Genomic DNA, 1,011,021 nt, shown 5'->3' on the forward strand with positions numbered 1-1,011,021 from the left:
TTTTAATATAAAACTTCCACTTTATTAGCAACATTAGACTTCATTAGCATTTAGCTCCACTAAGGTAATGCTATTTCTGCTATTGCTGGGAGTTTTACTGTTAGGGCCAAGAGATTTACATAATGGTTTACACTCTGAATCGCATTTCTAGCTTCAGCACGGTTATCCTTAAGTTTATAAGAAATTTAAGAAACATATTATTTATTTCCTATTTTGCAGTTTTACAGTAAATGCTTAAGCTAAAAACCTAACTTGGAGCCTGTTAGCCACCTGTGGCTGGTCTCTGAGCTGTTAAGCCCTGCTTTGCTGTATACACATATATATATATATATATATATATATATATAGGACTATAATAAGGCTAAATGGGGAAACATCCACCAAGAATGTCTTTGTTTTTTATCTTTCACCTGAGGTGCTGTTAGGTCATCAACATGGCAGCAAATAAAAAAGTCTGATTGAAATATGGAGCAACAAATGTTTACCCAAGTATTAAGGCAAACTAACGCATACAAAAAATGAACAATGGCTTTGTGATTAATTGCATTATAGGGGAAAGGAGGTCAGGGGGTGGGGGCACACCAAATTAAAAAGTTTTTTCCCCACACTGCATTTTTGTACACTTTGAAAGAACTGAAAGAAACCTTTCTGATTAAACTAAACATTGTTTTTTTCTTTTCATCAAACATTAATTAAAAATCAACTAATCTTACCAGTCTAACTTATCTGACTTAACCTACCAGTAGGCTTCTGTGTATTGTTTACATAGCAAATTTAGAGCTTATGTAACATTAATCGCCCTGTGGATGGCATGCTTGAGTGGTTTGTTTTTTTGTCCCCTAAACCACTCAATCAGATGCCATGAACAGACACATGAATAGTTACAAAGGCTAAGTAATCTAAATATTTAGGCTATGAATGGATGGACATCCTCTAAATTCATGCTGTATGAACAGACTAAAGTTGTGCCGTAAAACCTTTTTGAACTGTTTTAACCAATATAACAGAAACTCATTAGTGTATGTCATAGAACTGGCTACAGCTGGGCAGGTTAGCTAATGTTCTCAAACAGTTCATGAATCACACCACTAATAGAGAGCCTTTTATACATACATATACAAAACATCAAGCAAACACTTGCTCTGTTTCAAAGGACAGGCTGCCCATAAAGGGGGCCCAATCAAAACATAGCAAATATAACAGAGTAGAAGTCATGTTGGTCAGTCTTATGAGATTAAGTAGTACCAAAATGTTTATCACAACTGAAAAACTGCTGGTACAAATTATGGCAACGAGTTAGGTAGCAAGGTTTTTAAGTATTCACAGCAACTGAAGCAACCAGAACTAACTAGAAGTTTTCTCTGCACTCCTCCAGCCAATGATCTGGTATCACAGAATCTGCACCATGTAAAGAAAATGCTATACTCCATCTAAAATAATGAAATCATTAAGAAAAAATTATAATTGAAATACACACAAATACTAATCCTGGAAGTTATGAAGAGTGATGTACTGAACACTTACTGCACATCATTCTAAATCACATTCCAAATCAACACAAACCCTGTATCCAAAGAAATGTGACCCCCTAGAGGTCAGAAAGTTAACTGTCAGGACAATTTTATCTCATCAAGAATTGTTTCAATACCACTAAACTCACAACTGACAGAAAAAGACATGTAAAAGGGATTAAACTGCAATCATGATAGATAAAAACACTTTATTTAGCTTTTACATAAAGTGTAGAGTCTCTCCTTGCATGATGACTTTTGACTGTTTTATGCCCTGGGAACTGAGAGGTTCAGATGCAGGCACAGGGTTAAAGTAAATACTGGACTGTACACACAGGGCAATACTATGTCAGGCAGCCAGGCGATACGGCAAGGCCACTCCAGGCAGAGCCCCACTTAGCCACACATCCTCTTAGTCCAAGCGCTCCTCTGTATCTCTTCTTTTAGACTCTACAGGGCAACCGTGCAGGAAAACACTGAGTTGGAGTCCATGTGGTTTTACAAATCCTGACACATTTGAAAAGTTAGTTGATAGTTATTTGTTCACAGTTCTCAGAGAGCTGTAATAAATTAATCACACAAGTCCTGGTGACCTCGCTGAGTCACCTTCACAGTGAGTGACAGTCAGCCTCCACACAGGGAGGAGAAAGAGTGTGCACTGCTCGCTAGGGTCAGAGGTCATCTCACTCGCAGTCGTGACATCATCCACTCTAGTCCCTGACAGAGCCTATGGAGAGGACAGTCATGATTATTTCCAGTGCTTCATTATCATATACAACATTAAAGACACAAATATGTTTTAAAGAATTGAATCTCTGGACATGAAAGACTTCAAAGCTGATGGGTTTGTTTTCCATTGAACCAGTGAATCACTGTACCACACTGGACCAGTTTTCCCCTCACACAGAGAAAGTAAGCTTTGTGCTACATAGACGCTTTAATGTGTGGGATGTTTTCCAAAACAAAATAATGCAATAAAATAGTTACACAAACTTTTTTGCCAACTTGTATTGGGTTCCTTAGTATCAAGTTGCACTTATAGCAGAGGTGTCATCATCAAATTGACTATAACTTAATGTCTTAAATCACTAGATTTCAGAATGTTTCTGACCATCTCACATTTGTTTAAAGGGTTTTTCACGTGACAAATCGAAAAAGATTGTTCCTTAATTGGTTTATGAGATCCAGAGAGTTTACATAAGTAGGTGATGCTTAACTGTCACCTTAAAATGAGTTCTACAAAAATGTAAAACATGAATCTTCTGTTTTGGTAGTTAAACACACTTCAAAGCAAAGAAGAATACATGAAATATCATACACCAATAGTTCAAAAGTAATAACTTACCAAAGGGTGCGTTTCTTTTTCCATAAAACTTTTTTAAGGCAACAATGAAGGCCAAGCTCACTTATAAAATCTCAGAAACAAATGAAGATGCAACCCTATCTACTGGGTACAATGGGTCTCATTCACCAACCGTTCTTAAGAAGAAATTTCTTAAAATCCACTTACATAGTTTCTATGAAGATTCTGACATTGACCAATGTTTTCTTATTTGTTCTTGCAAGCAGAATCTACACACACTCAAGAGCACAAAGGTGCGAATGATTCTTCGGTATAAGAACACGTCATGAATCTGACGTAGACTCTTTCTTAGAACCTTTTTCAAGAACAAATTTAGGTAAAAACTTAGGAAGATATTGGTAAATGAGGCCTACTGAAATTAATTCCTGAAAGCAGGAGGGGGTGGCAAAGAACGTTTTGATTTGCATCTTACCTTCATATCAATACTCCAGTTTTTATTCATTTATAACCGGTTCCCATTCATTCTGGTATGAAGGGCATAGCTGATTAATGCCTGATAATGCTGATTTAACTAGACGATACGCCTTTCAGTTCATTCAAGTATTCCAAATGCTGTCCTTTAGGATATTTCTTTTCCACACTCTTACCCTTCCCCTGTGAGAGCACAACAGGCCTGGATGTGCCACTGATGGTCCTTAACAGAAGTTAGCTGTAGGCTCTGTGAAATTTCCGCCACCGTCATACAACCCTTCACATCTTGCTTGTTAGCAAACACCAACAAACCAGCCTTTTTAAGGTCCTAGAAAACAGAACAAAATTGATTTTTTTTTCCCAGAAACTTTGAAAACAAAATAAAAAAAGAAAAAATAAATAAATAAAAAGATACTTTAAAAAAAGGATTTAAGATTTTTTTTAACATTACTGCACTGTCAGGTAAGTCAAAATAAAAAGAAAACAGTGTAAAAAGTAACAAAACAAAAATCAAATGAACAGAACAGACACCTCTAACATATCGTTTCATATACTTTCCATAAAGGTAGCACTCACTTCATGAGCTAGCATTCTGTAGAGCTCTTCTCTGGTCACAGAGATCCTCTCCCTGTCTGTGCTGTCCACCACAACAATCACAAACTGTAAACACAAGACAGCAAAATTAGAGAAAGATTAAGCACCTTTATGTACTGCCCAGCAAACAATCATGAACAAAAAAAAAAAACAACAAAACAATTAGCTAGCGTAGCATTAAAAGAGGCTCAATAACCCTACCTCTGTGTTAGTGTAGTAGGTATTCCAGGAGGAACGTAAAGATTCCTGGCCTCCAATGTCCCACATGAGGAAATGGGTGTTGTTCACCACAATCTCCTCCACATTGCTTCCTATTGTGGGTGAAGTGTGCACCACCTCATTCATAGAGCTGAGGACCACAGAGAAAAATTTAATAATGCAAATAAAAAATAAAAATTTGTAATAATTACACTTAATATTCTTAAAAATTGAGGACTGTAGGAACTTCATATAAAAGCTTCAGGACATATGAATATCAGTTATTTTAACACTGCCCAGTCCTGTTGTTTGGCACTCGTTGTATGTGCTAATATCTAGGCTTCCAGTTGAAGCAAATCTTAGTTATCTTATGTAAGGTACATTTATCTTAGTTGCATTTAATACTTACAATTGATAGAGTATTGTTGTCTTCCCCGCATTGTCCAGCCCAACAATGATGACTTTATGCTCTGAACAGACAAAAAATTATTTTTAATTATGAGTCACAGTAATGCTCATGTTGGCAAAGTTTGACTCAAAAATAACAGACCCCATCACCGATTTCCTGGACAGGGATTTAAGCCTAGTCTTGGCCTGCAGTTTCCTTTCAGTGGAGAGACTCCATTCTGAATACTGTACAACCTCTTCTAGACCCAGTTAGCTGAGACAGTGACACATTTCTGTTACACATTATTTAACTACCTATCCTTACGAAATACTTACGTTAACATTCTTAATAAGTAGAGCTACAAGAGATACAATACAAGGGAAAGAGAGTAGTGATGGGGTACAGCAAAAAGTATTTACCAAATTTCCTTACCAATGAAGAATAAGACAATAAAAACAAATATTTAAAGTCTTAAAACAGAGTGTATTTTTTTTAACTAAGTATCTATTTACAGTAAAGAAACTCTCCAAAGGAGGATCAGATTAATCAAGTTGATCCTGTCTAAGTACACCAGCCCAAAAATATGTTTGCTCACTGGCTACCATTTCACGTTATGATTAAGAAAAGTAATGTTATACGTTCATATATGTCAAACAGCTGTGAATATGGAACAAACAAAACCACATTTCTTGGTTAAACAGTTAAAATCTCAATTTGCTCCCTCAAGAAAACCTAAGCCATCTGTGTAACACTTTTAGGCCTACCTCCAAGCACAGGCAGAAAAAAAAATGTGATAGTATTACATGTACATTTGAGCTTTTCTTGTTCCACGCTTTTCTTTAACACAGCATGAGTGAACAACCTTAACAGGCCTTAAGGCTCATTTCCTTTACATTATAAGAAAGAAGTCACTGCCCCAACTATAGAATCACTTGACTGGTCATTTGTAGAAAATATTCACTGAAAGCCATAACATTAAAACCACTTCTTTGTATCTACACTCAATGTCCATTTTATCAGCTCCACTTACCATATAGGTGCACTTTCTAATTCTACAATTACAGACTGTAGTCCATCTGTTTCTCTGCATACTTTGTTAGCCCCCTTTCTCCTTGTTCTTCAATGGTCAGGACCCCCATAGGACCACCACAGAGCAGGTATTATTTGGGTTGTGGATCATTCTCAGAACTGCAGTGACACTGGTGTGGTGGTGGTGTGTTAATGTGTGTTGCGCTGGTACGAGCGGATCAGATGCAGCAGTGCTGCTGGAGTTTTTAAACAGCTCAATGTCACTGCTGGAGTGAGAATAGTCCACCAACAACGTCCTGTGACCACTGATGAACGACTCGAGGATGACTAACATAAACTGTACAGCAACAGATGAGCTACTGTCTTTGTCTACAAGGTGGACCAACAAGGTAGGTGTGTCTAATAGAGTGGACAGTGAGTGGACACAGTGTTTAAAAACTCCACGCCTACACTCGTGAGAAAATGGATGCAAGGTAAAGAAAACGTAACTCGATTAAGGACAGGACAGTTTCATGCACATAAAGAGTTTTAGGATTAAACATGTGAAGGCTAATATCCTGCTATATCAGCACCACACAGCATGAGAAGTTTATCCAGGCTAAAAAACTTCTGTGATATTGTCCAAAAGCACTGTTTGATAAGTAAATATGTTAAAGCAGACCTAAAACTTAATTGTGTACAGCTGATTGTTTTATTAGATCGTTATATATTATTTTCTATTTTATTTACCTGTGTTCTAATGTCAGCTACTATTGTCACTATGCAGTAATTTAACTGGCTCCATCATTAAAAACATCAGGTTTTGAGCACTTTAGTTGATGATAAAGTAGTCTGGTCAGGCCGGGTTCAAACGCAAAACATAACGATGTGGTTCAGGTTGAGTCAGACTTGGACAAGAAGTTCTCCGGCTGTATTCAGGTTCGGACCAAAATTTCAGGCCTGATTAAAGCTTTAGCGTACACATGATCAGGGATGCAGATCTGTTCACCTTGGTATTCTTTTTTTATCCTCAATATCAGTCATAACCTTTAACTGACTGAATATGGTCTTGAAAAAAGCTTTAAAAAGCAAACTACAGTCTTTGCTTGAACTTGTATTACACAGCTTTCTCTTGAACACAAATATCTGTTAACCTAACGAGTAAGGTGAGTATAACAAAGAAATGTGCCACGGTGTCACATTCCAATTAACTTTAGTCGCAAATACCTTAACTGGAACGACAATAGGTGTGGTCTGGACAATGTTTAGCCCATATGCTTTCAACAAGGTATTTATCTCCATTTGCTGTCATTTTTAAAACATACACAATAACTGATGTATTTTTCTAGGCAAGCTGACTTTCTAGGGAAACTGGAGACATTGGCACAGCCGGTCTAGCAGTATCACACTTAAGCCAGCACTAAGCCACATCATTTATAATAAATGAGAGGCCGTGTACTGTAGGCTATCACATAGAAGTCTGTCACAGTCAGTGCTGGCCAGCTCTTGTATCATTTAGTAAGTGGTCATTCAGGAGCCTATGAAAGCTTGAGGAAACCGTAGTTGCCTAAAAACAATGGCAAAATCGGACAACTCACTACCTTGTATGAAACTTAGTCGTGCTTAACTTTTCTGATGTCGACGGAAGCCCACAATTTGACTCTACATTACTTTAGTTTACATTACATCAATAAGATTTCAGTAAAAAGCAAAGCCAAAAAAAGAAAAAATCCAATACCAATTCTGACAATTTAGACCCTGATCAATCACGTTTTTTGGAAAAAATATCGCACATCGAACAAGCGGAAAATTACTAGCCTGATGCCAATGTTTGAATCAGTAAATTGTCTATACAGTCCTTGGCCAGCTGACAAGACGTTATCAGAGGTACCAAAGGAACTGATGGGTTAAACACCTGTATACGGACTGACAGCTAGGCAATGATAAGGACATTTTCCGCCAGAAGAAATGATCGTTAATCTAGGCGTCGGGGAGATTTTCACGCCACACCACACAGCCAGTTCGCTGGCTACCTTACACCGCTAACATGCTGAAACTGCGAGGGGCCCGAACCCCTCTGGAGCTGGAGCTCATAAGCGAGTGCTAGCTGACCTCAGATCTGTCATAACGCCTATCGGAACAGATTAGCGAGTGTAGCTACCACAGTTCCACGTAACCAGTCACTATCAAACCAACATCAAGTCACTGGATAACGTTAATCTAGACAGGCAACCACTTCGAATGAACCGGATAGCTATTTATCCTCTGAATAAGTATATCATTTGTAATGAATTATTTCAGAACCGTATCTGAACTTCAGTCCACCTAAGGTTAGCTGGCTAGCTTAGCTGATTGCCGTCAGCTACAATGTAGTGAAATGTCTGACTCACCTTGGTGGTTAAAAAGCCTCCATAACTTTGTGAAAATAATTCCCATTTCTGTTGAATGATTTTCTTCGTGGGCTGTGCCGACCCAAATAAGTCCGAAATTTAGCGTTATCTAGCTAACTAGCTAGCTGGAGATTAGCTTCGTAGCAAGCTAGCTAACGTTAGCCACTGTGCGAGAAAAACGAAAGAAGAACTAATCTAACGTGAGCAGTCGGTGACAAGCAGCTGTTTAGCTAGACACCGGGGAATGTTTTCAAGATGAGACAGGAGTAAACAGTATCCATATCTCTTGACGACACCTCCGTATTTGAAATACTGCATAATTTGATTAGTGTCATAGCCGAGCTCGATGGGTTAAGCGTTGGAAGGCTGTTCAGTTCGCCTCGCTTGTTTTGAGTTAGCTGCTGCTGCTGCTGTCGCTGTCGTCTTCTGCCGCAACATCCGAATTAGCGCAGAGCTGTGAAGGAAGCGTCGCACTGAGGCACAACAGGACTCCCCGTCGCCCTGCCCACTGACTCAAACTTATTGCAGCATTTTATTTTTACTTGCACGCAGGCTTAAGAGATTTAGCTGATGAGACACAGTCTTTAGCTGGATGCCTCATTCTCTTTCTAACAAAAATGGTACAAGAATGTTTGGTATTCGGACGAATATAAAAAATAACTAGGCTTCAGTTTCCGTAACATTTAGAGAACTACAAACGCCAACAGTGGACAGTGATGCACGAGTAGACTTATGGGAAGTGTTGTTTTTTTAAGTAAATTCATTAATTCATTCATTAAGTAATTGACAACAAAAAAAGTGTTTGTTGTTATTCATTCCACATACATACCGAAGAGCAGTCTCTGGCCGATGCCACTTTAATTCTGAGTTACAAGGTTATGCCGTTTTTACAGTTTTATTTAACACTTATTCATGACTGTAACATCTAAATACTGCCTACTAGTGTCCCTGATTTCATTATTTTAAGGATTTTAAAATGGCCTATATTGTTGTAATCGGAAAAAAACGTGTCACGTGTTAGTTGAGTGCGAATCTAATAGGATTTTACTGCTGTAATTAATAAAGTTAATTTCATGTTATTTTCATCATTGTAATAAGTGTATTAAAACGATGGCGCAGTAAAATGTAGTAAGTTAGATTAAAAGATGTAAAAGTACTTTGAAATTTAACTCAGTGTGTATTTCGACGCAAGAAAAAACGTTTGACAAGTTCATTGTTTTTTAAATAGTCTGCTGAATGGTGGAAAGGTGTCACGTGGTACAGAAGAGCCCGCATAGATGTTCGTCATCACGCCGCGACCCTGAGGGAGGGCTGGTGGAGAGCACGTTGATGCACCGGAGCTCCGGCAGTTCAGGAGGAAAGAAAAGGGAGAAAAGGGCAGCTCCTTCTCCTCGGAACCCCTTCTGCTTCTGCTCTGCACGCCTTCCAACGAATTACATCAGGGAGTCGCCGGTGAAGCCGCATCAGCTTCTACGAGCTCACGATGTCAGTCACGGAGATGTTCAGCTACATCCAGGGCTTTTTAAGTGCCGACCAAGATGTTCGAGAGGTAACATTAAACGTTAGCTACACAGCTGTTTATTGATTGGTCTCAGCTACCCCCGAGAAATACGTTTAGAAATGTTTCTTTCCTTAAAAAAAACAAAAAAACAAAAAAAAAAAAACATGCCACGTATGTTTTCCGTGGAACCTAAAATGTCTTGAAACGGTGTCACGTACGACAGTGCGGTTTCGAGGTGGTTAGCTTCCGAGCATCAGGTTACCTACCTACAGTAGAGCTCAGCCGGGTTCTTAGCATGTATATCTTTTAACGCTTCGTTTCCTCCCACGCCTTTCACTTTTAGGACATAAGGAAGGTTGTCCAAGTGCTGGAGCAGACCGCGAGGGAGATACTGACTGTTCTTCAAAGCGTCCATCAGCCAACTGGTTTCAAAGACAGTAAGAGTGCACGGTTTGCTAATGTTTTGCATGGTTCACTGTAGCATTTTAAGTGCATTCAACAACCTGTAATTTCCCACCAGTTCCCAGCAAGTGCCTCAAGGCCAGAGAACTGTTTTCCACAGTTCAAACCCAAATCGGTGAGCTGAAAACAAAGTTTCCAGTGGAACAGTACTACAGGTTAGTGCAGAAATAGGGTGATATAGAAGTTGTACTTATTTTTATGAGGTAGATTGTAGCTTAACATCCCATTTCATTGTCTTTTGTCCAGATTTCACGAACACTGGAGGTTTGTTCTTCAGCGCCTCACCTTTCTCGCAGCTTTTGTGGTCTATTTGGAGAGTGAGTCCTTGGTGACGCGAGAGGAAGTGGCTAAAATACTTGGAAGTATGTGAATTTTTTTTTAACTTATTTGAGCTTCTTATGTGGCGTTTCTTTGAGTGTACTGACATAAAATGTTAACTACTTTTTGTGCAGCTGAAGTTGACAGAGAAAAGGGCTTTCATTTGGACATTGAAGATTATCTAGCAGGAATTCTTATTATGGCCAGTGAACTGGTAAGACTTTAGTGTTTTGTATAACTAGCTACAAACGTAAATAAGCAAATATGCTTTTCTCTTCATTGCTTCACTGTTAAGTCTTTCAAATGTTGCTTTGGAGCTTTGGTTGGTCATAATGTTAAAGTACCCCTAAAGTCAATATGTTTAAAACACAAACATCATTGTTGAAGAATAAATAGTAATTTGTTGTTGTTGTTATTATTATTATTATTATTATTATTATTATTATTATTTACATTTTTTTTTATGTTTATGTCCAAGAAACTACCAAAAAATAGCATAGGACCATCCTTAAACCTCAACACTCATTTAGAATGTGAACATCTATGATTTTGCAAATTGTAAACATCCCTTTGCTGCCCTGTTTCTATCAAAGTAAATAAACTGAGAAGCAAAAAAAAATAAGCCTCTGCTGTAACATTACTAATCAGAGAGATTCTGTCGATCACTGGCACCAGTCACTTGTTTTCACTCACTCAGATCTGAGTCTTTGTCTTCTAAACTTGCCTCAGTGCAGTGTCAGTGAGCCAGAATTGCTGATAGTTTAGCCTTCTCACTAAGCTAACATTAGCCTCTGGAGCTACAAGGATATATAAAAGTAGCTTAAGCTAACGGCTCCGCACACAAAAACATTATTTATCCCCTCAGATTTAGTTTATATTCTCCAAATCTGCATCAGTGAGTCTAAAGTGAGCTGGAATGAACCTGCGTGGTTATGTGTAAAGCTTAGGTGTTCTCACTAGGCTAACGATAGCTTTTGACGAATATGGAGCAAAAGTAGTCCTTATGCTCATTAAGTGAGTTGGGTTGGGTATCAAAACCCTTCCAAAATTCCAAGAACCGGGTATCCATTAAAAAAAAATAAATTCGATTCTGCTTATCGGTTCCTACGAACACATTTTCATTCATACATACTTCAAATACATGTCAGCGATTAGGGCAAAAAATACATTTCTAAGGATGCAGCTATCTACCAGACCTGTGTACGTCATGTAACACTTCATTGCGTAATGCTAGGCTCTGCTATAGGATTAGCGGAATATGGATCGCGAGAAGTGCTCAGAAATGAGGCTCCGCTTTGTGAAAGAAAACAAAAAGACAAAAAACAGCACCACCCAGCTCCACAGACAGTGCTAGCACCTCGCTTACTCGCTTACAGTGTTGCTGTGTTGTAGCTAAATGGGTTTTTACAGGGAGATGACCAAGGTGCTAAACTCAAAGTACCCTCTCCCCTACAGAGATATTTTGACTAACCAGCTGATCCCTGCTTGGTACAAGGTATAAAAAAGTCATATAAGAAGCAATTGATGAGCAGAATTGGAATCAAAATTCAAATCAATAAAATTTAAATAAAACCCAACCCTAGGTGAAACCGTTGCATGCTTAACTACTGCAGTGGCATGCTACCTGCTTCTATAACAATGCCAGGTGCTTGCAAGAGGTGGCATGAGGCCAGTGCCAATCCCCAAGGGCTGATGAGAGCCATCTGAAGCAGTCCTGTGATCGAATTCATGGCGCGGTCTCCCGGGCTTGGCCATGTATCTGGGTGATGTGGCTGCCAGACCACCCTCATATTTGACCCTGGTGGTGTTGCCATGGGATGTGAGGGGTGAGGCAGCGGGGGTTTGAGCAGCAAGTTCTTCTCTGCTCAGGTGCTCGTGCTGCCTTTGATGAGAGCCAGCTACCACTGGTTTTGCATCAGCAGTGCAGGCTCATGATGGTACTCTTAGCTATTGTTGGCACTTTGGGTCTGCTGCCGGCTTCTTGCCACCTCTTGCAGCTCTCTTCAGTGCTGGCACATTCTCTCATTAGAATATTTTAGTATATAGTACTGTGGTAGATTTAAGCTCATTTGTAACATACAGAACTAAGCTGCCGCGTAGCACCCCATGAAATGCTTTTTTCAGATGCACTGGCAAAGTGTGTTTTCAGTGTGAAAATTTGAACCTTGCTCTGTGGTACAATACCAATGTCAGTCTACATAATGACAAGTCATCCAAGAGAAGTTACCCATTTAAAAAATAATTTTTTTGAGTGCAAATGTTTTTTAATACTGCTTTCTCAGGGAAACAAAACTGGCTAACTCACCATCTTGTTTTTCTCCACAGTCAAGATTGGCAGTCAATAGTGTGACAGCTGGAGACTATGGGCGTCCCCTCCGTATCTCCAATTTTATCAATGAACTTGATTCTGGGTTTCGCTTGCTCAATCTGAAAAACGACCCTCTGCGTAAACGCTATGATGGCCTCAAGTACGATGTCAAGAAGATCGAGGAGGTGGTGTATGACCTGTCTATCCGTGGCCTTGCCAAGGAGCCAGAGGCTGGGGGAGATAAGTAGAGGCAGTAGGGGAACGGAAGAGGCCGCGGGGCACAACCCTGGCCGGAATTCTCCATGACTGAGAGAATGGAGACTTAACCTGCCAGTGGGCAGGTGGGTGGAGGAAGAGAAGAGGGGATGGAGGTATTGAAGCCCCAGAAGCCTTTGACAGTGGTGTGTATTTTGAAGCCACCTGTCTGACCGGGTGGAAAGCTGTTTAGAACTGTTAAAAAAGGGGAGATGTTCAGTTTCTCACCACTATTGAGCGAAGTTTACTTTTGTACAGTTCACCTGTATGTTTGGTTGGATGTGCCATTTTGCTGTTCTTATTGTTTTGTGTTGGTTATCACACTTGTGAATCATTGTACAGTCAAACATCTGATATGGAGGGAGTTATTATTACTATGGTTATTGATTTATGAATACATAAGGAATAATTTGACATGAAAGAAAAAAATCTTCCCAGATTTGTTGTTCTTTAACATTACCTGATATTCAGCCAGGATTATGTTGGAATTAAGCCTACAGGGGTTTTTCACTTATGTACTGAAGGTGCACATAAGGGGAACTTTTCCAAAAGTGACTAGTGGGGGAAAATATGCTTAAATTATCTGAAACTTTTACATCAAAGGGGGAAAAAAGCTTAAGAGCTGACGTTTTTCTTCAGTTTCCCCTTAGACGTAATTTGTCTGCACCTGTTTCCACTGAATAGTTAGCACATTTATGTCCATGTTCTCTCTGAGTATTACCAAATACCTCCTGGGCCTATTAGCATTGACGTTGTTGTGTTCTTTTCATTCAGAATGTTTCTTCTCCAGGTTTAATTTTGCAGTTTTATATTGCAGTTTGGCTGAAATATTAGATACCTTGGAGAATATTCCTTCATAACGGATATTTTATTGCCTTATTTTCATTATCCTTTTAGTGAGCACTCTGATCCCATCACCTGCATAAATTATACATTTCTCAATTGTTATGGATGCTGGCATTGCATCTTTGCATGTTGCATATGGTCTGCAGAGCCTTTACAGTGTGTCTTTTGGAAAAATGCCCAGCTTGAAAGCAAAGCAAACTACAAAATGTCAGCTTTATTTTCCTTATGTGAGGCACAAGTCTACTGTTGTCTTCTTGCAAACTACATTTTATTGGCCTTAGTGTGTAGCTATGTATGTGAGCATGTAACTGGTCTGATTTGTAAATATATGTTTGGGTACTGCTTAAAAAGAACCCATAAAATACCTTTCTTGATGTCTGACCCAGACTGTCAGCGACAGTATGGACTTAGTAATAGTATGCACTTTTCTTTTTGGCCTGTAATGGTTTCTAGTATACCAGCAGATGCTGACTTTGTGTTCATTTTAACAGTTTGCCTCTTCCTGTTTGTCATAAACTGTAATGTTTGCATTTCAAAACATTTTTTTTGTTATTCTTGCATTAATAAAGTACAAACTAAATCGTTTTCAAAAAGCAAGCCACCAATGAAGAGACCAATACATACATTTTTTTTCTTATATTTTAATATAATTCACAATATTTTACACAAGAAAATTATTAAATTAGGTTTTTGAATTCAGCAAAAATAAACAAAAACAGCTTGACTGGTCTCAGTTAAAAGAATGACTCAGGGGTTGGTTATGTGGCAGGTTAATACCCTCTTCTACTGTTGACTAATATGGAAGCTGTAATATTTATAACAGTATCAGTGCCATTGTTGAGGAGATATTCTAATGCAAAACTGTCAGTTTTACATCCATAAGCTTACATTGACAGTTCTTGTCTCTCAGTACTGACACTAAACCAAATAATTGATTTGGCTGATAAATATTGCTTAAGTCAACTGTGATCTTTAATTCTTCTAAAGCTCAATCTGGAAATAACAGTAAAGCTTTGAATAAAATGAATGTCTTCACACCCCACACTTAAGAGCTTTACATTAAAGTGCATCAAACAGAAATGAAGGGCTTTTTTGTTAGCTTGGGGAAAAGTGGGAAAAGCTCACTTAGATAACCGTGTTCATGTTTTAACTGGAGAGGGAGGATATTTGCTCCGACATGTCAGCAGACTATCGATTGAAAGGCACACGGTTTTACTCCCCTCTGTGTCAATGATGAAAATGTCTTAAAAAGATTTCTCTATGACACAGTCTTGACTTTTATGCTACTGCCACTATGTCCACATATTATTTAACCTCCACCTACAGAGTAGCAGTGGAACACGGTGAAAATGGATACAAGAGAAATCATTCTGGACAATGAAAGTCCATACTGAGTTCATTTTACTGTGGTGCTTCATTGAAGATGCTGGGGATTGACGATTTTAAAAACCAGCATTAGTGTAGCTACAATATATAACTATAATTATTGCTGCTTTGCTACTCAGCACAGTGAAAGTAATCTCAACTTCTAGGCGACAGTATTCCATCATTCATTTCAACCAGTCTAATTCCAGTCTAGGTGAAACTGTAGGGTCCAGATGTCACAAGAAACTCAGGATAGCTGGAACTGAAGCTACAGGAAAAAAAGTGTGAACTGCCGCTCAGTCTTCTCTGGCAGTGGAAATGGATGCTACAGTAATTTTGCACGCTAATGAGAAGAGAGGAAGAGGGCAGTGACTTACCTTCATGAAAAAAAAAAACCTCAAGTTCTGGCTCTGCCTTCACGAAACACACTTGTTTCACTTTTGTGCATCATTGTTAAAAAGGACATTTTTAACAGTTTCCATTCTTCAACAGTTTTTCAACATTTTCACCCATGCTTTTACCAAAAACCACGTCATTGCTGAAAACATGTACTTCATTAAGAAATATTATACAATCAGTGGCCAGTGATGTTCCCAACCACGTCCTCATTTTGGTCTGCCAAACAGCTGAAACTTCACACGAAAGTTTGTTTTTCTTCTTTGTCTTTTTGGGAAAGTCAGTGTTTTATTATAGAAAGTGCACTCTTGTCCAAATCATTATACAGTTCTTTTTTTTTTAAATCACAGTAAAACCCCACAATTAAAGTCCTTTAGGAAAAAGGAATATAAGATCTATTTTCCCTTTATTTAATACTGTCAATTGAATGAATATTTTCCATTATTTACAGCAGAATTAGGCTGAATAGGGAAAATATTTGCTGCGGGGCCCAGTCTCAGGAGCGGCTCTGGGTCGTGTTGATCATAATATTGGGGAGTGCATTGCGTCTTTTCCTCCAGAATCCCAGATCACAGGCATACCTCTTGATCTGACGAAACCATTGCTGTGTGCGCGATTTGTCAGAGGCACGGAAAACAAAGGCCTCGCGGCGAATGTCCAGCACCTCGAAAGTGTCGTCACAGTCAGGGTCGGAGGATACCACACAGTTGGCCAGACGGATGGGCTCCCTCAACACAGTGAACTTACCGCTACTTTTATCTTTAATCAACACCAGCACACCATCCCGCACCGTCTCAATGGTCTCTTGCTGCTCTCCTCTTATACCATCTGCAGGAGGTGCTCCCTCCGTGCTGCGCTGTGTGCACACCATGAGCAAACTCTGAACGTTCTGAAACTTGAGGGACTTGCTCCCTTTCTTCACCCACTGGCCATCTGCAGGCTGTGAAAGCTGCAACGGACCCTCCATGATGAAGCGTGTGCTCTCCCGAGCCCAGCCCACCGTCTTCATGGACATCTCTCTCATCTCGATGTTGATGACCTCACGGTTCTTGCGGCTGTCACGGCGGAAGGAGCGCAGGGACCACGTTGCTGTGCCCTCCTGCTTGGTCTTCATGTTGATGTGCTCCAAATGGGACTCCACACGACTCTTGGCTTCCCTCAGCCGGGCGTGGTCGGGGTGACACTCGTTAGTGGCCTTGCTGATGCGACTCAGTAGCAGCGGATACTTGGTTACACGCTGAAGTGGAGCCATGAGGAACGATCGCAGATTCATGCGCCGCAGAGCGGTGTTATCATTCTGCGATACATCAAGGAATATCCTGAAAGACAGCAAGAGAGTCACTACAGTTAAGTAAGGAAACCTGAAAATACCTTATTCCTAACAATTCTTAATGCTCTAAGATTATCTTAAAAGATATCACAAACTCAGTTCCAAAAAAGTTAAGACAGTAGGTAAAATGCAAATAAAAAGAGACGTCAGTGATTTGTAAATCCACTTTGAATAAAATTAGTACAAAGTCATCTTATCAACTCCAGTTTTTCTTGTAAATATACACTCACTTTGAAATTGATGCCTGCAACACATTCCAAAAAAAGTTGAGACAGGAGCAACTTAAGACTAATAATATAGTGAAATGTTCAAATAACGTCTTAAATAGGTCAAGCAGTCATGCTTAGGTATAAAAGTGGCCTCCAGGAAAGGCCTCATCTTAGTGAGTAATGATGTGTTGAGGCTCTCCATGGGTCAAAACACACGTCAGCAAATAATGCAACAGTTTAAGAACAACATTCCTCAGTGAGCAATTGCAAGGATTTTATGTCTGTCACCCTCCTCAGTGCATGACAGCATCAAAAGATTCAGGGAATTGAGAGAAATGTGTTTGTAAAAGCCAAGGCTGAAAACTACAACTGAATACCCATGACCTTCGATCCTTCAGACCAGGGGTGTCAAACTCAACCACTAAAAGGGCCATATGAAAAAATCTCAGCAAATCTGTTGGCCAGCTGTGGGCCAGCTGTGTTTTTATTTCGTTTCTACTTAACATTTTGCCAAGACCTGAATGGGTCGTTGTTAATTCAAAATATGCCAAAACTGCAACAGCTAAATAGGCATTAAATACTTATTAAAAAATATATAAATAAAAAATAAATTGCTTTAGGCAGTTTTTTTAAAACTGCCTATTTGCTTGAACTAGACACCAGCCATCTTTTTTTCTTTTTGTGTAACCCCTGGCCCATAAATTGTTGTTGGGGGAAGGGTGTCAGAACGTACACTATGTTGAAGTGCATGCTGGGGACTGTAATGCATCTTAGGCTGAAATTAAAATAATTTTGGCTTTGTGTTTGACACATGGGCCTTAGACGGCACTGCATTAAAAAAATCAACATGCTTCTGTGATGGGTTTCTACAAACCATCTCCAAAAAATTGTAAATGAAGTTAATCAAGTAGGAAGCAGCGCCTAACTATGCTACAAACAACAGTGTAATAAACCTTCATAACGAGCACTCTTAACAAATTTAGGAAAGCTTAAATAAGCTACTTGCTGGGAGTTTTGTCTGGGACTCAGAGCAGCAGGACAGCAGTCACTTTATGTGAAGGAGAGGAACACGAGTAGCTGACATATATATATATATATATATATATATATATATATATATATACACACATATACTGCTATCTCTGATTGGTCCTTTGTCAGATCTGATGCCGTCAAATTTGGTCCAATCTAACTGAAATCGAACAGAAGAGAATGGAAGAAAAAGTAATTTCAAAAATGTCTCAACAGAAAAGGCCAACAGCATTGTTTATCTGACAGTTCACAGTAAAAATCTCACAAAAACTATGTATAACAGTTAGAAGGAAATCATGGAAAAGAGCAGATGGGGCTTTAATTTGCATTTGTCAATGCAGCGACTGATGGTGTTTATTTAAAAGGGTTATCCAAAATATTCCTTTGCCCATGTGGTTATATTCATTACAGAAGCATGTCGTTTTTTAATACAGTGCTTTCTGAGGGACAGACATTCAGTATTAGTTTTTGGCCCTGCCCTTTACGCACACAGACTTCTCTTCTCTTTTGATGATATTCTGCGCAATAGAGGGTGAAATACCTAAAACCCTTGCAAGTGTTCACTGAGGAACATTATTCTTAAACTACTGATGCATTTTTTTGCCAAACTGGCAAGTTTTGACTCATCTTCGCTCATAAAGGCCTCTGCCTTTCGCGCCTTTTATACCCAACCATGACCGCATCACTTGTTTAAGATGTTTTTTTTTAACATTTCACAACATTTATAGTCTAGAATGGGCAAACATTTACAAAAATAATGAAGTTCAAAAGGTAAAACATGAAATATGTCTTTATACTGGTTTTTACTTTAAATACAGGTCAAGCAAATCACTGCTTTCTGTTCTCGTTTGTATTTTACCTACTGCCCCAACCTTTTTGGAATTGTGTTTATATAATTTTTTTTTTTTTTTACTAATTTTTTTCCTAGGCTCACTAATTGGCAGCCATATAGAAAGATGTAATAGCTGTGACTTCATAACCATGATAAAGTTGAAATTAGCTCATTCTGCAACATTTTATATATGGACTATTCAGCCCGGGGAGTGAAGGCTACGGTTTGAAACTTTAACAATGTTTACATAGTATTACAAACTCTTTTATGTCAACAAAGCAAGGAAAATTCAGTTTTTCACGATAGAGAAAACCTTTAAGGCTACAGTGGCTTCACGAATCTCTTAAGAGGTTCGAAAGATGAGATAAGATGCCACCTGTTCTGTAAGATGTTTTGCTTTGTACCTTAGCAGCTCTTTTTCCTTCTCCAGAGTATTAAGCATGTTTACAGATGCAGACTGCTGTAAGCAGTAGGTCTGGAAGGCTGGCAGCATGTTGACAAACTCCAAGAAGATTTCTCCAATGCATACAGTTAGCAGATCCTCATCTCCCTGCATGGTGAAAACAAACACTCAGTCTGTTCTTATTTTTATCATTTTACCACAAATGTTAAAGTGCATATATTCTAATTTTCTTGCATTTTACATTTTTTCCCTGCTGTCTGCAATAAGGTTTGTATGGCTTTATGAACCAAAAACAGTCATAATCAACTTCTTCTTATCTTTTAGAATTAAACAGGATGTTTTTGTTACTGTGCCTTTAAGACTGACATATGTAAATGACCTCTGTTCTGATCATCACAAAAACAATGAATTCAAAAGCTTAGTTTAAAAATGCAAAGAAAAAAAACAACTGTCCATTATATTAAAATCAAAAAGGAAAAAAAAAACGCTTGACGTAAGAATTGTAAAAACTGTTTTGGCATGCCGAACGGATCATATATTAGGCCTAAGTAAATGTTTTTCCACAGTTTTTTCACATTTGTAGGTCATGGGGCAAGATATGTTTGATGTTTTTCCACAGGAGCCATGTGGTTAATGTAATGAGTAATAGAAGCTTATTCCCCACCAATTAGCATCAGATCAACTTGTTATGAGGTTTCTGACCTTGTGATATATTAAGTAAAAAAAGTACATATTAAGTAAAAAGTTACATCACATAGCTACAAATAGTGATTACTAGCCCTAAATTTTGCCTGTACTTTTTCCATTTTTAATTAGTGTGTCACAAACCACATAAGCAAGTCTGTCTGAGATTACTTAACGTGGATTGAGGCAAGCATGTGATGAATCACCCATGCAATTTTGCTGATTGAATACATTTGGCATTAGGGGAAAACTTGGTAAATTAGACTTTTTGCTACACTTTTTCTTTCATCCGTCTAATGTAGAAAAGTAGTTGTAATGAGGCAGCAGATTGCATCCTCCTTCTTACCTGATCAAAAGCCTGGTCAATGCTGTCCTGCAAGTGCTCTGTAAACCTGTCGTTCACATCAATTAGCTCCTGCACATTGCTAAAGACCACAGCCAGCTGTTCAGCCGTGAGCAGCCCTGCACTTTGCATGGGGCAGTAGAACTCTTCTTTGATGATGCGCAGGTCCTCCCCATAGCTGGACTCTGTGTTGAGAAACTCCAGAATGGCCTCTTTGCGCTCAGTCCGTAGCTTTGAACAGCGCTCGCACATTCCCTCTCCTTGAGTGCCCTCTCTGTCGCCGCAGTCCGGGCATGGCCGGTGGGCCTCCCAGGCCTTCAGAGACGCTGAGGGTCTCTTCCAACCTCGGGCCAGCCCAGGACCAATGCCACTGTCCACTCGCTCCACCTCTGCTCCAGCACTACGGCGGGCCCGCCGTGGCTCCTCCTCATCCTCGCGCTCGTCACTCAGCCCTACCACGCCGCTGTCCGCGCTCAGACTGCTGACCGTGCTCCAGCGGTGTTGGCCTGCGCGGTTCACACCCAGACCTCCACTCCGGCCTTCTCCTCTGGGCTCAGAGCGCCCCCTAACTATGCATGCACCTGACACAGACAACACAAAGAGGTAAAGAAACAGGAGGCATAAATATGATGCTCTGTTGGGCACAGTGTAGCAGGTAGGGGTGTGATTTACCATGTTTAACACCAGGAGGCAGTGGTCTAGGGTAATGGCTGATGCGGTACATCAGGTGTATTTCACAACATTTTTATTGTTTTATTACAGCAGAATTTCTCAGTTAGCCAGAAAACTTAAAAGAAGGGTTTGGCAAAAAAGCAAATTTGAATAAATTTCCCCTGACCACAAACACAGGCGATATGCTATTACATGTTTGTTGCTTTGCTGTAGTTTGCTTCTTTCATTTTGCACTGAAGATGTGGGACTAATGTAGCTAACAAGTAGTGAAAGTCTATCTCACCCTTTTTAGTACTGTTACTTTTATTACTAACATCTCTTGGCTGACTGACCACATTAAGGGGAAAACTGTGCAAATATAAACACAGTGATTTCAAAGAAAAAGTCAGAGACCACTGGTGGAAATGCTTCTATTTTTCATTACAATTTGTCATGTATCTGGCATGGACTCCACAACTTTCTGGCATACTGGACAGATTTTACACTGAGCTTAAATTATTCAATTTATTGACAAACCATACTTTGTGGAAAAAAACCTTGTGATTCTAATTTCCTCTGCTCTTATTATGTTCGTGTTAGTTATGCTTTCATCAGTTGTTGGTCTTGTTTTGGCAGGTAGACTTTGAAATAAAAAAAGTGAAAGCAAAATAAATGTCAGCATGTCTTAATATTAATATAAATATTCTATCATGACATTTGTGTAGTGTTACACCCCTATTATTATGTCTCACTACACTGAAAGAGAAAAAGAAATGCTGAGCTCAGACCAAGCAAAACCTGAATAATCACCTTTCTGTTACTGATATTAGCATTCAAAAGTTTGGAATCACTGTTTTCAAAAACATAAAAAACTATTTTGTTGCCAATGCATGTATAAAATTGCTATTATAATGCTAGAACTCTACAACTTTACAGGTACAGGACACTGTAAAAAATTAAGAAATTTTAGATGTATGCAGAACAATGAGAAGAGCTATAATGATGGAGAAAACTGTATAACACCAATAATTAATTTATAACAAAATTAATATCCAGTATTTCAAATGTGATAATTAAATTTCAGGGAAGACAATTACAGTATATCAGAACTTATTGGTATTCTCAACATAGATGAATTATTGAACAAGCAATTAAAAATTCCTTTTGGTGTTATATTTATAACTTTTAAATCTTATTATTGTATAAAATTACAAAAAAATATTGTCATAAAAAGTGACTCTAACCTTTTAAAAACTAGTGTACTGTATTTGATTTCACATGATTAAAGTTGTGCAAAAAGAGCTAATAACAGCTTAGTATGTTGTCTAGTCTGAGTGTGCCTGGGCTCCATAAATGACGTAACACCATTTACACTCATTTCAAGGCCTGGCTTTCAACTCTAAAACCTACAATATACAGTTTTAACAGTACTGACAGTGCTGGAAACATAAATGGGATTTTTAAGAGCGAGTGCAAAAAAAGAAAGGTACGCTGAGTATAGATGCAGTGGTTTGGAAAGTTAAAAGCTACCCTTAAGGCACTGACTGCAGTAGCAGCAGCATCACACTGATGAAGACAAAGTTAAAGCTAAGGGCAAGTCTTTGGAGTAACAGTGTGGCTAGAGCGATAGCCCTGGGTTGAGAGAAATGCTCACTGGTGTCGAATGTTGAGAAATGCTTTTTGCACACACGTGACTGCCTAAACTGGGCCATGTGAAGAGTACAGTCGTCAGTTCCATCAACAGTCTTGTAAGCTGTTATTCTTTAGAATGTGTTCATGCAGGTGCTCACTAATTTCATCCATTTACCTACTTCCTTCTGTACTCAATGATTATTTTGAAGCACAAGAAAAGGAATTTAAAAAAATTCTCCTGCTGTTGGCATTAAACCTGCATTTGAACAAATCCTGTAATTGAACAAATCTTTTGAAGAGGGAGAGTAAAGAGTTAAAGGGTTAGTTGCTAGTTTAACCCCTTAAAAACCCAGGCTTTTTACAACCCCAATTCCAAAAAAGTTGGGACGCTGTGTAAAATGTAAATAAATGTAAATAAAAACAGAATGTGATGATTTGCAAATCTCATAGACCCATATTTTATTTACAATAGAACATAGAACACATCAGATGTTGAAAGTGAGACATTTTACCATTTCATGAAAAATATTAACTCATTTAGAACTTGATGCCAACAACACATCTCAAAAAAGTTGGGACAGGGTCATGTCTACCATTGTGTCGCATCCCCTCTTCTTTTAACAACAGTCTGTAAACGTCTGGGAAGTGAGGAGACCAGCTGCTGGAGTTTTGGGAGAGGAATGTTGTCCCATTCTTGTCTGATGTAGGATTCTAGCTGCTCAACAGTCCTGGTTGTACTTCACCGGATTTTTTGTTTCATGATGCGCCAAATGTTTCCTATTGGTGAAAGGTCTAGACTACAGACAGGTCTGTTCAGCACCCGGACTCTTCTTCTGCAAAGCCGTGCTGTTGTGGTGGATGCTAGTGTAGTTTAGCATTGTCTTGCTGAAATGTGCAAGGCCTTCTTTGAAAAAGACACTGTCTGGATGGCAGCATATATTGCCAAAACCTGTATATTTTGTTCAGCATTAATGGTGCCTTCACAGATGTGCAAGTTACCCATACCATGTGCACTAATGCTCCACCATACCATCATGGATGCTAGCTTTTGAACTGTGTGCTAATAACAAGCTGGGAGGTGTGGAGGAGGCAGTGTCCATGATTTCCAAAAAGAATTTAAAATTTTGATTCATCGGACACTTTTCCACTTCACCTTAGTCCATCTTAAATGAGCTTGGGCCCAGAGATGTTGGCAGCATTTCTGGATACTGTTTATATACGATTTCTTCTTTGCATGATACAGCTTTAACTTACATTTGTGGATTGCACGGTGAACTGTGTTTACAGACAATGATTTCTGGAAGTGTTCCTGAGCCCATGCAGTGATTTCCAGTACAGAATCATGCCTGTTTTGAATGCAGTGCCATCTGAGGGCCCGATGATCACGAGCATCCGATATTGACCGTCAGCCTTGTCCCCTGCATACAGGGATTTCTCCAGATTCTCTGAATCTTTTGATGATATTATGTACTGTACATGGTGGGAAAAAGTCTTTGCAATTTTACATTGAGGAACATTTTTCTGAAATTGTTTCATCATTTTTAGATGCAGTTTTTCACAGGTTGGTGAACCTCTGCCTACCTTTGCTTCTGAGAGACTCTGCCTCTCTAAAATGCTCCTTTTATACCCAGTCATGTGAGTTAGTTGCAAATTACTCCTTCAGCTGTTTTTTATTAGTACTACTTACTTTTCCAGCCTTTTGTTGCCCCTGTCCCAACGTTTTTGAGATGCATTGTCACCATCAAGTTCTAAACGAGTTAATGTTTTTCATGAAATGGTAAAATGTCTCACTTTCAACATCTGATATGTGTTCTATGTTCTATTGTGAATAAAATATGGGTCCATGAGATTTGCAAATCATCACATTCTGTTTTTATTTACATTTATTTACATTTTACACAGCGTCCCAACTTTTTTGGAACTGGGGTTGTACATGCTAAGGGTTATTATTCAGAAAAGATTTCAGTGCAAAACAGCTGAGCTATTCTTGGGTTGTAGAAGCATTTAATAAAACTTTGGGCCCTCTGCTGAGCCCTTGCCGTTTAAGGGGTTAAGGAAGTCACTGTGGATAAAACTGTCTGCCAAATGTTTCATTTTCCTGGCCGAATGGCAAAACAGTAAGAATTGAAGTAAGTAAAACTGATCTGTTTCAGGTCTTACCACTTTCTCTGTCCCTCCGCTGACTGTGGAGGCGTGCGGCCGCAGCGATCTTCATCTCCAGCTGCTTGCGCTTGGCAGCATCAGCGGGCATGGGGTCGCTGTAGTGGGGCCGCAGACGACACTCGCGCTGGGCCCTCACCGATTCGGCCGGTTCATAGGCAGCGTCTGAGCTGGAGCGCCTGCATCCTGACCCAGAGATCTGAGGACAGGACAAAGGGCCATCAAGATGAGCTTTCAGGACATAGAGATAGCCAGGGGAAAGATCAGTCAATGAGTTAGTAGTGGTAAGATAAAGGAGAGAGGCTTGGAGATTTACAGGCACACTAAAAAGACGAAGAGCAGTCACAGGTGGAATCACAGGGTGTTTCAAGTATTGATCAGAGAAAATCCCTCTGAACCACAAGTGGTGTCCCATTACCAAAGCTTTTAATATGCTAACACAGAAGCTCTAAGTATACCATCTATTCTGTTTTAAATGCAGTGCCTACAGACAGAAGTTGGCTTTGGAAACCTTGCATGAGACAGTCCCAGAAAGCTGAAGAGATAGTTTCCACTTCCTCTAACTCTTTAGATATAGCAATAAACTAACAGAGCACCATAAAATATAAAAAACAAAGGTTAATCTCTATTTGTTGCCTGATCAATATGCCAATAGTGATGCTCATTTGACTAACAAGAAGGTTAAAAGGTCCCCTGATTGGTACGTCCTATGGCCTGTGGGTAGACATGGTCTTCACATTATAGATAACCTCTCACTTCTTCGAAACGTTGCATAATTCACTGACGCTGACCTCTGCAAGACGTGGATCAGCACTTTAGCAGCATCTGACACCGTACACCCACAATACATTTAATAGAGCAGCTACCGAGTAAGCTAGTCTGACGGGGATATGTTTTCAACAGCTATCAGTGCATCAGTAACCAGACACCTCGGGTTCAGGTATCGCACAGAATAATTAACCATGCAGCTGCTATTCTAATTAATTACAGACAGAACTGAAAAGACATAACAACCTTCCACATCAAGCCCGGTGCAGGTAACCCACAGCTGAGCTATGCATAACAACAGGTGAACACTCACAGATACCAACCGCCGAATCTCAATTCCTCCAGCCTAATACAAAATACATGACCTCAAACTACCAAAGGATGCAATCAATACTGCCTTCAACCTTCGATCTAGCAGTCGCCGGAGACTAAATGCATGCGGCGTAAAGAAGAACTGGCTGGCATTCCAAACAGAAAGAGAAGGAGATGGATCTGCGCATCCACACACGCTCGCAGCCTTGCATACAAATGGAAGGAAACATAGTTACCACGATAAAACCTGCCTCTAATCCTGCGCGGGAGTCATTCTGAGCCACGGCTCTGCGCACACCGCTGCATGCCTGCAGTTGTGTGTGCCTCGCAGCTGCCTGCAGAGCTTTATCTGGTGCATGCGTGACAGAGCTCTCTGCTGTGCCCGGCTACAGGCAGGGAGAGAGCGGGTCATGCTGAAAATGTAGAGAAATAAGAGGGGTATGTGTGCGTGTGAGTGAAGGGGGGGTTGCCTTACGCATTCTGCAGGCTCTTCTCCCTCTCGTCCTGTGGCTTCAGTGCAAGCCTCTTCTCCGCAGGCCGGCGTTGTCATGGCAACGCGGGCAGATTGACGGCCGGGCTGGGGACTGATGATGTCAGCGCCGTCGTGTGGGTCACGTGACAGCCTGATGGGGGCTTCGGCGCTGATGTCTGCACTGCAGCTGAAGGAGGACAAGGAGGGGAGAGAGTGTGAGGGAGAGAGACATAGACAGAGTGTGGGGGGGGGGCAATGAAAGATGAGAGAGGGAGAGAGAGGGGTCTATTAAAGTGGAATTCTAATTCTTCCCTCTGCCTCTCTGAGGCATGTGGTTGAACATCCCCCATGCTCTCTAGGGACGGCTAGGTTGGCAGCCCACTCTAGAGGGGCTTGGGGGTGGGGGTGGTGGGGGTGTTCAATTAGATGCTTCAGTTCACATTAACACCTGAACTTACAAGCTGTGTGGATATGTGACTGAAGCAGCTAAATGGATCTCTTAGATTTCTTTGTGTGTGTGTGTTTATCTGTGTAAGCATTTGTGTCAGTTTCTGCACACACATGCGCAGACTATGACATGAACCGGTCTCTGGGTTTAACCCTTTGAAGTCACAAAAGTGGTGATAAAAGCATGGTGTCATTTGATATGGATTATTTATCACTCATAGCTCATCGAAACAAGTAGAGAAATTCTATTAGAAGTACAGATTCGAAACTTTCAATAAATAGCACATTTTAGTAGCGTGTAGTATGCCCAAAAATGCTAATAGAATATCTATAAGTAAAACTGTGGTATTTATCAAGGTAACAGGTGCAGTATTTATCAATATATATAAATGTCTTGATAAATACCACACCTGTCAGAAATTTGTTTGTTTGTTGCATGGACAAGGCCTTGAGACTGCGGCTTCGTCTAATGAAGCTGACCAAGTCAGGGAGCTTCCCAGTGTGGTATGAAAGGAAACAGAAGGGCAGCAGTCAGACCGGGTGGACCATGTTAGGCTAATCCCAAAAAGGAAAAACATTCCTTTGTATCCGCTGCCTATAAAAAAAAAGTAAACTGCTTCAGATCCAATCAACTAGACAACGATAAGTGATCGCAGGACTGTTGTGTTTTCAAATTTTCATGACTCAGCCTTTCAGCTAAATGGGCTGATGATGCAGGGTTTGCAATGTTTGTACGTTGCATTATCTGTATTTATTTGTGGCACGGTGGTACAACAGTAATGAGAAAACTAATACCTGAGGAAGAATTTCCCACTACTACCCCTTTTGTATTCCTAAGTATAAGATAAGATATTTTATTTAAGCAATAGAATGTAAGAGGGAGTGTGTTATCGCAAAGTAATATCACAGTGATTTGGATGCTGTAGATAATCACAGCCATAATGTTACTGGCGATACCACACAGTGTTGAGCATTTTATTGCTCAATTTTATGTGGAAAAAAAAGTCAAGTGAAAAAGCCCTGAATATTCTATCAAACCTGCTTTAATTTCAGCTATTCTATTAGTAACCTTTTGCATTACAGAAACTGTTGTAATATTAGATTCAGCTCAGCTGTTTCTATCTTGTTTGTTTTCTGTTTGTTTCTGGTTAATTCCAGTTTGTTTATATGTCCTGCCATCACAGCTGCTGACTGAAAAGCTTGGTTAAGGGAAATGAAAGGTTCAGAAATTGATGTAGGCCTGCTGTCATACTTTTCTTTAGAATCTGATTAAATGTTATCTTACAGACATTAACTAATGTATTCATTTTCTTGTTTTTGTATGTGCTAAGCAGAAACTTAAAGGTGGAACCAGCAAGTCTGAAGAAAGACTGTTGATATTGGAACTTAACAGCTGCTTCATAAGCCCCACCCCCAAAATTTATGGACGCGCACTGTCAAGGCAAATTACACTGGACTTCAACTCTCAATGAAGCTGAAGTCAGCTTCCTATTTCTCAGATTCTTGTTTGAATTTTCCCGTTCCACCTTAAATGGTGCAGCAGTTGCATTCTGGCAGCTGAGGCTCATGCCTGATTTAAGAACTTCTTTCTCAATCTTTGTTCTTCAGATCTTCTCCTCTTTGGCTGTTTCTCAGCCATCACTCCTTCTCAACAATGCATGGAGCTCAGCACATAGCATGTGCCAGATATACAGGCTCCCCTCCCACTCCCCTTTCCCCTGTCCTGTGCACGAGCATGAACGCCCCCTGCTGCTGATTGGCTGGAATAGTACTGTGTTGTTCATTCCGAACCACTTTGTTTGCTTCCTATTTAGGGAGCCAGGGTCATGTACAAACACCGGATTTATTTCTAGCACGCACGTACAATGACAGCTAGCTGACTGTGATGGCATATTTGCTGAATTTGACAAAAAGTGTACTTGATTAAAATCGTTTACTGCACCTTTAATAATGATTATCTACAGGTAAAGTGACTTGTTAATTAGCAATGAATGCTCAGCCAAATGATACTGTAATGTGGGATAGAGTGCTTCTCATTCATACTGTGTGGTTGAAATTAACCAGTGTATATGTATATTGAAACTGACTAAAAGTTATTGTTGTGCATACAGTCTTATTTAGCAGAAAAAAAATCCTGCACTTTCTTTTTGTTTTCTTTTTGCCATGTTTTTGTCCATTTTTGACATTTAAACAAACAAAAAAAGTCAAAAGTTTATACTCAAACCAGTCAAATGCCTGTACATATAATTTCTTAAAAACTTTGTAATTAATCACTTGATTATGTAACTACATTTAAATGGCACAGCAAAACAATAAGATCTAATAACAAGTAACTTCTAAGAGTTAAAGCAACTGATATTAATCCCTGGTGAGCCAAATTAACAGCAGCAGATGTAATGTTAATGCACGTTACATTATTAACTTTCATTTTATATTTATATTCCATGTTCACCCTTCATCCCTCTCTTACTCCTGACATGCATGTTATCTTCTCATGTTAGTCTCTGTAGTAAAAGATATGTCTCTTGATTCATTTGTTATGAGTTTCTCTTTAATTGCATCTCCCTCACCTCTCGCTCTTCTAGTCTGATGCCTCAGGATCTTTCTTGTCAATGCAGAACATGTCACAAAAAAGCATTTGCATAGATATGATCCTGGAATACTGCTGACAGCAGAACCCTGAGCGCCACTGAACCACTATGCATGCACTGAATAGAAGTTAAAAGATGAAAAAAAAAATGTGAATAGCGCTAGAATCTGTTTTATGTCAGCACTGACAACACAGAAATATCCTATGTGTATTTGTCACTACTGTAAAAATACACTCTTAGCAAAAAAAGGTTCTATATAGTACTGCAAAAAAGGGTTCTTTGTCTTGTAACAATAGCAGAAGTCTTTTTGGTGCTATATAGAACCATTTTTAAAAGAGCTCTTTAAAGAAATATATACAACTGGTTTTCCATTATAGAGACTTAACATTTGACTATGCAAAAAACCTTTGTAATCAAATGGTTCTTTGAGTGTTTCAGGGTTCTGTATATAGAAGCACCGCTTCTACTAAAGAACCTTTAAAGAACCATTTTTTATGAGTGAAGAGAGCAGCTTGCAGTGGACACAGGGAAATGGTTCTGGGATAGTATATAAGATAATATATGAGCTCTTCTTTCTCCTATCAGAGACACAGTAAATGAAAATGTCCCTGTGATTGCCTTGTAAAGAGAACTGATCTGGTTTGCTCTGTACATATTCCTTCCTTACTTGATTCTTTATGCAATTCCTTAGTCTATCAATTACTTGTAGCACCCTGAAGCCATTTCCCTAAGGTACATTAGAAAACATGGCATTTCTGTATTACACTCAGAACAAAACGAAATGAAGCAAAATATACATGAAATACAATGCGGAGAACATCTGCTGTGTGAAAAATACATGCTTTAACATTAATCCAATTTGTTATAATTTCAGATATTTCATGCGCTGGTGCAAATTCATTAAATACATTACTAATGTTACAGTGAAAATGGCTTCATGGCAGTTCCTGGCAGAGACCGAAAGTGCATCAGCCCTAGCACTGTGAATGTCCTCATTCCTCACATTCCCTCTTTGACTTCACTACTCGCTTTAATCCCTGCCTCTGGTAATAAAAACAGAGAGGACCATGTAGCTTACATTTACTACTCTGGTATCTAGTCTGTTATCTCTAATGTACATGGTGAATCAGAGGCTAGAAGACTCCTGGTCAGCCAAACAGCCATATCCTAATGGACTCTTCATTCTCTGTTTCTACCTTTGTCCTGGACTGAACTCTAAGGCTGCTAATCACCAGACAATATGCCTGTGACAGCTGCCGGTGGGTGCCATAATGCTTCAGGGGCAAATCCAGACGCTCCTGCCATCTGCAGAGACGTGTTACCCTGGCACTAGAGAAGGTGATAGAGAAGCAGTGTTCACACTCCCTTATGGTCTGTCTGGACCACACCAAAGTGCCAAAATAAATCAATAGGAACAAGGCCGCTAATGCCGCAATAATGTCTTAGAGCTCGCTATAGCATCCAATTTCATGGCTGATAAGCAATACTGGTCCTCAAAAAAAACATTTTTTATGGCCACTGATTTTGCTAAGAACACGTTTTGCTGATTTAAAATGCATACTGTGCTCATATCAAAGAAAATGATAAAACGAGAAGTATAAAAAGAGTCTGATTCAGTAAAATTGTCTCTTTGTTACATTGATTTTGACTTAAATTGCCAAACTGGTTTCACATTTTAATTTTAAAAAAGCCTTACACCTGTTACCGTTTCAGTTGGAAAATGGTTAGCTAATTTTTAGGGTAACACAAATAGCAGAATGCTTAACCTTTAGCCAGTTTCCACTGTAGTCTATGTAGTTACTGAATATTAAGCCTTAGGTTGTAACAGGAATTTAAGAGGTTATTGAAAGGGTTGCACAATCAGAATCATATTGAAATCAGCAGATCTTTGATAAAAAAAAAATATATCAGAATCAGAAAGATTTTTAGACTTGACTGATATTTTAAACTATGTATTTTATTAAAGTTATTGCATTTCTAATCCTAAAAAATAAATGTTTTATTTTTCACAGTTTCTATAGTTTATAAATGTGTATTGTATCAGTATCAGCATCAGCAGATATGCAGACAAAAATAGTGGATATTGGCATTAGCCCATATCAGCACCACATTTGTGTTCATAAGTAGAAGAGGAGATATTGTATTAATAGTTTTATATTGATGAAAAGTTATTGTGGTTTATGCAGTTCTGTTTTGTAGAAAAAAAATGCTTGTGTTTTTATTTCATTTCTTGATATTGAAAAGTATGTGCAGGCACAATCCTGTCAATACAGAATATAAACTGTATGCAGATTTCTTTATTCCATAGCTTATGATATTAACTACACATAACTAAGTCATTAAACTATCCATGACTAATTATGTAATTATATAATTAATATATAATTACACTTGAATAGTACAGCAAAACAAATGTAATAACTTCAAGGGGTTAAACTAGTAAGTTCTGAAGCATGGGCATAGTAAAACAGATGCTAATTTGCATGTAGCATACTGACATACACTTGGTTTTATCCTCTCACCTCTTCTTTATGAGGTCCAGGGCTGATCCGAGGAGGTCCTCCTTCATCTTGTAGATCTTGGCTCCATAGCTAGAGAGCTCTGTCCCATCCAAGAGGATAGCAGGACAGCAGCTGGATGCCCCCTCGGCATTCTCCCTGCGGGGAGGGAAAGGGAGAAGAGCTACATCTGTAGCCCCAGTGCCCCCAACTTCATGGACTTGTGCTTCTCCTGTGGCAGCAGCAGTCTGGGAGTGCAGAGGAGAGCGAGGCACAGGTCCTGTACAGATGGGTCCATCTGTGGTCTCTGCAGAGGAACTGCCCTCTGTCAGCTCCTGGCCACTGGAACCACATAGCTGGGCTGCATCTTCACTGTTAATACAGCTTTTCCCAATTTCTGCCTCAGTTTTAGCCTCTGTCTGTAATTTGTCTTTAACCTCCTGTGCTTTTTCCATACTGTTTCCCTCCCTGCACTGGCCTTCAGACCCACCTCCCCCACCAGGTGGCGCTGTGAAAAGGCCCAGACCCTGACCGCTCTCTCTTTGCCTCATTCTCTTGAACTCCTCGAACGTTGGGATATGTAGGCGGCCCATTGGAGGCCTTTTCCTCTCAGGAGTGGACTGGGCAATGCTGTTGACTGGTTCAGAGGTGTAAGACTTGCTAAGGTTAGCTTCCTGACCTGAGCTGAGGGCCAGGTTAGGCGTGCTCCTCTGCCTGCGCAGCTGCAGTCGCCGCAGAACTTCTTGCTTGATCTCTTCGGGGCTGGTGATGCGGCGAGCGCATAGCTCTCTCTGGCTGTTTGCCAGCCCTGGGGAGGAGGGCCGACCATGGCGCAAAGCCATTTCCGGATCATAAAAAGAATGGGAGATATTGTTGGGCAAAGGCTGAGGCCGAAGGGGCTTGTGGGGCTCATTGACACGAGCGCTCTGGAGGCGGAGCTTATCTCTCAGGCCTTTCCGGCCATTTCCGTTTACACCCCAGTCCTCCACAGCAGGGAATAGCCACTGAGGGAACAGAGGCAAGTCCTTTCTTGCCAGGTTACGGCGTGGGTAGAAAGCCATGCTCTCAGGGGTGTGCATTACACTGTAGACATGTGATCCCTGAGGAGGCCCATCGTACCACTGACTGCTGGAGGTACAGTGGAGAATGAACTCACTTTCTACACTCCTATAAGTGTAAACGCCAGGGTCAGGTGCTGAACTCCAGTGCAGGTTCTCCAGGCTGCGGTACATTCGGTTGCTGCCGGAATTCATGCAGCCCTGAGAGAAGAGCCCCACTCGAGATTCGGGCTGTTTGAGTGGTTGCACACTGCTGGTGGAGCAGTACCTGAGCCCCAGGTTTCCAAGAAGACTGTTGTTGTTGTTGCATCCTGGAGAACAGCGACCTGCCGGAGCGGCCACGTTGGAGAAGGAAGGTGTGCTGTGGTGGGGGAACCCAGACAACGGGGGGCCAAGGACAGATAGAGGGTCTGGCAGCTCACTGAGGCAGGGCTCCAGGTCCATGCTGCAGCCAGCAGGGGAGCCTGCTGGGGAGTACTCACATGGCAGAGCCTTCACGTCCGGCATGACCACAGCATGAGCCCGCATCCATCAGAGAGAGGCACGGGGATCACAGCCCTGCGGAAATCAGAACACACAGTCGGGGCATTGGCATGACGACAACACACTGCACTCTCATACTGATATTCACAGCCCATCTAAACATCAATTATTCACCGCTGCCAAATGTTCAAGATGCATTGCTATGAAGACTATGAAGTTATAAAGGATACAATATAAAGTGGACTTTTTTTCCTTAAGTCCACTTATAATGCTTGTGTGGGTTTATGTACCAAAAGCAGTCATAATTCATTTTTAAATTACCACTTACATGACAGCCTCTTTATCTCTTAGAAGTAAACAGGCTGTTTTTGTTACTGTGGCTTTAATGAGGAATTTCAAAATATCTACATGATTCAATCATTGAGATGTAAACAAAATTGTTCAGAGTGGTTTGATGTGAAATGTGGTATTCTAGAGAAGCTGTCCAAGTCAGAATTGTTTACAGCAGTGATGATAGGAACCAGACGTCTGAAGAGTTTAATTCTTCTACAAGCTACCTTACTGAAAGTTATTACATTAAATGGTATATATTGCCTGATACCTGAAACTTTTTTAACAATAGTTTTAAGATTGAAATTTTTTGGCTAAAAACTTTTACAAATGAAGTCATGGTGGAGAGGTACACGCAGGGCGCTGTGAGGCAAAACAGCATCCAAATTAAACTTATTTTTCAGATTTACCACTATTTCACCACCAATTACCAGCAAACTATTCTGAGTGACTTTGTTTCCATCTAAGTGATTGAATTATGCAGGTAGGTAAAAATAGGTGGCATTCTCCCTTATGATTGATACATGTAAATGACCTCTGTTCTGACTGGCTGCCCTGTGTTTTGCTTCATTCATAAAGCAGTCCAGGCTGAAACGCTCCTTATAACTTCTGCTTATATATTCTACACGGCATAAATTTCCACTGTTATGCCGATGACACTCAGTTATACTTAGCAAGCAAACCAGATGATAAAATTAAACTTAGCAAGATTGAAGACTGTATAAAAGACGTAAAAGACTGGATGTCGAGTAACTTTCTCCTTCCTAACTCCGATGAAACAGAGGTTTTTGGTCCAAAAGCGGCTAGAAACAGTCTAATTTAACACTTAAACTTAACAATTTCCCAGTTGCATCAAGCTCATCTGTAAAAAGCCTTGGTGTTATTATAGACCCTGATCTGTCCTTCGACGCACACATAACTAATATTACTAGAACAGCCTTCCTGCATCTCCGCAATATTGCTAAATTGAGAAATGCATTATCTCTACAGGATGCAGAAAAGTTAGTTCATGCATTTATTACTTCAAGGCTAGATTACTGTAATGCCCTGCTGTCTGGATGTCCCAGCAAAAGCCTTAACAAGCTTCAGCTAGTCCAGAACGCTGCAGCCAGAGTTCTTACTAGAACCCGAAAGTTTGACCATATCAGCCCAGTTTTATCAACCTTACACTGGTCACCAGTTAAATTTCGCATTGATTATAAAATTCTCTTACTGACTTACAAAGCTCTAAACGGACTCGCCCCTCAGTACCTGAGTGAACTTCTCTCTCACTATGAACCATCACGCCTACTTAGATCACAAGGTACTGGCTTACTATTAGTACCTAGAAATAATAAAGTTACGTCAGGGGGGAGAGCTTTCTCATACAAAGCCCCCCAGCTTTGGAATAATCTTCCTGTTAATGTTCAGGACTCAGACACAGCCTCAGTCTTTAAGTCTAGGCTAAAAACTTACTTGTATAGTCAAGCCCTTGGTAATTAGTTTTCCCTGTCAGTTCTATACCTGCCAGAGTCTCTGCTGCTCTGCTAACACTTTAATCTGTAATCAGTTGCCCATTACAGAACTAACACCCATTACAGAACTGACTCTCAGTTCTGTCAGTCACCCATTACAGAACTGACTCTCTGTGTGTTTTTTCCTTTCTTTCTTTCCTTTGCTGAGTTGAACAGCTGCTCATCCTGTTCATTCTGATGCTGCTACCTCTCTGCCTTGATCGAGTGCCACTGCTCGCCAGCCCTCTGGACCGGCTTGACCACGATTGAGCTTCTTGCTGTGCAACGCCGTGCAAACCTCACCCTCACAATCCCGACCCCACTGATGCTGCTGTTGCATAAACTAAACTAATCAAATTAATCATCTGAACTAATCAATCATTTAAACTAATCAAATTAATCAATCACCCATTACAGAACTGACTCTCTGTGTGTTTTTCCTTTCTTTCTTTCCTTTGCCGAGTTGAACAGCTGCCCATCCTGTGCGTCTGATGCTGCTGCCTCTTCTGCCTTGATTGGGTGCCACTGCTCAACAGCCCTCTGGACCGGATTGACCACCATCAAGCTCCATGCTGTACTATTCCGTGCAAACCTCACCCTCACAACCTGACCCCACTGATGCTGCCGCCGCCGCTGCTGCATGAACTAAACTAATCAAATGAATCATTGCTCCACCTGTTTTCCCTGTTTTTGTACTAACAATGTTTACTATCTGGTGTTGACCAGAGGAGGTTGCGTTCCCCTTCTGAGTGTTGGTTCCTCTCAAGGTTTCTTCCTGTTTCCTAGGGAGTTTTTCCTTGCCACTGTCGCCACTGGCTTGCTCATGGGGGCCTGGTCCCGGATTTCTTTCTGTAATGCTGATTTCCTTGTAAAGCTGCTTTGTGACAACACCTGTTGTAAAACGCGCTATATAAATAAACTTTACTTACCTACTTACTTACTACATGAATGGGCAGGAATGCTGTAGGCTGAAGAGGCAGATATATATAAATGGCTTCACAAAAACAATGGATTCGATGTTTTGAATTAAGCTGTTTTTGCAGCTTAGTTTCCATACATGGACTGTATCGACTGGGAAGTAAGCAATGTTAACAGTGTTTACATACTGAACAAAACTACATAAAACTTCTTTAAAATCCTTGTGTGTGAAATGTTGCAAATACTCCCTACATTCAGTCATTACAAAATAACTGAAACCCTGAGCAAGTGAAGAATCTATGATATGACCAATATGACTCTATCAGGGACTCACAAGGTCAAATAACCTGCAGTGGGCACAGTAGCCCTGTAGCGTGATTCAAAACTAGAAAAATCACAATAATATTCTTAAAATGGCTCTGCTGTACGGGTTCAAATAGCAGATTATTTCCTCTGCTCTGGTCACTAGAAAATTAAGGGGACATCAGACTCTGATGTGAAGAGACAGTAATGAAAAAAGCCACTTTACACTCGCTGTTGGCAGTCATTTCACTAATGGGACGAGAGTAATGGATTAACCAGAAGAGCACTGCTTACTTCTTCTTTCAGTAATTAGTACAGATCGCCTGGCTCCAGGCCAGGCTAATATCCATCCATAATCTTAGGCAGATATCAGGGTCAAACGTAGGAGTTATGAAACAGCACGGCTGAATCATAGTGGTACATATGGTAATGTGATAAGATGAGATTTGCATTAACGATAATTCATCTCTCTTATAACGCCTGTCAGAGAATAACAACAGTCGTGTGATTGTAGATAAAAAGCACTGAAAACATCAATGACACTTTGAATGATAATAAAGGGGAAAGCCTGACATGTTCAGGTGTTCAATTAAAATTCGTAGCCAGTTTAATTAAACAGGATCCACTGAAGCCCCTTTGGCTAAACCAGGCTAATTTAAATGCTACGTTTGAAAGATAAAGAGTACAAAAAGGGAATCTTCTTTGTTTATCTCTGAATCTTAATGTGCTGCATTTATATTGGTGGAAGTGCGGCTGCCACTCACTCAGTACAGTTACATGCCTCAATAGCAGTGCCAGTGTTTTCTTTAGCTGGGTGCAAAAACTGCTGACGTGTGAATGAACACACTTGATTAGCATAAGGAGCTTGGTTAATGAGCATGTGGAGCACAGCTCAGTTCACACAGGGCTCACCTCTCTGTCTCTGTTTGTGACAGACAGGCAGATGCTCTTTTTCACTTCTGAACTGAATTACTGTACACACTAACACGCTGAGAAAACTACTCACTGAGTTATTACAGGCTTTTACAAGGGCTCCATACTGTCACTGTCAAATCTCTCTGACTTACACTGAAAGAAAGAGAGATTCCAGAAACAGTACACAATATATCAAACAACAGCAAAGAATTAATGCGGCACCAGTATACAACATTACTGTGTTTGTTTAATCCCCTTAAATGGCCAGCCAGGACCCACTGGCAAGTCCAAAGGTTTGTTACACACTATAGCTTAGGAATAGACCACACAGTCCAGGTAGCAGTCCCAGCAGTGTCTCACAACCTGTTTTGGTGATCGTTGTCAGCTAAAATTCTTGATTTTGCAGCAGCTTTTCTCAATATTCGCTTTGATATTTGCAATATGTTCATTTTGGGGGGTTATAATAAAACTCTATTGTAATGGTTGTAAGCCTGATACATTTCTTCAAGGCAGCTTAGTTCATTCCTGATGAAAACAAATGAGAAAAAAATATATTTAAATTCTCAGAGTTTTTAATATTTTACATTAACGTGATATAATGAAACTACCTGTATACAAAAAAACAACATACGTATACAGTCAAATATTCTTAAAATCTGCATGGTACAACTTTGTGTGCTAACAGCTCCCCTTCTGGAGAAACTTCAGGCTACTAAACATGCATGAGTGAGCTCCAAAGCCATGCCTGTTTTGTGTCGTATTGTATTTTCATAACAACACATAATAGTTAAAACTCATCTGAACCATCTGGACTCTTGTACAAAAATGTTCCTGCTGCACTCTGGGAAGCCCTTAGAAGACAGGGGAAGATTTGCTGTACCGTAGCCTAATAGCTTTTTGAGGTCCTGTAAAAAGGATGTTTTTAAGGTAAAGGGAAATGGCATGGTTAAAAATCGTAAGGTAAAAAATCGTTTTTAAGGTAAAGGGAAATAGCATGTACATATTATATTCACATTATTTAGCAAAACAGTTCCCAACAAAGCAATTCTCACCTTTGAAACATCACCATCAGGTTATTTGTCAATCATCGCCAATATCCAATTATATCAACCTATCGCCCAAGACTGCTCCTGAACTAGTCTCTGAACAAAGCATCTAATGTTCTTTGCTACAATAAGCACAGTGATTATGGATATGTCCATAAAAGTGCAGAAAGTCTAGTTAAAGTATCATTTTATGTTGTATGCCACACAAAATAATATTTCACATTACTTTCTTGTAAATATTCAGGAATTGGTTGGCCAATCTTTAAAAAACGTATTTGCAAATGTTATCATTGCTGTATTATCCATGGCTTCCTAGCATGTAGCATAAAAGATGCACACTTAATTGTAAAAGCACTTATAGTACTTGCACATTTAAATAATGTGGTCATTTGACAAAAATTGCAAACCCTTGATATTGAATAATAAGCCTCAGGATGTAATAAAGCTAGATTTGAAGGTATTTAAACTGAACAACTCTCACTGCAAGCTGAATGTGATATGCTTTTGTTGTGTAGCTCATGCAGTTGTACTACAGGGCTGGTGAATGTGTGTACTGGATGTGCACGCCACTCTGTTGATTGGATGTGGAAGAGAATCCCCTGAGGATCGCTGTAGGTTAGCCATATAAACTTACCCCATTTTAACAAAGTCTCTGTGTGCACCTTTACTCTGCTTGCTTCAGGCTAAAATTCACTGGCTCCCCCAAAATGCTTCTTTGTCTGCTGATCTGTCCTTCAAGGTAGACTCAGCATCCACAAATCCAGACAGCTGAAGCCCTGAGCATAAACATCTGCAAAAGAGGAGACAGGTCCCTCAGTAGATGCCTCTAAAAATAATACGATCAATTGGCAAAACTCTCTCTTGCATGCTGTTGGTTTCTTACACTTAAGACAATACTGATAAATAATAATAATATTAATGAATAATAAAAATTAACACTGAATTGAACAGACCTCACTAGAATTTATTTGCACATAAACAAAGTCTGTTAGACAAACACAGTGAGCATTGGAGGTCTGGGCAGATAGCAGACCTCCAATGTTATAATATTGATCATTCAAATCAAAACGATTGTAAATAAATAGCCTCTATATTGCAATTTGGAAGCACTCACAAACATCAATAAAACAAAACAGCACACCACAGTTGCCAACAGCAACCCAAACAGCTAAAGTCTAGGGTAATAAATGTGTCATACACCAACAATCCAGAGCTGCTGCCATCAACCTCCAGTATGCATGGCATGGCCTATCTCTCATTTTATTCCCAGTGTACTTGATATCTGCCACATTATGTCTGCAAAGCAGATTCTAAAAAATGTGATGGTGGCTTCTGAATGCATGTCATTTTTCTCATTCTCTAGAGAGGCAGCTCCTGACCTTAGTCAGAAAGCTGGCTTTAGTCAACAAAGATATTCAGTTTCTTCTTCTACAATTTTTCCCTTTCTCTCATCCCAGGCAGGACAGGCAGGGATATGACAGAGTCATTGTCTGGTGTTTGATAAGTGTCTGACTGCAATAAACGGTTCTGTTGCCCAGTGAGACAAATCTGAGTGACAGAACACCTGAGGATCTTCACTGCTACCCTGAGTATGGGGGATAGTATTTTAGGCCACACTGTGATCAACTACTGACAGTTCCAGCTCTTCAAAAACACCTTGGTGTACATTATGCAAGACCACACTACTAGAGATAGCATCAATCCAATATTGGTATCAGGCAATTCCAGAAGAAAATGCTAGATTGGATATAAACAGCAAAAAAGATCAAATCTGATCCACATAAGGAAGAAATCTAGGCTGAAACTACAGAACTGCTCATTATGCAATAACAGAAAAATGAAGAAAACTGGTCACTATGTGATCAATAGTAACCACATGTAGTATGTATTCTATTAGGTATTCTATTATTATATCATTTTACATGTTCTGTAGTGTAGTTGTTATAATTAAAAATAGCTCATTTTTAAATAAACAATAAAAAATAAAAATAAGATCCTTAACTGCATCAGTTTATTTTTCAAGTTTCAGCATTGTATCAGCATTGGAAGAGAAACAGTGGTATCATGCTATCTTTACACACTACTCAATATCTCGTCTTTATGCCAACAGATATGCATATACCATACAAACCAAAGCCCAGTAACAGTCTTATGTCACTGAGCCACGTCATTTTAGGCTGCTGACGTCATTTGCATGGCTCTGTAAATGCTGAACAGAGATTAAATCTCCCTATAATCTTTTCCCTGCACCCATTCTCTAAAGTAGTGTCTTAAGCAATTCATACTGCCAGGAGAATGTGTAGATGTGTCCCTAAGCTTTAATATCTGTCTAATATTCAACAAACTAGCTAATCTCATCTTGCTGCCAGGGCTTGTGTATTTAAACTTCAGCCAACATTAGGAGTATGACAATGTGTGGGCGTGACACTATGATATCGCAGTGCAAAACTGTGACAATGCACCACGTGGAGAATGTGCAGTCTATTCATTACACCATCTAAAGCAATTGCATTTTTTGAGCTCCCAAGTTTGCAAACAACCACCAACAACCCCATCCAGCTTGTTCATTAGAAATCTGGATTGTCATAGAAGTGCTATGTCATAATTTTCCTTCATTCAAATTTTGTTCAAAATATCATGAATATTGAATCGAGAACCCAGTATCAAAAATCGAATCGAATCACGAGCCGAGTGTCGTTACACCCCTACAACCTAGGGCTGTGCAATATATAAAATGATTGTGATAAATCACGTTACAATAGAACACAATATACTCTTCTGAATATATCATGCTTCTCGCCTGTAGAACACTGATCAACTGTATGTTTCATTATAAAGAGAGCAAAATTAGTCCTGTTTAACTGGATTTATTGCAACACAGTATGTCAAATATTGAATAAAAATCATTGTATTCACAGTTTTTCACAGTAATTTTTAATGTAGCACTAGTTGTTCTTTTGACTCTGTTCCAACTGATCAGATGTCTAAAAAAATGAGCATCATGATATATTGTGTATAGTGAAAATTTCTTGAAATATTGAAATACTATATTTATGCCATATTACCTACCTCTACTACAGTCGTAGCAGAAAAGGGTTCTATACAGTACCAAAAAACGTTCTTCAACTTGTAATAACAGTGCAACCCTTTTTGGTGCTATAAAAGAACAAATGTTTAAAAGGGTTCTTTAAAGAACCACATTGTCGACATCAGAACAAAACCTTGTATGTCCATTTTTGTTGGTTTTTTCGTGTTAAAATGCATGTGTTAAATTTTCTTGATGAAGAGTGAGAGTAAGAATTACTTAGAGGAACATATTGTTCCATTGACTTCTATTCAAAGCTAAGAACATTTTTCCTTCTCCTGTAAAGTTACCGTTTTGAAGATAAAAGTATTTAACAGGTTCTCGATCATGGCGAAAAACCATTTAGCCATGCAAAGAACCATTTAAGCACTCAAATGGTTCTTTGAGTTGTCATGGATCTATATATCACGACTGCCTTTACTAAAGAATGCTTGAAGAACCTCTTTTTGTGAGTGTGTGAGTGAGAGAGAGAGAGAGAGAGAGGGAGGGAGAGAGGGAGGGAGAGAGAGAGAGAGCCTAAAAGTGACAGGCAGTCAGACAGAAACAGATGCAATAAAAACACTCATTCTGAAAACCTTTTACAAAGCCAGTAATGATGTGATAATGATATGGCACCTCATTATAACACCTCTGCTAGTACTTTTAAAGACCCCCATATGAAGATTATACATGAAAAACATCTATCCTCCAACGCACACACACCAAACTGTAATAGGATGTACCTCTCTGTTCTGCACACTACATGCAGTTTCTATTCCTTCCCTAAAAATATATAATTATTTTTAAGACAAATTCACACTATTTTGTCATCAGGTCAGGAAGTACCTTCAAAAAGAAAGAAAAGACCTTTCCCCTGGCTCACGAAAAGCCATGATCTTTTATTTTGATTTCCAAACCTGCCTCACATTGTGCCTCTAAAATGAATTGAGGGATCTGTAACAGCTTCCCCTAGGGGTCATTTAAGCCAAAGCAGTGTGCACGTACCACACCAGTGATTTTGTTGAGGATGTTTCACTGAAAGTGGACCAAACCCAAGGGTGGTCAGAAGCTTTCTCGTCTCAGTAATTCAGTGCATGGATGGAGCTTCACAGCAGGGCTGTACTGCTGAGGTGAGGTGAGATGTGACTCACATCAAAGTCCATGATAGGCAATGCTCTCTCAAAGGCACAGTATAACACACAGTGATGAGTATGGGGTTGACAGGGAATGGAAAATCACTCTCAGCTCTAAATCTCCAGTCACTTTTCCATTGAAACACCCAGCAGGTGGCCAAACTACATGACTACCATCACTTCCTACCACTTCAGGCAGTTGCTTTCTGGGAAAGCCAGAAATGTTCGCCTCCATGAAAAGCAGCAGTTTCTTAGAACTATCCCTGTGGGGCTAGGAGAAAATATACAAAAACATAAAGGAAATAATAGTGGAAGACACTGAGTCATGCCTGGACTTAGCTCTACAATTGTGATATGAGTCCTCTCAGTCCAAATGATGAGTTGAGCCATAGTTCTTATGAGGACAACTTATGTGTTTTGCTACCTCTGAGTGGCCATGCCGGTATTAGTACCTACTGGCCACATCGCCTAATCCTCATGATTCCATCTCTTCCCTGAAACACCAAATATACTGGAAAGGTCTGGAAAATCCAGCCAATTACTGATCATTTGGGTTCTTATCTCAAGTATCTTGAGGTAAGTAGACTAAAGGCCATCTTTAACAGTCACATTATGCTTATTAGTTTTGCCATAAAATGGACCAGCACTGCTAGAAATGCTAAACGGTCCATCAGCAGCTTTGAGGTCACGGACAACAGCTCTGAAAGAAGAAAAAAAAAAAACAGCTAGGAAAAAACTCAAAGTACTAAATCTGTCAAGAAGAGTACAAATCAATAGCAAGTACAGTGAAACCCGTTATCTGGATTTCAGGGGTTAAGATAAGTGTTTCCAAGACAGAGCTATTGAGATGGGGGAGTTAGAGAGTCAGAGAGAGCGAGCTGCATAAGTAGATGCAGAGCTCTTAATGACCTGGAGAACCATTCAATTCCCTGTCAGTGCAGCACGGGAGCATTCTGACAACAGCAGGCGAGACCGAGGCAACTGCAGTGCATCAAAGCATGAGGAGACAGCCTCGACACATTCACGAGAGGAGTGAAGCCTCAAGTTCTTTTCAGGGGCAAATCTGGGTTAACCAGCATTCCACCATGGCAGACAAACGGTGCACTGCTCATGTGCAGAGTGGTGTACGGCAATTAGTGCTGGGTGGTATCAACCAAAGTCAGTATCACAATATTTCTGAAATATGTCATAGTTTCAGATGATTTTTTTAGTTTGCATTAATGAAGTTTATGAACCAGTGCTTCCTGGATGCTGGTAATGTCAAAATATCATCCCTCTCACTATAAAACACCAACTCTTATTCTTCTTTTACACAACAGGGACCCTTAGACTGTATTTTGAACATCAACCAGATAGACCCAATATTGGAAACAGTGGCATTTGTCTCATCCAAAAATTATACCAGAAGGGAAAAAAATAATAATATTTTGAAAGCGAGACCGAGGGTAGCGCATTTTGCCAGCAAATCAGTCAACCTCCCCATTTCATGCCATGTAATGTGGCTCTGGGCCTTCTTTGAGGTGCCCGTGTTGAGGTGCCTGTTCAAAAAATGAAAAAAAAAAAAAAAGTACTATGTTGAATATTCTCCAATTACCAGCTTCACTGGCCTCAGCTTTTGCCTCGTCATACCATCTGGTTGGTAGTGAGGTTAGCTTTCACCAGCTTTGAACTTGAGGTCAATAAACGCGCACAATGAATAGCAACGAGGGCTGATTATAGCTATGAAAACGGCTTGTTATGGTAACATACTAGGAGGGCTTGAATTAGCTAACGTTAACATTAGTCTTGCCTAAGTCTTGTAAAGCTAGAAATTTCTCAGTGTTAACCTTAACATAGACTGTTTTGTCATCTCATTTAAGCATAATGCCTTTATTTACTTTTTTTGTAGTTGTTGTTACATATCGGCCTGATTTTAGCCACAGAAAACAATGAGTGGCTGAAGTGGCAGATTCATAGTAGTAAATGACCCCCCCGCCCCAAATCCAATGTTAAAGTCACTCCTACGCCGTTGGTGTTTGGGATTACTTGTGAGAAGCAGAAAATGCAACCAACTTCTAAGACTGAACTTTGGAGATGTAAAAAAATCTCTGCAGATTTCTTTAAAAAACCGCAAGCAAGGTGAAAAGAATGGAAGCTATAACAAAGGCAAAGAAAGAAAACAATTAATAAAATTAATACATACTTTCTTTTGTTGTGCTGTTCAGGCTTCTGTGTAATTTTCTGTTAAATATTATATTTTCTGCTTTTTTACCTGACACTGAAAAATGAATGTTACTATTGTACATTGCAGTTAATTGTCAGGTCCTGGATACTTTCCAGGTATTCAGATAAGCACACAAAATGCAGAAACAAAAAGTATATATTGTGTTTAGCAATTTTAATAGATATTGTGTTTAGCAATTTTAATAGATCACGATATATTATGATCTATTGTTATTGCTTAAACCTAAAAGCAATATCATGCTGTGTCAATTTCATGGTATACCAGTACAGAAGATATATCACTTGCCTTTCCAAAACATGGATGTCCAGCTCCAGTGCTGGAGGGCCTTAGCCTAGTTTGGGGATTTCCTTGCTCAAAATCAGCAGTGAGGTACCAGGTTCAGTTGGTGTGCTAGAGCAGGGAAATCACCTAACTGTGCTGGACTAAAGTCCCACAGGAAAAGAACTGGACCATCCTATCCTAAAAGCCATTGAGGTTACACTAAATAACTCAGCATGGATCTTACAGCATCCAGAGTGGTTGTGATGTTTCCCTGTTTAATGCTTCAGATGGTGTATGTAATCAGGTTGTGCTATGTATAGAATGAATAGATCAGAGGTGTCTCTTCTTGTAACTTGAGTCTGTAATGTTTCATGTTTCTTCGGTGTTAATGCTTCCCATAAATAATAAAGTAGGTAGACGAGGTGAGAAAACCTTTGTTGCCTCAGAGTTTTCCATAAACAGTCTGCTTTCTTATGCACTCAAGGTGGCCACAGGGTATTGTGTACAGCCCTGTTAAAAGGCTCCTTATATAAAACAAGGAAATGTGCTTTGCCTTGATAAGATACTTCTGCAGGGAATGGAGCTCATTGGGTGAGAGAGAAAAAAAAGTTGTAATATGGCACTGAACCAACGTCTGCCTGTCCGCTTGTTGGTGGCGGTGATTAATTAATGACTCTGCTGCCACAATGCGATATCATTACCACATCATTTCTTCCAGAAAAGCTGTGCGTGATATAAATAGGCACTGCAATTCCACTGAGTCCAGGCCTATCAGTGAAGTGGACCCGAGCCTCGCTGACATCCTTGCTACTGACTCTAATAGGGATTATAGATCTGTCTCCTCTAGACAAGAAACACTGGATGAGCAAGCGAAATAGCATGCAATTTTAGCAGACAAACAAATCTCCCATAGTAATGTGATTGCTTTTGACATTGCTTATATAATACATAAGATGCCATGGAAACAGATAAAACTGTTTTCTATGAAATGAATCTGCATCAGAGCCCTTCGTGATGTAACATGCTGGCAAGCCGATTTCTGCATTGTATTGCGGTAGGGAATGAAGTGGCATGATAATTGCCTTTTAGACTAATGAATCACTGAGCTCCAGCTACCCAGAAGGCTTTTTCTCTTGAGTTAGATTATTCAAACGAACACGATACCCAGATTCTGAAAGATAAGTAGGGTCAGTTCAAACAGGACACAACCACAGTGTCAGTGTACTAACCAGTGTAGTTATGTTTAAAACAGAGAGACTACTGGCTGGCACGTCTAAGTGTGTATTTGTGTGACAAAGCTGAAGAGGATGGTAATATTGAAAGGAGCTGCACCAAGGACAAAGAAAGACAATAGGGGAAAGAAGGAGAGGAAAGAATGATGGTTGAAACAGAGGTGGGACTGATTAAGAGATGACCTGGAGAGGACAGAGAGGAGCAAAAACATGAACGCAGGAGATGGAGAGGTGGAAAGAGGAGGAGAAACTAGGTAATCTCTGGAGGGAAGCACTGTTGATAAACAAAGGGGTGATTATAAGGCAGGATTGCACTAAGCAGCAGATGGCTAGATGACTCACTCATCAGAGTGAGACTGAGAGACAGACATGCGAGACATAGAGAGGGAGAGAGATAGACTATCAGAGAATCACAGCTATCACTCTTTCTTCCCATTACAGTCAGATGTGTACTTACTGTGATAAGCTTCATTGCAAGGCTCTGAGCAAACCACACAGCCTCTTGAAAATTCAGTTTCAAATCTTAAATTAATTATGATAATAAACTCTTTTCAAACCACATTAAGTCCACACCTGAGGACCACCATTTGCATGCAGAACCCCGCCTGTCTTCACCTGTCAATAACAATTCCAACAGAGAAGATAGCACCACTGCCCTTTTCATTGATGAATGGGCCACTATAAAATGGATAACTTCAGTCAAATCCACTGCAAAATACTCAATACACACACAGCTATGACTGCCTCACAACAGCTGAGTTCTGTATTAACGCGCCAACTCACTAAACATCATTGTGCTGGGACTGGACTGTTATGCTTCTTGCACTGACCACCAAGCGTATTGACAGATGAAGTAGGAACCCAGTTTTGTTCAAACTGTGGGACTGAAAACTGATTTTCTGAACAACTAAGCTAAAAGATAGCTCTCTAAACAGGTTAAACAGTAGCTAGCAAGCTAAACTTCTTCTCCATTGATATTCAGTGTTAGACTTTAAATTGAAAAAAAAAAATACTGAATGATTTACTGTTAAACAGCAACATAAAAAGTAAAGAACATGTTCATTGAATATCCTACACACTTCTAATGTCCGAGTTTTTGGTTAGATTTGGTGAGAAGTAGTATTTAACACTAAAACAGATGTGTGGTACCTTCAGAGAACTTGCAGAGAGGAGAATTACCACTGTATAATGTTTTCCGGTTTTCTCAAACACTAGAGGGCGCTCCCGAGCAAGTCCAAAATGAATGGGTTAAGACGGAGCACTTGAGCAAAATACTAGTTTATAACTGCTTAAACATATACAGAACAGTGTAAAACATTTTAACACCGCCATTATATTTTTGAACGCTTTTGAATTCGAGTTATACAATTTTAAAACGCCACCTCATGTACATTCACAACATCAGCGAGTGTGAACAGCCAATGAGCTGATCCGCTCACCAGCCAATCAGCACTTGGTAAAAGTAATGCTAGCGTCCTGCTGCCCAAAATCTGTTTGCTGTAAAAAGTTTTCTTTGCTTTTTTAGTGATATACAAACTTCTATCATGGTTTCTGATATAAAAAGGGGAAATAGGAAAAGGCCAGGGTCCTCATAAACCAGCTCTGGTACCGTTAGCTTGATGCTAACGCAGCACAGATTGCATAAAGCTGCTAGCAGTAAACAGTACTACCGCCGCAGTGGTGATGTCGCGAGCAAAAACCACTCATAAGGTTTCTGCATTAAACACTGCTACACTATATTATGATTTACACACACTACATTATAATATTTTTTTATTATGCCGAATCCATGATAAAATCAAAATAACGAATGGCATCTCACGACATCTCACGGCTTACTGCTTATTACAAATATTTAGTTCAATAACATACATTAAAGAACGTTTTCTAATCCTGTAAGGTTACTGGTCTAGAAATGGAAGGTTTGGTTTACTCATTACTCTTAAGCAGGGGTCATCAGTTCTGGTCCTGGAGGGCCACAGTCCAGCACAGTTTACAGATTTCCCTGATCAATCACCCTACTAAAGCTGATAATTAACAGATAAGCTGAATCAGGTGTGTTAGAGCTAGGAGATGACCAAACTGTGCTGGACACGGGCCCTCCAAGACTGGAATTGATGATCCCTGTTTTAAGGATTCAGGCAAACACTATACTGGAAATGTGCTGTATGATCAGGTGTTCATTCGAATTCTTCAGCAGGCAGCTCTCAGCATCCCTCCATCTCTTGTTTGGTTTAGAAGAATTTAGGATGTCCTGAGGTCCTGCCTGTGGCAGCCACATTTCAACTGTGCTGAGGCTCCATGTCAACTCCAATAATTGTCTGGACACAAGATCCTCACACAACCCCGTTCTCAGGGTTCCAGCCGTTGAATGTGCGCACACACACAGGTTCTTTGTTGTTTTAGAGACTGGAGATGGGATCAAAGCAGGGGAGCACCACGTGAAGGTGCCCTAGTCTTCCCGGGGTCCAGTTGGCCGGTAATGGGCTTTCATTTGGGGGTGAGGAGGTGAGAGCAGGGAAGGAGAGAGGGGAGGGAAAGGGGGGATTAGAAATGAGTAGACAGAGGGAGGGACTGCAATTGATCAGCTGTCATCTCTGTGGACTGCAGGCTACTGTGCCTTTTGCTGGAAAAATCAAGGCCCAATTGGGCGAGAAGACTATGGTTACCTCCTGCCACACTCATCTCCATTTCAAAGTGCAGTTTTAGCATTCAATAAAGACAGGAAGGAAATACCAACATCTTAGACAAAGTCAGCGTGATGCTCTTAAAATGCCACTTAAATAAAATATTTACAGCTGAAATACTAATAACCATTATTAGCAGGTTAGCAGTTTCTGAAATAACATCTGTATTAAATTTAAACACAAAAAATCAACAATGTTCATGATCATTGCATTCATAAGCAACTTTTTTAGAAACTGAATACTGAAACCATCCACCTCGCAATGGTAGCATGAAGGCCAAATACCCTGCATCCTTCACATTTCAAATCTCTTAATAGCTGATAACAAAGCCATGTAGAGATGGCACTGATCTGACACCCAGTATCTGTATTTAGCTGGTACCAGCAAGAAATGCTGGGTCAGGTATTCATGGAAAAAAGAACAAACCTGATTCAGTTCTGTAACAAAGCCAGCATGAAATTTCACAGAATTGCTTGTAAAGTGAGGTCATATGATAATAGTAAGCATATGTAGCTTAACACTACCATAAGAACAGTGAGTAGCTGGGTCAGTATTTTATTAGAATTACAATTACCTTATTTTAAACAGTTTAATCCTGCATATATTTACACTATAAGTAATATCTGTAGGGTCTTTTTTGGTGAAAAAGTTTAACTAAACAAAAAACTTTTTTATTTTACTTTTTTATGTTGTTGGCTATGTATTGTCCTGTATGGTACTAGAATTTCTTAAATGGAGTGCTTAAATTAAAATAGCCCACATTAAAGCTGAAAAATATTAAATTGATATTGCTATTGGAAAATAATAAGTGGGATTGTGCTATCTCTAATATATTTCTATGTACTATAGACTAACTGTGCATCTTCATAAGTTTTGTCCCAAACTACAGGAATCATCTCAAGCTTTACACATCAAACATTTTGAGGCATTATATCCACTTTTTTTAAATAATATCCCTATTAAAAGAGGAGCGCAATTCAAGACAGGATGTGTCCTGCACTCGAGTGAGGCAGGTACGGTGGTAATTCTGCTTGAAAGGCAGTATATAGAGTACTCGTAATCAAGCTGTGAATGAAAAGTCTCGCAAGCAGCATGACAAATGATTTATGAGAATTCATTACGACTAGCTGCCTCTATAAATGTAAGAAACTCCTCAGCAACGAACACCACAATAAATTCCCGACGCCAATCACAAGCCCACCCAGGCTTTAGTCTTGGCGCAAGTGCTATTCTGATTCTACAGTATGCAAATCTGCTTATGTCACCTCAATTTATTTTCCAATTTCCTGTAAGATACTGAGATACTCTCTCTCGCCTGCCCTCTCTCTTTCTCTCTGCTGTCTCAGAGGATGAAATATTGAGAGCATTCTGCTTTTCAGCAGACCGGGTCCTTCTTTTCTTTTTTCTTTTTGCCCACGTGGGCTAGACACTGCCCCCCCAACCACACTGAAGTGGGAGCAGCCCTCACCACATCTGATATCTACATCTGGAGCCCTACACCAGTTTCATTAACGCCTGGCGAGGCGGCGTCCAGCGTAATGTGGGGATGGGTCGAAGTGCACTGGGTCAGGCTGGAAACTAGAGCACTGGTCTAGATGTGGTGAACAGTGCGACCTCTCTGCCACTGACGCTACCCCCCCATTGCCACGACAACACGGCAGTGGGTCAGTGAGGCATGACTGCACAACTCCACACAACACAAGGATCGTGTGACAATGCTGAATGAGTGCGCTCACATTCAGCTCTTCTCTCTGTGTTGCCATATCTTTAAGCTTTTCTCTACTTTCAGCTTTTTAAAGAAAAGCATGCAAACATTATACCTTACATACACTTCAATTAATGTAAAAAGAAAAAATAAATAATAATGAAAAGCACATAAGCTGTTAAATCAAGCAGCATCCCTGTTCCTTATTTCAATCAATAAGTAAAAAAAAAAATCTACAAAAAGACCTGAATAAGCACCCATGCTTCAGAAGTTCTAACAATTCACCAAGTACCATCCAGTCCATACTATCTCAGTCCATTTCCCTATCCAGCATGCAGCAAAGGCAAATAGGACAGTAAAATGCAAAACCAAGGCGAGAAGAAAGCCCCATGCACGCACCGTGGAGGAGAGAGAGCGCGGCGAGGTGTGTTCCGCTCTGTTGTAAGATCAGCATGTGAGTCTCCTCTCAGCTCCCTCTGCTATTGTTACAGCAGAGGGCTCTTCACTGAGCATGCTCCAAACACAGCTCCACTCGCTGTTGGCATGGGAACCAGAGAAACACAAGGCTGTCCAAAAGGACCTCCTAGACACATCCGCCCTCTCTTTCCCCCCACCTGCTCTCCCACGAGGGCATTCTTTTGTTTTTGTGTCTGTAATCTTTTCTCCTAGACCAACCTTAGCAACTGTGAACACAATGACCCAGGACTGCACACCTACACCTCTAATGAAAGTGCTGTGATGAGAAAAAGGGAGGGGTGCCATGCCATCATTTTCTGCTCATTTCACCTGATTCAGTCACACAGACTGACAATGAGGTAATGACCGCTTTGTTCTATACATTAGCCACAGAGCTCATTTCTCCAGTACATCTGCGCCACAGCCTGAACTTAATGAATAAATAATGTTAACCTGAAACGTATCATATCCCATTGACTACATATTGCATAATGGAGCAGACAAGAACGTCACTCCAGTGCAGCCTCCAATCTGGAATTCACCTGCGCCCTAAACAACTTTACCAAGTCACTCAAAATTATTGATGCACCACAACCAGACAGCATTTTCACTACAGGAACGCACAGCAGCACGCTGCATCATTCTTTTGGACTCCCATGGGACGACGTTCAAAGAGTATTGGCTGAGCAGTGTAATTACAGTATGCTGTGTGAGGCTGGCATGGTCGAGCCATATGGGGGCTGCTAATCCCCTCTCTGCTACCACACATGCGCCCCACTTGCACCAGCAAACAGACATTAAACAGCTTGAGCCGAGTGTGAAACAGACATCAACGGAGCCTGTCAATCTGTCATAACCTAAACTGCAGAACGTCTGGACCTGACAGAGCTGGCAGAGGGCTTTCCTCTTTGTTTCTCTTGGAAGTCAATGATCCACCACTGTAACAAATAGGAAGGGCATTCATCTGCTCCATTATCATCATTCAGTTCCCACCTCCCCAGAGAGACTCAAATTTACTATAAGCTGTTCTTCCAAAGATGCTGACTGGCTTCACATCTGTAAAGACCCTGTTAAAAGTGTAGAGCAGCCTGGATGTCTTAGATTTCACTGAAGTGTGTGTAACAAGAGAGAGAATCAATAGTAAAAAGGGGCAACTTCATTCAAAATCTGAGTTTGATAGGAATGTTAAATTTTTCTTGTATGTTATGTTAGGCCCACTTATAACGTTTATGTGGGTTCATGTAACAAAAACAGTCATAATTATTTTTAAATTACCATTTTCCAACCTATTTATCCTTTAGAATTAAACAGGCTGTTTGTGTTACTGTGCCTTTAAGACTTAAATATGTAAATTATTTCTGTTCTGATTGGCTGTCCCATACTCTGTCTCATTCAAAAAGCAGTCTGGGCTGAAAAGCTCCTTATAACCTCAGCTTTGAAATTATTGGCTAATTTGAATGATAATTATGCATTTTTTAAATGGCTCTAGTGGTCTCTCCCACAGGAAGAAGATTGACACACCCATTTATATCCTTTTTTGGTCATGTACATTTTTACACTTAAAAATTTTTGCATTTTAAAAATTAAGTTATCTTTTTCCAATAGTAAGTATTTTGGAAAATTACTGTTAGAATACCCAATTACTAATATTACTCAACTGTGATATTCAGACAATACTGTACAGCTTTGTGTATCTAAACACGCACTACAGTGTTTTTCTGCTCTCATACTTCTGACCAGACCTTTCAGTTTAATACACTTCATTATCAATTCACAAGCCAATAAATGCATCACCCGCCAGGGTAAATGCACAAAGGGGTCCTATCATCTTTCTACTGGGTCAGATTCATGAGGGTGGCTTGTGAGAAAGCACTGTTAAGAACAGGTGCAAAATTAAAATATGATTTGGTTTGAAAACCTCTGTTGAATTCTAATGAAATTGAGCAAGGCCTATAGTTTCACTCTACCTCATGAAAGGTTACAACAAGCATGCATTGTTATTCGTCGCGACACATTAATCACTCTTAAAATCATCTGTATTTAACAGATATTCGGCAGATGCTACGGATCTATCACTAGGTCTTTATACTGCAGCCTATCATACTGGGGCAGTGAGGCTAGGTGATAAAAGATGAGGAATTGATGGCCCCGAGGCTGAGTCGGCCCATTAGGGAGCAGCACACATGTGGCCACGACTCTGAGGAAGCTGCACAGCTATAGAGCTGCTGCCATCACTCCGCCTAGAGCTTCGGCCATTCGTAATTTATGAGGGCTCTACCACAACCTCAATAATTTATACACAGCCCCACACAGCATTGCCTGTGTTATAAAGTGAAAAAAAAAAAACTCTTTCAGTAAAGGATTGTCCCTCTGTTCTTTTTTTGGTGCATGGGCTATATTTAGATTTGCATATGAATCAGCGTATGACTGCAGAAACACTGAAGAACGCAGCTGACTATGGTAAAGTAAATGAAATGTAACTAATTAAACTAAAGTAACATTATAATACTAAATATACTGAATTTTAATATAAATAATACCGCAAAAAGGAATAGGCTATTGCAAGAAAAGTGTTTTCTACACCCTCCACCAACAGGAAAGAAATGAATATAAAACGAGCAGGTCCTATTGTGTTGGACTGTCCATCTCTGCCGCATTCTACCGCATTCACAATGCTAGACAATGGCTATTAGTGCTATTCCCTGAGAGGCAACAATGCATTGTTTGTCAGTGCCTACACTGAACAGTTGGCCTTGTATGAGGATAGAGCGGATGGATGGGGGTCTACCTAGATGCAGGATGTTGTGAATATGGCTAACGTTTGCGTGTGTTGGAAGAGGGGCCTGAACAACATTCTTGACAATCATGCCAATCATAAATGTCACTCTGGGACACAATGTTGTCCTTTAATGAGAGGCACAGGGACAATCGATTGTGCTATGGGCACAATGCACAAAGAACACACTGACACAAATAAAGCAAATATGAAATATATTACATGCTGTGATAATAGTTCATAAAATAAACTAGGACACTGACATACACATTACATACCCTAAACAATGTTAGAGGGTTTTGAACCGTGCAGAATATGCAGACACAGCACACACTTGTAGTTTGTGGTTACTGTATATTTGCATACAGGTTACCTAGCATAATCCCCGTACACAAACATACAGTAGATGAGTCATACTGCGGTGAGGAAGGTGCTAATTCTTTACATCCTGTACTGTGTAGAATCCGTGAAGCAGCATGGGAACTGTCCCAAATTCCTTAGCTGAGCAGCTTTTACTGAGTCACAGTTACTGCGACTGCAAACGTGTGCACTAGGGATTTATTCATTTGTGTCAAGAAAACTAGAGGCAGAAAAGGCCGAAGAAAAAAGTGCTTAAGTAAGTCTAGCTTGACTTGTACAAGCTGTATTTGTACTTCAGGGAGAAAAAGAAGCAAGTTTATATAACTTGCTTTCTTCCTTGGTTTTGAGTTTTTAATGTGAGCTTATGTTAAGACAGTTTTTGCTGTTACATTACAAGTTAGGGTATTTATTTTTGCTTTAGATACTTATCGGAAAATCAAATTTAGATACTTGCCCCAAATGTAGTCGATCAGCCAAGATGTGTGGCCTCCAGATTTTGCTTCTTTAGTTTAGCCCTTGAGCTACAAGGCTAATGTTGCAAACACTAGAAGTCAATGTCACCCAGAACTTTTCTTTAAATAAGCTTCCCAAAACTTCGCTCAACCAGCTCAACCCGCATCCAACTCTTCATTAGGGCCATGCAGACTCGTCTCTGTGGTTTAGAACACAGGATGACTTACTGTTAGTGATAAAAATAAATAAAACTTCTCTTTGTATCTGCACGTAACATTCAGCCATTTCAGACAACAGAGATGTACCAAAATCTGATTCCTAAATGGTTCTATATAGCACCAAAAAGGATTCTGCTACAGAAGAACCCTTTTTGGTGCTATATAGAAACATATACAGTACATTCTTCGTCCATCTAAAGAAACAAAGAAAAAGAACCATTTAAGCATGAAATTGTTGTTTACAGAACTCACGGTTCTGAGAAGGTTTTACTAAAAAACCCTTAAAGAACCATCCTTTTTAATACTTTAACTTAAGTACAATTTTAAAAAAGATGGCTTTTTAGCAAAGGAAATGGTTCTATATAGAACCATGAACGCTCAAAGCTCTTTCTGAATGGTTAAAGGGTTCTTGATCATGAAAGTGTTCTTCTATATAGAACCTTTTTAAAAGGGTTATAAACAGCACCAAAAGGGTTCTTCTAATGTTACAAGCTTGACACCATAACTATATAGCACTCTTTTGGGCAAAAGCACCATCTACAGCACATTCTAGATCAATCTTAAGAACACTTTGATGATGCAAAGAACCCTTTAACCATTCAAAAGGTCCTTTGAGTGTTCATATTTCTATACAGAACCATTTTCTTTGTTAAAGAACCCTTGAAGAACCATCTTTTTTAAGAGTGTAGGATTCTGAATGCACACTATTTAGTTTCTCTAAGCCATTTTTTCTGACCTTATTCAGGTGAAAAACACTTTAGATAAAGTCCAGAATCATTTCTTAGGCATCACACTTAAATTCACTGTTAAGGGTGTGTGAGAATGTAACTGAATCTGTACTCTGAAATTCCCATTCACTCCCATCCTACTTGCTGAGACTGCTGTCTCAAGAAGAAACTGGACTAATGACAAGAAAGTGAAAAATTTGCATTTAGAAGGTGTGAAGCTGCTATGAATTTTCACAGGACATTCATCTGAACACTTGCCCACACCACAAAAACACAGCAGGATAACACTAACTCATACTGAGTAAACATTCCCTCTTCACACCAGCATTTACCAAAGGAACCCAATGACCCAGTTATGGTAGATCAACAGCAGCATGGAAAGTTTGATTAGTTCATCGATGAGAAAGCAGGACTTATGTCAGTATTTATACAACGGTGGTACAACCCACATTCCCACAGTTATATGGTGACTCTCACTGGCTTAGTCTGTTTGCACATTGCCTGTGGGAGGAAGAGTCTCTAATTAAACATTCTTTACATTTAATCAGATAAAGGTATTGAAGGAGGTGCTATCAACCTGGAGTACACTACATTCAAGACTCCTGATAATCGTTTGGAATTAAATTTGCTCCCATCATCACACACAATACCATATCTTTTTTCCCCATACAAAACGGTCTCTCTCTTCTCATCTAACATGCCTACTACTGTAATATAGCAATACCAATTTCACAACCATCTCCTTACACTATAAAAGACACATCACAGGAGAGTGCAGGGCACAACCTAGCGGGATAACACAACTATTCAATGTATATATATATATATATATATATACTGATCAGGCATAACATTATGACCACCTCCTTGTTTCTGTGCTCATTGTCCATTTTATCAGCTCCACTTACTATATAGGTGCACTTTGTAGTTCTACAATTACACACTGTAGTCCATCTGTTTCTCTGCATACTTTGTTAGCCCCCTTTTACCCTGTTCTTCAGTGGTCAGGACCCCCATGGACCCTCAAAGAGCAGGTACTATTTGGGTGGTGGATCATTCTCAGCACTGCAGTAACACTGATATGGTGGTGATATGTTAGTGTGTGTTGCGCTGGTACAAGTGGATCAGACACAGCAGTGCTGTTGGAGTTTGTAAACACCTCAGTGTCACTGCTGGACTGAGAATAGTCCACCAACCAAAAATATCCAGACAACAGCGTCCTGGGTGCACCGTCCTGTGACTACTGATGAAGGACTAGAGGATGACCAACACAAACTGTGCAGCAGCAGATGAGCTATCGTCTCTGGCTTTACATCTACAAGGTGGACTGACAAGGTAGGAGAGTCTAATAGAGTGGGCAGTGAGTGGACACAGTGTTTAAAAACTCCAGCAGCACTGCTGTGTCTGATCCACTTGTACCAGCACAACACGCACTAACACACCATCACCACGTCAGTGTTACTGAAGAGCTGAGAATGATCCACCACCCAAATAGTACCTGCTCTGTGAGGGTCCATGGGGGTCCTGACCACTGAAGAACTGCCAATGACATAATATCAATGGCTTATATTGGGCTCCACTAATTCACCAGAAGTACAATAAAAGCATCATTTCCCCCCACACTCCACAGACGAGTAGCAGAGGAAATTGTCTACATTTGGTTGGTCCTTGTCCTTATCATTGATGTCTGTGGGCAGTAAAATAAAATGTGACATTCATCAGCATTCAGACAAAGTCATCTTTATGGTAAATAGGAGGAAGGGTGAGCTGCTTCTGAGGATTTAGTATTTACACAACAAAAGAGGGGCTTAACAAGTCCTTTCAGAGCATATCACGCACCAGGAATATTATGATGCAGCATATTAAGTGCGCCATGGGCTATGCAGATGAATGAAGGCAACAGGATGAGATGAGTCTATTATCGCTGTGCAATGTAGCCACTTCATATTTAGACAAGCTCTTGGTGTTACTTTATTTATTTTAAAAGGCTTTCTGAAGTAAATGTCTTTGCTGAAATATAAAAAAGCTTGTTAAGGTGTTGTCGTTACCTTCCTGAAACATCCTAAAAACTCTAAAGGAACAGTCCTAAATCATCATAAACAAACGTGACAACAGAATACCTTTGATCACCAAAATAACGTACAACCTAATCTACTGACAACACATTGACTGACAACACAACAAAATGACATGTAATCAATGAAGAAATTATTGATCAATATGTTGAGAAAACCATGTATCTTCCACATCTACATGGCCATTTTTGGAGAATTTGTATAAACAAAAATTTCAAGGGATTCATTTTTATGAACGATGTGAAAATAATAAAATGTAGAACAAAGACTTGTAGTCTGAATGAATCTGGTCACTCATTTAGTCAGGCTCCCTGGTTGCTGTACTTGGTAAAAAACCCAGCAGCAACCGCAAAATGCTCTGTGTGACTATTTCCTTTTCCACGGAAGCTGCACCAAGCCTCGGGAGAGCCGAGAGAGGGACCTGCATCCCGACTGCTCGTTTAATCAGCATCCAACAGTTTCCTGAATACCACAATATAATCACATACGCTGGAGCTCACAAACATGATTAGGGCAGTGGAGCTGAGTACAGAGGCTGGCTCTTCTATTACGGAGTAACCAACGGACAAACCTTTCTGCCTAAACATAGAGGAACACCCCACCTGCCGATTCAACTCCATTAAGGATTATCCACCACTTACAAAAGGCACTAAGTGTGGTCCTCAGTAAAGCTCTGACCTGAATTCACAATGACCCTCAGTGGAGAGCTATTTTACACACTGGAGGAGCAGATGTAACCTGACAGAGATCTGGCAGCACAGATATTCACAGAGCCCAGAGATAAACACAGGGAGCATCAGACATCTCATGTTTACGTAATATATTAATTGCCTGTAAGGGAGTGTGCATATAATAGAACAGAATAAATAATTTGAGCATGCTAGAGGGTCTCAGTAGTGCTGGGTGTGTATCTATACAGTCTATACTGGTACACCAGTATTGCTGTCACACAACAATACTTGTTTTAGTTTTAGTGGTGTTGATAGATAACAAAACCATAGTTAGGTGCTATGTTGGGTGCTTCAGATGTTTTGAAAAAAATTTTAAACGCATAAAGATCTAACTATATAATAATGTTCGTTTCTGGAAATTTGATTTCTGCATGCTTAATATTTACAATACTGCCTAAATGTCCCTTAGGTGTAATTGTAATAGAAGAAAACAGAACAAAAACAGTGCAATCAAAACAAGCTATGGCTATTTTCACTATAGAGCTTAATGGTTTGACAGAGAATGCTTACAAATCATGCTTAGCCACGGTCAGGGCTGCAGAACCATGTCATCCTGTTTTATTTCCGAACCAAAAGCAATCAAACCGTTACCTACATGGTCGTCAAATGAAAGCAGTGCACAGCTGTCAATCCATCATTCAATATATGTCAAATCACCAATCTAAAATTGCTAAATGTTAAACAGTGCTGATAAACAAGAGAGAGGAGCTAGTTAGCATTAGCTTAGCTAGATTGCTAACAGTTCTGCTCAAACAGAGCAGAGCTGATTCTGGCTAACTAAGGCTTCACTGACAAGTTTAGATGACACTGACGCAAATCCGAGGGAGAAAAGCAGAGAGACTGGAGGGAAATAAAGCCAAAATCAAAAGTTTTCTGTGGTGTTTTGCTTAGCCTGCTAGTTAACTTAACATTAGCATAGCTAGCAGGCTACACATCCAAACAGTACCATACACCACAGTACAGGTTCGATTCTGACTATCTGGTGCTCTAACGATGCGTGTAGATGACAAAAACTCATGTCTGAGAGAGCAAAGTCGAGTGACTGGAGTTGGAGTGGCAGAAAACTGAAAACTAATCTGTTCTGTGGTGTCTGGAGCTGTAGCCTAAGCTAACACTACCTTAGCAAGCAGGCTAAAAGTTTCACACACCACAATACAGGATTGGTTCCAGCCCAAATGGCATGTTTTGAGGACAAAGACAGGAATCGAATGTGGTTCTGGTTCGTGTAGTTATGAGCCTGTCAGCTGTCGCTGTGCCAGTTTTCTTTGGTACTTCTTGGTCTTGATTTAACAGCATAACAGAAGGAAAAGAGAAACTGTAACCAGCCATGGCATGGCTGTTGGAGCCATTTTGCTCTACAGTGGAAAAGAGGCCAATGACTATCAATAGAAAGCATGGGGTCATTAACTTTACTCATACAAAGTTAAATATCAAATACTATACATTTTGAAAAAAATTTGGATATTTGGTTATTTTATCAGCATCGCCTAGCATTAGGCCTCACATGTAACATGTAGATCAGAGAATTATGTTTCAACAAATAGGTTGAATCCATTTTGCTCTTCCAGGCCTGAATTCAGTGTGGAGAGCTATCCTCGCTGAAATAAAGGACACAAGCTAATTATACCAGGGAGCCGCTGGGAGTTCATGGTCACTGGTCTCTATGAAATGAGTGAGTTGTGTAGTCTGGAACAGCTCTGCCTGGAGGGCGACCCCATGTGCTCCAACAGGCACCCACCTCACTGCTCTTACCTTATACCCTCTCTCAATCATGGCTAAGTATCTACACAAAACAGACCTAGGAGGGAGGGAGAGAGAGAGAGAGAGAGGTAGTCTGACAATTGGGCTCAAAGACAGCATATCTTCTCTTTCTTTGAGTCTACAAATGGCAAAATAACTTGTGTCTTTCTGTTTCTGATGTTTGTAGTACCATATTTGACAGCTACAGTACTTTAGGCACACCGTTACTGCTATCGTTTCTGACACACTAAAGCATTGTTTCAGATAGGCTCTGTAACTCTCTTTGTTTGAAAATATGCTAATGCATTCAAGTACAAGACTCTGATGTATTTAATTTGCATAGCATATAATCTTGGTGTTATTAGCAAGATACCTTGGGCCATGAGAAAGAAGCTAGTAGACATACTGGTAAATGTTCACTAGGCAAACACTGGCAGCACAGGCTCTTCACAGGTTCTTGTAGATCATCAGTGTTTACTACAGTGTCACTGTGAAAGTGGTGAGGTACTGAAAACTCACATCCATGTGATGCAAATGTGCAAAGTGGCAATTATGGGCTGTTTTTCATTCATGAGTGCACAATAACTCAGAGATGTGTGATATAACATGACATGTACCAGGCCTGCATGCAGAAGATATTGATCCATAACAACAACAAGCACAAGCTGACTATAGCACTCAGAGGTTTATCCCAGTGGGCTCTGTTTGGCTGACAGAATGTGGATAAAAAGTGCTGGAAACATCATTTTATTATGTGACCTTACACCTTTCAGCTCCAGAGCTACATTCATTTTCTGCTTTTCTTCATTAAGTAGGAAAAGAAAACACACTTGTTCCACAGAAACAATAAACCTTGCATGCAGTCATATGGAGGCTGAGTGAAATCGTACTGTTGTTCACTTGAACAAATGTTTTTTTACGCTGACAATCTTCATGCAAACACAGAACTTATTTTAGGAGGCAATTCTATTTATGAAATGTCACAAATCTAATGCAGACTGAACATCTGAACTTCAGACAGAACTGTTGAACTCTCACATATCAAAGAAAATGGTGTTGATATGAGGGGTCAAGTTGAATAGATTTTAATTACATTGCTGGCAATGAGTAATAATCTCTCCTGGCTCTGAACCCAGGCCCTGCCACTTGTGTGGTGGCCTTTAGTTGATTGTGTTTTTGTGACGGTTACAATTTTAAGTCATTTATCACCTGGCGTCTGCAACGGCAGCTATTTTTAGCAGAAACAATGGGGACTATTCAGTAGACAGGTGGTCATTCTTACTGAAAAAGGACAGACAGCAGCTGAGACGTCACTGACAATATAGGCAAATAAAAGAGGAGTTAAAGAAAGTCAAGATACAGTGCAGTGCAATACGTCATATTTGTATTTTCCATTTTGGGTATACTGACCAAAAGTTGTGCTTCTGTTCATTTGCATGTTTTAGCCTAAGAACAATTCCTTTAACATTTACATCAGTTCAACCATTCTAAATTCAATATCAATAACAATATCATAGACAGCTGATAAAATTCCTAATAGATTGATGGAGACTGCATGAGACGATTCAGCATCAGATGATATTAATATGAGTGTCATTCTTTTGTGCCAAAGCAGCATTTCAGTTGCCATACTGGCAGACATTTTCTTTTACTATATTATGTAAATAGAAAGGAATGTAAACTTCATCATTACTGGACCTTACTTCCGAATGAGGCAACAGCATAAGTATTTTTAATCCACGGTAGAGCTAAGGGTGGGCAATATGACAATATTTTATCGTTATCGTGATTAATGATGTCACAATATGCATTTCTGATCATATTGTGACATCATTTATGACAATATTTTATTATTATCATGATAAATGATGTCACAATATGCATTTCTGATCATATTGTGACATCATTTATGACAATATTTTATCATTATCATGATAAATTATGTCACAATATACATTTCTGATCATATTGAGGATATCATCAGTACATAAAGAACACTGACCAACTGCACAAACCACTGAGCATAATTAGTACTGTTTAACTGGATTTAGTGCAGTGAAAAAACTTGAAATAAAAATCATTGTGTAATCATCATGTTTGTATCTTTTGTATTCCTTTAAATGTGTCACTGCTGGAACTTTTTTGTCTGTTCTAACTTATCAAATTTGTCTTTCCCACTTATTAAAAACCTTGTGTTATATATATATATACATACATATTGTAATAGGTATCATGTATCATGAAAACTTTTTCAGGCGTCGTGACATATTTTTGCCATTTTGCCCAACCCTAGCAGAGCTACAGCCTGCAGCAGATAACAAACTGGCAGTGTCTTCCCTCTACAAACATCGAAGAGGACCCATCCCACCTGTCCCCTTAAATCTACACATTTAAGTTGAGCTGTAGCTACAGTGTTCCCTATGACATTGGACAGGTCCCAGGTAACAGACCTTAGACCTTAGTAGACCTTTACATTTGAACTGGTAAACAACTTAAACTCATTCAACCTTTGATCAGCTGATGCCGGACTGAATGGGTGGCTCAGGTTACGCTATTCATGCCTCAGCTGCACATTTTCACCAACTGAGGGAGCAGCAGTAAGTCAAAAACTGCTCATTTTAAGCTCTTTATTTGACCTTGTGCTTTTACCAAGCTATATTGATATAATGAGAAGGTCAAATAATTTTTGCATTGTAACTGAGCATTAAACATCACTCAATAATGGCTATAATAAAAATATCTTCTGTAGGTTCTGTATAACATGGTGGAAAAGCAAATATTACTCAACAGTCCATTCAAATGAGCACTTATCTGAGTATAATTTCAAGCATTCCTTTTTACATAAGTAAGCATGGTGCACACCTGATACAGCTTCTGCACCAGACATGTATGACGTACACCCAGTTCAATGTCAGTGTGCAAAAACACTGGGACGTCAATCAGATTTAAATTTTGACACACGGTTTAGAAATATTTTATTCATCTCTCAATCAGTGAGATAAAGATGGAACTGTAGCTTTAGCAGTACAGTTCAGATACTTCAGGCCATCTGAAAAATACTACTCTAACCCTTAGCCTATCCTCTAAAGCCTTTAGCAGAAAAATTAGTCTTAATTGCTTGAAATGAACTGATCCTTGGCCTTGACTTGTCCAGCAAGTATCAGAGGAAAAAGACATAACTTGCAATCACTTAATGACTCCTCTAATGACCCCTGCTTAAATAATGGAGACTCAATGAACTGAAGCCCTGGTCTAACCCAATCATTTAATGGAAAACAGCTACAGTTAAATTAAACAGAGTCCATTACAATATTCATAAGTGTACATCAGCTGAGCATTGCTTGAAGGCCCTGAATGTGTCACTGGTCTTCTATGCAGACTTCTAAATGACCATGTCTCATTAAGTTTAGTGCTTATTGACGTAGTGCGCTGTCTGTTTAAAACCCACAGAGACATCACCTGACCTAGGCTCAGTAGACATCCTAGCATAAATGTTTCAATATCTGTGTCTAAGAATCCAGAGAGCTGTGACTGGAACTTTTCTGTTTATAAGGCACCATGAAAACAGTGTACATTTCCATCTTACTGGCCAGGTGGTAGACCTTTCAGAGCTACACTGAAAAACATAGTAAATGGCTTAATTGTGTCAAGTCGGAAAAACATATTATAAGTTTGCTTGTTTTGGCTTTCCTTTACAACCCTTTTTTTTCTTTACAAATATTACATTTCAATTTGTTTTGTCTACAGTAAAATACAAGTGGACCATCAAAAAGTGAAGGATGCATTATTCAGACAGGCTGCCTTGACAGTGACAACAGAACATCTCGCAACCTGTGTACACTTGAGTGCGGGCAAACTTCTCACAGCCCTACTTGCTGGTTTTGGTGATCAATAAAACACAATGATTGAGTTTCCCATTTTATCAACACCATATTTCACTAAAACCACCCAAACTAATATTTGGGGTTTGCAGACAAAAACATGTTTCTTTAAGAACCAAGAAATTCTGTGATTAAAGCTTGCTGTGATTAAATTAGACACTAGAAGACCAGAACGAGCTAAACGCTGCTCCTCCAGCACTAGCCAGCTCATCTCTGCCACACACTGCCATATTAATGATCAGATCCGCATCGGACCTGGGATCTGAATTTAGCAGAAAACAGACTGAGAATTTGACCTACCACATAAAACAATAACAACAATAAAAGAGTAAACTTGTTTCTAATTCATAATCACCTGGCTGCTCCTTCACTCGTTCTCTGTTTGGTGCCCCTAAAATTCACGTGGTAGAAAAGTGAACTATTCACTTCTTTGCAACCTGCCTGTGAATTCCCTTTCCTGCTCATTGTGCATTCAAAAAAGTAGAACTTAAGATGATTCATTATTAGTAGATTTGCAATGCAGTTTAGCTTCATATACCTGTAGAATGACTCAGTTGACTATGTATGATAAAATTTAAATTTAGTAAATTTAGGCAATATATACATGGCCTAGTGTATCAGTGACAACTGTTTCTTCACAAAAACTTACAGACTTTTAGCTACCAGTAAACTTCCACTTTGTCAAAGTAAATTTGTGCCCTGCTCTGTCTCACCAAACACCCAGAAGTTCTCAAGATCCTATCACTGCCACTCTCATGAGGTAATGCAGATGCTTTTAGAGGCCAGCCAGTATCAGCCATTCTTCACCAAAGACTTTCTAAAAAAGGCCAACATCAGGTGATAAAAGGACACGTTAAGAACGTTTATTGAGGCACACTGGCACTGAATAGGGAAACATGCATAAAAACAGTGAAGCATCACCTATGCTGTTCTATATAGTGTAGAAATATAGTGTATTTTTTCTTCATTATCCAGAAGAAAAAAAATGTCCAAAAGTATCCAGTTCCTTCCTATACTTTAAGGTGCACCTATTGCTGACATAAGCATTTAACTGCACACACATCTTGTTTAATCTCCATAGAAAAGCCATGCTCAATATGTGTTGTCTAGAGGAGTATAAAGCTCTCCAGCACTGTGCTGTGGAGCTGCAATCTCTGGACTGATGGAGCTCCATCCAATGACTTGTGGAGTTTGTGATCTAGAGCTAGTCATCCAACAACATTTTGTTTCATTTTCATTTCCTTTCATTTTTTCATTTCATTTCATTTCATCAGTACCTGACCTCACTAATGCTTGTGTCTTAATGCAATCAAATCCTCACAGCAATGTTCCACCATCTAGTGTAAAGCGTTCCCATAAGAATAGAGGCTGTTACTGCAGAAAATGAGGGCAAACTCCCTTTTAATACCCTTGATTTCAGAAGAAACGTTGGAAGAGCAAGTGTCTACAAACTTTTGGACAGTCAGAGAATCATGATAAATAAAGAGCTGTCTGCAGTGATGTGTAAATTGAGTAGTGTTTCTCTGGGGACAGACTCTTTTACATGGACAGAGAGCATCTTGTGAACAGAGAATTAAAGGGCTGTTTATCTATCACAGCCTATGCGCCCTCTCACTTTCGCGAAGGTAAAACGTGACCTTTTAAAGACCCCTTTCATTTCTCCAGCTAACGAGCAATGTACGGAAACAGATGAAGGTCATTGCTGGCAGATGATAGTCACAGTCATATGCAGCTATAATGGACTAAAACAGTAGGCTAAAAGGAGATATACTGGTCACTTACATTGCTCGCTGCTTCTCCCGCGTTCAGAGAAGTCCATTGAGCCGCGTCCACTTCACCCGGAATGACCGGCGGAGCTAACGCCGCCTCGCACCGAGCTCGTGTTTGGCTCCTAATTAACACGTCGTCCAGTTCGCAGCGCTAAATGATTTTTTACCACTCCAGCCTAAACTAGCTGCATGTGCTGTGAGCTCTGTTGTCGTGTAGCGCCGGTAGCTCCCGGTAGCCCCGCTCCTGGTGAAGGAGAACTCTCCCTCCAGCCCTGCAGGAGCAGACTTCGTCTTCACGTTCCCGTGGAAACGGACATGGGTCTCGCTGATTGGTCAGTGGGGTCGGAGACGTCCCGTGGCCCCGCCCATTTTCCCCAACTTTGCTCATTTTGAGCTGCCGCATCTGTACTGGAGGTGGACGCTAATATCCCGCTAATATCCCGATTATACAGATCCCTTAAGGGGCTATGTTAAAAATTTATGACATTGCGTTCCCTCGCAATACTTTGCACTCCCTTGTAATGATTTTGAGTTTCCTTGCAAATACAAAAGGAATGCAAAAAGTTTGTGAGGGAATGCAAAAATATTGCAAGGAATGCAATGTCATTGGAAATCTGTTATTTTTCATGTTATATTTTTCTGTTATATTTCTCAGTGGTATTTTGGGGCTCTGTAGTATATCTGAAAGCCTTCAGTATAAATAAACTGCCACATAATAACTCCATATGTTCTGCCGTTATGGAGCATGCACTCCGTCTCCATGGTGGTCTGTGAGCCAGGGTGGGGGCTGTCATTTCCATCACACACAACTGCAATCAGTTTTTCACTTTTTTAAGCATTAAAGACATGCTCTGTTTTATAAAAAGTTTCAAATCTTCAGTTTATATTAACATTTACAGTTACATTCACAGCATTTAGTAGATGCTTTGATCTACAGTGATTCATAAAGAAAAAGTTTTGTTGTCTATTTGGAACACACAAATAGGCTTAAGAAAATATTCAGTATTGATATTTTCATGCAAGGATTGATTTTCAAAAAGAAACGTCAAGACATCGATACTTCATACTTCCACACCCTACTAATGTATGACTACCCAGACAATACAGGAGTACTATATGAATGGATCACTATGGATGAATGAATGGACAATGGGATAGTGTATCATTTCATCCAGTCTCAAACCTGGGGCTTAATACGAAGAAGAACTAGGAGGCTATATCATAACCATGTTGTATGCGTGTGTGTGTTCTCTGAGATGTTTTTTACTGCTGAATGACTGATCCTAACAATCACACCTACGCTAAGGAATTGCTCTTGGTTTCAACTGAAAAGGATTCCCTGAACAAATTCTATGCTGGTGAATGGAGTAGATCTTACTTTAATAACGAAAAATTCTCCTTCTGCATTAGTACTTTTGGTAACAATTTACTTAAACCCTGTTCCAGATCTTATAGGCCCTTGGAGAAGGCCTAATGATTTCTGGAAACTAAAAACATATGTCTGTAATTTTTAGTTCATTTTTATTCAATAGAATAATGTCTATATTTAAACTGCTAGAATTACAATACTACTTTTGTTTTGTTGTTAAGTTTTGGCCAGAAACAAAAGGATTAATTCTTGAAATCCCTGTGGAAATTGGCTAATCAGGAATTGTTTTTCTCTGTAGGTCCCAGGAAGAAAAGGCCTAGGTTTGATAAACATCAGCACAGTCAGAAGGTAACAGAGGAATCAACCAATCACATTTTGATTTCTGATTGGTGGGACCAATTTTGTGGGAAAAAACATCACTTGAGGTCTTCTGGAAGTCCTACATCTGTCACCAACTGTATATGAGTGGCCTCAATGGGTTGTTAGAAATAGAAAACAGCAGCAGCAGCTTACCAGAGCTCACTACTGAAAGAGTCACTGTGAAACTGCTACAATGTAAAATGTATACTAATATGTATTTCACAAGCTTCAAACAAAACATGGAATTTAGACATTTTATATGTCTGTGTTTAATGTAGAACTTCTAATAACCATTCATGAAACTGGTGTTAGCATAACAGTAACAAACTAGTAGAATCCCATATGGACGCTAGCAGAAGTTAGCATTATCATGATTCAAAACTGCCTGCTACATAACGTATACCATAAATATGTCATGACAAATTTTGTTGTAATATAATGTACTATCTAAGTGTATTGTTACCATTACCAGTGCAACCAAAATAAGTGACGCTGTCAAAAACTGACACGAGATTCTCAGAGTGTCAAATTCTAACAAAACTGTGAATGTTAAAAGTTGACACTGGAAAAAGTTAAACCAGTACCTATGTTATATTTCATCATTTAGTTTAGCAACTTGGCATGTAAGTCAGCATGTAGGTGCATTTAACAGAAAACAATTTACTTCATGTTGAAGACAATGATCTAACGTTAACTGGCTGGGTTGTGATGTAACCCACAGTGGCTAAAAGATTTGGATTCATTTTTTGAATGGCTAAGACAGTTTGCTTAATAAAAAACCTTATTTACAAATGTACTCGTCTGTTTGTTTCCTTTGCACTGCTGAATTTGTTGTACAGTCCTGTTGTTTAGATGACTGCCAAAATGATTCCCAACAGTTGCTATTCAGAATGTAAACGTAAGAAGTTAATCTGCTGTCTTTTTTGTTCCATGTCAGCTGGCTAAATTCTTTCCACACAGCATCTTTATCTCCATACTGCTACATAGGTGAGCAGCAACTTTTTATCCAAGTTTTGTTCATATGAACAAACTTCTGCGCATGTGAGTTTAAGCATAATACATCAACTTTTGACAGCCTCAGCTGTTTTCATGATGTGGGTAATTGCCACAGAGTCGTAATGTTTAATGTCATTACAGCTTATGTCTCATAATTATGCCTGTATTGCCACAGTGTATCTGTGGTAATGATCTACAGATAAATAACAGGTGTAGTTAGTTGTGTTTTCCATTTTTTGACATGGTAAAATTAGTCATGCTCACATTTATAAAAGAGCCAATAATGCTTCACATGTGGATTGTGCACATCCCTTCATTTAGAATCTAAATCATATTATTTTACATAAAAATATTCTTCTGCTGTGGATTTTGTCCCCAGACATTAGATATGACAAATATGAGTATATGTAATTACCATAGCTGAGTAGAAAAGCATCCACATGCAGAATACTTAACTGTGTTACTTGGGACTGCTGCTCCCACCTTGTGGTATGTGTTGAAATTACTCCTAAAATGTGGTTTCCAGTTGTTTTGTGCACTGCCTCTCAGAGTCAGAAGGAAAAACTTTATTGCCATGCCAAGTACACAATGAATTTCTCTTTGAGCATGTGTCAACAAAAATTCTAATAACATAAAATAAAAAGTATATAATATACAAATGTAAATCTGCAAATAACAGTAAAAGACAATAAGTGCTTCTATGTAATCACTCGATAACATTGATAGGTACTGTTAAAAAATATGCCCAGTTATGTGTGTAATAAGTGTTAAGGCTTCTTGTTTTTGAGAATTATTGGCTGGAGAAAGAAGCTGGCAAGTGCTGGTTAGTCAACGTCCTCAGGGCTTTCGCTCTTGTTTTCCCCTCACTTTCTTCCTCACCCTAGACAAGTACATATCTGTGAAGGCATGAGAGCTGGCAGTCAGAGATTTTCTTGGCATCACAGAGTAATGCAGTTTGTGCTTAGAGGGCAGTGATACTGAGCCAAATGGAAAAAGACAATGTGATGACCGATTCTGTTATGGCTCTGTATTATACCAGCAGTATTTGTGGTGATACAAATTTCTTAAGATGTCTCAGACAGAGCATGCAATAACAAAATGTCTTGGTATATGGTATATTGTCTCATTGAAGGTCCTGTTGAAGAAATGGGATCCTAAATGTAAACATCCAGCTTGAGATGTGTTTACTGGTAGTTAGGAAGTCATGGATCCAAAGGCACACAGTGCACTCTGAAAATGAAGGTTCCTAAATGGTTGTTGGCTTGGGCATATGGTTCTAGGGAAAATGTTTAATTGGTATAGAACCTTTAAAAAATGGGTGACATTGCTCTAAAGAGCCCCTTTTAGCTCTTTAGAGCATATGTATATACACCGATCAGGCATAACATTATGACCACCTCCTTGTTTCTATGCTCATTGTCCATTTTATCAGCTCCACTTACTATATAGGTGCACTTTGTAGTTCTACAATTACAGACTGTAGTCCATCTGTTTCTCTGCATACTTTGTTAGCCCCCTTTTACCTTGTTCTTCAGTGGTCAGGACCCCCATGGACCATCACAGAGCAGGTACTATTTGGGTTGTGGATCATTCTCAGCACTGCAGTAACACTGATGTGGTGATGTGTTAGTTAGTTAGTTAGTGTGTTGTGCTGGTACGAGTAAATCAGACATAGCAGTGCATAATGTTATGCCTGATCAGTGTATATTGCTATGAATTGCATACTACACCAGTATACTGTATGTTGCATGCCACTTTTCAGCTCTTTAGCAGTGCACCAACATTTCCCATGGATATATTTTGAAACAGAGTTGTTCAATGTATGGTCAAAAGATGTGTCTGTGGGCAATTACAAGACACCTGATATACTTACAGAGTGGAGGATGTTGTTTTCTAATCATTTCCAAAGTCAAATATTAATAAAAAAATATGATTTTTGGATTTGTCTGTGTGGCACACCTACGTTTCTGTTCACTTAAAACAGGTGTTAAAGTAAAGTATATTGTGCAGTGCTGTGCGGACTATTCAGCTATAAGTAACTGTTGTCTATGCAGTAAGTTTATTACACAGATGAAATAAATAAGAAAATGTAAGCAAAGCACAAGAAGACAAGGAGACGCATCTTGTTAGAAACAAATCTGGGCGTAAAAGTGCAAGATATCAAATGTCAACAAAAACTCTTGGATCTCTGCAAAGATAATTGCTGCTGAACTGGCCTCTTCTGTAATTTAAGTTTCAGGGAAGACCATTGTGAGGTCTCTTCATCATGGTGGATTTCAAAGCCATCACCTAAGGAAAACTCCATTGCTCATGGAGCGACACATCAAAGCAAGACTTGATTTTGCCCTTGATCATTTGAAATATGGGGATGAGCTCTGGAAATCTGTCCTTTGGTCTGATGAGACTAAACTGGAGCTGTTCGGGTGCATGAATGTTGCTTTTGTTTGGTGAAGGAAGGGAGATTCCTTCAACCCTAAAAACACAGTTTCCGCAGTTAAACATGGTGGTAGAATTGTAATGCTGTGGGGCTGTTTTACTACTTCAGGCACATGGAACCTTTTTCAGGTGCATGGGGCCATGAAGAAAGAAGATTCTGAAGTACACATTCAAGTTTGTCCAAAACTTTTCCAAGGACACCAAAAGGTCTTGGAGTGGCTCTCTCAAAGCCTAGAACTCAATCCTATTCTAGGATATATGGCAGGAGCTCAAGGTTAAGATCCATGCTCAAAAATCATGTAATTTGAATGAGCTGGAGGATGAGCCAATTTGCCTTGGAGGAATGGGCTCTTTTCCCTCAAGAGACATGTGCCACCCCAGTTAGAAACTACAGTAAAAGGTTGCTGTCAGTTGTGAATCAGAAAGGTTAGACTATTGACTGTTAATTGTCAGAGGGCTAATGATTTTGGCCTTGTCATTTTTGTTTTTTCTTGCTTATATATTAATGTTGTGGTGAAGAAGAGACAGGAGAGACCATAATTCCTGTTCTGAAATGCTCTTTTATTGTGAGCATAGCAGAAAAGCTACTTGAAAAGCAACTGAAAATCTCCTAGCCTCTCCTAACATTAAACAACAAAACAAACAGTCCTTTTTTACTGGGACCATGCAGCTCCCGTGAGCCTCCTCTAGAGGCCATCTGTATAGTCAAGTTTCTATGCTTCTGTGAAGCTGCCCACCCCATGGCAGCCACAGTTACATCCATGGTTTCTTCCTGTAATGGACTTGCATTTTGAGTTACAGTATATTACAAGGATAGCTCTAGCTGAATGCTGAAATAGTGGTCAGAATAGTACAACAAACTGCATATTACTGAGGACTTCTTTTTGGCACAATCAGATTGGGAGCAGTATGTAGCAGCATTGGGAGCAGTTTTGAACAGAACCATGTAGTGCAAAATATTTAACAGTCATTTGTGTGTCATGTGATCATGTGAAGCACACAGTCTGCGTAGCATTCAGAGTCAGACCTTTATAGAAAAATCATGAGATGAAAGTTCAGTGAGTGCAGAGATGGTGAAGGTTATAGACCTGTGAGTGAGCACATGAGGGTCAGAAGCTGTCTGGAGCTGTGCAGGGTCTGTGATGCTGCAGGCGTTCCTTGTGTTTTTCGTCTTGTGGGGGTGGGATATATCTCAGTGATAAAAGAGATGATTTTATTACCACCTACAGGTGAAACTAACAAAGTCTTGAAGAATATGAATATAAAACAAATAATTTATTTAGGCCCGTCACAATGATTATATAATCTCCTAATCACACTTAGTTGATCGCAATTATATTAATTGGCCGTAATCATTTTCCACAGCTTTTAGCTTTCACAATTGTACATTTACCCTGCAACAAACAGAATGTGAAAATGTGGGTGCATTTTCATCCTTCGGGTTGAGGCATATGCATGTTAATAAAAGAAAGCTGAAAACATTTTTTTTTGAGATATACACTGTGGACAAAAATATTGGGGCACTCCTCCTAATTATTAAGTTTCAGCCACACCCATTTCTAACAGGTGGATAAAATGTTTAATCACTCATTAAAGGGTTCCAAATTGCCTCTGGAAGCAACATTTGGCAGAACTGCGCATTAAGAGCGTAATAAAATGGGTTACCATGGCTGGGCAACTACACACAGGCCTAAGATCAAAATGCGCAATGCCAAGCATCAGGGGGAGTGGTGTAAAGCACACCGGCACTGGACTCTGGAGCAGTGGAAATGTATTCTGTGGAATGACTAATCACGCTTCTCTATTTGGCAGTCTGATGAATGAGTCTAGATTTGGCGAGTGCCAGGAAAACATTACCTGCCTGACTGCATACTATAAACTTTAGTGGAAGAGGGATAATGCTATGTAACTGTTTTTCTGGGGTTTGCCTAGGCCCCTTAGTTCCAGTGAAGGGAACTGGACAATTGTATGCTTCCAACTTTGTGGGAACAGTTTGGGAAAGGTCCTTTTCTGTTCCAGTATGACACTGCCCCAGTGCACAGAGCAAGGTCCATAAAGGCATGGCTGAGTGAGTTTGGTGTGAAAGAACTTGACTGGCTTGCACAGAGCCCTGACCTCAACCCCAATGAACACCACTGGGATGGACTAGAACGGAGATTGTGAGCCAGGCCCTATCGTCCAACATCAGTGTCTGACCTCACAAATACTTCTCTGGATGAATGGGCAAAAATTCCCACAGACACACTGCAAAATCTTGTAGAAATCCTTCCCAGAAGAGAGGAAGCTGTTTTAGTTGCCAAGGGGGGACCAACTCCATATTAATGCCTAGGAATTTAGAATGGGATGTCATGAAATCTCCTGTAGTTGTAATGTGTAGGTGTCCCAATACTTTTGTCCATATAGTGTATTATCGGTCTTACAATGAAAGTTCTTAATTCTGACTGGTGCTATAACACCTTTAGAGGGCAGTGGTGAATAATGTTTGGTCAATAAATCTCAAGCTGTGTCTCTCATTAGATGAGAGCTTCTGTCAACAGCTAGGAAGCAAGACAGCTAATCAGGCAGTTTGGCTGCTTTATCCCTGTGCTTTAATAGTTTCATACAATAAGCAAAAAAGACAAATTGTCAATAGCAACGCAATTTATTGTCAGCTAAAATTTTACGATTGTGACAGATCTACATCTATTATAAGTTAACCATACAAAACTCACTCACCACAGCAGGGCTGATGCTTCAATGGCAATGTTTAGTTTAACAATGCTTCTTTTGAAAATGCTCTTTTCTGACAATGCAGTCTTCCACACATTGATTGAGATCTTACACTCACACATCTTCTCTTTTGTCTTTGGTTTGAAAAATGAGTAACAGTTTACTATTTCCACCAATCTTTTGTGAAACTGGGCACATTTTCAGGTTTACAAATATGTTATAGCACATTGTAAAGTTGTTTGGAGGTACTCCAGGCACAGGCTACCAACAGGGTGAACTGATTAGCTACAGCGCCACCTTGAGGCAGTACTGTATCTCTACTTAGTTAAGTATATCAAAGAAGCTAGCAAATTGTGGGTGAGGCAGCTAAACTATGATCATTCCCTGAATTTGTATTGGAGTGTTTATTTTTCCCTAACAAACAGCATAACTTCTAATAATTTTGAGACGTTCAAGGGGTCCAAGAAGTTAACTAGTGGGTCCTGGACCCCCTGTATTCCTCACCTTGGATTGGGCCTTTGTTGCATTGTATTCCTGTAGGCTGTCATCAGCTCCTTTGTATAAGTGACACTAAGAGTAAGATATTTGCACCATGTAAGGATTTTTACCAGTTCCTTAAAGGCTGTTTCCTCTTTGTCAGTGGTCAGACCCACAGTTGAGGTGTTGTTAGCAAACTAAAAAGTGATTTGTGCTTATGTTTGCTTGGTGACAGTCACAATGGGAGGAGAGATGTAGTCTCCAAACCTATAATTCTGTAGTCTAAACAATCAGACACTGGTGAACGGAGAGGTGTTAGTGTTTAGGCTAAGGGCCCCAAGCTTAATATCTAACTTTAGAGGAGATATCTATGAACAGCAGTCTTCTATCACTGTTCTTTTTCTCTTGGCTGGTCAGTGGTATTTGGATACTTATGGATACTTCTCTGAGGTATCCAGAGTTTTATCTGTCTGCACAAATACATTATCATAATAGCATTTAGTAAGCTGAGGTCACATGAACAGCCCTTTTAATCTCCATCCATGTCAGTCATTTTCATCTCTGAACTGCAGATGGTGCTATCTCCATTATTAAGGTGTAATCTGTATTTCTGCAGTGACCATTCAAGCTTGTATTATAGGCTCCTTGTTAATTACCTACTTTCTTAAAAATATTGAGAACTCAACATTATTGCATTTTCTTTGTCTTGACTATGATACCACACTGATTATCCTTACTAAATATCATTAACTTTATATTTAGTTGAGGCTTCTGTTGAATTTTCTGTTGTTTTCTGCCTTTTTTCCTAACACTGAAAAATGAATATCTTGTTCTCGATGGCTGTTTTCAGTGGAAATTAAATAAATGAAAGGGTGGTCTTGTGCACAGTATTTACATCTGTCTTAAATACAATGTCATCTGTTGCATTTCACATTACATAGACAGTCATGATATGATATTAGTTGTTAATATTGTGAACCAACATGCTCAGATTAAGCTTCATAATTCAGGATGTCAGTCTCTAATGTTGATTTAAGATTCCAATCTGTTGTTCTTGCAGCACCACCTTGAGGCCCATAAATAGGCCTAATGTCCAAAGGAGCAATAAATCCTTTCCATGAACAAGAAATCTCTCATCACTGAAGCTTAAATGGGAGATCATGCAGTAAAACATCATGAAACATCTTTACCAATCATTATTTAGAAAGCCAAGGACCACTTTATTGTGAGCTTTTTCAGGTTAAACATGTCTAAAAACATTTGAATATTTATGTGTATTTATAGATGATTTATCCTTCACATATACACTAGTCAGGCATAACATTATGACCACCTCCTTGTTTCTACGCTCATTGTCTATTTTATCAGCTCCACTTACTATATAGGTGCACTTTGTAGTTTACAGACTGTAGTCCATCTGTTTCTCTGCATACTTTGTTAGCCCCCTTTTTACCCTGTTCTTCGGTGGTCAGGACCCCCATGGACCCTCACAGAGCAGGTACTATTTGGGTGGAGGATCATTCTCAGCACTGCAGTAACACTGATATGGTGGTGATGTGTTAGTGTGTGTTGCGCTGGTACGAGTGGATCAGACACAGCAGTGCTGTTGGAGTTTTTAAACACCTCAGTGTCACTGCTGGAGTGAGAATAATCCACCAACCAAAAATATCCAGCCAACAGCGTCCTGTGGGCAGCATCCTGTGACCACTGATGAAGGACTAGAGCATGGCCAACACAAACTGTGCAGCAGCAGATGAGCTATCGTCTCTGACTTTACATCTACAAGGTGGACTGACAAGGTAGGAGTGTCTAATAGAGTGGACAGTGTGTGGACACAGTGTTTAAAAACTCCAGCAGCACTGCTGTGTCTGATCCACTCCTACCAGCACAACACACACTAACACACCACCACCACATCAGTGTTACTGTAGTGGTGAGAATGATCCACCACCCAAATAGAACCTGCTCTGTGAGGGTCCATGGGGGTCCTGACCACTGAAGAACAAGGTAAAAGGGGGCTAACAAAGTATGCAGAGAAACAGATGGACTACAGTCTGTAATTGTAGAACCTGTAAGTGCACCTATAAAGTAAGTGGAGCTGATAAAATGGACAATGAACGCAGAAACAAGGAGGTGGTCCTAATGTTATGCCTGATCTATGTATGTCTATATTAGTCTCTGGACTCTGTAGAATTGGAAACATTACTAGGAGTACTATATGTCTGGTAAGCTACAGCATGTTACTGATGTGTCAGAACTTTTACTGAAAAAAAGGCTAGTGAAATCTATGCACACAGTTAGCCCCTCAAACTGTAGCTTATTATCTAGTTATTAATCTTAAGACCTATTATCCAGTAACTGCTATGAATTATTCAGTAACCACTAGGAGGCTAATATGTAATGTATGAAGTTATGAGAGTGAGGAAGGGAAATCTGACTTTCTGTTGTGCAGTTTTCTGTAGTGCAGCATTATATCCTTCAGCCTCATCAGTTTAACAGAATTCTGACAGATATTGTTTTCATGTTTTCATTAATCAGTGTTCTCTCACTACAATACATAAAATGCATTATATAAATACATCATACAGCCATTGGGAATTCCTGTAATGTCAGCCAATCCTGACTGCTAGCCTGGGTTATTATTATGACACTTACTTCAGTTGTTAAACAAAATAGCGATTCTATCTCTATTCAACACAAAATGGATGCCAGAGACAAATTTTTACCCTTTCAGCCAGAGAGAAGAAGCCAAACTGAGGCAAGGCATCTAGATGGCCAAGTAACTACCTTGCTAGCTTTTAGCCTTTTGTCCTCCTCATCTGACTGTATATTGTAATGATAATCTGAAGACAGTTACTACGGTTATACGACTGCAATATGATATTCAGCTGCTAAGCAAGTAGCTATCTGCCTTCCTTATGTATTCACCAGCTAACAAAAGAAAGACAAACATTTCATATAGTAATACATTTTCACCTCCCTCCCCCCACCTTCAAGATACATCATCAGAAGGGAGATTTTCTAGTCTTTACAGTGGAAAGTCTTACTCTAGACCACTGCAGTCCCACTGCAGGAAGCTAGTCGGTACTGACAACAGATATAGCGAGGGTTAAAAAAAAAAATTTTGGCTGGTGTCCCTTTAACTCTTGTGTTTAGAATGCATGTGAGTGAGCTTTTATCACAGCTGTCACTGTGGAGTTCCATCTGGAGCAGAAAAGAGACAGAAAACTGAGCCTCTTTAAAAGGGACCCATGTTTCCATTCCCTTCTCTTTAGCTGGGCAAGGTGTGGTTCTACATGAACAGCTAGGTTGACATTAATTACTATAATACTATTTTTGAATTGGTATTCTGTATTTTTGTACATTTGTATGTGTATGTGCAGTACCGTGAAGGCAAAGGCTAGCCTACACCTCTTTAATTCCCAGTGATAACTGCCATTAAGTACAAATTATTCATTTTCCAGCATCAGGTAAAAACAATAAACATATATTTAACAGAAAATTAAACTCATCAAATAAATATAATATCAAATTTATCCAGTGTTCCCACAGTTTGCCTTTATCCCAGCTTCCATTCTTTTCAGGAGACCTGCTTTCTGTTTTTTAAAGAAATTTGCAGGGGTATCTTCCCACACTTGCAAAGTTTAGTCACAGAGGTTGGAGGCATTTTCTGCTTCTTACGATCGAAGTAATCCATGATGTTGAGGTCTGGACTCTGGGATGGTCAGGCCATTGTTCTGAGAGATACTTGTTCTGTATCTTACACCTAAACTACTCAGAAATATCTCTTGAAAAATGAACTTGTACCTAATGACCATTTTGTCTAAAAATTAATGAAATTAATTCTCTCTGATTAATAAGTCTCTGACATTTGTACAGTATTGTATATGGAAATGCATTGATGTATGTGTTCTGTGTTTTCTATTGTAAGCGCTGAGAACAGGCGGAACTCTTAGAGACTCGGCTGGCAGCAGTGTATCCTAGCAACACTTCTAGAAAGTACAGTAGTGTTGCCTCTCATGGGCTCTGCTGATAATCAGCTCTTGTGTGCTCCATGTGGCCTCTGGTAAAAGATTTATGAGGCATAAATATGCATTTTAAATGCCCTTTTCTCTTAACATAACTGCATTTAATGTATGACCGCTTTGTTTCCTTTTCATGTTTTTTCCCCCCTGTAAAACACATTGAACAGCCTCGAACAGTAGTAGTTTGACATGCCAGTCTGGGTCAGGCAGACGTTATTCAGATGAAAATCAGCTGTCTCCACCTTAATGTTAATGAGACACTGACGAATGACACTGACCTTGCTGACTCTATTAGTAGTGAAAACCACTTCAGAGGAGAGACATGGAAAGTAAAATGTCCTTTTGAAGCCCTGTTGCTAAAATGACAGTTTCAATGAGTCCAAAACTAAAGTGGATGAGAGGAGTAAGTAAGTCTCAGGAGATACACTTTTTCATTCTAAGTGAAGGTGTCTTCTCAGTGTAAATGTAAACTCTGAATCTGGCTTTGACACAAAGTGAGGAAGACAGCGTGGAGGATTAGATGAGCCTGCTGAAAGGTTATCAGAAGGGGGAGAGAGAGAGAGAGAGAGAGAGAGAGAGAGAGCTAGGGGATGAGTGACATGTATTGTTGCAGAAGGAAATTTAGGGCAGATAAAGATGAACCTAATCATCAGCTTGACAGGAAGTGTTGTTACTTTGACAGCTTCATGACTTCCTGTGTCCAGGAACATTACCACAGGGAACTGTCTCTCCTTCACCGAGAATAAACGGTGAGCGGATTTACTAGTTTGTGTGATCCAGTAGAAATATAGTGTATGTCCAAAAGTTTGTAGACCCCTGTTTATTCAGTGTTTCATCTGAAATCAAGAATATTAATAGAGAGTCCTCCTTTACAGCAGTAACAGCCTCTACTCTTCTGGAAAACCTTTGCACTAGACGTTGGAACATTGCTGTGAGGACTGGATTGCATTCGACCACAAGAGCATTATTGGGCTCAGCTACTGATGTTGGATGATTAGTCCTGGCTGACTATTGAGTTCCATTACCCCATAGAATGCAGTTCCACTGCTTCATAGTCCAGTGCTAATCTATCTATCTAGTTCTCTTTCTACACTTGTCAATGGATGAGAACACAAAGTACCTGCAGTTTTTGTATTGCCTAACATTTATTCAGCAGCGAGCAGCAACACAGAGTCCTCTGAGCTCGCTCTGTCTTTCACCTCTGTCCACTCCTGCTCTGTGTGTCAGTGCTTCTTTGTTCTTCTCTTCTTTTGTTCTCTCTCTCTGCCTCTCTCTGTCTGCTCCAGTCCCCACCAGCACCTTGCTTCTGCCTCCCTTCCACCTACATACCAAATCACCTGCTACCTTTTATCACAAAGGTGCTGGAGAGAGTATATTTTCGCCTTGAAGCCGAGTTAGATAGTCAGTAAATTTGCGGACTTGGTCCCACTTGAATGTCCTGCACATTTCACCAAAGACATTAGAGTAGCAATGTCTACCTTCATTTTTCCTCAGCCCACACTGGGTTAAGATTGAACGTGACTGTTCAAAAGTTTGGGATCGATGTTTTCAGTTTCTTGTTTTGCAGTCTCTCTGATATGTTAATCCTGCGCAGCTTCACACATTTCACATTATTAGTAGGAATCTGTAAGTATTTCAATAGGTGTGTTTAGCAATTCCTTATTAAGCTTGTCAAACTGAAAGCTGTTGATTTTTTTTTTCATTTTTATCAGTTTTCAAACAAAGTACACTTTAGGTTATAATATGCATATAACCTGAAGTTTACCAGCTCAGCCTACTACTAATTTGAAGGCAACCCTTTGGTAATGGTAAACTTCTGAACAACTTCTGATTAGACTGGCACAAGTTCACAACAACTCTGAATCCTCTGAAGTAGGTGATGCTGGTAATTTTATTGCCAGTTGTCCATTACTCTTTAAGTAGTGCATTAAGTAGCGTTCTTTGATTCCAGTAGTGTTTTAGTAGTTTCCAGTAGTGTTTTCAACCAGTTACTTCAATTATTCTGAGCTCTAACGTTTTTAACTTTTGCAGGTTTACAGGGCAGAATGATGAACAGAGCTGTAGATGATTTAGAGTAAATATGAAGGGAAAAGTTGTATACCAAGACTATGAAATATGTATATCAAAAATGAAATGATAATAAAATTAATATTCAGTGCACCTATTAATAAAACAGGAGGGTGGGGGTTGAATCCTGAAACAGGTAAGTTGACAAAAATGATTGTAAAATAGATAATAACAGTATATATGTATTTTTTTCCTTTTGTTGTTCCCAAAATGTTTGAAATATTGAATAAAATCTCTAAAAATACTATTTTGTGTGTAGTTTATGATACTTAAGTCTAATAAGTTATAATTGTATATAGAACAACAAAATTTATTGTCATAGCGTATGTCATGTTTTACCTGACAGGGGCTCGCATTGTGGCTGGAGTTGAGCAGATATCCAAACTCACTGAGTCAATGAGAAAGAGCAGAGATGAAGCCATACTGTAGTGGATGTCTGTCGAAGCACTCATCTCTCTCTTTCTCTCTCTCTCACTCACTCTCTCTCCCTCCTGAACACAGTATTTTTTCTCTTCTAACTCATGGCTGTTTGACTGAAGCTTTGGGCCCCTCTTGCTAAAGGATGGAGCTGGATGGTATGTCTCAACAATTCTATATTTTTATCTCCTGGATAGGATCTTTTTTTCACTTTTTTTCTCCCTGAGGTAAGAGAGATGTTGTCTCCCATCTGATATGGCAGGCTGGCCTCTCCTAACTTTCCACCGAGTCTCTGTGTGTGTAACCGTGTGTTTTTTGTGTGTGTTTTACAGCTCAAACTGCCAGTAGCATTGAATTAATGCATGAGCATTTTGCAATACAGCTCTAAAGATTAAGAAAAGAGCATGTCCTACAAGGTCAGCTCAACAAGACCCATACAGAATGTGGACATTCATGCTTTTGTGGCTTTACATGGACAACCTCCAATTACTTTTTCCACAACCTTCACAAGTTTGCATAATTATAGTGTCAGGAGAAAGATAACAACACAGCAGAAGTTGCTCTTTTATTAAGACATTACTGTAGACGTTTGCAGTACTGGCAAAGTGAGGATGTCAAACGAGCTTGTTTTGTTTCTCATGGTAGAAATAAAATGCTTCAGAAAAGCAATCAGACATTGTAGCTGGGGACTTGCCTGACTTTGCTATAAGCCTTGTCTTCGATAATCAGGCTTTGCCCTCCAGCCAAAACAGGGGGGAATCTGACACTGATAAGAGTCAATTGAGAGGATTATTTTTATGAATCTGTCTATGTTTAAAATTCTTGACCTTCTTTCTTAACCCATTTGGATTTCTAAGGTTTCACAAAGCATTTGTCAAATCCCCTCGTCGATCCATTTTAGCAGATCAGATATGCTTTTACTCTTTAGCCACAGTGGAAAAGTTACCTTTATAGAGGTTGTGTTTTGGTTGTGTGTTATCTTTGCTGAAGTACTGGATCATGTTCACAATTTGATTTTGCTTCTTAGCTCACAAGCTAAAAAGATCAGCAGACGTTGGGCCTGGTCTATTTAGTTCTGGTTTTCTCTTTCTTAGAAGTTTACTGCACCCTAGAGTGGGGCCAGCATCATCCTGTCATTGTTTAAAACCATTTGCCTTGGCAGTAAATGTGTCTTTTTCCAGTAAAACAGTCTATAATGTTATAATAAATACAAGTAAATACAAAAACAATAAAAAACAAGATTGTCTTGTTCTCAAAAAAGCAGTAGATATGAGCTGGTTAGAAAAACTCCTCAATTTCTCTTTGATGCCCCAGTGTTAGCACACCTGTTTTAATTTAATGAAGTATTGATTAGCCAAACCAGGTATTGGATGATCACTACAATTAACATTTGGTTTCCTTGAGGAGAGATCTGGAAATGTTGCATATGCATAATACATATGTGACATTATAATTACATCATGAGTAATTACACATTTATATAATATATATAATATATATACACGTAAATATAATACATACGGGATTCATCATCATTACATATTGGCAGTTGCATATGCACAATACATATGTGACATTATAATTACATGTAAGTAGTAACACATATATAATATATTTGAGGCTTATTATTATTAGTATCATTGCATATGGGCAATTATGCATATATTATGCATATGAGACATCTGTGTGAACCACATTCTGACACTGAGTGCATTTACATGCACTTAATAATCCGATAACTGCAGAAAATCAGATTTTGTCAGCAATCCGATCAAAGCGTTTACATGCACTTGAGTAATAAGATAATGGCAAAACACCAGGTCTACATGAGTCAGGCAGTAATTGGATTTCTGCTTTGCAACCGGCCAGTAAACTCACAGAAGAAGACTTTATGTAAATGTAAGGTAAAACAAGATGAAGAATATCTAAATCCTTTGTTTCGTCAAGCATGTAGTTGGTTTCAGTGTTGCTCCAAGTGGTTTGCTGCCATTTCGCGGCAATGCTGCTTCCTTATTTCTGGTACCGCCATCTGTTTTCGCACATGTGCAGACTGAGAAATCCGAAAGAAATCCGAGTTTACATGCGAAATCTGATTACTGAGCTAAAATCCAGCTCTCTTTATCTGATTTTTAGACCTCACTCCAATCAAAGAAATCAGAGTATGCTATTTACATGACCATTTGAATAATCAGATAACTGCAGAAATCCGATTAGGATCGGATTATTGAGTGCCTGTAAACACACCTATTGTATAAAATGTCTGTGTGTATCTGTGTCTGTGTGAAAGAGAGAGAGAGAGAGAGAGAGAGAGAGAATAAGAACCAGAACAAATAGTTCAACTCTGATGTCAGACTTTGTGGGTGGGAATTCACGGGTATAATAATTAACTAAATGTTCTGATCCCCATCTGACTCTACGAGACTAATTAAAAGTCACCTTTTCTTATCTCTGTGCTGGGAGCTAAAAGGGTTCTGGCCGCAGCAGGGGAAAGGGAGATGAAGGCAGACCTCAAGAGGCAGCTGAGGGCTCCCAGAGCAAATTGCTATCACAGATGTCCAACTAGACGTCATCCTCTGGTCCAAAAGTACAGAGCAGGTGGTCCTCGTTGAACTGATGGTGCCAAGGGAGTAAAGGATGGAGGAAGAACATGGGCGGAAGCCCCTCATCCTCGAGTGGCAGCAGACGGGATGGAGAGAGGGTAATCTGCCAGTTGAGGTCAGCTGCAGGAGCTTTCTGGAGCAATCACTGTTAAGAGCTTCAGGATGATTGGAGCTGAAGGACTAGCTCAGTGGTATCTAGTCTCAGCAAGGTGGTAATGGCTGCCTGATGAATATGGCCCATAAGGAATATGGTGGGAATATCAAGAAGATGGTAAAGAGGCAGAACAGAGGTCAGCATTCACACCTGAATGGTTTAGGGGGTAGTTCCGGCATGCTGATTTTGCTGTCCAACACTTCTAAGGTTAGCCCGCTAAGCTGCAGGTGCACTTCAGTCCCTCATTCTCATAACTACAGCACACATTAGTTTCATAGCAGTTCATGAATAATTTATAGTTTATAGTCTTTTAGTTAATTCAAATGTTTATATGACCAATTTAATGAAAAATATACACTTTTGTTTATTTTATCTTTATTTTAGTTTAGTTTTGCCTTGTTTTATTAATTCATTCCAGCTATCAACTGTATAAATAAATGATTATGCACAGTTACAGAATAATTGCCTATAAGTTATTAACCCCTTACATGGCAAACTTTTATTACACACTTATAACCTAAGAATAGCTCAACTAGTTTGCACCAAAGTCCCTGTAGTTACTCAATAATAAGCCTTAGTATGTGATAAAACTGAGCTATTAAGGGTTAATTTTAATAAGTGAATAATAAGCTGGTGATTTTAGTGGTGAAACTTCAGTGAAGGAAGTGTTTAAGAATGCTCAAAAGCCACAAAAAGTCTGCTTCATGAGAGGAGAGCACCTCAAGCAAGGTAAAGGAGCTGTGCAAACAGACTCACATAAAAGCTTAACAGGTGAGCTTTTTCCTGTGTATTGTAGGTGAAGGCATCTCTGTTTGTCATCTGAAATTGTCAGGTCTTCCTGAAATCACAAATCAAAACACAGTAGTGTGCACAAAAAGGCTGAGAAAAATCCAATATCTCTGATAATATCTGATTATAATGTTACAAATATTGATTTATCTCAGTCTAATATCGCAACCCCACGGCCCAGCCCCCCGGCCATCCATCACTGGCATATCTCATACATATTAATATAAATTTCAAATGGCATACTCTAACAGAATGATTAAAAAATATTTTAGAAAGAACAGACATTGTTGTTGAACACATTAAACATTTTATTAAACATAAAGAAGTGGAAGTTCATATAAAGTCTATTATACTCAAACTACTACTTAGATGGAACACATTATATAGAGCCTCGACATATTGAGAGGAGAATTCTGGATACATAACGATGTTCAGGGACAATTCTTCAAGCTCACCTTAACATGGATAGTCTTATGTGATTTCGATGGTTTTAATTGTTTAGAACTTATTGACACTCTATGTACAAAAACAATACAAATAAAGTTAAAGTACACTCTGATTGAGTACTTGTATTGAGTGGTAATCATCTCTGACTAAGCAGAATTTCCCTAAAAGACTGCTTACTCACTGAGGGCCAGCAAAGTGTATGCTTCTGCTTAAAGGCTGAATCTATGTGCAGCTGAAGGGAATGGCACAGATACATGGTGATTTCATAGATTTGATAGACAGATTAGAGACAGTGGTTTAATTTCCTGCTCTCATACTGACTTCTTCTCATTATCTATGATACTGCCAAAGCCAAGTACATTAGATATTAATATAAAATTCATAAAATAAGTTAGCACTGAGTACACAATACTGAGAACATGTGGAACTTAATTATACAGGACATATTGCCATGACACAGGGGTGTTGCTAAGCCAGTTTTAGTTGTGCTTTAGCCCCCTAGATGAATATACATTATTAGTTTAAAACATCAACATATTTTGCATTTATTCTTCAATATTCATCTGTGCCATCGTGTTTCCAAATTCACAAGATACTGGGGCAGCAGGGTGCAAACTGGGGGACAAACTGCTGCTGCTCTAATACACTGCTGCCTCTGTGGCACTACCAGAGATTTACTAACATAACAACAGGAGATGGCAGTCCTCTGCTGTTTAGCATTGAAAAAAGTGTAATGTAGGTTCAGCCAATCATATTAGACCTTGTAAGCTGTAAACCAGCCATACCAGACCTGGTGGAGGGTCTCTAATGCTACTATTAAAGTCAGTCAGCAACCGCTGAAGATTTCACAAGATGCAGACTAAAATAAGGATTAGGCCTTATTCAAAAACTATAATTGTAATGATCTTTGCAAGGACTGAGGACACCAGGGCCAGGTGTGGAGACCGAGAGCTTTATTTATTCACAAGCAACACAAAAATCATGCGGCTTTTCAGCCCACATACAAAATTAAAGAACACACTCGCTTGGACTTTTCCATCTTTGCTTTGCCTTGTTTCTGCTTTTCTAGCTCAGCTCTGCTATCGCATCTTCACTTGCCTCCTTCTCTCTGGGCTCTGCCACCTACTGAGAAAAGAGATGCCTATAAGTAGGCTGGCAGAAATGAGGCACAGGTGCACATTATCAGATACTGCTGGTTTGACATGACTGGCTCTCCATCCTGAATGTGACGCCTGGCCACGCCCCCCCTCCACAATAATATACAGTCTGAACCAGCAAGTAGTTTCAGAGTGACAATATCTACTTACAATATGGATTTGTGCAAATTGTGGTTAATATAGCTAGCTATCGAGTTTTTAGCAAGTTGCTTGTTAGCTAGCTAACTTTAAGTTAGCATGAGGTAAAGAAAAGGGGATATACCATAAAGCAAGAACATTAGATAGCTAAAGAGACAACTATTTTAAGAAAGTTTCTTTGTTTTTATATTTCTATTAAATACTTTGAAATAATCACACCAGTATTACATTACGTTAATCCTTTTTTTTTTGTTTTTGTAAATCTGAGTTTAATAAAGATAATGTTACTAAATGCAGGCAAGGAGAGGGAGAGTAAGAAGCTGAATAAAGACTTATTGAAGCAGAATGAAGGTCTGATAAAGGTTAGTGACAAGAAGAAAGTGAGTGAGTGTTTAAGCTTTCAGTTTTCAGAATTTGTCAAAATGTTATTTCCTTTTAATATTTTATATATTTTATTTGTTGGACTAAAAAAAATTGAGAAAAACAAAAATTTAGTGCTGTCAAATGTCATTATGTCTACGTCACCTGGACTGTTAAACCTGTAAGCACAATTACAGAACAAAATGAAACTCTTATTTGGTTGCACAAACTGAGACTGTACCAAATTGTATGATTTGTGTAGGTGAACAGATATCGTTTTTTAGTTGTGAAAGATCTGTGCTAAATATACGAACAGATCTCTGTGTGCCACCTCGACCAAACAGCTATTTTTTTGATAAATTGTCTGCCTTTTGCTACTCTAAAAAGGGCCAGTAAAAACATCCTCTTGGGTAATTCATAAATCTCTAGTAACGCCTTTGCCATGACCTATCAGAACCTTGTAATTTCTTCCTTTTTTTCTTAAGGCCTTTTAGAATCAAACTGTTTGAAATCACCAGCTGGTCTGTTCATTATGTGAAAGTCATTTCAAACAGACCAATAGAAATGGTGCACAAATAGTTTTTAAACACCTCGGTGTCATTGCTGGACTGAGAATAGCCCATCAAGCAAAAATATCCTGCCAACAGCATCTTGTGGGCAGTGTCTTGTGGCAACTAACGAAGGACTAGGGGATGACCACCACAAACTGTGCGGCAACAGATGAGCTACTGTCTCTGACTTTTCATGTACAATGTGGACCAACAAGGTAGGAGTCTCTAACAGAGTGGACAGAGAGTGGACACAGTGTGCTATTCAGTTTCACAACAGTGCTAAGAAAGATCCACCACCCAGATAATACCTGCTCTGTGGTGGTCATGTGGGGGTCCTGATCATTAAAAAACAGGGTGAAAGGAGGCTAAAATTATGCACAGAAACAGATGGACCACAGTCTGTTATTGTTGAACCACAGTGTGCACCTATATGGAAAAGATGAAATGGTCAGCAAATGTAGACACATGATAGGTGTTCCAAATAAATAAATAAATAAATAAATAAATAAATAAAAATATATTAGTTAACAGTTATTCTGTTATTCTGGCATGTCCCTTCACTTTAATTGAAGAGCATCTGAAAACACACACAGCGATTTCTCTGCTAAATACCGCTAAAGGTTGTTGCACATCTGAATTTCTCGAGTCCTTTGCCTTATGCATACATCTCATACACTCATGCTTATAATGTATCTCTGACCATTAGACACTGCTAGAATTTTGTAAATGTTATCATTCATGCTATCCGTACCAGTCACTGACAGGACCAGGCCCTGAGACCACGGCATCGTCTGATAAAACTGACCAAGAGAGGTGGCACTGCAGGCAGTGAGAGATGAAACAGAAGCATGGTAAGCTGGCTGGTGTCCGTGGCCATTCATTTTATATCATGCTTTTTATTTCACTCTTTTATGTTCTCTGTCTCGAAAACAAATTGGACTCAGACTGCATGTGACTACACAGTGGGAGGTGATTAACTGAGTGCTGCATTTTTATTTTTCTTGACATGTGACTGAAACACCCCTGACTCTACCATTCTGCTAAATAGGGTAAAATGTCTGTTTGTTGGCCTAACGCTGCTTTTTTGTGGCTTACTGGTATGTGGATTTTGACAAAACTCCTACCTAAGGAAGAATTTCCACTGGTATTCTGGGTAAACTCACATACTGCCCACTACTAACTAACACCCTATCCCCCCATTCCATACAAAAATAGTGTAAAGAGAATTTCTAGAACACATTGCTAAAAACAGTGAGAGGTATGAAGTACAAGAACACAGTATGAGAAAAGACCAGGGGACTGAAAGGATTATTCCTAAAGCAAAATAATACATCAAACAGTTTAATAAAAGAATAGAGAAAGAGAGAGAGAGAGAGAGAGAGAGAGAGAGAGAGAGAGAGAGAGAGAGAGAGAGAGAGAGAGAGATGTTAGTTACCGTGCAGTCATCTCAGGGCCTCCTCCATCTGTCACTAAGGCCAGAGCCGGAGTTGCCCGGCTGCACTGTGGTCGTTATAACCGGTAAGAAGATGAATGAGAGCAGCTCTCTGTTCTGCTTCAGTATGGCAGTCCTCACTCCACCCAGCGAAGACACCCTTCACACACCACCAGCTCTCAGTCAGAGCACACAGCCCAGACGGGTCTCTAAATAACACCAGAGCTATTTCTGAATAGAGACATCAAATGTAATCAAGGGATTCTATTTCTGTCTGTTACTAGGATGTGAATGTGATTGGAATGTATTCAGGATTTCAGATTCTAATGACAGCAACTCAGTTTCAACATCTACCTTTCTTACAAAAGATTGCTCTGTGCTTACTGAATGTGGTTATCTAATATCTTCTGTTTCTGGCAGTGTCGAATGCATATTAGCATCTCCAGACATTACTCGATACAGGTTTAGCTGTGTGCCATTGTTATGCGATGGGCGATAATCACAGATAGATGAAAAATGAGTGTGGGTTTGGATCAGAGTGTTATATGGAACAGATGGGCAAAATTGCTGAGCAGAGTTAGAGGGAGTTTATGGCTGAAAATGATACAGCCAATATTTCCACCCTGCTCTTCCAACTGCCTGAGCATAGGCATCATTATCTAGTTCTCAGTGTACAGTTTGAGTAAGTACTCACTAAAGAATTGGCACAGATTTAGACATAAACTTTCACAATATTTCAAAAGCACTAAAATACAGTAGTTAAGTAAATGGGCCATTCAATTATATGTAACTCAAGTGTAAAATATAGTAAATATAGTAAATATAATTTGTGCAACACTAAAATCTGAGACTAAAGTATAGTCCACTGCTACTTTGGCTTCAAAGTAACATTTTAGTAGAAAACATGCAGTGTAACTCCACTGATCTGATCTTTTGCAACACACAAATGTCAGTGTTTAAGCCAAATTAATCAGAAATACAGAAATAGAAAAGCAGATTTAACTAAACATGAACTTTTCAGTTAGTCTTTTCTTTGAAGCATCCATACAATTGACATTTCATTTTATGTTTTTGTGACAAGATTTATTATTAAAATATAATTTTATATATTAACATTGGACAGGCATTCATTTTGATGCATTTTTACACTTTAAACTAAAAAACAAGCATCACATGCTTCACACATTTGTGGGTCACTCTGCTGGTCATCCATAAGTGCTCATATCATAGAACACCAAAATTTACTCACTTTTTGGGAAAAAAGTTTTAAAATGTACATATACTTCTCAGTCAATATGGTTCATATATATAAAATAATATGCAATAACAGTCCATTTTTTAAATCAATTTTTTTTCACGATATGACAAACAACACATTTATCTGCTTATCCAGCCTATAGCAGTTTAGTGCCATCCATTTATGTTGTAGTTATAAGGAATATTTCCCCTTGGACTGTTTTTAGAATGAGGTGCAATACAGAACAGCCAGTCAGAACAGAAATCATTTGTATGTATGCGTATGTCTTAAAGACACAGTAACAATAACAGACTAATAAGTCATTCTTAGGCATAACAAACGGTCATGTACAAAATGAATGATGTTAACAGTAGTTACCAAATAAGTAACAGTTACTGAGTAATTTATCTTAAAACGAATAACATAATTAGCTTAATTAATGTTTCAGCAGGGGAGCTTTCTTAGGGGATCTGAGATGTAATTTGACACATTGATGTTTATGAGACACACTGAGTTATTACCTTGTTTATTAATCAAGCCACTCCTGTGAGTCACTCTTTGGCACAAAGGTAACCTTTCCATAAACACACACACACACACACACACACAGTTTCTTTGGTCAACAACTTTCCATTCACACGCCTCAAAATTACTTTTAACAAATAAACGTGCCACACACACATACACACACACAAACAGTGTATGCTTACAACACACACACCTGCACTTCTTACATCTCCCTTCCTCACACACAGCCATAATTGCACCTGCACACTCTAATTTAACTATCTCCAGCAGAGAGGGCGGCAGGTGCAAGACAGGGCATTGACAAGAACCCAGAGATCAATTAGCTCATTTACTCAAGCTGATATGAGTGATTACCTGTGGGAGGCAGCCTGCAGGAGCTTTAATTCGTTTCCACGCAGCACTGCCTGAGTAAGATTATCATTTTGGGTCATGCCTCTAATGAAACTCACCATTAAAGCACCTCACTTCCCTGTGACCTGAAGTGAATCATTCACTCAGGAATAAGGAGAACTGGATGTAATATAAACTAAACATCCCATTCTGGAAGTGTTAATTCACATGAATTTCCAAAAAATGCACAAGAGGGCACTGATGAGATAAATGTAATATTCAGCACATCAGTTGATGCCCTCTGTATTTTTAATAAGAGATGTCTTTAAGGTTTCTGACTTTAGTTCCTACGCAACTATGAACACCCAGAACTGAAAGACTTCTGAATAAAATTAACTTTAAAACAAGGCTTTATTTTAAAGATTTCTGCTCAATGACGTCTGAATTTGCTACTTTTGTCTGATACCATTTTTGACGAAATTACCTGTTACCCTTTATATTGTGTGTAATTTTCATGATGAATGGATTAAAAGAAATGACCTAAAAGGACTTGGAAAAAAGTCTGGTTCCATGACTTACATTAAATGTAAAGTATGTTTTTTCCTTCTCCTGTAACGTTACCATTTTGGAGATAAGAGGTTTTCTTCCGATAGCAGCAATATATAAAGTTAAGCAAACACTTCAGCCAAGCGCATCAATATATCTAATGTGGGATGACGTTAAAAGGAACCATGGGTTCATTTCCATAATTGTAAGTGCTTACTCCTAGCTTTCATTTGTCATTTCCTTCTTTGAAATATTTGATTTACTGCTTACTGATGATAAACAAAGTACATAAATCCTGGGCGTGAAAGTAAAAATAATCTTGGGAAAACATTACCTGAGTAAAAGGTGGAAGTCCTGTATTTGTTTAGCTACCCCTCACCCTTCATTGCTCATTAGCAGCTTAATACAGTCACAAAATTTCACAAACAGAGAGCCAACATTGCCCTACCTAATCTGATTAATAGTTACAGTGAAAATATTTCATTATATTATATTACATCAATGAAAAATATCAGAGTTGACTAGAGGACCTGCATAAAGAGGCTACAGCATAAAGTGCTGTGAGTTATCTTAGTTTGATCTTTTTGACTTAATACAGTATGACTTTAGCTAACTAGACTGCAAAAGCCTGTTAAAGGTGTGCTGCTCTGTGATTGGTTTGTTTCAGTGTAAATTGCATGATATTGCTTTTGATGTTCTAGACACTTCCATTTTCTCTCCCTGCAGAGTATTGAAACATGATACAAAAAGAAGGTAGGATATTTTACTTTGAAGTGGAAATACTTCAATAAGGGATAGATACTAGAAAAAAGATGCTTAAAACAATAACAAATTCATGCACCTCTTCAATGTTTGACACTGGTGTTAAATTTAATCATTATATACCAGGGTAGTCAACCTAACCATTATCTCAATGGCCAGTCCAACCATTCATAACATACTGCTCTGCTCTTAAACTTCACATTTCTGCACTGTTTGCCTGCCCAGCTGCTCTTACGGTTAATATTTGCTCTGCCCTGCTTTTGATTTTTACGGTCTGAGTTTTAGAAATATCCCTCTAAATATAGAAACAGGACAGATTGAAATGTGGGCTGGTTCGTGACCATCACAGTTGCAGCACTCTTTCAGACCACCATATTCCACACACATGCAACTTTCATTGCTAAGGTTGAAAAGGGAGCTGTGTGTCACTGGAGGTCCAGCAACAGACTAAAAGTAAGAACTGCAGTCTCATTCCAATTCCCTTCAGACGTCCTCCTGGTGGCCTGAATGAAAGGTCAGTTCCTTTAACCTCATTACAGAGAGCAATCTGCATGTTTCAGGCTCAGTGGGCTCTATAACTTGCTCTTAGCAAGTGTGCACGTTAATGGCGCTGCGAAAATTTGCTAAAAAATGGAACAGAACACACTGTGCTGTGCTTCTCAGTTTCAAAAATTTTCGGGAAAGAAAAAGTTCCGGAACGGCAGAACGACTTTGTCCAACAGGTAAGCAGATGCTCCTCATCTAGAAAACATTTGTAGGCACAAGACAGATAAAGTTTAGTCTTTAATATTCCATGAAAATAGCAGCATGGCAAGGTCTAGCTGCATAGATAGTAAAGCATAGTTCAGATAGTGAGGCAGAGTTAGATGCAGAAGTAGTCCTTGTATTATTAGGGGTTCATCCTCCTTTTGCTGCAGTAACAACCTCTACTCTTCTGAGAAAACTTTACACTAGATGTTAGAACATTGCTGCGACGATTTGATTGCAGTCAGCCACAGAAACATTAGTGAGGTGAATGACTGATGCTGGATCCCAAAGGTATTTAATGGTGTTCTGTCACTCCAGAGAACACAGGTCCACTGCTCCACAGCCCAGAGTTGGATCAGCTTTGTGCCCTTCTAGTTGATGCTTGACATTGGCCATTGGCCATAGCTGCTCTAGAGTGTCCCACATAATTGGCAATGCTTTTCTATGGAGATTATATATATAAGTATCTCCAGACCTTCAGCGTCTGTGCTCTGTTGCCTTGCATCTATTTCTACTTTTTTCTTTGCTTAAATCAGAGGCTTTAGAGGCCACATTCTTTTTTACCCTGACACACGTGATTGGGTTAATCAGCCTGCTGCTGCCCTTGATTACCTGCCTCAGGTGTGTTGGGAGCTTGAATAGAGCAAAACTGTTGATCAGCTAGAGGTCCTCAAGGACCGACTTGAAAGCCTTTGGCTTAAAAGACTATTTATTCATGCACTGTGCACAGACTCCCTTTTCCAAAAAGCAATTTGTAAACTGCTTCCAAAATGTAGAATTATGGAATGAGTACAGCCTTCCGATTTGCAATTGTGTGCCGTATGAAATCTTTTTGAAACATTAATCATGCTTTCTTGTTTTCGGTTAGGCAGATGTGGGGCAGCTTTTAAAAGTTTTGATTTTTTTTAAATCAGTTTTAGTCTATAGGTAACTGGAGAGAAAAGGGGATAGGTTGAGATGACTTGAAATTTTAGGAGTGAAGCTCATTTTAAGTGACATTTGCTTGGATGTGTGATTCAGCCACAGTAACCAGCTGGTGCATTTCCAGCTTTCAGTGTGGGGTGATTTTAGGTGTGTGTTGTGAGACAGAGCTAAAGCTTACTGTACCTGCGCACCCCGACACACACTGGCCATGTGTTTGCTCTCAGTCTCTGTGCTGAGGCAACAGACGGGCAATGAGTTTTCCTCTCAGTAGCCTTTACAGTGTGGAAAACACATAGCAGCTCCATCCTGAACAAAACTGTTTGTCTAATTAGCTCCCTGTTGATAGCACCTCAACAACACAACCTGCACTGAAGCTAAAGTAGAACTAGTGTATTAAAGCTTCAATTAACAATTCATACAGAGAGAGAGAGAGAGAGAGAGAGAGAGAGAGAGAGATGAAAATGGGAAAATGAGAAAATGGGAGTAAAAGAAAAAAGAAGAAAAAAGAAAGTTAAGCAGAGAGAGAGAAACAGAACGAGAAGACAAAAAAGGGAGAGAGTGAATCAAAAATTAAGAGAGAAAGAGAGGGTAGAGAGAGAAAGAAAGAGAAGGAGAGAGAGAGAGAGAGAGAGAGAGAGAGAGAGAGAGAGAGATGGAGAACGAGAGACAAGAACATGAGAGAAAAAGAGAATAAAGAAAGTGAAGCAGAGAAAGAGAAAGAAGGAAAGAATGAGTGAGAGAGAAAGAAGGAGAGATGGAAACAGAAGAGAGAGAGAGAGAGAGAGAGAGAGAGAGAGAGAGAGAGAGAAAGAGAGAGAGAAAGAGAGAGAGAGAGAGTTGATATGAGTGCATCACCTTATGAACTGAAGACTCTTCACTGTCTTGATTATGAGAGGGTCATGCTGTTTAAATGCTCTTTCATCTGCTATTCATTGGCCAGCTACAAGAGTGTGAGTGTGTGTGTGTGTGTGTGTGTGTGTGTGTGGAGTGGTGTGTGTGTGTGTGTGTGTGTGTGGAGTGGTGTGTGGAGTGATGGTGCATGTCTCATAAGCTTCAAGAGGCAACAGAACACTTGTGTCAGTGAGGTCACAGCTGAAGAGCAGAATGAAGAAGAACATACACTGGAATAAAGACAGTGAATAATCCTGTATCACACACACACAAATGAACAGAGGTTTATCATGTACTGAACATTTAGAGAAGAAAACACTGGAGAGAGAGATGAGGAGAAACAACAAGAAAATGGAATAGAGTGAGAGGTCATGCATCCACAAGTGCATACTGTATGAGAGCAGTTAATCAACTAATCTGGTGTGCTATAATATTGAGAGAGAGAGAGAGAGAGAGAGAGAGAGAGAGAGAGTCATAGCATGCTATAACAATAAAAAGCAAAGTTACTATTAACTCTGTAACACAATTGCTATTCTACATGAAAGCTACCCTTCAGAGATAAATGCTAGCTACACTGTTAGTTACATGGCAAATGTATACTGAAGCTGCTTCATGACTGATGTTGGCTCTGAGGTTAATTAAAAATGAATTACTATTGTGGTGTGGAGTGTCCACCTTATGAGGCCTTGCGTGTACTGCATAGCTTTCTAATAAGATATCTGAGTATTTATTATGTGTTTTATGTTTTCTCAAAGGTGTTGTGTGCATGTGAATGTTTATAGGCTCTGAGTATTTAACGTTGAGTGGTGTGTATGTGATTCAGAGCTACTCTCGTGTAGGTTCATGCTCTATGTGGTAAACTTCAACACTGTAACCATGAAGAGTCACGCAGGGCTTAGAGTCTTAAATTGAAAGAGCCATTGACTGTATATGGAAACAGCATTTGTCCCCTCTATGTAGAAGAGTGATTCCTCCCTCCTGTTCTCTTGCCTCCATATCTGTTGCAATAAACACTGCATTATGGCCACAAACTATGACTTGCTGATGTCTCTCCTCTCCGTCCTCATATATTTTGAATTTGACAGGGTGAAAAGTTTACTGATGTTACAAAATCTGCACATTGCATGCAATTACACAGTTCCACCAGAGAGGTCTCCAAATCCCCAAATCTTACATAGTGTAGTTTTAAACTAATACACTGACGCCCTGGACTGCTTCAGCAATATTGCCCTTGATACAGTCATGCCAATAAAGCTACCTTGAACTGAACCAGGGGGTGGAGGGGGAGGAAGAAAACAAGCTTGTGTTTTTTTAATCAAATCCAAACTGGGGCCTAAAACTCTCCAATCTTGTTGGAGAGTGACAGCTTGTGGTTGCTAGGTAACTACTGTGGAAAAAGGCCTGATCATGAAGTATTTAGAGCAGATCATTAAGAGTGAATTTCCACTCAGAAAGACGCCGAAGAGTCATAATGAACAACAACACAAAAGTTAAGAGGAATTCAGTTTAACTCTATTTCATTACCCTCAGTCATTCAGTGCTGCCATTCAGTACAGGCCTGGCTTTACCTAATGCTATAAAAATCAGTAACAATGAGATTGTAACAATGCAATCATTGCCATTTATGAATATTGTTCATTTTGTGTGTGACTGATTATTTCATACTATGTGGAATCACTCTGAATTTGTAAAAAGTGAAGAAGAAAGATGTATGTTATTAGAATGTAGACTGTGTGTGAAAAACAATGCTTTGTCCTTTACTGTCTCAGTTGCTGTGCTTCTGAAACAGTACTGGTACAGATCTCTCTTTCTCTCCCTCTCTGTTTCTCTTTCAGTCCATCCTGCTCTTTTTCTTCCTTTCATCCTCCCCCTCTATTTCACTACCCTACACTCGCTCTTTCTCCCTTCACCACTCACACCCCACTTCTCTCTCTCTCTCTGTCTCTCTCTCTCTCGTCTGCCCTCTAAACACAGCCAACAGATGGGGGAGCAAATGTGATGTCATGTTTTTGGGCTGGAACGCAGAAATATTTCTCAAGGCTGTGCTTATGATGAACTCATCCTCATTGCGCATGCTGGAGGGAATAAGACGAGAACATAATCTGATTATGCCGTGCTTGTATCGGTTGAATAATGGCACGAAAATATTGCGTAACGTGGATTTATAGACAATGGCTGAAGATAAACAAATGTTGTTAATTACGCACTGATTAGTTCAGCCTATGTGTGATAAAAACACATTCTAAGATAAATGAATTTCAAATGAATACACACTAATCAGTACATCAGTGACAGCCTATGTGCTGATTAGTGTATATTCAGTTTAATACAATAAAATCTTCTTTGGTATGGAAAATGTCATCATTATTTTTCTTATGGAGTAATATTACACTGATGTACACACACAGAAAGTAAACACAATTATCAGTATAATATAAATGGAACAGTGGTGTGAGGAGTTCTGTAGAATGTGAAGTGCTCAATACTGTGTGTCAGGGTTTGAGTGTGCTTTTGTGTGCATGACTGAAGACAGAGAAAAGAGAAATATAAATGATAGAGAGAGAGGAGGAGCAGGTTTGTTTTTGGTTTTCTTTTTCGATGTATGCATGGATATGTTCGTCTGCCTTTGACCTCGTTTCTAATTATGTCTTACTCTCTCCATGTCTGCTGTGGAAGGATTATGTTCTTCCTGTGTTATCTTCTTGCAACCAGATGTTTCTTCAGAGGCGAGGTGATGCTTTTAAAGGCACACTGGGCACATTTTGAGGTAAGATTTATGTTCTGCAGGAGAGCAACAAGGTGATATTTTTTCTTTTAAATGACATCATATGACATTGTACAATGCAGTTTATGTGGTGTACACATTTGTCTGGTGAGAAATTCCAGGAGTCCAGCCCATTGTAGCACACACTCAACATGTCATTTGTCTTCCTCATCATATAGTGCTGAGATATGAGGCAACAGAAAGTACCAATTCGTTGCTTTTTCTCTGCCTCTTTCATGCTCTATCTCTCTGTCTTCTGTCACTCAAAAGAAAGAAAGAAAGAAAGAAAGACAGACAATAACCTACATATACAGTAAGTAAATTAAAAATGCTAATTTTGTTGTGATGAGATAAGATAGAAAGAGCTTTAGGCATCAACAACCCCCAACTATTTCATAGCACACAAAGCCCACCTTCTCTACAAGAGTCACCCTATTCTGCGCAAATATGACCAATACACTATGGGCTGGTTTCCTGGACAGTGTTTACATCAAAGCATGTCAAGGTTTATTTATATAGCACTTTTTTAACACAACAGGCATTGGTGCAAAGCAGCATTACAGAAAAATCCAAGTCCAAGCCCCCATGAGCAAGCCAATAGCAACAGTGGCAAGGAAAACTTCCTAAGAGCAAGAGGAAGAAACCTTGAGAGGAACCATGACTCAAAAGGGGAACCCATCCTCCTCTGGTCAAAATTACACCTACTCATGGGATATATTTTGTTTTTAATAGAAAGTATAAATGCATGTTTAGACTCAGCTTCTCACACTAATGAATGTAATATTCTGTAAGTGAAGAAATGACCTGGTCACAGATGTATAGGTGATCTAGGATCAGGAATATTACTGTATGTGTGTGTGTGTGTGTGTGTGTGGGTGGGTGTGTGTACGGTATGGGCCGCAGGTGCACCCCCATCTGCACTCCCCTCAGCGGAAGTGGCAGCTGTTGTGGATGAGATATTCCCCCATGTGTCTGGCTCTGAGACCAAACCTCCACTAATACCATCAACGTCACTGCATTGATGATTAGGTGCTTCCTCAGTCTGAGAGGAGAGAGGGAGGGACGAATGTGCTGATGGATGGATGGATGCAGAAGACAGGAACGAAGGAAAGGAAGTGATATAACTAAGAAGAGAGAAAAGAGGAGTAAAAATGAATTCCAAAGTTTGGTTTGATTCTAATTTAATTTGCAAAAGGTAAAACTCTAATTTCAGTAAACACAAATTTGTTGACATTTCAGTAATGTGTCAACAAAATGGTTTTGGTTTGTTGATAAGTGGCTGTTGTTTTGGTCTGTGCCACTTTCTGTGATAGTCATCTGACTGTGATTTGAATGGGGATTCATTTTATGAATGTTAAGTTTGAGAGTGAATTAATTATCCTGAATGAGACCAGCTTTGATCTCTGTACTACAGAACATCAGGACATTTATTTGCACCACCAGTGGCCAATAAGAACACATACTCTAACAATAATATAAAGACTCTAAGATCTTCAACACATTGTAATAATAATAATAATAATAATAATAATAATAATAATACTTTGTTTCTATGAATTCATGAAATGTTTTTTATTGTTATATATTACCAATTAAAACATCACTCATTTAACTTCTACTGAAACTGTCCAATAAGTACAAGTTATTAATTTCTCAAGATAATTCGAGAAGATTAGACATAAAATAATCCACTTATACAATGAAGAGGAAAGGAAAATGAAAGAAAACCAGGGGTTTACTAAAGTGGAATTATTAAAAAAATATTAAACTTTCTAGAGAAAATAGGACTCCTAACAAATATACAAGATCTGGTAGACCACCAAACTATCATCATCAGATAAACAGTACTTAAAGCTTTCATCTCTGAGAGAGAGGAGAAAATCAAGCTCCACTTTTGCTTCAGTTCTGAAACAATCCCAGGTTTTTCTGTCCATCCTTCCACTGTGACAACTCAACACTATGAGTGTGAAAGAATGTGTAGCTGTCAAGAAGCTGTTACTGAGAAAAGGAAACAGACAAACAAACTAAGTAAATTTGCAAAGCAAAGAAGCTGCTGGTGTTCTCAGAACAATGGACTGACTGCCCCTGAGCCCAGGTAGAATAATAATAATAATAATAATAATAATAATAATAATAATAACAATAATAATAATAATAATAATAATAAGAAGAAGAAGAATAATAAAAGCAAAAATGTTCAGAGTAAAATATTTATAATAATTGTAGTCAAAGCAAAATGTTAAAATATGCTGGATCACATTTGTGGTATAACACTGAACAAATACTAAAGCAGTATTGAGGTATGTATTATATCAGTGTTATCAAATAAAATGAGCTCCACGCAGAGCCCACATGCTGAAGCACTGCTGAGGCTAATAATAGCCGAGCAAGAAACCTGACATCTGTATTCTCTTCATCAGTGCAGGGCCAGCCACGTTCAGTCCATACACTCCTTGAGGACCACATGCATTTTGACTCAACATCATGTCCCTACTGAACAGGCTTGACTTCTGGCTCAGGTTATCCAGCTAATGGAGAAATCCTGCCTTGTAAAATACACCCCTCAACAGTTCTGAACACACAGGATAATATTAGACTCAGTTAGAGGAAGAAATACCACTGACTGTTCCTTTCAAAAGTTTCCAGCGACACTACTCTTAGGAGACATCATTTAGGGCACTCAGATTTCTGACCGCAAAATCAAGGGCTTTCAGAAATAAACTGAGCGTGTAAAGGTGGTTATTTGGGGCATGACCACTGTGGCGGCATGGGATCACAATTTACGCGAGGTCTGCTCAGCCAGCAGTCAACAGGAGAGCAAGTGGGCAAACACTGCAGCATCATAGAGTCAACACTCTAATTATAGATCTGTGTCTGGCCTATCATCTGTGATATGAAAAACAAAGCTATCATAAGTACAAACTGCTGCCCGAGAGGACGTTTCACAGACAGACAGACAGACAGAAACACAAACCTGCTTTAGAGTCAGTCTATTTAAACGTTATGAGGGGACCCTGATCGATGGCAACACAGGACTTGTTTGAATGGCGTCTCAGGTGACTTAACCGCATTATATGGTAAGTGAATTTATTGGGCTAATCAAGGGGTAATGACAGCCATTTCCTATCAGAGAGAAACAGACATTTAGTATGGCAAACGGCCGGACTCGCTCTTCAAGCTATGCTGCATTAACCAGAGAATGGAACAAATAAACCACATAAACAATGAAAGAACAAAAAAAGGTGCACACTCAAATCAGAACAGCAGCAGGACTGTATTTTCATATCATCAGGTGAGTGTATCTCCAGTGTGTATGTTGCCACATCAACTGAGTTTTATTTAAGGGCAATTCCATCTGTTTTTCAAAATTTCTGCATAATTAAATTGATAAGATGTAAACAAAGTCATTGATTTGAGTGATTTTAAATCCATGCATGAGGGAGAGGTACATTCAAGGCACTGTGAGGCACTGACATTAGCAAAGAAAAGCTATTCTTCCATATTCATCATGAGATGTTTTTGCATAGTGGACATCGTGACTCCTGGTTTCTATCACCATCACTGTAAAAAAAACAAGTTAGTAAGTTTCTATATATTTTCACATTAAACCACTCTGAATTACTTTGTTTACATCTCAACAATTAAATTCTGCAGAAAAATGTAAATATTTTCTCATCATTGAGTTGTATTTTAACAATCACGCCAGTATTTACCAATACAAACCAATCATTTGTAACCTTTTATGGCCATCATGTAATTATATGAAGATTCTGATACTGACAGCATGTAGAGAATACCAGTTGCTACACACAAAGATAATAAACCATTTTATTTGTGGTATTATCATTACAGTTCAGAGTTGTCATCAGACTGTTACCCAGAGCAAAAGATACCACCCATCATACTCCATCTATCTCCGTATATTTTTCCGCAGATATGGTTTGTTTATCACCCAGCCATGAGAAAATATATATAAGTCCATACACTGATGCCCGATCTCCTACACAAAACCTTAATCTCACTCACAAAGCATGCAGGATGGGTTCTTGTGCCTTACATTGTGTATGCAGTACTTGACCTAAATAAACTGGGAAGTGTTTGTTTCTATACAGTACTGTGCAAAAGTCAAGACCACCTTTATTTAACTTACAGTTAAAATAGCCATTAAGTTTTTCATGTGTCACAAGATATTTCGGAAAAGATTAGATATAAGATAATCCACTTGAATAAGGAAGGGGAAATTCCCAAGAAAAGAAATAAAAAAACAGGCATTTCCAAAACTGGAGTTACTAGATAATAAGAAGAGGTATAAATTATTAAAAGATAAAACAGAAACAAATTGTGCCTCCTGACAACCGTGCATGACCTGGTAGACCACCCAAACTCCACCAATCAGATAAACAGTGCTTAATGCTTTCATCTTTGAGAGAGGGGAGAACATCAAGCTCCACTCTACCCCTAGCTGACCACTCCAGAGTTGAGACTTCGACATCACTTATGGTCTTTGGGATTACTTGTATAGTAAAGGAGCGGAAAATACAGACAACTTCTAAGACTGAACTTTGGAGGTGTGAAAAAATATCTCTGCAGATTTCTTTGAAAAACATTTTTTTTATTTTATTTTAGTTGTGTGTATTTGATCTGTTAAATGTTTCTGGGTTTTTCTGACACTGAAAAATGCCATTTTCACTAAAAAATTAAACAAATAAAGGGCAGTTTCTAACTTTTGCACAGTGCTGTATATGAGAACTGACGCAGGATTTGATAACGTGACCTTGGGAATTGGGCACTTACAAGGTCACACAGTATCCAGGGTACTTTCTAAGATGGACACATTAATGTATCACCAGTCAGCTATAGATTAATCTGAATTAATCTGATCTGGTTAACAGAAAAAAAGTAATAAAAACCTTGTGCTTTATCTCACTGTGAATGGCTGCAAACCACAAAAGAGAGAGAGAGAGAGAGAGAGAGAGAGAGAGAGAGAGAGAGGGAGAGAGAGAGTGTTAGCTACAAAGCAAGACCTTGATCTCAGACCTCATAGAAAAAGATATATATTCTCTCTTTCTCTGTTGGGTCTAAGATCAAGGTCTTGCTTTCTAGCTTTGTACACATGTATAGCGAAGGGGCGTACAGAGCATACAGAGCAAGACGTTGATCTTTTCAGTAAATAAGGAGTGCGGCACGGTAGAGTGGTGGGCTATATAAAATCTACAGCAGCTTTACTTGTGCTGATCTCGGTACATGGCCATATGGCAGCCATGATCTGAGGGGATGCAGTGTGAAAGCTTTCATACTTTAGGCCAGGCTCTATCTCCCCTATCATCTCCTCACCGTGGGACAGTAAATGGCAGTAGGTGCGGAGATCTCCATGGTGATAAAGACACAGGCTCAGGGGAGAAAGAGCTGCTCAGTCAGGGTGCATTAACAGGATTTAGACGCCACTTCAAGACTTCAGAGGATCAAGCAATCAAGCACTCTGATGCACTGATCTACCTGCCAGTTCAATCACAGAAAAGAGAAAAAGAAAAAGAAAAAGAGGAAGACAGAGAGTGAGAGAGAGAGAGAGAGAGAGAGAGAGAGAGAGAGAGAGAGAACTTTGCCATAATGTGAGCTGATACTTATTTCAGTGGTTATTAAGCATAGAACTGTTCTGCCATTTTTTATTCTAAACACCCTGAAGTGCTATTTTATGACTAGGTGATATAATTATACAACAGTCTGAGTACCACAGGGCTACAATACCTGCAAACTACCATTCACAGCAAATCTGGAAAATTTAAAGTTCTTGTAAAACAGTCTAGCATAAGGCATTGAAGTAATGGAACTGAAACATGACATATTTTAATTGGTATGGCGATTAGGAATGAGTTTTTAAGAATATGGTGAACGACACTGCTGAGGTCCGGAGAGCTGGGTGTTCACACAGCATTTTGTTATTGATATATTGAACTAGAGGGAAAATGCACTGATGCCAATTTAGCGTTTCTGTTTTTAGTGTTTTCTGAGGTTTACAGTACTGTGCAAAAGACAGAGACTGGCCTTCATTTATTTAATTTCCAGTCCATAGAGTACAAATTATCCATTATCAGGAGGTATTTCTGAGGAGATTAGATGTTCCTTATGCCACTTGCATCAAAAGCAAAGGAAAACAAGTAAAAAACAGGAGTTTCCAAAACTGTAGTTCAAAAAATGATTAAAAGATACAGAGAAAATGGGACTCCTAACAACCAATCAAGAAAAGAATAGAAGTTATGATGAAGGCAAAAGGTGAACACCCTAAATACTGAAAACATTGATATTATATTTAGTTGGTGAGCTGTTGTTGTTTAGTTGTGTGATTTTCTGCTAATACTTTTTTTGCTTTTTTATGATGCTGAAAAAGGAATAATGGCTTGTACTTAATGGCTGTTTTGACTGGAAATTAAAGAAACAAAGGGCTGTCTCTGATATTTGCAAAGTTCGGTATGTGAATAAATATTAGTTGAAAGGTGGATCAATCACTTGTAGAACTTGTTCTTTCAGAGCCCAGACTAGTTCAGGGGTTTTTAATGAGTGTAGATAAATTTCTATGCCCATAATGACTAAATTTTTTAGTTCATGACTGATAGTTTCAAAATCCATGAAGCTGCACTTAGCTTAGATTCTCTGCTTACAAAGCATTTCAGTGAATGTTCCTTGAGCCCCTCTTGTAGAAGAAAGTAACATACTCTATCTTGTGAAATTCAAAAAATAACTATGGACAAACTGAGAAAAGAGAAAGAAGGTAATATATTTAAGGCTAACATTTGTCTGTATTACCTCTCTCTAGCAAAACATGCATTTCAACATAATCTTAGGAAACATTTTTTTACACTAAACAACAAAAACTGAATGAGATTAAAAAATATCAGGCATGTATGAGGAGCCGTCCACTGCATAACCTTATGGCTTCATGTTCAGTCTGTGGTGATTTTCTTGGCAAATTTCATTCACTGTTCGAACGTATTTTACACAAATCGTCATGCCTGACAGACAGAGAAAATTTGCATTACCATGCACCTAGTGTTTCATACATGCCAGATTGTGCTTATAATCACAACAACCTGAAAGAATATGCTCGCTGCATGTGAATCCACATACATGAACAAATGTGCTGCGTTACGTCGTCCTACTGTATAGGTATAGTAGGCATATGTGTCTACACTACATTTTCTCCGAGTATAAGATTTTTGTTCTTTTGTTAGTAACCTAAAGCAAAAGAGCAGTACATGTGTCTGGGGCGTGGCTTCTTCTACGTGAAGCGGTCTGAGTTCATCTTTCGTAGTTTGGGGGGTAGGTGTCCGTCCATGCGGCCCCCTCCGCCGCCCCCTGCTAACCGCTGCAGTTTGGGCGGTAAGTCCGCCACTGATTGGCTAATGGGCTCGGTGATGATCTTGGTGGCCTTGCAGACCTGTTTTTCCTCAGAGACCCCAGGCACTGAGCTGATGCGCTGCAGCTTCATGGGCAGGTCTCCCAGGCTGTAGGTCATCTCCGAAGTAGTGGAGCTCATCCTGAGTAGCTTCCGGGGCAGCCCGTCCCGACCCGTCATCTTCTGCAGCTTGGCCGGGAGCTTGGTGGTGGTCTCTGTGTCCTCCAGCAGCTCCAGGCAGTCCAGAGAGCTGGTCTTCTCGCCGCTGTTGCACAGCGACGGAGCCATGAGCGGGGAGGACATGAGCAAGGCCTCCTCCTGCTCCTTCACGCTGTAGGGAGGTGTGGGAACCTCAAACGTGGCGTGGAACTGAGAGTAGTCCACCTTGAAAAAACCCTCCTCCAGGGAGATGACCGGGAAGAAACGATGGCCCCACAGCACCTCGTCTTCTGTGTACGACGTCCGTGCTTGGCAAGTCATGCCTGTCGGAGAAAAGATAGAGAGAGGGATCATGAAATATACAGATGACAGGGATTAATCAAGCAGAAATAATAATAAAAAGCCAAGTCTCCTCTATGCCTTGTAGAGTATTACTACTTAAAATCCTAGAGGTAGACAACATCACGCAATAAATATCCTACACATCAAAGCACATCAAAGAGAAATTGGAAACTTTCATGACAAAAGCGTTCACAGTGATACAGCAACGCCATTGTTGAACTACTGAATGAAAGATGTACACATGGGAACACACTCATTCAAATAATCAATTACAGCTACACATTCTTAAAACTGTAGTGGACAGTGTGTATGTTCATACTGTCTCAAAGGTACAAAATACCTTTACGAGGTGACATGAAATTCCACACAATACACAAGCATCTTTGAACGTGCATTACTGTGATTACTGAAGCATTAGTCAAACCTGTCAAAGGAGCTTTCACATTCCACATTTAATTATTCACTTGGCAACCTGCCGCAGGAGTTAGCAAAGAAACACAAGACAGAGAAGAGATGCTACTATAGTACAATTATGTATCGTTGAAATGTAAATGCAGTCAGAGTGGTTTCATTTGAAATGCTCTGTTTTTGAAACACTAACAGAGTCAGATTTGTTCACGATGGTGGTGATTAGAACCAGAGTTTAATGCCTCTAAAAGTTGCCTCAAAGGAAGTTATTACAAAAAATGATAAGGACTATGTTGGCCTAAAATGTACTTTTTACAACACATTCATGGAGAGATGCTGTGAGGCAAAATAGAGATTTTCCAAATTTACCACTCATTACCAACATCACATATAAGAACTGAGATGACGTATATTTTGGTAAGCAAACAAAAGGGCTATATTTGTATTGTGATCCCTGGTTCCTATCATCACCACTGAAAAGAAATCTGAGTTGGCAAGTCTCTAGAACGCACCTCAAACCATGCTGAATAACTGTATACATCGTAATGATTCAATAATGCAGACAATTTGAACAAAAGGTTATCTAAAATATTCCCTTTTAAGTCTATAGTGTGTAAGCTACATTCAGATTCAACTAAGCCAGTACTACTTGTGAAGTTAGACAAATAAGGGATAATAATGTAGGCTACAGAAAATCAAGATAAAGAATCATTTTCTAATCACAACTTGGCATCCTGCGTTAAAATTGAACAGAATTGCGAGGTGCCTAGAGATTCCCAAATTCAATGGACAGACACAATTGTGTTAAGTGATTAGGCACAAAGGGAGAACAAACCGGCAATAAACACACCAATATGAGAAAAAAAACTTTAGGAATTCAGTGAAATTCACAGTTTTTATTCCCCCACATTTTCTCCTAATTTAGTCATCAGCTAGTTCCCAGCATGACAAAGGGTCTCATTCCCTTTAATGTCAGTATAGCCTAACACAAGATCTTTTCAAACCCCACACCAGCCATGCACCAATGTTGAGTCTCCCAACACTTAGCTGAATGGAGGGAGCTAACTGTCTTTCCTCCCAATGACAATGCAGTTTAATGCATCCCCCTGGACCCTCGAGCAAGCAAATGGAACAGCTGGGACTTGAACCTGAATCGCAGCTGCAGCATCATTAAGCAGCTTTTCTTTTTTCTTTTTCTCAACCTTTAAAAAAGGTACAGTGTTATGTGATGTTATAGCACAACATCTAAACCATTCAGGCTGCAGAATGTCTGTTTTTTGCACTTTTAACTTCCTTAACACCTTGAATTGGTTAACTAATGCAGCACTTCATATGCTCTGTAGCGTGAACGCTGGTTTATATAGTTGAAATTGGTACAATCTGCCCTGCTGACATTCACAGTCACTGAAGTGATGAATTCCCTCCTTTTCCTTTTTGAGGTGAAACAGTGCAGTCTGCTCTCTGTATCTCAGCAAACATTCTCTCACCAAAGAACAAATTCAATTACTGAACCGCTCACTCATAATTGCTCGGGTCACATCAGCCGATGAATGCAAATGCAGCCACTGACAGCACTCTTAATCTTTCACTCCTACATCCATTCAAGCTTCATCCTGACCTTGCCAAGTCAGAAATGGCAGAAGATTAAGATAATCAAATTACTTGAGGGGAAATCCCTAACAGACCTGATAAAAGGCCATTGCTATGAAGGGACTGGTTTTATGAGATTAGGTCAATAAAAACATCACATCTTCATTCATACTTGATATTCAATGCTGGTGTCACTACTTTATGTACAGCTGTATGCAACAGTTTGAACACCCCCAGTCAAATTATGCTCTGTTGATTTTCAAACTGAAAATAAGTTAACACATCCTCACTGTATAAAACAATTTCTATGTATCTGCTGAATTTAGATTAAAGGAAAAAATAATGCATAGAACATAAAACTTGCCATTACTTTTGTACCAGCCACATTTAATGTTTAATTTTTCCCCAATAGGTTAAAATTCAGCAAATAAACAGTAAATGTGCATTTAAATGTCTAGAAGTGTGTTTTTCTGTAAGTGTGCTCACTTAGAAAATAAAAAAACATGTAATTTGACAGGGGTGCCCAAACTTTTGCATACAACTGTACAGTCTGCGATGAAAAAAAATCAAAACTCTGCTATTCAGTGAGACTGTTTATCTTCTCCACTCACACCAGGTCTTTTTGAATGGCTGAAAGAGAGCAGGAGGGATTCTTGGACCCGAAAAATCAAACTCAGTCAAATGAATGAAATGAAACCTGAGCTTTGCAAGATAAATGATAAAATTACACAGGCATTCTTAGACATTAACTAAATTCAGTCTCGACTTGCTTGCCTCCAACCTCAACACAGAAATACAGAAGGCTAGAAAAATGGAAAAGCTATAAATGGAGAAAGTAATATGAAGGGATCAAATAAACCGCTTCCTCACATGAGGAGCAGCAAAGGCCTTGTGCTATCAGTGCAGTACAGACTTCTTTATTCCTATGGACTTTTGTGGGTTCGGTGTTATAGCGTTACCACTTTCACGAAGTACAAAATTACTTTCAGAGAGGGCAGCCCTACACTCATCAAAAATCCATTTTGCTTTCGTGGCTGTTCTCTCTCCTCCTCTGTAGTGTGAAATATTTCTAAGCGAGCGTCCAGACAGATTCCGCTCGCAGGCCGTTCATTTATTCATTTACACGAATTGAACAAAGAGACATTTTATGATGCTAACAGATTTCGGCGCTAGTAAAAACACAGGCATCTTTTCACAGCACTACAAATGTCACAGACTTACTCACGGCCATCAGCTTCATTACCTTTTATTGAGCGTGAAAGCTCTCACAAGCCGAAAGCCATTCATAGGGCTGGAGGCGTACTCTATTTAAAGCATCTACGGTAAATGCTTGTATTACATATAAACCTTCATTGTCTTCTTCAGAATGCTCTAGCTTTGGGATTTTGTGCTTATAATAGGCTGTTCCTCAAGACAGCAAAGATCTCTTTCGAAGAATAATGACTTCCACAGTGCAACTGTGAGGTTGTGGCCGTACTCTCAAGGTCATGAGACGGCGAGCTGGGCTAACAGCGTTTTAACACAAAGCCACATATGTGTAAGGATGAGCACACAGCTCAGTTAGGGTGTTCACATCGGTTCTGCCTCATTGCTCTGGAGTCCAGAGCAAGCAGCTCAGGGCGCACAGAAATATTCTGGGATGACTAAGACGCCGTGTTGATTGGGACTGGAACCAACTGTGGCTAAGCGCTAAAAACTCAGACGGCCATTAGCTTTGTGCTGTCTGTTTGCCTGCTACCTGCCAAGGAGAAGGCAGGGGTTATTTACTAGCGCACTGCAAAGGAATATGACACATCAGAGGCAATTTGTCTTTTGCTACGTCTAAAGGAACACCTGTCATCGAGAAAAAGACATTGCTCAGCTTGACTCGAGGGACGGAGATAAAAAGAAAAAAAAAACAGGACTGTGAAAAAAGGAGAACATACATGGAAAACAACAAATCCATAGGGCTATAATAGCACACCACTACCATGCTGAACGTGAAGGTTTTAACTAAAACAATAATGAGAGCTGTTTGACATTTATTATTTATGATGTAACATGAACTTGACAAAAACTAAACCTACACTGCAGCAACAAATTAGTACAAATCAAAACAAATTATCTCTCTCTCTCGCTCTCTGCCTCTCTCTCTCTCGCTTTCTCTCTCAAACACTTTTTCATAGTTCATAATTACAACATAAATCAAATATATCGATGCTCAGTCACTTCATGCAACTGATCTATCTGACGTGTATAATGGCTCTGTTAGACTATAGGTGGTAAAAGAGGAAAAAATAACATCAATTTATTTCACTCAGGGGGAAAAGGACTTATGTAATCATGGCTACAACAGTGTGTTTCTATGGAAACCTAATCCTACCAGCATGCACATGTAAAGCTGCTATGATCAGCGATGTTTGGGTCTCGCATTTGAAGGTGGTTTTCAGCAAACGTACACAGAGACACACACACGCGTGCACTTAGCACCGTTATTTCTTCGAGAGAATACGGCCATTATGACTATTTACTTTACGAGACTGGCATTACATCCTCCAATAAACTTACCCAGCATAATGTGTTTGTGTTTGGACAGTGTTCTTTAGTGCAAACCCAATAAATCTCTGAAAGGGTAGAGCTTAATGACTCCGCAAGCCCATCACCCCCCGTACCCTCCCCCCCTTCTCCTTCCTTCTCCTGTGCTGTAGTCTCAGATCACTGTCCCAAACTCCTGAGGCTAAAGTGGCAGAGAGTGAGCGGTAGATGACAACAGAGAGAAAATTAATCAAGCAAGATTCTCCCCTGAGCTCTGGGTTTACCCTGCACACACATTATTACAATTACAAAGCACCTGACTTCATTTCCACACCGCTAAAGAAAAAGGAGACGACACAACTCCCTCAGCAACATCCATGCACACAGGAATTACTGCTGACGGCGAGCTGGACTAACAGCATTTAAACACAAACTTTTTTATTTATAATAATAACTGGTTCCTCAAGAGAGCAAAAGTCTTTTTCAGAGGAGAACAAACACCACAGTGCAACTGTAATTCCACTGTCTGGTGTTACTCAAAGAGGGATGGTAAGGTTTTAATGATCAACTGTTTTTACATTCACATTGCAACGTGAAATGTGAGTGCAAAATTATAAATTTCAAATTGCAAAATCTGCAATTTTAATGATGGTGTGCATTGTTCAAGTTTTAATTCAGGAAATCTAACCTAATAACACAGAGCTTGTGAACTGGCAGTCTGGCACACTACACTCACCATTCAAGCTTCAAGCCTGATAAATGTATATACTGGTCTTAAGAAAAAAAAAGCCCAGAGCTTAATTTACAGTAAATAATAATCACATTGAAATCGCAACTGCAATATTGTTCAAATCACAATTCAATATTTTCCTCAAATTGTTCAGCCCTAGAAGATGGGTGTAGTTTTTGAACCTTGATTCCTCTCAGAGTTTCTTCCTTATGTTCGTAGCGAATACTGTCACTCTCAGCTTCCTTACATTAGGAGTCTGGACTAGGGCTTGACCTATATGAAAGGTTTTTTAATCAGCTAAAAATTTGGATAATATTGGCTGATATAATTTAATATGCTCAAAAAACCTAATGTATGACATAGTAGTTCTTGTCGTATAATGCTTTACTGACTGAAACGGCTGTCAGTTACTGAGTGAGACTTGTCAAATATGACAAACTATCAAACTCAGAAAAACAGAAGAAGCCCACAAAGCCTTCAACAACATAAATATTGTAGTGCAGAAGGTGAACTTCCAAGAATTCTAAGTCATTGGTCATTTTTACAGTCTTTCTCAGGGTCCACAGTTATTTCTCATAATAATCAGCTAATCTACACTGATCTATGAAATTGCTGTGCCTGAGGCAATAAGCAGGTCCAGATTTAGGCAATGATCTCAGGACATGGACATTAAATGTGCTGTAAGAAAGAACAAAACTAAAACAAAAAAACAGAAAAACAGAGAATGGGTCATAGGAAAGGACAGTAAATTAACCATATATGATCAGACATGATGATTTACATATGCCCAAGCTACACCCCGAAAAGATGTTCAGTGGGATTTAAATCTGAAGTGTTCTTAGTGTTCTTCATAACAGCATGACCAGTTTTTCACATTTGCTAACATGCTTTTTAAACACTCATATTAAAATCACAGACATGTCCCTCTCTGCACTGACATCAGAAAAGATTTTCCTCGAAAAGACCCCAGACGTCAGTTGTACGTCTACACAGACAGAGGTAGATTGGGTTTCTGTGAGGTTGAAGGGCTGAGATGGAAACCATGACACAGATTCTCAGAAATGCCCTGCCAACTTCACAGCACACACAGCACCGATATGGGCTTTTTCTCCAAAGGCAAGAACTGAGTCCTAGCATGTTACTTATCTAAACTCACCCAACTCATTTAGCCATAATGCAACTTTACAAACATGCATAAAGCTTGTAAATTACATATTTGCTTTCCTTTGGCTGCTCTGAATGTAAGAATTACAAAATTCAGACACTGTATTAAAGGCACAATATTTAATCTTTCTGTGGGCAGCTGAAAAGCAAATGTCTTTCACTCTGTCTGTAGTACTGTAGTGATGTAGGACCAATAAGAACATAGATTTTCAATAAATTACAGCAGAGGAATTTGAAGATGAGTGAGTAAATACAGGGATTCTTTGCAGCAAAATCTACAGTGTTGACTTAACACCTACAGTGTTCTTTTAAGTCCAGCCTGACACAAATAAACACAGCAAGAGTGAATTCAGCGCTGGGGATTTTGTTGTGTGTGTATTTGCAACACTCGACAGAGCTGTGAGGCTGTGTGGAGTTAAGAGGGAAAGAGAGAAGAAAAGAGATGGCAGGAGCAATGACATGCTATGGGGGAAGGGCTGTGAGAGAGAGAGAGAGAGAGAGAGAGAGAGAGAGAGAGAGAGAGGGTGGGGGGGGGGCATGATTAGTGGAGTAGTAGAAAGATGACAATAAGGTTATCAGTGCCATGCAGTCACAGCACAATACATGCACATACAGAAATACTTTCATGCCAGAACAGGTCAGACAACACAACATATACTTGTGGCAATATACTATTTATGATTTCTACTTCAGTACAAAATGTTTGAGAATGTTTTTCATTCATCCATAAATTGTAGAGATGCTTAATACATCAGCAGCCAATATATTACTTGCTGATAAACTGGAAAATTTATGTAGGGGCCTGGCATTGAAATTACTGCAGATTATTACTAATGATAATTTAGCGCTCCAAATTTTAGCTCATGTATGTATTGATGCATGTCTAGTCACTAGTGCTTGGTATTTCCATTCTTTTAAACTCATACAAACAGCATAGTGGATAACCTCACCACCATACTTAACCATTACCAAACCTCTCCTCATGGAAGCCCAGTATTAATTGTACGTGTTGGCTGGAGGCATCCAGAAATCTGGAGCCATCCTTTCTACTGTATTTATGTTTAATTGCATCTATTCAAAGGACATTATTACAGGCAAAAACACACTTATTGGCACATTTTAAACAATGTCCTTAGGTTTCAAAGACAGTTTTTTATATATCCCAAAACAGAAAGCTAATAGTAAGTCAAGACAACTGGACTTGTGGTACTGTGGTACTTGCAGACATTTCACCACTCATCTGAGGGGCTGCGTGAGTTCATATTCTGAGTTCACAGTGTGTGACCGACACCTATTTTGATGACTCAGAGTCATTTCCATATATTCATATTCATAGTCTTATCAAGCACTTTAATATACTGCGTGTCAGGAATTCAACTTCACTTTAAATACATGCAAGATATTTTACACAGAGATAGATGACAGAGGCTTGTAATTCATGATGCATATGAAAGGTGGAAAATGAGAATTTAAATACATTAACCAGCTATAAAGGATTGTAAATGGAATTCAGGACTAATAATACAAAAATAGGAGCCTGAGATCATAAAATCATAAAATGGTAAATCTCCTCAGAGCTGGTTTACAGTGACATAAACAAACAGCCGGGTTTTTACAAGCTGAAAACAGCACTAACACCACTAGAATACATGTTTCCTTTTGTTGTTCCTTCAACTAAACAACCTCTGAAACAGGTTGTATGTAATGTGCACAAAAAAGAAAGAAAGAAAGAAAGTCAGGATCTATTTTTTTCTGACACAGCCTTTTCCAAAGCTTTGACAGGCGTAGCATTACACTGGGACAAAAATAGCAGCTCACCTCCAGAAGGACTGCCTCACGAAAGTGGCCACTTCGGCGAACAAAACGTCAATGTGCCTATGTGTTTATCTACGATCGATTAATGTGGTCTTCAGAGACCCACAGACACGATCAATCAATAGTGCCAGTAACCCAAACATTAAAAGCAGATTGCAGCCTTTATCAGGGCAGATAAGGCATTTAAACTACCAACCCACCAGCCTACCCCTGCTACCCCTCCCCTCAGAGTGTGCACATCAAGCAGAGATTGACAGCTTTCTAACAACCCTGCTGAAAAAAACAGCACGGACCAGCATGGTCTATGCTGGTCTGGTGCTGGTTTAGCTGGTCACCCCAGCACGGTCACGCTGGTTGACAAGCATACCAGTGTCAAAACACAACATTTGCTGGTTTTGCTGGTGAGCAGAAATGCTGGTCTAGTTTTTCTAGCTGGGAAGCAACAGTATTCTATTTTTTATTCAGTAGTATCAACAGTAGGCCTACCACAATCATTACACTTTAGCTAACAATTAATTGCCATATAAATAACTGCAATTAACCGCTTGCCCTTTTTGTTCATTGTATGCAACTATTAAAGAACATGCCTCAAGTCGCCACATGTGCAGCTGCTCCAGAGCACCTCGTTCTATCAACTATGTATTCCTGCAGGCTGGTCCAACTCAAAATAGGAGAGATTGACCTTCAAACAAAATGTTTTGATATTGGTCTAATACAAATGTATGCAGGTAGTCTTTATTCTAGCAGGTCCTGTATGCTTTACAGAATTTTGTGCCTTGAAAAAGCTGACGTTTTTGACAAACTAAATGATTCAAATGATGAGAATGCCTTTGTTGACTGGGGATAAATGATTAACCTAATTAAATAATATGAACATACTTATGTATTGAGCACATATGAACGATGAACACATGAGAATAGCAGGAAACATTAGCATCACTGACATTACCTGGCCTAAAAGTCACAGAGGTAAGACCTATAAATAATTCACTTAACTGCACTTCGTATTTAAAAAAGCAAATCTGTGTACATCACCTTTAGGTTCGTCCGATTAGAATAAAAGCGCTAGTAGAATAAGGGTAAATTCCAATATTCACACAAATGCATATCAGCTTGACTTAAGATAAAGAAATTACATTAGATAATGATGTGGATCAAACCCAGATTTAGCCTATTTAACTACACATATTTTTGATTATTTAAAAAAATCGAATGGACATCGCAATCTGTCAGTTTACTGAATGCACATATGATCAACAGTAAACACAATTTCTAATTTAATCATCAGAATAATTTTGTTTGACAACCAGCCAGCAGAAACACTGAACCAAGCAAAACCAAACTGGACTTCTTCATCACCAATAGTGACGCATTCCCTCCCATTTGGAGCTGTGGTCAACTCATTCAGAGTTCTGCCCCTCAAATTTAGCATGCATTAATACCTTACTCCATTCTATAGGTAATGCTCGCAAATCATTAATGCTGTCATTAAGTAGTACCCCAATAAGATACGTATTGCTAATTTCATACATTCATATGGCACATATATTAATACCTAATTGTACAAATTCATTGAGATGGTATACAAGACAGTTACATAAGCAGATGAGGAATGCTCACATTGTTTGCTTCAATCAGGATGCTCATTATAAGTTCGCTTTATGTAGTTATAAGGCACAAATAGGTGATCCTCGAGAGAGACATGACTAAAAAATATATAAATATATACAGCTGTCAGGGGAGTTACCTTATACCACTGTTTCATGATGATATAACGCCTCTGAGACCATCTCAGCTGGTCATTCAAAAGTTATGGGTTCTAAAAGCTGTATCATCACTTCAATTACCTATGTGAACCACAGACTGTTTATAGGCTTTGAGAACATCAGCTACACTGCTGTGCCAATTATTTCCAGTTTCTCTCCCTCCCTACATGGCTCTAGACTGCCTCTCTTCTGTGTTACGACGGTTACCAGGGATGATATAGCGTCCCCAGCAAACAGGGTTCACGTGGGGTCTTGCGCCTCACCTCCACCTACGCTGATTTATCACCATTCAACACATCCCTGACAAATCCCTAAAGACACAATTAGCTGGCCCTTTCCGCAGGACCCTGCACACAGCTCACACGCTGCCTGAAACATGCCACCATGCCCAGCCCTGTTCATCCTTTTGTCAGTTAGGAGGAGCTCTTTCTTCAGAGGCATAATTACAGAGCAATGACGTTTGGTTTGTGTGTAGAATCACAGTGGGGGCTGGGAGAGTGAACACTGACTCGATCTCAGGGGGCGTCTGAATGCATACAGCTGTACAGAGTACGCTGAATAATCCATGCATAAAACGCCTTCTAAAGATTCATTTAACTCTTCCACTTGGCATGAGGAATGTTGTGATACTAGTAGCAAATGCTGAAATAGATCCACCACCCATTGGGTCGACATTTCTACACCACCACCAACAATAACATCCACGAGAGTGTGCTAAAAATGGGGCCTGGTTCATCTCCTCAATATCTAGAATAAGAGCTGCAATTTTTTTCTGGTAGAAGGAGAAGGTTATATTAAGGCTTGTGCTTTCAGCCTTATGAAAGCCTTTATCAGGCTGATCGGGGAGCAGCGGAGCAGAGCCACGTTTAAACTTGACATTTATATGGATCTTTATCGGACTGATCTCAGAGCAGCTCTAAATTTGAACTTTGCCTTTGTGGGGATCTTTATCAGTCACTGTAATAGGATTCTGCACTGAACTGCATCCTTGCAGAACACACAGCAGAGCAGAAACGCAGCAGAAGATTCGTGGGGGAATTCTCCTTCATGAATATATGAATTCTGTAGTCATGGGCAATTCCAGTAATGAAACTGTTAAAGATGAAGCCCACATCTAAACACCGAATGCAATTTCATGCATTCAGGGGCACTTGCTGTGATATTTCAGAGGATGGAAAGAGTTCAAATCCGAATATGCAGATAATTTATTGTAGAAACAGTCAGCGGTGCACAGAGCTTCAGCGGCTGCAATATGACTTACCAATAAATGGAACACATTAATTATTGATCTGATATTAGAATTACACCTGATGATTGAAAAGAAACTTTAGTGTCCCATTTTTAGCTAGCACATGCACTAATGCACGTGTCACAAGTGCTGACCATCTCCATTCTTTTCAAATCACTCAAATGGATAGCATAGTTGACAACACCACCAGCCTTTATTCAATTTCTCTTCCAGACAAGAACGACAAATCATTCACCTCTGAATGTGGCTCTGAATAACACTGCCTGCTATATGACAACTAATTTAACAACTTTTCTGCAGTATGGCCTTTTTTCAGCAGGAACAAGCAAACACGGCATTAAGCTGCTTGACTATTTTAATTCTTATCATAGGTTACTATTTACTACCACAAGAATGCATAGTAGTAATTGACCTGGAGAAAAATAATGAGAAAATCATCATGGTCTTCCACCACGCACACTAATCTATGCTTAGGGCTATAAAAAGTAGGTTTATTGTTAATTGGCCAATATCCATCATGGTATGATGTATGATGTTAGTTGTTATAGCACTTAGGCAGTTAAATGTGCCTAGGTACTATAGTTACAGTAAAAAGTAAACTTGATTTGTGTCTGAAACTGGGCAAACTCCAGTCCTGGAGGGACAGAGTCCAGCATAGTTTGCTGATTTTTCTTCACAAACACAGCTGATTCAACTCAGCAGTTAACTGCTAGGTTTAGTTGCTGTGTTAAGAGCAGGAAAATCACCAAACTGTGCTGGACAATGGCCCTCCAGGATCGCAGTTTGCCTCCCCTGGACTAAACATTATAAATGTTTTATTCTCTCTAGTCATGGTAATGGGTGACCAATTTTCTAGTCATTTAGGGGACACTTTCACACCCACCCTGTTTGGTGCAGACCAATCAAACCTTTGGTTTGGTCCATTTTGACAGGTGTGAACACTCCACTCTTACTCAGGTCTGCACCAAACAGCTGAACCGTGGTCAGCTAAAAACTGCAGGTCTCCCTCCACTTCCAAGCAAACCCTGGTTCAGTTTTCTGTTGGTGCCAACACATTTTTATGATTCTTTGCATCAACAAGGTGAGCTGCTGCTAATACATACAGGCAATAGCAAAGCATTTGATTTTGTCCAGTGGACCACAGAATGTATTTTTGATCTGTTTGGTTGAATTCAAAATGATCATAATAAACCAGTCATCATAAAGTAAGGTTTACTGAAGTAGGTTTACTTTAACTGCACTTATTGTGATACATGTAGACATTGAGAGTCTTTATTTTCATACATAATGGGTATGATGATTTTATCAAGAATATTAGTGAGGAATTAATATAAAATGTACACACTGATAGGCTAGTGAAACAGTTTGTTAAATAGAGGTACATGTGAAAGTAATAGAGTGCATTTATCCCTGCCAAATTTTTGACCAATGAAAGAAGACAAAGAAAATACACGTGTACTACCTGCAGCACTTCAGCCACCGCAGTGTGAAACCAACCGAACCAAATAAAGAAGACACAATGTCACAAAAACCCAAACTCTTCTGTGGACTTTAACAAACTAACTAGGTGCAAAATAGCCTTAGCTACAACTAGTGGACTGTTGTCATCCTCATTATAGTGAAGTCTCTGAGACATAGTGCTTTCTAGCAAGCCCCCCATCCACCAAGTAGGCCACCCTGAAATGAAATTCTGTCTACGCCACTGATCTGTATCAGCATCAGCCACAATAAGGGGTTAATTATCGGCTATTGTATTGGCCTAGGAATATTCTATAATGGTGCATCCATAGAAGCAATACATCAGCATTATTTCAGGCATGCACACCCATTCAGCCCTGCAAAGCCTATACAAACTCATTACACATAAACAGCTACTGTAAGCGATACAAAAGACATGAGAGAGTAAAGATAATCTGTTGCATATGTCAACAGAGAGTTGCTGTGGTGCAGGGATCTTCCCTCAGAGTTGCTGCTCTGACCCGAAGTGCATCAGACTTAATTGGTGCTCCTGCTGTCACCTGTTCAGCGGAAGCCTGCCACAGCAGGGAGCTCATTTTAACCCTGTACATTACAGTACACTGTGGCTGCATAATGAAGGGAAAGCAGTCTAATCACTCACAATGACTGTCAAAATCTCTCTCTTGCCCCCCTCACCCACTTCCTCTCAGTCACTGTCTAAAAGCTCAACTCTTCCAACCCCAAACTATTCGTTATGACCCTTCTGCTGCTCTGGCTGGTTTATAAAAGCTACTTGCCACCTTTTTGCTGCATTCCAACAACCCTTGAGTGACGGCAACTGGACACAGAAACTCCACTCTGCACTTATTTTTCTCTACTCTTCAATATTCCCACCTCTATTTTCATCAAACACTGACCGCAGCCAGCAGTTGACAATTAATATGATCTGCTCCATCAAGAGTTCATTAGTAATGTAAAAACTGAAAAAAAAACCTTACTGTAACATGACTCACTACTGTTCTTCTGTCTGAGAAACCAGATCCAGATCAATCTCGGGAGAACTGGTGCTCAACATTCCAAAAAACTGGGACAGTGTGTGAAATGCTAATAAAAACAGTAGTGATTAGTAAATTCTGTTTGACCTAAACACGACTAGAAAAAGGTACAACAGCATGGCATTCAATGTTTTACTTTACAAATAAGTTTTTTTGTAAATATTACATCACCTTTCCTTTAACAGTTTGTGGACTATATTCAAATTGATCCAGCTTTGAAAGCAGAATTTTAAGCCATTCTTTCATTATACAGGTCTTCAGCTTCACAACCATACAGTGTCTTCGTTGTTGCATTTTGAGCTTCACAATGCAGCACACGTTTTCAATGAAATAAAGGTCTGGACTGCAGGCAGGCCATTCTAGCACTCGTACTCTCTGATTACAGACCTGTGCTGCTGTAACGTGCAGATTGTGGCTTGCCTTTGTCATGCTGAAATAAGCATGTATGTCCCTGAAAAAGACATTGTCTAGAGGGCAGCATATGTTGCTTCAAAATCTGTATATATCTTTCAGCTTTAACGTTGCCTTCATAGATCTGCAAGTTACCCATGCCATGGGCACTAACAGACCCCCACACCATAACAGAAACTGGACCCTGGCTTTCGAACTTTACACTGGTAACAATCTGGATGGTTCTTTTCTTCTTTGGCCTGGAGAACACAATGTCTATTATTTACATAAAAATTTAAAAGTTGACTGAAAGTAGACTTGCAATGCAAGCTAAAGGGTGCATTTGTTTATTTTAGATGAGCTTAAGCTCATTGAAGTTCTGGATGTTGACATATGACTTCCACTGTGCATAGCACAGTCTTAACTTGCAAACGCAATCCATAATCCACTGTTGTTTTTTGACAACGATTTGTCAAAGTATTCCTTGGGCCCATGTCATGATATCCATCACGGAAGCATGAGGGATTTTAATGCAGTGCCGTCTAAGTGGATCGAAGGTCACAGGGGCTGAGGCTGAGGCTTATGACATCTGTCCAGTACATGATCATTTTCCTGAAAGGAATGATTCAGCGATTCTTCCACTCTGCGTAATGACCATCAGTAACCTCAATAAACTGAAAGACTGAGAATGAAAGCAAAGTTCAAGCTGAAAATTTGTTGTTATGCTTTTCATCCTAAACGCTTGTCCCTGAAGCTGCTCCAGCAGCTGTTGTTTTGTGTATATACAGCATGTGCCTACCTGAAACCCTAATTAGACTCATTCCCAATGTGAGTGCTGCTCAGACACATGCCCCAGCCTACTTATGCACAGCAATTTGAAATTCATATTCCTCTTTCAATCTCTCTCTCTCTCTCTCTCTTTCTCTCTCTCTCTCTCTCTCTTTCTCTCTCGCTTTCTGAGTGTGCAGGTTAATATTCACTGGCTTTGTGTGCTCGCTCAATATTCTGTCTGACAGTGAACACCGGCAAAATTCCAACATGAATATTGAAAATGAATATGAATTAATATATGGTAAATTGTGTACACACAGCAAAAATACTCAAACCAACACAAAAGTCTGACGGTGTATTACTATGTTTAACCTCAGCATGATGTGTACTATTAAAGATAACTGTATACACAATTACTACAATGGCAATAAATCATTTTTAGAATGAAGGATGAGCCTAGATTATTAAAAATAGGCTAATATGTAAATCTCTCTCCAAGCACACCCAATTAATACGAGTTTAAGCTCAAACAAGGAAGGCTGGGCGAACACACTGATGTATGGCCATAAGCACACACATGTGCACAGCACACACAAACACACAGCCCTTACAGCACGGGTTCCATCACATCGGCGTGCCATAGATAGTCTCCTACCACCCACACACCCCTCAGCAGGCAAACACACAGACACAGCACACACAAAAGAACGAGAGGATTGCTATTTTTCCTCAACATGGCAAGTGAATTGTGAGAAAGAGGGGAGAGGAGACAAATAAAAGAACAAGGGGATAAAGTGAGAGAGGAGAGAGAGCAAGACGGCTCTAAGCTCGGTATTAAGTAAGCATGAAGGCAGTGTGAAAATCCTGCCTTCAGCCTTTTGTGGCATTTTACACACCAATACACACCACTAGCTGGCTGCACACCCCATCCGGCCATTCTGTAAGTGCTTGTTAGGCTGTATATTTGCAGGCAAATGATCAGTCTCGCCCATTCTGGAGTGCCTGTCCTCTGGGCAAAGCTGGTTTTGATTCAGTATTAGTGGCCGGCTGTGTAAGCAAGCTTTGATTACATGGAAGGAAGACAGAGTTATTTAAAATAATGATTTAATGTCTAGTGGTGGTTGTTGGTTTAGCCACAGACAAAGGAATGTCAGAGTGTGCTGCTTTCTAACAGGCAAAGGCTCCTCAATATGTTGTTCATCATTATGTATTCTAAAAAACATTGCAAAAACATATAGAGTCTGTCAGTATACTATGATATCTATACACCATGATATAGGGGTTGGCAAGCTAGCAAAAATAAAACACAATACCTTTCTGATAATTTCACCAAATATATTATGATATATAATTTTCTGCAGTAGAAAGTAGAAAAAAAGAACATAAAAAACACATTTTTTCTTAATATTCAACTTTTCACATTCAGCACTTTACTAAATCCAATTAACCACTACTAATTATGCATTCTTTACAATAAATCATGCAACTGGGCCATGTTCTTTAAATACTGATGATCACATTAATGAAAAATACCATCAAATTGCCCACCCCTACCATGCTATTATTGTTAGCCTGATTTTTAGCAATATATTTAATAAATAATCTATGTTAGGCCAATAAAACAGTGGGGCTCTTTCTGCCTAGACTTGTTTTTAAGTTTTCAATTCTATTTTGTATAATTTACACATAATATCCAGGACTTTACCTGCAATATATGTCATTTACTGGATGGTTTAGACTGTTTTACAAGAACACCTTAAAATCCATAACAATACAAACAAACAGCACAGTTTTAAGGCAGCACAATAAATTATATTTTTATCTCTACTGCAATATGAGTTGCCACGATAAACATATCATCACACATCAGTGCAATGACAGAATGCGTCAAATTACCTCATATATGCAGTATCTGCATTATCATATGGAGCTTTTTAAGGTATTTTTGCTGTTTTTACACTTAAGCACCTCATCAAACTTGCTCACATTTTGCAGGTTATAAATTCTCCACAAGAAGGTGCCATTAGCAGTCAAACAGCATTTAAATGCTTCATAAAAGAAGTGCTTCAAGTGTCACTGATTATCCTTATAATGCACAAAAATGATGTAAGTAGGTACCAGTATTTTGTTACTTACAAAATACAAATACAAAAACACACAATAGTAAAGTGTTTTTTTTTCCATTTGCTTATACAAGACGATACACAGCAACAGAAAAGACTTGATGCACCATCATTATTTATTGTCTCTTGCCTCTTTTATCATTTTGTGATATCCATCAGCTTACTGAACATAGCATTTTATGTCCATATTGTGCAGCCCTAGTAAGTTTCCATTCTAGAAATGTGCTTTTTGTCTGGCTAACATTTACAGTACCGCATTAGATTTCCTTTGGTGCCATTTCATAAGAAGAAAGTGGAACAAATCAGTCCAATCAAAATGTCAGGTTTGTAAGATTTTTTTCAAAGTTCCAGCATCCCAAAAGCACATGTTTATGCTAACTTTATAATGCTTATTAAATATCATCTGATACTGTGATACTTTGACATCTCTGAAAAAGATGATCCTGATCTGAATGCCACCTCTAAAAAATGTCTGCTGTTATTCAGATATTTTCACATATTTTATTTTCATGTATTTTAAGGTTAAGCAGATCCTGGCAGAGGTAAATCTAACAACAACAAATCCCATGAACTAATAAACTAATCTGCTGCACCCAGAAAAGAGCTCAGTGAACGATGATCACATCAGAGCACACTTGCTATCCCAGAAATAGCTTTTCCACCAAGTCTACAAAAACTCCAAGTCTGTGAATTAGCTGAGCTTATGCAGTGTGACTTTGGGAAAAACGCCAGTGTGTCTTATGTTAATGTCTCAGCCCTCCGCTTAAAGAGCCCTGCATTTATCATCACAAACTTTCAAATCATCATGACAGTCACATAAGCACCCTGCTTTTCTGCTGATGCTGTCAGAGCTTTTCAAACATACTGTATTTGCTGACTAAACGCAGGTCCCCAAAAATAAATGCTTCCTCTCAGAGCTGTGAAAGCAACGCATATACACAGTGAATGTGGCAGAACTGAGGTGTTATAAATCCCTCTAGACATGAGGAGCTGCTGACTAAATTTGTCAAGCATGAGTTTACAAAATATTTAAAACCTAAGGTAGCAGCCTGGCTGTCTGTTCATTATGCATGTAGCTCACTTCTGATCACTGAAGGAGAGACACAAAGTGAGAAAATTTCATGATGCATGAACATCATGCACCGATCCCCACTTTTTCTCTCCTGATACCAATTCGATCTCGGGGTATCAGCTGTTACAGAGTACTGATCCGATACCAGGGCTACTTTTATTCTTCACCTTCAACTAAAGTGCTATTTGTCTGGGATTAGATTTCCATAGAGAGATGGGGTAATGTAATTTTATCATAGGATGTCTGTAATGTTTATTATCAATTCACACAGGATAATAAATCTCATTATGAATTACAGAGATGGGAGGGGCTATCTGATTCACCACTGCCTTCACTCCAAAAGAGGGTGGTAAACATTTCAACATATATCATCAAATATTGAATTAAAATCAAATTTAAACACCTTTCCGATGCCGATATGTGTTTTAAGCAAATATCTGCCAAAACAGTTTTGAATATGGGTTGGTCACATCTGTTTAATGCAGTATTGGTGCTGATGCAATGCACTGGATTGGTGCATCACTATTTGCAGTTACATTAATGTAACATCAACAAACTGAGAAATTATTACCTTAGTGCAGTGATTCAATAATGTTGCTTTGCATGTTTTCACAGCTGACAGCGTTTGATCCACTGAACGATTACAGTTTACTGATTCACTTTCAACTCCTTCACCACTGCCAAGGCTTATAAATATATTCCTCTTTACATAGCACATAAGCTGACAGACAGCACAATTATACTACTTAAGTACATAAAGAAATATTAACTAATACAGATGACTTTTTTATCTAAGCATATCATGTACTCATACATAATGCATGGGAGGGGGTAGGCAAGACCACTACACCATGCTGTTGTAGGCTTGGTGCGACATGGCTAAAGCACCTTGGCCTGAAGCAGCACAGCGTGCTTGCTATCAGGTACAGCTGGCGTTTCAAACGTGACCCTGAGGTCTGCAGGCTTCAAAACCTCAAAACCACATGTGGCAAGGCAGACTGTCAATTACTGCCTTTGAGGCAAAAATACACAAGACTCCACAGGAAAACCTCTTGGATATCCTGCACGTTAACAAACGAAAAGATAAGTCATTTGTTGTCAGCAGAGCACAGAATCCATTTGCAATACACTGAAATTGAAGTATTGTTGCTGCTTTATGTTTAAGAATTAATGTATGGATAAAACAGCAGTTACTCAGATCAAATTTATTATTCTTTACATATATGACAAAAAATAAGAAAATGACTCTGTAATCCTATTGATTCCTTACTTATGTGACACAAAACGTTTCTCTTTTATCCTTTACTGCCACTGCAGAGGCACTGAAATTAAAAGAGCACACTGAAGAGTCAGCAGCTCTCGTGCGCTGTCGCTGTAATTTTAAAAAACTAGCTGTTCACAGTTTCTCTTGCTGTACTGCAGTGTGTGTCCACAGGCACAGCAAGACAAAGTGCCTTGCACACACTTTTCAGGGTTTCTAAATAATCAGAAGTTCAGTGGCTGTGCAAACCCTTGAGAGCACACAGGGGGAGGTGGGGGCTGGGGGTGGTAAGAGCAGGTTGCCATGGAAACAGTTACAGTGACCAGAAAACCAGAGCGTCTTGGGATCTGGGAGTTTCACTGTACATCCATTTTTAATGTAACATTGTTTTTATGCCACAACTTTTTCATTCCTGATTCAAATCTGGAGAGCTTAAGCTTGATCTCCTACTGCGGTATTCCAGGTTCATCAGGTTCATTTGGGATAAGCACTCTGCACCAATTACCGGTTACAAAGACAGGTTTAGTTCTCTTCAGTGACAAGCTAAACCATTTTCAGCAATGATACATCTAACAGTCTCATAAATATCCAGTGGCATTCCGTGCCTCTTTATCTCAGCTCCACAAGAATGAAGTGCCAGAATGCAAAGTAAAGCAGATAACTTAGTCAGTCAGTGCCAACAGTTTTAAATGCTACGCTTCAGGATTTTGTTGGCTTTATCTCACAGTCGCTTAATCCACAAGCCAGAGACTACGGGAGCTTCAGAAGCAGTTTAAACCATTAGAGGTGCCATCAAACTCTCTACATAGTATTACCACACAGGCTTTGCTCTCTGGTCCAATTAAAACCCATCTGGACATCTATGCTGACTATACCTTGACATCAAAACAGACCACCAACTGACCTGAGGGAACTTAAATGAAGGAACTATGGGTATACACATTTTACTCTTAGTTCGGTCAGCTGTAAAGACTATGCTTAATTTACTAATTTCCCTTACTATTGCTAAAGCTACCTGACTCCTAGCCAGTCCTGTTTTCAGATCAGATTTATCAAAATGTGACAAATAAAATGTCTTTTCCCCTCAACTGCCAAGATTTTTCATTTGTATTGTCAGCAACAATAGCAGGCTCCAGAAACAAAGGCTCACTGAATCTTACATGTACGCTGTATGGCCAAAAGTATGTAGACACCCCTCCTGAGTTTAGGTGCTTCTGCCATACCCATTGATAAAATCAAGCACTGCCATGCAATCTCCATTGACAAACATTGGCAGTAGATTGAGTCATGCTGAAGAGCTCAGTGACTTTAAAGATACCGCCTTTGCCTCAAGTCAGTTTGTGAAATGTCTGCCCTCCTAGATCTGCCCCAGTCAACTGTAAGTGCTATTCTAATTAAATGAAAGCAACAACAGCTCAGCCATGAAGTGATAGACCACGCAAACTCACAGAGCAGGGCTGTCGAGCGCTAAAGATCACCTATCCTCCACTGCATCACTGACTACAGAGTTCCAAACTTCCTCTGGAAGCAACATATGTACAAGAAGTGTGTGTCAGGAACTTCCTGAAGTGTGTGTCTATGGCCAAGCAGTTGCACACAAGCCTAAGATCACTTTGCGCAATGCCAAGTGTAGGCTAGAGTGGTGTAAATCACTGGACTCTGGAACAGTGATAACATGTTCTCTGAAGGATGAATCACGCCTCACTTTCTGGCAGTCTGATGGATGAATCTGGGCTTGGAGGATGCCAGGAGAACGCTACCTACTGCCTCCATAATGCCAACAGTAAAGTTTGGTGGAGGAGGGATAATGGTTGAGCCTGTTTTTCAGGCACACTTTCAATGTTAGGCACTTTCAGTGTTAAGGCACACTTTCGGCCTTGTACTGAAGCATATTTAAAACAGCAGGAAACATAGCAATGGGCATGCTCTCAGCCAAACCAGCGTTTCTCCAGCTATAGGCAAAAAATTTATATTACAGGCAAAAAACTCCTCTCCTGTTTTATTACTACTGACTTGCATGTTCTTAATTATGCTAGAAAAGAGAATGAAAGCTCTAATACAAACTCTATTAAGTCTGACACACCAAATTTCATCAACATCTCAAAAGTCTTGACACTACTGGGAGAAAAGTCCTCTTTTAAAAAAACAGAAACACTTGGTTACTTTTGTAAAGAGAGCAGTTAGTCTATGTAGTTGTACAAAAATTCAAGTGGAACTGATTTCAGACCCAACACCATCTTTAGACCTAAACCAGATAACATAACACAATAACCCAAAATAATCTGACAATACTGGACACAGAAATATGTGAATACTGATATTTGAAGGCAGTTTTATCCAAGGGTGGCAAGACGCTGGCCTGTTGCCAGCCTTAAACGATAAAGCCATGACTTTACACTCTTTCAGGCGTCAGGCCGGTGGTCTTTATCACTGCCCCTGAATAACATGTTTACACCAGCACTTTATCACACTGATCAATGAAGCACAATCAATCAGATTCAGTTAAGGGTCAACACGACCTGCTCAGTCCACCTACACTTATTCACACCCATCCGTCATGACTTTACCACCGTTAACCTGAAAAAAGAATTGAGCGCAGGAGTGAATCGCTTACCTGTCGTTTCCACTATTCCCTCCAGAATCACCACTATTTCAAACTGTTCTGTGTGCATGGAGCGCTGGGAGAGCTCGTAGAAGGGGCTCTTGCTGTCAATCACGTGGCAGATAGTGAGTGGAGACACGAGGAAGAGCTGATCAGCCCCTGTACTGAATCCAACGTCCAGCTCCAGCTGATCCAGAGGCAGGAACTCACCCTCGGGCGTCTGCCGAGACTAGGAGCACATAAGAGAGAGAGAGAGAGAGAGAGAGAGAGAGAGAGAGATGGAAAGATGAGGAGACAAGAAGAGATGGAAAGACAGAGTGAGAGAGGGAGTAAGACAGGAAAGGAGAGAGTATGAAGTAAAGAGAGAGAGAAAGGAGAAGAGAAAGGGAGGAAGAGTGAGACAGGAGAGAAAAAGGGACAGAGGATGAAAAAGAGATGTGAAGATGGAGAGAAAAGAGAGAGAAAGAGGGAGCAGGATAAAAAAGAGGCAGAGACAAGAAAAGAGTGAAAGAGGTATGTAGAGAGATAAAAAGGATTAAGGTTATGAGAGGGAGGGAGAAAGAGAGAGCAAGATATAAAGATAGAAGTGAGAGATATGAGGAGGTAAGGAGAAATGGAGAGGGATTAAGAGTGGGAGAAAAAAGTGAAAGAGAACAAGAAGCAGAGAGAAAGGAAGAGGGAAAGAAAGAGGGAGAGAGATGTAGAGAAATACAGAGGGGGAGGTGGAGACAAAAAGAATGAAAGTGAAGGTGGGACAACAAGTAAAAGAGAGAGAGAAAAGAGGGAGAGACATGAGAAGTGTGATAGAATGAGAGAGGAAAATGAAAAGAGGGAAGCAGAGAGATAAAAAGGGAATAAGAGACAGAGAACTACTATTTTATGGCAATTGATACAGAAACTACTTAAATCTTTAAATGTTCATTATTTTTGCTTCAGTGAAGAAATACTGTAACTAAATATGATCATGTCAGTATTGAACTGAAGAGAGAGAGAGAGAGAGAGAGAAAGAGTAAGAAAGGAAAGAGAGGCAGAAAGAGAGAAAAAAGACAGATTGATATTGAGAGACAGACAGAGAGAAAAGAGACAGAGATTGATACTGAGAGAGAAATAGAAAGAGAAAGAGAAAGAGAGAGAGAGAGAGAGAGAGAGAGGGAGAGAGAAAGTGAAACCTGGCAGTTGACTAAAGGTCAGAGGATAACAAAGGTACAGGCACACCTCTGTGCTAAAGTGTCCTTCTCTAACGTTTTTAATCAGGGACTGATAAAAGCAATGAGGCTGCAAACCTAGAAAAAATGCTGCAGGCCATGACAAATATCTGACTGATGTGTAATAACAGACTGTTACAGCACCGTTTTCACTTTTACCTACTGTTGTTAGTAAGTTATAAGTAACTTATAACTGGATATTTCACTCTGACGAAGTAAGTGGATTTTCTTTGAGAATAATTTATAGCCTAAGAATTGCTGCACTAAGAGACACTCAGTCTACACAGATTCTATCAGATCTAAAGCTGTTAGAGAGGCAGCAGTTTCAGGACAGCTTCTGACACGTAGGCTGAGTAAAAGCAGCTCTAACTGTTAGTTAAGTTGATCAGTGTATTAGCTATGCTGCTTCTTTTACCACAGAATTCAGCACCCAGCCGGATAAACCAACTTAAGTCATCTTCTTATGATCTCTTAAAGTTTACATTCCCCTCACCTTGGTAAGTTAATGAAATGTGAAGCTTAAGACAAAGAAAACATTTTTTTTCCTCAGTTTTCTCAGATCATGACTTGTGTTTCCTGTCAACGTTTCATTGTTGCTATACGGATGGTCAGCTAACAGCCAACACTCACAGTAAAGCTACATTAATGACAAAAAAATAGTGCTGGAAGGTTTTAAAAAAACAATAACTTCGGGATTAATTTTAACATTCTGCTCCTGTGTTTTAAGGTCTAAATGGGTTTACACTGTAATACATTTCAGAATGCCTGACACACTACTTTCCTAACTGTGTTTAAGATCATCAGTGCTTACTGAGGTTTTCAAAACTGAAGAGCAAAAAGACTGGAGAAGCAGCTTTCTGATACTCAAAGATCTTTAATACTTTACACCCTTAAACAGGGGCTTCTTCAAGGTTCTTTAGTATAGAATCATGACAGCTCAAAGAACCATGTGAATGCTTGCATGCTTGAATGTTACATTCTTCTTCTGTTTGATGGAAAACATTGTGTCTGTGGTCTTTAAAGAACGTTTTAAAAACGGTTTTAGATATCAAACAGGAACCCGTTTTTAGACCTAAATGGAAACCTTTTGCGGAAACTGTACCTATTAATATCCATCAAGCACCTACCCACCTTTTTTTTATTTAATTTTGCAATTTATTAGCTACTGTGTTTTATATATTAGCTTTTTATATTTTTCCTTTTTATGTCATTATTTGTAATTCTAATTCAGTTAGTCTTATTGTTTTAGCTGCCATTCTTATTTCCTTTTCCTTTGTTTAACTTTTCAGTGCATTTCTTTTAATTGTATGTTTTACGCTATATTCCTATTAGCATGGGGGCATAGGAGGATAAGCGGCTTACATGATGAATGAATGAATGAATGAATGAATGTTTCATACACACCGACATATTTCATTGTGCACCTTGAGGTGCGTTTATGTGTTTAAGACCCTATATGAGTAAAGGTATTATTATTATTATTATTATTATTATTATTATTATGCTATCATTATATCACAGATTGCCCTGCAATGGACTGGCGACCTGTCCAGGGTGTATCCTGCCTTCCGCCCAATGACAGCTGGGATAGGCTCCAGCACCCCACCGCGACCCAGAAGGATAAGCGGTTTAGATGATGTATGTATGTATGTATATCACAGATATAATGCTCTTTCTCTATCAAAAGCTTTCCCACTGTGAAAATCAATACATGTCAATATCAGTATACCAGTATAGACAATACATTGCTCAGCGGGGGGTTTGCCAGTCAATTTTAGGGGGGCTTTAAAGGCTCAGTCTCACTATTCGTGAATTCTCCATAACTAAATTGTTAAAAAGTAAACAAAGCCTTTGAGAGTGGTTTAATCTGAAATGTACGTTTTAGAGAAACTTGCCAAGTCAAAGTTGTTCACAGTGGTGGTGATAGGAACCAGACGTCTGAAGTTTAATGCCTCGAAAATCTCCCTCACAGAGTTACTTTTTTACATGAAATGTTTAGGAATACGCTGCTTGATGCATGAGACATTGTTTTGCCATAGTTTTAAGAGAAGCTTTGGCCTAAACTTATTTTTAAACACACATTTATGGTGGAGAGGTGCATGCAGCGTGCTATAAGGCAAAATTCTCTGCAGATAAGATGTATTTATTTATTATTTTACCAATTATCATAGTTACATATAATTACTTTTGGATAGTAAATAAAATGGCTATATTTGTGTTGTAGACATTGTGACCCTTTTCCTATCACCACCGCTATGAAGACTTCTGAGTCTATAAATTTCTCTACAAATGAACACTTTCAAATCATTACATCTCAAGAACTGAATTATGCAGAAATTCCCCTTTAAGAAAAACACACATTTTGTGCCTTTAGTGTTAATGTGTTAATTCTGCCACGTAGAGATCGTCTTCACTGTCTTTTCTGCTTAAAAATGCGTGTAGAGATGGTCTGGTAGCAGAATTAGGGGGTTTGCTAAGGCACAAGTGCAGCTGCACTGAAGTTGTGAGACGAGCTGAAGGAAATCATTAAAGAATATTCATAAATCTCTAGGTTTAAAAGGGAGTTTAGGCTTGTTTTTACACTCAACTCAGTCTACTCTAAGTCTCTGATTTTCCTTAAGGGGAATTCCATTGATTTTTCAAACTTTCTGCATAATTACATAGTTAAGACGACAAGAAAGTCATTCAGAGCGGTTTGATGTGAAATGATCTGTTCTAGAGAAACTTACTGAGTAAGAACTGTTCACAGTGGTGGTGATAGGAACCAGACGTCTGAAGCGTTCAATGCCTCTAAAAGCTCCCTCACATGAAGTTACTACATTATATGATTACGAATGCACTGCCTGATGTCTGACACATTGTTTTAATAAAGTTTTGAGGTAAGGATTTGGCCTAAAACAAATGTTTAAAGGCCATTCATGATGAAAGGGTACATGTAGGGCGTTATGAGGCAAAAGTAATTTTTTCAGGATTACCACTATCTTACCGTAATCATGTTACATCATTACATATAAAAAGCCTAGAAGACACATGTAGGCTCACGGGCCATTTTGGATAGCTAGTTAAATGGCAATTTTAGCACTGTAGACAATCCCTGGCTCCCATCACCACCACTGGAAGGAAAAAGTTGTCAAGTTTCTCTACAATTAGTCTCTGACTCTGAATTTTCATCAATCAAGAATTCCCCTTTGAGGGTCAACTGGTGGTGTTCCAGCAGGGCAGGAGCACTTACTTTGAGCAACTTGCAGCGGATCTGCGCAGACACCATGTGACTGTTCCTCAGGTTGCCCACCCTGAACATGAGGGTCAGTTTGCCGTCCCGCATGGAGATGGCCGCATGCTCGCTGAACATGAGCGTCTCCGCGCGCTTCTTGGGCTGCGACATCTTGATGAACATGCAGCCGATGAGGAAGGCGTCCACGATGGAGCCCAGGATGGACTGGAAGAGGAAGAGGATGATGCCCTCGGGGCACTTGTCCGTGATGTAGCGGTAGCCGTAGCCGATGGTGGCCTCGGTCTCGATGAAGAAGAGGAAGGCCGAGGGAAAGTTGTACACGTTGGCCACGCAGGGGGTGTACTTGTCGTCGTGCGCGCGGTTCAAGTCGCCCCTCACGTAGGCGATCACCCACCACATGGAGGCCATGAAGAGCCAGGCCACCGTGTAGGTGAGGATGAAGATGAACAGGTTCCAGCGCCATTTCAGGTCCACCAGCGTGGTGAAGAGGTCGGACAGGTAGCGGCTCGTCTCTCCGCCCAGGTTGCCGTGCTGCACGTTGCAGCGGCCGTTCTTGTCCACGAAGCGCTGCCGCTTCCTCTTCTTCTCTGGCGCGGGCTGCTGGAAGCCGGAGCCGCCGGACGACGACGTGGTCACTATCTGGTAGTCGTCCCCGAATTTCTTCCGAAGTGCGGACATAATAGGCTGCGGGCAGTCAGAGAGGCAGCGGGGACAGAAACAAGTAGAAGACATAAGAAAAGCAGAAGGCAGAGCTGTGTGCGTTAAACAGAGGTGCCGGACGGGTAGAGAGAGCCTGAAGTGTTCTGCGCCTCAGAGCCAGTTCTGTGTGTTTGGAGTGTGAGAGAGAGAAAGAAGGAGGGAAGGAAGAAGAGTCTTACCTGTGTTTGACCATACGGATCCGCTCCCTCCTCTCACAGTGCGGCTCAAAGGGGAGGAAATGTATACTAGCTGATTAAAAATGGGTTGCGATGCATGTCTGCTCGTTAGGAACGGCAGCTGCGCTTCTGACTGAAAACACGGAGAAACTCTCCTCGCGACTGCTGCCGCTCGCTCATCTGCCTCTCTCTCTCTCTGCCAAGCTCTCTCTCTCTCTCTTCTCTGCCTTTCCCTCTCCCTTTCTCTACTGCTCTCTCTCTCTAGCTGTCTCTTTCCCCCCCTCTTGTTCTCTGTCTCTCCCTTTTTCTTCTTATTCTCTGCCTCTCTTACTTTTTGTTTCTGTCACTCTTTTTCTCTATTTTCCTGCTCTTTCACTCTAGCACTCTCTCCCCTCTTGTTCTCCGTCTCTTTTTTTCTCACTCACTCTTGTTCTCTGCATCCCTCTCTCCCTCTTTTTTACTCTGCCTCTCTATCTCTTTCTGCCTAGTTTACTATCTCTTTCTCTCCCATCTTGTTCTCTGCCTCTCTCTTCACTCTTGTTCTCTGCCTTTCTTTTTCCTCTGCCTTTCTCTCTCTGTCTAGCTCTCTCTCTCGTTCTCCCCCATCTTGTTCTCTGCCTCTTTTACTTTTTCCTGTTTCTCTGTCACTCTTTTAACTCTGTCCGTCTCTTTTTCTCTACTCTTTCACTCTAGCTCTAGCTCTTTCTGTCCCCTCTCTCTCTTCCTCACTCTCTCTCCACTCTTGCTCACTGCCTCTCTCTCTCGCTGCCTAGCTCTCCATCTCTTTCTCCTCCTCTCGTTTTCTGCCTCTCTCTTTCTCTCCCTCTCTTTTTCTGTGCTTCTCTATCTGTCACTTTCTCTTTTGTCCTGGTCCCCCTCTCTCTTTTTCTCTGCCTGTCCCTCTCTTTGTCTCTCTCTCCTCGCAGTGATGGAGAGCTGCTTTCAGCACCTACTGCAGCCAAGACGCCAGCTCAAAGTTGCCAATGGATTTCTCCCCCCCCCCTCTTTCTCTCTCTCTCTCTCTCTCTCGCACACTAAAACCACGTCAGCTGTGAGGAGGCACGTGGAGGGGGAGAGTGTGAGGAGGGAGAGCTCTGCTCTCAGTGATCAGTGTGGAGAGTGTGAGGGGAGTGAGCAGGTCCTGTGTTAGTGGTCTCTCTGTCAGTGCTGATAAGTTTCTGCCGCACTCATTCTCATCTCGTCCTGGAGTCGCTGTGTTGAGTTTTCCTGGATGGGCCGGTCTTAGTGCTGGCTGGTTTACGCTTCACATGCAGTGCGCCTACTGGCCTTTCTCACAATATAGTGTGGGGCTCTGTTACAGGTGTGTGACTGGCTGGGGGCGGAGACTCCGCTCAGTGATGCAAAAGAGAATCTGTTTTGTCACTTAATGGGGCATTCAGAATGATGGTTTTAAACCTTTTAAACCTGTCAAAAAGAATGCGTTTGATTAATGCATCTGATTATCAAGCAGGTGAACACAAGTCAGCGATTTGAGAGAACACGAAAGACTAAGATGACTGATAAACATTTTGAAACAGTGTATAATGAAGAGGAGACTCTGTTTCATTGTCAGGTTGTGATGATCTTTGTGTGGAGTCCTGAACAGCTCTTGGTGTAGGGAAAACTAGCTTCTCCTCTATGTTGGATGGCAGAGATGGCACCCTCAGCAGTGATTGGTCGGCTGTGGATGATGTATTGCTCTCTTTCAGGAGTGCTCAGAGTTGACATTTTTTTGAAGCGCATTGCTCAGGCTAGTGGAGTGTTTTTAAGTCATGGTGCATGCTGCTCTGTAGACAAAAATGGAAAGAAGCACACATGAGAGAGTTTGAAAAGGTGTTGTGTGAATGCCCTTTAACATGGCCAAGAACTGCCTGCTTTAACTCAAAAGGCCATTTGACTAACATGCAAAATAGCCAATCAAACCATTGAGATAACTGTCAAAACAGTGCTATAAAAAACAATCTACATGAAAAAAGTGGTATCATCAGCAAACACATGAGAATATCTCATATACCAGCTACTGACAGCTGACGTTTTCCATCAGACTCATAAAAACTGGTGCATGGATGTGCTTACACATGGATTATTAATGAGAACATAACTGACAAAATTCTTATAGTTCTGGACATCTTTCTTTGCAGTATATCTCAGGTGGTCCATATATCTCTGTAGGCGAAGCATCTGAAGTCAAGACTACCTATAGGTTAATGGCTTACACCAGACACGACATGTCAGTGACATCTACCCAACAAAAAAATAAACATATGGACATGTATTTTTATAGATTTGAAATACACTGCAATGCATGCTGAAATACATTGCAAACACTAAAATGTGTTTCAGAATGTATTGCCATATTAACCAAATATATTTTAAAATGTATGGTGCAATATTACACATAGAAATGTAACATAGAAAAATAAATGTATGTATTTATCAGATACATTTGAAAGTGTATGAAAATAGCCAGAATACTGTTTAATGCACTTTACTGCTTTACCTTTTCAAAGGAGTTTGTATTCCAGTATCTTAATTTTAAGTAATAGCAAATTAATCTTTAGCATGACAAAATCAAGTGTTGTAGATATTGATACACTGTGAAAATGCAGTTCGCTGATTTGATATCTTGTTTATTTGAAATACATTTTGAGTAATGTCTTACCACATATATACAATAGTTAATGCAAAGTAGAGTCCAAAACACACAAGTGAGTACCATTCATTTAATTACCGTATGTTTAGTCATGTCTGTAACCTTTGTTAAAACTACATACAATTGAATAAAATTATTAACAAATACAAATAAATGTATTTTACAAATATATTGAATAAAAACACTTTTGTCCATTTTCATAGCAAAAATAGACTTGATAAATACATTATGATAAATATTATTGTTATTGACATGTCCAAGCAGGACTGTTTAAAATGCCTATGCTTTGTGGCTCATGCCTTCTTCAAGGCTTAATACAAATGACGTAAAGGAAGGTGTATACACACGCCCAGTTAACACAGGTGCCTATGATCTGTCAGATGAAAGGTGCACCAACTAGACCCCATCCCACGCAATTTCATTGGCTAAAGATTCAAACCAGTTGATTTTGCATGGGCAAAGATATCTCTCAAATATATACAGTATAAAATATTGTAAATATATATTATTTTAAAAATACATAAATTACAAATATAATGTAATTGTTCTTGTGAACGTTTGCAGGAAAACGAGAGGCGTTTTGAAGATCCTGTTTGGCTCAGGTAAGGTAGATTGGTAGTAAACTGCACATGTAAATTAAAAGTGGCTTGTACATTCAACCTCTGGAGTGCCCCCCTTGAAGGTTTGCATCGTTGTAACTAACCTATGAACTTGTCTGTATCCAACCTTAAATCTTAATTGTGCTTTTACATCATTGCTTTAAAAAAATCGATACATAATTACATTTATTAGTGTACATATAAAATAACAAGCATTTTTAACCTTTTGGTTAGGCTCCACCCTTGACTGCCCACACATGTTGAACCTGTTACACTCTGAGGAAACACCAGTTTATTTTTTTTCCTTCATCATTCACGGTCTATTTATAGCCTGGGTGGACGTCAAATGCAATTTTCTCATCAAAGGAGAAGAATGGCCAGCCACCTATATTGCCGTACCTGCCTAATTTGATTTGTGTTGACAGCCTGATTTAGCAAGGCCTTGGGAGGATAGATGCACTTTGAAGAATCTCAACTCTTTCTGTAAACGGATAAGCCCTCTGGCTCTTATCTAAACAAACAGATAGTCAATAAAACATATTGATGGACTCTATAAGGGGATTATTTCTGGGTTTGTCCTTCCAATGCATATACACAAGTGCAAATACGTCATATCCATAGCAGCACACTTACAACATAGCTGCGTCTTCAATGGGTAATGCATAGCGTATGTGAGAATGTGTGCCATATTGAACTGTGATTGATCACATTATCTTTAAAAAACTCCTCCTTGACTAATAGATTACTGATTTAGGCATGTTGAAGAGAAGTAGTAAAGAAGTGGAATCTGCAGACAGTGCTGAGTCCTGCTCCTCTCGACTGGAACAGCTAATAAGAGAGCTGTCTTTGTTTATAAGTACTCAGAGAGACAAAGACTGATCTCTCGACTTTCTACTCTTTTTTTACTCTCTCCTATGGCCACGCTGTCTCTCAGGCAGTTCTCTTTTCAGAAGATCACTTTGCTTCCCAGTTGTAGCAGAAATGCTCTGATAAATTATACAGTAACAAGAAAGAAAATGCCTTTAAGGATTTCACAGTGAATTGATTTTAGCATCATTACTATGCACAGTAGATTTAGGTGCACACAAACAAACATAAAGTCAGAGACTACTCTTTATTTTTAAAATCCCATTCAAAATGACCATTATGTACGAGTTAATCCTTAAGTGTTATAAAAAGGCAGAAGACATATATTCAACTGTAAATTACACAGAAACTTTAATAACTAAATGTAATATAAAACTATCCAGTATTCAGTGTGTCCACCTTTTGCCTTTATTACAGTTTCCATTCTTTTTGGGGGACTTGCTTTCAGTTTTAAAGAAATCCACAGGGATGTTTTTCCACTCCTCAAATGTTCAGGCTTAGAAGTTGATGGCATTTTCCGCTTCTTATGATCCAAATAATCCCAAACACATTCAGTGATGTTGAGGTCTGGACTCTGGGGTGGCCAGTCCATTGTTCTGAGAACAGCAGCAGCTTTGTTTGACTCATAGTGTTGAGTTGTCTTCTTTCACAGTGGTAGGATGGACAGAAACGCCTGTGGATTTTTCTCCTCTCTCAAAGATAAAAGCTACTGTTTATAAAACAGTACTGTTTATCTGATGATGAAAGGTTTTGGTGGTCTGCAGGGTCTTGCACAGTTGTTAGCAGTCCCATTTTCTCTGCATCTTCTAATCATTTTCTGTACTCCAGTTTTAGACATGCCTGCTTTTCATTTTCCTTTGAATTTCCCCTTCATTATGCAAGTGCCTTATGTCTAATCGCCTCAGAAATTTTGTCCTGAAAAATGAATAACTTGTACTTAATGGCTATTTTGACTGGAAATTAAATACATGAAGCATGACTTTTGCACAGTATTGAATGTACACAGGGCTGGCAATATCTGTGAAATACTCCACCAGTGAACCAATGCTGTGGAATTTGCCATGCAAGTGGTGACTTATGGTATTAATGGTTTCATTGCATATTTAACACACTCAATGAAAGACTGTAATGCATTGCAAATGCTATTTATTGATTTGTGAATCCATTGGGTACATGAATGCAAATGATTTATTTGCCAGCTTGCAGGGCTTATAAAGCCAGCAGCAGTAAGAATTTATGATTATTATGGCACAAATTATGATCAGTGGTTTTTGCTGCTAATAATGGGTCATTATATACAGTGTGCTCTTTCATTAATTCTTAAATAAGCAAATCTCTGTATGTTAGTACAATTAATTAAGCTACGCAGAGTTTACATTGCAAAACAAAACATATTGTAAAGGAGCTCTCAATATTCAACATATGCTGGAAAAAACAACCAGCAAACAAATCACAATTTGCTAAAAATATGGCTTGACACAGATATTTTCCACCCAATTTGGCAAATGTTTTCTCAGCCTGGCCTTGGGCAGATCAATATGAGTCCAGCAGGCAGCAGGCAGCTTTACAGCACTCTCCATTTCAGCTGCTGCTGTGAGCACTCCCCACCCAAGGTCCTATTCAGTCATTACGGCACTGCCTGCTCACCACAGACCTGCTCTCCAGCATGCACTGAAAGCAGTGCAGAGGCATAACGCAGGAGGACATGACTATAGAGAGCACCACTTCAAAATTGGTTTACTATAAATTGTGTTTGGGTGATTTGTGTTATAAAAACAAATCAGGGAATATGTTGTTGGTGTTCAGGCATGTCACTGAAAAATGTCACATATTTAGATTTTTATAGGCTACTCTGACTTGAGCAGCAAAAATGTTTATAAACAACGTATCGCTGTTGTTGGAACAAAACCTTGTATCTCCAAAATGGTAACTTTACAGGAGAAGGAAAAAACCTACTTTACTTTTGATGTAAGCCAGTGGAATCAGACTTTTTTCTAAGTCATTTTGAGTTATATCTTTTGATCCATTCACCATGAAATTTACATACAACGTAAAGAACAGCAGGCCTTTTCAAATCAAGTTAAAAACTGAAAAACGTCAAAAATGGAGATAGAAGGTTTTGTTCCAACAACAGTGATATGTTCAAAATTATCCAGGCACCTAATTCTAAATAGTGAATTCAGCTAGTGAATTAAGGTGCACACATTGCTGACACAACTCAAACTCCATAGAAAAGCATTGCTAATAGAACGAAATGCACTGGAGAAGCCGCACATGAGCCTAAGGTCAACATGCTCAGCGCCAAGCATCACATCCACTCTTAAAAATAAGGGTGCCAAAAAGGGCGCTTCTTCAAAGAACTTTTCAATGGAAGGTTTTTTAGAGAACCATTTTTTTATACATGAGATGTGTGAATGTGTGAAGAACCTTCACACAATGTATAAGTTAAACTTTTAAAAGGTTCTTCACACTCATCTCATTTTCAAACGTTTAGTTGGAGGCATCACTCAAAGAATTCTTTGTGACACCTTTATTTCTAGGAGAAGGATATAAAGCCCCCCAACACTGGGCTGTGGTGCAGTGGAACTGTGTTCTCTGGAGTGATGAAGCACCATCTAATACATTTGGGATGAGTCTGAGTGCTGTTGATAATCCATAACTAATCATTTAACATCAGTACCTGAACTCAATAATGCTCTTGTGGCTGAATGCAATCAAATCCTCACAGCAATGTTCCAAGATCTAGTTTAAAGTAGAGCCTGTTAGTGTAGCAAAGGGGAACAAGCTCCCTATTAAGACCCTTGATTTCAGAAGAAACATTGGATGAGCTGGTGTCTGCCAACTTTCAGACATACAGTACACTGTGTACTCTATACTCCTTTATTCACAGCAACGGTTTTGCCTGTTTATCTCAATCCTTTTATTTTGTAATTTCCATTCATATTACATATATATATATATATATATATATATATATATATATATATATATATATATATATATATATATAATTAACAGATGATGCACATTCAGTCAGCCAGTTGTGGTGGCAGCCTTGTTATTCTAGCATCGACACTGGGTCATACTGTAAGCGAGGCCCTTTAGAGAAGCATCCAATTAAGAACTCTTCGAATTCAGCAATCTTTGTCAGTTCTGTTGGAAGGCATAAAATTCCCATCAGTTGCCCAGGTCTTGAGGAACCCTTATTGCCAGATAAAGAACAGCAACAGATTGGGCAATGGGACCAGTCAGAAGTTATTTAATGAGTATAGGGTGAGACAGGGTCAGTTTTACTGGTGCTCTTGTGCTCATTAGGGAAGAGAAGAGGCTCTGATGTTTGCTTCAGAGCCTCTGCTAATGACCAGCCCTAAACAACACACTCTTGCCTGCTGCAGTCTCAGCTGAATGCTTTCAGATGAATACCGGTTCATTGTCCGAGTCACTGAAATACATCACATCTCACAGTTTTAATGTGGACACCTACGGATCTGTTTTTCCCCATGCTGATAAAACATATGGCATACAATTGAACTTCTTTGCATTTGAAATACAAATAATAGGCAGAGGTGACGCTGCCGCCACACCATTGCATTTTAATTGTATTTTTTTGTCTTGATATGACACAGGCTAAATTCTCACTCTGGCCTTTTGTACTCACAAAGTACATAATTATGGCACCTTAATTGTGGTTAATCTGGGGGGACTTTAAGACCTATAAAAGCTTTGGACCTCGCAGAACAGTTGTGTCAACCCCTGAGAGAGGGAACTGTGCTCTTAGCTCCCAGCATTGCTCCTAGGTAGCACATGAGGACAGACAGAAGCGAAGCCAGTCTCTATGTGAGCAGTGGCATATGGTGCAGAGCACCTCGCTATTTATGGCCAGCCTCCGGCAAGAGCCGTGACAAGGGACTCTTCCACCATAGCCTCAACAGAACGATGATTTTAATTGTGAGGGTCTCTGCTCCTGCTTGGAAAAAAGCAATGAATTCAAAACTGCCTCATTTTAACATTTGCAGGGAGATTAGAGGTTTAAACACAGATATTTACTCAAACAGTGAGTGCACTTTGCAGATCAATATTGCAAGTGAAACATTTAGAGAACCTGCCAGAGTCTGTAGGTAAAGATAATGTACCACTGCAAGGATTCAAATAAAAGCAACTGATTACTCCAAACGGAGCTACAAAAGATATGTAGTTACTATTCAGATTATTTCTGCATCATCTATTCATTTGCAAATCCGGTGAGCATAATTTTACAGCGATGACCCCAAATACCTCTGCTCTCATCCTGATGCAGCATCGCCGTCCAGGCGCTGATGAAAGAGATTTTGATGTTGGTGTGTAACCTATTTCACAAAAATGGCCCGTGGCATCTGATAGGGAGGCTTGAATTGATTTATTAATCTAATCAGAGAGACATAAAGGAAATGCAATCATGGAGCTCCAATACTCCAACAGGAATGTCACAGAGGGTCACTTAGCCAATCACTCGAGAGCATCGTCTCTTATTTCCCATCGTGCACTATAATCACTCTCATCAGAGTTATTGCATGGTCTCAAGCGCCTTCATAGTAGGCTTTAAAAAAGGTCTATTGCGGCCCTTTTTGCTGTCTCTCCAAAGCTTATTAGCTTGTTCGAGGCTGGCTCTTAGACAGATGCTGTGATTCATTGTTTTGTTACCAGAGTATTGATTACCAATAATGGCTTACAGAGAACACTGACAATCTCTCATCTTCAGAGGAGAAATGCAACAGAAACCTTGTTTTATTCACTTTTCAGGCATGCTCAAATGTTCTTGCTGCAGAGCGAGCGTTTTTTCCCCTGTGAGTAAGGCAGAGGAGAAAGCCCATCTGTTCAGTAACATAACAGAGTGAGAGCAGGATAATGATCAGCCTTTGACAAGTGAATCCATCAAATATCACCCCTTAGCCAGCTGGACAGGCAGAATATGTCTGTATCCAGAGTTGTTTCAGGTCTGTTGGTTGCTTTTAGTTTTGTTTGCAGCTTTGGCAAAAAAATCTCATTTTGCTGGTCATGATATTCTCCCCACCTTTCTAGTGTATGACTGGCATTTGTGAATACAGGGTTAATCAGCCTTGGTCTGAATGGCAGTATAGTGCAAGGCTTTCACTACAGCATACACGCTTGAAAAAGACAGTTCTTCAAGGGTTCCTTAGGAGAGAAAATGGTTCTATATAGAACCATGACCACTTTAAGAACCCTTTGCATGATTAAAGGGTTCTTTGCATCATCAAAGCGTTCTTCAGATTGTTGGAGAATGTGCTGTAGATGGTTCAGACTCATAGAGAATGTGCTGTAGATGGTTCTATATAGAACTTTTTTAAAAAGGGGTCCATATCGCACCAAAAAAGGTTCTTCTACTGTTACAAGCTTGACATTGTCACAACAGAAGAACCCATTTTGGTACTCTGTAAACCATCCTTTTAAAAATGTTTATATAGAACCATCTACAGCACATCCTCCTTCAGTCTGAAGAATGCTTTCACCATGAAAAGTACCTTTTAATCATGCACAGGGTTCATTTTCATTACCAAAGCACCCTCGAAGAACCTTCTCTTTTAAGAGTGTAGGCTTGCCCTGCACTGGTCTACTTGTTGTATTTAATGCAAGGTTAGTTAGGCAGACCTCTGTAATCCTTATAGATGGGAACTAAGCTAAACAGATGAAGAAAAAAAGTAGACACTGCACTACAGTCAAGATAGCATAATGCAAGTTTGTGTACTTATTGATTTACAGTACACATGATTCATGCTTACTATAAATATATCTGCATTTATACATATCCAGGACTTTCTATAGATCAAGGGTTGGCAACCCAAATGCTAATTATCCTTTCAACAAAAATCAAACCTCCTAGGGAGCCACATTTTATGCCCATTTTACCATCTTGGCTGTAAATATGTCTCAGCATGTGCTAATGTAGCTACTAGTACAGGCTAAAAAATGAAATATAAATGAAAACACAGACTTACTTTGCTCTGCTTTAAGCTTTAGCTCAGCTATAGCCACTTGTTTCTTGTAAAATGTCTCTCAATATTTTTATGAAGCCGAAGTCGCTTTTCATTCACCAGCCTCTTGTTCAAATTTTCACGTTTCAACTTATATGGTGCCTGAGGTGCCAGAATGTAACTGGTGCACCATTTAAGGTGGAACAGGGGAATTTCGAAAGAAAACTGACTTTGCGACTTTTTTTAGTGTTTGACCATTTCTCGTTGCAGATTAAACGTATCAGGAAACCAGATGGAGTGCTTATGAACGCAAATCAGTAAATTCATCTCTGAATTATGGATGTTCGTCTTAAATTTCTCTCTTTGCCATTTCGTCAGCTACTGGCTAATCTTCAGGGTTAAATGTTGGTGAATAAGCAGTTAAACATTAACTTGAGTGTTTAAAAGCATTTAGTGTTGAAACTGTGTCAGAACAATCAGCAGGGCTTTATTTTACTGCAAAGGATGATTATTTTATTTTTACCTAAAAATCTAGCTCTGTGGAGCCACAACAGTAAAAGAGCCTGGAGCTCTGGAGCCACATGTTGCCGACCCCTGCTCTAGATAAACTGAAAGTACTTAATAAGGCCTTTGGTGTACATTTAATTTAGCATACAATTATGCATTTGATAGACACTCCTTAAAGAAGAAGGCAAAAGCAGCGTTAGGAGTTTTTCCAAAGGACTCTTGTTGTAGCATGGTTTGATTACCCTGATAAGAAATCAAACCTCAGGCTGCTGCATCCAGGATAGATGTGTTATCCACTACACTACACCAACGTCTACAACTGACCCTGTATTGTATTCTCTTGTCTGCTTTTTTCCATGATTTGCTCCTGTTTACTTTGTGAAATGGCATTTCTTGGCCTGCAAAAATGCATCTTTTAGCAGTTTTCTGCCTTTATAGTAAGACGTTTCCTTTCTGAATCCATACTGCATATAGGATGTAAGGGAAGGAGCCACTTTGTATTTGGTGTGGTGTTATACAGTCATCTATAGACACGGCATGCTGTATATCACTGTTTTAAAAGAACAGTGATGTATTATGTAAGTAATCAGACAGTAAATTGCCCCACCAGATTTAGTGTGTGATAACACAGCAAGGTCACTTCTGGCCTACTGTAGTGTATTCGGCCAGCCAGCCTCAGAACTACGATTCCCAGCATCCTCCGCCTCATCACCTCAGGTTCAGTGCGAGGTATTGCTTTCCTAGTGAAACTACTGAGCGTTCTTTCCGGTTTTGATCTCCCGTGTTTTGACCTTGTGTTTTGACTCTGTTTCTCGTGTTCACTGATTTTCGGATTTGCCCTTTTGGTACTGTCGCCTGGTTGGTTGGATATTCGGTTTTTGACTTTTGCCTGTGTTTTGGACTCTGATCTGCCTTGCCCTATTTTGTAATGATCGCCTTCTGTGTTTTGTTGCTGACTTTGGAACTGACCCATGCCTGTGTACTGCCGACGATATCTCTGTCTGAATCCCCAAGTAAAGCTTCTTCACTGTTTTACATCCGCGAGCGTCTGTTTACTGGTCGCACGTTACATGTACAGCATTCTGATTCACAGTTGTCATCTTGACACTGTATACAGTTAGAAGAGATGCATGAATCACTCCTTTCATTGAGTCACTTTTTTAAGGCAATAATTTCCTCTCCCAAAAACAATATAACACAGATACACTAGTATTTAAAGTCACTAGCGTGATCTTATTTCTGTCTGAAGATGTGTGTTTGTGCTGTCTTAATTTTGCATGTGCAGAATGCAAGCCACTTCTCGGAGTGTGTCAGTCAGGTGGCAGGAGGGAGAGTCACGCTGGTAATGGCCACTAATTAAAGCTGCTTTTCATTTCAGGGACAATCGAACCTCCAGCCCCCTCTACAATTACGAACAGGACTTCCTCCGAGAGTGGAGGAGAGAGGGAGAGGGTGAGAAAGAAAGAAGGGGGAAGGGCGGAGAGAGAGGGAGAGAGAACATGCAAGGCCTTAATTATCCATACCTCTCTTTCTATTATTGCATTCCTTCCAACTCAATGGAGGCATGAACACAGAGGCGAACAAGACTATAGGGATGGAAGCCTTCGGCCTGACAGTGATACAGTACAGTGCAGATACAGCTAAAGCACAATCCAACACTGCCCACAAACATACAGTCAAAACGTGTTGCTAGCTTCAAGGACCTGTAAGTGCTGCAGGATGTAATGATTCACAAAATTCATTTTTTCAATTCAATACAATACAGTTCTGTGTCAATTTGATACATTTTTTTTTTTTATCTAAAATAAGGAGTGTGACATATGTTAATATGCTGTTAGGGATGTGTACTCAGTTAACTGTTCGTGGTGCCTGTATTCAAATACTGAATTCACTTTTTTTGGTATTCATTGACCCCATTTACACCTGGTCCCTTCATGCATCTTGAGTATCAGAATTATATCTGGATAAGGCCAGGCCGCATAAAAATGCAAGTGTAAATGCACCCAAGACGTATTTAAAGCAGATACAAATCTGATGCCTCTGACCACTTCAGGAGGTGGTATGAGAAACACTTGAGCCATGTTATAGCAGTGTAAACACATCCGTCTCTCCAGGACACATTTGACAACCATTATAACTGAAACTCCTCCTCATGCAGTACGTCACAGAGCACGTGATCCATGTCTGCGGATCATGGAGGACGCACATGGTTCGGGACCGGACAAAACATAATGCTTAATATCAATATGGACAGACACTACTGTGCAAAACAAGTCTTGTTTTTGTGAGTAAGTATGTTATGTTAACTGAATGTGGGCACATTGTTAAGGACGTGGCTGAGAAGGCAGAAATAGCAGCGCTGTATCACTACCTAAGCATAACTACTCTAGCTGAAGTAAGCTAACTCATTAGCTTATCTGAATAGACAACCAACATTACTCATCTAACATGAAAATCTACTGATTTCACTCAGCTGTTTTGAAATAATACAACGTTTTCAAGTGTATTCCTCTGCATGCTACTGTATTTTTGTGCAACACCAGTGCGATCACCTAAAAAGGTAAGCCTACAGCCCTACATCATTTTCGGTGGTTAACAGCTTAACCGATTATCCGTTCATGAACTCTTGTGGATACTCCAATATCAAAATTTGTCAGAATGTACATTACTAATTAATGTTTTCACATTAACACTGTAAAAGTGCAATATTTGAACCAAAAGCTGTACTTTATAGTGTCTCAATCTAACACTGTAGCCACAAGCTATAAAGCATAGCAACATACACAGTGATAACACTGTAATTACATATTATGTTAACAATAATGTCAGAATCATTGGCAAAAATACAAATTAAAGTTATTGTTTTATGAAGCTGTTTAGTTGTAGAAACAACACACACACACAAGCTGGAAAGTGAGAACGTAAAAGAAGAGAGTGCAGCTCTCTAAGTTTGCTGTTCGTTGTCTCTCACATTCTCCATCTCTGGAGGGCTAAAATTATTCAGTGGTTATTATAGAGCTGATATTTAAAGAAACACTGATCAAGTCTAAACATGAAGAGCATCGTATTAATTGCTGCCACCATGTGGAGCAATATCGGCAGGCCTGGATTCCTTCCTCCTTTTGTTTTACTCCCAGCTCTGACTGGAAGATCAACTGCAGCCAACAGTTTACAGTCTTTGTACTTTAGAGCGCTCATATGTATGCCCACTTTGAACTTCTAGGTAGTGGTCTTTAAAATTTCAGACAAAAATTACTCTTTTTTTTAAAATTCCTCTACTCTTCTTGCTCTACACTCTTAAAAAAGATGCTTCTTCACAGACTCTATAGTAAAGACAATGGCTCTATAAAGAACCATGAACTCTCAAAGAATCATTTGCATGCTTAAATGGTTCTTTGCATGGAGAAATCATTCTTCAGATTGATGGAAAATGTGTTGTGTATGATTCTATATAGAACTATTTTGCAAATGGTTGTAAGTAGCCTCAAAAAGGGCTCTGGTGTTGTTTCAATTTCAAGCTTGTAACAGTAGAGGAACCCTTTTTGATACTACATAGAACCATTTTCAAAAAGGTTCTATATAGAATCATATGCAGCACATTCTATGACAATCTGAAGAATCATTTCACCATGCGAAGAACCATTTAAGCATGCAAATGATTCCTTGAGTGTTCATGGTCCATGTAGAGCCGCTGTCCTTATTAAAGAACCCTTGAAGAACCATCTTTTTTTAAAAAGTGTACAGTAACACAAACCCTCTGAGCAAAAAGAGGTCCAAAAGTCTAACAATGAGTTTTTGCATTGCCCTTATTGGGAGAGCTACAGCTTTCAGATGTGTAAGGCTGCACAGGGCAGAGCCTATAATGTAACACAGATCTTTGATGTGGCTGAACATGTTTAAGTAGAACATGCTTTTGGTCACCTTCTCATATTCCCATAGCAATGTTATCAATACATTTTCACAGCAACTGAACAGGTATTTCTCATGATGTTTTTGTACCATGACAGAAAGTTTTTTTTTTATCATGAATGTTTTCTGATTGTTGAGCTGTCTATCACATCCTTCGCATCTAAATTATTTTAAGCACTGGTTGCACAATTTTAAAGCATGCAAGCATATAACTAACTCACAGTGAAAGCTGGCCAGGCTGAAGTACAGTCTCCACACGGTGGAGTTAGTTTTAATACAGTGTTAAAACTAAGCCGTCCAAAGTAAACGTCCATTTCTCCCCATATGAATTTGCAGGAGTTCATTTATTCACAGATTGATAAAAATGTGGTGTAGATTTTTTCTAATTTTTTAATTACATTTTTGTATTGAATTAGTTGTTTGCACTAACTAAACACAGCTGGGTTTCCTGAAAGCATATTAGCACTTAGATGAATCTTAAATGGTAGAGCGAGCATCACACTGAACACTCTCTCTAGCAGTTAAGACGATATTAAGACTAAGATTGCAAACTGGGCCCAGACCTTTCTAATGACCATTACAACCATCCCCTCAGTCTGTTACAATTAACTACCACTATTAACCTCACTTATGTGTTATGTTCTATCATTTGTAGGCCAGAAATATAGGTTGCTGGTATTAAATTATATCATTCGTGCACAAATATTTAAAAAATATATTCAGCCAAAACTAAAAAGTGTTATGTTGTACCACACTCTCCCCTACGTCATTTCCACATTAACATAGTATTTTACAGTATCAACACAATCATTGCCAGAACAAAACTGTATATATGTAATGTATTTTTTATTAACGTGGCTACATTTTCAGTGTGGATTTGCTGGTCTGGTTGTAGAGCGAAGTCTGATGGATCCTCTCACAGAGTTTAGCTGGTCTCCATGGTGAGGAGGGAGCATGTCAAGCTGCTCCAGGAGCGAGTGTGTGTGTGTGCAGCATCAGATAGGCATTACTCTAAAACATCAAACCCCCAGTGACCAGTACAAAGTTTTAGCAAGGTGTGTGTTTTTAGAGGAAGGGGGAGGGGCAGATTGGGTATAAGAATGACACATTGTACAAATGTGCTGAATATAAGTAGAAGGGATGCTGTAGTGTGGAGGCTGAAGCAGGGTGTGTGTGTGTGTGGGTGAGAGCAGTTACCAGAGACCCTCGTGTTCCCCTGTACTGAGGAGTACAGCAGTCAGAGGTGTTAGACAGAGCAGCCACACTAGACAGGTTACCATGGTCACCAACATTGTTAATTATTACAGTAACCTCATTGACACTCACGAACTGCACTTAATGCTAATCGGGACTGGCAGGGCATAACCTCATGGATAAATTACTGAAGCAGTAATTATTAGCTATGTTTACATGCAGCCTAATATTTCGATAATAATCTGACTAATAGTTCAATCGGAATAGAATACATCTATGTATACACCTCGGTTGGAATAGACCAGTTTGATTTAGACCATTCCAAATATATTTTCTGTCTGACTGAGCGAGGTGGGTAATGTTGTAAATAACCTGTTAAACTGAAGAATAATGACAATGTAAACGCCTGTATCTGATTAGATTCCCAGTCTGAAAGTTTAAGTACGTTCTGCGCATGTGCATTTGCATCATAACGGACGTTTATAATGATAATCCTGGTGAGAGCCAGAAACTGGTTTGCAGAGGACAGTTTAGCAGGACAGATGGCTGTAAATTATAAGAGCAAATGAACAACAGTGAGTTTACAAGAACTATAGATCAAATTAAAAACAACAGATGGAAATCACTGTATTACAAAGCTAAATGCCAGAATGGTAAAAGCAGCTCTGATATGTCCACTTTTCTGTTTTAAATTATGGACAATTTTTTTAGTAAGTACATGTGAAGTACATTTTTCTGATTCTGCCACAATTTTAAAGCAATTAAAAACAAAAGTGTGGCAACTGAAAACTTTACTGAAGATAACACACTGCTGCTCGTCTCACTCTGGCTGGACTGCTGACTTTATGCTCGTTGTCATGGTAACGTCTACACTAAGTGGTACTCTACATATGCACATAATTTTGGATCTGATTACTTGTAATGTGCGTGTAAACAGAGATTTCCTTCAGACTGCTGAGTGGAGTGAGCATATAAACACCTCAGTTTTAATCTATAATTGGACTGCATTCAGTCCGATTGGTGAGAATGTTTGCATGAAAACAGCCACTGTCCATAAAATCTCCTCCAATTAAAAATGCATTTAGAAATAAAAAAAGTATAAAAAAATCACATACACAGTGCTTAAAGGGCCGATATTCCACATTTTTTGTTTTTTGCTTATTTTTTCCTTGAGATCCACTTGTGATGACTATGTAGGTTTGTGTACCAAAAGCAGCAACATTCATTTCTACATGACCAATTTTCAACCTTTTTCCTTAAGAATTAAACAGTTTTTTTGTTACACAGCCTTTAACACTAGTTATGTAAATAATCTCTGTTCTGATTGGCTGCTATGTACAGTGCCTCATTCAAAATCAGTGCAGGCTGAAACAGACCTTATAACTTGAATGGGCAGATAAATGTATATATTTTGTTTTTGTGACATCAAAAAATGTTTCTGCTGCTCAAGTTCTATATAAAGACCACATTGGGTAGAAATTGATACAGGTACAAACTTGAACAACGTTTACATAATACATCAAACTCATTTAAAAATGAAAGCAATATGTGGTTCTCCATGATATGACTCTTTAATAACACACATTCGATCACCACTGAACAGCAGTACTGAGTATTTTTTGCTTATAGCCAGAGAGTTACTGCTGTAGTTGAGAGGGCAGCTTTTACAGTTTTCCTCTTAACCTAAATCATTATTACTGAAATATTGTGTGAAAAACTGGACACGAACAGAGTATTTGCTCACAGCTCTGCATGCACAGCTCTCATTGTTTCTCAATGTTGAAGCAGATTTTTGTAAATACTGAGTACAGTTGTCTACAATTGGTCCAGAGGTGCAATCGAATAAGCCATTAAGATCAAAATGGACTATACTGCTTTTCTGCTGAATTGTATTACTCTTACCTGCCTGTATCAATATACTTATTGTGTAAATCACTGCAAGCAAAATAGACCACCCAACAGTCATAAACTGTCAAACATACATTACATAACCTGCAGTGATCTGATAATGCTGCAACATATTGATAACAGATGAGTATCCAACACCAAGTTCTTTTTCTCACATTTTAGAGCAACCAATTACACATGCTGTTAAATTTAGCTCACAGATAATGATGTTTTTCCTGAGAATGACCAGTGGCTGGACAGGAATGACTCACCACATTATGTAGACATTTGGGGCAATCTTAGGTTTTGCTGTACACACCTAATTAGGGAATGATCTTTGTGGAGTTCCTCCCACCCAATTGTCCATTCCTTAATCCAGATGTAAACACTGTTTCAGCATGAAGATGGAAGGTAAATGAACACTGGACTCATGACCACATGTCTTTATTGGGCGCTGTAGATACTGCTTGTGTCAATTACAGAATGTGTAGGGGTGACTGTGAAATACTAAAAAATAGTTTCCCACTTTTTATAGCATGGCGGAATATCAGGTGTGTCAGGCCAGAGAGACAGGAGTGACTGGAGAGGCAGATAGAAGGTAAAGAAAATTTACAGTTTATGTTCTTTTTTCTTTTTACTGTATTTGACCTTGCTGAATGGTACTGTGACAAAAAAGAAAATGAGCTAAAGAAACACATTCAATATAGTCTGACATACTGACACTGAAACTTCTTGCTCAGTTGTTTGAGTACATTTTCTGAAATATTAGGATTATCAAATCTTTAAGTACAACCACCACATCACTTTGTGCTGTGTAGCACAATAAAATGTTTCAGCTGAGAATATTAAGCTTTCTTTACCTCGTTTTGACAGTCGGCCACGATACAATAAAGTAAAATTTCTTTGTAGCCAACTGATTACTGTAGCATCACTGTTAAATCAAATGCTACAAACATTAATTTCAAAATATTTATTCACTATTTTGTCTCTGCAGTAAGAACATTTACAGTAAAATTAGAAACTAATGTGTAAAAAAGGAACATTAAAAATTCCTTTCACCTCCTCACTGCCCATCCAGTTGCTCCTGTTTGTCTGTCTACAGCATTTCATCCACCTCATGCCCGACACTTTGCCTTGCTATACAAATGAGTCAATTTTTTTTTTTTTTTGACATAGGCCTCCCCTACACGTTTCTGCTGTGATGTCCTCACTCAGCGATGACATGAGATCATTAGGTGGATAATGATACACCTTCAACTATCATGCTCCTTAAATTGACTGAAGAATGAGGAGTGGGAGGAGCTCCATCAGAAAGCGTGGGTGGGTGATAAACCATTCTCTGATTAGGTCTGTATGCTGAAGTACAACACTGGGCCTCATTCACCAATATCTTCGTTTTTTCTTAAATTTGTTCTTGAGAAAAGTGCTATAAAAAGTCTACGTCAGATTAATGACATGTTCTTAAACCGCAGAGTTGTTTACACCATTGTGCTCTTGAGTGTGTGTAGAATCTGTTCTTAAATAAGAACAAATACCAAATAAGAAAACACGGGTTAATGTCAGAATCTTCGTAAAAACTGCGTAGGTGGGGGAACAAGGCCCATTGTCCTTTAGTACTACAGAAATTGGTAAGTCATTCCTGCCCAGCCAGTGGTCATTCTCAGAAAAAAATCCCTTATGCTAGATTTGACAGCATATGTGATTGATTGCTCTAAAATATGAGAAAATGAACTTGTTAGTGAACGTTGAGATTCTCCTGGTATTCATTTGTTAGACATTACAACAATAATAGATCACTGCAGTTTATGAATGTTTGGTCTATTTCACATGTAAGCATTCACACAGTGAGCATATTGATAAATTGCATAGAAAAGTAATTAAAACATCAACAGGAGAACAGTGTAATCCATGCTGATCACCAATGTTTACTCACTGCATCTCTGGCTAAGTTGAAGACAACAGTACTCCAAGAATCCAACATCAGAATTCTGTGTGAAAGCAAAAAGCAGCGAGCTTTGAGCAGACATTTTACTGATATGAGTTTTTTTACATTACATTTCAAGGTTTGTATTTGAGCAATTAAGGAAAAACTGCAGTATTAACTCAATCTTTGAGCTCTATAATAATTTATTTTAGAGTGTGACTTATTGAAGGCAGCCAAACTTTCAGCTAGGCTGAAGTAAAACCACTTCACACATTGCAAAAACAAATGAAAGCAGGATTGAGTTTCCCTTTGGCGGCTGGGGGTGGTCAATCACCTGGCTTTCTGTTGAAAATATGGAATTAAGTAATTACTGAGACTGACTCATTCAAGCCTAGACTGAGTCCTTTATTCAGACCTAGGGGGCTTTTAAGAAGCATTAATCTCATTATCATTATGCATGCCCCTTAGGCAGCTGTTACAGCAAGGAATTAGAAACCATCACCACCACCAACCTGACCTGCAGACTCTCAAGTTGATCTGCTGGAATAGCCTGACAGATCACCCTCTGCAGAATCCATCCATTTGCTGCACTGAAGAATGACAAGCTATTAGCATCTGACCATAAAGGATGTGGAGCTGTAACGGCTATGGCTTTAAAATCAGGGCGTTTGATAACTATAAAAGGACTAGGTAGTTTCCCTACATTGAAAGTGCTAGTAATAAAAGAAATAAATGGGCATGCCTGTTAACAATAAACACTAGCAAAATGCAAAGCACAGTAATGTCTGCATTTTAAGGAAAACAAGGAAATTACATTTTCCCGTTATCATTATGAAATAAGGAAACTGAGTAGCAACATTCAACAACAGTGGTTTATTATGGTTCACAGTTTCTGTTTGATATTCATCTATTAAATATGCATGGTAAAGTCAGATTCTGCCAATATTTATTACTTACAAAAAAAAACAAAAAAAAAAAACAAAAACAAAAACATTTTCACTCAAGAGCAATACAAAGTTACACATTTTAGAGTTGTCCAAGTTTAAAGGCAATCTACATTGTATTTGTACCATGCACTTGATAAAAAGCCCACTGAGATGTTTAGCTTCTTAATAAAACAGTACATGAGTGGGAGTAACATGGTTACGCTGTTTCCTTTGGGTTGAAGTGCAATTATGAATTTCATCCGGTGATGTCTAAGCACAAGCAATTATGAAATTTGTCTGAAATGAAGTATATTTAACACGTTGAACCAAATTCCTTTAATACTTAGTATGTCAAATAGATTTCAGTTATTCAATACAGATCTTAAATATTGAAACAGAAGTGTCAATAAAGTAGTAAAGAGGTCTTGGACTGAGAACAGTCGGTACATTTCTGCTTAGAGACACTATATCTAGCATGTCTAGAAACAATAAAATACACCAATGCACTTTGATAAGGAATTCTACTTCATAGAGTTCAATAGGGCTTTCAAGTGTTGTCTTAAAAAAATAATTGATTTCATATATACAACAATGCTTAAAAAGACTGATTTCATATTATTTACAACCAGACAGCTGCTCCATAACATGAAAGCAGAGAACAGTGAGCAAAATTACAACAAAATACTCAAATTAATAGGCAGTATATTGAGACTGATATGGCAATGTTTCAAAGCTGCATGAATAATTTCAGTATCACATGCTACATTAAGGAAATGTAGCATATATACCTAGATTTGACAGAATACACAGATAACAGCAAAAACTAAGTGATAGAATGGGAAATTCTTGGTAAACAGAAAGCATTATTTTAAAATACATAAGCTACATCTTCCAGTCTCTTCACAATCTAAAATCTATTAGATATATCAATTTTGTTTTATAACCAAGAGATGAATTTCACTCAATATTACTTTGTGAATCTAACATGTTTAAAATTTTGTCTTTTTCATCTTTTTTGCAGTAAATTAAAAACAGTGGGCCAGATTAGGCAAAAGGCTCAATGTCAACATCCTTTTTGGACTTTCAAACAGACTCTTTAGAATACTGTATCTCAAAGAAGGAAACCTTAAGTATGGGATTAGGCATTCTCATCAAAAACTAGGAACAAATAACAGCAAGTGTTATTCTGTTATCCTTACTCTTATATGATATGCATCACAATTCCAACATGTTGCTGTGATTCTATTATAGTTCTCAGTGCTTCCATTTAAGTTTCCTTAAGGCATAACAGTATATTGCAGTCCCTCAGCAAGATATCAGTGTTGAAATGGGTAGCTGTAAAACTGCACTGTTTCATTATTTTGTATGCACAGCGTACTTCCCTCTGCAAAAAAACTGAGCCAGAAATTCTTCTCTTATGCCAGGAGTTTATGATAAAACAACAGCAGGGATGATAAAAACTATTTTGCTGTACAGAATCTACTTTTATCACTTCAACATTATGGCCAACACCTGGGATGTCAGGTGTTTGGAGGTGCAAATGCTGCTTTAGATAGTTAATAATCGAAGATATGCACTAGGAAAGTCAGACTGCATTTAGATTCCTGACTAGAACAACTTTGAGCTGTATTTATGAACAATATCATACAGAACACAATGATAGCAAGCGAATTGACAACAGTGGCGCATACATTTGCCAATCACTGGCAAAACGCTTGTCTTGTGGAAGTTCAAGAATTGTGGGTGGTGTAGTACAGAGTTGACAGCAAAGTATAACAGTCGCCAGAGTTCTCAGGCCCAGCAAGCATCTGAGCCACAGAATAATGATCAGTCTTCGGAATAGCTCCAGATGGAGGCCACTCTGAGTGTAGCCAGAGTGGCCAGAGCAGATGCTACTGGATTATGGCTTCTGGCTTTAGCTCTTTCACGCCCCAGGCTATGCTAGTGACGAGTGGAAAGTAGGATACCATTGGCCAACGACTAGTAGTGGCCTGTTCCCAAGGCAAGAGTTCCAGCAACACTTGAGCTGAGAGCTGTGGGAAAATGCATGATGACAGACTCAGAGAAGATGACCGGAGACGCAGGCTCAGTTCCAAACACTCTGCATCTAAATCTGTATTGGACTCTGAGTTCTGGGACACATGCTCTTTATGGGTCAGGTCAAAGCAGATTCAGTTCTGGAGCAACCCACACTGCAGATCCAAGGTGCAGGTTAAAGACCATGCCAAACTCCAGTAATGACTGAGGAAAAGTCCTGTGCTCTTAGCTTGGGTCAGAACATGTCCAGTTCACATACTTAAGGTCATGTTTCTCAGGAGCCACTGTTGTGATCGGCTGCCGTTGCAGTCTCTCAGAGTGGGAACCATCTTGTCCTCCTCCGAGGGCATGTCCAAACACTGGTTACTGTTCACGTGCAGCAAGGTCAGGCGCTGGAGAGGACAACAATAACAACAATGACGACAACAACAAAAAGGTCCAGGAGCACAGCTTGGCATGTCAATGAGGTTAAAGAGAGCATGTGTGCTTATCACAAGCCTCTGAAAGTGATTTTATTTGAAAAACTGGCTGACTGTCAGAACAGTGGGATCCACACACAGTCAGGTGGGACGTTCTGCAACTTGATGATCTTCCTGCTGTTATTTATGCTTGAGAACTCTAAAAATGTAGCTGTCCAGTCCAAGATTTTTTTTCTAATGTGAATTCAGTGCCTAGTATAAACGTATGGACTGTGCAGTTTCTCCAGTCAAAAAATTTACAATTTCTGAATAATGTATGGTGTCAGAATTCTGTAAAATGTTTCTTGTCAGAAACAGGTGTTCAATCAAAACAGTGCATTTCGAGAGTGAGAGAGGGGGAAAGAGAGACAGAGAGCAAGAGACTGAGTCTTAAGGGTTCCTGAGTAAGCACTCATGAACACTTTATGAGAGTCAATGCACTTCAGCTCTCCTGTGTCTGCCTCACTCAGCCTTCAGCACATATCAAACACTTCTTGGGAACAGGCTGCTGTGAAAAATTCAATAGCGGGAGTGGAGCCTGAGTCCTCCTGGAAAAGAATTGCTGTAATGCATTTGGTTTGCATTTGGTTGTTTGAGATTCAATTTTATCAATATTCAATGATCAAGACCCAACTGCAACAAAATCTAAGGTATTTAATTTTTGGGGGCAGGGGTTGGTGGGACTGGGGGGGTTGGGCACTGTAGTATTGATTGTGCAGTCGATAAAAGACTGAAACGGCAGTAAAAAATTACATCATCCCACTTCCCCATGCAAAACTAATCCTATGTGAATAAGGCTCAAGGCAGTTTTTCCTCACAAGCATTTAGTTGACCAATTTAACATTTATATACAGATATGTATAGATATTTTATATAGATACTGTGCACAAGTCTGAGACCACCCATCATTTATTTAATTTCCAGTCAAAACAGCCACTATGTTTTTTTATTCCCAGGGATTCTGAGGAGATTAGATATAAGAGTGCACTTGCATAAGGAAGGGGAAAGCTATATGAAAAAATAGGAGCTAATTATTGAAAGAAGTAGAATGGGACTCTTAACAACCTGGCAGCCCACCAAAACTGCCACAACCAGATTAAGAATACTTTCATCACCAAGCAATCAAGCTCCACTCTTTCTTCATGTCTGAACATCAGATCTGTCCATCCTTCCACTGTGAGAGGATGACTAACACTGCAGGTCTGAAAGGATGTCTAACTGTCAGGAAAATGTTACTGAGAAAAAGGAAACAGACCAAAAAAAAAAAGTTTGTACTAGAACACTGAATCTGGATATCTGAGATATGGAGAAAGGTTTTATGATGAGTCTAAATTTGTAATTGGGATTTTTTGGATAGTGAGAAGCACAAAAAGCAGCCAACTTCTAAGACTGAACTTCGGAGCTATGGAAAATATTCATATAGAAAATAAGTGAAAGCAAGTCTTCAGAAAAGAATGGAAGCTGTAATAAGGATGGACACAATGAACAGTGAAAAAATGAGGTTGATAATGTTGAGGCTTTTCTGTGTATTTTTGGTTGAATATGTTTTCTGCTTTTTTGATGTTGGGAAATGAATAACTTGTACTTAGTTGCCAAATTGACTAAAAATTAAATAACTGAAGGATGGTCTCTGACTTTCTCACAGTACTGTATATTTCGACATTTTTCCTGCAAGGTCTTTGAGTCTGATTTTACGCTTAAAGAAGATATTCTCCACAGACTATTTGCCACTCAGCTTTAGACTATCCATCAACTATGGTGGACTCAAACCGTAGAAAAATAGCCGCACTGAGAGAGGGCACCCTTCCAAAATCATGGCCTCCAAACGCCTAGTCTGAACAAGTGCCATCAGTCAGTGTCTGTGCACGGGCAGGAGACGAGGACGCCTTAGACTCAGGGTTTGGCTCCATTTGCACTATTCAAGCAGCAGCACGCGAAACTAATGAGTGTGACTGGCCTCTGGTTTCAGGTTCAGCGCTAATCACAAACAGCTCAGTGGGCTTCATAATTAAACACTGTCCTATCAAACAGCTGCTAGCTAATGGATGAACAAAAGGAGCATGTGAAAATGCATATTACCGCTTTGTTTAAGTGGAGTGTAACGATAGGGCCCAGAAGCAATCGCATAACAGAAACCTCACGTAAGTACCCTGACAGTGAGAGTAAAATTAACAGAAAGTAATTGGGCAATAGTGTTGATTGAATGGTGTTGCTTCAGGGCTGAATGAAAGCCTTTCCTTGTATTGTCTGAAGAATGAATTGTGATGTTAATGAAGCAGTGATTTGGAGTTTTTATGTGGATGAGCAAGTTCAGGCGTACTATGGGATGATGTTATGGGGAATTCGAAAATTTCACTGACACAGACTGCAAAGTAAGTGATGCAAAGACCAAAAAACAAACAACAACAACAAATCTCAGCCTCTAGCCATGTCCATCCTGTGTCACTCTTTAAAAGTTTAGAATCACTAATGATAACGTTTTTTATTCAGTAATAATTCATGCAGCATATAATTGTATTTACAATGTAAGGTATTTATGATTTGGCAAAACAGTAAATATCTATTTATAGCAATTTACTGATATAGCCTAACTATGAATATGTATTTGATCAGCAAGATTTTGGTCACTGCTTTTCCAATATGAGGCATTCTAGATATTATTACTATTATTATTATTATTATTATTATTGAAAATTTCCTCTTTTTCCCCTACAAATTGTTTAAAACCTACAGTTATATGCAAAAGCCTGAACATCCCTGGTGTCTTTGTTGATTTTTTAAGTGAAAATAAGTTAATATATCCTCTACATGTAGCATGCAGTTAAATGTTTAACTTATGGGAAAAAAATCATTAAATATAAAATGTGCGATAACATTTTTATGTTTTTACCACTATATTAAATTCAACAAATAAATAGTATTAAAATGTGCAGAAGTATGTTCTCTGTAGATGATATTTACTAATTTTCACTTATAAAATAAACAAAAAATGTGAACGGGCACCCAAACCTTTGCGCATGACTGTATATTAGCATCATACAGAAATCATTTTATACATTAAACAGTGATACCAAGCTTTTTAAAACACAATAAACAAAAAAACATGATTATATATATTTGGCATAAAGGCTAAGCTCTAACAATGATGTATGTCAGACCACAGTATTTCAACAAATAATAAACTGAGGCATCTGTTCAACCCAACAGAACACAGACAAAACACAACTATTTAGATTAGCATCAGTGTCAAAAAAGGCAGAGAGAAATCAATTCTCATTAAACAAAAACGCTACATATGAGGGGCCAATAAAGTGGCTATTAAGTCTCCCATTCACAGCGAGAGGATCTGAAGGTCAGTGTATTGTGTGCAGCCCGTGTTTCCTCACACTGCTTGGAGATGGGATAATTAAATGAGAATGGTCTGGAATGGCGGGTCTTGGGTGAGGAACACACAATGGTTTTGTCACTGAGTGGTGGAAGCAGCACAGCACATGCCCTGCTCCTCTGATGACTGTGTGCTTTGGGCCACGTTACTGCTACACACCACACCATCAACAATAATCATACTCGCACTTACAACACTCAAGGAAATTCCTGCATACACATATCTCAAGCTCCATTTTGCAGCAAGAACATATCTGCCATATGACACTCTTAAAGGGTGACAATCCTACTACGTATCACTGAATGTAATACTCTCAGGTAAGGGTGGACAATATTAGGATACGTTATCGTTATTGTTATAAATTGTGTCATGATATGCTTTTCTGAGTACATCATCAGCATCGGCAGTACTTCTAGAACAGTAAACATCTGTATATACCATAAAAAAACCTTTTTACTTAGATTGTGTGCAGTTACTATCCAATTTAGACTAATTATAGAGTCTGTTGCTGAGCTTAAATTACCAATAATGGCCATGAAATCAATAGGCATAACTGATGTTTTGATTTTGTTCCAAAAAGAAAAGCAAACATTATTCAAAACGCCAATCCAGGTTTTACTTCATTTACACATATAGCAGTGAGTTGTCCAGTGAGTTGTCTCTGTTCCAGTGCCCTGTTTTATTAACTGCATGCACGAAGATGACAAACAAGAAGAAAAATTTTTTCATTGAGCATTAACGGATAGGTAGTTGTAGTTTTCTTTTAGCTAGCACTACTCAAAGCTACAGTCCCTGGATAACAGCCCATTCTGCTAAACAAAGTCAACTCTACAGAGTAGGTGCAGTATGTGGGATACAGTTTGAGGCTTTGCTTCAGCTTCAGCTCGGAGCTCTGAGCATTAACAGGAGCAAAGAAACCATGAGCAATCATTAGCTCTGATGTGAAAGACGGCACTAAGACAGTAAATTTGTAACTTGTCATTTGTTTTGATGTACTTCATTCTTTTTTGTGTGTCTGTAAATCTTGAACTCAGCGTGTATCAGGTTTGAGCTTTGTTGGCCCCACAAATGCGAACTTTTATACTTAGATACACTGAATATGTTCAGGTAAAACACATGAGGGCTATATGACGACATTTATGGCTTTCATGATTATGATTATGTCACAATATGCTTTTCTGAGCATAGTGTGGATATGGTCAGTAATTAAAGAACACTGACCAATTGTATGGGTCATCATAATTAGGACTGTTAAACTGGATTTAGTGCAGCACAGTATGTGAAATGTTTAATAAAAAATCATTGTACTAGTAGTTTTTGGTTATTTTTGAATCTGGTGCATTTTTGTCTGTTCCAGTGTTCCACCAATACCAATATTGATCAATAATTTTACCCCGATTTATTAATTTTTCAAAATTGCTTATCATTCCAATAATCAAATTTGACCAATTGCTTGTGCTTTCCTCATGTGATTTCTTAATTTTTTTATTACACTCTTTTATAAAGGCACTATTGTTTTGCTGGTTCATTTTGTCTGTTCACTCGCAAATGTCAAAAACAAAATATTGTGATACGTATCATGTATTGTGAAAATGTACTGTGAAAATGTAACTATCGTGATGTAACAGGACAAGTCACAAGTAGCTTCTTCAGGTGGAAAAATAGACTTAGAGCCTGAGCCCAGAACATGTTCTAAGCAAAGAAGGACTAACATTTTGAGTCTGAGTGATAAGAATGAACACGAGACCAAACTCTGAGCAACAGAATAATAAAGTGTGCAGATGACTAATGGTCTGAAATGCAACACAGCATTTCCAGCAAAAAACATGAACCGGTAAAAATAAAAAAAGGCAAAGAGGCCATTAAAATTCAGGGTTTTGACAATAAATAAAAAAAAATCCCTGTGTTTGTGCAGAGCACAGATGTTGCGTGGCGGTGTGAGAGAGTGTTCAGACGCAGCCTCGCTCTCAGAGAGGCCACGGCCATGAAAGAGGCCTTTCACAATGAGAGATCACTTCAAAAGAGCTCGTAAACAAAGACAAACCCATTTCAGTGCTGTGCGCATAGATAATCAGCTTGGAATAAAGCCGCCTCCTCTGCTCACGCTCAATGAGAGCTGGCATGTGTGGGGCGGACCACCAAATTTTCATATCAAAATGAAATATTTATGTAAGAAAAATAAATGTTAAATGAGATTTAATATGGATGGAAAGGTTCTTGAGATCGTGGTATGTATGGAGCAGCCCTTGCAATGCCTGTTACTACCTGAGGTGAGTCTTTTGCTTCCAACCTTTTGTATACCACTACAACAGGCATCAGTAATGGTTTGTAAACATCCTGCAACCTGTCCTGAACGCAGAGTCTGAGAAAGTCTTTGGGTACAACTTCAGAGCTCCACAAACAACAAAGTTCCAATGCTTTAGACACGAAGCCACAGCACACAGAAACAATCACTAAAACTACCAAACACGTCTACACTTTGGCCTAAATTAGCCTACACCATATCAAGAGGATCTACTTGCATACACCTAAGTGAGTAAACGGCCCCAGCCCTTGAACAGCCCCTTAGCCATTCTCCTTCTTATGGTATGGTATCTAAGTAAAGGAGCATACACCTCTCCTCATGAAAAACTGCATTTCAACTGGGAGCCTGACTGAGTCCAGAGTATTACATGCAATTACACTAAACACTACAGGACCTTGATTAGCCAAATTACAGTTATTTTCTGTATTTATTATTTCTTCATCTAATCAGCTATCCACTGAGGTTCATTTACAAAGTAGAGCTCAACAAGCAAAAAGGGAAATTATTGCAATTACTGCAAAAACATTACAATTACTAAAAAAGGCACAGAATAAAAACTATGCTTTTTTCTAGATTTAGTTGCCTTTGTAGTACATGACTGACAAAACTATACTGCATGAAAATGAATAACATGAAGTATCAAGAACAAGTATATAATATAAACACATTACCAATCAGTTTTTGGTTAGAATCTGAACAGATTTCTCTATGAGGAGGCTTCTGGTCTCTGGCCAAAGGCAGACAACTGGGCTGGGGCAGAATTTGCACCGGGCCACTAACCTCTCCAGCACTGACCTGCTGTAGCCTGAGCTCAGGAGCTACAGGAAATAATCAGTGGGGCTGTAGTAGAGCTTCCTAAAGACCTCCAGTCTGGTGTAGTTCTTGAGGACCCATGTTTGAAGTGGACTATCATCACAGTACTCCACTGTAGGCCCATACGTTCCATCCTCCAGCCGGCTGATGGTGAGGCATGACTGTGTGATAATGTGCAGGAACGTGCCCTTCTGATGGCCACCGTGAGATACCAACACAAAGCAGGATGGATGAAGATGGTCACAATGGAACATAAACACACCATCTACTCTACTCATCAACAACACATGAACTACAACTCTACAGGAACACTTAATGACAATGCAGACAGAACAACCACTCGGACTGACGAAGTTTGAGTGGTGATGGGCTCCTCATAATGAAAGGAGTCGTGGGTCAGTTTATTTATTTAAACAAAGGAAAGAGAAAGAAATCTCCTTGGCAAGAGTATTCTGGCCAAAACGATTAGTGGCTACTAACAATTAGTTTCCACACATAAGTCAGAGACCACTCTTTCATTTATTTTACTTCCAGTCGATAATAATACATACATGACTGCTGATAACGCTTCATCACTTTACTTTGCTCTTACACCATGGTTCTGCACCATGTTTATTGCCAGACAAAGCACTTACTCACACATTATGTATGTTATGCTTAAACTTCTTGAAAAAAAGTTTGGCACTGCAGAGTTTCCATGGCTAGCCAATTAGCTTACTGAGGCTAACCTGCTGAGGGCGAGCGCGTTCTGTTTGAATAATCCACTCCTCACTGTCGCCTCCTCCCCTTCTGCTGCGAGTGGCCACTTGTGTAACATAGGTGTGATGCACATCCGTGTGGTAAATCGAAGTGGGTGGATTATCTTATATCTAATCTCAGAAACACCTCCTTTAAACATTTTTGATGCACACAAGAAAGAAATGTGTAAGGCAGCTGAGGTGAGTTCGGGTAGCTGAAGTGTCGGTTTGAAGGGGAACATAATTTCAGCGAGAGCTTTGTTGGGAGGACACAGCTGTTTCTCTTTGGTTTCAAGACTGGAAGGATGGAAGAGTTAAAGTGGTAGCAGGATGCAGAAAAGCAAGGAGAAGACAAATTACATATTGTTCTATTTGATATTACACTTTATGTTGGAAGCTTTTGTAAATGTTCTGTAAAACATATGATTCCTGTTTTCTTTCCCTCACACCGAAAAATGAATAACTTGTATATGGCCATGTTGACTGGAAATTAAATAAACAAAAGGGTTGTCACTGTTTGCATATTCAAAACAAGCAATACCTATCAATAAAAATAAAATAAATAATAAAAATAATCACCATTAAGACCAAAATAAATGTAAAAAGTGTTTTAAATCATCAATAAAACAGACAGGCTCTTGAAGAATGGACCTGGAAAAAAACGATTCTACCTCCTGACGTTTTAGTCAGACAGGTATGAACGGCCTGAAAAGATGATGCCATTAAAGTGAGAGTGTGAGATGGATGCAATACATACGAAGAGTGATGGGGATGATACACGGATGTTACAGCGAAGAAACCCGACGCTAGCACAGCTTAAGCATTACTGCTGTAAAGTCTACCATTTGTCCTAAAATTAGAAGTGATATTGGCAGCAGTGCCAGCGTCTGAATGTTCATGTGAAAGATGTGAATATTGGGAGCTATTTTTAAACCTACTATCTACTCCTTTGGTTGTCAAGTGGCATAGGCAAAGAACTGGTTTACTGACTGTGAGATGTTTCACAAGAAACCAATAAAATTTTAATGGGATGAAATCCTGGAGTCAGCGACAGTGTTATAAGCTTTTAAAAATAGTTTAAAGATTGATAGCATCGACAGCCTGTGACACTTCTAAAAACCCAAACCATTTAATATTTTATGTTGCATAAATTACTAATCAAAAAGGCCTGAAATTTGGCTCTCTTGGACAATATATAAATAAACTAGTCTGCAGGGGCTTCAGTAGCCTGGCACAAGAGGCCTAAATCATTTGAAGGTGAAAACACAGTTTACACACAAGGATATGTCCCAATGGCATGGATTAATTCTCAACAGTCAGCGAGGTCTGTATCTAAAATAAGTCTTCTTTTCTCAACTTACTCTCTCAAGTCTCTAATGGTGTTGTCCCCTTTCATATCCCATGGCCAACTTATCCAAAAATATACTTCCCAAGTAGGCCACACAATGAATGGGGTTATCTCACAGTTATTGGAACCTTATTGATATGGGAGGTACTCTGCCACCACCACTTTGATCTATTTTCCTGGGTGTTTCCATGTAGCCTAGGTCTATGAAGACTGAAAAAGAGGACAACTAAGACATCAGGGCATCTTAACAGAACATGTGTATAAGTTGTGGTACAGTAACAGAAAATCAATGTAAAACAAGATGCCAGAAGATTCTAGTAGCTCCACACTAAACAGATGCAGTGTGGCTCAGGGGACACATTTCAAGCTATAAGCTATGTGTACGCTATATCACGCATTTAACGACTGCTCATAAAGGCTAACACACAAGAAAATCTAAAGAACATAGTGAAGTCTACTCTGCTCATAACCACAACATCACTATTACAAAAAATTATATAAACTCACCAGCCACTTTATTAAAAACCCTGATCTTATAGATACACATTGCTGGTTTACAGTTTGAGACTGTAGCCATTCAGTTATTAAGCACAATTTGTATTAGACAACCTCTTGCCCCTTATTAGCGGTCAGTTTCTGACCATAGACGTGCTCTTGGCTGGATCATTTTGGCTGGCAAGTTTCAACCTAGCAGTGACACTGGTGTGTGAAAACTCCAGCAACATTGTGGTGCCTCTTATTATTGTATTATTGGCACATAGACTATGATGAAAAAACCATGCCAGTTTTACTGCTGTGTACAGAATAGTTCCAGCAGCACTTCTGTGTCAGAAACTGATCAGTGATAAACGGGGTAGAGGATGGACCTATATAGGACCTGTGAGGTAAGTGGACCTGATAAACTGGCCAGTGAGTGTAGGTACAAAGTTGGTGTTTTAAATAAAGTGGTTGGTGAGTGTATACTGTGATAACACCAGAAAACTACTACAACATTGAGAAAAACACAGCTAGGCTAATCTTACCTTAAAATCATATTCCCACTTGCCAACATACTAAGCAAGAGGAAGAAGGATGTTTGTTTGTAAGCAGCTCTTTACTATAATGCAGTTTCAACAGAATACAGTCCAATGCAGAGTAAAAAAAATGGTTCACAGCACCATCTGGTGGTTAAAAACTCACAAAAACAGGACAACTTCAAACTAGATATTATGTCATATGTATGTTCACCATATGCATGTATCACAATGAAGGTAAAAATCCTTAGACAGAGTGAGTGATATACATACCTCAGCATCATATTCAAACATCTGGTTGCCCTTCATGTGGTGGCACTTGAGCATGACCACAGGTCCATTCAAACGAGATACATCCAGACACAGGTCATCAGTCCGGATCTCTTTATCTGCTGTATATGAAAACACCTGTGTGGAAGACATATCATGTCAGCTTCTCTGCCTTGGAACAAATATGACACCTCAGTGAAAGTTTGCTAAGAATCGTGTTCAGGCTACAGCATTCTCACCTGGTTCCCACCCATGCCATGACAGTTGAAGAAACCAACTTTCTCATTCTCTTTCCTCCCCATGTTGTCTACACACTGGTTGGTCTCCACATTTCTGATCTGTGAAGGAAGCAAAGTAAGGAGGCGTTTACTGACCATGCTAATAACCTATCAGCAAGGTAAGTGTGTCTTGGTTGGTAATAAAACTAGAGAACGTGTGGCTCAAATAAAATAGATGTTGAATCGGTACTTTGCCCAAATACATCTTTGTATGAACGTAATTCAATAACACCACACATTTCTATTCAATCAGAGTAGAGTCAGTATACACAGACTTTGTTACTTCAACATGAAGTTCAATTGCTGATGGAACAAAAATTAATAATTCCAGTGCAATTTACTTGGGTTTCACTGGCATTGAAACCTCTTTGGAGTAAAATAAATAGATGTCATTTATTGAAATGTATTTTCATTCATTTTTTCATCCACTTTATGTAAACGAGTTAATAAGAGACAACACAACTCATTTATTTAATGTTGATATATTTTCAGTTTGTAAGTCCACTGATTCCATTGGTTTTCTGAGTGTAGAAATAGACACTATGTCCAAAAGTATCCAACCACTCTTTCTAATTAGTGTATTTAAAACTCATTACTGACACTAGCGTTTATTTGAGCAAACACAGCTTGTATAATCTACATGGTAAAGCACTGCCAACAGAATCGGATGCAATGGACCTGAGCCTAAGGTCACCATGCCCAAAGCCAAGCACTGACTGGAGTGTAAAGCCCCCCCCGGCACTGGGCTGTGGAGCAGTGGAACTGCATTGTCTGGGGTGATGGAGCTTCATTTAGTACCTTTGGGACAGGTTTGAGTGGCGTTTGAGATCCAGAACTAATCTTTCAGCATCATTACCTGACCTCACTAATGCTCTTGTGGCTTAATGGAATAAATGTTCCAACATCTGGGGTAAAGTATTCCCAGATGAGTAGAGGCTGTTGCTGCAGCAAAGGGGGACACGTTGAATACACAGGTGTCTACAAACTTTTGGACATGTAGTATATATTTGACCTGCGGCCAAATTCTTGCAGAGAAAATACTCTTTGGGCCAAGCACTTACTGTGTCATCACATCAGCAATAATTACCTGCTGGACGTTGCTTACATAGCCTGTTTACCACTCTCTCTGCTTAAGCATGCTGTCTTATGAAAAAAAATCCTTTTAATTAGATATTCCAGAACATCTCCTACATGTGGTCATACATTTCTTGATAGTACAACACTTATGTTACATTTCCATTTATGGCAATAGGCACCCTTATCTAGAGATACTTACAAAAGTGCTTTGTTGTCTTCTTGTAACAATGTTTACTGCTTTACCCCTGTTTTCATAGACTCTTTTTTGGAAGATGGATTGGAGCCAAATCAAAATTGCTTACAGGCTGTATCTGACCACTAATTCACTAATTTATGATTAGTAGGCACTTTTGTCTTTGTTCTGTACCCCATCCTCCCTCATCAGTTACACCATTCTTAAAAGACTCACTTACTTTTCAGCAAATTTGGAAGAGTAGTGCTTAAAAACAGCAACACTGTTGGCTACATCACAGCCACATACAGAACATATATACTGAACTTGAGCTTAAGTGTCACTTTAGCTTACACGACAAGAGAAAACGAGAGAGAATGCTTTCTGCAGAAGCAATGAACATTCATGGCTGTATTCTCACTGCACGTGATGAAGTCACTCACTCTCCAGGTGGCTTAAGTCTGGAGCAATCACTTCTTCTCCATGTAATTAATAATACAAGACCTTGATTAGCCCGCTCGTGTGTTTGCAACATAATTAGAGCAACACTGAAACAACTCATTCCAGCTCATTAATTAGGACCCTGGCTGGGTTGCACAAATTGAACATCATAGATTGTTAGGAGCTCTTCTCAATTCTTTTCCTCAATGACTGCTATATGAAATCAGCCATATGAAATAAGCCACTCTATAATTTAGTTAATATGCTAAAAAATCTGGGCAGAATCTATATTTAATGCCTGTCTTATTACCTAGAGTCATCTTTTGGGCTTAAATTAAATAACATAAAACCTAATGGAGTCTGTAGTGAAAGGGGTGTAAATTGTGGTGCAGTGGAAAGTCATCAGAAAGCACAGACAGCAGGACAGAGGAGTGCCAAAAGAGCAGCAGTGCAGGAGAATCAGACTAGCTTTACTGCAGAGGTATAAAACATGAAGCCTCAACATAACGTATCTCCCTCTTTCACTCCCCATCTTTTTCTCTCTCTCTATCTCTTTCACACACACACACACACACACACACACACACACACACACACACACACACACACTTTTCTCCAAACAGTCAGGCACCTTTCACACTGACTCTGAAGACAATTATTAATCAAGGCATCAGCTCCTGTTGGCAGCTACCTGCTAGTCCATTATTCACAGTGCTCCCCTCTAAATTGTGTTAGCTTAGCAGAGCTGAACTGACTTAAAAGTCAAGCTGAAATCAAAATGACCTTTTTTACTTAGTTAGTTCGTGTCCCTCGTCCTATTTAGTACACTTCACCATTCCATACTCTTTAACCCCTTAAATGGCCAGGGCTTGGCAGCGGATCTAAAGTTTTATTGCACAGTTCTATGACCTACAAACAGCTCAGCCAGTTTGCATTGACGTCCTTGTAGTTACTAAATAATAAGCCTTAGTATATAGTAAGCCTGAGATTTTAAAGGGTTAAACTACAAAATTCTTGTGTCACCATAGAAGTGCAGTGATTTTTTCTCAACTCTTACATCTTCTGATTTTTGATTGTCACTGTGCACCAGTAAGAGAGAAACACATTAACCCAAAAAATCTGAAATCAAGATTCATCTCCCCCTCCCACTTGCACAGCTAGCTCAGAGACTCTTCCTAATACTGTTTTACTCTGAAAAATTTACCCTTTTACTGCCTTTGTTTAAACTGAGGTGTACTAAAATACGAAGGCATTACAATTTAACATTTGAATACATTATGTGGTAGCTGACGTTATTCAAGATAAGGTTATGGATATTAAATATGCATTGTCAAGGACATAGTTATTCAGTACAATTGTGTGGAGATGACATTTTTAAATTTTTGCAAAAAACTGCCAGATTCATCGGAAAAAGTTTTAACAGAGATCATTTCCGACTAAACTATTCACAGAAATGAGCTCCTCTCCAAATGAGCACATGAATGAGCAAAGCCAGTGCAGTGAAAACTGAAAAAAAAAGAGCACTTCAGCCTAGAATGCAATTAAATTTAACAAGGAACACATGAATAGGCCTGAATAACAGTGTCGCATCAATTACTGTTTTTAACAACGGATCTGCTACGCCTCACTGAACGAGAATCCGTTTCATAAAAAAAGAACAGATTGAGCATACCTCTCCGAGTGAGTAGTATCTGCGTGGTATCTGAGAGTCAGGGTAGATGTTCTCCAGATACCAGGAGAAAGGTTTACACTGCAGAGCTTCTCTCAGAGCCTTACGGGCAGACACGTCTCCATAGTCCACTCGCACCACACCTGCACAAACACACAGTGCATCCTTTACTGAGGGCAGCACAGCGAAAAAGACAATCAACACAGAATAAAGCATACAATGACCTGTGTCTATGTAGGTACGTATGTCCTTTTCTGTGTGTGTTGATAAGAATGTCCTGTCATTGTCAACTCATCTCAAGATATGTGAAAACACAGCAATTTACATTTAAAAATGCATGTTGGAGATATTCTGTGCATGTACAATACAAAACATGGAGAATAAATATGTTCATTGATTCGACTTTTGATTTTCTTTTAGTTTATCACTTTATTTACATTTTCAAAAGAAAATGTAGGTCTGGTCAAATTAAAAGTATTTTTTTTCATATCGCTGCTGTCAGAACAAAAACTTTGTATCTCCAAAAAGGAAACTTTACAGGACAAGAAAAACGGGCCATTTCTGTAGGTCTGTTCATCAAAACATTTTGACACAACATAACAGGCAACAGCCTTTTTCAAATTATGCGAAAGAATGGAATACAAAAAACAAAAAGGGAGATATGAGGTTTTGTCCTGACAGCAACACTATGTAAATTTACAGTAAGATACTTTTACAGCTGTTATGTAAAAATACAGCTGAATACAGCTACATCACAGTCATCTTGTGGTGCAGGAGGATAATCCAGGAAGCGAGCTAACTCAATAAATCAGGCTTTTTTTTAACCTTTTTTAACTCCTTGAGAGTTCCAAAACGCACTTCGTCATATTCTTCATAACTTTCATATTTCATAAGCTACATTCAAAAGGTGGGTGTCATATGAGAGCTGTAATTGTCTTCTTTCCAGTCAAATAGACGGGTAATGTAATTTTAAACCCTTATAATAAAAGAAGCTGAACTCACTTTTTTGTCTACTGAAAGTCGACCCATTTTTCCACAAATCTGGGCTATAAACTATAAACAGATGGTGTCTCTTCAGTGAATTGCTCTGTAAATGTTTTTTATAAAATAATACAAAGAGCATCTAAGATTTTTGGCTTTCAGTATGCTTTTGGACAAAACTGCTCTGTACCAGGCTAAAGCTAAGGCTTAACATAGCTAGATCAATTGTACTGGACAAGCTATGTGATGTTGTAGGCTTGCCATATTAAAACAATACTCTCAAACAAAGTTCCCCCACAATACTATCCAACATACTGCTGCACAAAAAGCATATTGTATTTAATATTTTATAATGAATATACTGTGAAGATCTAACATTAGGAATATATTAACTTTTTTTTAATTGCATACAATTAAAAAGCTAAATATAAATAAGTATGGGTTTAATTTAGAATGTGTAACTATATTAAAAACATATCAGAAGCAGTTTAATTATTATTAGCTCTTGGTATGAAAAAGTAAATGAATGGAGAAGAAATAAAAAGTCTTTACCAGACAAAAGTGATTTAAATCAGGCAATTATGCAAGTAAAGATATTACTGACCCCCAAATATTAGTTGCTACTGTCTATGTAAAATGTGTTTGTATGTTCTGGCCTACTGTGAGGAGTTAGCAATGTTCTTCTGCATACACTCTATTCACTTCATCACTTTAAGTCCAGATTTAACTGCCTGCAGCATCTCTTAATCACCCCACAGAGAGCATGTGACATAGCCTGTGGATTTTACACAGTGTGGATGATAATACTGTAGGCTGAACAGTGGAAAAATCCTAATTAAAAAAAAAAAGTTAGTGGAGATGTGAGAGACATAACACTCCCTTATTTATGTATTAATGTATAGAGTTTTTAGTTTTTTTTTTTTTTTGCATTTTTATTAACAAATGTAACATTTTTATTAGTGATCTTGTTCAGGCTGTGGTAGGAATAAAGCCTGAAATTATATATTAAAATAATCATCTTAAAATTACTTTACATCGTCTTTCTATTTTTTAATTTCCAACTTTCTAATTTTCAGTTATACTCTAATTTCTCGGACCACATATGTTTTGGTCATGTGAACATCTGCTTCCTCTTGCTGGTCCTGGATGCTCCTGCGTTATTAGAGGATAATTAGTACTGCTGAACATTACAGGCTCTCTGAAGAACATCATCACAATCACACAGTTTTATGATAATCACAGCATTTACAAACTGAGTATGTAGTATGGAGGATCGGGGGAGTCAGGACATTTCCCACCACTGGAAGAGACAGGAAGAAATTTCACTTGGGAGAAATCTCTGAAGATGTCTGCATGATGTTTCTGAAATGATGGGGCACCTCTGTTTCTGATCCAGTGCTGCTCTTTTTCTGGAGTCAGACCCATTACAGGAGCGCCCAACCCCCCATCAGAGGCAGTAACTGGAGCCTTCCTTTTGGTTAGATGTAATATGTAATGTCATATTCATTTGGTTTTTGCATGTATTGATTCATATTCTGTACAAAAAAGATTATCTAGATTTACACCGTACCATTCTGGAGTTCTCTTTATGCTTCACCTTCAACTGCTGCTATGTGTATGGAGCAATGGATAACAGTTAGTTTAACATTAAATGTGGCTACTTTGAATTATTTAGTCTAATTACAAATGTTTCCTTTAGTTCTGTGAACTGAGAATATCGTACCTTATTATTAGGACAAAAAGTGGAGTTGCTGAGATAAATGGTTTTAAACAATGCTTAGGTGCCCAAAACAGTACTAGGGGTAGTACTATAAACAGTACTGTGGGACATTCCACATATAATAATGAAAATAAAAATAATAATAATAATAATAATAATATGATATGACTCCACATCCTGACCCTGTATAAACATACTGATTGGAGAAAGAGTGGGCATGTGACTGCAGTTAAAAGAGCAGTGATGCCTACAGGTTTGGATATGTGGGCCAAACAACAGTTGAAACTTTGGAGGAAATATTAGTTTGGGGATTTAGGGAGAACAATGTTCCCTCACCCTTCAATAATTAATCTTGTTACTGAAAGCTAATACAGCCTGGCAGCGGTTGGACCACAAAGTTTCACAATGTAGAGCATGTGCCCTCTGGATGAACTGCATACTGTTGGCCATGATTCTGAGGAGAATATAAAGTCCAGGCCCTATTTTTAGCAGAGTAAGACTGCTGACCTAGAGTCATACTTTGCCTTTACATCTACATAATTGCAATTATATGGACTGGGCCAACTAATGTTACATTATTCATGTTATTTTGAAAGGCTTGATACATCTGGGTATCATTAAATCAACTCTTTCCTCTTGAAAAGATCACCACAATGCATCACTCAGTCTTGAACACTAGAGGGAGCTTCCATATTAGACTTCCTTTACTGTCCCAATCATTTCTATTCAGTTTAAAGTGTGCCTTACTTTTGGTAGAACTCCTTAAAAGAGGCTGCATCTTTAAACACTCAATACAAGACTGTAATTTTATACATTAACTGAGTATCTCTCAAATGGCAAATATTAACACAATTATACCCAAAATAGGCAAGAAATATTTCATGACATTCTACCATCAAATAGAAAGGATTTATGCCTACGCAGAAAAGGCAGTTAATTTATGTTCACAACAAAAACCTGTCAACATGAGATGATTTAAAATGAATATGAGAGAACTGTGAGGGGAACGAACAGCAGCTCCAACACAGCAGAGTCATTAAAGCGCAATGTGACAAATGCCATGGATGCATGAAACCTCATCTGACTGCAATATGCTGTTGTCTTTATGTCTCCGCAGTATTCTCACTTTCTTGATAGATGACTAAATAGATCTATTAGTACATGTGGTTACTTTATTTTGAACAAGTAAAATCACTGATGTTCAGTGAGTTCCAAACATTTCACTCTGCTATCTTTTCAGTCACTGTTAGCTTCTCAAAGCAGCAAACGCGTGGATGGTCAGATGTTAATGGAAGGCACTGCAAGAAGACGCAGAGTGGACAAGGGCCGTAAAATTCATTTTAATCGTGATTAAACTTTTTTTGGCTGCTTCAGTTAATTAAACTTGGGGTGAATTCAGCAAAACTGGGATACTTTTTGGCAGGGCTCCGAACTAGTTTAAGGAATGAAAACCAAAAGGGAACAGTACATTGCTAGAAACAAAAATGCCACTAAAAACATAATCATCATTAACTGTTTTGGAACAGAAATGTTCATTTGAAAGTTTTGTTACCAGTTAAAAATGTTATTATATTTTTGTTATATGTAGCCCACTAGCACAATGTTTCCCAACCCGGTCCTCAGGGCCCTGCAGATGGTCCACATTTGTCCTTCATCCCTATGTGCTGTAATTTAAGCTGGAACAAAGATGCGGACCATTTCAGGTAACTGGGTTGGGAAACACCAATGTCTTGGATGTGGAATTTACTAAGTGGAATTTACTAACTGTACTGACAACCTCCTTCTCACAATATGGTGCCTGATGCCTGCGTGTATCAGAGAAGCAGAGAGGTATGCTGCCTAGAGTTTTAACGCCTTTCAGGGTCTCCCAAGGCAGAAAAGTTGAGGTGCCAGACTAAACCTGTCATCTATATTGGGCAGCAGTATTATGGGACCATGTGATCAGCGGATGATCACAGAGGTGACAACTGCAAAGACTGCAACCAAAGACAAAAACCACACGGACAGAGGATACTCTGAAGAAACGCTCTTCGTATGGTCACTTAGTAATAAATAATACTGACAACCTGTTACATTGCTGCAGTAGTTCACTAAATCACAAACAGTAAAATTTCATAGCCTGTACGTGTGAACATTTCTTTACCAATACAAACACCACTGCTGGGTCTAACAGGTTTCCAGACCTGTGATTTTATTATATTAGTATGGAATTAGATTTAAGACAAAATGTTTTGTATTCGTAAATAGTGATTTGAAGGTATAAAGCAGCTTTTGAATGTTAGTTTATGAAAGTACACACATAAAAAGTGAATTATGTGAGTAAATTTGGGATCTTTTCAGAACTTTTCCCATAATCCTTGTGATATGTTCAAGCTTGCATCTCGTTTCCTATACATTTACAGTATATTCCGACACATTTTGGCTTAAATCAAACTCCATATTATTAGGCCTATGTAAAATGAACACAGTTAGCCAGAGCAAACCAATTTTTTATTTTTTTATATATTTTTTTTCCATTCCTGAGCCATGCTTTTTAGGAAAATGAAGCTCATAAAAGACGTATATCTATCTCATGTAGATGTATATTTGTCTAGTAAATGTAGTTTTTATGTAGATATTCTAGTCCCTGTAAGACACTTCATCTGGTTTTTCAAGTATAATGGGACAGTTTTCTGCTAAAGTTAAACACTGCTTTATGCCAACAATAAAGTTATTTAATATAGCTTACTGACTGTAAACAAAAAATCATATGTAGAGCAACAGCTTAAACAGATCTGGCTAAATACATAAAATTTATTAACTGAACTGACTTCATTTAAAAAAAAAAATACTTGCCTTTCAAGGCAGACTTCAAGACATTTATGCTTGCAAGGCTCAACAACTGAGGCTTCCTCCCTGACTTAATCTGCTCTCTATATTTTAACATATTCCTTTCATTCTGTCCTGTTTCCTTTCATTCTGTCCCTTCTCCAGTTATCAATCTCCACTATGTTTTTTATGCTGTGTTTCTCTGTCCTCTCTGTTGCCTGACTCTTCTGGTTACGTGCCATTCTGCTAAAAATTATAAAATGCTAGAAGTTTGTAGAATTACATCTATATAAAACATGATTCAATACAACAGCTCATTAACATAAAACTTTTAGATCTAAAAAGAATGACGTATCCTCTACTGTTCCAGCGTCTGCAGACTTCTCTACACCAGACCACAAAGAGCTATCAATAATAATACACTACCAGTAATAGCCTAACGTTGGTACCTATATATACACACGATTGAGCCTGCTATGAAATATTCTGGCTTAAATACATTAGCAACTTTTATGTGTCATAATGGTTATGACATGGTATCTTTTTGAAGTGTGCAAATAAATGATCATAATATACCACAAAGGCTGAAAACGGTGTCCTACAGTATTAAAAACTATAAAAAATATAACAGTGTATAATTAATTAATTAAAATTAAGGTATTATTGCCAGATTAAGATAATTAATGTTTTTGTTTCCCAAATAAAACTATTTCATTTAATTTTGTACTCTTAATATATTTAGATAAACAGTACTTCACTGGCTAAAATGATTCTCAGTTCTGAAATGTGTATCAGGGAGGGTATCTATCCTAACTAAGTTTTCTGATGATAGGTGGGGTGGATGGAGGGGGAGGTGAAGCTTGATATTATTGGTTTTAACTATGATGGTGTTTTTTTGTTCATATTCACAAGTTCAGCCTGTATTGCTGTGATAGTGGCAGCTCTTAGCAGGCTGGTATGTGAGTAGAAAACCTTAAATGTAAATGTTCTTTTCATGTCAGTGAGCCATTGCATTGCATAAAGGTAGGTGTGCTCTATCATCAGGAGACCATGAGCTCAAATCCCAGTGATGCTCCAGCCGTAAAAAGTCATTAATTATTGGTGATATTTGTGCCGATATAAATTTGATGGTCTTCAGTATCAGCCGATAATATCGGCCAGTCGATTTACTGGTCAGGCTCTTGTAAGGACCAGTGTTATTTTGTTGTAATACATTTGCATGAATGTAGGCTTTAAATGTACAAGACCTATTTGTGCTTATTTAAAATGATAAAGTGCATTAAACCTATTTTGTTTCTTAACTGTCTGCATAATTGTAATAAATAGTCATGATTACCATTTAAGCCATTATTGTTTAGTCCTAGACTGGACAGACCAGGATGTTTCATATCTGAAGCATGATTTATTAGATTTATCACACACTGAACCAATTTTCGTTTCTGTAAATGACCACCCACCTGCACCTCTCTAACACTCTCTCCTTCCCTCTGCAACAGATGTAGCTTCAGAAAACCTAGACCACACAGGGTTATCCTGCTGCTCTCTATACCCCCATTACAAGCTCATTTATCATGAGCACTCTTCCACTGGGACAGCTTTCCAGGAATCCCTCCACCTCTGGTCCCCCATCTTCTTTCTCCAGTCTACTACTCTTCTCAGACCACCCACAGCACCACAGATCATAAGTGACTCCAAACACCTCCTCTCTCTATCAGCAGCAGGAGCAGCACCAATCAGGAATTAATCATAATACTCGTCCTGTACAGAGATGCTGAAGAGTTCTAACATCACTGCAGCACCTAGCTAGAGGAGAACTACGTTACCCACGTCTCCCATGGGACCAGAAAATGAGCCGCTCATGAATTCGAGAGCAGCACAGCAGAACTGAGTGATTCACTGCATGTTGAATGACACTTAGTACAAAGCCAGGCATGAATAAAAGATGGCAGATTCAGCAGCAGAGTGAGGCACGGGTCCCGCTGATCCCTGCTGAACACGGATAAATCTGGACTGTGTGCAGAAGTGTGTGAAGGGCCCACATCAGCAGAAATGAGCGAGATTGATGGGTGCGATATTTAAGTGAAAATGTTTGGGCTGATGTGCTACCAAAACATGCTGAGTAACAGAGAAACTCCCGTGAGTGACACTGTGGGAGTTCCAAGCTGACTGAGCACTCAGAATTAACATCAGAGGCAAACATAAACTCAACTGACAGTGGTGCCCAGGATCAATGGAGAAATACTAACTGTAGTGTCTTTATGACATATTGGTACTTTTATGCTGGAAGGCATTTCTTCAATATAACCAAGCAGATAAAAAGAGACATAAGTACTGTTTAGGCACAGAACAGAATGAGGATGTGACCAGCGGTCAAGTTATGAAAATCATGGTGGGGGGGGTGCTCTTGACATGTAAGTTAGTCCTTTAATCAGCATTAATTCCCCCCAACAAAACTCTCCATAGCAATTATCAATGACAACATTCAGAATTTCAGGCGTGATGTTAATACACATCAACAAAGCGCTAGCAACACTGCTTCAACTCTCATTCTGGAGATGCAGTTTGTATATTAGTTTATATATGCAGTTTGTATATTAACTTTATATTTAATTAAATATTACGATTATCTCTAAAGATTAGAAGCTCCAATTTTCAGTTTTATTCATTTCAAACCTCTCTCACTGGTTATCACTGCTTAGTATATCTGATTTTCTTGCACAGATGTTTCTGTACTTTTAACGTTCTCTACAGCAGGCAGGGGTTGCCAGATCCAGCAAACATCTCCAGGTCAAAGTTTGCTTAAAAGCTGCCCAGCAGATGCATTGCACTCGTGACTCATTTTTTAAACTAGCCCTACTTGGTGTGAAAACAAGAAATGCTGGCAACCCTTATGACGGGTGCATGTGTTGTAACAAATGCTTCACAAAGCATGCAATTCTACATAAACACTTCTTCTGTAGATGCGCTCTGCCCTGGTCAGAACTTGTTTTACATGAAGAACTCCCATAGCGTGTAAATCTCAGATATGGATAGATATAGTCTACAGATAACAGGGATGTCAAATTAATCAGAAGGGGATGGAAGGGGGGTGGACATTTTACAAAGGTGAAGGTGTGGTCATTTTTTGGGGGGGATGGTATTCCCTTACATCCAGCCTTAACTCAAGCCCTGGGTGTAATGATTGCAGTGAACACAGAATACAGTATTGGAAAATATGAAAAATGTGAAAAATTAACATTTGAAATAGTGTACTGCAAATTTAAAATGATGTCTTATCTGATGTAAACACTGTCACTGTTAATGATTAAAACTAGGCATCTGAATGTATCCAATTAGAGTAAAGTGAGAGGAGAAGGAGGGGGGGGCTTATGTTAGAAATGGGGAGGGGGAGCGGCTTGAAATGACTGGGCTTTTTTCCTGATGTCACTTAATTTTTAAGGCCGCTGATTTCTAGGGCTAATTTTATTAACAAAAATCAAACAAAATCTTGACTTCTAAAAATGAATCAAAACTGAAAAAATGTGTATCGTGTAAATGTGTAATGTAGAATGTGAGAATAAAAGGATCATTGGTTAGTCAAAGAATCACTATAAGGATGTACTTTAAAGATGTTAAACTAATCAACCTTTTCCACCCTTTGATTGACATACAAGGGGCATCTTAACCACAAGAAAAAAAAAGATCTAAAAATGATAATCAACAATATTTATCTTGAACATTAGAAAAAGGCTGCAGTACTCAAGCTATCAGTACACTATCACGCTGTCTGTTTGGAGTGTGTTTTCTGAGTGGGGTCACATGCAGCGAGCTCAGCACTGGTCCAGGAGGTTAAGCACTAACATAATTACTGTCTTCCACAAGAGCACTGCCACAGATGCAAATCATCCAGCCATGCTATTTATAGGCAACACAAGGCATTTCTCTAATATACCCAAGCAGACGGCAAGAGACACGTAATTACTCAGAGAGCACAGCTTATGAACAAGACCAACGGGTCTTAGTCATGTGTGGGTTCACCCTGAGTAAACAAGCCGATGTTCAAATAATATTCTGGTAACTGAGATGCATAAAATTAGCAAAGTAAAGCATTTTTAACTATAAACTATGTAAAAAGAGACCTTTGAAAACTTTGGAATTTTCTACCTAAATTGTGTCACCACAAAGCTTAACAATGACTCTTAAATCAGTATCAAAACTATAACCAACTCTATGAACAGTTAACCTCGCCAATCATATTCCAAAACGCATTACACACAAATGAAAGTTTTACCTGGTGATATGATGTAAAAGAAGTCTTTGAATTCATCCATCCAGACCTCGGCCAATCGTCTATTGTTCTTGTTGATCACCTGACCAGTTCCACCAGGAAAGCTGTAAGGAGTTGCCTTCCGGAACACGTGGCCCACGTGGGAGCATGTGACAATCTCCAGAGACCCACCGCACTGCCAGATCTACAGACAACATGCTCTCAATGCATTACAGATTGGCATCACAGCTCCTGGTAATTACAAGCCTCACTATCAAAATAGCTCAAAATCACATTCAGTCAAACTATTGTGAATTAGAGCTGACAACTGATGCAGTAAAACGCAGGGCTTCATCAGTGCCACAGCACTTTAATCGGGTTTGGCTGCTCCAGTCAATTTCATGATCATGAACTGCCAATCATGGTCACTATTAGCAGTAATTACATTGTAGGCTGCCATCATATATCAAATTGTGAACTTACCCTGAAAGACATCTCTAAGTTCTCTCCTCCCCATATGTCCATTCCAGGATCGTAGGTGCCAATCTCCTCAAAATAGCTTCGGTCAATAGAAAACAGGCCGCCGGCCATGGTGGGAGTTCTGAGATAAGTACATACATGGTTAAAGTCATACAAATGCACATCACCTTTAATAATAATAATAATAATAATAATAATAATCATCATCATCATCACCATCATTGCCATCATCATCATTGTAAACATAATTTATACAGCACCTTTCATATTCAACAAAAGCACAAAGGGCTTAGTAAAAAAAGTAAAACCACAAGCACATATAAGAGTAATTTGAGAAAGAAAAGAAAAAGAAAAGTCAAATACTGGACATCGGCGATGAAAACTGGGAACTATGTTCACTATGGAAATCACATTATATTCGTGTTTTCATTTTCATAGTTATTACTGGATTACTGAAAGTAATAAATACATACACAGCTTATTGTCCACTCATATTGCTGATTGTGCTATTTTACATAAAGCAATGATCAGTAAATTATGTTTTACTTATTTTAAAGTGAAAACAAAAACAGAAAAACATGATGTTCGATGTTTTGCCTCATTAAAACAAATTTATTTGTTTTTTTTTGTAAATATATCCTCATTCCAAATTCAATGCCTGCAACATGTTCCACAGAAGCTGTGACTGGATCATGTTTACCACTGTGTCACATTACCTTTCCTTTTAACAATTAATTATTTGGGCACTGAAGACACGAATCTACTTTTGATTTGTTTTATTATACAACAGTCTTCAGCTGTGCAACTGTACAGGGCCTTCATTGGTGTATTTTGCGCTTCATAACGTGCCACGTTTTCAAAGGCAGACAGGTCTAGACCGCAGGCAGGCTAGTCTAGCACCCACATGCTCTGATGCTGTTGACTGTGCCTTGCCGTTGTCATGCTTAAATAAAAATGGACATCCCTGAAAAATACGGCGTCTAAAAGGCAGCATATAGTTATAAAATGTTTTTCAGTGTTAATGGTGTATTCACAGATGTGCAAGTCACCCATTCCATTAGTATACACCCCACACCATGCCAGACCTTTTGAACATTCTTTTTAAACTGTCTCACTTCAAACCTCAGTTTATCCATGCTCCTAAAAGACTAGGAGCCAGACTCATAAAACTCAGAGGTAACAGTGCTACACCACACAAAATTTGCAGCACAGTAAATAAGACCTATGAGTGACAGTGATTAGTTCACTGGTGTCTTAGTCAAGAGCCAGAGCCAATCAAAAATCAACATGTAAATAAGGTAAGGTGAAGCTCCATAACAGATATGATGAAAGAAATGAAATCAAAGAAACAAAAAAAATCTAAATTCTCAGAAACAGAGCTACACATTTTAAAGGAAGAAGTGCTGGCAAATAAAAGTACATTTTTTGGTACAGATGCTTTCTTCATCAAATTTTGTTAATACTAGAAAGAAAGACATAAACATAAACATTAATACATAAAAATTATAATATTGGAAATATAACTTTTAATTGTAGGAATTATATCTTGGTAAATTTTCATTTTTCATTTCTAAGAATTCCAATTTGTAATAATTGCAGTAACAATTTTTATTAACATTAAAGTTTCACATATGGTCATTTTTTCCATACAATTAAACAGCTAAATTAACACACTAAAATTCTAATTACTATGGCAAGCTGTTTTAGCTTTTATTTCTTATTTTTTCTTGATTGCAGGAATTCAATTCATACATGTGAAAATTAAATTTTTCAGCTGGTAAATATTTAAATCTTGATCTCAGGAATTCAATTTACACTTGCGAAAATTAAAATTCCACCAGTAAATATTAAACTTCAAAAAGTAAAAATTCAGTTTTGACCAGAAAGAAACTAATTTTCGCTAGTAAAAACGTCAGTTTCATTTATTTTAATTTGAATTTCTTTGTAAAATCCACTGTAAATTGAAAAAAGCTAAAAGTGCTTGCAATAAAAACAATTGGAACATGTAATTAGAATCTCAACATGTAAAATTACTCTTCACTTATTTTGTTTCCAAGCTAAACCTACTTTTCATATACAGGACAGAGATTCACTGAACATTTGATGCAGGTAATGGAGGCTGTTTTATGATCTGAAATCCTGCCTAAACAAGCATTCCACTACAACAGCAGTTAGAAGGTTTACTGGGGAAAATTACCACCATAGTGGTTCCACTGTTATTTTTGCAGGTGTTTGCAGGTGTTTTTTGTGAGGTGTTATGGCTACCGCCATATTTAATAAGATAACACTGTGGCAACGCCTGACATTGTGCAAGTGGTTAAACTCACTGGTAATCCTTGTTTATGAATTAGCAAATGTGTTACCGCCATGTTATGTGCTTTTAATGCTGCGGTAAATCTGGCGGTGAGTTGTAAGAATCTGGCCATTAATCTGTTTATCATCTCCTGTTTAAGATGGATTGTAAACATGTCACAGTGTTCTTAGTCTTAAATTGCCTGTCTCAGTTTTTATGACACATGCTGCAGGCATCAATTTCTGAATGAACATATATTTACAAAAAAAGGTTGATAAGGTGAAACATTAAATATCTTGTCTTTGTGCTGTTTTCATTTAAATATAGGTCAAAGTGGATTTACAAATCACTCCTTTCTGCTTGTATTTGCATTTCACCTACTGTACCAACTGACCACAGAATAATGTGATTATTCGCAATGGATGATTTTAATCCTTTAATATCTGTAGCAAAAGTTGAATATATTAAAAACTATGTAAACAGCTTAAACATTTTAATATTTAAACAAACGCACCGCTTATTAATTTCCTGAAAAGGACAGTGATGAGCAGTCATGCATTGCAAAAGATATAAATGAGTGCATTTGATAATCTAACCACCACCGTGTTCTGCATCTGAATACGGATCTACCCGCTGCCCCTCTGACTGATAGAAAATGCTAATTCTGCTGTAGACAGCTCACTGATCATGCCTGACTTTTCCAGCTCGTCCCATTTAAAACCCATCAGTGTGGTATAACTAATTTCTCAGAGGAAAACCTCTCCCTCTGTCCCTCAAGTTAAGCGCTGCGTTTCCCTCCACTTCAAGCATGGTGGCGTTTCATCTGAGATGGAGATGGTTTGCAGTGATTACAGACGGCTGCCAAGAGAGAGCAGGCCCCTTAGGTACCATACTGAATAAGAGCTAAAGACCAAATTCTAAAGGCTAAATTATAACATGTTTTTCTCACCTTCGCTAAATGACAACACTAAACATAGAAGGTGTAGTTCCAAAAATGCATCTACTTTCAGGATCACTGTAGTGCATTTTAAATGAATGTGGACTTTTATTACACTGCTATTACTGTAATTAACTATGTAGCTCTGAAAGGTATGCTGAGCTGGAAAATTGCTTATTTTTTCTCTTTCATCTTCCTTGCTGTCTTGATTTATTCTTTTGCATCTAACCTGCATTGAATGCATCTCAGACTTTGGATTCAGTCTGATGTATAACGATAAATGAGTGATTAGTCACTGAACACAATAACTCAAGCCATTTGGAACAATTATGTGCAAATACTCAGGAACACATAGAGTTTTCCAAGTATGGTGAGATAAAAAAATCTATCTTTAATCTACATATTCTCTTAACTGTAGATAAGTAGAGAAATTACAGCACAAATTTCTTTAGAGGCTGAAATGAGACATTTGACCTGAGCACTACAGCTAAAGTCAGGTGTCCTGAAAGACACTATATTTGTCTGAAAGACAGTATCCTGCAAAGCAAACTGAGAAGTCCAGCAGCACTAGACAGTTCCAGTACAAAAGTTGGACTTGTCATCAGTGACACACTCAGCCTTCCTGAAGACAATGACTCACTACTTCCTCCAGCTGTCCTCCACCGTCATTAAAGACTCACTCTGAAATGTGTAAATTACCTGAAAGCTGAGCGCGCTGTGAGTGTTAGAGTTGCTAAATTGGGCTGAATATATGGGCGGAACAGTAAAACCTCACAGTCAGAGTTCCTCTGGTGGTGGCTGTACTGAGAACTGCAGTGCATTCACTGCATGATAAATAAGCAATCTCTAGTCACATACACACAAACATATAAACATAAATGAAGTACAGACTTATTCATAACAGTATGTATTTTTTTCTGTAAATGACTCTATATCTTATGAAATAAAATATGTTTATTAAAACAAACGATTGAACATTTATATAAAAAAAAGCAGTGATCAGCAAATTCTACTTGATCCACATTAAAATAAAAACAGTACAAAAGCACAATATTTGATGTTTTTCCTTATAAACGTAACCACTATTACCCTCATGACAGACCATGGCTTTTGAACTTTACGTCTTTAAAAATCTGGATGTCCCCAAAGAACACAACGTCCATTATTTTCTAAAACAATCTGAAGCTGACTCATCAGACCACAGTACATGTTTGTACTATACATCAGCCCTTATCAGATGAGCTCAAGCCCAGAGAAGTTGGTGGCGTTGCATGTCGGTTTTTAATGCAGTGCCATTGGTGGGGTTGAACGTCAAGGGCATTCAGTTGCGGTTTTAAGCCTTGCCCTTTATGCACAGAGATGTCTCTGGACTCTCTGAATCTGTTGATGATATTATGCACCAAAGAGGGTGAAATATTTGAAATTCTTGTAATTGCTCACTGAGGAACGTTGTCGGTGGCATTTTCTGCTGATGCATTTAAAATACTGCCATTTTTGGAACCTGTTGATAAGAATAAATATTAAGTTCTTAAGGTAAACTTTAAGTTAAACATATATGCTGTCATGGCTATACCAGCTCTGATGTCCTCATGAGGTCGACACCTCTGGATCAAATATATCACAAATGTGTGTAAAATCAAAACATATGTTTGTTGTAGTATGAAGAGAGCATGAATCCTATCTATTCCCTTGTATAATGGCTCTTCAAGGGTTCTGTGTTAAAAGTAATGGTCATATACAGAACTGTGACACCTCAAAGAATCGTCTGAATTTATAAATGGTTCTCTGAATGGTTAATGGTTCTTCTCTATAATGAAAAACCTGTTGTATATGGGTGTTTAAAGAACCTTTTTTCAAAAAATGGTTCTATACAGCCCCCCAAAAAGGGTTCTGCTTTTGTTGCATGCCATACAACAATTGTGGTACTATATACAACGTTTTTGCCTAAGCGTGTAGGATGATTATTACATGAAGTCATTGGTCCTCACCTGACAGGTAAGGTGCGGTCTCCTTTGCGTCTGTCCATCTCTCTCTGAGGAACTGGATACCACCTAAAGTTCAGCTTCCAGTTGAACCCTCCGTAAGTCATGTCCGAGCCTGCCATGTACTCAAAAGTCTCATCACTGATGACATCAATGATGGGGCAGACCACAGCTTTCCTGCAACAGCATTGATTGTTCCCTTATAAACAGGATTTGGGTCATTTCGGGCAAAGAAATGAGTCTACTGGGACGGTATTAAAAAAAGGGTTGAAGCGTATTATACAAATGATTTAGGTGACCTCACTCTACCTGCTATCAAGCTGTGTAAAGCCTCTCATAAAGAACATCCCAAATTTCAGGTGATTCAAAACTGCTTTGCTAGCAGAACTGAGCACACTTATTCATACCAGACCCAGAGTAAATCATTTATCTATATATAGCTCCAGGATTACTCCCATTTTTCCCCCCCAAAAAAAAAAAAAAAGAGAGAGAGAAATTAAGTTCTCTGAGCACTGAGCCCATGTCAGAGCTTTAGCCTAAAATTGATTTATTATGAAGCTTTTACAAGGTTGAATACATTCACATTAGTGCCTACAGTGCTTTCACAACTCTGCTGTTTCACAACAAATATATCTAGAAATGCTAATTTGATAAACACCCCTGGCTATGAGTTGCACCACTAAAGAACTAGTTACAATCAATGCAAATCCAGTTGCAGCCACAATATCACGCTAGCAATGCCTGAATAACTGACTCAGTCTTATACTTGCTGATTCAACTAAGTCAGCAGTAAAACTCTTTATGCAATGCAGAAGTACCCAGTAGACAATGAAGCATTCGCCATCTGCTTTTTCAGAAGTTCCTACATATAAAAAGAGTGTCTATAGAGTTTTCTATAAAAATGTGAGGGCAGACTTGAGTGAACCACAAAGGCAGCACGTAAAAGCTGGGGGTGTGTAACCGGATATTCACACTAAATGCAATTCTAAAGCACCTTAAGCTGCTCAGATGTAAATGTATTAGAGATGGAGGTTGGACAGCTGCAAAGCACTTAAAAGCGAGAGACTGCATCACACTTTCTAATGGGGAAGCAGATTAGACCAGAGAAAACCATAAGTCAGGGGGCTTTGATAAGGTGAAGCATTCAGAGAAGATAATCTTCTAGTACACTGTCTAAATATCTGGAAAAGTGGTTATCCTTTTAGGACTTTTAAAATGTTGTATTATCTGTGATGATGTGCTAAAGTGATTCAGCACACAGAGCTGTCATGTTCTATTGTGAACCCTTACCAGGACTGACGCCAAAAATCATACGCCTTGAGTTCTTCCACACACACAAATAAACAAAAATCACACATTCACCTCTGTCAACAGCAATGGCTTTGGCCGTCTGAACATCTATTAATAATACATTCATCTGTGTGTGTGATTAAACAGACCAGAAACACAAAAGCTCTGTTCTCTTTATATTCATTGTGTTACATGGCAGTGGAAAGGCCCAGCAGCTCCTTCTGAATACATTTCCCTGTCAACCACCAGAAGCAATGCAACCTCTAAAACAAGCTTTACTCTACTCCCTAACCTTTCTGAGCCCCACTTTTGCTGAAGCATGTAAACTCACCTGTCTTCTTTGATCCGGGCAAGTAGCGGTTCCAGCCATCCCACCGTGCACTCACAGTGAGCGTCCAGGAAGGTGATGACTTGGCCTCTGGAGGCAGCAGCTCCTCTCAGCCTGGCCCGGATCAGGCCAGAGCGCTGCTCCATCCGCAAGATCCGCACCGGAACCTCCAGGGTCTTCACATAATCCTCCAGCTTCTTCTTTAGGAAATCTGCCAAAGAAAATAAAATGTGTGGTAAACCAAGCTTTCACATTCACTCTTTGCTTTGACCTCAAAACCACAGTTAATGTGAGAGTGCTGGCATGACCTCTCAGAGTTTATGCTTCATAAAACTCGCCTTGAAGAAACACACAATTAAGCTGGCTAGCATTCAGACAGCTCTACCTCTCTCGCTGGCATCATCCACCAGTAGAATCTCCACCAGCAGGTGTCTAGGCGAGCGGTTGATGACACTGTGGACAGTGCGCAGTAGAGTGCTCCACGCCTCGTTGTGAAAAACGATCACAATGCTGGTGTTGGGAAGGTCATCGGGGTACACCTTCGTCTTACAGCTAGAATTAAAGAAATAAAGTAACATTTCATGCTATCAGACCAAAACCTTGAATCTTGGTAACTTTACATAGGAAGAAAAAAAACATTCCTAGCTTTCAATGCAAGTTAATATGAATGTTTATTCTAAGTAAATTTGGACCATGTCTATTGGTCTATTCATCATAAAGGTTTCACACAATGTAAGGGCCAGCTGATATTTCAAAATATGTCAAAAAATTAACTGCAACCACTATAGTGCCATAGTTATTGAATGCTGACACGATTCTTCAACTAGGTGTATGTAGTTCAGGTGTACTACTGAAAATAGTCCTGCATCCCAGATGAATAAGCCAGCCCCTACAGTGTGGGCTTTTCTTCTGGGCAATGTGTAACCGACCTGCTTCTGCTGACATGATCCCCTTTAGCGCTGTAATTAGCTGAATCATGTGTAATCATAAGGGCAGAGAGCAAAAGCTTGCATAGAATGCATACATTGCCCTTCTACATAGGGCACCTATTAAAAGCGTCTTACAAAGGACATGCTCACTAACTCGAAGCTAATATGTGCAACCTTCTTCCCCAAAAACTAACCCAAACCGCTGACAGCAAGGACAGAGTCTCCTCAGCTCAATGGGACGTCTCAGTCTGCAGCACACACACAGGGACTGGTGTGGGGAGGGTGTTATGTCCCTTTCAGATCTTAAATAAGGCATGAGGCTGCATTAGAGATGGAGGCGGCTCGATAATGGAGGGAGAGAGATGGAGGATGGATGAGTGCAGAGCAAAAGAGAGGGGACATGAGCAGAGAGGACAGCGGGGATCCTCTTCTCCCTCTCTGATACACCAAGAGCATGACAGAATGAGGGAAAGAGGGCACAGGACGGCGTTAAACTGCATGCGGCAGCCCACTGCCTGTGCCTGTGGTTTGTTAAAAGCTAGCCTGTAACAGCCTCATGTATTCCAAATGAATCTCTGTTCAGTGTATTATTGATTTAGGTGGTAATATCGTGGTCATGCCACTTTATTACTGCAGCAATACTCTGGCCCCGTCTCCCACAGAAGAGCAGAACTTATTTTGATTCCAACTTTTTTCTCTTTATTCACTTTTGTAAGTATTTTTTAATGTATGTTGATTAGCTTCTGTTTTTTGCTTGTTGCTGTGATTTCTAAAGCATTATCAGCTGACTGTTTTCCACCAGACGGTGAGAATGAAATATTACACTTAGAAAAATTGAAATAAACTGGAGAGAAGTACCCTCATCGTTGGTAAACTGAGGAAAAAGTGCATTTGGAGAGAAACAGATGTTAACAAATGCCTGCAAGAGTGAGCATCAGCATGAATAAGAGTGATGCCTCTCTTAGAGAGGCAAGCAGCAGAGTAAATCAGCAGCCCAAGATGAATGCAGTAATGTTTCGCCCTAACAGCTCTGCGGGATTTCATTATGCTCCACAAATGGGCCTTGGGATTCAGCAAACAAAGACCTTTCTCATCTAGCTGTCACTGGCAGGAGAGAAAACACTCACAGTATGCAAGCTTTAAGATGAGGACAGCAATTTTTCTTTATATATAAAAATATCTCAGTGTTCTTCTTTTGAAAAAGGTTAAATTAGCTGCCCATCAGATGAAAAGCAAAACTATACTTTATACTGAACGAGAAACGGAATGGAGAGAGGGTGGATATTTAAAAAAGGCAAACATTTTAAATAAGCAGACTGTTTTTTAAATATTGAAAACATGTTCTTTATTCTAAAAATACAACAGCTTCATCTTTATAAAATAACCAATTCTTTTTGATGTCAGCCAGTAGCTGGAACTTGTTTTGTACCAGAAAAAACACTGAAAAAATTAGAAAGGGAATGGGACTGAACCCTGCTGCCTTATAGCTGCTAGCAGGATTTTTAGGGTAAATCAGTGCTTGTCAGCCAAACATGTACACTACCATTCAAATGTTTGGAATCACTAAGAAGAAGTGTGGAACTGAAGTTTTCAATGTTACTAAACCAATGTGGTTGCTGATTAATGTTGTTCTAATATGCTAGTCCTGTGCAGCTTCACATGTTTCACAAGTGGTAGAAATTTTAGTCCAGAATGATGACCAGAGCTGTGAATGATTCTAAAATTACTGAGAAAGCTGTAACAAGAATAAAATTATGATAAAATTATTGTATTATTTGTCATTCAAAAACCTCTTTTTGTTTCCAAAAAAGCTTAACATATTGAATAAAACATCCAAAAATAACTTTTTTTGTCTGATTTATCATGTTTAAATTTGTACATATAAAACTGCACATATAATTATTACTATCATAAGTGATTTCCCTCCCAAATCCTCACCCGTCCAGTCTGACATCAGGCAGACTCCGGTTGAGTGCAATCATGTCGCTGGCCATCAGGTTGAACTGGTTGATTTTAAAGAGCTCTTTCATTTTTTCTTGGTCCTCTTTAGGGATGATCACAGCTTTCCCCATCTCCCCTGGACCCTCATGAGTACGAGACATCACCGCTAGAGGACAAGAAATGCAAAAGTTTAGCTAAGCATTCACAGAATTTACAGAGGAACAAAACGCAGACTAAATCCATGCAGCCAAAAAATTAACTTCTCTTCATTTAGTAGGTAAAAACAGCTGCTCATCACAATCATCCAATTAAATACCACAGGATATTGTGCAACATGATCACTGAACTTTAAGAAATGGAGTGTTGGCAGCAGGCAGAAAAGGATGTTTTGGCCAAAGAATGTGAGCAGTGACCTGATTTTCTGAAAAAGTGATCCATTTTACACAATGTGTTGTCCTTGGACTATAACCTAACACATGGCTATACAACAACTTTTTTTTTCAGAAACACTACACTGGAATCATCACCAAATACTTAGAGAACACTGTCAGGCTGTGCTTATGGGCAAAAGTATGGTCAACATCTATTATCACAGTAGCTGTCTAAAGCACGTTATGCCTGGCCCACATTACAGGATTTTCTATCCTAAATTTTCTCTGACTAATCAATGTTAAAAATGTGAGAGATTCCACTTATATTTCCCTTTGGTCATTGAATCGCTACAGTTCCAGATTTGTCCAAAATAAAACACCACATACTTTCAGCTCATGAACCACCATCCTGACTAACTTAGGATCTTGAAGAATTTCTTGTGAACAAATATGACATTAGATCAAAACAAACATAGCATATGACAGCAAGTCACAGACTGCTGGTGCTAGCCGCGCACTTTAAAAAAAAAAAGTAAAACATTTACAATGTTTAATAAGGTAAAGTGAATGTACCCCACTGCTAGCTTGGAGCTAGCATAACATCACAGATCCCATAGAGGATCACATCCTCACAGCAATGTTCCTACATCTAGTGTAAAGCTTCCCAGTAAAGTATATGATATTACTGCAGGAAGAAATAATGAAGAAGCAGATGTTTACAAAGTTTTGGACAGGTTTAGTTTCCTACACAAGGATTAAGTCCTTGACTACATTTTCCTTACAAAAAATCTCTATTCAGAATGCTGTGTAGTCCAACACTACCGACTCATTGTATATTTTGATAAATGCTTATTGGTTGTACATAAATGAGACCAAGAGTGCATTTCATACAAAAGGGTTCACTACTGAGCTGTGAGTAGACTGGATTAAGATTGGATTACACATGCACCCCAGGACAAGATAACTGTTGGGAAGATAAATGTTTAAGACCACCCTGAAATTAGGACACCTTTTGTGTTCACTGGGAAGAGCGAATTAGCCTCAAAATCAGCCTGACTATCCTGTAGTGTGGGCCAAGCATCAAACAAAAACCAGATCAGATGTGAACAGAGATGCCAGCTGTGGGTATTGAACATACACACACAAAAGAAGATACAGGGCTGATAAATTTAACAATGCTTATTGTTAAATTCCATATTCCTGATTAATGTATAGCAATTTGTATTAGATAATCTGCATCCATTCATGTGAGGACACTGAGACATAACTCCATGATTAGACGCTACTAATCTCGTGTTTTCAGTTCCCCATAGAAAAGCCTGCCTAATTACTGAAAGTCAAGACAAGAGCAGCAAAGAATCATCAGACCATTACAGTTTTAACATCTGATGTGCAAAAGCTGCAACTTAATCCTGAAAGTGTAAAGCTGTTTTGATCAGTGTCAAATCCCTATGATTCATTCGATTTCCATTAATGGAACTGTGTCATTAGAAGCACCCCAAGGTTAGAGAGAGCACCATCGTGTAGGCTTATCTCTCCATCTCTTTAACGACCTCCTGCAGTAAGGCTGTAGGTCTGCATGGGTTAGTAAGCCCATCTGCAGCAGGTCTGCTAAGAGGATTCAACAGGAAGCCTGCATAGATGAGCAGCGTGTTCTGAGGTCTTGACTGATTTGATGGCTTTCTCTGTTAAGACGCTGAGATGAACCTGCTAGTGAAGAGGGCAAGGTTGGGTAGGGTTACTCCACAAACCGCAGAGCAAACACAAGCTCGGGTGGCCTTACGCAGGCTCTGATCTTCATTGCACATGGCAGAGATATCAAGGGAAAATATTGTATGCATGTGTGATCAATACATAAGACACACTATATCTGCAATATAAGAATCAGCTATTTAGAATCATCTGGGGTATTGCCATGTCTCGGTATCACATAAAAATATGAAATTTGAAAGAAAAAAAGAAGAAACATCAAACGAGAAACCAACATCTGAAGAGAAAACACAGGCTGGCTAAAAAACTATCAATAACTTCTGCATGGTGCGCTTCACAAGCCTGTGCCCTTTATTTCTCATTTCAGGCTAACCAAGTGTCAAATCATTTCTATGCGGGACGCGGAGGGATCTGATATCCCCACACACAGAGACACACACATACACACACTGCTGTCTTGTCTTGTGTAGCAGCCACATCCAAAAATAGCACACATTTGAGAACAAAGAGTGGGCCCAGTTTACATCATGTTATTGGAATGATTCTGTCTGTTTCTAGCGTGCTAATAAATGTCAAGTTTATACAAGATTCTGTGTCTGTGAGATTCTTTTTTCATGAATGTGCCATGCCTTAGGAGATGATATTACTGGTGTACAGCTTATTCAGTTTAGTTTATTCAGAAAACGCACTGTTTGTGGCTTTAAGATGCATTAAAGTGATTATATTCGTCTTGTAAACTTTGCTTTATTTTAGCTTCTTTTTTATGTGTAGTCTCTGTCCATATCAGTCTAGATGTGTTGTCTGGCTTCAGAGTATTCTGTAGCAGCGCGAGATAAAACAGATAAAGCTGTGCTGCAACGTTCTACACACCGAACACCTTCCCTTGCAAAACATGAACAAGGACATAAATGATATGACAGAAATACAAAAGGTCTCCTATTGTTATTATTAGCCTAAAAATAACAGCCCAAAGTAAAGGAAAGCTATGATAACATTAGCCTATAAGCTGACTTGACAGGAAACTTTAGCTGTTTTATTTTAACTAGACACAATTTATAGACAGGTAAAGCATAGTTTATTAAATCCACAGCAAAAGATACAAAACCATACCAAAAAACACCAAATCAGAACAAAGTTAGCTTACAAGTTTCTGAGCAGAAACTCAAGCATGTTTAATTTCACTGTTTTAAGCAAACTTCTGTGTAGTGTTACTACATAACCTGCTGTGCTGAAACGGGTTGCTGGAAAAAGGAACTGCAGAAAGGAGCAGCCTCTCACTCAGTCTTCACAGCTCTTTTTCCTGAAAACGCTCTCTCATGGTGTGCTGGTGGTGCTGCAACAGCTGCAAGGCAAACTTTTATTCTTTTTTTCTCTTTGTCTGTTCAGATCTGAAGCAAGATTGGAGTTTGATTTTCCCTCAAAGATGTCCCTTCTCTCAAAGATGCAAGCTTTTGTTTATCTGATGGGGACTGTTTTGGTGCTCTAGCAGGTCTTGCGCAGTTGTTAGAAGACCCATTTTCTCTACATCTGCTAAACACTGATTTTTTTTAACTTCAGTTCTAGAAATCCATGTTTCTTCACTTATTTTCCTTTCATTGTCCCCTTCTTTACTTAAGCAGATTATCTTATAGCATATATCTTATATGTCCTTAGAAATGTCTTTTGAAAAACAAATAACTTTTACTTAATGGCTGTTTTGACTGGAAATTAATTAAATGAAAGTTTGTCTTTAGCTTTTGTACAGTACTGTACACTGAGGGTGTTCTTTTCTCTCAGCTGAAAGCTTGAGTTGAATTTAGGGTGGTGCATCTGCAAAAATGACTCATAGATAAGCCCTGGCTCTGGTAGAAAACAAGTCAATGAGGTCTCAGACATTTGATATGATATTCATGTATCACTCAGACACACACTGCATCTCAACAGTCTCCATGAAATTCAAAACTTCACTGAGCAGCACTACGAACAGGACCAGGAAAACATAGTACCATTGCATTCTAGATTTCTGTTTATTTAATTCACTTATAAGCCTGCAATTCTCTTTTAATCACTACAAAATGTATTTATTAGGATGGTTTAGACTAGAAAAGATCAATAAGTGTAAAACCTAAAATAAAGTAACTGCATCAGAGCCTCTACTAATAAGTATTAAATTCCAGTGTTATGTCTACTAAAGTAACTCTTGACTTAAACAGGAATGGTGTCTTGATGTATTTCATGGGAAAGGAGAAAAAAACTGTGGAAACTTTTTATTATACTTTAAAAGAGCACATTAGGCAGAGTTTATCTTCAGCTTTGCTGCTGAATAGCTACCCTGCTGCAGAGTTTAGTTCCATCCCCCACTATAGCACACCTTGCTCCAGGAGACGAGGAGTAGGTGGATCAGGTGTCTTAGATTGGATTTGGGGAAAATGAAAATCTCTGCAGGAGGAAACTTCCAGATTGAGAGCTACACTGTAAGTCCAAAAGTTTGTAGACATATGTTCATACAATGTTTCTTCTCAAATCAAGAAACTTTAAAGGGCATTTGTCCCACTTTGTTACAATAATAGCCTCTACTCTTCTGGGAAGCTTTACACTAGATGAAGGAACATTGCTGCGAGGATTTGACTGCATTCAGCCACAACAGCATTAGTCAGATTAGGTACTGATTTTGGATGATCAGTTCTGGATCATAAATGCCACACTAACCTATCCAGAAAGTATTGGATGCAGCTCCTTCTCTCCAGAGAACACAGTTCCACTGCTCTACAGTCCAGTGCTGGGCCAACACTTGGCACTGGGCATGCTTTTTTATGGAGATTAAAAAAGCTGTTAATATGGCAATCAATGTGTGCACCTTAAATGCTTTTTGTGTGGAGCTCAATTTCTTACACATAGAATTTTTTTTAATGTTTTGATCTCCTGTGTCAAAACACATGTTCATTTCCAACTGGAGGAATGAGCTGAACTTGAGTTCTGTGCTGGGTGCATTTGGAGACTGTACAGTGTTGTAAATTCCTTGTTTGATTTCACTGAGTGCATCCTGGTTGTTTGGAAACTGATTTTAAACTTGTGGTAAGCATAACCTTTTAGCGACATGCAGCTTATCAAAGGCTGTGACATTTATGAAGCAGCACTACATGCAAAATAATAATAAACAAAAACAATTTTAATGTGTGCTTTTAACAATTATTTGGAAAAGAAAAGCGTCAAATCATTATAAGACACTTTGATGATACTTTGATCATTAAGACACTTTGATGAGTGTTGCAAAATATTCCTGAAATGTTAGAGAACAGCAGTTTCAAATATTATTTTATAGAAACTATTTTAGGCTTTATTTTCTTCACATAATTCAGAATAATGTGACATGGTAGGCATTCACAAATTTGTTTTTTTTTTATCAAAAATAAATTAATGCATTTCAAAAACTAATGCATTCCTTTTCCTTCTGAGGCACAAACAATAACAGCCATGTTAGCATCAAAAATAAGATAAGCTTTTCGCAGGCATTAAATAGCACAGTCAGATTTGGTAAGTCTGAGTATCTCCTCCCAGTATTTTGCACATTGAGAGGGAAGCTCCCATGAATGCACATGCAATAAGGCAATGAGCCAGGCAAGAGAGCAGCGACAGTCACTTTTTATAGGGTTTGCAACAGTGCAAAGTGTTAGTAAACCTGCCCTGTAGTGTTTTTGGCTCAATTTGTGTATGGTCTTTGTCACAGACATGATATGAGAATATTTTATTGTTATTGTGCTAAATTTTACTGTGACAAGCAACATGCTTATTGTGGATATAGTCTGAGTAAGTGCATGTGTCAAATGTTATAAAGAGAGCATAATTAGTGTTGTTTAAGGGGATTTAGTGAAGCACAGTATGTGAAACATTGAATGAATATAACTGCATCCAGAGTGTATCCAAGATGTTTTTAAATGTGCCACTACGAGAGCACTGTATTCGTGTGTCAGAGTATTGTGACATGTATCATGTACTGTGAAAATGTCTTTTTGTATCATGATATTTTTGTCATATCACCCACCCCTACATGGATACACAAGAATTCAGTTTGACATAAAGGAAGCACAAATTTAAAGGACATTATTAAAAAAAATAAAAGTACATCTCTTATTTTATATTAGACTGACTGATTCAGATCAGAGTGCTGGAGATACAGGGCCAATTAACTATAAATGGGTCTTATGTGTAGTCTTGATGGGCAGTAGATGGGCACTCCTAAATTCAGAGATGGAAAGAGGGATAAAAATAACTCAACAAAAATATATTTGTTATTTCTAACTGATGAAATACAAAACTGTTCTTGGAAGTGGCCCCTACTGCACCCGTGCAAACACTGTCTACACTGACCTTGAAAATCTAACACTAGTTTTCATGTTCACCATCTGATCAGGCTAAAAACTTTGGAAAATCTGAGATGATGGAATAGGTTGGCCATCACGCATAAGAAGTTCAGTTAAAATATAAAGCAAGAGCTTTGCTTCTCCATCTGCATCAGTCCGTGACTGTAACCGAAATCATGACCTAAATAGCACAGAATCTTCCACCTGGCACAATTTTGTAACAAAGGAAAACTGTGAATGGGTAACAGACTGTCACAGCTCTAAGCCCTGCTTTTCTTGGCACAATGGCTGCTTAGACCTCATTTGCCTACTTAATTCCCTAATTGCTTTCCAGATAATTTCAAATCCTGCTGCAGACTAACACAAGCATTTCTGACAACTTTATTCTGGACACCTAACCATCATCAATTTACTAGCACAGAGAACATAACAGATATTTAATATTCCTTCACGTAGATTAGCAAAAAGGCTCTTTCCACTCGGCAGCTGCGACTGTCCCTCTTTCGAGACCGAAAAGCCGCTTATCATGCGGGTCGTAAACCTATTTACTAGGAAGAGCATCTAAGTAAAGTGAAGGAACCAGTTATGTTGGGGATTATACAGCAAGGAACTGGCAGCAGACAGGCAGTCGTTCATCATACAAACTGCATTAGCAAAGACATCAAGCCACACTGCCAGGGAAGCGTTCTAAGACATTTTACAGTCAGGAGAGGAAGACAACTTGTTTAAAACTTGAAAGCGTACAGAGGGAGAGGTAGACAACACTATTTATAAATGTCTTTTTAACACTGACTAATAGAGTGTCTTGGTAGCCTACAGTGTCTGCTCCATGTAAGAAGGCCTGGGCAATGTGTGATTGAGTAGAACTTGTGAACAGTGAGAGAGAACCCTTGAATTTGATGCATCATGTTAAGCGCATGAGTACTTTCCTACTTTTTGCTGATTCATAATTCACAGCCAAGTGACTATGAGGCTGAGGGTTGATGAACCCTGGGATGAGCTGGAGTGGAGTTTGTGATCCAGAACTGACCATTTAACATCAGTACCTGACCTCACTTATGCTCTTGTGACTGAATGCAATCAAATCCTCACAGCAATGTTCCAGTATCTTGTGTAAAGCTTCCCTGAAGAGGGGTTGTTACTGCGGCAAAGAGGGGACAAACTTTCTATTTATTCCCTTGATTTCAAAAGAAACACTGGATGAACAGGTGTCCAGACAGGCAGTGTAGTTAGATGAGGTGCTAAGCACCTCAACGACAAGATCAGGCAGCGATTTCACTTATAATGAGATCCACTGCAGTGCTGGATTCATTCTGGTTATGGGATATTGTGTTGCATGTCACTTGTATCTGTCACTCACATTTTACCTTTTAACAAGAAAGTGCAGTGATTTTTTTCTGAGGCATCAGGAAAAACAGAGGAAAATGGAGGCAGAAAGAGCAGCTATTGTCTGTTGTCTACACCCACATCACAAAATGCTGCCATCAACACAGGTCTAATTGATCCACTCACCCCTCTGAAGACTCTGCTGAGCAAAACCAGGGCCTTTTTCTGCTATGTCATTATTGTCTTGCAGATTTTTGAGGGCTTTTTGCACTTCTATCACCACTCCCATTGCTTTACTTGATTGGTAAACATCCCAGATTTCATTTGCTGTCCACAAAACAAAAACTAACCCTACAGAGAGAACCAACAGGACAGTGAGGTTTGACTGACCTCTGAGAGCAGGCAGGAGGGAGCCGTCCTTCCTGTCATCGCATTTGTTACACTCGCTGAAGTAGAGCAGCAGGAAGACGTCCACCAGCACCCAGACCAGCGAGGTGGTCAGCACCACCTTACAGTAGACGAAACGCCGCATGAGCCCTGAGAGGCGTCAGGAGCCCAGAGTGAGAGCAGAGGGAGGGAGAGAGGACAGGCCAGACAGCGCAGGGGCGATACAGCAGCACACAGAGGAGGCCCTCATCCCACTGAAGAAGGAAAGCACAACGATCTGAGTATTAGCTTTGACACGGTCGAATGGTGATGTGTTACACTGAAAGGAGCAAATCACACACATTCAATATAAGATTCTAGTGCAAATGAGGCTTCGCAGGCTCCAACACTGGTCATTTATTCCTCAGCAGAAATGTATGGTAATACAAAACAAATTAATTAAGGCACAGACTAAAGATGGCACCATTCCAAACCCAGTACTGTTAAAATGTTGGATAATGTGGAAGAAAAAAGCACAAATAATTTCCGATTCATTGATAAATCTAACCTAAACTACAACAGAATTGTTAGCAGTGCAACTAGAGATGGCACAATACCTCTTTTTCTTTTTAATACCAACACCTTTGAGTAACGGCTGTCGGCTTTATATGATCTTTTTCTAATTCAATCAATTCATATTAGATAAGTAGGGTATCACACAGAAACTAATCAAACACTCTACTAACCCAAAGAAAGAAATATGCAGGTAACAAACTTACATTACACAATGTGAGAGGATGCTTTCAGGACAGATTTCAGGACAGATTTGTTAAAGGCTTGGATCGGATTCAGCGCTTTTTGCTGACATTGGCCCCTAAAGTCGTGTCATCATTCTGTAGCCGGCGTCATGCCATATTGGGAACTCCATGCCTTACCTAAATTCTTTATGTTCTAAACCCGACATATTGTGTTCTGTGTATATTTTTCCTACAAATGTCACTGGATCTTCTGAATAATGAAATATTTTGTCAAAATTCAAATTCAAGCTAAAAATGCTGCATGAACTGACATCATGGCAAACTCACCAAAATACCCCCAAACCAGCAAGCTTTGTCAAAGGTGCTAGTTAAGTTGCAGTGGTAGTAGCTGGTGTTGGTATATAACAGTGTTAAAATGAAAAAATTAGACTTACTTTCATGCATCTTGGTTTTTTACAAGTCATGTTGTTCAGTGTATGAGCAGTACAAGCTTGGCACATTTAGATGGCCATCCTAAGCCAAGCGCTTTAATTAAAAAAGTGCATTAGCAGCATAGAGGTTTAGCAGTACCAAAGCTCAGCAGCTTGTAAAGAAAAACAATATGATAATTATCAGTATGGGCCAGTCCTCAAGTTTCAGTATCAGTATTGGAAAAAAAGAAGTGGTCTTGTGTTATTTTTACCCGAGACATTTCTGATTTTATATTCACCAAGCTGAAGCTATACGTGGTTGATGCTATAAAACCTCACACCACAAATCAACTACTTTAAACTCATCTTAGCAATGCTAAACGTTTGGAGTTTAATAGAAGCATCATACAAAGCGATCACCACCAAATGTTTCAGTTCTGGAAAAGGTAAAAGTGAGGTCAGTCTGCAGGATGAAAGCCATAGCACTGGTCATTGTAAAGCCCCACCCTCAAAATCCTTCGGGAGGGAAATCTAATAATCTCATTTCCTTCTTTCTCTCTGACTCTCTCCATGTACTCCCCCCATTTCTCTCTCCTCCTGCGCTCCTGCTCTAATTAAAAGAGATGGGCATAGTTGTTTGAGGAATTACATTTTAATTGCAGCAGACCTCCTGTGGCAATTTGAAAACTTTTCATGTCTCATACTATAAAAATAAGCACAGCACTGAACCTACCACACCTCATACAGACAATTACCTCTCTTGCACACACACACACACACACACACACACACACACACACACACACACACACATTCTGACTGAGGCTTCAAATGTGATCCTGTTTGTTTCTCTGGCCATCTGCTTGGCTGCCCAGTGCTGTGTACGGGTGTAGTGCCACCAGCCATGCCATAGGCTTGGGCTGTACTCCTGAGTCCCTGCCGGAAAGCCAGGGTTATTAGAGCAGCCATCTGCACGGATGGGCTTTCACTGTCTGCTGAGCACAGTGGCACAACAGCACTGACCTGCATTACAATCACAAATCACACTAAAGATTTCATCTTACTGAGCTTTTTAAAGCACTCTAATGTGTACGACCGTCCTTGGCATTTTCTGTGATATGTCAATGAACACAAATGCTTGCTCATAGCATCATAATGATGAGTGCCTCACATTTTCTACAGGCTTTTGATAATAATCATCAACCTCCAAAGTACTGGAGCACGTCAGAGCAGCAAAGATTTTCCTGGATTGTAAGCTCTTAATTGACGGTGAACAAGCTGTAAGAGAATAGCACACTGTGTTCAAGGTCTCAGCAAGTCTGTTATTGATTTTTAGCTTAGTTATTACTCTAATTGTAAAAATTCAGCCGTACTTTTTTTAGGAATGCACTGCTATGGGAATTGTGGGCTGATGCAGATATATATTGTTATATATATTGTATATATTGTTCTAAACATAAATGGAATAGCTCACTGTAGTGCCATCCATATGTCAATCTTGGGGCTCCAGATGTATGTATGTAGCTACTTCATTTATTTTTAGAATATTACACAGCAAAGTTCACTAAATAAAATATAGACATTTTACTGTAGTAGCCCGTTGTCATCTAAATGTTCTTAGCACAATAAATCTTTTAGCAAATATTGTTTTGAAATATTGGTCACTAATATTTTACACTAGTGATTATCTCTAGTTATTTTCTTTTTATATTGTTTTTGTTGTTTGTTTTTTTTTGTTATAACTGACTCCATGGCATTAGGCTTCTCATTCAAATACAGCTTTTCAACCAAAGTTATTTCCAGCAACCGTAATGCTGTTAATTTATTTATCACTGAATTATGAAGCGCCAGCAGTATAATCTACAAGCAAAACACACCATTGATGGTGGCAATATCAGCAATTCAACAAACTACGCTTGAAATTACTCATGGGAGACAAACTAACAAAATAAAAAACAATTTGGAATGCCACAGTTCACTTCTAACCAAAATGTTATGCAGCAGTATAATGCAGAACCGCTTTTTTAAGTGAAAAAACCCTATTTAAGGTCAAACTGTCACGATTAACTACACAAAAGAATGTGATTAATGACAATTAATTAATTTAATCGTTTGACAGCCCCAATCTAAACATCTGTCCAATGTCAAATTTTTGTTAAGTAATTTTTCTATCTATTTATGTTATTTTATTTATGTTATACAGCAAATGATTGTCATTGGTGCCTTTGCGTTGTGGTTTTTAACTACTCTGCAGTTACACTGTAAAGCTCCAGGGTGGCTGTCCTTGATCTTCACATCACATAACTTATTATCATCTAGAGCAAGTGTGTCAAGGTCCCGCTCCAAAGTTAGGGCTACAGCTCGACACAGTTTAACGTTTTTAACACTTTTTATTCTCATCATTAGCTAATTGTCATATTGCTCATGAGTTCAGCCTGGTGTTTTAGAACAGGAAAAGCTGTAAACCATGCAGCCGTGAAGGATTAGTGTTTAATACCTGCAACAGCACTGGACTGAAGAGAGCTGTGTCTACACAAATTTGTTTCAACCCTGCAAAATTTCACTAATGAGCTCTCCACCTCAACAAAGACAGGCACCTAATTAATAATATCAGGAATTGTAAACACAGGTTTGGAACCAATATATGTACACACTGGGCTTTGGTGGAGCTAGACGAGTACCCAAGAGTGGCAATTAACATGCTTCTTGAATTTCCGACATTGTGTTCACAACAGTCCCCCTTTTGTTTTGTTCCTGACCGACCTAGCACAGGCACGACTACACCAGCAGATGGAAAACCAATTACGTATACAAACCTGTACACAGAGGAACAAAACAATCCCATTTTGTTTTATTTTCTATTCTAATCAGTTGGAAATATTTTCTTTTTACTTTTAGGTGTAATAAACGACTACAGTGTAACAACCTCGAACCTCAGTTTCATTAAGGTGCAAAGTAGCCTACAGGCCTTATCCCTCTAATCTTAAATGGGAATCATTTCATTTACATACTGCTGGTGTACTGTTACCTTGTTTCTGAGACCCCGAAGCCATTATCATTAGTTTCCTGTAACTCAAAACCTGAAAACTGCATCGACTGCATCTTAATTAAGAGGGCACTTCAGTGAACACTGGGGCCCGGCGCATATGTGATTCACTGCTGGAGAGTCAACAAGATCTTTTTAATTTGCAAGCAATGCAACGCCACAATGAGCCGGTCTTTTAGTAATATACTGTGACACACAATTTCGTTTAGCAATTAAGAATTTCAAAATCTGTCTTCTCAGATTAGCAAGATAGTGTGACTACAAGAATATATAAACACTCAAAATGTTTAAACCCTGGTCTCAATCTAAGACTTAATCTTAATCTGATTCATCACACCTGATTCTACATCGTGAAAGCTATCATAATTGGCTCAGGACCAAACTGTGTAATGCTGCGGTAATTCAGGATAGGGGTTTGGCTGCCCACAACATTATCTACATAGGCCACTTAAGTCTTTCTATCAGTTAGTCGAATTAAGGACATTGTAGTTGAATTCAGGAAATGGATTCAAAAGAGTGGAAGTTGATGTGAAGAGTTTTCAAGGTTGGAATCAATGTAAAATCTTGGTGGCTTCAAATTCAAAATAATATTTCTCAGTTTCAACATTTGATATGTTGTCTTTGTACTATTTTCAATTTAATATAGAGTTTAAATGATTTGCACATCATTGCATTCTGTTTTAGTGACATTTTGCGCAGCATTCCAACTTTTTTGTAAATGGGATTAGACTTATTTAAGTTGACTGAAACCAGCTAAACAGCTTGTTACCACGTGAAGTAATTCTTGAACTGACGAACCATAATTTACAGTGTAGGAGGCTGAATGATATACTTGGATTAATGGTGAGAAGACGAGATAACAGCTTACCCTGATCTCTTCCCATCAGTCTTAGTCCAAGTACTCAAGTCCAGGGCTATCAGGGAACAATAAGAAGCACTGCTCAGTTGGAAGGAGAAGTTAACCCCTTAAATGACCATGACCTACCAGCAGCTCCAAACGTTTATTACACACTTGCATTACCTAAGAATAGCTCAGTCGGTTTGCATTGTAGTCCATGTAGTCACTCAGTTATGATGTAATAACAATATAATGTAATAAGGCTGGGTTTTAAGAGGTCAACCGATATCTGGTGGGTTATAGGTTCAATTTCAAAAGAAAAGCATCACAGTTTAACGGTCCTGGATGTGTGGACATTAGACTTGATCCCAAAATCTGAACATGTGTATTAGTCTCTTGAGCTACTTTGCCTTAAAGTTTGTTTACATCCTTCTTGCATTTACTGACATTCCTCCTTTCTCCCTCAGCTCAGGCAGACATGAATATTTTGCTTGAACCTCATAACAGTCCCGTCTGCTCTTTGTCCCACATGATTAGTTCACTGAGTTCTCCCAAAAGACCGGTTCTAAGTGTTCATCATAGAGGACACAGTAAACTATTAATGCATATGAACATGTCTGACCTTATAAGCCTAACTAAGGCTGCCTGACTGACCATGATTAACTAATATTATACAATTTGCATTTGTATAATATATGTTAAGTCTATGAGCACAAGCAGAGATTTCAGCATTCTCCACACATGCACAGTCTGGGTAAACCACACTTGGCAGCATGCTTGCTGGGCAGAGAATGGAGCATCTTTGGTAAGTAAGGTTTGTCCCAGTCCGTGCACTGTAAAGCACAGATGAACTATCAATCATATGTCTCATATGTGGTCCAAAATATAGATTTGAAGTGTTTTTAATGCATGACATCATCAGAAAAAGACCTATAAAAACCCGCATTCATTCTTTTAACACCCCTGGCACCCTTAACTGACTGACTCTGCTGGTAGCCTACCATTATATATACATCAAAAACATTTCATGAAGCTGCCCACCTGCCTGCTTTACTCAGATTTTAGTAGCAAGCAATTCGTCAAATGAACATGACACACTTACTGAACAAAGTCTGGGGCTGAATGACACCTTGAGGTCCTGGTAGTGCAGCTAGTCAGCCAGCAACGTGTTGCATCTGGTTGCCTTCCCTTAATTACAAATCGCTCTCAATAGGTTGTGGAGGTCCTGATAACACGGCGTTAATCCCAGAGGAGGAAAGCATCGCTCAGGTCACGTAGCTACCAATGTTTATCTACCGCTGATGGCTGTCTACGCAAAAAGGCTTAACGTGTGCTGGAGATGTGTCTGAATCAGAAATGGCTCGCTAATGCAGAGGACCAGCTTCACCTCACTGGCTAGCCTTCTCACTACTGGACGATGCTCGGTGCTGCTGCTGGCTCCATGCCCTTGCATGCTTTACATGCATTCCTCCTCACGGCGGAGGGTCTTCGTGTGGTGAGAGGTCGCAGAGCAGCCGCAGGGATGTCCGGCGCCCACAGAACTGATATGCACAGCTAAAAGGCAGGATATGTCCACGCGCTGGGTCTGTGAGGGAGCGGAGAGGCAGCTAACCCTAATGGATGGAGACGGAGGAGAAACGCTTACAAACTGGCTCGCGCACCAGCCGCGCTCTCTGATTGGAGAAAACGCGCGTCCGTCATGACGTCAACGCGCAAGTGCACGGAAGACGCAGGCAGTTTCTATTAGGCCAGATTATCCACACTTTCATGGACAGGACTGGGTTAGATTTAGGGCAGGACGATATGGGAAAACGTAATATCACGATACTTTAAGAAGTTTATAACGATAAGTCACGATGTTATTTTTTTCTGACAAATGATAACTTAGAACTGATGAAGAAATGCCACGTTTTATAAATACTGTGACTCCAATGATTTGTATTCAACATTTCACACGTGCTGCACTGTATTCTCCAGACCTGCATGCTGTGAGATGGACATATCTATGAACAAACACCAAAATGGAGTTTAGTTGTATTTACTAGTTAACCATCTTTTATATATAAAACCTTTCATGAGTACCTAAACACAGCATTTGCTTAACGGTATCACCAAACTGTTGAAATTGTCAAATAAGGAGAGGATGACAGGCTCAACAAACAACAAAGCCAGGTTAGTTGTGCAAAATGTATTGGACGTGTCAGCAAACCATAAATTTGGACTATAGTCAAATATTTTTTGCTAAGGATTTACATAAAACTATATTAATATACAAATGAAAGACAAACAAATTGATCCAACTCTGAAATGGTGTTTTACTAAGTAAACAATTTACAAACCTTGTGAAGTCTATGTTGATCACACCAGTTGCCTAATGTAACAATCTTGTGTGCAGCTAAGATACCAAAGCGGTTTTGCCCTCTGCGTGCGCACCAAGCAGTGTTTGTAAACAGGAAACCCATCTATAGTGAAGGAAGTCTGACCAAAAATAGAAGGCACACTATAATAGTTGGTTAGTTAGTTATAATAGTTGTCTGTTATCTTGTAAAATTTTAAGTATCAAAAATAATGCCCTCCAAAATTACTGGCACCCTAAAAAAGCTACCTTCACTCAAATAAGGTCCTGCATGGAAAATAAATGCTTTTCAGTGAGGAAAAATTTTTCAAACAAAAATAAAACCTTTTTTACAAAGCACATATGTAATAATTTTGAAGAAAATCTATGAACTGTATCAGCACAGATTTTATTTACTATAATTATTGTGTTGATAGAAACATAAACATATTGTAAAATGTTATAAAATTCAAATTTGATGATAAAACTACATGACTTAACAGTTTTCCACACTATCTATATTTTAAAGTACACTTTAGTCTTCAGTCAAGTGGCCATCCCTCCTGACTAAAGACTAACTTCCTGTTTCACTGTAGTAAACAAGTAAAACTCCTTTACAATAGGAGTATTTGAGATTGCCCACTTCTACTCTAAACTAGGGCCCAGTCGATATGAACATTTTGTCACTGACACAGATACTGATTTTAAGGTTCTAATAATTCAAATAACCACAATTATCAGTGGATATAACTTAATGTGGTCTGAAATGAAACAACATCAATAGTTTAAGTTAATAGTGCTTTTCTGGCTGATGTGATTCTGATGTGATTTGAATTGTCAAATAATTGTATGTTTTTGTTATTTTAATTATGGTGGTGTTTTGGGTTCATTTACCAGTTCAATCTGTATTGCTGTAATAATAATCCATACAAAGATCCTTAGCTACTGCCTGAGAAGAACATGAGACTAATTTCTTAGTTCTTAAAATTAAGTGATCTTCCTCACATTAAAGACATTTATTACAATATAAACTTGCAACTTTGAAGTTGTATCAGTTTTTATTGTCAGTTTTTGCAGATAATAATAAATACACATATTGGTAATAAGTATGTGTATCAGGTCAATACATACATATAAGTGCATATATCAGGTATATCAGTCAGACCCTTCTCTAAACGCTATGTCAAAATAGTGATCCTAAACAGTTACTGTATCCATAACGATAGTCTTCATCAAATAGTAGATCAAAGTGCCTGAATACCATACTACATTCAATCAGGATCTGCAAACTGTCTACTGTTTAATCCCATGAATCCACTGGTACAGAGGAGTGTGCCTTCTGAGAAGGCATTCTTCATATTCTTAATATTCATAATAACAGAACACGTGATCGTTAGAGTTTGTTTATGTTGTATATGAATTAAAACATGTTAAATTATCCTACATATATTTTTGCTTGATGCACATCAAAATACAAGATGATGTTGATTCCGGATATCATACCAGTGTAAGCCAAAACACCAGAAGGCATTTGGTGTGCGTAATAAAATAATATGTGAAACTCATAACTGTTGAGATGAAGTGAATTTTAGAGCTCGCAGAAAGCTTAGAGACTGCTGGCTCTAGTCTGTCAGGAACATTACATACTCATATCAACGCTGTACTAAGTTTGCCAAGGAATGTTATGCTCTGCCACTAAGAATGTGTAACATACTCAGTTCCACGGATAAAAACAGTCATCCATCAACATGGGGAAGATCAGATAATACACAAATGACACGAGACATGAGGCTGTTTCCCTCCATAAATCCAGCTATGGCCATTAACCCCTTAAATGGCCAGGGCCCAAAGTTTTATTACACACTTCTATGACCTAAGAATAGCTCATCCAGTTTGCACTGAAGTCTCTGCGTAATAGTTACTGAATAATAAGCCTTAGTATGTAACAACTGTGGGATTTTAAGGAGGTAAAAAGGAGCTTCACAACCAAAACCACCAATCTTTGGTATTAGGGCAATAATTAAGATGTTTCACACAACCGGAGCTGTGATGAGCAACTTTTTCCAAGGACCACAGATGGACAACAGGAGGAGTTGGTTACATCTTGGGTTACCAAGACACTACAGTTAGACACTACAATTAGACACAACTACATGGCAAAAAAAAAAGAAACTAAAAGGCTTACCAAATAAAAACGTTTGTCAATCGACCTCAGAATGTACATACTTGGAGTTTAATGAATATCATGGGAGCTTGATTGGAAACAGATTATATGGAATATAATTAAATTAGAAACAAAGAGATTTTAGTCAACAAACACCAGAATTTGGCATCAAAAAAGTAAAAAAAAAAGGATATCTAGAAAAAAACGATATCCGCTCTGTGAAGTATAGTCCCAGATCTGTGATTTTGAGGGTTGTTATTCATCCAAAGGTCTTGAGAATCTCGTTAGGATATGTGGCAGCATAAGACTACCAGAAGATTTCCGAACTAAGCCTCAGGTCATAGAGCTAACATAGCCACTGCAAAAACTTGATTCTGTGGTCAGTGAATTTTTGTTTATTTATATTATATTTACTGGGCGGCACGGTGGCGCAGTGGGTAGCGCTGTCGCCTCACAGCAAGAAGGGCCTGGGTTCAATTCCCGGCCAGGCGACTAGGGTCATTTCTGTGTGGAGTTTGCCTGTTCTCCCCGTGTCTGCGTCGGTTTCCTCCCACAGTCCAAAAACATGCAGTCAGGCTGATTGGACATGCTGAATTGCCCCTAGGTGTGTGTGTGTGTGACTGTGTATGTCTGCCGTGCGATGGACTGGTGACCTGTCCAGGGTATATCCTGCCTTCCGCCCAATGACAGCTGGGATAGGCTCCTGCACCCCACCGCGACCCAGAAGGATAAGCGGTTTAGATGATGTATGTATATATTTACAACTATGTATAAGCACTGTTCACTTTTCACTAGTCTCCCTGCTAGAACCATTAACAAACTTCAGTTCATAGATGACAAGTTTGCTTTTGTAGCTATATTTTTCAAAAACATACTGTAATTTCTCAGCAAAATGAGATCAAATCATATCAAATTATAGGCTACATGGTGCTGCAGCATGAAGGGATCTTTTAGAGTAATAACGTATGTCATACCATATTCCTTGATAATGAACAAACTGCTGCAAAGTGAAGAATTCAATATTTAAGGTTTTTAAAGCGGTTTAGATCTGTAATGTAGTAAGAAAGCAGGTGTGGAACAGGTTTTTGAGACTGAACTCCTGGTTTAGGTGTCTGTGTGAAGTCTGTAGTACAGTAATGCAGCCAAACAGGGCCATCTGGTGGCCGACTGAATTGCAGTCACGAACAAAAGCGCCACCTGCTGGCCATTAGTGGTTTCTTCTCGTTCAATTTGTGGCAATTAGAGCTCGAGTGAGTTCCAGGTCCTCACACAGACATCACCCAGACGTCTAACAGGCTGTACCGACCTTTTTCAGACGTCTTAGAGACGTATGCGGGTGCTGAGATTCCACCATTAAAAGAGCTTTATAGAAAGACGTACATCTTCTGAGAGACAGAGAGAAACAGAGAGAGAGAGAGAGAGAGAGAGAGAGAGGGAAATGTCAGCTGAGCTAAAGGCAAGACCTGTGGGTGTATGTGAGTGAATCTGATTTCAGGTTGGTACAGTAAGACATCTTTTCTGCAGTGGGAGGTTATTATAGTGTGGAAGAAGAGCAGAGAATATAAAATGTGTTCATGAGGGAACAGATGCTGTGTGAGCTGTAATAAAACTGCAGTTCTCTGAGTCCAATTGTGCAGCGAAAGGACAGTCAGTGTTTAGTTACTGATATGCACTAAACGTGAAAGTTTTGATTTATCACTGTGGTCTTCTGTAAATCCTAACACAATGGGGAACGGGACCCACCTGTGGACAGAAACGTGATCTCTCTCTAGGTGGCGCCATTTGGCGAGACTTTCCGCGGTGCTGGCTCACTCACATCACACCATCTTTGCCATCACACCGTGAACGCTTTTACCCACGAGGCGTTTTCATTTTTTCCCCACCCGTATTCAGACAAGCCCCGCCTCCTCTGCGCTCGGATTGGCTGCTAGTTCACTCGCAGGCAGTCCGCAGTTTGTGAGTATAAACCAATAACTGATCCGAGCGCAGGAGGCGGGCTGCTATCAGCCAATCCCAGCGCAGGGGGCGGGGTTTACTGGAATGCTAAGTGAGGAAACACCCAACTCGTATTAATATCCCAGTGCAGCCGCCTTTATTACTGACACCTATCTTGGTCCATCATGCTCTCAGAAGATCTTCTCTGAAGCTCTGTCCGGCTGACTCTCCATCACTTTACTCCACTTCTTCTGCACTTTTTCACCTGATTCGGAACTCGAGGATTGCGCTCAGGCAGCCGGCACACTTTGAGACCCTCTGGGTGTGTTTCTCTCTCTCTCATCATGAACTCCTCCGCGCTCAACCAGACGGACGGCGGTGGCGCGTTTCCCAACCGGAGCGCGGATGTGTTCGCCTGCTGTAATTTCTCCTCGGTGGTGACGGACGAGGGCTTCTCGGCCACAGCGCCGGACGAGCGGACTCTCTTCGTCATGCGCGTGGTCCAGATCGCCGTCATGTGCGTGCTCTCGCTCACCGTGGTCTTCGGCATCTTCTTCCTCGGCTGCAACCTGCTCATCAAGTCGGAGGGCATGATCAACTTTCTGGTGACGGACCGGAGGCCGTCCAAAGAGGTGGAGGCGGTCATAGTGGGCGCCTATTAGCACCACCTGCCCTTCACCAGGGGGCAGTTACGCACGGGCACGGGGGCAGGGCAGCGGCTCGTTCTGCCCCGCGACTCGCCCCTACGGTCCCGTCCTAGTGAAGACGGAGGAAGTGCGGGACTCGCCGTCTGTCTCTCTGTCTGTCTGTCTGTCTGTCTGTGCACGCAGAGCGGCTGTCAGATCTGTGTCTCCGTGAGCGCGCACGGACTTCAGCGCCAGTGTCCACCAGGCAGCGGGAAACAACACAAACTCCTTAAGATGACCACCTGAAGGGTTAGATTTCCCTTATGAAAAGTTAAATGAATGTGTAGGTACTATCTTAGAGTTTTCCTGCATCAACAGTTTCACATAAACGTCCAGTTGTTGCTAACTGTGGAGGTGGTCAGCTCGCCGTGACCGCTGACTGTGCTGATACCTTCAGTTAAAGAAATAAAACCAAATCACGCACAATTTAGTGTGATATTTAGTTTTAATGGTTTGGTAAACGTTCTTCACCATCTGTCTGTCTCACATCAGGAAAACCCAAGCAGAGATGGTTTATGACGTGCGGCGAGCTGAAAGAAATCATTAAAGATCACCATTAAAATGAGTTTGAGGGATTTATTTACGCAGCTCACTCACTTTTAAATCACTTAAGGGTTTTTAGGGGGTTTTGTGCAGCTGCGGAAGTCAGTGATGTGCAGTGTTTCTTGTGCAGGTTCAGGCGGAGCTGAGTTAAGGGTCCGCTGCAGTGCTGCGCTTCTGGACTCTTCATTATTTGGTGAAGGCGCACTGCAAAGACGGACGCGCTGTTTGTTTCGTATCTATAATGTATCATGTTTGATGTAATAAATTAAATATTGGACATCATTTTGGAAATGTTTTCCTTCTGATTTGTGTGCGTCATAACGGTGGAAAGGTGGGAATTGTCTTATTTCGCCGAACCACCTGAAGTTTTAATGATTAAAATTAATTTGAAATGAATTCTGTTATTTGATGGGGCTGCTGTCAGCTGATATTGTAGTATATTACAGTGTAATGTGCTATAAATTAGTTTTCATGTTTCTATTTTCTTAATCTACAAAATCGAATTGTATCTGTGTGTATTACCAGAAACTACAATTAAATGTATAAATGAGACAGTTTTATTGAATTATGGCATGATTAGTTGTACATGCATATTAATGTATAATTTAATATTTCATATTTGTATTTTAACCACCATATTTCAAATGAATGAATTTGAATGAAATGACTCAATATGCTCATTACATCCACTCAGACTGCTCATATCAATTCTCTGTAAGCAGTCTGTTATTCACAGGTATTTTCCATGTCCCACTTTATATTGATGGCCCCCAATAAATTATTTACATATGTTCAAATGATAAACAAACTATCTGCTAAACTGGGTTAAGTTTAGAATTAGAGTGAGAGTTAAATCTGGGAGTAGGTAAAATGAAAGTCAGTTTAATTTATATTTAGTGAAAGACAAGAAAAGCATCTACAGTGTTAAAAATAAAGGTTCTGTGCAGGTACACTTTTTTTCATCAAGGTACAAACAATATAAATGTTCCCTCAAAGGTACAGCAGTGGTTTTAAGGTCCAATTGTGAACCTTAAATATGTTCCAGGTGAAAAGTACATATTTGTACCTTTTCATAACGTTTTAAAACAGAACAATAAAATAAAAAGCCTGGAGGCGAGACAGGGTGTGGAGTCAATACAACTTAGAATATATGATTTCAATGGATTCTAGTACAATTATGCTCCCTGACTAAAGGTACTGAGATGTACACTTGAGTGTACAACCCCAGTGACAGTTCCATACCTTTATTTCTGAGAGTGAACTGATGGGTACCCAAATAAATTATTCTCATTTTCCATTTACAGAACCAGAAGTGACCACACTAAAGTGTTTTATATCCATTTCTACATTACTGTGTGCTATGTTGCTACCTTTGAGGTCCATCTGGGGACATTTGGGGCTGGCTTCCCACACAGTGATTAAGTCCAGCCCTGGAATGCATTTAAATGTAGATTCTCCATTAAAAGTTAAATGTCATATAGAATGCTTCTCCACAGGAGAGCACCTGATCCTGCTGTAGAACCATTACTTAACACTGTACCACAGCAGTCTCCAGGCTTTAACGGACCTTAACATATTGCGGTTTATCTGATGGCATGCCAAGAGAGGGCTTTGCCTGATCACACGCAGTGGTGCCTGTGGGAATCTGTCTACCTGAGCTCCAGCACTCGCACTGCAAGGCTGTCTGTGAATCATCATATTTCACATCCACATAAAGAAAGAAACATTATCAGTGTTTCACACTCTCTGACAGCACAGTCTTACACTTTACATTTATGAAACGTCCCCAAAATGCACCTGAGGACTTTGCTCGTCCACACAGTCAATTCACTAATAAAACTGGACATTCTAAAGAGTTGCCGCACATGAGTAAACATTTTGTTATCCACATCTGCGTGATTGAATTACTATGAATAATTCAGTCCGAGATCCAGGTGTAAATTACCTCAATAGCTACTTTCAGTTTGTCAATACTTTCAGAAAGTGTAACATTTTGCAGGCTAATTAACAAATACTTCCTTGCTTTGGGTCCTCATAATGCATTTTTGGGTCACATCATGCATTTTAAAACACTGCAGTATTAATCAATCGACAATAATTCCAAAGCTGAACGCAAATGCTTGTAAATCTCTTCTGAATGTGTTTACGAGACTGGGTAGAATGGCAGTGATTAAAGAGGCATGCCAGTTGTGAGGCAGACCTATTTATAAGAGTGTGAGAGAGAGCTGAGAGCTTGTTAACTTCACAGTGAATAATTATGGTCCAGGCACATTTATAGCGATCTAGCTGCAGCACAATGACATCATATCTGTTTTTAGTAGAAAAGGAGTAACTCTGTAAGAACGGTACACACGGTAGGAGTAGTTAGCACACTTTTGATTGAGTAGACGTAATAACACAAATAATGCATTATTTACGTTTCTTTGGACATTTTTAGGACATGTTGACAGCTGAATTTGCCTTAACAAGCAAAGAAATGCCAAAGCCAGTACTGTGCAAAAGTCAGAGACTAGCCTTCGTTTATTGAATTTCCTGTCAAAATGGCCATAAAGTACAAGTTGTTCATTTTTCAGCATTATGGGGAAAAAGCAAACATATATTAGAAAATTATACAGAATATTGTACATACAGTATTTAGTATGTTCCCGTCTTTTCAGGAGACTTGCTGCAGGGGGGAAATCTGCAGGGATATTTTCCACACCTCCAAAGTTCAGTCTTAGAAGTTGGTTGCGTTTTCTGAGCTGAATAATCCTAAACACATTCAGTGATGTTGAGGTCTGGACTCTGGAGTGGTCAGTCCATTGTTCTGAGAACACTTTTTTTCATTTTGTCTCCTTTTCTCAGTAAGGACTTCTTGACAGCTACACATCCTTTCAGGCTCATAGTGTTGAGTTGTCTTCTCACAGTGGAAGGATGGACAGAAGAAGCTGTGGATGTTTTTCAGATCTGAAGTAAAAGTGTCGATTGATTTTCTCCTCTCTCTCAAAGATGAAAACTAAGTACTGTTTATCTGATAGTGACAGGTTTGCTTAAGAGTCCCATTTTCCCTACATCCTTTAACATTTTTTCAGACTCCAGTTTTGGAAATTCTTGTTTTTGTCACTTATTTTCCTTTGGCTGTCAGATCAAAACCTTATATATAGTTTGAAAACAAAACATTGCTGTCCAAAGAAAAACAAGTATCTCCAAAATAGTAACTTTATAAGAGAAGGCAAAAACACTCTTTCAATGTAAGTTAATGAAAAGGTTTTATTCAAAGTGATTTTAGAGCATTTCTATTGGTCCATTCATCATGAAAGTTTCAATGTAAAGGTATGTTGAAATGATGTAGAAAAATAAAAATCGATAAAGATGGAGATACATGGTCTTCCTTGGACAATGACGAAAAGCTGCCCACAAGTGATCTACAATTAGTTGGGATAAATGCACATTAACTTACTTTAATGCACAGTGAAAATTAAGAATGTTTTTTCACTTTTCTAAAAAGTTACTATTTTGCTTTTGTTTCTGAAGTAATGATATAGAGATTTATTTATACAGCAATATCTCAGTTAAGATGCATGATGCTCCCCACTATAGCTGGCCTCTGAAATTTGTATTCTCAGTACATAAACTCAGATTGAGGATTTGTTTGTACATTAATGTAAGTGCTATTTCCAGTACAGTTCAAATTGAGAAACACATTAAGTACCTGTGGTGGGCTATTCAAAGCCACACTGTTGACAGAGTGCTTAGAAAAAGCTCACACTACTCAAACTGTGTGTGTGGACACTATTTAACACAGTGAAATGCACTCAGTACCTCAAATGGGCTGTTCATATCCATGCTTAATGCAGTCTCTATTCTCATTTAAAGAGCTAATGTGTGCTCTACAGATCCAGATTAGTCTGAACCTCACCTTGAGAGAGAGAAAAAGGGAGAGAGGCAGAGAGGGAGAGAGGGAGAGGCAGAGAGAGAAAGAGGCCTGTCAGTTGTAATCAGCTACTGGCCATAAAGGTCCATGTACTCTATAGTCGGTAGATGCATTACTGTCTGAATTTGTTTACAACGAACCTCAGCGGCCTGTGTGTGTGCTTCTGCATAGTTAATGGAAAGAAGTGGAAAAGTTAAAAAGTGTGTGTCAGAAAAAAGTTACTTTTAAGAGCATGATGTATGCATAATGTGCATAAAGGGAAATGGGCCTCTGAATTACAGGAAAAGTTTTCTCAAATTCAGTAGCTCAAAACAACAACAATAATAAACTGAAAGAGGGTGGTGGGGTGGTAGTTGTGAACTGTAGGTATATTATTTTTTTAGATATCTCTCATTTCAAACTGTAAATAAATTGCTATGACATCAGTAATCAGACTTTTTTAATACCATGGTATTAGAGTCTATTTTGGGTCAACAGTTCCAGCCAACTATGAATATAAGTGGCTTGTGATAGTGTTTCATTGACTTTATGGTGTTATTGTGGACTTTGGTACAGGTGAATCTCGAAAAAAGGTAAATTCAAATATCAATACTGGACATATGAGGTGAAATGACTTTAATCCAAAGAGGTGTAAAAAGGCTGTGACGGTTTTAAAACTAATGATTTTTGACTTTTTTTTTGACCAGGGGGATGACATCCTTCTGCACCCCCTCCCTCAAATCGAGCCCTGCTTATAGCTATAACAGAGCACACAGGCCTAATAGGAATCTCCTTTCCATCACTGCAGATCCATTTCAAAGTGATGGCCACCACATGAGAGCTGCTAAAAAAGGTGGCTGGCGGTTCCCTGGTGTTAGTGTGTAGTCGGGGGTCTGTGCTGCACAGGACGAGCCGCATGTATCCAGGACAGCATCAGCTCTTCCCATGGGTGTCGATTATGACTGAAAAGACCCCTCAGGCTCAGGCCCATCTCACGCATGATTGGCCGAACAGCTTGGCAGCTCAGCAGTGGTGGTCAATGAGCAGGATCGTGAGTGACAGCTCCAGATCGCATCATGAAAGAGCCGATCACCGCAACACTTCTTGGTTTCATATTCTTCAGGGCCTGTGAGTGAAAAAATGGAATTTTCACTCAGGAATATTGGCTGCTGGTCATTTTATGTCAAATACCAAGGTAGTAATTCCTCACCAGTGTCAGCTCCATTTTAAGCCTGAGCTGGAGCACTGGTAATACACAACATTCCTCTGCTTTTTGTGACTTCATTGGGAAAACACATCCATTAACACAGTTTTGGAAAGTTTTACAAAATCTTTATGAGATTGAAACAACAAATAGTCTTTATATTATGTAACCTCTTACATCAGCTGTCCAAGGAGGAAATTGCAGAGACGGGAAATGAAAACACTGAGCAAGTTTGATGATAGCCAATCAATAGAAACAGTGCTTTTTGATTCAGCTGAAACAAATGTCGAGCGGTCCCCTAATTACACAGCGATTCCACAAAGTTCCCTCTTCATTTGTTTCCACTTTCATTACTGTCAATACATCAGTTAAAGTTCATTCATCTTACAGAGTGCTTTCAGAGCAACTGCTATGCCAATGTTGTCCTGATTAATCGTGCAGAAATGGAAACGGTGCTGCAGTATTGATCATGAAATCTATTTCAGTCAGGCTGGCAGAATATGGAGAGAGTTTGGCTGAATGGCTGAACAGTGTTGCACATTTCTTCTGGATCATTCTAATTCCATTTCTGAAGATAAAATACAATTCTGCACTTCTTCCTACACTCTTTCCTTTGCAGCAGTGGTCACCAAAGCTGGTCCTGGAGATCTACCTTCCTACAGAGACAAGTTCTAACTACTATCTGCCACATCTGCTCCACTTCATTGACTTCTTCAAGTTCTTGTTTGGCTGAATTAGATCACATTAGTGTTAGATGATGGTGGAGCAGCATGTTAAATGCAGGTTGAACCCAAACTCTGTGAGCACTGCTCTGTCGCATTCTCTGGGCTCACTGTATGTTGGATAGTCCACTATAGTTCCCAATAGATTATCTACAGATGTTCAAATTGTTGACAAACTATCATTTAAACCGTTAAACAGCAGTGGGGCTAGGGTTAGGATTCGGACCAGGGTCAGGCCTAGGACCAGGTTGAGGGCTGGGTTTAGGTTTTGGGTTGAGGTTAAGGTTAGGCTTAGAAGCCAGGTTTAGAGTTAAAAAAGTTATGGTCAATTTAGTTGATATTTAGTTGAATGTAACTTGAAAGTAAATTAAGTATCTACAAAGCATCTAAAGAGGACTATCCAAATAAAGTGTTAGGATTTTCTAAGAACGCAGTATAAATGAGGAGCTACTTCTACTCATGTTCCTGTAGAAAGGTTTTTCCTGATTTTGTTAAATGTGATGATGACTTTGATTTGTCTCAGTCACTGCAAACACAACCTGATAAAAGCCTATTAAAAACAATAATAATGTAAAAAGGCACAACTGCATATAATATTGTGTCTGACGTTCTAAAAAAGGAAGGTCTATTTCATACAGATACTGACTGAAAACATATTGCTTATGTCCTGCAGACATTAATGGTGATCTGTTTACAGTGTGGCTTTCTGTTATTTCATATCGACAAATGAAACCCACATCTCATATAAAACTCATATCTCGAATGTCTTATCTTAAATTGATTTCTGTACACAGAACAAGACCACTGCAGCAGCCTGTGAAGGAGCATGTTCAAGACTGAGCAAATACTAGACTCAGATGAGTTTGGATGAGAATTCTGATGATGTGGCTCTGGAGTCATTGCAGAGATGACTTTTTTTTGTTTAATTTTATTTTTTTTTTTACAATTGCAGCTCAATCAATTAATGTTTTTAGTGTGGAAATGTCAGAAACCACTCTTCATTTATTTAATCTACAGTCACAAAAGCTATTAAATACAAGTTCATTTTTCAACGTGAGGAAAAATAGCATATATTTTTCTTTTTGAGAGAGTTGCTTTCGGTTTTTCAAAGAAATCTGCAGGGATATTTTTCCACTCTGCCAAAGTTCAGCTTCTCACAATCCAAGTAATCCCAAACACATTCAGTGATGTTGAGGTCTAGACTCTGGGGTGGCCAGTCTATTGTTCTGAGAACACCAGCAGATTCTTTGTTTGTCTATGTAATTGTCTATTGTAATTGTAGCTTCTTGACAGCTACACATCATTTCAGGTCCTTTTTTGTCTTCTCGCAGTAAAAGGATGGACAGAAACACCTGTGGATTTTTTTCAGATCTGAAGCAAGCGTGGAGTTTGATTTTCCTCTCTCTCTTAAAGATGAAAGCCTTAAGTACTGTTTATCTAATGAAAGTGTACTTAATTGCCAGTTTGACTGGAAGTAAAAAAGTGTAATCTCTGATTTTTACACTGCCTCCAGATGTTGTTACCAATATATAGCTTTATTGAAAATGTTGATAAATTATGGATAAAAACAACAGAATCTCTTATGGCGGCATTCGTTTTCTCAGTAGTCACTGTTTGAATAATGGATGATATATCTGAGAAGAGGCTGCATCATATACTAAGGTGTTTAATAGAAGTATGCATTATTTAGTCATTGCTTGTCTCAGTGTACACGGCCTTTGTCTGTAGTCCTGTTTATGCACTGGCTCATCTATATTTCACTGTGTCTGTGTAGAACAGCACCTTTGCTGGCCAGCAGGCCCTGTTCAGACATAATAGCCTTGCTGAATGTGTCGCACCTGGGCCTATAGGGACTGACACAGCTGATGGCTTTGGAGATTAAAGGTGTTCTCAAGAGAATCTGCACAATGAAACACACACAGGAAGATGTGCTCAGTAAGTGACTCTATGCATCGTCATGGCAACCCAGACAGCGACGATACTGGCAAAAATGAACAGCCAATAACTGTGTGCCTGTGGCCCAATTGGTATTGGATATTGCGTTTATTTTTAGGTTTCTCCGGTTTAAAGAATTAATACTGTTATTCTAAACTAGGCTTTAAAAGGCTGATGAAAAGTATTTATTTACTGCAAATGGCAACAAATATCCTAAATATCAATAAGGCAACTTTCTAGAAACACTTCAGGGGTTCAGTTACTACAAATGGAAACAAATAACCTGAATGTCAATACATTTCTGTAAATACAAATGAGGTTTTAAGGATTTCCAGTATTTCCATAGCCACTAAAAACGGTGGTCATAAAAACACTTCCCGGGTGCTGCTAACACTCGGGAGGCAAGAGTTTAACCGGTCCCGAGAGATCTATTTGACCCATTTCAGAGTTGTGTCCCAACACAGGGCCAAAAATACGGCGGCAATAGCACTCAAAGCTTAGGTCAACAAGGTTCACGCTGCTAGCTGCTGACACTTTATCACCTTGTGGCGTTTATAGGCCAATCTTTCCTACTGAGTCGAGCTGGGGCTAAAAGAAACAGATTGCTCTCATTTTATTATCTCATACTTGGGGAAAAGCTGAATTGTATCTTATGTCTCCAGAGTGAGCCTGTAGTGTGTTGTCATAACAGATAAAGACATTTTCCCAGCCCAATTCTCTTGTGTTTCACAGCAGGCGGGATTAAAGCAATATTTTCACCCAGTCGGTGAAGACGTTTCTCGGCCATTAGTTTGAGACAACTCTTCAAGGTTCAGAAGCTCTTTTCTTCTCTAAAACTCGGTTTCAGCTCAAACTCTGAGCTGGCTCCTCCACCCAACAGCATCAGACATGCATTTTTTATAAATTCCATTTTAAAGGTTCTATCTCTCTAGTCTGTTTGCCCGAGGCAGCCTCGCTTTCTCGCTCTCTTTTTCTCGGACAGGGTTCTCTCAGGTCACCTGCCCCTCTACATGCTACATAAATCCATTTACTACTTCTGACTTTAGACATTGTGTAATGTTGCTTTCGAAACATTCAGCATATCTTCCCAAACCTGTGTTTACTCATGCGTGAAAGCTTCTCTGACCATGTTGCAGCAGCACAGCCGCTAGAGCTTCAATGTATTTTTCAGTGGTACAGCAACAGTAATAAAAGGGCAAACAGGGTCAGTGCCTGTTCCCATATTGTTCCGCCATCATCCCTCTGTCTCCGATTTAGGCCAGCAGCCTTTTACCTGCTGAGCCACTTCCCCATCAAGTCTTAAAAAAGTAGGCCTATCGTTTGATGACATGTCAAGCAGAACCATCAAAGTGCTACTGGTGCTGAGATAGGAATGACTTCCACTTGGCCCATAAATCTTAAAGAACAGAAACACTGAAGTTGACTTAGACTCTATCAGGCATATTTAGATAGAAAATACAAGTTAAAATAACTCATTTTAAATGAACTTCTGTATTAAACCTGAAATATTTAGTATTTTTTTTCCCACTTCATAATTTCCAATCTTGTGCTTTTTCTTTACTTAACAAATGTGTTTTATCTTTAAAAAGTTAGTTACTGGGCGGCCAAAACATTTTGATTTAGTTGAACCTCTGATAGTAAGTTAATGGAACAACAATCCGTGTCTTATGCTTGTTAACTTCAATCAACTCAAGTTCAATTAACTAAGAATTTGAAAGCAGCATGGTAATGTTTTGTTAAACAGGCTGCTATGCTTCAATGTAGTGAGTATATATGTATAAATATAAATATGTAAACTTCAGACCCATGCATATGACAATGGAGGCATTAGATAGAACATACTGGAAAATAATATAAAAAATGTACATAACATTAGGAATAACTATTTAAGAACAGTGTATATAAAGACTACTCATAAAGGCCTTTTACAAAAAAAAAAATATAAAGGCATATAAGGTACATAACTACCTGTGTACTGACCAAGTACATTTGCTACTACTATACATCACTGAATGAGAAAACTGACCCAGAGAGAATCTACGGTGACACTTTATCTTGAGTGGTCCTTTTTAGATGAAACAAACACTCAACAGACTCTCTGTAACATGTCAAAAACATATGAGGGTTAGGATTAGGTTTTGGGTTTAGGTTAAGGTTAGGGTTAGGATTAGGGCCAGGGTTAGGGTTAGGTTTGGGGTAAGGTTGGGTTTTGCATAATGGAAGTAACATATTAACAACACATCTACTTAATGTAAGTAATGTATCAACAGAACATCCATGAGATATTTACTTCAATGTATTCAGATCCTTCCTTGCTGCTACTTCACTGATGTGTTGTTGATGTGTTTCTGATACTCTGTTAAGAGTTTATTAATCATCTATAAAGGACCAAATTTACTATATCTACTCTCATAGGATGTGTGAATAAATCCTCAGTCGGTCGCTAGAAAATTTTTTAGACGAGACAAAAAGCATTCCAAAAACAGGAACTTGGTTACTACTGTAGTATTTGGTGCTTGTACAGGTGTAGTTATAATGAACATATTGGTTCACAGAATAGCCTGGATGCTAAAGCTTTTGCCTATTGACTTTCCAGTTTGAAGCTGTCATGCTGTAAGCCTTGCTGTGTTGGAGGTAATGCAATGCAAAGTGACACCTTACAGTACACTGCAATGTAATCAGTGTAATGTAGTGTAACACATTATAGTTTAAATTATTGTAATTACATTACATTTGCTGATTTAATAAGAATTCCATCTTTTGCTTTCCCCATATGTTTCTTAGAGAATGATTATTATGCACTAAGCATTTAAATTGTACATTTTCCTCATATATTTCCTTTGTGGAAAGTGGTCTTGTAAAAGTGAATCAAGACTGGTTTTGTTACATAAACCAAAACAAACATCATAAGTGGGGAAAATAGGTAAAACAAAATAAAAGATATATGTAGGATGTGGGTGCTTTGAAGGGAAAACAGGACAAATATTTAAGTTTACTCACAGTTTACAATAAGGCCTTCATATGGCTGGAACTAAACAATTCCCTCAGTTTTTATGATTCACAATAAAAAACATTTCTAGATGACGACAACACAAGCCTCTCTAATCTAAAGGGGATGTATTAAATATAGTGCTTGTGTAAGAGCTCTAATATGGTTTGCCAGGCTGAGTGTGGAGTCCCTGAGGCACTGCTGTCGCTACCTTTGGGAATCTTTTGCTTAATGGTGCACTTCCTTCCACTGTCACAGCACACTGAACTTTCTCAGCATGTACGCACACTGGGCCTTCTGCAGGTCATGACTTATTGAGTCTGAGAGAGAGAGAGAGAGAGAGACAGAGAGACAGAATGAGATACACTATGTGATTATGTGGGCTTTGTAGAGACAATCTTCATGACAATGAAGTGAACTGTAAGGTGATGTTATTGGGATGAGGCTCAGAGCGACATTTTGGTACTGAAAAACATCAGCATGTCCCCTGGTTTATCCACATTTCATTTGTCAAACAGTCACTGTGTCCTTCTCATTGAAACGACTGCAGATAACATTTTACTCTGGCAAAATCTGTCACTGAGGAAAAATGAAAGAGAGCATGAAGCAGTTGGTCCCAAATGGCGATTTCCCTTCACCACACAGCTGTCACACACACTCTACGTCTCTGCTCTGCCATATGGGCCGCATGTGAAAAAACCTCTAAAGCGAGGTCACCACCCGAACGCCACCAGCCAAATTAAAGTGAACTCCATACGTGTCACCAGTGGGATGTGTTCTCTGTACATTATCGAGATCAACGGCAGCAGACAAGAATGAAGTGTTAATGACTGTGACAAAGCTGTCTGAATGTTTCAACCACTCTTTTCAATGTGAAATATTTATTAGAAAGCTAAAAGACCATATTGTCCATAGTGCTCTGTGTATAGTTTGTTTGTTTTAATATATCAGTAGCAATTACATAACTTGTAGCCATTAAGTGAAAGTTATTCATTCATGTCCATGTCCACTGTGAGACGACAGCTCAACACTATGGGTCTGAAAGGATGTGTGGCTGTCGAGGAGCCAAAATAAGACCAGGCCTCAACATCACTAAATGTGTTTGAAATTATTTGAGAAGCAGAAAGTGCAACCAGAAGACTGAACTTTGAAGGTGTGGAAAAATACTCCTGCAGATTTCTTATAAAAACTGAAAGCACTTCTCCTGAAATGAGTGAAAGCTATAAAAAGGATAAAAGGTGGAGACATTAAGTACTGAAAAAATGATTCATGTAGTATCCTTCTGTGTAATTTTCTGTTAAACACGTTTTCTGCTTGTTCTCTTCATGTTGAAAAAGAATAATAAACTGGTCATTTTAACTGAAGGTTAAATAAATGAAGCGTGGTCTACAAATAAATGAACATTAAAAATAGTGATTTTATGTATGTTTATGTGTTTGTTTAACCATTTCCAATCCTCTTCTCGGGGAAGCTCAGTATTATTTGTTGTTATCATCTGATACCTGGTTTGGCTAATCAATACATCAATAAGCAGTGTGGTGTGCTGGTGGTGGATTTGAACAAATCTATATGATGGCTGTGGGCGTTGAGGAGAAACTCAAAACTTTTCTAAGATATTTTCTTACTAGCAAAAAACACTTATTTGAACGACATATATGCTTTGATGCCTAAAGTTTTTAAACAATACTATATATATAACAACAACAAAAAAAAAACAAAGGCTGAAAAAGTTATTTTAATGGTGCAAAAACAATCTGCATTGTGAATCTTGAGAAATGTCTGCCAGACAGCTGTCAAAATCTCTTTTACTATATTCTTTTATTGAATTCTTCATCACTTACTGTGAGTTACTGGCAAGACAAGTTTTTTGTGTGATATCTTACTTTCCCAACAAACTCAGTTCTGATTCTAAACAAAAGGAAAATATATGGACTTCACTTCTATACGCTTTTCTCTGTTGTAGATGATATTAGTCTATTCAGTGAAGCAAATTCATCATTAATAGTCAGTAAATTTACACAAGACACACTTTGTCTTTCGTCATTATTTCTCAGACTGTGTTTTGGATTTTATATAAGCAACGACATAAAAGAGACAACAAACAAATAAATAAATAAATAACCACAGCAACAGCTCTGGAACTACAAAACAAGAATGTTGCACCTCCAATCATCCATATCATCCATTTTATCCACGCCAGTCATGAATATCCTCATCACTGAGTCTGTTCATGCTGGCTGAACAGACAGGGGGGAGAGAGTGTGTGTGTGTGTGTGTGTCTGCTGCTGCACCTGGCAGAGGGCTGGAGGCTTTGATCTTTATCTGCTCATTTGGACCTTTGTAATGGTTGCTGTGTCTCTGTCTGCACTGAAAGAGCCCTGAGACTGCATTGATGAGCCTTTCGAAAGTAGAGGCATATGTGAGCTATGTAAGGGAAAGGAAGCTGAAGTGAGAGAGATAGAGGGACTGAGGTTGTGACAGTGTGGAGGTGGTTAAAGGTGTTGGCAGGTAAGATAGCACAGTGTCACAGAGGACAGGAAAGGTGGAGAGCTACAGATAGGGAGGGGTGCGGAGATTTGTCATTGTCATCTCTCTCCCTCTATCTCTCTCTCTCTCTCTCTCTCTCTCTCTCCCTCTCACACACACGCACACATACATGCATACACATATGCAGTCAAACATATTCTCAACAGTCTCAGTAAGATCCAGCTTATCTGACTCAGCTGGCACTGAGCTAACGAAGCCTTTCACCACTGCTGCTTCTGCTAATACAACACAGGACGGTACACTGACACGCAGGCTGCAATGAATATATTAAAATACATTTGCGCGGACAAACAGAAGGATGTTTTCCTGCTGCCATTTAATTTTATTCAGGCTTAGTATTCAAGCTTAGCTTTCAGTTATTTATTATTTATTAATCCGGAGGTTGATAAGGCTTGTTTTCCACATGGAAAATAGTGATGCATTGATTTTGCTTGATTTATTTCCACATGACTCGAACATGTTAACATAGTTTTGGGCTTCATATTACAATCTCAGAAAAAAAGGTACAAAAATCTTCCATTCAAAGTACAATGCTGTCACTGGGGTGGTATCCTCAAACGTACATCCTCAGTATCTTTTTCCCTTTCTTTTTAATTTTTAGTTTTCTATATCATCTGAACAGAGCAGCTGTCCTTTACACTGTGTGAAACTTTGGGCAATGCTGCCAAATTGCTTAGAATAAAATCTCTTTATGTTAACTTGCATTAACAGTTTTCCCTTTTAATGCAAAGTTATTATATTGGAGATGTTTTAGATTTTATTTGGACAGCAATAACATGTATCTTTACCCAGGGAAAGCAACTTTAGTGTACCTTTAAAACTCATTTACAGTACACAGCTGGACCTTAAGGGCTGTCTGTGAGTCTTTAAGGGTGCATTCATATTCATGTAAATTGCATGGAAATTATGTGTGCATAAATTCAATGTGTCACTTATTCAGTGCAGTCAGTACTATAAATTATTCAGTAACAAACTAATATGTCATGAATTTATGAGTTATGAGAGTTAAGTTGGCTTTACACAGTAAAACTTTCATGGAACTAGTTACATGTTTGTGAAATGTCTGCAACATCATTTCTGTGAAACTTGACAGTTGAACAAAGCAAAGAGGAGAAAATAAATCTAGCTACACTATAAAAAGTGGCTCATCAGATCTACTTAAAAAAATTACTTAATGTGGTAACAAGCAATTTAACTAGTTTTACTCAACTTAAAAAACTACATTGATTGGAAGAATCGTTCATTCAAAGTATTTATTTAGGCTGAATAAATCTAGTTAATTTACTTGTTACCACATGAAGTAATTTTTTTAAGTAGATCTGACGAGCCACTTTCTACAGCATACGTAAATCACAGCAGGTTAAAGAATAACAAATGGTGGTACAAACAGCCATTTAAACAGCTGTTAGCATTAGCTGGCTAGTTATCACAGATGGTCACAGAAACATTAGCTTTGAGAAACTCACAATTGTTATAATGGCTCAGGAAACTGACAAAATGAAAAACTACCAAACTTTTGCATACGACTGTAACTTTGAATCTTATGGATGTAGTATACTGGATTCTGGAAAGATCTAAACTTTTCAAAGAAAGTTAATCTTTCAAAATAAATGAATAAACTAAATCTCAATGACATTACTATATTTTTTTTCTCAGTCAGAGCAAAGACTTAAAGGTTTGTTAGGGCATTTGTTTTTACATTTACTGTAGCTAGTCTACTCACTGTTTGCCCAGAACATCAGAATCAAAACAGCACAATTTATGTGAATAACATTTTTTTCCTTCACATTTCACATTCAGTTTAGATCTGTCTGAAAACAAACAAAAAGAACAATAGATTTGTACTCTTGGGGCCCTTTAAACAGGATCAAGGTCTATTTCACTGTCTCCTTTTCAATCATCCAATAGATCATCTTCTATTTTTTCTTATTTTCCACATTGAACCAGTGAAATCGATGCATTGAAAGTATGCCATTTGCAGGATCACATGATGTGTCATTGGCATCTTGATTGTCTGTTTCAAGTTGATGCACTTGCAACTGTTGTGGCTGAATTTCAAATGTGTTGCAAGATGCTTTACATCATGCAACTCAGGTGCAATTTAGCTTCATGCAAGTTTCAAGCAACTTGAGTTCCATAAAAACTTGACTTTGTAGAGCCATCCTAAGGAATGGAATTCTAGACTCACTTACTGGTTTTTGGAGATTGAAGCATTAAATGCCAGAGTACAATGAAATTTAACCATAAAATGAAAATATACTAACAAAATTGGTTGGTATAGCATAGTGGGTAACATCACTGCCCTCCATGTGACAGACTGTGGTTAAATTCCTACCTAGGCAAGCACCCAAGCAAGAGTCCTTGGGCAAGACTTCTAACACTTTATTGACCTACCTCTGTAATGTGATTGCATTGTAAGTTACTCTGGATATGTGTCTGCCAAATGCATACATGTAAATAATACAGAAGCAATGACATTTGGTTTTGCACATTGCAAAGAATATAGTGTGGACAGTAGAATATTACAGTGAAAAAAGGGTTGATTTTCATCATAGGTTCTGGTGGTGACACCTGTATGCTGTCATTGCTGTCACAGGCTGCTCTGAGAAGTCTCCCTGTAGCATCTGTTCATAGCCATCATCCAGTGAGTGTCTGCACAGGGGTCATTCCACATGCCTCATTTTAATAGCTTGAGATCTGTCACTGGAAACAAAGGGGGCCAGGGTTTCTGCCAAGGATTCTAAATTGCTCCCCTGGGGATGCAGGGTATTTTTGGTGAGGCGTTATTGACTGCGTGAAGGAATGGACCAGGCCTAAAAGCGAGTGGTGTCACCTGTTTCTCAGGGCTTAATTGGCTGTTGATTGAAAGGGTAGCTCATATCTCACATATCACACAGTAGCCTGAGGACATTCCACTTACTTACAGTTAGCACATGTTCAAACCTCTGACATTTCCATACTGCCCCAGATTTTGCTGGCTGATGATCTGGTTTCTTGCAAAACAGCTCCTCATTAATGACCTCATAAGCAGACTGTTTGAATACGTTTGTTGTAAGCCTTAACAAGACATTGCCTCTAACTACTGACTAACAGCCCCACTGAGTTCAATTCATCTTTATTTTTATAGTACTTTTTTCACATTAGACATTGTCACAAAGTAGCCATATACAAATTCCACATCAAGCCCCTAATGAGGAAGCAATGAGCAGAAGGGTCATCTCAAAGCATCAGGAAGAAACACAGAGAGGAATCAAGACTCAAAACATCATTCAAAAAGCAAGATCAAGAATCACCATTGTCCAAAAAAAAAACAAATTCACCTTTTGGCCTCCAAACAGCACAGCCACACACCAGCAGACACAGTGCCAAGAGTAATGCCAAATTATACCCAATACCAAACATAACACAAGAATACTTCAAATCAATTCATATTCTTTCATAATTTAGAAATAAATTACAAATGATACAGTACAGTTTTACAATACATTATCATATTATCCTTGTAATGACACATCAAATAACTTTTAAATCACTTATTGCTATTCATACAAACATATTGTTATGACAAGTTTTCTTAAGTAGTAGGTTCTAGTAAAAATTTACTATCCCAGATTTCCTAAAAATAAACAGTAGAAAAATTAAAGTGTGAGTAAAGTCTAAATGATGGAGGTTGCTGTTGTGAGTAGTGCTACTGTCACAACAAAACATTGTATCTCCAAAATGGTAAGTGTACAGGAGAAGGAAATCTAACTTTAAATGTAAGTTAATGCAAAAAAATGGGTAACACTGTATGTAAAGGCTACCTACATAAGAACTTCATAACACATGTATAAGCATTAAATAATGTATTTAGAAAGCAATGCTTTACTGTTTATAAACAGCTTATGCCAGTAACCGCAAGATACCACAAGCTTAAGTAAATTATATTGTATTGACGTATGGGTTTTGTTCATTAACATGCGGAACTACAAAGAGCTTCCTTCTAAATTTCATTACTTGGGAATGATGCTTCATTATAGTGTTATAAATGGAACAAATGTCCATCTCTTTAGTTTAAGGTCCGTTATGTCATTGTTATGTCAGTTACTTCATAGAACATCTTGTATTGCGTTCATCTTGTGGTGCTTATTCAGTACTTATGCATGTGTTATGTAGTCACTGTGTAGGCAGCCTGCAAATAAAGTGCTACCAAATATTTTACTTGATTTTTCTGCTACTTTTACTAACCCCTTCATCAATCATTTTTCACACAATGTAAATGGCAGTTGGAATATTAAAAATACGTAAATAATAAAAAAAAAAACTGCACATATAAGGTGTCCACTGGCTACTAAAAACAAAGTCCAGTCTTGCAGTAGATATACACTAGCACACAACAGTGTGCTCACAACAGTTCCTCTGATTTTAATGTTCCAAAATGACATTAAAATGTATTTACTGTATTTTAGAGGCTACTAAGCTGGCAGTAAATCAATCTTATTCACGGTGAGTGGAATTTGGAATATTCATTCTAAGTCTGAAATGAAACTATAACTGAAAGAATGAAAGCTATTCTAAAACATTTTGCTCACATGCTATTGACCGTGATGGAGATCAGTATGTATGAATCCATGTGATTTTCCACTGCATTGACTCCAGGCTATATACACTCTGTCACATGTCAGTCTGGTCAAACATATTGGACACACTAGAGAACATCTTGATATGAGAGATAATGATGCCTTTGATTCCATGGTAGAACACACACACGTGCGTGCACGCACACACACACACACACACACACACACACACACACACACACACCATCAACTGGCCAACAATTATAGTCTTAAGTCCTGATCAAGTTGCTTTTTTGTTATTTTCTATGTGAAAAAAGTTAACACACCCTCTACGGAGAACACATTTGAATAAGCATTCAAAGTCTGCACAATTTTACTTATTTAAAATAAAGGGTATAAATCAAACCTAAAATACAAAATGAGCTATAACATTTGTCACATTTTGTGTGTTTTAATTTATAATGCATACAACTATCACCTTGAATCTTATGGTTGTAGTATACTGGATTCTGGAAAGATCTAAAATCGTCAAAGAAAGTTAATCTCTCAAAATAAATAAATACACTAATTCACACTGACATTACAATATTGTTTCTTTGTAAGAGCAAAAACGTATGCTTTTGTTAGGGCATTTGTTTTTACATTCACTGTAGTTAGTCTAGTCACCGTTTGCCCAGAACATCACAGAATTCATTAAGATTTTTTTCTTCAAAGCCAAGGACTTTGACAAGTGAAGATTACATGTAAAATGGCAAGAAAAGAAACTCTTGCAGCGCTTTGCAGCCATTTCAATAGAACAAAGTTACAGCTGTTCCAGAACTTGTAGAAAGCATACAAACAAAAAGAGAACAAAAGATTTGTACTCTTGGGCCCCTTTAAACAGCATCAAGGTCTATTTCACTGTGCTGTTGTGTAGTTCACATCCTTCTTTACTCTTTGCTGAGAATCAGTTAGCGCCTCTGCATTTACCGTAAACAGTCGTTTTCATCTGTTGCGCGTGAGTCTCGGGGGGATGTGACAGGTCAAGAAGAGTGCTGAGTCACACAGCGTGTGGGCACACGTGTGCGGCTTGCATCTGGCTGCTAAACGACACATCAAGTGACAGCCAGCCAGCTCCCAAGAGTCCTTCCTGGGGTACAGAAGAGAGGAATACATTGCTGCATCACGCAAGCCGTCACCAAGCTCACCCCTACACACGTCTTAACCATGTCCCACAGAGCTGTAAACACAGACCCTGTGAATATATCAGACTCCGTATGCTTCAAAGCTCAGTTTCATCTTGAAATGGAAGTTTATATTAATTACTTAATTGGTTGTAGTGATGTAACCTTTGCCCTTCACATGATAAATGCATCATTAGCAGTGCTCTCAGGTCTGCACTCTTACCCTTATTACTTTTGAATTCTTAAAAGATCTCTGCCTTAATGATGAAGCAAAGGTCTCAACTCAGACTCTGTTAACGATGAAACTTGAGAGTGGAGCAAATCAGCCCTGCAGTGCCATCTTGCATACAATCATTACAGCATCCTCATATATTACGATGGACCTCTGAGAAAAACAGCATTCATTTTCCTGATGAGGACATTTATGAAGTCCTATAAAGACCAGCATTCAGTCTTGTGCAGCTGTGCTCCCTCTTTATAGTTGAGAGCAGCATATGTATGAAGAACTAAGACAGTCATACATGCAGTTATCCCTGGGCCCACATGCAAAGCTTTTGGCCAGGGCCTTCATATGAGTCACATACATTTACAAGAAGAGTCCAGCAAGACCTCACATAATAGTACAAAATTCAGTCAAGTGGATGTTTAGAAAATTTTGAATATACCTATGGTGGAAACAGTGTAGGCTTAGACAGTCCCAGACGGCCCATCAGGACAACCTGGTTTACCACCCATCTGTTGGCCTGAACTGTGAGGCCTTGACTAAACTAATACACAACTCAGCCCCAATCATACAGATATCAACAACCTCCCTGCCTCTCTGCATATCATAAGACCGGTCCTAAAGGCTTTTTTAAAGCTGCACTGTTACATTAGGGGGCTTGGAGACCTCTCTGGTATAAATATGTAATTGCATGCAATGTGTGGGAGAACATCTTGTAAGGTCAGTTGTGCTTTGGACCTGCACAAGCAGATGAATCTGACAATTGCGAGAATGTTAAAAGAGTATCTAAAGAGAACTCAGTCAAAAATTTGGTGAAGGATGTGACTTTGGAGGATGTAAGTGAATAATCTAATATTGTCATTATATCTTCATCAATATTCCTACAAATTCCGATTTTAATAGTACAGATATGCCATGGAAAAGCATTAACCAGGGTTATATTTTAAAATCCGTAAAAATTAGTGCAATTTAATAGTCAGCCATTGCCTGCTCAAAACTGTGTCGGCGAGAACATAATCTATCTATCTATCTATCTATCTATATATCTATATATATATATATATATATATATATATATATATATATATATTATGGCAAGCCGAACAGGATATATTTCATATACAATCAACTTTGATACAGAATCAACATTAATATATATTGAATGAAAGTCACTGCTGAAGGGTTGAGGATGGCCAACAAAGACTGTGCATCAATAAATTGGTATTAACAAACTCCAGGTGGAGCTTAAAGGAAGGGAATTCTGATAAAGTGACCAGTATGTATACACAGTGATCCCTTGGACAGAGTGATCCGAGAGTGGCCGATATATGATGTAAAGCTACATGTAATGGGTTTCAAAACACAGCCTGAGCCGCATAACTGACGCGTGTTCCACACTGGTAGCCTATCCACCAGAACCACATGACTCTTCGATACAGTTCTTGACTTTATTACTCCATTTCAGTTGCAAAACTTAAAATACAGCTTAACAGACTTGTGTCTTAGTTCCATATATTCCCAAATCTAAATTTAGTCCACTGCACGACGACACGGTCAGAAAACCGTACGGCTCCCTTGTTTTCTTAAAGGAATAACGCAAAAAAAAACATCTGCGCATCACACGTGACCTCAGTGAAAACTTTGCATAGTATAAAGGCCAATGCATTAAGATAAAGCAATTGGATTAACATAACATTTAACCACATACATTTCAAAATTATGCACATAAGTAAAACAAAACACTATGCTTGTCCCTAAAGCTTTTAGGAAGCATTTTAGCACCTACATTACCGGCCCCTAATTGTTCTCATAGGCCTGACTATAGAACAATTACCATATTTATGTCTCTCTTCCAATATACTAATGTCAAAAGATGTTTACTCTAAGCCTTTAATGTCCCAAAAAAGGTGAAAAATAAACCTAAATGTCCCAATGTCTTTCCTTTTCGTTTTACGAAGAATATCTTCAAAACTGAGCAATTAGAAAAGAGAAAGTAAGAAAGAAAGGAGAGAGCCTGAGGTTACTAGCACATGGCTCATCGTTGGAGCTAAGTCTTTACCACTAACTCATTCCATTTCCTGTAGAAGACATTTCTTCGTAATGGGTCTGTCTAAGATGAACAAACAACGAACAAAACCCTTCCTGTCCGTCATAGTTTCAATGATTCTTCCCATGACCCAAGAATTTCTGGGTGCATTGTTGTCCACAAGAAGAACAACATCTCCTTGTACGAAGTTTCTTGATGCCGTAGGCCATTTTTGTCTTTCCTGAAACTGAAGCAGGTACTCTTTAGTCCACCTCTTCCAGAATAAATCTGCTATATATTGTACCTGTCTCCACCTACGACAAGTGTAGGAGTCGTCCTTGTCAAATATCCCTGCAGGTAATGTTGGTTTTACCTTCAAGAGTAGCAGATGATTTGGTGTCAGTGCTTCCAAATCATTTGGATCACAAGATGCCATCGTAATAGGTCGACTATTAAGAATGGATTCCACTTTGCATAGCACCGTATGAAGATTTTCTTCATCAAGAACTTGTTCTCGCAAGGTAGAATTTATCACCTTTCTCACAGATCTAATTAATCGCTCCCAAACTCCTCCATGGTGTGAGCCTGTAGGAGGATTGAATGTCCACTTGATCTCATGTTGATGACAATAATTTTCAATCTTTGAAGTGTTCCATTCTGCAATACCTGTTCGTAACTCACATTCAGCCCCGATAAAATTTGTACCGTTGTCCGAATGGAGCTCTTTGACTTGTCCTCTTCGTGCTACGAAACGCCGGATAGCATTTATGCATGAGTCTGTGTCCAGTGATGAAGCAAGCTCAATGTGTACTGCATGCGTGGCTAAACAAGTAAAGAGAACTCCATACCACTTGAGGAGGCTTCTCCCACATTTCACCTCAAGTGGTCCAAAATAATCAACACCCACTTTAGAGAAGGGTGGATCATCTGGTGTGACTCTATCCACAGGAAGATCTGCCATTTGTTTTCCCGCAGCTCTGTGCAAACGAGCGACATGTAACACATCTAGAAATAACCTTTCTGAAGGCTGCATTTGCACCAGGAATCCAAAAATTTCTGTCATAGTGTCGAAAGCATTTGATTCCTCCCTCCGTGTCCAATGTCCTCATGAATCTTGAAAAGATGAAAAGATCGATTTCTCTATTTACCAACTGAATCTGTTGATTTTCATCTAGGCTGGCTTTACTGTAGACTGCATGTAGCTCCTTCCGTTTTCGTCTAACCTCTAACAGTAAAGCTTTTAGCTTCAAGAGCCATGCCACAGATGTTTTCAGTTTAATCCATGAAGAATGATGACTAATCAGTTGCTCAACAGGACGCTTCTCTTCTTTTGCCTCCATCATATTCATTCTACATTTCTTGATTTCCAGATCATGAAGTGTGACATCCAAATGACCATCAGGATTTTTTGGCCAGCATTCCTCAATGTGATAAAGAAAATCTGGACCAGAAATCCAAGACTGATCTTTCATGAAGTCTTCTGCCTTTAGCCCTCTACTGGCATAGTCAGCAGGATTCTTATCAGTGCTGATATGTCTCCACTGCTCCACTCTGGACTCTTCCAGAATAGCAGAAACTCTGTTGACCACAAAGGTACAAAAGCGTGAGATTTCATTCTGAAGATACCTTAGCACAACTGTGCTATCTGTCCAGAAGACTGAATCAGCAAGATCCAACTGCAGTTCTCGTCTCAATACGCCATCCATTTTGCTGGCTACCACAGCTGCAGTCAACTCCATACGTGGAATAGTTGGTGCTCTAAGAGGCGCCACCCTGGCCTTACCCATCATGAATGCACAGTGAGATTGGTTGTTCTTGTTTCGCAAAAGAAGGTAACTAACTGTACCATACGCATCGTCGCTTGCATCGGCAAAGTGATGCAACTGAGCGTACGCATGTTCTCCAAAGCCTTCAGGTTTAATGCTCCTTTTAATAGTGAAGTCTTTCAGCTTTGCTAGTCCATCCAGCCACTTACACCATAAGCCTTTAATGTGTTCTGGCAGTTCATCATCCCACCCTAACTTCATTCTGCAAAGCTCTTGCAGAATCGTCTTTGCAGACAGGATTATGGGAGCCCAAATTCCCAATGGGTCATATATGGAACTAACAACTGAGAGCAACCCTCTTCTAGTCATAGGATGGTCTCTGATGGTGATATTAAACTTAAACGTGTCTGACTCCACACACCAAGTGAGTCCAAGTGCTCTCTCCAGAGGAAGTTTATCTTGATCCAGGTCTAAGCTCTTCACTTCAGTAGCCAACTCATGTTTGGGAATTGTGTCTAGCACTTTGCAACTGTTAAGACACCCATTTGGTAAGGTGAAAACCTCCCTTGGCACAAATATTTTGTCAGAACTTGACACAAAGCTATGGCTTCGCTTTCAGTGGCCACTGACTTGAGACAATCGTCTACATAGAAATTTTGCAGCACTGTTTCTACAACCTCAGCTTTGAACTGTCCACTGTGCTCTTCAGCACATTTTCTCAGTGCGAAGCTAGCACAGCTAGGTGAGGACGTAGCACCAAACAAGTGTACAGTCATTTTGTAGTCTTCCAAATCTTTGCTACAATCACCACCTGTCCACCAAAGAAATCTCAGAAGATTGGAGTCATCACCTGGCACTTTGACTTGGTGAAACATGGCTTCTATATCTGCCATGACTGCGATGGGTTCCTGTCTGAATCTAATAACAACTTCAATTAGACTGCTTGTCAAATCTGGTCCTTGTAGCAATTGCTTGTTCAGTTACATGCCTCGAAAGGATGCCCCACAGTCAAATACAACTCGTAATTTCTGCTTTACAGGATGGTACACACCATGGTGAGTTATGTACCATACCTTTCCTTCTTTGTGCATGAGCTCTTCGTCTGATACCTTTGTTGCATAACCCTTGCAGATCAGATCATCCATACAGGCGGTGTACTCTCACTTGAAACTTGTGCTTCTTTGAAATTTCCTCTGTAGATTATGTGCACGTTGTTCAGCGACCTTACGATTGTTGGGCATGTGCAGCATCCTGTTCCTCAGGGGTAAGCGTATGCTGTAATGACTGTTAGCAAGCTTAGCTGATTCTGTGACCATGTCCACAAATTGGTGATCCTCTCTGGACATCTCAACAGCATCATGTTTTGCTCTTTCAGGGAAATCCATCTCAAACTGCTGAAGCCACAAGTCCTCCAGATGTGCCACTGATATACGGTTCACTACCGCCTTCACCTGTTTTCCTGTTTTTGTGCTTCCACCACCTTCACGTAGTGGTCCATTTACAGTCCATCCTAACTTTGTGTTCACTGCATAGGGTCCATTATTGACACTGCTTACAATTTGCCATGGCTCCATGACTTTGGGCACGTTAGCTCCAATGAGCAATTCAACATCTGCTTGGATCTTGGGCAGAAAGACATCTTTAAGGTAAGAACATCTTTCTAATTCTTGCTGCTGCGGTATGTTCTCTTTTCCCACAGGTATTACCTTTTGTGTGTAAACATCTGGAAGATCAATAAAATCATCCTCCATCAAGCTGCTAATTTCCAGACCAGACATAACACAGGTGGGGACAGTCTTTTCTTCATTCATAGTTCTGAGCAGTATATTTGTTTTCCGTCCAATGAGCTGCAACTCTTTCATTAGTGCTTCTGTACAGAAAGTAGATGAACTCCCTGGGTCCAGAAATGCATATGTCTGAACTGCTTTAGTTCCTTTCTTTGCTTTAATTCTGACAGGAACAATCGAGAGAATACACTCCTCTTCACCGGCCCCAGTGGGACCACAGCATCTGGATTTAGTACAGACGAATGCACTGGTCACTGACTGTCTTTCACTATTGTTGTCCTGGTCTTCTTGCTCATTTGTCACCTCTCTTTTTTTTGCTATGCAGCAAAGTGGGATGGGTTAGAGAACACACCAAGCACTCTGACCTACTTGTACAATTCTTACTCATATGACCATGCTTCAGGCAGCTGAAACACAGTCCTTTGGCCCTTAAAACTCTAACTTCTCCTTATGTGACTTGGTTTTTAGGTTGCTACATGACCCCAAGTTATGGTCACCTTTACAGAAAGCACACATCTTTGATAATCCTTCAACAGATTCGGCTTCTCTACTTTGTATGGTGCATCACTTCTGCTGTCTAGCTGCCTAGTGCTCGTGGTAAATGTCCTTTTAATTCCACTTTTCTTCTGTGTTTTGTGATCTATTTGCTTTCTCACTGGATTGTTAGCTGTCGTGCTGTCCTTTATGTCTCCGAAAACTGGATGCAGTGCAATTTTTGCTTGTTTATTGATGAAATCAACTAGCTCTTTAAACTTGACTCTTGTGTTGTACTGCTCCTGCATACTACATACCACTGCTCTCCACTTTTCACGCAGCTTGTAAGGAAGCTTGGCTATGACAGCCTTCATATTGGCTGCATTATCTAATTCCTCCAAGTAACTCACTTCTGTCATTGTGTTACAGCATCCAGTCAAGAAAAGTGAGAAGGCGTTCAAAGCTTCTGCATCCTCAGGCTTTATGGGAGACCAACTCAGGACTTTGTTCATATATGCAGTGGCAATCTTATAGTCATTTCCAAAATGCTCTTTGAGAAGTTGTTTGGCTCTGTAATAACACATTTCTGGTTTCACGTGAAGACAGCTTTTAACCAACTCTTTCGGCTGGCCACTTAAAAATTAGAGACAGTCTTTAGGGCTATCAGTGCGTGCTTCAACTCCATGTTCAAAAGCTCTTACAAAGACATTATAGTCAAGGGGATCACCACTGAAGACAGGAATGTCCAACGATGGCAATGTAGACATTCTTTGTTGCTTTAACATCAGCTCAGTGATATTGTTCTGGCGTGCCATCACTGCTATCCACAACACACTCATCTACAGCTTGCATGTTTGGCTGTTTTACATCAACTGGCTGTGGTTGAAGTGGTCTGAATGCTATATTTTCATCCTCCATTTTAATGACTTGACCTGAGATGGCCTGTCCTGGTAGACAACTGGATTCCAGACCCAACATGGAACTAAGTGGTGTCAAACGCTCCTTTTCAAAGTTTACCAATACCTTGAGCTTAGCTTCTGAGGCAGCAATAGCCGTCTGCAGCTCTAGCTGCCCCTTTTTTGCCCTTAACTCAGCTTCCTGGCGTTCAATAGTTTGCTTCTGCTGAAGTGCAGCCGCCTGGGCTAGCAATGCTGCTCTTTCCACCTCAGCTCTAAGACGAATTGATGAAGTAGCAGACGACCTGGAGCTTCCAGTTTCTGACTTAGATTTTATACTCTTTTGGCTTAAAGCAAGAGACGCCATGGAAACGCTATCTGAGGGCTTTATTTCTCCATCATACTGCCTCGCTTGGCTTGAGCGTTCCCTAACCTGATTAAGCCACATGTCAACTTTGCTCATAAAGCCTTGAATCCAATGTATTTTAGGTGCATACCATGAACGTTGATCTTCACTGTACAACTGGTCTGACATAACATGCCTTAATTCGTCGTTTATTTGGCACAATTCTCTAAGCAAACTTCGGTACTCCTCGTAGTTGTGTTTGAGCGAACACACGTTAGCGTCGTCATCCATTAACTGCTCAAGTTCTTTTGCCCGGCTGGTTAGCTGACCTAACTTAGCCTTTCTGCTTTGTTTCAGTCTATACAGTTTGTCCTCAACGGCAATTTTTGGTTGCCGTTTTGGAGACATTAAGCTTTCCTCAACATCCATGAAGTTATTCACAGCACTATTGCAACTGCACCGTTTTCGACAATTAACGTTGGCGATAGGTAGCTTACCAGCAACGTTAGCTCCAGCATTCAGTCATCTGAGTTATTTCCACGTCTGCCCCTGCCAGTTCGGTCGATGTTGCATTACGTTGGCGTGCTTTATTGAAATATTCCTTTTCCTGATAAGGAGCGAAAGGTTTTCTGACTAATGTAATGGGTTTCCAATCGAAAATACAGCCTGAGCCGCATAATTGACGCGTGTTCCACACTGGTAGCCTATCCACCAGAACCACACGACTCTGCGATACAGTTCTTGACTTTATTACTCCATTTCAGTTGCAAAACTTAAAATATAGCTTAACAGACTTGTGTCTTAGTTCCCTATGTCCCCAAATCTAAATTTAGTCCACTGCACGACGACACGGTCAGAAAACCGTGCGGCTCCCTCGTTTTCTTAAAGGAATAACGCAAATAACAGCTGCGCATCACACGTGACCTCGGTGAAAACTTTGCATAGTATAAAGGCCAATGCATTAAGATAAAGCAATTGGATTAACATAACATTTAACCATATACATTTCGAAATTATGCACATAAGTAAAACAAAACACTATGCTCGTCCCTAAAGCTTTTAGGAAGCATTTTAGCTCCTACACTACAGATGGGTGGATCTTCAATATGTACATAATTTGACATGGTGCAGAAGAAGAGTCAGATGAGGCCATAATTTCTCTTTGAAAAATGCTCTTTCATTGAGAGCAAGAGAAAACAATGGCACTTGAAAAGCAACTGAAAATTGAAGTAGGTCACTCCTAGCCCTACTCTTTCTTCTGATGGATACCAAACACAAGCTCACTCTAACTAACATTGAGCTGGGCACAACATAACATATATATATTATATATATATATATATATATATATATATATATATATATATATATTTACATGTATACATTGTGCAGATCTTTCTACGCAGATTTGGATTGTAGGTGAAAATCATGATGGAGTTTTCACTTCCCTACATGCATCTTATTCATAATCACTCTCAGCGTGCTCTGAGACAGTGCTAATAGCAGCAAAGCTGCAGTCTGCCTCACCTCCTCTGACTCTGTGAATGTAATGAGTTTGAGTTCGGTCTGAAGCGATGGTCTTCATGTGCTGATGATGTCATAGATCAGCACTGTTGCTTTTAGGGCAGGCAATTACTGCTGACATTTAGGGAAGGCCTCAAAGGGTCCCAAGTTGCAGAAATGGCAAATTATTTCTCTTTTTCTTAGTGCTGTAAGTGTCCCTCGCTCACCAATGCGTGCTCTTTTCCTGTTTACCTCAGCCAGTCTAATTTTGAAAGAAAACATGAATATGATGCACTTTAAATTCTGACTAAAAGACCGAAAGAACAACTAATGGCCGTTTGGTCATAAAAAAAAAGGCTGAATAAAAAAATAATAATTTCTTTATTTAGTCAATGTTGACTGCTCCCTCAGAGAAAGAAATGCTAAGTACTCCCCGGAACCTGACTAACAGAGAACTTCAAAAATCATTTATCATCCGGTGAGTGCATCTGCTTGTTATTGACTGTGGTCACAAAAACATCAACATGTCTTTCCAATGTTCAACAAATATCCCATTATTACAGCTTTTATTGTTTTTATTGGTGAATGTGTCGTCTACTAACAACGTAGTTGAATATAACTGAATTTGTTCATTCCTTCTTAATTGTTCACTGATTCTTTCAGAATTTCAAGAGTGTGAAATAGTCTGTAAACCATAACAGCATCAGAGAACTGCTACAACAAACCTGCTGAACAGTCCTGCAAGCTACTGTTAGAAATCATAACTACACGTTCACTGATTCACTGACTACATAACAAAAACTTGTTAAAAACCACTTCCTTATATTACCGTAGTCTATAAGTTAATTTAGGGCTCCTCAAAAATGCATCTTTGCCCTAGATGTGAATTATTTAAGTTTGCCTGCAGGATAAACCCTTACTCTGGCAGAGCCTAATTCACCAATATCTTACTAAGTTTTTTCTCAAATTTGTTCTTGAGACAGATCTAAGAAAATTTAATAGTTTTCACCTTTGGGCTCTTAAATGTGTGTAGATCTGTTCTTACTAAGATGAAATCTCAAACAAGAAAACATTGGTGAATGTCAGAATTTTCATGAAAACTGCCTAAGTGATTGTTTCTTCTAAAGAACAGTTGGTGAATGAGGCCCACAGTTATGTTTAATATTTTTAGTAACAAATCTTTTCTTAAGGTAAACTCCATTAGATATTCATGCATCTTTAAATGCGTCTCAGATGCCACGTAAATGTGTCAGATTTGGCATACGTTCTGGTCGAGCCCCAAATTAACAGGTTACTGGTCTACTAAATGTAATATTCTTTCTGACTAAAGTCATGTGCTGAAGTAGTTATATTCGGGGTCCCTGATCAAAATGAAAACCTAACTGACAGGCAGCATAATATAATTCTTTCATTTCATTGCTAGAAAACGTAGACAAATTTTCTTGAATACAGGATAATAATAATAATAATAATAATAAATAATATTAATAGAATAAATAAATAAAAAAGAAAAAGTTAATAATAATAACAATAATAGTAAAGAAAAGAGATTAGAAAGAACATAACCTACAATAACAATACAGATATTAATGGTAAGCACTGAAATATTAGTATCTGCTCTAGATTAGGATAGTGTAATACATCAGGACACAAACTCAACAAGACACACATGATCAGATATTAAGTAGCACAGCTAAAATAGGACATTTATTCTGAAGGGAGTAATGGATGTTTGAAAAATAGGTAAGTCATGGCTTTCAAGTATGAAAAAAGTTTTTTGGATCCTCTAATAGTGTATTTGCTCTTTTCCAGATGTATGAACAACGTGAGCTTTCCAGATGTATGAACAACATGAGCTTTTTAACCTTTGCACTCCTCTGGGAGGAGTGGGTGATTTCCAGTTTAAGGCATCCACTCAGGGTTTGTAAGTAGGAGGGGGTGGGTGGGGTGAAATAGAGAGGAAAGAAGAAAAAAGAAAGAAAGAAAAGAAAGCACATTGTTCATTGTTCATGTATTTATTGCTGATGTACTAATAAAAATAATTATACATAAAAAGATATGTATGCATCTGGTATTCAAACATAAAGAAATAAATTGGTACTTATGCCCCAAGCCATGTATTTCTTAACTGGTCTGTCACAAAACATCTTTCATGCTAATTGGTCGCATATAAGCACATCAAGCCACAAGAATAGAAGGTTGTTAGTTGTTGTTCTCTGATTTGAATTTGTTTGCTGCTATATCACTCCTGTGAGAACCCGTGTTGTTACGATAGATGTCACACAGGCTAAATCACCTAATCCTGTCGACTGTACAGGCATCCTCTACATTTGCACTGTATGAACATAATAGAACCAGTCTTAAACTTTTGAGTCATTCCACACCAGCTCACCTAAGGCCTGTCTGGTCATGCCATAGAATTCCATGAAAACATATTTTTTTTTAAATCTTGAAAGTTTGCTCTGTTAGGTTCTAAATCCCATCTTAAATATTTAGTTTATGTAAGGTCAGAGGCATATGGGTCAGTTGCAGGAGCGAAATGGCTTTATTTGGGGCAGTCCAGCACTCAGAGTCCATAGAACGTGTAGGGATTGTCAGAGGCACATGAATAGTAAAAAAAAAACAGAAGATAAAGTGAGCATCAAAACAGGAAACAACTCAAAGGAAACAGGCTAACAAAGGGGTTTAGAAAAGGGAGTAGAAGAGTACAGGATCACTTGCAGGTGTGAGTGGGTGGAGCCGGGGAGAGTCCAAGTGTAGTGTCCCCAGAGGGGTGAGACAACATGACCATCTATATGCTTAGAGAATAACTTAAGTGAGAATAACTGGGAATTATATTTCACTTTAAATTAGCTGGTTTCATGTTACAAAATTCAGAAACAGATTATTTTATAGGAGGATGTAGCTTTTACAGTTTTACTATTTCTGTATATTGTGCTTCTATGTCAAAAAGAATAAAATAAATAGAATGAGAAAATATAGGGTCATAGAGGCCCATAAAATGGGTTTTTTAGTTGTGAAGTGATTTTGAGCTCATGGTGTAGCTTCAAATATTGTGCGCAAAAATGAATACTTCATAAGTTTGATAGAAAGTTAGGAATATTACGTAAAATTTAAATTTAGCAAAAATTTACTTTCAAAAGTGACTGAAAAATTTAATGTCAAAAATAAACAATCTGGCATGAAAATACATCCGGAAGTAAATAAAAAAACAGTTAATGTAGAGTGAAATATTATTCTTAGTGTTGTATTAATGCTCAGGTAATATTTCAGCTCAGTTCAGTCATACTGTAAACAGCTCAAGTCAATACTTAAGATGTGACTTAAACCTTATAACTGGACTCTCTCTCTCCCCCTCGCTTTCTCATGGCAGCTCTGGATTCTCTTGGTGCCAGGCCTCCAGGTTGTGGGTATCAGTAGAAAGCTCTGTGGTCATGTGCTGTACTGTATGTACATTTTCCAGCTTCCAAGGTCACCGTGAGCTTGTCCTCAGCCTGGTCTAGACGCCCACAGCAGGCCTCCAGCCACATCCAGGATCTCTCCTGTGTCCACCCTCCAAGTCACGCTTCTAACACACACCCTAGTTCACACAACATCACTCTCACCTCTTCACACTCAGCTCACACTCAAATGAAACGATAAACGTGTTGCCTGTGGAAGTGCATTGCTGCTGTTGCCGAAGTGGAACTTCTTTGTGCTCCAGTGTGGCTGGGAGCGCCAGTATGAGGCTAATTCTCTCCTAAAGCCTGGCTGTGATGCATAATTGCGCTCTGACTGAAGTTGCTTTGGCCCAGATGGATTTCATAATGAGACGAACAGCACTTTGGGGCTGAACCGAGTTCATTCGTCGTTCTCACTTTCTTCATGTGTGTAAACCCTAAAGCGCTCCCAAATTAGTCCTCAGCAGGGTTCCGGGAGGGCTAGAGGAAATACGAGGCAGGGGGGACTGGGAAGATACAGCAGAGAAGCTGAGGGACATGTTTGTCTCTGCTAGAAAAAAATACCTTTAACGGCATGTAATGAGATCACAGGGGAGTCAATAAAGGAAAAGAATAGGAGTGAAAGTTGAGAGGAGGAGAACAAAGTGAGTGTGGGAGAAAAAAACAAAAATAAATGGATGTTGAGAAGAGGAGAATGAGTAGAGTAGACGGACCTGCATTAGCCTCTGACTCTGGGACAGCTGCAGCAGAAAGTGGCATTAATCAGGAGTAATTACACACACACAACAGCAGAGAACAACAAGTTAGAAGGGCCTTGAATTGTGGTGTGGTCCTTTCTATAGAGTTCATTCAGAGTCTACACAAACAATAAAGCTCAGGTAATATTGTATTAGAAGTTGTTGTTTCATTACTGTGTAATTTTGTGATTTGTCCTTCAATCTGGTGCAATATTCAAACGTATGCTGCTGCTGTTGTTGCATGAAACAGAGTTAGCTGAAGGGTAATCTAATAGTATAGTTCTAATTAAAATGTAAACATTTTCATCAACTATTAAGAAAATCTTCAATAATAGCAAATAATACAACAGGATTTTAAATGGAAACTGAGAAATTGAGTGAGATACACTATCTTAGCAAATCTATCTTATATGTACCAAAAGGCTTTATGACTTGTAACAATAGCCAAATACACTTAGTGCTACATAGATTTTTTTTTTGGCACCTGCAACTACATTTTTTATAATTATACAGTGAGAGGCATCACAAGTCCGCATTTAAGGCAGTTTTAGCCCCTACTAAATGTTTTTTTTTAAGTCACTATATGTACGTGTACATGATCTGCTTAAATCATCAGTGGTTTTGCCTCATTTTTTAAATTTTTCATTGCATCTCCAAACTCAAAATATACAGAGGACAGTGGTGGACAGTAAATAAGTAAATGTAATTTGTTACTGTACTTAAGTAGTTTTTTCATGTATCTGTACTTCACTGAAGAATGTCCATTTTTTTTACTCCACTATATTTCAAAGTCAAACGAAAGAAGCGAGAAGAAAGCACACTAATCAGGGTACAGCACGCACTTTGTTTTGAGCTTGTTTTGACCTGTTGGACATACCTACCCAGTGCAAGCAGACTGTTCAACATCAGTGCACCATATCAGTGCATTGGTGAAAATTCTGGGAGTGCCTATGACAACATAAATGATGGAACTAACCTAACTTTGTGTAAATAGACCACAATACAGAAATATGTACACATATGCAGTTGTGACTGGCATCTGTCTTTTTTCTGAATTTATACAAACATTGTTTCATTTTATAGTAAATTTGTTTTTGCTAGTTTATGTTTATGAACAGAGACCTACAGATGCAATATAGTAAAGGAAAACTCATTTGTGAACCTGCGTTTAAAGCAAGTTTTTATTAAACTTAAACTTGTAACTAAGTTGCAAATAAATCTTAAACTGAAACTTTGCTTGTTTGTGAAAAGTTATTTCACAGCCACTTAGGTGTACCTAATGGAAATTGTTTGCCTTCAGTGTTTTGTGCTTATGATAATTTCAATAGACATCAGTGTCAGACTAATTAATGACATTCTATTAAAAGATTTTACCAAGAGTGACACTAGAGTATTTTCACCTTAAACGAGTTAATGAAGCAAGAGTCTTATTACAAAAATGGTAATAGGACATTAGAGTCATAATTAATCTTTTAGTACTCTTACTTTCGATACTTAAGTACATTTGAAGGCAAATATTTTTTGTACTTTTACTCAAGTGGAGGTCTAAAGGCAGGACTTCTACTTTTACTGGAGTAATATTTTACCTTGGGTATCTCTACTTTAACTCAAGTACATGATTTGTGTACTTCGTCCACCACTGACAAAGGAGCCAACTATTTTAGGAAACTGTACAGATGGTGAGAGTGTGAACAAGTGAAAGAGCTAGAAATAACTGAAGAACTGAATGATCTCTCATTAAGTCTTGTAAATCTGAATTAAATACAAATAACTTTACCATATAAAAACAAAATACAACTGATTATATTTTTTAGATATATAATAAATACAATTCAATTTTTCATCATAGAGAAGAACTATTTGGCCATGCAAAGAACCAGTTATGAATTCAAATGTTTTTTTGAGTCATCTATGTAGGACCACTGCTTTTATTAAAGAACACTTGAAGAAACATGTAAGTTGTATAAGACTGGTGCCTAATACGAGCTATGTAGTGACTAATGTGTGCCAACTTGACCAAATAGACATATTTTTTTACACCTACTACTATGCTTAATGTTAATCAGATATTTTGTGATCTTTTTTTTTTACATTTCTCTAGTGGGACCATGACCCCCGAACCCCTAGAGAAGGTTTAGTCCCCCATCCATAATTCTGTAATGACACCCCAACATACAACTATACTCAACAGATTCTCCAGTATGGATAAGAGAATGGAGAAGACAAGAAGGGGAATGTACCATGATCCAAATGTTACATTTAAAAGGAACTATTTGCTGAACTTCAAAGAACCTTTGCAACATCTGGTTCATGGTTCTATATATAACCACTGCCCTTACAAAAGAACTCCTGAAGACATCATTTTAAAGAGTGCACCTCTGACTCTACATCAAATCATGGACAGTCTTCAACCCCAGTATTACTCTGCAACAAAAGTACTTGTATCAGTTTGACATAAAAGTGTTTTTTCTTTTTTCTTTTTTTTTCCAAGAGAGAGTGTTAAAAGCGAGTGAATGCAGTGTGCGGGCGCTCTGTGTGCTGGTGTGATGGATGTGAGAGAAGGGCAGGGCACAGCAGGGCTGCTGAAGCTGTCGCTCTGTGTTACAATGACTGCGCCTCCACCAGAAAGTGACAGCTGCTCCTAAAAGGACAGAGATATGGCAGGAGGGCCATGCACTCTCCTCTCATCCGTGCACAGCCCTACATGAGAGTGAGCCACACTGGACTCAAATCAGGAGGCCTGATATGAAATATTAATTTGAACTCTGGCACGTCCCCCCTGTGTAAACCACATGGAGCGAGCAGCTGTCGCCCAAAACTGGAGAGGAGAGAGAGAGAGAGAGAGAGAGAGGGAGAGAGATGAAACAGTACCTAATACAGACAATATGAGATGCTTACATCAAACAGAAGTTGTCAAAGGGCAGTTAACTTACCTACCAATGCGTGTAAGAATTAGATTTATCACATGCTATTTCCACAGACTGATACAATCTTTAATCTCTAGTTAAACTGACCATTCGGATGTGTGATTGTGATGAGTGAAATCTTAGATAAACATGGAATGAAACACATTGTAAATGACTGAGTGGGTGAGAGAGAGAGAATGTTAGGTTGCCAGCCTGTCTGTATGTAAATCAGCATGTTAGGCTGTTAAACGCAGCAGCCTCATTGGCGTGAGTGGGCGAGAGATGCAATAAGCTGTTCTAATAAGAAGCAGCTGCCACTCAGGCTGCAGGAAGACATTTGAACGAGAATGCCACGGCCAAATTTAATGAAAACATTTGGCACAGAGGACTTTAGTCCATTCTGGTGGACTTGTTTGTGTGCATTATATTTTACTCTGGTTATCAAAAAAAGGAAAATGTAAATATTATTAAACAAGGACAAAATGAAGTTTCTAACATTAGGCTTCTAACATTGTGAAATTACAATGTAAAAATCATTTCTACAACTTTATGAACTGGAAATGAAGACTTTCATGTGGCAATTCTGGATATAAAGAGGATGGAAAAGAATAACAGCTGTCCTATAATGCACTTTGTCAAAAATGCAGTTTTATTTCTCTAATAAGGTGGTAATAATCATTATATGACACAGATATTTCTTGTATGTGTAAAGCCCACTCCCAACAATGTATATCACAAAAAAAATTATGTAAAAGAGAAAATGGTGTTATGGAATAAATCCCCTCATATGCAAATTGCATTACTTTTGAGGAATTACTTACAGCAAGTTACCAGCAACTACTTGCCACTTACTACTCAATATTAACAAAAATGTCAAGGTGACTGTAATATGTTATTTAAGGCTGTGCTTTGTAAGATTTTTTTTTATTAAAACTGAAAGAAGTAGCATCACTGAGTCAGGAGAGAAAAAAACACATTAAAATATAGTGTGCCTGTGCTGCTGTGAAGCCTCAAATAATAATTTAAAAGTCAGAAGCATTGGATTGGGTTTTGTGGGAGTTTTTCAGACCATGTCATATAAATTTTTGGTATTAACATCACACAGACAGGCTCAAAATGAAGCCTGTTTAGATCTCAAATGCAAAATATCCATTATTTTGATGATAATAGTTGATCATTCACTTACATCCACAGAAGACATGTTTTTCATGAAATTTTGAGTTTACTTTTAATACTTTTTCCATGCATTCGAAATAATCAGATTCTTTCACTTTGGGGTTGCAAAGCGCAACCAATGCTATAAAATGTTCTTCTGCATGTTGGGTGCAATTACACATTTACACTAGAGAGGTCTCCAAAACTTACATAGTGTAGAGAACCAAAGAATCAAACTCAAACTTCTCTACTTATAAATGATATCATAGCTGTATTTGCTTTCAATTAGTCAAGATACAGACACAGCAGTTGGTTAATATCTGACACTGGCCATAAAGTTCACTGTTTTGAAGCTAAACACATCATGAACATTAAAGTAACTCTTATATCACTAACATCAGCTAGTTATTTTGGTATACTGAATAAAACAGTTTTTTTATACTAGGCGATACTGGAGTATCTTGACATAACTTTTAGTAGATTAGCAACTTAAAATGAATTTTAACTTGCAAAGTTGCTGAGTGAAAGTGAGACAATCAATTTCCCAATGTTTTTCAAATAAAAAGAATTAATTAGAATTCACAAAGCACATACCTGTATGAGACAAAACATTATGACCACCTGCCTAATATGCTGTTGGTACTCCACATACTCCACAAGACCTCTGAAGGTGCCGTGTAGTACCTGGCACCAAGACATTAGCAGCAGATCCTTTAAGTCCTGTAAGTTGTGAGTTGGGACCGCCGCAGATCAGACTTGTTGTTATAGTACATCCCACAGATGCTCAGTCAGACTGAGATCTTGAGAATTCAAAGGTCAGATCAACACCATGAACCCTTCATCATGTTCCTCAAAGCATTCCTGAACAGTGTATGCAGTGTGGCAGGGAGCATTATTCTGCTGAAAGAGGCCACTGCTATCTGGGAATACCATTGCCATGAGAAGGTGTACCTGGTCTGCAGCTAAGTTTAGGTAGGTAGCAAGTGTCAAATTGATGTCCACATGAATGCTTAGTCTCAGGTTTTCCCAGTAGAAAATTGTCCAGAGCATCATGCTCTCTCCACCTACTTATCTACTTCCCTCAGTGCATTCTGGTGCCATCGCTTCCCTAGGTGAACAGTGCACACATATCCAGCTATCTATGTGATGTACACCGATCAGGCATAACATTATGACCTCCTTATTTCTACACTCATTGTCCATTTTATCAGCTCCACTTACTATATAGGTGCACTTTGTATTTCTACAGTTACAGACTGTAGTCCATCTGTTTCTCTGCATACTTTGTTAACCCCCTTTTACCCTGTTCTTCAGTGGTCAGGACCCCCATGGACCCTCACAGAGCAGGTACTATTTGGGTGGTGGATCATTCTCAACACTGTAGTAACGCTGATGCGGTGGTGGTGTGTTAGTGTGCGTTGTGCTGGTACGAGTGGATCAGACACAGCAGTGCTTCTGTAAAAGGGGGCTAACAAAGTATGCAGAGAAACAGATGGACTACAGTCTGTAACTGTAGAAATACAAAGTGCACCTATATAGTAAGTGGAGCTGATAAAATGGACAATGAGCATAGAAACAAGGAGGTGGTCATAATGTTATGCCTGATCAGTGTAAAAGAAAATGGGACTCATTGGACCAGGCAACTTTTGTCCATTGTCCAGTTCAGACGCTTGTGCACCCATTATAGGTGCTTTCGAGAGGGGTTAGTATGGTCTACGTAGCCCCATACACAGCAGGGTGCTACGCACTGTGTTGTGACACATTCCTCCTGTAACCATCATTAAAAATTATTGTGTCTTGTGCACTGTAGCCCTTCAGACCAGACGGGATAGCCTTTGTTGCCCTCGTGCATCAATGAGCCTTGGGCACCCAACACCCTGTCACCAGTTCATGGTTTGTCCCTCCTTCGACCACTGCTTACTACTACTGACAGAGAGCACCCCACAAGCCTTGTCATTTCTGAGATGCTGAAATGATCTGGCCATAATAATTTGGCCCTTGTCAAAGTCAATGAAGTGTTCACCTGCCTGTTTCTCATCGAGTATGAGTACTATATAACAAAATGCTTAAAAATATATGTAAAAAAATATCTAGCCTGATCTATTTTAACATAGCAGGCAAGTTGTGTTTAGTTGAAGCCACACTTCAAGTTGTGAAGTGTGGATTTTCAGATGACATCTTTACTTGAGAAATCTTACAAATGTCAAATGAAAGAAAGCAATGATAAAGCAGCACTGTGCACAGTAGACTGTCAATAAAATAAATGAAAGTAGATATTCAGTGTAAGGAAGATTATCTTTCGGAGTGCAGGGTGAGAGATGTGACAGTGATTTAGCAGCTGAGAGGAAGACTCGATTCACTTCAAGTTCTATAACATGAAAAACATGAATTTTCGCACACTACAAAACCCTTACACCACTTTCGTGACAATATCAGTTTAAGGAATAGAAATGTTACTCGTGCTAAATCACCTTCAAACACATTGTGCCTACATAATCACCCACTGTGTATTTTAAATGTCTTCATATGAAAGCAAAAACACTTCTTCAGTGAAATCTGTGTGACATAAAATGATAGTTTTCCTAGAGAGGGCATATTAACAGTGCTTTTTCTGGCCTTGAGCTGATATGCTGTTATAAGGTGAATACCCCCTTCTAGAGAAACCACTCATTATAGCAGTTTTATCTGCTGTTTATGATGTTGCCTCTGCTCCAATCCACTGCTCTGCAGTTGGCCCCTGATGTGATTGCAGAGTGATACCGTCTCATTATATGTCACTGCTCACTTTCCAAGAATAAAAGGAAATCAGAAGAGGAACACTTATGGAGTACTTGTGCTTATATAATTAGAAACTAATATTGAAAACGAATTGTGATTCATCATGCCTTGTAATATTGTAATATTGCATATTGCTACAGAGAATCTCAATTATGTGTTACAGTCACAATCAAAACCTCATTAAAATTTAACACACTACTTATTTCTCATTTCACTGTAGCTAAACAACATCGGACCCTTCATAGACCGTTTTCTTTCTGGACTGCAATGCTTCTCCACCATGGCATACACTATATGGCAAAAAGCATGTGGATACCTGACCATCACAACCTATATGAGCTTGTTGAACATTTGATTCCAAAACCATAAGCATTAAAACAGAGTTGCCCCCACCCTTTGCAGCTGTAACAGCCTCTACTCTTCTGAGATGGCTTTCCACAAGATTTTGAAGTGTGTCTATGGGAATTTGTGCCCATTCAGTCAAAAAGCATTTGTAAGGTCAGGCACTGATGATGGGCTAAAAGGCCTGGCTCACAATCAATGTTCCAATTCATCCCAAAGGTGTTCAGTGAGTTTGAAGTCAGGGCTCTGTGCAGGCAGCTGGAGTTCCTCCACACCGAACTCGTCAATCCATGTCTTTATGGACTCTTTTTGCACAAGGACATAGTCATACTAGAACAGGAAGTGGCCCTCTCTAAACTTTTGCCTCAAATTTGGAAGCAAATAAAGGTCTAAAAGTTTTTGGATACTGTAGCAGGTAACACTTTACAGCAAGAGTAAATCAATTAACGCTACTTAAGTAGTAGATATTGCTAAACAAGTTAGTAATGCCATAACTAATAATTAACTAATGATAGGAACTGTTACTATTTGTAAACTACTTACAATCTAACATAACACAAAATAATGTTAGTCCTTATTTCTACATTATTATTCCTTTACATTGTTCCTCTACTTTATTTATGACTTTACTAAAGCCTATAACTCTCTTAAGTACTGTTAATTAATGTACTCTTATTGTAAAGTGTTACCCTGTACTGTAAACATTACCCTTCACTGTAACTAAGTGGCTGAGCCCAAACCCTGAAAACCAGCCCCAGACCATTATCTCTCCTCCACCAAACATTACTGGTGGCACTAAGCATTCTGGTAGGCAGCGTTCTCCTTGCACTCGCCAAACCCAGATTTGTCCATCAGACTGCCAGATGGTGAAGCGTCACTCCAGAGAACATGTTTTCATTGTTCCAGAGTCCAGTTGCAGTGTGCTTTACACCACTCCAGCTGACACTTGGCATTGTGCATAGTGATCTTAGGCTTGTGTACAGCTGCTCGGCCACAAGAACCCAGTTTTTGTGCTGACGTTGCTTCCAAAGGCAGTTTTGTAGTAAGTGATGCAACAGTGGACAGGTCATTCTGTGAGTTTGCATAGTCTACCACTCTGAGCTGTTGCTGCTCCTAGATATTTCCATTTCACAAAAATAACAGTTAACTGGGGCGTATCTAGCAGTGCAGAAATTTTATTTGTGACTTGTGGCAAAGATGGCATCCTATGATAGTACCATGTTTAAAGTCACTGAGCTCTTCACTACAACCCATTCTATTCCCAGTGTATCTACTGAGATTGCTTGGCCATGTGCTTCATTTCATAGCAATGAGTGTATCTGAACTATTGGAGCTCATACATTTGTGTCCACATACTTTTGGCCATATCACATATACACCATGAAACACCTTCATACATTTTTAAAAATAATTTCTTTTTCATTTTGTGAAAGCTCTAAATGTTCATTGAGTACCACATTTGTGTTCATAAGTAGAAGAGGAGGTATTTTTATAATGATGTGTGTTCGATTGTTGCGCCCAGAGTCTTGTTTTGCAGATAGAAAAAGTGTCCATATATTTTTGCTGTTTTTTAATTTAACATCAAAATAATCAGAAAAAGTCAGAAATGCAGAATTAACTTGTAAATGTGTTACATTCAAAGAATATGGCAAAACAACAGTAACAACTAAATTCCTCGATTAAAAAAGCATGTGTATATTTTGTATCCACTGTCATTTGTTAGTGACCATATTTATATTAAACCCATGAATCACAGGCTCATTTTTCAGTTGTTAACCCCTTTACATCCCAGGTTCATTATATACAAAGGGTTATTTTTTAGTAACTACAGGGGCTTGAGTGCAAACTGGCTGAGCTATTCTTAGATTATAGAAGTATATAAGAACACTTTGGCCTGTAAAGGGGTTAATTTTCAGATGTAAGATGTATTGTTCGGTAACTACTATAAATTATTAGATAAGTATGAAAGTGAAGAAGTGACAAGCGTATTCACAGGCCTTTAGAGATTAAAGGGTTAAGCTATCAAACATCTTCAAAACTCACCATGAAGCACCACTGACATGAGAAAACAAATATGTTTGGTATTTTCTACACTTTAAACATTTGCTGTTCTACTGTACAGAGACATAAATCCACTCTGACAGACTGTCAGCAGCAATTAGAATACACGTCCATGAAGCAGCGAGTACAGACTGGTTGAGGAGACGGAGAAAGTCTTCCTCTTTGAGCTCATCACGAAGACAAGAGAAAAATGGAATCCGCTGCCGAACAATTCACACGAGCTCCTATCTGTTTATTTCCTTTCTTTCTCTCATTTTCAGCCTGGAGAGATAGTCTGTCACCTGTTGAGTGAGTTCTTTTATCTAAATGGGCCTGGAGAGGAAGTGAGACAGCGGCGCTCCATTCCAGGCTCTTTTAAGATAATACCCTCATTAATGTGCGTGGGCCCAGCCAAATGACGTTGACAGTGACAAACACAGCCTCATATCACTGAGAATCAGCAACTAAATGCCATTTGGAAATACAGAGTCGCTCATATCACATTGTTTCATCAGTCAGGTCACTCCAGTGTTTATTCTGTGGTTTTATAGGCTCTATCTTATTGTTAAAACCTCATACAACAGATCCACAGCAGCAACAGTGAACCAGCAGCAGATAGGATGCATCTTGAGGTCTTCTCATGTTAAACTAAAACTTAATGAATGATTTTCTGTTTTCTCCTAACCTAACTTTGTGTTTTAAGGTCAAAATAAAGGTTTAATAATTCGCAATGAGCTCCAAAATTCACCACATTATCATAATACAAGTAAAGGCCTAAATACATACAGAATACAGGAAATGCAGTCACAAAATACACAGGCCAAATGCTACTACTGGTCAAGTGTTTTAATGATGTGTCAACAAACATTTTCATAATTTAAAAGAAATAATAACACTTCAAAACAACAATCATAAAAAGTTCTTTTCTGAAACTCACAGTGTTTTCACTCGCCTCCAGGTTTGGGATTTCAGAAGTCGTTCTTTTAGTAGTGTGACAGTGGTTCCTGTCTCTAATCAAACAGGCATTGCTGGTGTGATAGAGGGAGTGGAAAAAGCGCACCAGGGGAACTGTGTGCGTTAATGAAAGACCGAACTGTTCTCCCAGTGTGCTGAGGATACGCCTGCTGTCTGCTACACAACAGAGAAGCACAACGCTCCCCAACCGCAGGTGTGAAGCAAGAGCACAGCACATTCAACCTCACACACACACACACACACATACACACATACACCTTTGTTTTTGTACAGTGTCAGTACATTTTATGTATGTAATTACCTGCAGTACTTTGCAAAAGTCAGAGACCACCCTTCATTTATTTAACTTCAAATCAAAATTGCCAGTGAATACAGGTTATTCTTTTCAAAGTTCAAGGAAGAAAACATTTTTTTGGAACAGAAAATTACAACTAAACATGATTCATTTTAATACTTAGCATGTTCACTTTTCCCTTTTTTACAATTTCAGAAGACTTGCTTTCGGATTTTCGGGAGATATTTTCCATGTATCCAAAGTTCAGGCTTAGAAGTTGGTTGCATTTTGCAGTTTCTTTGTTCGATTTGCAGATTTTCCCCTTTTCGTTTCTTTTCTTAGTAACAGCTTCTTGACAGCTACTCATCTTTTCAGACTCATAGTGTTCAGTTGCCTTCTCACTGTGGAAGGATGGACAGAAACACCTGTGGATTTTTTTCAGATCTGAAGCAAAAGTGGAGGTTGATTTTCTCCTCTCTCTCTAAGATGAAAGCTTTAAGTACTGATTATCTGATGGGGCAGTTTTGGTGGTCTGCCAGGTCTTACAAGGTTGTTAGGAGTCTCATTTTCTAGTTTCAAGTTCAAAACTTCAGTTTTGGAGATTCCTGGTTTTTACTTATTTTCCATTGAAAATATTTCTTCATAATTATGCAAGTGGATTATCTTATAGCTAATCTTCTCAGAAATGTTTCATGAAAAGGCCCTTGTACTTAATGGTTATTTTAATCAGAACTTCAATAAATGAAGTGTGGGCTCTGACTTTCAATGATACTGTATATGTAATAATAATGTACCTTATGTAAAGGCCTTAACTTTTAATGTAATCTAATGTGAAGAGATTTCCAAAGTATTTGGAGCTTTTTTCTGTCAGTCTGTTCATCATGATATGTCTACACAATGTAAAGGACAGCTGCTGTTTCCAAGTGACATAGAAAAACAAAAAAATAAAAAAGAAGGTATCCAGTGGGCTCCAAAGGTCTGAGACCACTGGTGAAAATGCTTCCATTGTTCATTCCCTTAAAATTTAATACAAAGTTTTTCATTATCAGCATAACAAAATGAGTGAAAAATAGAATCTTTGAATGTTTACATGAAGTGTTAGAATTTGGTATGTGCCCCTTTTTCCATCCCAGCCGCGGGACAATGCACCAGCTTTTTATCCTCACGCAACAGTGTGCACTCAATCTGGCATGCATACGTTTGTGCAAAAGCCTCTGATCAGTAGATCAAATCCACCTGAGAGTCGTTTGAACATGTGCTTCAATAGAAAGACTAAAAAAATCTGACCTCTTTGTACAAAGGCTTCAGCATGGTCAATGTCACAAATTTGCTACAGGTTAAATAGTGACATAGAAATAGTGCAGAATTCTGATTATTTCTTCTTCTCTAAAACCATCTGTTGTTTATTTTTAAATGAAAAGAAAACCAGATTTTCAATGGGGTCTCAGACTTTTGGACAAAACAGTATTTTATTTATTTATTTATTTATTTATTTATTCATTTATTTGGACAGTGACTGTATTAGACATGTTGTTAACTATGTGTATTAAAATATGTTCCAAATGTGTTTTATATATGTAAGCATACATCTATTACATCCCATATGTACTATATATATATATTTAACCACAGATATGTACTTATATACCTCTATATGTGTGTGTGTGTTTGTGTGTGTGTGTGTGTGTGTGTGTGTAATTGAACAGATGTAATAAACTTAACCCAAACCTAATTCCAACCTTTACTTCAGTAACCAGAAAGGGTTTTAGGCTTTCAGTTTTCAAAAATAGTAAATGTAGCTTTTGTAAGATGCACTTTACGAAGTTAGCACCATTTTAGCTGGCTCTGACATTTTTGCTAATTTTTGCTTTGAAAATTTGTGAACACAAACAGACACACACACACACACACACACACACACACACACACACACACACACACAAAGCCCAGCAGATCCAGACTTAACTGACAGCCAGGCGAGCTCTGGCAGCGGCCCAACTGTTCTGGGGAGATAAGCGTGAGAATGGAGTGTTTGGGATTCAGCTAATTTAATAAGGCGGAGCGATAGAGAAGCTTGTGCGCTCTATCTAATTAACAATCTGGGATCTGAAGACACCACAGCTGCCAAAAAAAAGTTTCTAAACAAATGAGATGTGGCATATTTTCAAATTTTTACTTTTCTAAATAGTTGCGAGTTTTGTCTGCGGTATCCAAAGGCTGAGGAATACTGTGTCTTCTGCAGTACTTGCCCAAGATAAAGCACAGCATGTTATCTCTCCCCTACAGGCTCTCTTACTATACTGTTAGAGTGGCCACAGACACTGACTTTCAATCTGCTTTCAGTCTTTCAGTCTGCTCTGCCTCAGCACCGCTTCAGCAAGGGTACAGCAGCTGACGCATGATGTTCTAAACAATGTGTCAAATATGTAGACGACCATATCAACATTAAAGTCTATTAGTCTTATCATTGTGACTGACATAATTCATTTGAAAAGCTCTGAAGCTCTGCAGCAGTTTACACAAATGAAACACACACATTTAATCATGCAAACAATCTGAAGTGCTGTGACATTATTGCATGATTCAATAAGGAGGTTCCTCTCATCATCTTGAGGAATTGCTGAGCGAGAGAGAGAGAGAGGGAGAGAGAGAGAGAGAGAGAGAGAGAGAGAGAGAGAGAGAGAGAGAGAGAGAGATGCTTGAGCAGTGTTAAGAGAGAGATAGCTTAAGCAGGGTTCAGGAGAGCAAAGCTGAGTGCTGTATGGATCAGACTGTAATGAATTATCAGAGAGGAGTGGATTCAATGATGAGGAGAGGAAACAGTAATCGCTACCCTTCACTCAATGAAGTGTACATCCATCAAAAAGGTCATGAAAAAAAAGGGCTAACCTACAGTGTCAAGACCAAGATAAACTTCCCAGATAAGTGGCGTTACATAAGACTTCATTTTAGGGTTTTATTAACCCCTTAAATGCCCAGGGACCACCAGTTTTATTACACACTTCTATACCCTAAGAATAGCTCAGCCAGTTTGCATTGAACTCCCTGTAGTTACTGAATAATAAGTCTCAGTATGTAATAAGCCTGTTTTAAGGGGATAGCTTCCATCAGCAGCACACCTGATTTAGTTTAATGAAGGACTAATTAGCTGAACTAGGTACCGGATGGTAACTGAAATACTGAACTTACTCAAGGAGAAGACGGGCATGCATGAAATCACTATATTATTTATTTGCTTATCTGTATTTATAATGCTTCCTGGCCAGATGAGTAGCTTTACATGTGATTTTCTCAGATTACACAGAATTTAACAACTAAAGAAAGAAATCTGCAGGGATATGCTTCTGAACCTTTGAAGTTCAGTCTTGAAGTTGGTAGATTTTTTTTGCTTCTCACATTCCAAGTCCGTTCCAATCCCAAACACATTCAATGATGATGAGGTCTGAACTCTGGGGTGGCCAGTGCATTGCTATGAGAACACCATCAGCTTCTTGGTTTGATTTGTATTTTTTTGTTTCTCAGGAATGACAGATCCATAGTGTTGAGCTGTCTTCTCACAGTGGAAGGATGGACAGAAAGACCTGTGGATTTTTTTAGATCTGAAGCAAGAGTGGAGATTGATTTTCTCCTATCTCTCAAAGATAAATGTGCTGTTCATCTGATGGTGACAGTTTTGGTGGTCTAACAGGTCTTCCAGGGATGCTCATTTTCCCTTGACTCTCCTCTTCCTAATGCAAGTGGATTGTTTCATATCTTTTCTTCTCAAAATATGTAATGGAAATTAATAACTTGATCTTAATGGACATTTTCTATGCAGTGGTCTCAAAAATGTTTTAAACTAATTGTGTTAGGAAACAAAATGGCAAACTAAGGCCACTCCAAGACAGCAATTTTCATCCAAAATGCCTTCATAATCTCTTTGTTATATCATGGAGTTATTAGTGCTGCGTCTGTATTGTTTGTGTTCAGCTATGCTGCGAATGTTTGGTGATGACTGATGAAAAAGATCTGTGGTAAATAGACTGTCTTGGTTTTGCCTGACGTTTGGAGGGTAAAGTTGGAGTCAGTGTTAAGGAGCTTTAAAGAACCCTTAGTGCAGTGTGGTTCGAAGCTAGAAGGCTTTCTCCACCCAAAGAGTCAGTTTCATATTGTGTTAAAAGTGCTGTTCTCTTTACTAACCTAAAGAACTTCATTACAGTTTACCCATGGTTAAATGGTTAAAGTGTCCAAACATTTTTTGGGGCCATTGTAATGGACACATTTATAACCACATGTTCTGACATTGTATAAAAACAAGTGTGCATGTGTGTGTGTTTGTGATCACTATCTTACTCTGGCTTGCAGGAGCATTCCCATCAGACAGTTTTAGTGTGTGGTTCATGTGAGGCGAGCAGTACAGGCTGATTAAAGCAGGGAGCAGGTGTGCTCTCATAAGTGAATATTACACTGCTGCGTCAGTCCCAGTGCAGTCTAAAGCAGCACCACAGAGGACAGCACTTACAGCCTCAACCTCCTCAACTCTCACACTACAGAAAACTGAGGAGAACCTACAGTCACCAGATTCCATTAAAACTTTATAGAAACTGACTTAAATATTCAGGGAGAAGACCTGTGCTCAAGGCTGGGAATGTAGGTATTAAAATTAATTGAGAGTGAAAGTTTCAGGGAATGAAAATGTTTATGAAAAGTACTTTAGAGTAATTAATCAAGACGGGCTCTTCATTTCAGAGGAGCACGCAGCTGACATCTATACCTTCTGGATACACTTCTTTCCCTCTCTCTCATTATAACACCATTTGTCTTGAATAAAATTTATGCAGAAAAAATGACTGATTTAAAGAAGTGTAGTCAATATCTTAGCTTAATGTGTGTGTATGTGGAAGAGGGTTTATCTATGTGTGTTTTTTCTTCGTTAGAAAAAAGGGCCCTGATGTCGATGCGAAGGGTTTTATGGCTCCTCAGAGCATCTTTCCACTGGGAGAGGCTAAGTGTTTAACAGCTGATGTTCATTCAATGGATTTTTAAGGCAAAACAATAATACAACTGTTCAATTCAATTCAGTTCAGTTCAGTTCAAGATTTTCTGTAAAGCTGTTTTGTGACAATGCCCTTTGTAAAAAGCCCTATATAAATATATGTTGAATTGAACTGAACATCATAAGAGCAAAACTAATAAAGAATAAAGATTCAACAATGAATATACAACAGTGAACATTTAGTTTGAAGCCTAACATATTAGCTATCACCCTGAGGAAGCATCCTGCCAACATCACAATATTTAATCATGCCTTTAATGTATTCATCCATTCATTCATTCATTCATTGACTCACTCAGCAAATCGTTGATTTGAGTATTGATTCTATTGAAGGCTTCCATAAATTTCTGGATCTGATGAAACACTGGTTATCTTTAATCTAGAATGATGGGCAGATTGCAGTGTTACCTCACTGTAGCTGTTGCACACACATAGCCTGCTGCTCATAAGTTTGGAACACTGTCCAAACATTTCCAATTAATGTTTTCAATTTTAGGAAACCAATCTAGCAGCAGACAAGTATTATATGATTCTAATATGCTCATCCAACCAGTAGAAAGCTGTAAATAAAAATTAAGGAATTTTATCCAGAATGATGAACAGACCTGTAGACGAGATCAGTTTTGGACCAGTTTTAGAAGGACTTTAGGCCCCCCCCAAATGTTAATTACCCCACCTTTTAGTGACTGCTTTCCAGCTGAGTCCCACATAAAAACTACCAACGAGTAACTTATTTAAGCTTTTCTGTATTGTTTGTAGTGACACTGCTTCCTACTTGCATTAGCCACCTGTTGCAGGATCCTGCTGTAAACTATTAAGTTCATTTAAGAGAGCACAACAGTTAGTGGTCCACATTCACTGTAGGAATAAAACAATACGTTAGCTAAGTATTAGTTAGCTACTGCCATAACGTCAAGGCTTCCCCACAGTTGTACTTTACAGGCGTGGCGCTCAACAAGACACACAAGACCATGCCGACTTACAACGAGTCAGTGTGACCTCAGTTTCAGAAGCATGTCTCAGCAGTTAGCTCAGTAGTTAGCTACAGGTTATGGATATAACGTTGGTGCTGAGTGCTCATATATTAGGCACAACATGTCCGTGATCCACCTGTCATAAGTTGAAAGCCTTAGTTCTCTGACATTAGCTGCAAAATGTGATCTCTAAAATGACCTTTAGACAGCTTGTTCTCCATTTTGTGCTTTTTACTCAGCACTCAGAGCGGCTGAGAGGAGTGAAGTGGTCTATTTTTCTGGGGTATTTTAAACCTGCAGGGCCGAACCACACTGATTGGCGGCGTCGTTCACCATTGCTACTGGCACTAGGTTGCTTATGTTGCCTAGGAGACGCCTCTGTCAATCATGTTGCGTTCTGACATGCCCACATGGTTATGAGCTGCAGCAGCTCAGAAGTTTTGGAGCATTTATCTACTATTAAATTGTATTAAGTTTTATTAATTTCTTGAATATAAGACAGTAAACACTTTTCCACAGTATATCTGTTCTATTAGAAAAAAACAGAAACATTTGAAATCATGTTGAAAGGAGCTTTAAATAATTGATCATTTGAAAGCTTTACTCTTTCTGCAGCACTCGAGCCTTGCCTGCCAGATGCAGTGATTCCTAATTGGGTTTTAAGTGATAAGGTCAGTGAAGAGCATGTTTAATCTCTCCTCTGGGATTGAGGGTAGAATCACAGCTACAAACAGTTTCCTGCTCTTCCTCCACTGAGCTACCTTTTTGTACTGACGTTTTCTGAATTTCTAACAGATTTAGATTTCCTCATTTCCTCATTTCCTTCTTAACCTTCAAAGAAAATAATTCACAGACTGGCGTCTTCATTAATCAATTATAAATGCTACATGCCAAACTTTCAGATAGAGGCCATTAGTTTTTTTTTTTCCACCCCAGCCCCCAGTCAGTGTTTTAGGGTGTCCCATTTTCTGAGAGAGAGAGAGAGAGAGAGAGAGAGAGAGAGAGAGAGAGAGAGAGAGAGAGAGAGGGAGTATAGCGTATGGAGATCAGAGAAGACTAACTGTCTAACTGACAGTCTAGTAGACTGTCTGCTGACACTGAGTTTCAGCAGAGTTTTCTTGCACAAAAACATGCAGAAAACTTCGTACAAAAACATGGATCTTCTTTTTTTGAAATTATTTTTCTACATCATTTGAGCACAGCAGCTTCTCTTTACATTTTGTGAAAATTTCATGATGAATAAATTAAAAGAAATACTTCAGAATTACTAGGAGCAAAAAAAAAATCTCTTTAAACCGACTTACAGTGAAGGTTCAGAGAGTTTTTTTTCCTCCTGCCTAAAATTAATATCCAGAATTCAATATATTCCAGAAGCAGAGATCATTATTATTTAGTATTTAAGAACATCTTATTTACATAATTTTAGACATTTGCCTTTTTCTATCCATAACAAAAACAATACAGTTTCAGCACATGTAGAGGTCTACACCAGATATGAATTTTAAGATCATAATTTAAATTGGGTTCACAATGGAAGCTTTCAGGAAATATCTGGATCAAAACATATGGCATGGGAGTCTGGCACCAGACCAGAGAAAGAGAGAGAGAGAGAGAGAGAGAGAGAGAGAGAGAGAGAGAGGTTTGAAACACAGAGAGAATGAAAGAGAAAAATGAAACACAGAGAGAGAGTTGACTGATTGATATTCATGAAATCAGGCACCTTCAGGAAGAGAGACGCAGGGAGGCTATCACTCCTCTCCAGCAATCAGGCGCTTTGTGCTGAAAATCAGAGCCCCCAGAACGACATATTTAGACACATTCAGGCACTTCTACACACGTTTTGTGATGAAGGCAGTATTGTGACCGTTGTTGTCTTTGATGCTGTCAGAAAATAATTTAATCAAATTACTGTCGCATCTTCCAACATTCTGAGGTCACACTGGCTTATTAGACACTATGATGTATAGGTGCAGTTACAGAATCAGATGTACAGCTGTCAGATCAGTTTCAGCACATCATTCAATGCAGTTCTGCCACTAGTACTTCTGTAAATGGGTTCACTCCTCATTGTTAATGGTGTTACATCACAGAACTTATCTCAGTATTCATAACAGTATTAGTGAAACAGTGAAATTAGTTGTCTGAAGAGCGGTGCACTGGCTGAGTTTTGTAAATCGTATCCTATTAGCGAAGTAACAGGCTCATCTCTGAATAAACACGTTTCCGGCTAAATCTATTGAGAGTAGGTGACAGTGGCAGGGTTGAAAATAAACACTAGTTAGAGAGAGGCAGGAATAGGAAGCACAGATTGAGGATCAATAGAGCTGTATTTGGATGTGGTCAATACTTCGCCACAGGACAAATACCCTTTTAGAGAAACACATCCACATCATACGCAACAACCTCCAGAATATCATTACGCACAGATGATCTCTATCTTGATTTTCAAAAAAAATAAAATATAAATACTCTGTATGTGCATGTTATGATTGTCAAAACAAAACTTTTTATCCCAATTTTTTGTGCATAATTTGAAAACACCAGCTGTCCTTCACAATTTTACAGAAAATTATCCAGAAAGTGTCAGCAATTAAATATGATGTCAAAACTGTCAGTATTTGAAATGTCAATTCTTTGCCTTTATTAGCTTTCATTCTTTTTGGGAGAATTGCTTTCAGTTTTGAAAGAAATCTGCATTATTTTTATGAGATATTTTTCCACACCTCCAAAGTTCAGTCTTGGAAGTTGGTTACATTTTCTGCTTATCACGATCCAATTAATCCCAAACACATTCAGTGATGTTGAGATATGGCCAGTCTTTTGTTCTGATAACAATGAGTCTTCTCACAGTGAAAGGATGAACAGAAACAGCTGTGGGTTTTTTCAGATCTGAAGCAAGAGTGGAGCTTCATTTTCTCCTCTCTCTCAAAGATGAAAGCTTTAAGTACTGTTTATCTGATGGTAACAGTTTTGGTGGTCTGCCAGGTCTTGCACAGTTGTTAGGAGGTCCATTTACTCTACATCTTTCAATGCTGTTTTTGAACTTCAGGTTTTGACAGTTGTTTTTACTCATTTTCCTTTGACTTTGCCTTTTTAATGTAAGTGGATTATCTTATGTCTAATCTCCTCAGACATATCTCCTGAAAATGAATAATTTTAACTGGAAATTAAACACATGAATGGTGGTCTCTCGTTTTCGCACAGTACTGTACATTACAAGTGAATAATATTTCACTTCTCTTGAAAAGTTACCAATTTGGAGATCTTGTTCTGACAGCAACAAAATGCATCTAGAGAAGATAGAAATCCATTAGATCTCTTGAGTAGATGAGACTATAATTGTTTTGAAGGACCTCATGTACATTCAATGGGCTCCATTTTCTCACTTCATTTCAATGATGAAGCACCGCTGAGCGGAAACAGATACCTGAATCCACCCATTATTCGGGTCATTTGCCCGCTCTTTATGTCTGAGTAAACTGCTCGATAGATAATCCACTTCACTGGTTTTCTCTCCCAGACTGTAGCAGTGACAAATGCTTCTGTTTACAGGAGAGGAGAGGCAGAGGAGAGAGGAGTTACAGCAGGAGAGAAACAGCATCTATTTATAAGGTAGCTTATAGGTGTGTGAGGCAGTGAGAGAGAGAGAGAAAGGGGAAGAAAGAAAGAGAAAGAAGAGAGAGAGAGAGAGAGAGAGAGAGAGAGAGAGAGAGAGAGAGAGAGAGAGAGAGGGGCGGAAAAGAGAGGAGCCGGAGACAAAGATGGAGACAAAGAAAGAGTTAGAGCGAGACAAGAGTGAGACAAACAGAGAGAGAGAAAGATGGAAGAGAGAAAGAGAGAGAGAGGAACATGCTGGTCATGTGGAACTATCAAACATTCGTTCTAATTATGGAAATTTTCTCAAAAAACTGCATTTTATGAATATTTCTCTTAAATTTCTTATTACTGAACAGGAGACGGGCGGCACGGTGGCGCAGTGGGTAGCGCTGTCGCCTCACATCAAGAAGGGCCTGGGTTCGATTCCCGGCCGGGTGACCAGGGTCATTTCTGTGTGGAGTTTGCCTGTTCTCCCCGTGTCTGTGTGGGTTTCCTCCGGGTACTCCGGTTTCCTCCCACAGTCCAAAAACATGCAGTCAGGCCAATTGGACGTGCTAAAATTGCCCCTAGGTGTGAGTGTGTGAATGTGTATGTCTGTCTGTCTGCCCTGCGATGGACTGGCGACCTGTCCAGGGTGTATCCTGCCTTCCGCCCAATGACAGCTGGGATAGGCTCCAGCACCCCACCGTGACCCAGAAGGATAAGCGGTTTAGATGATGGATGGATGGATGAACAGGAGACATGCCATTACACACGTGACACAATACATTTTAAACTGCGCTGCGGTGATTTGCTCTGCTCTATCTCATCACAGTATGAAATTCTTAAATTGCTCTTCACAGAACCTCATTACAAGATATTAACCTTTTTTATTTTGCACACCGTCATCCTGATCTTATTGCAAGTGAGTCACACAGAGCTCATAAAATAAAAGTTCCTGAAATTCTTTACCCAACTATGAATCCTGTAGAACAATTTGCCTACTTTATGAAAAGCTATGAATTTTCTGAGGGGTGCTTTGTGTCGTGCAGCAAATTTGATTCTTTAGCATTTATAGAGGTTCTAGATGATGGCCAAATATTGAGCTATTCAGAATAGCAGTTACTTAAAGCGTTCGATGGGGTGAAAGTTTGAACCATACAACTTTTTTATCATGTGCTGACCAGATGCCATATATAAATATGACTACTCTGTGGTTGTTTGCTGGTAACATATTCACTTTGTACTATATTCATGTAGTGCAGTATGAACACAGTTGTAGCACAGTAAAGCTACTTTGACAGCTGCAATGCAAGATTTAAGGCACTAATTATAGTTTTTTTACTATTGCTTACACACTAAAATTAGAAATAAGACACAGTTAGTGAAACCTGACACTTCAGTAGCAAAACCTCAGCCCAGATCTGCACATTCTCAACCTCACACTTTTAGGAAAATACAACACACAATGTTTTGCAAACCACTAAACACACTTCTCTATATTAGACAAAGAAGACTAACATGATGTCACTTCTTTGCCATTTCAAGGCACCACCTTCAAAACCACGTGTGAACCAATTGATCAAACATGGCCGTCAGGTGGGCAGACACTTCGGTGCTTAATTATAAACTCACCAGTCAGGCTTAAGCACCACAAAAAGGCAACAGTTGAGTTTCTTTTAATTCATGCTTTCTTTTCTCTTCACAAATGTTTTGTGTTTATGTACTATATTCTATTTAAAACATGTTCTGTTCTGAATTTCAGTTCAAAATGCAACCTTGGAAATGCATAGATGTATTGACTGCTGTTACAATGTGAAGAGGAATAAAAATTTTCATCAATGTGCAGGGTTGGGATGGAATAAAATATAGAGGGGTTGGAAATTTGTTTAGAATACTGAAATAAAGTATCCGTATTCAGTCCATGTTACATTCTGGAAAAGGCAGTATTCAAAATACAGTTATGTTTTGCATTTGTAGGTGGATTTTAGAATACTTACCTGCTAAATTACCATTGATATTTGTTTTGAAACATGCAGCAAACATGCTCATTAAATAAACCCTTAAAAGGTCCTCAATTAGCAGTTTCTATACCAAAATTGAAGTTATTCTGGCTAAAATGGCCTGATAGACTGATCAATCAATGTGATGATCTGTTATTAATCTCAGTGTTACTGAGCTCAGCTAAAGCCTGAGTAGACTGATAACTCAATATGATGATTAGTTATTAATCTCAGTGTTACTGAGCTCTGCTAAAACCTGAGTAGATTGATAAATCATTGTGATTCATCACTAATTTCAGTGTTACTGAGCTGTGCTAAAGCCTGAACAGACAGATAAATTGTGATTTGTCTTTAATTTCAGTGTTACTGAGGTCTACTAAAACCTGAGTAGATTGATAAATCAATGTGATTAGTAAATAATATCAGTATTACTGAACAGTACTAAAGCCTGAGTAGATGGATGCATCACTGTAATTAATCATTAATCTCAGTGATACTGAGCTCTGCTAAAGCCCAAGCAGACTGATAAATCAATGTGATTAGCCATTAATCTCAGTGTTACTAAGCTCTACTAAAGCCTGGGTAGACAGATAAATCAACAAGATAATCAGTTATTAATCTCAGTATTAATTAGCTCCTTTGAGGAATGATCAAACTAATAATCTCCTCAGTAGTGGACATGTTTGCAAGTGATAAGCTTAGCACTGGTGTTGTATTGGACTCCTGATCAGGGGATTGTGGGAGCAGTAGACTGAAGCAGGTGGTGAGAAAGAAAAAAAAATGAAAAATTTCTAATCTTCATGTAAATGACCAGTGAATTTTCCACTAAGATTGCAGAAAGAAAACTGCTAACAAGGGACAGCAAGGAACAGTGTGAATTAAGTAAAAAAAGAATGAAAAATAAAAAATTAAAAAATAAAAAAGAAATAAAAAATGACCATGTTTTCCCCATGTGCTTGGTCAATATGTATTCTAAATGTATTCTGAATATGTTATTTTTATATGTATTGTAACAATACATTGTTGAATACATGTAGGACAGTGTATTCAGTGTTCAGTATTCAGCTATCACTACTTTGCCCAACCCTGTCAGTGTGCAGTACTGGTCTTGTGTGTCATGTTTGGTTATTCATGTATTTTACCAGACTATATCATTTGAAAAGCAGAAATGTTAACGGTGTTTTAGATTGAGCTCAGCTGTGTGTAACTGGTTCAAACAGAATCAGATCATGTGAACTCTGTGTGTGCTTACAGTGACAAAATTGGGTTTTTATTTGAATGAAGTGTTTCATATTGCGAAAGATCTGAGGTGTTCTACTACTTGTGTGTGTGGCTGTGTGAATTGTGTGTAGTGTTTGGACAAAATGAGCCCTGTTTACAAAACCTTGCTTAAGTAATCGTAAAAACTGTAAGAACTTCTCTGTCTAGGTGGCTGTAATATCCAGCAGGCCATGAGACACTAACTGAATAACACATATTTCAAAAGTATGAGGAGAAAATTCATAAATGCTTCAATGTTTTATTTTACTAAGCAAAGAACATTGCTACGTACAAGAGTGATGATCGTAGATGTGTTAACTGGTTAAGAGCCATTTCAGAACACCACACTGTAACATCGTGAATAAGGCAGTGTCAGGAAAATGGTGTGAGGAAAAATGGTATGAGCCAACCTGTAATTTCTTTCTACTGTGCTCGTTTTTCAGGTGCTTCAGGACAGGTTTATGGCTCATAGACATGAAAAGCGCAAGCAACATAAACTCTGCTCCATAAGCAACAGTATACTAATATTAATGTATAATGGAGATTAATTTCTATCCATTATCCATTTGATCTAAGGGGTGTGACTTTGCAAATGTGCTGTTTGCAAAGTATGTAATCTATATGTCTGCAGAACATCAAGATACTTCAGTTAAACTTAAGATACTAAAGTTAACTTAAGTAAAGAGGTTTAACATACATTGTACTTCTTATTAACCACCAGTCTTAGATTATTTAAAGTTAAAGAATCATGTGATTTAAGTCTAAAGGTTCTATGGCAGTTCTTATGTGTAAATAATTTCAGCATGTATGTGCTCTTCAGTTAATTTTCCCACTAATTATTATCACAATAGCCAATAAAGCGAGACTGATTTTGGAATGGCACTTTTATTTTCCTGTGTTTTGTGAACATAGCTGCAGGTTCATTGTGTGCTCCGTATTTGTGCCCATGTACTGGCTTCAATTCTCATCCTTTGTTGCAAATGTTCAAAGCAGCTGGCAACAATGGCACAGCAATAGACCTCATAAGACCACCATAAGCCTGTGTACGATTTAGACAATTTTTGGAAGGCTTTGATCCCAGCATTAGGCCCAGCTCTAAACCTCAGGGATGATGGCCAATTATGTGAAAATTGCTCCCTCTTCCCCAGAAAATCCTTGTGACATGTCATCCTGCTGTGTCTCCTTTTCAAATGTGAAAGAGCACCTTATTTTCTGCCATTAAAGTTTGTAATGGCTTATCATTTAAAAGTGAAGAAATAGCTACTTCTCATAATGATCTGCTGTTGTTCCACATCAAATAAAATTAGACACCATAAAACAAATATATTAAAGATTGATGTTCAGTTTTATTTTTGGAATATAGCAAGAATTTTCTCTACATTAAAGTCTGTGTCCTTAGCATTCGCAGCCCAGTACAACCAACTGTGAGGTCAGAAATTCCACACTGTACAGGCTTATTGTGTAGTCAAACAAAAGTGGATGGCATCGGCAGTGTGCAATATTTTGGGCACAAAAATGAATCTCACTCCTCTCGGGGTGAAAGAAATACATTTTACGGGTAAACAGGAACATGTGGCCAATTAAAACAGCATGACGAATGACCATGGCAACTCAGAGACAGACAGATTTTTCCAGTTACCTGTGGAGAGTTTATAAATAGATCCTGTGTCAGACGCAATATTGTTTTCACCCGTTCACAGCCAGCCGTGCTCTGTTTCATGGGAGGCTGCACTGATTGATTTCCCTTGTGTTACAAATGTCAAGTATGAACTGTAAAATATTTATCTTTTCATGATTTAGTCCAACAATTAAGACCACCTTCATTTATTATCTAACCTCCAGTCTTATTATAGCATCGAAAAAAAAATTCTGAGTCATTAACCTAATATGGTTTCACATAATTTGCATGAAATTTACATAATCTGACTTCCAATCAGGACAATATTATCCACTATTTTAAATAATAAAAAAGTATTGGAGAACAAATTGGATTATCAAAGGAATAGCATACAGCTGGTAACACACACACAAAAGAAAATGATTTGTTCTTATTACACTTTTTCAAAAATGTTTTATTTCAAGGTCACTTTAGCCTAAACGAATAATATTGAAACAAAATATTCATATCCCTAATATCCCTGCAAATACAGAAATACATGTCTGATAAAAAAATGTATTTACTCTTCATTTTATTCAGTTTTAAGAAACTAATCCATACCTCAGCAACAAAATGGCAAAAGACAGAGACAAAGATAAAATCTACAAAACAACCTATTTGAAAGGGTTTTCATGAAAAAATACACAAATGAAAGTACTTAGAGTTATAAACACGCTATCGACTTCTTGACTAGGAGCAGTTCCTGTGGTCTGATTCAATTGAATTTCTGTACCACAGAATCCACAGATATGTTTGATGTAAGAAGAGATGTGTATATTCCGTAAAAAGCATCAAACATAGTGTAAATTACAGTGGGAGTGCTTCTGTGTTTTGGAGCATCTGTTTTGTTACAAGTGGTCATGGTGGTCCCTAAGATCAAAAGCATCATGAATTCTCAAAAGTACCAGCATGTTTTGGCCAAAAACCTAGTAGTGTCTGTCAATAACAGAAGGTGGATCTTTCAACATGGCAATCCAATGAATGAACGAATGAACAAATGAACGATTGAACATTTATTTGAAAATTGCTTAATTGAAAATTTAACTGAACTTGAACTCTGTTGAAAACCTGTGGTCTCAGCTGAGAAGGCCTGGCATAAGTACATACCTACAAGGAAAGGTCCCAGAAATTACATAAGATTTCTCCTACTGTGCTTATCACAGATGGTGACTACGAGGCCAACCCAGTTCCTTACTACTACAATAAATACATGGAATATGCTCAACATACAAGTTATTAAAGAAAATTTACGCATTTGCAAACACTAGAAAATTTGAATGCCTTAACAACCCACAACCTGACTAACTAGCTCAGTAACTCCCAACCCTGGTCATGGAGTACCCCCTGCCTTCACATCTTAATGTTTTTCCTACTTCCAACACACATGGTCTAACTAATCAGCTAATTAACAAACCCTTTGTTGGTTAAAGTGAGCATGGTAGATGAGCAAAACACTAAAATATTGTGGCATCAGATAAGTAAGACACAGGAGAGGCCATGAATCTGCTGCGAGTAGTGCTCTTTTATTCAGTCATCAGCAGAAAGACACTTACAACGCACTGAACTGACTGGGAGGTCACCACTGGTTGGAAGCATGTGGCTGGTGGTGACCACCCCCCAACACAAAACACCCACACCCCCTCCGAAACAGAATAACACAAATAGCACACATACACAACTTAAACTAGGAGACAACAATATTAACTGTCCCATATTAAATGTCCCATATATTGGAAGCGAGCGCCTCCTATGAGCCTCTTCGCATGGCCCTTTGCATTGTCACGCCTCCCGAGCCTTTCACGAGTGTGTGAGCCTGTAGCGGGACACTGCAATATGCAAGATGGGGTACTCAGGGACCAGCGTTGGGAACCGGTGGTCTTATTAAAAGCAATTAGACTGGCAAATTGATTGACTCGTTGAATGTTGCACTCTGATTGGTTAGTTCAGTCCTGCAAGTGGCTAGGTGAATTATTCAAAGTCAAAGTACAAGCTGTTTCATAGATATAGTTCAGTCCTTTGGCTAGATAAAGTAATGGTTTTGGTTGACTCAGTTTTATATATTTTATGTTATATGGGATAAAAGTCATTATTGATGCTTGCAGGCTAACTGGCTAACTGGTTTGCTAAAAAAAGCTGTAACTAGCTGATGAGATAAAACATCAGTGTTATCACGAGATACTTCTGCATGAATCACCTTCATACTGTAAATAATGTTGGATAACTGAAGCATGCTTACAAGCTAACTAACTCTTGTTGGCTGAAATAAGCTCTTGTTGATGATACTGTTTATTTAGCAAATGCTCTGATCACTGAGTCACTCACAATGGAATGTGAATGTACATTTAAGAGTGCTTAAGAGTGCTTGCACAAGCATTCTTTCTAGTACAGCAATGGTGTTCCTTCCAGGATGGAGGATTCAACCTTTCACCCATATGCTAGGCCATTATGTTATCCACTATGCCATCCAACCATTTGAACCTATAGACAACTAAATAGGCCAAACAAAGGTGAATGCTTGTTTGTTTTCAAAATGTTTACCTCACTGACGAGAGACGTGGAGAGTGTTTGGTAAAGGGGATAGCGTGGTATTTTGGTCCAGCTTCACTCCTGAGCTAATAGAAGAGAGATCTGGACTTGTTGGATTTGGATGCAAATTCACTACCAAGACTTTTCATTCCTCAATGAAGCTCTCAGTGCCAGCGGAAGAGTTGTGTAGTGCAGTGGTGTAGTCAGGCACATATGAAACTTTAGGCTAAAAACCAGCTTTTCTGCTGGGCTGTTTCCATATACTGACTTGGAATGAGTTTAGGCACTTTATTTATTCCAAGACTGTTTCCACGTATATAATGGGTGTGTGGTTTTACCTAAACAGTCTTATTAATTTATTAAACGAACCCAGCCTCCATACCTTAGAATTAAGCAGGCTTTCTCTTCCTATGCCTTTAGGACTGATACAGTTGAGGGCAAAAGTCTGCGTCCCCTTTGGTTTCTGAATGATAAATTAAAAATATTCTTCTGTTTTAAACTGTACCTAGAAAACAGCAGTCCATGTTTAATTACAGATGTTTCCCTATTGAAAACTGCTTACCACATTGCCTAAACATCAAAGCAGTGAAGTCCAGGTCAGCAACTATCTTTCATGGCAAGCTTAAAAGATTGCATCTTACCTCTTATACATTCCCGAGTTAATTTTAATGTGTCTTATTGAGGTGACTAAAACCCAATTTCAAGAAAATAAGCCAAAATTTCACTACACAGGCTCATATGTAAGTCCTTTGTGTGAGCAATAAAGAGAGAATTCAAGTTAAAATGGGATCAGAAAAGCAGATTTCAGAAGACCGAAAATAGATAATAATGACCTTTCAGAGTTTATGAAGGGTATAAAATATATCAAAGCATTTAAGGATACCATTCCCAAAAGTAAAGACTGCAAATGAGAAAGGGAAGAAATATAGACACATGGATCCTACCAAGGTTTGGAAGACCAAGAAAGATAAAAAAAAATGCCAGAAAGATTGTAAGAGATTGTTGCAGGAATTCAAAACAAACAACAGAAGACCTAAAAAGTTCCTAGAAGCAAGTGCCATAAAAGTCCACATCTCCTCAATCAAGTGTACACCATACAGATCTGGAATATTTGTGAGACAAATTTGCAGGAAGCCATTGCTAACTTAGACACAAGGCAGCATATCGCTACTGTTGGAACAAAACCTTGTATCTCCATTTTTGTTGTTTTGTGGCATATTTGAAAATGCCTGTTGCCCTTTACATTGTGTTTAAATTTCATGATGAATGAACCAAAAGAAACAACCCAAAATAGCTTGGAAAAAAGTCTGATTACATTGACTTACATTAAAAGTAAAGTATGTTTTTTCCTTCTCCTGTAAAGTTACCGTTTTGGAGATACGAGGCTTTGTTCCGACAACACCGATATGCATAAGAACACTCAAGATGTGCCAGAACATGTCAAAAAAAAAAAAAACAATTACTAAATTATTGGATCATAATTATTGGAACATAACAAGCAAGAGCATGTGTAACAAGAAAAGAACACTGCTTATGAAGAGAAGAACACCAGGGACTGCACTTCCTACAGTCAAATATGGTGGATGCTCACGGATGTTTTGTAGTGTGCTTTCATCAGGCACAGGAGCTCTATAGAAAGTGCAAGTGGAATGCAACGTTAATAAACACATTCAGAGAGATGCATGCACACCTCAGAACTGACTGAATTTAGATTATTTTGTTATCGTGTGAACATACTTTTTGACCTTTTTGGACTGTTGTGATTATAAAGAAACATTTTTTAACTACATATTTGGTGATTAAAGTAATTACCTTGTCTTCTTATTGTATGATTTCAAAGAAGGGGGTGTAAACATTTGCTCTCAACTGTACATGGAAATGATCTTTGTTCTGATTGGCCGTCCTGTATTGTGCCTTATTAAAAAGCAGTCCAGGCTGAAAAATTCTTCATATACGTTTAATGTGAACAGGCGGAGCTAAGTTAAATAGCTGTAGGTGAATGTAGGTAAATGTGTTGGTTTTCATGACAACACAAAAGCAATAAATTTAATCAGGCTGTTTATGCAACTTAGTTTTCATATATAGGCTGTATGGACTTATGAGTATACATACGTTTATAAATGGTAACAATGTTTACAATTTTTTAATTATTTCAGACAAGCGGGGAAAGTTTGGTGTTCTAATAAAAAACGGGCCCTTTAACTACCTCTGTTAGATTAGCAGGCTGCGCTCTAGTTGCGCAATGCGGTGGAACTAAACGCACCACTGCATTTCCCTGAACTTTCGATTTGAAGGAAACATCCAATCCGATGAGAGCTTATTGCGTGGTGCTGGAGAAGTTGGGCTGCTAATGTGGAGTCAACATGGTGAGTTAAATGAAGCCGCTATATGTAAAGATTTCCCTGTAGTTGTACTCTGGAGCTGTAAAACAGTACAGGATTGTGTTAAGGAGGCTGTTCGCGGTCGGCTTGTTCAGAGTGGTGGTGTGAGTGCTCGGCGCGGTGGGTTTAACAGTGCGCTGCTGTGAGAGTGAGTGAGTGAGTCTGAGTTAGCGCGCTGCGCTGCGCTCCGTCCGCTCGCTCTGCTGCCTCATTCAAACATCGGTGCTCATTTACCCGCATTTATATCACTCACTGTGATCATTTCGGCTTGGCACATCGCTCCAGAGCGGGGAAGTAACGCTATGTGTTTATGTCCGTTCGTGTACTTACACAAAATCTACACAGACACTCTCAGCACACAAAAGGATGAAGAGTAACAGTGTTGTTGCTAACCGTATGTATGACAGTTAGTTAGCTAAGTTATTCATTTTTATCATCATTATAAATCGTAATGTTGTTTTTTCCTTCATGGAGTAATTGCCGTGGCAATATGGCACTAAAGTCGATTACACTGAAAACATTGACTGAGTAACGTTAACATTTACCGTCAGTTAGCAGCTTAGCTAACGCTAGCTCCTAACTATACACACACATACAGTAGGCACAGTGGGGTCTCTTTCCGACATAACAAAGCACTCAGGGGGTCTGAGTTGAATAAGTGACAAAGTTAGCTAACGTTACAACTTTATTCAAATATGAATATTATTTTAGTGGAATAATAATCGGTAATGAAGAGTGGTTTCGGCTAACGCTAATTAGCTAACGCTAGCATAGCCAAGTTGTTAACTACAGAAACTACAGCTTGGGTTCGTCAGCCTTTTGACCACTTGCTGGGCTCTGTTCTACTATCATTAGACAGAAATATCAATAACGTTAACGTTACATTTGTGCTACCAAAGCTCATAACACCACACGATTTATTTTTTAATGCGAATAAAGTGGTGTTCTCCACTGTAAAGAAATACAACACTTAACCTATAGTCTTGAGGGTGAAATTTACCTCAAGCTTGAAGATAGCTAGCTACTAAACATGTACCTTTCCTTTTCACCAAGCTTGGCTATGTATTGTTTTAAAGTCTCTGTTATACTTAACAGCAGTATTATACTCACCTTAAGTATAGAGCATCTCTTAATCAGAGCTGCAGTGGTAATTGTATGGGCTCTCTTGTTCATGACAGTCCTCTGCTGATGGTAATAATGGCCCAAGCCAAGCACCACCTTTTCCTGGTGTCCCACCCTCAGGGATGCCCCCGCCTTTTGTAAGTTGGTGTTGGAATGTGTTTTTTGTTTTGCATTGCTATCACAATTTGAGGCTTTTCTAAAGTTTATAAACACATGTATTTTTACATGTGGGTCTCTTTCCCTCCAAGATGGGACCGCCAGGAATGCCGCCTCATTTCCCTCCGATGGGAATGCCACCCATGGCCCAAAGGCCGCCTAACATGGCTCCTATGCCCCCAGGGATGATGCCACCCATGATGCCCCCGATGGGAGGTCCTCCTATCGCCCAGGTAAGAAATAATACTGTAGTAATGGTCAGCACTCTAGACTCATGGCTGGAGGTTAGGGGCCCAGCCTTGTGACCGGATGGTCGCTGGTTCGATACCCTGAGTTGACAGTACATGGCTGAAGTGCCCTTGAGCAAGGCACCGAACCCCCAACTGCTCCCCGGGCGCTGTGGATAGGGCTGCCCACCGCACCGGGCAAGTGTGTGTGCTCACTAGTGTGTATGTGGTGTTTAACTGCACAGATGGGTCAAATGCAAAGGAGAAGTTTCCCCGTTATGGGACTAATAAGGGTCACTTAATCTTAAAAAAGCATAAAGTTTTACTAAAAGAATCATATCATTCGCATTTAGCAATTTATTATTGTTGGTTGTTTGTTTGCTTATTTATTTATTTATTTTTAAATAAAAAATGGCTCTCATTGCAGTTCTAAGACCTTCTCAATTACCCCCAAAATAATTGGTTATATTTTTTCAATGCAAACTGCATTGCACTTGTCTTCCTGTGACTAAACTAGTCATTGGCACTCTCTGGCATGGTGTTTGCACCTCAGACAACAGGGGTGGTATTACAGAAACATCTTAAGACTAAAATTTTACTTGTTTAGTCACCATGACAACTTTATTTAGGATTGAATTTAGGATAGTAGCTATTACAGTATTACTTCAGTTCATTATGTTACCCTAATTCCAGATACATTACAGAAGCATCCTAACTTGCCAAAACTTCTTAAGTAGTGTATCTTCAGGATAACTGAAGTGGTGTCCTAAATTGTTTTAACCTTCCATTTTTAAAACAGAATATGAATGGGCATCATTCACCAACCGTTCTTAGGAAGTTACTTCTTAAACTATGTAAGAGAGTTTTTTTAAGAAGATTCTGACATCCACCAATGTTTTCTTATTTGGAATTTGTTCTTAGGTAAGAACAGAATCTACACACGCTCAAGCGCAAAGGTGCGAACAGTTCTGCAGTTTAAAAACACGTCACAAATCTGACAAATGGGATTTTTCTCAAGAACAAATTTAAGAAAAAATTTCTGAAAAGAAAGTTTAAAAAAAGATATTGGTGAATGAGGCCTATTTTTAGTCAACTGACAGGCAGTATAATTAACAAGCATTAACTAGCATAGTTAATGCTATTTAATATGTTATATTTTTATTAATATTAGATGTGGTTTCATTTAGGATTGATTTTATTTTTAACTTTGCAGTTAAAAAATCACACACAGACGTCTTCTATCCAGTTCCCCCTCCTCACCTTGATTTGTTAATAATGATGAATAAAATATTAAAGTGATGGCAGTGAAAAATGAGTTCAACATGTGGGTGTTTATTATGAAAAATTGCACAGCTCACAATATTTTAGCTTTTCCAATCGAGGTTGCTAATAACTTCCAGTTAATTGCACTTTGTTTGTTTTTCACATTCATACCTGTCTAGCTAAGCGTAACTTATATTTTTGTTTGTGTTGTAAACACGTACGTTGTACATTTCCCGTTGTGAACAAAAATGTAGGTGAATAAGTATTTACATTTCAGCTTAGCGCACATCATCGGTTACTTGGTAACAGAGATAACAATTGGTTATCAATCTTGATTGATTAGGATTTCCTAATTTGAGATAGGATAACACCCTGTAAGGTAAGATTAAAAAAAATTGCAGAAAATCTTATCTTGAGCTTGTCAGATCTTAACTCATGACTAACGATAGGATGTTTTTGTGAGAACACTTACCATGGAAAGCTAGGAGAGGACCTGGTGTTCTGCACATGAAAGTAACATTGCCTACATTAACATCTGGATCAGTACAGATGAGATTTAATAGTGACTGCTCTATTTTTACTTTAACGTCTGCCACTGCAATTTTGGTAGACGACTGAAGGCTTCTTGCCCACCTGCGTATGTGGGGAAATTTGATCAATCAGAAGGTGTTATGGTGGAAGTGTTGGTTGTAAGTGTTGAGCCCAGGAGGTGCTGGGGATCTGCAGATTAGGAGTTCTGCTGCTTCTTCACAGGGCACAGGCTGTGGCTTCACACTTCAAAAAGGGGGCTAACAAACACACACACACACACACACACACACACACACACACACACACACACACACAGAGTTACGCTTGTACTCTCTCTGGTCTCACACTGTGTATTAATACCCTGTGCTACACTGGAGAGAAATTAGCAGCCCAGATGAATTTTTCATGAATCTCTTTTATTAGATGCCAGGCATGATGCCACCTATGATGCCCGGGATGATGATGCCACCGCGTATGCCAGCTGCAACGATGCAACCAACAGGACCGGTAAAGTAGCTGCCATCACACATTTCCCACCAGCCAGTAGCACGGTTAAAATAGATCTTGACAACTGTCAGCATTGTTAGAATTACCATAACAAACTAAATTTACTCCTGTAGATCTGGCAGTCTATTTTTACATAACGCTGTACCAGATTAAGGAAAGAGTAACATGATCCACATCTGTAGTCTTCCTTTTGATTTAATTAAATTTATACCTTATTCATTGTTTTTGAATTGTGGTGCATTTTTGTTTAAGAAGTTTATCAATTTTGGATGTAGGAGTGTTTGTGAAATGATTAGTTATGCTGTTGTGTAGTGAAGATTTCCAGGTAGAAAATTAAATTTTCGAAGGGATACACTATTGCAATTAAACAAAAAAGCAATGACTTAACAAGGCTGTTTATGGTTAAATGGATACTAATTGTTAAACTTGAAAAATTAAACAGCTGATTAGTTTATTTAGAGTCAAAAATATAATTTGTGATTGTGATTCATTGCATATTTACAGTTTTTTTTATTTGGGAACACATGGAATCTGTTGAAAAACTCAAAGAACACTTCACTTATCATTTAGAGCACTTGCAGAACAAATCTTCACAATGTTCTTGTTTCTCATGGCTCTTTAGGGCATGTAATTCAGTTGTTTATAAGTACTGGGTTCATCCGTTTAAAGCTCATGAAAGGCTTAGATGTTAGCTGCTAAATTGAGTCAGATGCATTTGATTAGTTAAAACACAAATGTTCAGTGTATGGATATACCAGCATAAGGGTGGGTGATATGACAAATGTATATCATTATATGTGAAGGCACAATATGTGACACAATATTTATCAATATTTAGATTAGAGGGTTGCGAACAAGCTGGAATGAACAAAATGAACTAACAAAACAGTTTGCCACATTTAAAAAAAGGCTGAGAACAGACCTTTTCAAAAATAAAATATTTAAAAAGGCATAGGAGGGAAAACGGTTAATTTTTTTAGATGATGGCATAATGGGCTGATATCCAATCAGCTACGTTTTACTATGCAGTTTATTCAGTTACTATATAATGCTTATTGTTGTCTTTTAACAGACTCTCAACACTCTTAAGAATAAAGGTGCTAGAAAAGATTCTTTGTGTGATGCCATAGAAGAACCACTTGGTTCAATAAAGAACCTTTCAATGGAACCTTTCAGTTTTGTAAATGTGATGTATGAGTGTGAAGAACATGTAGGGCATGATTATTTTTTAAGTGGTTTTTCTGTGGCATAGCTGAAAGAGAAGTGCTGCCGATACCCACAATATACTCAGAAATATGTATCGTAATGTAATTATCACATAATGTTAATATCCAGGACTAGGATTGAGAAACACTGTACTAAACAGTCTTATATTTTGGTTGCATCTATTCAGTTGTGATTCATTGCAGAGGCCAAAGTACTAATTTGATAATTATGATAATGATGGTCCCCAAATAATGATGGTCCCCAAATTGAGAACCTTTAAGCTGTATACATTTGGTATTTATGTACTGAATGCTTCTAGAAACTGGAGTAAAGCATTATTCTGAACCAATTGAGATTACCGCCCTTCTTTTTGGAGCTTCAGAAGCAGTTGTGCAACTACAGGCAGAAGGCAGATTCTAAACTTTGTCACAGAGAGCTGCCCACTTTTCTGACTGTCATATACTGTACTGCTGTACTGCTGTTCTGCTTTTCTTCTTGCTCTAGGTAGAGAAGGGTACTATAGATGTTGTTGTGGCTCACAGTCGTCTCTCAGGCTGAAAGTGTCACCACCATGCTGACATGTATACGTATTTCATGTTTCAAATGCTTTCTTTAGAACCTTTTTGTAAATAAATTCTCTTTTTCCTTCTCATTTTTTCTCTGTCATAGCCTGGTGTCAGCCCTGTGGATAATGGTAAGACATTCTAATTAATATTGGAAGTAAAATATAAATGTTACTAATTAACTGACACAATTAATTAATGTTGTTATTATTTCTTAATTTGTGCTGTTTTTTGTTAACCTGTATTTTAACAGCTGCTGCACCAGGAACTACTGTGAGTACACCCGGAACAATATTTGAGTGTAAACTGATTGATATTTAGGTTGCAGTTTCTTTGCTATGAATCGAATAACTGGTTTGGAGTGTGACTTTTTTCCCCCCCTTTAAAAATGTTCGATACTGTTCTTGCAGAGCACAGCAGCAAATGATTCTTCCCCAGATGATCAGCCAAAAAAGGTCAGAATACAAGGTTGCTGCATGTTCAGCATTATTATAACCAGATTAAAATAGGATTTAAAGAAGAAAAAGGAGGGAAAACATATGTGAAGCCAGGCATTTAATTTCAAGTGTTTGCTTTAGCTAGTTGGTGGAGCCACTTATGACACTTGAAACTGATTGCATATCAACCCTTGCAGAAATCAGTGTGGACAGAGCATAAATCTCTGGATGGGAAAACCTATTACTACAACACTGAGACCAAGCAATCTACCTGGGAAAAACCGGATGAACTCAAATCACCTGCAGAGGTAAAGAGAAGTAAAACTAAAACCTTTCTCTCTCTCTGTTTCTTTCTGCCTTTCTCCTTTATTAGTATCTACTCTGTCAGATCTTATTATATTTGGCCTTATGGTGAGTTGTTGTAAAATACAGTTTTTTGCTATTTCTCGAACAGATTTGCCTTTTTGCATTCTTTTTAACATATCCCTGACTGTGGTGTGAATTAAAGGTCATATTGTTACCTTGAGGTGTCTTTCCAAAAATCTACTATCTGCAGAGCTGTTAATAGACTAGATTAATTCATTGCTAAGGACTGCCTCCTTCAAATGCTTTTAAAATTAATTACTTCGATTCAATTCAGTGTGAGTTGAATTAAGTCGTACTGTTACCTTGAGGTGTGCTATGCAAAGCTCCTAAAAGAGGTTTAAGAAAAAGCCTGATGTTAAGATCTCAAATGCAAAATGAACATTATACTGATGAAAATTAATGATGGTAGTAGATAATTCACTTTCTTCCTCGAAAGACACATCCTTCACCAAGGTTGGACTGCATTCTCTTTCAATACTCTCTAAACACGCTCGCAGTCATCAGATTCAGTCATTTAATGAAGGGGTCTGAAGCACAACCAGCATTACAAAAAGCTCCAAATCCCTAAAACTTGCATAGCTTTAAGTGTTGCAAAAGTTATGGCACATTTTATATTTTATGTTGTGTTTTTCCCAGTATGTTAAACTCAGCAAATAGATAGAAATAGTTCAGTAAAATTTGCAATAACATATGCAACGTTTTATGTTATTTTTCCATTATCTAAAATGCAGCAAGTAAACAGTAGATGCACATTAAAATGTGCAGAGGTATATGCTCTGTAGAGGAAGTGTACTTATTGTCACTTCAAAATCTACAAAACGTAATTTGACCAGGGTGCCCGAATGTTTGCATACAACTGGATCCTCAAAAATGCATACAGTCTTTTCCCTTCATACAGACAAGCCATTTGCACCAAGTACCCTTGTACTAACACCGAATTATTTTACTCCATTGCAGCAAATGCTGTCTAAATGCCCGTGGAAAGAGTACAAGTCTGACACTGGGAAGCCATATTACTACAATTCTCAGACTAAAGAGTCCCGCTGGACAAAGCCTAAAGAGCTAGAGGATTTGGAAGGTAGGTCTGGCTTTACAAACCCTTTCTCAGCATTTTGATGAATACAAGGATGAAAGTGATGTTGCGGAACATGACGTACTGGGCAGAGTAAAGCTGGGTAGCATGGAGCATTATCCTGACTTCCATTCACTCAGAGCTGTGTCTGATAGACATAAGAATCAGAAATCTGGCCAATGGAGATGTTCAGTTTAGGTAAATAATATTATTTATGGTTAATGACTGAAGCCAGGCATGCACACACTATCTTTACAGATCTCTAAAATGGAAAGCATCACACACATTAGGCAATTTTTATCTTGTCTTGTTTGTCAAGAGGGTGGACACACTAGATGATAAGGCAAAGAGTGAGGATCGCACGCATAATGAGTTTCAGCTTCGAAAAAAAATAACCTAAAAATATCATGTGACCCAAACAAAGCTGAAACTGGACCACGCTTGTTTGTGCTTTTGCACACAAACAGACCGTGGATGAATATGTTGGGAAATGTGCATATCTTTCTATTCTGTGGTGAGAACTGGAGAAGCATTTTGCTATGAATGGCCAAGCTGACTTGAAACTGTACACTGAGTATCTTGAAATCCTGACCTGGAAATTTGTTTCTGATTGTCAAAACATGTTGGCAGATTCCAATAAGGGATAGAAATTGTGTAGTTTGCACTCGGCTTAACATAACATGGTGTATGGTGTGAATTAAATCATAATTTCATTTATTTAAAGGCACATACTATGAATTCTTTTTAGCTTTGTATTATGTGTTAAAATGAAGTGAGTTGATTTTGTTGCTACAGGTTTTAGGCCAAACGTGTAAAGTTTGTTTTTTAAATACAAGTCTGCTTCACAGTTTTCATGCTTTGAAATTTCTGTTTTTCTCCTTTTCATTCATCAGCAATGATAAAAGCAGAGGAAAATGGGTAAGGAGTCCTCCATCTTAAAAATCTTTTGAAGCTACTTCTTGACATGCAGTCTTCCCTCTGTGCGGGCCTGATGGACTTTAATGAGTAGCTGTGCTGGTGTTGTATTTCTATCAGGAACGCGGACGTTGTAGCTCCTGGCACCGCCCCAACTCTCGCATCTCAGACAGACTCGGCGGTCGCTATGGCTGCTGTCGCCGAGGCCGATGCTGCCATGGCAACAGCTGCTGCTGCTGCCGCTGCTGCTGCTGCTGCTGCCGCTGCTGCTGCTGCTGCTGAAGAACAGCTGTCTCAGATGCCCGTGCAGGGGGCTGAGGTCAGCAGTGATGCTGTCATGACTTCAACTGATGACGCGCCCAGCACTGAGACACCAGCCAGGTAACGCACATGCATCCACACACAGACGCACTGCATACATGTAGACACATAGATCATGTACATGTAGGCTAGATAACGCACTGACATAGATGCGTGCACACACATGTACTAATAGCACGTAAGCTAGGCCAGTACACCATAGGACTGCAACTACTGATTATTTGTACTAGTGAATTAATCAACTATGATTTGACTAATTGACTAATGTATTAAACTCTGTCTGTGTGACAAACAATTTGTTCTTTTATAGCACAATGAGACAATACAAGTCATGCTTCCCCAGTGCTCCTGTAGTGTATTGCAATTTGTCTAAATGATTGCCTGTAAGTGAAGTGTCAACATTTTTCATGATTAACATTTGTCGACTTTTGGTGGCTAATTGTTACTGCCCTAACACACAAAGCAGGGGTAGACAGGTAAAAATTGAATTCTGGCTGTCAAGCCAGTGAATCTTGTAACCAAAATCTTTTGATTTGATTCAGCAGCTAGTTCTGTGTATGACCAGACAGGCTCTGTATTTGCACAAGAGGTTGAGATGTTGACCTAGTCTTTTTTTTTTTTCTTCAATTAATGGTGGATTTTTGTGAATGTATGAAAATTCAACCTGTCTGATGGTTGGTTAAAAGGCAGCCTCTGAAATTTTTAGGCACCAAAATGTAAAATGTTGTGGATGGGGCATCGGGCAATAGGCAATGTTGACACAAAGCAGTGTCAACAGCAGTGGGCGGCGGGGAATAGATGCGAGACCGAGTCAGCTAACTTTGTGAATCTGAGTCTAAGACCCACATGTAATCCAGGATTGCAGTGTGGTAAAATGATATCAGTGTTGCCCTGGCTTCTCCAGCATGGCCCTGGAGTGAACCTTCCTCTCAGCTCAAATTGACTGCGTATCAAGGCCACTGTGGTTGAATGGGATTTCTTGCACTCTGCCAAGGTTCACCAAAGTGTGCCTTCAGCACATCAAAGTACAGCATGCTTGGTGTTTTTGAATTAGATTTGTAATGGAAATGTGTCACGTATGTACCCCTGTCCTGTTCCCACAGTAACGACACATCTAAAGAAGAGAGGCCGGAACTGGTGAAGAAAGTATACAAGTGGAACACCAAAGAGGAGGCGAAGCAGGCCTTCAAAGAACTGCTCAAGGAGAAGGTTGGGTCTCCCTTGTTCTCACCATACCTGTCTCTCTGCCTGCAGATTCTTCATTGTTGTATTTTTTTCTTTTCAATTATCAGAACATTTTTCTTTCATTTATGTCTCCCTGGACATTTGTTTTGAACAAAAGCTAAGCGTCTCTCTCTCCCTGTGTTTCTCTCACATGTCTCTCTCATACATGGACTTGTTCCTGTGCTCTTTCTCCCCCTCCCATGGTGGTACAGATATTGTATTGGTTGGAGAGATGGCCACCTGGGTGTGGTTCTATATTTAGCATGTTTTAATTTGGCGCACAAAGCTGTCCTCAGAGGCTCCTGCCTGCTTTTCTTGAGTGCTCTTTAATTGCTGCGCCTGTATGATTAGGTGGCTGGAGTCTTGAGGAAGAACCATACAATAGCATGCTCCAGTGAGCAGCATTTTCAAGATGTGACAGACAGAAATGGATAATGGAATTTCTCCCCAATCCCCACTTTCTCTCTTTGACAATCTCACTCTCTAGGCCTCATTTCTGTCCCATGCTCTCTTTTTCTCTTTCCTGTCTCTGTTCTGTCTGAGGCATGGGGAGGGAATCTAAAAAGGCCACTTACGTAAGCTGCTGGCATTTCTGTGAATTATGGCTGTGTCCTGCAGCTGCTCTGTGCACCTACTGCACAATTAAGACAATTCAGCTCACTCTACCCACCGCACAATTAAGAGAATGCATCACCTGGACCTTCTTACTGTCAGTGAAGCTTTTTGGCAAAGGCTTTTCTTTCCATTATTTTACACACACATCTGCACAAACAGATGCATTAACTCTAACGTTGTGCTTTCTTCTGTAGATGTAATTTTAAGCTCTTTCATAATTCATGACTTTAGCAACACAGAAATGTGTTTTTAAAATGTTTATTTTTACACCACATTATGCATCTAAATTTCCCAGTGCCCTTAGGAAAGTCTAATTTCATTTGCCAAAGCATAAAGGGAAATTTGTTTGGTTCGTATCGAGGCTGATATGTTGCTCTGCATCACAGCTGTGCTGGGTTCAGTAAGCACTGCTCCATGTTCCTGTTTGCTTGCAGGGTGTCTCCTCGAATGCATCTTGGGAGCAAGCTATGAAGATGATCATTAACGACCCTCGCTATAGGTACTGCTCTCCACAGCTCCCAGGCCAAAAAGCTTTCAGTTAATTGAGAATCTGAAATTAATTACATACATTTACCTGCCTAAAACTCCTGTTAATGTTTCTTGCTTTGGTATTACTGCCTTGTAGTTTAGCTCTGTCCCCTTCTTGTTTGTGTAATACTTGTCTCTTTGTGTGGTGCCAGTGCCCTGCCCAAGCTGAGTGAGAAGAAACAGGCCTTTAATGCTTACAAGGTTCAGACAGAGAAAGAAGAGAAAGAGGAGGCCAGGATCAAATACAAAGAGTCCAAAGAGACGTTCCAGCGTTTCCTGGAGAACCATGAGAAAATGACCTCCACTACCAGATACAAGTAAGAACTTTGTGTGGATGTGTATCTATAGGGAGCTATGATAATTAGCTATGCCCATTAGTCATAGGACCCAGTGACTTCACAGAAGTTACACAAATTTGCCCGCTCATACCTGATCCAACTCATGAAAGGCTTGATAATCAGTTGATGAACTGGATCAGGTGTGTTGAAACAGGGCACACTGAAAAATGCAAGGCAGGTGGACTGGAGTTGAGAATCATTGCATTTCCCATTTGCCTTAAAGTCCTAGGGAACATGGTGTAATACATAAAAAATGTTTGCCTGATACTAAAATGTGCTGTTATATTAAACATCCAGCAGAGTTTGAATGAAAAAAATATGATATAGATATAAATATGATAAAACACTGTTTTAAAAAAAACACGTAAATTTGCAGATCAGACTTGAGAAATAAATGGTAACAGCAGTAGATACGCAAGTGGTGTTGTAGACAATGCTATAGTCATGGCTCACTAAAAACATTATCCAGCTTGTATATGGTGATACTTTCATAGAAGGTAAGGTTCTTATTACTGCTGGATTTGTATCCTGGGAATGATCAGACAACAGACAGACACATGAGCTAGCTTGCTATTGCTTGCTAGGTTAGCTACTGGCAGTTAGCTTGTGCTTACTGGGTGTCTGGAGCTGAAGAGAGTGAGACCTTGTGGAATGCATAGTTTCGTTAAAGTTTTGCAGGCGGAACAAGTAGGGGCGTGTGATTATGGCGACAACATATCACTACACTTTTCATGATACATGATGCATATCGCAGTATTTTAATGTAGATGCAATGCAGTAGTAGAGCCACATTTAAATCAAAACCCAATAGTTTTAGAGGTTAAAATAGTTTGTAGAATTGTTTTTAACACTTCACAAGCAATATTACACTAAATTCAATTAAACAGGTCAAGTTATGCTCCTATTTTAATGAAACATGCCTTTGATCAGTGTTATGTAAGTATGGATGATAACCATGATGTGCTCACAAAAACATATTGCTCATCACAATAACAAAATTTATCAAAATAACCTCTGCGGACAAGCCGCATCAGCCTTGGTGGTTGGATAAGATTAGGACCACCCAAATTATATGAAAATGAAAGAAATCTTGGCGAGTCAATTGTTGGACATTGGAACATTATTCATTGGGTATCCTTTGATTGCCACAATGTCAACGTAATTAGAAAGAAATCACAAATTTAGGTCCCCTGTGGCTGCAAACATCAATAACACGTCAAATGGCTGTTTTACAAGTCATGGGATGTGTCGAATGTTCAAAAGCCCAAGTGGCAGACCCCTTATTTCTTGTTTCCAAGGAAACACTAACGGTACATTCCGTTCTTTGTTCAAGTCTGTCAGTTCAAGTAATAGTGTGTGCAGTTTCCGTTTTGCGGGGACTTTTGGGGTATATAGTTTTGGGGGATGTCTGGGGGATATTGTTTTAACTTTGCTTTTTTAATATAATTAGCCATCTGTGAGGTTATGATTTTTGTATGTGTTCTGCTTATTGGACTGTGTGAGTTGCACACTGTAGTATTCATTTCTCCCCACATACACTGTACAGTATAGTATTCCATAAATTAGAGCTCAGTTCGTGGTTCATTGCTTCCTCCTTTGGGTGAAGTAGAGTACTGCAGCAACAAATGTGTTTCTCAGGCAATAATCCCATATGCGTGTGTTAGGAAAGCAGAGCAGATGTTTGGGGATCTGGAGGTGTGGAGCTGTGTTCCAGAGCGAGACAGACTGGAGATCTATGAAGATGTGCTCTTCTACTTGGCCAAGAAGGAGAAGGTGTGCTTTATTTACTGTAGTTTTCCTGAATATATATATATATATATAGAATGACATGACAAACTAGGTAATCTGTGCCTTTTGTTCTGTGTTGTCATGAACATTTAATTTATTTCAATGTTTGGTTATTACTGTTATGATTAAGAACAGACCTCTTGGTTAATGAATGTACAGTATATGGACATTTGTGGTGTTTTAGTGTAGTTGACACTGGCAGATAGACAGTGAGCTGTAGCCTCTCACTATATACTGTGTGGTATCAGCTCTGCTCTGCACCAACTTTCTCTCTTCACTGTAGGAACAAGCCAAGCAGCTGAGGAAGCGAAACTGGGAGGCACTAAAGAATATTTTGGATAACATGGCCAATGTCACGTACCGCACCACCTGGTCTGAGGCTCAGCAGTACCTTCTGGACAATCCTACCTTTGCTGAGGATGAAGAGCTTCAGAGTATGAATACAAACTCTTAAGTTTTCTGAAGCCATGCACTGTACCTCTGATGGTTTGGAATACAAATGAGCATGAGTAATCTACTGCAGAGTTTGTCAATAAACTGCATCCTTTGCTGAAAAAAAAGTTACAGTTTGAAATTTGGAAATTGGTTCTGTGATGCCTTGGACCAAAGAGACAAAAAAAAGAAATCAGTATGTATCTCTCCTCAATCTCGTGAGTTACAATTGAATCCAAGGTATGACATTCTCAATAGCTAACTCTTGCCAGACAATCTTGTAGGTTTTGTTGCTCAGCATGGCCAAGAAAGGGCTACTTTGACAGAGAGGGCCGATTTGATGTGCAAACCGACCAATCATAAGTAACATAGGGGCAGATGATCCTAAAAACACTACTACAGTAATAATGCAGATCCATGTGAATCCAAGTAGTAAACAATGTCACTGCCCACCAGCAGCTACCTAGGCTGATTCAAACAATTTCTTTTTCAACTCAGTGATTATATCATGCTCTGAAAGGGTCATTGTTATCATGATGTGCAGGCATCTGTCAGAGTGTTAATTTTTTTAAATTGTTGAGTATTCTAAAGTACAAGGTCTTCTGAAGAGGCGTCAGCAATATAAAGCCCTTTCTCCCCTTTGTGGCAGACATGGATAAGGAGGATGCTCTAATCTGTTTTGAGGAGCACATTCGAACCCTGGAGAAAGAAGAGGAAGAGGAAAAACAGAAGGGTCTGCTGAGAGAGAGACGAAGACAGCGTAAAAACAGAGAGGCCTTCCAGGTGGCACACTCATCAATCACAAGTCATTGCAATTAGTCTGGCCAAAGTAATAATGATGTTTTTATGCAGAAACAACTTTGTATTACAATAACAGAGAAATTAAGTCTGGATCACTGATGCACTGCTAGAAAGCACCTGGCTGCTGTAGTTATTCCAGTGAACCTTAAAGTCTGCTGTGTTATAATTGACCACCTCAGTTATTCACAGTTCATTTGAGTTGGTGTGATGTGATTTGTGAAATTTGGGCACAAGTAAAAGGATGTTTTTCTCTGTCCTGTGTGCATCTGTGCACCTGTTGTATGTGTGCATGGTGTAGAAATTTCTGGATGAGCTGCACGATCATGGACAGCTGCACTCTATGTCAGCATGGATGGAGATGTATCCAACCATTAGTGCAGACATACGCTTCGCCAGTATGCTAGGACAACCAGGTCAGAAATGGACACAGACACACGCCACTTGCTGTTCCTGCTTTACTGCTATATTAGGGCAACTAGATCAGAAAACACACCACTGTTTCTCATTCAAACATGTACTAAGTTCCAAATAATACAAGGAATACCTGTAATAATTATTGATGCAGGATCCTGAATAATTTACATTTACTTGCAAGGCAGCACTTCGTTTTTCAATTTTCACAAGTAGAAGAAACAGAGGAAGCTTAGAATGTCCTCATGCTTGTACTTGCCACACGTTCATGTGTGCGAAATCTGATACTTTGCCCAAACAAAACATTTAATAAAAAAATTGGTGTTTAAGATCCGACATGCCCTTTCTGCATATACCTCACGAGTCTCACTCATTACTTCATTAACTAATTACTAAAACTGTTAACCCTTTAAGACTACAAAAAGTGTCTATTTCTGCTGTTATGTCTATTTTTTGTTAATAACACAATTTCTGAATGCTATGGCATTCATTTGGTATGTAATGTATTATCAGATTTGTATTCAGTTTGTCACACACTACCATTCAGAACAAGAAAATGCATAAATAGGAATATGTCGTGCATAAGTTGTACTTTGTTAATCTGATTAAACAAATCAGTAATAAGCTCTTACTAAGCCAGATTCTGTTCTGAATGAGCTCACCTGCTCGCTCAGAAAAAAAATAAAAGGCATCCAACAAGAATGGAAGCCTCTTTTGGCAGATTTAAATGAGTGGGTTCCATGAATGTACAAAACTGACACAGATCTGACATGATTTTATTTATATAGTTATTCAACATATCACATACTGTGCTCCACTAAATCTAATTAAACTAATTTTGCTTTATTTGTAACGGAACAACAGGACATTATATATCATGATAAATTGTGTCACAATACAATGCAATGTGCTTTCCTGAGCATATTGTGGACATCGCCAGTACTTGTAGAACACTGACTAGTTGTTTCATTATAGAGGGAGCAGAATTATCAGTTTTAGTGCAAACATAAATAAAATCGTTGCATTTACAATTTTTGATAGTATTTTTAAAATGTAGCACTCTTGATTCTTTTTTTCTGTTTCAATTGATCAAATGAAAAAAATATTGTGATGTAGGTATCGTGACAATTACTTGAAATATCATGATATATTTTTGTTATATCGCCCACCTCTGCTTGGTAATCAAACATGCAGTTGGTAAGATTTAAATACTTACAATATCCATGATAAACTCAGAAATGCATATTGTGTCTCACAATACCGGTAAAATATCATGTTATTGCCCACCCCTACTGTCGAAGATCTCATTGTTTGTCCATTCCTCAGGCTCTACACCTCTGGACTTGTTCAAATTCTATGTGGAAGATCTGAAAGCGCGATACCATGATGAGAAGAGAATCATCAAAGACATCTTAAAGGTGAAGTTGCCATTGCAACAGCAATTATACAGTATACATTATTTATTAAACACTTTATTAAATATAAAATGTTTTATCCCAGTTCAAGCACTTCTCTCTGAGACCTTGTATGACTATTCTAGGGTGAAAAAAAAAAGGAGTTTCAAACTGTACAGCTGGCACTAAGACTAATCTGGGTGTAATAGTCTGGTGCCAGATATCAAATAAGTTATAAAACATTGCTTGGATTTAGTTGATAAATTCTCTATGCAGGATAAGGGCTTCCTGGTGGAGATCAGCACGAGCTTTGAGGATTTTGGCTCAGTGATCAGTTCAGATAAGAGAGCCACCACACTGGATGCAGGCAACATCAAACTAGCCTTCAACAGTGTAAGTATGTCTTTTTTACTTAACTTCAAATTGATGGTTTACTACTATACAGTTTATGTAAAATGTAGACAGATCTGTTTTGAGCAGTTTGAGATGGTATATGTTATATCCTTAAACTTGTAGCACAGGTTATAGCTAGTTATTTGTAGTAAATTTGTACAGTAACTTAACTGGTTGTCTGAATTTTTTTTGCCTTGCTTTCCCTGGTGTGCATGTAGTTACTGGAAAAGGCAGAGGCACGAGAGAGGGAGAGAGAAAAGGAGGAGGCCAGGAAGATGAAGAGGAAAGAGGCAGCCTTCAAGAGCATGCTCAAACAGGCCACACCCCCTCTGGAGCCTGATGCTTCATGGGAAGGGGTATGTGCTGTTAAATTTAGGACAATCTTTAACCTTATAATGTACAGGCCAGCTAGTTGTTGCTATATAGCAAAATATTTTGCACTGATTGCTTTGAATGCCTTTTGATTAAGGTGAGGGAGAGATTCCTGAAGGAACCTGCCTTCGAGGACATTACCTTGGAGTCTGAGAGAAAAAGGATATTCAAAGATTTTATGCATGTTTTGGAGGTAAAGTGATGCTAAGGGGATTTATCCTGTCAGCCTTTCTGAGGGGAGTTATGACTATGGCTTATAGAATGAGTGCTTTGTTTACACTTGGTTTAATTGAGCGTTGGTCTGCAGCTTTATACAGTATTGCATGAGGATGTATTTAAGAATTCTCTCTCTGCAGCATGAGTGCCAGCATCATCACTCTAAAACCAAGAAACACTCCAAGAAATCCAAGAAGCACCACAGAAAAAGATCCCGTTCTCGCTCAGTAAGTGCACCTTGAGATTTCCCCCAACAAAGGCAAAAACACACTGTCAACACTTACCAACCTAGCACTGTCTCCTTTTTGTAGGGATCTGAATCTGAGGACGATGAGTATCACTCAAAAACGAAGAAGAAGCGTTCAACTTCAAAATCTCCGTCTGAGCATTCTTCCTCAGGAGAATCCGGTCAGTGTCTCCTCTTATAGATAGCCTCCTCAGAGATAGTCAGTATATTCTCACCACTATTCAATACCATCACTGCTTAACAGACTACCCTGAAAGTCAAAACCATCCTCCAGTTGGCTAATAGATTCTAATGGATTGTGATTGTGTATGTTGTATATTGATTTTCACAGAGAGAAGTTACAAAAAATCCAAGAAACACAAGAAAAAGGGAAAGAAGAGACGACACAAGTCGGTAAGTTCAAAGAGTTGTACAGTTAAAACCAAACACGTCTCCTTCTGTCTCTGCACTAAGCAGTACTCATCTGCATGTGCCGACCAGTCAATAAAGGCTCCTGCAATTGCTCAGAGTTGTCATAACAACCCAAATATTTAATAATAAATGAAATGGTGTGCACTTCTTTCAGTCTTTTTAGTTTGTTCTGCACCAGGTTATGTCAGAGCAGGGTCCCTCATTAACTTCAAAAGTGGTTTATTCCAGATGCAACTCCTGCTTCTGTCCCTCAGTGTTGCCCTGCAGTATCTGAGCATACCACTTGTATGGATTTGTACTCACTCACCTTTTCACCTTGCAGGCTTCACCCGAATCCGATGGAGAGAAGGACCGAAAGGTACGAGATAAGGACAAGGATAAAGAGAATGATAAGTCTAGAGGGAAAACTCGTGGTGAATCTAAACAGAAATCTCCCAAGAGGAAACCAGCTAAAGAAGAGGTTTGTCTTAATCCCAACAAGTTAATCATTCCATAAAAGATCAGATGATCTGTTGAAGTAAACTTATAGTACTGCAGATAAATGTACTGTAACTGACCAATAGCTGTTTCTTCCCTTTAGGGAGGATGGGACACCTCAGGCAGTGAACTGAGTGAAGGAGAGCTAGAGAAGAGGAGAAGAACTCTTCTGGAACAGTTAGATGCTCCATAGATGTTGTCTCTTATTTCGTTCTTATTGTGTTTCTCAGTTGCTCTGACTCTCGCTGATACTGTCAAACATGCATTCCTTTTAATGCCTGTACTGCATCACATGCACCCTGATGGTCTGCATAGAGGGGTACTTCTCTCTAGCTTAGGGCGTTTGAGAGTATGTACTGAGTGAAAATGGAGGAAAACTGCTGTCACCTTTCTTTGTAGTTTCTGAGGAACACGCGTCCATATAGGGCTCAACACAGAGTAAATAATGGACTTTGTTCCGGTTCTGGTTTCCATGTATTTGATCCTATTCTTCTTAGTCTTTTGTTAACCCCCAATGTCTCAAACGTTTTTAGGTAGTTGTACATTTATTTTGTAATTGCCAGTAGTTTGTCTTTAAAAGATTGTTTACAGGTTAATTAAAGGAAAAAGAAACCTGGGACTGCATTTCAAAAACAGATCCATTTGTACATCAATTTTGCAGGGGGGGGGGTAGTTATTGCTGTGAATGAACTGTTCTCAGAAGGTATTTTAAACATGCAGTACTTTTGACTCACACAATAAAAATGTAAAACATGCCCAATGTAAATTTTTTATACATAGCATTTTTGACAGTTTAAGTTTGGAGTGACAGTCGAACACCTTTTTCAACAACATATTGAACTTGATCAAAGAAAAGTTTTTACAGATCGGAATTAAATGGGAAATGTTTGGATTCCATAACTGAGAGGAAACCTAAACTCTCCTCCCTTTTCAAAGTTTCTCATTTAACAGTGTCACAATTAATGATCGATGTGAAGCAAAGTTATAGTAATGTAATAGTTTATTTAATCATTGGCATCAACAAACAGTGGAGCTAACAAAACTTATTAAAATCAAAGTTCTGCTGTAAGCATACAATGCCTAAAGGTACAGTTCTGATTAGAAAGAAAAAATGACAAACATGCCAGTTTGATCCAGTTCTGTAAGTGGAATGGAATGGATAAAAGACAGAATAGAGACATGCCAGTATTATCTAGCAATGCATTACATGTACTTAGGTGTCAGATTGTGTCAGTTATTCTAATGCCTTAATACTGCCAGGCAAGCGTAAAATCGGAGCCCTCTGCTACATGAGATACGCCAGATTCATGTTTTACTTTAATTAAATATACAAAATGGAAAAACTATAAGTTAAAATAACATTCAAATGGTGTAACAGAGGATGCTGAAATCTTCATTTTAAGCAGTTTTAAACAATATGTACAATATTAACCTTGTGCTAATGAAGGTTAAGAAGTATTTGTAGCAAAATCTGTACAATTCTTTTCCCAAATTCTCTTTTTTCTGTTGATATTTTACCTGGCATTCTTACACAGAGCTAGATGCGAAAGAGAACTGACACGCAGTTGAGTGGACTACATGAGCCAAATGCAGAGAGATGTACTTTAGTGGTTAAATACTGTATTTCAAACATGTAGTTACTGAAGGTGCAAGTGCCTCTTTATTAGTCAATAGTACTGTTTAGGGAATCAAGTCCAGTTTTCATGATAAATGCATCAAGTATTGCTGAAGTGCCTTTCTTGCTGGTTGTATTCTTTGGTATACACTGTAGTTGTACTCAAACTGCCATCATTCGACATTCTCAATACTGGAATGCCGTCTGCTGAGGCTGTATATTCCTACAGTATTCAGTTCAGCCATTCACCGAGAGCTGACTTTTGAGTGGCACTCGGGCACAGTTAGTAACTGGGTTACAGCTTTGAGAAGGTCCACGTCCTGCCTTGAGACTAAATGCAAGCTTTTAATGCTTTCACTCGAGTGTGAGGTGAGATGATTTTTGTCCGCTAACACTGATGACTGGAGATATTAATGCTTAGGTTATATACAATTCACGTTACCCTAGTACCATCTACTTTACACAACCCTTCCGTACTTCTCTATTCATCCATCCATCATTTTGAAAGTCTTCTTAAAAGCTGTGGTCATGTGTGGTTAAAATATGCTACATAGTTTTTCTGGCAGCATTCTCTTGGATTTGCAAAAGCTCAACATGCCTGTAATCTTTAAGAATACACTTAGCCCTTGTTAAAAGATTACAAAAGGGGTTTCGAACCACACTGTGCAGTCAAAGCAATGGCGATTAGCACTGGAATGTCTGAAGTTACTATGGATTTTCATAGTATATAAATGAGTATGCACTGTAAACATCTAGGAAACACTTCCCATATATCATTACTCTTTTCAGAGTACAGCACAGTTTAGAAGACGTATATCCATTTGTCCAGTTTTTGAATGGGAAAGCCAGGTCAAGTCATACTGCTTGAAGTAAAACCACATATGAAAACATAAAAACACAAACAGCTGATCATACAATGATAAATTCAGGCACTTGGCTTGTCAAAAGTAGCTTGACCTTTCACAGCAACTTCCTCTGTCTTTCAAATCCTTCATCAGTCCTTTTCACAGAGAGGCTAAAAGCCCCTCGTTCCACTCCCCCCATCCCATCCAATCACATCCACTCTGCCCTCGTTACATGACCACCTCTGCATTGTTGATTGGCCGCAAGTTCTGATCATCGAAGCGTCTCCGGACACTCCTCCTCACTGCGTCAGCGCGCCTGTAAGGCTGGTTTCTTAGATCTGGCGGAGGCATAAGATAAAAGACGTGTCAAACGCTGTCAAAGCCTTCCCGTCGAAGCTGATTGTGCTGGGAGCCAATCGGACAAGGCAGCTTGAGCTTCATAGACAATTACTTGGAAGCGTTTTGATTTTTTTTTTTTTGGTTATTTTCATTCTTTTTTTCTCAAGAGCAATGTAAAATTTGGCGTGTCTCCTTTGTAAATGTCACTCAAAACACTTTCTTCACTTAGAAAAATCTAAAAGCACTGCTGACCACACCCTTTAAATAGGCTGACCTCTTTAAGCTTATGCTCATCTGTTAGATCAACTACTCAAGGTTACATTAATGTAGAATCTACATTAGTCCAGGTTATACTTCACACATGCACTATAATGAAAACACCAGCAGGGCTATTCAACTAAGGGTGGTGTTTCTGAGGTACGTGTTCCATTGCCAGGACTGTACCATCTATCAGAATTAAAGGACCAACGAAGGAAAATCTAATTCAGCACAGATGATTCAGATGATGCTGGAACAAGTACCTGCAGACTCTGTCAGCCCAGTAGTCAAACTTAAATAGCCCTGATGTTTTTTAGTAATGATGGACAAGGAGAGAAAGGGAGAGAGGGTACCAGTACGATAACAGGTATTAAAATAGAACATATACATATCTGTTAGGTAAAATAGAGGGATAAATAGAAAGAGATGCTTGCCAGGTTTGAGTACCATCCATCACCACTGGGGTGCTACTGGACGAGTTCCTTACCCTCGAGTGCACATTGGGAAATTTAGTAATATTATTCTTCTTTAAGGCTGAGAGGAGAGGAGACAAAAACGAAGGTTAAAATAAAGTAGAGGTGACCGGACAGAGAGGTCAATCCAAAAGGCTGACACCGCAAAGCACACCGAGCCAAGATGCCCAGGGGTCAGAGGTCATAGGGCAAAGTTGCAAGGTCAGGCAGAATCATTGTTAGGTATGAGGAGAAGTAAGAAGTACTAAAGGCTAAACAGAGAGCACAAGCATTCACTGAGCAAACCAAAGCAGAACTGCTTTAACTGTCCCAAACACTCAAGCTGCTTTGCACATTGACCTCCAGCAACACACTGTAAAGCAAACACCCATCTATGCATGAAGATGTCTAAAAAAACAAAACAAAACATGTAAACAGTAAGTGTTGGTGAGCATGTAGAATACAAGGATGCACATCTTGCAGTCTTTAAAGATTAGTGATGGCTAATAAAGTGAGCAAGCATGCAGCCAGATGTGTAGTGTATTTATAATGGGAGCAGAGAATGTGTTGGCGTAGCAACAACTGAGTATAAGACTTTTTTCATGCTTCATGCAGCAGGTCACAAGGCAAGACACTACAGGCAGAATTTTTTGACTAAACTGCATGTGTAACATACAGTTCTAAAACTGTAATCATAAAAATGCGAGACGTATGTTTATCTCAGCATTTATCCACCCGCGTCTAACTGCACTTTCCAAAAGTTAGCAACTTCAATAAAGGCTCAGCTATGCCACACTTGGCAAAACCATGTTGTGCCATGTATTAGTGAAAAGCTTATTTCCTGTAAAATCTAAGTAGAATACCCAAATACGTTTTTGTAATAATGACAACATTGACACAAATGCTGCCTGCTGGTCTGAGATCTCAATAGGTAATGCAGTTAGGACCCATTCATAAAATCATTTTTTTCAAAATCAGCTTTTTCTACACTCAGAACCAAAATTTCTTACAAAACTTCCAATTCAAAACATATTTGTAAAAATATCAGCTAGCAAACATTTGACTGTAACATCTATTGTTTTTCAAAATGTACCCTATTCACCTGTAGTGTTTTGCCTTAACATGACCCAACAAAGCCAGCTCGGACAGAGCAAGTGTTGTGATCCAAACTCAGCCAAGAGCAGAAATGGCACCGGAAATAAACAGCAAAGCGAGTGAATGAATGGAATGATGGAGGAAGCCAACATCATGCAAACAATGCAAAAACAACAGCAATGATATCATACACATATATCACCATGGGCAGATGAACATTCAAGCAAGTCACAATGGCACATTCAAAGCCAATAATGCCTTAAGAAATGCATTTAAACTCGGTCCAAGATCATATTTTAAAAATAAATTATAATTAAATTCTATTATGTGACATATGAGATTTACAGTTCACTTTCCCTCTCATAATTTATTTAGTTCATTTTCAATGGCACTCTTTTTTTTTTTAAAAAATCAATTCCTCAGCTGTGTTCGTACAGCAGGGGGCGTTCTCAGCACAGAGATTTAACACTTAAAGCCTGGATTTAACTTTATCCTCGCAGTGAAATAACCGCAAATGAAGAAATGTGATTCTAAAGGTCAGAGACAACTATGCTGACACTGAAACTGCAATAGGAAACCTTCAGAGATTTCTAAAGCCTCTTCATAACACGACTCTTACTTTCCTGACTCTAGCTTTAGTTCTGTGGCATCATTGGCTCACTGTGACATTACATTTGCTCCGATTGGTGGTGCTGGTTATGTTACGCTGATGGATATGGATTCTCGAAGACACTCCATGCAGAGGAAATGGTGATTGACGACATCATTCTCTTAAACTCTAAACCATCCGTCTTCATGCAGGGATTTTTAGAGGGGGGGGCGGCAGTGGTGATATGGACACACCCACATGACATCACACACACGTATGCTTGGACCATATCCAAAGGAGTGGGTGAGTGTGTGAGTGATGCCCAAGAGAAGGAAAAGAAGCCTTATTCCCACCCCAAAAAAATAAAGGACGTGAGGTGTGAAGGGGTGCACACGGTGAATAAAACAAGAGAAAAAGGAAAGAGAGCGCACGCTCTTTCCAGCAACCTTTATTAGAGAGTCTAAACTTTAATAATGGAGCTCCTCATTGAAGAAGCGCGAGCCCCGTTTGGCCGTGCGCGCGGTAAAGGGCACAGTCTTCAGCACTGCATCCAGACAAAACACCCACACACAGACACACATAGACAAAACACAAACACAGTTAACCAGCCAGCACAGCAGCTAGCACGTTAGCACAGCTACTGCATCTACACAGCACAGCACAGTCAATACAGTCTAATGGGTTATTAGAAGGAGTGGGAAAAAGAACGCATCACGATTCTGACTTGGATTTTGCAAACTCACAAAGTCTGAATTTCATTTTTGTTGTTTTTAGCTTGTACTTATTAGATGGTGAAACAAAGATATATGCTTGCAAAGGCCTATGTTAAAGGGACACTCCGGCCAAAATAAAAAATTCAGCCACTGCTTCACCTGTAGCAAACATGCCTATTTGCCCCCTAGAGTGGTGCCACAATAGTCTCTAGAGTGAGATTTTCTGGTTTAGAGACTAGGAAAACTTCCTGCTCATGATGTAGCTTGAAGGCAGGAAGGATGTCAGAGAAACTACAACTGCTTTGGGGTAGATCCCTGAGGGCAGGCTGTTCTAAATGTTTCTCTTCCCCCACTAGCTGGCTAATGCAGAACAGAAGTGCTAGAAAGCCGAACATCATGTCTATATTTATTGTTCTTTGCTTCAGTAACTACACTAGCAGTTAAGATCTCTTTATTGCAGTGGGAGAGATTCCCAGTGGTTATATTTGCATAATGCAAGCTGGGTATTGTAGTGAGACAACACTGATGGACGAATACACAAAAAGAATGCCTAATTGTGGATTCTGTCAAAATGTTGGGGCTGGGGGATGTAATGCTGTCGTTACAGGATATTACATAAGATAAATGATATAGTGAATGCTAGTTTTAGAGAGGGATGTCCACCGCAGGAATAAAACATAATAAAATCAACATGCATAAAGAATCGCTTTATAAACTAAATCGAATCATGAGGTGCCTAGAGATTCCCACCCCTAGTTAACCCTAGGTTATGTCCTACTGTCGGCTATGGCTGGTCCTAAGGCAAAAGCTAATCCCGCTGTAAGAGAGCAACATAAAAGCTTATTGCAGCCAACATTCCACTTCTATTCATCATATGCTCAAGCTTGTCAGGTCAAGCACGTTTTTGTCATATTACGGATCTGCTGTGTGCTATTGCAACACGGCAACCAAGCATGGCTGGTTGGCGTTGTAACACAATGCTAAGGCTGTGTAACACAAGGCCTCCCTGAGGGGCTCAGTTCAGAAACTGCACTTTCTTAATGCCTACAGGCAGAGGGATGTTTCTCAATAAAGCAGGACAATTACATGTCATTTAAGTAAGTGATCTATTTGATAATAGATATATTGACACATTATATAGATTAGAGTTATCAGTAAGTTATTTTAACAAGGCTCTTAATCTAAAAGCTTTAGCTTAGTCATTGATGGCTAGACATTGGTTAGTGCTTTAAGTTAAACAAGGTCACTATTTCAAAGCAAGACTTCTGCATGCATGCTGGCCTAGAGCTCTTCAGCCAATCCCAGCACAGGCCTTTCCTGTCGGACGACATGAGGAGTGTGTGTTTGCATGTCAGTGTACTGAGGCACAGATGTTTCTTGGATGTTGCTAACAGTGTGAATATGTGTGCTTGAGTGTATGTGTGTGTATAAAGAAGACTGTGTGTGTTACCCGTGATAATGTCCTCGATAGCTCCGTCCTTTCCCTCGTACACATGTCGACTGTCCTTCACCTGCTTCTTCCTCAATTCAGCTATCAACTCCTGCTGCTGCCGTTTATTCTTATGAGAAGGAGACTGAAGATATATGCACACACAAAAAGAGTGCAGGGTCAGAGAGCAATAGTATATCTTAAGCAGAACCCTGCTCTCTGACGTCTGCATGTGTAAAGTAGAAATTATATGTTTCCGCGCAGAACCTGTAGAGATTACAAGTGCTTCTGTTTCAGATTTCAAAAAATCACGTAAGCAAGGTGGTAATTAAATGCAGGGTTGGGTTTGTATACCATCTAGCTACTTTTCTATTACTAGGCCAGAAGCTTGAAGGCACTCATATAGCACATTTATACAAAAGGTGTAACAGTAAACATTTTTTATTTAACTGTCTTGATTCAAGATTTGTTTCAATTTTCAATATTTTATGTGTTACAAACATCTGGATTCTACAGACCTCTAATTATACACTACATAGATTGGTCTGTGTTGGAAAAATATAAATTTTATTTACAAGTAATTCAGAAATCATATTTGACTGAGTGAAATGTGGTATCAGGGAGGGTCTCTAAGCTAGCTCAGCATTTTAAATGCAGTGACAGGTAGGGGTGTTGGGAGTGTGAAGTGAAACATGATATTTGTTAGTATCATTTTTCTCTGCCGCCGATGCATGTTGACAATCAAAAATCAGATGTTTCATGTCAATTTTAATTGCAGAATTGCAGATTTATTTTTAAATATAAAACACTACAAGGTACCTTATTCATGTGAAGAAACAGTGATCTTACAAAAGTTATGAGTTATGAGAGTTATGAACTGTCCAAAAATAGATAGGATTCACCCAGATGCCAGCAAATGACAAATAAGAGATCATCTGAAGAAACTGAAGAGTTTTAAATCAATCCATTATTTCTAACTTTTCCCCCCGATTTTTTCATACAGTATCAATTTCACTACACTCTTAATTTTTACACACATAAGCAGTATATGTTTTACCTTTTGATCTTCCCGCTCCATCATGGCCTCCTGCTCTAGCAGTTTTTCCATCATCATCTGCTCCTGCCTCTTCCTCTGCTCATTTTCCTCCTCTGCTTGCTGAGGGAAAGAACAAAAGAAAGAAAGATAGAAAGAAAGAAGAAAACAAAGAAAAAAAACAAAGAAGGAATGTTAGATGATTTGCAGTGCATGAGAATGATCATTGAGTTCTATTAGTGGTTAGATATACAGTTGCAAAAGTTTAAACACCCCCTGGTCAAATTCCGATTTTCTAAGTGCAAGCAAGTTAAGACATTCTCTACATTTTTCTACAAACTTCTGTGCAAAATTTCTGCGGTTTTGCTGACTTTGACATCTTGGAAAATAACAAAACATAAAATATGAATTGTGCCATAAATTTTGCGTAATTGTGCATTAAAATGTGCTGAAGTGGGTTAACTTACTTTCACTTAGAAAAACGAAACATGTAATATGACCAAACTTTTGCATACGACCGTATTTATAGACAGATATTTAAGTGCATGTGATATATATAGTAGATACATAATTGCAGTGATGTAAGAGATTAGCTGCTTTACCCTGTATGCCTTCACAAAGCGCACAAACACGGGGAAGAACACTGATGGGGGCGTGGTTTTGGAACTCTCCCCAAAAAACTTCACTGCCTCATCAAAGGCATCCTAAAGGAGAACAGCAGTAATATCACTGAAGAGAAAAGCTCAGTTCTGAGTGTTTGGGTGTTTGCACAAGCCACCATTCTTTGGATCATCTTAGACATAGAACCAATAAATGGGAACCCCTGGGGCTTTCACAGACGAATGGTAAGTACCTGTGCAATCTTGGCATCATCCTGTAATTTTTTGAGCTTGCTCTCGTTGTGCTGTATGAAGTCTTTCAGGAGTGTATTGTGGCCATGCATACTGTACTCTCTCTTAGTCAGATCCATCCCTCTCTGGAGCTCCTTCACATCCAGCAACACATTCTCCAGAGAAACTACAACACAGAGAGAACTCATAGTCTCATATACATGGTGTGCTCAGAAAGAGGAAAGAGAAAACTATCATTTTGCAGGATTAGACATGTCCATGCTTTGCATAAGCTCTGCCTTAAAATGATAAACAAACAAATAATGATTAAAAAAACCTCATAATTAAGTGCTTTAAACTTTGAACATCTAAATGGTCTTTTATGTACTGTCAGATCTATTTACTGTACCTGCGGCAGCCTTCTCCACATAATGAAGCTCATTATAGAAGAGTGACACCTGCTGGTACTTTTCCTTTACTACATTTGCAATGTAGTGTAGCAGGGTTATCTTCCGGTCTGTGGATTTAGTGTCTAATAACTGAAAAAGACAAAATGAGGTCAGTGCAATTCTGATATAAGGATTTCATGAGTGCAACTTAAGTAACTCAGTCTTACCAAGTCTAAACTCTGAAGTTTGAAGCCATACACTGCTCCTCTTTTACTGCTGTTCATGTAATTCCCAAGAGCCAAAATAATCTGAGTGAAAAATAGAAAAAAAGTTCAATTCAGTGAAGCATTTATAATGTTTTAAAACAGTGCATGGTCAGACATATAAAAAAAACACCATGGCACACTAACCTCCAGGATTTTCTTGAGTTTCTGTGAAGACTTGATGGACACAGATGCTGCAATGATGGCATGCATTTGCTGTTGTGTCAAAGGGGGAAAAAAAAATCATATCAAACAGAGAATCTTAAAATCATCATTAAAAATAAGTATCATAAAAGAATTACAAGCTACAGCAATAAAATATAAAGAAGCAATAGAAACCTTTTCGTACCATAGAAAACGAGTTGCAAAATTAAAATGCAGAAACAATAAGGAAAAAGTGAAATAAAAAAAAAAAAACAAAACAGAAAAAAGCATAGGGTAAAAATGCAAAAGCAAATCTTTTAAAAAGCAAAGCACTGTCTCTGTACTATGTACCGGTGTGAGCATTTGCACACTCTCGCAGAAGTTGCCCACGAAGGCCATGATGGTCATCTTCTGCATGAGGCGCTCGATCTTGCTGAACTGCATCATGAAGCGGTCCTCGTCTGTGAGGTTCTCTAGTGGCTTCCTCTCTTTCTCATACTGGCGCAACAACTTCACTTCAGGCTCCGTCGGGATAAAGCGCATCAGGCACTCCACAAAATCCACTGGCAATGTCCGCAAGTCAAATCTGAGAGAGGCAAAGCAAGAGACACACAGAGAAAAAAAGCAAATGATATACAGGCCAATTTTTATTGTCACAGTTATTGTGAAATGATGCATTTCTGATTGATTCATACTGATCTGGTACAACTAAGTATTGCCCAACAGAATGTGTTAACAGTACACACATTCATAAAACACTGGGAAAAAAAAGCACAGATAAAAACCACTGGGTACTACTAAATCTAGTACGTTTATACAGATGAAGAATAACTGTAACTCTAGATTATACTCATGAAAAGGAGTCATCTTCAGATTCAGATTCAGCTTACATCTGAATGGCTTTGCAGATCTCCTCTGGAGTCTTGCCTATTTTCCGGAGCGTGATGGCCAGGTTTTTGGCCCTGTTAGCATCCAGTAGGGAGATTTTATTAGGACCTTTCTGGATGATCTTCTGCTTGCTGGATGTGACGTCGATAGCAGGGCCCTGAGCTCTCGTCTTAAACATCTCTTCAAACTCATCTACATTCAGATCCTAAGGAAGTAAGAAAGAAATGGGGCATTCCAGTTTCTTGAGGATGACAGTAGTAAAGATGGACAGATTAGCATAAACATTTCTAAACACTTATTCCAATAGGTGCCATTGCTCATAAAGGTTCTATTTGCCAGCTATGACATAGCTTGCCACATCAAGCTGGTTGAACAAAAGTGAGCATTTTCTGCCCTGGAGAAAAGTGAGTTTCATTTTACTATTTATAGGATTTGAGCTCTGTCACATCATCAGCATTGTGTCACTGTGATATACGCTGAGCTACAAAGTCAGTTTTTATAACATGCTATGTCATTTCACCCAAAAAAGTGTCATGACACAAACCTACGTCACAAAAAAAATTGTCACCTGACATTATATCAAAAGCTGATAAAAGCAGCCTTTATGACAGATAACGGCTTTTGGAATAAGTCTTTATAAATGTGTACCGCTGCTGTTTGAAAACTCCAGTTATCCTTTGCATTGTGTTAAAATTTCACCTACAGAAGTGGTCAAAAATTGCTCAGAAAAAAAATCTTGTTACATGGACTTCCATTGTAAGTTAGGATTTTTTTCCTTCTTCTGTAAAGTTACTGTTTTGGAGAAATGTGGTTTTGTTTCCGACAGTAACGAATGTTATGTAGATTTACGTCAGCTGTCATGACGAGCTTATGTAGATGTCATGTTATCTTATGAACAGTGCCCTACAGTAAAGTGTTACCCTAAATAACAAAATAAGATACTATGCCGCTATACTATGCCGCTGTATGAACTGCAGCTCCAAGCTTAGCTTTATCTACAGTAAGCAATGACTGTGGTGTTATTTTTTTTTGGATAAGGTTCAGGACTCTTACCTCCAGTATCCTCTCATCATCAATCTCGTTGAAGACGGTGCCATTGATCTGGTTTGGCTTCAGTGCCACCCAGTTAAACACAGGCATGCGGAACTTGGTTTTAATTGGCTTCTTAATTTTCACGGCTACGGGACAAAAAGCATGTATTTCAGATATTAGAACAGACGTTGCAGAAATTAAGTCATTATCTCAAGCACAGGACTGAGTACATAAGTGCTGATGTAGGGCTGGTGGGAAACACCTTATCGAGCAGGGTAACTGTGGGTAAACATGGAAGAAGGGTAAAGGCTTCAACATTGAGAGTGAAGCTCCTTGTTAACAATGAGAAAGCAGAAAGCAGGAAAAACATAGTCTAGCTTTTTGTCTAGGGCTGCGTTCAATCATAGTGAAGTGACAGGGAGCGAATGAGAGTGACTCATTTTCCCATCTGTAATGCTGAGTGATGATTCTAGTAGGATTTGACTGAACAGCCTTAGCATGAGAGAGTGAGAGAGAGAATGAGAGAGAGACCTTCTGGTCATAAGAGTCAGTGTGTTCTGCCACACGAGCCAGTGTATGCAGGCTTTTGCTCCCTTGGCTGAGCACATCTGATTCAGCTAATAACTATTCTAAAAGGATACAATAGGATATTCTATGCAATGCTCGAACATATTAATATATTAATGGCTAAGGTTAAATATGAAGTGACTCTACATTATGTAGCTGTGTTGTGTGTTGTGAACTGTAGTACAGTCTGTATGGTGTGAGGTATCTACCACATGCAGTCATTTTAGTTTGGGGCTCTTCAGGAGGAGGGTAGCCACTACGGATGGGAATCACTAGAGGTCCTACTATATGATATATTATCGCAAGCCACAATGTGATTTTTAAAGATTTGTGATATGACATATGGCAATATATTACACGGCAAAAAATTATAACTTGGCAAGTTATATCAACTTAAATCTAGTCAATATATCTACTACTTGTTATTATGACACTGTTTAGGTCATTTTATCTAGAGAAATTCTCATTCAATTGGGAGACAGAACATTATTTCTATCTTACAATAATCTTACATTATTTCTATCTTGCCTCCTAAAAGCAACATTATCTGGCAACAGAATGAGAGAATTTCTACACAGAATAAAATACTTTAGCAAGTTTAAAAAATCTAAAAATAAGTTGAATAACCTTAAAACAGACCTACAACAATCTCATAATGAGGAATGTTAGATATATTGATCAGATTATTTGCCAAGATCAATTTTTCTGCTGTGTACTTTTCACTGCAAGTTATTCCTCAAAAAAAAAAAGTTCTCTATTTTATGTAACAGAGCTTCTTCGTTTTACATGATTTTTTTATCGAAGCAAGGACTCTTTGTTATAGTAATCCCTAAACGGTTAATCAACTTCTGGCCTCCCATATGCTGGACAATATTAGTATTATCACTAAGTCAATGGTTCTCAATCATGGTCTTGGTTAACCACTGCCCAGTGGTTTCTCAGGCTCCTATCAATGTCACTAGCTTTGGTCTTACCAAAATTGAAAAGTATTATTGATAAACAGAGGACCTAGCCTAAATATTACTACTACTACTACTACTACTACTAATACTTTTTGACCCCAAAATATCGTGATAACATGCTGCATTGTTTTTTTCTCCCTCCCCTAGTAGCCAACCCCGCTGGAGCAGGCTGGTGACTCCAGGCTGCTTCCTACAAGTGCTCTGCAGGTTATCAGTTGTGATACTGTGGCCATGCTGTGTGTCAGGGCTGAGAAAGAGGTTCCTGAGTGCATAGCAGGCTGCATTCTTGCTTTTGCGCAAGTCTTCCCATATCTGATAACAATTCACCTGTAGTGGCATGCCACTGTGTTTCAGCATGCATCACACACATATAACACATAGAACAGAGACAGTGGTGCAAGGGTGACTGGGAAATAATATTTTTAGCCCTAACTGGTTACAACAAAATGAGATGGTCCTAGTCTGATGCCCATTTCAATGCTCCACAAGCATCCTCAATCAATATCAGATTCGATTAGACTCTACGATGGTCAATCAAAACATAAAAGTCTAAAATGTCACAGCAACATAAACTGTGAGGAAGCTACAGAACTGGAGTTGGTTCCAGTGTGGCTGGGTCTGCTTCTGGAGCACAGGCTTTCAGAGTGGTGTCATGGACTTTGACTGTAATGTACAAGTGTAGGAATAAAGGCCTCATGCCTCATGGAACATGTGGTTTCATATTTTGGCATGTATGTCCTGTCATTTGCTTAACTATGCAAAGTGAGGTCTAGAGAATGTTCCTGTGTGGATTTGAACAGCCTGGCTAAACTGAAGGAAAAAATCTTGCAACACAGCATCCAATTTCATGCTTGGCTTGAGAACGAACAATCAACGTGAACTGCTTTGGGCCAGAGATTCAGGCTTTACAGGGAAAACTGAACAGAGTTCTGTTGCATGTTTGCCCTTTGGAGCTAAAAATACCATCTCCACAAATTCCACATACAAAGACAAAACAGTGAGAACAAACACACAACACAGCAAACCTACAGAACAGTTTGATGGGTCCCTCTATGTTGGCACAAAAGATAGAAGAGAAACAATCAAAGACAGAGAAAGATCATTAAGAACAGCAAGAAAGTAGCCTTCATTTTCAGAGGCATGATCAGGCTTTTTCCATTACGTAAAAAGAGGTTAGTCTTTCATCTCTGACCTGTAAACATCGTCTTGTTTAGGTGAGAATCAAAGAGTACATAACTTGATTTGACTCTAGGAATGAATGCTTTGTGAGAAAACTTAGTAAACTCTACTCAGAGATAGAATAAAAACAAGTCAAGCAACAAGGCAAATCTGTCCTAACATTTTACATTATCAGTACAAGTGCTCAGATAAACATGGCCATTGTGAAACACAGGAAAGTGGAACAGCAACGGCAGTAACACTTATTACCTTCTGCTTCCAAGTAAGTCCCAACTCGACCACTGAAAAACACCACTTTACAGTATTTCAGCCAGTTTAAGTTTATATTACATTAACATTATGGGCACTATGGTGTGAACAAGCAGCTCACCTTAGCAGATATAGACAGGGATAACACTCATGGTGTGAATTAACACAGTCAGATCTGAACAGCCACTGACCAGTTCTGGGTCAGATCTAAGCTTAGTCTTGAGCTAATCACAGAGTGGTGGGTCTGTCTTGGAAAAAAACTTTCAATATTAGGCTAGAAGTACTAAAAAGCTTATTCACATGCTGACAGCCAGAGAATTCTCACTGAATCATGACTCTTATTCTATCCTTGTTTAGTCTAGGTAGGAAATACAGGTTTTCCAGTATTCTCATTAAAGCAGGAAAGATGGCAGTAGCAGTTTGACTGTGGCTCCATCAGACTGAGAGTGAGTCAGTCAGGCCTGACCAGACTGGCTGGGAAGCTAAACAGTGTTAAGGCTCAGTGAGTAAACAGCCTTAGCCTTACTGATCATTATCACCGTGTCACTGAGAGGAGACACACACCCACTCTACACTGCAGTCAGACCACAGTGCCCTTACAGTGACACAGTGTACACAATGGAAATAACCGAATAGGACTCAGATATCCGACAAAGGTATTTTAAATTGGTTACTAGAGCAAGAAAATGCGAACGTTTAAACATTTAATCATCGCATGCAGCCAGCATAAGACGTCATCCACAGTCAATCATTTGGTTGACTGAATGGTTTATTCTGCTTCAGGCCGATGATAAATGATACACTGTACAAATCTTGTAATTTTTTTTTTGTAAACAGAGTTTTCCTCTATATAACTTTCACTTAGATATTGCTGGTTTGCTAAACATCAGACCCGAAGTCCCTGAAACTTGACACCGTGGTCTGAGGATGTCCTTAAACGTACTGTAATATCAGCAGGTTTTTGTACAGGCTTGATATCTACCTGCAGCAACAAGTCCATTTAAGCAGCAAAGCTTAATGGCTGCATTTCTACAACAATCTCATTTGGGCCCAATAAATGCAGCATATCACATCACTCAATATGTTTAAAAGTTCAGTTATGTTCACACGTGGGAATACTAGTGTCTTGCTATGGTTTTGCATGAATAAAATCAATAAATTGACAATGACTTTAAACCGGCATTGGGACTGTTACCACAGTAACTTGGTTAACCATCACCAGGCACAAGCTTGGTGAGATGCAATATCAGCTACTTGTGTCTGGAAAATGTATTTGAAAATGATTATTAACCATTTTAATTCCAAACAACATTATTATTTAACTACCTAATTAAGTAAACAGATACTATGGATCAGTTTGGATATCTGTATACTTGAACAACCATGTGATAACTAGGCTTGGCTCCAACTTTTCCAAAAAGAGAGCCAAACACAGAAGGGATCCATTTGACACTCTCATGCGCTGAAAAACAAAAACTATTTTTTTTTTCTCAGTAATTCCTTTTTGTTAGTTTCAAAGCTTTCATTTAGTTTTCAGGTTTTTAAAAATGGGCTTTTTCATTTTTATTACAGTTAACAAGCATATTTTTAATGTTAGGTTTCATTTTAGTATTAGTTTTAGTTAACTGTAACAACCCTGGTGATAACAGGGGACAAGAGCACCATACAATGGAAAGAATTATCATAATCACATATTTACTGAGCACTTCGACACTATCTATTCCATTTCAACTGCAGCACAAGTGTAACCTGTTTACTCTGAAGTGAAGTGCTCCTGTATGAAGAGTCTTACCTGCGAGTCCTGAGTTGAAGATGACTGTAGGAGACCCACAGCCTGGCAGTGGAGGTGCCATGGGGGGAGGAGGTGGGGGCAGGGGCACAGACACTTCTGTAGCAGGACCAGGGAGAGGAGGAGGAGGGGGAGGAGGAGGAGGAGGAGGAGGCTCGGGGACAGCTGATGGACCGTTTGGTACTGGAAGAGTGAACAACAGTGAGAGGAGAGAGTGTCACAGGAATCACAGGAAAGACAAAAAGACAAGAAATAGAGAAAATTAACATGTAACCACTTTGTGAAAGTAGAATGATCCAGAACAGAGAGCACTGTCAAAAGGAGCGAGAGAGAGGGGAAAAAAAGAGAAAAGCAAGTAAAGGAGAAGGGAAAAAAGAAATGGTAAAAGCAACAAAAGAAGAATAAAAAGAAAGACATTTGCTATGATAGCCTGCCAAAGGGTATTTCTCCCACAGAGACTCAATCAGTAAACAGCAAATATAAAGTCATTTGCATTGTCTGCTCCATTTGCTCTGCCTCTACTGCTCACTTGGGAAATGACACAAAAGAGAAGTGCTGGAGGTAAAGGCAGTGATGCTGTTATCGTCCTCATATAAAAGCCTATAAAACACTGCAAAGACCCAAACACAACCTGAGTTTTTCAAAGAGAATACAAAGAACTTCAAACGCAGGTTACTTCTAAACAGTAAAGCTACAGTCTAAATATGAATGGGCTAATTTAGGATTGGTGCACTTGTTTACTAAATAATAACCTGACAAACTACAAAAGTGTGGCCAAATAACTCACTAGATGCAGGCATGGGTGGAGGTGGAGGTGGAGGTGGGGGTGGTGGCATGGTCATGCCAGGTCTTTCCCCAATACTAGGCCCTTCAAGACCAATCGTGGCACCGATATGCATTCCTCCAGTGCCGTCCATCCCTGCCAGCACACCGTTAGTGGACGGAGCAGAGGCCAGGATAGCAATATCCCCATCTCCTTTCTTCTGGATCTTGATAGTTCCTTGCTTCTCCAGTTCATGAATCTTCTTCTCGAGATTGCACTGCCTCTGAATGGCCTCATCCTTCTCCTTCACTATCCTTCTCAGTGTGTGTACCTGCGTGTTGGCATCCTTGTATACTTCCTGTAGATTACAAAAGGACATATTTTCAATTTAGCCAATTTAGCATTTACACAGAATGTCCTTTTTCGATATATTGTACTACTGTGGCATAATCTGGGCATAAGAAATACTTTCTGACGTACAGTAAAATGTTCAAGCTTTTTCTTCTGAAGCACTTGGAGCACGGTCAAAATGTCGCTTAAAACAAGCCTGTCGAAGTCTTACCCGTATAGAATCAAGATCCTTGTTCTTCTGCATTAGCTGTTTCTCCAGTTCTACAATCTTTGCCATGGCCTCGTTTTCAGTGTCCTGCAACTTCTCTGTCATCTGCATGGAGAGTTTAGAGGCATGCTCACAAATACAAAATATTGGACTGACAATGACTGAACTTGCAGTACATACGAGAAAAGCATGTAATATTAAACTGGAGTAGAATGTCACAATTTTTAGCTTATAACTGAGTTTTTCCTGTGCAAATACAGAAGTTTAATTTAAAGATAAACAGTGTCTGCAAAATTCATTGTATTAACGTGGTAATTTGTGCATTGAAAGCAATGACACACAGCATGTGGTGCATATTATTAAGAAATCAAGGAATAACTAACCTCATCAGTTCACACCCAGAGCAGTTAGAGCAGTCTTTATGACAGTCTGTACCAGATGTACACAGTCTCTATTTTCTGGTCTGAGATTTTATAATCACCAGTAGTTAAACTGTTAAATCTGATGTAGCAGATTAGCCAACTAGTGTCATACTTGACTCTTCCATAAGTTGGATCAGGCGTATTGAGGCAAAGACAACATAATACTTTGCAGAGTAGGGTGCCCAGGACTGCAGTTAGGAATTACTCAACAACTGGACTCAAGGTTCTGAGTTGAATACTGAAAAACTGGACTCAAGATCCAGAGTTGAATCCTGGAAAACTAGACTCAAGGTGCAAAGTTGGATCCTGGAAAACTTGACTCAAGGTTTGAAGCTGAATACTGGAAAACTGGATATGAAGTCCAGAGCTAAATCCTGGAAAATTGGAATCAAGGTCTAGAGTTAAATTCTGGAAGAGTTGAGAGTTGGATCATGGAAAACTACTCCAGGTAAGGACATGAATCCTGGAAACTGAACTTAATGTTCACAGTTGCATCCTGGAAAACTGGACTCAGGTTGAATCATGGAAAATTGATTTCAAGGTCCAGAGCTGAATACCTCTGCCCTATGGCACTGCATCAACCTCAATAAAACTGCACTCCACTTTGACTCAGCTGATTATGTTTAGATATCTGTACAGTGAAATCCAAACACTCTAACCATTATCTACAGTTTCCATAGGAAACCACAAGACTGGAAAATCCTGCTGACCTTCATCGTAGCAAACAAAAGTACACATTCCTAGATGAGCAGGTGAGGAAATGATGTTTAATCAAGGTTCTGAGCTTGAGTATTATTAGGGTTTGGCTGTAGGGAAGCATGACTGTTCTCTAAACACTCTACTCACATGAGACAGGTTCTCCTCCAGCTCTTCCACTCGCTCCAGCGCTGCGTTCTTTGTCTCAGCATCTTCCAACAGAGCTCCCACATCAAACACGTTATCCAGGTATGCCTGGATCTGAACTTGCAACTTATCACTCTCAGTGTGCTTCAGCTTCTACTCAGGTGCAGAGAGAGAAAGAGAAATAGATGGGATGATTGTGTCTACAAAAATAGTACAAGAGGAGGAAGCACTAGCCTCTATTGCACACTTTGAAATGTGTATTAATTTTAAACACAAATAACACAAAATAACACAAATAACAAGATTTATTCTTTTCTATAAAGTTGGAAGAGCTGCATAAATGTCAGCTTTACAGCACTTTAGGAATGTATACTCACATCCAGGTACTCGTCCAGACACAGTTTAGTGAAGTCATACTGTAGGTGCACTCTGAAGTTCATATCTTCTACTGAGTGGACCACAATGTTGATGAACTGCATACACGCCACCTGAAAGGTAACGGATCCTCTTTAGCTTTGAGGATTTGAATGCTGGATTTTCCTTGCTTACTGGGAATCTACATATGGTTTAAAATGAGTACAGAGAATGAATTTCTGGATTGTAGTGGTAAAGCATGACCATGTTTTTTAGGAAACACTGAAGAAGTCAATTTGAATTTCAATGGTTTGAAACATAGACAAGACAAGTTGACAAGACAAGTTAGTTGTAAATGGTTACCAAACCCTGAGCTGGGTTTGATTCAATGCCAACCACCGACTAGCATGTTATAAAAGCATGTAAGGCACACTCAAGCAGCGACCGTTGGAATCCCTGTTGGATGGACCAGTAAGGTCAATGTAATACCGGTTTGTTTTCACAGGCCGAGCCTTAAAGATGTTCAGCATCTACATGGCAGCAAGGTGACAATTTTAACACACAAGAACTAAACACACACAGGCCCACTCCACCTAAACCTCTCATTGTGATGGATGAGCTAAAGTGTTGAGTATGGTCTAAGAGGTTTTACATAGTGCCACATTCAGTAACAATGGTAACTTCAGGCAGTATATACTTGTGAAGTTAAGGTTAAGAAACTAGTACAAACAGGGATTTCTGTGCTATTGCTGCATTTTCTACAAATGAGCTGACTTACAGAGGGCACACAAATCAAAAAACAGAAAATGTGCTGTCACTTCTGTACTGTCAGTCAAAATACAAAATTCAGGTCAATCCGAAAGGTACTAATGCAATGCTGATAGAGGATTAAATTGCTGAGGCCGCTTAATAGTGCAACCATTACTAGCTGAGGAGGAGCTGGATAAGTACCATGAAGTCAATGTTATTGTCCTCGTTCTTGAAGTACTCCATCAGCCTCTCAAACCTCTGATTTTCTGAACAAACCTGCAAAGTGAGGCAAGAAAGTATTTCACTAAAACATTTTGTATGACTGAGTTTTACTGTGCACAAAAAGGTTATGTATTATCTGGTGATCTTGAAAGACTGTGAAGAATAAAGAACTAAAGAAAAACAGAAAGAAGAAAACAGAATTAAAGTGCATGAAAAGAGAAAACAGAATGAAAAAGATATCTTTAGTATCCTTGATGCTGGTAGCAAAATTACAGATCATCTCAAATGAAGAGAAAATAAATATAAATGGATTATATTGTGCTATGTTTTATTATTTCAGTAAACATTACCTTAAAATCACCCAGAACCCAACTTGCCAGACCTACAAATGCAACTACCAATAAAAAGCCAAAATACACACACAAGCTCAGACAAATCTGCACTCGCAGCTCCAAATCCGAACTGTTCTCTAACAGATGTGATTTGCTTGCCAAATCACCAACAGACAAGTTCCGCAAGTTAGTGTTCTTTATTAGTGCAGTGGTCTGACACTGATTTGACTCTGCTGTCCTGTGCCACTTCAACAACTGCTGTTTTAAAGCATTAATACAGATAAGAGTTTCTTATCTGGTTTCAAAATGTACCATTTTACTACCTAGCCCATGCAAATTAAGCTGCAAAAACAGTTTGCTTTTAATTCAGTGTTTTTTGTGATGTCATGAAAATCAAATGCATTTACTTATATCTGTTTATACAGACCACAGCAGTTTAGCTTCGTTCCTTCACCTTGAAGTTATAAGGAGTGTTTCAGCCTTGACTGCTTCTGAATTAGTCGGCTAATCTGATCAGAGCTCATTTACATATATCAGTCTTAAAGGCAGAGCAACAAAAACAGCCTGTTAACACTAAGGGAGAAAGGGAGTTTGGAAAATGAACAGCCAAGAAAAATTGATGATATGGCCCATTTAAATGTCTGTTGCCTAACTTCATTATAACATACTATTACAGGGGATGACTGAGGAATTCTAGATGAAGACTTGTGTGAGAATACTGCAGATCCATACCTCTTTAAAGTTATCAAAAGCAGAGAGGATGATTTCATGCCCCCCTCTCACCAAACACACAGCAGCCAGCAGCTCCAGCACCAGAGCTTTAGTCCTGTAGCAAACACACACACACGCACACACAGCACATCAGTGCTTTGTTTCATTATTTCAGCAGTTCTGCAGTAAGGAATTAGGTGAAAGACAAAGTGTGCCCCAGAGTTTAAATGACTAACAGGCTCTGTGATTGGTGTAATGACTATTTCGAGATCAAACTGAACTGACACGCTACAAAGTGTTACGAAACTCTATGAAAAGTCAGGTCACACACAGTGAGCATGACTGAGTTTTAACAGTATTACCTCAAAAATGACACTTATGTTTCATATTAATAGAAGCACAGTGCAGTCTGAGTGCACTGAAAGAAAGTAAGTTACAACTCTTACAGAACAGACAGGAGCTACAGTAAAGCAGTGACACACACACACACACACACACACACACACACACACACACACACACACACACACACACACAGATTAAGAGGTCCTCCTGCTGCAGCTGCCAGTATTTATGACCCTGCCAAAGAACTCACAACCTGCCTGAATGAGAAAGAGAGAGAGACAGAGAGTGATGCATGCTGGGAAAACTCCATTCTGGAGAGTCATTACAAAGCAGGTGCTCGTGCTCTCTCTCTCTCTCTCTCTCTCTACCCTATCTCTCTCCCTCCAATTCATTCTCCTTTTTTACTTACTTTCTCCATCCCCTTTTCCCTCCCCTCTCTCCATCTTTTTTCCTCTCCCTCTCTCTCTCTCTCTCTCTCTCTCTCTGTGTACCCGTTTCATTCACTCTCCCTTTCTTTCCACCTTCCCCTCCTCTCTTTTTACCTTTTTGCCTCCTTTTCTCTGTCTTTAGCTCAGGCTTCCAATCTCTGTCTCCCTCTTTCCATCCCACCTCTCTCTACCTTTTTCCTCTCTCTCCATCTCTTTGTCATTTGCTTTTCTTTTCTTCTCTCTCCCTTCTCTCTGTCTCTCCCTGACATGTGTCTCAGTCTCTCTCTCCCCAAACTCTCTTAGTCTCTCTGCTAGTTTCCGTCTCTCAGTCTCTCTCTTTATCTGTCTCTCTCTCACATCTCTTTCAGTCTCTCTTCTACACACACACACACACCATCACAAAGTCTTACCTGGGATTCTTGTTGTTCAGACTTAGTGCAATTTCATTCACAGCATGTGGGTGGGACATGACCATGTTGAAGCCATACTAAAAGGAAAGAAAGAAAGGTTGGAAGGGAGTGGGTGAGACAAGATGGAGGGGACGCATTCAATGAGAACAGAAAGACGCTTAGAATTTAATAATATCCAAAAATGAGAATTGTATCACAACATATGACACAGAAAACAAACAGCATCAGACAGAACACACTGTGTGCATTTCTGTGTGTGTCAGTGTTATTCACCTGGTAGTTCATGATGGCTCGTAGGCACATAATGCAGACGTGAACGTCGTCTTTCTTACACACTAATCTCGAATTCTTCAACGTTCTTCTGCTCGGCAATGTGTTACATCTGGGAAGAGTGAGGAGAGAAAAGAAAAAAAAGCTTTCATAAAACACGCTGCAAGCATAAATAGCTTTCCCACTGACAAGCAGGTGCAATTTGTAAAAACACCTTTCAAGCTCCCAAACGTTAGAATAACAATACAGAACTGGGTTCAGAGCAAACCAAAGCAATATTGAACTCTAACACTAGCAGAGTGAATTACATTGTGCTGACAGCAAAGAAAGTGATGGAATCTTAAGCTAGACTAGATTTCTGACACTTCCAACCCACTGCACATAACTTTAGTTACATTCAGGACAATTAAACACAGTAGCCTACAATACAGTGCTGCCTCTGCCATGGACAGAGGAGGTACAGGGTGCATTGTCTTAGCGCTAACGGCTCTACACACATATCACTCGCACAGTGCACAATAGCAGGATCATTGACATGCATGGCGGTGGTCTGCGGGCCTTTGTAAGGACAGATTAAGCTGAAGGCTTAATGTGTGAAAGAGGGGAGACTAGAAACACACACAAAAGCAGAAAAAAAACCACATAATCAACAACACACTAAAACACAGACAAGACTTTTACAGCTACATCACTTCAGCCTGGAAAGTACATCTCACAAACATGCACAAATAGGTGTTTCAGCCAGTCATATAATTGATAATATCAAATACGGTGATGATTTTTTTTAAAGTACCGATAATATGCAAATGATCATTCTCTCATTCTCTTTCACTTCCTTCACAAGATTTTCTTTGTTTCACCTTTATGTAACCATTCCCTTTGAACAGTCATTCTAACCTACGGTTAGTTCAAAAATGTACACAATAGAACAGAGTGCACTTAATTATAGGCTATAGAAACAAAACATCACCAACTAATTAAGTACACATACCTATTTCAAACAGCATTTGGAAAAAAATATAAATGTAGATTTTCAGTATGGCAAAGAATGCAAATGAAACAAAGAAACTTTGGTGCATTAGATCTACTCTCCAGTAGAAAGTAAAATGGACAAGCCTGTCTAGAAGAAGAGTGCCATCGCACCATTTTGACAATATTTTGGTTTCCAAATAAACAAACACAGAGAACCGCTGGATGCTCATAGTGCTTGATGTCATTTGTGCAAGATGCAGTTATCAAAAATTATTAAAGCTACACTACGCACGTTTTTGGGGATTTGGAGACCTCTTTGGTCGAAATTTGTAATTGCATGCAACATGCAGAATTTTGTTTTGGGTTGTGCTTCAGACTCTTTCCTGAGCAGATGAATCTGATGATAGTGATCAAAAGAGCATTAAAAAAATCTCATCAGTATAATGCCAATTTTGCATTTGAGACCTAAACATAGAGCTGGACCTTCTTTTTGAGTCTGACGTTAACACAAAGGCATATGATGTGGTCTGAAATACTTAATCTTACATAGTGCAGCTTTGTGTAATATCAGAAGCCCAGTTGGTAATTAGATGGCAATTCTATTACCATCAGGGAAAAGCTATAGGGTAAGGCTCTGTAACAATAATATGCAGTGCTTTGTAACTGAATTCGGATCATTGCAATATCATTTTTTGCGATAATTCTGCAGATGATAATCTGTTTAAATTTACATTATCATCTGAGCGTACGGTCATATATGTTGCATGTTGTGCAAGCTTCACTAAAAAAGAGCACTCAAGGTTAAATAAAAACACACTGAGTTCACACTGAGTCATGGCAGCATTGGTGCCTGAGGGTATGGAAATGCCTCAGACACTCAGACCTGCTTCCTATACGCCATTCTCAAAGCCAATATGACACACAGGCACACGCATAGCAGAGTAGAAACTGTGAACGTGAGAGAAATCCTGAAATTATGACCTAAACTGAACCTCAGACACACACAAACACGCAAGACTATGCTCATATTTTAATTTTCAAGTTACAACAACTATCTTCAGTGTGAATGTGTACAGGCATGGAGTCTGTAACATCGTTCCCTACGCCTCTCTGTATTAATGACAGAACTGGAGCAGAGCCTGGAAGTCTGAGCCTAGAGGAACTACACTTTTTCTTTCTCCTCTTTACTACAAATATTCACAACGTTCCAAGCATGTAGAAGTGCTGTCAGCCTCATGAGGACTGTGAGCATGGAGCTGTGTGTTTAAGTGAGAGTGTCTATACACACCGCCTTTTTAATCATATACACTCACCAAGCACGTTATTAGGAACACCATACTAATACTGGGAAGGGCCTCTCTTTGCTCTCAAAACAGCCTCAGTTCTTCATGGCACGCGTTCTACAAGATGATGGAAACATCCCTTTGAGATTCAAGCTCATGTTGACTTGTGCCTGCCTCCGGCTCAGCTGGAACTACAGCCAACCTTGCTGCTATAGACTGCAATTCCCAGAACCCCTCGCTCCCTTACGTGACTCAGGATTCTACCATTTGCACCTATTCCGGTTCTGCCTCTCCTGACTTCTGATCACTTGCACCTGTTCCTTGTAATTTTGTTTGTTAGCTCAGCATATAAGCGGGCTTTAGCACAGCATCTTTGCAAAGTATCATCACCGTTTGTTATGCATGCCAAGCCTTTTCTCCTGTTTGTTATTGCCTTTTCGTGGTTGATCTGCGCTTCGTTTTTGACTTTAATTCTTTGCCTTGCCTTTTTGCCTTGTTATGACTCGCTGGTTTTTGGACTTTGTCTTCTGGATTTTGACACTGATTTTGGATCACCCCTTTGTAAATAAAACCTACCAAACTACCCTCAACTACCCTGTCTGGCTTCATCTGCAAACCTTACAACATGATTGCATCATGCAATTCCTGTAGATTTTTCAGGTGCACTTTCATGCTGTGAATCTTCTGCTCTACCACATCCCAAAGTTGTTTTTTTGGATTCAGATCCACTGAAGAACAGTGAACTCACCGCCACATTCATGGAACCAGTTTGAAATGGCTTTTGCTTTGTGACATGTTGGAAGTAGCCATTGGAAGATGGGTAAAATGTGGCCATGAAAGGACGCACGTGGTCAGCAATAATACTCAAAAGAGGCTGTGGCATTCAAGTGATGACTGAATGGTATTAACAGACCCAAAGTGTGCCAACATTCCTCACACCATTACACCACCTCCACCAGCCTGACACAAGGCAGGTTGGGTCAATGGATTCATGCTGCTGGCGTTAAACTCTGACTCTACCATCTGTGGGCCTCAGCAGAAACTGAGATTCAGACAAGACTAATCAGACAAGGCTATGTTTCTCCAGTCTTCAACTGTCCAGTTTTGGTGAGCCCGTGCCCAATGCAGCCTCAGCTTTCTGTTCTTGGCTGACAGAAGTGGAACCCGATGTGGACTTCTGCTGTTGTAGCCCATCTGTCTCTAGGTTTGACATGTTGCACATTCCAAGATGCTTTTCCGCTCACCACAACTGCACCGAGTGGTTATCTGAGTTATTTTCTGTCAGCTTGAACCAGTCCGGCAATTCTCTGTTGAGCTTTCTCATTAACAAGACTCTCTCATCCGCAGAACTGATGATTTAAATCGAGCCACTTGCACATATACTCCCTGACTGGATACATGTGGTCATGCAACTTCAATGAGTATAGTCAGATCGGAATTTATGCTTTTTTACCATGGTGAATGCATGTAGTGCTTTCACCATTCTGTGTTTGCAGCATGGCAGCTGCTGTGGCTAATTTGTTTAGCCAGTAAACACTGCAGAAGCACTAATGCATCAGGCCTTTTTTCACCTCTGTCCCTAATCACAAACAGTCGAGATCTGATTAGAGCTGATCTTTGAAATTTCTGCATGTTAGTTCATTTGTTGTTATTGATGATGCACGTGGATCATTAACACGACATTACTGATTAGGAGGTACACATGCGGGTAATTTCAGGGCACAGATGTGTTCAAACTAAAAAGAGAAAAAGAGATGTGTCAATTACTTGAATGTGAACAAGGAAGAAAGATCAGATTTGAGAAACAAAAATCTGAATTCAGCAATAGACCTTGTTTTGCTTGGTTTTGGTAAACCAAATGGAATCATACACAAAAATACAGTAAAATAAATGTTAACCAGCCAAAGTCCAGATTTCTGTGAAGAAACATGCTATTTATATAGTTTTCAGCTATGCTTTCGAAACAATCTCAAGCACCCTGCACATGACTTGTTTTTTTTTGTAATCTATCAAGCTGCTATAACTAAAAATCAACACTGCTATATTAAACCGATATACACCAATACATACTGCCTAATAATAACATCCGTAGATTACTATGTGCAAGCTTTTATCTGAGTGAGTGACTGTGTACACCTACAATTTAATGACACACTTCCGCAGAGAACAGTGAGCGTGTGTGTAATTGTGAGCAATTCATTAATCATTTAAACCTGTGACAAGTACACTCTTGTGATTACAGTAAGACTTATTCACTGTGTGAGTACAAGCCTGCAATGTGGACTTGCTTTAACAGGATACTCAGCAACACTCAATACCAAGGTGTGCCGAGTTAGGCAAGCTTTTCTATGATCAAACTGATCTAGAACAACACTGAAGCTGAATTATCTTATACAGAGAGCTGTAGATGCTATAAAGCAAAAATTGCACAGACTACATTCTATCACTAAAAGCTGCACACATACCCTTGTCCTTTTGAGCACTTTGGGCATTTCAGAAGCCTCCCCTTTGTCCTATGGTTGCATGATTATGAACAACAGACATATAATTCTTACCTTGATAAAAAATGACAACAGATCATCGAGTAAGGTTTAAGTTAGAGATGCTAACAAAAAATCAATAAATAGTTTATCAATAACAAATAATAAACAGTCAACTGATGATCGTCCATAACTATTATAACAATTAAAAGTTAATGTTAGTGCCATAATGATGCAGCCCTTTCTCTTCTGACCAGCTTATATGGTTGTTAGTAAGGTTAAATTTTCACTTAAAACCAGCAATTTTATGATTTGGGTGGCTAAAAAGATGAAAAAAGTTTTGTGACTGCACCAAAGTGGCTCTTGTTTGTCTAAATGTAACCAATTTAGCCTTCTAAACAAACGTTCACATCATAGTACAACCTCAATTCCAAAAAAGTTGGGACAGTATGTGAACTTCTAATAAAAACAGAAAGCAGTGATTAGTAAATTCTGTTTGACCTGTATAAAATTGAAAACCTTATGAACATCATCACTTTTTGTAAACATACTCTCATTCTAAATTTACCTTATGAACATAATTGCTTTTTGTAAATATACTCTCATTCTAAATTTGATGCCTGCAGTATGTTCCAAAAGAGTTGGGACAAAAGCATACTTACCACTGTGTTACATCATCTTTCCTTTTAACAACAGTTATCATTTGATGACTGAAGACACAAGCTTATGTTATGTAAGTCTTCAGCTGTGCAATCATACATGGCCTTTGTAGTTGTATTTTGAGCTTAATAAAACAATTTTTTAATGTAAGACAGCATCCGCACTCTTATATGACATAGCCATGCTGTTGTAACACAGGCAGAAAGTGGCTTGGCATTGTCATATTGAAATAAGCATGGATGTCCCTGAAAAAAGAGAGTGTCTAAAGGGAAGCATATATGTTGCTCAAAAATGTGGTTAGCATTAATGGTGCTTTCACAGATGTTCAGGTTACCCACTAATTACCCCCATGCCATGACAAACTCTGGCTTCTGAACTTTATGCTGGTAACAATCTGGATGGTCCTTTTCTTCTTTGGCCCAGAGAACATGACATCCATTATTTCCATAAACAATCTGAAAAGGTTGACTCGTCAGACCACAGTACACGTTTCCACGTGCATCAGTGCATTTCAAATGAGTTTGAGCCCAGAGAAGTCAGCAGTGTTTCTGAATGTTGATGACTTAAGGCTTCTGCTGCACATAGTACAGCCTTAACTTACAATTACGTATGCGGCGACGGACGTGTTTGTCAAAGTGTTCCCAAGCCCATGTGATGAACTCCCTCACAGAATCATGCTGCTTATTAACCCCGTGCCATCTGAGGGTCTGAAGGTCATGGACATTTATTTGTTGTCCTTTTGTCAGCCTTACCCTTTACACACGTGTTTTCTCTGGATTCCATGATTTTATCACCATTTCATTATGCATTTCATTTAATGCATTTATACTGACATTGTTTAAATACAAGTCAAAGTAGATTTATACATCACTGCTTTATGATTTTATTTGCATTTATTTGCATATTTACATACTGTCTTAACTTTTTGGAATTGGGTTTGTAGATATTTTAGTCGAATGCATTTTGAAAGTGAGTAAACACACATACGAGTCCAAATTATAGAGGCTATGCCCACTCGTAGACCTAGCAAGCAAAAAGCTTTATTATAAAGGAGAGCAGCAGAGTGGAAGACAAGCACTCAGCATAGACACTGCTACGCCTACAAATATTCATAGCAACTGTTGCTGGGTTAGACAAACTTAGACAAACAACCCTGGCAAAAATGCCACTTAGCCTAATGAGAAACTTTAGCCCATAACATTTAGAGTGCCTTATTAATTCCAAATGACACCTATTGATATTAGGGATTCATGATGATATCTGAATCATACTGTTATCAGCAGATATTTGCTTGAAAATCAGCATATTGGACAGATATTTAAATTTGACCAATATTTGACAAGGTATTTGTCAAATGTAACACTGGGCTACTGTGATAAAATATCTGCATTTTATTCATGCCCTCTAAATAAATCTCTTTTTCTCTGTAATGCTAATTCAGGTAGTTTTAGTCTTAATTACTACTTTTTTTTATAAAAATGCTTATGTATCTGAAACGGCAGATATGTACATGAAAAATATCGGCTACTGGCATCAGCTCCCAATTTCCAATACTGGTGCATTTCTACTTGACATGTATAAAAGGTCACACTATCCTATGTAGTTCTGTTCTATGTACAACTAGTCCAGTTCTGTAGCCTAGTATGTTAAACTGGTAACTTATAGTTAGCCCCACTTCTTTCTACCTCTAAATCTTTGTTTACTGTCAAATTTCCTTGTGTTTGTGTAATGTTTGTTTAAAACCTTCAATAAAAAGTAAGAATCCAAAAAAAGATATGTAGTGAATCTACATAGCTTCTAAAACACTGTGACAGTCCACTGTAAATAACTGAGCTGTAAATACTGAGTTGCATACTGGCATTTCTCATTAGGATGAAAAGGATTTTTGCAAACATGCTGTGAAGCCCATCCAGGTGAGCAACAGCAGCTATGAAAGAGCACATGTGTGGACAGAGTATGGATAGGTCAATTACATGAGCTCTACATACGGAATATCACACATAGCACAAGCACTACACAGAACAACAAAGAAACTCTGTCTTAACTATAGGAAATTCCATTAGCACAGCATATCTGCAGCACATCACACTATCTGAGGAAGAGAGGAGAAGAGAAGAGAAGAGAAGAGAAGAGAAGAGAAGAGAAGAGAAGACAAGAGAAGACAAGACAAGACAAGACAAGACAAGACAAGACAAGACAAACTAGAGGAATGGTGTTGAAAAGCTGTAGATAGAGCTCTGAGAAAGAGAACCTGCCTCATACTGAAGATGGGAGCACACAGCAGGAGACTATAGAGAGAGTAGAGGTGACAGAACATCATCATCAACACTGTTCCCACCTCAACAACAGCACAGAGAAGACCACAACTAACTAATGCCTCCTGTATAGAAGAGCTAGAGGAAAAGAACTCCATCTTTTAATTAAAAAGTGAAGATTATAATTAACATTGACATTATGAAACCTGAATACTGCGGTTCCAACAGCTCAACTTTTCTCCCACACATAACATCAGAAATGAAAACAATACAGCTCATATGTGAACACTCTGCTGCTCTAAGTGTCCAAGCAACTGTTCAGTTCAGTTAGCATGAAAACTGCATATTTATGTAAGGTGTAAATATCATGGAAAATCATATAAATAAAAGAGTTAAATAGTTTGATTTAGTACGCAAACCTTGTTCACGTTCAAAATGTACTGTTCACTCCACAGTCCACACAATCCATATATGGAAACTAAGCTGCAAAATCAGCTGGTTGTGAATTCACTGTTATGTCACAAAAACCAGCATGTTTACATATATCCGCCTATTTGGTCTACAGCAGTCCAGTCCTGCCCACTCTCACTAAAATCATGCGTTTCTGTGTTTCAGTCTTTTTGAATCAGGCACAACGCAGGACAGCCAATTACTCTATATATAAATGGTAATGAAAATTAATTATGACTACTTTTGCTGCATAAAACAGAAACGTACAACACAAAAATAGAAATGCAATAACAGAGAGAGAGATAGAGAGAGAGACACTATTACAGTTAAATAAGATTAGGGAGCCATCAGAAGGTCATTTGGTCACATGTGTCATTTTACTCATCACTGTACAGAACAGACAGACCCAAAACAGTACTATGAGTCACTAAAACTCAGCAGAGGAGCAAGACTATGAGAACTCTCTAGACATCACATGAAGGCTCCACTCACTATCTATAGTCTGACACAGAGTACCATTGCAGATAAAGGCAGTTGCTTGTTCCACAGACAGAAACAGAGGCTTGTAAGGAAATCAGGTTGTTATTAAGCATTAAATATTACTCACACTAATTATTCATTAAACACAGAGGGTTTTACCTTAAAGTAGAGTGTCTTCCAGCTCTGCTGATGTTTCCCATAACAGGAGAAGGTAGATTGCTGCCCCCATGAAGATCTTCAATAGAGCGACTCCAAGATTTAGACTTGTCCACTGCATTTTCTGTGCCATTCTCAACACTGTCACCATCAAATCTACACACATACATACACACACAAGTCTGAATGTGTGTATCTGTCCATGTCAGATTCAGCAACATGGGGACACTGAATGTACTGTTTAAAGAAATGGTTCATCAAAACACAATTTTCCATTTTAGGACAACGGTGTTGTGCTGAATCCCACATCCTCAGCAGAATACAGATCCAGCAGGCATATCGATGCTAGATTAGATTAGAGTCAGTTTTTGTTGTTCTTTTCTTTAATATTTATCCTCAGTTCGAAATTTCAAGATTTAAACTGCAAACATACTCTGATGCATCCACATGCCTGACTGCTGCATTTGACTACACAGTGAAATTGTGTTCATTTTTAAAGCTCACGGTGAGTCATACTGGGTCCTAAACCACATTGACGAGTCTATGTAACATTAATGATGCGTTAGACGCAGTTTGAGCAGGTTAAGAGAAGTTTTGTGACTTCTTCATGGAAAACATTTGGGTTACTACTGACTTCGTGTTTGTTAGTAACAATAGGCTTGTAGCGCTAATTAAATTTAGCTATCACATATAATCAGTTTTACAATAGTTATCATTCACAAAGCCATAACAGAATAAGGTGAGTCCAAGAAGCCCCTAGAACTATATTGTAGTTTATTTTAATGTCTGAGGGGACTGGTTTACACATGACTCCTGATCAATGAACAAAACAGAAAGCTGCAAAAACAATGTGCACAGTGTAATGGGGCCCATGCATTCCTCCGCAGACAAGTCCTTCCACAGTGGACACACACCAGTTGAGCATATTTAGGCAGCAAATCACTTTCTCATCAGGCTGTAAACTGCTAGAGGCTCTAAATGGGGACCTTGTGACTAGGGCTGGCTTGTGTGAATAGGCTGTACACAGCACACAATATATACACTAGCGCCCGATTCACTCACAGCAATGAGTCAACGTCCCAGCATATGAGGCAACGTGTGTGGATACATCAGCGGTCAGAGAGAAAGGAGCCATTGTGCGCATTGTGTGTAGTGTACAAGCATGGATGACTTACGTGACAGCATACTGTGCAAATGAGAGATACTCCACCAGCACGTCCAAGCCTTTATTCTCCTCATTTAGAAACTCGCGCACCCATCTACACAGAGACAGAGAGAAAGAAGCAACACAATGGTTTCAGCGATATTTCTAAAGTTTCACTGTGCTGCTTTGTGGTGTGTCCCAGTGCTCAGTTGCTGAATATTGAGATCGTAAAATATGGAATACGGTCTCAAAAGTCCTAAAAAAGAAAAAAAAAGAAAGAAAAAAACAGGAGCTTTTCAGGAGCTCAGGGACACAGCAAAGATTTGGAGATTTTGTTTTTCCTTCTACATTCACAATCTTTTTTTTCTCCCCATCATTCTCTGGGAGGAATAATGATGAACAGGCAGAGGCACTTCAAAGCAAGCTATGGTAACAGCATCTCACACTACTGCAGCAGCGGCATGCACAGGGCGCGCACACACACACACACAAACACACACACACACACACACACACACACACACACACACACACACACACACACACACACACACACACTGAGGGAGCTTTCAGCTGGAAGCAGGGCACAGAAATGATCAAAAGCCATTTTCACCTGTTCTCCCCACAGCAGAAGTGGGCCACTGTCTGAGCACTCACTGCTTTGATTTGAACTTTAAATGAAAAGAACTTCCTTTCTCACGTCTTCCTTTATTTCCCCCCGTAATTCACTCTCTACTAACACAGCTTGCATGTGGCTTCTGCATATCCATAGTAAGTCAGGGTAACTTGGCAGACACTTTCTTCAAAGAGTAATTATGTTAAGAATAAATGCTTTAATTAAGCCATGCTAACCATAAAAGGAAGCACACAGCTAATTACAATATGAGAGTCATCCATAATGGATAAAAGCAAGTTTTGGGAGACAGAAAACGTTGTGATATGAGATCATACTTTTTTACATGATTTGAAAATATCAGGTCTTCACAGTGTGTGTGACAATTTCATGACAAACTGACCAACAGAAATGATCCAATATCACTTAAAAACAAAAATCTTTTCACATTAATTCCCATGTAAAGTTAAGAACTCTTTTTTTTTCTTTTCCTGTAAAGTAACCATTTTGGAGATTTTGCTATGACAGTGACAATATACTTGCATTATTAAAAGATGAATTATTATTAATATTTTCCATTGAAGGTTACATTTCTTTAAGGTGCACTGACTTATTACACCCTTGATTCCATGCCTTTTATTTTATTTTACAATTTTAAATGGTTAAGAAACTGAATAAATACACATCCTGTAGTTTTACCTTTGATTCAATTAAGGTACACAATGGGTCCCTAAGGACCACACTGTTTTAACCCTAGCGTAGTGTTTAGCAAACCTGGTCCTGGAGGCCCATTGCCTGATCATTTTAGTACTTTTTCTGCTTTAACATGTCCACTTCAACTCAGTAAGGGATTGTAATGAGCTGAGTAGTTGGATCAGGTGTACTGGGAGCAGGGAAAACACTAAAATGTGCAAGGCAGTCAGCCTCCAGGACCAGGGTTGAGAAACACTGTCTTAGGGGACTAAAATGTATCTGGACAGTGCCTCTCAGGTAAATGAGCTTCCAACATAGCTCTTGCTGTGCTTGATTCTTCTGTTTCCTCTTGTGACTAGGAAATGCTAATACACCATCATCTCATCTAGATAAGACAGATTACTCATGTAATCTGGTTTAGTAGCATAAGGCTGCTACAACAACTGGTACTGATAATCCTCATAAACTCTGGGTTCTGTAAGTGAGCACAGTGTTTTAATACCGTATGCTGAAAATTATGCTACATTTTTTAAATTTAAATAAGAGACTCTATATGCTGTACAAGCTACATGCAAAAGACAGAGAACGGAAAAAGTGAGAAAGTGACCGCTATATATATTTATGTGTACGAATAGCTGGAACAGCAGGACTTCCTGCCTTCCTGCCTGCAGCTGTTACATCACCATAATCCCTCAGTTTTTCCACTTCCTACCAATCCCAGCTACCAGCATGCATCTGAGTTTGTTATGACCCTTCTTATCAATTCATCTCAGCTCCTCATGCTTTTTTTATGTCTCATCCTCAATGTCACCATGCATTTCATGAAGTCTAGAGAACTTATAAACTATCATAGACTAGGGGTGTAACAATATACGATTTTCATTTTTTTGTGATTTTCGATTCTGAGGTTCAAGATTTTTTGATGCTCAATATTTTATGTGTTTGAAAAGTTTTGATTCCACAGCACTCAAGTTACAAACAACACAGATTTCTTTGGCCTCGTGTTGTGATGTTCTTTGAGATGGCTCTTTAAGGTGCACATTGGGAGCCAACTTAAGACTTAAATTAAGATAAATGGGTGGGGCTTAGGATGCTAAAAATCACAGGACCCTCCTCCTAGATCTCCTTGGAACATTTCAGTGCTGCGTGCTTTTTATCTCCAAACCTGCTGCTTGTTGTGTTTGTCTCTGGTTTTGTTCTTGGCGGTTTTCATGTAATTCTTAGATGTGTGTCCAAGTGTGCCTTGTTAGTACTACTGACCTATTCAATTTTCTGAATAACAAACATAATCAGGGTTGGGTAGTAATGAAACACATGAAACAGTGTTACGTAATCAAGATACGAAAAGGTAACTGTATTCAGTTACAGTTACAATAAAAGTACGGCAGTAATCAGATTACAGGTACACTGTTAAAACAGGGTGATTACCAGCAGGATTACATTCAAATGTAAACACATTGTCTTTCACCAAAATGTCTTATACACGTTACATGAGTCATGTAGATTAAGAGTTTTCATTTGGGGGGAAGTGGGAGGAGGGTCCTGCTGCCAGGGGAGAATTCTGAAAAATCCCCCAGTTCATGGTCTTTTATTCAGCCAGTATACAGACATTTTAAAGTAAAAAAAAGCAAGTATTTTATTTTTATTGGCACAACTGAGATGTGCAGCATTTTCCTGAAGATATCTGAGTCAGTCATTTGCCCTGATTTTCACTGCCAGATTCTACAGCAGCAGACTGATCTGGCAGCAAGACAGACTTTAACTAACAGTCTGAAATATGAAAAGAGAGCAAATTCTTGTGAGCGGCAAAGTTAAGGTTTTACTTTCAGGTGTATGATTTCTTTCTTCAGTAGTTTTTGAAAGGTGTAAAATCGGTAAAATGTTAATGTGTAAATTATCTTTATTTGTGACGAAGACGATCAGCTCCCTCTTAGTTTTTGTGTGCAATTAATGTCTTTTAAACTTGCAGAACACGTTGATTTCTGTGGACTGAAACCGCTGAGAGCTGATTAGGGAGTATCTACAGATGACAATCATCAAACTCCAAGCACAGACATGAAACCCGGTGAGCAGTACAGGCGTTTTAGCAGAAACAACACAAATGACGGCCAGTCAGAGTTTGCAGAATGCCCTCTATTTATGATTACTGTTGATAAGGAATCTCAAAATAAGATTCATACCAGATTGATCTTTTGACTTTAGCAGGATGAACAATAGATTTTTAACAAATAAGACAAATAAGGAAAAGTCCCAGGAGAGCAGTTAGGTTTTTAACCACACTGCATTTGATCCAAAGTACAAGATCATTCTACAGTGATTACTTGTTTTAGCTTTTGTTTTAGTCTAGGAGCTTTTAGTCTCAGTGTACTTTTCTTTCCTAGGGATTAAAGCTTTACATATCTAAACTCAAACAAATTATACTGTTATACAAACTTGTTATCCTAATAATAATTCCATATATTGCTCCACTTAGATTTGGCCATTTTGCTGAAAGTGAGATCTGTGACTGTTTCTGTGAGGCACAATATTTAAGTCACCTATAATCTATCATTCTGTTTCATAAAACAGTTAAGCTTTTGTGTTCGGCATGTGTTAAATTCTTTAAAAAGCCTTTTTGAAATTATTTTTCTCTTTTCTTCATTAAATTATATGTCTTTAATTAAAGACAAGTAATCCAAAAGTAACAAAAGGGAATTAGAGTAGGTTACTCTAATACATTAATCCTTATATATCATATAACCCGGATTAGATCACAATTACATTTTTCACAGGTAATTAATAGTCTGTAACAGAATACATTTCTAAAGTAGTCTAACCCTCCCAAACCTGAACACACACTGCAACATTTAGTTTTATTAGTAGCTAAGGTTTTACTGAAAATTATTCAATGAAAAAAAAAAACCTTGACAATGCAACTGACGGAAGAGCTGTCGGGGAGCCAAAAGAGCCGGCTTTTATGTGTGAGCTGAGCCCATTGATCTGACTCATCGAGGAGAGCCAGAACGCCCATCAATAGTTTGTCTGCACCACTCCTAACAAAATAGGCCCAAGAAACCACAACCCCTAGAATTTATAAAGTGACTTCAGAAAGAAAGCCCAGTTGTTTGAGCATGAGTGTGTAGCATAATCCTCTTCCGCTCTCTTCCCCTCACCACTCTACACAGGTTTTACCTCTGATAGGATGCACTCAGAAGGCTAGTTTTTATCATTGAGATTTTGATCACTGAGGTTTTGACCACTAACACGAAGACAACAAAGAAGCCAATCAAAAGACTACAACAGTATCCAAATTGTTATACCCTTGCTACAGACTGAACAGTTCTTTCACTTAACGACCACCAAATGCAGTGAAAAGCACAGCGGATACTCCTTGTGTGCGTGTACATAAATCGGCACCTTATACCGATAAAATCACCCAGTGATAAGACAGCCAGTAAAACAAATACTCCACAGACAGCCTCCTCTTTCCTCTTCTTTGAGTGAGGCAGAACAAAAGCTAGTACTGCCCTTATACACTGTTAGAACATCATCATCCTATTTTGTCCTATGCTTCCTATCCTGATGAGCAACCCAGCACACAGTCTGACTACTACTTTGTCATCCTACCACTACTGGTTTTCCCCAGACTCGCCTACTTGTTAGTACCAACATCTTCAGACTAGCACTCCTGCTGACAGGCCGACTATCAGCTTCGGATGCTATGAATAGTGTCCTCAGATACCCTTTTCATAGACTAATTACAAGTGTGGGCTGCCAGCGCACTTATCCCAGTTCATGGGTTGGCTACAGACTTGAGCAGCTATCACAGGCTTATAAGAATAGCACCCTTGCCAGAGCAGCTTCCCTATAATCCCAACCAAAGCCGTTACGACTACTACCATGAATGTGAGGTGAGTACTGAAGAAAATTATTTTACTAGGTTGCTACTTCATGACTAGCCTTTAATTCACCTGGGCATTGCCAGAGCTAGACACTACCACTTGGATCTAGCGGTAGCTGCTACATCTACTGAGCCTTGCGGAGCAATGGCTGGACCCCTCAAGCTTCCACACACTAACTCAGAAGCTAACTACTAACTTCTGGTTACATATCACATACATTCCACATATGATCAAGTTTTAGGGGCTCCCATTCAAGAAGAATCTTGTGCTACCCCATATATCGTCTACAGCTTTGTCTACTTCTGCATTTTGTTATATGCGACAAATACACCTACAAAGTTAAACCCAAGCTTTTAACCAAGTTTAAAATACGGGTCAAACAGACATAAAAACTATGCCTAGAAAAAAAGAAATTCTTTAGTTATAAATAAGGATAATGTCTGTCTTAATCCACTGAACAATGGAATGCGCACACACAAACGCAAAAAATACTTACCCAATGTGATTGGTCCTTAATGAAATTTCCAGCTCTCGTAGGACCTGGGTGGACTCTTGCACCCTCCGGCGGAATTTCTGCACACAGAATAAAAGAGAAGAATGTGAGAATGGAGCAATGGAAATGAGGGAGCACAAGAACGCAAGCTTTACCACAGTTCCCCTGTGGTTTGGGGCTCCTAAATGAGGAGTGTGCCACTAGTGACGTACGGCCAGCCTCACAGAAGAATGATCTCATTCCATCTCAGATGAGGGAAAATAAACAGTGCAAGAATATGGAGGGATGTATATTGAAGTGTGTGTGTGCTGGTTAAACCACTGTGTCTTTAAAGAAAGTTCATCATTGACTGCTTCCATCATAAATTGCAGCACTTAAACAGAAATAAAGAACAGAGGGAAAAACAAATTTGACCCAGGTTTAACTTATGGCCTTTGGTAAGGTGATACAGTGTAATGACAAACATTGTAATAATATGAGCAAAATGTAGGACTGACTCATTGGTTACACGAGCTCAAATGATTTATCCATTACAAAAAACGGCTTAAAATGGTTCAATTAAATATCAGTTGAACGGATGGTCTTATTGGTCACTGTTTATGTTCAGAGGTGGCTCCTCTGGCTTGCGTAATCGCATCATCTTGTTTAAGTGGGAGCCCTTTTCTCTGTGAGTGAGCCTCTCCGCTCTGAAGCTAAACTGTGGGCCCATTCTTATCCTGTGTGCTGTTTCCAAGGTTACAGTCCCTATGTGTAAGCCCTGTGACCCAATCTTGTGTCAGGTGAAATGCATGTGAACAAACTCCGCCAACACAACACACCAGATTGGGAGGAGGGGTGGGTGGGCTAGACCTGCCAACACAAATCTGAACCAAAGCCATAAACAACTGCTTTTGGAGGGTGTACTAATGATAATGGAGTACAAACTGGAAAGTGAGTGACAGGCCAGGCATGAATAATCCTTCATTGATGTCAATGGAAGCCAAATGTTGATGTTAAAGAGTGAAATCATTGCATCAGTAGGTGAGAAAGCCTGTATCAGAGCCACATGAGAGTAGTTAGGTGCAATGATGGTCCTGATAAATGAAAACAGAGAACAGACTTATTGAGAAAGCAAAGAAAAGATGTACTGACAGATATGAGTTTGAGATATAAGACAAACAGTTCTAAGGAAGAGCAGAGAGGCTGGGAATGAAAACATGCTGGAAGTGTGTGCTCCATGACAGCAGTTAGCTCCCTATGTGGGTGGGTTTGGCACATGAAGAGATAAGAAGCAGAGTGCTTTCAGATGGGAGGAACCCAGAGCAAGCGTGTGTTTTGGAGGGAAACCTGCTGATGACAAGAACTGCATCATTAGCACTTCACCCATATAGGAATAATTAAGTTTGTTTTGGGAACTACGTTTAACCAAAATAAGCATCTTATTTTTCAGCTTGGCATATTCAAAGCATCAGTGACCCAGCAATAAGCACTAATAAAGAATCTGACCTTTTCTTGATCAAAATAACAAAGAGCTTGTTTATATATTCTGTAACTACTGTTGTAGCTCTTCAGTTGTTCGGTTTATGTCTTTGTTATCGAGAAGACATAACCATTCATTTACTATGACTGATGTTAAGCTGCTCTGATATGGCTGGCTTCAAACAGCATACAGACATGAAACAGCACAGATAAACTTATCTGTACAGAAGCCTAGAGGGGACGGTGATAAATTTTGAAGGAACGTTTTGCATTTTGTAAACACGTTTTCCTTTTATCTGTGGCCATGATTTCTTGATTTGATTCCATGGTTACCAATTCGTTCTCTCACTTTCTTTAAATCGTGTGCACATTTTCTTTAATTCATGGGTACATTTTCTTATTCATTCCCATGATTAACAATTTGTTCTCACGTTTTCCGTTTAATCGTGCGCATGTTTTCTTTTTAATTGTGTGCACATGTAGTAGATACAGGCTGTTTTATTTGTCCTGTGCACAAGTTGACTAACAATTCCCTGAAACTGTCTGATGAGTACTGATGAGCTTAGATTGATGCCATAATGGACAGAGATGCGTTCATTAGGTTTGATTTTGATGCATTATGAGGACAGTTTCTCTTACACAGTGGGGCATCAGAATCACCAAGCAGCCTGCAGATTCATCAGTGCAGCTGCAGTTTCGTGTTGATATGAAAGAAGACAAACTACAACCACAACCTTCAATAAACTGCACTTTCTAATTATTGTATTTAACAGAGATGAAACCACGATGCAGCTGCTTATCATGATGCTCACGCGTCCAGCCGCATCATTGTTGCAACATACTCAAATTAAACACACACTGAAACATTCATGTAGTTTGTATTATTAACTTTAGCCATTTTTGTAGTTTTATTTCCATAGTTTTCATTACATACAGTCATTTAATACTCAAATATAATTAAATGAACATAATATTCATTTAAACTTTGACCTCATACTGTCAAATCACCTTTGAAATACAAATTTATATTTTATTTTCTCCTTCTGGAATTGTTTTAACATTTATTTTATATCAACAAATTAATAAAATAAATCTATGAAACTTTCTCATTATTAGACCTCAATGTCAAACCAACTTAGAAATATACAGATATTTATTCCCTATATACTACAAGGCTTATTTTGATAAACAGTGAAGTAATTTATTTGATAACTAAAATAATCCAATAAATCTATTAAACCATTTGACCTCATGCCACATGAACGTTTCTGCGTGTGTTTGAAAATGTTAAAACGTTGACGCTGAACATTTCTTTCTGTGATTGTGCGGCAGCCTCCAACACTGCAGCCTGACGTGCGAACAAACACAGATATAAGTGGCTGCATCATGGCTTCATCTTTGTTAAATAAGCACATTAAAACCTGTCTACCTGTGCACAATAAACAAATAAAACACTCGTATCTGCTGCACTTATTTTGTTTACATGTGAATAAAAAAAACTCGCTCACAATTAAAAAGAAATCATGAGCATGATTAAGAGAAAATGAGAGAACAAACTGCTAATTATGGGAACAAATTATGAAATTATGGCCACGAATAAAAGAAAACGTGAATACAAACTGCAAACGTTCCCTCAAAATAGAATGTATTTTTACCCCCGTCAGCTCCAGGGCTCTGTACATCTGACTCGTTTAACAAGAGTTTTTTCCAGAAAAGAAAAAAAGACTGTCATTTAATTGCCAAAATGTTTAACTTTTCCTTTAAGCTTATGCATGTGTGGAACACAGACTCTTCACTCTTCTTTAAGCATTCCCAGCTGTGAGAGAGCGAGAGTGAGAGAGCAGGAGCGAGAGAGAGAGAGAGAGGTTCTCTGGAGGGGTCATTCTGGAAACTGGAAACAAATCAATGGCTCAGACATTCTTCAGGATCTTCTGGAATGAGCTTCTTCCTGCTGGTAGCTGATTGGCTGAGCGGGCTGTGTGGAATGTATCCTATGTAAAGCTAGGAGAAGGCCCTGTGCAGCTCTCCAAGCTCAGCTTTACACAAAGTACTGATTGTTCAGCTGCAAAGAAAAGGGGGTGAGCAAGAATGTAAAACCATAACTCTCTCCCCCTCCGTTCCTCTTTCTTTTTATCATCTCCTTCTCACCTCTATTTTATTGTTTATGTCACCCCAACAGCTGATTGTGCATCTATTTTCTTCTCTAACTCACTTTCTCTACAACTCTGTCCTTCAATCTCTTTCTTTCCCTGTTCTACTGGAACATTCGTTAGCACTAACATACACGTAGTACATGAAGCAACACTTCAGATTGTTTCTGGAACTACTTTAAACTTTCAGTAGGCATCTGCTGGAAATTCTGTGCTATGTAAAAGTTCAGTGATCCTGTAATAAGCACTAGCTGTAAGGAAGTATGAAGACCTCTTTTGCTAAAAACAGTTTGCTTTTATACTCTGCTTTTTACTTAGATACACAGACAGTTTTGTTTCTTTCTTCTTAAGAAAGGCTTCCATTTAAAGGAAAAGTGAATTTACTTTTTTTTTTAATAAAGGTGTTTGAAGCAATATGTAAACACTGTTAAAGTTTCAAAACATACCATTTACTACCCAGTCCACACATAACTAAGCTACAAAAACAACCCGTTTTGAATGTATTGTTTCTCTGATGCCACAAGAACCTAGAACAGTTTAACCCTGCCCATTCATACCGAAGTTCTAAGGAGTGTGTTCCCTCTGAATGTTTTTCTGAAAGAGGCACAATACTCTCAGAAGAGAGATCATTGACCTTATAACAGTCCTAAAGGTACAGCAACAAAAGCAGCCTGTTCAATTCTAAAGGATAAAAAGAAGTTGTATGGATAAGAAATGGTAATTGAAAATGGACTATGACCATTTTTAGTACATATAACCACAAAAAATATTATAAGTGGGCCTCAAGGAAAAAAAATATATATATATACACTGGCCCTTTAAGAGGGGTTGCCTTCCAGGTCTAATTGAAGTTACACAGCTCTGATGTGGTCTTCAAACTGCACAATCTGTTGTCCTATTCTTTATTCCTTTATCCATTCACCACTTTCAGCTCCCTCTTTTCCTTCTCCCTCTTCATTTCATTCTCATTCCATTTCTTTCTCTTTCTGTCTTCTGGCCTTGGGAAGGGCCATGAGATCTCCAGTTGGAGTGCGTAATACCCAGGAGGGGGGCTCATGTACAAGATTGTTGGGTGTTTTCTCAGAGCCTCACATTTACTACAGCCAAATTTTAATGACTCTTTCACAGTGGGAGAGAAAACAAACCTCAAAATCATTCGCAAAATGAAAGAGTTCTTGCAAAGAGCCGTATACCACACCATGACAGACTGCTTTAATAAGAGCAGGGTAGAGTGTAGCTTAGTGGACTGTGTTAGATAAACAGCCTCCAGCATATGGTGCTAAATCCTGTAGCCATGACAGCATTAAGTGTTAACAGCCCTAAAGTTAACCCTTCCCCAGGTTTCTGACCAGCTTTGGTTTTACATGGGAAACAAAGCCTTTATTTGCCTCTTAACTCCTAAGCTTTACTTTGGCACCTTCTGTAAATACTTCAGCTCCTGGTTCTTTTGCGTTTTCTCAAGTATCTCCAAAGATTTGTGAGGACCCCCACCCTACTTCCCTTCCCTCCTTATGCCTAGACGCCTCCACTTGTTCTACATTCTGTTAAGTCTTCTCTTATCATGTATCTGTGCTCCCATCCTTCTCTTTCAGAGACCATCTACCTCTTTTAGAGAACATCAACCATCTTAGCAAGATTTTGTACTAGTTTTGTTATTCTACTTGGGGGAAAAAAAATGCACGTTTTCAATGAGAGGAAACTACTTTCGCTGTAACCAAAATGAACAGCTTCATGAAGTGAATAATAACATGATCACCAAAGATCTGGGCTGGCTAAGACGCCATTCTTCATTCCATATAGAGATATCACATTTGGTCTTGTTCCTGTGCTCCTGGTGTGGTGTGGCTGGTGATCAAATTGTCTGGAGCCATTCTGTGCGTCTGCTGTGCTGTCTGTATATCTCTGCTAACTTGTTTATCCCAGCCAGGCCCATCCCTTAGACATAATCCTGGCATATCACCAACGAGCTTGACGAGATTCTCCAAAACAGCAGAGCCCTGGAGCCCTGGAGCTGCTCTGGGGTCAGGGTCTTTCACCGGAGCGGGACAGCAGTGAAGAGAAGGAAGTGAAATTCTACAGCAAATCACAACTTACCTTCCTTGTGACAGCAGGATCCAGATAACTCTTCAACTTCTGGATGTATGTGTGAGGAGGGTTTTTCACTTGGAATCTTTCCTGGGAAAGAAAGAAAATACTCTATGTACAAATTGCATATCATACTGCTCTGATTTTGCATTTTGACCATTTTCAGACAATTGGCTGGCACATACAAAGGCATTGATACGATTCACATCACTGACCAACATTTTTATTCTTTTTCAATATTGTTATACATACTGCAGCTTTATATATGCAGAATTTATATACACAGAATATATTTCAGCGACCTGCTACCGACTGCCGCTGGCCTCTAGACACTCATGAGGCTCATGGGAGGTGCGTGCCCTCCGAAAAACGTCACAAATGTTGAGTTGTTGTTCGTCAGTTAAAGGTACGTGATATGTGTTGCATTGTTCTGTGTTGGGGAGTGGGTTTAGTTATTGTGGGTTGGTGGTCACTGCGAGGGCGAAGTGCATGGCTAGTAGCGCCCTCCCTTGTGAGTTCAGTGCTTCGTATATGCCTTTCTGCCCTACTGTTTAATAAAGAGCACTTATCATGGTAGAATATTGGCTTCCCCTGTGTCGTCCTCTATGTCATGCCACAATATATACACACAGAACTGTACAAAGGTTTTTGCACCTAAACAAATATTTTACACCATTTATCTGGACAGTAAGTGTGTTGTAGCCAGTAAAAACACCACACAGCAACATTAGCATAAATTCAAACAATCAGACAGGATAGAGTTTAATTCAGCTAAAACAAATCAAATTCACAGCTGCAGCTTCCTCCATTCACTGAAACAGGCCGTGTGAGACACAGCTGGATCTGTGATGCGATCTTTGCAGTTACAGTGAGGCTGTATTAAAGGCAGCTGCTGTTGACACACTAACCCTGTGCTTAAGAGCAAAGCCTGATAAAAGCATTATGATGCAGAGCGGACGGAGTGAAAGGCTGGGGGAGTTCATGGTGAGTGAGAGGGCCTGAAGCATGCAAAGTGGATGACCATGTGGACAGTCATTCACCATGGAACGACTTAACTGGTTGCTGTCTTAAGAGCACTTGAACAACGGCACTCAACTAATCTGGTAATCTCTTGGGACGTTAGATTCAGTCCTTTTTCTTTACAGCAGTGTTTCTACAGCAGTGCTGTGGCCTTGCTGGTCTAAAGAGAAGGAATACTGAGGCACATCTCACAGAGACACAGCCTTTGCTGACCAATTCTTGACATCATAGATATCATCACTGATTCCTGACCCTTTCTTCCTCTACAGATAGGATCAGTGACATCTGACTGAAAACCACTTGCTTTGTTGTGTTAGATTATCGATTAGACTAACAGGCTATGCTAATAGCCTAAATGGCTATGTAAATCAGCTTAACTGGCTGTGGTGCAGAGACTTTCAAAACATGCTTCATGTGATTCCGAGTCGAGTCTTGAGCATTTGGAGTTAAAGTTCGAATCAAATCTCGAATATTTAGAAGAGGAATCGAGTTAAGTTGTGCTATTAGCTGCTTCCACTGCATTGTACACAAGTAAAAACCTGTTAAAACTTGACATGGCTTCAAATAACAAGTCTTCCATCAATGTAAAACTTTCAGTCTGAAGGACAAAACTACAATGCTACATGCAGTAAATGCAGTGTTTAAAAGGAAGAGGCAAAACAACTTTAAACAGTCAGTTACACTGTACTTTGTATAGTGACTATGCTAGCTAGCTAGCATAATAGCTAATCTAGCTGATGTTTTAGGAGGTTTTAAAGGAATGTGATCTGTAACACACTAAAACTTCAGCTAAATTAGCTGTTATGCTAGCTCAAATACTTGCTTTACAAACTACATGCAATCCTAATTTAACCACTTTTGCTCATCTTTTTTCCTCAGGCTGAAATTTCACGAATCTTTCACGAAGTCTCAGGTCAAGTTACTAGTCATTTAAGAGTGAGTTTGAGTCAAGACGCAAGTCAGTCAACTGCGACTCAAGTCCCCATCTCTGCAGTCCGTGGTCAGTGGACATTAAGCTCAATATGGCAAAGTTTGTGATGAGCAACGTCACTGATTTGTGTTGAAGGCAATATGTCTTTCTTTGCACAGCAACACACAGGGCCAGGCATGCAAGGAGAACAGATTTATGCTCTCTAATAGTGCCATCTCACCCTTCAGCGCACACGCACAGCTACCCTGACCAAATGGCCAAGCAGATTTTAGGTCAGACACACACACCGTTTTAAATTCTCCTAAGGGAGATTAGTGGGGGTTTGGATCACTCTGCACTCCTGCACTCATAGAGAATACTCAAACAGCCTGCCAACGTGGAAACGGATAATGCCAGAGTCTCTGGAACAGCAATCATGCCATAGAATACTGAGAGTATTACAACTAATCAAAAGCAAAAAAGAAAGCTAATTTACATTTTATGCAAGAAAATAATCTGGCCTTGAGCCAACAGTCCATAGTAGTCTTATCATTCCGTCTCTGGTGTTTTCGTGATGGTTTAATTGAATTTGGATGCTGCTGAAGGTTGGTTGTTCTTGATATCAAATTTCAGTGACAGAATGTCATACTGTAAATTTCACAGACGCTCAAACGTTCCACTACACTGTAAGCATGGAACTACTTTCCAGCTGCCTCATGGAAACAGAGCTACACGTTCCCAAGTTTTTAACAACAATTCTAAAACCAAAATACACTTACATTCGACTCTGTTCTGGGAATTTGAAATCTAATCTATGGATAAGGCATTCCCTTTGTATGTTTGGCCTTGCTAAAGGACACTCCACAGATAGCACTGGCAGAAGGTTCAGTGCACAATAACAGGAAAAAGGACAGTCCTTTGTAAGATCCTGAGCCAAGGCCCCCGACTTGCTCCATTACTATGACATTGAATTCAGGTCATATGGAATGCCATATTATTAGCATTAGTTTTTCATGGCCTATACACTGATAGTATGATAAATGTAGTCATTTGAAGGCATGTTTTAGTAGAGTCTGTCTGCAGACTTATATACTAAAGACTAAAGCTAGTTTTTTGCAGTTTAACCTACACCACTGCCAGCTGAGCAGCTAAAAATAACTGACTTGTTACTGTGGTTACCATAATAATGATATAGCTTTTTTCTGAATCTTAAGTGTCTCAAACTTGTCATGATGAGCTCCAGAATCACCACAGCCGCTAGAGGCATACCAGTAATTGAGGTGATTTAATTTACACTATCAGTCTCAATGCCTTTATCTTACATTGTTCAATCAGTTCAATTGTTTCTAAATTCTTAAAATTTCATAAATGTTGTCATGCAGACACATATAATTGATTAATTCAGACATATCCTTTTAGCACGGTTTTTCTTCTTCAGAGATTACCTGGAAATCAACATACATACCCAGTTCATTTCAGATGAGGTTCACAAAATAACAAATGACAAATGCTTATCCATACAAATATCAGTAAGTGGATTAAGAGAACTGAACAGTTTCTTATCTAATAAGAACTTAGAGATATGCCTTCAACATCTGGGAAAGCAGAATGTGAGGTTATGTCTAGAGGCATCCAGTCAAGGTCAAACCGTGGATTACTGGAACAGTAACAGGCAGCTATAGGACCGACTGTATCCCCACACACAACAAGAATAACTGCATGCACAGTTTCAGCAGAAGGGCTGCACAGTATATTCATGGTTAAATCTCATTGTGATATTGGCATTTGCAACACTGTCCCTGCAATATGCAAATGAGCCACAAATTAATCACAATATTTTTACTTTGTGCTGTCAGTACCTTAACCAATTACATATTCAGATACATTATATGTCCAAAGATATCGAGATATCCCTTCTAATTAGGGAATTCAGCTACCTTAAGGTGCACTCTTATGTGGTACTCAATCAATTACACAGAAAAAGCTTGTAAATTGTCCATAGAAAAGCACTGCCAAATAATACCAAGCTAAGGAATGCAACCAAGTTTGATATTTATAGATAATGTCACTCTCTGTCAGTCACATACAGCTTTTTTCTTAAGTTGTTTCAGCTCGTTTCCATCTAACAACGAAGCAGCAGGTATCAGATTTTCAGTGGTGTACAGGAATAGACTTGTAGAGGTAGTGTTCCTATATGAATAGTGAAACAAACCCTGATCTCCCACCTGTGATAGTAAGGGCTTTAAATCACAAGAAACCTTGAACAGATCAAAAAAAAGAACAATTTATATTTTTGTCTGTTTGAACATATTGCTGAACTAAACTTCAGAACTAAAATTCACTATCTTTTAATATCTTTTAAAAGTGGCACTATCTGGGCCCAAAGCAAATTTCCTGTGTGGACAATAAAGTTCATCTAATATAATCTGACCTAATCTAATGTGACTGAAATGGACAGATATTAGTACTTCATCCATATTGTGTAGCCTTACTCTGCAATAAACGCTTCTACTACCCACATTCTGTGCTTCCTTCCAGGTGGACTGGAAGAACAGTCAAGTAAAATGATGAAGGTTAGCTGCTCACCTGGTCACAGATAAGCTCCCACTTCTTCTCGTTGTCATACTGCCGCAGTAACCGGGCTTTGTCTGGAGGCAAGTTCATAGAATTCTGTGGGGACACAAACACAATGAGGAAAAACAAAGACAGTGCTGTCAAGCAAAAAGACAAACTAAAGAGTCCAGACAGAGAAATGAGTGCAGTGTTCAGCATGCTACCACCAAGAGCAATTATTAGCATTTATTATTAGGGTTTAGCTTAATTCATCACCGAAATCCCATCACTTCATAAAAGTCATATAGTGACACAGGGTAAGAGACGCAAGGAGTTGCTAATGAGGTAGAGGGTAAGAGAGTGACTAAAGCAGACGTGGGGGTGAAGTAACAGAGCTGCTGTGATTCGTTTTGAGGACAGAGAGTATTGACACCTGTCCTTTTTGTGAAAACACATGCACAGAGCACACAATCAACACATTTTAATTCCATAGTGTTCCGTCCAGAGCTCTGTCTGTGGACTGAAAAGCATAATATGTATGAATAAGCCTGGTTCAACACTAAGCGTGCAATGATTTTGAATATAGTATTGATAAATGAGGAAAAAGAGGTCCAAATCAGTGTAGCAAAATTTAAAAGTATCGCTGATATGTTGCTTGGTCAATGACCAAGTCTAAGAGCGTCACGATTACAATAAATATCAGAAATTCAAAAATCATATCAAACTTAATAGAAGAGTGATACACATGCTTGAAGCACATGCTGACTAAACAGATTTCAATTCTGCTGGTGTAGTTGGCCCAATTACACTGTTAAATGTTTTGATCAGTACAGTGTGATAAAGGCCTCATTCGCTAGTGTAGTCATCAAGTCATTGCACACAAAAGGACATCAGTCTGACCACATCTTTTCTGTAATTTAATAAGACAAACATTTTTCATTTGTTTTAATGTAAAAGGTTTTGCATATGGTCTGCTGGCAACCAAAGCCTAACTGTTTGATTTTTTTCTTTGTGATTCGCATGAAGATAACATATCGGTCCCATATGTAGCCGTTTTGCACTGGAGTGTTTGGACCGTTGCAGTGCATCCACACGTGTTAGTTGAAACTCCAAACTTGAAGAAAACAAGCGCTCCTTCCCTTTCCGCTCTTACACAACCCCTGTCCCTTTTTCCTCCTGCCCTACTTTTACACATCTGCACCCTGGAACTCCCCAAAAACACTGCAGTCAACATCAACACTTGGCTTCAAACTCCCCTCCTCTGCCTTTCCTCCTCTCTCGCTCTCTCTTTCTCATTTTGGCTCTAACTACTGCTCCCATGCTCCCTTCTCTTTCTTTGTACTCCACCCTTCAGTGCATTAGGTTAGACTGAAATAATTTAGTATAAATCAAACCATCCTACTCTAACACACAGCTGGTTCTAACTGATATGCATGCAAACACCATAAAATAAGGACCCTAAATTTAGCTGCTTTAGATCATAGGCGTTATTATCTCTTTTTTCCCTCCCAGACAAAAACAGTTTAAAACTGTATCCTATATCTTTCTGCGGAAAAATGTACTTGGTATTTTGTGCTATCATCTCTCAGTGTGTTTTCAGCTGTTAGACTGTTTTTGTTTTCTCTCTATAGTCTTTCAAAGCGGTGTTTAATGTGCTGGACATGGGAGTTGTAGAGTAGCGTTCAGGATGTTGTCTTTTCCAGCCTCATCACAGAGGCACAGTTGGAGAAAAGAGGTACAAAGCTTTCAAACAGGAGTGGCCATCCTTATCAGATCCCAGCTACATCAACAGACTATGCCTATTGCACACAAGGGTATTTTTGTCCTAGTTTTGAATTGGTCTGTCATTAAAAAGAAATTGAACCACACAGAAACAAAAGCTAAGCGCTAACATCTTTGCTTCATGTTTAACTGTGGAAAGCCTTCAGCATCAGTTTTTTTCATACTATTTTCAATTAAATATATGGTGTCAATGATTTTATAAAATAAAGTTAGTATTCTGAGTAAAAATGGAATTCCACAGATTATTCAAATGTCTCTATAATTCACTGGGTGAGATGTAAACAAAGTAATTTAGAGAGGTTTGATGTGAAATGATTCACTGTATAGAAACTCACTCTGATTTCTTCACAGTGGTGGTGATAGGAACCAGGGATCACACCATTTACAGCACAAATAAAGCCATTATATTTCCAATCCAAAATGACCAGTAAACCTACATGTGAATTTTCATATGAATTGTTAATAATTCAATCTCAGTCAATCTGAGGTCAAAAAAACTGCCCCTTAGTTTTATTTCCTACCTCGGTATAAGGTATGTTTTTCATCCCACTATCAAAATTTTCTGAGAAACACAGAAACACAACCAGAATTTCTACAGTCTGGTGGTCCATGGCAACCACAGGGTCTAGACAGCCTCTGTGTAGCACACAGTGAGATTCTAATGTAGATGATGCTTTGATTAGAGGTATATGAACCCAATACACACCAGACAGAAATACATGCAAACAAACACAAACTCATGTATGAATCACATACATGAAATATTGAAATCATACACACACACACACACACACACACACACACACACACACACACACACACACACACACACACACACACAAAACACACCAGAGGTTGCGAGATAGTAGACTGTATTCTGAGGCAGTAAGTCATGTCTGCCCTATTATTAGTCCAGAGAGAAAAACATTCAGACAGATAGCTGACGCGTGACCATCCAAGTCAAATAGGATGTGAAGCAACCACAACCTGTCCAAACACATCTGCATATACACAGGACAGTAACCAAAACCCATCAAAAAACATCTGCTTAAAGGACATGCTCAAATTGAGAAGCATTAATGAAACTGAATATTCGGACCATGTAGGCTCCTTGTTATGTTTGGAGGGCAGCATAGATATTGAGTACCCTAATACAGTATGCAGACGTACAGGAGGCTAACTGTCCACTGCTTTTAGTAGCAGCTTTGGGGAAATACAGAAGGTCAGGGGTAAATTTGATTTCAGCTCAGTAGTTAACTGGTGTACTGAATTCGAATTATATCATAAATCAGAAGAGAAGGAGTTCAACTTCTGAACTCAGGATACAGACAGAGGGAAATAAGTGTGTGGGGGGAGACAGAAAAAGAAAGAGAAGGAAAAATGAGAAGGAAAAAATGAGTGCCAGTGCAGTAAAAATAAACGCAAACCATTCCTTAGTCACTGTAACTGTCTTAATCATCAAACCTCTGTGCTTTGCATACACTTACTTTATGTATCATGACTTACTACTGAGCCCATTTGAAATATACAGAAATGCCAAAAAGGAAAAACTGACACAAATATTAAAATATATGTACAGGAAATCTGCTTGTAAAGCCACTAGAAGCCTAACGGAACTCCGCTTTACCTGTTCTTTAATTGGCTCCCAGCGGTCAGCACCAAGCAAGCCTAAACTCTCTCCACCTACAAATTATATCATCCTTGCTAAACATAGAACTAAATACAGCCCAGAGAAAACTACCCAGGAGCCCAACAAGGGTAAATAAATAAAAAGGTTCTGGAGAAGACTGTAGGCACTTTGGTGTTCAAGATGGAGTTAAGCAAGTTTCCACAAGCCCTTTTTATACAAATGGGTAATAAATTTAATGCTGATTAGACTTCTATGAGTGCTTCATAGCCTCTCTAAAGATTGTGCAATGCAATATGTCCCAAAAGCATCTGGAAACACTGTGAAAGAGTTGAACGTTATGTTTTTAATAGTAAGAGATGAACATGCTCCTAGAGGGAATGCTTTGGCACAGTTTAGAGGTTGCGAATGAGATAAAGATATGCATAATAGTATTTTTTAAGACAAGTCCCATAAATGCAAATGATAGGACACAAACATTATTTCAAAATAATGAAAAACAAATATGAACGCTAGTGATGTGCATGTGTCTGTATTCAGGGATATACTACTGTCCGCCTGCTAATAAGAGATTGGTGTTCATGTTTGGTTCAAATTTTGAGTTCAGAAAAAAATGACCAAGTTTATCCTTGATCAGCAGCTCTGAAACAAGCCACATCACAAATAATGGACAATCAGATCCATTTGGGTCGTAACACTAATCTACCAGAACTCTACAAATCAATACAGTGTGTCTATCCGCTCATTTTGCTATAATGACTGTCAAAGTCTATAGTGCATAAGAGCGCTAATATGGAGCACAGGGCATTAAGATTCCTTATGGACTTTAAAGGAATTTCAGTAACCCACTGTTCATATACGCTAGAAAAAACAAACGTCTATATTGCTTCAGTAATACTCTGAGTTCCCAATGTCCATAAAAAGAAGGCATGTATTTGAATGCCTGTATGGTGCCTGCAGGATAAACCAAAGCACACTTGATGTGAAGAACTGGAAACTTTGCTCTCAACTGAACATAAAATAGTCTCAGGTTTTATTTTGGTCTCAAAATAAGTATCATTTTGACTTCTGACCAACTTACAGTTAGACCAAGTTATTCTTAACTAATTCAGCTTAAAAGTAACCAAGAGCACAGCCACATCACAAGGACTGAAAAAGCCCTGCTGTTATGGCAGTATAATTATACAGTGTGCAGGTATAACTAGCACTCTTTTCGACTATAGTTGTGTTCCAAAAGCTGGGCTGTGGTCCAGGTGGGCTCTTTTCTAGACTTCTGTGTCATCCAAGACTATTCCAATCAGAAGGATTCTTCGAATATAGGCGAGAATTGCAACCTAGATTCAGACAAATTTCAAAGACGCTACGAGTGTCCTTCACGCTCTTCTACTGCCCATAATCCTCTGCACACTTGTCTGATCCAGGGAAAGTTCAAGAGATATGCTGGCAGACAAAACCAACTACTACATATTCTTTGAAGAGACCAGAAAAAATCGTAGGGACACAGACTGTATGCCACTTCTTTCGTAGCTTATCTGTTTACAGGTTGTAAACTTAATGGAGGTGTGAAATGTACTTGCTCTGAGTTAGTTTAAGAGCTTTAAGCTTGCAGAACAGCATTTCAGTAAAAAACAAATTGTTTTGCCTGCCACATATTACATCATCACATCAAGGTTCTGAGCAATTTTGTGGTGCAATTTTGTGCACCAGCTCCTTTCTGATGACATGACAAAGTGGCCTTGGTAGACCTTGGCATTCCATTTCAAAACAAACCGTATGTTTAATACATGCTGTAATACAAACAAAACAAGCAGCTTCCACTGGACAGTCCTAGTGAGGAATCACCTTTCTCAGATGCAGCCTAGCTTTTAAAACGCAGCTTATTTGACCCTTCTCCCTCTGAGGTTAAAGACTTTGAATCAAAACTGCTAATGAATCTGAACTAGGCCTACAATGATTAGTCAACATCACTGACATTATCAGCGATAAGTAAAATTATTGTATTTTATTTACCATTTTTATAATCAACACATCGTTCAGTTAAGAAAGGCATGAAATTAACATTTGAGCTTGAAACGAGCCTTCTGCTGAGTCTCTATGCTGATGTTCAAAAGCAGAGCATGATCACAGATGAAGATGTGACTACCCCACTAGTGTTGAGCTAATGCGGAGTGAATTAACTTAAAATAGCATTTTACAGATTTTATATGCTGGCTAACGCTAGTTTATTGGCATCAGTTATTTTTGTAAACTGCCATTCCTTAACAGTTTGACATTTTACAGAGACACTGAAGATAACAATAGCGTTTTACTGAAACAGACCAACAGACCTACAAATATTTTTATGCTGGCTTTTAGACTTTACTTAGGGTTATAGATAAATAGCTGAGAAATTAGATGAATAATAATGAGCTCTAATCAGCAAACACAACTCTTCTCTCCTATCCCTTTTAAGAGGCCTATTTATCATTAAGTCAAGCTGTGTTTAAACAGCCTATTTGGAGAGAAAGGAGAATCAAGAAAATTAGTTAATTTTAATCAGGCCTATTCTATGATGAGCAATTTCATTTTCGTTCTAATCTATTATTATGCTACATTTCACATTTAAAATGACGAAGGTACAAACAATAGAGCCTACTTGATATGGGGTGTCATTGTCTTTCCTGCCCTTAGCTCTTTGTTCTCTTCACTGAATGAAGAGAGACTATATCACCTGTGCTCAGTCTGATGGCATGTCACTGATCTCATCAAGTAGCATGTCTTCAACTGTCAGCACTGCACAGACATTTGTGGGCATCTCCCTCCTGCTCTCTTTCTCTCTCTCTCGTTCTTTTTCCTCTCTCAGACAGGAAGTACAGCTTTGAGCACGCTCACATACAGCCTTAAAAATAAAGGCACCTAAATAGCTCTTGGCTTTTGCACATGGTTCTATGCAAAAGCTTCACCTTTTGCCCAGTACTGGCAGCAAAGTGCTCTATCAGTAGCTATGGGTAACAGTGAGATATTTGCTGGACGGCTTTGCAAAGCAACATATTTTGTCAGTAGGTAAGGTGTGAATGATACAAAGCATTACACATATGGCCCTAATTGTGTGCATGATTTGGTGCTTTCTTTTTGACAAAGCAGGGACCAACATATAAGAATAGGTCTGTATGACGTGGATAAAGTCCTAGCATTGAGATTGTACTGCTACATATTGCAATTATATATGACCTAATTATTACATGAAATGGTAACAAACAAATTGGCTGATGCCTGAGACCTTAATAAATGAGCCTAAAATGTATTTTTTTAATACACTCGTGTCAAGAGGTACATGCAAGACATTATAAGGTAAAGTAGTACGACCCAAAATACCTTATTTTTATGCATGTACTAGTATTTTACAATTATCAACATTACAAGTATCCTGTAATATTTTTTTCTGTAATTCATTTAATATCTAACCACTCAATGAAATTGTTTACATCTCAACTGTTTCTGCAGACATTTTGAAGTTCCCCTTTAAAACAGTGTGGAATCAATAATGTGACACGGTTAAACAGTGATCTGCATTATCCTTTAGTATAAAACATTAAGATTCATTAAACGTATCTGTACCTTTTGCAGTTGCAAAGGCCAGTTCTGTGATTAACGAATGATATATCATGCTGCCCCATCTAAGACTAAATGAGACACTCCGGCAATGCAGTAGACAGTGGAGGAGGATGTGTCTCATTTTTAGGATGGAGCTGCTAGCTCCGTTTTCTTCTCTTCTTCACCCTCTCCTGCCTTTCCCCTCCCTCTATCTCTTAACGGAGACATTTGGTCTTGCTTTCTCACATTACTGTATTTCCTCAGTGTTTCCTGAGTCTGGTGGAGGGGGAGAAGAGCTGCCAGACACTGTCTGTCTGTTCCAGAGCTGCAGAAAAGCCTACATATTCCAGCCCAGACAGAGCAGGAGGAGAAAACTACCAGGAAAAGAGGAGGGATGACAAGAGATCAGTTAATTAAATACAGTACCTTCTAGAGCACAGCGTCCAAATGAGGGAGGAAAGAAAAAAACCCAGACTGTAGGCTGCTACTGTTCTTCTCCTGGCTGAAATGAAAAGCACGCCTGGCAGCTCCTTACCTAAGCTTAACTATTTCCATGCCGCTATCAAGAACATTTGCCAAGCATTAAAAAAATTCCCAGAGAGGTTTGTTATCTCTTATCAGCTATTAATACTACGTCATGATACTTAGACATTTTTACAATACACTGTAAATACAGCATAAACTCTGGGCACAATGATTTTTATTCAGCATTTCACATCCTGTGTCACACTAAATCCAATTAAACAAGACTAATTATGCTCTTTATATAATACAACATGCAGTTGGTCAGCGTTCATTACGTACTAACAATATCCACAACATGCACAAAAAAAAAAAATTTGTTTATCACAGTAACAAGTTTTATCATAACAACAATGAAGTGATCACTTTGCCCACCTCTGATTGTAATGGTAAGTAGCCAAAGGGGTTTGCATTCTACGTCTAATCTTGGTGCTGTCCACTAAGCCATGTTTAACAGAACCTTTAGGAAGCTCATGCTCAAACTCAGTTAGCAGTGGTCAGATGAGGTCAAAGTGAGAGCTAGCCAGCCTGAGCCCAAACACAAAATTCTCTCATCAGTTACCCACATTCTGCAGGTGCCGTTGGTGGTCAGCGTTATCCCCTAATTAGTGTAGTGTGTTTCCGTAATCTGGTAAATTCCGTGGGTGCACAGGTGTCCCTCGTCTGCTTTAGGATAAGCTGTGTAATCCCAGAGAGCCCCCACCCTCACACACCCATCCCCCACTACAGGAGCACCACAATGATGTGGTGCTCCTACAGTGATGACACAGTACATGATATTCTAAGTCTAACTACTTTACTCACTGCAGTTCTTGATTTCAATGTAATTGAATACTTTATGGTTAAAAGTGTAAAGGTTCAGTGATACAAAGGTCAGACAAAGTGTGCAAGTCTATTAATAAAGCAGTAAGCACACACAGTAATTTCCAGTTAATGCTGAGCCTGTTTGCCCCATAATTCCAGGGCTAAAATAATCTTGTATACCCACCTTAATCTTGAAAAGGGGGAAAAATAAAAACACTGACCGAAACCTGATAAAGCTCCAAGGCTGTAATTCCGATGTGTAATCCTTTTAGTCACTGTAGCGTTAATCTGATTTGTTCTATTTTTCCACTTCATCCCAGCCCGAGTGTAGTGAAGTGTGCACTGCACTCATCTCTCTCACTGGGACACTGCCTGGACAGGACAGCAGTGAGATCACCATTAGCCAAATATCTATTCCATGTGTTGCTCTAATGACACAGGGATCTGCTAGTCTCGTTCACCTAATGCTACTTTTATGTGTGACGATAAATCACACTTTGCTGAAAACTATGAAACTGAAGTTATAATGAGTTTGTCCTGCTGTTTTAATGGCCTTTGCCTCTTTCACCTACAATACCCGCTCAAACATTAATGACTTGTCATTAGCATCACAGTGCCTTTTACGCTTTTTTTTACACTTTTTACACAGTTTTTTTTACACTTTTAGTTCTTTGTAGGGCTGCTGAAGCTGCGATAGTTATCATTATCACATCTCTCATAGAAGAGAGGTCATAGAACTGTGTTATCTAAGATTTGCTTATTTTTTGATATATAGGAATTCACATGGAAATGCATTGGACACCTAAGCCAAGCTGTTTGAAAAGGTAGGCTGAGAGAGCAAACTTGAGTTGGAAAAGGCAAAGTTTTCCTTAAGCTCATCTCCTGTTTGTTCATCACTTCGATTTCCTAGTCGAGGACAATAATGATGGACAAAGAGTGGTAGACCGAACGGTGACAATGTGCTGACACTGCATTAGTATCAAATACCCATGCTAATAACTCAACTATGCTGACTGTGAAGACTCGCCCAAATGTCTCAGTTATCTAAGTGAGGAGAAAACACGAGTCACAGCAATTACTTCTCCACACAGCTGCCAATTCTGAACAGGCAAAACAAGTAACTCCACAGAGATGCTTATAGCTTCTACCTAGTCAGTGGTACAGTCCTGGATTCTTGCTGGGAGTGATTGAGCCACGTTAGAACACCCCCTCTTATTCATTTCAGCCAGAAGGAAAGAGCTACACATGTTAAGTTTGTAAATAAACATGTAAAGCTCAGCTTCTTTCATTTTCAGATGTAGCCTAATAGTTCACACAGTTTTTGTTTACTTTTATTATTATGAGCTGTAATAACACACTTGTTTGCCAAATGTACATGTGCAACAACTAATATACATCTTGCACTTTTGTTTATATTATGTTTTAATTTATTTTATTCTTCAAAGAAAATGACTTATGCCAGTTATCCCTTCTGTCTTTCCTGGTGGGAAAAACATTCAGAATTACCAAAAAATAAATAAAGAAATAAAGTTAAATTATCATTCTTTTCTAATTCAGTATCGAAAATGTATCGTTTTATGACTCAAAAAATACATACTGCATTATGAAACACATCGTTGCATTCCTAGTATGAAGCATTATCTTACAATAACAATGTCATGAACTTTTAGTTTTCTATGATCATATGACCGTGTGTGATGCAATTATCTGTGTTTCTAGAAAACACAACCCTCTAAAAACTTTGTCATGCAGTAGTTTTATGCTGGCTGGACACAAGAGTTATCCCTGAGGATAACACAAACAGTTACAGATATCCCCCAGACAAACTAATCCAATCTGAATAGGGATTTTGGGCTAGACTTCTAACATTGCATTACCTAAGCACTGTAGATCTCTGTAGTCTGCTGAATAAATAAATGTAAGAAAATGCTGCTTAGACTAATTCTTATTTATGTTTTGCTTCATTATAAATACTGAGATGAGCTGAACAAACTTTAAATCAGATACATCAGAAAAAAATTCTCTTTTGGATGCATTTGCAATCAAAAGTAATAAATCGCAATATACTGCAATGTGTCATGTCATATTGCAATACTTACTGTATTACAGATTTCTAAAAATCACTATAGAATAATACTATGGGGCCTCTATTGATTCCCACCTCTAGTACTTGGTATAGGTAATTCAGTTTTATCAGCTCTAGAACAATAACATCAGTTCTTGAAGGCTGAAACTAATCCTGTTGGTCTTCCGTTTCCCACTGCAAGAAAAAAGAAAGTCAACGACAGTGGCTATTTAAGTGCCATAATTATTAGGGAGAGACCTGTTGTTACGACTTAATAGCTGTTTTAAGAGAGCTTCAACAGCTACTCTGAGCAGGCCTGAGCACAGATTACACACCCCAGTAGCCATCATCATGAAAATATCTGTCTACAGCTGATACATGAAAATCTGTCCACAGACTGACAAAACGGCATGCAGCCCTGAGAGCATGCTGAAGGCATGTAAGCAACATGGCAGTCAGTTCTGAACGGTCACTGAAGTAATCATTCCATTAAAACTACGTCAGTCCATACTAGCAAATGGTAGCTGGTAGATTTAAACCAGCCCCTCGTTACCCACAGAACAAGCTCATTCAAGAAATCTCCTTTATTACAAACATGCACATCTCTGTCCATGGGTGGCAGTGCCTTAGACCCCAATCACTAAACACAGGCTATCCAGTTAAAACACATAACCACAAACATTTGGGACTGATCTGAGGAAAGTAAGAACACAGTGATAATTGCAGTTGGGCTGTTTAAGAGCATTTGTTTGGTCAAGCCTACAGGCAGTGACAGTTTGCAGTTTCTGTTCATTCACCTGTGTAATATTTTTGACTGGAACTAGAGCTGGGCGATATGGCCAAAAATGTTATCACGATAAACAAAATTCATATCGTTCGATATCGATACCTACCGTGATAGATGTCAAATCATTATTTCTTTCAAGTTTGAAGGCTGATTTTTGGTCCCGGGGGGGTTAATTGCTGTTTTAAACTATGCTTTATGGTCAGAACACAACAAACACTCACCAAACCGTGGAACATTTCACAAATCTGTCATGGGAGAGTGGGAGAGAGTGTCTGCTGAGCTGTTTTTAAAAGCATGGCTCAGCTACCCCGTCACAAATGACATCACAGTATTCAGACACCAGCTAGCGACGACTGGATTTCTCTATACTATCGTAGTAGTTTAAGTGGTGAACCGCAAAATATCAACACCAGACAGAGTCCTCCTTTTAGGTACGTTTAAACTGAAAGCGGTGCTTTTGTGTCTTGTTTGATCTACAGTATCATCAATTTTCCGTGCTGTGTGAGTGACGGAGCGCTGCTTGAAGTTAGCCAGCTGATAAAAAAACTGCTAGCCTGGAGAGATAACGCTTTCCCGCTCTCCAATGCCTCACAGCTTCCTTAGTTTACTATCGTTTAAATCAGGGCTGTACTTTACATGAACCTACTTCTTTCTTTCACTTTCGTTGCTTGGAAATGCACTAATACTAAATATGACTGTCCGAGCGCTGTAACAGCGCTGTGGTTGTGAGGATTGTGATTTAACGCTGCTGAAGCTGTTAGGATGTTAGTAAAGAGGTGAGTTCGCTGTAGGTCAGTACAGTTACACCACTGATCTCGTCACTCGGTCACAGGAGATCAGATCGCTGGTCGCTCCGCTCAAACAGGGGATGTATAACTCCGCGTTTCAGCCGTTGCTAAAGACTCATCTTACCTGTGGCCCCCTCCCTCTCTAATCATGTAGAAAAACTCGGAAGTGCGCCCGCTCCTGGCGACAGCAGAGTAGTGTCGCTTTCCTTGCAGTAGAAAACGCCACGAAGGCTTTCGCTGAACGTGGAAGTGTGAGAATGGTGTATTATATCGAACATTTATCGAACATGTCGTACCGCTCTATCGAGGAAAAGTTACATCGCAATAATTATCATTATCGTTTTATCGCCCAGCCCTAACTGGAACAGATATTAAACAGCCTGGCAATTTACCACACTAGCGTAATGCTCTGAAGCACCACACTATCTGTCCAAAAGTATCCAGACACCCCTTCCAAGTAGTGAATCATACATTATGGTGTACTCAATGCTGACACAGGCATTCAAGTATGCACAAATAGCTTGTAATCTCCATGGAAAAGCACAGCCAGTAGAATGGGACGCTGTGACGCCACCGCACATGAGCCTGAGGTCACCATGCCCAATGCCAAGTGTAAGGGTATAAAGCCCCCAGCATTGGGCTGTGGAGCAGCTCTGGAGAGACGGAGCACCAACAAATATCTCTGGGAGAAGTTGGAGTGGAGTTTGTGATCCAGAACTAATCATTCAACATCAGTATCCGACCTCACTAATGCTCTTGTGGCATATCAAATCATCAAATCTAATGTAAATCCTTCCCAGCAGAGTTACTACAGCAAGGGGGGGGGGGGTTCCAGAAGACATGTTGAGCAGATGTGTAAACTTTAGGACATATAGTGCTATAAAATAGTGCCTTATAAAGCTATAAAAGAATGCCTCAAACTTGTCCTTTCCAGCTATTAACCAACTTAAAACATGTTACATATCTCTTAGGTGCTCACTGAAACAGAAATCAGTCTCAGGTGTGGTCAACGCCACACCGTACAGGGATATCAGGCAGGCACCGCCAGGCTATTATACAGGACAGACCATGACGCTGGCACTTCAGTAACATGTTTTCAGTGCTGTCCAACCTTGTACTTTTCAGTCATACTGGACTCAGGTGGAAACTCTGGCAGCACTGCTAAGTCACTGCCACATGCTCTTTTTTGGCAAAGAAAGTGGATTACTCATAAAAGCTCACAACCTATTAATTGTCAGCTGTACGCATTATGATCTCCCAGTAATTAGGTGAAAGAGCGGGGAGAGAGAGAGAGAGAGAGAGAGAGAGAGAGAGAGAGAGAGAGAGAGAGAGAGAGAGAGAGAGAGAGAAAGAGAAAGAGCATAAAAATTAAGCTAAGCACTGCTGTTAAGACCACCAAAAACAGTGGCACTTGCCAGCACTCTCTCATCAGTCAAAATCCTTCATAGGCTGCAACAATGTCAAGGCTTTAGTGGCTGCGGTTTTTAAAAATTAGCTTGACGTATGAGTGGGCTAAATGTTTGTTTGCTGTGTCCAGCCACAGAGGCTGAAAGTTCTTCCAGAGTTTTATGAAATATTCATATTAATCTGAGAAATATTTCACAGTGAATTATAAAACTTTAAGCTGCATGTTTAAATCAAGAAAAAAAAAATCAAGAAACACGACATTCTTTAAACCAATGGCTCTCAATCCTGGTCCTGAAGGTCCCCTGCTCTGTACATTTTAGCATTATCCTCACTCCAATGGACTTCATTTAGCTCAACTTATCAGCTAATTTATCAGCATTTCCTAAGATAAAGTGATATGTAAGAGAAGTAAAAACACTAAAATCTACAGAGCAGTGGGGTCTCCAGAACCAGGACTGAGAACCACTGCTAAACCATAGTAATTCATCATGTTGTGTCTCATTTCACCTTGTCGACACACCCTATTACAGAGTGCAAGATCAAACACTGTACAATATATGAAGGAAAATGCTTGCCTTTGGTTGTCCAAGTAACACAGCTGCAGAGCGATTACTGAACAAATGACGCGGCTACAAGTTACTCATATAAATAAGGTAAACTCAGAGGGGGTGGGGGAAACTCAGGAAACTGTAACCTCAAGTTTATAGCACTAAGGCAATTTATCGCCGTAACACTGCCACAAGTTACATCACAGCTTCCAGAAATGTTTAAAAATTATACACAATTCACAATATACACGTTTAATATAATATTAAAATTTGATGTTAAGCTTGTAACAATAGGAGAACCCTTTTAGGTGCTACATAGAGCCAAAAAGGTTTTCAAAAAGGTTCTGATCTGAATCTGAAGAACCATTTCACCTTGAAAAGAATGATTTAAGCATGTAAATGGTTTTTTGCGTGTTCAAGGTCCTAAAAAATATATAACACCATCTGTCTGATCTTGATTATTTGTTATAATTGTGGTTTATTTTCTACTTTTATCTGCTGATACCAGTATGATTCCAATATCTTCCTGCATCTCTAAAATCAATATATCTAAAACCCTGCATTCAGTTTCTATAAATATCAAGCCTTTTAAATCCTTTTTTTGAGGCAGGCTCTGTTTAGCTGAATTTAATCTGCTTCTGAATTACAGTAAACAAACTTTCACTACAGTATATTTAATTGCAAAGTGTCTATGAAGTAGACTCTCTAAGCATTAACCTGTACGGACAGATTGCTGCATTGTTCACTCTCTCTGTGAGCTGTCACTTAGGCCCACATCAAACCCCGGCTCAACATGCAACACATTCAAATACAGATGAACCTCCCATTCGAACAGCAGATGTTGCTCCTGGCAAAAGCTTAGCCTACAAACCCCTCCTTTCACCCGGACGCCTTCAAAAGGCACACAAGGCAAAAGGCACTCTCCCGGGACACGGAGCCACAGTGCATCAGTCTGGGCTGGGGAAAATAGTTTGCTTGGGTCTCATCCAAAAGCCAAAGTGTTTCAGCATCACTGAAGCCTAAGCACAAACATTACAGACACAAAGGCAGTCTCTATACAATACAGGAGTCCATTAGGAGGAATAGAGCTTGGGCACTGTCTCTCTTCAGAGGGCGAGAGGGCCACAGGCCAGGCTTACTTTAGCAAGAGCACAGTAGAGTACATACTACAGGGATTAACACAGATAAAAGATCAAGTTAGACTGAGAAGATCCAGGACATCAGATAAAGAATGAAGTAGACGATTAATAGTATTATTCGTGAAAAATTACAGTGTGAAATAGGCCCCAAACGATGTGAAAATGTCAATACTATTACAGATTTTAAGGGGCTAAAATATTCCAAACCAATTTCGTAATACCACTTTGTACCTGAAGAGATAGTGAGACACTGTAACGTCTAGTAAACATAATGATGGCTGAAGCTCTTGGCAAGCAACCTTTATCACCCACCCACTCCAGGCAAGAAACCACATTGGCAGCAAAGAAAAGAAGTGACACAAATAGAAGCAAAACCAAAGTTAACATTGACGTTGCTTTGCACCGCTGGGGGCAGCTCTTGGCAAGTAAAGGGATGAAGTTTGATGATGATCTCGCAACATTTCTTCTAGACTGGAAGGCAAACTGCTGTTAATGCAAACATTGACTATTTAGCAATAGCGATTTAGCAAGAAACTAAGTGGGAAGAGGGACATTTCCTTGTTTCTTACGATAGAGACTTTCTGGTGAAATGTTGCCCCCCATTTGTCTGGAGTATAAATTTGACAGTTTGTGTCATTTTACATACTGCTCCTTTACGGTGATCTGGCCATGAATCAAATATGTATCCAATCTAGGACCACATGACACATGACAATGTTGCACCATACTGAATCAGTATCGGCACAAATACTGGCACTTAAACACCATATCGGTAACTGTGACGGGAATTTGATATTTATGACCAATACCACAACGCAATTTCTGATATCAGGATTTATAAGTTAGTTAGGTAAAACAGAGTTAGTATCAGTACTCATTATCGGCTGATATTTAAGGATCAGGTAACGGTATCAGTAGGAAAAATTAGTTATTAGTGCTTTCCTAGTTGAAGTGGCACAAAACTGATTTTTTGCCTAAATGTGACACAGACCTGATATTTTCAGAGCTGTATCGACAAACAAATTTGATTTTTTTTTAAAATCAGATCTGAGCCACTTGCTCAATTCTGATGTTTTGCTCAGTTCTGATCTTTCTAATTCAATGGTTCACATTCGTGTAGCTAAGGGATCCAAATCTGTCATTAATGTGAACAAACCTGTGTGATAATTTGCTAATAATAATGATAATGGCCAAGAATCGTATACGCATCCAATATAGAGTCATATATGAAAGTGGTTCAAATCGGACTCGACAGATCACATTTGCATGTCCACACAGGAAAAAAAAACAGATCTTTGTCAGATTAAAGCAAAAAACAGATTTGTGCCACTTCAACCTGGTAATGTGAATCCGACCTTTTTCACCTTTATATTGCTTTGATAATAAACAGCTGAAAGGCGCTCAGGGCAAACTATCTTTGCAACAAAGGCTTGTTGTGCTAGTTAGTTGTTTGTTGTCATTCATGATGCACACAGTGCGTTTGTGTGACATTATTGAGTTGTATGTGCGCACACAGGTCATTTCAGGGCACAAGGTTGTTCATATTAATGACAGACAGGGGTCACTTACCTATGCGAATGTTAACCATCAAATTAGTAACATCAGATCTGAGCAAAATATCAGAATTGAGCAATGAAGCTTGTAAAGTGAACACAGTCTTAGTCACTGAGGAAGCAATAAATCTACTACAGGCAGAGGGATAAAGAATGAATCCTATCAGGTGCTGTGACAAACACAGCCTCAACTAGTACACACTTGCACTGTGTGATGCCTGCATTTTTCCTCCTGAGGGGTAGCAGAGTGACTGAGTAATTTGAGCCTGATAGATCACTTAAGCAAATCTTAAGTGCTTCAATTAAAAATAGTAAATTTTAAAAGTTACTTAGAACAAATACTAGATCGCCAATTCTGAAGGTTTCAATATCAGTATCACTAAAGAGAAAGTGGTATCTTGCCATCTCCAATTACCTTGATTAAAAATGTATATAAGTGTTCTCATCAGCAGGTTTCTAGTTGCCATTACTATAGTAGGAATTGGAAACTCTCACAAACTATTGGGCTAATTAATGACATGTTGCACATGTCTTGTTAACTTAATCTAATATAAAATCTATGAATGGGCAGAAAAATAATTACATATTGAACTCAAAATGTATGGTACACCAAGGGTGAAAGATTAATCCCTTTTATATTGAAATCGCAATTCCAGTGTAATTTCAGACTACAAAAGTTGCGATTTCAATTTAAAAATATGGTTCTTCAAGGGTTCTTTAGTAAAGAAAATTGTTCTATATATAACCATATACTCTTTGCTTGATTAAAGGGTTCTTTGCATCATTAAATGGTTCTTCAGATTGATGGAGAATGTGGTATAGGTGGTCCTATATAGAGCCTTTTTGAAAAGAGCTCCATGTATAACCAAGAAATGTCCTTGTATTGTTACAATGTCAGGCCTCTAAAAAGAGAAGAACCGTTTTTGGTGCTGTATAGAATCCTTTTCAAAAATATATAGAACCATATAGAACCCATTCTCCACCAATCTGAAGAACGCTTTTGAGTTGCAAAGAACCCTTAGTCGTGCAAAGGGTTCTTTGAGTGTTCATGGTTGCATATAGAACAATTTTCTTTACTAAAGAACCCTTGAAGAACCATCATTTTTAAGAGTGTATGTTACAACATCCTCTTTTAAGTGGTGAAATGAAACCTAATAACACAGAACTTGTGAACTAACTGTAGATGAGTTAGACCAATCAGAAGCAACCGAACACTTATGTGCTGTGACATCACAACCACAACTAACTGGCAATCTGGCGTACTACATTCAGTACTCAAGCCTGAAGTCAGAAAAGGTGGATATTCAGGCTTTCTTGGCCAAACTAATAGGCCTGTGGAACACCTCTTGACTTGAACACATTGTTAGATGTAACAGAACTTAATATTAATGTAACATCACAAGGTACAACAAAGCCTATGCAAATATGTAAATGTTCAGTGCAATGGAAACAACTGCCTTACTCTAATTGTGTGGAATAAAACCTACACACAAGCTTACTGTACTATTTCTTGTTTTTGTCTGAGAATTCTTATCACTGTTTTGAGAGTAAACACGAAGGACTCTGCTTTGCCTTTACAAAGAGTAACAGCTGGATCTGTTAGCAGCTTGACTCGTCAAAGCAAACACCCCTACACACTTCTAGATACTCAAAGTGTCTAGTCACATCCTTGCTAAGGTTTCTAACAGCTGTCATCTTGGCCAGGACAATGAACCTAGAGTACTCCCATAATGCACTGCACAACAATGGTGCCGAGTGCCCAGAAATGACTCTTTGGCTATTGTGTGGCAGCCTTGGTCATTCTGAGCAGCGAGTGTTAGCTATAAATGAAGCCATATCAGACCATTACATCACCATCCACCTGTTCCATACAAGAGAACAACAGAACTGGAAAGAAACAATCTCTTGCTGATAAGAGTCAAGACCAGTGAGTGCATGACATAGTATGAGAAAGAGGGGCACAAATGCTGAACAGTGTTGGTTAATCAGTGCTAAGGGACTGACCATGTTATAGTCAGATGACTCATCTTATCAACGGCCTCTTGTTTCTTGAATGCCACTGCAGAAAGTGAACAAGGCACTTGGCTTTTATGAGGGATTTCTCAGTTCGTTTGTTGGCTTATCACATACAGTTAGTCAAATAAAATCAGCCTATAAAAGGCCATCAATCACAGTATCAAAAGAGAGTGCATGTGGGTTCAAAGTTAAAAATTGACTAGCTGTATGTAGCAGAACAACAAAGGCCCTTAAACGGTTCTTGGCTTTTAAGCACAGGTTTAGGAAAACCCTTTGAATGGTATAAAACCTTTATATTACATGGAGGTTCCGTACATTCTAAAAAAGGTTCTTCACACTCATATATCTCCTTTACAAAATGGTTATTTAAAGAATCATCTACTTCAATGTTCTTTAGGGTACCAAAAGTGGTCCATTCACAGCACTGTTCCAAACAACCCTTTTTGGCATCTTTATTTTTCAAGAGAGCACATCATGCACCACTTCAACTTTCATAGGAAGAGATGGAAAAAAACAAAGCACTAGCAGGAAAACGAAGAAGAAACTAAGCTATATAACTTTTCCTTTCAGATTACTATACTGTAAAAACAGTACTATAGGATGATGAGGTAACAAAAGGCAATACAGTGCATATAAAGCACTGTAGAAAATCAACAGGAGTCCAAGAACCTCTCTAAACATCCTAATTTCACAGTACAATGGTAGGCCCATGAGAATTCAAGTCAAAGTGCAACTACAAACTGCTGTTCCAAGTCAAAGCCAAGAGTCTGTTTCCCACACAGCATGCTGACATCCAGCCAGACTAGCCAGCCTACCCACCCCTTGGAGCGCTGCTTTGGTTTTTCACAACTAGCACTTTCATACACCACAGGCTCTGACTTCACAAAGCCCTTAAAGCCCAGAGCAATGGCTGGGCCTCCCTCCTCTCCAGCTACAGTATCTGCTTCTCACTGCTACAGCTAATTAGCTAAGGGAGCATCCTAGCACTTGAGCAGCATGTCACCAGTTGCCTTTCAATCAGGGACCCTGAACGGCCCAGCACCCCAAGCGGTACATGGATGGATAGATAGAGACTAGCGCTGAGCGCAGAGGCTCGAGCTGCAGAAGGGAGCTGTGGATGCCGCAGGGTCTGGGTGCAGTGCCAGGCTCCGCACTGGGACAGAATAAAGAATGGCTCTGTTCCTCTGGCTGGATGTATGGAATCTGCAGCCACTATCCTATCATGCCTCTGCAACAAAGAGAATAAGCATTGTTCATTTGGCTTAATGAAGAGTCAGTAGAAACACGCCAAGAATGCTCTCTGTGACTAAGCTGCTGATGTCATCCTGAGTAAAGAGAGGAGGCCTATTATTACTGCATAAACAGAACTTAATCATAATCCAATCATAATTATGTATTTAGAATTAAACTATTTAAATGTAAATATACATTACCAGTAGAACTGTAACAATACATAAATGTTATAAAACAATCAGAAAATGTTCAGATAATATGCTACAACAATTACAATTACAGTTTCATGGCCATAGGCTACCACTCGCATTCATATTTGCTAAGCACCAACACAGCCATCATTTCAAAGTATCTGCAATAGGACATGATATAAAAATGCAATACTTTTACTTTAATAGTAGGGCAGGCAATATGACAATAATAAATGTTTTTGTGAATGAATATGTCACCATATGCACCATATGTATATGAACAGAGCCTTAAACGTGAGGGTGTTGCCAAGAACGCACTGTTAAGAATGTGGCAGAGAAGACGGCCATCACGGCTGTATCACTGACTACGCTACCTACTCTAGCTAATGTTAACTAGGTCCGGAAACAAAGAAAATATATTTCTCTGACAAATAACATGTCGGCAAATTGTCCACTGAGGAGAAAATAAGACAACAAATCCTCATCAGCATCCAGCGTAACACTGGTTAACTCTGATAGCACATTATCTTAACTTGAAGAGGTAGCCTCTATTACTCATGCACAAAACAAAAAAAACAAAACAAAACAAAAAAAATAAAAATCACCAATGCCCCTTATTGGCTATTTTTACATAATAACACACGTTTCTATGCTTGCTGCTATATTTTGTGCAACACCAGTGCTGTCACCTAAAAAAGTAATCCTACAACCATACTTTATTTTTGTCTGAAGTCTGTTCTCTCTTTGTTTAATTTTTCTGCTGTTGTTTGATGCAAATTTGGCATTAATTCAGGTACATAAATGCAAAATACAATTTTTGAGACATGTAGAGGATGTCTGGTTATTTTCTAGTAAGAATAATCCCTTGTGAAGCCTTCTGAATGCACCATTATCCCCACCATTATCATCTGTTTTCTTTTTTTTGTTAAATTCAGTATTCGGTTGTCTATTTTTAGCATGAAGAACCCACAGAAAAATCTGCAAACTCTGTAGAAAAACAAGCAGCGTTTTAAAGGAAAAGCTGCTACAGTGATTAATTCAGCGCATGTGGCTAACAAAAGCATGATATGTGATGTTTTAAATCAAAGGCCAGGGATGGCTCTGTGTGACCAAACACTGGGAGTCTCTCACAGGAGGAAACACCATTTAAAAGACAACCAACTCTTTTTCGTCAGATGTGATTTAGCACAAAGAAAAACAAACCAATGAGCACAAATAATGGACTGCTTTTCATCATAAACGACCAAAGAGGAGTTCCGGATTGTCTCTGCACACAGCTAATCATTACAGAGGATCGGAATATACAGTGTATTATCTGTTTTTTTTCCTGTATGGCTGCACTTTTGCTCTGTGCACTGTATAATAATTATAATAATCACCCTATGATGTCCTTATTGTGCATAGATCAAACATTTAGTACAGTATTTCTGAGGTCACTAGTCTGATTCAGACTCATGTTTATATAGTACTGAAACAAACAATCCAAAAACTAGTCAAATCAAAACAAAAAGGAATAAAAAGATCAGGGTCTGCTTGCTGCCTTTAAGTAAAGCCTCTTAGATGTAATCTGGACTGCCTATTGAGAAGGGACAGCTATAACAAAACCTAAGCCAGTAACTCCCATATGGCAGTCAAAGCAGGCCCAGTAACAGCCCTGTAAATGCTACTGCTCCTTTTGCCAGGGTATTCAGTAGAGCCAAGTTTAGGGCCATCCTTGTATTTAGGACTGTTCCCTTAAGAAAGCCATGTTCCCACAGCATACAAGAAGTTTCCATGTGAGACCCATGACTGTTGGAGGAAAAGCAGTTTCAGAGATATGTGTCAGGTTCGCATTAATGCATCGACTCATGTGACAAGCATGTGAAACACTGCTTTGCATGTTTAGCCAAGCTTTTGTCATTGTCTGACACTGAAACAAACTATAAAATGTGGAAAGTGCAGCCTGTCAATATAGAATGCAGGTATTGCAATTAAAGCAAATCATACATAACTATGTAATTAATTGTGTATTTTGTAATTACATTTGAAAAATCATGCCACTGAATTCAAAAGTAGAGCAAAATGACATGACTGTTACGGGCTGACGTCATAGCAAACGTGGCAGGTGTTCAAACCCAATCACCAGTCTAATCACCTCTGCATAGTGTCTCTAAGTCTGGGCTAAATTCAGCATACAAGTTAAGGGAGGGCAGTACGACAAAGATATAACATCACAATACTTCACATTGTCACAATACAAAATTTGTACAACGATATGCACTTTTTATGATAAGTTATGATGTTATGTTTGAGAAGTTGGAGCAGACAATAAACTGCCACACATAAAAATACTTTCAAAAACTACAAGATTTTTACTCAACATTTCACACACTGCACTGCATAAACCTACCTAAACAACACAACTGGTCAGAGCATATTGACATTACGCTCAGAAATGCATACTGTTAAATAATTTCTCAAAATAGCTATTAAAATGGTCATATTGCCCTCGAGCAAGTGATGAATTTAAATATGTAAAACCAGAGGTCTTAAGTGTGTCTCTTGACTCTTTGCCTGCTTGACCTGAGTAACTTCATAACGCAGAGACAAAGCCCCGGCAAAATCTCAATTTAACTGGCTACATTAGATATAGTCTGCTTCAACCGAGGGCTTGTTTTGTTCCTTTTTACCCTTTGGGGCCTGAAAAACACTGGAACATTCATATAATAGAAACCTTTCCTTTTTAAAGTGATAAACACTCTCATTCAAAGCTGCACTACAGCCTAGAGTTATCATTCTTCTCCCTGGAGAAACAGTTAACAGCAATGCTCCTGTAACTATGGCAACCACGCTGATGCTTGAAGACATGCTCTCGTCCGAAAGATCAGGCTAAATGCTAGGAATGGCTAGCTCTAGTTTTTACAAAAAAATGTGATATCACTTTTCAAAAGAAAACAAGCAAGGCATGATTTAATTAAACAATAAAAATGAACAGACAAAAAGCAAACTAATCAAAACAGAAGAAATGTAGTATTAACATTAATATATATTTTTACTAGGCTATGCTGTAGCTGAAAAGTCCCTCACTTAGTGAAAAAACAAAGGACTGCATTTCCATTTCATGGTCAGAGTCACATGTAAAATAGCTTGCTTCGTCTTGGCGAAGACTGAACTTCACGGATAAGTCTGGTTTGAGAATCAGTTGTAGTTGGAGAGGTCCTTGTATTCCTGTGAGTGTCAGGTCAAATCTACTTTAACCAGCATTACACTATGAAAGGACCTCTTTCTGTGTCAGGACAGTAAAACCATCCAAGGGTGAACCTCAACCTTTCCAGACAATATGCACTAAAATACTGTTCCTCTCGATATCTGCAGCATTTCAGTTGCTGTTCTGAACCAAAATGCATCATCCCACTTCAAAAAACTATGAGGGTTGTTTGACTCTCCAACTGAAATTATATCAACATTAAGTTAACCGCATTTATGCATAAAAGCTGAATATTCATCACAGAATTAAAAGGCCTTTATAATAACATGACTGTGGATAAAAGCCAAAAAAGGCTTTTCATTTCTAAGAAGCGTGCCTTGGATATTCATTTTTGTGCATTATTTTTAACCCCTTTCCAAAAGAGAGTCAGCATAAGTGTTTATATCTCTATTGGTAACTCCCTACCTTTAATTCTTCTGAAACAAACCAAACCATTTCAACCAATTTATGCACAGTCAGTCATTCTGTGGCTTGCAAATTTAATTTACAAAACAGATTAGGACGCAATTACAAACAGATATTCCACAACACAAAATCTAGAATGCTCATGTACTTAAAAGCACATTACTTCAATCAATAATCCCCTGACAGCAGCTCTCTGATTTCAGAGCTGAGGGGTCAGAGCATCAGTAAGGCAATTATTCCCTCAGGCTGCCAGAAGCTGGCATGCATCGTGGCTTTAATAGCAGTAAATAACTCTAAGAGCTATTCTCAAACACTCCTAATGTGTCCATCACTGCTTGCCAAGAGTGAAGACATCATCACTGTCACAGCTAGCCAGCCTCTGATATGGCACTGCAGACTACTCAGCAAAATGTGCTACAGTCTCGTGAGCAAAGACTCTAACAGAGCAAAAGCGAGTTAGACTGTTACCGTAGATTTGTAATTTTGTTAAGAATTCTATATCAGACAAGCTAAGCACATTATGGCAGGCACAATTAATGCTGTTTTAGACATGCTAAATAGCTCAACTGTTGACTGTAGTGTCAGCTACTTTAAACAATGAAGCATTTAAAACAGCATCAGCCTTCAGTCATCATAAATCAGCACTGAGTGTGGCACAGATCACGACAGGCAGGTGATTGTGGAGAAGACGGGATTAGGAATAGAAAAGGCTCCAATCTGCTATAGCGAGGTCGTGACGTCAGTTCGACTGACAGAGAGGGATTCATCCACACGCGACACGCAGCAATTACAACAACAGGAACAATGTGACAAGCATTACTGACCACCAGGAGAACAGACCAAAAAAATGGATACATACAGTGGTACATACATACAGTGCTGGGTGATCCTGACAAAATTCATTATCACAATATTTTCCTAATATATCACTGTATCAGACAATATTTATATTTGCATTTAAGGGCCCATATCATGGAGAGCTAACATTGCTTCACTGTTTTGAAATAATGGAATTTGTTTGTATGTAAACACTGATATAGTTTTCAGAATGCACCATTCACTGACCAGTCTACACAGTTCAGATATGGAAGCTAAGCAGCAAAAAGAGCCCATTATGAATTCACAGTTTTGTGATGTCCTGAAAACATATTTACATATATCCACCTATTCAGCCTACAGCAGTTTACCCTGTCCATTCGCGCTGAAGTTATAAGAAGTGTTTCAGCCCAGACTGCTTTTTGAATAAGGCACAATACACTGTGGCCAATCAGACCAGAGGTCATTTACATATATTGGTCTTCAAGGCACAGTAACAAAAACAGCCTGTTGAATTGTAAAGGATAAAGAAAGGCTGGAAAATGGTCATGTAACAATGAATTCTGACTGCTTTTGGTATATAATTCGAAAACATAAAAAAAATAATAACACAGAATATGGGCCCTTTAATTAACCCGTGTGTATTGAGTACTGCTACTCTATTTTAAAAGAATGTCCTACAAACCTGACTTGTTTTGACTTGACTGTTTTGTTTCATTTTCTTCTCTTAAAATTGCACCACAGTAATCTTACACTGCGTTGAAAATTAACCGGACAAACACCACATTTTCAGAAATTAAACAATTTTATTTACTTTTCTTTTATGCATTTTGAACTGAGTTTTTAAAACCATCTGATTCACTCAGCAAAAGATATGCACTGCAGTTAGTGGTCGGGTCCTGGTTATCACATGTAAAGTGCATAAAACAGAAAGTGCCACTTGACAACATACACTGTTACTTTATGGTCACTATATCACAGATATAATGTTCGTTACCTATGAAATATATTGCTGAAATTTGCTAAAAGTGAAAAGCAATATCACAGTATACCAGTACAGACTATTCAAAGCCCAGCACATAACTGAAAGTGAAGTAAGCTCAAGCCGGGAAATTAACTACAGCCTTAGGCACTGTGTGAGAAACAGTGACACATTAAACCGAACCAACTCCATTTCCTCCAGGCATGCTTTAACTTTTCCACTCCACCTTTTGGGCCCCAGGCTGCTTTGCCATCAGGGACCTTAAGTGTTTTATCGTCTAAGTGGCGTGTGTGTGCATGTCTGAGTGTTAACTGGAGTTGCCCAGGTCACACTGAGGAGAGTTAGTCTAGAGCTAGTGGAGCATTAGGTCTGACGGTCATGTCTGACCCACATTTATACGTCCTCATAAAACCGGGGCTAGCAGACAGCCGGGGCTGTGCCACCAACACACACACACACACAGACGAAACAGAAGAACAGTAATCAAACACATTCCTTACGCACACCGGTGCAGAGTATGTGGATGCCAATATAACTACAGATCTTGGGAATGTGGCAGTTCTTAATAAAACTGGAATGTTATGGCGCTTCAACATTAGATGCCTAAAACAAAAGAGGCATCAGATATAGACGCTATTTACAATATTATTTTTCAGCAGATGTATTTTACAGATAGAATAGGATGTTATAAAAAAAACAATAAGACTGTCTTAGCAGGTGCTTCTTTAGATAAATACATGTGGTGACAGTGTGTGGAAAGCAAACATGTTCTGCTTTGGATACAGCAGGGCCAACCCCCCTCAGCTTAAGGCATTCCAACAAAGTCAACCTCTCATGGTGCTCAGACTAGAACTACTGAGTAAAGGCAAGAATACGTACTCACATGTACCAGACTAATTAGACCAAACAGACAAAATGTCTTTCAATAGTTTTTTTAGATTTACTTTCCCCCTGTTTTGCTCTCAAATCAGTATAACAAAACTATATGTTGTTTGGGAACTTTAAAGATGCAGCATGACAGGCTTAAGGATAACATAGTTCATAGTTCAATCACTGAATTGTAAACAAAGTCATTCAGAATGGTTTGATGTGAAATGATGCACTGTAGAGAAACTTACCACCACAGATTTCTTTAAAGGGGAATTCCACTGATTTTTCTAAATTTCTCTATAACTGTTAAGTTGTAAACAGTTATTTAGAGTGGTTTGATGATAAATGCTCTGCTGTAGAGAAGCTTACCAAGTCAGAATTGTTTACAGTGGTGGTGATAGTAACCACACACACACACACACACACACACACACGCCCACGCACACGAGCACACACGCACATACATACACATCATCTAAACCACTTATCCCTCTGGGTGTGATAGTAACCAGACGTCTGAAAAGTTTAATGCCTCTAAAAGCTACATCACAAAAAGCTTTCTTAACATGCAAAGTTTATGAATATCCTACCTGGTGCCCTAGACATTGCTTTATGATAGTTTTGAGAAAAACTTTTGGGCTTCAATGTACTTTTCAAAATCTATCAATGGTGGAGAGAAACATTTAGGGTGTTACAAGGCAATAAAACTTTGATTTTTATATTTAGACTATTTTACCTTTATCAACATCAAATATAAAAACTCAGAAGGCGTGTGCAGGTTTGCTGGTGGTTTGGAAGGTGAATAAAATGGCTTTATTAGTGTTGTAGTCATCATGATCTGTAAAGAAATCTGAGTCGCTAAGTTTCTCTTCGATGAGCCATTTCACATCAAACCACTCTGAACGAGTTTGCTTACATCCCAATGATTGAATCGCGCATATATTTTGAAAAATGGGTGGAATTCCCCTTTATGATCAACGATCTCGATAGGAATAGCTTTTTCTATTGAAATCACCCAGTGAATCTAAACGTGAGTGTCTGAGTTTTTCCTTTTTCTTGACTCTTCGTATGTGATGTTGATGCTGGTAAAATAGTGGAAAATAAATTTTTAAAAAGTTTTCTCTGGGCACCATTTTGCCTCGCCCTGCATGTACCCCTCTGCCCTGAACTTCATTTAAAAATACATTTTAAACTAAAACCTGGTTTCAAAACAGTGTCTCGGGCATCATTTTCTTAACCACAGTGTCCATAACAGCTTCAGACGTCTGGTTCCTATCACCACCACTGTGAATGATTCTGACTCTGTGACACAGTTTCTCTACAACGGAGCATTTCACATCAAACCACCCTCAACGACTTTGTCTGCATCCACTGAATTATGTAAGTTACACGCTTTGAAAAAGGTGGCATTTTTCTTTGAAGAAAGCGAGAAATGAAAGGGGGTGGACAGCGTTTCAATTTTAAGTCCATGTCAGCAAACTTTTTCTGATTACCCTCCCGTAATTTATCAAAGTCGTGTCAGGCAAGAAAGGCAGTTAGCTAACCTACCTAGTTAATGAAAAACTTAGAAATGGACGACTGACTTAGCTATAACGAACAATACAAGCATTCCCCAGTAAGTTAACTAACACTAGTGTGATTTGTAAACTTTTCTTCGACAGCTGGGCAGCTGGGCTAACGTTAGCGGGTTAGCTTACTAGCTCATTAACTCCACACAATAGCGGGCAGCGAGGGAGTGACTGGAGAGGCTGTGAGTGTCCACTGGCCAAACCCACAGTGAGAGAGAGAGATGTGCCACAGAGAAAGGCGATGATGAACCCGGTTAGGACTACAGTGAGCCAACACAGCCGGAGTAAACTAGCTAAAAAGCTAAAAAAAAAAAAAGTTAGTGAACTTTACTCACCAAAACAATGGCGAATTTTTCCTCTAGTTCCCCCGGGTCCGGCATGGGCAGTTTTAAAGGCATGCCGTGTCCCCTCATGTCACTCTGCTGGTCTATACTCCCCGCGTTGCCCATGTTTTAGTCCGCTGCTGTGCCACTTGTACACTCTTGTGTCTGACTTTGAAATGTTGAGCCGTTTGCCTTATGAACGCTGCGTTTTCTGCCTTTTCTGGCTCCGCGGCTGCTGCGTGTCTGACAGACTTTAGCCCTGCTGCTGCTGCCGTGCCCTTTCACGAAAAATCCACTTAGAAGAAAACAATAAGATTCGCTCGACCCGACCGAGCGACTCTTCCTCAAGCATTATTATACCGCCAGGACTGATCCGGGAACAATTTAAAGCCAGCAACAGTGGAGCATCTGCACGTGAAAGAAAAAACGTGCCTTATCCGTATCTTGCACAATTTCCACACCACTCCCAGTGAGCTGTGTAAGTGACGATGTGCATGATTCAGACTTAGTGGTTCCCCGTCTGCACAGCTAGAGGGCTAATCCTGCCAGTGCTGACCACGTCTTGATTGTCCCTCCTCTCCTCTCCTCTCTGCTCTACTCTGTGCTCCGTTTACAATCGCATCCTTACACAATACTCCCTTTCACACTGGCCTCCCACTTTTTGGGCGTGCCAGAAGTCCTACTTGTGGAGACCGTGTTCACTTCTGTTGCATGCTGGTATTTGAAGTTTCCCGTTTCCTAACAGCCTAACAACTTTTTCAAAGATCAACAATCCCAGCTTAAACACAAAGGACCGAGAAGTTTCATTATTATGTAACCAAAACATGTTTTATTTCTCAACTGACATCCACAGGTGGCCTCTTGTCCAAAACTCCAGTGACATCAGTTGGGAGTGTTCTTACTTGTCCAGATGGACAATTTCATAGAACTTGCAGGGCGTTATCCATATCAGAGTTCAGCTGGCAAAAAACAAAACTCACAGCCGAGTCTGAACACATGCACATAAATGTCTCAAGATTACTGACAGCCAAACTCTTTGTACTTTGGGGACAGAAATGTTTTATGTCATGTTTTCTGTAGAAATGTGTGCCTCACATGCTGGCGTACATCACGTAGTCATGTGTACAGACCTACCCTTAGAAGCAGTAAGTAGGAGAGGCCTACCAGCATGACTACAGAGCCACACAGATATACAAAACTTTAAATTCTAATTATCCGTCCACTCTGAGCTTAAAGAGATTCCATTCTTTTGTCAGCTCCCACTCTTGCAGTTTGGATGAGAATTGTGCATGTGGTGTTGAAGGCAAAGGGGCATTGAATTCACCTGCAGTGAAAAGATTAAGTTAGTGATGTGTTTGAGTGCATTAGTGTGACCGTGAGTCAGGGTTCCTATGTGCCAGAGGGGTCAATAGTTCATTTGATAGAGAGAAAGGAGAAAGAGGCAGATTTTAATACCAGGGCCCAGATCATGGAACACCAAATTTCCTTCACATTTTTTAAATAAAGGGTTTTGAAGTAATATATAAACTTTGTTAAAGTTTTTCAAAGGTACCCATCACTACCCAGTCCATACAGTCCATATATGGAAACTAAACTACAAAACAATCCATTTTGTGTCTGTGATGTCACAAGATCCAACTCATTTACATATTTTCGCCTATTCAGACTACAGCATCTTAGCCCCTCCCATTCAGAAGTTATAGGGAGTGTTTTAGCCCAGACTGCTTTTTGAATGAAGCACAATACAGGATAGCCAATCAGAACAGAGCTCATTTACACATGTCAGTTTTAAAGGTGCAGTAGTTAAAGCAGCTTGTTTAAATCCAAAGGAAAAAGAGAGAATGGACAATGGTCATAACAATGAATGACTATTTCTGGTATATAAAACCACACAAATGTTATAAGGGTACCTTAAGGGAAAAATACAATACATGAAAATGTTAACAATAAGTGTCCTTTAAGTCCACATAAAATGAACAGGTTTGCTTCCCAAGGACATGGCCACACTAAGCCTGATCAGAAATCAAGTATTTTCTTCCCATACTGTGATGTATTTCCAAGTGAAACACTATTAGGGAGGGTCCCTGAGTTTGCAGAGCGTTTTTGCTCAATGATAGGTGGGGGTGGAAGAAGGGGAAGATGAGACATGATATCATATAATCAAAACCTAGAATATGTTTTTGAGGTTGGCAAAAATCGATCAAAGACTACTGAAAGAATGTTGTCTTTTAAATGGTATAGTGTGATGAATCATGCTAATCATAATATAACCAGGGACATAAACAAACAAGGTAAAAGGGTCAATTTTGATTTCAGGTTGACTTAAACATTCTGTATTTTACTCCACGTAGAGTGGAAGGAAGTGTGACAGTCAATAGGAACACAGCCCACAGCTGGTGAAACTTTAGTAGCCTAAAGAGACCCTCTGCATTTTAAGTGCACTACAAGGAAATGTAAAATGCCAGACAGTTGCCAAAAATAAAGTTAGAACAATAAAATCTCTATGTCAGGGGATCTCTGAGGGACTCCAGCTCACAGATGTTGCTAAATTCGTCTGCATCGCAGCCAAAGGAAGCAGTGTTCTTAGGCTTGGATTGCACACTCACGAGAGAGCAGAGAAAGAGAACACACAGAGGAGACATTGTAGTCTGAGCCAGAGATGCCCCACACTTAAACCATACTCATTCTTTAACTCAGTCAGGAGAGAGCTTCATTCAAGCCAGCAGATGCTTGTCGTTTTTGAGGATGAAGTGTTTAACAACATTCATTTCCATTTTGGTTCCCTAGTTAAGCATTTATAAAGGGCCTCATAGTGAATTCCATGATCATGTTGTGGATCAACTGTGTTTGTTATTTGAATTCTGCTGTTATATTACTTTAAAACAGTGCAGAAAAAAGTCCTGTTGGATGAATTTGGTCATGGGAGGGTCCTGTTCTCCACTCTAGTGGGTGGGAACTTTGCACAGGACACCATGAAGCAATAGCAACATCTAGTGGACGTAACTTCGTGGCCCATTCTGGTAACACACTACACATCCCGAGATTGCTTCCAATGTTTTGAAAGATACCTGTTTTCAAAACAATACAAACCAGAAACCGTTATTTGTGATAAAAATTTATTCTATAACAGTGAGTTACTACAGTTGTAGTGTTCTCAATACAATGTAATCTACACTTTGTCAAACTAGTACATGTAAAAATTAAGCAAATATAATCTACATACACATGTAACGTAAAACATACAATTGAACTTCCTGTAACAGTAAGTGCTTCTTCTGAAAAGTTATTCTTGAAAGATGGTGATGAGTGAGTGGCAACGTCTCCAAACAAATGCATCAAAGCATTAAAGCTAACATGTCTGTGCTTAAATAGTACTACATACAATAGTTCTAATAGAGAAGCCCCCCCCACACACACACAGTAATGCTGGTCTCTGAGCACACAAACACACTTATGAGTTTGGGATTGTTTGTTTAAAGAGCAAAATAAAACTTAACAAATTTAAATACTGCATATATTCCATCACATGAAACCTGGAATGTGAGTAACATTAAAGTAATTTTATAAATACCTCAACACCTGATATTGTGTCTGGTGTTCACTGCCAAAATGGTATAAGTAGAAGAGTAGAAAAGAGTAAAAGTGCAATAAAAGCAAACGTAGAAAAGAGTGATCCAAACCTATCTTCATTTTACCTCCATCAGGCCAAGTGAGTGAGAGCAAAACCAACAAGCTAAGAAGAGAAACGAAAAGCATAATAAAGAAATATAATTCATTCATTTTGTACTACTTATTCCTCCTCTTCCTCTTCCCCTCCTCCCATCACCTCTACAATCAGTTCAGCCGTGCAGATGGCCTCCCCGAGGCTGTTGACCGCTTTGCAAGTGTACTTTGCGTCATCATCTCCGCTGACCTCAGAGATAACCAGGCTGCAATTCCCATCCTCATCGTAATCGATCTGGAAATGACGCGTCTCTTTAATGGGCTGATCGTCCTTATACCACACCACCTCAGGGTCCGGATAACCTGAGGGTAAACAAATACAATGTGATCACAGGATAATCTGAGGGTGAACAAGCACATGTAAACACATGATGACTCAAGGGTAAATAAATATGAAAATACATGTTCACACAAGTTTACAGATAATCAAATAAACATAAATTACTTATGAGAGAGTGATACATAGAGGTACACTGTAAATCCTGATGGTTTTTGTTACATTTTTTAAATGTCACACTGTTCCCCTATTTGAGACCAAATTGGGAACAGCTTGACTGTAACACCTGTTTGAAAGCTAATCACCACAGGATTATTTTTTCAACATAGTTTTGTTCTCAGATTTGTGCTTGAATAAGGGAACAGCTCTGACATGCTCATAAAAGTGTATGATATTGGCTATTGAAACATACAATACTGTGCAAAAATCTTAGCAGCAATAAAAATGTTTAAACTATTTATCTCAGTCGTAAGCGTGTTTTTGCCTGTAAAAACTATGTTTGTGAGTTCTGACCATGCCCTTAACATGTGCTGGTAGTATGAGGGAAAATTGATTGAGAAGCTGGGAGAACATTAAGAACTTGGGCTGGAGTTCTGGGCAGCCTCTGCCTCTAGCTAGAAGGCCAAACCTCCCTTGAAGCTGTAGTAGGACTGATGCAGGACTGAGGAACAGGGAGGAGATGGGGTGGTGGTGGGGATTGCGAACACTTTTTCACAGGAACGGAAGGTGAGGATGTGAATTTATAGGGCGTTAGATTGGAAGAAGGAGGAGTTTCAGCTGTGTTCCTCCCCCAATCTTCAGTTAAACATAACTACATTATAACATTAGAATAAATACAAATAACTATAAAACAAATAGTAACAAAAATGTCTTATTTTCAAGAAGTTATTCACAAAAAGAAGGCAGTCAGAAAACCACAAGCTTTGTTTCTGATTCTTTGTGCACTCTAGCCACTGCATGGAGCAGCACACCTGATTTAAAGATGCACTATGTAACATTTGGGGACTTGGTGAAGGATGTGTCTTCCGAGGATGTAAGTGGTTTATCTACTATTTTCATCATATCTTCATCAGCATAAAGTTGATTTTGCATTGGAGACCTATACATTGAGTCAGACCTTCTTTTTGAGGTTGTGCATGTGGCGCTAATACGTATACGTATAACATGGGCCAAAAAACACCCACAAAATCCAACCCAACACCTCAGACTTTTTAAAATCATTATTTTTGACTTTATAGGGTGACTCGCAGCAGCACACACATTTGTTTTATTGTGTTTTTTTTCTTCTGACTTAGTAATGCTTGTTCTTTCAAATTTGACAAAAGAATTTACGTAGTGCAGCTTTAATTTAATGAAGGATTAATTGGCTGAATTATGTTTCGGATGGTAACTGTCAAAACTGGACTGACTCAAGGAGAGGTTTGGAAATGGTTAAGCTAACACACTGACACATAAAATCACAATGAATTGATTATTTGTTTTTATTCTAATATTAGTTTTGTTAATAAATTATTATTAATATGGCCTAAGACATTTGCACAGTGCTGTGAGTAATGGCTAAGATCAAGATAAGCAGTCGTGCTGGTGAAGTGCTGCAGTCTATGATCCAGTACCCTCAATCTTGCAGTCGAAGCGTGCAGCACTGCCCTCCACCACCTCCACGTCTTTTATCACTGAAGTGAATGTGGGCTTCATCGGGCTCCTCTCCTCACTCTCCTCTGGGAACTGGTTCTCCTCTGCATCAACACAAGCCATGCAACATGATCAGAATTATCATAAATAATATTATAATGAAAAACAAAGACCAGAAGGGCCATGTTATGAATTTAATTAAGCACAGTGCATTAAAAAAATTGTGGTCAGACCAGTAATGTCAGTGTTAGATGACACTGAAGAGTATATTAGTCAGCTGTATCATTTGTGCAACTTCTAATTATGGAACATTAGGAAATTACGTGGTCAAATTGACATTCCAGAAGAAAATATTTATTACAACATTTTTCCACATTAATGACATCACTTCTCTAGGCTTTGATGAACTAATTAACATTTTGGACATCCATTAATGACGAGGCAGTGGCTCTTGCTGTGCCCGTCTCTATGTGGGCATTAACCAGACGGGGTCAGGAGTTCACCGGCTGGCATTAATAAAACACAGCGATGGTTGAAAGACTGTGCACTGTGAAGAAAAGCTGTTGCCATGGTACCTTCTGTAGGGGAGCCCTTCTTGGCGTGGACACCGGCCATCATAGCCATGGAGGAGAGCCGGCCTATTGCGCGCACCGCATGACCCGTTTTCTGTAAAAATGATTAATGTACATGTTAAGGACATATTAGCAGATTTTACTGACACTGGGAGTCAGTCTACATCAGTATCTGTAGATTAACACCAACAACAAGCTCCGACATTTGCAGAAAAGGATTTATTGCTGGAGATGAATAAAGCTCAGGGGTGTTTTGTCCATTATGCGCACTTGAGTGCTCCCTACCAGTTGCCAGGAGTGAATAAAGAAGACATAATCATATTGAAATATATTTTCTACTAGTTGTTTGTTTGATATATGTCTGTGAAACAGGCCAGTCTATAAATTAAATTTTAATGTTAAGTGGATGTAATTCATGTTTAAACAGAACAAGAATCACATTATTAACACATTATTATTCATGCAAGTTTATTACTGCTGTATGTATTCTGAATATTCTGGATGATACTGTCTTTTAGCTTTGTGGCCAAAGGTCTGTATATATTGACTTATGTACATATTGATTATCTTATTTTTGGAGATTTCATATCTTCAGGGGTACTTACTGAATACTGTGCTGATTGTGTTTTTGAACTGGCTGGTTGTGATAGGGTTGGTATTGGGCTTTTTATCTCTAGGTTAATAATGCAGATTAGATGCACTGTCCATCTGTTTTGTCATGTATTTTTGGCTTATAACACACTATTAAGTTTATCAGGCTGAAGGTTCTCAAACAAGTGAGAACTTTTAGCACTCAAAGAACTTTTGTGCATTGTTCGAATGGAGGAACTTGCATAAACAATGGTTATGGAAACAATTATGGTTATGATATGAGGAACATTAATTTCATCAGCTATGTTGTGGATGACCACAAGCAGAAAAGCAGCAGGGGTGGAAGAGTGGACACAATGTGAATAGGGCAAGGCTGCAAGAGGAGGTCCAGGCGTCCAGTATGAGACCAGGCCACTGCATTAGAGTGATGAATAATAACACTGCCCTCCCTGCTGACAAAACCATGCCACATCACTGATAAAGCTTGCACCCCATTTATCATTCCCTTCAGCTGAGACAGAGGCATGGGTGGGCCTCCTGTGTGGTGCTGTCTCTGCTCACCTGCCACTTCCTCCTCAGGATGTACTTCTTCATCCTCTCCTTGGAGAGCTTCTTGGCCTCCATGTTCTTGGTGTCCTGTTTAAGCCAGGGGTGCTGAAAGCACTGCTCACAGGTCAGACGAGCACTGTAGCAAATACAGGTACAGAGTTTCACACACTGAGAACTCACCGTTCTCTTTTTAATAACTGATCAAATTTTTACCACTACATCTTGAAATGGCTGATTCATTCTTAACTAAGTTACCCTTTAAAGTCTTTCAATTTTTAAGCTTAAATGCAGGACCTCCTTTACCCCGAAGGAAATTCTACAATATTGACACAATGTTCGCTTGGAATTTTGGAATTGCTTGTGATATTAATCATTTTAATAGCTGTCAGAATTAATTTACACCATGTAGATTGAAATTATTGTAAATGAGACACTAAAAGGTAGACTATATGGCCAAAAGTTTGTGGACACCTGCTCATCCAATGTTTCTCCCAAAATCAATAGTATTAAATAGAAATTTGTCCCCCTCTGCTGCAATAACTGTCCTTACTACTCAAGAAAGGCTCTACACCAAATGTTGGAACATTGCTGTTAGGATTTGATTGCATCCAGGAGTGGGAGCACTAGAGAGATCAGGTACTGATGTTAGATGACTAGTTCTGGATCACAAATTCCACTCCAACTCCAAAGGTACTGGTTGATGCTCCATCACTGTAGAGAACATAGTTCCACTGCTCCTCAGCTCAATGCTGGGAGGCTTCATACACCTCTAGCCTACATCAGCCTACTCCTGTGTCAGCAGTGAGTGCACCTTAATGCAGCTGAATTCACTAATAAGAAAGGGAGTCCACAAACTTTTGGACATATAGTGTATTTTGATGCTTTATTCAACAGTTCATGTCTTTAGGGAACCTCAAGAAGTTGTAAACTGATTAAAACAACAAACAAAAAAAAACACACGATATACTTATCTACTTATAGTTATTTTGTACCAAGTAATCTGCTTCAAGATTGATCACCAATCAATTCTGGATGTTACAGATTTCTTACTTGTTACAGAATCTCTACTTGTTACTAGAATCACATTACAAACATTTTCTCATGTGTGTGCTGCAAAATGAGTGTTTTACTGAAGATGGTAATTCTGACATTTATATGTATGTAAAGACAATCAAAAAGTACTACACTGCCACTTTGAGAAGTGTAAGGGCAACTGAATTAATTCATTTAGCTCTAAATGGGCTCTTAAGCATTCACTTTGACAGTTAATCAACACCTGATGGCAATCATCAACTGTTAGAGTGAAAACACTTGTTTTAACTGATCAAAGCTATTTGCTGTGACTCAGTGTAAAAACACTCCCATCCCCTGATTATTCAAAACTGTTTAAATGTGTGAATTTCTCCACTGCTATTAAGTGGAAGTGTTTGGGTACAACAGCCATGCTGGATGAAGACTCTAAAGCATATGAGAGAACTGTACTAAAACCGTTAATCATTATTATTCTGGTTTTATGTAGCATTTGGCCATAATTAAAGAAATACCATTTAATGTCTATATTTCATTTCTCTACCACTTTTCCTTACCTAGAGTAACACATAGTAGTGATACAGAACTCACGTCTTGTCTTTCTTCAGCAGATTGCTGATGAAGTCTTTAGCCTCATCTGAAATTTCATCAAATGCCTCATCCTCAAAGTCCCAGGTTGCCGAGGTAACGTTAGCCAGCGTCTCGTTATCATTGTCCCCCATGAACGGAGACAAACCGCTCACACTGCAGGGAGACAAAATAAGAGACAAGACAGTAGACAAATATCAAAGAGACAGACAGAATGGCAGTGGAAGCGCATAGAGCGAGGGGCTGTGTGAAACAGCGAGGCAATTTGAGAGCAAACAGCAGCACTAAGTTTGATCTGTGTAACAGCCGTTCAGCATCTAGCTGTGGTCACTGTGTAATTCCATCATTCTGCAGTGTCTCTGTGCTGAGAGCAGTAGCTGCAAGTGAATACTTTAACTCTGAGCAAGCCGATCACTATCAGACTGTGCTGAGTGAAAATCCCCCCGGAACAGACGTGGCAGGATCCTGCACAGATGTTTCCTCACTCTGCTAACTATTTCTTCATCATCTTCATTTAATCAATTATGTTACAAGCCTTTAAACATACCCAACAACTGCAAGGACTGTCAAAAGATTGGAGCCTTGTTTTCTTTTGAAATGTGAATTTTCTCTTTTCTCGCTGTTACTTTTCAATTAAATAAGGGAGAAATAGATGCAAAGATTTGGTTAAAGGGTTAAAAGGGAATTAAACCCATAATTCAATACTAAATAAACCTGGTTAGTCTTTAATATGCTAAGTTATTAAATCCTCATTTGGATTAAAATCAGTTTGAAAGGATCTTCTAACTTTTATCAGGCAATGTATTTGATGTCCTCTGTTGCCTTCTGGAGTTTTGAAGGCTAATTTAAGAAACCAACACAAAAGTGTTAACATTTTGATTCCACTAGGTCCAAGCATAATTCCAAGCATAACCGTCAGACAGTGGCTTTGCCTTTCCTCCCTTTAATGCTAAGCCACTTGAGCTGGACTGTCTGGAACCTGGAATCTCCAGACTAGCATTAGTGATAGATCAGAGAGAGGCCACTGTGCTACCACACAGCCACACATTTCTGCAAACACAAGAAAGCTCACAGGAGCTCCAACTCAGTATTAGAAACATTAAAGGGAGCACCAGAGTCCTCACATATTTCCCTCTCCACACTCACAGCCTCTCCTTAGATCAACCACCTACTGCTGTGAATGTAAACTCAGTCTGACTCCCACCTGCTTACACATACATCTCTGAAGCACACATCACAAATCTCTAACACATGGAAAACCAGACAAAATTTCAGCTGGATTTCCTGATAATATCCAAGACACAAAGCTGTGACAGACTAAGAGAGTAGCAACTTAGTCTGTCTCTTGAATCATACAGTAGGCCCAAAAAGTATTTAGACACTTGTACCATACATAAAAATGTATTCAGTTCATTGTGTTAGCAAATGGTATTTATCTTAAACATACCATTCCAAGACTGTGCTTTTCTTTTTGGCAAAGCACTCTTTTAAAAGGCAGCTGGTCCATTTTAGATTCATCGTTTAAGTAATTTCTTTTTTAGATGTCTGCAGGTTTGCATCCAAAATGCCTTCTGCACTTCCAAGGTCATGATCCCATCAGTGAACATAAGCTCATCAATACCTTTGTGAGATGAACAGCCCCAGACTTGGAAGTTTCCACCTCTGCTTTACAGTACTCTTAGAGCACTCTGGTTATAATTTTTCTTCCATTAGCTGTGCTCAAAGCATTTTTTTCTAAAAGAAATGCCATTTTGTTAAACATTTTATGAAGTATCCTTAAGAATTTCATTCACATTCACCAATGGTTAAAGTGTCCAAATAATTTTGGGGGCCACTGTAGTCATTATATAAGCATGTAAACAAGCAAGAAAGAAAGTTAGTTACTTACAGTATATAGCAGATGACGCCTATGCTCCACATGTCTGTAGGGTAACTGATTGCTTCATAGTTGATCACCTCTGGAGCAACAAACTCTGGAGTGCCAAACAGGACCTTCAGTGAACCTGCATTTTCTGTCATTTAAGAGAGAACTACATTTCAGCATGGCTTACAGAAAGCTATGACAATGATTAGTTATCAGTGCACATAATGTATAGCATTCTTGATGCTTTGCACTCCTTAGCACTAAATATCAAGTAGACATAAAGTAATGTAATGGCTGAAAACAGGTTTCTATGGGTGTTTTAAAGTTAAATTCAACAAACTAAACCTAATGGTCACTTTATTAGAAACACTTCCTCATAGGCCTATCTTGTTGGTGTATAGCTGGAGACTTTAATCCATCTGTTGATGCACAGTTTGTGTTGGACTTTCCCTGGCCCTTCATTGATGGTCAGTTTCTAAACAATAAATTACTCTTAGCTAGATCTTTTTTTTTTTTACATTTTTTTTTCAACCCATCAGTGTGATATGCTACTGCACCCGATTAACTCAAACCAGTGCCAAACACCAACATGCCACTACCATATCAGTGTCAATGCTGTGTTCATAGTGGTCTAGCACCCAAATAGTATTTGTTTAGCAGTGGTCCTGTGGTCAGATGTTGAACGGGATAGAGGGCAACTGACAAATTATGCAAGAGAACAGTTGGGCTACAGTCTGTAATTGTACAGCTACACAGTGGGCCTAATAACTGTGCAAAAGTCAGGGATCATTTATTTCCAGTCAAAAGAGCCATTAAGTTCAGGCTATTCATTATTCAGGAGATATTTCTGAGGAAATTAGATATAAGATAATACACTTGCATAAGGAAAGTCACAGAAAAATAAGTGAGTTTCCAAAAGTGGAGTTCAAAATGAATAAAAGATACAGAGAAAATGGGACTCATAACAACCATGAAAGACCTTGTAGACCACCAAAACTGTCACCATCAGATAAACAGTACTTAAAGCTTTCATCTTTGAAAGATAAGAGTAAATAAAGCTCCACTTTTGGGTCAGATCTGAAAAAGTCTACAGGTGTTTCTGTCCATCCTTCCACTGTGAGAAGACAACTCAGCACTATGAGTCTGAAAAGATGTGTAGCTGTCAAGAAGTCCTTACTGAGAAAAGAAAATAGACAGAAAGGAAAAAAAAATCAAATAGCACAAATAAGCTGCTGGTGTTCTTAGAACAATAGACTGATCACCCGAGAGTCCAGATCTCAACAACACTGAACGTGTTTGGGATTACTGGATTGTAAGAAGCAGAAAATGCAACCAACTTCTAAGACTGAACTTCGGAGGTGTGGAGAAATTTCCCTGCAGATTTCTGTTTTCTGCTTTTTTCTTCGTGCTGATAAAGGCATACCAGTACTTTATGGTCATTTTGACTGTAAACTAAATAAATAAAATAAATAAAATACAGTCTCAGAATTTTGCACAATACTATATAAAGAAGGTGGTCAGTGAGTGTAAGTACAAGGTAGGCATTTCTAATACTGTGTAAGATAAGCAATATTCTTTACTTTTATTGGATTTTGTGTAGAATGTGTACATAATCGTTTGGCTTGTAAAACATGCTGAATTATTAATATATTCATACAGTTTTTTATAACTGCAGGAGATACCTAATCTTCGAGCAAGTCCAAAGTCGATGAGTTTGATTTTGCTCCCTGTTTTGTTGACACACATGATGTTCTCTGGTTTGAGGTCCAGGTGAACGATGCCTTTCTTATGAATGAAACTGACCCCATCCACAATCTGCAGCATGTATTTAATAACCTCTCTCTCTGTCAGCTCAAAATCTTCATCGATGATCCTCTCAAACAGCTCCCCACCGGAGATCCTGCAAAACATGCAGTCCAGACTGATTCATAGCACAGGAGGTATTAGACTGTCGCTTAATTATCAAAAGCTAAAGGAGCTCAGACACAGCCTAAAAGTTTAGACTTTGGTGTCAGTGTACTCTGTAATAATGACACATCTTTCAGGAACTGAGAGGAAACATGCATAAAATAACATTTCAGTTTTTTAAACTGGTGTTGACCTTGAGTTATGAAAAAAGCTGGTGTTCAGTTCTTCTTTAGAACATCTGTAAGGGCTTAAGGCCTTAAGGCAAGCAGGAGGTCAAAGTATAAACACTGACAGCATCGTTAAATGTGGACATAGAGGAAGAGGAGTCAAGTTTCGGAGTCAGGAGGGTTAAGTGGTGAGTTCATCTACATTCTGACTGCACTTAAATAGGATGAAGAGGAAACACTCAGATTCTTAGTCTGAGCTGCTTCTTTTTTATTTACATAGATCAACATTGCTGTTCTTAAGGAGCTTAAGTGAACATTCTCCATTACACAGTACAATACCTTAATTATTAAGGTGCCCAAAAGGAAGATTCTCATTGTTACAGACCAATAAGTCATCCTGGTCAACAAATCAAAGTGATATAAAGTTTAACCTTGTGAATTTTCCTTCAAGCTCTCTGTGCAGATTAGTCTGTAATGATATTTAAAAGGCCCATATCCTACATTTGTCTTGCATTATATTTTTTCCTGAGGTCCACACATATTTGTGTGAGTTTATGTACCAAAAACAGTCATAATTAATTTTACATGACCATTTAAAAGCCTCTCTTTATTCCTATAGAATTAAACAGGCTGTCTTTGCCACTGTGCCTTTAAGATTGATATATGTAAATGAGCTCTGTTCTGGTTGGATGCACTGTATTTTGCCTCAGTCAAATCCGGGCTGAAACACTCTTATAAAGCAGTGTGAATGGGCGCAGCTAAACAGGTTTAGGCTGAATAGGTGGATATGTGTTACTTTTCATGGCATCACAAAAATAATGAATTCAAACATTTTAAAACTTTAACAGTGTTTACATATTAAATCAAACAGTTATTTTGAAAAGTGAAGGCAATTTATTTTTCCCTGATATGAGCCATTTAACGAGTGCATTAATTTTAGTTTATGATAATAATGTAATCTGTTAATCTGATGATTAAAGGATAATTTTAGGATTTTCCAAGTATGATTGAAAAGAAGAATACTCACATTTCCAGCACCATGACAATGTCTGATTTTCCCTCAAAGGCATCAACACATTGCACGAGCTTTGGATGATGCAGGTCGTTCATGATTCCAATCTCTTGCCTGACGTTTTCTTTCTCTTTTGCAGAATACGCTTTTATAAATTTCCCAGCCCAGACCTTCTTGGTTGATTTCTCGATCAGTTTGAACACTGTTCCAAATTTACCCCTGAGACAAAGATTGAAACCCTAAATATTTACATGGATTATGCTCTCTTTCTGACATAAAATAATGGAACAAGACACTAGCATTGTAATTGTATCTGTGAAGCTTTGAATCCTTGTTCAAATGAATGAATCCAAAGCAAACAGTGCTTTGGAAACTCACGATCCCAGCCGCTCTTCCACATCATAGAGGTCTTTAACCTTCACATCTGTTCTGATGGTCACGTCTCTGTATTCAGGCACCTTCTCTGATTCTGCCATTATAAAAGTAGGGATTTACATGAGGAAGGGTCTTGAACACATTCATCAGTTACATATTCTACAGTGACAAAATCATTAAGAGAAATTCTCATTTTAAATATCCCTTCAAAATAACCAATTTCATTAGAACAGATCCAAAATCAAAAGCGTTATTGATAAGGTAAAACAACATACCATCATCTGAATGCTCAATCTCATCTTCTTTATTTTCTTTTGAACAAAAATGAAACAGAATGTTATGAAAATGTTACAAGTCATTACAGGGCAAGCTTGAGTATCGAAATGCATTGTTGAATTGTGTTATGCTCTTAGAATATTATGTTGTTATATATAATGTTATGATATTTTTGTTAATTACAATGTATTCTAATAATATTAAATTAATTAAACACAATCAATTTAAACCATTGAGGTTTACACCCCGAAGAGCAAGCCAAAGGTTTTTCACTCAAATTAAACTGAAAAAATTGGAATGCCCACTAGATGGAGCTCACCATCTTCTTCTTCTTCCAACCCCACTTCCACAGGTACAGACTCAGCACTGGGCTCCCCAACACCGTAGATATTCACAGCTCTCACACGGAACTTGTACTGCTGGTCAGGTAGCAGGTTCTGAACGTTGTAGGAGGTGCTGTTGCAGGACACCAGCTCCTTCCATTGCTTATCCACTGAGTTCCAAATCTCCAGGTTATAAGACTGGACAGCACTTCCACCATCATACGTGGGCCCGTACCAGGAGAGAGTCAGGCTAGATTTGCGGACGTCTGTGGCAGCTGGGATGCGTGCAGGAGGGTCAGGTTTGTCTGGAATGTAAAGTTGAGAAGTCACAGTCAAAATGGAATGTCTTATGAGTATCATAACCTAAGATATATCTTCTGAGTACATATATTGCTATATGATCTTGAGCAGCATGCTGTATGGCAGTACTGTCCTTGGCTATACCACTATGGTATATAGATGGCTGTAGGAGACGAAGCTTGCTTGGACAGTGCTGCATAAGATGCCATGGCCGGCATGTCAGAATCTCCTACAGAGTACTTACAGACTCTGTGTGGGAAAATCCACTTTGTGCAAAAGTGTCCAGACACCCTTTGTAATTAGTGAATTCAGCCACTTGAAGGTAGCTGACCAGTTTTTGACACAGTCATTCAATAGCTCACACACAGCATTTATAAACTCTATAGAAAAGCACTGGATGGAATGGAACACTCTGGAGCAGCTGCACATGAGCCTAAGGTCCCCGTGCCAAATGCAAAAAGTCAGCTAGAGGGGCATAAAGCCCCCCCCCAGTACTGGGTTATAGAGCAGTAGAACTGTGTTCCTTGGAGTGATGGAGCTCCATTGAGTACCTTTGGGATGAGCTGGAGAGCTGTTTGTGGTCCAGAATCAGTACCTGAGCTCATTAATGCTCTCATGTCTGAATGCAATCAAAGCCTTACAGCAATGTTTCAGCAGCTAGTGTGTTCTTCTTAGAGACTGTTACTGCAGCCAAGGGGGAATAAACTCTCTATTAATATCCCATATTGTGGAAAAAATGGATGAGCAGGTGTCTACAAACCTTTGGACTTAGAGTGTATAACTGTCTGAAAAACCCTGTTGATGGTCAGTTTCTAATATCCCTGCTGAGGCTTCAGCTACAGCAGACAAGACATCAGTGCCAAGTTGCAACCCACTACTGAGAGACTGAGTGGCACTATGATTGGCATGCTATGTTCTACTATGCAAATATTGACAGTACAGAGAAATGTTATTGTGTCTGCTTGTGTGAAACAGATGCTGAGGATGTGGATTAGAAACTGGACAGGGTCCCAAACTTGAAAAACAACACTGGCCAGAGGACTCCATTGCATTTTTGAGGTATCTCCCTGACAATTCACAAATGACTTTACATTTTGCTCTTTGATGTCTCTGAGACAGCGATTAAGGCACAGAAAAAACGGCCTGTTCTGTTCTGAATTTGGTCAACAGTTCAGCAGTTCAAGCTGCAGTTTACGCCAAGTAGTCTTTGCCAGTTGGCTATTTTAGTTTTTTTTTCAGTGTAATGGATGTTTGTGTATAACAGCTGTGTGAGTAAGAATGTGACTGTTGAACTGGTAGACAGGAACTCCAGCGAAAAATGAACTGCTTGTTACATTGAACAAAATGATGATGTGGCACACACAGTTCACTCTGAATGGAGAAGCTTTTTTAGAAGCTGCCTCTTAAATCCAAACTTTATTTGGATTTTGGGTCCTGGGCCAAATTTCTCAATGCAGTGAGGTGCTTATCTTTTGGCAAAAACACATCTTTTTGAAGCAGTTGTATAATATTCTTTCGTAGAGAACTTATGATCACATTAGTCAGTATTTAATGAACTGTGAAGAACAGAATGGGCTACACTTGCTAATCCATGATAAAGCAGTACAGTACAGGCCTTTCACAGAGTTTTGTTATTCTGGGCATGGAGACAAGGGTGATTTCAGCTGTGTGACAGGCTCTGTTAATGCATAATGACTAGAGTGTCTGTAACACCTTGAGCTAGTGTGGCCCAAAGTGGCAACGGTGCAGGGAGATGGAGTCTTACCCACGATAGTGAGGTTGAGGGCAGCTTGCCTCATGCCATAGTTGTTCCTGATCTCGATGGTGTAGCAGCCACAGTGCTCCTGCTGGCCACTTTCTATGGTAAGTTGACTGCTGGAATCTGTGCTCTCAATGGTGAGGTCACTTTTCCCCTCTTGAATCTGTGAAGAAATAAATGAGCACTCATTTCAAGGTTAAGTGTACAGAAAAAGGTGCTGCTACTATTAGGCCCTAAAGCACTGCATACATAAGCTTTAGATTTGGATTCTCAAATGGTATAAAATAACAGATTATTTCATACTTTAACACTATGAGTATGTCCCAAAGTTTGTAGACACCTGCGCATCCAATACTATTTAGTTTCCAGTAAAAACTGCCATTATGTATATGTTCTTCAATTTTTATCGTGAGAAAGAAAAACAGAAAACATGAAGAGTTTATTTGCAAAAACAGATCTTCATTTTAATGAATTTTCATAAATCATTTTTTCTGTTGTGCAGCTGGGTTGTTTTAAGTAAAAATAACTTAACAAAATACAGGTAACTTACAAAATCAAACTTTATTAAAAACTTTTTTTTATTTATTTAAATAATGTTTTTTTGTCAAAAGCAGATAACTCCAATGGTCAATTCATGTTTCAGAGTTAAACAAAGCCATTTAATGGATACAAGGTTCTTCTAAATGCAATATTTAACATTCGTTAACATAAAACAGGCAGGTAAAGAGCTGAGAATTGCAACAAAAATAGCCCTTTAATGGTCAATATTACATATATTATATATATCTCAGAAAATCCTAAGGCTGGATCTCAATTGGCTCAGTGCTACCTATATGCTCCACTATGTGAGTAATGAAATTTTGGCTTTTACACCCAAATATTGCACTTAATGTCCCATATGAATTGTGCACACATGGCTGAATCCAAAGTGGTTCTTCACTGTGCACTGTGTAGATGCAGTAGACATTACTTTAAGACCTACGTAGTGCACTTTGTAGGGAGAAGGGAGCCATTTAAGATTCTGCCTAAAAAGTTTGCGGCAGTGTTGCGTTACCCGACCTGAATACTGCATGCTGATACGCTAACCGGATTTATCGAGTTCTGCTCAAAAACAGCACTGGCGTTTGACCTGTAAAACGTGAACTTGCAACACCTTGACAGTGGATAATTCCAACGTTTGTGACAAAACGTATTTAGGGTTCAAAATGCGTTATGTCACTCATTTTTTAAAGGATGGCATTTATCATTTTTTTTACAAATGAACAAATGATCATATATTTAACAGAAAATGACTCAGGAGCCTCAAAAACCTTTTATTTTCCACATCGCCACAGTTCAGGCCACGGTTCAAGTTGGTTGCATTTTCTGCTTCTCACAATCCGAAGTAATGCAAATTACAAATTTAGACTCACAAGTCCATAAAACCTTATTCCATATCACACCTATCCAGTTTTGGTGTTCTATTGCAAATTTCCTTTTTTGTCTATTTCTTTCAGACCCACAGTACTTTCTTTTCTTCTTAGAGTGGAAAGATGGACAGAAACACCTGGAGCTTGGAGCTTGATTTTCTCATCTCCGTCTCTCAAAAACAAAAGCTTTGAGTACTGTTTATCTGTACTGTGACGGTTTTGGTGGTCTATCATGGCCTTGCATGGTTGTTAGGAGCCCCATTTTCACAATGTCCTTCAGTAAATGTTTGAACTCCAGTTTTGGAAGCTCCTGTTCTTTCAATTATTTTCTTTTGACTTTCCCCTTCCTCATGCAAGTGGATTACCGTATATCTAATCTAATATCTAATTTCCTCAGAAATATGTCCTGAAAAAAGGAATAATTTGTACTTAATTTCTGTTTTGACTGGAAATTAGATAAACGAATGGTGGTCTCTGACTTTTTCATAGTACTGTACTCCACTAGAAGGGTCTGCTGAAACTGCTGAGTGAACATTTCAGTTAGATATTAAGCGGATACAATTTGTTTAGATATTAAGGGGATACTAGTTATTTCAGCTGGCAAGGTGGGTTGATGATCGATAGCAGACAGATGGGTGAAGTGCTTACTGGTTTGCGGAACTTGAGCCAGTTGCAGCTGAGGGGTGGAGTTCCAGTGAACTTGCAGAGGAGATTAACCCGCTCACCTGCCAGGATCTTCATATCATCAGGAAACTGCAGGATCTGAGGTGGAACACCTGAAACACACATAAGCACGTGTGCATCCACCGCCCACACAAACACTCATGCGCACACACAAAGAGCCTGCAACAGCTGGTACCAGTCTGATTGAATGCATATCCTAATGTAAGTGCATGCTCTCAGGGGCCAAGTGTGTTATGAGGTAAACAAAGCTTGGATAACTCCAGAACTCCAAAGACAGATAATGTGCTGTGGGCCAAAGAAGGAGACAAAGCCTTATTAAGGCATGACTAACCTTACTGAACTCACATCACAGGCATGCTTGGCCACATTTCATTTCAAAAGGACCAAATAGATTTGAAGAGAAAAAGATAAAGACAGCCTGATCTCTCCATAAAATTAGTGTTTGAGTGATTGCTTTTCTGAACAGGATGCTGTTACCTTGTTTAGGAGGCGTTTTTGGTGGCGGCTTCTTTATTCTGGCCTCATCTGGAAAAAGAACCGAGACAGATGATGAGGTCTAGTGCATGAGGCAACTCTGTGGTACACTGAGCCTCAACCATCACACAACTACCACAAGTAACTGTAAGGAAATGGCTTTAGCATGTGTTTCTTCATTTCAAGCTGATTATCATGTGTCTGATGTATGGATGAAACACTGTTTGGTGGAAACATCATGTGTTATAATGTGCAGAAATAAAGTTAAGTCTTGAGGGTTTACTCTTCACTGTAGTTTCACAAAACACTAAAAAAGTATATAACATGTACGCACACTTATTAAAGAGCCCATATGGTGGAAAGAGAGTTTGATGTTGTACGTAAACACTGTCTACATCAAAACATATTCTTTACTTCCCATCCATACATTTCATACATTGAAACTAATCTGCAAAAAAAAGCCAGTTTTGTATTCACTCTTTTTGTGATGTCACAGAAATAATACATTTACAGTTATATGCAAACTTTTTGGTGCCCTGGGTCAAATGACATTTTGTTGATTTTTGTTAACACATCATCTACAGAGAACACACTTTTACACATTATGGTTTATTTGCTGAATATAACATATTGGAGAAAAATACAACATAAAGCACTGCCCTGTGCAAAAGTTATGGCACATTTAATATTGTATGCTGTATTTTTTTCAATGTGTTAAACTTAGCAAATGAATAGAAATTGAGCATGAAAATTTGCAGACAAAAGCCACATTTAAGTTTGTTCCTTGTAGAAGATGTGTTAAATTATTTTTGCTTAGAAAATCAACAAAACATGTAATTTGACATTTTACAACAGTACATATATCCACCTATTCAGCCTCCAGCAGTTTATCCCCTCCCATTCATGCTGACGTTATAAGGAGTGTTTCAGCTTGCACTGCTTTTTAATACAACACAGCCATTTGGAGCAGTTTTAAGAGCTCATTTACATATATTGGTCTTAAAGCTACAGTAGAAAAAAAGAATTTTGACTGTTTTTTGGAACATAAACCCACACGAACACTGCAAGTGGTCTTTAAAGACAAAAAACCTCAAGAAAATGTAGGATATGTGCTCTTTTAATCACAATACAAGTGGAGCATTAGCTTCACTCAGGCAGAAAGCTCTCTGCATGGATGTATACTGAGAAATGGGCATACACTCAATAGTCTGATAAGCAAACTCTGGGAGAAAGCCTTGTTCTCCTCTGGATGTCCTGAGAGAGATCAGCTGCTTCTGTCCTTTTGTGTTTGCCTTTTTTGGTCATACTAAAAATAGTTCCCAAAGAATCCAGGAAATAGTTCTTGGCACTATTTATTTTACATCTGATTGCTGTCATGAAACAATGTGCTAGAGAGGTGAACTAATGCAATCACCAAGCAACAGCAGCACCCAAATCAGTCTAAAGCAATTAGAACTTTAAGCTGAACGTTTTTTGTGAGAGTCAGACATTCCTCTGCTTTTTTCTGCTGGATGGGCTACCCTCCCGTCTTTGTGGAAACGAAAACATCCCTTTTCCAACACAAAACTATTTCTGCTTCACGATTCCCATCTCTCTGACACTGAAATGGGCTTCTGATAACAATCAGCAATTTGTACAAAGCAAGACATTTCCACATTTCCTTGTAAGCAAAGTTAATATCACAAGGCAACAACAAACAGCTCCAATTAACAGCATGAAAGGAAATAAAGTGTCCAGTAGAATATTACTATGCTCGAGAGCATTTCTGAGGCAGAAAGGACTTATGCAAGCATTTGTGCTCTTCAGATGTAGAATAATAATGTTTTAGCAGTCATTATGATTCCACTGATCCCCACCATCAGTCTAATGTAAAATGTAGATACAGAGAGTTTCAGAGATTGTTTCAGCCTGCTGATATCAACAGATTTACAGATTCATTCAGTACTAAGTCATTCACTACTACAGTACATTATTAGCTTTTGAGCAATAGAATTAATGAATGTACTTTCAATAGGATGAACGATCAGCAGAGCTCGATTTGAGGGGGATAAAAAGTAAAAGCACGTGATTGTACACAACCACCTCTTTTGTAGGAGTCTGCATTTACATGTAGAACTCTTGCAGTGGGTAAATATCATATACTGATTTAATGAAAACATCAATAAAAGACTTCTTAAGTAAGATCACATTAATCCAAAAGGGATGGAAAGAGGGGAATGGTTGTTTTACAAGGGTGATGATGATTTGGGGAAGGGGGGCTGAGTAAAATAAGTAAAATCACATGCTTTCACTTTTAATTGGTCTTGCTGTGGAGAGTTTGGTAAAGCGTTCCCATCAAACTGAGCTAGTTTGAAAACTCTGTCACAGAATTATGGCAAAATCTTTCAAAGAAAAGCAGGTGAAATAATCAGGGTTAATCAGTGAGGGGTGTTTTAAGTTAATACAATTCAAAATTAGAGCTTCAAATCTCCAGGAATTATCTTACTGTGGTCATAGCATAATTATGCATGACTCATCGTGCTAAACAGCCAGTCGCCTCTTACTTTTACTGCAATACTTTGTTCTGTTTTTTTTTAAATAAGCAATTGAATCGTTTAAGATTTTAAAATGTCAGCTTGGCCTATTAAAGAGCAAGTGATGTTATTTATACTACAACTTTGGCCAATAGTATTGGAACTGTGCTAGTGTGTTTCAAGTATTCATTTAGCACACACTGAGCTTCAGGATAAAATAAGGCAAATAAAAAGTGATCTTTGGCCAGTTGGCTGGAATCAAAATCAGCCATAAAAAAACAAACAGTGCATCCATTGTTTTCAATCATTTCTACTGGCATGAAACCGGACAGCAACTCAACACCAAAGATCACGGAAATGGTCCTGTCAGTCTGCATATGAATAAAGACAGCTGACCAAAGCATTCTTCTAGTGAATGAACTGAGGAAGGCTTTTACAGCAAAGCAAACATGCTGTTGAATAGCCAAACAGTAAATAAGACAATATGTCGACAAGAGAATGAGAATGACATTAAAAGATTATCTAAGTTATCATTATGCCTGCAGCCCAAAGCTTTTGGTGCCTGAACTAGGGTCTAACCGATATACTCATATACTGATATACTGATAATATTACCTGATATTGATGTCCTACAGACTTATCAGTACCAGCAAAAATCCCACAGAATAACCACTGATATACACCAAGCCACTGGCCACTTCATTATGTACACTTCCTTGTATCTACCTTCTTTGTCCATTTTATCAGCTCCACTCACCATATAGATGCACTTTGTAGTTCTACAATTACAGACTGTAGTCCATCTGTTTTTCTGTTGTTAGGCCCATTTTACCTTGTTCTTCAACAGTGAGGACCAACAGGACCACCACAGAGCAGGTAACATTTGGGTTGTGGATCATTCTCAGCACTGCAGTGACACTCATGTGGTGGTGACGTGTTTGTGTGTGTTGAACTGGTATGAGTGGATCAGACACAGCAGTGCTGCTGGAGTTTTTAAGCACCGTGCCCAGTCATTGTCAGAGACAATGGCTCATCTGCTGCTGTACAGTTTGTGTTGGTCATCCTCTAGTCCTTCACCTGTGGTCACAGGATGCTTTTGGCTGGATATTTTTAGTTGGTGGACTATTCTCAGTCCAGCAGTGACACTGAGGTGTTTAAAAACTCCAGCAGCACTGCTGTGTCTGATTCAGCACCAGCACAACAAACACAAACACACTGCAACTATGTCAGTGTCACTGCAGTGCTGAGAATGATGTGGTGGCCCTGTGGGCGTCCTGATCATTGAAAAACAAAGTGAAAGGGGGCTAACAAAGTTTGCAGAGAAACAAATGAACTACAGTCTGTAACTAACCTACAAAGTGTACCTATATGGTAAGTGGACCTAATAAAATGGACAATGAGTGTAGATACAAGATGTACATGGTGTACTGAATGAAGTGGCTGGTTGGTGTATAGTGAAGTGTTTTGTATTGTAATGAAAAACTTTGAGGCAAATCCTTTATCTCTGAGTATGTATGCCAGTCTCTGAAAACAAAACACCACAAAATAAAAAAAAAAAAAGATAAAAAAGTTATGTTGTAATCAAATACCAATCATATATGTCAATAAAGCACTGTTCTAATAAAACTACTTGAGTCTGTATAATTTCAATCATATTAAAAGATATAGTACATACTGGATATTATAACTGGTCACTTAATTTTCATAGTAGTCAGGCCCTTGTCTAAACTTCTGCTCTGAAAGTGTCTGTAATGGGCTCAACATTCCACATCAGCAGCTTTACCTAAGCCATTAAGGGGATCTTCTCCCTGTGTAGCAGACATTTAAAGGCTTACCAACAAGGACAATAAAAAGTGCCTGGACTTAGTCAAGCATAAAACAGTTGCTCTAGGATTCAACTGAAGCATAGCGAAGCTGTCAGAACCAGTTCAGAGACACTACCTTTACCATTCCACCTCAAAACCCTGTAGTTCTGTTCTCACATGCACAAAAACACAAGCATGCACATGAGCATGAACACATGCAGGCACACATTCTGCAGATGCTCTGATATTAGAAGACCAAAGTGGTAATTCTGCTTCTGAATTTGGTGCAACGTCAAAGGATTCAGAGCTGTGAATGTCAGAGTCGGCAAACAGCTTTCTGATGAACCATGTTTTTAATATTAAATGTATTATTTGCACTAGCATTCTTTGTAAACAATGAAAAAAGAAAAAACTTTATATGACATTTTTAAAGAAATGGTTCCAATGAGCTGGATCAATGTTTTCAATCACATATAAAACAAATATGACTGCAGGTAAATGTATAAAACAATACTAATATGCCAGTCCTAAACAACTTCACAGGTTTCAGATAATTAGTAGGACAGTAAGGGGACATAAATTTAAATGTTAGATATGTCCATAATGATATACAGAGGTTTAGAAGAAAACAGTGCAATATTGAAAATTCAGTTATAATTAAATTAATATCCAGACTTTAACATATTTAAAAGTATATTATTATGAATGTAAATACATAATTACAGGAGAGTATTAATGATTTAATGACTTTTTATTTATAGATATTTTGGAATATTGAGTAAAGCATCTAAAAATACCTTTTGCTGAATGGTTTGTAGTATTTATATTCACATTCAAAAAATTATTATGGATATAAAATAACAAAAATCAAAATACATAAAAGTCAAAGTGTTTGCACGTTTAAACAGTAGCGTATATGAAAACATCCACTTTTAATTCACTGAAACTCTGCTTCATTCCTGACGGTTCCACTACATTGGCCTACGTTGACAACAGAAACATCACACTGAATTGTTTGACATGGGACATGCAACAGAACCACAAAGTGCCAAATACCAGCTGCGTCCACATCCTATGTATGAGGTTGAATGAGTCTTGGTTTGGGTGCCTCATTCACCCTCCCAGCAGTTTGATCTGTATATGGTCATATGCAAAAGTTTGCATGCCTTGCTCCAATTACACGTTTTGTTGATTTTCTAAGTGAAAATAAGTTAACACACCCTCTACAGAGAACACATTTCTGCACATTTTAATGCACAATCACTGTTTATTTGCTGAATTTAATGGCCTAAAAATGGACTAAGCAAAAGCTCTCTTTTTTTATTATTTTCCAACATAACATCAGGAAATAAATAAAAATTGTGCAATAAAAGTTGCAGAAAATGCCATATTTAAGTTTGTTTCCTGCAGAGGATGTAAAAATGTATTTTCACTTAGAAAATCAACACTTAATATGTGTATGCAAAAGAGGCACCTCTTTACAATACGACTACCCTTATAAAGGAATTATGAATGGTTTATAAAACTTTTATTTATGTGTTATAACTACTTATTAATGACTTTTAGTGTTTGTGTCCTAATAAATAACCACTAACAAACTAATTTTAAACATTCACAACTCATAGAATAATGATTTAGTAGTTCAAAACAAATCTGTCTTGAAAACACTGAAATCATACTTAAAGCAACAGCTGCACCTCTTATCTCTCACTCTATTTCTTCTATTCGCTCTCTCCCCCTCTCTCTTACACACACACAAACACACACACACACACAGTCTTAAGTCTGCTTTCATATCTTGCAGTGTTTAGTCTTTATGGGGCCTGTTGTATTCTTTGAGTCATCACATTACACCAGAGGCGGCAAATAATCTCTAGACCACACTGTTGGAGTGTATACATTCCAGCCAACCAAACCAGTATAACAGCACTTTCATTAGCCAACCTGAAAAGCATAAGCTTCTTTATAGCACATTTCATTAGGGAACCAATAATTCACCATGTGAGTCAGGTCAAGATTATTAGTTTATACAGCACCTTTTACAAAAGACATTCAGTACCTTTGCAAAAATCTGGATCTAGACCCCTAGTGAGCAAGCTGAGGGCCAAAGAATGGCCAAAAGATTTATATTTCTATTGCTTGTCAAATATGACTGTAAGTTACTGTATTTATCTAATCTCTAATTCTGTGTTCAGGTAATTTAATCTTAAAATAAGCTATATTTATACACTTCCAGTCTTTAAATACACATAAAGGTCCTTACAATTATCTCAGAAAATGCTGACACTACCATTGATAGTGCAAACCCATGAACTTTGAAACACATAAGAAGCTCACTGTTTCAGCACTGAATCTAGCTGGGTATTTGAGAGAGTGTTTTGGTGGGTCAGAAGGGAGATAAGCAAGCTTATTATGGTTACCAGTTAATTGGGATTTTGGTAATTTTGGGTGGGCCAAAGATAAAAGATAGGTGGGCCCAGCAATTGTGCCACCATATCCTACTGATGGTTCTGGATGTTAGAAATATGAAAACACAGCAAGTAAAAGGTTTAAAATGAACATTTTAAAAGGTTTAAATGACACAGGCCAACATGGAGTGCCTTTCTGAAGGGGTGAGGGAGTGAAAGGCTCAAAAACAGAGATAAGTTCAGCAGTGGTGATATCTCCAACTGAATTTGTTACAGAAAGTCTGGTTCTATTAGTGATATCTCCAGCTAGTTGTCTTGCAGAAACCTCACACTATAGTGAGCTCCTCACATATTCATACTAATGTGTTGTCTTGATAGGCTTCTAACAGTAGTTTTTGGTGTTCATGGATCTAGATCTCATTTCCACTGTCGTCTGCTTCTAACAAAAGTCACTTGTTTTTATAGATCTATACTTCATTTGTTACTCTGGCCTCTGACAGTAGTCATTGGTTATCACTGGTCAATCTAAATACTACCGTCCTATGACAGGCTTGTTTCTTTCCAGTATTCAGTATTATATATTAATTTGTCGGATCTTATTCTTAATTCACAGCTTATGTTGTATTAATGTTTCGCTAAGTTGAGCAAAGGAGGGTAGATTCCTATTTTGAGTCTAGGTTCCTGTAATTGTCTGTAAAGCTGCTTTGTGATATCACCTGTTGTAAAACACACTATGTAAATAGATCTTAACTTGAATTTACAACCCTGTTACCAAAGTTAGGACGCTGTAATGTAAATAAAACATTATAAATAATAAAATAAAAAAATAATACAAATAAAAACCCCTGTGATGGACTGGCAACCTGTCCAGGGTATTTCCTGCCTTGCGCCCAGTGGCTGCTGGGATACGTTCCAGCAACCCCTGCGACCCAGAAGGATAAGCGGTTTCAGAAAATATGTGTGTGTGTGTGCGTGTGTGTACAAATAAAAACAGAATGCAATGACATGCAAATCACTTAAACCCTATATTTAATTGATAAAAGTACAAAGACAACATATCAAATGTTACATATCAAATACACAACATTATCCATTTGGATTTGTTACAGTAAGCTCAGTGTAGTTCTCCTGGTGATATCTCCAGCTGGGTGTGCTGCAGTAAGCTCAGTGTGGTTCTGCTGGTGATATCTCCAGCTGGGTGTGCTGCAGTAAGCTCAGTGTGGTTCTGCTCTGTTCTGAACCTCATTCAGCACTGCTGTGCAAAGGTTAATGGCTTCCAGCAGTCTCCATAACACACTGCCTGTTTTTCTTGCACTATTTGATTTACTTACAAAGATTCCCCATGACTGCATCTGACTCCATAAAAATAACTGCACTTCATGCTGAAACATATACAAAAGTGTTATAGTTATCCCTTCAATGGGCTGTACTTTTTCTGCATTTTCTTTACATTGACACGTACCGCTCACTGTCTGATGTGACTAAATTGTTGTATTGTGTCTACTAATAGAAATAGATCAGACAAAAGCACTAGCTGAACCTAAGAGTGCTTCAAACAACAAACTGAGTGCCAGCTTTAATCACTATACTGTACAAAAGAATAGGCTAAGTCAGTTACACTGAAAGTTACTCTTACTTCGTTATAAAGATGAACTCAACAACAATTTTGTGTATACATTTATTGGAAATTCACATGCTCATTAATACATATAAATAAATGCATGTGGAATATCTGTAAATAATTCTTCAGAGTAATGTCAGCTCAGTTTTCAAATTTCATGCCAAATATCATTCTGAGATACAAGCCTTAATGACTGTCCTGATGATGGCATGTTTCCTTTCAACAACTGGTATGTTTGTTTTCAACTAAATTATGACAGTCTATATCTGACCTTGATAATTATTACATTCCGCAGTAGACTCAGGCTATTAAGACATCACTCAGAATAATCCTGGAAAATCCAGGTTGCCAGTAGTTGCTCTAGGATTCCACTCTCAAACTGGAACAGACTACACAAGACCAAAATAGTGCTATCCTCAATACTGTTGTTGGGGACATCATGACACCTACTACTGTTCGGTAAGCTGTGCTACATTGTTCTCTAATTTGAACTACATGCTTCTTAGAATCAAGTCTAACATAATGAAAACATGGCAGAAAAAGTATGCTTTCCTTGCATCAGACATTATCCCACAGTCACTACACAAACACTGTGGGTCCTCCTGAACAGTGCACTGATCAAGAGCAAACTGAGGACAATGCTGCAGATGCACCCTGCCAAAGAAGACAAGAAAAAAATAAATAAAAAAGAATGTGTGGGGGGTTGTGAAAGTGAGAGACTGGCAGAGAAAGAGAGAGTGAGAGAGAAAGGGGGATGTGGGGGAATGGGGATGACTGAGCCCATACATGGAAGTTTAGGAGAAGTGCAGCCATGCAATAAGTCTCAGCTTCATTTCTGTTCTTCCAACTCCTTCCAAACCTCCTTCTCTATCTTTTCCATTTTCCTTCTACCTCTCCATCTCATTTACATTGGTCTGTCTGAGTTTGGACACAGTTAGCTTTATTAAACACCTCATCTGGCAAAGAGGCATCATGAACTCTATAGACATCTACAGGCACATAGAATGCACACATTGTACTATAGCCCAATCAATAGATTGGTATTTACTATTCATATGTAAGGAATTATTAGTTTCATATTAATATGTTAATCTTTGAAGAGACTGCTAAGCTTAAAGTCTGTTTACTAAAATCTGTATACTTTTGTTGCCTCAAATAAGATGATATTTATTGCTATTGTGATAAATTACATCAGGTTATGTTACAATACGAGTGGGTAGCATGACAAAACTATTACATCATGATACTTCCAAGACATTTTCCTGATACACGATACGCATCATGATATTGTTTTTCTGAGATGTATTATGTTGGAACAGAGAAAAATAGAACCTGTACTGCCACATAAAATAATAATAATAATAATAATAATAATAATAATAATAATAATAATAATAATAATAATAACAACAACAACAACAACAACAACAACAATATAATAATCCTATGGCTACAATGACATTTATTCAATGTTTTACAACCTGCACTGCACTAAATCCAATTAAACAGGCCTATTTATGCTTACTTTGTAATGATACATGTAGTTAGTCAGTGTTCTTAAAGTACTGATGATGTCTACCATGTGCTCAGAACAGAGAACGTATTGTTACAGAATTTATCACAATAACAATAAAATATCATCATATTGCCCACCCCTACATCACAATCTGCTTATGAGAATATGTGGAAATCATCAGTATTCAAAGAACACTGGCCAACTGTATGTTTCATTACAAACAGAGCATAATTAGGCCTGTTTAACTGGATTTGGTGCAATGTATGAGACACTGAATGTTAGTTGTTAGATGCTAGTGTTAAAGGTTAGGTTTGGGTGCATTTTACATGTTTTTGATATTCTGGGTCTGTTTTCAAGTTTACCAGTTACAAGGGTGGGCGATACAGCAAAAATATATCATGATATTTTCATATACATGATAAGGATGTGTCTTCTTACTAATTTTGATATTCGAGTATAAGTACTCCATTAGTGTTCATGAATGTTATTCAAAAACAATTGTGGGAAATCGATAGGTTTTCATGTTGGATGACTAACAAGGAAGCTGCCTCTTCAGAGCTAACACTAACTGGTACGTGTTGGACTCATTGTCTTCTACACAAGGTATTTTCTCCTCAGTTGATGCTGTTTTTAACATGTTAGTTTGCCAGAGTAATTTATTTTCACTGTTTCTTGACTTAGCTAACATCAGCTACACTAGCTAGCCTATTAGACGACAAAGCAGCGCCAGAGCACCAGTTACGCTATGTTTGCCTTCTTAGTCATTGTTTAGGCCCCCATGTTTCGCAGAAGCAAAGTATAACGTACTTACTCACAAAACTGTCACATTTTACAATTTGTTATTTTTCAGTTATATATTGTGATATAATATGATGTAATATATCACAACAACAAATAATGCCATATTGCCCACTGATATCATCCAGGTGGATCCTGAATTTCTACATTTTGTAACTGTGTATGCCTGTGTATGTCTCAATAGACATGCGCATGAAAAATAACAGATATAAGCATCAGTGCAGAATTCCTGGGATTCGGTGCATCCCTAAATATAACTAGATCATTTGTGCAATAAGGTCACGTAACTGAACAAAAATCAAAACAGTGCAAACTTGTATTATGTGTTGTGTGTATTAACAAATTGATTGTGATGTGACACGCCAAACTTTCTGATAGTGTAACCTCATGTTTCTGTACATCAGCACACATAATTGCTCACAGCTATAGTTTCACAACTATGGATTTGTTCTCCTGCCATATACAACCTGCACACAGACACACACACACACACAGACACACACACACACACACACACACACACACCTTTCAGTTAGGTTCAATGATTAGCCCCTGAGACTCTGTAAGGAATGGTCACACTGCATGTGAGTGTGTGTGTATGTGTGTGTGTGTGTCTGTGTGTGTATTCAGCAGTGGGAAAGACTCAGGTCTCCCATGCTTCTCCTTTTTGGGAAATAAAGAAGAAAGTGCATATTTTGGAAACTCACTCTCTGTGGTTGGGGTAGAGGGCTTCTTGCTTTTCTTGTCAGTCGGTGTTGAGCTTGAGGCACTGGGATCTGCAGAAATGAAAAAGAGCATGTGATAAACTAACCAACATTGCAGTCACTTTCACCAGTCCAAATGCCAAATGCAAGTATTACATTAGTTCTTACTTCAATTCTTCTAAGTACCTGAAACTTTTAGAGGGCATATATATAAGAGAGACAGAGAGCTAACAAGTGAGAGTGCATGTGTGTGTGTGTGTGTGTGTGTGTGTGTGTGTGTGTGAGTGAGAGAGAGAGAGAGAGAGAGAGAGAGAGAGAGAGAGAGAGTTATTAAGTTATTAAGATTTGGCAGGGCCTTAAATCAATAATCAACCAAATGTCTGCACACGACTAGTACAATTGGAAGACCACTGATGCTGGCATTTGAATCCATTTGCTAACAAACTGCTATTGCAAGCAGCACTTATCATGTGAATTTGAGCTGCTCTTCCTGTGTCAGCATGGTTAAGTAAGAGCATGCAGGTCTACAGGGACGTGCGGTGGGGAGCCCGTGCCGGCGCAGCTCTGTAATTGCAGGAAGCTGCTGGGCTGTGGCTGAGCCTCAGGGGACAGAGAAGTAGCGAGTCATGCCTCCAAAACTAAACCAGCCCAGACTAACTCACCAGCCCTGAGCTCAAACAGCACTGACCAAATAATACATTCATGGACCGCATGGTTTAGTTTACCCTGTGCCAAAATATCACACATTGTATCTGTGATCCTCTTTATAATGTTGTAAACAGTCATTCAAAGTAGTTTGATGTGAAATGGTGGATTGTTGAAATGTTAGGTGAATGTGATGTCTTGCATTGATGGCAAAACCTGCAAGAGGGTTGACTTCCAGGGTGAGGGTTGGTGACCACTGTTTTAGAGGTATTAAGTGCTTCAGATATCAAAACTGCTGTGAACAAATATCACTACATTTCTCATCAAACTACTCTGAATAACTTTGTTTACATCTTAATGACTGCATTATTTAGAAATGTTTGAAAAATCAGTGGAATTTCCCTTTAATAGGCATCATGCAAACTACATGCCTAATTAACCATACAGTTACCTCAAACTACATCAAGGTGTTAAGTTTAACAGAACTGAACAAATAGAATTACTAATATGGTTTCTGACACCATATTAAATATTGTTAAATGGACGAATGTACAGAGGAAATGTTTTCTTTTACGCCAAACCAGTAAAGATATTTGGTGCCTACATCTTGCTTCTTCAGTTTTGCACTGAAACAACAGGGCTAATGTAGCTAACAAACAATGGAAGCTCACACCATATCAAAATTGCTAAGTAATCTGAAATAGACTTGCTAAGTGGTTTCTGACACTGCATGAAATCCAGCTGTGTATACAAACACTTTTTGTCTGGAGGAATCAGGCTGCAATATAGCTACTACTGCTATTTTTTGTCATACAGCATATTGTACTTTTGTCTATTTTTATTGTTTATAGCAAACCAAATACATCTTGTCTAACTGCCTGCATTTGGAGTAAGGGGAAAATTGTGTATGTTATGTAACATTGTTGCTGAACTATTGTTTTAGCTGGAAAACTCCTTTTTTCTTTATTCAGCAAGCTTCTGCATCTCATGAGTGATGAATGAATTTACTTACCATCAACCAGCACCATACAGGAACACTCTGCTCTTCCTGCCAAGCTTTCAGCTCTGCATACATACTGACCCTCATCTTCAGGCAAGGCCTTATCGATGGTCAGAGAGCACAAACCACCTGATCATACATACGCACAAAGAGACACACACAGGGAAACATATCGTTCAGTGAAGAAACAAGATGAAGACAGATACATCACAAAGAAGTTCACTATGTTTCATCATTCACAGTCAATAATGTTCAAAAGTGTCTTCACTTATTTCTCTTTAGAACTTTACAGTCAAAACGGCCATTAAGTTATGGACTTAGTGAGAGACAGACTTGAGAGAAAACAGGACTTCTAACAACGTTTCAAGACCTGGTAGACATCATCAGATAAACACTGCTTTAGCTTTCATCTTTGAGAGAGAGGAGAAAATCGAGCTCCACTCTTGCTTCAGATCTGAAATAATCCACAGGTGTTTCTGTCCATCCTTCCACTGTGAGAAGACAACTTAACACTATGGAAGATGTGTAGCTGTCAAGAAGTGGTTTCTGAGAAAAGAAAATTTGCAAATCAAACAAAGAAACTACTAATGTTTTCGGTACAATGGACTGACCAGCCCAGAGTCCAGATATCAACAACACTGAATGTGTTTGCAATTACTTGGATTCTCTCAAAAAGAATATGAGATTAGAAAATTATAATTAGTTGTTGAGACATCTATCTATCTATCTATCTATCTATCTATCTATCTATCTATCTATCTATCTATCCATCCATCCATCCATCCATCCATCCATCCATCCATCCATCCATCCATCCATCCATCCATCCATCCATCTATCTAACACCTACTAACACAACTGGTTGTTAGAGCAGGCTAATATGAACGGTGTGAGCATGATCAGTCACAATGCACAGTGGAAGGTTCAGCTCTGACATGGTGTATCCTAACTTTAACCTACAGACTTTGAAGTAATACAGAAAGTAGAAGATGATAACACTTCAGTATGGCTCAGAGAGTCCTATGTGAGTAACAGCAGAGTTGCTTTTATGACAGACATGACAGGTGGCAGAGCTACATTAGCTACACAGTGAGACATTTCCATGCTGTCACTCCAGACTGTCAAAGATCCCTCTTCATTAGCACTGATTATTCTCTCTAGGACACAAGGAAACTGCCTGAACCTAACACGTTATCAACTGTACTCTATAATGATCTGCAGGTTTGTGGTGAGATTCTGGTTTTTATTAATGCCACATGGCTCAAAGTAGAGTTAAATGGAGCAAGATGGAGCAAAAAGATGTAGAACTCATGCACAGGGAGTGAATAAAACATTCAAGAATTCAATTTTAAGGAATCTTATTGAACTCAATCAGACTGAATTGTACTGGGCTCATGCAACAGACATCAATCAGCTGGAGAAGCACTACAATGCAGCCAAAATACGCCGCCTCAAGACGGCAGGACGGCAGTGCTCCAAAGATGCAGCATTGTATTAAAATCTGGCAAACCCCTTTAAGAGTAGACCTAGGGAATGCTTCTGTTATTCTTATGCTTACTATTTATACTTCCCCACAACAACACGACTGTAAATATGACCACATATTTTACAGGGAAACCATTATGTCCAGACAACAGGCGGAAGGTTAGAGGAGATACGATAGTAATAAATCAGGTGTTAAGTGATTTAGGCTTATATTCATACACTGACAAGGAGCAGAGCACTTTCTGGAAGTCAGTAGAACTGTGTTCATACTTCATGGTGCCTAAATTGAACCCAACTCTCGTTAATCACACAGGATAAGTGTCTCTGGAAATGGATCCTTGCTCTTAAGGGCATGGATCAAGTCAGAATACAGATTTTATACTAACCTTCATTAGTAATGATGATGAATTTGGAGGGCTTGATCACTTTCCCATCTAGAGTCCATGTAACAGTAGCAGGAGATTCAGATGATAGCTGGCACTGCAAATGCAAACGTTCCCCGTCCAGTACAGTCACGTCGCTCAGTTTTTGTGTGAAAACCAGCTCTTTCCCTCCTACTGCATTCTTTGGCTCTATCATCCCTCCATCCACACAGTTCACATCATTCTCCTTCCCTTTGGAGCTCTTTGGGGATGGACTCTCTCCACTGTTATCCAGACTCCCTTGCTTCTTCTTGTTTCCCAGCACAGATCTGAAGTCAGCTGGGTCATTTTTGCTGGGCTCTGGTTTGTCAAAAGAACCAGCCTTGATGGCTCCAGTTCCCTTCTTGCCCAGAACTGCTCTGAAGTCCACCTGCTGCGGAGAGTTGACCTTTCTTTCCTCCTCAGTCTGCGTCTTGGGCTTGATCTGCCGTTGGAGGTTGCCCCTGAAGTCCATCTGCTCGGCCGTGATCTCCTTCAGGTCCTCCTCCGAGACGCTCTTGGTGGTGACCTTGCGGCCCAGGACAGTTCGGAAGTCGATCTGTTCGGCCTCCTTCTGACGGATCTGGTCTTCCCGGTGTTCCCTGGTCTCCACGCGCCTCTTCAGAAGACCACGGGCAGCGATGGGCTCCTCTAGATCCCAACCCTGATCCTGATGCTTCCAAAGTGGGTCCTGCTCTGATTGGAACACTGCAGGGCTGGATGCCTCTCTCTGCTCTCCCCTGCCTCTGTCTGTCCTCTCCACCCCTCCAGCTCTCCTAGAACCCTCTCTACAGCAGAGGAAGAGCAGGGAAGGAACGCAGAGACATTTAGAGGGTTCAGCCCACACTAGAGAGCAGCTTAATTGAGGAAAGAGTTTGTGCGGCACAACACAAAGTTACATCACAGATGACTTCAGAGGCCTTATAAGGGAATGAGCCCAGAGAGGGGCTCCCTTGCTAGCACTCTCCCCTTTGGACAATAGCACAGCTGGAGGAAGCAGCACAAATAGATTTTTTTTGGCTATGTAGGGAGATTATAGTGGTTATAAGTTGATTCACAGTAGGGCTTAAGGGCAGAAAAAGGTCTATAAATATATCTGTGAGGCAACAGATGAGGGGGTAAAAAAATGAATACATACATTTTATGAGATTCTTCTTCAGAATCCTCACTCACTATCAAGGAGGCCATTGAGCTGCAGTCTCCTACTTTGTTCCTGTAAAGAACAGAAATGCTTTGGGTAGTTTTAAATTGGGTTAAACTGTGCTGAGTTAAAAGAAGTAACCACTAATAGGCTGAATATGCTTTTCTAAAGGAAGTGAAAGGACTCACACTACCACTTCTGTTCACATCGTGTCAACTCTAGAACTGAAAACCTAAAACAAAGAGTTGCTTCTACTCTCAGTAAAATCTGCTGTGTATTAAGTGTTTATATCGTATTATCACTGTTGGATTTTTGAACAGATTCGAGGAGAAACATTTCTGTCTGTAAGCCATAATAGGTTCTTATAAGCTCATACTTGAGATGAATCTCATAGTCTCCAGCATGGTGAGGCTTCACTCTCCTAATGAGGAGCGAAACCACGTCTTCTTTCTGCAGGATCTCAAAATCCCGCCCAGGTGAGACTTCTTGTCCGTCCTTTATCCAGAAGAACTCTGGAAAGGGGTCTCCTGCTATGGCGCAGGACAGCAGGGCATGCTGACCCATGCATACTGTGGATGATTTGGGCTTAGTGATAAACCATGGCTGCACACCATCCTGAGGTTCTGGAATACATATGCATGTGAAAATGAACTGAGTGGGCCTTTCTCAACACCAGTGTTGATTAACATCAGTTCAGTTCAGAGCAATAAAATAAAATGATGATGGTGGATAAAGGCTGATGTGCATGTAATGATGTCATAGATCAATACCTTGAACAGTGAGTGATGCCTCAGTACGGGCCTCGCCTTCCTCATTCCATGCCTCACAGGTGTATGTGCCAGTGTCCTCAGGAAATACCTCCTGTATGAAGAGGCTGTATTCGTTGCCTTTCCTCTCAAAGTGGAAGTCCTCAGACTCTTGAATCTCCTTCCCATTGTGCAGCCATAGCACTTCTGGAGCAGGATGTCCTAAAATTAAGTACATACATCAATATTTTAGTTTAGTTTAAATAATTGACTTAGTTTAGACAATTCTGTTCCACTCATGAATACTGTATTTTACAAAAGTTAGCAACTTTAACAAACTCAGCACAACCACGTAAAACGTATTTACAGTATAATCCTATATTATATTATATCACATTATATTACATTATATTATATTATACTATATTATGTTCCCACTTTCTGAAGGATATTACATAAACATTTAATAATATATTGTTAATAGCTGGATTTATGCTTAATTTTCCACTAAAGGTGATGTGAAAAATGTTTTATAATAGCAGCGCATAGTGTTGTCTTGCTTTAACCAAAAAACAATTAGATTTCAATGATCTGTTTGGTAAAATCCTTTCTCTAGAGTGTGTCTTCACAAAGAATGAACTATTTTGATTCTAATTACATCCATAGATATTTGGTTTAGACATATCGAAATGTATTTATTTATTTATTTATTTTTTTTTTGCAAAATGTCCAATACAAAAATATGTTTATTACTGAGAAGAATAAGCATATCAGTAGTAAGGTGGTAAAGATTTGTGATGATAGCTATTGTTTTAAAAAAATCACATTCAACTGTTCACCACACACTTCACACTTATCCATCACACTCAGAAATATCTTTCGATGTTATTTTGTCTCCTAAATTCAAGGCATTACAATAAATTGAACCCCAGTTTGTCATAAGCACAATCACTGTAAATTTGCTGTAGCAATATGTCTACTAAATGAAAGATTGTTCATAAGAATGGAATTTGTTTATGTTACTGACACAATGAAACATTTGTTTAGGCCTTGAATGCGCACAAAAATTGGTAAGATAGTTATCAGGAGTGCCGGGACTCCTCTCGAGGTTCAGGAAGGGCTCTGGATTATATATTATACAATAATTGGAGCTGAACCTTCCCCTCAGGTCACAAACACAGGAGGAAACTCAACTGCACATTCCAAACAACAGATCTCATGGGACTCTAGAGGAAATGCTCCTCAATTGCAAAACAACAACAAAAAAATTAAACACAGAGAAAACATTTGAAAATTGCAAACAGACTGAGGAGAGTTAGTGACAATCCAGAATCCTCTACTGAATAAAAAATGACCTGAAAACACTTCATTAAATTCAAAATATCCATCGAAAAATATACTTGCTGCAGGTGTAGAGATGTGCAGAAGAAAATTCCAAAACACCAAAAACCCAAATTGTTCCAGTGGCCTTGTGGAAGAGCCAGGCATTTGGCTGACTTGTAAATACAATGATCAGCATGCTTTGCATTGCAAATTCTACCATTCAGTTATATGATGGGTAGGGGACCAGATGAAGGAAGATGCTTTTACCTGTCACCTCCACAGTCATAGTGACCTGACTGCCATCCATGACCTTCAGATCGTGCAGTTCTTTCAGGAATACTGGGGCAGAGGTTTTCTTCATCTCTGAGACTGGCATAGGTACTGGCTTCTTAACACTTGCCTTGGCTATAACAAGCACAAACATACACATAAAGGCAGAATGTTAGCTGCTGAGATAGGAATGTGCCTCCATACAGAGTGATCCTTCTTAGTCCCTTAGAATCCGTAAAACCTTTTATTTTCTAACTCACATGAATGAGGGACTGAGAAACTATAAAGTTAATCAGACATCAACCTTCAACATTCTTTTATTTACCATTCTGCCACACTATCCATTCCATCAGCACTACTGCAAATCAGCTCCTGGAAGTCCATAAACAGTGTGTGATGTACTTCAAGATATTTCTAGTATCTGGTGCATCAGATACACAGAGTGGGAAAGCTGTGCTTCAGTCTTGGGTTCTCCACTCCTATAGCTATCTCTCAAAGTCAAAGTCCAACTATGTGTTGAGGAAGGAACAAAATACAGTTCCTCTGGAATGCAGTTCTTCATTTAACATGCAACAGCAGCATAGACAAACTCTGGCACTGCAATTGATTGCACTGACCAGCTCAGCTGCTTTTAACATTCCACTATCAAAGGATGCCACCATCCCATTAAGTCAGTTTATCAAATTTCTGCCCTACTAGAGCTGCCCTAGTAAACTGTAAGTGCTGTTATTGTAATGTGAGAATGTGTTCTACCGCTAAGTGGAGATTCTGATCAGTTCTACCGCTGAAATGGAGATTCTGATTGGTTCGGCTGCTGAAATTGAGATTGTGATTGATTCTACTGCTAAATGGAGACTTTGATTGGTTCGGCCGCTGAAATTAATATTTTGATTGATTCTACCGCTAAATGGAGATTTTGATTGATTCCACCGCTGAAATTGAGATTCTGATTGGTTCTACCACTGAAATGGGGAGCCTGGTTTTTTTGGCTGCTGAAATTGAGATTCTGATTGCTTCTACCACTGAAACGGGGATTCTGAGTGGTTTGGCTGCTGAAATAGAGATTCTGGTTGTTTCTACCGCTGAAATGGGGATACTGATTGGTGACGTTGCTAAGTGGAGATGATGTTCTGAAACACTGTGTGCTCCTAATCTTGTGGCAACAGTTTGGAGAAGACCCTTTTATGTTTCAGCATGACAATGACCTCATGCACAAAGCAGAGTTTGTTGTGGAAGAATTTGACCTGTCTGCTCAGAGTCAGGCCATACTGCCCAACATACATACTCAGTCTAGATGGGACAGCCCAGGACTTTCTGCAGCTGCAAAACTAATGGACATATCAGAACAGAGGAGCCTATGAAAAAATGCAGTGTGAGAACACAAGCTGTACAGCGATTGCATATTAAGCTGCTTGATAACAGAGGCTCCATACAGTGTTAGAGTGGCATTCTGTGATCTCTCCCTTTACTTGTGTGTCTAGAGACAATATAAGAAAGATCACAGTCTATTATATTGCAGAATTTGGATTAGAGTACTACTAGTGTTTTTTAAGACAGCTTTCTTTTTAATACCATTCACAACCAAATAGGACAGGAATAAAAGAAATGCAACACATATTGTATCTATACTGTTTTAACATGTATGATTTGTTATACTTTCTGTATCACACTTGAGTGTTTCAAATGACTGGAGTAAAATTTACACATCAACTCCCTAACTGCCTTTTGTGTCAATTGTTCAGACAGATAAAAAGCCTATTCATGGACTCCAGTGGTTTTCAACACCACTATTATTATTACCACGTCCAAAAACAGTCAACAGTGTTCAAAATAATCAAATTACTCATGCAGCCTTACCATGCTCAGTTCAGAATGCTTTTGGCACAATATGTCAATGTCAAAGCTCAGAATCAGCTTTTCACTCTCATGAACTGGAGAAGCAATATAAACACTGAGAAATGAAGAGTGCACACTATTCCTGCTGACCTGAAGTGGAATGCATGGCCCAAGCTAAGGTTACAATCTGTTTATTCTGGCCAGATGAGTCTATAATGAAGTCAATATGCAAACACATAATCTTATTAATTTAATCTGATACCCCTTTATTGCGAGAGATTGATGTTCTTGCCAGAATCAAAGAGTAATTTTAATTTTATTAACTGTCTTAAACCAAGTTCAGATGATGGGCAAACACAGAAGGACGATGCAGAGGAGTAACAATAAATATTAGTATTTTTACATAATGGATTTGTAAATATGTGTGTGTGTAATCTATGTGTGTGAGTACTCTTTCTTACATTTAACTGTGAGCCACATAAGAATCTTATCAACTAAACAAGTGCACTTACAATTCTACTACAGTTTTATGTATATCTCATCATTGTTGGAACAAAAACTCATATTGTTCTTTTTGTAATCTATTTATTTATTTATTGTACACAATTTGAAATGCAGCAGCTGTGTTTTTCTTTGTGTCAAAGCTTCATGATGAATGCCTCACCAGAAATGGTCAAAAATTGCATGGAATAAAATCTTGTTACATTAACTTCTAGTTATACTAGTATTTTTGGTTTTCCCTGTAAAATTATCATTTTGGAGATACAAGATGTCATTCATAGCTGCAAACTGCTTTTACAGTGGTAAATGTCCCATTATACTGTCAGATCGGCAAAGATTTGGACGTCAGCAGAGTTTTTGTTATTTTAACTTTCTACTATAGCATATATTGAAATTAAATAATTAATATATGCTCAAAGACTTGCAGCTTTAGATTGAGGGTATTCACATCCAAATCAGGTGAACAGCGTATGAATTACAACCATTTTCATACATAGTACCCTCAATTTTGAAGTGTTTTACCTTCAGTTTTGCCTTTATTAAGTGAAATACATGCTCGACTGGACTAAGGACGGATGATTGACTTTGCAGTTGCAGAACATTCCACTTCTTTGCCTTAAAAAAGTCTTGGGTGGCTCTTGCAGTTTGCTTCAGGTCATTGTCCACTGTGTGCACTGTATAGTGCTGTTCAATGAGTTTTGAAGCATTTGACTGAAACTGAGCAGATAATGTTCTCTTATATACTTTATAATTCATCCTGCTGCTTTTACCAGCAGCCACATCACCAATAAAACCAAGGGAACCAGTTCCATTGCAGCCATACATGACCATGTCATAACACTACCTCCATCATTCTTGACAGATGAGATGGTGTGCTCTGGATCATGAGCATTTTCTTCCATTCCCCATACAGTCGTCTTCCCATTATTCTGGTACAAGTTGATCTTTGTCTCATCTGTACATAAGTTATAATTCCAGAACCATACAAGCTTTTTTAGATGTTCTCTGGCAAACTGGTGTTTCTGTTTTTGAGGCTTACCAGTGGTTTATATCTTGTGGTAAACCCTCTTTATTTACTCTGGTGAAGTCTTCTCTAGATTGTTGACTTTGGCAAAGATACTTCTACCTTCTGGAGGATGTTTTTGATCTGGCCAGCTGTTGTGAAAGGGTTTTTCTTCACCAGGGAAAGAATTCTTCTGTCGTCCACCACAGTGGTTTTCCATGGTCTTCCAGGCCTTTTGGAGTTTTTGAACTTACCAGTGCATTCTTTCGCTTTAAGAATGTACCAAATAGTTGATTTGGCCACATTTGGTTTTTTTGTTTTTTAGCCTAATGATGGCTTGCTTCACAGGCAGTGACGGCGCTTTGGACTTCATATTGAAAGTTAACAGAAACAGATTCAAAATGCAAATACTTCACCTGAAATCAACACTAGACCTTTTATCTGCTTATCTGTAAGTGAAATAATGAGGAAATAACACAAACCTAGTCATGGAACAGCTGAGCAGCCAACTGTTCAATCATTTTCAAGCCTCAAAAAATGGGGTCTATGGTTAGAAATGGCTGTAATTCCTACACTACTGATTGCATTTGGATGTAAATAACCTTAAATTAAAGGTCCACACTTTGAGCCCATATTCATTGTTATTCAACTCCAATATGCTGTGCTGAGCTAGACTAAATAACAATAACTTTTTCAATGTCCAAATATTTATGAACCTGACTATATCTTATTGTTGCTAAAACCACCTGTTGGAGGGTGTTTCTTAAAAAAAATATAAAAAAGCCCAAAGTCATCTTTAGGGTTGAAAAATACATATTTAGTTGTATTGTGTCCAAACCTTTGACTGGTAGTGTACTTGTATGAAATTGGCTTTATGCAGTTTCTATAGAAAAAAGCCTATAAAACTATCTATCTATCTATCTATCTATCTATCTATAGACGCTCATGACCATCAGCTAAGGGTCTGGCTATTATTAATCCAAATACAAGTATATCAATGTAATTTTGTTCCCCATTCACAAGAACCAACTCATTCTTTCTCTTATTGTTTCATTCCTCTCGCCTATTAGCTACTCTCCCCATCTGTCCTTCAGAGGGACAGGCTATATTGGCCTATCAGTTCCAGCCACGGCTGTGTGGGAAAATGCTGGTATTTCACATTTTTAACCCACGTGAATGCTGAAACCTTTGCCTTAGACCAGCTCGCAGACAGCAGCACTACAAACAGAAACACATAAAGCAGATGTTCTTTTAATCCTACAGTGCTTGAAATAACCCATCTCATAAAAACACAGCCCTGAGATCACTTATCAGAGGGACGCTAAGCCGCATATAGAGTCTGAACTCTGCTAAAGTGATAACATTTGTTTTACTAAATAGATAGTCTTGTCCAGCAGTCTCAGTCAAGAGTGTTATAAAACTGCTGGCCAAGCCTCCCCTAATGCCTCTGGTGGAGTGAAAAAAATGACAGTGTGTTTGTGATATTTGATATGAAAATATTTTGGAAGTTCAAGTAATTCCATTCTTTCCATGCCTGCTTTTGATATGGAACAAAAATCAGGATAAATTTAGCAATGGGAACTTTTTTTTGCATTTGAGTCTTTTAATATCCTCAAATGAGCTGCCAAGATAACAGCTCTCTGCATGGAACAGTGCTAAGCCTGTATTTGGGGCATTCCACAAACTTCCGAAGGATAATGCTTCACTCTCTGTTGTCACTAGAATTTCTCCCTTAGGAACAGTCTGTTTGTTTCATATCTGGATGGCGTGCTGGATTGAAATGTGTTAGCTGACCTTTAGCGTGAGATAAACACTAGTGGAGGAAATGCTGTGTACTGTACCTTTAACCAGCACTCTGGCTGTGCACACCACTCGACCATGCTCATTCTCAGCCACACACGAGTACAAGCCTTCATCAGCACACACAGCATCCTGGACCATCAGCTGGGCCTCACCATCCTCAAACACAGCATGCCCATATGGGATGGCCTTATCTGATGGAGAGAGACAGAAATAAACCATTGCATATCGTGCAGATGTGCAGGTGTTTCACAGCAACTTCCCTTTTGTTCTCCACTTCTCTCAAATTTAAAAGTTTCGGTAGACATAAACTATTATCTTTAAAGGGAATTGATACTTGTCATTTACTGAACAAAGTAACAGCAGAGGTAGTAGTAATACTCTCACAAACACCATATTCAACAGAACTAATCATGATCTAATTTAAAGTTCCCCTATTCTACTTTTTCCTGAGGCCCACTTATGACATTTGTGTTGTTTTATGTACCAAAATGGTCCTAATTCACTTTTACATGGGCTTTTCAACCACTCTTTATCCCTTAGAATTAAACAGTAAGAGTGATATGAGTAAAGGAGTTCTGATTGGCTGCCTTATACGATGCTTTATTCAAAAAGCAATCCAGGCTTGAATATTCCATATAACTTCAGCAGGCATGAACAGGAACAAACTGCTGCAGGCTTAATAAACAGATAAGCAGTACTAACTTGCTTGCTTTTGCGACATCATAAAAAGAGTGAACTCAAAATAAGTTGTTTCCACATATGAACCATATGGACTGGGAAATAACAGTACATTTAGAAACATTAGCCCTGTTTACATATTATATCAAGCTCTTTCCCCACAGTAAAAAAAAAAGAAAAAGCTGCGTCCATGATGTGGCCCCTTTAAAATAAACTATTTGCCAGCAACATAAAAATGAACACTACCAGGTTCCAAAAGGGAACATTCCCTTTTTTCAAATCCAGAGGACTTTTCCTTCTTTCTCTTTTCTTTTGGCTTATGGGAGGTAGCCTAATTTGTGATCAGCCCACTGCAGTAGACTCTCAGTCTCAGATGTCTGCTTCTGAGTGCAAACACTTTCCAAGTGCAGCCAAGCGTAATATTTCAGAGTGAGTGATGCATGTTTTTTCCTTTATATGGTTCTTGGGCCTCATATTGGCTCAGTGGGTTTAACTGTAGCTTTCTAACTATAGAGGAAACCCAGGAACTCATCAGGGATCATGACAGCTCTCATTTTAGCGAACACACCGAAAGGTCCTTGTCTTCTGTTCTCCAAGACTGCTGCATAAAATCAGTGGACAGTGCATACTAAAGACTCACAATGGCATTTTATTAGGCATGGAAGTACTGTTGTGGAAACAATGCATGATCCATTGCACAAATGGACTTGCTATCAATGAAAGACGTAAGATGCAAGGGCTTTGGGGATTTATTTAACATATATTTAACATGTCAACATGTTACTATACATACTGCATACGCTTTACGATATGAGCACTGTCCAAACATCCGGCCTAATATATGACCATGGAGCTGATTAATTATACTTTAGCCCCTGGCCAAACTAAACACCACTGTTTTCTTTGCAGCCTAGCAGCACTGTAATGATAAATACAGCAAAAGCACAGAATGGGGATGTTGGGTTTTTTTGGGGGGAATAGTTTCAGTTGTGCATACATAAGCTGTTTTATTGACTGCTATGACTGCAGTGGGGTTTTTAAATAAGTAATAAATTGAATTTAATTCCATTTGGTATAAAACATTGACAACTCTTTTTGGTTTCCCTTCTCAGAAACCTGATGTTGCAGCTTATGCAGACCATTTCACATGGAGGGCAGTTTAAGAATCAAGTCCTGTTTTATAGCACATGCACGCATGCACTTAAATACTTAAGACAATCCACTGCTAATATAAACATCTGATGAACAAATTGCCATTAAATATGTACACATGACAAAATAAATTATTTAATTTGTATTTAGACAAATCCTTCACAAAAACACTTTTTTGTACATTAATAAGGGTAATTTTGTTTATTTTCAAAATACAAGAATAAAATCTGCATTTGCTCAAAGTGCACATAAGCATGAATGTGAAGTATTGTTTAACCTCACGTTTCAGGTTTTATTTATTTATTTACTTATTTATTTTATTTATTTATGTATGTATGCTCCGGTTTCCTGTACTCACAAAATTGCCCCTAGGTGTGAGTGTGTTTGTGTGAACGTATATATCTGTGTGTCTGCCCTGTGACGGACTGGTGGCCTGTCTAGGGTGTTTCCTGCCTTCTGCCCAATGACTGCTGGGATAGGCTCTAGCTCCCCCGGCAAACCAGAAGGATGAGCGGCTTGGAAATGGGGTGTATGCATGTATGTATTTATTAATTATGTTTTGGTGTTAGAGTTTGGGGGCCTCCAAAGATGCAGAAGACCATGATCCATCCCTGCTCACTATGGGCAGGCCCCAGTACAGAGTTGCACAATCTATGTTGAAGTAGTAACTCACTCGCACACACACGTGCATACATACAGATGTCTCTCTCTGTGGTCAGGGTCAGGCATGAGTCTTGAGCAGCAGTAATGAAAACGCTGGCTTGAGCACATTCAGAAGTTTCAGATATTCCTAGAAGTTCTCCTTCTCCCTGTAAAGGCATATATTTCTGACCAATACTGAAGAGATCCAACACATGTATGATGTGCCTGGGAATGGATTTGGGACCTGTGCTGGAGGGGGCATCGTTGCCATCTGTTGGCTGAAAAAGTGTATAACATTGGCAATGTTTGAGGCCACCATAATGACTGGAGTGTACTCTAAAACTAGTGTCCAGCAGTTCTGACCTGCATTTTTTCTATGGAATTTACATATATAACAGAGGTGCGCAGACCACTTACTCTACTCCACTTACTATAGTTTCTTACCATTAAACAACCACGATATGATGGGCTGGGGCTGAGCCTCCACTGAACACTGCAGAGTAAAACTCTGTCCCTCTGTCACTGTGCAGCCCTGCAGAGCACTGCTGAACACAGGAGCCTTCCCCTCCACACGTACACCTACACACAAACACATACAAACAAACAAAAGAGGTGGTCAGAGGTGGTCAAAACACCATAGCATCTGATTGCAGGCTTTTGCACTGACCAGTAGGTGGCACAACCACACTGACATTTCTCAGCATCAAAATGTTAGATAAATCCATAAGAGTATGAGATATGAAAGTAATGCACATGAGCTAAGTGAGGCATGCAGTTAGATTGTGATAAAAGAAACTAGGCCTCTATTTGGTCATACAATTCTCAAATAGACCATATAGTGCACGCCTGTGACATTAGCTCAGCCTTAGCCAACTCCCAGATCTGGCATAAAAATCTCATCTCTAATTCTTTTTCAAACAATTTCATCCCAATTATCACTGAGCCAGAGCCATATCCTCTTTCAGTTTACAGAGAGACAACCTAAAACAGTATCCAACAGTACCACAAACCAAGAACTGGGTCATTCTACAGAAATGTCCATTTTTGTGTCCCTAGCATTTACAGATATATTACACTTAAAAACATGTTAGGCTTACAACTTTTTATATTTTCAAATAGAACAATAAGTTATTTTAACAATTACACTTTCTTCAGCCATCAATTTAGTAATATTGGTTTTTAAATCAATTACTAGAATTCCAAGCACCACAGAAGTGCTTGTCCCCACAGTCATGTGTAAAGGGTGAGTGCCATATTTTGAAGAAAAAAAACAAATTTTTCTGCAATTTTAACTACAATAATCTATACATGACTATGGAATATATCAATTAAATGACAAAGAAAACAAATGCCAAATAAATATTATAAAATATATAATGAAAGTTGTTGTCCCCAGGAGTTGTGTCACTGGTGTTACCGCATGACAAAAAATCTCTTATTTTAAAATAAAAGTCACACTGATGACATGACTTGACTTCCTTTAACCTATTTTCTGAAGATCTATGAAAAAAAATCACATGGTACATCCACTGTCACTTTTCAGTTATCAGAAATTTTCTCATTTAGCTCATGATTTCATATAAAGCTTTTAGTTGATATCACCGATGTGACCTACTTTATTCCTAGGTAGCTGTGAAAAAACAGAACACAAATGGATTAAATTACATATTTTAGTGGATATTCCATGACTGACAACATGTGGTTTGATGCTCTTTTGCAGCCATTTTGTAAAATGCATTTTTCATTAAAAATGTCTCTGGTGTTACTGTCACTGGTGTTACCTTTCTTATGTGTAACACCAATGAGGCTTGGTAACACCAGTGACACCTATGGATAGATAGAAAAGTGGAGGTTTCTGTAGGATGACCCAACTCTCAGTTTAGGAACTTGACATATAAATAAGCATATATTTAGTTTTGACTTTATTCTCATTTTAATGCTCCTTTTCAAAGTGAATTCTACACTGTATTCCAAAAGTTTCTTTTGAAATTGAGCGCATTAATGGAGAGTTTGTTCCCTCTTTTTTGCAGAAAAAGTCTTTACTCTGTCCTTCGCTCCTCAGTACTGAACATTAGATGATAGAACATTGCTGTCATGATTTGACTGCATTGAGCCACAAGAGCATTAGTGAGGTCAGATATTGATGTTGGATGTTTAGTCCTGAATCACTAATGACACTCATTCAAAAGGTATTCAATAATGCTCCACCACTCCAGAGATGGAGTTAAACTGCTCCAAGTGCCAGTGCTGGGGGCTTTATACCCCTCTAGCCGATGTTGGCATTGAGAATGGTGACCTTATGCTTTTGTGTGGCTGCTCCAGAGCATCCCATTCTATTGGCAGTGCTTTTCTATGAATATACAAGCTGTGTGTGGAACTGAATGCCCATGTCAGTTTTCAAGAATTCACAAATTAGAAGAGGTGTCTGGATACTTCTGTTTACACAGTGTAGGTAAGAGCACAACTAACCTGAGGGCAAATTTAACACAGATATTTCATATAGATAAACAGCTTCAAGCAGAACAGAGGTGCATAACTCTGGTCCTGGAGGTCCAGTGTCCAGCACTGTTTGGAGGTTTCTCTACTCAAACACACCCACTATATCTGCCAATTAACAGACAAGTGTAATCAGGTGTGTTTGAGTCGGTAAATCACCAAACTGTGCTGGACGCTGGCCCAGCAGGACCAGAGCTATGCACCCCTGAAGTAGAACATGCTTTTAGTCTTTCTGTATTCCCAGAGCAACTGTGATTTCTGGTAGCAATCAGACAGATGTTTCTTAGGATTTCTTAGCATAAAAGTGTATCATCATAAGAATATTTGATTATTGAGTTGTGTATAAAACACAGAATTCACACATGCATTATTTTAACCAACCGACAGCAAAAGCTAACAAGGCTAAAGTACAGTCTCTACACAACAGGGTTACATGTAACACAGTGTTACAACTATGCCTCCCAAAATAACAATAAGAGAATCTATATCCCTCCAATATGAATGCAAAACAGTGACTGTTTTTGAAAGTTTTTATTCATAGATTTATGTAGTAATATTTCAACAATATTTATTGTCGGTTTTCTCTTTTTAGAGAATGCCATGTGAAATAGCTTCCCCCTGGCTCACTTTCTTCTCCGACTGCTGTTTCTTGCCTCGTCCCTCCCCTGTCTGCGCATCACTCACTTGAGTCTCAGTGCTCATCGTAATGCACAGATCTGATTGGCTGAGTAGAGTCACGTGTAAAAATTTACAACGCATGCGATTGGTCTGTGAGTTTCCCGGTCCGCTAAAGCCGTACCGTAAAGGCTAGAAAATCTACGCCAATTAAAATAGGACGACCTCGTCAAAAGTAAATAATTCTCCATAGTTTATCGGTTATGGGTTCAGGTCCGCATAGGACAGCGTCTGGGTCCGGACTCGGGCCGCGGTCCGCTATTAGAGACCTCTGATCTAAAGTGTACTATAGATGTCATGTAAGAAAAAAAATATATTGCAGTTTTATCATCCTGATATTTACTGTTCTGCTTTTGTGGTCAAGGGTAAACTTGCCAGTGTTTGCCACTTTTCACAAATAATCTTTATTTTGATGCATATGTTTTATGTTTTTAGGTTGGAATCGATTTACCAGTGTTATAGCATCTGCAAAGATGTACAGACTGATTGTATAAAAAAATAATCATGCTGAAATACTTAAACTCATCAAGCAAAAACAAGAATATGTTAAGTTGTGAGCCTGCTCTCTCTAATTACATGAAACATATTCCACATATGAAAGCACACATAGGCCTAAACATATGTAACACCTGAATTCTGCATGCACTACTATTCCAGCAGGTCTGATATAGCAGATCTTACAGATGTTATTAGAAAACAGATGTTACTTATTCTCCCAGAGAATGTGGTAGATGAGTTTGTCCTGAATGGGCTGAAATATCTTCACACCCTGAGAGCTAAAGCATAGCAGTGTTACTATGGAACATTCCAGAACCAAGTGGGGAGAAATTCACAGCTAATAATTCAGCCCCTTTACTTCACTGCTGACTGCCAGCTGAACTTTGAATTGCTGACCTGCAAAAAGATGGGCCAAAAATGGATTTAAAAAAGTACTAATTCATAAAAAAAACCATTTAATTAACAATTAATAATATTAGACTGACTAACTGGCAGGATACCAGTCCATACATACAGAGCTGACTGAGGATCAGTCATTAGAGTGCTTTAACATGATGTACTATGCTTTACACCTATGCATTTACTATTATACTATTACATTGTTCATTACAGTTAATAAGGACCTTTAATTTGATTCGTACAATATACGTTACAGGACTGTGCACTATTTGGTGATGATGTGTTATGTAGTCATTGTTGGCCATCTCTTATGTGATGGTAACTCACTGGAAAATAACTTCCCCACAGGGCACAATAAAGTTTCTACTACTGCTGCTACTACACTGCAGGCTGGAATGCAGCACCAATCAGATGTAGTGCACTTACTCTTCACTGTAAGCGTCCAGCTGGAGGTAACTTTTCCTTTGCTGTTGGTAGCGGTGCAGCCGTACTGGCCTGCATCTGCTTTCTGTACATTCTCCACACAGAGCAGATGCAGACTTCCCTCCTGCTGTGATCTGATCCCTGCTCTCTGTCTGAGCACAGCGCCATCTTTAACCCAGCTCACAGCAGGCACCGGCCAGCCAGACACTGAGGACACACGCACACTTTACATACGTTTTCACTTCTTAAGATAGGATTTGTTTCAGATCTGAAACATATGATATTATACCCAACTCTGCAACACTATAGTTATTATTCAAAAATGTGTGAAAGCATCAGAAATTGAGGCATTAAAGGAAATACTTTTGGCAAATAATGTATACAATTTGCTGCCAATTTCAGTCAATTGACCACGATACGCTTTGCTTCTTTAGTGCTTCTTCTGTTTTGAAGTTAATCTCAAATAGACCTGCTTATGTGGATTCTGTGGAAGGCCATTTTGACCCAGCAGAGAAAAAAAATGTCTATGTACTTTTTCCTGCTTCTGACAGCAGTATGTCAAAATACTGACTTCATGTATTGAAAATGACTTTTTTTTCTTCAAATTCTGACTTAGTATCTCAAAATAATGATTTACTTTCTCGAAATATTGACTTAGTATCTTGAAATAATGACTAATTTTCTTACATTTTTTAATTATCTCACAACAACAACTCATTTTACTAAAACATTGACTGACTAGGTCAAATTGCTTGTTTTCTCAAAATGTTGTACTTACTTACTATGTCAAAAGAATGACTGAATATGTCATGATCCAAAATAATTACTTTAAATAACTCATTATTTCTACACAGTCTCTCAAAATTTCAAGAAATAAATCATTATATAGAGCTAGTAAAGTAATACATTTAAAAAAGAAGTATTTATTTTGATACACATCAATATTTCAAGAAAGACATTTTTTGAAATACTAAGTCAATATTTTGACAGCAGGAAAAAAAAAACAACAACATTAAAACACACAACATAGGTTTTTTTTTTTCCTCTGCCTGGGCTTCCATAGGTTTCTAACAGTATATGACATGGATGAAATAGATGGAAAAAGTCCATTGCGTCTATATAAATGGTAGTAGCAGCCATCCTGATGCCTGAATTTTGCCCATACTTTTTATAGATAACTGTTTGTGATACAATGTCACACAAGTCTATTTGAGATTACTTAACAACTCAATGCAATTTGAAGCAGCTGTGTGATTCAGACATGCTGATTGGACTGCTATACACTTCTATTCCTTGTTAGCCACAGTGCAAAACTAAAGAAGCAGACTGTGGTTTGGAAGGGAAAATTGGGTACATTAGATTTTTTGTGCCAAACTGCTCCTTTATTATCCAATATTAGGTCGACATACCTTGGCATTTGAATATGACTTCAGCTCCCTCTGTGACTTCCTGGCTTTGAGGCTGGGAGTCAAAGCTGGGTGGGGCTGCCAGGGCCTCGAGCCGACTCTCTCTGGCCAGCCTGCGGGCCTCCCTGCTAGACTCCATCACTGCAGGCACTGGGCTTCTCACTGGAGATCTATTTGCTTCTGCTTCCACATCTTGCTCTGTTCCTCTGCTGCTGGAATCAAAACTGCTCTTCTTGGTCTGTTGACTCCTAAAGGTCATGGAGCTGACTGACCTCTGTTGACCTATTGCTGACACCTCATCTTTGGCTTCATCAGTGGGCTGCGGTGCTGACGTCACAGTGCTTTCACGTACCTCTGGCCTGATTGCCAGGCTTTCTTTGGCTGTTGTGGTGGTGGTCACTGTAGTGTGTGTGTCCATGGTTACAGTCCATGCCGAAGTGCTGGCAGGTCTTTGGTCATTGATAAGGCCGTTGCTGGAGTGTTTGATGGCAGGTGAAGCAGCCCCCTTTGGGAGATCCTGAGGTGAAGATTTGGTTCTGGTTGAGAAAGATAAGATGTTGGAAGGAGATTTGCAAAAACAGTCCAGTCTAAGGAATTTTGAAATACTGTGCTTAGCAACTTTAAAAGGATCAAAATCAAATATCACTTTTTCAATGTACTTACATGCCTTCTTCTGTGTCTGAACCTAAAAAAAAACCAGAAATATAGTCACATTTACCAAAAAGAGGTTAATACAGTAAATCACAGTACATTCAGTAAGTACAGTAATATTATAGCAAAAGGAAAATCAAAAATATTACCAAAGTTGCAGCCTGGCTCAGTTGTCTTTACAACATTTGATATCTCAATGCCATATTGATGCCATATTGATGTGTTTTGTAGTGAAAGTCATAGGTTCAGAAATGTTTTCTACCTTGAACTGTGACCTCTGCCGTAGCAGAGGCTTTACCCGCGCTGTTGGCCAGTAGGCAGGTGTATATGCCAGCATCCTCTGCACATGCACAGCGGATCTCCAGGAAGTGCAGCCCGGACCTTTCAAACATGTTGTAGTGATCTGAACTCTGGAGCTCCTCATCACCCTTAAAAAGTCAAAACAGAGAGTAAACAACTCTTCATATATGTTTATCTCTCTAATATACAGTAAAGCTGATAATGTGCACTTTAATGTGAAAAAAGTGAAGAAAATAAATAAATAAATGTCCCCCTTTCCCTCCAAATGTACTAAACTAGTCAAGATGTGTTTGGTGTCCAAAGTCTTGCAGTGGAGTTGCAACGGTAACATAGCTGACAATGGAAGTGTTTACCCCAACAGATTAGGATTGTATAAACTTTATTTCTTGTTTTTCGAACCATGTCCGGTTGTTAATTAAGGTTTCTGACAGTGTATCACATACTAGTGCCTGTAAACATGCTAAAGAGGGTACATTGTACAATCCCATGGAAAAACATTTTTGTTTTCCTAAAGAACCTCTCAGTGAATGTTTCCTTGAAAAACTGTTTTTGTAAATCAGATGTGTGAATGTGAAGAACCTTTTTTTTTTTTTAAGATCTTTCACATAATGTAAAGGTTCTAGAAACAATCTCTTTTTAAACATGGTTCTTTAGTGGAGCAAATAAATGGCTGCGACTACTGTTTTAGCTCTGTTATGTACTTTTATCCATTTTATATATATATTAATTTGTGTCAGAACAGCGTCAGAAATTATAGTCAATTTGATTTTATTAAACAAGCCTGATGCAGTTTGGTGGGCATAAGATTCTGCTGCATTTTAGCTATATTAGCCTTGTAATTCCAATGTCAAACGAAAGAAGCAAACTTTTTTCACCAAAAGTGTTTTGCTGGCTAAATAACATAACATTGTATGAACGTGAATTTATATTTTTCAGGCATATCTTTTATTGCATTGTCCTACCTTAAACCACTGGACCTGAGGCTGGGGACGTCCTGTGATCTTCACAGAGAACTTGCCCGTCTGCCCTATTTTCAGGTAGAGGCGTGAAGGTTTGGTCACAAACTTTGGGGGGCTTTCACCCCAGATACTCGGTCTGTTCTCCACTGCAGGGAGCCCTAAGCGACCCCTTAGAATACAGGATACAAACCAAGAGTGAACACAGTGCAACCCTAGTATTATCAAAAAATATTTTTTCCGTATGAGAAAACTCTTTATATAGCCATCAGAATGACAGCAGTGGCTTCTAAGGTGTCTTCAGATTTGACAGCTGATCAACATCTTTACGTCAGGTCAGTGCCATTGACATTTATCAAAATTCCTTTTTAGGAACTACCTGAATAACTTACATGAATAACTGATATGTTGACACACTGAAGGAACTGTTTCTTTTAACTTGCTTTTGGCCTGCTCTCCTAAGCTACGAATGTTCTCATGAAGAATGTAATGGGATAAATTTTCCATGCAAGGAAAACAGATTATTGCAAAATGCTGAAACTCAATATAACGCAACAAAACTTTGGATCTTTTGATCTCAAAGCTCAAAGGTTTTAAGATTGCCAGTGAAACATGCTCACAGTAAACTCAGAAAACAGAACGCTTACCCTGTTTTACTGGAAGAGGACAGGTTGTATTTCTTCACTGCATTGTCTGTGTGATGGACGAAAAACATGAATGCACAACAAACAAGGGCACATTAGTACAACATAAAACAAAACACACACAAACACATCTCAGCTGTGTGGAAGTCTCTCTCGCTCTCCTCAAACATGACCTCACACACTGTTTATGCCACCAGTGGCAGAATGCATGCGTTACCCCATATGTTTCTGCTTCAGTTTCAGGAAGCTTGAGGTGTTTTGGTGAATGTTTATGATGGTATAAATCAGTGCAGATGTAGACCTGCACCCAGTGCTTACGCTAAGTTGGGATGTAAACTGGAGTGCCAAGCAGCTATTTCATGCCTAATGTAAAGTCAGTATGAGCAGCATCGCGGCAGCGGAAATACTCAGACACAGCTGCTGGAGTATTTGCACAGGAATGTGAGCACATACAGGAGGACAGGGCCAGTGCAGCCTCACCACAGGAAAAGAAACGCTTTGAGTCCTCAATGAGAACAGGCAGAAATGTTGGTTTTGCAAATATGCTTCTGGCTTTCAACAATGTCCTGCCGTAATCATGAGCTTTAAGAGCTGAGGGTGCACGTTAAGTTGCTATGCTGAATGACAAAGAGTAGTGAAGTTGGAATTAAATGCATTAACTGAATTCCACTTGGTGGTTATGTTAAAATCCAAACATCTGCATTTACATTTTCAAATATCAATGTCTGTTAAGGCAATTTTGTCACAATTTGCTGAGATGCCCTGCTGCTTATTCAATATTGTGTATAGTTCATGTATCAAGGTAACAGATTTGTGAAGGATAAAATGTGTTCTGTCATCAGGCCCTGCTTTAGTCAGGCTAAATGAATAAAGCTCGGGACGTCTGCCAACACAGTCTCTCCCTCTTTTAGTGTGGGAGTTCGTTAGCCAAGCTGTGCTTGGACCATTGGACGACACTCAGGGATTTCTCTGTGGTATGAAAGTTATTCAGCCAAAACAAAGATCACACACATCAGCTCACAAAGCATCACCTAGCTCCAACCTTTTCTTTCAAGGTGGTGAATGTACAATTTTAGTTTTAACGGTGTTAAAAGATCACAGTGAATCAGGAGTGGAATTTCTAAAACATGGCAAACAAAAAAGAAAATGCAGGGCAGCACTGCTAGTCTCTAGAAAGCTGGAACAACCTTTAAAAAAGCTTTTTTCTGTGCTATATCTAAATCTAGACAGCATCAGGAGCTGGACATGACCCAGATTTATTTAATTTCTTATAAAACTCAGTTAAGACAAAGTACCTTCAACAATTATCTCCACAGTAACCTGTCGACTGCCTGCATCATTGACAGCCTCACAGGTGTATCGCCCTGCATCTTCTTCCTGGACTCCTTCAACCATCAGGCTAAATGTTCCACGTGCGCTCTGTTCCATGGAGAACCGGCCTCCGGCGATCACAGCTTTTCCATTTCTAAACCAACACACTTGAGGTTCTGGACTTCCACGCACCTTCAAAAGTACAGACAAAGAGAAGTCAGAACACGCAGCCAGGGCAGTTTCTTGCTATAATTGCTAAACACAGTCGCTTAGGCCCTCGAGCCACCAGAGGCCCCACAAATATGTAGTTTTTGTTTGTGCATTATCTTGTTTTTTTGTATTTTTTATTTATTGAAGTCCATGTCAGGTGTAGGAAATCTAGGGTCTGAAAAAATAAAAAATGCAAGAAATGCACATGTTCATAGAAGTGGAAGTAATGGGTCCAAAACACTGTATGGAATAAACAGTGACTACAATTTAGTGTTTTTGTCCATTTTCTTGCTCCTGCTTTTGTTGTCATTCAGATGAAAAAGTTAGCGGCTGCCTAGATAATATCTAGGAAAGAGGTGTTCGGCTAACTCAGACTGCTAGCTAGCTAATTTCCACTCATCTATGAAAACAGCAGCTTAATGAGTGGTGTCTTTTACTACATGGAATGCCTCTTCATTTGGTTGAGTAGTGAAATGTGACAATATTTGAACCACTGATTTTTCAAACATGCTTTTTGGACATTTTTTGTTGTCATTTATTTAGCATTCAGCGTTGATACTAGGAAACACAGCACAAATGGACACGCAGCTCCAGGCAACACACACTATACGAGTGTCTATGAATTATAGGAGTGTTCATACATAAACTAGATCTGATTTTAAAAAGTGGCTATCACAATGTCATTTACTGTAACAACAAAAGATGGGTTTCCTGTCTTAGTCTTGTAACTGCTTAACCACAGGAAGCTGCTGGGTGTGTGAAACAGCCTGAATCTGTACACCATAATTAAAACAGGGTGGCAAGACAGCACTACTGAAAACATAATCAGCCCTCAGACCACAGTGGCCCTGAGCACTGAACACAGGCTCAGTTCCACTCTGATAGTGATGATAAGAGCAGCCTTCATCATTAACCACCGAGTTACTGATTATCAACAGCAGCACGCTCACCGAGGGAGACTTTTCCCCCTCCATTTCCCACTCACTTTCCTGATTCCTGTGTGCATGCTGAAGGCGGTGAGAGATCTGGTCTCTAAATCTGTTCCCATCAGCACAGTCTTTGATTTTCCCTTCATTTCACTATCCTGTGCCGTTTAATTTCCTGGTGATCCCTCAATATGCCAGTTAATGCTTAGAATTCCAATAGAAATCTTCTGCCGTTCCGTTAATTCATGGCTCTGCCCATCATTTCTTCCCATTTCTGCTATCAAATGGATTAGTAAGACATAATAACAAAAGCTGCCAGCACTGTTGCATCCTACGATTCACTACTGTGTACAAATCTGTGCATTTAATTTGAGTTTTTTGGAGATGGAAGCAGTTTGCATTAGCCCTGAAACACATCCCTGATCTCATTCTTGCATGTATCCCAGAACCCTGAACATCTATTATCAAGAGGCAGAGATGCATTTTCTTTCTTTGCCTCTCCTCTTTTCTGTGTCTTTTCTGTCTTTTCTCAACTGTGCTTCTCCACAAAGGTTCTTCATCCAGCACTGCTGTGTGTCAGAGCAACATTGTATTTCGGAAAAGAACCATGATAAAGGCATGGGAGCAGAAATAGTGCTTTACTCCTCTTAAAAGCCCACAGTATGCAGCCTTACTTCAAATAAGTGACTGAAACAAAAGACAGAAAGAGCTACTAACCACTGCAGCTGCTACAGATTTCAGATCGAAAATACAAATTAATATGGCTCGACAGTTTGTAGACAACAGATTGACTCCAGATGGCCTCAAAATTCCTCAAAAAGTTTAAAATGAAAGGAAAAAAAAGAACAACCACTGTGAAACAAAGTAAAACTTTCTTTTCTCTTACTCACACAACAGCATTCAGAGTGCCCTCTTTCGGAGCGAATCAACCATTACCTCACAGAGATAGGCACCAGTCCTCCTTGGATTTGCCCAAAAATAGCAATATTAGCTCTGAAGTCTTTATTAAAGCAAAGCAGCAGTGGTATTTCCTCAGCGTGCTGGCTGCAGGTCTCTCTCTTCTCTCTCTCTCTCCTCCGGACTCAGCTCAGACCCAAGTCTTGAGTCAGAGACTGTGGTCAAGCGCTCTACCTCAAGAATCCAGCAGCACTCAGATCCGATGCTGAGTGAAAGAAAAACATAGGGTTGTTTACATAAAGACTTTCCTTTTTTCCCTTTTTCTCTCACACAACCAGACAGAAGTAAGGCAACGGCCTCAGCAAGGGAGACAGCAGACATGAAACTATTGTTATTGCTGACCAAAGAGAGAGAATGCACTTGCAAAGGAGGCCAAAGAGAAGCAACTCACCCAGGCCATACAAAGAACGTCTGGTACAAAACGCTCACCGCTGAGATTTATGTGAAGCTAGCATTTAAAGCCAATAAAATCTGTAAAAAACGAAACCCTAATTTAATAAAAATGCATAACAGCAAAAGAATTTCAACCTCTTTTCATTTGAACAAACTAATATTTTATTTCCTGATGCTTTTATGAACGGCTCCAATTAAAATCGCCTGTTTTCTTGTCCTTTAATTAGGCCTCTGCACTACTGCTCAAAATTCATGCCAGGGAATGTTCGGACAACCCACTTCAGAAAAGTTTCAAATGTCTCTCATGTAACACAGAATGAGCACGAGCGTAGACGCATGATTTTGTAGAGCTGAAAGGGCATTTTTCAAAGAGGAAAGTTAAAATCAGTTTGCACATTTTAGGCAAAGCTGTGAACAGTGCTTCACGTTACATCTTCTATTAAATCCAGGGGTCGACATTGTCTACTGCCCAGTGCCCCTTCCCAAAACATTTCATATTTCAGCCACAAAAAAAATGCACTCTTTAGCCTAGTTGGCCACTTTTTTGGAGATTTCTTTCCTTTTTAACAAATCATCAGACCAGTTGGATTTTCACACAGTCAAAATGATCTACCATTAATAACAAAACAACTACTTGTACTGCTTAGTAGGTAGCCATTGTCACATTGTGATGATGTCATATGCTTGCACTGAACTCAGTCCTATGGAAAACAAGACAATCAAAATGTTTATACTATATAATAGATATTTAGCTCTCCTGCTCCTCCCTCAGTGGAGAAGGGAGATAGTAAACATTTGATGCTGCAAAAAAATACTAGTAGAAAAAAGAATAAAAATCAAGTGTTTTTGTTGGTTTATACAACATGATTTAATAAGACACAGAAAACATTACGCATATGGACAAATGCTCTTTTATTTTTAACGGCACTAAACAGCGAGTCCTTACAAAGGCTAGTAAAGCCCAGCACGGCACAACCCCACACAAAGCTGGGAAGGAGGAAGACACGACGCATGTAGAGAAAGAACCTCACATACAAAGCCCACCCTCCATGGACACAATTTAACAACACAAATGCAACACATTAACACACAACAACAACAGCTACAACAAATGTCTTTCTTCTACTGGGAGCATTGCACCTCCCAAGAGCCACTTTGCACAGTCACACCCCACAAGCTCTCCAAAGGCAGCACAGCTTATGGCAGACGCCACAGTAGTATTGGACCTGTACACCATATGGAGGCTTGTATGTCTTAACAGCCATGGCTCCATTTAAATGTAAATAACGTGTATATATAATAAAAATGTTTCTTTGTTTCTACAGCGTCTTAATTTTGGCCCCAGGTTTCGCTGCCTGCCCTGTGATGGACTGGTGACCTGTCCAGAGTGTTTCCTGCCTTCCGCCCGATGAACGCTGGCATAGGCTACAGCACCCTCTGCGACCCAGAAGGATAAGCGGCTTAGAAGATGGATGTATGAATGGAGTCACTGGCTTGATGGCCCATGTGATCAGTGCACATTTCATCCGACTACCCCTGATCACCATTCCTTGACATTTTTTTCAATCTTTCTTTAATTGTTTTATGGACATCGGTAGTGAACTGAAGCATGCATGGTGCCCAGTAAGTAATTCTGTTGGATAACTACTGAATATGGGGCTCTCCTAACATAACGTTCATCCTATCAAAAAGAAACAAGCCATAATATTACACTAGCTACTTTGTGGCCATATATCCTATCATGAATTTCGCCTCTCTCAGATACCTTTTATAGATTTCACACTGCCAATGTGAGAACAGCTCAACAGGTGAAAAAAATCAGCTTACATCTACAGCTACCCTTCCTGAATATCTGGAATATCTGACAGCTGCTTAAATCAGTGAACTGAACCTGATGTTCTCCTTTGCGTCGTCACTTTTTTCCTGGCATCGCTTTTGCTGTCAACACCTGGCGAAGACAGAGCTCTGCCTGGTAATCCCAAGACAGAGGTCTTCTGCAAGGAGAAGTTATAGTCACACCAAACGCAAACACTAAACAGTGTGGCAGATTTTTTCATTTTGGTCAGCTTCATTCATATTCTAGATTAAGGAGCAAAAAGAATGGAGACAGAGGAGAAGAGAGGAGAGGAAAAACTAGACAGCAGCGATCTCTCACATATGCTTCCAATAAGCTCCCGTCCTGTCAGGTTTTTCAAACAGCATACCTCACCCACACTTTCATTTATACTCCCCATACCAGAAGTATATTATATAACCCAGCACAGCCTGCCTTTAGCTGACCTGGAGCAAATAAATAGGGGAGAGGAGAGGAAAAAGAGGAGGACAAATGAAGAGAAAAGCTCACATGCCTCCATGCTGAGTAGATTCCTTGTTCTCACAGAAGCATTCTCTCATATTGAAAACATGACCCTCGAGTATGGAAGTGAAGGGAATGGCCATGTAGCATTAAAGCCTGGAACACCTGAGATGCATTTTAACTGCCTTTCTAATATTGTTTGCCCCTGATGCCGTAATCTGAGAATTGGGCTGCGAACATAAACGCTGTATGGTGAAGAGCTCGGACAATCGGGCATTGTTGTCAAACGGGCACCAGGCACCCTGAATGAAATAAAAAACATGTGGAGATTGTCTAAGTTCAATGCCAGAGCACTCTCTCCAAGGCAAAAGCCTGACAAACAAACGCTACTGTAACGTTTTCCAGTTGTGAGAGATGCACACTGTGCTGTAGCTTACTGCGCTCTCTGGGAAGGATGGGAGTTTTATAGCTAAGCTGCTGCTTTCTCATAGTTGGACTCCCTGCTCCTTGGGATGCGTCTCATTTGGTGTCTTGTAGAGTTTAAAGTTTGATTTTTAAAACAAGTAACAATTCCAACTTAGTTGTTAACAGATTCTTTCACTTCCTTTTTCTCTCTTTCATCTTTCTTCGTCTTCCCTCCCAGGCGCTTGCTTCCTCTCTTTCTACCCCAACATGTGTTTGTGTGTGCCTGTGTGTATGATGATTGATGTTGCCAGAAAGTGCTAGATCGCAGTGTAGCATGTTCTCCAACACCCTTAGCTCCTGTGGGAACAGTGCAACTCCTCCACACTTCCAGTGCCCTGCCCTCGTTTTCACTATCCTTCATAAATCAGACAAAGAAGAGCTCTGTGTGCGTTTGTGTCTGATGTTTCAGTTTACAGATGTTGGGGAAGCTCTTAAGCAGGGCTGTATAATATGACAATCCTGTCACATATGTTAGAAGAAATTAATCCTTTGCAAACACAGAAAATATCACATTTGCACATCCATTCAAAAGAGGACCAAGTCTTTGGGTCGGTTTACATCTAATTCGGTTATCAGATCATGTTCAAAATTCAGCTGAGCTCATGAAAAGCCAGGTGTAAACACCCCCAAGGCACAATGCAAGCAGATTACAGTCGGCTCACTTAAACCATATTCGGAGGTGGCCAGAGACTGATCTTGACCACATTTATCACAAGTGTAAACAGAAAGCGTTTTTGGTGTCCATATACAATTATGTGAGTGGAAATGAGTCTGCCCGTCGCTGACTATCAGGTAAGAGAATAAACAATGAAACAAAAGATGGAGAATATGGAAGCCTCAAACCATGAATCTTCATGCACACCAGACTGATGAAGGTGCCCAGGCCAAGCTTATCCACTTATGTAATAATGTAGAAAAGAGTAAACAAAAGTAAAACAGAAAAAATTTATGTGTTGATATGGTTTTTATATGGTACAATCAGTGCAAAAGCATGAACGGATATCATCTGGTTACACTGGGGATGTATTTTAGAGAGTGTAAAGAAAATCTGGCTTATTCAGACACAATCACAAAATACATGTTAATGCAATACTGTATAAACAGTTTCTTAGTGCTCATTCATGTTAAATATAGTCCATTATGTTAACTGTTATCAATACATGGTGTGTTAGCAGGGTCTAGCATCACCTGCAAGGGTGGAAAGCTAGTCACAGTTAACCAGTGAGTAATTAGGCTGTGCTTTTCAACTTTGTGTTGTTTGCTGACAGCCTACTTGTGTGCTGTTTTTTGGTAGGTGGTTGGAGGCAGATAGAAGACACAAAGCTAAGAACTGACTGATAGGCCAATACCTAAAAGTTTTGTTTCTTTCTTACCCTTTCCTCCATTAAAAGCATCAGCTCTGCCTATGTTACTCTGGCTCCTATGTCCACCCCCACCTTTAAACCAAGGGTTATCACACATGGCATGTGCAAAATCAAACAACATTCCCTCACTGCCCAAGCCATCTCCACAAGCGTAGTTGTATGAACTGTGACACAGGTTAAGCTCTAGTGTTTATGGCAGTGGTAATCCATCAGGTAATGTGACCGCTATAGAACAAATCCAAATGTTTGCCATCAAATGACTTTGCAATGTGCAAAATGCCTAAACGTTGGCTAGTTTGGGGCCTGCTTTGATTTGGAATTTTCTGGTTTGCTGAAGCACTACTCTGCTGTTCCTACTGCCTAGAAAATAATTGTTTTACATACCATTTTGAAATCTCCAAAAGTAACCATATGCAAAATCCCACTTGTGTGGGTTCACCAGTGGGTTTAATTTCTTTTAGTGATACTCAAAAGGTCTAGCCCATGTGTGCAATCTGAATTATTATAAAGAAAATGAATGGTTTATTTTACAAAATAAACATTAAAATCAATATCCTTTACCAGTTTTTTCATTTTTTTACGTTTGAAATAAAATTGTTTCACTAATTGGAATTCTCCCTCTTAAATTCTTCTTTCCACAACTGTCCTGCAGCAGCACAATCACAAACAGAAACTATTCATTCTGAACATTCCTCGTCATGAACCTTTCTTCTGCATTAACAGTGCAGATAATTCCATTTCAATCCAAAAACATCTCCCCTCAAAAACATCACAAATATCTGCCCTTTCTCTGATCATCAAAGCAAACATGCTCGATGACTCTGAAACATCTGAGAAAGAAAAATAAAAACAGGAGTACAGCAGGAAACAGAGAGTCACAAGACGAAGGTATTTTAATCCCTATCAGAGCTCATTCTCAGACCTGTCTTTCAGAGGGACTAGCAGAAGCAACGGCTATGCTAACCCTGTTTACTAGGCCTATATTAGCCTACACTATGCGCACACAAACAACATTACAAACCGCTTACTGATAAACCTACTCTCAGCACATTTTCATTAGTTATTGTCCACGTCAGTAGTGACCACACAGAAATCTGCTATCGTTTGGATGAGGCTTTAGACTGCAGTAGGAAACAAATGCTACAGCTACTCAGCACTGATGTAAGATTGAGCAATGCTGTGATTTTCCACAGCAAGTGTCAAGCTGACTGATCACATAGGAACTCAAGCAAGGGAATGGTACCGTTGGGCATTGAAGTCCTCTATAGTCTATACTACTGCACAACTCCACAACAGCAGGAGCAGGAGAACTTTTTTTTAATGAAGCCTCTGGATTTTTCAATGTTGTTTTTGGTCGAATTTATAGCCTGAGATTGTCAGTAGGGAACAGACGCAGACACGGTTTGCATTCTAAACCTGAAAATGATACTGGATTTATCCGAACTGCTAATGGGCCAAAACAGAAGACTATCCCAGCAACAGTATGTCTGCCTAATGTCCTCTCCAACTTTCCACTCTCCAGACAACAGTTATGAATTGAATTGCTCTGCTGCAGCTGTACTTCTGTTTACAGTAGGGCTTTTTCTGTATGATGGAAGACTTACATATAAAACAGAAGGGAAAGACACTGCAGTATAGGGCGTCAATATGAAGCACCATTTTCACGCACAGAGAACACTAAGCAATTATATATAACCCCCAGAGAACTTCAAGTGGCTGTAAAATAACATTTGGGCCCTTTTTTATAACTTGACGCCTCTGTGGCCAGTGTTACAGACTCAATGTTACAAAAGTAAGAGTTGAGCATCAACACTGAGCATGAAAACTGCTCATAATACACTGTTAGAAATGAAGGTACTATGCAGGTATTTTTTGTTCATCAAGGTACAATTTTCTCCCCAATTTAGTCGTAGCCAATTCCACCCCGCTACTTAGGACTCCCCCAATCACACGATGCTATCAACGCTAGGAGGGTGAAAGCTAACACAGGCTTCCTCCGAGACCTGTGAAGCCAGCCACCGCTTTCTTTTCGAGCTGCCGCTCACGCAACGTCACTGGACAGCCGAACGCGCTCGGAGGAAAGCGCCAGATCTGTTACGTCAGCTAACAGACGCCTGCGCTGACTAGCATCGCGCTGAGTGATGGGGGGAGAGGGAGGGGCCATCCCACCCACCCAGAGAGAGGCCAATTGTGCTCTCTCGGACTCCCGGCTACGGACGGCTGTAGCACCACCAGGGATCGAACTCGCGATCTCCTGATGATAGGGCCAACGCTTAGACGGTTGCGCCACTCGGGAGCGAGTAAATGTACCCTGAAAGGTACAACAGTATGGTTCAGTTGTGTACATTAAATACATTTTTCCCCTGTGGAAATGTACCTTTTATAATCTTATGTTTTAAAATAGAACAATAAATTAAAAAACCTAGGGACAAAGAGTGTGTGGAGTCAATACATCTTTTAAAATTGTATACATAATATAATTCCAATGGATTACAGTACAATTATATTCCCTGACTAAAGGTATGGAGGGTACCACCCTAGTGACAAGAGGGGTACAGCCCCAGTGACAGTTTTGTACCTTTTTTCTGAGAGTGTACAGCCAACATGGATGATCAGTTTATAATATCATCTGTGAGCAGCATTTTTGAAGACGCCTGATTATCAGTGAAGTCTGAGAAATTATGGCTAAAAGACATGTTACAGTAAGTTTTCACTCTTTCAGAGGTCAAGACAAAGTCAGCTGGCTACCATGCACATGGGTACTGATCTGGTGTAAGCAAAGACAGCACAGAGGGTTTGACTGTGCAACAGTCAGAGACCACCCTTCATTTATTTAATTTCCAGTCAAAACTGCCAATACTACATTTTTCAGGAGATATTTCTGAGGACACAGAAGATAATCCGCTTGCATGAGAAAGGGAAAAGCTTAAGGAAAAGTTTTAGAAGTTTCCAAAAATGATTATAAGATATTGAGAAAATTGGACTCCTAACAACCATGCAAAATCTGTCATCAATAAATAAACAGTACTTAAAGTACTCACCTCTCTGTGAGAAGACAACTCAACACTATGGCTCTAATAAATGTGTATAGCTTTCAAGAAGCTGTTACTGAGAAAATGAAAAAGACAAAAAAGAAAAAACAAAAAAAAAACTAAATACTGAAAAATTATAGATTGAGTTGCTGAGACTAATGTAATTTTCTGTATATTTTGTTTTCTGCTTTATTCTTGGTACTGAAAAATGAAGAAATGAATAACTGGTACTTGATGACTATTTTGACTAGAAATTTAAAAAATTAAGAATGGTCTCTGACTTTTGCAACATTATATGCATACCTAGACACCGCTTCTAATTAGTAAATTTAGTACTTAAATGTGCGCCCATTGCTGACACAGACATTCAATTGCACATACATAACTTATAATGTATTTTCTCCAAAGAAAAGCATTTCCAACTGAATAGGACAATGGAGCAACTGCACATCAGCCTAAGGTCACCATGCCCAATGCCAAGTGTCAGCTAGAATGGCATAAAGCTCCCTAGCATTGGGCTGTGGAACAATGGAACTGTGTTCTCTGGAGTGATAAAGCACCATCTGAGACCTTTGAGACAAGCTGTGATCCAGAAAGATTCATCCAACATCAGTACCTGACCTCAATAATGCTTTTGTGAATGAACGCAATCAAATCCTCAAAGTAATGTTCCACCATCTAGGATAAAGCCTCCCAGAAGAGTAGATGCTATTACTGCTGCAAAGGGGACAAACTCCTTATTAATACCCTTTATGTTAGAAGAAACACTTGAATGAGCAGGTCTCTACCAACTTTTTGGACATATGGTTACCCATACATGCAAGCATCATACAGTGTCGAAGACTTTTAACTAATATTCTCTTCGAGCTTTTCACCAAGCAGTATTTCAGCCAAATGTACTGGCTATTATTCATATTTCTGGCTGGTACTTTGCAGCTACTTAGCCTGGTGCTTATCATCTCCTTAAGTAAGTGCAATAAAGGCTGAAAAGCAGAGTACATCCTTCTTCCAGGACCTCTCTGTACATCTGCTCATCTTAGCTCTGCTTGGCTCTCTCCCTTTTTTCCCCTGTACTCTAAAGACTTAAAGTGCCTGCTGTCCACTTCTGTGCCATCTCAGTGTTGACAGAGGACCTGGACAACGAGCAGCCACTGCACTTTCAGGGTAAAGTACTTAGACATGGTGCTGTAAAGCATGTGGAACACTGCAGTAGTGCGGCAGGGTTGCAGCACTGCATGTGCAACAAGAGATATTCCAGTTTATGGGGCGTCCAGATGACGATGAGTCTTCAAAGCAATGTACTAACATCTAGTGTAAATGTGTGGGGGGCATATAATTAATACCCTTGGTTTTGTAAAAAAACAGTGGAGTAAATGTTTATATTCAGCACAAACAATATGTCAGTATTTATTTTATTTAAAAATGTTTGAATAAAATAAATCTGAAAAATAAAAAGGTGTGGCTTGGAGCCTATTAGAATTTATAGTAGGTTGCATCACATGCTTCTCAGGACATTTTAGAGATGTTTTACAGTGCATTCCCACTAGATTGCCTGTTGCTCGGTGTGCTGAAAGTTTCATGGCTTTGGAGCACCATGTTCTGCCAACATCTCCCACAGTGTGTGCTCACTAAGTCTGTCTAAGGCTGGGTGCTCCCTGACAATATGTCTGAGAAGTGAAGACAAGGCTAACCACCACCCCCCCACACACCACCCTACACCACCCCACACCACACTTCAATCCCACAGACTTAACTCCCACATTGTGTGTGTCTCTTTCTGGCTCCAGACTGCACACACTGGCTGATTCTGTAGGGTTTTTTATTATTATTATTATTATTATTATTATTATTTGAATTTCCTCTGTGTTTGCTCATGGAGTGTGAGGAGCAGACTGCAAAGAATCAGCGCAAACCCAGTTAGTGATTCACAATTAGACTAAGTAGAATTAAGAAGGATACAGCATGGCTGATATTGGCGACTTGAAGACTCCTCTGCAGCATGGCCATGGTAAAAACCTTGATTCTGTGGTCAATAAACAGTTTTTGTGCTGATTTTGAGGTGTGCTTGGATCACTGACCTGCTGGAAGATCTAACCACAGCCCAGGTTAAGCTTCCTGGCTGAAGCATTCAGGTTTTGATTTAATATCTGCTTTAATATCTACTTGATGAAGTCCATGATACCATATATCTGAACAAACTGTCCAGGGCCTTTGGATGAAAAACAGCCCCAAAACATCACAGATCCAGCACCATACTTCACAGTGGAGATGTGGTACTTTCCTGTATGGCTATCTTTGTGTCTACACCAAACCCACCTCTGGTGTCTGTTGCCAAAAAGCTCTGTTTTGGTCTCATCTGACCAGAAGACACAGTCCTACTGAAAGTTCCAGTAATGTCTGAAAAACTGTAGGGTCTTTGACAGTAAAGGCTTTCTTCTGGCAACCCTCCAAAACAATTTGTAACCACATGTAGGTGGTGTCCAAATGTAGTCTGGAAGACATAACTGATGCGTGCAATTCCCCACCTCTGATCCTTGGAAATTTTTTTGGTCACTTGAACCATCCTCCTCACTGTTCGTGTGGTCAGTATAGACATACAACCTCTTCCTGGCAGATTCTTAACATCTCTAGTTGCTTAAAATGTCTAAATGATTGATCTGATAGTGGAAACAAGCATTTGCAACTGTTTAGATATTTTCTGGCGGCCATTTCCTGATTTGTGCAGCTCAACAACCTTTTGTGGCACATCAGTGCTGTATTCTCTGGTCTTCATAGTGATGGGTGACTGAGTGAATTTGGCTAGTAGAGCCATATATATATTTAGGAAATCATGGCTGACCATGTAAGTGTTGGTAATTGCTCAGGTGAACTTTAAAACATATGACTGGAAATATACTTCAGGTAGATCTCACTCAAAACGAAAAATATTCATCTTAATGAGTCCGTGGCGGCACATAACAAAAACACAACTGGATAAGCGAGAAATCCGACCGGCTTCCTCTGCATTAAAAGCCAGGTTAGGTCAGGAGTCACAACACAAATGATAAGAAGAGACATTTTGTCCTTTCAACAAAAATCAAACCACCTTGGGAGCCACAACATTTAATGTCCAGTATGTCTCAGTATGTGTTAATGTCCTAGTATAGACTAAACAATATAAACGAAAACGCGGACTTACTCTACTCTGCTTTAAGCTTTAGCTATAGCCGCTTTTCTTCCGTCTCCGCCAGAAAACTTTTCCTCAAAAGTTGAATAGTTTCTTATAAAATGTCTTTCAGCTTTTGGCTGTTTTACTAGGCTGAAGTCGCTTCTCATTCTCCAGCTTCTTGCTGAACTTTCCCGTTTCACCTTAAATTCTGACTGAAGCGCCGAAGGTAAATGCGGCACCATTTAAGGTGGAACGGGAAAATTAGAAAGAGAAGCGACTTCATCTTCGCACCGAAGTTATAAAATCTCTAAAGAAAACGGGCAGGACGGCTGTAACGTGCAGCGTGGTCATCCACTACCACTGGATCTTATTTCACCATAACAGCGCATTTTATCGCAGATGAGTGGCAGCAGCGTCTCCAAAAAAGAACGGTGAATGAGAGCCTTCTAGTTCACTTGCCACATCACTTCCATTTGTTTTACTAATAAAAGATATTGGACATAAATGCATTATGGATCATTACAAATACTTAGCTTTAAAAGTACCAAGTCCTCAGACAGTAGGAAAATGGAAATCATGTATAGAAAAAAAGATGCATTGAGATGCATCGATAATCGTTTTATAATCGCATCGCAGCCCTCTGAATCGTAATCGAATCAAATCGTGAGGTGCCTAGAGATTCCCACCCCTAACATATTTATATTGAATTTAAGGTGATATATATATGCTCATATTTACCAATCCATAAAGCCTATCTGATGGACAACACCCTACACCCAGGGTGCCCAATCCTGGGCCTGGAGATCAACCCCTCTGCAGAGTTTAGCTCCAGCCCTAATCTAACACACCTGATCCTGGTAATGAAGGCCTTTAGCGGAATGTGAATATTAAAACCAGGTGTGTTGGGTCTGAACTCCCCAGTGTGGTAGATTTCCAGGACCAGGACTAAGCACCCCTGCCTTCCCTAATAAAAAAGGATACTTAAAATTAACTTTATTATGTACACTTAAGTAAAGTTCAGGTACATTTCCCAAGCATATTTTATGTAGTAAATATCATACTATCAATGTACCAGTGGTAAATGTGTAAGTGCACTATTTCAATACTTCTTGGGACTAAGTTGGCCCAGTTTTTAGTTTAAAAAAAGCACACTTTTAAGTATACTTTACACATGAGAGTAGTATGCATCAGGCATGAGTACACAACTAGTTTACATCTAAGTTTTATTTTGTACTGCAACTATACTGTAAACTACATTATAAGTGAAGAGTTTTTGAAGTTGACAGTTATGTGATGAAAATCGAGTCGATGTCAACTAATCACCGATGAAGTCATGAATAAAACCACAGTTGCAGCGAATGTTTTGCAACAAGCAACTTCTGTGACAAAATCTGTGACAAAGCCAAACTCCAAAGGTCTGTAGAGCATTGGTAGCCTTCAGGAAACTAGAGATATGGACCCCAAAATCACCAGGCTCCTCACCTGTTGTCTTCTATCTTCTTCTGTCTTCTGTCGCCTCGTCCATGTTGTTATTGTCATAATCACGTGATCAGTGATATGAAGCTTAAAGCATCATCGCTGAGCACTAAAGGAGATTAGACTGTGTTTGTGCAACCCCTACTGTGAACTATACTAAAATTGAACCTATAGGTGTACTGTTAGTTTACTTGTTATATATTCTATCCCACTTTTTAGTTTATGAAAGTCGTTTTGTGAAGTATTATTACAATTACAGGCCACAAGTATATATAAGTATATGTATATCCAAGTATATACTTGTATATGTATTTGTATATGTACTCATAGCTGTGCAATGCTTAATGTCCATGTTTACTATTCAAAAGCACAGACAAAATGCTAGTGAGAACAGAGTTCAATGGGTTGTTTGTACCTTGCCCTCAAGACGAGCAGTGCCCCCAAGACACACACGGGCATTGCGAGGAGGCAGGGTAAAGGCTGGGGCTTCATTACTCTGAGAGCCTCTCCCCATGGTCAGGCTGCTCTTCGAGATGCGAGAACTGGTCACCAGCTGCACATCTCCCATAATTCTGTCAAACAAAAGAAAAAGAAGAGTGAGACAGCTCATTAAATGGCTCAGAATCCTTTTAAAAGATTGGCATGCAGATGCATTTTAATAAACGCAGCATCTTTCATACTCTTTGCTCTAGTCTGCCCCTGCATCAGCGCTCATAGCTAAAATGTTTTGTGAAGCACTTTTCTTTCCTTTTGTTACTAAAAAGGAAGCTACTCCCATGTTTATGGTTTAATCTCTCTCTCTCTCCCTCTCTGCCCTGCCAGAGCTTCAGCTATTCCGCTTGATTTTGTGATTAAACCAGAAACTACAAACAAATAAGAACAAAGAGATAGAGCTCTAAAACATGTCTGGGTAACTGTTGCCTGCTGCACTGCTTCTAGGGTGAGCTGCAAATGAGGACATTGGGTCTGCAAGTTTTTAAAAAGAGATAAGGTAAATCATGTCATATTCACCTTATCGAAGACTTCTAAAAGCTGAGAATAAGCCAAAGCCTGTTTTTAAATTTGGAATCAACTAACATTCCATACAAGTGACATGACAAGTTAAGAGTCCCAACAAGTCTGGCCCCAATTTTTTAAACTGAGCTTCAGGTTTTGCTAAAAGATTTCAATTTAAAATAGCAAAAAAGTCTCATGATCTACAGATATCAGTGTAGTGAAATGATGAGTGCATGAACAGATCTCTAGAATGTCTTTTAGGTTATTCATATGACCCAGTAAAGCCTTGTCATGCATATGTATTCACAGTTCAACACCATATTTGTGCACTCTCATTCTGGAATTGAAATGGCTCATGTGCACCTCATTGCTTACTGAATATGCACAATGTTAAGAGCCTTGATCCTGAGAGCCAGTAACAGGAGTTGCAACTTTAAACCCCTGCTGGAGTTTCTGCTAGCAAACTACTTAAATGTACACTGATGTAATGTGATCTAAAATAAACAGTACCTTTAAAAGTAAACAATTGTCGTAAAATGACCAACTTAATATGGCCCCATCTAAATTCCCGTCAGTTACCTCTAGAGAGGAAACTTGACAGCTGTCATTATGCCTATAACCTAAAACTGATTGGGTTACCTACTTCAGCAAGACATAAGAACAAGCAACAAACTGGCTTCTTGTTCCACTACTTTTATTAACAACTGCTGGCAAACCTTTTTACTACATCACAGATATTACATACAGTCATGTAATGTAAATTAGGACACCCTATTAAATATTTAGTTCTTTATTAAGAAATATGGACATATCAATATTTGATCTTCTTTCAAACAATACCTATAGACAAAGGTGATGTAATTGCATCACCTTTGCAAAAACAATGAAAATTTGGCTTTGTTATCATTCATTTAACAAAAAAATGAAATAAGATGGCAATTCATACTGAGGAAAAAAAATTGAACACCCTATGCCCTGATGGCTGGTATTTCCCTCTTTGGCTGAAATAATATCAAATAGTCGTTTGCTATTAACAGTCTCTGACATTGACTGGGAGAAAGTTTCTGCCAGTCCTCCATGCAGAATTCTTTCAGCTATGTGATGGTTGAGGTGTTTCTTGCATGCACAGCCCATTTCAAATCACCCCACAGCATCTCAATAGGATTACGATCTGGCTATGACTTGGCCATTCTAGAACTCTCCATTTCTTTCTTTTGAGCCATTCCTTGGTGTTTTTTCTGGAATGTTTTGGGTCATTGTCATGTTGCATGGTCCACCTCCGCATCAGCTCCAGTTTTTGGATAGATAGTTTAACATTTTCCTCAAGCACCCTCCAATACAATGAAGAATTCATCATGGATTCTATGATAGAGAGCTTGCAATGTCCTGCTGTAGCAAAGCAGCCCCAAACCATGACATGTCTACCTCCATGCTTCACAGTTGGTATGAGGTTCTTGCCAAACATATCTTCTGTTACTGTGCCTAAATAATTTAGCTTTGGATTCCTCTGTCCAAAGCACATTATTCCAGAAGTCCTGGCCTTTGTCTAGGTGTCCTCTGGCAAACTTTAGTCTTGCCCTGATGTTTTTTGACAGCAAAGGCTTCCTCCTTGCACACCTCCTATGAAAATCAAATGTGTGCAGTCTCTTTCTGATGGTACATTTTACAATTGTTGGAGACTTTTTTTACACGTCTTGTGGTCTGCTCTTGGGCTGAACTTGCTGGGACAGCCTGACCTGGCCATGTTGGCAGTTGTTTTAAATGTTCTCCACTTGTAAATTATTTTCTGAACAGTGGAATGGCACATTTCTAATTGTTCTGAGATCTTTTTCAGTCCCTTCCCAGGCTTATATGCATCTACAACCTTCTTTCTGAAGGCCTCAGAGAGCTCTCTGGATCTCACCATGGTGACACCACTCACTTCAACAATCAAGAGCAAACCAAATGTCTGAGGTTTAAAAAAGACAGGCTCCTCCAAAATCCCCTCTAATGATGTTCTAGTCATTTGCAGCTAATGTGGTGCCCCTGATTCTAATTTTAGCCATTTTAAGTAGTAATAAATGTGGGCTGTCCTAATTTTTGGCTCACAAGAAAGTTGCAGTTCTATTAATTACACTTATTATTATTTAAAAAATATTTTTTCAAAGACATTTCCTCAGTTTTGTTAAGTTATATTACCTCCATCTCTCAATATTGTTAAAATGAAGATCAAATGCCCGAATACTTATAAATATGTTAAAAAAAGGCAAAGGTTTTCAGGGGGGTCCTAATTTTAATTGTATGCTGACCCATTGTCATCAAGTCAATGTATGTGAACAAAATACATTGGTAAAGTTTTAAATGTAATATTTTAATACCATGCTTAAAGCTGTATTGTCTTTGATCCATGAATCAGAACTGCACAGTCCAACAGTGATTTATGAGTATATACTTAGGTCTTTGGGTCAATAAGTAAAAGTATAGCCTCTAAGAAAAAGCAGACTTATTTAGATCTGAGCCTCAGTGGTTTTACACACACACACATAGACACACACACACACACACACACACACACACACACACACACACACACACATTTCTTCTCCTTGAGGTCAGCAGGTCCAGCATGTGTGGAGTGCTCGTTCATGCATCTCGCTTTGGCTGAGCCTCTACAGTGGGAGGTCAAGAGGTCAGGAAGGGTGTTGTGCATGAAGCTGAAAAACCCTCATTATTTCTTGGTAACACTGATTAAAAGTGTAGAACCTCAACATAAAGCAGAACAGAATACAGCATGCATGCAAGGAAAATGATGTCTGCCAAACATCCAATGGATAGTGTAAATACAGCTGGGTGTTTGATGTGGCCCACTCTTCCTTTTCTTCTTCCTCCTCCGTCTCTCTCTTTCTCCGCCACTCTTTTTCTCTCTTCTATCTTTGTCTCATTTTCTGTTGCATGGTTTCAGAGTCTTTCTAGATGCTATTCCAGAGAACGTTTCTATGGCCTATTAGTTTCTTAATGAGGTAAGGCTTTCTTGGACGGACTGAATACAACCAAATGTCCTTTATCGCCAAGCTTCCTCAACACCCTCGCTACTGTCAGCCAGCAGAGAGTGAAATTTCAAGCCATCTCCACAGTAAATGGTTTCTATTGTTGCGTGAGCTACCAGCATTAAATGCTGCAGATGAATTCAAAGCTTGGTTCATCTCTCAAACCTGAACAAGTCTGATTTTTGTATCGATCAAAAGAACAAAAATTGCATACAGCTGTGATGGCTGACCGCTTTAGTTACAATAACGCTATGCGTCTATGGATGAATCTATTTAGCTTCTGGTTACTGTTACGGCCTGGTTGTTGTTATGAATTGCATTTCCTTCTGGATCACCATTGCGTGAAAGGTATTGCTAGAGAAGGGAGACTATACATTTTGTTGGGAGCACACTATTTTGGTTCCATCCCTTTCCTTAAGGACAAAAAACACAATCCCACTCGGACACAAAAATATCAGAACATGAAGGGAAGAGAATACTGGACTATCTAACCAATGGTTAGCACACTGAAGTCCTTGAGAGCTGCAACACTGCATTGCACAGAAGGCATGTTCTCTGCTCTACCACACCTTATTTGGCTCAAATAATGCACAAAAAAAAAATGTTTTTTGGGTTGTTCTAGCTACTGCGCTGGTGCAGATCTCAGCAACGAGTGGGGGGTTTACTGCTAGCAGCTTTAGCGGCAAGTTGATTGGTTCTTTTTCTTGAAGGGTGGGATTTTTCAATCACTGACCAGTCTCCTCCTTTATAACGCTTCTGACAGTACACATTTGAATATGCTATGTGCTCTAATCAACACAATTTGTGTTCACGTCATTGTTGGCTGAGCTTCTAAGCTTTGTCTCAGCTGCAGTCAGGTGGTGATCAACTTCGCACACACGCCATATTGTTAGTTCTTTATTTTCCTTCTGACTCAGTAATGGTACTTCTTTCAATTTTAACAAAAAAGAAATCTTACATAGTGCTCCTTTGAACAAAGAAAAAAATATTAGTATTTTACATTTTTTGGAGCTCCTCAAATTTTATTTGATACATCACATACCTTTCCCTGTGATCTTTTTCCATAACTGGCACTTAAAGTTCGCATGTCTGCAAGTCCAGAGAAGACCAACGATTGGGCAGTGAAAATGTATGGTTTACATTGAGTAGCCAGTTTATTAGGCACAACTACCTTCAAGATATACTGGTGATTTTATCAGGTACATGCATATTGGTGCACTTTGTAGGTTTTCAGTTACTGTGGCCCATCTGTTTCTGCACAAAATGTTGGCCCCCTCTACCCCATCCACAAATGGAAAGAGACCACCATGGAATCGCTGGTAACCAGATGTTATTTGAGTAGGCCTTTCTCAGCACAACAGTGACGCCAATATGGCTTGTTAGTGTTTGTTGTGCTGGAGTGATCAAATTAAGTGTGCCTAATAAACTGGCTTTTTTGTATTACAAAAGGTTTTAGGTTGCTGAGAGACCCTTAATCTGTTTTGTTTTGATGCTGCTCAGTGTGTGAACACCATTATACCACTCTATTTACTCTGCTAGCAAGGCTCCTCAGCGACCTTAGAACCTACAACCTACGTGTTGGCCAGCCTGACCATAAACTACATAAACTACTGATTTATTTCCACTCTACACTCCCAACCACACACACCTCCATGGAATTTTAGCCCACTGTTCCCCATGGGGATGTCATGTGTATTTAGGGCTATAGCAATACCAAAACTCTGATGTCATTTTCCTAGCATGGCATGATGTTTTGCATACTGTTTAAAATCACCCAACAGGAACATGAGATTACATGTGTTTTTATTAACCCAGTTACAGCCAGAAGGGCACTGTTACATTATTCTCAGAGATCTGAACCCTTTCTTCCAGTACATACTTCAAGTGCCTTTTGTAAATAATTGGACAGTGAAATAATTATAGTTATTCTGACTGTTCTTCATTACATTGGTTGTGAAACGAAGTGCAGAATGTGAGGTGTAATTCCAGGGTATTTATGTCTATAGTCTATGAAACAAATGGGAATAACAGCCCTTTTTAGACATGATTCTCAAGATTTTAGGAAACCAAAAGTAAACTGAGCAAATTACTGTAGTCTTACATAAAACTGTCACATTTAGTTCCTTGTTACAATTTCTTTGCAACCAATAACAGCCTGAGTTCTGTGGCCCATGGACATCATCAGACTTGGGGTATCTTCCCTGGTGATGCTCTGCCAGGTCTGTAATGATGCCATGTTCAGTTCCTACTTGTTTCAGAGCAAGGTTCAGTCTTGTCTTCAGTAAGTTAAATACAGACTCATTAGGATTCAGATCAGGTGATTGATCTGAATAAGAAAAAACAGTCCACTTTTTGGCCTGGAGTTGCTTTATATTTGTTTGGGCAGTATGTTAGGGTCATTGTCCTGTTGAAAGGTGAAGTATCATCCACTGAGTTTTGGGAAAGTTGTCATCTGAAGCATTAAGATGCTTCTGTACAGAATTTATCTTGGTGCTTCTGTCAGTATTAGCATCATCAATAACGATAAGTGATTCAATTCTACTGGCTGTTGTGGAAGAAGTTTCCAGATTAGGTGTTCTGCTTTGGATCATGATAGTATTCTATTCTTCTCTACAGATCCACTTTCTATCACTTTAGCACTTGTTCATCTCTTCATAAGCATTGGCCTCAGCACTCTACAAGTTTCATGCACTTTTCAGCAAAGTATAGCGTTACTTCTCTGGCTTTTCAGTGAGTATTTGACATAGTGTTTTAAGCTTTGAGGCCAGGCTGGCATATTTCTCTTCTTTATGGTTTGCTTTGACATATCTACATCCTGGATAGTCTTGATCTATTTAATAGTTGAAAAGATGTTTCTTTTCATTGATTATTAAGTATTCTTAAGTCATCTACATGCATGTGTACAGCATGTTCTTGTGTTCTAACAATATAGCACTGTGTTGCATCACATTTTCTTTTAGCAACACTCTGTAAATGTTTAGGAACTGAGGAGACCAATTGCTGTAGTTTTGAAAGTGAAATATTTTCCCATTCTTGACTGATATAGAATTTCAACTGCTCAACAGTTCAGGGTCTCCTTTGTCATATTTTACATTTTATAATGCACCAAATATTTTCAATGGGTGACATTTCTGGACTGCAGGGAGGTCAATTAAGCACCCAGACTCTTTTACTAGGGTGCCATGCCGTTGTAATATGTGCAGAATGTGGTTTGGTGTGGTCTTGCTGAAATAAGCAAAGCCTTCCCTGAAAAAGACATCATGTGGATGGCAGCATATGTTGCTCCAAAATCTGTATATATCATTCAGCAATAATGGTGCATTCATAGATGTGCAAATCACCCATGCCATGTACATTAATACACCCCCATATCATCACGGATGCTGGTTTTGAACGATAAATTGATAACAAGCCGGATCATCCCTTTCCTCTTTAACCCAGAGAACGTGGCGTCCATGATGTCCAAAAAGAATTTTAAATTTTGATTTGACCATGGGACTTCCATTTTGCTTCAGTCCATCTTAAATGAGGCTCAGGCCCAGAGAAGGTGGTGGTGTTTCTGGATCTTGTTTATATATAGTTTCTTCTTTGCATGGTAGAGTTTTAATTTGCATTTGTGGATGCAGTGACAAACTATGTTGATAGAAATGACAGAATCATGTCTGTTTTTAATGCAGTGCTGCCTAAGGGCCTGAGATTACAGCCAGCCAATATTGGTTTTTGACTTGTCCTTTGCATGCAGAGATTGCTCCAGATTTTCTGAATCATTTATTGATATTATGCCATAGTTGATGAAATCCCCCAGTTCTTTGCTATTTTACACTGAGAAACATTATTCTTGAATTGTTGCACTATTTGCCCACACAGCCTTTCACAGTGGTGAACCCCTCCCCATCTTTACTTCTAAAAGACTCAGCCTCATTGTGATGCTCTTTTTATACCCAATCATGCTACTAATCTGTTGCCAATTAACCCCTTTTAAGCATTACACCACTTTACCCATCTTTTATTGTTCCTGTCCCAACTTTTTTAAAGCATGTTGCTGGCATCAAATTCAAAATGGTTTTGCACATTATTGCATTCTGTTTTTATTTACATTTTGCACTGCGTCCCAAACTTATTTTAGAAATGGGGTTGTACTCTAATTTTTTAGACTTGTGATGGCCTTTTTTACTGCCATTGGCATGTCTTTGATCATTATGTTGTTGTCATTTTGTTTTTACTTGTTGTCTTGATGTAAACTGGTGTTTATGAACAAAATACATGACCAGATTCAGCATAGAAAATACATATAAAATATATATAAAAAGCTCTCTGAAGAGGTGAATCAGGCAGCATGCTTATCTGCACAATGAAACAGAACTCCAGACACTCCAGACACTTTTGCTTCAGTACTCTTTTAAAAATGGGAAAATGCATCGCAGAAGAGCAGGAATGAGTGAACTAGACCGGAAAGCACAGAATTCCCCATGTTCAGGTACTGCAATTACCCAAATTGAAGTCAGTGCTTTACTGAAAATGTCAAAATGGACGAAATTGAAAACACTAGCACGTTATCATTCACTGTGTGGATCAGACCTGAACCATGCATGGTCATCATCATACCCCAATTTCATTAAATCAAGCCTTATTTGACACTCTAAAGAATGAACTCACAGCATAGGCTGATAGAAACCAGTGGTCGTCTGAACATTCCTCCATGTTTAAATAAGGTCTCTCTATGGGAGTTTGCTTTGAGAAATATGTGAGCTTTTTCCTAAGTCAAATGATAGCACTGATTCACAGTCGGGCCTTTGGGCAGAACACAGACATAACCCGGCACACCTGCTTCAGATTAAACAGTAAAATACTACTTTAATATTTATGAGACCCTCTGAGCTTCTAAATGCAAACAGGTAATTATGTAAAGATGAGCAGACGTGTAGCTGAAGGGAGGTAGTCTGCTTAATCAACAAGGGAAAAGCATTTCTGCATTTTTGTTAACAATCCTATAAAAAGAACAACTGCATGCTCAGGGCTGCTTCATGCTGATAAATGCTTGCCGCACATCTTCAATAATGTGCTAAATGTGCCACCCTTGTGAGGCCTGAGATTGCATGTTTTATTACAAAAATGATGCAAAGATGGTTATAATAGGTGTAATGTTATTTATTAAGCCTGTCAGAAAGGAAGAGAGGACTGAGAACACCTACAGGTCTCTGCAAAAGTTTGGGCGCCCTCGGTCAAATTACTTTTTGTTGATTTTCTAAGTGAATATATGTACATATTATCTACAGAGAACACGCTTTTGCACACTTTGAGGCACAACTACTGATAATGTCCTATATTTAACATGCTGAAGTAAAAAAACATAAAACATAGCCTGTGCAAAAGTTTTTATTTTATAATTTATGTTTTCCCATATGTTAAACTCAATAAATAAATAGAAAATTTAAAATGTTAACTTATTTTACTTAGAAAATGGACAAAACATAATTTTTCCAGGGATGTTCAATTTATGTACATGACTGTATATATTTTGTGAGCTATTCATTTTTAATGAACAATTTTTAGTAGTATATATAAACAGTACTGCTTTATGTAAACTATGGAATATATTAATATGTTCCACGTGAGAGAAACTGGGGAGTTGAATGCACAAACATGGAATGGATTAATGTTCATGATATGATAATAGGAATGGCTTACAATCTATATACAATCTAAATATATAAATCAGTCTATTTTACCATGCATGGGACAGATGTACATGTTGTACATCGACCCCAAAGTCCACTTTTTAGCAAGAAATACTAGTCTATTACCAGTAGGATGCTAGCAAAACTGCTGTTTATATGCATCCTTTCTGAAGTTCAGTGACAGTGCTAAGAGTGTGTGTGTGTGCACACACGCATAGATTTAAGCTGACACAGCACATTTCTGTCTCTGTTTGTGGGTTTAGCTGATGCTGTTTAGCATCATGAACAAACACTGATCAGTGTTTTATACCCAGTAATAATGACACCATACATTTCTCACACTCCACTGGCTCCACTAGTGAAATTATGAATTAAACTGTACAACTGTGAAGTGACTGTAGAACATTCAGATTTAAATAAAAAGTAGCAACTTCATTCCATTTCTAAATTGAAACAGGATGGCTCCTATAAGCCCATAGTTTCAGTTTTGGGGTCTTCTTTTTGCATTCATCGTGTATTCTTATATTCTTATATTTTGACTAAACATTATGATATTTATCTGTGGTTTCTATGTCCTTATCATCTTGCTTCTAGATCAGGATGCTGAGCCTTTACTCTTGCTTCTCCTAAAGCCTGTTTTAGCCACAGGTATTACTTAATCCCACTTATTTACATGACCACAAGTTTATTCACCCCACATTCAGAGAGCGCTCTTAGATAAGACACTTCAAACAAGAAGACCACTGTGCCAAGCAAAAGGTTAAAAACCCCACAGTGATGTCATATTTCTGTCTCGCTCTCTTTTCTTACTCGCACACACTCTCAAATACAAATACACACTCTCCGTCTGAGTTCAGTCAGCCCTGTATGCCAAGTGCGTTAGTCCTTCAGACACATTTGCTTATGAACATCATAACAGGCGCAGTCCAGCTGTCCAACATGACGTTTTTTATAAATTCTCAAAAAGAGACTAAATAGCTCTAAAACATCCATAAGAACTATTTTGTATGTTTCCATGTTTCATGCTGTACTGTACACATTTGTGAGTTACTGATGGCTCTCAGTGGCCAGAAAGACCCCTTATAATTATTAAATTCAGCTAATTTTAGGAGCGCTCATTGTTGACACTGGCATCCAGTTGCCCACACACACATTGTATAATCTCTATAGAAAAGCACTGCTAATAGAATGGGATACTCTGGAGCAGCAGCACATGAACCTATGGTCACTATGCCCAGTGCAAATCCATCAACTGGAGGGATATAAAGCTGGGGACGTTTATATCCCTCCAGTTGATGGATTTGCACTGGGCATAGCGAGATTATACAGCACTGGGCTGTGGAGCAGTGGAACTGTGTTTTCTGATGGTGTTGAGTGATGTAGCTCATTCCAATATATCTGGGATTAGCTGGAGTGGAGTCTGTAATATAGAATTAATCATCCAACATCAGTACCTGACCTCACTAATGCTCATGTTGCTGAATGCAATCAAATCCCCACAGCAATGTTCCAACATCTAGTATAAAGCCTTCTCATAACAGTGGAGGCTTTTTTCTGCAGCAAAGGGGGGACAAACTCCCTATTGAATTAAGGAGAGACAGAGAGAGAGAGAGAGAGAGAGAGAGAGAGAGAGAGAGAGAGAGAGAGTAAAAGAACAGAAGAACACTCGTTAGCTGATCAGCAGGGTGGAAAAACTCAACTACAACAGTTTGAGTGTGTGATAGAGGGTGGTCTTCTCACTCCTGGGTCAGATGTTTCTGGGCCTCAAGCAGTTGTGTAAATTGTGAGACTAAATTGAGGGAATCCGGCCCAAAAATACACACCTATTTTGTCATAACACGCACACACACACACACACTGTCTGCTGAAGAAGTGTCTTGCAAATGTAATTTTCTCCAGCTGCACAAACACAGCATGTAGATACTGCGCACATGATCAGAGGAAACAATGACAGTGTAGGAGGAAAACAGCAAGACTACACACACAGGATACTGACCGGCCTCTGATAAGGGACCAATGCTGCCACTATCCTCTGTTAACACCAGCACAACATAAGTGCTGTTTGGGAACCTTTTCCATTAGCTTTCATTCACCACATGAATAGAGCACCTGGTTAAACTGATATATCTGAAAGCTGATGACTTGCTCTGAATGAAGTGAACTGCTAGTAATATTGACCCAGATTACAACTACAGGCCAAGTTTCCTAGACACTGTCCTATATGAGCGAAGTATCCAAATAGGCTCATATGCTGTCTTTAGTAAGCACATCCTCTGTAGCCTATTTCTGCAGGCACCCCAATGACTGTGCCACTGGTGGAATGGAAATTGACTTACATATTTGTGATGAATATAATCAAATAATATATTTTTCCCTGTTAGACTAACTAGGACACTGTTGACTCTGTGTGTGTGAAGCATTGTGCCTCTTTGTTGAACTGCTAGTGAGCAATGAGGAGTGAATAACTGAGTTGCATAACTGCAACTTTCTTCAGATCAAAAGACAGCAGTTAAATACATTATAAATACTTTTATAAACTTGCTTGTCCTGCTACAATCCAGTTTGGTGATGTTTTTTTGTATATCATATATATTTCCATCTGAATATATTCTATCACTGTTACTGAAGAAAAAAATAATGCATAGTTCAACTAAGGGGCAAAACAGGCAGTAATTGCATTTTATGGCAACTGTGGGAAAGAGTTAAAAACCTGCATTTCAGTTTTACTCTTTCTTCTTCTGGATATGAAAAGCATTAAAAATGTATATTATAAGGAAAAATGTATATTATGAGGAAAAAATATCCAAAAAACAAATCTAGTTAATTTTAAAGGGGTACTGTGGAAGTTAATAATTATCTAGTATGTCATGGTCCTAAATATCTACATGATGCTTCATAAGAGTTAATCTACTACTACTAATCTACTGATTAACTTAACAAAACGCTAAGGCCCCTATGAACCTTCATAAGCACTTATTGTAAGTGGCTGCATTTATGTGGCTGGGGTAGTCAGCTCCAGTCTTTTCCTGTATTGGGAATAGGAGCTGGCCACTGCATTTGGATTAAAATGGGATCAAAGGGACCCAGCCCAGTCTAAACCGTTGTCGGAAACGTTCCGTTTATGTTGAGCTAGAGCAGTTATGCATGACTGGCTGCTTGAGCAGAAATGGGGGGACCACCGTTATTACTCCAGAGGAAGAAGCTACATTTCAGAGTGAAGAGACAGAGAGAAATTCCTGAGGTTTGCATGCAGACTCATCCAAATAGACCAGTCCCAACACCCCCATAGAGTGCAACACGCTGTGTTGTTCATGTGCTCACTTTAATATGTCCTGAGGGATTGACGTATGATGGATGATACAGGACCGGACAGTACTCATGCACTGCGTGTCCACATTGTTCCACTGTTTAGCTGATGTCTTGCAATAGGAACGAACAAAGAAGTGAGCTCTTTTTTTACAACTCCTGGAGAGCGCACAGGTGGGATCACATCAAGCACTTATGGAAAAAATGTGATGGCACACACAGATAACAATCAGAGCCAAACAGTCCGGCAGGAGAAGGAGTTCTGTTGGTCGCATTTGTAGCAAAACAAATATCAGATGTACTATAAAATGCACTTGCACTGAATAAAGGTGCAAGTTTATCACACAGATAAAGAAACAGCTGAAACAGAGAAACAAGCTATGCTGTAGCATCTGTGCACTCAAAGTACATCAAAACTTTTTAACCGGGGGAAAACTTGAGCTGTAAACAAGCTAGCAAATACTTGAGAAGTAAACAAACTTGCCAAACATAATTAATTATGAATGGATTCAGTACCAGTCAAAGTTTGTCAGGAGAAAAACACTTTAAAGACCACTCTCAGGTTAATTTGGATGAAAGCAAATCTGCAACTGAAGTTTGTATGTACTCACCTCTATAGTACGTTGCCTAGCACTGAGAAACAGCGTGTCTTTCTGTTCTCTGCCCAAGTGCCCAGTTCCTAAGCCCGGGCCACGGCTGCCCTGTGTATCTGTGTTATCTGGAGTGAGCGCGTTTCCCCTGGCCGTGTGTGACTGGCGCGGCTCCTAACAGCACACACTGCGAGTTCTCTCATTGGTGGAGCTGTGGAAGGGGGAGGGCTGTCTGAACCTGGTGCTGCAGGCCAGAACTGAATGGCTGGCCCACTGCTTTGTTTTCCCTTTCACAGCTTGAGGAAGACGCTGGCTGGTGCTTATTTGATTTTTTTAACATTTTGACCCTCAGGCTATGCTTGTGTGTGTGTCATGTGAGGATTTACCATATTTATTGTAAAAGTGCTTCATGCACTACAGACTGCAGAAAATATTTTTCCTCCAAACATTTGTCTGCACAGTGCAGAAATTACTTGCATGTGGAAGTAAAGCAACAAACCTGTCTCCTATATAATGTGTATGTATAACAGCAAAACAGAAACTGTTTCAGTGGTCAGTCTGGATCTCATTTGGAAATGACAGGCCTACTATACCCCACTATACGGCATGCTGTTTTACTTGAAAAGAAGCCAGTGTAACTTAGGCTGAGCACTAATAGATTTACCTAGGATTAATCCAGTTACTGCGTCACTCATTAAAGAACTATTGCTCATGAGGGGTCCCATCCAAAGGTAGAACCATCAGGCCCTGTTGTGTACTCTCTGAGTCTCCATGTGTCATTTGTCTGGATAGCTGAAAAGAAGCTCACATAAATGAGACCCAGAGATCTACTAAAGTCTTTCTGAGTGGTGTTATGTGAAATGTGCCATTGTAAAGAAACTTGCAGGGTCAGCAGTGGTGATAGGAACCAGACTTCCAAAGCATTTAATGCCTCTAAAATCTGCCTCAAATAATTTTTTACATGAGATGGCTATAAATACACTGCCTGATGCCTGAGACATTGTTTTAGTTTAGTTTAGATAGGTTTGATATGGGGCTTTGGCCTCAACATCGTTTTTAAAATTCATTCATGATGGAGAGGTACATGCAGGGCACTGTAGGCAAAACAGAACCCAAAGAAAATTTAATTATTCTGGTTTATATATAATGTTTATCATTTCAACATTATATATAAAACTCAGACAGCACAAGTAGGTTCACTGGTCGTTTGGATAGTAAATAAAATGGCTATATTTGTGTACCTTCACATCGCCTGGCTCCCTTCACCACTACTGTACAGATTATAAAATCAGAGTAAGTTTCTTTATAATACACAGTTTCTCATTAAACCACTCTAAATGACTGTGTTTTCATCTCAGTTATGCTGAAAGTTTGAAAAATCTATGTAATTCAATTCCTTTAATAGTACAAAAATCATCTACTACCAATCACACTGTTTTTCTGGCTCAATAATATCAGACTTCGAAAGAAATATTACTGTGAGAAATATATGTTTTTGGAACTGCTGTGTAGTGAGAGAGGGAACAGCATGTGGAATGGTCATTCTGTGTGTGTGTGTGTGTGTGTGTGTGTGTGTGTGTGTGTGTGTGTGTGTGTGTGTATGGGATTCAAGTTAAGGCTCTGAATGATGAAAACACCTGCAAAAGTCTCTTGGCTGTCAGCGTGACCTTAGCAAGTTGTGTCTGTAATATTACAGATAGTACATCCTCTCGACACTGACTGGTAGCAGAGTTGAAAACAACTCAGGAAAAGAAGAAGACAGAAAGGATGAATCTGAAGGAAAAAGGCTCCTCTGAACAGCAGTAAACAAGAAATATAGCAACAAGCGCATCTCATCCAGAATGTGTTTCAGATTAAAATAATAGCCTCAACTTGGGTAGAACTAATATACCAATGACAATATTGCGCTGTAAAAGTGAATAGACTTCAGAATTACAGATGGGAACTAACATCACATCAATCAACAATACAGAATGTGTTTAGCAAGTTGATTCAGGTGGTTGTGCTGGATCAAAACATAAAACGGTGCAGGCCTGGGCGTCCCTGGGGCAACAGTTTACAAACACAGCTTCAGGAAATGGGAACCTCATGCAGGCCTCTTGGGACACTACTGCACCAAAACCTACAAGGAAAATATCTCTGAAAATCTCTGCAAATTTGCCAAAAGAATCCACAGTTCGAACTGGAAATGGACGAAAAGGGAACATTCTGCCTTGATGGTCATAAAAAGGAAACTGCACATTTTGCTGAGGCCCGCCTTGCCCTAAAGTAAAGAACCAGCTATGCCATCTAGTGGCTCACATAGGCAATAGTGTCTTTGGTAAGGCACCGCAACACTGACACTGTGGTGCCAAAAAATAATAGAAATGATAGAAATGAACGAAAAAAAAAAATGTTATTATGCTCAAGAGTAAATTACATAAGTGAAAAAATCTGATACTGGTTCCTGTTCAGAACACTCCGCCATCCACAGGGCCTATTTATCAGACTATTCCTGTAAGAGGGAGGAACGGAGAGCTTCTTCCTGCATGAGGAACAGCAGAACGCTGCGGCTATGGGAGTCAGATAAAAGCAAGACCACAGGAAAATTAGCAGTAAACAACCTCTGGGAGTGCTACTTCAAACCAAACAGCAGATGCAACAATCTGTGACAAAGTCAGAAGTGGTGGTTCACAGAGAGAAATCTGATTAGTGAAATACTGCTTAGATTCACATTGCTTTCATATAATTATTCTCAATATCATGTACAAGCAATAAAAAAGCCTACAAATCTCAATAAGCACTGTATCTCATTGACAATTATTATAGCGGACAGTAATGTCTTCATTTGTTGTTTTTATTTTTTTATAGGACATTTGAAAATGCCAGATGGCTTTTACATTGTGTGAACATTTTGTGATCCATGGACTAATTAAAATTATTCATAATCACTTGAAATACTCTTCACAACAAAGATACCAAAAAATGGCTCTTTGTGTGATTCCATAGAACAAAAAATGTTGCCTAAAAACTTTTCAGTGTATGATTATTTAGAGAACATGAGAACGGTGAAATGAGAACCCTTTTTAGAGCTTGAAGAACCTTTAATCTGGCCAAGTACCTTTACATTATTTTAAGGTTCTTTCTTCTTTAAACAAAGTTCTTTAGTGAACCGAAAGTGGTCCTTTTTTAAGAACCCTTCATGAAATCTTTATTTTTTAAGATTTTTATGCAAAAGTTTGAAGTTTGAACACCTTTGCTCAGATTACATTTTATTGATTTTCTAAGTCAAAATAAGTTAAAACATCCTCTACACAGAACATGCTTAAGTATGCTCAGAACATGCTCAAAAATTCAGATTTTTCTGTTAATTTCCTGAGTTTAACATATTAGAGAGAAGTTAATATAATTATTGTCTCTCCTGCTATGAGATACAAGATTTTATTCTGACAGTGACATATACTGACACTCAGAAGCAAGCTGATTGAGGTCTTAGTGAATACTGAGATATTTATGATGGCACTATTAGTGGATGATTTTTTCCTCTGTGCAGGAACGATCCTCTTCCAGCAAGCCACGTCTTCATAATGGGCAAGTTTTTTCTACAGCTGTACCAGCATGCTGCTAGACATTGGAGAATGTCATGACCCACGAGCTGTCAGGCTGAATGCAGAGACTGAGGCACTGATAACAATTTAGGAGGCAGGTAACCTGATACATACTGGTTAAGATTTAGCATACAAAACTGTAAATGAAATAGCATTCCACTGATGTTTACGGGTTAGATATTTAGTCCTTTTGCGTTTTATGAGAGCTGGGGGGAGTCTCTGAGGTAGGATTATTGCCATTTTTCATTTTCATAGTGAAATGCTTGAGTGGATTAAGACAAAAGCAGGCATCTTCATTTAGGAGAGAGAAGCAGCAGCAAGGCCACATTTCCTTTATCAAACCACAAAGTTTGTCATGTTTCAATAATGCTATACAATGTCTAATTGCCGTGCCTGTCATAGCAATATATATATATATATATATATATATATTTGCAAATATAAATTATAAAAATAACTGCAATCAAAAGGAAATTGAAAAATCATAGCATAAATTCCAGATGTTTTGAGTCTGACTGGCTCAATGTGGAACTAAACGATTCTGTCCAGAATCATTGGTGGTACAATAAAATCCCAAAATTGACCCCAACTGACACAAAAATCTGGCCTCCTGTTTATTTCCACCACATATTCATCAGAATATAGCCAGATCAGGCATTCTTCTCCAATTGGCAGCTATTAGCACAAATATTTGATTTAGCAAGGCAAAACTGGTTATACTGCGATACATAAGACAGCAGGGATGATGAGTTCAGTCATTTTGGGCATGTAATTTTCATTCCTGTGCCTAGTGAAAGCATTTTGTCTTGTACTTGCTTGACCCTTTCTCTCTAAAGAGGAGGCACAATGCTAGCTCAGGGCTGATGAACTGGATCCAAGTGATACTATCACCTGGAAATTGAAGCCAGTGTCTAGGGTACATCCTCCTCTTAGAGACAAGGGGAGGGCAGGATCTCCAGACAAGAGCTCCCGGAGGAGCTACTCACAAGATCCCACTCAAAACACTGACCATTCTGTCTAACATGTGTTCACCCCTGGAGATATTTTGGTATGGTCCATCCTTCAAATCCAGCCATAAAGATGTCATTAGCTCTGCTCTGCACGTCTCATCTCTCCCACAGAGAGGGGGAACAGACTAAGCCAAAGCTCATTCCAAGCACACCGTATCCTTTTTTACACAGTGAACTTTATTCTGAGAACCCACTGATCTTCACCCAAGCTAACCTTTAAAGTAGCACTAAGCAAGTTTGGAGCCCTCTCTGGTAAAAATATGAAACTGCAAGCAATAACCTGAATGAACTATACTGGGTTGGCACTAACACAAGTTAAACCATAGTGTCACTATCATAAATTATCATTGTTATAATGGCTTGTAACTACTCTTTAGACTTACTAGCCCAATGAGTTATTTGGTCAGACAGTGGGTCGTAGGTGGAAGTGTGGTCATACTGATTTATGTGAAATTATTTTGTTGCACACACATTCTACAAAGACAACACTGATGTCACTTAAGGAATTTGAACAAGTCAAGACGTCAGTGAGTAACTTGCCAGAAACTAAATATAAAAATGAGATCGTCATTCAAGAGATTAATTTAGGTTAGGTCTGTGTCATTTGCTGAAAACAAAACAAAGCAAACAAAAAAGAACATTATGGAATTATTATAGAACACCATTTTGCCCCAACATAGCAACCAGCAAAAAATCTGAGTGAAACTGAGCCAGAATGCCCAGATAAAAGGCAACACTGATTAACACAGGAGGGTTGACTGCAATTTGAATTCACTGTGTGCTATGGGAATATAAATTAGCAGTTCATCAGATTGTGTATGAAGTAATTAGTATCTTTATTGAAAAAATAAAGCACAGTAAAGAAAATCAAAAGTGGATAAATTGCTGCAATTGCTAATGATATTAACCCCTTAAATGGCCAAGTTTTATTATACACTTCTGTAACCTAAGAGTAGTTCAGCCAATTTGCATTGAAGTCCCTGTATTACTGAGCAATAAGTGTTGGTATATAATAAGGCTGGGATTTTAAAGGGTTAGTGGTAGAAATGTACTACATTATATAGGTATGAGTGAATTTTTACAGTTTTAATGCTGTGGACATATGGTTTCCTGTCTTTAGAGTTTGACACTCATGAGAAAAACTATACCATGTTGGTATAACTGTTTTAGAGTGTTTGAACACCTTCATAGCTCTTGTATGTCCTTTGTTATTCATTGCAAGATAAAATATTTTCATTGGCATATTCCAGTACTATTGGTCTAAAAAACAGCAAAACTGGTTATAAAGGCTAGCTCTACTGATTATTGTTACTTGTACTGACATGGAAAAAGATAATTTTCTCAATTACTGTGTTTGTGAGACCTCTTAGGAGTGTCATTTGCTTGCTTTGCTGACTTTAGTTTATCTTTTTGTTTACTGTCATTCATGTCAGCATGGCTATTTAAGTTACCCTTAAGGATACCACCGCAGTGACATCGTTTGAACCCTGAAAGGTACAGTTTTTTGAGAGGGTAAGCTTTACAGAGTGCATGTTGTCGAAGCATGTTTTTTCTCCTACTTACACAGTGCATCTTAAATACTGCAGATTTAAACTTAACTCTTTTATTTAACTCTTCACATTTCTACCAATCAAGACTGGAAAGGTTGTGGTACTAATATGGATAACTCTTAAAGACAGCTTTGTGCTCAAACTCGATCATCTATGGAAAGCTGGTTCTGATGCTAGTACAACTAGGGGGTGGATAGACCATCTGGATCCAATACAATTTCATTATGGCATTGAACAGAGCCGGCCTGACCAAATCTGAGCAGCCTGTGCAAGAGAAGAATGGCAATAAATCCTTCCTCACCACAACTCAGTGGTAATTTAATTTGCTAGAAGAAAATTACTTATATGTGAAATACGCTGCTATTTCCAAATTTTAGAGATGCTCGGTCCACTGCTGTTGAAGTGAGAGCCCAGGCAATATTGGGTGGCAAAACTTTTTTGGGGCCAGAGCCTTGCTCTACCTGTGAAAGTCAGCCCATCGAGTTGATGGACCGACATATATCTGCCCACACTCCCACACACACACACCCACACACACCCTCTGACTCCTGCTTTATCAATTCATACCTTAGTTTTCATGCTGCAAGCGCAGGCCTGGCATAGTTCTTTGTTTTTGGCTGTTAAATAGCTAAACCATATGTTGTGTGTTCAAGGAGGCCTGTGAGTAAGAGAGAGGAAGCTGGCTTCGAGCCTGGTCAGAGTACCATGGTCGGCTAGCGACAGACCTTCTGGCCCAAAGTTAGCTACAAATATGCACGCATACCCTCTCACTCACAAACACACAGAGAAGAACACTTTGTGCGTAGGTGCCCATGGTAACAGCAGTGGCTGGAACCAAATGACAAACAGAGGCACTTTGCTGAGTAATCACATTTGGTTCTAATGTTTCTACTGGTTGCAAACAGTTCAAAACTACAATGTGTTTTCCATTAAAAAATCCCAATTGATAGAAATGCTAACAAAGTGAAAAAAGAAAAGGGGAAACAGTTCATGTTTTTCACACATCTCAGACGCATGCAACATTTTTGTAAAGCCAGCTGGGCGTTTGAGGCCATCATGGACCACATTCAGAGGCTGAGCAACATCAAATGATCACATGCCAATAGCACTTAGTGGTATTGAAAGGAATCAATTTTTTCATAATATATTAAGAAATCACTGTGTTACATAGTATTTAGGTTTGTATCAATTATGCTAATGAACTCACGCTTCCTGAGTAATGCAGGTGTCTTACAATCCTCACATAGCGTCTTTGATTGGATAGTTTACACCAAAAAATTACACCGAAGAGAATCTTACACAGTATTGTAACCATCAATCAGACACAAATCGTATTTCCAGAAATAGTTTTAATCTATTTTGAATTGTTCTTAAAAAATATCTGTCGCACATATCAAATGGCATACACTGCGGTTAACTATGTTTTTTTTTTTTTAATTATTTATCAATACCTAAAACTAAAAATCAAGAATGGTCTGTTGCAAGTTATTCCTGTTTCATTCTGAATCTTCATTGGGAGGGGATGCTTGCTGACACCTGCTGGCACAGCGGGGCCATCTGTATGAGGAAACTGGCACCACAGGTAGAGCTGAAACAAAACAGTCAATCTTTAGTCCTGAGTTTGACTGCAATATGACACCACAGTTTAAATAATTGTGTTAAATTGTATTGTCTCATAACTGTTCAATGAGACTGAGAATAAATAGTACTCAGGTCAAACACTGCCCTTATATCTAATGCTTATGTAGATATATAGGCATATGGCAGGTGATATATAGTCATCAATAGAGATTAAACTCCCCTAACTTATTATACAGCATAAAATGTATCATATCTGGTCTAATATGTCACAGTGCACACAAACTGGTTTGGATTTACCCACACTGACTCTAGCTCCCCCTGGGACTCACCTGTGGCTTGTTTCAAGGACTGATTAATTGTTTATATGAAAAAGTATTTGATATCCTGTGAGCTAGTTTGAAGAACAAAGTTTTCTTTCAGATTTGTCCTCAAAGCCCCAGTCATTTGGATGTGTTAAATTCAGCAGCAAACCTGATTTAATTTAATGAAGCATTAATTACCCAAAGCAGGCAATGGATGATAACTACAAATGTTACAGAGCTGGTTGAGCAGAGGTTTGGAAGTGATTAAATAAGCACAATGATATACACAAAATTACTACTTATTATATTGATGTTACTTGTACATGTATTTATTCAAATAATAATGTTCGAGCAAATAAATACTATATATATATATATATATATATATATATATATATATATATATATATATATACACATATTGGCTACCTTGGTAATTATGAACTAAATAAGCTGGAAAAAGTATTCTTAATCACTATAAGGAAACATCTAACCTTAAGGTATAATGATTGATGGAAAACCTAAATCTTGACATGAAATAAATATCTTTCTTAAATCTATGTGGACCATAATTATTGGCACCATTACAAATTGCTAAGAGTTAAGTCTAACTGAAATATGTTTCCATTCATATTTTAAGTTTGCCTGAGAGACGCTTAACACTTAAATGGTCAGCCATGACTTCCTGTTTCACTGGGGAACATATATGAAGTGAAACACAGGCCAAATTCACCTAATCATCCATCATTTTGAGAAAAACCAGAGAATACAGCAATGATTTGTAACAAAAGGTTGTTGAGCTGCACAAATCAGGTGATGCCTAAAAAAATAGTTAAACAGTTGAAAATTTCATTTCATTTCATTTCCACTATCAAGGCAATAATTAAGAATAATTAAGAATCTGCCGGGAAGAGGTCATATGTCTATACTGAACACACACACAGTGAGGAGGATGGGTTGAGTGGACAAAGAATCTCCAAGGCTCACAGATGGGGAATTGCAGACAATAGTTAGGTCTTGGGATCAGTACATCTCCCAAACTCCGATCAGACACCATCTATATAACCACAAGTTGTTTGGAAAGAGTTGCCAGAAGAAAGGCCCTGCTGTCAAGGACCAAACCCAAGCACCTACAGTTTGCCAAATGTTTGTGTTCTATGGTCAGATGAGATAGAAAACCTGTGGGATGAGCTGAAGAAGAGATTTCACAGTGTGGACCTTGGAATCTGAAGGTTCTGGACAGATTCTGGATGGATGAATGGTCTCAGGTGCTCTGCCATGTGTTCACCAGCCTCATGAATCATTATAGGAGAAGACTCAGTGCTGTTATCTTTGCAAAGGGAGGTGGCATAAAGTATTACATGAAGGGGTGCCAAAAATTGTGGCACACATAGATTTGAGAAAAAATATTTATTTCCTGATAAGATTTAGTTTGTTTTTCTAAATCATTGTACTTTATGGTGGACACACTAACCCACACAATTAACCCAATGCGGTAACACACATTTCGAATCAACAACAAACAACATAAACAACAACACAGCAACAGCAATTAACTTTTCTAATGGGGGGGGGGTGGCACACATTTTTAGAGAGAGAGAGAGAGAGAGAGAGAGAGAGAGAGAGCTGTGTTTTGGATCCTTCATATTCCTACTGGGTTTGTCTAAGCCATTATGAAGTCTTATCTATGATGCTGTGAATTTCATCCACTACCTCTCATTTGTTACAGAATGAAGTGCAGAGACAGGCTGATACTTTGCATTCATTCACTACTGCATTCATGCCTCTTAAGGAAAACAAAAAAGGTAGACACTTGGAAAAGGGCAGAACAGACAATCAAATATATTTCACTGGTTAAATTTTTTTTAGTGAGGTTTTATCTATAGACGGATGTTTTGTTAAACTATTTGTTAACTATTTTTGCAATGGCTATGAAATATGTATGACTAATGGAAAGGGGTGCGGGAAAAACTCGATTCTTAGATGCATCGCGATGCGGACGTGAACGATTCTGAATCGATTCATAAATGTCAAAAATCGATTTTCGATGTTCACGGAACGCAAAAGGCGGAACTGGAAGTGGGTAAGTGCAGCGCCTGGACAGTCTGTGGCGGCACATAACAAAAACACAACTAGATGAGCGAGAAATCCGACCGGCACCCTCTGCATTAAAAGCCAGGTTAGTTCAGGAGTCACAACCCGAATGTTAAGAAGAGCCATTTTGCCTTTCAACAAAGTCAAACCACCTTGGGAGCCACAACATTTAGGCTCCCAAGTATGGCTCAGTATGTGCTAAAAATAAAAACGAAAACGCAGATTTACTCCGCTCTGCTTTAAGCTTTAGCTATAGCCGCTCTCCTCCCAACTCCGACAGAAAACTTTTCTTCAAAACTAGAAGAGTTTCTTGTAAAATGTCTCAGCATCCGGCTGTCGCTTCTCGTTCTAATTTTCCCGTTCCACCTTAAATTCTGTCTTAGGCGCCGAATGTAACTGCTGCACCATTTAAGGTGGAACGGGAAAATTCGAAAGAGAAGCGACTTCATTTTCGCAACTTTTTAGAGAAAGACAGTCTCTCGGCAGATTTAACCAACCGCGCTGCTTATAAATGCGAATAAATCCTCCGAATGTTTGTCTTAATCTCTGTTTTTTCGTTCGCTACTGGCGAGGCCAGACTTCGGTGCTATGTGACCTACTGTCTGTTCTCAGTCGTTGAGAACCAGGGCTTTCGTGCTATGCTACGCAGTCTCGAAAATTACACAACACACACACACACACACACACACACACACACACACACACTCTCTCTCTCTCTCTCTCTCTACGAGACCGAAGCCGAGCTTATAAAATCACTAAAGAAAACGGGAAGGATGGCTGTAACGTGCTACGTGGACACCCATTACCACTGGATCTTATTTCAGGGTAACGGCGCATTTTATCGCAGATGAGTGGCAGCAGCGTCTCTGAATGAGAGCCTTCTAGTTCACTTGCCACATCACTTGATTTATTAGTAAAATATATTTTAGATATTTAAAGCAAAGTATTTGTAATGATCCATAATGCATTTCAATTATGGATCATTACAAATACTTTGCTTTAAAACTACCAAGTCCTCAACAGTAGGAAGATGGAAATCCTGTATAGAGAAAAAGATGCATCGAGATGCATCGATAATTGTTTTATAATCGCAGCCCTCTGAATCGTAATCAAATCGAATTGTGAGGTGCCTAAAGATTCCCACCCCTACTAATGGATCATCATTATAGGATGGGTACTTGTGCTTTGTTCTGCAGGAGAATCAGGACCTGCTTCTGTGAGGCTGTTATGGCTCCTGCCGGTCCTTCAGGTAAATATAGAAAAAGCAGAACATCTCAAACAACACACAGCCATCAGGGGGTCTGTAGCTGGGGTCAAAGTTCAGGATACAGCAGGCCTGGCATAATGTATTCCTCAGAATCCGCAGTGGGGAAAGAAGATGGATAACATAGCTGCTTTCTGCATTTCCTTTGCATGGCTTTATAGGAATCGCTTTGAACAATGATATAAATTCTACTTGTATGCACAGATGATTTCTGTTTTTGTCTTGGTTTTGGAGGATACTGAAATCTTACTGACCTCTACATTAGAAAGGTCACATACATGCTAATAATAAAGTTATATGTCGTGCAGAATTTGTAAGATTACATGTTATTTCAGATAATCATGCTGAATGTAGCCCCTGGTTTACCACACTCCACGGGTGGAAATTTCAGACAGTACACTTGTTCCCAAAATTTATAATAGGAAAAGGCCTTTTTAAAAGTGCTATACAACAAAAACAGCATAGTAGCGAACGAAAAAACAGAGCGAACGAAAAAAACAGAGATTAAGACAAACATTTGGAGGACTTATTCGCATTTATAAGCAGTGCGGTTGGTTAAATCTGCTGAGAGACTGTCTTTCTCTAAAAAGTTGTGAAAATGAACTCGCTTCTCTTTCGAATTTTCCCGTTCCACCTTAAATGGTGTAACTGTTACATTCGGCGCCTAAGGCATTCGGCGCCTTCTTGACATTCGGGTTGTGACTCCTGAACTAACCTGGCTTTTAATGCAGAGGGTGCCGGTCGGATTTCTCGCTCATCTAGTTGTGTTTTTATTATGTGCCGCCACAGACTGTCCAGGCGCTGCACTTACCCACTTCCAGTTCTGCCGTTTGCGTTCCGTCAACATTACGTTATAAATTAAATATTTAGAAAATCGATTTTTGACATTTATGAATCGATTCAGAATCATTCACGTCTGCATCGCGATGCATCTAAGAATCAAGTTTTTCCTGCACCCCTAATATATATATATATATATATATATATATATATATATATATATATATATATATATATAGAGAGAGAGAGAGAGAGAGAGAGAGAGAGAGAGAGAGAGATTGCCACAATACATTTGCAAGTAAGTTCTTCACAATGCCTGGAGTGACCTTCTTTGGTAAAGGAGGACTTTTCACCAAAGAGATGAAATTATCAAATTATAATGTCATGTTTAAAGTTGCACTACCACTCCAGCTCACGGGCTCAATCATACAGTGCAGCTACACTACATGTATATAAATGCCAGAATGCAGTTTTTCTGCAGGGGTTTTTAGTATTAATAAATGTAATTTTTGTATGTCCTCATTTAGGTAATATAGTATACACTTTATTTAAACAATTGTATTCTTTTTTGAGGAAGAACTGACATACATTAAATGGACAAAAGTATTGGGACACCTACACATTACACCTACAGGGTTTTTATGACATCCCATTCTAAATTCCTAGGCATTAATATGGAGTTGGTCCCCCCTTTGCAGCTATAACAGCTTCTTCTCATCTGGGAAGCTTTCTACAAGATTTTGGAGTGTAGCTGTGGGAATTTTTGCCCATTCACCCAGAAGAGCATTTGTGAGGTCAGACACTGATATTGGACAAGAGGGCCTGGCTCACAGTCTCTGTTTTAGTTCATGACAAAGGTGTTTGATGGGGTTGAGGTCAGGGCTCTGTGTGGGCCTGTCAAGTTCTTCCACACCAAACTCACCTAGCCATGCCTTAATGGACCTTGCTTTGTGAACTGGGGCAGAGTCATGATGGAACAGAAAAGGGCTTTCCGCAAACTGTTCCCACAAAGTTAGTTGTCCAAAAGCTGAAGCATTAAGATTTCCCTTCACTAGAACTAAGGGGCCTAGGCCAACCCCTGAAAAACAACCGTATAGCATTATCCCTCCTCCTCCACCAAACTTTACAGCTGGCACAATGCAGTCAGGAAGGTAACGTTCTACTGGCATTCACCAAAACCCAGACTTGTCCATCAGACTGCCAGATAGAGAAGCTTGAATCATCACTCCACAGAATATGTTTCCACTGCTCCAGAGTCCAGTGGCGGTGTGCTTTACTGCACTCCATCTGACACTTGGCATTGCGCTTGGTGATGTAAGGCTTGCATGCAGCTGCTTGGCCATGGAAACCCATGCCATGAAGCTCCCAGCACACAGTTTTTGTGCTGATATTAATGTCAGAGGAGGTTTGGAACTGTGCAGTTATAGAGCCACCAGAGCGTTGGCGACTTTTATGCACTATGCGCCTCAGAACTCGGCGACTCCCCTCTGTAACATTACACTTCGTGGCTGAGTTGCTGTGGTTCCTAAATGCTTCCACTTTTCAATAATATCACTCACAGCCGATCATGGAATATTTAAGAGGGAGGAAATTTCATGAACTGACTTGTTGCAACAGTGGCATTCTATTATAGTACCACACTCAAATTCAGTGAGCTCTTTAAAACAACCCATTCTTTCACAAATGCTTGTAAAGGCAGACTGCATGGCTAGGTGCTTGATTTTACATACCTGTGGAAATGGGGCTGAATGAAACACCTGAACTCAGCGATTAAAAAGTGTGTCCCAACACTTTTGTCCACGTGTTTATGTGTCCATCTTTTCAGTGAACAAAAAGAAATCTCACTTATATAATTCCACATAATGTTGCTGCATCAGATCCAGTGAAAGACGGAAGGACACCAAAGACCACTGCAGCAGGTCATCCAGCTTGGTGCAAACTGCATCCAGTGTGTGCTGCTGTGTGGTCATAACTTTTAAATTAAAAATGTCCATTTCTGATTCAAATGTATCAGACCAAGTAACCTGAGAATCACTTGAGGATTGTTCAAGGCAGTCTTCTGTAAAACACAGAGACTTTTAGCTTGCATTTAAACAGTAAGGCCTCTTGTTGTCATCAGAATTATTTGTGCTTTTGCGTCTATTGTGACGTCACAATGCCAAACTTTTAGAACATCGCATTCTGCAGATCACATGAACCATCATCATCATCATCATCATAGTCATCATCATCATTATCATCGTCGTCGTCGTCATCATCATCTTCTCTTGTAACTCAGGAAACTATCAGGTTTCATCGTGGACTTTCTGAAGTAGCAGTGAGTAATCTACAGCTTTTCTGGGTGTAATTAAGGTCCGTTCGCTAGGGGGCGGTACAGTCCGTAATAACACGAGCACCTTCGCCAGTGTTCAGCCTGATCACTTTGTGGTGCAGCTCTGAAGCTGGTAAAGCCTATGTGTATATTTTTGATACACTTTCAGACTCAGACCCGCTTTACATTGATACTGTTCACTACACATCACGTATCCTTTTAAATGTGCTCAGAAGTCTGACTCTCACGTTACTTACGCTACTGCTTCAACCACAGCTACCAGCCTGAGAGCGCTCTCCCGTTCTGTAAACGGTCTTGAATTGAGTGAAAGTGCAGCTGAGCCGAGTGCAGCAGTGGAGGAGCAGAAAGCGCTCTTCCATTGTTAGAAAATGACAGTGAAAGCCACAGTCACGCCGCTTGACTGGTTTAAGCGTATGTAAGGGTACGACCGTTAGATTAAACCCTCCTTTGTGGGAACAGAAAGAGAAGACAGGGCGGAATCGAGCCAAACACAATCGGGCTGTTTTGGTGACATCACCAGCTTTCGCTGCATCCATACGACACCCTGCTGTTTCCCACCACTGTGGGCTGCTTTCCCTGCTGCCTGTTCACAGCCTCGTCTGTCTGCTCCTACACTCTCCTGTCCGGCCCGGATCTGCACTGTATCAGTGAGGGGCGCTTTACTGCTCTCCCGGAGGCAGGAGGGGGAACAATAGAGGCCAGCAGCTGCAGGACGAGGACACACCGACATCCACAAGGCAGGGATGGGGAGGCTTTAACGCTCTAGCAGCACGGCGCGCCTCTCTGGATTTACGTTCAGCGTTCCGTACAAGCCGGGAAGGCGCCGAGCAGGGCAAGATGAACAGCGGCGAGGCGGCTGAGGAGGGACCCAACGACCCGGACACAGAGGCGTTCTTCAAAACAGGTAGGATGGATGGGAGGAGATCACCGGTCATGTGCGGCTTCATCGGTCTGAACTTAAATGGGAAAGAATGAAAGCAACTTAAAAACTCAAATTCATGCAGCTGAGGGTGTGCGATGGATCCCATAGATCCAGGGCTTTGTGCGCTGAGCGACTGAATAAAAGAAGGAGATTTGAGCGATGTGATTGGTTTTTGGAAAGGAGAGCCATGCGTGAAGCTTTGTGAGTGAAAATGCTGGAATAAGCCAATGTAGTACACTATGAGGCTGCTGGCTGTGTTTGGGGATGGTAGGCGATGCCCGGGCTTTGTTTGACACCTCCACTCCTTCCTGTCAACTGCTCCACTCTCACACTCGCCTCTGGATCCCAAACGCGCTCAGAATGCCCACTTTGCCATCTCAAAACCTCCCAAACACGCGATGAAACCGCAGTCTATTGTTGTTTTTTGTTGATGTACAGGGAGCATCTACTCCGTTCTTCATCCAGAAGAGCTTGTTGTTGCATGGAAGCTGATGCCAAAGTAGCTGTGCTTCAAGGAGATGAAGATGAATGTGATTAGTTATATATTGTGTGCCAGCAAGGGTGCTGGACATTGTTTTCTGGCAGGATTGTGATCTATGTGCTCTTTTGGTGTCTTTCTGCTGAATGTGGCAGCTTGCTATTGACTTGAGTAGACTGTTCTGAGAGAAAACCATTTCTACCAGTTCTACAGCTATAGCAATGGATAGATCATTGAAGCAAGAGACAACTGTTTTTTTGTTTCTTGTGCAGTACATCTTCAAAATTAAATGAACAGAAAATGAAACCTTGTGGTAGAGAGTGTGTACAGGGTTTCCAAAATCTATTCGTAAGCCTCTGTGTGCTACAGTACACAACATTACAATTTAAACATCAACAATTCCTGTTGCCTCTTACTACCAACATGGATGCGCACAAACACATCTCCATCCACAGCACGAGGACACACCCCAGCAGTCACAACACTCTTCTGCATCAGTACACTGCCTACCACCTCTTTCCTCAATACCGTGGTACACGTCACAGCACGTGTGACTGTTCCTCTGAGTGCATTTGAGATCATTCAAAACCTAATCTCTAGCTTAGGTGCCTTGAAGCCATGAAAGTGTGTTGCTCTTCTATGTGTGCCTGGATGAATCAGAGATTTCTGTTTTTTCAGCCGAAGGTCATTTCTGAAAGGGAGATTTCCCTTTTCATGTGGCACCTTAATGCAGACCAGCTTCTATAGCTTCTTTGACTGCAACCATCTGAAAGCTGAATCAGTAATGATGGTGGTGGGGGAAAGACTCCGGCTCGTGGAAGTGTTGAGTGACGCATTGTGTTGTGGCCGTTTTTAGGGTGCGTACCGCAGCTACTCTGAGTAAACCTTGCCTCTTCTCATTTTGAAGTTCGGGAGGTCTAAACCACAGCCACACTGAACAGTCTAGACTTTGCTTAGCACACAGTTGTAGAATTGGAATCTAGAATTTAGAGGCCCATGTTGGAAATCTGGAAGTGCCGTTGAGTTCTTGATTTGTTCAATCTGGATGTGGAGCCTCAGCTATAAAGACCAAGCACTGCTTTTGAGGAGAAGGCTAAGATGACTTGCAGATGGCATGGAGGTCTGAGAGAGCTATCAGAGAGGAGAGAGTGTCTTTACTGTGGTTCAGCTCAATGGATAGAAGGACTTCTGCCTCTACCAGCGCAGGGGGATTTCATCAGCGGATTGTACTGATACGTCATGGCAGCCTTGGCCCCAGGGGAGGCCAAAAGATGGAGAGGGATGGAGAGAGGAATAGAGTTCGGCAGAGAGAGATGGATAGAAAGTAGGGCCGCAGGATATGGGCAAAATACTAGTATTGCACGTATTACAATCGCGATATGCCTTGTGATATATTAAAGATGCATTGGTGGACTAATAAATTGACGCATCATTTTAACCAAAGTTATTTACTTAATCTTTAACTGGGATGCATGATGATTTTGGAATCCCCATTATTATCAGTAGATGATTGCTTTAAAAAATGACCAGAATCAGACGTTTAAGTTCAAACTGATATTTGACAACCTATTTATTGTACTTCAGAAGAGCAGAACTCTCTACAAATCAGTTTTATGTTTTTCTGTAATGCTGATCCAAGTGGGTCTGATCCCAGTTTGTGCATGTTATAAATGTTTATGTACCAGCATTGGTAGATATACATTGATAAAATATCTGATATCAGCGTTGACCCTCAGTTTCCATATTGATGCATCCCTGGTCGTGATGTTCACAGCCTGAAGCACACAACATAGAAACCGTGATTTTTGTATTGTGTATCTGCATATTCTGAACATCAGTATTGCAAAGTCCAATATCTCAATACCCATTAAACAAACAATATATTTTTCAGCCCTTACAGAGAAAGAGAGAGACAGAGAGAAAAATGGATGCTCAGAGCTGTGCTGAGACAGGCAAAGTAAGACAGACAAAAAGTAGGAGACCAAAACAGTGAGAATGAAAGGGCTCATAAAGGCCTTCACATTCGCAGCTCCTCCAACAGCAGTGGGTGTTTGCCCTCAGAGAGAAAGGCATTACGTGGCTGAGTGAGCAGTAATCCATTCACAAACAGCAGTCTGAATGAGCTGAAGTGGTTTTATGTCCTCGGCCTTACGGCAGCCTTCCTGCGTCTGCGCCGCTTAGAGCCCGATTAACCTCCAGCCAAACTTACACTCACCCATGTGTGAGCAGGCTTCAACTTAGCAGCGCCTTTTAGCATAGAGTTACTGCGCCCAATCTTTTGCTGGCCAGCCGTCTGAAATAAATAAAAGGGAGGGATGAGAAAACTCTTCCCCTGCTTCTGTGTTTTCCTTCATCTGTTCAGGAATGATTTAGTGAGAGGCATCTTATTCCTAACTATTAGGAAAAGAGTCATTTGGGCCACAGCTGTTGGTTTTTAACAAGGCAAGCTACAGCCGAGTAAGAAGCGGATGTCTCCTCAGGTAATAACGGGAGCGGATTGGCACAGTACAACCCTCCAATCAATACCTGTATAGCTTTAGCCTTTTTTGTCAACAACAATCGCCTCCCTGCCAGGCTGATAGAGTACAGCTGCAGCGCCTGGCTCCAGTTCCTGCTCTTCCTCTCCAAAAGCTTCTCCACTCTGAGCAAGGAGGATTTTCTTCATCGATTACCTAATCACTCAGTGAGCTGGGATCAGGGCCAGGCTCTCAGGAGCCATGGCTGATGTCATATAGAATCCAGACCTGGAGGTGCAGGTAATGACATGACAGGGCTATTCTTAATGACCTGGTGTAAACGGTAGGATTATTCAGGGATTTACAGTACTTGCATATAGATAATTACATTTATATTGGCTAAACCATGTAGGAACCCCAAACCTTTTTTGTGCATAGTCTTCCCAATTTTGTGTGTGTCAGTCAGGCTTCTGCATGAGCCGATATAACTGCCAGGTGCATCTTTTCTCTGCTTTAGGCCATCTTCGGTAAAGCAACCACATAATGAAGTTACAATAATTAGTGCCCTCATTTCCTGAAACTCTTGTTTAGTATTTACCCCAGCAAAGTAGTTAGATGTGGAGTTTCTCGAACTGAACAATGGATGAGTGGGTTGACAGGGACATAAGTGGTCAGACAGGGTGTGTCACAGTTTTTGTGTTTATTCTTGTTGTATAGTAGGTGGATACATATTAACAAAGCCAGCTGAGTGAATTAAAGTGTGATCTGCTAATCACAGGACATGGAGAAAATCAAACTAGGTCACATTTCATTTCACAAAGTACTGTGTCCCCCTGTGTGTTTGTAAGTTCATGAAATGGCCCACCTAGCTTAGAGTCATTGCTAGCTAGAAGAAACTTAGCATATACATTGTTGTAGAGCTTGAGAATTAATTTATGATAGGGTGTGAAGGTCTGCTGTCTATATTATATCTGAACTGAGTGAAGAATTCAGCATTGAACCCTGTGCCTTATTTTCCATGAAGGGCCCATATTACGTAAAACCTAATTAGTATGCAAAATAATTAGATTTTAGATTTTACATAGTTAAAGTTTCAAAACATACCATTGACTCTCTAGTCCCTACAGTCCGTATACAGAAACTATGCTGCAAAAACATGTTCACGTTTCATGATGTCACGAAAACCAGCATATTTACATTTATCCAACCTATGTCAGTTTAGCCCTGCCCATTTATGTTGACATTATAATGAGTGTTTCAGCATGGGCTGCGTTTTGAATAAGGCAAAATAAAGGGCAGCCAGTAAGAACAGCGATCTTGTTCATATATCAGTCTTAGGCACAGTAACAAAAACGGCCTGTTTCATTCTAAGGAGATATATATATATATATATATATATATATATATATATATATATATATATATATATATATATGTGTGTGTGGTTTAAGACTGAATTATGTAAATGACCACTGTTCTGATGGACTACTCTGTACTGTCCAGGCTGAAACACTCATATGTAAATGTGTTGGCTTTGTGATGTCACAAAAATAGTGAATTAAAATTGGAGTTTGGTTTCTGTAAATAAGGAATGGACTGGAGAATGAACGGTATGTTTTGAAACTTAATATACAAAATCTTTTATTTCAAAAAGTGAAGAAAATTTGGTTTTCCATGATTTGGATCCTTTGATTATATTTGAACTAGAATAGCCTGACACAATTACAAACGGATCTTTCTCCTCATACACAATTTAGCACTGGAGTCACATTCAAACCAGACTGATTGGATTCATTCACTACGCTGAGCACTGAGTGGCAGGTAAATTCTGTTGTGACAGACCTTGGCTTTCCTCCAGCAGTGTGTGTGTTTGTGTGTGAAGGGGGGGTTGGGGGGGGGGTCTCCTTCTCCTTCTCCTCCTCCTCTTCCACTCACCACATCATGGCGTCTTTCCGTGCCCCACACACAGGCTCCAACATGGGGAGAACAATAGGGCGAAACGGGCCACTGTCAGCTGGGACAAAGAACACACCCAAGCCTCACTGTGTGTGTGTGTGCTTGTGTGTGTGTGTGTGTGTGTGTGTGTGTGTGTGTGTGTGTGTGTGTGTGTGAGTCTCTGTACACACTCTCTCCCTCTCTTCCTTTGTGTCTGTCATCCTGTGTCCTTCTACTCTCTCTCTTCCCCCCTGCTACTTCCCTGCTTCTTTCGCTCCCTCTTACTCAGCCTCATGCACACACCGCACACACAGTGTTGTGAAGAGGCAGATGGCTAATTGGCCAGCGTAAGCCACATGGGTAATAAAGAGAGTGAGAGGAGATTTGACTGGATTATTGAGTCATGATCAGATGTTGAGAGAAAGAGAGAGGTTTCCCCTGTTTCTTAAGCAGCCTGTAGTCTCCATCATCACCATGAGGAACCATATGCCTCTGCAGAGCCAGTGCAGTGAGACAGTTAGCGCTGATGGCAAATGGAGTCAAAGCTTATTAGCTGATGCTCTGAAGGAGACTTTCTGATGGATGATGCCCTGTGGTGATGCCCCAGAGGCCTCTGAGTGTTCGTCTGCGCCTCTGCTGATAAAGAGGCTGCTTCACTTTGCATTTTCACTAACACATAGCTAACTCTTTGTGTTCATGATGCAGAAAAAATGCTTGGCAATGTGGGGTTATTTAGTTATTTATTTGACCCCTTCCTACTTCACCATTAACATAGTTTCTAATGTGATCTGTGAGTGGTCTAGTGGTCAGAGAGTATATAATTCATGAGTAAAGCTTTATTTGAAGGCTACTTAGATAGGGACTTCGTGACACATGTTTACGCATTGAACACGGAATAACTCATATTTATGAACAGCATATGTTATTATGCACAAGACAACATGTACTCTAGAATGGCTTTGGCTTTGTTTTGAAATAAAGGCCCTTATGCTAAAATGACAGATGTTTGTTTCATTTATAAAGTGTTATAACACATATGAAGCATCAATCACACAAAACATGATATATGCATTCTTACCTAGGCCTCTACCTTCGAAGTTCCATTACTTGGAAATGATGCTTCACAACAGAATATCTCTCACTTTAGTCAAGGGTCAGGCCAACACAATGTTATTTACTTAACAGAACAGATTGTGAATACTGACATAAGCTAAATATGTATACTCAAGTATTGCCATTTAATTATGTTATTCTATGCTTAAGCATGTGTTATGACATCCCTATGTAGGTAGCCATCAAATAAAGTGTTACCAAAGCATGTATGAAGTAAACAGAATACAGTGCATCATAACTAATCATTTTAGACTTAAAACTGCAGTTTCCCAAGCACTTTTGATAGTGTTGGTAGTATAACTTGCTCTTTACTTGGACAGAATGATTATCTTTCTTCAATTTATTTAGCTATCTTCTCAATGACAGAGCGAAACTTAATAATAGTTTTCTCTTACAGTATTTGTGTTCCAATTTCTACATTGGTTGATTTGCTGAAGGATTGATCATGAAATCAGAAATGCAGAGATCCAATATGTCTTTTCTGTAAGGCAGATTTAAGCTGTTTTTCTCAGCACAATGCACTGATTTTGAAAATGTTCAATGATTCAACTGTGTCAGCTGGTTGCACATGAATAAAATATTATGCCAACACAATTGCTGTCTTTCAGTTTAGTTCTTTTGGCAAGAATTGTGTTGATGTAACACATTTTATTCATGTGCAACCATTTGACACATTTTAATCATGCAAATTCAAAGAACCAAGTTTGACTCTAACTGTGTTAAACAGTGCAGATTGCCTGTTCTGGAAGCCCATTTGTGCAGCTTTGAAGGATTTGAGCTTGATTTCTAAGTGCAGCGAAGCTGATAAGTTTTGATGTCTTTTAGCTGTTAAAGATGGAAAATGATTCTAGACATGCTGAGCTGAAAAGCATTCTAACAGTTGGATTCTGGTGTGAATTTTGTTGTAGTAACTAATTTGATTACAAATATGAAATGCATGACAGGGCAAAGCTGTTAACACTTCTACTTTTCCGTAAGCATCTTTACACCTATTAATTAAAATCTCAATAGTGTTCAGGGCGCAGTCCTTCTGTTATGTGACTTTCTATTACACATGTATCTTATTTAACACCTTTTCATATTTTATATAGACCAGTATTTGTCCAGTGTTTATCATTACTATCCTTCTATTCATCCATATTGTACATAATCATGTGTCAAAATGTTGTTATACTAAACATAAGCTATGAGGTCATCTATCGATTTCCATTGATTTGTATTGTGTTTTGCAAACCACAAGACAGAAGGTCAAAAGAAAGCTAATAAAAACAATGCTTTGTCCTTAGGTAACTTAGGTAATTTGTCAGCTTACTTTTAGGGTTATTTTTCACTCAATTATATTCATTTTTAAAGCACATTTGGTGCTTTCTTTTTTATCCGCTCAGTGTTCTGTGGAATTCCCATCTCAAAGGAATATGCTATCCTGAGAGTAGGCTCTTGCCTAGGCTATATCAGGATATGAATCTTATCATGAGCTGAGTGCATTGTCTCATAATTGAATTCTCCTAATGCTGAGTTAGATATGGACTGGCAGCAGTCTTGGGAGTCCGCTGTATGATTGCTGTGTTTTAGAGGGGGGTGGGAAAATGGCCTTGCGCTAAAAGCTATTGATTTTCTATACTTGTATTCTCATACCCATGTGTGCATGTGTGTGTGTGGTGTATTTGGGTGTCTGTTTGTAGCAACTGCCAGAAGAAAGAGAGTGGTGTGATGTAATATCAGTGCCAGCAGACAGGTCTGGAATAAGCAGTAAGCTCATTTTTGAAGGGTCATTCACAGCTATGGCCTCAGACACTCAAACACAGGACAATAGGACTACAGCAGACAGCCAAAGTATGTACTCCAGCCAAGTATGAACAGTCTGGCATTGAACCAGCGCTGCATTATGTACACCACAAAAATGAGCCCATAAATAATGGGACAGTGACATTTTTTGTTATTTTTGCTCTACAGTCCAGCACATTGGATCACTGTATTTGGAATGATTCACCTGTTAACTCATTCACTGTTCACTGCATAGTTTTGCTATGTAGTGAACTAGCTAGAGAATGACCATGGATATTGAATGTAGTTAAACAGGTTCAGGGATAAATGTCATGTGAATTTTGACAGTAATCTGAAAGTTATTTTTCAAAATTAACCCCAAAAACTCTTTTTGTACTATAAAAGTAACTTATTCCCATGATACATTTTTGAATTATAAAAGTAACTTATTCCCATGATACATTTTTGAATTATGAGTTGTTTGTATAGGTCACAGAAATCACCACAGTATTCATTTATTCACCTTCTTGGTGGCTGTAATGTAGCACGATTTTGAAGCAACTCCATTGAGGGTGACCAGGCCACTCAGTATGGTGGTGTTAAAACTAAGCCTCCTAAAATAGGCAATGAGGGAAATCCATATCTTTCCTTATCAATTCAAAACAGTTCATTTTGTAAATATTTTTAAGCACAGATTCAATTTTATTGTGCTATATTTGCTCCTTTACTTTGTGGTCAAAATAAATTTGGCAGGTTTATCACTCTCTTTTCACTAATCATTTTATTTTGAATATGTATTTAGGTTCGAAAGGTTGTCAAACATCAGATTTGTGTTTTGCATCAATTTACCAGACTTTGTAGCGACTGTTGCAACTAGCCTTACAATCTTTTACAATCAACCCCACCTATGTGATTAGTTGTAATGTCTGCACTCACTCTGCTTTCAGCTAAATGGTTCATAAACAGTCAGCACTGGCAACAAGGTTTACATTTTCATGTGCAGCAGAGATATATAGATTACTTTTAAGCACTTTTTAAATGCTTACTACTTTTGAAATGACTAAGCAGAAAACAAAATGTGTTTTTGTGTGCCCTGCTCTCCCCTGCACTGCAAAAATGGCTGACACAATATATAATGCACTAGTCTTTTACTAGGGAGCGGGTCCGAATGCAGGTAATGACTATGAGCTTCAAGAGTAAAACATCAGCATTAATTTATGGCCATTTATCTATATTGAGTAAACCAAATCACAAGAAAAAATGTGTCAATTACTGGTGGGCCTTGTTGTACAGCTAATCGTTTTATATGTTTCCAAGCTCTCATTAATGTAGAAATATGTGCACTAATTTCCTCTTCATTAATTATCAGGATGAAGGCTTTTAGTGTGTCAAACATGAAATGTGCTGAAAGTACTTGAGAACAATTTTGTGAAAACACTGTGGGTCATGTAATTTCAGCTCCCTCCCCTCATATTCTTCCCACAGATTTGGTAGCTCAGCCTGCTGCTACTGCTGCTAATGAAAACTGGAGACACACCTACAACAACCTTCTTTTTTTGGCAGGCCTCTCGGAGGGAGTAAAATCCTTGATGAAAAACGGAAATGAAAACAAGTATTGAAATAGTTCTGCTGGAACACGTACAATCCTCTTTTTGCTTGTCCAGAAGGGGCATATCAGGCTAACCTTGCCCAGTCAGGGAGTGCTCTCCCTGGGCCAGAAGCGGCTCAGGCAGCCCCAAGGACACATGGGTGGAACCAGAGAGGAGTCATGCATATTTAATCTCCTGCTCACTGAGTCAGGTTCACTGTCCTGCTGTACTGCCTCAGTGGAGGGCGTTAGAGGAAGATAAAGCAGGAGGAAAGACAGGAAACACCATTGAATACAATGGCATATACATAGATAATTTATCTGCCTTGTATGTCGTGAAGATAATAGATCTCAGTATGGCTGATTTAAATTTGCATAGTCTCCTTCTAGCTTGAGCATTGTTTTACAGTTCAACTAGCAAGAACACCACAATCCACAAACGATTCTTTGGCATAAAGTTCAGCCTTAGTATTGATCAGCCTCCCATCATGGGTGATTCAGGCCTTTGTGTAATTGTGGCGTCTGAAAGTGAAGTCCTGCAGAGCAAGCTCTGCTGCGTTCAGCACTATAACCACTAGTCTGATGAACACACACACACACATACTCACACAGCCCTTGCATCAACATTCAGAGAGAGAAAAAAGCAAGGGGTAAGTAAAAAAGGGACAAGCCAGACTGCACTGTTAAAAGAAAGCTGCTTGGCTAATGCTTTTAGAGCATAATATTTCACCAGTGGAGAGACAGAGGATGCAGAGAGAGACAGACAGACAGACAGACAGTGGACATAGTGGGCAGTGGAGGTTGGCTGTGTGTATGTACCTCTATGTAATCACTCAGAGTGCCCTCTGCATCCGCCTAATGTCTTTGTCTAAAACTAGCTTTCTGAAACTGGCTTTCTTATTCAGAAGCTTCTAGTGGTGGGAAAATAAATTCTTACATGGATCATGATTCTATGTTGAAACATTCTAAACTGATTCACAGTTCAAAATCATAATAATTTTTTTACAAAGGCATTTCCCCAACTGTAAAATAAACTCCTCTGTTCCCAGAGACAGTATAAAGCAGGATACTTTGGCACAGTCCAGCTTGGAAATAGAAAAAAATGCAGGATGTCATTAATACACATGTTTGCAGTCTGAAATTGGTCACAATTTTTATGTATATGAAAAAAAATCCCCAAATGATAGTAACCACTGCTTGTTAATGTCATATACAGAGAAAAAAATGTAATGTAGGGAGCAGAAATAAAAAATCAAGATGCACTGAGAGTCTTATTATAATCACATCTTGACACCATGTATCGAAACTGAATCAAATGGTTAGGTGCCTCGAGATTTCCACCCCTAGTGCCTACTATCGGCTTTGATGACTATAAAGCTAATATGAAAGCTGAGTTGTGAGAGTGAGGAATTGAAGTCTGGACCCATGAATAGGCCTATGGACTTTTTACACGTGTCCAGTATTCGGTTAGTTTAGAATGTTTTGAATGCTGATGTTTACAGTTTTAAGAAGTTGGGTAGTTAGTTTGTTAAGAAGTTGCTTTATTTCTTCACTTAACCAGTCAACATTTAGTCAAAATGTGTTTCTTTCCAGGTGAAATACTGTAATAGAAATTTTTGCTTCATTATGTGTATGGTTTCAACAGCTCAACCAGTTAAAGAAAGTCCTCCTCCAGCATCTGGCAAAGATTAAAATAAGTACCCTGACTGTGCCATCACAAAATCCAATATCTACTCTGAACACTGAAAATTATTTCATTTGCACTTGTGTTTTAGTAAAGTTGGTCAACAAGACAAGCTTTGAGATAAGCCCACCAGTCTTATCCATAACCAAACACCTTGATAATGAGGATTGATTGACAGGATGGGGACTAAGCTGAAATAACTGAAAAGCTTTATTGATTATGGAGTGGTATGGCAGTTTCAGAAACTGACAGGTGAAACCATTATTCTACAACCTTTGTTTCAGTGTGAACACACAGCGTGGTTTTACTGATAGCATTCTTTATAACTGCTATATATGATGCTGTCTGAAACAGACAAGTGTAAACTAGGTTTAAGGGGTTAAGCTTCCTGCTGTTAAAATCTAATTCAATAAACAGCAATCAAAGCTCTTTAATCACTCTCCACCTGAGCTGTGCGTTTCTCTACGTGCATCTCTGTTTTTACAGAGAGCTTTTCCCATGGAGCTGTATTGCATCCTGACAGATTTATATCAGCCCTTGTACTTGCCGTAGCAGGCCGGTCATAGTGGTGGGTACGTGGTCTCACCCTGTCTGGAGTGATCACACAGACCACTCATTTGAAATGATCTTTCTCTCTCTCTTGCTCTTTCTCTGCCTCAGTCTCTCTGCATATTAATCCATCTATCAGTGTAAAAGGGGAGGAGCGTATGCTATGTACGCTCCTATGTTTAAATGGAGCTTTGCATAAAAATTCTACGATTTGTGATTTTTTTGGGCTTATTTATTTAGAAGGCTGAGGCGGAAGGTGAGGAGAACTTTTAAAAAGTGAGGAAAATTCAGTTTTCCATGATGTGGGCCCTTCAACATTCATCCTGAGTGATCTGATCATAAGTGGACAGTGAGACGTCTACAGTATAGCTGTTTATGCCTGGCATTTCATGTGTCTCAGATGTGTCGTGATTAGATTTTGTGACTGGAGGAAGGGAACCGCCCACATTTACCATGTCAGTCTACTGTGATTCTTTGTTTATTCTTTGTGGGAGACAAAAAATAAGCCTTCTTTTGTGCTTGCTGTGATGATGTAGGTGATTAAGATGGTCTTTTGACGCTGGCAAGGATGCATTAAGATGCTTTTGTGTTCACACTACAGATGTTACATGGTCATGGGTGTTGATGACTACCTCCGGTGGTTTGAGTGATCAGATCACGGTGCATCTCGCTACTTAGCACTGTCCACTTATAATTGAATCACCCAAGGCACATGATAATGCTAGGTGTAAGTGGGGCCTTAGTATCATACCGACCGGTGACTGCAAAATCCAAGACCAGAAACTGGATTCTAGGTCTGGATTTGAAGACCTCTGCTGTAGTGTATGTAATAAATATAATTAGGTCTAAGTCAGGGGTGTCTGATCTTACCCAAAAATGGCCAGTGTGGCTGTGGGTTTTCACTCCAGCAAAGCAGAAGTATGCGGTCAGTTTTTTGAAAACTTAGACTCATTGATTAAACAAGAAGAATCAGATGTACTCCTGCTCATTGGGAATGAAAACCCCACTGTTCTATTTAATCAAGACAATTTAAACACCTAAAATATTGAAAACTGGATTTAAATCTTGGCCTTCCAGTGTAAGTCGTATTGTACCTGAATGTATATCGTTACACCCCTACTGCATTTGCATTAGCTTGGTTGGGCTCTCGGCTTATGACTCCTGTGGGCTGGCCGGCTGTGCTTTTGTGTGATGTATGCCTGAGGCCTTGCAGATTCTGGGCCACTGATCTGTTCTCTCATTTGCTAGAAGAGTGAAGACAGGATTTTAACAGCATGAAACTTGATTGCTTTTTTTATTGAATCAAACGGAGGAAAGAGGAGATGGAGAATGACCTCATCAATAGCTGAGCTGAATTGTAGTGCACATGAGTGTACGTGTATATACACTCCTTCTACATGCTCCCTAAGGGAAAATGTGCATGCACGTGTGTATGCGTACATCTGTCTCCATGTGGTGGGTTTTGTGAATGTGCGTATATATGTACATGCGTTCATGTGGGTGGTGTGGATGGTTTCTGTTGTGTTTTATGAACATGTTCTGTGGACTGATATTCCTCTGGCACTCCTCAACACCACATAAAGCATATAAACAGTCTGTGTTTTAGCAAGCCTAGGGAATAGAAAGAAAACATGCAGTCAGAAACAATGTGAGCCTGGAATAGGTCAGATTTAACTGTGCCTGTAGAATTCTGACTGCTGTTCCTGTGTTGGAGTTTACGTCTCACTTAGGATTAACTCAGCTGCATTTCTGTAGCACATAAGCGCATCAGTGGACCACAGATGAACATACTGTATGACTTGAATTACTGTTTGAATAGAATTGGAATTGAGCTTTGTTGCTCACCATTATTGTGACCTAGCTGTGATATGCCCATTGCTTCATGGAGAAAATTGTAAGAACCAATTTAGGGGGCGTCAAGAGAGGAGAACATAAATAATCTAACAGCATAGATGAGAATAATAAGAGCAGGATAACACAATGTATGTAAACAGCTGTTAGCATTATCTGGCTAGTTAAGCCAGCCATTTACAGAAATGTTAGCTTTGAGAAACTCTCATTTGTTTGTTGTACTCAAACTGACAAAATGAAACATAAACTTAAATGAAGTCCATCAGGAGAATCTCCTTCTCAAACTTCCAATAATAAACCATCATCTGTTTTATTGTCTTGTCCATTAATCTGTTGAAATCAATCATTAAAAATTATGTTGATTGACATGATCACATGACACATTATCTGTTTTGATGGACAATTTCATTAAACGTCTTTCACAATGTTGAGGCAGATGCAGCTGCTGTGAATGAGTTTTAAATGAGCACATCAGTGCAGTTTAGTTTTATGTAAGTTTCAAACCATTAAAATTGCCTGAAAGTTTCACAGAGTAAAGTCTGATCAAAAAATCACTAAATAGTAGACATGTTCTGAGATGCTATTATACTTTTAAAAGTAAAGGTGCCAAAAAAGGGTTTTTTACAATTGTATAAGCACTTTTGGTTTCATAAAGAACCTTTCTGTTCAAGTTTGAGTGGGTTCAGAGTTTCTTTTGAAAGGTTGTGTAGGGAACCAGAGATGGCTATAGTATTGCTCTAGAGAACATTTTCTGGCAGAGTGTAGTCTTGTAGTTAGAGAGACCTGATGATGTCAGAATCACATCTGTGTCAGCAGATAATTGTTTATAAAAAAAATTAAGCTCTTGGCCTGATTATTAGATTTGACCAATATTTCAAACCAGTATTTGATGTGCTCTGGACAGGCCCAACATTTAAGCGATGCTGAGCTGCTATGCTCAAATGTTTCCGTTTTATTAATTTTACTCATTTTACTCAAATAAGTGTATCTAGAACATTTCATAAATGTGTATGTGTCAGCAACATCTTTAACAGACATGAAAAATACTACATATACTACGGCGTTGGTCCAGATTCCTATACTAGTATATCTCTACTTTGTAAAGCTGACTCTGCAGATAGGTATTGAGGAACAATATAAACACACATATAGTTATATATACTGCCCTGTCAGGGAATTCTAAAAGTCTGAGGTACGTATGAGGTGGGATATTTAACTATTATTACCCACTTCATATTGCCCGACTGTAGTTGCACACATCCAGAGATTACAAAGGGCTACCACTCCAGAGGCATCGCCAAGATTTGTACACTGGACCTGTAAGAACCATATATTACTGCTTACTAGAAACATCTGGAAAAACCATCCAGTCGCAGTGAGTGAGTGAGACCCACTCATTGAATTCATAAAAAAAAGGGCTTTCGGCTGGCTGAGTAGGAAAATATGTCTTACAGATAAAGGCACGAAGCTGGTCTCCAAATAATGAGTGTGTCTGAAACGGGCTGAGCTGGAGCAGGTCTGATGGATGTAAGCTTGGAGGCCCTGTTTCCAGCACATAGCTGACATTTATGCTTCATTTGTCTGACTGTGAGTAGCCAAAAGCCCTTACAGAGCCATCAGGTGTGTTGGTGGAAATGACAATGGCCTGCTGATCTGAGACCAAATTTTCATCAAGTTTTAAACTACTAGGGATTATCCTTATTGAAGCAAATGCTGGAACCTTGCATCATCCAAGATGAGTGTAGTTGTATAAATACAGCTGAACAGATGTGTATGTGTGTATGTGGGGTGTTACTCCAGTGTTCAGAGTCATGGTGTGAGAAATTTGCAGCCATGCCGTTCGCCCCGTGTGGAACACAGCTGTTGGATTAATGAACGCACCGGGAGCGCTGGCACTGCAAGCATGCAACTTCACTGCCAGTACAAACTAACTATTCCATGAAGGAAAAAAAGAAGAAATCTATAAAGTGAAAAGAGAGAGAGAGCTATAGATATAATGTAACGGAGAGAAAGAAGAGTAGAGAGATAGAAAGGGTATAGCAAGAACTAGGGCAACAGAGCAAGTGCAAGAGGATGAAAGTGTGGGATCCAGCTTCAAGTAGCCTAATCAATGCAGTTAGAAGGATCAAAGGGAGCTCCAGTATTGGACTCAGTGCTCCACTGCTGTAGTAAATCAAAGGCCTCTTAAACTTTAAGGCATTCGGCTGTATGTATCAAAGACGGAAAGTGAACAGAGTCGGCTGGAAATGGCAAAAGAGAAATTTACGCTGTGAAGCCTACGCATGTTTATGAACTTGGCAGCCAAGCATACATCAGTGCGATGTAGTAAGTGTTGCTATCAGTTGAGGGAAGCATCGTTGTAAATAGGAGGACTGGGATGCTACTCTATGAACTGAGCTGACTCTTCTGCACTGAGTAAGCCTTCACGCTCTCCTGTGAAAGCCTGGCTAGATTTGTACGTCACAGAGATGTTAAATTAATGCATAACATTTCTCTTGTTATCTCAAGGGAGACTGGTTTAGTTTTAATTGTAGCTCCGAGGGCAGAATGTTTAACATTTTTTAACTACTGAATTCCACCGTCTGAAACACATGATAATGTTCACCCATTACAACTCGTGCATGGAAACATGCATGAGACCTTTTTCCATTCTGTACCTAGAGGCAGTTTTTGAGCTGAGGTTAACATTCAGGAGTATTAACATTTGCAAGTATGTGACTGGAGTATTAGAGCTGAGGTTTCTCTCTCTGGATTTGTCTGCTGTAATTCGAAGAGGGAGTGCTGGGGTCTTGTGGGTACTGCATGCTAAGGAGGTTTGGCGTGAATGTGTGTCTGTGTACTGTATGCTCCAAATGGTTGGAAAAGGTCTAAATACCACTGACATAAAACATTCTCCCCATGCCCGTACGGAGATGATGGAGAAAGCAATCCTATTTGCCTCACCACAAATGGATCCTGGCCAGCGGTGCGTTTGAGCCGAGGCCTATGGCATCCCACTGCAGCCGCCATTATATTGGCGAGCAATTGTATTTTTCCTTTTTCCTTAATTGATAGGAAATAAAAGGATTTTGTAACTTTATTTAGTGTAATGAGTTCAGCAGTGGCTGCAGCGATTGAGTATTTTGCCCCTGTTTTTTAGGGTGTGTTTAAAAACAGCTGTCACTAGCAATTAAAGCTCATTTTCTTATGGCCAGTTCCCATGCCGACTGGGCTGCTCTGTCATTGTGGGTCCAGACTCAGGGCATGCAAAGCAAAGACTTCATGCCATCCAACCACAACTGACTAAACAGATTCTGCAGACAGCATCTCTGCAGATTGTATTAAAAAGAAAAAAAAGTGTGCTAATGTACTTAAAGGGCTAGAGTTCAGTTTAACAAGATCTCCGTTATTGCAGTGCTAGCGAGAAATACAGGGTCACACAGAGCTTGAGCGCTTTGAGGTGGTGGCCATGACTTTGTGTTGAGTCTGTTCAGCACATTGGCTATTCAAATGGTTCGAAAATAAGTCTATATTGACGACACTGAGTGTCAACATTTATTGATTAGGCTAAATAGCACGTCAGTGAACAACTTATTCAGTGGATAAACATCTTCTTTCTACTGTGGGCAGAGTGTAATTGAAATCGACAGAGATATTGAATGCAAACAACATTTAGAAATTGAAATTGATTTACTGTTTGAGGAGATGAAGATGACAATCATTTTCTGGACAAACTAGGCCTTTAGCAAACACATCACTATGTCCTTGTGACCAATCTGTAATAGGTACATGATGTAAACATGCTAGGTACATAAAGTGAACAACATCTATCCAGTATTCATATTTAATTCTGAATTAGCCGTTTTTCTGTCAACATTTGCTTTATATTCACTTCTCCTCTAATGGATGTATTGGCTTCCAGCGGAGCACACTAAAATGAAATGCCATTTAATATCAGTCTATGGCTTGGATTATACTCTCTATAGCAGGGGTTCTCAACCTTACACCTCAAGGCCCACGTATTTATCACTAGAAAGCATGAAGGCCCACTGTTGCAAGGCTTGTATTAATATTGTTTACCATTTGAAAATGTATACACAACTTTATATGTCTTTTCTGTTGTTAAGTTAGTCATTTTTTCACTGATTGTTTTGACAAAGTGCCATCACGACTCGTTGTGGACCTCTGCCCCCTACCCCCCGCCCCACTTAGTATTGGCCCAAGGACCACCAAAGGTAGTTTATAGCATGGACTATCAGCTGGTAATGGGTTATCCCACTAGGCAATGAGTCTCTGTTCTGATTGAATGTCTAAGATCAGGTAAGACTGCATAGAGTGCTTACAAGAAGGATGAGAGAAGATTTAATAAACAGCAAAGTGGCTTCTCAAACTGCACAAGAGCAGATCACTTCTTTAACACTGCTGGTCTTTAACTGCTACAGCTGGATGAAAAATGTAAGTCGTCTCGTTTCGAATAATGATGTAAAACAAACAGCAAATTCTGCTATCTCTTTTCGTACTTATCAAATAGCATGAAGACTCCAGTGTAGTTAGACAGACAAAGAAAGAAAGAGAGTGTTTGTATTGTAGTTCACAAGTATGCTATTTCAGTAGGGTTTTATGCTCTGTTCGCTTGGTAGAAGTCAATTAGCTTGGTTCAGTTTTAATGGGTTTTTCCTTAAGGGCCTTCACTCGGTTGGATTAATCACTCTCTCTCTCTGCTGGATGCTGCATGTGTTTCTAAAAGGGGCAGAAATAATGTGCTAAACGTCAGCGCCAGATGTGTGTCTGTATTTTTAGAAAGTTGGCCTGGAATAGCAGATACTGCACAGTCATAGCCATCTAGAGACGACCTGAGTTTTCACTCGTTGGCCGTTTTGAACTCCTTGAACAGAGTGCTGAGGGCTGAATTTAATTCTGAGAGCTTGAGTCTACTTACTGAATATTCTGTCCTATACAATAAGATGGCATTGAATTAGTGTTATATAATGTGTTTTCTGACCTTCGTCAGTAATGTATTTGTTCCTATAGATATTCTATAGATATTTCATTTAGGGATAGAAAAAATATTTTGATAGTCGATTATTCACGTGAATTAATCCACTAATTACCATCACAGAAAAAATGTGGCGCTTTGTTTTAAGTACAGTAAGTAATCAGCATTTACTAAATATAAGTGATATAAGAATATGTCGATTAACATTATATCTCTTCAGACTGCAGCATCATTTAATGGTTTAACATATTAACGTGCTGGTTCACTAGACAAGCAATGTGCGAATAGCTTTCCACAAAGAGCAGATGGCGTTTTCACGTGAAAAGTGTATTAACAAAATGAGCTGTATTTTAAGCTAATTAAGCAGTTGTACATAGTTAGCTGTCTAATGTATGCAATGTTGTGACATGGCAAGGTTCCCAACATTTAATAGTTTTTGAAACAGCCTTCTAAATCCTTCTAATTAACAGGAACACATCTTCAAGAAGTAGTTTGGTTCTTCACAACACTGCCATGGAGGGAAAGTTACCGTTTACTGTCCGTTCTGCTGCTTCAGAATTTAAAGCAGTATGTTTTCTTTTCCAGTGGTCGAAGGTAACGTCGTGCTTCTTTGGAAAGTTAAACCCTTACATGGCCAGGCCCCGCCACTGGGCCCTAAGTTTTATTACACACTTCTATAAGAATAGCTTGACCAGTTTACATTGGAATACTTGTAGTTACTGAATAATATGCCTTAGTATGTAATAAGCCTGGGATTTTGAGGGGTTAAGTCAAGCCTTCATATGTTGTATGTGATTGCTATATCCTTCATTTAAAAAAAAAAAAATACACCCTTACTTTAATTTTAATGCATATTTGCTTAGTACGACACTATAAATGAATTGCTGCCCTCTTCAGGTTAAGCTGTTAACTCACTTTAGGTTAGACCTCAACGTAAGTAAAAATGTGCATCGGAAGTATATTAAATGTCAACTAATGTCGAATAATTATTTCAGCTCTCCTTTCATTTGAAAGAACCAAACTCGCTGATGAATCACATTCATTTGCTTCATTTTTTGCAAAGCTGACAGAGCCCCACGTCTCTCTGCAAGGGGGGTTGCCTACTCTAAGCATGACTCATTTTATGGCACTCAATTAGCTGGAATGAGTGGTCCGCTGAAAGGCAAGTCAGGAACAAAAGAAGCAGCAAGCAAAAGCTTTTGTTCCCTGTCATCTGCTAAAGACCTCCCTTCTAGCCCCAAAAATCACTCATGTTTGTTGTCATGGCCTGGACCTTCTGCTGGATGCCTTGCAGGCAGTTGGTTCTTTGTGCTTGCCCTTGTGTTGTGTGTTTTATCGCACTGCCCAGCAGGCCCCAGCTGAGTCAGCCTTCAGCAGGCCCCATTCTGTGACATCATCGCCTAGTGCTGAGGCAATCGCCCCGACTGGGGCATTAACGGAAGGAGAGGAGGGGGGAGATGGTGGGTTTGGGGGTTAATGGAATTACTTCTCTCGGCCTGCGAAAGGAGCCAGATATATCGACGGCTCATCTTCACATACGACATGCATTTAACAATGAGGCTGTGTGTCCTTGGGGGAAAAGACCTGTTTTATTGGATGTACATTTTAAAGATAATTCTTTTGTGTCTGCCTGAGAACCACATATGCTGTGCAGCACTACCCCTGTATGTAGTTTGGCTCAGTGTCATGTGGTTTCTTACGAACAGCTCACGGCTGCTGTGATTTATTCAGTGTGTTCACGTCAGCTGGGTGTCATTTGGTTTAATTGCAGGAAAAAGTTCATTATTATGGGCATGGAAACAATGGATTACGTTTCTCACTTTAAAGCAATCATCCAGCAATGTTTGCTATGTGAACTCTGGGTGAATGCTACCAAAAATAGCCCCTGTTACTGCTCACAGAGGAACAGCAATCAGTCTTTCACTGAAGGCCCCACAACTCCTCCTGTTTTATTGTGCTGCATTCTGATGACGCCACCCTATATATAGACATAATTACTAAGTTATGATCTATGTCTACAGCTTTATTGTTTTCTGATTTTTTTTTGACAAAGCGTCAGTGGTCAAGGCCGATTAGCAGGAGTCTGAACTTGTGAGTGGCACAATAGCAAAATAGTCTGGTCCAAAATGGTTAAAATGACCAGGGGCATAAATTATACTGGTGCATTCTGCATCATGTTGAGAGCCCCTTATATTTGTTGCATTATGCATGGGTTCTTTGATGGTGTGAGCCAGTCGATATGCTACAGAGCATGTGAGTTATTGGGAGTCAGGCAGACTCTTGCCAGGCTTCAGTTAGTGTGTGCACTCATTTATACTGACGGCCTGAGGACTGCTAATGCCATTTATTCCTTTCAAGTGGCTCTGATGATGGAATTAGCCTATTTGGCAGAGGGATGCTAAACCTGTGTGCTCCAGAGGCTGTGGAAGCCAGAATGACTGCAGTGACCTCCTGATGCCACTGGGAGAGGGGGCGGGTATTGGAAAAGAAAGAGACAGAAAGAAATAAAGAAAAAGAAAGAGAGGGTATGGAAGAAAGAAAGAAATAAAGGAAGGAAGAAAGAAAGAAAGAAAGAAAGAAAGAAGCTTGGGAAAGGAAAGAAAACATGAAACAGAGAGACAGAGAGCATAGGTAAAGAAAGGAAGAAAGAAAGAAAGAAAAGCTCGGGAAAGGGAAGAAGGACAGATAGAAATGACATAAGAAAGAAAGAAAGGAAGAAAGAAAGAAATAAAGAAAGAAAGAAGCTCGGGAAAGGAAAGAAGGACAGATAGAAATGAGATAAGATAAAAAGAAAGAAAGAAAGAAAGAAAGAAAAGGGTATAGGGAAAGAAAGAGAAATAATAAAGAAAGAAAGACAGGGTATTAAAAGGAAAGAAAGACAGACAAGTGAGAGTATTGGAAAAAAGAAAAAAGAAAGCATGAAAGAAAGAGACAGAGCATGAGGAAAGAAACAGAAATCATGAGGAAAGAAAGAAAGAAACAGAAAGTATGGGAAAAGAAAGAAAGAAGTAGAGAAAAAAATCCATAATGAAGGAAGGAAAAAGAGAGAGAAAGAGAGAGAGGAAATGGTAAAGGATAAAGAACGAAATAAAGAAAGAACGGTAGAGAGATAAATGAGCAATATGTGGAAAGAAGGAAGAAAAGAAAGCAGCAACAAAGAGATAGAGAGGATATGGGAAATTAGGGGAGAGAGAGAGAGAGAGAGAGAGGGGGAGAGAGAGGGTGGAGGATGAGAGATATTTGCTTGCTCTCTGGTTTCTGTAGTTCTGATGAAGTGACTGAATCTCCGATGGGGCTGTACTGTGAGAAGATAAGCAGTGGCCTCAGCCTCAGGCTAAACGAGGTTCAGTTCCTCCTCTCCTGCATCTGCATTACAGCTCCTGCTTATTCCACAAGAAAATCAGGAAGTGCATCGGCAAGATTTTTAATGAGCTGCAGGAGGTGAGCTTAGGGCTTTAAAGAGGAGCGCTCTACTCAGAATGAGGAAGGAGAAGTAGGTCTGTCTCATTACTTCTTGCAGTAAATGTAATCAAGAGGTTAAGCAGCTGGTTAATGTAGTGATCTAATGATGTAGTGGTCCTATTAAATAGACCTTTTACGACAACGATCACGTACTTTCCTGGAATCTTATTCATATGGATGTACATTATTTCAGAAGGGAGGCAGCAGTAAAAGAGGCAGTGGGAGGTTAATGTAATATGGAAATCTGTAACTCCTGGTTTGGGTTGTAGGTCAGTCAGTGCATTATGGTTTTCCTTTTCGTGATGCAAAAAAGCAGTTTATATTCTGCCTTTGTTTACAATACAGTGACATCTTACTTTCATGCTTGTGTCTTTTAGGAATTTTATGGCATTTGTAATAGAAAAAGGGAAGCTATTCAAATTAATGTCTGATATCACAGTTTTTACAACATCCCATATTATCTCCCCCAGTACTGAAAAAAGTACATTAATATGCATATGTATTATTATAGTTGGGAGTGAGTATCACGAAGTAGATTCTGGTTCTGCTTCCAGGTTTTCACTCATTTTTTCTCTCTTTCTCCCTCCAGCTGTGACAATTACTGTTTCTAGTGCCTGCACAAAGAATTTGTAGACCATAGGAGGCTTTTGAAGTGAGCACTGCTCTCCTCACCTCAGACACATCTTTAATTCTGAGCTTTCACACATCAGAACGCTACTCTCTGTCAAGGTCATTCCATGGTGGTCTGGTATTTACGCTCCTCTTTCTCAGTCAGCTAAGGATGAACAGATATCAGTACTGTGTGTGCTGATCCACAGTGATGTGAAGTGCTTCTCCTCTGAGAATGTGCTCCACTGTGAGAGCTGCCTCTAACATGCTGTATGATGAGACCAATCCAACCGAGTGGGATGAGTGAATAGGAACACAATTCAAACCCCCTTCAAGAATAGGTTTTTTTTGTCTATTACTGTAAAGTGGAAATATCTCATATATATGATTGGTTGAGAAGTGTTCTACCTGTGCTGTTCATCAGCATCATTCCGATAAGCACAGGATGCTAAGCAAACACTTGCTTTTCGCTGCAGCTAACTGTTACACATTTTCTACTTTAGCTCTTAAAATAACAAAAAATGGAAACATTGTTTTAGCTCTTTTAGATGTTGGACATAAAGCCCATTTCCTTAGATTCTGAAAAAGAACAGCAGGCCCACATCAAACTCCAACGCTGTCATTTGGCAGTTGTGGTGGCAAAAAAAAAAGAAAAGAAAAAAAGGAAACAAACTGGGATTATATTAAGTCCATCTGTAACAAATCAGGATATGTGTATCATTAAATTTTCATGGTACACAATATACATCACAATATTTTGACACACAGACAACATGTCACGTTTAAGAACTGCTATCAAAAACTACACAATACAATGATTATTATTCAACATTTCACATACTGTGCTGAATCCAATTAAACAGCACTAAATATGCTCTCCTTATAATAAGTGCTAATGATAAAATATTGTTATATTCCCCCCCTCTACATTCAGATTAATCTGTGAAGTACTGACAAAGCTGAGCTGAACTTGTTATCATTATACTGTTGATTCTGTGATACAGTTTTGTGGCTCCAGTAGCTACACAAACGGGCACAATGTTTTTTGGTGGAAGGAATTGTTAATATTAAAATACAGTTGATACAGTATTCAGGGTCTCTTTGCTTTACTTTCTCTATTTTGCAGAACTGTTGTATAAAAGCAATAGAGCATTTGAGGGTGTGTGTTATCACACATAACATCACGGCTGTAAAGATCTGCAGTGCTCACCTTTGGCTCGTGCGTGCAACCGAATCATAGCCGTGATGCTATTCGTGATAAAACACTCCCTCTCATGTTCTATTGCTTAAATGAATTACAGTTACATTCCTCTACTGACAGGTTTGAGCCCACACCTCTGATTTTTGCCTTTGGTTTAAATGTCAGGTTTGGACAAGACATGGCAAAAAGATTTTTTTCTTTCCACAAAACAAGACAGTATGCACAACAGTAACTTTTCCCCAAATTAAAATCGTAATAAAATATCTCCTGTTCGACTTTCAAAGAGAAATAATCCATATCAGATTATACCATGCCTTGCTTTTGCCAGAGGCAACTGTGACTTCTAATGGTTAAATAATTTAAATAGGTCGAATAGAATAATGCATACACAATTTCTTACTATTCTGTTCAGTTTGTGTGCAAGCTAATGTTAAATGTATGATTTTTATGAGTGTTTTCCTGTGCATGTGTGGTTCTCACAGATCTGACATTGAAATCACTCAAATAAATGAATGGGACAACACTGACACCACACTGATGTTTATAAGCACAGAGGAAAACTGATAGTCTTCTCTCTGTGTCTTTACTGTGACAGTGTTGAGTAGCCAGTGTCCAATAAACATCACACTTAATGCTGAGTTGCCTGTCCTCTTCACTGTATCTTAGCTGCACTCTGTTTTTGACGTCCTCCTTCCATTCCGTCAAAAAGACAGGAGCTGACAGTGAAAGGAAGAAGGGGAGCTGTGTCCTTGTTATATGCTGCTAGCTTTTTCCCCATTCTCCTTTATGCATCAGGCCTCTCTCAACTGCTAGCTCTGCACATGTAAACTAAAAGGACTTGGCACGAGCTGTTGAGTCTCTCTCTCTCTCTCGCTCTCTCTCTCTCTCTCTCTCTCTCTCTCTCTCTCTCTCTCTCTCTCTCACACACACACACACACACACACACACACACACACAGAGCTGAGAGCATGATGTGAGGGTTGCATATGGGGACTTTGTTTCTGTCTGGCTGCTTTTAGCCCAGTCCCCACAGCAGCTGTCCCTGCAGCTGGGCTCTACACTGATAACCTCTTCACTGCCTGGCCTCTGGACTCCAGGGCCTTTTAACAGGTCATGTCTGCCACAGGAAGTGTGGCTGTTAAGCCTTTTCACTCAAGTGGAGGGGTGCAGCTAACAGCTGATTACAGCCGACATTGAATGAAAGCACCTTCGGTCATGAGCCTATCTAACCCTTACAAGTAGGCTTGTGCGATATGACAATTTTTATCATTATCATGATAAATTATGTCACAATGTACTTTTCTAAGGGAATATAATCAGTGACCAACTGCATGTTTTATTACAAAGAGAGTATAATTAGTCGTGTTTAATTAGATTTAGTGCAGTGACATGCAATATGGGGAACACTGAATAAAAATCATTGTATTCATAGTTTATGATTGCAGTTTTTTTAAATGTGGCACTACTTTTGGTCTGTTCTAGTTTATCCAACCTCAAAAAGCAAAATATCATGATGCACAATATACACAAAATGTCTTGAAGTGTACTATAATGAAGTATATTATAGTTTTGCTGTGTTGTCCACCTCTGCTTAGAAGTTGCATTTATTGCATTTCTAGTAATGACAAAAGCGTAGTTTAATATTATATCTGACTTGAAGCTCATTAAAATAATTTCTGATAAAAAATTCAGAAATAAATGACACTATATGTAATTCATATTAACAATACATATTATCAATATGTATAGGTAATTATGTAGTACACAATTTAATATATATCTATGCATATTATGTAATCATTTATGTAATTTATGAAATCTTCGCTGTCTGAACCTTGTATCTCCAAAATGGTAACTTTGCCAGCTTTGAGAAGGAAAAAACATTCAAGTCAATATAAACATATTTTTTTCCAAGTTAATTTGGACCTTTTCTCCTGGTCCATTCATTGTGACGTTTTCATGCTATGTAAAGGATTCCTGTAAAAATACACAAAAATGATAAAAATGGAGAGACAAATTACTTTTATATATTATAGCAAAATGATAATTTTGACTTGAGGCATCTAATGGTTAACATGACTTTGGATAACAAAACTTCGTATTGTGAAAGACTAACATGGCTTTCTGCATCAGTTCCCTCACTGAATGTTAGGTTTATCGTATTAGCCACAAACAATAACTTGTAATGAGCATTCGAGGTTTCCAAATCTGCACCGCTTCATTACTTGTTTATAACCACAGGAAATTACAGCACACTGTCTGAGCACCGGCGTATCAGCAAGTGCAGGGAGCTGTGTGACAAGTGTGTTTTGTCAGGCTGATAACTGCAGGCGTCTGTGGGGCGGGTGCGTGGGTGTGCATGAGTGACTGGCCGGCAGATTTCTGAGTGGGTACTTTACACACTCCCCCATTGCTCAGTAATACAGACAGACTGGAGCGGCTGGTGCACGCACATGCACCACACACATGCCAGCAGGCCTGCTCAGTCAAATATCAAAAAAGACTTGCCACTTTGATTCAATTTGGTCCTGTAATCCTGAGCTCAGAGAGATGTATATGTGTGTATGTGTGTGTGTGGCAGAGAGGTTGAAAAAGCAGCCGTCTACACCTGAACAAACATGCGCTACAGAGCGTTTAAAATTGTTACTTACAAACAGATGGTTTGGGTGTTTCATATTATGAGGTACCTTTTGGAACATTTTGAGCACATACCACCAGGTTGCGTTCTCAGATTTAAAGTGAAATGCAGCGTAACGCTGGATTAAAAGCCTCTAGCACCAAACAGATGGCTGTAATATTGGTTTAGGTATTTTGAGGTACTTGTTGAATCTTTTGAGTTTAGATACTGTAATTCCTTCTGGCAGTGCTTTGGAAAGGAATGTTCCACACCAACAGCAAGATATCTTCAGTTACGCATTATACACTGCAACAACAACAAAATTACCCTGAATTATTCCATGTCAAAACATGGAGTTTGATTCATTTGTGAAGTAGCTGTTGAGGACTGTGAAGAGACATTAGGCAAGCTTTTATATAGTGATATAAACCACAGTAGCATTCAGAAAGCTCCTATTCCACAAGCTGGTACATTTTACTATGCCCAGCATGGACATATCACTCATCTCAGCTGCTCTATAGGCAGAATTTAATGAGTTAAAGAGGACATCTCAAAGTCTCTGGATGTGTCACTGACAGTATGTTAGGTAAGTGAGGGTTAATTGTAGCAAGAAATAAGCGGCTGTTTGAAGACTGATGCTCGTCCTTAATCATCTATCGAAGAAAAATGTCCCTCTGGTGGATATAAAGTGGCTCAGCGGGTTGGTGGGACAGCTGTTGCTAAGACGTGACTCCGGAATTGTAGGTCCCACCGGCTGTTTCCTCTTGCCGTATATAAAGCCAGACGTGACAACTGAGAGCAATAGGAGAGATTGGTGCCTGATATCACTTGACTGCAGTGGGTCAGAAATAGCAGTGGGGAAATAACGTAGGGGCCCAAGCATACAGCAGGGATGAAGCATAAGACCGAGACAGGTGCTCCAGAATGGGGAGGAGTTCAGGCTTACGTGTATACATTCACATGCAGTACTTAATTTTCCAGCTTACAGCCTTGAGAGACAGATATAAGGAGAAGAAGGAGCAACATTAACAGAAACCCTGTAGCCGTTTTACTGATTTTTGAAGCACTTTAGAGGAAATTTTGAAGCAATTCATAAGCAACCTTAAACTCTATATTACTTAACATGTGACAGGTGATACATGCACAAAAGAATGTTCTTTAGCCCTTAAAAGTTCCCTTTAGTTCATTAAAATTTGCCCCCAAAGTCGATTACACACCAAGCATGTTTTATTCAGGCAGTCTAGTTGGACATCAGTAAACGAATTCAAACATGTGTCTAACTGAAATCTTGCACAACACACACAGTTTTTCAGAAGGCATGAATGTGAAATTTATTCACAGTCTGTTTAATTTGTTGTGAACTTTGGCTGGCGACACAAATTACTCGACCAGACACGGTTACCTCTGGCATTGGACTGGCGGCAACCAAGATGGCAGATTGCCTGTGTCCAGCGACTCAAACTTTTTAGCAAATGTCAAAAGAATTAGTCTGTCCTTTGTTTTGTTATTTAGTTATCTGTTACCAGTGTGAGCTCCAAAAGCAGCTCACACTGGTCTACGGCCTCAGAGCTATAGATCCATCCATCCATCATCTAAACCACTTATCCTTCTGGGTCGCGGTGGGGTGCTGCAGCCTATCCCAGCTGTCACTGGGCGAAAGGCAGGATACACCCTGGACAGGTCGCCAGTCCATCGCAGGGCAGACAGACAGACATATACAATCACGCACACATTCACACCTAGGGGCAATTCAGAGCTATAGATAAAAATGCTAATAAAGTTTCAGCTCCTGAATGAGGTACCTTTCATGCTGCTTTTTATACTTCTCATAAGTGGAAAGCAACCTACCCAGTGCCCATTTTGTGAAGAGCAAAGGATATTTTTTTGCACTTGCCCATTCATTTATTGTGTCCGAATATTTCTCATTCCCATGATGTTTAGACCAGAAACATACTTCACACAAGTACTTCACTCAGACGCTTTGAGCTACGCAGACACGGTTTCTCACGTCGTTGGATTTGAAATGTGTTACAACTTCTGAGCCTTACAGAAAGAGGGACTATAATGACAGCCAATCCTGGCCAGTCATAGCAGATGAAAAGTTGGACAAGTCTCTGGCAAAAGTGGTTTGCTTGCATAAACATATGTGTAACACATCATCATCTAGAACAGGTAAAACAGCTCACTCTCATCTTCTGTGCACGTTTAGTATTTGTGCCTGTCCTTTGTCTTCTGTCGTCCCCCTGAGTAATGAGTATTTCAACCACCACAGTAATGTAGAATGCACAGTGAGTTTGTACAGTTGGGATGTGCAGTTGCAGTGCATTGGCGGGATATTGTCATTTGCAATCGCATACTTGCGATGAGTATGTTTGTTGCGTAAGAGCCTTGGAACACTTGAATGTCCATGTTTGGCATAGTAAAATGTATTAGAATGTGGAATTTCTGTGTGCAACTGTTTTCTATCAGCATATAAAAGAAGCAGTATTTCTTTTATTGTTGGATGCACTGTAATAGTGTCTGTGTGACCATGTGCACACATTTAGAACAGAATTCCTTGTCAGATTAACAGTAACAGGCAACTGAAGTGTGTTCCTATGTATGCTTTTTTCTTTTTTTTGCTCAAAATAGTAGTTTGTGACATTTTTAGAGTGACTAGCAAAAGTCAAATCACAGATTCCCCTTATCCAAGATCTGATTGTACCCTTTTCCAGTGTCATGTAAATTGCTAGGCAGGGTCACAGTTGGATCTGCTCTTCAGTGACACTCAGCACACAGTCTGATCTGTAGACGCATGCTAGCTCACTCCAGATGAAAGTGCTGTTCGTTTAAGTGATTGCACTCAGAGCTGAGTCATTCGGGCCCTCAGGTTAGCTCTGACGAAACCTCTCGTCTTTTTCTCATCTCCACATGTAGGGCAGGGGAGTGAGCTGAAGAAACCGGGGCAGACTGAGACTGAAGGACAACAAATCTCAGTCTGCAATACTGTTGTTTTAGATCCACCCTCACTGACTGTGTGAGCATCTTCTGTAGTTGTCTCTCTTCTCTCCTTTCTCTGCACTGCGCACCACTGGGATTTTCACTAATGGAACACACACTGTGGGCTGTGTGCTTTAATTTTAAGCTATGTGCTTTGCTTTTGCAGATCTGATTCCACTGTGATCAGATTACAGGTGAATCTCTCTTGGTATCAGAAACAACTTCTTATTTTCCACAGTTTCATCTCTTTGTTTTGTGCTTGATCTCTGCCGAGGATGTCTAAGATGGCTTGAATATAAAGTTTTTTCGTCATACCTAGCAGAGCTCTCTTAAATATAAAAGCAGTGCTTTATCAAATATACTATACCTATACCTCAGCGAACCGCTTATAACTGAGTTTAGACAAGACTGTTCTCAGATGTTCTCAGTAAAGAAATACATGAAACATTTTTTGCTAGGGACCACCATTTGGGGCCTTTTTTCCCCACATTTGGTAATTTCTATAGGGAGTGTTGCTGTGTGTTATGCCTTGTCCTAGATGGAGCTGATGTGGTGTGAGCATGAGCAGCGGCTGAACTGTCTGGCAGGGCAGCAGGGCTGCTTGGATGTATTTAAATTTGCTATGCAAAAAAACATCAAAAACCTTTATGTTGGAAGGCAGGGGCCTCTACTTTTAGCATTTATCCAGAAATGGTTTCTCTGAGGAGCGAGACCACCCATCTACCCTGCTTTCACACAGAGAATTCCCACCTCAGAGACTGAAACTTTGGATTTCATTCCATAGCTTTGCAACCAGTCAGAATCTATTTGCACTCATTGTATATTCGCATATTATTATGCAACAAGGTGCAATGCTTGTGTTCTGCATTTGTCAGTTAAAGATAGATGTAAGTATGATAAATCAGCCTATGGGTTAAATTCTTCATCTGGGGGAAACTTTTCAGGTTTTGTAGAATTCCTTACATTCCAAATCCGAAGCAGTTCTAAGTGTTAAAATTGATGAAATAAGTCAGGCGTCAGTGTTCGCATATCTTCTCCACCCAAACTCCACCAAAGTCAATCCTTATACTGCTGAATTTAGATAAATCCATCTTTCTGTTTGTAAGGATATGACTGGAGTATCTTTCATAATTGCTTTTATAGCAACAACAAACTTAAAGCTACTCGTTCATAATAATATATAATAATATATAATAATACAAATCATAACACATCCTTCAGAGTGGGGACCTTCTAGGCCTTCTCTGAATTATTTGTGTGGAATAAAAAACAGCATGTCTGTAAATTTTAGTTCATTTTTATTTATTAGAATCATCATGCTTCATATTTAAACTCTGCTAGTACTGTAGCAAGTTTTTGGTTGGAAACAACAGTGTTTAATTTTATTAAATGGCTAATTGAAAATTTCCAAAACGGATTTTTTTCTCTGTCTTATCTAGCTAGATACAGCCAAGCTAGATTTCCCCTTGGTCAGGCCTTCAGGAGCTGAAATGAAGTTATATCACATCAAATTAACAACTAACATAATTCAAATTAAAAGGAAGTCCTAGGCTGTGATTGTGAATACAAATCCTGTATAGTAGTTAAGTTAGACATATGTTAATGTTTTATATACAGGCTACAAATAAAGCATATGGAGTGTTATTCACAAGCTTTGACTACCTGTGTTTAATCTAGAAGGGCCAAAAAGAATTGTGGTTAGCTTAGCACTAACATTCTAATAGAATCCTAACACTAGCAGAAATTAGCTTTATCACACATTTGTTTTTCTCGTTTTTGACCGACTTCTGACATTCATGGCCCAAACTGAAGGTCTAGCTCTAACAGTCACCGTTCACCACAGATTCCTACTTCATTTTCATATGAAAACCAGTTTCAGTTTCCTGGATGTCAGTGTATGAAATTCTAGGCAGACCTGAGGCCCACCTCACCTGCCTGTATTACATTGCAGAGGTCAAAGGGCACAGGTTAAAGGGAAGACCCAGCAAGAGGGAAACTCAATTCCTCTTCAGTTCTCTCTCTCTCTCTCTCTCTCTCTCTCTCTCTCTTTCTCTCTCTTTGGAGACAAAGGCTGGCAGTAATATGATGTACACCAAATCACTCCAAACCAAAACCTGCCAAATAGAAGTCAGAGAGGTGTGAAAGAGTCCCACTATAGTTAAAAATGTCTTATTAACAACAGAGGTCCCACCCTAGAGAACAGCAATGAATACAGGCAACGTTTCCTGTTGGGTATTTCTAGAATTTCAGCTGATGTCAGACATCTAATGCAGTCTCTCTCACTCTCTTGCTCTCTCTTTCTATCAAGGAACACAACTGTCAACTTGCTGACTCACTTCCTGACATTTGGCTGGATGAAGCGTGCTCCCAGTCTGCTTTGCGCATATTTCTCTAACCGTTCTGACGTTTTCAGGGAATGTTTCCCAATCAAAGTGACAAATCTGCATGGCTGAGGTTACATGTTTGGGCAGTTTTGGCATTTCTAAAACTGCCCAAGTTGGGCTGGCTGCGAGGCTGACCACACTTTTGGGTAATTGAGGGCTGTCGGTCCAGCACATGGCATACTGGGACTTTGAGAGAGAGCAAGAGAGTGGTAAATCAGTGGTAGTCAGCTCTTCTCTCAGTGGTGTTTCATATCCTCTAATTTATCATTCCCTGAAATATGTTAATAATGACACTGTTATAGTGCATGGAACATATATTAAAGTCAATAAATTGCACTGTGGTAGCAGCATGTCTTTTTGTACTGAAGCATTTGAACTCAGCATATATGTACAGTATGTCCAAAAGTTTGTGGACACCTGCTCATCCAATGTTTCTTCAAAAATCAAGGGTATTAAAAGGGATTTCTCCATTTGCTGCAGTAACAGTCTCCACTCTATAAAATCATTTATTTCCAGTAAATAAAACTTTTAATAAATAAATGCATAAACGTTTTCTTTATTTTATTTTTCTTCCAGTGTCCCCCACAGGGACCCCAGCGCACCTGGTGTTCATGGCTCAACAAACTGACAGAATGACAAACTACCAACTTTCAGTCAGTTGGAGGGGTCTCATTTTTTAACAGTCCTGTAAACCATCTTCTGTTTTATTTTCTTGTCTAGTCAAATCAGTCGTTTGTCATTTGACATGATCATGTGATGCATTATTGCCATTTTGATATAGCACACAGCTCTTTTGCAGTGAGGATTTGATTGCATTCAGCCCCAAGAGCATTAGTGAGGTCAGCGACTTATGTTGAATTATTTGTTCTGGATCACAGGCATCACTCCAGCTCATTGCTGAGGTATTGGTTAGTGCTCTATCAGACAGTCCAGAGACTGCAGATTCACTGCTCCACAGTCCAGTGCTGGGGAGTTTTATGCCCCTCTAGTCCATGCTTGACATTGGGCATGGTGACCTTAGGCTCATTTGCAGCTGCTAAAAAGTGTGAAGTGTGCAAAAACCACATTTACATGTAATCATGTTTTTTTCACATGTGAACACATCTCATTTTTTTCAGATGTGAAAATGTTCACATCTAATAACACTATAAAATGTGAAGTGTGCAAAAAACATGCATTTGCGTAATTGAACGCCTTTAAAGTAGCTGAATTCACTAATTAGAAGAGGTGTCTGAATACTTTTGGATAAGCCAGACTGTGTTGGTTAGTGTTTCACAGTGGAAGCAAAAGGTTATCTTATTAAGCCTGAAATACATGTGAGCAGTAATATAAACTCATTCATTAATTCATTCATTCTTTCATTCATGCCATCTATAGCTTCCTCCAGAGATGACCAAATGTTTTTGAGTCAGTTTGACAAATCAGTAGGAATAGCCGTATTTTGTTAGACTGAGCCTGACATTCACTGATTTTGATGGTAGTTTTATGCATTTTGGTTTATTATCCCATACAATGACACACTTATCCACAGTCAGTATATCCCTCGTTATCCCCACGTTTACGTGTGGTTAACAGTAGTGTTATAAAAGAGTCTGTGTGAGGTGACATCAGCCAGCCCCAGATCTGTGTTATTGTGCAAATCATGAGCCATCAGTGAGTAGGTGTAATGGAGGAACAGAGGACTGCAGCAATGTTTAGTCTTTTCGGATTTGTTAATGTTATGAGTGGAAAAGGGTCCTGAAAAGAGGATTAGAACAATGTTTTGATGGAAAACATAGAAACCCTGTTTAGGAATCTAGACCCAGCCCCAGTGTGTGTGCGTGTTCATGTGTATGTTTATACTGCATTTCTATGTGTATAGATCTCTACAGGACAAGTGAGAGAGAAAAAGGGACAGAGAGAGAGACAGAGAGAGAGAGAGAGAGCCTTATGGGCTATTGCTGCTGAAAGGTGAGTTTACTTAGACAGCTGCACAGTGATGTAGCTCATTCTCTGTCTCTCTCTCTCACAGACAGAGCATTAGCTCAGAGGGAGGCCATGCTGAAAGCTTTAGATCCCCAGGCAGCAGGGTTAAAGAAATAAAGGCCTCTCTTCCATCCATCTGTAGCATGAGAACCGAACCCTCCCCTGTGTGATGTAACACTGACTCCCTGATTAGTGCTGCACAGTTCCTACACAGTTTTCCTTGCATTTTTTAAGTAAAGGAGTTTGAAATTATATGTAAACATTGTTTCAAAATGTACCTGGTCTGTATGATCCATATGAAGAAATTATGCTGCAAAAACAGCCCATTTTGGTTACATTATTTCTGAGATGTCACAAGAATCGACTCATATACAAGTTCTACAGAGTGTTTCAGCTCAGAATGCTTTTTGAACGAGGCACAGTAACAAAACCAGGCTGTTTAATTCTAGAGGAGAATGAAAGATTGGAAAATAGGTGTGGAAAGAAGAATTAGGACCACTTCTGGTATATAAAACATGAAACATGAAAATGGACCTCAAGGGAAAAAATAAAACGAAAAATATAGGATATGGGCCCTTTAAAAATGCCCCAAAGGGTGCATTCAGATTCCTTTGTGAATGTAAACTCTCATTAAGGACTGAGATGTATTTTGCAGCTCTTTCACATTAAGTTCTACAATGAAGTCATGACCGATGTACAATGCTTTAAAGGCAGCGCCAGTGAACCTCTCCCACTCCTGACCGGGTCTTCAGGATTGGGAGTGGGCGTGAGCACGTGTGTGAGTGTCCTGTGTTACTTTGTTCTGTGGTGTATGTGTTATGTGTTTTCCCTGTCTGTCTCTGAGGTCAATGGGGAAAAATGGATTTTGACCCTTCAGTTTGACCTAAAGTCCCATCTGTGGTTTGGGTCACCTCTGGTCAGCTGGAAAAGCCTGAGGACACGTCCGGCCTGGGCCGATGTGGCTTCCTACTGTTTGAGTTTTGAACCATAATAAATCATGTTGAGGATCACATGAGGCCTCATGCATATGAAGCAGAGAGCGCAGCTCTTCACGCACAGACAGAGGAGGTGCTCCCCTCCTTCATAAACGCTTTGAATAATGTTTGGATGCGTTATATGACATATTCAATATTTCTAATGAAAGAAAAAGCCATGACTTTATTATCCACTAGACTGATGAGCTGTGACAAAAACAATTTCCTCTAGCTGATGTAGAATATGATCAATCTCTCCACTGATGTCATTCCTCACAAAATGTCTATTAACGAAATCTTCCAATTAGATTCCTCCTGTGCGTCTGACAGGAGGAGGAGAGGCCACAGGAGCCTGACGCAGGGTTACACCTTCACAGCGCTGTCTGAAATCCACAGCTGCCTCTCTTCACTCCTCATCCTCTCTCTGCATTACTTGTGCTGTTATGCTTATTCTTTTTCTTTCTTTCTTTCTTTCTTTCTTTCTTTCTTTCTTTCTTTCTTTCTTCCTTTCTTCCTTTCTTTCTTTCCATCATTCCCCACATCTATTCTGTCTACCTGTTGCTCTTTCTCTCTATTTCCCTATATTCTTTTTCTTTCTTTCTTTCTTTTTTCTTTCTTTCTTTTTCTTTCTTTCTTTCTTTCTTTCTTTCTTTCTTTCTTTCTTTCTCTTTTTTCCACCATTCTCTCTGTCTGTCTATCTCTATTTGTCTGCCTATCTATTTTTCCATATCTTTTCTTGCTTTTATTCTTTCTTTTTTCCTCACATCCATTCTGTCTGTCTACCTGTCTCTCTCTTGCTTTTTCTTTCTGTGTTTCCTTATTTTTTTTTACCCCTTTCTTTCATTCTTTGGGTCTTTCTCCACATCCCCTTTCTCTTTTCTTTCATTCTTTCTTTCTTTGGGTCTTTCTCCACATCTCCTCTTTTTTCTTTGTGTCCCTCTCTCCCCACATCCACTCTCTCTCTCTCTCTCTCTCTCTCTCTCTCTCTCTCTTTCTGTCTCTCTCTGTATGTGTTATGAGTACAGGCTGGACTGGAGCTGTAGACGCATTAGGCTAATTTAGCCGCCAAAGAGAGAAATAATCCAATCCATCACTCTGGTGCAGTGTGTGTACCGTTGCTCTTCCAGCACTCTTTGTCCAGCATGTCCTCTGAGACTGGATGGAGGGTGGAGAGAAGGACAGAAGGAGAGAGAGAGGGAGATCCAGCATCATTGCTCTTTGTTTCCTCATTGATCTTGCTCTCCAGTGTGTGGTTAAATGGTGTGTGGCATGTGTGTGTGTCCTCCCTCATGTCTTCTCTCCCTCTCTGTCTCTCTCTCCCTCTCGCCCACTCCCTCCCACTCCTCCCTTTGTTTATCCAGCATCTATCACTGTCACCTGACTCCAGCATGCTCGAAGCAACCACTAAGGATGGTAGAAACAGTCGAGGCAATCTTGAATGTATCGAATCTGTTTGAACCTATTTGTACACAAGGCTGCGTCATCATCACTGGGTCTCTGCTGCTTCTGTGAACAATTCTATTCATTACATTTGCCTTATTCCTGTGTATAACTACTGAAGAATCTTTGACAGCAACTCCTTTGATACATGTATTACTTTAAAAAAAATAATTAATTTACTACGTTTACTCTGCTATAAAGCAGCACACATCTACTTTCTACTTTTCGTCCCAGTTTCACACAAAAATGTAAGCATGTTATATATAAACAGTACTGCAAGCATCAGCCTAGGATATGAGGTCATGTATGAAGCTCACTTTTAGCAGATCCTCACCACAGGAAGAAAACAGGAGTAGCACACTGCCTCACTGAAGGCAGAACCGATATAATGTAAGCTAATCTTATGTTTAATAAACGAAGAAAAACTTCCACAGATAAAGCAGGCATAATTAATGGAATGTGTATTAAGGAAAGAAAAAATCATATTCAAGGGTTTAATAGTTTCTTGAGGACAAGCTATTATATATAAAACCTGCTAAAGTTGCTGTTGTGGACACTTTCCAGTCAAGCTGCCTCTCTCGCTTGTTTCAATCACGGCAATACAGGCTGAACTGGTAAAATTTAAAAAAAGTCTTCTTTACCACAAACATGTAAAATACATCAAAACATTTTCTTTAGAATGTAAATAACATGATATAGCACCTAAACAGCATTTTTCTATGAAAAGAATTAAGGAAAAATAAGAAAATAAAAGCTGCTAAGAAGGCTGAGAAGCCCTGCTCCCAGTGCTATAATATTTACAGTAAAATTTGATGCTGTTTATTGGAGTTTAAGAAATTTGGCAACTAAAGAACTGAATCATATTTGATAATTCACAGCTGACAACTGACTTATGAATCATAACAGTCAGTGAAACACAGTTATCAAAATGTTTAATCCCTTAAAATCAGAACTGGTAGTGGTAACAAAATGTTCAGGCCCATGTTTCACTCCTCTCTCCCTCACTCTGTCTCAGTAGTCTTTTTCCCTGCTTCTTACTCCATCTGTCTTTCTTTGTCTCACCCACATGCTGCTCTCTCTCTCTCCCACTCTGTGTCTTTCTCCTTCCCTCACTGTCATGGACGCTCTCTCTCCAGTCAAGCTGCCTCTTTTGTGTTGTTTGCCTCTCACTTTCTCACCCTCACTCGTTTTTTTCTCTCTCACTCCATCTGTCCCTTGTACACTTCTCTCTCTCTCTCTCTCTCTCTCTCTCTCTCTCTCTCTCTCTCTCTCTCTGTGAAAGTGGCCGTTTCAGCTTCGGCGTGTCTCTTAGCAACAGTGCCCATCTTCTCCGCACTCTGCTTCTATCAGGTGAATAGCACTCAGTATGAACTGACTCTTTAATACGCATATGTGTTTGGTAATCATTTTGTGTATGTGGGTATGAGGTTTGCTAAATGACTCATCTGAATGTCTTTTCCGTTAAATGATTTTTTTTTAAAATAAGGTTCAGCATCTTTTATGCTTGTACCATTTTAGCTTATTACTGCTCATGTTTAGCTGATATTTTCACTTAATTTAAGTAATTTGTTACTTTGTCAGCTCTTCACTGGAAGTATAAATATAAACTAAACCTCCAGATGGTTTTACAACCTTTTGTTTTAGGAATTTTCACTTGAACTTTATGTTTTGAAACTAAGACTGTAGTGTGTAGTTGCTTTTTTAACACTGTAATACAAGCCAAGCCTTAGTTCTGAAACAACAATAACAGCTACTGTCATAAATGTTGTTTTTGTGAATTTCTTTTATTAAACGGATTTATTTAGTAGTAGGCCATCTATCTGTTGGCTCTTATTTTAGTGTATTCCCTGCTCCCAACACATCTGATCACAGGACAGTTGGCCTCCAGGACCAGGAAATACTTGGCTATATTAACATGCAGAGATTTTCACCAACCTGATTGAATTCATTCCAATTATAGATTAAGACTGAAGTGTTTATATGCATGCTCTACTCAACAGTCTGATTTAAAAAACTCTGTTTACATGCACACTACAAGTAATCAGATGCAAAATGGTGAGCATGCGTAGAGTACCACTTAGTGTAGATGTTACTATGACAACGAGCATCACATGAGACCAGTCAGAGCGAGATGAGCAGCAGCGTGTTACCTGAGTTTTCAGTTGGCCTTTTTAATTTGCACTATAGTTTGTGTAAACTCGCTGTCATTCATTTGCTCGTATACTCGTCTAAACAGCTCATTATTACAAGCTTTATGGCTGTCCATCCAAGTCTTTTAATGTTTAAAGTGTAAAATTTGTTTCCTCTGCAAAGCAATTTCTGGCTCTGCTCTATGGAACATTACGAACTTCCATCATGACACAAATGCAGATCATTCTGATTGGGAATTAAATCAAATACAGGAGTTGACATGGCTTCTTCTATTTAACATATTATTTTCAGGATTACCCAACTCATTTAATCGGATGGCAACTGTATTCGGAATGGCCTAAATAATCTATTATAATCTATTCCAATTGAGGTGCATACATGGGCATGTTTTATTCCGTTTGAGCTGTTAGTTGGATTATGAACAGATTATCAGGCTGCATGCAAACGCTACCTTGTTAGAATGTGTAAATGATTTTAAGCCTATAACTTCCTTCATATTGATTTATTTCCTTATTTATTTCAGCCTCATGCAACACTAAATTCAGTGGGTTAACAAAGAAGGACTTTAATAGCCAGACAGACTAAGTTAGCTAACTTAACCCACATGTGATTTGTTTTTCAGATTTCATTGAATGCAGTCTTCCACACTTCTGCACTCGTCTTCTCTTGTGTCTTTGGTTTAGGAAATGGGTCAATTTTGCCCATTAGCCTACGTGTACCTAGTTACAGTTGCTAAGCGATGACTGGTTAATGGCTGGTGTTTAGGGGTGGGTTTTAGCGAGATTTGGGGGCAGAGTTAGAAGTGGCCTACACAATGACTGATCCATTTCTTAGTCACTCACAGAGGGCTTGGTAAAATGATGTACTCAGTGATTAAGTTCCTCTAACAGAATAAGTTGGTTCTTTTTGCTGCCCTTGCTAATGCCGCTCTAGGCGACTGCATAGTTGGCCAATAGGGAAGCGGCAGCCCAGTGGAACATGCTCAGGGAAAAATGTGGTATGACTGTGTTTGTGTATTTTGTAAAAGCATGTGCGTGATCAGCTCATTTTGATAACATAGAAGGCCTGCAGTAAATGATGTGTGAAAAAATCTATTACAGTGCAAAGTGTGTGTGAAATGTTTGATTGGCTCCTCTTAACAGTATAATAAGTCATGTGTGGATGAAGTGAGAGAAAGCTGAGGCAGTGTGTGCAGCAGTGTGATGCGCTCTCATCTGTCAGTGGCACACAAACATACTTCTGTCTTCATCAAAACAAGTTGCTCTCTCTCTCTGCGACTCTCCTTTTTCACTTTCTCTCTCTTTCTATACCTCTCTCCCTTGTTCTCTTTTTCTCCTCTGTTTCTGTCCTCTTTTTTCACATTCTCTCATCCTCCATCTCTCGTTTACACTGTCTTCTCTCTCTCTCTCTCTCTCTCTCTCTCTCTCTCTCTCTCTCTCTCTCTCTCTCACTCAATGACTTTCCCTTCTCTTGCTATTTTTACATTTTATTCTGTATTTTATTTTGGTTTGTGTTTCTCTGTGTCTTTGTACAGGGACATTGTGTACTTTGAAAGGACCTTATAAATAAAATTATATTGTTATATAATGTTATTTTTCTCTGGTTCTCTCTCTCTCTCTCTCTCTCTTTGTCTCTGGCTTTCTCTCTCTATCCCTCACTTAGCTATGTTTCCATCCAAAGGTTTTTTAAGGAAAAAAAGTTTGGTGATTTAGACAATGGAAACAGAAATTGTCAGTAATATTTTATGAATTTGGACAAAACTCTTCTGTTTAACTGTATTGGACAAATTGTTAGCTGATAACTGAAACCTGCCTGAGGAAGAGATAAGAGTGTTTAAAAGAAATGCTGGCACTTTTAAGGTCTTGCAGAGAGAGAGATGTCCAGAAAATGCTACAGCCTTTCTGAATGAAATGTGTTCAAACAGTCAAAGGTGCACACGTTGCAACATGCATGAAATAAGAAACCGACATCATTACATAAAGCATTTTCATCGCGAAAAGTCAGTTTGATGGAAACAAGCTGCTTGTAAAAATCTCTTTTATTCTATCTCTCTCTCTTTGTCTTTTTCTCTATGGTTTTGTTCAGGTTTTTGCTGTACTCTCATTTTATCTGGCTGAGCATTTGTGAATGGAGGTGTGACAAATGAGCAAGCACTGAACAGGCCTCCCCTGAGCTCTTTTATCTAACCCCCCATCCATTCCCACTCCCTTTTAGCACCCAGCGGTGTGTTTTAGGCCCTGTCCTTAGGTGTCCTTTCAGAACTGAAATGATGCCGATATACCTGCTTAGACCTCCCTTGACTGGACGCCAGACACATGGGAAGGAGCAGGATAGCACAAAGTCACTCTTGTCTTGTAAGCATTCCTTCTGGAACAAACCTCAGTTGTTCTACCTTGACCTCAACCGAGAGAGATTCCTTATTCTGTTGGAGGGAGAGCTGCTGTAATTCAATACCGACAGTAATGACAGATGCAGTGAAGAGTTTAAGCTTTCCCCAAACATTCTCAGCTACACTCTCCACTGCATCTTTCATTAAAATCTCTCTGTATACTCTTCAGTGGTCACTAAGCCTGACTGAATTACACAGGCCGATTTTAATGAAAGGTGCACTGAAAGGGCTTTAAGCAAACATGTTTCTCTTAGCCTGCGGTGAGACAGGCCAGCAGTACTTACTACATCCCAAGATCTAAACACAACCAAGGACATTATCAGAGGAGACAGTTCACTGGTTGAAATATAAGTGGGATAGCTAGTAACACTCAACATGGCAGGCCTACCCCTCAATTAAAAGAACCTTGTTGTTAAAGTTGTAAGCAGGAAAAAGCCTCCCATGTGGAGGTATGTGCATGCCTACTAGCTGGAACTACCTGCAAAATAAATTTTGTGTACTATTTAAGACCACTCGTAGACCACAAATTTTATCAGATTATTCCGATACATTTTTTAAATGTTTGCTTGGCTTTCACTTTTAGATTTATAGGCCTCCCCTTCAAGCAGAGAACATTTACATTTACATTAATGGCATTTAGAAAATACTCTTATCCAGCATAACTAAGAAAAGTGCTTTGTTGTCAGCTTGGACAATGTATCATTAGTACAAATAGGCTTAAGTCCAAATATTAATAAGCTAATAAGCTCCCAGAGACGGGAGTCAGTGCTGATACATAGGTACAAAGGGACACAATACACAAAGACTACAAGGCATTTAATAAGAGCAATTTCAAGACATTTTAAGTACATTTTAATTACTAGAGTGATCCACCACATGGGTGCCAGGACAGAGAAGAGTCTTTAAGCTTGAGTCTTCCATGATTTTAGGGGAATGTTGAATCAACCAAGCCATACTTAAGGCTTGAAGTACAGAATAAGTGTTCACCGTTGCTCTTAGGTAGGGAGCTGCTTGTCCATTTTTGGCTTTGTAGACAAGTGTCAGGGTTTTAAATCTACAGGAGCAGTATAGTATGAGTAAGTAGGAAAGACCCAACAATCTACATTCATTTGCACTAAAATGGAGAAGAACACAATGCTACACATGATACATGTTCTGTAATAGAATAGCTGATAATACCTCATCTAAAGGGAACCTCTTTTGTCTCTCACAAGATACGATAATTTAATAGGCCTCACCAGTCAGACTGACAGATCATAATGAAAGTCTGGGCCTTAAAGAAAACCTCTCGGGTGAAGTGGGTCAGTAGAGAGCCGTTCTGACTGAGCTAAAGCAAACAGTCTTCCGTGCTTCATTAGAGTGGTCAGTGGAAGTATTGACCCCATGCTGTGTCCCCCCTCGGTTCTGTTTACACACCTCCATGAACTGGCAGGCCCAAGAGGTTGTGGAAGGTCGAGGAAATATTATTTCAATGCATGATGGGTGTTCATTTCTCACTTTAGCCCTTTGTCTGGGCAGAGACCAGCCTTTAATATCTAATATCCGCTCAAATTGGCCATTAAGTGCAAATGCACATAATATCAAATACACAATATAATATAATATTGAATATTGTCAGTACTTTCTGTGTTCACTCTTTGCCTTTATTACAACTTTCATTCTTTTTGGGCAACGTTCTTTCAGTTTTTCGTAGAAATCTGCGGGGATATTTTTCCACACCTCCAAAGTTCAGTCTTAGAAGTTGGGACATTTTCTGCTTTTCACAATCCAAGTAATCCCAAACACATTCAGTGATGTTGAGGTCTGGACTTTATGGTGGCCAGTCCATTGTTCTGAGAACAGCAGCAGCTTCTTTGTTTGATTTGTACATTTTCTTCCTTTTTCTATGCCCTTTTCTCAGTAACAGCATCTTGACAGCTACACATCCTTTCAGACCCATAGTGTTGAGTTCTCACAGTGAACAGATTGCCAGAAACATCTGTGGATTTTTGTCAGATATGAGATAAGAGTGGAGCTTGATTTTCTCCTCTCTCTCAAAAATGAAAGCTTTAAATACTGTTTATGTGATGGTGACAGTTTTGGTGGTCAAGCATATCTTGCGTGGATCATCCTTATGTTCTCTGTAGCTTTTAAAAATGTTTGCATTCCTTGTTATGGAAACTTCTCATTTTCACTTATTTTACTTTGACTTTATTCAAAAGTATTGTCTTATATCTAATCCCTTTAGAAATATCTCCTGAAAAATGGATAACTTGAACTTAATGGCTGATTGACTGGGAATTAAATAAACGAAAGGTGGCTTTTGCGCTAAAATTTGCCAAATAAATTGCCACATTTAAGTGTGTTCTTTGTTGAGGATGTGTTGTCTTTTTTTGCTATAAAATCAACCTTTGGGATGAAATAGTTTGAGTATGTACTTCTAACAGTATTGTCATTAATACAATACAATTGTCCTCAACATGTGATCATTTTTAAGCTAAATCTAACATTATAGTAACTATAATACGTAAGTATTGCACAATAAGTCTAATAAGCTTATACCTGATGTAAGTAGCTGTTTTTGGCTAACAAAACTTTTTGTTTCTTGCATAATTGAAAAGTTAGAGTGTGAAAATTCAAGTTTCAAAAGAAGGCAGACTTTTTATGGGCAGTGTATGTGTAAATGTAGACATATGTCACCTTACGCTAGAAGTTATGTTGCGGCTTCGCTGTTCAAATAGTGTGATTTATTCGGTCAATTCCATTTATGTTAGAGAAAACTGCATCTGAACTACAGGTAACCAGGTAGGAGTTTGTATGAGACTAAAACTGTTTTTAGCTCCCTTTGCTTGACATGATTAACGGAGTGGTGAAGTGTCAAATAACACAGGCCAGAGGCCACAGCTGTGATCCCTACACACATGCACATTCATTCACTTACACAGCAACAGCAGCATGAGCCAATTATTTTTGGGGTCACTCTTCACTGTACACAGGTCAAGTGCACATTCCGCATATCATTATTTAAAAACAAGAGCGCTACAGAGGAATGTAATGACTCAAACACATACGGGACTGCGCAGAAATCAGAGACCAGCCTTTCATTTTTAAACTTAAAGTTTTTTAACTTATTTTCCTTTGACTTTCGTCTGCCTTATGCAGAGAGATCATCCTATATCTAATCTCCTCAGAAATATGTCCTGAAAAATGAATAACATATACTGAATGGCCATTTTGATTGGATATTAAGTATATGCAGAGTGGTCACACAGCACTGTGCACCCACAGATTGTCTGCTGAAGCTTCAGCACGGGCTGAGAAATAGAACTGGTTAGGCATAATGTGTTTTCCCCAGGGTCTCTGTTTCTTATAGTTAAATAAATCTATGACTGTTCTAGAGGTCACATTGCCAGATGTGTGACGCTCACATGACCCTTCACATGAGGTCAGTCCGCTATCCCTTACCACCAATAACACAGAGATGGAGCTGACTGGTGTTGAGCGTTTACACGCAAACATGTGCTAAAGGATTTCATCATGTTTCTTTGTCACCCCAATGTGCATATATAACCTAAGCTGTTGTGTGTGATTTGAAGATTTACTGAGCCATTCAATTTTCACCTGGGTCATTCAGACTGAGAGGCTGTTACGCAAATTCGCAGTTCCTAGGCAATAACTGACAGTAAATGGTGGAGTCACAGAGAGAATACAAATCAGTAGAGTGGGTGGAGTTTGTATACATGAGCTGGCGCACTCTACATTCATATAAGCCTTACGGTGATGCATTTGTAGTGTAGCAGACTGTGGTCCATAAATTCACCATGCTGTAAACATCCATGGCTGGTGTGTCAATGGAGCATCAAAACAGAATCATTTTGTACAAAATGGATTAGATTTTTTTTTTCCAAATGTAGTAGTGTATATACAGTATACAGTATACAGTATACACTGTGTACACCAAGAATCTAAACACGTGCCACACATCCCGTCCAAAAGTGGTGGGGCAAAATGTATTAATTATTTAAAAAAACATAAAAAATTATCATCATCAACAACAACAACAACACAATAACAACAACAACAACCACCACCACCACCACAACAACAACAGTAATAATAATAATAATAAATAATCATAATCAAAGTATGCTAGTGGAACTGCAGCTAACTGACAGACAAAGAACAAGATTTTTTAACTGACAAAAGACAACTGGGTACTGACTAACTAACTTTCAGCACTACATATACCATATATTATGGCAATAATAACATGACCCAATAAACCTATACACAGTGTCAGTATATGTTTTGAGCCTGCAGGTTCACTGGGTTCTGCCAAAACCTTCACATTACAAACAGCTTAATTCAGTTGCTTTATTAGCATGAAAAATTACGTTGCATTTGTATTATATATAGTGTGGGTTACAGAGAGTTTTGAAAAAAAAAAACTATTAAATTGAATGTATGTGTAACACCCTTGAACCCTCAGTCACTGCGTTGCCAGACTAACATGCTACAGAGCATGCCACTGAAGGGGATAATGGCTGTCCTAACTAAAGACTTAAAAGGATGACCCAAATTAAGAGCTTCGCAAAACTGAATCCAAAAACTCCCTTCTTTAATCTCACCCTCGCCTCTCAATTTGTGAAAAGCGAAACTCAAGACAGATACCAAAGTTACTGGCTGAGTCATGCGCGTGGCGGTGTGAACTCAAGACTGAGCACCGAGCAGTTTGTGAGACTCCTTTAAGTAGGGTTACCCGCAGCTGCTAAAACTCAGCACTAATTATTTAGCCCTGGCTCTCTGGCCCCTCCTGGTGGCCGGAGGTGGCCTAGCAGGATGTCTGGACGTTACAGTATGTGTTTTAAGTTTTTAGGTCTCTTCTCATTCCAAAAGCCCCGTCTTTTATAACTGGAAACACCTCCCTCCTTATTTATCATGTCTCTAGTTCCACTCAGATAGCAAACTTAACACTAAATCTTAGTTTAGCAAGGTGGCGTAAGAAAAAAATTAAACTAACAAATTCAAATTCAGTTTAATTTAAATTTCATAGTGTACAAGTGCATTAGTTTGTATATTGCAGTAAAAACATTTTCACTGGATTAGTGTGCTGCAGCAGTCCTCTCACTGAACAAAGACTTGTGAAGGTTTCTTCACTTTCTTTTATTTTTCATTAGCTGAAATGGTGATTTTGCTGGGTTATGCTGCTGAGTTTGACCTTCTGTCTCTTCGTGCCTATAGGTCAGTGGTCCATGCAGGTCCAGTGTCGAGATTTTGTCCATTGTAAGCATCCTGAACTCAATCAAAAAGTGGTGGGTCATTGCCCCAGTACTTTGAAAAGTGGCGGGTCAAATGCTCGCTCACATTTAATGTTAACTATGTTTTTGTTAACTGTATTATTTTAAAAGGTGCAAGTGACATGTTATATAAAATCCCTGCATGTCATTAATAATACGGATGAAGCCCATGTGGATATTAGTATTAGGAAATCTATTGCTAATTCCAGCATTGTTGCCCTGGAGGCAGGAATCATTTTGACAAAAATGTAATGAATGAAGTTCTTTACTAATTTATGAACTATTTATGACTACTTGATTGTGGTGCCAAGACAATTTCCAAATTAAAAGTATTAATCGCAGCCTGACTGCAGAACTAAAATCTCTGTCTTGATTAGAATAACATTATATCTGGAGGCCTGGTGCCCAGTGACAAGACTAGTCTGGTAAATGAATTGTCTAAGAATAGGTGTGTAAATATCTCTCAAGTGTGTTTATAAGGTGAATGGAAATTGAATCGGCCCCAAATATTTGTATCTATTATAAGTAATCCAAAAAATAGACTTAACTATTGTCTTGTGGTCTCTTGTAGCTCAGGGTAAATCAAACCTATTCACAAATCATATCCTCATAATAGTGGGATCTGAAAGGCAGAATGAGAACAAGGTAAATGGACTGTCAGACAGCCAACTGGCTGGAGCTTAATCCAGAACATCATGCTCCTCACACAATAGCTGGCCTGACTTAGCACATGCATGTTTCCTCTTCTCACAGCTAGCGAACCATTAGTGCAGGACCCAAGAAGAGCCATTGTTCCTGATAGTAAACACTTCAGTCTGACCCATTTGTATTGTCCAACAATGATAGACACAACATAGAGACACGTTTATGGAACAATTCCCTCATTGTTAACCTCTCTCACCTTCTTTTTCTTTATAGCTGTGAGACTCACTTGAGCTCTCTGTGCTAATTTTGTTTATTACTTTAACAGTGCTGTTGGAATGGTGTGTTTTAGAGTGTGCCTCGTGCTGGGAAGAGACTAGAGACCTTGGGAGAGGGATTTAGACAGGATAGACAATTAATCACCAAATATTTCCTGTTACTCCTCTCAGAAAGAGGCACTTTCTTTTGTTTTCTTTGTCATGTTCCTAATAAGCTCTATGGTGATTTGTTCTCTTGGCACTAGTTTTGGTTGGAAATGCTGTGGAAATGTAGATGACATGCAGAACATAGGCTGACACAAAGTGCTGTTTTTGTAGTTAGATGGTTCCTGAAGGTGGTCCTCTTTCAGTAGATTCTTGAACATACACACACGTGTACATATTAACACAGCATAAGAATGAGCATGGTGGACTGCTGAAGCATCATATGAGGACTCTGCTTTCATATGGAACTGTATGTGTGGACTCATTTAATGAATTAATATGAATTAATTAACTCATTAATACTGAAGATCAAGGGTCTCTTTCTTTCTCTCTCAGGTGGCAGGGCTTGTCTGGTCAAGAGTGTCCGGTTAGCCCTAGTGGCTAAAAGGTATAAATCCTGCCTGGTGCCAAAAAGCAGATTTCTCCATAGACTTCCATTCAGAAAGGCCTTCTTTTGCTAACAAAATAAAAGTTCAGGGCATCTTTTTTGTGTTATTATACTAATTCTGTTTCCAGTGATCCAAAAGCTATTTATTTTTTTACTTGTCACTTGATTTTTGTGTCATTGCTCATGCATGATGACAAATGTACTGTGCTTTATGACTAAACCATCACATTTTAGTGCTCTCTGACTTTAGCTGATGGTTTACTTGTGCACAGCTTGTCTGTGAAATCACACTCAGCATGTGTGTGCGCAGGCAGCATGGATCCTTCTCCCTCTGGCTCACTTCGTGATGGAGGGATGGAGGGATAAGGAGAAAGGAAGTATTGATTTCAGTGGAATGGTAAAGCAGTCCCGCTGTCTGCCCGACTCATTTTCCCCGTCTGAACTATGGCTGCAGTAAAATGCTGTGCTGGCCTGTTCTCTCACCCAGCACAAGCGCACACACAGAGAGCGGACAAGACTGGCTTTGGGTTGGACTGGACTTTTGATTATGTGAACCTGAGGAACATTGTGTGAATCTGTTGTGCAGTACAGAAAAGAGAGACAGAGAGGGTCCGAGATGTAGTGTGTGTGTGTGTGTGTGTGTGTGTGTGTGTGTGGGTGTGGGCTTGTGTGTGTGGGTGGGTGTGTGTGTGTGTGATTGTTATCATAGTAATGGCCATTGCAAAAGTGAAATTGTAGAAGGCTGTGATAAGCAAATGAACCTCGAACAATTCAAATATTTATTTATAATTTTTTATTTATTTTTTGTGATGAATCAAGGCATTCATGTTATCCAACTATGACGCAAATCTTTAAGCATGTCAAACAAATGTGCTTTCATTATACTACAAGACATTTTCACAATTGTGATATGTCTTAATTAGGGGTGTAACTCCATGTTCTTTCATTCATTTGTTCATTTTTTTTGTTGTTGTTGTTGAGGTGGCTGGTAGCATAGTGATGGAAGAGGTGAGCCAGCAAGTGGAAAGTTGTGGGTATAAGTCCTAAGACTGACTGGTTATACCTGATTGTGCCCTTGGGCAAGGCACTCAACCCCCCAACTACCTTAGATGGCAGTGCTGGCTGCACTGTGCAGCTCCAAAACTGGACATAGTTAGGCAGCAAATGACAGATTTCCCTTGTAGGTTCAATAAAGCATATATTATTTACCCAATTGTCTCCCCAGTTTAGGCCAATGCCACCTGCTAGTTAGGACTCCCCGTCACTCAATGCTACCAAGCTGGGTGGGTAAAGGCTACCAAGTGTCCTCTGAGACATGTGAAGCTCTACCACATCTTATAGAACTTCATCACAGCATCAATACATTACATTCTATTATGTTAGCTGATAGATGCCAGTGTTCGGTAGCATCACCCAGAGAGAACAAAGCCGATTATACTGTCTTGAACTCCCAGCCTTGGATAACTGAGGTATTGCTGAACTTAAACATCACCAAGCTAAACACTGAACCACGTCATATGCTAAAACCTACCCAAAGGTTAATTAACTAAGAACATATGTTAAATTTAAAATAGATTGACACAATTTAATCTCAAAATGACTCTGTAACATGCAGGTATATATGTGTGTATATTGAACTCTGTCCTCTGCATTCAGAGGAAAGCAATGTCAAGTGTTTGTTTCCAGCTTTCATTCTACATATTGGCCTCCAGGTGTGTTTGGTACGCCCTGCAGCATGAGCTGAGCTGTTCTCTGACACTTCCTTGCTTTCCGAGATTAAATTTAGGATGAAAGTACACAAACAGCAGAGTTTCAGAGATTTTTTTTGTCCTTCTCCCAAACCCCTCTGCCTCCAAGAATCTGAGCAGCTCCACTGCATTCTGTCTTGGAGAAGGAGAGAAGAAAAATAAACAAGACAGCCACAAAAAGCTCAGAGGAACTGCTAACCAGCGCTGTCTCGCTGCTTCAACGGCTGAGAGGAATGCCAATGAGCGAGAGAGGGAGAGAAGCAGTTCAAGGGGCCAAAGTAATTCATTAGTTTGAAGCCTGAAGGCTTGCCAAGTGAAGGCAAGGTTGCACACATGCATGCATACACACAGACGCGTCATCTTAACCTCCCTTCTGTTTGAGACAGGTACGATCAGTCAGCAGCGCTTTAAATTGGAACACGCTTGCCCCCGATAGCAATACTGCATGTTTTAGTAATGCAAGCTTTGTACAGATCCTTTGATCTACATGTCATATTCAAGCACTTTTGGGATGCAGTTAAAGTTTTGCTAATCAGTGCAGACCGTAGTGAAAATCCTCAGCACTCAAACCTACACATGATCTGACAGAACCTCAGCTACACTACTGACATGCTTTAACTTAAAACATTTAGGCTAAGTCACATGTCAGATAAGGTAGAGTACACGAGAGAGGTCAGTGAGATTAGGAAAAGGCTGGGGATTCCATCAGAGAGCAATGGAAAGGGCCAGTGGCCAGGACCATGCTATGCAGGCCAATGGAACGCAGCCTTTGTCTCCACTGTGAAGTGGTGTTGTAATTTAAGAGTCTACTAACAGGCTGAATGCTAATGTGAGTGAGCTTTAGTGCCTCCCTCACTTCTGTATTGCTAGGGGTGCCTGTGTGTGTGTGAGAGAGTGCACCCTTGTTCCTACAGATCTGCATGTGGGTTTATGCATGTGCATGCATGTGGCTGGGTTAGCATACCCTTAAAATACCATGAAGGACATGCTGCAGTCTCTTGTAGATAAAAGAAGTGCACTCACACTGCCTGAAGTGTTCACTCTCTAAGAATAGACAGTGACCTAATGTCTCTGTGTGAATCACTAGAGTCTGAGTTTTATCACCCAGCCACTTGAGTGCTGTCCATGTGGGTGGGGGTGTTAATGTGCGTGTGCATGCTTTAGGTTTGTCATGAGTAGGGATGCAGCAATCCAATATATTGGAAAGGTATCCGGCAGAAGTGGCCAATTAACATTTGATACAGGTTTCTTGTTTGTAGTAGCAGGGACACTTTAACTTGCTCATGGGGCCTTGGGCTACAGGTGGTTGTGGGCCCTAAGGGCCTAGTTAAAATCTATAAAATCAGCAAAACTCAACACAACTGAATTCTCTGCTGACTGATGTGAACAAATTTCACCAGATTTAGTAAGCAGGGAAAGAGGTAGTCACATGGCTAACAATCAGCAGATTTGGTGTCTAATGTAACTGCATACTGAGCAGCACACAGCGTCTAAAAACTCAAAACTGTTTTTAATGAAGGTGCACACTGCTGCCACTACTCTGTGGCTTCCAGCACTGTCATTCATCATCTCTCTATTATGGCCCAGAACCAGACCACTAAAAACCACAAACAGTCAAGGTTTCACATTTACACTGAGAAGGCAGTCAACCTAAAGTGCTAATTGTCTTTTTCACCTCAGCTAACGTTACTAGCCTAGTCACATTTCACCTCATACCTTAAAGAGGAATTCCACTGATTTTTCAATATTTCTGTATAATTCAGTCATTGAGGTGTAAGCAAAGTCATTTGGAGTGGTTTGATGTGAAATAATTAATTGTAGAGAAACTTGCCAACGTAGATTTCTTTACAGTGGTGGTGATTGGAACCAGGGGTCACAATGTCTACAATGCAAATATTGCCATTTTATTTACTATCCAAAACCACCACTGAACCTACATGTCTTCTGAGTTTTTATATGTAATGATGTAAAATGTTGATGACAAATTTGTAACAATAAAAAAAAACTCTTTTTGGTGCTATATAGAACCCTTTTCAAAAAGGTTCCATATAGAACTGTCTATGAGACATTTTTCACACTTTATCAACCTGAAGAAACCTCACAATGCAAAGAACCGTTTAATCAAGCAAAGGGTTCTTTGAATGTTCATGCTTCTATGTAGAACCATTGTCCTTACTAAAGGCCCCTGGAAGAACCATCTTCTTTAGGTGTGAGTCATAGTTTCTACATTTTAAAAATGTTTATATATCAGCACGGGTGTTGCCATGTACATGAAAAATATTGGATATCACATCGGCCCACAATTCCCATATGGTGCATCCCTAATTCACCGCCAATATAAAATTATAACTTAGTTATAACAGTTTTTCATATAAATTTTGCACAAACTATGCATAATATGGCACATTAGCTTCTACTGTATATTTGTGTTCATGTTTATATTCAAATAGAAGGGTTCTTCAGCTCTGGTCCTGGAGGGCTGGTGTCCAGCAAGTGTTTTGCTCTAACACACCTGATTCAGCTCATCTGTTCATTGCCAGGTTTAGTTAGTGTGTTTGAGCAGGGAGATCAACAATATGTGCTGGCCACCAGCCCTCTAGGACCAGTACTGAAGAACTGAAGAACCTCATTGGGTGGAAGGCAGGAAACACCCTGGAGAGGTCGCCGCCAGTCCATCACAGGACTTCACAAAGACAGACATTTCAAATGTTCATTTTTTAATACTGTGCTGAAATTGTTATAGCCTTACACATACATATGTGGCCTCTATAAGATGCATCACTAATCTTCCTGCAGTCTTTGTTGTGGTTCTTATTCTTGGGTTACAAGTGAAGGTGAAGCTGCTAATTCCATTTTTGCTAGCTGATGCTATTATAAGTAAGAAGTGAAAGGTCATTTCCTCTTGGTTTGTTTGACCTGTTAAGTGCTAAGTGACTTTTTTAATGTCCCCAAAAGATGCCAGGCTGGCAAAAGAACATTAGCCACTCACACTGTTGACAGCAACACAAATTCTTCGTGAGAGAATGTAAGAAGCAGCAGCCTCCGTTGCCTTTTGACGGTGACTTTTCCCATGCAGGATTTTCATGGGTATTAAGTTGTACTGAGAAGGACAACGAGGCTTTAGAACTGTGGTGGGTTCTGTGCCCTGAATTCATCTCTCTCTCTCTCTCTCTCTCACTTTAGCTGGACCTCGGAGAGGGCTGTAGCGCTGTCTGTTTTGTCTTTTTTTCTTTTCGAAAAAGGAATTGGCAATGAACAAGAAATGTTCTCATTTTCAATGCTGTGTAAGGAAATGTAACAGAAATCCTTTCAAGGAGGGAACTCTTGTGCAGACCTTTGAATTTTAATGTCACTTAGCTCATGCTATTGAGTCCTTTTTCAAAGATTTGAAAGACACTGATTTCTCTGTGTCCTCTCGTTGCTGCTGTAAGTCTTAGGATATGGATTGTTAGGACATAAGCTGTTCCACAAATGTGATCTTCATGTTGTAAATTATCAGCACATTCATTTTGTATGCAGGCGAGTGTTAGTGTGAATGAGGCGTGAATTTATCTCTCCTGTCAGTGGAGTTTTTCCCTCTGACATTTCTTTTGCTGCCATTACTATAAATGAGATGTTTACGACACTCTAGTGTAGTGTGAATGATTTTAACTGACTGAGCTTTACACTCACGTATCCAGGCTATGTCTAAAAATGGCGTGCTACTGATCATTGTACCTGATGAATATACATGGCCCTGTGGGAGATCGAGGTGTTCTGTAGAATAAGCATAGACGAGCAAATGGTTAGTCCATCTGTTTGGTGAGATTTATGCAGAGCAATATGTTTCTTTGCAGTCATTACTGATGTACCACAATAGAGAAGTTTTGCATATGTTTCAATGAAGGATTTTCTTCCAAAATGTTCTATATCCATTTGTAACAATTTAGGAGTTGCAAATGGAGTTTGGAGTTTTTGAAAAGAATAACAGCTGATGTATAATGGAAAGCACGGTTTAGTTCTCTAAGAAAGGTGCTATTAATCATTATATAGCACTGATGTTTCTTGTATGTGTAAAGCCCACTCCCAACAACATGTCATAGTGGTCTATAATGCGTTGTGGAAAGACACCCTTTAAATATCATAGAGTGTGCATCAGAGAGAGATAGTCTAAGGTAATCTCGATACCACACGCCTTGAGTTCCTCAAGGATGTCTGCTGACAAAAAATGACTTTGGAATCGAACAGATTAGAATAATATTTGGGTCAGATATCTTCCTGTCTTCAAGTCCCACCTTTACGGCGCATACCTCAAACAAGCCCCCCATTAAGAATGGCTTTTATATTATATATATATTTATAGTATTTTATTAATAATTAATAACTTTTTGTTGTTGAATTATAATATCTGAAAATACATTTTGGTATATAGTTTATGGATGTAGAATGTAGAGAGAGCTTTGTTTGTGTAGAAGCCCATCATCCAAAATACAATAAACGACTTCTGTCTTGCGCCAATGTGTATTAAATCAGTTATCTGCAGATAACAGTATTACTCCATTCCTAATACAGTGACAAGGTTAATATGACAAGTGGTTCCAAACTTTTGAATAATAGTGTGTACTTTGTTTGCTTTGAGTAGATAAAAACGATTGAGTTTGAAGTTGTCCTCAGAGTTATGCAAGATTCATTCAACAGACTTGATGAATGTGATTCGATTCCTTTGCTTACAGTAACTGATTTCCAGATGAGATGTACGTGCATGTTTACATTTTAAATACCACCTCATTTTATTGATTTATATATATATATATATATATATATATATATATATATATATGACACCATTTAGTACAGTAAATTTGGTAAGTGTAGTAAAGAAAGAGGTAAATGAGCCGCATTAGTAATGTTAAACGCATGTGACTTTTGGATGTCCTCTTTAGTGTGCATCTGTGAACCACTCAGCCTCACTCTGATGTGGCTTCTCGAGCTGAATGAATGCACTGTCGAGTGCCAGTTGTGTGAGACCCCATCACTCAAGTGCATGAGTCATAGGTTGTGACATAATCCCTCTACATTTAAATAACCTCCTTTAAAGTTTAACATCTTATTTTTTGTCTCACCCAGTTTCAATTTTGGGTCACTTTCATGTGCTTCAGTAGCAGGTCATGAGTTTCATAATGACTTCCAAACACAATGCAAATTCAGGCTGCAGATGAGCTTAAGTGAATATTTTACAGTCTAAATTTCCTTATATCTTCTTCAAAGAGAAAGACACAGTATATCTGTGTATTAGTGCTATAACTAACTAGTGCCATAGAATACTCTCTCACTCTAAAAAATCACTCATATCACCCCAGTTCTATGTCAGTTACACTGGTTACCTGTCCCACTTCACATCCAGTTTAAACTCCTCCTGGTAATGTACGAATCTCTACACAAAAAGGTATGAAACTGTCACTGTGGCAGTACCTCTCTTGTCCCTGGGGTGGTACCCTCAAGGGTACATCTCATTACCTTTAGTCAGGGAACATAATTGTGCCATAATCCATTGAAATTATATATTCTAAGTTGTACTGACTCCACACACCCCGTCTCGTCTCTAGGCTTTTTATTTTATTGTTCTGTTTTAACACATTTGGTTATGAAAAAGGTACAAATATGTACTTTTTACCTGGAAAAACTTATTTAGGTACACAACTGGACCTTAAAACCACTGTGAGGGTACATTTACGTTGTCTGTACCTTGATGAACAGAAAATGTACCTGCACAAAACCTTTATTTCTAACAGTGTACATGGCCTAGCACCAGCCTATTTAGCCTGCCCAAACACTTAGGTCTTTTGATACAGGTTGTTTGTCTATCCCAAAATTCAGACTGGTCACCGCTGGGGGCAGATGTTTCAGTGTCATGGCCCCTAAACTATGGACCGCATTACCACAGACACTTCATGATTGTCCCTCACTTTCCTTCTTCAAAGCTCTGCTTAAAACCTATTTTTTTCTCAGTGCTTTCATTTTCAAACATATTATTATTATTATTATTATTATTATTATAGCTGGAAATTGTTACTGTAAGGGATGTCTCAGCCCATTGAGCTTAAACCTATGAAATGTAATGTTATAATTGTTCTGAGGCTATTATACCCATTGCTCTGCTTAGCCATTGGAGCATCTGGTAATGATTTTAGCCTAGAGGGCTGAGAGAGTGTGAAAATGTTGTCATCTTTGTATTTAGTTTAATAAAACACAGACTGTCATGCACTCCTGTGACATTTACACCATTTGTAGAACATAACAAAAAAAGTCTAGGACCAGTGTTTGATACCCCAGGCCCAACACCACTGCATTACATGCTGTAAAAGACATCAGCCTCTGGAGAAGATATCCTCTGCTCCGGGCAGAAGCGTGCATATTTCGATGAGCGCCGGTCACAGCTGGTTTCTCTTTGCACTCCATCCTTTTAAACAAAGCAAACGAATCAGTATGAGAAATGTGCACTCATCATACCTCAGATTCATAACTTTATTGTTGACATGGCTTAAAAGGCATTACTCTAATCTGCTTAGGTTGTGTTTTTGCTTCTAATTTACCCTGACAGTGTAATGAGAATGTCCTGCAATGTGGCTGTGATTTATGCACTGGGCTTTTTCTCTCATTGTTGCCAGCTTGATGGATCAGATTTGGTGCGTTGATGTAAACCAGCTCCAGACTGCACTGGTCAGGGTTGCTCATGGGCTCGCATCAACAGGCCTGTAATTAAGAAACAACTGAGGCAATGTGTGGAACACTAGAGGCAAAAAAGTGGCCCCTTTGATTCACTGAAAAATGCTGACAAACAAGAAAGCAAACTAACAAGATGTCATCTTTGAGAATTTAGTGATCTGGTCATGACAGACCTCGTGTGGATGTGGGGTAAACAGGAAGGCTGCATGCTTGCACAGACAGACAGATTTTCATGGTCAGCCCATCAGCTTTCTTGATTCCATGGAATCTCCAATAGCGTAACGGTACTTATGTGTTTATACTGGAGAGAACTTTCAGGAAAGTTTTTATTGGTGTGAAATTTCACAGAACTGCTTGTTGCACATAATAGTATACAATGCACAGTACTTTCAGTACTTTTCAATATCAGTGTAAGTGAAGTGTCGATCCATCACTGGATACATAGTTGGGTCCAAAAATCTGGAAAAGTTTTAGAATTTTCTGTTTGGAAACAAAGTAATGAAAAAGTAAAATGAAAAAGAAATGTTCAATATTCTGTGCTATTTCTAGGTAACCATTCAAATTTAAGCCAATCTGTGACATGGACCATGTTAAGGCCTATGTCCAAAAGGTCAGATTTTTTTGTCTTATCTCTTCCTTTGAAGCTTGTGTTCTGATGACTCTCAGGTGGATCTTCTCATTAGAGGCTTTTGTACAAACTTGTGGAGTCTGTGCCATCTCTAGTGCATGCTGTCATTACAGCAAAAGGGGGATACATCAAATACCAAATGAATTCTGAAATTCTTGTAAATATTTCAAAGATTGTACTTTTTCAAATTTCGAATTGGTTGATAATTGGATGATAATATAATTTGTTATTACAAATTTGGTATTAAATTAGAAAAAAATGCAAAACAGAAGCATTTTCACTAGTCTCAGACTTTTGGCCCCCACTGTATGTGTTCTCATCCTTTTGGAAATTCTTTAAAGGCTTTATCCTGATGACATGTTACAGTAGCAGGTCACTTCCCTGCAGCGTGTACTGTCAGTGAACTGTGGCTGCTCTGAAAGCATCTCCTGGCCCATTTCGTCTGTGTGTCCTCCACTCTCCTGGGAGTTCCCTCTCACCTTTGGGTCACTCCACAAGGACGCAAATCTCACTTAAATCCACTCTCGTCTTGTGGGTGCCGCAGAAATCTGTTTCACAGATGTGTCTGTTGTCGTTCTGTAAAAGTAGACATGTTCCAGAAGTCGGACCTTTCTCAGAGACTCAACAGTCTGCTGCCCAGCAGGAGGTAAAGTCCTTGCTGGATAATTTTAAAATCACACCTTCCTCACAGTTACCTCATCGCACATTAGCATGTTTCTGAACATGCATGTGTAGCACCTCACTACATGTATGTACAACAGCTTGGAATTCCCACTGCAAGTTGTTAGCATCCGGTGGAGGTTTTCCTTCCTTTTTCTAACTAGAGCAGCACCTGTCGTCTTGTGCTCGTTTGCCTCCCATGTTTGTCCCAAGAGTATGGTGCTCAGATGGAGGAGAGATCACACACTGTTCATGAACACAGAGAGGCTGTAAAAAAGCACTTAGTCACCAGCTAACTGCTGTAATTATGATAACAGCTTTACAGGTTCAAAGACGGGTCTGTCTATGCAGACTACTGTAGACAAAGCCGTCTGTCAGTGCGTCCGTGATCTCTTCTCCCTCTGCTTCAGTCTTATGTTTTTATAACTTGTCCAGAGTGCCGTTTTACAGCTCTGTGTCAACACAGACGGATCGTTGGTTAAAGTGAGCCTTTAGGTTAAGATGAGGATTATCACTTTTCATTCAATATTTTGACATTTTCTTCATGTATTGTATCAAATTCTCTTGTCTTCAGCCTGAGGCTGTTTGATCAGTGATTTTTATCATTATATTTACAGTAAGGGTGTAACAAGGTTGAAAAAAAAAAAAACTAAGTTGGAAAAAATAGTAAAGTTTAAAACTGTATCCTGATTCGCTCTTTGATTATTTGTTTGTCATCTTACGTGGAATGTATAAAACATGAAAAGTCTGAAACAGTAACTAGTTAATAGTTAAAATCAGGGGTTCAGGCTCAGATTTCAAACATCTAGATAACAGGGAATCCACCTATAGGTGTTTCGCTCTGTTCTAAACCATGGTGACATGGTGATTTTGTGATAAAATTAATATATTGAGGCCACAAGTTAAGTTTCTTCTGGCCACAAATTAATATATTAAGACCACAAGTTAAGTTTCTCAGTGTCTCTATATATTAACTTGTGGCATTAATATGTTCATTTGTGGCCACGCCTTATAAAAAATAATCACAATGTCACCTTAGGGGCTCCGTACTAAAGTGTGTGCATGAAACAAAGTGTGTGTTGAATATACCTCAAGTTCAGCAGGGACTGTGCACCTGGTCTCCATGGTAACAACAGTTGGTAAATAAACACTACAATCTGTAAAGAAAGTTGCTTTCAAATTTGCTCAAATCATGCTGCCGTTCATTTGAATATCTAGTCTGGTCAATGTAATTGATATTTTTTATGGTTCATGTGTTTACTGTTGAATATTTCAGTCAGCAAACTCACAAATTATATATGCTACCACTAGGTACCATCATTAGAAAACATGGCATCAGCTTCCACTGCTATGCCGATGATACACAATTATGTATTTCAGCTAAACCAGAGGACAAAACTGAACTTAATAAGATAGAGGACTGTGTAAAAGACATTAAAGACTGGATGTCAAGCAACTTCCTTTTACTAAATTCGGACAAAACCGAAGTCCTTCTTCTTGGTCCAAAAGCTGCTAGGGATAATCTGCCTACGTTTACTCTTAATCTCGATAGTTTCTCAATTGCACCAGGCACATCTGTAAAAAGTCTTGGTGTCACGATTGATCCCAGTCTGGCCTTCGATGAGCATATTACCAATATTACCAGAATAGCTTTCCTCCACCTGCGTAACATCGCTAAATTAAGAAATGCACTGTCGCTACAGGATGCAGAAACGTTAGTTCACGCCTTCATCACGTCCAGGTTAGATTACTGTAACGCTCTGTTTTCTGGTTGTTCCAGCCAAAACCTTAACAAGCTTCAGTTAGTCCAGAATGCTGCAGCCAGAGTTCTCAGCAAAACCAGGAAATTCGACCACATTAGCCCAATTTTGTGTACCTTACATTGGTTGCCAGTTAAATTCCACATTGAGTACAAAATTCTTCTACTGACATATAAAGCTTTGAATGGCCTTGATCCTCAGTACCTCAGTGAACTTATTTCCTATTATCAACCGACACGCCCACTTAGATCACAAGGTGTGGGCTCATTATTAGTACCCAGAATAAATAAAGTTACATCAGGGGGAAGAGCCTTTTCATACAAAGCCCCCCAGCTTTGGAATAACCTACCAGTCTGTGTTCGGGACTCAGACACAGCCTCCATCTTTAAGTCTAGGTTAAAAACTTACCTGTTTAGTCGAGCTTTTGGTTAATTTGTTTTTCTAACTATGTCCCTCTCATTTTCCCCTCCCCCCTACCCCCCCCTTCCCCCTCCCCCTCTCTTTCCCTAAGCTGAGTGGCTGCCTGTCCTAAGAGGGTCTGACCTGAGATGCGGCCGGCGCACTGCACAGTGGTGTTAAACTGTATCCACTTATACTGTTTTGTGTCTGTCCTCTTATCCGGTGTCGACCAGAGGAGGATGGGTTCCCCTTTTGAGTCGGGTTCCTCTCAAGGTTTCTTCCTCCTTTTGAGGGAGTTTTTCCTTGCCACTGTCGCCAAGGCTTGCTCACTGGGGGCTTGGACCCGGATTCTTTGTAAAGCTGCTTTGTGACAACATCTGTTGTAAAAGGCGCTATATAAATAAATTTGACTTGACGAATTAGCATTTCAGCCTGTGGGATTCAAGTGGAAGGTAATGATACTGAGCTAACTAACTAGCTAATGTCAGCTATTCATTATGAGCTAGCTAAGCTAAGTATTTTTCAAATCTTATCTTTTCAAATCCAACCTGAGCCACTTTCATATGCGGCCCTAGATCGGATACGTATGTGGCCATGCGACTTTAATGTGAACGTTCAGACCGGAATTCATGTGCTTTTTCTCCACTGCGCGTGCGCCATCATTCAGCGTTACCATGGCAGCAGCGCCGAACAGAGGTTAACGCCTGTAAAAGGTGGAAAGAAAACACATCTCACCTTTTTCACCTTCGTCTCTCTCTAATAATGAACAGCTGAGAAATGTTCAGAGTAAATTATCCTTACAGCGAGGGCTCGTTCTGACCGTTAGTCTGTTTGTTGATGATGCACGTGACGCACGCGATTCATTCACGTGACGTTGCTGAGTAGGATGTGCGCATGCGGGTCATTTCAGGACGCCGGTTCTTCACATTAATGACTGATTTGAACCACTTACCTAGCTAAACGAGTGTGAACCATCGTGTCAGAGAGATCGATTTGAGCAAAAAATCGGATTTGAGAAATGAGGCTTGTAATGTGAACGTAGCTTAAACCTCATCTAGGTTAAAGTAACTGGACACTTGACAGTCTAGATCACTTTATGAAAGCCGTAGTTTAGCATTTTGGTTGCATTAGTGGTTGTTTTGACAAACATTTGATGTTTTGCTGGCTCTTCATTAGGGCTCTCTGCCTTGTTGAAAAGCTTGTTTGGGTTTCTGCTGTTATTTTTTAGAAGATTTTTTTTTTTGATGGTGCTGTTTCGTTTTTTAGAAAGTGTCTATACCGCCAGGCTGACTTTTCTTCTTCTACTTACATAGTAATTTTCCTGCTCTCCATGGAAATCTTTTTTAAATACATAAATGTATAGGTTTAAGATTTGAGGTTTATTTTGCAATTAAACTGTTCTGAATTGGTGAATTCCTACTGTTTAATCAAATCACTGACGACTACAAAGTCTGTAATGGAAATGTCTAGGCTGGATAGAGACTTCAGTTTATTTGTAATCAGTCAAAAATATTGGTTTTGGGAACATGCACAATTTGAGTATTTTTCTTTTTTCAGCTTTAACAAAAACGAGACCCCTGATGCAGGGATGTAACGTTAAGAAACACTGAAACTTTGTTAAAAATCATTCAAATTTTCAATATTTCATACTTGAAATATCCTAGTATAATGCAGCTGATTAACGTCTGTGAATGGAAGGGCTATTTTAAGGTATATTTCAGTGTGAAAATGTGCCAGAAACAGGCATTTTAGGATGTTTTTCCCAAAAAACAAAAATAAATACAATATTATTCATCTAGAAATGCTGGCCAACTCTAGTTTCTGTTGGTTTTGCACGTATTTTACTTGTGCGTTTGTAACATGTTGATGTTGATATTTCAATTTCGGGGGTTTGAAGTTGAAAACATAAGATTTTATGAGCCAGTTCAGGCTTTTATTTGCACTTTTTTTATAATATAGCTTTTATGTATATGCTAATCTTTTGTTTTGAAAAAAACATTTAGGTTATATTTTTCTGAGCAAAACCACTCTATGTAGAACATAAACCTTTACAAAATGTAGAAAACAAGACTACATCTACCTTAATTAGCATTCCTGAGAAACATAACATTTCTTTCTATTAGGTGACAAATGCAGTTAATTTGATGAAATGACTAAAATGGTCATACAGAGTTGCCCACATCTTTCATCATTCATCTGTTTATTCTGTGTATATAAGCACACGTTAAGTTGACATAGGCAGCACCTGTTAGCCATAGCACTTAGTCATTCACTCCCATACGGCTCATGCTTGCTGCCAGTCCTCTCCAGTACGGTTTTGTTAAAAATCAGTAGAGCTCTTTTAGCCTCCTTACTGGCCTCAGATCAGTAAAACCCCCAGTGATCTGGCATTTGGCCCAAACAGATGGCGAGCAGTCAGTGTTACATAAAAGCAGTCAGTGTTTGAGCCAGCATCCAGCACTAAAGCCAAAAACTGATCTCAGAGCAGCAATGTCATGATGAGGGTTTGATGATCTGTAATGTAACTGAGACACTGGGATCTCTCTTAAAAAGGCCAACTGGTGACTTTAGGCTCATTTTAACACACACTGAAGTGCTTGACTTAATAGCTCTCGTGTATTGTGTGCTTGTTAAAATTTCTTGGATTCACTTCACTGAAGTAACAGAATCATGATTTAGTAAATGCAGCACCTAGAGGCACATGTCTGTCTCAGCTTGCTTTTAAAACGTTCCATTGTTAAGCACTCTAAAGGAAATGGCAGTTCGATTTTTTAAAACTTTCCTGTAAGTTATTTCTTGCAGTATAAAAATGGCTTTTTTGCCTTTTTATGGTTTTTAACATGCCCTAGTAGGATTCTCCTCACCGCATGGAACTGCGTATCACATGCGTCAAACCAGTGGCCACCTGCAGGAGAAATATATAATTGTTTTTTCAGTTGGGTCACACTTGCCTGTGGCAGCAAACACAATGTATCCAGTCAAAGTGATTTACTTGGTGATTTGCACTGTAAGTTTCTTTAAAGTGCAATAAAAAAACCAATTAATATGTTTAATTAACACATTTTGCTAGCTTCACCCTTTGAACTATCTGTAGTTCCACACTGAAGCCCAGCTGCTCATGCACTGTATGTTGCTAGTACTGACTGTGTGACTGTTGTCCTCTTGTTCAAATACAGTTTCCATAGAAGACTATTGGGAAAAAAAACAAACTTCCAGGTACTGCAATGCTGTGAATTTGTTTATCACAGAAGTATGTTGAGTCTGAAGGATCAATTACAAGCAAAACATATTGCTGATGGCAGCAATATCAGTAATTTGGCAGACTACACTGGACAACTTTGGAAAACTCAACAAGCAGCAAATTAATAAAAGCAACAGCAAAGTGGAAAGCACCAGTTGATGTTCTTCGAAACAAGGTGTAACGCAGCGGTATGACAGCGAGAGTCTACAGTCGTAGAGAGGTCGGAAGCACTGACTGTATACGTGATATTTATGGTACGCTCCTTGGCTGGAACATGCAGCCACAGTTTTTCTCCTTTGACATCAGTGATTAAGGTTAGAAACTGCGTTCACTTCATTTTCATGTTCATCTGGTGTTCATGTGACTGTCATGTTAAGCCTTCACATGATGAAAATAATGTTATTATATTACTGAAAGTAAAAAAATACATTCTGATAAAATGTATGTTATCCACCCATATAGCAATAACAAAATGAACTGCTTTTTTAATGGAAAGAAATCTCTCTCTTATTGTCATTTAAATAAATGATACATACAATTAATGGAGAGCCTTAATGAATCCATAAGTAAACACAACTGAACCGATGTTAATATAGACTCAGTGTTGACTTAATCTTTTGGCTTTTGAAGGGGTCGTCTAACTTGAGGTGATGAAGTAATGGAACAGCTCTTAAGATGGGTCTGGCTAGTTCCTCAAGAGGAAATGCCACAGGCAAGTCGACAAGGGCATGTTACAAGCAGGAATGAAATAGGGCCATGGAGAATTTCCATCAGAAATGGGGGAGGGGCGATTGAAAATGATTGACGGGTTCTGAATGCACCATTGCACTCTTACTGGATGATGGACAAGTCCAGCAGAGCAGGAGAGGAGGATGGGGAAATGGATTTCAGAGAATGTGGGAATGACATTGATGTAACACAGAAGCAAACTGTAACCTCCTTTGCCTTTTCTTTAGAAGGGGTTGCTCAGCTACTGTCTCTCTGCTGGGCTTCATCTTTGACATGCATTCTTCTCATTGGCTTTTTTTCCTTCTCCCTCCATCCATCACACCTCTCCATGCATGAAATCCCCACGCACACATGACATGCTGTATATGTGTGTAGATTGTTTTCTTGGGTTTCCTTGGTTAAGGTTCATTGGTTGAGGTTCAGCACAAGAGAAGCCATGGATACAGCATTTCATGCATAAGAATAGCCTAGTGTTCGTCATGCTTCCGTGTCAGCTATTTTTAGAGGGCTGCTCTCAACCTTTCAGTGTTTGAGAGCGAGCTTACATCAGTGTTTCCCAACCCTGGTCCTGCACTGCATGTATCACTGTTTTCTTTGCCCTCAACACACTAGACTCAGCTCATCAGTTGATGATCAAGGCCTTCATAAGTTGAAAATTGTGTTGAAATTGTGTCAGATCAAGGAGAACAATAAATTGTGTTTTCAAAGGGGACTCCAAGACAAGGATTGGGGAAATGTTGGCTCAAAGAGTAGACAGACACAAGCTGTCAATAGTATTTGGGTAGTAAGCAAACTGCATTCCTGACCCTAACCTATGCTATCCTAACCCATGCTGTACTTCATCTGACCATATTAACTGATATTTATAGCAGAGGTTTGTAACTACTGCTGTTTTAGAGGAGTACTGAATGAGTCAGATTAATGAACTGTGTGGAATGGCTGTGACAAAGGAACTATACTCTCCATACTGATAACCAGGATTTTGCTGATTTGACTTGGTTGGCCTTAGGCACTAAGGGATGTATGCTAGTACCGCTATCCTTCTACTGGAGCCTTCTACCACTGCATTATGTGCCATTATTATGCAGTTACTCGTTAGAAGCTGCTATTTTAATGTAATCACACAGTTACATGATTCATTACATGGTTATGTAATGAATAACATTTTCATTCACTTTCATACACCTTCAGTGACACAATTATACCTACATTCTGTATTGACGTGTTTGAGCGCAGAACAAAATGTTTTTGTAAACAAAACACATACACCAACTTTTCTTCTCATTTAAATCATACATACTTTAATAATTAACAAACATATAGTGAAGGTTTTGAATCCTCACTCAACAAAGCATCTCTACTTGTTTCAATGAAGATAAAAAGAGTGAAAAACCATAACTACCATCCATCTCTTTGGACTATTCCATTAGAAAAAATCACACTCATATATGTATATATATATAGAGAGAGGGAGAGAGAGAGAGAGAGAGAGAGAGAGAGAGCGACAGAGAGAAAAAGGAAAAGAGCAGGACTTCACACTAACTTTTTCAAAACTGCCACAGAACCTTCCCGAAACATTGTCAGCCGGCCTGAAATAGAAAAGACAATGACTGTACCAAATATTAAATTGCTTTTGCTTGCATTGCTGTGCAGTTTATTTCTTAATTGTAAATCCTGAACTTCCATACTGTGGAATCCCAAACTACAAATATCACTATAAGGCTATCCCATTAATAAAAAATAAAAAAATTGATTGAATACAAAAATGAATCATAGAGTCATAGAATGAGTTTTAAGTTTTAAATAAGAAAGCTGTACTGTGACTTTAAAGTTGCAACATAAAAAGAGAAATATGTTTTATTAATCATTAACCTATGCAACTTCGTCATCCCTGAGAGTGAGATAGAGAGAGAGAGAGAGGGAGAGAGAGAGACAAAGAGAGAGGGAGACAGATGAGAAACTGACTGACAGAGAGAGATGGACAACAAACAGATGCAGAGAAATATCTAGAGAGACAGAGAGAGAGAGAGAGAGAGAGAGATTCAAGTCCCCTCCAGTGATCCGTGATGTCTTTGCTTTGACTATAGGCTGAAAGTGACAGTGTGTATCGACCTGCCCGGCCCACAGGTTCACTTACACTTGTAGGTGTAACAAACACACATACACACTCACACACACCTCAGCCATAGTTCAATACTCAATCATAACCCCTCTCACTCTTTGTGTCAGTCAATTCCTCAGATGGCATACAGCATCCACAGTGCATACAGCAGATGGTGTGTGTGTGAGATGTGTATACATATATATAGTTGCCCAATGCACACACACACACACACACACACACACATATATATATATATATATATATATACATACATACATACATACATCATCTAAACCGCTTATCCTTCTGGGTTGCGGTGGGGTGCTGGAGCCTATCCCAGCTGTCATTGGGCGGAAGGCAGGATACACCCTGGACAGGTCGCCAGTCCATCGCAGGGCTATATATATATATATATATATATATATATATATGTGTGTATATAAGATTCAACTCTTACACTTTCCCTCTCTAGTACTCTGTCATTATTTCATTAACTATTTCTAATTCTCTCTCTCTCTCTCTCTCTCTATCTATCTGCCTACCTGTCACTCTCATGCTCTGTTTGCTTTTTCTTAGGCCTGATTGCTTTTTCTTTGTTTTTGCTTTGTAATACTCACAACTCCATCAGTGAGCTGACCACCAGCTTCTGTCCTGCTTGCTCTCTTCTGTCATTCCCTCGGCTGTTCTAGCTCTATACTTACAGTTTTGCTTTGGTTTGCTTTTTACTACAGCATCGCTAGAAGTATCCATACAAACAAATCTGACAAACCCAAAGGGTGGACCACTTCTTTCTAATCTTTCTTTTCTGTATTTCTAGCTGTTCTTTCTGTTGACACTGGTATTGTGATTGTGTTGTTGTTTTGTGCTGTGGTAAAATGAGTGGACTTTAGTGTGTTTGATTGCTTGCAGGTTTTGAAGTTTGAAGTCTTCTTTGCCTGAGGTCCAATCTGACTCATTCAGCTTGTCAGACAGAGTTTGTGTGTGTACATTGCTCTGTCTCTCTCACACGCACATATACACACACACTCATCGGTTAAAAGGCCAAAGTTGGTTGAGTTCTCCCCTTGACTCTGTTCATGTCTCAGCGGGGTATTCCTCTCTTTGACATGGTCTGACACATCAGTGAGAGAGAGAGAGAGAGAGAGAGAGAGATAGAGAAGAAAGAGAGAGAAGAGTCAATGAGCTTTCATATTTTTCCCTCATGTTACTGTAGGGTGTTTTGAGAAGTAAATAAATACACCACTGAAAGTTAAAGAGATTTCAAATGATATTTAGTCTATATAGTACATTTGAAAATAAACACATAAAAATCACTGCATCTTTTACATTTTAATGACTTGTGATAATGTTGAGTTAGAAGGAAGTTAAAACTCATAACAATAAACGATAATGCAAATACAGTTAAACAAAATAGCTAATAAAGGTTTTTCCTAAAATAGTAGCTCATCTGCTGTTTTATTTAGGTAAAAAGTAGTTTGATTTATTTAATTTCCAGTCTAAATGGACATTAAGTACAAGTTATGAATATTTCAAGAGATATTTCTGAGGAGATAATATATAACATAATGCACTTGCATAAAGAAAGTGAAAGTCAAAGAAAAGTAAGTGAAAACACAAGAGGTTCCAAAACTGGAGTTATTTTTTTGTTTTTTTAAAGATACAGTGAAAATAGGACTTCTAAAGACAGTACAAGACCCAGTAGACCACCAAAACCATCAGATAAACAGTACTTAAAGCTTTAATCTTTGGGACAGAGTTTCTGTCCATCCTTTCACTGTGAGAGGACAACTCAACCCCATGGGTCTGAAAGTGTAGCTGTTAAGAAGCTGTTACTGAGGAAAGTAAATAGACAAAAAAGAAGAAAATTTATAGATCAAACAAAAAAACTTCTGGTGTTTCTCAGAACAATGGACTGGCCACCCCAGAGTCCAGACCTCAACATCACTGAGTGTGTTTGGGATTACTAGGATCATGAGAAGCAGAAAATACAACTTCTAAAACTGAACTTTGGAGGTGTGGAAGCATCCCCACAGCCAAATGGTATTGGCTTTCTTTGAAAAACTGAAAGCAAGTGTCACAAAAAGAGTGGAAGCTGTAATAATGGCAAAGCATGGACATATTAAATGATGAAAGATTTGATATTATATTTAGTTGTCAGGGCTTCTATGTAATTTTCTGGTAAACATGTGTTCTGCTTTTGTCATGACTCTGAAAAATAAATAACTTGTGATCTCTGATTTTGGGCAGTACATTTTTAAATACATTATATATTTCTTTACAATACTGATAAAAATAGCAAAAATACACTCAGAAGTAAAACTGTTAAAATAATCAAGTTCCCTGTTTTTTATTTGAAATTAAGAAATGTTGTTTAGTATAACATTACATTTTATGCTTGAAACCTGTCAAAATTTTGAGCAAAACCAACATACAGAAAAGCCACCGCAGTGGTAGAATCACCCATATATAACTGCAAAAGCTGATATGGATGAATACTGGAAAGAAAAAGCTCATTTGCATATCTCTAATTACAGGTCTGCTGGATTCTGCTCTGTAACTTAATGCAACCTGTAGGGTGTAAGTGGTGTCAGGTCTAAAGGTGAGTGCCAAATTGAGGCTGGATGCTGTAGGGCAATTAACCCTGCTGTCCCTCTATCAGTTCTGAGCAGAGCTACACTGTTTTCTTCTTCAGCTACTGGCAGAGGTAGCAGTGGAGACCTACTAGCTAATAAAACTGCATTAATAAATAATTCTAGATTTGGACTTCCCATTTGGAGCGGCCATTTGTGTGCAGTTTTGAGCAGGTTTGAGTCGCAGACCCTGTGGGTGGCTGTCTTAATCCATGTCTGGATCCCTGAGTGGAGCTGATGGAAGGGGGTCCAGCTAATGAGCACAGCCCCATTGTTCTTGGCAGTTGCTCCATGGATAATACGCGTAGACTACCACTGTGTGTTCTAGTGCCAGTGGGGGTATCAGCTTTCTGCAGGTAGCCTGGCATCCATCTCCTTAACCAGTCGGAAAACCTATTCAGGGCATATTCCGATTAGCATTTCAGCTGCAAAACCTTGGCTGTTAGCATGCTTGTGGGATCACCAGGGAATTCCTGACATACTGCTCCAGCACTGAAATTCATATTTAGGGTGTCAGCACACTGCACAGCAGCCAGACTGCCGCTGTGACAGGTGGGGAAAAAAGAATGTATGATGGTCATGAAATTGTACCTGGAATTTTCTTCACTTTACTGCAGGTCTCTGACATGAATAAATTGTAAAAGCAGCACATTATAAAATTCAATTAATATATGGAAGTGGCTGAGAAGAGACTCATAAGTGTCTCATCATATAATCTGTATTGCTAAGGAGAATCTCAGATGGTTTGTACAGAGGCTCTGGGACCCCAGCTGCTGAGAAATCTGCCTTTTTGGGATGTGTAGTTCCTGGATTTCTTCCTCTAGTGGGAGAAACCGGATTCTCAGATCGGCTCATGAGAGGGTTTCTAGAGCTGTCGGGCCAGTCCATCTCATTCTGCTGACTATATTCATTTTGATATATGTTGAAAATAACATCTGCATGGTGTCATTTGGAATTACAGCTGCATGCATTTTGGAAAGCTGATGTAAAACAACAAAAATGTGAAAATCAGCTCACATTGTAAACTCTTTTAAATGATCGTTTCCATATAATGCACCCGTAGCATTTGACAAATTAGATTGCGGATGGTTTTCATCTGGTGAGGAAGTATGGCTGCTGTAGAAAAGAAGTGAGCAAGTGCTGGTAATGATACATCTGGAGATGTCCCGATGAAGACAGACTGAAAGCATCCGCAAATGATTAATGAAAAGGACATGACTTTCTTCTTCCTCTCTCTTTTTCTCCTCCTCATTCTCCATCATAAATTAGCTATCAGAGTCTCTGATTTCCTTTGGCTTTGAAGTTCAGATACGTGTGTGCTTCATTTATAAACCCTTTTGCACGTCAACTACAGGCTCATCTGTGAACATGCACTCTCTCGAGTGGCCAGGCCCCACAGCCCCCCAAATCAAACGCAAATCAAAACAGCATTATCAAAGGCATCACCCAGGCCTTTTCCTGACTGACTGGGCATTAACTTGAAATTAGCCGTGGCCTGTGTGCCGGAGAGAGCTGCGTATGTTTGGCACAGACAGAGCTGCAGGACTTGTGTGTGATTGTCAGTTTGGTACGCAGGCTAAATGGAGTGTATCGGCGAGTGCTGTTCGTCTGCTGCTATGTAGAGATCCTCCAGAGCTCTCCAGAGAGGCTGCAGTGCTGCAGTGAAGAGATTTGTCTCTAGAGAGGTCGTTTTAGCACCTATACCTAAACAGACACGCACATGCACACACACGCTAATGGTATTAAGAGACACTCAGAGTTAATTGTTCTAAGCATCGGTCCATTTTGACGCACTTGTGGCTATGGCCTCATTCTCTTTCATTAACAGTTTCCTCCAGGTTGTCCCTCTCATCTACAGCCACAGCAAACCAGGGGAGAAAAGAAAATGCTAGTTTTCCTGCATTTTTAGGACAAAAATACTATGTAGGAAAACCAGAGAACAACAGGGCTAACCTACAGTACCAGGACAAGAAAAAACATTTACAAAAGCCGCATTTTTCATTTTGTAAAAGTGAAAAGGCAGCAAACACAGTGTTTTTTTAACTGAGGAGAGAGTCAAGATTAGGCCTAAAAATAAATATAAAATAATAATAAAATAGAAAAATCTAAATTAAGTATATAGATATATAAAAAAAAAATACTTTGCAAATGTCAGAGACCACCTTTACCCTTCATCCAGTTTCCAGTCAAAATGATCATTAAGTACAAGTTATACATTGTCATGCATATTTCTAATACAATATTTCTAAGGATATTTTACCTAAGATAATCACCTTACTCTGAATGTATATCAATACCGTACTTAATGTACTTATATGTACTTAATGACTGTTTTGACTGGAAATTAAATAAATGGAGGGAGGTCACTGACATTTGCTCAGTGTTGTACTTATGGAACATATGCTTGATCCAACATCCTGACATTGTATAAAATCCAACTTGTGTGTGTCTGTGTATGCGTATGCGTGTGTGTGATGAGCAGAGGGACCCATGTCGTAATTTTCGTCATTGATCAGAGATTGGTCATTTTCCATCTGCTGCTGTATCTAGTTCACAGGTCCACACACACACACATATGCACCCACACATATACACACAGACAGATGGAATCCACAAGCTCATGGTCACTTCTCACAGTGACATTGATTTCCAGACAGAACAAGCAGATATAGCAATGGGAACAGGGACCATATTTCAAATGCAAATGAGTCATTTTCTTCTAGTACATTAAATGACCTCAGAGACCACAAGGTGTGAAAGTGATGTGTTAATCAACAACACACTTTTTGTGTTGGCACTATTTTAACTAAGGCGCATAACTGGAATTGGGCAAGACTGAAATCGAAACCACTGTTAATGAGCAAAACTGGACATCTCTGTCCATTCTATTGAAGTTGGAGGGGAGGAAGAGGGGCCTGAAAGTGAAGCCGAATCTTGACATCAGAATCAAAAATAAAATTGAAAAATGTGCATTCTTGCATCCCTGATTAAAATGGAAATTTTGAATGAAGAGAATAGGAACGCAGCATATCTCTGATAGAAACTGTGTAATTAGAAGGACACATCTTCATGTCAAATGCCTAATTTAAATAAGACGGTGGTTGCATTAAAAGCAGGGGTGAACCATAACTACTAGAGCTATGCCTTCAGCTCAAGCCATAAATGTCAAAACTTGGTCAAAACATGAGGATGATTAAGCACAGACATTTGAAGCTTCTAAAAGATATTCTTTGACAGATATATTAGCATATATTTTACCTTGTAGCAGTTTCACAGTGACTCTTTCAGTAGACTCTTTCAGTTTTCCATTTCAAACACTGATTAGGCTGCCTCTCGTATTCACAGTCAGTGATGTATCTAAGACTTCCACAAGGCCTAGAGTGACGTTTCTTCACAACGAATTGGTCTGCCTATTGAAAATAAAAATGTGATTGGCTGATTCCACCGTCACTTTGTGATTATGCTTTAAACTTGTTGTTTCCATCCAAAACTTAACTATAAAAAGAGTAGTAATGAAACACATGCAGAATATATACAAGCATGATTAGATTGAAAAGAAAATTAAATAAATATTACAGACATGCATTTTTAGTTCCCAGAAATCATTAGGCCCTCTCTGAAGGCCCTGAGGGTTCCCCTCTGATTAAAAGTAACACAAAATATTTCAGCCTTAACTGGACGCACAGCTTGTGTTGAAAAATTACACACTGCATGTTGTTTTAAGCACATCTGTTTTAAGAGTTTGCTGCTTTCTTCCTTCATGTCTGCATGGATATGGCTAGGGGTTGGTGAGTCTAGAGCCACATGCTATCACATGCACAGTGGACTTAATTTCAATGTCATCCACCCCCCACATATGCCCTACCCCGGCCTTGATACTATTATGCAAATATACGGCCTTCCACTGATTGGTCAGGCTTAATTATTCATCAATGACAGACTGATAGAGTGTGCTCAGTAGAGAGAGAGAAAGGGAGAGAGAGAGTAAATATTATTGTGGTGACTCGTACAGTTCGGCTTCTGTTTGTGGAGACATGAGAGGGGCATGCTGCTTCGCTCCATCAGCACCAGGAGAAAGACAGGTATTCATGGAGAGGAGATTATTTGCGTTTCTGTTGTCTTTGTCTGCCCTCTCCTTTACGCCTGTGTGTATCTGTGCGTGTCTCCCACCTCTCGTCATTGTGATATGAGGTACTTTGTGCTTTTGGTGCTCTCCCAGGGTTGGCAGCTACAGTATCCTGCTCTTGTTGTAGCTTCAGTGAGATAGCAGAGAGAGAGGACACTTCTGCATTGTCAGTGTAGATAATGTACTTGTGCTATCTCTTACTGCCAGACGGAGGAATCTCAGAAGAGCTCCAGCTACATTCTACAGGCCCCGTGGTTGGTTTTGTTTTGCAGGTTGCTGTCATTTGTCTTTTGTTTGCCAAGGAAACCTCTGGAGGGTTCTAATTAATGGGCGTGTTTTCTATCACAAAAGCCATTTATTTCTCTGGTGAATCCAGAAGCAGGTCACCAACTGCAATTAATTAGGAGAGGCTACATCTAAGACTATTTATTATGTACTCTGAACTCTGGAACAGATAATAAAATTATATTGTTGCTTTCTAAAAAAACAAGCATTTTTAAGAAGGTAACTTTAGAGGAGGGCAAAATGTTAACTATTAATGTAAGTTAATGTAGAGACATTTTATTTTACAAAATTTTTGATTATTTCTAGAAAAATCAAAACAAATGGAGATAATGACTATACATTCTTTAGTATTTGCTTTGTAGTTCCATTATTTTAACATGGTCTTAAATCCACAATCTTATTACATTTGACTCTTTCCATACTAAAACTGTCAAGATTCCCAACTTTAGAATTTCACAAGTTCTGAAAGGAAAACTGTGCAAAAGCTTGACGGTTAATGTAACCCTTATTACTACTTGTGACTTCCTTCATTCAGAATGAGAGAGACTTATGAGAATGGCCCACTCTTTGAGCATTTGAGCATTGAGCATTAGCAGGAGATTAGGATATGAGTTGCATTCTGAAGCTGCTTTTGTTCCATGTGAGGATTAGAGTTCTGTTTATCAGTCTTAATTCATCTCTAACTGAAGGGAAATAATAAATACTAACAAGCTCACAGGTGCAGAGACACTTCCTCATTGAACAGGCTACAGCAGGCCTAAACACCTTTTCGTGGCCAATTCTGATGCACACATTTCCCAACACAGCATTTTATTTTCAATCAGTTTCACTTTCCGTTTCACTTTAGTTCATAATTTGCAGTGGAAGATTGCCTGGATGACTCATGTCGTTCATTTAGAGAGCAAAAGAAAGAACCATAAAATGCCAGCACACTAGCAGTACGCTCACTTCCACTTTGTTATATCTGGGATGAGTTCTACGTGTGTTTTTGTATGTTTTTTGCCAATGTGATCCTTCTATACAGAATACAAACACATAGGGATGAGCTAACATGATAGAAAAGGACTTTCAGAAGGGAAGTGGAAATTGCACAGGGAATACAGTTTCACTGTAACAGAATCAAGCTTAAATGTTTACTGCCCAGCTTTTATTACATTTTTGTGAGGTTCTAACGTAGAAAGAGTTCAGCAAAAGTGGGACATCAGGTAAAGTGGGACGAATTAGCTTCATGCTGCGTTGCTCATTGAGTGACAGCAGCCAATCAAATGGAATTATCATGAATGATTACCACAAGTGTGCTTGTCATTCAGCAGTTGTTTTTGTTTGCCGGTCGTCATCATTTCGGACATGGCCATCATTTCAACTCTTGGTGCATCTACCAAAAAGTGTCCTGTTTTTACTTAGCTTGATGCATTACACTATTCCAGTCTGTTGTTTTTGGTGCCTTTTTACACTGCCTTTTTACACTTCCCCTCACCCTGTTTTGTATTACTGGATTAATATTGGTGTTCAATAGATTATTGACATTAAACGTGTGCATGTGTATAGAGAAAGAGTGCAGTAGACTGCACTCAACCACATGCTGACATGCTGGAACTAGTAGAAGAGATTGACCAGTTTTGTGATAATTGTAGGAAGTGGTCACTCAGGTAAAGAATGAGTGCTGATTGCAGACTCCCTCTCTCTGTCCCTCTGTCTGTGTCTGTGTGTTATGTAGCACCAGCCACTCTTCAGTCAGAGCCTGAGGGAGATCCCTGCATTATTTCTATTGGGTGTAATCATGGCTGTAATTTGTTCTGACCTTTCATTTGCATACATTTCCCTCTCAAGCTCAAGAACTTTCAGACCAGCTGCTTCCACTGCCTCTACCTGGCTCTGTGCCATGTAGAAAAAGCTTCCCTCTCCTCCCTTCATCACCTCCCCACATTACTCCCAAAGCCCTTCAAACAGTCAAAATATATACAATATTTTGTCACTGTCCAAAAAAAAAAGAAAACAAAAAATGAGCCTCCAAAATAGTAACTATAGAGGAGAAGGTGAAAGCCTAGCTCAGTTTCTCTGTCAGTTTCATCTGTGATGTAAAAAAAAAACATATTAAAAAAGAGAAATTTGCTTTTTAAATGATAGATTTCTTTGTCTATTATCCATTTAGAATGTATATATGGTTTAATGTTCTATAACAATAATTTTCCAACTTCTCTTCAATGCTTAGAATTAAACAGACTGTTATTTTTTCACCCTGCCTTTAAGATTGCTATATGTAAATAAGCTCTATCCTGATTGGCTGACCTCTATTGTGCTTCCTTTAAGAAGAAGTCCAGGCTGAAACACTGCTGTAGACTGAATAGGTGGCTATATTTAAACATTAGTTTGTGTGATATCACAAAACTAAGTGAATTCAGTACACGCTGTTTTTTCAGATTAGTTTGCATATATTGACTGTATGGGCTGGAAAGTGAATATTATGTGTACATACTATATCACACTGTATTTTAAAATGGTGAGGAACATTCAGTTTTCCATGATTTGGGCCCTTTAAAGTTGGAAACTTTTTTTTTCCATTCCCTAAAAAGTTACAACTTCAGAAATAAAATGTCTCGTCATGACAGTGACAATATTAAGCAAAAAGCTGTTCAGGTCCTGCTGTTTCTCTCTGCAAAAGCTGCAAAAATGAAGGAGCAACTAACAAAAGCACTACCTTGCCTATAATAATATACTCCTGCATTTTATCCTCTTGATGTGATGTCAGCACTCATCAGCACTCAAAAGACTTCCAATATGTGCTTTTGACAAGTAGTTAGTTTGGAAAAGGAAACTGTCAAGTCATTATTTAGGCAAAGCTATTCTTCATACCAAAGAAGACACTTTGATGAACATGGTGATACATAATAGACCAAAAGAGTTGGCAAATAGCTGATTTATGTTAACAAGACCTTTACAGATATTTGTTCTTACATAAGTTGAAATGTAACAGTGAAAAACATTACTAGAAAAGTCTCAAACATGTTCTCAGTGTGTTCTCAAATATTTGACAGCTAATGTATCTCACCAGTTCTTTCATTAATAGAGAATTTGGTCATTGTAGAATATCATACTTTCAGTTGTGCATCTAAGTGCTGTGTATATAGACTGTCAGTATATAGAATGCAAAGCTCTGTGACCTGTGGCAGAGCTTGGGGAGTGGTAACTGAGTGGAAACCCTGTGGCCGTTTGCACTAGCTGTGCATAAGTTTAAATACAGGTTAGTTGTAATGTAAGTGTTTATTAAGTTGAGGTTTATGCATTGCTAAATCAATATGAGTGGCACCACACAAACTAGTTTTAACCTTGAGCTTAGTAGTTACTAAACATTTACGCCTTCTCCTAACCAGGTGTTAGTTTTAGGGAAAACCATCAGAAACCACATAGAAAGCACAAAAAAGACCAAAAACATGACTTTTTGGTTAACTAAGCTAAAAATTCTAAATAGCATATGCTGTGATTTTAGTTACAGCTCTAATCATCATCCTGGTTATAACTCCGAGCATGAAGCTAAACACCCAGAACTCCAGCTCAGTGAGACTCAGCAGCTGCTGAAACTCTAAACTGAGGCTGTTGTGTCTGTTAGCCAGAAACCGTTGTTTAAAAAGCTGCATATTTGGTTGCCTTAGAGAAATATTAAAGCATAAACAGACAGTGGCTATAGATAATTGGTTGTATTCAGTTTAATTTGTACACATGGTCCTGAACATGTTATCATCACGTCAGAGCGACATACACGTTGGTTAGTTGTCACTATTTAAACCACACTGAAGTTATGAAGGCTAGAAGGCAGCAAGGCACGTTATCCGCAAAATGTGTTAAGACATGACTTATGGATTTGTGGTGCAACCAAATTTATTAAAAGGATAGTTTGAAACTAACTAATGTTAACTAAAGATTTTAAAGACAAACTTAAGCACAATTTTATGCAAAACTGGGGTGATGCCGGCCAGTTGCAGAACCGGTTCCTGTAAGACTAATGATTTCTGTGGTCAGCAGGTGAAGATGGGTGATTAGACACTCATGATGAAATCACACTAACAGATGTAATGCCTAAAGGTTGTGCTTTGATTTCTGCTTTTGATCAGACAGTCACAGTCAGAACACATTTATTTGGCCCCCAGTGCATTCAGAGAAGGAATATGGCCAAAACTGGAAGAAGTCTGGAGTTACTGTTGTTAGTGTTTTACTATTAGTTATGCAATGATTAACATTTATATTGAAATGACATTCTGTTTAAATCCACATTTGAAGCTTTCTTCTGGTTATTTCAACGCCAGTAATTGACAAAGTATCACAGAAGTGGAAAGGATGTCTTTTTTCTGCAAAACAGTAATTTAATCCAATTCAAATCATAATAAAATTAATATCTTTTCTTCATACAAACACAAAGGTGATATCAGTTGAAGCTTTAGATTCTGCATGTTTAACAGAATTACTCAGCTTGCTTTAAAACTGTAAGCTTAATAGAAAATCACAACATGGTTATATCACCACTGACAACTACACATTCTAAGGGTTCAATTGATCTCAGTGTTCAGTCTGTTTTTCCTCTGTGCTGCTGTTAACAGGGACACTGAGATATTTCTTCCCAATAGATCAAAGACTTTTAGTATAATGAGGAACAAGAAAGGCTTAATGTGAAATATTGATTTACTCAGTGAAGTGTGTGACATCCAATAGCAAATGATCTGCGGATTCCAAAAGAGTATTTGACACACATGAAACTTATCTTTACCCTGAAAAGTCACCCTGAAGATGAAGTATTGGAAGACTCATCTGCTTCCAGCATACTGGATTGGACTGAATTTTAGCTGATGCAGCGGACGTGCAACGTTTGATAGATTTATGTGCACATAATTGCACATTTAGTGCATAAGCGAGCGTCAGGATACACATGTTGTCACTAACTCAACATGCATGATGTGTAAGGTGTGGACATGTCAAGATGTTTCTGATATCCGGTTCCCTTTGTGCTGTTTGAGGGAAGCTGTGTGTATCCAAGTGGTTTGATTTATTGGGGCTGGATGGAGATACAGTGAAGCTGCTGGCTGATATTTCAGCATTTTAGTTGCTAAGCAGTTCGTTTTTAGTTTTTAAAGTTCTTTTTGTTTATTTTATATTCAGGACCTTCCTTTCTGAAAAATCTGGTTTCTGTCAGGTTAACATCTAGAATGGTATGTAAGTGTTCTTTGTAAGGATGCACCATGATTTTGGCTGCCAAATATTTGTAGAACCTCATTAGTCAATGAGGTTAACATTGATGCTTAAATGTCGATTTAACATTGATTCACTGACTGTTTGCCATCTGGGTTGTTACTTCCTCTATGTTTTTTAGATTCTGCTGAGGTTAATGGCTACTTCTTCACTTTAAATGACGAGCACTGAGACGAATTGTGTGCTAATAGCACCCCATGCTGGAGAAACTCCAGACTGCTAGGTGGGAGTTCCAAAGCCATGCTTGCATGCTTTACATATTAAAGAATCATTGTAGTGGAGTTGCTCTGGAATATGTGCCTCCTTAACAAGAACCTTTAGGAAACCATGAAACATTACATTTTCAGAACTTTACAACTTTTTGTCTTAAATATTATTTAGCAAGCAGTTTAAAATTAGATTATTCCTCTGGTTCTCTCATTTCTCTTTCCTATTATGGTGATTATCACATAGCATTGTGGACATTGTTACTTTAATTCAAAAGCATAAATTAAAAAGCAAATTATTTGTTAAAGAACATTTCCTTCATTGTTCAGCAGAGTGTTTCCTGAATTTCAGTTTCGATCTTGGTCAAGAATTTTCATTTTGGCGCATCACTAGTTTTTAAGTCAAGAAAATGGAACAAAATTGTCAAATCGAAATAAGCTATGTTGGGTTTGTAAGACACTTTCTTAGCACACAGTATCAGCATTCAGCAAGCATGGTCTAAATATTAATGCAAATGTAAATATTATCAAATATCGTAATACTGTGATACTGTTTTGGAAAATATTTTGATTCTGACCAGTAAATATATAGAGCTTCTTCCCAGTGATTCTTTTTTTGGATAATAGCCCCCACCACTCTTGTTTGTCTGTCAGATGCTGTCCAAACATGGTCTGTCTTCTTCTCGTGCATCACAGCAAGCACACTGTGTGTAAACATTAGTGTGTTATAGCTATGGCCTGCACTTAAATATACTATTTTCTGCAAATTTTCCATGCAACTTCAAAAATAATCAAGATCGCATGTGACACATTCAGTTATTCCACCAGGCAAGAGGCTAATATTTTTCATATATTGTTCTGGCTCTGTAAAATTATTTATAATGTATTATTTAGCCTACATTTGCATCTTTGTATAATTGTATTTTCTTGTTTGTGATGTGTTGATTAAAATTATTCATGATCACGTGTTATCAGAATAAGAATTATCGTTATTGAATTTTATCAGTAGTGAATGGGGTTCCTATTTGCTCTTGATTGTGAATTACCCTTGCCCCCCCCCACCACCCCAGCTCTCCTTTGTCTGTAAGATGCAAACTGTCTAAGCATAGTCTGGCTTCACCTTGTGCATCACAGCAAGCAGAACTGTGGGTCTGCGTGTGAACGTCAGTGTGTTAGAGCTTTGGCCTGATCTAAAATATCACTTTCTGCCCTTTTGGTATATGGATGCCATAGCAAATGTATTAGATTTATTTGAAATTGGCTCTGTGTGCGGAAAGCAAGGCAGAGCTGAATGGCATGGTTTATCTCAGTGGGAGGGGCTTGACCTGGTTTCCTTTGTAGATGCGTTGCCAAGGGTAACCGTCCCCTTGACGACAGGGGGTTGGGGTTCTGAAGAAAAGGAGGCAGGGTAGTTTTGTGGTCTTGCTGCTGGAACTCTGTGTGTGTATGTGTGTGTGTGTGTGTATGTGTGTGTGTGTGTGTGTGTGTGTGTGTGTGTGTGTGTGCTGCTGGGAGATAAGACGATGTCTGTTTTTCCAGATTACATCGCTCTGGGACGTTTGCTCTCATTTGTTGGTTTCTCGTTAGCTGGAACCAACTAATTAAGATATCATTTGCATAATGTGACTTCGTTAATGGATTCATTTCTCATTTGCAAATTCAACAAGTATTTTTTTTCACAAGCCACTGTGTGTCAGTGCTAATGGGAGATTAGTGTTACAGCACACTAACCAACCGCTGCCAGAGATGACTGCTGCGTTCACTATTAGTGTTAGTGTGTGGCACACACGTGTGAACTTAATTGCTCGTTAAACTCAACACTGTTTCCACAACGCATACAAAAAGCACGCAAGACACATGTCAGTTGAAGCGGCTATTCAAAGTAATTACTTAAAACCTACCAACCTAATTGCTTAAACACTGCCACTGGTTCTTTAACACGTCTAGCCCATTACATAGAACACGCTCTCTAAATAAGACTGGAATGAGCTTAACGACACAGAATAAATTATGAGAATCAAACCCTTTTCTGTTAAATACAGATAATCTACCATTATCAAATTCATGCCTCTGTTTCCTTTCATTTCCTTCTAGTCTTATTCACTCGACTTCCTCGCACTTCCATAGACTGTGGATATAAAGAGCTTCACTTCCTCAGCTTTCTGAAATGACTAATGAAGTTAATTGCTTTTGCGTTTCAGTCTATAAAAGACATGAATGATAATAGATGAATGTACACCCTGAATTTCAGACATAACGGTCAGAATTATTAAGCAGACAAACAGCCTGTTTTTTAGCAAAAGTCAAGAAAGCGGAAAGTCATTAAGTTGTTTTCATTATCCGAGCATTTTTGCATCCACAGTTGATGTATTAGTGCTCTTTATCTCAGCCCTGGGGAAAAGGCCTGAACTTCCCTTTAGTTTAGACTAATGCACCACTTGGCTTCTTTATTTGCTAACAACACAGCTGTTTTAGGGCCTTGTCATCTTTATCATGTGACAGAATCAGTTAATTATGATTTGTTTCAGATGAATGTGATGTAAAACTGGGACTATACCCTTTTTACTTCTTCTCAGCCATACACTTGTCTGTTGAAGGAGTATTCTTGCTATCAAGTATTCTTGTTAGAGGTGTACAAATTTATAGATTTATTCTGATTCATCAATCTGAATGTGGTGATTCAGCTGTGTTCGTCTTGGAATACTTTACATGGTCAAACTTTCATGCAGCTAGTCAGAGCTGCATGCAACACATTCAGTTATTCCACTGGTTAGAAAGATTAGTAGCTGGTATTTTGCATATATCACATTGTTCTGACTCTATACATGATCTGTGATGTGTTATTTAGCCTATATTTGCATATTTCTATGTTTTATGTCAAGAGAAGAACAAAAATAGTTAGTAACACTAACTGGATTCCAGAAAATATGCAACATTATTCTAAGAGATCGTTCTGTGTTGAAGTGGAGTTTTAAATTAGTTTAAAGTGAGTTGCAGGAGACTTTACATCATGCAACACAAGTGAAATTTAGTTTGTGTGAAATTCTCACCATATAAAGCCAACATTGAATTTATATTCATTAAAGCATGCATTCAGGTTCTTGGCCAAAACTGCGTTGTAGATTATTCTGACAGCTAAATTTTATCTTCAGGTTTTTTTAAGCTAATCAAATAATAGTGAAATTTTAAGGTCTGTGAACCGCTGAATGATCCATGATTCCATTTGAGATTTATACTCCTAATTTGAACTCATCTGTCACTGCTGTATGAAGTTGTTTGATCGTGTTTTAGTGTACCTGTCACAGTTCAGAGCTTTAAGTTATACAGAGGCTTCACTTCTTTACTTAAGCTATCACTGATAGTGAGAGAGTAATGTATCTCCACTAGGTTCAGGCAGACCCACTAACTCCTCTCCATATTCTATCTTCCAGACAGCAGACTGTAGCTTAATGTATGGTGGAGTTGGTTAGGATAAAGAAAGCTTTTAACCAGGATCATAGACAGGTTTGGAGAGATGGGAAAGTGTAGGAGTGTTAAATAAACACACACTTCCAGGGCTTGGGCTGAGATTGTCTTGAGCACTCTGTAACCCCCGCTCTCATTTCTCTTCATATCTCTCAGCCTGTTTATCTTTGGCTCATGCCATGCCTCCTGTCTTTCTGTTATTTTTACCCCACTCCTTTCTCTTCATTGTACCTTTTGTCCGCTTCTATTTCTGTTATATTTATATGGCTTCAGCTCTGTTGCACAGTATGTCATTAAAGGGTCAATCCGGCCTAACACTTTCTGGTGTTATGCAGCATTATATGCTTAAGCCTCACTGGTTTGACAGAATTCACTATATCATGTTTTTGTTCTTCGGAGTTCTCTCACTGCAAGAACTAGCATGCAATACTCAAATAACTCATACAACCGTTTTGGTGCTCAACTAGTTCTCAATACTAGCCTGGCCATTTACCAACAGTTAGCCTAAGCAACTTAGCATTAGTGTAACTCTTTCTTTGGTCATCCCAAAAAAATCAAAATAGCTCACTCCCAAAATAAACCCCCAAACTGTTCCTGTCACCTTCAAGATACATCATCAGAAGTTTTTTTTCTACTCTTTAAGTAGAAAAAGTTTAAACTAGAAAATGAAAAGAGTTGAAAATGTAGGATGCGTGTCCTTTTTATAGTCTCTTAGTCCTATATGCAGTTGTTACTGTAATGTTAAATGTTTTGTTAATGTTAAATGTCTTAACTACATAGTAATCATTCACATTGTGACAACTGCAGTCTAGTGCAGAATGAAAAGCATATTGTAGAGGTTCATACAAAGTGTGTCTGGCAATTTGATGTAATATCTTCATGGTTTTTAAGCATGCAGCATTTCAGGCATGTTCATTATATGTGAGCTTTTTTTGTGAAAATGTGTGTGTATAGTCATTTGCAAATTACATGTTTTTTTGATTTTCTAAATTTAAAAAAGTTAATACAACCTCTACAGAAAACAAACTTAATCATGGCATTTGTATTCAAATTTTGGTGGACAGTTTCTATTTATTTGCTGAGTTTAATACACTGCAAAACTATAAAACATAAAATATATAATGTGCCATAACTTTTGCACAGGCCACATCTTATGTTTTTTTGTGAACAGTAATAATGCCTGTACAAAAGTCAGTTCTCTGTAGAGCATGTGTTCATTTATTTCCATTTGGGAAATCAACCAAATGTGTAATTTGACCAGAGGTGCTCAAACTTTTGCATCTAACAGTAGTTGTTACATATTAGGACATTGCAGAGCACAGATGCTTTTCCTGAAAAGTGTGTCAGCCATTGTGGAAAACACAGAAGAGACATCACAGCTGCTGTTATCCTAGTTATCCCTTTCTAATCATCTACAGATTAATATTACTCCACACTCCCCCTGTGAATGTACTGCGTAATCACTTCCTGTAAGTGCTGAAGTAAGTCTTTTATACATGATATCTCTCTCTCCCTCCTCGTTGAAACGTACTGCATCTCATTTCTTTAATGCAGTCGTTCGTTAACGGGCTGCTGGCCGTATCTCCTCTTTAATATGGAGCCGTGAGCCAGCTACACGTCCTCGCCTCTCTGAAAGAGAAGAGTTCAGAGTCTTCAGGGAAATGCAGAGTGAGGAGTGTTTTGGATGGCTTAATTCTGCGGAGTGCAGATGACACGTCTTTTAATCTCATTTCAGTTATCTTTCTTCTCTTTTCTTCTGATTTCTCTTTTCCTATCTCTCTCTCTCTCTCTCTCTCTCTCTCTCTCTCTCTCTCTCTCTGAGGTTTCTGTGCTTTATGGCCATGAGGTTAAAGGTTTAAAGACACAAAGAACCTAATCTCCAAACCAGCATGACTCAAGAGAGTAAGTGAGAGAGACAGAGAGAGAGAGGGAGAGAGAGAGGGAGAGAGAGAGCGAATGGGAGACTGCCGGACGGTTTGAGTGATAGCAAGATAAGCAGATAGATGGAGAAAGCAAAGAAATGTAGACAGAGAGGAAGGAAGAGGCATTGTAGTAAAGAGGAGAGTGAGATGAGAGGAGGAGGGAAGAAGAAGGTTGAGAGGTAAAACGAGAGAGGAAGATTTACTGCACTCTGTAGAGCTGTATTAGGGGCAGACTCCTCCACAGCTGGAGTGGATGCTGCTCTGCTGGGAGGAAACAGCTTTTGTCATCTTAAAACGGGACAAAACGGGAAGCATTCCATCCTCCTGCTGCCTGCGCCCCATCGCTTTTATACTAGCACACAAAAAGTTGTGTGCGTTTGTTAAATTTTGTGGCAGTCTGTGTGATATGAGTCACTACTATGTGTGTGTGTGTGTGTGTGTGTGTGTGTGTAAGATATGGTTGCTAAAGGAATTCCAGTATGGAAGTTGTCTCTGTAGACCAGGGATGAGATGGTATAAACATTTCTTGTCACGATATCAGTGACCAAAATTAGCACATATATCACAATATTCTTAAAATATGCTTTACAAATCACTAATACGTGATGAAATCACTTAGTCATTTCACCACAGCTATTAATTTGCTAGACCTTTATTGAACCTCTTGTACTTTTTATAGCATCAAAAAATCAACTACAGCTTTAATGAATATTAAATTATTACCAGCTCTTATATTATTTGATGTTCAGATGTAAACATATGTGATTAAAAATCAAAAGCAAAAAAACAAACAAAAGACGTAAATAATACACAGTTATCAGAATTCTTAAAAATTTAAACAATGTAATTACTATTATTATAATTGGTTTTATACAGAATTTCATCAAAATTAGTCTTAGAACACAATATAAAAAGCAACAGGGCTTTTCAAATTATGTCAAAAACTGAAAAAATGACAAAAATAGAGATACAAGGTTTTGTTCTGACAGCAGCGACATGAACAAAATGAGCATTTGTACAGTGCAAGTTGTACAGTTATGCAGTGGGGGAGGTTTGCTAGGTTCTGTTGAAGTTTAAAGTGCGAGGTGTCCACTGCAGGTAATGAGTGCCTCAGCTCTAGGGGAAAGCTGTTAGCATGTCCAGTTGTGCTGGATTTAATAGCCCTGAATTTTTTACCATCTTAAAACCGAAAATATTCCATCTGAGTAGGTCATTTGGCATTTTGGGAGAGCCAACACTTTTTTCCCTAAAATGGATGTTATGGACTGATGAATTGTATTGTTGTAATGGGTGCATATAGACTTTGACTAATTGTCTTCTATATGGAATCAAAAAAAACATGTAAAATGTGTGATGGCCTGCGTGTGCAGTGGACATTTAGGATGTATGTGTTTAGTTTTACAGACTGTGTTGAGAACAGTGAGTATGTGAGAGTAGTTTGGTAAGTCAGCAGACTGCAGCACAGCTGAGCTCCAGACCCACCAGTCATTTGATCCACTTACTCACACTCTTCTGCCCTGCCAGCATGCACAACACACATGACTGTGCACAAAGTTTGCGTGTCCTTATGTAGACCAGCATTCGTCATCATGCCTGCCTTTACTGCTGCTGTCTGTTCTCATGACAGTAGACCTCAATCATGATGGTCCCCCTCCTTAACTCTCTCATTTCTCCCTCTCTTCATCTAGCTCTCTCCGTACTTTCTTTCACCTGTTTTGAAGTTGTTCTCCTTTTACTTCCCGACTGCGTTTTCTTTGACATCATGAACGTTTACAAGGCTGACATTTACGTTTTTGCTGCCTCTGTGGTGGAATGCATTAATCTGGTAATGAGATTAAAGATGAAAGCAGATTGAGTAATCTCTCTTTGTCTCTCTTTCGCTCTGGTCTGCAGGGTCTTTCAGGAGTGAGGGGATTAAGGCCTGTGATGTTCTGCCTGTGCTGAGAGAAAAAGTGGCCTTCGTGTCAGGTGAGTGTATTCTGTAACTGCATTTTTTTGGAGCTACACTCTAAGCAAAAAGGGTTCTGTACAGCATCAGAAAAAGGTTCAGTGACGTTTAACATCAGCGAAATGCTTTTTGGTGATATATAGAACTATTTACTGAAACATAGAGGTTTTCCACCATGAATAAGAAACATTTAAAGCTACACTGTGTAAGATTTGGGGTAAGTAATGCTTTTACTTGATTCAAATATGCACATCATTTATATAGGAATAAAATACAGTACATCAACACCATTTGCCAGAAGTAAGTACATGTTTAGAAAGTAAAGACAAAACTGTGTTAATGTGATGTTTTATTGATATGGACAAGTAGTACATATTTAAATCAAACAAATTCAATGCATCACTTTATTCAGTCTAGAGAAAAATGCAGAACTGGCCCTGGATCAATATGAGGAATAATACATCTCTGTCTGTGGTTCAAATGAGTTTACAATGATTGCCTGTCTGGGTAGAAATAGACCAGAGACATTCATATTTCGAAGTGTGCATGCGATTTAGAAGAGAGGAGTGTAGCAAACATAAATAATTAACCATATTATAATGAAAATGCAATTGATTTGATGAATTAATTGATGAACTGCTGATTTCAGACCCAGCCTAAGTTTGCTACAGGTGTTGGGTTGAAGGTGGTAAACTGAGGGCCACCAGTACTGGAGTGGCAAAAAGACATATGGGAGACCTGCATGTATACCACCAGAGCACATCCAGAGTCATGCAGAAGCTGTAGCTCTATTGTTCAGGTCTCAATTTTCTGAGCTCATGATTCAGAAACTGCTATAAGTTACTCACTAATAACCATTAAATTGATATGAAAGTTATGTATGTAGTCATGAGAGTGAAGAATTGAAGCCCCACATAGAGGCCCCTACAGTTTAAGGGTTTAATACTCAGTAGGCAGGAAATACGTTTGGGAGAGCTAAAGAAAAAGATGCAGAATATCATAGGAAGCATTTATTGTAAATGTATTGAATGTGCAGAAGTACAGTACAGTAAGTCAGAGACCACCATTCATATGTTTGTTTTCCAGTCAAAATGGCCATTATATACATTATTCAAGTACATTAATAATTTATCATCATCAAGAGCATAAAGCATACAACAGAAAATTATACAGAAACCTCATCAACTAAATATAATATCACATTTTTCAGTATTCAGTTTGTCCACCTTTCGTCTTTATTGCATCCTCTATTGTTTTCAGGAGACTTGCTTCAGTTTTTCAGAGAACTCACATCTCCAAAGTTCAGTATCAGACGTTTTGCATTTTCTGCTTCTTATAGCCCAAGTAATCCCAAACACATTCAGTGATGTTGAGGTCTGGACTCTGGGGTGGTCATTCCATTGTTCTGAGAACAGCAGCAGCTTCTTTGCTTGATTTGCAAATTTTCCACTTTTAAGTCTGTTTCCTTTTCTTAGTAAGAGCTTCTTGACAGCTACGCATCCTTTCAGACTCATGGCATTGAGTTGTCCTCTCACAGCTGAAAGTTGGACAGTATCTGAAGCTAAAGTGCAGCTTTATTTTTGCCTGTCCGTCAAAGATTAAAGCTTTAAGTGCTGTTTATCTGATGCTGACAGTTTTGGTGGTCTTGTACCAGGTCTTGTACAGATGTTAGGGGTCCCATGTTCTCTATATCTTTTAATAGGTTTTTGTTCTCCTGTTTTGTTCACTTACCTTACTTTGACTTTTTCCTTCTGTATGCAGATGAATGATCTTACATCTAATCTCCTCTGAAATATTTCCTGAAAATGAATAACTTGTACTTAATCCTTTGACTTGAAAGGATGGTCTCTGACTTGTGCCCAGTACTGTATATTACATAAGTCCAGGTTTTGGAGTCGGGCTGGACTTCACTGTTTGAGAATATGTATCTACTGAACAGTAATTCTGTCTTAATTTAACAAATAATACCAGTCCCAATTCTAAACTCAATGTGTGGTCAATATTGGACAATTTATTGTGTCAGTTTGTTACATTTCACTTTTGTGTTAACAGTGGCCAAAATGTGCCTCTTGCAATGAAACATTTTATTTTCCCAGCACTGAAAGTAAGTCACAGGACTAATTAGCCCACTTAGTTCATCATGGCTGAAATATGCTTAAAAAGCTGCTTTACAGGAAAAGTGTTCGTGCTGGAAGTTGCATAGAGCACATGTACGCTGTTAATATAATCGTCATGCCACCACTTAAAAAGATTAATAAGATGACTAACAGTTTGATGACAAGATGACTAACACAACTAACAGATTAATACGATGACTAACGCATTCAAACAGAATGCAGTTTTGGGAAAGAAGCAGAATAATGACCTAATCAAGTCCCAATCTAGCCAATTAGAGATGTTTGTGCGTGATGTAGAAGCAGGTGCGCGTGTCCCACTGCTATTTGTGGCTTCCAGTTGTCAGCAGCCCTAGATTCCTTTCCACTTCACGTTTTTAGCTGTTTTGGAGCAGATTACCTGCTGGAAATAAACAGCAATTTAGAAAAACGATTGCAGACATACAGTTAAACCCACAGTGAAATATCGAAATGTCCAGATAAGAACATCTTCTGTATGTTTAAGCAATAAATTTGTTGTATTTAATCTTTTGGAAATGTGGTAGTACAGCAGTGGGTGTATGCATGTCATCGGTGTTGTAAGAAACCTAATGGTAACTTTACAGAAGTAAAGAAGAAAAATGTTCTTAACTTTAATGTAGAAGATTTTATTCCAAGTACTTTTAAACCAGTTCTATTGGTCCATTCATTATCAAATGTAGTGGGAAGCTGGAGAACTTTGTTGTGTGGAGTTTACTTGAGCGGACAAAACCAAAGTGTAGTTGTTCACAAAATACTGTTTAAAATCTATATAAATGTATTTTTCCCTCAAAAAACATTTGTATGGACAGGGGATAAACAATAGTGGAGAGGAAATAGTGCTTTTGGTTTACGTCTTAGTTAACATCAGCTAAAAGTGAAGATATTTTAGCACTTTTGGATTTGTTTATTAATAAAATTATAATACATATTCTACTATGCATTCTGTATATCAGGGGCGTTGAACTCTGATCTTGGAGGGCTGGCGTCCTGCACAGTTTGGAGCTTTTCCTGCTTTAACACACCTGATTCAACTCATCTGTTAATGGCTAGGTTTAGTGCCAAATTGTGTTGGACGCCGGCCCTCCAGGACTGGAACTGAACACCCCTGCTGTAAATAACTGGATGTACAGAATGTCAGCTTCAATTAAGCTGTGTGTCAATGCGTCATTAGTTCATGCACAAAAGACATAACAAAAGTCTAGAGTTGATTCTAGTGGTGTGCTATTTGAACCTGCACTCTATTGCTCTTTTTTCATTAAATGATATGACCATAAATGGTTTTAAAGGGTTGGCCAAGATGGCCAGTCCCCCTCCTGCGATCTGATTGGCCACCTGATATTTTCCTTTACGAAAAGCACCTTTTAGGAGGAGAGCTGTTTCTTGTGATCAGTGGTCACCAGAACACCTGTACAACCTCTCTCCGCCCACTTCCACCTTTTTTGGAGATACCCTTGAAATAAAGTTAGCACACAACAGATAGGAGAACCAAAAAAACTCACTTTATTTCTCCTCAACTTTTTAACTATGCGATGACATCAAGTAAATAACTGAAAATAAAGTTTTACTGAAGTTCACATTTCTCTCACACACACACACACACACACACACACATGTTCTAAGCTGCTTATCCTTCTGGGTCATGGGGGGGAGCTGGAGCGTATCCAAGTAGTCATTGGGTAGAAAGCAGGATACACCCGGGACAGTTTGCCAATTCATCACAGGGCAGACAGACAGACATATACATCCACACACACTCTCACACCTAGGGGCAATTTAGCATCTCCAATTGGCCTCACTGCATGTCTTTGGGCTGTGGGAGGAAACCGGAGTACCTGGAGGAAACCCAGGAAAGACACGGGAAGAACATGCAAACTCCACACAGAAAGGACCCTGGTCACCTGGCCAGGGAATCGAACCCAGGCCCTTCTTGTAGTGAGGCGACAGTGCTACCGTGCCGCCTCTCAAGTTCAAATGACAAATAACCCAAAATTATTGTTGGCAAAAATTAACAAATAAATACAAAATATTAATAGTAGCTCAGCTACACCTCTAGTGATCTATTAGTGAAATGTTGAGCTGTTATGATCAAAGCATTTCAGATCTGCATGTCATGGAGAGTCAGAGTTCTCTGCAGTCCTGCATTTTCAGTGCTTCTCCTTATGTTCCTGTTCTGCCTCGTTGTGTTAATGAGGAGAGTAAATCAGGCCAGAATGAGCTTTTATAGGAGCAAGAGAAAGAGGATGGGGCCTGTAGGCAGGACAGATTCTCATAAAAGAGCTAAACACTATGCAGAACATGCTCACATGTACTCTAATACACACAGGGAGAATGTTAACATTAAGCAGTCCTTGTTGAGACCTTGAGCAAAGAGAGAGGAGTATGAATGTGTTTGCAGTGTGCTGCAACTTCTCTAATGTCACTTCCAAGGACTTTTTCTATCCCAAGTATATTGAAGTGTTCTCAGCTGTGATGTCCCCCTGCATCTACCTGAAAAGAGGAGGGTGGTCTTCGACTTTGCCCAGAAAGATACAGCTTGGCAGTGTGAAATGATAGATCAGCTGACTTATCTTGGAGGTTTTGTGTATGTATGTTTGTGTGTGTGTGTGTGTGTGTGTGTGTGTGTGTGAATCAGACAGCAGCAGTTGAGGAACTCCCTAAAAATGTCAGCACACATCTGTCAGCACTATCTCTCCCACAAGGCGATCCTCCTCTCCCCTCCCCTCCCCCTTACTCTCTCACTGTTTCTGTTCCTTTCTGTTCCTATTCATTATGTTCCTCTTTCCGCTCTCTCTCACTTACTAAACTGAGTTTATTAGCTCCACAATCATTGGCCATTTTATTCAGAACATCTACGATGTAGGTGCACTTCAAAGGTTTACGGTTGCTGACTGTAGTCCATTTGTTCCTGCACAGTTTATTAGCCCCCCTCTACCCCATCTAGCAATGAAAAGAGACCACCATATGACCACTGCAGAACAGATATTATTCAAGTGGTTATCCATTCTCAACACAGCAGTGTAACGAGTAGTAATGGCGTGGTAGTGTAAGCAGTCCTTATATTTTGGGTCTGAAAGGATGTGTAGCTGAAAGAAGCCATCACTGAGACACATATCAGTATCATGATAGTATATTAGTGTGATGGAGGCTCAGGAGTTCTCTCATATGATATTTGGCTTGTGTTATAAATGTCAAGGAAAGGTATTGGAGGCAAAACTCCATGATTTGTTTAACCTTTAATGCAGATGAATCTGTGTTTAGGGAAGGTCTGTTTTGTGTTTCTCTCTTCAGGTGGTCGTGATAAGAGAGGAGGGCCGATTCTGACATTTCCAGCAAGGAGTAACCATGACAGAATAAAGCAGGAAGATCTGAGAAGACTTGTCACGTACCTATCCACTGTGCCCAGGTCAGCAGCAACACTCCACACCGTTAACATCACCACATCCAATTACTTTCCGTATTTAACAGTTACATATACACCATACAACACTGATCCATAGAGCCTGGAGAGACACTGTTTTACATTGAATCAGCCTCTGTGCAGCTAGTAACTCACTGAGTGATAAAGCAGCCATGAAATGAAACACCATAAGGAGAAAATTAGTTTTGTTTCATGTTTCCCTGCTTTTCTTTGATCTGGGCATTTTTATAAGACTTAAATAAATTCAGATATTATAATATTAGCATAATTGTTGCAGATATTCCTGTGGCATGACCATAATTACACACTCAGTTTCTTATACTAACTCATTTTGTCTCAGAAAAATGGTTTTGTATTTACTAAATTACCAGATCAAATCATATCATAGCATTAGTGTTTTTTCTGTAAGTTCTCATATTGTTCTTTTGTATTAGAATGTGTAGAATAGAACAGTGTAGAGGGGGAGACTCTGTGATAGATGTATGAGCATAGGCGCAGCACGACATGTGCCTCGATGCGACTGTAGCATGCACCCAAAGAGTGCCTGAATTTAGATTTACTAAGACTGCAGCTTATCACACAAACTGCACGTAGCCCTGCCTGCTAACTGCTCACTTGTATGGTGCAGGGTTTAAAAGAAGAAGTAAAATAATGAACCTGTCGACAAGCTTGAGATGAAAAAAGAAAATGATCAGTGACAAAGAAAACAGAGTTTGTGAAACATGGATAACATGGATTGTGCTCACATATTGTGACCATATCATGGCATATTTTGTGCTATGTCTTCTCACATTACTATGTCTGGTCCTGAGAGCATGAACGATTCTCACAAGTTGTGTGTGGCCTCAAATGCAGATGATAAGGAAGTGAAGTTTTTCATGTACATGGGCCATAATCTGTGCATGTAGGCTCATGCAGCAGTTTATGCATAATGCATTGGCAGAATGTGTATGATTTGTGCCTGAAACTGATTTAGAAAGCTTAGTACGTCAGGCCCTCTGTGTGTCCGAATATTTCTGTGTTGGTCTGTTTGGCCTGCTGTTGCTGTGCCGCCAGTGCGGCTGAGGAGCTTGTCCTTGATTCTGTAGTTACGGAAACTGGTGCTTTTTTCCACAATGTCCTTGCCTCTGCCTATTTTTACCTGCTTTCTTATGGTAGCTCATGGGTATTTCCCCCATACAGCCTAGTAAAAGCTTTGTGTAAGTAAGAGGGGTCCAGAATAACTGTATGTGTATGTGTGTGTGTGTGTGTGTGTAATCATGTGTGTGCTTGTGTTATACCATATGTTAGCTCTGCCAACTGTTAATAGGAGTAGGAGAATGGCCTTGTTTCTGGTAACTGATCTGGGAAAGCACATGCTTTTTCAGTGGATTCCCCTTACGGGACGCCCCACTGCCTACAGTGACCCTGTTCTCCCTTCAGCACTATTACTGCACTCCCCACAGACCCGCTTCACCAGTGATTTACAACCAGCACTGCTAGACAGCTGGTGTCCTTCCACACAACTGCCTACACGCCTGCTTTAGCCCATCTACATATCAGATCACATGTCTCGCTGATGTAGTATGGACTGTTGCCGTGTGGCACGCAATGGTTAAAGATTACGATCAAGGTCAGCATGTAGTGTATTTACATTAGGCATGACTGAGAGGAATGCTGGCCTATTTTGTGAGGGAAAACAGTGTAGGAATGTTACAGCAGCAAAAACATTCCTGTTTTAGTTGGCTTTAAATGCACTGCGTGTCAGCGTGATTTTGTCTCTATGTGTGTCTACTTAGGTTTTTTACTCTGCTAGAGATTTGGGTTCAACTTCTCACCTCTGAGCTGTTGGCTCTGGTTGTACGTCATGGTGGCAATGTTATTAATTGTGATTATGCAGGTGTTTGTGTGCATGTGTGTTTGTGTGTGGGCATGTGTGTGTGTTTTTTTGTATATTTTTAGGACAAAATTGTCCTGACTTTGTAGAAAAACCTGAGAAAAACAAGGCTAATCTGCAGTGTCAGGATCAACAAAACAACAAAGAAAACACTTTGTAAAGTGCTAGTTTACAAAAGGTCAAGGTTAAATTAAAGGTTTAATTTTTTGTGACCACGTACAGTTAGATTTTATTACTGGGGGGAGGGGACTGGCTAAGCCTTTACTTGAACCCTTCTACATATTAATTGCCATAAACATTTCATGACAAATGTCATATGCTGGTCATGAATTATCATGACATATTATGTTCAGCGATATGACAGTGTCCTGTTACTATTATCGGTAATTGTCATAATTTATGTCATATTGTTAGATGTCATCAAACACTGACATCTATCATGACATTGACCAGTAATGGTAACATTACATTGTTATCAAAACCCCAGCAGCACTACTGTGTCTGATCCACTCGTATCAGCGCAACACACACTAACACACCACCACTGTGTCAGTGTCACTGCAGTGCACTGAATGATAGAATGATCCACCACCCAAGTAATACCTGATCTTTGGTGGTTCTGTGGGGGTCCTGACTACTGGAGAACAGGGTAACAAGGGGTTCACAAAATATATAAAGAAAGATATGGACTACAGTCTGTAATTGTATGTACTCCTATATGATACATGGTGCTGAAAAAATGGACAGTGAGTGTAGATACAAGGTAGTTATACTTGATGAAGTGGCTGGTGTGTGTGTGTGTGTGTGTGTGTGTGTCAGTGCTGGTGTGACTAGTATGTGTTGTGTTGTGATCACTGAGTCATTGATTAGCGCTGGTACTGGGCCTGTGTACTCAACTTCAAAGATTGCGAGCTGAACCCTGAACACAGATGAACTTATTAAGAGCTTAAATAGGAGAGAGAGAGTATAAGAGAACGAGAGAAAGACAGAGAGGAAGTTAGAGAGAGAGAGAGAGAGAGAGAGAGAGAGAGAGAGAGACTAAGAGAGAGAGAGAACAAGAGAGCAAAAACAGAGGGAGATTAAGTGAGAGTACGAAGAGATAAGTAAGAGAAATGTAAGAGATAAAGAGAGCAAACAGGAGAGAACATGTAAGAGAGAGAGAGCAAGAGAAGGAGAAGGACTGAGATAGGGACAGGGAGTAAGAGAGAGAGATGACCCTGTGACCTTTCACCATAGTCAGTCTGATGGGGGGGCTGTAGGTTTGTTAGTGTGTGGGTGTGAGCACAGCCTTGAGTTTGAGGTCTTCTGTCAGCTCTTCCACATATGACCCAAAGCCAAACACACAGGCATGACTATGTTGCAACCCATTGTAAGGGGATCTAGTCGTGTGTGGTCCTTTTACCCACTTTCTTAAGACCCTGAGATAGTGAGCTTCTTATGCAGTGTTTGTTATCTAGAAGCAGACATGCGTTTTTTGTCTCAGGTAGTGTATCTGCATCTGTGATCTGCATCTGGTTTACTTTGTTATGATAAATTGTACATTATTTCACACAATTAGATGTGTAGCATTCTTTCAACATTTATAAAAACTTCAATTACAACGACCAGTTTTTCTGCAAAGCAATAAAGTTCATTAACCATTAGCTATAGTTGCCAAGCAACAAACGGTCAAAATTATTCACTGAACAGCACAGTGTTTTTTAACACCTTGACATATTAATATTTAATATATTTGTTAAAATAAATGCTAATATTTAAATATACACTCTTTTGTCACTTTTAAGGTATACCTTCCTTGTATCTACACTCACTGAAAATTGTACTAATTTTTAAAATTTTATCTTGTAGATGCACTTTGTAGTTCTACAATTACAGACTGTGGTCTGTTTCTCTGCATAATTTGCTACCCCACCTTTACCCCATTCATCAGTGGTGTTCATTGGTGGTGGTGTGTTAGAGTGTGTTGTGCTAGTACAAGTGGATCAGACACAGCAGTGCTGCTGGAGTTTTAATAACAATGAAATGTTCCCATTACTGGTCATTGTCATGACAGCTTATGTCACATGCAAAATTTTGCTCTAAACTCTAGTTAGCTGTCATGTTAGTGTGTGTTGCGCTGGTATAAGTGGATCAGAGCAGTGCTGCTGGAGTTTGTAAACACCTCAGTGTCACTGCTGGACTGAGAATAGTCCACCAACCAAAAATATCCAGCCAACAGCGTCCTGTAGGCAGCATCCTGTGATCACTGATGAAGGACTAGAGGATGACTCACACAAACTGTGCAGCAACAGATGAGCTACTGTCTCTGACTTTACATCTACAAGGTGGACCAACAAGGTAAGTGTGTCTAATAGAGTGGACAGTGAGTGTTTGAAACCTCCAGCAAAACTGCTGTATCTGATCCACTCATACCAGCACAACACACACTGATACGTCATGAACACGTCAGTGTCACCGCAGTGCTGAGAATGATCCACCACACACATAATACTGCTCTGTGGTGGTCCTGTGGGGTCTTGACTAGTGATGAATGGGATGAAGTTGGGATAACAAATTATGTAAAGAATCAGATGGACAACAGTTTGTAATTTAGAATTATAAAGTGCCTTTATATGATAAGTGGAGCTGATTAAATGGGTTATAAATGTAGATACAGGGTAGGCGTACCTTATAAAGTGCTCAGAGAGTGTATTTAATATACATAGAATTGGCATGGACGTGTTAGTTAAGAGAATCCACTCAGACGCATACGCACATGCACATATACAATGACCCAGTCGATTTCTAGTAGACAGAACGGGTTGCATCATCAGTGTCAGATCACTGTGTAACAGTGCCTGGTGGTGGTTTGGGGTGTGTAGGGAAAAATCAATGGTATTGAGTCTGTCTCACTGCAGGCTATGATTCAGAGCTCTCTGTTCCCCACAAGGGCATGATCTGAACTTTTGGATGCCTAACTGTTGTGCAAACCTTTATTAATGTTTTGAATGCAAGTTTTCATCATGCTCATTGTATTTCTTTTTGGATTTACTGTTGCCTATTGGTTCCCTCTAACAGAATAATACTGCATTATTCGCTCAAAGTAATATTGCTGTGAAGGTTTGAAACATATATTTTCTCTTGCATTCTTTACAGCGTTGGGGTAGGGGTGACTATATTACTGCACAGATTACTGATTACTTTTTTAAAAAATGTAACCTGCAACCTCAGACTAAATTTAAATTACTGTGATAAACTTCTTTTTAAAGTCACATAATTAAATAAAGGGAAGTTAAACAAATTTCAACAAGATGTTTTTAAACAAGAACAGCAAAACTCCACTGTTTTATGAAACTAAATGATATGGGTGACAGACAATTGTTGCCAAAACTACAAACACCGAATGCGACATATTTGTGTTTCACTCCTCGTAAAAAAGGCATTGGGTAGTCTACTTTACAATCTGGAAAAGTGAAAGGACAGAGTGTTTCATCCCCTCATTCAGGAACTGAAACTGAAGATTTTCACTTATAGCCTAGTTTGAGCTGCTTTTGGAAGTGCACAGCAAATATGATGAGAAGCAGTCTTGGGCATTTATTGCTAAAGACACAACCAATCAGTCATGGATCAGTTGTTGCTATGCCAACCACAGATACAACAGAGATGTTGCATGTGAAAACAAAGGGCAAATAAAATAATGTTGCATTTTTGCTGCCTGAAAAATCATGTTCGGTGTGCAAGAGTGGTTTTAAAGTAATCCTCACAGTAATCACCCTATTTTTATAACATACATATAATCTTACTACTGTCTTTTTTGTGTAATTGTAGTGGAATACTGTTACAGTTTTTGGATCCTGATTACGTAACGCTGTTACATTCTGTTACTACACAAGTCTGCACTCCAAGGTGAGGTAGTGTGTAGGCTTGTTTTCTCTTGGTCATAGTTGCAAGCTATAGCTATTGCTATATGAGCTATAACTAAACCCAATGAAAACACGAAAACAGACACACACACACACACGCACACACACACACACACACGCACACACACACACACACACCTTTTTATGGAATTCTAAACACCTGAGAACAGGTAATTGCACAGGCTGCTTCCTCACATTTAGCTCTGTGCTGTCAGGCTTTGCTACTGTTGTTTGTGGACCAGTGACCCATAAACAACAGGGAATGCCAGGAAATGAAAGCAGCTCATTTTGTGCCTTTATTTTGTGATCACACAGGCTTTGTGCGGTCTCATTATAGTTTTGGATGTCTTGCATTGTGCAGCAGCGCAAAGACCTCTGCTTTGTATTAATTGGAGGTGTAGTGAAGCACACGCTTCAGGAGGCCAGGAGAGGAGCAAAGCAATTATTTGATATTTTTATCTTCCAATGGCTGCGCGCTGCTGCTGAAGGAAAAGCTAAAAATAGAAGCATTGCTGGATTAGAGCCTCTGGACCTGTCAAAAATTAGACCAGTTGTGTGCTGATAGATCTGAACTGGTGTCGTAGTAAAACGAGTATGTTATATTCAAAGATTAAGCTTGTCAGAGAAGATTCTGAGTTATATCAGCTCTATGGAAACCACAAAAAGAGCATCTTCAATTAGATACTTAGTTTATTGTTACCGTTTTACTGACTTTGGAATGCATGCAGGACTTATGAATTTGACTTTCACATGATTGTAGTGTGTAATAGACGTTTCTCTCTCTAGATGTTAGGGCAATCATTGAATCTAATTTGACTGAGGAAGATTAAGCAGTGGTCTCTTCGGATCAAGGCTCTCTTGGTATACTACAGGATGTCGATGTTGTTTTCTGACATCTCTTTCTCACTCTGTCTCTCTGTTTTGCTGTCTCTCCAGTGAGGATGTGTGTAAGCGGGGTTTCACAGTGATCATTGATATGCGTGGCTCTAAGTGGGACCTAATCAAGCCATTATTGAAGACCCTGCAGGAAGCGTTCCCGGCTGAGATTTGTGTCGCCCTCATCATCAAACCTGACAACTTCTGGCAAAAACAGAAGACCAACTTTGGCAGCGCCAAGTTCACTTTTGAGGTACTGAAAAAAGCCTGTGGCAACTGTCATATAATTGTAATGGGCGCCTGCCAGTGTTGCTGAATGCTCACTTTGTTTGGAGGATGTAATTAATTAATAGGCATGGTTAGCCAGAGGCATTTTTAATAGAAGTAAATGCCAGGCATTCATTTTTCCAGATTTAACAGCGTATGTAAATAATTTACTGAAAGTCTCAAAAGACTTTTCCCCAGTTGTTGATTTCTGTTGATTATGTTGTTTCTGATCATGTAAGAGTTAGAGAAGGAAATTTTATCTAGGAACATTACAGAACTGTCAGTGTAAATTATATGGCATCGCTCCTACTTCATTCTTTCATGTTGTTACTTGATTGAATCCCAGATATATTACTCTAAGGAGAAACAGAATCTCCCTCTCCTCTCTGGAGTAATCCGAGTTCTCTTTCTTCCTCTTTACTGCCGACAGACTAGTATGGTGTCAGTGGAGGGTCTGACCAAGCTGGTAGACCCATCACAGTTAACAGACGACTTTGAGGGCTCTCTAGAGTACAACCACGAGGAGTGGATGGAGCTGCGTGTGGCACTGGAGGAGTTTCTAGGCAATGCTGTACACCTCCTCTCACGGTTGGAGGACCTGCAGGAGCTTCTAGCTAAGAAAGAGTTCCCAGTGGATGTGGAGGGCTCGCGGCGGCTCATAGAGGAGCACACACAGCTGAAGAAGAAGGTGATGAAGGCTCCGGTGGAGGAGCTGGACAGAGAGGGCCAGAGGCTGCTGCAGTGTATCCGCTCCAGCGATGGCTTCTCTGGGAGGAACTGTATCTCGGGCAGTGCAGACTTCCAGAGCGTGGTGCCTAAGATCGCCAGCCTGCTGGACAAGCTGCACAGCACCAGGCAACATCTGCATCAGATGTGGCACGTCAGGAAGCTGAAGCTGGACCAATGCTTCCAGCTCCGCCTCTTCGAGCAGGATGCAGAGAAGGTGAGGGGGTTTTTGTGCCATTTATGATCCTCTGAGCCTTCAAGTTTAAGACAAACCTATGACACAACATGGATTGGTCAATGAGCTGTATTTCTTATATCAGTTATAATAAGCCGTCAGTTATGAGATTGGTATTGTGCGTTAGTTTTGTGCCTTATGGACACAGCACTCAATCCCCTCAGTTACCACAGTTAACCCTTCAAACTGCAGACTGTTTCCAGTGAACAGGAGTCATGGTGTAAATCGAAATAATTAATAATTGCCTACTCGTTGCTCATTGAAACAAATGGAGAAATTCTGTTGGAGATGCAGATTCTAAACTTTCAGTCAATACCACGTTTGTGTTCTTAAGTGGAAGAAGAAATTTAATAACTCACTGTTAAATTAAAGATGTACTTACATAATTAGTATATCGGCATTAGTATACCTTGTATCTCAATTTTTGTTATTTTTCAGTTTTTGACATAATTTGAAAAATACCTGTTGCCTTGTACGTTGTATGTAAATTTAATGATGAATGGACCTAAAGAAACAGCCCAAAATTACTTGGACAAAAAGCCTGGTTCCATTTACTTACGTTAAAAGTAAAGTACATCTTTTCCATCTCCTGTAAAGTTACCATTTTGGAGATACGAGGTTTTATTCCCGACAGCAGCGATTTATTGCTTTAGTATATATCAGCTTATTGCTGAGCTTATGGACTTGGACAAAACATGAATTCTGATTGGTTATCCTACATTCATCAGCTGCACTGATTGGGCTGCAAGTAGAACCTTACAACTTAGGATGCCATTTTCCAAAAGGAACCTTTTATGTTTTTAAAATTCAGACTCCATGAATCACTGCAGCAATAATAAACAGCACTAAATGATAAACTATCTGCATGTAACTCAAAACTTTAGACAAAAATGCCAAATAAAAATGTTTTATTTCTAAGCTGGCAAATATCTTCCAAGAAACTCACCTCATGGTGCTTACATGTACCTACAGACTTTGCAGTCTTAATTCCCTCGCATTCCAGTTATATGGGTACGATGGGCTTTCAAGTTGAGATGTGGCTCAGTCATTCTGTTGTGTGCTATTGTAAAAACATGTTGGGTAAACAGAAAACATGGTTGTGCTATAATAAAAGCCATGAGACCTTACAGTACAATGTCAGTAAGATCGATAGGTCCTTGAACAGAATATCCTAGGTTAACACAGTACACAGCACACTCTCAGGGGTTTCCTCTGGTTTGAATACACAGCTCTTCTCGTATGGATGCACTCCAGCGTTAAAACACATCCCCTGGGTGCACATGTTTACTCAAGGCACACGTCTTACTGTCCTTGCACTGGATACAAAGCACAGCTTGCACGCTGGGCTGGGATACTGAAATTTAATTCAGTGTCTGTGTGGAGGCGTTCTGCTCTAAAAAAAGCAATTTGTGAAACCAGTGTTCCAGATGATAACAGAAGTAGCATAGAATAGGCCTCCATTCAGTAATTCAGTCTATGTACTTTGTATTTGGCTTGCCCAGAATGTAAATGAACTGAAACTGTTAGAGACTGTCTTGCTGTTGGAACAGAAGATCAGCACTGGCTATATCTGAAACCTGCCATTGTTATGAAGTAGATGAGAGAGAACACTAGGCTACAAAAGAAGCCCTTGAGCTTGCTCAGATGTTTTGATTCCCATTGTCTCGATTTAGTTCATTTAGCTCTTGCTTTATTTGCATATCGCAGACTAATTAAACTAAGTTTACAGGAGGGGATAAATTTGGATGAACTGCAGTGGCCTCACTGTTCAAGGCTAGATTTCTGTAGAGTAGCTTGATATATTCAGTTTCTTGCAGATTTAACATTGAAGTATAGCACAGGCAGGCAGTGTGTTCCTTCATCGCTGGTGTGCTTATGGCCTCACAGTGAATCAGCCGTCTACACAGTCATGGACATGTGATTCAATCTTGCTGACAAATAATGCTGATCCAAACAGCTTGTCTAGCCTAGAAGCTCATACCACAGAATAGCTAGTGGCTAGCCTTGGAAAGGTTTTCTTTTAGTCTGTCTGGTTTTCTTATTTAATTTTCTTACTTTTCTTCTACACTTTGTCCTTCTCCTTGCTGTATCTGTCAGTAATTGTACTGTCTCTGTTTCTCTCTCTCTCTCTTTCTCTCTGTCTCTGTCTCTCTCTCTCTCTCTCTCTCTCACTCTCTCAGCCCAGTACTTTAGCAGTGCACCTGCTCTTAGAATTCTGAGCACTGTTCATTCCACGCTATTTTTTAGAGCATTTAGAGTTTAAAAAGAGGATTCTTTTGCATTCAGCGCTGCTGAAATGAAGGTCTTTCAGTGTAATCCCAGCGAAGGCTGCTCATATCTCCACAGCCCCAGATCAAAGACCATAATAAAGGCGAGCAGAGTGGGTCCAGACTTCCATGTGTGTTTCTCTTTAAGAGTGTGGGCTCTCGGGTGACCTCACTTTGGCTCTTTCTCTCTGATTACTGTATGTTTGATCTCCACCACGTTGGGTTGGAGATAATTCTCTTGACATAAGGTGGATGCCCTAAGGCTTGGTCAGAAGAGCTGTTTTGAAGCCTTTGCTCTATAGCAAAAGATTTTCAATAAAGATGTGATAGTGGGGAAATAGTCTGGCAGGCAGGCCCTGATGCCTGAGGGGAAGAGAGTTTTGTTCTGATGATTACATTTCTTTAGAGGACACTGTGTGATTTTTAATCATAAAGTCAATCAAGAGTCAGATGGCTTTTAAGATACGCACCTTTTGTTTAACCTGAGCAAAACAAAGCTGGAAGTCATTTGCCTGTCATTGTGCCAGACTTTGCTGTGTGGCAGGGCCAAGTGCAAACAGTCATTGGACTAATTAATGCTCTGGCCCATCCTTTCAGTCTCAGCTTAGACTTATTAGCTTGAACTGCCGATGTAATTTACCTAATAGAAAGGCAGACAAGGTAACAAATACATTGTTTATCATGCCTTGTCCTATGTGTGACAATTAGCATTAGCTCTCACCTTTAATTTGACATGCATTTTTGCCAGTCACTCTACTGAAGGACAGAGCAGTATTTGTGCTGTGAAAAGACTGGAGAAAGCAGGTTTTTTTTTTTCTCACTTTGTTTCTGACCTTTGCTTGGCATTAGTTCATTTAAAGGGTCCATATTCTCCTCTCTTTTTTATGAAACAGTTTGATAAAGTATGTAAACGTTTCAAAATATAGTATGAACTGTAGTACATACAATTAATATATATGGAAACTAACTGTTTGGAATTGTTTGTATATATATATATATCTGTCTATTTAGCCTAGAGCTGTTTAGCCCCACCATTCATGCTGAAGTTTAAGTAGCTAGTAACAGAGACATCAGCATACTGCTAGTGATTTTTAATGCTTGTTATGAAGAAAAAAACTACATGTACATATACAATGTGCAATGTGCAATACATGAAATGCCATTAAACTAAGATAATACAATGGTTATTGTAAGTTTTTAACAGATAAAATACTCACATTTGTGTGTTTCTTCAGTTGCTTGAACAGCCATCTTGCTGGTTTTTCTTTTTTTCTCATAACACTGTTTGAAGTGCTGCTCTGAAAAACCTTAGTTTGGAAGGCCATGTAGCCCCAACACTTCGCCCTGTCTCTCTATCTCAATAAAAGTGGGGCCACCCTACCCCTAGGCATGAACGTGCAAAACAGAGGGGTAGGGCTAAGTGGTAGAGGCAAGAGGTGAAATGGGACTGGTCCCAAGTAATGCGTTAGATATCATTAGCCTTAGCTAGCAAGTAAAGGTGATCTAAGCTGTTGATTATTATTATTATTATTATTATTATTATTATTACTATTATCATCATCTTCAAGGAAATTTTGATTAAATTTGTATTTTTGTAATTTGTAAATAGAAACTCAAATTGCCTGACAAGGTAAATCCTTTCAAAGGCACTCTAGCTGATATCTATGTAGGGAGGTTCCAGCCATGTTAGTACTTAATGAACTGCAACCTTGGAAATCTACTGTTCCCATGACAATGAACCAAGCAGCCCTTTCAGTATAAGCAAATGGCCCTAATCTCACTGATATACACTGATCTGAACCTTATAAGCCTTTCTCCTGGGAGGTTTCTTGAACTTTGTCAATGACAAGATCCTATTATCCTTTCTCTCTTTTTTTACATGACATGGCTTTTCATTAATTATGTACTACACTGTCATCATATACTAATAAAATGAGGAGGTTTCATTAGTTTTGAGTTATTTTGACCTCCTGTTCTCTAACCCTGCATTTCCCTCTTTGTATGCATGTCTGTAAAGCTTGAAAATGGGAGACGAGCTGTTTGTGCGTCAGAAACGAGTGTCTTGACTGTACTGATCAGCTTATGCTCATTTCTCTCTTCTCTGTAGATGTTCGATTGGATCAGCCACAACAAGGAGCTGTTTCTGCAGAGCCACACTGAGATTGGAGTGAGCTATCAGCATGCTGTTGACCTGCAGACCCAGCACAACCACTTTGCCATGAACTCCATGGTATGCAGTTCATAGACAGAAGTGAATCTATATCACAGGGCACGAATCAGCATGATGGCTAAAAGAAAAATTGATTAGGAAACCTAATAAATCTGAGTAAAGAATCAAAAGTGAAAGTCAAAGGTCTTTGTTCTGTTTATTAATTGTATGTATCATCCTATTTATCTTTAGAGCTGTACACTTAAAATCAAAAGTATATGTAAGTCATTTGGCTAGCAGTAAATACAGTAAATATCAATATAAGACACGGGCAGAAAGGCAAAACTAGGGAGAGATGGATAGAGGAATGCTTGAATAGATGTAAAACCAGATGGCAGCACTGGTCTGGTAAATGTGCGTGTGTGCGTGTGTGTGTGTGTGTGTGTGTAATCTTTTTAATCCCTTACTGTCTCACTGGTTTTAAGAGTGTATGTTATTGTGTAGAATAGACTTACCTTATTAGTATCAAACAGTGCATTGTTTATATGCCTCCACATATGTGTGATCTTTGAGCTACAATATTATTGATCACATGCCTCAACCAAAGCCTTGACCGAAGATTTTTTTCATGCACCTTCAGTAATCTAATTTTAGTTCTTATTTTAGTTAACCATGCACTCTTAAAATGAAGGTACCGAAAAGGGATTGATGCTATTAAAGAATCACCTCTGGTTCCCTAAACATTTTGGTCACACTTTATATTGATGGTCCCCTATAGAAGATCTACAGATGCTTAGATCATTAACAAACTTTCTTGTGATGGTTGATCATCAACACCACTGGAGAAAGGCTAAGGTTTAGGAGTGGGTTTAGGTTGGGTTGATGTTAAAGTAAGTGTTATGTTTATGGTTAGGGATAGATTTATTAGAATCTGTTATACTCAGTTTCAAATTCAGTTGCATTTAATAGACATATAATAAATATTAGTTAAAGACAGACTGAGTAGCTGCAAAGCATCTACATTTTTTGTTACCTTTTTTTTAAAGAGCCATCCATTGAAATGTTCTCTCAGGAACTAAAATAGTTAACAATTAGTTAACAAATACAGAGAAAATACATCTGCACTCTTTAATGCACACTGTTTATTTGCTGGATTTAACATATTGGGGGAAAATAAAACATAAAATGTGGTCTGTTATAAAGTTATGGCACAATTTATATTTAATTTCTTTTTTTTGTTGTTCAACGAATAAATAGAAATTGTACACTGATTATTTCTTATGACTGTATGATGTCGTCCTGTTTTTTTTCTCAGAATGCATATGTGAACATAAATCGGATCATGTCCGTGGCATCGCGGTTGTCGGAGGCAGGTCACTACGCGTCCCAGCAGATAAAACAGATCAGTGCCCAGCTGGATCAGGAGTGGAAAAGTTTTGCCGCTGCTCTGGATGAACGCAGCACCATCCTTGCCATGTCTGCTGTCTTCCATCAGAAATCAGAACAAGTAATGCACACTTGACTGTAGATGTTTTTGGAAAACTTTAACAATACATTCCATGCTACATTGTACCAAATGTTGGTGCTAATCTCCTACCTCAGCTGTTGACTGTGAAATATTACATTTAACACTAAGAAAGTGTACGAGGAAACTCTTGTTGTTGCTAGAAATGTAGGGCGCTGCCAGTAAGCACTTAGCAGATAATCAAGTCTAACCTATGACTTTTGAGGGTCAGGCGGAGTGCCCCTTCCTCTCTTTACTGAGTGTCTGTGCGTGTGTGTGTGTGTGTGTGTGTGTGTGTGTGTGTGTGTGTGTGTGTGTATGATTGTGTGTGTGCTGGTCTGTATCCAGTTCCTCTCAGGTGTGGAGGCCTGGTGTAAGATGTGTAGTGAAGGAGGGCTTCCCTCAGAGATGCAGGATTTGGAGTTGGCCATTCACCACCACCAGACTCTATATGAACAGGTCACACAGGCCTACACAGAGGTAAGCAGCTGATGTATTCATTTGATTCTCTGTTTAGTATTCGATAGCCACCAAAAATGTAGCCTAAAATAAATTTCATCAGCAAAGACCTTTAAATAAAACAGCTATTGTTAATACATGGAGATGTGAAATGTTAAATAAATTTATATAAATGTGTTTGAAATTATTGTTTGTTTAGTGAAATGCCTCATAAATTCATAAATTCATGTGGCATTACCTCACTTTAGTGTGCAACAAACTGCACCACATTTTATGTGGCCGTTGAAGCTAACAGAGCGATAGACAGAAATCACGTGTAGGAGCTAGTGTTGTTTTCAAGACCACTACAGGTGAGTTTAGACCAAGACCTAGACACGTCGGGTCCAAGTCAAGACCAAGACTTCATAACAGTCGAATCCGAGGCAAGAGACCAGGAGTGGCAACAACGAGACAAAACTGAGACTAGATTAATATTTTTTCAGAACATAAAAATAAAAAGAAGAAAGGGGAAAAAATTATATTATTTGTGAGTGTACTTCAAATTATCAGACAAGAAAAATGATAATTGCAAAATTAGTGATAAGAGGCTGGTTTATAATGGGGGCACAACAAGTTTGATGTATCTTCTCAAATATGTATCACACTGCCTCCGACTCAACAACTGCTGGGAAGTGGAAATGTCAGCTCTTTCTTTCTTTTTCTTTTTTAATTAAACAGTTTTACAGCAGGTTTAACACTATTAGCACAGTGCAGGAGTTGCTCTGCAGCTGCTATACCAACAAGATCATCACATTTATAAAAATTATGGTTTTAAGTGTAGACTTTAAGACTTGAATCTACCAGCTTGAGTGTTATTATTATGCATTAATGAGCAATCCAGTCCTCATCCTTCTTTATTCAAATTTTGTTATGGAAAATACAATTGTGAGCCCAGTATCAGAAATCAAATCAAGTCATGAGTTGTGTATAATGATGCACTTCTGATGATAATCATGTATTTCAGATTTGTTTAACATTAACCATCTCACAGCATACAGCATACAGCATATCTATTAAACATTTCATGTGTCAATCTGTAGTCTTCTATTCATGGCCTATACATCCTACCAGTAAGGGTGGATGTTTGTAAGTTTATATTATGTGTAACTGATATTGTATCATGAGTTATATTTGCCTGCCCATGTTTCATGTCTTAATTGAAAACCAACCATGACGCAAAGGGTCATGGGTCATATAGGTTCTTGAGTATGTGTATGGCCCTGTCTATCCAGTAGAAAAGAACTACATGGCCTACATAACACTGTCCTCATGATCCACTGTCACTCTCAGCCCAGACAAATCTAAAAATCACAGTGCACACTTTTTTGTTTCCATTTTCTTCATACCCTCAATCTTTTTTTAATTTAATTTTCATTTTAATTTGGAAAACCAAGCCATTTTTTTTTTACACCAAAGTGTTTTTGGTACTGGACTACAGAGGATGTGGTTTGTTGTAGTTAGTGTTCAAACAGCTGAAATATGCTGTGTAATGTTTTCTTATGTAGATCACTTTGGAACATGCAGCTCGTAGATACAGCTTTGCTCTGAAACTGCTACAGATTGTGTTTATGTACCCATGTTTTCCAACCACCGCAGAATCAATGGTGACCTTTTCTGGTTGTACTCAATCTAAATTATCTTTGTGGCACCCTTTGTGGTTCAGAGTCTATGATCTCCTAGACACGATGTTTTTCCAGTAAAAGGACATTTCCAGCTCTGGTGATGAGAGGTTATCGTTTGCAGTAAGCTGTGTATCCTAAAGGACACTTTATCCTTTGTGCCTTATTTAGTGACATCTTTAAAAAGAGCCCTGCAAGAGTCTCCCAAAACAGATTTAACAATTTTTGCCCTTTTCCTGCTGAAGGAGAAAACAAACCTTCTAAACATTCCACCCATTTGCCATAGAAATGTGATTATGGTTGAACAAACTTGATTTATAGAGCAGAGTGGAAAACACATTCAGAGGAGGGTTTGGTAGATATATTTTGATTTTTACATGCCTTAAAGCTCCTATACGTATATGTGGCATCACTACCCGTAAGAGCAAGGAAACACAATTGGAATAAAAGCTGAGTAAAATGAAGAGGACATTATTGTTGGACTCTCTCAGTGTCATTGTCTTTGTGGCTACAAAGCAGAACATGAGAAAGAGTTACAGATACATCAATATGGAATTTGGGGGCCAATAATGATTACAGTTTACAGCTTGTTCTGGCCAATACCACAATCTTTTTTTTAGCATTTTAAAACATGTTCACACAATAATCCATGTATGAAGTGCAAGACTGGCTCAAAGTCTAAAGATGGGTGATTGATTAATTTTACCCAACATGACAATTATTTTGCATCAAACATTAAACATTCTATGTATATATTCTATATGGCAAATGCATTTGTCCAGGGTCACTTAACAAGCACCACAGCAATGTATTCCATTCATTTTCAGTCATAAGCGCCAGTTCTATAAAATGTGATAGAGCCTGACTGGACTAGCATGTCGAATTTGGAGAATGTGGTGCATCAGAAAAGTTCAGTGGAGCTGAAATTTATGCAAATTAATCCTTCCAATGTGATTTGTTTACTCAATCAGAAATCAGGCGCTGTTTGCGTAATTGACCGTTTTGCCTCCCTTAGTTATTGTGGGCATGTCCTTCAAACTTTCACTACTGGCTATCTGGTGGCATCCATAATGCTTGTACTAACAAACTAAAAAGTTCAGTTAGAGAAAGAAAAAATTAGAAGCACACAGAAGAGTACATTTAAAATCATGTATCATTCAGAAATAAACTCGCTTTACAAGATGTTTAAGACCTGACAAAATATGCATTTAGGCCAATTTAAAGCAAGTAAAAATGTAAACCATGTTTACATAAATCAAAGCAGTGAAATCATTTGTAATCATTGCTTAAAGACAAAGATAAGAAAAAACCTCTTAAATGGCCAGTGCCCAAAATTTTATTACACACTTCTATAACCCAAGAATAATTCAACCAGATTGCATTGAAGTTCCTGTAGTTACTGAATAATAAGCCTTAGTATGTAATAAGCCTGGGATTTTGAGGGGTTAAAGCGGTATGTTTTCATGTCTAATAAGGAGGAGGTTTCAGATACACTGTGCATTGTTGCTGGTATAGCAGTGGCATCCCTGTCTGGACAAGGAATTCATCCCCATTGTCCTATGTGTGCAGCAGTAGTGTTATCCACTATGCTATCAATTAAAATAGTTGAATATTATGGGAATTCAAAGCACAAGAGACTATACACAGTTAATACATGTCTAGTGCTATAATTATTTAATGTCCAATAATTATTAAACATTTAATGTTGGACCAATAGTATTTACATTTTCATATTTATTAATGAATAGTATATTGGCTGCTGATATAACATGCACCCTTAGTCATAAGTCAGCTTGCCTTTGAGTTTGACTTCTAAACAGTACTCACAGAAGAAAAAGCTGCAATGACAGAAGAGGAGAGCAATGTTGGGACAGAGCCAATGATTTAGTTTAAAAGTGTTGGAAAAATCTCATGCACGGTGACCTGCAAACCTGTTTGAAATTCAGATGTTCTCTGTCCGCACTTTATTTTATGTGTCTCTTTATCTATCACTCATTTGCTCCCTCCCTCTCTGCAGGTGAGCCAGGATGGTAAAGCATTGCTGGACGTTCTGCAGCGGCCGCTGAGCCCCGGTAACTCAGAGTCGCTGACTGCAACAGCAAATTACTCCAAAGCGGTGCACTGCATACTGGATGTGGTCCATGAGGTCCTCCATCACCACCGGCGCCTCGAGAGCATTTGGCAGCATCGCAAAGTGCGTCTGCACCAACGACTTCAGCTGTGTGTGTTTCAGCAGGACGTGCAACAGGTAATAGAGCACGTACACACACATTTACAACACATACATACAAAATTAAACACATAGAGTGGCCACAAAGAGTATTAGAACAATTCAGTCACTGGTAAATTTTTGGATACTTAATGATTGGATGAAAATGATGTTTCAGAGAAAAACACTTTTATCTCAACATCAGACTAATGGTGGTCTTTGTGTGGAGAGAGACGGGAGAAGGATTTCAACCAGACTCCACTAAGACTTGTGTAAAGTCCACAGGTGGAAACAGCAAAGGGTCTGTTTTTCTTTCAGTGGAGTTGGTGAACTTGTGTTCGTTGATGGGATCATGAACTTAAAAGTGTACAAAGACATTCTGGATGCAAATCTGCAGAAGATGAAAGAAATTGATAACCATCTGAAACACACCAGCCACAAAGAATACTTAAAAAAATAAATAAATTATAGTCTCCTCATCTGTTATAGTCTGTTTCCTAACACATACTAAAAAAACTTTGGGGCCACTGTATATCCTTGCTGTCCAAAGGCTCCAAAATGGCAGTTGTACAAGAGAAGGTAAAATCTTTCTTACATTTAATGTAAAAAGATTGTATTCCAAGCAATTATGGTGCATTTCTATTGGTCCATGCATCATGAAATATTCACACAATGTAAAGGGCAGCTGCTGTGTTAATAATGTAGAATAATGTTAATAATGTTAATAATGTAGAAAAATAGAAATTGGAAAAAATGGAGATACTACTTTTTTTTTGGACAGCGACAAATTGTGTAGTGCAGTATCCACCGCTTGTGGATCCAAAATTTTTTGGGGCACCTGTATGTGTATAGTGACTGTTTATGAATCCAGATACTTTTTGGGGCCACTGCGTATGCTTAGTGACTGATTGTGGACCCCTTGTGGGCAACTTAGGCAGAGCAAAATAACGGCAGTGGAATGAAATGTTAACCAGACACTGGTATCATAAAAGTCTTCTGACAATATGAATTCAATACACATACAATATTATTGAGCAAATACTGCCTTTTTTGTTCTAAATTAATTATCACAACATCGTTCTCTCCACCTATATTGATTAAAGGAATGGTTCATGGAAAAATTCAATTTACACAGTTTTCCACCTACGTCAAAAACAGCTCTTTAGTTCTGCAGTGGAGGTACGAAACCTCGAATTTAATAGAAATCTGTGTCACCCAGAAAGGTTTTGGATGGTACATACTTCCATTACTTTTTAGCCACATTAGCCTCAAAGCTCCAATGCAATACTACACTAAGTAAACTTTGGACACCAAATATGTCTTGCCTGATTGTCTTTGTTTACGATAAGGGGGAAATTGTTTAAATTCAATTTTTAGTGAGCCATTTCTTTAAGGACTTACTCACAAAGCTGAATAAAAGTCATTTTTAATGGACCTTTCCTCAAACATAAAACATTAAGTGAATATATTCACCTAATTACACAAGCTTGCTTACATGTAAAAGTGCTGTAATATATCCATATAGAATAGATCCATACAGAGTACTGAGTGGGGAGATTTGTCAGCATTTAACCATAAATTTAGAGTTATGCATTTTTTTTCACGCACTGCATTTTTTCCTTCTAATATTTTAAGGGCTGGATATGAGCCCAGAAGTACAGTTAATATCCCCTGCTTGAGCCCCTGAGTCTCTGTGAGTCAGTGGTGGCTGTGAGCCAGATTTCACCCCAAAGATGCGCTGGCTTTATCAGTCCAGTGAACTTGCGGGACTGTATTCAGCCTGCTGTCGGAGCACTGCTGTCTAAACCTACACTGAAAAAAATTGGTGCTTTGACTTTGCACGATTCAGATGTGTCACACTTGAATAGCATATAAAATATGTTACATCAACACAATTACTTTCTTTAAAGTTATATTCTTTTGGCAAGAATTGTGTTGATGCAGCACATTTCATTCATGTGCAACCTTTTGACACATTTGGCACAAAGTTTTTCTGTGACTGAGCCAAATCAACATCTAATCATAACCTAAAAAGCCAAAGAGTCTAAAAGCCCAAGCCAGGCCAGCCTGAGCCTATAGGAGACCTGAACTGACTCAGGCTTAGCTTCACTTAAAGTCTGATGAATTATTCCTTTGCTTTATTCAGTCATTCTCTTATCAGAGTCTTTCCTATTCAGAGCTTTTCACAAATGCTCCCTGAAAACTCCTCTCCTATCCTGGGAAGTATTAGCTCTACCACATTAAGCCATAGAGAGCAGTCCTGGGCCCAGTGAAGATAAACTGTCTGCTCTTTAATAGCAGTCTTCGTTCTCACACTTTATCACTCCTTTACACATCATAACACCAGTTAATGAAGCTCTCCCGGCCTGCCCTGATAAGTGCTCTCCTATTAACATCATATCTAAAAATTAATTACCTGAAACAGTTACCATGATTGACTTCATATGTTAACTTAATTCAGGAATGCTAATATCTTGTTTACACAAATCTCGCCCCACCCTTTGCTGCTTGTAAAATTGCAGAACGTTCAAGTTTAAATGAACGTATATATAAATTTCTTTTTATATATATTTTAATGCTTGTCCACTTTGCCAGTTTACTTACTTGAGGTTTACTTCTCTCTTAAATGTTTGCAAAAGTTCAGTAATCTAGAGCACAATCTGCCTCAGAAGCAGCTTTCTAAGTGTGTGGTTAAAGGTAGATAAACATGCAATGGTAGGTTTTCAGCCTGAGCAAACAGAACAACCCACAGAAACAGTCTGAAGAGAAAAGTAGAGTGGATTCATGTGTTCGACAGCAGGAAAGTGAGGTGCAGGTCCACTTCACACACTGAGTCTGTCTGCCAACAACATACAGGCCTCCGTTTGTACAAACATCAGGCAGAGCATCATTTGGATTAAAGCTCTTATTATGTGTGTCAGAGCACAGCGCTGTGACCAGGAGGAGGAAAAATGCCAGACAACTGAGGGAAGAAACACTTTGCTACACAAACTATGTCTATATCAAATGTAGATGGTACACTAACACTGTGCTGGGTCAGACACACAAGTGGTTCTGTCAGGCTGCCCTTTTTTGGCAGCGTATAGAGCTTATTTCATTTCCTGGGTGGTGCTCCTCAGCAGCCAAATCAGTATAATTTAGTTAGCTGTTTTGTGATAAATAGCATGTTAACCTCATACACTTGGCTTATTATTCAGTATTTAATCTTAAGACTTATTGGGCCTGATTCAACAACTGTTCTTAAGCAGAAATTCCTTCTTAAAACCCACTTATGCAGTTTTCATGAAGATTCTGACATTCACTAATGTTTTCTTATTTGGCTTTGTTCTTAGGTAAGAACAGAATCTACACAAACTCAAGAGTACAAAGGTGCAAACAATTCTGAGGTTTAAAAACAGTCATTAGGACCTTTTTCAAGAACACATTTAAGAAAAATCTTAGGAAGATATTGGTGAATAAGGCCCAATGTTCAGTAACTACTATGAAACTAATGTGTACAAACCTGTGCAAAAGCCAGAGGTCATGCTCTTGTAATACTTGCAGAATGTGGTTTGGCATTGTCAAGGCCTTCCCCGAAAAAGACATCATCTGGATGGCAGCATATGTTGCCAAAACATTTATGTATCATTCAGAATTAATGGTGCCTTCACAGATGTGCATGTCACCCATGCCATGAGCACTAATGCACCCCTATAACATCATGAATACTGGCTTTTGAACTGTGCACTGATAACAAGCTGAGTGGTCTTTAGCCCAGAGGACACAGTGTTAATGATTTCAAAACCGAATTTCAAATGTTGATTTGTCTGACCACAGGACACTTCTCCACATCCCCTCAGTCCATTTTAAATGAGCTCGGGCCAGAGAAGGCAGTGATTTTCAGAAGTGTTCCTAAGTCCATATAGTGATTTCCACTACAGAATCATGTCTGTTTTAGTGCAATGCCACCTGAGGGCCCAAAGATCACGGCCAGCAAATACTGGTTTTTGGCCTTGTCCCTTGCATACAGAGATTTCTCCAGATTCTCTGAATCTTTTAATGTAACTATGTGATGAAAAGCAAAAGTTATATGCTATTTTATGTTGAGAAATGTTGTTCTTGAATTGTTGCACTATTTGCCCACGCAGTCTTTCACAGAGTGGTGGGCTCCTCCCCATCTTTATTTCTGAAAGACTCAGCCTCTCTGGGATGCTCTTTCATACCCAATCATGTTACTGACCTGTTGCCAATTAACCACCAGGTGTTTTTTTTAGCATTACACAACTTTACCAGTCTTTTGTTGCCCCCGTCCCGACTTTTTTGGATTGTATTGTTGGCATCACATTCAAAATAGGCATACATTATTCAGAAACATTAAAATCTCTCAGTTTCAACATTTGATATGTTGTCTTTCTACTATTTCAATGACATATAGGGTTTAAATACTTTGCACATCATTGCATTTTGTTTTTATTTACATTTTGCACAGAGTCACAACTTTTTTGGAAATGGGGTTGTAATTGTAATACTACATTTTTCAGTTTTTATTGTGTTCACCCTTTGCATTTAGTAGCTTTAAATCTTATTTTTCACACACTAAAAAAATGAACCAACAAGGTTGTTTGACATAAATTCCATCAACCTTAAATAAATGAATTATGTTGTCTTTAAGTACCTGTTTTATGTAAAATAGACAAAATTAAGCAAAGTACATTTCAGTAATTGAAATCTATCCAAAGAGAATTCCATTGCAGTGTAATCCAAATAAATTACACTGAAATGATTCAGCTTTGTTCCATCAACAGTTGAACTTGAATGTCAAAGTAAAGTCTGTGTATTGACTCTATCCCATTTGATTAAATGAAAATGTGTGGCATAATAGAAATTATTTATTAGTTCAGTTTTGGATGTTAGTTGCATTTTCTGCTTCTTTCAATCCAGATAATACCAAACACATTCAGGGACGTTGAGGTCTGGACACTGGGGTTGCCCTGACAACTAACAGCTGCACATCCTTTCAAACCCCTAGCGTTGAGTTCTCTTCTCACAGTGGAAAGATGGACAGAAACACCTGTGGATTTGTTCAGATCTGAAGCAAAAGTGGAGCTTGATATTCTCATATCTCAAAGATGAAAGCTTTAAAAACTGTTTATCTGATGGTGACTGTTTTGGTGATCTACCAGGTCTTGCTTGCTGATTTCCCTGCTCAAACAAACCAATTAAATATGTCAGTTAACTGCTGAAGTACGTCTTTGAGCTGGACACGGCCCTCTAGGACCGGAATTGATGACCCTTGCTTAAAGGAGTTAATCCTCTTCATTACTTCTCTTCTACATGTCGTATATCAACACTTATGTCAATAAGGCACTTTTTCTCCACGTCTCCTCTGTTTTCAAAGCCTTGGCCCTCTATGAAGTGTAGTAAGTTAGCCGGTGTAGTGAGATAAGGCCAGAGCTCCACTTTGTCTCTGTCTCTGTCTCTCTCTGAGCTCTCTGACTACTACAGTCATGGGGTTATCAGTAAAACACACAAGTTCTTGTCACTAGGCTACCGTGATGATATTGGCAACCTAGACAAATGAGGATTCCAAGTGGTGGCCGGTGGGCAGAGTGGAATTGTGACTTAAGGCCGGAGTCATAGAAGATCAGCAGCACAGTATTGCCCAGTATATGTTAGCAGGTAGTGGAAAGCGTTGATCCCATTTTCTCTCATTTTTGACATTATTGTTTAGCATGCCTCTATTAAATTTAGATGCAGAAATGCCTTCACAGGTGAAGCGGTTGAAAATGCATGATTTTTTTCTACAATAAAAGGACTTCTTATCATAAGGAGCATTTGCAAAAACAAACCTTACAAGCATCCTCGGCAGCGTAACCATAATCTGTGCAAGATTTTAGATAAATTACACTAATAAATGTAAATTCAGCACTTGTGTGTGTGGTTAAGATATATATACATACAATATATATATATATATATATATATATATATATATATATATATATATATACATACAAATGAGTGTGCCATATGTCTCTAAAACCACCATAGAGTCAAAATCCAACTAAAACTCAACAGCAGGGAAAATAAACCAAAAATAAAATGCTGTAGCATTTTTTAAAAATCTCTGCTTGGGGGCTCGGATTCTATCGTAGGCTGAGAACAATTAGCAGGTTCTGTGTACTCACTCTCTTAGCTTCAGTGTTCCTAATGGTCTGCAGATCTGCTGCACTTATTTTATTCTCAGGCCACAGAGGTTATGGAATACTTTCCTTCTTTATTTTTTTTATTTTGTGTGTCACACACAGGGACAGTTTTGTCAGCATGTTTACAACATTCTTTTTCCTTGTTTTGTTTGTCTTCATTAGTTCTTGTTCGCTCCGGAAAAAGCGTAATTAGGGCATATCCAGCCATAATCAGGCGGCTGTTACTCATGAATGTTTCTAGGAATTAGGACTTTTACTCACTGAACCACACTGCCAACAATGTCGATGTTTGTCGGGAAGTGTCGGATGGAAATCCACAAAAAAAGATTTCCAAGCCAAATGAACTGCAACCAGGACTCAAACGAGATGAACATTATAACAAGTGACAACCATCACAAACAGTTTTCCGCCAACTGCATGTTTAAATTTGTTTCTTGGTTTTTTGTTTGCTAATGTTTGTTGAGCTTGAGTGGAGGTTTAGAGCATTAGTCATGAAGACTCTCGGAGTGGAAAGGTAGTTTTTGATTCCCCTTTTCTGAAATGCATGTGGACGGGGGCAAGCTGATCCAAGATGAGAGCTCCTGCCCTAGGATTCTGTTTAAACACAGAGCCTGAACTGGTGCAGGGAAGTGAATGAAGCTGTATCATTAAACAGCGGGCACCCAGTGGAGTTATATTTAGTGTTGTGGTTCCTGTTCGTGCGAGTGTGTGACCTCTTTTTAGAACACGCTGTGGATGCTGTAATCAGCCACGCACAGAAGTCATCACAGCCCCTGCTGACGTGGGTTATAAACTTGTGTCACTCAAGCATGCAAACAAAAGAACAGGGACTCTCTCATGTCCAGCACTCGGTAGACTGACAGAAACTGTCAGTAAAGGACAGATGCATAAATGAGATGTGTATGTTCTGATGAGTTACAGCAAATAATGTAGGTATACACCCCCCCACACTCATACACACATACATTTACATAGTACTGTACAAAATTCAAAGTGCTGTGAACTGATGAAGTAAGAATGGAACTCTTTGGCCACAATCACTAAAGGTATGTTTGGGGAAAAAAATGAGCAGCATTTGAGACAAGAAACCGAAGCTAAAAAAGATAGAGATCCAAGACAAGAAATTCTGCAGCTTTTGAAATGGCCCTCACAGTCCTTTGTCCTCAACATAGTTATAAATCTTAAACATGCTGTGCATGGAAGATGACCCAAGAACGTTGCGGAACTAGAAGCTTTCTGCAGGGAAGAGTGGGTGAAAATTCCTTGAACAAGAATACATTGAATCCTATCTGCCTACAAAAAGCAGTTGTATCTGCCAAAGAGGGTGTTACTAAGTACAGACTTAGCAGGATCTCAGAACTTTTGCACAAGACACAGTTACTATTTTCCCTTTTTAAGTGAATTAATCATAAAGTTATGGGCTCTAACATTTGCAGAATTTTTTTTTTTTAATTATTTGCTGCAGAGGTTGTTTTCTTCGTATCACTTCAAAAATACACAAAATGTGTCATTTGCCCAAACTTTTGCATACAACTGTGCCCACAGAGTGAGTCAGTGATTCAGCTGGTTCCACATGAATAAAATATGCTGCGTCAACACAATTGCTTTCTTTCGGTTCTATTCTTTTAGCAATAATTGTGTTGATATAATTGTGTTGATGTGACACATTTGACTCATGTAATGTCAAAGCACTGTTTTTTCAATGTATGTATACACTGCATATAAACTTGTATATAAAACTGTTAGAATAGTAAACAAACTCCAGGGAATGCAGATTCCTTCAGCTAAACTGCAGTTGTTTATCTGAGCCTATACACTCCACAGCCCACCCAGATGAGCTCATCCCTATGGAGTCTCATCTTTTCATCATGCAATACTGTGTTCATATTTCACACACACACACACACACACACACACACACACACACACACACACACACACACACTCTTAAACTAAACTCCACCGTGGAGTGGGTGAGGAGTCTCGGGTCTGTGAACTCTCTTCACCCTTGCTATTTCTTCTATTTATAAACATTGTTCCTCTGCAGCGTTTTACTCTATGAGAGGTGAGTGACAGGGCACATTAATAGAGTTGCAGTTATGATGGTGTAGTCATGCTGTGGTTTATGTTAGCCCACACTGTGTACAGTGTTAGTAAAATCAAAGCACTGGTCCTGTAACACTGCCCTCTAATGCAGCCCCTGATGAAGTGGCTTCTGTGTGTAGTTTGACAGAGAGACAATAGTGATGGATCATTCCCCCTGTGCCAGAGAGAGGGGGCAATTACCGTCTCTGAGCAGTAGATTGTGTGGGTACTTACTTGGTGTAGTCTTTTTCCCCAAACTGGCTGGCCTTCTGAGCATGAATTTGATACAATATATGAGAAAGCATAGTGCATATTATTTTATAATTAAAAGGTTTTTCTGCATTTGTCATCTAACACAATAGAGCATTTGAAAGATCTGTTTTTGTATTTTGTCTGCAAAGGTGATAGACTGGATAGAGAACCATGGTGAGGCTTTCCTGAGCAAACACACAGGAGTGGGCAAATCTCTGCACAGAGCAAGGGCCCTGCAGAAACGCCATGATGACTTTGAAGAGGTAGCCCAGGTAAGAACACAACATGCCTTCATTTAATTGATTAAAAAGAATGATTCTGTGAAAAATCAAAAAAAGAAAAATAAGCCAAAGCTTTTTGTAAACGCATCCCTAAAACTTCTCTCAACCTGCTCAAACCGCTTCCAGGACTTCATTAAGGTTATGCAGACTTCACTTTGATTTGGGACAAATCGACTTACAGTGAACTATAAAAATGAATGAAACTTCACTGTCTAAGGCAGACACTTAAGACAATAAGTGTTGCGCTGAATTCCGGGTCTTCTATGTGCACACGGTTGGCACATGGTTGCTATAGATCACATTAGCAATTTCTGTGGTTTTATGTATAAATAGAATAAATCTGGAATTTTCAAACTGAAGATTTATAAAGAGAAACAGCAGAAATCATGAATGTAATCTAGCATCCATATCAATGCATGCTGGACATGCACGTGTTGGCACAACAGCTGAATGTAGTCGTACTGTGCCTTAAACCTCACGGACGAGGCTTTAATGAAGACCTGGATATGGTTTGAGTGGGTTGAGAGAAAAGATTTGAGTGACTGTTGAACTTCTAATGTTTGTTAGCAGATTTTTTGCCTAACCTTTCCCTGAAACCAAACCAGCACTCTATACATACATCTTGTAGCAGTTGAAAAAAAAGAAGAAAAAGAAAAAACATTGTGTGGTGAGAGTGGTGAGAAAGTTCAGCAGTTACTTAAAAGTAAGTTTACATGAGCAGCATGTTCTTTGCATCTGCTACAGTCCCCAACTGGTGCCCTAACAATTAATCCACAAGAGTCAAACCCACTGCCTGTTTTACAGTAATGACTAATGACGTCTTACAGCATAGAGTACTGAGTCTGCTCCAGTCAGTCTTGTTGAGTGAGGTATAGTGAAATATGTAACACTGTGTAACAGTTATATAATGGTGTAGAAATCAATCATATCATGTATATTAATGTTAATAAGAATCAGTAAACAACTGGGCACCAATCTTTATTCACATTGTGTAGCTTAGAGCCATGATTTTCAGTTACAGTGCTGCACTGTAAGAACAAACTTATTTTCCTGGGAACTTCATTTTGATTATTTTAGTTTCCTTAGGATTTGAAGCTTTAGCTGTGTGAAATTAACACTGTATGACAAGCCAATAAACTATTCCTAAGTGGGGTCCTTATGAAAACAACAGTATTTTATATGAACATTTCTTCCAAAACTGCTCAAATCTTAAACACATTACACTAGATGAGCAGAGACATTTCTATAAGAGTGTTAGAAAAAAGATTTTTTACATATATATTGTGTACACAGAAAATTTTAGAGGTCTATTTTCCACATAAAGCCTTACTAAGCAAGATTTAGCCAAATTTAATCATGTTTCTTTCCAAAGAGCTGTGTTTCTATTGTTTCCCATCACATAATTACTTGTGTTCCTATCAGATGCAGTCCACAGCTGGCTGACTTTAACTGCTCTTTAACTGGTTCAGCTATTACTTAGTGTGACTATGAATGCAGCTCACACAACGCCCAAGTTTTATCACCTATAATAGGTACTTGCAAGAGGTTACAGTGTGACAGAATTGAGGGTGAAAGTGTGAAAAGCTTTCTTTTTTTTCCAACTCAAATACTTGGGTAAAAATGACTCATTTTATATTGGATTTTATAGCTTTTGGCAGACACGTCCTGGTCTACAGCCTGTCGCGGTTGGCCTCGGTAAGACAGAGGCCAATCACATAAGTCTAGCAACTGAGACAAGTTGGAAAGGATCCACATTTATCTACAGTATAATCCAAGTCGTCTTCCTCCCTCTAGCTGAACAATGCTGCAGTAAAAGCAAATCAACCATTTATACTGATGTAGTCCCATTGAAAATTACTCTGCTGATATGATAGGGATGGTTATAGTATATTAAATACATTCATCTTATTACACATTGTACTAAAATGACATTTGACCTTTTTGTTTTATATGCATAGTGTGTTTTATGTTATGCCATTTCACAGCAGACTTTCTCTAAAAGGGCTATACAGCTGCTTATTTCCTTCAGAGCTGAAACCAGCTGCTTCTACCAGCATTCATGTCCTTCATGGCCTAAATCAGGTGACGTTGCTAAATGTCCGTGTACACTGCGCTGCTCTGAGGAAAAGGACTGCCTTTCACTGCAAGGGGAAATCTAGTGGGATGCTTTGCCTACAGAACTGTCCTGCGCTGTCATGTTCCTGAACCGTAGTACACGTGAGCATAACTTTAGGGTCGATATGATTAATGTCAACACCATCGCTTAGGGCAGTGTTATAAAGCTTTAAAGCTGTGTAATCCTGGCATAATTCTGCAGCTTTTTTCATGATGTATTTGCATGATTTGGGTCATATGCTGTTTGCTGTTTCTCAGGAGGAAGAGCCTTTAAGGCTTTGTTGGAGAAATGTGAGCTACAAACTTTTTATGTTTAACAGAATAATAGCATAGTGATTAGAGTCATAAAAAAAAGAAAATGCAAATCTGAATAACAAATTATAAGTGCTGATTTAAATAGTGATTGCTAATTTTTGCACTTCTTAATGTGAATAAAACATTGTGTCATTAGAATTAATTGGCCAAAGATTCATTTTTTACATATTTCCCCCCCCAAAACAAAAACACACGTTTAATGAACTAATCCAGCTTTGTTCAATAAATCTACAGGTAAAGCCTTAAGGAATTAGATTTAATTGGGTTGTAAATAAATTCCATAAATCAGACTTTACCCCACTGTCAGTGTGCACTGACGATTAAACATTTCACAAAAGAAGATTAGAATCACAATACACTAAGCCATATCTCTCGTACAAATATAATCTACTAATGCCTCTGTGGATGAAAAATCCTATAAACAGGCAGAGAGGCACAAAAGCTCCAGCTTACTGTCTGGTCATTGGCCTGAGACACATGCAGGCTGACTTAAGTGAAGGGGATTTATTTTGGCTCAGCTATTGTTAATAACCACAGAGACGAAGGCAGTCTTTGTTTCTTTGGTTATCAGGCTCACAGCAGTGTGGGCAGACCTTCAGACACCAGCAAGAGCTTATGAGTGAATTCAATCAATTCAGCCAAAAGCTGGGTGGAAAAAAGCAGCGAAATACCTCAGTGCAGTGCAGAGATCAGAACTGCATTACTGTCGTAAAGAAAGGAAACCGAAATGGAAAAGAGAGCACCACTCAGAATGGATTCTGTCTAACTATACTTTATACATCAGTGTTTCTTTCATACGATATATCAGTGTTCATTATAAATTATCCTACAACTCTGTCTTACTGAAAGTCCAACATTATGTGTTTTACGGACATTTTGGTGGTTCCTGACTTTTGAATCACCCTGCTTATGCACTACTATGCAAACTACCCTAATTTCCAGTTAAAAATATTCTTAAGTACAAGTTTTTTGTTTTTTTTAGGAGATATTTCTGAGGAGATAAGACACAATTTGCATAATGAAGGGAACATTTGAAAAAAGCAAGCAAAAAGCTAAACAAAACTGGAGTTCCAATACATTATTAAAAGATATAAAGAAAATGGTAGAAGTGATTGTCTGTCCTTCCACTGAGAGAAGACAACTCAGTACTATGGGTCTGAAAGGATGTGTAGCTGTCAAAAAGCCCTTCCTGAGAAATGGAAACATACAAAAACGCAGCAATTGAACCTCTGAGATGTGGAATAATAATGGATGTGGAAAAATAAAAGCTGTAACAAAGGCAAAGAATGGAAGTACTAAATACTCAAAAAAGGTATATTTAGTTATGTTAAGGCTTCTGTGTGATTTTCTGTCAAATATGTGTTTTTTACTTTTTGTCTCTGTTGGTGAAAAATTAAAACTTGTAGTTAGCGGCCGTGTACTCTTCTATTAGCTTTGACCTGCTATGAAGCTTTTACAGCAGTAATAAAGATAGAATAATTCCTTATATTTGGCACCCACAAACTTCAGATTGAACTCAAATGTAATATGTAGAACTAGTCACAGGTAAGAAATCCGGAAAGCATCATCCACCTCAATAAAATGCGCCGTAATAAAGCAAATTATTCTATCGGATGTACTAAAGCAGCGCAACTGTCGTCCCAAAAGCCCACTGGCCTGCACAACCAGTTTGCTCTTTAACAACCCCTTACTGAGTTGAAGTGGGGATGTTAAAAAAAGGAAAGGGTTGAAATGTGCAGGACAGTGGGCCTCCAGAACCAGAGTTGGGAGACACTTTACTAAAAAAATAAAAGCTTTTTCACAGAACATTATGAAAACTTGACTTTTTAAAAGGTTAACAGACAATTTGTAGTTTAAGCAGATATAAGGTCTTTGCTTATTTTTAGAAATAAAAAAGGATTGAAACCTCTTGGATTAAGCATATAAAATGGCTTGAGTGCATACTGAAAGATTAAGCTGTGGCACTGTAGTAGATGGCCTGAGTGTACCCTTTGTGTCCTGTCCCAGCAGGTGAAAGTAACTTTAATTATCTTACATTAATTACCAGACCAGACATATGACCACATTAGCATACTGTGTTCAGGTGAGGGGCTGTGTGGATGAGGCTATTATGATGGGAATCTCCTGCTGAAAATCACCTACTCCGCCAGCTTATGGGTCAGTAGGTCTGTGCATTTGGCCAGCGCTGTACCACACGTGCACATGAGGCGATAATCCCTAGTAGCTACGGCTTCTCTGACAAGTGTTGTGCAGATCCGAGAGGGAGATAGAGAGGCGACATGCGAAGTGTGTGCCAAGTGGGGATTACCATGGGGAGATTTGCCCTACAGATGGCTCTCCCTCCTAGCTTTAACGTGTGAGGGAATTGTTTTTTAGGATAATCACAGGAGGTGATCATCATGTGATTTGGGGTGGGAGTGTAAGTGAATCAGACAAGCAGTGTGTCTCTAGCAGTGTGTCTTCGTTTACATCGAATCTAGCAGGCGCACAGCTGTTAAGGGGTCAGCTATATTTACATCTGAGGTACCTTTTAATGACCTGACATTTCTCTCTGTGTTGGTTTTCCCTGGATCAGAACACCTATACTAACGCAGACAAGCTGCTGGAGGCGGCCGAGCAGCTGGCCCAGACGGGCGAGTGTGACCCAGAGGAGATCTATAAGGCAGCGCGGCACCTGGAGGTCAGGATCCAGGACTTTGTGAGGAGAGTAGAGCAGCGGAAACTACTGCTGGACATGTCCGTGTCTTTCCACACTCACACTAAAGAGGTAAGGTTTCTTTAAAGGAATGTGCCATGTTTTAATACTAATCTCTATCTGCTGTATCTCTCATATACAGTCATGGACAATGTCCGTGGTAACAGAAAAACCTATTGACTCAAAATACTTAATAGACGCCTATTGGAAGGTGCTATGCGTAGAGATGCATTGAAATGATTGTCTATGGTAATGAACAGTGTACCGCAGTACTTCAGTGTGTATTCAAGATCACCTTTCAATAACTGCATTCTAATTTTAACTGAAAATACAAAACTGGGTGCAGCTATTTTGTGCCTATTTGTAGGCATTGCAACGGACTGAACAGGTATGCGAAAAGCAGAGAACGCTGGGTAATGTGGTCTAGAGGTTTGTAGACTTTCTGAGTACCACAGAGATAGACATACCAGTCATTCACTAGGGATCAGGTTAGATTACTGAGGTATGCAGAGACTCTTTGCAGTGTTTAACACTCACTCAGCAGTACCAGATGTGAGAATGCACGATGAGAGACGGTGTGTTTGTGTGTATTTGTGTGTACAGTGCCTGTGAAAATTTGGAGACACCTAGTTTTTCAATACACCAGTTTTTAATGCACATGAGCATGTTTTCTTTGTTGATTTGCAAATCAAACAATCAAACAGGGAAAAAATATTTTGAGAAAAAAAAAAAAACATGCAAATATTTGTAACAATGTTGCTTTGGGAATAATGCCGTAATGTCTAATTATAATGCAGTAATGCCCAATGCGCTCATCAGCAATCAAATCTTGTTTATACCACCTTTTGGGAATAAAGATCATTGTCATTGTAGACTTTCAACAATAGGTTGGAAAACAAAGTTGTCAAATTATTATTCAGGTAAAACCTGACTCTTCATATCAAAGAAGATACTTCAAGTGTTACAAAATATATGCAAGTATTAGTGACTAGTAGCGGTGTAACAACGCACATATTTTCAGTATGATTTATGATACTGAGTTCATGATTTCATTTGATTTTCAATATGTGTACAAAATGACTTGATTCTGCAGGTCTCTAATTATGTACTACACAGATTGGTATGGCTCAGAAAAATGCAATATTTATACAGGTGTAAATTAAGGTGTTAAGGTGTTATGCAGTGTTGTATTGAAGTCATTACACATTACACCACAAAAATCATATTTCAAAAGAAGGCCAGGTGTTCTGAATCATTTGACTGGCTGTGTACATTTGCATCTATATATGTTCACTGATAGAAGCAAGCCAACGAGTGCTAAGACGCATCATTTAAACTTACTGCTACTGTAATCTGGACTGATGAGCAAGTCATACATTCATTAACTCTGATCTTTCTATTTTTTCCACACTGATTCCAAAGCAGCCCTTACCATTACTCACACAGCCACAGCAAAGTAAATATTTCATAAAGCAGATTAGATATCATCCATCTCAGGCAGAGTGGGCACCATCCGTCTCACAGAGTCCTCTTGGAGTGAGTCGCCTTGCTGGACTGCGTCTGTGCTTTGGCTTCCTTAATGGAGATGTAGTTTGTTGTGTAGTTGTGCTGATGGATGAGATTCAGGGAGAGACTCTGGGAATGTGGTTTTATAAAGATTCTGCTGCTTGTCTGTGAGAGTTTAGAGCCACTAGTCTGGTCTCCCTGGAGGATATGTCATGCTAAAGTGGGGATTATATGTGTGGGGTGAACCACAGCTCTTACTGGGAGAATAACTGTTGAAATGAGTCCAAAGCTGAAACTAATTCCACTTATTACTGTTTATGGATGGGATGTGCTGTATTTGTTAGAGCTAGGTATTGCTACAGGCTCATTGAACCTATATTATCACAGCACTTGAGCCATGACATGATTTTGTTGTGATTTTGTGGGATGTTTTGAGCATTGTGATGTCTTGTGATCTTTGATTGCAAACAATGCCTGAAAAAGAAAACTTTCTCTGTTTTATGTAAGAAAGATTTAACATTGTTGATCTCACTTCAGTCTTATTTACTGAAACAAAGCAGAATTGTGAAGTAGTCCGTCTGTGTTTGCATATTTATGAGATTCTCTTATCCAGAGTGATTTATGGTGGTAGGGGAATGTAATGTTGGGAGTCTTGCCCAAAGAGACTTATTGACATAACAGTGGAGTTTCTGCCTGGACGAGGAATCAAACAGAAGACTTTGTGGCAGATTTACTAAAAAGAGCTACTAATTACTATCTGTCTGCTGACACTTTGCACCCATGAGGGTGGCCAATTTAGCAGGTTATCTACTAAGGACTTCCATGCAAAGGAGCACAGGAGCTCCTATAACTGCACTCCTATAAACTCCTATAACTGCATGTGCAATGAGGTAAGATCACAAAAGAGCAGTAAATGTGTTCATATGTAAAGAAATATGAGATCACATGTGAAAACGTGTTCACAACTGAAAAACTGTGTGATTACTTGTAAACATGTGTTGCACATTTCACATGAGGAATATATGTGACTTTTCTGTAAGGGAATATGCATATAATTTAGTATGTCATTTGGAGCTCTATATGGTACAGCAGAGTTGTGGAGTTGTTTTGCCATTTTACCTTTTGTAACAATGCAATATGTCCACATATGTGCTTCTCATTGCCAGTAATTAACTAGTAATTTTGTTAACTTTTATAATTAGAAAAAGGAATATGTATTATTTTCAATATTTACTTAATCTCATTTCTTTTATGATTTCCTTGTAAACTAAAGGAATGTAAACTAAAACAAGAAAGTGTAATATCATTGTTTGTATTTCCAAAAAAAAGAAAACATAAAATTTTAGTTGTTTTAATTTTTTTCAAATTGGGTCCCAGTATTTGTCATATTCATGGGAATAACCCATATTGTATAAATGTTTTTTCTGCCACTATTATTCAGTTGTATTGCTGTATTGCTCATAAATACCCTGCTAATTGTACACTATATTTACTTATTTATATACACACACACACACACACACACACACACACACACACATGTATATATATGTATGTATGTATATATATGGAATTTCTGAAAAGCTACTTACATGATTTGGTTTGGCTGGTTTTGCAAATAGTTTCTAGCCTTGCTGTCACATGGAGTGTGTGTGCCCTTGTATTTAGCTGTTTGTGGCACTCTAATGTGCCCAGAATGTCAGGAAAGCATGAAAAAGTGATGTGTAGAATATTTGCCTGGTCCTAAGAGTTTTTGTTTGCAGAAGTTAAAGAGCAAAAACTTTTCCTTTCTGATAGTAAGGTTCAGGTCGAGGTTGGCTTTGCATGTTGGACAAGTGTTTTTAGCTAGCAGTAATACCAAAGTCAATAGAAATATCACAAGAAGATAGGAATACAAACTTGCCTGTGTGTGCTTTTGTGATTGGTACTGGTCTTCAGCCTCCAGGGACAGGGCTATAAAAGCAGGGGTCGCTCAAAGGTAGACATCCAATCTGTGACCACATTCGCAGGGTCAGATGGAAACAGAAGGTCTGGCTGAGAGAAGGCTGTGAGGAAACAGAGAAACAGAGTCAGAAGCTCCACTCTTACTGACCGCTTCTCTGACAAGCTTTGGCAGGTTAGCATGAAGCAGTTCTGAAAACTTGGCCTGCTGAAGCAGAGCAGACCAATGCCAAGAAAAGGCCTGCGAGCAGCTCTGAGGTCTATAGCGGGTCTCTGAGGAGAGGGGTGAGTGCCAGCATCAGTGCAAGAGCTGCAGCCACTCTACCTGAATGCACTCCACTCACACTGGCTTACTGGAAGAGATCTCTGTCAGGAAAAGCTGTTATGGGCCCTGCTGGTCCAATAAGTCCTGATATGTACAGACTTAAGCCAAATCAAATACGTAACCGATGTCCCGGAACATCAACTTGGATCAATTTTGGAATGCTGCATGCTTGACTTGTTTTGACTTTTTAAATTTAATTGTCTTTTGGTGAAGTATGTCATTCCAAAACGTACATATGTACAGAGCATTATTATATATATCTACGTCTGTCTTTGAAATTCACTTGATCTGTTTTCCATCTTTGCAGCCTCCTACTTCTTCTGCTCCATGATATAGCTTTAGCTTTGTTGATTGATGTTAAATACACTTCATAAAGGAAGCACATAAAGTAGCAATTAACTTAAGAGAGAACCACTTTTGCTGCGTGTGCAGGAAGAAACTTGTTAGCATTTTGGAACGAAGTCAAGAGTGGAGAGACACGCCCCTGCAATGCGCAGTAGTCAATATGTGTGTGTGTGTGTGTGTGTGTGTGTGTGTGTGTGTGTGTGCGTATGTGTTTGTGTGTGTGTAGCAGGATAAAACACATAAAACACAAGATTGATCAGTTGAACCTCTGTGTACCACATGTGCTGTGAAGCTGCTGTTAAAAATGATGCATCTTTAAGAGATATACTATGGAAACCTAATCCTGCCAGGCACAGGAGGAAAAACATACACCTACAATTTTTCTTCTTCTCTGTTTCTGGCAGCAGTGCGTCAGAATTTTGACTCCATATCTCAAAGTAATGACTTATTATCTCAAAACATTGACTTAATTTCTTAAAATAATGACTTATGTTCTCAAATATTGACTTAATATCTCAGAATAACTGCCTATTCTCTCTAAAGATTTACTCATATAGACTTAGTAACTTCTAATAATGACCTCCTATGTTGAAAGAATGACTTGCTGTGTCAAAATAGTGACTTGGTATCTCATAATAATGACCCACTTCTTATCCCAGAATAATTACTTACTTTCCTTACATTTTATTATAGTATCTCAACATCTCAAGAAAAAAAGGCATTATTTTCACCTTTTCAGTAAATATTTTGAGAAAATGGTATTAATTTGAAAGAAAAAGTGTTATAGTTTGACATAGTTTGAAATTAAAATATTTTGAGATTAACAAATCAGTTTCCCAGTTTTGTGACTCGATAGAAATCAAATCAAATTGTGAGTGTCTTGTTGCACTCTTAGTTTACTCCAAAAGTATCTAGACACCCCTTCAAATTAGTGAATTCAGCTACTTTAAGATGCATCCATTGCTGACACAGGTTTTCAATTACACACACATCTTGTTTAATCTCCTTAGAAAATCACTGCCAATACAATATGATGCTCTGGAGCAGCTGCACATGAACCTAAGGTCACGTCAGCTAGAGAGATATAAAGCCCCCCCAGAGTCGAGCTGTGACGCAGTGGAACTGCATTCTCTATATTGATGGAGCACCATCTAATACCTTTGGGATGATTTAGAGAGCATTCGTGATCCAGAGCTAATTGTCTAAATGCAATCAATTCCTCACAGCAATGTTCCAACGTCTAGTGTAAAGCCTACAAAGAGGAGTAAAGGCTGTTACTGCAGCAAAGGGGACCGCAACAAACAAATGAATACCCTTGATTTCATACGAAACATTGGATGAGTAGTCGTTTACAAACTTTTGGACATATAATGCATGTGTGTGGGCATTGATGCATCGTAATACATTGATCTGGGAGCAGTTCAGCTGCATTGTTTTTGGAATGATACAATGAATTATAATCGATTGTAATACTGCTCACTTAAATAAAACACAAGACAAATTCTCTGGACATTTAAATGTAATAATCCCCCCCAAAAGTGCATTTAACAATTTCTTAAAGAATCATAATCGAATCAAATCAAATTATATCCTAATCAGAGATTTACACACCTGCCGTTTGTATGTATTTGTAAGTATGTATGTGAGAGCCTGTGTTCTCCTTCTGCACGTTTCTTCCCTGTGAGCTTCCCCTGTTGATTTCCTGGTCACAAAATCCCACATACGTTTATATATGCAGTTACACTGGATACATATATGCACACAGACAGAGTAAAAGCAGGGTAAAAACCTTTCAAACATGTCCATTGTCTCCTATTGCACTGCTGTGGTAATGAGCACATCATACTATTCATGCAAAATCTAACTGTACACCTGTTTCAATGCCAGATCCAATTAAGAAGATTACATAATCTAATAAGAGCAATTAAATACTGGCATCACACCTCAGATTCCAGGCAGAGGCAAGTGAGATTTTTTTTTTTTTTTTGCATAATCCCAGAAGACAATCCACACAGGGGTCTAACACTTTGACTGTGTGATTCATGTGTGTACAGATTGTTATTACTTCCATTCTGCTCTCAGGATATTAGATAAACGACAGTATTTCTGATATTTATTTCCACTAAGCTGCAATTTATCCTTGTTGAAATGAGCAAGATTGCATCTTGGGCATTTGCTCATAACTGAGGTTTGCAGTGTTGCTCTGGCAAATACGTCAGTCGGACTGAGAAATCTCCAAACGGCATTTCTTATTCCGAGGCTGCATAGATTGGCCACAAATAGGGTTACTATGGAAACGGCAGACATGCAGCCCCTAAGCATTATGAATGTGTTAACCCTTTACAGGAGGAGAGCTCACTGCTTCAGTGGAGAAGCACTCTAAGCAGTAGTGCAGTGTGCGTTGCTAAGTTACGATTTTTTGATTTTTTTTTTTTATTATGCTTTGTGCCCATTCTGCATCGTTCCATAATCTAACTCTGAGTGATATACTACAAAGTAAAATGTTTTCCCAGTCTTGTGTTCTATCCTATGTTGTTATTTATAGTATCCATAAATACTATTTATTATTGTTTTTAATTACTTCTTCTTTAATCACACTGCAAGTCTGAGCACCCCAGTCAAATTACGTGTTTTATTGATTTTCTACGTAAAAAATAAGTACACAGCTGAATTACATATTCTTTATTAAATTTGACCTATTGGGGGGAAAAAACAACAAAGTGTGGCCTGTGCAAAAGTTAGGGTGCATTTTGTATTTTATTAATTATTTATTAATGTTTTTTTTTTCTTTAACATGTTAAACTCTCCAAGTAAATAGAAATTACGCACTAAAATTTGCAGAAAAGTGCCATATTTAAGCTTGTTTCCTGTAGAGAACTCATTTTCACTTAGAAAATCAACAGTCAATAATTTGAGCTGGGGCATCCAAACTTTTGCTTGCAACTGTACACTGTATATTAAACATCATCTCTCTCCAGGCTTGCTTTCTGTCATGGTGCTGCCAGAAGCTTGTCAATGCTACAGGAGCCTATGCTACTGATGTTGTGACTGTTGGATGCTTACACACTAGTCAGATGCTGGAATCACTTGTTATATTAAAAATTGCGTTATGTTATTCAGTTTTAACTTGCACAGTGTGGAATGGAACACTATTGCTTGACACTATAAGGTATATTGAGATGCTATATTCAGTATTTCATACTGAACTGTTATTACATGATAAATGATGTACTGGAATTAGTTATTTATTGTAATTTCTTGATAAGTCATCTGCCTGATATCACCGCATTTCAAACATGCATTCAGCATTCTAGATGTTAATTTTAGTATAACTTCATTTTCAGTGTTTTACAGGTCTATCAGTCATTATGGAATGAACTATTGCTTTAACCATCATTGTGGACACATCTCTCATTTCTCACAGCTTTTCTAATTACTTGGAAATTGTGGAGCTGTAGAGAAGTGACATTATATTAGACTTATTTCATTCATTTATCTGGAACTCTTTTCAATGCTATAGAGATTAATAGAGATTAATGTATAGAGATTTGCTGTCAAATCAACATTTTCTTCAGGTTTTAAGTTTTTTACACAATGTGAAAACATCATCTGCCATTGTGAGCATTCCATGATTAACAGAACCAACAGAATAGAAGTGGTTCAGAATGATCTGGAATAAAATCTTATCACATCACTGTGCATTAAGGAGTATATACATGCCCAGTGTACATTTGTCACCCTCTTATAAGGTTACCATTTTGGAGATTTTGTTAAAGCAGCAAAGAGATACATGTTGCCAGCATTGTTGGTGCACACGCGGTGGGATTTGTGTTCTTCCATGCCGGTTCAACATGTAGATTATGGATCACGCAACAGTGATCATACTTCCAGCTTCATGCCAAAAACAAGTCTGCAGTGTTGATAATGATCAAAATAGCATAAATATTTTGGGCTCAGCCTCCCTAATCAACTTCAGCTTGTTCTTTTCCTAGTCTGTGTATTTGTCTGACAGAGATGCGTGGCCTTTTGAAAGCAGAAGAAGGTAATTTGTTGTCTCAGTGCACTGCGTGGTGGAGCCTAGGGCTGTGTATAGTGTTTCCAGCTTATTTACTCTCATTTTGATGTGTCAGTCAACTGCCAAGAAAACAGAGTCACTTAATCACTGGCAACTGCATGTTTTCTTTCTCTAGGCCAAAAGTGGGAGCTGTCATTGTGCAGAGCCATGAGATGTTTCATATGTTTTTGTAGCCATCTTTTTTCCCTCTGTTTGGAGGGAAAGAGTGAAGCTACATATCTTCATAGGCCTTTAAAATAGGTTCCATGTTTTCTCGCATAATTGCTGTGGCACTATTGAGAAAGAACATCTTAGAAATGGCAGCAGTCAGTATCCTACAGAGCTCCGGTACTTCACCTTCCCATCACACATTTACAAGCTTTTTTATTTCTGTGTCTGAATGAGACTGGAAGGATTTAGGTGGGAAAATTGATGTCCAGCAGCGCAGTAACCACCTAATAAACAAAATTTAACTCAACATGAGTTTTGGAAGTGGGATGGCATCAATTCAAATAACCCATGAAGCATCCCTTTCTCTCTCTCCTCTGCATACATATGCTCTATGCTCTTTTTTCCTCCCTCCCTCTGTTTCTCTCTCAAGTACGTGCTTGCTAATGTGCTGACAGAAGGATAATCTTTCTTTGCTTCTATGTTTGTGAGTCTTGTGATAGTGACTACAATAAAAGCTCATGTGTAATTCTCTTTAAGCCTTGCTGAAGTGGAATGTGCTAATTTCCTCTCTCCTCTCCAGGTGTTCCCGGGTGATTGTGTATTCAGTCCTCCCTGCTCTCTGAAATATTTAAACTCTGCTTAATCTTTCACTGTAAAATATTGAAGAGGGAAGCAGCTTGAGCAATGGGCAAAATGTGGGCAAATGGGCAGAAATTTTTTGGCTTGGTCTCTAATAATGGAAACACACAGAAACAACATGATTGTGAAATTGATTGTGTTCTGAAATAAAGCCAGTGTTTGGTCTTGGTTTGCTTGTGTCTGCAAAGTGGCATGTGTGTGTGTGTGTGTGTGTGTGTGTGTGTGTGTGTGTGTGTGTGTGTTTTGAGAACTTCAAGTGGACCAAACATTTTCTTGATGGTAGAACATGCCAATTTTGTATAAGCGAAGACATTTTTGGCCCTCACAGTTGAACGTGCTGTGTTTACCATAAATGTAGCTTTTCTTGGAAAAACTAAAACAGCCAAAAGATTGTTTTTTGGTTACTGAAGTGAAGGTTATGTTTAGGTGTAGTTGTAGCATAACTGAGCTACAGCAATACAAACAATGGAAGTTGTCATAAATAAATTTTATGTCCAAAAGTTTGTACAAACCTGCTCATCCAACATTTCTTCTGGAATCAATAATAACACTGCAGTGCTGTTCCAGCAGTAACAGCCTCTTCTCTTCAGGGAAGACTTTACGCTAGTTTTTGGAACATTGCTGTGGGGATTTGATTGCATTCAGGCACAAGAGCATTAGTGAGGTTAGATACTGCATGGCGCTCGTTCACTCCAGAGATCACAGTTTCACTGCTCCAAAGTCCAAAGCTGGGGGCCTTTACACTCCTGTTGCTGATGTGTGGCGTTGCACATGGTGACGTTAGGTTTGGCTGTGTCCAGAGAGTGCCATTCTGTTAGCTTTTCTATGGAGATTATACAACCTGTGTGTGCCCGTTGGAACGCCTGTGTTAGCATTGTGTGCACCTGAAAGTAGCTGAATTCACTAATTAGAGAGGGTGTCTAAGTACTTTTGTACATGTAGTGTACATAGTAAAGATGTGTGTGTTTGTGTACTCTGATATATTCTATTTTTGGGGACCATATGTCTCCATAATGTGAAAATAAAATATGAACATTATGATACTAAAGTAACCGAATGATTTCCTTTCGGTTCTAAGGTAAAGGTATGATATGATATTAAAATTTAGTCAAAATTAAAAACACAGTGTGGTGCAAAAGTCAGAGACCTCCTTTATTTTTTTAATTTCCAGTCAAAACAGCCATAAAGTACAAATTATAGTTCTTTAATGATATGTTTTAGCACCATAATACTATGTATCTATGTATAGTATAGTTTTCTAAAGATATTTCTGAGTAAATTAGATATAAGATAATCCACTTGCGTAATAAAGGGAAAATTAATTTCAAGGGAAAATAGTTCAAACAACTTTTAAAAGATACAAAGAAATTGTGCCTCCTTACAAAACGGCCACCATCAGATAAACACTTAAGGCTTTCATCTTTGAGAGATTATCACTGAATGTGTTTGGGATTACTTGGATCGTGAAAGCGGAAAATGCAACCAGCTTCTAAGACTGAATTTTGGAGGTGTGAAAAATATTTTTGTTTGAAAAACTGAAAGCAAGTCTCTGGAAAAGAATGGATGCTGCAATAAAGGGGTGGACACACTAAATACTGAAATGTTTATATTATATTTAGTTTTTGAAGCTTCTACATATTTTTTTTTATTAAATATATTACATGCTTTTTTCTGAACTTGTACTTAGAATCTGTTTTGACTTAAAATTAAGTAAATGAGGGGTGGTCTCTGACTTTTGCACAATACTATACATCAGTGGAAAACCTCCACAAAGATATTACTACAAATGTGCACGTACATAATGCTTGTGCTCATTAGTTACTCTGTGTATGTCTGTGTTTGAAGCTGTGGACATGGATGGAGGACCTGCAGAAGGAGTTGTTGGAGGAGGTGTGCTCAGACTCTGTGGATTCTGTACAGGAGCTTATCAAACAGTTCCAACAGCAGCAGACGGCCACACTGGAGGCCACACTCAATGTTATTAAAGAGGGAGAGGACCTCATTCAGCAGCTCAGGTTAGCATTAACACTCCCGAGCTCTCACAGTCATGCACTCAAAACACACACACACACACACACACACACACACACACACACACACACACACACACACACACACACAAACACACACACTTACACACTAATATCATATCTCCCCTTTTTGCCACAGAGATTCAGCAATGAGCAGTAATAAGATGCCCCATAACAGCTCTATCGCTCACATTGAGAGTGTACTGCAGCAGCTGGATGAAGCTCAGGGTCAGATGGAAGAACTCTTCCACGAGAGGAAGATCAAATTGGATATCTTCTTGCAGTTGCGCATATTTGAGCAGTACACCATTGAGGTGAGGAGTGTCATTTTAAAACTGTATTTGTATTAGAAGACTACAGAAGACTACAAGAAGCTGGGCTTCAGGGTGGAGCTATGAGTGGTCAGAATGGTCGAAATAGGAAAATGCTTTAACAACATTAAAAAAATTGTGGCATTAATCATTTTACACACATTATTAACACATTACTGTTGACACCACTAAATATTTTATATAGTCAAATATTTAATAGATTCCAGTAGTTTTAGTTTGCCAGTGCTTTACTGACTGGTGTGATCGTCAGTTATCAGTTGAAAGATGTGATTGTTGGTTCTCAACTGTCACATTTCTTAAACTTAAACAGCAGAAACTCACATTGTCTTGAATAAAATAGAGAACACATACAAATAACCTTACAACTTAACCTTAAGGACATCAGACAAATTCTCACAAAGTTGAACTCTACAACAAGAGTTCCTTTAGTGCCTAATGCAGGTTTGGTTGTTGTTCCATATTCCATATAAAAGTCTTTTCCTATAGAACATTTAAAAACATCATTAGTGCTTCACTCTGCAAGATTTCCACTGAAGGCACTAAATCTGTGGAACCATAATATCAGTCAAACGATATATCAGTTCGACTCCATTTAGAAGTAGGGATTAAATGGGGTGTGTCTTTATGTTTCTATTTGGGGGAAACGCATCTTTGATGTGTAAAATCAGATAGTGTATGAGGCCTAGCCTGCTGACTTCTGGGAATTCTCTTCTGAGAAGTGTGCTGTGATGTGAATATTCTGTTTAAGGAGTATTTCTTACAGAACAATTCTGTGATCTGTGTTTCAAAATCTGAGAGTACCATATAAGACATCAAAGATGAAAAAGAGAAAGAAAGAATCTATCACCACCCTGTGGTTCAAAGACCAATCGAATATAATTTCTTCAGATTTTTGAAAGCACAGATGACACAACTTCAACAAGCTACAACTAGTTGCTTTATCTGTACTCTGTAGTGGATCAGAGCAGTTCGGCGTGGGATCGTATGGTGGGGGATCTGATTGAGTTTGTCCCATCCAATTCAAGCAGCATGAAAATGCTCAAATGATGTTACATCATGTAATATTGAGTATTAAGTCATGATCTGTCCTGTAACATGCAGGTCACTGCAGAGCTGGATGCCTGGAATGAGGACTTGATGCGACAAGTGAACGAGTTTAACGCGGAGGAGCCCAGTCTGGTGGAGCAGAGGCTACAGCGGCACGCTGAGAGAAAACTGGCCATGAACAACATGACCTATGAGGTCATCCAGCAGGGCCAGGACCTGCACCAGTACATAATGGAGGTCCAGGCTTCAGGTGAGAGGGACAGGGACCCGACAAGAAAGAGAGTGAGGTCAGAGGCAGATATGGGGAGGGTGATGGAAGGTTGGGTGGGTTGACAGAAAAATGAATTGTTAGATGTCACTCTAGCAACAAAAAACATGGGGCGCAAGTCTTCCTGGTGACTTGTAACCTGTGCTCATGTTCATGATCTAGATGAAGTATGTTCTGCTCAAGTGAATATTTTGCATATCAGTGGAGTTGTTGTTGTACTGCAACAGCAGCAAAATTAAATGTACATCTTATTCATATTACTATGAAGAGTGTGTTTGGCATGGTTTTTACTTCATATACATGTTTTTTGTGACTGCGAACAAACATGCACTCATAAGATTCTGCAGGTGTGGGTTTCCTTCCTTTCAATAGGCCTCTGAGGCTGTGTGTCATTTTGTAGTCGACAGTATTTGCTGGTTTTGCCAATTTGAAAATCAATGCTGTTTTAAAAAAATACTGCTATTAGTGCACATCTGTACATTTTCATTCAGATATTTTTTGAGTCCAAGTGCTCATGGAAATTGTAGTCAGTTCTTGATAGTCAGTTATTTGTAAGCCGTCGTCTGCTTAGCGTTGTCATGCGACACAGGTTAAGCTTTTCCAGATGTTTGTAAACAAAGGGCCTCACAATGTACAAAATGTCCAAATGTTGTTTAGCTTGATGCTGTAATGTTATACATGAAGCCAGCAATGATTTAAGATTTTGCTGTTTGCCTGCTGAAAAAATAAGTCTTCCCAAATGCATCTCTGGATTTAAAAGCTGAGGTACCCCCTTATGCCTTTGTCTTCTTGAGCCTTTATACTATCTTTATGCAGTTTTTAGAATAAGCTGATTAAATAAAAAATCACATTTTAAATAACATTAAGCCTTGCGTTTAGATAATACAGTACTACATTTCCCATTTTGAATTTATGACTCCAACTATACATGCATTACTGCTGGTGTGTGTTTCCTTGCGCAAAAGAGTGCTAATAATTCCCTTGTGGGAATCTGAATTATTCAGAACAAAAAGAATATGATCTGTACATTTCACAAAATGAGGAAAAAAATACAAACTTTCTACTTCTGTTTTTCACAGTAAAAATGACAGTTTGTTCCAATTATTGAGATGTGTACTTGTCAGTTTGTGCTACAACACATGCAACTTTGTAAATATCAGTGCTATATGCTCAGAATCTTTACGTAAAGCCCTGGGAAAAATGTACAGAGACAAAAGATATCAGCTTTTTGGTTTAGCACAGGCTGCGATATCAGTGATTTTCGAAAACACTGTTTATTTTCTCCATACACAAAACTCAGACCTCGTCTGGATGCTAATAGTTAACTACAAATTGATGTCTAATCATCAAAATATTAACTACTAGAGTGCTCATAACTCCCCCTTGTGGAGAATCTTCAGCCTGCTGAACATGAGTGAATGAATGTGAGTAATAAATGCGTTATAAGCCAAGTCTGTGAGGTTCTTCACATCTAAGAAAGTTACAATTTATGAGCAGTCAATCAGAAGTATGTGAAAGGCAGAGCTGGAAAAAAGAGAGGCAGAAGACACACAAAATGATGAAAGGGAGATAGGCAGTGTGTGGGTGAGTAATCCAGTGGGGAAGCTGATGTTCTAAGGGACTAGTCTCAGGCCTATCTCAACAGCTGTGCTCAGCTCCAGCTGGAGAAAGGTGAAGAATTAGGTTAAAGAAGCAAAACCTTCCCCATCTCCCTTCTCCATATTCCCTTCTTCTCTCTATCTTGATCCCAGCCTTCCTAACTCTCTATTGCACCCCCCACCCCACCCCTAGCATCCCCCCCACTGAATCCTCTTACCCTCTCTCTGCCTCAGCCTCTGTCTCTAAGAGATATTTTTAACATGGGAAACAGGCCTTTTCTCTCTAAATTGCTGACCCATCGCTCACCCCCCTCACTCCCACATATGGGCCTTGGCTCATGAGCCTTTCTCTGCCCTGGCTTTGGACAGCCACTCTGCCAAATCACACTGTGACAATCTCACACTCTCTCCTATAGGCGGGGCGTGTCCTAGCCTGTTCCACAGAGCACCTTGGGTCACTTCAGTTAAGTTCTGTGATTGGAATTCTGTATTTAATTTCAGTGCAGTATAGTCCAATTTCAGTGTCCCATTAATTCAATTATGATTTTGCACGTTTCAAAAGTGTTGATTTCTTGGTCTGGAATACTGGAACATCCATGGCCACAAAAGGCACGTGCTGTATTATCAAAAGATGTGCTCCTAGAAAATATGCTTTAATGTGTAAGAATGTAAATAACAAATTACCCACCATGAGGTTTTACTGTACTGACCTGAAGAGCAGCATTATTAAAGCACCATGCACTCCATAGAGAAAATAGATGTATACTGCCACCCAGTGGTTATGATTTCTTTGTGCATCTTTGCAAACAAGCACAGTGCTTCCACCACTGTTTGCTTATTTATCCTCATGTGAACTGATCCATATCCTACAGTCACTCTCTTCATCACATTACATTGCTGTACTTAACACCGGCGTGTTTGATATTTGTCTGCGTGTAGGTATTGAGTTAACTGGGGAGAAGGAAGTGGATTTGGCCACTCAAGTTCAGGAGCTGCTGGAGTTCCTTCATGAGAAGCAACATGAGCTGGATGTGAGCGCAGAGCAGACACAGAAACGACTAGAACAATGCCTCCAACTACGGCATCTACAGGCTGAGGTTAAACAGGTAACACATGCAAACACACCCATGCACATATGTGAGCAGAAAATTGTCACTGTCCAAAAATAAAAACAAGTATCTCCAAAATAGTAACAGAAGTAAATAGTAAAAGAAGGCAAAACATTCTTAACTTTCAATGCAAGTCAGTGTAAATACATTTTATTTCAAGTACTTTTTGAACATTTCTGTGCCTAAGCTCATAATGAAATTTCCACACAGCACTGGGTTCAAAAAAGATGGAGGTATATTTTTTTGGACAGCGACAATGTACAACTAGGGCTGCATTACAGAAACTCGTCGTAAGTTGCAATTTGACAAGCTCTTTGAGCAGATCCTATCTTAATTGAAGAATTATATCTTATAACGCCTTATCTCAAGTTCAGAAATGCTAATCTGCTCAACTGAGGTCAAAAATCAATTGTCATGTATGTTACCAAGCAACCGACAATGTGTGTACAGCTTAAATGTAAACACTTCATCAAAATAATGTAAACGAAACTGTAAGTTAGTTAGCCAAACAAAAAGGACAAAACAAAACTAAAGTGCGATGAATTGGAAGTTCATAAAAATTAACAATATTGTGACTGCTCCCCAGTAGCTTCCCAGTTTCAGCTTCCATTAACCAAGACTTATTTCCCCTGATTTACAGCCATGCATTTAACTTGGTCTCCTCATTTTTTACTTCCATCACTGCAATATTTTATTTTGCAGTTTTATCAACATTAACACATGTTGATAATGAGAGGGAATTGGATCAAAGGGGCTTTTGAACTGCAGAGCTAGGAAATAAAAAATCTCACAAGTTTAGCTGCTGTTTTACAGTATGAATAACTGTAACAGCATCTGCTAGTTCATGCTAGTGAGCTTGTTATACTCTCTGTCACAGCTGCCCAACAGATAATGGTAGGAACAGAAGCTTAAAACATTAGGAAGCTGAGACACCATTGGGCCTGTCCTGAAGTCAGGATTGTACTTAGGAAATTTGGGCAGATTGAATGCTTCTGTAATACTGTTTTTAGATTTAAATTAACTTTAGATCAGATAATTAACTTATTCTGTACAAGCTACTGTCCTAAATTCAGTCCTTATGGAAGTTGTCATGGTTACTAAACCGATATGATACGATTTTAGAGTTAGGATGTTTCTATAGCACCTGTTGTGTCTGTTGTTCAGACATAAAAGTAAATCCACACTCATGCATTCACACAACCCAGACTAGGCAGATACGTATCATCTGCTGTCATCGCAGAACATGTATACTGTATCTAAAGTGATACCGTAATGGTAGAAGTGTTCTTAATTATAATAATTAATGATAATAAAGATATTACAAATAATTTTGGATCATTTCTGTCACAAACATGATCTGTCTGTTTATTAAAAAATGTTCAGTATGATCCATGTGGTGTATGTTATCTAAATCCAAGTGGAGAGACTAGCAGTGCTGCAGAAAGCTCAGTGTTTTGAAGTAAATATGGTGTGAGCTTTGCAGTGAGCTATAAAGAGGTACAGTACAAGCTAGTTCTACTCCACTGTGTCCTCATTCTCAGTGCCTCTTCACTGAGTGAAAACACTGTTTGTTTTTAAAAATGTGGCCACATGAATAAAACATGCCATTCCTCCACTCCACTGGTGCTAACACTTTATCTCCCAGAGCAGCTCCGACTCTGCCGTACACTTTAGTAATCCAGGCCCACAGCGCTTAGCAATCTTTGTTTATCCTATATCTTAGAAAAACAGCATCTCAGCAAGGAAATCATAGAGTTGCAAAAGCATTGCAGAAGATCTGTAAATTATTGATGCTGTTCCTCTGCAGTGGTTTGAGATGTATAAACACTGCATAAACATTCTACTGACATACTCAACTCTGCTATTTCTCTCTCATGCACTGTAGGGCTAAGATACAGCTGCCTCCAGAACCCAGTAAAGCTTTCTAATGCACATTGACTCTACAGGCAAACAGTGGAGCTAGTGTGTGCCTCTTAAAATGAATCAGAAGAATGCAGCTGCAGCTCCTAATAGCTCCATATACAGGCTCTGCAACAGGGGACATTTTTCCACTTTTTAATAAAGTTTTAATAAAACATTGGTACCAGGTGCTTCATTTAAATGTAGTCACTGCAACAGTGAGAGAGCACTTTTAGCACCATCTACATAGCATGACATCAGCTGCATTAAAAAGTATACAGTATAGGTTTAGTAGTCTGTCTGCCATATTCAAGTGCAGGTTTTACACTTTATTGTACTTTACATACAGAATGAGTTGATGTATCAATATCATAGAGACCATTTAGATCATGTTCAACGTCTCCATGCAAAAGTAAAATACACCAAAATAAATCCATCTTCTGCTCTTGGAGTGCTATAGTACGTTTATACTGTCCCATATAGAGCCATTTCAGCTCTATCAGTTTCAGTGGTCCAGACTGAAGATCAATACAGAGTAATGCAGGCGCATGTTGATGGCCACTGCTGCTCTGGTGTCCATCTCTCCCCCTCCAGCTCTAATCTCATTCAGTACCTAATTAAGGGCCAAAGCGTGTCCCCAGACACAGGCATCAAGTGCTTCCACTTACATGAGTGCTAATGGAGAAAAATGGCTTGATAGCAAGATCACCAGAGAGAGAGAGAGAAGGAAGAAGGGAGAGACAAGAGACAGTTTTAGGAATTCTTCTTGGGTAGAGCCACCGTGGATTCGAGGGAAGCTTGATTTCACATGATTTTGTTCTAAAACCAACAAATAGTCCAGATTAGTGTAGCATGAAAAGGCTTAAATTCCCATGAAACAAAACAGTGTTACATATCGTTCAAGTTGTATAACAAACACTCAGGTCAGTAAGGGCATAGAGGAGCTGTATGCAGGGTGTATCTTTAGGTTCTGGCTCATGTGTGTACATGTGTGGTTTTGTGTTTAGGTGCTGGGATGGATCCGTAACGGTGAGTCCATGCTGAATGCCAGCATGGTGAATGCCAGCTCCCTGTCTGAGGCTGAGCAACTACAGAGAGAGCACGAACAGTTCCAGCTGGCTATAGAGGTACACACATGTGCACACACACTTAACACTATCCCCACCTACCGAACTCACCCAAATATACATACAGTAATCCTTGATAACGATATTTGAAGACTGCTGACATGAGGAGTCCGTAACACTTGCTACTGATACTTCAAAGTTTATAAAAATCTTATCCCAGTAATTGCAAGATGACTTGTGTTGCAAGATGACTTGCAAGATGATATATGTTACATGAAATAATTGATGTTGCATTAACATATGCATTAAACTAAAGTGACAGACATTTGTTCCATTTAAAACACTCTTTACTAAAAAAATATCGTTCTCCAGTAATAGAACTTATGATGCAGAGGCCTAGATAAGAAGTTATCAGTTCTGTATATTTCTTGAAGTAAAAGTACTTGTAAAAGTAAAAGTAATTGTGGCCATATGGCTAACAGCTTACTTTTTTTTTTGCATGTCCTCTGTAATAGAAATGGTTAATTAGAATAATATAACGTAACTGTAAAAACTCAATGTATTTGACTTTTATTACTTCAGTACATTTAAAAGTAAGTTATTTTCTGTTTTTGTATTCAATTTATTGGCAAACGTTTACCGCAGTAATATTTTTTCAAGGGTATCTTGTATTCAATTAGAAATGCAGATGCGGAAGTTTTACTACAATAATATTTTCCCAGGGCTATTAGTATTTTTTACTTATGTACAGGAAATTTGTGCAGGAATTTGTATGTATTCCTATATACATATGCTATGTGAAAATATGTATAAAAATGGTTACTTAAATTTGAGGGCATCAGAATCTTCCACAGAACTTATATGTGGTGTTCTGACCAAGGCAACTGCTTTGTAAGTTCCATTTTTTAGAAATTAAGCTTTAGATCAATGTTATAAATGTAACAGATTTCAAGTACTCTTATGTCAGTCGAGTGTCATTTACTTCACAAAAATTCTTATGTCATCTTGTGACTATTGGTGTAAGCAGTTTTTTAAGTATTCAACATTGCAATGTTATTCACTGTTTATGCATGTGTTATGAAGTCCCTATTTAGACAGCCTTCCAATAAAATCCCCCCTCCATACCCACAATCTCCAGCCCACTGTATGCCATAGCCTGAGACTATGTGTACACACACACACACGCACACACACACGCACACGCACACGCACACACACACACACACACACACACAGTCACTCTAAAAACACATGTATCTCAGAACAGCTCTGGAACCCATTTGAGCGGATGAACACAAAGCCCCTTTAAGAACCTATTAGCAACATTTTTATTGAATCAATGCACAGGAAGTAGCTGTAGCTGCTTTAATGCAATCAGTATTGTACCTCCCGCTCCCCAGGCCAGAAGCGATATGCATGTATTTACTCAGAAAAGCAGAAACACATCAGACTTCTGCCTCCTATGAGGAAGAGTTTAGAGTGAAGGCCTTTAGGGTAGGGCCCTTTATGGAAGAGATTACGCTGCGCTACGCCAAACGGATACAGGAGGAGCTGGTAATCCACATGGTGCTATAAAAGAGACAAGCATGACAACATTACTGATAGATTTACAATTTGTCTGCTTTTTGGAGTTGGCAATTCAGTTTTTTTTTTTTGGCATTAGTAAGCCAGGAGCTCTGTCTGCTCAAGTGCAAGTTTTAAGATGAACCTTCACAATTAAATACTATTCTGTATATTACACATGGATTTTGTTCATTCCTCTTGAAAAGTGTATTTTATCCACATAGCAAAGCACTGGATGCTTACATCATATAAATGTTATGCAGAGATTTATGTGTCCATATTTATTGTTGTTATTATTAGTGTAGAAATCTCTCATAATTGGGTGCTGGATGTGTGTCTGCACTCTTCCCCCTCCAGGCTGTGATGTTCATTTATCACTGTGGCTTTTGGCTCCAGCTTCACTGTGCTGTTGTTTTTTCCTGCTCTGGACTGAATTTTGCCTGTTCAGCTCTGCTTGTAAACATTCATACGGCCACTATTAAAGCTAGATTTATTCCCCGCTTCACGACAAGCACACCAGCAGACAAGGAGCGGGTAGTCTGCTGACCCTAGAAGGCCTAAATCTGTCATGCAGAGGGTTTGCACACACGATAGGAAGGAAAAGGGAGGCAGCAGGAGTTTGGATGATGTTGAGTAATAGCAGTACTGCTGAGAGCAATCCAGAGATTATTGCTTTTGGATTTCTTTCAATGAACTGGTGTTTGCTGTTCAACAAATTTGTTTTTTCTTGCTCCTGCTTGAAGAGCATTTCCTGCATAATGCAGTCATTGAGATGGAAACTCATTCAGAGTGTTTTGATGTGACATGATGTGTTGTAGAGAATTTACAGACAGATTTTTTTTACAGTTGTGGTAATAGGAACCAGAGGTTGTAATGCATACAGCACAAATATTGCCATTTTATTTTCTACCAAAAATGACCAGTGAACCTACACAAGTTTTATATTGAATATTGATCAAGATAAAGTTGTAGTAAATGATTTTCTTTTGGTGATATATAGCCTTAGAACACGCATATACCTCTCTGCCATGAATGTATTTTAAACACTTATAAGGCCATATGTTTAACTCCAAACTACTTTAAAACATTGTCTCAGGCATCCGGCAATTCATGTGTAACAGTTTCATCTAATGGCCATCTATGTAGCTTATGATCCATCTCGTTCCTATTGCCTCTACAATTTTGACTCTGTATTTTTCTGTAAAATGAGACATTTCACATATATCCACTCTTGTTTGCATCTTAACAATTTATTACATAGAAGTTTTGAAAATCAGTGGAATTCCCCTTCAGGATGTTTATATTACATTTATGTTATGTTATATAACTGTTTTGTAGTTTATTACAACTCATAACTGCTAATACTGTGTGCCCAAATTTGCCAGATAACTTTGTTGCCATATCAAAACTTTTATTTTTTTTTCTATTATAATTGTTTACACTATTTGGAAATTGCATTCACCTTTTACATTGAGTGACTATTGCATGACAAATGGACCAATAATTGGTCTAAAGTTAAAACAAAATCTCATTATGTTAACAAGAAGTTAGGATTATGTTTTTTTCATTGTCTGTAATAGAGCCATTTATAAGTATATGACCACAATAGAAACAGTGCATTAATTTTTTTTTTTCTATCTCTTCCCCTCTGTCTCCAGTCTCTGTTTCACGCTAACTCTCTGCAGAAGACCCATCAGAGTGCCCTGCAGGTCCAGCAGAAGGCAGAAGCTATGTTGCAGGCAGGTCATTATGACCCTGAAGCAATCCGCACCTGCGCTGAGAAGGTGGCCATGCACTGGCAGCAGCTCATGTTGAAGATGGAGGACCGCCTCAAACTGGTCAATGCATCTGTGGCCTTCTACAAAACTTCTGAACAGGTGAGACACAGCCAGCACTGCACCACCTGCTGGTAGCTGAGACCAGAGCTGAAGAGCTATGTCATAGTGGTATATGAACCCAAACCAGAGCAAACCACTAGAGGTGTAAAAATACATAGCTGCATCATGCAACATAAATCTGAAGATGATGGTTCAGCTGTGAATTATCATCAGTGTTAGGCTATGTTAAAACCTAAAAATCAAACAAACTAAAACAACTAATAAATACACAAACAACCTGAATTTATTGTTTATATTCCACTATTACGTAAGTAGGTTTTACAGTCACGTTTGTTCATTTAGTGTATTTTTATGAAAACAATTTTGAATTATACCAAAACAATCTGATCTAATTGTGGCCAATTTTGAGATTTTGCGATGCGCTGAATACTTCTGAAAGAAATTAACTGCACTGATCTAAGGTCAAAGATTTATGTCCCTTCAAAACAGCCAACAGAGGAACATTTGAGGAAAAGAAAAAGATGGTTGGCTATGTGAAATGAGATGGGTGGAAAGGTAATCTATTTGTGCATGAATGTCTGTGGGTGAGTTAATGTTATTGAGAGTATTACATTTTCAGGCATGCATAGTTATATTTGAGCATGTGTTTGTGTGTGTGTTTTGTAGGTGTGCAGTGTGTTGGAGAGTTTGGAGCAGGAGTATCGTAGAGATGAGGACTGGTGTGGAGGTCATGATAAGCTGGGTCCTGCAGCTGAAACTGACCACGTGTTTCCCCTCATCAGCAAACACCTGGAGCAGAAAGAGGCCTTCCTGAAGGTAAGACACCAGCGGGGGTGGAAAAAGTACAGAGAAAAGTAAGTACTCTGCCAAAAACTGCTCGATTAAAAGTGGAAGTGTGAAACAAAAAATTGAGTGAAAGTGGAAATAAATCAAACACTCTTAAACAGTAGGATATAAATGTTGCGTGCATACATAGAATGATGTCATAATAATTACATTGGCCTGTAGCAGAGAAGGCCACAAGTGTTGTGCGGTGACTACTGGGCAGAACCAGTTCTTGCACAAAGATTAATTATAGTTGTGGACACTTTCCTATTATGCTGATATGAATTTGTTTATGTTTTAATTAAAAACATAAATAAATAGAATGTATGGAAACTTAACTGTTTGGTAAAAGACAAACTTTTCTCTTGGAAACGTAATTGAGGAAAAGTACTAAGTTTCAATCTAAAGCACAAATCTTTCAAAAGTGTACTTAAGTGTAGTAATGAAGTACAGTCACTTAGGTATTTTGACCTCTGGACACCAGCCTGCTGGAGCGAGAGCAAATTTAAGAATAATCACTTTCCACATATCCACATATCCTTTGTAGTCGTTTGCAAAAGTCATATGCAGAAAAGATCCCTGGTCAATTGACATGTTTTGTTAATTTTTCAAGTGAAAATATTTTAACACGTCCTCTACAGCAAGGATGTCCACAAAATCCACAAAAGGCCGGTGTGGGTGCAGGTTTTCATTCCAAACAAGTAGAGCTCACCTGATTCCACTCGTTTATTCAGTCATTCGCTGTCTTCACCAGGGTATATTTTGTTTTTTTTTTCTATCTGAATTTACATGACCAAATCATAAGGCAAATTATTCAGTAACTGCATGAAATAAATGTAAATTTTTATTTTATTTATTTATTAATTTTTTTGTAAAAGCTCCCCTCAAATTAACAGAACATGTGTTTTGTGATCATACACATATTGCTATATGCTTACAGTTTATTGCTGAAAGCCAAATATCTTAGATGCTCTTTGTATTATTTTATAAAAATAATTTTTACAGAGCAGATCACTGAAGAGATGCCATCTGTTTATGGTTTATAGCCCAGATTTGTGGAAAAATGGGTCAACTTTCAGTAGACAAAAAAAAAATTGTGAGTTCAGCTTTTATTGTAAGGGTTTAAAATTACAATACCTATCTATTTGGCTGAAAAGAAGACAGCTCTCACATGACACCCACCTTTTGAATGTAGCTTATGAAATATGAAAGTTATGAAGAATATGACGAAGTACGTTTTGAAACCACTGGTGGTCTCAAGGAGTTGAAAAGGTTAAACAACTGATCATGCGTGCTCTGCTTTGTTGCAATGAAAACCTGCAGCCACATTGGCCCTAAGATTGGACACCCTTGCTCTACAGGGAACTTATACATGAAAATAAAATATGTTATAACGTGCCATAATGGTGCATAGAACACATTCTCTATTTAATTTTTTCCCCAATATGTTAAAATCAGCAAATAAAAGTAATTGTGTATTAAAATTTTCAGAAGCTGTGTTCCCTGTAGACGATGTGTTAACTTTTTATTTAGAAAAGCAACACAACTTCATTTGATCAGGGGTACCCAAACTTTTGCATATGACTGTAAGTTTAATGTGTGACATCACAGTATAAAAAACAGTCTGTTATCAGTTTTACTGACTAATTCTCTGCCAACCCACCAGTATGCTTAAGAACAAGTTGAATAGGCAGTGAAAGAGAATGATTTATATAGCTCCATATCCTCTGTCTGGGAGCTGATTGGAATAACTTTATACAGAAATGAAGTGGAAGTATGTTTTCTTTTTCAGCTGTGATCTCTGTGATCTGTGTTTCAGGCCTGCACTTTAGCCAGACGTAACGCTGAAGTTTTCCTCAAGTACATCCACCGCAACAATGTCAGCACCCCCACCTCCTCTGGAAACACCCGCAGCCCTGAGCAACAGGTCAAAGGTCAGTCTACACAGTCTACTCCACTTTGCGAAAGATCAGATACAACGATGTTTGTACTGCAGCCACACTGGAAAGGGATGCATTGAATTTACTTAAGTCTAGTGAGTACATGTATGTCCACATGCGAACTTAGAACAGTATGATCTTGTCTTTCACTTTACTTACACTTGGTGATAATTATGTTGATATATTTTATTCATGTGCATGATTTGCACATTTGAATCAAGTAAATTCAATGCATCACTTATTTTCAGTATGTGTGCTTGGCAAATTAAGTGACTCGTTTCCTAATATAGCTAAAGACATGCACCGATATTCAAAAAAAAAATGTATACCTCAGTTTTTAGCACATGCGATATGCAGAGTAGCTCTGGTTTCACAAGCTCCCACTATGCTGTCACGTTGTGATCCCATGCTTTCCTTGATGTTTGTACAGCTGTACAGGCGCTTTCACGCCTACTTTTCCTGGTGCAAACCTTTTCTTTAATTAGACTTGTTTTGACAAATGTGAACACTCCACCCGTACTTGGGTCTGCACCAAGAAATTAACCATAGTCCGGCAAAAATCAGGGGGCTTGGTCCTCTTCCAAGAGAACCCTGGTTCAGTTAGCTGCTGGTGGAAATGCATTTTTATGATGGTCTGCACCAAACGAGGAAATTTAACGTCAGAGCATGCTAGATCTAGTTTCATTTGGTTACATGTATTGCGGTACATGGTCAGGCATCAGCCACCTCTTTGGTTCAAATTAAAATTGAAAAACCGATCATAAAGATGCAGATATCAAATAGTAATCATAATAATTGCTTTGAAAGTGATACACATAGATATTAAGAGTCTCTATTTTCTATGTTTCTGTTTTCATGGTGACAAATGCAAAAGTATCAGTGTACCTACATCCCTGGAAAATTCCTGACCAATCTAAGAACACCTACAAGCATAATTTGCTGCACTTTAGCTTATAGTGTGAAACCAGCTGAACCAAATGAAGCATATATCCCAAAAATGGCACAAAAACCCAAACTCTGGTGCAGACTTTGGCAAACTACCTAGGTGTGAAAACAGCTTTAGTGTGTTATCGGTCTGAGCACCTGCATAGCTGACAGTAAAAAACACAGTGCTCTTCTTTCTTAACATATTAGCAAGATCACAGAGAGTATACCACCAGCTCCTCCTCCCTAAATAAATAAATAAATAAATCTATCTATGGGAAACCAAAGACATAATACCCATTAGGACCATGCAAAAACAACCAGAGTCCAGAAATGAATGACAACTGCTGTGATGTTATACAACATGCCATTGGGAAAGTTTGTTTATTCATTTATTTATTTTACAAAAAGACATTCAGAACACTACATGCAGACACATGTATTACCTTATACATCTAGTGTTTTATTGTTATTATATTGTGATAATATTGTAAACCATGTTATTAAATTTTGTGTTGTTTTCTCCTGTAGCTATCCTCAATGAACTGTTGCAGAGGGAGAACAGAGTTCTGCACTTTTGGACAATGAAGAAGCGCAGACTGGATCAGTGCCAGCAGTATGTTGTGTTTGAACGCAGTGCCAAACAGGTAAGATTCAACTGCACTGAACACCCCGCTCAGCTGCATTGAACATACCCCACTCAACTGCACTGAAAATACCACACTCAACTGCACTGAACATACCCCACTCAGCTGCACTGAACATACCCCACTCAGCTGCACTGAACATATACCACTCAACAACACTGAACATATCCCACTCAACAACACTGAACATACCCCACTCAACTGCACTGAACATACCCAACACCTGCACTGAACATACCCCACTCAACAACACTGAACATATCCCACTCAACTGCACTGAACATACCCCACTCAGCTGCACTGAACATATCCCACACCTGCACTGAACATATCCCACTCAACAACACTGAACATATCCCACTCAACTGCACTGAACATATCCCACTCAACTGTACTGAACATATTCCACACCTGCACTAAACATATCCCGCTCAACTGCACTGAACATATCCCGCTCAACTGCACTGAACATATCCCGTTCACCTGTGCTGAACATACCCCACTTAACTGCACTGAACATATCCCGCTCAACTGCACTGAACATATCCCGCTCAACTGCACTGAACATATCCCGTTCACCTGTGCTGAACATACCCCACTTAACTGCACTGAACATACCCCACTCAACTGCACTGAACATACCCCACTCACCTGCACTGAACATACTCCACACCTGCACTGAACATACCCCACTCAACTGCACTGAACATACTCCACAGCTGCACTGAACAAACCCCACTCACGTGCACTGAACATACTCCACACCTGCACTGAACATACCCCACTCACCTGTACTGAACATACTCCACACCTGCACTGAACATACCCCACTCACCTGTACTGAACAATGACCAACACATCTGCCCTGAACAGTAACCAACCCACCTGAACTGAATGTATTTCACACAGCACTGAACATAAACAACACATGCACTTAATGTGCTCCGCTCATCTCCACTGAATGTACTTAACACATCTCTGAACATCTATTGTGAACACATCTGTAACACATCTGTAATGAATATGAATACACGCCAGATATCTGTGTTGAAGCTCCTCGCTCATACAACTTTTCTCCCCCTCTCTGTCAGGCATTAGAGTGGATTCAGGAGGCAGGGGAGTATTTCCTGTCCACTCACAACTCTGCTGGAGACTCAGCTGAGAAAACCCAACAGCTCCTGAAAGAGTATGAGGAATTCTGCATCTCTGCCAGGGTAGGGAGCACTCACACCCATAGCCATGCTGAGCCCGAACCTCTCTCCTCTCTCTCTCTTTCTCTGTCTGTGGGAATGTCCAGTAGCACAGAGCTAGAAGCACTTAATGTTCTTACCTACTACTGTCTCGCTCAGCAAATGAAGCTTTTACATCTGTCCTGCTGTTTGTCAATGATGACATAAAGACTGCAGTCTGCAGCTGATTAAAACGAACCATCACAATCTTACAAACACAAACAACTACATAAACACTGAAACAAACAAAAATACACATTCTCTGCCACACTTGCCTTAAAATAAATTTGAAATAAAGGCTTCTACTTTTTCAAATACATCCTCCCGTTTGAAAACCTAGACACACAGACATATACAACCACCCCCGCACACACAAACAGGCTTACAATTCATATAGTCTTTGTCAAACTAAGAACACCCTCACACTGAATTACTTAGGCCAACTACCACATGTCCTGTCTCCCAGCAAACCAAGGAAAAGGTGAAGCTGCTGATTCAGCTGGCTGATAATTTTGTGGAGAAAGGCCATGTTCACGTGACTGAGCTGAAGAAATGGGTGAGCACTGTGGACAAGCGCTACCGAGACTTCTCTCTGCGCATGGGCCAGTACCGCTGCAGCCTAAACAACGCCCTGGGCATCAGTTCTGAGGTAAGTCAGCACCAGCTCATAACACTGCACATCTAGAACCTAAGCGCAGTCTATAGAACACGCTCGGTATTTCAGCTCAGGTAGTGACCAGCCTACATTGTAAACCAGACAATAACTACCTAAACAACCATTGTAACTTTAATGAAAAATAATACATTTTATTTATGTAGAATTGTATGTTTTGCAGGGAGATACAGAGGAAACAAAGTACAGAGGAAATATAAAGGGTGAAATATGAATACAATAAAATGCAGTTTGAGAGGAAAGGGAAAAATGATAAATGAACGACAGTAAAATTTAACTAAAAAAGTAAAATGAACTATTGGAAGGAGCTAATTCTGTTTAGAAGTCAAACAGATGTCTAGGTTTTAAGATACCTTCAAAGTGGCAAGAGTGTAAGATCCTGTTTACACCTTGCACTAACATGCATTTTTTGGTGATCAGATCACATTTGGATTTCAACTGACTGCACGAAAAGCCAGATGTAAACATACCCAGGATGCTTTGTGAGTGGATTACAATCAGATCACTTAAACCACATTTGGAGGTCGTCAGAGACGGATCTTGACTACATATAACACAAGTGTAAACAGACCAAGACCAAGAGCCTTCTCTCATAATGAAAAGATTTAAGTCCAGCTTGTCAACTTGTATCGCACTGGGAAAAATGTCAAATTGGATGTCATCTGGTCACACTTAGTATTTTAGTAAAAAGTGTAAATGGAATCCTGCTAAGGTTTATCCAGTATATATGACTTCTGCCTTTCACTGGATTTTCAACATCTTTTCCATAGGCAATAGCTAAAATGAGAACATAATGAAAGTCCGCAGAACAATACAGCAGAACCCAATGGTTTCAACAATTAAAGTCATTTAAAGCTTTATTACATCAACCCATGCAGACTCAGACAACCCTGACTGCTCTGAAGAAGAGCCTCTTAACCTGCTTATTCTAGAACATCTCCGTTAAGACTGTCTGTATACCCCTGAAACCAGGAAGCACAGGTCAAAAAACCCTAAGTCAAACAAATCACAATACAGTGGGAGGTATTAACCTTGTACTCAGACAAGGAAATGCCAATGGTCATTTTAAGCCAGCTCATTAGCCCTTCTCTAATCACAGCACTTTTTGGAGTGCTACCTGAAGTGTTTGTGTTTTTTTGTAGTGTCACTGGTTGCTAGACGCTTAGTTTTACTGAATTGAAAAAGCATAGGAGATTCTATTCTTTATCATAGTTCCTTATAAATTATATGTTGATTTTCTCTTTTTTGTGATATTATAGTAATTTATTTCTCTTCTCTTGTCTTTGATCATACAGAACAGTAATATAATTTCTGATACCCGCTTAAGTGGATTGCAATTGCTTTTGGCTTGTCTATCTCATCTATTCAATTCTCTCAGTTATATAAATTTCAAAATGTCACCATTAAACAAAACATTGAGAAAAACGAGAAAGGTCAGTGATCACGTCATCGTCTTATCAAGCTTGTTTGTAGAAGTTCTGAAAAAGTTTGTGAATGTGTATATTTCTGTCACTTAGGATAATAAGGACTTGGAGTTGGATATTATTCCAGCCAGCCTGACTGACCCAGAGGTGAAACTTCGTGACCCCAACCACGAGGTCAACGAGGAGAAGAGGAAGTCAGCCAGGAAGAAAGAGTGAGTGAACACAGCTTTCACTGCACACTGGATCAAATTAATCTACTCACTGTTGTTTTTAAAGGTAAAAAATAAGAGCATAACCTACTGTGAATAGTACGAACTATTTTTAGTTTTTGTGGTACTATACTATGTACTTTAAATTGCACTATATGGTTGCTAAAGCTAAGTCTTCATAGCATGGTGCTCTGCTAACACCCTGTATGTTTGTATTTTGTATAGATTTATTATGGCAGAGTTGCTGCAGACTGAAAAAGCCTATGTCAGAGATCTTCATGAGTGTTTAGAGGTAAGCAGAAGTGTGTTTTCTATGACAGCACTTCTAAATTATGCAAGTGGACAAAAGTACTACAGATAAACAATAATTTTGCATAATGTACATTGTACCAATGTGCTGGAGGCACAGCTTTTCTTTCTCCTATACACAAGAAGCCACAGCAGATACACAGAACCCTAAAGAAAAAAGTCACCATATGTAATTTGTCCTGATTTCAGTTGTGTTGTATAATGTTGTGGTGATTACTGCAGACAGTTATTTCCTGTGTCTGCTGTCTTTGTATGTGTGTAGACATACCTGTGGGAGATGACCAGTGGTGTGGAGGAGATCCCGCCAGGGATCGCTAATAAAGAACATGTCATCTTTGGAAACATCCAGGAGATTTATGACTTCCACAATAAGTAAGGAGCTGTCTAAAAACACTGTTTAAGAATGTTAAATCTATTTTTTTGTAAGCAAACACACACTGCTTTGGTAAAACAGACTTTTATTCTCATTTTGTTAAAGGATGAAATATGTGGGGGTTTCATTTCCTTTTAAATGAAGCTTGAAATATGGAAATATATGCAAATGTTATGTTGATTATTATCCTCATGTGATATGCGAGTGAATTTGGACTGTGATTAAGCATTGTTTGTATCTTGTTGCCTTATTTAGCATCTTCTTAAAAGAGCTGATAAATTATGAGCAGTTACCAGAGGATGTGGGCCATTGTTTTGTCACATGGGTAAGTGGCATGCAATTAATACCTTGATTTAGTATCAAGCCTTTTAGAATAACTGTGCTAATATTGCATTAGTTTTTGTATATTATATTCTTATTAAGAAGATGGCTACAGCGGAGCTGATTACATATCAGATACTTTACAATTTATATATGTACCCTGATCTGATAATGTTGATGTAAATATAATGTAAATGATGTTTTACCTTCTACCTTATAAAAGTTAAGATCTTAAGAAGATTTAATATACATTTCATGTTATGTTTTCCAGGCGGATAAATTCCAAATCTATGTGACGTACTGTAAAAACAAGCCGGACTCTAGCCAGCTAATCCTGGAGCATGCTGGGAGCTTTTTTGACGTAAGAGCAATGCTGTTCCCTTCTTCTCATGTGTTTAGCTTTTTATTTCACTACTTTATCTCCTTACGTACAAGCTTCTTTAATTATATTTCCATTCAGGAATCACTATAGCAGACCTGTTTTTAGTACTGAAACAGCAGTCAGAAAAAAATACCAGACTCTGCACTGGTAATGGGGCGTCTGACGGTGTTTCACAATTCTTAATTGAGGGTTGAAGCAACTGTTTGCCACAAACAGTCTGCCCTAACCAATAGGTGGCACCAGCTAGCCATTCAAGCTGAATTATACGATGCTGCAATATTTACCCACTTTCTACTTGCTCAGCAGTAAACAGTAATAAAAGGAAGACCAGGAGCGAGTGTGCTGTGCATGAGCTTTCGGTTCTTGTGTGAGTTTTGAATGCTAAATGCTGAATATGCTCCCATGCAGGAAATTCAGCAGAGGCACGGCCTGGCAAACTCCATCTCCTCCTACCTTATCAAACCCGTCCAGAGGATCACCAAGTACCAGCTCCTCCTCAAGGTGCTTGGTTTGTGTGTGTGTTGTTGATGGAGGGAAGACGAGATCATCAGCAGACATCAGAGAGAATCTTAAGAGTGCTGATTAGCCCATTACCTCCAGGGAAAAGCTTCAGCATCAAAGCCTTTTACTGCACACTTTCTTTCTCTTCCCCCCACCCCTTCCTCACTCTCTCTCCTTCTCTATTGCTCTCTCTCCCTCTCTCTCTGTTTACTGTCTGTGGAAATAACAGAGCTTTAATGAACTCCCTGGAGACTCTTTCTCTCTTTCCTACTGAAGGCACTTCACTCATACCAATTTGTCCTGTGCAGAAATCTCTGATTCTCATTTCCCCCTGGCCAAAAGCCACATCAGACATCTCCAACTCTCTCCTCTTTTGCTCATTTTTGTATACACTGCATATGTGTTCACTGTATTAAAAGCACCTAAACATCATCTTTGTAGTATTGCTAAATTTAGTATTGCTAAAGTTTTGCAAAAAGTTGTGTATGTAGCAGTTCTGTATTCGATCTAACAAAAAATGAACAGTTTGCTGCTGCTGAAATGCAGTTTTATGGTGGTTTGAGAACTTCTTCTTTCCCCTCTGGGCCCTCAGGAGCTACTGAGCTGTTGTGAAGAGGGCAAAGGTGAGATAAAGGATGGGCTGGAGGTGATGCTGGGTGTGCCGAAGAGAGCTAACGATGCCATGCATCTCAGCATGCTAGAGGGTACGTCACACAGTACTGACGGCTTTATACAGACAAAGCTCACAGGACAGTTATAATCATGATAGAAGCCAAATCCACTAATGTATCGTAGTTTCATCATAGAGAAGCACATTTCAGTTGTCGACATGTCCACAGGTTTGTAAACGCCTGCTCCTACTGATGTAACAGCCTCTACTCTTCTGGAAAGGCTTTATTAGATATTAGAACATTTGATTGTATTCAGCCACAAGAGCACTAGTAAGGATCAGGTACTGATGAGGGATGATTAGTTCTGGATCACAAACACCACTCCAGCTCATCTTAAAGATATTGGAGAATACAGTTCTACTGCTCTACAGCCCAATGTTGGGGAGCTTTGTACCCCTCTAGTTGTTGCTTGGCATTGGACGTGGTGACCTTAGACTCATGCAGCTGCTTTTCTGTGGAGGTTATATAAGCTATGTGTGCAACTAAAGGTCTGTTTTAGCAATAGATGCAATTGGTGTTTGGATACTTTTGGGAATATAGTGTAGCAGATAGTTCAGTTTCTTCAACATGTTTAATCTGCTTTGGTGTTTTCCTAAAATTGCACTATACCTCTCCATAGAACTGTTGACTATGTCTGTTTTGATATCTTGTGTGACTTTTGACCCCTGACTCTTGGCTTTGGTGTAGGTTTTGATGAGAATCTGGATGTGCAGGGAGAGCTGATCCTGCAGGATACATTCCAGGTGTGGGACCCCAAATCTCTGATCCGGAAGGGTCGGGACCGCCACCTTTTCCTCTTCGAAATCTCCCTTGTTTTCAGCAAGGAGATCAAGGACTCGGCTGGACGCACCAAATATGTCTACAAGAACAAACTACTGGTACACTGCCATGTGTATTCTTCTAAGGAAGATATGAATTAAAATCTAAATTATAAATCAGTTGGCTCATCAATTTAGCAGTAAACATGTGACATTTATGAAAACACAAACATGTAACACAAACACCCATCCATGAGAGTGTAGAGACAAGAAAGGCAGGTGTGTGTGTGTGTGTGTGTGCAGAGATGCAGAGCAGATGGAGTGGATTTAGTCTTTCTCTTCTATGTTAAATGTGAATGAATGTGCACCTGCTCAGTGCCACCTGCGTCTGTAGCATGAGAGGTCCTTAGGCACAGCATTTGCAGCGCACTTTAATGAGGGAACGTTTAATAGCAGATGTTTGTGTTGCAGCCAAGACATTACAGATACTGCATGTCCATTGAATTGATTTAAAAAATGTATTTATTTTAGTTTGTATATGTTCTTCCTCTGAGATGTAGATTATGAAGAGTGGATGGTTAATATGATGGTCTTTTCTCTGTCTAAAGAACTCTGTTGATTTAGTGATAAGCTGTTCTGAATCACTTGTGTCTCCGCTTTTGTTTTCAGACGTCTGAGTTGGGGGTGACAGAGCACATAGAGGGGGACCCCTGTAAATTTGCACTGTGGGCAGGACGCACGCCCTCATCCGACAACAAAACCGTCCTCAAGGTGCATTTATCTCTGTATCTGTGCTTTAACATGAGTGTAGGTGTAGTCAGACTTTAAACCTCCCAGTTCAATGATACAATAAAACAGAACACAATTTGAGAACATTGTAGGTTTTCTGGTTTGCCAACTTTGTGCACATCTGTATCTGCATTATTAGTGACTATGACACTAGGATAACAGGCAAAAGCTTTTTTTTTTTTCCACTTTAACTGAATTAATTCCACAGGCATCTAGCATTGAGGTGAAGCAGGAGTGGATAAAGAACATTCGGGAGGTGATTCAGGAAAGGATCATTCACCTGAAGGGGGCACTGAAGGAGCCCATCCCCATCCCCAAAACCCCAGCTAAGCCACGTAATAACAGCAAGAGGTTAGATTCCACACAGATGCACATTCACTTTTTAAAGTAAGTTCTATTTATAATTCCATATTAAAACATCTAAAGTCCACTTAAAGCATGAATGCACCACACAGTTACCTTCAATAGAGACAGCGGGTATTTGTCCTCTGTTTAGATACAATTTCAAGTATATTATGTTGCTGTATTATGATCTTACATCTGGTTTCAGATAGTTTGGTTGATATACCAGTACCAAAAGTTCAGTTTACAAAATAGCACACTGTATAAAGAAAGCTGTCCATACATAACAACTATGCATAATGCATTGAAGGCTTTCTCTAATCTGCCCCTAAATGGATTTGCCCTGGAAATATAGGCAGTTTTTGCTTTTAGGGACAGTGTGTAAGATTGTCTTGGTGTCAGGTAATGTATGTGATGTTCAGCTTTGTTGCCAAGGAGCACCTTACTGATACTCTGTGATATGTCACCAGAGCACACAGATAAGTCCCCTGAGCACACCAATAACACTCTCTTTCGCATGGAAGTTTGGTTGATTATTTTTGGTTGCTTACATTATATGTTTTATATTTTAATTTATAGTCAATGCAATCAACCAGTATAAATCTTTAACATCTTAAATATTCCATACATCATTGTTGATTGATATTTATATTTATTTATTTATTTATTTTAAACCCTTCATTTTTCTCTGTATGTGCCTATGTGCCTTGAGGCTACTACTGCTCATTATTTGTGTGTAAAGCCACAGCCATGCAAGGTTCTTTTGAAGCAGCTGGTGTATATGGTTGTATGTAAACTATGCTTGTTTTGTAAGTATTTATTTTGTGTGTGTGTGTGTGTGTGTGTGTGTGTGTGTGCAGGGACACTGGAGAGGATGCTGACAGTCAGGGAGATGGTAGCAGTCAGCCAGACACCATCTCCATCGCCTCACGAACCTCACAGAACACTGTAGACAGTGACAAGGTAGAAACTGTATTTCTCTCTATTTGTCTCCTGGAGCCTACAGTCATTCAGCTTGCACTGCAGCCATGGCTTAACACAATGTTGTAGTGGTAAAAAATCGAATTTACACTTTTCTGCCAAGACACATTTGGTGGAGTTTGCTTCTGTAGGTTTGCACTACAAAAAAAATGCCAAAGATATGGACTAAATTCAGGTTCCAAGTTGTTTGCCGCTACTGTTTTAGCTGTGTGCTCAAGTGAAATAATATTTCATGCAGTGTCAGAAATCACATAAGCAAGACTGTTTGAGATTACTTAACTACTCAGTGCAGTTTGAGGCAAACACCAGTGCAAAACTAAAGAAGCAAACACTGGACACCAAGCATGTCTTGACTGATCACCTACACTTAGAGTAAAGGGAAGAATATGTAAATAAGATTTTTTTGCCTTCAACAGCCAAACTGTTGAAGATTTGGTTCCACAAAACATGCTGCTGACCCCGCCCCCTAAGGGAAATGTGACTTTTGATTGACAGGCTGAAACAGGGTTTCCCACCCTTTTCTTATGTGCTGAGCAGGGACAGTGTCATGGCTGTGTAGGGAAGGCAGTCATGGTGGCACTTTGTGTTTAGGGTGTCAGGTAATCATGTGAAGTTATGAAAAGCCTGTTCCGGTTGTGTGCTGGTCTGTGTCATCATAGGAACTATGGGGGGCCTTATGAAATCAAAGTAAGCTACATTTTACACTGCTTCCTGATGAACAGACATTGTTCGTCTGTGTTTGATATTTGTGGTATTTACATGAGGATGTTCTGTGTGTGTTTTTGTTTATGGCTTGTCTCTGTGAGATGAGTGTGTCCTTGTGACTTGTTCTTGCCCAGAGCAAAGTGGCTTCCTGCTGCAGCTGGAATTCTCAATGCTGAGTGTGGCTCATCTGTGTTTTCATGTTGCTGTTTTGCTCTGTGGTCTACTGTGTTGGCGAAATGTCATGTCAGTAAAGCAAATCTGCTTCTGCAGGAGAAAAATATATAAAATGTATAAATACATATATAAATGCACAAACAGAATAGCTTCTTGTAAAGGTGTAGCGATAAACAAAATTTTAAATTATATTTGATATGCTTTGGTGGTGTCTCAATACAATACATTTTCATACAGCAAAAATAAGGAGTGCTTTAAAATGTGCTATTGCTCATAACATACTTGTTTCCCAAAAATGGTAACTTTATAGAATTAGGAAAAAACTTTTTTACTTTATGATGGAAGTCAAAATAATAAGATTGTTTCTAATAACTTTGGAGCATTTCTATTGGTCCATTCATCATGAAATTTCACATTGGATTTGGTAGCTGCTGTGATGGTCTGGGACCTGTCCAGGTTGTTTCCTGCCTTCCGCCCACACTGGGATAGGCTCCAGCACCCTCTGTGACCCAGAAGAATAAGCGGCTTAGATAGTGTGTGTGTGTGTGTGTGTGTGTGTGTGTGTGTGTGTGTGTGTATGTGTGTGTATATATATATGTATGTGTATATGTATGTGTATGTCTATGTGTATGTGTGTGTGTGTCTGTGTGTGTATGTATGTGTGTGTGTGTACTGGGTAGCTGGCATTTTCAAATGCTGTAAATAAGTAAAAAATGGAGATACAGTGTGTTCCCACAATGATGATACGTTAATGCGTGCACCATGTGCACAACTTACATGCATGCGCACTAGGAGCATAATGATGCATATATTTTCAGGTTCAACATAATTTTTAATTCTGAGATAAAATATGTTTTAAAACAAATTGTATGTCAAAAATATTCTACAGAGCTCTGATTATATATTGATACAAATATGTTCAACTCAGATAAATAAAAGTTCTCCAAAATAACTTTTTCAATACTTGTTGTTCCCACTCTTAAACAAAACAAGCCCCCAAAATGACAACGGCTAGAATTTATCATTGATTTGTAAAAAGCCAGTCATTGGAGCATGCATAACTTAAGCCCCTCCCACTCATTGCCTCTTTACTCTGATAGGTGGCACCCAGATGCCTCATTCACAGTGGTTTGCATGAAAGATGACAGCATGAGACACCAAGGGACATTTCAGTGATTTTTAAATTTCTATGCACTGCCTCAAATTAGATTTTTCGATATTTCGAAAAAGAGAATTTCCCCATTGTGGGACTAATAAAGGATTATCTTATCTTATCTTATCTTATTTTTTTGCAGACCTGACAACAGAGGCTATCATGCAGGGCATTCTGCTAGAGTTGTAACGAGACATGGCACATAGAAGCTCTGATTATCAGCAAATACCAAGACTTATATATTTTTTTATTTAAAAACTACTAAGTTTTAAAATGAGCTATTTTTAAGGCATTGACTGCTTATATCTGCCCAATACCAATAAATGATATTGGATTGATGCCATCTCTAAGTAAAACACACTCATCATTGTGTGTATGTGAGAAGGTTAGTGAGAGGGAAAGTAGGAGTAATTTATTCCCTCACACACCATGTGTGTGGGTGTATTTTTTTTTTTTGCTGTGCCCTCCAGACGAGCTTGTGGGTAGCTGTTGTTTTCTGTCCTGAAGAGGGTTGTAATGATTCTGCTGAAAAGGTCCTTCATTCGCCTGAAAACCTGAATGCACTTTACGATCTACAACTGGTTGCTAATGCAGTTGTATGTTTTTTCTATAGTGTCATGTGCCAGCTTTACATTTTCTCTATTACATTAGTGGTGATGCTGATTCACTCTGTGAGCCAGTTAGTGATGAATGAATGTTCATGTATGTTGCTATAGAGAGACAGAGGTAACAAAGAGCCTTTTGTTGAGACCTAATTTTAGTTAATGCAGTGCATCCTTTGGATAAACACACAGACAAGACAGCACAGAGTTTTTATGACATATATTCCACAAGATAAACTCAAAACAAGGCACAATGAAAACAGAACAAAACTGCAGAGTTGTTAAAGTCACTGTAAGACTGTGTGACTATTTCTGACAGCTTGTTGTTATTTTACGAGCTTGGCCGCGTCAATTGTTCCGTGGTGGGTGCTTGTGCTCTTCTGAGCTTGTAAATAATTATTTTGTGAGACCAGTGCAGACTTTTTCAGACCACTCAGATGCCCACCCTACTCCAAGACAATGCCTCAACTCACTGTCTCTCCATATATTGCTCTGTTTTTGTCTTTTTGTTTGTCTCTGGCTCTTACCCTCTATTTTCCTCTGTCTGTGTCTTGATTGTGGGGGTACACATGCTCTAACTTTAGGAACAGGCCTTTTCTCTGCTTTCTGTAAGTCTTAATGCCTTTTTTTAAGCAGTATAATGCTGATGATTGCTATGGAAATAGCCCTGGTGGAAAGCCTGGAGATAGAGATGACATATCACAAAACAAAACCCTGTGGTCATTTACTTTGATTTCAACTTAAAGTGTTGAGTCCAGTTATACACATTTGTGACTAATAAAGCAGCTTTTTATTTACATTTCTTTTGGGGCAAATGAAATCTACTAATACAATATAAAATAATTGTAAGTGGGTACATTTTTTTCTACTTTTTGTCTTTTGATGTGCTTTTTTAAGAGGCAGACTTGTCTACTTTCTCATTGGTTTTATTACTAGTTTTATCTGAGGACATATGGCCATAGAAGAGCAGAGTCCACACCTGTTGTGCTGTTTTTGTTACTTCCTTATCTCCCTATATCTCCCTTATATCTGGCTGCATAGGTCATTTCCAACATTGAATGAGATCTCTAGAATCTCCATAGTGTATTTTACACTGCTTGAACAATCTCCTTAGAAAAGCATTGCCAATAGAATAGGATGCTTAGAAACAGCCCTACATTGTCCATTGCTGGCTAGAGGAGTATACATCTCTCCAGGATTTGGTTGTGGACAAGTAGACAGTTCCACAGAGCAGCTGGACATAGGGTAATATATGTTACATATTTCTGGGCCCTACACATTATAGGGTATCAGATTCTGGGTTATTCACTGTTAAACTATGTATTGCTAGACTCAGATTACACTGTTTTATCTATGTAAAATGTTAACCATACTTGCACTTATGATCCCCATAACTAGTGCAGTCCTTAGAACCATTGCATTTCTGTTTTCTTTTTCTTGTATATTTTAACCACACTGGAAGTTGTCTCATCCATGTTCTTGCACAGTGAATCTGCCTATCATTTCAGTTTGATGCTGATGTGGACAAACAGTAGCCAAATTGACCAAAATTCTGTGAATCACATAAGTAAAATGTTGGTCCAGCTGTCTTCGGTTCTATAAGGACGTCTGGATTTGGATCTACTGCAGTTCACTGTGAAATTGAGGGAAAATGGGGGTACTCCTTTAAGCCAGAGGACAGTGTAACTATAAGTGATAGGACGTTATGAGATCATTATTGTGATAAATTAAGTCACAATATCCTTTTTTATCCTTGGTTTAGAAGAGGGTCCCAAGTGGCATAACTATCTAAGGTTTTGGACTATTAATGGGACATCACAAGATTAAATCCTGACAGTATTTTTTTTTAAGTATGTGAAATACATTTTAACTACTTTGTTTTATTTCAAAATGCATCCCAAAAACTGTGGGACAAAAAAACATTTTGGCCATTTTTATACATTTGTAAATATATTTGATAAGTACACTTTACATATATTTATTTCCTGTGTCCAAGTGAGCAAAATTGGTCCTTCTTGGGAAAAAAAAATATTGTACTTGTAGTTTTTCATGTGATTTTTTGAAAAAGTGTCAGTTCTGACACAATGTTTCTGTTACATATTGTGACTTGTTAATATGTCCCCAAGTATTATGACATTACTGTTTCTGCCTTATTGCTCATCTCTGAAAAGTGAATCCTGACACTTGCACCGTGCTGGTCAAGGCTCTGTGTCTATTTGTGTTTGAAAGATGTTATTCCTTCCAATGAATGAAAGGGTTAATTCCAGTTCACATCCAGATGGTGTTCTTTTTTTGGAGATCAGGGCTGTGACTTCCTAAGCTGCATATTGTTGCTGTCGGACTATATGTTTATATTATGTTAAAATTTCATGTTGAGTGGAAGAATAGAGATGATCCAAATTACATGAAAAAACATCTCGTTCCATTAACTTTCATTTAAAGTTAAGAACGTTTTTTGCTTCTCCTATGAAGTTACCATTTTGCAGATACAAAGATCTGTGTCGACACAGACAGTATGCTTTACTCCTTTTCGGCATAAGAGATCTGTTCATTGCGCTGCTGCAGGGCAGGCTCTCTGCCTGTTACTGTACACTTCAGAAATCAGAGCTACTGTGGCCTTCAGTGCCAGTCAGATAATGAGGCTATTCTCTCCTCATCACCGCTGTATCCGCATGTCACAAGACCATCCGCGTGCTACTGTCATCGGAACACAGCTGGGTTAGACGCACACGCCCCTACACACTCACATGAGCAGATGGCGGACGCTCTCGGGGAGGTGTTTAACTGAGCTGAGCACACATGCACCCTAGAGAGCTGCACTCATATTCTACAGGTGATTCAGTCTTCCACATTCTCAGCAGTGACAGGTCTCAAACACTGTACTGCCTGCGAGCCAGTCTGTCCCAGCCAATCACATACCAACCTCAAGCCAGAGAAAGAGAGAGTGAGAGTGAGAGTGAGGAAGAAAGGAAGAGCAAGACACAGGGAGAGAAGGAGTAACACGGCGACAGACAGAGAGAAGGAGGGAGAGAACAGAAGGACAGACAAGCCACCATGCCAAAGTGGATGAGCTTTAAACTTTTCAAAGAGAGCAGTCGTGTGAGTAACTTTTGCCTTTCTCATTGTTTTGTGCAAAGTTAAAATCTAGGAGAGTGTTTTCAGTGTTATAGGTATGCTGTGGTTAGTGACAGTCTGTCAGAGAGTGCGTGAGAATGGGCAAAGGTGTGGAGGCAGATTGTTTGGTAAGAATTAAGCTAGTAACCGATGAGGCCATAAAGCTGGTGGATTGGGGATATTTGTTTAAAGACTTTTTTTCTTGGTGATATACAGAACCAAAAATTAATTATACGTTTCCTGTAAAGTTGATATAGTGATCTGTACCATTTTAGTGTTAGGTCATATGTTTTTCAGTGTAATGGAAAAAGATTACTTCAGCATTGGGTGAACATCTGTGCATCAGATGTTCATTTTGTGCATTAAATATATGCTCACAGTGAGACACTGGAATAGACGCTGTGTGCGTGTTTTTCAGTTCAGTGAGAGCTGAGATGAGGGGGGCAGGAAACAGACTATTAGCGCACACAGTGAATGAGATAACTGAAGGGTTTACTCTTGACATCACGGTAGCAGGCTATCATACCTATTCCAAATCTCTCACTCCCTTCGTCTGTGCAGCTTTCCTCTACAGAGTGGTTTCCTCTTAGCCAGTGCTTCCTCAGAGGTGTTAAATTAAAAACATGTATGCTGATTTTCTCTTCAGCAGAGTTTCTTGGTATTCTCCAGAGAGAGGCGGTGATAGGGAGTGTTTGTACTGGCATGGCTTGCAAAACAGAAATTAGGTCATGCTGAGGGTTGTGTACTCTAGCTTACGTTTTCTTTGAAGTGCTATATCAGCAGTTGAACATCCATTAGCACTTTTTTGCACGCTTCAGTTAAGTTCTGCAATTTCTATTGATTTTCTGAAGTAGTGATATTTGTTGTTGTATAAGGGTCCATAGTGTCAGAACATTGGCAGGTTTAAAGATCAGAGTATTTCACAAAGCAGGATTTCTCAGTTTAGCCACAGGACTTAAGCCCAAAGTCATGTCTGTCCAATATGAGAAAAGCTAAAGGGCTGGACGAGCCTCAACTCTGGGCTCAATTTTTCTGGCTAACTGACATCTGGCATACTTTGTGGAATACCCCCCAGAGCTGACATATGACTTAGCATGACTTGTCTCTAAATATTGTCATTGGCTGTAGCCCACTTTGTGCTAGCATGCTCTGGTAGCTGTGGCTGCCCACACTCTGAGCTGAACCATAGAAACGCACAGGGCTCAAATGTGATAGAGAGGGAGAGAGCGAAACCTCTCCAAAGCCTCTGATCTCCATGACAAAGAGCCCCTGTGCCATGAGCTGCTCCAACCCAGTGTCATCTGACGCGTGTGTCCTTTTCCGAGGTGGGATTTTGTGTGTCTGACACCAAAAATCACCTAGCAACATGTCCTTCCTCCCACTCAACGATGAGACCTGATACTCCAGCAGATGGAGGGAGAGAGAAAAGACAGACAGACACAGAGAAAGACAAAAACCCAATCACAGATTTTTGAACACTGACCCTAACTCTGGTAATGGATTACCTCTCTGACCTTTCTGAAACTGCTTCACTTGTGAAGTGGAGAAAGTCTGACATTAGTGGGTAGATGTACTCTGCGGCTGTGGTCATAGTGTGGGATGGTCAGTGCTTATGGTTGGACTGTAAAAGTCACAATTGACAGGATAGGATCATAATGGAAAGCCAGTTTGTGGATGACCAGTTTGTGGATGGCTAGTGTGTGACATACAATTTCACAATAACATGAACCACACTTGGCTATTTCATGTGCTATTTTGTAGGGTAACATTTTACTTGACCTGGACAACTACACGAAAAGCTATCTCTTCCATGAAAGCAGTCAGCAACTGTTGAATTAATGGCCAACTCTGTGCTGGTGTGAGATCAGCACTAGCAAACCCAACTGTGTCCTTTAGAAAAAAAAAGCACATTTTTAGCTTCAAGCTCAGCTCTACCAGCAATCACTGTTCCCACTTTTGGTTGTTCAGCCTGTCATTACACAGGCAGAAACACAGACATGCTCATACACAAACGCATGTCTGACTGGAGCAGTCTGAAAACAGACATGTCACATTTGTAGCATTTTGGTGAACTTAAGCTTCGTTTCAGGTGTTGTGTTTGTTGTGTAGTGAGCTTTAGGGCTCTAGTTCACTTCCACCTACACTAATAAATACAGACCATCCTGTTCGCAGAAGATACACTAGTCCAAAAGTTTGTAGACGCCTGTTCATCCAGTCTTTCTTCTAAAATCAAGGGTATTCATAGAGAGTTTTCCCTCCACTGCTGCAGTAACAGCCCCTGCTCCTCTGGGAAGGCTTTACACTAAATGTTAGAACATTACTGTGAGGATTTGATTGCATTTAGACAGAAGAGCATTAGTCAGGCACTGATGATGGGTGATTAGTTGTGGATCATAAATGCCATTCCAACTCATCCCAAAGGTACTGAATGGAGCTCCATCACTCCAGATAATGCATACTGTTCCACACCCCAATGCTGAAGAGTTTTATTCTCTGTAGCTGACACTTGGCATTGGGCATAGTGACCTTATACTTGTGCAGCTGCTGTAGAGTGTACCATTCTGTGAGTGATGCTTTTTTTATGAGGATTATACAAGCTATGTGCAATTGAACGCTTGTGTCCACTATCAGTGCACCTTAAAGTAGCTGCATTCACCAATTAGAGGGTGTGTCTGCAGGCACATGCACATATGAAGCACAGAAGTGACTTTAGCTCTTGCCCCTTGGTCCTTAGATTGTACAAGTGCCCTCTTGGTTGGTAGAAGTAACATTTATTTTTAATAAGGCCATTCTTGAAGATCTCTTCCAGCGATGCCCTGGGAAAAGAGCTCATGGTTTGATTCAAGTTCCACAGGCTTTGTCGTTCTTGGGCCTCCCTCTGGAGATTTCAGTAACAACAACCTTTCATGGATGTATGCTGGAAGTATTGCCTTTGAAGCACTGATAATCTATGTAATGTATGTTTTTTGTGAACAACAACCGAAAGGGATTAAAATGAGCTAATAACATACAAAAAAATTATTTATTTTGGGCTCCACTGAGCTTTTACATAAAGTTCAACTCTGACGTTTATAACATTCAGATAGCCTAATGGGGAATGTTCACTGGAGGTTGGGGTTTGAATTCCTGTTCAAACAGTAAAGGCAATATTTTTGGTTGCCTTGTGAAAAACTCTGACCACTACGTTTGGTTTCCTCTGAAACATAATTACACTCTCTTGGTAAGTGTTTGCAGTATGCTGTAAATTAAAATAAGTTTAAGTCACCTCAATATTGCCATTTTCCTTGACCCCCTGCCCCCACAAAAATGTCTGTGCATGGGCCTGGGATTCTAGGTACTTTTGGGGAAAAACAAACTGAAATGTCTAATCACAATGTGTTTAGGAAAGACTTAGCCCTGCAGTTAAACATTAAAGTGCTTTTGATTGTTTTCTTAGCAACAGCAGAGAGCAAGGCCCTGTCTTATTTACGCCAGTCACGATGCTACAGCAGTAACTGGAGATGGACCCAGGCACTGGCAGTTGGGAGTGAGCTTGGTTTCTTTCTGTTTAGCCACGTGGAGTAGAGGAGCAATAGAGCAGGTGCTGCTTTGGAGTCTGGGCCTTTGCGATGTGTGACCGAGGCTGTTATTTGTCACTTATATAATTCCCTGGAAATTGAATCAGGTCTGGCCTAGTGCTTCACATCCGAATGTAATTGTAGGTGACTGAACAACACTTCCTGTCCCAGTTCCTTCTCCATATGAAGCAGTTGCTGTGTGTTCTCTTACCAAGCTTACATGATGTCACATCCTGTAGTATTTATTATTGTTACACAATTGGCTCAGTCACAGTTCAGTGGACTCTCTGTGTACCTGTTTATGATGGTGATGTTATTCTTCATAAAAAGTAATAAAACTGCCAGTATGACACACCCTGAATGATGGAACATGCAAATCGCTTATTTCTTCAATTGTATTTGATCTGCAAATTATGCAGATTCAAAACAGGAGTTAGTTTTGAATTGTAGTTCTTTTTAAAGTAGTGTAAAGATTATAAGACGTCTGCTTTTTTTCTGTCATTAAGTCCTGTTTATTATTCCCTGTGGTGAAGTTCTTCTTGTCCCAACCTAGGTAGATGTTCTCTTGTGTTCTTTGAGTTTTTCATATGCTATTATGATGGGCTTTACTGTGTACTGAACTACCTCTGACACAAGGACACATTCTATTTTAGGATTAGGCCAAAAACTTTGTGACTGATGCAGCTTTTAAGCAGCTAAAAATTTGGATAACCAGTTATATCGGCTAAAATAACGTTTTTTTTTTCTCCAATAGTTTTAAATACACTGTGCTTTACTAACTGATAGTTATCAGCTATGAAATGGCAGCATATTAGTGTCAGCTGTCAGTGATTCAGTTCTCATTTCACAGTTTAATCTTAAACAGCAAAACCTCTGAAAATCTCAAATAACACAAATAATGTAGCGAGAAAGAGGGGCAGAGCTTGGTTTTGGTTTCTGTTGATGACAACTTGTTATCCTCATACAATAAACACAGAGAGAACATGTGAGCTTGACTGTTGAGTTTTCTGTTTTTCAGCAAATATCTATATAGTGGCCTCTCTCTCCACTCTGTAATAAACATACATAACGTTACAGGCCTTGTGTACTATGTGTACTGTGTATGTAATTGAGAACAGGTGTGGTGGAGGAGGACAGGAGTGGATTGTCTGGCCGATCTCTGATGGATTCCACAGCTGGGAAAAACACATGCTGGCTAGCTAAACTCCGCATAGAGTTTGCAATGACTTTCTCTGCAGTCAGGTGGCTTAAACGGCTCTGTTTATACGTTCACTTCAGGAGCTGTTAGCACACAGAGTAGAGATGGGAGAGTGTGGAAAATTTCCTCTCATCATCAGTCACCAAAATCATCATGGTAAAATCATTTCACTATAGGTATTAAATTAATAGACTTAGAATATCTTCTGTTTCTTTTATCTATTTACACCAAAAAAAAAGGTTGACTACAGGTTAAATAAATGTGACGTTATCGCTGGTATTGCTTCCGGTTAGTGTAACTATGTGTTGTTCTGGCATGTGTTTATGGGGAGACTCGCAGTAGTATCACTGGACTTTGGACACCATTGTATATTGATAAAACACTGCTGTGGATGTCTCTGCTTTAAGATCAGCTTCTTTTCTTACCAATCATGCATATCAAAAGAACTAATCAGAAAGTGCTGTTTTTTCTTATATTAAAATAATTGATATAAAAAATAATGTGTAATATTCATTGTTTGTTGTGCTATAAAAGGTCTTTGTCAGTGTCTGCTTCTGACATCCTTTAATAGTTGTATGTAAAACTCATATTCACTTTTTATGAAACAACATCAATTAGATTTTCTCAATGGCTTCTTGTCTTTATCCCTAGGTCAGCTGAGACCAGCCCAGAGTTTGTACCGTTGCAAATTATTATATTTTGTTCAATAATGTTTCTCTAACTTATACCAAAGGAAATCTTTGTACTAAACCAACGGAACATCTGTTATCTTTTTGCTGTGAAGATCAGCTGTGCTGAAAGCTCTACGGAGGACTGCAGGTCAAATTGAGTTCTGTGGTTTTGTGGTGAAGAGTTAACAGCAGGTGAATAGATTCTCAGATCATGAGAGATTTCTTTTGGAGAGTCATAGGGAGATTAAATGCCCCCAGTTCTTAACCTGCGATGAACTACATACTGCCTAATGAACAGCCTGGAAAGCAAGAGGGAACAGGCAGGGATAGCAGCGGGTGGTCTCAGCTTAGCACAGGAGAGTGCTCCATTTTTTATCTTTATGGCCTGTTTGTGTGTGTGTGTGTGTGTGTGTGTGTGTGTGTGTGTGTGTGTGTGTGTGTGTGTGTGTGTGCGTGCGTGCGTGTGTGTGTGTGTGTGTGTGTGTGTGTGTTTGTGTAGAGAGAGAGAGAGAGAGAGAGCATGCACACACGAGAGAGAGATAATGTAATCTATACCTTAAGTATATAATGCATTGTAATTTCTACAACTTAAAGGTGTAAGGGAAAAAATGCTTCAGTCTCAAGGAGGCGATTCATCTGAATCAATTTTGGAATCTTAGATTTGTTTATAATAGTTTATAATAATATCCAGTTATCCAGTTATGGTTGGGGCCATAAAAAATAAAATTCTCTGGCTATTTTCAGACATAAAAAGCCCCTTGTTTTATTGCTTATAGTCACCACTGTATAACAAGTTCCATAAGTCTCATTTGTTTGTTCAGTGTATTTTTAAGCATAATCTACATTACACTAGAATAATCATATCAAACTAAATGATGGTGAAACGTGAAGTTCCTTGATGCACTGAATCATTACGTAAAGATTCATAATCAAATTTTCACCCCTCTTTAATGAATACATTTTCAACACCATTTACTCTCTGTAAAAAGCCTGTGAATTAAAGGTTAGTACATGTCATATCAGCAAGAATGGCATATGAATAACATCCATTATTGATGAGAAGTTACATTGCATGCCAAGAAAAATGAAATTTATAGCAGCTAATTGCAGCTATTTGAAGTTCAGAGGTGTCTTACTGATTTGGCCGGGAATGACTGTGAGGTTTCATTCAGGTTCTCTTCCGTCAGTGCTTGTGCCAAAGTCCAAGTGTAACTGAGAGAATGGGCTGTACTCAATACTTTGAAGTGTAGGAAGTTGCTTAAAATCTGTGTTTGTGTGTGTGTGTGTGTGTGAGACTGAGACTGAAACTGAGACTGAAAGAGTAAGCAAGAGAATCAGAGAGACAGAAAGGCTGTGATTGAAAAAAAGACTGAGAGAGAGAGAGACAGAGAGAAAGAGACTGAGATTGAGAGAGAGACAGAGGCAGAGGCAGAGTGGTACTCCCAGATCATAAGGACTGATTTCTCTAACATTTTTTGTTTCCCTGTGTGTGATTCATTCATTATGTGATGGGAATGTCTCTCTTTTTTCATTCTCTTTATAAAGTGAAAGTGAAAGCAGCAGTTTGTCGAGCACACTCACTCCCGCATGAGGAAATAAGAGCTGACCTATGAGTTTCAGAATTCAGAAGCACTTCAGCCTTTCTTCCCACTCACTAGATTAAAACGACAGAATTGAATGAATTTCAAATTTCATGATTCCTCAAAGGGGACGGCAGTCACTTGTTAGTGTCACTTAGTACTTGAATGTAGCATTTGTTAATGAACCATATTATTTAACTGAAAGACAAAAATATCAAATCGGATTTGGCATCAAATAAGCACCATCAGAAATAGTTCTCTTGCTCAGTGGCCCCTTAGTAATCTGGGCTGTGCTGATGAATGGCTGTGTCAGGCCTGTGTGTATATTTGTATGACTTTGACTGCAGTGCAATGCGAGACTGTTGATTGTACGAGCATTTCTTTTCGTTTTCTGTATAATAATAAAGGTCGCTGCCTTGTAGAGATAACAGACCTCATTGTTCTGTTCTTTTTCCATCTCTTTCTTCATTCATCTTCATGATCACATCTGCCTTTCTATCCTCTCTTTCTCTGCAGCTCTCAGGTGGGTGTGAGTTGACGGTGGTGCTGCAGGACTTCGTGGCCGGTTGCTCGTCTGAGCTCAGTGTGCAGACCGGTCAGACAGTGGAGCTGCTGGAGAGGCCAAGCGAGCGTCCAGGATGGTGTTTGGTCCGCACCACAGACAAGAGCCCGCCGCAGGAGGGCCTGGTGCCCAGCGGAACTCTCTGTATCTCCCACTCCCGCAGCAGCGTAGAGATGGACTGCTTCTTCCCTGCAGGCAAAGGTAAGAACCACAGCCAACGGAACATTCCTCCTCATTTAGTCGCAAGTGTTACATTTTTGAGAAATAATCTTCGAGTGAGAGCACATGCATAATCAAATACTCAGTCAATGGTTCCAGGTGCCAGTGTTGAAATACTGAAATCAGAAATCAGGAGTTTTCAGTATTCAGGTTACAATGCATCATAGAAAGTCAGGGAGAAAATAAGGTATAAATAAGAAAAGCCAATGTCTGGCATTTTTTGACTCATTGTGTGACATTCAGAACAGCTTTTCATGAGCGAAAAAACAAAACAAAACCTAGTATCTCCAAAATATTATTCGGAAATTATTAAGGAAAGCATTTTTAACTTTTATGTAAGTTCATGTAATAAAATTTTAATGCAAGTTATTGTAGCAAATGTTTATACATTTTATCAATATTTTAGACCATTTCTGTTGGTCCATTTATCATGAAGTGTTTTTCAGAATGTAAAGGGCAGCTGGCATTTTCAAATGATGATTAATTGCACGATATCATGAAAGGACAAATCTCTTTTTGATGGATTATGTAAACATTGCGAACATTTTGAAACATCCTGTTTGCTCCCCAGTCCATTAAATTTGTTGTTTTTATGAGGTCACAAAAACATATTTACATACATCCACCTAATTACCTACAACAGCTTATCTCTGCTCATTCCCGCTGAAGTTATAAGGATTGTTTCGGCCCAGGCTACTTTTTGAATGAAGCACAGTGCAGAGCAGCCAGTTAGAACAGAGGTCATTTACGTGTTTCAGCCGTAAAGGCACTGTAACAGAAGCAGCCTGTTTAATTCTTAGGGATAAGGTGGGGTTGGAAATAGGCATGTAAAAATGAATTTAATCTGTTTTTATTGAGCAAAACCACACAAACATTACAAGTAAACCTTGGAACAAATGCAAGAAAAATGTAGGATGGGGACTATTTGATATTAGCTCTTTGATTAAAAAGTCCTTTTTTTCTGACCAGCAGTTTACTGAATATCTGTTCATTAACTCTTATAGATACTCAAAAATCATTTGATCAACTTAGTCAGAATATACATCCCTTCATTGATTATTTCCCCTCTTTTGTAAAAAGTGAGCTTTAATGTCTTGCTTCAGTTCCCCTAGGGGGCGACAACCAACTTTAAGTTAGAGATTCCACTTGTTATGGCTGAATGAGCATAGCCTCTGAAGAGCACTTGACCTTTAGCTCTACATTAGCACGTCCCTCTCAGGAGCACTCAGCATGGCTCAAAAATGAGCTCACAGGCTTCATCTGAGTGAGAGTCATCTGTGTCTGAACGTCATAATGCTTAAGAACTCCCATCTTTCCTTCATTTTGTCTTTCTGTCCATGCAGTATAACTGAATGGGGCTGACAGTAGTGCTAACATTCATCATTCTCCTTCATCATTAATGCAGGCATTACTAGCTTGTGCTGAGGCATTACTATGAGCTATAATGTGATCTAATCCAGTAGTGTTGTTGCAGTCTGGTATACAATATGCACGTGGAGGAGGACCCACTCTTAGAATGTCTTAAAAAGCTGATATAGTTTGTTTTGAGTGGACTCTTCTGTGCTTGTCTTAAAGGGCCCATATCATGAAAAACAATAAAACAGATGTATTATGTAAACATGGTTAAAGTTTTAAACACAAAGTTCACTCCCCAGTCCATATGACTCATGTATGGAAATCACCCTGTGAGAGCAGCCTGTTTTGAATTCATTGGTTTTTTTGTGATGTCACAAAAACCAGTGCACGTAAATCTGCCTTTTAAGCCTACAGCAGTTTAGCCCCACCCATTCACCATTGCATCCCAGACTGCTTTTTGAATGAGACAATACAGTGAGGTCAGTCACAACAGAGGTCATTGAAATATGTCAGTCTTTAAGGCATAGTAACATAAACACCCTGTTTTATTTTAAGAGGTGAAGAGAGGTTGGAAAATGGTCCTGTAAAAATGAATTACAACTGTTTTTGGTACACAAAACCACACAAACATTACAAGCTGACCTCAGAGGAAAAAAGTAAAAAACGAAAAACATGTAGGATGTGGATCCTTTGAAACACCATCTTTTATTCTTCTCTTACACCAAAGCCATACACAGTGTTGTAAGCGTATTGTAAAGAAACCACATTTGCAGAAAAGAAACACTATTTATTTCATTTTCTTGTATTTTGAATATACTTTTTTCTTGAAGCAATCTGAAACACTTAGCAAGTGACGTACATTGCAGTGCTGCTTTAGATACCTTCAATAAAGTGCACAAACTTGAACGTCAACTGCATGACAACAGAGGCATCCCTGTTTTGTAGACATTATATTATGATGTGTCAGCATCATTTGAATGTCCCTGAAACTGAAAAGCAATATCATTGTGAGACAGTTTCACTATGTCAGTATGTAATATATATCTCTCTGCACTTTGCAGAAGTATATTTTTGTGTGTTATTTCTTAGTGACCATAGGACAATAGGTGGTGAGCTCCCTCGTATTGTGTATGTGTCTCTAAGGAGGGGTCTCAGTGGAATTTATTTCTATTGTGCAGGGGAGCTTCCTGTCTCTGTGGGGCAGTGTTTCCTCCATTTAGTGGGAATCAGCCTAAAACATCCGCTGAAAGTGTGTCCAATTCTGTCACTGCAGAGACTAATTTACACCACACTCAGAAATTTGAGAATAAGAAGCTTTTTCAGACACTTGTGAATCCTTATGACAGCCAGATCAGCAAAGCCTTTTGCTTTTTATTCCAGCGTTATCATTTTTAAAGGGCCCATATCATGTGAAACTGAATTTACCTCACTTTTTTAATAAAATGTACCATCCACTCCACAGTCCATACACTGCATATATGGACACTCAGCTGCAGAAACAGCCTGGTTTGAATTAATTGTATCTAAGATGTCACAAAAACCAACAAAGCTAGCCTGCAGCAATTTAGCCTGGCCCATTCATGCTGAAGTTATAAGGAATGCTTCATCCTGACTGCTTTTTTTGAGTAAGGGAAAATAAAGAGCAGCCAGCAGTCAGAACAGAGCTGATTTACATACATCAGTCTTAACAGCAACACAACAACGGCCTGTTGAATTAGATTGGATTAAATTGGATTAGATTTAATTAGAGAGATTGGAAAATGGTCATGTAAAATTATGTATTATGACTGTTTTTGGTGCATAAAACCACACAAATAGTATAAGTAGAGCTCAGGGGGAAAATAAAACAAAAGAAAAATGTAAAATGTTGGCCCTTTAATGCCCTTTTTTACAGACGTGCATCATATCAAATCACATGTGATCAGGAGCGTGAGTATTTCAGAATGAGGAGTTTAAGAGGGTGTTCCTGTGGCTCCTGTGAATTCACTTTGCACTACTTCCTCTTTCATAGCTCTCAGTTTCTAAGAACAGCATCTCTCATGCTCTCAATGGCTCTTTGTTTTCTTAAGGAATGCTGCTGCAAACTTGCTACAGTTTGTCATCTTAAGTCATTTAAACAGGAGAAATGAAACTACTTCAAAATGTGTTTAGTCAGTATTTGTTGGAGTTATAATTGGCACATAGATGTTGGGTGAAATGCCACTTAGAGAAAAATAATGGAGGTTCCCTCATCCATTTCCCTTTTCTCGTTTTGTGGTCTCTTAAACTGATCCCATGCTGGCCTCAGTGCTGCCCTCATAAACCTGAACTCAGGGTGGTCACTGAGTAGTAGATCAGGAATCTCTCATAGTAAAGATTGTGCTGTTAGCTCATGGCGTGTGGTCTTTGCGCTGTAATTATGGTAATGTAATTATGATGTTATCTGCAAATGTATTTTACCTTAGCTTAGCTTACCTTACCTTTAAAGGGAACAAATATAAGTCCTTATGCTTCTTTTATATGCAATTCTTTTGCTGCAGTATGACATCAGGCACGTAGGACAGCCTGTGCTGTGCAGTTTTATGCCATGTTTATTTTAGGAATAATCTCATTTCCCTAAGCAACTCGCTTTCCACGTTCAGGCATCTTTCCCCCGAGCACAGCAAGTGTTATCTTTCCCTAGCCAAATGCAAACCACGGCTTACCACATCACACCAGTCACTGCTATCCAATATGGAAATTACAACAATACGCCCAAATAACCTGCATCGCAGTGGAAACGCTGTGTGTATTGTGCAGTTCACCATCAGACCTGGGACACAATAGTAAATTCCAGCAGAATGTATGCATCACTGTGCCAGTGTTACAAACTTTCCATCTTTGATATGCTTTTCCACTCTGGCTCATCTATGTGTCAGTGTGTAGTGGCAGTTTGGCCTGACTTACACTCTCAAATACACTATATGTCAAAAGTTTCTAGATACTAGATGCTTGGGCAGCATTGAATTCAAGAGTAGTAATAAGGAATTTGTCCCCCTTTGCTGCTGTAACAGCCTCTACTCCTCTGGAATGGCTTTACACTAGATGTTGTAACATTGCTGTGAAGATTTGATTGCATTCAGACACAAGAGCGTTAGTGAGGTCAGCTACTGCTGTTGAATGATTAGTTCTGATTCTAATTAGATGGTGTGTCTGGATACTTTTGGACATGATGCCCAATCACCACTCACGACTCTTGAGTTGCAGAAAGCTTGGTTTGTTGTCTCCTAAGTTGAGTAAAATGGAAGTTCAACTACAATAAACTTTGTAAACTGCTTTGTTCAGCTGCTGTAGTTTAGGCCTACTTGCTGAGAGATGGCCTAATTGTAACAGTAGCTTCCTGCGTTGCTCCTTCTCTATAGCCGATGGCAGTTTACCTTCTGTTTGTGGGTGTGCTCTTATCTAGGCCAGTGCAGTGCACTTGGTGGGGACTGCTGTATTTTTGTGTGAAAAATCTGGCCTACATGGCAGATTTGAGCCACTCTCTGCTGGACACTGGCAAACTGAAGATACCACAGGGTCAGCCTTGCCTGTTCTAACATCTCACGTGCAAATGTCTTATAGTAGGAGTAAGAAGTTAGAAGTAGGAGTAAAAGCTTTTCTGCTTTTCTTATAGAATTGCCTGTTGTATTCTTTGCATATGTGTATGATGGTGCAGATATTATCCTGCCTTGTCATTGCTAATCATCACCTGTCATAGGTATTTTTGACACATGAAACTTCACAGGAATTTCTTTTCTGTGTTTTGAAATGATAGGCTTTACATTCTTTTAGGGTTATGCAAATGTTACTGGTTACTGGAAGGGACAGGAATGTATGTTCACCCTAAAGAATCTTTCGATGGATCATTCTTCAAAAAAACGCTCAGGTGAAAGTAGATGTGGGTGAAACAACAAAAAAACAGCATTGTGAAACTTAAGACATTTTCACAATGCATAATATATATCATGATATTTCATTTTTCTGATAGATATGATAGACTAAAGCATATTGTGATGTAATTTATCACAATAGCGATAAAATATTACCATGTTGCCCACCTCTAATTGAAAGGTTCTTTAGGGAACCAAAAGTGGTTCTTCTTTAGTGCGAGTGCCCACTCTTATCTGTAAAAGACTGATGTGGCTGCTGCTGTTTATTCTTGCCAAGTAAGAGCGCTCCTGAGTCGTAATGTTTTGTAAAGCCTTCAAACAGTTGATCAGGTGAGGTCAGATCTGCTTGGCTGGATTGAAAACCTGCAACTTCATTGGCCATTTGAGGATCATTTCAGGCACCGCTGTTCAATGGCATTACACCAAAGAACCCTTTTAGCACCTTTATTTTTAAGAGTGTAGTAACCCAGCTTCATATTATCTGTTAAGGAATGTGTGTCTCCTCCCATAATATGCTCTGTCTTTAAGAGCTTTTGCTGTTAGGGCAGGTCAAGCAGAGAGACACGCCACTAGCTGCTCTGTTGACCCGTAAGAGTTTAGAGTAGACTCCTTAGATCGCCAAGTCTGGAGCCGTCAGTAGAGCCTTTGTCACAGGCAAGAATGTAATTTGAATCTCTGTCTTTATAATCCAGTGTGTGTGACGAGGAGGCTGTGTCTGCCCCGTGTGAATGTGTGTGGGTTTGTGTGTTTGTTGCCCCTCCTCCCTCTGCTCTCTGTTGTGGAAGGGTGCAGCGTGAACTTGAAGCAGTAACTCAGTGATTATACTGCCGTCAACGCGGAGCGGGAGTCTCTCTTTCTTTCAATCTCTTCTTCTTTTCTGTCTCTGTCTCTGTCTCTGTCTCTGTTTCTCTCCAATCTTTCCCTCTCTCTGGGCTTTCTGCTGAGCCATGAGCCCCTGAAGAAGCATGAAGAGTGGGAGACGCATATGCTCATGCTGTAGTTGGATTATATCAAAGTGCTGTTGCTGCTGTAATGTATCAGGTGCGTTTTGTTGATCTCTTTTGTCTGGCTGGTTTTGGGGGAAGAGCTTTTGGTCTGAGAAATGGCTGTGTATGTGAACTGTGCTGGGTTGCCTTTCCAGGTGAATGGGTCTGACATTCCCAACCTTAGTTGAATTTAATGTAACAAGTATTTTTGGACCATTTCTACTAGTCAATTTGTCATGAAATGTTTATACAGTGTAAACAGCAGCTGACACTTTCACGAGTTGCAAGTTATGAGGTTTTGACTAGACAGACTCTTATGGTAGTTTTAACAGTGACCGTTGGTTTGGAATAGCTAATGTCCCTGCAAAGTACAGCTAGTTCTCTTTTTGTTTATCTAATTTTTTTTTCTGTGCTTTAGAAACTCAATATCAATTGTAATCCTACAATTATGAAAGAAGTACCATTTAGAACTGAGATTTCACTAAGGAAAGGGTCATGCCTTTTATCTAGTATTTACAGCTCAGTTCTGAGAATTATGAGTTGATTTGTGTTTGTGTATGTGTCTGTGTCTATGTGAGTTGATGATAGAAGTAAAGTACCCCTGCTTGGCTCTAAAGTGGGCTAAAGTGCTCTCTCATTACCGATTAACTCAGGAAGTCTCCCTCAGCAGTGAGATAGCGGAGATGAACAGCAGCAGCCTCTGTCATAACATCATGGTGTTAGCCTCAGGTATAGTGGTGGAGCACATGGAGCAAAGTTAAAAGCCATTTTGAAAGATCATTTCAAGAAATGTTCTGCATTTGATCAGATCCAGAGTTGGAACCAGGAGTTACATGATTGTAACTTGCTCCTGACTGTATTTTCTCTACCACACACATACACAAAATGGAGACGAAAAACAAGCAAAAAAGGACACATTTAATTTCTGATCATTGCTAATAGCAATAGCAATTTTTTTACTTCCATTTAGTTCAGTTTAATTAAGTTTGTTTGACAATGAAAGCAAGAATAACATCTCAGCTTGTTTGTTAAGGATAATACAATATAGTCCAAGACATATTTCCATTGCGGTCATTGATATATAAAAGCAAAGATACTGCAATTTGCATTGCCAACCAACTAATAGCCAAGCAAGTGGCTAGTTAACCTCTGTGTTCAAATTGGCTAACTTTTTTCTAAAATCTTCATTGCCTGCTGTTATTTATTTGCTTTAAAGATATAACCAAGCTGGCCACCTAGTGATCAAAATGCCTGCATTGATCAAAAGTGCAAACATTCATCCAATATTCATATTTCTGCCCAAATCTAATAGGCTATTGTTGTCTATTCCAAAGGTATTCAGGTATTGTACCCTCTCTGCGAGACTTATGTACTGACCAATTACAATCAGCAAACGAGTCTGTACCACTTGATGAAGGGGCACTGATTTATCACCAAAAATGACTACAAATATAAATTGTTTTGTGACGTTAACAGTTTATGTGTGCGTTCTTGAGGGTATAAGTGTGGGTTGATTTCACAGTAATCAGTCCAAAACTGTTACGGTTCTTTGGGAATTCGCACAATCCTTCTGCTTACCGACTCCGGCATTGCTTTTAACACATATATATTGTGCAAGAACTTTTCAGAAGACTTGATTTCTTTGCTTTAGTCTATGTACTCTATGTTTACCAATGCAATAGTTGTGGTACATATGTCACTGAATTCTTCTAGTTGGTAGTGTAATTTTACTGTTATTTTAGTGATGAAATGCGTTTTACATTGTGTTAGCTGCATAATTTCTTCAAATGGCTTGATCTCGTGTTTCCCAGTTGCCTGTCCAGGGTTGGTGCTGAGTATCGCTGCAGTCTTTGAAGACCATATTAGCCCAAATCCCTCTTCATCTGTCGCATTATAGCAATTCTCTTTGAAGACGACTCGGAGGGCGAGGGTAAAAACAGAAGAATTATGTGAGAACATGGGGGCTTTTCTTTCTTTCTTATCCTTTCTTCATCCTTTCTATTTAAACACTGAGCCAACATGATAGCAATGGCTCTCTAAGCAGCTTATACTTCACCCCTGTGCATGCTCAGCAAAACTCCCGCTGGCCCAGTTTCACAGAAACATGCTTGTCTTATGTGTTTGGAATGCGGCGTTACTGGAGTTTGTGTAGTGCGCTGCATTCCGAGGCTGTAAGTATGAGGAAGCGAAATGAGTGATGAAGGTGACAAAAGCTTTTCACTAGCTCACTCCCACAGGAAGGAGTGCCGTGTTTAGAAATATGTAGAGCACTTAGCGGCCGTTACAGGAATGCCATTGAGCGGACTCAACAGGCCGAGTGGCAGATAATACACATGTACATCTGGCACCGCAGAAAAAGGGCTCACTCTTTCTTCATATTGGAATGTCCACTGAGAGCTGTGTCTGCGACAACAGCCAGACTTAATTAATGCCGACTCTTTTTCCTGAATGGATTTATCCTGGGGAAGCCTTTCGGGTGTTGCTCGAACAGAAAAGTCTTTTTTTATTAATGGTGTTTTAATAAAAGGCACCCACAGTTAAGTAGGCCATATGAATATAGGATCAGTTTAATACCAGTCAGTCTGGTTGGCTTCTCTCTCTCTCTCTCTCTCTCTCTCTCTCTCCCCATCTCACTCACGGCACTCTCTGTCCAATGATATATACAGGTTAGGTCCAGTTTCTATATCACTTTCACTTTTTTTTACAGTTTATTTAAGTCATCGCAGCTCCAAATAAACATCTAATCTGTGAAATCAGCCACAAAGCATTTTGGCTCCCCTTATCAGTGTCCAAGTGATTTGGCCCAGAATGACTCTAGCTGTCACAATCTTAAAGCCATAGCATTTAATATCATGCATTTTACCTTTGCAGACTCCGTCCATTTCATGATAGTGTAAAATTTATCTTTGAAATACCACATTCGCAAGTGGTACAGTGCAACTTGCATGAAAGGTCAAGGAATGATTATTCTTATTTTTCTTCATGAGCAACTCAACTTGTATGTCACTCTGTTTTCCAGTTCATTTTTGACTTTTTAGAAGATCTCCTTTGCTGTTTGGATAGAAGGCCAGTATCTTAAGGTCATCTCACTTCCTCCTCAGTCCGCAAGCTGTGGTCAGTCAGCTTCTCCAGGCTTTTGGGGGGGTTGCTATGCAACCAAACTATCCTTGGTATTTTTACCGCTTAGCTATCCAGCTGCTGATAGCCACTTTGTAAGCTTGTTCTGGGAACAGTGATGTCACAGTGTGGTGGAACCTTAGCATGACATCAAAGAAAATGGCACAATAACTGGATACAGTTATTAAGCATGGAAACAAATGTCATCATAAATATGTAGGGCTGACCTGAATAATTTGAATACTCAAGTATTCGTTCATTAGATTGGCATTCATTTTTTTTATTTAAGATTCGGAAGATTTGCTTTCTGAAGCCATAAATTAAAGCATAAAATACAACAAATTTAATTAAAGGCCTTTAGATAGAACAGTTATTGTTGATTTCTGGGACATCTAATAATAATAGTAAAATAATAGCTGGTTTAGCATCATAAATTCATGGCTGGCGTCACCTCGCCTCAGAGTGCAAAAAACTGCACTGCTTTCCACATGTCCACTGAAGCTAAAACGCCTGACAAATTACATGCAGGGGCACTTTAAATTATTTGAAAAATTCTCAGCTTAGAATTTGCGATAAGAGCCTGTTATGCCATGGAGCCACACCAACTTTGATGAATCATTTGAAATATTTTAGCATTGTCATCTTTATCCAAGCACTGCCTTACTTATTGTCTGATTTCAGTTCATTGCACTTGAACCAGTATATACAATTAATACATTGTTGCTACTGACTGGAAATGCAGTAACATACTTAAAATATGGTAAATTATTGTATGTTATTGTAAATATTATTGTTTTAAGGATGATTTTGCACACATGTACTCAGATACTCAGACACAAAAATACTAACAACTATTCAAAACCTGTAAAAAGTTGTTTGGTTTAACCCTAACCCTAACCCTAACCCTAGTTTCTTGAATCTTGCAGCCATGTAGGGTTATTTGTAGTTTCTGGCATATGTAAAAATTGGCTCTTGAATACAAGTCTTTGACTTAGATTGAAGATAGCTTTCTTTGTTTTCACACAGAGGACTCCCAAGTGGCATGACTGCCTAAGAGAGTTGAATCTTACTGCTAGAACTTGAATCCAGAATTTGAAACCTGATGGTATCGCAGCCATCTATGGCGGAGAATCAGAGAAAGCAAAACTGGACCTGCTCTACTGGTTCTAGTCGCGGTTTCCACTAATCATGAGGGTGTGTGGATAGAAAAAGAGAAAAAAAAAGACTGACATGGAAGATGAGGTGTTTTCCTTTCAGCAAATGCTGTCTATCAAAGTTGCCAAAATTGTCAGTCTAAAAGATTATTTTTTTCAATATTCATTAAATCAATCTTGTTTATTTAAAATCCTTTATATTGTTATTTTTTGTGAAAGAGTTTATATTTTTTATCTTTTTTAGTATTATATATATTGTCTATATAGTAACAAGGAACAATCTGTAAAAACACTTCTTTTTCTTGAGCGCCTTGCTGTCCCTTTGCTGCTGTAACACTGTGAAGTTCCCCATTGTGGGACTAATAAAGGATTATCTTATCTTATTTAAAGATTCCTCTGAAGCAGTAGTGACTGGTACAGGAAAATATAACAGGATAGATTTTGAAAATCATAATATTGTTTTTTGAATGAACTGTGTGTCTGGGAATCTGTGTGTTTGTCTGTCTGTCTGTCTGTCTGTCAGTCTGTGTACAAAGCATAGCACTTAAACGCTACTTATCAGAGCCAGTCTCCCATCCACATACTCTCACAAGACCTTCTACTGTCGTCGGTGTGCGTCACTCGTGTTTGACCACAACAGCCTGAAGTGCATACTAAAACACACTAAAAAACTGAAGTATGGTCATGCAGACCTCAGATAGCACAGTTTGTGAGGAGAATGAGAGAGCCTCTCTGTCCTATCATACACACAGAGGGTGGCGTTGTGAAGAGTCTGTGTTCTTCTCCCTTCATGTTTTGACAGACCATTTCATTGATCCTGCACACACACGATAGTGGAGTTGGGGGGGGGGGGCTAATACGTATGTTTTGTTGTTACGGCTTGCTGATTTGGAAAGAAAATTGATGTGCGTTCATGTATGCATGTGTATGTCTGAACTTGTTTTCTCTTTCTTCAGGTGTCATAAGTGGTGATTAGTGTGGTTAGACTTGTGTTTGGATGGTTTTGCCGTGAGCGTCCTCATGATGCCTCACAAGGTCATTTCCTTTAATAAATAAGCCATTACAGCTCATGGACGAACAGCAGTGCAAGCTGCCTGATCCAAAATGCTTACGTCACTAATGAACACAACACTATACAACCATAATGAGCACAAGAACTACACATGCTGATGTCTTCTATTTAGAGGAATCTTAGTTTTTGAAGTAAATTGTGGAGTGAAGCTTGAAGGAAGAGTTTCCAGGATTTGTGCTGGTATTTAGTGATTAGCTGTTCATTTTTCAGAGACACCTGGACAGTACTGTCGATCTCTAAGTCCTATACAGCTTTGTTATGGCTTCTGTTCCTCTTATGAAGTCTCTTGGAGACGACCACTATTCCAGTAGAACCAGCCCTGCCTCCCGAACATGTTGTCGAACGGGGTGGGGGTGGGAGGGTTATGGCCTATTGTTGACAGCAGTGCATCGTCATCCCACTTAATCCAAAACAAAAGTACTTTAATAAGAACGCACAGTGTCACTGATCCAAAGCCCTGTTCTTATGAAGCATTGAATACTATTTGACTGCTAATTGGTATCCCTTGTGGAGTATTTTTAGATGCTAAGAGCAGATGAGTCAGTCAAGCAGTCAGTTAGTAAAACATGAGGTGCTTTGCATGTAACAAGACTGTGTACATATCAATGAGAATGCATGCTTCATATAAGTCTAACCAGCCTTTCATTAAGACCACATAGCTGAGCACATAGCTGAGATGTAAGTCACAAAGCAAAGTTGAGGAAACACAACACCAGCAAACTTAAAAGCTTGAACAGTCAAGCATCCTACGCACACATACTCACATGGAAGGCATGAAAAATATTTATGGACCATTTATGTCTTTATATGAATAGATGGATGGAAGGAGACATTTGGTTTGACATTTAAAGCTATTTTAAAAAGAGTGTTTTAAGTAATCCATGGTCATGATTTCACAAGTTTCTCAGGCAAACCTTTTGACCCTACCTGGATTCCATGTATGTGTGTGTGTGTGTGTATATATATATATATATATATATATATATATATATATATATATATATATATATATATATATATATACACACACACACATGCATATCCACTTACTATGTAGGTGCACTTTGAGGTTCTACAATTACAAACTGTAGTCCATCTGTTTCTCTGCATACTTTGTTAGCCCCCTTTTACCCTGTTCTTCAGTGGTCAGGAATGTGTGTTGTGCTGGTACGAGTGGATCAGACACAGCAGTGCTGCTGGAGTTTTTAAACACTGTGTCCACTCACTGTCCACTCTATTAGACACTCCTACTTTGTCAGTCCACCTTGTGGATGTAAAGTCAGAGAGGATAGCTCATCTGCTGCTGCACAGTTTCTGTTGGTCATCCTCTAGTCCTTCATCAGTGGTCACAGGACGCTGTTGGCTGGATATTTTTGGTTGGTGGACTATTCTCAGTCCAGCAGTGACACTGAGGTGTTTAAAAACTCCAGTGAGCATAGAAACAAGGAGGTGGTCATAATGTAATGCCTGATCGGTGTATATATATTGCTGTTGTCATAAGAAAACCATGTATCTCCAAAATGACACCTTTACAGTAAAAGGAAAAAACTGCTTTACTTTTAATGTAAGTCAGTGGAACCAGGCTTTTTCCAAGTAATTTTGGTCCATTCATCATGAAATTTACATACAATGTAAAGGGCAACAGGCAATTTAAATCATGCCGAAAGCTGAAAAACGAAAAATATGGAAATAGAAGGTTTTGTTCCGACAACAGCAATATATATATTCAGAGAAACACTTCTCAGTACCAGTTTGTCTATGTCAGCCCCCACCTCCTTGATGCTGAGCCTAAGTAGAACTATGCTTGTTTTCCAAAGGTATTTACTCTGTCATTTGGCAGTGCTTTTGAGTCATTTAGGCTGAGAATATTAAGTTGTATGCTGCACAGATTTAAACTCTAAGTATTCAGTGATGCTGTTATGTAAGTTAAAAATACCTTAGAGGGAAAATTTTGAGTTTCTTTACAGGTAAGCATTCGTATTTGTGGTGTAATGTGAAAATGTAGCTTAAATGTAGTCTTGATTTGTAGGTGTGTGTGTGTGTGTGTGTGTGTGTGTGTGTGTGAGAGAGAGAGAGAGAGAGAGAGAGAGAGAGAGAGAGAGAGTTTTCATTTTAAGGTGAGTTTTAGATTAGTTCAGTCATATTAACACAAGTAATCTTAATATTTCTAACAGTTTACTTTTTAAAATGGTGTTTAGCTTGTTCAGCATAATCAAATTAGTATGTTTTTGATCAGATAATTTGTGATTATATAATGTACTGATCAAAACCTGGTTAAATGAGATTGTTAAGTCACTGGTAGTGAATCGGTGAATGTAGCATTCAACATCAGGCCAACAATAGGTACTTTTTATTTTTAATTTTATTTTTAATTTGTTTAATTGTTGAGATGGATAGTTGATTCCATACGTAATAACATACTAACATCAGGCTGCTAGTTGTTCAGCCCTGAGTAGTCATGGCTACTCAGGGCACACCTAAACTAGTCTAATGATTCACTGTCTAATGTCAATGGAAGGATGACTCAGTTATTCTACTAGCATAGTGATTTTCTGTAATATGTGTAACTTATCTACACCCTTGTTATCTAAAATGATGCATTTATGTACATGATTCAGAAACACAGAAAGACGCCGGTTTTGAGCAGTCTATTTGAGTACAACTCAACCCACAGAACAAAACTGGCATAAAAACACAGAAAACACAAAAACATAACACCCACATTGCTTGTTTTGTTGGTTTAATTTTATCTGTAATACACTAGTCAGTTATAGAGCATTTCTGTTGCAGATTGAAGGATTAGTGTAGTCCATATGCATATTGACTTAGCCACAGTGCTGTGTGATTGGCTCATTTGAGTCTATAGAAAAAATTGTTGTGTGGGTGTGCACTGATATTGTGACACTCTTATCATAACATTGGACTTAATAGGATGATGTAAACAAGTTCACACCTCAAAAGACCACTAAGCATGATTAATTTGTTAGGAGAGAAAATCCCTGTATTGCTTCTAAGACTCAACAACTTGATATGACAGACATGATGATTCTAATCCATTAGGTGTTAATCAGTCTCTTTGTGGTTATCATGGGTTACTCCCTTCAGGGGACAGCAAGCAGTGAATAAACTTTCATAATTTAATCATACATTTAGAGACATATTTCTCTACACATGGCTTACTCTTGTGTTGTGTTATTATATCATAAACCTAATCTGGTTATGGTTATATTGCTTCTCTTCATATTTTTATTCTTTTGTATTTTAGAGAGCTATACAGTCAGTGGTCCGGAGGGAAAGACGGACTCGGTGGCAGCACTACAGCCCCAGGCCTCACTCACTTCCATCCACAGCAGTTCTCCAGGGCCCAAGCGCTCTGGGAACACATTGAAGAAGTGGCTCACCAGCCCGGTCCGCCGCCTCAGTCATGGCAGCAATGTCAAAAAGCTGCCCAGCAAGCAGAAGCAGAAGAGAGATGGCCGCAAGAGCATCGACCTGGGTCCACCCGAGATGCAGGATGACAGCCTGGAGGAGGTAATGGAGCTGACACTGCTGGAGGGCTTCTGGAAGTTTTTAGCAATATGCTTAATCTTCATCTTCACTCATATCAGGGTGCCTGATATCTATACATTTGTATTTTTCAGATCGGCTTGCTGGTTTGCACATTAGTGCCACTATGGCACCAATATACTGGGCCATCAGTATTAGCGTATATTTGTATAAGACAGAGAAGGGTTAATGTTAAATTAATGGGCTCTGTTTTGGAAGACCTTGGCAAGTCACAGATGGCAGGACTAACAAGATGATCTTTATACAGAATGCTTATTTAGAAATGGCACTGATTTTAGGTTCTCTGTAGCTGTGCATTTGGATATTGTTGTCGAAACAAAAACTTGTGTCTCTGTTTTTGTTGTTTATTTATTTTTACATAATTTGACAATGCCAGCTGACATGCACTGTCTTAAAATTTCATAATGTACAGATCAATACAAATGGTCCAGAAATACTTAAAATAAGATCTTGATACTAAATACTACATTGTTTTACATTAAAATTAGAGGTTAATTCAGATTAATAAAGTGAAATCAGAGTGGATAATTCAAATTATTTACTCTGAATTTTGTTTTATATATATATATACACCACTATGTCGCATTGGTACTTGTTAAGGGTATTTGTCCAGCTGTCTGTGTATAAATGTCAGTGGTTGCAATATTTAAGTTAAATATATTTCGCATGACCAAATGTGTGATTTGATATTTGTTAGTTTCTAAGAAGTGCACATGATATTGGTGGACATCCATTTTAACGTCAGAGGGTTTTAGAATCACTCTTTCATTCATGATCGCAGTTCTTTTTATGCAATCAGCGTTTCATGCAGAAAACTGGCCCCCTTGTTCTCTGTGCTGTGTAAGTACGTTATTATGAGACAGGCATGGCTGGAGCAGCAGCAGTAAGCCAGATGATGTGGGGCAGATAGGACATAGGACTGCATTAGGCAGGGCCCTTCAGGCCTGTGTGATGTGCTCTGTGATAGCACAAAGAGTCTCTGTAGTGGAAGGATAGGAGCTGTGGACCCCAACACAATGACCCACATTAACCCTGACCTGCTTCCCCTACTGAGGCGCTAGCAGCGGAATCAATGAAGGAGAAGATATTGTGGAATTTCTGTGGATTTTAGAAAGTGGTGGTTCAAACAGAAATCGAAACAGTAGTTTTTTCCCCTCTTACTCAGAGTCTATTAGTTAAGATATATTTACTTCTTTGACTTCTTTGCACTGAAGCTACAAGGTAAATGTAGCTAACAAGTAATATAAGCTTACATCCCACTCATAAGTACATACCTAAATCATCACACCTGCCTCAAACTGCATGAAGTAATCATAAATAGACTTATTTGTGTGGTTTCTGACATGATATGACTGTTATCTATAAAAATGAACGGTAACACAAAAAGTTTACCTTGTTACTTGATGCAGTTTGATTAATTTGTGATGATTTAGAAGTGCAGTTTGTGTGATGCTAACTTGTGGATATAAATTCTTCTTACTTGTAAGCTGCATTGGCCTTGTAGCTCCAGTGTACAACAAAATAAGCAAACTTTGGATATCAAACATATATTTGGTGATTTAAGGAGAATTCCACAATTTTTAAAAAATGTACTGCATAATTCAATCATTGAGATGTAAACAAAGTCATTCAGAGTGATTTGATGAGAAATGGCGCATTGTATGGAAACTTACTGACTTGGATTTCTTTAGAATAGTAGTGATAGGAACCAGAGATTGCAATGTTTACAACACAAACATATTCATTTTATTTGCCAACCACAAGGACGAGTGAATTTAAATGTGTCTTCTGAGTTTTATATGTAATGTTAATAATAAAACATTTAAGTTAAAATAAGTGAAAAAAAAAGTTTTCTTTGGGTACTGTTTATGCTAGGAATGTTATTCTAGAAAATGTTTCATACCATAACCTTGTCTTAAAACTATTATAAAATAATGTCTCAGGCATCAGACAGTATATTCATACCGTTTCATGTGTAAACTTTGAGGTGAGCTAACTTTCAGATGTCTGATTCCTATTACCACCATCGCAGATTATTCTGACCCAGTAATTTTCACTAGAACAGTGCATTTCACGTTACCATTTACTTTCTTTTTTAAAAATGCTGCGAGTCCCATTTAACTATGGGGTAAGAGGAAGCTGTGTGAATTTAATTTTAGGTGAACCATTGCTTTAACTGGTGGAGAGCCAAAGTATCAGTTTCGCATCTCCATTTGTCAAGTGTAGTTCAGTTCCTCAGCAATGACTGTATGTTCTTAATGCAGTTGTTTAGGTAGTCAAATGAGCTGTTTTATTTTCTTTCATGTTTCAGTAACTGCTCTTATAACATATTGTCTATGTTCCTTGTCTTGCAGAGGGCAAGAAAAGACGGAACTCTCTCTAAGTCATCAGGAATGCAAAGCGGAGGAGAGGAGGAGCCGGAGGACGAGTCTCACACTCCTCTCCCTCCACCCATGGAGATCATCAAAGATCCCTCCACTCAGGAGGAGAAGGTATGCATAAACACTGCATAGCTTCAGTGTACGCTCAGAGTGGAGCAGAAAACTGTGTCGACGCTGGGTTTTGTAAGACAGGGAAGGGTTAATGTTAAATGAATGGGCTCTGTCTTTGGAAGACGTTGGAAGGTCACAGATGGCAGGGCTAATATGCTGATCTTTACATACAATGCCTTAGTCATTCCTTAATGTCACTCGGTACAGGTTTTGTATCTGCTACAGTGTGTGGGTGTATGTGTGTGTGTGTGTGTGTGTGTATATATATATATATATATAATATACATACATACACATACACACACACTGATCCATCTCTTCTTCATTGGGAGTCACTCATTCAGTGTCAGTCTAGCGCCTCATATGTAGTTTGACGTCACATACGCACAAACCCAGTGTTTCCCGCCCTGATGTTGAAATCCCTGTGAGGAGCCTCCCTGGCTTCCAGTCTCTTAACCACAAAATTACCACAACAAAGCTCATGTGGTTTCTGGCTAATACATTACTCTGTGAAGTTGTGTAACACATGCACTCCCTTGCTTATGCGGTCTGACTTGTTTAGGTGTCATTTTTCCCTGAAAAATGAGTTTTCCTTGCCCTGCCTGTTTTTTCTGTAAATGTACAGCTGCTGGTGGTATTGTGCGTTGTTGACCGTGACCCCATTGTTGTGTTGGTTGATAAAGACCAGCACAACATACTTCTACAGCAAGATCTCTCCCACACAACACTTGTGTTGTTGACTGAACACACAAGCTTCTGCCCTCTTTCCAAAGTTTGCTTCTTTCTGCTACTCTTAGAGGCTAAGCACTTGTTTATTAACAGCCAGTATCTCTCTCTCTCTCTCTTCTTGCCCTTTATCTCTTCCTCCCTCTCCTTGCTAACACATCTTTTGCTCTTTCCCTGGTGCCTTGCAGTCGTCTGCCTTGCTTGCTTCGCGGCAGGGTTCCACTGAGGTCCCCAGTGCCGCAGAGCTTGTCAGTGCTATAGAGAAACTGGTCAAAACAAAGATGGTAAGTGCATAATGTGGACTGACCACAGACCAGTTTCACACAGCAAGCACCAAATGCCCAGACTTTGTGTTCACTAACCCTGTTCTGTCTTTGTCTTTCCTTTTGCCATTTGTTTCTTTTTTGCTTTCTTGCAGTCACTAACAACAGTAACATGCTTTAACGCTGTGTTTTTGACTTCTCTATTCACTTCTGTGTTTAAATAATTGTTTCTCTTTAAGAAATAATAGTTTCTAGCCACTCATTATACACTGAGTTGCCAGTTTATTAGGCAACTGGCCATTTTAGGTGCGCTTTGTAGGTCATCAGTTACTGACAGTGGCACATCTGTTGCTGCACAAGTTAACAGCTCCTGTCTACTGCATCCATCAATGGAAGGATACCATGGGTTCTGTGGTGGTCTCTTTCTATTGCTTAATGGAATAGAGGATAACCAATAAATGACTGTAACTGTATACCTACGAAGTGCACATATATGGTAGATGTTTCTGTTAAAAATGGTCAGTGAGTGCAGAAACAAGGTACATTCATGAAACATGAACATTCATTTGCAGCATTATTCTAAGAATAGACACAAGTCGGCATAAATTTGGAACTCTTTTGCTCGTGGAGGACTAACATGAGGATCTAAGACTCATATAAGATCTCACATAAGATTGATATAATTACTTTTTTCCAGTTTTAGAACACATTTATTCTTCTCTCTCCTCAGTGAAGAGTGGTTAATGGTGTGTCTTGTATGAGTTGTAAGTCTGTGGCTTTGCCTGTACTGTTGTTTTAGACGCTGGAGGGAGGGACATATCCTGGCTTTAGCTCTGTGAGTCCTGTGGAGCAGAGCCCAGCCCAGCCCAGAAACCCTGAGCTGGAGCAGAAAGCCAAAGCACTGCGCGGACGCATGTAAGACACATTTACACTCTCATTCAACCAAACACACAGTAAATACTCAAGTACCTTTCAATGCTTTTCTGTAATGTTTAATCTCTTTATTATGCGTGTATTTATTTTAACCAGGCCGTTTTTTATAATTTTAGGCCACTTACTATTTACCCATCTACTCTGACACATTCCTTTTCTTGATAAATATAGTTTAACTTATATGATTCATTTTGGGGGCCATTACTGAGATCAGTCAGAATGATCGTGTATCACACCACTGAAATTAATAATACATCTTAGATACTCTCACTAGATTTGTTTTAATGATGAAAGTTTAATGTCTTTTAAAGGTAAATTAAATCTTAAAACTTCAGTATAATATGTTGTCGTGTTATGCAGTATTCTATAGCCAAGCATTATATTTCTCAGCCTAGTTGGTTTGACAAAATTCATGATTTAATGTTTTCATGTTTTCATTTGTCAGTGTTACTACAGTACCCAACATGCATACAAAAATACATCATACAACCATTGGAAATCCCTGTGCTGTCAACCAGTCCTGCTAACCTCACCACTGATCTATAAGCTATAACTCTCACGGTTTTGGCATTGGACTCACTTTTCTCAAGCTCTCTTGCATGCTGTACAAAAAAATTTCAGGCGACCTATGCGTGACCTATGCGTGACTTTTATTGTGACTTTTTTTTCCGAAGAAAAGATGACATCCAAATAGATCGCATTTTAATGTCGCTAGCATGGATAGATGTGAGTGGTATGGCCTGAAAGCGAAGTGGCAGTATTTTTCCTTGACTTTGGGAACCTGTAGTATCAAGGTTCAAGATGTTCCCTGCTCCTTTCCATGAGCGTTACACATGCTAAGTTCATCAGCTCAACTGTTCATGTGCTCGCACTGCGCAGATGCATGTAAGAGTTCAAAATGTGCAGCTCCCAAAAAAACACCCCACCAAAGTTTCTCAAAAGTTCCTTCCACCCACCTTTATGATACATCATTAAAAAGGGATTTTTTTTTTGTCTTTAAACCGGAAAATGTGAGACTACTGCTGTATGATGCGATTAAGCAATAGGGACGTAGTGATAGTCAAATTAATCATTTTTAAAATATTCTTTAAATATGCCAGTCTGTCTGCGCTTTCATCACAGTTAAATTTCAGTTAGCAGATTGCATGTGCTTTACTTTATGTGTACTAATGTGACTCGCTCCATGTCTCAGGTTTGTCCTGAATGAGCTCATACAGACAGAGAAGGACTACGTCAAGGATTTAGGCATCGTAGTAGAGGTGAGAAAATATGACAGTCAAAAATAACTTCCTCTCTATGGTTTTTTTTTATCATGGGACACAATCAAAACATTGCCCTGTTAGTGCGTGAATTGAAGATAAGATTCTGTTCAGTAGAAGTCATTTGAAGGTTTATTTTGACTGTCTGTCTGATTTGTAACTGGGGTAAGCGGAATTTCATTAATTACACAAACAATACTTTTAAAAAAAAGTTTACCTTTACTAAAGCATTACTAAAGGATGATAACAACATGCTACATGTTGAAAGATTTGAAGGCAGCTGCTTTTGTCAAGGAGAGTACTAACTCTGCAGAGAAGAGCTTTTGACTCTTTTGATTCTTTATAGGGTTTTATGAAGAAGATAGAAGAGAAAGGAGTCCCTGAAGATATGAAAGGAAAAGACAAGATTGTCTTCGGAAATATTCACCAAATCTATGACTGGCACAGAGAGTGAGTCAAGCTCAGTTTGTGCTCAGTTAATCTCTATTAAAGCTGTCAGTAACCTTTTTTGAGAAGAAATTGTTCTCTTTATTTCTACAGTTTCTTTGTGGGGGAACTGGAAAAATGTCTTGAAGATCATGAAAAACTACCAGAGCTGTTTATCAAACATGTACGTGAGACTTCCAGAGTGGGTTGTAATTTTAGTGTGCTTTGCTGAATGTGTTGGCTAGTGAAATGACTCTGGCCTTGTGTCTGCACACAGGAGCGAAGGCTGTACATGTATGTTGTTTACTGCCAGAACAAACCCAAGTCAGAATACATTGTGGCTGAATATGATTCCTATTTTGAGGTAAACCATCTTTCATTCTTGTTTGTTTTTGCTGTGATAATTTATCTAAAGAAACAGAGAATAGACCACATGTATGTAGAAGTGCTGTCTTTAATAATAGTCCAAACTTAACCTTTTTAACTATTTTTGTCTTAAGGTGGTTCAGCAAGAAGTAAATTCAAGACTCAGTATCAGTGATTTTCTCATCAAGCCCATTCAGAGAATTACAAAATATCAGCTATTGTTAAAGGTAAAACGTTTCGTTCATGTAAATATTGTTAGGATATTGGCTATTGAAGTGTAATTCTGTTCTTGAAAACATAACTTATTTCCATTCTTTTTGTCTTTAAGGACTTCTTGAAATACAGTAGTAAGGCAGGTCTGGATTGTCAGGATATTGAGGTGAGATGTTAGTACTAGTTCACTAATTTACTCATTTAACATTAAAGGGCAGTGTATTTTAAGCTAGGCCTTTTCTTTGGTTCTCATCCCCCTTACTTTTTTATCCTCTTTTGTAGAGAGCGGTGGATCTGATGTCTCAGGTGCCTAAACTCTGCAATGACATGATGAACCTTGGCAGACTACAGGGCTATGAGGTACTTCATCACATAAATTTTCCAGGCCAGGAACTTAGTAAGCATATAAAATTGAGAAGAATGTGCCAACACGGGTTCAGTGCTACAGTATGTTGTTATTAGACCTGTAGCATGCTTGTTATCAGTTTCATTCTGACTGTGTGATACATTGCAGCATTTCCAGTTTATTCAGAGCTCCAAAGGCATGCTGATGCCTCATCTGTATTATGTTTTTAACTGTATGACACCAGGATGTAGTCTTTTTCAGGCACAGGCCATGTTCTTATATAGGCAGGTCATGCACTGCCTCATTTCAGTCATGGAAAAAGCAGTGATGATAAGTGTATTCTTTTCATACCTGCTGTAATTGTGTGTGGATTATATCTCATATTGACCTTTAAGCCTCTGACAGACGGTGTTGTCAGTTATGTAACTGAGTAAGAAGGGCAAAAGATAAAAACAGAGAGGTGGCACGAGTGAGAGGCAGGTTGACCTGTTTATATAGCAGTGTTGACACACTGTCGGTGTGTAATACGCATGTGTTAACAGACAGAGGCCCACTCGGTCTCACACACACACGTACATACATACACACACATTTGCTCACAGTTGAATAGAATATACCTTCAGTCTGTGGAACAAGTGTTTACATAGCAGTTTCATAACGTCACTCTCAGGGCAAAACCTTGTGTCTCGTTCTTTGTTATTTTCATGAAGAACAGATCAATAAGAAATGGCCCAAAATGACTGTTCCAACTTTTTTTCCTTCTCCTGTAAAGTTACTATGTTGGAGATGCGAGGGTTTTTCACAACAGTGACGATATAAGCCCGTGCCAAAATAAAAACAAATATGTAAAATATTGTGCTTTGTAAAGAGATACACATTAACACACTCCCGATGTGTGTGTGTTTGTTTCAGGGAAAGCTGACAAGTCAGGGGAAACTGCTGCAGCAGGAGACGTTCTTCGTGACCGAGCAGGACTCGGGCGTTCTCTCTCGTAGTAAAGAGCGCAGAGTCTTCCTCTTTGAGCAGATCGTCATCTTCAGTGAACTTCTACGCAAGGGCTCCTCAACGCCTGGCTATCAATTCAAAAAGAGCATCAAGGTGATCCTCCTCTCTCACCACTGAGCTAGACAAAGAACATTGCTTTCATTGAAAAATCTATATATATTTACACAATTGGCCCAAAATATAGTTGTTCGGCCCCAAGTTTGTTTCTTTAGTTTTGCACTGGAGCAATAAGGCTAACGTAGCTAACAAGTAATGGAACATTATGTCTGAATGCCTATTCATTAGAGTAATTTATTCACTTAGTGTTGTGTTATTGTAATTCTGATCAGTATGTTCTGTGTGTGTACTAGGTGAGCTACCTGGGCCTGGAGGAGCACGTGGATAATGACCCATGTAAATTTGTGCTGTCATGCCGTGGGTCGTCTGAGCGCTTCACTTTGCAGGCAGCGAACACGGACATTAAACAGGTGTGGGTGCAGCACATCACAGAGCTGCTGGATGCCCAGAGCAACTTCCTGTCAGGTAAGCTCAGTCAATCTGACAGCATGGCATTACCAGCCCATTGGCTTGGAAGGTAACAGAAGACAGTATGCATCACTGGCATTTTATGGGAAAGAATCAGATTTCAATTATTATGTATAGTATCATCTTTTTGTGTGCATTATTTCTTTTTATCGTTCATCTTCCAGGTATATAATAAGCCTTTGTTACTGTGCTGTTGATTGATTGCAGTGTATTTTCATGTGTCTCTGAAGCTCTTCAGTCTCCCATCGAGTATCAGAAGGAGAAGAGTAGTTCCCTGACACGAAACCCGTCCACTGGAGGGCGTGGCGGTCAGTCCAATAGCAGACCCAGCTCTACAGCATCGGTCAGCCCAGAGAAAATCTCTCTGTCAGGACGGGTCTCTACCCCTCTAAAGCTACCTACCTCCAATGGCAGCCCCTGCTTTGAGCCCCACAAACACTCCGACAGATACGAGAGCTCCAAGGTGAGTGTAGACGATAACGATACAATATCACAATACACTGAAAAATATTATTAATGAAAACAACAACAATTCTTGGATTTATGAGAAGTATTTAAGGTGTTCAAATTTGTTTGCTGTTTGGTTTTTTGGCCCTATAACAGCATACATGATGTAGTGCAAGCCTGATCATGGGACAGCGTCAACTCAGTATTTGCTTTTCTATTGTTATACACTTCTGTTCACTGTTTTCAATAATATAAAACCAATTTTGTTACAGATAAATGCATACGATGATTCTAATCTGATGCTCATACACTACGATTTATAAGTTTGTAGGTTTTATATATTTGTAGGATGAAAAAAAATTAGATCTGTCCAGAATGATGAATAGAGCTGTAGATGATTATGAAATGGATGACAAACCTGTATTACATTGATAATAAAGTTATGTTAAAATTAACGTCCCGAATGCCTTGTATTTTAAATGTCATGATCAACTTTCGAGACAGACTTTTTCAGATTATTATAAATACATAATTACAATACACTATTAATCAACTTGAATATTCCCCAAAATTTAAACAGTATCTTAAAATAAATCCATGGTGTCTAGCTTGTAGTGTTTCAATCTACACTAAAAAAACAATAGTTATGTATATTACAAGTGACTATATTACAAACCTCTAAAGTACCTCCAGTACCTTGTCCTTATGAAATGTAATGTAGGTATGTTCTGTATATTTTAACTGATTAATCTGAAAATTTAGTTGGAATTTGGTCTGTTTCACTTGTTATTGTCACCAGTTGTGTTAATATGCATGAGCATGCTCACAGTAGCCAAACAGAATTGAGAGCAGCATTGCTGTACAAGTAGGATATTATTAGCCTGTTATCTGGCCTACTTTGCTTGAGCTCCATAGGGGTGTTAGGGAGTGTTTGATGTTCTTAAAAAACTCAAATCTGACATTCTGCATCCTCTCTACCCAACACAAATGCTGCTTTTTAGTCTGATTTTATTGAACACTGTTTTATATTACTCTGATATGCCACATGTAGCAGCTATTAACCTTAAGACATATTGTTTAACAACTGATCTGAATTACTTAACCACTACTACTTACTACTAAAATGTTATGTGGTTATACAAATGAGGAATTAGTGTGTAGCCCAATTCCATTCAACTCAACTTTATTGTCATTATACATATACAGGGGTACAGTAACACATTCGGGCTACTTCATAGTGCATAAACATTAACATATGGACATGAGTGCACATGTACTAGTGGAATAACACAATACGTATATACAATACAATATATATAAGTGCCGAATTGTTTGTGTTCAATGTGAGCGTATAAGAAGTCAGTCAGCTGTAACATGGAGAGAGTTTGGAATTGGATTAAAGTGCAGTGTGCATATAGTTTGAGTAGTGTTTGTCTTCATGATCTAGTGGGTGCTGTGGGTGTGACGAGTTTAACAGCTCGATAGTACAAACTTTTTTGAACCTGGTGGTTCTGGCTTGACTGTTCGGATATCTCTTCCCTGATGGCAGCGGGTGGAATAGGAAGTGGTTGGGGTGTGTGAGTCTGAGGTCATACTGTTGGCCTCTCTCAGGCATCTTTTATTGTAAATGACCTATATGGATGGGAGGACAGCTGCAGTGATGGACTGGCCTAACACAGGTTCCCTAGAGTTTAAGACTTTAATGAAACTGATGATACATGAAGATTTGAAAAATGTATTTGAATGTGCCATTCAGTTTGATGGACTGAGTGTCTCAACTGTGTACTTTTTTGTGTGTGTGTGCATGTTTCTTGCTACACTCTGTGTGTGGGTGTGGGTGTGTGGCTTCGCTCTCTCTCTCCCTCCCATCAACCCCCCCCCACCCCCTTTACAGCAGCATGACGGGGTCGGCTGTAACGGTATGTCATCCTCCATGATGGTGACTCAGGACTACAGTGCACTGAAGGAGAATGAAATTTGCGTCACACAGGGTGAAATGGTGCAGGTGCTTGCAACCAATCAGCAGAACATGTACTTGGTGTACCGCCCCGCCAACAGCCAGTCACCTGCTGCTGAAGGCTGGGTGCCTGGCAACATCCTCGGCCCTCTCACTAAAACCGTCATAGACACTGCTGCTGACTCGAACATCAAGTAAGTGTCAACCAACACTAACTGGAGCTTTGATTGGATTGTTAAGCCAAGGCTTCACCCCTTTTGAATGCCCCCACCCCCCTTTTTGTTGGAACTAACCAGGATGTGTTGGACCGTTTCCGTGGGGAGATGTTTAATTTTCTTCTTGCTGAAAAAGTGAATAATTGAGAGGACTATAGAGAAAGAACAAACTTGTTTTGGTTTAGACAGAAGAAGAAATCTTACATCAGTGTGGAAACTGACACGTCTGGACTGTTATTTCTGTTTCTAACACCATGTTTTTGTTGTTTTTGTTTTTCGTTAAAGCGTTTTTGAAAGACAAAAAAAGAAAACATAGGCCATCTGATGGACTTGGAATAGTTTCTCCTGATGGAGAAAGTTTCTGTTATTGTCTATGGCAATTTTGTATAGATTATGTTGTTTTAATCTTATTTTTGAAATGTTAAGTTCAGTTTTATTTGTTTTTTTTTTTCTTTAATCAAATATGTTGGCTATTTACTGTAAATACTTTTTTTGTTGTTTACTCTTATCAGTACATTCCTGTAAAAAGTCTTTTGCACTATTTAAGAGAACCCCTTATTAATGAAGTCAGTTTTGTGCAATACAATGATAGTCGCAATGTTCAGCATTGTAGTTAACTAATAGTTTTAAATGTATTATTTTAAATATGTAAAATAAAATTTTGACATGAGCATGATGAAACAAAGTGAAGTCCATTTATCTTTCTTTTCATTTTGATTTCATAGTCATGATTCCCAGCCACAGTACTGACGCTTCACTTATTAAATAAAGCTCCATTATGATCTCTCTTAAATATTAAGTCCCTTAGTTTAATGTACACAGTACACTGGCAGTATCACTAGTAAAATAAGGTTTATGCACTTTTTTCTGTTAATTAATTTTGTTTACTTATTTTCTTAACCCTGTAGTGTGTAGTTCCCTTAATTTGTGTTTGTACTAACCCCACTGGTCCTTGACAGTAAATGTTTGTGCATGATGCAGCATCAGACCTCATTTTGCCTTTTCCCACTTTTTCAGCCTAACTGAATAAGACATATGTGAGCTCATAAGGACTGTGCTGCCTCTTCACAAACTGTGTATCCACCATGGTGTAAGAGCATGACAGCTGATTATTATTAATTCCAAAAAAGTTGGGACAGAATGTGAAATCCTAATAAAAACAGAAAGCGGTGATTTAGTAAACTCTGTTTGACCCCCATTAAACTGAAAACAGTACAAAAATTAAATATTTGATGTCTTATAACAATTTTTCTGTGTGAATATACTCTCATTCCAAATTACATACCTTTAACATGTTCCCAAAAAGTTTGGACAGAAGCATGTTTACTACTGTATTACATTGTGTAATACAGTGACACCAATTCATCCAGTTGTTAAAGCAATTTCTTTGTTCCACAATGCAGGTCTTTCAGCTATGCAGTTGTACGGGATGCTCTTTGTTGTATTTTGCGCTTCGTGATGTGCCACACATTCTTACTGGGTCTGGATTTCAGACAGGCCATTCTACAACCCGCACTCACTGATTACGCAGCCATGCTGTTATAACATGCAGAATGTGGTTTGGTGGTGTCGCGTTGAAATAAGCACTGACGTCCCTGAAAAAGTTTGAATCTGTCAGTGTTAATGGTGCCTTCACTGATGTGCAAGTAGCCCCTCTCTACCATGACATACAATTGCTTTTGAACGTTACACTGGTAACAAAGTGAATGGTACTTTTCTTCTTTGGTCCAGAAAGCATGACATCCATTATTTCCATAAAGGTTATTGAGGAGCCTTGTTGAGGAACTATTAGATTATTCACTGATATGTTTTTGGTTAAAGTGGCGAGCCTCAACTCATGCAGGACTCGGCCTTTCCTGGTTGCGCATTTGGTACCCAAGCATGATTGTATCACCTGTTTTAGATGTTTTTCAAACATTTCTCGATGTTCCTAGTTTTTTGGAATCTGTTGCAAGTATATTTGCACAAAACAATGAAGCTGATAAGGTGAAACTTTAAATATCTTGACTTTGAACTATTTTTGTCTAAATAAAGTCAAAGTGGATTTTTTTATTTGTATTTCACATACTGTCCCAACTTTTTTGGAATTCAGGTTTGTACATATAATAGTTCAATACAGTGGTTTGAGTTATTGTAAAACTAACTATTTTATGTGCCTTGATTTGATATATAAGGCAAGAAATATATTAGCCTTTTATTAGCTACAGCGAATTTGTGCTACCATGTAATAAGATTGAAAAAATACATCAACCATGTCACTGTGATTAATATATTTGTCCCAGTGGGTTTCCTTTTTTCCCCTCAATGAGTTCCAGTAGGTTGATTGTATTACTCTTCCCCTGACCTCTCGCTGTAAGTAAGGTTTGACTGGATCATGTTTTAATATAACAGGAAGTCTCTCTCGTGGAACACACTCCGCGCCCGCAAGCGTGCCGAGAAGGAGAGTGGGGGGAAAAGTGACCCAAAGCTTGAGAATGGACCACGTAAGCCAAAGGACATTCTCAGCAGCAAGGTCACTGTAAAAGTGAGTAGTAGGGCGTGTTTGTGCTGCTGGACATGGAGTGTGTGTTTGCACCCTCACCTGTGTGTAAACTCCAGGATCTGGAATGCTGAAGGATTGTTCACTTAAAGCATGCTGTTCACTATCACATAAAATGATCTAATATTTTTCACTGTCAAACAAATTAAAATACATCTTAAGATGCTATTACTTTAGTCATTACGTAATGACTGGAGCTTTGGCCGGGAGATGATGCCGTCAGACGTACCTGATGTATTGTACCTGAATACATTTAGGACATATACATGTTATACATGTATTCAGCCATCACTACTTTTTAAAAATATTTTGCCCCACCCTGCGTATAGTGGTTTAAGCAAAAACATAGTCTCAACATAAATTATTCTTTGCCTCAATGTCTAAATCACTGTCTTATATAGAAAATCCTTTTAGCATTTCAACATAATCCTTTACATAAAAATGTCAAATATGTTGAAAAATGCATATACACAAGTGTGTCCAAACATTTTTTACTGGAGTGTGTTTTGTCTTAAAACATATGGTTTATGTGGAGCGAGTTATTTCTTTTCAGATTTTATAATACCTTAACAAAATCACTTAATGTTTGGTGCGTCCTAATGCTTATATTGTAGTGGATGTAAATAAATGAATAATGCAGTTTTTATGTTGACAATAATTCATACAAAAACTCTCTCATGCAACTCTCTGATTTGCTTAGGTTCCAGAGAGCAGTGGAGGCAGAACGCGTCCTCGCTGTACTCAGTGTGAATTGTGTAGGGAACTGGTGGAGCAGTGCTGTTTGTTTCGTCTTTAAGGCTGTGTCATGAGCTGTCTAATGTTACTCTCTCTCTCCTCCTGAACCACAGGAGTCTCACAGCTCAGAGGAATCAGAATGTGAGGATGAGCTAGACCCCAAAACTAGCATGGAGGTAGAGCTTCAACATATCCCTTAATGCATGCTGTCCTCACAGAGTGTGTAGTTTTAGCCCGTGCTGGTCTTCTGTTTCTGTATTAGAAGAGCGAAGAGCAAAACGCCAGTAAATACATGATGATAAACATAAGGATATCCAAGAATGGTGTGAGAAACACTGAAACTTCAGTCATTTAATAGCTGTAAAAAGCTTTGTCAGCTCTCTTCTTCTTCTTCTTCCTCCTCTTCTTCCTCTTCTTCCTCTTCCTCTTTTTCTTTTTCTTCTTCTTCTTCTTCTTCTTCTTATTATTATTATTATTATTATTATTATTATTATTATTATTATTATTATTAGTAGTAGTAGTAGTAGTAGTAGTAGTAATAGTAGTAGTAGGAGTAGTAGGAGTAATCATAAAATAACTTATGTCTCATTACTGCCACCCACTGATACAGTTAAAATTTCTCTTTTTTCATTCATTTTTACTCTCACGCTTTTTAACAGTCCTTCATGTTAGTTCTCTCTCACTTTGTGGAGCTCTTCAGAAGTTAATTATTACTACATTTTAACATTTATTTTTCTATTTCACAGTTAATGAATCCCAATTTTATTCAAGAAGGTAAGATTGTACATGTGTGACTGTAAATCTTTGTATTTTGTACACACACAGTCATATAACACGCACACAGTAATATGCAAACTTGGATACCCCAGTAAAATCACATCTACAGCAAACAAACCTCAATATGACATTTCCTCTGCAGATTTTGGAGCACAATTTCTATTCATTAGCTGAATAGAATATATGGGGAAAAATAAAACATGCAATATAAAATGTGTCATAACTTTTGCACGTGCCACATTGTATGTTTTAATATAAACTTATAATCCAGCAAATGATTAGTACCTGTGTATTAAAATGTGCAAAAGTATGTTCTCTGTAGAGGATCTATTCACTTAGAAAAACAACAAAACATAATCATAAAAAAAAACCGATATATATGGATCATTGTTCCATATTTGTTTAAACTGATGTCCTATTAAAAAAATATTTAAAAGAAACAATTAAGGATTGAAACCTTAGGTGTTTAGTTAAATACATACAAAATCATCATTTATTGGGTATTTTCTATTGGGAGGTAGCCCTCCTAAACCCTAACTACTAAATTTTAACTTGTGAAAAGAATACTTTCATTATTTCAATGTTTTTTATTTATTGTTTTTTTTTAAAGATTTTTTTGGTTTCTTTTAAAATGAACTCAAAATATTTAGATTTAACATGAGTTTAATTTTTAATTTAAAAACTTTATTTATTTAAAAAACAAAACAGATTTTTAGTCCATAGTCAGTCTTATTTTAGCCACACCCATGCATTTTATAACAGAAAGTGAGACTGCATCCCTGACGGTGAACAGTTAGATCCCATTGTTTTGAAGTAAATTTGTCCCAAAGTCTAAGAATTAGTGTGTAACATGAAAAACTGTCACTACTGAAACACATAATTTTTTTGTTTGTTTTAATGAAAAATTTTATGTGTGTACAACTGTCTAAAGTCTACTGTGCTGTTACTGTAGTGTTTGTTTAGTAGTGACAAAATGCAATGTTTATGTTTTAATAAAATAAACATAACAAAGGAGTAGGTGATGTGGAGGGTCACTCAAAGCAAAAGGATTTCAGTATTAAACCCAAGTCAGTTAAAAGTCTGAACCAAAAAAACAAAAGCTTTGAACCAGTTCAGTAGAATGATCCATATATGTAAGAGAGAGAGAGAGTGTGTGTGTGTGTGTGTGTGTGTGTGTGTGTGTATATGTATAACAATTATGTATGTATATATCTTTAAGCAAAGGTATCTTAAATCTAGTCTCATTATGGGAAAAGAATATTATATATTATGTTATGATATAATAATAGACATTTGTTTTACTTGATTTGTTTTTTTTTAGTTGAAAAAATGTGTATTCAAATAATTTGAATAATCTTATAATACTGTTACAATAATCTTACAATATTGTATATAGACTTGATTTAAGATCATTTCACTTGCCAAGTTTTTTTTTCTTTTCAGTGTAATTTTGAGTTCAGCATATCATTGCTCGCATATCAAAACCTCATAACTTTTTTTTGATCATCATCTGATAACACCAGCTACCCTTTACTAATAGAAGAGTAAAATCGCTTTATATTCATTTGAATTAAAAGGTAACAATTTTTTTCTTTCTTTCTTTTGTAAAGTTAACATTTTGGAGGTTTTGTTACAACAGCGATGATGCATAATAGTAAAGTTTTCAAAATCTGTTTTGATAAGAAGCATCAGTATCTGATAGTAAATAAGATAATGAGACTGAATGCATTGTGTGATGTAGTACTATACTTCTTCTTTCTTTTTGTGGTATGAAGTGGCTCCAGAGTTCCTGATCCCTCTGGCTGATGTGACGTGTGCACTGGGGGAAACAGTGGTCCTGTGCTGTAAAGTCTGTGGCCGCCCAAAACCCACCATCACTCTGAAAGGTCCTGACCAGAGCTTACTGGTCAACAACAATCGCTTCACTATCAACATCAGGTAAAGCCCTGCATGTGAAAACCTGATAATGAATAGCTTCTTCCAAAAGATGTAACATCTTATATGACACAGCCTATATAATTAATGTGTTAATGTTGTTAATGGGGATTTTATTTGAACTAATTGTGAAGAGCAAACCACTTTCAATGCACATTATAGTGAAGATGTTCTGAAAATACAGTTTTCCTCATTAATGACTGGATCATGTCAAAGAAATCAACCAGTTGCAGGGTCTCTCACTCTTTTTGTTCCAATAAAGTAGAAAATCAGTGGTGAGTTTGTCTGTTTAAGCAGTGCAGGTTAGCTCTCACTTTTTATATTTTTAATTTGAACCTTATTGGTTTTGTCTTCATGCTTGTAGATGACAAAAGGTCCTGACTAACGTTTTTTACTGTGATGGTTCTGCATCTGTCGTGTTCTGTGTGTTTCCAGGGAAACAGGTGATATTCTGTTGAAGATCTGTAACCTGATGCCCCAGGACACTGGCATCTACACCTGCGTTGCCATTAACGACCACGGAACAGCTTCATCCTCCGCGTCGATTAAAGTGCAAGGTAATGTGGAAAAAAGGAGATGGAGCAATCTCTGCACGTTCAGCTCATCTTCTGTCCATGTGCCTGTTGTGCTTTTATTCCACTTAAGCATCGGTTTAAGTGCAGCAGGGTAATGTGGAAAAAGCACATATTGGTCTGTTCTCTACATGAAAGAGCACTGTCATGGAAAAAAATGAGCAGCCTCATATTTTATCAGCAGAGTTCTGTATTGGTTAATACATTTACAATGGCATGCAAAAGTTTGGGCATCCCTGGTCAAAATTTCTGTTACTGTAAATAACTAAGCAATTAAAAGGTGACCTGATTTCCAAATGGCATTAAGTTAAAGATGACACATTTCTTTAATGTTTTAAGAAAGACTCTATTTTCATATTTTACAGTTTCAAAGTATCAAAAAGGAAAAGGGTCCAAAGCAATAGTTTGGGCACCCTGCATGCACCCAACTAAGAGTTCTTTTTTGGGGGATTTTTGCACATTCTGGGCTACTTGTTCTGTGAGATTCTTGGGCTGTCTTGAATGCACTGCTCTTTTGAAGTCTATCCACAGATTTTTGATGAGGTTGTGAGACTGTGAGGGTAATGGCAAAACCTTCAGCATGCACCTCTTGAGGGAGCCCATTGTGGATTGTAAGGTGTATTTAGGATCATTATCCTGTTGTAGAAGATCATCTTTTTATCTTCAACTTTTTTTACAGATGGTGTGATGCTTGCTCCCAGAATTTACTGTTATTTAATTTAATCCATTCTTCCTCCTCCAAGTGAAATGTTCCCTGTGCCATTGGCTGCAACGCAAGCCCAAACCACGATTGATCCACCCCCATGCTTAACAGTTGGAAATGTGTTCTTTTAATGAAATTTTGCACCATTTTCTCTAAACATACCATTGCTCATTGCGGCCAAAAAGTTCTATTTTAACTTCATCAGTCCAAAGGACTTGTTTCCAAAATGCATCAGGCTTGTTTAGATGTTCCTTTGCAAACATCTTATGCTGAATTTTGTGATGAGAAGGCAGGAAAGGTTTTCTTCTGATTACCCTGCCATGAAGGTCATATTTGTGCAGGTGTCACTATACAGTAGAACAGTGCACCACCACTCCTTTTGGGATTCAAACAGGGGTTTTAATTTGCCTTTCTAGCAGTCCTAAGAGCAGTTCTCCTGGAAAATCTTTCTTGGTTTTCCAGACCTCAACTTGACCTCCACCTTTCCTGTTATCTGCCATTATCTATTTACATTGCAAACTCAGGAAATGGCTAACTGAAAATGCTTTGCCATCTTCTTATAGCCTTCTCCTGCTTTGTGGGCATCAGTTATTTTCAGAATGCTGGGCAGCTGCTTAGAGGAGCCCATGGATGCTGATTGTTGGGACAAGCTTTGAGGAGTCAGAATATTTATCAAGCTTTGAAATTTGCATTGCCTGGCCTTTACTGATTATAAGTGTGAAAAAGCCATAGACCTAACAAGCTAATTAAGGTCTGATTCCTTGATAAGAGTTATCTGAAACATCAAATCTCTTGGGGGTACCCAAACTTTTGCATGGTGTACCTTTTCCTTTTTTCTCTAAAATTGTACAAAACAAAAAAAATACACTACAATACAATAGTCTAATTAAAGCATAAAAATCCAAATAATGCTCAAACTGCTACTTTTCCACTTGCAAAACGAGAGTGCCTTGTGAATTTTTAGCTTGAAACACAAAAAAAGCTGATCTATTGATGTAAATAATATCACTGACTTGTTTTCATTTTTACTTATTATTATTAGTTCTGTGAAATATAGCAGTTGCCTCTTAGTTTGCGCTGCTTTGTGACTGTACTATTAATCTAGTTTTCAGTATTTGTCTCACTTAAGAGACATTGCCTGATTGCTGTTGGTTTGTTGCCTCTTTGTCAGGTGTTCCAGCAGCTCCAGCACGGCCGGTAGCGCAAGAGGCCAGTGGTACAGCAGTGGTGGTGCACTGGCTCCCCCCAGCCAGTTCCGGCAACTGTGCTATAACCAGCTACACAGTGGAGTACAGACAAGAGGGTAACCTGCGCTTCTTCACATGCTCTGCTTTATCAGTATATGTTTTTACACTTTGCTGTGCATGTGGGTAAAGAGTATAGCACTTTTCTACTCTTCTGTTACAAATGCAAAAAAAATACATTAATGCTATTGTAGATTAGAGAATGTTATGCTAAAGATGGTGTACAGCTTCTGGGTGGTGCACTAGTAAGTCTACTGTTTTACGTTTTCCTCGGCAAAAAATAAAAAAAGAATTGAGTTATTTAAGCAGGAGATTCTTTCTCTCTTTTTCAGGGACGCTTAGATTGATTGGTTAGAAGAACTCAAAAATGGCTTGTCTACAAATATTGAGGTTCTGGCTAAAGCCTGAATAGACTGATAAATCAATGTGATGATCGGTTATTATTCTCTGCATTACTGAGCTCTGCTAAAGCCTGAGTAGACTGATAAACCAATGTGATGATCAGTTATTAATCTCAGAGCTGCTAAACTCCTCTGAGAGATGATTGAACGGAACAGTAGTGGACATGATAGGCTAAGCACTGGTGTTGTACTGGACTCGCGAATGCATTTTGTAGCAAGTTGCATATGTGTCTTTAACTGAAAATTGAGACCCACTTTATAGGTCAATTTGCAAGATTTTGATTTCCAGGAAAAAACTGCCAACTAGTAATGGCAAGGTACAGGTTGCCTTAAATATAAATTATAACAGCAGAATTTTCCTGTGTGTCTTATCAGTTTGTAGTCTAAATATATTCTAAACATATCCTTAATGTTACTTTGTATGCCTTGTAATGGAATATATTACTCCATTAAGTACATTTAAGTACATAAGTACATTTAGGTCAGTGTGTAAAGTATTCATAATTTTAAAGTATTCTGCCCAACCCTGCTCACTCTTACTACATGACTAATGACTTGTGTTAGCAGTTTTATCAAGTCCTAGAGGTAGCAACTTTAAGCGCACAATTTAATCTTCTGTTCTGATGCAATATAACTTCATTAAGTCTAAAATAGAAAATCAATTTAAAATGATTAAATTGGTTAAAAAGCCAAGGTTCAAAAAAAAAGAAATACGGTAAATTATCATGTAAATGCATTTGCCAAATAATTAATGTAAATGGATGTAGAATAAAGTAATTTAACTGCTCAAGTGTTTCTCTTTTTGCCTAGCAGCAGGCTATAAAAGAAACTGAAGAAATAAAAGCATGTCTTACAAAGAAAAATATATAATGGTGATATTAGATGGTAAACTGATATAAAATGCCTGCAAAAATTAATGGGCATTTCTCAAGCCATTATGTTCACCAGTGTCCTTGCATTTATGATAATGCAGCTATGACAAAACAGCTGTAAGAAGCTGCTCAGCATTAAAGATTTGTCTGTAAATTTGGTCCATATATCAAAGAAATCCAAATTGTATTTATTTATTTATTATTTATTTATTTATGGCAAGTTTTCAGTTACTCGCTTCAGTTTAACAGCTGCATGGAAACCTGGCTAATAACATAATACATTCATTCAGAACATCTTTAATTACACATACATGTGTGTTTGTGTGCAGACTCGCTGGTGTGGCAGCAGTCGGTGGTGTCCACAGCAGATGTATGTGTGAAGATTGAGGATTTGATCCCAGGTGGGCACTACCAGTTCAGAGTGAGAGCCAGCAACCCCTGGGGCATCAGTGCCCCCAGTGAGCCCTCCAACATGGTCACACTACCTAGCTGTGGTTAGTACTGCACACATACTTTTGTTAAACATTAATTCATTAAACAAATATGTAAGATAAATATGACACATCATCACATAGATTTTATATATATAAGAACTGACTTTATTCACAGTGTAACCTTTCTTTTTTGTACACAATGTCTTTTGTTTCCACAAATATATTAATGTTGCCGTTTGAAGTTTCAACATATGATGGAACCGGAATCCAGTGGAAAGACAACTTTGAGTCAGCGTTTACAGAAATCTGTGAAATCGGAAGGTGATGTCTTGTTCTGTTCCCTCTTATAGTCTATGCAGCTTAGTAATTTTACTAGACTTTGCACCTTCATACATTCTCTCTCTCTCTCTCTCTCTATATATATATATGTATATATATATATATATATATATATATATATATATCTTGCTGGATTCAGGGGTCGTTTCTCTGTGGTGAGGAAATATCTGCATAGGGCCAGTAAGAGGGAGGTGGCAGTGAAATTTGTCAATAAGAAGATGCAGAAGAAAGAGCAGGTGGCTCATGAGGCAGATATCCTGAAACATGTCCAGCACCCTCAGCTAGTGGTATTGACCGACACCTACGAGTCACCCACAGCCTACATACTCGTCCTAGAGCTGTAAGTCTGAAAACCAAATGCTGAAAACTAAAAGAAATAGCTGGTTGAATAGCTACAAATCAGAGTTTGGAAAACAGCCTACCTCACTGCAGAGTCTGGTAGGTATACTAGACATTTAATCACCCTTGCTTTTCTATACATGTGATTGGTTTCTAGTATAATTCAAATGAAAAGTTATATTCAAGACTAAAGCATTCATTTTAGGTTTTAGGTGGGCAATGGTGTGGATATTGCTTTTCCTGTTTTATGGACAAAATTGTTTGGTTTGTATACAGGCTGGATGGTGGACGTCTGTTGGATTACCTGGTGGCTCATGATGAGCTGATGGAGGAAAAGGTGGCGTTCTTCATTAAGGATACTCTGGAGGCCTTACAGCATCTGCACACCTGTAAAGTGGCACACTTAGACCTGAAGGTGAACTTTTAAAACCAAATCAATGGCAGTAAAATGACATAATTACAATTGTCCACAATTATCCTTCCACTAAATTCATGTTGTTTCTGTTATACCAAAACCTCATAACCCTCAATACTTTTTCATCCTGTACAGCCTGAGAACCTGATGGTGGATCCCCGCATGCCTGTCCCTTGTGTGAAGCTGATAGACTTTGGTGATGCAGTACAGATATCAGGGCATCGATATGTGCACCTCCTGCTGGGGAACCCTGAGTTTGCAGCTCCAGAGCTCATCCAGGGCACCCCCGTCTCCTTATCTACGGACGTCTGGAGTGTTGGAGTGCTGGCTTATGTCCTGTTGAGTGGAGTCTCCCCATTTCTGGATGAAAGTCTGGAGGAGACCTGCGTCAACATCTGCAAACTTGACTTCTGCTTTCCAGATGAGTATTTCTGTGGGGTGAGTCAGGCAGCGAGAGATTTCATCATCTCAGCGCTGAACCAGGACCCCAGAAAGAGGCCGAGCTCGTCCACGTGTCTGCAGCACCCATGGGTGAGCGCTCACAGTGGTGACTACTCCAAAACGCCATTGGACACGGCCAGGCTGGCGGCTTTTATCGACAGGCGCAAGCAGTTACACGATGTCAGACCTGTCACTAATATAAAAGGTCTGGTTAGTAGCACTATGGGACACACCATATAAGAGAGAAATACACAGTGGAGAAGAAACGGGTTACGTTTTAGGATACACTCTTAAAAATGAAGGATCGTAAATGGTTCTTGGTTTGGATGTACGGTTCTAGGAAAAACCTTTAATTGGTATACAATATTAATGTTATGGGAAGGTCTTTTAAAAAAAAGGATCAAAAGATCATTTTCAAATCATTTTTGAAAAGACCATCCATTGATGGATGAATCATCTGTGGTCTTGCTTCAAATAATTCCTTTTGCACCTTCATTTTTAAGAGTGTACAATACCAAAATGTCTTTTACTGTATACAGAAATGTGTAGATGTGTTCAGATATGGTCCTTTATGTCCAAGATATAGCAGGGATTAACCACTCTGGCCCACTGAGACTATAAATCTGTGCAAATCATTTCAGAATAAGGTATCTATGCCTGCCTAGAAAGCAAATGTGTGCTCTCCACAGCTAAATGATGACATCTTGTGGCTGGCACACAACTAAATTTGTGCGTAGTGAATCCTTGGCCTCGTCTGAAATAAAGCTGTACACTGAAGTATTAAAGAACGGCCCTCAACTGAGGTGTATCACTGTGGGTATATGTTCTAAATGTCAGCCATTTAACACAATCTCAGAGCATAAATTCAGGCAAAGAAAGTTAGTTAATGTACAGGACGAATGTACAGTAATATAGAATGTGGTTGAACACTGCTGTACTGACTGAAGAAATATTTAGCTTTTTTTCTAGAAGATGCATTGTCTGTAGATATAGGACAGCAGATATTTTTACAGTTTAATATGAGATTAATGGGATTATATAGGATATGAAACCGAATTTTCAGCATGGTCCACATGTAGTTATTGCCTATGCCTAGGGTTTACACAACATCACACAATCAGTTTTGCTATAGATGAAGGCTTTAGTTCATCATTAAATCAGTCATCTGTGATAAAGGAATCTGATGCCTTTTCTGATGCCATTGGTGAGAAAGTAATGTAAGAGTGTTTTTGACTATTTTGCCATTGATTTGTCCATCACTGTTTCCTGCATTTGAATATGTTAGCAAGTTTGATTATTTGATAACTGATTTGTCTGTTGTTATGGGTTCTATGCTGGAGGGAAAAAGCCTAAGCTTTAAATATATTTATTGCCTTTTTACCCTATTTATATAATTTAAGTGACGGCCCATATTTTTAAATAGCCGCTTGTTATATTTTTATGTTGTTTACTTTTCACATTTTCACTATTGACTTTTTAAGTGGCAAGAAATATATCTGATGTGTTTATTTGTGTAGTCTTATTGTGTCAATCAGCAGGAACATTTGAAAGAGAAAGACCATTTAATCTGAAATAAACATTGGTTTAGACTTTTGACACAATGCACTTCTTGCACACCCAAAGTAACCTTTATCTGCTACTGTCAACTCTTAACAATGACCAAGACCATTACAGAAAAAACAAATCTTACATCCCATCCCAGAGTATCTTAAAGTCTCAAACTATAAACAGAATCGCATCTACTTCAGTGTGTTATCACAGTTCAATACATGTAACTGTATATAATTATTTGTCTTTGCTCATGCTGTATGTTTTCAGAGTTTTTGTTCAATCCTTGAACTCTTAGGTTTGAGAGCAGATCCTGTCCATTATCAGATGTATGTTTTAATACTTAGCCTATGTGTGTGACTGCTGTTCATGGGCAGGTCGATTCTTTGGAAACCTCAAAAGTACAATGACTGTGCCATTTAAAAGAAAGGTTCTGGAGGAAATCTAGAAGAATCAGGAAAACACCTCAATAGCCAACTAACCAGTTTTATTACATGGTACCAACTTCAGTTTGGACCACACTCGCACAGAAATCCAGTATACTTACCTTTGGCAGAAAGCATCACAGAAATGATGGATGCTACATGTCAGCACGATCCGTGACTAGCAATGGGATGACTATTCTAAACCATTAAGGCTCTCTTCAGTATTCATCTAACAAACTACATGCTACATGGTATGATGCTTCAGTGCTACACCTAACATGTGCTAGTATCATGATGTTTGCTTTATTTATTTGTAGGGCAATGCAGTGGCCTCTGAGAATTACTTTAGGAACATTCTGCAAACAAATAAAACTCGCTTTTGTCATTTTAGTCCTGTTAGTACTGTTGTACATAGCTATGTGTACAATTTGCATACCAAAATGAAAATGTCCTTTCTTTAATCATATGGGCTGTTTGTTTGTTACTGGATGTTTAATAAACTGTGCTTGTTTTTAGAAAAGAAAAGCTTCCGATGGTTTTCTTTTAATAAGACTTGCATAAAGTATAGCCTTGAAAGTGATTTGTTGTTTAACCCAGGCTTTGTTTATATGACATTTTACTATTTATCCTAGCCACAAGTGGGCTTGTTTACAGGTGGTAACCACAGGACAGCACCTTGGCAACCACCAGAGACTCAATAGCAACCATTTAGCAATAACCAAGCAACCACCTCAGATACCTCAGCAATACTTTAGCAACCACTTAATACCACAGAAACCATTTGGTCACACTTTAGCAAGTATCTAGGAATTGCTTAAGATGTGCAATCACTCTGCATTATCTGTAGGAAATGCACTCTTCTGGTTCTATTTATATTCTTCTTATTTTTCTGCCTAAGTTTTACCGCAAAAACATCTTGCAGTTTTCAAGATACAGACACCAAACCATTTCCAAAATGTTAGGTCTGATTGAGAATGTTGGGCCTGGCAACCACCTGGAATACTATAGAAACCACCACACAACACCTTAGCAACCACCTGGGGTACCACTGCAATCACTGAGCAACACCTTAGCAACCACCTAGCAATATTTTAGCAAACACCTAAGATACTAGAGCAACCATCTAGCAGCAACCTAGCATTACCGGGGAATTACTTAGGCTGCATAAACACTTTAGCATTTCTGGTTATTTTTATTTATTATTTTTATGCCAAAGTATGCAAAGCAGTAAGATATGCAGATTTTGTTGTATTTTCATTAAAGATAAGGATAAAAACATTCAGAGGACACATGAACTGCAATTCTAAAATTCTCTGGTTTTCTTTGGCTATGAGAAAGTGGTGTGCAGACTGTTTGATACCTATTCTTTTTCACAATGAGGCTAGATTACATCTTCCAAAAGACTTGGAAGCTCAGCATTTGTGAAGCCCATGGTGTCTTTATCAGAGATGTTCAAGTCTGCTATTGGTGAGTCCTGCAGAGCTCAGTTATTTCTAATCTAATCAAGTTAGGAAAAAGTACAGAGGAGCTAGTATAGGTACTGCGTCAAACTCCTCCTCAGTTTAAAGTTTATGAGGCCAAAAATATACATGAGCAAAAAAATGTAAAACATACACGTAGATAAAAGTAAAAAATAATAATATAAAATGTTCAATCACAAGTCAGTGCATGCTCTTTTCATGACTTACATAAAAGTAACTTTACTGTTGGACACAAGTTAATCACGTACTATGTAAACCAGACTAGTGAGTCTGCCTTACATTAACCTTTTTTAGCAAACTCTGTGTGTGGTGCATTGACTAATAGGTGGTACTAGTCCTAACATAAATTAGCATAGCTATGAGCAGTTTCATTTTACAATGATATTAAAGAAAACAATACAATTAAATGGTGAAGATTGATTGGCAAGAGAAATAAAAAAAAGGTTAAATTCTTGTCTTTTCAGATTTATGATAAATACACTGACTGTCTAAATGATAATGTAAGAAATAAACAGTATGTTTTTTTTTCCTCTTGGAAATGTAATTGAGTATTCAGTTTCAACACTACTTGAGTAAAGTATAAATGGTCCTTGTTGTTTATTAACTTAGTCACTAAAAAAATATGAGAGAAATGTGAAGAGAGGTAAAAAAAAAAATTCTTTAAATTAATTGATCTCGTTGGAAGTCCACGTCTTTAATAAGCAACAAAGACATTTTCTTTTTTCCATTTCTTTCCAAAGGGTGCCAGTAATTCTGCAGAACCCTGTATTTGCAATATACAATCAAATCAGTTTTCCTGTTCTTCGTAAAGGAGGAGAATTCACAGTGAGTGCAAGGTTGGTTCAAATGCCTACAGACATTTCACCCTTCATGGTGAGCCGACTCGTCATTGTTCTGCTCTAGTCATAGATCTCAGAAACAGTGGATCCAAAAAAAAAAACCAAAAAAAAAAAACAAAGAAAGTGGGTTAAGAAAGCATAGGGTGACCATGGGAAAACAGGTAATAAAAACATTAATAATAATAATAATAACAACAATAATCATAATAATAATAATAATAATAATAATTATTATTATTATTACATGAGCGTATGACATTTTTATTTAAATAACACAAAGGTGTGTTCCTAAGCAGTGTTAAACATATGTGAGGCAAAAACGCTTAAATAACTTAAATCATTTCTCAGAACTTGATGTCATAGATTACGTTTTACTACACGTGTTGTTAAATAACATTAACATACATTCGTTCAGAAATAGTCGTCTGATCTGCGTGCTCCGGTCAGATAAGCAACATCTACCGCTGCCAGCTTACCTAGCAGCGCTGCTGGCCAAGGCGCTCCATAACATCGTGGCGTGTCGCGAGAAAAGGCGAGAACATAGCAACAAGACAACAAAAATAAATTCTGGACAACAATTCAGAGTGAACGATGGCGGCGTCGCTGCTGCGCCGGGACAAGAAAGCCACAGCCGCTCATCTAAAGGCGGACCTCAATCGGACTGACAACAGCTCTGGACTCCGGCAACTTCAGGAATTGCTGGATAATGTTCTTAATCCAGAGAAGCCAGCGGCGGACACTGAGGCCCTTGACTGGTGTAAATATCTGCTGGCAGGAGGGGACGGGTTCGAGGAGTTCTGCAAGACCGTCCGCTCCTACGATAACGCTACTCTCTGTGGCTTAGTCTGGACTGCTAATTTTGTAGCCTACCGATGTCGGACCTGTGGCATTTCCCCTTGTATGTCACTGTGTGCGGAGTGTTTTAACAACGGGGATCACACGGGCCATGATTTTAACATGTTTAGGAGTCAGGCCGGTGGGGCCTGCGATTGTGGAGACAGTAATGTCATGCGAGAAAGTGGGTAAGTAGATTGCTTGGTACAAGCTAAGCTCGCTAACTAGCTAGCTTAGCTTGTAGCTACTATTTTTCTGTCATTAACCAAGGGTAAATTACTAGCCAATATGTCGTCTTTGTTGTGTGACAGTTGGGCAGCTGTACTTGGCTAAATGTGTGTCACAAGCGCTGAAACGAAACATTTACTTAACTCGAAGCTTCATCTGTGTTACAGTAACACTGGGACGCTAAGCTAGCTAGCGAACCTAGCTGAGCTTTGCAGCGCTGCCTGCTCGCTAACGTAGCCAAGCTAGCCTTTTAGCACGGGGATTCAGCTAGCTGCTGTCTTACTGAGTGTCAAAGTCTGGGTTATTTTTAACCCAACGAGAGGGTCAGTGACAGGTCTTACCTATTTCTTTTCGCACAAGAAACTGTTCTTCACACTTAGCTGTACATTTCATTCGCGGACAAAACCAATAACGTTAGTTCATGTTTATTTTATTGTTGCTCAGCTGTAGCTGGTTTGTTGCTGGTTTGTTGCCGAATGTATTTAGAACGTCTCTCATTTGTGGACTTGACATGCTTCTCTGTGAGGCACCAGGAAACGGGTTTGTCTAAAGGTAAGATCATTTATGAGGAGGAAAAATCCTGCTGACAGTAATTATACTGCGGTTTATGAATGAAGATGTGTTGTTCCTAAATGTCATTCTTATTTATCGCTTATATATACAGAATTATTAATTTAAAGTTCAGGTTTCTCTCAGGTGTTGTGCGCTTTCACTTTCATTATTTTCGTTATCCTGACTCTGTATACCTGCTCTTCTCAGGGAGAAGTGATATGAGCACCACGCCTCAGGTGGTAGATAATTGCATCAAGTATAATGAGTCCAGTTCAGTTCATGAAGTTTTTGTTTGTTGGTTCTTAATTGTAAGACATCCAAGATATGCAAGATGAAGACTACATACATTGAAACAGAATTGTTTAGTCATAAGCTTGAAATATTCATATTAGTTTGTATTGCATATCCGTTCAAGATTGATGCTTATTTTTGTGCGCGCATTATATCTTGGTCTGTTAGAGATGTCAGATCTGCTTTATCATGAATCCAAATTGCAAACAGTTAAGTATATTGCACACTTCCAGGAGACCACAGACTGTAACCGCTGCACGACTTTCAAACATTGTCTGTGTTGCCACTTGCAAGTAGCCAGTCAGCTGATAAAGGAGACATATAACACATTTTCACAAAGTGGGGCAGAAGAGCTTTGAGAGATATTGACCTTAGCTAATGTAGATTAATGTCATATAAAGTCTTACTACATCTTTAATATGGTGGAACACATTTTAATATGGCATGCTTAACAGCAGTGCAGCTTAATTGCTCTGTAATCTGTGTTTGTTAGCAACATAACTGTGCTCTCTCAGCACACAACAGAAGTGGCTGATTTGTGCTTATTTGCATGCTGCAGTGTTTTGCATTCATTGAGGTCTATACTGTGACAGTGATTGACAGTTGTTGGTAATATTGAACATCCTTTCAGCCAAAGTTGAGTTTATTAGACCTAAGAGACCACCAGTTTTTTCTGTACTGATTTGTTCTACAGATCTATAAGGTGTAACAGTGTAACTTGACAATTTTTAATACTGCATCAGTTTTCAGTGTAGTGGTAGAACATATGTATCTTTTCACATAGGACAGCTAGATGGATTTATGTCAGAACTATAATTTTCATCTTGTATTAGCTGTATGTCAGATACTCTATTAGTTTAGGGCAGGGCTTTTCAGTTATGAGCACTTGTAGTAGATCCATGTTTTTTCCTTCTAGATCAGCTTTCAAAACATTTTGGCAGTGTAAACTGTATTTGATTGTATGGCTTTTGTGAGATGAGATGTGTAATGGAGTAAAAATATAGATTGGTTAGGAAACGTTAGGGCATCATGTTTCTGCGTTATGTTTCTTGATCTTCTCATTTAACGTTTTAAGGATTATCCTAGGCCTAATTCTGTTATTTGGATCACATTTTTTGGAGTGTTAAGCAACTTTTTTGCTCACTGAATTTCTTGGCTCCTAAGTCATAATTGTACCCACATGCTGTGTGAAGTGTGGTTTGTATCCTGCACAGTAAAATAACATGTTGTCAATATTATACCACATTCATGGAATGTGTTCTGAAACTTTTATCTGACAGGTTTTGCAGACGGCATCGGTTAAAAACAGGGGAGAATGTTCCATTGGTTCCTCACGATCTACTGCTCATGTCTGAGATGGTTCTTCCTCGTTTCATCATCAGCATAATACAGTACCTGAGAGATGGCTACACAGAGCCAGGTGAGACATTGTACAAACCAAGCCTGCCAAGTCTGCCAGGCCTGCTTTTGAACCTGGTCATTTTCCACGCGGTTAATTGCGAGATGTCATGGTAACTGATTTGATTTAACATTTGTTATGTGAACATACAGTTAATGACCACAAGAGGGCAAATTGAGTCCTTCTTTGTGCTGTGTGTTATACACCTGTAATACAGTGCTGGCAGACCATTACCAGGGAAGAAAAAAGACTGCCTGAAAATATGTAGCCTTCACTTAGCATCGGTACAGTAGATAACAGCTCATTAAAACTCACTCTCAAGTTGGTACTTGATTAGCTTTATCAGCACTGGGCCAGGTAGTGTTGCACATCTGTAAAATTATTCTCCCAAACAGACTCAAAATATTTTAAATAAATAAAACATGTTCTGCTACATATGTTACATGCTTGGCCTCTGTTAATTATCCCACGTATAGAAATGTCTAACTTCTTTGTAACCCAACCATTTGTTTATGCTGTGTTTCCAGAGTCAGCCACAGATAGGGATCTACAGAAGGTCCTACAGCAGCTGGAGCCTCAGATATCTTTCTTAGAAGAACTCACTAAGATGGGTGGAGCTATGCGCACTGTTCTTACAAAGATTTTAACCAATCAGCAGACCTTTAAAGAACTGAGCGTGGGTAGGTATGTCCAAGTGGACACAAAATGCACTTTCGTAGATCTTCCAGTGAGCAGCTGAGGTGCACTTTCACATAGATCTTCACTATCCGAATATTTCGTAATGAATAATGGAAGCGCATTTTCAATTACAGTGGTGTATAACCATACCCTGTGTTAAGGATGAGAGGACCAATCAGTTAGAGTTCAGCATCAGAGGATTTTTGGCCTAAATATGCGATTGCCGTTAGGCCGATGTTTCTGTAATTTATACGATACTGTGAGCCGATCAATGTTGCAAAATATGTGAGCCAGGCTGGCAGTTTTTCACAATATCTGACTCTAACCAAGCCAATAGTATTTGCAAAGTTTGCACAAACTAATGTTATATATGGGGCAAAGTAAAGACCACTCACCAGATGCGACGCATGAGTTTGTCATCCAAAGAAGGACAGTGTGTATCAGAAGCAAAAACTGATAACACAGCACCGACAATAAGCCACCAAACTGTGCAGATCACAAGTAGATTGCTCATCCAGCATGTATACTGTAATATTGAGGAAAGCACAGAGGACCATGAAAGTGACAATCTGATCTCATTTCTAGTGCTTAACTACAATTCTGAGGCACCAATCCAGTGGAGTGCTCAGGCTCTGAATTACTGGCAGAGCAATAAGGGCCACTTTTCTCTTGCCAAAGCTGCTCGAGCCTGCCTCTCTGTGCCTTGTACAAGTGTGGGCAGTGAAAGATTGTTTAGGGCTGCTTCAAATATTTTGAATAAGAAAAGGAACAGGCTGTTGTGCCAGAAAGCATTTACTTGTGAAAGTAAATCTTAGTAAGTCTTGAGTCAGTTGCACAGCCCTGTGCCTTTGTCATATTGTTTTACGTTAAAATGGGTCCAGCTGTTAAATTGCTGCTTTAATTGGTATAACAATCATTTTACTTGGAGTAATTTGGGAATAAAAATGTGATATTACAGCTATGTTGTGTGACTTTAAACAATGTTTGACATCAGAAGTATCGCAGCATCCTATCCCATGTCCCTGGTTGGAATTGGCATCAGCCAGTATAGCTAACAAAATGCTGTTTGGTCCATCCCAGCCTTGCATACACCCAAAAAGTTTAAATTTCTGTAAGATTTGAAAAGAGAATTTGCAGGTAATTTATTATTTTACTGTTGCTGTTGACCTAAGAAATTGGTTTCTTTTCCCTTTCAGATAGTCATTGCTGCATGGTTTCTCTATTTTTGTGAGAAATTAGAAATTATTCTTGCTTTTGAAATGTATCATTGTCTATAACAATTTCACATTTCCTCTCACTCACAGGCCAGGAGGAGAATGTGTATGCAAAGAGAAGTTATGAGAAGTACCTGTTAGCACTGAAGAATTCAGGCTTAGTGTCTGTGGAGGAGAAGGGGTCAGCAGGTGCAGGGCCTGGGGCAGCAGACTCACTTGCTGGAGCTGGAGCGCTGAGCTTGCTGGGTAACACTTTTTCTTCAGTGCCTTTATTGAAGGACTTAATTTCATGGCTGGCTTATCTGAGGCTTGCATTTTAAAGGTATAGGTGTGTCTGTAGTCTCATAGGGACAGACTACATGTTTTATAACAAGAATGCACGTCTGGAGACAAATGCGGGGCAATTTGGCGTAAACATGAGTGGGATTGTAGATGTGTTAGTATAGGAACACCACTGAACAAGGGACTGGAGAAGTGGCAAAAGTTGAATGTTTTTAGTGCTATTCATTGTAAATGCGATGCGTAAAGAATTGGCTACTACATTTGCCGCCACTGTCACATTAACTATTAAGATATTGCTTCACTTGTTATTGATCATACTTGTGATGTGAAAAGCGCACCAACAGGAGGAATTTGGGGGCAAGATTTCCCACTAAAACCTGCCCCCAGTTTCTTCCTGTCTGTGCACTTAGAACATCTCAAGCCATCCACTACTAAAATTGTAACCAGTGTTCTCCAGAAGTGTATTCTCGTTACAAGATCACATCTGATCTTGTGAGATTAGTGTGTCAGAGGCTGCTGTTGTTTAACAAAGGTGTAGAATTTGTAGAATTCAAAAAAGTGAATGTACATAGTGTGGAGTTCTTGTGATCCAAAAGACAGCTGATCATGAGTCGTCCTCTCCTTCTGATTTATTCAAAAATCAAGTCTTATCCTTAACTTATTGGTATCCTGTTCTTTTTTTTTTTTCTTTTATTTATGTTTTAGGAGCTGCTGCAGCAGCTAGCCCAGATGAGGAAAACAAAGAGGTAAGAAAAGAGACCAAATGTTCTTCGCATCAGCAGCTGCCAGTTTCCTCATTCATAAAAGTAATGAAATGTGTCTTGTTTGGAATGTGCTTTGTCTGCTCTTTATGAAACGAAGCCTTTTAAGAGTTCTTGTATTTATTTAAAGGCATAATGTTAACCATAAGGAAATGCAAGACACCTCTTATTCTTTCTTAAACAGGAGGATCAGGATGGAGGGCAGTGTTTGGGCCAGAGAAAGAGGGTAAAGCTGAGCAGTAGTACCAAAGGTAAATAACTTGAACTCTGTGTTTCTTTCTTTTTTTATTATTTACTAACACAAATGGAGAGGAGAACACTGATGCTCTTGTTTTTCCCCTTCTTTTAGATCCATCCATAATGGATACTCTGAAACATAAATGTTTTTTAGAAGAGTTATTGTTTTGGACTATTAAATATGAGTTTCCACAGAAGATGGTCACTTTTTTACTCAACATGCTACCAGATCAAGACTATAAGGTATGAATTTCGTACTAATGCGCTCAGCAAACTAAGCTTCTTTTGCAAATTGTTATTGATCTCTTCAGTTTCGTTGTTTAATATTACAAGTGCATGTCAAGGGTACAGTTCATTGTGAAGCATACAAATTACGTAAAATTAACAGAGTAAATTGTTTATATATTGTGTTGCCAGTTTGATTTGATTTGATTTATTTACTCATTTATTTTTTTTGCCCTTCTGCCCTTCAGATCACCTTCACTAAAACATTTGTTCAGCACTATGCGTTCATCATGAAGACTCTGATGAAGAGCCATGAGTCAGACACAATGTCCAACCGAATTGTGCACATCAGTGTGCAGCTGTTCAGTAATGAAGAGTTGGCGCGTCATGTTACTGAGGAGTGCCAGCTGCTGGACATCATGGTCACTGTGCTGCTGTACATGATGGAAAGCTGCCTTATTAAGAGTGAGCTGCAAGGTAAATATGCTGCGGTGCAGCCAGTCTTAATCCACCAGTATAAGAACCAGTTGAATTCTGTTAAATAACTAAGTAAATAATTAATTAGTTAATTAAAAACTGTAACAGCAGCAACTAGGGGGTCAGTCAGTGAGTACTGTGGTCAGTCAGTGAGTACTATTTTTGTGTTATGCATAATTTTGTGTTTGTCATTTTAGATGAAGAGAATAATCGTCATGTGGTGGTGAACTGTGGGGAAGCTCTGCTGAAGAACAACACCTACTGGCCTTTAGTTAGCGACTTTATTAATATTCTCTCTCACCAAAGCGTAGCCAAGCGCTTCCTGGAGGATCACTCCCTGCTCATGCTCTGGATGAGCTTTGTCTCCTTCTTTCAAGGTCAGTTTCACTGCAGCATCAGCACTATAGAAGTTTCATCTTCACAGGTAATTCAAAAGTGGTATGTATGGTGTGTTGCAAGAAGAGTACATGGTTTTTGGCGTCTTATTATTTTAGTATTCTTGGCTGAGGTTGAGTTTTTGTGAGATGTCTTACCAGCGTAAAGCCAAAAATATTACATATGCGAGGTCCCCCACCCCCCTCAGATCAGGGTTATCCTCTTAATTGTCACATCTGTAATATTTGTATTGCTTTAGATTGCCACTGAATCTGTAGTATTAAAACTGCAGAGCATTAGAAAATATTGTAATCTTTTTTCCTTCTTTTATCTTTTTCATTTGTTTTTCAGGGATGAACTTGAACAAGAGGGAGTTGAATGAGCATGTAGAGTTTGAGTCTCAGACCTACTACGCAGCTTTCGCTGCTGAACTGGAGGCCTGTGCTCAGCCTATGTGGGGGCTGCTTACACACTGCAAAGTGAAAGTAAGATCCTGATCAGCCACCATGTGTGTAGTCTAATTAAAAAAAAAAAGCAAAATGTTAGCCTTACTTCATTTTGGTTCTGCCCTCTGGAAAAAAGGCAGCAAATGCTAAATGACTTGCCATTACAATGCACAGGTGTCGCATGTACTGCAGTTATAGCGTTCGTTGTTAAAAGCAAGTGATGACCAAAGCAAATGAGTTGTTGAGTGTTTTAGGTGTTGGTGTGACGGATGAATGCTTGGATTTAATATTGACAGGAAACACAGGAGTACACTAAGACAGTGGTGCGGTATTGCCTGGAGACTTTACAGATCTGGTTTGACGCCATTGGTTTTGTTGATGAGGTACAGTCATTTAGTGCTGTTTTAAATTCGCATTGCAATACGTATTAATCCCATTGACTTTTTATCTGTTTATTTGTGCACAGTTTAGCAGTGTTGATCCTCTTGTTTACTCTCTTTCCAACAGCCTGCTCCCAATCAAGTAACATTTCATTTGCCCTTGCACCGCTACTATGCCATGTTCCTCAGCAAGGTAACTAATCTTAATGTGTAACATTTGCATATAACCAATGATAAGAATGACAGTAATCACAGGACAGCCATTTAAATTATGTGAGGTGAAGACCATTTTTAAAGTGATCAGGTACTGAAGAGTGACTAGTCAGTTTAAAGGTCAGGTGTTTTATTTGGCTGTAATTTCTATTCACTCACACCTGGATAGAGATATTTTTGTGCTCTTATAAAATCTTATCTGATCTATATTCTTGAATTGGTCCAGGCGGTGAAGTGTCAGGGGCTAGACTTGGATAGTCTGCTTCCTGACCAGGAAATGCTGATGAAGATCATGGTGCATCCTCTCCAAATACAGGTAACTAGCTCCTCATCTGTAGAACTCCAAATGAGTTTACCTCAGGAGGAGATACTCAGTAGGGCCTGTGCACTCTCACACACTCACACTTTTGTATAGCATATGCTGTTCTAAGGATATTTAGCATGTCTGACTTTGAATCTTAGTGTTATGCTGATATTATCGGTCCCTAGCTTCTCACTCTATCAGCAGATCAGGCTTATGCAAAAGAGGTGATGCTGTAAGCAACAACAGGAAAAAGGCCACATTTGTCTATCTTAAGTACACCTGCTCAGGTCATGAATAGCACACGAGTTAATTCAGGTGATAGAGCTGGAAAAACTTGAAACTTGTTGGCTGTATTACCATTATACAGTCATTTTGAGCATATTTGCATGATAAGGTCTGGTTTCCTGAACATGAATTAAGCCTTGTCTTGGATTGAGTTGTTGTATTCTTTTTAGTTTAGGCTTAGGGCCCTAACATGCCAAACACAAAATGAATTTGATTGTCATATTCCTAACAAGGATATTTTGTCAATATTAAATACTAACCCTCAAAGATACTCTAACACAATAAAGCAAAGGACACATCACTCATTTCATGGACTTTTTTAACTTTTTGTCATATAAACATGTGCCACCCTCATGTTTTAATTCACTATTATTTCCACAATTGTTAGATTTTGTTATGCTAGCTATGTTAACTTAAGATGTTTGGTCGCTTCTGATTGGTCTGTCTCATCAGGCACTTCACAAGCTCTATGTTATTAAGTTAAAACCTAAGGCAATGTTGTTGCTGCTCCTGCAATTAGAAAATTGTGCTCTTTCAAATTGCGATTTCAACATGAAAATGAGTCCTAATCGCCCTTTGTTGATGCTAGTTCTGCGTGGTCAGCTTAGTATGTCTGGGTCTTGGAAACTGACCTATTAAGTATTGAAGTAAGCCCAGGGTATTCAACAGTGTCAATAAATGCATTGCAGTGTTTGTAAATGCACAGCACAGATCACTATGACACTATGATGGAGAGTGTTGAAGTATGGTAAACTGCAGTTGTCTTGTACAGTAACGTACAGAACTGCATTGTATAATGTAATGTTATGTCCATTAACTAATTTTGTGTGTGTGTGCGCGCATCTCTTATAGGCTTGTCTGTCTGAGATCCACAGTAATATGTGGGTGAGGAATGGACTACAGATAAAAGGGCAGGCTATGACGTACGTCCAGTCTCACTTCTGCAACTCTATGATTGACCCAGACATTTTCCTGCTACAGGTATTGCTCTATTTTATACTTGCTAATATTCATACTGTTCTTTATATGTTCTGCATCTAGATATGCTGCACAAATCCACATCCTGCTCCTACCTTTGAGCTGTGCTTAAGGCATTTATTAAATGTTCTCCTCCATTAATTTGAATATAGTTCTTGTTTGCTCTTAAGGCTTTGTTCACAGGCATGTATCAGTTCAGTGGAAATGGTCAGATGGAGTCCTTTGAATGTTTTTCAGGTGTGCGCATCACGACTAGATCCAGACTACTTTATTTCTTCAGTGTTTGAGAGGTATGTCTGATACTTTATTGCTCTGTAGTTACCACAAATTCTCATAACCTGTTAATAGGTCCACTTGGATTTATTAGTCATACACTTTGTGTTTATTACAGTGTAACTTCTTGCTGTTAAAATTGAAATGAAATTATTAATTCCATTGAAATATATCATATTCTTTCTTCTGTCAATGGGTCAGATTTAAAGTAGTGGACTTGTTGACGATGGCGTCGCAGCACCAGAACACAGTACTGGATGCGGAGCAGGAGAGGCCAATGCTAGAGGGGGCTCTCACTTTCCTCGTCATATTGTGCAGCCTCCGCATACACATGGGTTGGTACTACTAAAAGGGCCCATATCCTACATTTTTCTAATGTTTTATTTTTTAATGTTAATATATCTTTTATATTACCATTTTCTAACTTCTCTCTGTTCCTTAGAATAAAATGGACTGTTTTGGTTACTGTGTACTTAAGACAGTGTGTTGTTTACCTGTTTCTCTTTTTTTCTCTTTCAGGCATGACTGATGATGAGATTTTACGGGCAGAGATGGTGTCCCAGCTGTGTATGAATGACCGCACACACAGCTCACTTCTTGATCTTGTATCCTTTACTGATCCTGTTCTCTAAACCGATAATAGCAGTCATACATTTTCTTTTTGTTAATTTGCCTCTGTGAATGAGTTTGTTTTTTGTTGTTTCCACACTGTACTTGTATTTGCTCTGTACAAGTCTGTGTTTCTACCAACATTATAATTGTTTGTCATACATTATTTGTCCAGTTCTTCAAATTAGATTCTATCACTTGCAGTTGAAAAATAGGTAAAATATGAATATTTTATTAATAATATTTTTAAGCTGTTCCTTAACACATATTCCAGATTCCAGAGAACCCTAATCCTAAGAGTGGCATTGTTCCTGGCAGCTGTAGCTTTGAGGAGATGCTTTCAGCTGTGGCTGACTTTAAAGCTCCTGTGTTTGAGCCTGGGGGTTCCATGCAGCAGGGCATGTACACACCTAAAGGTGAGCTATGTCTGCTGTTGCCCTATAAGAGTATGCATGAGTATCCATAGAGTGTCATACTTAGTTTAAATTTACCATGCAATAAAATTAAAAAATGTTCTTTTCTTTTTTTTTCCATAAATGTGAGTTTAGCAACTGGTCAGTTGCCATTTCTTACTGTAATTATTATAAATTCTTTGTGTGCTGAAAGAAAACTCTCTACCAATAAACAACCTTCTCAGTATTAGCATATCAGTACACGGTTCAAATGATGCAGTAGGTTAGCCATTTAGAGAGAGCATGATTCCAGTTTTTTTCCCAATACGGATTTGAAACCTTGAGTATTAGCTGATACAATGCAGTATCCTTTTTTTCAAAAGCTACTGTGCTTTAAAACAAGCTATTTTTAATTAAAGCACTTTACTTAGATGCTCATCTAAACTACGCAAACATTGTACTACCCCAGGAATAAATACACAGCTAACAACATGATATGACATGATGTGAGCGTGGTACTTCAGCCTCACAGGATTAAATCGAGTTTGTTCTTTTTGATATTGGCCCGAATCAATTAACCATCACTAGTGATATACCGTCTGTACATTACATGTCATTACAAGTAAATGGACAGAAACCTATCTTAAGAATAGTAAGGAGGACATCAATATAAACAACATTGTTATGAATTGTGCCGAGTCATGATTTTAAGCCTATACTTTACTCTTCTCCACCACATGATGGCAGTATTGTGTCATAGCTGAAACCAGTGTGGCTGTCCAGTTATGGCAGTTATACATAGGTGCCACTTCTGCTCTTACTGTTCATGTGTATTTGAATCATTACCTTCAACTTTCCTTGTTATAAAATGTGGATGAATAGTAGCAGAATAGGTTTAGATTATAAGGTTATTTGTGTTAGCAACAGGCTATTTAAAGCTCAGAATGTGAGGGGTGTGTGTGTGTGTGTGTGTGTGTGTGTGTGTGTGTGTGTGTGTGTGTGTGTGTGCGCGTTTCTTTCTTTCTTTCTTTCTTTCTGTTGATGCATGTGTTTATATGGGACACCATATAGCCATTCTTACCACTCAAGTCTATACAGGTTGTGTATGTTTTTCATATGAGGGCAAACTACCATGATGAACGCTTTGTAACCAGCAACCTCTGTAATTAATACTAAAATATTCTAGTTCTTGTGTTGCATGGGATTCATATGTGATGTATTTCTGCAGCGGAGGTGTGGGAGAAGGAGTTCGACCCAATCATGGTGATCTTGCGCACAGTATACCGTCGAGACGTCCAGTCAGCAATGGATAGATACTCAGCATTGTGAGTCACCTCTTCTGGTCTTTGAAAATAATTCTAAATAGTTTACTCATTTACTGATCTCATAACATTTATTAGTTGTTAACTGATGTTTGCTTATCACCTTTGTAAGGTCCCTGTTTTTACGGTCAGTTCAGTAAAATCATGTGAAGCAACTTGGGTTTACAACAAGAGTTTTTACTAACCTAGCCCCTAGACATTTTAAAAAGGAAATGACTTTCAGTGGCATAAAAAATAAATTGTTTCTTTAATGCACCCAGTTGTCTTACTATGTGTTCGCCCTGAGTCTGAAGGTCCCTGCGTTTCATGTAAGGTCTTAGTATGGGGGATGTATTTCTGGCTTTAAAAGTCCAGGGTCACTCCACTCCCCTGCCCTTGAAAAGGTGTGCACATAAGGGTTGCCGACTGATACAGGCCCCTCCAATTAGAGCCGTTGCAGGAACAATCAATATATCAAGTCTAAAGTCTAATAGACTGGGGAAAGCCTGGCTGTACTGAACTCAGTTTGGAGCCTCCTGAAGACAAATGTGAAGGTCTAGGTCGAGCAGATAGGGCAAGGTTAATTTCCTGTAGATCTCAGCATGATGGGAACTTTCTAAATGCATTACAACATCCTGCAGCCAGCATGTATTTTTCCTCCCACGGCAGTTTAGCTGTAAAGAAATACTTGCTCGCAGTGGTGTGAATTGAGGAAGATGGGCCCCCCAACACATACAAGGATACACACAAAAAATCTTTTGTTTATTTAATTGTTTTGTTTCAGTTTCCAGGGCTAAATTATTTTCTCTAGCACAGTGCATATTAGAAGCATTTGCATGCTCTCTGCATTCATTGTTTCACAGATGTTTTTCTGACAACAGAAAGGATGGCATAGATGGAACAAAACATAAGAAGCAGAACAGGAGCTTTTTAGTGGAACATGCTGTATTATGTCTTTTGTTGGTTTGTAATGATAGACTGAGGCTCCCTCTGTGTGCTGTGGAATGATAGATTGCCTGTCAAGAGAACATAATATTTCATACCCTGCACCCTTTTTCTGCTGAAATAAAATCAGTGGATGCTTTAAACCTTTTTACAGCTCTGTTAAGATATTGTAAATTTTGTTATTATATAGAGTTACTTTCCTAGCCATATGAAAAATTAAGGCCCATGTATACACTGCATATGAAGATTTTAGAGATGCCTCTCTAAAAGGGGTATTGCAGTTAATTTTAAAATTTTAACAGGTTTGTTGTGAAAAAGCTTACTGCAAAACGCATCAGGCAACATAATCATTTTGTGTAATGACTTTCTGCGAGGTGTCTTTTAGAGACATTAAACATTTTCAATATCTAGTTTTTTTTCACCACATTTTGAAACCCTTTAAGAAACCTGACTGCTGTTGTACGTACATACATACAGTATATTAATTATCATCATTGTATTTTATTACTTTTTTTAAACTATTATTATTTTTTAGCCCAGTGATGGTTTTCCTTCTCTTTGAATTCTCTTTGATTGTCTTTGTGCAGTGACCATATGCTGTTTCTTGTTTGTATCTAGTTTGAAGCAGTCAGGTATCCACACTGGCAACCCCTGGCCTCCTTATAAGGAGAGGACTCCATTGCACCCATGCTACAGAGGCCTGGTGCGCCTGCTGCACTGCAAAACCCTGCACATTGTCATCTTTACCCTGCTGTACAAGGTACTCACCTTTTAAGCTTCCTGCTTTCCTTCAGGCTGCATATATTCAGCACAGTTTATTTGTATCTTAATTTCTTATGTTAATAGTTGTGAATGTTACCGTAAGTTTTGTTTCAAAGGGTTTTTCTCCCCCTCTTGTTTTTGTCTGGTTGTTTAGATCTGGATGGACCATCAGAACATGTCAGAGCATGTGCTGTGTATGGTGCTTTATTTGGTTGAACTGGGCTTGGACAACCACATGCAGGAGGACAAGGAGGATGAGGTGAGAGAATCCTCTACTGTAGTTTGAGTTTTGTAAAAGCACTGTTCTCTGTGGCCTTCTCCCCTGAGCTCAGAGAACAGGTTGTCTTTTGGAGAGCCATTACAGCCACAGGTTAGCTGTTAGCCATTAGCCTAGCATGGAGACTAGCTGGCTTCCCATCCATGTGCACCACCTGTGGCACTCCTCACTCAGCCAGCTGCTTCAGGCGATGATGTGGTCTCGGCCTACAAGCCAAGATGCTCCGCAGCTTCTCAGCTAAAACTCGTAGTGTGAATGGCTTGTAATATTTATTTGATAAATTCCAGCAGCGTCTGGGAGTCATAGCTTAAAGAGTGAGTGTAAGTGATGCACATATGAGACAGTTGACTCTCTCAGGTGTAAAACTGCATTCAGCACTATTTTTGCTGGGCTCAGAGAAGCCGCTGTGGGCTTTACATACACTTACCTTTATCTCGTTGCGATTAGAAAGAGATATTTGACATCTCTGTGTGTATTGTTAATTTCTGTTTTTTACTATTTTGCCCAATAAAAATATTTTCAATTTACTTCAGTTGGTAAATATGGTTCTTATTAAAAGTGAAGAGATCCAGAATAATCTGCCATTGTTAGTCTTACTTAAGCATCCAAAATTGGTTTTATTTGGAAAAAAAATATATACATAGATACACTATACTGTGGTTATATATCTAAAAGAGTAAGTAATCCTAATAATACCGTGATATAAAGTTTGCCTATACTGCCCACTACTGCTTCTGGGTATCATCAGTGAAAGAATTTGATAGGACCAGCCACAAATCAATGTTTCTGACTGTTTAGCTTTTGTTATGTATATGTTCTCCTTTCAACACCTTCAGAGCAAGTGTTTCTATTCCTTTTCTGTAGGAGCCCTGTATTGAGGAGCATTGCCATGACAGCTGGTTCCCCGGCACCAGCCTGCTTTCGAACCTACACCATGTGATTCACTTTGTGCGGGTACGAGTGCCTGAGACAGCACCAGAGGTGGAGAAAAAGAGGGAGCGTGAGAGGGAGAGAGAGACTCCTCCAAGCACCAGCGCCGAGTCATCCAGCTTTGGACAGGTGAGTTAGGCAACATCAGTGCTGTTACACAAAGTAGCTGTAATGCTTAAAGGAACACTTCAGCTTTTATTTATCAGCTATATATGATCAGTTACCTCTGACAGTTATCGTGTTTCCCTAAGCTAAGTAATATTGAATAGATACCACTTTTGGATTGAATGAATGAAGAAATATATATATATATATATATATATATATATATATATATATGTGTGTGTGTGTGTGTGTGTGTGTGTGTGTGTGTGTGTGTGTGTGTATATATATGTGTGTGTGTGTATATATATATATATATATATATATATATATATATATATATATATATATATATATATATATATATATATATAGGCAGATAGAGATTGAAAGGTTGAAAAACACTGGAGTATTCCTTCAGTTTCAGCTGAATTTACTTAAGGTTTCTGCTGTGGTACAATGTTATGTTGTCCTGCAGAACCATTAGCTTGAAAGGACTGTATTTACTGTATAAGTAGTAATATCTCTATTTTTTTTTATATAAGTATTTTTGTGGTATTGCCCACTTTCACTCCACAGAGCTCCAGGAGACTGACAGGGAATTGGAGAGAGGTAGTTGGCCTTGGAAATGATTGGTCTGGGATTTGAGAATGATTTGGCCTGTTGGAAGTGTTGTAGAGTGACTGAACCTGAACCACCTTTGTTTGGGAATGAAATTAGTGCAGTCTTAAATTGATCCCCCTGGATGCAGAAACTGAGCATTCTGTGATGTGTTGTCGAGATGTTCCTTTCACATTTTACACAGAACAAGTGCTATGGTGTCTTTTCTTCCTTTTTTTTATGAACATTTACGGTGATCTATGTATTTTAAAGAAACTAAATAGTGTAATAAACATGCATGTAGTTTATTACATTGTTTCCAAAGATATGCAAGAGCTGGAGCACTTGTGATGTAAAATGTGACTTCTATACTAGTTTTTGGAGTGTCTGCGTGTGTTGTGTATTTATGTAAATCTCAAAGGTTGACAGTGCCTGCGTGATTCCTTTGTGTTTTGAGGCACTCATGGCGATGCCTTTGCAGTGTGACAGACTAATTAAGTATTTAATGTTGGACGAATAGGTTTTTTTAAACTGCATGTTAGATTGATGGATGTGTTTCTGAGGCAGTTATGACTTGTTTATTTAAACAGCTGTTTCAGCGGTCAGTATTCTTTCTCTTTATAACAAATCAATCAGATTCTGCAGTAACGTCATGTTTTCTGATTTATTTATTTATTTATTTATTTATTTATTTAAGCATTTTTAATGAAATTTTACTATGCTATATAATGATTGAGGGGGAAAAAACTGCATGTGATACAAGCTCACATGAACAGAGAGGCATGTCTAATCCTTTTTTATTCTATGACAAGAGGTGACTGAGTTAGTAGTCTTAAGTGCTGTTCTTAATTGAACTGTGATAAAGATCACAGATGCTATACATCACTGTTACAGTAACTACTATAAAGTTCCCAGGTTTCTATCTATTTATGGCAGTTATATTTGTCCTCTTTAGCTCTAGTACTGTTTTGTTAAATATTGTACTGCTTTTTTTTTTCCTTTCCCCTCACTGTAAATTTGTCTGAAATCACGCAGTCACTTGCTCATTTAGTTGTTTCTCTTTCTTGCTCTCCCTCAGAACTTGCGTGAGGCTCAGCTGTTCAGCCTTGTGGCAGAACGCAGGAGAAAGTTCCAGGAGATTATTAACCGCAGTAGTCATGAAGCCAGCCAGGCTGTACGGCCCAAGTCCTCTTCCCGCTGGCATCCTCCTGGCTCTCCTCCGCAACTGGTCACAGAGATCCTGGAGATCAGGGAGAGCATGCTGTCCCTACTGGTCAAACTGCATCAGAAACTTTCTGCCAAGCAGAACTCCCTTTCACCAAGCTGGTTGGAGGAGGCTGACCCAGCACACCATGCGCATGGAGATGGTATCACTGCCATTGAAAGAATCCTGGCTAAAGCAGCGTCTCGGAGCAGACACAGCAAGAGGTGCCTGCAGGAGATCTGTGGAAGAGTGTGCCCTCCTGTGACTGCCAAAAAGAACAGTCCAGGAGACAAGAAGAGCATGGATAAAGAGGAAAGGTATGTCTGTTTGTGTGTGTCAACTAGACTTGTGCAGTCATGCCCCTGTCCCTCAGTAGAGCAAGTAGCAATGCCAGAGAATCTTGCTTAAGCTGGAGAAACTAAACTTGCATGTATTTCTGTCCAGAAACGTGTAGGCTGTTTTTGTGTCAAGAGTTTCTGTCCAGCATCGATACATAATTTTCAAAATGTTTCATCTGCACTGAAACTCCAAGACGATAGGATATTGGCTATGTTGAGCATGTTTGTGCTACCTAAGCATTGAAGTTTATGCAATTTCTGCTAAGCAGTTTGTTGTGGTGCACGCCAACAAAGATTGCTAAGCTAAGCAACAACACCAAGGGGTATTTTACAAAGCAGGATTTCTCAGTTAGCCATATATGTTAAGCCCAAAGATGAGGACTGTCCAATAGGACAGGCTTGACTTTGGGCTTCAGTTAACTGGCTAAACTGAGAAAACCTGCCCCAGGTTTTTATGGACAATGCCTAAAGCTTGCTTTACGTTTGCCTATATATCACTAAGGCCTATTGTTATTAGTCTTTAGTCTAGCAACTTCTTGGTCTGTTAGTCTACGAACTTTAATGTAATCCCATCTTCAGAAGTACTTAGATTGATGTTTTGCGAGGAAAGCCCAACCATATTCTCAACCATATTGTTGATAGATTGATTTTGATTTGAATTATACCTTCATCAGCTACATTTGGTTGGACTCTTCCACTTGTCCTCTCTTTTTAAACATGATGGAACAGGCCTTTCATTTCAACTTGCAGGTGGTGTCTGCCCCATAACAAGTCAAGGAAAAACACGCATACACATAATGTGGTTGGCAGTCACCATAGCAACAATACTTAGACATGGTGTTTATGGCTGCTGGATATTGTTCAGTGTCGTGTCCCAGTGGTCTGTGTTTGTCCCTGACGGTGTCAGTGCAGGTAACTGAAGCGTATCGTTCCTGTCTGCATTAGTTTATGTCCTCTTATTAAGCCTCTCTATTTTACTGCCTACCTGTATTACACTGGAGAGGGACATAGCCAAAACCAGAAATTACAGGAGTTGGATATGAACAGAGCTGCCAGGTGTTCACATGAGAAGGAGGCTATAAGCATCCATCATCAGTGAGTTTGATTGTATAGTAAATTTGTTTGTATGCCTCATAAAGCATTATTTGATGATTCTCAGAAGGGCAAACCAGAAGAAGTTAACCTGAAGACAGTCTTCCAAAACAGATGTAATTGCTATCTACCATTGTCATCTCAGAAATATGTTGTAATTGGAGTTTTTTGGGTATGTGTTGGGTTGACTGATGTTTGTCTTGACTGCTCTCATCTTCTCTCTTCTCTCCACTGTCTCAGGCGGCAAAGGGCCAGAGAGAGACAGCAGAAACTGCTGGCTGAATTTGCCTCCAGGCAGAAAAGCTTCATGGAGACAGCCATGGATGTTGGTAAGCATAGTAATTATTCTAGTATTGCTATTGGAATTACACAGAACATTTGGGAGTCCATCAAAGTTAAAATGTTGACTTGTAGTGAAGGCAGTTGCTGCAAATTTTTACAGAGTGGTTTGATTACCCTTTTAGTGTCATATTGATGACAGGTAGAATATATTAGCCTGGTTTTGAATATGTAATTGAGTTAATTTGACTTAGAACCAGCTTTTAATTGTCCTACCTGCTGACGTGAAGTACCGTCTAATTTGGAGTATAACTGAAGTTAGTGATGGTATTCTAAGCAGACTGGTTTGCAGACTGAAGTAAAACTGTGCTCTAAGGAAAGGTCTTGTACTGATGAATTTGTCTGTTGAAACTGGATAAAGTGTTTTACTCTCTTCTGTACTGGGTACAGCTCCTGTCTTTATGGCTTGTGGGCATGTAACTCATTTCTCACACTCTCAGTGTTTCAAGGACACAAACTTGTAGGAAGTCCTTGAAGGATTCAGCTGGGGAGGAGGAGGGGAATTCTGTAGAAAGGTGACACGCAGTGGCCTCCCCAGGCCTTGTGTGTGTGTGTGTGTGTGTGTGTGTGTGTATGCCTCAGGAGAGACAGTGCATCGGTTGAAGGCACAGCAGATCAGAGAGGTAAAAGCACTGTGGATACAGAGGGACTATGCCTATACGCAGTTGTTAAGGGATGAATAATGTTGTTCTTCATTACTTGGAAGCGTTCAAGATAACTCAGTGTTACTGTATAGAGAACACCCAGCGTATAAGGGCAACAGAGGTCAGGTCATGCCACGCATGGCTAACTGCCATTTACATTATAATATGCAAATTTGCATTAGTATTTCTTAATTTTGCATTCAAATTAACTCATGGATAGGGGGGGGTTGTAAGTGTAATTGGCCATTTACCCACAGGGTGGGATGGATTGCTGGGTTCATCAGTCTCTCCTCATGATGTACTAGCCCAGTGGTTCTCAATGCCAGCCCTGGGAACGATAAGTACTGCACATTTTCGTTCTCTGAAGCTAACCCACATTTCCAATTATGAGGCCAATTTACCCTTTCCAGGGATTGCAAAAGGTGCCCTGATTCCAGGCTGGAATCTTAACTCCTCTGATCTACTCACAATCCAATCGTGATTGGATTGTGAGTAGATCCAATTCGCTCTGATATAACGTTCAATATTTACTCAGCAACCTGTAGTGTGGGGGAACACCCACAGTTTCCAGTGAAACACAGTCTTGATGATGAAGGACAACCCGTCAAGCTGCATGGAAGTCATCTGTGTGTGTGTGTGTGTGTGTGTGTGTGTGTGTGTGTGTGTGTGTGTGTGTGTGTGTGTGCATTGACAGGGAAAAAATCTCAAGCATAAAAATGGGAAATTATTGTATCGTTATCAACATTGTAAAATCAAATTAAATATTTTCCTTTGCCCTTTCTCTGATCTAAACTCACATTATTTTTGCATGCTTTTTTTAAAAAAATATATATATATTTGTCCTGGTCAAAATTTGTAGTGTGAGGGCTTTGATGGCTAAAGGACTAAAATTGATTAAGATTTTATAAATCCCCCAGTGTTGACCGGACCTAAGACAACTGACTAAACTCATGAGCTTAAAAATTGCCTGTTGAGTTCAAATTAAGTGTGAAACCTACTGCACTAGCTGGTCTGGTCGGGTTACTAGGGCATGTACAGTAGATGTAGTTGACTTCCAACCCCCTTTAAACCATACAGACCTGCAGTAAAGTGTCTATAAAGAGAATACTGTGACCATATATATGTATGTTTATTTTTCAGTTTATGAATGGGTAATTTTGTATTCTCATCGTGCAGTTTAGCCTCATTCTTTTTTCATCAGTAAGGGAAATGGCAGATGTTCAGCTGACATGGAGATTTGGTTTGAAATATTGCCTTCAGCTTCCGATCACTGATGTCCCTTCTGACATTGACCTGCAGTGTGTGCGGGTGTGTTTTGCAGCTTATCAGAATAAAAAATGATCCCTTGTGTTGTTCTTGAGCTGCATTTTTCTCCTCCAGATTGAAATCAAAGGTCATCAAGAATGTCAATATTTGTACTGGAATTTTAACAAGGCAGATTAGTCAAACACGTGTCTGTGCAAATAAGTAATTTTTAGGTGCTTTCTGTGCAACAATGACACTCTTTTTTTTATCATGGGATACTACATCCAAGAGAAAATTTTTAATGCAAATGCTTCAGATGCCTTTTGTGTTCAGACATTTGAAACCTTGTTTGTCAATGTATATACTATGTATTTATTAAGTTATTTATTTATTTAGGTCAGATGTTTTGCTACAAAAAAGCTTTCTGATGTTTAACGGATTTCTTTTTCCGAAACTGACTTAAATGACTGAACACTAAATATAAAGAGTGGGAGAAAGAAACTGTATAGTGCAGTATCTTGATATGTTGATCTTTAAGGGTTAGATGCATGTATCAAAGTACTAATGTATTATTTAATTATTAATATTTGAATGTGTTTTATAACATGGTTTGTTGTAATCTACAGTTCTAAAAGATTGAAGGGAGATGAACAAAGGTTAAATTTTCTAGAATAAAACAGAGCAAGTTTTAGAGTGTAGTTCTAGAGTGCTTGGTCTTTCTTTCTGAATTAGAATGGTGTTGGATGTCCTCTGTGATCACAGTGCACATTTGACATTTGTCCCAATCTACGCAACATGCACACCATTAAGCTTGTGTGAGCGTGTGTGTCTGTGTGCTATGGGAGATTGCCCCAAGCCAACATGGTCACATTGACTTCCAGACAAACTATTTTTTCACTCTCTCTCTCCCTTAAGCAATAAATCAGTCCAAACACACTGACATTTGCTGGGCTGTATTTACTCAGAATTGAACACACACTAACATTTAGAACTAATTTTGCAAATGTAATTAATCTTCTGAGGTGTGTCAGTCATTGGAATTGTGGAAAGTGCTGGTTGTTAAGTATTCATAGACTGTTTGAATAGTATTCACAGAAATGAAACCAAGGTTTTAACCCCTGTGTAGTTCAATGGGGTTCGCAGTATGCTCAAAGGAAGCATCACAATGTATGCTGGAATTTGTGATGTGTGTTGATTTCTGAGAAGCTCTTTTTAACTGCTTGTTTTGCAAGAGGTGAGTTACCATATGAGGCTAATAAGATGATGAGATACTGTACAGCTCTTAGAGCTAAGGACAGTACCTGCCTCCCAAAAGCTTGGCTGTGGTCCAGGAGGGCTGTATTCCTAGACTGCTGCGTCAATGAAGGCTGTTCTAAGAAGAGAAAAGCAGCCTACGTTCTGATAAATTTCGAGGAGTATCCATCATGCTATGCTGTCCAGTATAGTCCAGTAGTACCAAGGACCAAGCTTTTTCAGCACAGCCTAGCTTTTGGAAAGTACCTTATGAATGTGTTGGTTTTGCTTCTGAATTTTGGTCTTGCAAGAAAATCTGCCACCAGTGGTTCTCAGTCCTGAAGTGCCTCTGTGCTGCGTATTTTGGAGTTTTTTTTCCTCTAACAGTGTTCTTATCTCTGGTGTTCAACCCTGCACATTGTTGCACAAACTCTTTCCTCTAAGAGTTTTTCAGAATGCCTGAGTTCACGACCCCTTTATAATTGTTTGCAACTTGTTATGTGTTGCACTGTTCATTTGGAGAAGAGGCAAGAATGCGTTAATTATATCTGATGCTCCTATCTATAACTGACCTTCTCAAATCATAGTACATTAGGTAACCTCACGTTCTGTCCGAATAACAGCCTTTCACACTACATTACCCCTAATGTACGCATGGTTGCCCAAACCTCCACAATCTGTTAATTTAACCAAGAGAGGGCAGAAAAGCAATTTAGATGCATGTTTTATAGCTAATTAAGTTTTGCCAGTATCCCTCTCTCATAACTCCTGTTCAATTATTTGATTTTAGCCCCTGTCCTCTCTCACGCTTGTATTTCTTGCTGTTTGTTCGCTCTTGGCGAGTCACAATTGATCTAAATGAACAGAAGCTTGTATTTCTGATAGCTGGAGTGCTCCCAAATCCTTTATGGACACTGGTGGCAGCTTGGTATTTTACACACCATTTCAGCAGTGCCACAGAGCCACCCATGCTCATTTTTTATCACTGTGGTATTTTAGAATCTAATAAAAGAAAAATCAGTGTTACTTTCCCCATTGTTTTATTACCTTAACTTTAACCTTAGTGGGGGTGTTGTTCTTTTTAAGAGCCACAAAAGCACTGATGTAGCTGGTGTTTTCATGGCTGATTTCAGTTTACTCCATATGAAAACCATTGTGTTTGTTAGTTATTTTTAGTAGTTTTTCATTTGCACAGTAAGCGTATGGATTCTCATCATCCTCTTTAACTTTGTAATCTGAAATGAAGTGGTGATCCAGGCATCTGTTTGTGCATTGTTTTCTCGGTGTGCTTGCAGAGTCTCCTGAGGCTGAGGCAGCAATGGACGTGGGCTCTGCTGAGCCTCTGGACTCTGAAGTTCTGTATGATTGTGTCATATGTGGCCAGAGCGGCCCCTCTACTGAAGACAGACCTACAGGACTGGTGGTGCTACTACAGGCGTCTTCAGGTGAACAAACGTGCACACAACATCCTTGTTGTTAGTTGTTGACCTAACTTTAAAAGGATAAAATGGTTAACTCTGATCATATAAATAATTTGTTATTCTTAATAGCCTCATATTCTGACGTCAGATGTAGGCCTTCTGGTTCATCTCTTTGCATTTTATGGCTGAGCCTATATCTGAACCTTGTGGTATTACAGGTTTCCATCAACAGGTGGAGCATTTTATAGCCAGCCTATAATCTCTTACTGCTGCAGCACATCTCTTTGCTGCACAGGACAGTGGTGTTATATTGTCTATTAAATGGCCCTATTTATTCGCAGCACCTGAGCCCGGCCGCATTGCGCTGCTTCTTTTAATGACGGCGCTTAGCTGCCGTTTTAATTGCTTCATTCATCATACGTGTTGATCCTTGAACAGACGTCTGCTTCTGTAGAGTAATTTCTGCCATGCTGCTATGGACATAAGAGTCTCTTTCAGTGTCATGAAAACAAATAGCTTGTTTTATTAGTAATTATCCCGCTGGGGTGACGTATTATAGCCTAAAGTATCAGAGCCTCAAGGTCAGAAGAGTGTGTCCTGATCTCTACTTTGTCCAATCTGATGAACCATCAAAGCAGAAAAACATGCCCCCATCAGCCTGTTCTGATAATAAATATTGTGGTGACATCATCAACCACATTATTTCCTCCCCCACCTGTTAATTTATCAGTTATGAGTTTACATTGTGATCTAGAAGGAAAAACATCTGTGAAAACATTCCTGCTGTTCACGCAGCTTGATGGGTGTTATGGTTTTGACATTGATATGGTACTTCATTATAGTATGCAAATGATATGCAGCGTCCCATAAATAGAAATGATGGAAGTTAATTAGTATACATGAGGTGTGTGTGTGTGTGTGTGTGTGTGTGTGTGTGTGTGTGTGTGTGTGTGTGTGTGTTTCAGTGTTGGGGCACCGTTGCCGTAGTGACGAGGCAAAGCGGCTCCCTACAAGCGACGAGGAGCAGATTTTCCCTGAGGACACGTGCGGAGCGACTAACGACGTTAGACTAGCGCTCATGCAGCGGTACTTCAAAGATGTATGTGTCTGACTCAGAAGTGCCTTTCACAATCATAGAAGGGCTGAAAGATTTAGGGAGAATATTTAATTGCAATTTTTCTGACCAGTATTGCAGTTGCATTTTAAATGTGGCTATTTTATGTACATTTATATAAAGAAAGTCCAAGCCCTTTGTTTTGCAGCAAGAACATCACATTTGGTACAGTACATGTAGTGTGCTAGACTGCCAGTTCTGCAGTATTAGTTTAAATTTACCTAAAACTTGTTAAAGGGGAATTCCACCAATTCTTCAAAATTATGGCATATTTCTATTACTGATATATAAACAAAGTAATACAGAGTGGTTTAATGTGAAGTGGTTCATTGTGCTGATAAGAACCAGGGGTTGCAATGTCCACAACACTAAAATGACCATTTTGTTTAGTATCCAAAAGTAGTATTGTGAGTATTTATGTAATGTTGATTATGGTAAAATAGTGCTAAATCAGAAATATAAATTTTCTTTAGGGAATATTGAACTGAATTTTAGGCCCAAGCCTTATCACAACACTATTGCGAAACAATGTCTCAGGCATCAAATAGTGCATTTAGAATCATTTCGTGTAATAACTTCCTTCACACAATTGGGTCGTATCACCACCTTTGTGAAAAATTTTGACTCTGTAAGGTTCTATAGAATGGTGTCTCTCACATCTAACCATTCTGGATGACTTTGTTTACATCTTAACGATTTAATTATGCAAAAAAAAAAAATCAAATTAAAACGGGAGCTCTTGCGACTGGAAAATTGTCTTATTTTACCTTCCGATTTTGATATAAAAATGATTCCTTGTTGTACCGTATTGCATAGCTGAAGTGTGTTAAACAGTGAAATTATTTTTAGGTACATATTTAAACACAAGCCCCGTTTCCCGACTCCAAAACTATCTTCAGTATAAATCTAATAGCATTCACAGATATTTTCGCACATGTATGAGCTGGACAGAATGCAACATGGGTACAATTAAGCTACTGCTATGTTCTGTTCTGTTTCTGTGCTTTTTTTTTCTCCCTCTCTATTTCTGTCTCTCTAGCTCTCTCTTTCTTTCTGTGTGATTCTGTCTCTCGCATGCTGTCTTTTGCAATAAGAGCAGTGTTTCACATGCTGGTCTCCTGTCGTCTGTGCCCTGCTCTACATTTTAAACTCATCTGGCCTGCTGAGCTGAATCCTCTGAGCATGGTTCAGCTCGGCAGCCTCCAGCTCCTGCAGAGAAACAGAATAAATGTCTCTCCCCTCTCGTTTTTATTCATCATTCTGATGCATCTCTGGTCAGAATTCTCCAGTTGTTTCAGTTTTTATTTGATATTTCCCACTGTGATCAAAGCATTTTTTTTCAGTTTATCCCTTCTTGCCTATGTTCATGTTCAGTGCAAGTTGTGTTCTGTACATTCTGCCTTTGAACTTAATTTTAATAATGATTTTCTAAGCTTTCGTTGAAACTTATGTAAGTGATTTGTCTTGTTTTTGTTTCTTGGAAACTCATTACAAAACAATAACTGTCCTTTCAATGCAAACCTGAAAATGTATAGACATGTAACAATTAACAAAAAATTCATAATTTGTTCAATATGATGTGCTAGTGTCTCAATTTCATACATTTTTCCATCTTTCAATACAGTAAAAATAAGAAGTGCCTGAAAACCTGCCTTGTATTAATGTTATGGTTTCCATTTTCAGTTTATTAGGGCATTCAGCATTATAAAACAATATCCCTGCACTCAATTGTGAGATAGAGGAAGCGGCATTGCTTGTTTAATTTTTATTATATACTTCATTTGATCCCTCTGTGGTAAGAAGTTTCTGCTTTTTTTTTTTCTTTTTTTTTTCTCCTCACTTTTCCCAGAGTTCCTGTCTGCAGTCTGTCTCCATTGGCTGGGATGGTGGTGTGTATGTGCAAACATGTGGTCACACACTGCATATAGACTGTCACAAGTCCTACATGGAATCTTTACGGGTAAGTGAATTTATAGCAATATCTGCTTTGGACGTAATATCAGTACCAGACTGTTTCCCTGGGCTCTGCAGGGAGTCGTCAGTAGTAGAAATTATGTGTAATACAGTACAAGAACATGACTTCTCATCACTTAATTGACTAAATGGATTTAAATTGCCCAGCTGGATTGTCGTGGAGTGCTTTTTTTGGCCTATGATCTGTGCTGATGTACTCAGGACTACACAACAGTGGAGTCTGGCCTGCCTGCCATTGACTACACTCAGTATTCACCATTGCATACTGTCCCTGTCAGTAACACTTTAGACTTCAATTCATCATTTTCTAAAACTGCCCTGAGGGTATTTGGCATTGGAATAGGCTGTTGCAGTCTTAGGAGCAGTGATTAGGTGATGATTGTTTTTTTTTTCATCAAGAGTTTTTACCCAAACATAGATTGTGTAGTGCTTGTTTAACATTTGAATACCAAACATCAGATTAGAGCTTCTTCAAAAGCTAGGCTTATCTGTTAGTGCCTACTGCCTAGTAAACACAAAAAATGCATGTTAGTATGCAGTGCTGTGTGTATTGTTTTTGCTCTGTTCTGCAACGCATTGAATTTGAAATGAAAGAGTGACTGAGGTTAAAATGCAGAATGTCAGCTTTCATTTGACTTTCTTTTTACCTATACTGGGTAAATCATACAGAAGTCATCATGATAAAAAATAATCTGGATTCTGGGATTCTGGATTCTGTTGCTGTTGTCTCTCAATATGAGAACCAAAGAAGTCTAAGTGGCAATAAAGCAGGCCATTATGAATCTGACAAAATCAGAATAAATCAACCAGGCCTAGAACCACATACAAACCCCAAAACCCCACATACAGATTCCAAAAAAGTTGTGATGAGAAGTATGAGAAATGCTGATAGAAACAGAAAAAGCAATGATTAATAAATTCTTTTTGAAACATTTTAAATTGAAAACAGTATAAAAAACACTATTTTATGTTGTACCTGATAAACTTTGTTGTTTTTTGTAAATATACCTCATTACAAATGTGATGCCTGCAACACGTCCCAAAAATGTTGGGAGAGGACCATGTTTGCCACTGTGTTATGTCACCTTTCCTTTTAACAGCACTTTTTTGGGGTCTTCAACTGTGCAACCATATGGGTCTTTCTGTGTTGTGTTTTACACACGTTTTCAGTGGGAGTCAAGACTGGATTGCAGGCAGGCATGTCTAGCACCTTCACTCTGATTACGCTGCTATGCAACACCTGTAGAATGGGGTTTGGCATGGTCATGTTAAAATAAGCATAGTCTCTCAGACTACAGTGTAGGTTTCCACTGTACATCAGCCCATTTCAGAAGAGCTCAAGCCCACAGAAGTCTGCAGTGTTTCCGGACTTTGTTGACATGTGGCAATGGTTGCTTTGTCTTAACTTGCATTTGTGGATGCAGAAACAAATGTTGCTTGTTGATAGTGATGTGTCGAAGTATTCTGGAGCCCATGTGGTGATATCAATCACAGAAACATGCCAGTTTTTAATGTTGTGCTATCTGAGGTTTCGTAGATGGCAGGCATTTATTGTGATTTCACTGAATCTTTTGATGATATGCACAATAGAGGGTGAAATACCTAAAATCCTTGCAATCCTTGGCTGAAGAACATTATTTTTAAACTGTTGAAATTTTTGCCGATGCATTTTTGGCAGCGTAGCGACCCTTGACCCTCTCTTCTCAGAAAGAACTCGAGGAGCATCCATGCCTTATTGCATAAGCTCTTTAAGAGGTGTGTGTGTGTGTGTGTGTGTGTGTGTGTGTGTGTGTGTGTGTGTGTGTGTGTGTGTGTGTGTGTGTGTGTGTGTGTGTTTTTTTGTTTTGTTTTTTCTTCATCATTAAGACATGTTCCTAGTCATAAATTGCCCATGTCCCAACTTTGGATCATGTTGCAGACATCAGTTTCACAATTAGTGTATATTTACAAAAGAACAAAGAAGTTAATAAGGTAAAACTGTTTCAAATACGGGTCAAAGTATACTTACTAATTACTGTTTTATGTTTTTATCTGCATTTCTTATACTGTCCCAACTGTCTTAACTGTCCTACTGTAATTAGGTCACTATCAGTTGTTTGATATAGTAAAGAGCATTAGAGACTTTATATAAAAGGGATTTTGATTCCTGTATGTTTCATGCAGCATAGATGGAAATACTAAAGCTGACATTCTACACTTGAATCACAGCCGTTATTTCTTTGCAAAACAACACGGTGGATTACAAATTCACAACAAAAAATTGTCCAATTACTTTTTGCAACCTTTTACTCTGTTAGAGAGACAGAGTGAATATATATATATATATATATAAAGATGCTAGCCTTTTTCAAAGATCTGACACGTCATTAGTAGTTCATCCATCAAAGTGACACATCTCAAATTGATATTTCATAGGTGCTCTCTCCATCACTCACTCGGGTGACGCTTATGATAATGGGGACAATACGACATCGCTCTCTACTTTAATAATGTTTAATGTGAGCAGACAGAGTGAAGACTGACACCAGGAAAGAGAATGTGATTGATAAAGGCACTCCGTATGGGTCTCCAGAGTGACCAGTGTTTAGCTGCGTGAGAGTAAAATCAGCTGTAATAGATGAGTTTCCTTAAGGGACAGATAACCTTTGCAAGCCTTTTACAAGTTTATATATATATATATATATATATATATATATATATATATATATATATATATATATATATATATATATATATATATATATATATATTAGTGTAGTTGGCTTGTGTCTTTGAACATAGCCTGAAATGTTTCCTCAGAATGCCTGCCTTAGACTCTTCTACAAGTGTTTAGTGTTCTCAACTCATCTTGTCTTTCTCTGGGTCAGAATGACCAGGTGCTGCAGGGTTTCTCGGTGGATAAGGGTGAGTTCACCTGCCCTCTGTGTCGCCAGTTTGCTAACAGCGTTCTGCCTTGCAAGCCTGGGCGTGGCACAGAGGCAGGTGCCTGGCACACCCCTAGCAACAAGAGTCCGGCCACACTTGTCAAGGAAGTCGGGGACCTGCAAGAGGAGCTGGGCATTTTCCCAGTAAGCACCTATGTAAGGCAGATACCTCTACCACTAAGCGTTCATTAGTCTGTGTCTACCTCCCCCATTCCTTCATCGCCGAGTGTGAGTTTTTCATTGCTCTGCTGGTAGAGATGGAATAAAATGAATTTGTGGGTGTATGGATACTGTCCCTTATGTAACCTCTTCATCTCCTTTTCTGTGATGTCTAACATTTAAAATGTGTCAACATGTCTGAAGGAAGATTCAGTTGATTTCACAACTACTTAATAATATTGTAGTAACCTACTCACTCATTTAAATCCCTCTTTGCTATTGGTTTGGTTATTTGGATATTTGTTTGTTGAATATTGATTTGGTTATGTCTGCCTCCCAGACGGAATCTAACCTCACTAAAGAGATGGAGTCTGTGATTAAAGACATAAAGAATGCCACACAGAAGAAGTACATGGACTACGGCAAGAACCCGGGCTCACCTGATAACGATTTCCTCTTTATGTACTCGGTAGCCAGGTGAGTGCATCTACCAGCATGGATTTGGAGTACAAGCAGCGGAGTTGCTGTACGTTAAACAGTATTTTTTTGGTTGAATGCTCTGACCTGTCCACAGAATTGGTTTTATTGGTTTTTGCAATTGCTGCTACCAGAGTGCAGTTATCTCAAAAGCACCCCCACCCCCAGAATCCTGCCACTCAAGGCTTTCTGCCCTTTTTTTAGTAAATTGATTTGTCTGGCATCCTTTTATGCATCCTTTTAGCTTGGCTCCTTGCTCATATCTGAGTAGCCCTAGTCTATTGTGTGCTTGTTTGGGTAAAATTCACTTACAATCACAATTACAATCAGCTTTCTCTTTTGCGATGTTTTATTTTTTACTTTTTTCTCATCATTGTCCCTTTTTACACACTAGCTTTCAGTGACTTTCATTCTATTGCTTTACATATTTATTTATTCATCAGCACCTTCATGCTAAAATCTGACCTGTCGCAAGCAGAATTGTTACAGAAGTCCCTCCCCTTTCTCCCTCAATAATATGGAGGCTATTAACTGGTTTGCTCAAGCCTCTCCCCTACTCTCTCCTTCCCTTACTCACTCGCTCTGCTTCAGTCTCCAGTTTGCGTCGTCTTTTTCTCGTTGGCTGCACAGCACGGTGGAAGATTCCTCCGTCAAATGCTTGCTCCCTTATCAGTGGCAGCCAGATGGAGCTGCCCGCCTGCATTATCTATGGGAAATTGCTTCTTCTTTCTTTTTTCTCTACCCCCCCCAACTGTTTCTCTCCACCTCTTCTCATCTGGGAAAGCTGGGGATTTGTCCCTGAGATTTGTCCCCTGAGATTTGCTAGTCTTTTAGGACTGACCTGCTAATGTTGATGAGTGTGGCCTCTTACACTGACTAATTACATCAGTGGGCATAAAGCACAATATGTTGTTTAGGATAGGATGTAGGCTGGAGGGGCGGATATCAGATGTGATATCATGAATTATTAAACTATGTATAATTCTGTTTGGAATATTAAATACATGTAGATAGCTGAGCATTTATGTGCTTTTTGTATTGACTTATATGTATTTAATATAAACTAATGCAGAGTAGACTGTGATTAAGTTCTTGTTGCCTAAATGCTGACAAATGCAATCTCTCTCTCTCCCTCTCTCTCTCTCTCTCTCTCTTATTTTCTCTTTTTCGTTTGCTCTTTGTCAGGACGAATTTGGAATTGGAGTTGGTTCATCGTGGTGGGAATCTGTGCAGCGGGGGAGCCAGTGCTGCAGCGAAACGCTCTTGCCTCAGTAAGTCTAAAACCCATAACCAGTTGCACCCCTCTCAAGACAATACATAGGAGCAATTAGGGTCAAATTTAATTCTGATTGTTCTATGATTTAGGTTCCAGCCTTTGATTTTTTTTTTGCCACCAATGACACCAATGAATAATGTCATATAATACAACTGTAGCTCTTGCTTTTTGATTGCTGCTCTTTCAGATTGCAATTTCAATGTAAAAGCTATTAATCATTCAGCCCTAATAAAACACAGCACGTTAAATATGGCGGTCTTTTACACATTTAACACTCATACTTGTTGGAAGACAGTAAGTTCCTGTTACATAGCTCGATTAGATGTTGCTTTAGGTAGAAATGAAATTTCTTTGCTGGGGAAGATGTTTTCTCTTCTGTTAGCTTTTGGGTCAATCGAGTGTATGTAATGATTGGAAGCATTGGTCCGTGTAGCTGCAACACTTTTAAGAAGTGTATTGATGAGCTGTGTAATGAACTAAGGAGAGGTGGGGGAGAGTGGGGCACAAAGTAACTCTTTGTAACTGGGTAAAATTGTAGCATGGATGTTTTATGTAATTAAACAGGTTCAACTAGAACATGCTTTCAGTCTTCTTGTGCTCCCATAGCAGTGTCATTTGCGAATTTTGGCGGTAGGTACGTAGATATTTCTCGATTTGTACCCTGATGTTTTTGTAAATGTAACTGTTTTTTGATTACTGAGTTGTGTATAAGTCACAGAATTCACACTTGTATTATTTTAATCATCTTGGCTGCTATAATACAGCACCAGTTTGTGTTGTAAACAACTTGCAGTGAGAGCTAAAATACAGTCTCCACACAGTAGAATGGAAGTATCCTGAAATCACAGAGAGATGAGAGACGTCCACATCCCTCTTTATAAATTCAACACAGTTACGTTTTGGGAAATTATGCACAGATTTATCAGAAACGTTGTAGATGTCATGTAAATGAAATATATTGAAGTTTTATTGTTCTGGTATTTCAGTGTCTCTCGCTCGCTCTCTCTCTCGCTCTCGCTCGCTCTCTCTTGCTCTCTCTTGCTCTCGCTCTCTCTCTCGCTCTCTCTCGCTCTCTCTTTGTAATAATTGGTGAGTGTATGTGTGTGAGTGTGAGGTCTGGTCTCTGGGCTCTCATGAAAAGTTCCGTCACTCTTGAATAGAGCTGAAGAGATTTCACACTCCACCACCACGGCCATTTTCTGAGCTGCATTAAGTACGTAGGCACAGCACTGGCCAAATTTACTCAGTCGCAGTACATTAGAGATCCGTGCACTAAGGGAAGGAGAAGGGAGAGGAAAAGAGGGAGGGGCCACTAGAAGAGAACAGTTAGACAGAGGGAAAGAGAAAGGAAATTGACTGAGTGGGAGTAACTTTAGAGAGAGAGAGTGATGGTAGTGATGGACAGAACCTGTGATATTTGAATTTTCAGGTATCAAAACAAGGCGCTTAACGTATTGAGTCTCATCCCGTTTTAATACTTCACTGTTCACTCTAATGGTCTAACATGAGTAACGTGAACCCTTAATATAAACATAGCATTAATATTAACGTCACACTCTCTCTGTCTCTCACTCCACTCTCCTTTTTTCTCTTTTTTTTTTTTGTCCTTTTCACTACACACACTTTTTTATTTCTTTGTTTCTTTCTGTTTCTTTCTCTTACACATTCACACCTTTTTCAGTCTCACTTCACCCTCAGTTTTCTCTTTCTCTTTTTCTCTCCATCACTTCACATGCTCATTCTCTCTTTCTCTCTTGCACACAGTTTTTTCACACAATGCCCTCTCTTTTTCTCTCCCGCTCTCATATTCTGGTTGTCTCTCTTTACTAGCATGCACACGTCTCTCTTTTCTTTCTTTTTCTCCTCTCTCTCTCTCTCTCTCTCTCTCTCTCTCTCTCTCTCTCTCTCTCTCTCTCTCTCTGTCTCTGTCTCTGTGACACATACAGATATCTGTATTTGATGAATGGCGTGAGCAGGAGGTGTTAAAGTGAAGAGAGGCTGGTAGTAAACTCTGTAAGCACAGGTGGGAGGATGAGGCAGATCAATATCAGAGAAAGAGAGAGTGGAATGGAGAGATCTCTATTTCAGCTGTCCATGCACCCCACAAACCAGCAGCCACTGGATGATGGAGTGATTTTAACGAATGAGGGTCAGAAAGATGAACGAGTATGTATCAGGCAGTGACATAGAGGCTGTGATCAGGAGACGCCTGATGCATATTTCAGTGCTTTAAGAGCTGAGAGCTGCACATCACTGGGCTATAACACAGAGCGTAATCTTCCCTTTAGGATGTGAACTCTTGGGCTTTTGGCTATAAAAGTCGTTGTGCTCCCAATCATAGAATCCATTGTTTGTTTAAACCATTTTTTTCACTTTTCATCTCACTAAATTAGAGATTTCAAATAAATCATTGAAGCAGGGGTAAGGTAGTTCACTCAGTCTGTATCTCTACTGCTTTGTTGCCTGTAGATGGCAGCGTTGCTCCACACGTGTCGTTTTTGTCCAAAGAGAACAGGTTGCTAGTTGCCTGCTGGTTATTTTGTTGCTGGTAATGCACTATTTGGAGTCATGACCTCTGAAACATGGAAACATAAGTAGATCATATATTACAAAACCAAGAGGGAGTCCCAGTCCTCTAGTGCATTTTCATGAGTCCAATAGAGAACTAAATTTAGAAATATGAAATGTGGTTGGTATAGCGTAGTGGGTAACATCTCTGCCTTCCACGCTGTAGGCTGGGGTTCAATCCCCGCCTGGGCAAACACCCTACGCTTTACCAATAAGAGTCCTTGGGCAAGACTTCTAACACTACGTTCACCTACCTGTGTAAAAATGATCAAATTGTAAGTCTCTCTGGATAAGAGTGTCTGCCAAATGCCGTAAATGTAAATATGATGGAAAATGGTGTTATTGGCTGAATGTCAGGTTTCTTTTGTTTGAGATTTTTGTAATGACTAATGGATGTGCTACTCAGTTGCAGAAGCTGTAGCCATCACTGCAAGGTGAAGTGATCTAATGACTTCATTTGTTTTTGTTTTTGTGTTTTGTTTTTTTTTTGGTTTGTTGTATTGTTTTGTGTATTGTTCATCTACCTTGAAAGCCCAGGCTGGGGGTGAAGGTGTGTTCTATGCTTTTCTCTGGAAACATTTTTCTAGTATTTGCTCTTTCTAGTATTTGTTTAAACCATTTGTTCAGCAGACAAGGTGCTGACATAGATTGAGCTTCAGTGTGCTTAAGGCTCTCATAAGACATGCCAGACAAACCATTTCTGTTTCCATGAATCTTGTGTGACCAGTGTGGAAGGTGCCCATCTTTTTCCATGTGAAAGATGTCCTACGGTAAGCTTGCTGCCTGAGGCATCTGGAAATCAGAGTGTGGCCTTGGCACTGTTAGTGAAGGGCTGTCACAGACCACTGTCCATGCTTAATTTTTTGGTAGCCCAAAGGCCATTCTCCATCCCAGATGTCATGAAATCCACAGTGATATGTAGATCTAATGTTTTTGTGGAATTGTGTGGGGTGATTGATCTGACTGGTTATGAATTCTGGCTCACTCACTGTCCTCACTGTCCTCATTGCCAGTGCTTCCCTACTGTTCTTCTAGCTTTACATTTTCAGTATTGTCAGATCAGATGCTTTAGAGCAGGACCAGTTGAGATATTGAGTATAGAATACTTGGCTGCAAAGTTTAGGCATATTGTTTGTTCTCTAGTTAAGTGGCTTAAATCTGCTATGCAGAAAGTCTTATCTAATGACCCATTTGTATTGCTTTTGTTGTGTTATTGTTTTGCTATCTTGTGTCAATCAGAGGAGGATGGGTTCCACTTTTGAGTCTTGGCTGCTCTCAGGGTTTCTTCTTCTTGCTCTTAGTTTTTCTTGCCTCAGTCACCCTTGGCTTGCTCATTTGGGGCTTGGACCTGGATTTATGTGACGCTCGGGTTCAAGGAGACTGCTCTTAGAATAGCTTTTGCTAGCTACATAGAGTTAAAAACTGCTTCAACCTGAATACTCTCTTACTCAGTTTCCAAACCCTGGCACATCTGCAGATAGTGACAATTTATTTGTGGAATAAAATTATGTTCGTAAGGCTGGTCCTGAATTTGTGATTAAAAAGTGGCTAGCTGGATGTCTGTGTGTTGGAGAGCTTTGTGTCTTTGTGAGCAGTTGTTTGTCTGCTGAGTGAGTTCATGCTATTAATATGTGTACTTTTGTTATGTGTTTCAGATCAGTTGTTCCATGTGTTGGCCATGCACATGCGTCTGTACAGCATCGATTCTGCTTATAACCCCTGGACCCGTCTCACACAGCTCACCCAGAACAGAGAGTCAGAGTGAGTATACACACACACACACACACACATGCACACACTAATTCAGACTGCTTCTTTCACCTCACTCTAAATGGTGCCATCTCCTCTGGGCTCTAGCAATCTCTCTTCCAGAAACGGAGCGACAGAAATGAAAGGCCCATATGGGGTTGCCATAGATACCAATAATTGCTGCATCTGGCAAATTACGGGGTGCTGTGCTGCTCAGAAAGAGAAGACCTTTGCCTCTAGTCTCTGAATAAAAGGGCCCTGTTTGCATGTGTGCTTTGGTTTCTTGATATCCTGCTTTTCTGTGTCCACTATCGCGTACACTGCATTTCATGCCACAGCACAGCCATACTTTCTGAATGTAGTCTGCGTGCTGCTTTTCATGCAGCAGGAGTTAATAAGTTGATCTGGAAGTGGCTCAGGCCATGCTCCCACTTATAAGACACTTAATGATCTCGGATAGGATAAATGCTTCCATATTCACCTCTCTCTCTGATGCTCAGCATGTCAGTTGGCCTCCCTCTCTCCTCTTGTCTCTTTTCCTCCCTGTTCGTCTCTCCCCCACTCTTCCTCTCTCTGATTAGCGCAGTAGGACAGCTTTTGCACCTGTGAGAGGTCTCTTAGCGAGGCAGTATTCAGAGGGGAGTCATTTAGTGTTAAAAATACCTTGTTAGGGTTTTTAAAGGAGAGCACTGTCATTTGATCCCCCAGGCCACTGTACTATTTAAATAGCTACTGTAAAAAGGGGTAATCTTCCTTGCACTGCTTACTGCATGTGTTATCCTTTTCTGGAAAAATATTGCTGTTAAATGGAATAATGTAATAATTTGGAAATGTTTGTTTTTGATATGCTTGGGTTATCTTGCAGTTTGAATACTGTCTGAAGTGTTATACTTAGTTTATGAATTAAAACTCTATGTTGAAAATGTAGATAGCCTAGAGAGAGAAAGTGGTTGGGACTTAGAATACAACTATACAGAGAGATGTGCAGAACTGAAACTGAAGGTCTGTAGTGGAAGTGGTTTGTGTGTTTTTTTTATCTGTCTTGCTTTACACAGTTAAAAATGATAGTTCTTCAAGAGTTCTTCAGTAAAAAAGATGGTTCTATATAGAACCATGAACACTCAAAGAACCATTTGCATGATTAAAGAGTTCTTTGTATCATGAAAGCGTTCTTCAGATTGATGGAGAATGTGTTGAATGTGATTTTATGTAGAGTTCTTCTGTTGTTACTATGTCAAGGCTGTAATAATAGAACCTTTTCTAGTGTCATATAGAACAACACACACACACACACACACACACACATATATATATATATATATATATATATATATATATATATATATATATATATATATATATATATATATATATATATATTCTATGTTTGCCTCCTTATGTATGGTTTAGCAATTGATTTTTGGGGATGCACCGATACCATTGTTTCCTTTCCGATACCAATATGTGTACGGATCAGCCGGTACCGATACTAACTCTATCTAACCAAACTAGCTTGTAAATGTTAATATTTGTGCAGTTTCACTTTTTAAATGTTTTATTTTGGTAAAAGCTGTGTCTCATAACATATTATATAAACCGTTTAAGGTGCTTAAGAAAATTATTATTATTATTTTATTTTTTTTTTTTACCCCTGCTGCATGAAGCAGCTGTACGAAGGAGATGCACAGCAGCCAGGTCTAGTGGACACAATAGCCCAGATAGCAGGCTGCTATGCTAAATGCTAAACCACACCTAAAGGCTATCGTTACCCCAAGAGACCGGTGGTTCCTTCCATGTGTCTCTCTAACGTTCATGCCATTAATAGCAACCTGGACCAACATTAACTCACTGGTACATGACTGTAACTGGCTACACAGAGGGAGATGAGGGATTACTAAAGGAGGCTCAGCCATTCAGATAAGGGGCTCCAGTTGGGGTTTTTTTGTAGACACTGTTTGTACACTGTTAACTGGCTTATTTATGGCATACCAGAGAAACCAATACCTTAGGAAGAATTACAGCTAGTTTATCAGTCACTACTATAGCATTCCCATGAAAAACTGGCATTACAAATTTTGGCATGAGCATTTGCATTGCTGCTTGTCAGCACACAGCGTCAGCATGTTAAGTTTCATCTACTGCCATGTGTGAACTTTTAGGTGCATGCGCACTTCATGGTATCGGTCACTGGTATCTGTGTCCCCTTCGCCGGTACTGATACAGCTTTTAAGTGCCAGTATCGGTGAAGATACTAATATGGTATTGGTATCATTGCGACCCTAGTTGATTTCTGTTTGGTCAATTTTGCAGTCAGGATTTTTGTTATTATTATTATTATTATTATTATTATTATTTTTTTTTTTTATAATTATGTTTATTACATTTTTCTCAACATAACAAGCATACACCATACACACATAACAAAAAATAAATAAATTAATTAATTAAAAAAACACAACAAAAAAAAAACACAACCCCAGCTTACATACACAAATATTTATGCTGACCAACATATCAAAATGCCACAGTAAACTATACAAGTGCTCTCACCAGAATGCTTGAGAGATCTGACCCAATATACAGCAGAAAAGGTTCCCAAATATTGCAGAAGACATTTGTTTTTGAATGTAACAGGTGTGTCAAGTAATCTAGAGATACATGTTCCAAAACAACTCTGTGCCAGCTTGCTATGGAGGGTATTTTATCTGTTATCCATTGTAACAAAATACATTTCCTTGCACAGAATGTTAAAACATTACAGAGTTTTTTCTTAAACTTGTCAGAAATATAATTATTTGGCAACCCAAGCAATAAACACAATGGGTCCATCCTTACATCGGTTCTGAAAATCTTGCACAGTTCCTGTGAGATCTCCCCCCAAAAGTCCACAGACAATGGGTGAGGCAACCTAGCTCCACTTTACATTTAGGACACATAGGAGAAAAACCCTCTTTAAATTTACTACAGTGACTTGGAGATATATGCGCTCTGTGTAAGATTTTAAACTGGATAGCTTTTGCTTTATTACATATACTGATAGTTTGCATTCTTCCAAACCTTGTTCCACACATCCTCCTCTATCTCTATATCAAGTTCAGTTTCCCAAACCTTCCTCCAATAATGAGTGTTAGCATTGAGATATTCTCTTAATATATTATAAAAGAAGCTAGTAGATCTATTCTGTTTGGGCAGAAAAAGCTGTCTCTCTATCTGAGAGGGTTGCATATCTAGGTGAAGCGTTGTGTCCTTTCTTACAAAGTCCCTTATCTGAAAAAAGCGAAAGATGTCATGTTTGTGAATGGCATATTTATCAGATATCTGACTGAACGACATCAGTGTGGACCCTTCAAATAAATCCCTCAGGCGAGAAAGACCCCTCGATGTCCAAAAACGTAAATGAGAATCTGTAACACCCGGGAGAAAGTCAGGATTATCACATATAGGAGTATAAATAGAAGTCAGCTTGGATCTACCTTCCAGATGCATGATAACTCTCCATGCTTTAACAGTGTTAATTACAATGGGATTCTCACAGGAGCTTCTTACTGACTTAAAGTTTCTAAAAAATAGCAAGTTTCGTAAGGGATATTTTGTTTGTGAATTTTCGATATCAAACCACAAGGAAGAGTTGTCTTCATGTATCCAATCAGATATAAAACGTAAGTGAGCACATAGCTGATATTTTTTAATATCCAGGAAGTGAAAACCCCCTCTCATGTCCGGAAGACGTAAAACTGCCATGTTCAGTCGTGGCCTCTTCTTAGTCCATATAAAGGAACTGAACCACTTATCTAGAGTTTTAAGAGACTTGCTTGGGAAAAGGACTGGAATAATCCGTATAGGGTAAAGCAGTCTTGGGAGGACATTCATTTTTATCAATGCTATACGGCCTATCCAAGAGATAGGGAGAGCATGCCATCTCTCCAAATCTAGTTTGATACGATCCAGCAATGGAGTGAAGTTTGTTTTGAACATCTGATTAAATTTAGGGGTTATGAATATTCCCAAGTATGTAAAGCCTGTCTCTGACCACTGAAAAGGAAAAGGTGATGGATTTTGTGGTATTTGTTTTAAGCTACCCATGGGCATAGCTATGGACTTAGTTGAATTTATTTTATAACCTGGAAAGAGACCAAATTTGGAAATAATACTAATGAGGCTAGGGATTGATGTGTGTGGTTTAGAGAGAAAAATCAAAATATCATCAGCATATAATGTGATTTTGTGTTCTTTTTTAGATGTATTCAAACCATGTATGTTAAGATCTGTTCTTATTGCCTCAGCTAATGGCTCTATTGCTAAATTGTACAAGGAAGGCGACAGTAGGCACGAGACGAGGCTGCCCATTTTGTTTGTTTAATAAATGTTATAAATCTGTTTGTTTTATGCATTTGCTTAAATGCTTGGAATACTATTCATAATGATTTCACCAAACGCTTATGTGTATGTTCTGTGTAGGTACGGGCATGAGGAGCGTCCCGAGGTGCCCATGCTGTTTCGAGATGTCCCCTCCTTACTCATCATCTTTGTGCTCACTATGCCTCAGCCCCTACGCAAAGGTACTAGCTCCTTTACCTGACTCTGACCGTCTGACCGGTGTATTGCTTAGCCTACAGAGGTTCAGTGCAATCGATGGAAATCCCACTTATAAAGCAATGGTTGTTTATGTAATACATAATAACCCTCATGCATGCACGTTATACTATTTTGAACAACATATCGGGCACTAAGGGAGGCTAATAACTTGCTAAAACAATTTATCATTATTGCAAAAATGCAAGTCATTGTGGACCTCGCAGCCTAAAATGAACTGTCACTCACTCATTCATAGCGTGTGAATTGTGTTCTGAATAACAGCACTGCTCCACACATGGCAGTATTGTGTGGTAGTTTCTGAAAAGATATTTGTGAAATGTGGTTGTATTATACCACATAAAACCTTTTGGAACAAGTGTGTTTTTTTTTTTGTTTTTTGTTTTTTTTTCTTAAATAATAATGTTATTCATGACCTGTTTATATTTTTATGTTGTGAGTTTCTGCTGTTTCAGAGGAAGTAATTGACACCTGACAGCTGACAATCACATCACTCAAAAAGCACTGGAGGAGTGATGTGGTCTATTTACCATTTGACAATATATAGAATATCCGCTGACATTGTTGATTATTAGAATTTTCTGGTTTGGCCCTACTTGTAACACCTGCTTAGAATACAAAAACAGAGGTTCAGACAGACCATGTTTGAACTGAAATATGTTTTGAAATAGGTCTTGGGTTCAGCTCTCTCAGGAACGTGAACAGTTTTCTCAGGAACACTGGTTAATGCTGTGTGGCCTGTGTGTGATGAGCTTGTATCAGCTTTAACCCTGGCCCAAAGGGCTGCAGTACAGCACACAGCCCTGCTCCCTTATCTGCTACCCTCCGTCCCTTTATCTGTCTGTGTGTCTATGTGTGCGTGTGTGTGTGCATGTGTACAGACCTCAAAAAAAGGTCTCTCTCTCTCTCTCTCTCTCTCTCTCTCTCTCTCTCTCTCTCTCTCTCTCTCTCTCTCTCTCTCTCTCTCTCTCTCTGTGTGTGTGTGTGTGTGTGTGTGTGTGTGTGTGTGTGTGTGTGTGTGTGTTTGTGTGTTCTAAAAGCTTAAGGGTATGGCCCAAATTGCAGCAATCAGGAGGGGGATGGGTGCTGATATAGAGGGGATGTCATATAAACCTTATAAAATTATATAGGCCTTGTGGAACTCATGTGGGGAGTAGCACAGAAAAAGGGAGCATCACATGGCATTTTCCTTCCTTTCTCACTGTTCTGTTTTCTTTCTTTTTCGTCTTTAGCTGACATTTTGGAGTTAGTTTGGGATCTGCCTGTTTATGTAGTTAGATCTGTAACATATATATTTGTAGTACAACATAACTTATGTTGGGATCATAGCATGAGAATACACTATCAGAGCCGAGATGTCCAGTCTTGTCCACAAATGGCTGATGTGGTTGCAGGTTTTCATTCCAGCCAAGTGGGAGCACGCCTGATTAGTTGTTTGAAGACTGGCACCAAGTAAAGAAACAAGCGGAATTAGGTGTACACCAGCTTGGGTGAAATGAAAACCTGCAGCCACACTGGCCATTTACAGTTGAGAAAGGGCACCCTTGCCCTATAACATGCAAAGTAAAAGTCACAATAAACATCTGAAAGCAATTAATGTGACATTGAATTGACCAAAGGGCTACCAGTGGAGCTGAGCGGTAAAATGCATGTCTTTGTTTTCTTGCATGGAGACATGCTTTTAATTTTTTTTTTTTCCTGTGTATGAACAGGGTCAGGTTTTCAGAGGAGCTTTTGAAGAAAACCTGTCATATTTTCCTCCTAAGTGCTTTCTTGCTCATCTAACTGTGAAGTTGCGTTCAATCTAAAAGCACTCTGGCACACCTGCCTTTTCCTCATTTTACACAGCCTTCCAACAAGCTTCAATTACCACTCAAATGAAAATGACCAACGCAGAAAACAGCAGAGACGTTTATGAGAGGAAGTAAGTGCGCTGGCCTCTGCTGCAGCAAAAGGCAATTGAGCAGCTTTTTAAAAGCTCCTGTGTGAAGCTGGATACTCCTCCCTCTGCTGTCTGTCCTTCAGACTGTGCTCAGGGGAACAGTACACAATGCGTTCAAAGTCACTCTAGATTCGTGTCAATCCAGCATTGATCAACACCAGCATAAACATCATTACAGCTCTCATTGGGTGATGGAGAATTGATTTTAACACATCACAATGAGAGATAGGTGTGAATGAAGTCTTTTAGTAATGCTATAGGGTTGAACTAATAGGTCAAGACATGACCATGTGTACACACACACACACACACACACACACACACACACACACACACATATATATTGGTGTGTGAGCTGTCAGTGTGAGCCTCTGGAGAATGGCACATTAATGGAGTTTGATTGAGCTCCCACCTGACTCCTTGAGACATCTAGAAGCTCCTTTATCCATTGCTACGTTAATGCTTATTTTTACTAGCGTCCTAATAACTTTTTAGTGTTACATTAGAAGAGTTGATGCTACACAGCTTCAGCCTTCACATGGACATTTTAAGCTACATTACAGACATTCAGGCAACATATTTCATTTGTATGTTCCAGTTTTGCCGTTAATATGTCTGTTACTGGATTAGCCTCTTCACAGTCTCCCAAGCTGCTTGTTAAATAAAACCACTTTCTTGTAAAACGCATGTTTACTATGTTGATGCACCTTTTACTTCATATACACATAGCTTTCCTGCTCTAAGCCAAGTGGGCCATGAGTTTTCACCATAATGAGGGGGAAGAGTTCAGGACCACCTCTCTCTTTACTGTACCATGGCTGTGAGTGCTGTGAATGTTTACCTATCTCTGGTATCTACTTGCTTAGAGGAGGGACTGTGTCACACAAAAAATCTGCTCAGATTACAACTTGTCTTATCACAATGCAGTGGTGCTATTTTATAGTGTCCATGACAACATTACACTCTACACTGAGGTGTGATATATATATATATATATATATATTATTATTATTATTATTATTATTATTATTATTATTATATATATATATATTTTTTTTTTATTTTTTTTTTTAATTTTTTTATTTTTTATTTTATTATTATTTTTTTTTTATTTCATTTATTTATTTTCACCTAAAAGCTGTCGGCTAGTTTGAAACATTAAGGTTATTAGTACAGCGAGATCAACTGTTACATGGGTGGAAAAAATAACACACTTATTGAAATTTCAGAGTCTCTAAAAACTAAGCTATGTTTATTGTTCCAAGATGTCCGGTATCACAGAATGAAATATATGTAGTGTAATCTGTAACATATATATGGTAACCATATTTTTTCCTTTAGATTTTGGCCATTCAGTGCGCATCTCTTCATTTTGACAAGTAATGTTTGTGTGTTGTGTTTTTTTGTTACAGAACATTTTACATGTATAGTCAAGGTGCTCTACACTCTACAGTACACTCAGGCCCTGGCAGCCCTATCAGTCAAATTCAGCCCTGAGGAGAGATTAGCATGGAGCAACACTGTGGCGGCCAAGAAGGTACAGCCAATCATTTGTTGGTACACAGGGGGGTTGTATCAAGTAGGTTAATCATTTCAGACATGCTAGCAATTTTTGTTGTAATTTTATTGGCTAAACATTCTTGTTAAATTCCTTATCTGCTAGTCTAAATCTAAATTTAAAGGGAGAATATTTTCTGTTACTGCATGCAAGTTGGTTCATACAGAAAGAGGAAACATGAGACCAAATAAGGTAGATTACACTAACTTCAAGCTCAGGAGTTCCTGTTAAGGGCACAAAAGCTTATTATTATTATTATTATATTAATTATATTTTAATATGTAACATTACTCCAGTATTTGAAAACAACTTTGCACATATAGTGTATGGGTACCAGAGTGAGTGAATGAGAGCCTCACAACATTTGTTTTTAAACGGTTTAAGCTCTAAATGCAGCATGTTGATCATCATTATGGAAGCGCATCATTATCGGTGAGGATTGGTATGTTAGCTCTCCACTCTATTAAATCGCAATTGAAGAAAGGGGAGGCATGGAATATAAATGGACAAACACAAATGTGTGGAGTTTCTCATTGTCCTTCAGACTGGCTTAATTCCCCATTATTCAGATACGTGTTTCCTCTGCCTTCCATTTTGTCATTAAGGGAGAAGCTGCCTTTTCTCTCCCCAGAGTCATTCTTATGTCTCTCTCACGCTGCACTGAAAATGAAGCTTGTTACTGAATTCCCCATTGTGGATGCATTTTCAGTTAACTTGTATTTGAGGCCATAGCATTGTGTGGCCACAGTGAACACAGTAAACACTCGTGCACACACACACGCACACAGAAAAATGCATAAGAAAGGCATGAAAATGCATGAGAAAGGCATAAACCTCATGGCTAATAAATCAGACAGCAAGCAAGCAGTAGGAGTGATAAGCGTGTTCTGTTTTAAATTCTCATGTATTCAGCATGATAAACGCACAGTGTTTCAGCTCTTGTAAAATATTACTCTAAGCCAGGGGGCTTTATCTGCCCCTTTTCAATAATGTCACTGCACTTATCAACACACACAAGCTCTGAAGAGAGTGCTTTACTTCTTTGTACCCGTTTCAATGCATTACTAATTATCAACACTTCAAAAATCGTGCAGTACCACAGGTGTTCTTTATATTGATTTCTGTTTGTCCATCCATGAAGGTGTTAGGCTGTACAGTTTTAGGTATCCCCACCCCCCCCTCAATACATTCAATATTTCATTCAGTTTACTTAATGGTGCATTTGCATTCATTAATATGTCCATTGATTTACTGACTGTGTGTGTGTCACATTAACCTTTATTGTCCTTTTATACACAGAACATGCCAAACTCTGAAAAAACATGGGAGACACTCCTGAGCCATGTTATCAGTGAGCTCACTAAGGCTAGGGGTGTGTATGAGAGCAGGCCTGAGGAGTCTATGGTAAGAGTGCACTGATACCTAACAGTCTCAGTCCCACAACATGTAGTCCTGCACACTTATAAAGAAAGATGCATACAATATGCATACAATACTCATACACTCATGCTCATACACTCATACGCTTAACTCATACGATACTGTATTTATTTCATTAGAAGTTATGTTGCTCAGTGTTTCAATGCAGTTGCTCTTTGCAGCCTAGCTGAAGAGTGCTAATGGACATCTGTACAGAGTAGATTACAAATCCCTGAGTTGATTTAAATAAAATTAACATGTTCACATGTTTAGGTATTACATTACAAATACAATACAGTCTTTAGTCTTTATGGCTGTTACAAGTTTAGGTGTGATTACACATCCCTGTGGCTGTTTTTCAGCATAAACTGTATGTCCAGAAGTATCCAGACACCTTTAAGCTCAGCTTCAGCTTCTTTAAGGTGCATCGCTGAAGCAGGTGTTCAGTTGCGAGCACACACACGCAGATTGTATAATCTCCATAGAAGAGCAATACCAGTAGAATTGGATGCTTTGGAGTAGCCACATGAGCCTAAGATCACCATGCCCAATACCAAACATTGGTTGCAAGGGTTTAATTCTCCCCTTAACTGTGTTCTTTGGAGTGATGGAGCTCCATCCAATACCTTTGGGATGAGTTGGAGTAGCGTTTGTAAACAAGAGCTAATCACCTAACATCAGCACCAGACCTCACTAATGCTTTTGTAGCTGAATACAATCAGATCCTCCCTGCAATGTTTCCATATCTAGTGTGAAGTTTGCAAGATAGCAGAGACTGTTAGTACATCAAAGGGGGGCAAACTCCTTGTTAATACTCTTGATTTCAGAAGAAACATTGGATGAGCAGGTGTCTACAAACTTTTGGATATGTATATTTTCAGTATGAATGCCAAGCCATAATAATTTATAATAAATAAAATTAGTTATAAATTATTATGGCTTGGCTTACTCAAATTAAATGGTATTATCAAATCTTTATTTAATTTTATTAATTATAATATTATTTATTTCCTTTAAGACATATCGGGCAAAAACAGCTTTCAAGAGGGTCTTGGAAACAGGGAAATGAACAGCCATGCCCTTGTTTTTGCAAGGGCGAGTGTGTCAGTTGGGTTTTGAGGCTATTTTAGCTCAGCGCCTCATTCTGTCATTCACCCCCTCTCTCTGATGAATAACACCATGGCTGCTGTAGCTGGGCTTTTGAGATGCAGCTCTCCTCCAACTACCGTATCTATCCGTGCTTTATCAACAGGTCATGAATGATTATTGATGAGGTGTGACTTTGTTTTGTCTCCCTGTCTTCCCCTCTCTGTGTCTAGTTGAGCTCGAGTGTTTGGTCTCCACAGTCTATAGAGTTTACACTGCAGCAATTCTGTCTGCCCTTCCTGCGCCTCTCCTGCTTGCTTCAGCACCATCTCTATGGGGACAACCTGCCTGGCTGCCTGGTAATACTTCACATGTACTCTCACACAATCATGATCAAAATATCATATTTATGTCGCAGTTTACACTAACCTAGCTGTGATATTTCCATCTGTGGTGTACATTCACCGGCCCAAAAGAGAATTTGATTTGGAAAAATTTGGCCCATGGTCAAGTATATTTAATGACCCCTGTTGTAGGAGTTTAATGATGCATACATTTCTAAAAATAATATGTAGTGTGGTTTTTATACAACAATACAATACATTTTTGATACAAAGCTAAAAAAGAATGGCCAGCAAAACCAGAACAAGACCACAGTGCTTGGTTAATGTGGAATTAACACAAAGAAGTAATTTTCTTAGAAGACAAATAAATACAAAAGTGCAAATTGTTTCGAGTGTAACACATCTATGTATCTTTTTATGTATATCATCGATTTTGTTTTAATAAAACAGTGGAAGACATTCCAGTTTATGTCAGTTCGATTTTACAATTATTTTTAGACAGATGCACATGTGGTATCAAACCTCATAAAAAAAAGAGTATTGATGTACATATCATATCATGATGATCTTAACTGCTGAGTTGCCATTCCAAAATCCCGCAAAACAGCATATACACTTATTAGATTTGCACATATTAGTGACTCTCCAGCTCACAGTCTGTATGTCTGTGTTTGCAGGTAGAGGAGGAGTTCTCATTGCTGGTTGGCTGTGTGGGTTTGCTGCCCGGTTCGGCCGAGTCCAGCAGCTCCATGAACAGTGCAACGTGCCTGGAGTGGAACATCAACCCATTTGAGCTGCTCTCCCAGTGGTGCTCTGAGCTCATCAGCCTAGCTGGTGCTCCCTCACAGCAGGCCATGGTGGGCAGTATAGCTTTGCGAACCACACCCAACACAGCTATTCAGCATGCACACAGTTAGTTAAAGAAAAGAGTTTTATTTTATTTTTTGTTTTTGCAGACTCTGTTGGTGCAGGACCCTCAGTGGGCTGCTCCTCGCCTGCTGCAGCTCCCTGACAACTACAACACCATTTTCCAGTACTACCATCGGAAATCCTGCTCCGTCTGCAATAAAACACCCAAGGACCCTGCACTGTGCCTGGTGTGTGGGGCCTTTGTCTGCCTCAAGGGCCTCTGCTGCAAACAACAGGGGATCTGCGAGTGTGTACTGGTGAGTAAGGCTGCTCCCTGGGCTCACACACCATTCGTTGGGCTGCATCAGGTTTAATTTCTTTTATGGATAAACATTGGATGGTCTGTTGCTTGTTCAGATTGCCTTACTAACTGTGACCACCAAACTATGGAACCTTGTGTGTTACTTTGTGTTATTTTGAATTCCTCTTTAACAGAACCAAGTGATCCAAGCACTTATCGGTCTTGGAAGAAGTTAAAATTAAGCAAACAATTAATACAGCTGAAGCTAGAGAATGACCCTGGCATGTTGGCAGGGGAAAGTTGAATTAAAGAAATCTGAAGGTTAATACAAACAGCCCGTCTGTTAATGATGATGATGATGATAATGATGATGATGATGATGATGATGATAGTGGTGATGTTAGTAGTGGGCGATATACCAGTTCATCTGGTATGCTGATTAAAAATTAAGGTACCACGTTTGTCATAACTTTATTTCTGGCATAATGATATAAGTGCAGAAAACCCAACATACAAGCAGTGCAAAACGTGCTAAGGTTAACCCACTTGGCTGAATTGGTGAGTCAGGGATGTTTCAGCAGTTCTTGTCTCTTGCCGTGTAGACAGTTGCTGTCTGAAGTGGCACATGTTTATCAAGGCAGCGGACATTGGAGGGAAATAGCGAAGGAACAGCTGGTTTCTAGCATAGACACCACCCCTTTTGCCACACTCTTCTGTTTCCTTTTTTCCTCTTGCACCACCTGCCTTATTCGGCTGCATCAGACTATGCTGTAGTCTCTGGGCCTGGTCCCATGTGCTTCTCATAGCATGAATGACTTGTAACGTTTACCAAATTCTTGTCTTACTGGGCCAGACTTGATCTCTCAATGAGAAAAAATGTCTCAGGTCCACTTGTTGAACTTTTGGTGCTGAATTGCGACGGATTTCGTGTAAGGGTACATCCCTATTAAAACCCGCCCCTTGATTCCTGTTGTCCATGTTTTTTTTCACGTCCAGGGTAATCACCATCACAAGCAAAGCAATCTTGCTACTGCTGATTTAAATCAATGGGCTAACAAAAGGCTTGTTTTCCATCTGACCGGGTTGACAAGCCAACATCGCCCCCTACTCTGAGCTCCGCCTTCAGTTAGATTGGTTTAAATTTTACACTCAGTTTGTCCCCACCCTAAGAAGTCCATGTATAACCCAGAAGTTTTCATGGTTGTCCCCAGACGGTGCAGGTTATGAGGTTACATTTGGCCCCACAAGAGTAACCAAATTGAAACACCCTCTGATGTCATAGGTGTAAGCACAAGTGAATGGGATGTGCCTATGAGACAAAAATAGTTTTTGCATAGTCCAGAGAAGCCCCTATGTGCTTATGTAAATGCACAATAGGTTTACCTATCTACAGTTCTGTTTTTACTAGTTTGTGTAATAATAATAAGAAATAAATATGATTCTTATTAAAAATGAAATATGGTTCTTACTAAAAGTGGAGACATCCCAGAATATTAAATCACTGTTAACCTACAAAAACAGGTTTTCTTAAGCATTTGAATATTAGTTATTTAAAAAGGTGTATATAAATGCATATACCATACCATATGCCATGAAGTGTACCAAAAGTATCCAAAATTTTAATTATACAGTGATATAAATTTTTGGCCATACCACCCACCACTTGATGATGGTGATGAGGGTCTTCCTTTTCTGCTTCCATAGCATTCTCAGCATTGTGGAGCTGCCACTGGAATCTTCCTCTTGATAAACGCCTCCGTCATCATCATCATTCGGGGACATCGTTTCTGTCTGTGGGGGTCTGTTTATCTGGATGCTCATGGAGAGGAAGACAGAGATTTACGGTACCCATACTCACATTCACTGCTCTTCACCCACATACTCCCATGCTGCCCACGTAGCTTAATGAACCACCAATAAATGGGTTTGAAGTTGATCTTCATTTGATTAATGAGGTTGTTCACATTAAAATGTTAAGTTGAATTGTTGTTTTTGTGACAGTGTTTTTAAGTTGTTGTTTGTGTTTGTCTGCAGTCGGGGCAAACCTCTGTTCTTGTGTGAGGAGAGGTACCGAGTGCTGGAGCAGCAATGGGTGTCCCACACCTTCGACCACATTAACAAACGCTGGGGTCCCCACTACAACGGACTTTAACATGACACCCCCAAAACAAACCTGGAGCAGCCAGAACACACTGGGCATGAGTGCCACCCTCTGTATCTCCTTTTGATAAATGCTATCATGTAATATAAAAGAAACAAGCCGTGAGTGGATTGCTGCTACAGCCTTGGTTATGTGAAGTTTATTGTACAATCATGCCTAATGACTAACAGTATGTGTGCGTGTATGCGTGTGTGTGTGTGTGTGTGTGTGTGTGTGTGTATGCATGTGTGCGTGTATGTGTTTGTATGCATGAGTGAGTGTGTGTGTGTGTGTGTGTGTGTGTGTGTGGTTTTAAAGTGGTTTCTGTGTGGATTTGGAAATGGAGAAGATGGGGAATTTAGTTTTTGTTTGGGACAAGCTCACAGTGAAAGCACAGTTTAGCAACTTGAGTGCATTTGAGTGAGTGCTATTTGAAGCATGAGTTACTTAATTGCACCTCTCAAAAAGTCCACAAATGTTTGTTGTTTCTGAAGAATACGTTCTCAGTACAGGAAATCTTGACCAAAATCTGGCCTGCAGGATTTCTTTTTTTACAAAATAGATATCTGAGTCATTATCAAAAACGAGAAGAAACATTTATTATCAGTGCTAACTGGATGGAGGTACCATACTGGTTAAAGAAGAGCATATCAACCGTGATTATCAACCATGATCATAACCCCGTGACTAGTGCAGTGAGTAACAATGTTTGTCATACTAAGTGATTTGATGCATATCTCATTTCATTCTACACTCAGAGATATTTACGTGCTGGTAAGGAATAGAAGTGTCATTTAAGCAGAATTCTACCACAAGGAGATCAAAGCTGAATAGTAGAACAAAAATGACTGTCCATCTTTTGGATGCTTTCCGGTAATCGGGCCATGGACTGGCTTTGAAGTGAATGAAATGACGTGTGTTTTAGAAGTTAAACAAAATATGGATTTATCAGCCGATTGTAGTCAAGGTAAAATGAGACTTATCTCTGGTTTAAGGTCTAGTTGCAACCATCCTCAGGAATTTCTTTCTGCTGTAGTTGAAGAGAAACTTTTTAATATTTAAATAAATGCTGCTATTCATTGTTAAGAGTTAATTATAACATTGTAAAGATGATTTGTATGATTTAAAACTTTTTTTTTTCTCAAAGAACAGAAGGCTGTGTTCATAGCAGTTGGCAGGGTTGTTGAGGATTTCCTTTAAATATAAAGTTGCAAGAGATGCAGATATTTCCCATAAACTCTGCCAATCACAAAGCTTTTCTGAACTCACCCGTTTAATTTGCTACAGGTTGAAAACAGCATTAAGTTTCCCTTTCTAAATTCAGCAATATAAAAACGTCTCAAAAGTAAGCAAAGAAATTCTGCCAGCAAAATGTCATGCAGCCATGCTAAGATGAGAAATGTCACATTTTGGGAGTCATCGCAAATTGATGTTACATAGCTTTCGTTCCCTAATCAAATAAGCTTTCGGCATAAGAGAAGACTGCTCCAACGTCAGCAGACATGGTCAACTTCCAGAAACCTCAGCTTCAGGTTATGGTGACCTCCATAGCACCCATAATACAATCAAAATTGGTATTTCAGCGTAATGCAGCTGGAGATTTGTGGCATTTACAAGTTCATATTTTTAAGACTTTATATAAAGGCGTTTCAGATTGTCTTTAAGGATAGTAGAACGTCATTGTAGTGCTATACCTTTCTTTAAGCAGGGGCCACAGGAATGAAATTTCACTGGTTTCAAGTAAAGTAATATATGTTCACAGGTTTAAAGTGGTCTTTAGAAGAAGAAGGGAAAAAAATCACCTCTGTCTTTCCCTCACTAGTCAAAAATGTATGACTTGGTCCACAGTGATGTCCCCTCTGTACTGATTGACCTGCTCAATTTTGGACTAAAATCAAACGTTCCCTTTGGGTCAAGATAAAGGACCATTTCTCGCTATGCTTTTGTGATGGTTCTGTCCAAATAGTTAAAATATCGTATTTTGCTGAAGTTTGTCTCTGTCAAGTCAGACATGTACTTGGATGCAGTACTTTGTAGGATTCTTTGTCAGTGGCCACTTGTACAGGGATTTAAATTGGGTCTCACGTGGTTCTCCATATAATTGCTTTCAGAAGGATTTCAGAATGTAGTTGAAATGTTTGCATAGATGTTTTACCATTTATTTTACTGCTATTCGGCTGCCCCTTCCAAAGCAAGACTGTTCAATTCACATGGACTTGTCTTTAAAACCTTCTAAAGCACTTGGTTGTAACTTCTAATTTGTTTGTTTACTATGTTAACCTGTTTGTGTTCCCTTCTCTCCTCTCTCTCATTTGTCAGTTTACTCTGAGAAGGTGAAAGAGAACCAAACCTTGCGATTCTGTTAAAGATGATTCTGAATGCTGTCGGTTCCAGACTTTGACTAAAGTTGGGACTTTTCAGTGCTTCATTTCACTCCTGTCCCTTCTAGCCCTTTTGTCCACAGTCCTCTTTTTAAGCCCACCTCTTGAGACAGAGCCACCGTTGCACACCAAAAAGCATGTTTTGGTTTTGTATTGATCAGTTCAAAAGGTGTTGATTACACAGGACTGCATGACTTATGGGGTGTGTAAGCCTGTAGCTGTACGGTTTCAGTCATTCTAAACACAAAAATTATGCCTATTGTTTCCCATCTCATGTAGTTTTGTCACAACAGTGGACATATTTTGAATGTTTCCATTCACTTTTTATACTAAAAAAATATTATCCATGTTATTATCCTAGAATGTAGCCTTGTGCAATCTTATTTTTTACCCATGCAGTAGTAAATGGTCTGATGCAGTTTGAACTGTTGGGGTAGTAAGAGAAAGAGAAGATATGCACACAAAGCACCTGTTCAAAGCCAAAAGAAGTATTAGAAAACTCTGCAGTGATATCTGGACTCATCAATTGTGAGAAGACTTAATGTGATGGAAATAAATAGACAACATTTCTGAAACCTGTATAGCAGAACTGGCAATAATCACATTAGTTTACAAGCCCCAGTTTCCTTTTATTGGCTCGTGTCATCAATGCTGCAGCCACTCAATGCTGAGGGAGATGCTTCAGGCACTTAACTTCTCTGCTCCTTTCTGTCTTTCATTTTTGTCCTGAATTCTTGCATGCTGCTGTTTTTCTCCTTTTCAGTTTTTCTCTCTTTTGTTTTCTTTCTCAGCCCATCCATTGTATAGACAGTTTTGTGGAGAGTAATGGGTTAATTGGAATTGAACGCTGCAACTTGTCCTTGGTGTGGTGTGAGATGAGTGACTGACAGAGAGGCAGAAATACAGTACATTACTGTAGGTGCTGATTCAAACTTTCTGATCTCAAGTCAGAAAGGGTGACAGACATTTAATGCAAAATGTAACATATGTGAATAAAATATAAAGATGCTCTGACATGGTTCTGGTCATTTCTTGCTGTTATGTGTTCCCAACTTCACACTGGTTATTAGTAATACATTTTAAATGGAAGGCATAAGACTGGGACAGCCATTACTTAAAAGTGTTTAGAATATATACAGCACCGTGCAAAGGTCAGAGACCACCTTTCTTTAGTTTCCAGTCAAAATTGCCATGAAATAGAAGTTATTCATTTTTCAGGAGGTGTTTCTGACTAGATCAGATATCGGGGGATCCACTTGCATAAGGAAGGGGAAAGTCGCCATAAGATAAGAGTATTTAAAGCTTACATCTTTGAGAGAAGAGAAAATCAAGCTCCCCTCTTGTTTCAGATCTGAAAAAATGCACACGTTTTTCCATCCTCTAAACTAAACTGCTGATGTTCTCAGAACAATGCTGACCACCCCAGAGTCCAGACCTCAACATCACTGAATGTGTTTGGGATTACTCAGATCACAAGAAGCAGAACATGCAACCAACTTCTAAGACTGAACTTTAGAGGGGTGAAACAATTTTCCTGCAGATTTGTTGGAAAACTGAAAACAAGTCTCCTGAATAGAATGGAAGCTGCTATGAAACCAGAGCAGGTGCACTCAATACTGAATATCATTACATTTAAGTTGAGGATGTGTAATTTTCTATTAAATCAAATTTTCTATTAAAAATTACCCCCCACCCCATAATGCAGAATTTTGTTGTGTTATTGATATTTTTTGTTAAGTATTTATTTATTTATTTGACTAAATGATTAATGGTCTGTAAGGGCCAAGCTGGCTTTGGAACCTGTCAGTAAAGCTAATTGGGATCTGTTTGTTTGGTTATTGTTATTTTACTGTGGCTTTTTTTCCCCCTTTTTTTTCTCCTTGTTTTTCAAAATTAACTTGGAGTTAACGTGATTATTGCTATGCAAGTGCCGTTGTCCTGTGTGACTGGGACTGTCGTGTAATACCACAGTCCTTTGAGATGATAACTGTGTTTTGTGTTTGCTATTGTTTCCCATCCCTTTAGCCTGTTACATCTGCAGGCTGCATTTTTCACTGGATCCAGTATGCAGTATAAAGCTAGAGTAAGAAGGCAGTTCAGCTTTCTGTCTGGCCTCCACTGCTGCAGTTTGCAGAGACCTAGAAAGCAACCCTTAGTAAAAAGGAGCACACAAAGGCTGGTGCTGGGCCTTCAGTTCACATGACACATCTCATTAGTTCATCTAACTGGGAGATCTGAACAGCCTGCCAGTTTTCTGATTATTCTGTTGCCATCTGCATACTCTGGGAAAGGACGCTGAATTTCTGCGCTGGTAATGTGCATGCCCGCTCAACAAACTACAGTAGGTACAATTATTAAAAATTAATCTTTTAAAATGATCTCAGACTACATTCTGAAAAGAAACATCAGTCTGATAGTTTTTTTCCTTCCCTTGTTTCATTGTGCTTTAGCTTATTATTGATGTTATTGTGGGTTTAAAGGAGGTGTTTTATGGCGTTGCTGTCAAAAAGAATCTTCGAAATGGTAAATAAAATATTTTTTACTTTTAATGTAAGTTAATGTCAAGATATTATTTGGGACATTTGATTAGTCCGTTCTTCATTACATTTTCACCCAATGCTGCTTTGTTTAAATGATGTAGAAAAATGGAGATTTTTTGGACAGTGACGATTTGTTAGATAATTGTGTTTTTGTGCTGTAAAACAGTGGTACTGTGCTGTTATTATTGTTGTTGTTGTTGTTGTAAGACAAGTGCTTTATATGTTAGATAAGTGTCATCATTGTTTTTGTGCTATAAAGCAGTGTTTGTTATTGAACTTGATTATTGTTGTTGCTATTGCTGTTGTTGGTTATGTTTAAGAGAGGTGTTTTGTTTGTTAGATAATAGTGTCATCATTGTCTTTGTGCTGTAAAGCTGTGTTCGGTATTGCACTGTGCTCTGAGTTTAAGTCGAGTGGGAGTTGCACTTCCTCTTAGACGGGAACCTGCAGCCACTTATCAAATTCCAGTTAATTATTAAGGCTGAGCCTAGGAAGCCTTCAAAATCACTTGGGCTATGGTAGGACTCGACTATGGCAGGTAAGTCTGTTCTGCTGAAAAGTACCTTTTCTGATAAACATCACTCCTAACCAAATTGCAGATGTATAATGGTGGAAGAAGTGAAAAGTGTATGTGTGTGTTTGTGTGGATGGATGCTTCACTGTCCTCTAAGGTATTGCAGCTTATCAGACGTAACAGCCTCAGAGAATTGTGCGCTTATAGCTGCTGTAAGGAAGGGGATTTGCCTCTCAAATGAGCCCTAAAGCCAGTCGTATGTATCTGCAGTAGAGCTCAGATGTTTGGTGTATGTGTTTAAAATGTCCTCTGCCTCTCTTTGCAGGAAATGGAAGTGGAAGAGTTGATGCAGTGAAGAATGGGTAAGGAGTCAATTACACCATGTCACAGAAAACAGTGTTTATACACGCTTAGAAGAAAAGGAATATTGTGAAGATTCCTTTTCTATGCTGAGAAAAATCTCATGGACGTTTGAGATCTTTCATCTTCTTATTATTATTCCAACAATATGTATTCATTTATTTTTGCATACCCAGTTATTAACGTATGTTAATACATCCTTATGAATAGTGCACTGTGTTCTTTGGACTTTCAGTTGTGATTTTCACTAAATCATGTTTAGATGACTGGCTTTAACATCAAGTTATTTTCTGTCTGCCATGTTTTCACTAGCTAAATATTTTAGGACACCAGTGTTGTCCAAACTGATAAGAGGGGGATGAGCAATATTGCGAAAATACTGTATATCACACTGGTTAAGGATATTTTTATGATACACAATACATATCATGATATTTGTTTTTTTCTGAGGTTTGAATAGAAAAAATAATGATTGTTTTACACACTGTACTGCACTAAATCCAGTCAAGAGGATTAATCATGCCATTTATGTAAGCAGGTCAGTGTTTTAAGTGTTTTGAGTACTTATGATCTACACAATATGCTGGGAAAAGTGTTCTCTGACATAATTTATCACAATAGTGAATAATGAGCTTCCTTGATAGAAACATTTCTGCTCTCTCATGGGCAGAATTAGACAGCAGCTAGTGCCACTGTGCTGAGTGGAATGTCTGTATTTGGGTTATGAGAGTATAAGTGTGATTGGGTGGGGCTTCAGGAGTGACGTGTCAGACAGCAGGGGAGGCTGCCTCTGAGGTCTGTGTGGGTTTTTTTTACTATATTTATGGTACACAGTGACCTGTGTGTATGTGTGTAGGATATTTTTCTACCCTGTACTCAGGGTTATGGCTAACTCTGAGGGACACTTGTGTGCATTCATATGTTCGTAATGTTTGTGTGTCTGTCTGTCTGTCTGTGTGTGTGTTTTGTTTTTCCTCCTCGCTCAGGGGGCTGGCTACCTCTGAGGGCAAAGAGTTTTACCATCTTCATGGCAGGATCTGGTGAGAGAGGAGAGCAGAGGCTGATATTCTTCACTGTGAAACTAATGTGTTGCACAGCTAAAGAATAAACAGTAGCTCTGTACTGCAGAGTGACATTATAAGCTTTCCTATACAATATGATAAATCTCTCGCAGTGATTAATCATAATACTTGATGACAAAATGATTCAATGCATCACAAAATATCAGATTACACAATGATTAGATTTAATTTGATTATTTTGGTATACAGTAAAAAATGCTGCAATGTTTTAAAGTAGGTTAAACTGGCTGCCTTAAAATTAAGATTTTATTGAATGTATATAGTCATTTAACTGAAAGTAACACAGATTTTTCTTCTTTTGTCTCTTGTTATAAAAGCTGAACTTCTGGGGTTGAACTCAAAGATTTAGGGCAGCCAGGTTACTTACGTATTTAAGTTAAAACAACAAAGATTTTTTTACTGTGCATGAAGCTGAATTATTATTTAAAGGGCCCATGTTATGCAAAATTGAAATTGCTTTTCTGGTTCAGAGTTGGATGTAGTGTGTAAACATTGTTTCAAAATTGTTCCATTCATTTCTCAGTCCATACTGTCCATATAAAGAAAGCAAGCTGCAAAAATAGCCCATTTTGAATCCATTGGTTTTGTAATGTCACAAAATCAACACATTTGCATATATCCACCTATACAGCTGATTAGCCCCACCCATTTAAGTTATCATGAGTGTTTGAGCCTGGACTGTTTGGCACTATATATGACTACCAATCAGAACAGAGCTCATTTGTGTACAGTAACAAAGACAGCCTGTTTAATTATAGTGGATAGAGAGGTTGAAAAATAATTGTATAAAAATGTAAAAATTGTAGGATATGGGTCCTTTAAATAATATGGAATTGAATACCCAAATATGATTGGAGACAGTAATGCAATATAAACAGTAAAAACAACATGCCACACTTTCTATTTTTATATTTGAAAATAACCAGAGAAACTTATTTTGCCCCCCCACCCCCACCACAACCAAACAAAACCCAGCATATTTTAATTGAATAGTATTGTTTCTAACATTAGAAAACTGTTTTGAATCTCCACTGTCTTTATTGGATGTCAGTCTAAATGTAGCCTGTGCTATAATTATTTAAACATTTATATAATACGTGTTAATTAAGTGTAGGATGAGTTGTTCTTGAAGACACTTTAAGCAATATGGTTGAAGATGAGCTGATTTGTAGCTGTGTGCGTGAGAAGGTCTGCACCTGGTGGTAGAGACAGACAGAGAGGGCATGGATCTGATTACATCACAGCAGGGGGGGAACACAGCAGAGTCCCGAATTCCCCTCACATCCCCCTAACAGGATTACTCAGGAGAGAACTGGGTGTTTTTGCCGTGGTGTAGCCAGGCCACACTGACAGGAAGTGTGCTGAGTGGTCAGTATTGAGAGATATGGCTGATTATTGTTAAATCACACTCTTGAGACTTCTTCCGCCTATCCCTGTTAGCCACATAATGAGTGCTGGGCCCCTGAGACGCCCTCTAAAGCCCCCATAGGTTCATACTATTAAGTACTTTGTTGTCAGAAGCTTGTATCTTTTTTTAATGCTTTATGAATCTATGTTGAAGAATGTTTTTCTTTGTAGAAGAAGAGATTGTAGTTACATAATGGTCATTTGTAACACCTGCAATGATTTGTTTGTTTGAGTATTTTGAACCAAGATTTGAATAGCATAACAGACTCTGACTGGTCAGTTGTGGTTGAGCCAGACCGAGCTTTATTTTCCTCTTTATCGCTCTCTGCTTCACACACAGTCACCCCTCAATGAGGTGGGGAGAGAATGTAGTGAACAGTAGAAGCGGAGTATGACAGAGTGAATGACAGCTGTTTTGCGAAGTGTATTGGGCAGCACTGTTGTTTTTACTCTGGTCCTATTCCACCTGTTCTTCATTCTCCATAGATACTCACCATGGCACTGAGATCATAGCAACATGGCCACTGTTTACTGTGGTAGCAGAACAGTGCTGGATTCATTGTGTGTGTGTGTGTGTGTGTGTGTGTCTGGGCTTACAAGCACGTATGTGGTACAGTTAGAACGACACGTGTGCACATATCCTGAGATGACTAAGGGTGTATGTATCATGATATATGATATGTATCATTCTGAGATTGTTTTGTTATTAGTTTGTTAAGAGAGAAATTGATTCGTGATTCCTGAGTTGCTTTTTGCTGATGACATCTGCAAATGAGGGCTTTTGACTGACAGTTCTAGGCAGCTTATCCCACTGTTAGTCAGTGTGATGCTTTATTCCATCTGCTGTTTTATACTTGTTCTCTGTAGTTTTCTCTTCCACACAGAGAGAAACACTTACAATTAGAATTGAAATGAACACGAAGCTCTTTTATGATGGCATGTGACCAGCATTTCTTGTAAACAACACAGTGGGTGTGTGAGTGTTTGTTTTTGGACAATTTCAGAATAAAAAAGTCATAATTTTGTGTAGTATTATTATGAGTAGTAGTAATAGTAGTATTGTAAATATTATTAGTAGTAATATTAGTATTATTATCATTATTATGTTACATTTTTTTAAAACGTCAAATGCAGAACCATTTATTTTTTAAGTTACAGAGGTTAAGGTTAGGGTTATGTTAAGGATTGCAATGAGAAAAGTCTTATTATACACGTTGATCAAATTACATTTTGTTCATTTTCTAAGTGAAAATAAGTAAACATCATCCGCAAAGAACATGCTTTTTTTAGTGCACAATTTCTAGTTAATTGCCAAGTTGGAAAAATATTAAATGTACAATAACTTTTATATTTTCTCCAAAATGTTAAATTCAACAATTAAACAGTAATTGTGTATTGACATGGACAAAATTGTTCTCTGTGAAGTACACAAAGGGCTGTGTTATCATTTGATAGTGAAGTTATGGTTGTGTCAGTTTTTTTCCCCTCTCGCCTCTGAGGTCCAGTTGTAACGTGTGTGTCTGTGTGTGTGTGTGTGTCTGTGTGTGTGTGTGTGTGTGCATATAACACATAATGGACATTTATGACTACTCATCCTGACACTGTATAAAAACAAACCCGTGTCTGTTTAAGTAACCCGAGTGTTCTATATCGAGCCGCTTTATGACTGGCTACATCTTGCTTTTGAATATTTAAAACTAGATCACATTGCAGATTACAACCTAATAAACTATTCATGAAAGCTGATTAGCATGATTTAGACCAGGATACATTTGCACCTTAGATGCACACAGTCGTTTCAGCAACGTGCTAGGAAGGTACCTGACACACGAGGTATGTTGTCTTCCTTTCCCTTTCTTTTAATTGCACAATTACAGTGAATAAAAAAAATACGCAAATTAAGAGATCAGTTATTCATCAAAATGTAATATTTATTAAAAGGTGTTAGAGCCTTTGCTTTGTGGTGGGTGATGTACTCTATGATGAGACTTTTTGATGCGCTTGTGCTGGGCCTCCTTTTTTTTTTTTGAACTTTCATATTTTACATATTTAGTTTGGTTTTCCCTGTATTGATTGTTTATTGTTTATGAGTACATTAAGTAGGCCTCCTGTTTAGACAGTAATATGTATTGCATAACAGTGCACGAATTACTGTCTTTAATTTGATACAATATACTACAGGTATTACATCTGACTATATCTGACTATATTCTTTGATTATGTCAAATTATCATTAGTATTATCATTTTTTTTGTTCTGCTTCAGTTTTACAGCGCAAACACACAGTATGACACAAAATAATGATGGGAAACTGTAGGAAAAATTTTACTTTGAAAATTCTTCTGGTAGCTTAGTGTTTCAGCAAATTAATGTGTGAATGAATGAATAACACAAACTGTTAGCTCAACTAAAAGTGGGTTATTGTTGTTCTGGTTTATAAGGCCATGAGTGGGGTTGTCTGGGGAGTGGGTGAAAGTTAATATGGGTGTATCAGATTATGTCGGCCACTGTGGTCATACAAATGCTGCCAGCAACACGACCCTCCGGTAGGGATGCCTCAGTGACCGAGCTCAATGTTCTGAACATGTATTTATTTACAGTACTATGAAAACGTTGTAGCCACCTGAGAAAATTATATTTGAAAAAGCAATCTAATTAGGATTAAGATTAGCAATCTAATATTATTTGCTCAAAAACATTAATATTAGAATGAACTCAAATAATATCAAAACAGTATGTATTGATTGTATGTATGTTAATGTATAAACATTACCATTTCCAAACCTCTCCTCGTGGGAGCCTGTTATTATTTGTAGTTGTCTTCCAATATCTAGTTATTTTATTAAATTATATCAGGTGTGGTGGTAATAGTGCTGGGGGGATGTCAACATCTCAACTTCTTTTAACTGTATTTATGTTTTTGTGGTTATTCTAATGTTATATTGTGTTTTTACTAGTAAAAAACACACTTACTAATGAGATAAATTAGATTATAAAGTATTTGTGTGCCTAAGACTAAGAGGCAAGTACTCAGAATTGTGGTCATTTTAGGGCAGCAGGACCATTTTAGCCCACCTACCCCTTTAGTGTAGTTAAAGGGTTCTGGTCTAAGGATAAACCCTGTGTTTCTGTTACTCCCATAGTGCAACACACCTGATTAAAATAATTAACAAGCACCTCTTTGGCTTGGTCAGGTGTGTAGAGGGAATCCACAAAAACATGCAAAGCAAAGGGACTGGGATTGGGGACCGCTGCCATAGTGGACTGGCAAATGTTTGTTTCCAGCTAAAAATGAACCCATCTGAGTCATCAGTCACAGGTCAGAGCGCACTTAATATGTCCCTCCCAGCAAATAAATGAGAGCTATGAAATATCCATCCACAGCTGCAAAACAGCAGCCATCACTCAGTCTACCCTCCACTGCGATTTATAACTCTGCCAGGCCCAAAGGCCTCACTGACCAAGCATCATTTACCTTTTCCACTTCAACCTGAGACCCGAATAAATGCAGCTCTAAAGGTGGGTCATGTATGAGTGCACACATACATCAAATGTATCTGAGAATGCAGCTTCAAATGTTTCTGCCACATCATCTTAGAGCTCCTCCGCAAAGCTGAGAGAAGAGAGAGAAATGTTAAATGTGCATCATTGTCACCAGAGTCTCATGCGGCTCTTCTTGAGTGTGTTGTGTGATCTAGGATCAGTCACATTAGTCCAGTGGTCCACACGATATTCTTAGCCTGTAAAGGACACAACCTCAACCTTGTCCTCATCTGGCTGAGAAGGAGCTTTTATAGCGTCTTATCCCATAATATGTTTGTTTTAAGTAACATGGCGTTTTGACTGTGTAGATTAACGCTAGTGGTCAACCCTGCGTTTTCAAGTGGGCTAAGTTAGTTTAGTTAATCGTTGAGAGTAGCATATTTATGAACGTACATTACTGTTCATGGGTGTAGCCAGAACTTTTACAAATAGGGTGTCAAGGTTAACTATAGTATTTTTCCCATTTAAAAAAAAATGTTTGGAAATATATACTTAAAATATAGTTCAAATGCATTGCAATATATGCTGAAATACATTCCTTACACTAAAATGTATGTCAGAAAATATTGCCATCTTAACCAAATATATTTTAAAATGCACGATATATATATAGAAATGTACCATAGAAAAATAAATCTATGTAAAAATATTTATCAAATATATTTGAAAATGTATGAAAATAGCCAAAATACTGTCCAATGCACTTCACTACTTGAAGTACCTTTTGAAATGAATTTGTACTCCAGTATCTTAATGTTAAGTATTAGCAAATGAACCTTTAACATGGCAAAATCAAGTGCTGTAGGTATTGGTACACTGTGAAAATGCAGTTTTTGTTTAGTTGAAATACATTTTGTGTGTGCAATGTCTTACCACATATGTACAATGATATATAATGCAAAACATGGAAGTTAGTACTATTCATTCAGTTATTGTATATTTAGTTACATCTGTAACCTTTGTTAAAACTACATAAAGTTGAAATAAAAAAGTATATAGTAACAGATAAAAATAAAAATGGTGTTTTAAAAATATATTTAACCAAAAAATTTTGGCCATTTTTATACATTGCAAAAATATATTTCATAAATACATTTGGAATATAGGTGTGCCATATGGTGTACTGGAATGCCAAACTACTTGAAGAAAAAAAAAAAAAAATGAAACAGCAGTTAATAAAGTTCTTCTGCGCATATATTATGCCTGCCTTATTAAAATAACTTTTTTAAATTACTGGCTAATCACATTTTTTTTTTAAATAGCTGAGACTGATTTTGTTCCTGTTTTTGTAATTCAGTAAAAATACTGTTAGTTAAACTCCTTGTTTCATTTCTAATGTGTCATTGGTTAAATCCATGTGATCCAGAGCAGGACATACAATAAAACAAAAATACTGTTCTATATACATGTATACATTTATTTACGTGCATTTAACTGTGTTTGCCTTATGCAGATGTCCAGTGTTAGCTGCTTCTTTAAGCAAAATAAACCAGGCTAATGTTACAGTTTTGACCAGCATTCGGTCATCTGTTTTTTTCAGTAAAGTAGCCTGCCAGAGTAATGACAAGCTGATTATTGAATGCAGCATCGTCTGCTTCCTGAGGCCATGATTCTACACTGCAAGTGCCCGTTATTAAACACCATGACAGTAAGATCATGGAGGAAGTTAACACTAGCCACAGGCTTTAGACTGATGGTAAACCATCCCCCAACACAAAGCACACTAACTAAAGCTGCACCCCAAAAAAACACAAATACAGCATGCTTGATTTTATACACCTGTGACAATAGGACTAAATGAAACACCCGAATTCAATGATTGAGAGGTGTGTCCCAATACTTTTGTCCTTATAGTGTATGTGCATGCTCAGTAGGACCTCTTGATGGGTAGGATAAGTTATTGGAACAATGGCTAGGGTGGTTGTATCTATTTGTGGTTTGTCAGCCTTTAAGGGTGACCAGAAGAATATTAAAAGAGATTAAAACCACTTTCAGTCTGTTCATGTTGAGCAGTGTAACCTGAGTGCAGGTCAGCTAGTGGGGCTACCACACTTGTAAAACATGCTGATTTGCATGACTGTTTAAAGAGGCTGCCAGTCTAATGATGTCAATTCAGTGCTCATATGTAATATTCATATTTTGACTCGTTAATGACCTTGTAATTCAGAGGATTCAGTGATATTGGAGAGAAAAGCACACAGTTGGCAGTGGCCACTCCTTGGCTAGACCCCTGCTACTGTTTATAAGCCTACATTGCTAATGATTTTAATCTGATACCGAGAAACAGCTTTGCAAAATAAAGCTTTCGCAAAATAAAGCTGTTCAAATTGGCTGTTCTAGTAGCACGTTGCTTATTTAGCACTGTTAGCTGTCAGTTAGGGCTTTGCAGCTACCTAACATTTCCTAGGCCAACTTAGCATCTGGCTGTGTTAAAGCTTCAGCTGAAAGTACACAAAGGGCTGTGTTATCATTTCATAGTGAAGTTATGGTTGCATCAGTTTTTTTCCCCTCTCGCCTCTGAGGTCCAGTTGTAACGTGTGTGTGTGTGTGTGTGTGTGTGTGTGTGTGTGTGTGTGTGTGTGTATTATTATTGGTTTATTATAAACCACAAAGAGTCATGATTATTTTTCCAAACCAGCAGTTTTTGTTATTGTCTTTAAGACTGCTATATGTAAATGTCCTCTGTTCTGATTGGCTACTCTGTATTAGGCCTTATTCAGAAACATTCTTAACTTCTGTGTGAATGTGGTGCTTTCACTGCTGCAAACTGATAGAAATAATTTTGTTTTCATGACATTATAAAAGCAACATCAAACAGGCTCTTTTTGCATTATGTATCAGTGTTTCCACATTTACATCAAACTCTTTTCTTCCATAAAAAGAGGAAATTATTTTTCAGTCATATGGGCCTTTTAAAATATTAACTGAAAATGTATCAGAAAAATGTAACTGAATAAAACTTTTGACCAGATCCTGGGGGCATAATGAGGCTAGCCTGTGTCACATGCTTCAAATATGTTGTTGTTGACCATTAAGTTACTAGGATCTTAAGGGCTCTGGGGAAATTAAATAAATAAATTAACTCATTCATTCACTTATTAACATACAGGGTGCAATCATGACATGGGGGACCCAGTCACTATGCCCCTGCTGTGATTTGAAAGATTTTCTTTTTTTTACCATTTCAAGTCATGCGACACTAATTCCTGCACCCAAGCTGACCCTCTTCTGGTGGAGGCCCTGTCCCACTTGGCATTTAGTGCGCTCTGTTAATCATTACCTTGGCGACAGGACAGGCCCCAGTCCCTATAGGCCCTGCCACAGGCTGTCTCTGTGCTCAATGCAGTGATGTGGCTCTGAAGTGCCGGTTACGAGGCAGCATCGTGAGGGAAAAGTTTTGTACATCCTGCAGGCTATGATAAATGGTGCGCTCAGATCCCGCAACATCGCAGAGTTAATCTCCCCTAAATCCAATAGTGTTGAGCAGATTGCAGACTTCTTAGCGCTCAGAGACAGGAAAGTGCTCTGTGTGTCCACTCAGTGTCTTCACTAGGTCTCTGCTCCTTACTGGCTCTTCACTCCTGCGAGATAAACTTTATTTTGCTTTTTTGCCTGCTATGATCACCTGAGATTTTTTTTTCTTTTTGAGTGTTTTGTCATTGAAAGTGATGAGTCAAAGCAAGATCTTGTTCTCCATGTGAGTACCTGTATGTTGTTTGTGTACTGCTTGCGTTTTGCTGTGGATTTAAGCCTGTTAAGTGTCTCTGTTGGCAATCAGAGGGAGGCAGACAGAGCCGCAGAGCTTCATCAGCAGTCATCATCAGCCATATGCTCCTGCCTGCGGCTAAGTTGACATCAGCCTCTGGCTCAGTGTTTCATGTCCTCTCACAGTCTTTATACAGAAGGAGAAAGAGAGGGGAAGAGAGTAGGTTAGTGCATGCGCATTATCGCTAGTCATATGATATTACATAATAGTGAGGTTGTGTGAGTGGATTCATAGACTAAAGAACTGATGTAAATTTGTGGCAGAAACCCTGCAGTAATCTGCTGTATCCCTTAAATACTGCAGACGGATGTAAAGAGTGGTTCATTCGGGGAGAAACCAGAAGTTAAAATGTTGGATTCTACAGTAATTAGCTGTTATTTGCAATGCAGCCTGTCTCTGAGTATTGTAGTGATGAGGATGGAGCTTCTCAGCATTCTTCGTAGTTTTGTTATTTTGGTTTGTTAATTTGGCTTGTATTTGTTTTTTTTTTCTATGGTTAATTTCACATTTTTTTAAACATTATTTCAACCGTAAAGACACATTTGAATGTATTTTACATGTTTTAGTATTCCAACCATGATGCCTTTCTGTTGTTCAGTTAACTACACTCTTTAAAAAGATGATTCTTCAAGGTTTCTTTAGTAAAGGCAGTGGTTCTATTTAGAACCATGAGTTCTACATAGAACCATTTCATGCTTAAATGATGCTTTGTATGGTGAAATGATTTTTCAGGTGGAGAATATGTTGTATTTGGTTATATGTAGCTCCAAAAAGAGTTCTGTTGTTACAACTATTGACATTGTAACAATATTATAGAATAACCCTTTTTGGTGTTATATAGAACCATTTTCAAAAAGACTCTATATGAAACCATTTACAACACATTCTCCATCAATCTCCAACATTACTGCCAGTAAATTACTGTAATTTCACACTGATTTATTTTACAGTGTAATGTGCAGCCATAGCATTAGACTGTTTTTTTGTGTATTTAATTTACAGATGCATATTATTACTGATAGGGGACAAGCTTGTAACTCCATTTTCTTATTGTTTTTTTTCCCCACATTATTTGAACATCTTTAATATTATGTGAAGAGATGAAATATATACTGAAATAAGTTACTGTTTCGGAGACACATGGTTCATTTCATAGAGCCTGTCTGAAAGCTTGCAGCATGTTATGTTCTGGCTGGATTTGATGTTCCAAAAGAAAATGACTCGGCTGTGAACAGCATGGTGTGAAAAGTGAGTGGTACTCAGACTGGACTTGTGGTGTGATTTTTGTATGTGTGCTGTATTCAGGAGGTCACTGTATGGACTGTATCCCTACAAGTCAAGCATGATTGGGCTGGAGTCACTGGCTGACCCCTCCGATGACTGGGACATTGTGGAGACCATCGGAAAGGGAACCTATGGCAAGGTGTACAGAGTCATCAACAAGAAGGATGGAAGTCAAGCAGCTGTGAAAATCCTGGATCCCATTAATGTGAGTCTTTGTTAGACTGGATAGATTTTGGGAACAGCCACAATTGCTTCGTCCATTTCTTTCTGTAAAGACATGGAAACTGTGATATCCATGTGCTTTGATTGTTATTGCCCTAAGTCTTACTCACTTTTGCAGATCAGGGAAGCCAAAGAACTGCTTTATTAACACTCACTTAGTGAGTAATTGTGAGTTATTATGCTTCGCAAATGATAATCATGCTGCTTTGAGCAGAAAAATGAACTCAGACTTCAAGCACTCCAGATTTAAGGCCTTTGCAATCACTGCCGAAGTCTCCAATAGAAGAGCCAAGGCAGAAAACAAAGTCTCAGATGCTTTGTTTCCTTTTTGCTCTGCTCTGTCTGGCTTATCTCAGAATTCCAGTCACACAAACAGAGTAAGTAGATGCTCTATTTCCATTCTGCCATTTTTTGCTTGCTGAGTTCTTCGTCTCCATGCCATTTATTCACTACCTTCATGCTGCTGACTTAGTCTTGCGCTTGTCAATCTTTCTTTCTCTCGTTCTCGTTCCCTGCTGAGGTGCTGTAAAGAGTTTAGAGGGTGTCTGTGATGTGTGTCAGCACTACAATAGCTCTGTCCAAACCCCAATAACTGCAGTGCAAGGGGGCTGAAGCCACATCTGCTAAACACTGCTCTCATTGATTGCACCTCTGATTCAGTCACTCACACTCATTTAGTCCTCCTTTCATACATACTGCCTAGTCAATTAGCCACACATTCATGTTCATAACCCAATGTATAGAGAGGTATAGTTTAGTTGGATGTAATTCATAATATTTATGATGTCAGTTTCATTTTGAAATAGAAAAACTAAAGAATTATTAGTTTAATAGTTTGATAGTAATTTAGTTATAAGTGAATTTACATTTGTCAGGTTGTTCACAATCCAAACCAAATATTAGGGATGCACCGATAAAGAAAGTTTCAGGGCCAATGCAATAACCAACACCTTATTATAGCCAAAACTGATATCAGTTTCTTCTAATATTTCTGTTTTTTGCATTTAAAATCAATCTGAAATCAAAGTGGACCTTTTTACGTTTTTTTTTTGTTTTTTGTTTTTTGTTAGTTCATGTCTCTGCCCATATGCAGCAGGTTAATTTCAAACCATTTAGAAGACAAAAAAAAATTGGTTTTCCTGTAATCTTCAGAATCAATATGTAATGATTTTACCTGCTTTTAAAACATCTTCTCATGTTTGATTATATTGACCTTCAACAGCTGGTGGGGAACAAAAATAATAACCAATAAGGTCATGTTTCACCCCCTTTTCCACTTTCCACCCACCCTTATTTTGTCAAAAATACAAAATGGTATGAAATAAATCCACATATGAAGAGTAGTGTGTATAAGTTTAAAATGAGTCATTGATAAATTTGAAATAGCCATAACACAGATACATCAGATACATTTTTCCAGAGAATTTTTATTGTGAATTTTTTACCTTATTTTTCATTAATATTTTGCATTATTTAGCAAGCACTCTTACATAAACCAATTCATAACAATGAATGGAAACCTGAGAATCCTTTCCCAAGGACTCTTACTGTAGCACCACTGGTGGTTTGCTTTATATATACCACTGGTCACCAGCCCTCTGGAGATCCACTTTTCTGCAGAGTGTTCTTCCAACGTGAATCTAACATGCTGCATCACTGTTACCTAACACTACTGCATCTGATCCAGCCAAGCAAGAACTTCAGAAGAAGTTAATTAGCTGGAGCAGGTGTTGCAGAATGTGGTTGGAACTGGACTCTGCAGGAAAGTAGAGGTGCGTAAGGTGGTTCCAAACCATAGAGAGTGAAAATGTTCCATTGGAAAAGAACTTAAAATTCCACAGGTAGTAGTAGACAAGGAAGTTGCAACAAAGTTTATCAGTCATCACATGTCTCTTGAAGATGCGTGTTGCTTCATGTTTGATTATGATGCTGCAGGATGTTCTGAATGAAGGTGTTTTATCAGCTGCTGTTTCCTTATCCCTCATCCCATGCTCAGTATGTTGGAAATATAGTGGTACTGCCAAGTGACCCTGTGGAATGGAACACAGCTTATCTCCTGGTCCAGGGTTGGTGACCACTGATTTATTCAGGCATTGTTATGGAATCGCACCCTGTTCTCTTGTGTGTGGGAGAGTGATGTTATCCACTATGCTTTTTGTTTGTGAAAGTTTAAAAGAAGGGTAGTGGTCACCAGTAGTGAGTACACATGTGTCAATACATGCTTAAGCTAAAAAATAGTGCTCTAGATTTTTGCTGTAGTTCCAATATTGATATTGAAATATAATAATATTTAAATTTTCCCATTTGTTAGCAAATAATTAGATACATTGTGCAGCTTGGCCAAATATAATTTTAATCGTACTTGCATATAAACCCCAATGTAAGAGCATGAAGGTTCATTGTGCATTTTTGCCTCTCTCTGCAGGATGTCGATGAAGAGATTGAAGCAGAATACAACATCCTGCGCACTCTTTCCAACCATCCTAACGTGGTGAAGTTTTTTGGTATGTTCTACAAGGCTGATGAGCTCTCTGGAGGACAGCTGTGGCTGGTGCTGGAAGTGAGTCATCATTTTTTTCTTTTTTTTTGCCCAAATGTTTAGAACAAACTACAAAAAAGACGTTAGTGTCCCTCTGTCCAAAAATTAAGCATTTACACCTACAGTTGTATCCAAAAGATCTGGTCAAATTACATTTCGTTGTAAATACAGTTACTGTGTATTTGCTGTTTGTTCACTGTACTGTACTCTAACATTTTGGGACAAAAATAAAACATGAAATGTAGCCTGTGCAAACACGTTTTATACTCTGTTCTCTCTAGAGGATTTAACAACTTATTTTCACTTAGAAAATAAACAAAACATGTATTTGACCTGGGCGCCTAAACTTTTGCACATTTTATCTTTTCCACATAGCAGTTGGTGCACTGTATAGTGCTATGATTACAGATTGTAGGCCATCTGTTTCTCTGCATAATTTGTTAGCCTCCTTTTACCCTGTTCATCAAAGGTCAGAACCCCACAGGACCACCTTAGAGCAGGTATTATTTGGGCGGTGAACTGTTCTCAGCACTGCAGTGACGCTGACATGGTGGTGGCGTGTTAGAGTGTGTTGCGAGTGGATCTGACACAGTGCTGCTGGAGTTTTTAAACACTATGTCCACCTTCTGTCCACTGAATTAGAAAAACCTAACTTGTTGGTCCACCTTGTAGATGTAAAGTCAGAGACAGTAGCTCATCTGTTGCTGCACAGTTTGTGTTAATCATCCTCTTGTCCTTCATCAGTGGTCAGATTCTGGCTACAGGATGCTGTTGACACTGACCTGTTTGAAATCTTCAGCAGCATTGAGCCACTCTGTGATGATGATGATGACGATGATGATGATGATGATTATTATTATTATTATTATTGTTGCTGTTGTTGTTGTTGTTGTTTTTATTACTGTCAATAATAATAATAATAATAATAATAATAATAATAAGGAGGAGGAGGGGCTACAAATTATGCACCTATATGGTACGTGGACCTGATTAAATGGACATTAAGTATTTCTTGATAGTCTGTGATTGCAGAGGAGATATAACAGATGTAAAACTTTTCATGAAAGAGTCTGAGGTGTGTGTGTGTTATAAATCATGAAGCGGAGCTGAATGAGGAAGTCTCTCTCTGTCTGCCTCTCTCAGCTGTGTAATGGGGGTTCAGTAACAGACCTGATAAAGGGTTTGCTGATGAGGGGGAAACGTCTGGAGGAGCCTGTCATCTCTTACGTCCTCTGTGGTGCACTGTTGGTAAGACATAAACACACACACACACACGCACTACTAAGCTAATCCGCTAACACCAGCACAGTGGAGGGGGGCTAGCTCAGCAGTCTGCCAGGAGCACAGTGCTTATTTTGGATCACAATGGAAAGGCTAGAAGGGCAGATGCTGCTGTAGAGCAAGAAGAAAGCATTATGAGGCAGCTGTAGAGCAAGAAGAAACTGTTCTCTGGCCCAGCAGCTCACAAAACCTTTCAGGTTTAATAAGGCCTGTGTAAGCTCAAAGACCTTTACAGTGCACAAATAATCTTCACAGCTTCTAATGATGACCCTTAAAACCATCAAACCTCCTTGAGGCTACCACAACTTAATGCAATATTCTGTGTTCTTAAACTTCAACTTCTCACTCTTGTAACTTTCTTCTTGTAAAATTTCTGACTTGTTTTATTCCTTTGGATTTTTATACATGACAGAGATGTAAAGAATGTTTTTTCCATAATTTTTTAGAATCCACACTTTTGACAGAATTTCCAAATAATTTAAGGGCCCCTATCATGTAAACATTGTTAAAGTTTCAAAATGTACACTCTCCAGTCCAATCATTGGAAACCAAGCTGCAAAAACAGTCTATTCTGAATTTATTGTTTTTGTGATGTCATGAAAACAAACAAACTTACATCTACATTTTCCTCCAGGCAATCAAAACATAGATGATTTGCATATATCAATCTTAAAGGCAGAGTAACAAAAACAACTTATTTAACTGTAGGGGATCAAGAGAATTTGGAAAATAGTGAAGTAAAATTGAATGGTGCCTTTTTTTGCTACATAAAACCGCACAGATGTTGTAAGTGTACATCAGGGAACAAAATAATATACAAGATAAATGCAGAATATGAGCAATTTAATATCAAATTAAATCAAATTAAATGGTTAAAGGGAATAAGGATTATTATTTATTTATCATGCATGGTCAGAAACCGTACTACTTTTCCAAACATTTCCACTCTTCCTTTCCAGGGCCTGCAGCATCTGCACAACAACAGAATCATCCATCGTGACGTCAAGGGGAACAACATCCTGCTCACCACAGATGGAGGAGTCAAGCTGGTGGACTTTGGTAATGGCTGTGTCTGTTTCACTGTGTGCTGACAGCTATGGAGCCTCCGGCATAGTGTTACTATTCACCCAGACAGGCTGACAGAACATCTATAGGAGTCCCTGCAGTCCTGCAGAGCGTTCTGCTGTACAGATGCTGTATTAACCAGCACAGTGATTATGGACAGCCAATGTAAAATTCTCTGCTGCTTAGCAACAAATTAAGTGTTACATAATTAAACAAAGACTTTGAAATCTCTTGAGTTTTGTACTGCCTACTGCATGTGCAGTGCCAACCCTGACACAAGGTTAAACTGTTAAACTGTTATGGCTAATTTGAATAGCAGTGTTCTGCGTTTAGCATATAGACCGTGTGTGTGTAGAGAGGGGTGGATGTGGGGTAAATGACTCTGACTTGCCTGAGGCATGTTTGTCTCTTTGTGTGAGGAGGGAAGTGGAACCCTGCAGGGAGACAAAGCTGCTCCATTTCATTACAAACAGTGGCGATGATGATGATGATGATGATGATGATGATGATTGCTGGTTCAATGGGCCGTGACCTGGTGCCATGGCAAATTATGTTCCACCTTTTAAAAGATACAAATATCTGTGTAGCTGTTTATGATATTAATTCTTTCATAAAAGTTATTAGTAACTGTGACAACAGCCGATGTAATTTAGTTCATTATTTGCCTTTACTGCATGTTGTTAGTTTATGTAAATGTTAAATAGAGGTGGGGGAAAAAGAGGTGATGATTTAAATTTATGGCACGTCGTTCCTGTCGAATCTCATTTTCAATATGAGCCTTGTTGTGGACTGTGTCTGTTCCAGGTGTGTCGGCTCAGCTGACAAGCGCACGCTTGCGCAGAAACACTTCGGTGGGAACGCCTTTTTGGATGGCTCCTGAGGTTTGTATCTCTCTCTCTCACTCTCTCTCTCCCTCCCTCTCTTTCCCTCTCTGCCTCTTGCATTCTGTCTCTCTCCCTTTCTCCCTCTCTCTCTCTCTCTTTCTTTCTCTCTCCCTCTCTCTCTCTCTCCCTCTCTTTCACTTTCTCCCTCTCTCTCACTCTCTCTCTCTCTCCCTCCCTCTCTCTCTGCTGTGCTGTATCTCTTCTGTTTGCATATACACACATTTTCCACACTGAAATTACAATATAGCAATAGCAATATCCATAATAAAATCTATTTCCTGATGAACTTTTTATGCTCCCTGCCATTGTCAGCATTAGATAAGTCTATGGCTTAATGCAGCAAGGTCTGAATTAGGGCTGGGCAACATAAGAATATGTATCATTATTGTAATAAATTACATAACAGTATGTCACATTAAGCTTTTCTGAGTATATCATAAATATCGCCAGTACTTAAAAACACTTTCCAACTGCATGTTGTATTACAACGTCCACATAATTAGTCCTATTTAATTGCATTTAGTGCAGTACAGTATGTAAAATGTTAAATACAAATAATTGGATTTGTAGCTTTTGACAGTATTTTTGAATGTTGAACTTATTTGTCTGTTCCAACAGATTTTAGAAGAAATAATCATTGTGACTGTGTATCTTATAAACTACTTGAAGTATGATGATATTACGTTTTGTCCATGTCACTCAACTCTAGTCTGAATCATTTTTGGATTTTGAATGAAATACATTGATGCAGTGCTGGACTGGGTTGTGGGGAGTGTCAAGAAAATTGCAGGTGGGCAGGTAGGGTTTTGGGCCAGTTAATATGGGCCTACAACATGGCATTCATGAAAATGCCTCACTGCAGCTGACCCACATTTAATTTACACACATAAACACAAGAACACAACTATTAATGACAAAACTAATTTTACTAATTTACTAACTACTAATTTTTTTGTATTTATGTAGAGAGGTCAACTTGCAGCCCCATCCTTGAATGGTACAGCCCTATATGTTAGTTAATGGATTTTATAGAGTGGGATAGCCTGTTTAAATTCAGTGCCAGGCAAATATGAATCTGGGCCTGGTTGACAGCCTACAGTGTGCATTAGTTTTTGTCTTGTTAAACGATGAATCCCACCTCATACGTGAATCATGTGAGGATAGACATCAGCAGCAAAATGTACAAAGCCAAAAGCACATGAAGACAATGCAGTGAAATGCTCTGATTTATATATATATATATATATATATATATATATATATATATATATATATTCTGAGCTGAGTGCAAAATATGTGATATGTGACATTTACTTGTTTGCAGCATTTTAACTGTATTGGTTATGTTTTATGTAACGTATCAACTTTGTTCAGCTTTCATTTGGTCACTAGCTGGCCAGTTTGGTTATCTCACTATAGCAAATTGGCAATATAGATCAAATGTTCAGATGATCAGATTTTAGAGCAAAGTAGTTAGCAAACCTAAATTGAACACAGTGGTTACACAGCCAACACCTTTCTCTAGGCTAACTATTTGTAAAAAGTCAACAATTCCCTTTTTTTCTTTCTTTTTTGGAAAAATAGCATATATGTATGCATGTTTGTTTTTTTTTTCAGTTATAGTATAAATATCCTTGGTGTGTATGTAACCTAACATGCTGTTCTTTGTATATGTTTGAGACCTAGGTCTGCTTTGGGCATCCATAGCCATTTTTGTTCTAAAAGGCTTATATATTATGCTTATATTGCTGTTCCTGTGTATTACAGTCATAGAACAGAGTCAGTGATGCCGATTACACAGGGCCAAAATGTGTGTGTGTATCTGTGCATGCATGTGTGTGCACACTCTTAAGTGTGTCTCCTGTGTTTGAGTGTGTTGGAGGTCATGTGAAGGTTAATAGCTGAGAGCCAGTTTTCCCCGTCTTGTGTTATTCTGAATTGAAGCGAGATGATTGGGCTAGAGGGGGTTCACCCTCCAGGCCAATTAGAATTCAGTCTGAAGGAGCTGCTCTACTGTTTGATGATTGGTCACGCTGGAGAGTGGCATAAACCCTGCATGAGGAAAAAAACAGCACAGTTAATATGCCAACAGTAATGATTTTACATATATCTTGTATTTCTTATGTCAAGTAAAATCATCTCAGTGTGGTAAAGCCTGGATTAGACTTCACAATGAACCAAGTACACAATAAATATTGTATTATATTAATATGCATTGTGTATACTAAGGCTGAGTACTTAGGACAGCTATAGTTCACCATAGTGCTATACTGAGATATAAACTCTGAGGATATGAATGGAGGTCTGTTTATGGAACTGTTCTATGTGTCTCTGTGCTTGTCTGCAGGTGATAGCGTGTGAGCAGCAGTTTGACTACTCATATGACGCCCGCTGTGATGTGTGGTCTCTGGGTATCACTGCTATAGAGCTGGCTGATGGAGATCCACCGCTCGCTGAGATGCATCCTGTAAAAGCTCTGTTCAAAATACCACGGTGAGACACCAGAGGGCACCACATGCACACTCTAAAGACAGAGAGAAAAGTGTAGAGGGGGACACTGAGGAGAATACAGGAATAGAAAAAGAGCGAGAGAGTGTGGTAGATTGAAAGCTGTGTAGATTTTAGCAGAGAGAGAGAGAGAAAAGAAAGGAAGATAGACAGGCCTCTTCTCCTCAAGCTTGCCCTCTCTGCTTTGAGAAGAATAATGCACCCTGAGGAGAGCAGAGGATTCCACTGTGCTGAGAGGGAAACACTGCTGTCTATCACAAAAATGCTCCATTGATATCATAAAAGCTGTTCTTGTTCATAATAACGAGGAACAATGTGTTTTGAAGAAAGCTATTCAAATGTCTCGTTCGGCTCCAAAGGAGATTTCACTGTGTTGGATTTTTCTTAGCTGTCTTCTTTGCCACACTGAAGGTTTTCCTTGTCAAAATTCCACTTTTGCATCCCGTGATTAAATCTCAATGAAGTACATTCAGCTTGACATTTTTACGCTTTTTTCCCAACATAATCAGGTAATCTGTCCCGACATGGTATTCTGATTAACGATTATTTGAGTGCTTTGATGGTGGAAGCGTTTGACCTTCTGTCATCAGTACAATCACACCATTATCTCCCACAATGCAGTGTGGCTGTGCCCTCTGATTGCAATTTGCATGTGTGATTAGCCTTCTCCTTTCTCATTGAGATGAGGCTGACACTCTGGCTCCCAGCACAATGTTATCTGCCCCTCACCAAGCCCACAGGAGAGGTAGGCTGTTAGCGGCTAGTGTGTTGCTAACGTTACACAGGCCTTAGGTCTGAAGAACAGTAAAAAACATGTGCGCTGCCCAGCATTAAGGACACTATAGCAGTTCTAAAAAGAATTCTTCATTAAATCGCTGATGTTGCAGCAGATGTCCTGGTGGCCTTGGTTTGCCTGAATAGCACAGATTTCAGTGTACCCAGCACTGATGAGCTAATCACTGTGTTATGTCTGTGTGTGTTCTGATTTAGTCCGCATACACTATGAAATCTGCAACATGAGTGCAGAATATACATATGTGGATTCACACTTCAGTTCCGTCCTTTCATAACTTACATTTTAGTCTCATAGTAGTTACTGAATATTTCATAGTAGTTATCTAAGAACTCATTACTCATAATTACTAAGTAAATCGTAGACGTTACCGAGCAATTCATTGTATTTGCTGAACTCATGACTGATTCATGGTAGTGACTGAATAATTTGTAAGTTGTTGAAAAATTCATAGTAGTTACTGACTAATTCATAGTGATTACTGAATAATTCATAGTGGTTACAGAGTAATACATAGTTATGAATATTTCGTAGTACATAATGAATAATTTATAGTAGAGACCAAGTAATTCATAGTAGTTACTGAATTAGAAGTCATAATATTAATAAATGAATAATAATCCTAGAGTTTAATGGGCTAAAGTCTGTTTGTATCTAAACTGTAGATGTATGCTTTCAGTATCGAAGTATTCAGTAATCAAATAATTTCCTTCAGAGGAAGAAGATATGATTATACGATACCATTCGCTGCTGGTCATCAGTGTAAGATTTGTATTGCATTGATTTTATAGCCATGAATAGTCTTCAGACCATCATAACATTGTTTAAGGTGATATGCTACTTGCTACTCTCCCTCTCCCTTCTTTCCTCTTTCTCTTTTCTTCATTCTTACTGAAATGAAAATAGATATATGGGCTGGGACACATAAATCAGTAGAATAGGGACCTTTAGCAGGGCGGAGTGTGAATAAATCAGTGTGTGTGTGTGCGCGCTGAAGCGTGAAATGATTCTGTTAACATGTCATCTGTCGGCGGCCGCACACACTCCCTCGTCAGGCTGCCCTCCGACGCTGAGATTATGAGGGGGCGTGTGGAGACTTCAGTGTGTCAGTGGGAGATGTTCAGCTCATAATGAAGGACATCTGTGACTGTGTACAGCCGTTCAAAACAAGGTTACAGTTTGGCTGAATATAATCTCTAAAAAAAAAAACTCATGCATGTAGATAACTAATGCCTTTGTTATCGATACCCTATTAATATCCCATGTTATACTGTACAACTAGCATCAAAATCATTTATATTAATATGAGATGGGCCTCTCTGGATCACTGCACCCCTGAACTGGATGACTTTGTTTTTTTGGCTGTCAGGCTAACCGTTTTGTCAAAGATCACACTGCATTGGCACAGGTTATAGAGCATGCCCCAGTGACATTGTTAGACATTTGGAGAGATGGGTAGAGTTCCCTAAGCCCATATTCAAGTAAAGCTGTTGTTGAATGAAATAATGACTTAAGTTGTTGTAGAAATAATCTAGAAAAAACTTGTGTAGGTGTGACCAGGTCAAAGAACTACTTATACTGCGTACTCTTCAGAACTGTGGTGATTCTTCTTGGTACATCCAGCATCTGTCAGCACAGGAACTGAAGCTTGTTAGGTGCTATACTTTTGGAACCTTTGTGGCCTGAAACAAAATGCTAAAACTCCAAAATAAGATGTCAACAAAAGCAAAGCAGTCCAAGTGCTGCATTCAACAGACTACAAACCCAGAGAAGCATAATGGGAGAAGTACAAATCCATGAGAATTTTACTAAAGTACATGTAACCATGTAAATGTAACTAACTACCCACCTTTGGACATTCCCTTATGAAAATCATCTACAGTAATACTACAGGATTTCTATAATAATCTTATAATGAATTCAGATAATTGCTGTAATTTATTATACTATTTACTCTATAATAGATTATAGTATGTACTTAGTATATCATTATATAGTATAGTACAGGGGTCGGCAACACTCGGCTCCAGAGCCATATGCGGCTCTTTTACTGCCCAGAATTAGATTTTTAGGTAAAATTAAAATAATCCTCCTTTGCAGTACAATAAAGCTCTGCAGATCGTTCTAACACACCGTTATAACACAGTTTTAACAACAAATGTTCCTAAACGCTGGAGTTAATGTATAACTGTTTATTCACCCTTTCACCCTAAAGATCGGCGCTCAGAGTGCTGGTCACACGGCGACACAGACAACAGTCTCACCTAGCTAGTAGCTAACGAAACGGCAAAGAGAAAGCTTTAAGACAAACATCAATAATTTGGAGAATAATGGACTTATTTGCATTTATAAGCACTCCAGCTGGTTTCCTGAGACGTTTAACATGCAACAAGAAACTGTCAAACACTAAAAAGTCGCGAGACTGAAGTCAGCTTCTCATTCACCAGCTTCTTGTTCGAATGTTAACGTTCCACCTTAACTGGTGCAGCGGTCAGCTACATAGTTAGCTACATTCTGGCGCCTGAGGCACAATTTAAGGTGGAACGGGAAAACTCGAACAAGAAGCTGGTGAATGAGAAGCTGACTTCAGCTTCATAAAAAGTCGAACGTTGAGAGACATTTTACAAGGAACTTGAGGAAAAGCTTCCTGCAGAAGCAAAGTAAGTCAGCGTTTTGGTTTATATTTTTAGCCTATACTAGGACATTAGCACATACTGAGACATATTTACAGCCGAGATGGTGAAACGTTACTTCAATAAAATGGAACGTGGCTCCCATGTGGTTTATTTTTTGTTGGAACTTGACAAAATGGCTCTTTCTAACATTTGGGTTGCCGAACCCTGGTAGAATATATATATTACTATAAAATAGTGCTGTGGGAATACTAACCTATCTAAGTATTATGCAGTATTGTAGAACTCACTTTTTGATTCCTGTAGTTATAGTATACTGTAGTCCTGTTACTATAGATTTTTAAAAATTTTATAAAGGGTTGCCCCCCGAAGTGTGAGAGATTGCTCATTAACAGACATGGCAGGAAAGCACTTGTGCATACAGTGTACATCCACAGCTTGTAAGAGCGGTGCATATTTGCCATCAAAGCTTCAAAGCCAGAGTTGTTTATGATGTAAAGGATTCTGGAACTAATCCACATGTTTATCAGTTGCTCACCCAGTAGAGCTCGCAGCTCATGTTCTAGCATGGAGGGTTTTCTTGCCCTATTTGCATTCATATTTTCATTTCTTCCTCACTAAGCATAGCCTCTTCATATCTGGCAGAAATATGCAGCTTTGAAAGATGTGCCTCATCCCTTCCCCTCTGTGTTGTCGGTAGACATAAACGTAACGCTTCCCCTTTGATATATCACGCAATGCAAGAGTCGAAGTTATCGGAGATGAGAGTAATGGGGCGAATAAAAGACCAAAGCTGTAAAAACCGTTAACTGCAGAATTAATTACTGCCAACTGAGACAATACTGTGATATTTCTGATGGGGATTTAAATGTTAATTACACTCTCCATGCTGTAACCTACCCAACCATAAAAATGTAATATTGACCCCTAGTCTTAGTCAGATATCTGAAGTATACTAGACCAATATTTCCAGTCCTAGTACTCTTGTATTGCGTATTGTAGTGTTTGTACCTGCTGCAACACACCTGGCAAAACTTAACACCTAATTTCCAAGCCCTTCATGAGGATAAAACAATTGTATTTATGCTGAACAGATGATTAATTTACATTGTGAGTCCAGGGCCATAAGAGAGAAACAGTGTACCAGATAATAAATAACCAAAAAACCAAACAGATATTCAGACAGACTGGTCTAACAGGAGATGTGTAATTACTTGAAAGATAATTCAGTAGTACCAATAATACAGTAAAATTCTAGAAAAGAGAATAAGGATTAATCATTGCTAGCTTACTAGTTAGTCATTAGGTGGACTGATACAAGCACTAATAGCTGCACAGAATGGAACACAGTCCTCTTGCTTGTGCTGTCCCACTGAGCAACAGCCTCAAATCTATTTTTAGCGTGCGAGCTGCTCACGGTTTGAACCGTGACTTTGACTGCTTTTCTCAGAAATAATCGCTGAGGAGCCGCTACGGTTGCTTGGTGGTTCAGAAAAATTGCAGGGCCTTTTGTATGTGGCAGATTACTATTGACAAAATGTCTGCTGGCCCATCTATCATACACAGCCCAGGACGGCGTTAGATTTTCAGTGTGAGTCATGTTTGTATGTCTATCTGGCTTTTTTGTCCCCAGCTAGTTGCTGTCATTGTTTTCCATAATGTTTCTAAGGTTGATGAGTTTAAATACTTAATGTGTTATTTCATTTCCTTGTTGAAGATGGATGTCTTTTATGCCTGACAGTTTTACTGTAAGTCTAAAAGCGCTTTTTGTGGCTGTTTAACGAATTGTCATGAAATTGTCTATATATAAATGTTTTATGCATGCATCAACCTTGAGTTTGCAGACTGATAGAGAGAGAGGCTGTGTTTGTGTGGGGATGGGTGTGTGTGGGCAGGCCTCTTTATGATGGATGAGGTGAATTTCCAGTGGGCGATGAGCAGGGGAAGTCTCTATCTGTGTGTGTCTTTTGCCTGTCTGAGGCCAGCAGGGCACTTATAATGCAACCATCATCATGTACAATAAGTCACTGCTTATGCCAGCAGTAAAAGCACACTGACTCATAATACCCAAAACACTATTAAGTAAAAAGGGGCTTTTAAAGGCAGCTTTGCTCTGTGTTTGTGTCTTTCAGTCATACTGAGAGTGCATGCATGTTATTGCTTTAATGCTTATCTGTGTGTGTTAGTGAAATAGCTCAAATATAAAAACTGGGAGTGTGGCCATATATGTAGCTCTTTGTGAGAACCAAATGTCCCCAGATGATAGGAAACAAATAATTTGATGTTGTGGACACTTTTTGTCTGGTTCTTGTAATGCCAGCCCCCTCCAAAATACAGTTTATTTTTTAAGAAAATGAATAGAGAAAAGATTTTCTTTTGGTTATGGATGTTAAATTAAGATTTAGGATTATTGTAGGCAGAACAGTATTTAACTACAATAATGCTGTAGGAGTATCCCAGTAGGAATACCTCACAAAATAGGAAAACGCATTTGTGTGTATGTACATTTTCATACAAAAATATCTTAACCTTGAAAATCTGAGAAATACAGTGGTGATATTAGGGCTACTACAATCTTAAAATTTTAGTTGACGATTAATTGCTGCGGTTAAACATTTGCAGTTATTAAATTACAAGCCTAAAGTGGTCTAACTGGCTGATTATCCATCGTACTTGCTACTTATATTTACTTACTAGCTAACAGTATTTGTCCTGTCAAATCAATATTGTGCAAACACTGTTGTGTACACACACTTACACAAATGTCTTCTTTTACACAGTTATATGTAGAGATAATCAAAGCTGATCTTCACGAGAGTAATAATATAAGCAAAAACAATCATTCTGCCAACATATGTGCTAAAAAAGTTAGCACTGATAATGTTCAATTGGTTGCTATCTAGATAACAAATAAACATTATCAGTGCTGCCCTTGAAGCATGTTAAAGCACCAAGTAAGTTTTTTGTTTTCATATGTTCCATGATATGTCACTGAATGTGTTTACTGCTTTGTTTCATTTACATGTATTTGCCTCAACCCAATGCACTCAATTCATTTTGTTTGTTGCAGCATAATATGACTGAAATCTAATGGCTGTGGAAAATCATTGCGATCAGCGGATCATGTGATTACATAATAATTGTGACAGGCTTAGTTAATATACGAATTCAGGTCCAATAAAATGGTCCTGACTTTGTGAAGTGCTTTTTAAAAGCTTTAGATTATAAATTGAAGGGTTCAAATCTTTTGGGTGCTGAGGTTAGCGTTAGGTGTAGGGTTTAGTCTTAGAAAATTCTTAGTTTCCATGGTGTTTCACCATTAAGAAAATCTCATTTAGTCTAAAGGGGATTTTTAATGATGAAACACCACTGACATTAGAGTTGGTCCAAGATTAGGCTTAATCCATGTCTATAAAACTGACCCATAGGAATAAAAGCAAATAGGCCTGCACACACACACACACACACACACACACACACACACACACACACACACACACACATATCTATACTTCAGTACTGAACATTTTTGAACTACACTCAGCCCTAATGGCAATACCCCAATGATAATACAGTAGTAAAATAATGGTTGTTATACAATAATGGGTGTGTCTGTGTGGGTGTGTCTGTGTGTGCTTAGCTCTTTGTGGGACCAAATGTGAACAAACATGAACTTTTTGATGTTGTTGGGGCATTTTTGAATACAAAAACTAAACTTTTATTTGTGAAAAGTGAAAAGACCAAACATCTTCAACTCTTAATGTTAGTTTATGTAACCCACTTTTATTCAGAGCAGTTTTGGAGCATTTCTATTGGTCTGTCCTTCATGAAGCCTGTAATGTAAATGGTGATTTTCAACTTATATTAAAATATAAAAAAATGATTTTCTTTCTGTCAGCGACATTGTGGCTTCCCTCCGGTTCCTGAGATTGTGGTGGGCTGAGTTTGTTGTAGGTGTATCATTATTTAGCTTCAGTAATACAGAAGGCAGTTGCATAACCTACAACAGTAGGAAAACAAATTTGTGTGTGTGTGCGCATGCACGCGCATGTGCCTGTGTGTTTGTTTGTGTGTGTGTGTGTGTGTGTGTGTGTGTGTGCGTGCGTGTGTGTGTGTGTGTGTGTGTGTGTGTGTGTGTGTATATGTCTCCGGCTTGTCATCCTAGGCGTAACTAAGCGATGTTCTGAGCCCATTGCTGACAGCGTGTGCGTTTGGCACTGTGCTCTCTGACATGCGTTTAGCTGCTCCGCACCTCCATTAGAATAAACCTCTGCTGTTTACATGCTGTCTCTGTGCCCTTCACAAACACATGGCGAGGGGGAGAGATGGCGGCAGACTCTACCCAGCACAATGAGCTCCTCAGCGCCATCAGCCATGCTGCCTTCACTTTGTTATGTAGAAGCAGCTCGCCTCAACATCAAGGCGAGAGCGTAGCTGCGGGCTCGCATTATAGTTAGCACTGAAGGAGTCAGTTATTTTCCTTTGATCTGCTCTTCAGAGAGGACTGTCTGTCTGAATTTCTATCAAAGAACGGAGTGACTTAGAGCAGCCGAGAATGACAGATTACCGGCGAGAAAAAAAAAGAAAACAGTGCTTAACAGGGGTTTGGTTTATGTGCCTGGCTGCTTTGTTCCCGCTGATAGTTTATGATGAAAGAGAGAGAGGGGATGTGTTTTTAAGTAGTGTGTCTGTCCTTAAACCTGTACTGCACCTTGGACTTTGTCTCGTGGTTGAGACTTCAATCAGCACTAAAGTACGGCGATTAAGAGTTACTGAATAAAAGGAATATCTGGGGGGAAAGGGAGGGTGAAAAATAAAGGATTTGATATCCGTCTGGCAATTAAGCAATTAAATGATGAAATTGAATCTGGTAATATGTCATGGAGGGCCAATCTGTCCCAGATGAAAGTTTTTTGGGTGCTTGAACTTCCTCCAGCGTTTTAGCCCTGGCTCTTGTCTGCTTTGCTTTGCTTTGCTTTTGAGAGGTGTCTCCAATACGTAGTCATAATCAGTCTGGCTTGAAACGCCAGTCTTTAGATTTCCAGTTCTGGAGGAATTTGAATGAAACAGCGGCATCCAGCAGGGCCAGTACCTTGTTTGCCACTGCTGGTGGGTGGGTGTTTGTCTCCTAATGAATGGACCTAAGCCAAGGCTGTTGACAGGAGAATTACTTGCTCTCATAACTCGGCCTCACCGTGGCAGATGCCGCCTGACAGACGCTTTTAGCCTCGGCTCGTTTGTCATCTTCCAGCAGACCGGCTCAGCCCTGGCCTGCACCCAAATTCAGCCTCTACTACTTCAACACTCACTGATCTACTTCTAGAATCTTTCTACTCAGCTTGCTGGGTGTGAATCCTGATGAAAATAGAAACTTGGAATATGTTATCAGAGGAAGCTCCCTTTTAAACGTCCATATCCTGAGGCATGTTATTCACTAACTAAATAGAGAATGCAAAATGCCTCAGATGTTATTAATTTAACTTAATTTGGACCTGCCAAAAGCTCTGTGAGTAGTAAGGAGTTAATAATGTAATTAATGTAGTGTCAGAGGAAGAGCTTGTCTTATCAGCATATGGGTGAGAAAGGCTGTGTTAAGGGCAAGCAATAGAAATTACATTACAGTAAAAAATCAAAGCTGAAATTGTTGCTACTTGCATAAAAAGCATTTTTTACTCAGTGGAATATTTTGATAGACGTGTGTTAGCTAGCTACTTTCTGCCAAACTTTATTCTACATTTCTTGCCCTCAACCAGTCATGGTTGGTCATAATGTTGGACAGAAAAGCTAAAAAATATATAGTGTAATTCCTGAAGAAAATGCAGAGTTATTATGCCACTTGAGTAGTTGCTAGGGGGTTGCTAAGGTGTTGCCGAATGGTTACTATGGTTTTTAAGCGGTTGCAAAGGTGTGGATAAGTGGGTATCCCAGGTGGTTGCTAGGGTCTTGCTAGGTGGTTGCTGTGCTATTGCAGGTAGTTGCTAGGGTGTTGCTAGGTGGTTGCTGTGGTAAAATGTTGTTTGAGCCAATCCTTTTTATTATCTGCAACATGCTTTAAATTCAAATCATTACTGAAAGACTTAGCACAACAGCAATATACCAAGTAAAAAATATCTTACCCGAATGTTTGCTGCTATAGCATCATCGTTAACTTGGCGCTAACATAATACTGCAAATCCCATAAGAGCGCTATAAGAAATTAGCATTGTTGCAGTGGTGGAAATTGGATAAAAAGATGAATGAAATTTTTTATGAAGCAAATTAATATGTCTCCGCACTGCCATGTAGTGACATACTCATCATTTGATTGTATCTGACTTTCATTATGAACAAAATTAAAAAGGTCCGATTCATGTGTGTATGTGCAGTGTTTTACAACCTTTTGTGCATGTCTGATCCAATCAGATTTTAGAACTGAACCCATCTGCCCCTACTAGTACTGACTGCAGAATGCAGGATGGTGAAGCTAGGTAGCATGAGCTTAAAAGAACTTGCTCAAATGGGTAGCGAATCTAGAGAATCACAGGCAGGCTTGGGCTATATGTGAATCAGCCCCATCTTAGGAAGTTCATATTTTTTTATGATCTTTTGCTAGTAGTGTTGTTCTTTGGTCCACATGAGACCAAAAATAATCAGCTTTAAATCTTTTGTTATCAGGAAATAAACCAAAGTGGAGACAAAATTAAAGTCATTTTAATGGCTATTTTTCTTTAAGACTTAAGCCTTAAGAGTGGAAAAGCTGAGCCCTCTTAGCCCATTTATACCAGCCACTCCTGCCCTAACTTGTTATTGCAAAAAAGATTAGGTAAAACACAAGAAATAAACACTGAGTTTGAGAAAATGACTTAATACTAATGACATTATCGGTCCATGCAGCAAGATAATTTTACTTACTTAAGTTGGTTCGAGTCCAGAATTGAATAGGCTCTGATAAGTTATCAAAAGTTTGAAATAAGTAGAAAATGTTATTTTGTAGATCAAATTGCTTGAGATGAGATTTATTACAGCACAGTAATAAATGAAATACACTGAATATTAGCAAATAATTCTTATTTTTTTTGCATTCTTAATTTTAGCACACTGAAAAATTGAAGGCCAAGGAAGAAGAAAATACATTTGCTGTTGAAGTCAAATAGTTAATACTAGTGGAGTATGATCTTGAAATAGGTAGGCAAACCCATATTTAATTTAAAACTAGTCCTTAATCTCAGAGCATACATCTTAAAACCGAAATCACAACCAGGACTGCAGTGAAATCTCCACCAAAATGTATTGACAACTGAACAGAGAGACAGAGAGTGAGAGAGATGACACCGGCCCACTGAAGAACAAAAAAGGTTATGCTGTTTGAACATCAGAGAGAAAAGATTTATGAATGAAACAAAACTATACCCAATAACAGGGTGAGGAGAGCAGAGAAAACTGAAGGAAAACTGGATGTCCAAGTCCTAAGTCAGGCACAGGTGCACGACAACAAGTGACTGAAAGACAGTGAAAACAGAAAGATAATAATTTTCTAAAATGCTGGGATCACCTAAGTTTGGGCAGTGAAAATCTAAGTGTCCTTTCATTTTCTGGTAAGTGAAGCATGTTAGGCCATTGCCATTGAATAACATATAAACATATTTCCAGATTTAAGGTATTAAGTCTTGGCAAGCACAGAACAATTAGCAGTGTAGGTAAGCGTGTCTGAGTTAACTTACCCTGCTGCTGCTCCACTGCTCTCTCATTCTCTTGCTAGTTACCAACACCTTAATGAGTCATATGAAAATGCTGTGTAAGCGATTTCATTTTTTTGGTCTCCAATTTTTGATCACTATTCAACCACAAACCTGCAATTCTCATTCTGTCTGTACATGTAAAGCATGCAGCCTGATAATCCGTTAATAATCCGACTAATAGCTCAATCGGAATAGAACACGTCCATGTAAACACCTCAATCGGAATAGTCTAGCCCGATTGAGGCCATTCGGAATACAATTTCTATCCGATTGAACGAGGTGGGTAAACCTCTAAATAATCCGTTAAATAGAAGAATAATAGCCATGTAAACGCCTGAATCCGATTACATCCCAATCGGAATGTGTAAGCATGTTCTACGCATGTGCGTCGCGTCATGGCGAACGTTTATACCGTTCAACATGGCGGAGCAGAAACTGGTCTGCAGAGGAGACGAAGTTTATGCTCTGATCTTTAAAAGGCGGCGGTGGGACGGACGTCCAGTTTATGAGTCTCAGAACACGACGTCTTCCTCTCGCCGCTTCCTTTATAAGTACATGTGAAGCACGTTTTCCTGAATCTGACCTCATTTGAAAGCAATTAAAACACCAGCGCGTCAACTGGAAACTCATCTCACGCGGACTGGACCTCACGTGATGATCGCTGTCATGGTAACGTTTACTCTAAGCGCTACTCCACGCATGCGCGTCATTTTGCATCGGATTACTTGTAGTGCTCATGTAAACGAAGATTTTCCATCCAATTGTTGAACAGAGTGTGCATATAAACACCTCAGTCTGAATCTGTAATCCGATTGTATTAAATTGGATTGGCAAAAATCTTTGCATGTAAACATAGCCATTGTATGTTTAAAAGTATCCAGGCATCCCTTCTAGTTCAGCTACTTTAAGGTGAACCCATTGCTGACACAGGCATTCAGTTGGGCACTCGCAGCTTATACAATCTACAGAAAGGCATTACTGTTGGAATAGGACACATGAAGCTAAGGTCATCATACTAAACGCCACTGCATCAACTAGAGGGGTATAAAGTACCCCTCCGAAACATTAGGTTGTGGAGTCGTGAAACGGTGCACCATCCAGTACCTTTGGGATACATTGGAGTGGTGTTTGTGATCCAGAGCTAATCGTCCACCGTCAGTGCCTGACCTCATTAATGCTCCTGTGAAGGCTGAATGCAATCAAATCCTCACAGCAATGTTCCAACATCTAGTATAAAATGTTCTCAAAAGAGGCTGTTACTGCAACAAAGGGGAACAAGCTCCCTGTTAATTCCTATGATTTCAGAAGAAACATTGGATGAGCAGGTGTCTACAAATTTTTGGACACATAGTGTATCTTGTAGTTTTAAGTCTTGAACAGTATCTCTGCTAGATGCTATATGTTCCCTAGACTGTAGCCTCATTGTGTTCATGTTGAATCTGTTCTGACCTTATTCTTTTTTTTGCTTTGAACACAGAAACCCATCTCCTACACTCCGTCATCCGGATCAGTGGTGCAGAAGTTTCAGCCACTTCATTGCTCAGTAAGTACTGTTTTTTTCCCATGGCTGGTATGCACCTTTCTAATGTTTTTGTGGTGTTAGAGGTGACTAGACTAAGTTTCTCATGTGTTTTGAATGTTTAGGTTTGTTGTGTCCATTGTACATTTGTACATTTGCTTGTAAAAGCTCATCCACAGTTACAAAAGGCCAATTTTTAGACAATTCTTAAAACTCAACAGTGTATCCACTGTGATATAAGTCATGGAAATGTATCCCATCTATATATTTATTGCATAAATGTTCATAAATTGTTGAGTAGCATTCATGTGCATAAAAGTTATCATTCAAATGGAGCGCGTTACTTATTAATATGTAGATTTACTGTGCACATGCACAGTATTTTATACTTCCTTACAGGGAAAAAACATTCGCTCTAGTTTTTACTGAATGTACATTTTGTTCTTAGAGTGTCCTTTAATGTGTAGCACGTTTCTCGTTGACGTCTCCTTCTATTATTAATATCACTGTATGCTGATGAAGCAAAGTTATAATGTAAGCCTTTTCCATGGTTGAAATGTTTTACTGTTCTTCATTCTGAATCATGGCAATAGGAAATATGACTATTTCTGTATGTGCAAAATATGCACTGCCAGCTTACATCCACAGTGACCTCACCAAATTTATGGTCTAATTCCGGCCAGTGTTTGCTGTTGAGGAAAATGGTAAATAAAAAGGAGAAATTCAATAACTGTGAGCTTGTGTGTGGAGAATAATGCTTGCTGTAGCTCTCTATTTGTGTGTGTGTGTGTGTGTGTGTGTGTGTGTGTGTGTGATAGAGAGAGAGAGACAAAGAAATTGAAAGGCTGCAATTATTATATTATTGCTGGAACTGAAAATCTTCAGAAAAGGCTTGTGTGCACAGCAGGAGTCCGAAATTGGCTCATTTATTTGTGTTAGTTGTGAATTTGTCAGTGAGGCAGGTCTATCAGACAGCCCTGATGAATTAAAAGCCGAGACTGGGTCATATTAATAATTTGTAGTATTGCAATTTGGGCTTTTCATTGCTCCTTACCAGGTTTATGATCCCTAACAAACATAAGAAAACCGACGTGCCTTCTCTTTATATTTTCCTGTAAGATATCTCAATACTCCAAAATGTCTCATTTTCGTTCTCCTTTTCAAAGGGGCCATATCACTGAAAATGCATTTTCCTTATTTAAAATAAGAGTTTGATGTAGGATGTAAACAGTGTTACAGCTTCAAAGTGTTCCATTCACTCTCCAGTCAAATAAAAACAAAACAGCCTGGTTTGAATTCCTTGGTTTTGTGATGTCACAAAAACCAACATGTTTAAATATATCTACCTTTTCAGCCTACAGTGCTTTAGTCTTGCCTGTTCACTTTGATGTTATGAGAAGTGTTTCAGTCCAGATTGCTTTTAGAATAAGATATCATTTCCATATCAGTCTTAAAGATAGAATACAACTCACAGTATGTTTAATTCTGTGGGGAAAAAGAGAGGTTGGAAAAATGATTTGTGTCTGACTTTGTATATAAACCCACACAAATGTCATACCTCAAACAATAAAAAACAAATAAAACACAATAAAAATGTTGATATTGACACCAACCAAACATACAATTCAGAAGTGTAAATTGTATGCGCAACACAAAATCCCTGTAGGTTGTTAATTGGGTGAATTAAGAACTCTCAGCACATCCCACCATGCACCAGCAGAAAAAGGCTAAATGTTCAGCAGTGGCCAGAAAAGCATTCCAGCATATCCTTTAGCGTGCAAACTGCTCGACAGCTGCCTGCTGTGGTCTGTTACATGAAATGCAATTTTACACTGCAAAGAGGCTTTTTATAAATGGCACCCTCAATATCTAAAGACATAAATGACATAAAAATGGGGATTAGAGGACTATCAGGTCAGAAATAATTCTTTTGAATAAATCCAGACAATGTGTGAGTGAAACAGTGGTGCTTTAGTCAGAGGAGGGCAGACAATGTTATCAGGTGGTGCAGGCTGTTTATTGGACACCTCCCTCTCCTAATTGAATGAAAGCGTACTGCTGTTCTCTCGCTAATAAATGCATCAGCAGTGTCCGTAATTGTGCAGCACAATTGCTTTCTCTTTCGTATCAGCATGGCCCTGCTGTTAGGAGCCCAGCCATGCACAGCGCTAATGGCGAAAGCTTTGGCGTAATGTTCTGATTCTAATGGCTTCTAGAACGGCTGTCTGCAGAATGGCAGAGGTGATAGGCAGACAGGGTGAATTTCAGTGTAGATTAGGATAGTGTCATTAAGATACCTGTTGTTTGTCTTAGCCCAATGCTGCTTGCTCTGTTGTCATATGCTTACCTATTCATTGAGCTTGAAATGTGTCTCAGATATTGTACTGTCATTGGACTTTTTCTGTGTAATAGAATGAACTTGCTAAAGATGTTGGCTCTGCAAAGGAGCTATTGTCCTTAATATGTCCTATTCATGTTATATGTACTTGTTACACTAAATGATTTGCCACTCTCCTGCTATTTATGTCCTCTTAAAGGGGAATGGCACACAGTTTCTAAATTTCTGCAGAACTGTTTCAGAACATTTCTGTTAACAAAATAATAAAAAAATAATAGTGGTTTGATGTGAAATGATGATTTGTTAGTTGTTTTTTATTCTTTAGTTCTTTTTTTATATTTCTATTTCTGCTATTTTATTTAATACCATAAATGACCACTGAACCCACATGTGCCTTTTGCATTTTATATGTAATACTGGTAATGGTAAAACAATGATAATATGATAAATGATAAAAAAATGTAAAGTATGTAAAGTTTTTCTGTGAGGTAGCTTTTAGAAGTGTTAAATGTCTCACATGTCTGCTTCATAGCACTTCTGTTGTGAACAATTATGACTTGTTAAGTTTCTCTAGAATGGAGAATTTCACATCAAACCACTTTTGTTTTGATTGAGTTTGTTTACAATTTACAATTTGAATTATGCAGACATTTTGAAAATGGTATGGTACTTTACATAGACACAGATGGTAGTGAATACTGCAAAACTGCAGAGAATGATGCTAAACATAGACATGAATGGTAGTGAATACTACATACCAAGTAATGCTGTACATAGACGTGAATGATAATGAATACTACATATCAGTGGGGTACTGCACATAATCATGAACTGTAGTGAATACTGCATATCGATGGATACAGTACATAGGCATTAATGTTAGTGAATACTGCCTGTCAAGGGGCACTGTACATAGACATGAATGGTAGTAAACATTGCATACCCAGTGATACTGTACATTGGCATAGATGGTAGTAAACCATGTATACCAAGTAATACTGTACATAGACATGAGAAGAACATGTTATTAACTGTATATGTATAACGTAATTTGTGCAAGTAATAATGCTAAAAATGACAGCTTTCTGAGAGATAATGAGATCGGGGTTATCTGGTGCAGTGCATGCAGACATGAAGTTGTCCTTTCAGACACTAGGATGGTCAGTAAGCCAACAGAACCCAGTGCTGCCTGTATCATAACAAAAACAAAGCTGTGGAGGGAGGATAAGACTGTTTGTATTGGTTTCTATGGTGGAGAGAGTGTCTGTTTTTCTGTGAACCACTAACCTGCTACAGTTTAGATTTGAGACGGGCCATAGGAGGATGTTCAGGTGACTTACCACAACCCTAAACACGTTTTTACCTAATGAAAGCTTTTTCAAATATGCAAAGGACCTATTTTGACATTGTTTATTGTTTAGTTTCAAGAGTTAACACACTCTTCTATAGTATTTTTTTATAATGTCTGTCTTTGCTCTTACTCTCATTGTGCAGGTGTTTGATAAAAGATTTCGAGGCACGTCCATCGGTGACCCATCTGTTGGAGCACCCGTTCATTAAGCAGGCTCATGGCAAAGACACTGCACTCAGGAAACAGCTCGCCGCTCTCATACGGGACCAGCAGGATGTCGGCTGCAGGACCAGGACCAAGTATGTGCCTTTTTTTCCTCGGCAGTCAGTCAGGAGCCAAAAAATGCCCTGAAGCATAACTTAGGAGCTTTTATACTTTCAGGACAAGCTAATGGCCTATCAAAGTGCTGTGGTTTCTGAATATTATTGGAACGTTTTAGTTATTTATGTCCTAGATATCATAAACAAACTGATTTGGAATCTTAGAGCAGTGTATACTGGATTCCTATCAACATCCTGCCTGAAAGTTATGTAGTGAGTTATGTAAATTGTGCTGTAGCTTGTGCCTTTATTATGCATTTGACATTGCTATACAGTGAGATTTCTACATGTCTGTGCTGTTAAGCATGTAGCTTGACCTGTGTTGTATTTCTCATAACCAGCAGGGGGCAGAATGCTCTTTTTTGAGCTGCACTGGATGCCCATACTAAACCAATCCAGTGCGTTTATGCCTGTATTCAGTGATTATGTGGATATGATGTGATAGGGGAGCATCACAGTGACTCTAATGTGATGTGAGTGATTTTGAACACCGACTCACGTTAATGAGCCTAACTGTTATGACTAACTGGATCTTGGATCAGGCTTAGTCAGGAGAGTGGGAGACGTGAAATATCCACTTATTCTGACAGAACATCTCCTCTCTAAGTGTGGAATGTATTTACTCACAATTTTTTTCTCTCAAGAGAACTCTCAAGTGCATTTGATCTACTCATCAGAGGCTTTTGTACACACTTATGGAGTCTATACCAGATTGAGTGCATACTGTCATTAAAGCAAAAGAGGGGACATACCAAATACTAAAAACTTCATGTTCAAATTTCAAAGATTCTACTTTTCACTCAAATTGCTATGCTGATAATGCAATTTGTAATGCAAAACTTTGCATTCAGTTATAAAAGAACGCAAAGTAGAAGCATTTTCAGTAGTGGTCTCAGACTTTTGAACCCCATTGTTTCACTGTATCAGATAATAAGTAACATTGTTTTAATAAAGTTAATGAGGCCATGCCTTACAAACCTGACATCTTGCTTTGATTGGACTGTTTGTTCTGTTTTGTTCACTTAAAATGATATCACAGGTAATCTTACACAGTATTGCAAACGTTAAACACATAATAACAAAATTTCCAGAAATGGACACTATTTATTTAGGTTTTATTTATTATTAACAGTTCTGTAAAAACTATCTGAAGCACCCAGAAATTACACACATTACAAATACATTTTTGTTATTTACTATTACCTAAAACTAAAAATCAGTATTGTTTTGCAACACATACTGGTATAGACGATAGATGTTCTGTGAAGTACTGGGTGCCTTAGACACACAGTATCTGTGATTTGTGTTTGAGGCTAGTTCTGTAGCCGAGGATGATGTGTTTATTTCAGGATGCTGATGGTTTAGTTTGGGTTGAGTGAACAAAGCTGAGACTAATACTGCGATTTGAGCGGTGACCCCACATGACACAGTAGCTGAACTGCTTATGTGAGCGTGCTATCCTCACTAAATCACTGATGAATTTAATGTATTTTGCTTGGAGGAAAATTGTTCAAACGTTGCTGTCTTACGGCTCAGGTAGCTTGATGATGATTCTAATAGTTTAGACAAAAAGGGGATGTGAGACACTGCTGGCTCAAGTAAAAATTAGGATAGTTTCTCATGGCATAAAAATGGAGAAGTTCTTGTCTTTAGTTCAGTTACAGATAAACATGAATGTTATTATCTTGGCAAATCTGAGGACAATATGTAACTTCATTGAGATCTGTACTAAAACTTAAGAGGACTCTTCCTATCTCTTCCTATCTTCCTATCCTGTCTTTCCATCTGATCTCATTGTTGACTAGAAGAAAGTATAGAGATATTGAGGAGATTTTATTTTTCTTTTCTATGGGTGGCCATTTAGGGCAATGCAAACATTCTTCTTTAATTATATGACAGCTCTGGTTTGAAGTAGTTTGAAGTCATCATATATTTGCCGAAAAGCGTTTTTAGAATCAATGCCACAGATGAACCACAGATGAAGCCTCTTTAGTGTACCAAAAATGGTTCCCTTTTTGTGCCTTTATTTTAAAGAATGTAGAGACAGTAAACATGCTTTCAGTCCTGAGGTTGCCAGTATTGTGGACGCTTGTTCTTTTATTCCTCCAGAGAGCGAGAGAGAGGGGGAGAGAGGGAGAAAGGGAGAGAGAGAGAGAGAGAGAGAGAGAGAGAGAGAGAGCGAGAGAGAGAGAGAGAGAGAGAGCGAGAGAGAGAATGACTGCCAGAGAAAGGACTTAATAAGATTATAAGCTTGCAAATGAAAAGTCTCTGCTCTCCCAGTTTAGTTACTGATGGTAAAGATCAGATTAGGAAATGAGGGAATGAAAGAGGACTGAGGAAACCACACACACAGACTCAGATGCTGCACTGTGGTTGAAGGCCGCTGGTGTATTGCGTAGTAGACGAAGGTGTAGACTCAGAGTGCATTCTCTGCTGAAGAGAGGGCGTCACTGGAGAAGGATGCGGTGAGTGGGTCTGGAGCAGTAAGATAGGGCAAGTGCACTGTGAGCTTTATACTGGACAATAGATATACTGTACATGAGGCTGTACATTAGATGGTTAGCAAAGAAAAGTAGTTTAAAAGTTACTGGCTGTACAGTATTTGCTCTTTTGATTCCATTTAAAGTGACACTGAAAATCACTATCAGATTTTATACAATTGTACCCCTTCCACAAATGCAGTTGATCAGAAAAGTTCTTTTCTTCTGTCTGATGTTTGCAGTGGAGCTGCAAGGCTAATGTAGACTAAATGCTAAAAATAGGCTTTCTTAGGTGGTTTCTGACACGTATGATATACTGCTGTCATACTAAATGTCTTGACATTTGTTCATTGCTCTGTTCTGCCGATTTTTGATGTGCCTTTTATGTTTGGTTTTTTAATAAAGAGCATTTCCATATAGCAGAAATATGACATCAACTCTTCTTCTGAACAATCCTAGTTAGTGTCACAACATACATTAGCCATTAGTCTATTTGAAATGTATTTAAAACTTGGGAAGTGTGGGATGATTTAGGCTTTCAGCCTTGTAATTTGCATGATGCTTATTTGTGTACTGCTTCTTTTGCTAGTTATTTTAGCCTTGTGGAGTCACAGTGCACAAAATATGCATAAATTACTTTAAAATATGTGTATTCACGTCTGTGAGAATTTGATTGCATTCAGTCACAAGAGCATTGGTGAGGCCAGGTACTGATGTTGGATGATTATTTGTGGGTCATAAACACCACTTAAACTCATCCCAAAGGTATTCATTGGTCACTCCAGAGCTCACAGGTCCAATTTAATTGGCTTAATACCCCTCTTGCTGACACTTGGCACTGGGCATGGTGACCTCATGTGCAGCTACTCCAAAATGCCCTATTTTATTGCTTTTCTATGGAGATTATACAAGCTGTATGTGCACAGTTCAATACTTGTGTCAGTAATGGGTGCACCTTGAAGTAGTTGTTAATCAAATGAGCCTTTCTATAAAGACAGAAACAAATACTTTTGATGTGATATTGGACAGTGCTTGGCTGAAAATGTTGCTTAGGCTACAGTCTAACTTATGTATACTTCCTTTTGTCTGTGTACCTCTCACTTTCTCTCTCTCTCTCTCTCTCTCTGTGTCTCTCTCTCTCTCACTCTCTCTCTCTCTCACTCTCTCTTACCAGTCTAACACATCTTCACAGTGTGCTAGCTCGGGCCTGAGGGCTTTGTGCTGTGTGTGAATGGACCAGCTGGTTCCCCGCTAACCCTTGCTCCACAGGTCATAACACACAATACAGGTTCAAAGTCCTATCAAGTGCCACAGCTATCTGCTAAAATAGACAACAAGCCCCAAAAGACAACTCCACTGTCTAATCTACCACTCAATTTTGTGTATGAAATCTTTGCACGAGTGCCTGGATTTCTCGTCCACTGAAAACACTCTGTAACTGAAACTCTGTTATTGTCTTTCACAGGCATGAAAGGATCAACACAAGGAAAACAATGCTTATTGAGAGCTCCCCTGATGATGACCTGGTGAACCTGGAGGTGTTAGATGAGGTTAGTTATTTTATACTGAATCATATATTAATTCACTGCTTAGTCTTGTTGAAGGTGTGTTCTACTTATGCTAGCTGCCTTTTAGCTCCTCAGGAACTACCTTCTTACACAATTGACACCAGTCAAACCTGTTGAGCACAAAATTTATACTGTTGTAAAGTACTGTAATGTATGTTATGTGTAATTTGTTATGTCTTGGTATTTTTTAACACAGGAAACTATAATCACACATCTTCAGAAGCGATATGAGGAGCTGCAGATATACACCTATGTTGGAGACATCCTTATCGCTTTGAACCCATTTCAGGGTCTAAGCATTTACTCACCTCAGGTCAGTGCAGTCTGACACAGGTTAGTAAACACACAGCAGCTAGCTTACAGCTAGTTTCCACAACGTCTTCCCGCATTTAGGAAATTTACTTCAATACTGTAATCTGTAACGCCAGAAATGCATACAAACAATGGGACTAATCAACCAATCAGAGTCATTTTTGTTTTGTTTTTTGCACTCACATGTACAGAGCCCTACACAAATATTGGCATCCCAGTAAATATGAGTAAAACAGGCTGTAAAAACATTACATTTAAGGCACTTGGCTGACGCTCTTATCAAGTTTGATTGTTTGATCGTTTTATAGAGGCAGGCAAAGGTAGTTAGGAGTCCAGGTACTCTTTTTGGTGTAGTGTGGGGTTCTTGCCCTGGTGGGGGATCGAGCACCAGTCTGCAGCGTGGAGCGCAGAGGTGTTACCCTGTACATTATACCTATTATTATTACCTATCTTTTTGATCTTTCATTCAAAATATTAACAAAAAACTTACAATGATTGAAAGAAAAAAATAATCTTGTCATGATATATTTTTTTCTCAAATCTGTGTGTGCCACAATTGTTGGCACCCCTCCATTTAATACTTTGTGTAGCCTCCCTTTTGCAAAAATAACAGCTATGAGTCTTCTCCTGTGGTTATTGATGCTGGAGAACATGTGGCAATGAGTTTGAGACCATTCCTTTATACAGAATCTCTCCAGATCGTTCAGATTCCCAGGTCCATGCTTGTAGACTCTCTTCCTATGGGGTGTAGGTCAGGGGACTGTGATGGCCTTGATTCTGCAGTCAGTAAACCATTTTTCCATGATACCATACATTTGGACAAGTTGTCCAGGGCTTTTGGAAGGAAAACAGGCCCACCTCATCACAGATCCACTACCATACTTCACAGTGGGGATGTATACTTTTCTGCATGGCTATCTTTGCGTCTACATCAAACTCACCTCTGGTGTCTGTTGCTAAAAAGATGTAATGTCTCATCTGACCAGAGAACACTGTCCCACTGAAAGTTCCAGTAACATATGGGAAACTGTAGGTGCTTGAGTTTGCTGGTCCAATAGAAACTTTCTTCTGACAACCTTCACAAACAACTTATGGCTGTATAGGTGGCATCTGATCGTAGTTTGGGAGACAAACTGATTCCAAGACCTAATTACTGTCTGCAGTTCCCCATCTGTGATCTTTGATAGACTCCAGCACTACCCCCGTGACCCAGGAGGATAAGCGGTTTAGAAAATGTATGTGTGTGTCCCATGTTCACTTATGTTCTGCATGTTAAAGTTTATTTCTCTTCTGCCTGTTTTCTACAGTTCTCTAAGCTGTATCACGGGGTGAAGCGTTCAGACAATCCTCCTCATATCTTTGCCACTGCCGATGCAGCCTACCAGGGCATGGTGACCTTCTGCAAGGACCAGGTACCTACCTGAAGGGTTTCTAGTCACACCTGTTTCAACATCAACATCTGCTGTATATGTCAACATTCCAGTTTCTCAGTGCTATGAGTAACAAAAGTAATCTTAAATGAATAGAGAAATCTGAATCAACATTAATTGAATGTGTTATAAAAATGAGTGTGTCAGCTTGTCTTTCTGTGGTTTTAGTGCATAATCATCAGTGGGGAGAGTGGGGCTGGTAAAACAGAGAGCGCTCATCTCATCGTCCAGCATCTCACATTTCTGGGAAAGGTATGACAGCACTTGTAATTCAAGTGACAGTACTCTCTTTTTTTAAAGGGAATTACTGATTCTAGGTCCCATTGTTTTTACTGTATCTGTTTTTTACTGGTAAAACTGATCTTGCAGTAGTTTTATTCTTTAGGGAACAATTCAGTACATAATTCATGAAAAATTACATTTCACCACAATTTGATCTGATTATTGTGGTACAGGATTATTCTTAAAAATACACTGAATACACAGAAGTGATTGTATACAGCACTGCAATATACAGTGATCCAAAGTAGACTTGTAACTCTTTCTGAATACAATTTATGTCTTGTTTAGTATTTTTTTTCAAGCTAAAGTTATAATTTATTTATCCATATCCATAAAGTTATAACAACCAGCAATATTGACCAGGTTTACTAACTGAAACTCAAAATGACCCTAAAAATTGAGAACTTAAGACAAGCAAAGCTACTCGTTAATGCTATAAATGTTAGTGTCTCTTTCCTTCTCTTTTCTTCATGTAGGTTAGTATTTAGTATTTTATTTAGGTTAGTATTTTGTTGCACATCCCTTTTTTGGATAGCAGCTTGAAGTCTCCTAGAATTGGATGATGCACAACCAGGCTTGTTGAATTTTCTCTTTTGAATGGCCAGAGCATTGCAGGTTTTGAACGCTTCCTGTCTATTTTCACCACTTCAGTACATTTTTCACCCTTAATTTTGAGATTTTCAATACATCTGCAATCTTTTGTTTCCAAGAAATGATATATTTAATAGATTAATTCAACTCACTGTTCAATATAAGTGTAACATAAGCAGTGTGCACTCACAGTCATCAGATTCATCCACTCCTGGAAAGGGTCCAAAGCACAACCGACGTTACAAAATTTTCTTCCCCACATTGCGTGCAATCTTTAAAATGGGGGTTAGATGTACATTTTCTATTTTTTAAGTTTAAGTCTATTTTTTTATTTTATAAGTACGTTTGAATACAGCAAAGCATAATTTTCGTAATATGTTAAAAAATTATGTATTTCTAAAGAAAGAAATCATGATAGAGATGTCTCCAGACTGCTTTTGAGCACTGTAGACAATAAAAACAATAGCGTGCAGTAGAATAGTCACATTCAGATCACAATGCATCAGTGCCTGTTTACTGTCCTTGAATATATTTACTATATTTAATATATTTACACAAGAATCGTTACTGTCCTTGTTATACATTTTCCAATATGTTAACCACATCTATGCACTCTACTTAAAGCCTTATTGAGGATGACATGATTAATAAGATCTTATGTAGAATATTTAATAGAATTTAAAATGTTAACACTCATAGTACTGCTGCACTGTCGTTGCAGGCAAATAACCGAACACTTCGAGAGAAGATCCTGCAAGTGAACCCACTGGTGGAGGCTTTTGGTAATGCATGCACGGCTATAAATGATAACTCCAGTCGTTTCGGAAAATACTTGGAGATGAAGTTTACACCCACAGGTGCCGTCATGGGTGCTAAGATCTCTGAGTACCTCCTGGAGAAATCAAGAGTCATCAAACAGGCCACGTGAGAAATGATTAATCATTACTAACTGGTCTGCCAGGGGATGACTGCATGCTAAAGTGCAGGTTTTAGCAGTACAAAGTGGTATGTAAGGTAAGTTTAACCATTTCTTGATCCCTTGTCTACTTTCTTCTTTTTTGGCAGAGGGGAGAAAAACTTCCACATATTTTATTACATATATGCTGGTCTGTATCACCAAGAAAGCCTCAAGAAATACAGATTGCCAGAGAAAACAGCTCCCAGGTCTGAAACTCTGATTAGACTTCGATTTTGTAGCAGTCCTAGTGCTCACAAGTGCATAGCAGATATTGATCGTATAATTTTTGTCCAGGTACATTGACAGTGCAAATGGCAAAGTGATGCAGGACATTGTGTCCAGCAAATTATACAAAGAGCAGTTTGATGCCATTCAGGACTGCTTCCGCATAATAGGTTTCTCAGAAGAGGTATAGTATGGTGGCTCCTATTTGTGATCATATAATTTATATAATTTAGTCATTTATTTTCAATCCAATTTTACTTTTACAGGAGGTGAATTCTGTATACAGAATCCTGGCAGCTATTTTAAATACAGGCAATATTGAGTTTACTTCCATCACTTCTCAGCATCAAACTGATAAAAGTGAAGTGCCTAACTCGGAGGCCTTAGAGAATGGTAAGTTCAGAATTGCTTCCATCATACTGTATATAGTAAATACTGTATAGCATACACATTCACACATGCGTTGACCTGCTTTCTAACTCTGTGCCCATGCAGCGGCTGCTCTGCTGTCTATAGGACCAGAGGAGCTGCAGGAGGCTCTGACCTCTCACTGTGTGGTGACACGTGGCGAGACCATCATCCGTACCAACACAGTGGACAAGGCTACTGATGTGAGAGACGCCATGTCTAAGGCACTCTATGGCCGTCTTTTCAGCTGGATAGTGAACCGCATCAATGCCCTACTACAGTCTGACACCAGCATCTGGTAAGTGGATGCCATAATGGACCTATGGTCATTATTAGTGTAGTCCTGGTTTGAGCTGTCATTACTATAGTTAGAAGCAAACCACTTCAAACCTGGATTTGAAAAGCATATAATCTAGCCTTAGATCTATAGAGTGTCCACTGAGTGTTCATAGATTTGAGTTCAGATCTGATTATTTGACTCAATAAAATAAACTGTTACAACATAAAAGCAACACAAAGAGCCCAGTTAGTGTTGCGTATGCGGCCCAACAATTCTCTGCTTTCTGTGCGCAAATGACAAAGTTGACAGAAGCTCACCGAATAACAGAACAACAAAACCACAAACATTATAAATTCTCAAGGTGTCCTCCCTGAAAGAGCTGACTGAGCGCTTCATAAGTGAAAGCAGTTGCAGCCCATCACATCAATTCACAATGGGACAGTAATCAACAAAAAGATGACAGTTACTGTAGCACTGTCGTGTTTATCTACTAATAATTCAGACCAAACAAAAGTTTTAGATTTTAAAAGGTCAGTTAAGGGAGTTATTATTTCAGCTACATTTTTACAGGCTCTGTTTTAGCTGACCATCCCTAAAAACACAGTGCAGTTCCATTCATTTTGTAGGGAGGACTCTGATCAGTGCTTCAATCTTAGCTTGGACTACTTTCACTTGTTCTGTCCTACTACTTTACCCAAATAGGTCATAGTGGCTTAATCTCACCTTCAGCCAAGTTGCCAGTAAGGTTATTCTAGGTCAAGCAATTAGACAAAACAGATTTTACGTGTGATTTCACAAGATTTTGGAATGTAGAAACAGCATTTTCATGCCAAAGGCCATCACTGCATACATCCACAGGCCCTCAGGAGTAAAAAATGCAGTCTCCTTAGCGCTGTCTGTAGGAGGAACTTGCCAAGAACCCTTCAGTACTGACATACTTGGCAGATCCAACCAATCAATATAGTCCTTCATCCTGTGAAACAGAATAGAAATCATTTTGGCTAAAGCACTGTCTTTTCTGTAATCAGTACAAACTCTGAAGGTACTGTGCCACCTGGTTTAGGAACTAGTAAACATGAAATCCAAGCAGGCTTACTGGGATTTGCAATGCCAGTAACAGTATCAATTAGCTCAGTTCCTTTCTCAAAAAAGTGAGAGAGGGTCATAATAATGCAGTTAACACTTTGTTATTCCATTAACCATCCCGTCACTTTTCCCCACTTGACTCAGTTTAGCACAAATTAATGTAGGAACCTTAGACTCACTGTCTTGATCTTGTTTTTCTAGTAGAACGTTTAGCCCGTTTTCACAGCACAGTTGTGAATTGGTTAGGTTGCATATAGTTGCAGCTTGCTTTGATTAGGAGTGGAAATTAAGATCAAAAGTCTAGATCACTGACCTTCCAGACAACAAAACAACCTAATGAAAAAAAAGCAAAACGTTTTCAGGGAATAATCAGAATAATCAGGAAGAGTAAGGAACACCAAACTGTGAATGTCTGGTGAGAATGTGGTAGAATATTTATAGCATGCTGGTCACACCAGGTTCTAATTTTTCTCTAAAAGGCTTTTAAGTTGTACTGAGCTATTCTAAATTTATATCTGAATTAACACACGTAATTGAGTGAAGTTAGTTGAAGAATATTCAAGCACCTTTTCCTTCAACGACTTTAATTAAAGGTCCAGCAGCTGTGTTAACAAAGAGTGACTTCTGAACAACCTCCTTCACTGCAAAAAGTATTACATGTACACGTTCACAGTTAAAACAAACTGAGTTACCTTAGTTTCAGACCACATTTGATATCTACTTTCCATGCTGGATTTGGAATTCTGGCCTTACCTACTGCTGATGCTTTTACCCATATCCTTAGATGACCTCTCTGCGAGTTGGGATTTTTTTTCTACAAAAAAGATTCTTGTGGATTAACACAAACTCATCAGCCAACAATGCAGCCACACAGACACCTGAAGCACCTTCTGCTATGTTAGACAGGTTCCTAGATCCTCAGGGAGGCAGTTTGAGAAGTCTTAGAGAATGATGAAATCATTCCTGTTTCCTAGCTTATATACATTTAGTCTATACTAGCTTATATGCATTTATGATGGTAATCCTCAAAAACTAGCTCATAAGATATTATAACTATACATTATACAGCCCCTAATTCGAATGAGGTCTAAGACTTTGACATTTGCAAAAGCAATGTCCAATGTTTCTAGGTCAGTGGACAGAAGAAGCTGTACATTTAAAAAAAAGTTTGAAGTATTTTTCTACTTATTTAAGGAGGAATCATAAAAATATGATGATGGCAATCTCTATAGTAGAGGTAAATGGGCTGTTACTTTAAATCATTTCAACCTGATGTTTTTATTGTGCAGAATGGTTTTCACTATATCATAGTGTTAACACACTATGATATAGCTTTTCGGTTAAAGAAATATTTTAGCAGTATTGCTAGATCATAGAATAATGCCCATAATCTAACGGTTAACTGTAACATATGTAATTTGCTGTGTGCTTTCAGATTTAAAAGAACAATTTAAAATACATAAAAAATTAAATAAATTAAATAAAGTAAATTTCTTTTCTGGAAACTTAGGTTTCTGTATGGTTAGCATTTATGATATTGTGTGAGTCTTCGATGTGAAAGAGAAGAATAAGAGACAATATTTTAAGAGAAGAAAACAGAATAAAAACTTTAAGTGCATGTAAAAATTTCACTGCGAAGCACCCTTTGCTCCATCAACACCGATATAATCTTAGATCTGAGATCAGTATTATGACTGCCATGAACAGCACTGGTTGAGGAGTGTTTAACATCTTGCAATAATAGCACGTAAACTGCTCTACATTAGGAGATCCAACAAACTGACAAAAACCTTCAATGTATGTGCTTCTAAAAGGAAATGTATACATATACAGGAAATTATGTGTATGCATTTTATGTGTTACATAACCCCATAATATCATCAATCCAGGCTAGATGTCATTATATCACAGTCTTCTCTCTGAATCATATGCAAAAATGCATAAATTGACTATTCAGAAATGTACAGCTGTGTTGAATTACTGCTGTTTTGCTATTTGTCTCATGTTGCTTTCTGGCTCGTCAGATCTTTCCCAGTGTTGAGTTTGTATGCACAGTCTCTCCGTCTTAAAGGTGACCTCCAACTTGGCCAGCACAGACCACAGAATATTAATTGCCAAGACAAGAAAAGTGCAGTGAAAAAAAGAGGTTTCTATAAATTTTTGATATGGAGTTGCATTGAGAAAATAATATTCAGATGATTAAAAAGACTTCAGAGAGAGAGAGTAAAAGGCAGTTCATTGATCCAAGAGAATCCCTTCAGATATCAGCGTTTGGACTTGTCAGAGATTCTGATGTCTTCTAGTCCACTGCACAAAATCCAAATACACCCGTTTCCACTCCAATCATCCTGGTTTTCAACATTATTGCCACTAATAACCTGTTAAACCTGAAGGAAGGTGACCTTTGAAAACTGTCTGAATAGTTCAGAGTCAGAGTGTCTATGTGGTTTAGTTCAGTCTGAGTACTAAGTTACTCATCAGCGCAAATTATGTTCTTTATACTGTGCTTTGTTTATTTTGTGTTGTTTTTTGAGGAGGGGCTGTAAAATGAAATAGTATTTATAGAGTGGTGATGACTGTAACAAAATGTGACATTAGCTTAATGGTGGGATGTTGTGTTCATGCTCTGTTTTTGAAGTGCATCAGAGAGTGGGATGAACGTGGGCATTCTGGACATCTTTGGTTTTGAGAACTTTAAGAAGAACTCGTTTGAGCAGCTGTGCATAAACATCGCCAACGAACAGATCCAGTTCTATTTTAACCAACATATCTTCGCCCTCGAACAGGTGAGACACTTTGTGCACAGAATACAGGCTTATTTCTCGTAGTCGTACATACATTAGATCAGCCCAGCAGGCTCGGCTTAAGGAAATGTATGCTTAAGGTAGCTTACTTGTTAGATATTTGGGTTGTCAAACGACAATAATAATTAATCATGATGAATCTTCTGTGTAGGTAATCACAACTGCATTCATCTTGTTTGCTTGTTTGCTTAATAGCTTACTTTGCTGGATGTTAATGTAACACTCTATTTTAGTATCATACAAACAATTTGTAACATTTCACACTCTGTTCCCTGTGACTTTAAGTTTTTAACTGTTTTTTATATTTGTTAAACAGAAGTTTAACCCCCACTTTTCCACAGATCCAAAGATGTGTAGTGTCTTGATATTTGCTGCTTTGGAGGTTGCATGTTTTCTCCTGACAAGAACTATATTGACCAAAAGGAATATGCCACATCAGAAATTCCATTATTCCACAATAAAACTGAGCATAACACAACATTTTTTGCCATGACGCTCCACAGTGCTTTGTTAAAGTCAGTGTTTGTTTGACTGTAATCTGTTTAGTGTTGTGTGGAGAGCTGTACCAGTAATGAAACTGTGTAATTGGAGAGTGATTTAGATTGCTCTGCCACACTCTTATTAACACTAATCAACACACAGCCGTCCTGCTCTACTCCTCAGCCCTGATTTCACTACAACAGACTGATGCTCTCTATCTCTGTCTATTTCTTTCTCTCACCTTCTTCCTCTTTCTCTTTCTCCTTGTCTCTCCCTCTCTCTCCCTCCCTCTCTCTCTTTTTCCCTCTCTCTCCCTCCCTCTCTCTCTTTTTCTCTCTCTCTCCCTTTCTCTTTCTCTCTATTTCTCCCTCTTCCTCTTTCTCTCTCTCTCTATTTCTTGATTTCTCTCTCTCTCTCTCTCTCTCTCTCTCTCACACTCTCTCTCAAACTCTCTCACTCTCTCTCACTTTCCTTCACTAGCCAGAAGCTATAAGACCTTTATCATAATTGAAATACAGACAGATAAAAGTAAATAAAAATCTTGTGTAAACGTAAGTCTTGTGAAGAGTAAATATAAATGAGAATACTCTATACAGTGCAGTTCTCTTATCAAACGGAGTTCCACCTGTCCTAAATCTAATAATTAAATGGCATTTAGTAAAAAAAATGCTGCAAGTAAGTAATTTAGAAATGAATAAAAACACTGCATTGAAAGCCTCTCCCCAAATAGTCCAGTAATTCAGTTAGTGTTTGCTAATGCCATATTTATTGAGTGCCATTTGTTTTTGCTTATCATGTTGTCCATTAGGGAGGTCTGTCTGTGTGTGTCTGTGTGTGTCTGTGTGTGTCTGTGTGTGTGTGTTGCTCTCTGTCTGTATGCGTGTGCGTGCGGGCGGGAGGGTTTGTGTAAGCATTTGGCCTGGCAGGCCGGGTGCATAATTTCCCTCATTACTAACAGCAGCATTAGTGAGCTTCATTATAGAGCTGAATGGGAATGAGATTTAACACACACTGCTCCTCCTTAATGATAAACACACAGCACTGCTATTCCACCGCGCTGATTAAAACATGAGGGTGGGTTAAAGCCGCCAGTCACGATTCGTCTCCAGAAGATTACGTTGAAAGAAATATATTTGTTTGCATAATCTTCTTGCGATGGTATGACATTAGTCCCTCTGTGAGTCAACCCCTCTATTTAGTGAATCACATTTTTGTTTGATTTCAAATAACTTTTTTTCCAGCTATTCTGCTGTATAAGAGTGCACTGTAGCAATATGTTTGCTTTGCTTGAGTAAAGCTATACCCTGTCATGAAATTTATTTGAATGTTGTGCCTTCTTTATATTGTGAAATTGTCAGCCCTCCACATAATGTGAAATAGAGTGAATGAAGCCATTGAAGTGAATGATTTTCCTTCACACATGGTTCTAGTATTAAGGTACAAATACCTGACAGCTAACATTGTGTGTGTGTGTGTGTGTGTGTGTGCGTTTCTCAGATAGAATATCAGAGTGAGGGTGTAGACGCCAGTCTGGTGGAATATGAAGACAACAGGCCGATCTTGGACATGTTCCTACAGAAGCCCATGGGGCTGCTCTCCTTGCTGGACGAGGAGAGCCGCTTCCCTCAGGCTACTGACCAGACACTCGTTGGTAACACGCTGCAGCAAACATAGCTTTTAAATTGGTGTCTCTACTTGTAACCCTTGCTGTAGTGATATGTGTATACTGTTAAGTAACTTTCATTCTAACTGATACTTTAATAGTCAGCAATGGGGCATTTAAATCAGCTGTTTACTTATTCTCTACTTCATCCACTTATTTCATACGTTCTCTTCTTTTCTAGACAAGTTTGAGGACAATTTGCGGTACAAGTACTTCTGGAGACCAAAGCGTGTGGAGTTATCCTTTGGAATTCAGCATTATGCTGGAAAGGTAACACAGTGTGGACGGATCACATATCTGCTGTGCGTTTAAAGGACGTATATCCTACACTTTTCTTGTATTTCATTTTTTCCCTGTAATGTTTGTGTGGTATTATGTACCAAAACTGGTCATAATTTCACATCATAAATTTCCAACTTCTTCTTATCATTTACAATTAAACAGGCCTTTTTCTGATAAGAGATGAATGAGCTCTGTTCTGACTGTCTGTCCTCTATTGTGCCCCAATCAAAAAGATATTTGAGCTGAAACACTGCCTTGAACTGGAATATGGGCTGAGCTAAACTGCTGTTTAGTTGAGTAGGTGGATATATGAATAGTAAATTATGTTTTTTGTTACTTTGACATTGTTTATATATTATTTCAGACTTTCAGTTCAATTCGCCTGCCTCCGCTCTGCCCCGCCCCCCCAAAGATATAGGCCCTTTAATCTTATGTCACACTTGCCAACCCCCACAGTTTTCCAGTTTTCATATCTTCATCCAGGATTCTCTCAGGGTCAAATTTCACTCATATTTCTCCTGTTTCCAGACCTGTTTTTGTTATCACAACTTGCTGCAAGAAACCCCAAAACTAATGCTGACAGTGATGTAATTTAAAGTGATATCACAGAAGTTACATGTCGCTACTTGTTTTAGTATTAAATAAAATGTGTTGCTAATACTTTACAGATTTCTACTTTACTTTCAGGTCTCTTAACTAGCATTGTATACTCCATGAACTAAAATTTCACCTCAGTTTTCAGTGGCTTATTTCTGTTTCAGAAAACTCAGCATGTTCTTAATTTCTACAGGCACAGATCTGTGTTGTTTTTACAGTAGCTGCTATACAACATGGTAACACCATATTATAGATCTGTTAATGCTTAACAAGCAACAGTGTTTGTAAGACAAGATGAAAGTCTGCTTTACAAAAAGTAATACAAAATAATTAATCATTTTTTGTAAGTGGGGTATAATTGACAGAAAGCAATGCAATTTTGTATTGTTCCTGATTACCATTAACACATGTATAAGCGGTAGTAATTAAGCATTTAATTGACAAAAAAGAATTGATTTTACAAAAGATCTATTAATACCGAATTACCACTTATTAGCATAAATTACAATGTGATCACATGATAACGTGTTTCTAAATCATCAGTGTTTCTAATTATATGAAGTTGCTGCTTGTAAATATTGGAGTCCACTATTAGGTCTAAGCGATTTGGGGAAAATATCTAATTGTGATTTTGTGATTATTTTCTGTAGGTTTCTATAAATTGTCCATTTTTTCTGGCTTGAGGCTTGGATGGTAATGGTAGTGTGCCAGGCTGCCAGTTTCCAGTCTATGTGGTATTGGGTTAACCCCAATTAAAATACGAGGCTTAGTATTCAGTAACTATTGGGACTTCAACGCAAACTGGCTGTGCTATTCTTAGGTTACAGAAGTGTGTAACAAAACTTTGGGCCCGCCGGGGTGAATTGTCTCTAAAACGTGTTAAAACAACATGCATAATGTAGAATAGAATTAAAATTGCAACTCTTGCTATTTAAAAATTGCACACACTTATACTGTATTAATGATAAAGTTTATGATTTCTTAATGTTCTACCCCACATCTTGGGCTTAGACCATTTTTGAGGTCTCAAGGGACTCAAGTATGCTTGTGATTTTCTCATTCAAACTTCTATCCATTGTGGTCTCCAGATTCATTGTTTTTTCTCAAATCATTACCAGTACTAATTCATGATGGGGTTTCTCTCAAAGGTGTTGTATGATGTGAATGGTTTTCTGGAGAAGAACAGAGACACTCTCCCAGCAGACATTGTGGTGGTTTTGAGAACATCAGAAAACAAACTCCTGCAGCAGCTCTTCTCTAGTCCCCTCACCAAAACAGGTATGACCCATAGCTACAGATCAGTGTCATGACAACTGTTACGTGTAAATGTGCATGGTGTCAGAAGTCGCACTTTACCCGTTTTCTCACAACTCATTACTGTCTTCAGGTTCAGTAAAGCCAAAAGTCATCACTTGGTCAAACATGTATCCAAAAGGTCATCGTCTAACTTTAATGTCCTATATGAGGTGAGGTTTTTAACTCAGCAGCACAGGACTCAAAGACATGAAAAAAACATTGCGAGGTAGAGGAAAAAAAACGCACACCTGTGTTTTTTCTTTCTTTGTTTCTAGCAGCAGTTTGTAAATTTTTAACTTTCTGTGTTGAAATAATGACTTATTTTCTCAAAATTTGGACTTAATATCTTGAACGAATGATGTTTTTACTCAAAATTTTGACTTAATAACTTGAAATGACTTATTTTTTCAACCTTTTGACTAAGTTTCTGAAAATGGTGACTTACTTTCTCAAAAGTTTGACTCATCCCAAAATAATTACTTACTTTTTTATTTAATAACTTACAGTGTGTTGAAATTCAAATGTTTAAGAAAATAACTGACATATTGGCACAGTAAGTAACTATTTCAGTATAGTATTTTGACAATGTAAGACATTATTTGTAGAATAAAAAGTCAATATTTTGAGAAATTAAATCATTATTTTGAGACGAAGTAAAAAAATGTATATACTGTCGTCAGAACAAACACGCATTTTTTTCTCCTCTACTTGGAGGGAAGGGCTTCCATACAGAGAGGATAGTGTTAAGAAAAACTGTGCTTTCAATCTGCATGATTTAAAGTCAGTTGGTTCCATGTGAATAAAAATATGTTGCAAATTTACTGTCATTCTGTTTACTTCCTTTGGCAAGAATTGTGTTGCAGCACATTGTGTTGATTTAACACATTTGAATCATGCAAATTCAAAGCATCTTTTTTTCAGTGTGGTAGTATAACCACCACAGTCACTGACCCTCACACCTCTCTATCACCTCTCGGGGGATCAGCAGCATCATTGATCATTTGGGGGTCAGCAGAGCTTTGAAGAGGTCACACATTTGGGTAATCGTAAACATCGCTTAGTTGCATGAATGTTTGTGTGTGAATATTTACGATCAGGACAGATCATTGAAAAGTGTCATTATTCACACGTTGAGATGTTGCTGTCCCTGTTGCTGCAACAATGTTAAGGGTCACTCTTAGGGCAGCACTTTTATAGAGTGGTCACACAACTAACATTATAATGATGATGTGTGGAAGTGTGAATGCTTTGGTATGGGCTGTTAAGTACATAGCACCTTGCCTGTTTAAGCCCCCCCACTCTCTCTCTCTTTCTCTCCCTCTCTTTTTGCCTCTCTCTTTCTCTCCCTCTCTGTCTCTTTATGTGTCTTCCTCTTCCTTTTGTGTTTCAGTACAAATCTTTCTCCTCCTTTATCTCTTGTGTGGCTGATCTCTGGGTGGAGGAATAGAAGGATGGTAGAATATAAGGATGGAAGAATAGGAGGATCTGTTTTTATTTTCGCTAAGCTGTCCCTCTCGCTTTCCTGCTGTTTTGCCGCTATCTCTCACGATTGGGAAGCGGCGTTTGGGACATTCCTGCGATAAGGTTCTCAAATACGCAGAGGATGAGACGTCGCTATTTAGAGCTCTTACAAAGCACATGCAACTCCTCTTCCTTGCTCATTGTGCTGCCAGCAAGGTGCTTAAGAAAGCAGGCAGTAGGAAGGCAGGCAGGCCTTGGCCACTAGACTTAGTGAGGAGAATGGGGGCAGAGTGGTTAATTATGAGATATGTGTTTCACACACCTCTATAGATAAGCCATTATTTGGCTTCCCACTCCTTTCAGATACCCATGAGTGTGTTTTCTTAAAGGAGAATTGAAAGCACTAAGAAGGAAAGACGAAGAGCGATTTAAAAAGACTGAACAAGGTTGGCCTCTACTAACAAGGAAGTTGTTTTCCTCTCTTTTAGTGGAGAGAGGAAAAACCTATCTGGGTGTAGTCTGGATGTGTATGTGGAAAACTGTGTATGTGGCTGTATGGGTGGGAGTACTCTCCACATCGCTTCACTCATGCATCCTTATGCACACTACTGTGCAGAAGTCAGAGACCACCTTTCATTCATTTAATTAAACACATAATAAGCACAAGTTATTCAATACACAGAAGCCTCAACATCTACATATATATGTTACATATGTGTGTGTGTGTGTATATATATATATATATATATATATATATATATATATATATATATATATATAAAACTATATATAGACAAAAGTATCGGGACAAATCTCCTAATTATTGAGTTTAGGTGTTTTAGCCACGCCCACTGATAACACCTGGATAAAATTAAGCACATAGCCTTGCAGTCTTGATAGACAAACACTGGCAGTGGAACTGGGTCATACTGAAGAGCTCAGTGACTTTAAATGTGGCACTGTTACAGGATGACACCCGTAGTTTGTGAAATTTCTGTGCTGCTAGATCTGCCCCTGTCAACTGTAAGTGTTATTATTGTGAAATGGAAACACCTAGGAGCAGCAACAACTTAGCCATGAAGCGGTAGACCACGCAAACTCACAAAGTGGGGCTGCCAAGGGCTGAAGCGCACAGTGCCTGTCCTCTGTTGAACTCACTAAAGAGTTCGGCCAACATCAGTGTCTAAGCTCACATATGCTCTTCTGGATGTGTGTGTGTACAATATTTATATTTTTATTACAGCTTCCATTCTTTCTTTCCTAGAGACCTTTAGTTTTTCAAAGAAATCTGCAGGGATGTTTTTCCACACCTTCAAAATTCAATCTTAGAAGTTGGTTCTCACAATCCAAGGAATCCCAAAGACATTCAGTAATGTTGAGGTCTGGACTCTGGGGTGGTCAGTCCATTGTTCTGAGAACAGCTCCTCTGTTTGATTTGCACATTTTCTTTTTTGTCTATTTCGTTTTCTCAGTAACAGCTTCTTTACAGCTACACATCCTTTCAGACAGTGGAAGTATGGACAGAAAACACGTGTGGATTTTTTCAGATCTGAGGCAAAAGTGGAGCTTGATTTTCTCCTTTCTCTCAAAGATGAAAGGTTTAAGTAATATTTATCTCATGGTAGCAGTTTTGGTGTTCTTCCAGGTCTTGCACAGTCATTAGGAACTTCATTTTCTTTACAGTTTCTGGATTAGGAATATCTTGTACTTAATGGCCATTTTGGCTGGAAATTAAAGAAATGAATGTTGGTCTCTGACTTTTGCACAGTACTGTACTGTATGTTTGTGCAGTGTATAGATGTATTTTAAGCTTGAAATGCCATTTGTTACGTTGTTCAGAAAAGCCCACCCTTTTTGTGATTATTACATTTTCAACAGCCTCTCATTGTGTAATAAGTGAGGTGCTGCTGTAATTGTTATTGGCACAGTGCTTTCAGAGTCCTCTCTTTAGCTACAGCCGCTGAGCTCCTCCACTGCTTTAATGTGTGGGTGGTTGGACAGGGCTTTTATGCTGTCCACTCTTCTACTTATTTCTGCTCATCACAGCTGTCTGACTCTTCATGCTAAGATAAACCAGTGAAAACAGCATCTTCCTTTCAAGTTACAAATACTGGCCAGATGAAAATTTTGATCTTCAGGCTGAAATGTGAGGGGAATTTAATTTGCATATATTTTTTACTCCATTTGGTAGATTTCCCTGTTATCTGTGAAATTACAGCTATCTGCAGCATCTGATAAAAATCTATTTGTCCCTGGTGGTGTTTTGATGTGCATCGCTCAAAGGCGCTTGTGGGGTGCATCATACCACTAGGGGGCAGCCTTGATGACTCTACTGCATCAGCAAGGGCTGTTCACAGTATGTCAGGATTGATTTTCTGTGATGTTTTGATTTTAATGGTGCTTGCTGTCATACATGAATGTGGAGGTAAGAGAAATTGTAAGCTCAGAACTACTTTTTGCTGGGAAATGGCTATACTGCATTATTATAAAACCTAACTATCCAGACTTTAGATATTTACAAGGATTAGTTATGATCTATTTAAACCCATTAACCAAGATAGTAATAAGCTAAATATATAAATAATAATTTTAGGGTACTTTCTATTAGGAGGTGGCTGTCCCAAACCCAAAAATTTCAACTTGTGAAAAATAATACTTCTTGAATTTTTTTCAATGTCTTTTTGAAAAGATCTTTTTGATTTCTTGATGTTGAGAGATTCAGATTTATCATGAGTTTATTAAGAAAATGCTGTCCCAAGTTTAATGTCACTACTGAAATTCAACAGCTATGTGTAAAACCACAAACCACCATTAGAATTGCTTTTTATTAGTATATTATGAATAGTGTAATAACATGTGGTTATGGTCAGCCATAGACTTTTAGTTTATAGGAGGGGCCTTATTTTAGCCACACCCCTGCACTGTAGAGCAGGAACTGAGACTGCATCACGGCCCCTCATGGCCACATGGTGAGCAGTTAGATCCCATTGTTTTAAGTAAATGTCATTGTGTAACATTAAGAATGTCACTCCTGAAACATAGCAATTAAGTACTTTTTGTGTTTGAATCGAAAAATACGATTTTATTTGTGTACAACTGTTTAAAGCTGTGTGTGCTAGTCTACTGGCTGGTGTTTTTGGATTATGTTCAGTTGATGCTAAAATTGTCATTTGGTCAAGTTTCAGAAATGTTATGTTCAGTCATTTATTTTAATAAACATAATTAAAGCAAAGTGTCACCCAAAGTTTTAGTCTAAAGTCCAAGTGAGTTTTAAGTCTGAAGTGTGTTTTGTAGTGATCCATATAGAAATAAAATGATGTATTTGATTCAACACAGCATTTAACAAATGCATCATGTATTTACTACTACTACTACTACTACTACTACTACTACAACTTCTACTAATAATAATAATATTAATAATAAGTGAATGTAGTATAAATGTGGCTAGTAAACTTGCTGAAACTGAAGAGATCTTTGAGGTCTATTTATAAAACTTAGTAGATGCTGCAACCCAGGAAGCTATTCCAAACTTGATTGGAGAAATTGAAGACCAGTAAAATACTGAGAGAGGAGCATCTTTGGGATATATAGAGGTGATCCATCCTTTGGGTTTGGGGGTCTGCGGCCTGGCCATGTGATGCAGCTTTGTCAGAGGAAATGGGTTATATTTGCATGGACAAATTCCCCTAAAAGCCTGAGTACATCCGTGGATGATGTGGATCAGAGTGTTTGGATTGGCCCTGTTCTAAAAGACTTTGTGGGGCCTGCTCTCCAGGCCTGCGGACATGCAGGATGTATATGTTCCTTAGAAAGGCCTCTGTGTGGCTTTGCGTTAGACAAGTATGTATAAGAATGGAAGTATATGCTGTTCATTTTGAAAGAAATTGTGATCAGTAGTTAATTGTAGAGAGCATACTGTTGTGAGTAGTGTGGTAGAGTTGTGTGAGACACTGTGGAAGAAGACCTTTAGCAGTTCTTTCACATGATCATATTTCATATTTGGATTATGTTAGCATATTGACACAAACATATATGGTATATGTACACAGTTAATTGCCTACAGCTGTACAGCTAAAGTGTGTGTGTGTGTGTGTGTGTGTGTGTGTGTGTGTGTGTGTTTGACACCAGGTTACGAGAGTAAGTTGTATGGAACTTGGAGTGAGATAGCTTTTGGTGCTTCTGTCCATAACTTTGCAATCATATTATTCTCTACATTCAGTATTATTTGAAGGCTACCTACATAGGGTCTTCAGAACACATACATAAGCACTCAATAACATATTTAAAAAGGAATATTGGAGTATTCACATATGATGGCTTATGACATATAAAGATGTTTTATGAAGTAAGTGACATTATGTTGACATAAGGGACCTTAAATTTGAAGTGATGGACATTTTTTCCATTCATAAAACTGTTATGAAGGGTCATTCTCATGTTATTGAACTTTTAAGGCAGCTGCCTAGTTAAGATTACCATATATCAGTTCCGAGAAAGATCTTGATGCCCTGAAAATGATCATTTACATGCTTATGTCTGTAAATTTCACTTTCTCCCTTTAGTTTGAGGTCATTTTCATAGAACTGATAAAGAATATGGTGATCTAAAAGTCTTTGCCCTCTGCATTATTTAGAGCAGTCTAAATGTAATGACAACACATCCACCTCTTTAGTTTGAGGGCCTTGATCAGTTCAGTGTCATTTACATCAAATGTCATCTTCCTAACATTGGTGTAAGCTGTTCATGAAGGTTCATGTCATTCCTTTCAAATGTTATTCGATGCTTATGCATGTATAATAAAGTACTTATGTCAGTGGACTTCAAATAAAGTATTACCCTGCATTTCTAGTACATCCTCTTTTAGTGGTGGCTTACTTCCACAGCCATATTCACAAACCATCTCAGATCTTAAGTCTGAATCCACTTAGTGTGTTTGTAGTTTGGAATCTTAAAAATCTAAGCCTAGGCCAGTGCTCTGACCCTCAGATAAATGACAAATTATTAATTCAGCCCCTAATGATTAGAGATGTCCACCTGAGCTTAGACCACTCAGATGAGACTTTCACCACATGGTGCTAAGTAAACATTTAACCTCAATCTCGTGTTCATACCAGGTCGGCAGATTCTTTTGCCGCTTTTCTGCTGCGATACGGAGAAGCAGTCACACTGTCGTTGGCTGCCAGAACATCTCCTGATAAAGCGAGGCTGTGTCAGGCACCCAAAGCCCATTACAGCGTGCGCTCCTCTGATGGATCCTCCCTGACAGAAAAACACCATGTTCAAACTGCCTCTGGACTAGTCTGAGCGCGGGGCACTGACGCTCGGCGACGGGGGTGGGGGGGGAAGGGGAGGCGGTGGAACAATCTCATTTGCCTGGTTGCTGAGTTGAGTTTCAAGAATAGATCATATTTATTTAAAAAACGAGGAGGGGGGGACTCAAGAGTGATAGAGACCATGAGTGAAAGTACGAGAGAAAGCGTGCTACAGTGAGAGAGAGGGAGACGAGTGATATCTAGCAGCTCTCCTCAGCAGAAGTCGGCTTGTAAAGGCTGCTGTCTGACAACTTTGATTGTCCCCCATGTCGACAGCTCGATCCTGGGCTTCTGAAGTACAAGGCTCGCACAGCCTCTGATGAAAGAGAGTGGAGAGGTGTCATATTGAACCAGGGATTGCTTTTTAATCCAGGGCACATTGACTATTCTTGTCAATAGAAACCCAATACAAGTGCCAGCTTGAGTTTTTTTTTCTATAGGAATCTTGCTGGGCTTAATTTTCAAAGTGAATGCACAGATGCCAGGGAAGGACTTTTTTCTTTCTTTCTCTCTCTCTCTCTCTCACTCATTCTGTGTGTATGTTGGCAGCTTTTGCCAGAAGCAGCACACGTGAAGCAGAGATGATGGGTGTCATCTTCTTTCACAGGCCTGTGCCTTAGAAGACAGACTGACCCAATAAGGAAAGCACACATGCACACACAAATGTCCTGGCTTCCTAACCTCTCTGTAGAAATATGCTGGCCACAAAACTGTCTTTTCACTTCATGTGTATTCAAAGAATATCACATTAAGATTATATAATTGATCCGGTAAAGTGAAAAAAGCATGTCTTAGTTTGGATCCCAATATCCGTAAAGAAATCCACACTGTACACACTGACACAGGAAAATATAAATGACTTCAACAAGCAGTACCGTGAGAAGATCAGAGATCTTTTAATTTTCATTTATTTGAGGCATCTATTAACCAGAGAGACTGAGATTTGAGTTAACAGAGAGAGTGCAGAAGGCATTACAGAGGGAAGTGTTGATTTACCGTTGATGACAAGTGAGTTCAACATAGTAGTGAATGATAGAGAGAACACTCATGTAAACTGAGTAAGAATAACTGATTAGTGTAGGGGCTCTCAGTGCTTTATTGACTGAGCCCTGGTCAGCATTAACATTACCTGAGACTCATTAGTGTCTCTCTGGGGTGTGAAACCCACAGCGCTGACCCACACGTGTTTCTCCACCTACCTTCATAGCAGCTAGATTATCTGGTCCAATGCTTTTCGAAGCATACATTTGGGGAGCTATAAGAATTGCTTCTCTCTAACTTCTTAGTCAATACAGCATCGAGTGAAGAATACTTCTACTTTAAGGTTGACATGATTAATCGACTGAACTCACTTACTTTAAATTATATAAACTATATAAAAATGTCCTGATTTAAACTTTACTTTTGCCATGAATCAGAAATGATTAGTTGGCAATTTGCATAATGACTAGTGCATATTTTAAATGCTCATACTTTCTGTACCAATAAGAAACAAAGTGTGATAGATACTCATTTATGTGTTTGTATGTATTTATTTATTTATTTATTTATTTGTTTGTTTAGGCCTGTGCTTTTTAAAGTGCTTTATAAATTATAAGTATTTTTCAGTGGGGTCCATTTTTAGTTTCTTGGCCTTTTTTAAACTCTGATTATTTGATCAATTGTTAAAATAATTGGTAGATTATTCATTTCATATTGTTACTATTATATAGTAATTAATAGTAACAGCCCTACTTTACAAGGCTTTAATCAAGTGATTTGTGCTCTATTAGACAGATATAGCATAACAGTATTGATGGACATCAATATCGTCCGTTATCCGCAGAAAATGCTAGATTAAATATCGAAGATAAAAAAAACCAGTCCAGTTTGTGTCAAATCTAGCCTGAAACAGCACACATCACATTGTAAGCTGTACATTTCATCCTGTGGGCAGTAGAGTGTTTGAGTAATTTATATATAATAGCCTACTTTAAGATGCTAATCCTCAATTAAAATAGCTCCTTTTAAAGCTTAGTAGCTTTTAAAGAGAGAATATTAGATCAGTGTCTGTATCAGCTGATATTCAAGGTTTATTATCATTATCTGTATTGGTAAATAATCTTGTTTTAATCTTCTTTCAATATATGAAGGATATTCATCCCATAATGTTTTAATATAGTCTATGTAGAATGTTTCTTCGTATACACAGGCCTAAATAAATAAATACGTGCGTCTGTGTCACATGTTGGGTTGGTTCTGCTGCTGTTATGAGTTTTGCATCAATGTTTTGGAGCTAGAGTAGAGAGATGTGACACACATACCATTGGTTTTTGCCACTAAACCTATTGGCCAATGCAGCAGGATTCCTGAGCTATAGTTAGATCTGATACAAATCAATTAATCCGGACAAATTAGGCTCAATCACTCCTGCTGTGGATAATGCAAAAACTTGTTCAGCAACATCAGTGAAGATCATTCACCTCACATTGTCTGTCTGATCTTAAAGTTCCCATACTTTTCAGTTATTAGATTCTTTTAAATCGTTTCAGGTGGCTATTTTAAAATGTGTAAATTACTTGTTTCAGTTTTAATAACAAATATATTCTGGTCATTTCTCAGGGCCTCTCTCCTCTTTTGCCATGCACACTTTATTCTCATGGGCACTGAATATGCAGTACATCTTCTTTAGCTGTTTTGCTGATTGGGTGTATAACCATTTCTCTGGTTTGGTCTTTTGGCATTAGTTAAACGAGAAGCTTGCAAGCACATCTCCTTCACTGCAAGTAAAACGTTCCACACACCACGAGATTCTGAGGATTACAAAAGCAGATTTAATTCTGGAACACGTTCAGACGTTGCGAAACCCGATGCCAGCATCAATCTTGATTTGAGAATGAATGGAATTTTATGTTGCTAGCATCATGTTTCATGTGTTCCCTTCTCTTACACAACTGATTCAGCTCATAATAGTAGGTCACATTATGATTCAATTTTGTTAGAGTGGAGAAAATAGAAATTAATGCACTACACTGGGCCTCCAGGGCTGGAGAATCCTCTGCAAAGCAGAGACTAGTTATACACCTAGGCTTTAAAATATCAACAGTCTTCAGAGAAATTATGATTGGATAGTTTTTCCAAGCATGCAAACCTATGAAGTTTCTCAACAGGCTTTATTTAGCTAATAAGCCTTTTTCTTTCTGTTAAGCCATTTACTTTACTTACATGCATGGCAGCATGATCATGTATTGTCATTATTGTTCCTTGTATCAAGAGTGGTGGACCTGGACTTTGTATCAGATTCTGTTTTCAATACAGTTCTCCAGAAACTCCCTAAGAAAGGAGCAATATAGGGAACATTGTATAGTCATAAATGAAGGACAGATATTTGGTTCTACTACTGTGTTTAGGTCCTTGCTATCAAGTATGTTTCTGGTGGTCATACACATCAAGACATGCAAATAGCAGTTTGTATATAATTGAGAAAGAGAGACAGAGACAGAAAAAGGGAGAAGCAAATGGTACAGTAAGAAATCACTAAGAAGAAGCAGAGAGAGCTACATATCATTAAAGACAGAAGAGCTAAACGTTTGTCTGTGTTGATCATTTGCCATCTTGTTGTTTTTGGTGCTTCTAAATCTGTGACCCTTCATAAACCGACATCTGCTGAGGCTGAACTAGAGGAAGTGCACAAGTTTCACTGCCCCAGATTCCTCTACACTGTACACACACATACACACATGCCGTGGCTTGGGTTTAGTGCTGCTTTCCATTTCTGTGGTGGGTATTTTTCTAAAGGTGTGTGGCACATCTGTGCTGCCATTGTTTATTCATGCAGCGGAGCCTTTGAAATGTGTTAAAATGCTTCCCACTCATTATAAAACTCCTGCCACCCATGGATTAGCACTTTGATGTCACCAATCCTGCTTCAAAGGCTGCTTTCAGTGCCATTAATCAGAGTTTAGCCTCTGAAGACACAGCCAGAGAAAACATTTGGACATCTTGTGCAGAAACTTTTGAAACGCTCAGACTGCACTGCATATGCTACAGTGGGACTCCATCTTCCATTGAACAGTGTGCTGTGTGTGTGTGTGTGTGTGTGTGTGTGTGTGAGTGTTTGTGTGTGTGGGATATCAGAGGACTCTGGTGTGTGAGAAAGGAGATGGAAGATGCTTTAGGAGGTCAAAATGTCAGCACAGTCAGCATGTTTATTTGTTCTGGTGTAGGTCACTACTGTTTCATACTGGTTGACATTAAAAACATGACCTGGGCCTTAACGGTATTTGTGTTGTTGCTTATTATCACTGTCATAACAAAGTGTTACATATTCGAAATGGTAACTTTATAAGAGAAGAACAGGGTGTTCTTAACTTTAATGTATGTTAATATATGACATTTTATTTCACGTAATTTTGGACCTTTTATCTTGGTCCATTCATCATGAAATGTTCACTCAATATAAAGAGAAGTTATAAAATAGTGTATAAAAACTCAATGGTGTTACAAGGTTTCAAATAGCTGTTTATTAATAGGGACACAGTGTTGTGAAGCACTGCTTATGGTACACCAAAAAGTATTTGAGTGATAATAGCTTCAGCCTGCTGAACGAGAGTGAGTGAATGAGTTGCAGGTTAATGTCAGGTGCATATGGGACTTCACATCTGAGAATTCCACTTTATAAGTGATGCTTTAAGATAAGCTCATAATCAGGTGTGTACATTTTGTTTACCAGGTAACCTGGCCACCTCCAGAGCCAGAGTCACTGCAGCTTCCCGATCTCTACCACCCCAGCTTAGTACTGGGCGCAGCAAGGTACGTACTCAACTCAGCAACCAACCACATACATCTTGCAAATTGCCATTTGCATTACTGGCCACCTTTTCCAGCCTTTTGTTTCTGTAGTGATACCAATCCGTACCCTCTAATTCTCTTTATGAATGTTCTGCTTTCCTTGTGGTGCAAGTAACTTGATCACTTTTGCTTTTCCCTAGTGGGTCACACTTTATTTATAATGGATGTAAATGCTCAAATTGCTAACAAACTGTCTAGTTTGTTTATTAGTATCAAAAGCATTAGGGTCAGGCTTAAAGGGCCCATATCACAGAAGAACAGGTTTCGCTTGCTTTTTTAAATTAAAGAGTTTAAAGTAATATGTAAACATTGTTCAAGTTTCAACACATACAGTTCACCCCCCAGTCAATACACAAAGCTGCAACAAACAGACCATTTTGATTTCATTGTTTATGAGTAGTGAGAACCAGTTCATTTACATCTATCTACCTATTCAGCATACAACAGTTTAACCCTGCTTATTCATATTGAAATTTTAAGGAGTATTTCTGCTCTCAATTTTTTTTTTTGAATGAGACACAATACAGGGCAGCCGGTCAGAACAGAGCTCATTTATCTTTTATCAGTCTTAAAGGCACAGTAACAGAAACAGCCTGTTTTATTCTACATGATAAAGAGAGGATGGAAAACAGAATAGCATAGAATAGAATTTTTATTGTCATTATACTATGGTACAATGAAATTCTGTAAGGCATCTCTCCTGTAGAGGTTACAAGAGTATCAATAGTATAATAAAAGAAATAAATATTCAATAACTACCATTTCATTACATAAAAGCATTTTATTACATAAAAGCACACAAATGTTGTAATTGGACTTCAAGTAAAAAAAAAAAAAATACAAAAAATTGTAAGATATGGACGCTTTAGTTTTAGGTTTGTTAAAATAAAGAGAAAGAGCACACTAAAAAAGTGATACATTGAATTTACTTGATTAAAGTAGGTGTCATGCCCATAATAAAAATTAAAATCTATTGCATCAACACACTTTTGTGAGTTTGCTAAATATTGGTAGTGATTATGTTAATGTAATATGTTTTATTCATGTGGAAATTATGGACACATTTCAATTAAGTAAATTGAACGCATATTTTATTCAGTGCATCTGCAAATCTACAATGGCCTTCAAAATAAAGTGTTACCCCTTCCTACTGATTCAGTAACCGACTGTAATTCATTCATTTCCAGCTCATATTGCTGTATTTCTAATGCATCTAACATCACCATCTGTTTTTTCAACTCTGTGTCAAAATGCAGCTCGTATCTGCTGACCTCTCTCTGTTCTCTCTACCTCTGTATTTCAAAATGACTCTTTCAGTCTCCTAAATATCTGCTAAAGGTAAGAACATTTAACCATTCAGAGCTCTCTGAATCCTACAAATCACTTTCTGAAAAATGTGTCAGGTTCTTTTTTATTGTAGGGTCAAGCCTGTTTAGATCGTTCTATAGTCTACTGTTAGACTGAGCCATTGTAAACTCTCTGATAGAGATTTTAGCCAGTTGAGTAGAGTTGGGTGAACACATTAATTTAGTATTTGCTTTTTGATGGTTCTTAAAGATTCTTGCCATGCATTTTGCCTCCCTCAGGTTTGGTTATTTGGTTATTTCTTCTTATCTGTTATTAAGTAAAATTCCCATGTCTGCAGTGATTAGGAAGTCCATTTTGTGCCTACTTTTATAGCTCACAGAGATCATGTTGCACTTTCACCATCATTCATGAGAACTTGTTTAATTTTGCTCCAATAAATGTTGTAGTAACTTTAAAACAGCTAGAGTAAAAGATGAGAAGCTTCGGAGAAAGTTACAAGAAAGGCCAGAAGAGTAAGAAATGTAGAGAGTGAGGTCTTGTTAAAACGTTCAAACAGGAATATGACTATTTTCCAAGTTTCTCTTTGAGAAATGTTGGACATGGCTGGCTGTCAGAGCCCCCAATTACAGAATGTAGGGCTGGTGAAAAAAATTCTGGGCATACCTTTCTCCTCATGCTCAGAAGAAATGAAGTATTAAGATATGCACTTTGCTGTATAGACTCGCAATAAAATATTTATCAGGTCGTTAAATTTGATGAGTCCAGGAGAGAAGATGGCTGTTAAGGAGATCACATTGTGTCCTTGTTAAAACAGTGTTGAAAAGCAGCAGTTCATTTGCGGTGACGAGGTTCATTACTGAAAGGACCCTGAAGTATTAATGCCACCTTATAACACTCGCACCGATCCTACATGATGTTGATTTAAGTGTTTATTTTCTTGCAAGGCACAGACAATGAAATCAACCATTATCATAATCCTGCTTTAATGGGAAATATCATCCAGTTATAGTGCATTTACAATTCCTAAGGGGCAAGAGATTTAGCCATGTGTTAAACACATCCATATACAGTACACAAAATTGCACTTCTGATATTGGAGTTGAGTGGGTTTGAATGCATGCAAATAATAGCATCTACTTCAGTCAATTAGCATTTTTCCATCTGTGCAATAGCATTTGTGTGAGGACCTATTTATTGTGGACAAAGTCTTTCAGCAAGTCAACATATCACAATATTCAGTTTATATACACACATGTAATTTTATGCATATTCTGAAAGATTCTGGGAGACTGTAGTTTACATATTAAGACTGCATGATACAATGAAAGGAAACAATATTCAGACACTTTCGTTACTTAAAGTCCCAGGAAACACAGAGTAAAATACTAAAAATGTTTATATGATACTAAACTTGAGTGTTATATTAAACATCCAGCAAAGCTAGATATAAAAAATAAATATGATAAAACACATCTTAAAAATCACTGAGTAGTCCTATCTGACAACTGTGGGGGCGTGGCTAATGAGCAGCTTCATTGACAGCTCTCTGTCTAACACTCCAAGCCTGCTCTGCCAATCATACACAACTAAAGTCGTTGTCCAGGCTTTATGTCATGGTAACTGGATAGACGCAGACAGATGGACGGACCGATGAATAAACGGATGGATGAAGCTACATGTGAATAAAGGAATGGATGAACAAGCAATGTTTATGAATGGATAAACAAATGAACAGGTGACAGGCAGCTACAGACAGGCAGTCTAGCTTGCTAGCTTTTGGTTATGCTAGGTTAGCTTCAGCTTGCTAAGTTCCTCTGACTTTAAAACTGTTTTGTGTGGGCGAGGCAAGAGACCTCAGCCTTGTGATTGGTAAAAGGAATGCTTACAGAAGCTTTACCCAAGATTAAGACCGCCCAGTTTACATTTAGAGGAGAGAAATATGGTGAAATACATTGGTCATTTATTGCTCTTTGGAACATTATTCAAAGGGTATACTTAGCACATGTTTACTGTTTGCCTACAATAACAAGATTAACCTGAGTAGAAAGAAAACACAGGTTTAGGTTCTCTGGGTCTTTAATAAACTTCCAGTGCATATATCCACTTCCAACTTATACACAGAATGTCTTTTGACAGTGTACTCATAAATATGCAAAAAACCTATGTATTCATGAGTATAGACAAAGATAATTAAAAAACAGGATCCATAGAGAAAAAAGTATTGTGACACCACAAATTAATAATTTGATTACATTGTTGCAAAGTCAGTACTGGCACGTACTGCTTTGAGATGTCTACAGTATTAGTAATTAGCTTTTTGCAGCACTGTGGGTCAGTTTTAGCCTGTTCTTCTTGGCAAATCGAGGGTTATGCGAGTCCTTTGAATGAACTCGCAATATAAAAAAAACCTTATTCTTTGGCTGTATGTTTGTGGTCAATGTCTTTTTGAAATATCCATCTTCTCCCCAGATTCAGTTTCTTGGCCAATGAGATTGAAGTTCAGGTTCCGTTTTCAGAGAAGCAGCCCCATATCAAGGAGCCTGTGCTGGCTCCCAACTCCGTACTTCACTCTTCTCTCTCTAGAAATGACAAGCTGAATTATGTTTGTTTCATCTGACCAAAGCACTTTGCTTCAAAATACTTCTGATTTGAATAAATGCTTGTGTGCAAATTTATATGCTTCTTTTTAGCAGAGGAGTTTTGTGTGGGGAGTAGGAACGTGGTGATTGCAGTTCTTGCTTATTGTTCACTATGTAACTGTTCCTGCCGCTTTCAGGTCATTTTACAATTCTTTTCTAGTGGCTGCTGGCTTCTCTCTTATCTTCCTTGTCATTAGTCTGAGAACATGTTGTGAAATCTTTATATTTTTATAACCTATCAATTTTGGTAACCAAAATTTTGTTTTTGTTTTTTAAGCATATCTTTGTTTATGCTGATGAATAAATACATTTTGTTCATATTTGTAAGTACAAAGTCAAAACGCTGAGGTGGACATATGCACTGAAAGTATATTAAATAACAAACAGAAAAGTGTCTGAATACTTGTTACCCCCTCACTGCATGTCTATAAGTTAAGAATGGCCATATGCATGTGTTAATAAGGTGGACTAACACTAAAGTGTGTTGTAATGGTTTTAGGTGGACACTATGGAGATGATGAGACACCCAGAGGAGACCACCAACATGAGGAGACAGACTGTAGCTTCCTACTTCCGCGTGAGTGTCCAGGATTTCAGACTGTATTCATTGTTCCATATAACTGAAAGACGGTAGATACACTGAACTGCTAAATACCTTAAGATGGTTAAGAAGGAAGTACTTAGTTATTTTGAATTGCAGCTACTTTGTATTTTGCGATGCTGTTTTTTTTTCTGCCAAATCTGATGTTTCTGTTTGTCCTTATATAGAATATTCTCAACCCATAAAACCCTAAGGACCTGTATAAGCTCCCATAATTCAGTTCCTCAGTTTCAGAACTACATACTTTACATGTTAATATCACAGAACCCTCCTAAAAATAAACATACTATTGAGATCTTTGGAGTGATACCATAGAAGATCCACTTTCAGTTTCCAGAAGAACCTTTTGATGGATGGTTCTTTGAAGGGTAATACCACTGATGTTTCACAACTTCTGTATAATTCAGTGGTTCAGATATAAACAAAGTCATTCAGAGTTGTTTGACGTGAAATGGTAAATTGTAGAGAAACTCAATGACTATGATTTCTTTACAGTGGTGGTGACAGGAACACCACTGTAACTATCTACAACGCAAATAAGGACATTCAATTCACTGGAGCTTGACACGTGCTCTAAAGAGTGGAGTAGTTATCAAATAATTCATAGTATGTACTGACTCATCTTAATATTTTCAATTTTAAGAATAATCTAATTTCTTACTGTATTGTTCGTGAATAATAAGCCTAAGGGTTAAGAGGTTAACTGTCTGTGCCATCCCTAGCCTCTCTAGCTGTCTACTGTGAGTTCTTTCTGAAGCGTGTGCTTCGTCTCTGTGTGTGTATGGCAGTACTCTCTGATGGATCTGCTCTCTAAGATGGTGGTGGGCACTCCTCACTTTGTGCGCTGCATTAAACCCAATGATGACCGGCAGGCCTTGCGCTTTTCTAAAGATCGCGTGCTGGTGCAGCTCCGTTACACAGGCATCCTGGAGACAGTCAACATCCGACGGCAGGGCTACTCCCACCGCATCACCTTCAGCGAGTTTGTTAACAGGTAGGAGAGCAGCGCTAGAGTAAAGAAACACAGAACTGCTGTAACTGTCACTCAGGAGCACTTGTAGAACAAGCCACATCACACAAAACACGGCTTGTTAATTAGGGAGAATAAGTGGGACAGATTCACTAATGTGTAGTTATTAACAGGAAAGCACTACTCCCTGAGAGAAGGATGACAAGATTTAGAGGAGCATAGTTAGCGAATGAGGACAGAGGCGCAGAGGAAAAGATTCATAGCAGGATGTAAATAAGAGCATCCAGTAATTTATTAGCCTTTTCCAAAGTTCTATTTCTGACAGCCGTGGGGAACTAGACAAAGAACAGATGCGGCTTTACCCCACTACACAACATCTTCCTTTACAAATACATGCAAACAGAAATACAAATGCAAATGCAAAACAACTTTTGGAGGATTTTTGTTTAGACAGAAATGGCACATAATGCTTCTTCTAAAATGGCACTGTTTACTAATGAAAACATGCTCTGAGACTCAGACTCTGTCCAAGAATTCCATATTTAATCAGTTATGCCATATAAAAAAGACTCCACTCCTAGAAAGCTCCAAAACTAGAGTGGTGGAATATAAACTGAAATGTAATTAGCCAGAACTTGTGACAACCACTGAGACCCCCAGGCCGTTAGCTCTGCTGGTCCTGAGAGATGCTTAAAGACTGTACAAATAGTGTACTTCCTTTTCATTACTGAAAGAGTGAAAGGTCCTTTTGACTTGGTTTGGTCTTTTGTGAAGGCTAGAGAGGTTACGTTGTAGGTTGATTCCACTGAGTTTTAGTAATGAAAGTGGATTATTTCATTGATAATTGAATGTTAACCTCCTGAGAATAGAAATGTGGTGAAAATAGATTCTGTTCCTTTAATTAACAGTGTAGGGCTACTTTGATTGGGTGGACCAATTTTTTTTGTGAAAGAGGAAAAAATTGCCTTTTTTTCTGAAGGCTTCTCTTTCTCTTTCTTTTTTCTTTCTTATTCTTTTTTCCTCTCTCTCTGTCTTTCTCTCCCCTCCCCCTTTCTTCATCTTTCAGCTCAAAGAGAAAATTGACATGTAGGTCATCTCTTTTACATAAGCATCTCACACAGTTTCAGTCTCCTCCAAAAGGGACACAACAAACTCCAGGCGCTCTTGATACTTTTTCTTGTCATCTTTCAGATCAGAGAACTGTCCTGATTATCTAGTTTTTTTTTTTCCTAGACTGACTCTGGCTGTCATGGACCTCCGTGCTTTGTGACCACAGAGTCCGTATTTAGTTAGTTTGGTAATAGCTCAACCAAGGCTGTGGATGAGCAGCCCTGATATACTCCACTGCTACAAACTGGTTTAAATTTGTATGACCTTATCAAAGCCTTCTCTCTGTGAAGCCATGGAGGAGTCCTCTTTGTATTCATCATCAAAGAGATAACAGGTATCAACAAGAATTAATATGAAAGGCAGTGGGTAGTGGTGAATCAAAGAGACTTTTCCTCCTGGAAACACAATAGTTGTTATCTTCCTCCGCAATGTGAGTGAACACCCAGGATCAACTGGGCCCTTCATGAGCCTTGATGTTTTTGAACAAAGACCCTTAGGTCCTGCTTCTGCTGCTGGTGGTGCTTCTAAAAGAATGAGTGTGGGGCACCTGGCACAGCCAAGAAGGAGGGCCAATGTTTATGAGTGAAACCACCTACTAAGACTACTCACAACTGATAACTTCTGTAATTCACAGCTGAAATCTACACTCGGTTTCCATGAAACAGAAAGTAATTTGTCCCACTTATAACTAAACAAAGGGTGCAGAACATTTTCTTATGTGTCTTTTATATAGTTAGAACTTTTTTACTTCAATTTCATATGCACAATATTTTATTCCCAATGAACTGAAGTTAAACATTCTCAGCATAGGCTCTGACTATGGTGGGGCATTCGGTCACTGTCCCCAAAACATTATAATTCACAACGCAAGAGAAAAGCCATGATAGAACAGTCAGGAAACAGCTGTGAAACTGCGTAGAACAGTTTGAAAACAGTAGGGATTGTAAGCATCAATGGCTGCACATGATGGCAACCAGAGGCAACTGTGCTGCTTTCTGCATGTGCAAATTTGACTTGCTGCTTGCTGCTGTGACATTGGCGTACTACAGCAAAATGATGTAGTTGATGCATTGTGAGGTCTGTCTGACTCAATTTTTGCATTATTTTACTATTTTTAAATAAAATTTCATTTTCTTAACAGCATTATCACTAAAAGACATTCAGAGCATATTATTCAAAGACATTTGGCTACTCTAATCACTTTTTCCCTTTTTTATGAAGTTATGTCATCTGCTCATAACGTTACAAGACGAGACAACAATAGTGCAAAGCGATCGCATTACATAGGCTTTTTTATCCTCCTGATTTTCAAGTGTTTCATTAGTTAAAGAAAAATTCAACAGATTTCTCAAAATTTCTGCATAATTCAATCATTGAGATCATAAGTCATTCATAATAGTTTAAAGTGGAATGGTGCATTGTAGAGAAGCTTGTGATTGTGATGTTTATAATACAAATATAGACATTTTTTACTATCCAAAATCATCAGTGAACCTACACGTCTTAGGAGTTTTTGTCATGATTTTATCATCATTGTGAATATATTATAAACATATGTAATATTATGTAATAATATTATGCATCAGACAGTGTATTTGTAACAATTTTGTACACTAGCTCTGTGGTAGCACAAGTGTTAAAACACTTCAGGTGTCTGGCTCCTATCAGCACCCCTGTGAACCATTCTGACTAGTAAGTTTTTCTAGAATGCAGCTTTTCATCTCAAACCACTCTGAATGACTGTTTATGTCTTAATGATTTAAATATGCAGAACATTTGAGACATCAGTGGGAGTCCTCTTTAATTACAGAAACTAACCAAAGTGCTCTGTTTGTTGCTTGATGACTTTCATTCCCGTTGCTAAGTTTCTTTCTGGTTGCTGTTGCTGTTCCTAAAGTCATTGAAGCTTGAAGTCCTTTTTGTAACAAAGACAGGATGAACTTGAAATACATTAATGATAATTTTAATATATTCACCCCTAATATATGTTCACACCTCTCCCCCGGAATTAAACATCGTTAAGACATCTGTTCAAACGTACTGTGTTTTCTGTTTTCCTGCTCTCCTCAGGTACTATTATCTGGCTTTCCGTGCTCATCAGATGCCGGAGAGCAGTATGGAAAACACAGTGGCTATCCTACAGAGAGCCAAACTGGACAACTGGGTTCTGGGCAAGACTAAGGTACAGTCATCATTCACTGCACACCTTGCACTCCTTTAGACAGGCAGCAGAGTGATGAAATACCTGTTTCACACCACACAGGACTGTTTTTCCCACCCCATCCATTGCATACAAAACAAACTCCACTCTTTGATTCCCTCGCTCTGTCTTTCATTCTCACTGTCTTTCATTTTCTCTCACCTCTCTCTGTCTCTCTCTCTCTCCTTCCCTCTCCCTCCCTCTCTCTCTTTTTCTCCCTCTCTCTCTTCCTCTCTCTCTCTCTCTGAAGAGTTAAATCCCTGAGCCGAGAGAGGTTGTTATCTATGAGTCTAATTGACCAGATGGTTGGCATCTGCAGCTTTGAAAAAAAAAAATGAAATAAGAAGTTCAAAGAGTGCTATTCCCCTATAAACCCCTTGATTGCAATCATTGTGTGTTTCTGTGAGGTGAGTGAAGGTACCGTCTGTTTGCACACGAACGTGTACTTCATGTGTGTGTGTGTGTGTGTGTTTGTGCGTGTGTGTGTGAGACAGGTGTTTCTGAAGTACTACCACGTGGAGCAGCTGAATCTGTTGTTGAGAGAGGTGATGGCTCGGGTGGTGGTGTTGCAGGCCTACACTAAAGGATGGCTTGGGGCAAGGAGATACCGCAGAGAGAAAGAGAAACGCAACCACGGAGCAATAATCATCCAGTCAGGTACAAAACAGCTACAGTGACATGATCTGATACGAATTTCTCCCCATATCATACAAAAAAAATTCTGAAAAAGTGCTATAAATATTTAACAGACATAAAATTATTGCTGATTCTGGTTATTGACACACATTTTTCTTTCATTTTGTCAATAAAGAATGTAACGCTTTACTTTTATAGTGTTGACAAACTTTCTGGTAAAACAGCTGATCAACAGCGTTAGGGTTAGATTTAGGATTAGGTTTCAAGTTGTTAAAGTTAGTTTTAGTAGCGTCTGTTAATTCAGCTTAAAGTTACGTTTAATAGATATTTAATTGAATATTAATCAAAGATAAACTGAACATCTACAAAGCATCTGCAGCAGACTCTCAAAATAATGTCGCCCAAATGTTTTATAAAGGATTTTTAAGAGTAAAAAAGGATGAATTATAAGGAATTGAAATGAAGAAATGTAAGTAGAATCACAAACATTATAATGAATGTTATAAAGATGTTCATTTTTTTTCAGTAATGCAGTACATTATTGATGCGTATTCTTTCTTTCTTCCATTCTTTTGTTCTTTCTTTTTTATTTATTTTTTTTCTTTCTTTCTTTCTTTCTTGGCATGTCTCCCTCTCTTTCTCTTTCTCTTTCTCCCTCTTTTTTCTATCTATCTATCTATCTATCTATCTATCTATCTATCTATCTATCTATCTCTTTTTTCTTTTTTTCTTTCTATTTCTCCTTGTCTTTCTGTCCCCCTTCTCTTCTCTCATATTCTCTTTCTCTCTTTCTCTCTTTCCGCAGCCTGGAGAGGTTACGTGGCTCGTCAGAATCTGAAGCAAATCAAGCAGGAGCGGGAGAAGGCAGCAGTGCTGATTCAGTCAGGTACTGACCTCACTCTGAGTGACCACTGCTCCAGCGGAGAGCTCACAGCAGCTCACTCGCTTTTTCCTAGAAAGGCCACAGATGAGTGATCTGCTTTCCTCTACACTTTTGCTTTGAGATTCTTCGAACTATGGTGTTTTTATTTTTGACAAATAAGCCCATGAAGAGGAGTTGATGAATTAATAATGCATAGGGAAAAAAAGTTTGAAAGTTTGGGCCGCAGCATTTGGTCCCCATGTTTCAGTAGAACAGTGCATATTGAGATCCTTTCTTTCCTTTCATCTCTTTCCCAGTGCAGGCAGTGGAAGAGAGGAGAGGAGAGGAGGAGGAGGGGGGTTAGCGGTGGAGGAGGTGGGGGTTTATCCCCCTTCTGTTTCTTTGCCACTTCCTCTCTCAAATTCCCGGCCTATTACAGCCCTCTCACATACCAGAAACAAGATGCCTTTTTATACTGTCAACCTTTTCATCTGAAATGTAAATGAATTCTTACTCACTGTGGCCTGGCAGAGATCAAAGCAGGCATATTAACCTTCTCGGGGCGCCCCCTCCCTCGCTCCCCTCCTCCTTTGAGGACGTGAGGAGCGAAGAAGGGAGGGAGAGGGTGGTAGCAGGGTACCAGGGGGAGGCAGGAGAGAGAGAGAGGGTGGGAGAGGGAGGAGAGATGCCATTGTTCTGCTCGCCCTCTCTTCAAGTGCTGCTCGCCCCCTTTTTGGCACAAGGGCTACCACCTCGTCTCTCTCTCTGTACCTCTCTGTTTTTCTCTCTCTCTCTCTCTCTCCCTTTTTTCTACCTCTCTCCCCTCTGTCACTCTTTTTCGGCTCCACATGTGTCCACTATTAAAGCTGCTTGTAAACAGCCCAGATAAACAGATCTCTCAGGGTGTGAAGCGTGTGCTCTAGCTCACTGGGTCTGAGAGTGAGAGGTAACCTGAGAGTGTATTACTGTAACTGTGATGATATGCTTTTCTGAGTGGACATCTACAGCTCATCTCTAGAACACTGAACAACTGCATGTATCAGAAGCTTAATTTTGCAGTATACATATATTTTTAGAAATATTTCTTTTTTTTTTGCAAACATTGAACTTTTAAAAAAAAAATTGCCAGAACTGTTTCCCTGATACACTTTATCTGATCTAACTTGTTTGTAAACCTTGAATACTGAAAAACTGAATATTGTTATGCATCTCATGCATCATGAAAATGTCTTAAAATAGTGTGATGTTTTCTTTTTGCCATATCACCCACCCCTTGTTATGAACCATAATCGTACTTACTTTTTGGTCCAGTATCGTCCTATACTGAGATTAAAATCACTCTTTCTTTTTTGGAGTAAAGTGTAAACATTAGACTTTTTTTGTTAAACGTTCGTATAACGCCATTAGTCCAAAGAGAATTTACAGGGCAATCACAGTTTAAAAATCGTTTTTCATTTTATGGCATCTTCTTGAATCCCCTCAAGTTGAGCCCTGGTCCCACTGTGTGTGTGTCTGTGCGTGAGCGTGTGTGAGAGTGTGTGTTTGTCTTCGTGGGGGGGCTGGGAGATTTCTGTGATAAGTCTAGGCCTTTGGACCTCCCGCTATATCACTCCAGCACGTTCACATTGTTGAATGCGGCTCTTTGAGTTGAGCTGCATTAGTAGGTTTAATATAAACACAGGCCTTTCACATTCAGAGAGAAAACATCACCCACATAGAAGATCTCAGATTAACCACCAAACCCAAACATTTACTCCTGTATTCTCTCTCTCCCTCTCTCTCTCTTTAATTCGCTCTTTTTTGCTTTCTGTTTCTATTTCTCTCTCTCTCTCTTTCTTTCTTTCTTTCTTTCTGTCTTTCTATCTCTTTCTATTTCTCTCTTTCTGTTTCTCTGTCTCTGCCCTTTCTTGATTAATTTGTCTTTCTTTTTTGTTGACTTTCTTTTTGTCTTTCTATCTCTCCACTTCTCTTTTTCTATGTCTCTCTGTCTCTGCTCTTTCTCTCTCAATCTGTTTCTGTCTCTCTCACACACTCTCTCTCTCTCACACTCTCTCTTTTGGACTCTCTCTTTTTCTGTCTTTGTATCTGTCTGTCTGTCATTTCTATGTCTCTCTGTCTCCACCCTTTCTCTCTCAACCTCTCTCTTTCTTATTTACTCTCTTTTTGTCTTTCTGTCTTTCTATTTGTCTTTTTCTCTCTCTCTCCTCTCTCTCTCTCTCGCCCCCTCTCTCTTTCTCTCCCCCCTCTCTTTCTTTCGCCCCTCTCTTTCTCTTTCTCTCACTCTCACTCTCTTTCAGACTCTCTCTTTTCTATCCGTCTTTCTCTCTCTTTCTATTTCTCTCTGTCTCCCCTTTTTTTCTCTGAATCTCTTTTTTTCTTACTCTCTTTCTGTCTTTCTATCTGTCTCTATTTCTCTCTTTCTATGTCTCTGTTTCTCTGCCCTCTCTTCCTCTCTCTGTCTCTCTCTGGGCTCTGTAACTCCTCTGGTCACTGGGCCACTCTCACTTGTGTACTGATTAGAAAATGAAACTTTAATTGGTGAATTAAACTGGAATTCATGAATGTTTCTGCATTTTTAGTCCAACTGCTCTGCTTTCATGTGTATTCAGTTTTGGGTTGTTACTTTGCGCAGTTAATTTGTAAGTCATAAAGCGCTAATTACTTGCTAAAGTAATCACTGATATTTGATCATACTTTTTATTGTAACTATCCACAAGTGCTTTCTTGGAAGATGTCAAAAACATCTTCCAAGTTAGAATCAGATGGTTTGACTGGATGGAACAAGAACATGTAAAAGGCAGATGTTTTATGTCAAAAATCCAGCTAATAAAATCTAAAATTGCACTCTGTGTACAGTACTATGCAAAAGTCAGAGCCCACCACTCTTGTATTTAATTTCCTGTTAGTGGCCATTAAGTACAAGTTATTAATTTTATGTGCGAAGACAAAAGTGCAGGATCAGATATTTAACAGAAAATTACACAGAAACCTCAACAACTGATCTCAAAATTTTCAGTATTTAGTCTATTCAACCCTGTGATTGACTGATGACCTGTCCAGGGTGTATCCTGCCTTCCACTCAGTGACCGCTGGGATAGGCTCCAGCACCCTCTGTGACCCAGAAGGATAAGCGGTTTAGAAAATGTGTGTGTGTGTAGTGTGTCCAGCCTTTGGTTGTGTCACAGCTTCCATTCTTTTTGCTTTCAGTTTTTCAAAGAAATCTGCAGAGATATTTTTCTACTTAACTTGGTTGCATTTTCTGCTTCTCACAATCCAAAAAAGCCATTTTACAAATTTAGTATAGAAATATTGCCTTTAGCTATTTTAGATGCACATGAGAAAGAAATTAGAAAGGCAGCTGAGGTGAGTTTGGGTAGTTGCTTGTGTGAATGTTAGTGTCTGTTTGAAGAGGAACATAATGTCAGCGCCCCCTTTAGGAAAAACTTTTGTTGGGAGGACATAGCTGCAACTCGCTATTTTTAAGACTAGAAGGATCGAAGAGTTAAAGTGGCAGTAGGATGCACAAAAGTAAAGAATGCACAAATTAAATACCAATAGATTTGGTGTTATACTTAGTGTTGGAGGATTTTGTGTAATTTTCTGTTGAATGTATGTTTCCTGCTTTTTTCTCATGCTGAACAATGCAATACATGCACTTATTGTCCACTTTGACCTAAAAGGTGGTGTCTGACTTGAAGTGAATGGCTCATGGTGTTGAAATGTGTGTTTTTCAGCATACAGGGGGCACAGAGTCCGTAAAGATTATTGCCACGGCCGACAGCCACCTCCGTCTTCGCCATCATCAGCCCGGTACGTCCAATAACTTCTCTAGGACTGTAATATGTGTCGGCCTGACTGTGTTTGTGTACTCCCTTGCTCGTCCTTGCTTTAAGTATATGTGTTTGTTCCTCACAGCGGGGGTCATAGAGCCGCTCTGAGATTTTGTAGATATCTGCATGTGCGTGTGTTCTCTGTTGTGTACTTTTGGCCAGGCTGTAGTTAAAGACATGAAAGCTCCATTCAGGTCAGTGTATGTGTGTATGTGTGTTTGGCTAGGCTGTAGTTAAATACATGAAAGCCCTCTGCAGGTCAGTGTTTGCGTGCCTGTGGTGCTTCCCTACTGAGCTACTCTCACTGCACTGTTTACATTCATCCACACTCACATGCCTCTCACTCACACCGACCACAGACAAGGAGAACAGAACTTGGCATATTAATCACAAGCAAAGCTTGCCGACACTATTCTCCCTCTTCTTTTCATTATGTCCTTCCTTCACGCCCACCTCTCTCCCCTCATCTTTTTTCCCATCCTTCTCCCCCTACTTCTAATACGTCTAATAAATATCTTTCCAGCACGGTAACACCAAACTCCCACCACAATACAGAAAGTAGAGTCTGTAGTGGAGCCAGATGTATAAAAGAGAGAGTCTGTGTGTGTGTGTGTGTGTGTGTGTGTGTGTACTGAAGAACTGATTCTAGTCATTAAGAAACTATGTGGCTAACAGACGAACAGACAGTAAGCAGCTGTTTGGGGGTGTGTATTGTTTGAACAACCGATCTCCACCTCCACCGAACCTCTCCTCCTGTCATTACAGTGTTCTCAGACATTACATTTAACACTTTAACACTTAGCACATTTAACGCTGCTCAGAAATCCTCCATCCTAATCTGCCGATCATTCCAGTTATCTTTGAATAATCTGTTTGTGATTTAGTAGTGGCCATGTGGAACTACAGTATTCTGGGAGTTTTTAGGACTGAATCAGCTCTGTTGATGACTGTCAAAAATTCTTACACAATGTACCATTTCATAACTTCTGTAGACAACTGTTAGGCAGTTACAGTCAGATGCAAAAGTTTGGGCACCTCTGGTCAAGTTACATGTTAATTTTGTAAGTGAAATTAAGTTAACGTATACCCTTTAGAGGACATACTTAAATATGGCATTTTTCTGCAAACTTATTGCACAGTTTGTATTTATTTGCTGATTTTTAACACATTAGAAAAATGTAATACGAAGCTTAAAATGTACCATACGTTTTGCACATAATAAGTTTTATTTTTTCCAAGTTGTTAAATTTTGCAAATAAACAGCAAATATGCATTAAAATGTGCAATTTCTCTGTAGAAGATGTGTAACTTACTTTTACTTTAAAATTAACTAAACTGTAATTTGACCAGGGCGCCCAAACTCTTACATACAACTGTGTATTGCTTCTGCACACTGCGGGAGATGTGGCTCATTTTAATGTGGCATTAGGACATTATTAGACTTATAACAATCATGAAATTTTATCTGATAATTTATTGAATTATTATGTTAATAATTGGTATCATCAATTAGTAGCTCCCAACTGACGACAGACACAGTTCAAGCTCAAATAAACCAACATCACTCACTCACTGCCTTCTGAAGGTGTTATAGCACCAGTCAGAAGATGGAACTGTTGTTATTTTTGTAAGACTCATGATGTGTCTGAAGAAATACATTTTCTGCTGTCTCTCATTTCATACATTTTTCTCATTGGAACTGATGAAAGTGCACCTTATTCATATTCTTGAATTATTGTGAAAGCTAATAACTGTACAAAATAACTGCAGTCAGCTTAAATAATAGCAATCAGGTGGATGAGTAATAATTTTGACAGCCCTAGATATTATACTTGTTATACTTAGTTACTTGTTAAGCCATTATACCTGCTATACTGTGATATTAAACTATGTTTACATGATATTATATCTATCATATTATAGCTGTTACATTGTTACATTATGATGTTATGTCTGTTGTATTATAGCTGTCATACCTGTTGAGCTTTGTTATTATATGTGATAACAAAACATTATACCTGTTACAACAATAGAAAAGGACAATTGCCCATCAAGCAATATCTTTCATGATTCATTTTAATACAGTTTTCTTGATCCAAACTTTAGAGGCATTGGTGTGTGTGTGTGTGCGTGTGTGTGTGTGCGTGTGTGTGTGTGTGCGTGCGCGTGTGGTTTTTCTGGAGGGATTTTTTGCAGGCTTGTTTACATCCTAATTCTCAGTGGTGAAACTTCAAACCTCAAACTTTGCTATTCTGTTTAATCATTTCTGGAGAGGATCCATATAGATTTATTTTGACATGAACTGCCCATTTTCCTTCTGGAAGATTCGTTAGCTAGCCTACATGCTGATGAGTAAAGTTATTTTTCTATTTTTCAGAAAAACAATCTTTTCACTCTGTCTATTGCTGATATGCTGTGTGCTTATGTTGATTTCACTGTGTGGGCATTTGCAGATCTTAGACTGTATCTTTGTGCAACCGCTTGAGTAGTGATGTGCATTATTACATAAGCTACATATGGTGTATGTGGTTTATGGAGTAATTAATATATTTTTATTTTCTCCTCAGGGAAGACACACCACAAAGAACAGACTCTGACTATCAAATCCTTAAAGAGGTCAGAAATGAATACTTTATTGAATATGGTAATGTGTTTCGTGAACAGTGTGTTAGTGTTCAGTAGTCACCGATCTGCATATAACACTGAACTGCAAAGCTTCTCTGAGAAGTGCTGTCTCTTTTTTTTTTTCTGAGACATATGTGTCCTTGAGACAAAAGAGGGAAAGCTCACTCATTCTGAACTCCAATCTCAGCAGAGAGAGAGAGAGAGAGAGAGAGAGAGAGAGAGAGAGAGAGAAAGGGAGGTACAGGGAAAGAGTGAATCAAAAGGCTGGAAATCCGCGGTGGAGAGTAAATGCTAGCTTCTCCCTGAGGTGATTTGTCTTTGCGCTTCTCTCTCTACAGATGTTAGAGCCCTTTTTTAGTAAAGACCTGAGGTTCTTTGCTAGCACTTTGATATCCTGCTCGAATTCAATATGTGAAATAGAGGAGCCACTCTGTGACTTGGAGCACATCGCCTGGCTTTGAAGTCTGATCCAATTTTTGCTGCTCACCATTTGATGTTGAAAGGATGAGATGAAGAAAACGTACAGTTTTTGCCAGTAACTCTGCTGAGCATATGTAAGATTAAAAAAGCAAAATCCTTTGGAGGATGTACTTAGAAATGTTAAGCAGATTAATACTTTCCTATAGCTCTTTTATTCAAAGATAAAATTAAATATGTGAGGAAGTCTGAGAGAACTGCTGCCGTTATTTCCAGCATTACAATTAAGCTAGTGCGACAGAGCCCCTACTCACAGAGGTAGAGCGAGAGAGAGAGCGAGAAAGAGGTCTGATGCCTGTGCATTAGCAATTACCATCGCAAAACACACTGCTAATGGGCGCTAATAAATATCTGTGCCAGAACAGTGAATTCTAAGTAAATCAAATTAATGAATGTACTAAGCCTGTTGCTGTTTCACTCTATGTCTGTTTATTTGTTTCTTTGCCTTTCTAGCTGTGTTTTCTTTTGACATGCATGTGTGTGTGTATCTCTGTCACTCTTTTTAAGGTTGCTTCCATCAGTGGTGACAGACAGAGAGAAGTTGACAGTAAAGAGAAAAGCTCTGCTGAAGTGTCTGTGGTGAAGACGAGCGGGGACAGAGACAGAGCTGTACATCGCAAACAAGGTGAGCTTTTCCACACACACAAAAACAGAGGGAAGGGCATCTAGAGGTACACACACACCCCTAAGCTCCAGCAGGCTCACAAGCACACTTACATACATAGAGCTATAGGACACACCACACAGACAGGTCACAGAGATGACAACGCACCAGAGGCGCTCAGTCACAAGTCCCAGGTCTCTGGGGTGTGAGTCCGAGTCTCGAGTCACTGGGTTTTCCGAGTCTTGAGTCACTGGGGTTTGATTCTGAGTGAAGTCCCGAGTCTTTGGGGTGCAAACCAGAGTCTTGAGTCATTAGAGTTTAATTTCGAGTCAAGTCTTGAGACACTAGAGTTAGATTCTGTGCCACATCCCAAGTCTTTGGGGTGCAAGTCCAAGCCAAATCTCGAGTCTTTGGCATGCAAGTCTGAGTCCCAGGTCACAGAGTTCAATTCTGAGTCAAGTCCTGAGTCACTGGGGATCTATTTTGAGTTGAGTCTCTAATCTTTGGGGTGTGAGTCCTGGTCAAGTCTCAGGTCTTTTGGAGTGTGAGTCTGAGTCAAGTCCTTAGTCTTTGGAATGTGACTCTCGAGTCACTGGAGGTCAATTCCGAATTGAGTCTTCAGCCACTGTGGTTAGATTCCATGTCACGTCTCGAGTCTTCAGGGTGCAAGTCCAAGCCGAGTCTCGAATCTTTGGTGTGCGAGTCTCAGTCAAGTCCTGAGTTTTTTGGGATGTGAGTCTGACTGGAGTCTCAATTTACTGTGTCCTATTTCCAAGTCAAGTCCCAAGTATTTGGGGTGCAAGTCAGACTTGAGTCTCGAGTCACTAGGTTTTGATTCAAAGTCAAATCTTGAGTTGTTGGAGTGCAAAGTCTCTGGAAAGTAATTCCAGGTCATGTCTTGAGTCTTTAGTAGAGAATTTTTGTCAAGTCTCATTATTAGCTGCAGTCATTGCATTGTAAAGCTAAACCTTTGCTAAAACCTTACCAGGTTCAAATACAGTGTTCAAAGGAAAGTGGCTAAACAACTTGAAACAGTTGGTTAGTCTGTAATTTGTATAGCAAATATGCTAGCTTGATAGCATACTAGCAGTATTCAGTATAACAGCAGTTTTGATTAATTTCTGGAATCATTATTTTTACAGTATTAACTCTTTAAGGCCAACTCAGAAACGGAACTGTTTCTGCCATGAAATCTGCTCTTCTCCATAAATAATGTAATACATATAAAGAACATGATCTAATAAAGTCAAAAATTTAGTTTGCCTTACAAACTCCTTTCTTAAATGAGAAAACACCTGGATAGGAATATGTCACACATCAGTTGCGTTTCATTTTTACTTTGAATAAGCAAATCAATAAGTGCTTAAGTGCTTGTTCATTCAAACAAAAATCACAGTACATCCAACAATAAATGAAGCCTCATGCATCTTTTACACAGTGATAGAAACACAGTATAACACAGTAAACTCTGATTCTACATGGTCATTATTTCACTCTGGCCAGCATGTACAAGCAATTAACGTAACATCTCTGGCAGTATATTTAAATAAGTTAAAGGGACCATCACCAAATCATCAGAATGGATCAGGGCAAGATGCTCGGCTCAAAAGTGTTAATGGGCATGTGGCAAATCTTCCAGTTAGAACATCAAGTGTGAAAGGAGAGGACTGTGACCTTTACGGTGAGCTATGAAAGTGTACTAACCAAGCACCCTACAGTGCTGTTTTAGTACTGTAAATAGTTTTCTATGTGGAGCTGGAGTAATGCAGTTTTATCACAAGATGCACAATTACATCTGTAATGTTAATGACTGTTTCAAACAGGATATCACTTGGTAGACATGACAGAGATAGGAGTGGCTGCTCGAGTCGCGCACTTCCTTCACTCCAAAAAAAGAGAAGAAAACGTGAAAACATTTAGCAGTTATTTAGTTCACTCTATCTTTAGTTCATCTATCTTGCCATCTTAAATGAATGTGGTGTGTTATTAATATTGTCATTAGCTTAGGAATTTGCAGACAACCGTGAATATCACAACATAAAATTAAACCTTTGTTCTCTTATTTTACGTTTTAATGTTTGGAGTCATACATTTGAAGAAGGACAACAAATATAGGTTTGATTTGAGCTCAGAGAACATAAGTAAATACTTCTTTAAGTGCCAGGTCAGTTTGTCCAGGATTAACGTAGCCTGGGGTGTATTTGTACGTTCTGTTTTATGGTTTGTAAAAGGCAGCACAATCTTTCCTGACACGGGAACATGCAGTCTGTAAAAATCACTAAAATGGCGGATTCTAATAGAAGTAAAATCACTGAGAAACACCAGTAAAAATGACATTACCCCACATCCACATGTTCCACAGCTGTACAAACGTTAAATAAACCATGAGATGACAATGTGACAGCAGACAGCGTAGTGAGAGCTTGTAAACCAGAGCCACTCAGCATATCTAAAAATCTTTGGTGAAAACTGCAACTTGTTTGACTGAAGTGTAGTGAAGGTATTTCATAGTGTCCTCAATCACAATATTACATGTGAGAGAGATAGTCTTGGTATGTATTATTATTGAATATAGGCATGTCCACTCCATACCAGCATGTTCAGTGTCATACAACGTACTCCCACTCTCTCAGAAATAAAGGTATGAAGCTGTCACTGGGGCAGTACCCCTCTTGTCACTGGGGTGGTACATCTCAGTACCTTTAGTCAGGGAACATAATTGTACCATAATCCATTGAAATTATATTTTCTAAGTTGTACTGGCTCCACACACTCTGTCTCATCTCCAGGCCTTTTAATTTATTGTTCTATTTTAGGTTATGAAAAGGTACAAATGCATCCTTTTCTAGTGGGGAAAAACATATTTAAGGTACACAACTGGACCTTAAAACTACTGTTGTACCTTTGAAGGAACATTTACATTGCTTGTACCTTGACAAACGAAAAATGTACCTGTACAGTACCTTTATTTCTAACAGTGCAGCATCAATTTAATTTACACCAACATTTGAGTGTCATACAACATAATCCCAAATCCAGGTTAGGGCTCTAGTCTCATTAGTAGATTGAGCAATGATATGGATACAGACATAATTTTACTTAAATCAAATTTTGTTCAACATACTCTGAGAATATCGAATCATGAGCTCAGTATCATGATCATATTTCTGAACTGAGTCTATCGTTAGAACCCTAGGTAATCACCTACTCATAGAAGCTGAATCCCTCTGTTTAACTCAAAGTGGCTCTCTTTAAAACCTTACTGCCCCTATCCATCATTCTTAGCTCTCTCTCTCTCTCTAATGTCTCCTTTCACCTTGCTTAACCATAAATACGGGCCATGTCATGTCACTATAGGCCTGCTGTTAATAGCTTGGGTCGGTCTTTGTAGCACGCTTTAGAAAGGGCACCAATCACTTCAAAGCCACCAGGAATCTTGCATACCAGGGCTTTCACCCCACCCAGCCCTTTTGTGGCTCAAAGAGACCCACATAGTTACGGTGACACTGACACACACACCCTCACACACACTGATTTGCTGAACATATGTTTAGTTTGTGTTTTGCCCTCGGCTATGAATCCCATTAATGAGAGCTTCCTGGGAGGCTTGTACGTGTGTGTGTGTGTGTGAGTGTTTTTGTGTATAGTCGGGTGGGGTGCATGAGACTTTTCAGTGGGGGGGCGAGTTATGTCGCCTAGTGACGGTCGCCAGGGGAGATGGGGGTCCATCATTAGTATGATTAGTGAGTGAGGGGAGAGAGGGGGTGGGATTGAGATTAGCAGCGTAGTGAGGATTATGGGATTAGCTATGATAATGTAACACAGCCACGGCACTGCAGTGGGCGCGGGATTACTGTCAGCTCGCCACGGCACGCCTGGGTTAGATAGCGCCTAATTCTGTAGGAGGGAGAGCAGGTGACCCCACTCATCTCTCACTCGTTTGACATGTTCTCTCTATCTCTCGCTCTCTTTCTGTCTTTGCAGCCTTTCTGATTCCTGAGAGCATAGTAGTGTGTAGTACAGTTGTCAGAATTTTATAAATAGTGCTTTAGTGACGATATTATGAGATATCGATATAGTTAGGACGATAATTAAAGAAGGAGATCTAAGTGATGATAAACTATAGGCTAGTATTGAGCTTTGTTCTGTGTAAGGGTGAGTGATATTTGACATCATGATACTTGAAAGTGTCTGTTTAATGGGACATTCCATTTTATGAGGTTTGTGAATACAATTGAAAGGACATGCACTACCAAAATATTTTAACACTAAATTTTTTTCAATCAACATTTGCACAGCAAGTATTTCAGCAGAAACAAGAGGAAAATTCATGCAGTTCATGCAGTAATTATGCACTGGTTTTAGTTTCTGTATTTGATCTTTCTTATAATACATACAGTTGTTTAGTGTTCCAAAAGTAACAATACCCATGAACTACAAACCTCAATTCCAAAAACAGTAATGAAAAGCTTATAAATAAAAACAGAAAGCAATGAGGAGGGAATTCTGTTTGACCTATATTAAATTGAAAACAGTACAAAACCACACTATTTAATATTTGAAGTTTTAACGTATTAACCTTTTTAAAATATACGCTCATTCGAAATTTGATGCCTGCAGCACATTCCAAAATGTTAGGACGGGAGCATGTATACCACTCTTACATCACCTTTCCTTTTAACAACACTCAATAATCTTTTGGGATACTGGAAACACCAATTGATCCAGTTTTTTGACATTGTTCTTTTAAACTAGTTTTTAGCTGTGTGTGAGACTCTTCAGATTTTCAAAGGGAGACCAGTCTGTTCTATAGACAAGCCTGTGTAGCACCCACACTAGCTGATTACACAGCTGTGCTGTTGTAAAACTTGCAGAATGTGCTTTGCCATTGCCGTGTTGAAATAAGCGTGGATATTTAGGAAAAGATGTTGTCTAGAAAAAAAACATGTTACTCCAAAATATGTATATATCTTTCAGCATTAATGATGCCTTCACAGATGTACAAATTACCCATGCCTTGGACACTATTACACTCCTATACAATGACAGACCCTGGCCTTTGAACTTTACCCCGGTAACAATCTGAAAGGTCTTTTCTTTCTTTGATTTGGAGAACAAGACATCCATTATTTCTATAAACAATCAAAAATATTGACTCGTCAGACCACAATATATGTTTCCATTGTCAAAAGTCAGTTTTCTGGGCATTGTTGACATATGGCTATTGCTGTACATAGTACAGTCTTGACTTGCATTTGTAAATTAAGCAATGAGCGGTATTTATTAGCCGCACCATAGAGGGTGAAATCACCTGTTCTTGCAATGGCCTGTTGAGGAACATTGTTCTTAACTGTTGGATTATTTGCTGACACATTTTTTGGCAGAAAAACAAGCCTCAATTCATCCTTGCTCATAAAAGACTAGGCTGTCCTGGATCTTTTCCTGGATGCTCCTTTTATACTCAAGCATGATTGCATCACCTATTTACGATTTCTCTTTTAAGTTCCTAGACTTAAATTTCTTCATCCCAACTTTTTTGTAATGTGTTGCGGAGTGTATAAAAAGACAATAAAGTTGATGAGGTAAAAATTAAATATCTTCTCTTTGTACTGCTCATACTGTACATAAATCATATTGTGATGTAATTTATCACAATAACAAGAACATACCATATCACATTGCCCACCTTTAGTTCTGTGGATGAAGATATCTCAGTGGTCAGTTTAAACTCCTGAACCAGCAGACCATGAATAATACACTCTGCTCCACAGAGCAAGGGAGAGAGATTGTACTTGCTTTGTCAATATTATATGCAAAGTGGTTATGGTAATAAAATACATTGAACTGAAGAAAAAAAAAGAAGATAGAGAGAGAACTTGAGGCCTTCATTTATAGACCCATGGGCTTTTCCAGCGCCTGAGCTATTTGAAGAACACAGTGCAATACCCCAAATCCAGATTCACACACACACACACACACACACACACACACACACACACACACTGAGGCCTGAGAGTGCTCACTAGCCAGTCCTGCACAAATAGAGGAGCTGTAGGCTTGACTGCTGCTTAAACTCTGGCTGTTAAGAGAGCACACAGAACAGTCAGGTAGCTAACCTGCAGTTTCCCAGCCCAGACTGAGACTGTTCCCAGCACTGCTGCTCCCAGCTCTGCAACTCTGGGCTCTCAGTGTGGATGTAGTGGAAATGCTTGTGTGTGAGTGTGTGTGTGTGGTGGCAGGCAGGCTTTGATCGGAGCACATCATAGTGTGTCATTGTGTGTGTTTGTGTGTATGTGTGTGTGTGTGTGTGTGTGTGTGTGTGTGAGAGAGGGAGAGGGAGAGAGAGAGTCCAGGGAGCATGCAGAGCCAGATGTCTGGAGCTCAGCTCTCTTCCTGCCTCTCATCCTGCTGCTGTCGCCCCCGGAGATATACGCAGACATAGACACGCTCTCTACAAGGCTCTCTCTCTCGCTCTCTTTCTCGCACACACACGCACACACACCCACACCCACACCAAATCCCTCTGTAACCTCATCAGATTAAATCTGCTTTAGGTCAGGGCCAGAAAGCTGCGTCGAGACCCGGAACCACTTTACCCCGTGTTTGATAGACATTAAGTGCCTCAGACCCTCAGATCTCTGCCCAGCTGTGTGTGTGTGTGTGTGTGTGTGTGTGTGTGTGTGTGTGTGTGTGTGTGTGAAAGAGATAGAGAGAGTAAATGATAGTTAAAGAGAGAAAGAGCAAATTACCTGCCATTTAACACAAATCTGATTCTTTCATTGTCTCACAGTTGGGGGCACAGTCTAATGTTTTGGCCAGTTATCTGCAGAGGACGCTTTGTAATAAAAATTTAACACACACACACACACACACACACACACACACAGACACACACAGACACTTATTTATACACTTTTTTTTTTTTACACAGTTTTGTGCTGTTTTATGTCTCAGAAACATTTTTATTCATTTACTGTTACTGTGCCCTATTGGAAGTTTATTAAGGTTTTGTTATTTGTTCAATAAAGCCAAAAAATTGATGCTTTAAACTGTTAAATTGTTTATTCATCATTCATTAAGTTTTATTCATTATTATCTGTATTACTGCATAACTTAAGGTCCAACGTGAAAATTACATAACTGCATTATCAGTTGTGGTAAGGCACAGTAACCTTGTGAGACCTCATCATCATTTAGCATGAATTATCATCAAATTCACAACGTGTTAGTGTATAACTGGTAGTCTTTAATTCCTAGGTTCTAGGTATTGTCAAGTTTATTGTTTTTATTGTAGTTCATTACTTAAGAACTAATAAAAATGTGATGTCACTGATATTTCAAGATGTTCTCCATATTCTGAAGTTAGTTTTAGCCATTGAACTCTTCTATAGAACACAGTACCGACATATTAGTGAAGTGTTCAGTCTTTTTGGCAACTAAAATACGAATTAGTAGGTATTAAATTTGTAATTAAATAGACCTTCTCATAACTAAAAACGTTGTACCATCTAATTAGTGATAACTAAAACTGCGCTTAAGATTATAGAACACATCTTAAATTGTTAGTGACTTATTAAACTCTTATTAACTCTAAAGTAGGGATCGCAACCCAAATGTTAAGTAGAGCCATTTTGTCCATTCAACAAAAATCAAACCGTCTTGGGAGCCACAACATTTTATGTCTGTTTTACCATCTTGGCTTTAAATATGTCTCAGCATGTGCTAATGTGCTAGTGTAGGCTAATAAATTTAATATTAACGAAAATGCAGGCTTACTTTGCTATAAGCTTTAGCTCAGCTATAGCCGGGTTTCTCGCATCTCCAGCAGGAAACTTTTCCAAAAATATAAAAATCTCTTGTAAAATGTCTCTCAACATTTTTACGAGGCTGAAGGCAGCTTCTCATTTGCCAGCTTCTTGTTCAGATTTTCCTGGGAAAATTCAAACGACAAGATGACTTCAGTTTCGTGACTGTTTAGTGTTTGACAGTGTTTTGTTGCAGATTAAACATGTCAGGAAACCAGCTGGAGTGCTTACAAATGCAAATAAGTCCCTTCAGCTCCAAATCATCAATGTTCGTCTTAAATCTTTCTCTTTGCCTTTTCGTTAGCTACTAGCTAGGCATGATTGTCTGCGTTGCTATGGTGACCAGCAGTCTGCGTGCCAATCTTGAGGGTTAAAGGATGAATTAGCAGTTATACATTAACTCCAGCGTTTAAGACATTTATTGTTAAAACTGCTAGAATGATCGGCAGAGCTTTATTTTACTGCAAAGGAGAATTATTTCATTTTTACCTAAAAATCTAATTCTGCAATAAAAGAGCCACATGTTGCCGACCCCTGCTCTACAGCAATAAACTTCAGAAGTCACTTGCCACGACCAAGTAATTAGAAATCAAACAGGAATCAAATTCTGCCCTTTTTATTTCTTTAATTTAAAAGAAGTGAAGAAAAAATATTCTTCTTCCATGTTGGCCCTTTAAAGCATCACTGTCTTCTTTACTATGTGTTGCATCTGAGTTGCAGTTGTTGTGTCTTCCTGCTGCGAATTTAAACATAGAGTTGATCAGCTCAGCAGCAGCGCACACAAACCACCTGAACACACACACTTCTCTTCTAATCCTCTATATTAAGACCTTATTAATGCTTTACGCTGTGAAGCACGTAAACACTCACACAGATAAATGCTGAAAACTGTCGGAGATACGATCAGAGCTTTTACTCGCCCTCGCTCACACCTCTCTCTCTCTCTCTCTCTCACTCTCTCTCTCTGTCTGTCTCTCTGTAGTAAACAGGATCAGGCTTTATGGGTTATGAAAGCTGAGCTCCTTATGTTAACACGCTTTTTGAAGATTATGCTTGTGGTAAACATACATGTCAGGAGTGAGACAGTGATAAAAATGGGAGAGAGGGCAATTATGGCGAAGAGAGGGAGAGTCTGAGACAGAAGAAACTAACCTGCTCCTATGAAGTGTGTGAAGAGAAAGATGATAAGAAATGACTCTTTGGTACTCGTGAAAGGTACAGAGACAGAGCTTTGCGGGTGCATTTTATGCTCCCTTTACTTATAACTTCACACCGCATAGAGTGACAGTAGAAAAGTAGGAATGGAGTTGGTTTATTAGACTGGACTGATCTTAGGTTTACACCAGCAGGCTTGCTGTGAAACAAACATCAGAATATGTACTTTAAATGTATAATAGGGCTGAGAATCAGACAGAGAATACAAGCATTTTGAAAAATGTCATCCTAATTTCACTGGCCTTCTCTCTTTTTAAAAAATGTTCATGGGTTTTTTATGTGCTATGTGCACTATGTACACTTTAGCTTGTAATGTAGTGCTTGTCCAAGTGGTTCAAGGTCAATATATCCTCAGAGAACTGCACTGTGCAAAAATGAGAGACCACCCATCAAGTTGTTCATTTCTCAAGATATATTTCTGAAAATATTAGATATAAGTTAATTTATTTGCATAAGGGAAAAAAGGAAGTCAAAGAAAAATAAGTGAAAAAATTGGAGTTTCCAAAACTAGAAAAAAATTTTAAAGGATATTAAAGAAAATGGGACGCCTAACAACCGTGCAGGACCTGGTAGACCAACAAAACTGTCACCATCAGATAAACGGTACTTAAGGCTTTCCTCTTTGAGAGAGAGGAGAAAATCAAGCTTGCAAAAATTCACAGGTGTTGCTGTCCATCCTTTCACTGTGAGAAGATAACTTCTCACAAGTCTGAAAGGATGTGTGGCTGTCAAGCTGCTGTTACTAAACAAAGGAAATTAAATGAAAATTTGCAAATCAAACAAAGAAGTTGCTGGTGTTCTCAGAACAATGGACTGACCACCACAGAGTCCAGACATGAATATGTTTTTGGATTGTAAAAAAGACTGCAATTTGAAGATGTGGAAAAACATCCCTGCACATTTCTTTGAAATACTGAAAGCAAGTTTCCTGAGAAAAATGCAAACTGACACTTCAAATACAGGAATTTTTGAAATTATATGTAGTTGTTGAAGCTTCTGTTTACTTCTCTGTTAAACACATGTTTTCTGCATTTTTTCCTGATGTTGAAAGATGAAGGATGGTCTCTGACCTTTGCACAGTCCTGTATGTTGATATATTTTGTGAGTGTGCATACCAGACAGCTGACAGCAAAAATGTCAGCAAATTAGTTTAATCTGTTCTGAAATTGGTTCTAAACATGTGCGTAATTGATCCAACTCTTCGTACTCTATTTAGCCTTTAGCAGTCACAAGCTGTTACTTTCATTTTGCTTATGCTATTTAATTACTTAAGAAGATCATGCATTTTTTAAAAGAAATTATGCAATTACATCATTCATTGTGTTTCATAATGAATTACATTTACAGCTGATTCACCTTCTGAATTGACAGATTTAAATCTGCACTTCTGACTTTTTCTGATATGTTTTAATGTATAAAATTACCAAAATATGCACAACAATAATTTCTAAGTAGAAACAAGTTCATAATATGCATTTTCCTCAGAATTACTTCATTGTTTCGGTGGGCTAAGAGAGAAATATTGAAACAGTGACATAAGAAATAATTTAAAATTTTGTCATTGTCAAGGATAACTGCAGCGCCTAATAGTTAATTTTGAAACCTCTTATGCTAGTGAACCTACACTGCACTACACTGAGGTGTTAATGCTTTGCAACCGCCTAACATTAAGAATAAGGATTATTATCGGACAATGGACTTTAGCACACGTCTGGATCTCCTTCTGACAGCCCTCAGACAGCTGACACACCCACTTTGTGTTCTATGGACAAAAGTCCCTCCCTCTCTCTCTTTCCACTCCACCCCTCCCTCTCTCTCTCTCCATCCCTTTCTCTCTCTCTCTCGCACTGTCTCTTGCTGTCACTTTCGTTCTCTCCTGCTCTACCTGTCTTCATCATCTGTCTGTAATATCTAATACCTCGTCTGTTTCTGCTCTTCAAAACAGGCCACTCCTCAGACAGTCACGCACTAGGTGAGGTTTGGACGGACAGGAGTGTTCAGCCCACTCGTGGAAATTTGGAGGAAAAGTTGGACGCAACTTTTTTTTTAATCCTCTTAATGTCAGTATGAGTGGTTAACTGGATGTTCTTCTCTGACGTTCGTCATTGGAATGTCTTAAAAAGTTAGTCTTCAAGATATGAGGATCTATCCTGTGTCGTCTCTTTTAGACTAGAAGGAGATTTTTTTTAGTGCTTGGTTCTGCTGGTACATCTTGAGCATGATCGGTTTTGCAGGCAGTTACGATCGACTTGCCTTTTCAACCTGCCGGCTTTTCATAGAAACACAGCAGCTATTGAGAAGTGTGTACACATGTAGCACATGTTTGAATGAGCAAATCCTGCTGTGACATCGATTGATGAGGCAATCCCCCCGCCCCTTGCCCTTCTTCCCCCTCGCTCCCTCCCTCCATTCAACCCTCTTCAACAGAGGTCTTCAAATCCAGACCTTGAATCCAGTTTCCAGTCTAGTATTATGAAGTCACTGGTAGGTATGACAGTATAAGTTGCTAATCAGTTACATCAACAAGTCAGTCAACTGCCAGTCATTACAGAATGCAGGATCGGAAACTGGATTTAAGCTCTGGACTTTACTCCACTGAGTCTAATCCTTAACCATTAACCCTAAGAGTGACAGCACTTATTCAAGTAGCACTATTACTATCATGTCATTATAATGTTGAAAATACATATTTTAAAACAAATAGTTTCAGTCTTTAAATTGGCTGATTGGCTTACTCGTGTTCAGAATACTTAAAATATGGTCTCACAACAAACAAGTTCCATATTAAAGGAGCAGGTCACTAAAAATGCTGCTGTCATAGACCATCAAGTATATTAATAGATGAAGTAAGAACCTGTTTTTTTTAAACTAAAATGCTGAGAACTCCGCTTTACGTTATGCCTAAGAGGACTGCATAACTAAGGTAAAATCACAGTGACACACTGCCTCTCCTGGCTTATTGCTTTAATAAATAATGACAATACAAATTTCTACAAATCAAGAACTGAGAATAAACTGACAGTTACTAACAGTGATCGCAATCACTATCTGCAACCTAACGATTACTGTTATGAACCTGACACTAGACTATAAAAATCATTGTCATACCTGTATAGCTAAAGGATGCAGACTGAGCTTGTTAACTCCCCCAAGTCATCCCATTTCTTTGAATGACTGAAGTGAGATACAATAGTGAAAGATTTTAAAATGAAAAACAGTGTTTACACAAAGGGAAGCATAAGCCAAAAACAAATTCATTTGTTTGGAACTCTCAGTACACTCTGTTTGTGTATACACTGTTGGTATGAACTGGGCTGCACCGATTTACTTAGTCCTCATTTAGCACTAGTTAGTTGCAAACTATCGTTTACCAAATTCAGTTGCACCACCAGTCCATTAGTCATGTCTTAATTAGTAACAAATAATGGGTACTCAGTGACAAATGATACACTCAGAGTTCAGAACCAATCAGTAAACATACTGCCATGGAAACATGGAAACTTTTGCAAGCCAAAGAAAACTGTCAAGCGTAGAAGAATACAATATGTAAGTTTACAAGTTTATGTTTTTACAATTGAACTGAGTAAAACTGAATTACTATAGCTATAGCTTGTTAGTTCTTTTTAATGTTTCCTTGTCACAAACGAATATGTGTCAAAACACTTTTCCTTAAGCAGCGGTTTCTGGCCAGCTGACATAACCGCAGCATCATACAAAGTCTCACTGAACTGAGCTATGAATATAATGTTAGGCTTTATGCTGGAAGTTTGAATCAGCTTCATACAGCTTCATAATTAGAGTGGGGAATAAAACCACAAAACACAATATTTGCTGTTTTTATTAGCTGAGTTATCTTCACCTAAAAAGTAACATTAGCAATTAACATAAACTTTTCTAGTCAGGTGATATTTTGATCTTCTTTGTGCTATCTATGTGGTTCAGTTGGTTTCCTCAACACTTACACCTGCTTTAGAGGAGGTGTTACTATATAGTAACTACTAAGCTAATCGTTAAACTTGTTTGTGTGGTGCAAATCGTTTTAATTTAGTATTCTGAAAGCCTAAACTTAGTAAATACTCATTATAATTAGCCTATGTTTGAACCGACACCAGGTCTGTCTGGATGTGCCACCCCTGTTTGTGCATTAGGTGATATGAGCACGCATTGCTTGTAACTCACAAAAGACCCAGGCACGAAATGATCTGGAAGTCTTCTCAGCCCCCCAACTGTATCTGCTCAGTAGTGTTGAGGTGGTGTGTGTGTACTAAACAGATCAGGGCCTGCATGTGTGTGTGTGTGTGTGTGTGTGTGTGTGTGTGTGTGTGTGTGTGTGTGTGTCTCTCCAGCAGTTTTGTGTGCCAGAGAGTCCATGGTCTGATTATGTGTATGTGTGCGCACCATGGAGAAACAGTCTCTGGTCTGGTCTGCACATGCCTCATTTAGACATCAAAGCGTGTGTGCTGATGATTTTTCCTTATAATCCTTGATGCCTTTTGGTTCTTCAGCTCCTCCATCTGAACAAACAAAGACCCCAGCGGCCTTCCCCCAGCCCAGGACACATCAGGTGATCACAACACGTGATCACGGAACGGGAATCGATACGCCTCCCTCGTTTACGTGCTAAAAACCCCTTTTAGCATCTCTTTTATGTAGTTTCTGAGGAGCGTTCAGATTTCCAAGGGATTTAAGAAGTGGTATTTAAGAGTTGCGTCGAGAATCATAGCATGAAAACCTCTCTTTGAAATATGAAAGCGCTACCTATCTTTAAAAAGAATTCTCAGCCTTTTTATCTACCAGATACAAACATTTATAATATTCAAGGCTGCTGCTTGAATAACAAGCTCAATTCTCCAGAGTTTTATTCTATTTTTCCATATTTTTTTCTTTCTCTGTGTCTGTTAGGCGAATCAATAGCACATTAATAAATGATTGTTGGGTGTCTGTATTGCTCTTTGCCAGTTATTAGTTACCGCCCAGTAAGAGAGACACACATAAACACGTACACGCACATCCAGACTCAGAGTACCTTCTGTTTGTTGGATTGTAATAGTATACATGAATACAAGCCTTTATAAAATTATTATTCACGACTCTCATTGAAGCTGTGTTTTAATTTCATGTGTTTCATACACTAATAGTCAAAAGTTTAGACACACCTAACTCTTTTTTTATCTGAAGGCTTATATTTAGATGCAAAAGATATGTGTACTCAGACAAGTAAAATGTTATGAATGAAAAACGTTTTTGCCTACATACAACATTATTTCCAAAATAAAAATATTTAATTTAGATTCAAAATAAAGTTAAATTTAAAAAGTGGTTTTGCAACAACTGGGTCTCAGTTTGTGTATCTTTTTTCAGTTCTGCTGGAAAATAATCTCTGGTGGCTCCTTGTGAGTGCCAACTGTGTAAGGCTACAGGGGTCTAATTTCTATAAGAATCTAAAATAGTAGATAGTTTGATTGTTTAACACTTTTTTGCTCTCTGCATGTGTGTTGTTTCATGGTTTTGATGTCTTCACTATTATTCCAAATATAGAAAACAGTAAAAATATGAAGAACTCTTTCTTAAGTAGGTGTGTCCAAACAATTGACTGGAAGTGTCAAATGCATGTAAATAGCTCTCCTCTCTCTCCTGTACAAGCTGCTGTCTGCAAACGGGTCAGTGTTTAAGATATCTGTTCACTAGGATAAATAATCGCTGTAGACTTCAGTGCCAGAACGCCCTCTTTCCAGACGTTTTGGGCTTTGTACTCGTTATGGGAAATTAAGTTTCATCAACAACTTCTCCAGCAAGTAGTGATGTCAGATCTTGTTATTGGCAGGTAAAGTTCCCTGAACCAAGAATATTTTTTTAATATTATAGTGATTAATAGTTTTGTATTATATCAGAAGACAGCACTGATTGATTTAATTCGATGATCAAAACGCTGCACAGCAGCCATTAAACACATTAAAATTACAGAAGATTCAAATACAATAAAAAAACATATTTCCATTATGGTCTTTATCACATAAAACAGAAAGACAGAATAACCATAACTCCAAACTATAATACAACATAAAACAGGCAGATGGCAAAGTGGAATTTCTCTTATGTATTTATGTAAGATGCTCTCAAAAGAACTAAACATAACATCAGCTTTCTACCATGTTGTTAAATCCATCTTGTTAAACCTAGTTAATGTTTGGCAACACTACTGTAGAGCAGTGTTCATAAGGCTTCGTGACACCTACATCTGCTCTTCATGATGACTGACATAGACCCACATAAACATTTATAAACACTTATCCTAGTAGACATTGTCATAAAGGTTACATTTGCTTTAATGCAAGTTACAAAGTCAGCTGCCTCTATACTGCATATTATGGTAATACTTACATGTTATGTGTGACAAAAACTGTCTTTATGACAGACAACACTAAAGAGAATAAGCCTTTATAAATGCTTATCTAGGTTTATGCGAGTCAGTTATCATAATGAACTAACATAGGTGTCATGAAGTGCAGCTTTATTCACACTGCCCTACTGTGAAGTGTTACTGAAGCTGAAATCTTACTAATGGTTGAGTTCTGTAGAAAGTTTATTCTATAGTAAAGCTGCAGAACATAAAACTATTCACCTGCCTCTATACTGCATATTATGGTAATCCTTGTTGTTGTCTAGGTGAACACAGCCAGTGTCAAATTGTGTTGACTTCCAAACAGACGGTGAAGCAAGAGGCAGTGCGTGTGTTGGTCTGTCTTAGGAGACTGACCCTCTTAAGACCACCAGATCACTGAAGTAGCCGTGGGTTGAGCTGTTTAAAAGCTGATCTGAAAGCTACAAGTGGAAGTGTGAGAGTGTGTATGTGTGTGTGTCTGTCAGCTCTCCACTACAGAGAGAGTGTACCACCCCCACCCTCTCAAGCTGTTTCCCTCCCTCCGTCCCTCCCTCCTGCTCCTCCTCTTCTCTCATTCACGCTCTCCATCTCTCTGCCCTACAGCTTGCAGTGTCCTCTTTCAACATTCACCTGTCCCCCGCCTCTATACTGCACTTTACAGCCATACACTTATGCTGAAGTGTTTCAGATACAGTTTAAGAGTCTCACCTTAACCCTTAGAAGTCAGCAGTTATTACTGTCATCTGGCTATATTAATTCAGTGTGATTGCATAATTAATGACATGGTTGCATAAAGAAAAATATATATATTTTTTAAATATTCTGTATCAACCACTCTTTAAGTCAACACTTCTGACTTCTTTATTTCTACTTTTATGTAAAAAAAAAAAAAGAAAACGTACAAAAGATTTTTCTTCACACAAACAGGACGGTATGCACAATGGTAACTTTTCATCAAATTCAAATCATAAAATATTTCCTCTTCTGCATACAAACATGGTGTGGATTGAAAGGTTAGAATCTACACTTTCTTTTTTTTTTTTATTTTTTTTTTTAAACCCAAATTTCTCCCTAATTTAGTTACCAATTCCACCCACTAGCTAGGTCTCCCCATCACACAATGCTACCAAAATGGGAGGTTGAGGGCTAGCACATGCTTCCTCCAAGGCACATGAAGCAGCACCACATCCATCAAACTGTTGCTCACTCAACGTCACCAGACAGCTCAACACCCTTGTAGGAGAATGTTGTTTGCTTATTCTGTTACATTGGCTAATAGGCGCATGTACTGGCTAGAGGAGAGAAATGGCTCCCCTACCCTGCTAGACAGAGTGAGCCCAATTACTGTCTTGGACTCCCAGCCATTGATCTTCTAATGCTAGAGCCAATGCTTAGACAGGAGCCCCAAAAGCTGCACTTACAATAGAATTTCTCTGCTTGTTTTAATGAGCTGCGATTAGGAAATAATAAATTTGAAGTTAAACCTTGGTTTTGTTTTTGTGCCAGTGATAACTGTGACTTAAGGGTTAATTAATTGGAATAAAGTGAAATTCCACTTGATTCATGATAACAGTATAGAACTCACAAAAGTCACAAAAGATATTGCCAGTACATGAGTACAGTTTGGTGGTAAACCATCATCTAGATTTGGGGTAACACGAGGCTTTTTAGATTTTGTGGGTTTTAGAGGGCTCTTGCTGGGAGGGATAAGTGTTTCATTGTTCCTCACAGTGTAGAATAAATCTCCATCTTATGATCACTACGAGGGAATATGCAGATTTGTGTTTTGGAAAATGGACCAGACTGGCCCTAACTGAAGTGTTCAAGGCTGCCAGACGTGATTACATTAGATTTTCTACTTTGATGTAGTATCAAGGGAAATTCAAAGTTTGTTTTTCAAACCTTGTTAAAAGAGTGTTTCTCCTCCTTACAGTCCCTCCTTTGTGGTTGATTTGTTTATTTCTGTGCTGTTTTTTAAGAACATGATTTTTTTTTATTTTGATAAATGTCTCAGCTCAAAGATTGTTGATCATATAATGATTCATTTCTATTGGCAGTTATAGTTTTGTCATCTCCAAAAAAAAGTCACGTTTAGCTGAATATTATGGTGGTATTTAGAAGGGGTTTTACTACATAAATATTTGTATTTTTTGTCCGATATGGTTTTGCGAGACAATGTGTTTGAATACAGTCAGATATTGTGCTATACACGTATTTATATTGACAAAAATTTGAATGCTTTTCACTAGTGGCAAACCATGACTATTAGAGCTAGGCCTTCAGTTCAGATTATAAATGTCAAAATACAAGAACACAATGGAGTAATTTCATGACAGTTTTCATTTCTGCTAGCGTCTAAACAAAGGGATATATAGTAGTATATTAGTTCTAAGCTCTTCTAGGTTAAATATGTGCATGCAAGTCTCATAAAAAACATGCCATGTTCAACTTGAAGCTTGAAACAGACATTAGCATGTATGTTTTTTACCTTGCTTGTTGCAGTTTTACAGTGACTCTTCAGTAAAGAGCCCCGGAGAGTGACATTTTTCTCACAAAATGTGTCTTACACATTGAAAATCAAAATGTGATTGATTGACTCCACTGTTAATTATGCTGGTGATTAATCTAAAGCATAAGGCCTTCTGTCCACCTCCTGAAGGCATAACCAATGGGAGAGCTAGCTTGAAAGTATCTACCTAGAGACCACAGAGATAAAAATTCTCATTGGAGAATTTTCCATTCACAGTTTCAAGATTTTAACCTTTTTGCTTCCAACCAAAACTTAACAATGAAATATAAGTGTTATTACAATACTGTAGCATCTGTGCAGAAGCAAACCCAGGGTCTGCCACTTTCTCAAAGGAAAATGCTCTTTATTGAAACAGCAGAGAAGAGAACTACGGGAGGAAAATGGTGGGGGAGGTCACCAACAGCCAAACATAGCACAAGGACAGTGAACATTGTAACTAGTCCTGTCTCGGGGTCGTGCCTTTGGTGTGACGGGGCCTCCTGGCCCAGTGCTGTCTCTTTTTTCCTCTGCCTTAGTTGAGATGCACATCAGCTCCATATCCATGCGGCAGCCTGACCAATAGAACCTCTGCTGCAACTGCTTCAGCACCTTGCCCGCGCTGAAGTGCTACTAATGGCAATGGTAGCAGCAGCGGCACTCCTCCCAGCCGCCTTCCACTTCCTCTGTTATCCACTGCGTTGACGGTGCCGGCAAGAATGCTGCTCAAGTGTTCCGATGCCAACTCTTCCTGTGTAGGCTTTTTGAGTTCTGGTTATACCAGGTGTGCTCAGCTCTACCGCCAGCACACTTATCCACTCTCCCTTTAGCCTCTGCCTGTCCCAAAGCTGCCGCCTGATTGACCATGCTGCCAGCACCTGTCTGAAACATTGCTGGAGGGCCATGGTCAATGCTACTAGGTGGTCATGTTTTTTCGGGACAGATCTTGTCATGCTTTCACCTCCAGTGCCAGACAAAGCTGCATCACAGCCATGATGTTGGATGACCACTTGCAGTTGTGAGGAGTATGGCTCCCAGATGCACTCTCCTTGAAACCTGGTAAGCGGACGCACATTGTATCCCTCTCACTGAGCTCTAATTGGGCTCCACTGCCTCGCCCATGCTTTTTCCTTTGCTGTCTTCCCCAGCCAGCCATCTCGCTCTCATTTGGCTAGACCTGTCCGGGAGGGGGTGGATGTAGCCCTTGGTACCCCCTTCCTCCAGGCTGTATCTTTTTTTACTGTCTGCCACTGAGTTCTTTGATATGCTGCTCAACTTCTTCCAGCTTGGTGGCCGTATCCCACTACTTACATCAGTGTAGCGTAGATGTGGAAGAAGACCCGGAGTCTGCCATTTTTTCTCCCGTTCTCTCATAATACTTATGAAGTGTAAATATATCAAGCATGGTAATGATGTTAAAAAAATTAACTAAAATTGCAGATGTGTGGTCATATCCCACTACTGACATCAGTTTAGCGTAGGTGCAGAAGAAGACCTGGAGTCTGCCATTTTCTCTCCCATTCTCTCATAATACTTATAAAGTATTGCATGATACTGATAAAAATGAACTGAAATTACAGCTGTGTTCTCTAGCTCCCAGAAAGCATTAGGCCTTCTGTGAAGACCCAAAAGACCTAGAATTATTGTTTCACCAGGTGCTGCAGTACTTCACCATGGAAACCATATTGTGTCATGGTGCAAAAACCGTAATGATGAAATCATGAAATTTGTGTATTGTTACCCTCTTTGTATTTAGGGCAAGTTTAGTGTTTCCTCCCATATTCACAGCCACTGTAGGCTTTCAACTTTCAGAAAACTTCACTGAAAGAGTTCTAGAACATTTGCTTAATTATGCTCTGGTTCAAATTGCTGCCCTGATTACATGCAGGCCAGCCATTATAACTGTATGAATATGGACACATAACTCTCTTCCCACTTCTCTAGAACGTGAGTGAGTGAAATCCATGCAGGGAGAAATTACACTGAAAAAAGTCAGAGAGAGAGAGAGTGAGAGAGAAACCTCCTACCTTTGAAGTATAAGCAGGATTGAGATGTGACGATGCCTGTTCAAAGTTAGCACTCCGTCGAGTTCCGCTGTAACTGTGAGTTACTGAACAGTGCTTTGGCGGAAGGATCCGGAAAGATGATGAGCAGAAGAGGCCTGTCTGTGCTGAAGCGTAGGCTCTGAGATGAAACAGGAACAGGCATTAAATATACATGCTGCCTTGTAAAGGTGTCCCGGATTTTTAGCTGGCTGCTTTTGTGGATCAGAAATGTTAAAAGTGAACATGAGATGGGGAGCGAGTTTCGCAGCTTCGCTGACAAGTTATTTGATCTGCAATAATTGTAAACCCACAGAATTCTCAACTGTCAGATCATAGAATCATAGACATGTTGTAATAAGTGCATGCTGCATGTTTGAATAGGTCTTGGTGAATGTGCACAGTGAATATTGTTTAAACAGGACTGTGGATAGAAAAAAGCTGTTAATATTACACTGTATGGGGTGTTTCAGTGCCTTTGATAGTCAAGGTTGGCCCTGTGTGTTCAGCATTCAGTTTGGCTTTAATTGCCACAGAGTGTATTTTCTGAATACTGTTGATATACGATGACCAAAATACTCCTAGGTTTTACATAGCTTTTTTGGACAGTGTTTGAAGGTGTGTTGTGATATTGTTATGTTTGGTATTGTGGGATTGTGAGTTGTGCTTTGCGTATTTTATTATGTTTCAGTTCCTCTGGTTTCAATATACACTAACAGTCAAAATGTGTTACCCTGACATACTTACAGCATCAGAAAAAACAGACAACGTGTATTTAGCAGAAAATTACACAGCCTCAACAACTTCATAAAATTGTACATTTTTCGGTAATGTATGTGTCTGCCATTTGCTGTTATTGCAGTTCTTTTCAGGAGATTCTTTTAAGTTTTTTAAAATAATCTACAGGGATATTTTTTCACACCTCCAAAGTTCGATCTTAGAAGTTGGTTGCATTTTCTGCCTTTCACAAGACGAGTAAGAACAAACAGATTCACTGATGTTTCTTGACAGCTACACATCCTTTCAAACTCATAGTCTTGAGTTGTCTTCTCACAGTGGATGGATTAAGCGAAACATGTGTAGATTCTTTTCAGACCAGAAGCAAGACTGGGTGTCTCAAAGATGAAAGCTTTAAGTACTGTTTATCTGATGGTGAGAGTTTTGGTGGTCTACCTGGTTTTGCACGGTTGTTGAGTTTCATTTTCTTTATATCTTTTAGGTCATTTTTTGAAATCTAGTTTTGAAAACTCATGTTTTTTCCCTTTGACTTTCCCTCTTCCTTATCTTATGTCTAATCTCCTCAGGAAAAAAAAAATTAATAACCTGTGCTTAATGGCAAATGATATGTGGGTAGCAGTGCCTTTAGATAAGGGATCTCAAACTACTAGCCCAGGAGCCACATGAGACAGCTTCATGTAACCACTGTTATGATATATTTCACTTTTATCAGTTGAAGTTTAAAAAATTAGATTTTATGTTTATGTAATTACATAATTTTTAATGGTTGCAGTACAGCAGCATTATGCATTTATTTTTTTCCACTTCACTAAATTTAGGCCTAACAACATGCCTGTAATTGGGCCATGAGTCACTGTAAAAATCGTAAAGTTCTACTAAACACACTAAACTATTTGTAGTACATCTGCAAAAGGTCTGGATATTTATATGTTCTAGCTTTTTGACAGCAAATTCTAGCCTGTCCTTGACAAAATGCCTTTTTTGAAACCTAAAAGAAAAGTTGACCAAGCTGTTAAATTATTTTTTTCCTGCAATCATTCAGCTGTCCTTCCTTGGAGAAGATGGCCTGACTAGTGGTCTGTAGGTAATTTGAGCTTCAGACCCTTGCTTTAGATTGTATAAAGTGTGACAAAATGGTGTGAGGCGACCATCAAGGCTACATGAAGACCTGATGAAAAACATTTATAGTTGTTAGTTTTCTGTTTGCATAATTTTTTTTTAAATGTGTATTACAACGATCATTATAAAAACAGTGTTTGACAAGTACTTTTAGACAGCCAGTGTGTGAAGTGAGTGGTTTGACTGGCTTGTTCTGTAACAATGGGCTTCATAAGAGTGGCTTGGTTGTGTGCTGGGATGTGTGTATGTGTGAACACGTCTGTATGTGGTGCATTTATGTTGTGTTTGTCTGCTGTTGTTGCAATGCTGTTTTAATGCGATTTCTGAGGGGGAGCGCAGTGGGAGACGTGTCACTCTCGGCAGTGTGTCGCTGATCTCTGTGTGTGTGTGTGTGTTTCTCCTTCAGGTCCAGCAGTGAAGGTGCTGCAGCGCGCCCCTCGGCGTCGAGGCCAGCAGCCCAAGCTCCTGAACAGCCCGGAGGACAGTCTTTACTACAACCAGCTCAACGTGAGTTCAAAGCCTGAATAAAGCCCTTTGTCCGACTTTGTTTCCAGATGATAATACAATTAAAGGTACCTGTGCCAGACCCCCGAGCCGCCCCGGCCTCCCCCCACCACCACCACCCCCACGCTCCTCGTCTGTTGTCTCCAGCATGGGCTTCTGCTCTTTATCTGTTGCTTTCATGTGAGGATGTCTGCCTTCACGGTGAATAATTGATGTGGTTTATCAAAGCCGAGCAAGATGCATGCTTCATCAGGCTCACCCCAGCCCTCTTTGATCAAAAAAAATTATGCTGTGACTTCTGATATTATCAGCATCTGCTCGCATTCAACACAAAATCACTTTGAATTAAAAATTAATGATTCTCTCTCGCATTCGTTCGTTTGCTCGTCTTTTCTGACTCTCTGACTCCATGCTTGTGTGTGTGTGTGTGTGTGTGTGTGTGTGTGTGTGTGTGTGTGCGGGTGCACATTTGTGTGTGTGCTCTCTCTACAGAGAACTCTAGATTACCAGGGGAGCAAGAGGAAGCCCAGAAAACTTGGGTAAATAGCTGCCTTTCCTACTTTCTCCTCACCCCCGTATCTAAACAGAACAGGCCCTTTGTGGAAGTGAGGGATCCAGAGACGGATTTTGTTTTCTGCTAATGTAAATTCAGAGCTCAAAATAAGAGGCTTTTGAATAGCTCTCGCTTTTCTATTATTCTTGGGAGGGAAGAAAAATTGTACATGACTGCAAATTCTAATTGTGAGATACAGTATGTGACCCTTCTCTCTCTTCCTCTCTCTATCTCTGAACTAAAGCCTGTTTCAGTGTGCCAGGTTGGTTTAACTGGATGAGTATTAAGGCCTCTCTCTCTCTCTCTCTCTCTCTCTCTCTCTCTCTCTCTCTCTCTCTCTCTCTCTCTCTCTCTCTCTCTTTCTCTCTCTCTTTTCCCCCTTCTCTCTCATCCGTGCTGGCTATCAGTGCTTCCATTTAAAGGATTAACATTTACTCGCTCTTTCTCCCTAGAGGAAAATAAAGAGTAACGTTCCTGTGAGAGAGCCGTCTAACCCTTTTCTTCCCTGTTTTGTTTCTCTTTACCCCCCTTCTCTCCTGTAACATCTTACTATGCTTTTCTCAACTAAACCTTATTTTTCTCCTTTTCATCCTTTCCCTTCATCTCTTCCATTACCCTCTTTTTTCCCTCTTTTTTTTCTTTTTTCTTTCTTTTCTGTCTTTCTTTTTCTGTCATTTCTAATCTCAGGCAGATCAAACTCCTGGATGGAGAGGATGAGTATTACAAATTGCTTTCCGCTGTGGAGTCCATCCCTGAGGAAGATTTCTCATCCTCTCCACCTCCTCCTCCCTCTCGCCCTGGTCCTGCTCCGGCTCCACCGCTGTCCAGAGGAGCGCTGGTCAGTCAAAGCTGAGAGCATAGCGCACAGTCAGTCTGAGCCTCAGCCGAGCTCACAGCAGGTGAGGGGTTCACACAACTCTCACACACACACACACACACATCACTCTTTCTTCTGCTGTTCTGTACATGCACTACTATTAGATCACTGGTCATTTCCTTTTCAGTTTATGCAAGGCAGTTGCAACTTGGTCAGTTGACGTGATGAATTTACTAATCGCATTAAATTATTGAGTAATTTAAAATATTTAATTAGCTAATGAATGTTTTTTTAATTAAAAGTTTGTTTATTTACATTTTTTGAATTATTGAAATGAATCTTACCTATAGTAATTAGAAAGATTATAGTAAGATTAAGTAAGATTATAGTAACCAGCAAACAGGAAAATCTTAATATTAGAATTAGATTACCAACAGAAAACTCTTAAGGCCAGTTTTACAGATCTGGATTAAACTTAATCCTATGCGAAAAAGAATTTCCAGTGGTGATTCACCCATGGTACTGCAGTCTAGTCCAAGACCAGGAAACCAACCCTTTTTGTTAGAATTGGATAAACAACCAAAATTTTAGGTTACAGGTGAATAAACAACAGAAAATTCTTAACATTAGAATTAGATAAAGAACCAAAAACTCTTTATGTTAGAGTGAGATAAGCATCAAAAACTCTTAGGGCTGGTTTCCCAGACAGGGATTAAACCTGATCTTGGACTATTCAGCATTTTGAATGAAGATTTTTCATAAAAGGAATGTTTAGTCCATGGTTAGGCTCAATCCTTTACTCGGACACTGGCCCATAATTTTAGAATTAGATAAACGTCTGAAACTCTTTTTGTAAGATTTTTAGTTTAGAACATTCCAAACTTAACTAAAATTATCAACAGAACGTGAAGAAATAACAGATTTTATTGTGTTGCAGAGATATCTACTGAAGTTAGAATGCTTATCAGCTAGCCCCGGCCTGTCCTGTCTCGTAATGCCACTTTGTATCTCAAGAGGCTAAAGTGAGTCACTGTAGCATGAAGTCTGCCATCAGTCCAACATTTGTGGATGAAGAAGTAGCTTGTCTGCTCACGGCAAAAAGCCACAAAGAAAAGATGCAACGTAAATAGAAGCAAAACCAAAACAAGAGTTAATATTGGCACTGCTTTCCACCACTGGAGGCAGCTCTTGGAGGGTAAACGGATGAAGTTTGATGTTGAACTTGCAACGTTTCTTCTAGACTGGTAAATAAACAGAAGGAGGAGGTACTGTGGAGTATGAAATCAGCAAGTTGCGTTATCTTACATATTGCTCCTTTAATCCTATGTCAGCCAAATACATCAGTGCCTATTAGCCTTCTTGACCTGTCCGAAGGCTGTTATATATGTATATGAACCACCTCCTTATTTCTATACATTGTCCATTTTATCAGCTCCTTTTACCATATAGATGCACTTTGTAGTTCTCCAATTACAGACTGTAGTCCATCTGTTTCTCTGCCTACTTTGTTAGCCCCCTTTTACCCTGTACTTCAATGGTCAGGACCCCCATAGGACCACCACGGAGCAGGTATTATTTTAGTAGCGGATCATTCTCAGCACTGCAGTGACACCGACATGGTGACGACATGTTAGTGCGTGTTGCACTGGTACGAGTGGATTCGACACAGCAGGGGTTTGCGGTTGGAGTTTTTAAACAAATCAGTGTCACTGCTGGACTGAGAATAGTCCAACAACCAAAAATATCCAGCCAACAGTGTCCTGTGGGCAGTGTCCTGTGACTGATGAAGGACTAGACTTGCATCTACAAGGTGGACCAACAAGGTAGGTGTGTCTAATGTAGTGGACAGTGAGTTTGAAAACTCCAGCAGCACTGCTGTGTCTGATCCATTCGTACCAGCACAACACACACTAACACACTACCACCAACTAACACTACAGTGAGTTTGAAAACTCCAGCAGCACTGCTGTGTCTGATCCATTCGTACCAGCACAACACACACTAACACACTACCACCACGTCAGTGTCACTGCAGTGCTGAGAATGATCCACCACCCAAATAATACCTGCTCCGTGGTGGTCCTGTGGGGTTCCTGACCAATGAAGAACAGGGTGAAAGGGGGCTAACAAAGTAGGCAGAGAAACAGATGGGCTACAGTCTGTAACTGTATAACTACAAGGTATGGTGAATAGAGCTGATAAAATGAACAAGTGTAGAAACAAATAGGTGGTCTTAATGTTGTGGCTGATATATATGTACACACACACATATATACATATAATGCAAGTATCAGTGCCAGAGTGTTTCATAGTCATCATGGATATCAGATAAATGTTTTATCATTCAGCATTTTTCCCCAAGAGATAAAAATCTTTTCTTACTAGCACTGTGCTGTTTTTGTTTAGCAGTATTTGTTCAGACAGAATTAAAGTGGTTGAACCAAAAAAACATGCCATTTATTTTTCAATTAGAGTGCTTAGTCAGCCCCACAGCCCTATCAGCTGCTTCATGTAGGAACACTTTTACTCTTCTACAGTGGAGACAAAAACACTAGAGCCTGGAACAGAACAAATTAAACTCTGACTGTTGTTTTCTCTCTCTCTCTCTCTCTCTCTCTTTCTCTCTCTCTGTGCAGATTTTTGAGTTTTTAGGGCAAAAAACACATTTTGCTTTGATATACATGACAAATGGTACAGATGTTGAAGAAATAAACAGAGAAGTTAATGACAATGCACATTTGATAGGAGATTTAGTATGTGTCCTGTGGTGCAGGGGGATTCCAGACTCATGAAGAACATCAGGGATGTTTTTGTTCCAGAGTCATCAGAGTTCAGAGGAATTGGCTTTAACATGACTCAGAGTCCAGCTTTGTTTGCTCATTCTTTTCTCATGCCAATACACAGACAGACAATGAACGGTAGACTGACTGAAACACTAATATGTTACCTTAGTTAGCAAAGTAAGATAAATCATCATAATAAAGTCCAAATATTAGTTTAGAGTCATTATTTAATTCATACACTCACATTGAGATACACCATTGCTGTTTCAGGATTCTGACACTTTTTAAGGCTGCCTTAACACAATACACATATTAGAAATGTAACAGATGTACAGTGGATGTTATGTGCTGTTAAACTTAGCAAATAAGTAGAAATTGTGCGCCAAAATTTGCAGAAGAATGCCCTGTTAAAGGTTGTTCCCTGTAGAGGACGTGTTAACTTAGAAAATCAACAAAACCTGTAATTTGAACAGGACTTTACATGTAGTATATGCACAGTTTTAATACGTTAACTATGCTATACTTCTTCCCTGCACACTAGTAGAAACACACAGACCTATACACAAAACTGTAAAGACATTTTTTGCGGTCACTTTAATAGTAAGGTTGTTTCTATTGGGCCATATGGGACAGCCTTAATGACCATAGCAGAGAGAGGCAGTGAATGTAGAGCAGAGAGCAGGAGCTTCACAGTGAGAGGACCTCCCATGCTCCCCTCTGGGACTGTATGTGCGTGCCCTTATCGAGTCGGCCCATATCTCCATTTCAAAGCCTCCCATCCACTCAAAAAGTTCAGGACGCCTTACAATGTCTATTCTGTAATTTAGATTTCTGATATCCTTCTTTCATTAAATGTAGCTTATCAAAAACTAATAACGATAAAATCGTTAAATCACGGCCTCCTTGAGGAGTCAGATAACCAGCTTCCTCTCGCTTGATCCCCCTCTGCAAGAGAGAGACACACAGACAGCTCCTAAGCAGAGATAAGGCTGTTATGATCGCGGCACATGTCAAAAAATCCAAAAACTTCCTCCTTCACCGTGTTCATCATCAGCTGTATGCAGACACCTCCCCTGATGAAACGCTGCTGTGGTGGTAGTGGAAAGAGAAGAAGAAAGAAAGTGTTCTGTGAAAAATCAGCAGAAACATGTGTTTTTTTCCTGTTCAGATGTGTAGGGCAAAGCTGTGTTGGCATGTAGATTTGTGGCGCTGTTTTTTCAATTTGCATATCATTTACTTCATCTCCTTTTGTTGACACCCCAGGGCCCAGGCAAAGATTTTGATCTTTATAGGAAGGGTGATGGGACTGAGAGTGCGCTTATACTCTCGCTCTCTTTGCTCTCTCTCTCTCTCTCTTGTGCTATTCTCCCTTCATAGAAAGGTTTGCCAGCTATACAGTTTGAGAGTGAAGTCTCATTTGTGCTATAAAAGTTTAGTAGTGCTATAAATGTAACATTTGTTCAGATGTTATGTCGCCTTATGTTAATGGTGCAGTAAACTTGACCTTATTGTTATGTTAATTTGCTTCTGAGAGTGAAACATATGTTTGTTAAAGAGTGACCAACAGCCATTTGTGTAACACCTTCCACAATAATTGGGCTAAGTAGTTTCTCCTTTTTTCATCTCAGTTCCTAACGAATATCTTTATTTAAACAAAATGACAGGATTCAAGATCAAAACCTTGACACTGAAATAATTGCACAACACTATAATGCTTCTAGTAAAACAGCGTGTGTAGTACCCTCTGTGTGTGTGTGCATGTGCTCACATGTATTTCTGAAGCCCCAATTATAATTGCTGCCCACTGTGTCCAGTGTTGCTCTGGTCTCTCTGGATCGAGAGGTAATTAGAATATTCCTTGTGCATTATTCCCTGTCTGAGAACATCCCATCCCTCAGAAGCACTCGGTCTGAAATAGGTCACTCCAACAGCCGCGAGTGTCTCTTTAAACTACATGGAATCCGTTAACGGAGATCTTGCTCCCCAGATTATTTTGGCCCTGCTTTGGCATGGAAATCAATTTGGAAAAAGCTCTCAAGTTTTTTTTTGTCTCAGTGAAAACCACTGAAGTGCAGTGCCTTGGTGGAGTTTTTCTTTCACTAATTTCCTCCTCTTGTTGCCATGGGTCCTGGGTAACCACTACCCTAGAAAAGCAATCACAGACTTGCAAATTAGTTGAGCATGACACTACTTTATATGATATATTGTAGACCATAAGATCACTTCATGCACCATCGTACCTTTACAGTGTCAGACAAAATTGCCTCATGTTCAACTAGCAAGTAGTAATTGTAGAACTTCGCAGCCCTGGATTTTGCTGTAAAGGCCTGAGTGAAGTAAACTGCGTAGGTCTTGCACCTGCTTTCTTTAATACCTCTCCATAAAAGCATGATTGCCCTTTGTTTTCTTCTCATTAAAGAGCTGTGCGCATCTGGAGCTGCAGACAGACTCTTTTAATGTGGTTCATGTTGTGCACCACTGAAGTTATTCCTTCCATTTTAGCTGTTTGTTCTAAACTGTGTTTCTTCCCTTTTTCTCTGTTGCACCAAAAGCAGCGCGCCACCTTTCAGATATTTCAGAGGCATAATCCTTCAGTGGAAGGTAGAAAAGTATTTATTGTCAGACAGGATACTCTGTCTCATATTAATAGTGAGGGCAGACTTCAAAGGATGAACACAAATAGACTTGCATTGTCCTGCCTCTATATCCTCCAGAGTTCAAAGAGAGAGTTTGAATAGCAGTGTTTCTAAAGCTTCTCTTTCAGACCTGCTGAGATGTAAAGCAGGTAACCTGCTATTGATACGCGCACGCACACACATACACACGCACACATACATACATGTGTGGAGTTGCTGTTAAACGTTCTCTACAAAGCTCCGTGCAAACACCATGCAGTATAATCACGGAGGTACGAAAAAGCTTTGAATTAAAGCACAAGCTGCGCGCGAGTCGTCTTAGCGGTGCGTCCCTGCTGTCTCTCTTTAGCGCTGAACGAACAGGTAGTTTAGGATATCGGCAGATTAAGGCTGTGATGCTCTTAACCTCGTGTTGTGATTGATGCCTGAGTGAGGGACAGGCGTAACAGCCAAACAGATGTCAGATGTGCAGGGGGGGCTCTGTGTCAAAGTACCCTCCCTATAGACTGCATTAATGAAGAGAGAAAGAAAGAGAGAGAGAAGGGGAAGGAGATAAAAGAGAGTGTGGAGTATGCACATCAAAGAGTTGCTAATGATGGGAGATGCCATTAGGGGTTGTAGTGGCCTTTGTTTCGGCTTCCTAACACCTGCAATTTGTTGAGGGCTTTCTATGTGCCACTGAATTACCCACATTTGCATGACCACTGAGCGAATACAAAAAGGGATAAAAAGTAAGACCCCTGAAGAGTTTGTGTGGGCTATGCCCCAAACGCTACTCCACTTCTCTTAAGGAATAGCTAAGTGATTACGGAGTTGATGCTGCAACACGGCTTGAGATTTGCTGAACTAGATGCCGTCTGTGCCAGTCATGTCTGAGATGTGTCTGAGAGTATAAACGCAATAGAGGCTCTCGGTGCCTTGTTGGTCCGAGGTTGAAGTAGAGCAGCGCTTTACTGTACCAAGCCATATGACCATATGGGTGAGCATGCACTCCGTCTCCTCTGAAAATGAGCTTATTTAACGTTTCTGTGCCTGCGGGGGTTGGAGGGAGCTCTGGAGAAAATCAGAGCGTGAAATTGCGATTAGCCCCTGTTGTTTGTACGGACTGAAGGAGGCTACAGGACTTGGCATGGCCGAAGGTGTAACCTGTTTTGTTTGGCCTTGCTGAAGCCCTCCCAGATGGAGCGAGCAGCTGCCATTGAGTAAATGCGGGGTGGGTGCACGCAGCAAGGACAGCTCAGGCCCCGTTTAGATTCAGGGAGGCAAAGCGACAAATCTGTCCCTCACAGTCAGGAGCAGCAGCCGAGAGAAACTCCTCCAGCTACACACCCAGCTCTCCAGATTCACCTCCAAACTCTCTCTCCTGCATGACTGCTGTATCCGGCTCCACACTGCACCTTCTCTCTGTGCTCATAGTCTTCAAGAGTGGGTGGATCATAAAGCTTATCAAAACTTAATCTGCTTCTCTATCGTAAGAGTTTTTGGGTTTGGGTCAACTTTTCCATTATAGTTTTAAATGTATTTGATCAAAATTAAAGGTTTGTACAAGCAGTTTGTACAACACTGAACTTCAACAGTTTATCCTATAGGGGGGTTAATTGTAACAGATGGTGGGGTTAGTCATATATATGTGTATATATATACATATACATGTGTGTGTGTGTGTGTGTGTGTGTACATTTATATATATTCACTAAAATTAATATGATTAGTGAAATGAAGCTTTGACTCAAAGAGGAGTACCCTTTTGAAAAACTCCAAAAAATGACTGTTTATGAATGAATGACTGAATTTATAAGAGGCGATATGTATTTCCCTTATTGCCTATTTTAGGAGGCTTAGTTGCAACACTGTGTTAAAACTAACCCCACCATGTAGAGGCTGTACTTCAGCCTGGCTAGCTTTCAATGTGAGTTGTTTGCTTGCTTTAAAACAGTGCTGTATTACAGCCACCATGAGGGTGATTAAAATAATTAGTGAATTATGTGACTTATACCAACAACCCAGTAATCATGAATCTTGAGAAATATCTGACCGATTGCTGTCAACATTCACAGATGATGTTGCTATGGTAATACGTGAACATGACTAAAAGGATGTTCTACAGAAACCTATTTAACTACATAAAGCATCCATGTTACATTTTACCCCCATGTTAGTTTGTGGCCTTCTCTTCCACACTATTTGCAGTGAAACGCAAGCCCACAATTCAGTTCTTCATATTAGTCTCATAGTAATTACTGAATAATAAGTCTAGCATTCAGGGTGTTAAAAATTAAAGATAAATTCTGTATTTGAGCATTTTTGCTTTTGCAGACATGAAGTTCATAAAGCAGTGTGGGTGGTTGGGTCTAAGAGGTTTTATGTATCAAAAGAGCCTATTGAAAAGGGTTGTTGTGTTGAACCTTGGCTTTCTAGTAGAACAGATTTCTTTGCCTTTCTTTCATATTTTATACATGAGTTTGATATGTCACTTTGTTGTAAAGTTCATTTTGGTCTAAAATGAGTATATCAACTAGTAATTACATTTTTCATGTGAAAGAAAGCAATTTAGCATAGTTTTGTATTAAAAGTGTAGGGAGTCCTTGAACTGAGTTTTTATGTAGAATGTGAATAGTAATTAGAAGAAACTATGAATTCCAAATGAGACATTTAATTCAGCAACAAAGCCGGTCTCACTTTTTCCCAAGGACAGACATCCATAGCACCAGCATTTAAATATTATTCTAAAAATAACGTGAAGATTTGAAAATCGCATGTTCTGCTGCTATTTCGCGTAACTCAGAACTGATCAACCTGAGGAAGGCAGAATAGCAGAATGTGACCCCAGCAATTACCTTGCACTGACAGCCCCCAGCAGCCCACAGCCAAGTTGCCACACACGGAGCTGGGGCCGCTGTTTGAATGTTGACCTCTCCCTCCTCTCGTGACCCCCGGCCTGTCTGCGCACCGCCTGGGCTCGGCCTTTAAACATGCAGCCTTTGCTTTTGCCTGGCAGCATGAAGAGAGGCAGCCGTATCAGATTTCAGGGGAAAATGTTAGAGACCAGGGAGTGCGGAGTTGGGCTGCAGCGCATTGGAGGCTGAGTACAATGGCAGCTTTCTGTCAGGCAGGGACTTCAAAGGCTCGCTGAGTGACTGCTCTGAGTTAGACTTTGTTGTAGATCACTGAGGAAATTCACAGATGTTTTCTCATACGAGACACCATTACAGCAGCTCAAGTACCCAGTAGCCCCGAGCATTTCTCTCTCTTCTCTCATTTCTCTCTCTTTCTATCTTTCCTGCTCCTTCTCTCTCTTTCCCGTGCTCCCTTTCTTGTGTGGGAGACAGATGTGGAACCAATTTTTTTTTCTCTTTCTTCTTTTTTCTGCAGTCTGTCCAAAGAACATGAAAAGTTAGACAGTTTATTCACTTTGACCTGTCTAAGAGAGAGTCTCAAAATAAAGTAGCTAAAAATGTCAGTGCGCTTCTTTTTTTGGTCTACTAAGTTACAGTTTAGTAGCTCAAATCGGTAAAAGTGACAGCTTTAAACAATTAAAATTGATTTTTTCATGTAATTTAATAAAGACAAATGTATTGACAATTTCTTTAGTCCTCATTAATTAAGCTCTCTCTCTCTCTCTCTCTTTCTCACAGGTTGCCTTCTTCAATTCCTTACCAATAAGTGTATGTATTACACTCTGTGGTGAGACATCGTAATTTATATATTTATTAATCATGTGAAGTTTATTTTAAATAATAAAGATGTTATTTAACTTGAGATAGATTCTGCAATTTTTGTGGTTTAATTCATGTGAATGGCAGGCCTTTCCACTTTTAATACTGAGCATAATTTGCCAACTGTTGTAAAAAGTGGATTCTGTGCTCATTATTATGTTATCTCTTATCTTGGTTTTCTGTCATTTCGTGACTGTTACAGATTTGCTGGACATTGTAGACTCACTATTCACAGTCCATTCGATCTATTTGTGGACAGTGTGTTGTACTTTATAAGTCCACTTTGTGAGAGTTGTATGTATGGATGTGAACATTGGCTGGGGTTCACCATTATAACACTGAAAAGATTGTACAACACCTGGGAGACCTTGCTTAAAATAGGGGAATTCTGGTCTCTGACTGCCTGTATTTGTAGTTTTCATTTTCCAACTTTAGTTACACATTTACTTCAAACCAGTGGGGCGCAGTGGAAGATGGTGAGGTTTGCTCAAGTAATAAGTGAAGCCTCATCTTTCACATGCAGCAGACATGATCGTGAATGTTTGTTTGGGTGGGGAGGGGGGGGGTAATTGTTTGTCTGAAGTCACCCTTGTACTGACACATTTGACATCATTCTTTTTTTCATCAGCTGTGTTTTGTACCATATCATTTGAGAGAAATAAAGTTGTTCAAGATGCCTCAGTGTCATTATCTACTCATTATTTTGGTTAGAAACACACTCTACAGACTGCTTTCTTAAGCTTTCTTATGATAACCTCTACAGAACTGTCTGTGACTGTGAAACCTTCATTAGAGTTCTCAAAAACTACACATTACGTATACATTAATAGACTAACAAATATTACAGCACTCCTAATGTTCAGTGATCAAATGGTCAGTCTATGTGAGCTTCAAGGCTTGTTCATGTAAATCAGAGCTAATAGTTAATGCACAGCTGAGCATATAGAGTTGAGTGTTGGCCTCACACAGTTGATGCTAATGTGTCTTACATTGTGAAAAAAAAGTATTGATAAATTGAAATGTTGGGCATCCGTGACAATCCTCTGTGGGTTGCAGGAAAACAGAGATAGCCTTTGGGCCCAGCGGGAACCCCCCTCTGCCCCATGAGCCGTGGGAGAGGACTAGGACTGCTAATCCCTTCAAAGCAACCGATCCACTTCAAAATCAGCAACTGCAAACTTTTGGGGGACAGTGGTGCTTCTTGTAGAAAGGCCAACTAAAAATATGTGTTGTTTTTATTGTGTCCGTCACTGATCCTCACACAGGTCTATATGAAAAAATAGGTTCCCAGTCATTTTACCTACTTTTACCAACTCTGACTACCGCTGTTCTTATTTGTTATTTAGCCAAGTGTATTAGTCCTACCCTGATCACTCAGTCTTACAGGTTATGGTGCTTAAAGGTCACAGAGGTTCAGTTGCCTACATAGATAAAGTCTTGAGGAGCTTTAGGTGGAGCAGAGGGAGGGAGTTGAAAAGTGTTTCCACTTTCCTAAAGATGGGAACTCCTCCCTCATTCACACAATCTCCCAGGAAACGCCAAAATAAGACATCATCCTGCTTGAGTCACTTCCACACCTTTAATTAGCCAAGTTAGCCAACTGTGACACCTTAATCTCTTGACAAGTATACTCTGAGGAATCATTTGTCATATTTTTTCAGTAAGTCGCAGTTAGGATAGTATGAATGCTGAGCTGCCTTCCTGCTTTAATGAATGTTAGTGGAGTTTAATTTTATTATGTAATAGACAGCCCAGAGCTGTCAAAGTGAACTGTGCTACCTATTGTGAGAAATGTTTTGTGATGTCTTTTATTTTGGTAATGAGTGACAAAGAATGTAGTATTTTTTCTGCCTTCAGAGAGTTACTCAAGTTGCTTTAAAGCTCTTTAAACTTAGTGTTTTGAATATTATTTTTTTAGATGTTTTTGTTTAGTTTTAGCTGAAACAAAGGAGAAAAAAAGGTTCCAGGACGATTATGAACTTTGTGTTGAATACCATTATCCCGTCTCTTTCGCCTCCCCTCTTGAAGCCATCCAACACGCCCCTACCAAGAGATCTCTCGAGATAACACGGTGGCATTGTCACAACGGGCCACGCTACAAATCCTTAATTACAAAAAGGAGGATCGGGTGACTCCGGCATCCAATACGGGGGTCTCCAGGCGGCGAGGGGTCTTTGATCAAGAAAATCCAATTATTTGTGTATATACATTTCCCACATAGTGATTACTTCATTAATTGTCCCGCCTTTATCTCCACCCTTCCCATCCCCCCTAATAATCAGCCCTTTTATCCAGACCAACAAACACACCATAGGAGCTTTGTGGATTCAAAGGATTTGCTTCCCCCTCTCAAAGAGCCGCTATTCTTTGATGATTGGGCAGCGGCAAACTTCAAAGTAATAAATCTTACTCCTGACTGGCTGGCGGCCCACCAAAGTCCTTATCAAATCCTAAGAAGTGATCCTTCAGTCCTCAGATAGTCCAAGGATATCTTGAGGAGAGGAAGCGCCGAGGCTACACTTTTCCATGAGAAGACGCTTTTTGTGTCATTTTAGCAGCGCTCTGAAACCCTCTGGTTTGAGACTGTGGGGAAGAGAGGAAGGAGAAAGTTTGCCATGGCAGCAGTGGCTGTGCTGAGAAACGACACTCTCCAGGCATTTCTGCAGGTTCGTGCGAACTTTTAAACATTGTTGGGATTGTGCTTTTTCGTTCTTCCTTTTCTTTTCTTTCTTTTCTTTTTTTTTAGAAAGTGTGCGCTACACGTAGATCCACGTGAACTTGTGTTCATGTAGGCATCAAGCTAATCTTCGGTTTGTGAGAGCACACTTTTTAAGTCATATGAGAAAAAAACAAAAATGTTCATTTGTAGATGTAGCATCGTACAAGGTGAGTTTAAGTGAACGTTGAGGCTCCTCGTGACAAAGTTGCGCCTCAGACTTTTTTATTTACCTCTTCACTCCTCTCTCTCTCTCTCTCTCTCAGTCGTGCTTGCTGCTTTTTAAAAATGCCTCTTTTTTGACCATCCAGGACCGTACTCCAAACTCCTCGCCGGAAAACAGCAAGCATTCCCCTCTGGCACTCTTAGCAGCTACGTGTAACCGGATCGGCCACCACCACGGCTCCAACCCGGCGGAGTTCCTCCAAGTCCCGTACGAAACCACGCTCGGGTCCCCGTCGCGGATTTTCCACCCATGGAGTAACGAGGCGAACCCCACGTCCAACTCCTCGTTCGGACTATCCTCCAAACCGCAGCTCTCGGCGCACCTGCAGGGCTCCTACACTTCCCACCATGAGCTCCCGCTGACCCCGCCGGCCGACCCCACGTACCCGTACGACTTCTCCCCGGTCAAGATGCTGCCGTGCTCCATGCAGTCCACCTGCCCGCCCACCTACGTCCCGGCCGTCACGTACGCGGCACCGACCCCGATCCCGCCCGCCATGCCGGGCTTCGTGACGGGACACTCGGGCCTGGTCCACCAGCAGCAGAGACAGCTGTCCCCCAACCCCGGAGAGGACATCCCCTGGTGGAGCCTCCAGCAGGGCAACCCGGTGAGCCACCCGTCGTCGCTCGCGCCTCACCGCTTCCCCATCCAGAGGAGCCTGGTGCTGGGGCACACGGACTTTGCGCAGTACCAGAGCCAAATCGCTGCGCTCCTGCACACCAAATCCCCCCTGGCCACGGCCCGCCGCTGCCGCCGCTGCCGCTGCCCCAACTGCCAGTCCTCCAGCGGCTCCAACGACGAGCCCGGCAAGAAGAAGCAGCACGTGTGCCACATCCCGGGCTGCGGCAAAGTCTATGGCAAAACGTCGCACCTCAAGGCGCACCTGCGCTGGCACTCGGGCGAAAGGCCGTTCGTGTGCAACTGGCTCTTCTGCGGCAAGAGCTTTACGCGCTCCGACGAGCTGCAGAGGCACCTCAGGACACACACCGGCGAGAAGAGGTTCGTGTGTCCGGACTGCTGCAAGAGGTTCATGAGGAGCGACCACCTGGCCAAGCACGTAAAGACGCATCAGAACAAGAAGGGCAAACCTCACGAAAAGCCCGCCGAGCACCACGTTAAACGGGAGGACACGAGACACCTATAAGGAGAGCGCGGAGACCGCAGACTGTAGTGCAATACACAGCGAGCTTGATGGAGCCGAGCACACGCAGGCTGGTCTGTCAAGTGGACGTCTGAAACTTTCGTTGAGAAACTGAGGAGTTGATTTCTTCCCGAGGCTCAAAGAGACGCGCTACCTTGGAAGTTACGTTTTCGTTCTTTTTCTGGACTTGTAAATATGATTTTCAAGTCAGTTTCAGTTCTCATAGGGACTCTGAAGAACCTTTCACATCCCTGTGCTGCCCAAACCACTAACAAGTTTTGAACTTGTGTTAAGATCTCTGTCTTCGGTGGAAGATCTCGCATTGTTGTAAATATATATTTAATAGCTTTTGTTGAAGGAAAGTGTCAGTTTTCGCTCCTTGTGGGGTGTTTTAGCATGCTATTGAGAACAAACTGTTAAATAAATTGCTGTGTGAAAAATAAAGAATATTACTTGTTCATCCACTTAAAAGTTGAGTAGTAGGTGTTTTTAAATCAGTTAATGAGTAGGATTTTACACAAAGTAGGGAAAAATAAATGAAATCTTTACAGGCTTGGATAGTTTAGGGTTATCTATATGCACTCTTAGAAAAAGAGGTACGAAACTGTCACTGGGGCAGTACCCCTCTTGTCACTGGGGTGGTACCCTCAAGGGTACATCTCAGTAACTTTAGTCAGGGAGCATAATTGTACTATAATCCATTGAAATTATATTTTCTATGTTGTATTGATTCCACACATCCCGTCTCGTCCCCAGGCTTTTTATTTTATTGTTCTGTTTTAAAACATTTGATTATGAAAAGTACAAATACGTACTTTTCCACTGTGAAAAACTTATTTAAGGTTCACAGATGGACCTTAAAACCTTTTAGGTACATTTACTTTGTTTGTATCTTTATGAATGAAAAATGTACCTGCACAGAAACTTTATTTCTAACAGTGTGGGAAACTGTTTTGAAATCGTAGCTGGCGAAACTGAGGCAACCTTGTTTGTTAGGATGTCACACAAGTCAGCATTTAGGTATTTATGTTTTTACTGACTCTTATGTGATTGTTGTTTTATGATGTGGCTGCCTGACTGCTGACAGTACAACTTTGGACAAGTTTACAGCAAAGCTTTGAAACATTGTGTAGGTAGATTAAATGTATAACTGTCAGAGTTGAAACTAATTTAAGTGCTGGAACTTATATAATATAAAAAACTTATATAATATATAAAATACACATATGGGACTAAAATATATTTGTTTAAATATTGAACTTCTGAATAATAAGCAAAATGTCAAAGAAGTTACACACATCAAAATGCTGGGTTATACCGTAAATGTTAAAAAATAAAAATATTTGCAAATCTATTATATATTAATATAAACATAAGTACAGCTGCAGAGGACTAAGAACTGTCAGATATGAAAATGTGTCGGTATCAAAGAGATGGCACGTTTGCTGTGCACATATGTACTCGCTTAGGTTCTCTTGTGCATTACAATAGTTCATCACAAAAGCACAACGCTGTTTAAGCTTAACTTGTAGGATAATGTGATAAAGCAATGTTCTTCACACATCAGTATTCAGGACTGATAGACAGATTTACACTTACAATAGTGTGAAGAACCTTTTTAAAGTTTTAAAAACCTTTACATAACATGAAGTTTCTATTGGAGCTAACTTTTTTTCCTAGAGCCACACTTCTATGCCAGGAACCATTTCGGAGCCTTTAGATGTACTGACACATCCTTCTTAAAATATAGCACTGCTGGAGCCTCTATGATGCAGAAGGTGCAAGACAAGCAATGGATTTCCACTCAAATTCATATCTACACTGATATTCAGTCAATCATTTCTCACATTTATATGCAGATTTTTAATAAATAAACAGCCTGTGTCTCCAGTACAGCTGTGCTGTGTAGCAAACAAACAAGTGAGTTCACTTTTATGATCTTTGAATTTTGAAACAAAAAGGTGATCAGTCAGTAGCTTCTGCTTGTAATAGTCAGCGCATAAAGAAAACTTTGTATGCTAACTTAAGGCTGAACTCACACATCAATTTGCAGGTTGGTGCAGGACCACCGAACTGATTTTTCTAGTAAGTGAATATAAAAGCACCACTGTGTTGTAACACATCACTGGCAATAAGGTAGACATCACTATAAAGTATCATTCTGTAAAATTTATATCACCTGAGTGACTTAAAGCAGCTTTTAAAGGAAGTGGTCAAAATATGTGAACAAATTCATGTGAAAGTGGTTCTTTGGTGTCAATTTGAGGGAAACACTGCAGCCTTTATTGTAGTAATAGAGTAATTTGTCTTGCAAGAGCGCCCCCCATGGTAAGTGACAATTCATGCCACTAAGGCAGTTCTGTGCAGGTCTATAGCTCAGCAGCTCAGCAAACAATCATCTACAGAAGACATTTTGTCAGTTCTAATTACAAGTTAACATCAGTTCTATGACTAATTTGACCTTGGTATACCAGGCCGGTGCTTGTAGAATCTGTCTGATTCTCATTTTTGTTATGATTATGAATTATTTAGTACTGTGTGGGCTAATTTTCAAGTCTTTAAGATATGCATATGCTGAGAAATTCCTGCTGCTACTTAATTTGGTTCAAAACTTGTGTTTATGTTTTTATGGGTTCTGTTGAATTGCACAGCTGGCATTGTCTAGAATTTAGCTCCATTTTAGAGAAGACTTTGTCCCAAAGTCGAAGATCAAGATCAACTCTTCCTCACTGATCATTATCATCCCCCTCATCAAACCCCCTCGGGAAACTCAGCAAGCCCTCAAATAATTTCCGAAACTTTCATATGATTATTTATTAATACCCAATTACCAAATTTATGTATTCCCAAGCTCTTCTAATGACACATATTCTTCATCCAAACCCCCACAGTGTAATATCAGATCACCAGCATCAATGCAATTGGTCAGTTCAAGTTTGATACATTCATATGAGAGATACCCTGCACGTCCCACCAACACTGAATTATTGAAGAGGTTAATGTTTGCCAAATGGGTGATTTTTGTGTCCAACTGCTGTCTTTACATTTCATTTCAGACATAAAGCTAATAGTGAGCCACCCCAGCTACAAGATATGCATCCAAGTAAAGTACTTAGCTTCTTTTCTTTTGTAGATCAGTTCTCCTTGGTGTTACTCCTGAAGGCGGTGTGCATTTATGCTTTCAGCATGTGCTGATCCCACAGCCTTATCATCTTTTCATGTGTAATCTGTGGCACAAGCAACAATTTGGATATACAAACTAGAGAGTGCTGTGTCTGTGTGCAATGAATCAGACTGACACATTTGCTCTTTTTATTGTATTACATCCCTCTGCATTTTGATGTTTTTTTTTTTCATCTCTCTTTCATTTTTTTTTTACAGGTCTTTATCCAAACTGCTGTGGGATAGCAATGCATGTGCAGCATGAATGGAACCCACTTGAATTTCTTTTGAATTATGTTAGGAAATGATGTAAAACTTTTCTTCAGTTTTCTTTTTCTTTTTTAAACCATCATTTTATTAGACTAGTCACAGGCCTACTCCCTCCACAGTATGTCACCAATATGTAATCTGCATTTTGCTAATGATCATAATTAAATTACCAAGCTCTGACGTCTACAGTGAGTGGTCTCCTCAGATTGAACAATACTGGAGAGAATTATTTAGGTAAATTGTAGTAACATCCTTCGGCAGGATTAGGGTGAAGAAAGTGGCATATTAGACGGTTTATAACTTTATCAACTTTGTCAAAAAATCTTTAACAAAATTGAGCAGATCAACATTTGTCCAGGAAATACATGTGTGAAACACTACCATTAAAATATTATACTATGTAAACTGTAGGCTACAGCTTGTTGAAACATGTTAAAGAAAAATTCAATTCAATTGTCAAGATTTTAAACAAATTAAATTAAAGTGGTTTGATGCGAATTTTTTTAGAGAAACGTATTAAATCTGAACCGTTTACAGTAAATGTGATAGGAACCAGACATCTGAAGAGTTTAATGCTCTTAAATGCTTAACCTAAAGTAGTAGATAGTTTGATTATTTAGCACTTTTTTGCTCTCTGCATTATTCCATGTGTTATTTCATGGTTGGTTTTACTGTCTTCACTATTATTGTAAATATGGAAAATAGTAAAAATATGGAGAACTCTTTTGTAAATATGAGTACTCTTTCGTAAGTAAGGTGTGTCCAAACTTTTGACTGGAAGTGTCAAATGTATGTATATAGTTCTCACTCTCCTGAACAAGCTGCTGTCTGCAAACTGTTTTGCTGCATGTCAGTGTTTAAGATATCTGTTTACTAGGGTAAATAATTGCTGTAGATCTCATTGCCAGAACAGCCTCCATTCCAGACGTTTCGGGCTTTGTACTTGTTATGGGTAATTAAGTTTCATCAACAACTTCTCCAGGAAATAGTGATGTCAGATCTTGTTACTGGCATGTTAAGTTTCCCTGAACCAAGAACGATATGGGCATTATCGCTTAAAATATATTTACATATTGTTAAAGTTACAAACTATGAAGAGTTTAATGCCTCCAAATGCTCCCACACATATAGTTCTGAGACTGTTTTGAGAAGGTTTTTGGCCTCGTATTTTCTTAATTACATTCAAGATGGAGAGGTACATGCAGGGCAATGTAATGCAAAATAGTCCCCAAGACTATATTCAAATTTATCACTATTTTACAATTATCAACGTTACATATAAACACCAGAAGACACATGCAGATTCCCTGGTGGTTTTGTATAGCAAATAAAATGGCTATATTTGAGTTGTAGCCATCACGACCCCTGATTTCTATTACCACCATTGCAAAGAAATTCAAGGTAATAAGTTTCTCTATAATGTATCATTTCACATCAAACCCACTCAAAATGACTTATTTACATCTCAAAATTAAAAAAAAAAAATTATGGAAATCCAATTGTAACGCTTCAGATCCAACCAAGTGCCTCAAAAAGTGGATGGCATTTTTTGGAGTGCTTTTTCAGAGCCAAAGCTTGAAATGTTCTTGATTACCAAGTCAATCACAAAGTATTTCACTCACTGGAAACAATACTGATGGCAAATAGTCCCCAAAAACAAGCAGAAACTAAGAAGTCATCTACATACTTTAAACTTTGGAACCCCTTAAAATGAAAATTCTGCTTTTAAAGCATTTCGTTGTATTACTAATGAAGGACTTCATGTGAAATGACCTTTTCCTCAACTTACTTTGTGTACTTAAACAGAGGTTTTCCAACCACTCCCCCAAAAGTATGCCCTTCTAAATCAGGTACTTTATGGTGCACCCATTGCTGACACAGATGTTCAACTGTACACACATGACTTGTATAATCTCAATTGTAAAGCAGTGCCAATGAGCCTAAGATCATCATGCCCCATGCCAAGTGATGACTAGAGAGGTATAAATCTCTCCAACACTGGGCTGTGAAGCACTGGAGCTACGTTCACTGGAGTGATGAAGCACCGCTAAGTTCTCCTGGGATGAGCTGAAGTGGTGTTTGTGATCCAGAACTAATCATCCAGTATTAGTACCTGACCTCACTAATGATCTTGTGGCTGAATGCAACCAAATCCTCTCAGCAATGTTTCAACAATGATACATAGATAGGTCAGTTTAATGTCATTCTGGCACCAGCAAATTATTGCAACGCCTACAATGTACACCGTGTACAAAATCATAGTCCTACAAGCAATGTCACATGTCTCAGTAGCAACGTCAGCTGTAGTACAGCGTGCCTGTATAAATTTGGAGGAGCAAGATGTGACTTTTCCAACAGGCTGCTGTATTGCACCGCCATCTAGCGGTGGTTTGTGGGTCTGCGGTTTTAAAACCACGCTCATCTTTGTATTTGTTCTCTGTGTCAATGACGAAACCACCCACCACACAAACGTGAACTCCTACAGTGAGCAGGGCGCCTGGACATCACTCAGAGTATCCTACGGTGTCAAAAGTGCTATCATTCATTTTCGAGAAAACGTGAAAATGTTTTCACACAGCTACACTACAAGTAGTCCGGGAATTAGTTTCAGATTTATGGCTAAATAATATTGAACGCAGATTTTTTTAAATGTATATATAATTAACCTGTATTATTATTATTAATGCATTTGAAATAAGCCGATGATATACTCGTCCTTTAATTGAGTGTCTAGTCACCGAGAACTACCTGTCATGTTATTGTATCAGCATTACATGTTTGGGTGAGTGAAGTAGAGGACAGTAAGGTCAGTCAGGGACCATACACCTGAAGAATGCTGAAGAGGCTCTTTGTTATTTGAGGGGTGTCTGAAGGAGCTGTCCAGGTGCTGAAATGCCCCTCTACAGGGGACTAAAGGGATCTGGAGCTACAGAAAATTCAGACAAATCCAGAGAGCGTGCCCACTATTACATTTCATGTCATTTATGGGGCGTGTATTGGGGCAGCAATATTTTTGTAATTCCTTCCTTTTTATGCACAGTCGACAATTCCAATTCATTCAAAATGTTCCAGTGCGACACTGAAATGTTCATATTCGTATTATAATGTTTCAGATGAGAAAGCAGGCACTGACAGTTCTCTAATGTGCTTTAGCACCGTGCGTAAATGCCTTTAATAAAGAATACTAAGTGAGTTGGAGCTTATTAAACCGACTGCTTGCTGCCATCGTGTGGACTTTTTCTTCTGAAGCATTCATTTCTGCATTTCTCATGTGCGCTCTTATCCAGGACATAAGCCTGTAAATGACTCAAAAGACGCCTGTCGTTTTCCTAAGACAGTGTTGTCGCTCATTTAAACAAGACAAAACATACAGTCTATGATGACTGTCTCCAATTCATATTAAAACTAAACCACACACTCATTTGTTCACACAGCATTATGTCAGCGGTAATAGACCATCATCTTTCGTTAGCTTATAGGCACTGTTGTCCTTCGTATTATGAAGGTCAGAATTGTTCCCAACCCCTCCCTCTCCCTCCGCGCGCAAAGTGCCTCAGCGTAATGTGTTGCTATTGGGTCAAACTTCCGAAGTCTTTGTTCGTGACTCGGATTCTCATTCGAGGCGCAAAGTGCTACGGGCGCGTCCCCCCAAAAGTGTGTCTGCGCTCCCGGACATGCAGCCGTGAGATGAGCTTTCAGCAAACAAAGCTACTCCGTCATTTGGGCAGCGCGACATGCGCTACAGGAGCACAGAGCACCAGCACCGTGACCGGCTAACGATCACGCGCTCGGTCCGCGCGCTGAACATCAGCACATCAAACAGTGGCTTGCCAAAGGTCACCGTGGATGGGATTTAGTCCGCCCGTATTTGCGCCTCTGTGCTTTGGAGTGAAGGCGCAGCGCCGAGATTTGGAGCTGCCTCGCGATTTTTGGGACAGTCTCTGCTGTTGCTCACCCGCTGGATCTCATCTGCAAGGTAACTTTGGACCATTTTTCTCCGGATTTGTCAAATGCCACATTCAGCTTTGCTCTAACAGGTGCCTTAAAATAATATCTGCTCTGAAGTGACACGCACCAGAGACGCCTCTGCTGTTTTTTTGTATTATTATTATTATTTTACTTGGTAAGCCAGTCTCAGGTTCATTTTCAGTTTGTATTAGTTTGTATCATTTATTAAAGGCTAGTTTCCCATTCGTTTTTTCTGAAATGGATATTCACCATTAATATTCATCAGTTTCTCTTTTCTCACCTGAGGACTCTCTGTGCTACGTGCGCTTTTATTTATTGCTGATAACCTGCGCGTAATGGACTTTATCAGTCATATTTGGGATGCCTTGAAGATTTGCTGCGCCACTAAGCTGTAGCAAACGGCCTTTGCGCTTCTCTTTCTTTCGTTCCTCACCCGTAAAATAAACTTTTAAATGCCATCACATACGGTCTGGCTGCAGGGTGGGATTAACAGTAAGACGATATGCATCGTGTAGAGCTTCTTTTGTTGAAAATAAATATCAGTTTGTCATAAATAGGCGTATTTTGAGTAAGACTGTGGCAAAAATAGATTTGGGACTCAATGACAGACTCAGTCACTTCATCCATCCTGGAGCCTGGCTGCACCTGCGTGTACATATATTTATGTGTGTGTGTGTGTGTGCGTGTGTGTGTGTATGTATATGTACTTATGCATGTATAGTGCATTATAAGCACTATTCAGGCTTTGTCAGCTTCTTTATAATGTAGCTTTGTAAATGTGCCAGGCTGTGCCAAGTCCGTGTCGTTTTGAGTTTCAGTGGTGCTCTATATTTAGTGCAGACTCGACGCTAAACTTTCTCTCTCTCTCTCTCTCTCTCCTCTCTCTCTTCCAGCGAATGTGACTTTTCATCCTGCTGGCTAAAATAAGAGCTGGGTTTGGGCTGAAGTGACAGTGCTCCTCGCACGCGGGACCCCGGCAGTGTGTCTTTAGAGTGATGGCGGCGTGGGCACCTTCCTCCTCCGCCGGCGAGCCGGACCCCAACACGGCTAATTTACGACCACCTTCCTCAAGTAGGTCCATCACCGATAAAACGCTATTTCACTCCGGCTATTTGCTTTGTGGCCAGCGTCGTTAATCTTGTCTGCTGGGTGAGGGGGAGTGGGAAGGGGGGTTAGAGGGGGCGGGGGGGGGGTGCAGGGAGGTGGGGCTGGAGGGCTGGGGGTGGGGGTGGGGGGTAAAACGGCGCTCTTCGCTTCGTCTCACCTCCAACAAATCACCGCTGCAGTGCGCGCGCGGCAGACCTCCCGCACCAGCCAGCCAGAGCAGCGCGGCTGTCACTCTGCGAGCTGCCCTTTGAAAACATGGACTGGTGGACAATTAAAGAAGACAGACGGCCACAGCAGCTCCGATCAGTCTTTATCGATTACAACATGTCATGTTTCAGCAACACTTTACCCAGAAAACCGACTGATACCCAGAAATAATTACTGATATTTTTTGTTAGATGTGCGTACAAGCATGTAGTTATTATATTATTATTATTAGTGACATTATAAAATACACTAGACTAGGCTATTATTATTATTATTATTATTATTATTATTATTATTAGTGTTGTTATTATCGGTACTGTATTTAACTTCATCATGGTTAGTCTCTGCCTATTAGTCTACCAGATTGCCTTTTTCTCCTCCTTATCTCTGAGTGAAAGAGAAAAAGGGCGTGTGTCTGCAGCGCTGTGTAATGAAGTGAAGAGGCGCTCTAATTGTAGAGATATTAAATAGGTCCTAATGGCTGCCTTTTGGCTCCAGCACATTGCTCTGAGGCTGTGGGGGTTTAATAGCTTTTCAGCCCCAGAGAAGGGAGCAGGCAGAGGGAACCTCCTTACAAAATGCCCTGAGCTGCGCCTGGTCCATCACAGACGTTTTACCGCTTCAGAAAGAGCCACTTCTCTCTTTATTTCACTACAGCTTTTAGTGTTTTTGCAGCTGTCCAGCCTTTTGTTAGTTTTGAAAAACGGTCTTCACAGAAGACCATGTTTATCGGCTAAAAAACCTGACGCAAAAGAAGAAAATTGGTTTTATTTCTGTTATGAAATAAAATATGCATTCATGTATTTGTGAAAAAATGGTTATAAACTCTATTATTTTCGTTGTGCAGACAGTTTTAAAAATGTATTGTCGTGCTATATTCCAGCGCTTGATTGCATTTGTAAAAATGTATTTTTATATAATTGAATCAGTCAAGCTAAGCAGGCTGACAGCTGAATATGGACCTGGTCCATTTTTATTTTTTATTTATTTAATACCACAAAAGACTTAATAAGGTGAAATGGCGCTGCTTTGTGTCGGTCTGAAGAGGAGGAGGAGGAACAGCTCTGATTCACATTCCCTGAGTGTTATTTGGTGAAATGGAGGTGATTTGGCGGAGAGCAGTGTGAGTGTGAGGTCTGGCCCGCTGAGATAATACTGCTGCTGGTAAACGGTGCGAGTGTGTGCCAAACGTGCAGAGTGTGTATGGAGGGAATGAGGAGGGGGGTAATTTCACCTGCTCTTACATTCCCCTCCACCTCCACCCTTCCTAGCGCTTACTGTTTCATTTAATTGCAAATTGGTTGAGAAAAAAGTACCTTAGTCCTGCTCTTGACTAGATTGCATTTAAAGCCGAGAGAGAGAGAGAGAGGGAGAGACAGACAGACAGACAGACAGACAAAATACATTTGGGTTTCATGAGTTTGTTCATTTGCTTTTGAAGGCTATGACTGGAGTGGAGTTGCTCACGGATGTACGAGAAAACTTGGGATGAAGATCTGTGGTGAGTTTTCTTATCACTGTTTATTGTTTATAAGAACAAAATAATTCAGGAGAAGCACGACAATCTAAACGTGACACCTCAGGTTAGTACAGAAACGGGAAAATAGACACAGAGAGATATTAAAATAGAAATCTGTGTTCGTTATTTGCTCTGAGAGAAGAGCATGGTGTGATGATGGTAGCTGCTCAATATTCCCAAACAGATACAAGTGAGATGTACCTTTTGTTTTGGTCTGGATTGTTATTAAAATGTTTCCAGTGATTTATACTGAAAGAAAAATATGCACAAAATACGTTTGCAGTTTTGCATCTACTTGTAAGATAAACCTTATAATGTCTATATCTGAAATGTTTAAATTCCTTTGGTCCACATGTTCTTTAAATCTAAAGCTTTTTTATATTCACATTCAACTTCTATTTCTAGCTTTTATTCACACACACACACACACACACACACACACACACACACACACACACACACACACACACATATATTTATTTTTCTTTTTCATAATAAATGTAGTAGATAACATGAATGGGTTAAATGTTCTACAATCATGGTCTCTGAGATGCAGCACGTGTCCGGTTTAATAGAGGAGGTTTAGATGATGGGGGTGATCCTGTAGCGCCCCCACCTGCTAAAAGAGGATTCTGAACAGTTAATTCGTCTAAATTTAAAATGAAGAGTATTTTAAATCCATAAGTATATTTCTGTCAGTAAGATAAAATACAGTCCAAATGAAGTGCTGAATGTCCTAATGTATGTCCTAGTGGTTTATACTGAAGTGAATGTGTCGCTCATTTCAAACTGATCATAGTTTCTCTAAATCTGTCTAGCCATTTGAAAAGGCTGTGTAGGGAGCTGTGGTTTAGTTTATACCTGCCGCTCTCTCGGGGTTATAGATCACAGAAATCTGCAGTCCTTCATTAGTCTAGCGGCGATAAGTCCGCCGTCCCTCGGGAGGATGAATGAACAACAGAAATGTGTTGAGTGTCCGTGTGTGTGGAAGAGATAGCGCGGGCCTGTGTGTGTGAGTGTTCTGCACTTCATCTGATAAGATTTTCAGTGAGTGTTGGGGAAAATGGTCCCTTTCAGTTCCCTTTCAAATAAATCCGGTGAGAGAGTCTCACTGAGACCCTCTGCTTTATTTCAGTTCGACCGATGAGCGCATTAACAACAAAAGATAAATGTTCACTACACTCGGGAGCTTTATGGCTCAATACGTAAAAAAAATACGCACACTCTTTTTTAAATATGGATTTTTTCACAGATGCCAGTCTGAACTGATCAGACTCTGGTTATGATTGGCTAGGAATAGAGAATAAATAAATAGAGAATAAAACGATGAAGTGGATGATTGTTAAATCGTTAACAATCAAAGCGGATCTGTTGTAAAAATCCTTCGGTCTTTTCTTTACAGACTCATTGCGCTCTATGATTCACTGCAGTGGTTTCTCTCTCAGTACTGATTTCTCCTCCGGCTCCGTGTCCAGTGTAACTGAAGCATTTGCATTGCCTTTACGTCCCAAGCATCCTTTCGTTAAAGGAACGGCGCGTCATTCCGTAGATCAAACCGCTTTCCAGCAGAAACGGGCTAAGCGTTAGTGTAAGCCTGTGTTTTAGTTTTCGGAAATAAAAGCGCTGTTTTAAGGAGAAATACAGCCTCGACTCCTCCAGTGCGTCGTTATTATCGCTGTGAAGTGCCCGTGATTTTTCCTCCACCCGTTTTCGGACAGGCCCCGCCTGCCTTGCTGTGATTGGCCAGGACTGGTTGACAGGCGGACTTCTGGGGTGTATGAGCTATTAGCCAATCCTGGTGCTGCAGACAGGACACTTCCAGCCAATCACAGCGGAGGAGGTGAGGTCTGCCGGAATACGGGTGGGAAAAATATCGCGCTCTAAACGCCGGTGTTTGTTTCTGCGAGGCTGGACTTTGGCTGTTCGTCCTCGGGGACAACCCGTCCCAGCACCTCTCACACAGCGAGGGACCCCCTCTTGATTTAAAGAGCGCGGGATACACGCACGCGCACACTGTGGAACTAAACCAGTTAAAGTGTCAGGTGCGATGTTTGGACATGCAAGAAGCAAGTTTCAGTCTTCTTCTTCTTCTCCTAACAATCCAGGATTTTTACAGAAGAATAATAATGTGGATGAGAAGAGTCGGATTGTGGGCGCTTTTACCGAGCAGCCCTCCCCGAAGAACCTGTTAACCCGGGACAACGAGCGGGGGTCGCGCTTCAGACACACAGAGACGGACTTCTCCAACCTGTATGCCCGAGGTGAGCCACTCCACTGCCTTTACCTTCAGACTTACTTTACACAACAAAGAAAATTAGATGATTTTTTATTAATGTATTTTTTTTATTTGAGTCTTTATTTTCTGTTTCATTTTGCACGTTGGTTTTTAAGTTTACAATCACTATTTTTATTACACAGTTCATACCAGGAAAAGTTTAATATTATTATTATTATTATTATTATTATTATTATTATTGATAGTTGCAGTAGTAGTAGAAGCAAACATACATTTAGTTAAAATATGAATTAAAATGCCATTTAAATGGTGGGGCTTGTCAATTCAAATGGTCAACAGATGAAAGCAGCTACTGTGTTAAAGACTGTTCGTTTGATTAAACCCTGTTATCATGATATGATGTCCTAATTATTAACGGCTCATCTCAGTCCATATTTATTAATAGAATTCTCTGTAAAAGAAATAGAAGAAGTATCTATGTTTTATACCATGTCATCTTATTATTTGAAGTTCAAATAACCTAAGATATCAAGGCAGCTTGGAAACTAACCAACTAATTTTTAAGTTAAAACCCAATTTTTTTTAATAGTATGTTTCCTGTAAATCACATGCTTTTGTTCCCAGGAGCATGATCAACACTGAGCTGACTGTAATTGTCTAAATAGCAGATCTTTTTCTTAATTATCTATTCATTCTATCAGTTATCCTTTTTATCCTCATCCACATACTAAATTTGGGAAAGGATGTATTTACATAACTTTGGTTCACTGAATTTTCACTATTATGTTCACAGTTTCAGTGCATGTCAGCTGCAGCTTTGGCTGATATTAAGAGTACTTAAGCATTTTAAAGAGCTCTGAATGAATATGGCCTATATGTCACAAATCTTTAAGATTTACTGCCTGCCAAGAATGGTGAAGAGCCTACTATTCAGTTCCTGCTGGAGGTGGTGGACATCCTCACTAACTACGTGCGCAAGACATTTGACAGATCCACCAAAGTGCTGGACTTCCACCACCCACACCAGCTGCTGGAGGGCATGGAGGGCTTCAACCTGGAGCTTTCTGACCAGCCGGAGAGCCTGGAGCAGATCCTGGTGGACTGTAGAGACACACTGAAATATGGTGTCAGGACAGGTGAGAGAAATGGAGTGACTGATATTTTAATATGTAGATTCAAGTGTTTGGTGCTTGATTTGTGCTCAGTCAATTTTAACCTCTTAAACTCTACGGCTGTTATTCGATTACTAACTATGATAACAATTATCCACTAGCTATGGTGAAACTAATATGTAAGTTACAGTATGTGTCCTAATATTTTGGGGAAGACTTTACATTAGATTTTGAAGCATGTCAGGATTTGATTGCATTCAGGCATAAAAGCATTAGTGAGGTCGTGTACTGATGATGGATGATTAATTCTGGATCACAAACATCACTTCAGTTCATCCCAAAAGTGTTTGATAGAGCTACATCACTAATTAGAAGGGGTGTTGGATACTTTTGGATGTACAGCATATGTAGCAATCAGAGTGAGGAGCCTGTAGAATTTAGCAGCAACATAAATATACATCACTTGCATATGACTAGCTTGTAGCTTATTACGCTAGTATATTTTCAGTTCCTCTTGGAAATTCAAAGCAATTAAGCACATGTGCTTTGTTGTGGATATTGTTTCTCTTCAGGCCATCCCAGGTTTTTTAACCAGCTATCAACTGGGCTAGACATCATTGGCTTGGCTGGCGAGTGGCTCACCTCCACTGCAAACACTAATATGTAAGTTCTAACTTTCGTTTATTCCTTCAGGTTTATTTGTCATCCTGACGGAGTGCAGAAGGTGTAATTGGAACATTATCTAGCAGAAACACCCAAACAATAGCTTAAAAAGCCTATTTGTCACATTGTCAAGAAGTAGCTTCATTTGTTACCCTGCTTAACGTACCCATCACAACATTTCTTCATTCAGATCTCTGGGTGCAATCTTCATTATAATTAATTTATCATCAGCATTCACCTTTGACACAGTGGCACCTTTGCCATGGTAACAAATAAAAAGCATTGTGTCTCTAAAGTAGCCTGTGAAATGGCCCAGAGGTTTGATACACAGCCTGCAGACAGGACAATCACTGACGCAAGGCTTCACTTCATTGGTCAAGGCTAATTTACATCCTTATGTTCTCACATATGGCGTCAGATTCACACAGTGTGCACTTACTTACAGATTCAGTCATTACGCTGATCAGATGATTGTTTTTAGAAGTAGCTTGAGATTTTAAAGAAACACCACAGTAAGCGTGTTCTTATAATCAGAAACTAGAGTGTTCACTAATCTTTCCACCTATTTTCCTATTCACCAAGCAGCGTTTTCAGTCTTTTCAATGTAAGCAAGTTAAGCCGCGGATGCTGGTGTCCTACACCATGATTCATCAAAATAATCCATGATACTTTCCTTCTTCAGCAAACATTATATCAAAAAAATAAAACAAACAGCAAGGTGTGAACATATCAGTTCAGGTGACCTCTGGAGGTCAGACATTCTATTATGTTTTTTTATGGCATGTGCCCGAACTATTTAAAGGTCAATAAAAGATACACAGCTGATTTATTTCACTATTTACTGCCATGGTACAATGACTGCCCTCTGTTTCTTTCAGTGATTTAAAGAGTAGACAAGCATACTTGCTAAAAGTTCATAAGGTCCATAATGACTTGTCAGTTGTATCAGAGACTAAGTCTGCAGTAAAATGTGGAGAAAGGTTATAGAAAACTCTTTTATTTTTGGTAATAATACATTGGGGTCCATAGTCTGTGACCACTAGTGAAAATTATTTTATTTTTACGTTGTTTTCTAATTTAATACAAAACAAATCATCACAAATGATATTTTCAGCATAACACTTTGAGTGAAAATTAGAATCTGTCACATTTTCAAAATTTCTTAGTATTTGGTGTGTGCCCCATTTGCTTAAATGACAGCGTGCACTCGAGGTGACATGGACTCCACGAGTTTGTAAAAAAGCTACTGATGCAAAGATCAAAACCACTTGAGCGTCGTCTGAACATGAACTTCAATGGAAGACATAAGCTTAAAAAAACTGACCATGGTCATTTTACAAATTTGCTTACATTTGAACAGTGACCAAGGCATGCAAAATCAGGAAATTTCTCCTTCATGTCACTTGTAACAACTTTTTTTTTCAAAATTCTAAAACTTTCAATTGTTTGTTCCCAAGTTCCCAAATAAAATTTTTTTTGATTTTCGATGTGAACTTTTAGACCCCACTGTATATCCTCTAGTGGTGTTTGCTAGAATAAATAATAGCATAAGGGCATGCATACAGATGAGTCAATGATCTGAGGTCTGGTTGCGTGCTTGGATGTTGTCTATAATCTCCTTTCACATGACTATTTATATTAATAAGCCAATTAGCCAAGTCTGAACAAACACTTGCCATTCACGTTCACTAATTAGCCTATGATTGTTGCTAATTACTTCTGTTGGTCAGTGATCATCATTACCCTGCTGGAGATGCCTCCTCTGGGAACTTCGTGTCAGAATATGTTTGTATGATTAATTATGGGTTACTTTAAAGTAGGTGCAACCATATATCAACACTATGAAACAAAGATGTTATATTTGGATGTTGACAGCTGATGATGAGTGTTTTTGTTCATTGGTCATTTGTATGCAATAAGCATGTGTGCATGTGTTGCATTTGTCGCTTTTTCCACAGGTTCACGTATGAAATTGCTCCGGTCTTTGTGTTGATGGAGCAGCTGACTCTGAAGAAGATGAGGGAGATCGTAGGCTGGCCCAATGGAGAAGGTGATGGCATATTCTCCCCAGGTGAGCTCAAATGCTAATGAACAGAAAGCGTGTGTGGGCAGATGAAGGCAAAAATAACTCTGAGAGCTCTGTGAGTCAGCTGAATAACACGTTAGTCAAGCTCTCCAAGTGTTCAGTGATTTTGCATGCAGCAAAATGTGCAAACACTAATATCACTCATTGGCATCATGCAATACTTTTTTAAAGCTCAGGAATTACTGTAGTGTGATCCTAAATTTGCCAGCTGTGTCCATACTGTTCATTTCACTCACAGGAGGAGCAATCTCCAACATGTACAGTGTGATGGTAGCTCGGTATAAGCACTACCCAGAGGTGAAGACTAAAGGCATGACAGCAGCTCCCAGACTCGTGCTGTTCACTTCTGAGCATGTATGTACACTCAGTCTCACTGAAAGTGAAGATGAAGGTTTTTTTCTGCTAGTGTTAAATAAATGTTTTGTTTTGCATTTAACTGTCCATATATTCATATTTACAGTACTGTGCAAAAGTAAATCAGGAAAAAGGTCAGAACACATTTAGCCAAAAAATACATGGAAGCCTCAATAACTAGTTATTATTTTTTCAGTATTTAGTGTGTTCACTCTTTATTACAGCTTCCAATCGTTTCAGGAGACTCACTCTCAGTTCTTCTAAGAAATCTGCAGGGATATTTTTCCGTACTTGCAAAGTTCAGTCTTAGAAGTTGGTTGCATTTTTGCTTTTCACAAAAAAAGTAATCCCAAAAAACTGAGTGATGTTGAGGTCTGGACTCTGGTCTGTCCATTGTTCTGAGAATGCTGGCAGCTTCTTTTTGTCTTTTTTGCCTAGTGCCTAGTTGCCTAGTTTCTTGACAGCTAGACCTTTGAGAGCCACAGTGTTTGGTTATCTCCTCATAGTGGAAGGATGGACAGAATCATTGGTGTCAAAGATTAAAGTTTTAAGTATTGTTTATCTGATTGTGATAGTTCTGGTGGTCTACAGGGTCTTGCATGATGGTTAGGAGTCCCATTATCTCTATCTTTATGTTTTTTAAACTCTAGTTTTGTAAAAATCCATTTTTTTCCTCTTATATTCCGAATCGTATATCTAATCTCTTTAGAAAGATCACCTAAAAATAAATAACCATTTTGACTGTTAATTAAGCGAATGAAAGGAGTCTCTCTGACTTCAGCACAGTACTATATTTTTCTATATCTGTTCTTTGCTATAAACAATGTCTTCCACATGGCTTATTTCATCTTCCTTTCACAGAGTCACTACTCCATAAAGAAAGCCAGTGCAGTTCTTGGCTTTGGGACAGAAAACCTGATTCTGCTGAAAACAGATGAGAGGTAAGGCAATTCTCTGTCTGTGTTGTGAACTTCTGTAAGCTCCTGGTGTGTATGTATGTGTGTGTGTGTGGATATGGGTGTGTGCGTGCGTATGTGTGAGGGCGTCTGTGTTACATGTCCGTCTCCTTTATCAGAGGTAGAGTGATCCCTGCTGATCTGGAGGCCAAGGTCATTGATGCCAAACAGAAGGTGAGTCTTTTGTTAGAAAAGACGTCCAACTCAAGGCCTTTACAGCTTTGTAGCTCATGTAAATGATTTGCTATTATGTCTAAACAGTGACACCAAGCTTTAAACACTGCATGTCATGTGTGGTCTAACTTATTGCTACAAAACTACTATCATCACAGCTGACATTGCATGTTTAGTTGATAACTAATATGTAACTATATTAATAAGCCTTTCGGTATCTAGTATACGGTTTCAATCCTGTGATTTAATTAAACAAAAATAATATCAAAGGATGAATGATCTTATATGTGTAGTTAATCACAATCAGTAAGATACCATATAGTCTCTACATGACACGCTAAATCTAAGTGACTTCAGGTAGTCTTGTTCTTGGTTTTATTGCCTTTATCTACTTCAGTCAGTGGTTGTAATCCATCCAGAGTGACGGCTCATCTGTCTCTGTTCTTTTTCAGGGGTATGTTCCAATGTTCGTGAATGCTACAGCCGGCTCCACAGTTTATGGAGCTTTCGACCCCATCAACGAGATTGCAGACATCTGTGAAAAATACAACATGTGGCTCCATGTGGACGTAAGTGCCCACTGATGTTTGTAAGTGTTAATAAGAATGTTGTTAATAGGTTTCTGTCGCTCAGTAAGAAGATCGGGATTAAAAAAAATGGCTGTGTTTGTCTACAGGGAGCATGGGGAGGTGGACTGTTGATGTCTAGAAAGCACAGACACAAGCTGAACGGCGTTGAGAGGTACATTTTACCTTTATACATTACACACACAGAGACACACACACACATTCACAAACATTTCTGAGGCTGTTCTCATTCTGCTGTGTTATTTCTGTAGGGCAAACTCTGTCACATGGAATCCTCACAAGATGATGGGCGTTCCACTACAGTGCTCTGCCATTTTGGTTCGAGAGAAGGTGAGGCAAAGACAATGTAGAAAGAGAGAGAGAGGGAGGGAGAGAGAGAGAGAGAGAAAGAGAGAGAGGGAGCACTTAAAAGACTATATGTGTAAGAAAGAGGCTGAGTAGCGAAGTGAAAGAGAGAGATGAACAGAACAAAAGGGTAAAAGAAAAGGGAAAGGCGGAAAGAGGGTATGTGCTCACTGAAGCGTATCATTAACGATTCTCCCCATCCTGGTTTCTCTCTGTCTCTCTCTCTTTCTCTGCCTGCACTGACATATCATTATGTGAGTATCTGGCCCTCTGATGGTTTCACTGTGTGTGTGTGTGTGTGTGTACAGGGTCTTCTGCAGGGCTGCAATTCCATGTGTGCTGGCTACCTTTTCCAGCCTGATAAACAGTATGATGTCACCTATGATACCGGAGACAAGGCCATACAGTGCGGCCGACATGTGGATATCTTCAAATTCTGGCTCATGTGGAAGGCAAAGGTACTGCACACAGATTGGATTAATGAACAAATGAATGAACAAATGAATTAATGAATGAATGAAAATCTCAGCTGAAACATTTTTTTCAAATGGAGTGAACATCATATCAATATCAAATGCTTGCATTGGAAACCAAAACAATAATAATAATAATAATAATAATAATAATAATAATAATAACTTTTTAAAAATGTAATAACATTTAATAACATTTTTTTGAAGCCGAAATGTTCTTCAAGGCTATGTATGTCCTCCACAGGGTACCACTGGATTTGAGAAGCATATAGACCGGTGTTTGGAGCTTTCAGAGTATCTCTATAATAAGATCAAGAACAGAGAAGGCTATGAGATGGTTTTCCAGGGGCAGGTCTGTGAAAATAATTTTAACCATTTTCAATCACATCTTCATTACCATTCCCCTCTGAAACAGATTTAAACAATTACGCATCCGTTCTTTAACTACCTGTGATGAATATGGCAAGTCATGAGGATCTTCTTATGTTATGGAGCATACTGTTTTTCTAAGTAGGAGTCTCGCATATTAACAATATAACCAACTACTGTGCATACTTTCATAACAATGGGACGTGTCTGATTTTTGTTTATGCTGTTCTTTTTTTCTCTCTCAGCCTCAGCACACTAATGTGTGCTTCTGGTATATTCCTCCAAGCCTGCGTGGCATGCCAGATGGGGAGGAGAGGAGACAGAGGCTCCATAAGGTAAAGTACTGTCAGCTTCAACAGACTGCCTTTATAGCAAAGTGACCAATGATTTAGTTTGAATGATTATTAACACAAGCTCAGGCATCAATGTGGAAAAGTAGCATGGCCTTGAAGTCAAGAAAACCATGTGAGTAAATGATTGTCTAGTGTGTTGTGATTGGAGAGGAATGATTTCTCCCCCACTACCAGGTGGCCCCCAAAATCAAAGCCATGATGATGGAGTGTGGGACAACAATGGTGGGCTACCAGCCTCAAGGTGACAAAGTCAACTTCTTCAGGATGGTCATTTCAAACCCAGCCGCCACCAGGTCAGACATCGACTTCCTGATCGATGAGATCGAACGACTGGGCCAGGATTTATAAAGAGCACACAGATCTTTCAGCCAGCTGTCTCTGAAGCAGTGGTCAGTGTTCACTGGGCCTGGATAGATGCCCCTGAGGAATCTTAAACAATTCAACATAGTGTTAGCAAACATTCTGGCAGCCCTCATACAATTTCACCTTCATTCTGATTAGGCTACTGGTCCACCATGGACTCCAGTGATGCATGATCTTTTATAACACCCCATAAAACTGGGGAACTGACAATGTTGACAAACTACAGCACCAATGGGAAACAAGAGTTCATACCAATGTGATGTTTTACTGTATACATTAAAGGAACACTCTAGTGTTTTTCAAGCTGCAGCATCTGTAGTATATGATCAACTACCATGGACAATAGTTGTGAACAAAGTGTTATCAAAAGTGTTTGTCTGTGGTAATTGACCATTCACTACAGATGCAGCAGGTAGAGATTGGGTTGAAAAACTGGAGTATTCCTTAAATTCTCCAAATGGACTATAGATCTTCCATGGTGGAGCTGCTATTGAGGGTGAAGCTCTATGAGGTCTTGCGTTCTGGGAGTACAGCGACTGAAGGAGAGATATCATTCTACTCTCTCAATGTATCTGTTATGTACAAGATCTTTCACTCGTAACGGTAAACATTTCACTAGATATGACTACAGAGTCTTCTGCACTAGTATATATTTTAAGAATACTATGTGATTTATCAAAATCAATTAACTGTTGGTTCTCAGTGTTGTCAGTGTGATTACAAAGGCGCATATATTAGCTGTTCTCCTGTGTTATAAATGAATGGGGAATAATGCATTCATCACTATCATACCAGGAACTGTATTCAATTGCTGTGTTTTTAGAACTGAAGTCCTTTATGTAGATTGTGTATATTATTGTTATATGTCCTTTGTGACAAACATATTACATAGTTTTACAGTAAGAGATGTTTAAATAGTGATTACCAGGTGCATAGAGATATTTATTAAGATTTTATTTATACAAAGAGATTAATTGTGTGAAAGATGTCTTTTCCTCCATTTGTAAGGGATCCTTATTTGTATTTTGAGCGGATATTATGATTACGAGTGTTTTAACCAATGTTTTAGAGATTTCAATGTATTCATTGACCAAAGACATGGAACGAAGTGGTGTTTATTTATCTGTCACTTTAATCTGTACTACACAATGGCTTAGACTAAGTGATCAATGTGTAATGTATCAATGAGATATAAGATATCAGTGAGCACATTCAATATAACCGTAGTGCAATCAGTGTGGTGTAGCTGTGATTGTCACTATTATTATACATACACAATAAATGTTAGAAGTAATCGTGTAGTTCTAGTCAAGTCAAAAGAAGTCCAGTGAAAAGAAGTGGCTGAGTTCTAGCTGGTATTGCTGGTACTTGGTAAGAAAAGCACAAAAGACTCTCTTAAAATACAAGTGTAGTATATTTTATTAATATCCAGAGAGGATTTTTATTGATGTTTTAGCAACCTAAGATCTGCTTTTCCAAGTCACAGAAAAACAGTACACTGAAAGAAGTGCTTTGAATTTACGTTTTAAACACATCAGTTGGTTACACGTGAACAAAATGTATTACATCAACACAATTCTTGCCAAAAGACAGAAATTATGTTGATTTAACATATTTTATTCATGTGTAACCAACTGATATGTTTGAATTTGATGGACACATTTGAATCATGTGCATTCAAAGCAGCATATCTTTCAGCATGGTTTTGGACTAAACTCTAATTGTAATTATTGTATTTGGAGACTGGGCTTAGTCTGTGATGGGAAACCAGTCCTGAATTCTCAACAAAAAAGGGTGTTCAGACATGCCTGGACTACTTAGTGTAAGCAGTGACAAAGATTATGTATTTACGGACAGCATAAAATGTTGAAATACAGCCCCATATATGAGAATGGTCTGTCAGATAAAACAGGCACTTTAATCTACAGTCACACCAAGTGAACTTGTGCAGGACTGCTGTCATATAAATACTGCAAATAAAACACTCAGCTTTCAGTCTACCAGTCTCCTCTGTTTTATTGGCATTGCTGAATGATGACATAATAAGGGTCTTTCTGCGGTGTGGTTCATTCCATCTAGACTACTGCTTTATGCTTTGAATGAATTTGGGACAATACTTCTCACCCATGTATGAAAAATAACAATAGATGATTTTACTGAGATACTGTTCAGTATCTAGCTTTGTAGCTGCTGCACTGTAACTTAATTATGCTGCCTTCTTCAAACGTATAACTTATAATATAATTAATTACAGCCATTAAAAGCACCAGTCATATTTCATAGTTCATGGAGTGACAGTGAAATACACTCTTAAAAACAAAGGTTCCTCAGAGGTTCTTGGCTTGGACATATGGTTCCAGAAAAAAAACTTGATTCATATAGAATGTTTACATTACAAGGAGATTATTCACTCTAATACAGCTCATTTACAAGAACCATCTGCTTAAAAGTTATTTAGGTTTCGCTCCAAAGAACCCCTTCTGGCACCTTTTTAAGAGCGCAATAGTGTACATATCTCTATTGTAAGGCACTGAGTACATGTTACTATTTGTCATTTACATTTTCTTTGGAGGGGAGCACAGAGGTCTCATGAGGTCACACACCCGTTATGGACATGGCTGACCCTGAGGAATGGAAATCAAAGAGTATCTGAATGGAAATCACTCATTTGAACACACAAAGTGCTATAACCATTTCAGCATCAATCATTAGCCATCATGGACCATAGATTTCCTACGTTACAGCACATTTAACGCAGATTATCTGTGAGGCCAGCCGTGAAGTGATGTGACGGTGGAATGCAGCTGTGGCCCTTGATGCTCACAAATCGAACTGAATCAATCTCACCCAAAACACAAAATGAACCATTAGCTGGTCTAAAACAGCCAATTTGAGGCAGATTTCATCAAACCTTTCTCTACATCCATGTGCTTTGAATGACAGCAGCTTTCGTTTTGCCCCAAGACAGACACTGAATACTATTTCCAATTCTAAAAAACCCTGATATTTTCTCAAATCCAGCCGCTGCCTCTATCTCCACTGTCATTCCCCATTTCTCAAATTAATAGCCCAGAGAGGGAGTTTTACAGGGCGATCATCACGGCGCCGAGCTTTCTCAGCCCCCTCAGTGAGACGAAGCTGCATTCATTATTCACTCTTTTAAAGATATTTATCATAAAAGTCATCAGACCTTGCTCTCTTTCAGACTCGCCATATGAGCTCATGGGAAGCCAATTTCAGGCCCTGTGCTGGCTGAATGCATTTTATTTTTAATACAGGAGAAGAAAGTGTGTGCGTGTCTGTGCGTGTTAGTAAAGTTTCAACCTTTCTAATATTTTTGAACTGATTAATTTAATGTACCTGCATATGCAGTGTATACATTACATTTTCTGGATTATAATTTCAGCATATTGTTAAGTCTGTGCTTTATGAAAGGGAAGATGTGAGACAGCACAGTGTTAGACCACTGAGGAGTTTTGTAATTACATATGAATCTTTTGTTCTCTCTTTGGTCTGTACAGTCTTTCGTTTGTGAATGTTTTTTATGTCTTTTTTGAGTATATAAAGGAGAATTCCACAAATGTTTAATGAAAAACTATATGCAATGTTTTTGCTAAAAATCATACAGGTATGATAAGGTGTTGTTTGACGCCACGTATTTAAAATAACAGGGTTAATAAAACCTAAATGAAGCATGGCTTTGTAATGTAAAAGGTTGTAGAAAATAAAATAGAAAAATTAAAACAGAATAACTGATAGTCCAAAAAGGGGTGGGATGGTGAACATAGGATTTTGTTTAATTGGAGGGGCTCCTTTTTACAGAATTGAATTACTGCATTGTAAACAAAGCCATTCAAAGTGGTTTGGTGAGAAAGGGTGCACAGTAGAGAAGCTAACTGATCTCTTTACAGTGATGGTGATAGGAACCCGAGGTCACAATGTGTATAGCCATTTTATTTACTATACAAACCAAATAGTGAGCCTACATCTGAGTTTTTATGTGTGACGCTGGTAAATTGTTTTCGGAAACTACTTTGGCTAAAAAAGTCCTGCACCTCTTCACCATGAATGGATTAAAAAAATAAGTTTTAGGCCAAAACCTTATTTCACAACTATTGTAAAATAAATCTCATCAGACAGTGTATTCATAAACATTTATGTAATAACTTTCTTTAATATAGCTTTTAAAGGCATTAAACACTTTGGATGTCTGGTTCCTTTCACCACCACTGTGAATAGTTCTGACACTGTTTCTCTTGAACAAACCAAACCATCACATCAAACCATCTGAATGGTTTGCTTAAATTTAACTGTTTAATTATGCATAATTTTTGAAAAATGTGTGGACATTCATGGATTAATTTTCATAGGGGTCTACCCTGAACACATATGTAGGATAGCTGCAAGAAACAAACTTGCTTGCTTTCTGAAGTAGTATAAGCTGTTTTCCCCATTAAGCAAGTGGCTAGTTATAGGTAACATGTAAAGCATTAGTGGTGATAACATTGTTGAGCTTAATTAAATTGATGCATAATTATGGAGTTAATTGGGAGGCAGGTGTCTCAGGCCTGGGGAGGTAATTGAAAGATAATGAAAACAAAGAGAGGCAGTGTGAAAAGAAGAATCTGTTCCAGCCTTTAATACCACTATTACACTGCGCTGAGGCACGGACATAGTCCACTGACCACCCAGACGAGACTGGGCCAGACTGTTTCCTGTCTGCTATTATATAAAGGACATTACTCTGTGCAATAGCCTAACACAGAAAAAAATATGAAAAAGGTTTCTAAATGAATGTGAATGTTTCTTAAAGGTTTCTGTAATTGTGGAACAATACAGACTCACAATGACATAGGCTTTTGTTCAGCTATTATTATAGAGTTGCATTGTATGCATTTATCCGTTCAGGCTTTGTGGTACCTTGGAGAGTTCCATTTAAAATGATTGAGTGTGTTCAGTTAGTGCTTTATAAAATCTCTGACACACAGCCAAAAGAAATCACACTTAATTCACATTAGCTGCACAGCCTAAGCAGAGCCTCCATTTCTGCATCAATTTCAATTACAAGCATTATTAAACCTAGACTAGACTCTGGGAATAAAAAGCTTACCTCTGCCATCTCTCTCTCTCTCTCTCTCTCTCTCTGTGAAATGGGTAACAGACTGAGAAATACCTGCTGTCTGAGTCTACACTAGACAGTCTGGGTGCGCGCACACACACACACACACACACACACACACACACACACACACACACACACACACTCACTCACTTATTCATTCAGCGTACCACAAGCATGCACATTATAAAGCAATGCACATGAATAAAATGAAAAGGCCGGATGTTTTTCAGATTTTGCTTTTTTGATGCTCTGCTTTGCAGCTCAGTCAGTGGTTTCTGGTTGTGGTGTCTTGGCATGTGCATAGATTGTTTATTGTTCAAACCCTTTTTAGCATTTTTCTCATCAATCCATGCCTTTTTCTATTATGAATTCAGAAACTGGACTGATTCTCCCTTCTTTCATGACACACTACTGTGTAAAAGTCAGAAACCACTTAGCATTTTCAGCAGCTATTTCTGATGAGATATAATATACAAGATGAACGGGAAAGTCAAAGAAGAATAAGTGAAACTGGAACTTAAAAAATGATTAAAAGATACAGAGAAATTGTGACTCCTAACAACCGTATGAGACCTGGTAGATCACCAAAATTGTCACCAGATTGTCATCAGATAAACAGCACTTAAAGCTTTCATCTTAAAGAGTGGAAAAGATGTGTAGCTGTGAAAAGGAAATAGACCTAAAAAATAAAAAGATAAAACCATTTTGCCAATCAGAAAAAATAAGGTGCTGATGTTCTCAGAACAATGGACTGACCACCCCAAAGTCCAGATCTCAACATCACTGAATGTGTTTGGGATTACTTGGATCATGAGTAGCAGAAAATGCAACATCATCTACTGAACTTTGAAGGTGTGGAAAAACATCCCTGTAGATTTCTTTGAAAAACTGACAGGAGGTCTCCTGAAAAGAATGAAAGCTGTAATAAAGGAAAAGCATGGGCCCACTGAACACTGAAATAATATTATATTATATTTAGTTGTTGAGGTTTCTGTGTAATATTTTTGTGAAATACATGTTTTCTATAGTTTTAAATAAATAAAGGGTGGTCCCTGTCTTCTGCACAGTACTGTAAGTCTTATACAGTGCCCCTCTTAGTATGTTTCTTCTGTCAGTCAAAAGTATTTTAGAATGTTAGTGTAATTTTGTATTTATCTTCATAAACACACAGAGACACTTATCTTCAGCACTCTAATAGGGTACCTTTTTAGAACCTTTTAAAACACTGTGTTGGACCCTTTTTTGGCATTTATGACTTTTTTTTTTTAAGTTTAAACTGGCTGGCTAGAAAGGGTTAGAAATCCAAGAACAATTTAAATATCGTCACTGTCCAGAGAAAACCATGTATCTCCATTTTTGTCTATTTTTATTTTTCTACATCATTTCAACACACCAGCTGTCCTTTACGTTGGGTGAAAATTTCATGATGAATGCACCAATAGAAATGTTCGTTTGGAATAAAATCTCTCATTATCTTACATTGAAAGGTAAGAGTGGTTTTGCCTTGTCCTGTAAAGTTACTATTGTGGAGATACTTGTTTTTCTTTGGACAGCAACGATATGTTAGCTTCAACAATCAGTATTACTGCAAACATACTTTTCAAAACTCAGGATGAGCTAAAATATAGTAGGCATGATTGTACTTATGTCCAATTCGTTCCTTAAATATACAGGGGTGTGATTTGCACTAGGCAAAGGCAGGCAGCCACATAACCCAAGGACTCCATAAAAATACAAATTATATATACTGTACTCGTTAATGTTAAATAATCTATTCCAAAATATATATACATTTTAGAAATAGCTGTAATTTGCAGCTGTTTATTATTATTATTATTATTATTATTAGTAGTAGTAGTAGTATAGTACTAGTAGTAGTTTTATGAAGTAAAATTCTCATTTTTGGCAGATAATTTTGCATATTTCTTAAACCAAACTAAATTATCTACCAACATAGATAATTGAACTCAACACCTGCTTAAAATAAAATAAAAAAGTTAAAGAGCCCATATCATGAAAAAACAAAATTTCCTCACTTTATTTTTTAAATGTATGTAGTGTGTAGATATTGATAAAGTTTCAAAAAATAACTAAGCAAAAACAGCCCATTTTGAATTAATCATGTTTGCGATGTCATGAAAAACCCAACTCATTTACCCATTTAGCCTACAGCAGTTTACCCCCTTATGGTGAAGTTATAAGGAGTGTTTCAGACACAATACAGGGCAGCCAATCAGAACAGAGCATATTTGTACATACAGCAATCTTAAAGGCACAGGAAAAAGCCTGTTTAATTCTAAGGGATGAAGAGAGATTGGAATATGGTCATGTTGAAGTTTTCGGGACACAAACCCACAGAAATGTTATAAGTGAAATAATTTTAAAAATATTCTTCCAGGGGCATCATTACTGTGTCTTGCCCAGGGCCCCAGACTCACTAAACCCACCCCTGTTAATACCTATGTCTAAAGGTTTGTAGACACCCGCTCATCCAGCGCTTCCTCTGAAGTTAATTTGTGAACAGTTCACAAATGAATTCACAGATTAGGAGGAGTGGATATTTTTGAACATACAGGGCTGCCCTGACATGGATGAAGCCTAGCCTTGGACTAAACTGCAGTGTCAATGGTAATTTACCATTCAAATTCTGTTTAGTCAAAGTTTAGGCTTAACATGGGTCTGGGAAATGTAAAATGGCCCATCACGTATCATTATTGCTTTTCTCTCTCCTGTTTCTCCACTGTCTCTCCAGCGCCCTCGTGTGGCCACAGCGCTCTCTGCCTGTAGCTCAGTCTCCTCACTGTTCTGGCTGTAGGCTGTTGATATATAGTCCTGGCTTCAGTCCCTGAAGGCCTGATGTGCTGATGTGTTCTGCACTCCTGGGACTGCCTGCTGCATTAGGCTCCTGATAAATACTGACAGCCCGCTTTGTGCATGACTCCTTTAATCAAATGCTGATGGTGATATTGACGAGGGCAGCTTGGACTGGTGCCAGAGTCTGTCTCGCGCAGACATTGTCTGTTTTCTGCTCGCTCTCCCACACACATGCAAAAGGATCTATCGCGTCAGTCAATAAAAATAAAATAAAATAATCAGCCTATTTATATCCACTGCAAATTCTCCGTGGTGTCCTCACTCCTGACTTCCTGATTATTTTATACATTTTCATCATCACTGCTGTCAAATTAGTAAAACGAGATTCATCAACAAAACAATGCACAGCCACTTCCACAGATATTGATTCTGCTGTGAAGCCTGGCTTGCTCCAGAACAGAGGGACTTTTACTGTGGAAAGATTTATTGGGATTCAGATACAATTTCACCCACAGCATGTGAGTGTCTAATAGGTCTCTTGTTAAAGCAGAAAGGCATTACTGATTGTTGCTGTGTACAGTAAGTACAAGACAAGTTACAAGATGAGGCACAAATACAGACCCACATATAACAGACATGTAGAGTGCTGAATGATTACCTGGAGTATTATCATTAAAAGGTGCAGCACTTAACCAGAAGCAGGGCAACTGATCACTGACCTACCCAATCAAATGGGGAAAGAATATTGATTATGGAGATTCTTTAAAGATGAGTAAATCTGATTTGTTTTCTGTGAGTGCTGTCACTGTATTTCGGTCAATCAAAATCATGATGATCTCCACCAACCTCTGCCCTCTTTTCATAGCCTCACCCCGGTTAAAGCAAACATCTACCATTATTTCAGTGCATTGAGTCATCAAAAGGTAAGACATATAAGGACCATAAACTTTTTCTATGCCCACCCTGGCACTACACTGCTGTGTACAGTGATTGGGTGTAGGTTTTTAAGGTTACTGCGTTTTCTCATCTTTGTACATTTTGAAATGATGGAATTCTAATTATTACATACTCATTTATTTCTTACCAGCAAATAAGTACTTGTAACATATGCATATTCAGTTCTTACACAGCCATTTGCACTTGTACATTTAAGAACTCCATTTCCCTGATTACTAATAATGTTTTTAGTTGTTGAAATTGAATTTTTGATATCAGAGATTATAGATTAAAAGCTAAAATGGCTTTCCATTCTCAGACTACTGAGGACAGCAGTATGCCTACAGTCTGATGCAAGGGAATAGCTAGAATTGTTAAAATGGGATGCACGGGTGAGACCCACCATTTTACTGGGGTGGCGCACTGCAAAGAATAAAAAAACCTAAATAAAAAGTGATACTGTATTAAAATGACAAAATGTGATGCATTGTTTTTTCTCTGTACATAACTAAACCTATCCATCATTCAAATTTTATATCCACTTAATGTTGATGCAAAATTTTGTTAAACTGAAAGACAAAACTGTGTTGATATAACATTAGTGATTCATGAGTAAAGGATGTATTTGAATCATGTAAATTAAACACATTACTATTGTTCAAGGCACAGCATCTACTTTACTAAAAACACTATGTAGACAGGCCAGTGAAGGTATTATTAAGACTCACTACAGGTCATACATGAGTCTAATGATTAGAAAGCCAGCCAGACAACACTGTGTAAGGAAAGCTATCATGTAGTCAAAGCAATTAGCATGATAAACTACTACAGTTGACGAATTTTTGATAGTTTACTCATCTTACCATCGCACAGCCTAGTTCATAAGGTAGCTCATAGAGCAGCCCTGCTGTAGGGACCCGGCAAACATTCACTCACCTGTCTGCTCCACAGATTAGCCTAGTACAGCAAGTTTAACTATTAAATGCAGTGTCATTAGACTGATTGGTAACTACCCCAAAGGCAAATTTTCATAAAGCGTAACTGATGCTTTATTGATGATGGCTGACTTGCAAATTTTGATTTTTGACTGTCTAACTTTCCGTAACGGGGTTGGGCAGAAGGGTGGCCATGCTTCTTGCTAGGGCGACACTGGCCACCCCTGGCCACGCCTCTGGTCTGATATGAAATGTTATAAATAGTCTGGTGCTATTTTCCTTTACAAACATTTTTTTCTCTTATTGTACAAAACACTTGATTTGTCATCCTATATTGAGTTTGAACACTATCAGCATTCTAATTAACATACTGAACTTGGGCTGCCAGTGTGTGAGACCATAAAGAGCAATAGGTAGTAAATGGTCACTAAGTATGAAATAGTCATTGTGGGTATGCAGACTGTAATTCCACAAATGAGGCTTATACATTTATATTAAATCTGGTATTTTTGGAGCATTTGATAATCACTCACACCTAACAGCATCCATGTTTGCTGCTGTAGAATTCTGTTTTTTGCCTTTATAACAATGAGTGCTGATTGTGAATAGTGAGATCAGGTTTTCAAATCAGAGTGTATTTAAGCCTTTAAAGCAAACTCTAAGACAAAGGCAAAATTTATCAGTATCTTACAAAAGCATACAGTCTCTTTCCTCCTGAGCCGAAAACCACACATGGTGTTTCACATGAACACACGCAGCACTTGCACATCGGTATAAAAGGGGATGAAGAAATTGAGCTGTAGAGTGTTTTGCAGTGTAACAGTATATCATTTCAGGCAATTCGTAATTTCCTGGCGTTTATTTTTATTTATTCTTTTAACAGAACTGTACAATTTGTACCCAAAGTAGTTCATACAGCCATTTTTTTCTTTTTTTCCTTTTTTTTCTTAAAAAGCAACAAAGCAGCAAACACTCCAGGAAACCAAATTTACAAGGAAAAAGGGCAAAAAATGGTTAAACTTTTATACAGAATGAATCTGCTGAACTTTAATATCTGAAATTAAGGTCCTGTACAGCAAATATACATTAACTCTCTAGAAGGGATTCTTTATTTAATTTTTTTATCCTGCATAGGATTCTGTACATTGTCGTTTGTCTACATTTGGTTATTTTGTGCATTCAACATTAGTACGCTGCCTGGCCCTGTTGTGACACTACATGTCACAATGTATGCTATAATTACATTCTCATAGCTAATTGTACAAAGAAAAGAGCTAACACTTTCCTCTAAAATCCAAAACATTACCGCAGAACAGATGTGAAATCCTTAGAAACCTACAGTGACAATGAATGTAGGTTTCTTTAGCAAATGCCTGACGAACAAGACATTTTGTCAAGGCAGCCTGGCAGCGACCTCATGAAATTTTCCATACAGTGGGTTGCCAGGTCTTCACCTATCCCTTCAAAACAACTGCCACAAAAAAAAAAAATATTGATCACATTTCAAGGTACTTAGTAGCAGTGCTCTATAGAATCTTCAAAAGGCCATTATACTTCAAATACATTTACGTAACGCTCTGTTCATTCTTGCACCATGCCCCGTCTTTTCCTTTACACTTCACTTGGTCACAAACTCCACACTTGGTGCTGCCCAAAACCAAACGCAACCATCATAATCCCCAATATCCACAACCTGAGGAGTCAAGTGTTCTTTTCCCCTGCTTGCTCGGCCTCTGCCTGGCTCCTGCAGTAGGGAGAGCAGGGATTTGCCAGCAGTGCTTTCAGTCAGGGAGCCAGTGAAGGTTGTCAGTAGGAGATGACACTGGAGGAGGCGGGGCTTGAAGCCAGGTTGCCCGAGGAACTAGAGCGTCTCATGTGGGGCAGCAGATAAGAGTCGCTTCCCAACTGATGTACATCAAAGCGATCTTCCTTTCTGTAGGCAAGACACCGCCGGATAAATGCCTGCCAACCACAAATAACATCACTTGTTAGGCAAAAACTTCACGAAAAATGCCTGAAGACCTGACAGTTTGCTGCAAACATGGAATAGGACATGCAAAAGCTGCGACTGTTGCCATTTAAAATACCTAACTAATTTATTTCTGGTGGCATTAATGCTATGTTGTAAAAACTGCAAAGGGGATACAAGTCATATCAGTCAGTTCTACATGTACAACACTAGAGGGCAACCTTGTAGCATTTCTGGAAAACAAAGAATTCCAAATACTACTGTACTACTAATTACTCTCTCAGTGTTTATCATCTGACCACTAAAAAAGTGAAACTCACTGACCTTTGCCTCATTGCTTGCCACAGGCTTGACAGGGAACTGAACCTCAGTGGCTTTGAGAATAGTGTTTTCCTGCAGGATATCCTGCTGTGACTGGTTATGGCCAAATGGCTGAAACAGAAAATCATTTTTTTTTAAACATCTGCTTGTTATCTCTTTATAAGGAGATTTAATAATATAATACTAGAATAGAATAATTCCATTTGTAGTGGTCCTTACTGGGATACAGCAAGTTTAAAACATTTTTTTTGCAGTAAGTTTTGTCTTGCATTTGACACATTCAATGGGAATATTCACAACCTTTCTGCTAATCCATGGAGTCCACTTACCTTCCGTCCATAGAGGCACTGGAAAAAGATGACTCCCACAGACCAGACATCCACCTTGTTGGATATCTTTGGAGGTTCCTTACCCACAACAAAACACTCAGGAGGCAAGTACCTTGAAGACACAACCATAAGATCTTAGACAGAGATCACACATGTTGCACAAAGCTGGACCTGTGCTAGTATTTTGAGTATATGCATATTAATGTGTGTGTCTCTTCTACCAGTAAGTTCCAGCTCCTTGCGATGTCAAGTCCATTCCGTCCACTCCGTAATTGTCATCGTCCATGATTTTAGATAAACCAAAGTCTGTGATCTTTATTTCTCCACATGCTGTTCCATCCACTAGCAATATATTCCCTTAAGAGAACAATATGGACATAATAAACCATCCAGAACAATCATTGTGTATACTGTTCTTAAGACAGGGTGTGTGTGTGTGTGCATTCTTCATACCTGGTTTAAGGTCGTAGTGTATTATAGGAGGCTTGATCTCATTCAGGTATCTTAGTGCATTAACAATCTGCATAACAATTGAACGAGCCTCTTTCTCAGACATCAGCTTGTGCTGTTTCAAGTAGAAATCCAAATCGTTGCCTTCACAGTATTCCAGAACCGTACAAAACCTAAAAAGAAATAATGATAAACCAAATTCATTAATTAAACACAATAAACTTGCAGAATAAACGCAATAAACTAGATCACATTTTGGAGACTTTACCTCTCTTTCAAATATCTAACAGTAGGAAACCTAAGCAAAGGTTTTCATCTATAAATAAATCTGAGTCATATGGATGTAGCTCTTGACCCAGTTTCCAAAAAACATCATAGAGTTAAAGAAACACTGCAGCCAAATAACTAACAGTGCCAAGTTTACAGGGGGTAAAGTTGGCATTATGCAAGTAAAATCATGCTAGATTCGATTCACTGTTAGCTTATGACCCACTGAGCACTTAAAGTCTATGTGAATCAGAAATCTCGACATCATAACTGTTTCCTTCGTACCGTGATGCATTTCTGAGCGAAACTCCTTAGGAAAGGCTTTGAGCTAGTTCAGTGTTTTCGCTCAGTGATAATGTGTAGGTGGTGGGAGGGAGGAGGCGAAAAATGAGATAACTGGGTAATATAATTTTTCCTTGCCTGCTGGTGCATGGTGACGTAGCCAATTATCCGAAGATGGACAAAAGCCATTACATTTTGATGGAAGATTATGACAAAATAATAACAGTTTTTTTAAATGATGTGATATATGATAAAATAATGTGACCAGGGACACACTCTTAATCTAGGTTATTAGAGTGTCGCCACAATCTCAGGACAACACTGTGCTACACTGTTTTTAGAAAATGTTTCCATGGACACTCTATAGCTGGCATGGTGGTATATACACATATGAAGCACAGTAACGACTTTAAACACTGGGAAGTACTTACGTGTCCGTGTCCAGTGAGAAATAGTCATAAAGCTTGACTATTCGTGGATGATCCAGCTGCTTGTGTATTCTGTACTCTCTACAGGCATGTCTGTATGAGAGAGAGAGAGAGAGAGAGAGAGAGAGAGAGAGAGAGAGAGAGAGAGAGAGAGAGAGAGAGAGAGAAAAGAGAGATAGAGAGAATGATATTTGTTTGAGGATTGAGCAAGATCATGCAAGAGATGGAGAGGGTGAGAGAGGTTACCATGGGCAACAGAGCAGAGGTGAGCCCCAGGCAGGCAGACAGTCAGCCAGCCAGCCTGCCTAGACTAGATTTCCAGACATTTACAGCACAGTACAGAATACCAACCAGACTGGAAATACCTTATTACACATATCAATGCCTAAACTCACAACTTGCATTGCTACTAGGGCTGCAACAAACAACTAATTTGATAGTCGAATAATCTATCAATTACTGAAACGAATTATCGATTATTCAGATTATGAATCACTACATTACCAAATAACTTTTACGTAGCTATTAGGTTAGGTAAATTTAGCTGGAGGTTGTTTGATGCATTTGCTAACTAACAATGAAAACTACAGATGTATAACATTCAAAAATATGTTTTAATGAACTTTCCTGCTAATACAAAAGATAAAAAAATAAAACTCCAATACTGTCAAAATGTATAACCAAGGATGTGCAAAGTAGCAGCAATAAAATATAACAAAACTAAATCAGTTTTCCTTTCATCAAGTAAATAAAAAAAATCTATCTAAATTTAAATGTTAAATTTAAACTGTAATCTGTGCATTCTGCTGTCTGTCTACACTCTATTACAACTAAATTCTACCATCATAGGTCTTTATTGAAACGGAAGAAAGTCAGCATCTCTGTGTGCTCTTGTGAGAGCCCTGATCTCCTCCAAGAGCGGATACTACAGGGAAGATGTGCTCTGATGGAGCGGATGGGAAAGTGGCGAATGTTTGTGATAAACTTCTCTACGAACAGTTAAATTTGAACGATTTTGTGTAAACGCTTCATTTCATCGGTAACCCTTTGTCCGGCTGCCCTGTATGTTCACAGAGAACTGTTTGGAAACGCTCTCCTGTGTTTGCCGAATTTGAGCGCACTGGTGGCCTCGACGTTAAGACAACAATGCAATGTTTAAAACTGTAAGCGTTATCTGGAAAGTGAACATGGTCGCTGTGAATAACAGATACTTGCTTCTCTTTTACAACTCCATTAACGATACCAGAGAACACGCATTTCAAAATACAAATGTTACAGCTCAGCTCATAACATGAAGTAAGACGGAATTTAACACTAACATTCGCGTTAACTAGCTCGCTAGCTCAACTATTGCCGCGTCCCAAACCACACACTTCTGTACTTCACATACCACACTAATGAGTGCACTTCTAATGGTATATGCACTATTTTTACAAACTATTTAGGTTGCTAGTATGCGGTTTGGGACGGGGAGTATCTTACCGAGATGAATCGTTTTCATAGCCGACAAGTTTCCTTTTCAGATGCTCCTGCACGGAGGACGTGCTCCCGTGCAAGCTAAGGTCGGCTTTACATATAGCACAACTGACCTTTTTTTTGAGTTTAGCTCCACACTTTTGAGGATTTTGTTCTCGAGGCTGCCAGCGCGCTGTTGTTAACCCTCCAGTGAGCGGTAAAGTCAAAACATTCCTAGTGAGTGCGAGAAAGACGTGTAATGACGTCTCCAAACTAATCCACTATTAAATTAGCTGCCAACTAATTTGGTCGTCGATTTTAGTCGACTAAGTCGAATAATCGTTGCACCCCTAACTGTTACAGAAACCACATCTTTCTCACCTGCCAGTTTTACCAGCCTCTGGACATCAAAGTCCAGTGTTTCTCAACCCAGTCAGATGACATTTTTCCTCTCAACACAGCTGAACTAGATAATCAAAATACTAAACACCGCATACACTTGTGCCAAAGACAGAAAATACACCTTTATTACTATTTTTCACCTTGTGAAGGGAAAAGATTAGATTTTCATCATTATTTTTAATCAGAAAGTCGGTAATGGCAGACTGAAATTACACTTTGATAAACTCTCCTTGATGGCACATTAATTTAAGATGACACACAGGAGGGGGATCTTTTAAACATACTTGTGATAGTTCTCTTTCTTCTCCTCTCTCCAGTTTTTGTTGAGTTGATGGATTTTCACAGCTGCATACCGTTGTTCAATAAGGTCAAAAGCCTAAAAAAGCACCACAAAATACTTCAAATGAAACTTTGTTTAACATCTGAAATGTCATTCTCTCACACTTCCTCTCAAGCTTCATGCTGAAGAGGTTCATAGAGGTTCATGAGTATACCTTGTAAACTTCACTGAATCCTCCTCTTCCGAGTAAGTGTAACAGCAGGTAGCGCTCATTTAGAGTTGGGTGGTCTTTGAACCTGAGGATGCCAAGTTAAACAGAAATCATGATCAGACAATCAATCATGATCCTGTATAAAAAAGGCTACAAAGACAGCCATGGCAAAACAACACCCACATTTCAGTTACGAGGTAAAGGGAGCAGACAGGGAATTTTTTTAGGATAAGACAAAATCTTTTATGTTATAACATTAACAAGATTAGCACACATTAATTATTATGGAATTTAGTAATTGTCTTTTGTAATCTAAAATAAATAACACTGTTAAATGTTGTTCACAAAAAATGTTAAAAACATTGTCTAGAAAGATTCTGTGTATGTGTGGGTGCATCAGAGTGGCCAAAATGGGCAATAAGTCACTGAATTTTTAACATTGTTTTAATATATTTTAATACGAATTATGGCATCACTTGCATTTCTAAATCAATGCAAGTGAAATATATTGGCTAAATAATACATTTTACACAGAACTTACAGGAATGCAATTATGATCATGAGTAATGAAGTCTGACTTTTTAGAATTTGTTTACTCAACACTACTGTATGAATACAATGTGATGTCCAAATGTGTTCTGTTTTTACTAAGTTTTACCATCTCACTGACTAGTGATAAACTGATATTGAAGGAACTCCAATCAAAACAGCTTTATAAAATTAGAGCTTACAAAAGGAAAATCTTCCAGTGTTTGAGTCATAGTGGAAATGCACTAAATGTTGTAGGATAATGTCAAACATTTTTGAAGTGTTGCTATTGCTGAACTATAAATGTGGAATACACTACCATAGAGTTTTGCCAGTTGTAGAACTGTTCTTCACCTAGATAGAACTTTACAACTGTGAAATTATAAACGGTCACAACTTTTTCATCCTCCTCAGAAATGCTGCATGCATCCTTAATGTAGTGCTTATTATATGGAACAAAAAGCCCAACGACAGACAGTACCCTGAAAGGCATAAATAATGACGCAGCTATGAAGGAGGCTCAGTGTCACCATGGAGACGGTACTCACTGAGAGCTGTCCTCGTTGTTTATTCTCTTCAGCTCACGGATGTGAAGGTTCCGCACTCTCTCCAAGCGTTCCAACTCGGCCTGGATCTCAGCCTCCTCCTACAGCACAACCACAAACACCATCAATCATTCACTAACACACAGAGCACACAATACTGACCACAAGGAGAAAAAGTTCATAGAAATATACTCTCTCTATTCGGTTTAAAAATATGACATCAAGTATTAATAGCTGATCAGTCCAAGGCAGAGAACTTTGATTATTAAGAACCTGACCTTCTTGAGATGGCCAAGACGGAGCTTGAAAATTTCCTCCTGCTCGTGATACTCAGCTAAAGTTAATCTGCAAACAGAGACAGAGACATGCATTAGATTGTTTAAAGACCACAAAAGATTAAAAAATGTATTATAATCAGTAATTAACTAAAATACATGCTTTAATCTAATAGTTTAATCTACATGGTTCAGTCTAATCTGTAAGGTTCATTTAATGAATATTGGGAAAAAAAAAAGAAAACCTGCAGCAGAAACAAATGGGTCTACACTAGCAAGTGTAGATACTCACAGCTGAGGTAGGCTGGGTTTAAGGAAGGGGTCATTCTCTGCCCCATTGACGGCCTTGGTTTTGCGCTGCTTTGGCTCTGAGTTGGCATTAGGGGTTTGAGAGTTACTGGCTGAAGGGGGTTTCCTCTTGGCTAACAGCTTCCTTTGTCTCTCTATGTCCTCCCTCTGCTGGTTTATAGACTCCTGCTGCCTGCCGGACACACATAAACGAGTAACATGCTGAGGACCACACAAGCCATACAGCATGAACAGTGCCATCAATGTGTCAGGACTACATTAAGATCAGAAACACATCAAATAATATGTGAAGTTAATAGTCTGGAGCGTAAGGACAAGCTGTTACACCGTTCAGTAATACTAATTTACTTTGGAGATAGAAAGACAAAAACAAATTCTAACAAAATCACTTACTTGACAAGGTTCTGGAAAGCATATCCATCTGTCCACTGCTCAGTAAAGGAGGCTCCGTGTCTTACAGTGGTGAAGTGTCCCAAGCGCAACCGGTCCTGCATGCTCTTCTCCCGGCACGCCTGCTTCTCCTGGGTGCTCTGATATACCACACACACACACACACACACACACACACACACACACACAAAATAAGAGACTGAACATTCTATAGGATAGCCAATCCAAAAAGGATAAAATTAACAGGGAAGGTAGTATTTTGTAATGTGTCTTTACTGGCCCCAGGAGATACAGCACTGTGCACAAATCTTAGAAAGGCACCTCAGAAATTTATGTTTAAAAGCTATTTATTTGGGCTGTAAGATTCTTTTTTACTCAGAATAAGCCCAGGTTGGACAGAGCAACAGACTCCAGCACAAAATTTCACCCTCTTGTAGGAAAACAACTTTCCTCACCTTTTCAATGAGAAGTTTCTTGCTCATAGTGATGCACTTGTTTAAGCGCTCCTTGTACTTTTCAAGTAGTTTCTGTTGTTCATCTATTTGTCTCCTGAGATCACAGTTTGCCTTTGGAGATGGAAAAAAGAGAAGAAAACACATACCTATAAAGCACACCTACCAAACAACAGAATTTCAAAAAAGACACAGCATGAAAAAACACAGCAATGCTGCTTCTCAATGTCCTTTGCTCACCCGTAACAAGTCATCTATCCTCCCTTCTTTCTTCTCCAGGTCCAGGTTCTTATTGCTCTCCAAGGCAGCCAGCTTTAGCACAGTTAGATCAGTCTGAGAACAGAGGAAATCACACACACTTAACATACTAATTCTTAAAGGAAATGATGTAGAGATGCTCGGTTTACAAACCACTAGGAGATCTAAAAATGAGATCTAAAGCATAGAACAGTTTCTAGTCTAACCTGGATACTCTTTACAGCAAACTGCTTAGGGTGCATCATGTGGTCCCCAAAAGATAGACTGGTGGGTGATGAGCTGTTTTGCCTAACCTGAATCACAGCAGAATGAAAGGCACAACAGGGTTATAGACTATATATACTGCTCAGTGAAGAAAAAAGGCACACAAGCAGAATGCATGTGCAAGACATGTAAAACGTACACTAGATGCTGGTGCAGAGTGGGAATGTGAGTTCTGGGGAGAGCGAATGACTGGTGGTAAGCCGCGAACAGGACTGGACCCATTACCACCCTGTATCTAGAGCAAGAGAGAGGGAGAGGGGGATAGGAAAGAAAGAGATGGAGGAAGAGAAGGAGGGATGGAGTGAACTCTGTTATTTTTAAAATAATCTCATTCTCAGAGAATGGCACATTTTTATGGCACATGTTTCTATTTGTCTGCAGTGCACCACATCACTTTATATTCTCAGGAGGAAAAAATGGCATAGACAAACTGATTTTAATCAGTTCAAGTTTAAAGAGCGAGGAGACGCATTCAGGTATTTTTACATCATTCACATATTACCGTATTGTTCACTTTCAGTCAGCGAGTGATGAATTTGAGACTTACATCAAAATAGTCACTAATTTTGGTTCCCCGAACGATAGACTTCCCTAAGAAAAAAGGAAAAAATATGGTGAGCTGAGCAGTGAAGAAATAAATATGTAAAAGAATCCTTTCTGGCATAGCAAGAAAGCAAGTTAGAAAAAGTACACAAAAAAGCAAGAGAAAGAAAAAGATTTACCTTGGCTACTCTCTGACTGAATCTCAGCTTTTCTCTTTCTTCCTCTGGATGATTCAGAGTGCTTCTTTTCAGGGGTCTACAGTCCAGATCAGATTATAAAAGGGGTTTACACACAATTATTCACCTAGTGCTATTTAAATAATAAAACCAAATGAGAACATTCTTCTTAGGCAGCAGGGGGTTGGATAGTAACCGTACAAAAAGGCAAGTATGCCAAAACCATGCTGAACATCCTATAATCAATAAGCCCACACACACACATAAAATCCAGCTAGCTGAAGAATTTCAATAACTTTAAATACTTCATGACTTCTAACGTAACTCTACTGCTTGACTAGTTTCTTTCTCTGCAGGTTGGGGTGCAAACCTCTGCCCTGACAAAACAATGATACAGCACTGTTACACATGGAAATGAGACAATATTCAATTTCTCATAAATATACAATGCAACAATTTCCAACCATAACAGATGTCAACAGAAGCATAACCAAAACACCTGCAAATGGCCACAGAAAGGATCAAAAAGAACATTTTAAATCAAAGCAAAATGCTGACTGACAAGACTAGCATTAACAACATAAATGAACGGTGCTCTGTGTGATGTATCCATACCATTAGATTTGCAGCATACAGATCTATGCATTAATAGGAACTGTATTGTTACACCCCACTACAAACAGGAGAAGGAGAAGGATGCAGCAATCCTAGCAGAGACAAAGAGTGGCCAGCTGCCAGTACATCTTTGCATTCTGATCACCAAGGAGTTCACTCACTGCCTCAGCCTGGAAAATATTCTCAGCCACCTCCCCACAAAACACATATTTCTTCAACATGAGGCAATAAGATACCATTTTGTGGAAAACTGCAGATCGCATGAAATCAGAGCACAGTGCTGTTTCTGTCTGTGAATATGTAAATGATGAATAAATGCAAATCTATTTATGGCCATAAAACAAGCTATTGCCAATATTCAGACAGGGAGAGGGTAAAGAAAACTAGTTGATGACCTCAGTCTAACCAGTTTTGACTAAATATTTATTACATTACATATTTATTTGTCCGTAAGTCACATCAGGTCTCTCCTAACAGCACATCATGTGATTAGTCTAGCTGAGATTGGAAGTTCCTGCACTCGCTAAGAATGGAAGCCACAGTCCCTGCAGTAGTCACGAGACACCAAGACAAAGAGAGATGCAGAGAAAAGACCAAATGAAAGAGACTGACTTACTGAATATGCAGGAGAACTGCCTCTTTTCACATCAGAGCCCTATAGAGAGGTAGGGAGACATGGGCAGGGAGGAGAAGGGGGACAAGCAGAAGAGGAAAGAAAAGGGAAAAATAAGACATTAAAGAAAAACAGGTTCGGCAGAACAGACTACATGACCAAAGCCACTGTTTATAATTAGCCTTTAGTGACAGTGACTGAATGTCAGAGCAGTCTTAATGAGCGAGCTGGGCTGGTTATGGATGCGCCACACACTCCTTGCTGGCATTTTTGGGTCACATATGGGCACCAGCTCAGAGTCATGAAAACCCATGAAAATAAGATCACAATAATGTGCAATGCATGCGATTGTGTTTTTAAACCTTTTGAGGGAAAAACAGATTTTATATATTTAATTCACAATATTAGCCACATATATAATTATGAAAAAGATTTTCATATATTTGTTAACCATGTCTTCTACAGGGCAGTAGGTCGCTATATACCCTTCTGTTGATGTTTTTTTTTTTTGATACTCTCCCCTATTTTTGGGGGTTTGGTAATGGTGATGTTATCATTTAAGCCTGTGCTCTGTAACTCCTCGTACAGTAAATGTGTTGCTACCACGTATTTTGTACATCTTTAACCTTTTCCTCCTGAAGGGATGTGCAGAAAAATGATTACATGTGTGACTGCTCATCACTAAGCTATAAAACTGAATAGCAGAAATACATGTGGGCCAGTTAAGTGTAGGTGGGAAAAAGGGGGGAGCTGCTGCAGCACTCAAACAGGGCTGGTTCTTACATAAGCTTAATTCTGTCATCACAATTAAAATGTAAATCCAGTCATTGGGAACATCCTTCAACTGCATTCCATACCCACCTTCAATAACATAAGTAATATATGTATGTATGTGTAAATAAACAAATAAGTGGTTATGTATGATCTGCAGAGTACTGAGCGACAGAAGCTGTGGCTAGGACAGCATATGTAAAAGCATATGTAAAGTCCCTTTTTTGTGAAGTATTTACAATGAGTACTTTGAAGATAAAGGCTGGAGGTCATTCTCTGCAGTACTTAAGAGTATAATTAGGTATATAATAAAACAGAATAAGACAAAATGAGACTTAACAGCCATCTGGTGCCAGACATGGTCTTTATGGTGTTGTGTATTAGCTACAGACTTAGGTTTAGAAGAAAAGGCTAGGACTAGAGAGGTAGAACAGATTTTGGCTTCCTGAGCTGCTGGTGCTGTGCTGACTTTGCCATGTTTGATGTAATCTGTAATATTATTAGACCGTGCTGTGTGCTCGCTGCAGTGTTTGTGGTGCTGAATTTGTTGTGTACTAGGGTTGACTATAGTGGCTGGGTAATCCAACGTAGGTGATGTGGCTTGAAATCTAGACAGAAAGGGGTCAATTAGAAGATAAACAGACAATTGTAATTGTCCATCTTCACCTCTGTTAACCTTATTAGCCTAGTAACATCGTATTCCACCTCAAACCTTTTAGCTTGAAAACACATACCTCTCAAGTCTCGCGCACTGGCCACTGGCCACATTTGGGTCAGACCTCAAGGTCTCATACCAAACCTTTCATATGACATGTTTTTCAATTCTCTGATATATTCTGAAGAACCAGTTGCACATTCTGGAATATCCAAGCCTTCATTATTTTTTATGTTGGACTTAAATCCGCACTGAAGTCACATGATGTTGCATGGAGTCCAGATCTGCAAGACCACCAAATCAGCTGGCATAAAGGCTCCCAAAAGAACAGTATCTTTTATCTATGCCAAGTTAATGTCATATGTATCTGAAAATATCACTGGTCAGAAAGAATGGGATAGAGTTATGAATCAGAAAGGAAAGCAAGTAAACTGGAAAAAAAGCATGGGCTAATGTCATTTTGGCTTCACATAACCCCAATTATAAATTCATCCATATGAAAATCTGCCACAGAGCTTATCTAACACCCATTGTAAGACGCTTAATGGGTTTAAGTCCTCAACCCCACTGTAAGGACTGTCTATATGGGAGACAGGGGACTTTTATTTATGTGGGACTGCCCAAAAGAATATGCCTTTTCGAAGTAGGTATCGAACCTCTCTTCGTTGACCAACACACGTAACCCCGTAGAACCTGACCTACATTTGCTTAATGATGAGTCAAGATTCCCCATCATAGAAAGGAGTGAGAAAAAAAAAAAATTATATATATACACACACACATATATATGTAGACACTGTTAATACTGACTAGCTAGGAACTGAAACTGGATACTAAACAACATAAAATCTTTTGATATTATTCGGTCTGTCCCATAAAAGTATTGAATTATGATACGCAGCAATAGCGTGTACTGGCTTCAGTATTCATGGTGTTGTATTGTCTTTGTGTATTATCAGCGACATTTCTAGTGTCATTTGTTGCGCACTGCGGTATAGTGCTTCTGTGTATTAAGTGTAGTGTTAGCACTGTGGGTTGCTGTGCGTCTGTGGGAGTGTTGTGACAGGTGCGCGTGGTGATTGAGAGTGTAACTGCTGCATCATTAGAGTGCATGCTGACGTATGGGGGCATCTGTGTGCCTGACATCTGCGCACAATCAGCAGCTCCAGCCAGCACAGGACACGAGAGGGCTTTATGTGCCCCTCAGTCTCACTCTTTACCACTCTCTCTCTCCCCCTGTATCTCCTTTTGGGCTGCCTTCTTGGTTCTCTCCCCATTTTTTCCTCATTCCTTGTTTCACACCCCCCCATACACACACCTCTCTCACACGTTCTCTCTCCTGCATTACCAATTACCATCTTACCAAACTCTCTCTCCCTCATGTACTATCTAACAATCTGTTTTTCCCCAGCTCTCTCTCTCTGATATATGGCACAAGCAGGTGCACTATGCAGGGGGCAGAAGGGGGGGTGGGGTTGCAGACAGCGCTCTTAATGTCGGTGAGTCTCTGTGTGCGTGTGCATGCGCATGTGTTGGGGTGGTGCTTAGCAATGCTTAGGTTTAAGTCTGGGAAGTAAACACAGATGCAAGCTCACTAATCAGCCATGAGCCTAACCACACATGTATGTTCTCACATGCATGCACAGTAACACAGCATGCAAATTTGAGGTAAACTCTAAAGCTATGACTTTTAGAAAAGCATTCATTAAATGCAAATATATACATGAGTAAGAAATAAAGCAGAACATACCTCTGACTCTTTATCACTGGAAGACCCTAGGCTGCCAAAGCTATGATTCGAACATTCGTTGTTTGTTAAGCCCTGAAAAAAGAAGATTGCATAATTCATATACAGATTCACACATACCACCACAAACCAGTAGACTGGAGGAGACAGAAAGGAGGTCTAACACCTTGCATCAATACAGCAGGTGTTGATTACGAATTAATGACATCCCTACAGAACAGCACTAGGCAAGCGGATAGAGCCTACCGAGGGAGAACAGAGAAGCCACAAAAAGGAAAATCTTTCACTGGATACATTCATCTCTCAGTCTGGTTTCTACTGAGATTATTAGAAGGCTGTCTGCTTGAAAAGTACTTAAAAATTCTTAGAATGCCATATATCTCTTTTAAAGCTCAGAAGCTTCTTCTCATCAGCTCATCTCTTTCAGAAGTAATCCACTAAGAGACTGCAGAGGTGACAGAAGTGTAGGTGGAGCTGCTGCCATTTTGCTTTCACCCGTACAGCTTGTATCAGGGAGGAGAGAGAGTGCAAGAGAGCGAGATAGAGAGAGTGTGTGGATTCTAGGTCACTCCACCACTCACTTTGGTTCCTCCACTAGTGCTGCCAGTACTGCCCCCTGTACTGCCACTGACTCCTCCCATGAAGCGCGCCTCTAGGAGCTCCTGCCGGCGCGGGTCCAGACTGTGCAGCTCCTCCATAGCACCTGAGAACACAGACATAAACACACTGTATGAGCTTTACTCACACAGCTCAAGGCTGAGAAACTTAACAATACAAAGGCATATGGGCAAGCTGAAAATAAGATACACATATGCTTATATAAATTTTTTAACTTGTTAGTTCTTGTCACTGTTCATATTAAGCATGATTTATCATACCCCATTTAAAATATGCAACAGTTTAAGGTGTTACAGTTTGATATTATCATATGATAACTTAGACGAAAAACCCATCACGGTTTTACACTATTAAATAAATCTAACTCTATAACAATTTATTGTGAGGTGAGATTTCTAAGTGCAAAACACTCTGTGGTGGTGGTAGTTCTCATTGGGTTAAATTTGGGGAATTGTGCACTGGAGGAAAAATAAAAAGAGATACATTTTTCTTCCCAATGACACCCTGTTGTCATTAGCTAAAACAAACTGGCCAGTAGCTGTGTGAGTGAAGTTGTGCACTAAGCTTTAAAAAAATGTAAAAATTAATCGTGAGATACATGACGTGATTACTAGCTAACTTCACTAAAAGCTAAAATGAATAAAAAGCTTCAATCAGTTGCAAGTTTGCAAAGTTGTTTTTTCATTTGTTTGGTACTAGCCTTGTGTGATATTATTAACTTGCAATGCAGCATGTGTTTACAACAGATGTGACAGACTACCAGTGCTCAGTTGTCCCAAGTCCCCTGCGTGTGTGTGAAAATTAGTGTTTCAGGGGAGTCAAGAGGGAAGGGGTCAAGGATAAAACAGGCTGAGAACCAATGGTTTAAGGAATTATAACTCGTAGACAGGAATAGATGGAAATGCATTTTGTTCTGTATTTTGAAGAAACCAACAGTGCGGTAACTGTCCATCATTATGACAAACTGTAAAACCATGACGCAGTAACAACCCTAGTCAAGGTACGGAAGGAAAAAGCATTGTGATTTCCGATTTATGTTGACTTTGAAGTCAAAGTGAAACAGAAATTCTGTACTATATTTTAAAGTGAAACAACTCAATGGCAGATGCGAATGTTGAGGTGAAGCATGGTATTACTGGTTAATATTAATTTTCCCTGTCCACTGGTGCACGGTGAGGTAATGAAAAATAAGAAGACATTTTAGAGGCAAGCACAAGTTATTGCAACATAATTTTGGTCTTAAAATTACAAATTAATTGTACTTAATATGACCAGCAACCTAAATATGACAAGCCTCATTTGACCCCAGGTTAACAAGCCTCATTTGATCCCAGGTTAACTTTAGGCATAACAAAAATCTATTTAAAAAAATCAAATTAGAAAAACTCTTACATTTTTAATACATAGCTCTAAACTTTTACAGGCTCATATTTCTACATTCTACAAATATCAGAATATGGCATTAGTCAGGGCATCAGGTGTGCTGTCACAGGTGGCTGACCACTTTCCGCATGGAAATGAAGTCTCTGACTTCTCTAAAATATGGCTGTGAAGCACTTCTCCCTGTGTGGCTTTGGTGCACAGTCCAATTTTCCTACTAATTTTATTACAACTAATGAATGTTCTGTCAAATAAACGGTTATCTATTGCGCATGCAGCCATGTTAAAATACAATGTTTTATTGTATCAACACACACACAAAGCATATTTCCTCCTGTTTACCAATCCCCTAGGTTACTTACACACCCCTACCCCATACAGATATAGACACACACCTCAACAGGGCTGGAAGCCTAGGGATTTCATGATGGCACCATGCCCATAACAACTGATGAACTAGCCCCAAGAGATCACACCCTTCATTACTCAAGCTAACATATAACACTGCTATAGCTCAACATTACTGACCTCTCACAGGACTTATCTTTATCACTGGCACACTAGCAGACCTTTAAGAACACATTATATTACCAGTGTTAGTAACTTTATAAGAAGAGCTCTATGAAGAAATACAGCACTGACATTACTTCAGTTTTTCACCACAGTCCTGAATCTCGTAATTTATTGCGATGAAATTTTGTTACATGTCTAGGCAAGACAAAGCTTGGTAAATCTAAGGCATCTAGGGCAGGTTGGGGTTCATGGAATCAAATGCAGATGCAAGACAGTCTAAAAATATGCATTGTGAAAGCAGATTTCTGCTATTGGGTGATGAAGGCTAGTCTTCTTGCACTGAAACAGCTCAGCAAATTGAAACACATGCACATTTGAAATGACATTTGAACAGAAATAACACTGCGCCCACTTGGTCGTTTTGTAGGATTCTTTCCCTATTTTAACATCCACATTTCTTTTACTCCTACTCCATCTACCACTTGGTCTCACTCCCTCCCTCTGAAGCCCAGGGTTCAATCAGCCCCTCAGGCATAGAGGTCTGGATGTAGCTGTGAGGATCCTCCAGGCTACACAGAGCTGGCAATCTCCTCAGGGTCTGCCCTGCTGCCATCATCTTTCTCTAATGAGCCGCCATCATGGCTCTACAGCACCCACAATTGTAGGAGGTCAGTGCAAGATTACATCGAGCCAGTGCCACTGGAACACACTGCAGAAGCTAAATCTGTTCTTTCTGAACATAATTACTTATTTTGTACTCATTAGACTATTTATATTTCTTTATATTTTGTATAGTATGTGAATACTGTAATGTTTGTTGGACGACACAACTTAAAAAAAAACAAAAAACTGTTGTACTGTACACTTGCATAGGAACACACTAAAAAATGACAAACACTAAAGACTTTAACACAATAAAAAAATAATACAAAAGGCAATGTTGTATACAAGACACATCTGAAGGTTTAATTAATTTGTTTACAAAATAAATGTAGGTCTGCCTTAAATCAGAAATTAGTGTGAAGTGCTGGAAGTGAGTATTTACTGACCACAACAAATTTCAGAATAAACAAAAGGAGCACAAGGCAGAATTTAAGAAGTGCTGATGTTAATAACATGCTTACAGCATGTAATTTAGACAGACACTCAATTAAATGAAACAAGTAAGCTTACTAGCTCACCGACAGTGCTTAACTAAAATGGTACTATGTACTGAAATTTACTACTGAATAACACAGACTCAGTAGTAATGGTAATGAAGTACTTTGGTCTGTAAGATATAGGGGTGGGAAATATGACTATTATATGATTAATAGTCATATAATAGTCATATTAATTATATGATATAATATGATTATTCTGATACACAATATGCATTTCTGAGCATATCATGAATATTGTCAGAACACTGATCAACCGCATTTCATTATAAAGAACACAATAAGGCCTGTTTAATTGAATTTAATGCAATACTGTACGTAAAATGGTGAATCAAAATCAGTTTTCATAGTTTTTGATAGTTTTAAATGTTACTCTACTAGCATTTAGTCTGTTTCAAAATATTGTGATTTATACTGTGTATTAAGAAATTTTCTTTAAGTATCGCAATATACTATTTTTTCCCCATATTGTCCAGTCCCAGTAACATGATAGTATTCAATTTCAATACCTATCCAAACCTGAAAGTCATCTCTTATAACTTCCATCTTCTGTCACTAACGTGCTTCAAACCAGCTGTTGGTCATGCACTTGGCAATATAACAAAGAAAGTGACAAATCCCTCAACTATTTTGTTGTCTCCGGTGATGCTACATGAAGTCCATCACTATCCTGATCTGTGGCCAGCCCCAAGAATCCATTAAGAAACACAGGTTCACCATTCTTTCTGTCCTCACCTCAACCAGATAATCAAGGAACAAAACAGTGCTGTCTCTTAGACTATCCCCACTAGATCTGCGCTCCACTGGGACACGCTCCGATTGGCTCCCTCAGGTCCCTCCCAGATACCACCAGAAGCATCAAAAACAAACTGCTCTGACCACTTAAGAGGAAGTCGTAATTACAGAGGTGAAAGCTTAAGATTTTAAAGCCTTAATAAGGCATGATAAACCTTATTAAAATGGAATGAAGCCTCCACACATGGAAGGCACACTGACGTAAAAGTCTGCAACGTCTGTGCACAGCAGCGTTGCTCACGAAGACTTCCTGAAGTGATTCACACAAAGCTCACAAAAGGCTGGAAATCATGCCGCAACATCAGATGGCCTCTTTTTCATGCTGCACCGAAGTCTTTAAAGTGGTTCTGGATGTTTCTGTCTAGCACAAAAAATTAGTAGTTCTTTTAAGTTCTTGAGTGTAGCATTTTGGCATCAAAACAACTGTATCTCATATGGAACATGAATGTTTATGCCAAAAAAGTTAAATGCTTCAAAATGGTTAGCATTCATTATACATTAGATTTTTTAATAACTCAATTTTTTCTCAAAAGAAAACAAAAACCACACAGCACAAGCAATTTATGCAACTTCTGATTACATCCAATACAAAGAAATATAAAATTTGGCAACATGCAAAAAAAACCCTACAATTGAAATGCAACAGAAGTACCAAAAAATTCACAAAACATACACAAAAAAACAAAGATATTGGAACTTGAGAGGAGAGAAAAGTGGACTATCTAAAACGTGGTATTGAGTGGTGATTGATCAGAGATATATGCTGATGAACAGCAAGACCAAACAGAGAAACAGTAAGAATACCCCACAGTGAAAGCAGCAGAGCAGGAGAGTGAACACATAGAACAGAATATAATTATAAAACACTGGTCTTTCCTCATGTATTACTTAGCTCACACAAGAGGTTGGCAGCTAGCATCATTAAGCCCTCTTTAGTCTTTAACTTCATTTGACTCTACAGTAGATTATTCCCATAAAGCATTTAAGCTCCGTACATTCAGCTGCTTAATGCGCAGTTCTGTCTCACAGAAAGAACAGCAGCACTATTAACCACTCATTTACACACACAGCTGAAGAAAGAGCAGCAAAAAAAACAACATGGCTTGGCTCCCTCTCTCTCTGCCTTGGAATGGAAGAGAACAGGTGAAGAAAAAGGGCAGAGAATGCAAAAGGGAAGGGGAAAAAAAAAGCGCAGGAGAGAGAGAGAGAGAGAGAGAGAGAGAGAGAGAGAGAGAGAGAGAGAGAGAGAGAGAGAGAGAGAGAGAGAGAATATACCCCTGAGACACAAAGGATCAGGTAGTACAGAAGGGACTAGGACAGCCAAGATGAATGCCAGCAGGGCTCATTTGTGGAGAGAGGGGTGAAATAGATGTGCCGCTCTGTGCTACTCCTAGTCTAGGCGACATTCTCAGAAAACAGAAAAGGCCTACAACTCTCACAAAACAACAGCATATTATTTAGATGATATATAAAGCCAATGCAATATATTGTAGGCTATTGTTTAGACAGTGGTCCCTCAAGTAAAACTTACAATGCCTAATAGGCAAAATAAAAATGAAAAACACTGATGTATTACATTACATTATTAACTATGCAAGCAAAAAATATTTTCAACATTTAAACACTCCTGTAGTGTGTTTTATTTCTTTCTTAAGAACACAAGAACAGAGCCCCCAGTGATGTAGTGCGGCACAGCATTAGGAGTTGAAGGAGGAGCAGCTAGAGGATATTTCAGACTGGAGCAGAGGGTAACCTGAGAAATGTCATGTAACACACATGATGTAGTCCAGTAAATAACATTCTGCCAAATTATGATGCAAGGCTTCACTTTGAAAACACATTCAATACCTACTTGACATATTTTCCAGTGATGACTCCTTTTGAAATATCTGAGCAGAACAATGGGCCATTATGATCATATTAATGCAGTAAAGGCTGAGCCCAAGGCTGCAAAGCAAGGCAACACTTAATATTTTATCTTCAGGTAAATTCAAGAACTGACCGAGTGTGGTCTCTATGCATTATTATAACTATAACCATTTCAGAAAAGAAAAGCAGTTTCAAGTCTGTAGGACAAGACTATTCTTCACTCAGCACTGTTTACTCTGTTAAAACTCCTCCTATATCCTACAGTGTCATGAATGTCATAAAAGTTCTGTTTTCCAGACTGTTTCTCTCCAGAGCCAGTCAATCAACTAACTTTCAAAAATAGGAAAATAGCAAATTCTTGATCAAAAAATAGTCAAATCAACTGAAATATTTGTGAACAACTGGCACTCCTGAGAAAAGTCTCAGTTACTCAAGCTATTCTACAAAAATCTGGAATGCACAGGCCTTTTCTTTTTTTTTGACATTGACTAGCATATATTTGCAGTCTCAATATACCATTAATGAACAGAAACTTAGACTACAGGTACTCATGTAAGAACAGTAAGGATGTGCACGGGTACTCAAGTTAATTCCCAAGGCCAAGAATTCACTTTTCGTGAACAAAAATCACTTTTCGTGATGTAGCCAATAATTGAAAAGTCAGGCTACAATTCAGTAAAACACTGTTAAGTTTGAAGAGGGCTGTGAAGTGTGACAGTCTTTGTTGTGTTTAAGACACCTGCTGGCTCATCTGGAGGGGCAGATTTTTGGATAACAAAACGTGCTTCAAATGTTCACGTTTGCTGCTCTTCCTTCATGCTGCTGTTTTTTTTAGTATGCTAGCACCAGTGCACCAGTTTTCCATCTGCTAAAGCCCTTTTTGTTCACATAAAAGAGTTAAACAAAGATATGTTTATTTATTTAAAGATACTTGTCAATTAGTCCGAAAGTAAGTCACAATGCACATCCCTAGAGCAGACGACGTCATTTTTAAATGTATAAAAGAGAATAAAAGAAATAACAGAAATTAAAGGAAATATATTAATTATTGTTATGTTTAAAAATAAATTTGATGAAATAGCATTCATATTAGCAAAACAGTGAGACTTATCAGTCAAAACAATTCTCAAAAGCAAATCAGCCCCAAAAACTGTAACCCCAGTCCCATCATTTGAGTGTGCAGAGCTTAAGTCCCACCACTCTCCTCTCCCACTATGACAGCAGTTTCTATGAAAGAATACAAATGAGAGCCCCTTGAAAGACACAAAAGGGTGTATTAGTAATACAATTTTAAGTTTCGTTGCACCGATTCAAACATTTACCTTTCAATTTTTTGAATAAGAAGACTGATTTCAAACAAACAGAAATCAATAATTTCTATTACCAAAAAGTGCACCTTGTTATGAGGTAGTTAATGACAATAAATATTTATCCAACATGCATAACTTGACAGATACATGGGCAGAAAAGGTCATATTGTGAAAAACTCACTAGTAGCTGCACAAAGAACAGAGCAGGTTACAAAGGGAAGTTTTTCCCCCCACAATCAAGCTTTTTAAGCTTTGACATTCCTTTTCTTTATTTTACTCTCTGTTTACAGCTCTGTAACATGAACTAAAAAGTACTTTTCTTTGTTGCATTCTATGTCTGATCAAGCCACAGGGCAAATCTCAAGGTCTAATTTTTGCATACTAGTGTTATGTTGAATTATTTTAGCATGTTTATTTAAAAAAATATATATATTATGCAACTACATCAAGGTACACTTGTGAAAAACAGTTTGTGAACACTTTGGAATCATTCGGATTTCTGTATAAACATAAGGGTACACCATTTAGTGGTTTTTTTTTTATTTTAAAATAACCAAAGCTCACACAGTGTGAACACACGAAACGCACTAGCACATTGCCGGTACTTTTGTTTAGCCAAAAGTTGCAGCATAAACAGTTTGATTTGCTTGGTAAACAGGGAACACAGGCATTTTAATTCCTAAATGAAAAATCAGTTGCCATTATTCTGGTATGTGCATAGCAACAGCTGCTTGCAAATACAGCACAATCTGACTCGCATTTTTTACATTAGAAAATTGCAAAACTAATAAATTTGGCAACTGCTCATTGCTTATTTGGAGCAAAAATGGCCTGATTTCAACCTTGGCCAATTCTGATTGTGCACCCCTAGTATAAATGGCTTCTAAAATACAACACGATCTAGCCAGAGTCATGATAAAGACAGCGTTATTTAGCAAACATCACACAAGCAATTTACACTGCCACGTCTTTACTGATCAAAATGTTTAAATTCATCAATAGAAAAAACAGTAACCGATAGTTAAATGACCACAAACATCTCAAGATGCAGCCTCGAAAGGTATTGTACTCTGACTGCAAGCACTTGATTTTTGTAATTAGATCACATAATCCAGATTACATGTTGTCTATTACTTCCCAGCACTGTAATGACCTCCTGAAGTGTTGTAAGTTTTACCTGCCATACCATACAGAAAAACACCCAAATTCTGTGATCCGTTCTAAAAAGAATTCTGTTCAAGTTCAGTACTGCTCAATTAAAATAGATCTGAGGACCAAAGAAGAAATGCGGCTGAAGGGGGAAGACTGGAAAGGGATATGAAACAATTTTTAAAGAACCTGGCCGTCCTTCATCCCACAGTCAAGTACATTAAAAAATTTAGCTATGCTGCTACTCCTTCATTCTACAAAATTATCACAAGGCCTTGCTGTACAATCTTTAAACCAGTAACAAGGAAACCCAGGTGATACCTATGAAACTAGAATGCCTCTCTTGCACATTATGTTCCTGTTCCTGAGTCTGCCATAAGACAAACACAGAATAGGAGTGGTGTTTATGGGAGATTAGCATAGAGGAAACCTTGCTGCCCATCTCAAGTTTTCTAAGGCTACGTTTACACAGCAGGTAAGTGGCCCAAATCTGATCTTTTTCCTCAAATGTGACACAGATGTGTCATCTGTGTGTCAGTGTGAACAGCAAAAAACGAAACGAAGCATTGAATCTGACATTTTCAATTCCGATTTGAGACGCTTTCATATGTGGTACTGAAATCCGATACGTATCCGATCTGTGGCGATGCGACTCTGTCTGAACAGCCAGATCGGAATTCATGCGACTTTTGCGTCAGTCCAACTCGACATTCGTCATAATTTCGTGCTGCTGAGACTCATAAACATTTAGTCTGATGTTTCTGTACTAAAAAAATTAGAAGAGACTCATCAAACCGCTCCGTGTTCGAAGAGGTTTTGAACGAACTGGCTGAACGCGGCCGGAGGAGACCGAGGCTGCAGCGTCAAAGAACAGTTTAAAGAATCCGAGGACACAAACCAAAGAAGTGGCCATGGCCGAATATCGAGCCCTTTTTACGGCAAACTCGAACACATTCTGGGTGATGAGCTCAACTGTCAACCACTGGAACTTCATAATCGCTCCTGTGACGCTGGTGAAGACGAAACAGGAAGCTCCGTTCGCTGGCCGTCATGACTGTTTACCTCTGGACGAGCCGCCATGTGAAGCACTGTTCTTTTGCGCATGCGGGTCGGTTTAGGAGCTGATCTGTTCAGACTAATGTCGCATACAGGTCACATTTAAAAGATAATGTGAACAGCCAAACAAAAAAATCGGATTTGTTGAGAAAATCAGATTTGGGCCACTTTTACCTGCTGTGCAAACGCAGCCTAAGATTGCTGAAATTTTACACAGCACTACTGTAATGACACTCCATGGAGAAAAGACGATAGTTCACAAAAAATAAAAAATGACCCATAACACAGTAACAAATCAACAACAGAAAGCCATTCCATATTCTAGGAGCCTTACTTGAGTCCCGTCAAATGAAACAGGCCATTTAAGCAAAACTCCAACAAAAAACAAAAAAAACAAAAAAAATGGGGCGAAACAGCTGTGTGTAGGATGAACCAAAACTTCCTAACCAGACCACAGGACTGACCAACAACCATAGAAAACACATGGTTGAAGTTAGATTATGCACCACTAGTTGCTAAGCATAAGCTAAACATAAGCGCTCTCATGTTTTTCCATCAATTACCATGATTGTATAAACCATTATGCGACACAGATATGGCACTGTAAAACATGTGCCGAGTGACAAATAACAGTGTCTTTATTACTTATGACACAGATGAACATCAGACCATGTTAAGAGTCACTTCATAAACTTTTTCTTACAACTGTAGATAAGCATGTCAATGCATTTGTAGATCTCATTGCTGCAAAGAGCAAATGTAAGAGCAAATGAAATGTACAATGTGCTGCTGTTAAATACATTTAATCTACTGCAGATTGTGGACTGGTGTGCCATATGTAAAAGATATACTGACTGTGTGGAAGTACTACTGTAAACGATGTAGTAAAGAGCTTGGCCACAGAGCCTAGCCGCATCTCTGTAGCCAACACTCTGCTATAGCTGACATTCTGCAGCACCGTCTGGCTGGCAGCAGTCCTTTAAACCAGACTTAGCCCACACTCTCTATGGAGCATGAGGAGCCAACATGGACGCCCCAAACACTAAGCCTGAAACAAAATGGCAGTGCAAAGATCAGCAGTGTTATCAGGCCTGAGGACAAACAGGCTGAAGATGGCAGAGAGAGTCATCATAAGAGTTAATGGCAGAAAAAGCTGAGGAGAAGGTGAATCTGCTTATAGCAGCTTCACACTGTAATAGTGCAGCAGGGAGGACATCCTTCAAGAGTGATAAATTATTCAATCAGCTTTCAAAACAATTGGTGATTGGAGGAGTCAACTGGTGAAAAAAAAAGCGCAGTCTGGTAAGGTCATTTAGGCTATATAATTTACATTTTATGTGGCTTCCTAAACAACAACCACATACATACATACATATAAATAAATAAAACTAAAAGACCCATCACTAGGTGAACACTGGAGTACAGGAATAGTAATCCCTCCACCCCCCTCTGGTTAGGAGGCATCATTTCCTTGACATTCTGCATAGGTTTTCAGTGTGCACACAGGCACCAATTTTAAGCCCCTGCACAGGGAAGCAGTTGAACCCTTAGAATGCAGGGATGTCATTTTAGCTCTCTATGCACTTCAGCAGCCTGTGTCCCCACCTGTTTACGGCAGACACATAGACTTTTATATTAAAATACACTTTCTGATGTATACTGCGTCTTTGGCTGCTCGTCGACACAAAATAAATGGCCATGGCTGTAAAACAGGCAAAAATATGTCCAAATATTTTTTCCACACCTCATAATATAAAATAAGAATAATTACATAGCAACAACACTTACGGTACTAATTTTTAGCCCATTTTTTGGAAAACACAGTATATGTAAATTTATCAGCACAATACTAGCAAAACCAGAGGTTTGCAAAAACTCCCCAAAGAAGTAACAACTAAACCATATCACTGTAGAGTGTAACAAACACAACCCTTGTCATAAATTCATGCCTCTTTAGTTCAATATATTTTGAGAGGTCTCTAAGTTACACAGATATGCTATTAATCGTTCAAAGGCATAATATCCACTGATTACACAGCAATACCACTGCAATAGTGGTAAGTGCAATTAAAAGACAACACCGGCACACAGCAACTGATCCAACTTATAGGGAGGAAACACGTCAGTCCGTTTACAATGACAGAAGTTGAAAATCTGTGAATCTCGCAGCAGAACAACAAGTGCGAGATAAATGTCAGTGAAACAAGTGTAGGGCTCTGTCCAAATGCTTATTAATGCCTTATGCCCAAGAAAAAGTGTATTACCGGCATCTGTGCAACTGTTTTCCCAAAGCAACACCCATGTCTCCATGACGGTGCTTAGTAGCATGACACTCCATGTGTAACGAGCATGCATGACACAATATGCTCCCTGCAATTACAAAAAAAGTGTCATCTGGACTCCGTGCCAAAAAAGGCAGAGGAGGATATGAGGGATATGAAGCAGCCACCGCTGACTATAGTAATAATAAAAATGTCATTAAGTCGATTTTCCACCACGAAAAAGTTGTACGGGCTATATCGGATAAAACTCTCGGCAAAACAACCACAGGTCCTCCATGATGTCAAAAGACCCGACCCTTTTTTTCTATCAGACATCTTTGCTAGCAAATTCAAGCTGGAGAAACTAACGTTAATCTGACTGTTTCCAAGTGTGACTCTTGTTCGGAAGCGGTTAAAACTACACGCAAATGATCCGTTTTAATTTTCATTCGAGTGCAAAACCCAGCCTAACTAAGAAGACTGACCAATAAAGCGGTGTTCACAGCCAGAGCTAGCCGGTTGGTGGTTTTTACTTGATAGTCCACATCAAGCAGACACCTCTAGTAGCTGCACTGTACTACAGTATATCTGGCTAGCGTGCTAACGAGCTAACCAAGCTAGCACTGATAGAACAAGCCACCAACCACGGCCTCGGCATAACTCGACTCGGGACAGGATTTCTCACCACCACCACCACGCTCAGCCAAACACTTCAGCGAAAATTAAAGCCCGAACATGTAGGAATAAAATAAACGCACAATACCTTCCTTGGCCTTAAAGAGTGGCTCGCTGTATTGCTGAGAAAGCAACCCCGGTGTTGGGGACGTGGAGAGCTGGGACCAAGATGGCGTCCCCTCCAAACTTCCACCACTTCCACTGTTACTTTGGACACTCATCAAGCTACTTTTGGGAACGACAAAGCAAACAAAAAAATTAGGCGTCGACGACGACGAATCGTTTTTTACAGCAAATACCTACAGCAATGGCAAAAAACATTCGTGCATATGTTTAATATTTTTGCCTTTTTGTGTAAAATTAACATTTTGGACACAAACCTTCATCGCTCTGCACTGCGTCTACCGCCTCGTAGAGAGACTGACTGACCTGAGAAGCTCCTGAGCTGCTCCAGCCTCTGTGCTGGAAACGATATGGCGAAGATCAGCAGCAGCTCCGCTGAACAACGATACTGATGATGAAAAGGCCAAAAGGAGGCTCTCCGAAAATCCGTGACGTAACATTGTAAACATCTCTTACATCACATACTGTAAATGATATATCCAAAATATATAAGTGACTTAATATTTTCCTATGATCTTTTCTGGACAGAAAATTGCACCCCATTCAACAATCAGTATAATAACTTGCAACACCAAACAATGCATGATTTAAATTTAATAAATAAATATTTGATTTAATTTTCTAGATATGCAATCTAATTTTAAAAATGATTATTGTGAAGAAAAATTACATTTGCTGCCCCTCTGAGCAGTAAACAGTAGTTTTCCCAGATGAGGTCACACATTTACACATCAATGCTGCTAGAGAACTACCATATATTATCTCATATTGTTAAAGCTTTAAAATTAAACTGGTACATGTGATCCTGGATTGCCTAAAATAGGTTTAAGGAGTTAAACTGAGGGAAACCACACTTCTAAAATTATAACTTCCATTTAAGCTGTTGCCCAGATTTGAATGTGAAACTCAGAAAGTGTCCCCTGCGAAAATGACTCTTCACAGCATATTGATGCTGGTTTAATGACAGTAAGTCTTTGTCATGGTCAGAATACACATAGTAAATAATAACACCAACTTAGCAACATGAACTAAACAAGTAAAAAAACACTGATGAAACAGGGCCAGGAAGGCGGTTAGGTGTAGTAAACAGTAGCACACAAAAAAGTATTTGGAATATAGCAGAAAAAGCAGTGCACAAAAACAGTTCTGTTTTAGGTTTTTGTAGTATATCCACAGCATGTTTTAGGCCTAGCAAACTCAAGATGGAGAAATTAACATTAATCTGACTGTTTCCAAGTATAATTATTGTCCAGAAGCAGTTAAAACTACACACAAATGATCGCATTTTGGGGTTTAACCCCTTAAAATCCCAGTCTTATTAAGTCTTATTATTCAGTAAGTACAGGAGCCTCAATGCAAACTGGCTGAGCTATTCTTAGGTTACAGAAGTGTGTATTTAAGAGGCCATTTAAGAGGTCAAATGTACAATAATTGTAAATATCCAATAGATATGATGTGAATAAAATGTCTTCATGAACTGTGTGGCTTAATGCAAAAAAAATAAGAGCGTTCAATAACTAATCAACTCATATTTATGCAGCTTCCTAGCAAAAGCTTCTGTAAACACTTTAGAGTTATGTGGGCTGGGGTCTGAAGTTTTAGTATAAACACTTCACTGGTTAACAGGTAATAAATTAATAATTCCACTAGTTAAATACATTGTTGCTCTGTATCCTCCAGAAAGTAAAACGTAACAGCATGTCATTAAAGTTTAGAGGCTACACAGACATGTACCCTCATTATAAAGCATCATCTGTACCTCATTACAATGTTGGTGCTCAACATTTACTGGTCTATACTATCTTTTACTATTTTTTATTATTTTTATTATTATCTTCATTCACATAAGACAAAAAAGTAATAATCAGAATAGGTTTTACAAAAAAAAACTATTTATTAAAAGATCCCATTTTGATATCTTCATTTCTTTGACTTTTAGAAGTACCATCTTATGAAAGGCTTTTCTGTTAATGTCAACTCTTACAACACCCATCAGGAGACATCAAGGAATTACAGAGGAAGCTACGGGAGATGTCAATACTGTCATCATAGACATTTTCTTCTGTACTGCAAATGGCATGTTTCATTAAAGTCATCACGGTGGTCCTCTTTTTGTGAACGTTGGGTGGTCCATGCTCTACAGAGGCCATGTTGTCAGCATGTTTCAAGGTTTCCGATACTTGCTCTGCATCCAAACTCTGTGCATCACTATTTTTTTTCCTCGGTTCACCTGTAGCCTCCTGTCCTCCAGGTTCTGAAGCTCTTCCAAGCCCGCATTAGTGAACAACTGATGGACCTCGTCTGTGGAAACAACAAAGATCTTATCTATATTTTGTTATCAAATGATTAGACAGAACAGGCTTGAAAGGAATCGATAATTAAAAAAAGCACTCATGCTGTCGAGTAGTAATCTCAGGTAACTCTAATGCAGCAGTCTTCACTCATTCCTTATATTAATTTTAAGATTTTACATTTCGAAACACATTTTTTAATTTACCTTTAGTAAAGAAATATACACAGGTTCCGTCTTGTCGTGTGTAGAAATTTTCTGACAAACACTGACCTGCAAAGGCAGAATATGATAGCTGTAAAACTGTAGCTGTAATCTTAGCTCTGAACCTCACAAAGATTCAATTAGATTATGGCTTTGCGTCAACTGAAATCACTAAATGCATCGTGAAATCAGAAATTTTTAGTTATTAAAATAAATACTGAATACATACAGTCCCCTTCACAATTACTGGCACCCCTGGTAATAATGAGTAAAAAAGCTTAGAAGAAATTCACCTTCTGGTTTATTAGTTTAATCTCACGCTGAAAAAATGAGAAAAATCCAACCTTTAATTAATTAAATTTATTCTGAGATAAAAATAAACCCTCATCAAGAATTTTTTTTAACAAAACCACATATGCCACAATTATTAGCAGCCCTAGAAATTCTTAGAATCAAACTGAAGCATTTTTTTCATTTATATTTTTCTTTAAGTCAGGCATGTCAAACTGGAGACCTTCCTGGCCAAAGTGCTGCAGAGATTAGCATTTACCCTCATTTAGTGCTCTGAATTCAGTTCATGAAGGCCTTGCTAATTACCTGATGAGCTGAATAAGGTGTGTTTAATGAGGCAGTGTGCACAAGTCTGCAGTCTGCAAGGAGTGGATCCTGATACATGTGCTTTAAGTTGATAAGAGTATCTAGGAACTTTCAAGCAGTAAACCATGACTTCCTGTTTCACTGGGGTATATATATGTGGTGACACAGAGCTCAAATCTCCCTAGTCATTCTTCAACATGGGAAGGACAAGAGAACACACAATTCAAATAAGAGAAAAGTGACCCTTATAAAAAATAGCTACTCGTCTGAAAATGCCATATCTACAGGTCAGTTTGAACCGTGACAAACTTGCCTAGTACGAGAACCCAAGTTTATTTTGTCCCCACACACAGTGAGGAGGATGGTAAGAGAGGCAAAAAATATTTAGTATATTAGGATCTGTAAGGATCACTGTTGGAGAGCTTCAGAAAAAAGTAGCATCTTGGGGTCACCAAGTCTCCAAAATTACCATCAGATGCCACCATGCCAACAGAGTATTGGAAGGCATGCAGGGAAAAAGCATTTCCTGTCATCTAACCACAAACATAAGCACCTGGAGTTTATATTAGCTTAAAACTAAAAATGGGTCATCACTGGATCTTCTAGCAGGACAGTGATCCAAAACATATGTCTAGATCAACACAAAAATGGTTTACTGAACACAAAATCAAGCTTCTGCCACTGCTATCCAGTCCGCTGATCTAAACCCCTTAGACAACCTGTGGGGTGAGCTAAAGAGGAGAGTGCACAAAAAAGGACTTAGGACCCTGGACAGAATCTGAAGAGATTCTGAAAAGAGGAATGATCTCAAATTCCCTGCTCTGTATTCTCCAATGTTATAAGATGTTATAGAAGTAGACTAAGTGCTGTTGTATTAGCAAAGGGAGGTTGTACAAAGTATTAAATGCAGGGGTGCTTTTTTTTAAAAAAATAAACATTTCTTGATGATTTTTCCTCAATTTTTCACTTCAATTGAGGGTCGGATTTTTCTCATTATTTCAGTGTGAGATAAAGCTAATTTACCAAAATGTGACTTAACCCTTTTTTTGCTCATCTTTACCGGGGGTGCCAATAATTATTGAAGGGACTGTAAGAGTGATTGGAGGAACTATCTACACAGTAGTGAAATAACAATAAAACACACCAAATCTTTTTTTTTTACATTTGAAAGTAGTAAGAGAATTTTATTTCGGTATAAGAATAAGAATATAATAATTACTTCAACTTCAAAAAGATATGTGTAATACAAAATGCAATCCAAACGTAATCCAAATTAAAGAACAACAACAAAGAAAGATTTTGCACAGCTACATCAAGCAGACATTGCGGATTTTTAACTCATACAGAAGTCCTGCCTTCTCTCATGTTGGAAAGATAAGGGAGGGCAGTTACACGGTAAAGTCTACAAAGTCTACTGTGTTAACTTTACTCCACAGATAAATGAGAGTTAAAGTATCCATGTGGACGTAACAGATAAGATTGTCTAAGCTTTTTAAAGTATGTGTGTGCTTTGGGTGTGGATTCAATCATTTGTTGTTATGACAGAAACTTGGTCATGTGATATTCCAAGCATTCCAACTGCAATTGCAACTCTAAACTATTATGTATTACACCTCAATTTAAATGCTCCTCGTGTTGCATTTTTAGGCAAAGCGTAGCTTTGTCAATGGACAAACACACAAACAAAAGCTTGTTTAAAGTGTACATAGCACCGGTGTGAATCACTATCCCTGCACCAACAAGCATGTTACATATAATGCAAAACAAATTAAACAAGTATAAAAAAATTACCTATTTTGAATCGTAGCTGTGACAAATCATATCTGCCATAGTCTCTGAACAGGATGATTCCCCCATGCTTCAGATAGCCAGCCAGATGATTCAGCACTCCTTGCATCCTATTGTGGTCAGAAACAGTAACAAATGTGCAGTCCAATGGGACAGAGATAATACACAGTGTTTTCTTCAGAATAACATATAAGAGAACATACACGAACATATGACATTTTCACATAAGACTTAATATTTAAAGGCTAAAATCAATCTGATATCCCTTAAAACCCATGAGTAAATAGAAATTGAATCATGTGTTTCAGAACAGGGAACCCCACAGTTAGATTAGACGAACCCACAGACAGTATTCACAAACAAACAAACTGATCTAAGCTCTATATTCTCTCTCTGTCTCACACACACAGAGTATTACTATTCAGTAAAATAAGGAGTTTTTTGTCCAAGTAATGATGATCATCTGGTTATTCACTGAACTGACAGCAGTTCAGCATCTACAAAAAGAACTAGTCCATTTAATCACATACAGCATTGTTCTAGTTTTTCTTTTATGCCTCTACATAACTGGAGCCCTATAAATTGTCCTGAGTTCTGCTTCTAATGAGTTGAATGGTCAGAGCAAGACTGCCTGACTCCATAATAATGACAGACTAAAGAGAAGACCCCCATGCTTATGCCTGCCTTAAAATAATTAAATAAGTAAAATAAGGAGTACAGAATCCGACTTGCACAAGGGGAATTATAATTTTTGGCCTCTCAATTAAATAAGCATGACACCCATACTGGCAAATTTAGATAAAGTTAGGTAACTTGCTACCATTAAATATCAGTTTTTATTGGCTATGATGGATTAAATCAAACCAGACTTGACAGGCTTGTGTTTCTATTTTTTCGCAAACTGCAGTGGCATAGTTATTTCTTTATTTTGATTTACTTATTTTGTTTATATTTAGCATTTTACACTAAATATAAGTAATACACTCAATGTGACTAAGAGCCAGTCTGATTTTGGAATATAAACTTATAATGTACAATGTACAAAACATTTGGTTCCTGATTTGTCTGAATAATTGTGATGAATCATCATAATCATTGTGATCGTTATTATCATTTTAACCATCTTGCAGCCAGAACAGAACAAAAAGAAGCACAAAGACAGACAGAAAAAATCACAAAAAACACAGAGGTAAAAAGTAAAGTAAAAATGTATTCCAGAAGAGCATAAGAGCTGGTAGACAGCCAGACTGCAAAAAGAATCCTAATCAGAGGAAATCTACAATAGCTCACTCTACATGGCGAAGCATCACTGCAAGTTACACAGAGCAGGCTGCCTCGAGTGTACTGCTGAAGGCCAGCCTGCTTGCACTTAATTCTCTTGGAAATGAATCATAAATACTTAAGGGCTGTGGCAAAATATGTAAACCGACAGTGTCAGACATTCATACGGGGCAGAATTTTCCAGCACATCTCTCAAGTGGTGAAGTTAAATGTCTGAAGTCTATACACAGAGCCTGGGCAAGGCGGGGGAGTGTTTATATTTAATATGGATAATACTAGAAGTAGGGCTGTCATGATCACAAAATTTTAGCTGACGATTAATTGTTGTATAAATAATTGTGATTAACAATTAAATTGTCTTTTCTTGTTCACTGTTTGTATATTAAAATAGAAGACTGAAATGGCCTGATTGGCTGATTAGCCACATTACTTGCAAGCTATGTTTACTGTAGCTAATAAAAATGTCTACCGCTACACAGAATTATACATAGAGTTGAGCAAAGCTATATTTTCTTATAGTGAGTGAAAATCAAACTCAGCAAAAAAAACTCTAATTCAAAGAAAAACTCTAATTCTGCTAGCATAGGTGCTAAATAGAGTAGAATTAGCTACATAGCTAACAAATAAACATTACTCAACGCTGCCCACTAAACAAGTTAGAGCAACAAGTTAGAAGTAAGGTTTCTTAGTTTTCATGAGCCTCATGATGTCTCAATGCATTTACTGCTTTCCTTTATTTACATTTATTTGCCTCAAACCAACAAACACAATTCAGTTTGTGTTTGTTGCAGCATAATGCGATAGTGAAATCTAACAACTGTGGAAAATGGTTTCAGTCAGCTTATTCAGATCATCTCAAATAATTGTCATTAGGCAATTATGTAATAATTGTGACAGGCCTAACTAGAACCACCACTTAGGATAACAATCTATCGAGGTTAATATCAGTGCTGTTGGAACAAAATCTTTAATCTCCATTTTTTTTTTTTACAAAATTTTAAAATGCTAGCTGTCATTTACAATGTGTTAAAGTTTCACAATGAAAGAAGGAATAAAGTCTAAAATTACCTGGAAAAACATCTTGTTCCATAAACTTCCAAAGTTAAGAACAATATTTTCCTTCTCCTACAATGTTAACATTTTGGGTTTTGTCCTGACAGTGAGGATATGTCTGTTATCATTTACTCATATAAAACGTTACATATATATTATATACTCAAATACATTGAATGTAAAGTATGATTTTGCTTTGGTGTAACAAAATCTCACTAACACTGTCCCATGGTAACAAATTGCTCTAGCACAGAGTGCTGGAGTGTGCTGACTAAAAATTGTTGAGAAGAAGATGGCTTGATAGATTTACTGCAGGTCAACTGTTAAGAGAAGCAGTTTTTTTAAGTCAAGAATGAGGTTATGGGGTTAGAAATTCCAGCATAACAGAAATCAATCAGTATGCAGGAAACAGACAGGGTATGTTCTTGAAGGAAGTAAATCTAGAGACAGTTTTGTCAGAAAAATAGATGTCTGCATAGTAGCAGGTGATTTATAAGCCTATGCGCACATGGCTGTTGTGCTCTCCTCCCCACACCTGTATCCTACCTTTTAGGATGGATGGAAGACAGCACGAAAACCACTAGAATAACGTCCAGACTCTCAAAAGGAAAAGGAAAAAGGGGTGCGTCATCACACACGTCCTGCACAAATGCATGGCATACTGCGGGGTCGTAGTCTGGATGCTCCTGAAAGAGGGCAAAAAAGAGGCCTTGTCCTTAAATGACTTAAATCATAACTGCCAAAATCTACTTCTAAACTTGAGCAGAGTTTAGTAACGTCCTGCCCTAGTCTAACAAACATAATTGCCAGAATCAAGGTTTTTAGGCACATATGAGCATTGAAGATGTGTTAAATGGCTCATCATGAAAAACCAAATTTTCCTCACTTTTTTAAATGAAATGTGTAGTATTTATAGACTATTGAAGTTTTAAAGGTACCATTCATTTCACATTACATACCATTAATCTATCAAGATGTGTTAGTCTTAAAGATACCCTAAAAACAGCCTTTTAATTCTAGGGGATAAAGAGGAGGTTGGAAAGGGTCATGTAAAATTAATTATAGCTGTTTTTGGCACATAGAGCCTCAAAAATTTCAGAAGTAAACTTTATGGGAAACGTATAACGTAGAAAAATGTAGAATAGAACACTAAGAAGACTGAAGACTGAACAAGACTGAGACTGGAGAGGGTTGATCTCCAGCGTGATCAGACACCCTACTGTTATAGATCATAGTGTAAGATAACAGTGGATAATTTGGTATAATCACTTACAATTATTAAAATAATACCTGTTGTGATTATTGGATGTAATTGAATAATTCATTGCAATTACTTTTTGATTGTCAACTGCATGATTAACGAAGCACCCACATGAATACATAAAATCACCATGCAAACTCAATTTAATGTTAGTTTCTGAAAACTGAAAAATGCAAACTAAATGTCCCTGTCCCTGTGCAATCTAACGTATTCAGTGTGCTAGCAGCCTGCCGCTGCCATTTGACAAAAGCCTCGGCATTCTGACAGCATCAAATATCCACCAGGCCAACAGGCACACCGCACAGACACGGCAGCCATTTTGACTGACTGATCTTCTGTCAGCAAAATGGATGAGGATAACACAAAATGAAGGCTGGGAAGAGCCACTGTTGTCTGTCTGATAAAATGACAGTTTTCTCAAGGGTTTCATTGCTGAATGTTGATAAGGTCCACTGGTTACATCTAATTTCATGTTAACTGCAGAAGTTTTTTACCTTCACAAGCTGAATCGCTCGAGAAGAAAAATCAAAGCAGTACAGGAATGCATTACTCTCCCTGGAAGGAAAAAAACACACATAAAATATTGTACACTTCTTCATGAAAAAAACAATTTAACAATTTTCTTACTAAATATAAAAAAATCAAGGGCAAATATAAAAGTTTAATTGCATTATTTTCAAAGATAAAAAGGTTTTGAGTGATAATGTTTGACATGTTTGGCCACCTGGTCAATGTGATTTAAAGAATAAGCCCAAACATTCGTAATATTTTTATAATATTTAAGTTTAAACAAAGCAGAGAAGCACTGATATGCAACTCATTTATTGTTGGCAACAGATTTATGGAGAACCTTTTAATTGAAACATAAAATCCTAAATATTTCTTCTTTAACAGACATGCTCATATTGTTTACTTGTTCACAGAGCTCACTAAGTAGAATGCTCGAGGAGAACCTCTAAAGCTGTGTGGCCCAAACCTCAACATGGTTACATAACGGAAGACATTGGGCCTCAATCTCAGATCTGTTGACTGTGATTTGAATATGATTTTTTGTTTAAGGCTGGCTTTACACAGTAAAACAAAAGGCTGGCTTTACACAGTGAAACAAACAAAAACATGATTGTCTGCTTTTTGACCTGATGGTGTTGATGATGGGGAACACACTGTTGCCGGCACCACAGCCCACCTAAAAAGGATATGAATAATATTTCATTCATAAGCTAAATAACAATGCGATTAACCATTCTTGAATCAAGCACTAAAATTAAATGAAATCTGAAATCCTAATGACCTCGAGTATCCTGAAGGAAGCATGTTGTCCAGGGAAAGCAACACTATTGTGAGATTTTACTGCAGAATTGGAACTGCTGTGCTGCTGCTGTTGTCCAAGTACAGGAAGGTCAATGAGTAAGTCTTTGTGACAGCCTCCTTGGCTGTTCAGGTCAGTCACCCCACTCTCCTGCCCCCATGAGGTATGGTCTGCCTCACAGCCCTGGGGCAAGAGCTCAGGGAACTCAGAGAAAAGCCACTGCCGATTTTTGAAGAACTTGTTCTGGTGCATCTCATAAAATCCGTTCCAATACATGTTAGCGTCTCTGTCATACCTAACTGGAAGTCATACACAGAGCTTAAAACTGAACAAACTAGTTAGCCTCAATGTCAGTACAACAAACTTCAACACATGTTCACATTGGGGCTGCCCCAATTAACTGATTAAACTTGATTACTTGGTTTTTTCAAGTAAAATTGATCTCCTCTGTAACTCTGCAATGCTCTTTTTAAAGTATTTTAAATGTTTCTTATCTTAGAAAATAAGGCAACATTTTTTTAATCTTTGAAAAGCTATTCATGGTCTGTTAGTTAGGTCATGTTCAGTAAGGCCCATTTCTATTATTTGGCCTTTTATAAAACGTAACTAATTGTCAAAATAATCTGTACATTACTTGATTGCTGATATGACAGCTATAGTTCATATACATTGCAGTAATCATTCTGAAAAGAATCAAAATATTATTGGTTTGGGACGACCTTACCTTGCTCTTCTATTGGAATCCGTTCTCTGGAGTTTTCTTCTGCTTTTTGTCTGGCTTCTTCAAACTCTTCCGGTGACCACTGAACATGATCCCTTAAGCACAGTAACAGGAGTAAGCATTCTCCTTTGTCAGCTAATCAGAAACAAGTTTTTGAGTGACCGTTTGCTGTGAATGAGGTTAAGAGTTAACTAAAAGGGACTGAGTAAATTTTTGTTTCCCCTATACCAGAAACTGCTCAGTACACCTTCTTATGGTTCTTGAATCAATTAAAATAATGAAATGTTACTGGATAGTCATACCACATGTTATGCTGGAAGATGTCGTCGGGGTTGGTTAGAATTCTGGCTCCTAGCGGTGCAGGAGGCCGTCCACTGTGGAGTCTGAAGGGAATGTGTCTAACACCGCGGGCTACAGCAGTCACTGTCAACTTCCACAGTCCTCTCATTTTGCCTCTTTCATTTGATCAGGAGAGCTGTAGTATGTTAGTAAATAACTATTTACTTTTCAAAATCTTTCAGTTTAATTTCACTTTTTTTAAGGAATAAACAAAGCAAACCACAAAGACCACAGAGCACTGATAACTTAATCTTGTGAGTGTTCCACTCAAGTCAGAAAGAGGCACAACCTAACATGTGATGAAATGTAACACAGCTTTGGGTAAAACATACATAATAATAATTCACACTAGGGCTGAGCAATATATATATATTGTTGTGATAAATTTATTACAACAATATAATATATATATATATTGTTGTAATAAATCATGTCATAATACAATACAATATGCTTTTCTGAACATATTGTGGATATTGTCAGCGTTTTGATGGTTTTTTTTTTTTAATGTAGCACTACTGGTTCTTTTTTCTCTGTTCCAACTGATCAGATGTCTGGGAAAAAAATTGTGGCATATTGTGCATCGTGAAAATGTACTGAAGTATTGCGATATTATATTTTTGACATATCGCCCACCTCTAATTCATACCCATTTTGTTAAAATAAGTCTCTTGGTGGCTGAAATATGCACTGTTTTGAGGCATGTAACCAACTCACAGTGAGAGCTAGCCAACTTTGCCAAACAATTATAAATACTGAGAAAAGTTCAACCATGACCACCCCAAACCTCTCAACCCCAATACAGATTCAAAACAGTTAATTTTTTGGAACTTTTAATTCACAGATTCATGAATGATATAGATGTACTACAGATGTAATTAAAACTAGAAAGGGAAAGTTTGTGAACAAACTTTCAGTTGGCTTGAAAAAGCAAGTTAATTACATTAAAACGTTAAAATGGTTGAAGACAGTTGACAGTTGACAGTTGTTAAAAAGTTGCCAAAATGTTGTTAAGCAGAAGCCACAGTATCTGTGTTGGATGATAATTTGTTGCTAGGTCCTACCGTGAATGAAGTTCCACGTTAATTTTAGGGCTACCTAAAACGAAGTTCCACCATAAATTTGGTCCCACCTTAAAAAGAGTTCCACCTTAAGTTCTGTGCCACCTTAAATTTAGTGCTATGGTATTTGCAGTTCCGCCTTAAATTGAGTGCCACCTTAAAAAGAGTTCCACTTTAAATTCTGTGCCACCTTAAAAGAAGTTCCACCTTAAATTCTGTGCCACCTTAAAAAGAGTTCCACCTTAAATTCTGTGCCACCTTAATTTTAGTGCTACCTTAAAGAGAGTTCCACCTTAAGTTCTGTGCCACCTTAAATTTAGTGCTATGGTAATTGCAGTTCCACCTTAAATTGAGTGCCACCTTAAATTTAGTGATATGTTAATTGAAATTCCACCTTCAATTCTGTGCCACCTTAATTTTAGTGCTACCTTAAAGAGAGTTCCACCTGAAATTCCATGGCACCTTAATTTTAGTGCTATGTTGATTGAAGTTCCACCTTAAATTTAGTGCTATGTTAATTAAAGTTCCACCTTAAATTCTGTTTCCCCTTAATTTTAGTGCTACCTTAAAAGCAGTTCCACCTTAAATGTGGTGTTAAATTCACTGCCACCATAAATTTAGTGCTAACCTAAATGCAGCTCCACCTTAAATAAAGTTCCACCTTAAATTCTGTGCCACCTTAAAGAGAGTTCGACCTTAAATTTTGTGCCACCTTAAGTTTAGTGCTATGTTGATTGAAGTTCCACCTTAAATTCTGTGCCACCCTAACTTTAGTGCTACCTTACAGAGAGTTTCACCTTAAATTCTGTGCCACCTTAAGTTAAGTGCTATATTAATTGCAGTTCCACCTTAAATTTAATGCTTTGTTAAATGAAGTTCCACCTTAAGTTCAGTGCCATCTTAAACTCAGTGCTACCTTAAAAGCAGTTCCACCTTGAAAAATTCATTATTTGTGCTGATGCTGCGGAGCATTAGGCTGTGAGCGTGTGAGACTATGTGTTCCGTCCGTGAGTGTGTGTGTGAGAGGTGCTCATTGTGACATCACAAATTTGAATGTCGCCAACATTCTGCCCGTTCATTCCTATGGGAAAAATATATAATCTTTGAACGATAATTTTACGAAAACCGAACGTCGGATTCCTTAGAAAAGCAAAAGCAACCTAATCGGGTATAGGTACTACGATCCTGCAAAGTTATATAAATCTAGCTCAAAAACTGTAGGGGGAATAGCATTTAGTTTTTTGAGTATAGAAAGCCAACTTAATGATATATTTTAGTTGTATCATGCTGATATTTGCTGTTCTGCTTTGTGGTCTAAAATAAATGTGCCAAATGTTTTTGACACTTTTTTTATTAATGATAGTTATTTTGAAGCATATAATTTTAGGTATTTAGGTTGGAAAGCTCTTTTGATTTAAACAGCATAAAACTGTATTGAATGTATTGTGTTTGCCTCTGTTCAGTAGATGTATACAGCAAATGTTACAACTAGCCCTCGGTCCCTCATTCTGTCACAATAAACCCTGATACTAGGGTAAATTATAACATTTACGCTCCCTCAAAAAGATTTGTATCAGAAATTTATCAGTAGCTTGTATAAAAATATCCCATCTTGCACATTTTTTTAAATATTGTTTAGAAAATCTGTAAAAGTTGCTAACAATATCGCCCAATATTTCTGGACACTTAACTCTTGAAACAGACAATTTTTTGTAACAACAAGATTGCTTAGTTCTGTAATCAAAAATAGCAAATACGTAAATAATAAAAAAAATTAAAAAAAAAACACTGAACTACTACATCTATATTTGCAAGCCAGAATAAAAATGTACATTTCTGAAATTGATGTGCAGCGATAGAGTTAAAGGGGAACTTCACAAATTTTTCAAAATTTCTACATAATTTAATGGTTGAGATGTAAACAGAGTAATTCAGAGTGGTTTGGTGTGAAATGCTCCGTTCTAGAGAAACTTACTTAAACGAACTGTTCACAGTGCTGGTGAAAGAAACCAGACGTCTGAGTTTAATGTCTCTAAAAGCTCCCTCACAGGAAGTTATTGCATGAAACGGTTATGAATCTGCTGTAATACAATGCATGAGACATTGTTTTATCATAGTGTTGTAATATTGTTTTGGCCTAAAACGTCTTGTTAATCCATTTACTTGAATGCATTCATGGTGGAGGGGTACATGCAGGGCAAAATAATCCCCAAAGGAAACGTACTTTTTCCCGGATTTTCCACTATTGTACCATCATCAACATCACACACAAAAACTGAGAAGGCATGTGGAGTTTCATCGGTGGTTTTGGATAGAAAATAAAATGGCTATATTTGTGTTGTGGATATGGCGACCCCTGGTTCCCATCACCACCACTGTAAAGAAATCTGAGTCTGTAACTTTCTCCACATCAAACCACTCTCAATGGTTTTGTTTATAACGCACCCACGGAATTATGCAAAAAAATGTAAAATCGGTGGAGTTCCCCTTTAAGATGATGTCGTGCAGTGCATTGTGGGCGCTCTCTCCGGGGTGATGTTTGAACACTCGGGTTAGGGAGCGAAATCGAGTAAGTGAGAATCCTCAGGAGTCTCTCTCCGACTCTAACTTCACTGGAGTGGAGTGATACTTTATCAGTTCGATAGTTTCACCCGGGTTTTCGGGCTTTTTCTGCGGGTTCCCCATCTGACCGAGGGGAAGGTGGAGTGAAACGGCAAAGCTTTTAGCGGAGTGAGTGGAGAGGGACTCTAACACTACTTAAACTCATGAATACTCTTGCTTTGCATAGTTACATCCACGAGGTAAAACTGGTGAAGCACTGAAACTATTCTGCATATATAACAACTGACCAACCTGAACGTGTCTAAAACACACGAAGTGGGCCCGGTGCAGACTGGAGAAACGTTAGCTAGCTAGTTAGCCGGCTAGTTTGCTAAAAACAGAAAACTAATGAACGAGGTAGCCCACGTCTAACTGCACTCACAGCTAAACCGAGTTTCATGCGAAAGCCATTGGATTAACATGTTCAAATCACCAACCTGCAGCGTCAGTCGCGTTTATTTACCAGTGTTAGTTAGGTAGATGCTTTCATTAACATTTAGCTTAGCAAGCAGGTTAACCTAACTGGCTAACCTAAGAGTATCAGCCATGCAGTAAGATAAGATAATGTAAGTTACTCGGGTGGTTGTAAGCTGCTACCGTGGAAGTGAATATGGACGCTGCAGTTTTTCTGCCGAGGAAGCCTAAATAAGACAGCTGAGTTTAAACGTCCTGGCGACATAGGTTACCTGGATGGACTTTGCTAGCCAGTCTAAATCCCATCAATGGTGTCAACATCATCCTCCGTGTGTTTGGATCAGTCTTCTGTCCTGCGCCCCCTAGCGACAAAACGGCGAATAAAGAACGCCTGCACTGCTTTAGGCTTCAGGACAAGGGGGATAACCTCCAATGACTTCGGTACACTACTAGGAGAAAATCTCAAGATTCTCAAAAATATCATTCTCCAGGTATGTTGCTTAGCTAACTCTTTCATTTTTTTATGTTATTTTCTGTTGCTGCGGCCCTTATTGTTACTGGTTGTTAATTTATGCTGCTTATTATGCAAGGATGGTGCACATTTCACCAAGGTGTGGACAAAATCTTCCAAGTCCCTCATCTCTTATGAAAGTGGAAGGATATACTTTGAGAATTACAGGAACTGCTACAGCAGGTAAATGCACAGCCCAGTGCTATTGTTTTTGCTGCGGATTCAAATTTAATTGGTCAAATTTAACTATGTGTAAATACATAATGAATTTCAGCCTGACACCCGAGCCGCAGCTCTTGTATGAGTTACCAAGGCGGTCCAAAACTGAAAAGATCGAGGACTCCTTATTATGCCAGTGTCCTCTTGTAAGTGCACTCATAAAGTATGTTGTAATTTGAAAATTAGCGAAAAGAAATGATTATGTATGGTACCATGAACCCCTGCAGTTTAACTATGATATGTTTATTACAGGATAAGGTGCTCCCACATGCCTCAGAGCAGAAGCCCTGTCTGCTGGCCTTAACGGCCAATAACTGGCTGTATCGCCTCTCAGCAGACACAGGAGAAACGCTACAAAGAGTCTACCTCTCACCTCATTTCAGATTCAGGTAATCTGGTTGTAATATCAGCTATAACACAAGTGAGCAAGTGAAGTTTGAGTTGTGCCCATAAACTAGCATTGCACTGTGACTTTGATTTTGAAATGGTTTAGTTTTGAGCAGGCTATGAAACACTAGTTTCAGTAGTGGTAATCTCTGTGTTAACCCTTATGCCCTGACAGATCTCTGGGCTGGGATATTCCACAGGAAACATTTTATGTCAAATCCATTCAGCAGAAACAGACACCATTAGCACGACAGGTGAAGCGGATCTGTTTTTTCATTATTCCGTTCTTTTTTCATACTGTGCACAATAGAGTTGGAGTAAGATCTTACATTTTCTCTCTCTGTCTTTTTCTTAGGCTGGCGTTGATAATAACGTCTTCATGCATTTAGCCATATTCAGAGTATTTCCTCTTGATGTTGTAGGACTGTTGGAGATCAGCAAAAAAGTAAACCAAACTTTGCCATACTTTTTATCAAATAGTGGTTAAAAGTATGTTTTGAAAATGACTGATAGGTTTTTGTTTTTAGGTCTTTGGGAAATCTGTGGTTGATGTGCTCCTGTCCCAAGGAGTCTTGGTAGTGTCGCACAACACCAAATGTGTAAAGCTTTACAGCTTTGAATACATTATGAAGCAGGTAATGTTCTGGACATCAAGGTATTATAGTCTTGAAATGGAAGTGAGTCTAAATCTGTGGATTTAGATTGTACGTTTGTCAGCTTATTACCTTTCGTTCCAGTTCAGGACTAAGGAGCTGGTTTTGGGACAGCAGTGTGATTTGTATGATGCAAGAGGAATAGTGGGAAATGCACCATATGGCATTCCAGTGAACATTCAGATCAAAGGTGAATGATCACCATCAGTTTCTAATGAACATTGCAGCAAATATTGTCCTTACACCAACTTTAACGCATGGTGTAATTGATCTGTTCAAGAAAGCAGGACATTTTTATAGAATATTTTGAGCCTTTCTTCCATGGTACTGAACAACCTCTAACAGACCCTGTGTTAGTGAATGGGCAGAGCCTCTTATAGTTATGAAAGACAGTAATATGTAACTACTTATGCTTCTCCCTTCACCTCATGCCAGAGTGTCCTCCTGTGCTGTTCGAGATGTCATACTTTGATAATGGGATCCAGATTGGCGGCCATCCATGGCACTACATCTACACACCTAACCATAAGAGAGACAGGGGAACTCACCACATTTGCTCAGTCAGAGATGGTGCCCTGGTAATTATTTACACATGCGCCACACATTAAACAGCCACTTCAGTAAGTACATCTTCTTGTAACTACACTCATTGTCCATTTTATCAGGTCCACCTACCGTATAGGTGCACTTTAGTTCTGCAGTTACAGACTGCAGTCCATCTGTTTCTCTGCATAGTTTGTTAACCCTTTCCCTCTTTTTCAGTGGTCAGCACCTCCACAGGACCACCACAGAGCCAAGTATTATTTGGGTGGTGGATCATTCTTAGCACTCCAGAGACACTGACACGGTGGTGGTGCATTAGTATGTGTTGTGCTGGTACAAGCAGACCAGACACAGCAGTGCTGCTGAAGTTTTTAAACACCTCAGTGTCACTACTGAACTAAGAATAGTCAACCAACCAGTGAAATGCAGCCAGCAGTGTCCTTGGGCAGCAGTATTTAGTCTTGTAATTAGTAAAGAATCAACTCCAGAATGATTAGTTTAGAGGTTGGTTTTTTTAAGATGGAATCTAAAATTGACTTAAAGACTCTGTCAAAGTTAGTGTTGCTGTTAAGCATAAAATACTCAGTAATGATAATCATAGTGCTACCTCTAGATTCATACATACAGTCCATGTGTCATTTGCACTATAGAGAGTTATTTAAGCCTGCTTAAGGCTTTGTTTATTTGAAGACTTTGCAGTGTTGCACCAGTGCAGTGAGTGGGAGAAAATAGTTGAGAGCTCTTGGAGCATGTCACTACCAGTGTCAAGCAGGTGTGTTTGACAGTAATTGTAGAGAATTGTCTACAGGTAGCATAGGCTGTACACAGCCCCAACTGCAACCATTTACAGAGATGGATACAGTAGTCAAATCAAAAAAGTTAATTAAAAGAAAAATGAAGGTTGCTGTCTAATTATTTCTTTAGTTTCAAATGTACTTAAGTATATACATTGTAGAGGAAAAAGTGTTGTTGGGAAACAATTTATTTTAAAAGACTCTCTCTTTCAAATTGATTCTAATCTCTTATGTATGCTTCGCTGACATGAGTTCCCTTAAAACAGGCAAAGAATGGCATACAAGACATGAAGTGTGACTCGCTGGAGGCAGATTGGATTTTCTTCCACCCTGATGACTCAGGCAGGATCATCCACGCTGGACCCAGCACCATAAAGTGAGGCTCTGATAAATAAAGTTAAGGCACGTGGTTAATGTAGTGTAGTTGTATCTGAATGTTTGGTTATTGTTTCCTTTAAAGTGTTCTAAGGATCAGAGAAGAAACCGGATTCAACTTGCACTATGAGGTGGTCCATGATTTCTCTATCACTACATCTCGAGACAGGAGGGCAAGTCTGTTCTTCAATTTCAATTTAACTTCGATATCTGGCTATATCCATTTTCATACACTCATTGATTGATGAACAAGACCACAAACAAGATTTCAACAAATGTTCTGCTGTAGGCTTGACAAGTTATGAAATGTTAATGATTTTTGATTAAAAAATATTAACTTTTCTGTGCAGGCCTCCTCCCAAGTGATGGTGACCTCCTCTGGCCGCACTGTGAAGAGGAGATTTCAACACCTGGATGATGATCCTGAAAAAGAGGTAGATAAGTATTAAGTCATACACTCTTAGTGCACACACAAACACTCAAAAAATATTTTCTCCACACAGACAAAAATGCACTTTAAGTTTATTCTTTTGAATTACAATTTTAATTATCAGTAGTGTTTCCAGCAGGCATGTATTATGTGCGTTTGGGGGCACAGTACTCAAGCTCATCAGCAAATTTTTTTCAGCAGTTCTCCAGATTTAATTAAATTGTCTATATTGGAATTAACTTGTGCCAATAATTTAGCCCTTGTAACAACAAACATTATATGTGACGTTTTTGTAAAAATCATATAAGCATGGTATGGCGTTGGTTTGATGCCCTGTATTTGAAAAAAAAATGGGTCACTAAAACATAGATAAAACATAATTTGGCTTTTTATTGTAAAAGGTTTTACAAACTACATTAGAAAAAACCTCAGTTCTCAAAATGTTATGTCAGTATGTGAAATGCTAATAAAAACAGAAAGCGTTTTGTAAATCCCCTTGGATCTGTATTTTAAAAAAAACTTGATGCTTTACCTTATTAACTTCCTTTTTGTAAATATAGGCTAATTCCAAGTTTGATGTCTTCAGGACATTCCAAAAAAAAAAAGGGGACAGGAGTTTGTTTACCACTTAATAACCGTTTTGGGACACAAATTAATCCAGTTTTGAAACCTGTTTTTTTCCCCTTCATTCTTTGTTATTCGAGTCTTCAGCTGCACAACTGTACAGGGCCTTTGTTGTCGTATTTTGCGCTTCATAATGTACCACACATTTCAGTGGGTGACAGGGCTGGACTTCAAGCAGGCCAGTCTAGCCACCCAAACTCTCTGATTTTACAGCCATGCTGCTGTAACACATGCAGAATGTGTTTTGGGTTGTCATGATGAAATGAGCATATACATCCCTGCAAAAGATGCATCTAGAAGGCACCATATGTTACTCCAGAATGTGTATATACCTTTTCATCTTTAATGGTCCCTTCACAGATGTGCTGCCCACACATCAGGCCCTAATGTACCTTCAAACCATGGCATTAAGTAACAAGTAATAAGTTTTTCAACTGTTAGATTGTTTGCTGACACACTTTTGTTGCAGTGTTGTTCCTTGACCAATCCTTGCTCATAAAGAACTAGGCTTTAATTGGATTATCTTTATACCCATCTGTTTAGGATGTTTCTTTGAACATTTCGCAATGTTCCTAGTCACAGATTGCTCCTGTCCTGACTTTTTTGCAATGTGTTGCAGGCATCAACTTCAGAATGAGCATATATTTACACAGACAAGAAAGCTGATAAGTTAAAATATTACATAACTTGTTTTTGTACTGTTTTCATTTAAATACATGTCAAAATAGATTTGCAAATCACTGCTTTGTTTTTAATTTGCAGTTCACATACTGTCCCAACTTTATTGGAGTTGAAGTTTGTATATTAAAGTAAGGAACTGGAGATAACAAACTATACAGCAGATGAATGTGTATATTCATTATATACAATTGTACTTCCTTTGATGGTTTGCAGACATTTAAGATGGCTAAGTATGAGGATGAGCTGGATCTCTTGGCTATTGTGGATGTGAGTCCCACAGAGGAGGGTGTGGGACAGGCCAGTGTTCGACTCCATGATAACAAAAGTGGAGTATTAATGAAGAGAATTGCCCTTGAGGAACCGTGGGATGTGGTGAGTATACCTCATCTTTTAAACAAGATTTTACAGTTGGTTCCTTTTTTTCGAGAGCAATTTTTACAAATAAGTATTTCTTTCTTTCAGACCTACAGTCATGAAATCTACTTTGACAGAGACACAGTCATCCACATTGAACAAGAGAGAAACAACAACTTTAGCTGCCATGTTTACAAGATGAACCGAAGGAAGAACTTAAGATGACACTGCCAAATATGTATAATTCATCTAGACTTTTAAAGTACTCACATTTCAGCAGGAAAATAGTTTGTAATAGGATGTTAAAGCTAATAATAATGGGTTGTTTGTTTTTTTTTACCATGTTTAAAAGACCAAAGTTTCAATGTTTGAATAAAACCAAGAGACGGAATTAAAGTATGATTTCTGTTGATGTGAAAGTGGGCTGTTAATGTCATTTCCTCTTTAAATCTCGACTGGTTCTCAGTGACGTCAGGTTTTCTGTGGTGAACACAATAAAACACCAGCGTGTAGTCTTCAGCTATTGCGCTCAAAAAGCTTTCAAGTATCTTTAATAACAATAATAAAAGCCCGAAACCCCCGTGTAAACGTAGTCAACACCGTTCAATGTGATGGTGAATTTCGCCATTATCCCTTGCGTAACGGCGGTGGATGTGGCAAGTTACAAAACGGTGACTGGCTAAAAAAAAAAAAGGAAAGGGGGAAAAAAAGACAGACGAAGTTGGTTTTGAGAGCAGCTTGAGAATGAGCCAGCCCCCGAACTGACCTCTCGGAATTCCTCCAGTGAGCTCACTATAGTGTTTTTCCTCATAACGGTGACACACCAGCAATGGAGAACTACAGGCTGTTCCTCGCTCTGCTGATTTTCGCCTTTGCGGTGGGCTTCGTCTCTGTAGTTTTCGTCCTCAGATGGGTTCTGCACTTCCGTGAGGGGCTTGGATGGGATGGAAAAGAGGCCGAGTTCAACTGGCATCCTCTTTTGGTTGTGATCGGCTTTATTTTTCTGCAAGGAATTGGTAAGAAGTTTGGTTGGTAACTTGTGTAATGGCGTGCAACCCTTTTGTGTTCTGTAATTTTCAGCGACACACGATTTTGTGAGAAATAGCCAAGAACGGGTTTACGAGTTTACTACCGTGTAGCAACTGTGTTCAAATTCCTGAGATTTTACACAGAACAGCACAGAGTCCAGTGGAGAAATAGCAACTTGACCAACTCCAGATCACGTGACCTCGCAAGAAACTCTTATGACGATAGTTGATGTAAAGGCGTTTGTTAAGTTTTACATTTTCTGCACGACTGTTATGTTAAAAGAAGGACACACTGGTTGAACAGAATGACTGGGGTCTAGTGTTGTTTAGATTTTAAAACGCAGAAACATCACATTTAGGATGATTAGATTTAAATGGGTGATAAGACGCTCTCCCGGTTAAGACGTCCTTCTTTTCTCTCCTGATCAAATGATTGGACCAGTCAGTCTCCTACAACCACAACTGAAGGTCTGAGCTTTGGCTAATGTTGGATTTTCATCTGGGTGGCTGCATTCCTGGGAACTGTTTGCCTGGAACCTTTAAAAATATATGGGTGGGGGCAGGACATGGTTTTTCCTTTAGAAGTGAAATTATAAAACTCAGTTGTTTCAGACAAAAGGCCCACACATACTGTCCCAAAATAGTATTTAGTTAGGCTTAAGCTGTGTCCAAAACTCTGTCCTGTTCACTATAGTGCACTATTTTGGGGTTTGGCCATTTTGTAAGGTTCTCTGAAAATATAGTGCAGAATATCCAGCACACTCAATCCCACAGTGCACTGCAATTAGTACTGTACAACTAGTGTACCCTAGGATAGGTAATACCCATAATGCACAATGCAATGCATTGTTTGTGAGTAATGAGCAAACCTGTATAACCTTAGTGTCTGAAATCGGCTACCAGCACAAATTCTGTTCACTATGGTAGTGTCCTACAGTGATATGGGGACCATTTCAGACCCAGCATATGTCATCAGTATTTAATCATCATGATGAACCCGGTGGATAACTGTAGTTTACAGATGAACTAGCATTTGCACATATACAGTAGCGGGCATAAATGATGCAGGCGATCCTTTAGCATTGCTAGCTAGCCAAAATTGAGTGAGATTACCGATCTTGCTGGAGAGGAGTTCGTATGGAAGTTTTTTAGCCAGTCATATTTACACTTAATATGTAAGGTCACGTCCACTAGTCATCTGTGCTTTTGAATAATTAGTTATATGTGTAATGTTATTGCTTTGTTTACATGCTGTAAAAATCAGATGTCAGTTGATGGAAGATGCCTTTTGTCTTTCTGCTAAACTCATATACAAATGTGGTATAATTTTACAGGACCATTAAATGGGTATTGGGCCTCATTCACCAACCGTTGATAAGAAGAAATTTCTTCTTAAAACCCACTTTTTCACAATGATTCTGACATTCACCAGTGTTTTCTTAATTTGGGATTTGTTCTTAGCAAAGAACAGAATCTACACACCCAAGAGCACAAAGGTGCAAACAGTTCTGCAGTTTAAGAACACGTCATGAATCTGACCTTTCTTAAAGACAAATTTAAGAAAAAAACTTGATATTGGTGAATGAGGCCCATTGTTCTTAAGGGGGTTTGTACCCCATTTCATGGGCATTGACAGGCCAGTTTAAAGAGTGTAATGTTAGAAGTTAACCATGTAAGCTAAAGAAAGGTCAGTATATAGTTTGGGGCATTATACCACAAGGTGTTTTATCCAAGAGATGGGCTACTTTGCACAGTGTTTAACAGAGACTGTGACAAATATGTAAAAATGTGTACATATGTATTTACTGTAGAGGAAGATTTTTATCAAGAGTCAGGTCTGTAATGGCATAAAGAAGTGTTTCGCTCTAACAGAAACCAGATACACGTCCAAGTGATCTTTTTCTTTTTACTCCAGCAATTGTTGTGTACAGGCTCCCATGGACGTGGAAGTGCAGTAAGTTGATGATGAAGTTCATTCATGCAGGCCTGAATGTGCTGGCCTTCATCCTGGCTGCTATTTCTCTGGTAGCAGTGTTTGACTTTCATAACACAAAGAACATTCCCAACATGTACAGCCTGCACAGTTGGGTAGGGTTAACTGCAATCATTCTGTACTCACTACAGGTAAGATTCACACCTTTTTCACAGGTCAATAAGAATTCAAATATGTACTCATTTCTGTGTGTATTGCTTAAGCAGACTAGTTGTTTTTATTCTTCTTTCTTTCTCTGTAATTGAACAGATTGTACTGGGCATTGGCATCTACCTCCTTCCCGTAAGCCCAGTACACTTGCGAGCTGTATTTATGCCTATACATGTGTACAGTGGCCTGTTTATCTTTACCAGTGTGATTGCTGCTGCTCTCATGGGCATTACTGAGAAGCTCATATTTGCCCTGTAAGTATGCAGGATTATAGGTTTTGACTGCTCAGGGGGTAAATGCTGAATGTGCTTTATCATGCAAAGCGTGTCTTCTGAAACCCGTACTTTGTGTCTTGTTTCTTATAAGCACCACTGTGGTCAAACTCAGTAACACCAGTCATATCAAGCTGAAGTGCTGTAATATTTCCAAACATAGCTTCGGCAGTTTTTACAGGTTTTATCGAATCAAATGTTACGTGTCGAATTTCTATTCCGTAACAAGATGCATAAAACACATGTAACAGGTCTTCTTTTGTCTTGTTCTTATAGGAAAGGTCTGGCATATAAAGATTCTCCTGAAGAAGCCACATTTGTTAATGTCCTTGGCTTACTGATAAGCGTGTTTGGGGGACTTATTCTCTGGATCGCCACCCGTCCTTCATGGAAGAGACCCAGTGAGCAGGTCCTCCGCTCACAGCACAGCAGGGAGCCAACACCAGCAGGCACCAAAGCGAGCACAGCCATGTCCGAGAGACCAGACACAGAGCCCAGCAGTGAGGCTCACGGAAGAAATGGCAAAATGTAAGATTCAGGATCAGCAGTATAAAAGAGGTAATGTAGGAGGAAGTGTCTATCTGCTGAGCTCATAATTTTAAAGCAAGCCAGAAAACACTTGATCTTCCTTCAAACATAAAGTCCAAGATTATTTTTTAACAGAAGCGTTTTATTCTAAGGCTAATTTTACACTGTTACCAATGTTAAACGTATTTTTCAGAGGGAGAAGTTTTGAATGTCATACTTTTGTAAGGGTTATTTTTTATACTTTTTTTTTTAAAGGGATGAAAGGGATAATACAGTGGTCAGTGCACATTTCCTCACAAGAATGCCTTCATGGTTCCTTTTAAACTTGTCACCTTCCTGTGGTTGATACATCTATGCTGACATTCCAAATTCCAAATGGAACATTATAGTTCAAACTGAGCACTATTCAATTTTAGCGAAGTTATTAAAACATGTTCTTGTTGTATTATTACTTTTTGCCAATATCCACTTACGAAATTGCACTAACATCATTTTACTATAGTTAATAGTTCTACAACAGTTACAATATATTCAATAACTGGAAAAGTATATCTTTACAATAGTACATTGTCCCAAAAGATTATTTTTGGTTGTGAAAAATGTTCTGAGATTTTGAAGTGTTTACATTTTTGTTGGTTAGTTTTGTGTCTGTTAGAGCGTTGTGATTGTTTTTGGGGAAAGGGGACTTTTGCACAAGTTGAGGCCTAAAAACACTTAGGCTTAGACTTAGAATCTGATTATGTGCAGCAGCTGTATACTGCAGCAAGCAAGATATGTGCTTTTTTACTGTCTTGGCAGATCCATGTTTTTAAATGCTGGATTGCTGACATGCTTTGCTTTATGAAGGAATGAAAACATTGATTCTGTCAGAGTCTTTCTGCTCAAAACCGCATCCAAATATGTGCAGTATATCCAGACCTTCATGTGAATGACCTTGTATTACATAATCATACAAGAAAATCAGTATTGTTTAGAGAGTTATTTGCTATATTTTTATGATTTTCCAAGATCAATAAAATATTCTGTAATTTCCGTCTGTCACCACTTTTCTTTTTACTAACAAAACAGTTGGCAGCTGTTTTTTGCACTTAATCTTCAGTTTTATTAAGCCACATTTCTGTTCCTCAGCAAAACAACAGATTTCTTACACAAAAGGTGCATCAAAGTAGACATCCATACAAAAACAGGTTACATGAAACATGTAGTTGGAGTCCTGCCGTAAACATGTTGATCTCATAATGTCAAAGCATTGCAGGAGTTTTTATTGTACTTTCAAAGCTACTACATTTTTCATGCACATCTATCACAGTGCAAGACCTAAAATATTACATTCAGTGGCCAATTTATTAAGTACATCAAAAAAGGAAAAACTAATTTTCCTGACCTTTTTTGGACACAAAATATTTTGATGCAGTATGTAAACATTGTTAAAGTTTTGAAATACACCGGTCATGCCCCAGTTCATACAGTCCATATGAGAAAATTAAGCTGCAAGAGCATTTTGTTCAATTTGTTTTTTGTGATGTCATGCCAACAGCAATTTATCCCCGCCCATTCACACTAAAGTTACAAGGACTGTTTCAGCCCAGGCTGCTTTTTTAAATGAGGTGCAATACAGTGCAGCCACTCTGAATAGAGATTATTTACATATATCAGTGTTAAAGGGCATAGTAACAAAAAAAGCCTGTTAAAATCAGTTTCAACTGTTTTTGGTACAAAAACCCACACAACAAAGCTCAAGTGGATCTCCAAGAAAAGAAGTAAAATGTAGAATATGGGCCTATTAAACTTTTTTTTTACAGTCAGTTTTAAGTTGCAACTCAATTTTTATGCCTCCACTACTGGTGACTAATAACCTGTACTGTGTGCAACTGTGCCATGTTTCTAGTGGCACCCTTCATAAATGACCACTGTTCTGTCAGAAGGGCCGTATACATATGTGTGTATGTATGCAAATATTTAAAACAAAGAATGGAATGTTACTTTAAATCTAGTACAATTAATTTAGCGTACTAACCCACAAATATTGAGTTATTATAGAAGGCTGCTTAAAAATGCATACAGACTGTTTTCAGAGGTATTTACCACAGCCATCACTGACCCCAAGTCAGTTCTTAATTTCATTCTGTTTCAGCTGCTAAAATCCAAGGTGAAATGTGGACTGGTTTGGGCTTATTAGTGAAATCAGAATGTCATGGAAAAACACAGACTTAGTCATTGCAATCCTCAATGGATAGAACTACACCTCTACACTAAAGTACTTTGTACTTACTGTTTTCATTCTCATTCATAGACATGTTATACAGTTTAGCAGTGTTCCTCACTCCTAGTCCACAGATAGAGTCTGCACAACTGCCCCTGCTCTGATTCTATTCTTTATCCAACTACCTACTCACATTTCTTTAAAGTGGTAGTGATATGAACCAGATGAAGCGTGTAAGCTCTCTAAAAGCTACCTCACAGAAATTATTACATGAAGTGAGTACAAATATATATTGATGCTGAAGACATTGTTTTACAATAGTTTTGAGATAAGGTTTAGTACTAAAGCGTATTTTTTAAAATACAGAAAGAGGCACAGAAATGCAGGCAGAGTGTTGTATAGAAAGAAAAACTCATTTTGGAGTTTTAGCACTATTTTACCATTATCAACATTATATATAAAATGAGATGTGTAGGTACACTGATCTTTTTGGATAGCACATAAAAAGGCCACATATTATAGACACTAAGACTCCTGGTTCCTATCACCAGCACTGTAAAGAAAGTCTGAGTTGATAAGTTTGTATACAGTGAGCCATTTCACGTCAAACCACTCTGAATGACTTTGTTTACATCTTAATTACTTACTTAGCAGAAATTTTGAAAAATGGAATTTCCCTTTATGTCATCATGAACTGAATTAGCCACTTTCTAGCACAGAAACACCCATATAAATATCCAGGCTACTGAGTCTCCTGAAATTAAAACTCTATCGTAGAGCCAATATTTCAGGTATGACTAATGTTTCATTTTTATCAGAGTGAAGAATTTCCATCATCTTTCATTGTGCATTTGTCCACTTACTTCTATACTCAGAATCTGATCTGCTTGTGACACTTGCTTTAAACTCATTTCACAGTTTTTGGAAGAATTTGTAAAATCTTTGGCTAATTCAGCAAGAAAGAAAATAAATAAACAATTTGTAAGAATGTCAATATTTACAGAATAAAAACATACTCAGTTCAATCTCAGTATTTCAGGAATCATCCAAAAGTATACAAAAACAGTAAGTAAAGATGAGTCCATAAGCAAAGACTTTTCAGGCAAAAAAATATACATATCCTTGATTTGCACTTGCTGTTTGTATGGTCTTTTTGGACATGGCAACATCATTGTGTTCAAATCCAGCAAGAGTCTATTGCTACTTGTTTCTTCAGTTTGACCACACAGAGAAGTCCTGAATAAAGTCCTGAATCCAAGCCCCTGAGTCTTTACTGGACACCGGATGGTCGTATAATCTCTCACACCAGTGGGGTCAAAGTCTCAGGAGTAACTCTCATTCTCACTCCACGTAGTCATCCACTGCTTTTTCTCAAAGGGATCAAACATGACGTTATCGTCTTTAAAGTGACGCGTCTCCTTCCGGATCCTCACAGCATGGTACTTAGGAACGCTGTCATCATTCTTGGAACGTTTGAAAAATCCACACTGATGGAAAGAGCACACAAGAAGTCAGTTTAGCATAATTCAGACATTTGATGAATTGAAAAAATGTTTGAAGTACAGTTCTTTTGCAGCTGAAGGTTTGAAACACAAATCTGGGGAGTGCACAGAGCATGCTTGAAAGCATTCAGAAGAGTCAAACTGGTAAAGGAACATCCTTAAACACATGGGAAAAACAAAGGAAAGAAAGACAAGTTAGAGGACTGCAGGAGAAAGAGGAAAAGCAACAAATGGAGCACGTGCAAAATCATTACACATTTATATTCTGAACTCCACACAGCATTGACAAGCGAGGCACACTGTTCACAAGAAAGCTCTTTGTTCTTTCTTTCTTTTTTTTTGGCAAAGCAAAAAAAGTGCGTTAGTGATTGTTAAAGCTTTATGCCACTGCAGACTGAGGCACTCCTGTGCGCTTGTATATTTTACCCAGGAAAGGCCTCTAGGCCTCTGTGGAGAGCTTGTCTTTGTCTGAGGGCTGAGCATGGATCTCAGCTTTGTGATACGCTGCATCATATTGGTCTTTTTGGGCACGCTTGAAGAAACCACACTACGGAAGGAGCAAGGTGGTTCATCATTGCAAACAACAATTTGTACAAAGTTTTCCACAATACAGCTGAGATACATATAAACGCTTGCTGTCATAAAACTATAATATTCCAACTATTGAGGGCTGTGGAGAATATGCATCTTGTTGGAAACACAAAAGGATTTCACATAATTTAATGAATAGTAATCAATATCTGGAATATACATAACTATCAAAAGTTTGGAATAGCTGTTCAAAAGTTTGGAATCAATGTTTTCAACAATATAACAGCATTTTGGTAGCAGACAGGTGTGCAAAATTATCGCCATATGTTTGTCGGGTGAAACTTCACAGATTTCAAATAATTATTAGCCATGTAACACTGAGCATAAAGATATAATAAAACAAATATCCAGAATTCATCATATTTCAAAAGTCAGATGATATCTTAAAGCAGATAACCTGCTAAACAATTTTCATACAATCAAATGAGTGCATATTAATTAATTACTTCTTGTCCACAGAATTCTTGAAATATTAAATAAAACATCTGAAAAATCATTTAAATCTACACGGTGTACGTTTTTATTGTGTTTTATTGCTGTCCAAAAAATGATAAATATATATATGTGTTTACATTTTTGGTTATTATTCTGCATCATTTGAGCATAGCAGCTGTGCTTTACATCATGCCAAAATTTAATGATGAATGAACCAAAGTGCTTCAAAACTACTCATTACACTTATTTACAGTAAAGCTAAGTTTTTTGTTTAGTTTTTTTAAATAAGTTTTTTTGCCTTCTCCTGTGAAGTTTAATGATATAAGCAAATGAAAATGGTTAATATGGGAACTGATTCCAAACTTTTTGAAAGGTAGTGTAGATAACAAAAAAAAGGGAAAATGTGACCTTAAAAGCACTATGATCATCTGCTAATCTAGTCTCTTAGGCTTACCTTCCAAAGTATAAGAACTAATAGAGCCAGCATCAGTATGCCTGCTAGTACAGCCACCAGGATTATCCACCATGGAACCCCACCATAGTGAGACACAGTATATTCAGGAAACACAGTCAATCTCACCTTCAGTGAAGAAAAAGGAACATATTAACCATTGGTAGGAGGGTTTATGCTCCAGTTAAAAAAGAAATCTTCAGCTGATACACTATGGGTTCTGAGACAGGGATTCAGCCTAGTCCTGGACTACATTTTCCTTTCAACTGAGAATCTTTGTTCAGAATGCTGTGTAGTCCAACACTAGGCTTAATCCCGGTCTGGGAAAGCAACCTGTCCAAAAGTTTGTAGACACCTGCTCATCCAAAATTTCTTTTGAAATCAAAAGTATTAAAAGGAAGTTTTGCCTCTTTGCTGCAGTGGTGGCCTCTAACCTTCTGAGAAAGCTTTACACTTTGCTGTGAGGATTTAATTGCATTCAGCCACAAAAGCATTAGTCAGGTACTGATAATGGATGATTAGTTCTGGATCACAACTCCACTGCAACATGTCCCAAAGGTATTGGATGAAGCTCCATCACTCCAGAGAACACAGTTCCACTGCCCCACAGCCCAATGCTAGAGGCGCTAATACCCCACTAGCTGATGCTTGGCACCGGGCATGGTGAATTTAGGCTCATGTGCTCCAGAGTGTCATGTTCTATTTGCAATGCTTTTCTATGAAGATTATACAAGCTATGTGTATGCAACTGAATGCATGTTTCAGCAATGTGTGTACCTTAAAGTAGCTAGATTCACTGATAAGAAGGTGTCTGCATACTTTTGGATATATAAAGTACCCTTTGTCTTATCAAGCTGTTTATCTTTTTTCCAGTTTTTGATTTATTAGAATCAATATAACTCTAGTCATATGACAAAAATAAGTAAATGTTACCTGTGTCTCAGGATTTTTCAGCACAATGTTCTTGGCAGAAACATCAAGACTGATAGATGCTTTCACTATCAAATCAAGATAATTATAGGTGGCATAATCCTGTTTTTTAAAAAAAAGAACTTTTCAGAGGTAGTACATCAATCTATGTGAGCATTACACAAATGTGTTTTAGATATATTATAATAAATATCATTGCACTTACTTCAAGAAAAGTAGAGTTCCAAAGGCGTGACCTCAGTATAATGTCTGCACTACTGTCCAGGTTCAGCAGAGGGCACTTGATCTCCACACATCTTGCTTCCCCAAAACATGACTTAAAAAATGCATTCAAAATGGTTAAACAGATCTTCAAGATTATTACCACTACAGGGAGAAGAACTTATAATAAGAATATCAATTAATTTACCAGTGATTTGTATTTCCTTCGTTCTGTAAAAAGAGATATTTTGTTTCCCTCAGATAGTCTACTTTCCTCTATCTCACGCTTCTGCCTGGACAACGTCGACCCCTGAAAGAACAGAGTATGAAAACGTAAATAGTGAGGTAACTTTGGTATCATGAAAAAATGTATCTATGACTTCACTGAGAAGAGTTTAGCTCAGATGTGTTTATTAAACAATCAAGTGAGGTAGTGCTCGACTGAAATAATAACCTGAATTTTCAGAAGCTGTGCATTAATCATACTGAAGGTCATTTTATTTAGTAGTTTTAAGTCCTAATTTTCTCTTACAGTGCAGCTCTCCATAAAATATACAGCAGAAAAAATCCAGTTTCTGTAGGTGCCCTAGGTTGTGCATCCACAGCCCACAGCGTGGATCCGTAGCATACTGTAATCTTATAGCTAGTGAGCTACAAACATGAGTTCTGTTAAGACTTGTGACAGCTGGTTAGTTCTTTTAAGAAATGATGGTAGAGCACCGTTTGTTTACAACTAAGTGTGCACACATATCCAGGCTTTCTAGCCTATGTGGTTCACATGTGTTTTGAGGGTGAGGTTTGGATTGAACACTGAAGGGCTACATTTGTTTGGCTGTTGATTTTCAAAACAGCTAGCTTCAGCTAACTTTCACCAAAGCAACCCCACCTTTGAGCCCAGTTGGACACAATTCAGCATTCTAAGCCTTCAGAGAAGGCATAATGATTTCTGAAAACTAAAAAGAAATTGCAGTTATCAAACAAAACCTCGTATCTCCGTGTTTGTCATTTTTCAGTTTTTGACATAATTTGAAAATGCCTGTTGTCCTTTACATTGTGGGTGAAGTTCATGAATGGACCAAAAGAAATGACCATTTTTATGCAATGGATTCATGCTTGTATTTAAACTCTGTGTTACAGCACTACTTTTGTTTCATTGTTAAGTTTTGCCTAAAAACAAAAAGGTGAAATTTTTTAAACGCCTAAATGTTTTTCTCCAAGATATCTAGGTATAGCTAAGTGAGCTCCTGTATTCGTTAGGACTTCAAGAGCTGAAGAGAAGGTCTAACATATTAGATTAAGCATTAGTATAATTACAGGATGACAGAGAAATCAACCAATTACATTTTGATTTCCTATAGGAAATCAAAGACCAATTTTGTAAGAAAAACCATCAATCTATGCCTTCTAGAAGTCCTAGATGTGTCACTGACTTTGAATATGAGCGACAGCCTAATCAGTGGGTTGTTAGACATGGAAAACAGTGGTGGTAGTGCTTTACCAGGGCTCTGAAAAAATCACTGTGAAAGACCTACAAGATCAAATATATGCTAATAGTTCTGTTAAAAGCTTCAGGTGAATGGAATGTCTTTTAAAAGCATCAAATTTCTGTGTTTAAACTAGAATTGTCAAAAATGTCCCTGCAAATCAGCATTAGCTTAGTGCTAAACTACTAGAATTCCACAGAGATGCTATCAGAAATTACCATTATTGCAGATGTTTTTTTTTACTGATTTTTCATGTTTTTGTCCAGAAGTGATGTGTAGCTCTAATAGTCATGGTTTCCCATTAGTGATTTTACTATGTAAGAGACGAGCCCTGGGAGAATACCAAGGACAGTGTACCTCAGTTAGGCCCAGAGGGTTGATCTCAGACTCAGGTGAACAGGTGATCTCCTCCAGCTCTTTAGAGCTGATCTTCACCAGGTACAGGAGCCACTTCCCCACAGCACTTTCTTTAGGCCACTGGATGTTGAGAAAGGCTGTGCCAAACGATTTCAGTGGCTTGCCCAAATTTATTACCTGAAGTACAAGCATTAAATTTTTATAGAGAGTATTTTACTGTGTAATATTTAGATTTCTCTATATTTACACAACAGCTGTATCCAGACTGACTGAGTAACAGGTGGATTAAAGAACATACACTTTGTTACGAAGAGAACAGTGAAATTTACCCTGAATTCATATTCAATCAAACTGCCAGCTTCCTCCTCTGACTTCATGGCACTCTCTCCTCTAACATCCCCTCCAAAATACACCTGAGAGGGCTTGGCAACCCTGATGCACAGTAGGAGTTAGAAAAAAATAAAATATATCCACTTTATGCATTGTAAGGTAGTTATCAACTTTTATGTAGAGTGATAGTTGATGATTCATACCCTTGCACAGACAGCAGAAGCTCGATCATAACTTTAGCTTTAGCTCGTACTTTACCCAAACCCTCCTGCAGACTCGTTCTGTTGAGGAAAATACATTTAAAATAAATTACTCTAGAGGCTTTTTGCTAACAAAAAATAGGGAAACATTCATCGCTAAGCTAAAATATATTATGATTATTACAACATTCAACAACTCACGTTTCCAACTGGAGATCAACTTCAACTTCTGTGGTGCTGAGAGAGATCTTGGCAGTGCTCAGTATGATGTAAAAGGTGACCTAAAAATATAATAAAGTTACAGCACAAAAAAAAACTGTGCTATGTAATTTATTCCTGAGTAAAAGAGTGTACCTCAGAGTTTCTTTTGAAGGGGTTTCCCAGTTCACAGTCTGCTTGAGAGCCATTCTGATTGGCTGCACAGATCACCTGCTTGTCCTAATGAATACATGAATGAGTAAATAAACAAATAAAAAAAGTAAACAGAGTAATTAATGAATTATTGTTTCCAAAGTAAATTGAAAGCATTACTTTGTCAGTGTTTTTTTTTTGTTCCATTTTTCTATTATAAACTGTTTAATGTACAAATCAAATAGTTGGTTTAACATTGTTTCCTACTCACTGTGGTTCTATGGGATCTGAATCCAGAATATGACAGCAAATCACCAAACAGTCCCACTAGTTTGGCTTCATGAGCATCATCTCCATTCCTGTTCTTCACAGTGACCTCCAGAGCGATGTCCTTCTGGTCACTCAGAGATACCACCGCGACACCATTCTTCCTGTTAGAGACAACAAAACACACAACAATGGCCTTGGGCATCTATCTGAACAGAGCTCAGAGACATACAGAGAGCTGCTGTATGTGCTTAATGTTTTCACTCTAAATCTCATCTTTGATGAGAATTTGTCTTAATATATCTCTCTGTTGCATTGGAACTCACACAGGTAATGGAGGAAAGATGTCCTGGTTGGATGCTCTGTAACAGAATCTGTACTGGAGCTGCAGGTTACTCTGACAGATGTTGTCAGTCCCACACCCCTCCTTTAGGAAGTTTACCTACAAGAGCAAATGATAATTAGATTATACACTCCTTAATACATTCTCCCATTTATACATCTATTGTGTTGAGTCATAGCGTTGTTATAAGAAATTATTCACTGGGATTGAATGAATATAGCAGAGAGACAATTATGCAGGCCTTCAGCATTAAATTAAGCTGTTAGTGCTTAAAGCCATTCGGTAGCTGCTCTGTGTGTTTACCTCAGTGCTGATCTTACTGGGCAGACTGGAGTCCAGCACTGGCACCAGCTCTGGCAGTGAGTTCTGTCTCTTCCCTCTCTTAGCGCTCTCGATGGCCACAGATACTTCGATAGGGATTGCTCTCAGTTTATCCTTTATGTTCTCCTGAGAAAGGATGTTTCAACCAATTGAAATAAAGTTAAATAATACTACTTATTTACTTATTAAGAAATAAATAAATAATACTACCCCAACCTTAGTTGTTTGTTAATAAAGATAGTTTGCTAATAATTTGAACATCTGTACATAAGCTATAGGGGGGATATCCAAATAAAATGGGATAACAATAAAATATATAACAATACATTCTATTTTTTAATATATTTAAGAACACATACTACTACATTTCATACTTATATCAGAATACCTATTATACACTATATCATGATCAAGGCTCTTTAACAACCTGGCTGAATAATCACAGTTCTCCTGTGACAATTGGTAAAGAAGAGACAAGTACGCACCTGTAGTCGGAGTTTGGCTTTATAGCAGGCTCTCTTGTTCTGGCCTCTCAGCTCCAGCGTGCCTGTAGACTGGAAGTCCTGATCAGTTGGCGTTTTATCCAGGAAGGACACTCTAGAGGGCAAACCTTGCTTCCTGCGGTGTGACTCTGTCTCCAATGTGTAGGAAATCACTGCCAGGGACAAACATTACATTTGTGCTTCACTGTGGGCCTTACGAAATAATGTAGTGAATTTCGGGATTACATGGGCATTTCAAAATAACAGCTGACATTAAACCTTTACAGTGAAGAATTATGTAAATGTGTATTTGTTGGTATATTGTGAAATTCAGTATTTATAGATTTTCAGATTACAAATTATAATTCTAAATGGAAGTGTAATACATACTCAATTTTGGATTGTAAGTGGCAGGATTTGCTTTGTAGGTAAAGCAAGCTTCAACATTCAAGCTGTAAATAAAAATACTAATGAGAAATACACACTAAAAATACATTTCTTTAAAAGAAAAAGTAATAACTGAAAGACAACTTTGTGATTCATATTAAATACATTTCATTCTTATACTTCATTTAATTCCTAATAACTTCAAACATAAGTAAGAATATCTTACCAAATACTGTTGCCACACGTTTTCTTTGTCAGGTCAATTTCCCTTGGTGTAGCCTTGATTTCTTTCTTTATGCTGATGACAGGTCTGGCCCTAAATTTTCATGGAAATTAATTCAATTACAATTTCATAGGTGAGAAGAAGTCAATCACTGAAATGAAGACTATATGAATACCTGTAAACAATTACTGCATCAGACAGAGATCCAACAGCTAGATCTGGGTAAGCATTCTCATCCAAATCCATATTCCCAGCCAATGAGTAGCCAAACATCTTAATGCCATGGTGCCTCCCTTCCAGAATCTGAGAAAGGTAAAAACACATCAGTGCGGAGGGGCAGAGCAGCATTTACAATGCACTGATTATAAAAGACAAAATGTATAACTTTACTCTCTAGACAGAGAGTACCCTTATGGAATACATCATTAGTGAATTTTAGAAAATGGTGGTATGGGCCTTCAAGTACCTTTGTAGTCTGTTGCAAAATTGCCCAAAATTGCCCAAGATTGTCCATCTCCCTGCCCTTTATCATAGTAATGGTGTTTTGCTCTCAAGGCTGTTATCCATTACAAAAGCCCATACACAGCAGAATACAGAGAGACAAGGAGATCGAAAGGTTACAGATTTGGAGAGAGATGTAGAGATGGAGCGAGAGAGAGATGGAACGAGAGAGAGAGAGAGAGAGAGAAGGCAACAGTGAGCATTTCCTGACCTGGACAGGTTTGGTGTTAATGCCATCCACAGATCCATGATAGATGTACACTCTACCTGAACCTTCATCTGCATAAGGAGCACCTACTGCAATATCTGCCAGAGAGAATGAGGATTATCACAAAAATACAAACTAGCACATAAATATGAACTGATATAAATAAATACGAACTGATTTAAAAGCATAAAAATGCAATACATTCAAAGATAAAGTAGATACAGAAACATACAGTATTGTGGAAAATTCATTGTTTAATTCCACTCAAAACAGTCATTAAGTACAAGTTGTTTTGCTTTTTTAAAGAGATATTTCTAAGGAGATAAGATATAAGATAATCCACTTACAAAAGGAAGAAGAATGTCAAATGAAAATAAGTAAAAAAGGAGTTTCCAAAACTGGTTCAAAAACATATCCAAAGAGTTAAAATGTAATAAAAGAGAAAATGGGACTCCTAACAACCATGCAAGACCTGACAGACCACCAAAACTGTCACCATCAGATAAACAGTACTTAAAGCCTTCATCTTTGAGAGGCAAAACATCTAGCTCCACTCTTGAAAAAAATATGAAAAAATGTGTTTCTGTCCATCCTTCCACTGTGAGAACACAACTCAATGCTATAGGTCTAAAACGATGTGTAGCTCTCAAGAAGCGATGACTAATAAAAGGGAAGAAAAATAAGAAAATGTGCAAACCAAACAAAGAAGCTGCTGGTGTTCTCTGAACCAGTGGACTGTCCATCCCAGATACCAGATATCAACATTGCATTTTCTGCTTCTAAGACCGAACTTTAGAGGTGTGAAAAAATATTGCCGCAGATTTCTTTGAAAAACTGAAAAACACACCTCCAGAAAAAAAACAGAAGCTGTAATAAAGGCAAAGTGTGAACACACTAAACACAAAAAGGGTGATATTATATTTAGTTGTTGAGGCTACATTGTAATTTTCTGTTGTATATATGTTTTCTGCTATTTTTTTCCTGATGTTGAAAAATTAACTTGTACTTAATATCTGTTTTAATTGGAAATTATATAAATGAAGGGTGGGTTCTGACTTTTGCTTAGTACTATATGCACAGTACAGTACTGTAACCACATGCATTTGTATTCACCATACACCTCCTAATTCACACTATATGTTAATATGTATGCCATGCAGCTACCAACAAAAAAAGAAAAGAGTATAAACTCTTAAACATTTTCTTGGCAATCTCTCTCTCTCTCTCTCTCTCTCTCTCTCTGTGTTACACACCCACACCCATCCCACCCAAAATCACTAAGAATCTATGAGCTCCACCTTCATATGAATCCAGATTGATGTCTCCTATATTCTCCACTGCCAGTCCAAACATTGAGTCTTTAGTTCCATTGAGGCGGACAGGCACCACGCTCCTCCACTTTCCAGCTTTGTTAATGTAGACGTACACTGCTCCCCCCACCTCACCATCTCTCTGGAAGAACTGAGGTGCTCCCACCACAATGTCCTGCCACCTGGAGGAGCATTCACACATACACACAATGACATCTCACCAACACTCAAACTAATGTTTATTGTTCACAAACATATATAAAAGTTCTACGTGGTTCAAGCCTGGAACAGCTTGTCATGTTTAAGTTACAAGAGAACAGTTCTTCTGATCAGATGTATGAACAGTTTGCTGGAGCTAGTTTTAAAACATTCTTGTCCGAAGTCTGAAGAATATAAAAATAACTCCAGCTATTTGCCATACCCATCTCCATTCAGATCCACCACTGCTACATCATATCCAAAAGAGGAGGCAAGTCCCGGTCCTTCAAGAATATGTTCTGGGGACAGCATGGTGGACACCTCCCCCTCTTTCCTCAGCAGGATTACCGCTCCACTGTGATTGGCTCTCGGAGCTCCAGACACCACAATCAGTTTGCCCTTCTCAGTAATGCTGTGGCCAGAATCCAGAGAGAAACCTTGGGACAAGAATCCAAAATATTTTTCAGAGCTCAGGCAAAACAAAAAAGTTTAGCCTTTTAAAAACGTCTTTACTTGTTGATAACATGAGTAATCTCCTCCAGAGCTAGTGTTGGCCTGCTTATAGCATCAACGTCCAAAATAAATCATCAAGCAATACACAAGTGTGATGCACTGAGCAAGAGAAGCAAAATATGGGTGACAATAATAAATAATATCAGCTAAATATAACGCAATAAATATTAACTAAATGCAGCTCATGAGCATGTAATGAACATAAAACAGCACATTTCTTTTTATGAGCAAATACAAACTAAAAGTATTGCAAACTGCCACAGTATGTAACATGAGCGTCCTAGATCAAGGTGATTACATTTTCTTCCCGCAATGAGACTACACAGTACAGGAGAACACATGATCAGTTGTCTGAGACTGAGACTAACTGATTAAACAAGCAGAATCAGGTGAGCTCTGGCTTGTTTGGAATGAAAATCCGTATCCACAACAGCCCTTCATGGAAATGACAGGACACTCCTGCCATAGAAGAACCAATACTGGTTCCGAAAAGAACCTTTCCATTCCAGTTTTTTGAAGAATCATCCATTAAAAGCTTATTTAAGCAACCAAAATAAGCAGAGCTCCAAACCTTCCCTGAACTTTCATTTTGTAAGACAAAGTAACTGTAAGCCAGCACATTTAATGTTCTTCCATAGTAGCTAGCAGAGGGGGTGACTTGTATGGGAACTGATCAGGAACTGGAGGTCAAAAAAAAACTGAACACATGGTTTAAATGTGCTCACACACATGCACATATATTCAAAGAAAAGCAATCAAAGGCACATAGCAGGCACAGGTCAAACCTACCTAAGTAACTGTTAGCAGGTACAGGCACCAGATCTGACTCCAGACGACTTTCATCCCCGACCTCATACGGTCCATCATCATAAAAGCCCATTTCCAACAGGGTGTTGTTCTTCTGCTCGACTCGTACAATGCCTGAAAGCCACAGAGGGATGGAGATCAGGGCAGAAGGATGCAGAGACAAAACCAAAACTACTGCTCTGTCAACTGTAATTTTGAAAATAATTAAAAGATATGTACAATAACTTTGTGAAGTAATCAGTGTTGCACTGTTTGTGTTTGGCAGAGAATAGACTGAGTAATCTATGGGATAGCAGCTCTCACTTCCAAACATGAGTAGTCCTGCACAACACAGTTTAGTGCTAACAACTACTTATACTAATCTAACTATTAAGGGCTTCATCAGTTAAATCACGTGTAGCTAAGTAAAGATGTGTAGTGGAATGATCACCCCAGATATGAGCTGAGAATCGCTGCTATATAGTCAATAAGAAACATCTCCATATGAAATGACGGAAATGTTCAGCGAGTTCAGCGTCTATACAGCCCTGACAATTGAGTTTCATTGCAAAATGCTGTATATGCATTTGTTATGATTTTGAATGCACTGTGTTTTTGAAAAGAATAACAGCTGATATAGATTGGAAAACACATTATTCATAACATTTAATCCTAATCCCAATGACATATTTAGGGAAAAAAAATTGGTAACGAAACCCTTCAGTTCTTTAAAGTTTTCTAAAAAACTTCTGAATTCCTTAAAAGCACCTTTACTCTCCACTACCTTTCCAGTTGTAAGCTCCTGGGGCTCCGAAGATGACGTAATGGTAGTCTTTGGTAAAGGTGGCAGCCACACCCTGCTGACAGGCTCCAAATCGTTCATGACCTCTGGCACGACCTTCGCAGAATTTCCAGTTCCCACCATCTTCGTCTGATTGGCTGTCAATGCTTAAATCCTGACTGAGCACGTAGCAGCGACCGGTGATGTCCCGTGACTCCTGCGGTGTGTTCACAAACAGCCGCCTCTGGTAGCGATGGGCACATGTCTAACAGGGAACAGTAGAGGAAACACAAAATGACCTGCAAATATACTGCAATATACAGCTGTTAAACAAAACTGACTGGAACGTGGAATGAATGGAGTGGAATGCAATGCATGAACGACTCAGAACATAACAGCTAAATAGTAGTGAGTCTTACCACAATCTTTCCACCTGGTCCTTGACTCTGAACGGTCACGCCCATCCACTGATTCTCCTTATTTTCCACACGCACATCAGCTAACAGCAGTGCATTAAAAAAAACATAATGTTAAACTCTGTTTGGCACATTGTTTTTTATGATTATATGCAGTACAAGCCATAATATTGGGTGAAAGGATGATAAAATTTGAGATTATTGCAACACTAACCATCGTTGTCAAACTCAATCCGATCACAGTCATCCCTTTGGGTGGTGATGTCACAACTGTATAGACCCCCAGTGATGTTAGCTCCCTGATTAGCTAAAGCTTTGGCCCTGGGAGCGCCAATCAACAGTCTGAAAAAACGAACAAATATGAACAAAGTTAATTATGGCCTTCTTCTGCAAAATTTATTGAATTAAGTTTAAATGTTGGAGAAAAATAAAATATGATGTGTGCATAATTTTTGCAGAGGCTGCATCTTAAGTTTTATTTTTTCCCAATATGAAATAAACAGTAATTGTGCATAAAAAATTGCAGTGATGTGTTCTTTGTAGAGGATGTGTTAAATTATTTTCACATAGAAAATCAACAAAACATGTAATTTGACCAGTGGTGCCATCCTTTTGCATACTGTAAACAAATTAATAAAACAAAGAAAGAAAAAAAACAACACTGTAATAAGAATCAATACAACCAACATGTTCAACATTAAATATTAATGTAAGATTTCATAAGGAAAGCTCTCCGCAAGAAATAAATGCTATATAAACAATATAAAGACATAAGTGATGTCCCATAAATTGCTTTTGTATGTATCACCTTTCCAAATGACAACCGTAATAAACAAGACAGTTCTTTGAAGTTCTTTCTGATATTTGTATTGGAGAGATGCTCTATAATGCAATAGTGTGTGGAGCTGTGTGATGATCAGGAGGGATGACAGCTCACTTTAGCTCCAGCTGTCTGTCTGACTCCTGTTCCATCAGCCAGCTGGACTGGGTCAATAATTTATGCAGACCACTGTCATTACACTGGGACAATGTACAAACAGCAAAGCACACCTGATATAAAAGTTCTGCTTAGTCACACTGCTACTTAGTGATATGCTCATCGAGCAAACACATTCCATCAAAAGATTAAATCTAATCATACATTATTTCAAAGAGGATCAAATACACATGTAAACAATTTTCTGCATGATTCCACTACAAACTAGACACATTGTCAAAGAGATTAGTGCATCTTTTACAATGCAGCTGACCACATTCTTCACTGTCATAACAAAATCTTCCATCTCTGAAATGGTAACATTACAGGAGAAGGGAAAAAACTTAATTTAATGAAAGAAAAAAAAACTAAAAGCAATTTTGGACCATTTCTACTGGTCCACTCATGAAATATTCACATAATGTAAAGTGTACCTGATATTTTCAAATGTTGTAAAATAAATAAATAAATACAAAATCCAACAAAATAATGGTCACGTTTTTCATATTTCAGCAAGGATTTATTGTCTGCTTAAATTCATCCTTGCCATCCTAAAATCTTTAAAGAGATTATGTCATCGAGTTAAGTAAAGTGCAGAGTGACAGTTATCCTACTGAAACCTTTCTCAGAGGCCTTCAGCATGGCAGACTTTTATAAATCGACAGTACAGTAATGAAAAAACCTTTCTACTCAACCAACAGGGTACATAGGGAACTTATTGTTGGACAAACTACGGCGGGAAAAAAGTGGTTACAGGCTCATTTTTTCCAGGCAGGGCTGTGTGGACTAGGGCGTGGGGGTGACAAGCAGAAACGGACACAAGCACACAAGGAGAGAGAGAGAGAGAAAGAGAGAGAGAGAGAGAGAGAGAGAGAAAATGTTCAGAAAGAGCCAAGTTCTTAAAGGAGCTACTGTTAACAGATATTACAGGGAGGGAGTAAGCTTTACCACACTACTGCATGAACAAAATGAAGAAAATTCTCTCTACTCTTAAACATCTGCCTCTATCATCAGCATTTCTTTACAGTGGTGGTGATAGGAACACATATGTCTACAACACATATATAGACATGCCCAAAAAATGTTATGTGTATTGTTGATAATGGTAAAACAATTAGGTTTTTGGGGTGGCTATTTTGCCTTACAACACCTTGCATGTACCTCTTCAACATCTAAAATACTCCTTAAAGATACATTTTAAGAAAAACATTTCTTAGAACTACCATAAAACAATGTCTCATGCATCAGGCAACGTATTCATAACCGTTCTACGTAATAACTTTCTGTGTGGGAGCTTTCAGAAGCGTTGAACATTTCGACCGTCTGGCTCCTATCACCACCACTGCGAACAATTCTGACTCATAAGTTTCTGTAGAACAGAGCACTCTGAATGACGTTGTTTACTTCTGAAACATTTAATTATGCAAAAATGCAGAAAAATCTGTGGAATTCCCCTTTAAAGCACTTACTGTTTTTTACTGAGCTAAAACGGAGAACAGCAAAAGATCTTAATCCAAGACATAATGCTTGTCAACATTTCCACCAGATTGAGTGGATCAAGCTTTGGCTATTACACACTTGCAATACAACATGATATTTTCTATGTTGTCACTGTTATGAAACATTACAGCAACAACAACCTAGAATCCTGCTGATCTCCTGAAAACATTTGCCTGGAAGAGGTTCAGTTTGGCACGAGAGAGCACACTATACTGCAACCCTCTGGAAGAGTTGTAGAATTTAGCATGTCACTGAGGGACAACATTGGCATTTACATGCCACAACTCAAGTACTTAGGTTCGGCAAACCACTCAACACATTGGAAACAGGCCAGGCATTATAGTGGAGAGAAATCTCATCTCTTCATCTGTGAACTCAAAGCCCCTTAATCTGCTTTGCGGCATGGGTACTTTCAGATGAGTGGGCAGCCAGGCTGTGGGAACCACAAAGCGCTACACAGGATTGTTACTGGGTCACTCGGCCATAAGGATGAATGAGAGGCTTCATGCTGATCACAAGATAATGGTCATTGTCCACCACTTCTATATAGGCTCATTCCTGGCCAAGACACGCTCTAGTCCATTGCGCGTCACTCTAGGCCCAGTGCTCTCTCAGCAGTGAAATGTGTGGATAGTAAAGCAATCACTTTGCAAAAGGTAAGCAGAAATACTTCTGCACTGACTGGCACAATCTTGGATTAAGGGATAAGGACACAAAGCCTTACAGTTGATGAATATAGGACAAGTCATCTAAGTTGAATGTGGAGAATTTGCCAGTCTGCCAGACCACCACCCTAATATGCCACTCCCAGATAGCTAATGCTGAGCAATGACAAGGCCAAATGACCTCACCAGAGAAATTAAGACTTTGTTCGCAAATGCTTCGAAAAAAGACATAGCTTGAGATTTTTTTAGCCAACCTGAGGGAATTTAAGACTTTCAGCCATCCTGATTACAATAACTGTTTATGTTTTACTCTCAGTAACTCTAAGAGGGAATAGAGTTTGATTTAGTTTAAGCCTGCCAATACGGGCAGCAGCCCAACTGCTGTAATACATACTGGCTAATTCAACTCCACAGCATACTAAAACAAATGTCACAGTTTTAGTAATTTAAAAATAACGTTAGAACAAGAAGTGGGTAAAGATTTAATATTTTGACTTCATCAGGCTTTGCCAATGGTTTAGCCTTTTGTAGCTCTTTTGTGTGCATGTGTGAGTTTTCATGTGTGTGTGTGCGCGCATACACAAAGACTCTTGTTACACTGTCCACAGCTGTGTCCTCACAGCCAGATGGGCCACAACAGCTGGTTGATGCCTGTCATTTTACCCAAAAACTTTACCCCTTACCAAGCCTTAACACAGGCCAAAGCAACCATTGCCAATGTGACAGCAGCTACTTTTGGTCTGGTTGAGTTCCTAAAGACCTCCTCATAACCATACATAATTGCAACTGTTTAGTTGTGAACATTTTATTCAGTTCCAAGGATGATAATACAAAGAGTCACTGCATTTGTTCAGCATCTGCAAGCAAAGAAACATCTTCCACGCCACATTAATGCCCATTCCAAAAGATACAGTAGATCACCGTTTCATGTAAAAGCTCTGTCTTTCTTTCCTAGAAATACACTCTTAAAAACAAAGGTGCCAAAAGGGTATTTTGCTCAGAAAGAACTACTTTTAGCTGCCTTAAACACATTTTTTAAAGGAGGGCTCATTAGAGAATTATCTTTGTTAATCAGATGAGGGCACGTGAAGAACCTTTTTAAAGTTTAAGAACCTCTACATTATGTAAAATTTCTAGGAAGAACCCTTAAATTAAAATAGAATCTTTACATCACATGAAGGTGTTTTTTTACTATTTTAAAAGGTTCTTAACACTCACAAATCTCTTCTTCAAACATAGTTCTTTAGGGAACCAAAAATGGTTCTTCTATGGCATCACTCAAAGAACCCTTTGTGGCACCTTCTGTTTCAGAGTGTACACAGTCAGGTAGCACTTTACTGTAGAGCAGTGTTCAAAAGTCTACATGACACCTACATAAGCTTGTCATGACTATGACAACTGACAAACTTTTATGAACATTTATAAAGGCTTATTCCAACAGACGTATTCAGTCATAAGCGATGCTTTTGTCAGCTTTCATGTTAGGATTATGTTAGATTAATAAAAATGAAACTCACTTTACCTACGGGCCACAGAAAACGCTCAATTTTTTCCACTTGATTTGGCAAGCTAGTTATACTATCAGCATTATATCACTGTGACATACACTGAGCTACAAAATCTGTCATTTCACCTCACAAAGTGTCATGGCAACCTAATGTCAGAAAAAAAATCAGTGTCACCTGGCAAAAGTTGGCAAACGCAGCCTTTATGACAAATGACGTCAATTGGAACACGTGTTTATAAATGTGTATGTAGGTCTTTGTCAGTTGTCGTAAAGAGAATATGTGGGTATCGTTTAGCCTTATGAACATTGCCCTACAGTAAAGTGCTACCCACATATATACCCACATATATAACCTGTAGTGATTAATCACAAACCATCTGACATTTGAAATAAACCAGGAAATTACTATCTCTCTGCCCTATGCAATCATGCACCTGAAAAGTACTATCCACACAATAACATACAACAGAGTTATTGTGTAGCATTAACAGCTATCAGTCTTACAGTCAAACTGCAGTTAGTGTAGATTTCAGATTTGCACCATTTTAGTAAAAGCTTGCTTCCAGCTATCTTCTGTCTATCATGTTACATTAGCACAGATGGCCTTGTGTATGTATAACTACTATTCTCTGGTTTCAGAGTAAACAAACGCCAACCACATAATCTTTCCTGACTATTCACAGAAGCAGAAACACTATATTTGAAAATAAAAATCTGAAATATCTGAAAAAGTGGCTCAGCTCTAGCCATTTACTTGCCATTTGCACCGTGTTAGAAGCCATGTGAATAAGTGTAAAGAGGACAGAAGGAAAGTAACAGTGATTGAAATCTGGCCTGCATTCTGAGTGTGACCTGCTGGGACTCCCAGAGATACAGTTACACAATAATTGTTCACCTCCTGCAGGCATTAATACATGATCCTCCATGAGCCTGAGCACTCCAGTCTACTGGACCATGATTGCAATGCCCCTCGCTATACAGTCTGCAATTCTACAGTAAAAAAAATAATAATCAGTAGTGGATTTTGTTTATGATGTCTTTCTATATCTTTCTACACATAGTCCCAGTGATAGTCAGAACATTAGATTAATTTAGATAAGTGACCCTTAGTAGTCCCATAATGGGGAAATTTCACCTCTGCATTTGACCCATCCGTGCAGTGAAACACCACATACACTCTCATGAACAAACACACTAGGGGGCAGTGAGCACACTTGCCCGGAGCGGTGGGCAGCCCTATCCGCAGCGCCTGGGGAGCAGTTGGGGGTTAGGTGCCTTGCTTAAGGGCACTTCAGTCACGTACTGTCGGCCCAGGGATTCGAACCGGCAACTTTCTATTATGTTATTGTTTAGTCTGGTGTCACTAATGCTAATGACCACTTTACTTTCATATCCTCAAACATGCCCTGCACAAAAACTTTTCTCAGTGTGTGCCCTGCTTTGTGTGTCATCTTTTCCAGTCCTGTGTCCCTCTAGTCCTCTTTCTTCCAGAGAAAGGGTGAGATAAAGTACCAGGCTGCTGAGGAATTCCAAATCTTCATCTAGCCAATGAAAATAATAACTCAAGAGAGACAAAACCATTAAGGAAACCTGACTCCAGGTTTCAGCATGACCTGCTGTTCAGCCATGGCCAAGGAGTTAATTTAATAAACATTAATTGTTTGGAGTTTTTGATCATGGTATCACATATATCTTTAGCAGATGTCCAAGTGTTTAGGGCACAGATCCTTGATATGAAGTTGATATGATGAAAACCTGATATGAAGAAAACTGTCAAAAAACGTCCACTTTCAAAGAGTTAATGGTTTCTGTCACTGGAGGAACTAGTAAATTTGTACATAAACATCATGATTAAAATAACAAAAATATGTAAATGCATTCAAACCTAACCTTTAGCATCAGACTTGTGTGTTAAAACACACACATACTTTCTTATGATGAGAACTGATAAAAAACACAACATAAGAGCTAATTAACAGAAACCAAAACCAAACTTGACAGCTGAAATCTGCCAATCATACTTGACATTTCACAGTTGACAACTGAGAGACAGAAGATATTTAATGTTTTACCTTATCAATTTCAATGTTGGTGTGTTTGTGTTTTTTTGTAAATACACACTCATTCTGAAATTGATACCTGCAGCACGTCCCAAAAATGTTGGTACAGGGACAATTTAAGACTTGGAACTTGTGAAATTTAAAAAAAAAAAATCTTAATCAGGTGATACAATAAGGCTTGGGTATAAAAGGAGCCAAAAATGTGCCAACTTATCTGGGCTCTAGCTTGCCTGAAATAAACTGATGCACAGTGGAAATGTATGCTATGGTCTGATGAGTCAACCTTTCAGATTGTTTATGGAAATAATAAACGTTGTGTTCTCCGGGCCAAAGAAGAAAAGGATCATCCAGATTGTTACCAGTGTAAAGTTCAAGGCCAGGATCTGTGGTGGTATGGCGTGCATTAGTGCCCACGGCTTGGGTAGCTTTTCATCTGTGAATGCACCATTAATGTTGAAACATATACACATTTTGGAGCAACATATGTTGCGTTTTAGACAATGTCTTTTCCAGGGACTGTCTCTCTCACGCACACACCCACACACACACAATTAATTTCTAAGACAGCTGACAGCTTACATAGCTAATATGATCACATGATCTGGATTTACTTAACATTTCGTGTCACTTTTCAAACTTCATGACAATAGACATGAGTAGACTAAAGTGTGTGTGTGTGTGTGTGTGTGTGTGTGTGTGTGTGTGTGTGTGTGTGTGTGTCTATTTACCCCTCCCTCACACACACACAATACCAAGCATGCTTTGTGTGACACAATGTCCTTTCATGTCTGTGCACCAAACTCATCCTTCAGCCCTCCTGCTCATCCACTCATTCAGCTCTTTCTGACACATGATTGCTCATGCATTCTATACTGAACACCATCCAGTTCAGAGGCTCCATATACAAAACCCAGAAGCTATTAAAGACCGACCATCTGCATTCATCTTATAAATGTACATCAGCTTTTTCTGACTTGGATTGTACATTTCTAGAGTTGCTGAGTTTGACCTCACAGCACAGGCTGTAAACTTTTAACCTCAGCATGCTGCAAACTGGTCTCATCACAGTTAGCAGTACAACAGATGCTTTATTAAAGTTGTATCATGTCCCAGATGGATAACTCTAACTGAAATAATGTTGTTTTGATGTTGAGAAGAACTACTGAATCAACATGATGTAAAGCATAATTTAAAGTCTAAAACATGTCCCAATGTATCCAAACACTTCTTCTAATTAGCAAATTCAGCTACTGAAGTCAGTTGCACACACGCAGTCTGTAAAATCTCTACAAAAAAGCATTTCCAATTAAACAGGATGCTCTAAAGCAGCCACACATTAGCCACCAAGCCCAATGCCAAGCATGTTAGAGGGGTATAAAGCTCCCCAGCACTGGGTGTGGAGCAGTGGAACTGTCTTCTTTGTAGTGATGGAGCTCCCCCACATGCCTTCGGGATGAGTTGGAGGGCCATTTGTGATCGAGAACTAATCGTCCACCATCAGTGGCTGACCTCCTAATGCTCTTATGTCTGAATGCAATCATATTCTCGCAGCAATGTTTCTAGTGTAAAGTTTCCCAGAAGAGTAGAGGCTGTTACAGCAGCAAATCCGGACAAACACCCTATTAATACCCTTCAGAAGAAACTGGATGAGCAGGTGTCTACAAACTTTAAGACGTGTATAATTACAGGCATAGATGAACGCTGCAAAGGTGAAATAGGTGAAAAACACACACTCCAGCCTGCTACTGTTTCCTAATGAATTATATGAACTAATCTGCATTTCATTGCGAGGCATTGTTAAGCCCAAGCATGTGGAGACTTCTCTTTGGATTGAGCCATTTAGAAAGGGCTTTGTGCTCGGCATTGTTAACTTGTAGCACCGTTTTCAAGCACCGCTTCCCCCAACACAGGGCAAACCCAACAGGGGCCACTTCTAACACGCTGCTCTGCGGTCATTCAATTCAATTTAACTCCATATACTTCGGAAGAGATGCGGTGCACATCATGTCCACCTTAAGAACACCAAATAGTTAGTTTAAAGGAAGGTCGCAGGTGCGTATTCGCGCGTATTCTGAACGCGAGAGGAAAGCAGGTGCACTGGGGGAACTGGGGGCAAACTGTCTTCCCTTTAATCAAACACTCTTCCTCCGTCTGTAATCACAGCGAGTGATCCACAGCGCAGTACTCACATTCTCTTATCAGCGGGCTGGAGCTGGCGGTGCAGGGCGATGGAGAAGCCGAAGAGGCTGCCTGAGTCTCCGTTCTTTCTCAGCACGTTCTGGGTGTCCAGGTTAAAGGCGCCTGCACCTGTCCACAGCAGCAGGGGGCAAATCCACACGCCCAGCCACAGACACACACCGAAGGCTCCCATCGCATCTGCCGGAGTGTACCGTAAATCCAAAGCTTCCGCTGCTGCCGGACTCTTTACTGAAGAAACCACACCGCGCTTTACGCTTCACTTCGATCTCCGGCCGAGCTGACAAGTTGGAAAGCCAGCTTGCTCCTCCTTCTCCTCCTCCTCCTCGTCCTTCTCCGCCTTGCTCCTCGACCCCTCCCCCATGCTTTTCAAACTAAACTTACTTTACAGCTTCCTACTGCAACTCATCAGGGTTAGAGACATAATTACCCTTAATGCGACCAGAACATGGAAAAACACATTGTCTTTGATTTTTTTTAAAAGGGGGACTCCACCGATTTTTTTTCTAAATATCTGCATAATTAAATCTCTGCGATGTAAACGCAGTCAGTCAGAGTGGTTTGGTGTGAAACGCTTCGTTGTAGAGAAACTTAGTCAGAACTGTTCACAGTGGTGCTGATGGGAACCAGACGTCTGAAGTTGCCTCTGAAACTTCAATGCCTCTGAAAGATCCCTCAGAGAGTGTTATCACCTAATGCCTGAGACATTTTAGATGATAGTCTAAAATATATAAAAGGCATATTTTTAAAATCTGTTCAAGGTGAAGAGGTACATGCGTGGCAATATAAGACAAAATAGTACCCCCCCCGAAAAGATAAGTTACACCACTGTTTTACTTTAATAGTGTCTGAAAACTATCATTAAACAATGTTTCAGCAATCAGATAGTGTACTAGTATCCATTTAAAGTAACTTTCTGTAAGGGAGCTTTAACAGGCGTTTAACTCTGCAGACGTCTTGTTCCTTGTTTACTTCTTAAGCATTTAATTATGCATACATTTAGAAAAATCTGTGGGATCCCCCTTTAATATAGGAGTTTGATGTAGTGTATGAATATTATTAATGTTTCAAAATGTACTATTATTAATGTTTCAAAATGTACTATTTACTCCCCAGTCCATACACTTTACGTATGGAAAATAAGCTGCAAAAACCCATTTTAAATTCACTTTTTTGTGATTTAGCAAAAAACAACACATTTACATATTTTACATATACAGCAGTTCAGCCTCTCCTGCTCACGCAGCCGTTATAAGGAATGTTTCAGCCCAAACAGAAAAAAACAGTACAGTCAATCAGAACAGATTTCATTTACATATATCACTCTTGAAGGCACAGTATAAGAAAAATAGTCTGTTTAATTCTAAGGGATAAAGAGAAATTGGAAATGGTCACATAAAAATGAATTATGACTGTTTTTGGCAAATACACCCACACAAATATCATAAGCAGACCTTAGGGGGGAATCAAATACAAGGAAAATGTAGAATATTGGCCTTTTAATACCTTTCCAAGCAAGTTCTGGTTATCTCCAACAGTCTGCCCAGAACTATCGTCCAGTCCAGTTTCTAAAATGCGTTTGTCATACACTATAGACTACACATCATCTGCAGATGGGGAAAAATTTACCACAGGAACTGTGACCTGATCTTGTTTGCATAGATTTCGAGGTTCTTTAGGGAATCAAAAGTGGTTCTGCTAGGGCATCATTCCAATAAATGTTTTTGCCACCTTGATGAATCCCTGTATGTATCCCATTCGCATTAGCTACTCAGATGACTGACATAAAACACTCATCAGTAATGTATTCTATATGGCTATCTGGGTGGACTGTACTTGGAACTGTAGGGTAATATTAACCCAGGGCAAAACAAATGGTCAGGAAGTCAAATGTGAAGGCAACCAGCTGGGCACATAAGCCTCCACAAACACTGTAGCAAGCATGTTTGTACACTGACCACCTGCTTAAGACTACATTGCACTTTAAGCTTCAAGTAGGCTACCTTCATATAACATTTCACATCCAAGTACTGTACATGATGGCATAGTCATTGTGCAATAAGAAGTCAGTCTGATTATGGTGGTGGAAAATGATTGTGTAATTAAGGACGTATGTTAACCATGAAACAAACTGTGTCATCACACATTGAATCTTGCAGTATTGACATTTGTATTCCAAACATGACTCATTCATTTCCATCTTTTACCACTCCTGATCAACTCTTTAGTAGACATTGTTAAGTTAATAGAATAGTAAAGCAGCACAATTTTATGGCCATCACAGTCTATTTGGTCTGTCACAGAGGGAGCCTGCACCCTGACATGGCATAAAGTATGACATTCTTGCTCCTTGTTGTATCTTTATAGAAAAACAACATTGCGTTTAAGTTAATTTAATCCTCTGAAATATTATCGATTTTCATATACTTTCACATTTCTTCATAAATCCGCCAACAACTCAGTCAATCATGTACTGCAGAAAGAAAGGCCTTCCTAACCCTGAAATGTCAAGTTACATCTGTGCACCATCCTGACTGCCCACAGGCTTGTCCAGTAGACCAGAGGTCTTTGTGAATGATAAGCTTGTGTGGACTTTGCTGACTCAAAGTGTGGTCACAGACATTCCTGTAACATGACAAAAGAGAAAGAACTGATTGGACTGACAATGAGAATTTAGTCTTCTGGTGGTCATTTAGACTCTATTATGATGATAATAAAGACTTTGATGATTCACATCATAAGAGAATTACATCATGATAAAGATCAAATTTTACCACAGATGAAGAAGCACTTCTACTTTAGGGATCCCTCAGCTGTCCCAATAAATTTCCTCACTCAACAGCTGAAATAGTACAAGATAAGGAAAAAGCACTTGACATTGTGAAGATACAGTTGAGGCCAAACATTTAAATACACCTGAGCTAAAGATATTCAATGTCTTTTTTTTACCTCACAATTTCTGTTGCCATACATTTCCTGATTCCATAAGAAGTCATTTCAAATTACAGAGACATGTTTATTCCAGGTTTTATTTACTATATCAGATTTTCAGTGGATCATAAGTTTACATATACTTTGCTAGTATTTGCTAATTTTTTTGCCAATTCCTTTTAACAGAATTGATGTAACTCAGGTTTGTGGGCCTCCTTACTCTGATACAATTTTCAACAAAGTCCACAAACTTCCTAGGTCAGGGTTTTGTGAAGGAAACTTCAATACTTTAACTTTGTTGCTTTTAAGCCATTTTGTCAGAACTTTGCAGGAATGCTTAGGATCATTGTTTTGCTGTAAAACTAGAATTAAAAGTCTCACCGTTTTCTCTACATAGAACAGTTCATTATGGTCAGACAGTGCAATTTTTGTTTCATCTGATCAGAGAGCACTACTCCAAAAGTTATAGTATCTGGTGCTCGTCTGATAGTATCTGGTGCTCTCTACACAACATCTGGTGCTCTCCACATTGAATTTGGTGCTCACTACACAGTATCTGGAGTTCTAAAAAAGTATCTGGTGCTCACCTGGTAATATCTGGTGCTCTCTACGTAACATCTGGTGCACTCCACATTGCATCTGATGCTCACTGCATAGTATCTGAAGCTCTACAAATAGTATCTGGTGTGCACCTGATAGTATTTGGTGCTGACCACATAATGTCTGGTGCTCTCTGAATAATATCTGGTGCTCAACAGATAGTATCTGGTGCTTACCTGATAGTATCTGGTGCTCTCTACATAATATTTGGTCCTCAACACAGTATCTGGTGCTCATCAAATAGTATCTGGTGCTCACCTGTTAGTATATGGTGCTATCTATATAGTATCTGGTGCTCAACATACAGTATTTGGTGCTCATCAAATAGTATCTGGTGCTCACCTGATAGTATGTGGTGCTTAAAAAGCTAAATACATGCTTTTGAAATGGCAGCAATTACTTGTACTTTATCAGTTGCAAGACAAAAGTGAAAAACCATATAGTAACAATTTCACAATTTTTTGGAGGGGGGGATTATGAGTTTATTTGATTTCTACTTTATTTTGTACAACCTGTGCTTTATCTATGTTTTAGTGACCCATTTATTTTAAATACAGGGCATCAAACAATGCAATACCACGCCTGTTTGATTTTTACAAAAAGGTCACATGTATTTTTTTTTCAGTTAATTCAAGTATCAAATCAAAGAACAGTACACAACAGTTCAAAAGTATGTTTGCATTTAAAGACATTTAATTTCAATATAAATTCCAAATGAATTAATTCAATGTAATCAATTATTACAATGAGAAATAGCAACAAGATACATACATTTGAGGCTTTACATTGCAGCATTACACTACATGTTTTGCTAGTCATATACCTTCTCTATGCTTGTTTTAAATGCTGTCTTTATGCAAAGGGCTAGAAATGTGAGCAGAAAACCAGTGATGAATTCCTGTTTCTTAAAATAGAAATAAAAGTGTGAGAAGCGTCTATGTGGGCATCAACTCACTCTGCAACTTCTGCAGCTTTAACTTTGCAACTACCACAAAGACCCATAATGTCATTGTGATGGCCACAGTCAATGCATTTACATGTCTATAGATTGGAGGAGACAGATGTTTGTTGCGCACAGAGAGAGGCTGACTTACTGAATAACAAAAGATGACAGTGATAGACAATAAATGCACACATGACATTTTAGTTCTGACACTAGGGGGTTTTTCGCTCAATAAAGATGCCAACCACCAACAGCTAACTTGTTGCATGAAATATTGATATTTCTGAGAATAGCCCCTATGAAATACCATCTTACATCTGCGCTGCTATGCTGAATTCCGAGTGCTTGATCAGACTTGTCAGCTAAACCACTTAAGAACAGAAGATGATGCACTGGAAAAGAGTCCAAAGTGTGCAATTATACCTAAATTAGTCAAGATTATAAATAGTCTAATCTTAATTTTAGCAAATTTTCTTATAAAATATTCAAATCAATAAAAGCATAAGAATAGCATATATTGAGCATATTCTGCTTGAAGAATTGCATATTTTGACCATCAGTGAGATTTCAGATTCTTGATGTTGCTCGCTCAGCTACAGTCACAGTACTTTTAACCTCTTAAAATCCCAGCCTTATTACATATTAAGTCTTATTGTTCAGTAGCTACAGGGACTTCAATACAAACTGGCTGAGCTATTCTCAGGTCATAAGTGTGTAATAACTTTGGGCCCACCTGGGGGCCTTGGCCATTTAAAGGTTTAAGAAAATGTACCTCATCCCCTTTTCACAGTAGCCATAAAATGTCATTTTCATCTGTTTTGGAGGAGGTCCCTCCAACTATGATTTATTATTATTATTATTATTATTATTATTATTATGGATAGAATATATTTCAGTGGAAATATGTATGATTCACATCAGCAAACTGAATTCTCATTTTTACAGGTGAGCAAGCAAGTCAACATTTATAAAAAATGTTTTTTATTGTGTTTAAATGCTGTTTTTTAGTATTTTGTCAGTAGTAAAAGATTTTTGAAAGCTGCAGTTGTGCTGTCCATTTTATCTTGGCCAATAGGCATCACTAGAGATTTATGGATGGGGGCTAAGCCTTCACTAAGGGTGTCTGGGGAATGTTCCCCTTGAAGGATGTTTTTATTGGCCCCAAAATGTCTGTTCTTCATGAACTTTTAGAGTAGCAATAGACAAAAAATTAATCAAAACATGGCTGTTTGGTCAAGTTGTCATACATTGAGTTTCCTCAATGTATATTTAGATCTTTTACAACTTAAATACTATGTCTGTCCACCTACACAGATCACAGATCAAACAAAGGTAATAAAGCCAAGCAATGCTCTCTCTGCTCTCTTAGCAAAGCTGCAAGTCCTAAATAATATTTAAGGGGGTGCTAATGCCACCCTAAAACTGCCCTAGTAACGCCCCTGCTCAGCTAGGCCATCTTTGTGGTGAGATGTGAATGTTTTTTTCAGAGCAGGTTCTCACCCCTCCTTTTTCACCCCTCATTGCTCACTAGCATCTCAATACAGAGTTTCACACACAGAGAGCCAAAAGTGTCCCAGTTATTCTGACACCAGAGTTATGGGGAAAATATTTTATTTGATGATATTAATTAAACATATTCAAGTGGATTTCCATTCTACTACCAGAATGGCCAAAAGGGGCCTGCAGAAAGAGGCCGCTAAGCAAATTCTGTTCTAACCTATAGACAAGGTAATGTACGCACTTGAAAACGTTTTACATTGAATGATTTCCTAATTTGGGAAAATTGAATAAATCACAGTAAAAGATCTTCTGTGAAGTAAAGAATGTCAAACATATGTCAACAAATTGCTCTGTTAAGTCTGAAGAGATGTAATATGACCTGTCCACGCTCTGCACAGAGAATAGCACATATAAAGAGCAGTAACACGAGTAAGTACACGTCTCTTCTATTGATTATGGTCTAAGCACATTTTTCTAGCATCATTGGCCTTATGCAGACTATATCTGGTGTAGATTTACAAACCAAGATTTATCAATAGCAAGAGTGGATCCTGGGTGGCCGCGTAATATGAGATATTAGAGAGGCCACTCTAATTCACCTGGGATTCATACTGAATGGAGTGAGGTAACCTGAGAGAGAGAGTTTACAAAAGGCCATTCCAGGTGGATCTCCACAGATGTAGAAAATTGCTCTGAGATTTGCTTCATCCCGCTCCTTAGTATTCAGCTGCTTTACTACTCTAGGTTATACAATAACATATTGCTGTGTGTTAAAATGGGTTTAACAGATTGCATTATTGTAATTTTTTATTCTTTAAAATTGCTGTCCTTCACTAGTAAATGCTATAGCAAATACTATAGCAAATGACTGTACGTGTTGGATTAAACTAAGAACATGGAGTGCCACAGCATTGTAGCAGTTTCCCTGCTCTAATACTCCTATTCAGCTTGATTATTATCTGACGAGTTGAATCAACTGAGGTGGAACAGGGGAAAAAATACTTTGTACAGCCATCCAGAACTACAGCTGGTAAAACCTTAGAATATTCATGACCACAAAGTTCTAATATCTCTGAAAATCTATTGTGCAGTGTTGTGGTACCCTTAAGGTGTGTATAGAACGTTTATGAAAAGGCTATACTGAACATCAAAAATGGTCTCCTGCCAGGGACAAGTCTGAAAAAGTGAAGTGCTTCTACTGATGTCTGGGTTGCCACTTCCATGTCTGTGGTAAACCTAAAGGGTGTCTATTAAAGACATTGAATTTCTGGGTTCAAAACCTCCAGTGAAAAGTCTGAGCCTGCCAGTTTGCCGTGCATCAGTGACTATATAAAAAGTGCTGTTTAAACTGCAGCCGTGCAGCGGATCCATCCATGTTGTGACAGGGCAGGCTCTTTTGTGTGGCATGGAGAGCTGTAAATCTATCTAGCTCTGTCCTCACAAAAGCACTGCTCCCGTTTACGAGTGAAAGGAGGGGGAGCATTCCCCTGTGAACAATGAGATGTCAGAACACTCGGACACCCAGGCATTCTTTCTCAGGCAGCTCCTGAACACCGCATTGGGAAAACCGTTCATATAATGTTGACTGAAGTATCAGTTACTCAAGACCTGAAGTAACAGTTACTTGTTAGCAATCTATGAAGTTACTTAGTGATAAACGGTCATTGTCTTTTACCATAGTCATTTGTATAAGACTTGGAATGACCTACAGAAACAGTGCTGGAAAATTGAACAGATATTAAACTGACTATCAATTATTTGAATGATTATGTTTTCTCTTTTTATTAATCAGCACTCAGTCATGTTTTTTTATTTTATTTTCATAACATGAATGTAGTCTTATTTTAAAATACTGATAACACAACCATAATAATTTTTGTAAACTTTTGTATTATTAGGTTGCATTTTATTTCAATACTAACCCCAATAATCTTTTATTCTTGTCACTTTGTAATAATATTGTATCATGTTGGCATGACTTGCAATGAAAGAGTGTGATATACATAAAATGTGCTACTATGATTATTTACCATATTTCCTTAATACTGATGCCATATGACAAGCTGTGACTCATGCTGCTTGTTGCTCACTGTTGTTACTCTGTGTTAACTGTGTAACAGCACATGAACTGTAGCAGGGTCTACATCAGCTGCTGTCTGTGTATAAGCAGTAAACAGTAGTAAGGTGCTGCATGTAAACATAGACTGAGCTCCATTCTTCTGCATCCACACACGAGGCAGTCACTGGGAGGTAAACAAACATTAACTCACCATGTGCTTTGTAATTTGCTCAGCTCTCTTCTCAGGGTCAGAGTGTTGGGATAAAGTGGTGGGATTACCAACAAGCTTGGGGAGCAGTGATGGTTACTAAGGTGATGAATAACCCAGTTAATGAGTGCAAGCATGAGCAAACCCTCCATTATCCAAATCACATTCCTCTGCTGCCTGTAATCACATATATACTAGTATTGTCACCTTCCAACCAAATTTCTCAACACTTCTAAGCCTGCTTTGCAAATGTGATTTTATTTCAGAGGTCAGGAAAGGTTGTGCAAATCTGTCCGACAAGTGAGCATAAACTACTAAAGCACAACCGCCTGAACTGCAAAAGTTGTTTTGAAACATTTACGAAACTATATTTACAATGAAATTGTTTGGAAAAGCCTGTTTTTCAGACTTTTCCATCTTTTGACTGAGCCAGATTTACAAAGCTGTGCTCTGCATGGTGACCTCTGTGTTCTAATGTGAGTGTTTAGGGCAGCAGGGGGACAGCACTCCGCAGCGGGGCAGTTCACAGCTGATTACTGACACAAAAGAAGTCAAATCCACTTTCTCCTCCACCTCCCCCACCTACACCTCCTACACACTAAACAGATGAAACCACTAAGGCAGTGCTGGAACACAACCTTATTTCTATGTAAAACTAAGAATCAGATTTGGTCCATAGTTTGAAATCTTCACCCAATTATTAACTAATTAACAGTTTAAAATAATAACATGTCCTAGAACATGTTACAAATCCATTTAACATAGTCCTTTATTATATGGATGAATGGTGCTGAATCAATAGGCTGCAATTCATGGTTATTGATTTGCACTAATGTTGAAATGTTGAAAATCTTGCCTGAGATACAGTTTGAGGAATAAATAACCCCAGAAATGCACCTTTGTCTCTTGTTGTTGACATAAAAAGCCTCCATTTAGCAGAATATGATATCACAAGTAACTTGCAAATGTACAACAGATCTGTAAATGCAATCATGTGCCAAAACCCTCCCAAAAAGCACTCCAACATTCCAAATATCATCGCTATCCAAAGAAAACCAAATGTCTCCAAAATGGTAACTTTAGATTTAGGGGCAAAAACTTATCCTTACTTTCAATTTAATTTAATGTAAAGAGATTTCATTCCAAGCAGTTCTGGAGCATTTCTGTTGGTCCATTTATCATTAAATTTTCCTACAATGTAAAGGGCAGCTGTCGTACTCAATTGATGTGGAAAAGTAAAAATCGGAAAAAATGGAGATTTTCTGTGGACAGCAACGGTATGCTTTATTACAACATACAGTCCAGGAGAACCTAAAGGTGGAACAAGTAAAGAAATAGGCAAAGACAAGTTAGCATTTGTGTATAGTTTCATTTTACATTGATACAAATGTGATTGGATGTTTTGAAAAAAATTTAAATACATGGGAATTAAACAGGCAATAGGAAAAGAAAAAAATCTCTTCTGGCTGTTGAGATTTAAAACAAATACTTTGAGGGTCTAAAAGCAATCATAAGGAGTAAATCTTAACTGGAAATGTAATCAAGCAAAAGTAGAAGTATTCAATTTCAATAGATCTTCAGTAAAGAACAAATCTTACAAAATAATACTTAAGTGTAGTAAAAATACAAGTACTTCAGTCATCCCTGCCAATCCCTTATGTATCAGCTTTTTATCTCTTGCTTATTGTATGTTTTTTTTTGTTTTTATTTTATTTCATATATATATATATATATATATATATATATATATATATATATATATATATATATATATATATATATATATAAGTTGAAAGTATCTGTTGCCCTTTACATTGTGTGTAAATTTCATGATCAATGGACCAAAAGAAACAGTCCAAAATTACTTGAAAAAAAGTCTGGTTCCTTTGACTTACTTTAAAAGTAAAGTATTTTTTTCCTTCTCCTGTAAAGTTATAAGAGATGTATAAGAGACACAACAGCAGCGATATATGTATATATATATATCACTGCTGTCATATCTCTTATACATCTCATATAATTTTACAGGAGAAGGACATGAACATTCTAGTTCATCACAAAGGTTCAATAGCGATGAGGTCAGGGCTCTGTGAAGGCAAGTCAGGTCTTCCACACCAAACTCAAGCAACCACGCCTTTATGGATCTTGCTTTGTTCACTGGACCACAGTCATGCTGGAACAAAAAAGGGCCTTCCCCAAACTGTTCCCACAAAGTTGGAAGCATACAATTGTCCAAAATGTCTTGCAACTTTACAGATGGCACAATGCAGTCAGGCAGGTAATGTTCTCCTGGCATTTGCTAAACCCAGACTCATCCATCAGACTGCCAGATAAAGAAGCGTGATTCATCGCTCCGCAGAATATGTTTCCACTGCTCCAGAGTCCAGTGGCGATGTGCTTTACAGCACTCCATCCAACACTTGACCAATAATGGACACCACACCTGTCCACCGTCCTGGCCAGCACATGTGCCATGGGGTACCCCAGTCCACTCTCGGGGCCATGTCCTGGGGGCAATGGAGCCTCCTGGCCCGGCGCGGTCTCTGTTTTGCCATGCACTGGTTGCAGCAATTCACTTATAAGTCCACATGCATGTGGCAACCCGGCCAGTAGAACCTCTGTCGTTACTGCTTCAGTGTCTTCTTCATGCTGTAGTGCCCCATGCGAGCCGCTGCATGCACCGTGCCCATCATCATCTGGGTGTGGCGGAACTCTTCACAACTCACAGCATCAAGTCCGGTGGTACTGGAGGTGATGACAGCAGCATTGGCATTTCCTTCCTGAGGTCAAGTACGGCCCTGGCTGCCGCAGGAAAGTCTAAACTGAGTATGCCCCACATTGTAGGCACAAGCCTAATTTGTGCGCTTGGCTCAGGCCCCCCTTCATGCCCGGGAGCCTCCTTCTCATGTCTACTTGGCTGGCGGTGATGGACTTGAGTTGGATGGTCATCACTTCCCATTTGTCAGGTGTGCCACTCTGGGGGTCGGGGAGCAAGTCTAGACATAGTAGTGACACCCATGAAATGGTGTCAATGAGGGCAGTGAGCTGTTTCCCATTTATACTGCACTCAGCCCAGACTCCACAACAACAACAACAACAACAACAATAAAAATAATAATAATAATAATAATAAAAACAACAAAAACAACAAGAGACAGCAGACAAATGGGGTGTCAACAGACAAAACGTACTGTATGTATGTGTGAATGTCTACAGGAACTGGTGTCTGCATGGTAGAATACAGGTATGGACATCAGTGTGACTTCACAAGTGCTAAACATCTACTGTCAGTTACTGTGTACTGTGAACAACTGTAATGCATGTGTAATGATGCTAAATAGAATCTGACTGTGATTTACCATGTAAAAGTATAAAAGATTTTCTGGGAGGAACACAAGGACTTAATGAGGGGTTAATTTATAGCACACAATACAGTTTTATTACCACTGAATCTTATTAAGGATAATAAATAACAGCTGCATGCTGAGCTTTTTGAATTTAATTAAATCCTCTGAGTGTATCAAGCGCGATTGAGTTGCAAAGAGTGCAAACGTTATTATCTGAACACTGTAAAGTGTTGCTGTTGTTCAAAAGAGATGATGTGTGTTTAGCATAATACTTCTTCCCATGACAGTCCAAAAATAAATAATGTCTAGACAGGAGAATCTGGAGAACAACACTGTCCCCAGTTTCCTTTTCTTCTATCATCCATTAGGCTGCTGTCTGAGTGGAATCTTTCAGGTCAGGAAACATAAATAATTACATATATTTATTGGACACACCACCAATAGTGCAGTACAGCTGTCTTAGGCTGCCTTTGATGTCAATATGAGTTTTAATTTTACAGTAAAGCTTTCTCTCAGATTGGTCCACTACTTTGCCCTTCCCCCAACGGGCTGTGTTCAGCCGGACAATAGAGATATTTACTAATCACAAAAAAGGCACATGTGCTCTTCCACTGAAGTGAAATCTGTCATCCTGTCATAATGTCAACCCACATTTCTAAAACACAATCTGCAATTACACATAGTATTTCTGTAAAAAGCAAATCTTCAGACAGATACACATAATAGAAGATATACAAATATGTCATGAGAAAGAAAAAAAATCAATGTAAAATTTTTCTGTAAAATATGAAAGTATCAGTAAAAGGTTTTGGGAAAGATGACAGTTTTTAAATTAACAGTACATAATATACATCCAAACCATTAAATATTTCCTTAAGCTGAAACTGATTAAATATGCATAGGAGAAAGGAGCAAAACCTAAAGAATTTTGTTTTTTGCATTTTTTTTGCAAAAGTATTTGGGGCAAGATTAGTCAAGATTAGCAACATGCTACTTGCTACTTTCTACTTGGGTACAACAGGGTAGTAGTTGTATTTTCTACCCCTGCCAATGTCATCAAAGACTATTACTATCGAAATTTAAGCTGAATTTGAAAATCATAGATAAAGATAAAGTTGCCTCCATCACATGCTCACTATGTATCACAAAGACTGAAGCGTGTGTATCTCTGGTAGGGCATTTTGCTGAAAGTCAGTGCCAACTTTGCACTCAGCATCCCAAGAGAAAGAAAAGCATATACCAGGCAATGCCTGCAAGCTTTTAGGCTCTCTTACCATATTCACGGACCGTCTCAGCACTAAAGAAAGCCTTACGTGGCAGAAAGAGATGCTGTAAGGATTTTATGGATCCTGCGTAGTTTAATGCACTGCCCCCATGGATCCATTAGCAGACCAAATTTCATTTTAGAAATTCGGCGACCATCTATTATGTATACCATGTACCTGCTCAGATCAATCCAGGGATTGGGCAGGGCATAGACGTAGTTCAGAGATTTACATGAACATGGACATTCTCTGGAAAAAGATTATAAAAAGAATGTATTACATTATGTCAGCAAAGCAGTGACCACAAAGTGAACATGATTGTTCAAAGAAACTTCCATATATAGATCATTAAAATCCTAAAAAATCCTTTTGCTTTGAATGAACCCACATCTAGAATATGTTTACTTTATTAAAGCAAATGATGGAACATTTCATTTTGTCAGTACCAAAACAAGCACACTACTGCTAAAAATTTACCTAATTGTTATATTAGTGACAATTTTAGCTCATTTATAACATAAAAACACTAGCCAGTGCATGACTAGCAAACAGAGCTTTAAACAGTTGTACACACATAAAATCATAACATTTTTCATAAAAACACAAGTTGCAGAAAATATTTGTTACAGTAGTGATAATTCTTAATGTTACACACTGATTCCTGGACTTCTGGACACATTTACTTCAAAACAATGGGATCTAACTGCTCTGCATGTGGCCATGAGGGACAGGAATGCAATCTCACACCTGCTCTAAAATGCAGGGGTGTAGCTATAATAAGTCTTCACCTCTGGACTAAAAGTCTTTAGTTACATCCAAAACTGTATACTAACATACTAAGTTCTACACCAAAGCCAGTACACCACCATCATTAGAAATGCATTCATTAGTCTAGCATGTACAGTATGATAATGTGTTTATTGGATGCAGTATTTGTGTTTCAGTAGTAACATGAAAACGTAGGACAGCATTTTATCAATAAAGCTTTTTTATTTAAAACTTAACTAAGTCTAAATCTATCAACTTCACTTTAAAAAAATCCAAAAGATCTTTACAAAAAAACTGAAAAAAATGTATTACTTTCACATATTTAAATATTTAGAGTTTGGGGTTTGGGACAGACACCTCCCAATAGAAAATACCCCATAAATTATGATTTTGTAAATATTTAGCCTATCACTATCTCAGTTAATGCCTTGGGTTTAAATAGATCATAACATAATCCTTGTAAAAATCTAAAGTCTCAATAATTTATTGTAATTCTACATGCTAAATTGTTGGATTCATGTGTCCATCTATATTTTGTGTGAAACTGACCAATGAACATTCAGAAAATCACCAAGAACTTACCCATCATGTTGAAAACCCTTCATTCTTCATTTGGTTGATGTCAGAAATAAATGTCAAATGCCGTGCAAAACCTTTACAGCTACTGAAGTTTTGGAAAGTAGAGAGGAAGATAACAGAGCATTTTGATATGAAACATATGGGTATCATGTTATATGCAAGTGTCTTTAAAGGTGCCATAGAATGGAAAACTGCATTACATGGAACTGAGATACCGTGAACCTCAAATGCTCTTGCCTCCTTCTTCATATATGGCAGAATGTAAATGCAGCACCATTTATGGTGGAACGGAAACAAACTGGCAAATAAGAAGCTGGCTAGCTCTCGTATGTTTAACAGGATCCTGGACAACTTTAATTCAAAGCAATTAAAGTTATAAGCATCTGGTCATGCTGTGAAATATTCTTCACTGAAGCCAAATCATCTTAAATTGAAAGTTTCATGGTGAGCTAACAGCTTAAATTTACTTTGTGTTGTTGATATCAAAAGCAAGTATCTAGTATGGGTAACATTAGCTACTAGAAGGCTCCAAGTGACTAGCATAACTAACTAAAGAGTATGATGACCTAGTTTATTTACACAGAAGTTTCCTGCCTGTTGCTTCTGTGTAAGCCATCATGGTTGTGCTGTAAACCAGCAAATTGGAGCAGAGCTCATCAAATTATTCATGAGCTCACCAAAAAAGGGAAAACAGCTTGTTTCTTTCTAGGGCCAAATCATAGTGTTAGAAATGGGCGTGTAAATCCATATCTGGGTATTTTTTGCCGTGACCAAAGTCACATATCCTCTATCTAGATATAAGAGAACAATTTAAAATACTGAATAAATGCACTCTATGGCATCTTTTAAAGGGAATAAGAAAACATGTAAAAATCAAGAAAATGCCCGTAGACCCCAGAGTGTTAATATTTAAGCTAAAGTGGGAACAATATCATCATCCGCACACATCCCACTTTGTAGTACTATTCTGCTTTCAAACTGGACCACAAGGGGCATGCTGTATGTCAGAACGTCACCACATAGGTATCACATTTGTTTGCTAGCATAACCAAGGCCTCATATTTGTAAGACAGTTAGCTAGGAGCTATATCTCAAATAACGATAGACGTACAAAAATGAATTGTTGCATTTTTCTTTTTGTATAAATGGAACAAGAAATCTAGGTTTAGTTTAGTATATTTTAACTGGGAATGAAATAAATATGGATAAATATAAGCACAAGTTACATGAGTTATATGAAGAACTTACTCGAGCCACAATGTGTTATTTAGTCTGTAGGTGTCTCCAGAATGGCAGAATTTTTAAGAGGTGGAATCAGTCTTTTTCAGTCACATCTGGGTAAGCGATAAAGCATGTTAATTTAATTTTTCGCGAACTATTCCTTTAACTTTGTCCACGACATGATAAGCATATATTTGTTGACTACACATAGACCACACAGAAGACAGTGATGCTCAGTCCATATGTGATCTTGACCCTTTTCCTACCTTACTCCTTAAGATGGTTTTAATTGCGTTCACGACAATGTTTTAACTACTGTAAACTGTTTTCTGTCAACAGGTGCTTTTCCAGATGCTTTTAAAAGCACCTTGGTGAAGCCTCTACTAAAAAGAGTGCATGGATCCTTCTGTACTAAATCATTTTAGACCAATTTTAAACTGTCCTTTTTTAAGTAAAGCCTTGAAAAAGGTTGTTTTCAAACAATTAAATGCATATCTAATACTGTTGATCACAAGATTCTAATCCACTGTCTCAGTAGGCCTCTCAGGCACAGTTTTAAGTCCCACAAGATTCAGTTTTAGGGTCTTTGCTTTTCTCTTTGTACATGTTTCTTCTAGGTGATATCAGTTTCCATATCTATGCTGGTGACATGTAATTACGCATTTCCATTCCTTAGAAAAATCAAGACTCCATTGACAGGCTTATCAGCAGTGTGTCAGATATTTCTCAGTGGATGTCACAACTAAATCACTAGATCCTTGGTACTACAATGCAGAGAAAAATGCATTATGAGAAGCTCAGCTCTTTAGCTTCATATACCAAATCTAAAGTACGAAACCTGGGTGTAGTCTTAGACTCTGAGTTCTGTTTTAGCCCGCATGTAAACACAGTGACTGAAGCAGTTTTTTATAATGTGAGAAATATTGCTGAAGTTCTGCCTTTTCTGTCTCAGAGTGACGCAGACAAACTTGTTCATGCATTTGTTACAAGCAGAGTTAACTGTAATGCTCTTCTTACTGGGCTTCCTAAGAAAACTCTACAACTTTTACAAAATGCAGCAACATGGCACTCGTATGAAAGTGAAAATTCTTAAAGTTCTGCTATTAGTTTTAAAGGCTCTAAATGACCTAGCACCTGTGTACCTCACAGAATGTCAGTCTTTTTATGCTCCAACAAGTGATCTTAGAGCTGCAGATACTGACTTTTTGCATATACCATCTGTAAAGACATACAAGGAAAGTCATAAACACCCTTTACTGCACTTGCAGGTGCTGTTTATATAGCAGGTGTGTGTGTGTGTGTGTGGGTGTGTGTGTGTGTGTGTGTGTGTGGGTGTGTGTGGGTGTGTGTGTGTGTGTGTGCACTTGTGTGACATAGCATCATAAAACGTACTGTTGTCCATTTGTCTGAGAATCAGCTGTTTTGTGAATGTCAATTTCAGTTGCCATTGTAATGCTATGTAAACCATGCTCTCTCCAATCAGTAATGACATATGCTGTCATGAACAAATGTGATGATAGTGGATGGGTAGAAATGAAATATGTTTTCCAAAATGCACTGATAAGAATGAAGAATAGCGAAGCGAGAGAACAGATGATCCATGACTTGAACCCCATTGAAAACAGAGGATTTTCAAATTGTGAGTCAGAGGGACTCATATAACTTTGGGGAAATAAACGTTTAATAAATGTTTTGCCAAGAGGAATGGGTCAAAACTGCACCACAATGGTTCCATCAATTTTGTTTTTTAAACATAACTTTGTTTATTTATTATTTATTTTTTTTATTTTATGCTTATGAATATATGCTTTGTTGTTCATATTTCTAAGTACAAAGTCAAAAGACATTATATGTGTGAGTTTGTATATATACACTGGCTGTATATTAATTAACAAAACAAAACCATCTGAACACTTGCTTTCCCCTCACTGCATATATGTGTGGATGGGTGAGTGAATGTATGTCTGAAAAGAATAGAGGGAATAATAGACAAATTCACTTGTCTTGTTACAGCTAGAAATAACTCATGCCATCAGCAGTAGTAACTATCACACACACACACAAAAAAAACAATTCTTATTTTCTATTATATTTCATCTGTGAACGAAATGCAGTTCAGAAACATTATGAAGCAAAACAATAAATTATACATGAGCAGTTTAATGAAAGAAATTAATTATTCAAAACAAGTCTTTGGAGGATCTGCCAGTGTTTATGACACAAAAAAGACATTTGAAAGGGTTCTCTTCATTACCTTTTTGCTTAATTGTGCTCCCTTTAAGGTGAACAGTAACATTTTAAAATGAGAACATTATTTTTAGTGAATCCCTACAGACATTCTTCAAAAAATCTTTATGTATGTCTTGATGACTTTAATTAATAAAAATAATAGTTTAAAACTATGCGTTCTAGAATGACATTAATGCAGTGCCATGCATCCACATAATTTAAATGTACCTCTCCATACCATTTATTATTAACTGGGCCACTTGGACCTGCATCCAGGGGCCTCTGACTGCAAGGGATCAGAAAGCATGGGATAGTCCACTGCAGATGTAAACCTTAGATGAACAAATCTAAATGTAAATGTAAATCTAAACCTAAACAAATGTAAATTTAAATCTAAATCTAAACAAAAGTCACTGAATATGTAAAAATGAAATAATGGACAAAATGTTAAGTTCTCAGGCCCCTTAGGTTTCCTATTATTATTGACTCATGGATTTTTGTAGTTGCTATTCAAATGGGGTGGCATGAAAGGAAAGGAGAAGAAATAATGCTTCAAAGACAAAAGGTTCAAATCTTACACAAAAACATCCTGTTAGGATGTAGATACAATAAGATATACCATATATAGGATATAAAAACAATATCCTATTTAGTATAAAACAAGATGTCCCTTAACCACCTGCTCCGTGTCTGCTCTTATTATTCTCACCTGACTGTGCACAGCTGCTCTGCCCTGCTGCACTCTCTCCATGTTTAGTGGTAAGATTTCGAGTGCTTTTAAATTGTTGTTTGCCTGAAAGCAAGTAAAATATGAAGTGCATCACTAGTATGTGAAGTCCCTCCTACTTCTGGCTTTGAAGCACTTGACACATGACCTTCTGTCTGTTTGACTGTTTGATTATCACACCAATCCTCAGCAAGGCTTCAGGGTAGGGGTGCTGCTCTAGAATCTGGTGGCCATGTGAGACAGAACAAACATACTTTTTACTACGTATGTACTATATACTATGTATATATTGTCGCTGTTCAAAAAAAACTTTACAAAAAAAATACAGAAAAGGGAGAGGGCAAAAACCAATTCACTTTAATGCAAATTAATGTAAGGACATTTTATTCTAAGTAATTTTGGAGCATTTCTATTGGTCCATTATTTGTAAAATTTGCATAAATATCTAACATTTTCATTTTTATTTATTTGGTGAGATTAACATATTGGGAAAAAAACTTAAAATATAAGATGTGACATAACTATTAACAATTGTTACGTCACACATGTCATATGTCATCGCTCTCTCCTGGTGTGCTGCAGTCACGTGTCACATAACAGACCGTTTTTTTTCACTTTGTTAAATTTGCCAAATAAAAAGTAATTGTGCATTAAAATGTGCAGACGTTCACTTAGGTTTTTACTTAGAAAATCTACAAAATGTAATCTGAATGAGACAGCATATGACTTTTCAATACTATATATATTATTAAATTCTTATTTTCAAATTTAATTTTACCTTTAAAATTGAAGTAGTCACAAAATATAGCATAATGTTATAAAACACATTTTTAAAACCTTGATTACTTTCTTTATTTGTATATTACAATAATCATACACCTTGGCCACCCCTAACTTAATCTAGATCTGTTTAGAAAGTTTAAGGTTTGATCTTATTTACTCATTAACTGGATCATTTACTGTCAAATGCAACTGTAAAACACGAAACTCTGACCTAACAGCTGGGAAATAGTTTTCACAGAAGAGAACATTTTGCCTATTTCAAACAACCAAGAAGCCACTGCACAGAAAGAACACTGTAACCTGTGCAATTGAAAGTAACAGCTGTACATTCAAAGCAGCTGATGAATTGCACAGCTGAATGTGAGAACATACTGAGTCCATGGTATTCCTTGTCATCCTGCCCAAAACAGTACACATCTCTGTGGGAGAAAGACTGCTATCAGCATGGCTGCAAACAACAAAGGACAGCTGAGCCGCGACAGCACATCTTCAGCAAATCTTTCATGTTTTCATGTTCTTTCACGTTTCACTGACAAATGAACCTGCTCTTGTTGAGGTTCACCGCTTTGTGCCATTGAAGCTGGGCTGCAAAATGTCTGAAACCGATGCTGATGAATTGTGCTACCTTGTCGAAATGTCCTACGGTGGCGCATATTATGGTAAATTAAACTGTTTTGATTGTCTAAATCACGGGATCAGAAAAAGATACCAGCAGTAAACCTACAGGCAGGATATTCTGATATGCTAAATCACCTTATCAGGGGGTACGTAGTAATATTAAGCTGAGTCTGATTAATAGACTTGCGGTAACACAATTACTACGCTATAGTAATGATGTGCGCAGTATTGGTAGGACAAATTGTCATTGATACTGAGGGAACAGTCCTTTTATTAATCAGTCACTTTTGAATTAGACCGAAATAATTCTGAAGTAAACCCATACATAATGGCTCAACACAGCTGTAAGATCAGACAAGGAGCCGATTTCGAAGTCTCCTTCTTTGATCACATGCCGTTGCTCTACCAGTAAGGCGTTTTAGCCACGGTGCTGCCCCCTGTTGGTGTAAGAGTGTTTGCACAGATGCTTTTATAACGCTTTGTGGCTTGGAATTGCGGCTAAGAATGCAACTTTAATTGTGAACATATATAAATATAACAGATCTATGATTTCAGAGGAGAGTAAGCTGAAGCTCTATTTGTATGTTTTTTACTGCTGCAGTGATAACAAGACCAAAATATCACCTTACCATTTAGTGAAATTAAAGAGAGTAGTTTCTCAGCTATGTCTTACTATGTGAATATTGTAGCTATTTAAATCTATTTCTTTATATTTTCCTTTGCATTATGTTTTTTTTGTTTTTGTTTTTGACACTGTGCATTACAAGGTTTCAGCTGTTCAGCCACTAATAAAAACAAACAAACAACAAATAAATAAACAAATAAATAAGAACATTAAACTTGTTATTCTAATGTAACTAGTAGCGTGAGGCTAAAAAGAGAGAATTCTGTCAATTAATGTGAAATTTATTTTCTGAAACCTCTTTAATTTTTTACATTTTAACATTTCTAAGATGCACCTTTTGTTGAAATATTACAATATTAACATACACACATGCCGTGATTTTCTGAAACAAATAATATTTAACGTATTTCTCTTTCGTTAACACATAATGTCATCATGGGAAACTGATTTTCAGATATTTCCTCGGAAAGCATTCAAAAGGCCCAAGGCTCGCACTGCATATGGAATACCGCCCTCTCCTGGTGTGCTGCAGTTATTACAGCTGCCACTTAACACCACAGCTTCGGTGTGGAGCAGGTAGGTACTGCAGTGATCATTGCCATGGGCGGGCACTGATTTGTGAACGGAGTCGTTTTGCTAAACAGCCAATCAGAAAGCTCTCTCTCACCAAAAATCCGATTTAACATGCTCAATCGGCCAAAACAGCGCTGGCAACAGATAGACTAAAGCCAATTGTGCAGACACACCGCTACAGGCGACGGTCAGTGACAGCCGACAGTCGGCTTGGTGTGTCACTCAGGGCCCTACACGGAGTTACTCTCAAGCCATCTAAAGTAAATAATGAGAGAAGCTTATATCCATCATATAAATTAAAAATAGATCGTTTGTAACATTTTATTCACATACTCATCACAAAACTTATATTTGCTTTTCTATTTCCTAGTCAAATAAAAGGTTACGGTTTGATGTAAGCTCATTTCACTAGTTTCTTTTCACTAGTCATGCATATTATTACGTACACCAACTGGCCACTTCATTAAGTACACCACTTTGTTTCCACACTTATTGTCCTATTGATTTTATTAGTTCCACTCTCCATATTGGTGCCACCACACCACAGAACAGGTATTACGTGGGTGGTGGATCATTCTCAGCGCTGCAGCGACACTGACGTGGTTATTGTGTGTTGTGCTGATGCGAGTGGATCAGCACCAGCGTTTTGAACTTCGTGTCTATTGTTATTCATTTAGGTTGGAAAATTCAAATAACAACGAACTGTATTGAATTGACAGTGTTTTCAGCAACTTGATAGACTTTTAAGCCACTGTTTAAAAAGCTTCCAGCCTGTTACAATCACCCTCACCTCTGGGGTAAATTCTAATTATGCCTTTTTCGACTGAATTATTTACAAATGGTAGGTGCTTGAAACAAGGTTAACACTTACTTTTATATCAGACATGTATGAGTTGTTTTTATAAAAAAAAAATAATAATAAAAAAAAAACATCTTGGCAACATTCAGATGGACAATTAGATTTTAGGATTCAAGTATCAGCTATCCAATTAGATTTGAGGAATCAACTGTCCATTTGGAGTGCAAAATTTAGCATGCAGGACTGGCCCGTCTATTGATAGTGCAGCGTTCAGTTAGTCCATTACATTTCAGCATTCAGATCACCAATCAGATGAGATTATTTTAAGGATTACACAAGCTAATCAGAGAACAGGATTCAACTAGCCAATCAGCTTGCAGCATTCACCTAATCAATGACGCATTCAGCTAGCCTATTAGATTGAAGTATTCAACGAGTCAATCAACAGCATCATTTAACTAGACAATCAGATTGCAGGACTCAACGATCCAGTCGGCGTGTAGGAAAAGCAGTTGCTAAACTGCTTTTGATATTTAAAATGTTCTATTTCTATTACTCGTGATAAATGCAGTGGTTTTTGCAGATGTCAGATCATATCTGAAAGGGTTGTTTGATATGATGTGCCCAGTCAAAAAAAGATCATGGAGAAAATGTTGCCGCCAAGTATACCAACGCCACAGATCAGACCACTCCACACACAGAAATAAAAGATACACGTGGTGTATCAATCAATAGTGATCAATCAATTCCTTTTTTTATTTTGTTTTAACTGCTAAACATTTGCCTCTTAGTTTCCATCTGCTGGTTGAGGAATAGGGAGATATAAAATTGCGTTGTGATCAACATTATATGACTTTTTCACTGACATTAACTTACTGTAAACAACAATATATGACAAATACTGGTTTCACTGTTTCCCAATACTGAAGAGAAATATAAAAGCAAAAAATGTAAATAGCTGTCATGAATGTTATTTCTATCTCTGTCGCTCATTCACACTCTGACTATGAAGTGAAATTTCCTCAAATTCTTAAACTAATGGGCTTCTCAGCTAGCTAACGTTAGTTTTAGCCTAAACCCTTTTCTTTACCTTACGTAAACCCAGTTAGCTAGCTAGCAACGAGTAAAAACCTGATAGTTAGCTATACTGACCATAATTTGCCACAAATCCATATTGTAGGTGGGTATCGTCACTCTGTAAGTGCTGTGTCTTTCTGTATGCTATAGATTTTTAATAAGCATGGTTTTAGTTTTTAGCCAAAATCCTGTCTTCAGCTTCAGCAGTTGCTGATTTGCCTTATATTAAAGAGCGAGTATCACCAAAGACGCTCCCGCAGGTCTAATATGATTGTCTTACAGCTTATGAAGTCTGATAAGATTGGCTTATAACTTACAAGGTCTGATATGATTGGCCGACCCGGTTGTTCCATTTTTCACTTTACGTTACAGCAGAGGCTGCATTAGAGCGGCAGTAGCACCTCCCTCAGGTCACGCCCTGTTATTACAGTATATTTGGAGACGCGATGGGACAGCTGAATAATGAAGAATGAAAGAGAATAAACTACAGAGTAATGTGCATTTATTTGGGAAAGAGGGGCTAAATAACAGTTAGGCAGGGGAGGATTTAGTGATTCTGGGGCTTTAGGCAAAACACAGAAATAGGGCCTGCTAGATGCACATACACTGCAAAAAAGATTATCTTGGCAAGTGAAATTATCTTAAATATAGAGCATATATTAATATTTCTCATTTTGAGATTGTTATAAAAATATTAAGTAAAATTATCTCACCGTGTGGCTGCCTTGACTTTATTTAAAATAATAAAACAATTGCAAATAGCAGCTAATTTAAAAATGTATGTATAATTTTTTATAGGCTACTTAACATCAGTACGTGTATCTAATATTCTAAAACTGGCCTGGCCCTGAGTGTGGAACTGTGTTCTTTGGAACAACGAAGTGCCATCCAACAGTTAAGATGAGTCGGAGTGTGATCCAAAACAAATCATCCAACATCAGTACCTGACTCACTAATGCTCTTGTCACTAATGGGGGGGCGTATTAATATTCTTGGTGTCGGAAGAAACATTGGATGAGCAGGTGACCGCAAACTTACGGACTTCTTGTGTCTAGTTTTCAGAAACATTCATACAAAACATAAGAGGCACATACACCAAATGAAAAAATGTCCCACATTCTGACTATATCTGGCTAGGTATAGGTAGGTATTTAATAGGTATTTACAATAGTTATGAACCCCTTTTATTCCACTGCCTCCTGCTCATTTTCACACATATACACATCTGCACTTTACATACCCATATATTTTATCACATCCCTATATTTTTATATTTTACGTTTTTCTTCCATAAGCATTTCACTGCACGTTACACTTTGTATGGCTGTGAGTGAGCAATAAAGCTTGATTTGATTTGACTTAAATAATCATTTCGATCGCCATAAAAATCCCTCTCTTGACATTATCACATATTTATTTTCATACATCAAAGTAATCTATCAAAGTAAAGAAATGCCTAAAGGTCAGTGCATTGCGTTGTGGTAGATTAAATGTGCTGAGAAGACACATACAAACAGGCTATAGTTTACCGTGTGATATAGCCTACAGCGTCTATTTTAAAGTGAGAGAATGGTTTATAAATGTTGCCATAGATGATACTTGTTTCTACATTTTTATTATTAAATCTCACCTTGATTCAGGATAGAAAGAGTTTGAGTGTTGAAGGTCTTGTTTGTATGGCTTTTTTGGGTGTTGTTCTGGCCGACAGATGTCGCACCGGGGCCAAATGTTTGGCCTTTAACACTAGAATAAGTGATACAGTCAGTAAAGTGGAGTAAAGGCAGAGTGAATCAGAACATTATGTACGTTGCGCAGCCTCTGTAATTCACAGAGACAGATTCGCTCTTCTCAGTTCACTTCTCTGAATTAACTTGAAAAATAAAGTTAAATAAACTGTTGTCTTGCTTGCGTGCTGTTGTGTTTGCTTTTTTCTTTGATTCTCTCTTTTTTCCTTTCTTTGCTTTTCGTCTTTCTTTCTTTCTTTCTTTCTTTCTTTCTAAACTAACCTCTACCCCACTCGTTCACAGTCTAGCCCGGCCGAGCTGTTGTCCGTGAACTCCTCGTCCATTGGCTGCTGGTCGCTCGCGACTTCATCCTCCCACGTGACGCAGGATAAATGCCGCGCGCTGCCGCCTCTGCTGACAGACAATCACGGATCTGGGGTCGGAAAACACCGCCGCTGCTTCTTCGGCACTCAGAGGAATGACAGCTAACACAAAAAACTTATTCAGCTAACTGATCGTGAGCTTTTCCTGTTTTTTTTTTCTCCTCCGGTTTTTATTGGATGAGTGCCTGTAAATTATTTCTACGCTTTTTAGTTTGAACAGTAACCATGACTGGAGTTTTCGACAGTCTCAGCACAGATATGCATTCCAACCAGATTACCTCGAGCAGTTACCACAGCTTGCACAAATCCCAGGAATCCCCTACTTTACCAGTGTCCACGGCCACAGACAGCAGCTACTACACGAACCAGCAGGCTGGACACTGCGCAGGCTCGCCCTACGGACAGCTCGGCGCCTACCAGTACCACAGCAACGGCATGACCGGCGTGCAGTACGGCAACAAGTCATACGACCTGGGATTCAACAGCTCTTTCAGCCCGTACGGCACCTACGGCTCGAGCACTTCACCCACTCCGGCAGACACAGGTAATAGCAGCCGAAATAAAACCACTTCATTCTCTTATTTATTCAGCCCATTACTGCTGTTTCGCAGCAAAAGGTACAGATGTTGTGGTCGTAGGTTTTGCAGCTAAGCTAATTCATCTTCTTACCTTTCAAAGCTTTTGTTTTAGAGCTAATTTTAATGTTATTTCTGGTAAAATAACTCATAATGCATCTCATTCAAATTATAGATTCGAAAAATCTGTTGTTTAAAGCTTTTGTATGAAACGTTATTGTAACTAGTTAGCGCGGAATTAACGCCCACTACACAGAGGCTAATTCAGCTGTCCTACTGTGTTTTTAAGACTTTTTTTGTGCGAAAAGCTGCAGACTGAGGTTGTTTTTAACTGTGATTGCAGAAAAGGAGGAGAGTGAGCCTGAAATCCGGATGGTGAACGGGAAGCCAAAGAAAGTGAGAAAACCCCGAACGATCTACTCGAGTTTCCAGCTCGCCGCGCTGCAGAGGCGCTTCCAGAAGACGCAGTATCTGGCGCTGCCGGAGAGAGCCGAGCTGGCCGCCTCGCTGGGACTCACCCAGACCCAGGTCAGTCAGTTCGGGCCAGCCCAGAGGCCTCCATCACGCTTTTTAGAGGGAGAAATACGTTTAAACAAAGCCAAATTCTTTCTGCGCATGAGAATAATATGTGCTGCTAACCAGTTATAAATATGGAGCTGTGATCTGTCTTTAAAACAACTCGAATTGTATTAAAGTGAATTCTGAAATCGCTGTAGGTATATTCGTATTGAGTATCCTAATTAGCACGCCACAATACGATTTCCTGTAATGTGAAAGATATAAAAATAATGGAAATACCAAAATTATTTTCGTTTATAAATGATTGTACTGCTTTAATGAAGCACTATTATACAGGATGGTTCTTCAAGGGTTCTTAGGTAAAGGTAATGGTTCTATGTAGAAAAATGAGTTCTGCATATAATCATTTCACACTCGAATGGTTCTTTGTATGGTGTAATGTTTCTTCAGATTGATGGAGAATGTGTTGCATATCCACAAAAAAGGGTTCTGCTATTGTTACAATGTCAAGCTTGTAACAGAACTCTTTTTGGTATACAACACATTCTCAATCAGTCTCAAGAACCGTTCCACCGTGCAAAGAACCATTTAAGTCTGAAATGCTTCTCATGGTTCTAAAGTGCCCAATGAACCTTTGAAGAAGCATCTTTTTAAAGAGCATGGGCCCAAATGAAAATCGCTTATTCACAAAATAGCTGCGAGTCTGGGCGCGTGAGTTGCTGGTCGAGCCCATCGCTCGTCCCAGCCAGCCAGTATCAGGGAAGGCGTTTTTTAGTCGTTTGTTGCAGAGCCGGTTCGAGGGTGCAGCCGTCCATTTGAGTAACAGGCGTGTGTCTCTCTGGTTTCAGGTGAAAATCTGGTTTCAGAATCGTCGCTCCAAGTTCAAGAAGTTGTGGAAGAACGGAGAGATTCCGCCCGAGCAGCACGTGGCCTCCAGCGAGTCTCCCCCCTGCCACTCTCCACCCGTCAGCAGCGCCTGGGACTTTCCGCACAGCCAGAGGATGAACGGAGTGCCTCCGGCTCTGGCGCAGAGCAGCGGCTCGCCCAGCACCACGGCGCCTTCATTCCTCCCCAACTACACCTGGTACTCCAGCACAGCCTCGGCCACGCACCTACAGCCCAGCGCACTGGCAGCGCACCACCAGAACACAGCCGTGAGCGCCGGGACCATATTTTAACAAAACAAAACAAACAAACAAACAGAAATGAACACTGACTATTTTTTTTCCAACTGGAAAAATTCATTTTGCAAGACTGAAAGCTTCATGTGACTCACACAGGCCTCGATTTCCGAGAGATGCCGCGACTGCTTAAACCGGCGAACCATTGCGTATAAATACTGTGTTTTTTCTTCTTTTCTTTTCATTTTTCTTTTACACAATGTCGTCAACGGGCAGACGCGAAAGAATAAAACCACACACAGTTATTTTTGTATTTATTTATTTTGTCTCTCCAGGTGGAAAAATGAAAAAAGAATGAAAGAGAGAGAAAGAAGTAATTGTTTAATGAACCACTAAGATCCAAAGCTGTGCTATAAAAGGCTCCTCCTGCCCGAGTGAACTTTATAGCAGGGTGTGTTAATGTCACGTTATGTAGCACAATCTGAAGCTGTATCGTGCCTTTTCAAAAGAAAAAAATGACCTCACTTTCGTTGTCCACCGTATTGTATTTTAAATGTGCTCATCGCTGTTCTCATAATCTTTCGTTCATTTCTATTTTGTACATAAGGTAAGTAGGAGGTTGCGGTATTTGTCCCTGTATACCTGTAGGTTTCACCCTCATCTTGTAGGTTATCATGTAGGGGTTTTTTTTTCCTTTATCATTGGATGTTGAGGGGAAAAAAATGACCGAAAAGCACTCAGAAGCTACTGATTTTCCCCCAAAATCAAAAGTCCCCATGTAACACGTTCCTCGGAAGTATTTTGTTTTATTTATTTTGTTTCGTATGCTGAATGAACGATTCTGCCATTATATGAGTCACACTTATTTAAATAAAAAACAATGTTTCATGTGAATTTATTGCTCATTTACGATTTTGCACAAAGACAAAATGCACGATCACTGCAATGCCCCCCCCCCTCCTCCTCCTCCTCTCCCCTGACTGTTTGCTGAAGTCTCTTGCTATAGGGCTTTATGCACTGCTGGAATTTGTGGCTCTTTTTCCTCCTCCACGCCTCCTCCCGCTGCTCTGGCGCCAGCAGAGCTCCTCGCGCTGGAAGCAGTCTGCTGAAGGCGGGATGCTTGTAAATGTTTCAGACACAACTCACTAATTCACCTTTCGTGCATGAACGTGACAGGTGTGTCTGAGTATGCTGTAGGACAAGAGCGCTTTTACAGAGAGCCTGTCTGCGGGTGTGTAATAAAAGAGAGCCGAATTCTTCTACGCAACAAAATTGTGCCACACGTCTCATATATTATGGTACATCGTTTTTACAAAGTGGTCTTGAGCAGCTTGGCTGGCTGTAGGTGGTGTGCAGCGGGAGAAGGAGCAACACGCCTCAGCCTGCTCCGGAGGAGATGAGCTGAGCGAGTTCAGCCCCCCTCAGACTCTCTGGAGTCAGCTCAGCTCAAACTCCAGCGCCAAAACAGCGCCTCAAACCAAACACAGAAACATTTCCCTCAGCCTCCACCTCCCCTCCATAACACAAACCCACAGGCTGCGTTCATTTACAGCTCCTATTGAAATACTCGGGGTAGTGAGTCAGTTATAAATTTTTAGTAGGATTAATGAATAATGTACAACTGTTATGATGTAAAAATATTGGCTAATCATAGATTTTATGTTGGACAAAACTGCGTTTTTATTATGCGCAACTGTCAGGTTAACCCATTCATGTCCAACACAATTATAACTAGAATGATAAGAAAAAACGGCTGTTATGATTGGTCTAAAGTGATCACATTTCATTTAGCTTTACCTTGACGAACATCTAAGAGAAACAGTTTAAAATGGGTTAATTCTGTGTATTCCTTATATGTTTTAGTCAGAATCAAATTTTGGTTTTCTACTGTTTTGTTAAAAATGATTAGATCCGTGTGACCAAAAGACTTAATTACAAAAATTCACTTCTAGCCATGTTTTGCGATTTGTGTGTGTGTGAATAATATTTATATATGTACACTTGCGCAGATATAACATTTCAGATATAAACATTGAAGGATTAATTTGACATCTGTCTGGCATTTTATTTAAAATAATAAATAAAATTGCTTATCTATCTATCTATCTATCTAAAGGGGAAGCGTTCCACTAGGCCACTCCAGTACTGTGGAACTCTTCATCTGAATAATCCACAGCTATAAAAAGACAGATGTAATAAGGATGTACTCTGTCAGTGATGGCCACATTACAAGATGCTATAAGCCGCCTCAGGCTGTTGAAGCGCACATGTTGAACAGCGCAATCCTGCGGCTCGCTCTGCTCGCTCTGCTGCCCGAGACTACTCAAAAGTGTTTATTAGCAATACAAGCATTTACTATATTCACCATTCTTCTGTATATCCACATTTCTTTAGAGAAATTCAGGGAAAATTAATACACTGCTGCACCATCACGAGTCAGATCTGCTAACAGAAAACATCGATGTCCAAGACACATTTGGTGTGGATGTTTATTACATGTGTCCAGTAACGCCGTGTCAGGCGCACATTCACCTGTTCAAAGCTGCTCTGACAGACGGTGCGCGCGCGAGGAGCCACTCGGTCTGGCTGTGAGCGCCTTTTTATTCGAGGCTGCAGCCTCGTGCACCACTCACAGGCTAAAGGAGCGAAATTAGAATAGATGATTGGGGAATTAAAATCAAGACATTTCACAACCCAGGCTGTTAAAGACGTGGAAATGTCACATATAAGAAAAGAAAAGGGATTCAGAAGCATCAGGGCCGCTCAGATGGCCCATGTTCTTCAAGCCTCTCTCTCTCTTTTTCTCTCTCTCTCTCCCTCTCCCTCACAGATTAGTGATGATGCGGTTTTAGACACTTCCGGAATCCTGTAGACAACTTGAAAAATGCCATACCCCTTCCCTAATTTATACTCTGATCTGTAATTTCATCCACAATTGCTCCAGTTTGAGCATTCTGGCTCCCCGATCCGAAAGCCTGCAATTACTGTATAATTCTTCGCAATTTTAGATGTCCTAATATGGACTGTAATTTTTGCGCAAGACAATTTCCAGCTATTTCAAGCATCAACATTGTCAAAGTTGTATGTACATAATAAATGGGAATATCAATGCATAGTTTTTAGCATAACATCTTGACTCCGCGGTAATTATATCCGTTTGGAGCCTACGCAAAATTAGCCTGAATTGCATGGTAACTGCTGCTTTAAATTTTTAAAAATTACTCATAATTTTCCCAAAGATTACCAAGATCTCGAGTGCACAATGTCATCAGCGTAATGAGGAGTAAACATTTATGCTAATAATCTGCAATTTTTTTCCCCAACAGCTATAAAGAGGGAAAATAAAGCAGGATTTTTCAGTGCAGCTCGGTGCGCGGCTGCTAAAGCTCTTAGCCCTGCTTAGCAGAAGAGTTGTGTGGGACCTAAAGCCTGCAGACCACTGGATACATCATATTCACCTCCAAATACTGATTTATATAGGAACACAGCTCACCTCCGAGCCAATCCTTCTTATGGAAGGTAAGAATGAAGCTCATCTCTTTCTGTCGTCTCTTTTGTTGGACTTTTATTTTTTTGTTCCTTTTACCAGTACCTTTTTTCAATGAAATGACGTGTTTTCCCTGCAAAATATCAGATATTGGATGGATTTAAATGAAAATAGTTACATTTTCCTGATATTTCAGAAAACCTCAAACAGCTCTGACGTTTTATTTTCAGCACAGAGAGCTGCGAAAAAATCCACCTGAAATATTAAGTATAAATAATTTCATTTTGTCGGCTCTCGCGTTTCTGTCGAGCGTTACAAAGATTGTCTGATTGATTCAAATACATTGTTTGGGGTGAAAAACAGCATTGATTATTTTAAGCGCAGTGAGTGCTGGTGAAAGCGCTGTTTACTCTGTTTTTTGTTTTGTTGTTGAAGTTTTTTTTTGTTGGTTTCCACTGCGCTCTCCCTCCAGGTAAAGAATCGAAATTAGAACACAAATCTATTACCATTTTTCTTAGACTAAAAGCAAAATCGCAACTGATTCCGTGTTTAAATTTTCGGAGCTAGCCTTTCTATAGTTCCTAACACAAAATAGGGCAGCCCTTGTTCCATAATTTCTCCACTGCCTTAATTACTCCAACATTGTGTTATTGCTAATTCTGTCCGCTCTTCCTATTGACAGTCCCTCCGTATACACCTGCAAGCAATTTGCCAGCCTTCCTTATAACGGAGCCGCTGTGAGGGGGGTGCCGAGCACCGATTTCACTCTGCTCGGCTAAGCGCACAGCAAATTTTCTTTCAGTGCGCTATCTCTTTTGTTAACAAAAGATTCCACGTGCGAAAAAAATTGCTCATAATTATCCTGTAGATGGGAAACTGCATTAGAATAAATAAGGGCGGAATGACTATAATTATGTGTGGTTTGATGGGCTCGGCTCGTAATCAGGAGGAGAATCCAGAGAAATAACGCTGACCCTCTCCGCTCCACAGCTGCATTTCTCAGACCCCTACATGTACGCTTTGGACCACCTTCTTAAGATTTAGGCTCTGCATTTAGCATTTATTTCGTAACAAATATTTTAAAGATTTGTATTGTTATGTTATATTAATCATTGCGTGTTTACCGTGTATTGGCCGTATTATCCATTAACATAAATTGTAATATATGCTAATGTTAACCTGTAAGGATGTGGACAGACACAGTCTAACATTAGTTTATCAGTTTGAGGAAACGGTGTAGTCTATAGACCACTACCTACAACATTTACAGGCCTAATGAGAAGTGACCTAACATAGGATTTACAGGAGTATGAAGAGAACTACAGTTTACCCAATAGAGAAAAAGCATAAGAGATCAAAGTCTGAGCCCTGGAAACAACAGGCTGTCAATTGATAGAATAATTCTTAATATAGTAATGATGAAATGAAACAACAGCAAATAACAACAAATATACTACTACTGCTACTACTACTACTACTGCTACTACTACTACTACTACTACTACTAATAATAATAATAATAATAATAATAAGAAGAAGAAGAATAATCTAATAAAAATTATATTACTATAATACATAATGCTAATAAACAACTATTATAAAAATAATAGTGCGTATTTGCCGGCCTTGTTTTTGTTTATTATTTGTACTAAAGAGAAATAATACTACATACAAACATTAAAGTTATTGTCATGATTACTGTTGGAATAACTAGTATTACTAGTATGAGTAGTAGCAGTAGCAGTAATAGTATTACATTATTATTATTTGCACACAACGACGACAACAACAACAATAATAATAATAATGATAATAATAATAGTTGCCGTTGCTGTTCCTGTTATTGTTCAATATTTATTGTTTTTGTTAGTAGCCATAGTAGTAGTAGTAGAAGCAGTAGCGAGAGTAGTAGAAAAAGAATTAGTACCAGTAATATTAACAACAATTAATATCAACAATGAGTTATTATTATTATTATTATTATAATAACTTTTGATTAAAAATCGAACGTATTTATTAAAGTAAGCCTTCTATTACTGTTATACCAGTAGCTAATTCTTACATTATAAAACCAGAGAGAGAGAGAGAGAGAGAGAGAGAGAGGACTCGATCTTTATGTTCCAGCTGAAGGTTTTCTCTGTTTTTGCTGTTTTTGATCAGTTTGGTTTGCTGTAGGCTACAGCGCGCTTTCCTGCTCCAGAGCCCGGCTCAGGCCCCACATGAGGAGCGTCAAAATTGGTCAGAGTAATTACTGCAGCACACACACACACAGAGAGAGAGAGAGAGAGAGAGAGAGAGAGAGAAAGGAAAGGTGGTCTGTAAATGCGGTCTATAAAATGCGGGGGATTATTGAGCGCTATTGCTCGGTCACAAGCGCATGAAATGATGACATGTGGCTCCGGCAGGCTAGCACGACTTAGCCTTAAACTCCAGCCTTAAATGAACGTCTTCAGTGGCGGTAGTTCTGTTTGCTAAATATTTGTTGCCCAAAATTCGTATGTAAATTACTCGAATGTGACACTGTGAGTGACAGCCTGGATTAACGTTTATGAAATTAAGAGGCGATTAAGAAATTCGAGTCGAGGTCAGACGAGCTGAGGACGTGTTTTAGTTAGTTACAGCTTCTCCAGCTGATCGGCTCACTGACTCTGCATGCTCGGGATTTTTTACTGTAAAAGCGCAGTTAAAGCGTCAGGTCCTTTGAACTTGTCCCCTGTACTCATCCTCAGCTCCCCATCCCCCTGAACAGGCACCTGCCTCACACTCCATTATTCACTTAACACACACACATACACAGCGCCATTCAGGAACTAAACGGGCCACACAAGAGCAGAGAAGAGCTTATAGCGGCTAAACGAAAGGCAAAAGAAACAAGCACCCTTATTGGGAGAGGATTTGCAGTGTTAAAGAAACCATCTCAAGATTAATGGGGGATTCACCCTGGAATAAAGGCGTCTGCTTTAAGGGCGACGGTGGACCAGAGCAGAGAGAGGGGGAAGAAATCACTCAGAGGAGAGAGAGAGACAGTTAAATTAATCTAGTCATTAGATATATGTGAGACGGTACTGTTGAACTGGATAAAAGGGCCAAGTCTCATAAGGCAGCTCTTAATATATGTATAACCACTGGAATAAAATAGCCCATTTAAATAGTCCATTGATAGAAGTATGTAAATTGGTAATTAGCTTACATGGCTAATCCTTTTTAATCATTACACATGTTGGACCTTTCTTCGATTTCAGGGAAAATGTTTAAAAGCATCACAGTTCTCATGAAAATATTCGCTCTCCAATGAATCAATGAACTCTCCAATGACATTTGTAAAACTTCTTTTAAAATGTGAATTTTACTGTCAGGGTTTACACATTGTACACGACTCGATGAAATAAACAAACAAACAAAAACAATCAAACAAAAAAGGCAATAAATTAATCTGACCAATATAAAACTATTCTGCTATGTAGAACGCTAAACACATGGATCTGTAATAAACATACTCAGGTTTAAATCCTTTTTTTTCACATCGTTAACAGCACGATCTAAGAATGGCCATTTCTGTACATGAACCTGCAGCTCTCCAGCTCTTCTGCTCTCGGGCCGGATCGCTGCTTACTTTTAGTGCAGCCTCACCTCTTAAAGAACATTCATTTAAATAAGCGTACAAACGGACATAAACAAACAAAAACAAACAAACAAAAAATTTCGAAATAAGTTACTTTAAATAAACACATAAAAGCGCCACACACGCAACATCTTCATTTATAAAGACTTTCTCTTTGGAATGAGGAAAATCAGCCCTTCGCATGATTTTACCCAACGCTATTCCAAATGCCACAGCCTGGGACAGCACACCCTCTTCATCCCTGCTTTGTAGAAAATGTTTGACAAATAGGACGCCTTTCTTAAAAAAACTCCACATTACTTTCTGAAAGGCTCACAATTGTGTTCTTTAAATCTTTTAGAATCGACTTCTTTCTTTCGAATTTTCTCCGGGAAAAACAATCTTGAAGGGTCAAAAAAGTTTTTTAGACTCGTTACAGCTTTATATAAGTTTTTCTTTACACACAGTACAATGTCAGGTACAAAAGAGAGAGGGAGCAGCAGCAGCTCGGTGTGACCCACTCGTACGGCAGTTCTGCAGTGGATGTGAGGCGGGGGGCTCTGCTGGAGAGCCGCAGTGGCCGGCTGTGTGTCAGTATGTGTGTTTTGGGTTGGGGTGCAGGCCTGGCTCCGGGCTCTCCGGGCTCTCTGGGCTGCTTGGGCTATCCGAGCTGCCTGTCCCGGGGCTAGAGGAGGAGGAGGTGGAGGAGGGCCGGGCTCGCTTCACATCAGCTGCGGCTGCTGCATGGAGTCCTGGTGCGCTGTGGGGTACCACGACGTGTAGCTGGGAATGTAGGAGCCCGCCGAGCCCACGGAGGTCTTCACGGGCGCAGTGGAGCTCCAGACCGGAGCCGCGGACGGAGAGCCAGTGGACAGTCCACGACCGTTAGTCAGCGCGCTGGTGTCCATCGCCCCGCCGCCCTGCTTCATCAGCTTCTTAAACTTGGACCGCTTGTTCTGAAACCAGATCTTCACCTGGAGGGAGGAAGAGAGAGAGGGTCAGCGAACAAAGAGTTCATTATGTCCAGGAGCAAAAGAATAAAAATCGATCAGTTCAATGATTCTGATTGGGATAAAAATCCACTCGGTGTTTGGGCAAAGCTTGACGTGCGTCTAAATGAACACGCCTGTGTAAATAAAGCCTCTCCAAAAATAAAAGAATTCAAATAAATCAAAATAAATAAAACCATGTAAATGTGTTTATTTTTTCCAACGCGCAAAGCTCAGGCCTCCTGGCTGAGAGTCAAAGCTGATCCAAGCTTAAGTCCAAAATTCCTCAAGAAGCGCGTGAGAAAACGCTCACCTGGGTCTGAGTGAGTCCCAGCGAGGCGGCCAGCTCGGCTCTCTCGGGCAGCGCCAGATACTGCGTCTGCTGGAAGCGGCGATTGAGCGCCTGCAGCTGGAGGCTGGAGTAGATGGTGCGCGGCTTGCGGATCTTCTTGCCTTTCCCGTTGAAGCGGACCTCACCTCCCTCCACCACCGTGTTCTTCTCTGCTTCTGGCGCTGAGGGAGGAAAAAGAGAGAAGCGGCCGAGTCAGAGAGCTGGAGTGTCACGGGCGCCCATCACCGCGCCGATTTTCCAGTCTGCAGTTTAGGTATAATTACCCTTAATTGCATACATTGTTTATAGCATTACGCAATAAATAATTACCAAGCCTTAATACGCGCACATCTGGGCTACTCCAGCCCAGCGCGCGCGGCGAGCTGACACAAACCAAACGGACGTTTTTCAAAAAAGTTGGAGAATTAGTGTGTAAAAAGGCATTTCTTACCTGAGTCCTCTAACCGCGTCTGCGACAGCGCCGTGCTGTTTTGGTACGTCTGAACAGTGGTGAGGTACGGGCTGGAGGAATGGCTGCCGACTGAGTTGACATATGGGTAACCGAGCGATCTGGGGAAGGACGGAGCGGGGCTGTACGAGCTGTCGTGCTGAGGATGGCCGGCTGAGTGTAAACAGTGCATTGAGTAATGTCCGTGAGACATGGAGGAAGGCGACATTTGTTGACTTGGTGGCCCAAATTCCATGAAAACGTTCTTCCCTGAGACGGGGCTGTTTAGACTCTCTGGTATTGTAGTCATTGTCATGTCTTCGGGGACGAGTCTCTCCTCTCTCCTGCTTTTTTTGTTTTCTTCTACGATCTCAGTGAAGGATGGATCCCAATTTAAGCTCAACTGATTTTTTCACTTTCCATTCATAAGAAAATGTAGTTTGGCTCTGTGAAAAGTCTAGGTGTGATGCAGTGGATCCACACAAACTCGCTCAAAGGTTTGAATCGGGGAATCATGAATATTTATCGGAGGTGGTCGCTGATTGGTCCGCTCGCTCCGAGGACGGTGGGGATTGGCGATCCCGGGGTAGGGTCCGAGGAATATGATCAACTCAAGAAATAAGACAAACCTGAGACCCAATTGTGCAATGCTAAAAAGGAAATTCAGGGGGTGGGTCATTGAGAAAGAGCTTTTTTTCTACGGAGGAGTCACAGCTAAAGCAAAATATACACATATTTATATCACTAAAACAGATTAGAAACATATAGCATTTATAACGAACTAGAAAAAGAAATAATTCACAGATATTAAAATAATATTAATATTCCACTGATTTTAAAAATAATCTTATTCATTATTCACTGTTTCAGTGACTGTCATTCATTAAAGATTCACCCGGATTAATCACAATAAACTAGACTGTATTGCAGCAACAAGTAAATAACAAACTTTCAGCGAAATGGCCAAACAAATGGTAATAAACAAAAAATAAACCTGCCTATAAAACTATGTTATAGTTATTATTATTATTATTCACACATTGTTAATTTTATTTGTTGTTGTTAATATTAATACCACCACATCAACGTATAATAATAATAATAATAATAATAATAATAATAATAATAATAATGCTAAAGCCTTTTTTGTTTATTAAACATAACGTTTATCAACAAGCAAAAAATAATTAATTTCTTATATAAAAATATATATTAACAAGGTTTATATGTGTATAAAATATATAAATTGCCTTAAAAGAATTTTCTTCATAATTTTAATATGTAATTTTCGTGCTTTTTTGTAAGCACTGTATAAATATGATTAAATACAAGAGTAAATGGTGTGTTGTTTTTTTTTTTCGCGTCCTTATTGTTTCAGGGACAGATGTATTACTTACAGCTTCATTTGATTAAATGCCAGTCTCAAGTGCTCGGAGCCACAGCTGAAACCAGTTGAATTTGCATAACACTGTTGTTTAATTTTCATACGCATAATTAGCCATATATTTAACACTTCCACTGGCATGCAGATTCAAATCACTCTGAAGCACTAAGCGGCCGTGAACGCACCTGGGCTGAGTTCTGCTCTTCTGCTCCAGTGACACACACTGCGCTCAGAGAGTGACAGCCTTTCAGCTCTTACTGATCACTTTTCACTCAGCCTGCTGTAGATTAGTCCAAATCTTAAACCCGAGCACTGCACGCGGAATAAACCCATCGAATTGTGAGCAGAGTTAAAACAGAGAAGCCTTGCTTGTGGACGGCGTCACTGGCTGTGTTACTCATCACACCAGTGCACATCTCTAATGTTTAGGTTTAATGTGACAGCTGTAATATATGGGCATAAGTGCCAGTCTATTTATAGGCAGGGCTGGCCTGCGCCGTGACCTCAAAACAATCTAAAATTGACCAGATAGGAAAAGTGTAGAAGCAACAGGCAATTTTGTGTTTCCTGACCACATGTTGGCCACTAGTGCATGGACGAAACGTCTGATTTATTAATGCCAGTAGTACCACACATGCAATATTTGTGTAGGAATAATTGAGACAGATCATTTTTTAGAAACGAATGAATTTGAGCTAAAATCTGGAATTTAAATGATATTATGAGAAGGATAAATCGTACTGGATGCGATGGAGCAATGATTAAATACCATAAAATATAAAATTCCATACAACACATTTTTCAGACGTGAACCGCTGTACAATGGAAGCTACAAATGTCAAGCAGTGTGGATTATAACAGCTTCTCAATATATCCATTATGTTTTGGTCCCACAGTGGCTGATTAACCTAAACAGAACTGCAAACACTTAAACTCGCAATCTGTTCCATGTATAATGTATCACATCGCTAATGATTTTGATTTCCTACAGTTTAAGCAGGCTGTTTGTGTCTATAATCCGCCAGACTTCTACTCTCAGAGGACATCTTCATTTGGGGAACGTGCAGGAGGTCCAAGTTTGATGGAACCCACCAGGGATGATCCATATGACACAGTGTCAGCAGAGTCAGGCAGCAGATACACTGACAGCCCACCGAGCTGCACACTGACTGCTTTGGAAATTCGTGTTTTCGGACGATTTTTCAGAAAAGAATTTGTTTGCCATACATGCAAAGTTGCCCAACTAAAACTAAAGCCTGCATGTGCTCGCTTTGTGGGTGGGTAGAAAACCTCCTAGTCTACCTCCTCCTGGTCTGTCTCCGTTGCTAGAAGGTTTTCAGAGCAGTCTGATGGAGCAAGTGAGAAAGCAAAGCGGCTCCTACCATTGCTCGCAGCATCCCGGTGAAAGCGCATCCCTCCACCTCCACCTCCACCTCCACCCCTTCATTTTCAGTCTGCACCGTCTTTCTCTTCCTGCGCCCCCGGGAGAAAGACAGCAGAGCTCCCTGTCAGCGCTCCCTCTGGCTCCTCCAAACCTTCACACCGCGCCGAGCTCGGTTAAATTCCCCAACTCTCAAAGTGAATTTAATTAGGCGAAAAAAAAAACTAAACCGGACGAGCGGAGCAGAAGCGCAGCTCAGTGCTGGAGCTCCAAACACGGCGCAGCAGAGCTCTGCACTGACACTCACATTCAGCTATTTCTCCATGATATCCCCCCAAAATCGCCGCGCAAAATGGTCCCATTTAAAGCAATTTGTATTTGAAATTACATTCACAAACTACCTGACAAAGATCTCTTATCAATAGCGAAAATAATAACAGTATTACAACCAACAATTATCATCATTGAGGGCTGAGGGAAGATTTTACATGCAGTACTTCGTGGTTGAGACTGATAACTGTGATTATTGCGGCCGATTACGGTATCCAAGTCTGAAATGGATGTGCACCCTGCATATGCACCATATTTTTATTATGGATGGCAGATGTGGTCACTGAGGACACTTCTACAGACAAAAGAGGAAAAACAGACCAGTCTTGGTTTTAATATGATTTGCATGAAAAAAACACGAATGATAATAATAATAGTAATAAAATAATTTATAAAAATGAGTTAATATGATAAAGAAGAAGACCAATATATACCAGAACGACTTTCTTACATTAGTCAGTCACTGAACGTCGGCCAGAATCCATGTAGAGCAAATAAAGATGTGCATTTAGGGAACAGTTTTATTATGTTTTAATATATTTAATTGTAATGCTAATATATATATATATATATATATATATATATATATATATATATATATATATATATATATATATATATATGCACACATAAACAGAGGATCAAATATGGTCCACATTGGGATACAGATTTTGAAAATAATCATAAGAACATTACAGATTATTTCTATAGAAACTGAACCACAGCCACTATTTTTTGTAAAGATTTGTCTTGAGGGTAATTAGTCTGTGCAGGACAAATGGTCATGTTCCACAGCTCTAATAGTGCTCTAACTGAAAGTGTTAGAAGATGATGAGTGGAAGGGTTTTGGAAAATAGGACACAGGAAAAATGTGTTCCTCGCATTATTTAAACACCTGCTCTGCTGGACTGTGTGTGTGTGTGTATGTGTGTGTGTGTACAGAGGGGTTCTACCTCAGAGACAAATACTGTCCGAGCTCAGAGATGGGGAAATACCTCCCTGCCACACCAAGGTGCGTTTCAGCGACAGACACTTGAGTTATTGCCTCGTCTCCGGCATTAAATCAGCCTCAGACATCCGTCCTTTCAGCATAACTTGATTCGACTGTAAAGGGACTTCCGACTTCATGTCCAGAGTAAATTTAAGTCAGAGTCTCTGATTAGTTTCTGTTATTGGTGGCACAGGATTCTCTGGGAGCTTTAATTGCTTCAGTATGAAGCAGACTCCCTCCTCGCGGTTAGTCTGACCTTTCAGATGTCCATGTGATAAAGTGTCCCTGAGCAATATAGCCCATACAGCAAGCCTGAATCCAGACAAACCTTCGCTCATTCCCCACACGCGTTGACAGACTGTTGTGAAAATCCAACATGAGCATTACATAGAAAATCAATTAAGATGATGAGTTCAAACCACACTCTCACTCAGATCAGTCTAACCAGACTTAAAGCAAAAAGCAGTGTCCGTTAATTACTGGATCACTTATTTTGGTTTCGGTTTATGGAAATAGCGCAGAAAAGCAGATGAAGAACATCATGCTCAGAAAGATGTCCTTCTTTCGAAACCTGAACCAGGCACTAGACTAAATACCACAGACCACTCAAGACTCAGGTCTGCCAAATCATTCAGAGGCATGGACACTGGTGGCTATAAAAAGTCCATCATTTTAGAATAGAAGAATTCTCCATGGCCTTTACTAGAGGAACCTTATTCAGCACTGGAGAGTTAAGGTCAGAAGTTACACACTGTGGTCCTACATCATTCATGTTTTTATGTATTAGTTCTGAGATGAACTATAATGATTAATTGACTTTTATATCCATTTATAAGCATTTAATTATTATTCTAACAAGCCATTTAGCCTGTAAGTACAATTGCTTGTGAAAACAAGTTGAAGTAAGAATAGATTTCACTGACAGTTGGGATTATCAAATGAAAATTCAATTATTTAATTAAAAAACAAGTTTTTCTGGTGTCTGCAAAAGCAGTTCATAATGCCGTGAGTTATCTAATAGTGCGTCCCGAGACTTTCAGAGAGCAGATGATGTGATTGACTAATAACTAAGAGACACTGACTATGGTAGCTACAGTATCAGATAGAAAAACTGATCACATAGAAAAACATTCTCAGTGCACAATTAAAAAGGGCTTTTACCAGAAGAACCCTATCCAGCACTGGAGACACTCAGTGAATGTGGTTCTAGATCATTCATATATCTTTGCTGTCTGAAAAAAGAACAAAGTATTTCTATTTTTTCCCTTTTATTTTTTTTTTAATTAGTTGAAAACAGCAGCTGCTCTTTACATTGTGCACAAACTTCATGATGAATCTCTTCACATTAACTTACATCAAAAGTAAAGCCTGTTTTGTCTTCTTCTGTAAAGTTACCATTTTGGAGATCCTTGTTTTTCTTTGGACAGTGACGATTTTCATTTTTTAGATGTTAAATGTACTTGTTTGCTGATTATTTGACAATTACATGGCTTTGACAGAGCTGTTATCTGTTTATGAATCTTGCATTATCCTTCTAAAAGACAAACAACAAGTGATAAACACTCTCAGAAGGGATCATCTAATGCAAAACCCTTCTATTTCAAAACTAGGTCTGCAAAACTACCTTACAATGCCATATCTCAATATGCATTGAGAGACTTTTTTGAGAGACTCTATTCAGCTCTGGTCCTGCATCATTTATATATTCATAATATTCATTTTTGAGCTAACATCTTTGCTGATTACTCAACTACTATATAGTTTTTATCCATTTATAAGCGTTTCGCATTATTATTCTAACAAGCCATTTAACCCATAAGTAGAGTTGTTTGTGAAAACAAACAGAAGTAAAAACAGAAATTAATGTCAATACAGATTATCCAATGAAAATCCCTTTTAACTTAAAACTAGGCTTTTCCAGCATCTGCAAAAGCAGCTCATAATGTGATGAGTTATCTAAATGCGCATCCTGATATTTCTATTTTTCAAGTTCTCTGAATCTAGAGATCTGAATTTACCTCCAGGAGCAGAGAGTGTGAGTGACTAATAATCCAGAGACATGCAACAAAATCTCACAATTAAATTATGGCTTTTAATAAATGAAATCTATTCAGTACTGGGAACTGAGAAGTTAAGCTGTGTGACTAGACAATTGATACATCATTTATTTTGAAGCTTTATTTTAACAAGCCAGCCTATTAAGAACCAAGAAGTCTCCTTCTCTGATTCCTCTAGCACTTCTGTGTTTCATGTGTTAGGATAACACATAACACATCTATGGTGAGAACACTGCTCTCCACATTGTAAAAATGAAGTCACTCATCATTTTACACTTGATGTTAAGCTCATGAAAAGAAACAGTCTCCTATGATTTATGACAAGCACTTAAAAATCAGGCATGATCTCATTACTATTTCAGTGAAGGTAAACAAACACGCACACACACCTACACAGTTCACAAGTTTCTCAGGATGACACACACGCTGGACATACACACTTAGGGAATGATAGAGGAGGAAGAAAAAAAGCTCTCAAACGGATTGTTCTCCTTCACATATTTGGATTGAACAAATTGTCCTTAAGTGCAGCAGTTTAAAAAAGCATTAAGTCCGCATTAACATAAACAGCTCAGACGAGTGAATAACAGCCCTGCTCTCCGTTTGGACATGTGGCCCAGTGTTTACCCAGAGATTTGCAATTACACCTTATTTACAAAGCGGCTACACACGCTGGCTAATATGAATCCGTCCCTGACACTGTGGCAAGGAGCAGATCCCCAAAAAGGAGGAAAGACAAAATCTGATCAGATTTAATGATCCAGATTCAGTGCATTCAGCCAACCATGAGGACAGAGCAGTGCTTTACTAGACAAGGTTTTACTGGATCTCTATTGGATGGTTTAAGCAGGGCGTACCTTCAATTTGCTGCTCCAGTGAGCTCTAATAAACACAGAGAGAGGCAGTGTAGGGGCGCTTGTTCAGACTCGAACAATATCTGAGAGAAGGAGAAAGAAAATGTGCAGCAAAACACGACTGCGTCAATCAATATAGAATGATTACGTATTGTGTTAAATGTACGTTGCATGGATCTGAAAGCAGCCTATTTAACGCCATTCAATTTATTCACACTGACAAAAATGCAAACTTGAAATGTACAACAATGAGCTAATTCAAGATGTAATTCTGCTTTGATGAAGATCTTTTTTTCTACTAAATATTGAAAATCAAAACAAAATAAACTGACTATTTTTAGGATTCATTTTTAGATCTTAAACTAACTTGTTGGTTGATTATTTGACTGTTGTATGTTTTTTATCCATTTATCAGCATTTTGCATTATTCTTCTAACAGGCCATTTAGTCTATCAATACAGATGTTTGTGAACATGAACCGATTTAAATGTCAGTAGGGATTATATAATGAAAATCCTTTTTAATTCAAAATAAGGCCTTGACAGTGTCTGCAAAACCACTTCATAATGCCATGAGCTATCTAAATATGCATTCATAGATTTCTTTGAATTCTGTTAAAGTTCTCAGATCTCAGTAGAGAAAGTGAGTGGCTATCTGTGCACTAATGGGACAAGTAGACCACACTAACTCTGACGAGCCAAGAACCTTTTCCTTTGCAAAATACAGTCATATGCAAAGATTTCAAAAAACACCTGGTTAACTTACATGTTTTGTTGATTTGTGAAGTAAAAAATAAGTTAACACATGCTCTACAGGGAAAAAACTCATTTGGCATTTTTCTGCTAATTTTAATGCACAATTTCTATTTATTTGTGGAGTTTAATAAAAAAATAGTAATTATTATAAACATAAACATTTAAACATAATTTTGCACAGCACAGATCTTAGGTTTTTATTTTTTCCTTAAATATATTAAATTAAGCAAATAATCAGTAATTTTGCAATAAAATGTGCAGAAGTGTGTTCTTTGTAGAGAGAATTTGTACTTATTTTCACTTCAAAAAAATCTACAAAATGTCATTCAACCAGGGGTGCCCAAACTTTTGCATGCGATGGTACACACAACATGCTAATGGAAGATCAACTACATGAATGTGCTCTTGCCAAAAGCCTTAAAAATGTTTGATGTGGAAATATCTCTCAAAATCAGTAGCTGCCATATACTTACAAAGTGATGCAAATAAGCTTCCAATATAAAAGGTGTAAAAATGACAGTCAGTGTTTACACAACTGCAGGGTGCATCTACTCCACATAGAGCAGAGACGGATTAATGCAGAGCTCCGGCGGCTCTGGGCCTCGTTTGTCCTGTCACTGCTGGCTTCTCTTCCCCAGCTGCACACACTCAGGCCACAGTGGGAGAGAGTTAAAGGGGAGCTCTACCTCATGGCTCCTCTGGGAGAGCAGACAGGAATAATTGTCTCCAGGCCCGGCCAGTGGTTCACACCTGCAAACAGAAACAGAAACACACACACACTCATACTCACACAAACATAAAGCTCTGACATCTCCCAGTGCCAGCCTGGCCTTCTGCTTCCTCTGAGGTCCTATCAGTGTGCATACGAATAAATGTTGGCTTCTTAATATTTGTGATGGGCATTTTAAATTCTTTTTAATAACAAAAAAGTTATTTCAGGTTGGACAAAATACCTGAGGAAGAGAAGAAGTGGCTGAAGAAGTTTCCATCTTTGTAGTTATTTCCTAAGGCTCCTCTGGGTGTTCGTATTTTAAAAAGAAGGCAAGAAATTTCGCACCTGAGGAAGACACAGTGGTAAAAACAGATGACCTGGAGCATTTTCTAGTAGCCTGGCTGCTCTTCTATTTCATCGTTTTTACCACTTAATTTTTTATCATTTCAGGCAGCACATTAATAAAGGTAACACTAAGGTATGATAATGATTTCATTTTACTAAAAACATTGTAAAAACACTTTTGCTGTGTTTTTTTTTTAAAAAAAAGCATACTACTAAAACATGGGCTACTAAAATATTGACATTTTCATTCTACAGTCATGACATTTTTGGATGCAAAACAAGTTAGTTCGTCCAACAAGTTAGTGAATCCTAAACCTCAAATGATTAAACAATCCCCCAAAGATATCTTCCCCCTCCATCTCAAAATTTGAGATCTTGTGGAAAATGAGAGGTGAGCAGGTTACACACTTATTGAAGCAAACAGTGACAGTTTATTGATGCTTTATGTGGGTGATTGAGTTAAAATGAGGGGTGACAGAGGTGCTCCGAATCTTCTTCTAGCTGCTAATCTACACCTATCACTCACATGCCTGAACCCTGGAGCCACGGCAGGCTGAGGAGAACCTAGCACAGAACAAGCAGAGACTACCCAGCACTACATGCACACTGCATAAACACACCCCAGACATGTCTGTGACAGCCCAGCAGCCTTCACCATTATCACAGCAGCAGGGGTCAGAGAAACCTGCCCAGCCTCCTACCTGCCCCAAAATTGCCCTCAAAAATGACCAATTACCTGAGTTAGGTGCTAGTGGCAGAAAAAAATAATAATAAAATAAAAAAATACTATCCCAATAGATGGCGGTTACTTAATGCATCAACGACAGAGAAATGAAATGGCTGTAAAATTGTCACTTGTCGTATTTTTCCTTGTTGTGTCCACAGTCTAAGGGGTCCAGACAGGCAGTCATCAAATCTTCAAACTAGCCAGTAAATTAAAATCCATGAAAATCATCCGTCGGCAAAACAAAACCATTTGGTGTGGGATGCAGTATAGCTGTGGCCTGCCCATGATTTTAACCAGCTGGGACTGAGGAGAGAGGAGGCAGAACAAAAAACAAAAAACAAAAACACACTCCATAATGTGCATGGCTAAACTATTTATTTGGTCTTTCGTCTGATGCACATTATAACAATGTTTGATTAAGCGGCCATGAAGAAGCATCTCTTTGTCCAATTAATGGCCTCACAAATGAGGAAACATGCAAATTTTCCAATTAAATAATTTGCTGTGGTGGAGGAGGATGGTGCAGGACATTCAGCTGCGGGGGCTGCGGGGGCTGTGGCGGCAGGGTCCTTTTTAGGTTTTGTTAAGAGTTAAAGCCTTGAACAAAGACAGAAAGAGGTCAGTCCTCAGCGACACCTGAATGCTCTCCCTCTTTTCTCTTCCCCTTGATCCCTTGAGCCAGCCTGTCATTAGTCTTAATGATGGAAAATTGTCATGTTGATGTCTCTCTCTCCCTTTCTGCCCCCCCTCTCTCTCTTTCTCTCTCTCTCTCATATGCTCTCTTCCTCTCCTCTCCCTCTCGCTCTCTCTCTTTTGTATAAGTAGTAGGTGGAAGCTCCATTTATTACAAAGTTCTTTTTGCCTAAAAGCCAGGGGGACAGTGCATTTGTGGCATGAGGGAGAAAAAGGCACTGGATGCTCTTTCCATCACTGGGATAATTATCCCCACTGTGACCTTAATGATCCGGCCTGCTCGCCCCGCGCCTCCTGCACGCGCCCAGCCGCTCTGCTCCGGGCCCTCTCTCTCTCTCCAGCTCCTCTCCTCTCCTCTCTTCTCGCGACGCCCTGTGTCAGGGAATATGAAAACCCCTATAATGAAACCATTTTGGCTGATGGAAAAAAGGGCTACTAGAGCTGCACTTGCTACAAAGACGGCTCAATTATATGAGTAATTGTGATAATTTTCCTTCCATTCACGGCTCTTTCTGAAAGGGAAGGAAAAGGGGGGAAAAACAGAGAGATGCTGAAAGGGAAATTACACGGACAATGTAGAGTGTGAAAAATGTTACACACACACACATGCAAAAAAAAAAATAAATAAAAATGACTGCAAGAAAAGTGTAAGACTATAAATAAATATGTTAATGTAGGTGGGCCGTCCACACATACAGCTCAAGCCTTGCAAAGTAGCCGAGGAGCAGATAAACACACAGAGATAGATGGATGAGATAGATGACCAGAGAGCAAATAACAGTATGATAAAAGTAGATGTGCAGCTGTCTGAAAATTAAACCTCTTTCTCCTTCCTATTGACAAAGCTGAGCTCCTGCAAAAGCACCCCAGTGGTTAGAGATCATTTGGAGCCCTGTGACAGGAAAAAGGATAATTACCTCTCCAAGAGAGGCAGGCGGACTGACGCGCCCTTAAGACGCTGCCGTGAATGCAGGGGCTTGATAGAAGGCAGAAGGAATAATTTTGTGCTTTGCTTTTTTCCTTTATTCTGCAGAACATGTTTTGTTGGGCAGAAGACAAGGCAGAGAGTGCCTGTGAGTGCATTAAACCCTAGGTGTTCGCAAATATAAGGTTCCACTGTCTATCAAGCGGTACCTAGAAAAAACTCTTAAATGCATTAAAATGTCTCTTCTATTCTCCAGGCAGACAGCAATGCCAGTGAGATATGCATTAGGGCTTCTGTTTCACAGCAGGAGTCAGATTAAACATTTCCTCACAACACCAAGAATATGCCGGATTCCTCCCAGCAAAAAGGGACCCAGCCTATAATTTTAATCTATCTCAGAAAAAGAAGAAATTCATTCACATTCGTAATCACTCATGCCAATTTTCAGCATCTTATATTTTACATTTTACATTTCTTTTTGCGCACAGTGTACATGACATCAGGTATTGCGTATATATCCAAATATTTACACTGCAAAGAAATTCATGCTTATATTTAATGAATTTAGCTAACGGTCTGCTGAATTCACCCAGTGTACTCATGAATCTTTGGCCTGGTGACAAAATAACACAGAGAAATAACTTAATATAAATGTCCTCTCTAACTGTATATGGTATGACATCCTGCAATAGGATGCAAGGCATATAATTTTGAGTCGTACATATGTGTCATCACTAATCTGAATAAACACTGTTTTTTTTTGACAGCATAAATACATCAACACCCTGTGAATCTATTGTTGTTATACAACAAATATGAATCTCCATTTATAAGTTTCCAAAAGTCTTAACTACCTTCGCATCTTAATTCATAGCAAAGGAAAAGGTAGTTTCAAATGCCTAAAACAGTATCTCTCTTTTCCTCTTTATTCCTCCCTCCTCCTTGCGCTCTTTCTTCCCCTCCATCCTTAAACTGTTCCCACATGTATGAGGTCTGACCCCCCCAGAGCGGGGGTCCGCAGCAATCTGGGTAAATCTCTCCAGGCTGAGACAGGCATATCACAGCCTGGCAGCTCAAATACTCAGATCGGACTCAGATGATGGCTCGCTGTTGGCCACCGTGTCATCAGCCACGTCCCTGAGACACATCTCTTCTGCCCCATTGGGCAGACGCCCTGAGGGCCCCTAACTGGGCGTGATTGGGTACCCTGTCCCAAAGAAAGAGAGAGGCACAAAACCAGGTTCTCAATAGGAGGAGGCTCATACCTGTGCCTCATACCTCTGCAAACAGACCTGCTGTGATTTTCCAAAACAACCCTGTAACAGAAATGGCTATCTGGTTGTAAGGTCATCTAATGGCACCAGACACAGAGCTGGATGTGCCACAAAAGATGTGACACCAGAGTCTGAGAAAGAATCAAGGCAGAGAACCTCAGACAAAAATCAGTTGCTAACTAACAGCTATCAGTGAATAGTCTGACAGACTGATGACAACTCTCTGCACTGTTGCCAGGTTTGATTGACTGTTTCCAGCCCAATCATAGCCTCGGTTCCACCCAATCCAGCAATGCACCAATAGCCAGCCCAAATTGAATCCACTAGAAAACCAAAATGCACTACCTGAAACTCAACCAAAGCACCATCAAATTCCCAGAGATTATATAACAATCCCAACTCACAGGGCTCACCAAAAAGAGCTGTGGGAGTAACTGATGAGGACCAGAGATAAACCTCTAAACTCCATAAAACACATGACAGTGGCCCATGAGAAACAAAGCCAGGGTCTGACATCATCACTTACATCATGCTCCATGTTGGTAAAAGACTCAAATTTTATCAGACCACACAAGATCTTTTCCACTACCACACATCATAAGAAATAAGCCCTGTGGGGTGGGAAACATCCTAATCTGTGTAAATGATCAGGAGCAGAAACAAAGCATGTGCACACAGACTATTTGTAATTCCTACAAATATTTTATGAGAACATGCTTGAATGTGGAAACATTTCAGCAGTATCACCACATATTTATTCTTCATTATGGATTTCATATTTGTTTTAATATGCCATTAAAAATATGAAAGCCATGGTGGAGCAGTTACCTATTCATGCCCATTTCTGAAATGTTACATTTCCTTTGGTCCATATGTTCTCTGAGCTTGCCTGAGCACACTGAGCAAGTTTTTTTTTTTTCCTAATCAAACCTTATAACTAAAAAAAATGTTTTTAGCATATAATTTATCACATTGTATTTATTCTGTAGCATTTTTCCGTATACTTTTCTTTCAGCTTAACTGACTTAATTTAGTTCTTTATTTGTGCTATCAGATGCTTTGTGCATAAGGAAGAGTTGATTTGACTAGTACATTTACACTGAATAATATAATAGTACACTGATTGTTAATAAAAGTATGGATAATTTACTTAATTATTTATAAATTATTGAATCACTTTAGACATCATAAGCCTGTGGCATTTTTCCTTATACTAAACGTAACTGTTGAAAACGAATGGGTTAATATGTGTTGATTCTGCTGACGTTAGTACATGATGTAGTGATGACAGACCTGTCTCATGGGCCACCGTCATGTGTTTTATTTTTATTAGAGGATTATCTTTAGTCATTATCAATACCGCAATGCTTATCA

At 38.9% G+C, this 1,011,021-nt stretch overlaps 21 protein-coding genes across 41 annotated transcripts; 11 read left to right on the top strand and 10 right to left on the bottom strand.

Moving 5' to 3' along the window:
- Nucleotides 1-1,700: 1,700 nt before the first annotated feature.
- On the bottom strand, nt 1,701-8,313 carry arl5a (ADP-ribosylation factor-like 5A). Its single transcript, XM_036565924.1, has 6 exons — nt 7,864-8,313; nt 4,487-4,547; nt 4,081-4,228; nt 3,862-3,945; nt 3,462-3,613; nt 1,701-2,238 (listed from the first exon to the last, which is right to left on the bottom strand). The coding sequence occupies exons 1-6, from the start codon at nt 7,907-7,909 to the stop codon at nt 2,190-2,192; spliced, it is 540 nt and encodes a 179-aa protein (XP_036421817.1). The 5' UTR covers nt 7,910-8,313; the 3' UTR covers nt 1,701-2,189.
- Nucleotides 8,314-9,136: 823 nt separating this feature from the next.
- On the top strand, nt 9,137-13,123 carry tsn (translin). The gene is made up of 6 exons (XM_036565935.1): nt 9,137-9,412; nt 9,708-9,801; nt 9,885-9,981; nt 10,073-10,188; nt 10,279-10,358; nt 12,470-13,123. The coding sequence occupies exons 1-6, from the start codon at nt 9,347-9,349 to the stop codon at nt 12,698-12,700; spliced, it is 684 nt and encodes a 227-aa protein (XP_036421828.1). The 5' UTR covers nt 9,137-9,346; the 3' UTR covers nt 12,701-13,123.
- Nucleotides 13,124-15,433: 2,310 nt separating this feature from the next.
- On the bottom strand, nt 15,434-65,945 carry si:dkey-91i10.2 (uncharacterized protein LOC555224 homolog). Its single transcript, XM_036565949.1, has 8 exons — nt 65,731-65,945; nt 38,859-39,014; nt 31,703-33,294; nt 26,146-26,329; nt 24,591-24,789; nt 20,151-20,728; nt 19,122-19,267; nt 15,434-16,633 (listed from the first exon to the last, which is right to left on the bottom strand). Exons 3-8 carry the CDS (start codon nt 33,262-33,264, stop codon nt 15,811-15,813), a joined length of 3,492 nt encoding a protein of 1,163 aa, XP_036421842.1. The 5' UTR covers nt 33,265-33,294; nt 38,859-39,014; nt 65,731-65,945; the 3' UTR covers nt 15,434-15,810.
- A 38,247-nt stretch (nt 65,946-104,192) lies between these two features.
- On the bottom strand, nt 104,193-132,286 carry kcnj3a (potassium inwardly rectifying channel subfamily J member 3a). The gene is made up of 4 exons (XM_036573757.1): nt 132,108-132,286; nt 131,227-131,913; nt 126,802-127,018; nt 104,193-104,802 (listed from the first exon to the last, which is right to left on the bottom strand). The coding sequence occupies exons 2-4, from the start codon at nt 131,905-131,907 to the stop codon at nt 104,204-104,206; spliced, it is 1,497 nt and encodes a 498-aa protein (XP_036429650.1). The 5' UTR covers nt 131,908-131,913; nt 132,108-132,286; the 3' UTR covers nt 104,193-104,203.
- A 21,955-nt stretch (nt 132,287-154,241) lies between these two features.
- galnt13 (UDP-N-acetyl-alpha-D-galactosamine:polypeptide N-acetylgalactosaminyltransferase 13) lies at nt 154,242-203,243 on the bottom strand. The gene is made up of 12 exons (XM_036565962.1): nt 202,745-203,243; nt 196,615-196,865; nt 188,475-188,643; nt 185,993-186,159; nt 185,611-185,818; nt 183,996-184,166; nt 178,781-178,898; nt 178,322-178,502; nt 168,546-168,685; nt 165,145-165,243; nt 164,909-165,043; nt 154,242-154,968 (listed from the first exon to the last, which is right to left on the bottom strand). The coding sequence occupies exons 2-12, from the start codon at nt 196,754-196,756 to the stop codon at nt 154,828-154,830; spliced, it is 1,671 nt and encodes a 556-aa protein (XP_036421855.1). The 5' UTR covers nt 196,757-196,865; nt 202,745-203,243; the 3' UTR covers nt 154,242-154,827.
- Nucleotides 203,244-208,259: 5,016 nt separating this feature from the next.
- Nucleotides 208,260-209,585, top strand: rprma (reprimo, TP53 dependent G2 arrest mediator candidate a). Its single transcript, XM_036573767.1, has one exon. The coding sequence runs from the start codon at nt 208,421-208,423 to the stop codon at nt 208,736-208,738; it is 318 nt and encodes a 105-aa protein (XP_036429660.1). The 5' UTR covers nt 208,260-208,420; the 3' UTR covers nt 208,739-209,585.
- Nucleotides 209,586-271,301: 61,716 nt separating this feature from the next.
- prpf40a (PRP40 pre-mRNA processing factor 40 homolog A) lies at nt 271,302-290,484 on the top strand. Of its 3 annotated transcripts, XM_036566037.1 has the most exons (27): nt 271,317-271,381; nt 272,575-272,655; nt 272,767-272,907; nt 275,119-275,202; nt 277,078-277,102; nt 277,225-277,244; nt 277,382-277,426; nt 277,606-277,716; nt 278,732-278,852; nt 279,740-279,764; nt 279,882-280,142; nt 281,186-281,291; nt 282,356-282,420; nt 282,602-282,766; nt 284,452-284,560; nt 284,859-285,009; nt 285,657-285,790; nt 286,107-286,221; nt 287,546-287,637; nt 287,890-288,006; nt 288,225-288,362; nt 288,476-288,571; nt 288,735-288,821; nt 288,906-289,002; nt 289,173-289,234; nt 289,575-289,712; nt 289,833-290,484. In XM_036566037.1, the coding sequence occupies exons 1-27, from the start codon at nt 271,379-271,381 to the stop codon at nt 289,920-289,922; spliced, it is 2,679 nt and encodes an 892-aa protein (XP_036421930.1). In that variant the 5' UTR covers nt 271,317-271,378; the 3' UTR covers nt 289,923-290,484. The 3 variants fall into 3 exon arrangements, with proteins under 3 accessions (XP_036421940.1, XP_036421930.1, XP_036421948.1); XM_036566047.1 differs by lacking the exon at nt 272,575-272,655 and having other exon boundaries at nt 271,302-271,381; XM_036566055.1 differs by lacking the exons at nt 271,317-271,381; nt 272,575-272,655; nt 272,767-272,907 and having other exon boundaries at nt 277,382-277,425; nt 277,604-277,716.
- Nucleotides 290,485-290,711: 227 nt separating this feature from the next.
- Nucleotides 290,712-367,428, bottom strand: fmnl2a (formin-like 2a). 7 transcript variants are annotated; one of them, XM_036565983.1, is made up of 28 exons: nt 366,793-367,428; nt 338,568-338,651; nt 334,061-334,141; nt 328,362-328,438; nt 322,710-322,793; nt 321,538-321,690; nt 312,802-312,910; nt 312,529-312,605; nt 311,367-311,460; nt 310,282-310,356; nt 309,354-309,464; nt 308,980-309,129; nt 307,715-307,816; nt 307,177-307,510; nt 306,393-306,572; nt 304,202-304,222; nt 301,665-301,789; nt 300,614-300,816; nt 300,075-300,309; nt 299,727-299,795; nt 299,544-299,624; nt 299,337-299,466; nt 298,951-299,114; nt 298,700-298,801; nt 298,122-298,220; nt 297,086-297,209; nt 293,221-293,320; nt 292,320-292,527 (listed from the first exon to the last, which is right to left on the bottom strand). In XM_036565983.1, coding segments are annotated over exons 1-28 (3,279 nt in total). In that variant the 5' UTR covers nt 366,907-367,428; the 3' UTR covers nt 292,320-292,526. The 7 variants fall into 7 exon arrangements, with proteins under 7 accessions (XP_036421867.1, XP_036421884.1, XP_036421876.1 ...); XM_036566008.1 differs by lacking the exon at nt 293,221-293,320 and adding an exon at nt 295,369-295,466 and having other exon boundaries at nt 292,385-292,527; XM_036566016.1 differs by lacking the exon at nt 292,320-292,527 and adding an exon at nt 295,369-295,466.
- Nucleotides 367,429-369,879: 2,451 nt separating this feature from the next.
- Nucleotides 369,880-450,060, bottom strand: mylka (myosin, light chain kinase a). 3 transcript variants are annotated; one of them, XM_036566074.1, is made up of 32 exons: nt 449,927-450,060; nt 436,725-436,881; nt 422,027-422,234; nt 420,735-420,780; nt 420,094-420,259; nt 419,094-419,259; nt 418,844-418,865; nt 418,184-418,716; nt 416,778-416,981; nt 412,728-412,862; nt 409,850-410,002; nt 404,666-404,803; nt 403,100-403,297; nt 402,706-402,952; nt 402,327-402,401; nt 401,174-401,976; nt 399,315-399,431; nt 397,661-397,729; nt 386,296-386,343; nt 385,783-385,910; nt 383,732-383,888; nt 381,663-381,971; nt 381,343-381,378; nt 381,071-381,161; nt 380,708-380,911; nt 379,288-379,505; nt 377,630-377,753; nt 375,745-375,897; nt 374,137-374,260; nt 372,988-373,078; nt 372,394-372,516; nt 370,571-370,806 (listed from the first exon to the last, which is right to left on the bottom strand). In XM_036566074.1, the coding sequence occupies exons 2-32, from the start codon at nt 436,875-436,877 to the stop codon at nt 370,571-370,573; spliced, it is 5,475 nt and encodes a 1,824-aa protein (XP_036421967.1). In that variant the 5' UTR covers nt 436,878-436,881; nt 449,927-450,060. The 3 variants fall into 3 exon arrangements, with proteins under 3 accessions (XP_036421958.1, XP_036421967.1, XP_036421976.1); XM_036566083.1 differs by lacking the exon at nt 449,927-450,060 and adding an exon at nt 424,115-424,340 and having other exon boundaries at nt 436,725-436,815; XM_036566065.1 differs by lacking the exon at nt 449,927-450,060 and having other exon boundaries at nt 369,880-370,806; nt 436,725-436,877.
- Nucleotides 450,061-465,038: 14,978 nt separating this feature from the next.
- On the top strand, nt 465,039-677,201 carry kalrna (kalirin RhoGEF kinase a). The gene is made up of 60 exons (XM_036566096.1): nt 465,039-465,309; nt 550,419-550,493; nt 555,897-556,011; nt 562,741-562,933; nt 563,378-563,890; nt 568,283-568,405; nt 569,640-569,831; nt 570,177-570,308; nt 573,963-574,193; nt 582,826-582,948; nt 587,963-588,154; nt 598,909-599,078; nt 599,233-599,407; nt 600,527-600,722; nt 603,278-603,444; nt 606,354-606,473; nt 609,635-609,853; nt 610,481-610,630; nt 612,459-612,573; nt 614,035-614,150; nt 615,242-615,364; nt 615,846-616,028; nt 617,570-617,688; nt 617,911-617,977; nt 618,257-618,366; nt 618,623-618,692; nt 618,960-619,049; nt 619,479-619,571; nt 620,164-620,275; nt 620,930-621,120; nt 621,670-621,771; nt 621,998-622,140; nt 622,992-623,094; nt 636,383-636,629; nt 651,488-651,753; nt 654,144-654,281; nt 655,196-655,291; nt 656,070-656,185; nt 657,396-657,462; nt 657,809-657,912; nt 658,003-658,072; nt 658,166-658,252; nt 658,389-658,481; nt 658,583-658,633; nt 658,750-658,827; nt 659,726-659,911; nt 660,169-660,340; nt 660,574-660,806; nt 662,685-662,941; nt 665,354-665,486; nt 666,350-666,412; nt 666,983-667,010; nt 668,789-668,951; nt 669,384-669,505; nt 671,395-671,526; nt 673,070-673,234; nt 673,417-673,495; nt 673,653-673,853; nt 674,129-674,267; nt 674,403-677,201. The coding sequence occupies exons 1-60, from the start codon at nt 465,243-465,245 to the stop codon at nt 674,946-674,948; spliced, it is 8,922 nt and encodes a 2,973-aa protein (XP_036421989.1). The 5' UTR covers nt 465,039-465,242; the 3' UTR covers nt 674,949-677,201.
- A 2,268-nt stretch (nt 677,202-679,469) lies between these two features.
- ubr3 (ubiquitin protein ligase E3 component n-recognin 3) lies at nt 679,470-732,735 on the top strand. Of its 4 annotated transcripts, none has more exons than XM_036566108.1 (40): nt 679,470-680,023; nt 682,187-682,326; nt 682,833-682,985; nt 684,288-684,443; nt 685,185-685,225; nt 685,425-685,491; nt 685,590-685,720; nt 685,951-686,179; nt 686,377-686,556; nt 686,906-687,039; nt 687,297-687,383; nt 687,508-687,573; nt 687,820-687,909; nt 689,035-689,163; nt 689,398-689,450; nt 689,635-689,768; nt 689,953-690,038; nt 690,317-690,458; nt 691,663-691,759; nt 693,299-693,440; nt 693,597-693,701; nt 694,584-694,778; nt 695,331-695,363; nt 696,430-696,872; nt 698,226-698,314; nt 702,742-702,891; nt 703,833-703,966; nt 705,831-705,941; nt 708,823-709,035; nt 709,379-709,515; nt 710,701-710,786; nt 715,015-715,120; nt 719,567-719,667; nt 723,056-723,180; nt 724,501-724,605; nt 725,940-726,065; nt 726,728-726,907; nt 727,007-727,216; nt 728,905-729,044; nt 729,235-732,735. In XM_036566108.1, exons 1-40 carry the CDS (start codon nt 679,593-679,595, stop codon nt 729,350-729,352), a joined length of 5,595 nt encoding a protein of 1,864 aa, XP_036422001.1. In that variant the 5' UTR covers nt 679,470-679,592; the 3' UTR covers nt 729,353-732,735. The 4 variants fall into 4 exon arrangements, with proteins under 4 accessions (XP_036422001.1, XP_036422018.1, XP_036422026.1 ...); XM_036566116.1 differs by having other exon boundaries at nt 679,593-680,023; nt 708,823-709,023; XM_036566125.1 differs by lacking the exon at nt 695,331-695,363 and having other exon boundaries at nt 679,472-680,023.
- A 1,801-nt stretch (nt 732,736-734,536) lies between these two features.
- On the top strand, nt 734,537-850,518 carry myo3b (myosin IIIB). Of its 3 annotated transcripts, XM_036566144.1 has the most exons (37): nt 734,537-734,799; nt 735,101-735,137; nt 736,122-736,175; nt 746,239-746,422; nt 748,865-748,999; nt 750,122-750,226; nt 751,219-751,318; nt 752,129-752,205; nt 754,556-754,701; nt 767,338-767,403; nt 771,212-771,367; nt 775,334-775,418; nt 775,633-775,749; nt 777,056-777,160; nt 777,347-777,430; nt 778,773-778,975; nt 779,117-779,215; nt 779,304-779,418; nt 779,501-779,627; nt 779,730-779,940; nt 783,647-783,794; nt 785,790-785,943; nt 786,137-786,225; nt 787,983-788,112; nt 799,618-799,697; nt 804,183-804,260; nt 805,073-805,278; nt 808,435-808,546; nt 809,059-809,221; nt 810,006-810,086; nt 813,797-813,872; nt 816,460-816,508; nt 817,502-817,619; nt 839,812-839,912; nt 840,402-840,448; nt 841,150-841,361; nt 850,334-850,518. In XM_036566144.1, exons 1-36 carry the CDS (start codon nt 734,793-734,795, stop codon nt 841,313-841,315), a joined length of 4,011 nt encoding a protein of 1,336 aa, XP_036422037.1. In that variant the 5' UTR covers nt 734,537-734,792; the 3' UTR covers nt 841,316-841,361; nt 850,334-850,518. The 3 variants fall into 3 exon arrangements, with proteins under 3 accessions (XP_036422037.1, XP_036422044.1, XP_036422052.1); XM_036566151.1 differs by lacking the exons at nt 734,537-734,799; nt 736,122-736,175 and having other exon boundaries at nt 734,883-735,137; XM_036566159.1 differs by lacking the exons at nt 734,537-734,799; nt 735,101-735,137; nt 736,122-736,175 and adding an exon at nt 739,416-739,457.
- Nucleotides 850,519-852,760: 2,242 nt separating this feature from the next.
- sp5a (Sp5 transcription factor a) lies at nt 852,761-855,029 on the top strand. 2 transcript variants are annotated; one of them, XM_036573789.1, is made up of 3 exons: nt 852,761-853,080; nt 853,442-853,864; nt 853,901-855,029. In XM_036573789.1, exons 1-3 carry the CDS (start codon nt 853,030-853,032, stop codon nt 854,498-854,500), a joined length of 1,074 nt encoding a protein of 357 aa, XP_036429682.1. In that variant the 5' UTR covers nt 852,761-853,029; the 3' UTR covers nt 854,501-855,029. The 2 variants fall into 2 exon arrangements, with proteins under 2 accessions (XP_036429682.1, XP_036429673.1); XM_036573780.1 differs by having other exon boundaries at nt 853,442-855,029.
- Nucleotides 855,030-861,547: 6,518 nt separating this feature from the next.
- gad1a (glutamate decarboxylase 1a) lies at nt 861,548-876,800 on the top strand. The gene is made up of 17 exons (XM_036566173.1): nt 861,548-861,905; nt 862,792-862,969; nt 864,654-864,713; nt 866,837-866,992; nt 867,861-868,103; nt 868,652-868,742; nt 870,701-870,813; nt 871,067-871,182; nt 872,044-872,123; nt 872,258-872,312; nt 872,765-872,881; nt 872,989-873,053; nt 873,151-873,229; nt 873,553-873,702; nt 873,962-874,069; nt 874,332-874,421; nt 874,614-876,800. The coding sequence occupies exons 2-17, from the start codon at nt 862,894-862,896 to the stop codon at nt 874,785-874,787; spliced, it is 1,773 nt and encodes a 590-aa protein (XP_036422066.1). The 5' UTR covers nt 861,548-861,905; nt 862,792-862,893; the 3' UTR covers nt 874,788-876,800.
- An 8,653-nt stretch (nt 876,801-885,453) lies between these two features.
- tlk1a (tousled-like kinase 1a) lies at nt 885,454-912,459 on the bottom strand. 4 transcript variants are annotated; one of them, XM_036566193.1, is made up of 23 exons: nt 912,311-912,459; nt 912,019-912,155; nt 899,726-899,847; nt 899,148-899,219; nt 895,975-896,013; nt 894,747-894,822; nt 894,572-894,615; nt 894,164-894,259; nt 893,967-894,053; nt 893,743-893,835; nt 893,506-893,616; nt 893,054-893,190; nt 892,644-892,832; nt 892,355-892,421; nt 892,080-892,177; nt 891,007-891,088; nt 890,797-890,888; nt 888,659-888,748; nt 887,682-887,851; nt 887,450-887,585; nt 887,229-887,340; nt 886,903-887,010; nt 885,454-886,571 (listed from the first exon to the last, which is right to left on the bottom strand). In XM_036566193.1, exons 2-23 carry the CDS (start codon nt 912,149-912,151, stop codon nt 886,416-886,418), a joined length of 2,310 nt encoding a protein of 769 aa, XP_036422086.1. In that variant the 5' UTR covers nt 912,152-912,155; nt 912,311-912,459; the 3' UTR covers nt 885,454-886,415. The 4 variants fall into 4 exon arrangements, with proteins under 4 accessions (XP_036422086.1, XP_036422101.1, XP_036422078.1 ...); XM_036566208.1 differs by having other exon boundaries at nt 894,164-894,253; nt 912,019-912,158; XM_036566185.1 differs by having other exon boundaries at nt 912,019-912,158.
- Nucleotides 912,460-913,527: 1,068 nt separating this feature from the next.
- Nucleotides 913,528-927,340, bottom strand: mettl8 (methyltransferase like 8). Its single transcript, XM_036566234.1, has 10 exons — nt 927,245-927,340; nt 922,860-923,032; nt 922,561-922,652; nt 921,819-922,135; nt 921,664-921,713; nt 921,022-921,082; nt 919,813-919,952; nt 916,936-917,042; nt 914,551-914,616; nt 913,528-914,354 (listed from the first exon to the last, which is right to left on the bottom strand). Exons 2-10 carry the CDS (start codon nt 923,003-923,005, stop codon nt 914,218-914,220), a joined length of 1,116 nt encoding a protein of 371 aa, XP_036422127.1. The 5' UTR covers nt 923,006-923,032; nt 927,245-927,340; the 3' UTR covers nt 913,528-914,217.
- Nucleotides 926,475-932,962, top strand: dcaf17 (ddb1 and cul4 associated factor 17). Its single transcript, XM_036566220.1, has 14 exons — nt 926,475-927,463; nt 927,563-927,666; nt 927,758-927,848; nt 927,955-928,091; nt 928,265-928,343; nt 928,445-928,534; nt 928,617-928,724; nt 928,827-928,932; nt 929,178-929,320; nt 930,346-930,455; nt 930,540-930,627; nt 930,805-930,888; nt 932,403-932,561; nt 932,652-932,962. Exons 1-14 carry the CDS (start codon nt 927,281-927,283, stop codon nt 932,766-932,768), a joined length of 1,599 nt encoding a protein of 532 aa, XP_036422113.1. The 5' UTR covers nt 926,475-927,280; the 3' UTR covers nt 932,769-932,962.
- Nucleotides 932,963-933,093: 131 nt separating this feature from the next.
- Nucleotides 933,094-937,546, top strand: LOC118805454 (cytochrome b reductase 1). Its single transcript, XM_036566245.1, has 4 exons — nt 933,094-933,559; nt 935,487-935,695; nt 935,814-935,968; nt 936,263-937,546. Exons 1-4 carry the CDS (start codon nt 933,373-933,375, stop codon nt 936,516-936,518), a joined length of 807 nt encoding a protein of 268 aa, XP_036422138.1. The 5' UTR covers nt 933,094-933,372; the 3' UTR covers nt 936,519-937,546.
- Nucleotides 937,547-939,613: 2,067 nt separating this feature from the next.
- itga6a (integrin, alpha 6a) lies at nt 939,614-961,487 on the bottom strand. 2 transcript variants are annotated; one of them, XM_036566267.1, is made up of 26 exons: nt 961,183-961,487; nt 952,500-952,627; nt 952,289-952,368; nt 951,873-952,134; nt 951,092-951,223; nt 950,013-950,226; nt 949,580-949,773; nt 948,285-948,379; nt 947,748-947,875; nt 947,576-947,665; nt 947,353-947,414; nt 946,966-947,135; nt 946,463-946,606; nt 946,143-946,258; nt 945,821-945,980; nt 945,553-945,636; nt 945,400-945,479; nt 945,202-945,279; nt 944,998-945,100; nt 944,669-944,845; nt 943,036-943,137; nt 942,832-942,942; nt 942,630-942,728; nt 941,700-941,825; nt 940,646-940,766; nt 940,094-940,204 (listed from the first exon to the last, which is right to left on the bottom strand). In XM_036566267.1, the coding sequence occupies exons 1-25, from the start codon at nt 961,362-961,364 to the stop codon at nt 940,659-940,661; spliced, it is 3,225 nt and encodes a 1,074-aa protein (XP_036422160.1). In that variant the 5' UTR covers nt 961,365-961,487; the 3' UTR covers nt 940,094-940,204; nt 940,646-940,658. The 2 variants fall into 2 exon arrangements, with proteins under 2 accessions (XP_036422151.1, XP_036422160.1); XM_036566258.1 differs by lacking the exon at nt 940,646-940,766 and having other exon boundaries at nt 939,614-940,204.
- A 24,710-nt stretch (nt 961,488-986,197) lies between these two features.
- Nucleotides 986,198-988,601, top strand: dlx2a (distal-less homeobox 2a). The gene is made up of 3 exons (XM_036573801.1): nt 986,198-986,692; nt 987,067-987,251; nt 988,091-988,601. Exons 1-3 carry the CDS (start codon nt 986,374-986,376, stop codon nt 988,418-988,420), a joined length of 834 nt encoding a protein of 277 aa, XP_036429694.1. The 5' UTR covers nt 986,198-986,373; the 3' UTR covers nt 988,421-988,601.
- Nucleotides 988,602-995,162: 6,561 nt separating this feature from the next.
- On the bottom strand, nt 995,163-997,906 carry dlx1a (distal-less homeobox 1a). Its single transcript, XM_036573813.1, has 3 exons — nt 997,223-997,906; nt 996,754-996,953; nt 995,163-996,425 (listed from the first exon to the last, which is right to left on the bottom strand). The coding sequence occupies exons 1-3, from the start codon at nt 997,533-997,535 to the stop codon at nt 996,174-996,176; spliced, it is 765 nt and encodes a 254-aa protein (XP_036429706.1). The 5' UTR covers nt 997,536-997,906; the 3' UTR covers nt 995,163-996,173.
- Nucleotides 997,907-1,011,021: the final 13,115 nt, after the last annotated feature.

This window comes from Colossoma macropomum, unplaced genomic scaffold (assembly GCF_904425465.1).
Source record: "Colossoma macropomum unplaced genomic scaffold, Colossoma_macropomum, whole genome shotgun sequence".
In the NCBI taxonomy this organism is placed as follows: domain Eukaryota; kingdom Metazoa; phylum Chordata; class Actinopteri; order Characiformes; family Serrasalmidae; genus Colossoma; species Colossoma macropomum.

What these genes read in the sequence shown, in the direction of transcription:
- arl5a (XM_036565924.1), bottom strand. Translation starts at nt 7,909, where the DNA reads ATGGGAATTATTTTCACAAAGTTATGGAGGCTTTTTAACCACCAAG. An exon ending in GAGGCTTTTTAACCACCAAG is followed by an intron (nt 4,548 to 7,863) that starts GTGAGTCAGACA and finishes TTGTCTGTTCAG; the next exon opens with AGCATAAAGTCATCATTGTT. An exon ending in ACAACAATACTCTATCAATT is followed by an intron (nt 4,229 to 4,486) that starts GTAAGTATTAAA and finishes TGTGGTCCTCAG; the next exon opens with CTCTATGAATGAGGTGGTGC.
- tsn (XM_036565935.1), top strand. Translation starts at nt 9,347, where the DNA reads ATGTCAGTCACGGAGATGTTCAGCTACATCCAGGGCTTTTTAAGTGCC. An exon ending in CCGACCAAGATGTTCGAGAG is followed by an intron (nt 9,413 to 9,707) that starts GTAACATTAAAC and finishes TTTCACTTTTAG; the next exon opens with GACATAAGGAAGGTTGTCCA. An exon ending in CCAGTGGAACAGTACTACAG is followed by an intron (nt 9,982 to 10,072) that starts GTTAGTGCAGAA and finishes TCTTTTGTCCAG; the next exon opens with ATTTCACGAACACTGGAGGT.
- si:dkey-91i10.2 (XM_036565949.1), bottom strand. Translation starts at nt 33,264, where the DNA reads ATGCGGGCTCATGCTGTGGTCATGCCGGACGTGAAGGCTCTGCCATGT. An exon ending in CTGGACCTCATAAAGAAGAG is followed by an intron (nt 26,330 to 31,702) that starts GTGAGAGGATAA and finishes GTCCTCCTTCAG; the next exon opens with CTGCAGTGCAGACATCAGCG. An exon ending in AAGGAAAAAGAGCTGCTAAG is followed by an intron (nt 16,634 to 19,121) that starts GTACAAAGCAAA and finishes GCTGTCTTTCAG; the next exon opens with GATATTCCTTGATGTATCGC.
- kcnj3a (XM_036573757.1), bottom strand. Translation starts at nt 131,907, where the DNA reads ATGTCCGCACTTCGGAAGAAATTCGGGGACGACTACCAGATAGTGACC. An exon ending in TCCGCTGCAAGTTGCTCAAA is followed by an intron (nt 127,019 to 131,226) that starts GTAAGTGCTCCT and finishes ATGTGCTCCTAG; the next exon opens with TCTCGGCAGACGCCCGAGGG. An exon ending in GGGAATAGTGGAAACGACAG is followed by an intron (nt 104,803 to 126,801) that starts GTAAGCGATTCA and finishes TTTCTCCGACAG; the next exon opens with GCATGACTTGCCAAGCACGG.
- galnt13 (XM_036565962.1), bottom strand. Translation starts at nt 196,756, where the DNA reads ATGCGGCGTTTCGTCTACTGTAAGGTGGTGCTGACCACCTCGCTGGTC. An exon ending in GACCGCACCTTACCTGTCAG is followed by an intron (nt 178,899 to 183,995) that starts GTGAGGACCAAT and finishes TACTTATCTCAG; the next exon opens with AACTCCCACCATGGCCGGCG. An exon ending in GATACTACTCACTCGGAGAG is followed by an intron (nt 165,244 to 168,545) that starts GTATGCTCAATC and finishes CTTCCTTCACAG; the next exon opens with ATCAGAAATGTGGAGACCAA.
- rprma (XM_036573767.1), top strand. Translation starts at nt 208,421, where the DNA reads ATGAACTCCTCCGCGCTCAACCAGACGGACGGCGGTGGCGCGTTTCCC.
- prpf40a (XM_036566037.1), top strand. An exon ending in AACTCAAATCACCTGCAGAG is followed by an intron (nt 277,717 to 278,731) that starts GTAAAGAGAAGT and finishes ACTCCATTGCAG; the next exon opens with CAAATGCTGTCTAAATGCCC. An exon ending in AGCACTGAGACACCAGCCAG is followed by an intron (nt 280,143 to 281,185) that starts GTAACGCACATG and finishes CTGTTCCCACAG; the next exon opens with TAACGACACATCTAAAGAAG.
- fmnl2a (XM_036565974.1), bottom strand. Translation starts at nt 366,906, where the DNA reads ATGGGCAACGCGGGGAGTATAGACCAGCAGAGTGACATGAGGGGACAC. An exon ending in TGGAGGAGAACCTGTCTCAT is followed by an intron (nt 307,817 to 308,979) that starts GTGAGTAGAGTG and finishes CTCTCCATGCAG; the next exon opens with ATGACAGAGAAGTTGCAGGA. An exon ending in GGGACCCATCAAACTGTTCT is followed by an intron (nt 301,790 to 304,201) that starts GTAGGTTTGCTG and finishes TTTGTCCCGTAG; the next exon opens with CCGTGAAAATTAAGAAGCCA.
- mylka (XM_036566065.1), bottom strand. Translation starts at nt 436,877, where the DNA reads ATGGGAGATGTGCAGCTGGTGACCAGTTCTCGCATCTCGAAGAGCAGC. An exon ending in TCAGACACAGAAGAAGGCAT is followed by an intron (nt 418,717 to 418,843) that starts GTAAGTACATTG and finishes TTTCTCAACCAG; the next exon opens with AACCAAATCTTCACCTCAGG. An exon ending in CTTCGACTGCAAGATTGAGG is followed by an intron (nt 370,807 to 372,393) that starts GTACTGGATCAT and finishes GTTTACCCTCAG; the next exon opens with GTTATCCGGACCCTGAGGTG.
- kalrna (XM_036566096.1), top strand. Translation starts at nt 465,243, where the DNA reads ATGAACAGCGGCGAGGCGGCTGAGGAGGGACCCAACGACCCGGACACA. An exon ending in TGGATTGTCAGGATATTGAG is followed by an intron (nt 658,634 to 658,749) that starts GTGAGATGTTAG and finishes CCTCTTTTGTAG; the next exon opens with AGAGCGGTGGATCTGATGTC. An exon ending in GCAGACTACAGGGCTATGAG is followed by an intron (nt 658,828 to 659,725) that starts GTACTTCATCAC and finishes TGTTTGTTTCAG; the next exon opens with GGAAAGCTGACAAGTCAGGG.
- ubr3 (XM_036566108.1), top strand. Translation starts at nt 679,593, where the DNA reads ATGGCGGCGTCGCTGCTGCGCCGGGACAAGAAAGCCACAGCCGCTCAT. An exon ending in ACAGCTCACTTCTTGATCTT is followed by an intron (nt 690,039 to 690,316) that starts GTATCCTTTACT and finishes CACATATTCCAG; the next exon opens with ATTCCAGAGAACCCTAATCC. An exon ending in TCTTTACCCTGCTGTACAAG is followed by an intron (nt 693,441 to 693,596) that starts GTACTCACCTTT and finishes CTGGTTGTTTAG; the next exon opens with ATCTGGATGGACCATCAGAA.
- myo3b (XM_036566144.1), top strand. An exon ending in AGAGTCATCAAACAGGCCAC is followed by an intron (nt 778,976 to 779,116) that starts GTGAGAAATGAT and finishes CTTTTTTGGCAG; the next exon opens with AGGGGAGAAAAACTTCCACA. An exon ending in TAATAGGTTTCTCAGAAGAG is followed by an intron (nt 779,419 to 779,500) that starts GTATAGTATGGT and finishes TTACTTTTACAG; the next exon opens with GAGGTGAATTCTGTATACAG.
- sp5a (XM_036573780.1), top strand. Translation starts at nt 853,030, where the DNA reads ATGGCAGCAGTGGCTGTGCTGAGAAACGACACTCTCCAGGCATTTCTG. An exon ending in CTCTCCAGGCATTTCTGCAG is followed by an intron (nt 853,081 to 853,441) that starts GTTCGTGCGAAC and finishes TTGACCATCCAG; the next exon opens with GACCGTACTCCAAACTCCTC.
- gad1a (XM_036566173.1), top strand. Translation starts at nt 862,894, where the DNA reads ATGGCGGCGTGGGCACCTTCCTCCTCCGCCGGCGAGCCGGACCCCAAC. An exon ending in TGCTGTTCACTTCTGAGCAT is followed by an intron (nt 871,183 to 872,043) that starts GTATGTACACTC and finishes TTCCTTTCACAG; the next exon opens with AGTCACTACTCCATAAAGAA. An exon ending in GGCTCATGTGGAAGGCAAAG is followed by an intron (nt 873,703 to 873,961) that starts GTACTGCACACA and finishes TGTCCTCCACAG; the next exon opens with GGTACCACTGGATTTGAGAA.
- tlk1a (XM_036566193.1), bottom strand. Translation starts at nt 912,151, where the DNA reads ATGAGTGTCCAAAGTAACAGTGGAAGTGGTGGAAGTTTGGAGGGGACG. An exon ending in ACTCTGCACCAGCATCTAGT is followed by an intron (nt 894,054 to 894,163) that starts GTACGTTTTACA and finishes GCTGTGATTCAG; the next exon opens with GTTAGGCAAAACAGCTCATC. An exon ending in GGATAGATGACTTGTTACGG is followed by an intron (nt 893,617 to 893,742) that starts GTGAGCAAAGGA and finishes CCATCTCCAAAG; the next exon opens with GCAAACTGTGATCTCAGGAG.
- mettl8 (XM_036566234.1), bottom strand. Translation starts at nt 923,005, where the DNA reads ATGAGAGGACTGTGGAAGTTGACAGTGACTGCTGTAGCCCGCGGTGTT. An exon ending in GAGCGATTCAGCTTGTGAAG is followed by an intron (nt 919,953 to 921,021) that starts GTAAAAAACTTC and finishes GCCCTCTTTCAG; the next exon opens with GAGCATCCAGACTACGACCC. An exon ending in ACAGCTACGATTCAAAATAG is followed by an intron (nt 914,617 to 916,935) that starts GTAATTTTTTTA and finishes CTGCCTTTGCAG; the next exon opens with GTCAGTGTTTGTCAGAAAAT.
- dcaf17 (XM_036566220.1), top strand. Translation starts at nt 927,281, where the DNA reads ATGGTGTCAACATCATCCTCCGTGTGTTTGGATCAGTCTTCTGTCCTG. An exon ending in AGACACCATTAGCACGACAG is followed by an intron (nt 928,344 to 928,444) that starts GTGAAGCGGATC and finishes TCTTTTTCTTAG; the next exon opens with GCTGGCGTTGATAATAACGT. An exon ending in TTGAGGAACCGTGGGATGTG is followed by an intron (nt 932,562 to 932,651) that starts GTGAGTATACCT and finishes TCTTTCTTTCAG; the next exon opens with ACCTACAGTCATGAAATCTA.
- LOC118805454 (XM_036566245.1), top strand. Translation starts at nt 933,373, where the DNA reads ATGGAGAACTACAGGCTGTTCCTCGCTCTGCTGATTTTCGCCTTTGCG. An exon ending in TATTTTTCTGCAAGGAATTG is followed by an intron (nt 933,560 to 935,486) that starts GTAAGAAGTTTG and finishes TTTTTACTCCAG; the next exon opens with CAATTGTTGTGTACAGGCTC. An exon ending in GAGAAGCTCATATTTGCCCT is followed by an intron (nt 935,969 to 936,262) that starts GTAAGTATGCAG and finishes TTGTTCTTATAG; the next exon opens with GAAAGGTCTGGCATATAAAG.
- itga6a (XM_036566258.1), bottom strand. Translation starts at nt 961,364, where the DNA reads ATGGGAGCCTTCGGTGTGTGTCTGTGGCTGGGCGTGTGGATTTGCCCC. An exon ending in CAATCTGGATTCATATGAAG is followed by an intron (nt 948,380 to 949,579) that starts GTGGAGCTCATA and finishes TCTCTCTGGCAG; the next exon opens with ATATTGCAGTAGGTGCTCCT. An exon ending in AAGCCAAACTCCGACTACAG is followed by an intron (nt 946,607 to 946,965) that starts GTGCGTACTTGT and finishes ATCCTTTCTCAG; the next exon opens with GAGAACATAAAGGATAAACT.
- dlx2a (XM_036573801.1), top strand. Translation starts at nt 986,374, where the DNA reads ATGACTGGAGTTTTCGACAGTCTCAGCACAGATATGCATTCCAACCAG. An exon ending in ACCCACTCCGGCAGACACAG is followed by an intron (nt 986,693 to 987,066) that starts GTAATAGCAGCC and finishes CTGTGATTGCAG; the next exon opens with AAAAGGAGGAGAGTGAGCCT. An exon ending in TGGGACTCACCCAGACCCAG is followed by an intron (nt 987,252 to 988,090) that starts GTCAGTCAGTTC and finishes CTCTGGTTTCAG; the next exon opens with GTGAAAATCTGGTTTCAGAA.
- dlx1a (XM_036573813.1), bottom strand. Translation starts at nt 997,535, where the DNA reads ATGACAATGACTACAATACCAGAGAGTCTAAACAGCCCCGTCTCAGGG. An exon ending in GACGCGGTTAGAGGACTCAG is followed by an intron (nt 996,954 to 997,222) that starts GTAAGAAATGCC and finishes TTCCTCCCTCAG; the next exon opens with CGCCAGAAGCAGAGAAGAAC. An exon ending in TGGGACTCACTCAGACCCAG is followed by an intron (nt 996,426 to 996,753) that starts GTGAGCGTTTTC and finishes TCCTCCCTCCAG; the next exon opens with GTGAAGATCTGGTTTCAGAA.